The sequence below is a fragment of the Canis lupus genome, chromosome 23, assembly GCF_048164855.1.
Source record: "Canis lupus baileyi chromosome 23, mCanLup2.hap1, whole genome shotgun sequence".
In the NCBI taxonomy this organism is placed as follows: domain Eukaryota; kingdom Metazoa; phylum Chordata; class Mammalia; order Carnivora; family Canidae; genus Canis; species Canis lupus.
This window is the reverse complement of record NC_132860.1, coordinates 40124311-41277743: the sequence shown is the minus strand read 5'-3', so window position 1 is coordinate 41277743 and position 1153433 is coordinate 40124311. Positions and strand designations below refer to the sequence as shown.

At 36.8% G+C, this 1153433-nt stretch overlaps 3 protein-coding genes, 4 long non-coding RNA genes and 1 pseudogene across 17 annotated transcripts; 2 read left to right on the top strand and 6 right to left on the bottom strand.

Moving 5' to 3' along the window:
- Positions 1-121094: 121094 nt before the first annotated feature.
- LOC140615135 (uncharacterized) lies at positions 121095-130249 on the bottom strand. Its single transcript, XR_012015801.1, has 3 exons — positions 129200-130249; positions 123826-123910; positions 121095-121318 (listed from the first exon to the last, which is right to left on the bottom strand). It is a non-coding gene; the product is annotated as an uncharacterized lncRNA (long non-coding RNA).
- On the top strand, positions 121163-300834 carry NOX4 (NADPH oxidase 4). 6 transcript variants are annotated; one of them, XM_072794974.1, is made up of 18 exons: positions 133747-133900; positions 134581-134676; positions 159694-159804; positions 161431-161515; positions 165037-165134; positions 168658-168685; positions 175856-175928; positions 180324-180404; positions 198704-198920; positions 201129-201293; positions 201607-201669; positions 220035-220095; positions 245725-245806; positions 270189-270308; positions 272258-272366; positions 280731-280799; positions 282225-282325; positions 292846-300834. In XM_072794974.1, exons 1-18 carry the CDS (start codon positions 133844-133846, stop codon positions 292964-292966), a joined length of 1737 nt encoding a protein of 578 aa, XP_072651075.1. In that variant the 5' UTR covers positions 133747-133843; the 3' UTR covers positions 292967-300834. The 6 variants fall into 6 exon arrangements, with proteins under 6 accessions (XP_072651080.1, XP_072651075.1, XP_072651078.1 ...); XM_072794978.1 differs by having other exon boundaries at positions 133777-133900; positions 159698-159804; XM_072794979.1 differs by lacking the exons at positions 133747-133900; positions 134581-134676 and adding an exon at positions 121163-121350.
- Positions 300835-317547: 16713 nt separating this feature from the next.
- On the bottom strand, positions 317548-418213 carry TYR (tyrosinase). Its single transcript, XM_072795434.1, has 5 exons — positions 417395-418213; positions 407466-407682; positions 375270-375417; positions 332727-332908; positions 317548-317994 (listed from the first exon to the last, which is right to left on the bottom strand). Exons 1-5 carry the CDS (start codon positions 418211-418213, stop codon positions 317768-317770), a joined length of 1593 nt encoding a protein of 530 aa, XP_072651535.1. The 3' UTR covers positions 317548-317767.
- Positions 418214-503934: 85721 nt separating this feature from the next.
- Positions 503935-1015870, top strand: GRM5 (glutamate metabotropic receptor 5). 5 transcript variants are annotated; one of them, XM_072794970.1, is made up of 10 exons: positions 503935-504044; positions 519954-520815; positions 708132-708381; positions 874271-874506; positions 912749-912995; positions 927398-927566; positions 933342-933468; positions 958196-959135; positions 991775-991870; positions 1010976-1015870. In XM_072794970.1, the coding sequence occupies exons 2-10, from the start codon at positions 520155-520157 to the stop codon at positions 1011958-1011960; spliced, it is 3711 nt and encodes a 1236-aa protein (XP_072651071.1). In that variant the 5' UTR covers positions 503935-504044; positions 519954-520154; the 3' UTR covers positions 1011961-1015870. The 5 variants fall into 5 exon arrangements, with proteins under 5 accessions (XP_072651071.1, XP_072651072.1, XP_072651070.1 ...); XM_072794971.1 differs by lacking the exon at positions 503935-504044 and adding an exon at positions 504201-504344; XM_072794969.1 differs by lacking the exon at positions 503935-504044 and adding an exon at positions 506025-506219.
- Positions 572732-572808, bottom strand: LOC140615650 (small nucleolar RNA U3; annotated as a pseudogene).
- Positions 1004327-1011156, bottom strand: LOC140615132 (uncharacterized). Its single transcript, XR_012015798.1, has 3 exons — positions 1010953-1011156; positions 1005526-1005617; positions 1004327-1004953 (listed from the first exon to the last, which is right to left on the bottom strand). It is a non-coding gene; the product is annotated as an uncharacterized lncRNA (long non-coding RNA).
- Positions 1015871-1018243: 2373 nt separating the features above from the next.
- LOC140615133 (uncharacterized) lies at positions 1018244-1023964 on the bottom strand. 2 transcript variants are annotated; one of them, XR_012015800.1, is made up of 3 exons: positions 1023864-1023964; positions 1023424-1023590; positions 1018244-1020729 (listed from the first exon to the last, which is right to left on the bottom strand). It is a non-coding gene; the product is annotated as an uncharacterized lncRNA (long non-coding RNA). The 2 variants fall into 2 exon arrangements; XR_012015799.1 differs by having other exon boundaries at positions 1018244-1020707.
- A 58692-nt stretch (positions 1023965-1082656) lies between these two features.
- On the bottom strand, positions 1082657-1098893 carry LOC140615129 (uncharacterized). The gene is made up of 3 exons (XR_012015797.1): positions 1098536-1098893; positions 1084095-1084186; positions 1082657-1082915 (listed from the first exon to the last, which is right to left on the bottom strand). It is a non-coding gene; the product is annotated as an uncharacterized lncRNA (long non-coding RNA).
- Positions 1098894-1153433: the final 54540 nt, after the last annotated feature.

The window sequence follows — 1153433 nt, the reverse complement described above, 5'->3', positions numbered from 1 at the left end:
ACTATGGGTGAGCTGGCCATGATTCTATCTGGCAACATTTATGCACTTAGTCTCATTCTCTCTTACTTAAGCAATTAGACTCTCTTCCTTAAGTAATATTTTTTTTTCAGCTCAACCAGATCATTCCCATAAACACGCAAGCATGCTGTAATATCTTTTTAAAAATAACCTTCTTTAACATAACCTCCATCAGCTGACTTCTTTACTTCCTTATACATCAAAATTCCTTGAAAGAGATTTCTTGTATTCATTCTTGTGTCCCCTTTCTTCCCGTTCTCACTTGAATCTACTCTCAAAGCAGCTCGTCTCAAGATTACTCATGACTTCTGTAGCTGTTAAATGCAATAGTAAACTCTGTCTTTGCCCTAACTAAACTCTCAGCAACAGTGATGCCATGGATGAATCTCTCCTAGAAATATTTTCTTCTCTTGGCTCCTGGGAGCTACTCTCTCAGTTCTCCTAATCCCTTTTGCTGTTTCTTGCAGCTCCCTTTACTGATTCTTCTCATCTCTCCCCTGGGGTTCCCTGGGATTCAGTCCTTACTTCCCTCCTCTTCTAAATCAACACTAATTCTCAAGGCTATATCACTCAATATTATGGTTTTAATTATTACCTGTATTTTGATGGTGCTCAAATGTTCTTCCTCTGAACTTGGAATTCTATTACACTACTACTGAACGCCCTCACTTCTGCAGTTAATAGACATTTCCTGGATATCCAGCTCCTCCAAACCAGATCTTCCTGCACATTTAATGTCAACATCTCCTTCCATTTGCTTAAGCAACCTGGAGTCACCCCTCAGTGGATGTTTCTCTTTTTCTCATCATATTTGCTCCATCAATCAATTCTGCTAATTTTATCTTCAAAATGTATAAACAATCTAGTTATTCATCTCCTACTGCTAACTCTTCTCCAGGTGGCTATCATCTGTCTCCTAGATAAATACAGTACTCTACTTTTGATCTCTCTAATTCAGCAGGTACCTCCCTCCTATGGTCTCTTCTGAACATGGCAGCTGGATCGGACTGAGTAAGGTCACCCCTGTAACCTAGACTCTACAATGGTTTTTCGACATCCTCTTTACAATGTCCAACAGGCCCTGTGTAATTTGCCCCATTTTTTTTCAGATATAATTTCTTCTACTCTTTCTAGGCCTTCATTCATGAGTTTCACTGTCCTCCTTGGTATTCTTCACACTCTACACATGTACCCAACACAGAGTTTTTACTCTTACATTTCCCCCTCTCAGAGCTCTCTTCTGAAATGTTTACACTTCCCCTTCCACTGCTTCCTTCACATCTTTGCTAAAATGTCAGTTTCTCGATGACGCTTTCCCTGACCACAATCTTTAAAATTACCCCCCCGTACTATCTATTCCCCATCTTTAATCAAATTTTTCTACTAATACTTATAACTATTTGACTACTATGTTTTTTTAATTAAAATTTTTTAAAGATTTATTTATTCATGAGAGACAGAGAGAGAGAGAGGCAGAAGGAGAAGCAGGCTCCACACAGGGAGCCTGACATGGGACTCCATCTCGGGTCTCTTGGATCAGGCCCTGGGCTGAAGGTGGTACTAAACCACTGAGCCACCCAGGCTGCCCTAAAAAGAATTTTTTAAAAGACTTTATTTATTTGAGAGAGAGAGAGAGAGCATGAAGGATTGAGAGGGCAGTGGGAGAGGGAGAAGCAGACTCCCCACCAAGGAGTTAGCCCAACATGGGGCTCAATCCTAGGACCCTGGGATCATGACCTGGGCCAAAGGCAGATAGATGCTTAATCGACTGACCCACCCAGGTGCTTCTTGACTACTGTGTTTTACTTATTTATTTTTGACTGTCTTCCCCTCTAGAATATAAGTACAATGAGGGTCTGGATTTTATTCACTGTCTTGTCTCCAACACCATGAAGAATATCCGACTCATTGTAGTCACTCAATAAGTAGCACAGGAATGCTTCAAAGTCAGACAACTCTGGGTTCTGTCCTCCAACTTCTTTACTCATCAGATACAGAAATAAAAATAGTGAAGATATTAGAAACATCTCTGTATTCTTGACCAGAAGTAATAGCATAGTCTTCTTCTCTACAAGGACCGAGTTGGTCAATACTGAAGAAATATAGAGTGACAGTCATACTCATGGAATGAAATTTAATTAAAAGTACATTTAAATATCAGATTCTTTGTTTTATATTTGAGAGAATGAATTGGGACCTTTTGCTTTCTAAGTCAGATGGACTCCCAAACCCTTTTAAAATTAAGTTAAGAAGGTTTCATTTTCTCCGAAGATTTCATGATTTCCCAGTCACTCCTTCCTCAGCATATTTTATACATATCTTCATTTTAGCCTTCCTCACATTGTATTATAGTTCCCTATAATGACTTTATTTCCCCAGCTAGGCAGTGAGGCTCCTAAAGAAAGGGATGAAAAATATCTATCTTTGCATTCCCAATCACTAGAGCTGTTTCTGTCACATAGCAGGTTCTCATAAATCTTTGTTGAATAGATTAGGCAATTTAGACTTAGATGGCACAAGACTGGCAATAATTCACTTATTACAAATAAGAAAATTACTAGGAAACAAAGTCTTGTTTGTAGACATATTAATGAGGAAGGGAACCGTGAAAGATCATCTTCAAAAATTAGAACATATCTTCCAAATTTTAGATTTAATTACCCTAGGGAATGTTAACAAACAAAAGTACAAAGGTGCTTTATTTTTATTATTCCTATATTTTGTATTACCCTGATTCAGTCACCAGATGTCACTAGGAGACTGTGGTCCATGTCTCTCTTTCTGTAAGCAAGAAGGAAACAAAGACTTGACATTGAAATATGGAATAAATCTATTTCCTTATAAAAAGTCTTCTGAATGGTAAGCCTAGTAGCTATAGTATTTTATTTTTGGCCTGATTTTAATATAGCTCTAGTGTAGAAGGAAGAATACTGGACTGGGAATCAGAAATCTTGGGATTTACACCAAACTTTGACATTTTTTAGTTCTTTGACTAGCTGGTACGTTTCTTACATTTCTGGGCTCTGAAAGGTTTTCTCATCTGAAAATAAGGCTAGCAAAAGATGATTCCCATAAACCTCCCAGCTCCAGCTTCCAATGATTCTATTCTATCCTCTTCCCAACTCTTTAAGAGGGTAGCAAGGGACTCTTCACCTATAGTGGGGACCAGAAAAAGCAGCTCACATGAGAATTCTGGGTACCCCTATTACTCGCTCAGTTGTTTATTCTAAACACAGCCCCCCCCCCCCCCCCCCCCCGTGGATTGTGACCTTTTGTGAAGCTGGAAAACCTTTATGTTATCTCTCACTTTCATACAAACTCCAGATGTTGGTTGACTTGTGCGAAATCCCTTTTCCATTGGGAGAATGATCCATTTTATTTTAAAAACATTACACAAAATTTGTTTAAGATGTCATGTAAATATGATATAATTTTAGCAACAGTCATGTTTAGGGTTCACTTTTACTGGGCAATGAATTCTTTACTTTAGATATTTCTGAATAGTCTCCCTCTTTGTTACCAGTTCTCTGTACTGCCCACTCATCCACCTACCTAAAACACATAAGGCTTAATCTTTTATTCATGATGTTCCACGGCCTGCAATTATCAACCACTTCTAGAAGACTCAGACACTGTTGTATGAATGCCTCATTCATCTATTTCATGCACATTTATGCATCAGTAAGATAGTTATGTTGCGTATAGTTCATTTCATGGTGAGGGTTCTCACATTCTTAAACCATGTCTTTTTAATTCTTTTACTCAGAATTAAGCTATAAAGTATTTTTGAGAATAGTCTGAGTTAGATGGAGTCCTTAACACTTAGAGCCACCATTCTTGTACCCAAATTATATAGAACAAGTTCACAAATGATTTTAGAAAATGTATTAATTCCTGGAACATATATATTGGTTATTTTCTAAGCATTCCACGCTGCTGGCATTCTAGAATTGAGACAACAAAAAACACGCAGCATGGTGTGGAGACAATGTGAATAGGTATCCTCACAGCACAGTGATGACAGCTACTGTGGGGTCTCATGCAACATGCAGTGGGGCTCAAGGACAGCAAGCCTAGCCTGTTCGTGGGAACCAGGGAAAGCTTCACAAAGGATTTACAGACTTACCCTTGAGCTGACTTTCACAGAAAGTCTGGAGGTTTGGATAAGAGGTTGGAAGACTATTCCAGACACAGGGGGCAGCAGAGACAAAGAAACAGAGATACAAGACTGCGTATTAAACCGGAAAACTGCACACACATGGTGTGTTGTTTTGTTAGCAGGCGAGGGGGTGATTTACTGTAAGAAGAGATTGAATTAATAGTATCCACTGTTTTCTCGTTGAAATTTATAAAATGTTCTCTTGCCTCTCCCTTCCTCTTTAGGCATTTTGGTACTATTCAAGGGTCATTTCTAGCATTTTAATAGGGAACTGTTTTTCATGATCTTTGTTAACTTACAGAGAATCTACATTGTGTGTAGTCTGTGACACCTTATTACTCTTTATATATAGTGTAGTTGTTCAATACATATATGGGCTAGGGCGGGGGGTGGGGGTGAATGGGTGACGGGCACTGAGGGGGGCACTTGACGGGATGAGCACTGGATGTTATTCTGTATGTTGGCAAATTGAACACCAATAAAAAATAAATTTATTATTAAAAAAAATACATATATGGGCTAGACCATGAGTTCCTCCGGGGTCATACTTGTACTTAATAGTCACTTTGAATTACTATTATTTGGAGGATGGAAGGAAGGAAAGAAGAAAAGAATGGGGAGAGGAAAGAAAGTAGGAAGGAAGGAAAAAGCAAGGAGGGACAGGATGAATGTTGGCAGTGGGAAGTGGAATTACTATTTTTCAAGAGTATGTTAGATTCTGGAAATACATACATATAAGTCATTAGTAAAATAGCTGAGCAATTGGGATTGCATGGAGGCTTTAGAATATTTACCATTGTCCAGGACATGCTCTTCTGAGCATGTGAAACAAGAGGAAGTCCCAGGGTAGACAGACATATAACCATTTGCATGCATATTGACTATGTTTTAGGAGGTAGAAATTGGACGGAAGGAAACAGCCTTATGGAGAGCTCTACTTCAAAATGCTGGGCAGAGAATGAAACTCAGCATGCATGGATTACATAAAATAATATCACATTCTAGTATTAGATACTAAAAGAGACCCCTAAAATGCCAATAGTGTGGGTTCTTTCATCACCCTGCTTATTATTTTTAAGTCAAACTGCTTTTTGGTTCAAGGCAAACTCCTGTAATGGTAACAGCCAGAGGCACTAAAACTGCCTAGGGGAAGGGGAGGACAGGCTGAAGTCAGGCAGAAATGGGTGTGGGTGCTGGCTCCACCATTTGGTAGCTCTGTGACCTTGAACACGGTGTTCCTACTTCTCCCACAAGCTTTAGTTTCCTTGCCTATGAAATGCAGAAAATAATGCTTCCTTCTCTCTGGAGTTTTGGATTGATTAAACGAAATGGAATATTTAAAGAACTCAGCACAGTGCTTGACAGATAGTAAGTGCTTGGTAAATAATAGTTGTAATTATTATTGACAAGTGCAGAACTGTGAAAGCACGAAAGACTGGACTGTGGGTTAGAGAATATGAAGTATAGTTCTAGCTTCATTATTCACTTGTTTTGTGATCTGAGTCACATATATTTTTTGTTCCTCATCCATGGGTGTTCCTCATCTATACATCTCTACAGTTCTTCTACTTATGGTACCTCATCATCGTGCGAGACAGTGTATATAAATCACTGTACCACTTAAGGAATCATTCTTGTTACAGCCCTGGTTTTAAAAATACAGTGTTCCTGGCCTCCAAGATTGAGCACCTGTGCCTTGTTCTGCCTGACAGCCTAGGACTGATCTACTTGCAGAATTTTAGTGCTCTGGTTGCTAAAAACAGCATCACATGGCACTGTGCAAAGTACAGTGCCCATTTCATGGGTTGATGAAGGCACACATGCCAAAGTTGAGAGTCTAATTGGAAGCTTAATAGTCCTGTCTGGTGTCTTTACATTTCGAAAGAAAATCCTCTTAGGTTAGTGATACGGAGTTTGGTTATCATGATTATCATCAACTTTTAAGTCACACCTGCAATTATTTACTCAATTATTTTACCCACTAGTCTTTGTATCCAGTATGATTTAGAGATACTGTTCTCTTTGGCTCTTAAATCTGCAATTAAGCAAGATGTACTAGCAATATTTTCCTTTATTAATGCCAAATCTCACTTGCAAATGTCAGCTTTCTTCTGAATCTTTTCCTTAAATCATACTTTAAAACTCTGGAGCTGTTTCCTCAGCTGTCAAGAATGGATATTGATTTGGGGACCTCCATATTTTCCTGGAGCCCTAGCGATTTACGCAAGCTCCCATGGTGTTAGTAGGAGAAAGTTAAGTCTTCTAGTTTATATGTCTTCTCAGATAGATCATTTTATCCTGGAAATATAGTCATTAAAAAATGTGGTTTATTTCTCATTTGCATAAAATATGAAGCTAATGCAGTATATATCACTTGTTTACTTATATTGTCATACTTTGTTTTGTTTTATCTATAATAATTCATTAAGGTATTATAAATGTAAATGCTTTATAAGATAATTCCACATTAATCATTTTATTGTATCTTATCCATACTCATTTGAAGAACATAAGGTAGACATAACTCTACTATTCCTTTCATATCCCAAATGATCACACATAGACTGTGTGATCTTGTTCCACATCACATCAGTAGCAAAAAGAGGTGGCCGAAGACACAGGTCTTCTGACTCCAAGCTTACTCCAACCCACAAGAAGTGGATTGTTTACTCCACAAAAAGTGTTGTTTAAATCAAAATGTTAGTTGCTCAGAGAAAGTAAACTTAAAGAAATAAGCTAGTCAATTTTAAGTGATTGCTTAGAAGTAGGGGCGATTATTCCCATTCTCTTCAAAGCACTGGTTGCATGGTGAAACTGGACACCCTGGGTTTCCTGAATGGGAATTTCATTATTTAATTTGAAGGATTGTTAATTTTTTTTTAAGATTTTTATTTATTTATTCACAAGAGACACAGAGAGAGAGAGAGGCAGAGACACAGGCAGAGGGAGAAGCAGCTCCATGCAGGGAGCCCGATGTGGGACTCAATCCCAGGACTCCAGGATCACGTCCTGGGCTGAAGGCAGGATCTAAACCGCTGAGCCACCCAGGGATCCCCGGATTGTTAATTCTTAAGGCATTAGACACAGTCATGTTTATGCATAATTTTGTAAGCTTACTTTAGAGTTAGACATAACATAATTGTGTGTATATTCTCTACTAATGCCTACAGAGCTGATAAATGAGGTGTCTTTCTCTGTATATCATACATGCGGACTTCCTCACATTATCAACAGGCCATGGAACTTGGCTTCCTTGCTTTGACAATCTCTTAGTTTTTTCATAATACTGCAGTATTAGAACTCCAGAGGAAATGTAATTTTGATCATTTTGTGTTTTTATGAAGAAATAATGGTTAATTATTGAATATTGATTCCATTTATGTTGAGTTACTATTAAAATGCTACAGAATGATTTTTAAAATACATGTCACTTCCTTTTAAAAATACTTAGAGAATTACATATGCGGATTAATAAAATATAAGTACATATGAAAAATTAATAGTAGTTGAAGAATGATGTATGATGCTTGGAAAAAAGAAAGAAGTTTTCCCCAAAGTTAGGCAGTATTCATTCTTTTACAATCATGTAATCCTAGACCAAGAGGATTCTTAGAGTTTATATTATTGAATTGCTTTGGTTTTAATGGCTGAAGAAACTACAGACATAAGTGTTTTGCTAAAAATCGCTCAGTTAATTGGTAGCAGCAACAAAAACAGAACATAAGTTATTTTTCAGCTATGTACCCGAATCCCCTCTAACATCTGACTTCCTTAATAATGTATTACTTAATAATTAAGTAGCATCTAGTGGTTTGCTCATCCCATGTGCATTGTAGATAACTACCATAAATATTGTAAAGATTTGCAATAGAACTGATAAAAATTTCTTTTTCCTCATTCCAAACGAGGACATAAGTGGGGGAGCATCCTTGTTACTCCATGGCCGGATTGTTGGCTCTTACAGCTCTCCGCCCTTCTCTCCACTACCAATCACTCCCAGACTCCATATTCTATGCTTCTGTAATCCAGTGGGCAAAACCATCTTTCTAAAGTCTTGTGAATTCTCAGAACAAAATCTTCAATAACTCATTTTAAAAAAATGTTAAATCTAAACTTCTCTAACAAGGTTGTACAAAATCTAACCCTATCTACTAGTGTTATGATGGATAGGGAATGCACACATGGAACAATTTTTAAATTATAAACTGAAGAGAGGTAAGGGCCGCTTGTAGGTTGTGAATGAGGGTGTCCAAACCTAATATTGAAGGAAAGCATAATTCATAAGGACAAAGGAGAATGAGGAGCAATGGAAGCAAGATACAGTCTTTTCCTTAGAGAAGAAGCTTAAGCTGTCAAAACACTTTTCTTTTTTAAATTTAAATTTAATTTAATTTGATTTTTTTTTTGAGAGAGAGAGAGAAAGAGCACGTGCACAGGAAGGAAGGGGCAGAGGGAGAGGAAGAGAGAGAATCATGAGCAGAGTCCATGCCCAGCACAGAGCAGGATGCAGGGCTCGATCTCATGACCCTGAGGTCATGACCTGAACTGAAACCAAAAGTCAGACATGTAACCGATTGAGCCACTCACATGCTCCCAAAACATTCTTTTCAAGGAAAAAGGCACAGGTAAAGTTTCCTAAGGTCTCTTCTCCATGTGGGGAGGGCTGCGCCGTTCCTGGGGATTGGGACCCAGGCGCTTCAGTTAGATGACGTTGTCCCACGTAAAATTCACACTTTACCTTCCTTCTTAATCTCCAGCCTTTTCCTAAACAAGGGCCACTGAATTCTTGATCATAAGCAGCTTGGGCTGTTTGAAATTCTTTTGATCTGCATACTTTTTAGTGCATGATTCATCAGAAGGCAGCCAGATCAATCTTTACCTTGAGCCCAAACATACCCTCTTTAGGTACATGATGGAATAGTTTTTTGAACAAGTCAGAAAAGGAGGATGATAGCTGAGGCTATGAACACAGGGTACATGTTATCAAGCACCACGTATGCAAGCACCACGGCCTTCTGAGCTGAACAGAAGACCTCTGTTCCAAAGGCACTTTAGGAAATACGCAAGACAATCAATTGTGATGTAAGAGGAATATATGAACACTTCTGTTAATCATCATTTTAAATCTAAAGATTAAAAATTAAGATACAATTTAGGTTTATTAATATTTAATATAATGTACATATCTTAATATCATTTATATATGTTAATGTATGCTTCCAGTATATGAACAATGAATATATGTACATATATCAATATTCTTATATATACACACATATTCATTATTCTTACATATACATACATTCATTATTCATATATGTACATATATTCATTATTCATATATATTCATTGTTCACATATTAGAAGTACATTCTCCAAACTTTTCACTGATGGGTTGAGGCATCAAAAAAATTTGGAAACTACTGCTGTAGACCTTCTCCTCATTTGCTTATGAACCCTGTGGAGCTATTCACATCAGAATTTTGGAATGACACAAGTCAAATAGAGATGAATTTGTTAGCCTCTTCAATAGCTAGGAAATGTGGTTGTGAAGACAATGTGGGTTTGCCAAAACTAGTGAAACTGAGGGGGCAAAGAGAGGATACTAAAATGCTTTCCTTTTCTTCTAGAATGCAGACATTCAATAGATAACACACACACACATGAGAAACTCTAAGGGCCATAGTGGTTTATTATAGTGCTAAAGCAACGGACTTAATTATAAGCAAAGCAAAACTTTCAGGCCTACTTACCATCAAATTCTGCATCTTGCTACCAGAACTTGCTACACTTGTTCTCTTGCTTATATTACTCTCATGACATGATAACCTTTTTTCCTATCCTTCCCTATATTCTAATTATTTCTATCCTACAAGACTTGGCGTCTTCTCTACATGAAGCCTTTACTGATGACTTCAGGGCTTCTTTGTCTCTTTTTTCGAACTTCTGGTGTGAGCTTCACTTATTGAGGGTTTACTCTATATATATAACCTGAGGGTTTACTCAGGTATCCAGGCACTTAGCATAATCTCACACAACATTGTGAGTTTTGATAGACACAACCTATGGATATGTTACATGGCAAATGGAATTTTGCAAATTAAGGTGATGAACCATAAAATAGAGGGATTATTCTGGATTATTTGGATAGGCCCAGTCCAATCATGTGAGTCCTTAAAAGTACAGGAGGATGAGAGTTATGTCCCTCTGAGATATATCAGAAGATACAGGAAAGCTGCCAAGCATGAGAGAGACTTGATCCACTATTATTGGCATTGAAGTGTGAGCCACAAGCGAAGGAATATTCATGGCCTCGAGAAACTGGGGATGGTCCTGAACTGATGGCAAAGAAATGAAGACCCCAGTTCTGCAACAGCAAGAAACCGAATTCTGCCAATATCCTATATGAGCCATAAGATGGATTCTCCCTTAGAGCCTCCAAAAAGGGACACAATTCTGTTGACATTTTGATTTCCACCTTGTGGGATCCACAGAAGATGAAACTGGCTAAGCCCACTTGGGACTTTTGTCCTACAGAACAGTAAAATAATAAATCTCTGTTGTTTTATATTGCTAAGTTTGTAGTAATTTGTTACAGCAGCTATAAATAATCAATACAATTGCTGTCTATAATTTCCAAATAAAAATTTGAGTCATACACTAGTTAAGCTCATACTACTTGTAAGGGTCAGAACTGACTCTTTCAAATATGCTCTACCTCCTCTTGGTGCAGCCTCCATGGTCTCCTTTCCTTAAAGTAGAGCACCATACCTTAAATATTTTGTCTCTCTTCTCCATATAGTCTCTGGTGTAGTCTTGACCACACAGGCATCCCAGGGGGTGGACATTTGCCGTGCTCTCTGAATCCCCCATCAGTGAAGAGCTCAGTGTTCTGGCAGTTATAACTTCAACCATCAGCCCCTTTAGAGACCATCCCAGTTACATAGCTACCCTCCCCAAACACACATTTTTCCCAGAGTGGCCCGCATAAAATGACTAATCCATATCAAGATATAAAGGTATGTTGATCCAAGTTGGGAGAAAGCTGAAGTTTCCTTGTAGCTACAGAGCACTCCATGGGGTCAGCTGAGACTATGGAGTTTCCCTTGCAGATCCACTGCTCCCTACTCTATCTTGTTCTATCTCTTTCCATCCATAGGCATACAGGGGTGGATCTCAGGGGCACTTCTTATCTTCTTAATTAAGGAAGCTAATCTGTTTTTCAGAATCTGCTCCCCAGGAACCCAACCTGTAACATCTTGTCCATACTTTTGGTTGGTTACCATATTTAGACATTGGATGAAGTTTATTTTACTATTCATATAGGTAAAATGTTAGCTTCTTGTCCAAAGTGTTCAAGGAGACTATTTGAATAGGGCTTGTAATTTGTATCTCTTATTTTATGAATTCGGTGGCCACAGATGGCAAATTTTATAAATAATCTCCACTTTGGTTAGCATTTTAATGGTGCGTGTGCAATAAATAAAATAAAGTGTAATATAATGAAGTAGGCTGTATTCTTACATGATACATCTATCAGGTACCACAGGAATAGATGTATACCAGCAGGCTCAAACAAAATCCACACATTTTATGATTAACTGAAAGGGTTACATAGAAAGTTGACTAATGCCTTCTCCCTACTTTCTTCCCTGCCTCCTCATTCTTTCTGCCATGTTCCTGACCTGCGAGTGAGCTAACTTACCTAGGGGCGCTAGGTCTAAGGGAGGTTCTTCTGCAGGTGTCTTTTTTTTTCTAATTCATGTTAAAATCACTGAAGCCAGCTTCTTGGTACCCATGATGAGCTCTCTCTACCCTTCTTCCTTCATGGTTCGTGTTCTGTGATCTCTGTACCCCCTGCTTGCCTTCCAGGAATTCATTGGCCACTGGATAGCCTTCTGCTATTTTCAATTACCTTACACACTCTCAAAACTTGTAGTGTAAAAGCAAAACTGTCTCAAATGTCACAGCTTGGGGGAAACATCTTTTATTCCATTGCTATAGTCTCCTTTCCTTTCTCCTTCTATCATTTTTGTTGTTGTTAATGAAGAGTCTCCTTCAATTCCCCTTGGAACATCTTCTCACAAATTCTTCAACAGCCCCTCTTTCCTAGAATACAACTTTATTAGATATTTCTATAGATATTTCTAAGTTTCTCCCAGATAATTGCAGTTAAGCATCAGGTTTTAATAACGTTCAGTTTCCCCTTGGCATTTGTGTTATCTACTTTTACCACTGTTTTATGCCACACAAAAAAGAAATATTTAGCACAGTAATACTTTTAACTTTCTGAACTCCAAACTGGCATCAGAATAGGCTTAGGGTCAGTGAAGAATAACTTTAAGAATATACACACCTTCGATGCAATGGTGAGTACCTGTGCCTTTGAACAATCAAGAGGTAGAGCCCTCAGACATCAAGTCAAAGTCCACATTTAAATCCTCAACATTCAGTTTCCTACGATGCATGCAGACATCCTTGCCCTTTGAACACAGTACATCCCATAATAGTTGTTTTGCAGTGAATGCACATTTCCTGGGGAATTGAGGTTGCTTGTTCACCTACTGATATCCTGTGCTATACTTCTACAGCAAGTATGTCACCTTTGTGTTTCCAGTATCCGAGTACAGACAAGATCGTAAGTCATCAGGACAGTATCATAAAAGTACCTCTATTTCTTCCTATGACACTATATCTCACTAGACTAAATTTTGTCCATTATTTCATTTTATCTTTGGCAAGTCCATTCTGCAAAAGATATATCTCAACAGCAGCCAAACATAAGCAATCAAAGGCAGACTTATATTCTTATTCCCATTTCACCCTTCAATACTGTCATTTTAGCCAGATGTATGCTGTGTTTGAATGCTTAATTGTGTTCTATTTTTGTTTCTTTCTGTTATCTAGTTATCTACAATTTTAAGATTCTTTAGATTATCTTTTGCTCATCTCTCCTCCTCATCTGTATGAAGTCTATGTTTCATTCTCTCTTTCCTGCTCTTAGCTCATCTCTTAATGACATCCTTCTTCTACTTCAAAATGGCACAGATAAAATTGTGCCTCATTGCTTCTGTCAAATTTTCCCCCACCTCCACTCTTTATGCTCTAACTTCCTTTCCATGGATACATTGGATGCAATGGGCATTCTTTACTGAGTATAGGTGCTGCTGTAGGCTGGAGTCCTGGAGGCACCAATTTGGTGCTCACCATGATCTTCAAAGTCAATGACCATAAGTTGGGCTTCATTTCTTCATGGAGCAGTGAGGAGAGCAGATCTCCCCCAATTTTAGTATGGCTTTGTTCTACATGAATAAAAAATGTATTTGTGTCTCAATAATTTACAAAGTTTGTAGTGAAACAGCTCTTTTAGTTTTTTATTCGCACAGCCCATTTTCTCTACCACTTCTTAGCAAAAATATGAGTCTATAGGACATTGTAAAGGGAGCCAATCTAGGAGTAAAATGAACCCAAGTATAGATACTAACACATAAAATATTTCTTGATGGGGGCAAATTCTGGATGATATCAAGTAACACCTATTTGTTTAGGTCTCTCCTTTATGGTAAGTCTCAGTCTAGCCCACTCCTGGGGGAAACTAGATGAAATTCATGAACTGAGATGTATAGGTAGAGCAGGGAGGAGATTTGGGTGGAAAGTGGCCTTGGAGGAAGTTACAGGGCTCTGATAAGAAGAACCAGTAGAGGGGTACTATGCAGGGAGTGGAGTGGAATTATCCTCAAGAGGTTGCTAAGTATCAGTTACTGGTGCTAGGAAATTGTGTGGATGCCAGACCCAGGCTTGTCACTTGTCTACAGACAGCACTACCAGAGAAGAGGGCACACGTTCTTTCCAGAAGGAGGTCTGGATGGTTCATATCTGTGTCCATAATGCCTATGCTTACATTGTCTTATAGGAGAGGCAATCAGGGTAGAGATTATACATTGACTCTGGCATTAAATTAAAAAACCTAGCTCTACTACTTACTGGGCAAGTTACTTAATTTTTCCATCTTTCTCTCTTATCTGGAAAATGGAGATGATAAAATCTATCTTATAGGCTGTTATGATAATAAACGAATATTTATTACCATACCTACACTTAACCTATTCAATAAATGTTAACTATATCAACATTATGCAGTTTTGCAAACCAAAATATTTCTAATAGTCTGTCCTATTTTCAAGCCACCTAAGAATACCCATCCCCAGGGGTGCCTGGGTAGCTCAGTTGGTTAAGTGTCTGCCTTCAGCTCAGGTTGTGATTTCTGCATCCTGGGATGGAGCCCCAAAGTGGGCTCTTTGCTCAGTGGGGAGCTTGCTTCTTTCTCTTCTTCTGCCACTCCCCCCTGCTTCTGCTTTCTCTCTCTCTCTCTCTCTCTCTCTCAAATAAATGAATAAAATCTTTAAAAATATATATACTCATCCTGAGGATTGGGATGTACAGGCTTTCAGTTATGGAATGAGTAAGTCATGAGGATGAAAGGTACAGCCTAGGGAACATAGTCAATGGTATTGCAATAGCATCGTAGAATGACAGATGGTAGTTACACTTGTGGTCAGTATAACATAATGTATACAATTGTCAAATCACCTTGATGTATACCTGAAACTCATGTAACATTGTGTGTCAACTGTATTTCAATGAAAAAAAAAATAGTAATCCCAATTTTCATAGAAAATGAAAGGCTACCATAATTTATCTATATTTACCTTATTATGTTTTATAATAGCCCACTTACTTTCTTACAATCATTTGGAAGCTCAACACCTCTTCCTTGGACAAAAATCTAATAGCTAGGGTACCTCATATGTACCCTTCAGCATGACATGTAAAATGTGAAAGCCCCACACTAAGCCAATATTTTGCATATTTTCCTATTGTACTTCCAAGAGACTTCCTAATTTCTTATCTGCAATATTTCATGTATATGTCATTAACTCAGGGATGGAGGAGGCTATGCATATTCAGCATTTCTCTTGAAATCCAGTCTTTTAGTTACTCAGCCATTGATTTTCTTGAATGTGTGTTATTCAGATGTCCACAAAAAACACTAGACCATCTCTCTGTTTTTCAGGAGACTTCAGATGTAGGCATGCCTTAACAAATTAACAGTTGTAGATCAACTTTTTCAGGAGCTAGGATGAGACAATAAGATCATGGTTTGGACTTTGTTTCAAAAAAGAAACTCGTTTTATTCATTTATTATGTCCAGGGAAGTTTCCTCTAGATTCATATCTTCAGATACTCTGAAGAGATAAAATCAATTAAGCAATTTTAATAAAGTAGAATCTGAGAAACATTGGAAGGAGACTAAGGAGACATATTCACTAAATATTGCATGACATTCTAGATAAGATCTTAGGATGGAAAATGAACAGTGGGTGAAATCTAAGGAAATCTGAGTAAAGCATGGTTTAGTTAATAATAATATAATTTTGGTAATAACTAATAAGTTGTGACAATTGTACCATATGAATATGGGATATTAACCACAGGGAAAACTGGATGTGGGTGTACAGGAACTCTGTGTACCACCTTTATAACTTTTCTGTAAATCTAAAACTATCATATGATAGAAAGTTTAATAAAAAATAAGTTGAAGTTCCCCAAGTATTTGTTGACAAGAGCACTCTCACATCTGTGTTTTTGTTCTTACTACTTCTTACAATCCCCTTGCCCATGCTCCTTGCTTATGGTAGGCGGGTACATTTCCTTCTCGTTGACTCTGGCCTTAGCCACATGACTTACCTTGGCAAATTGAATTTGAGCAGAACATGCAAGCATGATGTGGCTCAGAGCCTCTAGCTCTACCCCTTTACCATGAAAACATTACATCCCAGATAATGGTTACTCTTTTTCCTGAGAAATGAGAAAACAGGTAGAGCTGAACTGAGCTGAGCTCTCACATAATTTGAGTAAGATAAATGTTTGCTGTTGCAAATCACTAAGGTAATGGGAACCTTTGCTGTTACAAGAATAGTTAAATTAACACTGTTGTTGATATCTTTCAAACTAGATTCAGTTCTTGTACTGTCTCCTTCATGAAGCCTTCTCTAGGTATCTCCATGACTCATTTATGCTTTCAGATTTAACAAATAAAAATAGAAGACAATGCATTTTAAAAATCTGTATGGCCTAATTTGATTATAAGCTCTTTAAGGCAGGTCCCATTGTTATTCAAACACTCAGCAGAATATGTTGTGTCCTATTGTTCCTGGCACTTAATTAAACTTTGTAAATACAATGGAATATGAAGACAAACAGGAGCCCTGCACTCCTCAAGGTTTTAAATTACTGGAGAGGACAGATAAAATAAATAATGATAATAATAAATGTAAAACAATAGTTCTAATGTTCCAATGCTATTTAGAGATACCAGTGCATGGTCCTCTGAGGATATTTATATGGGACATTTGACCAAGTCTTAACTTTTTTTTTTTAAAGATTTATTTATTTATTCATGAGAGACACAGACTGAGAGAGAGAGGCAGAGACACAGACAGAGGGAGAAGCAGGCTTCTCACAGGGAACCCAATGTGAGACTCAATCCTGGGACCAGGATCATGCCCCAAGCCAAAGGCAGACGCTCAACCACTGAGCCACCCAGGCGTCCCGACCCAGTCTTAACTTTAAGGCAAAGAAAGGATTCCCTGAATCCTTTGCCTTTTGCCAAGAGGCAAAAAGATTGGGAAAGCTAGTCCAGCCTCTGCACAACCCATGGATAGAAGTAGCCAATGTAGCTGGAGAAGACACAGAGAAGTTACTGTGAGATAAGATTGGAGAGGCAGATGGAAGACAAATATAGCATCTTTACCTCTAACACTGAACTTGGTGTCACACACTTAGTATGTGCTCAACAAATAGTGATGACAATATATGGCTTGACTCAGGTTAGCTAAACTTTCTAACAAACATGCTAGATGCCTGCAGCTGGGTGACGGAAGCACAGAAGCCCTTATCCTCAGGGAGCTTGTATACAAGAGGCTATAACAATCCATCAGCCATAGTTGAATACTATGCGACCAACACCCCCCCTTCCCAAAAATAATCACAAAAACACCCCTCTAACTTTGTAGGGGGAAAAATAAAAGGAAAATTGCTTTGTTGACTTATGGAATCTAAACACACGTTTAACCACCAAGTCACAGGGAGGAGATTATATAACTGGTCTTTGGAGAAATCTGGAGCTAGAGACTCCAATGCTGCCAGGATTCTTTCTGTGTTTTGTATATGTTCTTCCATTTTAGACTATCTTTCTTCACATAAGGATATATTGCTGTCTTCAGTTTGTGAGTTCTACATTTCTTGGCTTCAAGCATTAGGCAGATGATACTGAAACTCTTTTTATTGGACTGGCCCAATGACCCATCCTTGGAGCAGTTAATCAGGATTTGGGCCACAAAGTCAAGTCAAGGCCATTAGACCACATGAAAAGAAAGAATCCTAACACACACATAGCAACACAGAGGAGTCTCAGAAAAGATTATGGTAAGTGAAAGAAGTTAGGTGCACACACACAGAAACTATATATTATGTGATTTCCTTTAGATGAAATTTTGAAAAAGAAAAAACTATAGTGAGAAAAGGAGGACAAAGGGTTGCCAGAGATAGGAGGAAGAGACTGAATGTAAAAGATTATGGTAAGTGAAAGAAGTTAGGTGCACACACAGAAACTATATATTATGTGATTTCCTTTAGATGAAATTTTGAAAAAGAAAAAACTATAGTGAGAAAAGGAGGACAAAGGGTTGCCAGAGATAGGAGGAAGAGACTGAATGTAAAGGAGTCTGAGAGAACTCTTTGGGGGTAATGGAAATGTTCAATATTATTATTTTGGTGGTGGTTACACAATGTTATAGATTTGTCAAAATCCTTTAAATCATTCTCTTAAAATTAGTAAATTTTACTGTATGTAAATTATATCCTAATGAAGCCAACTTTTTAAAAAGCAATAAAACCATGTGAATGGATGACAAACAGTTCTAATAGAAGATCCTGGACAGACTATACCAAGTATCCACCACAGATACAGTTTGGTAAGTGGTACACTCAAGAGAGTGTCCTGAAGTGAGGGGAAATGGGGGCATTGAGAGACGGTTGTGATTTACACATAAGTGAGGAAGTGTCAAATGTTTATCTGTGATTGAGAACAAAGTTCAAAAGGAGTTGTTCCCATGAAGATTCCTAGATATTTGTAAAATTCAGCAAAACAGGCATTTCAAAGAATGTAACTAGTTAAAAAAAAATGTGTATATGGAACATGTTGGAGAATTGGAAATGGGCTGAGAGAGCCAGAGGGGAAGAATGAACTGAATGAGAGATATTTCTATCCTGTGACTCAGCATTCTTAGGCAAAAAGGAACAAAGAATCCTGTTTCTTTCTATTAAAGAAGACCAGAAAATGGGAAGGCAGAGTTATAGTTTTTCTAGTTTATAGTAATTTTTTAGAGAAAAGGAAAGTTATTTCCTTCTAACTCTAACCAACCATACCCCTTCAACTTTATAACAATCAGCATACAACAGTTACTGTTGGATTCGACCTCATTCCCTTTGTTGTTAGGGGATTTATATGAGACACTCATGATCATCAAGAGTGTAGTAGGGCCATTGCAATCCAGGAACTGAATTCTATAGCAGGCTGAAATTGCTGAATTTTCCTACTTCTGGACTGCCTGTGGTAGTGCATTTATATTGACAGTTGTGTTTTCTAATTCTTTTACATTTCTCTGCACTTTGGTAAAATTGAATGATGTGATTTAATGAGTTCTGGTGGAGGAATAAAAAACCTGGCTTCTCATGACTATAGCCATGCTGATTTCTTGATAAGTATAGATGGAGCCCTTCCTATGTGCTAGGCACTGCTCACATGGAGCTTATGGTCTAACAACCAGATAGCCAAGGAATTATAAGCATATAGTATAAGAGCTATGTTTGTGCAGATAAAGGGAACTGCAAGAGCTAATGTTACTAGCAGCTAACAGTGTTAGGAGAAAGGCCTAGAAGACATCTTCTTGAAGTCAAAATCAAGAGATGAAAAGGAGTGCACCAAGGGGAAGAAGGTAGGAAGCCTGGAGATGAGAGAAATCATAGAGTCTTAAAAACTTGGAAAATGTTCATGTTAAGAGGTTGTATCTAAGAGAGTAAAGTATGTAACTTGGAGAGTTACATACATCTGGAGTTAAAAATCTGAAGAAATTTATAATTCAATTAAGATTATATTTTATGCTAAGGGTAGTCAGTCATTTGTCATTAGTACATTGTGCATTGGAGGTCGTATTGAACATACATTATCTGTTTACTCAGTATTTATTCCCTTGGAAAACCAATCCCTCCCCACCCAGCAGTGATGTTAATACCACCACACCAGTGCCACCCCCCCACCCCCGCTCCAGGCATACGCCCATGACAATCAGAATGCCTCACCTCTTTGTCTCTAGTGATTTGTTCAGAGATGAGGACTTGACCCTAGCAAGCCACCCAGAGACTTAACCATGAAATTTGGTATGTACATGTCAGAGAAAAGGGATTCTCTATGGTTTAATGGGAAGCTATAACATGGAAAAGGGCTACTGATGTGACAATCCATCTTATTACTCAATAGAGAGTGAATGTGAAGACAAAATGCAAAAGAAAGCACTGTAGAAGGGAAGGAGAGTTGTAGCTCTCTAAGTCCCTGGATCCAGCCATGGCTAAAGCAGCTATCACCTTTCAACTTTCTAGTTATATGAACCAATTATCTCCCTCTTTTTCTTAAAGTAGTTTGAATTGTATTTCTTGAAATTAAAATATTCTTCATTAACACAGCAGTGATTCTGACTGCCCACAGGGCTATTAATGAGGATCAACTTTTAAAACATATCTATAAGAATGAATAGTAAACTCTAAAGAGTACCTGAGTCATTATGAGACTTTTTTAACCCAAGTTCATTTGGCCATGGAGAAAAAAGTTTTTTAAACAATTATTCATACCAAATAGTGGTAGCTTATTCTGCTCATTAAGTAAACTACTGGAGTACATCTTTGCATATGCTATGATTTGGAATTGTAACTGATTTCAATCACCTCTGTGTTGGGCTAAGCTCTAAATGCTGTTCTTTGTTTTTATTAGTGTATGAAACCAGCAAGTATTGTTTGTTCAAATGTTATGGCCAAGTGTACTTAATTACTTAGACAAAAATTTTGTTTCTACCCAAACAATATTACTTTAATAGATTTGGGCATGATTTTTCTTTAATATGATTGGGATAATAAAACTTATTTCCACAGCACTGTTTCCTTGGAGATATTTATTTGTTAGAGAATTAAGGGATTCCCTGGTATTGCAGTGCATTTGCTATATCTATTTGCTATCTTATCTCCTCTCTCCAATATTTCAAGCTCTCCTTGCCAGTGCATCAGGACAAAAAAAAAAATGTTTATTTTGCTATTCAAATGGTATATCATTGGTTCTGTCACATTCTGGGATGCTCACAATACCTTCCTCGGATTCAAAGACAAATGTGCCAGCATTTCCAGTCATTCTGACAACATTGTTAGGAAATGGGCTGATAAACTCTGTCTGGATCATTCACAATGCCAGATGTTCCTGGCAATGTTTTGTACTGAACATCTAACTGATATATTCTAGAAATGGAAATTACCCTCAGGTTTGCAGTGTCTGATGTATTTTTTTCAAGTATTTCTTTAGTAAGCCACCTGGGTAGAATGAGTGCAGTAATAACAGCATTGGCTTTTCACTCAAAAGTTTGAAATCTTTTCTTCAAACACTATATTTTTTCCCTCATTCTTCCTTGTTAGAAGTCCACCTCTGTAGTGAGGCTGAACATCTCTTTTAAGAGCTTTTCACATACATTCTGAGAAGTAAAAATAGAAATGACAATTTACAAAACAAACTACAGTATGACTGGCATAACAGACTATACTAAGTTATGGCATGAAACACACACTACTGAAGCCCAAATTGCTTTAACATCATCCCATTTAGACTCATGTGTTCCAAAATAAGACCACAGATGAATTGGTCTATCCTAAGTCTGAACTCATGTTTTTCGAAGAAAAGACCAAAACTGTCTCATTGATTTGTGTTGTTTATAAATTCTGACCAACTTCTGCCCAGACCATGCTCCCTAACTTCACTCTAAAATCACTGTGCCTATTATCCTCCAACCTCAATTCCATAAGTACTTTTCCCTAAATTTTCCCTCCTGAGAACTGTGGATACCCTTGTTAGTTTTGTGCTGTCACTTGCTCAGCAAGCTTAATAAACTAGGCTTTGTGTGATCAACAGGTATCCCTGGGGATATTTACATGGGGGCTTGGACCAATCATGCACAGTGGCATTGCTTTCCTCATCATCCATCGTGGTAGCCACACTGCGATCTTTGCTCCTAGAATTGAAATCTTTGTACCTAGGGATATAATACATAGTCTACTAGTTAATGAAAAGGCATCTGAGAAGAGATTAAGACTAGGGACTAATTCTTGTTCATACACTGTTTTGTTTTGTTGTTTTGTTTTGTTTTTGTTTTTTACTGAAGTGAACCAAAACCCAGTAGTTGTCAATTCTTTTACTTTTGAGCAATGGCCCTGGGTCTAAAGAAACTGTATATCGCAACCATGTAAGACAATGAAGTACTCACATGTTAACAATCAAGCACAAGGTCCTGGTTTGCTCTTTCTTACCCCATGGCTTGGAACCAAGTTTGGAACCAAGGACAAATGTGCAGAGGCTACGTAAAAGGAATCTGAATAGCTCTGCGAGCAACTGGCACCCCCCAACCAGAACATAGAATATTCCTGCTGTGAATAACTATTTTTTTCAATATAAATAACATGTCTCCTTCATCATGACCTGTATGGTTAGACTGCATGATTATTATCCTTTGCAAACTCAAATCTATTTGAGGTCATAAAAATTGTGAAGTAGGCAAACTTTGACTTTACTAGTTATTCAGCCCATCTTTCCTCCACTCTCCTCACACTGGTTTTGTTTTTGCTATTTACTTATGTTCATTGCTGTTTTTTAGTGCCTTCTTATTGTCTTCATTTGCCCAGAATCCTTATTTTCGGCCTGTCTCCAAGAGCTAAGCAACATTCTCATTCATGTGATTTTATTTCCTGTGCTGGACTAAAATAATCAGACAAGTTTTCAGTAGCTGAATGTTCCAAGTCCAGGGGATATTTGATTTTATTGGAATATTCCTGAAAGAAAATAAATGGACCAAAAAAATCGATGTTGGTATTTCATGTATCAACCATATATTAGTTACCCATTTTTCATATGCATCATATCAGCCTTAGACAACAGTATTCTCTAATTTACTTTATGAGCACATCAAGGACTCAGTCAAACATCATGGCTTTCCATCCAATGTCTAAGCATATTCAAAAACTGCACATAAAAATTAAATGGCTTATATTGAACATAATTATGTGCTAAACTATGCATTTTATGTGTTTATCTCATTAACCTGGAGAGAATGGATTTATAACCCCCATTTTCCAGGTTTTAAGAGATTGAGTAACTTGCTTGTTATCACCCCTTTGGGAAGTGTTAGACTTTGCTCTCAAGAAGCTTTCAATCTGGCTGAATAAATAAGGATATTCAGAGAACAGTTATGTAATAACACAAAAACAAAAGACATATTTCCAGACAGTACCTTATTCATTGTCCCACTCAATTTGTGGAATCTAAATTTTCTGAATTCAAGAAAGAAGAGATTATGATGAAACAGACTCTATTTCATAAGCTTCCTAAAGCAGATGGGTGATTACACTGGATTTCAAAATATATACAATGGTAGACTGTTTTGTGAGAAGAGTAAGCAGAGGGACAACACGTTCTCGAAAGAAGAAACTGTCCAGAGCAATAATTTAGATTATCAAATTACCAAGGGCATTTTCAATCACCAGTGAATTCCTGAATGGGGCATGGAGGATGGAGGAAAATAAGGAAGCTGTGTTGAGGAAGATGAAAAAGTGTCATTTGCAGCCTCACTATCCCTTCTTCCCCAGAGCCATGTCATATTAGAACTAAAGACTGGCAACTTAGTTTATTCTTGTGGGATGTATTTGCACTAGGAGTTGCCACAATTTGAAAAAGAACTTGGAAGGACAGCCCAGGCAACTTCCAAAAACCAAGCAGAATCATTTGCTTATTAGCTTGGCTGTCAGTGTGTTTTTGATGTTTGCCTTTTTTCGATACTTTGAGCAGTAACAAGACAGGAATATCCACAGCTGAGAGTTAGCAAAGGAAAAATCAGTAAATATATGGCTGTAATATGGATGTGGAAAATGAGAAGAAGACTGATATTTATAAGTGCTTATGGCTGGATCATGGATCATGGATAATAAACAGAGATAAGATTTTGGGGGGGGCACATCATTTTACTTAATTGTTACAAGTATTAAGAAGTAATTTTTATTTACCCTCTTTTTTTGCAGAAAGGAAAGCTGAGGTTTAGGGAAATTTAATACCTGGCCCCAAATCATGCAATTACAGTAAGGAGTAAAGTCTTTATTTAAATCAGATCTCATTGATTTCTAAGTCCATGCTTTCTCAAATTTTAGCAAGCAAACATCTATAAGAATCTAATAAACAAGCTATGCAGATAATAATTCAGTTAGTGTTTCAGTTATGTATTGCTATGTTGCCCACTACCCAACACTTAGTAGCCTAAAATGACTTTTACTTGCTTTTCTTTATTCTGTGTTAGCTGGCCTTAGCTGTATGGTCCCCTGCCACATTAGACCAGATGTTGGCTGGCTCTGCAGTCATCAGGAGGTTCTGCTGAACTAGAATTTCCAGGACAGTTCACTCAAATGGCTGCAGTTGGTGCTACTGTTATCTCAGATCTCATGTGGAGATGGAAGCTGCTGACCAATGTCATAATTTCCTTCCACATAACCTCTCCACATGGTCTGGGCTTTTCATAGCATGGTAACTGGGTTCTAATAGGGAGTATCCAAGTGGTCAAAAGTGTAAGGTGCAGATCTCATAAGATTCAGTCTAAATTTTCACACTGAATTTCCATTGCCATATTCAGTTGGTCAAAACAAGTCATTGGACCAGCCCAAACTAAACAGGTAGAGAAAGAAATTCCACCTCTCAAAGAAAGTGTGGCAAAGGATTTGGGGCCATTTTAAATCAACTACAACTTACTTGTCCATGGTGAAAATGAAGGTGGAGGACACGAGGGAGGGAGAGGTGAGTATCAAAAACAAAGCTCTCCACAGAGACAGAATGCAGAAAGTATGGACTTGGATTTCAAGACTGAGACTCCAAATGGACATAGAAGCAGGAAATTTCCTAACAATTGGAAACAAAGCAGATTTGACATTTACACGTGGTTTCTCGTGGTTCCCACACTCAGGCTGCAGGAATAAATCTAGTTTAACATATTATCTGTAAATTACACGTATTTCTTAGCAATGTATCAGATGATTAGATATTACTAGAAGGTTGAGAGATGATGATATTCCTTTTTTTTTGTTTGTTTTTGATGATATTCCTAATATTACTGGTTTGGGACCCCTCTGCAATGAAATGTTTTTAGTCAATTTCATGTGCATATATTCTGCCGTTGATATTATAATTCTTATTCCCCATGGGTAGGAATCCTGTCCCTGTTTCACAGCACTGTTTATTCTTTATGCTCAATAAATGTTGTGACTTGCCCACAGGTTCAATTTGTTCAGATTGTTGTAAAAATAAATGTGACTCCAGAGAGGTCTCCCTGTCACCCTCAGATAACCTCCTAAGCAAAAGGAGACAGAATAAAATCAGCCAACCATTTTATTTCACAAAGATCACTGTCTAGTCATTTCAAACAACAACCTTGTAGTTAGTATCCTCAGTGCAGAAACCTGCAGTCTCCACTGGGGTGAAAAGTTTTATTTTACATTGACCTTTTGAGGATGGGAAAACACTTGCTGAAGAAGCAAGTTCTCATTATTAATTAGTAATTCATTATTGCATGGTTGCAAAGAAACCTTATGACCTGTTGAGACTTAAAATGGGCACAATCATCAATGTTTATATCATTTCAGAATAAGAAACAATTTCAGTCCAAAGTGCATGATTTCTGGAACATATTTCTAGATGTTTCCGGGTTTTTTTACACCTTTTTTGAAAGCCAAGTTAAAAAAAATTAAAATTTTAGTTTGCTTTAGCCTAAAATGATTACTTTTCTCTAATATTAACAATTAAGTAGCATTTACTACTAGTTAACATTTCATTTTTTTTCTAAGAACATACATTTAATCAGAAAAGTCAAGGAACAAAGTTTAAACTCAGTTCTTTGGATTTTAACAAGACTTTTAAAGTGGGATATTTTTTGTTAAATGTGAAATATGTTTGGCAGAGTAAAGAAAGAGCAAATGAGTATTTAATCACTACTGAGAAAATAACTAATTATAAATCGTGTGAAATCATATGATAGGAATAGGAAACATGAGAACAGATACAATAATAAGGAAAGCATTTGTTATGTTTTTTTCATAAACCAGGGGACAAGTGTTGCAATGAGAAAAATAAAGCTATTGATGATTGTGTTTTATTTATTTTATTACTTTTTATTGTTAGTACCAAAAATCATTGTTAGGGCTTATTGAAAATGTAGTTATCTATTTTTCAGGGTCTTCAAGTCTAAAAATAGTGCACACCCCCAAAAAATCCAAAAGGAGAGTCACTTACTTGTATTGATATATATGTATATATATACACATAGAGAGAGAGAGTGCTTTTGATACCAGTCAATATAAAAGTAATATTTGATGAATAAGTTGGAGACATAAAAAATAGTTTTAACTATTCAACTAAATTATTAAGGGATTTCTGTTTCTGAAATTCCAGTAAGGTCCAATTGCTCTGTTGACAAAAAAGAAAAAACCTTTTTTTCTCACCCTTTTAAAATGTTCTTCTCCCTTGACTTTGAGGACACCTCTGTGATCTGGTTGTTCCCCTCATCTGATCTTTACCTTTATGGTCTCATTTGCTAGATCCTTTCTCTCCCCAACTCATGTTCCAGTTGCCTGTCTTCCAAATTGCGTAGAAGTCATTCAGGATTCTTGAGTGAGGATCTATTCCTACCTTGTCAATAGTTCCATCTCCTAGCACTCCCAACCCATTCACCTTTGTTCTCTTTGTGGAAGATCACACAAGCTGAGGTGCATCTCCATACCTTTGAATGTGGTCCTTCTCTTTTCTGGAATATTCTTTATATCTTTTTTACACCTAGTCAATTTTATATTGTGGTTCAAGATCCAGCTGAAGTGTTGCTTCATCTGCAAGGATTCCTTTTTAAAATTTAATCATCTTCTCCCATTTGCTACCATTTTACCTCACATGCTCCTTTCTTATCGCAATACATTGCAATGTATTTATTTGATTGGCTGCAGAGTTCCACCACTAAACTTCAGATACTTGAGGAAAAAAAATCCAGTTCTTATTAATCATTGTATTCCCCGGGGCAAAAACAAGGCCTGGTGCATAGTAAGTTCCAAATGAACTTACCAAGATATAGGCATAAATGAGTGTAGAGGAAATGAATTATAAGTAAAGATAATCAGAATTAAGAGAAACAAGGAATTAAATGTTGCAATACTAAAGTGTTATCTTTGGAAATTTGGACATTAAATGGCTGCCAGGGAAATTCTAGACACTAGAAAGGCCTTGAGTTAGGAGGAATAGTGAGAATTGCCAGATTCTTCAGAATAGGTTGGGGAGTGACCAAGAAATTGGTAGACAATAGTGATAAGACTGTGTTAAGGATGATTGACATGGAAGGGGAGAGCAACACAGTGGAAAACTAGAATATTCCTGACTCGATTGCTTGTTTTTGTGAAGCAAGGGGCGTGACAGTGGGACATCTAGGTGGCTCAGTGGTTGAGCGTCTGCCTTCGGCTCAGGTCATGATCCCAGAATCCAGGATCAATTCCCACATCGGGCTCCCTGTGAGAAGCTTGCTTCTCCCTCTGCCTATGTCTCTGCCTCTCTTTCTCTCTCTCTCTCCCTGTCTCTCTCATGAATCAATAAATGAATCTTAAAAAAGCGGGGCATGACAGAATGAGCACCCTCGGCACTAGAGCAGGGATTGGCATATGATACCCCCAAAATCTGGCCTGCTGCCTATTTTTGTAAATGAGGCTTCATCGAAACACAGTTACACTAATTCACATTTGAATTGTCTATGGCTGTCTTTGTTACAGTGGCAGAGTTAAGTACTTACAACAAAAACTGTATGGGTCACCAAATCTAAAATATTTAGTGTATGGCCCTTTACAAAAGAATTCTGTTGTTTTCTGCTCTAGAAAGATTCAGGCAAAGCAGTATCTTCTAATCTGTGTTAAGATTCAATTTATCTCAAGAATTAGAGAACTGTTGGGTGTGTAGTTGAGAATATGGACTGAAGAATGCTTACTGCAGATAGTGGGTTTCAGAAGACATGATGACTATTTTGACAGGGAAGTAGAGAAGCAGGAGAGATGGGGTGGGTCAGAGAATGAGCTCTGAACAATATGGGAATGAAGATCCACCAGAAGGTGGTCTAACTGAGAGGCTTATTTTTGGGAAAATTATCCAGGATTTCTGAGCATGGCTACGGAGACCTAATGGGATTTTATTGCCTCAAGTTTCCAAAAGGGATTCTTGGTTTCAGTTTCTATCAGAAGACAGTATAGGCTGAAGCCTCAGGTCAAGCATACTGGGAACATGACAGTAAAATTCCACTGGTCAATACAGTGAAGGTCTGGTTGAGATACAAGCCTGGGGATGTGAGAAGATAGATAGAGGCAATTCTACCAAAAAGAACTTAATCCTTAGGTCACAAAGCCTTGCCTGTCCCATGGATTTCTAGACCACAAACCAAAAAAACCTCATGGATATGAATAAGCTCCCAGTTTATCATGGTATAGTATTCTAGAGATAGACAAGAGAATCGTATATCTCTATACATACAACATCTGTGTATCTATGTATATATCCATGTATCTATCTTTAGTCATGTATTTTTAGGTAGAGAAATTTGTTTTGGACATTTCAGCTGATGAATCTGTTGAGCTACACGTTAGTTCAAATGACACGGCAAACAAATGAAATAAGAGTATACTATCTAAAATATAAAATACCCATGACTTCCCTGTAAGTTGCTATTTCAGTGAGCTTGGGACTGTCCGTTATTAATTGACATTCAAACCACTGGACCTTGTGTGAATTAAATTATCAAAACTCAGCAGTGTATTCATTACCTGTGCTATACACTTGTAAGTATATTTATTGACCACAGGTCTCAGACTTCTTTTACTACATTGTAGTACTATTTGTTCATATTGGTAGAGTGAAAAGTAACAGAAGTCATTTAGAAGATTACCTATGGTGTGAAACTGATGATAAAAAAAATGTATTATACATCAAATATATCTAGGAGCATGGACAAGGCATCAAAGGCAGAGGGGCACCTTTGGCTCAGGTCATGATCTCGGATTATGAGCTCGAGCCCCATATCAGTCTCCATGCTTAATGGGGAGTCTGCTGGAGACTCTCTCTCTCTCTCTCTCTCTCTCCCCCTCTGCTCCTCCCTCACTCCTCCATTCTCTCTTTCTCTCTCTCTCTAATAAATGAATAAATGCTTAAAAAATGTGTCAAAGGCAGAAAATTGAATGCAAAGTTATAAAAGCACAGTGAATAACCTTGGAATGATGCAAAAAGATTTATATTTAATTTTCATGTAGGTTTTAGATAATGCTAAAGGAGGAAGTGACAATACAATGTGATAAGTCATAACAGGAATAGGAATAAAATGTTGCCTGGGGGAGTGACAAAAAAAAGGTTTCAAAAAACTGTTACATTTTTGTCCTAAGAAGAATGAGTAGGAATTCACTACCCATGAAGAGAGGCAGTGCTTGGCTCATATTACTTCTACCACAGAAATACCAGAAGGAAAGAAAGAATATGAAAGTCAGGTTATTTTTCAAACAGTTTGAAACATTTCTCAATTTCAGATGCACATTGAGTGTGTGTTAATACAAATCATTGTTTATTCATCTTTTCTTCACTCTTTTATCCAATTTTTAAAAAACATTTTTATTGGGATGCTGATGTATGATAATCACAGTAGTAGATTCTGGGTAAACAAAGAAGCAACACTCAGAATGCTTACTCATTTGGGGAGACAGACAATAGGAGACCAAGCAATTTCTGGGGTAATGCCACAGCAGAGATGGGGACATAGATAGTGGTTTAGATGATGCTGTCAGCATGTCTCAGGAGAAAGTCTCCACTACAAAGAAAAGAACTTACTATAACAAATTCATTACAATATTATTTTTTATTGGGAAATACTTGATGTTCTTTTTAGGATAAAGCTTTAGTAGGAAAAAGGCTACCAGAAAATTATTCCAAGAAAAACTTTCTGCTTGCTGCAACAGGAATAGAAATAGTAAAAGTTTTCAAATACATTGCATGGTATCTCAATGAGAAGGAATTAGTTTAGCTAATCAGTTTTATTTTTTAAAGGTTATGGAGTTTCTGCACTAATCCCCATTCAAAAAGGAAATTACTGCTGACCTCTAAAGTCTCTTCTAACACTGACATTCTGCTAGTTAATAACCATTGGGAATGTTAAAAATAAACAATATTAAGTTTCACCTGAGTTTATGCAGTGCTGAGGATAGCTGAGGATAACTTTTCTCTGATATCAGAATGTGTCATCTTAGAAATATTTCGAATTTCTTTAAGATCTCTTATCATATTTTAAAAAGTCACTAGCATCAAGTACACATTTGCTGAACATTTGCAAACAAATTGACTAGCAATTTAAAAAGATAAAACATATTGCAATGCTAGTTTGATAAAAACAAATAAAAGAGAAATAGTGTTATTTTGCCAGAGTATTTTTAAACTTAAAAATATAGATTATTTTAATTTATATTTAGTCATGTTTTGGGAGCTGCTTATGTATGGCTCAGCTATTTATAACAATCTGGGACCAGACATGGGACAAAATCTTCCTATATAGGAGGTACAGTTCCTGAGGATAGAAACTGAGTGACAGGTGCTGAAGGGAAGGGCAGTTCAGAGCCCAGCAAGCAGTTTGAGTGCCCTCTGATAATGGGGGTGGGGAGAGCACAGGGATGAAATCTTTAACTAGCAATTTTTAGATGTCCGAGAGAACCACCTGAGGAAAGCCTACAGCAGGTTTGCTTGCCGGATTCCAGACACTGGCCTGAGTTTTAAGGTTGAATTCTAATTTTCAGCAGGGACTCTGGAGGAGTAAGACAGGCCATCTTCTCAGAGGAACTAGGGTCTAAGAATGTGACAAAGACTTTTCAGGTCCAAGGAATGATTCAAGTGTCAGGGTTACTGGGTACAGAACATTGGAAGGATTCTGAGTTCAATGAGAAGCAAGCAGTTAAGTTATTAGGGGATTGGTCTCTCATTGAACCATAACCTTTTCATCCCTTCTACTGTCCCTTCCATATCAACTCAGGCTATTGATATGGAAAGGACAAATCAATAGTTATAAAGATCAATTCAGATTTGAGTATTTTAAACCAATACTTCTAGGGTTCTTAAAATTATTTTTAAACTGTCTAAGAAAAAGTACTTCAATTGCTCATTAGAAAGCATTTATATCTGATATGTCATTTGCAAAACTAAAAGACAACCAACAGAATGGGAGAAGATATTTGCAAATGGCATATCAGATAAAGGGCTAGTATCCAAGATCTATAAAGAACTTATTAAACTCAACACCAAAGAAACAAACAATCCAATCATGAAAGACATGAACAGAAATCTCACAGAGGAAGACATAGACAAGGCCAACAAGCGCATGAGAAAATGCTCCGCATCACTTGCCATCAGGGAAATACAAATCAAAACCACAATGAGATACCACCTACACCAGTGAGAATGAAGAAAATTAACAAGACAGGAAACAGCAAGTGTTGGAGAGGATGTGGAGAAAGGGGAACCCTCTTGCATTGTTGGTGGGAATCCAAACTGGTGCAGCCTCTCTGGAAAAACAGTGTGGAGGTTCCTCAAAGAGTAAAAAATAGAGCTACCCTATGACCCAGCAATTGCACTGCTGGGGATTTACCCCAAAGATACAGATGCAGTGAAATGCCAGGACACCTGCACCCCAATGTTCATAGCAGCAATGTCCACAATAGCCAAACTGTGGAAGGAGCCTCAATGTCCTTCAACAGATGAGTGGATAAAGAAGATGTGGTCTATGTATACAATGGAATAGTACTCAGCCATTAGAAAGGATGAATACCACCATTTGCTTCAACGTGGATGGAACTGGAGGATATTATGTTGAGTGAAGTAAGTCAATCAGAGAAGGACAATCATTATATGGTTCACTCATACACATATAAGAAATAGTGAAAGGGATTAAGGGGGAAAGGAGAGAAAATGAGTGGGAAAAATCAGAGAGGGTAACAAAACATGAGAGATTCCTAACTCTGGGAAATGAACAAGGGGTAGTAGAAGGGGAGGTGGACAGGGGGATGGGGTGACTGGGTGACAGGCACTGAGGCGGGACACTTGATGGGATGAGCACGGGTGTTATATTATATGTTGGCAAATCAAACACCAATAAAAAAAATATACCAAAAAAAGAAAGCATTTATAGAGTTTACACTGTGTACCAGTTATGTATTAAGTGCTAAAAATAACAAGATGAATAAGATATTACATTTGCCCTTGAGGATCTCATGGTCTAGAAGGCAAATAGACATGAAGCGGTATGATGCAAGAAGATAGATTCCATTATCACAAAACAGATGAATTGCATTAATTTTGCTAGAATATAATATTTTGCTCAGAAATTCTCAATATCTTCAATATCTCCCCCATTAGTTTCTAACTGAATGGCTAATTTTATTCATCTTGCTTTGTCAGTGTACCACATGATTAACTCTTATCTGCCATCTCCGTAAAAATCCTCCTCTTCTGACACCTGGGTGGCTCAGTGGTCTACCTTTGGCTCAGGTCGTGATCCCCGGCTCCGGGGTCAATTCCTGTATCAGGCTCCCTAAAAGGGAACCTGCTTCTCCCTCTGCCCGTGTCTCTGTGTCTTTCTCTGTGTCTCTCATTAATAAATAAATAAAATCTTTTTAAAAAATCCTCCTCTTCACTCTGTATTCAGATTCTTGTGATCTAACCAAACTGAATCAACAGTCAACCCTGAGACATGATTTTTCTGTACCTTCATCTGTGTGGAAATTCTTTCCATCTGAATTTTCCCCTTTTTTCTTCTCCATCTATTGAATCCATTCAAGCGCATTAAAAATACTGTCTTCTCCATAAAGACTTTTCTGAATTCTCCAGACAGACGCAATTTGTCCTTCATTTAGACTAGCATAATAAATTCCATGTTTCACACTTGCTGCTTATAAACATTGAACACTGACTAGATATTACTTTAATTATCTCCATTCAACCCTTATCATTGGACCGTATTTAGAGATTCAAAGCAGAAACTATATCTTGGTGTCTTGACTATTTTGTATATAACTTACAGCGCCTAATCCACAGCCCAATGTAAGGTAAGCAAAAATAGCATACATTTCTGAATATAATGTAGTCTTCCAAACTGAATAAACCTTCAAATTCCCAAAGAAAATTTTACAACTTAAGTTATTTTGCCCAAGAAGAATCTACATGTACTTGTCAGTTAAATGTATCTGGGGTAGTTTAATAACTAGATGTTTTGCTTGATTTATTAAATTAGTTATACTTCAATATTTAAACCATGTATTTTAAACAAATAATGAAGAAATTATGCATTTCTCCCTCTCATATTGCATGCAAAAATTTACTCAAACTCTTACATGAAACCCCCAAAATGGAAATTTTTAACACTTAATAATTATCATTTTCACTGCAATCTAAGAACTTTATTTAATGTGTGATTCTTATAGTGTCTGGGAATTTTATTTCAAAGAGCAGAATCCATTTGTGTAACTTCCAAACAGTCTTTTTTAAAATTCCATTTGTTCTGTGGGTGTAAATTCATAATTTCCACAACATAAGCAGCTTCTGTATTTTAAAAAGTTAATAGACTATTTTTTAGTAATCTTAGCTTTATAGAAAAGTTGAGTGGAAAGTACAGAATTCCTCACTCCCTCTAGTTTGCCCTGTTATTGACATCTGGAATTAAGGTGGCACATTTGTTAAATATGAGTATATCATTATTAGCTGAAATCCGTAGTTTACATTTGGGTTCACTCTTGTGCATTCTATACATTTTTGACAAATGTGTAATGAGGTGTATCCATAATTACAGAATCATTCAGAAATATTTCACTGCTCTAAAAATTCTCTGTTAGTGTCACTAAATCTGTAGGTACAACATTGACTGAAATGGTTTGAAACTGCAGTCTTCACCTTATAATCAGCTTTGGACTTGTTAGTTAATTGTAACATTTACAAGCTGTATGATCTCATGTAAGATAACCTTTCTGTATGTTAATTTAGTATATATAACATGACAATAACTGTTCCTGTATTTCAGGGTTGATGAGAGTATTAGTGTAGTGAATGGTAAATATATTTATTAACAATAATTTAAGTAATAACTTAGCATATAAGGCACATATGAAAATTTCTAGTATATTTTTCAAAAAAGGCAGACTTAGGACTTTCAACTCTGATAATCAATGGGGGGCCACAAAAACTCCTCTCCCAGGGCTCCAAGAAACCCTATGGCATTGTGTAATTAGGACATCCAAACCTCACTAAGCAAATTCCCACAAAATTGACAGATGTGCATTAACATATAATTTCAAACTAGTTTCCATCAGAAATTTATAATTTACAGATTATAAAATCATAGTCTTCAGAATATTGTATAATCCTTGGGAAGGTATATTTTCCTGGATTCACTTTTTAAATATATTAATATATTAATTTAATTCATATATATGTTTATATATTAATTATTTTGTTTCTATGTTTCCAGGAAGATTATAAATTAATTGCAGAAGAGAGGGCATACATTGACATCCTGAGAGGTAGTTCTGTGCTGCAAAATAGAAAAAGTTGGGGCTCTGTAGTCATAATAAAACAAGCTGAATCCCAGCTCAGTGATTTACAAGCTGTATAAATTTGGCAATTGATTTAATCTTTCCGAATTTCAATTTCCTTCTGAGTAAAACTGAGGTGATAATTCTTATCTTTATCTTTATGAGTTATTTCATGAATTGCAAGTAATATTTGTAAAATTCATAATAATAAATGATCTTCAAATAGTAACTCTTGCTTAGATCCCTTTATTTAAATCCTTCATCTGAGCCCTTTCCAGAATTCTATTTTTCAGCAAGATATGTAAGTGGCTTAAGAAAATTGGCTCATACAGTAGATTTTTTAAAAATCAATTTATCTGCATACCCTGTGACTTAATCTCCTAAATCTAAGTATATCTTATATAGTATCACTGAGAATGAGGTAAATAAGAATAAATGGTTAAAAACTACAGAACTGTTTTTATACTATTTAAATGTAAATTAGTTAAATTTCTCTTTCTCTTCAGTCAAACTTTCTCCCTTTGGCTGCAAAGCTGATTACAAGTAGTTGCTAAGCTTTACTCCTTACAATTTGACTCCTGGGAAAAGTTACTAACTGCTCTAAGTCTGGTTCTAAGCCCACACATTTCAGAGTAGGGAATCATTTATTCAGCTTGGGTCATGTGCCCAGAACTAGACCAAAAATTGTGGTGAGAGAGATAGAGTAGTATAGGAACAGGGAGAGATCATAGAGAAGTCATAGACTTACTTGTCTATTGGAACTACAAGACATATTAATTATTATCTTTCTAATAACTTTATTTTATAAATTAGACAACTGTGACTCTGAATGTTCAGAGACTTGCCCAAGTGGCAAAACCAGAGTGGAATAAGGATCCAGTGGCTTTCTGATAGATGTTAAAGAAAAACAAAAATAGATGAAGAGGAAAGGAGGAGGACAGGAGAGGAGGAGGAGGAAGAGGTGAGAAGGAAGGAAGGAAAGGAGAAAGACTGAAAAGAGAAAAGGAAGGGAAAGAGCAGCTGTCATTGTAATCATATTAGTGGAATGATTAGAAGAGGTTACAAGTGGCTAGGTGTTGGGAAGAAACAACATATTTGCTCTTTATACCCACTCTCATCTGTAAACAATGAATAATGCCTTATGTGGGGTGTATAGTAAGAACCAATAAATATTTCCATTTGATTTAAATTGTCATTTTTAAGTCAACTTTTCTCAATATTGCAATAGATATGCTTATCCATTTTAACGTTCACTGATTTTTCACTCATTTTCCCTTATTTCTTAGTACAATTCTGCAGGCTGCTGCACACAAAACTGGTTCTCAGGTGGACTGACTCTTGGTACCACCACAAAAAGGAAAAAAATTATTTGGTTCTGCTTAATTCAGAATGTCAGTGTAAAATTTAAAACTTAGGACAGTGTACCTCAATTCCTTAACAGGAACTATGTCATCAGAAATGTAAATTTTGGAGGCACCTGGGTGGCTCAGTCAGTTAAGTGTATGCCCTTGGCTCATGTCATGGTCCTGAGATTAGGCCCCTTGTCGGGCTCTCTACTCAGTGGGAAGCCTGCTTCTCCCTCTTTTTCAACCTACTGCTCTGCCTGCTTGTGCCCTCTCTCTCTGTCAAATAAATAAATAAATAAATAAATAAATAAATAAATAAAATCTTAAAAAAAAAACAAAATGTAAATTTCAACTCTTACTGATAATATCTTCAGTGACTACATATTGGTATACCAAATAATCACTTGAAACTATTATACATTGTACTTGTGTCATAGATCTAAAGCAGTACCTATGGACAATTTTATAGCTTGAGTGAATATTTTAGAAAGCAGAAAAGATTGATAAATCAATAAGCTAATCATTCCTTCTCGGTAAGTTAAAAAAAAAAAAGGAACTAAAAAGAGGTGCTTAGATGGTGTAGTTTGTTAAGTATCTGACTCTTGGTTTCAGCTCAGAATGTGATTTCAGGCTCCTGAGATCAGGCCTGCAATGGGCTTGGTGCTCAGTGTGGAGTCTGCTTGAGATTCTCTTCCCATCTCTGTCTGGACCACACCCCCTGGCTTGTGCTCATGTTCTCTCTCTTTGTCAGATGAATAAATAAATCTTTAAAAAGGAACTAAAAAATAAAAAATAAAAGAGTAGATAATAATAAAGAGTAGAAATTAATGACATGAAAGAAAAATTTATAATTGAGAAAATAAAACTAAATGAGAGTTCTTTACAAAGACTAATTAAATTGATAAACCCTAAGAAAAACTAATGAAAGAAAAAAGTAAAAGCACAAATAACCCAAATCAGGAATGAGAAGTGGACATTAATATTATTCTACAGACCTAAAAAATAAGGGAAGGTTTTTGAACAACTTCATGCCAATACATTTCAAAATGTAGATGAAATGACACAATCTTTTAAAAGATAATGCATTCTAAATTGACACAAGAAAAAAAAGAGAAAATCCTCATGGTTTTATATTTATTAAATCAATCCAATCCAAAATTAAATAACCTACCCACATTTTAGTGCAAGGACAAACTGAAAATGGAACAGAAGAGACAGCCCATAAATATAACATCACCTGATTTTTTAAAAAAGCAACACTGCATTGTAGTGGAAAAAGACAATCTTTGAAATAAATGGTGCTGGATCAATTGCATAGCCATTTAGATAAAATATATTTATTTTGGGCCTATCTCACACCATAAACACAAATTATTACCAGGTAGATCAAAGCTCTAAATGTGAAGGTAAATCATATATAATTTAAGGAAAACAGAAGAACATATTTTTGACTTCAGAGTAGGCAGACATTTTTAGGTGTTAATCACAAGAGAAAAAATAAATTGAACTATATTAAAACTTAGAACTTCTTTTTATTAGAAATATATACGGGGTGTGAAAAGCAGCCCATAAAGTGGGAGAATATCTAGCTACTTGAATCAAGAATATATAAGGAACTCCTACAAGAAAAAGACAGTCACAGAAAAATAGACAAAAGACTGAAATAATCATTTTACAAAAAGGGAGATCACTGGGGTCTGCGTGTTTATATCCTCACCAAATTCGTGTTGGGGTGATTTGCTCTGTATCCCACCATTCCTTATGGATCTATGAATAAAGGAAGTCTCATCTAGAATGATTTCAGGAGGCCATAAAGGGGAATTCTCACACCCTACCCTCATTGCAGACCTTTTGAGACCCAACAGGAGGATAACTATACTTCACTACCTCAGCGGGAGAAAGGATGATTTTCTCCTTGTCCGGCAACAGCCCAGCCAATAAGAGACTGTCACAGTCAGCCAATGAAAAACCACTACACTCCAACATCAGTTTACTCCGATGGAGTTCATGTTTATAACAGCCCTTCTCAATTTCCCTCTTTCCCTTCTGTCCTCTGGATTTGTTGATGGCTTTTGCTATAGCTTATCCGTCCCTAACTGCAATTCCTCTGTTATTGCCAGCAAATCCATTGTGGTGGTAACAAATTGGCTGCTTTGTTTTAAGCTTGACAGATACAAGAAGAATTGTTGACTTTTCAGTCCTTTCAGCTTTCTTACCTGGCAGGATGGAGTGGTGATTTCTAAGCTCCTTACTGAGTATACATGTATTTTTTAATGTGTGTATCTTCACACAGAGAAAGCAACAAATTCAGATGCTTTCACTGATTAATTTTACCAAATATTCAAGTAAGAAATAAAACTTATGTAAAATTTTCTAGGGAATAGAAAAGTTGGAAATACCTTCCTATTTTTTTTTTTTTGAGGCCAGCATAAACTTAATGCAAAAACCAAACAAGAACATTAGGTGGAAGGAAAGTAATAGACAACTTTATTCATACACAGAAAACCATCTTAAGTTATTAATACATGAATCCAGCATATAACATATAAGAGGCACAGTATATATCACAACCATATTGGGTCTATCCTAGGAATGGAGGCTTAACAATAGAAAACAATTAATGTAATTTTCTTCCTCATCAGAATAAAGTAGGAAAATCATATACAGTGAAAGCCACTGATAAAATTCAGCAATCACTTATGATAAAGTACTCTTTGCTAAATAGGAAGAGTTGAAACATTTCTTACCCTAATAGACATTTTTAGCAAAAAGCTTATAGCAAATGTTGTTATGAAATGTTGAAATATTTTTCTTTTTTTTCCCTAAAGATTTTATTTATTTATTCATCAGAGACACACAGAGACAGAGAGAGACAGAGAGAGATAGAGAGAGAGAGAGAGGGAGCCAGAGACACAGGGAGAGGGAGAAGCAGGCTCCATGCAGGGAGCCTGCCTGATGTGGGACTCCATCCGGATCTCCAAGATCACATCCTGGGCTGAAGGCAGTGCTAAACCGCTGAGCCACCCAGGCTGCCCTGTTGAAATATTTTTCATTGAGATAAGAAACATATATCAAATGCCTATTATTATTTATTTCTCTTCCAAGTTGCACTATGCATCTAGCAAAACAGTAAGGCAAGGAGAAAAATGTTTTAAGAATTGAAAAAGAAGAAATAAAATCCTCAGTTGTGGACATTATGAGTACATGTGTAGAATATCCAATGAACCTATAGATTATCAGGATTATGAAAGATATTGGTACAAGGTAGCACAGCAAAATTGGCTTTATTTCTATAAATCAGCAATCACAATTAAGGATTTGAAAAAATACAATTCATAATAACACTGATATGTCATACACCAAAAAACGTCTCACAATACCCTTTAAGAATCTCAGTGTAAAAAACCTATAAAACATCGTTGAGATGTATTCTATATGAGATTATAAAAAACAAATTGCAGGTATTTTCATAAATAGGAAGATTCAATATCAATCTATATGTTCTCTGGATAAATCCCACTGAAACTCCCAGCATGCATGTGTCTCTCTGTGTGAGTGTGTGTGTGTGTGCATGCACAAATGCAAACTGATAAACTGATTCTTAAATTATACTGCTTTTGGTCTAAAAATGGTCAAGAAATATGGGTATGAAAATATTCTCATTATCTGCAAGTGAGACTGTTGCTGGTTGTCCTTATGACTAGACCTACCATAGTTCCCTTATTCCTTAAGATAGTAATACTGACCTGTACTAGGAAGGGGCTCTGGATGGATGTGATACTGTGATTTATAATAACATACATTTGGTTTGTATCCTCATTCCTGGCCCAGAGCTCCTGAAACCTTTGGAATGGCCTAAGTGAAGAGAGTGACAAAGATGTCTTTTATTACTTTAACAAGATGACTTTTGGACCCCAGTTCAAGATGGGGACTGGTTGCCAGGAGAACCGACCTTATAATTAGAGGGTTGGGACTTTCAGTTTCATCCCACAAGCCCTTCCTCTTCTCCAGAGGTTGAATCAACTGGCAGCGGCCAAAGATTTAATCAATCATGCCTTGGAGAAAAAACCAAAAGGAAGGAGTTTGAACAGCTTCCAGGCTGGCAAACCATGGAGAAGTGGTGGAGTGGAGAAAGTGGCCACCTGGAGAGGGGATGCAAGCTCTGGGCCTTTTCCCCTTTCCTTGTCCAAGGCATCTCTTCCACCTGGCTCTTCCTGAATTACATCTTTCATAATAAACTGGTGATCTGGTAAATAAAAATGTTTCTGAGTCCTGTGAACTGTTTGCAAATTAATTGAACGCAAGGAAGGGGTGGTGGGAACCTCTGATCTATAGCCAGTCAGTCAGAAGTACACGTAACAGTCTGTGGGTGAGACAGGCATCTGATTTGGGGGATGGGGATGGAAGTATTAGGGCCTGAACCCTTAATGTGTGGAATCTGATGCTGTCTCTGGGTATCAGAATTGAGTTGAATTCTCCAATACTCTGCTGGTGTCCAAGAATTGCTTGTTGGTGTGGAAACCCTCTCCCTGCTCCCACCAGTGGACTTGATGACCAGAATCTTTTAGTTGGTGTCATTGAAGTGGGATTACTAAAATAGCCCTGGCTCACAGAAAATGTGGTTTGGGGGGAACCTTGGATTCCTGGGTGGCCTCATGGTCATCCATGGCAGCAGCTGTGCTGAAAGCAGCCAAAGTTATCAATGAAATTTAGAGATGTATACAATTCCTGGGCAGCTAGTTCACGATGCATAAGGAAATGCAGACTAATAGGAAAAAGGCAAAACAGTCTATCCCTTGGTTATTGGTTATGGTTACTTGTAATAGCTGAACTAAAAGAGGATGCTGCTTCATACCTTGATGCTGGACCCAACTCAGATTTCAGTGATGCTGAGTTTAGGCCACTAGTCTCAAAGTTGCCCCCAAGGGAAAAATTATGCAGGGACAACAGAAAATACCTCTAAGATCTCCTGTCACCAAGAAGTTAGTGAACGTAGGGGAAGGGCAAAACCACAAAACTATGAAAGAAAAGGGTATGGTGTGATGGAGTTGTTTCATTTTGTGGATCAGTATCATCAGCTTCCTGAGGAACCTTTACTGAAATGGATTATGAGAGTAACAAATTTGGGGACTGTTTTCTTTGGTTTTGAATGTTACAGAGTGGAAGGTCATGTTTGGCTTAATGTAAGACCCAGAGTTCAATGAGGAAAAATCACAGATGACTGTATGTGATCTCGATGCACAGGACGTTATTCCTGAAGGAATAGCCAGTCTAGTGAACTACATAAAAGCCACTTATGGTCAGTTTACCCTGAGAAAGGGGACTATCTCCCCAGAAGAATGCCAGGTGGAGCACCCTAGATGAAGCAGCTTTGTATGCAACCACAAGGGGCTGGCATTATGATGACCATGATTGTCTGTTCCCCTATTGAACAGACCAGTAACTCAGGTCATGGTGACTAAAAGGGCCCTTTATTATTGCAAAACCAAAACAGAGTTCTGGAAGCCTTGTCAAATTTGCTGTCTCAGCTTCCCCTCTTGAGTCTTACAGATGCTAATAAAAACATTCAGTAAAACAAGAGAATGAGGAGAAGTGGAACAGAGAGTCAAGAAAATCTTCCCAACAATGTAGAAATTTTTAAACAGTTATTAAGATACAAGGCGAAAAGGTAAATTTTGACAGATATTAAATGAAGAGGAAACAGAAAGGGCTAAGTCATGAACTTTGTCCCCACAGGGTGCAAATCTCTAGGTGGTTATTAAGAAAACAGATGAATAAAATGGACATCGATGGGGTTAAAACAAATTGTCATAATATAGCACTACCAAAGCTTTGGGGAGGCCACAGGAACCCCCCTGTAGGTCCCTCAACTTTGAAAGGATCCAAACAAATCTGCTCTATTTATGCCAGTTTGGAGAAACTTGAAAAGCCAAGAGGCAGAGATCACGATGAGAAACCTGACAGACAATCACTTGGGGCAACAATTAGGCCAATTAATCGAGGTAAAGAGTCGCCAAAGGGCCAGGGTCCCCTGGCTCAACCCTTGCTGAAGATCCAGAGACTTCTGCAAAGAGTAGGTAAAATCATCAAGGGGTAGAAAAGAAAAGTTTCTAGAACTTTGATATAGAAGCCCCATAAACTGTGGTCCCAAAATCTACTGGTGAAGCTGTTGGATGAGATCATTGAGAGGATGTGATCATGGACTGACACATGAGCTGGCACCAGGCAATTGAGGCTCCTCGCCCCCATCATAGTCTTTGTAATATTCGTTCCACCCACCGTTCCCACGGCTGGAGCTGTTTTCTAGGACACAGCCTTGAGAGAGCAATGTGTCGTTGAGACCATCTGGAAAGTCCCTGTGACTCAACCCTGTTAATGCCTCAATATAAACTTGTAAGATTCTGGCCAGCAGGTATGGAGATCCACTCATCTCGCAACCACCCAAACTAGCCTTGTGAGCAACTGCCATCCACCAATCTGGAGTATCCTGTCTCTTTCTTTCGTCTCTCATTGCCCTCCTTGTATGGGGGCCAGTGTGCAAACCAACGAAAGTCCTGACTGGGGTTACAACTAAAGTTTCTTAAGATGTTAAGAAACCAAATTTAACTGAGTAAATTTGAAAATCCAATTGGCTTTATTAAATGACTCATGAGTCAGGTAGCACCCATCCAGTGAGTAGAGGGGGTCTCTGAAGAGCTGTACAAAATGGAGGATTTTTAGAGGAAGGAGGGTGAGGCAAAAGCTGTTACGAGTGGAAGACAAGGATTATTCTGGCAAGGTCACTTTCCCTTAGGGGAGAGCAAGGAGGCTTATGCAGATTATCTCATCTTCCTTTAGGGGATGGAGGAGGCCCTTGTGACAGATCACTTCATTGGCACATATCACAGAATTCCTGAAGGACCAGTGAAGACATTTTTCTTGGGGAAATTGAAATTGCAGTTATATTAGTTATGAAGGCCCGGTTTGGGACTTGGCTCAAGTGATGTCATTTCGAGCCTCTGGTGTTCTTTTTAACAGAAAACTTCAAAGTGTAAGGGTTGATGAACATAGGAATTTTTGCACAGGCTTTATGAAAAGAATTTGTGTCTCCTCTACCCACATATTTTATGAGAATGGATATTATGTCTGGCTAGGGACTATCTCCCCTACCTTGTTTTATAAAACTGTTAATGAAGTCCTAATAGCGGCTAGAGGTAGGAATGTAAGCGTTGGAATTAAAGTAAACATTCTTAACTCCCTCCAATTTTGATCTCAGTCTGTACTGTTGTGTCTTTGACTGTATGGGGGTCCCCAAATGTCCTGCAGTGGGTAGGAGAGCAAAGCAGAGACCATCTGCAAAGAGGCTATGGGTGGGGGCTTATATTTAAAGGGGGAAAGTGAGGAGGTAAGACCATGTATAGAATTTCCCCTTTTTCATTATGCTATGTTGAGCTCAAAGAAAGATGCTCACTGAATGGCTCTCTGAAATTTTTCTCCTCCTGTTCAGTTGCCCCCAAACAAGGGGTTTTGGTTTGGCTCTCTCAAGTTGCCTAGGAAGCCATTTGGTTCACTTGGGGAAGCCCCCAACTTTTGGGGAGGAAAAATTGTTAATAGGCATTCTGGATTTCATTTAGTTATAGTTTCATTTCTTCTGTGTTCTTTATGAACTTAGTCTAGAAATATGGAGAATACTTCTGGTCCCAAAGAAAGTCCATTAAGGACCTATTTTGAATGAATGGAGCAGAGGGCTGAAAATCAACCAGAAGAAAAGCCTGTTTTGCAGGCAAGAGAGACAGGGGGTGGAGATAAAGGAATGTTTGTCCAAACTCTAAATCTGCCTCCAGCCTTACCTGTGGCACCCCTTGCACCTCTGCTTACCTCCCCCTTCTTCTCTTCCCATACCACCACTACCGCAGCTCATATAGCGGCTTCTAGACTCTCCTTGGTGCCTCCAAAAGCATCAGCTCCTATTCCCCTCATAATTGAGGAGCCAAAAGCACCCCAAACTGTTGGGTCACCTCCTTATGAGGTTCAAACTGAAGCACCTCCAAAATCAACATGAAGAAGCCCAGGGGCTTCCTGGACTTAAACTACCATCTTCAGGTTTTCTTATAGGAGTCCCAGGTAAAATTGTCATTGGGGAGGAAATGGACGTTTTTACTGGAGAGAGGTGCAACATATTAGGTATTAAAGCTAATTGAGGGTTATTGGCTTAATTAAAATAGACATGTCTTTTTGAGTTATCCATATATTATATCCAATATAATACAGATAATCAACTTTTATTCTGCCTGAATTCATTCATTTAATTTGTGTTTTATCTATTGCAATTTGGCAGCAAAAAGATGACTTAAAATGATGGTTCATTTTGTCTGTCTCATAAAGTTTTCCTGGGTAATTACTAAGAGCAAGTAAGTATAGGGTACCTGGGATGCTTAACCAGTTGGTTAAGCATCCAACTCTTGTTTTCAGCTCATGTCATGATCTCAGGGTTGCCAGATGGAGCCCTGCATTGGGCTCCACATCAAGCTCTGATGTCCACACGGTGTGGAGTTTGCTTAAGATTCTCTCCCTCCTTTTTCTTCTGTCCCTGACCCCCATCTCTCTAAAAAAAGAGAGAGAGAGAAAGACAGAGAGAGAACAAGAAGGTTAAAAAAGTTAATAGCATCCCAAATCTTTGGTAACCTAAAACTTTGTAGTTTTGCTAAACTAAATGATAAATTGGGTTGAATTTATTGGATATCTAAATCTCTTTCAAATAAGACAAAATATCAAAACATTACTTGCTAAACATAGGTTTATCCACTTTTTTCTTATTTCAGAGAAACTGAAGATACTTGGATCTGTTAGCAAACATGTTTCATACTTTATTGAAAGTTGTACTATGGAAAAACACATTTTTAGAAATGATGAAGTATATTTATAAATTTGCCAATCTAAAGAATTCTGTTATAACATAACAGGCAATTAACAATTGGTTACTGCTTAGTTTTCACTAGAGACTAAGGTTTCTAAAAGTTAAAATTCTGATCAGTGTAATTAAGACTGCTGGAAAATGGGGCACCTGGGTGGCTCAGTCAGTTAAGCATCTGACTTCATTTCAGGTCATGATCTTAGTGTCCTGGGATCAAGTCCCATGTTAAGCCCCATGTTGAGCCCAACATCAGGCTCTGTACTCACAGGAAGTCTGCTTCTCCCTCTCCCTCAACCCCTTCCCTGCTCATGCTTTCTCTCTTTCAAATGAATAAATAGAATGTTTTCCAAAAAAGACTGCTGTAAAATGATAAGGAAAGCAAATCTATGTAGGCAAAGTAAGATGTGTGTTTGGTAAGATGGGTATAAGGAATGGGAATACATTTTTGTTAAGTTTTACCTGAATTAGGGAATAATTTTGTCCTAAAATGAGACTGATTATTTAGAGAAAGAATATTTAGAATAAAATCTGTGTGTGGAAAGAAAGTTGCAGCAAGTTTGTGAGAGGGGATTCTTTGTAAAAGAATATTATGCATCATCAGGGCTAAGATTGGAATGAATGAATTTTAAAAGTACACCTATATAAGATTGGAATTTAGGGTTTTTTTTCCTTTCTGTTGAAAAGACAAAGTTTTCTTAGATTATTGGTCTTCTTTTGATAAGAAATGGTAAACAAAACTTTGGTTTTTTTAAAAATATGCCCAGAAATCCAAAGTCTCTAAGTTTTGTCTTTATCAGGTCTTTGATTACTTAATAAAGTTAAAACTCCTCAATATTAAAGGAGCTAAATTTTGCTAACAAATATATAACTTTCTGTAGAATCACCTATTACCATCTTGGTTAAATGCATAATTAAATATTAAATTTTATAGTGGCCTATAGTCCTATTTTTTGGCATGTGCTTTAAAATCTTCAGAAAGTTTTAACAAAACTTCCCCCAAATTCAAATTCTAAATAAAGTTATTTTCACCAATTAGGCTTATTTATTTGGTATGTCAGATTACACATGAAGCATTGTCAAATAAGTGATGGCAAAACTTTTTAGGTTATATCATATGGATAAATGCTATAAATGTTCTAGAAATTATATGAAGTCCCTAAAAGTTTTAATACATCTTGTTATAAGGTCAATACTTGACATCCTAATTATTGAAATGTGTGTGTCACAAAAATAACTGGATTTCCTTGTCAACTGCATTATAGTGAATTCCCATCAGATCTTTAACCATGCCCATTTTTTAGTCTTTTGTCATTTATAGTTACTGTTCTGATGCTCTTGCAAAATGTGTTTCATTCATGAAAAGGGCTTCTGACAAATATAGGATTCTAATATCTTTAAGATCATGAAACTAAACTGAATAAGAATTTTCAGAACCAATGGAAAAGCTACATTCAAATAGAACAAGAATTAGTAACCTGAGACTGGATGAATTGAGGAAGATAATCTTTAGGTTTATGACTTTTGTTTGAACATTGCTGGATCACTAATATTTATTCTTCTAGATTAAGAGAATTTTCTTTCTTAAGGTATCTATGAATTGCAGAAATATGAGAAAATATTCCTTTGTAAACAAATTGAAACATTTATCTTTACTTCCTACTTGAATCTACCAGAACTCAGGAACTCCCCGTGAGTATTCTTTCTCTCATGGCTATTATAATTATTTGTGTTATTTCAATAAGAATCTGTTCTCATAAAAGGTCACTATTGAAAACATTGGTCATTTATCAAGGTTTTATTAAAGGGTCATATTTTGAGAAAGACACACACACTCAGATATGACCAGCCTTATGAAACTCAGGTTGACATTATGGAACCAATAGAGCCCCCTAGAAATGTTGGCCTGATACTTTCTGAACAGAGTTCCCTGCAGCTGTACCAGGTGAGTAAAGAAATGTCACTTCTAGGGCATCTGGGTGGCTCAGTCGGTTAAGCATCTGACCCTTGATTTTGGCTCAGGTCATGGTCTCATGGGTTGTGAGATCAAACCCCACGTTGTGCTTCACACTCATTGGGGAGGCTGCTTGAGATTCTCTTCCTCTCCCTTTGCCCCCCACCCTATTTGTACATGCTCACTCGCTTTCTCTATATAAATAAATAAATCTTAAAAAAAAAAAAAAGAAATGTCACTTCCTGGCAGGTGCAGGAACATCAAAATATTTTGGGGACATCACGACAAGGAATTCACTCAAGTCTACAAGTATTGCAGACAAATCTGACAGTGAGTATTTGGCCTGGCTTCTGGCCTTGAGAGGCTGTTAAAAGTTAAATCTGAAGTTTCTTTTTTCAAAGGTTTTATTTATTTATTTGAGAGAGAGAGAAAGAATGTGTGAGAGAGAGCAACAGACTCCCCGCTGAGCAGGGAGCCCAATGTGGGGGCTCCATCCCAGTACCCTGGGATCATGACCTGAGCTGAAGGCAGACACTTAACTGACTGAGCCATCCAAGTGTCCCAAATCTTAAATTTCCAATAAGAGATTCCAGCAAAGCAGATTTTAGAAGACCTATATGATCAATCAGTATTCTTGCCATGCTTATGTAAATAATTAAGCCAAATTTGTTAAAACTGAACTTATTTTACAAACAGATTAATCTTAATTTGGCTACCTTTGCTGGAAATGAGGGTAATTTTAGAGAGATAAATTACATTTTAATAACACATTTTTATGGATGATAGATTCCAGGTTAATTGTCTGATTAATTGTCTTTTGAATGCTTATTGCTGACCTATGCTAGACAACTGGAGGTTAACTTCAGAGAAATTGCCAAAAGAGCTCATATATAGACAGTCTTCATGTCTGTTACTCTGCAGGGATAAAAGAAGAATCCCATGAGCATATGATTATTTGAACAGCTGGACAAATGTGGGGCATTTGCTTGTTAGACTTTCTTATGACTTCCTCTCAGTCCACACTAAGTCTGAAGGGTCCATTGGACTAGATCTCTTATTCAACTGGGTCATGTGGGAACCCTCCTGAGGAAATACCAGATAGAGTGAATTATTTCTTTGAGTATACTCTGCTCTCCTGATGGGAAATTGCAGCTTATCAATATGGGTTTGCCTTAGTAAAAGAACAAAACCCACCTCAGACATTGGATGTGCAGTACACTGTGGGTGGCTAACTGCCAAAAGAGTCCAAGTGAATGAAGTGTCCCCCATTAAAAAAAGATTTTATTTATTTATTCACGAGAGACACACAGAGAGGTAGAGACATAGGCAGAGGGAGAAGCAAGCTCCATCCAGGAAGCCTAATGCAGGATTCAACCCCAGGACTCCACCCCAGGACTCCAGGATCATTCCCTGAGCCAAAGACAGACAGTTAACCACTGAGCATCCAGGCATCCCTATATGAAAAATTTAAACAGTATTCAGGAATCCTCCCAGGCAATGGAATGGACTTCCCAAAAATTGAGTGACTCAACTATTACCTTGACTGATTCTATGTGACTGAGATGACAAAATTGCTCCTTAAAAGCCAGAGCATACCCCACTCCACAGAGTTAGCTATGGACTTGTGGAAATAATGGATGACCTTGTAACTGGATTAGATGGTGCACTTGGGAATGTCCCTATCTCCTGGGAAGAGTCATCTCCAACTTGCCAATAATTTGTCCTAATTGAGATACCATAAAAGCCAGGTGCTGAATAAAGAGAGTTTCCTGTGATTCTATAGCTATATTTGTCACAGAAGCTACCTCTACTGGCATAGAACTACCAGTAGAGGCCCTGGCCAAACATACAGCAGCCACCTTTAACCAAACCTGGCATGCAGTCACTCTCCTAAATGACAAAGCCACATAAGTATGAAAAGCAGTCCTCCCAAACCAATGGCCCTTGATATCTAGACTGCAGTTCAAGGTTGTATATGTATCCTTAATTACTCAAAAAATGTGTCTGAAGCTGTGAAACATTTAAATAAACACATCACTGCTATAGATGCCTTAGCTTTGGACACTTTCAAGCAATTAGCTAAATCCAATACTTTTCAAATAGAAATATACCCTGCTAAGCATTGCTAGACTTCTTGTCCATTTTCTTTTCAGTTGTTGTTTGGCTTTTTATATTTATCAAATTGGAGCCTGTACTATTTGCACTAGCTTAGAGAGAGCCTTGCTGTTTTCTTCAGCAGGAATGCAAGACCCCAAATTTTTCCACCCTGTCAAAGTCTTCCATTCCAAAATTCCCATGTTGCCCCCAGCCGGCAGGAAGTAGTTGCAGAAGAAATGAACATCACCCCTTTTCCCTTCTACAGAAATGGAAAGGCGATTTGACAGTGGGGATTTGAAAGAAGACCCCCTTGCCTTAACTACCTCCAATTTTGACCTCAGTCTGTGTTTACCAACTGATTAAGTTCTACTATCCAGCTACTCTTTTAACTTAGGTGAAAGACCCAGCAGCAAAGCATCCCATGACGGGAAGTGAAACTACCCCTCGAGCAGTAACCACTTCCCTGATGCCAGCAAGACCCTGTCGAATAACCCTGGGACAATACTCTACTTGATCTTTATTGCCCAGCTGCACATACCCACTGACTTTTGTCCGGCATTTTCTTTATATAAACCTAGAAGTATTTTTAGCACTTGGGAGACCATGTTTGAGACATTAATTCACTCACTGTCTTCCTGGTTTTGACATCTCTAAAATAAATTCCTTTCTTGTTTCACCACCACTTGTCTCTCTGCCTTTGGATTTTATCACCTGATTTGTTTGGAACCCCTGGGCCAGGTGCTCTGGCACCATGAATGTTAGAGAAGGTTTATGTGACACGGTTGCATCTCTTTTACACATTTGTATTATGGGGATGAATATCTTATCTGACTGGGAAATGTTTCCCCCTCCTACTAATAGAAAACAGAAGGCATATAAATCTGTCTTTCAAGCAATATTAATTGGGCACACTAAGTGGGAACCAGGAAGACTGCCTGAACCCAGACCGTGTGGAACAGAGGCTGGACTGCCAGAGGGACAAATTCTCTATGTGATGGCCCTATGTGGGACATAGATTGGGTCTATGGCAAGAGCCTGTCAGCACCACCCAATGATGACTACTGGTCCTTTGGACTAGAGGATTGCCATTTGAGGGCATTTACTACCTTGCTATATGACATTATCCATTGAAGCTACAGGATCATGCTGCCTGGGGATTGCAAAAAGGAGATGCGAGCAAGAATCCTCTTTTCCCCTAGGACTGACTCTAGAACTGTGTGAGGAACTGCTCATTTGGAGGAAGTAAACACAAATCAGCTTGGCTGACTGAACTGCTTGCTGTTTTCCTAGCAGTGATGGAAGGATTGAAGAATGTGAAAAGCCCCTGTGTTTGGCTTTTTACTGTCTCACAGGCAATGGCCAGTGGTCTGCCCATACAGTCAGGCAGGAAGGCAATGGAAAGCAGGCCTATAAATGGGATGCCTATGCAGAGCATAGCATATGGAAACTTGAGGGATGCATTAAAACAGAACATGTAGATCCCCATCAAGAGAAATCCCTTCCAGGTTCAGAAAGTGACTGGAATCGACAAATGGATATCCCCCATGTGTCCCTTTGAGACGGCCACCTGGCTCTGTGATGTGGGGAGGGGGGGGATGCTACAACAGTGCAGCCTCCAAGGCATGAAATGCCAATAAGAACTGTTCTGTCTGGAGCGCCTAGGTGGCTCAGTTGGTTAAGCATCTGCCTTTGGCTCAGGTCATGATCTCAGGATCCAGGATCCTGATGCCCATGTTGGCTCTCTGCTCAACGGGGAGCCTGCTTCTCCCTCTCCCTCTGCTACTATTATGTCTGCTGTGCTCTCTCTCTCTCTTTCAAATAAATAAAAAAAAAATCTAAAAAACAAACAAACAAACAAGCAAACAAAAACAACTGTTCCATCTTCCAGCTAAGGACAGAGACTGCAGATGGCCATGTGGTGTGTTCCTTGGTAGGAAAGCTTCACAGCTGGCAAATGAGACTCATGCTGCTAGCCCTGGGGCAGGGAGAATGGAGGGCTAAAAATGGGACCTAGGCAGAATAGGCACTGACTCTGAACTGGGCTTTGCTTATCTGGTGGTACATAAAAAGGCTTAGAGTTCCATGAAAGAACCAGAACAGAAGATATTGCACCAATTTGGAAAGCCAACTCTCATTTCTTCAGACAAGGAACACAATTTACAGTCCATTGTGTCCAACATTGGGATGAGAAATATCTTTCTTAGAGGACTAGTCTGATGGAGAATTGAAATGGGCAACTAAAACATTGGTTGTTTAAAAAGGGGAGAAATAAAAACATGAAGAGTTGGCTTACATGCCTTCACCAGTATGCGCTCATACTCAACATGAACATGAGTGGGGCTTTGTCCCCACTGAATAGATTCTCTATTTTTCTGGTGAATCTGGGGAAGAAGGGTGTGGAAGGTGCTGGTATTCTTTCTTCCTCACATCATCTCAACTTCTTTTGTTTGTTTCCTGCTTGATGGAGAGATCACAGCACTAAGGTTGCAACTACAAGGGCCAGAAACAGGATGAATCCTAAACAGGAAACCATACCTATGTTTTAACCTTTATGTCAGAATTCCTCAGGGTCTAATGGGGCAGAGTGTGCCTTCACTCCATCTGGCAAATTTGGGGCTTACAGTGAATGCAGCTATATCACCTGGTGGTCAAGATAGTCTGCTTGTTCTCCACATGTGTAACCTGAATAGAAGTGGACAGAAGGGAGAACTTGATGAAATCTACCCACAATCTAGACCAGCAAAGTGGCTGAACTTAATGTACCTTCCAAAGGTGGGAAGAGTTTGGGTACAAATGGAGAGAAGAAAAACAGTATTTATGGCTAGAACCTGACAAGATTGAATGAAAATCTGCAAACTTGAGTGAAGTGCCCTAGGAAATATTTTCATGTGATGTGATGATGGACTAGATAGTTATTAATGACTGGATGGAATTCTAGTAATGTGCCAGCATCTTCTGACCTTCATAGTTGTTTTGCTGTAAGAGATTGTGTTTGAAGATCAAGGGGTGGACTGTGATATTGTGATTTATAATGTAAAAATGTATATTCGATCATCATCCCTGTTTCTGGCATTAGATTTTTAAAACTCATGGAATTTCTTAAGTGAGAAGAGGAGCAAAGTTTTCTTTTGTTATGTTAACGAGGTGACCATTAGACTGAAACCAAGGGTAGGGGCCACTTGCTGGGACAACCAATCATATGGGTAGAGGGTGGGAAATTTCCCTCCAGGAAGAGGGCCTTGAGGTTGAATCAATCAGCAATGGCCATTTAATCAATCATGCCTATTTAATGAAGCCTCCATAAAAATCCAAAGGAGAGGTTCTGGGTTGGTGGACATACATGGAGATATGGGGAGAGTGGCACATCTGAAGAGGGCATAGAAAATCTGTGCTCCTTCCCCACACCTGGCCTTGTGCATCTCTTCTGTCTTGCTGTCCCTGAGCTATAGCTGGAATCATTCAGTAAATAATCTTTTCAGATTTTCTGCTTTGATTTAGTAATATATATTTAAGTTTCCTTTGTGTCTTTTCATGCCTTGATAGCTCATTTGTTTTTTGGCACTAAATAACATTCTATTGTCTGGCTGTACCATATAAATTAATGATAATTCCTTTGCTTTATAACACTTGGGCTTACAAAAGGTTTTATAGGAATGTTTTCCTTTAGGATGGCAGGGAAATATGTAATATTCCCAAAGCCACATAGTGTTCAATCTAAGATTGGCCAGCATTCTTTCCATTAAAATAAACTTTCATTTTTCAATTGGGTTTACTCAGAAATGAGTTAAATACAGGTTTCCTATACTTTTTTTTTCGTGGAAGGCAATGGACTGGAAGGCATTATTCTGATGTGTAAATCTGTGTTGAGGGGATCCCTGGGTGGCTCAGCAGTTTGGCGCCTGCCTTTGGCCCAGGGCACGATCCTGGAGTCCTGGGATCAAGTCCCATGTCGGGCTTCCGGTATGGAGCCTGCTTCTCTCTCCTCCTGTGTCTCTGCCCCTCTCTCTCTCTCTCTCTCTCATAAATAAATAAAAATAAATAAATATTTAAAAAAAATCCGTGCTGATTATTAGAGGGTGTAGATGAGAAGCCCAGCATAGGAGCATTGTCAGCTTCTGTCCAGACAAACACACTGGCTTCTAGCTTAGAAGTTATCCCTGTGACAATGTTTACGGCCACATGAATGTGAACTAAAGTGTGTAAACCCGGGAACTACTATGCTGAGGTCTCTGTCAGACATGCACAACCTCCTGCATTCATAAGTATGTTACAGGTAAAGACAGATATAATGAGACAGTAGCCAAAAGGTCAGTTTGTTTACCAGTTCTTTTAAATCAGATCAAAGGAATGAATAACCAACTCACTACAACACTTTTGCCACCAGTAAGATCATTGTCTTTTCAGGAGTTAATTTCTCTTTAGGGTTATCTTTTTGGGTCAGGAGTTTCAGCTCCTGTGTTCAAGGATGTGCTAATATCTGCTGAATTTATCTCATGTCTCTAACTTACAGAATGGAAATGTAGCACATAGGCGCACCACACTAAATTTAAAATTATCTTTTTTTGTTTCTTCACAACGATCTCTATTACAAACCAGCTCCTACTTATCTTTCTATTATAATTATTCTTCAGTCTCTGGCTCTTTCACTTCATTTCAATTTAATATATTTCACTTCATTTCTTCTCTACTTCTAAGATTATCCTTCTGTTGGTTCTTCTCAAAGTTACTGCCAGTGATGTATTCATTACTCATTTCCTTGACTAGGATTCATTAGTGCCTTCCCACCTGTACTTGACTGATTCAAGACCACCACTTTTCCTTGAGGTCTTACTTATATTGCTCTGAACTAATTACTTTATTCACTGATTTGTTTAAAAAGTATGTATTAAGGTTCAATATTATCCCAGGAACCACGCTAGTTGACAATGGAGTATTGAAAAACAGAAATGAAAACATGGGAACTCTTCTGAGAAGACAATGATCTCATGGTAGGATTGCAAATAAATAAAATATAGGTGATAAATTTCATAATATTACCAATGTCATAAGATTATATTTTAAGGAGTGGTCCATTTTACAGGAGATACCAGGAAGGGCTTCATAAATGAATTCGTCTTTGCACTGGGCCTTGGCGGATGACAACCAAACAAGTGGTTAGCTCCTAGACCTCATAAGGGTAAAAAACAGGATAAAAAATTGATACCAAGTTTTGATGAATCTTATTAGCTATATTAAATATGTTAGATTGGAAGTAATGGGAATAAATGAACAGGTTTTTTAAACAGGGGAAAGAAATATAGGCAGATTATTCATTGGCATTGATGGATGGGATGAATTACAGGAGACCCAGACTATAGTTAAGGAGATTGGTTAGCTGTAAAGGAAAGCAGTTCAGAATCTCTGCAGTTCAGAACTAGACAGAAAATCAGCTTTGGCTCAGATTCCTTGAGAATCATCCACTTGGAGCTGTCTTACTTGAGTTACTGCTGCTACCACCACCACACTGGCTTTTCTGTTCTTAACTTTTTGGCCCAGATAAAAATCCTTTCCTTTAATTTCCTTCACAACAGCTGAGATAATCTGGAACTTTCAAAAAGTCTTTACCAAATAGTAAGAAATAGTCTACCAAAGCCAGCATACTGTTCTATTTTACTTGCTGTCTTGAGATATCTTTATTAGCCCCAAAGGATTAAAACAAAATGAAGATTTCTTACATGAAATTTTTTTTTTCTTACCTACTCTTTTCTAGGTAATGGAATTCACTGAGAAATGGCACATGCAAGCAGATACGGAGCATGTCTGTGGAAGAGAAAGAACCAATACTCATCTCATTGAGGGGTTTCTTTAACCAAAATGCCGCTACCATTGTCTCTTGACACCTATGATACAGAAGCTCCAGGAGCTCCATGCTTCCCTAGAAGAACACTGCCCTCCACCACAGCTCTTGTCAAGAGACTAAATATCCTGCATTCTACCACTTTACATTACTCATTTCTACAAATGATGAAGTCCGAGGACAGTGTAGATAGTGTGGAATCAGGAAGAGAGGTTGGAGAGAGGGAAACTATTTTCTTTCTTTTTTTTTTTTTCTAAAGAGTACAAGCTGGGTTTTCTAAAGATTTTATTTATTTATTTATTTATTTATTTATTTATTTATTTGAGAGAGAGCGAGAAGACAAGCAATGGGAAGGAGCAGAGAGAGAGAGAGGCAGAAGCAGACTCTCCACTGAGCAGGGAGCCAGATCATGAGATCATGACCTGAGCCACCCAGGTGCTTCAAGAGGGAAATGATTAATGAAGCTATTTTAATGATTTAGGTATGAGGTCAGTAAAGTCAAAAGCTCCTGAACTTGACTAGTGATAATGAAAAAAGAAGAGGGAAGGGGATGGGAAGGAAGGCAAAAAAGGACAGATGAGTGAATATAAGCATTTCATGAGGATGTATTGGTTGATATTGGTGAGTACTTGAGTGAGTAGAGAAAAACACTGGGGAAGAGGAGTAGACTACCCCCAACAGCTTTTCATTGTTCCAGGATCTTTTCTGTACTGTTCTTTGGGATAACTTCCCAAGTTCTCTGCCTCACCCAATGGAATTTTGCATCCTACTTCCTACATAAGAGCTTCTGTGAAATTTAGGCATGAGAAAGTTCTTCCTTGAGTTCCATTATACTCCCCTTTGACTATTTCTCACTTCCCTCAAGCCACATATCTGTTTTCTTATTTTCAGTTATTTGTCTCAAATGCACTCACATGTGCATTGCTCCTATTTTCAATACTTTATAAAGAAGAATATTTGTAATTAGTCAAACAGTGAGCATCAAGTTAATATGGGTGCTTATCATGCCTTGGATAAGGGTTTCCTAATGCCTGGAGATTTTTGGAAGTAACTCTTACCTGAAACCACACTCACCATGGTAATCTTTCTCTAACAAAACAGGTGTTGTCTCAGTTTAGAGCATCTGTATGTTTCCCCTCTGCCTGGAATGTTCTTCCCTTCAAACATCTATATTGCTCATTCCCTCAAGTCTCTCCTATTGGAATGTAAGCTCCACAAAGACAGGGATTTTTTATTGTTCACTATTATATGTCTCTAGCATCAAAGCATCAAAGATGGTGTCTGGTATAGTGGAAATAGATATTCACTGAGGGAATGAGTAAAGAATAGTCCTACAAAGTATAGAAGAAAAAAGTTCCATTTGAAGAAACTGAAGCCCAGGGAAGTTCATTAACTCAATGAATACAACATAACTAACGTTAGCAATTGTTATTTTATTGTCACTATCATTCTTTTAGTTCCATTTTTAAGAACCTATGTTTTGATATCTACATCAGCTCCAATCATCACACAAAGCTACAAGATGGATACCCTGGAAAGTTATTTAGTTTGCTTAAGGTCAACTATCTAATGGGTGGAAGAATAGCTTTCTGGCAAAATAGTGATTTGTTATATTTGGACAGAATCTATGCTTCTGAGCTACTTACCTGCTGGTTTGCATTCTGCCTACATGTATCCCTTTGCTTTCATCCACCTTATGCTTGCATACTGAGCAAGTGCAAAATATCATTATTAAATCTTTGCCTATCATTTTTAAAACTATTTATTTAGAGTGTGAGTGGGGGAAGGGCAAAGGGAGAAGGAGAAAGAATCTCAAGCAGCCTCCACACTGAGCACAGAGCCCATCACAGGGCTCCATCTCATGACCCTGAGATAATGACCTGAGCTGAAAGCAAGAGTTGGTCGCTTAACTGACTGAGCCACCTTCTTGCCCCATATACCTTTGCCCTCCATTTAAATGTACTTTAATCCTTTATGAAATGGTCATAGGTGTTAAAGTGTAGGCTTGGACAAACTTTGAGATATAAGCAGTTGATTAGTTTCTTAGGGTGACTATAACAAAGTGCCACAAACTGGGTAGCTTTAAAAAACAGAAATGTATTGCTTCTCAGTTCTGGAGGATACAAATCAAATGTGTCAAGATCAAAGATATTGGGACGGCCATACTCCTTCCAAAACTATAGAAGAGAATCCTCCATTTTTCTTTCTAGCTATGATATTGGCCATCTGTCCTTGGGGTTCCCTAGCTTATAGAGTTGCATCATCCCAATCTTTCAATTTATCTGCTCTGCCACATTGCATTATCCTGGTGCATTTTTGTCTTCATGTGGCCATCATCTCCAGGTGTGACTGTATCCAAGTTTCCCTTATCTTACAAAGCCAGCATTTATATCGAATCAGGGGCCCACTCTGACCTTTTCTTAATTTGATTATATGCAAAGACCTTCTTACCAAATAATGTTATATTTACAGATATGGGAGATTGGGACTTCAACATACCTCTGGAAGGGACACAATTCGATCTATAACAGGTGGGGAGCATCAGCATGGCAGGATTGCTTTTTCTGGGTTTAATACATTTAGCTCTTACTCAATTCAGAGACTTCCCATGGGTTTTTTCCTTTGCACTACTTTTGTGCCCACTGTGGGCTTATGTTCCAGTGATATACTGGATGGCTCTCACCCCAGCTAATGAGAGCCACTTGTTAAATTTTCAGAAGCCAGTTCCCTAAAACAGCAATTATTAAAAATTAAATCATAAGTGTACAATTAAACTTAAAACAGAGGTAATACATTCTCAAAGTGGTGATTGCCTCTTTTGCTACATTTGACAATTATCTATGTCCTTTAAGTCATTTACTTCTATTATATCTACCTAGATATGACATTGTTCATATCTCTTCCTATGTCTACATTCGGTGACATCAACCTGGTAGCTTGAAACCAGTTACAGAGGGTGTACTTATAACATAAAAAGGCGTTAACACTACAAATCAGGGCTTGTTACTCCATGGATAACTAGCTGGTAAACATTCACCAACTATCCCTGGTTAAATCCTATACTTCTTCTGGGCCTCATCTTCCTTTCCTCAAACTGGCCCTCCACAGCACTCACTTAAACTCTTTCTTTGAATTATTCTCTCTTAGTTTTTGTTCTATTCCTCACAGGACTGACACTTTGCAATTGTGTGTATGATACACACCTAGTGAGAAGTTCCTAGAATGTAGTAAATAAATTCTAATGATAGAATCTGGAAACCTAATAAAGGAATGAAAACTTGCCTATGACATCAAAACCTCCTTGCCACATGTCCCACAGGGTTCGTGGGTGACCTCAGGAACTGCATCAGATGAAGATGGGCTGACCATAGACATTAGAACAGTAAATGCTGCCTCTGAAAAGATAGATCAACAGAGCTGAACTGCTCTGGAGTACTTGAACCTAGCGATGACCTAGGCACAGTAGGGGAGGCAAGCGTTATCACTCACCACCAGACTGCAACTATGTACCAATAGGTTGACAGTAACATCTTTAGTTAGGGAGAAATTCATTCCAGCACCAGGATTACTTAACAAACGGCCAGACTTAGAAAGCTTGGCAAAATGGAAAGAGAAGGGGCTTCTGGGTGGCTCAGTTGTTTAAGTGTCTGACTCGGTTTCAATTCAGGTCATGATCTCAGAGTCATGGGATTGAGTCCCATGTCAGGCTCCACGTTCAGCACAGAGTCTGCTTGTCCCTCTCCTTCTGCTCCTCTCCTTCCTCTCTAAAAAATAAATAAATAAAATCTTTAAAACAAAAAGAATGGAAAGAGAAGCGCTAAGGTATTAAAATCAACTCTCCATTTACTAAGTGGTCTTCAGCAATCTACTTAACCTCTCTGCACTTCGATTTCCTTATTCCCTAAAGGGGGTAACAAGAAAAACTTCATGGGGTGCCAGAGCTACTGCTAACCTTTAAGGAGGTTTTGTGTGAATTAGTAAAGGGCACCTGCTCTGAGCTGATGCAGTTCCTCTAGCTAGTGGTTTGGCAAAGAAGTGGCACTTCTGTGTAAAAAAAAAAAAAAAAAAAAAAAAGGTTTCTCTTCCCTGTAGTGGTCCTAGTCAGTTACAAGACTACTTGTTCTCAAGTACAGGAAGCAAACTGCACATCCATTTATTTCAGTCCAGGTGTTGAGGTCAAGGTTGAATGAACTCATAGATTAAAATCCAAGCTCTGAAACAGAAAGCTGTCATGAATATCAGTTCCCACCTCTGAAAGTCTTTCCCCTCTTTCGTCCCTCTTTGACTTTTCCTAGGCCATTATTAAGTAGGATGTCCTCACCTTTAAAGACAGAAAGAAGGACCCATTTGGCCTCTCCAAGAGTCTCTGTTTCAGAACCAGAGCTGGGCAACTAAGAGTCATATATCCTACTCTCATGTAGGAATGCGCCCACCCACCCCACCCTGTGCAATTACTCCTGAAGTGTTCTTTCCTTTTAGGGGTATTCTGGGTAGATACTGAAGGAGACTAAGTTCGAGGAGCATGAAATACAGCTACCTTTGTGCATGTGCCGATGAACCTGGTCAGTCCTAGCTGTAAAAAACAAACGAGTAAAACCTGTTTTCTCTTGTTCCTTAAATTATGTCAGTACCTGGCAGTTGTTTATGTTTAAAGATCAACAGAAGGCAGGCAAGGGACCAAGGAACATGATAAGTGTTTAAGGGATGTGATTTACTACTCAGCGATGTGCCAGTGATGTGGCATGAATTAAAAACAAGTTTTCCAGGAGAAAAGATCTCTTTAGAGATGTAATTAATTGACCTGGCTTGAGTCTCTACTTTCCAAGAGAAGTAGTTGTCAGTGAAGTGCTTTCAAAGCTGCCCTGGCTGTAATTGTTATTCAAGTTCATGCTGCAAAGTCATCTTCGCTTAGAATTCTAGTGTTCACCAGGAAAAATTCATAGGTTAGGCTTTCGTATTGCCACATACCTTGGGATTTATCCTCAGAATTAGAAAGCAAATGTAGCCAGCAATTAGTTTAAACATTTGTTTTCAGAAATGAATTTTTCCCCTATCTGTCAGATTTGGCTCAGGGTTCCTTTTCAATTTAATCTTTGTTAGCAGCATGAAAAACTGTTAAATGTTCAGGCATAAGCGAGTCATTACTCTATATCTGAACTCTAGAGAGCTGCTGGTTGTCATGGTAATGTGACTGCACGTGTGAAGTTAGCATTGGCAACCTCACATTTTCATTAAAATATCATGCATATTTGCATGAACTCCTGCCCAGAGCATTGTTAGTGGGTTTCATTCTCCCCCATTCCCATTGTCCCATAATAGTGCCAAGGGATTTCATATTTCAGAGCCAAGCTTGCTAGAGTTCATTGCATTTATTATTGATCTGTCTCAGATGGAAGTTGAGCTGTATTCAAAGCTCAACATGTATGAATGGAGGTATCTCTTACTCTTCCTCATAATCCCATTTTCTCTACTGAATGATTTTAATTAGTTTCTTTGTTTTGCCTCCCCCCATACTAGAATGTTTTCCTTCAAATATCGCCCTCCGGACTTGTAACATTTCCATTACTCTTGAAGATATAGGTTTCTGTTCTGTTTATCATCCCGCCTTCCCCTCCCTTCTTTCTGGGACCTCCATTAGGTTGGCTTAGGGCCGTCTATAATCATATTAATTCATCTTGGCCATCTATAATCATATTAATTCATCCATTTGATTTACTCAAGCGATAAATGTTTATTTCATGTTTACTGTATGATAGGCTAGGTACTGGATCCCAGATACACAAGGGCAGTAATTCATTAATAAGAGAAATAGCTATCCTTTGTGCTTGATTAAATGGTTTGTATATTTTAGGAATGGCAACCACTTTCCATCAAAAGTTCCATCAAACCCACCTGCAAAGGTTTGCAGCACACAAACTATTTGTTGTGTCCCACAGATTATCAAACAGTATGAGTTTATTTTTTGTTCCCATGACATTATTTAAACATTTTTTTGGTTGAGCTAAAGGCTTGAATAAATACACTAGGAAGTGCCAGAGCAATGGCAGTGGATAATATGCAGATTATAATGGCTGTTGAATATGATAGAATACATATCAACTCCCCCTCTCTACCTACACACGCACACAGACACAGACAGCCTCACTCATAAACTCACACACATCAGAGCCAAGAAACAAGAGTTCTGATCAATAATTGAAGAGCTGCATTTTTGAGAATTTCGTAGAAGCTCCATATGATGCTTCACTGTACTTCCATACATGCTTCTGCTCATCTTGATCCTTATACTACTTGGGATGTCTTTCCCATTCCAAATTTCCACTGGACACCTTTCAAAATTCTATGCAAATATCACTTCTTATTTGAAGTGTTTCATAACAATAACTGGGAATAAAGGATAAGAAATAATAGTGGAAGCATTTTGTTTGTTTGTTTGTTTGTTTGTTTTTAGAATTCTGGTGGTAAATTCCAGCACACAAGTGTGTGTGCATGTGAGTGTATATAGAACAGATGTATTGAATGCAAAGTTCATTTATTTTTATGGATTGTGTTATAAACAAACTTGAAAATGTGGCATTTTATAATACCTGTAAAGCATTTCACATGATATTAACACAAAGGAAGATAAAAGGTTTTGCCACAAAAGTCAAGATAGGAGAGTTTCAAAGATGCGCTGATTAATGGTGTGCAATTACAGCAGGGAACAAAGAATGAAATCTGGGAGTAGATTTTTCCATGTTGGAAATAATTAACTTGTAGAAAATCAAAGGTGGCTTGATCGCTAAACATGATTTAGTCTGCAAATATTTATTTTTAACAGCATGTACAGTAACATTGCTTTATAATGCTAAATAATAGTAAAGTATATAAAGGAAAGGTATACACGGAAAGAAATAAACAAGATGATATTTACACAGAAAATATAATAATTAATGCATTGTAATATAGACACAGATATATAGTTTTCTTGTTATCGAAAAATCTCCAGTTAAAAAAACAAGTTTGGGATTTGGGACACCAGAAAACATTATGAGACTCTTTTTTCTTTTTTTCCTGTCTGATAGGGCATGATACTTGGTTGTATTCCCAGTCTGGAGTAGGTGAGTCTGGAGTTAAGCTTTATGGTTTGTCCAGCTAGGTCTGCGGACTACAAATACAGCTTCCAGTTCGTGGTGTAAAAGAAAGAAGCACTCTTCTCTGGTGCAGATAGCCTTTCATTCACTTTCTCATAAAAATACTAGATTTGGGCTAAGGAACCTTAGGCAAATAATTCTCCCCAAGCATCTGGAAGGTGTGGCATGGAGGGAAAAAGCAGGAGAATTGGAGTAGGTGGGCAGAGAGGAAGTCCAATACCTCACTCCTTTTTCTGTCCTTAGGGGGAAGGCATCACTGTCTATGCCTCACTGGGAAGGTCCCAGTGCACTGCTCTCACACTCCAAGTTCCCTGGTCTCTTCTCCCCACCCTCTAGACTTTAGCTCCTTTTTTCTACCAAATTCCACCTTTTTCCATTTTTTTCTAGAATCAGTCACCCTTTCCTACAAAAATTGTATATACTTAGTCTCCCTCTCTCTTCGAGTGTCTTGTAAAATTATCAAGTTCAGAGGTTACATTTACAAGGTTTTTTTTCTCTGTTCAGTTGCTTTGTAGAAGTATATCCACCTCTCTTTGTCCATCACCTCCTTGAAGAAAGGCTCATAGTTTCTTGGTCCCACACATAAAGGGGTGCAGAGAAATACTGGGGATCTTTTGCTGCCTCCTGCAGTTGTACTCTCCCAGATGTGATTCTCAACCATGTCTGTATCTGGAATTACTTGGCAACCTTTAAACAAGGCTCATACCTACACCCATCTTAAACCAGTTAAGCTAGAGCCCCTATGCATGGTTCTGGAATATCACTTGTTTGTCTGATAATTTTGTTTTCAAGCTGCTCAGGTAATTCCAACGCATGCCTAGGTTTAATGGCCTCTGCCTAGACAGTACTTCTCAATCTCCAAATGCATGTAAATCATCTATAGATTCTGTGAAAATGCAGATCCTGATTCAGTAGGTCTGGAGTGGAACTTGAGACTGTGTGTTTATAACAAGCACCAAAAAGATATGAATGCTGATGGTTCTACAGCACTACACTTTGAATAGCAAGGTTCTAGAATATTTAAAGTTAATCATATCTCACCATTTAATTGTCTTCTTTTTTTTTTTTAATTTTTTTATTTATTTATGATAGTCACAGAGAGAGAGAGAGGCAGAGACACAGGCAGAGGGAGAAGCAGGCTCCATGCACCGGGAGCCCGACGTGGGATTCGATCCCGAGTCTCCAGGATCGCGCCCTGGACCAAAGGCAGGCGCCAAACCGCTGCGCCACCCAGGGATCCCCATTTAATTGTCTTCTGAAGTGTCTCTTCCTACTCAAGCTCCAAGTAGGGGAAGTTATTATCCCATGAGCAAGCCCTGGTTTTAGATACTGAAAAATAACTGCCGGAAAATAAAGAGCATCTTGCCATGTAAGAAAATTTACCTCATCTCACCACCCCTGCTTATTACAGTTCACCCAAATCATTAAGGCCAGTTAACTAAATTAGCAGTATTTATTGTCCTCTGTGGCTCTGTGGAAACATATAGGGCAGTGGGAACTCTTTGTGTGTCCTACAGAGACAGGGACAGATCTAGTACAGTCACAGACTAAGACTTTGGAAACTGGATTCTAGCCTCAGCTCTACTGAGCTATCCTAATGAGGTATTTGGTCTTTCTAAGCTTTTAATATTTTCTTCATTTCTCATGACAACATCTCTGACAGCACAGAGTAGGATCAAATTCACCCATGTAGGTCAAAGAAGCCCCTTAAAGGAGATGATTCCTTAAAGGGAATGAATCCATAAAAATGAGTAAGAGTTAGTCACTCTTCTAGAGAAGCCAGAGGGCAGAATGTAAGAACATACACAAAAGTAAGAGGAGAAGACAGAGGAGACATTGCAAATTCTACAAGTAGTTTGGTATGGCCAGACTGGAGGGAGCATTTAGGGAAAGGATGAGACAGACATGAGACTGAAGAGAGGAGGACCATTTCATTAAATGATGATAATGTTGAACATCTGTTACACATCTACTGTGTCAAACAGTTTGCTATATGCTTTATATACATTACTTCATTTAATTCTCACACAAACTCCTCAAGAGGCGGGCACTGAAAAAATCTGTGAAATGGCTTAGAAACCATAAGAAACTGAAAAGATTATGTAACTTGACTTCGATCCTGTAGCTAATGCATGGTAGAGCCAAGCCTTCATCTCTCTTGAGTCTATGCTCAAATCCATGCTACCAACTTGAATGGGGAGTCAAAGCAAGTTTTAGACACAGGAAGAAGAAAAATAATTTTTTCATTTCAGAGATATGAATCCCATAGATTCCCATCCACATGAAGGACTGATTGGACAGGGCAAAATGGAGCCCTGGAGACAATTAGGATTCCTCCTCTGAGTTACTATAACCTCATGGGTTTATCAATATCATTTGAGAACTGAGAATGTCACTTATTTTTATTTTGTTTACCAGAACCTAACACAGTTTTGGGAATATAGTAGATACTTATTGAAATAATAAATATTGCTATTTTAATTATATAAAAGAGAAATTATGAATGCCTAAACTAAGACAGTGATAGTGGGGTTTAGAGATGGAATGGATTAGATAGAATGGAATGGATTAGAACACTAGATGAATAAATTTCTTCCAGGCAAATAAATCAGTTCTTTTTAATAGCCAAACTTTGAAATTCAGAGGACTTCCTAATATTGGTAATTCAAAGGATTCACTCTAATAGTGGATAAAATACATACCATTGGAAGACAGAAAAAGGAAGTAATGAGCCATGGGTGCTCTTAAAATTATTCCATAACAAGTAGCCTCATCCTGCAGGTGGGATTCCTGCAGATTAAAGAATGTGAAATAAAGCTCTGATTTCAAGTCAAAATATTGTTTTTAGGTGGCTCCTAGGTGGCTCGGTTAAGCTTCTAGCTCTTGATTTCAGCTCAAGTCATGATCTCAGGGTCCTGGGATAGAGCCCAGCATCAGGCTCCAGCACTCAGAAGCATAGAGTCATGGAGTCTGCTTGAGATTCTCTCTCTCCCTCTCTGTCTGCCCCTCCTCCCACATCTCCCTCTTTCTCTCAAATAAGTAAATCTTTTAAAAAATATTGTTTTCAGGACTCTCTTTTACAAGAATAGGTATAAAACATTGGTTAAATCAGAGCCTCTGATTTTTCATAATGACAACAGAGTAAATGGTGCAGGGAAGAAACAAAATGATCATGAGAATAGCCCTTTTAAAACAGTATTTTTGCTCTCCAAATTTGGGAATTGATTAGATTATTTTTAGTGCAAGGCTACAATGCCTCAACCATATTTATAATTGAGTTATAATATGTAAATCTGGTGACTTATCATAATCTGTAAATTTCCCTATTATGACAATATTAATACTGATATTGGATATTAACACTTAATGTTATATTATATTATGAAATATATAATATTAGAAAAGCCATTGGAAGATTATTTACACATTTGTATATTTTAAATTTTCTGTAATGAATATATATAGTTTTTATAATCTGCAAAGGGCTGAAATTGTTATTTTTCAAGACTCAGAAATTATATTTGCTGATGATTTTTATTTAGGAGTTATGACAGAGAAGAGGTTCATAAATTTAGAATGAGAAAAGTAATTTTTAGTGCTTTAATAGATTGCCAAATTTAGACTCTGAACACAATTTTTCAAAGGTTTCTACTGGACAGAAGCGGCCTCACTTCTGCAAAAGTAGTCCAAGCAAGAAGATATATACAGAACTAAATATCCAGCACCTGATATGGATGACCTTTTTCTGAACAATTATTTGGAACAGCATTTGTTCTGCAATAACTGTCCTGTATGGACAAAAACAAGACAAAATGAAAATTGCTTTAGATTTCTTCTATTCAACTTGAAGACTACAATAGCAAGAGCACAGATTATAGCTAATCTAAATGCATAATAAGTTCATGAGACTGCTAGATAAATATCTTGTTTGTTACTCAGAATACACCAAGCATTTGGACAGGGTGATGCTATTATCAAGTCCAGGTATTTCAGGAAATTCAGTAATTGGGTGGGATCACAGGATGTGCATATATATATATATATATATATATATATATATATATGCAGATTTCAGAGCATCATAATATGCTATGAGCTAAGAAAGAGTTTGAGGATAACGTGGCTTTGAAAAAAAGTAGGTATGAATTCAAAATCAAGTTCTACCTCTTTCTAGCCATTTGACTGAAGGAAAGTTACAGAACCACTCTCAGCCCTGTTGCCTTTACTGCAAAATTGGGGTAGTTTTACATAGCTAACAGCATTGTGGTAAGGATTATGACTGTGTAAGTAGAGAATCATCTCTCCCTAAACATCTCAGGTGTTCAATAATATACATTTCTTCAATGCAGGAATCCTAGACAGATGGCTGACTAGGCTCTGATTATGGTGAGTATAGTACTTTGCAAAACTACCTATTCCACTGTTGAACACTTCTTTACTTTTGACTTCTCTTTGGTCATTTTGCCGGAGTGCTCTGACACTCTGACCCACCTATCAGTTTTTAGTTCTGCATTTGCCTGATTTTGCATTTAAGAAACTGCTTTATTTTCACAGTGGATGAGGAAAATACTAAAAAGTGTTAGTCCTTACCCTCACAGTTTATAGTCTAGGTGACAGGCCAGGCAATAAATAAATATATAAAATGGGAACAGAGACCAGGAAGATGTAAACTAAGCTAGTGACAAATATTTGTTGCAATGCTTTGAGATAAATTCAATCAAATAATTGCCTATGACTGGGCCTGAAATTCTAGGAACATAGTCCTTAATATTATGTGAGGCTTCAGTGTTAAGAAAATGGCCCTTTTTAGATTTTAAGATTTTATTTATTTATTCTTTTTATTTATTTATTTTTATTTATTTATTTTTTATTGGAGTTCAATTTGCCAACATATAGCATAACACCCAGTGCTCATCCCACCAAGTGCCCATCACCCAGTCACCCCAACCCCCTGCCCACTTCCCCTTCCACTACCCCTTGTTCATTTCCCAGAGTTAGGTGTCTCTCGTGTTTTGTCACCCTCACTGATATTTTCACTCATTTTCTCTCCTTTCCCTTTATTCCCTTTCACTAATTTTTATATTCCCCAAATGAATGAGACCATATAATATTTGTCCTTTTCCAATTGACTTATTTCACTCAGCACAATACCCTCCAGGTCCCTCCACGTTGAAGCAAGTAGTGTGTATTTGTCGTTTCTAATGGCTGAGTAATATTCCATTGTATACATAAACCACATCTTCTTTATCCATTCATCTTTCTATGGACACCGAGGCTCCTTCCACAGTTTGGCTATTGTGGACATTGCTGTTATAACATTGGGGTGCAGGTGTCCCGGTGTTTCACTGCATCTGTATCTTTGGGGTAAATCCCCAGCAGTGCAATTGCTGGGTCGTAGGGCAGGTCTATTTTTAACTCTTTGAGGAAACTCCACACAGTTTTCCAGAGTGGCTGCACCAGTTCACATTCCCACCAACAGTGCAGGGGGAGGGGGGTGCCCCATTCTCCACATCCTCTCCAACATTTGCTTTTTCCTGTCTTGTTAATTTTCACCATTCTCACTGGTGCGAGGTGGTTTTGATTTGTATTTCCCTGATGGCCAGTGATGCGGAGCATTTTCTCATGTGCTTGTTGACCATGTCTATGTCTTCCTCTGTGAAATTTCTGTTCATGTCTTTTTCCCATTTCATGATTGGATTGTTTGTTTCTTTGCTGTTGAGTTTCATAAGTTCTTTATAGATCTTGAATTATTTATTTATTCTTGAGAGACACAGAGAGAGAGGCAGAGACACAGGCAGAGGGAGAAGCAGGCTCCATGCAGGGAGCCCGACGTGGGACTCCATCCCGGGTCTCCTGGATAACACACCTAGGCCGCAGGCGGCGCTAAACCGAGGGGCCCAGGCGCTGCCCCCTTTTTAGATTTCTATTTTATTTTCAAAACAATACATTTATATATTTAGAAAATGAGAGCACAGAATTACAAAGTGAAAAGGAATAGGTTCCCCTTCTTTCCTCTCCAGCCTCACTCTTTGAAGGCAATTACTTTGTTGTTTTGTTTTAGTTTTTAAAATTTGAATTCAATTAATTAACATATAATGTATTATTAATTTCAGAAGTAGAGGTCAATGATTCATGAGTCTTATATAATACCCAGTGCTCATTAAATCATGTGCCCTCCTTAAAGCACATCACCTAGTTACCCCATCCTCCCATCCCCCTCTTCCAGCAACCCTCAGTTTTTATTTTTTCCTCTCTTCCCCAATGATCTTCTGTTTCCTTTCTTAAATTCCACATATTAGTGGGATCATATGATAATTGTCTTTCTATGATTGACTTATTTTGCTTAGCATAATACCCTCTAATTCCATCCACGTCCTTGCAAATGGCAAGATTTCATTTTTTGATGGCTGAGTAGCATTCCATTACATATATATATATATATATATATATATATATATATATATATATATACATAATATACCACATCTTCTTTACCCATTCACCTGTCAATGGACATCTGGGCTCTTTCCATAGTTTGGCTATTGTGGGCATTACTGCTATAAACATTGGGGTGCACATGCCTCTTTGGATCACTACATTTGTACCTTTGGGGTAAATCCCTAGTAGTGCAATTACTGGGAAAAGGGTAGTTCTACTTTCAACTTTTTAAGGAACTTCCATCCTGTTTTCCAGAGTAGCTGCTGCACCAGCTTGCTTTCCCACCAACAATGTAACAGGGCTCCCCTTTCTTTGTTTCCTCACCGATGTCTGACTTGTTAATTTTAGCCATTTTAACTGGTGTGAGGTGGTATCTCATTGTGGTTTTGATTTGTATTTCCCTGATGCCAAATGATGCCGAGCATTTTTTTGTGTCTATTGGCCATTTGTTTGTCTTCATTGGAGAAATGTCTGTTCATATCTTCCAACCACTTCGTGATTGGATTATTTGTTCTTAGGGTGTTGAGTTTGATAAGTTCTTTATAGATATTGGATACTAGTCCTTTATCTGATTTGCAAATATCTTCTTCCATTCTGTCAGTTGTCTTTTGGTTTTATGGACTGTTCCTTTTGCTATGCAAAAGCTTTTTTATCTTGATGAAGTCCCTATAGTCCATATTTGCCTTTGTTTCCCTTGACTTTGGAGATGTGTCTAGCAAGAATTTGCTGTACCCGAGGTCATAGAGGTTGCTGTCTGTGTTCTTCTCTAGGATTCTATCTCACATTTAGATCTTTCATTCATTTTGAGTATTTTTGCATATGGTGTAATGAAATGGTCCAGTTTCATTCTTCTGCATGTGGCTCTCAGATTTTCCCAACACCATTTGTTGAAGAGACTGACTTTCTTCCATTGGATATTCTTTCCTGCTTTGTTGAAGATTAGTTGACCATAGAGTTGAGGGTTCTACATTTCTGGGTTCTATATTCTGTTCCATTGATTTATGTGTCTGTTTTTGTGCCAGTACCACACTGTCTTGATGACCACAGCTTTGTAATAGGCTTCATTTGCTCTTCTTTCTCCAGCTCCTTTAGGTATAAGGTTAGGCTGTGTATTTGATACCTTTCTTGTTTCTTGAGAAAGGCTTGTATTGTTATATACTTTCCTCTTAGTACTGCCCTTGCTGCATGCCAAAGGCTTTGAACAATTGTGTTTTCATTTTCATTTTTTTCCATGAATTTTTAAAATTCTTCTTTAATTCCCTGGTTGACCCATTCGTTCTTTAGTAGGATGATTTTTAGCTTCTATGTATTTGAGCTCTTTCCAAATTTCCTCGTGATTGAGTCCCAGTTTCAAAGCATTGTGGTCTGAAAATATGCAGGGAATGATCTCAATCTTTTGGTTCAGGTTGAGCCCTGATTTGTGACACAGTATGTGACCTATTCTGGAGAATGTTCCATGTGCACTTGAGAAGAATGTATATTCTGTTGCTTTAGGTTAGAATGCTCTGAATTTATCTGTAAAGTCCATCTGGTTCAGTGTGTCATTCAAAGTCCTTGTTTCCTTGTTGATCTTCTGCTTAGATTATCTGTCCATTCCAGTTAGTGGGGTGTTAAAGTTCCTACTATTACTGTATTTTTATCGATGTGTTTCTTTAATTTTGTTATTAATTGGTTTATATAATTGGCAGCTCCCATGTTAGGAGCATAGATATTTCCAATTGTTAGATCTTCTTGTTGGATAAGCCCTTCGATTATGAGATAGTGTTCTTCCTCTTCTCTTCTTACAGTCTTAGGTTTAAAATCTAATTTGTCTAATATAAGGATCACCACTACAGCTTTCTTTTGATGTCCATTAGCATGATCAATAGTCTTCCACTCCCTCACTTTAAACCTGGGGGTGTCTTTGGTTCTAGAATAAGTCTCTTGCAGACAGCATATGGATGGGTCTTGCTTTTTTATCCAATCTGATACCCTGTGTCTTTGTTTGGGGTATTTAACCCATTTACATTCAGAGTAATTATTGAAAGATATGAAGTTAGTGCCATTGTATTACTTGTAAAGTCACTATTTCTGTATATTGTCTCTGTCCCTTTCTGGTCTTTGTTACTTTTGGGCTCTCTCTTCATTATGAGTCCCTTTTAATATCTCTTTCAGGACTGGTTTAGTGATCACAAATTCTTTTAGTTTCTATTTGTCTTGGAAGCTTTTTATTTCTCCTTCTATTTTGAATAATACCCTAGCTAGATAAAGTATTCTTGGCTGCATATTTTTCTCACTTAGCACCCTGAATATATCATGCCTGCTCTTTCTGGCCTTCCAGGTCTCTGTAGATAGGTCTGCAGCCAGTCTAATATCTCTACACTTGTAGGTTATGGACCACTTGTCCCATGCTGCTTTCAGCATTTTCTTTTTGTCTCTGAGATTTTCAAGTTTCACTATTATATGTCAGGGTGTTGATTATTTTTATTGATTTTGAGGAGGGTTCTCTATGCCTCCTGGATTTCAATGCCTGCTTCTTTCCCCAGATTAGGGACATTTTCCACTATAATTTGTTCCAATATACCTTTTGCCCCTCTCTTTCTTTCCTCTTCTTCTGGAATCCCAATTTATTCTAATATTGTTTGACTTTATGGTATCATTTATCTCTTGAATTCTCCCTTCATGATCCAGTAGTTGTTTATCTTTCTTTTTCTTAGCTTCTTTATTCTCCATCATTTTGTCTTGTATATCACTAATTCTCTCTTCTGCCTCATTTATCCTAGCAATTAGAGCCTGCATTTGTGATCGCATCTTATTAATAGTTTTTTTTATTTTGACTTGATTAAATTTTAGTTCTTTTATTTCTTCAGAAAGAGATTCTCTAATGTCTTCTATGTTTTTTCAAGCCTAGCTAGTATCTTTATAATCGTTATTCTGAACTCTAGTTCTGACATCTTACTTATATACATACCGATTTGGTCCCTAACTGTCAATACTGCCTCTTTTTCTCTTTTTCCATGTTGTCATTCTATCCAGAAAGGAATAGATGAACAAGACAACAAAATACTAACATGGCAATAATGACCCCAGGGAAATATACACTAAACAAAGCAGAAGAGAGCCAAAAAAAAAAAAAAATTAAATAAAAAAAAGAGAATATAATCAGACAAGTGAACAGAAAAGAGCCATATACTGGATTCTGTGTGTATTTTGGTCTGTTAGAAAACTAGATCCCAAAATTGTAAAGAAAAAAAATTATATATGTATATAAATAAAATTAAATACAATGAAAGGATAGAATGTAACTATAAATGAAAATTAAAAGATAAAAAAAGGAATATAAATAGACAAGTGAACAGAACAGAGCAATACACCATATGCTGCGTGTATTTTGGTCAGTTTGTTAGAAGAAAATACATCTCAAAATTGTAAAGAAAGAAAATATTGTGTATGTACAAAAATGAAATTAAATACATCAAAAAGATAGAACATAACTGTAAAGATAAAAATTTAAAAAGACTTTAACAAAGAAAGAGAGAAAATATGATCAGACAGGAGAAGAGGACAGAGCCATACACTAGATCCCAAGTATATTTCGCCTGTTTGTTACAGAGGCAATGACTTTGAATCCTTTCTACTTTTATTTCTCCTGGAAGCCACCTCCATTATTATTAGCAAAATATTTATAATTTATTCTTTGATCAATTAAGTTCAGATAATACCTATTCATTTAGCAAAATGAAGAATTAGGTATTAACTGATTTACTATTTACTACCCTACATTTGCCAGTTTTCTATTACTACAGATGATTTTGAAATCCTTATATACATTTATAAAATGTACTAAATTCTACCTTTCTTTTCAGTTTTTTCCCCGACTTTATTGAGGTAAGATTGACAAACTAAAATTGTACATATTTAAGATGAATAGTTTAATGTTTTGATATATACATACAAAGTGAAGTAATCACTATAATCAAGTTAATTAACATATCCATCACCTCACATCTCTATCATTTTCTTATCTTTTCATCTGTTTTTTTTTTTTTTCTTTTTGTGGTAGGAACACTTAAGATTTGCCCTCTTAACAAATTTCAAATATGCAATACAGCTGAAGGAGTGCTAACAACGCTGACTCCATCTTTGGCTGTCCATCTTGTTCATGTATGCACGACGACCTCCCTCAGGGCTGCATGTTCTAGGTTCTATTGAAATTAATGTATGCTCTGACAGGAATGTGGAAAGGCTTGCTCTGGTCTTCCCTACAGTGGCACACAGAAGGCTCCACTTTAGGTAACTAGTAGAGATCCTCTGGTACACAGATGGTGCCACTTTAGATAACTTCCCTGTGGCCTCACCACCTTGTTCCTCAGTCTGGAAGAGCTGAGGATTAAGGTCAGAACTGAGTGGAGAATGGAGGCGAAGAAAGGTTGCAGGGAATGGCCGCTTACAGCCTGGATCACCACACTGCCCACCTGATCCTTCCTGTTGGTAAGTTACTCTGAATAAAATTCTATAAATGGAGTGGCTTGCTTTGTTTTTTGGTCTTAAAGTATCTTCTCAGTTTGGAGGATACATTACTGACCCTCCTGCAACCTCTAAGCAGTATTGTTAAGTGTAGTCACATTGCTGTGTATTAGGTCTTTAATCTCTAGATCACTTTGGGCAACATGAACATTTTAATGATATCAATTCTTCCAATTCATGAATAGAGAATGTCTTTTTAATTACCTATGTCTTCTTTAATTTGCTTTATCAGTGTTTTATAATTTTCAAATTATACAAATATACAAGTCTTTCACCTTTGGTTTATTCCTAAGTATTCTTTTTGTTGCCACTGTGAATGAGATTGTTTTGTTAACTTCTTTTTTTTAGGTAGTTTGTGCTTAGAAACACCACAGATTTTGCAGCTTAACTGAATTTGTTTCTATTTCTAAGGGTTTTTTGTTGAGGGATTTTTTTTTTTTTTTTTTTTTTTGCTTAAGTTTTATAATTTTTTACTTCATACTGATCTGGTTTCCTTTTCTTTCTTTCTTTCTTTCTTCTTTCTTTCTTTCTTTCTTTCTTTCTTTCTTTCTTTCTTTTTCTTTCTTTCTTTCTTTCTTTCTTTCTTTCTTTCTTTCTTTCTTTCTCTTTCTTTCTTTCTTTCCTTTCTGTCTTCTTTTTTTTTTTTTTTTCTAATTGCTCTGGTTAGGACTTCCAGAACTGAGTATCTTTGCCTTACACCAGATCTTAGAAGGAAAGCTTTCAATTTTTCACTGTTGAGTATGATGTTAGCTTTGAGCTTTTCATATATGGCCTGTATTGTGGTGAGGTAATTTCCTTCTATGGCTACCTCGTTAAGAGTTTTTATACTGAAAAGATGTTAAATTTTGTCAAATGTTTTTCATGCACTTATAATCATGTGGGGTATTTTTCTTCCATTGTGTTAATGTGGTGTATCAATGTGATTTACACATAAACATGTGATTTACACATGTAAAATGTATATGTGATTTATGTATGTTGAACCATTCTTGCTTCCCAGGGATAAAGTATACTTGGTCATTGTTGTGGTTAACATTATGTGTCAAATTAACTGGTCTCAAAGATGTCCAGATAGTTGGTAAAACATTATTTTTGGATTTATCTATGAGGGCATTCCTGGAATAGATTAGCATTTAAATTGGTATGCTGAATAAAGATCTCCCTCACCAATGTGTATGGGCATCATTTAATCTATTGAGGGCCTTAGTAGAACAAAAAAGGTGGAGAAAGGGTGAATTCACTTACTTGAGCTAGGACACCCATTTTTATCCTGCTATTGGACTTTGGCCCTCCTAGTTTGGGGGCCTTTGGACTTGATCTACGACTTGTACTATCAGCTTTCCTGGTTCTCAGGCCTTTGGACTTGGACTGAATTACATAACCACCTTTCCTGATTCTCCAGATTGCAAATGGCAGATTGTGGGTCCTCTTGGTCTCTATAATTACATGTGCCAATTCCTAAAATTTCCTCTCATACAAATATATTCCCTTTTGGCTTCTTTTTCTGAAGAATTCTGATTAAGGGGTGCCTGGGTGGCTCAGTTGATTAAGAATCTGCCTTTGTCTCAGGTCATGATCCTGGGATCCTGGGACTGAGCCCCACATTGGGCTCGCAGTTCAGGGGTGAGCCTGCTTCTCCCTCTCCTTCTCCCCCTCCCCCACTGCTTGTGTGTGCTTTCTCTCTTTCTCTCTCTCATGCTCTCTAATAAGTAAATAAAATCTTTTTTTTTAAAGAACTCTGATTAATAGTCACAGTATATGATCATTTTAATGTGCTGTTGAATTTGGTTAATGTATATTAAATCTTCTTCTCCTACCAATTTTAGACAGTATTTCTCAACTTCCTATTGCATAAGATGAAGACGTTAGCATGTTTATAATTCTGTCATTTTTTTGTTCTCCCTTCCTTCTCAAAGCTTCTGTTAGAAACACACATTGCTGGAGTATCTGGGTGGCTCAGCCAGTTAAGCATCTGCCTTTGGCTCAGGTCATGATCCCAGGTCTGGGCATCAGCCCCACATTGGGAGGCTTAGCAAGGAGCCTACTTCTACTTCTCTCTCTTCCTTTGCCACAGCCACTGCTTGTATTCACTTTCTCTCTCTCTCTCCCAAATAAATAAAGTTCTTTAAAAAAAAAAAGAAAAAGAAATACATATCGCTTTTCCATTTTTGGGGGGAGTGTTAAAATATCCATAAAGTAGTTGGTCCAAGGAAGCTCCATAGGATGAAGACTGAATAGAGATTTGGGTCAGAGCTAAGGATGAAAATCATACATGCAACTGGCCTCTTCTATGTCACATGTGCTTGGGTACAAACTCAGCTTCCAGGATAAAAATTGATCTTAGAATGTAAGAATCATTTTGTGTGGCAGATTTTTTAAATTTCAATTTTGATAGTAAATGTAGACATCTATAAGTAACATTACTGAGTCTAAAAATGGGAAGTTTGGTCTCCAGGGGACTCTGCTTATAATTCAAAGTTAAACTTGCTTATGATAAACTGGAAGAAAAAACAGGAAATATACATGTTTTTAATACAATTCCTTATATAGAATATAAGAGTGTTTATAAGCATTGTACAATAATAATTAAGGTAGTATTTTTCCCTGCAAATATGAGTATGCTTTTTAAATTAAACATCTTATTATACATTTTAATGCCCTATATGAAAAAATCAAATAATATATTCAGTAGGTCATAATGTTTGCATAACGTCTTTAGAACATTATGAAAATAAGGCAATTCCCAGTTTTGACTAAGGACATTGGCTGACATTTTACTTCCAACATGTTACATTCTGTTTTTATATTTTTAAACAATGGCAAAAATTCAGAATAGGAGAAGCCAAGCTGCTCTTGTTGGCTGTGGATATGCCTTGCTTTCTTGAGTTTCAGTCAAATATTTGACACCAGTTCAACTTAATTTTTGATTGTTAATTTCAGAAATGGGCATCATCCCACTTATGTTGTTCAGATGTATTTCTCTAAGTTCTCCAAGAACTATGTCATTGTTTTCAAAATGAAGATTCAATAATTGCATTCAATAATGCAATCTTCTCATTGGAAAGGATTATGGTATGAAAGAGGAAGCAAGGTCATAAGTCAGACAGTCTAGATTTGAGTTCTGGCTTCATAACTTTTAAATCTTAGGCAATTAACTTGAACTCTCCCAGTCTTCCTTCCTTGAGTGAAAAACTGGATGGCAGTATTCATCCTATGTTAACCATAGGGTATAGCAAACACAGTCATAACCATAATTGGCCATAATCATAATTAGGAGGAGGAGGAAAAGCAGTGGCAGTTGTGGAAGGAGTGGTAATAGTAGTAATAGTGCTGATAGAAGCTAGAAATAATGTGAATAGTGTTTATAGTAACATTTATTGAATTGCTTTTGATGTACCAGCTAGTATTTGAAGTATTAGAATGTCTAAATTGATTTAATCCTTGCAGTAACCTTATAGCCCTAGATCTTTAGATCTGAGTAGGAGTAGACAAAGAAGGCAAGAGAGAGAGATTATTATTATGAAATAGACCAGGTAGAAAACAGCCAGATCAAGAAAGACTGCTGAGAACTTTGGATGTTAGTGAATGAGGTGACAGGGTTCTATCAAAGGTGCTCAAATAGGAGAGTTAAGATGCCTAGAAAGAGCCCCAGGAGCAGCTTAAAGGCAGGATTTGGTAGTTTTTTAGAAGAGAAAGTTAAGGTCTGACCTGAGAGACTGTGGTCTTGTCTTTGGAAATTTTTGTCTTCCTCCATTGCTGGAATAAATATGATTCTTTTTTATATTGATTTTTTAATGATGTCTTTAGAAAAAAATTCATTTGTAATATATTATGATATAGTATCATGATGATTAAATTTCTATGGTTGTCATCTAGTTTCTCAAACATTTTCTTTAAAAATTTTTAGTTTAGATTCTCTTTAAATATAATGCTATTTAGTTAAAACTTTTAAGTTCTATCTTATTCACTTCTGTGTCCTCAGATATTGGCACAGTGCCTACTGCTGGAAGAGGAGAGAAAAAAAAGAGAAAGGAAAGGAGGAAAGGGTGACCATGACAATGAATTCCATTAAGCATCTGATGAAGGTTTGTGTGATAGCATCTGGTGGTTTGTTGTTTTTCAGGTCCTTTTTGAGAGAGAAAGAAATATTACCTCTCACATCTTTGGTGATAAACTGATGGTATTTATTGGACAATTACTTGTTCTTGGATGCTACTGAAATCAGCAAGAAAAGTTACTCAGAAAAGTCACTTATGTATTTCTTGACTCAAACATTTAAGCAGAAGGCAGTTGAAGAGCAAATAGTCAAATAATTAAAACCCCAATGGGATAGGATAATTAGTTACTAACTAATTTAAGAAAAATACTAACTATGATCATAATTCTGTTTGTAACATCTGTATTCATAAAAAAATGGCTGGAAAAAGAAAACAGTAGGAAAATGCTAATATTTCTTGCAGAGTGCTGAGATTGAATATTTTTTCATTTGCTTCTTCCCTGAAATGTTATTTATATTACTTTGATAAAGAAAACATGTAGCAAAATCAAAATAAGTTTCTAAGACTGCAAAGATAGATCAAACCCTTGTAAAGAGGCTCTGTTTTTTAAATCCTTTTCAGTTTTATAAAATTGGATTCCAAATTCAAAGCATTCAAGTTAGGGAAGGAATTAAAATCCAAGAACTTACATAGCTTCTCTTTCAGAATTGATAATTATCATCTATTCCTGCACACAATGTCATAATGTAAACAGCCCTATGCTCAGAATATACTGAGATTAGATGGTAAAACCAAAAAGGATGGAAGCATAGTGTAAAGAAAATCTGGTAAGGACAGCCAACCTTGCCAAAGCACCATGTCCCAAATGTTCATCTAGCTCAAGCAGGTTTTCAGAGAGGATTCCTGGGCATCCAATCAAATGGGTAAAAATACTCAGACAAACAGGATGCCTGGTTGACTCAGTTGGTAGAGCATGAGCCTCTTAATCTCAAGGTCTTGAGTTCAAGCCACACATTGGGTGTGGAGTCTACTTAAAACAAACAAACAAAAATACTCAGAGGAGCAGAATCTGAGAGAACTCTGAGACTATTGTTAAGATGATTCTCTTCTCTGACAGAACTCCATAGAGTTGGATCTAGCCCCAGAGAGAAGGCTCTGGAAAAAGCTTATAGAGAAACCTGAACCAAGTCCTATAGTTTAGGATATAGGACACAACAAGCTTCCATTATGAGGATGAACCATATGGACTGTGGTGTGTGTGTGTGTGTGTGTGTGTGTGTGTGTGTGTGTTGCAGAGGAGAGAAGGTGAAGAGAGAAGATGGGGAGAGTAGAGAAAGGATCAAAATTAGAGATGGCACCAATACAAATTGAGAGGAATTAGGAAACACTGAATCAGAACAATAAGGTTTGTGCTTGCTCAAAACAAAAGCCATTTTTCCCATTCAGTCCAATCACAAAGCAGTGTCATTGAAAGTAAGCATTCTTACAGAATTAGGAAAAGGTTAAACATAGAACTTGAGACCTGGAGTATGTGGGAATGTGGAATTAAAACTGCCCTTTATGCGATAAGGATTTTGTTGTATCTGTCCTCCCGGTATAAATTGGGCAGCTGGAGACAGGACAGGCACTGTGAGGTGGGTTAGATGATACCATCAGATGTCACCATGGGGGCTTGCATTTGTGGGGAAGGTGTGGTTAGTGGTGACTAAAAGCAACTTGGGTTGGACCAAAAGGAAGCTGTAAGACAAGCTGTGAGGAATCAACAAGCTTTGTAGCAAACAATAGAAATCTGTGCAGGAAAGTGGTTCCTGAGTTTATGTGCAAGTATCCCTAACCTGGGGGCTTATGTTCAGAGATGAGGCTCTGGTTCTCAGGAACTAAGATAGTCGATATAATTAACATTAGTTGTTATAACAAAGAATTCCTAAACTTTAACCACTTAATGGAGCAGAATTTTATTTCTCACCCACAGTGGGACTGGAAGCAGACCTAACAGCTCTCCTGAGAAGATTTTTTCTATACAGTGACTCAAGGAACTGAGGCATCAGATAATTTCTTCTGAACTTCCAGTCTAAGTTAGATGTTCCCATGTTGTGTCACCTTAACACGGGGGCCTCCCTGTATTGCTACAACCCAGCCCAAGCTGTTTGGCTGTGACCGTCAACCCTTTGAGGCAGCAATTCTATCTTTAGTTTGTGTGTCAGGTAGTCAAATATGTTTGCGGCAGGAAAAAGGAAGGAAGAAGGAGAGGGAAAAAAAAAAGGAAAAGAGGAGGGACAATTCTGTTCTAAAGAAAGATCATATAGAAAACGAATGTAGGGAATTCACACACCTGACAATGTTACCGATCACCAATAGGATAATGTCAGAATTGCAGCAGCCTAAAAATAGTGTTTAATTGAGTGCCTACTGTATGCCAGCCATTGTGTTAGGCAATTTACATAGTTTGTTTCTGATACATACAACCTTAAATTGAGATACAAAGTATTATTCCCATTTTGAAAAAATCTGAGATTTAGTGAGACTAAGAGATTTTACCAAGATCACTCAGGAAACTAGCATCTGGGATTTGTGTTCAGGTCTGTTTGAGCCAAAGTTTGTGTGGGTCCTAATGGTAACTCATTTGCATGACTGGTCTAGGTGTTTTAAAATCCCTATTGCCTTGAAAGAGATCTGGTGCTCAGCATGAGGATGAAAGCCAAATGCATGGCCTAAGAAGTCTCACAGAGAGAACTACAGAGTTAGAGTTCTACCCAGATCTTTATAAGAAAGACATAGCCCCTAGAGTCAACTTGATCTTTGAGGCCAGTGAAATCTTATCTGTTTATCCTTCTGATGAAAATCAACTCTGGCATATTGGTGTTAGAACTCTTGAACTGCAAGTAAAGAAAGCCATCTGGACCTAACTGAAGCAAAACAGGACAACAAATCATAATGGAACAAGGGAACATTGTGGAACTCAACAGGAAGAATGTGACTGGGCCACAGGAAGAACTGGAATTGAGTTCTGGGAATAGAAACTATTAAGAACCCAGGCAGAAATCTCTCTTTCTCACCTCTATTTTTCTCTGTACATGTTTCTTCTCTTTCTATACAGTTTTGTGTCCTCTGCTCCCCAGTTTACAAAGCCATACATGTTGCTCTTAATTCTACTTATTTGTCGTTAATTTTTTTTTTTTTTGTCGTTAATTTTTAAAAGCCAGAGAAGGACTATAATTAGCTCAGCTTATATCAGGTTCCTACCCCTGGACCAATAAACCCCGGCCAGAAGGAGAGCCTGTAGTGAGCATGAAGTAGTGAAATGAGTCACAGTCTAAAAAGACAGACTTCTAGAAGAATCATTATAAACCAACTAAGATGGAAGGAGAAGGCAGTTGGGGGTTGATGTGAGCTAGACCCTTTCAAAGGAGTCCAGTACGTTGACCAGCTGGTAGGTGAGAAGAACATGGGATTTGGAGACAAGCAGAGCTTGTGGCACCCAGGAAATTTAACAAAAATCCCTACCCCTGGACAAGCAGAGCAGGACTAACTCCATTTTGTGCTGCACCCGCCACCTCCTGTGTGACCCCCACATGACCTGCTTATTGCTTAAGGCGCTCCCCACCCTAGTCAAGCCGCTGTGCACACCCTTATGGGAAACCGGCTCATAAGAATGTAACCCCACCTTGTGCCCGCCAAAACTGCGTGCTGATTCTGACCAGAGTGATAGGCCAGCTCAAATGGTCACTATAGGGTAAGATGTAATTCAATTGGCCACCTGCGTGTGGACCGACTTGACTGTGCAACTTTCTGTGTGTGTTACAATCTCATTGGCCACGGGCCCCTATAAGACTGCTATGTCTCTTAGCCTCGGGGTCCAAGTCCCTGCTCCGCTGTGTGGGTACACTTGGACCCAAGCTCGAGCTTGTAAATAAACCCTCGTGTGTTTGCATCGGTGTCGGCTCCTTGCTGGTTTCTTGGATTCACAATCTTGGGCACAACAAGCTAGATTTGAATAGTGTTTCATCAAAGACTATAAACTGGGGCAGCTGGGTGGCTCAGTGGTTGAGCATCTGCCTTTGGTTCAGGTCCTGATCCTGGGGTCCTGGCATCGAGCCCGCATCAGGTTCCCTGCAGGAAACCTGCTTCTCCCTTGGCCTATGTCTTTGTGTGTCTCCTGAACAAATAAATAAAATCTTAAAAAAAAAAAAAGCCTATAAACTTGTATAGATCATGTTAGCTCTATTTAAACTCAGTTTCTTTTATATGTAACATTGGCATTATAATTCCTAGTCATCATGATTACCATGATGCTTGACAATAGCATATGTAAAATAAATAACCCCAGTGGGTGCTAAAAGTTGATATTTGCCATTATTAATTCTTCTTGCATTTTCATTCTTTTGTATCCATATGAAAGTGAGTGTCATTCTCAAAAAAAAAAAAAAAATCTGTTTTATAAGAACTTCAACATCCAGTAAAATGAGAACCAAAGTGCTATGACTCTCATCCACACAGGTTTCCTCATCACATCCAATCTTTGCACGTTGTGTCTAATTTGGTAAACAACTCTGATTTATTTTCCAGTCTTGGATAGATTTACCAGTGAAAGCCTTCCAGTGTGTCACTGAAAAAAATTAAAGCATGAAACTGCCTGGAGACAGAACTTTGGAGTTTGTAAATTCCCTCTGGTCACAGTTTCTTTTTCCAAGTAATTGGTGGCTAGTCTTTTTGTCTTCTGTTCTTTTGATAGCTTCTTCAAGAATCTTGAGTTTCTAAACATCTCAGGAGACACCCTGGAATTAAAAGGAAGTAAAGTATCCAAACATCATATTTGTGGTTTTGTAACAAATAACCCTTGGCTTCAGGACTGTCTAGGATCTGTTCCAAGAGTTTTTTACCTGCTTAAGTATTTTCTAATATTATTGCTTATTTGACTCATTGAAGGTCCGTGTATCCAGGCCACTTTTCCCGGATTTCTCCAATGCTTTCTTTGCTTCTGCCTTGTACTGACACTTCTGCTTTAGTGAAATTGATTATGGCTGCAAATTGACTACATTTGTGTTTTCCAGTTCCTGCCTTAAGGCCAGGCTCATCACAAAGTCACACTAAAAATAAACAGACTTTCAGGAGGAGTATAAATCTTTATTGAGGGTCTTTTGAAGACATCGAGAAAGAGATAAGATGGTACATAAAACATAAAAGTTTCTAAGAATCCTACTTGTTCATTATCATTATCCCTTAAAAGTCAGGCTCCTTACAGGTACACAGATTTCTTCCTCTTCCTTTTTACTCTTTCTCTGAGTTTACACTTTCTGGGATTTGGCTTCCTCAATCTATATCCTCTTCTACCAGTTCACAAAACATAAGTTATCTTTATCAGAAACCACACTTTATAGAAAAAAAGGAAGAAGGAGATTGTGTTAATTATACTTTAATACTTTGTCCTGCCACATAACAATAGCCAGCATAATTCAAAGCACAGTGATAAATGCCATATATATATTTTCCAATAGCATAGAGATAAAAATATCAATCTCTGAAATTTATATATAACTTATTTATATGTAAATTATATACTAAATATAACTTATATATAACATACATATAAACTTGAGAGATTGGTATTTTATCTTCATTTTATAAAGAAGATCAAAGTTCATGTTCATGGGAGCATGCTTAATGTTACATAATTAGGAAGTAGCAACATATAGTGTGTTAAATATTTCTATTGGGAAAGATTTTTAAATTAAAAAAAAATTATTATTCAATTTGTGAGGGAAAGTGTGCATGAGCAAGGGCAGGTAAGATTTCTTTTTTTTTTTACTTACAAATTTTCAGCTACATAAATTTCAAAACTTTTCCCTTTCTTATGCATATTTCTAGAAAAGTAAGAACAAGATCACATTATAATAGACACTTCAGCCAGGTCACAAAGTTTAATTTATTGGCACAGTGAACAGGGGAATAGCCCTGCATCAGGAGAGCTTACACAATAAAGCAATTATAAATGAACGTGAACTACAAAAGTATTTACCATTAAACTCCAACCAAATGAATCTTTAACAAATTGTTACCTTAGTCACATCTAAAAACATCTGATACCACATCTATATCACAGGGGAGAACGTAATAAGCTGTCTCAAGTGAGTATGTATATAATTTAATGTTGCATGTTTTTTAAAGCATATGAAACCTTAGCAATATTATCAAATTGAATAAAATAATATATAAAAATAAACAAGTGGAATAAGGTAAACAACAACAACAACAAAGGCATATAAAATGGACAAGAAACAAAACTGTTTAGTTTGCAGAGGGCATGATCATCTATGTAGAAGTTTCTAAGGCATATGCAAAAAAGCAGCTAAAACTAATAAGTTAATATAGTAAAGTCAGGTTATAAGGTCAGTATATAAAATCAATAGCATTTCTATAAAATAACAGAAAATTGGAATATTAAAGAAAAAATATAATTTGCTTTCAAGAGCATCAAAACCATGAAATCTTAGGATAAATTTGATGTGTGTAAGACCTATGCAATGAAAACTATAAAATATTGCTGAAAGGAATTTAATAAGACCAAGGGGTGCATGGGTGGCTCAGATGATTAAGCATCTGTCTTCAGCTCAGGTCATGATCTCCAGGTCCTGGGATAAAGTCCCACATCAGGCTCCTAGCTCAGGGCAGAGTCTGCTTCTCCCTCTCCCTGTGCCTCTTTCCCTGCTTGTGCTCTCTCTCTCTCTCTCTCTCATGAATAAATGAAAAAAAGTCTCAAAAAACACATTTAATAAGATCTGAGAAGATGGAAAGATAGGGCACATTTGCTAACTGGAAGGCTAAAGACTTGTTAAAATATGAATTTTCCCCAAATAGATCTAATGGTTCAATTAAATCACCATCAAAATTGAAGCAAGCTTATTTTGAAGTGAAATTGATGAGCAGATTCTAAAATCTATATGGAAATTCAAATGACCCCCATTAATCAAAGAAATTTTAAAAAGAAAGAATAAACTTACATAACTTGATTTAAAGACTTATTACAAAGCTTTATTAGCCAAGACAAATGATATTAGTATAATACAATATTGGTTTATCTATATCAGTAGAAAATAATAGAGACTATCCAAAATAGACTCACATGTATATGGTAAACTTTGGACAAAGATGCCAATATAATTGAATGGGGAAAATATTTTTTTAAATGGTGCTAGAATAACTGAACATGTGGGTCAAAAATGAACATGAATCTTCACCACATACCATGCAGAAAAGATGAAATTGAAATGGATGATAGGCATGAATGTAAAATCTAAAACACAAAATTTATAGAAGAAAATATAAGACAAATCTCTGAAAACTTGAGAGGGCAAATATTCCTTATTCAATGCACAAAAATTGTAATTCCTTAAAATTGATCAAACATTAGCAAAACTTAAAACTTTTGCTCTTCAAAAGATACAAGAAAATGAAGAGATAATGTGAGAAAATATTTATAAAACATATATCTGGCAAAAGACTTTTATCCACAATAGATAAGGAACTCTCACAACACAAGAAGAAGAAAAATAAGCCCGTACCAAAATGGGCAAAAAAGAAGATAAACAAATGGCCAATAAGCACATAAGGAGTACTCAATTTGAGGGAAATGCAAACAAGGACCAAAATGACACCTTCATTAGAATGGCTACATTTTGTTATTGTTTTTTTTTTTAAGATTTTATTTATTTATTTGAGAGAGAGATGAAGAGAAAGCACAAAGGGAGAGGGAGAGGAAGAAACAGGCTCCCCACTGAGCATAGAGTCCCACTTGGGACTCAATTCCAGGACACAGGACATGATTTCTGAGATTATGACCCAAACCTAAGGCAGATACTTAACTGGCTGAGCCACCCAGGCCACCTTGTTCTTGTTTTTTTTTTTTTTTTTAACGACAATACTAAAGATTTGCAGGATATAGAACAACTGGAGCTCCTATTTACTGTTGGTGCAAATGTAAAATAATATAACCTGTTTGGACAACCACTTGGCAATGTCTTATAAAGTTAAACATACATTTCTAATGTTACCCAGCTATTGAGCTGCTAGGCATTTAACCAAGAGAATAAAAAACTATATACACATAAGGATTTATACTCGAATATTCGTAAGAGCTTTATTTGTTAATAGTCCTAAACTGGAAATCAGAACCAATCTAAATATCAATCAAAAAGTGACTAGATTAAAAATGCATATCTATATAATGGATTACTATTTAATAATTTAAAAGGACAAATTGCTTATTCATATAGTATTATATAATAATAATGAAATTATTACACTGAATTATGAAAACCAGACACAAAAGAATGACTCTACTCATATTCTTTTTGAATAAAAAAGCTTATATTCAATGTGGAAATATAAAAGTTTGCATATAAGAAATTGCAAACTATTCTATCTTGAGAGAAAGCAGGTCAGTGACTAGGACCAGGGATTGCAACAATGGCATAAAAGAAATGGTTGGTGTGATGAAAATATTTTGTATGTTGCTTGTGATAGTGATTCTATGAGTAGATACACTGATGAACTCTTACTGGAATGTGCGCTTAAATTGGGTACATTTTACTGAATATTATGTCTACTGCAGTATGTTTAATAAGCAAATCTTACATAGAAATATGAGGCAATGGTCTGAAATGATCTGAAAGCCAGAGGAAATTCAAGGAACTTTCTGAGCCTTGCTTTTTTTCACTTACAAAATGGATTACATTCTATCTATTATGCTGAAATAAATGACACAGCATAAGTAAAATGTTTATACCTATGAGGTGATTAATACTTGTCAATTTTTTTCTTCTTTAGATTTTTAAAAATTCTTACGTTTTGGACCTTACAAAGTCTTAAATTAAAAGAATCCTCTCAAATACTGTTCAGAAAAAAAAAAAACTACTTAACATGTGTCATAGGCATCAAACAGTGCTCTGCGTTAAATGTTTTTAAAATTTTCACAAACTTTGTTTTTTTAGTGATTTTATTGAGGTAGAATTTATGTAGAATAATCAGCGTCTATTTGAAGTATACAATGAAATGAACTTCTGGTGGGTGTATACAGTTGTAAATCACCCTGACATCAAATACAGGATATTTATATCACCCGGAAAGCTTCATCGGACTCTCTGCAGTTCATGTTTCCTCCATCTCTGTTCCCAGACAACTACTAGACTATTTTTTATTACTCTAGATTAACTTACATTTTTAACTTGCATCAGAATGTTCATGTTAATATATCCCTTTGTGTCAAATTTCTTTTGCCCAGTAAAACAATCTTGAGATCCAAGTTTTTGGGTCTTTCGGTAGTTTGTTCCTTCTAATTGATGAGTAGGTTCCTTTTATTTCATGAGTAGGTATTGATAGATCGTATTTTGGTCATCACTCCTTGGTGATAGGGTTGGTGATTGGGGTTGCTTCTAATTTGAGGCTATAGTGAATAAAGCTACTATAGTATTCATGTGTCAGCCTTTGACAGAGGTTTTCATTTCTCTCAGTTGAATAAGTAGGAGTGGAATATCTGATGGGAAGCTCCTTGATGTTGACCTCTATGGAGGGAAGTTAACAGAGATGGTTAAATAATTTACAGTCAAATAACTGAGCCTGGGTCTGCCTCTTCCAACAGACCAATATTGTGATTTAGAGAGCATCTCTTACCCTTCTGTTTGGTGTGATCCTCTCACCCTCCAACTACTTTGCTCTTTTCATTTCTCCTGTGTCTCCTCACTCATTGTTGGGTTTTCTTTTGTCCTTCCTCGTGGTTATCATTATGTCTGCTGCCTGGGAGTTCTCTGCTTTCTTGTCTATTGGACCTGATCTATTACCTGATCTATTATTTGGAGGGATACAGCTAGCTGACTTAGTTGAGCTTGTTGTAAGTGGCGCTAATAGAAGGACCTGAAACTCTAAGCGAGGCCTTCCTGTTACCCAAGAGCATGAGCTCTGGGATTACCTAGTTTAATTTCTTGAGGGACTTTGTTTTCTTTCTCTTTTCCGGATAACTATGTGTGCTGACAAATATCCTATGACAAACTACTGCGGACTGAGTCTACTTGCCTTAGTAGATACCACTGCTGTTTTCAAGAAAATTAAGAGTTTAGTTTTACTTCATGAAAAGCCTTTTAAAAATCCTTGAATCAAAGAAATAAAAAATAAATAAATACAATAAAATAAATAAAAATCCTTGAATCAGGTTCCTAAGCATTTTCAATAGTCTTCATTCAAAAGCTCTAATAATTTTCTCATCATTTTTTTAACATCATCTCTCCTTTTATTTATAACCATTCCTTTACTTCTGGAATGCATGTTTGTATTGCTGATGGGGTGAGGGCTATATGTTTGGGGATATAATTCCTAAATATTTTGTTTTGGTAGGGTTTCATACAGAAATGTTATTAAACACTGGACACTTAAGACAACCATTAGTATGTTTCTTTTAAAAACAGTAAATATTTATGCAGCACTGACATGACAGTTGCTAAGTTTTAAAGATGTTAGCTTAGGAATGTCTATAGCAAAAAAAGAATCAGGTCACCATTCACAGAAGATCAGAGATACTGAGAGTAAAGGGATATGGAGTGAGAGAGACTTGTCTCTGAATATGAATGCATCTGTTATTTAAAGGATACACTTGAACCTCCCCTATATGTAAGCCTTGGTAGTTCTATTCCCTACTTCCTTAGGATTTGGTAAGTGGCATTGTTGACCACTCCTTAGCTCTGAAATTTTGGCTTAATAAATCTATCCTTTCTGGAATGCTTCCCTTTGTCTTTTTAATACCAACTGATAGGTAATAGTTTCCTTGAAGAAGTCATTAATTTCTTTAGTCGGAGGAGATTTCCACTTTAAAATGATGGAAATTTGTATAGGTAGTTTTTTATGTCACTTGTTACTTTTTATCCAATACCTCATTTACCTACATTTTATCTTCTGTTCAAAACCACAATCACTTTGAAACTAGGGGTTGTTTCATGGCCTCTGTAAATTTCTGTACAGTACATAGCACAATTTCATATGTAAGATATCATCTACCTTGAAACACTTTCCCTGACTTCCTAAAAAACAAGTGATTTTCTTTTGTGCTTTCAGAATACTTTGCACGTGTTCAAATCATAGCACTTCCCACACGGTTCAGAATTTTTCTGTTGGCCTGTCTCCCTTATTTCTTTATAATTTAATTGAGGACTTGAAATGTGTTGATCACCATTTTATATCCACAGCCTAACATAGTATCTAGGAACATAACGATATTTAGTATTTATTGAATTAATGAATAAATGCACTGGAAGGTAATTCTACATAAGGTCTGCAAGATACTATTTACCACCTGATAATTTGTAAAATTAACTTCAATACTTTCTTTTCAGTAAAGTTTTAGGTCATAATGACAGGTGAATCTTGAAGTAGAAAACTATTTGAATGACAAATTAGGAAATTATAAAAAGTAGAATATATGCCACCTTTTTTGGTCTCCTTGCTTAGCTAATGAGAGCACTGACACCTTGCAGTTTAGTGAAATACTCCATGTCATACAGTTCATTAAGGACAGATCTCATTTCCTTTCCCATTGCTCCCTCTATTATACCATACAGCTTTTCATTTAGTATTGGATTATCCAATTTGGCAAAAGTACAGAGCAGTGACTTCAGATTTCTTTTTCTCAGTGAAGTGGGAGGGGGTGGTGGGTGGCTGCTGTGGACTTATGTCTCTTACTAGAGTGTCAAAGGAACAGAGTTAACCCAGAAAAAAATGCCTTTGACATACTTTTTTGTAAAGAATACCAAGATTACTGCTGTAGACAAATAAGATAGAATCTTATTTTAAGATAAGATAGAATCTCAAAATAATCCTATCATTTTAGTTTGGGTAGTTTCTAGTTCTGATTATGTTTTCCTCTGGTTTTAGTGTTCATCATAAGCAAGTAGCATTTTTGCCCTCTGTGCCTATCCCACCTATTTTCCGTAGTCATTATAAGAACACTGATAATTGAATTCTTGTGATCATTTTCTATATCTGTCCAGAAACATTTCCAAATTTTACTGGTACAAATTATGGTCTGTTTCTGTTAAAGCACAAGAGGTTTGTTCTTATTAAATGTTTGTCTCTTCCAAAAAAGTTAAATTTAATTTTATCTTCTTATTTCGATTTTCTACTTATTCCTAACTGCAAATTCCTAAGTATGCTTCAAATCCTGTGTTGATCTTTTTTTCAAAGTTTAAAAAAGATCCTGACTTTATTTAGCCAGTTAATTTAATCCTTATTCTTTGGGGATTTTGGTGTGTTTATTTTCCAATAAAAATTTGGTGTGTTTATTTTCCAGAAGCTTTCATACCATCAATATTTGTTGGAATTGCTTCAATGAGACTAGAGATAATTTTAACTTTGAGTTTTATAAATAGTTCACCAGAGATTTAATTCTATTCACTCAGTCAACATGCATAATGCAACCATGATATTCCAAGCACTGTGCTGGGTGCTGGCCATACATATAATGCTGCACAAAACAAACATAATGCTTATTCCTTGGTGCTTATATCCTCATGGGAGCAATACATATTGAAGTAATATCAAAGGTGATAAGCATTAAGGAGGGGCACAGGTGCTTTTGAAGCACATAAAGAAGTCATGGAAAGATTACTTCGGCAAGTAAAGTTTAACCAGGCATCAGTGTATTGATAATGTTCAACCAGATAATGAAAACTTGATGAATACCTGGAGTTATACTTAGCAACTTATATAAACTTGTGTGAAGTTTATGAGCTGGACCAAATATTAAAGATGATTGTTTAAATTTCCAGAAGACATTACAAAAACAGAAGCCAGTAGAGTTGACTTTAAAAAAACAAACAAGCAAACAAACAACAACAAAAAACAACCCTGCAGCTGAAAGGACAAGAGTTGCAATTTTCTGGCAGAAGGCACTCCCCAACACTCCCTGTGGGATCAGACAAGGGCAGCAGAAAATTGCAGGTTTACTAGCTCAAGGTACCAGACAATAGTGCATATAACTAGGATAACAAGTGGAGATAACCTGATAGTGGGAGAATTTCAGGAGTAAAACCCTAAATTTTGACTATAAATACCAATTTTGCCCAAATACCACATTGATAGCTATACCTCACCTGCAAGGAAGATCTTAGGGGGACTGGCAAAAATACAGCCAGAAATCAGGGAATAATCTACATTTAAAAGATTTGGCTAAAGATTATGTAAGACCTGTGCTTGTTGCTTTTTAAGCAGACTGCATTCTCAACTCTATGTAGATCAGAAATCTGGAGTTTTATTTTTTGAGGTATTAGCAGGAAAGTCTAAGATTGGCAGAACAACTGAAAATCAGAGAGGAGTCTAGAAGCAAGGAAACTACAGTTTGACTATGGTATAGCCAGGCATGTTTTCTCTGCATTCACTCTGTTTAGTTTGTTGAGCATCTTGCATCTGCAATTCCTTATGATCTATATTCAATTTTACTGATTTTTTCCTCTCTTAATTTGTTTAAATGACTATGGTTATTTAAAGCTAAAACTGTAGCATCATATTCCAAAGTCCATAATGTATATAGATGTAATACATAAAACAACACAGTACTAAGAATGAGGGATGAGTGGAAATGTACTGTTAAAAGGTCCTAATATTTTTTTTTAGGCTGAAGAGAAATGACAACATATGGCAACTCAGATCTAAAGTAATTAATAAAGAGCATCAGAGATGCTAAATATGAAGTAAATATATAGCAAACAGAAAGAAGTTGTCTTTGGAAGAATGAAAACAAAACAAAAAAGCTAATGTAAATAATTGAGATAAAAGTGTAAGTTTACTATGTGAGCTTAACAGTGAAATAGAGATAACAGAGGGCATAGTCAGTGTAAGAAATGTTTTTCTTTGGGATATTTGGGATATTTTCAGCTAACTTTTCTGCAATAGAATAGTAAGTCTAGGAAATGTCACATGCATACGCAGTCAATTGACTTTCAACAAATAATGTCTTTTAAGCAAGTGATGCTAGAACAAATTCCATGTGTAACAAAATGAACATCTACCATTATCTCCTGCCATACACAAAATTAATTAGCATAGATAATAAACCTGAATGCAAATGCTAAAATTATAGTATTTCCAAAGCAAAACACAGAAGAAAAATTTTGAAGGTCTGGAATAGGGAAAGGTTTCTTAAACAGAATTATAAAAATAATAAACTTTAAGTATATTCATTGAGTTTTATAAAAATTTAAGCATTTGGTTTATTAAGACAGCATTAGAAAAATGAATCTGCAAAAGGGACAGAATGGGAAAAAAATATTTATTGTGCATATATGTGAAAAATGGCTTGAATCCAAATAAACAAAAGAGAAAACACAACTTGAACACATTAGAAAAGAAGTTATTAAAGGTAATAAACACATGGAAAGGTGCTTAGAATGTAAATGTCCATTAGGACTGCACAAAAGAAAAGACTGACAATAAAAGTGTTGGAAAAATTGTAGAACAACTTCAGTTGTTCTTCATACACTGCTGGTGAAGATTTAAAATGGGTGACTACACTGGAATAAAATTTATCAGTTTCTTGTCGAGATAAACTTCCATATACCATATGACTGAGAAATTGCACTCCTAGATACTTACTCAAGGTACATGAAGACAAGTATTTATAGAGACTTGTACACAAATATTTATAGCTGTTTTATTCATTCTAGCCAAAACTTAAAAGCAAACCAAATGTCCATTAATAGGTAATGGGTGAAAAATGTCATATTCTACTTGTACCACAGAATACTACTAGTGGTAAAAACAAATGAACTACTGATACATGAAAGAGCATTGATGAACCTTAAGAATATTATGCTGGGAGGAAGGGGCAAGACGGCGGAAGAGTAGGGTCCCCAAATCACCTGTCTCCACCAAATTACCTAGAAAACCTTCAAATTATCCTGAAAATCTATGAATTCGGCCTGAGAATTAGAGAGAACACCTGGAATGCTACAGTGAGAAGAGTTCGCGCTTCAATCAAGGTAGGAAGACGGGGAAAAAGAAGTAAAGAAACAAAAGTAAAGAAACAAAAAGGGGGAGGGGCCCCGCGAGGAGCCGGGCTGAGGCCGGGGCGAGTGTCCCCAGGACAGGAGAGCCCCGTCCCGGAGGAGCAGGAGCTGCACCGACCTTCCCGGGGGAAAGGGGCTCGCGGGGAGGTGGAGCAGGACCCAGGAGGGCGGGGATGCCCTCGGGCTCCCGGGGACAGTAACAGCAACTGCGCGCCCAGGAGAGTGCGCCGAGCTCCCTAAGGGCTGCAGCACGCACGGCGGGACCCGGAGCAGCTCGGGGGGCTCGGGGACGGCTCCGCGGAGGGGGCTGCGGGGCGGGAGCGCGAATCCACCAGCGCAGGCTCCGGAGCACAGGGCGCCGGGACACAGCCCAGGATCTGGCCTCCCCCGGGACAGGCAGAGGCCGGGAGGGCCCAGGACAGCAAGGACGCTCCTGCCCCAGCTGAGCAGATCAGCGGCCCCGCCCGGAGCCTCCAGACCCTGAAGACGGAGAGCTCCGGAGTTCCTGCCGGAGCTGACTCCAGGTTTCCAGAGCTGCCCCGCCACTGGGGCTGTTGCTCCTGGGGCCTCACGGGGTAAACAACCCCCACTGAGCCCTGCACCAGGCAGGGGCACAGCAGCTCCCCCAACTGCAAACACCTGAAAATCAGCACAACAGGCCCCTCCCCCAGACACCAGCTAGACGGACAAGTTCCAGGAGAAGCCAAGGGACTTAAAGTACACAGAATCAGAAGATACTCCCCGGTGGTTCTTTTTTTTTGTTTTTTGTTGTTGTTTTGTTTTGTTTTGCTTTTTGATTTGTTTCCTTCCCCCACCCCCCTTTTTTTTCCTTTCTTTCCTTTTCTTTCTCTTTTTCTTCTTTTTTTTTTCGTTTTTTTCTTCCTTTTTTTTTTCCTCTTTCTCTTTTCTTTCCTTCTTTCTCTCCTCTCTTTTTCTCCTTTTCCCAATACAACTTGCTTTTGGCCGCTCTGCACTGAGCAAAATGACTAGAAGGAAAACCTCACCTCAAAAGAAAGAATCAGAAACAGTCCTCTCTCCCACAGAGTTACAAAATCTGGATTACAATTCAATGTCAGAAAGCCAATTCAGAAGCACTATTATACAGCTACTGGTGGCTCTAGAAAAAAGTATAAAGGACTCAAGAGACTTCATGACTGCAGAATTTAGATCTAATCAGGCAGAAATTAAAAATCAATTGAATGAGATGCAATCCAAACTAGAAGTCCTAACGACGAGGGTTAACGAGGTAGAAGAACGAGTGAGTGACATAGAAGACAAGTTGATGGCAAAGAGGGAAACTGAGGAAAAAAGAGACAAACAATTAAAAGACCATGAAGATAGATTAAGGGAAATAAACGACAGCCTGAGGAAGAAAAACTTACGTTTAATTGGTGTTCCCGAGGGCGCCGAAAGGGCCAGAGGGCCAGAATATGTATTTGAACAAATTCTAGCTGAAAACTTTCCTAATCTGGGAAGGGAAACAGGCATTCCAATCCAGGAAATAGAGAGATCCCCCCCTAAAATCAATAAAAACTGTTCAACACCTCGACATTTAATAGTGAAGCTTGCAAATTCCAAAGATAAAGAGAAGATCCTTAAAGCAGCAAGAGACAAGAAATCCCTGACTTTTATGGGGAGGAGTATTAGGGTAACAGCAGACCTCTCCACAGAGACCTGGCAGGCCAGAAAGGGCTGGCAGGATATATTCAGGGTCCTAAATGAGAAGAACATGCAACCAAGAATACTTTATCCAGCAAGGCTCTCATTCAAAATGGAAGGAGAGATAAAGAGCTTCCAAGACAGGCAGCAACTGAAAGAATATGTGACCTCCAAACCAGCTCTGCAAGAAATTTTAAGGGGGTCTCTTAAAATTCCCCTTTAAGAAGAAGTTCAGTGGAACAATCCACAAAAACAAAGACTGAATAGATATCATGATGACACTAAACTCATATCTCTCAATAGTAACTCTGAATGTGAACGGGCTTAATGACCCATCAAAAGGCGCAGGGTTTCAGACTGGATAAAAAAGCGGGACCCATCTATTTGCTGTCTACAAGAGACTCATTTTAGACAGAAGGACACCTACAGCCTGAAAATAAAAGGTTAGAGAACCATTTACCATTCGAATGGTCCTCAAAAGAAAGCAGGGGTAGCCATCCTTATATCAGATAAACTAAAATTTACCCTGAAGACTGTAGTGAGAGATGAAGAGGGACACTATATCATACTTAAAGGATCTATTCAACAAGAGGACTTAACAATCCTCAATATATATGCCCCGAATGTGGGAGCTGCCAAATATATAAATCAATTATTAACCAAAGTGAAGAAATACTTAGATAATAATACACTTATACTTGGTGACTTCAATCTAGCTCTTTCTATACTCGATAGGTCTTCTAAGCACAACATCTCCAAAGAAACGAGAGCTTTAAATGATACACTGGACCAGATGGATTTCACAGATATCTACAGAACTTTACATCCAAACTCAACTGAATACACATTCTTCTCAAGTACACATGGAACTTTCTCCAGAATAGACCACATATTGGGTCACAAATCGGGTCTGAACCGATACCAAAAGATTGGGATCGTCCCCTGCATATTCTCAGACCATAATGCCTTGAAATTAGAACTAAATCACAATAAGAAGTTTGGAAGGACCTCAAACACGTGGAGGTTAAGGACCATCCTGCTAAAAGATGAAAGGGTCAACCAGGAAATTAAGGAAGAATTAAAAAGATTCATGGAAACTAATGAGAATGAAGATACAACTGTTCAAAATCTTTGGGATGCAGCAAAAGCAGTCCTAAGGGGGAAATACATCACAATACAAGCATCCATTCAAAAACTGGAAAGAACTCAAATACAAAAGCTAACCTTACACATAAAGGAGCTAGAGAAAAAACAGCAAATAGATCCTACACCCAGCAGAAGAAGGGAGTTAATAAAGATTCGAGCAGAACTCAACGAAATCGAGACCAGAAGAACTGTGGAACAGATCAACAGAACCAGGAGTTGGTTCTTTGAAAGAATTAATAAGATAGATAAACCATTAGCCAGCCTTATTAAAAAGAAGAGAGAGAAGACTCAAATTAATAAAATCATGAATGAGAAAGGAGAGGTCACTACCAACACCAAGGAAATACAAACGATTTTAAAAACATATTATGAACAGCTATACGCCAATAAATGAGGCAATCTAGAAGAAATGGACGCATTCCTGGAAAGCCACAAACTACCAAAACTGGAACAGGAAGAAATAGAAAACCTGAACAGGCCAATAACCAGGGAGCAAATTGAAGCAGTCATCAAAAACCTCCCAGGACACAAGAGTCCAGGGCCAGATGGCTTCCCAGGGGAATTTTATCAAACATTTAAAGAAGAAACCATACCTATTCTCCTAAAGCTGTTTGGAAAGATAGAAAGAGATGGAGTACTTCCAAATTTGTTCTATGAGGCCAGCATCACCTTAATTCCAAAACCAGACAAAGACCCCACCAAAAAGGATAATTACAGACCAATATCCCTAATGAACATGGATGCAAAAATTCTCAACAAGATACTAGCCAATAGGATACAACAGTACATTAAGAAAATTATTCACCATGACCAACTAAGATTTATCCCCGGGACACAAGGCTGGTTCAACACCCGTAAAACAATCAATGTGATTCATCATATCAGCAAGAGAAAAACCAAGAACCATATGATCCTCTCATTAGATGCAGAGAAAGCATTTGACAAAATACAGCATCCATTCCTGATCAAAACTCTTCAGAGTGTAGGGATAGAGGGAACATTCCTCAACATCTTAAAGGCCATCTATGAAAAGCCCACAGCAAATATCATTCTCAATGGGGAAGCACTGGGAGCCTTTCCCCTAAGATCAGGAACAAGACAGGGATGTCCACTCTCACCACTGCTATTCAACATAGTACTGGAAGTCCTAGCCTCAGCAATCAGACAACAAAAAGACATTAAAGGCATTCAAATTGGCAAAGAAGAAGTCAAACTCTCCTTCTTTGCAGATGACATGATACTCTACATAGAAAACCTAAGAGACTCCACCCCAAGATTGCTAGAACTCATACAGCAATTTGGCAGCATGGCAGGATACAAAATAAGTGCCCAGAAATCAGTGGCATTTCTATACACTAACAATGAGACTGAAGAAAGAGAAATTAAGGAGTCAATCCCATTTACAATTGCACCCAAAAGCATAAGATACCTAAGAATAAACCTAACCAAAGAGGTAAAGGATCTATACCCTAAAAACTACAGAACCCTTCTGAAAGAAATTGAGGAAGACACAAAGAGATGGAAAAATATTCCATGCTCATGGATTGGCAGAATTAATATTGTGAAAATGTCAATGTTACCCAGGGCAATTTACATGTTTAATGCAATCCCTATCAAAATACCACGGACTTTCTTCAGAGAGTGGAACAAATCATCTTAAGATTTGTGTGGAATCAGAAAAGACCCCGAATTGCCAGGGGAATATTAAAAAAGAAAACCATAGCTGGAGGCATCACAATGCCAGATTTCAGGTTGTACTACAAAGCTGTGGTCATCAAAACAGTGTGGTACTGGCACAAAAACAGACACATAGATCAGTGGAACGGAATAGAGAATCCAGAAATGGACCCTCAACTCTATGGTTGACTAATATTCGATAAAGTAGGAAAGACTATCCACTGGAAGAAAGACAGTCTCTTGAATAAATGGTGCTGGGAAAATTGGACATCCACATGCAGAAGAATGAAACTAGACCACTCTCTTGCACCATACACAAAGATAAACTCAAAATGGATGAAAGATCTAAATGTGAGACAAGATTCCATCAAAATCCTACAGGAGAACACAGGCAACACCCTTTTTGAACTCGGCACAGTAACTTCTTGCAAGATACATCCACGAAGGCAAAAGAAACAAAAGCAAAAATGAACTATTGGGACTTTATCAAGATAAAAGCTTTTGCACAGCTAAAGATACAGTCAACAAAACTAAAAGACAACCTACAGAATGGAAGAAGATATTTGCAAATGGCCTATCAGATAAAGAGCTAGTTTCCAAGATCTATAAAGAACTTATGAAGCTCAACACCAAAGAAACAAACAATCCAATCATGAAATGGGCAAAAGACATGAACGGAAATCTCACAGAGGAAGACATAGACATGGCCAACATGCACATGAGAAAATGCTCTGCATCACGTGCCATCAGGGAAATACAAATCAAAACCACAATGAGATCCCACCTCACACCAGTGAGAATGGGGCAAATTAACAAGGCAGGAAACCACAAATGTTGGAGAGGATGCGGAGAAAAGGGAACCCTCTTACACTGTTGGTGGGAATGTGAACTGGTGCAGCCACTCTGGAAAACTGTGTGGAGGTTCCTCAAAGAGTTAAAAATAGACCTGCCCTATGACCCAGCAATTGCACTGTTGGGGATTTACCCCAAAGATTCAGATGCAATGAAATGCCAGGACACCTGCACCCTGATGTTTCTAGCAGCAATGTCCACAATAGCCAAACTATTAGAAGGAGCCTCAGTGTCCATCGAAAGATGAATGGATAAAGAAGATGTGGTTTATGTATACAATGGAATATTACTCAGCCATTAGAAACGACAAATACCCACCATTTGCTTCAACATGGATGGAACTGGAGGGTATTATGCTGAGTGAAATAAGTCAGTCGGAGAAGGACAAACATTATATGTTCTCATTCATGTGGGGAATATAAATAATAGTGAAAGGGAATATAAGGGAAGGGAGAAGAAATGTGTGGGAAATATCAGAAAGGGAGACATAACGTAAGACTGCTGACTCTGGGAAACGAACTAGGGGTGGTAGAAGGGGAGGAGGGCGGGGGGTGGGAGTGATTGGGTGACGGGCGCTGGGGGTTATTCTGTATGTTGGTAAATTGAACACCAATAAAAAAAAAAAAAGCTATATCCAGCCATTACAAACCAACTTTACCAAATATGTATTACTCTAGAGACTGAAGAGATGACTTAGTATTGGGAAATAAATTAATAAATATATGTTAATTAGTTAAAACAGAAAACATGTGTAACAGATGAATAAAAATATTCAAAAAAAAGAATATTATGCTGGTCTGAAGAATAACAACAACAACAACAAAACATACTAAATGTTTAAATATATATGAAACCCTAAAATAGGCAAATATAGATTTATCCCAAGAAAGGAAAATTTGGTTTATCATACAAAAATCAGTCAATGTGTTACATCATATTAACAGGATAAATATCAAAAGCTACATGTCAGATCATAATAGACACAAAAAGCATTTGACAAAATCTAGTACTTCATCGTGATAAAACATAGCACAAAACAAAACAAAAGTATCCATCAACAGTTTTGGAATAAAGAGAACTATCTTAACCCAATTAAAGGCATATACAACAAATTCACAACTAACATCATATGACAGACAGAATGTCCTCTTCCTAAGATCAGAACCATGATAAAGTTGTCTTGACCTGCCACTTTTTTTTTTTTTTTTTAAGAGAGAGAGGATGAGGGAAGGGTGGAGAGAGAGGGAAAGAGAGAATTGTAAGCAGGCCCCATGCCCAGCACAGAGCCCAAAGTGGGGCTCACAACCTGAACCAAAGTCAAGAGTCAGATACTCAACCAACTGAGCCACCCAGGGACCCCTGTCCTCCTACTTTCAATTAACCATATGCTAGCGTTTCTAGTCAGGGAAAATAATCAAGACAATGAAATAAAAGTCATACAAATTATAAAGGAAGAAGGAAATTATCACTTTTTGCATATATGTGATTAGGTAAATAGAAAATCCTAAGGAATCCACCTAGCAACTATTAGAGCCAATAAATGAGTTCAGGAAATTTGTAGGATAAGATATCACTGAAAAATATCACTGAACAAAATATTGTTTTTGATCAATATCAAAAAATTCCATCACTAATAATGAATAATCTGAAAATTAAAGTAAGAAAAAATTTCATTTAAAATAGCATCACAAAAATAAAATACTTAGAAATAAATTTTACAAGGAAGTGTTATACTTTTATGCACTGGAAATTATAAATTGTTGAAAGAAATGAAAGGAAATCTAAATAAATGAAAGACAGCCCATGCTCATGCATCAAAAGACAATATTATCAAGAGGACAGTACTTCCTAAATTGATTTACAAATTTAATGTGATCTCTATCAAAATCCCAGCTTTTTATTTTTTAAACAAAAAGCTGATTATAGAATTCATATAGCAATTTAATGGATATAGAGTAGGCCAGAAATTTTATAAAATAACAAAACTGGGATAATCACATTTTCTGAATTCAAATCAAGATGGTGTGGGCTGTCATAAGGATAGACACATAGATAAATGGACTAGAACTGATAGTCCAAAAATAAATTTATGGGCAATTGATTTTCAACAAGAGTGTCAAGAAAAATTAATAGGAAGAGAATGTTTTTTTTCAATTAATGGTGTGGAGACAACTGAGTATTTGCATGCAAAAGAATGAAGTTGGTCCTCTTGCTTACACCATTTACAAAATTTAACTTGAATGGACCACAGACATAATTCTAATAGTCAAGGTTATAAAACTTTTAGAAAACAAGAGTAAGCCTCTGTGACTTTGAATTAGACAATAGCTTCATTGGCATGGCACCAAAAGTACAAGTGGCAAAAATATGTAAGTATATACATATACATATATACATAAATTGGACTACAGTAGATTTTTTAAAATATGCTAAAAATAATCTCATCAAGAACATAAAAAGACAGTCCACAGAAAATATTAGTAAGTCATATATCTGATATCATATATCTGATAGGGGATTGATAACCAGAAAATATGAAGACATTTTATAACTTAATAATAAGAAGACAACTAACCCAATTAAAAATTGGCAAAGAATTTGAATAGATATTTTTCCAAAGAAGATATATAAATGACCAAGAATCACATGGGAAGACACGGTACATTATCATGCATTAGAGAAAAGCGAACGAGATATCACTTCACATTCAGTATGATGACTATAATAAAAAAGACAATGTGTTGGCAAGCATGTAGAGAAATTGCAGCCTTCATACCTTGCTGGTGGAAATGCAGAGTGGTGCAGTCACTTTGGAAAACAGTTTAACAGTTGCTCAAATGTTAAATATACAGTTAATATAGGACTCTGCAAATCCACTATGGATATCTGCCATTAGTTTTGGGAAATCCACAACCATGAATGCTTCAAATATTTCTTCTTTTCTTTTTACTCCTTCTAGTATTCCCATTATGTGTATGTTAATACATTTGTAATTGTCCCACAGGTCGTGGATATGCTGTTATTTTATCTTTTTTTTTTTTTCCTCTTTGCATTTCAGTTTTGGAAGTCTGTATTAACATTTCTTCAAACTCATTGATTCTCTCTCTGACCACATCCAGTGTATGAATCAGTTCACCAAAGGCATTCTTGATTTTTATTACAGTGTTTTTTTTATTTCTAGCATTTCTTCTTGATTCTTAGATTTTTTTTTTCATTTCTCTCCTTACATTGCCCATCTTTTCTTGCATGCTGTCTACTCTATCCATTAGAGCACTCAGCATTTAACCACAGTTGTTTTAAGTTCCCAATCTGATCATTCCAATATCCCTTCCCGCCTTATCCTGCTTCTGTTGCTTGCTCTGTCTTTTCACACTGTGTTTTTCATCTGTTAGAATACTTTGTAAGTTTTTGTTGAAAGCTAGACATGATATTCCTAGGTAAAAGGAACTGAGCTAAATAACCTTTCCTGTGAGGGCTTGTGCATATCTAAGCCAAGCTGAGGATCGGACTGTTTACTGTTTGCTCTAGCTGTATATGTCAGAGGCTAAAATTTTCACATTACTGTCTCCATATTATCTTTGGGTTTCCCTAGCAACTTCTTAAATACAAGCTGAGACATGTATTTCTTTCAGCTGAATCCCTCCCTTGTTGTTACACTGCAGCCCTATTGATCCTGTGGAAAGGTATAGGGTGAGGCTAAGCATTCCACAGCGTGTCATTAGATCTGTCTTTCAGTGAGCTTGGGCCCCCGGCTATGACTTTCACAAGTGCTTCTCAGCTCCCCTCTACACTTAGTTGAGGCTAGAAGGCTACCAGAGCTGGATATTTGCCTTCCTCTTACTGAATGGTGGAGCAGGTTGTAGTTGATTATTTCCCTTCCCCATCCCTCCCTAGGTTTGTGGCTCTGGTAAAATCCCAATTGGTTAGGCTCCAGTGAAATAGTTTCTTTTCAGAACAAAATTCTCTGGAGTGTTTAGAAAAGGCTACTTTCCCCCTCCCGCTCCTGGAAGTGTGATAATAGTTTTTCCATGGTCTTCATTGTGAGAATCTGGCAGGATTCTAGAAGTAGAATTCACAAAAGTACAGGGGCCTTCCTTTTAGACTAGGCCCTCCTGCAGTTTTCAACTTGCAAACTTGCCTACACTGAGGCCCTAGCCACTCATCAATTACAGTTGGGGGTTACCCACCCTGGTACCAGTTCCCAGAGATTTCAGTTCGTGGGTTTCTGATTCACTAAACTGTGATTATCTGTATCTGCCTGTCTGTCTCTCCAATTGGAAGAACTGTGACCTCAGTTCTGCGATGCAGCCAAGTGGAGTTGTTGATTTTCTTTGTTGTGTGGATGGAAGTGATGACTTCCAAACTCCTTACATGCTGGGCAGGAAACAGGAAGTCCCACTCCAGGTATATATCCTAAGAGAAACAAAAACAAAATGTATACAAAACAAAGACAAAAATATATACACAAATGTGTGTAGCAGCATTATTATTCATAAGAATCAAAAAGTGCACTCCTTAATCCCCATGCTATATGTCAATAATATCTCAATAAAAAATCAGAGGCTTTAACTTATAATGAACTGCTTTAATGACAGAAAATATGGAATTTCCCTACCTACCATCATAAACCCTGCATTCTTCAGAAAATATGTAACTGGGTCATTGATGTTTTTTTTTTAAATATTTTATTTATTTGTTCATGAGAGACACAGACACACACAGAGGCAGAGACACAAGCAGAGGAGGAGCAGGCTCCATGCAGGGAGCCCAATGTGGGACCCGATCCCAGGACTCCAGGATCAGGCTCTGGGCGGAAGGCAGGCACCAAACCGCTGAGCCACCCACGGATCCCGGGTCATTGAAGTCTTTTTTTTTTTTTTTTTTAAGATTTATTTATTTATTTATTCATAGACAGAGAGAGAGAGAGAGAGAGAGAGAGAGAGAGACAGGCAGAGGGAGAAGCAGGCTCCATGCAGGGAGCCGGATGTGGGACTCGATCCCGGGTCTCCAGGATCAGGCCCTGGGCTGAAGGCGGCGCTAAACCGCTGAGCCACCCGGGCTGCCCGTCATTGAAGTCTTAAACATGATTCCACAGTGATATTCTTACCAAGAAGTTTTTCTATTTCCCTACATGCAGTGACTAATGAATTTCCTTTTTAAAAAGATTTGTTTATTTATTTTAGTACAGAGAGAGTGTATGTGTGCATGCATGGGGAGAGGGACAGAGGGAGAAAGAGAGAGAGAGAGAGAGAGAGAGATTGGCAGACTCCCTGCTGTGTGCAGAGTCTGATGGGAGGCTCATCACAGGACCTGAAATCAAGAGGCAGGCATTCAACCAACTGGCTATGCAGGCACCCTGACTAATGAATTTCTTAATGAAAACAATCATACTGGAACTTTACAGCCAAGTTTGAATAGCACTAATATGAATCATTATGTTGAGTGATTTTTAAAACCTTCAGCTTCTTGGATAATGAGAAATGCCCTATCTGCTATCTTTACTGGTGATAAATATGTGGTACCATCTATACCTTATATATCACCAAAATGCCAGCCTATATTTTGCAGTCAGTCATTTATATCCGCTTGCAGGGAATACTGTAAGGCCTCAGGACTCTTGAACTAACCCTTCTGAATGTTACAGTTTCTGAGATCCATATGACCTCTGAATAATCAGTATCACCTAAATACTACTACTTACTATTAGGATTCAGAGACTTTACTGAAGTAGTTCTCAACTTTTTTGAGTTCAATGCTAAGATAAGGAAGCTATAGGCTCTCTCCCTAGTAAAAGGTGCCCGACATACTTGAAATATTTGCTCACAATTTCAGGAAGTTTATGGATTTTATGAAGCTAATTCATGCCCCACCAGGTTAAAAAAGCCTCTTATAAAGCAATTTGAGTGTTATTTTCTCCAAAGATAGCCCTTATTTGGACAAAACTTTTACTCCACAGTCTTAAATCTATTGGCACATTAATATGTTATAATCCAGAACCTAAACAGATTTTTTTTGCCCATTCTCCTTTATATTCCAAGTACTTAGAACTATAATTTAGTAATATCCCCCAGAAGTTTTGTCTTGGATTTCTACTAAATGAATAGACTGATAATTCAAAGAATACACTCTTTATGTATATGGTAATCATAGTTTTCCCTTCTCTAATCTTTTACCATGTCTTTCATTCTCCAAGATTCCTTAAGGACAATTGACATTTACTTAACAAATTCATCCGCTGGTTGCTTCCGTTTCCTCCAATAAAATTTGTCCAGGTTGGGAGACCTGAATTTATTTAGAGCAGTATTTATTTATTATTATTTAGAATTTATTTAAATTCTTCTTATTTGTGCTTAAATCTACAAGGAAGTAAGTTTATAGACTATCAGGAGGATATTTTCCCTAAGCCGGGGCTTTTAGTGTCTAAAAGAATATATATCTGCAAATCTTTTGAAGGCTAACTTTTTAAAATTATTCTGACTGCATTGCAAAAGTTATTTTGCTAATGTTTGAAAAATTGTCTTATAAACAGATCCCTTAATGTCTGTGGCATGTCATTATACAGTGTCACTGGCTAGGGAATTTCTCATTGTTTCGAATTTTTGTTCCGTGTTTGCTTTTCAATGAGATTTAAAGTCAAGGTTTTCATGGGACCCAGTGAGTTAAGACTCAGCTCTGTTGGAATTCTTTCTATAAGTGTAGTAATGTCAGAACAAAGAGTTTTAGAAAGTTTCACAAATATTCCTCCAAAGATTTCCATTAAGCAATTCATTTATTCAACATGTTTTCAGTGTCAAGTATGTTCCAAGCCCTCTGCAAGATATTGGTCATGCAGTAGTGAAAACGAAAGAACCATACTCTGTTGATACTTTCATATACCATCAAGTGTGGTAGAGTATGGTGCTATATGCAGACCAATAACTGCAAGTGATGAATGACAAGGAATCAGGATAATTTAGAAGCACATGACAGGTTAGGGAAGGACTCACTGATCAAGAGGTGTTTAACCTGAGAGTAAGATGAACTATTGGGGGACGTGTAGGTGGCTCAGCAGTTGAACGTCTGCCTTCATCTCAGGGCATGAACCTGGGTCCTGGGATAGAGTCCTGCATAAGGGTCCCTGTGAGGAGCCTACTCCTTCCTCTCTCTGCCTATGTCACTGCCTCTCTCTGTGTCTCTCATGAATAAATAAATAAAATTTTTTTAAAAAGATGAATATATTGGTTTAAACAATAGGAAACAATGAAACATTTAAGGCAAGTCTTATATAAAGTAAAACATTTCTTGAAAAGTACTCTGTTGAACTCAGATCAAGCTTAGCAATACAAACACCTGTTGATTACATTTATAATCTCCAGACAGAGATTAGTGATCCTTATTGGAAGGTGTTCCTTTAATATGATATTTGTAAGTTCAGTAAATTGTGATGATCTTTAAGAGTAGGGTCTATTTGAAAAGAAGTCTGGGGTATTACGGGTCCCAAGGAAAATCTGAAGAGTGGTTCTTCTCTTTAGAAACCTTTACTTTGCCCAGATAAATACAAGCCTTGGCAAACATGAATCCTGGAAAATAGTTCAAGTGGTTCTAAATTCTTAAATATGTTCCAAAGAATCCATTTTTAGGAGGGTTCCACTCCAGCTTTAGAAGTTGGCCAAATTCAGTATTATTTGAAAGAAGACAGGCTGTTTTCTGGTACACAGGTGTTTGTATACAGGATCCTATCTTTGTCATCAGAATATCTGTTTGCAATTAGCCTGAAAAGGACTAGTCTTAACTTGTGAAATCTATACCAGAAAAATCTTCTCTAATACTCTACATTAAGAAACCATAGGGACTCTAAAAGAACAATGGTAATATCACTGCCTACTAACGTAACACAAATAAGCATTTCTAGAAAAAAAATGTTTAATAGTCTGAAAATGTTTATCTGGGACTATTGAAGTAGCAGTAGCAGGATTATGTTACAATTAGGAGAGACTTCATCTTAGATATTAAAGAAAGTGGGCTACAAACTCCAAGGGAGGCGATAACCTTTAGATATATTTTGGGCATGAACAAAGTTTAAATCCTGGAATAGAATTTTTACAAATTAAGCATTTCCTGGATTCAAGCCCGTGTTTCTCAAGTGATACACATACAGAGCATGTAAGCTAGATGCATTTTACTACTAAGATGGAAAAATGATCCCATTTCAGAAAAAAATATCAAACATATTAAGTTAACAGAAAGTTCTTTTTTCATTATCTCTGAATTTTTCTTAAGCCATTGATATCTGCTCTTATGCATCAACACTATATTCAAGTATAAAATGACATCTGACTACTACAAAAATACATGGCTTGCCAGTAATTACTAATAAAATCTTTTACGTTCTTGAATAAGAAGTATTGTCACTTTGGGACACTTCCCCATTGGCATAATTTTGAAAAAACATTGGTCTGTAGCTGTAGTAGTCTTACTCTATCTTACTCGCTGAAGCAAAATGTGATCTCCAGAATATGGAAAAGTATTTTGAGGACTTTCTATTTTTGCCTAGAGTGAGTTTGCCTATCTTCAGCTTAGGGAAAGAGAAGCTATGCCATGGGACAGTTTTTTTAAAAAAAAGATTTTATTTGATAGAGAAAGAGAGAGAGAGTACAAGCAGGGGAAAAGGTAGGCAGAGGGCGAGGGAGAAGCAGGCTCCCCTGCTGAGCAGGGAGCCCAATATGGGGCTCCATGTGGAGCTCAATTCCAGGACCCTGGGATCATGACCTGAGCCAAAGGCAGACACTTAACAACTGAGCCACCCAGGCGCCCCCCCGGGACAGTTTTTATTTATTTATTTTTTAAGATTTTATTTATTTATTCATGAGAGACACACAGAGAGAGGCAGAGACACAGGCAGAGGAAGAAGTAGGCTCCATGAAGGGAACCTGATGGGGAACTCGATCCTGGGATCCCAGGATCACACCCTGAGCCAAAGGGGGATAGTCAAATGCAGAGCTACCCAGGCATCCCCAGTTTTTATTTCTAAATAGCAAGCATAGACTTCCTTGTTCTGTATGATTCATGAGGAATTTACTTTCATCCAAGTAGCTCAAATTGTTACTCTGTGTAAAATCTGAATGAGGATACCTCCTCATTCGGGGGTAAGCCTGAGGGTGTGATCACTTTGGCAAGCCTGGCCATCTCTGTCTTGACTAGAGACCCAACAGGTGCATTGCATACTACTCTTTCCACGACTTCTGATTAAACCAAGATCTAGTTTCTTCAAAAGAATCCACTGGCTCCTAGGAGGAAAGCAGGGATCCGTCTCTATATGTACTACTACGTGGGCTCCAATTATCTTTATTACAGGAGGTTGTGCCTATTTCTACTACTAACCATCCTCAGGTAATCTCATTGACTTGTGAAGCCTAGCAGTGCCCGGCTTCAAGGAGGTAGAGAAGTGTGAGTTGATGTTGTACATCTTAATACAGAGGTGGTTAAAATCAGGAGACACAGACACACTAGTGCTTTAGTTCTCCCTCCCACCCCTCAATGACAGCATGCCCTTGCGCAGGTTACTGAACTTTGCGAAATCCAACATGATTTGCTTCCTGTCCCGGTGGTTCCTTTCCATACGCTTTCAAGGCTGACTCTGATTGATAGCTTGTTTCTTCAGATACCTTTTAAAATTGTTGAAATTCAGCAACAAAATTCTAGAGGTCATGATGACTCCTTCTGGAGGTTTTGCACACTTCAGTCCTGAATCATTATGCATTTGTTTTACAATTGCTATTCATTTGCCTAATGTGTACTTCTCCGTGGCTCCCCACTTTTATTTCCATCTAATGCAAGTTGGGTCTCCTAGATAGGCAGAGCCAGCACTAGACAGAAGCATTTGTCTGCTTTGTAATTCCAGACAATTGCTGCCCCTTACAAGTACCATGACAAATGGCAGTTGGGGCAGGGCAAAGCAGGCAGTGCAGAATGGTCCCTGACAGCATATGACATTGCCCTTTTGTTTCTATGAAGTCCATTTTTATTCCAGATTGAGACTATTTTCAATTAATTGTGCTAGTTAATGTCTAAGAGACACTATCTGTTATATTAGTAATCAAGATATATTGTGTCTTTTGTACTTCCATTATCTTTTGGCCATGTAATTCTGTTGGAAGAAAGAAAGTAATTAGGTTTGCTCTGAGTGATTTATTCCTTATAAATATATTCTACTTATTGTTTCTGATTGTATTTTTTTGAGGAACAGAATCATAGCACTCATAATTTAAAAAAATAAAAGCAGTATAAGACATTTTCATAAAATCCTCAGTGACATGATCTGAATTTGGATCTGAATTATACTTCCTGAATAAAATGAAACAGTATTTCCCCTTTGCTGGATCTTTCCGCCTGGGAGCCTGTGTAGTGCACCAGAAACCCTATGCAATCATTCAACCCTGGGTTTAAACAATAACTGTTTTTTTGTTGCTTTGTGAATTTGGTAAGTGGCTTAACATGTCACAGCCTTAGTTTTTCAGTCTGTGAAATGGGGTGAAATGGGGTTCCTAATAGCTACCTTACAGAATATTGTAAGGATTATATAATATAACATCTTTAAGAGTGCCTGGTAGACTGTTGATACCAGTTTCCAGAACTATCTCTGTGACTTCACCCTCATAAAGAAATGTCTCCACATGGGCAATCTCTGGTCAATTTCTAGAATATGGGAATCTATGTCATTTGTCAAATACTTGTGTCTTATTTCGTTGATTAGAACCTGGCACAGTCCTGGAAATATTACAAACATGATAATATAGGGTTTGGTTTTTCAAAATATACTACCTCTATTTTCTCAACATGAGTAATCTTAGACTACACTAAAAATGGTTCAGAGTTGATGATGATGATTACAGTTACTATTGGGTGTACTGGCAAACTCTAAACAAAGAGTGTGACCTGGGCTATCTGCCCACAGGCCAGCCAAAGAGCAACACTTTTTAGCTAACACTCATTTATAGAGCACATCACATCCATACAGACTTACTAACTGTGGGACTTTGGGTAAAGTCCTCAGAGCTTCAATTTGTCCCAAAGAATGATTTGAATCGGTGGCTTCTATAAATCTATGGTATTAAGATTTTTATGTCTTAGAAGAAGGTTAATTAGTATACCAATACAATAACTATTGGTATACTAATTATACCAACATTTTTAAAAGCATGTTTATTTGGTCTTCATGGTTGTATATATTCTAAATGAATGTGTGCTTGGTATAAAAATAAATTTCCTTCCATGTAAACTGTGAAGGCAGATACAAGGTTTGAATTGGTTTAAGCAAGAGAGAATGCTTAACTATTTTGATTTTGTTTCCAAATTGTTTAGATTCTTTGATTTTTGAATTAACCTGTGATTTCTATAAGAAATCCTTTTTTGTTTGTTTGTTTGTTTGTAAGATCCCATCATTGATATCCTTGGGGGGGAAAGAATTCCTTCTAGAGGCTTGCTTCTACTGAACTCAACTATGAATTAGCTATTATTTGTCATCTGGAAAGTACTGAGCTGGGCACTGCAGAAAACAAAACAGGAGTAAATGAAAGTAAGTACCATAAAACAGAATATTACACAAGTGACATTTTAAAGTAAGGTAATCCCATACATCTAGGATACCAAATTACAGCAAAGGATAGGTTTGAGGGTGACTGTCAACAGAATGTTACTTAAATGCCTAGACACACACTCACAATCTTCTTGATATATATATATATATACATATATATACACATATATATGTATATATATAACACACACATATACACATATACGTATATATGCACCTTTTAATCATATGTATTATTGTATATTATACACAATATTATTTTGCATTATTATATATTTCATATGTATTATATACAGGTTTCCCCTGCTATCTGAAAGTAGAAAATTTCTATGAAATTTTTGTAAACCAAAATGATGTATGGCAAACAAGCAGTTATCATTCATTTATATGGAAAATTTTTTGAGCATTCCTAGATCCATAAATAACATTAGGCTTTTCTGATACCTTAGGACACATGAATGCACAGACTAAATTGAGATAAGGCACAGATGCTCACAGACACATCTTGATGCTGAGATGCTGAGCATAGCTCTCTGGGAAGGAGCTTGATGGTGCCACTCTTGCTGCTGGGGTCAGGCACTGCGTCCATCATGTCTCACTGCAAAATAAATGCTGAACGCTATTTTAACTATTCTCCTTTTTTCATAAAAGTAAAAGTTCTCTTCAGATTACTTCCAGTTATCAGAAACAGGTACTAACGTAGGTCTTCTGTAAATGTGAAGTGGCATAACATGAACTTTAGAAAAGTGGGGGATACCTGTATATACCTACATGTGCACAGATGTATAGCACTTTATTGAGGTATAGCCGACATAAATTAAACTGCACAAAACAGTTATTTAAAGGATACAATCTGATAGATTTTGACATATGAACACATCCAAAGCACCATCACCACAATTAGGATAATGAATATATCCATCGCTGCTGGAGGATCCCTTCATGTCCTCCATTCTAGATGCAATCCTTGATGTAATTCCTCCTAGGCAACCCCCTCTCCCCATTCCATCCTATCCCATCCATGGGAAATCACTGACCTGCTGCTTTCTATCAATATAGAATACAGTTTGTATTTTCTAGATGTTTGTCAAAATCAAATCATGCATTGCATTCTCTTTCATATCTTGCTTTCACTCAGAGTTATTTTGAGATTCATACATGTCGTAGTATATATCAAGAGTTCATTCCCTTTTATTGGTGAATAGGACTGTGTTGTACGGCTATTTCGGTTTCCCCAAAAGTATTTATTGAATCCTTAGTATCATTGATAGTTTTTTTTATTCTTAGACATCCTGATGGATATATAGTAGTATTTCATTATAGTTTTAATTTGCTTTTTCTTAATGACTAATGATGTTTGGTATTTTTTCCTATGCGTATTTGCTGACCATATAACTTCTTTGGTTAGGCATCTGTATTTTTCATTGAAATATTTTTCCCCATTCATTAAGTTTTGAATGTTTTTTGTATATTCTACATACAAGTCCTTTTCAGATATACGTTCCAGATACAAGTCCTTGACAGATATATTTTCTCCAAGTCTGTGGCTTATGGTTTCATTCTCTTGACAGTGTCTTTTGAGGAGCATATTTGTTTTTCTTTTGATGGTGTCTAATTTATCACTTTTTCCTTTTACAGATTATGCTTTTAGTGTCATGCTTAAGAAATTTTTGCCTAACCCAAGGTTACACAATCTTTTCCTCTGTGTTTACTTCTAGCAGTTTTGAAAACTGCTAGTAACTGTAGGTTTTACATGTAGGTCTATAATATATTTTGAATTAATATTTGCATAATGGTGGAAAATATAGATGGAAATCTCCTTTCCTCATCTTTCCTTTTTCCCTTTCTTTCTTTCTCCCCTCCTTCCTTCCCTTTTTCCCTCCTTCTTTCCTTCCTTCCTGATTTATGGATTGTATGGTAAGAGTATCTTCTGTTTTATAAGAAATCACTTAATTGTCTTCCAAAGTGGCTATACCATTTTGTATTCTCACCAACAATGAATGAATTTTTGTGGCTCTGCATCCTCACCAACATTTGGTGTTGTCAGTGTTCTGCATTTGGCCATTCTAAGAGGTATGTATGATATCTCATTTTAATTTACCTTTTATTGGGGTGCCTGGGTGGCTCAGTCAGTTAAGCCACCAGTCAGTTGACCTACCTTTGGCTCAGGTCATGATCTCAGGGTCCTGGGATCGAGCCCTGTGTTGGGCTCCCTGCTCAGTGGGGAGCCTGCTTCTCCCCCTTTCTCTCTAACCCTCCCTCCACTCATGCTCTCTTTCTCTTTCCAATAAATACAATCTTTAAAGAAATTATTTTCCTTTTTCTTGATGACATAAAGTATGGAGCATTTGTTCGTATGCTTATTTATCATCTACATATCTTTTTTGATGAGGTGCCAGTTAAAGGTTTTTGACTCATGTTTTAAGTTGTTTGTTTTCTTATTGTTGAGGTTTGGGAGTTCTTTGTGTATTTTAGATAATAATCCTTTATTGGATGCATCTTTTACAAATGTTTTCTCCCTGTGAGAGATCTGTCTTCTCATTCTCTTGTTACTGTCTTTTGCAGGTCAGCAGTTTTTAATTTTAATGAATTCCAGCTGTCAGTTATTTCTTTCACTGATTATGTCTTTGGTGTTGTATTTATAATACCCTAGGTCGTCTAGGTTTTCTTCTAAGATTTTTATAATTTGTGTTTTATTTTTAAGCCTTGTGATCCATTTTGAATTAATTTTTGTGAAGGGTGTAAGGTCTGTGTCTAGGTTCATTCTTTTGCATATGGAATACAGTTGTTCCAACACTATTTGTTGAAAAGACTATCTTTGCTCGATTGTATTGCCTTTGCTCCTTCATCAAAAATCAATTGACTATATAGTACATGGGTCCATTTCTGGGTTCTCCATTTTGTTTCATTGATGTAGATGTCTATTCTTTCACCAATACGACACTTGACACTGTTCTGATTACTTTAGCTTTATTGTAAGTCTTGAAGTTAGATAGTATTAGTTCTCCAACTTTGTTCTTGCCCTTCAATACTGTGTCAGCTATTCTGGATCTTCTGCCTCTCCATATAGATTTTAGAAGCAGTTTGTACTATTCACAAAATAACTTGCTGGGTTTGTTTTTTTTTTTTTGTTTTTTGTTTTTTGTTTTTTGTTTGTTTGTTTTTAAGATTTTATTTATTTGTTCATGAGAGAGAGAGAGAGGCAGAGGCAGAGGGAGAAGCAGGCTCCATGCAGGGAGCCCGACGTGGGACTCGATCCCAGGTCTCCAGGATCAGGCCCTGGGCTGAAGGTGGCGCTAAACCGCTGAATCACCGGGCTGCCCCTTGCTGTTTTTTTTTTTTTTTTTTTTTTTTTTTTTTCCCTTGCTGGGGTTTTGATTGGGATTGCATTGAATCTATATATCAAGTTGAGAGAAAATGGATTTTTAACAATGTTGAGTCTTCCTATCTGTGAACTTGCAATATCTCTCCATTTATTTAGCGATTTGATTTCTTCAATCAGGTTTAAACTTTTCCTCCTTTATGTTTTATAGTTTCCAATGAGCACATTTGGACAGATTTATCATTAAGTATTTTATTTTTTATTGATGTTATTGTAGATTCTAATTTCAATATTTGATTGTCTGTTGCTAACACATAACAGTACAATTGATTTGTTTTTCCTTGATCTTTCCTCTTTCAACTTTGCCTGACTTCCTTATTAATTATAGAAGTTTTTTCTCATAGATGTTGTTGGCCTTTCAACTCAGATGAACATGTCCTCCATGAATTAAGATTATTTTATTTCTTCCTTTCCAATCTGGTCACATTTTTTCCCTCTGTTCTGGCTTTTTATGATGGTCAATCTATTTATATTTATTTTGAAAAGTTAACAAACTTTGTATTACATGGATAAAGGAAGTCATTCAATAATGATAAAGAGGTTACTTTACCAAGAGGACATACAAATTCTATATATTTTATTACATAATGGAGCTTTAAAATACATGAAAAGGGGCACCTGGGTGGCTCAGTCAGTTAAGAGTCTGACTCTTGATTTTTGGCGCAGGTCATGATCTCAGGGTTGTGAGACTGAGTCCCACATTGGGCTCCATGCTTAGCACGGAGTCTGCTTAAGATTCTCTCCTCCCTCTGTCCCCTTCCCACCCACCCAAGAAAATAAAAAAATATAAAATAAAATAAATAAAATACATGAAAAATAACTAACACAACTACAAGAACAGAAAGATAAATCCACACTTAGAGTTGGAGATTTCCATACCTTTCTCTTAATAACAGAACATGTAGACAAAATTGAAATCTGAAGATGTGGAATATTTAACCAACACTATCAGTAAACTTGAGCTGACTGACAGTCACTGAAGATTGCACCGAACAACAGAATATTCATTCTTTTCCATTTAATAAAATGTATCATATTTATAGCCAGAAAACGATTAACGATAAATTTAAAAGGATTGAATCATATACATTTTTTTCTCTAACCACAAATGAAATAAATGGGAAATTAAAGACAGAAAACTCCTGAGAAAAATCACCAAATATTAGAAACTAAATGATGTGCTTCAAAATAAATATGTGTGTACATATTTGTACAAATACAAATATTTGATGTACTTCAAAATAACCCTGGCAATATACTTTGCTATGAAATCTATTTTGTCTGATATGAAAGAGCCACATCAGCTTTCTATTTTTAGATGTTAGGATAATATATCTTTGTATATGTTTTTCAAAAAAGAATCTTACTTTCAGCTTACTTATGTCTTGTATATAAAGCATATGTGTTTTAGGGCACTTGGGTGGTTCAGTAGTTGAATGTTTGACTCTTGGTTTTGGCTCATGATATCAAGGTCATGATCTCAGGGTCATGAGGTTGAGCCCCGTGTCAAAGCCCACGATGGGCTTCATGCTTAGAGCAGAGTCAGCTTGAGATTCTTTCCCCTACTTTCCCCTTCCCTTCTGCTCTTCCTCCTCCTCACACTCATGGTCTCTTTCTCTAAAAATAAATAAATAAAATCTTAAGAACTAACTAAATAAATAAATAAATAAAGCATTTGTGTTTTTAAGTGGTTTGCATAGTTGGTTCTTGCTTTTTGGGGTAGGATTGTCTTATAGAGTCAATTTCAGATTATTAATTAGTATAGTTAGATCATCTTAATTTAATGTGATTAATTTTGTTTTGTATCTGTCCTATCTGTTCTTTGTCCAATTTTTACCCCTTTTGTACATTATTTTGGATACACTGGTCACTTTTAATAATTTAATTTTATCCTCTTTGTTAGTCTGTTAGCTAACAACTACTTGTTTTGTTATTTCAGCAGTTACTTAGGGTTTACAATACACATCTCCCACTTTTCACAGTCTATGTTCAAGAGATTTTATACCACCAACATATTGTATAAGAATCCTACAATGGATAGTTCTTTTTCTCCTCATCTCCAACTTTCAGCTACTGTTGTCATACATTTCACTTGTACATATGTTATAAATTCCACTTGCATTTTTGATATTTTTGTTGTAGTTATCTATTCATCTTTAAGATTTAAATAATATGAAAAAAATCTTATATACTTACCCATCTTAGTCCTTATTTGCAATGGTTGTTATTTTTTTGTATAGATTTATATTTCCATATGGTATCATTTTTCTTTTGCCTGAAGGACTCCTTTAACATTTATTGTAGTATGTGTGTCTGCTAGTGATAAATCCTTCCAGCGTTTGTGTATATGAGAAAATATTTATTTCATCTTCACTTCTGAAAGATGTATTTACAAGATATCAGCTAACAATCCCGAGTATTCTACTTTAGATAACAGACATTGTATTTTACCTTATTTGATGTTGGATAGGTCTGTATTCCTGTAAATATTCTTCATGATTTCTTCTGGGTTATAGTTAAGTTACACAAAATAGTGATTCCTTTACAAATTGATTTTAAGTTTTGTTTTGTGGACCAAGACAACATCTTGGTTAGCTTTTTTCCACAACTTGTGATTTAAGATCCCCTGGTACACTTCTTAATAGCCTATGAATTGCATATTTTCCAGGCTGAATGGTGGGAAGAGGCATTATTTCCAGCCCTGTTTGCCCACTTTGTGTAATTTCCTCTTAACTTTTGGTTAGTTCTTTCTTCATTTTTAGGTAGTTTCTTCACCTGCATAGATTGATGAATACTCAAGGAAAACCTCTGAAGATCTCTGTGATTCTCTTCTTGTGTATTTTTTTCTTCTGTGTGAAACCCCTTGGTCTCCCAGACTCTTGGCTCCATCCTACCAATTCAGGAAGGCCATGGGGCTCCAGTTGTGTCCCCCTTCCCCACACCTCAAGCTAGAAACTCTCAGAAGAGAGTACCTGCGACAATTGTAGGACTCACCTTATTTTGTTTCCCATTTCTAGAGTTCATTATGCCATCACCTCCTGTTCAATGTCTTGAAAGCTATTGTTTCATACCTTTTGTCTGTTTCTTTTAGTTGATTTTTTAAAAAGATTTTATTTATTTATTCATGAGAGACAGAGAGAGAGAGAGAGAGAGAGAGAGAGAGGCAGAGACACAAGTAGGCTCCATGCGGGGAGCCGGATGCAGGACTCGATCCCGGGACTCCAGGATCATGCCCTGGGCCCAAGGCAGGCGCTAAACCATTGTGCCACCCAGGGATCCCCCTCTTTCAGTTGATTTAAAAGGAAGACTAACTCTACTCCCTGTTTTACCATTTTGGCTGGAAGCAAAAATCCAATTATTGTATTTTAATATTTTTATGTGGATTATAAATAGTATCCCTATTTTGTAGACATGAAATCAATCATGTTTTGTTGCACCAGTAAAGTTTGAAGATGTCTGTTTCCCTAACATTACAGTTCCATCAAATAATACAGCATGCTTGTCTGTTCAGTAAGTCTGCTCCCCCAACCATCCCCAGTTATCTCCTCACTAGGTCTACTCTACTTGTATTAGCATGCGAAGACTCAGAGACTTCTCCCACTCTGATATTCTCTCTGTAATACCTTGAACCCCGGATTTGCACCTAACTAAATTCTACTCCTCTAAGTTTCACCTTAAATATCAGCTTCTCAGAACAGCTTTTCTAACCCTGGCTTTTCTGTTATTCCCAGATTATTCTCTATCCAGTGCTTTTTTCTTTTTTTTTTTTTTTAAAGATTTATGCTATTTCTAATTTTATATTGTTTACTCATTTAACAATTATCTGTCTCCTTCAAATTTAATCTCTCTATAGTGATTTTGTTTCTTTCCCCCTTGTGGGCCCAATTCTCTTAATGTACTTTGTGTTTAGCAGGTAAGACAAACAATAATGATGTCTAATTCAAAGAATACCAAGAAGAAAAAAAATTAAGGTGATACAGGAGTTTATAATGAGGAGACCTAATCTTCCTGTGTTAGGCTTTTCTTTTCTTTCTTTTTTTTTTTTTTTATGTTAGGCTTTTCTGAGATTAAGTAGTAGTTAAACTGAGACCTATCAAATGAGTAACAGCTAATAAAGGGAGATGGGTAAAGAAAGAAGAAATTCCTGAATTTAGCCTGGGGAAAAGAAGCTTGGTGTGGAAGCTAGGTGAGGGTAGAAGGAAAGGTGATAAGTGGTATGTTACCTTGACATATTTGAACTGTGCCTTGTCAAAGAGGAATTAATCATAATCTCTACTGCTTCAGTGTTCAGAAGTGAGACAGGAGAATTAAGGTGGTAATTAGAGTCAGGAAATTTTGACACGGTATCAGGAAGATCTTTCTAGCATCTGGAACTGTCCAAAAACCAATTATCTTTAAAATGCAACAAATTCTCTGAAATTAGAGGTGCTCAAAGACTGTATGACCATTGTTTAAAGGAATAAATATATGTATTTCCTCATTAGTTCAAAATGTAATATTTTATTCACAAATACTCTGAAATATAATTTTTACTGGGACTTAGGCTAGCCATTGAATTTATTCATTCATTTGTTCAATCATGTAATGAATATCTACTATTCATCAAATTATTATTATAGGTACTAAGTGAATAGAAGTATTCAAAATCTCTAGTTCTTATTCTTAAACTTGGAATCTTATAAGTATCAGCCCAGATAAAGCAGTGAGGCTTTACATTCAATATTCCTCATTTGAGAACTCTTCTGAAACATCTTTGTGTCTTCAAGGTGGATAGTGCAGAGCTTTCCTTGATGAAACAATTTATGAATAAATTGATTTAAATCTCTCTCACATTAGGTGCCTGGGTGGCTCTGTAGGTTAAGTGTCTGCCTTCAGCTGAGGTCATGATCCTAGGGTCCTGAACCGAGTCCCACGTGGGGCTCTCTCTCTCCCTCTGCCTCTGCCTCTCCCCTCTGCTTATGCTCTCTCTCACAAATACATAAATAAAATCTTTTTAAAAATAAAATAAAAAAAAGTACTCTCAAATGCTTGTTTTTTTTTTTTTTGTTTTGTTTTGTTTTGTTTTTGTTTTTTTGTTTTTTTGTTTTTTTTTTTAATCTGGAACCTTTCCTTACACCTCTCTTTTATCCTGCTAACTAGTATGTATCATGTAAGACTCAGCTCAGGTGTCACCTCCTCAGAAAGTATTCCCTGAACAACTGTCAGTCCTCCTAGCAGATGGTTTCCTGTTCCCTCCAGCTCAGGCAGTGCTGACCCTAGACAAATGGTCCTTCAGGGATGATTTGGCATCACTTCAAAATAAGCTCTTCAAATTCTGTTAAACTTTTATTTAAAGACAGGAGAGACTGAGGCAAGGGTAGAGACAGAAGACTCTTCTCACATCCAGAGACATTCTACTCTCCTTCGTTGCCACTGACCCTTACTTTGGCCACATACTGGGTATTTATACTACTCAGGATTGCTCCACTTAAAAAAGCTCGAATTTTATAATCTTCTGACCACAACCTCCTTTGTTTTAGAGATCCGCTTTCAAATGATTTACATTAAACCTCTTCTGCCATTCAGAATTCTATGGCATCCAGTTAATTGTCCCATCTCTTTACCCATCAGCCTCCTCTTCCTCACTTCTTGTACATCTAGCACACGTTTGGTAGTCTGCTGCTGCAGAATTTTGAAACTGTCCATGTTCTTGTCCTTTTGTCCAGCCAAGTATCCACAGTTGACTACATACAAGCTTCTCTCTGGGGTTCTGGCTCCATGTTCATGGAATTAACTTAAACACGATGGCACAACGAAGCAGAGTTGTTCTATGATTCATGACTGCTTGTTTTAACTGTCTCAGCAGGGCCTGGCAGTATTCCTGTGTTTCTCCTGGCTATCTTTCCTACTTTCTAAAACTGCTACTTTAAACCTTCTCCAGTCTCTTCAAACTTCTGATCTTTTGCCACACATCTAGCAGTTTCAAAAGATAAAACTTCTAATTTGCAGAAAAAAATGGAAGCCATCATAGGGGGACCACTTCAACTTCTTGCTCCAAATTTATAAATCTTCCTGTGGCTTTACTATTATTTTTTTCTCCTTCCTTTCTGTTAAAGGATATGTCCTCCCTCCAACTAAATCTGCCTGTGTTACAGATCTCATTCTCTTCTACCTTTTTAAGAACATTTCCTATCAACTAGTCCCATTATTATTATTTTTATTTTCTTCTTCTTCTCCTCCTCCTCCTGCTCCTCCTCCTCCTCCTCCTCTTCTTCTTCTTCTTCTTCTTCTTCTTCTTCTTCTTCTTATTATTATTATTATCTACTTCTTTATTGGATCTTTTACATCAACATTTTTTTTTTAAGATTTTATTTATTTATTCACGAGAGACACAGAAAAAGACAGAGACATAGGCAGAGAGAGAAGCAGGCTCCATGCAGGAAGCCTGATGTGGGACTTGATCCCGGGACTCCAGGATCATGCCCTGAGCTGAAGGCAGACGTTCAACCGCTAAGACACCCAGGCGTCCCTACATCAACAAACACATTCTCTCATCATTAAAAAAACAAACAAACAAAAAAAAAAAAAACAAAAAAAAACACTGCTGGATTTTTCTCACCTTTTTCAGCTAAGGTCTATTTTTTTCTTCCATTCATAGCCAAACAGCTGGAAAAGTACCAATCTCCATTTCTCATGTCCTATTAATTTCTCAGGCCACTCACCTTTGGTCAATCAAAACCACTTCTACTAAGGTCTCCATTGACTCCTGTGTCAATTATATTAGTAGCTACTTTAAGTCCTCACTTTATTTGACTTCTCAGCAGCTTTCTATGTAGTCAATCATAGTCTATTGCTAAAAGTACCATCTTATCTTCATTTATTTTTTTTTGTATATTTTTTTATTGGAGTTCAATTTGCCAACATATAGCATAACACCCAGTGCTCATCCTGTCAAGTGCCCCCATGCTAAGTGTTCTGTTGACCTGCATCCCCAACAACCTCAGCTGCTTCTCTGATCTCTTATCAGTTTTCTTGGCTTTTCTTCCTCTTTGATGTGAGTGTTAGATGTTGAATGTCCTCAGTGCTTTGTTCTGGACCTTTTCCCATTTCTTTTCTCTCTCTTCTCTCCTTTTCTGCTCTTCCTTCTCAACTCAATCCACCCTCATCATTTAAAATACCATATACATGTTAACAGTTCCTGTCCTAATAATATATATAAAATAATATACATTGTATATCCCAAATATCTCTATGAAAATTTAGACCTTTGGAAACACAGGTCTACTCAATATTTTCCTTGGGTGTTTTCATGGGCAACTCAACTCATTATTTCAAGTTGAAATCTTTGCCCCCTTCTCCAAAGACGGATGTAATCCAGCTTGGTATGTATGTGTTATCCATATCTACTAGCAGTTGAAACCTGAGCGTATAGAATGACCTTTGAAATTTCAGACTTCTTCAACACTAAGGTCCAAATTAACCACAATTTTGGTAGATCCTAGCTTCTAATATATCAAAACCACTTATTTCCATCTTAACTATAAGAACCCTATTAAAATCACTGTCATCTTTCATGTATCTGCTACAATAGCCTCTGATCTGGTTTCCTCATATCTATAATTGCTACCTATGGTATTTCTCTGGGGAGAGTAATGTTTTAAAGGCAAAATCATGTTGCATCCTCACTAAAAACCCTCCTATCTCTTCCCATATATCTTCATACAAAATCCAAAATGTTTGTGTTTAAGATTCCAAAAGAACTGGCCTTGCCTACCTTTCCTGTCTGATTTTGTACGACTGTCTCCCTCACTCTGTGTTCTCCAGCAACATTAGCTTGGTTTCAGCAACTTTATTGGGCCAGAAACTCTCTTCCACCACAGGAAGATATCTCATCCCTTTTCCCCTATCTGGACTTCTCCTCTGCTTCAAGTCTTAGCTTAAACATTTCTTAATCAAAGAAGATGCCCAAGCACCCTAGACTAGCAGAGCTTTGTTTGTTTTATATCTTGTATCGTCTACCTTTCTGGTGGCACTTCTCATAAATACAATTAATTGTTTAGTGTTATTATGCTGTCTTTCCACTTGACTGTAAACTCCAGAGGGACAAAGATTATGCCTATCTCGGTCATTTATCTTCAACTTGGATATAATATGGTGCCTAACACAAAGTGCAGTACTCAACAACCATATGTTAGATGAGTTTTAGTGTTATGGGATGGATTGGGAAATTTACAGAATCATAAAACTCTACAACCAGAAAATACCTTAGTAATCATCTAATCCATCCTACTAATCTCATAAATTGAGAATTTGAAGCTTAGAAAGGTTAGATTACTTGTCCAAAGTAAAAGAAAAATATTTAATGTTAGAGCCAAGATTCAGTGGCCCTCAGGACTTCTAACTCCAAATTCATTGCTCTGTCCAGTATATAAGAATTCCTCCCTAGCATAGTATTTTCAATTTCACAGTCTGACTTTTCACTTAAGAGGAAAACAATACCATACGCAGTACTAATGAGATTGAAGGAGGAAATGAAATTTGATACTCAACAGGAAAATGACTAGCAGTTTTTCCTTCCATTGTGTTGAAAAGTGTGTGGGCCAGTTATATTATTCCTGTGTTCACCACATACATTTTTTATTTATTCTTTTAGAGACCATATTAATGAGTACTGCTACTCAGATAATTATCACAAATAGAACTGGATGCTTTTCTTATTTAACTTGTTTGTGTAGAAGAGGTTATCTGAGGACTTATTTCTGTGTGACCTCATAATATTTTGGAATACCATAGTATGGAACTTGCCACTGAATATTTGGCTGTGGGACTATCAAAATACGAAAAGGAAGTCTTAAATCTTCTGCTAACAAGTACATCTCCACACTTAATAAATATTTCATCTTCTGTTGTTCTAAATTTGCTGTTAAAATAAATGATTAGAATTTTCTAGGACAAATAAATGGGGATCAAGGGCATTTTTCATTCAGATAGGACAGATATGATGAGTAGTAATTCAATTCAATCCTTGGTGAGAAGGCACAAGGCTAGACATTAGGGAAACAATTGCAATTAATAGATAAAAGAGACAGATTAATGTTCATTTAAAAGGCTATTTGAATCACACAGCCATTCTTACTTTGCTAGGGTCATGTGAATTATTTGATTAATTAGTGAAAGAAATACGCATTGATGACCATGTCAGACAATAGGATAAATGCTAGGAATATGAAGATTAAGATACAGTCCCTTACTTATCAATAATTTAAGATATAGTGAAAATATTTAGAATGTTATACTTCTGTTTCTAAATATCAGAAATATTCCTTCATGATCAATCTATATTTTTATAATCTAATTATAATACATAGGGTATAGACTAAGCTACTGTAAGATTAAAAACTCCAAAGAATCAGTAAATTCATCAAAATGATAAGTTTTTCTCTCTCTAATGCAGGAATTTGTTCAATCTTGGCTAGCAGGGATTTTGCTCCAAGGGATCATTCAGGGACACAATTTCTCCTATTGTGTTGCTCAACCATCTCCTAGAGTGTGGTCCTCATGGTGAAAAACAGTTCCTTTGGCGCATCTTTGTTCCATTTCTATAAAAGGGGAAAGGGAGAGGAAGTGAAATGTAAGTAATTTCCTATGCAATGGACATGACTAGAAGGTTTAACACATTACTTCTATTAACATCTAGTTGTCCAGAACTTAGTCATCTCTCTCTTACCTTAAAGGTAGGTTAGGAAATGCAATTTCTTGCTGGGAGGTTCTATGCTTGGATAAGGTCTAAGGGTTCTATTATCAGTAGGTTAGGGCAGAACGAATATAGGACACTTAGCAGTCTCTGGCACAGTTTTCCCTTCTAGCCACCTAGGTATCTACACATCCTCTTCTTTCCTCATAAATATACTCAAACTTTTCATAAGGGAGCTGTCTAAAATCCAATCCAGTAATCCTATTCAATGCAGCTGAAAATCCAGGACCAGCAAAGAATAGTTCTCTTTATTAGGTCTGAAAGTAGCTCTTCTGATCTGGTAACCCATCAACTAAACACGAGTTGTAAGTCTTTCCCTATTCCAATACACAATGGTAGAGTAGGAAAAGGGCATTACACCAGTTGTGGTATCCTGAGAAGGACGCATTGCCTCTGGGAATTTCCAGTTAAGAATATATACAATGGAATATTATTCAGCCATAAAAAAGATACAAAATTCTGGGGGCACCCGGGTGGCTCAGTCAGGTAAGTGTCTCAGGTCCTGATCCTGTTGTCCTGGGATTGGGCCCCACATTGACCTTACTGCTCAGCAGGGAGTCCGCTTCACCCTCTTCCTCTGATCCTCACCCCCTAGTCCTGCTCTCTCTCCCTCTCTCTCAATAAATAAATCTTTTAAAAAAAGAAACAAAATTCTGACATTATACAACATGGATGAACATTGAAGACATTATATTGAATGAAATAAGCCAGTCACACAAAAAGAACTAATATTGTATGATTCTACTTACATGAAATATCTAGAATAGTCAAATTCATAAAGAAAGTAAGAAAGCAGGATGGTAGAAGGGGGATGGGGAGTAATTGTTTAATTGGTTCAGAATTTAGGTTTGGGAAGGTGAAAAAGTTCTGGAGGTGGATGGATGGGGATGCTTGTACAATAATGTGAATGTAATTAATGCCACTCAACTGCATACTTAAAAGGGTTAATTTTATATTTCACCAGAAAATTATTTTTTAATTCAAAAAAGAAAGAAAGATAAAACACCCCTTCAGAAATGTAAAGAATGGAAAGCTCACAGTGGTTTTCAGACCATGGTGAATATTAAATTCTTCCGGGCATGAATTGTGAAAGCTTCCTACTGGTGGGGTAAATTTCTTGGTTCACCTTGACCTGAAGTATCTCCCTCGTTCATTATTCCCTGTGGCTTTTGTTACCCATGTTCAGGTTTTTCCCTGTCCTCAAGAATTGTGTGTTCTACTCCATGCAGCTTCCGGGGACTGAATATTGCGTTAGACATTTAACAATCAGAGGCTCTGGTACACCAGACTTGTGATTTATTTGGTAACAAATTCCCTCAAAATCTTAGGATTCTTGTCTATTTGCTTATAATAAGTCAGTTCCATGTGGAATAGCCACATTCGAAGATCTCTTTTGGATACATTTCCATAAAGCCTATATTCATTCATCTTTAATTTATTCTCTTTTCTACACTGTTCATCTCTCTTCTCCTTAACTTAATATCAGCTACCTTAATGTCATCTGAAACTGAAGTCTTAGGAAGTTGGCTGGGAAGCCTGTAATCTTAAATTGATCTTTGCCCCTGGGCTGACTCTGAGTGTTATGTCATGTTCTTTGGGGAATAGAAGCACCTGACTTTTCCAGTCCTCTAGGCCCTCAATTAATGGCATTTTAATCCATTCAATTGCATTTACAGACAGGCTCTACATTAGTAGAGCTACATTCCCTTCTATCTCTTTATGCAAATGAGTCATTTTTGTCTAACTTTATCTCATGTCTCTTGCAGCACTTTGCTAAAAATTCCAAGTAGCAGCCAACATACACCAAAAATATGAAATTGTTTTTTTTTTTTTTTACTTGATTCCCCAAAGCTATAAAGTTGGTAGCAATGTGGTCTGTTTCTAACTTAGCATGTATTTCCAAACAGCATAACTAGGGGCACCTCTCTTTAACCTGAGCATGGTTTTCTCTACCTGCTATACAATTTGCTAAACGAATGTCATATATTTTAATTTTTACAATGATGGTATTCCATTTCCAGGGGCCAGTTTCTAAAATAATAGAGTACAAGCTAAGCAGGTATAAGCTAAAATATAGAACCTGAAATCAAACATAATTTTTATTTCTTTCTCTCTTTAAAGATTTTATTTTATTTATTCATAAGAGACAGAGAGAGAGAGAAGCAGACATATGCATAGGGAGAAGCAGGCTCCTCACAGGGAGCCCGACGTGGGACTCAATCCTGGACCCCGGGATCACACTCTGAGTCAAAGGCAGATGCTTAACCACTGAGCCACCCAGGTGTCCCTTTATTTCTTTCTCTTACAACAATCAAGAAGTGAGTTCAATGAGGGAGAGTAGCTATAACTCACCCATGGGGTTATCCAGATTCTTAATACCTTATTTCTTGATTACCATTTATTGTCTTTACCTTCATGTTCGAAGCATATTTCCAGCCTGTGTGAAAGGATAGAAAAGAAAGTGGAGTGCAAGCAACTTCCTTTGTAATAGGGATGTACACATCCCTTCTGCTCACATGGCATTTGTAGAAACATAGTGCCTACTCCTGACTGCAAGAGAGGTGAGCGTATGTAATAGCTAGCTGGGCAGCTATGATTCAGCTTAGGGTGAATTCAGCTTAGGGTGAATTCAGCTTATGATTCAGAAACTTAGGGTGATTGATTACTAAAATGAAGAAGAGGGTGATAGTGGAAGATTCCCAAACTCTGCCACTTCAATGAAACCCCACTGATATGGACAATTGGGTAGCAAATAATTACATCACAGTATAATGTCTTACCATATGTAAATTTGAACTAAGAATTTGAAAGACTGGGGGAGGCATGGTGCTGCCACCAGTGGTAAGAATCAGATTCTAAAGTCTCCAAATAAAGACTTGATGGACTTGAAGAAAATGAAAAGAGGAAGAAAGATGGGATCCCTGGGTGGCGCAGCGGTTTGGCGCCTGCCTTTGGCCCAGGGCGCGATCCTGGAGACCCGGGATCGAATCCCACATCAGGCTCCCGGTGCATGGAGCCTGCTTCTCCCTCTGCCTATGTCTCTGCCTCTCTCTCTTTCTCTCTCTGTGACTATCATAAATAAATAAAAAAATTAAAAAAAAAAAAAAAAAAAAGAAAAGAGGAAGAAAGAATGCAAAACTTTCCTCTTCACCAAAAGTTTCGATTGTACAATATGAAGCGGGAATTCAAAGTTGTAAGATCGTTCTGTTTTTGTCAAAACATTTGATCCCATACAATATTTTTTCAAGATCACCTAGGCTACACATAATTGCATAAGTACATACAGACATTTAAGTTGCTATGTCAGTATAGGTCAGTCGGTATGTGAGAATGAAAATAAAAACAATACTTGGAAATTTTCAGTCTCAAATTTTGGGAGAGTAGGACAAAAAGTTTGCCTGAAGGTTAAATACCATGAAAAACTGTTGAGGAGGAGGTAGACAAGGAAAAGTCTATTTCCTTTCTTTTATGTTCCTGAACTTATTTTCCATGAATTCTAACTTTAGCCTTTGCTACACTTTGGAAAATTAGAATAGGATTGATGAGTTCTGATTTTTCATTTTGAAAATAAGCTCAACTGTCATTGCATGCTAGGTTCTCATTCAATTCATTCATTCAATATTTTTTGAGCAATTACTATGTTCCAGGCTTTAAATAATGAAGAAAACTTTTCTGTCTTCAATGTGCTCACGGTCTAGTTGAAGGAACAATCTAGGAAATGCACCAACAAAGGCAGTTTGCAAACTGCTCAGAGAAAATAGACATAGACGGTAGACACAGACTCACATAGAAGAGGTTTCTGATCCAGCTGGGAAGAATCCATTTGGGCCGTAAGATGAAAGAACACTTGTTATGAGTTTGGAGACTAAGTGAGTACCATAGTACCACTAGTACCACTATGTGCCCAGAAGTAAGAATAGCGAGCACACATGGATAAAGATGGGAGAAAACAAAATCTATTTGGGGAAGAGAACTAAAGAAGTATAGAAGACCATGTCAGTGGAAAAATCAGTGTGTAAATATTATTGTAGAAGTTGGGAAATCATCTGGCATTCACTTCTTTAACTCAAAATAATTACTGAGCACTTATTCACATTCTAAGCCCTGTACTTGGCTCTGGGAGATAAGAATGAACAAAAACAGACATGAACTTACCTTTGGGGAGTTCACATTTTAGAACAGACATGGAAATGAATCAAGTAAGCTCATGAATTAATATATAAATATAGGATTTCAGGTTGTACAAAGGCTCAGTGATACTGAAGCATGTTCGTGAACTCACATGGCTGAGGAAGGGTTTTAGCTTCTTCTTTATAAGTGGAAGTGATGATGCTCTCCAAAGCCTTTCCCTATTCTGATGTTGTTGTTGTTTTTTTTTTTTAAGGTTTTATTTATTTATTCATGAGAGACACAGAGAGAGAGGCAGAGACATAGGTAGAGGGAGAAGCAGGCTCCCTATGAGGAGCCTGATGCAGGACTCGATTCCGGGACCCCGGGATCATGCCCTGAGCCGAAGGCAGATGTTCAACCACTGAGCTACTCAGGCGTTCCCCTATTCTGATGTTTTTATGACTCTGACATGCATATCATTTAACATAGATTCTAATAGTTATGACTTAAGATTTTTATGATATGTTCAGAAAGTGACATGAGACAAGGAAAGAAATCCAATCTTATTTCCTCTTATTTCAAAGCTGTTTGAGGATGTAACCAGAAACATGGAAGCAGGTGTTAAGGATATCTTTTGGCCCCCTGGGACACTTCTATTTAAAACTTTAAGAACAATAAAATAACACAAACATCCAGGAATTATTTCGTTAATGGCTGTATTTAGGAAATCCCATAAATTTGTCCTGGATAAAAAGGACAAATAGTATCATAACCAATAGACTATACAGTCTTTTGAGAAAGTGTACCATCTTGGGAGTATAAAAGCCCACTGGTAAATCCCTCTATACCTCAGATGATGGGGGTGGGGTGGGGAGGTTGCCAGCCATAGCTCCATTTGGAGTCTGAAGAATTAACTCAAAACTCATGGAAGCCCTAGTTGAGAAATGCCAACATGGTGTTGAGGAAGGAGCAGGTGTATTGGCTTCTGGGAATCTACTGCTTTATGCCTTGGTGATTGTGCTATTGTGATTTATGACAAGAAATATATGTTTTGTCTTTGTTCTCATTTCTGGCACAGAGCTTCTAAAACCCTCTCCTAAGAGAGGGAGGGGTGAGATAAAAGTGTCCTTTGTTATATTGATGAGGAGACTTTTGGAAATACCTAAGGATGAGGGCTGCTTGTCTGAGGAACCAACCACGTGGTTGGAAGGTTGGCACTTTTCAGTCTGATCTCCTCTTAGCCCCCCAGCCCCCGCCCCCAGAGGAGGGGAGAGGTGCTACAGGTTGAAAGGATCACCAGTGGCCAGTCATGGTGATTGGGTTAATCCATCATGTGTATGTAATGAGGATGGCATAAAAACCCAAAAGGACAGAGTTCAGAGTTTCTGGATTGGTGAATATGTGGGGGGTGCTAGGAAAGTGGTGTGCCTACAGGGGGCATGGGAGCCCATCCTTTCCCCACACTGTTCCCTATGCATCGCTTCCATTTGACTGTCCCTGAGTTATTTCATTTTATTATAAACTGGTGATCTAGTAAGTTCTTTGAGTTCTGTCAGCTGCTTTAGCTAACTAATTGAACCTGAGGAAAGAAGGTGGTGGGAGCCTCTGATTTATAGCCAGTTAGTCAGAAGTACAGGTAACAACCTGGGGGTGAGACTGGCATCTGACATAGGGGACAGGGTGGAGCAATCTTGTAGGCCTGAGTCCTTAAGCTGTGGAATCTGATGCTCTCTGGATAGGAAGTGTCAGAATTGAGTTGAATTGCAGGACATGCAGCTGGAGAATTGCTTGTTGATGTGGTGGGTGGGTGGGGGAATTCCCCTCCTTCCCATTCTCCACACACATTGGAATTGAGTCCAGAAACCTAAGAGTGACTTTGGGCAAGTTAGTTACTGTTCCTGTGCCTCCATACCCTCATGGATAAAATGAGGGTGATGATAAGAATGTCTCCACCCATCTCATAGAAGAAATTTGGGACTCAAATAATGAAAAATAATCAGGAGAGAGAGGGGAAGAGAGAAAGAGAGAGAGAATATAACAAATTTCTGTGGAAGCTAAAGGTATTCAAAATTTCTTACAATTATTATTTCTTTTAGAAAGAAATGAAGTTTTTTAAATGAAAATGGAAGTGTATGGTATTTTTGCTCATTTTTCATTTTAGAAGTTATCCTTCTTTGCAGGAAAATTTAGATAGTCTGTGTTGGTTTCACTTTTTTTTTTTTTTTTTCTGTTTGAAATTTTGTTGGTCTGTGAAATCCAGAAGTTTGGAAAAGTGTTGTATGTAGGGCAATTCTAAACAAAAACTTACTATTATTCAGTTTTATTCAATGAAAACTATGTCCCTGAGACCCTTGGCAAGGAAGAGCCCCTCAGGAAACCAGTGAGAAATTCACAAGTCTGGGGACAAGTTCCAGACAGTGACTCATTGTCATTTCTATACAAAAACAAGTGTAGACCATCATCTGATTCAGTTATTTTGGAATGTCTACTCTGCACTCACACAGCTAGGTCAGTTCCTTGAGAAATAGTGAAGAAGCTGGAGGGGTTCTTATGCCCTCAAAGATGCTTTTTTTTTTTTTTTTTTTTTTGGAAAATAAGGCTACAATGTGGTTTGCTTTCTCTTTAATGTCAGTTACTCACATCTCTAGGATTCTCTGTCCACTCTGCCAGTAACACCCCATCCTTAGGACAGTTTTCTTATTTTCCTCTTTTGTTCATAAAAAAACACCATATGGTCTCTTTTAATCTTGAGTTTAACAATTATCAGTCCTGATAATCAGATACAGGATAACATAAATAGTAAATCCAATCAAGTCACAAAGGTGCATGGTTCCTGACTTCTTGATTTCTTGCTAAGCAGGAGTCTCAACTTTCATTTCTTAAGGTGAATTTCCTCAAAAATCCTACTCTAAGGCTGGCATAGCCAACCAGGGAAATAAAATTAATACCAATTAAGTTAATTTTGGTATGGTAGCAGGGCAAAAGATGACCACCCAAATATATCAGGTTCTAATTCCAGGAATCTGTAAATGTTCCTTTGGGGCGGGGGGGAGATATACAGATGTGATTAAGTTAAGGATCTTGACATGGGGAGAATATTTTGGATGGGGATGGGCACCCCCTAAATACCATCAGAGGTGTCCTTAGAAGACAGAGGCAAAGAGTGAGTTGACATATACACAGACAGAAGAGGAGAAGTGACCCTGGAGGCAGAAATTGGAATGACCAGAATGGGGAAGAGGCAAGGAACAACTTTTCTCTTATAATCTCAGGAGGGAGTGCGGCCCTGTCAACACCTTGATTCTGAACTAATGGTCTGATTTCAGACTTCTGGCTCCCAGAACCGCGGGAAAATAAGTTTCTATTGTTTTAAGCAACTAAATTTGCGATAACTTGTTACTGCAGCCCCAGGAAACTAATTTAGGTGCCCACTTGTCTCAACTGCATATCCTATGATCTGTGGTGTAGGTGGCACCTAGATCAAAGAGTTTTTGACCTATTTGTCCTTACTGGTAGTTAATTATCAAGCTGAGCAGAAACTTCTCTTATATTACCAAAGTTACACTTGAGAAACTGGAGTTTGAGACAGGTACAGAAACAAGGATAATATACTTACCTACTATTCACTCTGTAAATTCCTCGTATGTTTTAATCTTTGTCCTGAGTCGTGGAATAAAAATTAATAAGACAGGATTCTTGTCCTTGAGGAGGTTGATGAGGAGAGTTAGACACACACACAAATTAATATGGAAAATGCAGTAATGATCTTATGTACAGAGTATTATGAACATGATGAAGAGTACATAGACTACAGGGTGAGTCTGTATGAGCCCACAGGAGAGGGGAGCTAGAAAAAATTTCATGTCAAAGGCATGCCTCTGAGCTGACACACAAAGGAGAGAGTAATAAAGTAGGCCAAAGGGGTAAACTTCGATGAACTTTTTCCCAATGGATTTCATATTCTGAAGGACACTGTCTACCTTAGACAGTGTTTATTAAGTCACAAATAAAGATCAAAAACATCGCCAGATGCCAAACAAGTTATAATCAGCATAGCATGGTCACTACTATTTAACTATTATTTAAGCCAAGAGCAAAGGTATTTGTCATTTGATTTTTTTTTTCCTGTGAAGTCTTTTCTTGGCAAAACTGTGATTTGTTTTTTCATTATGATTTTTGGAATACTGATATATCTACAGAACTCTCTCCTCATTCCTTTCAAGTACAGTCTTTCCTATCTTGATAAAAAGAGTAACTATTGCATTAAACAATCTGGCTTAGAGAAAATAATGTTGAAAAGAACCTCATTAATGAGAGTTCCTGCATAACAGTGCAATAGCTCTGGCCCCTGAGGATAGATAGTTTGCGGTATTATTTCCCTATAAGGCAACATACACAGTTAGATAGGCCTCTTTTACAGAACTCCCACAAGATCAATGTAACAATCAACATTTGTATAGCATTCTATCATTCTACAAAAGGACTTTACAGAAGTACCTGATTATGGGTTGTTGGAACTGAAAGCAAATCCTGTTTTGCTATCTCAAGCAAGTTTCTCTTCTTTTTTGGATTTTTAAAATGTTTATTGTAACGTTCTTATTCTTCCAGCTAACATAATATTTTCCAGCTTTATTGAGATATAATTGACTAATAACACTGTGTAAGCTTAAAGTGTTGATTATATTGATTTGGTGAATATGTTAATTTGATACTTAGCTATTGTGAAATGACCACCATTGTGGCTTAGCTAATACCTCCATCACCTCATGTAGTTATCCTTTTTGCTTTTTGTTTTTTTTTTTGTGTGTGTGTGTGTGGTGAGAACGTTTAAGATCTATTCTCTTTGACAGTTACAAGTATATATTACAATATTGCTAACTATAATCATTGTGCTGTGTATTCCATCTCCAGAACTCATTCATCATATAAGTGAAAGTTTGTACCCTTTAACTAACATCTACCCATCTCCCCCTCCCTCTCAGGTGAGTTTAATCTCTTTCAGTTTCAGATTCTCTACCTTAAAGTAGGGGCGCTGACTTTCACCAGAAGAGCTATAAAATGCATTAAGTGAGACTTTGTATATGAAGTACCAAGGACAATGGCTGACAAGTAGTAGGTATATACTAAGAGCTTGGTCCATTATTTTTGTCTTTTTTTTCCCCTAGAGGTAGCTGAACTTAAAAACAACAACAACAACAACAACAAACTTTGACCATCAACAAAGTGAAAAGACAACTTATAGAGTAGGAACAAATATTTGCAAGCCATACATCAGATAAAGGGTTAATATAAAAAATATATAAAGAACTCATACAACTCAATAGCAAAAACTAAAAACAGGACCAAAACAAAAAACCCAAAAAATTAAAACATGGGCAAAGGACTTGAATAGATCTTTCTCCAAAGAAGATATATGAGAGACCAACAGGTATATGAAAAGATGCTCAACATCACTGGTCATTAGGGAAATGCAAATTAAAATCACAATGAAACATCGATCCCATGCCTATTAGAATGGCCATCAACAAAAGACAAGACAAGGCATGGATGTGGAGATAAGGGAAACTTTGTGCACTGTTGGTGGGATTGTAAATGGGTATAGCAATTATGGAAAATGTATAGAGGAGTCTCAAAAAAAATTAGAGATAGGACTTTAAGTGTATGATCCATCAATTTCACTTTTGGAAATATGTCCAAAGAAAATGAAAATGAAAATGAAAATTAAAACACTGGGGATCCTGGGTGGCTCAGCGATTTAGCGCCGCCTTTGGCCCAGGTCATGATCCCAGGGTCCTGGGATCGAGTCCCACGTCGGGCTCCCTGCATGGAGCCTGCTTCTCCCTCTGCCTGTGTCTCTGCCTCTCTCTCTCTCTCTCTCATAAATAAATAAATAAAATCTTAAAAAAAATTAAAACACTAGCTGGAAAAAATATCTGTACCCCCATGCTCAGAGCAACATTATTTACACTAGCCAAGACATGGATATAACCTAAGTGTGCATTGATGGATGAATGGACAAGAAGTTGTGGTGTATATCTATATACAATGGAATATTAGTCAGCCATAAAAAATGAGGGAATACTACCATTTGTGACAATGCGGATGGAACCTGAAGGTATTATGCTACATGAAATAAGTCAGACAAAGAAAGACAAATACTGTTATTACTTATAAGAGAAATAAAAATTCTCACAAAAACAAACAAACAAAAAACAACTCCCAGAAAAAGAGCACAGACTTATGGTTATCGGAGGTAGAGGATACTGGGGAGGGAGTATTGAAGGAAGGTGGTCAAAGGCACAAACTTCAGTGATAAGATAAATACTAGAGATATAGTACAATATGATGACCATAGCTAAAACTGCTCTATTATATATAGGAGTTAAGAGAATAAATCCTAAGAGTTCTCATCCCAATATTTTTTCCCCCTTTCTACTTTATCTATATAAGAAGATAGATGTTAGCTGATCCTGTTGTGGTAATCATTTCACAATACGTGTAAATCAAACCATCATATTGCGTGCCTTGAACTTATACGATGTGTGTCAACAAATTCTTAATAAAACTGGGGGTAAAAAGAGAACTAGATCAATTAGGTCAAGAAAAAAAAGTGTCTTTTATTTTACTCTTCATCCATTGCTTCGTTCCTGTCAAATCGTGGCAAAAACCAAACCATTTTGCTGGATCCTTTTTACCTCCCACCTATTGAGCTCAGAGCTCTCAGATGGTTACTTAAAGGTGTAATTTGAGAGAAGTATCAGTGTGTCCCAGAATTTGACCTTTCCTAGCAGTGACCCTCCTTGGGTTCTCTGTGTGGTCTTTTTTTGTGTCCTCTAGGTATCTTACGGGCAATATGAAAAACAGGGTGTTATTTATAAGTAGTATCCTTTTTAACCCCGGAAAGATTTAAAGCAGTTTTCAGGGTTTGATCATGCATGAAACAGGAAAGTCCTTTCTCAGAGAAATGACAGACTGCTAGAAAGTGGACTGCATGAAATGTACCCTACACCTGATGTGGATTAATTTAAGTTTTGAACTGAGGGTTACTGTCATTAATCATTTCATGAAATTAATTGCAGTAAGTACCTTGCTGTAGTAAGAGAAGATTTTATGACATTTTAGTTTCAATTACATGTTATGGCACGTGTTGTAAAATGGAATTGTTTTTTTAAAAAAAAAAAAGCTTGAAAGCCACGAGATTAGGCTACCCTTTTCTGCCACTTGTTAGTTGTTAGAGTTTGGAGAATTCCTGACTTCATAAACTTTTGCTGCACACTTACTTTTTGCATCAGACATTCTTCTTTATGAATGATCCCCCCCCCCCTTTCCTAATACTGATAATTTCTGGTGTAGGATAGGTAGCCTGTGTCAATCCCAGGCTCTTCTCACCGTCCACCAGGCCTCTGGTGCAAGTTTGAGAGGATTCCCATTACTAAACAGACTCTGATGCTAGGTAATAAGACGCACATTTCTAAACAGAGGGAATCTGAGCTTCCCTATAAAGCCCCCTGAGAATTACGTCAGCCTTAACCATCAAGCCGCTGGGCTCTTTTTAATGCAAGTTTTCTCCAATCGCTCTGCTGGAACACGTTGGGTGAGGGCAGGGGCCGCGGGGAGGCAGGTAGAGGGAAGCGGTAGGTAGGGGTGCGGGGAGGCGTCCGCTGGGGGAGGGATGAGGGGCCGAGGAGGCGCGGGAGAAGCGGACGCTCCTACACAAAAGGCTATTTCCGGCTCCGATTTCCTTACGGAGCCTCTGTTGAGTTGAACGTTTTGGGGGCAAACGACCGGTGCCCGAGAGCCAGGTGTGCGCGAGCGGACGCGGGCGCGGCGCGGGGGGCGGGGGGGGGGGGTCCTGCGGCAGCCACGTCCCGCTCGGCCCCTGCGAGCCGCGCCCCCGCTCCCGGCCGGGACCTCGAGCCGCTCAGCCTCCGCGACCCGCTCGCCCGCAGACAAAGGGGCGCGCGCCGAGGGCGGACTCGCGGGCGGGGCGGGGCGGGGCGGGGAGGGGCGGGGCGGGGCGGGGCGGGCGGGGAGCGCGCTCGGAGCGCCGGGCGGGGGCCGCCGGGGCCGCGGCGCAGACCCCCGCGCGCGCCGCACACCCCGCCCGGCTGGCTCGGCGCCCGCCCCCTCCCCCGCCCCTCCGCCCCTCCCCCGCCCCCCTCCCCCGCCCCCCGCAGGCCGCACCACTGCAACCGCCGCCCCGGCCGCCGCCGCTCCTTGTCGGGCCGGCGGGCGGAGAGCGCAGCGCGGGGGCCGCGGCATGGCTGTGTCCTGGAGGAGCTGGCTGGCCAACGAAGGGGTTAAACACCTCTGCCTGGTAGGATGGCGGGCGAGGCTCTGCCTGCGTTTGTCTCTGTGCAGCCACCCTGATTCATTCTCTGAGCGTGCGCGGGCGGGAAGCTGGAAGCAGCTTTGCCTCGAAATCGGACATTCTCAAACTAACAAAATCTTTCCGCTGCTCCTACCTGGAGACGATAACGATGCCTCCCCCCCCCCCCCCCCCCCCCGCCCCATCCCCGCTCCAAACGCCTGGGAACTCTCCTGCACTGCCCTGGGAGAGCGGATGTGGAGGAAGGGAGAGGTGATCGCTTTCAGTGAACACAACTTTTTCTTAACCCTTTAAACATCCCTCCCCACCCCCCACCCCACCCCTTTGCTCTTTTCCCGAATTGCTTCTGTTTTGGTTTTGCGTTGTAACGACACGCGATGCCCGGACTCCTTCCTTAGTCTCATTATGCACTGCAGGGGACACCTGCAGATCCCTTAGGAGACCTCTTTGCCCCCCAGACGCTAGATCTCAGGTGCAGGGACTGAGTAAGGTCAGATTTGTTTTCCTCTGAGTGGCTTTTCAGCTTGCTGGTTAATTGAAAATGCTTTCTGCGAGTCCTAATCCAGCTTCCGCTGCAAGTACTGTGTCTAACGAATGTACTTGAGGTTTCCATTCATCAGATAATGTTTATTTTTAATTTTTGTTTTCTCTCTCTCTGTATGATTTAGTTTATCTGGCTCTCCCTGAATGTTTTGCTTTTCTGGAAAGCCTTCCTGCTGTATAACCAAGGGCCAGAGTATCACTACCTCCACCAGATGTTAGGGGTAAGTGGGACTTGAGTAACCTCTTAGAATGGGTTTAAGGTGGGCAGACATTGCTACAAGGCTTGCTCAGTTCTTCCATTCGTTAAACTGTGTTCACTTCAGAAAGGTTTGCCATTCCCTAGTGGTCAGGTTTTCTTGTCTATCATTTACACTGGTCTGGGTTAACATGATTGACGCTTCTAAAGAACCAGAGATACTATCTGCCAAAGTCAAAGGAATGAACCTGCCAGACCAGGCCGGTGGTGCTGAGAGAAGTTGCTACATCTCGCCAGCTGCCAAGAGCCTTGAAGGATCTGCTTCAGGAGCAGGACCAGCCAATGACAGGCTGTTAGTTTTCACTGATCAAGACTTCAGCCTGCTCATAAGCTTATTCAGAGGATTTCTGCACTGTTTCCTTTAACTGACAGTCCTTGCAAAGTATGTGTCTAATGCAGTTATTCATTTCTAGGCATTTCTCAGCTTCTTACCCTAGGTTCCTGGTTGATCTAATAATTGGTTCCAGTGTTCTGATCTAATATGAGAATGATATTGTGCAGAACTTTGCTCCAGTTTATCTCGTGTTGATATTTTTTCTCTTCTCTATTCCATGACATTTTTTTTTTTTTTTTTTTTTTTTTATTCCATGACATTTCTGATCTCATTCTTTCCATTCCCTTCCTACTGGACTCTTTAACAAAAGACAGAGGCACTGAGGACATCTTACTTTGCATTAGGAGGTAGCATTTTCTAAGCAACAAGCAAAAAGTGTAAAACATTGAAAAATTTCAAGGCATCTGAAAAAGTAGATTTTGTCATTCGTTTTCATTGGGGAAGAGATCACATTCTGAGTAAGAAATGCATTATTCCGTGGATTTTCTTTTCCATGGTTTAATCATTATTTAAAATCATGATTCGTTCACATGAATTCAGCGGTACCAGCCCTCCATTTCCTACTTTACATTTACAGATCTTATTTATCTTTAAACCTCAGCTCTGAAAGTAGTGCTTGGCACATTGCTAAGACTGCAATAAGTTGAGGCTGAATTAATTAAACAATATTTTATTTTATACAATAAAGTACATTATTAGTCATACATTGATATTTTTAAAGTTTAACACCTATTTTTTAAAAACTTATTTTTTTAGAGCTGTTTAAGGTTCACAGTAAAATTGAGAGTAAGGTACAGAGATTTCCCCTACCCCCACATGTGCATAGCCTCCCCCATTACCAACATCTCCTAACAGTATAATGCATATGCTAAAATCGATGACTCTACGTTGACACATCATCACCTAACACAGGTATTTTTAACTAAAGGGTTGAAAAATGGTCTCAAAAATTAAACTCATTTTATTGGTAACTTTTTAAAAAAATATTTATTTATTATTTTAGAGAGAGAGAGAGAGCACTGCGGGGAGGGGGCAGAGGCAGAGAGAGAGAGAATCACAAGCATACTCTGTGCTGACTGCTAGTCTGGTGTTGGGCTCTATCCCATAACCCTGAGATCCTGGCCTGAGCTGGAATCAAGAGTCAGGTGCTCAACTGACCGAGCCACCCGGGTACTTCTCATTTTATTGGTAAATCTTAAATCCCAATATTTATTTCTCTTTTTTCATCCAACCAACCTTCCATTTAGTCGTCTAGCAAACTGTCGTGAAACCCATGCTTTTCAGATGGGCACGTAGAAAGTGAGCCCTTACCCCTACCTTCAGATTGCTTACAATCTAATGGAGAATTGTACAAGTAACTATTTATAATTTAATAAACAAGAGAAATTTTCTCTAATAAACATATGAAAGTCTTTGACCTGTCTTTTTAATTTTTTCTCCTAGAAAGTCCCCCTTAGGTGTGAATTAGTAAACACGAGATTTTTCAGTAGGAGATCTCTGACCTATTATGTAACTATCTGAATACTTTGGAGAAAACCCAAAAGAATTATGATAGTAAATTTTGCCATCAAAAATGGTAAATTTTGCCATCAATGGTAAATTTTGATCAGGAGATATTAGTATTAATATACAATCTAAGAATAGACTATTTGAAACCACAAATGAACTTTGAATTTCAGCTCTATGATATAAGCTAAAATAATAACTTACTTAAAATTATGTTAGAAGCCAACAAGTTAATTTTTATGAACTTGGATGCTGTGTGATAACTTCAAATTTATTTTGGTGACAAGTCAGACATAATGAAGAGTATACACACACACATGCACATATATTACCCAACTAATGAAAAAAAATATGTTTTGCCTCTCTCTATCTCCATCTCGCATTAGTGCTTTTGTTTGAGTAATATGACAGCCTAGTAAGTTTCAATGGTGAGGCCTGGAGACCAGCTGGCACATAGTAAGGGCTCAATAAATATTCATCAGATGAATGAAGAAAAACAATGATAAAAGGACTAAATGGAAAACCATGAGTAAAAAGTGCAAGAAACAGAAGAGAGAGGTATTGTAAATTAGTTTTTATAGAAACACAAGAATGATCATAAGAATGAGTTGACCCTTAAGCCTTCCTGTTAGGAGTCAGCATTGTAGGAAAAGTCACTGTGGGGAAGGCTTGAGTTTTCTCCTTGCCATCCTGCTGAAAGATGAAAGATGATTTCCAGACACTACACTTTTCAGTAATTACTTATATGATGATTTTCTAGGCATTGATTTATCTAAATCATTTTGAAATTTTTTCAGCCTATATTGCTCTCCTTTGGGGTGAAAAAGGCTCTATCTATGGTTTTACTGTTTGCTTTGTGAAGGAGGACTTAATTTTATTTGTCGTAGGCTTATCTTTCCTAATCTTTTGAGGACTATGGTATTACCTCATAAGAATTTGCAGGCATTTTCCAAATCACAAAGAATATAGAATATAACAATAGATATAATTAATTTTAAAATAAATATTGCTGGCTCCCATGTTTTACATGTTTAATAATGATGCTTCATTATTATTAACTTAATGTCTTACATAGAGCATCTTAGAGCCTACCAAATACTCAAGAGACCAAGGTCTTGCTCTGATGAGTTTTAGGAAGCCTGAAAAGGACTTAATAAGTATTCTGATATTACAAGTCTCTCTCTCTCTTCTTTTATTAAAGATTTTAAAATTTATTTTAGAGAGAAGGAGAGAAAGAGAGCATGAGCAAGAGGGATAGAAGGAGAGGGAGAGAATTTCAAGCAGACTCTGCGCTCAGCCCAGAGCCATCTCGTGACCCTGAGATCCTGACCTGTGCCAAAACCAAGGGGCAGATGCTTAATCGACTGCACTCCCTAGGTGCCCCTATAAGTCTCTTTAAGGTGAATTTTAGATTCAAAAAAATCATGATGGTATTCTCAGAAATGAATTTACTACCACATTAAAACACAAATGGAAGCAGTACCTCCAGTTGTTGAATATTTTGATGATAATGTTGAGTATAAAGGTTGCTGTTATTCATCTTTAAAAGGAAGGTAATAACAGAGTCGTGGGAGTATTAGGGGAAGAAAGGGTCCAGAGATTATAGCCCATTTACAAGAAGGCATAAACACTGAGAAGCAGTTAATTCTTAGTAGTTTGAAATCTCTGCTTTCTACTTTCAACTGTTTATTCCTGTGATGTGCCAGAAACTTTACAAATATTTTATTTGAGCTAGGAAACCATTCTTCCCATTTTACACATGGGGAAGTGTAGGCTGAGGAAGCTGATGACTTGTTCAGTGTCAGAACTAGGGTGTGATTGCAGTCCTGTCTGGCCTCTCTGCTTTTTCCTCATGCTACACAGATTTTTCTAAACCACTTCACCGGCCCATCTCTGATACTCAAGCCACTGGTTACTCATCATCAATGCTGCCCAACAGAAATGTAATAGGAGTCATGCAATTCAAATTTTTTCTGTAGCACATTAAAAAAAGTAAAAGCCAGTGACATTAAATTTAATAATATATTTTATTTAAAATAGTATATCTAAAATATTGTAATAGATTGAAGCACTCAATACATAGTCAATATTTTTAAAAATAGTAATGAGATAGTCTATGCTGTTGCCTATTCTTTGAAATACAGTATATATTTTACACTTGTGCACATCACAATTCAGTCATGAGATTTTCATCTGAAATACTTATGTTTGACTTTATAAAATTTTATAAATAAAAAAGTGAATTCACATACCTAAGCTGTTCTAAACATATTTAAAATTTTTCTAATAACACTAAGGACTATCAGTTTTAAGAGTAAATTAAAAAAAAAAAACCTAATAAACCTAAAAATTCAATTTCTTGGTGGGCCTAGGCACATTTCAAATGCATAATACCTGTGTGCAACTAGTGGCTACCCGTTTTGGACAGTATAAATGTAGACGGTGGGGGAAGATATTTCCACTTCCATGGTCATATGCACTTATCATTTTGTTTTAAGCAAACAACTGGCCAACCAGCCCAATTAAAAGACATCAGGATATGGGCAGTCCTTTTCCTCTCCCTCTCCAAAACAGGAGTTGATATTGGATGGGAAGTCTTGGGCTCTAGTTATTGGTGTGTAACCCTAAAAAATACCTTTGACTTCTCCCTAATCGTCTGAGCTTTTTGGTGGTGGGAACCTTTGAGAATGAAGGTGAAATTATTTGATTTTCAGAACTAGTGGATCCATTTTTTATTTATATTTATTTATATTTATAGGATGCTAGTTGATTGTTCTCAGACCAGAATTAATGATTTAAAAAATTGCATAAGAATTGACAGGGAAAAGGAGATCTCCACTGATGGAAGATAAAACAATGTTGAGGTTAGTATGTCTTAGTAGGAGTTTTCTCATCATGACTGTTCTTTGCCAGACTGGTCTGATCCAGACCTGGAGGCAGCATGGTCACGGCTGGTTTATGCCTGAGTTAATGTGCTAATCAGACTGTGCACTTCCTAGGAGATGTTTAATTATGACATGCTGTGAGTTTTGGAATCTTAAAATTAAGCTAAGAATAATAAAAAAGTCTTTTGAGGGAAGCCAACACACACACACACACACACACACACACACACACACACAAGCAAACCAAACAATTACCCCCTCCACCTCATAACAACCTTTTAAATAAGGGAGTATTTTGATTTTTTAAAGATGAAATCTATTTTTGATTTATTTATTTTCAAGGAACGGACAATGTAGTTGTTGCTCTTTACTAGAAAGTCCTAATGTGTTGTGACCGACCTTGAGAAATTTAGTTTCCTAGATTTTTTTGAAATGTTGGAGCAATTTAACACAAAATATTATCCATGGAAACCCCCATACTGAAGTTCATCTGTTTCTGAGTTTGTATTTCTGACATTTTAATAATTAACAGATATAATTTAATTGATAAGAACATCTTAATTTAAGAAGAGAGTGTGTTTTATGGTAACAGATTCAATGTGTCTTGGTTTTTTTATTTTTTTTTCCTCCCAAAACTAACATTTATATATGGACCATTCAGTTTCAACCTATTTATTTTCATGGTGCCATGTTAAGAAATTTATTTATTTATTTTTGTCTCACAATTATTTCATTTTTTAAAAGGTTTTATTTTTAAGTAATCTCTACACCCAACAGCTGGAATTTACAACCCTGAGATCCAGAGTCATATGTTCTACCAACTGAGCCCACCAAATGCCCCTCACAATTATTATTTTAGAGTGACCCCATGGTCATGAAAATCTTTTTTTTTTCTTTTTAAAACCCTTTTTTTGAGATATCTATGTTAATTGGAAGAAAGCTGTGAGAATTGACATATTTTTGAGTCTCACAGCGATGATCTTTCTTTGGTTAATCATCCTTTCAGTGATTAAGAAACATTAACTAATTCACCCTCTCAAAAGTCCTAGAAGTTATATCATAATTAACAATTTTCAGGGACAGAAATCTGATGTCATGTGAATTTGTTAAGGTCAGTGATTAGAGTGTCTGTACAAATGGACCTAGGATTTTAAGTCAGTATTGGTTTCATAGCTGGCCCAGGCAGTTTTATTTCTGCTGAGAAGGAATATATACCATCTATCAGCTTCAGGAAAGGCTTGATCATTAATTCTTTCCACTTATTGTATAAAGTGTTAAGAGTTACTACCTAGATTTGCCCAGATATGCATTGTGGTTTCAAAACAGGGCATATTTTTAACTGAATGGTGTTTTTGTTTTTTTGTTTATTTTTATTCTTAACATTCTGCTATTTGAAAATACTTTACTTACTGTTTACTGCCAGGTGAAATGACTTATATTACTGTGACACAATCATTATACTCTTAATCTGTTTATAGTAGAGAGAGACTCAGAATTTTAGAGTTGGAAGTAAGCTTTGGTATCTTTACTTAGACTTCTTCCTCATTTTCTCAAACAGAAAAATGAGATTGAAATGATTTGCTCACCATTACCTACTGAATGAGTGGCTTGGTAACTATTCTAGTCCATCGATCCTCAGTCCAGTAGTCTGTTATGATGAACAACTGTGTGTACATATGTATAAACAAATTAAACCCTACACTGTATAGATTGCTAGCTTTCCATCTTATGTGAAATTATATTTAAAGGTGTTTAGCAATTTTTAAGAAGTTAAGGAAAATTATTGATTTTGCCCTCAATATTTAACTGAATCCTTACTGTATACAGTAGAATGACAACTGTATAATTCTCTTTTATCAATACCAAACAAAACTGTATAGAATTGGAGGGTGGAATTAATTTCAGAGATTTTTCAGATCTACCTTCTTCATTTTGTTACTAGTATTAGTAACATCAATAGTAGGTTACATTCATTGAGGACTGTCTAGTGACCAGGCATTAGTCTAAGAGCTTTGTTTGGACTAATATATTTAATCTTTCCATCCATCCTTTGGAAAAAAAAAAAAAATATATATATATATATATATACACACATACGTATGTGTACATGTGGAATATATATGGAATATATATATACGTATATGTATATGTGGAATATATATGGAATATATACACACATATATATATGTTTTAAGATTTTTTGTTTATTTAATAAGAGAGAGAGAGAGAGAGCATGAGTGGTATAGGGGATGGGGTCAGAGGGAAAGGGAGAAGCAGACTCCCCACTGAGCAGGGAGCCCATTGCAGGACTCGATCCCAGGACCCCAGGATCATGACCTGAAGCAAAGACAGATGTTTAACCGACTGAGTTCCCCAGGTGCCCCTGGAGTATATACTTTTAATTTTTAGCTGAGGAAATGAATTAGGGAAGTTCTGTAACTTGTTATTGAGTGACAGAAGTGGGGCTCCAGCCCAAACATCCTGATTCCAGAACTTGTATTGCTAACCATTGTGCTCCTTTGCCTCTATGTGACATTAAACTAGGCCTAACTATATGGAATTGCCATTTTGATAGATAAAAATGATCAAATATCAGCCATTTCCTATAGTTCAACCTGATAACAACTGTTACCATTTACTAATCACATAGCATGTGCCAGATATATTCTTTGCTCTTTCTTTTTATAATCTCATTTATTTCTTATATTTAAATTATCCTTGTGGATAACAACCCTGGAAGATAGGAGGTATCACTTTTTAGGGAATTGAGAAACTGAGATTCTGGGTGGTTAGGTAGCTTTCCTTAAGTCATCCAGCTAACACCTGAAGAAGCCCTATTTGAACCCATATTTGTCTCATACTGAAGGCCATGTTCTCAGTCATTGTGTTGCACCAGGGAGGTTCTGAGAGAGATGGGGTTAGAACCTGAAATTTCCTACACTTGCCTGAGGTTCTTATGCATCCCACCACAGTGGCTTTGCATCGGGCTGTCTATATGTATGTGTGTTTTTTTGTTTGTTTGTTTGTTTTTTGTGTATGTGTTTTTGTATCACTAAGTATTCGATCAGAAATGAAGATAAGAATATTGTTTATCGATTGTTCTTAGACCCAAGGCAGACTCATACACCTCATCCTCACTGATGTCTCCTGTGTTCATTTGTTCAGGCTTCTGTCACTATGTACCCCAGACTGGGTGGTCTAAACAACAGAAATGTGTTTCCTCACAATTTTGGAGGCCACATGATTTGTGCTGTCTCCTGGGGAATGCCCCACCTGAGGAGAAGGCCTGTAGAAGGACTGACTGTTATATAGGGACTTTATGGATTGATTTAGTTCATTTAGCTCATTTGGTAGATGAACTTAGTAGAGCTAAATGTCTTCTTTATCCACTCAGTCTTCTAATCTTGTTAATTTTTCTAGTTTATCATGTTAAGCATTGTGGTGATCCTAGAATTGATTTTAAAAGTGCCTCTGGAGGGGAAAACCAAATAAACAATCAAACAACAATCAAACAAAGATCATGGACCTTGGAATTCTATGGATATGAGTTTAAATCCTAGGTCAGGCATTTATCTCCCTTTATGATTTTGATTTTGGTAAATTACTCCCCTGAGCATAAGTTTAACTCATCTGTGAAGTTGGGCTTAACTTTTCCCCTTATTTGTGAACATTGCATGAGAACATGTGGGTGAAATGTGTAGCACTTGGTGCATAGGTACTCAGCAAATAAGAGTTATTACTGTAATGAAATAATATTAGTTAGCATTAATAGTATTAATAGCACTGAATAGTAATATTAGAAATTATTTGTTGATAAATAAAATTAATAAAAGGAATTCAGAAGTATATAAAGATGAAAGGAACCTGCTGAGCATTTAGCAGATGGCATTAGGACAGGGAGGCCTATCCTTTCCTTTGGTTGACCTCTGGCTGCCTCTTTGATCCTGCTGAACAAAACAAATATCTGTTGCTATTTGTAATTGATCCAAATTTGTAGCAACGTGGTTACCATGGCTGTGTGGAATTTCAGCTTGAAGTAAAAAGCATTTCATTCAAAAAAGCACTTGTTAATTTTCATTGAAACTTGGAGTCTTCAACAGGTAGATGGGCGAAATAATACCTATCTCACAAGGATGTTGTGAACCTTAAAGTTAAAAGAAATGATAATACTGAGAGCCAACATTCAGTGAAATGTTCTCATTGACACACATTGTATTAAGTTCTTTATACATTCTATAAAGAGTAAGTCTTAACTAGCCCACAGGGTAGGTTCTACTACATAAGAGGAAGCTAACACCCAGAAATTATAAATAACCTGCTTATGGAGTAAAGTGTTCCCTCAAATGCTAATTTTCCTCTTTCCTTCCCTCCTGTCTCCTTCATAGCCACAGACAGTCCTCTACCCCCAATGAAACATGATGAAACTGTTCTTATTTCAGATTGTTTTATTGAGGATTAGGTGATATAAAAGATAAGGAAGTACTTTGAAGAATTGAGAACATCATGGATGTGAAAAATGGTTATCATTTACTGTTGCTATGTTCAGTCATTCTTCCCAGCCTTTAAGGCTCCAGCCACTGCACCATGACAGAGCTCCTCTAGGAGCTGTCATAAAGGACAGTCAGGGAGAAAGGAATGAAGGAAGGTTTTGTCTTCATGACCAGAAATGTGGCAGACACACTTTAACCTCCAATATGTATTACATTTACAGTATTGACTCTTGAAATGGAATCTTGAAAGTCTGTGACATGTCGTAATTATTAATTGTGCTAAGGCATGAACTAAGATTGAGACCTTAGTGTAAGAGCAGATTACTTGGGTGGGAGTGAGTCTCATTTCTTAGTATCTGTATTTTAATACAACTTTGTGATGTGAAAAGTAGCTATTTTAGAATTTTGGCAATGGGACTGAAGAAAAAATAGATTAAGGAGAAGATGGACTTTGCAAGATCAATAGAGTGTTTACGTATTTAGAACTTGAAAACTTGAATTTGACAATGACTCTTATCTATGGATAAATGAATTGAACACAAGTTCTATGAGGAACTGGCTTTAAATTGCATGACTTAATGGTTTCCATGAATTTGTTAATTGTTAAAGGTCTTCAGACAATAAGACTATCAAAAGTCTTAAATAGTTTAAGGCAAGATTGATTTTTTTTTAAAGTGAACACTTATATACTAAGATAAATCTAAGAAATGATTTATGATGAATGCCTTTCTGACTATATTCCTTTTTCCGATAGTAGGATTATCAAAAGGTTGATTTCAAAGTGCCAGTAATTGCGTTTCATATGATCTTAGAAAGCTTAGATGCATTGGAAGAATTTGAAGTGGTAGGATCCAAACAAATTTCTTTTTTCCCCATTCTATACTTTGGATTCTCTTTGCTAACTTCCTCAGCAAATTCTCTTCTTATGTGCCTTCTAATTATCTGCATAGCTCACTGTCACCCTACCTTGAATTGATTTCCAGAATGCTTTAACAACTCTTACTGATTTCCTTTGGCCAAGTTGCTTCTGAGAAGTTAGTTTGGGCCTCTGAGCTTTGTTAATTCTCTCGGTTTGAAAACCATGCATCTAAAAGCACATTTGTAAAGTGCTTTGAGACATGCAAACAAAGGTAAAAAATATGTTTTTTCTTTATTTTCCCTCCCATAGCTCAGAATATCTAAAGGGAAAACTAAGCAAATATCATCAGTGGCCTATATTAATGGGTTCCAGTTGGAAAAAAATGACTCATATTAAGCCACAAGAATGCAGAGCTTCAATATGAATGTTCTTCCACTTGAGAAATGGCATTTGATGTTGGGCATTGTCTGTATTACATTTGTTACCTCCCGTGGAATTTTCTGTAGAATTGGGGCTTGGCGTGGACTATGCAGAACCCATCGCCGAAGTATTTATTTTGATCTTGTACATTTTGTAAAATGTAAGAGAGGGGAAGAATGACTCAAGTGAACATCTTAGAAGAGTTTACAGTCATAATGGATCTAGAAAGTTTACTTAGTTTTGGTTTGTCCAAAGAAAACTTCTACGGACTTTAAAGCTTGGACATGTTATTCTTAAAGATGAAATCGTATTTTGTTCAACCTACAGATTTTAGACACATAAAATTTGTTCAAGTCTTATATGACATGCATAATTGTTAAAACTAAGTGTTTTCACTTTTTTCTAAGCATGGAGTGACTATTACTTTAAATTTCAAATATAGGGGCACCTAGGTGGCTCAGTGGTTACACGTCTGCCTTTGACTCAGGTCCTCATCCTGGGGTCCTGGGATTGAGTCCTGCACTGGGCTCCCTGTGGGGAGCCTGCTTCTGCTTCTGCCTATGTCTCTGCCTCTCTCTCTCTCTCCTTCTCTCATGAATAAATAAATCTTTTAAAAAAATACGTTTCAAATATAGTAATACCTGTGAACATTCCAAAGTTCAGTGGAAACAATTTAATGTAATGAACAATGTAATTTATGAACATGGATTTTGTGGACAAACTTACTAAAGTGAAAATTGGGGACTCTACCTTCTAAGAAATATATTTTTAAGTAATTTATTGAAATCTTCAAGCCTTAAGTTTCCTCAATTATAAATGGGGAATTATATTATGAAATCAAACTCCATAAAAATTCCAGTATTAAAATATTCTGATTTAAAAAAATGATAGCTTTGCATAGTCTAACCTAATATTTCTTATAGCATTTTGTTTTATTTTGAGGAGAGGATTGAGTAAGATGAGGAAGAAATGAGCGTGAGACCTTCAAAAAGTATGACTTCCTTTCTTGCTAATGGCAAGTTGTAGTAGACAATGCTAGCTAGAGTCCTTTCTTTCAGGTGACATTTCTGAAGTTAGGAATTTTTTGATGTTGAAATCTATTTGTAAACGGCTGCTAATGACAACATTTCCAACAACTACGAGAGATTAACTCCTAATGTCATACAGTGTATACATACTGAATTATTTAAATAGCTATTTTGTAAGTGGCAGTAATGTTTTCTTAATTATAATTTCAAAACTATTGAAGCTCATAATTAATTGCTTTTTAACTGGTAATGGTTTTCAAATTTTATCTCCAATTTTTTGGGCCTTTTTAAAGCTTTCTGTCAAACCAGCCACAGATTGAGGTACACACGAAGAGAACGACTTTTAAAGGACATTAGCAGTGAATGCTCTCTGTAAAAACAAAAGATTTAAAAAGCTATGTTTGAATGTCAGGTATAGAGTGTTTAAACATGTTACCTTCGTTCATAACACACTGTCTTCGTGGGTCTTTTGCTTTCTTCATCATTCATTAACTTATTCATTGTTTAATCACTCTTCATTCTCCCAATTCTCCAGTTCCTTTTTCCTCCTGACAGTAGCAACCTTTTTAACATGCTGACGTGTATCCTTCTATTGATAGTTTATGTGCATTTTTCTTTGAATTCACCAAAATAGATTATGCATAGACTCATTCTGTTTTTTGCTTTTTTCCATCTGGTATTATGTTTTCAAAGTCTATCCTGTGACTGTGTAGTTCTTCGGGGTTTTACAGTATTCCCTAGTTTGCATCTGCCGGATTTTACTTATCTATCCATTGTCCCGGAAATGGACCCTTAAACTTTTATCTAATTTGCTACTACTTTGGATAACATCATGATGAACATAAAGCATTCTTGTAGAGTGTTAATATTATACAGTAGTTTCCTGGTTTTATGATTTAGAGACTCTGCCCAATCACTGGGGGACAACTTATCAGTTCATATTGTAACCAAATTACATATTTTGGTAGGATGTTTCTATCTAGTTATAATGGTTTTTAGTGAAATTAAGATGAAGTTAGAGATGATATCAGGCATGGAACAATTCTAAAAATTCAGTTGTATTAACTGGTTTTCGGTGAGACTTCTCAAGGTTATTGGATAACTAAAGGGAAGAATGCAGCAAGTATTCTAAGTATTATTTGAATTCAGTATTTCCATGGCTTTTTTCTTATGTATTGTACATAGTATTAACCATTTAAACAAAGAACAGTCATATAAATGGTTACAGTAAAAACAACAGTAATAACACATCTAACATCAGGCTTAGAAATATAGGAATTGGGGGCACCTGGGTGGTGCAGCCGGGTAAGTGTCGATTCTTGGTTTCTGTTCAGGTCGTGATATCAGAGTCATGAGATCAAGCCCTGCGTTGGGTTCCCTGCTCTGTGCAATGTCTGCTAAAGTTTCTCTCTCCATCTCCCTTTGTCCTCCTCCACCACGCGTGCATGCTCCCTCTTTCCCTCTCTCTAAAATAAATAAATAAACCTTAAAAAAAAGAAATATAGGAAATGGAATAAATATAAAACATTAAAAGGGTCAGTGAGTAGAGTGGAGTGGATTATAGAAAAGATAAAGTAGCATCACAGCAAGGAATCACCCTAACTTTATGAGCCACAAAGTATAATAGTTGTATGGACCCAGAGACCAAGCAAGGTGAGGAAGGCTGTGGGATGGAGTGTGACCGGAGGGTTATTTTTGTTTTGTTTTATTTTTTATTTTTGTACATGGTAGCGTATGAGCACTTTCTTTATCAATATTTTAATATATATAGAAATACTTTATTTTCTCCCAGGAACTGTTTGGTAAATATCTTAAAAGCACATATGTTAACAAAACTGGAAGAAATGTGTTATGGTATCTGTCACAAGGGACCCATGGTTTGGACGATATTTAAGGTTTGGGCAGCACGTAAGGTGTAGTAGTGTCAAATAATCGGTAACTGTCTTTCATGCCCTCCCATTACCCTGGTAGTTGTTCTGTACATTACCTGGAACCCCTTCTTCCTTGCCAGCTATAATGTCACTCATTATAATTTGCCCTCTTTCCTGTTCCTGTCCTGTTCTGTCCTTCCCGTCCTGTTCTATTCTGCGCTGTCCTATCCGGGTCTCTGTGCTGTCCTTTCCTGTCCTATTCTGTATTGTCCTGTCCTTTCCTATCCTGTCCTAGTCTCTCCCATCCTGCCCTGTCATGTCCCACCCTGTCCTGTTCTGTCCTTCCCATCCTGGTCTATTCTGTGCCATCCTGTACTGGTCCCCATGCTGTCCCACCCTGTCTCGTCCTGTCCTGTCCTATATTCTGTGTTGTCCTGTCCTTTCCTATCCTGTCCTAGTCTCTCCCATTCTGCACTGTCCTGTCCCACCCTGTCCTGTTCTGTCCTATTCTGTCCTTTACTGTCTTGTCCTGTCCTATCTTATCCTGTCCTATTGATCCTGAACTTTAAGTAAATATCTTCTTATTTAATCAAAGGCTGTAAAAAAAAAAAAAAAAGAGGCCAGTAGCTTAATGTCCTTCTTCTGGCATCCATCACTGTAAGCCATGAAAAATTTGCAAGATAATTTTTTGTCATGCATTTTTCAGTGTGAAGTAAATATAGCATACAATTAAGGGAAAAAATGGAAAATGTACAAAAGTTGAAATAAAAGGAAAATTGCCCTTCACATTATCACCATTTAAAGGGAATATTACTCCTCAAATTGCATTTTTAAGATTTTTTTCCACTCCATTTTCTTTAGAAAACAATCTTTCTTGTGACTTTCAAATTTATTACATCTTTTTCATATTTATTATAGAAAATGAGAGGAGATGCAAAAAAAAAAAATCGTTTGTATCTTGGGACCCACTGGACATAACCACTGTTAACATTTTGGTGTATTTCTTAAATATAGGTTTTTTCTTTTTTTAAAAAAAAAGATCATTCAGAATAGATATTCTCTATTTAACACACAGCATTAAATATCATATTAGGTTTATTTCTATTATCACAAATTGTTAACCATGCATTATTAAACATACTTATTTAACACACCTATCTCAAACACTTCTAAAATTTTGGAAATCTGGTTGGCTTTTGTTAACCCAGAAAATGCAGTGAAAAAATGATTGTGTAGAATATTCCCTCTATTTTTATAATTATGTCTTTTGGATATGTTATTAGAATTTCAAAGTATATTAACTCAGTTTTGTTTATTGTGAATTTGTGTTGTGATCTATCAATTTAATTAAGTTCTTGGTTCTTAATTGTTAAGATACGTTACATTTTAAAAGAAATACATGCTTCCATACATTGAATACTGTGTTCACAATGAAAAAATTAGAAACTTCCCTTTAATCCTATGTAATCTATGTTATATACAGATACACACTTTGCACCTGCATATTATTAATTCGTTTCCATTATACAAATTTAACTTATTTTCAATGGCTAAGTAAATCCCATAATGTGTAGATAATTTGTTTTACATTTCTCTACTGTTACCATTTTAGTTCTATTCTTTGTTTTTATATCACATGCCATACTGCAGTGAGTATCCTTGTAGAAATTTATATGTACACTTAGACAAGTATTTCTGTATGCTACTTTATTTTTTTAAGAAATTCCAAAGTGAGATATTTTGGGGCAATCAAGTGTTATTTTTTTTTGGAGAAAAGATTATTTCTGATTTATATTTCCTCTCTTATACCATTTATCCTCTTACATTTGATGTAATGTATTATTCTACCAGGAGATGAACTAGTGTGGGCCACTGTGTGTTGACCAATTAAACTCTGAAGAATTTCCTAGAAGAGTCTAATGTTTAAATATGTATACATCAGGAAGTTTAGGTAAATAGTCTGTATGAAGTAATCCATTTATTCAGTCCATTTTACTAAATACCTACTCTCTCAGCCATTTTGGTCATTTTGATACACCCAGAGTTCGTTTTCTTAGAATTAATATCTTCTTGGAAACAGTTTTTTTTTTTTCTGCAAAGAAATACTAGAAGAAATTCAGCTGGATTCAGGGTTGAAAATCATGTTTAAAAGACATGCTGAATTAGCTAAGATTGCTAATATTTTGAGGACAAAGAATTTAAAGACAGTTTTATAGATTCAGTTAAGAAGAGTTATTAACAAATAGGACTGAATTCAGGAGGAGTAAAATAGGTATGTTTAAGAAGGGTATACTAGACAGTCATGAAAGAAAAATCTTAATATTGAATATTCTGTATTATATGAATTTTAATATAGGCTATTATGGATAGTCTGATTAAGATTCTAACCAAGTAAGGGGGTACCATTGCTATAACTATTGTTTTCTTTCAAAAATTATTCCATGTGTTCAGGCCACTAGTAGATCTGTTTTGGCTTTTAAGTTTTAGGGAGGAATGTTGAGAAATTAAAAATGGTTTAAAGATGAGGAAGAATGATGCAAGGTTTTGGAATGATTGTTCCTGATGAAGAGTAGCTGAGACATGACTAAATAAATATTCAGTAATTGTGATCAGATGTGCTGGACCTGTGACGGAAGAGAAACAGGACCTGTCTCAGCTTTCTAGCCAACCATGCTCTGCAGAATACATATCCTTGGTGCCTTTCCCTGTGCATGGCTAGTTTCTGTAGGAGGAGGAACTGTAACAATGACTTAAAAGCAAAAGCACTGCAATTCTTGAGACCCCCATTCTTGTGCTATAGCTAGGAGTAGATGAAAAGAGCACGAATATCTGCAGGAATGTTAGAGGGGAATTAAAAAAAAACCCATTTTGTCAGCTAAAGAGGTCAAGCCATTTTCATTTGATGTGTTTTTACCTTTTAGAACAGTTCCCTGAGAGAAAATGGAGCAAGATTTTACTATTGTTAAGTTCTCCAATTCTAGATTTTGGAGACAATGACCTTGGTAGAGGTCACAGATATTAACTGTGATAAAAATGCCATACCTTTTAATCTGGTGACCTGGTCAGTAGATAGCATTGCCTGTAGAAACTCACAAATGTGTTCAATGAAATTCTGGATCCCACTTATGTTGAACTTTGACTTTTGCAGACTGACTCATAGTCTAGAAGTGAATCCCTTCTCTCTGTGCTCTTCTGGTACAGGAAAGACAAGGTAGCAAAATCTGGACAGAAATAACCATGTTACAATCTTGCTTTCTTTTTCTCTAAGAGCTACATTTCTTTCTTTCCGACTTGTAGGAAAGACTACATTCCTATTGAAAATGGGGGGATCCCTGGGTGGCGCAGCGGTTTGGCGCCTGCCTTTGGCCCAGGGCGCGATCCTGGAGACCCGGGATCGAATCCCACATCGGGCTCCCGGTGCATGGAGCCTGCTTCTCCCTCTGCCTGTGTCTCTGACTCTCTCTCTCTCTCTCTCTCTCTGTGACTATCATGAATAAATAAAATCTTAAAAAAAAAAAAAAAAAAAAGAAAATGGAAGAAAGTTTACTTCTTAGAAAGGGTAAAATGATGGATGATGACGTATAAAAGGAAAGATTTGAGTTAAGCAAAAGGCAATCTGGATATGAAATCTGGATGGATTCTATTCTCTCAGTGGTCCCTTTAATTATATGGAAACAAAATTCCCTCTCCCCTCTTTCTTTCAAATTGATAGCTTATTTAGAGACAGTGTTAAAAAAAATAAAAAGAGGTTTATAGATTGGAAGAGAGGTCAATTTGAGTCAAAACTTACATCATAGTTAAAAGTCTCCAGGGCAGTTAGTTGACAGAAACCAGCTAGGATCATTTGGCAAGAGTTACATACCAGTTCATAATGGAATGAAGAGACATTCATGAGCTTTTGGACGTACCCCAAGACCACTGAATTGGTAGCTTATTTTGGAATTTTTTAAAGAAATAATTACTCCAGTTATTATTAAGTGCTTTCTGATAGCTCATGGCATGTTATTCATTATTGTTTTCATATGACACCTTATCAAAATAGTTAGGTAATCAACTTTTTGAAGCAACTTTTCATTGAAATGTCAATTTTTTAAAAATCATTAAGTGCAATCTTGCCTGTATGAAATGACTATCATATTCTAAGTTCATATCCCTATATAAAATATTAATGGTACACACTGAAATTTAAGTTAGGACCATGAGTTTGGTTTATAAGTATAGGAAAAATAAATTGTTCTGATTTTCTGCCATGGACCCTTTTGGTTATTATGAAGACAATTGAAAGTGCTTGCCATTGCTTTGGAAAATTGTATAGACTACTCTATGGGGTTGTCTCTTTTTGCATGTTTTTGTCTCACGTCTACTTTTCTTTCGCTTTCAGTGCTAAAAGTATGTTTTTCACAAGGAGCATTTTTTTTTTCAAAAATAATTTCCATTATTAATGAGATACATTTTGAGGTCCCCAACAATAAGAGGCAGTTTGGGCATTGCCACTTAATAGTGCTGCTACCTACTAGCTTTTGGGGGGAAACAAGGAGATGAAAAGGTAAAATATTACAATAAAATGTGTAAAGTACTATAAAGGTAATACAGAGGATGGAAGAGGTGGCATGACATCATGAATAGAAGGAATGGCACCACTGTGAGCTATGGATAGGGAATGGGGATATGTAGTAAAGACGTGGAAGAGCTAATCTGGGTAATGGATCAGAACCTGCATTAAATATAAAAGGATGGCTAAATTGGCCCTATGGCATCATCAATTTGGCTTATTTACAGACTTTCAATATAAGTTGGTACAAAAAGAGGGTTGGACTAGATGCCCTTATACTATCTCATCAAAGAGGTACGGCAGCCCTGAAGATTTTCTTCAGATTGAGTGTTGTGCAATTCCATAGAGTAAATCCTAGTTTCAAGAACTGTGGAAGTTGGGGAAGTGGAGGCAGAGTTGCTATTCTTGGGCAGTATGGTGTGATGTAAAGAGCAGGTCTGTGTTCTAACCCTAGAGATAAGCTAGATTTCTTGGGTGATCACTTTTGGTCTTGATTCTTTTTTTCTTAATTGCCAAAATAAGGACATTGAAGGATCATCTCATAGGCTTACTCATTCATCCACCATATATTTATTGAACACCCACTAATTGCTTAGAACTTTCCTTGAAATCTTTAGATACAGTCAAGTGAAATAAGGCTCAGCTCCCATAGCAGCAACTAGAATCATTTATTCTTCAGAGCTGGGTTGGATAGACAAGCTAGGAAAAAGTTAGTTGCAGGAAGGCATGCCTTATGAACATTTACATTCTTAAACCAGAGCAGGTTGTGGATGGCCAGAGACCAAGATTGTAATAGCTTCTGCTGACTTCTTACTAGATTCTGGGCACAGCACTAAGTACTGTATTTAATACTTGCAATAATCTGTTGAGATTGATATATTTTTTTATTTTATAGATTAGGAAAATGAGACACGGTAAGAAAATACGTAAGGCCACACAGCTCATAAAGGTGCTTTAAACTCAGGTTTGTTTGACTTTGAAGTGCATCCAAGTCTGGATGTACCTCTTGGGGCCCTTCTCCAGATCTAAGGAATCAAAGTTTCAGGAAGTATAACAGAGATGTGTTTATTTTTAAATAGTCTTTCAAGTGATTTAATTGTGCAGTCAGAATAGGCACATTTTCTGTAAAGAGTTACACAAAATGGCAGGGAAACCTACTGGTGGGATAAAGGATAAACAATTGAAAGAGTAAGGACGTATTATGATTTGGAAAGTGCACTAGGCAAGATGTCTGGATTCATATCTCTGTTCTGGGGAGTGATGGATGTGTTTTAGGAAATGTCAGATAGGGCAGCCCGAGTGGCTCAGTGGTTTAGCACCGCCTTCAGCCCAGGGCCTGATCCTGGAGATCCGGGATCAAGTCCCATATCAGGCTCCCTGCATGGAGCCTGCTTCTCCCTCTGCCTGTCTCTGCCTCTCTCTCTCTCTCTCTCTCTCTCCCCCTGTGTCTCTCATGAATGAATAAATCAGTAAAAATCTTAAAAAAAAAAAAAAAAGGAAATGTCAGCCTGGAGGCGGGCCGGGGTTCTAGTCCGTGGTGTTACCCTTACAAAGCAGCAGTGTGAGTAGTAGCAAAAAAAAAAAAAAAAAAAACCAAAAAACAAAACAACAACAACAAAAAAGTTGAACTGGATGATGTGTAAAACCCCCTGGAAGAGCTACAATTCAGTGATTATAAAGCATGTAAGAGGGCGCCTGGGTGGCTCGGAGGTTGAGAGTCTGCCTTTGGCTCAGGTTGTGATCCCAGGGTCCTGGGATCAAGTCCTGCATTGGGCACCCCACGGGGAGTCTGCTTCTCCCTCTGTCTGTGTCTCTGTCTCTCTTTCTGTCTCTCATGAATAAATAAATAAAATCTTAAAAAGACGTGTAAGAATTAGGTCTTGTGTAGACTTCTTTTGGTTTGATTAAAAAGAATAAAACTGACCTTAATGAGTATAAATTTACATAATTTTAGACCAACACAAAATACCAAGTCAGAATATAAAATAATTTTCTATAAACCTCTATGGTAATTTGAATTTTTTTCCTGGAAGTAGTTGACTAACTGTCGATTCACTAGGAAGTAGCTACAAAAAAAATGACCAGTTATTAAAACTTACTATTAGTACTTCTCTGGGTTTTTCAGATCCCTTTGAACAATAGCGTTGCATAAATATTTACATGTAGAATGTCATATTTCCTCAAAATCATTGAGAAAATTCCCATTTAAGAGCAAAATGTTCATTTGAAAGTTAATTTATGGGAAAAGGTAGTTTGCAAGTCAACTATTTCAATAGGATTTTGTTGCATTTTAATAACATTGTCAAAAACTGGTGAAGATGTGGACAACACGAATGTAAACTTTTAAGCTAAAGCAAAATTGAGAAGGAAAAATGTCAGAATATATGATTTATACCCAACATGATAGAATAGGCCCAAGCCAATTCATTCTTGCATTTATGTACCTGCTCTCTCTCACTTTCATTGTCTTTTTTCCACTGTAGGATAGGGGTCATTTCTTGGTAGCAGCTCATGTGAGAAAATCTCTGTTGTAAACTTAAGATAAGCCATGATGTAGCATAGTTGTCCTGTGAAATAGCACAGTCTTAGAATTAGTAGAGATCATGGACTTTGTGAGGGAGATGATGCTCTTTAGTACTGCCTGCTACTGTTCATCCATTTTGAAGATGCACTGAATTCTGGTGAATTGGGAAGAGTCACAGAGATGAGAGGGAGCCTTAAAATTACAAGAATTTCAGGGGTGGGGCACCTGGGTGGCTCTGGGTTGAGCATCTGCCTTCAGCTTAGGTCATGAGCCCTGGGATCCAACCCCACGCTGAGCTTCCTGCTCAGCAGGGAGTCTGCTTCTCTCTCTCTCTGCCCTTCCCCACTGCTCTCTCTCTCTGTCTCAAATCAAGAAATAAAATCTTAAAGAAAAAAGAATTTCAGAGGCAACTGATTGTGTGTAGCATGAAGAAAACATAATTGGACTAGGAAATCCTTCCTCTTTTATCTTCAGTTTAGGAATATTATTATCTAGAACTGCCTGGTGGGTGGAAGTTACAAAGACACAGACTTTATGCAAGTATAAGAAAGCAAAATAGAAGTTTTTGACAATAGAACAGGCTGTTAACTCTGGAAAAAATCAACAGAAGATGGATCACCTTTGGTTAGGGCAGTCATAGAAGGGGTTAGACTGTGGGTGGATGGTGGGATGTGGGATAGACCATTTTAGTTCTCCAATCTTAGAGGTACATATTTTAGTAAATTATTTAGCTAAACAAATTTACTGATTAGTACAGTATTTCATCAAAACTGGATCCTTTATGTACGACTCAGTCCTAATTGCCATAAAATGCAATCCTTGTCTCAAACAACATTTTTGTGATGATTAACTACACAAAGTAATGTAGTGGTCCAAGTTACTTTCTTCCAATTTGTTCTCCATACTTGATTCAGAGTAATCATTAGCAAATACTAACTCTTTATACCACCTTCTTGCTTAAAACACATTTGTTCTGTGCTGATTTTAGGATGAAGACATGCATTCTTAATGTGACCTACACAATCTACCATATCTTCCCCTTTTCTCAGTTTTATTTTGTAATCACTCTCCATTTCCAATCCCACCACACTGACCTACTATTAAATTATTGTATATACACCGTACTCCCATTTGCTGCCATCATTCCTCATGCTGTTTTTTTTCATGTGGTGGTGTGGTGTGGATGTCTTTTTCATTTTTTTGAATGACTTGTACTCTCACCCTGACAATCTCAGTTCACTTTTCACTTAAGCTGGGAAGCCTTCCTGACCTTCTCATTTAGCTCTCATTTCCTGTTACACATGCTCATTCTCTGTATTTCTCACATTGATCATTGTTAGAATTTACATTTGATTATATAGTTATTTGATTAGTATCTGTTTCCCCTACTAGAATATAAATATCCTAAGGAATAGGCATTCTCTGTTTCTAGTTCAAAATTGAACTCCCGCCATCTTGGGATATGTGCATATCACAATAAATAGGTATTGAATGAATAATGTACGTGGAGCACTTACTGTAGAAATGCAGAATAGAAAATTCAGAGAAGGGATGTGATACAGTGACCCCAAGCAATAAATTAATTTTATATTGTGTTTGCATATTTTAGACTGATTTTATTTTTCTCAAAAGTTCTAAAAACTAGGATTCTTGTATCATAACATATATTAATTTTATAGATAAGACCATTTCTACTTCTTAATTTTACAGACAAGGACAGTTAACTAGCTCAAGATGAATAGTTATTAAATAGCAGATTTAAGATAGGAAACCAGGTGCTTGAGATTTTAGGAAAATAACCATGCCCTTGGTATACCCAGGTGTTACATTCTTTTATAACTTGCTTCAAATGGCATGTGTCTTATGATTTTCTTTAGGATTGCATTTGTTCAGTCTGCTCTAATAAAATACTATAGACCAGGTGTCTTAGAGAACATTTATTTCAGTCTGGAGGCTGGGAGGTCTAAGATCAATGTGCCAGCAGATTTGGTGTCTGATGAGAGCCCTTGAGAGCCCTTTTCCTGGTTTGCAGAGGGCCCCTTTTTTGCTGTGTCCTGACATGGAGTCTATGGAGAGCTGTGGTCTCTTCCTCCTCTTACAAGAGCACTAATCCCACAATGGGAACCCTATCCTCCTGATCTTATCTGAACCTAATTACCTCCCCAAAGCTCCCAAATACTATGATATTAGACCCCTCCCTCCCCTCCCTCCCCTCCCTCCTTCCCTTCCTCCCTTCCTTCCTTTTCTTTCTTTCTTCTTCTTTTTTTTTATATTAGATTTCATTATATGAATTTGGGGGGAACAGATATCCAGTCCATAAAAAGGAGTAGGCTATGTTTTATTTGTACATACTCATCTAAAATATACAGTTTTAAAATTACATGTGGAATTCTCAGTTAATTGCGTTCTAGAGACCTTGACAGGTATTATTTGAAACGTGAACGTAACACTGCCATCTAGTGACAAAAAACTTGATTGAAGTTAGAAAAGTAGAGTAGCGGTTAAGTTCTCTAGGAAAGGAAACAGGAGTCATTCACACAGAGTGGGCCTGGCCACATAACTTGGGGTGGTCATTTCTTTTTAGTGAACATTTGAGGTAGCTGATTCTTACAGTGGTCATGTATTGATAGGGACTAAAGAAAACAAATGCTCTTGGCTGTAGGATATCACCCACATGGTAAGTAGATCATATCCAGTGATTGTGCCCCTTGACTGGGACCTGTCTCCATGTTCCTCACTCTCTCCATTGCTTAGGAACCAGGGAGTTTTGTACTCTGATAACCCAATAAAAAGAAGTTTTCATCTCAGTTTAAAGAACAAAGTATATTCAGGAACAAACATACAGAAGGAAATGAGTCCTTGGTAAAATTTCCAGATAGATTTTACAGCATTGTTAAGGAAGAAGTAGAATGCCAAGATAAATTCCATCTATCCTAAGGGGACACTTAAAGCCACTTTGAGTTAAATTACTATGTGATTTAATGTAAGCACAACAATAAAACACTTCCAGACACGCAATAAATGGCTAGAAAATGAAGAATCTAAGAATTTTCTTTAAATCACTACACTACAAAGGAAACTTGGATCATTTATTTGTATCTCTGAAGTCCTATGCGTAAATGATAGATTTTAGCTGATAAATTTTAAATGAATTATTGTCCTGGTACATTAAAATTGCAGATAAAATTATCATCTAAAAGCCCTCGAGCTAAAATTTTATCATGTGCAGATGCCAGATCAAAGAGATAACAATTATTCTATTTCTCTGGAGGCCTAAATAACAAAACCCCATCACTATGAAATGATAATAACTTTGTTGAGTGAGGTGAGATATTTAAGATTTTTTAAAGATAGTCTAGAGGGAATTATTTCTATTTGTCTACTTACTGCTATATTTATTGCAATATATCCCTAAGGTGTTCTAACTCATGGTGTAGAAATGGCCTAACTGGAAATATTAATTACTTTTTATATAAGTCAATGGAAATTATTGCTTTCCTGACATGACTTATTATCCTGTCTCCCCTTCAGGAACAATATTTTATGTGCTGACAGCAAACATTTTGTAACAGAGTTGCTATTTTGCCAACCATTAAGTTGAAAATCACAGGAGCATGAATAATTTTAAGATAAGAAAAGCATCTGACTTACACATATTTGTTAGTCAATATCTTTAAAATAAAGTACTTTTATGTTTATTTTAGGACAAGAGTATATATATATATATATATATATATATATATATATATATATATCCCCATCTCTTGTTTTCACATGATACACTATATGAGGAATGTAGATAGTACTAGACAATAGCAGATGACAACTTAGCAGGAGTTTGATTTAAAATTAGTTGCCAGAAAGTATGACCTCAACACCAAAGGTACTGATTCTTTGAAAATAATTTTTTTTGCATAACGTGGTGATGATTGTCTTTGTATGGGGCACAGCTGATCTGGACCCCTCCTAATTTTGGGTCACAGAAGGACTCTAGAGGTGTAGTGCTTGAGGTAAAACCTGAAAGATGGTAGAAGCAGTAAGGTGAAGAGCTGAAAGGTGGGCAGACAGTGGGTTGGAAGGGGGTTGTAGGATCAGAATGTTCTAGAGAGAACACAAATGAAAAAACTTTGTTTGAAATTTTTGGTACCTTATCGTGAAAAAAGGGTTCAACTGCACCCGGGTGGAGGTGCATAATATACCAAGGCTCTGGAGGGATCTTCATAGTACAGTGGGTGCAGAACAAGAAATTGACTTCACCCCAGAAAAATGTATTCAGGTGTTTATAACACTAGTAGAAATGAGGGGAGACTAAGTTTTATGGAGGTGCAGAGCAGAAAGAGACCAGTTTCTTTTCGGGGGTTTTTGGTGAGAGGAAAGTAGACGGTTGTTCAAGATTCTTGAAGGAGTTGGCATTTTGCCATGATCCTTAAAGGAGAAGCAGGGTGAGGTCTGTGGCAAGTTCATAGTCTGCTTTTGCCTTGACTGTGTTTTGACTCTTGCCTTATTTGTTCAGCTAGGATTGTGTCTAAGCAGAGCCTCCGCATCTGTTCTTAATCTCAACTGCAGCCTTATCCTTTTACCCATGTGCCGGACACTCCTGGCTTACCTTCGAGGATCCCAGAAGGTAAGAACAAAGAACCCAAGTCACAGATTCCAAGATAAAAATCAAGTCTAACAGTGGCAAGTTAGTACTACTTAGTTTTCATGGTCTGACCTTCTACCAGACTGAATTCTATCATCTGCTGCCATCTACCAGATGATAGTAAAGACCACGTCACCTGTCAAGATGATCAGTGAGCTATTCTGCAGTGCTAGATAAAGGATAATAGAAATGGTTATTAATAGTGACATCGGGCACTTTGCTAAACATTCTGCGGGTGTAACTGAATCCTCACAGTGATTCTGTAGATCTTACAGATGAAGGCCCTGAGGCACAGAAGTTAAGTAACTTGACCAGCATCATGAGACTAGTGAAATGGCAGAGCTAAGATCAGTCCTAGTCCTGAGATTTTTCCACTATACTACTACGCCTCATTGAGATTCTGTGTTTTCATTTAGTTAAGTCCAGGTGAGCAAACTGGAAGCTAGAGACCCGTGGACTTTGAACAATATATAGGGTGGCTGCTGGTAAGGGTTGTGATTTACTTCTTTTCCAAACACATACATGTTTTAAGCTACATAAGAGTCTTGGAGGAGATGTCTTGATTAAGATGTGATGTTGTGTGACACGTTGTAAAATGAAGGTTGTAAGAAAACACAAAAGCACTTTGGAAATTAAAACTCAACTGAAATTGTGTTTTGTCTTTGGTTATCCTGCTGTGCATGTGTGTATGTGTGTTTCTTTTCTTTGTTGAAATAGTAAGGTGCTGCTGGATCAATACTGATATTTTAAAAGAAGTTGTTAATATGAGGTCACTTTAATGTTCTGTGAGGTTCATATGAGCAGATTTGCTGCAGTGAAACTTCTCAACCTTTTCACATAATTATATTTAGAAGCTCTTTACTTTTAATGCAGTAATTTGTGGAAATAACTCTTTCTCTAGGTTGCCTACCATTGTAAAATGCTAGGTTTTGATGCCTATGGCTAGATATTGGCTTGGTGTGAAGAAAGAGAAGATAAACGGCAGGAAATGAAAAGTGCCCACCTAAGTCGCAGTATTTAAATAAGTCTTAAAAAAACGGTCCCCTGATGTGAAACATAGGTATTCTAAGATGCTTGACATTTTATTTTTTTATAAGATCAAGAAGGCATTTAAAACCTTAGATGGAATTGCTTCATTTAAGAAATCTTCTTATTTTTTTACTACAAAGGGAAATCATATATATTGTACAGCTCAGAACATATGTAAAATATGAAATATTTAAAGTAATCAGTGAAATTTTCTCCTAATATTACTGTGCTATAACAGCCATGGATTACAGTTTGGGGTAAGTGCCTTCAGATTTGCATAGAATGCCATTAATTTTAAACATTATAGGATTATATAGTATAGTTTATATGTTCTAACTCTTTTACCTAGGCATATATCTGATGCGTCTTTCTATGTCAATAATAAACCTTCTCAAATTCTCTGTAATGGTTTGGGTGTTCCACTGACTAGATATATATCATAATTCATCTCACCAACTATAATTTCTAGGCCTCTGCCATATTTTTAAAACTTTGATACCATAAACAGTGCTATAGTGAAAAACTTTGTACATATATCTTATTTGCTGCATCATTTTCACCATACTGGATTTTATTTAGGTTCCAAGCAGGAGAACCAGAAGATTGTTGGATAAAAGCAGAACATTCCACATAACCTGTGGTGTCACTATCTGTATTTTTTCAGGTGAGAAAACCAAAAGATAATAAAATATTATGTTAGAAGAACACATTTTATGAATAGTATTTTTGTTTTTCTGTAAGTTATTTACTATCACCAACTTGTGATTTTCTCATTACATACCTTAATTTTCTCCATGTGTTGAAAGAGAATTGCCTATTGGCGCTACAAAAAATAAGTGTGTCTTACACATTATATATGTACTTTTCACATTATAATATATGAGAGTTGGCCCTCAAGTTGTTAATAATTATTTCCTAAAAGTAAATAGTTTCATTTAGAAAGACTAAAAGAAATAGGATAAAAGTTTTGAAGGTTTAAAAGTACAGATATGATAGTTTAAATGCATATGTCAGAATGCAAAATGTCCATTCATAGAATGTGATTCCATTTAAAATTATATTTGATAAATGTTTCTTTGATATTAATACTTGGTATTAAATGTCAAATGTTGTGGAAATTTATCCTGTTCACTTCCAAGTTAAAATATCAAGTGATAATCTTTTGCTTTTTAAAAGTCTTTTTAAAGTAAATTTTTATCCTGAACATTTATGTGGTATTTTTCAAATTTTAGAACAGAAAGTGATAAACGTATTAATTAAGTACATGGACTTTGGAGATGGAGTTATGCTGGATCTATCTCCAACTGCCCTTCTACTTTATGTTACATAAGCTCTCTGGTTTTTGATTTGTTACATAAGCTCTCTGGTTTTTGATTTGTTGTTGTTTCTTTTATAAGATGGATTGACAGTAGCACCTGCCTCATGATTTTAAGACTAAAATGAGACCTGAGTGGTCACTCAGGTGAAGTTTTTAGGACAGAATTAGTTATTGTGATTTATGATCTCAGGGGTTAATTATCTCAGTGGCATAGCACCTAACATTGTCCCGCTGGACAGAGCTGTTTTGACACCAGGGACAATTGATCTGGATAGGTATGCATGGCTGTTTTGAATCAGACATGTTTTGATGCAGCTGCCTTCAAGAGGCCATTCAGCTTTTGACTTTTACAAAGTTGCCAAGTACTGTTGAAACAGGCATCTGCACTGTTTTATCCCTGGACATCTTATTCATGGTTCCCACCTCTGGAGGCAAGAGATGGGGAGAGGCTCAGGGGTGGGATTAGGACTCCATACAACTCAAGAGGCTGGGGATGGAGTAAAAGTCCAGGATGAGATGAGGATTAAGGGTGTAGCAAGGGTCAGGGCTGGGTTAGAACACAGGGAGTGAAAGATCAGAAAAGCAGGAGGGTCAGGGAATGTTGACACATTTATAACTCGATTTGTTCTAAACTGTAGCTGTGTTCAAATATTCTGGTTCAATTGGAGAACAACCAAAAGACTGAGATCCCGTAGTCTTGCCATGAATGAACACGTATTCCAGACGGTTTGCATTCTGTCTCTCACTAATTGCCTGACCTCAACTGGGTTGCCCTTTCTGGCTTTCGTTTTCTTACCTGTGAAATAGGGATGCTTCTACCCACCTCATTGTTCTGTTGTGAGAATTAAATGAGAACATCTATCCAAAATGCCTGGTCTGGCTTTCTCCCTGCTGCCTAAAATTAGAAGCCCCGATTTCTTTTGACCTAAAAGGTCTTTTAAAGGAGGTGAATAAAGGGAGCAGATATCCCTTAAGGGTATCTCATATAACTGTTATCTAGGGCTTTTTTTTTTTTTTTTCAGGAGAATTCAGAAAGAAAAGCCACAAAGCATGCTGTTAACGCATCAACCTTTAATTTAAAATGAAAGGATTTTTTTTAACTTACACATTTCAGACTTGATAAAGCTAAAGGACACAGCCAATTTTGCTTAAATAATGTCTTATGCCTGTGCCAGAGTGGAGTCTCACCTGGACAGCTTCTTGACAATTTCCCTGGAACTCTGTCCTTGCTTGTTAACTCATTTCTAACTTCCTGTCCACTTTTTAATGAGACCTTTGTCCTTCCTCTCATTTGATTCTGGCAAGAGCTTTAAAAATCCTTTAACTTTTAAGTTAGTTGGCATTCTATTTGTTTTCATGAGTCCTTCAGAACTCTTGGTATATCTCCATCTCTTGTGCTAGGTTGGAGAGAACCATAGTTTTCCAGTTTCTACACACATTTTCTGTTGAATAGCCACACACCATCTATTGTTATAGGCTGTAGTGGTCACTCACCAGTTTCAGGTTACTTGTCTTAGTAAGTCTCCTACTTCCATCATTTTACAGAGAACTAACCTGAGGGGTTGGTAGGCAAACAGTGTGACCAAGAAAACCTGATTTCCTTTTATTTTTTTTAAAGATTTTATTTATTTATTCATGAGAGACACACAGAGAGGCAGAGACATAGGAAGAGGGATGAGAAGCAAGCTACCTGTAGAGAGCCTGATGCGGGACTCAATTCCTGGACATCACACCCTGAGCCAAAGGCAGATGCTCAACCGCTGAGCCACCCAGGCGTCCCAAGAAAACCTGATTTCCAATTAGTTACTTGTCGTTCCTTCCAGTACATTATGATGGACTGTTAATTTGAACCTCGTTTTACCTACAAGAAGAGACTGGGAAGAGAAGGCATTTCATCAACGCACAAGTTTGTTTGCGTTTTCCTTGTCCAGCCTCCTCGATATAATTCTTCTTCTCCCTAGCCGTGCCAAGATGAATTTGTCTTTAACTGTCTAATAATTTCCTAACACTTCCATCTTTTGTGTGGGCTCTGAATCGGTTGAGCTCTCTGTTTCCCTGTGCCACTGTAGGTAGATTATTAAATGGTAATCATTGTTTTCCTGGGTTTTTATCCCAATGAAACAATTACCAGCACTTTTGCCATGGGGTTTAGGATGTTATGATTTGAAGTTTTGGATTGTGAGAAATCTTAACTGGCTAGAAGCCATAAAGTGGGCCTGTATTTTAGGTTGAGTGTCAGGGAAGTATACAAGATGTACAGCAGACTTGGAGCTAGAGGTTGGTGAAAAATGTAGAATAATTCAAATATCCAGGAGCTGCTTAAATAAATAAATACATGCCCATATTATCCATACATTGACACTTGATGTTTCCTAACTCTGACTTGCAGTTGTTGTTTTATTCTAGCTTTTGAAAATTCCATTTTGTTACGTGATTTCTTTTTTGTTTGTTTGTTTAAGATTTTATTTATTTATTCACGAGAGACTGAAAGAGAGGCAGAGACATAGGCAGAGGGAGAAGCGGGCTTTCCATGGGGAGTCCGATGTGGGGCTTGATCCCAGGACCCCAGGATCATGACCTGAGCGAAAGGCAGATGCTCAACCACTGAACTACCCAGCTGTCCGTCGTTTTGTGATTTCTTTTTTTTCTAATTTAATTTTTTTTTTCGTTTTGTGATTTCTAATGCTCAACTATACCTATAATGATTTTTGTGTGTGTGTCTTTATAATTTCCCTTCTCGCTTTAATATTTTATCACTCACCTAGCTGTCAAATTTTACCCTGTGTTTACTTAGGAAGAGGAAAGAAGTCCTCTTTGTGGAACATATATTAAAATCCCCCTGACTTGTGCCTCATGTGCTTCCGTAGGTGTGCACGTGGCAGCCCATCTGGTGAATGCCCTCAACTTCTCCGTGAACTACAATGAGGATTTCACTGAACTGAATGCAGCAAGATACCGAGATGAGGTGGGTGGTCTCTGTCTTCTCGGTTGCCTTTCACTTCTCTTGAGCTGACTAATGAAGGTCTGTGAATTTCACGGAAAATTTGCACCTTGCTGCTCCTTTTGAGTGCTTTTAAAATGCAGTTGTCAAGTTGAGTTTTGTTCCTTTTCAATAGAAAATATAGGTAATTACTATTTCACAGTGTCTCCTGCTGAAAATGGGAGTTCGACAGTGTCTACTTTTTATATTCTGCAGTGTTCAGAGGGCTGCCACTCAGGCCTGCCTTCTGCCTCCCAGCAGCGTCATCTGCTTCTCCTCCAGGGGACACTGCCGAGAGTGCCTTTACAGGGCACACATTTTTTAATAACTGAGATACTGCGCTTGGGGGAAAAAGGGCGGAAGGGCAGCTTGACTATTTGAAGATCCTGAATAACCTGTTTATTTGACTTAAAAAATATTATTGAGTTTTAGTGGTACTCTGTTTTGTTTTAATCTTTGAAACAGGTGACCTTGAGCTGAGTTCTGTTCCCGGGAATATCTGACTTAGGGCTGCTTTTCTCCATGGGAAGACACCCATGAAATGAAATTGTATGTGCGGGGTGCCGGGCCAGAGCCGAATGCCCTGGTTAGCTATGGTTCTGTACTTCATCCTGTCCTCAGTCTGCCTTTGCTTCCCGCCAACACTGCATCAAAATCAAACCGCTGGCTGTGGAATTGGGTCACCCCACCCTGCTCTGCTAAATCTGGTGTGACTTTGTAAGGTTATCCCCCATCTTCCCAGGCTCCGACCTCTCATCCACCTATCACCCAAGTTACCGAGATTAATACTGCTGTGATTATGTGCTGCTTCATCTCCTTCCCAGAAGAAAACGAAGGGAAGACTAACAACAAACCAAGAAACAAGTCACAAAACCAAAATGGCAAGCAGCCTTTGAGAAGTTCTTTGACTAGACACGAGTTTTCTTAAAAATGCCAATATGATTTAACTGATCTAGGTTGGGATTAGGCATTGATACCTTTTTTAAAAGTTCACTTGCTAATTGGGGTGAGTACCCAGCATTAAGAACCACTGACAAAGCCAGCTCCTTCACGAGCCACTGGAAGCTCTTCAAATGTAATGATTCCAGAACTGGAGATGTCTCCTTTTCTCTTTCCCATGACCTACCACCATTCCTCTATTCCTTTCTGCCCACAGCACATGGGCTTCTTTGTTTCCTACCTCTGCCATCGACTTTCCTTCTTTGCTTCTCTCTCTTGCTTATGTAAAAATCTAAGGTATTTACTAGCTATAATGGTTCTATCATTTTAATGGCATATACTTATGCTTCACAGTCTAGTAATTTTAGTCACTTTAGGTTTTTTAGTTATTAAGTTTCTTTCATTTTTATGAAGGGTATGTGCCCCCCCCCAAATATTTTAAAACAGATAAAGTTTAAAAGTGAAATCTCCTCCAAAAGTAGCCACAGTTAACAACTTTCTGTTCTCTTATATTTTGAGTGACATTTTATGAGACCTATTCCTCAGCAATTTTCTTGTTTCCATAATTACATGTACTATTGCTTGCTGTATCTGATAGTGTAGATCTATCATTCTCTTCATATTAATGTGTGATAGTTTATTTTTAGCCTTTTCCTTATTCATAGATGTTTAAGTTGTTTTTGAGTTTCTGTTACAATCCACACTCCAATAAATTGTTTCTTTTTTAAATATGCTTTGGCTAGGCAGATTCCTAGAAGTAGTATCTGGTTTCAAAGGAATGTACATTTTTAGTTTTGTTGGACATTGCCAAATTGGCTTCTAAAAAGGCTTCATTGGTTGACACATTTCTACCAAGTTTGTCAGAATGCTTATATCTGTACGTTAATTGTTTTTGTTTTTCTTTAATTTTTGCCGATCTGACAGATGAAAAATGGTAACTCATTGTTTTAATTTCTATTTCCCCTTGCTTTTTTCCTTCCTTCCTTCTTTTTTTTTCTCCCTCTTTTCTTTATTTTAGTTAATATTTTTGAATCCTTGGTAGTCACCAGAGAGTACGTTAGATGAGGATAAAAATGCATACACACACACACACACACACACACATACACACTGCATGCAAAAACAGATACAATCTTCTGTGAGTTGTCTTTGAGAAAGGTGGGTTTGTGCCATATGTTCTATTGTCCTTTGCTTTGTGCTCTCTCTAGGTCTTCTGCAGATTTCTAGTGACCCACCCTGCAGCTGCTGAGTGGCACATTCTTGATGGCCTAGCTGAATCTGCCTCATCCTGTCATGTGTGAAACTATCTCTTACTCTCACATTCCATCCTCATTCCCTGGCGGTGATAATTTGTTGCATCTTCCGAGTTCTCACAGCTAAATGTTCATATTTCTGGTATTACCACTTTGTTCAGTTGGCCTTGTATTTTCAGGAGTTGTTTATATAGAAGGTTGCTCTAGGTTACTGTTGAGCTGTGTTCCTAATGTCAGAGGTAGAAGTCATCTGGCCCCAATGGGAAGAGAAAATATTCATGGGCAAGTGGCCTTTATTCAAGGCTTCTCAATTTTTTTCATATGAATGGCTTCCCTCTTTGTATATAGAGTGGCCTGACTCCAGATTCAATGGAGGCCTAGGAAAGAATTTCAAAAATTGTGCAATATTAAGCACCATTAGGATGAAAAACAAATCCACAAATCTACTGGGGATTGATCTCAGTTTTCCAGAAGATAGAAAGGGAGTTGCCTAAAGTCCATTGCGCCATGAAAGATGTAGTTTAAAGGACAGATTACACTAACAATATTAATTTTTATAATTCTGAGTTATAAGAACCTGTCCTCTTTGAGTATCATCACTCATAGTATTTGAAACATTGTAAGTATTCAATTAGTAATCTTTGAACTGAATTTACAGTGACAACCCTCCCTACATATTTTATCACTTCTGATTCTCACTGTCTTGACATGTTGTAGGTGCAGTATGGCAATTATGGTGGACAAAGTAATTATTAATATTTCCACATTATAGTCAAAGATATTGAATCTCAAAATAGTCAAAAGGTGGGCTTTGGGCCACTATTAAAAGCTTTATAATTAGCCATTAAGATGAAAGTCTACATTTTATGACTCTTTATCCAGGGCTCTTCCTTTTTCAGAAGGACAGTCTCTCCATGTTGGATGTTTTTTAAAGATTTTATTTATTTATTTGAAAGAGTGTGCATACATGAATAGGGAGAAGGGCAGAAGGGAGAAGGAGAAGCAGACTCCCTGCTGAGTATGGAACCCAAATGCAGGACTCAACATGGGGCTCAGTCCTAGGACCCTGAGATCTGAGTCAAAGTCAACTGCTTAACTGACTGAGTCACCTATGTGCCCCTCTAATGGGCTGGATTTTGTGCTTGTTAGAATCTCCTCTAGTGTCATGAAAACGTGAAACTTGATTGAATTTCTCATTTCCACTGGGAGACTAGTATCTTAAATGTCTAATGGATCACATACCCAGCAGACTCCTTGTAAAATTTTGCATTATCAATGTTTTATTTTTCAGTCCACTTTTTTTCCCTTTTTCTCAGGATCCTAGAAAACTTCTCTTCACAACAGGTAAGTTGTTATTGATTGCTCTTTCTGAAGATTCAGGGAAATCTTTGAGAATAAGCATAATTGAATTACATAGCAATTAAATGTATGTTAAAATAAAACATGAAAACTTTGTGATCAGAACAAATGTTACCAAACATAAATTGCATTGAAAACAGAGGGGCAAGGCAAATGGTGAGGTTCGAATGAATGAAGAGTAAAAGTTAAGTAAATGCATTTGCCTTTCATATGTTCTTCCAATGACAATGATGTGATGCCATATGGTTGTTGAGGACATGCTTTGTGCCACTGGTGGTGGCAAGTAGTATTAGAAATAATACACAGAATAGACTCCTACCCTCAAGGTGTTAGAAAGAAACACCAAGCACTCTGATTATTGATGCAGTTTTTAAAACTCAGTAATTTAGTAGAATATTTGATGATCTTAAAGCCTACATAAAAAGAGGGGAATAGTCATTTAAATCGGTTATTTTTCTTGAAGTGTATTTCCTTTTTCATCTGTAATTTACTTTTTCTTCTCTAGCATATTGTCTATGAAATCTCAGTCTAGACTATTTATTCGTTAAACCACATTTAAACATCTCAAAATTTTACCCTGATGTTAGTATAATTCTTACTAAAATTCTTCTCTTTCTCAGCCTTACATTAATAAGGATGAAAGAACAGAACTGCATTTGGGGCATTTTTAGCACATTATTTCAGAGATAAGGACAATTTGGTAGTTGAGATGGTGTGTGTCTTGGCTATCATAAACACCCTATTAAGGATCAAGATTGCATGTAAGACTGAGGCATGGCTTTGTCAAATACATTGTTTTGTTTTTTGTTTTTTTTCAATCAGTTTTAGGAAAATAGCTATAATTCTGGTGTTTTCCCCTTCCCTGACAACAGTATATTTAGATTTATAAAACATGTTTTTTTTTTTTTTTTTTCTGTTTATATATGTATGATGTTTGCCACTTACAAAGTATTTCACAGTTTTCTCTTTAGGAGCACAATTTTAGTTTTGCTTATAACTTTGCTCATTGAAAGCATGTTTTTTATTTAAGCCTTAAGAATTGGATGAGAAATAGAAAGAAAAAAACAGAAAAACAAAACATTATATATGAATCATTGTATGTTTTGGTTCATAAGAATTATTTTTACAGAAATAATCAAGAACTTTGTTATAATATTATTTTTCACAGCAGCAAATATAGGTGAAACATTGGGATATTTAAAGTGTTTGAAAAAATTTAGTTTCCAAACATATAACATGATTTCTTGTATGATGAATAGAGTACATTAAGGAGCTTAGCATAATGAATACTTGTATAGAAGCAGGTGATCTCTTCATGTAGCATGAAACCCCATCATCCTGTGTTACTTCCCAAAAGTTCCCATGAGTGGTATTGGACTAACTAGAGATAATACTTCAAAACACAGATTTCCTGGCTCCATCCTAGAGAGTCTCTGTGGTGTGACCCAACAGTACATATTATTAACCTTACCATGTATCTAAGGAGCTTCCATTTCACTCTTGCTGGACATCTCATCATACTCTTGTAATTACCTTCTCACAACCTTCTCTAACTTTTGTCTACTCTCTTACTCTGTTCTTTCTTTTTTTTAACCCTGTCTACATCTGCTCATCTTTGAGTCTCAGCTGACATGCCCCCATCATCCACAAATTCCTTCCTGATTCCAATAGGCAGAGCTGGTCTCCTTTTTAGTGTAGGTTCCTAAAGATGCATAGTTAAAGTACTATATTGTAGAATAATTTTTTTCCTTACATATATAATCTTTTCCACTGGAAGGTGAGCTGCTTCACTGTGAGGCAGGGCTTTCCTTAGGGCAGTCAGGATCCTCAAGTAAATGTTTTTTTTTTGGGGGGGGGATTTCTGTCAATACAGACAACAGGAATCACCCCAAATCAGCATGTCAACATTATTTTAGTGTCCCAATCTACATTATTTTATGAAAGAAATTCTGTGCTGGCCAGAGGAGCCATCCACTTCCCACATTGTTAGCTTGGAATATATTCTGGGACCCCTAAGTATGAGTCTAGGGCTTATAGGGCATCTGATTGACCCTACTGACTAGTAGATGAGGGAACAAAGCAGAATCAGAGGATGGCAGTGGGATAAGAGAGAATTTTCTACAAAAGACTTAATCTAGCTTTGTATTACTAATATGTCTATGACAAACTATTTCATGCTATCTTTGAACTTTGTTAGATACAGTGCCTAGGAAAAATCATGTTTCTGATGGAGGATTGCATGTGTGTTTTTAGATGTTCTAGTGATAATGACTATTTTTTATTGGTTAATATATTTCTTGGATTTTAGTTTGTTTAATATTACACAGAGTCTTCTCTCTCCTTGTCCTTAAATATTTTTCAATGTAGTCCACAACTGAGAAATTAAGATTGTTTTGTAGAAACTAAAGCCTTGGCAATTCAAGTAACATAAAATATAGTAGTTAGATCTCTCAATAAGAAATGTTAAAAACAGTCCAATTAAGAATTTATGTTTGAAAAATGTAAAAAAAAAAAGAATTTATAAAATAAAACAAGTTTGAAAGATTTAATTATTCAAATATGCATTTCCAAATGTTTACTACATTATTTCCAAATTTGGTAGTACCTTGTATGATGACAATAAAATGCACAGTATCCAATTTCAATTAGGAAAAACACTCATAAACAAATAGAACTGTGTTTCCAGTTATGTTTGAGAAAACAGGATAATGAGTACAAGATGGTATATTTCTGACCACATCTGGGTATGGACAAAAATGACCTCTCAGTTTCATCTAGAAATGGAAGTACAGTGCAATCATTCACTTTAAAGGCAACTAATTAACAAATCTAATATGCATAGATAAAAAGTAATAAGACTAAACATACAAGCATGTCTTTTCCTAAGAAAACAATTATAGTTTTTGCTTCATAATTTGAAGGATTCAGAATTCACAGGGTACTTCACTTTGGCAAGTAACTTTGCCTAGGAAGCTTTGATTAACTCAGTTACTTTCAACCTGTGCTTCCAGACTCCTGGAATGCATGTAGTAATAGAAGCTAATATGTTGGATCTTAACTTAGCTGTCATTGGAAGCTAGGTTAGGGCGCCCTTTTATGTACCTGGAAAACACTTAGCTCTCTTTGAGTACTTAATGTTTCACTTGTCTGCTTATCCTATTTCCTACATTGAACTGAGATTTCTTTTAGAGCAGGATTCTTTTTTTTTTTTTTTCTCAATTAAGAGCATACTGCAGATGCCCAGAAAATACTCACTGAAGATAAAAGCCAATTGTTTAACTCTGCTGCTTGATACATAGCTATCCTTTACAGCATCCAGATGATCAGTTTAATTCCAGTGACAGAAAATCAGAGCTTCTTAAGGTACTCCTTTTTTTTTTTTCTGGACTGTTATAATTGTAATATTTTTTTTGTTGTTAGAGATTATTTATTCGAGAGAAAGAGAGAGAGTATGAGCAGAGGAAAGAGTAGAGAGAGAGGGAGAGAAGCAGACTCCCTGCTGAGCATAGACCCCCCCATTGCGGGGCTCGATCTCATGACCCTTAGACCATGGCTTGAGCCGAAATCAAGAGTTGGACACTTAACCGACTGAGTCACCCGCCGCCCCTAATTTATTCTTTTTATTGCTAATTATAAGTAACTTTTTCTTCATTGATCTTGTCTATTACTTTATAAACTACAAACTGATCTTTTTATACTTCCAGGAGCAAGAAAGGAAACATGAATCCTTTAGATGAAAAAGATAACTTCTTAAATCTGAAAGAATATTAAAAAGCATTGATTTGATTCTCCCAAATTTACAAATGAGATCCAGTGAGATTGGGGTTTGGCCCAAGGGACAGTACTTGGACCATTATCCCATAATGTGCATCCTATTGGCCAAGCTGTCTACCTCATCTTCAAGTGACTGATGTCAGCTCTTTTCCTATCCACCTCCTAAAATCATTCCAATACATTTTCTGTGTTCTGCTCTAAAAGGAATTCTCTAGTTAAATGTTTGAGGAAAGATCTGTTCAAATTTAAACTGGTTTCTTGATAATAGTACTTCCCAGACCTAATATACTAATGTGTCCTGTGACTCTTCAAGGAATAGTTATTATACTTTTGAGTAATAGAAATTAATATCTCAAGGAATTAATGTTCAAGTAATATACTTCGGGAATTATGCCTGTACACTAAACATACTCAGTTTTTTCAGGTGTCCTGATGAAGTGATTTATAGACATTTCATAACTAATCTTGGCATATTTAGAACCACATGGGAAACCTTGTGTGCAGGCACAGTAGACCTTAATGAAGCCCCAAGAAAATTATCGAAGAGGACTTTTCAGCCACACATTTCACATGATGGAGCCATCTGGGATTCTATCATTTATTTATTCATCTGGTCAAATAACCTTTTTTTTTTTTTTCAATTACTTGAAGTGAGAGAGAAAGACCTTTTTTTTTTTTCTTCAAATGTATTGTTACAATTGAAGTACGCTAAATTTTACGTATGTAAATTATGCTATTCTATTGGTTTTGACATATGTATATACTTGTAAAGCCAAGACCAAAATCAAGATGACAAATATATCTATCATTCCAAGAAGTTTTATGTCCTTTTATAATGCATCCTGCTCTTTACTCCTCTTAGCAGCTAATCTGCTTTCTGTCACTGGAGAATGGTTTGGATATTCTAGAATACTATATAAAAGGAATCACAGAGTTTATATCCTTGGGAATTTTTGAGGAGGAGAATGTCTGGCTTTTTTCATTCAGTCAAATAATTTGTGATTCATGTATGTCATTGCTTTTAGTTCATTTTTTTATTTTATTTTTATTTTATTTTATTTTATTTTAAATTTTTATTTATTTATGATAGTCACAGAGAGAGAGAGAGAGAGAGAGAGAGGCAGAGACACAGGCAGAGTGAGAAGCAGGCTCCATGCACCGGGAGCCCGACGTGGGACTCGATCCTGGGTCTCTAGGATTGCGCCCTGGGCCAAAGGCAGGCGCTAAACCGCTGCACCACCCAGGGATCCCTCATTTTTTTTTTAAACTGCTGATTAATTTTCCAGGTACAGATAATACCACAATTGTTTATCCATTCATTTGATTTTTTTAATTTGAGAAAGAGGAAGAGTGCATGCACAAGGAGAGAGAGAGGGAGAAACAGACTCCCCACTGAGCAGGGAGCCTGATGCAGGGCTCAATCCCAGGATCATGGGATCCCATGGGATCGTGGCCTGAGCCAAAGGTAGACGCTTAACCCACTGAGCCACCCAGGAGCCCCTTCATTCATTTGTTGTTGGAGATATGAGTTGTCTACAGGCCTTGACTGTTAAAAATAAAGTGGCTATGAATACTTTTTGAACAAACCTTTATGTAGATATATGTTTATGTTTCTTTGGGGGAAAATTTGCAGTGGAAAGGCCAGGTTGTTTTATAGGCATGTTATTCTTTGTAAATAGCATTTTTTCTGTATAGTAGTTATTAGCCCTTTAGTGTGAACCGGTATAGTCATCATGTTCTTCTCTTACCCCTAGCAAGTTAGTACTCACCTGGGGCAATGGGAAAGATGAGGGCAACGGAGTGCCCTGGGAAAGAAGCATAGAGAAGAGATGATTTGGATTAAGCACACCAGGAAAGGCAAGTCTTGTCAGGCTTCCAAATCTATACATTGGGGAAACTGAGGAGGAAAGATTATCCAGGTATTAAGTATCCAAAGACTAACTCCTTAATTTCTCATGTGGCCCTTTACAAGTAGAAACTTGTTTCCACTCATCCAGTGATTCTAAGCTGTTGGGATCCTAATGATGCACACTTGTGTTGCTCTTCTGTTGTACCCAGCTTGTCTGTTTCTGCTAGTGGCTTATAGTCCATGATGGCCCTTCTGTCTTCTAGGTAGTTATTTGTCAAGGAGAGAAGTTGGGGGATGTCTATACTTTTGAAGATACAATTGTTTCAGTAGCTCTCCAGAAAGACTTATGATGGAATCTCTCCACTGGGGCATTTGACACTTACTGTTGCTTGTATGATTATAAGAATAAATAATGGTAACTTATAGACAAGATATTTTATTTGGTAGGAATAAGATAATAAGAAATGATACTATTGTGATTTTAGTTCTTTTTGATAAATCAACTATTCATTTTGGATATGCTATCTGGGCTTACTTTGGATATTTAGCCATTTATAATGTCAGTATTAAGTTTGAAAACCAACACATTTGGACATTTTTTTCTCTGTTAAAAATGATGATTATGTCATATCAGAAGCACTGATTTTCCATACAGCATATTTTCCACACTAAGGAAATATGCCAGCAAATTTTCTTAAAACATCAGCACTATAATTTTTTTCCTGAAGTCTACTATTTTGTTCTATACTTGAAGTGGTGATTTTTAGAAAGCTTTAAGGTTTTGTTTATTTTTCCTTTAAAATTACTCTAGATAGTGAAGTGCAAAAGAAATTAATTGCATTGAAATTGAAGCAGTTACTAGTTCCATAAAAGAGGGTTTGAGAGAGAAAGGGAGTTTTAGTACTGTGGTAGAAAAAAACAAAACAGTAAAAGGTGTTCCATGTCAACCCTGTTGTATATTTTTTCCTCCTTTAACACAACTTTTGATGTATAATTAAGATTTAATAAATTTCATGTATTTAATACATACTATCAATAAATTTTGACCCTTGCATATATCCAATGGAACCATCATCTCTATCAATATAATGAACATATCTTAATGCTCACTCTTTAAAATTGCTCTGTACCTTTGGAAGTCTTCCCCTCCTACCTCTCTCTGCTTCTCCATTAAATATATGTTTAATTTCTGTCCATTGTTTTCATTACTGACATTTGATATAGTATGTACATTTGGTATAGCATGTCCCCATAGAAGTATGTACACATTCACCATTCTGAGTGGAATACTTGAAAATATTAAGGTAGACTCTTCTGTTAAGGGTAGAAACACTGGTTTGTCTTAAGTACCTTGAAACCATGCTAATTTTAAAAAGGCTTTTTTTGAGAGGGAGCATATAAGGAGATATGTGATTTGAATTGGGCTTCCCACAGAGCAGCATAGTACTTTGGATTTTAAGGTAATAATTTTTTGTACTTTTTTTCTCAGTATGGCTTAAGTTAAAATGTACTTATATACATTTTTTTAATAGTTCCTGGCCTGACGGGGGTCGGCATGGTGTTGGTGCTCTTTCTGATGATTACAGCTTCTACATATGCAATACGGTGAGTGTCAGAGTCATTATTTTAATGTTTTCTGGCCAGAGGATTTAGATTTTCCTTAGATTATCTTCACTTTCATATGTAGTAAAAGTCTTGGTTAACTGGAATGATTAGCCAGTGCAATCAAGATTCTGGTTAATGGACTATTTTGGATAATTAAGAGTGAAGTAGAGACATTTCTATATATCATTTCCTGTTTTTGAAAAAAATCTGCTTGTTTTTGTAATATATTCTGTGTTGATAAGAAGACATGGAGACTTTTTGATGACTAGGGAAATTTTAGTTCCTTAGAGTCATCCATCTGAAGGACAGTATATCTCTATGAGACATGAGAATGTAACATGTATGCAAAGGAATATATCACAGTTATTCTATAACTCATTTCCTGGTGTGAGTTTGTTTTGCTGCAATTTAATGTAGTATTCTAAATGAAGATTTGGAAACGTGGTTAGTTGACATCTGCTAAAATAATCAGAAATATCTGCATGCATATTTATTCTTCTAGTTGAGATTTTGAGCAACTGCAGGTATACATTTTCATGAGCACCTTCACACGTTCTTTCTGATGAATACATTCTGTATTTCATACCATTTTAACAGCCTCTTATGTTTCTGGCCAAACTTTTTGCTTAAGAAAGCAAAAAAGAGTAAATATATAATATTCAAAAATCTTCAGGCATTCTACTTGTTGAGATGTGAGGTTTAATGGAAACACACACACATACATGCTTTGAAAAGAATTGCCCAACAGATTATTTTTTTAAAGACTTTATTTATTTATTTTAGAGAAAGAGCTCACATGTGCAAGCAAGTGGAATGCGGAGGGGCAGAGGGAGAGGGAGAGACTCAAGCGGACTCTTCACTGAGCACAGAGCATAATATGGGGCTTGATCCCATGACCTGGAGATCATGACCTGAGCTGAAATCCACAGTTCATTCTTAACCAACTGAGCCACCCAGGTGCCCTTGCCCAACAGAATATTAAAATGAGTCTCCGGGGATCCCTGGGTGGCTCAGCAGTTTAGCGCCTGCCTTTGGCCCAGGGTGTGATCCTGGAGACCTGGGATCGAGTCCCACATCAGGCTTCCTGCATGGAGCCTGCTTCTCCGTCTGCCTCTCTCTCTCTGTCTCTCTGTCTCTCTCTCTCTCTCTCTGTATATCATGAATAAATAAAAAATCTTTAAAAAAAAAAAAAATGAGTCTCCCCTTGCACTTCTGAACACATCTGTACACACATCCACATACACCAGTGTCACAAGTAAACTCACCACTCAGAGATTAGCTCTATAAATTTTCTGGTTTTGATGATTATAGGCTTAACCCTCCTTGCCCTTGCTCACTCATTTTCCATCTTCTCTTGCCACCATTATCACTCTCCTTTTCTTCCTTTCACACTCCTGATCTCTCTTCATATATCTATGTATTTTACCAATATAGCATCATATTATATATACCATTTTAAGTCTGCTTTTTATTTAAATCTATTAGGAACATTTTTCTACATTAATAAATATTTATCTATCATCCTTTTTACTAATGGAACAGCTATTACCATATATACATTATTATCCCCATTCCCCTATTTTTGGATATTATAGGATATTATAGGTTGATTCCATTTTTTTATAGTATTTCAGTTCTGAAACACACTCCTATCCATATGTCTTTGCATAGTTTTTCAGGTATGTCTTAAGGAAAAAATATAGTTGTACAATGTCTGGGTCAAATAGTAAGTAACTTTTACGACTTTTCATAAGAATTAGAAATCACACACACAAAAAAAAGAATTAGAAATCACCTTATAGAAAGGCAAATTAAATCTCTAACATTAGTGTGCATGAGCACCAATTTTGTGGGCAGAAATTTTCTTTTAGTTTGGTAAAGCATTCATTAAAAAACTTTCATATTTCAGTTTTTGGTATTTTTGAAGGAAAATTAAGGCATCTGACATATTTATTTGCAAGATTGAAAATACATGAGTTCTACATCTAGAAAAAAATATCCTTAATTGAGAGATAGTCTTGTACAATGGAATATAAAGATCAGCTTCTATTTTCAACTAAGCCATTACATTTATGCTCATAATAATTCAGTAAATGTTTAGTAGTCTTTAGTTTTTCATTTCTTTATTTTTTAAAAAGATTTATTTATTCACCTTAGAGCATTTGTGTACATGTGTGAGTGGTGGAGAGGGATAGAGAAAGGAGAAGAGAAAGAATCTCAAGCAGACTCCACACTGAGTGCAGAGCCCAACTTGGGGCTCAGTTGCAGAACCCTGAGATCATGACCTGAGCTGAAATCAAGAGTCAGCCACTTAACTGACTGTGACACCCAGGCTCTCCCATTTTTCAATTCTTTAAAGGATATTATAAAACCAACTCTACTATTCTCCAAACTTTTTGGGAGGAATCATGGAGTTTTTTTTAAGATTTATTTATTTATTTGAGAGAAGTTGAGGAGAGGGAGAGGCTGAGGGTGAGGGAGAGAAAATCCTCAAGTAGATTCTCTGCTGATGCAGAGCCCACTGTGAGGCTTGATCTCATGACCCTGAGATCATGACCCGAGCTGAAGTCAAGAGTTAGATGCTTTAAATAACTGAGCCACGCATGCACCCCTGAAGGAATCATGGAATTCCCAGGGAGTCCATGGATCATGGAGATAAGCTTTTTTTAACCTTTTCTCTTTACCAGTGAGGAAATAAAGTGAATAGATGAAATGAAATGAATAAATGGCTCCACATTTTGAGTAGTTGAATACAGTCTAGTACTTCACCAATGAGAAATGAAATGAATAAATGGCTCCACATTTTGAAATGAAATGAATAAATGGCTCCACATTTTGAGTAGTTGAATACAGTCTAGTAATTCACCAATGGTTCAATAGTGGTCAATCTATTAAAATAAGTAGTATATTTTAACAGCAGGTGACAGGAAAACAAACATTTTCATCTCAATAGATTTTTAAATGGTGATGATTAAATCTGAGCTCTAGTTTTGAATTAAAATAAGTAGAATAGACTAAGAATTAATTTCCTTTATAGAATTAAAAAATATAAAAATCCAGAACTAAGATCATATTTACCAAAGAAACTTAAGATGAATTTCTAAGAAAATTATGGAAAAACCAAGTGATATTTTTTAATTCTACCATGATTTGTATATGTTAAGAAATCAAACACTTATAATATTAGAAATAGAATTATTAGAAAGCATACAACAAGAAGTCATCATTATTTCCTGAAAGGTGCATGTAATTTTCTAGCCAGAGAATCTAAAGAAATTATGGGGAAAAAAAAAAAAGTGTTATACCAAATTAAAGAGTTGAAATAGGTTAATGAACCCAAAACAAATATTAAAAATGGCTTTAATGTAACAGCTATTATCAGTTTGAAAATTGAATAAAATAAAAAGGTACCACTCACAATTGCAACAAAAACATAGACTATCTAGGAGTAAACTTAATAAGAAACTAATTGAAAGCTATACAGAAAAACATAGACCTTCACTGAGAGAAACAAGTAGAGATTTGAATAAAGACTGTGTACTATAAAGATGGAGTTCTTCCTCAATCAGTTTATAGGTTGTTGCAATTCCAGTCAAAACTCAAGATAGATTATTTTGTTTGTTTTTAATTTAGTGAAGACAATCCTGGAGTTCATCTGAGGAACATCCAGGGTACATGTTTCAGAGAGGAGTAAAAGGGGAAATGTGGCTGACTAAACATTAACGTGGTTAAGCTTCAATAACTTAAAACAGAATAGGACTCAGGTGCAAAAATGACCAAGGAATTGAATATAATGATAGAGTTGATAGAAAGCCCTAGAAGGGCTTTGCTGAATAATAAAGATGCCATTACAAACTTATGAGGAAGATAAGGCTTAAGTGAATGAAATTCTTTTCAACTTGTGGTTCTCCTCCAGGGCAGTAATACCAAGGTGTTATTTTTAACATATATGCCGTTCAGAAAAGAATATAAAACTTTAATGAGCATTTATTTAATTTCTCTCAATTTAACTTTCCTTGGACTACTCTCCCAATATGTATTGCGATAAGAGCATTATTTTTTTTAAATGTCTTTTGGAAAATTGAGAATATTGATCAAAAGGACAATAAAAGTACATGTTAGCAGCCTATTACCTACTTCTCAATCTTACATCATAGTAACTTTAAAATAAACATTTTAATTCTTTTCATGTATCTTTATTTGAAATACACAGAACCTTCAAAATTATAAAGTATTAGTTATAATTTTGTCAGTTCTCTCTGCATGATATGTTAATACTTTGATACCAATAGGTAATTCTGAGATGAACTCCTATTTTAACTTTCTCCAGTTATGACATGTGTTTGAAATAATGGAATGTAAAGTCACATTGAAATTAAGTTATTTTTTTTTCAGAGTTTCTAACTATGACATCTTCTGGTATACTCATAATCTCTTCTTTGTCTTCTACATGCTACTGATGTTGCATGTTTCAGGGTAAGTTTAAAAAATATTTTAAAATATTTTTTAAAACATGTATACTTAAAAATGGGATAATGAAAGATAAATCTATAGGAATTTTTATAGGAAGTGATAAAATTACTTGGTTACTAGAATCGAGGGTAAAAATAGTGTTCTATTTTTAGCATAGTATATTTTAATGAAAGTAGGATAAATGTGTATTAAAACTGAAAGATTTTAGTTTTAAGTCCCACAGTATTGTACTTTTTTAAAAAAAGATTTATTTATTTTGGAGAGAGAGAGTGTAAGCAGGGGAGAGGCAGAGAGAGATAGAATAACAGAGAGAGAGAGAGAGAGAGAAGTAGACTCCTTGCTGAGCATTGAGTCCAATGTGAGGCTTGATCCTATAACCCCGAGATTATGACCTGAGCTGAGATCAGTAGTCAGATGTTTAACTGACAGAGCCACCCAGACATCCCTCTATAGTGATATCCTGATCATCTCTAAAAGAAAGTTAGGAAGAAGTGAGGACTTCAAGAAGGTATTTTAGTGTTTGTATTTTTAGGAATTCCTTATGTCTTGCTGCTGCAGAATTTGTAACAATGGAGTTATCAATTTTTAGTTTAAAAAGGCCTACTAGCCCATAGCAACATTTTTCTAGATTTGTCTCCTGGGACAAGGGAAATAAACACAAAATAAAGTATTGGGGCTACATCAAAAGAGAAAGCTTCTGCATAGTGAAGGAAACAACAAAAATAAAAGACAGCCTACTCAATGGGAGAAGGTACTTGCAAATGATATATCTGATAAAGAATTAGTATCCATGATATATAAAGAACTGATCCAGAAAAGTGGGCAGAAGACATGAGTGTCTTCCTGAGTGGCTCAAGCAGGTAAGGGTCTGATTCTTGATTTTGGCTCAGGTCATGATATCAGGGTCATGAGATCAAGCCCCATGTTGGGCTCTTCATTCAGCAGGGAGTCTGCTTGAGATTCTCTCTCTGTCTCTCCTTCCTCCCTCCACCTCCGCTCATGTGCACTCTCTAAAAAATAAATAAATTTTTAAAAAATGGGCAGAAGACATCAACAGACATTTCTCTAAAGAAGATATCCAGATGGCCAACAGACACGTGAAAAGATGCACAACATCACTCATCAGGGAAATACAAATCAAAACTATAATGAGGGGGATCCCTGGGTGGCGCAGCGGTTTGGCGCCTGCCTTTGGCCCAGAGTGCGATTCTGGAGACCCGGGATCGAATCCCATATCAGGCTCCCGGTGCATGGAGCCTGCTTCTCCCTCTGCCTGTGTCTCTGCCTCTCTCTCTCTGTGACTATCATAAGTAAATAAATTAAAAACAAAAACAAAAACAAAAACAAAAAAACTATAATGAGGTATCACCTCACACCTGCCAGGATGTCTAAAACAAGCAAGCAAGAATAAGTTTTGGCAGGGATATGGAGATAATAGAAACCCCTCTTGTACCGTTGATGGGAATGCAACAGTGCACAGTGCACCCACTATGGAAAACAGAATGGAGGTTTCTTGAAAGTAAAATAGAACTACCATATGATCGAGTAGTCAAACTACTGAGTGTTTACTCAAAGAATAAAAAAATACTAATCCAAAGCTATACATGCACCCCTATGTTAATAGCAACATTATTTACAATAACCAAACTATGGAAGCAGTTCAACTGTCCATCAATAGATTAATGGATAAAGAAAATGTATATATATCTCAACAATGAAATATTATTTGGCCATAAAAAAGAATGAAATCTTGCCATTTGCAACAGTATGGATGGACTTAGAGAATATAATGCTAAGTGAAGTAAGTCAGTCAGAGAAAGACAAATACCATATGATCTGGCTCATATGTAGAATTTAAGAAACAAAACAAATGAGCAAAGGAAAAAAAAGAGAGAGGCAGAAACCAGGAAACAGACTTTTAAAAAAATATATTTATTTATTCATGAGAGAGAGAGAGAGAGAGAGAGACAGAGACACAGGCAGGGGAAGAACCAGGCTCCATGCAGGGAGCCTGATGTGGGACTCGATCCCCGGTCTCCAGGATTATGCCCTGGGCCAAAGGCAGACACTAAACCGCTGAGCCACCAAGGGATCCCCGGACTCTTAACTAGAGAACAAACTGATGGTCACCAGAGGGTAAGTGGTGGGAGATGGGTGAAATAGGTGATGGGGATTAAAGAGTACACGCATAATGATGAGCTCTTACTATTTTTTTATTTCAAGTTTTTATTTAAATTGTAGTTAACATATATGGTATAGAATACATACAGTGCTCATCACAGATGCCTTCCCTAATACCTCACCCATTCCCTGTGCATTCCCATCAGCAACCCTCAGTTTGTTTGCTGTAGTTATGAGTCTTATATGGTTTGTTTACCTCTCTCTCTCTTTTTTTACCTTCCCCTGTGTTCATGTTTTATTTCTTAAATTTGACTTAAGTGAAATCATATGATATTTGTCTTTTTCTGACTAAATTATTTCATTTAGCATAAGACGCTCTAGTTCTATCCACATTGTTGCAAAAGGAGATTTCATTTTTGATTGCTGAGTAAATATATACATTCCATATCTTCTTTATCCATTCATCAGTAATGGAAGTTCACCTCTTTCCATAGTTTGGCTGTTGTTGATAATGCTGCTATAAACATCAGGGTTTATGGAACATTGACTAATGTATGGAATTGTTGAATCACTATATTGTACACCTGAAACTAATATAACATTGTATGTTAACTCTACTGGAACTAAAATACAAAACTTAATAAATATATATAAATAAAAATAAAAACAAAGTAAAAAGGCCTAGCTATAATAATAGTTGTAGAGAAAGCCAGAGGTTTACAATGACCAAAGACAAGTTTCTGTCAAAAACAGCAGAAAATCAAAAGGAAAAAAAGAAAGTATCCTAAGCTTATTACAAGGAATATACCCCCAATATTCTGAAAAGTGTGTCAACCCAAGCAGTTTACTCAAAGATACAGTGCTTAAAATAACGCATTAGCTTACAGTAAGGAAATAATACATATGTATATGCATATAACTGCATGATCACTGGAGTGGACCATGCTTTTGTCTTGAGACTCACACTAATATGACACGATAGGCCATTATCTGGCATGAGGTTCACTTGATTGAATAGAATAACAGAGGACAGGAATCATAGAAGGTCAATAGGATAATGTCAGGTCCTTCTTCTGTGGGGATCCCTCTGGCTGGTTAGGGTTATTTCCCACCTCTTCTTCCTTCCCTCCAGTGTGGTAACTCAGTTTTAAGATGAATAAACCACATAGGTAGGCATGGACTACCTTGCCTTGCGTGAGGCTCATGCTCCACAGAACCAGTATCTCAGTAGCAGCCCTTATCTCCTCAAGGGATGCCCTCAGTTGTAAGAACACACTGCACACAGGAAACTGAGGTCTGTGAGTCCTGAATGATTTTATAGTTCACTCATAGCCCCCCTGGTTTAGATGCATTCCACCAAGAATAAACAATGTTGCCTGGAAACACAGCTGGCATTCCCTATTTATCATGGCCCAAAATGTTTCCAGGGAGACAGTGTTTGGAGAACTGTTCAGATCTGCTGTTAATCCTTTCCTCAGAGTATTTTTATAATGTACTTTGTTAGTACAGTAGGTTGTATACATAAATTACTTATTTCAGGGTACATGTTCAAAATGTTTTTTTTTCCCCCTCTGATTTTGAAGACCGCTGGCTTAGAGAGCAGTATTATATGGGTCTCCCTTGTATGTCTTGGCTCAATTTGTTCTGTACCAGGTTCCAGAACATACAGTTGTAGAGCATCTGAAACATGGCCACACATTATTATCTAGTTGTCATTCCTGCCACACAAAGATGGCCATGGTCTGAGGAAGCTCTGGGTTCTGTTCTTTTCCCTTTGTGGAGGGAAAATATGTAATCTGTTCTATGGAGTATTAGGACATCAAGAAAGCTCTCAGTACAGAAAATTTGTTTACCTTCTGTTATTTAAATGACTTGTTTGCCTGTCAGGGCTATTACCATAAAATGAACCATGAGTAAGCAGATGCTACTAATGTTAACAGTAATTTAATAATGCTTACTGTGTGCCAGGGTTGAATTCAAAATGATTTAAGAAATTTTTATGTCTTCATAGGGAAGCTTTATGTCCTCAGGGAATCATAGTTTTACAAGAATAATAATATTAAACCCCCTTTACAGGTCAGAAAAAATGAAGTTTAGAGACAATAAGTAACTTGCTAAATAAAGTTTAACGGATGGATCCTGGATTCAAATACTACCACTCTGACTCCAAAACTCATATTATTTTACTACTAGGTTCAATTTTTTTGAGAAAGATCTGTGCCAAGAATTTGGTGTTAAGATGTTTTTTAAAGGTTAACATCTTGATTTATCTGGGATTGTGGTCTCTCTCATCTGTCTGTAACAGATGAGAGAAAAATGCAATCATTTGTTCGTGTAATTAATTATGCATTCTTCTGCCTTTATGTTGTACTAAGTTAAAACTTAAAATATCTGTTTCTTTGTAATTCAAAATAGTCAATTTTTTTTAAAGGTTCAGGAGTTCAGACAGATTTCTTAAGTTTCAAGAGGCTTGTATTGAGAGTTCTTTCTTCATTTTTTGGACATAAAAGAAGGCATATTTAAATTTTGATTTTACTTTTGTAGAACAAGGGTCATAAACAAATTGAATTTAATTTATGCAAATAAATAACAAAAGGCATCTGCAGAGTGAATTTTATATAATTAATCTCATACCAATCTAATTGTTACAAACAAGTAAAAAACAATTATTCTAATACTGAAATCAGCATCATTAAACAAATATATAATCCCCTAAGCATTCCATAGTATACATTTTTTATGAAATTAAATTTTTATGAAGTAAAATTGACAAAATTATGTGTATATTATAAATTGCAAATCAATATATTTTAAGTATACAGTGTGATGATATGTATATGTTGTGAAATGATTACCCCAACCAACTGAATTAACACATCCAGCACTTCAGTTATCTTTTTTTTTTCCCCTCTGGTAAGAACGTTTAAGATCTACTCCCTTAGGAAATCTCAAGTGCATAGTATGGTATTGTTAACTATAGTCATTATGCTGTGCATTAGATCTTCATAACTTATCCATCTTATAACTAGGAGTTTGTAACCTTTTGAAGTTAAATTTTGAATAATGCCACATAGATTATGCGTCTGGTATGGGAAAACCTACTAGTGGTAAATCTTACAGCTTTTTCAAAAGGGAACATTTCTCAAAAAATTCTTTTATTGATAAAAGATCTAAGTAAATCTATTGTTATCATTTGTGCCAATGTTGAGAACTTAGACATCTTTGCTTATGAAATACCTTGATAATTTCATTCTCTAGCTTTTGGTTATATGAGTAAATAAAGTGCAGTTATTGAAAACAAATTACTTGGATTTGTATTGAAATTTCTATTAAAGAATGTGCTTTAGATAGGGAAAGGAAATCAGTATTTTCTGGGCATGTGCTATTTCCATCAGTGTGCTAAGTACTATAATAAGGTATAGAGGAACAATATAATGTATGATCTTTAGTATCCCAGATTGGTAATTAATTTGGCATTAAAACATCAGTTGGAAGAACTAGAGAGAATTTTAGACTGCCTATTTTCCAGGTATAAACACATTTTATTTTCAAGAATTCTAGTAGTTCAGAATTGAAGAATCTACGTAGGCCAGAAATATTAGACAATTTTAGGCTCTGGGGATGAAGCAATAGAGATTGTTAACTGATTTCTCTGCCTAAGCAGACTTTTGTAATAGGACGAGCAGTTGCTTCCAATGATTTTTGAAGGTCAATTTTGTTTTCATAGAATCTCAAATTTTGAAGGAAGCTTAAAAGAAATCTCGAATAAGATGCCTTGAGTCTCCCATACAATCTAAGTAAATATCTAATTTTGAAAAGCCTACTTTGTCTTTGAGAAGCTCTAATTTTCAAAGTTCGTTTTCTTTTGAACCAGAATTTTACTTTAATTTAATTCACTGATTTCAGTGTCTGTGACTCTGTAGGGCCATGGACATTGAGCCTTCTCCTTCAAATTCTGTTCCATCTATTCCTTGCTTGTTGATATTTCAAGTCTCATCATTATTCTAAACTTAAAAATATATATATTAGTAGTTAATATTCACTGAGAACTAGCTTATACCTTACTAATGTTTGATGTCATTAAATTATCCCAACCCTGGTAAAATCTGCTGCTGCTGCTGTTGCTGCTGCTGCTGTTGTTGTTGTTGTTATTATTATTATCATTATTCTCATTGTCCAGGTGACAGAGCAGGAGCAGTGGTAGGCGAAGTAACTTGTTAAAAGTCATGGGTAATTAGTACACGAGTTTGGGTTTGAACCCAGGGACCAGATTCCTGAATCCACCTTTTTCACCACTAACTTAAGGGGGGCTGCAGTTTGAAATACTTCCCTTGTATCCCTTTTAAACCAAACTAAGTGTGGTGCTCTTGAGGTATATGATGTGACATTGGCAACGTGGAAAGTTTATATTTTTTGCTCCAAATATTATAGCCATTATTTAGGAACCAGTTGTCTTGTTCCATGATTACCCATGCCCTTAGCTTAACACAATTTTCATACTTGTTACCAGTACTTTAGATTTTTAAATTATTTATAAGCAAATCTATTGCATGGCACCCTAAAAAAAATTTCATATACACTAAACTCAGTCAGTGGTCAAATGTATCTTTAAAATATGCTAATTTTCCTTTCTAAGAGGTCAGAAAACACAGCAATTACGAGGTGTATCATTAGTAGCTGTACAATCTTGCCAGATAATTTGTCCTTTCTTTTCCTTAACTATTAGATGGGATTAATAAAGTCACTTACATCATAGGGTTGTTTCAGGTTTAGATAAGTAAATATAGCAATGTAGGCATAATATTGACATATTCAAGTATTAGGAAAAATATACTTGTGCCAATACTAATAGATATGTTAGGAAGAAACTATATTTAACTGTTTGAAGAATCTTTTTTTTTTTTATAAAGACACAGCATTTTTGAAGAGCCCATATTTCCCTATCTATAAAGTAATTTGATGAAAGTATAATGAAAACTGCTTAGCAGATCAAAGAATGTTCCTTAAAAGGGCAACAATTTTTATAACACTATGAGGTCTCAAAACTTCAGTTGATTTTAACAATAAAGGTTTACTTTGAGACTTATAAGACAAGCCTTCTCCTGAGGAATTTTTTTCTTTTAATTTTTAATACACCTTTCTAGGAGGTTGCTATTTGTATGCTATATTAAAGATATTTCAATTCAGAAGGCATTTAAGGAAAAATAGCCAAAACTGTTTCCCCTTTTCAGACATGAATGTAACTGGACATTTCTTTATTTTCATTTGAAAAACTCATCAGGAGGAGATATATACTGCCATTCTCACTTACTGATGAAAGGGATATTGGAGGGAAAAGTAATTATGAACGTCACAGAGCCTCAGCTGAGGACTGACCCTACTCCTTTGACAGGCATGTGGAGAGAATGCGTTGTAAATGAGATTTGGCACCCTGGCCGCTCAATCTTACCATAGTCAACACCCACTGGCTTTAGCTTGAAGTGTTAGGTGGGTAGTGATTGTATTTTACTTTTTTATTTACATGAGAGAGGAATTATAATGTGACAATTCTGAAAAAGAGAGGGGGGAGGCCCTCCCTAAATGCATGTATGGCAATGAGAGCCAATTAATTGTGTAAATAATATTTTTGTGCTAGCTCTGCTGGACTTCTCAGACTTTATTTTATTATATAAATTGATATATATTATTTGTATATTACATAGTACATTATTCTTTCATACAGAGCTCTTTGCCATTTGGGACTACTTGCTGGCAAGACTTCATTGTAGAGCGTGATTTTATTGTTTGAATCATTTTTTTCTAGGAGGATTTAAAAGGAATGGATTTCTATGTGCATGTTTCTAAAATCATTTATTCTTTAAACTAGGCGAACACAGTGGGAAGCCTTTGTCAACAATGACATTAATGACCCAGAGGCACTGTCAGCTTCATAGAAGTTTAGGCTCAGGAAGTTAGCCAGTTAGTTCACAAATATTTATGAAGTAAGGCTTATTGTACTGGCTTATCCTCCCTCTACTATGCCCTTAGGAGGAGGAAAGTATGAACATTTTGTTGGGGGATAGAGGTGTTTATGCAATTTGGATAAGTGTTGAAAGTTGCTGATTCTCAAATATCTTCTCTTTTAGAAGCCATTTCCACTGAGGGCTCTCTTTACCCACTCTGGCTTGTGGGATCTTCCTTCTGGTCAGAGGCATTTGCGCCTGTCAGTGGGAACTTGATGAAGCCCAGGGGAAAAAAGGCCCAGAGGTGTTATGTTAAGCCAATTCTATTCTAGCACTGAGGAAGAACTATATATTTCCCATACCTTCTTTTCCATTTTCCTTTCCTTGCCTCTAGATTTTAATTGGCTATATAATGTACTGCCCAAACTAGACACTTCTGAGAATGAAATGGGATCCTATAATAGTTAAGCAGTGACTTGTGAATAAACCAGGACATAACGGTTATTCTTTTCTATTCCTAGGCATTAGGGGAAAGCTCTAGGGAGACTGAATCACAAAACAAAACTTTACCTCAAATAGGGGCTCTACATGAGTATTTGGGAGCCTAGAACCTTCAAATAATAGACACAGTAGATTTTCCTAGCTTTGTCCCACAGTACAGATCACAACTGAATGTCCTCCACCATGTTAAGTGGAAGGTTGAGGACAGTCATGGCTAAATCTTTTGTATACTACCCATCACACATACAGGTAACCTGTTCTGAATAGTTTCTAGATGCTTAAATTCCTGTAGGTGTGCATAATTATTATAAATGATGCCGTTTATTTCTACCTCAAAGTCCTACTTCTCTTTCAGTAGAGTAGGAGTTCTCTACTTGGATTCATAATCTCCAGGAATCATTGAATGGCTGCAAGGGGATCCATGAATTCCTGGAATGCACCCCCCCCCCCCGCTCCATGCACAATGTGTGTGTGTGAATGTAAATATATATATTTATATTTAATACATTACACACACACACACACACACACACACACACACACACTAGCTTTTATTAAATTCCCAAAGCCGTAATTGGCCCAAAGGAAGTTAAAAGTAACTGAACTAAATGAAGCCTCTTAAAGCTAGAGTTTTACTGGAGAGCTGTAATATTACATTTATACATTTTATGTCTCCACTTCCGTTTTATCCAGAGTTAAAAACAATAGATTGTGGGGAAAATGAGAAACACTGGGGCAATTTTCTTTTCACATGAGGGCTTCTGTAAGGAGAATTTACCTGATAAATATGGTTTTGGACCTGCCAATCAATCACATTATCATTTTAGAGGATAATAATGATAGTAGTTATAATTATTTCCAAGGTTTATATAATATTCAGTATGTGCTCTTAGCACTAACTTATGCACACATACATATATATATATATACATATCTATCCCCCAGATGCATACAGAGTTGTTTTTTTAAAATCTCATAACACTATGAGGTAAGTACTTTTATTATCCTCATTTTACAAATGGGAAAATGAGGCACAGAAGGTTAAATGAAATGATTATTTAAAGCTACTAGCTAGGGCCTGATAGGGCTGGGGATTCACCACCCACAGTCTGACCCCAGAATCTATGCATTTAATTTCTCATCTTTTTTTGAATTAATTATTTATACACGGTTTGGAAGGTACCTTGCTTATGAATGCAATATATTCATGTCATGTGAATATCTGGGATAACTGTCTAATTTATCTGTAAAAGTTGGTGATTATATATGTGTATTTTGTGTTTTGAGCAAGAAATTCAATTTTATTATAAGTTACATAAATTCAAGGTTTTGAAGATGAAATGTCCTCCCATAAGACAGTATGAAGAAAATGAAACTTTCATATTGTTTTATCAATGTTTCTTAAAATGCTCAACCTTGTTATGGCAAATAATAAATATAACTATAATAATTCTAATAATAAAATAATATCTATGTGATACTTTAACATCCAAAATTCTTGCAGGTAACTTGAAAATAGCAATGAAAAAATCTGAATTCTAGCCTAGGGTTAATAAAAATACAGTGGAAGAGACACTCTTACCAGTATTCTTGTTACACTGTGTCTTTGGTGCTTCATTCAGCCAACAGGTGGCCCACATCTTTTCAAACCTGTTATCAAGCCTTAGAGTAGTGCCTGTCATTCATTGCTAACAATAGAGAATAAGGAGAATGGGAATTGCACAGAAAGAAAAGAAAGAACCTACATATATACTCCTTGAAAATACCCGGGGGGAGGGGGAGAGAGAAATTCACATAAACACCGTATATCCAGAAGTACAGAATATGTATACATTATATAAGATCTTTTTTTTTTTTATTATATAAGATCTTATGTAAAAGATAGAACATCAGGCTTTAGCTGAAGTGGTTGAATGGTAGAAAAGTCCAGTGTTCTCTTTTCCCTACCCCATTATGTATCTGTGAGTTCCAATATGAAAGAGAAAAGACAATATGGCAGGGATATATCCTAAGTAAATTGCAGTGTTTTTGAGGATAGGAATGTTTCTTACCCATCTTTACCAATGGAATCCATTTCCCAAGTTATCATTGAGTATGTGCTGGATTAAGTGAAATCGTATTAATTGGCTCTTAGCTAGGAATTTGTTGTTCTTCTAGGTCTTTCCAGTGTTCCTCAATTATTAAAGCATTGCAGATAATAATAAAAAATAATCTGTGTATTTGTTTAAATGCCATTGGATTCCCATTTTTGGGACTGTTACTTATGTTTAGTGTTCTCTGGGTATAACTAGTATATCAATTCCTGTGCCAGAGGAATTAGTTTTTAAGTCTTGACTATTTTGGTTGTCTTACAGATTGGCACATTTTTGTTGGAGATTTTTTGTGTAATTCTGTGGCTAAAAATTCTTTGGATCACAGAAGAAAAAAATTCATCTCTTTGTTTTCTTTCACTTTTTGGCTTTTGAATTTTTCATCCATATATATAGAGAGAACACAATTCCTAAAGAAGGAAGACTAAAGATAAGTCTTTCTTATCTGGAACTCAAGTCTCTCTCACATAATATTTATATATTTCCATATGTTAATAATATAGTATTCTGTACAACTATGGTCTTTAAGATATGTTTTCCCCCCTACTTCTAATTTCCCATTCATATCATTGATTTTCATTTTTGTGTAAAAAATAATTTTTCTGTATAGCAATTCTGGACTAAGGTCTTATGATTAATTTACTTTTGCTGATATTTTATCCTGGAAGCAGGTAGTCATAGGTGTGAGGTCTTGTGACAGTTTCTCCCATGAGGATTCCATATGTATGAGTGGATTGATATAGTTTTACAGAGCATTTGCACATCTATAAATTCGTGTTGGAAGCTATCTTTGTTTACAAATTTTGAATCTAAATTGTGAGTTTACTTTTTCCCCACTGTGAGGATAGGAATAGTGAGTTTCAGACCAAATACTTTCTCACATAATTTTAATCTCACTTTTCCTTCTGGGATCTTACTCATAATAACAAGTGGTCTTGGCTGGCACTACAGAGTAAAAAAGTTGGGGAGGAAGGAGAAGGAACAAGGGCTACATTTAAGAAATATTTTTAGTACCTTAGTGTTTTTCTGAAATGTGAAATAATTCTTTTATTCCCACTGCCATTTTAGTGAAGCCTGAAAGCAGAGCATATACTAACAAATACTGGATGCTTATACATGTTTTTCTTCCCAAGAGATTAAAGTCCTTTGCTTTTATATACCTGTGGAGTCGAGAGGAACATGTACTATCTCACTTTTTCAGCTGAGGAAAGTTTGTAAAATGACCTGTTAACTTTACATACTTAAGGAATGTTCCGGTCTTGATCCTGCGTTCTTAGGCTCCAGGGATTAGTTTTGCCAGTTGCATAGTGTCTGTGGCAGGCTACTTAATTTTCAGGGCTCACTGCAAAATGAAAATGTGAGGCCCTTTGATAAAAAAATTTTAAGTATTTCAAGATAGCAACAGAACAGGGCCTTTCTAAGAGCATGGTTCCATGAGACTGCAAAGCTCACACACCCATAATGCTGGCTGTCTGTGCTGCCCAGTTTTGTACCTTGGACAACACCATCAGCACGAGCTAGTCTCAGTATGTGCTCCAGTCAAGCTGTAGGATGTGAATACTCTCAGGAATCCAGGAAAGAATGAAGAGACAAGGACATGTCTAGACCAGACAAAGTGGGGATGGAAGTAAAAGCTTTGATCCAATATGTACTCAAATGCTAAGAGGTTCCCAGATGTATGCTGGATCCTTAGCTTAGGAAAGCACTTCACTTCAATATGATGCTAACAAGTAGGTGATAACTTGACTCCCTTGATAACTTGTGTGCTTGGATTAGAATTGGTCAGGGTCAGGGCAGGGCTGAGATCTCAGGTTCAACTTAGCAATAATCAAGGAAGAAGAGGAATAACATAAGTTGCAGATTGATTTAATGGTATTTCTTACAAACGTGAATGTGCTTACATGGGTTACTCTACTAAATACTATCTAACATCTAGACATCTTTTTTGAAGTAGGACTATGAGTTCAAACGCCCCCCTGTGTCATGTGGTTTAACAACAACCAAAACAAAAAGTTGTATGTATACTTCCAGTCATTCATGAATTCATTCAATGAATATATTATATTTTGAACACTTGCTGTAGATTACAGGCACTGTTCTAGGCACCAGCAATGCAGCTGAGGCACAGGACAAATCCATGACCTTAAGTAGTATGCATTATAGTGGATTCCACAGAAGTCAGTGAATTCCAATGGGTTTTGAAATAATAAATTTGGATGTGTTTTCCTAAGCTCTTTTTTTTTTTTTTGTACTTTAAACAAAGTAAAAAGAACAGTCAGAAACAGGTTGTTCTATTTTTCTCTTTATAGAATATAGGAAAAAAGTAGGTTTCTCATAGGACAAGGATTTTTTTTTCTCTACTTTAAAAAAGGATTAAAATCACAAACATAAAGGTTACGTAAGTGACACTGCATTTGTTAGACATTTTTAACATGCAATTAAAGTAAATGATTTCGTGATTCTCCTTTTTGGCAGGCATGGCATTTTGTGATACTTAATTTTTGCCATAAAATATTTTTATGACTTCTATGTTGTAACCTAATGGGATTTATTCTGTGTACTGTATTATTTTCTCTGACTTTGCCACTTAAATGGTAGTATAACTGTAATGCCTCTTGAGGATAAAGGAAAAAAAGAAAGAAATCTATTTTCTGAAACGCTGTTGAGTTTTGAAAGCACATCTTGATATCCCTATGAGTACAAAAACAATAGCATTTACAACCATGTATTTTGATACACTGTAAAATCCTTGATTTCTCACGATAGAAGAACACTAGACATTCCAAAGATATTTCAGAATCTCTTCTTTGGAACATAATACAATTAAAAAATGAGTAATAAGCATGTCTATTCTTAAATTGTCTGTGTGCTTTCTTCCCCTATCCCTGCTATATCATCATCTTCAAGACCGTTGATCATTCATGGACATTTTTTCCCCTTCTCATTTTTCCTTTCAAATTATTTATCATTTAATTATGAAAGATAACAACAGCACATACAAGATTGTTCTCTTTATTTTAACTTCTATGCATTTGCTATATGCAAACAAATTATGTGACTATTTGCTTTTAAAATCAATGCACTAGAAATGCATTGAAGGTCTACTATGTGCCAGAAACTTGCTAGAGGGCTGACAGGGTTTGGCAGTGAGTATGGACATACAGGGTTATATAAATGCATGAGACAAGCATGCACTCAGCTGGGAGCCTGCTCAAGATTCTCTTCCTCTTCCTGCCCTTACCTCTGCACATGCACACACGTTCTCTCTCTCTCTAAAATATTTTTGAAAAATCCCTTTTTAATTGAGAGCTCTATGTTATCTTGAGCTACTCTCAAGCTAAGTCGCATAGGTTATCTTTGTCTTAAAACCCCATTAAAATGTTCTTTTCTTTTTCTCCTTCTGTAATTGTTGTCATCAAAGAAACATGGATAAGATAGAAAAGACCTATAGACAGACAATGATAACAAAAATATCACTCATCAAAAAAAAAACAAAACACAGAATCTCAGGTTACATTTGGCTAAATAAGATGGCAAAGATACTGATGGGTTCACATGGAAGGACACTGGCAGATTTTGAACTCCGTGTTGAAAGAATAAATATCGGGCATACCAGACCGATGCTTCATGCCTTTCTGCCTATTTCCATAAACTTTATAACAAATTTGTGTGGTAAAGACCAGTGGCCCCATCTTAGAATGAGTGAAAATGTTTGGAGCTGCTATCTGCCCAAGAGCACACTGTCAGCCCATGGCCATATCAGAGACCCCTGTACTAGGCTTCCCCCAACCCTCCATTCTTCATATATACCACACCCTGAAATTAAAGACCAATGTGTGCATTGAACAAACATGTACAGCTCTATCTGGTTATAGATTTGGAAAAGGAAGAAGTATACTTCTAACCAAACTAATAATTTTACTTATTTTTCAAGTCCAATTAAATGCAATAACTTACTCTTTCATTGTACTAGTAAAACATAGAATTCTAATTTTTTTTGTACTGGTGCAGAATTTCTTGAAATTTTTAGAATATGCATTCTTAGAATATGATGTGTCTTTAACATTATCTTTTGTGCCCATTAAAATAATTTCATTCTGAAAATTTTTTAATAGAAATGTAGACTAGATATATTTGGATATATTTGGATTGAAAGATAAATATTATATATCATCTCTTTAATCCATTTACTCCACTGTGACCACATTTGTTAAAATTGAGTTATGTATTATATGTGATTTTTATTGTTTTATGATTGTTTTGAATCTCTAGTATCTAATTTATTCCAGCAGACATAATATATATGTCTAGAGTTTAATGCAATCTTTCCAACTACAAAAGAGCTTTCAGGAACATGGAACTCTGTCTATATGCCAGACAATGCTGATCTTTCTTGTTGCCCACATCACTGAGACATACTAGGCACTCACTCCTAAAAGGGATTTTAGAATCTTACATATCCCTTGAAATACCAAGAATAGCAACACTTTGTTGGACTGAGCTGGCCTGAAGATTTGTACTGCATGGTAATGTTTGTCATTCTAAGGATCATTTTAGCACATGGGGTCCTACCCACCTGAACACTTAAGACCATGCTTTTGCATAACGTTAAGCAGCCTTCTTCCAATACACACACACACACACACGCATGCGCATTATCTGACTGTATTTCCAGACTTTTGTTCATTCTGAACCTCCTTCTTTGATGTCTACTTCTTTAGCCAAGTGGTTTGGTTTGTATGATATAAGTTTTTAGAATGAGGTTTCTGAATCCCATGCTTAGACTACCATTTAGTTAATCTCTAACCTAAATAAAGCCTTAAGTCTCTCATCTGTGTAATGGGCATCAAAACATCCTGTATGATTATTTTGTTTTCAAGTTTAAGTGAGAAATAGATGTTTAAAAAACCCTGACATCCTTTCTTAAATATTAATCTTCCTCTTCCTTACCTTTTTCATAGATATGTTTTAAGGATCCAGTGAACTAACATGCTGTATGGTGACAGATGAAGGGCGTAGAATTTGAGTTAGAACTGAGTTTATTTTTCTTTTTTTACGATTTTTTTACTTATTTATTTATAGAGACACACACAGAGAGAGAAGAGGCAGAGACACAGGCAGAGGGAGAAGCAGGCTCCTTGCAGGGAGCCCAATGTGGGACTTGATCCCCGGTCTCCAGGATCATACCACAGGCTGCCGGCGGCACTAAACTGATTTTATTTATTTATTTATTTATTTTTTAATTTTTATTTATTTATGATAGTCACAGAGAGAGAGAGAGAGAGAGAGAGAGAGGCAGAGACACAGGCAGAGGGAGAAGCAGGCTCCATGCACAGGGAACCGGATGTGGGATTCGATCCAGGGTCTCCAGGATGGCACCCTGGGCCAAAGGCAGGCGCCAAACTGCTGCGCCACCCAGGGATCCCCTAAACTGAGTTTAAATCTTGGCTCTGCCACTTACCAGCTGTGTGACCCTGCAGTGTTATTTAATTTATTACATTAGTTTCTTAATTTATAAAATGGGAATAATAATTCCTGTTTCATGCAATTGTGCGTATAATGTGAAATGTATGTAAATTGCTGTTTGGAGCCTGATGTTTACCATACATTACTAAGGTCTTATTAAAATACTCTAGTCCAATTATCTGTGATCTGACTTCCATTCAGCTTCTCCCAAGATGTGTTCTAACCTAGATTTTAAGTGTTTAGAAGTTCAGCAACCAGATTTGACTCCTTATTGAGCTTTGTAGGAATCACCTAGAGTAGTGTCAAGTGCATTATGCGAATGCTTGTTCAGTTTCAGGCCAGTAAAATAAATGCTTGATATTTTAGCCTACCCACCTGTCAACCTTGGGATGGTCAGTAGGAGCAACAGGTTTGGGTAAATATTTGTAATGGAAGCTGAATCAAATTCATAGGTTTTCCAAGTATAATACCACAATGATTGTATTATATGACTAGAATTCTGTGAATGTACTTTGCTCACATTTCTATAATAACAATTAATTTATTCTGTACCTATGCCATATTTACTGCATTGTTTTAAAATATGAGTGTATGAAAAAATAAAAATAAAATAAAATAAAATAAAATAAAATAAAATAAAATAAAATAAAATAAGAGTGTATGGACTGCCACTTATATAATGCTGTCTTGCTACTTAGATACATAGTATAACATATACTATATGCTCTCTAATGACTTCATTATGATTAGCTATACAGAAGAAAGTAATATAAAAAGAAGAGAGAAGGGCACCTCAGAGGCTCAGTTGGCTAAGCTTCTGCCTTCAGCTCAGGTCATGATTTCAGGGTCTTGGTATTGAGCCCTGCATTGGGCTCCCTGCTCAGTGGGGAGTCTGCTTCTCCCTTTCCCTCCTCCTTCCCCCGCTTGTGTGTGCTTGCTCTCTCTCTCTTTTTCTCTCTCTCATATAAATAAATAAAAAAAATATTTTTTAAAAAAAGAAGAGAGAAAAGGAACGAACATAAGCAAAAGTAGAATGATCATGTTGAATGGATAGTGAATTCCAGCAAAGACTGCCTTGGCCACTGCTTTTCTAATTTTCATATATTGGACCTCCTTAGTCTTATTATTCATGTTATATTTTTTGTTGCTTCAAAATATTATATTTGTAAAATAATAAAATCATTATAACTGTAATGTACTAAAAATATACTCTTTTTAATGCACTAAAGTTAATTATTTGGTAACCTGAAGAATAATTTAAAAATACATTCTTAGCTAACTAGGAAAAATAGTTTTGAATATCCAAATTTTAATTTCTTTAAAATAAAAACACACTGATGGATTTCCAATGCTTTTCAAAAATCTTTATTTTTTCTTCAAGATTTGCTTATACAGTAGGGATCTTTTCTGATGTTCTGCACAATCTATCACTTGGTGCAGTATCCTCTTGAGGTAGATCTTTTTATTTAAAACAACACAAACCACAGAAAATTGAATGGTTGGTCTTAGAAGGTCACAAAATATGAAACAATCAGAATGGTACTTTAGGGTTGTAGGCTCTCTTGCCTGATTATTTTAGTTTTTTTATGTGATTTTGTTTATGGAAGAATTGACAAATAAACATGTGTGGGGTCTAATTGCTATACATTAATTATTTTTGGACCAAAGGTGATGTAAGCTTCCAGTTCCTGTCCAGTTCCTGTTATTATGTTTGTTTTTTTTTTGTTTTACTATATCTCTATCAATCAACAAGGCCTGTTTTATCCAGTCTTAGCCAAATCAAATATGATCCCTATACTCTCCCATTTGTGTTTGAAGATACAGCAAAAGTACTCATCATATAGTATTTATTGAAGTGAAACTGGTGTTTTGGTTAGATGATCATATAATCATTCATATGATTATATGAATACCTAACAGAGTTGAAATAAAGGCTGTGCAATTCAAGAATTGTTGAGAAGCTTGATATATTCTTTCCTATTATATATTTGTGGTATTTGTTTAAGGACTAAAACTCTTGGTTTAGTCCCATAGTAAAGAATTTATTAAGTCTTAGGATTTCTCAATTACTTCTAATAATGTTGTGGAAAGTTAATAAGAAAAAAAGGCTATTTTCTTATACTGTATTCTCTGATTTCAATTTCGTTTTCATCTTCCTTTTTTTCCCTTAATATAACTTCAGAGGGCTGCTGAAGTATCAAGCTAATTTAGATACCCACCCTCCTGGCTGCATCAATATTAATGGAACCCGCTACCAGAATATCCACTTACCAAACTATCGCTCAGAACATTTTCATGAATCTTTCCCCGGAGGACTTTCGAAACCAGATGAACTTACCCAAAACAGATCTGTGAACATTTGTATGGAAGAGCCCAGGTTCCAAGCTAATTTTCCACAGGTCAGATTAATTTGATATCTTTGATGGTCTCCTTAAAGTCCATATTTCCATAATAATTCATCAGCATTTCATTTAAACATGCTTTTGAAGGTATATAAAGCAATTATTCTTATAGAACAATTCAGGATGTTTCAATTGCAAGATAGCATCTATTTTTCCATTAGAGGCATCTGGCAGTTCAAGGAGAAAGACCTATGATATTACAAGATATTGAAAATTCCTGCTTACCTGACTATATGATCTTTGCATACTGTGGCAATGGTACTTGCCAAAGGAGAGGTGACAAGGATAGTTTCCCTAGCCATTGAGAAAAATAGGTTGGATAATAAAAACAATAGCAAAAGGACTAATACAGTAATTATTATTATGGTATAGAATAATATTATGGTATGATATTATGTATAATATTTTAAATAAATTGTAAAATCAAGTTGTCAAATGTTTGATATTATCTGCTAAGTACTATGCTAAAAGGTACTGCAGGCATAATTTCTCTTAATATTCACAATAGCCCTTTGAAGCAATTACTATCATCCTTAATTTTCTGAAGATGAAATTATGGCTTACATACATATAATACCTCGAGCAAATTCTTCAATAATACATGGCAGAAGTAGAGTACAAAACCAGATGTTTGACTAAAATGCTTGCTCTTGGAAAACTTCTTGCACAAATTACCCGGCGAGTGGTTCCATAAGAGCCCTAATCTTCCTATGTGGGTATGGGAGCTGCCAATGTGGGAATTAACACCCTGTACTCTTTGCCTGTAGCAGGTGGTAGTATGGGACAGTGATGTTGAATGTCTTTTTTCAGAAGGGAAGAAAGAGGAGTCAAAAAGTAGAATGAATTTGTAGATGACTCTGGAGTGAGTGTGTTGCCTTGTGTTTACTTTTTAATAATAATCCTCAAGATTTCTAATAGATTTTGCAATTTTCAAAGTTTTCTGGGCTTCACACAATGCTGTTAGGTAGGGCAGGTACTGTGATACCTGTTTTACTTCTGTGAAACTTAATGCTCCAAAAGTAAGTGACTATCTCAAAGTTGAAAGCCTGCTGTATTGCAAGGCTTGTTGTGATGCCTGCTACTCACACAGCATCAAAGTAAATATCAGGAAGAGGCATAATCTGCATGGAAGGAAAAGGTCTGAAATAGCCATGTAAATAAGATCTTAAAAAGTAACCATTAAAATAAGTTTGGGTCAGAGGCCTCTCAGTGATGAGGTAAATATAATGTACATTTCTAAGAGGAGAATTGGCCACACAGGACAGGCATCTATAATTCTGAGAGTATGCAGTGAGTTACCCTGGGATCAGGGCTATCCATCCAGCACACATTCAAAATTGGTACACTTTCAAATTCTATAGAATACCTTCTGTTCATATTACTTTTATTATGTAAAAGTTGTAAGCAACATGATTAGTATATCTTCTATTTTAAAATATGTTCATATACATATTTTACACTGTATATACATTATGTATGTGTACATTATACATACATGTCATATGCATTAAAAATACCCAGGGTTGAGTAAAAGGCATAGCATAAGAAAAACAGTCAGTGATATTATGATAGTGATGTAGTGGGACAGATAGTAGCTACACTTATAGTGAACGTGGGATAATGTATAAACTTGTCAAATCACTAAGGTGTGCACCTGAAACTAATATAACATTGTATATGAACTACACTCACATAAAAATAAATAAATAAAAGTAAAAAAATTCTAATAAGAACCTTACCTGACATTTTGAAGAATTCTAATTACTCTTAAAAAATAAAGCATTTTAATATGTTAAAAATTCATACACATATCCAGGATTTTCTCTTTTTTTAAACAAACATTGGATTGGTACTTCTTTTTTCTAAAATCATCTTTAGATTTATTTGAAATTTAACTTCCCTTCTTTTTTAGATGAAGATATTGCATATACATGTATTATGTATTTACTGTGCATGCACAGAAGGAAATATGAAACAAAGTGTGCATACCTGTTAGTGTGTCACTTCTTTTGTTTTATGTTTAATCTTGTTTGAGTAAGTTGTAGTGAGCATCTTTGTTTTTACTGACTTTTCTTTGCATTTTGTTATTTAAAATACAGATTACAATGCCATTACTATAATGTATGAAATAAACAATTGAACAGGATATAAATATTCCTACAACACAAATATTTCTTAAAGTATATTTTAAAAATTCTCCATTAGACCTGGCTTTGGATATCTGGACCTTTGTGCCTGTATTGTGCTGAAAGACTTTACAGGTGTATCCGGAGCAATAAACCGGTCACCATCATCTCGGTCATAAGTCATCCCTCAGATGTCATGGAAATCCGAATGATCAAAGAAAATTTTAAAGCAAGACCTGGTCAGGTGAGTCAGTGTTCAGCAACTATTATTTTTTAATGTATTTATTAATTTTAATTTTAGGAGGGGAGGGTCCGAGGGGGAGGGAGAGAGGGGAAATCTTAAGCAGCTTCCACGCCCAGCGCAGAGCTTGATCTCACAACCCTGAGATCATGACCTGTGCTGAAATCAAGAGTCAGATGCTTAACGGTCTGAGCCATCTAGGTGCCCCAAATTCCCTTTATCCTTAAATCATTTTTGAAAATTAGTATTCGTGCCATTATTAGAATACTTTAACTTCTTTCTTGGTCATTTAAAAATTATGTTTGTTGCTTTTTAGTATATTATTCTACATTGTCCCAGTGTGTCTGCCTTAGAAAACCATCCATTTACCCTCACAATGGTAAGAAACTTGTTTTTGATTTTTATAATTTCATAGTGACATCTTTTTCTTTTATGTGTGTGTATTTTACTTCACTCTAAAAATCATTCAAGGACATCATAATAACCTAAATGTTCAAGTAAGCCATTTAGAAAATAAAAGAAATATTATCTGTTCAGAAACTTTGTAGCTATTTATTATTTTCAAACACTTTACAATTCAGGAAGCAATACTTAAAATGTATTAAAGCTTGATGATTTGAAATATGGAAAATTTCCTGGATATTTACATTTTCCTTTTATGAAATATGTACCAAAATATTCTATGTATGGTTTTATTTGGAGAGATTGAATTTAGTGATGAAGAGGGTACTCTGAGTTGAGGTGGAAGCATACAAAAATCCAATCAGTGTTTAGAAAAGAAAAAGTTTGTAGTATTTGGTGTCCAAAGTGTGGGGGAGGGAAGGGAAAATAAAGTCGGAAAAATAAAATGGAATAAATAATGGGCAGGTGAAGATCTGGCTAAATAATGGCTTTACCAAATATTTTTAGCCCTATTCGACATTTTTTAACATTCTTTTTTTACATTATAAATATAGCATAAGCCTATTATCAGAAAGTATACAATTCATTTTTCCTCATTTTTCCCCACTTTTCAATCCTTTCTTTTTTTTTTTTAAGATTTTATTTATTCATTCATGAGAAACACAGAGAGAGAGAGAGAGAGAGAGAGAGAGAGGCAGAGACACAGGCAGAGGGAGATGCAGGCTCCATGCAGGGAGCCAGACATAGGACTTGATCCCAGGTCTCCAGGATCACACCCCAGGCTGCAGGCGGCACCAAACTGCTGCGCCACCGGGGCTGCCCTCAATCTTCTTTCTCAGAATTTGACATATATTCCTCCAGACCTTTTCCTATATACTTAGGCATAGATAGATGTTTGACATTTGTTTGCTGGATCATTTATTTTATAATTTGCTCTTTTCACTCAATAATATATAATGGACAGCTTTCCATGTTACTGTATTTGCATATGCCTCATTTTTTAAAAAAAGATTTTATTAATTTGAGAGAGAGCATGAGAGAGAGAGGGAGAGAGAATGAGCAGGGGGTAGGGTAGAGGGAGATTCAGATTCCCCACTGAGCGGGGAGCCTGATGTGCGACTTCATCCCAGGACCTGGGGACCATGACCTGAGCCAAAGGCACATGCCCTGTCTCATTTTTTTAAGGACTGCATAATTCACTATAATTTATTTAGTATTTCCCATTGATGATGGAAACTGAGATTTTTTTTTCCAATTTCTAGCAAAAGTAACTAAGAACAGGATCCAGGACCCACATGTTTAAATATATGCTTAAGTGCTTAAGTTACGCAAATCAAATTGAACAGATGGGGGACTGAAAAAAATCACTGGTTCCTAATGCTGGGATCTAAGGGTGGGGCTGTACTGGAAATGGCAACCACTTTTCTTTCTTTCTTTTCTTTCTAAAAATTTATTTATTTGAGAGTGGGGAGGGCAGTGGGGTAGACCCTGCCTCACCTTTCATCTGGTGCTGTGTGGGCAGTTGTCTAGAGTGAGAGGGGAAACGTGTTGTTATGAGGAATAGTGAAAACTTAGTTGCCCTAATAAGATTCAAAACTGGGACCTCAGAGTCCAGGACGCAGCCATCACCAGGAGCCAAGTAGCCGCATCATGCCCTTCACTGCTCTTGGATACGCACGTCATACGATATGCTTTAATATGGCCGTAGTTCCCTGAGACCGTAGGATCCATGGCAAATAAATGTGATGAACAAACCTTCCTCTATGAAGTTTCAGCTGAATCATGAAGGCATTTTCACATGATTGCATCCACTACAGTCAGAAGCACCGTGTTTAGTTCTGCTACTTTTAAGATACATTTCCATTTCTCTAATTTCATGCATCCCATAAATCTGAAGTTGATAACATTAAAAAGAAGGGAAAAAATGGAATAGGGAGAAAGTGCACAGGTATGTTTATTTTAAGTAGTTAAAAAAAATTGGTCTATTCTGGGGGTCATAGGATATTTTACTTCCAAAGTTAATCCTTTTTTGTGTTCGACTCTGTGGTTTTTTTTTTTCCAGCTTTATCGAAGTGTAATTGAAAAATGAAAAATTGTAAGTGCCTGGGTGGCTCAGTGGTTGAGTGTTTGCCTTTGGCTCAAGTTGTGATCCCGGGGTCCTGGGATCGAGTTCCACATTGGGCTCCTGCAGGGAGCCTGCTTCTCCCTCTGCCTATGTGTTTCCTTTCATGAATAGATAAATAAAATCTTAAAAAAAAAAAAGAAAAAATGAAAAATTGTATATATTTAAGGTGTGCAACTTGAGACTTTATTTTGAAAATAATTTCTTCACCATAGCATTAAATAGAGTATATGGAATAAGAAAGAAAGGCAGCTGTGGAATGTTAAATACAGAGAAAAGGGGGTTGCTTTTCTTCTTTACAAAAGTATTTCGCAACGTATGCATAAGTAGAGAAAATGGTATAATGGACCGCCATGTTCTCATCTGCCATGTTCTCATCACCCAGCTTTAGTAAAAATAGAGAAGATAGTTTACTTTTTAGCGTACATTGTATCACTGAAAATGTTTATGCTCCTCAAGAATTTCTGTCTTATGGTACATGCCAAGAAGAGGCTTCTAGATTTAGTCTCTTTCGGTCATCCTAGGATTCTTTCTTTCCCAGGGCAAAAGGAGAAATTCGGAAAAGAATGCCATGTAGGGCATAAGGGCTCCCAATTGGCCTGATCTGCTTCCCAAGCAGGTGATTGGGGTAAGCGCTGTAATAGCCCTGTGGCTGGCTGTAGGCTCTGTTGGGAAGCTGAGAAAAGCAGGGAAAGGGAACACAGAAGAGGAACTGGGAGTAGGAATCAGAGTTGAGAAAAGGAGAACAATTATGTGTGATGTAAAATGGTAGTATTTACACAGAGAACATGAACGTGACAATTCAGCCCCAGCTCTGTCACTGATGAATTCTGTGCCTGGGAGGGTATCTCTGGTTGGTGGTCAGTACCTGGTAACAATGCTATTGTAATTTTTAATGATCTCAGAATATTTCCTTTTTTTTTTAGAATATTCCCTTTTAATTCAGATTTTTGCCTTCACTTCTGCAATTATTATTATTATTATTATTAATATTATTATTATAAGAAGCAGGGATAGGACATCAACATGTGGTTTTCCAACCTGAAAATAGGAAATTTTGGGGATATCACAGGGGTCTCAGCTTTTGAAGATCTGTCATGTAGATGAAGGGTTAGATATTTTTCCTTTGGGATCCCAAAGTATAGAATTAAGACTAATAGTAAAAAGTTTTAGAGAAATAAATTTTTATTCCATATGATGAAGACATTTCTATCAATGAGACCAATTCAGAAACTTAGAAAGCTGTCTCCCTGGAATGTTAGGAGGTTTGAGCTAGAAGGATTTCCACCTCGGCATTATTGACATTTTGGGTCAGATAGTTCTTTGATGTGGCATGTTGTCCAGTGCATTACAAGATGTTTACCAACACTGGTAGCTTCCACCTTCTAGCTGCCAATAGTACCCCTGACTTGTGATGATGAAAAATGTCTCCAGACATTGTTAAATAACCCCTGAAGGGTTATTGGAGGTCAGAATTGCTGGCAGTTGAGAGCCATTATGCTAGGTCAATACTTGCCCAACACAGCTTATAAGTGCTCTTAGGATGGTGCTAATGTGCGTCATTACGATGCTCTAGGATGAGAAGGGAAAAATTAGGAGGCAGAAGAAAAGGTGAGGGGTCACAGTGCCTAACTCATATTCTGGGGACTCTGAGCTTTTGGGACCTAGCTTCACGAATATCATCACCTAAAATATATATATATTTTTTTGCCTACTCAACTAAAATCCTTTTTGGGGTTCCGTAAGTTATTTTGGCTGCTATGAGTTCTTGAATACTGTTATGTGGTAGAAACCTTTGAAAGAGAATTTGATTCATTTTCAAATTCATAATTATTTTCCGTATTTGGAGTCATATACTCCCAAATAATAGGGTTTGGATATGAATCAAAAGAAAAGGTAGGATAGCAGTATAAGGATAAAACAAGTTAAACAAGAGTGAAAATGATATAAGAATATTCTCAGATACTTGACATTTTTTGTCATGTGAATGAAAGATTATTATATATTTTTTTTTCCTGTGGGATCCTGAGGTGTGAGAATAGGAAGAACATTATTCTTTGAGAACAAATGATGGTTTAGTGCCTACTTTGGGAAATAGGATGTGTTTGCCTGGGTGGTGGGGAGGCAGTAAAGCTCCTCATCTCTTGGGTATGCTCAGCACTCCTGAGTCTCCTTAAGAGCAACCTGCTGTAGCAAAGGACCATCACCTACTGCCCTGACTCTGGTGGTGGCTTGGTGAGCCCTCAGCACTAAGCCTCTAAGCCAGGGCAGGCTCATTTCAGAAGCTGCAAGTCCATGAGTGCATTGGATAGAGGCAAAGAGGTTGGATGCTTGGAATTCTGTATTCATCCCAGTTTTCTGTCTTTCTTACTTTTTTCAATTAAAAGATTCTTCTTTATTCCTTCTACTTCTTTCAGGCTACTTCTTTAGTTTTCTTAAAGGAATATGCTCCTTTGAAAATTCTCTGAGAAAAAAATGAGAAAGAAAATGCATTTTTCTTTGGACCTAAAATAGTTTGGAAAATACTGTTAGAGATACATCAGTCTTAGAAATTCATAGTGCTGGGATCCCTGGGTGGCTCAGCAGTTTAGTGCCTGTCTTTGACCCAGGGTGTGATCCTGGAGTCCCACATCGGGCTCCTGGCATGGAGCCTGCTTCTCCCTCTGCCTGTGTCTCTGCCCCTCTCTCTCTCTGTCTATGTCTATCAAGAATAAATAAATAAATAAAATCTTTAAAAAAAATAAATTCATAGTGCCTCTTAACATATTACTAGTTCTGAGAAGTTGACCCATTTGCTTATTCAATTTTAATAAATTTTATTCAGCCATTTACTAACACTTTCTCACTTTCCTTCTTTTGGGTGTTGATGTAAACTAGTCTTTTCGCTTTGGGGACCAACCTCTTTCTGCTGCTTCTACTTATTTTCACTCCAAATGCCTGACATTGTCTTTGCCTGGGCAACTCTTCTCATCTTTCCCAACTCATCTCAATGTCACTTCTTGAGAAGCCTTCAGGGATTCTTCATATTAGGTTGTTTCTTGATCTTTTCCTCTTAGAAGCACCTGTGTACTGTCTTCAATGCTATTGTAGTTAGATTATTTGCTTAATGCCTACCTTACTCCTAATCAGAAGGTCCAGGAGCCCTTTCAAAGATGCATTCACAGCATAGTGTCTGGGACACAGAGTAACCCAATTCAAATCTGTTGAAATAGTGAAAAACACCTAATATATAACTAGTTTTTGGGACCTAGCTCCAGAAGTACTTTGTAGATAGATGATCTTTTCCTCTTTTTTTTTTTTTTTTTTTTTGCATACTCTGGAAGATCAAGCTGGAAAAAAGGAAGTTACAGGTTAAAAAGAAAAAGGAGAAATGCTTATGGCTGAAATGGCTTTCAATTAAAGGTTAGGTGGCCAATTCTGAGTCTAATCTGTAGGGTCATGGTGGTGATTTTTCTTAAGCTCAGAAGAGGCCAGGGGAATGTACTTATGAATTTGGTTGCAGGAGAAACACCAAAGGCAAAGGAAAACAATCCATGGGTAACATCTGGGCAGATACAATAGGTCCTTTTTCATCTCCTAAGCCTCATTCCCTGGGCTAGCAGTGGTACATCCCTTGTTCCTAATTTCCATGCTTACCTGACAAATGCTATCAATGTTTCTTAGGAAATAGGTCTTCTTTTTGCAAGTTTCGGTTTTATAGTCACATTTTATATGTTCTCATCCTATTTTAAATATCACTTTTTTTTTTTGTATCTGTAGCTCATAGTTTAAATTGTAACAATAGTTGGCTTCCGCAAAAAAAAAAAAAAAAAAAAAAGTTAAGGCAAAGGAAGTTCTTTTCATCAGGCCATCTGTGTATCATGTACTTGTGTAGGCTTAGGAAATGGTCTGTAGCCTTCCCAGATTTTGGGGGGTTACTGGCTAGCTCGCTCCTACTATCCCTCAAGGGAGTTTCTATTTTCATAAGAGGGAAAAGAGGCAAATCTTGCTGCTGCCTAGGAATGAATTTGAGCAAAGCAAACATTTTTCAGCTAAATTTTACATCATGCTATTATGTAAATTATGTTAATTTATTGTCTTTTCCTGCCATTTCTTTCTTTTTGTCTCATTACTTCGATTTGGCACTTACATGTAAAATGCATGCTTCTCAAACATTTTCTCTGGGTATTTCCCTTAAGGGTTCCTGTGAAATAAAGCAGAACAAAGCAATTTCCCATTTGCTGATTCCCACTAAAAAGTGTGTAAACACTTTATCTTTGTTAAGGATAATAATCCCTACTAATTAAGTGCCTAAGAAGTTCTTTCACAAAATTTGAAAATATTATAGTTAAAATTTTTATTGTATTCCTATGAGACATGTATTGTTCATCCTATATGATGCAGGAAATAATGTGCCTCAGGTTAAATTACATGTCCAAAGTCACACAGCTGATGATGGCACAGGTGAGATATAAACATGGACCACCCTGGCAGAAAGGCATGCTGCTAGCTAGCTGTTTTATACTCTCTCCCGCCTCACCATCCATCGATGTTTAGGGAATTCACATTTTTCTTTCTTTTTTTTTTTTTCTTAAGATTTTATTGAGAGAGTGTACACACAAGCAAGGGAGGGACAGAGAAAGAATCTCAAGCAATCCCCACGCTGAGCACAGAGTCCGATGTGAGGATTGATCCCATGACCCTGAGATCATGCATGACCTGAGCTGAAATCAAGAGTTAGATGTTTATCTGACTGAGCCACTCAGGTGCCTCAAGGGCTTTTATGTTTCTGAAACTCCTATTGTTTCTGGAAAGCCATGTTGCTGGAGTCCAACAACAAAACAGGATTGCTATTTAGGAGAGAAATTTACTGAAACTATGAAAATGTTAAGAGAAGTACACAATTGAAAGTTTTGGATTGTCTGTACTATTAGCTTTTCTCTGTTGTGGAGAGTTAAAGGTTAACCTCTGCTGCTAGAAAAAAATCTAATGCTTATTTTCATATACTGTGCCAATGTACAGAAAAATCAAATTATAAATTCAGTAGTTTGACTTTTATTTCCAAAAATGGAGATAAAGCTTTTAAAGCTGAAAATACAAAAAATATTTACAAAATATAAGATACAGAAGTACTATCATATGTCTTACAATTTCAGTTAAAGTTAAACTAATTTTTGAATACTGATTTAATTAGGAATCCAGAAGTTGGAATTTTAATTACTTAAAGTGCTACAGTGTTTCTTATACTGACACTGACTTCTTACACAAGAAAGACATGCTACTCTGGTAGGTTTTCCTAGGAAGTTGTGATTGTTTTCTGCTAATGCACCTGGAATCTCTCCAGCAGAACCTCCAGGCAGATGTTTGCTGACAGGACTGATGGTGATCAGAGGCCACTGTGCAGTGTTTAGATGGTGGATTTTGGAATCCAACAGCCTGGATTGGAGGCCTAGATCCCCCACTTAGTACTATAACCATTGACCTACTTCTTTATTAAATGTGGTCCATAATAGTAACTTCTCTTTGCAAAATTATTCTGAATCTTTTTTTTTTTGTAGTAAGGAAACTATTTTTATTTTTTATTTTTTTTAATAATACATTTATTTTTTATTAGTGTTCAATCTGCCAACATACAGAATAACGCCCAGTGCTCATCCCGTCAAGTGCCCCCCTCAGTGCCCGTCACCCATTCACCCCCACCCTCCGCCCTCCTCCCCTTCCACCACCCCTAGTTCGTTTCCCAGAGTTAGGAGTCTTTATGTTCTGTCTCCCTTTCTGATATTTCCTACCCATTTCTTCTCCCTTCCCTTCTATTCCCTTTCACTATTATTTATATTCTTAATTAGAAAGACGTAATCAAGTGCTAAGCATGGTGCCTGGCATATAGTAAGTTCTCAGTAAGTTTGTAGCTGTTATGGTTCTTATTTCAGAGAATGACTGAAGAACCAAGACAGGATTGAACTGGGTTGTTTTGTTTTGTTTTGTTTGCCTCATTCTGCAGCATGGAGTAACTAAGTCCTGGCCACAGATTGGTTTAGAAACAGTCATTTGAGGGAACTGAAGATTTGCCTCCTGTGGTCGACTAGCCTGTAGGATGAGTGCCTTGGGTTGGGTTTCCTGGGAAACAGACTGAAAGGTAAAGATTTTCCTGAGGGAGGTTTTGGGAAGTGTGCTCGCTCGGGAAAACATCTATTAAGGAGTAAGGGACTGAGAACACAAGGTAAAAGTTGAACTGTGCTAAAGTCTCAGCAGAGGCCTCAGCAGATCTGATAGGAGTTCTGCATAAAATGACAGTTCAGTGTTTTCATATGTTGCAGTCATGAGGCCAAAACTTTGTGCTCTCCAGCTGATCAGTCTTTGGAGGTGAGATATCTCCAGAGAGAGATACTAAGACAGAGGCATAGAAGCTTCCTTCTATGGCTAGCAGTTCCTTGGGGGGTGGGGAGGTGCTCAATAAATGAGCTCTGCTGGAAACACTTGAAACAGGTGGGAGATTGAGGAATTAGTGTTTTGATCCTGAAAATTGGGAGGCTGGTGGGGGTGGGGTGGGGGAAAGGAAGATCTGAGCAAGGCACCAGTTTCCACCACAAGTAACATTTAAATGTATTTATTTATTAGACATATTTATATTCATTTATATATTTATAAATATATAAAAACTGTAGTAAATATATATTTTGTGAGAAAATTCTTTTTTAAAACTTGAAATTAAATATGAGACACATAAAAAATCCTAGCTTATCTAAACTCATTGAACTTTAAAAATTTATAGTCCAAGGGGATTAAGAGGCACAAACTTCCAGCTATAAAATAAATAAGTTACAGAGGTAAAAAGTGTAGCTTGGGGAATATTGCCAATAAGATTGTAATAACTTGGGCAGCCCAGGTGGCTCAGTGGTTTAGCACTGCCTGCAGCCCAGGGTGTGATCCTGGAGACCTGGGATCGAGTCTCCTGTCAGGCTCCTTGCATGGAGCTTGCTTCTCCCTCTGCCTGTGTCTCTGCCCCTCCCCCCCGCCCCCTCTCTCGTTCGCTCTCTCTGTGTCTCTCATGAATAAATAAATAAAATTTTTTTAAAAAAAGATTGTAATAACTTTGTATGGTGACACATGGTGATTATACTTATTGTGGTGAGCATTTTATAATGTATATAATTGTCAAGTCACCATGTTGTATCTCTGAAACTAATATAATATTGTATGTCAACTCTACATCAATTAAAAAAACAACTTCTAGCCCAAACACCAACTTTGGTTTTTTTGCTTATGGTTGGGGAGATGGGATATCTAAAGGGTAGATTCTTTAAGGGATCAAAGTAACCAAAGTAACACAATTGATGACAAAGTTAGATCCAGAATTCACATGTTCAGGTTCTTCTTCCTCTTTGGACCTTTATGGGCTTAAAGTCTGGGTTTTATATTTTGTTCTTCAACTCTAGTAATGGATCTTTAGCAGTGTTTTTCAGTCATGCTCTATAATTACCAACGTTTGGATTTTCTACCAAAACAAATCTTGTAGTAAGGTATGCTTTCACCTAATTTAGAGAAGCAAATCAGAGATGACTTTAAAAAATCCCAAACCTAAGAAAGCATGAAAATTACTGCTTCGTATGAAATGTTGCATCTCCTAGTAATTACCTGAGATGGACATTAATTATGGTTGTTGATATTTTTCATGGATTCTCAATTAAAGAAATAATGTAGAATCTGCTTTTTTTTGTGGAAGTAACTGATTGAAGCTTGCATGAATACTTCTATATCCTTTCATTGTTATTTGTATTCAGAAACACACATGTGCTTTCCTGACATCTGTATTCTAAGTTGTGTGATTCATTATTTTTAAGCTGGGATAACCTGATTTCACATATTTTTCCATGAGTCAGAGGCAAGTCTAGCTGTTAGTTTGTTATTGTCTGTACTTTTACATAGCAATCCTGCACTTGCCATCATTCTTCTGCTTTGTATTTTTAATCTCTTAACCAGTCACTTTGGGAATAGTCTTTCCAGTTTTCAATGAAAACCAGACGAGAATGGTCATGGATTCCGTAAAGATTAGTAAAGTTTTTGTTATTATTATTTATTTCATTTCATGGGTTTAAGTACAACCAGGAAGTCTGCATCAGTTGTTTTGATCTTGGGTTTTGCTTTCATTTGTGTAATTCTTTAAAAAAAATGTTTTTCTCTAGGGCTTCACAAATCTTTTGCTTGGGCAGCTTAGAAACTCAGCTGGGATAGATGATAGATTAGCAAGGCAACAATGTGTCTTAACCATAGACCAGACACAGTGGTGGAAATTACCCCAAAAAGGTCACAAATGTTCGTGAAACATAACAGGACATCTGAACTCTGTGAAAATTCAACATCATCTAACTGCTTTAGTTTGGCTTTTCTTCCAGGGGAAAAGAAAATAGTCCTTCAGTGCCTAATGAAAGCCTGCATGATAAATATGAACCTAAATAGGTCAATGTATTCAGAGAAAACCAACTGTTTAATATTAAACTTGATTTATCCTATTGGTATTTTTAGATGCCTCCTTCTACCTAAGTACAAAAGAGAACATGGTGAATAAAATCTCCTTTCCTGACTCACATCTCCTTCCGGCTACTGCCCCATTTCCCAATTCTTCGGTTCTGTGTCTCTCATTTTCTCTTAAATCCACCAACTTTTTACCCACAGCACCCTAGAAAAACATTTCCAAGGTCAGCAATGACCATGTTATTGCTGAGTCTGGTGGTCATTTTCCAGTCCTTAATGGACTTGACCTCTCAGCAGTGTTTAGCACAGCTGATCAATTACTTTATTGAAACATCCAACTCACCTGGTTTTTCTCCTCATTTTCTGGCTTCACTCAGGCTCTTTTTGCTGTTTCTTGTCACCCCCATGACCTCTAAATATCAGAACACTCCAGTGTCCATTCCTTGAATTCCCTTTCCTCTCTAGTTACACTCATTTCTCTGATGATCTCATGCAGTCTTATTGAGGCATCTGGTTGTTATCATCTCCCAAATGTATATTTCCAGCCTTGCCTCCAACTCTAAAATTCAAACTCATGTATCCAGTTGTCTGCCAGAAACTTCCACTCAATGTATCTAAAAGACATCTTAACAAATCTAAAACTGAACACCTAACCCTAAGCCTCCCAAATTCATTTCACCCACAGCCTTCCCCACCTCTGTTAAGACCAACCTCATTGTTCCAGGCTGCACAGGCTGGAAACCTGGATATTATTCTTGATTTTTATTATTTTTTAAATATAGTTAGTAATCTATCCACACATTTTCTTGGCTCTGCCTTCAGAACATGTCCACCATTTCCACAGAGGCCCCCTGGTCCAGTATACTACCATCTGGATAGCCTGCTAACTGGTCTCCCTCTGTCTGCCATTGTTCACCTACCATTTAATCTTAACAAGCATCCTAGAATGATTATTTTAAAATGAAAATCAGATCATGCCATTTTTCTGTTCTAAATTGCCCAGTTTTCACCCTGAGTTCTACTTAATGCCTATTGACTTGCATCTGTATAAATGTGTGTGAGTGTGTGTGTGTGTGTCTATGTGTGAGACATATACACACATAGTGGAAGGGGGGAAATCACTGGCTGGGATACACTAAGAAAAAGGAAGGATGGTTAGGAGACAATGTCAGGAAAGTCATGAGGAGTCAGACTATATGGAGTTTATAGGACATTATAAAGACTTTGGATTTTACTTTGAGTGAGGAGGGGCCATTGGAGGCTTCTGAGTAGAGGGATGGCATGGTCTGACTTACTTTTTAGTAAAGTTACTCTTGCTGCTGTGTTAAGATTAGATGAAGGGAAATTAGCAGAAGTAGTAAGATCAGTTAGGAGACTGTTGTTGGGCATCCAGTTGAGGTGTGGTAGTGGCTTACACCAGGGTGGTGACCGTGGGAGCTGGTGAGAAATGGTCAGATTCGGAGTATATTTTAAGTGAGTGCTAACAAGATTTCTTGATAGACTAGGTATGGAATGTGCAATAGAAAGTCAAGGTTATCCTCCAAGTGTTTGATCTGAGCAACTGGGACTTCATTGAGAAAGGGAAGGCCATGGGAGAGCAGGTCCTAATGAGCATTTGTAGAGCTCAGTTTTGAAATGTAAATTTGCAATGGCATTCAGTGTGCTTTCATTAAATATTTGCTGGGCTAGCCAACAAAGTCGCTAATCTCAGCAATCTCAACTCTACTTTCCACTGTGCTAGGGCTATTCCGGAATGTAAAGCCCTTCTGTCCCCACCTGTACTTGTCTTTGGGATTTTGAAGGAGTAGTTGCCTGGCTTGTAGTTAGAGTACTATGATCCTGAGGGTCAGATTATTCCATATACAGATGTGAACACACAATTCCTCTTTTTCTTTCTTTTTTCATCATAAGCTGAACCCTGGCTTCCTTCTGTTGCCTCTGAGGTCTATTGTGAGGGAAAGATGGGCTTGCTTCTCAAGGTGATCCATTTTATGAAGGCAGTGGGATTCAAGCTGCATGTTTCTTTCCATCAGTTTCCCATCAACCATCTCATCCACATTTCACGGTGCCAAATTCTGCTGACACCTCTCCATTGTTGTTATCATACCCTGTGTTATTTTTGCTGTTTTAGTTTGTGTTTTTAAAACCCTAAACTGTCATTTTAGTGTTTTGTTTTTTTGAGGGAGTTGAGATAAATACACACATTCCATCACAGTTCATAAACATCTCATTTACATATTCTGCTAGAATCTTTCTAAGATGGAGTCTATTTTTTTCATGCAAATATACAAGTAAACACTATTTTTTTTCTTCAAGTAAACAAGTAGACATTAAAATATTGTATTTGTCAAAATGTTTACAGTCATGATGTTACATTAATTGTGATGGGTTCTGTGCTCCTGGCTCGTTATCTCCTCTCTTACTTTTAGAACAGTCCTCATTTGTGAAATTGCATGAGCTCCTAGTATAGTCGCTGGAAAACTTTGGATTCATGTGTTGAATGTATGAATAAATTATAGAAGAAATACCCATTGTTGAAGTCCTTATTCACTCTCAGGTTAATTCTCCAATATTTAACTGAACTGATATTTGAATGCATACCCACTATGGGTAAAATGCTATGGAATTTACAGTATGGACTTAGAAATACTTCTTGATCTAAAGACTTTGTAAATGTATATTAATACAGAGAAAAATTCCATAAAGTTAAATAAGTGGGCTGTAATAAAGGGCATAAAAGTCAAATATTTTAGGGGTTCAGGGAAGTGAGGAATTTTCATGGTGGGGAAAATCGATTTCTTCATGAGAGTGGTGGCATTTGAGATGTGTCTTAAAGAATTGCTAGAGTTCAATATGAGAATAGGAATGGAATCATTCTAAATAAGTAGACTAGTAAGTGGGAATGTGAGAGGCTAGGGAAATATATTAGCTGATCCATGTTGGCTTAGGGGATTAGAGGGGCCAAGGAGGAATATGGAATATAAAGTTGGAAAGGATTTGGAACAGATGTGATTGGCTATAGACTGTAGGAAAGAATGTGGGTGTTTTTCCTTAGGAGGACAAAAAAGGTTAATCAATAAGAGATTGCTGTAATCAGACATTTTCTTTGATAAGATTGTTTTAGAGGACTTGAAAATTGATTGAATGCTGGCAGGAACAGATATATATGATATTCCTCTGAGACTTAAGCCTCTGTTCTGATAAGGGCATAGGTTCTATGTTCAAACATAAGAGAATCAGAAAGAGAGGACAATTTGGGAAGATAATGAGAATTTTAAATATGGTACATTTAGAGTGAATTTCAGATGGAGACGTATAGCGGGCATAAAAACTAGAGCTTTGGAAGAAGGGGTTAAAAATAAGACCTGACAATAATGATTAAAGACTCTTAATATTCTGTGACATTTTCTCTGGCTTAACAAGTTTGTTACATTGAAAATATAGTTTTTTTTTTAAAGAAAATATAGTATTTAATATAGCAACATCTCCTTTAGAATCATTTTTATTTGTTATTGCAAGGCTCTTGATTTAAAAACAAACACATTGTGGCTTTTAAATTTCTTTTCCATGTTGAATAAATCATTGTGCAATGACATCATTTTTACATTTAGTTCTCAAATGTAAGATGATTATGTAATATCTGTTTATATTTTTGTGGGACTGTTATAAAATCATTAGTCATCTGAGCACTTTAAAAAGTCAATGCCATATTGAACAAATAATTTGAAGGAAAGCACTTTTACTCAAGGATATCAAAATAGAAATTCCCCCAGGTCTATTCTTACAAATTTCATCACTTCATTTTCTTACTCTTAAACTGGGTGATGTGTATTTTGGTACATATATTATCATAACATGAACCATACTCTTTCTCTACATCTAGGAAACTTAAGTGAGACTAAATTGAGACTCAGCAATGTCTTATTGTTTACATTATAAATTACGTTTTAAAAATATATAAAAATTATAAACATTACAAAGGCTAATAATAAATTTTTAAAAGGAGATGTATATGAGTTCTCATTTTCTGCCTTCAATTTTGCTTCCCAGAAGTTAATATTCCTAATGCTGTATTATGTGTTCTCTTCAACTTATTTCTCTATTAAAAAACCCACTCATAACTGTTTTTTAAATAATGTGAGCTTAACTACACATATTATCCTGAAAATTTTTATTTTTTTTATTTTTTTATTTTTTTTTATCCTGAAGATTTTTAAACTGAAAACTTGTTATAAGCATATTTCCTTATTAATGTTCTAGGAGAGGTAGAGAGCCATAGATATCTGTATTTTACTATCTCTTCCTTTTGAGAATTTTTTTTTTTTTTTTTAGCACTATTAGAAATATAGTGAGGAGACATATCTAAGAAAGAAGGTGCTATGGTCTATGGCAAAAAGGTTACTGCCTAAGTTTTCCTCTAGGATTTTGATGGTTTCCTGTCTAACATTTAGATCTTGAATGCATTTTGAATTAATTTTTGTGCATGGTGTAAGAAAGTGGTCTTGGTCTGGTTTCATTCTTTTGCATACTGCTGTCCAGTTTGGGATGTGTGTGTATACACACACACACACAGGAATATTACTCAGCCATAAAAAGAATGAAATCTTGCCATTTGCTATGACATAGATGGAGCTAGAGTGTATCATGCTAAGCAAAATAAGCCGGAGAAAGACAAATACCATGTGATTTCACAAAACAAAGGAGCGAAGGGGAAAAGAGAGAGACAAACCAAGAAACAGACTCAGAACAATAGAGAACAAACTGATGGTTACCAGTGAGGAGGTGAGTGAGGGGGATGAATGAGATAGGTGTTGGAATTTAAGGAGTGCACTATGTCATGATTAGTGCCAGGTGATGTATGGACGGCTTGATTCACTACATTGTATACCTGAAATGAATATAACACTATGATAACTAACTGGAATCTGAATAAAAACTTTTTTAAAAAATAAAGAAATTGAAAGATAGTGAGGAAGCATTAAAGAATCACTACACTACTGTTTAAGCAACATTTTTGTGCAATGCTACTAGAATATGATTCTAAGATCTCCAGTCATTGTTTCAAACCACACATGCTGAAACCATTCTGTATGTACAGGCCTCCTTCAAATTTGAGGCAATATGACTGGGCAAAGACTATATTAAATTCTGTGTTCTTATTCCTAGCGAGTTTAAGAAAGTATCAGTAACTTATAAAGGTATTAATCCCAGAGTTTGAGAGAAACAATACTATGTTTTATCTGTTCAAAATCAGATCAACTTAAAAACTGTACTGATATATATGGCCAGCATCACAAGAGGGAGGTTTGTAAGCTTCTTCAGGACCTGTGGGGATGTTATCACATGCAAGTATCTTTTACAATGTTTGCGTTGAAAGAATGGACTAGAGAGATGAATATTTGGGAAGATACATGTTTTCCATTAGTTGAAAGAATGGACTAGAGAGATGAATATTTGGGAAGATATATGTTTTCCTTTAGAATATGAGATTATATCAAGCCAGATATGCACTCAGACGTATCAAGACTAACTTTTTTTCTCTCTATTCTGATGCCTTCTTGGCTTAGATCTTCTTTTTATGATCTAAGAGTTAGTTTACAATGAGGGAAACATCAAGTGTGACACATAGGCAAACAGATTGGTAGCCTGGAACTCTGTTGGGGTTCTTGCTTTCTGCTAGCTACAACTTTTACTGCATAGAGGCTCTGGCCAGCATTAAGTAGTATGAAGTAAAAAATGATGGGTGGCTTTTACAGATCACACCATCTTACTAATGGAATAATTATTAATATGTTCTCATTCGAAAACCTATTGATCTTGGAGTTATTAGAAACCAGAATGCAAATGAAATCAATATTAGAGTCACAATTATAATGAAATACCATTTTAATAGTACAAATAATATTTAAATAATATAATTTCATAATATTTTATCTTAATATTTTTATCATACTAGCAATAATTCCATATCACATCAGTTCCCAATCCTGAACGTATATTAGATCATGAACTATTAGTATGTTTGTGATTTCTTGTGAATACCTACATTTTTATTTTAGGGCTTTCACTGATTTCCAAGCTACCTTTCTTGTTTGACTGTGAATTCTTTACATTTCTCCACAGTGTCTTCACCTCCCTTTATTTCCTCTTATAGCATCCCAGTGTGACCTACATTAGTTGGTTGACACAGGGAGCTTGAGGATTTTAGATTTGCTTTATGCAACCCATTCTCTATCACAGGGCCCCCAGGACCATGTCTGTGCTTTGACTTCAGCTCATATTTCCCCTTCATTCTTATTGTTGTACATCTCTTCTAGTAATCTTCAACAAATAACTTCTTCCTCCTACTCCAGTTGATTTTTCATGTGACCCTTACCCATTTTCCATGTTTGCCTTAGAGGAGACCGTGACTTGCCATAGTTAAGAACTATGTAGTCAGACACACCTGGACTGAACTCTGTCTTCTCTTCTTACTAGTTGTGTGATCTTGGGAAAAGTTCATATTTTTAAGTCCCAGTTATTCAGTTTCTTTAACTATAAAAGACAGCTCTCCAGAGGTTATTGTAAGATTTTGGAAATAAAGCACTTAGCACTGCCTTTGGCACATGGTACTCAGTGAAAGCATGGCAACTCAAGTTTTGAGAAGTTAGCATTGGAAAAAGGGGACTCATTTCTCTAAAAATCAGGAAAGGATAAGATATTGTGTGATAAGAAATTAGGACAATTGAAAGAGCTTTTATCATACAGTTAAAAATAATAGTGTGTATAAAGTTCTTATCCATAACCCCTAAGTTAGATGTGTTTTTAGAATTTAGAATTTTGTAGATTTTAAAAGGTATGTATGTTTTATATATTATATAAGTTCTCTAGCAGGTTATGGGGTAAGATTCTTAAGCAAATAGATACTTCTGTAGGAAAACACTTCTGTATGAATTTTTGTACAGAGCTTTTAGTCTCCCACTATTACCCTCCCATAAATTCAAGTCAGATAGTGCCACCAAATGAGTTCTGAAGCTTACTTTTCACAACATTTGAACCTGAGGATTATGGATAAGAGATTGGGATTCTGAAAAATAAAAGGTGATTCTGCATTTTCTTATTGTGAACCAAAAATTATCCTCTCATTTCAGTGATGTGGGTGTTTTCTACATTTCCTAAACATGGGGCCATGTATACTTTTCTTCTATTACTACACCTCATTCCCCTTCCCAGGTGCCCTTGCCAGTTCACTCCAGTTTATTTCTTCTGAGAATTAAAGGAGGGAATGAAATAGAACTCTTTCAGTAGGAGTTCCTTGTTGGACATGGAAAATTCCGGTCACATTGGGAAATGTTTTGTTTCTTTATTCCTGGAATTTGTTAAAATGTGAAGTGTATAATAATATCTGGAGAGAAAAAGACATTAAAATCATTAGTCTCCATCTCTTCCTTTGTGGTTAAAAGCTCTGTCCTCTTAAATATCTTAATTCAAAAGGTATTTAGACAATATTTGTGATATGCTAACAATTTTAGATTATGTGTATTTTTATATATATATACTTATGGGTTTTTAGAGCAATGTATATTGTCTTATTGACTGATCAGTGTTGCTTTTTTCCTCCACTAATGAGGATCTATATTGATTTTTAGTTCATTACTTCCTATTTTCTATTGATTCTGGGGACTTGCTATGAGAATGAAAATTGTAATTGAATCATAGTTTGGTAATACATAATTATTACTCAGAATACTCAGAAATGATTCTAGTTTTTTTGTTTGTTTGCTTTTTAGTGTCCTACTGAAACCAAAGCAACATTTGGGGTCCACCTTAAAATAGTAGGAGATTGGACAGGTATGTAGAGCATAGAGTTTTAAGTTATACGCTTTGAAAATAATCAGTTATACAATAGTTCACATGTGTTTAAGTGGTAGGACTACTAGCACATATAGAAATGTATATATGTTCTCAAGCTGTTGTTTTGTTTTCTCTTTTCTTATACAGTTTTGATAGTCATATTTTCTTCTTGTCAGATACATTTTTGGAATTCAGATACTTTGGATACCCACAATTGTTTATAATGTTTTGATTGCTGTGCTTATAAATCATCGGTTTCTGCCTACTTGTCAGATGCATGGGCAATAGTGAGAAGAATGAAATGTGTTTTTTTTTTTTTTAAATATATGATTTTAAAATCAGTGATTGGTTTTACTCTAAAACTAATAAACACCTGGGATTAGGATTTATATTGAGATTTAAAACTTCCAGTCTTGCATGATTGTTTTGTGATATTACCTATGTGTGTATAGCAACTGCACAGCATGTTTGGAAGAGTGGTCACTTTTAATAGCAAATCTATTAGTGATTTGTTACTCACTTATTTAGTAAAAACTTGTGTATTCCCTGAAAGGTGCTTTGTATTAAGAGTTCTGAGTGAATAAAAGAAACATTATTCATTCTTCTGTTCCTCTGGTCCAAAGAGTGATTGACAAGTGAGTGCTCAGTAAATGTTAACTTATTGGCTAGTTGCTTAGCTTGGATGCTCAAAAGGAAGGATGCAAGTATAAACACTAATGCAAGTATAAATAAAAATATTTCCTAATTGAGTGCTAAATTGGAGCAGGGAATCAGAAAAAGATAGATTTAGTGTAGTCTGGGGTTCTAGGAGGAGCTTTATAGAGAAGACAGAATTTGAGCTGAACCTTGAAAATCAGGCAAATGAAGAAGGAAGGAGGTCATTTTGGTAAAATTCACAGCGTTGTCAAAAACCAGGGATGGTAATGCATAAACCATATATGAGAAAAGTGAGTGAGTCAGCCTAGCAGAAGCAAAGATTTTATTCTGGGGAGTCCTAGGGAAAAAGCCATTTAACATCAACTCAGTGAAGATCTTGAATGCCTTGACAAAATATTAGAATAACTTAGAGATGCTAGAGAACTTTTGAAAGATTTGGAGCACCATAACAACAATAGTATTAATAATTTGTTAGTTGGATGGATTACAGTGAAGGAAAGGACTTACTGGTACTGGAAGGCAGAGGAGAAGAGTCAGTGGAGGTGTGGGAATGGAAAGAGGACTAAAAGGAATGGATTTGCAAGCACAGGTCTGAGAAGCTAGCACTGGAAAGGGGACTAATTTCTGTACAAATTAGGACAAGATATTATGTAATAAAGAGATATTTTAGGAAGAAGGATAGTTGAAAGAATTTATATCATACAGTTAAAAATAATAGTGTGTATAAATTCTGTATCTATATAAAGGGCAGCCAGTTTGCCATTGGAGACTTGATAAAAATGGAGAAAATATGCTACATGGTATTTAATGGGCAAACAATGAAATTAATTGAAAGATCTTTGAGCAGTAATGACCTATTTGGAAATGTGAAAAATCAGGCCTCAATAGAAATAGTTTATTTGATTGCATTCAAGAGAGATAATGGTAGCCCCTTGTTTAAAAAACACTGGTATAGTATGAAAATAGTGATTCTCAGGATACACCCAGAGCTTGTTGATATAATCATAGCTGTTTTGCACTATTTGACAAATGAGTAAAGTTCTTCTTTGGTAAGAATCCCAATAAACTAAGAACTAACTTCAGTAATGAATGGTAATTGATAAAATTCTATATCTGAAGGGAAACAAGCACAATGAAGATATAATTTAATTCATCATGGTAAGGAGAAACTTCATGATGGATTATTACTAGCTATTGTTCACAAATTTCTTCATAAAGTTATTTTCTATTGTCAGTTGCTCATTAAAGAAATGGTTTCATCATTTATTTCAATCTTTTCTGTTAGGAACACTTTAGTTTTAATTTTATCCTCCTTTTTAATGTACTGTGCCATTGAGGGAGAAATAAGATCATTCTATTCAGAGTTCAGTTCCAGTCAGATGCTTTTCAAATTAATAGACCTTCTTGGTTGTTGACTTTAAATATTTGTTGACTTGGAAAAAAAATGTCAAACATTCATGCATAAAACTCCTAAATAGCTCTGCCACTATCTGGCACTTTACTTCAAAAAAAGGTTTAGCTGTCTTAAAACAATGGAATTATAATTATGGAAGGAAAACTGGGAACATTACTCCTAAGATCAAGGATCATTAGTTGTTGGTGTTTTTTTTTCTTTTTTTTTAAGATTTTTTATTTATTTATTCATGACAGACACACACACACAAAGAGGCAGAGACACAGTCAGAGGGAGAAGCAGGCTCCTGCAGGGAGCCTGACGTGGGACTGGATCCCGGGTCTGCAGGATCACACCCTGGGCTGAAGGCAGCGCTAAACCACTGTGCCACGGGGGCTGCCCTGTTTTGTTTTGTTTTTTTTTTTTCTTCTGTGAAAATTAATTAAAACGTAGTATTAAGAGCAGTAGAGGTAGGAAATAACAAAGGGGTACTTAAAAGTTGAATATCAGAGGTCTGCTTTTCTAAACTGACAGATATTTTATAGTTAGATTTTCTTCCCAGAAATATGTTCTGCCCTGGGCAGGTCTAAAGAACAGGTTAAGATTACCCCATGGATGATCTTTCCAAGATTAAGCAATGATCCCCAGCAGCAAAGTGACCAAGAAGCAGTTTAAGCAGCTACATAGCACAGAACAAGGAGGCCTTAAAGTTTTAGATTTATTGTCTAGCTTTTTATTTTAATCAAGACTCTTGTTGCATCCCTTAAGAATGTGAAAAAGACTCATTAAGTTTGGAAGACTCTTCAAACCTCAAACACAGTTTAGGTTTTCCCATAAAATGATCATGATAGAGTGAGTAGAGTGACTTACTCAAGTGGATTTATCATTGAATTAATATTTTGTTGCTTTTCTAGAATCAGTCTTACTTTTCAGTTTTAAATACATGGTCACAGATTGCCTATTGGCTTCATTATCATTCTAACTATCCAAAATGTTTTGTTACTTTCTGTATTAGGTGTCATTACTATTGAATAATGTCTGCTGGTTTTTTTAGTGCTCTAAATAGCAGCTTACTCTAGAGAGGTTAAGTTTTACTACAAAAACATTATATGCATAATATCCACATTGAAATTAATCTAAAGATTTTATAATTTTTCCATTTGATAATTAATGGATTGACAACTGGATAAGTATGCTACAGAGGACTTATTTTATGAATCACATAATAGCTTTTCTTTGAATCTGTGGTATCAATTTCCATTAATTTATTATCTATTGAAAATCTTGCTACAATCAGAAGATATGGTTCACTTTGAGGGTCAAAAGTGAGAAAACAGGGCCAATATAACATCATGAATTTGCCTTAATTACCTAACACATTGATACTTATAGTACAAATAGCCTTAGATAGAACTTTAGTTAAAGACTAGACCAAAAAAGAGGTGATAATTCTTTCTCTGTTTATTTCTCTGTCACTGAATTAGCCAGGTACATTTTATGCTTCATCTAGCTGATTGTTTAGGAAAAGATTAAAACAAAATATGTGTAATGCACTTAGTGTTTTTTTTTTAATTTGAGGAACTCTTTATAAAACAGATTATGATGACACGAATTATAATAATGTTATTATTTTATAATGAGAACATGTTTTGGAACAATTGTGACTTTACCATATGTATCTGTGAATGGCTTTTGGTGGCTGTAAAGAAAGCAAAAAATTAAAGTATTCCTATTGAATACCAACCTTATTTTGGAGGACATGCCCAAAATCCAGATCCAAAATAAGTTTGAGCAAACTGACTTTTTTTGAACAACACAAATCATACTTGGATATATAAAATATCTGGGTTTTATATAATGCATGTTCATGCAGTGTGAGCTTTAGTTTAAACGCATAATGAATATAAATTATCAATTGCTACATCTACAAAAGAGTGACTAGAAATACTTTTTGTTGTTGTTGATTTGATTAGCAAATTATAATGGTTAGTCATTTGTGGAAGATAACATTTAAACTATTTGTTATTTTGGCTAATAATTATTTACTAAACACCTACTTATACTGGGCAGTGCATGTGTCTGGGGATATACCATTGGCCAAAACAGCCAAGCTCTCTGCTCTCCTAGAGACTATATTCTAGTCAGTAGAGATCTCCAATAAACAAACAAACTAAAACAAACCAAGGTATAATATATTAGATAGTGCTAGATGGTCTGAAGAAAAATAAAGTTAAGGGAGTACTAATGATGAAAGGTGGTAGTACTGTTTTAGATAGGGTGTTTAGGGGACACCTGAGTGGCTCAGCAGTTAAAGCATCTGCCTTTGGCTGAGGGTGTGATCCCGGGGTCCTGGGATCGAGTCCCACATTGGGCTCCCTGCATGAAGCCTGCTTCTCCCTCTGCCTTTGTCTCTGCCTCTCTATATCTCTGTGTCTCTCATGAATAAATAAATGAAATCATTTAAAAAATAGATAGGGTGTTTAGTTTCATACAAGGAGATGAGGGGATGTCAGTAGATTACAGGAAGAAGTGTATTTAGACTGAGGAAAGAGTAAGTGCAAAGTCCTTGAGGTGAGAATAAGTTTGGATATTCAAGGAATGGCAAGGAAACCAGTGGGGCTGGAATAGATACAGTGAGGGAGAGAGTAGTAGGAAATAAAACAGGGAGGTGAGTAGGGGATCAGACATTATAGGCTATAGGAGGACTTGCATTTTTATATGATTGAGAAAAATAGTCATGGTTTAGAAATCTGCATCTGAATGATATCCATTTTGTTTTAACACATATTACCTAGTGGTTGTCAGGCCAAGGTTATTTATTTATCTTAAATGAGTTTAAGGAGAAAGGGAAAAGGTGGAAATTTAGAACAGGGCAGAAAACAGGTCAAACTTTTTGCTGAGGTGGGGAATATATCATCATTTTAAAGATGCTTCAGTAGTGGTTTTCTCTCTTGCCATGTGGGTCTGCTTTATGGGTTCTGGTAGCCTGGTTCCCCATCAGTCCCCATGGACAGTAGTATCTTCTTTCTATTCTCTACATTTGTTCACAATCTTTTAGCTTCAGTTCTTCCCTCACTTAACTCACTAGTTCCCTGTATTAAATTCCTTCCACTTAAATGACGTAGAGTCATTCCTGGTTTTAGTTGGATTCGGACTATTACAGGACGTCAGTGAAGCCTCTTTGAACAGAGCTCTGAATCTGGAGCAGTAATAGTAGGGGAGGTAAGACGAAGTGTAAAAACCCTGAAGCAGTCAAATGTTTGTGTTCAAAGACCAGCTAGAAGTGCAGTGTTGCTGGAATTAAATGGGAAGGTTGTAGGAAATGAAATCTGAGAACACCCATGGACCAGATATGGTAGGCACTTAGAGGCTTCAGTTTTATTTTAAGTGTTGTAGAAAATCATTGGAGGGTTTTGATTAGGGTCTGACTACATTTTAAAATGGTAACTCTGGCTGCTGTATAGAGAATATGATGGGGCTGGGCCAGAATGGGGAATTAGGAGATGAGTTTAGAGAGAAGCCTTTGCTGTTGTCTAGACAAGAGAAAGTACTAGTTACACATAGGGTTACAATGACTGGGTTGTGAAAAGTGGATCCTGAAGGTATATCTGACAGTTGTTGTTGGTGGATTGGATGTGGCTCAGTTGGTTAAGGGACCAACTCTTGATTTCAGCTCAAGTCATGATCTTTAGGGTCGTGAGATCAAGCCCCATGTTGGACTCCACGCTTAAGGTGGAATCTGTTTAAGATTCTGTCTTCCTCTCTATGTCCCCCATCCCAATAAATAAACTCTTTAAAAAATTAAAAAATAATAAAAAAGGAGAGTTAAGAATTAGAGATCATCTAGGCATTTAGTATAAATAAGTAAGTGGACGGGCAATGCTGCTGTGTATTGAGTTAAAGATCTTTGCAGCATATCAGGGCACACAAGAGTGGACATTTAAATTCAGTTTTATACAGTTTAAATTTGAGATGCCTCTGAGACTTTCAAAAAGTAAGGTTGAATAGTCCATTGCATATGTTAGTTTGGAGGTCAGGATAGAGATCCAAACTTGGGAATTATTACTATATTCATGGATCTAAAGATATGAAGTTAGATAAAAGCTAACATAGTAATTGCATCTATGTAAGATTTATATACATTTAAAAATATATTTATATATATTTTACATTGTATATATTATGTATTTATATTGTATATGTTTTCTCTCTATGTTATTACATTAATATACCTTCTATAGCAATTTATATTCATTTTATAACATTTTGTATGCCCACTTTACATTCTTAAAATGCAATTTGCAGATATTATGTACAGAAATGATTTTATAAAACAGTGTCCTAACTTTAGCATGAAGGAGCTACTAAAATAATTTATAGTAAATGATTTATATTTCATATTTAAATTTTCAAGCATAACTATACTAGAAGTCATCATGAAATAGGTGACTTAATTCACATACAGATTGTTCACGAATAAGAAGGTTCCAAATATCAGATCTCAAAACAATTGAAACATTAGAAGCACTATTTTCTTTATGATGTAATTTTCCAAAATAGTGAGCTTCTCTTGGTGAAGTTCTAGACATAATAGTTTACAATATTACTTCAGTTTACAGGGTGATTGCAATCTTGGGATTTTTTTAGCATGTATTTACATCATGCAAAAACTTTGCATTTTTTATAAATGCATTTTTATAAGTGAGTTTTTCGTTTACATGAATGTCCAGGAAGTCATTTGAAAAACAGGTAGGAAGTAAGATAATTCCTTGTTGCATAGCATCCTCCACAATGTTACAGGATAACTAATGTCTCTGACCCCTACCTACCTTCTAAAGTTTGGTAACTGCTGATCATCATTGTGGGAACCAAATTGCCCCCCAAGTTCTCAAAACTGCCCCTCCAAAGTGGCACTGTCCAATCAAGAGTAGCTACTTTAAGGATATATATAGTTAGAGAAGAAATATAATAGAGCCCTGAGACTTTCAACATGTAGAGTGCAGCAAAGGTGACATAGGTGGAGTGGCCACTAAGGTAAGAAGGGAACCAGAGAGTTTGATTTCTGGACAGAACAAGACATTGTTTAAAAAAAAAAAAAAAAAAAAAGAGGCACTGATCAACTGAAACAAATACTGTCAAAGAGTGGAGTAAATTGAAGACTGAATTAATAACTTTGGGAGCTATGTTTTTAATGTAGTATTGGGAATAGAAGCCTGCCAGAAGTAGGTCCAAGAGATAGTAGGAGAAGTAGAGATGGTCCATATGGACAAATCCAATGATATGTTGGGGCCAGCTCCTGTGAGTTCATTGGATCATTGGGTGCTTCTCTTCCAACTCTATGTTCAGTGAGGTCAAGTTCAATAGCTTTAAAAAATCACAGTGCATTTATTCCAAGAAATTGACAGGCATCATAAAAAAAGGATTTAAAAATATTTTTAAAGACCTAGCCGTTAAATATTTGCCAAAACACTACTGGGAAAATTCTAAGGAGTTTTGATATAAAATGAAATAAAGCAATAAATCAGTAGCTGAAGGAAGGAGGATATCGGGACAAGGCAGATACAAGCTAAGCGTACATATAATAAATACATGTATAGAAATATGAAACATATACACATATTTAATGCGAGCTATTATAATATGTTTTCATACTTCTGGGAACAATATGAGTAATGAGAATGAAGTAGAGAGGAAAAAGTTGACATTGCTGGAGCGATAGAGGTTATAATCACAGGAGCACAGTCCACAAGTGCCTCTTAATGAATTCCAGAAGAACTGGATTCGGTGTGCAAGTGGAAGAGTTGACCACAGATAAGGCAGCTGGGCAGTCATGCTTCATAACAGGTGGGGAGACAGAGAAGATGGTTACAGAGCATGGCTACAAATGGATTGGTGGGTTTGGAGTGGGAGGAATGGGATTTCTTTTCTGGTTCCTTCTGTTTCCACGGTGAAAAAATAGAAAGGTTATTACTGAGACTGAGGATGGAGGAAGGTATGCTGAATTTTGAGAAGGTGGAAGGTATAATGTATCACTTGAAATAGTAAATTGATGAGTGAAGGATGGTAGCCCTTCTGAGATGTGCCAAGAGGCCTACTAAAGTATGTAATCCAAAATTTAAGGGAGACAACTCAGAATAATTGTTTTTTCCAGGCATAACCAGTTCTTTAGATTAGTTATTGAACAGGTAGAGGTGCTGGTGGTGTTGTATTGTACCAGTGTTGGTCCATTCCTGATTGAATTCACTATAGCTGTCACTTCCTTTTTTTTATTTATTTATTTTTTTTTTTATAGCTGTCACTTCCAATCCATTCTCTGCACTGTAGCCAGAGAAGCTTCAAAGCCTGAATCAAATTAAATCACTTATCTTGCTTCAATCCCTTTAATAGCTTTCCATTGCTTCTAGGATAAAGATAGAAAATCCTCATGATGGCCTAGGAGGGCCTTCCTGCTCTGGTCTTGACCTACCTGTCATCTTGATTCAACTGTTTCTTCTCTACACTATAGCAACACTGGCCTTTTGGTTCAGTTATGTTTTCTTGCTTTCTTCGTGATCCATATGTTTATAGTACTCTCCACCACCCCATTCATCCTTACCCACACATGCACCTGGGATCTTTAAATCATAGCTCAGGAATCATTTCTTCTGAAAAGCCTTCTAGACACCTCAGTTTTAGGTGTTGTTCCAAATTAAAATATGTTTAATATCGCATATTAGGTATATGCGGCTGTATTTCTATTTTTGAGGTCACTTACCTCTTTTGGTAACTACATATTCTAAATGTTATCATTGGTGTAACAAGTTTCCTCCCATAGACTAAGCATAATTATGGTAGTAGTCTTTTTGCTCACCATTGTATTCAAAGGCCTAGTAAAATGGTTGTTCCAAGTAAATGTAATTATTTGTTAAGAGAAGGAAGGAAGGGAGGGAGAAGGGGATGGATGCCTATGCAAGAAGGCAGAGAGGCATATCCTCTGCTTCACAAACACTCACACGCTAGTGGGGGCAGGACTCAAATATAGAAACAAAATGTAATGCTGTGCTCTCCAAAATGGAGGATGTATATGCTTCTGGGACAGAGAATTACGAGGCTTTCTGGGGCAAACAGTGCAGGACTTGTCCAGTGTGGGAGATTATTCCAGAGAAAGAAATAGCATGAATAATTGCTCAGAGGTGTGAACTATCATGGAATGTGAGTAAAATGTCATGGTGTTGGGAGGCCAAGCTGGAGTGGTATCCAGAGGCCATGACATGGAGGAGCCTGGAATTGCTAAGAAGTTTGGCCTTTTTGTCTAAAGATGTTGGTGAAAAATTGAAGGACTTTAAAAAGTAACTGAAGTAAAATTTGCACTTTATATGAGTCACCTTGCTGATATTACATAGATTGGCAAGGAGAAAGACCAGATTGGAAGCAAAGACACCAATTTAATGTTGTAGTATCAAAGAAGTTGAAGAGGTGAAAAGTTGTGTGGAGAGAATGACCTATGATTCAACATAATAGGGCCAAACAATAACTATGGGGTTACTGCTAATGTTATAAACATTATCTCAGGGGAAAATGGAGGGGAGAAGCTTGGGGATGGTATGAATGTTAAGTATATTAGAGACCAGTAAATTGACAGTATACCAAACAAAGTCCAGAGCAAATGGATATATTTCTAAATTCTTCCTGTTTTTAAATTTTTCCAGAACTCTGAGAGTGACTGAATTTATAGTACAGTCTGGCCTGTGGTTAGCAGTGGGAGATGAGTAGCAAATCCATATGCAAGTACTTGTGTATCCATCGAGGTGGGTCTGGATCAGGATGAGGACTAACATATTATGTATTAATGTTATGTATTACTTGTATAATGGAACACTGTAATTCTGGTCTCATGTGAGTCTATGTGGAAATCATGGAGGACAATTAATTTGTTAATTTGATGGGATTTAATGTAACTCATTTGCTATCATAATATAATAAATCATTCAATAAATATGATCTGGGGTTAAATTTCATTTTCATAACCTCAGAAATTAAGGAAATTTTTCTTTTAGGGAAGTGAGTAATTTATATTATAATTTAAATGCCCATCTGCTCTCAGGAGAGAGGATGGATTGTTTTCCTCTTGGTTTCTCAGTTTATGAACATGAAATCTGTGCTGTCATTGTTTAGTAGATGACAGCTCACTTATAATGCCACAGAAGATGTAGAGACTGCTCAGTAGAAGATTGGAATTCACTACTCATTAAGTTTTATTCTAGTTTAGTCATTTTATAAAACCAAAGGTAGGGAAAATGAACAATTTTTTTCTAGCCAATAAAATGGTGACTTTTAATTCTTGAAAATAAACAAAATTCTATAATTTCTGGACCTGGACAAAGAGTTATTATAGCAAAGCGGTTTGTTTACATGGATTGTTGTTTTTATTATGAATTGTTTTGTCCCTAAGAGAAATTTGGACTCTTGATTATCTATTGTTTTCTGCTTGATTTTACCATATAAAGAAAATAAGAATAGTGAGGAATTTTCTTGCCATTAAAATTTCTTAAGAATGTCAAAAACGTGACCGTAATGTACTGGGTAGCCAAGAACGTGTATGTCATTTTGCCAAGTTAGTCTAGTGTTAAGGAACTAAGTTATTTCTAAGAAGCCAAAAAGTCAATGGTTGTGTGCCATTATCATGATCATGAGGAACATTTTTAAGTATTCATTTGTTTGATGCACTTGCTGAATACTTTATAAAGGAAGCTAAATGGATATAGTTCCTGTTCTTTAAATATAGTGTAATTTTAAAGCAAAATCATAACTTGATGGATTATAATGATGCGGATAGTGTTCGTAAATGTCACCCAAATGAACACACCTAAGACTTTAAGTACATTAATACCAAAGGAAGTTGCTTATCTTCTGTGGATTCTAAGGCAACCGAGTCAGGGAGTTTTGGGCATAGTTTCCAGTGAAAATGCTGCCACTCTTAGGATTTTCAACTTTAACAATGGAGGAGGGTGGGATGTAACAAACAGATGTAAATAGAAGGTAAAACTAAACTCTTGCATGAAATGAGATTTTTAGACAACTTGGAGGTGACAAATGATGGACATGAAATGCCAGAGAACCCAAAAAAATGTACCAAACTGAGTAATACAATAGATAGTTGAATAAGTAGAGTTAAAATTGTCTACTGTAATGTGATGAAGAGCAAAAAATAGGAGGTGATTTTATCTTTTGTTGGCACTGTATTGAAAATGTCTTAGGGTGCCACTATCAACATAATTAAAGAGGAAAGGAAAGAAGAGAAGATCTATATAAAAAATTTTTGCATATCCCCATGTTTTCATTGACAATACCTAGTAGAAAACTATGCTCCTTGATCCCGGAGTCCTGGGATCAAGGCCCACATTAGGCTCCCTGCATGGAGCCTGCTTCTCCCTCTGCCTGTGTCTCTGTCCCGCCCCACCCCCCTCTGTGTGTGTGTGTCTCTCATGAATAAATAAATAAAATCTTTAAAAAAAAAAAAAAAGAAAGAAAAAGAAAGAAAACTATGCTCCTAATTGGAACAAATAAAACGTGTTTGAAGTTAGACTGTCCTTCAAGGAATAGTCAAGTGACTTGTCATCCTTTCTTACTCCAACTCCTTCTCATTTATGACACAGTCCTCTGAGTTCCTACTTTCACAATAACTGAAAATCTTTTGTTGATGCTGGAATGGCGGACTGTTCAGTGGCAATTTGAATATTGTGTCCTCTCTAGTTAAGGAAGCGTACTCAACAGTACAGACTTTCAAGGCTGGCAGCAAACGTAACAGAAAAAACAACCAGGGCCAAGACCCAAACCAATATCAATGGGACTTCATTTTTTTCTTTTTCTTTCTTTTTCTCTTGCTTCCTTCCTTCCTTTCTTTCTTACTTTCTTTAGGTCAAGTTAGGAGTTTACATGAATAAATATTATTGTTACTTTTCTACAGAGTAGGAACAAAAGGCAGCATTTTCCAAATTATCTTTCAAAAGAGGTTTTCAATTGTATTGATTACATGTTATACTTGTTTGCTTATTTATTTCGCTAAAGGAGTTAGCCGTTACAGACAAATATCTAACAAAAAACTCCCTGAGCCTGTCAAAAACATTCATTTGGTATTTATTATTTTTACCATGTTAAAAAGAATTCACAGAAGGAGAAACAGCTGATTTAACTTCAATGAGAATTGAAAATCAAGCAATATCAAGAGATTGAAGGATTTTTTAAAGTATGGAACAGTGTAGAGGGACATGCTATGTTTCTAGACATAAAGTCTGAATATTTCAAACTGTTAATTCTCCCCAAGATAAATTATAGGCTTAATATAATTTTAATTAAAATCAAAATTCAAAATAATTATCAATGAAATTGATCTTTTTTTAAATCCTAAAGCAAATAACTTTATTTCTGTCATTCTTTTTCAAGAACCAAGGAAATATAGAAAATATAAAACAGGGGATCCCTGGGTAGCTCAGCGGTTTAGCGCCTTCCTTTGGCCCAGGGCACAATCCTGGAGTTCCGGGATCGAGTCCCACGTCGAGCTCCTGGCATGGAGCCTGCTTCTCCCTCCTCCGGTTCTCTGCCTCTCTCTCTCTCTCTCTCTCTCTCTCACTCTCTCTCTGTCTATCATAAATAAATAAATAAATAAATAAATAAATAAATAAATAAATAAATAAATAAAATAAAGAAATCTTTAAAAAAAAAAAGAAAATATAAAACAATACAACAGCTGCAGTTTGGGGGTTGGGGGAGGCAGGTAGAGAAGGAATGGCACAGCCCTTCAAAGCAATCTCCAGGACTGCCTGAATTGCGTCAGGTGTGGAGTGGGCCTGAGAAGACAGGCTCCTATGTCCCAGTTTGGGCCCCAATACATCAGAATCCTCAGGGTGTGGAACCCTGGAATCTGCCTTTTTAAAACAAGTTTTCCCACTCACATTCACTTAGCAAGGTCTCGCCCTAAAGCCCAAGGGAACTTTGGTAACATTTCCTCTCTTCCAAAATGGAGACTGAAAACCAACTAATCCTCAACTAAAACTCAAGAACAGCACAGCAGATGCACCTGTTGTTTTTCAGGGTCTCAAACTCTGGAGGAAATACATCCCTCCTGCCACTTCTTTTCCTGGCTAGGGCACCTGTCTGCATTTGGAACTGTGGCTCCATAGTGGCCACAGTGTTTCATCAGGCCCAGCCTTATTCCCCACTTGAAGTCCTGCTTTTCTCTGTATGACATTGGGCAGGGAGTAACTCCAAGAAGGTGGCAAGAGGATCCTATGCAACGAGGCATACTGGTTCCTGGCAGGTGTCTTCTGCAGGTCCCCAGAGGGCTGGCAATGCCGTGGTAGCACCAGGACAGAGGGATGCGTCAGTGGGTGCATTCAGGTGATGGCTGGCAAACAGCCCTTGACAGTGCTGCAACAGAGACAGCCAGTCCCTACACCCTTTGCTGAGCAAAGGAATTGATAATTTCTGTTGAAAAACAGAAGAAAATAATTAAAAGTAAATAACAAAAAATCTAGAAAATCTTGAGTGACAAGACTGGCCCTATTAAGACATGTTATAAAGTGAAATAAACTTTACAAACAAAGAATTTATAAGGCTGAAAGATGTACTTAGGATCATGAAGCTATTAAGTGAGTAATTTGATATTTGAACTCAGGCTCATTGTATGCTAAAACATGTGCTAATTTACTATGCGTCCTCCTATAATGTTGAAATAGTTTAAACAGTATGGTACTAGAATAAAAATGATAAGAAATCTATTAGCAAAAATAGATATCCTAGAAATAAACCCTTTACTGCATGAAAAAAACATTATATGATAAAGAAAGTTCCATAAATCAATATGAAGTATTAGTTTATATTTAGTTAAAACAATAACTGTGTAAAAAAATTAAATTTTTATTTTAGATGTCTAAAAACTAATTCCAAATAGGTTAAATATTTTAACATAAAGAAGTTAATCTGTAAAGGAATCAGAAGAAAAGAGAAATTAATAGTAATCTCTGGTTATAAAAAACCATCTCTTCTAGAAGAATACATAGAGAAAACTAAGTAGATACAACCATGTAAAAATATAAAAATCTCATCAAAAAATAATATAGAGTTGAACCAAAATATAGTTCTAGCAATTACTCACCTATACTGTCAATATATAAAGAGCCCTTTTAATTCAATAAGAAGCTGAAAAAGTAAATGGATAAATTACATGAACAGAGAAAATTGTAATAGTATTCAAATAAATGTTAATTAGAATAGCTATAATACTACATTTTGCCTATCATTTAACAAATATTTTTTTGGTTAATATTTATTGCTAGTGAGGATCCAAAATACTGACATTGGGAATGTATAATGCAAACAAAAACAAAAACAGAGGGATCTAGGAATACCCAAATCTGTCCACTGAAACAGCCTGACAAAGGATTCATACATTTGCTTGTTGCTCTTCCCTAATCCATTTTATAGGCTTGTTCTTTGACCAGGGGTTCCTTTATTTAAGAAAAGCGAAGACTCTCACTATGTGGTTGGTTTTTTATAAGCTTGAAAGGACTGTATATTGCATGCCATTAATTTCGCTACCCCAGGTTTTCAGTTAGAACTTCATAAAAACATAAAAGAAAATGCCCAGTTTCTTTGGATCTTGGATAAAATTGCCTGTTCCTTATAGAATATGCACCCAGCAGGTATTCAGAATTTGTGCAGAAAGCAGGAACTGAATTAGTATCAAGCTGAGCCTTGATCACTTTGAGGTGTTTCTTTTGTTGAATGCCAACATTGTTAAAAAAAAAAAAAAAAAAAAAGTGCATTTGCTGTGACAAATGAAAATATAACATTTTCCTTAAAAGGTGGATTGTGGAAAGCTTAGTAGCAATAATGTGTTTATCCAAAAATGCCTCTCTTATTTGCTTTCACTTTTCTTTAACCTCTTTTCTTTTATTTTCCCCCTGTCAGTTTTTGTTGTAGTTTAGCCTCTGTGTCAATGGAAGAGAATTTATGTTTTATAAGAAAGCCAGTGATAGACATTGATTCATTGATGTATTTAGAGGCCAAAAAGTCTGTTCGCAATTCTTTCAAAAGCTGTTTTTGATTTTTTTAATAATAGGTTTAACAAGTAGGACCCAGAGTAATGAGTATTAAAGAAACAGACTTTTATCACTGTGCTTCCTCTGGAAATATAAGGATCCATTAAGCAAATTTCCATTGTATAATACTGCCTTGCCTACCTTCCAACCTTATGATGGTAAGGGTACAGGGTGTCCAGCAGGTGACCCTGCTGCCTTTTTTATTTATTTATTTTTCCTCATTTTGTAATTCTTAGGCAAGAAGCAAGTAAGAGAGGGAAGAGGAGAGAAAAGGCAGGACAGCATTTTTTTCTCCCAAGAATGAGGGAGAGAAAGAACAGTGAGGCAGTGGAAAGAACACTGGGCTGTGAGTCTGTGGATGGTGGGAGTGGGGGTTGCTTGGTTTTTAAAAATCTCTTTGCCTCTTGCTCACCATGTGACCTTGAGCTGATTAGTCCACCTAGTTTTTGGCTTCCTCACCTACAACATTCCGCCTTGTGGGAGTATTCTCGATTCTCAGCTCATTGCTTATATAAAGCTGTATAATTGTTTCAGAGAAATAAGGTCTAGAATGTGGATAATTTGATTCCACATAAAGTAGGAATGATAATAGATTAATTTTGGTATAGTTGAAAAAAATCTCAAGAGAATATTGTGGAAGGATAAATGCCAAGTACAGGATTTTTATGGTTTTTTCCCCAATCATTTATTAAGGATCTTAACCATTTATTAGCTCTAGTTGTGTATATATTGTGTTCTACATCCTCATCTTCTGATTTGCAAGTGTGGGCTTGTTTGTTTTTTTGTTTGTTTGTTTGTTTGTTTTCATTTTTTCCCTTAGGCAAACAAGTGTGGAATAGTGTTTTTTATATTCCTTTGACATTGGCCTTAATATTTATGGAGAAGGTAGTTTAAATAACCAGAGCATGTAGCTGATTTATTTTTTCTTCTAGAATTGCAGAATTTCTATTTGAATTTTATCAAGATTTTTCTATACCTTTAGTAGCAAAATACTCTGGCTCTGCAACTAGATTTCCTGATTTGCCTAAAATAGTGTTAATTTGAATGTGTTTGATGTTGCTTTGAAAGCAATATTTTAAATAGCAACTATTGTTATTCAATACTGAGTTACCATGGTAATAAAGAACATTCACTTGATTTAAAACTTTTCAGAAAAGGAAAATTTATATTCAATATCTTTCTAGTTGATTTGAATGTACCACTCTAAGTCTGCCCTTTCACTCCCAGTTTTTAAAGTAATTTGTTTTCCGAAGATTAGTGTGCATATTTTTTTAAGGAAAGTAAAACATCAGATTTTTACAAACCATTAATTTCTTTAAATCCCTAGGAGAACAGCTCTTCTTTCCCTTTTTGAGTAATTTTGTAATTACATTCTAAATCCTTTTTCAAGTAGCTCTAATGGAATTGCAATTCTTTTGTTGTCTTGGCCTTTCCTTGTGGTAAACAGGGCTGCCCTTGAGAATAAGAATCTTTTTTTATTCATAATGTGTGACAAGTCATTGGTACTTAATAAAAGTTTATTGAGTTAGTGAGCAAATTAATAATGTATGATTTAATTGATATAAGTTCCTTCTGTCAAAATATTAGTCTTACTCCGAATCTTAAATTTTGTGTCATTAGAGATATTTGATATATAGCAGACAACAAAAATTGTAGCAAAATTATTTACTTCATCTAGCACCTTGGATCAGAAGGACTTCTTTGGTTTCTTTGTTTCATTTTTTAAATAAAACTTTCCTGATTCTTTTTCTTTTTATTACCAACAGATCCAGGCGATGTTAGTTGTTCTTTCTGGACTCTCAGAGCATACATTTAGCACTTATTTATTTGTAGTGTACATATCTTTTTATAACATCTGTGTTTATTACTAGACCTTCAGTTTATTGAGGACCTAAATTGATGCCTGGTCAGTAGATGTTTGCTGAAAAACGTAATTTTTAGATGTGCGTATTTTGTTTATATATTTACCTAGTACTTCTTAAATGTTTTGTGGAAAATTAATTTGTACCTTCTCTTTTAAGCGGTATGTGTATGTATGTGTGTGTATTTGTCCATGTGCGTGTTGTATTTCTTCATTGGTGTTGTGATTTCCTTAGGAGGTGGAGTGGACAGTGTTATAAAAACTATAACATAGGAAATGTGAATGACATATATCCTTGAAGACATGTTCATGTGTGTTATTGAGTGATAGTATACACATCTATCTTTTCAAAAATTACTTAGATAGGCACTATTGAAAATACAGGCTATAAAAAAGAAAATACAGGCTATAGATAAAATAAAAGTTAACTTCTTTTTTTCTTTCATCTCATATTCATAAGTGTATTCATTATTGATATACATGCTTAATGAGTTCTTAGATATATTGTAGATGAAGTTATCTACAGCATTCCAATCTGAATGCTGGAGAAGATTTATTATATATATATTTAAAGATTTTATTTATTCATGAGAGATACAGAAAGAGAAAGACAGAGAGAGAGAGAGAGGCAGAGATACAGGCAGAGGGAGAAGCAGACTCCATGCAGGGAGCCTGATGTGGGACTCGATCCCAGTCTCCAGGATCAGGCCCTGGACTGAAGGTGGCACTAAACTGCTGAGCCATCCAAACTGCCCAGATTTATTATATATTATAGATTATCAGCTTCTTAACTAAATTCCCATAAAGGATTTTTTCAATGTGGCTTTGAGAAATTCACTGGTGATAGGCATTCCAGAACCCTTTAAAAAGCTGTGGTGACCATTTGTAGGCCAAGAATGACAAGTGAGAGAGGCTCTTGTTAGAGTGGGCTTCTTGAATTCAGGGGATATGATGAGGTCCCTGAGAGGCAAGGGCTGAGAGACCATGCATAACTGATAAAGTCAGGATGGCTGGAACGGTTTCCCATTAGACTGACCTATAGAGATCTTCAGTGTTGACTAACTGACCATGACATCCTTGGGATTTCAAATAGATGGACAACCTAAAGTCTTATTTGATTTACACTAAGGAGAAGAAAACTCTAGGATGGGCAAAACAGAGGCATAATCTGAATCATCTCAATACAGAGTGCAGCCCTTCTTCCAATTCCCAGACTTGTGTCAGCTAATTCTGAACTGATTCAGATTCTGAACTGTCTTTAATAAATGGATAGTCAGGTCCCTTTGAGAAAAAGGCCCTTCTACATGTCAAAATTAAATTGTACAATGATCCTCTTATGATTTGGCAGGGTGAGTGCATGGGTGAAAGGGAAATATTCAACTTTTGGGGAACTAAACTGACTCAAATGTGACATTATATACTGAGGTACCAAAATATTACTGTAGTAGGCCAGTAACAGTCTGGGCTTATGGGAAGTTAATGGAATTTCAGCTTATGTGTGTATTACCATAGGTCCACTGGGTACCTGAATCCACCCCAATTCCAGAATGCATGATTGGAATAAATTCTGAGCCACTGTCAGAATCCTTTATCTATATAATCTCCTTTTTCTCCTGCCTTCATGAGCTTTTTCTAGTTTACTCTTGATGCTTTGTACTTTTAGGTAGAAGGGAATATTTCCCATGTTTTATTGTTAGTCAGAAATTTATTTCATCATCTGTGCCTTTGTTTCCTTATTGAAGTCCAACAGTTAGACCTTGTTTTTCTGTGTTTGTATAAAAATTATTAAAGGTGTGTCTTTGAAAAACCTCACTAACCAGAATATGGTCTTTACCAGCTTATTTTCTTCCCTGCCATTCCCTTTCTAAAAGAGAAGACTGTCTTTTAGAACTATTATTGTATTTTTGTGATAGAGTCAAGGACACGGTGGGTGGAAATGGCTAAAAGAGAGGTGAGAAAGAAGAATTTTCTTTGGAATGACTGATTTTCATTTAAAAATGAGAAAGAACAGGAAATTGAATACAGAGAGGAAAAACAGGAAAGAAAAAGAGAAATGAAATACTTGCCTATCTTTCCTAACTTCAGCTAGAGATCCTTGGGATATAAAAGCTGCCTTGCAGTAGAGAACATTGAGGTATACATCAATGGAAGGAGTGTAAGAGAGAGTGTAAGATGTTTGTGGACAGTTAGAACATGCTCTCTAATTTGTTTTTGAGCAGTAATATAAAATTAAAATTGCCTTATTATTATCTTTGGATGACTAGCCAATCTGTAACTTGGCATTGTGCATAGAAACAGGGCCACCCAGATGGATCCCAGTGACTGTCAAGCTCATTTTTTTTTTCATAACCTTGATCACCTACTGGACCTTCTACCTATTTATGTCTTAAATTATCATTGTTGTGCGTAGTTTTCCTAAAATCATGAGTAACTTGTGAACTAAATGCTGATTCATCATCAATAGATTTGAGCATTTTCATGTGTTCAGTGAAATCATTATAGCCTTCAGGCCATATGACAAATATTGACAAATATTTTGTTCAAGATACATGTTCAACTTTTTTTTGAAAAAGTAAAACAAATTTGCATTTACTTTTTATTAATCTTTATATTATCTAGTTTCTTACTGTTGAAATGATTTATTGTTCTTCATGAAAAGGACAAAATCAGAGTGGCTGCTCTGTACACTTGAGGTTGGAGTGTTTAGTTCCTATATAATTTTCATACCAACCGAAATTATAATTTTCTAATTTCTTGCTGACAATATCTCCCAAAGGCTTGATGGCTGTGTGCATCTCGTGGACGATAGCACAGGGCCCAGTGCCACTGGCTAGTATACCAGGTCGCCGGCAGGGTACTTCTTTCTTTCACCACCAGCCTAGATTGAATGGTGTTACTTGGCCCAAGATGTGTGTCTCTGGGAGTAATTCATTTTTACAATGGGCATTTGTCCTTAAAATGAAGGTGTTAGTTATGTTATTCCTGGAAGGGGCTGGAGAAGAAATTTCTTTATTCTGATTTAACTACACGTACATGCATCTCACCCTGTAGTAGCAGAACATGGCAGAAGCTCTGAGTGCAAAGTGGAGGTCTAGCAAGCCCATCTGTTGCAGGTTGAGTTCGCCAGAAACTGAGTCTGAGAAGCAATTTATGAATTTGTAATGCTTATTAGGTATTAACACCCCTGAAGGGAGAAGGGATGTGGGATTGGGTTGAGGAAGAAGTTGAACCACTGTGCAGACTCAACAAAGCCTTGGCAAAACTGATGGGAAGCTCTGGAGCAAATATTGCCTATCAGTATTGCCTCTGTAAAGCTAAAATATCCCTGCCTTGTCTAGCCACTGGCTTAGAGCTGTTCTGGGGAAGTCATTTATTTCCCTTGCATCTGAGGTAGAACCTGATGTAACAGCTGGAGGCTACCTGCTGATTGTACTCTCCACAACTGGATGACAAGTGACAAGTACCTTACTGGGGACTCCCTACATCAATTACAGCACCCTTGGCATGTTTTATTAGTAACATTTAATTTAAAAAGTAAGATTCTGAGATAAATACTGAATTGAGCAGAATGCTAACAAGCGTGAACTAGAATTGTCCCAGGCAAACCAAGATGTATGGCCACCTTCCATATCAGTGGCTTTGGTGAGATTCTTTTCTTGTCCTTAAGCATATGCACTTTAAACAATTCAAAGGTGAAAGGTGGCTTAAAGATCACTGAACTCATCTCACTCTCACTCATTTGTCAGTTGACAAAAGGAATTAAGAACAGAGGCAGGAGTAGATGGGGGACCTTAGACTTTCTGACAACCAATTCAGTATCTTTCTTATTAAAACTTGTTGCTTCTAAGTACTGCAAACTATATAGTAAAGCAAGATTCATCCTTTGGTATACCCCATATCATGCATGCTTACTTATAATGTTGCCTGTATTATGAGATAATCTTCAGTTTTTCTTGTAAAATAATAGAAATATTATAGTGAAATCATTTACAGATTTTGTATGAAAACTAAGAGCAAAGTTTAAGTCTTTAATGAGTCTCCTTAATGTCCCTTAAGGGCTTTGTTTTAATGCTTTTGAAGAAAAATTAAAACTGACATCAAGTGTAATATGAGCATTAAAAGAAAGAGGAGAAAATTTGTATCTATTATAAAAATCTCAGTAACTTCTTACCAGGTTTTTTAGAGCAACGTTATCACTCTTTAGAGATGTTTTATTTGGTTTTCTTTCCTTGCCCATGATAATATAATACTTAAAGTGGTTAAAATATTCATTTCCATAGTGGACTATGGAGAAGCAAAGGTAAGGACAGGGGATTACCTAGAAAGAAAGAGTAACTTGGAATTGGCAAAACCTTGACAGAGTTCTTCCAGCAAACAGCAGTTGTTTCTTGGGTTCTTACTGAAGACACCCATTAGGTGGCTATGATCACATCTTTAGATGCAAAGGACTTTTGGATTATAGAAGGATGGCATCATCTTTTTGTTTTCTTGACTGCCTTTAATTAATTTCTTTCTTCCTTTTTTTATACTGGTAGGGAGAAGATTTTATTTTCTTTTCATCTCAGAAATGTATTTGCATACTGGCCTTTAGTTATGCAAATTATTGCATTTGTTATATTCTGCATTTGTCTTTTTGTTTTTAAATCTATTTTTAAAAGATTTTATTTATTTAAGAGAGAGTAAGAGCGTACAAGTAGAGGGAGCAACAGAGGGAGAGGCAGAAGTAGACTCTTCATTGAGTGGGGAGCTCCATGCAGGGTTTGATCCCACCGTCCTGGGATCATGACCTGGGCCAAAGGCAGCCACTTAAGCAACTGAGCCACCCAGAGGCCCCTCCATTTTGCATTTGGGGGAGGATTACAAAATGGACATTTTTCACAAAGAGGAAGGTAAAGAATTGAGTCACAATAAATGTACCAAAAAGTTTGAATTCAAATTGGAAAGGTTATTTTACTTTTCCCATCTTTGATTTTAAATAATTAAATGTATTGTCTCAAAATTGATTGTCCAGAGAGCCCAAATTAGTGTAATCATGTGTAATATGCCATCCAGTCTGATAGCCTCACAGTCTTTTGGTTGATTGAATGAGAGAAGGGAAGAGTGGGTGAAAGTCTACAAAAGCTTATTTTAATTAAGATCTATCCCCGACTGGTAGACAATCATGTTCAGACATTATCTCATCATTAGTCAACTCATCAAAATATCACTTTTCAGAAAATCCTCCAGTTCTTTTCAGTGGCTTTAATGAAATTATTCTAAGAGCCCAGGGAAAGGATTGTGATCTAGCGTTCAGATAACTGTCATTTTCTTAAGAAATAGACTTTGGGTCTCCTGAGAAAGCAGATCATCTGGTGTGACATTTGCTGCAACAGAAATATTATTTTAAAAATCCTACTACTTAAGAAACACCAGTTTATTTTGGTCTTTTTCCCAACATCAGATAAACAATAGGATGTTTATTAATTCGTTGATAGGCAGAAATCTGGGAGACTTAAAAGGACCAATGTAAGAATTATAAACAACTTTTCATTTACTTGGGTTTTTCTAAGGATAATTTTTATCATTTATTTTTATTCTCATAAAGTAAACAATCATCCTACCTTTATGGGATAGAGTTAATTGTGCATATTTAGAAACTTATGAAATTAATGATAAAAATAAACATTTTAAAAGGACATTTTCTGTTTGTGCTTTTTTTTTCTTGACACTCATGATAGCTACTGAAGGATTTTAATGTTTGTTTAGTGTTGCTTGCATTTATGATATTCAGATTAAAAGATGCATCAAGTGTAAGAATATTCATTATAGATTTCATAGTTGGGTAGCTTTGCAAATAATATCTTATATGCTACGTTTGCTCTGTGTGTGTGTGTGTGTGTGTGTGTGTGTGTGTGTGTGTTAAAGCCTATCAATATAATATTATCTCCAGAGATTATCTTTCAGATTTACAATCACATTTTTTTATGATTATATAAACAGGGAAGAACCTCCATTTATGGTTGTTTGCATTAAGAATTCTGATTTTTCTTTGCATTTTAAATCAGTTTGAGAATTACTCCAATAAAACTTTAACTTGTATTTTTAGCACCCAGCAATATATTATATTCAATATAGTTGTTTGATTGAACAGTTCTTTCTTTACTTGATATATAAAGTTCATGTTTGCTGTTGGGTTTGGGCTCTATTTTTCAAGATTTGTTGGAAAGTCATAAGTGGAGGGGGGAAAAGGAAAAGGAGAAACACTACAAATCACTCCATTAATGAAATGCTACCTAAATTGAGAAATGGACTGAAAGACAAGGGTCATATTGGAAGAATTTACAAGTCATTTCATCGAAATAAGCATTCATTCTGCTCATTAAAAATAGCATAGTATATCAGTCAGTATAATTTAATTTTTAAAAATAGGAATTCAATGAGTAAGTGTACTTGAAGGAGAAAAATAAATTATGCTTTCTTAGATCTATGGGCTTAGAGTACAACCAGCTCTCTTAGGATTTTCTTAGCTACTTCCTGCGTGTACTATAAGAACGTCCGAGTGGTGGTAACAAGCAGCAGAGTCAGCTAAATATCTGATTCAGTACATTTTAATAAATATAAGGATAAATCCCCATCCTGCTTCTCAGCATACTTTGTAACAACTGTGTTCACAAATGTTTAACATCTGGCTGTTCAGTAACTGGGAAGTGGCAATTGTCATCAACTGCCGACAAGTATTTTGTGAAAATTATCCATCTTCAGTTCTTGATGAATCGATTTACTGCAGCTTGGAGTTTTGGCTTTGCTCCCTGTCTCTCAGCCTGACCATGTGACCCTCTCAAGGCTGGAGCTTCAGTACCCTTGCTTTTCATGGTTGATAGATGACCAGTTGGGCTTTTCTGGAAGGTGTTATGATTAACCTTTACAATTTTCTTTATGCAGTAAAAATGGAAATATCATTTCAACTAATATTTATCTAGCATTTTAATAGGTGTCAGATAATGTTCTATATCCTGGTGTTGCAATACCCATCTACTAGAAGGACAAGAATAGGTGGATACACAATCATATGTAACAATAAAAATGTAGTACCTAGTTCTGGAAATATGGGATCAGCATCAGAGTGATAGACCACTCTGTTATGCAATACAACTATTTCTAAAGTAGAACTGAGAATTCTTCCTTCCTCCACATTCTTATTCTCCCTTAGCCCCACATTTCCTTTCTCTCTCCCCTCTCTCCTTCCCTACCTTCTTCTCTCCCTTCTTCTCTTCCTCTTCCTTTCCGTCCTTCTTTCATTATGAATTTCATAAGCATGGAATTTTTATTAGTCAAAGCTTTGGTTTGTGGGCTAATGTCATCATTGAATGATCTCTGGTCCACATTCATTCATTTACTCCTTTATGATGCTATAGATATATTTTATATACATATCTATGTTTTATATAGATATGAAATAACAATTATGACCTACCTGTTGCTTTTCTCCTATTTCATCTTCTTACCTCTTTTAAAAGATAACCATTATCCTGGATTGTGTATAGTAATTCTTTTTTTCATTGGTTACCTTTGTTTTGTATGTAACATTTCTAAACAATACATTACTTAGTTGTTTTTAAACTAACAAATGCCATTTTTCTGTATGTAATCTACTAGTATTTTTTTCCACTCACCATTTTACTATATTTTTATTTGTAACTGAATTTAGTTTCTTTTTTTTCAAATTCAGTTTCACTTCAATTAATATTCCTTTGTGTGTATGTGTTGCAAATTGTCCATTCTCCTGTTGATGGGCAATTGTGATTTCTCTTTATGTTGTAACGGACAGTGCTGTTATGAATATTCTTTTACTGGCTGCCTAAGACATTATGTGAAAGTTTCTGCAGAGTGTATACCTGGGAATGGAAATATTGGCTCGTAGGTATACAGAGATTAAACTTAGAACATAATCGCAAATTGTTTTCTAAAACTATTGTACCAACTTGTATTGCCTATATGAGAGCTTACATTGATCCACATCCTCTTTAATACTTGATCCTATGGGATTCATTTCTGTCAATCAAATGCCACGTAATATGAATGCTAACGGTATGTGGCTTGGATTTGCACTTCTCAAGATACTAATGAGATTGTGCATCTTTTAGGTATATTTATTGGTCATAAGTATTTCCTCTAATCTTTCAATTATAAGATTTTACTAGTCTATACTAATGAATACTTTTTAAAAACATTTTATTTATTTATTCGTGAGAGACACAGAGGGAGAGAGAGAGAGAGAGAGAGAGAGAGGTAGAGACATAGGCAGAGGGAGAAGCAGGCTTTCTGCGGGGAGCCTAATGTGGGATCACGCATCAGGACCCAGGGATCATGCACGGAGCCAAAGGCAGACGCTCCATAGCTGAGCCACCCAGGCATCCCTAATAATACTTTTTATTTTTGCATTGGCAGTTGTTGCAATATCTTAATCTTAAAAAGATATAGTCATTAAAATGAAATAGACATATTTTAGTACTATACAAAATGATGGGCACATTTCTAATAACAGATGTACAATCAAAATAGTTGAAAAATTAAAACAATAGGTAATAATTTCATTTTGAAATTATTTTCATTACCTTTATTTTTTCATAACCTGATGTTTATTTTTCTTTTGACAGAAAGGTTTCGGGATTTACTACTTCCTCCATCTAATCAAGACTCTGAGATTCTGCCTGTTATTCAATCAAGAAAGTATCCCAAGTAAGAACTAGGAATTCTCTGGGTATTGAGAAGGGGATGGGTGTAGTAATGGGAGAGATTTGGGAAGGCAATACCAAAATATTTTCTTTGTAAAGTTTTGTGAAAAAGCTAGAATACCCTGACTTAATTAAGTAGGGCATCTCCTGCACCATAATGTCTCCAGCTCCTCACAGCTGGGTCAGAGCAAAAAGACTTGCCTGCAGGACAGTCCAGCCATGACTAGGAATATTTGCAGAGTGCAGACTGTAACTTAATTGCATTGGTGTCTGATTGTGCTTCTTTTTGCTTGATTCTGTATCAACAGATACAGGTATGTTGTGGTTGATCCCTCACCTGGTTTCCTGTTTTTTAGACTTTGAATGCAAGGATTCATTCATATTGTAATAAATGGTTTTCAAATAACCATATGTTAGATATGATTTTAGTAATTTCTATATATTCCTCTTTACTATCTTTATAATTATGGGAAGTGAAATCTCTTGACCATTTCTTATACGGGTAGACCTTTTCTTCTCTTAGATGCCACAAGTATATTTATGGATTGAAGAAATAAATATACCTTCATCTTCCCAGAAAATAAGGAAGTAGTAGATTTTTATTAGGCATTCTTTTCCCTAAAAGCTGATGGATACTGAGAAGCTTGGATCGCTCACTACTTGAAGCAGTTTACTTCATGAATGTCTGACTCTATTTACTATCTAGTATACAACAAGCTGAAGAAGGAATCGATTGGTATGTGATATAGAAAAGGAAGGTCACCAACTTAAAGAACTAGAGCTTGGTTTATACATATTTCATCAAAACCAATCATTGTGTTAAATGACTCATTCTTTGACTGGCTTGGCAGTTTGTTCAAGTATCCACTGAACTTCACTTTCTAGAATAATTTTTTCCCTAATACTTAGCCTTGATGATATTTACTTAACTCTGATAAAGAACATAAGTACAGAATCTGAATTATCTGCTCATTGTATTGATATTAATCCAGATTTAATCTCTAGAAACAATCTTCTAGTCCCTTCATGGGGACCCTCCTGAGGGACATACAAAGCCTGGACAGCATTCCATGCATATATTACTTTTTATGGCAGGGAGCATGGAGGAGCCTGAAGAGATTGACACACGTCTCTCAGTATTTTTTGTCCCCAGCTGCTGTTTGCAGAGGCCAGTGATGCCTGCTCTTCTGCCTCTTAGGCTTACTCTTCCCCCTGATAACTTTGCTTGAAGAGGGGAATCACAGCTTCTCAGATTACCCATTGGTAATATTTTTCCAACTATTTCTCTAGGTTTCCTTAGCTATGTGTTCTTACATGTATCCTTCTTGCTCATAGGCTACTTTTCTGATAGGGATGTGATTCATTCTGATACTTAACAGAGATACCGATACTGTGTGACAGTCCTTTGTCAGTGTTTAATCCTTAGGGTAATTTTTTTGTTTGTTTTGTTTTTTGGGGGCCATCTGTGGCCTAATAGAATAAAAGTCATCCATTGATGCCACATACACCATGTTGTGATAAAAGTACAGACTATGAAGCAGACTGCCTTACCAGCTGTACTTTGTGACTTGGGTCACCTAATCCTCTTTGCTTCAGTTTCTACCTATAAAGAAAAGGACAGATAATAAGAGCTACCACTCAGGGGTGTTATGAAGATTAAATAAATTAATAAACACAAAAATATTTAGAACTGCGCTTGACACATAACAATACTTCATTCTAGCTGCAAGTGTTATTATTCATTTAAAATTGCAAATAGCATTAACTAGACTTGCATGTTTTCAAACACCTTTAGGAAATGGCTTGTTCATTGTTCTTAGAAGATAACTCCTATCAGGATACTTTTGTCAACCTGCCCTTAATAATATTTGGGGAAGAACTATTTATTTAATATTTCTAAATTATTGCTAGATGCTGATGTGAAGCACTGCTTTGGTGACCACTTAACATCATTATGAATTGCAACTTTCCAAACTACCAAATGGAAGCATGCTAATGAAAGGTTTCTGGATCTGAATATATTTATATAAAAATTCTGTATGAAATATGATTGGTTTATTTAGGTTATAGAATATTAAGCATTTGCATCCTCCCATTGCCCATATAATGTCTAGTTTGGGAGTAGAATTTAGGAGGTGCTGGTAGAACAGAGAAAGAATAATACAATTCTATTTGCATTGCCTAAAGGGTGTTAAATTGGTCTAGGGAAGAGCATGAGGATAGGAGCAACAACTCTGGGCATGTAAGTAATGCCCATGTAGAGAATACTATGATAGAAGAGACAGTTGTATAAAGAATCAGTCAATAATTATAAGTGGGCAGGTATTTGTGTCTGTCTAGACCTGATTTAAGCTATTTTTGGATTATTCATGGTTTTAAATATTCTCATTTAGTCTCTCATGAGAGACTCTTAAATATACTATCTTGTATTCATTGCTGAGGATAACTTTAGGTCAAAGAATATGTCATTTCATGACATGCAAAAATTTCTGGAAAGCTGAAAATTTAATCAGATCATTAGTATTTGTTGCTCTCATTCACAGTGTAATAACCTATTTATATTGAGATTTTTCCTCATTTTTCTGCTTGTTTTACTGACTCGCTGAATACAGATTGTTAGTGAGAAATGTTTTAAGAATTAAAATATGGTTTAAGAAGAAACTTATTTACCCTGTATTATACAGTGATGTTTAAATAAGCATAGTATAGCTGACCTTCTTAAAGTGAGACTCACTCTACTCTGGTTAATATAAGCTGGTAAATGAATGGTGGTTATTGGATTGAGGGGGAGGATCTCTAGTCAACATATTGTCCCTATAATCTCAGGCATCTGGTTATCAAGAGACATTTACTGGATAATGAAACAGGGAAAAGAGTGTATGTTATTTAGGGGAAAAATATTCATGAAGAAGAGAACTGACCAGTTCTTGAAATGTGTGTGTTTTAATAGAGCGCCATTAAAAAAAAAAAAGTTCCCTGCTGGGAAACATTGTTCTAAAATATAATAATGTTCATTAATCATATTCTCACATTTGTGATCTTGCATTTGACCTATTGCCAAAGCCAGGCACATCCATTCTCATCAAGATGTATTTGAAGATTGCATCATGAAAATTTTTGGAGCATGAATAGGTGTGATCATTGTCAGAAAGAGGTGATTGAAAAGAAGAAAATGAATGTATACTTAATGCAAAATAAATGTTTTTGATTCATAGGTTAGAGGAAATAAGTAGAGATAATGAAACTTAAGTTTTTTGCTCATTTATTAGCTGATGTTGCTGTTAATAACTTTGAAGCATTTAGGTTTATAATGTATTTAAACTAGAGAGTAGCTATAAATATTCTTATCCTTGTGAATACAGCTTGGAGATGAAAAGTGGTTGAAGACATTTGGCAAAATTTTGTTCGCAAATGACTTGCCACCATTTTAGCAATTAGCCCAGCAAAACATGATCTGGTGGCTCTGGAAGTTTAATCATAATATGTCTAAAAATATTGTGAAAATGTAGGAATAAAATGTTGCATATCTTTATTTGGTTTTCATGAAGATCAAGTTCCCTGGAATGCTTAATCTTAGAATTCTTTAGGGAAAAGAATATTATTTATGATAAAATTCATAATTATTCCTCTTTGACATGGTTTACCACCAAAGGATAATCTTAGTTATTTCGACAATAGAAGCAATGCCTCAACCCATTCTCAGTTCCAATGGTCTGCTTAAAAATGGCTTCAAACATTGATATCAGGTGATATACCGAAACTGCAAAGCCTCAGAAGACTTTTCCAGATTTCATCTATTCTCCAACTAGTCTTCCTTTCTCTTTCTAAAGAAAAATTTGGATTCCTCTTCTTCCAGAGGCCTCTCTCTCTTTCTCTCTCTAATAATTTTTGTTCAGTCCGTATGTGTGTAATATATTTGTCACTGGAACTAAGTTATTCCTATTCATAATAAAAACACTTAGCACTTAACACTTTCTACATTCCACAATTGTGTTATATATATATGTATTATTTCATTTAGTATTTGTCATTTCCCTATGAGTTAGGTAGTACAATTTCCCCAGTTGTACAGATTTTGCATATTACAGGATTTAAAAGGGTTAAGTGACTTATCCAAAGTCATATGGAAGAGCTGGGTCCCAAATATAAGGCCTGCTTTGCCCCCAAATTATACCTAACTGTTATCCTGCCTCTCATTCATCCATCTGTCCATTTCTCCATTGATCTATTCTTCAAATACTTATTGAACACTTACTGTGCACTAGAATCAGTCACAATTACTGAGAATATGAAAATAATTAGCGCATAGCTATGACTTTGAGGAACCTAGAGTCCAGAGGGGAAAAAGCAGAAGCAGACTTTAATGAAGAAATTAATCATAGCATTGTGGTAAGACTTATAGATAAATGCCCTGAATTCAGAGGGAAAAGAGAAGAGAAAGTGTCTTCCTGTGTAGGTAATTCATGTAAAGTTTAATTTTCCCTTGGGGTTTAATTTTGACAAGTGCTACTGGAACAGGTGAAGAGGCTTTTTAGCTAGAACAAAGAGCATAGCAGCATATTGAGCCATGGAAGCGGGTTGTTCATTGAGACATCACCTGCAAGTATTCTGGCTGAAAAATCTTTGTATGCATGTTTGTGTGTATGCACACATGTACAGGTACATGCATTGTGTACATGCATATGCTTCTACACATACACACACTAAAGAGCTGGGGCATAAGGAGAAATGAGGGCAGGGGCCACTCCATGAAGGACCTGGATTTGCCATTCAAAGGAGCTTGGCTTTTGTTGTGAAGACAGTGGAGCATCCTGAAAGAACTTTAAGCATAGAAGCAAAATCATTAGATTCTCATTTTCATAGTTTTATCATGGAGCCAGAGAGCAACATGAGGCACTGCATGGGGCCAGGACACTAGCTAGTTGGCAATTTAATATTCAAGAAGGTGATGAGAAAAGATCGATTCCATGGTAATAATAATAAGGAAAAGCAGGTAGAGATTTGAGGGTTTTAGGAGGCATGTGACAAGAAAGTCATGACTACTGGGCAGAGGGCAGGAGGATGAAAAGGGAGGGTCGGGAGAAGAAGGAGTTCAAAGAAGGATTTCAAGTTTTTTCATTTGGGTCACATCCCACATTACAGGTCCCATGACTAGGGACAAGTAGCAGGTCTCTCTGAGCATCATCTTTTTTTTGGGGGGGGTGGTCTGCTTCAATATAGGTAATAATAGTGCTACAGGAAAACCTCCCTTTTGCTTTTACTCTCACATGCAATTCTTCTGACACCAGATGTGGGGTGTGGTTTTTCGCACACCAACAACTTCTTCAATACCAGCTGGATGTCTTACAATTCAGTTCAGTTCTAACACTAACCAGAGTTAGTGCAGACCCCACAGGTGAAGGGCTCGGTCCCAAAAGACTGTCCACCCCTGTTTCAAATGCCAATCGCAGGTCCTCAATTGACCCACAATTCCTGTCCAAATTGGCTACAAATAAAAAATTCCCGCAACTTCCTCCTTGGATTCAGTCATTTGCTCGAACAGCTTATGAAACTCAGAGATATTTTATGGATTTACTATGTAGTAAGGAATATGATAAAAGATATAGATCAACATGAACAGCCAGATGAAGAGATACATAGGACAAGATCTAGAAGGGTCTTGAGTGCAGGAGCTTCTGTCACCATGGAGTTGTGATGCATCACCCATCTGGCCTATAGATGTGTTCACTAACCTGGAAGTTCTCTGAACTTTGGGGTTTTTATGGAAGTTTCATCACAAAGGCATGATTGATTATTAATTTCCTTTCCAGCTCCTCTTCCCTCTCCAGAAAATAGAGGATAGAGTTAAACGTCCCAAGCTTTTAGTAATAGCCTAGTCTGTCTGGATGTCTGTTTCTTTCTTTCTTTCTTTCTTTCTTTCTTTCTTTCTTTCTTTCTTTCTTTCTTTCTTTCTTTCTTTCTTTCTTTCTTTTTCTTTCTTTCTTTCTTTCTTTCTTTCTTTCTTTCTTCTTTTTCTTTCTCTTTCTTTCTTTCTTTTTTTTCTTTTTCTTTCTTTTTCTTTCTCTTTCTTTCTTTCTTTTTTTTCTCTTTCTTTTTTCTTTCTTTCTTTCTTTCTTTCTTTCTTTCTTTCTTTCTTTCTTTCTTTCTTTCAGATTTATTTATTTTGGAGAGAAAGAGCAAGAAAGCGAACGAGTGCACGGTGGGGGGGGTGGCGCTAGAAAATCTCAAGCAGACTTCCCATAGAGCACAATGAAGGACTCCATCCCACTACCCTGAGATCATGACCTGAGCCAAAGTGAAGAGTCAGATGCTTAACCGATTGAGCCACTCAGGCACCCCTGGCTTGGTGTTTCTGGTGAGCAGCCCCTATCCATGATCCTTCCAGGAGTTACCTCATTAGAACAAAAAAGTTCCCATCACCCAGGAAATTTCAAAGACTTTGGATCTGAATTCTGTGTCAGATGCATCTACCACTCAGAAAATTACAAAAGTCTTAGGAGCTGTGTGTCAGGAACCAGGGGCAGAGAGCAATATAACTATTTCTTATTATTTTACAAGAAGCTTCCTTCTAATATTGCTTTGATGAATGCACGGTGCCTGGCATAATTTTACCTTGTAAGACTTTGTGATCATTCAGTAAAATGATGTAAAGTGTCTGTCTCTTGGAAATGTGAATTTTTACCACCATCCTCATTCTCAGCTCTCTTTTGCCTTTTCTCAAAGCTAGGCCTTACCCTCTGGGCAGGGGCAAGTTTCTAGCACATGGTCTGCCTTGGTGTCTTTAGTCCAGTCTAGAGCCTACCAGAAAGGACACGTTGTTCTGCCTGACAAAGGTGGCTCTGTACAGTCTCTGTACAGTCATGGCTACACATCATGTTCTTCCAATATACCTAATATTTTAGTATTGCTTTTTATTAAAGCATTATTATTTCTCATCTTCTTATCCCTAAGCTTAGATTTTGTTTTGTATAGTAGGTGATATTCCAGTACCTGTCTTGCAAGAGATCTAATAAGCTGATGTTCTGACTAGAGTATGGAATGCAGTAATGAGGATGCCCAGTTCTTTGGATATTTGCAAAGGTACACAAACAAGAATTAAGCTGGTCTCTCAGTAGGTTGTAAGTCCCAACCTCTGGGCTGCCATTCACATGTAGAAACCCTGCCATCAGGACTGCAAAAGCCGAGTGGACCACCCAAACCCACAAACAAACCTACAAAAACTGAGGTAGTCCTGAAGTCATAAAGACTGGCTCAGCCACATAATATGTCAAGAAAATGTTAGTGCAAAGCTAGTAGGAAAACAATAAGGATGCTTCGGTGCTGAGTGAGAGAATAGCTTATCCTGAACTCAAGTAAAACCTGGTTCATGGATAGAGCCAAGAGGAACCTGTAGCTGGAAGACCAGGCAGCTGAAATCTCAAAACAAGCTGAGAAAGTGAGCACTTTCTAGGGAGTAAGGTAGGCATGCATGATTCTCTAGCCTTTGAGAGCTAACTGCTCTTTTTGTTCTGCCTACTTTCTCTAATATCACACATCTTCTCAAACAGCAGTTGTTCTATTTTGGAATTGTTATTTGTTTATTGGTTTGGTTTGACTCAGAGATTGTCAGGTGAGAGAAAGTGACCAGAAGTTCTTCCTTTGTTATGAATCTTAAAAATCCCTCCTTAACTTCCTTGGACTAGAACTGCCTCCTTTATGCATAGGTGTATCAAGTCATAAATTTTAACAATATGGAATTCCATATCAAAGGGTTTTTTTCTTTGCAGACCCTAAATTAATTAGTGACTTCCATTTGTAAGGTCTCCACTGAATAACTCAGAATTTTAAGAAACAAATAGCAAAGTGATTTTTAAAGTAGTATTGCTTTTATTTATGCAGGAGATTGCATTAAGTAATAATCACACATTAATTACAGAGATTTCTTAATCCTTTGCTAGTAAAGTTTCTTTCCTTAAGTTGTTCCTAAAGTCCAAACAAGGAGCAACTGGGTGGCTCAGTGGGTTCAGCATCTGCCTTCGGCTCAGTTCATGGTCTTGGGGTCTTGGGTCCTGTGTCAGGCTCCCTACTCTTGGGAATCTTCTTTTCTCTCTCCCTCTGCTCTGCACTCATATGCTGTCTCTCTTTCTCTCTTACTCGTGCTCTCTCTCTCAAACACATAAATAAATCTTCTTAAAAAATTCTTTAAAAAAAGTCTAAACAAGGACATCTGGGTGGCCCAGCAGTTTACCATCTGCCTCTGGCTCAGGGCATGATCCCGGGATCTGAAATCGAGTCCCACATTGGGCTCCCTACGGGAAGCCTGCTTCTCCCTCTGACTGTGTCTCTGTCTCTCTCTCTATGTCTCTCATGAATAAATACATAAATCTAAAAAAAAAAAAAAAGTCCAAACAATGTGGACCACCACCTACAACTTCCACGAAGTCTTAACTTAAATGTTAAGGGGTTACCCTGATCAACATATTCAAAATCACCACCTGTACTGGCTCACTCCCCACCCTTCTTTTCTTCTTTACCAGCAACATAAATACAACATGGGATGTTGTTAGAAACACAAATTCTCAGACCTCAGCCCAGACTCACTGACTCAGAAAATCTGGGAGTGAGGCCCAGCACTCTGTGTTTAACAAACTTTCTAGAAAATTATCTTGCCCACTAACATTTGAGGACCATTAGAGCAAGATGGAAAGATTTTGAAGACTATCTCAGGCTTTTTAACTCCCTCCACACTTCTTGGTATTTTTACTGATATGATTGTCTCCTGGGAGTGAAATGGTCTAAAACTGAGACACCATCCTCTCCAGAGAAACAGTTCATGACATTCATCCTTGTCTCAGATGAAAGTAGAATTGTTATATGAAGGATGGCCCTGAACTCTTTTAGCCTGAAAAGGAAGGTTTTCCAGGAGTTCTTTGACACAGTGTGCCTTTTTCATACTTTATTTGCCTCTCTGAATTATACCTAACCAAAATAACTAACAATGACTGTAATGGTTATGTTTTATTCTTCTAGGGTTTTATTGTTTCCAAAGCACTTCCATGTGTGATATTTTGTCTTTTATATCCATTTCTTCTGTCAGTTTTACTTATTAATTATATAATTTTCCTCTTTTTTATTGGGAACCTCTAATCAACTGATTAGTAAGCATTGAATCTAGAAGACAGAAACTTATAGCAAGATAGTGATTATTTCATTCTATCTGAAAAATGTTGCAGTTGGGTAAATGTTGCCACAACTGAAATCAGCATTTTGGGGTTCACCTAGGGAAGGAGAAAAGGATGGCAGGGAAGGTAAGGCAGAGTATTGAAACCCATATACTTGCAAAATATACTAATATTTAATTCCCAAAGCCTATTCAACTTAATAGGTTGAGATTTTGTTGATGGTATTCCTGGTTTGGTTTTGTTTTTAGAGACTACAGTTGTATATAATTTGGACATTAGTTGCCTGTCTTCCATTTCAACCACTTTTTTTTCTATTGGTATTTAGTGATATTTTTTTTTTCTACAACAGATAGTGCCTGTCTCCTAGTAATACTGAAGGCATGGATCATGTGTGATTTTGTTTGTATTCCTTGTTGATCATACAATTTGGGGGAGTACTCATATTCAGGTAGTAGACATTATTCTCCAGATCTTGAAATCACTAACTAAAAACTCTCAAAGAATACAATGGTCACAGAATACCAGAGGAAAAGAAAAGGAAAATCCCACTTCACTATTGACATTATGGAGTTCTCTGGAAAGATGCACTAGAGCAGTGCTTTTCAGACTTTAATGGGCATATGAATCACCCAGAAGTCTCAGTAAAAAATAAAAAACAGATTCTGATTTACTAAGACTGAAGTTAGGCCTCAGATTCTGTTTGTAAAGTTCTCAGGTAAAATTGATGCTATTGGTCTGAGAACCACGCTTTAAATAGAAACAAACCACATCATCTTAGTCACAGCCTAGTGAAGGGCTTTTCATTCTCTTCAAAGTCACATTTTGCCACATGTGTTGCCAGGGAAGAGAGACGTGCTCAGCATGCTAAGCAGGAGAGAAGAAAGTAGAATAGAGTCTCTCTCCTCATAGTCATCTGTCTTTGATTACAAAGGAAAATCTGAAAGCACAGCCAGCTGGGTTATAAGTAATTAGTAACAGTATGTCTATAGTAATGTTTTTTCTTAAAGTCTGTTTCATCTGAAATCAATATAACTACAACTATTTTGTTTTTTGCAGAATATCCCTTCTGTATCTTTACTCCTCAACTTTTAAATTCCTTCTATCCTTATATAAGACACAGTATCTTTTGAATCTCTTGAAAAGACCTATTACATTATTTTCTTATTCTGGCCTGCCAGTCTTTTCCATTGAAACCAAAGATTTTGGTCTATTTACACTGAATTACATTCTACAATATTATTTTGCTTATTTGTCCCACTTTTTCTGTTTTTTCCTCTACCCCTTCTCTCTCTTTTTTTTTTTATTGGCTGTGAAGACAAGATGCATAATATGGAAGAAGCCATGGTCTATTTCTTAATTGAATTGAGCTCTCTAAACTAATGGAAAAGAAGTAGAAAAACCAAAATATAGTGAAAGTTTAGAGAAGCTAAAATTAGCCAGGATTTAAAATAAAAGCCTCCTCTACACCTGGCTTTCAGCAGGTAAATAAACAACAGTTTAAATTAAATACAATTCATAAAATAGCATTCTGTTGGAAAGGCTGATTGTAGTAAGAGTCTAAACTAAAGATCTAAATTCAATTTTAAAGAGTGTTTGACTATATTACTCTAAAAGCTTTCAGAGGTAATTTTATTTCAATAAGGGTTATAGCTCTGTTTAACTATATGTTGGAGTGGGGTGTAAAATATGGCTAGATATTATCCTTGAAAATTCAGTAATGGTTTGGTCAGCTTAAGTTCATGTTTCTAGTTAAGAACCATTGTTTGAACAGTTGAACTGTTTGGTAGGTTTTCTTTGATATTATTTGAACTGTTTTTTTGCAAATGAATAAAAGTTTCAAGTTGCATATTGCTGGATCAAGCTGACATTAGCCAACACATAAAATAAAAAGGCAAAAAACTTCTCCTTAATTTTCTATAGGAACTAAGTTTAATATAGTGAGGACTCATCTACGTGTGTGTATGTCTGTGTACTTAAGAGTGAAAAATATATATAACATACTAGATAATAATGTTACTATGATACAAAATGCAAAATGGTACAAAAAAAAATCTAAAAATGTTCCCTAACACACACACACACACACACACACACACACACATACACACAGAGTTGTTAATGCATGTTTGAGATGTTAGAACATGAATAAATGATGTTGCTTTGTATCATAAACCATAAGAAGTTTCTATCCAAGCTAGTAAGTGAAGGGAGTGTTCAAGTTCATAATTGCTCTTACCAACAAATGTCTATCCCCAAAGGTTTAGAGCTGGTTTCAATGGGCTGTATGCATGGTGGACAAGATATAAGGCCTGGACCCTGAGGGGGGATCAGAGCCCCCTGGAAATGGCCTAAACTCCTCATGTGCACCATCCTCAGCGGATCAAATAAAGATTAAATATCCTCCTATGCAGGAAAAGATAGTAGGGACAATTACCTTATTTTGTCCTTGGCTCTGAGAAGAATTACAGCAAGAATTCTCCCCTGACATCTAGTAACCACTTGGATTGGAACAGTGAAATCACTTTTTTTTTTTTTTTTTGGAACAGTGAAATCCTAATATGTATATGGCTCAATAAGCCCAGAGACAAAAATTTAGTTTAGAGTGATTCCAGATTCATGGCATCCTCCTGTTGTCTGGAAGAGGAAAGTGAAAATCCTCTCTTGGGGGATATATTTTAATCCCCAAAGGATTCCTCTCTATAAGACACCAAGGAATATGAACTCAGTTTTTAAAAATGAAGAAATAAAACACCATAAGTACATGTTAGTAGAAATAATATATTCAAAACGTATAAAACAATTTTTTTCTTGTATATAAAGGAATAAAACAGAGCATTAGAATAATGATTAAGAGACAAAGGACAATCAAACTTCTCAAGGCACTGTGGTAAATGGGCCCATAGAGGTTCTCCAAATAAACAGTGTCATAACCTCGCAGGTTAGCACAGCCATAGAGAGAATCAGTTAGTGGTCACATTGAACTGAAATAATTATCCAGAATGTGGTAAAGAAGACAAAGATATGGAAAAAAAGAAAGGTTGAAGAAATACAGTGGATATAGGGAAAGTTCCTGCTTTTCTTTATACTAGCCCTCCATAGGAAAGGAAAGAAAGAGTATAGTATAGCTGTATCATATTTGAAGAAAGATAGCTCAAATTCAGAGATACCAATAAATTCCAAGCAATATAATAAAAATAAATTCACAATGTGAAACATCATAATTTACTTACAGAAAACTAAAAGCAGAGACTAACATTTAATTAAAAAGTAGGGAAAGAAAGGGGAAGCAAAGAAACAAGGACAGATAAACAGGACAAGGTGAAGTTGTGGTAAGTAACCTCACCATAACTGAACTTGGTTCTTCAGTTCAAAGGAAAAGGCTATCAGCCTGGAATAAGAAAATAAAGCAGAGCAATAGGCAGTTTTCAAGAGACTCACTCAAAACAGAGAGATAAAGAAAGGCTGAAAGTAAAGAAAGTAAGGAACATGGCAGAGAAATTCTAACCAAAGCAAAATTATTTCAGATAAAATAGACTTTAAATATTTCTAGGCATAAAAGGAGTTACTAATCATTCATAAAATGTTCAATTATTTTTCTGATTGGAAAAATTAAATCACTGTTTTGAGAAGCTTTAGGTTGTTTGTTTTTTAAACAGTAATGGCATTCTTTCTGGTAGTAGACACAAACCACTTATTATATGTTTGGCCTTGAGCAAATATTTAAACTTTCAGAACCTCACTTTCCTAATCAATGAAGCCAAATAATACCCTCTAACTCTCATTTAATAATGATAAATAATTCATCTGGAACACTTAACTCTCTGCCAACTACATAGCTCTATGTCAGGATATGCAAGGAAAAGACTGGTAGTTTCTTTCCATAAACAAAAAGATGAGGCCTATGAACTTACTTTGGTCAAAAAAATAATCCTTGGACTGTCTAGTTTAATTCAAGGATAGTCATTCCCTATAGAAACCTCACTGCCCCCTCAAGGCTTGTTATCCTCTGAAACTTTATTAAAAGTATCATCTCCTTACACATCAACCTAGATAGAATATGTGGGAAATGTCCATTTGTGCCATATTTTGCTGACACAGGATTGGTCTGAGATCAAATCAGAAATTCATGCAAGTATGTTTTTTAATCTTTAAAACACCATAAAATTATTCAGAGTTGTTATCCACCTAATGACTATTAAGGACAAATATTTACTTCATTTTATCTTTGTATACTGGCCTTTCATAGCCTCCTCTCTGTGGATATAGCTAATAATCCCAAGATCTTTTATGTCTTAAGCTAGAACATCATGTCCCTTGTTTATTCTTTTATGATTTATTTATTGAGTAAGGTCTGTTCTTTTATGACATGAAATTTTTGATTCCTAAGAAACTGGTATTTATCAAAATGTAATTAAACAGTAGTTTTATGGTAACAAAGCAGTCAGGGATGGAGAATTTCAGCCACAAAGCTGTTCATTCTCCCCAGCCTTGCTGGAATCTCCATAATGAGTGTTTTTAAAAAAGTTATGAGTGCATGGCTATAAAACCTAAATACCACTGAACAGATCCAACATTTAAGTCCGTCTAGCTTTTGCTGAGGACAATGGCTTCCTCTTCCTTCACTGCAAAGACTGTCATTGGCAAAGTGTCTATATACATTATTTTCACTTTTATCACCTGTAGGATGAGCAGCACATGGCTGCTCAGACAAAGCAGCTGTGGAGCAGTGTTCCTGCTCTTCCTTTCCTGCACACAGGTTAGTTCTCACATTTGACCAATGGCAATCTCGAAAGCACGTCTTAGTTCTGAGTGGAGGGACACAGTGCCTGAGATGCACAACCTATGAGGTTCTCTTTACAGACTGAACCCTGGTCTGTCTCTCCTCACCTTTTATTCTCCCTCATCCTCTCTCTCATCGATTTGGACATGTGAAACTTCATACCTGTCCGGCACTTCTCGTAGTCTTCATTTATTAAATGGGGACAATTATACTGTAACCACCTCATAAAGTGTTAAGATTATGACATAATATGTGAGAAGTACAAAGCACTGTGTATACGTAGCATGGTTATACAGCACATGTAAGTAACTTCTCAAATTCTGCCTCATTTTATACTGTAGGCATTGTCCCTGCCACTTCCTACCTTGTAACCCCCTTGTGAGCAGACATTGCAATTAATCATCTGCTTTCTTTTTTATTATCATTCTTTTTTGGCTGCAGCAGATAGTAGTAGCCTTTACTACAGTAAGCCTTCCATTATTACATGTTAAATAAAAGTGCATTAATTCCCCACCCACGTAATCTTTAAAATAATTTCTACAGTGTCGTTAATAGCTAGTTATCATTTGTGAAACCTAGCAGAAGAAATGGTCTGGTAAAGAGGAATACTTTTTCTTTTTTTTGATTCTCTATTTCCTAAATTGTTCCCTATTCTCTAGAATCTTGGCAGATATTCTATGGAAAAAGAATTTGTGGTGAAATATGTTTACAAAGTATTGTGTATCCCCTGCTTGGAGATTCATAAGGCACTTTTGGTATGTGAAAGGCCTAGAGAAATTTTGAATGAAAGAAATTTTTTAAAATTATTTTGACTTTTTAAAGAAATTTTTATGGGCATCTGGGTGGCTCAATTAGTTAAGCATCTGACTTTTGATTTTGTCTCAGGTCGTGATCTCAGGGTTGGGAGATCCGGGTCCACATTGGGCTCTGCACTGTGTGTGGAGCCTGCTTAAGATTCTCGATCCTTCTAACCCCCCCCCCCAATTTTTTAAATAAACAAAAAAACTTTCTTAACACATTTCCCAAATTAATTTGACTACAAAATACTTTTTTCCTTCTTATATTATTGTTCTTTGAAATACTGATATAATTAGTACCTATTTTCTTAAGTTAATAAACATATCCTTCTTAAGATAATTTTACCAATTATCAGATTATCTAAATAAGTTCTACTTTAATGTATTATGATGTCAGTGCATTTTGGAGGAAGTGATAGGAAGCATTGGGGAATAAGATTTCAAGAACTATTGATTGTACTTTTACTTTTTAATATAGTTGAATTAATTTGCAGCCCATGGATTTTTCCATTGAGAGGAAGATTTGTGATATAACTGATCTATCACCTGATCGATGTTACACATTGAAAAATCAAATCAATTTTAAATATGTTAGTGTATTCTACTTTCGAGGGAAACACTTACTGAATTTTCTAAAAAAAGTTTATATATTTTTTAATGGTCCAGGAAAGAACATCCCTCCTTTTCTTAGAATTCTCTTATAACCACACTCCTTCATAATGAAACTTTTTAATAGTGATCAACTGAAGTTTAAAAGTTTATCAGGTTGATCTCACTGCCATTATGTTGTTGCAAGACTTTGGAGAGTTGCCTCCCTCAAAAACCCAGGTGTTGCCAAATTACCAGTTATTTCATTCCTCATCTTTCCTTCCAAAGAAGCAAAATTTTGTTTCTCTATGTGCAAAAAGTATTTCCAACAAAAAAACAGAGAAGATACAGGCTGGGAAATGGCAGAGTAGGAGGACCTTAAACTTAACTTGTCCCACAGATAGAACTAGATAACACTCATTCACATCAGCATAAATAACCAAGAAAACAATTTAAAAAATTGGCAGAATAAATCCCATGACTAAAGGTAGAGAAAAGGACACATCACAGAAGGTAGGAATAGTAAAGGTGTGGTTTGGGAATAAAACAGCCCTGATGCTACTCACCAATGCCAGTGGTGAAACAGACAGAATAGACTGCAAATGACCCCAGGACAACGAACCAGCCATGACCAACAGTCTCCTTTCCCTATTTCTTCCAAACTTAGCTTCTCATGGCAAAGGTGGCTTTCCCTCCTGCCCCACCCTGGCAGTTGGGGCTGCAACTTCCCATGGGCTTCCAAGGAGTCCAGATACAGGCTGCTTGACCGTCCACAGTGGGGAGGAAGCCGGTGATGTGGAAAGGGTGTAAAACAAACTTTCACACTGGGGAACTCAGGAACAGAGAGGATGAATCTCCATAACTTTTGGCTTTGAAAGTGACAGAGACTGAATTTCATGAGTTCTTATATCCAGTGGGATTTAAAGCCTAGAATCAGTGAGCTCAGCTCTGAGAGAGCCCAGAAAGCTTTAGGAAGCTGAGGTCCTACCCTTAAAGAGAAAGCACCACAAATAGTCATCAGAGATACAGCATAAAAGCAGCCGTTTGAAAGTGCTGAAGGGAGAAGAAGGAGAGTGATTTCCTCATTTCAGAGTATAGCCCAAAGATAAGGGATCATAGGAAGACTCCTCCATGAACATAGGAGCCGGCAGGTGCCACTTCCCTCTTCTGCCCTCCACAAAAACAGCAGCCACCTGTAGGAACCAGAGCTCTGCTACCTAATTTACTTGCACCAAGCTCCACACCCTCACGCTTCAGCAGATCCACCCTTCCCAATGACACAGGCACTGTGTCAGTCCTGGCACTGCAGGCCCCCACCCTCTAGAACACATACACAAACCTCTCCAGCACCATGTCTCCCAAACCAGCATGTTTTGTAGAACCTCATCACACAGCGGTGGCAGGTCTCACTTCACAAGCATACCACTGCTCACTTTGTTAAAATGTGCCCCACCCATCTAGGAACCAAGCACTGCCCAAAACAGGCAGAGTCACTGTAGACAACTAGATTGAAGAAGAGGCCAAGACTCGACAGTAGAGCACACACAATACATATAGGAGACAGTTCCTGAAGTGCCAGGTCCCGAGGAACAGTGGACACTCCACTGGTGGTCATTTTAGGACCCTTTCTTCATAATGACATTACCATCAAGAACAAGAAGCATAGCTGACTTTTCTAACATACAGAAAACAGACACAGAGAGTTAGACAAAATGAGAAGACAGAAAAATATGTCCTAAATGAAAGAATAGTACCAAACTATAGCAAGAGACCTAAGGGAAGAAATGGATTAATTCCTAGAAACGTTTAACCTACCAAAACTAAAGCAGGAAGAAATAGAAAATTTGGACAAACTGATAACCAACAAAGAAATTGAATCAGTAATCAAAATGCTCCTAACAACTAAAGTCCAGAACCAGACAGCTTCACAGGTGAATTCTACCAAACATTTAAAGAATAGTTAATACCTATTCTTCTCAAACTGTTCCAAAAAATAGAAAAGGAAGGAAAACTTCCAAATTCATTCTATGAGGCCAGCGTTACCCTGATCTCAGATAAAAAGAAAACTACAGACCAATATCTCTGGTGAACATAAACATAAAAATCCTCAACAAAATAACTAGCAAATGGAATCCAACAATACATTAAAAAAAATCAGGGGATCCCTGGGTGGCGCAGCGGTTTGGCGCCTGCCTTTGGCCCAGGGCGCGATCCTGGAGACCCGGGATTGAATCCCACATCAGGCTCCCGGTGCATGGAGCCTGCTTCTCCCTCTGCCTGTGTCTCTGCCTCTCTCTCTCTCTCTCTGTGACTATCATAAATAAATAAAAATTAAAAGAAAAAAAATCATTAAACATGATCAAGTGGGATTTATTCATGGATACAAGAGTGGTTCAGTATGTGTAAATCAATCAACATGATATATCATGTCAATAAGAGAAAGATAAAAACCACATAATTTGAATAGATGCAGAAAAAGCATTCGACAAAGTACATCATATATTCATGATAAAAACTGTCAACAAAGTAGATCTGGAGGGAGCATACCTCAATAAAATAAAGGCCTTATACAAAAAACTCAGAGCACACATCATACTCAATTGGAAAACTGAGAGCTTTTCCCCTAAGATCAGGAACAAGACAAGAATGTCCAGTTTCATCACTTTTGTTCAATTTAGTACTGGAAGACCTAACCATAGCAATCAGACAACAAAAAGAAATAAAAGGCATTGAAATTAGTAAAGAAGAAGTAAAACTTTCACTATTTGCAGATGACATGATACTATAAATAGAAAAATCCTAATGACTCTACCAAAAAACTACAAGAACTGGTAAACGAACTCAATAAAGTTGAGTTCAGAAGTCTTTTGCATTTCTGTACACTAATAATGAAGCAGCATAAGGTGACAGTAAGAAACTAATCCCATTTGTAGTTGCACAAAAACAATAAAATACCTGGGCATAAAATCTAAAAACTATAAAACATTGATGAAAAAAAATCAACACAAAGAATTGAGAAGAGATTCCATGCTCAAGAGTTGAAAGAGCGAGTATTTTTAAAATGTCCTTTTCACCCAAAGCGACCTACACATTTAATGTGATCTCTATCAAAAACCAACAGCATTTTTCGCAGAACTAGGACAAACAGTGCTAAAATTTGTATAGAACCACAAAAGACCCTGAATAGCCAAAGCAATGTGGAAAATTCACAAAATTGGAGGTATCACAATTCCAGACTTTAAGGTATATTACAAACTGTAGTAATCAAAACAGTATGGTACTGGCATAAAATAGACACATTGATCAATAGAACAGAATAGAAAACCCAGAAATAAACCCATGATCATGTGGTCAATTAGTCTTTGAGAAAGCAAGAAAGAAGATGCAACCAGAAAAAAAAAAAAAAAAACTCTTCAACAAAAGGTGTTGGGAAAACTGGACAGCTAGATGCAAAAGAGTGAAACTGGACTACTTTCTTACAAAATACACAAATAAATTTAAAATGGATGAAAGACCTAAATATTATACCATATAAATCCTAGAAGAGAGTACAGGCAGTAATTTCTTTGACATCAGCTATAACAACAGTTTTCTAGATATGTCTCCTGTGGCCAGGGAAACTAAGGCAAAATAAAGTATTGAGACTACATCAAAATAAAAGCTTTTGCACAGTATAGGAAACAACAACAGTAAAAGGCAACCTATGGAAGGGGAGAAGATATTTGTAAATGACATATCTGATAAAGGGTTAGTATCTAAAATATATAAAGAACTGATACAACTCAATACCCCAAATCAAATAATCCAATTAAAAAATGGTCAGAGCACATGAATAGACATTTTTCCAAAGGAGACATACAGAAAGCCAACAGACATAAAAAGATGCTGAACATCACTTATCATCATGGAAATGTAAATTAAAAGTACAGTGAGACATCAACTCATACCTGTCAGAATGGCTAAAATCAAAAACACAAGAAACAGGTGTTGGCTATGATGTTGAAAAAAAGGAACTCTCATGCACTGTTGGTGAGAATACAAACTGTTATAGCCACTCTGGAAAGCAGAATGGAGGTTCCTGAAAAAGCTGAAAATAGAACTACTGGTATTTATCCAAAGAATATGAGAAAACACTAGTTCAAAGGGATACATGCATCCCTATGCTTGTTACAACATTATTTACAATAGCCAACCTATAGCAGCAGCCCAAGTTTCCATCGATAGATGAATGGTTAAAGAAGTGGTATATATATACATACACACACTGTAATATTATTTAACCATAAAAAAGGAATGAAATCTTGCCACTTGCAAAGACATGGAAGGAGCTAGAGAATATAATGTTAAGTGAAATAGGTCAGAGAAAGACAAATACCATATGATTTCACTCATGTGGAATTTATGAAACAAAGCAAAGAAAAAAGAGACAAACCAAAACCAGATTCTTGTAGAGAACAAACTGATGGTTTCCAGAAGGGAGGTGGGTTGGGGGATGGGTGAAATGGGTGACAGAATTAGGAGTACACTTATCAGACTGAGCACTGAGTAATGTATAGAAATGTTGAATCATTCATTATATTGTACACTTGAAACTGATATAACTGTATATCAGCTATACTGGAATTAAAAACTTTAAAAGAAAAAACAACTGATTCTTTAGGTCCTTTGTACCACACTCCCATCTACTTCTCTTCTCACACCGGACCTCTCAGTTGACCTGACAGTGCACTGTAGGTGCTTTTTGATCCCATCAACAAAGAGTATTTCTGGTATTTATGGCTTTCTACAATTCTTAAGCAGGCTTTTTTTGTGTCACCATATCTGATTGGTCCATTTTGAAGTGAAGGAAATCGGATTTGGTGAGGGCAAATATCTGGCCTGTGTTCTCAACTCTAGTAAATGTATAGAACCCTGAATCTTGTCTTCTTACTGAAAGTTATTCTGGAAAACCAAACATGTAGGGAGGGTGTGCATTCGGGCCTGTTGGTCGTAAAGCAGACAGGTAAGAAAGAGCTGTTTTTCATAACTGCTCCTGTCCTTTGCTGGTCAAATAAAATGTCCTTGTGTCTGTTTTTTCTTACAGAAGGCAGACACAGGAAAGGAAATGGGCAGCATCATAATTGCTAAGGACAGGAGATATACTTTTCTATCTCTAAAACTTTGCACATATAAGATAACTCAATAAGTGTATGTGAATGAAAGATGTGTTAGATAATCACACTGGAAAGAAGCTCTCTCCAAAGACAGGGGTATTTGTCTCTTGTTCATTGCCATAATCTCTAGAGCCTACAAAAGTGCCTTTTGTAGGTTAGATGCTAAAAAATGTGTTAATGAACAAATGCCAGGGATTCGTCCAAACAGTATCAGTCCTGACAAAGAAACATTAATAAATACAATTAGCAATTTATTAATAAACATTAATAAATACAATCATTGAATGAAGAAACTGAGCTGAAAATTTCTGGGAAGGGTTTAGCTGGTGTGAATATACCCTTAAGGCAAAATGCTTTGTTTTTTTACACATCCTGTTCATCCTGATGGAAAGATTCTTCTTCCAGATGTTTTTATATCTTGCCTCTTCACTTCTTTTGGGTCTCTGTTCCATTGCCACATGCACAGAGAGGCCTTCTCTGACTATCCCTTGAAACCACCTATGCAAAATTTCAAGCATGTATAAAAGTGAACAGAATAGTATAATGAATTTTTATGTATCAGTTACCTGTTTTACCTGTTTTTAAAAGCACTTATCAAAAAAATAAAATAAAATAAAAGCACTTATCATTATATGACATTATATATCTTTTTATATCTTTCCTTATAGGCTAGATCCTCTTCCACTAGAGTCAAGGAACCAAGAGGCCAGGGGCTTTTTCTATCTTGTTCATTTTTCTTTCCGTGACACTTTGAACACTGTCCAACACATGGCAGGTGCATAAAAGCATCGGTTCACTGAATGAATGACTAGTTAAGAGAAGATTGCACTGGGTGTAGTGGATTCTAAAATAGTTGTAGAGATTTGCAGTGATCTGTTTTTGCAGTTGGCAGTATTTATTTTTAAGCCCAATTTTCTTACTTAATGTTTATATTCTAGATTTGCTTACACAGTGAGAGATGATAGAATCAATTCACATATATTGTTTTTGAGCCACTAATATTTTGAGATTTCTATCAAGAGTCTAATGAACTGAGCGCTAATTTTCAAATATCTTCTAGTAGCTTTTCTTTGAGGTTGTTCTTTTTCTGTTCAATTAAAAATATCTTTATAAAAGCATTGTACATAAGACATTTATAAAGAATTGTATCTTAAATTCTGCTCTTTAAATACATGTTAAAATTATCCACGCATTTTGTCACTGATGTTTTTAAGCAAGATGTTATCTTTAAAAAGATCAAGGTAGTGTTGTCATTCTTTAATCCTCCATTCCATGTAATATGATATTGATAGAAAGATGCAAAAGGTTGGAGTGCCTCGGTGGCTCAGTCAGTTAAACGTCTGCCTTTGGCTCAAGTCATGATCTTGAGGTCTTAGGATTGAGGCCCACATTGGGCTCTCTGCTCAGTGAGGAGTCTACTTCTCCCTCTCTCTCTCTGCCACCCCACCCCAACTTGTGTGTGCATTCTCTCTCTCCTTCTCTCTGTGTCAAATATATAAATTTTTTTAAAAATCTTAAAAAGAGATATGCAAAAACAATAAGGCCATTTTTGATGTCATGGTGTCAATTTTATCTTTGAGTCCAAAATAGTATCACCGAAATATTTGGCACACTGTGCATGTTTGTTGAGTGAATAATCTGTAAAATGTGAATGAGATGAATGTATTAAGATTGAAGCATATTGTGGATATATGATCTATCAGTATTTCTGAATTTCTTTTTTTAAAAAGATTTTATTTATTCATGAGAGACACAGAGAGAGAGACAGGACAGAGACACAGCAGAGCGAGAAGCAGTCTTCCCACAAGTAGCCCGATATGGGACTCTATCCTGGATTCTGGGATCACACCCTGGGCCAAAAGCAGACACTCAAATGCTGAGCCACCCAGGCATCCCTGTATTTCTGAATTTCTGCTGTGTTTAGAATACTACTGTAAACATTCAAACTTTGGTTATTGTTCCTTGAGGCCCAGTAAGAAGCTTTTTTATTAAATACAGTATTTTTAAAAGCAGTACTCCTGCAAATTCCTTTGAAGATTTAAATATAAACTGTACATATGGTAGTACATGCTGGTCTAAGTTCTGCTGCCATAACTAGTTAACCTTGAAATATCCAGAAAATGCGATAAGACACAAAACAAATTTATTTCTTACTTATAAAGTGACTTCTACAGGCCTTGTAGATCCAGAGCAGCTTTCTTTACATAAGTCAAGGATTCAGTTGGCTTTTGTCTTCTGTTCAACTCAGGGCTTTTAGTTCTCATGAAAGGGACAGAGCTTTTCCCTGCCTTATTCTGGAAGTATTAAGTCTTGCCTCTACTCACAACCCAGTGGTCAGAATTAGACATATGGATCAATATAACCACAAAAATTCTGGGAAGTATAGTCTATCAGTACCCAGGAGGAAAGGAAACCAAATATTGGCAATGACTGGTGGTATACAGATTAGACTACATGCCACAGAGCTCAGAGGCCAAAAGACAGTCCATTCGTTAATTCATTTAACATTTAACTAGTTAGTTAAGAGATGCCTAATATTAAGTGACCTACTGTTGCAGTCACTCCTCACAATGAAAGACACGTATATAGTAAGGCTGACAACATAAATGTACTTTGGGGGACAGTTGCCATGTTTTCGCAAAGTTATTTTTTTATAATAGAAAAAAGAACATTAAAATGGCAGTGCCTTTAAGATATCTTTCACATTAAGATAGCTGGATCAAGGTAGTCTATAGAGGCTTTCTTAATTCCACAGCCATCAAAGATAAGTATTAAGTCCATCAAGTCAACATTTTAGATACTAGGAAGAAGGAAACAAAAGGAGGGATTAAAAAGGTACAACTTTCAACTGACATAGTTTTCTGCAGAGAGCCTTCTTCCAGTTTTTTTTCAATTGTACTTCTGTTTATATTACATTAACCAGAACATAGTCACACAGTGAAAATAAATGCAATGGGGTTTGGGAAATGTAGTGTTTTGAGCACTTTGCTTCCCTGAATATAAATTAATGTTTTGTTATTAAGAAAGAATGGAAGGGAGCCGGGATGGCCCAGCGGTTTAGCGCCGCTTTCAGCCCAGGGACTGATCCTGGAGAACCAGGTTCAAGTCCCACGTCAGGCTCCCTGCATGGAGCCTGCTTCTCCCTCTGCCTGTGTCTCTGCTTCTCTCTCTCTCTCTCTCTCTTTTTTTCTCTCTCTGGGTATCTTTCGTGAAGAAACAAAATCTTTAAAAAACATATCTCAAGAAAGAATAGAAGGGAAATATTGAATGAACAATTAGCAGGTTCTGTTGTAGTTAAGAATTTTTCACACACACACGCACACACACATACACGCACACAGTTAAATATACAATCCCAAGGAAGTAGAGACTTCTTTGATATTGTTCTCCAGTTATTTCTATACTAACAAACCTTACTAGGGCAAGAGGGAAACAGTTTCTTTCTTTCTTTCTTTCTTTCTTTCTTTTTTTCTATTACTTTTCTGTTCACAGAGTAAATGTTTCAGTACATATTTCTGCTACTGACTTTGCCATTGAAGAAAACCTTATTTATTGAATTTAGACTTAATAAAGCAATTGGTTTTAATTTAGTCAAATGCAGTAATATGAGACAATCAGAGCTTTACCTTCTCCTTAGTTATCTGTCATGGTCCTATATACACTTCTCTATACTTTTAATTAATGTTTGCCTCAAAAAGGGAAGACTGAGAAATAGATGTACTTGTTTTAATTTTGAGAGTTCATACACAGCATTTTGTATTCATTTAGGTTTATCAGTATGAGAACAATGAAATAAGGCCTGAGCCATAGAAAGCCTAGAAATTAGAATCAACATGTTTGGTGTATATCACAGAGAATTAATTTAACTTCTTTTAACTTTCCCCACCTTTATCTGCCTTCTTCACAGGCTATACATTGATGGTCCATTTGGGAGTCCATTTGAGGAATCATTGAACTACGAGGTTAGCCTCTGTGTGGCTGGAGGCATTGGAGTAACTCCATTTGCATCAATACTCAACACCCTGCTGTATGTCATTTTGATCCATTTTATTAGTTGAAATAGAGAACTGTCACTATTTCAAACATCCCTCTTTTAGTATGAGGTCATTCCTCATAACATTAATCTACAGTAACCCTCCGTCTTATGCATAGGGAGTATGTTCCAAGATCCCCAGTGAATGCCTGAAACTGCAGATAGCACTGAACCCTACATACATTATATTTTTTCCTATACATACATGTCTGTGGTAAAGTTTTACTAATAAGTTAGGCACAGTAAAAAATTAACAACAATAACTAATAAAACAGAGCAATTATAACAATATACTATGAGGAAAGCTATGTGAGTGTGGTGTCTCTCTTCCTCAAAATATCATATTGTACTGTACTCACCCTTCTTCTTGTGATGAGGTAAGATTATAAAATACCTGTGTGATGATATGAAGTGAGGAGAATCATCTGCTTCCCAGCCATGGATGACCATGGGTAACTAAAACTACAGAAAGTGAAACCACAGATAAGGAGGGACTACTATACTTGTTGTTCATGGGATTCCATTTACTGATAGATGAGGGTAATAATTCAAGGATTCTCATTGTGTGGTCGATGGCTTTCAGCATAGTGTCTTGTAAAGTATCATAAGCAGGCATTCCTCTGCCCTCTTAAAGCCATTACACCAGCCTTCATTCCTATTCTTCCTCATAAATGGTAAGGGGCACTCCTCATCCATTCTGTCAGCAAATATTGTTAAGCACCTGTATGCCAATCCATCCTATAGGGACAGCTATGAATAAAACAGAGTCCCTGCCCTTAAAAAGCTTATATTCAGATAATAAACCAGTAAGAAATTCATAATTAACAGTATTTCAGAAAGTATTAGAACTCTGATAAAAAGAAGAGAGAGATTAATGGGATATTGGAATAAAGGGCCAGGGTCATTGTAGCCATATGGTCAGGAAAAGCTTTGCTGGGGAGATGACGAATGAGCACATGATTACTTGGTCTGTTACTCAGCAAATTTATAACAGACTGGAGAATAGAACTTTCAAATGTAAGCTTGCTTACATAGGAAATACTTTTGCAGTTATTTTAGTTCTAGGATTATAAGCAAAACTTAATGGATTAATATTGTCATGAAATCACAAGCAAAACAACAGTAGGAAATTATTCTCAAATCTATTCTGTTCATCTTTCGAGAAGGCACAATTTGCATTAAAAGTCTTTTATAGAGTGCTAAAAAAGGAAATAATAAAATTGAAATGATGTGTTTGAATGATATTTTATTTCAATTTTAAATACTTGTTACAAATTTGGGACTTTTTGGAGGTTCTTAGAAAAATAACCATATTTCAAGCCAAAAATCATTTGTTTCTGAAAACATACTGTGAGTTATTCAGACATATTTAAAGTTGAGAAAAAGAGAAAATATTTTCTTAACCTCAGGCTGACTTCATAATTATAAATAGGAATCCAGACTTGGAATTACGAGTCACTGGAATGCATTACATAGTAGGTGACTGTTACATCTCTTTAATGTTTATTAAGAAGGGGATAAACAACCAGCTTTCTGTAATGGTTTTGGCTCATTTTGCCTGGAGGCAGGGGCATGAACTAATAATGATCACTGGAGCCCGGCTGAGTGATAGAATTTACTGAAAATACAGAACTTTCTGAGACACAGGGCTCATAGTCTCATCCAGGAGTTTAGTTTCTTGCGTTCAACTGAAAATAGGTGATATGCATGTAATAGCCACAAATATAAACACTTTAACTCATGGAGTATATCGTGCTCTTGAATCAGTACATTACATTTTAAATTCATTTGGGACTTATGGTAAGTGCAATGACAAATGATAAAAATGATAAAAATAAATGACTGGTTTTTCATTAGTAAATAAAAAGCAAATTTTCAAAGATACAGGGATTCTTAACTTTTTTTGCCATCCTCATCACCATAGTGTTCTTTTAATTTTAAAGGGATGACTGGAAACCATACAAGCTTAGAAGACTGTATTTTATTTGGGTGTGCAGAGACATCCAGTCCTTCCGCTGGTTTGCAGACTTACTCTGTGTCTTACATAACAAGGTAAAATTGGGTTTGTTTTGACTTTTGCAATTTTTTAAATTAAATTTTTTACATTATTTAAACTTTAAATTATTTTTTTTCTAATTACAAAAGCAATCAATGCTTGCTGTAGAATAAACCAGAAAATAATGGAGATAAGTTGAAAGAAGGGGAAAAAAGTCTCTTAAACTTAAAAGTAGAGACAGAGCATATTAATAATTTAGTACACATATTTTCAGGTATCAACTGAATGTGTGTATATCTATGATATGTTTTACATAAAAATGCTAATATTTGTTAGCATAGAGTATTTTAACATAGAACTACAGGCATATGGCTGATGATGTCTGCATATGGGGTGGTGACGGAAGACAAGACGGGGCAATCAGCAGATATTGGCTACTGTACTTTCCATACTTTTTTCTGTCAGCACTAATCTCTTATTTCCACCTTTCGTATTACAAATGGACCATCACCAGACTTTTGGCACTCTGGCAGAATTTCAAAAATCATAAATTCTAAATTTTATTTCTTACAGAGATAAAAACAGGCATTCTTCATTTGTCTTACACGTAACCCTTTGTTTATTGATATATGTATCTTTATTTTTTCAAATTATACAAGCAATACATAGGCATATTTGCTGCATTTTTTTCCTTTTTCTTGTAAATCATAGTATACTTGACATACAGAAGTATATTAGTTTGAGGTGTACTACATAATGAATCAACCATTACACATTACAGACCACTCACCACATGTAGTTATAATCTGTCACCATATGAAGTTATCATAATATTATTGACTATATACCCTATGCTGTAATTTTCATCCTTGTGACTTATTCATTTCATAATTGGAAGTTTGTTCCTCTCAGTCCCTTTCACCTGGTTCATCCATCCCCCTGCCCGCCTTCCTTTGGAGAACCGGTTTGTTCTCTGTATTTATGACCCTATTTCTGTATGTGTGTTTGTTTTGTTTTTTAGACTCTACATATAAGTGAAATAATACAGTATTTGTCTTTCTCTGACGTATTTCACTTAGCATAATACCCTCTAGGTCAATCCATATTATTGCAAATGACAAGATTTATTTCTTTTGTGTGTGTGTATACATATATATTCTTTATCCATTCATGTATCAGTAAACACGTAGGTTGTTTCCTTATCTTGCTTGTTGTAGATAATGCTGCAATAAACATAGGTGTGCATATATCTTTTCAAATTAGTGTTTTCATTTTCTGTGGGTCAATATCCAGTAGTGGAATTACTGGACCATACGGTATTTCCATTCTTAATTTTTTAATGCACCTCTATACTGTTTTCCACAGTGATTGCATTTCCACCAATAGTACATGAGGATTCTCTTTTCTCCACATTCTTACCAACACTTTTAATTCTTTTTGTTACTAGCCATTTTGACAGATGTGAAGTGATACCTCATTGTGATTTTGATTTTCATTTCCACAACGATTAGTAATATTGAGCAGTTTTTCCTGTGTCTCTTGGCCATTTGTATGCCTTCTTTGGAAAACTGTCAAATAATTCAGATAAACCAAATTCTCCCATACTACTTTCCCCACCCAATCAAGAGGAAACTCACAAGTGTTCTATAAATTCTACCATACTATTTGTATTGCTCTATGAATTGCTTATTTATCGATTTATATTTTTTGATTTTTAAAGATTTTATTTACTCATGAGAGACACACAGAGAGAGGCAGAGACACAGGCAGAAGGAGAAGCAGGCTTCCTGCAGGGATCCTAATGCAGGACTCGATCCCAGGACCCTGGGATCACAATCTGAGCCAAAGGCAGATGCTCAACCACTGAGCCACCCAGGTGCCCCTGAATTGCTTATTTTAAACTTATCACTATGTCTTGAACATTTTTAATAATAGTATGTATAAAGTTACCTCATTCTTTTTATTGCTATATTTTGTATTATGGAAGCACTTAGTAATTTAACCATTCCTCAGTGATGGATATTTACTTTTTTATTATAAAGAACACTGCAATTATGGGGTCCCTCAGTGGCTCAGTCAGGAGTCCGACTCTTGTTTCCAGCTCAGGTCATGATCTGAAGGTTATGGGATCGAGCCCCAAGTTGGGCTCCATGCTGAGTATGGAGTCTAATTGTGATTCTCTCTCTCCCTCTCCCTCTGCCGCACCCCCTGCTCGTGCAGTATCTAAATAAATAAATAAATAAATAAATAAATAAATAAATAAATATATATATATATATATATTTAAAATCTAAAAAAAAAAGACTACAATGAATATCCTATGTGTCTGTTTGTTTGTTTGTTTGTTTGTCTTAAGATTTTATTTATTCATTCATGAGAGACACCAAGAAAGAGAAGACATAGGCAGAAGGAGAAGCAGGCTCCCTCCAGGGAGCCTTTTGCAGGACTTGATCCCAGGACCTTGGGATCATGCCCTGAGCCAAAGCCAGATGCTCAACCACTGAGCCACCTAGGTGCCCCTCATATGTGTCTTTCTATGCAGATACTCATTTATTCAGTCATTCTGTCACTCATCAAAAATTCACTCATTGCCTGCTATGAATCACAAACTCTTGTAGGACATGGAGCAACATTGGAGAACAACAAAATGAAAAACAATTTTTTGATCTCATGTGATTTACATCCTAAGTGGGGAAGATAGACAACAAACTAATAAATAAATAGGATGTCTGATTCTTTTTTTTTTAAGATTTTATTTATTTATGCATGAGAGACATAGAGAGAGGCAGAGACACGGGTAGAGGGAGAAGCAGGCTCCACTCCATGCAGGGAGCGTGACATGGGACTCAATCCTGGGTCTCCAGGATCCTACCCTGGGCTGAAGGCGGCGCTAAACCGCTGAGCTACCAGGGCTGCCCAGGATGTCTGATTCTGATTAGGGCAAGGAAGAAAAGTGGATAAAGCAACAGAAAGTAAACCATCAAGGACATGCTAATTTATATTGTATAATTGGGAATGCATTCCTCCCCAAATAATATTTGAGCAGAGACCTGAGTGAGGTGAATGAGCAGACTAGGTGGAAATCTTGTGGAGAAAGGGACCCAACTCACAGGCTGGGGCTCTGATACAGTAGTATGCTAGGAGGAAGATGAAAGAAATCTGTGTGGGCAAACCAGAGTAAGCAAGGGGACAAGTAGTAAGAGAAGCAATCAGGTGATATGTATGCTTTCCTGGGGGAGGAAGTGGATTACAAAAGGTCTTTGGATTTTATGCAAAAAAAAAAAAAAGGTTCTAGAGATATACCCAAAAGAACTGAAAGCAGAGATTTGAACAGATTTTTGTATACTGATATTCATAGCAGCATTATTCACAATAGCCAAACAACCCAAACGCCTGGTGATGGATAAAGAAAATGTGGCATATACGTATAATGGAATAATATTTCAACCTTAAAGAGAATGAAATTCTGAGACATAGAATATGTATGAACCTCGAAAACGTTATACTAAGTGAATTAAATCAGACATAAAAGGACAAATATTGTATGATTCTATTTATACAAGATATGGAGAGTTCTAGTTCATAGATACAGTCAGTCCCTGGTGGGTGCCAGGGACTCAGGGGACGTGAATAGTGCATTATTATTTGATGGGTATGGAGTTTCAGTTTAAAAAAATGACGAGATTCTGGAGATGGATGGTAGTGATGGCTACACAACAATTTGTATTTAATGCCACTGAACTGCATACTTAAAAAAACAGTTAAAGTTTGTTATGTATATTTGACCACAATTTTTTTTAAAAAAGTACAGATTCCTGGGACTGATCTGGGACCTGCTGAATCAGGAGGGGAAAATAAAGGGAGGGATGAGAAGCCATTGAAAGGATTTGAGCAAGATTGATCTAAGTGTAGATCTTAGAAGTGTGTGTGAAAACACCAAGCTCTGGCATGCTGCAATTTCTGAAGGCTCAAAGATGAGTAAGAGTCAACAAAGATCAGTCAGACTGGCCAGGAAGGTGGGAGGAAAACCATGAGGGAGTTCTGTCTTTGAGGCTAACAGAGAAAAAACTTTCAAGTAGAGCAAAATCACTACTCTCAAATTTGTATTTTTTCCTGGGTTGATCCTCAAGACTACTTTCTAAGTCAGAGGTCATGAGGAGGTTGTGAATGAATTTAAATTTTTAATGTGTACTGACAAAACACTCTCCAGAGAGAATAAAACAGCTTCCATACCAAAGAGTATGAGAGACATTTATTCTAAAATCTTTTATTACCGATATCTTAAATTTCTGCCAGTCTCAAACAGTGAGATCTCATTCTGTTTTCTCCCCAATGCTAGTGGGGTTAAACCTCTCTTCCTGTGATTATTGACCAGTTATATTATTTCTGGGATTTCCTAATTCTACCTTTGTTTTTCTAATTTTTAATCTTTCTTGAACTGATATACAGAACCTGTACTTTTTTTTTTTAATGAAAGGATCCAAGATGTGGACAGGCACATTTGAATAACAGATGCTTTCTAAGGGAAGTAGTAGGGAAGGAAAGGAATAAAGAGAAGAAAAGAATGCTAAGTGGCTGGACCTTCACAGGAGTTGAATCTTTAAGATTTATGTATTCTTTCCATTTCAAGTTTTTTTGATGGATGTGGTTTACCTTTAGAATTCCATGGAGTAAATAATATAAAACCCTAAAACTAGTATAAATAATACAGTGATGATTATCTTCTACTCACACCTCTGCATCTGTTTTGATTTTTGGCATCAGCAGGATGAACACTGGTCTTTCAGTTGTGCCTCTGAGGATGATGTGTTTGTAACTGTGTTACCAAGCTCAGTGTGTGTGTGTGTGTGTGTGTGTGTGTGTGTGAGAGAGAGAGAGAGAGAGAGAGAGAGAGAGAGAGAATGAGTGAGGGGAAAGAGAGAAAGAAAGAGATCAACAGCAATAAAGCATAGTGATGTTGCCTACAGTCTGTGTAAAGGCAGGTAAAACTGTTTTTGAAAATCAAATGAAAATATAGTCTTTCAATCTTGTTCTAGCTGTGAGGTCTTTCACATCATTCTAGAATGCCTAGGACAAACCTATCTTAGTTGCCCTAGTCGCTCTGTCTTGGTGTCAGACTATCTGCAATGATGAAAAAATTGAGTCTTAGGTAGATCTTGCTTGGCCAGATTGTCCAACCTGGTGATTGAAGAGTGCAGGGCCAGGTGTCAGGTGATCCTGTACCAGCTCTGCCAATATCTAACGATGTGACTTGCTTCAAGTCACTTCACCTCTGTAGGTCATGTTGGGAAAATCAAAATAAGGGATCAGGGCTGCATCAGGCATTTGGAATCTGTCATTTACAATGGAACAGTGATTCTACTTCCTATGAACTGCGAGTCCTTGGATAAATCACTTAGCCTCTATAAACCTGATTTATGCTTCCAATTTGTGAAGGAGGCTAATAGCACTTGAAACCCAATGTGAGACTTACCCTTAACATATATCTAAAGTATCTATCATTTTGAAAGCATTTAATAAATAATTGCTGTGATTCCTAGTAATCTGTAAAATTCCTCCCAGGACTCACATCCTGTTATTTTTTATTTGTGAGAAAAATAAGTAGAAGTATAGGCAGGAGAAATGAAAATGAAAAACATAATATTTGTGCATGATCCTACAAGCCTTGTCTATTTGCAAGATTGTGTTGATCCACATACCTATTTTTTCACTGTTCCTTTATTTGGAGAAAATCGTGCCTTTCATAGATATCATTGTCTTCAGTGAGTGGTAAGTTAAAGTGGAGACATTGAAATCATTAAAAAACACTATCCAAATTTTTTTGGTAAAGATTTTATTTATTTATTCATGAGAGACACAGAGAGAGAAAGACAGAGAGGGAGAGAGAGACAGACATAACATAGGCAGAGAGAGAAGGAGGCTCTATGCAGGGAGCCTGATGTGGGACTCGATCCTGGGACTTGAGGATCATACCCTGGGTTGAAGGCAGGCGCTCAACCGCTGAGCAAACCAGTGTCCCACATTATCCAAATTTGCATAGCTCTTGGGGCCGTGGACACCAAACAGTTGCAGGAGTCGTAGGACTGATTTCAGAACAGCATCCTGTTCATTTAAGACAAGAATCAATGCAAGCCATGTGTTTTGTGAGGTGCTATTATTCATTACTGGCATCTAGAAATTCCTATTTCTTCACAATTAAAATTCATAAACCCTGATTCAATTCAGAAAGGACCTAAGAATGAATTTAGCATTTGGATTTAACTTGAGGCAGCATTTGGATATAACTTAGTATTTTAAGAATATTATGGGAGCTGAGAATCATCACATCACCCTTAAAAGTAAACTATGTCTTTATTGGGATTTTATAGAGTTTACACCTGTCAGAAATTGTATCATTTTTGATCTGAAAAGAGATCTGGGGGATGATAGCATTCAACCCCATCATCATTGTCCTAATGAAAAAAATGGAGGCCTAGATGAGTCAGTAACTCATTAGAAGTCTCAGGACCAGATAGTGGTGGCAACAGAATAAGTCAGCTACCTGCAGGGGGCTCAGAGGTGCCAGAGGGCTGATGAAACCCTGCTTAGTCACCACCACCCCCCATTTACAATGTGACTTTTTTGCATTCCTGAAACTTCTACTTTGAGTCACAATATGTCATTTTTAAAATTTCATTTTACTTTATTTATTTATTTACTTTTGTTTTTTATTTAAATTCCAGTTAGCTACATACAGCTAACATACAACATACAGTTTCAGGAATACGCCTTAGTGACTCAACACTTCCATATATCACCCAGTGCTCATCACAACAAGTGCGCTCCTTAATCTCCATCACCTATTTCACCCTTCCCTGTGCCCACCTCCCCTCTGGTAACCATCAGTTTATTCTCTATAGATAAAAGTCTGTTTCATGTTTGGTCTCTCCCTTTTTTCCCCTTTACTCATTTGTTTTGTTTCTTAAGTGAGTGAAATCATATGGTATTTGTTTTTATCTAACTTCCCTCATTTAACATAAGACTCTAGCTCTAACCACATCATTAAAAATGGCAATATTTCATTCTTTTTGGTGGCTGAGTAATATTCAATTGTACATATATACACCGTGTCTTTATTCATCAATCGATGGACACTTGGGCTGTTTCCATAATTTGGCTTTGTAGATAATGCTGCTAAGAACATCATTACACTATACAGAAACAGTACTTTAAATCAGTTGATCTTGCTGCAATAAAGTCCAGCAAAACCTTACCATCTCAAGCAAGCCCAGTATGCCAATTTATGCTCAAGAAATGGTTAGGCTTTTGAAAAAGTCCTGTCACCTCAGACACTCAGATCCATACCTCGCACCTCCTCTCTGGTTCTCTAAGGAGCCCACCATGCTGCTGTGTTCCTCTCCTCTTCTTCCACTTTTGATGCTTGGTCCTTATCTTTCAGCTTCTCTTTATGTCAGGGTGGTGAAAGGAAGCCCTAAGAAAAATACTTATAAAAATTAAAAAATATATAAATTTTTAACTATTTCAAATAATATTTATGTAATATTTTTTTAATATTTTAAAATTTAAAAAAAATTTAAGTTTTTGTTTAAATTCCAGTTAATTAACATATAGTGTAACATTAGTTTTGGGTGCAAAAATATTTTTAAAAGAATAGATTTGAGAAGTCAGGAGCCAGTCAGAATCAGGTCAATTATTAGTAGGTTGATTTTTGAATGAAAAGAAAAAGGAAAAAAAGAAGCATATAGGGATGACAACAACTCTTTTACCACCTTTGTTGAGTTTATTTTCCTCCAGATAATATTTTTCTTATTTTACTTTTCAAGGTATTGAAATGTTTGAGAATTTTTCCAGACTATTTTTTCTTTGACAGGTGGTATTTCCTGCCCCATACATTTTTGTACAAGGAAAACCAGTGCTGAGAAGTAGCAAGGCAGAAACAGGAACTGAGCCTTTTGTCTTTGTTTTTATTTGTTTTGTTTTTTTTTGTGACTCCTAGCATACATATTATATACTATTGTGGTTTCCTTTTTTTTTTTTTAAATCATATTCTTTATGAGTGAGCTCTTGGCCATAATTTAGAGACTCTTGGAGAATAAATTAAGATGTATATGGAAGGATTTCAGGGAATATCAATGTTGTATTTAGTATGCTTGATTTTGTATCGATAAAGATAACAGAATTATTCTCTTATACTACTACCATCTACTCTTCCCTTATCGCTCCTCCTCCTACTGCTTACACTAATTCTGTCAGGAGGCACAGGTTATTAATATTAGCATCTGGTATGTATATTGCTTGTAAATGTTGACTGTGATTAGACAAGATACATCTTAAACTGTAGAATCACATATGTTAGAATAGGAGACAGTCTGAGCATACAGAGAAAATTCTCATGTCTATTTACTTTTATGTCCTCTCAGTTTTGGCAAGAGAACAGACCTGACTATGTCAACATCCAGCTGTACCTCAGTCAAACAGATGGGATACAGGTATGTAGTTAGATGTTTTTATAAATTAAACAGGCCTCTTGATAATAGAAGATTTACAGTAGGGGCTGTGCTGGAAGAAAATTTCTGCAGGTGGTTCAAAGAGAAGTTTCCCAGAGGAAGGCCTCTTTTGGAGTGTGTCCAAAAAACCCATGGCTTGTCCTTGAAGCCAACTGTGTTCTGCCTTTCATTTGTCCTCCTCACAGGGAGCTAGTACAGACCTTTGCATTCATCTCTCCTTTTCACTGTTGTTTAAAATTCTTTACCTCTAGAGATAGGACCATAAGTGAAGAGTCTCATGATTATGTTCATCGAGGGGAATTTTTATGTGCAGAGACAAGATAAGGTCATATGTAGTTAAGCTTATTTTTCTTTAAGGGAAACTAAAAATGTAGTAGTATCCATCACGTGTTATTTTCTTACTGTGCAACACACTGTGCTAAGCATTTCATATTCATTATCTTGTGTAATTCCAACAGATCCAAGAGGTAGATAGTGCCAAGATGATAGTGCTATACTCATGTTATAGATGAAGAAACTGATGTTTACAGATGACACTGAAGTGCTACGTAGGTGTATAAATCTGGGCATGAATGCTTTCGCAAGTTTTATTTTAGTATTTTCCATTATACATTTTCCATAATATTTTGGATACAAAACATGAATGCTTGTCAGTTACTTCAAAACTAATCTAACCCTATTTTTGGAGTCATATTTCTACCTTACTTGGTATGTAAAAAATTATTTCATTTTACTATTCTCGTGAAGCAAGTCAATATCATTATTCTTCATGGTATGGTTATAATTAAGGTATGGAGCATAAATCGCATTGGTTCTCAGTTTGTCAGCCTGGGACTCAGACACTTGTCCCCTCTTCTCACTGACCCTTCATTGTTGATCCAGATCTAATATTCTGTTCATTGCAAACGCCAGCCCATTAGAAGCTATTTGTTTATAGACCCAAGATTTAGAGCTCTTCTGTCTTAGACTGTCTTGTCTGGGATCATTTCCCCAAATTTATGATGACAATTTGTAGTATTTTACTCATATAATGAACCAAATAAGACAACTGTATTTGCAGTGTAAAAACACTTCAATAAAGTTACTGTGCTGCACCCATTTTGAGGGTAGGCAGTTAAAATGCATTCTTTAACATTGCAGTTGTTAAAAATGAAGCAACTAACTGAAGTCTAGGAAAATCAGCCATTTGTAATAATGGCATTCAAGAAGATAATGAATTTTAAAGGAAAAGAGGAAGGAAATGATGCTTCAAAATGACTGTACTTAATTGCTTGCCATTTAATACTTATAGTCTTGATATCACAGCAATTTGGTAGGAAACCACAGCACCAGTAGAAATGATGTTAGAGAAATGGGTTATTCATCCAATTCTGGGTCATATAAAATATAGTGCTTTCTTTTTGGCAGAAGATAATTGGAGAAAAATATCAAGCACTGAATTCAAGACTTTTTATTGGACGTCCTCGGTGGAAACTTCTGTTTGATGAAATAGCAAAATGTAACAGAGGGTAAGTACTAGTGCTCAGGAAATTTGCCATATGGCTAAGGATCAAATTAAAATATTCTCAAGTTATCACATGTAGTTTTTAAAGACAAATTTGGGAATGGGTTTACAAATTACAAAGTCACTTAAACACTCAATTATCACTAGCAAAGGAGTAGGCAACGCAGGGACCACCTCACATATCTTTAACATCAATAATTAAAAATTGGCTTTAAAAAAGTCTATTAAAGTATTTATGAGTAATACTCTCCAACCTACTTTCAAATTTGCATGGACCCATATTAAAATGGATATTCATTCTGATATCATGTATCAGATGATCATTGGAAAAACTTTTCAAAATCATGTTAGCAAACAAAGGAGCTCTACCAGCAGTTCTAACAATGAATGCACTTAAAATCAGATTTTTGAACTTTTTTACAAGAATTAATAAATTCTTAAAAGCCCTTAGTTTGTCATATATAGTCTCTAAAACAGGAGTATTTCCAAACATAATTTTTTTTCTTGGAAGCTATAATTATATGAAGAGGCTTAGCACTATGGGATATATGTCTATGATTTGAAGCAAATACTGTTGAAGGAGAGCATTCACTTTAGGGCATAGACTAGCCAACCCTCATGTCTTCTGTAAACTTGTAGTTCAGGGCAATGGCCTACAAGAATTGTAGAAGTGCTTTGAAAACCATATATACACTCATACATTTTAAATTTGGCATTGAAATAGTTTCATCAAAAGTTCAAATAGTTGGGAAGCTCTAATGTCTAACATATTGCACATGTTGACATCTTGAAATTAATATAACTCTCTAAGCATGTCTACTGGAATAAAAATATCAGTTTTTTTATACCAACCTCATATATTTGGAAAGATATACAAATGAGCTTTCATTAGCAGGTGGAAATTTTACATTATTTTTTCTACTTAAGCTTGTATTTCTTATTTATCCTGTAGAATTTATCAAAATTAAATATGTTTTTACATTGGAATGAACCATCTTTTTGTTGCTTAAGTAAATATACTTCTGCAGTAAGAATTTACATAAATTGAAGATTGAATTTTTTTAAATTTCCTTTGACCCTATGGCTCTTCTAGTTGGTCAGTTCATAATTTAAAAACCTACATTTTTATAAATATAAAAAGGATATTTATAAATAGATGAGGAAGCTTATTGGATGAAGAGTTCTAAATAAGCTTCAAGTCATGAACTCATGAATGAATATGATTTATTGAAAGATCCACTGATTCATCAAGGCCCTTGGCCATCTTCAGAGATTTTGTTTTAGGAATTATGGTGTGGAGCCCCAGGAGTGAAATTTTATTTTATTTTATGCTACTTTTTTAAAGATTTTATTTATTTATCCATGAGAGACACAGAGAGAGAGGCAGAGACATAGGCAGAGGGAGAGGTAGGCTCCCTACAGGGAGTCCGATGTGGAACTTGTTCCTGGGATCACGGATCACTCCCTGAGCTGAAGGCAGATGCTCAACCACTGAGCCACCCATGTGCCCCGCCCAGGAGTGAAATTTTAAAAAGAATATAGCTATTGCTGAAAGTAAGATTGCAGCTTTGTTTGAGACCACTTCTGGATTTCCCTTCTCATGATGAAGTAGTTTTGAGTTAAAGAGGGAAGGATTATTTTGAAACAGAGGTCCTTTGTCATAAGTAGGGCTCTCGTTAAAGGTGAATTTATAGAATTAAAAAACTGTCACTGTAACTTTGGTTATATTCTTTTCCCATCTTTCTCCAGTATCATCCACCTAGACGTGATAATAGGGTCGTACTAAGCTGGGTCTCGTTATGCACCACAGACTCCTTTAATGATATTCAGCTGACTTCTGACAAGCATTCTGTTAGTAGTTTTTATGGTATAGTGATGAAAATTTTGGAATTTTGTTGTTACCATTGTTTTTACTCAATTCTGCAACCAAACTCTGCAACGGTAGAAGATCACTTATAAGAAATTAGATTGGGATTATTGATTTATTTCATTATTTCTTAAGAATTCTCATTTGTTAAACTGTTCATGATTTAGATGGGTTTTGTATGTTTATTTGGTTGTTGTTCATTTTCTTCAAACAGCAAAGCTGGTTTAAGAAGAGCAAGTGTGTACCATCTACTGTTGACATTTTGTACAACACTTTCATTTTGTGTATTTGCTCTATACAGGCACCTAAAATGCATTATTTTTAAAGAATTTTTACGTGGCATATTTAGGAAAAGAATTAGGTCAACATCTTAAGAGTTCATTAACTAGAAAAAAAGGTGCTATTTATTATTTTTATTATTTTTTAAAAGGTGCTATTTAAAGAGAAGTCCTCATTATAGGTGTAAAATTTTTGTTGTACATTAACCATGTGTACATAAATTACTGAAAGAATATGTAGAGATACACATGTATACTTATAAAAGTATATATTCACATATATGTGCATGTAGATATTTACTTATATGTATTTAAAACCTATATACTGAAAATATGAACTTTGATTTTTTAACAAAAGTTGAATGAATCTCTAATATAGAATTTTTCAATGTAGTCTTTTTCAGATACACACATATTGCTCATGGTTAATTTCCATGCAATTCTGCATCACAGTATTCTAGAATATGGATAACATGATCATTGCTACCCTATTTATGGATATATATGTTACCTCCAGTCCTTCATTGTTGCAAACAATGCTATGGCCATTATCTTTGCACATACTTTCTCATGCTCTTGTGGGAGTATTGCAGTAGGTTAGGCCCCTTGAAATGGAATTGCTGGCTCAAAGAGTATGTACATTTAGATAGTGTCCTATCAAATCCAAAAGGCTGAGTCAATTTATACTCAATTTATTTTACATACCTGTATGAGGTGGTTCCTTCCTCATGTGGCTCTTTTAAATTCAGAAAATGAATTGTGTAATGGTATGATCAAGGAAAGTGAAGGAGCTTTTGAAGTCACCCTGCTTTCATCATTATTTTACAAGTGAAGAAGCTAGGAGCCAAAAGATAATGATTTATCTCAAGCTCTGGTTAATGAGTCCAATTCAGAATGAACCCTCTCTTCTGACTATAAAGTTCAATGTGCTTTATTTACAGCAGAGCATGGTCGCAAGTAGAAAGAATAGCAATTTTATTTTACCATGTCCCTCTTGAGGACAGTGAAATGTTCCAAGCAACCATCATGTTCACCATGTATATTACAGCAGAATGTTAACTCCCATATACTAAAAGTGTATACTAATTTTTCAAAAACATAAAAAGATTTTGTAAATATTATTTTGTAAGTCACTCAGTATTTACTAAGATAACAGGACATTTTTTATTATACTAAACCAAAGCCTATTTTCCTATTATTTATAATAAAAATGTATATCAGATCATAAATTAATCAAATTTATGCATTGTACAAAGGAGAAATAAAGGATTAAGTTTATGTGGTCTGTGGAGTAGAGAGCTATTATGCTGGGATTGGATGAAATATCTGAGACCATGTCTACATTCTCCTTCCTTATGGTGTTTTAAAATAATATGGATTAAGAATACATAGGTTTGCTGTCTAACATTTATTTGATCTGTGTCCCTCAGGCAAGTCAATCAAACTTTCTGGTCTGTATTTCAAGAAGTGAACAAGCTGTCATAATTATAAGATCCCAAACTTACAAATCTGCATGAAAAAAAATTGGCATAATAGGAAAACATGCACAAATATATTGAGCATTTATCGGACTAGTTCCCAACATCTGACCCCAAACAACATTCTCTGTATAGCATCTATTTCTTCCCATATCAGCAAAGTTTTTGTAAATAAATCTCTAGATGATTGTTGGATTGCAGCAACCTAATGCAAATTTAATGCAAATAGGTTGCAGGGATTAAGTGTAGATCTTGAAAAAGTTACAAGATCTCATTGTTAGTAAAAAGAACATTGTAGAACTCCTCAAATTACATAGAAATCTGCTGGAGTTAAATTAGTTAACAACTAAAATACAAAATGTAAAAAAAAAATTATATAGATATCTGGGTACTTTTAAAGTGATAATTTTGTTGTGAAATATTTAAGAGAAGCCTTTAGGAAGTCTGTAAAAATTGAAAAACAAACTTTATAATTGCCCTGTGAAGAACGTAATGGTATCTTATTGTAATGCAGTATTGACAGAAATGTATACAAACAGGCAAAATGACTCAGTGCTTTCTCATTTTCATGAAAAGCACATTATGTTTTTTGTTTGTCTTTGGGTTTTGGTGGGATAAGCTGAATGGTTCAATTTTTTTTCTTTTTGAAGATTTAAAATTTTATTTTATTTTTTTAATTTTATTTTTTTAATAATAAATTTATTTTTTATTGGTGTTCAATTTTCCAACATACAGAATAACACCCAGTGCTCATCCCATCAAGTGCCCCCTTCAGTGCCCGTCACCCATTCACCCCCACCCCCCGCCCTCCTTCCTTTCCACCACCCCTAGTTCGTTTCCCAGAGTTAGGAGTCTTTATGTTGTCTCCCTTTCTGATATTTCCTACCCATTTCTTCTCCCTTCCCTTCTATTCCCTTTCACTATTATTTATATTCCCCAAATGAATGAGACCATATAATGTTTGTCCTTCTCCAATTGACTTACTTCACTCAGCATAATACCCTCCAGGTCCATCCACGTTGAAGCAAATGGTATTTGTCGTCTAATGGCTGAGTAATATTCCATTGTATACATAGACCACATCTTCTTCATCCATTCATCTTTCGATGGACACCGAGGCTCCTTCCACAGTTTGGCTATTGTGGACATTGCTGCTAGAAACATCGGGGTGCAGGTATCCCGGCGTTTCATTGCATCTGTATCTTTGGGGTAAATCCCCAGCAGTGCAATTGCTGGGTCGTAGGGCAGGTCTATTTTTAACTCTTTGAGGAACCTCCACACAGTTTTCCAGAGTGGCTGCACCAGTTCACATTCCCACCAACAGTGCAAGAGGGTTCCCTTTTCTCCGCATCCTCTCTGCCTTGTTAATTTTCCCCATTCTCACTGGTGTGAGGTGGTATCTCATTGTGGTTTTGATTTGTATTTCCCTGATGGCAAGAGATGCAGAGCATTGATTTAAGTAACCTAGTGTGTCTAGATCTGGTTTTAATAGTAATCTAAATTTTATAAAGCAAAATCTATTTTTGCACTACTTTATTTTCTTCCTTCTCACTTTGGGTTTAATTGGGTTTTATTTTGGTAGTTTCTTAATATAGAACCTTGTATCATTGATTTCAGTCCCTTGTTCTTTTCTAATAAAAGTGTTCAATTCTATAAATTCCCCTCCCAACACTTTAGCTACATTATACAAATGTTGATCTGTTTTAATTTTTATACACTTCAAAGTATTTTTAATCTTCAGTGTGATTTCTTCTCTGACCCATTGGTTGTTTTAGAAGTGTGTTGTTTAATTTCCAAACATGTGGGGATTTTACAGATATCTTTTTGGTTTTGATTTCTAGTTCAATTGGGTTCTTTTGAGAAAATATACTCTGTGATTTCAATCCTTTATAATTTATTGAGACTGTTTTACTGCCCAGAATATGGTCTGTCTTCATGAATGTTCCACATGCACTTGAAAAGAATTTGTATTCCTTTGTTTGGGCATAGAGCACACTATAAATAACAATTAGTTCCAATTGCTTGATAGTGGCATTCGGGTCTTTAGTACGCTTATGATTTTTCTCTTTGTTCTGTCAATTACAGATAGAAGAGCATTGGAATAGTCAACTGTAATTCTTGATTTATCTGTCTTTACAGTCCTATTAGTTTTTGTTTCATGTATATTGGAGTATTTTAGTTGGAGGATTTAGTTGTGTTTAAACTATTTCATTACATATTATTATCATTGCACTTTATTATATTTATCCATTACAAAATATACTACATTTTATTATTTCATGGAGCAAAAAATATTGGATTTTTTTCTAGCTTCATTGAGATACAACTAACATAAAATTGCATAAGTTTAATATGTACAGTGTAATGATTTGATATATGAATATATATATTGTGAAAGGACTACCCAGTCATCACCTCACATAATTACAATTTCTGTGTGTGTCTATGTGTGTGAAGAGAACTTTTAAGATCTACTCTCTTAGCACCTTTACACCTTATACAACACAGTATTGTTAACTATAGTCAACATGCTGTGCATTACATTCCCAGAACTTACTCTTCTTATAATTAGAAGTTTATAATTCTTTTCAACCTTCACTCATTCCCCACCTCTCCCACCTGGCCCTGGCAACCACCAGTCTGCTCTCTGTTTTTATGAGTTTGGGTTTTTGGGGGGATTTTTCTGATTCTACATATAGATGAGAGTATACAATATTTATCTTTGTCTGATTTTATCACTTAGCACAAAATCCAGCCCCTTATCAGATACATAGTTTGCAAATATTTTTCCCATTCCATAGGCTGTCTTTTCATTTTGTTGATCATTTCTTGTGCTGTACAGAAGCTTTTTAGTTTGATAGAGTCCCACATGTTTATTTCTGCTATTATTGCTTATGCTTTTGGTGACATATCCATTACATTAATGCCAAGCCTAATGTCAAGGAGCTTTTTCCCTATGTTCTTTTCTAGGAGTTTGATGGTTTCAGATCTTACATTTAGGTCTTTAATTCTTCCCAAGTTAATTTTTGTGAGTGGTGTGAAATGGGGGTTCAGTTTCATTTTATGCATGAAAATATCCAGTTTTCCCAGCACCATTTATTGAAGAGATTATATTTTTCTCGTTGAGTATTCTTGGCTTCCTTTGGTTGGGTTTAAATCTGGCAGTTTACTATTGCTTTTTCTTCTTTCTTTTCTTTCTTTTCTTTCTTTTCTTTCTTTCTTTCTTTCTTTCTTTCTTTCTTTCTTTCTTTCTTTCTTTCTTTCTTTTCTTCCTTTCTTCCTTCCTTCCTTCCTTCCTTCCTTCCTTCCTTCCTTCCTTCCTTCCTTCTTTCTTTCTTTCTTTCTTTCTTTCTTTCTTTCTTTCTTTCAGATTAAGTACATTTATGATTCTGTTTTTTTCTCTTTTATTGGCATATTAGCCATACTTCTCTGTTTGTCTGTTTGCTTTTAGTGATTTCTTTAAGGAATTGGTTCCCAAACTGCATTCCTTGGACAAGCATCACCAGGAGCTTGTTAGAAAAGCAAATTCTTGAGCCCTATCCAAGATTTCTAGTATCAGAAGCTCTAGGGATGGTCTGTGGACCAGATGGTCTATGGTCTGTGAAGTCCCTCAAGTAATTCTGAGGAAGCTAAAATCAGAGAAACATTGTTCTCAGTTTAGAGTGTACATCATTAGCTTATCACAGTGTACTCCAAATAATGTTATACCACTTTCTGTACTTCCATTCCCCCTGCGTCTCCTTGGCCATTATTCTTATTGTTCTTTCTTTTCCATATGCTATATACTTCATGATGCACTGTGATTCCATTTGTTTTAGGCACCAGTAATAATTCAAAGACATTAAAAGTTAGACAAAATACAGATTATATTTATTCACAGATTTACCATTTTTGCACTCTTCATTTTTCTGGGTAAACTCAAATTTACATCTGATTTCATTCTCCTTCCTGAAGAATTTCCTTTAATATACTTTATAGTACTGGCTTGCTGGTGATGAATTCTCTCCTCTTTTGTTTGCTAAGCTTATATTCCATCCTCAGTTTTGAAAGTGATTTTTGTTTAGTGTAGAATTTGCTTGGTACAGCATAGTTGAATTTTCTCTTGTCTTTCAGCACTTTGAAGATGTTACTTCATTGCCTCCTGACATGCATAGTTTTTTACTAGAACTCCGTCTTTCATCTTCTGTTTATTATTTGTAAAGTGTCTTTTTCTGCCCTCCTCTGGTTGTTTTTATGTTTTTCTCTTTGTCACTGGTTTTCAGTTTTATTGTAAGTTGACTTACATGGTTTTCTTTGTGTGTATTCTCCTTGGGATTCATTAGACCCTTGGATCTATGTATTTGTTTTCATCAGATTTTCGCAAAAACTGGCAACTATTTATTAAGTGTTTTTTTCTCTTTTCCTTTATCTTCTCACATGTTGGGACTAGAATTGCATCTATCTTTGACTAGTTGATTTAGTGTTGATTAGATAGACTAATTGATTTAGCCTCTGTTCATTTTTTTTTCCCTGATTTTTGTTGTCTGTGTGATCCATTTGGATAGATTGTAGTGCCAGGTCTTTAAGTTTAATTATCTTTTCTTTTCTTCTGCAGTGCCTATTTTTCTGTTAACCTATCAGTATACTTATAATTTTAAAGGTTGCATTGATCACTAGAATTTCCACTTAGGCCTTGAAAAAATCTTCTATTTCTCTTCTCACCATGTTGATGCTTGCTTTTGAACATAATGAAGTATGTTTCTCATCACTGTTTCAAGAAAATGTTTGATAATGGGTTAAACAAATTTATTTTCTCAAAACTCAAGAGGCTGGAAGTCTAATATCAAGAGGCTAGCAGGGTTGATTTCTTCTGAGACCTTCCTCCTTGGCTTGCAAATGACTACTTTCTTGCTGTCTCTTCATATGATCTTTTTGAGCATGTGCATTCTCTCATGTTTCTTCATATATCCAGTTTCTTCTCATAAAGATATTATTCAGATTGGAATAGGATCCACTCTAAAGCTTTAACTTAATTACATCATTAAAGCTTTTCTCTCCAAATATTCTGAAGTACTGGGGGTTTGATTTTCAACATAACAAATTTAGAGGGGACATAGTTCAGCCCATAACATTCCCAGTTATGGTTTATAAAATTCTTGGCAATTTCTTATTGAATACTGTAAATTTTGAAGTTAGATGTTACATGCCAAATTTTGATCTTCTCTTTTCAATATTGTTGGACTTGTTTCTAGCATGCAGTTTGTGACTTAGGTTCAGTTTGATCTTTCTTAAGTATAGATCCAGAGCACCTTCACTCTAAGGCTAATTTTACCAACATCCACCCCCCTCTTGCAAGTAAGGTGATAACTTTCTAGAACACTACCCATTGCCCACATATGATATATAGATCTTTCCGTTCTGGCTTGTGGGAATATGAATTATTCACAACCTTGTGTCAACTCAGAATTGTTTGCCTTACTGCTCCCTGCTAGTTCCTTATCCAGATTCATGTAGTTTCCTCTCACACATGAGCAAATCAGTACTCAGCCAAAGACTTGAGGATACAGCCCTACAGATTTCCAAAGCTTCCTTCAGTGGGTCTCTCTTACCTTCCACAAATTCTGGAATTTGTCGCCTGATGTCCTCCATGAATTCCATTCTTTGTCTCTTCAACTCAGTGAGACCCTCAATCTTGGCTTGAGTTTCTCTGTGCTGCATCCTGTAGATTGCCTCCAGGCCATAAGCAGAGACAGTTGCTGAACTGACCTCGGTTTTTTCTCTTTTTCTTAGGAATCTAGTCCCCACTACTCCATCATGGCTGCAAGTGAAAATTCTATTTTTGTAGTTCTTTGTTTCATTTTCTTTTTTTTTTAAGATTGTATTTATTTATTCATAAGAGACATAGAAAGAGGCAGAGACATGGGCAGAGGGAGAAGCGGCTCTGCGCAGGGAGCCCGAGGTGGGACTTGATCCCAGGACCCTGGGATCACAAACTGAGCCAAAGACAGCCGCTCAACCACTGAGCCACCGAGGTGTCCCTCTTTGTTTCATTTTTCAAGGTGAAAAGTTTTAGTAAAATCATTTTTTAGGTATTTATTATAAAATCTTAGTACCCATTTAAATGGATTTACTGGATTTTTTTTCTGTACCACTTATTCTCAGATAAGATAATGAGGACAAACTATACTTTATCCAAGATACGATATGAATTGTTAATCATTTTGGTATTCTAGAAGAATTCAATGCAAATAACAAACTTAGGAGGAAGATTGATGTGAAATACTAGTCATTTTCTGGTATTTATTTAGTCTATTTGTTAGGGATATGTATAATTTATATACTAAAATTTTATGTTAGCAAACAATAAAACATGCTTGGCATTTGGTGCAGTTTTTACAGTGCATAAATAAAAAAGAAAATGCATGCAGATTAATATGCTTTTGTTTCAACATGGGTATAAATTAGTTACTTAACATTATCCTTTCAAATTGGTAGTAGCTTTTCTTTCTCTTATTCATCACTGCCCATGCCAATTCAAGGGATCTTTAGAAAAATGCATAAACAACATCTAGTAAGAGAAGACTAACATGATCCAGTATGGATGGACATCTATCCACTGCTGCAATTGATTTGATTTCTGTATGTAATGGAAAGGCTAAGGGCAGACTGCTCACTTTCTGTCTGATGATAAGCAAATCTGTGCTCCTAGTTACATTCCTTGAATTATCCTGAATTCTTGCAGGGAAAGCATGAAGTACTTCATGGTGATCACTTCTATTTGGAAATAATTGGGAAATTAATTCAGCATGCAAAGCAGCAAGAAATGAACTTTGTTAATACCTGAACCATGCTCCTGACACATCTTGTTATGTTCTGTCTAATTTGCCACCTGATTTTCCATTTTCTCCCTCTCTCTCACCAGGAAAACTGTTGGTGTTTTCTGCTGCGGACCCAATTCAATTTCTAAGACTCTTCACAAACTGAGTAACCGAAACAACTCATATGGGACAAGATTTGAATACAATAAAGAATCTTTCAGCTGAAAGCCTTTGAGAAGAATCAGGACTCTAAACCAAGAATGAGTGCAATTTCTAAGACTTTGAAGCTCAGCTGAATCAAGTAGCTGTGTCATGCCAAAGAGTAGCAAGGTTTTCTTATTTATGATTATTTAAAAATGGAAATGCAGAGGATATGGCAGGATGACAGGTCACATTACATGTTTAATCTGGAAACCAAAGAGGCCCTGAAGAGTAGTTGCTGTGATGATTCACTTTTCAGTGCTCAAATGAAAACTATTTGATGCACACTGTTGATTTTTATGGACGATTCAAGAACTCCCTAGTGAGGCACTGCACTTGCTCACTGTGAGGCTGATAGCCTTGGTCCTCTTTAAATTGTTTTTGGTTGAACAAATACAAGATTGAATGAAATTAAAAATGCATTGAAACTCAGATTACATTTTCTACATGAGTATAAACAGAATAGCTTTGATTTAGAAAAAGCTCCAGGCAAATATAGTAGATGTTTGAAGATATAGCACAGGACTCTCTATTAATACGGGTACTTTGTGTCTCCTCTTCCTCACTACTGATGCTAATACCTCTATTTGATGTCTGTGGACTTCATGCTGAATGAACTTTTGTAGATGTTGATAGAGTATTTTTATATTTATCTTTCTTCCTTTTTCCTCTCTCTATGGAAATCTGCCCTCCTTTGCATGCATCAGACACAATGATTTAATCGATCCTTTTCATCTGCAGTTTACTTAATCTATTACTGTTGGATAGTAATGAAGAAAATATCATTACTGTAAATCATAAAGGAATGTATAGACTAAATAACTTTTTTCCTTTGTCAGCATTTTGGCCTCTGTTATTTTTATTTACTTTTTTCCCCCAGCATAGATTCTTATTTTTAGACCCTTAAGGTACTTTGTTTAATTTGCACTTTGAGACAGAAGAACATTGTGTCTCTCAGTGGTCACTGAGTCATAAGATGTCTTTCTTTTGTCACACATTGGTTTCTACTGGAGCCCATTGAAAGTGCAATCACATTCCTGAACAGTAACAACCAAAAAACCCGCCCATACTTTGCTTTCTACACAAGAGGAAATATTTCATTAATTATTTGAATTTAAGTTCAGAATCAAGAATAGTATTTGTTGCAGCATTTGGTATTCTGGGTCTTGATGGGAAATTATTGAGTTTAAAGTCACTCTTCGGACTATACTGCATGATCCTATCAGTTTATGCTCATTAGCCATTATATTCTTGGCTCAGGGGATGACTCTACTTCCCTACTTACGAATTAAGTTATTTTTGCAGTATAGTGATTTTGTTTTGTAGACATCTCTCATTTGCTATCAATTATAGCACATTGCTGAAATAAGCAAAATGACATACCTTGCCTTTGTTAAAATGTTGTGTGGTTTAACAGAACGTGATAGATGCTACTGTCATTTTTTTCTCTGATTCACCAGTAACAACCAAACAGGGAAACCGTCTAGCATTGAATAGCTATTAATATATTACTTACAGATATTTCTTCCTTCCCTTGGAATTCTTTCTTATTCTTTCTGTGGAAGGAAGGCAAGTCAGAAAAAGATATGGGAAATGTGCAATATTCCTACAGATTTAGCTCTAAAGGCATATTTGATAACCAGTACATCTTGGCAACACTATCTAAATTAAAAAGAATTATCATAAAAACATATAACAGAAAGAACTAGTAAAAAGAAGGTAATACAGGCTTGATGTGCAATACTCTTTACTGATCATAGTTTATGTATGTGATTGTATGAATACACCTAATTTCAGTAAAAGAGGTGGAAGGTTTTTCAAAAAAAGAAACATCCTTATGGGTAGGTCTGCTATTCTTGATGAACATCCTGTTCCTTTAAAATTCTAGTTGATGTTCAAACATGAAGTGTTAAATATAGAAAAGTTTTGCTTCTGCAGGTAGTAATAAAATTAGATTTTCATCATGCATGTAGAAGAGAGTTTTGTTTTGTTTTGAGGGATTTTTTTTTCTCCTCTGGGGCTACGTCTTGTCATACAGGTCTTAAAACAGTTATGTCAGTGGTGATAAATATTAAAATTGAAATGATATCTTTGAGATCTCTATAAGCACACTTTACCTTTGCAACAAATAAAGCAGGCAGTGTTTTTTCACAAGATGATCCAAGTTGAAGAAACATAATTTGTTTGCATGTACACTAGCATGAGCAGCCTCAGGGGTTTGAATTATGCAGCTCTGGATGGCCAATGGTATGACTGTGGCAAGTTGTCCCCACTCTGGGATTAAGATTTCTCATTTGGACTAGATTAGTAGTTATTAATCTTTTCTGGGTAATGTATCTTTTTGAGAACCTGATTAAAAGTGAAGATAAATGACATTGATACAAAATATTACAGTTTTGGGAAGCCCACAAATAATCTCCAAAAGCAAGGACCCCAATTTAAGAACCTCTAAACAAAATAATCCATCACTACAGGTCTTTCTACCTATACTTTTTTGTGTGATTTTTTTTTTTTTTTTTGCAAGAAACTATCTATTTTTGTAAGATTATAGTAGGAAATTAGCTGTCTGGACAAAGGAAAGGAAATTCTCTTTATATGCCCTCAAACAGAATCCAACAGAATATTCCCTGGGTTTTTAATCTTTTCAGGTGTCCTGCTTTATGCAAGGGAAGGCTGTGATTTTACATATCCATAATAATAAAAGACTCAGATTCATATACATACATACACACACACACATACATACCACGTGTATATTCAGGGCTTTTTTTTTTTTTAAGTCAGGTTAAAAATGAAATGGTAGTTTTTTGTTTTTTGTTTTTTTCATTTAGTGATTTAAAATGCCAGCTGGGTGATTGTGATAATAGAAGCACTTAAAGCAAAAAATAAAAGCAATATAGACAAAGCATAGGCTGAAATGATTTAATTTCTATATCCAAGTTACTTATGACTCCCCAAATCAGCGTTTATTTGGAGCACTCACAGCAGGTAATAGACTTAAATCAAATAAGGCATTGTTAAAGAGGCTGGCTGGAAGCCAATGGGCCATTGTCATCAACAGATAATGTTAGTGCTAAAGAATGTCTATGATGTTAAAGAGAAAAAAAACTTAAAAAAATATTTTTCCTTAAGGTTAGCTCAGCTAATCTGTGGTGGTGTTTTTAAACAAACTGGTGAGACATTTTTAAGTGCTGCTTATGATAAACATTTCCTTTTTGTGTGCTGTCCAGGATATTTTCATTCCCAGTAATGTTATAGAAACATAAAAGTCTGAAGTTAGGAGTAGTATTTTGTGGTCTACAAAACCAAGGTGTAAAGGGAAATGGTATCTTGCTCCATCATCTGCTGGGTGAAATGTACGGCACAGGGAATGCATAGTAATATTGTAGTAACGTGTGGTGACAGGTAGTGACTGCACTCATTGTGGTGGGGGATAAAAAGTCTTCCTTTGAGTTTGTCACAGAGCTGAAACTGGGGTTCAGCCTTCCTCACCTCTGCTACTGAAAGATGCTTTCCCCCTCCTCATGACATACATATCTTTTTTTAAAATTTTTATTTATTTATGATAGTCACACACACAGAGAGAGAGAGAGAGAGAGGCAGAGACACAGGGAGAGGGAGAAGCAGGCTCCATGCACCGGGACCCGACGTGGGACTCGATCCCGGGTCTCCAGGATCGCGCCCTGGGCCAAAGGCAGGCGCCAAACCGCTGCGCCACCCAGGGATCCATGACATACATATCTAATAAGATGTATCTGGTCCTGTTAGTTTGAGTCTCCCTGTAAACTCTATTTAGTGCAAGGTGGAAAATAAGGTAGTATGTCTTAACTCCAGATTCAGGTGCAGAAAATCCACACTCTTCTTCCCTATGTATCTTCTGATTCTAAATGTAAGTCTTCTATATTTTGCCAATTAGTACCTATTTCCAGAAATCAGTTTTAAAATATGGCGATCATGCTAAAGGGATTATGTTCTCCAGAACTTTGAAGAAATATGTCATAGTATGGTTTCTAGGAAAAACTAATATTTAATTTTAAATTTAGATTTATAAACAGAAGTCATAACTTCCCAGCTTTCTAACCATCCAGGGAAATGTTGATATTAACACAGATGATTATTATTCTCTACTCATATGACCATTATGTTCAGGAGAAAAGAATCAGCTTTTTGTTAACTAGAGAGACAGGAAATAAATGAAACCAAGCATAATGAGCATTTACTTCAACCAGCGCAGAACAATGAGAACTCTCTGTCTCCTTCTGTCTAAATCTCCACTCCATTACCCCAGCTTCCTTTTTTTTTTTTTTTTTTTTTTAATTTTTATTTATTTATGATAGTCACAGAGAGAGAGAGAGGTGCAGAGACACAGGCAGAGGGAGAAGCAGGCTCCATGCACCGGGAGCCTGATGTGGGATTCGATCCTGGGTCTCCAGGATCGCGCCCTGGGCCAAAGGCAGGCGCCAAACCGCTGCGCCACCCAGGGATCCCTACCCCAGCTTCTTTATCCCATACTGTGGTATTCTCAAAGGACAAAGTTGCGAAAGCTAGCTGGATGAAGTTTTCCAAACCAAAGAAGCAGAAGACTTCAAATACTTAGCAAAGAAGGGTCCATTAAAAGAGAAAGAGAAAAATGGCCATGCCAGTCACTTAAAATTAGCAAAAAGTTAAGTAATGTTGTTTTAGAACAGAGACCAGAATTTTTTTTTTGAAGTGAATATGCAGAATGTTTAGTTTCTCTTATAAAAAAAATTTTATGTCCCTGTTGATAAAATCTAAAAGTGGATTTCTTATTTTACGTTGTAAAATAAGAAAAAAAACACACCAATAATCTTACGGCAGTGTTAAGCAGCATTTTAATTGGTAAGGGCAAGAAATGCTTCAGAAGAGCAAAACTACGAAGGAAAAAAAAAGGAGTCAAGGAAAGAAAAATTATTGAACACATCAGGACGTGATGATGCTTTTCTTTTCAGAACTTGATAGATGTTCAAGTGTGGCAGAGCTGGCTATTACTGCGGTTTGGGAAAATGTAAAAAGATGTAATGTTTGGTTTGTTTCTAGGGGTCCTTTCACATTTTCATTGCCATTAGAATTTTAGCAGAAGCGTTACCTTTGATCAGAATTATATCTGGCTTCTAGGAGAATTAGAGCTTTCATGAGCTGCTGGTTGACCTGGAGACAACCCCGCCATTTAGATGAGAACCAGCATTATGTAAATGTGCTAATATATGTTGCAATAAAAAAAAAAACGGAGTCTGCCATGCATTTTTTCAGCTGCATACACTGCACATTAAAATTCTGTCACTGCAAGGTCATATTTCTCCGCTCTTATCCTTCCACCCATTGAATGAACCCTTCTTCATAAATGCAGACACTGAGCAACAGAAGTTCTCTCTTGTATTGTAACAGTGTATCTGTTCACCTGCACATTCATTTAAAACTAGTTATCAATTAGGATGATTATATAATTCATTTTAGTGGTGAGAAATCTACACAGTGTACAAAATGGGGGCCTTGCTTATCTGCTAAAAAATACATGGCAACCAACACATTAGGGAGAAAACACTTCCATCTTCTAGGTATTCCCCTCCAACCGACTCTTAAAAGAATGTAAAATACCTTACCACATATATGTCAGAATGTGACCTGGGTTGTACTCCACATTCTGTGACTTGATGTACTTACTGCACAGTTTATTCTTGATTCCCAGGGACTGTCTAGTTTAGGAAAATTCTAGCTCTCAAGTCAGCTTAGCATCTTTAACCACATAGCTAGGTGCTCACCAGGTGCAATTATGTCCTTGTTTTAAAGATGGCCGCCATTTGCTTACCAAATGGCATTGACAGGGACCTTTCTTTCATTTTTTTCTCTTCACATTAAAATTTGATTCATATTCAGAGTTGGGAAAAGTAGAAATTGCTTTCAAAAGTAATGATTGATTGAAGTTCTGTTTACCCTGAGAGTGCCAGGGTCATCATTTTGTCCAGCTACCTTTAGTGTGTAGAGTAGACAGGCCCTAGGTTAGAAATCCAAAGATGTGTAGCCTTTGCCCCTGAAGAGTGTAAGGCTATGAACATAAAAATGTGTGTAATTTCTACCTCTGCTTGCATGCCTTTTATTGGGATGTAGTGGAGCAAGCATGTGGGGAAGAAGAGGGGAAAACTTGCTGAGGTAAGAGAAATTCCCTGGGTAAATCATCCTTAGTAAGTTTTTTGATAACATAGCAAAAACCAAACACTGCTCTGAGGAAGTATAAGCATAGGCTTTTATGAGTCACAGTCCATTGTACCTGAAAGGTTTAGAATTTAATTATGTTTTCTGGGCAAGTAGAGAAATACCCACAAGCAAATAAGCATCACTATCTATCTTTGTTTTTCTGAGATTCCCATAAACATCTGCCTGTTATATTCAATATAGCTGCCTTCTGGATTCCTCTTCACTAATTTTGATCAGGCCCAATGTGGCTAGAGATGGTTGTATTGATCTAGGACAGTCAAGCTAGGAATTGCCAGACGGTGATATAAGTTATCCTATTTTCTTAAGGTTTGATGGAGGAAAAAGCAGGTATTTATGAGACATCCTACTGAATTAAAACCAAGGCCTATATCTTAAAACTAGAAATAATTCTATAGAGAGAAGAACAGCACTTCACTGTAGCTATTTAATTCCTAGATGGAATAAAATTAATCTTTTAAAAACTGTTACCAAAGATACTTCACACTATGTATCATCATCAAAGCTGTGTTATTTTGTAGAAATTTGTATTTAAATTGTGTGTGTGTGTGTGTGTGAGAGAGAGAGAGAGAGAGAGGAGAGAGAGAAAGTAAATTGCCTGAATGAAAATGACATTCTGCAATAATGTGTAATGACACTTTCTAGCTTTCATAATAAGCATTCAGTGGTGGCAGGTATGCAATTGGAGGAAGAAGCATAGTTCTATCAAAATAGAGATGCTCAGCAATCCAAGTGTGGCATTTGATTCTTGTCTGGCTAAATGGAGGTGTGAGTTTATACCTTGCTAGAGAGGAAGCACTAACCCGGAGTCAGTACTTGGCAAAAATTTGGAAAAAATATATAGAGAGTTATTTTTTAATGTAATTTTATTATTGTAAAGACATGGTATGTTTGTAGAAAACCTTTATTGTTTTAGAACATGGCACAGTGTTCAAAAGCTAAACAAAGAAAGATTGGACAAATATACTTAAAATCCCTCTCATTATAAACTAATTGTGGGGATACCTGGGTGGCTCAGCGGTTGAGCATCTGCCTTTAGTTCAGGGTGTGGTCCTGGGATCCTGGGATCGAGTCCCACATCAGGCTCCCCACATGGAGCCTGCTTCTCTCTCTGCCTGTATCTGCCTCTCTCTGTGTCTCTCATGAATAAATAAATAAAATCTTAAAATTTTTTTAAAAAATAAACGAGTTGTGTATCTTTGGCAGTAATAAGAATTTTCTCCAGGATTTTTACAACAGGTTAGTGTTATTTTCTCCAGGATTTTTAGAACAGATTAGTGTTCTTTTCATCCTAATGAAAGAACCAATGATCACACTAGTCTTACTTGTGAAGATATTAAACAAGCAATATTTAAGAAATGTTCCTTTGAAGCATTAAAAGTGGTCTAATTCCAAACTTCTCAACTCTTGTAACTTTCATTTTGTCTGATGTATAATTGGGAAATATAGAATGCTAATATCTAAATTTAATATGCTGGGTTTGGGATTTTGGTTTTACTTGGGGGTTGGTGTTTTTTATTTTGCTATTATTCTTATGTACATCTCCTAATCGTGCCTGTTAAAACATTGAAATATTTATACAATTTAAAGATGTCAAAATCATATATTTTTTTCTGCATAGAAAATTAATAAAATACAGTATGTTCATCATGAAGTCTAAATGTTGAACTTTTATACTTTATCACTGAGGATTTCAGTTTTACCCAACCATTACGTTTGCTTTAAATATTTACAACCATATAGTCACTCCTCAAAGAACTTTGTTTGCAGTGTTCCCCTTTATCTGTGGTTTTGCTTTCTGTGGTTTTAGCTTCAGTTCCACGCAGTCAACTGTGCTCTGGAAGCAGATGATCCTCCTCCTGAAGTATCAGGAGGTCAATACATAGTAGCGGTGTGACGCTAAGTCAAGATGCCTGCATTATTCCCCTTACTTCTTTTCCTCATGTGAACATGAGTACAGTACAATAAGATATTTTGAGAGAGGGCCACCCAGGTGGCTCAGCGGTTTAGCGCCACCTTCAGCCCAGGGCCTGATCCTGGGGTCCCAGAATTGAGTCCCATGTCAGGCTTTCTGCATGGAGCCTGCTCCTCCCCCTGCCTGTGTCTCTGCCTCTCTCTCAATCTCTCTCTCTCTCTCTCTCTCTCTCTGTCTCTCATGAATAAATAAAATCTTTAAAAAAAAAGATATTTTGAGAGAGAGAGAAAGACCACATTGTTGTTATGGTATATCGTTATAATTGTTCTATTTTATTATCAATTATTGTTTTTAATCTCTTACTGTGCCTAATTTATAAAATATACATTACCATAGATATGTATATATACGGAAAAAATGCAGTATACCTAGGGTTCAGTACTGTCTGTAGTACTATAGTACTATCTCAGGCATCCACTGAGGAACTTGAAATATATCCCCTGTGGATAAGGGGGTATTTTCTCCAACATATCACCATCTCCCTCTTTAGAAATCTGTGAATTACACAAAATAAAGAACACTAAGAGAATAACTCACATCTGACATTTACATAGGTGGGATATGTGCCATTTGCCATAAGCTCTTAGAGACAAACCTGTGTTCCAGCACCATCTGAAAGCTAGTTTTCATTGTGTGATTTCCCCCATCAGAATAATGCAGAATAAGATTCATTCCATGTTGTGTTTCTGTGATGGCTATGAACCTGTAATTTGATAGTGGACAGGATGAGTGAAAATGCTTCAGTATAGACGATTGTGGTCACGTTTAGGTCCTTAGATATGCCTCACAAGGTATACAAAATTGGAAAGCCCTTTTGCATCAGCACAGTGAAAAGGTATTTGCTTCAGAGTAAAACATGTTACACTATCCATGTTTATAAATATATGTTCTTTGTATTATTATTGTTGTTTTCTCTAATCTAAAAGTTATTCCTGGGTCAATTCAGATGCTACCGTGCTCTAATCTTAGAGCTTTTATAGGTGGTGCCTTGTTTGTAGAGTTTAAGCAGGTTACTTCACTATGTGATACTGCATTATTCTCAATTCCTACCACATTGCAGTCCTTCAAGTGATTCATTTTCAAAGAATCTTCTTTCCTAGGATCGTGTCTTGCCTCCTGTATTTTGCCAGGTTGTCATGCATTCTGTCATGGGCATTTCAATAGGTCACGTTCAAATGCATTTAAAGGCAAGATTAGCAGTTACGTGCTTGCATTCCCTATGTGCATTATTTGCTTTGTGTCACAATGGGGTCATGAGTGCATGCTTTAATAGCATTAGTGTTGTAAAATTACTCAGCAGCAGCAACCAGTGAGAAAAAACCACAAAAGATAATTGGGAGAAAAAATGTTTTGGGGTATGCAAATGAAGGAGACTTTGATGTCAATCTCAATCCTGAAGATTAGAAGTTCCTCCCTTTATTCATATTGATTAGCCTGCTGTCAGGAATGTGTTTGCCAGAGCTCAAAAAATATGAAAATGTGTGACAGTAAAAGTTCCTCATCAGACTTTTTATTAGGCAATGAAATCTATAAGAAATCTTTTTAAGGGGCTTGTGTTACAGACGCCCTGTTTTCATCTTGCTGATAAATGTGTCATCAACTTGCTTACATTTAGATGTAAGCAAACATCTAAAACTTGGTTTTGCATTTCAGATAGAGACCCAAGGTAGTGTGCAAAAAAAATAAATAAATAATAAATAATAAAAAATACTCCTTTGACTTAGAGTGACTGTTAATTGTCAGATTTCAAAGTCACCTTGCATGCATTTTGACAAGGTGAGTTCTGAAATTAAATTTCCAGTTTGTTCTGACAAAAGACTTTGGTGGGAGGTTTTGATTACTAAACAAATTCAGACTTCAAGTTTTTGTAATAGCTGTCTGTTTGCCTGAGGTTTCTTTTATGGTGGTGGTGAGAAGTAGTTAATTATTTATTTTCAAATCCCGGATGGCATGCTTGGGTGGTGGGGACGGCTGGGGGGAACATTTGGTCTTTCAAAGCAGATGGAAACAATATGTCTAGTAACGTGTTACAACTGTATGGGCTCTGTGAAGCTTGCCTTTTGGAGCTGTTGGCCTCTACCCTTTAACATCTACCTGTCAGTAACAGGAAGGGTGCTCCAAAGTCCATCAGTGGGCAGACAGCCCTGGGAGCCACAGCCGTGATCTGAAACTGTTCCATGACCCAGCTTCTCTTTTCCATTGCCTAATATAGACTCCAGTCTTTACCTGTTTTCTTGAAACCAGCTTTTTTTTTTTTAAAGATTTTATGTATTTAATCATGAAAGACACAGAGAGAGAGAGAGAGAGGCAGAGGCACAGGCAGAGGGAGAAGCAGGCCCCATGCAGGGAGCCCGACGCGGGACTCGATCCCAGGACTCCAGGATCACGCCCTGGGCCGAAGGCAGGCGCTAAACTGCCGAGCCACCGGGGCTGCCCTTTTTTTTTTTTTTTTTTTTAGATTTTATTTATGCATGAGAGACACAGAGAGAAGCAGGGACTCAGGCAGAGAGAGAGAAGAGATTCCATGCAGGGAGCCCGATGTGGGACTCAGTCCCAGGACCCTGGGATCAGGACCTAAGCGGAAGGCAGACGCTCAACCACTGAGCCACCCTGGTGCCCCCCTTGAAACCAGCTTTGACCTGGAACCTTTACCAGGAACTCTCAAGCATGTCCTTTTAATTTTTTTTTTCCTGTTGTTTCCAAACCCAGCTAGAGATCTTAGAACTGCCCCACCCCACCCAGTCCTACAGCCTATTTGTTTATGTCTTTGTGTTAACCTAGGCTCTGCTTCTGTTTTCTATTCAACTCCTGAATTAACCTACTGTCCGTGGTTCTGAGTTTCTTTTGTCTCAGGGCTCAGAGTAGTCACTCCCTCTCTGCGCCCATGGTCACTGTCGCTGCCATTCACACACGGTATATTATAGAACTAGGTGACATTATGGTAACCTGATAGGTAGGGTTTATTTCTCTGTAAAGTGATGCTCTAGTTACAGTTGAGTCTTGTTTCTTTCGGTAGTTTTGTTTTGTGAAGATGCCACGGCACACACCAAATTAGTGAATACTAAACCATTGCTCCCATTTTAGGTTCTGTGAGCCTCTGATCACAATACTTTTATCAACGAATCAATACATAACCTTATGTGTGTTTCTTGTTTAATGCATATTGTTGATTCATCAACATTGGACACATGGCCAACAGCACTTGTAATTTATGCTTAAATAAGCTTGTCTAACCTAGTATGTTTTCCTAGTAAGGCACATCATAGCCATCTTGCACTTAGGAACACTGGACAGGACTTCATTACATTTGAGGGCCATTTTAAGAAGCAAAATCACCAACAAAAAGCAGAAGCATGCAAAAAAATGTGGCACTAAATGAACCAAGGAAAGGACAGCAGTATAGGAGCTGAAGCAAGGAGGCAGAGAGATGGCACATTTTATATCAACTGGGAACATGAGCCTCAAGTGACAAATTTTTCATTGTTCTGTGTAGGTGTGCAAATGACCAGGAAAATACAGCAAGTAGGGATTTGGGGGTTCCAGAAAAATTTAGCAAGTAGGTGACTGGCACATTAGGAATCCATGAATAACAAGGTTATTAAGGTTAATGATTTGTGTCTATTTCTCCTGGATATGGCAACTGGGAAGGAAGATTCTTTGCCTTTTCATAGCTTTCATCTTTATTCTTCCCACTTATTACTGATTTTGAGCTAACTTGGAGTATCTTTTCTATAGGTGAGAAAAATACTTCTCCATCTTGTTCTGTTTCTCTTTTAATCCTTTTCCTTCTTCCACCTCGAAAATCAGGAGATATTAATTTGATTGGACAGATTATGGAATTTCGATTGGCTCACATTTATTAGTAGGTGTGGTTATTGTGTGTAAAACATTGTGCATACTTGGGTTCAGAAAAAAATTAACATCCAGACCTGTGACTGCTATGCTTCTTAGAAGGGCCCACTCGCAAGGTTGGCCATTTGCTGGCATCTGGGAACTTCAATTTCGGGAGTGTTCCCATCACACTGACTGATAAGAGTAGCTCAATATGACTAAACTGTTGTGTAAGCAATAAGGTTTATAATGAACACCTGCTTTTCTTCTGGGAGTCAGGGATTTTGATGGATGGTAGGCACAGGGTGCCTGTGCGATCAATCCCCAGTGAAAATTTTGAGTCTCTAATGAGCTTCCCTTGTAGACAACACTTGACAAAGGTCAACGCAACTTGTTACTGGAGGGATTCTGTGCAGGCTGTATGACTCCATGAGGAGGAACTCTTGGAAGCTTGTGCGTCATTTCCTCTGGACTTTTTTTTTTCCGTTTACTGATTTTTCTTTGTGTCCTTTTTTGTAATAGACCTTAACTGTGAGTACAACTACACCCCAAGTCCGTCGAGTCCACCTAGAGAATCTCCGAACCTGTGTCATGCTGGGCACCCTGGCACAACCTGTGCGCCTCTCAGTACCTTGTCTTTCACTAGTCCTCTGTGGGCCGTGAGGCAGGTGGACTCGGGACCCTATCCCATCCTCTCAGCTCACTTCTCCACTTTCTTCTGTTCCATGCTGACCCTTAAAGCAGCCTGTCTGAGAGTCGCTGTGCTCTTTGTTGCGCGTCTTTTCTCTCACCGACAGACTAATGGCAGTGAATGCCCTGGATCTGGAGTCATCCTTTACTAACAGGTGAGGGCACCATTTGGAACTATTGCTTCTATCACGTCCTAGGCATCAGCCTAGCTTTGCCAGAGAGCTCCATATTGGGGTTAGACACTGGCCGTTGCCTACACCACTTCTTCTCTTCTTTGCATATTGTTTATCTCGTATACAATATCTGACACACACAACGTAAGAGTACCTGACACAAAACAGAAATGATTGGCAGAGCAGGATTCAAACATCCTTTGACCACTTTTGTTAAATATTATTAATATACTATCCACTATGCTGATACTCCTCGTCTGTTTCCATTTTCTACCCATCCTCTTCTCCAACCTGTCTGTTCCCATCTTTTCCTTAGTGAGCTCTGCTGTGAGGATTAACTGTTCTAAGATATGCCTTTTTCTCTTTTTTCTCTGACCTGCACTCTCCAACCTCTCTTTTTATCAAATCTCATAATTCCAACCATAACTTACAGAACAGCTTATATTTCCAGGAAAAACAAACTTGACTACATCAGCCATTTTTATTACACCTTTAAAAAGTACCAGAGACCAGTTTTCCCACCATTCTTTGGTTTATTTCATACAGAAAATCATTCCACCCGAGAGAGCATTTATATATATGGTCAACATATGACACGGTGATACTAATTTGATTGCTTATCAGATATCATATTTTTTAGTGTTACACTTTGTCAAGATGGAGGCTGATGACTTGTTTCAGTTAACCTTACAGTTTGGTGTCTTTCTGGACATACTGAATTCCAGAACTGACAATATAACACAATGGTTAAAATTCCTTTTGGGACAGACTCCCTGAATTTTAGAGCCATAGTGTTTAAGTTAAAATCCTGCCTAATGCTAGTTCTGTTAGTTTGGGCAATTTTTTTTCATTAACTCACCTCAGCGTTAGTTTTTTTACCTATAGAGTAAGAATTATGAATGAATAGAATAGATACAAAGTATTTACACAGAATAAGTGCTCAGTGCTGTTAATAACAATAATAATTTTATTAAATAGAGAAAGATAAGTATGGGAGTTTGGAAGCAGTAGGGTAGAGCAGACAAGTATGAATCCAAAGTCTAGTTTTGCAACTTTTGGGCAGGTCTCTGTTCCTTGGGTTTCTACTTTATTAAAATTAAGATAATATATCCACTTCAGGGTTTATATGAAAAGTAGCAATTATATAGTAATAGTGCTTAGGATTATGTCTAACATAACAGATAAAAGGTAACTGTTATGAGTATTATGGAAGAAATTAGGCCAGCCTGAAGAAATCTGGTAGTAGATTATGGATAATTAGTTACTTATTCTGTATAATGATCTTATTTATGAAAATGTGTTTTAAGATACTGCTCTGAGGTGATATTTCCATTACAATTTCATAATTATTTGCTTGCCTGACACCATTGATTGTTCATTTCTTTAATGAAGTGCACAGCCTTAGGACCTTAATCATCTTTATATTCTGGTTCCTCACAAAATATCTGATTCTCAGTAGGTTCTCAGTACCGTGCTAAATTAAATCTAGTTCTCATGCTGTTGTTATGACTAAGGAGCATACAAATAGGAAATATTGGGTATTGTTAGAGGTACTTCTAAGCATAGAAAGAATCTTAAAATAGTCCTCAGGAAACAGAAAAATGTTATTAAAAAAAAACGAAAGGAATTAGTTAATCATTTATATTATCAAAGTTTTTTTTAGCACCCACACATTCATTATTTGACTAGTTAGGGGAAAGATAGACTTCAAAATTTGAATATTAATTTTGGTTTCTCCTCTCAGTTGCTTATGAAATCAAGTCCTCTTAATTCTTTTCTTTTTGAAGTTCCTTGCATCTGTCCTTTTCTCTTCCCTTGGCCACCATTCTAGTAGATACAACTTCAATACCAGTTCATTAATTCATCGGCCAAAATATAGAGTAGCATTATAGACTACTCACATAATAGAAATGATATTTCCATGTATACTTGAGAACATTTTTCACAAAAAAATATTCAATATCCACAGCTCTTGGTCTTCTTTTCTATTTAATATCAATGGCTACAGTCAAAACTCTTGTTGGCATCAGCTAAGGATGCATCTCAGCGAAAAGTTTCAGAGAATAACCACCCCAGTGACCTCTAGTCATCTGAGATGCAGGAGAGCAAGGTTTTCTTTTGCTTTGCTAGAAAAGCTACATTATTATCAAAGGAAACAAACTGAAAATCCTTGCATACTTTTTTCTGTCTTGCATTCAAACCTTGATGCAAGATATACCAGTCATCTGAATAACCATCAGGATTAGCTTAAATGCCGTTACTTCCTTGAACTTTTCTTGATGTTACCAACAGATGTATACACAAACACACACAACATAAGATCACATACATGTGACATATATTCAAAAATCCATGAACTTTGGAATTAGATGTAAGTTTGAATCTCAGCTTCACATTAGCAGTGTGACTTTAGGCATGCTACTTAGTCCTTTAGTAGTATTTTAGCTTTTCTTTCAAATGAGGATAATACTAAACTCACAGAATTTTAGTGACAATGGAATGAGATTAAATGCATAATATGCATTTGACATGACATATGATAAAGTCTCCTGTAAATGTTAAGTCCATTAAGTTTTTCAACTTCTGTAATTCTTCTCTAATGACCCCAAGCCAGATATGATTTATAATTTGTGCATGTAAATATCTCTTACATTTCTTCCTGGGCTGCAAACATCATAAGGGCAGCAATTCTATTCACTTTGGTATGTCCACAAATCCAAGCCCGAGTATGCCTAATTCTAGCCCATGATTTTATCGATTGCTTTCTACAAAGAATTGGTCTGAACTAAATTATTTTTATAAATTATTCCAGTATTGTCTATCATTAATGGTCTTTTCATCATGATTTATCATGCTATGGAAGCTCTAATGGGAATGTTCACCATCTGCATCTAAGAACATTGTCTTCTAGAGCCATTAGCAGATTTATCATTTCATTGTGCTTTCAATTCCTGCTGCGGATCTTTCCATGAGCACTTTTCTCTTCTTAGGGTCACACTTTCACACTTTTCACCAGCTTCTCTATTTTCTTTCTTTCTTTCTTTCTTTCTTCCTTTCTTTCTTTCAGATTTTATTTATTCATGAGAAACACAGAAAGAGGCAGAGACATAGGCAGAGAGAGAAGCAGGCTCCCTATGAGGAGCCCAATGCGGTTCTGACTAGATCCCTGGACATCCGGGATCACGCCCTGAGCCAAAGGCAGATGCTCAACCACTGAACCACCCAGGTGCCCCTCCATTTTCTTTTATTAGGAGTATTACCTCATTTAATACAAGCTTGACCTTTTGCAGAACTATCAGCATCCCTAAGTGTTTGGAAGTCCTTTAAATTTTGAGGTGGGGGCTGCTGTGGTTTTCTATGTACACTCTGTGTTTATTCTGTTTTTGGTTTTCTGTTTGCTGAGATCTAACTTTTGTAGATTTCATTTTCATTCTTCTGTGTAATATCCATCACATGCTTACTAGAGGCCAGGCACTGAGACTATGTCTGGCAATCAGTGCCAGCCTTGTCTTCGTTGAGCTATTGCTTTAATGGAAGAAAATACACTAAGCTATATATGTACACAAATTGTAATGTAATGAAAAGCCATGGTAAATGCTATGAAAGAAAAATAAGTGACGAGAAGTTATGAAAAAATATCTATTTTGTGAAAGGGGCATTTGAGATCTAAAATATGAGTAGGAATTTGGGGAAGAGGGAAGTGATATCTGGGGTGCTATAATGGCAGAAAGAATCATACATTTAATGAGCTGAAAACCAAACAAAAGCAAACAAACCACTATATGGCAGGAACACTGCAGGTAAGAAGCAGAATGGGATGAGACAGGCCTGGAAGACAGGCAGGCCCCAAACAAGGACACCTTTGTTGAGAGGACCTGGAATTTAACCGGGAAGGAATATCAACCCTCTAAAGTGGTAGAAGCACGCTTAAACACAGCCACTTCAGTTGTTATGGGGATTAGAAAAAGGCAAGTGAAGATGGTAGACTCTAGCCAATGGGTTATTGCAGTAGTTTGAGCAACAGATGATGATGGCTTAGGCCAGACCTGAAATAGCTTACCTACAGAGGGCAGGTGAGAATGAAGTGGACACCTTCCACATGCACAGTATATTGCAGGTACAACCAAGAGTACCACTCACAGATGGAGGGTAAAGGGGATGACATATTAGAAGGCACTTCAATGGCTAGGGTCTAGGTGTCATTTATTCATGTGTGGCAGCTTGGGGGAGGAACTAATTTTTGAAAAGATATTAAGAGTTCATTTTTAAATATAAGTTTGAATTCTTGCAGGATATTGAAGTAAATTTAAAAATAAGCAGTTGGATGTATCCATCAGGAAATCTGAAAAGAAACTTGAGCTAGAGATAAAGCTTTAGAATCAGCAATAATTGTGAAAATTTGGGAAAAGAAATTAACAAAGAAAGTAGAATGGGAAGATAAGAGAATCTTAGGGATCCTGTTTTGTATGGAACAGATTGCTCCTTCAGGACTGAGACACTCATTTTCCTAGCTCCTGGCAGTGTTAGCTGCAGATTGTGCACAGCTGAGCCCTTGCCAGAAACTAGAAGGGAATCTCTTGCTCAAATTTACACCTCCTCCCCTGGGACAGCTCATACACAATGAGTAGACAAGGTGGAGAAACAAAAGTTAAAGATCTTTGTCTTGATGTGGGACCATTCCAAAGGGCTATTCCAGCTTCAAATAGCTCTAGGATCAGCTGAGACTTTGGAGAAGCCTCATGGAGACATCTGGTGTCAGATGCAGTCTTGGGAAGCCGGTTCTGAAATAGGATCTTGCTGTTGGAAAACCTACCAGTTAAATGGCAATGAAGACTGTCACCAGTTATCCTTGGAGAGTGGGTAATTCCTAGCTTGTTTAGTGAGCAGTTGTTACACACTTCACCTGGAATAGGCTAATAGTTGAATGGAATACACTCAAGCATAATTTAGGGATTTGAGAAGTTCAAGGTGAATGGCTCTTGTTTCGTGCTATGGATACATTGAAAAGGAAACAATGAAACAATGAAAGACTGGGAGTAATTATCTGAAGGTAGATTGTGAAAGCCAGTGAACCTACAATTTAAGCTGATACTTGAAAGCGAGAGAGCCTCCTTGGCAGGATCTAAATAAAGAGGATTTCGTCCCCTGCCACCAGAGGATGGAAACACCAGATGATCAGTCTAGGACTTAATAACATGGGAAACTGAGTTGCTACAAAGTTTGAATTTTTTAACCTTATCAATTCTGATACCTAAAAATCAGGTACACAACTGATGAATCACCGATCTCTATGTCTGAAACTAATGATGAATTTAAATTTAAGAAAGAAGGATGCTTTCTACACACACACACGCGCGCGCAGATTTCTGAGAAGGGCACCAGTATTTTTGAGAAGCTCACTAGTGTCTGTGCCCTGTAAATCAGAACTAAAAGTAGGAGAAGTAGCTTTAGAACTGATTCTAGTGGGGATCATAGTATATTAACATATAGCAAAGAAGATGTGGCAGTGAGCACATGCCCATGGGATCCAATGGGTCTGTCACATATCACACTACCCAAAAGCTGTTAGCTTGTGTGTTTGAAGCTGCGGCCCAAGAATGGCTCAGAATAAGGAGGATCTGATCTCCTAACCATGTGTGACAGCTTTTGCTGTGTCAACTTGGCTATACTAAACTCCTGTATCAGAATTTCTTTTCTACTATGTTTCTAAAATGAACCACAAGGAATATTCTCTCACAGAGCTGGAAGAAGCATTTTGTAGCATACACACATCTTTAGTTATTTGGTCAAACACTAATGGAGGTGCTGTTAGGAAGGGGATTTGTAGGTATCATTGAAGGGCCCCACTCAGCTGGTTTTAAGTTAGCCAAAAGGGAGATTATTCTGAGCCTGACTCAATCAGTTAGAAGCCCTTTCAACAGGGTTTGGCGTTTCCTGAGTAAAGAGATTTGTACCTGTGGTCACGTTTCAGCTCAGGCTCTTGGGATTTCAGTTTCCTTGGGTGTCTTCCCTTCTGAACTGCTTGCCCTAAGAAGCTCAGATATATTTCATAATTTATTTCATAATTACCCATTATTGCATAAGATAGTTCCTCATAATAAATTTATATATTATAAATCTATGAAAATAATATACATTATTTTCATATAATAATATAAATTTCTCTGTACATATTATTCATATCTGTTCTAGCTGTAGAACTCCTTGTAGGACTGGTGGGGCTTCCACTGTATTTCATTTTTTCTTACTGCCATACCCTGCTTCTGTTATTCTCTTAGCAGTGTGAGTCCTGCAAGTACTTCCTAACAAATCTGAATGTAAACTTCTGCCTTGGTCTGTTTCTCAGAGAAGCCCAACAAAGAAACTCTCAGTATGCTCAGATAGAAGAGTTGAGCATGGAAAGAATGTTTCAGTAAATATTTTCAGTAATGGGCCTGGCTTTGGGGGGCAATATGGTTTTCATTGGAACTTCTCAGCTCTATCATTGTAGTGTGAAAACAGCCATTGGCAGTATAAATGAATGGATGTGGCTGTGTTCCAACAAAATTTCATTTATAAAAACAGGTGGCAGGCAGGATTTTGGCCATAGGCCACAGTTTGCCATGATTTTGTTGCGACTACCTAACCACCTCATCTAATGGGTGAATTTGATGAGTTAAACTCAATTATCAGTTTCTTTTTGAAATGAGATATATGACTACAGAAGAAAGATCAGAGTTATACAATGTATCTGGCTTTAAAGATGGAGGGAGGAGTGTAGTGGAAATGGCCTTGAGAAGCTAAAAAACAGAGGGACATGAAATCTTGTCCAGAGCCTCCACGAAGAACAGAGCCTTACTGCCACCTTGGTTTTAGCTCAGTGAGACCCATATTGGACTTCTAATCTACTAAATTACAAAATAACAAATTTATATTGTTTATGCCATCTCTTGTGGTAATTTACTACAATAGCAATAAAAATGAATACAATCAACAACAGAGTTCTCTTCAATATTAAAGAGAGGTGAGAAAATTTGTCTTTCCGTATTTTCTCTCTTTTTCTCTCTGTATATGCATGTATACACACACGCACACACACACTGATATAAACACATCTGTGCTTTACATTTATTCTATAAGAGTGTTTAAAACTGACGGTCTACTAAAGAAGACTGACCAAATTCCAGACAGGGTACTTGCTTGAAAAGCACTAAAAATAAAGCATTCAAACTTGTCCCAGAGCTTGGTTTCCAGAGTCTTCCCAGCCTTCCCTCTCCCTGTTCTATGGGGATCTTATCTATCCCCATAGCGGACTCTAACTCTCTGTTGATTGAGACTCTTTTGAGGCTTTGTGCTTATTCTTCCAAGGATAGATTCTAGTGTTGCTTTTTTTTTGTTTTTGTTTTGCCCTGCAAGGTTCTGATAGTTTGAGGCACACACACCTCTCTACCTAGCCAAGATATACATCTTAGAGCCCAATTTACATGCATGCTATCTATTTATCTCTCTAAAATTGAGTGTGAATTTTCTTCTAATTTTTGTGAGAGAAAAATGCCCATTAAATTAGTGTTCTAATTCTAAAAAGATTTATGAAAAGAAGTAATACTCCAAGTGGCAATTAGGGTCTTCAGTCCATTCAAAGAGGATCACAACTCTTATTCCTTCTTTAGAGTTCTTCACCTCTTCATTTTCTTCTTCATTCCTTTTGATCTCCTATTTTTAGACTCCATCTCTTTGCATTTTTAAATCCATGAAACCCTTTTCAAAAGCACTGTGGCAAATTCATTAGGAAAGCCATAAAATTATTCATATGCTTTGGTCCAGAGATTGAACTCCTGGAAGATAATTTAAGAGAAATTAGATGCCAAATGTGCCCAGATATTCCATATGGCATTAAACATAATTTAAAAACTAGATAAAACATATAGAATTGTTGAATCACTATATTGTGCACCTGAAACCAATGTAATGCTGTGCATTCACACTGGAATTAAAATTTTTTAGTTTAAAAAGAAAATAACTAGATAAAACCTAAACATCCTATAGCAAGTAATTGGCAAGTTATAGCACATCTACATAATTGAATAACAAACAACAATGACATATATAGTTATGAATAGGAACTGGATTCAGATCCTAGCTAAATTACCTAAGCTACTGAACTGACATGTAGACTTAGGCAAAGTATGTCTCCTGTTTAAGCAGTCGTCTCCTCATCTGAAAAAAACAACTAATACTTCTTCCCATATTGACATGAGGAGTAAATGAGTTCGCATAGTATGAAGTACTCAGCACAGTTCTTGGGACATCAGAACTGCTCACTGGATTGTAACATCTTTGTTATTTATTTTTAAATAAGAAATTAGAAATCACTATGATCATGATTATAAAGCACACAGGAATTGGTGCATTAACGTGAAGTTATAAGAATAATTTCTTACCTTGCTATTAAGAACTTATGAAACAATTAGATAAACACAGGCTATCTAGAGTTTTAATAAGGCTTATATTTTAAAGAAATATTCAAATCCATTTGGTCTTAAATAGCTGGATGATTTGGAAGCCCTTAAAACCTCTAGTAGTTGCCATGGGCAATTTTATATTCATGATATTGTACAAACTAGCAAGCACTTTTGAAGATAATAAGCAGCACAAATTAAAAAAAAAAAAAAACACCTCTTTTTACTTACATTTCAGCAGCTTTCAGGAGAGTGGAACTTTGTTCTACCAACCAACATGCTCTCCAAAATAGCACTGGCTAACAATAGGAGGCCCCAATGAGGCCCTTTTTATGATGACAAAGAAAAGCTCTCCTGCAAATCGAAGTCCATATAAACAAGGAAAAGCCTATTTAAAAACATCCACAATCAATGCCATTGTCAGCCTGCTAGAAACACTGGTTAAAATGACTGGTACCCATCACATATTTATTTCTACAGATGGAGAATTATATATTTGACTTGTTGGAAAGGTTGGTTACTAAAAATACTTGATTTTAAAATAAAACACAGGAGGAACAAAAAGAGTGGCAGCTGCTTATTTCTTTCTCTGTAACAAAATGTGACTTGTAATGTAGCAGTGGAAAAAGAGCAGAGCCAAAAATGAGTCAATTTATAAAAGCCCCACTCTAAAACAATGCCATGGAATATAATGCTGGTTTTAATTAAAATGCCAGGTATCTTCATATATCATATAATTTGGATACCTTATTGAGAAAAATTGTTGAGAATCAATGTGGTGGTGGTCTTATTACAGATGTTGCTGCTATACAAGCAAATACTTTGAGCCTCTAGAGAAACAACACAATATTCTATGTTGAAATGCAGTGATAAAGGAGGGAATTGTCTTGTGATAAGGAAAAGAATGACTTTCTACAGATCACTGTCAGGAACGGTGAAAACTCCTGGGATGGATTTCTATTCAAGGTGCTTTGTAAAAGTGATTAAAAAATATCTCCTGAACTAAAATTTTGCCTCCACATCAAACCTAGCCAAGTAACTGTTGTGTGTGTTGAGTTTAGACTAAGGGCAAACCATATTCACGGCTACTGCTTCTTCAGAATCTTCTCTAGACCATTATCCAAATGTCTTTCCCTACTTTTTCTTCTCAGTTTTACTGGTTCCAATTTCCAGCTAAATTGAATCCAGTCCTCAGATGCCATTGTTAATTTATTTTAAATCTTTTTTTTTTCTGGTTATGCATCAAGTTGAGTATAGAATCCCTTGTCTTTGCCTTCCAGTCCCACAGACCCTCACTGTCTAAATAAGTATGCTGTTCCTCATCCCTTGCCTGACTTCCCTACTAAGCATCTGCAATTAGACAAGCTAGTAAATAAGTTTGACTACTAATGAGAGTTAGAAGATCATATTACTCTATATAACTGAGTTTATTAACTGTTAGTAATTTCTGAGAGTCAAAGACATTACTTCAGCAATAATTGTGAATTTCTATTTATTCTAGATGAGTTTTAGCTAAGATCATTTGACTAATATGTATAATAGGCTAATTCTTGCTCTTCTTTGAAATCTAAACGGGGACTAAGTGAAATGTAATCATTTAAAGTTATGTGGTCTTGACCCTAGTCAGTCTTTTCTAGATAAATGCATTTTTAAGAGCTCAAATTTTTCAGTACACTCATTTTTAAATGCATTCATAAACAATCTGAACACAGTGGCTCAACGTTTAACAGGAATTGTAGAATATTTTAGTTGAAAGTTACCATACAGGTCAGTAGGTCTCCTTTTAAATACTTTTCCCAGAGATGTAGAGGTTCAGTGCCAGACCCACACAGTTTTCTGGGAGCCCAGATGAGACAAGCCTACTTTTAAAGCTTGGCATCAAAAGACTGTGGAAAGACAGTGCTCAGAGATAAGGTGGGAAAGGCAAATCAAGTAGTAAATCTAAATTCATATTGAAAATGCTGGGCAGACAAATGCAAAGTAGGAATAAGAGAAATGAAGGGATGGAGGATACCAGGACAGTACAAATGAGTTTGGGTATCCAGTGAGAGTGGAAATTGGAATCTGGTGAAATATCCTGGAATACTGTGGAATAATCACAGGGACTTTCTGTAGGACCTGCTTGGCCTTGTTTCTAAATGGGGAGTTGTTAAAAGTCCTAAGGAGATTTAAATATCTCTATAGACTTAATAAATTATCTTTGCAGAATTCAACTTGAATTAGCCATCCAACCTATGTGTGAAGAATTATAGTGGCAACCACTTATGGTTTTCTAAGGATTCCCCTTTTGATTTTAGAAAGCTCTAAGTATTGACCAAGTTTTCCTTTTATTGGACCAAAATGGTCCACTGTAACTTCCAATAACTGGTCCTTGTCTTTCATGGTATACATAGCTATAGAAATGTAATATCAATTGTGCTACTTTTAGAATTTCAGTGGGAACCAGAAATTCAAGGAGAAGGATTATCTGCATATCCCAACGTAAGGTCTTAATAGCCAAGAGAAACAGAAATGTGATTTTGCTAGAACTGCAAGCAGGCAATTCACATAATTATTCCAAATGTCAAATATTTTGTAGCATTTTAAGCATTCTCTAATAAAATTCATTTTAGAAGACTGAAAAAAGAGCTTTTAATAGGATTATTACCATTATCAACATATTTAATGAGTGCATCTTGAGACAAGTACTTAGCTAGATTTAATGTAGGGCTGGGGCCTTTATTTTCAGTGACCTTCAAACACATAGTCAGGACTCTGGGGACACCTGGGTGGCTCGGTGGTTGAGTGTCTGCCTTTGGCTCGGGGTGTGATCCCAGGAAACGGGATGGAGTCTCGCATCGGGCTCCCTGCATGGAGCCTGCTTCTCCCTCTGCCTGTGTCTCTGCCTGTCTCTGTGTGTCTCTCATAAATAAATAATATCTGTAACTTAAAAAGTTAAAAAAAAAGAACTCTGGCAGGAAAGGACTGATGGTTGTTGTCTGTTTGAAGTCCCTAACACATTTTGTAGCAAGGATGTAAAATATATGGGAAAGTCATGTTTTCTGAGGAGAATAAAAATGTACATCTCAAGCTCAAAGGAGTCAGTGTAAATTTGTTATTATTTTATTGAAATAAAAGAACGGGGACAATAAAAAAGAAACATTTCATTAAACAATCAGGAGAAAAGACCAAAATTACTCCCACATTTTATAAGAGCACTTTCATTGAGATAAAAGTTGCAGTTACTCATTACTAAATGGCATCCTTTTCTTAGAAATAGGGGTTTGAGGAAAGCTATCAAAGGAATGATCAAATGGCAGTGAGGCAAGCACAGGTGTAGTCTACCTGCATTAGAAGAGGGGTACCTTTTGTACTAGCTGACGATCCTGATAATAGTCTTCATAAACAAAAATGCCAGGAATGGCTCTTGGGGACATCTGAGGACTTAAACATCATTTGAGTTAAAATGAGGTCAACATTGTTGGCTCTACTCTATCACCCAAGCCTTTTATAGATGGGTCTGATACAACAAGCTGTGGTAATCCTCCTTTTCCATGAGGAGTGGCTGCTTTTCTTCATGGAGCTGCTTTCTATTGCGCCGACACAATAGGCTGGTGAGCCCTCCTAGCACAGCAGTGACGACACAGCCTACCACAGCAGCCCCAATGAGCCATGGCCAGATCCGACTTGCTTGTTCTAAGTAGGGCTTAATGTAATCTTGAAAAATGTCCCGTTCTGAAACAGAGAGATGTCCCAATGTTTTTAGTATTGTCATCATTAGCATCATCATCATCATCAACATTATAATTATTAACATCATCATCATTATCCTTGCATAGTAGCATGGAGTCAGAGTCCTGGGTTTGAATGCCAGCTCTGCTACTTACTAGCTGTTAGAGCTCAGAAAAGTCACACCTAATACTCCTATGCCTTAGTTTCTTCATCAGGAAAAGAGGAACATACTACCACCTCATTGGAATGTTTTAAAATTGATTAATAACACCTGATCTGTAAAATATGCAGCGCCTAAAACCAGGTCAACTATTGTAACTTTTAGCTTTTTAATATTTGCTCCCACATTTCTAAATAATAGACAAATATTGCCATCTTTTAATTCATCAAGTTTATATCTGGAGTTCTTCATATAGAAATAATAATTTTTGTTCTCTGACAACTCCCATTTTATTTCCTCAGTCATTTTGGTATAATGACATCACGATTTGGGGTCAAATCCATATCTAGGATTTTCATTAGTTTTAGTATATAAATACAGTGGAAACAAATATTGTTATGATTATATTTCCTTATATTATTTTTCCTTGGGAATTAACTTATATCTTTTTGTTTGATTTAAAAATACCCATCACTACTTAAAAGATACTCCAAGATATTCCATATTTATTTTGTTATCAAAGAAAACAAAAGAGTGCATCTTGGACTTCTGCAGAAAATTATGTCTATGTAACTCAAGTCTTGAGCAAAAGTGATATATGTAACTTTGGGACAATTTCCTTAAAAATAAGAATTTATGTCTCTCCTTTTTCCATTTTTCTTTTTTGCTTAGCAGGAATGCAGATAGCGTGTTGAGGAGCCATCATGGACCATGTAGTCCAGATTAAACCCTAGATCTTGTGGAACCACAAGAAAGAAGCAGCTCTGAAATTATGGAGCTGAAATTCAACAATATACCAAGACTTCTACTTGAGCAACAAATCAAGTAATTTATTTAAGCCATAGGTACTTGAATCTGTATCTGTTCTCTATCCCTACCTTCCTGCCTTTGCTGATGCAGGAACTGTAACGTTCTTTTATAAACTCTTTCCTTGGCTATAGTTAATCAGTACATGCTAGACCACTGACTCAAGACGGGCCAATCAGAGTCATTACTCAGAATTCACTGTGCTAGAGCTGTCAGGTGGCTTGGGAGCTGACGACAGCCTTACTTCTCAACCTGTGGAAAACAGGATGATTGTACTCCAAGAAATAGAGATGAGAGCTAGAGAATGAGAGAGAGACAGAGAGAGGAACAGAGAGAGAGAGTGTGTGTGTGTCCTTAGGGCTTTAATTCCCTGGTTCCTGCTATTCCTCAGTCTCAGCTGCGTTTCTGCCTTTCCCAGAGTTTGAGTGTTCATCCCTTCCTTGGATTTTTTTAAACCAATAAATTCTCTTTTTTATATAATCTCATTCCCATAGAATTTCTGGCATTTGCATTTTCAAAAGTCCTAATTATATTAAAAAGTTAATTATGTGCTCACCACAATAAAGGAGAAATTACCTTAGGAAATTCTGGAATTGCAATATATATAAACTCTATATATAATAAAAATGAGATCCACAAATCAATGAGAGAAGGAATATTTATTTAATAACATATCTTGGAAAGCATGAGTAGCAACATGAAATAAAACTTAAAAGGAAAATCTCACTGTTGATCTCATAAATTCAATAACATTCAGAACAATTAAAGCAGAAATGTTCTTTTTTAAATTTTTTTAAAATTTATTTATGATAGGCACACAGTGAGAGAGAGAGAGGCAGAGACACAGGCAGAGGGAGATGCAGGCTCCATGCACCGGGAGCCTGACGTGGGATTCGATCCCGGATCTCCAGGATCGCGCCCTGGGCCAAAGGCAGGCGCTAAACCGCTGCGCCACCCAGGGATCCCCAGAAATGTTCTTTTTTAAATCAGAATTTGTTACAAACTGATTTCATAGTACTAAAGCCTGATATTCATTCAGAGGAGATAAAAGTGGAGCTTCCGTGGCTTACATGGGCCTATAGGGCTGAAACCTGGTCCATTTTTCCTGTTCCATTTTCTTCTTTTGTGCTTGATACGATCTTTTTGCCAGCTGCCACTAAGTTACCTCTAAAATTCCTAGAGCTCATTAAGCATAATTTGAACAGTATTACAATTTAGAGTTCCTCTTCATCAGGAAGGGATACAAGTTGCAAAGGATAAACATTACCAAATAAATTATAAAAATGATTTATAACTTTGATATTTAAATCTAAACAATGAAAGCCAAAATGCTAAAATTAAAAAGAAATACCAAAAAGTTATGGTTTTCAACATATTTAAAATTACTTTGAAAAAGGGACTACAAATGCCTGCCTTATTTTGCCAGTAGTCACCTCAATATATAAAGTACGTTTAAAATGTCTAGTAGAGGGGATCCCTGGGTGGCCAGCGGTTGAGCGCCTGCCTTTGGCCCAGGGCGTGATCCTGGAGACCCAGGATCGAATTCCACGTCGGGCTCCCGGTGCATGGAGCCTGCATCTCCCTCTGCCTATGTCTCTGCCTCTCTCTCTCTCTCTCTCTCTCTCTCTCTCTGTGACTATCATAAATAAATAAAAAAACTAAAAAAAAAATAAAATGTCTAGCAAAGCATAGAGAGATTACATAAAAAATATGATTCCCTCTATTTCTGGCTCAGCTTAAACCCAAGTCACAATTTCAAAATGCTATTTCTTTGTCCAGCTGTCCAGCTTCTCTTATAATTTCTCTACTTCAGTTCACTCCAAATGGTCTCAGTTTTTACTGTCATCAATAGTTTTCTTTGAAACACTTTGTATCTCTCATTGACTCCAAACTAAATAAGACTTCCATTCTCAGCTCTCTGCTTTTCCAAACAGCGCACCTTTAAATTATTTCTTAATGTCATAATTTTTCTATTTTTACCTATTTAAAGTTCCATATTTCATGTCCCCTTTTCTCTTCAGAATAGTAATATAGTCTTCTATTTATTTTGCACTCTATATATTCAAATCACATGCTCATTTGCTCACACAACAAATGTATGATTTAGTTGGGGACCATTATCCAAATTTAATGAATTAGGAATCTGTAACTTAGATTGTTTGCCTGTAGTATTTAAATGAGATAATCCATATATAGCCATTGGTACAATGTCTAGAACATAGAAAGCAATTTATAACTGTTATTGATTCTTGTTATTCCATAATAATTTCAACAATATTTCAATTGAACCAATTTCCAATAAGAGTTTTCTCTCTTGAACTTGCTTTGATTGTTGATTCAGGTCAGCTTTCTTGTGTATTCTCAGACTCTTTCTTTCTTTGCTCCCTTATGACACTTGACACAATTGTCTATGTGTTAATAATTATTCATATGTATGTATTTTCAGGCTTGATCATAAATTCTTGACAGCAAGTATTATATCTTAATTCTTTTATCTTTCATTCTTCTATTCATTCATTCATGCATTCATTCATACAGCAAATGTTCCCTGAGACACATTACATGCCAGGTGGTGGTCCTGGCACTGTAAGTAAAAAAATAAATAAGCAGAGGCCCTGGTGAAGGCAACAATAATTGGAAAATAAATAAGCAGAGGCCCTGGCCTGAAGGCAACAATAATTGGAAATAATTACATTCAAGAGTAATGCTATAGTGATGAAAGTATGCAAAAGATACAATGGAATCATGGTGGAATGACCTCTTATATCTGTTTGGGGAATCAAGGAAAGCCTCCCAGAAGACTATGGAGTATGAATTAGAATTGAGAATATGATGTTGATGACAAGCCATCCCAGGCAAAAGGCACAGCATGCACCTATGGATACAAGTAGGAAAGCATAACTATTGAACAAATCTGTGAAGGACAGAAGCCCATCATCAAATCCCATCTGCAGAATGAGACACTCTAGTTACCATGATCATGTCTCCTCCTCTCATTTTTAACATCAAAAGTCAAGGTCTTTTAAAATATATTGGGTTTAGGAGGCTCTCAACAGAGCAGTAAAATACAGAAAGAAGGGTCACATTTACCAAAAGCATTGAGGGCACAACCTTTCATTGCTAAAGATTTTTGGTCTCGCCTTTTCATCAGCTATGCATGCAACAAAATCACCTGCTGCTCAATTTTTAAAAGCATCACTAAATTCGATTATAAGGGAAATTGTTTGACAAATGCCAGGCATCAGCTGCCTTTTACAGAAAACACTTAAGTAATTATAAACATGAGTACCTGAATGATGAATAATAAACTGCTTGAGGACTAAATTATATCAAGAAGTTTTTAAGGATTTATTTTAGTAGGCCTAAAGTTTAGCAGTAAATAGGAATACATTTTAAATTCCTTGAATGTGCATCAGAAGCAGTAGAATAATTCATAAAAGGAAAATAGGTGATTACTATTGTTGATTTTAAAGTCAACTGTCTCTAAAATTAATGGTATAGATTCACAGCTCTTGTCTTTCTAGGCTATGAAAAATACTTTAAATAAAGCATTTCAAATCAATTTTATTTTTTTTAATATTTAACTAGAAATAAGTAATAAATACCTAAAGTCCCTAATGGGCTTCTTTGAGCCTCCAGTCCCACCTATCCTCTGATGGTTTTTGTTGCCTTTTCAGTAAAAAGTACCCATTTGATTGTGGTACTTTTGGAACATAGTGGACAAGACATATAGGGACTAAAGAGAGCCCTCTCTACTGTGGAGTAAACGGGGAGAAAATTAGTTTGGAATCACTATTGGCAACTTAGTAGCTCTGTGACTTAGAATGAGTCACTTTACCTTTATGATTTCAATTTACCTATAAAACAAAATAAAAACCACTACCACATAAAATTGTGAAGATTAGTGGAGGTAACAATGTATATGCTGAGGTCTATAATTTATATCTCGTTAGTATCTGCAGGCCAGAATGTCTTCCCAGTTTCAAGGCCATCCACCTGCCCCAGAGATGTATTTGCCCTGATATCTCCTAGCCCCCCATTTCACTGCATAGCCAGTACAAGCATGAGATTCTCTCCATGTCTGGCCTTGCTCCTACTTGTCACTATCTCGGTGAGAGTGTCACCATTCATCATTTTCACAGGCATCCCCAATATCTCCTTCACTCTTATCTTGTATATGAATAATTTTCCAAGTTCTGTACATTTTATATAAATTAAAGATACTATCAAATTATTTCATGCCTCTGCCCTCTCCAGACCACCACTACTGCAATCCACACTGCCTTCATCTCTCTCCTGGACATCTGTAATAGCATCTTTACCACCTTCCCCGAAGGTGCTTTACAACGGCTATAGAATTTGCAACATGCTGCAGCAGTAGGAAGGTTTCAAAAACTCAAAACAAACCACTTAAAATTTATCAATAGCTTCTATTATTTTAACAATATGGCCCAAATCCATAACTAAGGCCCCCTTCAACTAATCACTTCTTCCTGTCATACTGCTATCCTTTGAAATATCACTTCACTGACCCTAGAGGTAGGTAGGTCTCTAAATAAATAAGTCCTTAGGTAAGTAGTTGTTTAAGATCTTTATCTTCCATTACAATGTAAACTCTATGAAGATAAACTATGTTGTTTACTGCTGCATGCGTTATATCCAAGACAATGCTGTATTCAAAGTAGTTATTAAATACATATATATAGAAAGAATAAATAAATCAATAAAACCACCTAGAAAATAAAATACCTAGTGTGATACAAAACTTGAAATATGTTAAAAAACACATATCTGAAAATGACTTAGCTATTAAATGGGGTGACATTTTTCTAGCAAGCTTTACTTATATATCGTGATTCTTCACGATCAATATCACTTGTACTCAAATTGATTCATTGGTATCACCACAATGATACTGGATGTCATCTGATACTTAAACTAGAGAATCTTGCAAAATGTCAATTCTAATCTTGTCAGACTCATAGTCAAGATGGACAGGAGAAAGATTCATACGTAAAAAATTACCACATAACTCTAATAAAAGAGTGATTAAATATGACTACACACACACACACACATATATATATATATATATATGCATAAAGTGATTTACTATCTATGAGTTTGACAAATGGATAAACAGGATCAGAATTTAGCCAGAGGGAACAGCATGTTTAAAAGCATGAGCCCATGAAAGTGTCTAACATGTTTTGGAAGTGGAAACCATGAAGTCCTAAGTGGTGAATCTTTGAAAAGCCACTACCAATATGTTCCTTCACTCCCTTTCAGAAGGGAAAACATTTTACCTGAGACTGCCACTTTTTAGACTCCCCTTACCACATCTCTGCCCTTTGCAAAATTTCCTGTTCTCAGTGATCTCAGGGTTTAAAAAAAAATGATTTCCAGTCATTTTAATATTCCTTCCACTGGTTATGATTCTCAGATAAACAAAACAGGTTAATCAAGCCCATATTTTTTAGCTAATAGTCCCCCAAAGGAAGGTAAAAGTTGATGAAATATGGCTTCTCCTATTGGCCCTAAACTGTGGTTCTGCTGTGCCACATACTAGATAGATGGCCTGGGACAAATTATGTATTTCTTTAAGCCTCTGTTTTCTCACCTAAAAAAAGGATAAAGGAAACAATAGTACCTCATTCATATAATAGTTATGAAAATTAAAGGACATAATGCACACAGCGCACCTAGAAGAATTCTAGTTACATTTTAAAAATGCTCAATATGTGTTAATCATGAAGAGACTTCATTTCTCTGAGGGAAATTTTCCATTGTTTATACTACTCAAATAGGAAAATTTAGCATTGAATTTCCACCTCTATTTTTCTTGTTACTGTCTTCATTTAGAATATTCTCTGCCCTTCTCTCTCTGTGCTACCTGCCTGCTCATCCTTCAAGGTCTTGTCTTTCTAGGCTGAATTATTCAGAAGTCATCACTTTCTCCCCCGTTCTCCTGTTGGATTTTGTTTATGACTCTTTTGCTGCCTTTAAATGGCCTGATGTCTTGTACTTTCTTGTATAATTGTCTGACTTTCACACTGAACTTGGAACTACTTGTGGTTTGGAACTATGTCAGTCATTTATATCGTTAAAATCTAACACACAAAGGGTAGGAAGTTGGTAAGTGTCATTAATTTGTTGATGAATCATAATTTTTATGAATTATCAATGAATATAATTAAACATCAATGCTTATTGAATACCACTTACCTAAAGGCATACGGTGTTCTACTGTTTTTGGTTGTTGACCCTCTTTTTAAACCTTTTTTTTAAAAATTATTTATTTACCATAGTCACAGAGAGAGAGAGAAAGAGAGGCAGAGACAGAAGCAGGCTCCATGCACCGGGAGTCCGACGTGGGACTCGATCCCGGGTCTCCAGGATCGCGCCCTGGGCCAAAGGCAGGCGCCAAACTGCTGCGCCCCCCGGGGATCCCCAGTTGTTGACCCTCTTGAGTTACAGTAGTAGCTGTAGTGAAATGAAGAGAGGGCCTTATAGTATTGAAATCTGGCTCCTCTATGTATTGGTGTCTGATATTGGGGAAGTCACTTAAATTCTCATGGTATCAATGTCCTCACCTATTTCTAGAGATAATAATCCTTACCTAATATACACTTGATTAATAACACAGGTACAAGATCTGCATATAGCAGTCTCTTGGGTGGAGGATGATATTGCTAACTCTTTCTCACTTATTAAGAAGATATTGACACATTTCTATTCAGGAAGATTATTTACATTTTTTAAATTTATTTATGATAGTCACAGAGAGAGAGAGAGAGAGGCAGAGAGAGGCAGAGAGAGAAGCAGGCTCCATGCACCGGGAGCCCGATGTGGGATTCGATCCCGGGTCTCCAGGATCGCGCCCTGGGCCAAAGGCAGGCGCTAAGCCGCTGCGCCACCCAGGGATCCCTATTCAGGAAGATTATTTAAAGTCCAGATATAGAGGGGGGAGGAGCAAGATGGCGGAAGAGTAGGGTCCCCAAATCACCTGTCTCCACCAAACTACCTAGAAAACCTTCAAATTATCCTGAAAATCTATGAATTCGGCCTGAGATTTAAAGAGAGACCAGCTGGAATGCTACAGTGAGAAGAGTTTGCGCTTCTATCAAGGTAGGAAGACGGGGAGAAAGAAATAAAGAAACAAAGGCCTCCAAGGGGGAGGGGCCCCGCGAGGAGCCGGGCTGAGGCCGGGGCGAGTGTCCCCAGGACAGGAGAGCCCCGTCCCGGAGACGCAGGAGCTGCACCGACCTTCCCGGGGGAAAGGGGCTCGCGGGGAGGTGGAGCAGGACCCAGGAGGGCGGGGATGCCCTCGGGCTCCCGGGGACACTGACAGACACCTGCGCCCCGGGAGAGCGCCCCGAGCTCCCTAAGGGCTGCAGCGCGCACGGGGGACCCGGAGCAGCTGGGGGGGCTCGGGGGCGGCTCCGCGGAGGGGGCTGCGGGGCGGGAGCGCGAATCCAACAGCGCAGACCCGGAGCACAGGGCGCCGGGACACAGCCCAGGATCCGGCCTCCCCCGGGACAGGCAGAGGCCGGGAGGGCCCAGGACAGCGAGGACGCTCCTGCCCCGAGCTGAGCAGATCAGCGCCCCGCCCCGGAGCCTCCAGGCCCTGCAGACGGAGTTCCTGCCGGAGCTGAATCCAGGTTTCCAGAGCTGCCCCGCCACTGGGGCTGTTGCTCCTGGGGCCTCACGGGGTAAACAACCCCCACTGAGCCCTGCACCAGGCAGGGGCACAGCAGCTCCCCCAACTGCTAACACCTGAAAACCAGCACAGCAGGCCCCTCCCCCAGAACACCAGCTAGACGGACAACTTCCAGGAGAAGCCAAGGGACTTAAAGTACACAGAATCAGAAGATACTCCCCGTGGTTCCTTTTTTTTTTTTGTTCTGTTTTGTTTTGTTTTGCTTTTTGATTTGTTTCCTTCCCCCACCCCCTTTTTTTCTCCTTTCTTTTTCTTTCTCTTTTTCTTCCTTTTTTTTTTTTCGTTTTTTTTCTTTTTCTTCCCTTTTTTTTCTCTTTCTCTTTTCTTTCCTTCTTTCTCTCCTCTCTTTTTCTCTTTTTCCCAATACAACTTGCTTTTGGCCACTCTGCACTGAGCAAAATGACTAGAAGGAAAACCTCACCTCAAAAGAAAGAATCAGAAACAGTCCTCTCTCCCACAGAGTTACAAAATCTGGATTACAATTCAATGTCAGAAAGCCAATGCAGAAGCACTATTATACAGCTACTGGTGGCTCTAGAAAAAAGTATAAAGGACTCAAGAGACTTCATGACTGCAGAATTTAGAGCTAATCAGGCAGAAATTAAAAATCAATTGAATGAGATGCAATCCAAACTAGAAGTCCTAACGACGAGGGTTAACGAGGTGGAAGAACGAGTGAGTGACCTAGAAGACAAGTTGATAGCAAAGAGGGAAACTGAGGAAAAAAGAGACAAACAATTAAAAGACCATGAAGATAGATTAAGGGAAATAAACGACAGCCTGAGAAAGAAAAACCTACGTTTAATTGGGGTTCCCGAGGGCGCCGAAAGGGACAGAGGGCCAGAATATGTATTTGAACAAATTCTAGCTGAAAACTTTCCTAATCTGGGAAGGGAAACAGGCATTCAGATCCAGGAAATAGAGAGATACCCCCCTAAAATCAATAAAAACCGTTCAACACCTCGACATTTAATTGTGAAGCTTGCAAATTCCAAAGATAAAGAGAAGATCCTTAAAGCAGCAAGAGACAAGAAATCCCTGACTTTTATGGGGAGGAGTATTAGGGTAACAGCAGACCTCTCCACAGAGACCTGGCAGGCCAGAAAGGACTGGCAGGATATATTCAGGGTCCTAAATGAGAAGAACATGCAACCAAGAATACTTTATCCAGCAAGGCTCTCATTCAAAATGGAAGGAGAGATAAAGAGCTTCCAAGACAGGCAGCAACTAAAAGAATATGTGACCTCCAAACCAGCTCTGCAAGAAATTTTAAGGGGGACTCTTAAAATTCCCCTTTAAGAAGAAGTTCAGTGGAACAGTCCACAAAAACAAAGACTGAATAGATATCATGATGACACTAAACTCATATCTCTCAATAGTAACTCTGAATGTGAACAGGCTTAATGACCCCATCAAAAGGCGCAGGGTTTCAGACTGGATAAAAAAGCAGGACCCATCTATTTGCTGTCTACAAGAGACTCATTTTAGACAGAAGGACACCTACAGCCTGAAAATAAAAGGTTGGAGAACCATTTACCATTCGAATGGTCCTCAAAAGAAAGCAGGGGTAGCCATCCTTATATCAGATAAACTAAAATTTACCCCAAAGACTGTAGTGAGAGATGAAGAGGGACACTATATCATACTTAAAGGATCTATTCAACAAGAGGACTTAACAATCCTCAATATATATGCTCTGAATGTGGGAGCTGCCAAATATATAAATCAATTATTAACCAAAGTGAAGAAATACTTAGATAATAATACACTTATACTTGGTGACTTCAATCTAGCTCTTTCTATACTCGATAGGTCTTCTAAGCAAAACATCTCCAAAGAAACGAGAGCTTTAAATGATACACTGGACCAGATGGATTTCACAGATATCTACAGAACTTTACATCCAAACTCAACTGAATACACATTCTTCTCAAGCGCACATGGAACTTTCTCCAGAATAGACCACATATTGGGTCACAAATTGGGTCTGAACTGATACAAAAGATTGGGATTGTCCCCTGCATATTCTCGGACCATAATGCCTTGAAATTAGAACTAAATCACAACAAGAAGTTTGGAAGGACCTCAAACACATGGAGGTTAAGGACCATCCTGCTAAAAGATAAAAGGGTCAACCAGGAAATTAAGGAAGAATTAAAAAGATTCATGGAAACTAATGAGAATGAAGATACAACCGTTCAAAATCTTTGGGATGCAGCAAAAGCAGTCCTAAGGGGGAAATACATCGCAATACAAGCATCCATTCAAAAACTGGAAAGAACTCAAATACAAAAGCTAACCTTACACATAAAGGAGCTAGAGAAAAAACAGCAAATAGATCCTTCACCCAAGAGAAGAAGGGAGTTAATAAAGATTCAAGCAGAACTCAACGAAATCGAGACCAGAAGAACTGTGGAACAGATCAACAGAACCAGGAGTTGGTTCTTTGAAAGAATTAATAAGATAGATAAACCATTAGCCAGCCTTATTAACAAGAAGAGAGAGAAGACTCAAATTAATAAAATCATGAATGAGAAAGGAGAGATCACTACCAACACCAAGGAAATACAAACGATTTTAAAAACATATTATGAACAGCTATACGCCAATAAATTAGGCAATCTAGAAGAAATGGACGCATTCCTGGAAAGCCACAAACTACCAAAACTGGAACAGGAAGAAATAGAAAACCTGAACAGGCCAATAACCAGGGAGGAAATTGAAGCAGTCATCAAAAACCTCCCAAGACACAAGAGTCCAGGGCCAGATGGCTTCCCAGGAGAATTTTATCAAACGTTTAAAGAAGAAATCATACCTATTCTCCTAAAGCTGTTTGGAAAGATAGAAAGAGATGGAGTACTTCCAAATTCGTTCTATGAAGCCAGCATCACCTTAATTCCAAAGCCAGACAAAGACCCCGCCAAAAAGGAGAATTACAGACCAATATCCCTGATGAACATGGATGCAAAAATTCTCAACAAGATACTGGCCAATAGGATCCAACAGTACATTAAGAAAATTATTCACCATGACCAAGTAGGATTTATCCCTGGGACACAAGGCTGGTTCAACACCCGTAAAACAATCAATGTGATTCATCATATCAGCAAGAGAAAAACCAAGAACCATATGATCCTCTCATTGGATGCAGAGAAAGCATTTGACAAAATACAGCATCCATTCCTGATCAAAACTCTTCAGAGTGTAGGGATAGAGGGAACATTCCTCGACATCTTAAAAGCCATCTATGAAAAGCCCACAGCAAATATCATTCTCAATGGGGAAGCACTGGGAGCCTTTCCCCTAAGATCAGGAACAAGACAGGGATGTCCACTCTCACCACTGCTATTCAACATAGTACTGGAAGTCCTAGCCTCAGCAATCAGACAACAAAAAGACATTAAAGGCATTCAAATTGGCAAAGAAGAAGTCAAACTCTCCCTCTTCGCCGATGACATGATACTCTACATAGAAAACCCAAAAGTCTCCACCCCAAGATTGCTAGAACTCATACAGCAATTCGGTAGCGTGGCAGGATACAAAATCAATGCCCAGAAATCAGTGGCATTTCTCTACACTAACAATGAGACTGAAGAAAGAGAAATTAAGGAGTCAATCCCATTTACAATTGCACCCAAAAGCATAAGATACCTAGGAATAAACCTCACCAAAGATGTAAAGGATCTATACCCTCAAAACTATAGAACACTTCTGAAAGAAATTGAGGAAGACACAAAGAGAAGGAAAAATATTCCATGCTCATGGATTGGCAGAATTAATATTGTGAAAATGTCAATGTTACCCAGGGCAATATACACGTTTAATGCAATCCCTATCAAAATACCATGGACTTTCTTCAGAGAGTTAGAACAAATTATTTTAAGATTTGTGTGGAATCAGAAAAGACCCCGAATAGCCAGGGGAATTTTAAAAAAGAAAACCATATCTGGGGGCATCACCATGCCAGATTTCAGGTTGTACTACAAAGCTGTGGTCATCAAGACAGTGTGGTACTGGCACAAAAACAGACACATAGATCAGTGGAACAGAATAGAGAATCCAGAAGTGGACCCTGAACTTTATGGGCAACTAATATTCGATAAAGGAGGAAAGACTATCCATTGGAAGAAAGACAGTCTCTTCAATAAATGGTGCTGGGAAAATTGGACATCCACATGCAGAAGAATGAAACTAGACCACTCTCTTTCACCATACACAAAGATAAACTCAAAATGGATGAAAGATCTAAATGTGAGACAAGATTCCATCAAAATCCTAGAGAAGAACACAGGCAACACCCTTTTTGAACTCGGCCATAGTAACTTCTTGCAAGATACATCCACGAAGGCAAAAGAAACAAAAGCAAAAATGAACTATTGGGACTTCATCAAGATAAGAAGCTTTTGCACAGCAAAGGATACAGTCAACAAAACTCAAAGACAACCTACAGAATGGGAGAAGATATTTGCAAATGACATATCAGATAAAGGGCTAGTTTCCAAGATCTATAAAGAACTTATTAAACTCAACACCAAAGAAACAAACAATCCAATCATGAAATGGGCAAAAGACATGAAGAGAAATCTCACAGAGGAAGACATAGACATGGCCAACACGCACATGAGAAAATGCTCTGCATCACTTGCCATCAGGGAAATACAAATCAAAACTACAATGAGATACCACCTCACACCAGTGAGAATGGGGAAAATTAACAAGGCAGGAAACAACAAATGTTGGAGAGGATGCGGAGAAAAGGGAACCCTCTTACACTGTTGGTGGGAATGTGAACTGGTGCAGCCACTCTGGAAAACTGTGTGGAGGTTCCTCAAACAGTTAAAAATAGACCTGCCCTACGACCCAGCAATTGCACTGTTGGGGATTTACCCCAAAGATACAAATGCAATGAAACGCCGGGACACCTGCACCCCGATGTTTCTAGCAGCAATGGCCACGATAGCCAAACTGTGGAAGGAGCCTCGGTGTCCAACGAAAGATGAATGGATAAAGAAGATGTGGTTTATGTATACAATGGAATATTACTCAGCTATTAGAAATGACAAATACCCACCATTTGCTTCAACGTGGATGGAACTGGAGGGTATTATGCTGAGTGAAGTAAGTCAGTCGGAGAAGGACAAACATTATATGTTCTCATTCATTTGGGGAATATAAATAATAGTGAAAGGGAAAATAAGGGAAGGGGGAAGAAATGTGTGGGAAATATCAGAAAGGGAGACAGAACGTAAAGACTGCTAACTCTGGGAAACGAACTAGGGGTGGTAGAAGGGGAGGAGGGCGGGGGGTGGGAGTGAATGGGTGACGGGCACTGGGTGTTATTCTGTATGTTAGTAAATTGAACACCAATAAAAAATAAATAAATAAAAAAAAATAAAGTCCAGATATAATTATAATCTTAGAGTTTTATATTATTACCTTAAATATCATTAATTATAATTATAATAGTTCATTCTTTCTTCCTCTACCTCTTCTTCTTATTTATTATTATTATTAATTGGGCTTAAAATAAAAATATCCGCGAATTATCTTGGTAACCCTACGAGAAAGTTCCCAAAGATTACTCTAAACCTGCTGGATGTTTATCTTGTACCACACCACACTGAACTCTTCAATACATCATAGTAATTTGATTTTCACAATATTTTTTGTGGTATTTCAATAAGAATATTTCAGGTTAAAAAAATGAGATTCATGGGACTAAACAAAATTTCCATGATCTCTTCACAGTCACCTGAAAGAGTCATATCTTAAGCCCATTTTTCTTTCTGATTTTAATTCTAGTGTTCTTTCCACAGTTGCTGTATACAAAATACCCTATGTTAAGCAGAATGAATGTGAATTTAAAGATCTTTGCAACTTAATTCATGTAATAAAAAATAAGTGATAAATTATAGGTTGTAATGTGCTTTCCCAATTTAAAGGCTTTGGGGATAACATTATAAATAATGTAAGGTTAGGAACTCTCTCAAAAAAAAAAAATTGGTCACACTAGATTCACTAATTCATATGAAAGAAATTAAACTTTACCTGATTCTTGTAGGTTGCTATAGTCATAGCCCAGATCTCTGGATGAAATAAAGAAATCACCATTTCTGTACAGAGGTATAAAAGGAACCATGTAGGATTCCCGGTTGTGTCCAATAGGAGCATTGGCTTCTGGATAAACTTCTTGAAGAGGATGGTGCCTTCGGAGCCACTGCTCAAAAATACTGCGGAGGGAAGGATTATTCAGGCTTAGGAACATTTTGCTTATAAAAACTTAGAATTCTTAAAGTAAAATAAGAAGGCATATCTAAAATCCCAATGGATGGAAAGATGCCAAATATATTTTTCATGCTTTGAAAATATTTTGTAAAGCACAAGTTCATACTGTCAGGCCTTGATAAAGCTCACTCATTTGAAAGAAATATGAGAGGATTACTTTGGAAAGAGAATTTCTTAGGTAAGTGAACCTTACGTGACAAGTTCAGACCTTTCAGAAAGCTGCAGAGGAAGGGTAATTATTGGTTGAGTGACAACTGGGTCAGAGTTGTAAATTAAATATGTTTCTTGTCTCAAAGAAAGTTAGCCCAAAGAAAGAACACATAAAACTAGGTTGGAATCAGTACTGGCATTTGGTCATTTTTTTGGGTCATGGTAGGAGACTTTCAATTATTTCAACCATCTTGCTATGTTTAGTGAAGTGTATGCTTAATGAAACTTGGGGAGAGAAAGAGTTCACCTCCCATAACAGAGACTAAAAATACTTGGACTGGTTTCCCAACTTTCCCTGAAGCTAGAGTATTACCATATGATTAATACTCAGACAATCGGATAGACCTGTGAAGACTCTGAAACAGAAGATAGTGACACACACAAGCAAGGATGACAGAAAACTATTTTGGTTGTGGGCAAAGACAGTTGTGATAACAATATCCAATTTTTAGAGATTGCAATACCAGGAGTACCACCAGCAAGGGAATATCTGGTGTTCTATAGCATGGTTTTAGCAGATCTCATGGTTGCTACCCCCCCTCCTCCCTTGTTCCCACCTATTTCTAAACCTGCTTCTCTATTATTTCCTGAGCTATCCAATATCTTCTTGGTAAATTCTTTTTCTGTAAATTAGCCAGAATTAGTCTCTGTTGCATGCAATTAAAAATTCTGACTGGAACAAAAGCTAAACAGTTAAGGGATCAAAAAAATTGAATAAAAATACTAAGTTATAGAAGAATTTATAGTGTGTCACCAAAATGTGGAGAAGAATGTGACTGTATCATCAATCCATATAACAGAGGAAAGAACATAAGATCTGAGATCACAGGACTCCCCTGAGGCCTAGCTCTGTGCTTTAAAAGCTGTATGACTCTACACAAATCACTGAAATTCTTGGAGACCTAGCCTCCTATCCTTAAATGAAAGCAATAATATCTGCCCTATTTCCAAAAGGTTTATGATAATATTTGTGAAAGTGCTATCTAAGTAAGCTCTTGTTACTTAGCTATAACATTTATTCCAGGAAATAAAGGTAAGTGCATGATCTCAGGAATATTGCCTACAAAGGAAAGTGATAATGCTTCAAACAAACAAACAAACAAAAAAATTGAAAAAACATTTTGAAGTACAATCAAGAAGAGATCAGTGGTGCTGGTGGGAGAATGGTGATCACTCTTTCCATGATGAAAAACAGTTCTATTTGCTTAGAGAATCTGGACTTCAAATACTATTTGAACCAAATATTGTGGCTAAAGTTGACTTTTAACTGTGAATTAATTGAGGGATCAGTAGACCACTGATAAATACTGAAAATCTGGTCCATAAATACCAAATCCTCTCTAAATAGCTCAATTATTCAACCTGTTACTGAGTATTTATTATATGTCAAGTTTTGGAGAAACATGAGCCTGCATAAAAACCTGAGTTCCATGACTTGTGACAAGGGAAATTTGTAAAATTTCTTAACTGGTTTGATTTACCTTTTCTTACCTGTGAAATGGGAATAATATTTATGGATTAATTAGTATAACATAAGTAAGATGTATATTTAAGTGCTTGACAAATGGTAAATGGAAATAATCATTATTCCCATCCCCTTCTTCCTCTTTTCCCTCCTCCTCACTATTAATGTTATTCTGGAAGAATGTTATAATTGGTGAGAGAGATGAGACATAGTGTTTTAGAAATGCCAAAGTCATGTATACATAAGTTATTGAGCTAAATCTTTTTTTTAATTAGAAAAACATTTTATTTTTTTAGAGGGAGAGCACATGTGGTAGGTGGGGGGTGGGTGGAGGAACAGAGGTAGAGAGAGAGAGAGAGAGAGAGAGAGAGAGAATCTTAAGCAAACTCCACACCCAGTGGAGAAGCCAGAGTGGGGTTCAATCTCACAACTCTGAGATCATGACCTGAGCTGAAGTCAGGAGTCATATGCTTAACCAACTGAGCCACCCAGCTGCTCTTTGAGCTGGATCTTTTTAAGAAGGATTATGATTCTGACCAGTGGGAATGAGAAAGAAGATTCAAAAAGATTGTTTTTTCTGTGTGTGCCTTCTCAACTACAGAAATTAGGAACTGGCCTAACAAGCCCCAAGTTCTATTCAAGTCCTAACATTTTATTAATTAGCTTTTTTTCTGCAGTTTTCTTCTTTTCATAAAAGCAAAGCATTCCTTGTTCATTATGTGCAATTCAGAAAATATAAATGAGCAAAAATAAGAGAAGAAAAAATTCATATAATCGCTTCATATTTCCGTTATATCTAGTTTATAAAACATGCATAGTAACACTACATATATTTTAACAAAAAAGAGAATTGTATTATAGATAATGTTTTAAGCCTCCAGCTCCAGCATTTTATTTGTAGTATGCAATATTTAATGTTTAAACAATATTTAAACATGTTTAAACAATGTTTACCAGCTTTTAAACTGGCAACTCTATTTTTTTAATGAAAAGGAGGCTCTCTGACACAATTAATCTCTCCCTCACCCCTATTAAACTTTGATTTAGAAACAGCCCACTATACAATGAGCTACCAGATAAGGGCTTGAGGCAAAAATTGTGCTTTTTGTCAATTGAGAAAAATTACTACTGTAGTTCAGCTTATAAATAATCTCTCTGCCTGCCAAGAAACAAAAATTCTTTACCTAGGTAAGACAAGAACATCAATTCTTAGCACCAAAAGATTTAATGGATAAAACCATTAATGTGCTCACCTACCTTATCAACCTTTTAAAAGAAAGGTATTAATCTTGATTAAATTCTTCATTGGTGGTTCTCATATTTAATTTCATCAAACCATATCTAAAATGACTCACATTGAAATACTGATTCTTAACTTAGATAATCACACTGACATCTTGGGAAGAACTTATCTTCTTACCAAAGATTTATAGAAACTGTATCTAGGCAGTTTTCTGGAATTAGGAAAACATAACAATGATCACAGATGCAAATGGGAAGGAATGTGTTTTAAATATAAAAGTAACTCAAGATACCTGGTTTCAAGTCTGATATGTAAGAACCCTGGACACTCCATCATTACAGCAAGAAAAGGCTAGACAAATGGAAAATCAACAACTTTTCTTGGGTCACAAAAGAATGAGGTCACAGGGCAAACAGTCACCCCTCAAACTGCAGAGATAAGTGTGTCCAGGGGAAGACAGCTCAGACATACTTGCCAAGCACAGAAGCAGCTGTATTTGTAAACTGGTAGGGAGACGTTAATATTTTGATGAATGATTGGGATATGGACTAACAGTGGTAAGTGAGAAACTCCTGGGAGCCACAGCATTAGGAGGACTCTGCACATTTGGGGGGTTTAATTCCAGGAGCTTGACCAGGTTTTCATGATGAAGACTGGAGAAAGAGCCTTTCCTGGCTCTGTGAGGGGGAGAGAGAGCGGTATCATTTTCAAATAAGTCCCCAGCCTTTTCCATGACAAACTTCTTTAATTCAGAGGAAATGACTTCCAGAGCCTCATCCCAGCTAGGGGGAGGGGATTCCAGCTTTTCCATCTCACTTAAAGGGAAAATAAAACATAGGACACATTGGTAAGGGCTTCAAGGAAAGAAGTAGGGAATGCTATAACCAAAAAAGTAGGGGGCAGAGGAAAATAAAATCTATACCATTGGAGAAACGCTCGTGAGGTTCACAGCCCCAAGCGTTGGCCAAATAAAAGACTGAAATTTAGTTAGAATATTTTCTAATATCCCTCCACACCTTAATACTTTACCATGATATCCACAGAGTTCCAGTATGATGACAGGGATTATAGCTAAAAGAGCTATAAGACAGACAGTATCTGAGGACTAGTATACAGGATAGCCCAAAGCCAAGAGAGAAGACTAAAACAAAGACCGAGGGAGATTTGAAGCCTCCAGCACCTACAGCTACAAAAATCATTAAACGAGGTCCAGCTTCTTGCAAGATTAACATAAATCCTTATATTCAAGCCCTATCTGCCTTCATTTCTACCACTCAATAAAATATATCTGACTCAACAACAAATTACGAGGCATGCCAAAAAGCAAGAAAATGACAGCCTGAAGAGACAAAGCAATCAAAGTAAATCCCAACTCAGATATGAAATAGATATTGGGATTATCAGACAGAGTTTAAATAGTTATGAATAATGTGTTAAGGGCTCTCACAGAAAAAGTAAATGAAATGCAAGAACAGATGGGTAGTGAAGCAGATTGGTGGAAAGACTCTAAGAAAAACTCAAAGAAAATTCTGGAAATCAAAAACACCATAGCAGAAATGAAGAATGCCTTTGATGGGCTCATCAGTAGATGACATAGCTTAGAAAAGAATCAGTGACCTTGGAGATAGAAACATCCTAAACTAGAATGCAGAGCAAAAATAAAAATAAAAAATAAATAAAAGGGAAAATATCAAGAACTCTGAGATAATTTCAAAAGAGGTAACATATGTGTAATTGGAATAACAGACGGAGAAGAAAAAGCAAACAAAGCTGAAGAAATAGTCTCCAATAAAAGGAACCAGAGAAGCCCACTGAAACCACTCCCAATGGCCAAAGCTGAAACAATCTGAGCCACAAAGTAAAGTAGTATTAGATTATAATCCAAAGTACAAAATAAATATAGAGGAGTCCACACTGAAATAAATTAATGAATAAATAAATAAATGAGGGAAATACATAAGTCTACCATGCAGAAGAGTTTCAAATAATTACATAGATACTCAAATACATAATGTAGATGCTATATAACTGCACAAAGTGGCTTCCTTCCAAAGAGTACATTAGGGAAAGATGGTGGAGTCATTTAACAGTTTGAGAAACCTGACCAATAACACTTCTGCCAGGTGATCAAGATTGACATCGATAATGAAATGTCATGTTGATTACATGCAGCCTTGATATGATGTGAAGAGAATGGTGCTTACCCCTGTCATCTTCCTACCCAAAACATATAACTCCAGTCTAAACAGAGAAAAACACCGGGCAAATCCCAATAGAGAGGTATTCTACAAAAATCTGAACAGTTTTCCTCAAAACTGTCAAGGACGTCAGAAACAAGGGAAGTCTGAAAACTTGTCATAACCAAGAGTAGCCTAAAGGGTGTAATAGTTAAATGTAATGTGGTGTCCTGCATGGGATCTTGAAAAAGATATTAAATAACTACTAAGTAATCTTTAAAAGAGTATGGGTTTTGGCTAACAATGGATCAGTATTATTTTATTAATTGTGACAAATGTTCCATACTAATGGAAGATATTAATAATAGGGGGAAATAGATGTGAGGTATATGGGAACATTGTTCTGTCTTTGCAACATTTTTGTAACCAGAAAACTATTCTAAAATAAGACTTTATTTTTTAAAAAAGAACAACTAACAAAAAGCCTTAATGTCAATGGATATGTAGGAACTGATTTGCTTTAGTACATCCACCACCAGCACCAGCTACCTATGGTGAAGTTTCCTGTCCTTGTGGTACTTAGAGTCTAGGGATAGAGACAGATACTAAATAGTAATTTCAAAAATAAATCTGAATTTAGAGACTGGCAAATACTCTGCAAGAAAGAAACATGGTAAGAAGATGTAAGGGGGAGACTTCACTTAGTCGGCAGCCTCTGGGAAAGACTCTGATGGTGTGTTAAATCAAGAGTTGAAGAAAGCACATTTAGAGAGCTGGAGAAGGAATGTTTCTGAAGACTCAAAGAGAATTTGCAAAGGCCTTTTGATGAGAAGTATATAGCAAGTCCAAGGAACTAAGTGACTGATGTGTCTATAGGGAGCAGGGAAAAAATAGTTTGAGATCAAGCTAGAGAGGTAAAGAGGGCCCCAATCATGAAGTGCAGTGGAAAGCACATGAGAAATACTTATATTTTTTCCTAAGAGTAGCAGGAAGTCACTGTCTCTGGGGTTGTAGGTGATAACATGAGCAGATGATCATTTTTAAGTATTTTTTTTTAATTTTTATTTATTTATGATAGTCACAGAGAGAGAGAGAGAGGCAGAGACACAGGCAGAGGGAGAAGCAGGCTCCATGCACCGGGAGCCGACGTGGGATTCGATCCCGGGTCTCCAGGATCGCGCCCTGGGCCAAAGGCAGGCGCTAAACCGCTGCGCCACCCAGGGATCCCCAGATGATCATTTTTAAGTGATTGCACAGATTGCATTGTGGAGAGGGGCTGAAGGATGGTAAGGAATTCCTTACTATCCCTTAGAGGGAAGCAAGGAATGAAGGAATCACTGAGAAAACAAGGTCTGGGCAAAGAGATGGTGTGTGACTATCCAAGCAGCACAGCTGAAGGATGAGGGGCCATAGAAAACTCCAAGATTTCTGGCTTATACTGAAGGACAAAATATTCTTATTCCCAAAGATGTAGACAACTGGAGAAGGAGTGTGGCACGAGGAAGGGATGTTAATACTATGATTTTTTTATGTGCTGTGTGGCTTTTTTTTTTTTTTTGAGATTTTATTTATTATTTACAAGAAACACACACAGAGAAGCAGTGGCCTAGGCAGAGGGAGAAGGAACCTGATATGGGACTCAATCCCAGGAACCCAGGATCACGCCCTGGGCTGAAAGCAGGTGCTAAACTCCTAGGGATCCCATCATTTTTATTTTCTACTATATCTTTTGCTCCTTCAAGGCTTAGGTTAAATACCACTTCTATGAAAACATCAGAGTTAATGTTTTTCTCCTTTGATTATTGCATTTGTCATATTGTAATTATTTGATTATATGTCACTCTCCAACAGTGTGGGGAAACCCACCGAGAGCAATGATACTGTCTTATTGATCATTGTACACTAAATGTCCATCATACTGCCTACCCAACAAGTGGGCTGGGTTTAAAAAATATGAAATTTAGTGGGAACTGTATGGTTTTCTAGGGAGAGTACCTAAATTTTTACCAAATTCTCCAAGAGAATATGAATTAAATACATTAAGAATCATTTACTTAGTGGCTAGTTATTAGAACTGAGAAAAGGAGGAATCCAAGAGATGCTGATGGTTTTGAGTTGGATAACTCTATAGATGGTGCTATTCACTGATCCACAATAGTTAGCGCAGTATCAGACATGTAATAACCATTGTGTTAGGTGCTGGGAATATAAAGTCAAACGGAGAACTGTCTCATTTTAAGAGAGTTGCAATCCGATCAGTCACTCAGCATGCTATGATAGGAGTACCATGGGAAAAGCAGGACCATTAACATCTCGGGAGAACAAAGAAAGAGGAGATAGCATCTGATTCAGAAGGGGATTTGTGATGTATTAGAGCTCCCCAGAAAAACAGAACCAATGGGGTATGCATGTGCATGCACACACACACACACACACACACACACACACACACACACAGAAAGAAAGATACAAAGAAAAATAAAGAGAAAGAGTAACACAGAGAGAGAGCCAGAGAGACACAGGGTCTCACATCATTATAGAAACTTGGCAAATCCAAAATCTGCAAGGTAGACAGGCAGGCTGGAGATTGAGGCAAGAGAAATGGTTAAAGCCCAAAGACAGCCTACTAGTATAATTCATTCTTGCCCAGGGAGGTCAGTTTTTCCCTATGAAGGCACTTAACTGATTGAATGAGATCTGCCCACATTATGGAGAGTAATCTGTTTTCCTCAAAGTCTACCCATTTAAATATTGATAACATCTTTAAAAACACCTTCACAGAAACATCTATAACAATGTTTGATCAAAAGCCTGGGTACCATGCCCTAGCCAAATTGACACATAAAATTAACTGTCACCATGGTGTTGGGTAAGGCACCCCATTTTAGGTGACACTCATGCCTAACTTTTGAAAAATGAATAGCACAAGTCTGGGCAAAGTACCAAACAGGAAAGGGCTGTTTAGGAAAGAATAAAGCACAAGCATGAAGAAATGGAGGTAAGATTTGGGGGCCTTGCAAGTAGTTCAAAAGGGCTGGGAAGAAGGATATATGTGGGTACAAGTGGCTACACCAAAACTATAGAAGCCCTTTCTACACATTAAAAAGGTAAAAAGTTTGAAAATTATTTTGAAATCTATGAGAAGACTTTGGGGGATTTTAAGCAAGGAACTGACATAACCATGTTTAATTAATGCATAATTAAATGAATCAACAGCTGAATTTCAAGGCCCAAAGGAAGTAACCAGGTGACAGAGACAAATTATTTATGCTGGGACCCCTGCAAAACCTGGAGCCTCTCTCTGTGTTTAAAATAACAGTATCCCAGAAGCTCCTTTTCTTCGTGCACCTGCCTAATGACAGAACTCATTTAAGGAGTATTTGGAAATTTTTCCTGGAAAGTAACACATTTAAAAGAAATGGACACTTATTAAGAGTATAAATTGAAAAAAAAATAGCATAAATTGTTGGGGGTGAGTAGCTGCAAATGATAAGCCTGTTCCACAGCTAATAAATTCAACCAGGGCCAACCTCAATTGACTATAATTTTAAATATATGCTTGACAACTTCTTAGCTTGGTTGGGGAAAGGGCAGACAAGTCCTTGGGGAATAGGTAAGGGAGTGGAAACCAGATTAAAATCACTTAAGCTAATGATGAAACTTGAAGGAATTTTAGTGTAAGAACCAAAATATCAGTGATAATGAACCAGAAAGGCCCAAAAAACTAGAAGCCTACAAAAGGCAGTTTCAGAGTTTTATTTTTCTTTTTCCCATAGACACTTAGGAGGGTCATTAAGTAGCAAGGCACCCTGCTATGAGCTGTTTGGAGAGAGGATTAGAAGCAGGCTGCTGTGCTCCCCATGTGACTATAATGTGCATCCAGGACTGAGAGAACCACTGCCTTAGGCAGAAGTCGCCCTCAAGCTAAAGGAGCCCAGTGGCATTCACAGGCCCCAGCTACTCAGAGTCATCTGAAAGAGCCAGCCCTCCCAGACAACATTCGGTTTTTCATTTGGCTTTCAGATATTACCTATGACCTCCTGACTCTCAGTGCTCCTCCCAGGGAAGTGGTGACAATACAGCTTTCCTTGCCCCCTTCACCAAATTGCCTATTTATTTATTCATTAAATATTCTGTCTTGTACCCTCTACATGTCAAGCTCCAGGGACAGGTGGGAATGATCCTTATCCTCATAGATCTTACTCCATGTTGTGATGAAGAGATACATAAAATTGCAAAGCAATGTCAATGATGCTCTTAGAAGCAAATGTATAAAACCTATGGGATTGCAACAGGAGCAACTAATTGTTGGGAGTCAGGGAAAGCTTTTCACAGCAGGCATGGTGTTTAAACTGGTTGAGGAGATCACCCTGGAGGTTTTGCATTCAAAGCAGCAACCCACAGGGAGCCTGGGCATTGATGTAATTGAAAACTGAAAATGGTTTTTTGGTGTGTGGGAGTAGAATGTAGAGTGGTACGGGATTAATAGGCAGTGAGACCAGAAAGGTGAGAAGGGTCAGATTGTGAAAGGTCTATACATAGCATACCAGGAGGGGAACTTAATTTGGATTAATGTTGAGAGTTAATTTGCCACCTAAACAAGTACTTTAGATAAGGAGTGACCATGATTGAATTTGAAGTATAGAAATATGATTACAGTGGGTATGTGTGTTATTGTATTAAATAATAAGTCAATACATATAATTTCTATCTACCGGAGACCATGATATATCAGTGGATCAGTAATGAATAAGACAACTTCTACATATGCAGACAACTATGACTTCTCTTAAGGTAGCTGTGATGCCCCTATTCCTTGCAAAATTTCTCTTTGTTTAGCATAAGCCTTTCCATTACTTCCTACTATTCTTCATTATAGCGATGCTTCTGAGGCTCGTAAAATGATGAAAAATAATCAATTCAGCAACCATTCCCAATTATTAAGCAGTTATACATGTGGTACAATACTGGGGATTTTGACATACATTATATTATTTCTCCAACAATACTGCAAGAGAGGTATTAGTAATAGTAGGAGTCCTGAGAGCTTATGCAACACTCTATGCCAGGTACTGCCGGAAGTACTTTTCATATAGGAGCTCACTTATTTTTTAAAGATTTTATTTATTTGAGAGAGAGAGAGACAGGAGAAGAGAGGGAGAGAGAACACATGAACGGGGGAGGAGCAAAGGGAGAAGGAGAAGCAGACTCCTCGCTGAGTGGGGAGTCTGATGGCCCAGGACCCTGAGGTCATGACCTGGGCTGAAGGCAGATGCTTAACCGAATGAGCCACCCAGACAACCATATAGGAACTCATTTAATTCACAAAGCAATCCTGTGAGGAATTTTTGATCATTATCCCCATATTACAGGTGGAAAAACTGAAGCATGAAGAGGAAAAGCTCTAGGTTACACAGCTAGTAAGTGGCAGGTAGCAGAAAGGGATTCGAAACCAGGCAACCTCACTTGAGTACATGTTCTTAGCCTTGGCAAAGTATTGCCTTACCACAGTATTCCCATGAAAACACACACTAACTGAGCAAACAAACAAAAAGCAGGAGTTTAAATAACTTTCTTCAGTTCATTTAGTTAATAAATGGAGCAGCAGAAATCAAACTCAGGTTTACTGTGCTTGGCACTTTCCATGATAACAAGTGCTTCCAATTGCATGTTTTGCAAATAAACAGAGTGAACCTGCATGATTTGCCTGTTTTCTAATTTAGTCAGGAAAATAAAAATATTGGGAAAGAGCTTGTGAGTGGAAAAACCTGTGGCATTTTGTATTAGAAATGAAAGCTTAATCCACTCACTGCTATATCCATAAAATATAAAGTAGCACCTACAGGTGTACACAGTTGGCACCTAAGAAAAATATCTGATAAGTAACTGTTCCAGAAGGATTCTAGAATCTGTCCCATGGGAAAGAGAATATATTATATACATACATATTTTTAAAAACATATATTTAGCAAATAGTTATTGTATCTACCCACATAGACAAGTATAGGAACTGTATAGTAAAGTGCAAGATAAAACGTCTCATGTGGCATAGTCCTTCCCTTAAGTAACTTTTAGGGAGGAAAGCTACTTATACCATATATATAATAAATATATAAAATATACTTTATTTTAGCCAAGGCTCTAAGAACTACATCTGATGTGGAAAGGCTTCTTTAGGTATAATGGAGTAAAAGTCATCATTTATGGCAAGAACAGTAAAATAAGTTCAAAGATGGGCATAATTAGCATAAGCACCATTTCACAGACCTCGCATTGCTGTCATGAGCAACAGACAACACTGTGGTGTCTAACGTTCTCTCTAAATTGTACCTTTAATACCATGTCTCTAAGCCCTAGGCCCCAGGCATCAACTTTCGTTGAGATGTTAGCAGCCTTACTATATTCCCCCAATTATGATTGATTTTACCTGCTTCTGAGGCTTATAGCAGAGAGCTCACACATATCTATTACCTACACAGAAGGAGAACTCCTTTATTGGTACTGAAAGCTCTTTTCACCAGACAAAAGGATATTACCAACATTTTGGCATCTGGCCCTTCAGATGTACCTCTAATGTTTCAGCCTCACAAAGAATTGGTACCGTTCGATGGAAATTCAGAAAAGTTATGGAATTATTTCTTCACCTAAGAACCTACCTCACAGCCTAGAGATCCCTGCACTCTCAGCTGCACAAAGGCTCCATCCATTAATCAATTTTCACCAATCCTCAACTGGAATAGGATATATTTCATTTTCCTTGTAGGTTCTGCAAGTCCTTGTTAATAAAAATCACTAAAAATCTAATTTTTCACCTTGGATCACTAATAGGACAGGTGCCAAGTCATAAATATCCATACCTGGCCTGCATATCTCCTGGGTTTTTGTCTCTTTTCCAGAACATTTAATAAAAAAAAAAAAGAGAATATGTTTATTTGGTACATATGGGTAGAAGGAATAGAGAGAAAAAATGGGCAGACAGGAACAAAATAGCAATAATCTCTGGGTGTCAGCAAAAGATATTTGAATTTATTCCATACATAATCAGAGTCACTGCTGCTATTTGAGAAGGTGAATGACATGAAAAAAAGTTGTGCATGAGAAGATGTATATGGAAGTGTTGCCCAAGAAGGATTTTTTTGTAGGAGAGATTAGAGGCAAGGTACCAACAACACATATTGAATAGCTAAGTAACTAGAGCCTATACTAACAATGTAAGAAAAACTAAAGGTAATGTCTGTAAATGAAACAAGAAAGCAAAGAAGGTCACAAATGTTTGAACACCAGGAATGCCATCTGGCAGAAGAAAAATTCAATATGAGCTCAAATGCTTCTTTCCAGTGAACAGCAAATATTCTATGCATGCCTCAGAATATTTATGATGGACAATTATAGAAACATGTGGAACACAAGTGCACAAATAATTTACGGAGCAGTAATAGTAAAATCATTGGAAATTTCGATAGGAAAAATTATACTTTGTTCAAGTCTAGCCTAATGAACAAAGGAGATAATGTAAAACATCCTTCAGAAAGCAAACTCAACTGGAGCTGACAACCCACCTTCTTAATCACAACAAATGATTCTGACTGCTAGAAGGAAGGAGCTCATGAAAAGATAGATCAAGGGCTGAAAGAAAATATTATTTTCTGTGTATGTTTCTTTAAAGTAGGAATTATATACTCACCGAACCCCTTTTATTTTTTTCTGTAGCCAAAATCTTTACCACTATTTCTAAGTCTCTTTTCTATTTCTCTACTCTTCTATTCCAATTGGGAGAAACTGACAAATGTATTTCTTACAAAAATCACTGATTCTGAGTGTCACTCAATCTGGTCAGAAATATAAATTGCCACCTTAGGTAAAGGAGAAATCTGTTTGTATTGGGTCTTTGTTATGGGAGGAGAATGAACATGAAAGAATCCCTGTTTTCTGTGCTAAGGAATGATCTATAGAGAGGAGAGACATTAAAGACCCCTTCTGAAAATAATGAATAACAGAGGGTAGAAGACGAAAGGAGCAAATAAAGACCATCTCAGGAAGAGTCAAGGTTGTAAACCAAAGAGTTTATGATAGTGAGAACTTTGGAATCTCTACAAATGTCCCAATTTGTTACCACTTACTATCTGTTCTCGTCAAGTGATTTGGAGTAAAACCCATGAGATAAGAAGGATGCTACTAAGGAACTTCAAGGGAAACAGGAGCCAGGAAGATCATTCCAATCCATAACCATGTGGCAGAGAGGCATTCTGAAGGACAGGGTGGACATGGAAACCATATTCACAAACTCTTCCTTGGGCCCAGCTGACAATCCGTCTCTTCTTTTCAAATCAGAGGAATGAATTTCATGTTTGAAGCCTTTCCTTCAAATGCATATACAGTCCTAGATAGGGAGGATCAGTAATTCCATTTATCTCTTGTGTCCTGAGTTCTTAGGGTTTCCTTTTGAAAATTGAGCTTATTTGTCAGTGAGGCTTAATCAGTTTCTCTTTGTGTCCAAAACATGTGAGAATCTCCAGCTACTAAAAAAAGATTAGTAGATATAATCATTCAAAAAATATAAGAGTTCTCAGAGATTTGATTACTTTATTAGTGGGTTTGCACTCAGACTGACATAGGGATCAATGAAGCTTGAAAAAAATTAACATGCAATAAACACATAAATATCTTACTGGGGACTTAGATGAGGGAGACGGGAGGTAAAATGTATTTGGCTGTTTTCTTGAAGTAGCAGAAAGAAAATGACACTTTTGGAAAGTGATTTTCCTGATAAAGGAGAGAGAAGTCTTCTTAGATGCAGAAATCACATATTATACACGTATTAATGTGACACACAGTATGACTTGAAAGAATGCTGTCATCTAACCCCAGAATTGGTAAACAAGTGGCCTAGAATCATGGCAGTGTTCAAGGCCTTGCCATCCAGATGGGCTCAGTCACAGTTGGAGCAGTTCTGTTCATATCTGTTTTGCATATTGAAATGCCATTGTTTAATTAAAACAATAAAAGGGTGCTGGATTTCCACTTCTTGAGGGGCAGTGGGAGAAGCTCTGTGGACCTGGTTCACAAATCAAATGTAACTGGTGAAAATTATGAAAAACAATCTCAACAATTTAAAGTTTCTGGAAAGGGGCACCTGGGTGGCTCAGTCGGTTAAATGTCTACTTTCAGTTTAGATCGTGATTTCAGGGTCTTGGGATCGAGCCCTGAATTGGGCTCCCTGCTCAGTGAGGAGTCTGCTCCTCCCTCTCTCTTTACATTTCCCCTCTGCTTTTGCACTGTCTTTCTCTCAAATAAATAAAAAATAAAAATTGTTTAAAAAAAGTTTCTGGAAGTTTTTATAAGGTCATACCACAAATGAAGAAACATTTATTCAAGAAATTCTTCTATTTTATACCTGGAAGTTTTGACCTCCTAAGCCCCTTTACCTATTTAACCCCCTAGGCCCCTCTGCTCTGGCAACCTCCAGTTTTGTCTCTGTATTAGGAGTCTGTTTCTGGTTTTTGGTTTGTTTGTTGGGTCATTTGTTTTGTTTTATAGATTCCCCATATAAGTGAAATTATATGGCATTTTTCTTTCTCCATCTGACTTATTTAACTAAACATTTGTATTATGACCCTTTCACTTCTCACTTGACAGAGATTGCTTTGAATCTATAGATTAGTTTGGAGAGTGTTGAAATTTTAACAAGTCTTCCAGTTCATGAACAGGGGTGTCTTTCCATTTATATAGCTTTTCTTTAATTTCATTCAAGTTTTGTAGCTTTCTGTGGACAAGTCTTGTGCTTCTTTGTTTAAATTTATTCCTAAATGTTATATTTTTTCTGATGCTACTGCAAATGGAATTAGTTTCTTACTTTCATTTTCAGTTTGTTTATTGTGTACAGAAATACAATCTTTTAAAGATTTATTTATATTTTTAGAGAGAGAGAGAGAATGCAGGGGGAGGTGCAAAGACAGAGGAAGAAGGAGAGAAGTAGACTCCCTGCTGCGCACAGAGCCTGATGTGATGCATCCCACTTAGCCAAGGTCTAAACCTTATTATATAGCGTTAGACTCTATTTTCCAGTATTTTTTTGATGAGTTCTTCATTTATATAAAGGATATAATTCTACAGTTTTCTCTTTTGTAATTGCTTTGTCTGGCTTCACTGTCAGGGTATACTGGCCTCATGGAATAAGTTAGGAAACGTTTCTTCATATTTTATTTTTTGAAACACTTCAGTGTTAGTTCTTCTTTAAATACTTGGTAAAATTCATGAGTTAAGTCACTTGATCCTGGGATTTTCTTTGTTGGATTTTTTTAAAATTACTATCTCAATATCTTTGTTATAGGTCTTTTCACATTTTATATCTCTTCTTGGGTTAGTTTTGGTAATTAATGTGTCTCTAGGAATTTGTTCATTTCATGTAGGTTGCTGATTTGCTGTTCTGCAAATTGTTCACAATGTTTCCTCATAATCTATTTTTCCCACTGTAAAGTCAGTAGTAATATTCTCTCATTCCTGATTTTAGTGATTTGAGTTTTCTTTATTCTTTTCTTTTTTCTTTCCTTTTTTTTTTTTTCCAATTTGACTAAAGGATTATCATTTTTGTTGATCTTTCCAAAGAATCAGTTTTTGGTTTTATTTATTTTTCTCCATTATTTTCCTATTCTCTTTTTTAAAATAAAGATTTTATTTATTTATTCATGAGAAACACAGAGGAGAGAGAGAGGTAGAGACACAGGCAGAGGGAGAAGCAGGCTCCATGCAGGGAGCCCGATGTGGGACTCGATCCCGGGTCTCCAGAATCATGCCCTGGGCTGAAGGCAGGCACTAAACCACTGAGCCACCTAGGCTGCCCATTTACCTATTCTCCTATTCACTATAGTAAAAATGCTGATTCCCATTTCCAGTCTAATTTTTATTATTTCTTCCTCCTTATTTGAGTTTAATTTGCTCTTCCTTTTCTAATTTCTTTTTTTTTTTCTGTTTCTTTTTTTTTTCTTTTTTTTTTTTTATTGGTGTTCAATTTACTAACATACAGAATAACCCCCAGTGCCCGTCACCCATTCACTCCCACCCCCCGCCCTCCTCCCCTTCCAACACCCCTAGTTCGTTTCCCAGAGTTAGCAGTCTTTACGTTCTGTCTCCCTTTTCTAATTTCTAATGTTGGTGGCTTGGTTATTAATTTGAGATATTTCTTGTTTTTTTTTTTAGCAATTTACAACTATAAATGTTCCTCTGCATACCACTTTTGCTGCATCTAATATGTTTTTTTTTATGTTTTATTTTAACTTAACTTGAAGGACTTTCTAATTTCTCTTGTGATTTCTTATTTTTTTGTATATATATTTTTTATTGGAGTTCAATATGCCAACATATAGCATAACACCCAGTGCTCATCCCATCAAGTGTCCCCCTCAGTGCCCGTCACCCAGTCACTCCAACCCTCCACCCACCTCCCTTTCCACCCCCCTTGTTCGATTCCCAGAATTAGGAGTCTTCTTGTTCTGTCTCCCTTTCTGATATTTCCTACCCATTTCTTCTCCCTTCCCTTCTAGTCCCTCTCACTATTTTCTATATTCCCCAAAAGAATGAGACCATATAATGTTTGTCTTTCTCTGATTGATTTACTTCACTCAGCATAATACCCTCCAGTTCCATCAATGTTGAAGCAAATGGTGAGTCTTTGTCGTCTAATGGCTGAGGAATATTCCACTGTATACATAGACCACAGCTTCTTTATCCATTCATCTTTCGATGGACACCGAGGCTCCTTCCACAGTTTGGCTATTGTGGACATTGCTGCTATAAACATCGGGGTGCAGGTGTCCCGGCGTTTCATTGCATCTGTATCTTTGGGGTAAATCCCCAGCAGTGCAATTGCTGGGTCGTAGGGCAGGTCTATTTTTAACTCTTTGAGGAACCTTCACACAGTTTTCCAGAGTGACTGCACCAGTTCACATTCCCACCAACAGTGCAAGAGGGTTCCCCTTTCTCCACATCCTCTCCAACATTTGTGGTTTCCTGTTTTGTTAATTTTCCTCATTCTCACTGGTGTGAGGTGGTATCTCATTGTGGTTTTGATTTGTATTTCCCTGATAGCGAGTGATGCAGAGCATTTTCTCATGCGCTTGTTGACCATGTCTATGTCTTCCTCTGTGAGATTTCTGTTCATGTCTTTTGCCCATTGCATGATTGGATTGTTTGTTTCTTTGCTGTTGAGTTTCATAAGTTCTTTATAGATCTTGGATACTAGCCCTTTATCTGATACGTCATTTGCAAATATCTTCTCCCATTCTGTAGGTTGTCTTTAGTTTTGTTAACTGTTTCTTTTGCTGTGCAAAGCTTTTTATCTTGATGAAGTCCCAATAGTTCATTTTTGCTTTTGTTTCTCTTGCCTTCATAGATGTATCTTACAAGAAGTTGCTGTGGCCAAGTTCAAAAAGGGTGTTGCCAAAAAAAAAAAAAAGGGGGGGGGGGTGTTGCCTGTGTTCTCCTCTAGGATTTTGATGGATTCTTGTTCCACATTTAGATCTTTCATCCATTTTGAGTTTATCTTTGTGTATGGTGTAAGAGAATGGTCTAGTTTAATTCTTCTGCATGTGGTTGTTCAATTTTCCCAGCACCATTTATTGAAGAGACTGTCCTTTTTCCAGTGGATAGTCTTTCTTGCTTTGTTGAATATTAGTGACCATAGAGTTGAGGGGCCATTTCTGGATTCTCTATTCTGTTCCATTGATCTATGTGTCTGTTTTTGTGCCAGTACCACACTGTCTTAATGATCACAGCTTTGTAATACAGCTTGAAATTTGGCATTGCGATGCCCCCAGCATAGGTTTTCTTTTTCTTTATTCCTATGGCTATTCGGGGTCTTCTCTGATTCCACACAAATCTTAAGATTATTTGTTCTAACTCTCAGAAGAAAGTCCATGGTATTTTGATAGGGATTGCCCTGAACGTGTAAATTGCCCTGGGTAACATTGACATTTTCACAATATTAATTCTTCCAATCCATGAGCATGGACTATTTTTCCATCTCTTTGTGTCTTCCTCAGTTTCTTTCAGAAGTGTTCTGTAGTTTTTAGGGTATAGATCCTTTACCTCTTTGGTTAGGTTTATTCCTAGGTATCTTATGCTTTTGGGTGCAATTGTAAATGGCATTGACTCCTTAATTTCTCTTTCTTCAGTTTCATTGTTAGTGTATAGAAACACCACTGATTTCTGTGCATTGATTTTGTATCCTGCCACACTGCCGAATCACTGTATGAGTTCTAGCAATCTTGGGGTGGAGTCTTTTGGGTTTTCTATATATAGTGTCATGTCATCTGCGAAGAGGGAGAGTTGGACTTCTTTGTCAATCTTTGATTGACAATGATTTCTTTTTCTTGCCTGATTGCTGGGGCTAGGACTTCTATTCAACTATGTTGAATAACAGTGGTGAGAGTGGACATCGCTGTCGTGTTCCTGATCTTGGGGGAAAGGCTCCCAGTGTTTCCCCATAGAGAATGATATTTGCTGTGGGTCCCTACACTTTGAGGAATTTTGATCAGGAATGGATGGTGTATTTTGTCAAATGCGTTCTCTGCATCTATTGAGAGGATCATATGGTTCTTGTTTTTTCTTTTGTGATGTGATCTATCATATTGATTGTTTTATGAGTGTTGAACCACCCTTGCATAACAGGGATAAATCCCACTTGGTCATGGTGAATAATCTTCTTAATGTACTATTGGATCCTATTGGATAGGATTTTGGTGAGAATCTTTGCATCTGTGTTCATCAGGGATATTGGTCTATAATTATCCTTTTTGGTGAATATTTTTCTGCTTTTGGTATCAAGGTAATGCTGGCCTCATAAAATGAGTTTGAACGTGTCCCTCCCTTTCTATCCTTCAAAACAGCTTTAGTAGAATCGGTATTATTTCTTCTTTAAACATTTGATAGAATTCCCCTGGGAAGCCATCTGGCCCTGGACTTCTGTGTCTAGGCAGTTTTTGATGACTGCTTCAATTTCCTCACTCGCTATTGGCCTGTTCAGGTTTTCTATTTCTTCCTGTTCCAGTTTGGGTAATTTATGGTTTTCCAGAAGTGCATCCATTTCTTCTAGATTGCCTAATTTATTGGCATATAGCTGCTCATAATATGTTTTTAAAATCATTTGTATTTCCTTGGTATTGGTTGTGATCTCTCCTCTTTCATTCGTGATTTTATTAATTTGAGTCTTTTTTCTTTTTAATAAGGCTGGCTAGGGGCTTATCTATTTATTAATTCTTTAAAAGAAACAACTCCTGGTTTTGTTGATCTGTGCTACATTTCTTCTGGTCTCTATTTCATTGAGTTCTGCTTGAATATTTATTATTTCTCTTTTTCTGCTTGGTGTAGGTTTTATTTGCTGTTCTTTCTCCAATTCCTTTAGGCATGATTAGCTTGTGTATTTTAGTTTTTTCCAGTTTTTTTTGAGGGAGGCTTGTATTGCGATTATTTCCCTCTTAGGACCGCTTTTGCTGTATCTCAAAGATTTTGAACATTTGTATCTTCATTTTTATTAGTTTCCATGAATATTTTTAATTCTTCTCTAATTTCCCAGTTGACACATTCATCTTTTAGTAGGATGCTCTTTAACCTCCATATGTTTGAGTTTCTTCCAAATTTCTTCTTGTGATTGAGTTCTAGTTGCAAAGCACTGTGGTCTGAAAATATGCAGGGAACAATCCCAATCTTTTGGTATCAGTTGAGACCTGATTTGTGACCCAGTATGTGGTCTATTCTGGAGAAAGTTCCATGTGCACTTGAGAAGGATGTGTTTTCAGTTGTGTTTGGATGCAAAGTTCTGTATATATCTGTGAAATCTATTTTTTCCAGTGTATCATTTAAGGACCTTTTTTCTTTGGTGATGTTGTGCTTAGAAGATCTGTCATTTGCAGAAAGTGCCGTGTTGAAGTCTCCTACTATTAGTGTATTATTATCTAAGTATCTCTTTACTTTGGTCATTAATTGATTGATATACTTGGCAGCTCCCACATCAGGGGCATAAATATTCATGGTTGTTAGGTCTTCTTGTTGGATATACCTTTTAAGTATGATATAGTGTCCTTCCTCATCTCTAACTACAGTCTTCGGTATAAACTTCAATTTATCTGATATGAGGATTGCTACCCCAGCTTTCTTTTGAGGACCATTTGAAATCTAAATGGTTCTCCACCTCTTCATTTTCAGGCTGGAGGTGTCTGTCCTTAGGTCTAAAACGAGTCTCTTGTAGACAGCATAAAGTTGGGTCTTGCTTTGTTATCCAGTCCGATTGCTTTGTTATCCAGTCCGATATCCCATTTTGATGGGATCATTTAGCCCATTCACGTTCAGAGTAACTATTGAAAGATATCAATTTAGTATCGCCATATTACCTATTCAGTCCCTATTTTTGTGGATTGTTTCTTTGAGCTCCCTCTTTCTTTTACAGGGTTCCCCTTAATATTTCTTGCAGAGCTGGTTTGGTGGTCACATAATTCTTTCTGTTTCTGCCTATCTTGGAAGCTCTTTATCTCTCCTATTCTGAATGACAGCTTTGCTGGATAAAGTATTCTTGGCTGCATATTCTTCTCATTTAGGATCCTGAATATATCCTGCCAGCTCTTTCTGGCCTGCCAGGTCTCTATGGAGAGGTCTGCTGTTAATCTCATATTTCTCCCCATATAAGTTAAGCATCTCTTGTCTCATCCTGCTTTAAGAATTTTCTCTTTATCTTTGAAATTTGCAAGTTTCAGTTTTAAATGTCAAGGTGTTGAACGGTTTTTATTGATTTTGGGGGAGATCCTCTCTATTTCTTGGGTCTGAAAGCCTGTTTCCATCCCCAGATTTGGGAAGTTCTTAGCTATGATTTGTTCAAATATACTTTGTGGTTTTCTCTTTCTCTCAGCCTCTTCTGGAATCCCAATTAGATATATATTCTTCTTCTCACCCTATTATTTATTTCCCTAAGCTTTTCCTTGTGGGCTTTCAATTTTTTTTCCTCAGCTTCCTTCCTTACCATCAACTTGTCTTCTATGTCACGCACTCTCTCTTCCACCTCATTAACCCAGCAGTTAGAACATCTAGTTTGGAGTGCATCTCATTTAATCTGTTTTTACTTTCGGCCTTATTAGATCGCAATTCTGCAGTAACAAAGTCTCTAGAGTCCTTTATGTTTTTTTTCCAGAGCCACCTGTGGCTTTATAATTGTACTTCTGAATTGAATTTCCTGCATTGTATTGAAATCCAAATTGTGTAACTCTGTGGCTGAGAGTAGTTTCAAGTTTTCTTTTGTGGTGAATTCTTCCTTCTACTCATTTTGTCCAATGTAGAGTGGCTATATGAGCAGTCTGAGTTAAAATATCAACAACGACCTAAGTAAAATGCATCCTAGATGATTCCAAAGTGGTCAGAGACCAGAAAATTAAAGAAAAAGAAGAACAGAACAAAATAAAACAAAAGGAACAGTAAAGTGAAAAATAAATTTTAAAACAAAGTAGTAAAAATAAAAAGCCAAAAGCCAAAAACCAGAAACAAAGAAGAAAAAAGGAAATGAAAAGAGGAAAGAGAAAAAGAAAAAGAAAAAGAAAAAGAAAAAGAAAAAGAAAAAAAAAGAAAAAGAGAAGGGGATTGATGGTGGTGAGAAGTGGTAGTGGAGAGAGGATGTAGTCTACCTGAGGATCTTAGAGGGTGATCCTCTTGGTTCTGAGTGTATTTTGTTTTATGTGTTAGAAGATGCTCAATCCCAAATTTATATAAACCAGCAATACTTATATAAAGCCCCAACATTGACCACCAAAACATAAACAAGATAAAAGAGGGGGGCAGAATGGGAAGGAAGAGAGACTATAATCTCACAAAATGAACCAACAGGGTGTTCCACTTGGTTCTGGGTATATGTTGGTCATGCTTTAGAAGGCAGTAACTTCCACCATTGTAAAAGAAAACGAGGCAGAAAAAACAAAAAACAAAACCCCATATCTTTTATATCTACCAAAATTAAGTTGAATACATTGAAGGGAATCCAGAAGTGAAAAATATATCTAAGATATGTAATTATAGAAATATGAAATTCAAAAAGAAAATACCTTAAAAACGAAGAGCTGGTAAAATATTGTAGTTAAGGTGAGATAAGAAAAATATTGGAAATATTTAATCTGATATAAAAACGAGTCATAATGGGAAAAAGAAAAAAGGAAAGAAAAGGACCCACTAGTTTGTTATACTATTTTCCCTTAGTCCTGGAGCTTTCCAGTGCTGCTTGGTCAGTAAACTTGCTCTTCCCATGTCCTTCAGGCTGGTTTTCTGTGGGAGGGTCTGCTGTACTGATTCTCAGGTGTGTATACCTGGGGGAGCTGCCTCACCCCCTGCTGGGTGCCGGACTCACTGGGAGCTGTTAATCCTGTGAGGCCTCTGTTCCCTAGAACCCCCTCCCCCTGGCACGAGGTGAAACAAAGAAGAAAATCAACAATGGTGGCAGCCAGCTCTCCAGCTCTGAAGTCAGCTACCCGGGAGTAACTAACCGTAGTCTCCCAGTCCTCACTGGCCTAAATGCTCCCAGGGGCAGGCACAAGTGGACTGACCTGCACAGCTTGCAGAGCACCCAGTGGCAGGAGAGTCCTCACTGTCCTGTGCCCTCTCCCCCACTTGATTCTTAAAAAAAAAAAAATTTTTTTTTTTTGCCTTCCTACTTTGTTAGGAGCAAAAAGTTTTTTTCTCTATAGCGTTCCAGCTGTTCTCTCTTTAAATCTCAGGTTGAAATCATAGGTGTTCCGGATGTTTTGAAGGTTATCTAGGTTATCTAGGTAAGTTTGTGGGGCCAGGTGCATCGAGGACTGCTACTCTTCTGCCATCTTGTCCCTCTAAGCTACTATCTTATTAAACTATTTGTGAAGTCCTTCTAGAATTGAGTCTCTATCTACCAAAATAAAACTTTGATTGTTGGGTGTCTTATCCAGAAGTAAACCTGTTTGAGTGGGCAGTTCTAGTTTCCAAACAGACTATTCCTTTCAGCTGAAGCAAATAGAATGGTATCTGGCCATCCTCTGCATGGAATCTAAGCCTTATAGTTAGCACATTCTATCTGAAGTCAAGTGACATTATTCATTAATCCCCAAAACTCTAAGTGCCCATTCAAAATTCAGCAAATATTTTGGAGTGGCTACACTGATTCTTGCATATAAAGATCTCAGAAAGACTGGTTCCTGCCTTTAAAAGTGCCTACAGTCGGGATCCCTGGGTGGCGCAGCGGTTTGGCGCCTGCCTTTGGCTCAGGGCGCGATCCTGGAGACCCGGGATCGAGTCCTACATCGGGCTCCTGGTGCATGGAGCCTGCTTTTCTCTCTGCCTGTGTCTCTGCCTCTCTCTCTCTCTCTCTCTGTGTGTGTGTGACTATCGTAAATAAATAAATTTAAAAAAAAAAAGTGCCTACAGTCAGGAAGGGTAGACAAATACAGGAACGTGCAATTTTAATAGACACCGGGACAGAGATAAGTAAAAGAAAGTAAGAAGGAGGAAGGGATCAATTCTGAAGGGAAGGAAAATGAGAAGAAGTAATTTGAGCTGAAGTATAAAGAGTTGCTAGAAGCTTGGTTGGTGGATGGGGAGGGAAGGAAAAGTTGATGAAGCATTTTAAAAAGAAGACAACAGTGCCCCCTGAAGGGGGGGCACATTCCTAACGAGAATGGAGAACTAGGATGGAGAACTCAATTATTCTCAATGATTCTACTCAGTTGTGGAGAACATAGTTCAGAAATAGATGAATGTACTTTGTCTACAACTCTCAGGGCCTTGAGTTAAAATTTCTTTTTATTCTCTCCTCAAAGGATGCACGTACACTGCCCTTCTTTGCAATGAGAAGCCTTCTTTGTAATTAGTATGCAAATAGGAAGGAGCTTCCTGATTAGCCTGTCCATCTGAGAGGAAGTAAAATATATTTTTGCAAATAATTTACTTGCCTTTCTCCATAGAAAGAGAGGGAGTCTTTGAGGGAACTTATATTTGGGGAAAATACATGCTATTAAAATAATACAATTTTATATTTAGAACGTATAATTATTAAGCTACTGTCTCACAGACCCAAACGCAGATCCAAATGTCTCACAGACCCTTCCATTATTGGTAATAACCTGGTCAAGTTGATACATTCTGTTGATGGCATTCAACCTCCCCCCAAGTTGCAGCAGTGTTTGCTTAAAAAACCCATGTGCAAAGTAGCCATAGTGACAAAGGTGGAGGCTAGGCATGGATTCAATGATACAGCTTTCCTTCTCACAAAGGCTGACTTAGCTATCACCACTAGGGAATGCCAAATCTGTTAATACCCTGGAGTATTAGAACCAACTATGAGATTCGCCTCTGGAGCAGGGAACAGTTCACTCAGCTGGTACATTGATTGCATTGGACTTCTACCATCATAAAGCATACAGCAACTGCTTTCACCAAAGCATATGGATTTGCTTTCTCTGTGGCTAATGCTTCTGCCAGCACCACCACCCATGGAACCAGAGGATGTTTATCATCACATTATTCCACTCAACACTGCTTCTGACTATAGCAAAAGCAATGCAATATTGTACTGTTTCTGGTGGAATTCACTAACTTTACTATGCACCCCATTACCTAAAAGCTACTGGCTTAATGAAATAGAGGACTGACCACTGAAGATTCAGTTGCAGTACCAGTTGGGAGAAAACATCCTGAAGACTTGATGTCCTGTCCTACAAAGGCAATACATGTTTTTAATTACTGAGTGCTATTTCTCCCATGTGCATCCTTTCAGGTACTGAAAGTAAGAGTGGAAATGGAAATGTTTCCTTTCACGTCCGCATTTTATAACCCACTTACATAATTTTCCCCCTATAACCATAAGTTAGAGATCGTTTGGTTTTTAGGTATGACTTTTTAAAGTAGAAAAACTGCTTCCTCATATGTACATAAAAATATACATTGGATTGAAGTTTAATTGAAGGACATTTTAGGTGCTTTATTCCACTGAGCATGCGTATAAGAAAGAGGGATATGATGCAATTAATCCTGATTATCAAGGTATGTTTGGGTTGTTGCTACACAATAGTCCAAGAAAGACTATGAAAATCAGGGAATTCTCTGGGAAGTTTTTAGCCTTTCTATATTCAATGGTAAAATTTAATGGAAGACTATAGAAACAAAAGAAAGATAAAGTAATTTAGCATTCATGTGCACTAGGAAAAGAGCTTTGGCTAGCTGAGCTATGGGCTGAAGGCAAACAGAACATGTTATAAGTAGTGGAAAAAATTATAAATAACAACCAAGGCATTATAACCTGTTAGGGAAATGAGGTCAACAGTAGCTCTACATGTTTTCTTCCCGGTCTATTCTAGGTTTATTTTTACATATTCCCTAATTTTTTGTGTTATCTATGTCCATGTATTTTTGATGTATTAACTAACATTTTTAGCATCTTTTTCTTTTCATTCCATACAAGGACTATCAATAATATTTAAATTTACACTTTAGTTTTTAGTGTACAGAATATGCAATACAAACTATTACAGAATTTGGGAATCATATAACATCTCCCAGAAGGGGAGACTATAAATCAAAAATGAATATAATGGCTTTCAGGGTTTTAGTTATTTCTTTTGTGGGATAGGATGAGTGAATCTTCATTTGTAAACAACAACAACAAAAACATAAACATGGTACAGCTTAAATGTCAAATTTAACCATGAGTGGGAAGGTGTATCTGTGTTGGCTCTCAAAAGCCAAACAGTGGACTCTGCTGATTATTCGCTAGTGTCTTTCAACCCTAGAGATATCCTCCTATACCCCATTTGTGATACTGAGGCTGAGCCTCTGTAAGCTGCTTATTTCCTTTACAAGCTGGATCTCTCCTAGATGCTGACATAGACTGGAAGAAGAACAAGGGCTAACTCTCTCCTGTTTATTTCTTTTTCTTTGAGGTTTTACTTATTTATTTGAGAGAGAAAGACAGAGTTAGCAAAAGAGAGCACAACTAGGGAGGAGAGGGAGAAGCAGGCTCCCTGCTATGCAAGAGGACCCAAGATCATGACCTGAGCTGAAGGCAGATGCTTAACCAACTGACCCACCCAGGCACCCAGGCAACCCTATCCTGTTTATTTTAAATGATTGCCCTTGATCTGAGAAGGCAGTAGATCCAGCACTTCCAGGAAGAGTATCATCATTTCCCTTAAAAATTTTCAACATAAGTTGGGCCATTTACCCCCCACCCCCAGAAGCCTGATATCTAGTTCTGTAAAATGCTGCTAAACTGAGGTATCAGTACCGATCAACTAGAACCCCCTGCTCAGAGGTTTTAGTTCCTGCTTCATGAGACATGCCCCCCCTCCCCCACCTTTGAATATCAACTATTAGTATGAAGTGCCCATACTAACTAAACAGTATCCTCTTGTCAGAAGTCAGAGGCCAAGTCTGTGAAGGCTTTCCAAAAGCCACTAGTATCTAATATGTCTAACCACCTCCTTGTCTTTTCCCAGCCCTAGGGGTTTCCTCTAGTTCCTATCTTTTTATTCTTTTAGTTTCCTTTTTAATTCTCAAATCTATTTAATCTATAACTACTATTTGTATTAAGTACTCTGTTAAAATAACTGGCATCATTTCTTTGAATGCTGGCCCACATACAACATGCATACACTCACAAGCACACATGCATGTACACACACATCCCTGTCAATCTTTGATAATAAACTATAGAAAACAAACTTTTTCTTGGCTAAATAGTCATGGGTTAATTTTCTTTTTCTTAGACAAAGTTAAGAAAAACCTAGACTGTAACTACAGAGTATACTTTGAAGACATAAGATATAGGAGAGTATCAGAAATACTCCTTGTGTATTTATATTTTCTACATTTTACCAAAGAAAACATATTCAGATACTCAAATTTCTCCTATATATATATATATGTTTTCTGAGCACACATACATTTTTAAATGCAAATTGAAAATTGCATACCTGAGTTGTACTAGCAAAATTTCAAGTGCTCAGTAGCCACATTTGCAGACCTAGATCATTGGCTCCTTGCCCACATTGCATCCTGATGCAATAGATACAACAATCTATGGATGTTATTTTTGAATGACATACGGCAGTTGCATGATGCCAAAGTAAATCCAAGTAAAATACTACTATTACCACTAATACCACTATTAAGCAGGATTTCCATTTTTCTTCTGTGTTCTGCCTCTCCTAATACCCCCAAGACTGAGAAGGGAAGCTCAGCTTTTCCAAGTCAATCACACAGTAGTAATAGTGAAGCACAGGAGTTATTCTGGATAGAAAAATGGGACCATAGAGGCTCTAAAGCCTTTCTTTATTTCTTAATTCTGAGCTCTGACACTTACTCATGAACTCTGATTCTTAGGTTTACACACTCCTAGTTAGCAGTTCCTCTGACATCAATTCTGTATCAGCATCTGAACACAATTTTATGTCTTAGCTATTATTTTGTTCTCTCTCTGGATCCGTTCCTCACTCCCTCTGTTTACCTCAAGGTTTGTGCTTGATTACTTCCATCTTGACACTTACCACTAACACTAGGATTGCCTTCCCTTTGTGACTGAGAAGAGAGGAGAAAATTAATACTTGTCATCAATCAGCTCTGCTTCCGCCTAAGAGCTAAAAACATCACAAGAGTACATCATTCCCGATTTAACAATAAAAAGAAGTCATAATTTAAAAATCACATTTTTGCCTCATCAGAGAGCTAGCGTCACAGTGAAACCTGGCAAACTGATTACAAGGGGTGGAGAGACATGCTGAGGAGAGACAGGAAGTCTGAACTGGCTCAACTCACCAGAATATGAGAGGAAGGGGTAAAAGCCATACAACTAGGTAAGGAGAAAACCATGGACATTTTAACACATTGATTAAGCTGCATGTGAGCTCTGGAGCAGTTTCTAATTCCTGAGAATGCAAGACACAAGGGGAATACAGGACCACTTACCAGGTCTTTTCCACAGGCCTCTACTAGGTGCCTGAGGGCAAGATTGTGAGGCCTGCTTAGGTCTGAGGTGCTGGACAGGTCCCTGGAGGACCCATCAGGGCTCGAGGCTGCAGGAGCACAGGGTGTCAACTGGCTGCTGGGGAGGGGTAGGCAGGAAACCTGCTCAGGTCCCAGATCCTTCTTTGATTTGAGGAAGAGACATTGGCTTCAGGGACTGGGAGGAAGCACTTGCACCTCTACCCAGGCCTCCGCCCTGTTGCCAGGAAAGGATTAGCCCCTTTGGGAGAGGACTAAGAATTCTGCTACCAAACGCCATGCTGTACTGACACCAGATGAAACCCCTAAGATGAACCTTGAAGCTTGTATGGCTTGTCTTCATTCTTGCTGAGATTAAAGGGGCTTTGCTGCTTCTTTTCTTGAGGGAAAAGCACTTTTCCCAAAAACGTTTTTTCTCTTTTGATAAATATATGTAACTTTCTCCTGCCCGATGGCTTTGTAAAAGGATCCAGCTACAGAAAACCCCTTTTTTTATTACTGCTGGAAATAGTAATATTTCCCTTGAAAATATTATTTGGAGATTTTCCTTTGGGAAAAAAATGTGGGATACTTTTCCCTAGAGATTCATTTTGTGGAATCAAAGCCATCTATCTTTTTTCATAGTTTGCTTTTTAAAGCATTTCAATGTACTTCACATTTAATGCTTCCCTCCTTTCATTTCCTTAGCAAATTTCTCTGAAGTTATAATTCAGCCATTGATCTCTTATTGTTGAAGAAAAAAGAAGCCATTCCCAAATAATCTTTCTCTGAGTTCTTCTTTTCAAACAATTTGCTGTCCTATTTTATTTTGTCATCACATTATTAAGAGCTTGGTCTCATTTGACATTTTCAATTTCTATCCTGTTTTCATTCTACTACAGTTTGACTCTCATCCTCACCATATGTTATGAGCTGAATTTTGCAACCCCAGGCTCCTTTTATATATTGAAGTCCTACCCCGAGCATCTCAGGATGTTACTGCATTTGGAGATAAGGTCTTTAAAGAGGTTATTACATTAAAATCAGATCATCAGAGTCCTTATTTGATATGACTGGTGTCCTTTCCATAAGAAGAGGAAATGATGACACAAACATGTAGAGGGGGAAGGCCATATGAAGATATCGGGAGAAGACAGATATGTACAAGCCAGGGAAAGAGGAGCCAACCTTGCCAATATCTTGATCTCAGGCTTCTACTCTCCAGAATTGTGAGAAAATAAGTTTCTGTTGTGCTATGGTACATGGCAGCCATAGAAACTAATCTATCACCCTACAGATCATGTTTCTGATGTGATTATAGTGACCTCCTTGTTGGTATGATGACAACTGAAATACAGAGACTTTCAAGTCAGATGAATTAAAAAATTAACTTTTTAATTTGAAGTCATTTCCGTTAATTAGTAGCTCTGAAACTTTGGCTGAATATTCAGTCTTTCTGAGCCTCAATTTTCAAGCTTTTAAAAGGGTGATGATAAATATTTACTTTAAGTGTTAAGAAAGATAGTGTACATGGAAATGGCTTGCAGAGTATTGAGCAGAGATTAATGAAACTTATATTTTAATTCTTTCCTATTGTCCAACCAGCAGGTTTCTTTAATTCAGGAGACAACTGCTATAATGAATGACATAAATTAAAGATAATTTAATATTTTTTCTCAAACCTTCCACAAACTCTTCCTTTCCCATCCTTATCTGTCTAGTCAGCTCTATCCCAGTTAGAGCTGATGACCTCCCCTCATATTTCAGTAAGAAAATGGAAATGATTGAATCAGAAGACCCTACCTTTTCCAACACCAAGTTTACAAATACACATGCATCCACATCCTATTTTCTGTGTCTTTTCAGGCAAAAAGGAAGACCCATCCCCAGTAATTGCGAGGCCCACCTCCCCAATGGGCTTTGGGCCTCAAATCTCAAGAACCTTTCTCTGGCAGGTTTTCCGTCTCACTAAACATGTCTCTTTTTCCATAGTTTTTCATTCTCAGTACCATACAAACATTCTTTAATATTCTCTCTCTTTTAAAAGAAATGAGAAGTTTCAATTTCTCCTTTTATCCTATATCCCCTTTCCTGCTTCCTGTCTCTCTGCTCCTTTTCTTGTCAAAACCTTTCAAGAGCTGTTTAGAACCCACTTAATCTGGCTCCTGATGGTCCCATTCTACTTAACTGTTACTGTCAGAGACACAACTACTCCCATATTTTCAGACCTGATAGGTTTTCTTTCCCCACTGTATGAATCTCTTAAGAGGACTTAATACATTTTTTCACTTCTTCATTTTCTGCCTGCATGGCTTTTGTGACTTATTATGCTTGTTTTTTCTCCTCCCCCATTGGCCAGTGATTCTCATCTTTCCTTGCTGACTCAGCTGTATCCACTCATCTTTTCAATAGGATTTGCCAGACTGTGGCTTTTCTTCTTTGTTTATTCTAAGAGCCTGGGTGACCTCCTCCACTCCTATGATGTGAAATTATGTCTCTAGGCTAAAGATGACCGAACATGTGCCTCCGACCCTTTTCTTTCTTTTGAGTTCCATACTCCAAGATCCAACAGACTACTTGGCAGCCTCTCTTCAATATCTCATCATCATATCCAAAAAGGACCCTAACTTACAGAGAGAGAACTCTTGATTCGGTTTTCGGTTTTCTTTACTAAATTTATTACGTGCTTAGACTTTTCTACTTCAGTAATGGCCCATTTGTCTTCTCTAATGCTCCTAATCCTAAGAATCATCCTTGATTTCACTTTTTTTTCTTCTTTTTGGCATTAGCAATATTTATAATATCACCCAGTCTAGCGACACATCCTGTTGGTTTTACCTCTGAAATACATGTGGGCTCTATCTCATTCACAAAAGCTCTGCCATCACCCTTCTAGTTGAAATCACTATTGTCTCTCGTTTGCATTAGTGCAATAGGGTAATTCATGTCCCTTTGTCACAGTAGTCAGATAACTTTTGAAAATGTCAATCATCTTAAAATTATTTCAGTACCCTGATAAAATCATTTAAAATATTTTCACTGTTCTTAGGACTTTGCTGATCTCTTTAACCTCATTTTGCACCATGTTCCATATGGATGCAAGATGGTAAACACCATCTTTTGCTTTGCTGGTTTCCCTGAGACAAACAAAGCTCTTTCCTGCCATGGGCACTTTGCATTTGTTCTTCTCACTTCCTTAAACATTTTCCTGAAAGAATTTTCTGGCTGATTCCTCACAAGCCCAGTGTCAAGTTACAGCTCATTTCCTCAGAGAAGCCAGCCTACCTAAATTGAAAATTTCCGAGTAATTATTTATAAAATTCATATTTTATATCATATTACAGTGCTTAATTGAATTTTGTGTTACTTCTCTATTTCTTGGTTTACTTGTGGTTTCCCATTCTAGAATGCAAGCATTTTAATGGCCAGGACCTTGTCCGTCTTGCAATTGTGCTCTAAGAACTTTCATATGCATTTTTAAAATATCATATTTAATTATCAAAGCTACAACTTTAGTTAACTACTAATATTAGCAGAATTTTATGACTGAAGAAGGGAAAGCTTAGGAGAGAATAAGCAGCTTGCCAGGAATCATGGAGCTAGATGCAGCAGTGTTGGGATTTGGCATGTCCATGCTAAAATCTGTGATCTTCATCACATGATTTATTGCCTCCTTGTCTCTTGATTTCTGGCCTTTTGACTTATTTTATAGCCCCGCTCATCCCTTGGACCTAATATTTGGTGCTATTTCAGCCATTCTGACCTTTGGCTCTCTAAATAATTATGGTGAGGACCTTCCTATAGTCACGAGGCTTCTGCCTTCCCTGGTTAAATATCCCCCTGTCATGTTAAAAAATTCTGTTCTCAACTTTGCAGAAAACTGTGTCCTTGAGCAGGGTACCATCTCTGGTCTCCGGTTTCCTTATTTGTAAAACAAGGGGTTTGGAATGATCTTGGCATTCTCTTTCAGATTTAAAAATTCATCAAAAATGATGACAACTCATATTTCTTTATCCTCTTTCATTTGGGATTTTTCAGTTGCCAATACTTTAAGCAATTTAATTCCCCTAGTACTAAAACAAATTAATTCTACAAAGAGTTGTGAGATGTCCCAAATTGTAGGAGGAATATTCTTTAGGTTATTATAGTATGTGGCTTCTTCATCAGCTAATAGGTGCAATTCAGTTCCCTTAGATTAATATTTTACTCCACCACAAAATGTTACTGATAGCACAGCAGATGGCTGCCTGACTTAGAATTATCATACAACACCTTTGTCAAATAAGTATTTAATGAATGTGTCCTACGTGCCAGGGTCTATGTTGGCACAGACCAACACATGGTTGGACATGATGGACTCTGTGCTGGAAGCTGGAGATGATTAATACATAGACCCTGTCTTCAAGAAACTCAAGATTTATTGGGAGACATAGCCAAGCCTACAATTGGTCTAACCAGAACTGACTGATTGAACAATAACACAACAAAATCAGCCATGGGAATATGAGTAAGTATAACTATGGTGTTATAATCGCTCCTTGTTCTAGGGAATGAACTCTTCTGCTTTAGAAAACAAACAGGGAACATTTTTAAAGCTGGTTACAATCCAACAATATGAAAAAATACCAAGAAACAGCCAGGTCCTCCTCTGTCATCCCATCTGATTCCTAGAGCAGACTTTAAGACATTTCTCTGGCTTCTGAACTCACCTCCTTCTATAGCCCTGGGATTTCTGCCTTTCTGAGCAAGCTTCAGCCTTGCAATCACCAGCAGGCAAGCAATCTGCTGTTCATTCCTAAAGCTCCAGGGACCTGCCTTCTGCCTGGACTATTTCTAGGCTGCCAAGTTGGCAAGGCACTTGCTTATGGGCATGTGGATGAGGGCAGCCTTCGTTGCAGGATGGCCCAGGGGATGCTTGGGGAGTAGAGTAGAGGGGAAGCCTCAGCAGCAAATACAGCCAACAAGTCTCTCCAAAAGATGTAATTAATCTGTAGCTGCGTTGTGAGACAGCCTTGCCATCCCTGGAATGTTCTGCTTCACGTTTGTACCTGGCTGGTATTCCCATGCACTCAAGAGACAGGCTACAGGAGAACTGAAGAGGCGTTATCAATACTGAGGAATCCATGGAAAATAGTGAATAAAAAAAACAAAATAAATAACAAAATAGTGAATAAAATAAAAACCTTTTAAATAGCAAAAGCTTATATGCTTTTTAAAAGTCCCTTATACTCTATTCCCTCTACAACAACTAGTTGTTGTATAATGTGTTATAGTTTTGAAAGTATAAATTGATACTCCTGTGAGAAAGGTAGTATTATTACTGCCATTTTATAAGAGGAAAATAAGGCTGGGAGAGGTTTAGCAACCTTCCCAAGGTCACACAAATATCACAAAGCAGGGCCAGGACATGCTGGCCTCTGACTGCAGGTATCATGGTTCTGCCACTAGAGCACTTCTCTTTCACACTTAGAATCTAGGAACTAGACTATGAGCTCCTAGAGGGTGGGTGTGGGACCTGCCTTCTCCATCTCCACCTTCCCCCCTTCCATAGCTCCTGAATCGGGGCCTGCCAGGTCAGGGTGATTGAGAGGAGCCCCACCCACATCAGAGGACGGTTTAAGAATGAGTGAAAATTGCTGGCTTAAGCTGCCGAGTACTCTAAATGGCAAACCTCCCCACTCCATTTTTGGCCCTGTCTCGTTCTCCCTCACACCCCCTGCACCCCTCTGCTCCCCAATCTCCTTCAGTTTGAGCTTGCTTTTTTTTTTTTTCACTGACTTGTTTCTTGGAATCCTCTCCTGCTGCACTAACCATGTTGCTCTGCTAGTACTCAAAATAGCCACCTCTTCTGGCAGTTCCTGATCCTCTCTTGAGGGAAGAGTATATTCTTTCTCTATATATACATTTCTTCTGCTAACTCTAAATTCTTTATCAAGAAGCATATAGTACAGGTTAAGAACATGGGTTCATATCCTGACAGATGACTTTACCTCTCTGTGCTTCAGTCTAGTCATCCCCAAGCTAAGGATAATAGCATTAACTGGTAGGATTGCCCAAAACATTAAACAAGTCAAGCCATGGGATGCACTTAGTATTTGGTACACAGTGAGCACAGTGTGTTTTTAGCATCTTGCTGTGTCTTAACTTCTATTTCCTAGGATTTTTTTAACCTCATGCTTCTGTGCTTTTCTTGTTTTGATCCCTATGAACTGAATGTTTTTACTACAAAATTCACAAGTCGAAATCCTACTCATTCTTCATTAAGCCGCCAGTCATAAGAGTATTCTGAACAAGAGACTCTAACAACTGTTCATTGAATAGCCACTCTGTGTCGGGCATGGTTCAGGTGCTACAGATCTAGGCGTTGAAGGGAACAGCTCTTGCGGTCGTTACCTTCTGGTGCTCTTCTCTCTGCTCTTTCACATACCCTAGCCTTTTAAACCACTATTACTAAAGAAGTTAAATTTTTTTTGTGTGTTACTTACTTATTTACACATCCGGAACTGAGAGGCATTAGACGGAGAGGAACAGTATTTAGTGACTGCTCCATCTCCATTGCCTCATATAGCACACAAAACAAAGAAGGTATTTATTATTGAATTAACAGATGAATGAGTGCATGCTTGCAGAGCTGTGCTGGTTTTGTCCATGTGAGTCCTTGAGTGATTAGGTGTCAAGGAAAGGGAAGTATTTCTAAAGCTCCTTTTCTATTGCCCTGACATTTATCCTTAGCACACCATACAGCATCAATGCTTGTCTTCCTTCCTGAAGAAACTATAAACATAAAAATTATTAATTCCATTATTTAAACATAGGCTTTGCTTGATGGGTGTTGTGTTAGATTGGTTTAAAGTTTCAAATCCCTCTATTTTTAGCATGCCCAAAATCTGGTCTTCTTAGAGAAAAAGAATAAATAACACCTAACCAAGTCTTTCTTTTAGGGTAATCACTCCTCAGCCCTCTCTTTTAGCCAGAAAGTTTTGTTGTTGTTGTTGTTGTTTTTTTTTTTTTTTTTCTTTACAAACCTGAGACTAGCTAGGATCCCTTGTCAGACCTTATTCTAAATGTCAGAGGAAAAAAAAAAAAAAACCCTACAAATTGGACTTGTCAGTTACCTATTAATCATATCTAAAAAGCATGATTAAACTGTCATTAAGAAAACCATGTAAGTCCTGTAATAGTTCTAATGCATCCTATTGTCAGTTCTAAAAAAGAATTTCCAGAATATTGTAAAGTCCAAAACGGACCTTGGAGCTTTTTTACGGCAATCCATTCTTTTTACAGATAAGAATACTGAGGAACAAGAAGGTAAAAACATTGATGCCACAAACAAAAGATTGCATAAAAAAGGACATATAAAAACAATTAACTTCTGAAGTGAGAAACATACTATTAAAACTTAAAATATAATTTTAAAATGCAGAAAATATTTGTAATGTTTATGACAAAAGGGGCAACTTTTAACAATATTATGAAAAACCTATACAATTTAGTATTAAAAGGTAAAACAAAAAAACCCCAAAAACCCCAACATAAAATAGCAATAAATGTCAATAGATTTCAGGGGGAAAAATCTATAATATGTATAGGAAATAGAGACATTCAAATGGATATTTTTCTACTTTTCAGAGTAGCAAAGTTAATAAGGCTAATGACATCTTGTGCAGGTGAGGGTGCAGAGTGGAGGAAATACTTTCATTCTCTACTTCTGGGAATATGGTTGGCACAATCATTTTTGAAAGGCAATTTAGAAATGCCTACAAATTTTAAATGTATTTAACCTCTTCCCTTTCACTTCTAATGTTGAGAATTTGTTCTTTAGATATATTCACCAACGTTCAAAATTATATATATGATACACATATATATATGCATATATATATATATATATACATTGTTTAGCAAAGGAGAGAGAGAGGGAAACAATCAAAATGCCTGTTAATAAGTGATTGATTACTAAATTAAAGTGCATCCATACAATGGAATTTTTTGTACACATGGATTCATTTAAAGATAGCAACTATGAACACATTGCACATTAACGACATCTTTAATATCATAAAGAAGTTAGTGCTGACCTGTGGAGCCCTTAAACTCTGTCTTAAAGTGTCAGTTTGTTCCATAATATGAAGGAGCTAATGAAAGGCAAATTTGGAAAGTAAATTTTATTTGACCTGATTTAGAATACCTAAGTTTGAAAATTTGTTAAAAATCTTAGCAAATGTTTCAATTTTGATAGCTTTACTTCTTAAGTTTATTGCTTATTGCCTTTGCCTACAATATAAAGGATTACTCTTTACTTTCTGGATAGAAGAAATTTTGTGTCTAACTAGAATAATTTCCTCTACTTTATGTTGACTTTATTATGTTCCTTAGTATTTAAGAAAGAAAATAAGAACAAAATTTCTCTTTTCTCACTTGTAAAGGAACAAAGATACTTTATAATCATGTTACCTTCTTTTACTTATTTTAAAATGTCTTATTGACACTTTGATTAAATACATAACCAAATATTGTTTCTCGGGCACCTATAATTCTATCTTAAGCAAATGTTCAATTCTCCTCTGATAATTTCTTTAATTCCTGTCTTGCCCACATCAGGTCCTAAGTATAGAAAAAGTTAAATCAATCTTTTAGAATATCTTTTGCACTTAAAACTCTCTTTGTGGTATCTTAGAGGGCTCCTGGAAAAGCCACAAAGCTTTGTTCTTTCATCTTATGAAAAAAGAGACAGAAACAAATAGGTTTATTTATTAGTTACTGTTGATGAGTTACATAAGAAGAATTCTCAAAGAAGAAGAGATACTCAGCCTTCCTTAGGTTAAATTTGTATAAGTAAATGACATTAATATTAGTCTTTTAGAAATTGTATGCTCTACGGGAAGTTCCTAGAGATTCATCAATGCCCTCACTGTCCATGATACCTTTCAATTTATGAGTCCTAATGGTGCTTTACCTGATATTAGGCAGCAAGAGTTCAGTGTTATAATTTCAGTTATTTAAAATCTTAACTAACCCATAGTCTTATCATTTTCTTCAGAGAAGTTTTAGGTTCACACAAAATTGAAAGGAAGATACAGAGATTTCCCATCTACCATCTGCCCTGACACATGCCATCCTCTGCCGGAATGATACATTTGGTACAACTGATGACCCTACACTGGCACATCATTACCTCCCAGAGTCCAAAGCTTACCTACTGGTTTACTCTTGGTAGTATACATCCTCTGGGTTTAGAAAAATGTATCATGACCTATATTCATCATTATAATATCGTAGAGAGTTTTTTCACTGCCATAAAAATCCTCTGCGCTTTGCTTATCCATCTGACCCTGTTCTCATCTCTGGCAACCACTGATCGTTCCACAGTCTTCATAGTTTTGCCTTTTCCAGAACGTCATATAGTTGGAATTCTATAACACGTAACCTCTTCAGATTGGTTTATTTTACTTAATAGTATATGTTTAAGTGTCCTCCATGTCTTTTTACGGTTTGATAGCTCATTTCTTTTTTATCTCTGAATTCCATTGTCTGGATGCAGCACAGTTTATTTATTCATTCACCTACTGAAGGACATTTTGATTAGCTCCATGTTTTGGCAATGATGAATAAGGTTGATATAAGCTTCCACGTGCAGATATTTGCATGGACATATGTTTTCAGCGCCTCTGGGTAAATAACAAGGAACATAATTGCTGGATCATATGGTAAGAGTAGGTTTAGTTTCAGAAAAAGCTGCCAAATTATTTTCTAAAGTAGTCATATCATTTTGCATTTCCACAAGCAAAGATTGAGAGCTCCTGTCCTTCTCCATCCTTATCAGTGTTTACTGGTGTCAGTGTTCCAGATTTCGGTCATCCTAATAGGTATATATCTCGTTGTTTTAATTTGCATTTCCCTGATGATATATGATTTGGAGAATCTTTTCATATGCTTTCTTGCCATTGTATACCTTTTCTGGTGAGGTATCTATTAAGGACTTTGATCCACTTTTTAATTGGATTATTTTCTTATTGTTGAATATTAAGAGTTCTTTTTATATTTTAGATTGAGTCCTTTATCAGGTATGTGTTTTGCAATTATATTCTCCTAGTCTGTGACTTATATTCTCATTCTCTTGATACACAATGAAATTCTATAAAGCTTCCAAAAGGAAAGGAATAGTTCTACATGTTCAGATGTGGAAATATATCTGAGATTATTAAGTAGGAAAAAAAGTACAGAATTATGTGCAAATACAATTCTTTAGTGTATATTGGAATGGTGGAGTGAGGATTCTCTTGTTAATTTGTTCCTTTCTTTACTTTTCTGAATTTTCTAAATTGCAGGATGGATTTTAGGTAATTTCCCTTAATCTACTTATATTGCTTTTTAAAAAATATTTATAAGAAAACAAAAATAAAAGCTAAAACATTTTAATATAGTCTTTAAAGGAAGTCTTTCAAAGAAGCCAAGAACATGTCAGGGCCCTCAAATCTGATGTAAATCTTGCTACTACTTATGGGAACCTATTCTCTTGGCTGGCAAAATAAAATTTCTTCAACATGATTTCCTCTATCTTATGATTTACCAATTTTGTTCCCTAAGCATGACATATACTTCCTTACTTTCCTTATCATATCTCTAATTTTTCTCATCTTTATGAATAAATTGAAGGATAGGTTTTTCTAGAAAGCACTTAATTTTCAAGGCAGAGTTAACCTTTTCTTCTCTGGATTCATATACCCCTATACTTCTTTTATAGGCTGTACCACATTGTTACGATTTTTTTTTTCTTTTTTGAAAGACTGTAAGCACCTGAGGTCAGGGCTTTGTATTCATCTCAACAAATAAAATAGGTATGTTATCTGGCATGGTATATGGAATATAGTAAAAATTTAAAGAATATAGTAAAAATTTTAAATATATTTGAATGAATTAATTTTTTGAATGAATTAATTTTTAATGGAAATGTTTTTTCTTCAATATAAGAGCAATCAGAAAGACACTTATATTTCAAATCCCCAGGGAATTGCCCATAGAGGTTAAGAACCTAGTTCTGTAGTAAAATTACATTGTTTAACTCTCAACTCTGTCTTTTAAAAGCTATATAATCTCCAACTCTTTTTTTAAAACTAAAAGTAGAATAATCCTAGAACCTACATTATAGACCTGGCGTGAACTGAATGAAATAGAACTTGTGAACAGTTTTGAAAGTTGCCTCAAACCTAGTAAAAATTAAATGTATATTGTCTTTTAAAATTGTTATATTAAATCCATTCTATGATTTTTTTTTTAAGTGATAGAATTGGAATTAGCTTACGTCTTTCTTTTCCCAACATTGGCACATTTTGATGACAGACTGCGTGGCTGCTGGAATCTCTTGAGCTTATCTTCCTATCAGCCTTGGGACTTATTTTCTTGTTTTGAATGCCAAACTTGCATTTCCTTCTTCAGTTCATACTCCTCATTTGTGACTGGTCTCAAGGAGACAGGAGTTGTGCTCCTGATCCTTGAACATTCATTCTTGTCTTGTAGGCCTGCTGTGCCTCAGGACTCGGCTCTTACATCATCATTTTTTATGTAGCTTTCTAAGAATGTCTTCCATGATTGTGCATAAGCCCTAATGTATTATCATTGTTTACTTGTTTATATTTCCCACTAGACTATGCTTTTTCAGGCCCACCATGGCTAATTTCAAACTACAGTTTCAGGTCACTAAGGCAAAGTTGAGAAAAGATGTCCATATTAGATCTTGCTAGCCAATGTGGGTTGGCTAATTTCAGGCCCACCATGGCTAATTTCAAACTACAGTTTCAGGTCACTAAGGCAAAGTTGAGAAAAGATGTCCATATTAGATCTTGCTAGCCAATGTGGGTTGGCTCCAGCACACTTCTGGATGGAAGAGATGGTTACAGACAGGCATGGTCTGGATAGACTTCATGGAGGAGGTAAAAGTTGAAATGAGTCCTATAGACTGCATAAAAATTAGATAAGTAAAGGAAAATATGTTCCAGGTTTGGAGAATGGAATAAGCCATGCATGGAGGCGGGAGGGAATGTGGAATATTTAGGCAAATATACTCAGCACGCAGTGGGTACTCAATAAATATATTTGTGAATATTTGAGTGGCAGCGAATCTGATTGAGAAGATACTTGAGAGGAAAGAGATCCAAGGGTCTCTATCCTTCATAATGGTTCTTTTTCCTTCCTCTCCATCCGCAGAATCTTCATCAGCTTGGCTCTGTGGGCTGAGTGAGAAACTACCTTGCCATTTGCTTATTATTTTTAAGTTATTTTAATGATCATACACATATCTAATAGTAAGATAGGATTAGCAGAGAATTCTAAGAGGGCAGAAAATTTTAATTTTCAAGAGTGGCCTAAAAGACATACATCTACATAATGGTTTTTATCTCTGCTAAACAAACATGCCTCCAGACACTGAATTCAATTATAGTATTCTCTGTAAATACAGATATAGGCAAGCTAGCTTGAGATCAACTTTTTTTTTTCTTTTCTGGTATATAAATATGGAATTCTGCTTTGGCAGGGGTCAGCAAACTTCTATAAAGAGCCAGAAACTAAATATTTTCCACTTTGTGGGCCAAATGGCTTCAGTCATAACTCTGCCTTTGTAAAGCGTGCAAAAGCAAGTCATAGACAATATATAAATGAATGACTGTGGCTATGTTCTAACTAATCCTGTTTAAGAATAAGGCAGGAGACAGATTGGGCCTATAGCCATAGTTTGCTGATTTATTGCCTAGGGCATCAAGGTGTCTAGGAAATCTGGACTTCTTTAAGGTTCCTGGGGCACTAAAGATCAAAAAATGCCAAAAAATCACAAGGACAATATGATGTAAAAATGACTTCATAAAAAGAATTCAATCTATTTTTTCTGGTAAGATGTTCTTCTAAGCCTCCTGCTCCCTCCTTTATATACAGGTACAGGTAGTTAAGATGTCATATTAATATTATAATTTTGGTGCTTATACACTTTTTAAAAAACTGAATTCTGAATAAAACTAACTTGGGCTGTCACTTAATTCCTATAATATTAGAGTTGCCCTGCAGACAATAACAACCTGCCTAATAACCTTCCAGGCTCATGGTCGCTTTTTTTATCTGATGTTATATCCATGTTCCTGGGGAAAATGAGTGAGTTAGAAATGGTGATACTATGAGTAAACCAACTAATTTTCAGGGTCAGTTTCTTTATCTTTAAGACAGGAAAAATAGAACTTGTTATATTTACCACAGAGAAGGAAACTATTATCTTAATGGCAGGTATGAATCTATGTCCTTTTTTCATTGGAAAAAATTACCTGAGAGGGGATCAAAAAAAGTCCTACGTTCATCTGTTATGATTCAGTGCTTTACTTCTTCCTCTCTTCTTGAAGAATTCCAGAAACAGACAGCTGACCTTCTTCCAGGTACTTTCTTTTTTTGCTATCATCATCTATTATTAAGTCTAAATTCTTTATGGATAAGGCATTACACATGTAGCATTAATAAGGGTGAAAAAGGCTCCAGGAGAACTAAATCACATTAAACAAGATAGCTGGGCCATAGTGCATCATGTCTGGAGACCTAATCATATAATGCTTAGGCAAGTGGTTGAGATCAAAGACTATATCTGCTTCTATGTGAGAGTCTGAGATTGGAAAAGAAGAAATAATAATAACATTGCCAAAGAGAAAGAAAATACTTCGAAGAGAGATGTAGGAGATTTGTGTCCTGCCCAGATGGCCTTAGATTCCCTGTGCCTGTTCTGTGTGCCCACCACTCTGATTCTACAAGCTAAATTTACTCCCAGCCACATGGTCCTGCAGCCTTTAGAAAACTGCCCTTAGGCACGGGAGCCTCGAAGCCTGTCTGGAATGGGCTAGCATCGGGAGCTTTACAGCTCAGGGCAACCTATAGCCAATGACTATTTGATATGGTAATGAAAAAACTTAGCTCCCTTGTCTTAAGGCAAGACAAACCTAGGTGTAATTCACTCTACCAAAATCTGACTGAAACTGCACTCTTATTTGGCTTTTTTCCCCTTCTTATCCTGCCTTTCCCCATTTTCTTACTGGTTTCTCTATAATAAAACACTTAAATAAAACAATTGCTTTCAAATCCTTAATTTCGGGTCTGTTTCTGGGAGAACTTGATCAGAGACAATAGAAAAAGCTAATTTCTTAGTTTTTCTGTAATAAAGTCCCACTACATTTAACACAAGTAAGCACGTAATTTTTGGAAAAGTGTCAACCAACCTGTCAACGAATGCATGGTGAAGAAGAAAAATGGGATCATTGGCAGATCCCGGTACCTGAGACATTGTTCCATTCATATAGATATGCAAGGCATTGTGCATACTGCTTTGAGAGGCATCTGCTATCCCAGTAAGTGGACTAGCAAATCCTGTTGGTAGAAAGAAAATTGAAAAGAAAAAATCAGTTTGCACTAATAATTGAAAATCTCAGTGATTATCTCATTTGGTTTGCAACTACACTTGAGTGCTTAATTCAAAGTAATAAAAATCTATAATATAATAAAATTCATTCTGTATTGAGATTCCTTATATTTTGTATGCCCACTGAGCATTTGATAAATCTTGGTGGAATTGAAAGATGTTAATCTGGGTACAGTGGACTGATTAAGCAGATGGAATAGGTGGAGCCAATCATATTCCCTCCTGTTGCTTCTGCCTATTATTTCTCCTTTAGATGCTGAAAAGTAATAAGACCTTTTTATAATAATCAGCATGGTCACTCTTCAATCTTTAATAGCACTTAGAGCAGATCTTTCCAGCCTGTATGTGTCTCCTTGCTTTCCAGTTCTGGTCGTTACTTTTAATTTTGGTTTTTGGTTCCAAAGAAAACATATAATTTGTGACCTCCCATATCAAAGTCTGGCAGACATCAGATCAGAATGTGATTTTGCCAACTATTCATTTCAAAATTAATCAGAACTCCATTAAATGGTTCCTTTTATTGCATCAGGAATACTAATAGTGGGAGAATAATGATAATATGAGCCATTATTTTCTGAATATCAATTGTGCCTAATGCTTTTGGTGACATATGTCCTCCAACCTTTTCAGCAATTAGAAATTAGAAATTATTATCTCTCCTGGGAAGAAGAGAAAACTGAGGCCGAGAGAAGTTAAGTTTCCCTAAGTGACAGAGCATTGTAGAGTTGGGATTTTAACTTTGATCAATTAAGCTTCAAAACCTGAGCTCTTATTATTTTGCATTCTCTTTCACACAGTCCCTGGGAAGAGGAAGATGAAGAGGAAGATATCAGTTCAGTCCATTGAGGCAAAACATAAAACAGGTAGAATTCAGATTCAGAACCAGACAAAGAGGTCCATTTATCAAAATTAAATTATAAGTAGCAACCTAGTTGGGGGAATATGGCCAAGGGCATATTATGAAATTTTAGAATTTAGAAATATCAAACAGAAACTGGAAGATGATAATAATATTAAAGGTAGGATACACACAGTGAAGGCACTATGATTTGGGCAGGGGGGGTCTAGCTAATTTTATGCAACTAGGATTATTTTGTTGTCAATCTGTTTGTTTTTAAAGATGCAGTTCTTGACTGCTACATTTGATGATTTGTGTCCCTTCACCATTGTGACTCACTAGATTTCTACCCTTCAGCTAGTGATTTTTTTCCCCTCCTTTTGAGCTTTTTCCACTCGTTCTTGGAGACTAGGCTAAGTTTGCTCCCACTGGGTGCATAGCCTAAGAACATTCACTTCCCTCCCCTTTTGTCTATGAAACTTGTATGATTGTATATACTTGGCCTTTACTGTGTGCAGATATTTTTCTATGAGCTTGACATGATTAATTTTATATACCCTTTAGAGTGATCCAACAAATTAAGTACCTTTATCATCTCCATTTCACCAATTTGAAAAAAAAAGAGGTTCAGGAAAGTCAAGTAACTTGTGTTAGATTTAAAAATAAATAAGAGAAATTAAGGTTGGGGACACAGCTTGTTTTATTCTAGAGTTCAGGCTCTTGAATGCATTGGTTTACTGCCTTTTCTATATGGCAATAAATCCCATATCATGGAGACAGACTTCTGTACAGCAATGGTTTTTAAGCTTTTATCCTTGATGGCACCAAATGAAAGTTTTAAAATCACATTGTTTATATATTCTCATATGTTTTTAAGTAGATCCAGATTATTTTAATCATAATTGTAAATATTTTCAGAGGCTATAACTTCAAGGATATTTAAAATAGTATACATGTAAAACTAAACATTTAATACAATGTTTAAAAATGTATCCACCTTATTCACTGTCATCTCTAATATTGTATGAAATTTTGTGAGATTACCTTTTTTGACTTCATCTCATATTTTTATTCTACTTTCCCACAGAAACATAATTATTATACAAGTTTGCTTGATAAAAAAAGCTTTTATGCAATGAAAATATATACAAAAATTAAAATTACTTTTTAAAAATTCCATGTAAACATTAATCTGGGTTAATTTATCACTAAACATCTTAGCCATAAGCAACTTATAAAATCACACAAATGTATTAAAATGTTTTACAAAATAGTAAATATAAAAGAGTAAAATTTTATTGAAAGTTTGTTTCTTAATAATATTGGTGAAAGATCATTAATTAAAAATTAGTTATCCATAGATTAATATTATTTATTGCTGCAAAGGATAAAGTTTCAGATAAATTCTTTTCTAAATTTCAAAAACTAAATCTGAGTCCTGAGAAAACTTTGTTCTTAAAAATAACTACATGGGAATAAAAGATTTTTTATAGCAATTTCACTTAATTATTTGAACTCTCTTTTAGTTACGTGCAAAAAAATGACTCACTGATCCAAAATCAAAATAATGTGATTTGTCAGCTGACAACTCAGTCAAGAATTCTTTAATGAAAGCCATCTTATAAATTATGGATTTATTTACAAACCACATGACTCAAGATATTTGCCACCTAGTCATTAAAGTCATGCCCTATAGTGACACTGGCACAATATTTTGGATGCTCTACTTGTTTGGCACCTGTGAGGTTTTACCCCCCTCTGAGAATGTGCTGTTGACAATGGATTTAGGGTATACGAGAGAAAGGCTTTTCTCCTGAAAAGTAGAAAATATTGGGTAAGATGCAGAGGAAAAGGAGAACCTTCAGGAACCTTCCCATTCAAGATTCATTTTAGAAAAATATACTTGGGAGGAGGACCTGGAAATAAATTTCCTTAACATGTTCTGTACCATGTATCCTGTAGAAAGTCTTAGTGAATCTGCAGTAGTGTGGCTATCTCAGTTTGAAGACACTGCTATGGAGAAAAGATTTTTTAGAGCTCTGCAAACTGGGTTTTCAATTCTGTTACCAAATGTATGGCTTTTGTAGAGATAGCTCTCTTTTTTGAGTTTTGGCTTCTTCCTTGGTAAGAGAGGAGATAATCAATGCCCATCTGGATTCTGATGAGGAATAATTTTGATAGCACGTGTGAAGCAAATAGCACAGAATCTGACACAAAACGGATGCTTCCTGAGTAGTACCTATCATTTCTATCGGCTTTTTGCATTTGATCAATGGGTACTTATCATGAGAGATACTAGCCAAGAATATGAAGCACTCCCATGGTAGAAATGTCTCTTTTGCCACAATTACCCACCATCAGGACCCATTTCAACACCAGACGCCTCACCTCTTCCTAACTCCATTGCTCTACAGAACCTGCCTGCTGCTTGCCCTCATCCATTGTTAGGCTGATCTTAGAAAGTAGGATTGCATTTCTAACAGTGTTCTCAGCGAGGCTTAGTATTTCTTTACTCACTTCTTTGGCTAATTTGCCAGATGCTGCATCTGGGAAAGCCTCCAAAGTTATTAAGAAGGGATATCTGAATAAGAAGCACATAAGAGTTTGTCAGACTATTGTGATACATGCTTAGAAATAGTTCAAAGATACAGGTTGAACAAATATCCAACCTCTTTGTGATAGGTACTAGATTATTAATATAGATAATCTTATTATATTAACTCTTTAAAATAAACTGTGCATATCTTGTTTCTTCCGACTAGAAATGCCTTAGAAGTAGGGACCAAATCTTTTGCTTTGATTTCTCATAGAGACAGAGACTCTCACATCTTTGTATTTAAAAGAAAATCAAATGTAAAATATGCCTCAGCCTTTCACTTAGACCATTCTATAGAGACTGGGAATAGAAAAGATACATTTCTCTCCATAAAATCTGAAGGGATCTTCAAAGAGCTCTACTTGGCTGCTTGTTGAGAGACAAAAAGAGAAAATGCCATGGATGTGATTAGTATGAAAATTTGAATAAATTATTTTCTATTTTACTTCTTCACACAATTCTTTTTTTTTTTTTTTTTTTTTGGCCAGTAAATCACCTTGGAAAAATAAGAAACGTTTACACCGTTATCAGTAAATTCTCTTGCTGAGACTCTAATTCTCTTTTGAAAGAGCAAGTCAAAGAGGAAATTCTAGGCACCAAATAACAGTTTATACATCAGGCTTTTGAAATATCTCTTGTGTACCTGATCTCATGTGAATCCCAGGGCTACCTAGATATAAATATTATCATTGTCCCAATTCACAGACAAGAAAACTCAAGTTTACAGAAGTTACACATCTATGAGTTAACACATCTAAATTCAAGCTAGTAACGGAGGGAATCAAGGAATTGAAGATAGCTCTGATTGATTTCAAACCTGTGCCTTTTCCTGTAAACTACAGTTGGGTTGTATCTGTGCTGACTTGCTGATTCACCTTGGAAGTAATAGGGACCACCAAATGAATTTATGAGCTTACATCTATTAACAGATGTAACAGGTGCTTCAGTCTTGTCTGAAGATTCCCCATGATGGGAAGTCCAGCAAGCCAGCAGGGACCTTGTTAGCAGTCACAGATGCCAAAATAGCTCAAAGTTCTTTGTGAAGGGCAGGGATGGTTGCCCGAAGTACTCTGTTAGGCTGTAAAGTCTGTGTGCTGTGTTCCTATGGGAAATGAATAATCACAGTTTCTGGCTAATCATAACAATAGAAAACTTCAGCTTCTCAATCCATGTCTTTTCTCTTTTGTTTCCTCCCCAATAGTTCTCTGGAGAGATTTTCTGTTTGTTTGTTTGTTTGTTTTTAATATTGAAGCTTATCTCCAACCCCTGAAGATACACATTTAATTGGTATAGAGTGGGGCTCAGGCACTTGGAATTTTAAAAACACCCAAGCGATTCTAATGTGCAACCAGGGTTGAGATTCACTGATTTAGTCTAAATTGCTTTCCATCCTCTAAACTTGAGATCACAATTTAAAAACTTTACTTCTGAAGGTATTATTCCCTTCACTTGAAATTTTTTTTCTTATATTCTGAAAGTCCGAAAATGCTTTTGCCTTTAAAATCTCACACCACAGATTTCTGCCTTAAAATATTTTCACGTGGTGGGGGCACCTGGGTGGCTCAGTGGTTGAGCATCTGCATTTGGCTCAGGTGGTGATCCCAGGGTCCTGAGATCGAGTCCCACATCGGGCTCCCTGCACGGAGCCTGCTTCTCCCTCTGCCTGTGTCTCTGCCTCTCTCTGTGTGTCTCTCATGAATAAATAAATAAAATCTTTAAAAAATATATTTTCACATTGCAGTGCCTGGGTAGCTTAGTTGGTTAAGCCTTTGACTCTTGATTTCAGGTCATGATCTCAGGGTCATAAAATCCAGTTCCGTTCAGTGTGGAGCCTGTTTAAGATTCTCTCTCTACTTTTCCCTCTACTCCCTTCCTGCCTATGTACTCTCTCTCTTTCTCAATAAATAAATACACAAACAAGTAAATACATAAATAAAATTTAAAATAAAAACAAAATATTGTAATGCTGATAACTCCTTCAATGCGTACACTTGAAAATGATGCTTAAAAAAATGTAGCAACTACTATGCGGTAGGCACTGAATGGGCATTTTTACCCATATCATCTTATTTCATTCTTCATCCTTCTTTCTAAGAAACTGGGTTTAGATGTTACACTTTATCATGCCTAGTAGATTCTGAAATGTGAAAAGGTACATCGTTAAATCTTCAGAACAGAATACATTTATTTGATTTAATTTTACTTTCAGGGCATTTCAGGCCTCTTTCAATATTTCTTAGAGTTTCAGTGGTATAAATAGAGAAAAGAAATCAAAAAGAAAGACAACTGTATGTTAATGCATCTGAAGATTGAAGCAAAGTGACTATTCAGGCCCCTGGCTCTCTTCCCTGTAATTAGTCTCCTAATGTGCAACTTCATTCAGGAACTATGGAATGCATAGCCTCATAAGGTTATACACAATGATTTTAAGGGATTGTATTTGATGGCTGAGTACTTTAAAAAGCTTATAGTTGAAACTATTTGCAGCAGAAATACAATATTGCAGATCAAAAAAAGATCTTGGCTCTAAGCAGGTCCCTAGGTATAATGGAAGCATTAGCTTTCAATCCAATTTCAAGCTTTCTCAAATAAAGTACTAGCTCTACAGCCATAAATGTAATTAATTAGCATTTATGTTTATTAGGAAATACTTTTAATTTGACTCAGGAAATTCCTTCAATAACAGGGAATGGAGAAATGAAACAAATGTAGCAGTGGGTGATTGCTTCTTACCATATAATATTAGATGACAGTTAAGGCCACAAATGACCGATAAATTCCACGGTTCTCAAAAATGTGGTCCCAGAGCCAGCAGCATTCATCTATAAATTTGTCAGAAATGTAAATATTCTAGCCCTCCAGAGAACTATTGAATCAGAAAGTCAGTGGGATTCACCATTTGCATCAACAAGTCTTCCAGGCAATTCCAATGCACACCAAAGTTTGAAAATCACTGCTTTAATTATTTTCATTGTTTGCACAAAGACGATGGTGCATAATTAGTCATAGTCATCTCCATAAACTCAATAAAAGAGAGCAACAGAATTATTTCATGTGTCATCACTTTAAATTGTTTATTATTTTAACTATCAGACTAATTTCTCCTGTTAGTAATCTCAGTGTGTGTGTGCTGTGTAGGTGCATGCACATAAAGTAATCATTTCCTTTACACACATATTATAAATACGCAGCATATATATAATTTACATCATCCAGTGATTTTTTCAATATTTCTTAGATCTTATCTCCAGTTTATGGACACATCTATAATATGATCTTACACATCAAGGATAATTGTCCATTTCTTCATTTAAAATTTGTCTGAAACCTGTTTTAAGGTAAAATTTTCTAATGGCTTTCTTTATTCTAAGGTTTGTGTGTTTGGAATGACAGGAATATTGAACTGCACAGTAGAGTCATTTAGTTCACTGAATTGTACAGGCTGAAATAAGCAAAAATCCTTATAGACAAAGTGTTATTCAAGCTATATTCTCTTCCCTTTTTTCACTTTAAGACTGAATTGATAGTAATTGGTACATTTGGTATATTTCACTAGATATGCTAAAACTCTGATAACATATTAATCGCTAAGGCCATTTTTTGAAGCAAACGTACAATATCCTAGTCCCTGCTTGCCCCAGGCTGTTCTGGCTTTAGCACTGAAAATCCTGTATCATAGGTTGGATCAGATTCACAAGCATGCAACGGAGTGCTCTCCACATAAGAACTGCCCATACTTGGTTTCATGCTCTGCTGTTGCTATCTTGAAATTCTTAATATTTTTCGAACAAAGTGTTCTATATTTTCATTTTGCATTGAGCCTTGCAAATTATATAGCTAATCCTTGTCCTTGGAAACTACATAATCCTAGACCAACAGAGATTGTTAGTTACCTTGCAAAGGTTCTACATAACATTCTGTCATTGGCTTGATTTGATAGGGAAGTTCTATAAAATACAAGTCCAATGTCTTAAATGTGTCCCACTATCTCATTTATTCTTTGCTTTTTTTTAAAAGATTTTATTTATTTATTCATGAGAGAGAGCGAGAGAGGCAGAGACACAGGCAGAGGGAGAAGCAGGCTCCATGTAGGGAGACCAATGTGGGACTCGATCCGGGGACTCCAGGACACCCCCGGGGCCAAAGGCAGACGCCAAACTGCTGAGCCACCCAGGGATCCCTATTATTTGCTTTTTAATGAGGCAGGATCATTTAATTATATTTTCATATGCAAGTCACAGGTTCCCTATATATCCATAATTTTCTATAATGAGTATTTTAACATGTTTGCATTATACTTTATAGTGTGCAAAATATGTTCAGGCACATTTTCTCACTTGACATTCCCAGCAGTGTGTTAGCAAAGGATTAGTAACCAAATCTTAGAGGGGAAATGCAGGGCAGCAGCAGAATATGTTGTTTTGTAGCATTTCTCAATTTTCATGGTGTAAATATTTCCATGATTGTTAATTTCAAGGTACCAACTTGATGTCTTTGAGTAAAGAGTGGAGAAAAGATGCTGTCAGCTCTCATGGCAGATATGAGTCCGTTCTAACATGTCACTGGATGCTCTTCACATAAGGGAGATAGAATAGCCATCATCATGCTTATGGTGCAAATGAAGAGGTTATAGAATCTCAGTGATGTTAAAGGTCATATGTCTTTTGAGTGGTTAATGTCAAAACTATATCTTCAATTTTCTCATTTTAAATCCTGTGTTCTTCCTCTTCTACGATTCTTTCTTTCTTATCACTCATATCTATCAATTTGTGTATAGGAATTATTGCTATTAATGTATGAGAACACACATATGCCATGGATGAAAAAAATTAGCATCAAATAAAGTTAGTTGTAGGCAAGCAAAATTAATAAAGATTCTACTTATGTTAAATTAAGGGTAAATTTTTTTGTGGTTGAAGTATAGTTGACATACCATGTTACATCAGTTTCAGGTGTTCAACATAGTGATTCCACAACTCTATGTTATGCTATGCTCAGCATAAGTGTTATTACTGTCTATCACTGTACAACACTATTATAGTACTTTTCACTATATTCCCTATGCTGTACCAGGGTAATTATTTTTAAGATGCCTTTGATTAAAATCACTTGAAAATATGTTTGACTCTTCCACAAGTGTGTTTGCCTTTTAAACCTTCAATTTCAACTAGAGATTTGTGCTTGCATATTGCAAAGCTTCCTCTTCACAATTTAGTTATAAATGGAAATATGATTCATATATTTTACTTGCCTCTGTTACTACTTAGTTACCACTTGGCAACAAAGATTTTTGCTGCTATGATACTTCTAACTTCTGTGTGGTAGGCACTAAGCTAAGTGTTTCCTTATGTTCTTGTGGAACTTAATCCTGTAAAGAAGATATCATCAAGTCAGCTATCAGGTGGTAAAACTAAGGTACAAAAAAGTGCTGTGGTTTATTCAAAGTCAATCAACTGGTAAGTGGCAGAGGCATGATTCGGGCTAATTATGTACCAGATTCCAAAATTCTGCTCTTAGTCATTCTGTTGCACTCTTAGTTGAAATAGAGCTAGCAGTTGTACTAAAATATAAAATCACTGAGATCACAATACATATTTTCTAGTTCTAGTAGTACTTTCCTTTCATTCTTTTTGATGAAAATACTTAGGCATCTGATCCAGTTTTCCACAATATTGTCTTTCAGAATCGAGAAGGTCCTATTATGGTGGTTCCCACTCTCCTCTTATTTTGGATGAGTACCTTACAAGCTTCCTATCACAGGACTTCAAAGGGTTTATAGTCAGCTGAATCAATCAGATTCCTGTCATAACACACAGAAAAGGCTGGAATTCTTTGGTAGTGCCACCAATAGATAAGCCAGATGTTCACCTTGTTAAGCCCCATGTTTGTTTCTGTCAATCTGAATTACCTTACTGAATTTCAAAAGTTTGTAGAAGAGTTTAATTGCATTTCAAAGGTTGATTTTAAAGGTCATTTAAGGGGGTACCAGTGTGGCTCAGTGTTTGAGCATCTGCCTTCAGTGCAGGCTGTGTTCCCAGGACCCCAGGATCCAGTCCCTCATCAGGCTCCCCCGGGGGAGCCTGCTTCTCCCTCTGCCTATGTCTCTGCCTCTCTCTGTGTCTTTCATTAATAAATAGATAAAATCTTTAGGGATGCCTGGGTGGCTCAGCGGTTGAGCGTCTGCCTTCAGCTCATGGCATGATCCCGGGGTATGGGATCGAGTCTCATATTGGGCTCCTTGTGGGGAGCCTACTTCGACCCCTACCTGTGTCTCTGGCTCTCTCTCACTGTATCTCTCATGAATAAATAAATTAAATCTTTTAAAAATAAATAAATAAAATATTTAAAAAAGAAAAGATCTCTCTTATAAAAAAATAAAAGTCATTTTAAGTAGAAAGTACTATCATGCTGTTACACTTTGGATGTCAACTCAGTTTAGGTCTGATACTTTTCTGGAATAAGTTTTGTCAATTGGCAATCTAAAATACTAGTCTACTCCATTGTTTAAATTTTGGTTTGTACGTGGAGCTAGAAAATAAGACCATGCATCAGCATGCAAATCAATGACTTTTTAATTTAATAAAAATTTTCCGATTACAAAGAGTGTTCTAAGTTATTTATAATTATCATGTAACCTTTATAACAACACAGGAGATAAGTATTGTGATTATCCTCACTTTGCAAATGAAGGACTTCAAGTAAAGACAGGTTAAATTTAACAAGAATCATCCTGCTAGTAAGTGACAATATCAGGATTTTAATGCAGGCAGTCTGACTCTTAACCTCTACTCTCTGTTTCCTCTAAAACTTGGTCTATCTTTTTGAAAGACTTGGGGACATGACCTCCCCTGTTGATGATCCAGTTTTGCTACCTAATATCTATGTGATCTTGTCAAGTTATTCTGAATCTCAGTTCTCTCATTTCCAAAATAAGTGTAATGATAAAGATGGTATAAAGCTTTTGAGAGGAGAAATTAAGATAATGGATCTGAAAAGTTTTTAGGAACTGATAAAGTAGGACTATATTGATACCATCCGTTGTTATTAATTATAAGGACTCTATGGGAATTTATAAGACTATTTTGTTAGGATTTTAAAAATAATTTGTGATTTTTCCCTTCTCATTCTTTGTATTTTACCTGACTTACTCCAGCTCATCCTTAAGAATATCAGATCCTCAATCAGAGTTTCTCTAACAATAAACGCTTGGTTAGGTCCTTCTATTTAATAACACTTCCCTCTTCTTATTTTCTTTGGATTATATTTACTTATTCGTGGTCCAATTCTTTTTTTTTTTAAGATTTTTTTTTATTTGACACACACACACACACACACAGAGAACAAGCACAAGCAAGGGAAATGGCAGGCAGAGGGAGAATTAGGCTCCCTGTAGAGCAGTGAGCCCAATGTGGGGCTCCATCACAGGACCCTGGGATCATGACCTGAGGCAAAGATAGACTCTGAACTGACAGAGCCACCCAGGTACCTCCTCATGGTCCAATTCTTAATTAGACTGTAAATTCCAAGAGAGCAGGTTCTGTACCACATTCCCTATTTCCTCATGTACTGAAAAGTGCCTACATGCAGCAGATGCTTTGTTTGTTGAATAAATAAATATGGGATACTTATTTCTCATTTTAAAACATGTAGCCCCAATTACTAGCATAATTTTAAAATCAAGTAAGCTAAATTTTTTTGGAACATGCCCATAATGTTCCTAGGTTTATGACTGCATGAGATGGATCATGGCTCTGAATCAGGCTTTCATGATTTTATTCAACAGGCCCTTCTTTCAATATTCTTCTGATGGAATAATTAATTGTATATAAAGATCCAAGCAGTTTGTATGAAAAACAATTATGGTGTTGCTCTACATGGAGGAGATATTAGTAGATGTTAGGAAAGAAGAGATAGATGATTCTTCATTTGAAAAAAAATGTTAATAGGAATACTTATTCACCTATAAATCATAGGATACATTTTGGAAGATGCTATTGGGAAAGAAGAGTATATAATGGGGGAAAACAGAATTTCATGACCTTTTTCTGCTTGGTGGAAAATGGGACAAAATGGGAAAATATTGTAGAAAGGTGGGGTGGGAGGAAGAAAGCAATGGCAATGAGAACAGATAAATTAAGAATTGAGGCTTCATTGAAAGATTTGTATTTAGTGTCATTGTAATACCTATTCAACCGCTGTTTTTGTGGATTATTTCTTTGGGCTTCCTCTTTCTTTTACAGTCTCCCTTAATATTTCTTGCAGAACTGGCTTGGTGGTCACATATTCTTTCAGTTTCTGCCATCTTGGAAACTCTTTATCTCTCCTATTCTGAATGAAAGCCTTGCTGGATAAAGTATTCTTGCAGCAATATCCACAATAGCCAAACTGTGGGAGGAGCCTCGGTGTCCATCAAAAAAATGAATGGATAAAGAAGATGTGGTCTATATATACAATGGAATATTACTCAGCCATTAGACACGACATACATACCCATCATTTGCTCAATGCGGATAGAACTGGAGGGTATTATGCTGAGGGAAGTAAGTCAATCAGAGAAGGACAAACATTATATGGTCTCATTCATTTGGGGAATATAAAAAATAGTGAAAGGGATTATAGGGGAAAGGAGAGAAAATGGGAAATATCAGAGAGGGTGACAGAACATGAGAGACTCCTAACTCTGGGAAATGACCAAAGGGTAGTGGAAGGGGAGGTGGGTGGGGGGTTGAAGTGACTGGGTGACGGGCACTGAGGGGGGCACTCGACGGGATAAGCACTGGAAGTTATGCTATATGTTGGCAAATCAAATTCCTATAAAAATATATATACAAAAAAAAAAAAAAAGAATTGAGGCTTCAATGTGGACCCAAAACTAAAACTCCCAAGCAATTACTAAATCCTAGAGAGGAAAAAATTAAAAAGGCTCAAACAGAAAGATGCAAAACATATCTATTCAGTGTCTTCAGAAAACCTATTTCTTTGAACCCTAGATGCACACCAACCTCCTATTTAGGTGTGGCCCTATGAATGAATCGTAGCTAATGAAATATGGTCAGAAGGTAGGTAGACTTCTTCTAGGCTTGACCCATATATTCTTCAAGCCCAAACATCCTCTTCTCTTGTCTCCCAGGAACATGCAGAAAATCCATCAGAGATCTGAGGCATAGTCACTGAAACAGCCACATGAAAGGCCACTCATCAACTATTAACATCCAAACTGGACTTAATGTGAGCAAGTGATCAATTTTTATTAAGTTAGACCACTAAGATTTTGGGGTCTGTTATGCTCTTATGTCTTAGTGTGGGCTACTATAGCAAACTATCATAGACTGGGTAGCTCATAAACAACAGAAATTTATTTTGAATGGATCTGGAGGCTGTAATTTGAGATGAGGGTGCCACCAAGTTCTGGTGAAAGCCCTCTTCCAGTTTGCAAACTACTGGCTTCTGATTATATTCTCACATGGCAGAGAGGAGAGAGGGGAAGCAAGCTCTGTTGTGACACTTATAAGGACACTAATCCTATTCATGAGGGCTCCATTCTCATGACCTCATCTAATCTTCATTAAATTCCAAAGGCTCACCTTCTAATATATTACATTGAGGGGTAAGATTTCAACATATTAGTTTGGAGGGGACACAAATATTCAGCCCATACATACTAGCATGTCACTCTGATTTCCTAAATTTATAATAAATTCTCCAAGTTTAGGATGCCTGGGTGGCTCAGTAGTTGAGCACCTGCCTTTGGCTCAGGGCATGCTCCTGCGGTCCCAGGATTGAGTTCCTCATCAGGCTCCTTGCATGGAACCTGCTTCTCCTTCTGCCTATGTCTCTGCCTCTCTCTCTGTGTCTTTCATGAATAAATAAAATAAAATCTTTAGAAAATAAAAAATTCTCCAAGTTTAATAACTCAAATGGTCTGGAGAAAAAGAATATTTTGCTACTTAACTTACCACTACAGATTTACTGTTGTCTTATGTGAAACGTAGTAGACAGAACACTGTAGGAGACATACTTCATGTTAATTCTAAAACAAACACTAGGAAATTATTTCAACAAACTCTAGGGAAAGTGTTTGTAACAGAAACTGATCATTTTTCACCTGTACTAGTTCTCTTCCTTTTCCTAATAATAAATATCCTAAAAATAATGAGGAACATGGCCACCAGTGGGAGATTACATTTTTTGGTTTCTCTTTAGTGTGGATATGTCTATTTGACCATAGAGATAAAGCAGATTTGATGAGAAACACTTATAACTTATGCCTTTAAAGGGAAATGGACATGCTTTCCTCTTCCCACTTTGTGCTCTTCCCACCGGTTAAGGTAAAGACATTAGAATGAAGATTTAGAGACAGAAGGGAGTTGAGGATGGTAGAGTTGCACTACCAGTCCCAGATTATGAACCTCTGTTATCGTTTCACAATAGCAAAAACAAAAAACAAAAAAACAGAAACAAAAACAAAAACAAAAAAGCCCCTGTCTTTTTAAAGTCACATTATTTGTGTTTTCTTTCTTACAATATTTTAAAGTGAGTCCTAACAAACAGAAATAGACCAATTCAGCAATATTTTATAGAACTAATGATTTGTGGAATCTTGGAAGAAATACTTACAGCCATAGTTGCTTTTGGTGTACATATACATGATGCTTCTTATCCTTAGTAATTACCACATATCAAGTTTTTCTGCCTATGAAACTAATCCTTTTTGTCAGTATATTCTCTTCTACTTAATTAAGCACTAAAGTGATAATTCCAAGTTAATTAGCTTTCAAAGCTTCTATTGATAAATCACCTACTATAAGGTCACTGTCACAAGATTCTGAATGTACTATAGGATGAAAAAGAAAATGTAAATATAGTTTGGGTTAAACTCATTGACAAGATAACAGAATTCTAATATTATAAATAAACCTTTAAAAAGATTTTCTTCATACTAGTGTAGCAGAGGCTTTCCACATTTAACAAATGTTTCTTATTTGATACTCACATGAACACTTAGATATAGATAGTACAGAAATATTATCTCCATTTTGTAGATGAAACAATTGTGCTATGTGAATGTAAATAGCTTACAAGGTCTCATGTCTTGAGCTCCAGGGATTCCTCTTCAAGGATGGTGGTATACTTATCAAATGTCTAAACATTTCCCATTGAGATTAGGAGCTCAGAATGGAGTACTGAGTTTGGATTCCAGCTCTGTCACTTATGATCTATATTGTTATAAGCAGATGACTTTGCTTTTCTGACATACAATTTTTTAATCCATGAAATGAGGATAATAAATAAAACCTACCACTCAGAATAAGGTTGATAAAAGGTAGAGAAATTGTTCACTAAAGTACTTAATATTTAGTAATCTCTCAATAAATGTTAGCTATTAGTTTTTTAAGTTTTCATTTTTTAAGGAAGGATAAGTTTATAGCATAATAAAAAGGTACAACCCTAGGGAGTACCATTTGTTTATTTGTTTGTTTAGATTTTATGTATTTTAGAGAAAGAGAGAGCATGAGCGGCAAGAAAGGCAAAAGGGGAGGGAAAAGGAGAGAATCTGAAGCAGATGCTGAGCTGAGCACAGAGCCTGACATGGGGCTCAATCCCACAGCTGAGCTGAAATCAAGAGTCAGATGAAGGGGAGGTGGGTGAGGAGATGGGGTGACTGGGTGACAGGCACTGAGGAGGGCACTTGACAGGATGAGCACTGGGTGTTATACTGTATGTTGGCAAATCAAACTCCCCCCCCCAAAAAAAAAATAAAAAAAAAAAAAGAGATGCCTGACTGACTGAGCCAGCCAGGTGTCCCGGGAGTACAATGTAGATTATATTTTATAATTTCCTTCTGTGGAGCACAATACAATAAAAATTGGATGGTGTCCCAAAAGTTGTACAAACAGTAACCTTAATGAATTTTTTTACAGACCTTGATAGTTTTTATCTCACACATACTTGGCATTGTAAACAATCTTCTATTTCGCATGCTTTCCCCTGGACCCAGCTAAAGCTCTACTATAAACTAATCACTTTGGGATATTTTCTCTCTCTTCTAAAAAAAAGTTTTTATTTAAATTCCAGATAGTTAACATGCAGCACAATATTAGTTTCAAGTGTACAACTCAGTGATTCAACATTTCCATACATCACCTGCTGCTCATCACAAGTGCACTCCTTAATTCCCATCACCTATTTAACCCATCCTCCACCCACCTTACCTCTGGTAATCATCCTGTTGGTCTCTATAGTTAAGAAACTATTTCTTGGTTTTCCTCTCTTTTTTTTTTCACCCCATGCTCATTTGTTTTGTTTCTTAAATTCCACATATGAGTGAAATCATATAGTATTTATCTTTCTCTGACTGACTTATTTTTGTTTTGCATAGTACATGGTAGCTCTATCCACATTGTTGCCCATGATGAGATTTCATTCTTTTTTTATGGCTGAGTAACATTCCAGTTTGTGTGTGTGTGCGTGTGTGTGTCTTCTTTATGCATTCATCAATTCATGGATGCTTGGGCTATTTCCATAGTTTGGCTATTGTACATACGCTTCTATAAACATTGGGGTACATGTATCCCTTTGAATAGTATTTTTATATTCTTTGGGTAAATATCTATTAGTGCAATTGTTGGATCGTAGGGTAGTTCTATTTTTAACTTTCTGAGGAAACTCCATACTGTTTTCCAGAGTGGCTGCACCAGTTAGCATTCCCTACAATGTAAGAGGGTTTCGTTTTCTCCACATCCTCATCAACATCTGTTTTTTCTTTTGTTTTGATTTTAGCCATTTCTGACAAGTGTGAAGTGATAGCTCATTGTAGTTTTGATCTGCATTTCCTGGATGATCAGTGATGTTGAGTACCTTTTCATATGTCTATTGGCCATCCGTATGTCTTCTTTGAAAAATGTCTATTTGTGTCTTCTGCTCATTTCTTGATTGGATTTTTTATTTTGGGGACATGGAGTTTTATAAGTTCTTTATATATGTTGGATACTAGCCCTTAATCAGATATGTCATTTACAAATATCCCATTCAATAAGTTATCTTTTAGTTTTGTTAGTTTTTTTCCTTCTCTGTGTAGAAGCTTTTAATTTTTTAAATATTTTATTTATTTGCTCATGAGAGATGCAGAGAGAGAGGCTGAGACATAGGCAGAGGGAGAAGCAGGCTCCCTGCTGGGAGCCTGATGCGGGACTCAATCCCAAGACCCCGAGATCATGACTTGAGCTGAAGGCAGACACTCAACCACTGAGCCACCCCGATAGCCAAGAAAATTTTTATTTTTAATGAAATCCCAATAGTTTAGTTTTGCTTTAGTCTTCCTTGTCTTGGAGACATCTAGTAAGAAGTCCCTATAGCTGATATCAAAGAGGTTGTTGCCTGTGTTCTGCCCTAAGATTTTAATGTCTTCCTGTCTCACATTTAGGTCTTTAATCCATTTTGAATTTATTTTTATGAATGGTGTAAGAAAGTGGTCCAGTTTTACTCTTCTGCACTTTGCTGTCCAGTTTCCTCAGCACCATTTGTTGAAGAGTCTGTCTTTTTCCCTGGGTATTCTTTCCTGCTTCGTCAAAAATTAATTGACCACAGTTATGGGTTCTTTTCTGGGTTTTCCATTCTGTTCTGCTGATCTATGTGTCTATTTTTGTGCCATTACTCACTACAGGTTTGTAATGTAACTTGAAGTCCATAATTGTGATGCCTCCAGCTTTTCTTTTCTTTTTCAAGGTTGCTTTGGCTATTTGGGGCCTTTTGTGGTTCCATACAAATTTTAGGATTATTCATTCTAGCTCTATGAAAAATGCTGTTAGTATCTTGATAAGGATTGCATTAAATGTGTACATTGCTTAGAGTAGTATAGACATTTTAACAATAACAAAACAAATATTTTAACAATATTTGTTCTTCCAACCCATAAACATGGAATGTCTTACCATTTCTTTGCATTTTCTTGAATTTTTTTCATCAATGTCGTATAGTTTTTAGAGTACAGGTCTATCCCTTTGATTAGGTTTATTCCTAGGTATCTGTTGGTTTTTGATGCTGTTGTAAATGGGATTATTTTCTTAATTTCCCTTTCTGCTGTTTCATTATTGGTGTATAGAAATGCAATAGATTTCTGTATGTTGATTTCGTATTCTCTGACTTTACTGAATTTATGTATCAACTTTAGCAGTTTCTTTGGTGGAATTTTTCAGGTTTTCTAAATAGAATATCATATGAAAGTTTTGTTTCTTCCTTCCAGATGTAGATGCATTTTCTTTCTTTCTTTCTTTCTTTCTTTCTTTCTTTCTTTCTTTCTTTCTTTCTTTCTTTCTTTCTTTCTTTCTTTCTTTCTTTCTTTCTTTCTTTCTTTCTTTCTTCTTTCTTTCTTTTCTTTCTTTTTTTTTTTTTTTTTTTTTTTTGTCTGATTGCTATGATTAGAACTTCCAGTACAATGTTAAATAACAATGGTAAGGGTAGATATCCCTATATTTTTCCTCACCTTAGTGGAAAAGCTCAGTTTTTTCCCATTGAGGAAGATATTGGGCTCCTGCAGGCGAGGGTTGTATATGGCATTTATTATGCTAAGATATGTTTCCTCTAAACCTATCTTGAAGGTTTTTATCATGAACAGATGTTGTATTTTGTCAAATGCTTTTTCTGCATCTATTGAAATCATCATATAGTTCTTATCCTTTCTTTAATTAATGTGGTATATAACATTGATTGATTTGTGAATATTGAACCACTCTGTCACCCAGGAATAAATCCCACTTGATTGTGGCGAATGATTCTTTTAATGTATTGTTGGATTCGATTTACTAGTATTTCACTGAGAATTTTTACACTCATGTTCATCAGCGATATTGGCCTGTCGTTGTCTTTTTCAGTGGAGTCTTCATCAGGTTTTGATATCAGAGTAATTCTGGCCTCATAGAATGAATTTGGAAGTTTTCCTTCCTTTTCTATTTTCTTGAAATAGTTTGAGGATAAATAATCACCTCAATCCTCTTAAAATTAACAGTAGAGAAGGAAAGGATAATTATTCATAGTGCTTGGCATGAAATTGATTTGTTCTAAAAAGATGGAGACCAGAGTTAAATCCCATTATTTGTAGATGTAACACTTTAAATTTAGACCAGATTTTTCCCATATAGGTGTTTGAAATTTATGAACCAAAATAGTTTAAAAGAATATTTGGAGAAATAAAAGACATAAGGTGATGGTAATGAATGGGTTTTGTGGTCAAATTAGTCACAAATTTTTCTAGTTAATCAAAACAGCTTTCTATGTTGCAGAACTTCTCATTCTTTATTCTAAGGTATGTTAAAAAAGGGTATGTGCCATCTATATTTCTCAAATACTTTAGTATAGTGATCAACTTTTCTATTTATTCTACTGTATACAGATCTCTTTAAAGGAAAAACAGACTGCTTATTTCATAGATTATTTAGACTATAGTCAGATTCCCAAAGCTAATGACATATAACAAGTTACATTTTTCTTCAACCTGAGAATTTGACAACTGCAAGACTTAAAAATAGGAACAAGTTTCTTTCTTAACCAGTGAACTAGACTAGCAATCTACTTGGCCATTGCCTCTTAAAATGTTTTTGTTCTTATTTTACTATAACATAAACAGTAGCTATTATGAATTTATATGGAAGCTCATTCCTCCATAAAGTATGAGTAAAATAAAAAGCAAATGTTAATGCTGTTTGTATAAATGAAATAAAGCCAGGATATCTGAGAAGGATGGTTCTTAAGATTAATAAAGATGTTTTAGATGTATTCTCAAAATTAGAGATGCAGGTAGTTCTTGGTCTACTAGAACTATGATATATATTTAGGGAAATTCTCTGTAAACAATCTATAGATTCAAGTGAATTGTATAGGAGTTATTGACAATTACTTTATTCTCTGGGGTGATATAATTCTATTAATCTCAAACTAGCAGGAAAGAAAGTGATAACAGCTATTTGTGGAATACGGCATTTAGAATAAAATCTACATTATGTTTACCCTAAGCCTACTTTCCCACATATCAAGAACTGTAATATTATATTGGATATTGCTACAAATTGCATCTCTTGATTAATGAATAAATGTCTGTACACAAAAGTATTGTCACTTGCTTGACGAATAAAGACTCAACATTAGAATCTTTCACCTCATCCATTTATTTAAAAGTAAATTTCAAATATTGACCTAAAATATGTTTGTTTGTATCCTGGTTTTGTTCTTTTTAAGTTAAAGTTTTAATTTTGAGATAACTGTAGATTCACATACAATAATAAAAAATAATAATGGGAGGGGATTCCTGGGTGGCTCAGTGGTTTAGCGCCTGCCTTTGGCCCAGAGCGCGATCCTGGAGTCCCAGGGACGAGTCCTGCCTCAGGCCCTGGCATGGAGCCTGCTTCTCCCTCTTGTGTCTCTGCCTCTCTCTCTCTCTCTCTCTCTCTCTCTCTCTGTCTCTCATGAATAAATAAATAATAAAATCTTTTAAAAAATTTAAAAAATAAATAAATAAGTAAATAAGTAAGTAAATCTTTAAAAAAATAATAATGAGAGATTTCATGTGCCTTTTATTCAATTCCTCCTAATGGTATCACCTTGAAAAACTATAATATAATATTATAGTCAAGATATTGCCTATGTAAAAGTCAAGGTATAAGACACATATTGAAGTAGCCTTGCATGAGGGATGTTGGATGTTTTCTTTCTATTCTTTTTTCTCTTTAATGATATTTTCCTGTTAACTTTATGTTATTGATTTCTAGTTTGGTTCCATTTTGGTAAAAGAAAAGAATCTTTATTATTTCAATTCTCTTAAATTTGCTGAGGTTTGTTTTATGGTCTAGGATATGCTCTATCTGAGTATATGTTCTGTGGGCACTCAAAAAGAATGTTTATTCTTTTGTTGTTGGGCGAAGTGTTCTATAAATGTCCATCAGATCTTTGGTTGATGATGTTGTAAGATCTTCTATATCCTTGTAGATATTCTGACAAGTTTTATCAGTTCTTGAGAAAGGGATATTAAATTCTCTAACTATAATTGTGGACTTGTCTGTTTTTCCTTTCAGTTTTAGCAGCTTTTGCTTCATACATTTTGGAGTTCCATTGTTTGGTACACACATATTTTAGATATGTATTCTTAGTAGGATAACTCATTTATGATGACCCTCTGGGTCATCTCAGTGTTGCTGTCTACTGATGGCCGTCTTCACTCAAGCATGAGATTTTCTTGTTGTGATGATTTTTGTTTGAAAACTAAACATTTTGGGTCTTATGTTTTGAGACTCTGGATCTTATTAAAATTTGTTTTAACTGGCTTTCTCTAACTCAACCCCAGCAAGGGAAGGGGAAACAAAACATTTCCTCATAACTGTTAGGTGGGGATAGAAGTCCAGGTTCTGCACTTGACCTGTTCTCCAGGAGGCCTTAATACTTCCTGGCTATGAGAGGTAGGAATGCCTCATTACTGCTTCCCACTTGGGCTCCCCTAACACCACAGATTGGATGGCCTCAATATCACTGGGTGGGTGGTAGAGGTCCTGCCTCTCCATAAGTCTCCTTTGACACCAATCAAGCAGAGAAGGAGAGTCACCTTTTTACTTCCAGGTAGGTGTGGAAGTCCAGGTCCCCTGTGTGGTCTCCATGTGAGGTAACAGGAATGGTTCCTTATGCCTGGTTGGGATGGAAGTCTCTGCTTCTTACTTAGACTTCTCTGACACCGTGAAGGTGGGAGATTGGGACACATTGTTAGTCTGATAAGAATGGAGGTCTAGTCACCCAACTAACATTTACTGGCATGGCTGGGGATTCTACAACAAAATTTCCTTTTCCTTTCCTCTTTCCTTTCCTTTCCTTTCCTTTCCTTTCCTTTCCTTTCCTTTCCTTTCCTTTCCTTTCCTTTCTTTCCTTTCCTTTCCTCTTTCCTTTCCTTTCCTTCTTTTCCTTCTATTTCCTTTTCTTTCCTTTCTTTTTCCTTTTTCTTTCTCTTTTCTTTTGTATTTTCGGTGTTTGAATGGAATATAGTGGTTATTGCCTAAAAGTGTTCTTCTCTATTCTTTTTGGCTTAAAGAGAGCAAATTTTTGTTTCTTATTTTTTTTTTTAAATATACCTCTATTTCCAGGATTCTTCAGCTCTAGATGTTAGATATATGAGGCAAAAAGAAAGCACAAGTGACTCCCTGCCATGTCAAGAGGTCCCAGGATCTCTAGCTAGTCTGCCTTATTTTCACCATTCATATTATTATGTTCTATATGCAATATACAGAGATTTTAGTTGTACATAGAGAGGGGAATAGGGAAATGTATATCTATTCCACTTCCAAGAAGTGGAAGTCTATGTACTTTTATTAGTATATTGACTGTCATTCTTCCACATATTGATCTTCTAAAAAGTCCATTATTTTTACACAAAGATTTCTTCTAGGATCCTCACACAGAGTGGAGGGATTAGTGCTAGGCCATATAACAGAAGCAGGATTGAGAGTGTATCAGAGACCAAAGTTCTGCTCTGGCTTTGGTCAGAGAAGCCAGAATGGGACCTACATATGTGATAATTCTGCTGTCTTCTGAAATATGATGGCTATCTAGAAGAAAAGCACTGCTGTTTGCATTGAGAACTGAAATAACCAGGCTTTTTATGGAATCCATTTATACCTGAATGCACAACTGAGAAATAAATTATAGTTATTCAGACTTAGGCATTTGACAGATATTTTCTTGATATTAAAAAAGCATGTCACTTAAAACAACTCATGGGGTCACCTAGGTGGCTCAGTTGGTTAAGCCTCTGACTCTTGGTTTCAACTTAGGTCATAATCGATCTCAGGATCCTGGATTGAGCCTCATGTCGAGCCCACGTCAAGCTCAGTGCTCAGAGTGGAGTCTGTTTGAGATTTTCTCTCTCTCCGTCTGCCCCTCCCCCTGCACACTCTATCTCAAATAAATAAATAAATCTTTAAAAAAGCCTGATGATAATTTTTTGCCCATGATAAAATTTGTTTTCAAGGAAAAATTAGAATTTTGAAAAAATTTGATTCCATCACTATAAGCCCAAGAGATTCTCAGTACTTTAAGACATTTTTGATGAGATTATTGGTGATATTAATGAATATGACTCTTTGATATTAAATAATGAGATAACTTCAAAATTTGAAAGATCTACAAGTCACAGTGAACCAATATTTTGCAAATGACCTGTACTTGATATTACAAAATAAATATGGGGGAAAATCTACTCATAATGTAAGATAGATATAAAAGATTTTAATATAACAATACAAAAACTTCATTTATATGGCTTCAGATTTGACAGTGCAACTCAACTTTTAAATTACTACTTGTTGAGTTTTGGCATACAGAAAAGATAAGACCCACAATTATTAGAAAATATTTTTTAAAACACTTCTCCTTAATCTGATTTTATATCTGTGTGAGGCTGGGTTTTCTTCAAGTTTTTCAAACAAACACCATATCATAATACTATTGAGTATAGAGGTAGACATAGAATCCACATGTCTTGGGATGCCTAGGTGGCTTGGCGGTTGAGCATCTGCCTTTGGCTCAGAGCATGATCCCGGGGTCCCGAGATCGAGTCCTACATTGGGCTCCCTGCATGGAGCCTGCTTCTCCCTCTGCCTGTGTCTCTGCCTCTCTCTCTCTCTCTCTCTCTGTCTCTCATGAATAAATAAATAAAATCTTAAAAAAAAAAGAATTCAGATGTCTTCTTTTTTTTTTTTTGCAAAAATATAAAGCAGTGCCATGTTGCTTTCTATTTTTTTTGAAAATGTTTAATTATGTTATTTATATGCATGTAAGGAATAATTTTTGTTATTTTAATGAATCAAATAGTTTCAATTATTTTTAGTTTTACTTTTAAAAACAGCAAGTAGCTATAGATATAACCCACATAAACAAAATCTTATTGGATTTCGCCATATTTTGTAAGAGTTGTAAATAGATATTGAAACCAAAATACTTCAGATTAACCACTGTAAAAGATCACATAGCAGTCTTGCATGGGACATGGTTACTTTGTATTTAGTATCTGAAGTCCCTCAACTCATATTTGTTAAATAAACAAATGTATAGAAATAGAATTCTGCTTTTTCTTTGCAGTGTTTATTACCAATGCATACTGACATTTTCAAGATTTGTCCCAAGGAAGTGAAATTTCCATGTCTAATGCCTGACTCTATACTTAGAACAGATGCATTATTATTTTCCTCCTTATAGGTTTTCATTGACCTTAACTGGAAAATAAGAAAACAGCCATTTTGACGGTAGTGAATTCAAATCATGAAATAATAAACAAATTATGAAGAAATAATTTATTTCTTATGAAGAAATACATATCATGAGGACTAATAACCTGATTAAATTATAAGGGAAGTTGGGATGACTATTGAAAATTACAAGGAGGGAAATAGGGAAAAGGAAACACTTCCTGTGTATATAGTAGGGGAAAGGTATGTGTATATTCTTGCAATACCCAGAACAGGTCATTATTAAATAAATTTTTAAAATGAAGCATGCTCATAATGTTAAAACCAATATTCAAATATATTTCTATATGTCTTCAAAATCAGTGTTTCAATCCACTTTATAGAAATCTGGAAATTTCTTCTCTTTCTCCAGTTTAACTTTCCATGATAGTGCAGCTTACCAAGATGGTACATAATACCAGCACCTCTTAATTCATAGCAAAGATGACACATGCCTTAAATAAATTTCTTTACTTTCCCAATATTCACATTTGGCAAGGACAATTTACACAGCATTACAACTAATTGTAGAGGGTAGAAACAGAAGAATCATTTAAAATGTATAAATATATGAGGACCCAGATGCCAATTTTGTTTTTGATTTTTTTTTTTACAGAGAGATCTCAAGCTATATCATTATCACATTGTTGCCAAAAAGTTTATATATCAAGTAATGATATCCCCCAAATCTAAACTATTCTGTTTTTAAGGTGCTTTTTTCCTGAAAAAAAAATAAAATAAAACCACGAATTTCTACTATCCAAATGTCTGAACAATATCACTGAGTCTAAAGAAATCTGTTTCCACAAAAATCAAAATGCCCTGTAATGTTCAAACAGTCATAGTTCTATCAGGTAATCACTTCATCCTGGCTAGAGAGTTTCTAACGGCCAGATAAAAATGTATTCTGATCTTGCCACCTTTCTGCTTTGGGAAATAAGGCACTGATTAAGAATTAACATGCATTTCACATATAAAAATTATGCTTGACGTGTATTTTGTGAACCTAGTTCGTAAGTATTGACTCTACCTCGAGCGAATCTTCTGCCCTAGATCTCTTAAACATACGTATATATCCTTAAAGCCTTCTCCATATTAGAGCAGTCCTTATTTTATTTCAGACTTTTAAAAAGATAATGTTATATCTTGATTAAAGAAGCACATTCAAAGCAAGCTCACTTGGAAAGAAATACATAGGATACCTGTTTGAATTCCCTACATGTTATAAGAAGGGTTCTCATTTCACTGAGAACTTGGAGTGGAGAGAAAGTAGGTTATCCTTTGAGTCAAGTGAGTTGAACCATCTCATTCAACTGGAAGAAGAAACATTGTTTTCTAGACTGAAATAACTACTTAAGATGGTGCTTTAGTTTGATCAGTAAATATTAAATACCATAGGAGCGTTGTCAGGATTAAATAATACAACATGTGAGAAGTGAGAACGTCTGGCACACAGAGATTTTTATTGTTATTATTATGATCAGGAACATTGCCTGATCTGAATACCAACAAGGTTGGCGAGGTGGGAATTCTGAGGAGTTAAGTAATCCAGGTTTGGAAAAGTTTTCTTGTTCTGAGCTTCTCAAAACATTTCATCTCTGTTCTGACTCAGTAGGCACCAATCTATACCAAGCTGTTCAGCTTTCTCATTCCCTCAGAATGGGTAAAGATGTGCAGGAGAGGACTGGAGACTTCCCATCACTAGAATGTCCTACACCGCTGAAATAATCTTTTTAGTATTAAGAGTTACACAGTTAGCCTCCATGGAATTTAGTTATTGAGTTTGTATGATCATTTCGGGATATCCTAATGAAGTCCCTTTCTCAAGCACAAAGACTGAAAACTCGTTCATTCTTTGAGACTTCAACGTTGACTGGCTGCTGGCTTTTTTCTTCAAATATGCACACTGCTATCAAAATTTCAAAACTTCCATTTTCTTTCATTAAATCCCAGAACTTTTTTTTTTTCTTGAACTGCTCCTCAAGAAATCCTAGCAAATGGAGAAGTGAGCTACTTCCTAGTGACATGTTTAGCAGTCGCAATAAAATGGAAAGTGTTGAAGAGCTGCTGGAAAGAAAAGTTCTGGAGAATTATAATAGCAGTTGTTTTAGAAGAGCCATCATATGAAGATAAACTAGATTTAGATTTTTAATGGTGTATAGCTTAAGAGGACCAAGCAAAGACCAATCATGAGAAATCTGTGGGAGACGTTTTAGAACCATCCTCAGTGTATTGCTCACCTGTCTGTCTCACATTTGGTTACCAAAAGCCCCTGATCTTCTATACCCTCGAAAATACAAAAGTTGCTGTACTCCAATCAACTCATCTGCATCTCAGTCTCCCTACCTGGAAATAAGCCCTCACCATCTATTGCCCCTCAATTGCACCCTAATTAATCTTTCCACATTCTGCTAAGGCTGTAAGCTTCATACCTTGATAGCATATAGAGAGGATCATATCAACTCCCTTCTAGCCTCTCCTGACTCACACTGTTTATAGTAATGTTTCATAAAACAAAGTATGTAGACATATTCTTGATGATAAAAACATTGTATCATTGTTTTGAAATACTGGATTTTCAAATATCTCTCTTTTACAGGGAATCTATGAAAGACAATTACATAGAACAAACTTTAGTTTCTTAATTCCCTAGACAACAGTGGGCATATTTTTAGGGGCCCATAATTTTTTCTTCCCCTCTAGAGCAGTTTGAGATACAGGGGTATACATGATATATTTTAAACTCTTTATTCCTCTTCTTATCTCCCACTGCAAACTTAGTATCCTAGCCATTCACATCCTTTTATCTTTTTGGTAACTAATTTCACACCTCTGTTCCACTGTGTATGTTGTTCCCTCTGCTGGAAATGCCTTTCCTCTTTCCTTCTTAGTGAGAAATTACTGACATTTCAAGATCCAGTTCTATTTTCACCTTCTTGGGAAATATCTGGTTTATCTTTGGGTCCTATCTCATCTTATATTGCCTATCATATTATATTTTCCCCGTGTGCCTGTATGACATTTCCTCATTGGATGGTCAGAAACTGTAACTCTCATCTTAACACATCTTTGGACATCCATAATTTCCTGTAGTACCAGAATCATAGAGGACTCTTTAAATTGAATAGAACTAAGCTTTTTTTTTTTTTTTCTCAACTTGGAGCTTTTTGTTCTCCCTTGTGAGGTAGGTTAGTCCCTGTCCTTGAATGGCCACAGAGATATTGTCAAGTGGCATCTCAGCACAGTCCAAGAGGCTGCAGTGAACACATGGAGAAGTGTCTGTCAGCTGTAAGGTCCATGATCCTAATTTGCACCATGCTTGGGGTCATGAATACAACTTTAAATTAGAATTGTTCCTTGTTCTTGCACCTTTTTCCCTTTTGGGGTAACAGGAACTGCCTTTTCTCTTGTCTCCTTGTTTTTGGGAACTCCCTCTAAAAAGCTAGTTATGTCCAGAAATGCTATCTACCTCTGAGTCTATCTTAATATTTTTTTCCATCCTTCCCCCCTCTCTATTTTTCAACTATACCTAGCCCATCATGACCTATTTTGGCAGGAGTCAGTCTACACTTGTTTCTAAGCTAATTGTCAGAAAAATTTATGAGTGGTAACTTAGTGGTCAACAACTAATCCCAGTTTAACATAATTATAGCCACCATTTATTGAAGAATTGTTGTAAGTTCCTTACATGTATTATACCCTTTAATCTTTACACAATCACCATAAGTTACTATTCTTATCCATACTTTAAAGATTAGGAAACTAAGGCCTAGAAATGCACTAACTTATTCAATGTGATATATCTAGGAAGTGGTGGAATTTGGATCAACTTCTAGTCAGTTTGATTGTTTTCAATCACTTCACTAAACTGGCAGTCCTCCCTCAGCCCCCAACGCACATGCCACTGCTAATTTTGCATTAACACTATGATAAACAGTGAAGTACAAGACACTGTGGACAGTCAGAGATTTGGACCTGAGAAGATTCTTCTTTGAATCCAATAGCCCACACTGCATGAGGACCAACTATTTAGCCAAATCAGAACTACATTTTATATTGCATACATATTTTTCTTTTCTTTATCTAAGAACATAAGTCTGTTTTATACAATTCACAAGTGGCACATTTTCAATATTTATTTCAGCATTTGAATCTAAGAGGAAAGCTAAGGTTACATAAATAACTTCAGCAGACAAAAACACAGCAGCTCGTCCATCCCAAGATTGGCTGTGAGAATTTGTTCAATGGGACATATATTACATATCTCTCACAAGGCTAGGAAGAATCAAAGGGCAGAAATAACTGTGAGATTCAATTAAAACTGACCATTCCATTCCACCTGTGTTTATTGAGAGAGCAGAATGCAGTAGTTGCCTTTGCTCCTGCTTCTCCCATCCCGCACTCCCTACAGCTATACTCTTTTGAACACTCCTTGTAGGCCAACACATCCCACATCCCAACCTATTCTGGTTTGGAAATGTGTCCAGCGAGCAAGACTTGCTCCCAGATCTTTGCTTCTACTATCCTTTGCCACAGAAAGGAGTCATTGTTTCTGGAGAAATATGACTGATTCTAGGTCTGAACCACTGCAGGTACAAGGTGACTATGGAATATTTTGTTACACCAGAAAGAGAGTAAATGCCAAAATAATAATATTAATACTGGGGATGTGAAACAGAGATATGAGAGCCAGCTTGAAGGGGTGCCCATCGATGAAATCTGAGACTATCTAAGCACTAAGGTAATCACACACCTTAAAGAATTATATACATTGAAAGAACTGAAAGTCTTTAATTGATACTATAAATAGGAAAAGAAAGAAGAAGGAGGGAAGGAAGGAAGGAAGGAAGGAAGGAAGGAAGGAAGGAAGGAAAGAAGGAAGGAAGGAAGGAAGGAAGGAAGGAAGAAAGGTTCTTCTAATAGTAGAATCTTGTGTGTTGGCAAATAAATGTAAAGGGAGTGCTGACGTTGGAAATTCATGATTTTTGACCACCAATGAATGGCCACAGCAGGATAAAGTAGGATATTCACATAGTATTTTTAAAAGTTTCTATGTAGTCAATTTATTATTTTGAAAGAGAGAAAATAAGTAATTACGGAGTGAGGAAATTGGACCATACCTGGAGCAGATGATGAAATTAACATCATCAATGTGAGACAGATGGTTGTTCTGTGCCTCCCAAAGGCATACCCTCTGAGAAAGACCCAAAGTCACCTATGTAGAATTCTGGCTAAGAAGACATTACCTGGATCCAATACTGAGGAAATATCAGACAAACTCAAAAAAAAGAAAATTTTATTTAAAAATGGTGGGAGAGGCTGTATATCCCCCAAAATGTCAATCTCAATAAAGAAGAAAAAAGAGGGTCTGTAAAAATATTTCAGATGAAAGAAAGCTAAAAAGACATGGCAACTAAATGTTATCTGCCCCTAGACTTGACCCTGTCATGGAGGGAAAAAATGCTATAAAATATATTATTAGGTATATTGAAAAAATAAAATAGAAATATTACATTAAAATAAAAAGCTTTAGGGCAGCCCCGGTGGTGCAGCAGTTTAGCGCTGCCTGCAGCCCGGGGCGTGATCCTGGAGTCCTGGGATCGAGTCCCACATTGGGCTCCCTGCATGGGGCCTGCTTCTCCCTCTGCCTGTGTCTCTGCCTCTCTCTCTCTCTCGCTCTGTGTCTCTCATGAATAAATAAAAATAAAATCTTAAAAAAAATAAAAAATAAAAAAATAAAGCTTTATATCAATATAGAATTTACTGAAGTTAATAACTGGTCTCTGGTTACGTATGAGAATATGCATACTTTAAGAAAAAGTACACCAACATACCAGGGCTTAAAGGGTTCTAATCCATACAACTCAACCTCATATGGTTCAATTTGGAAGAGAGAGATAGCAAACCAGATATAATGTAAATGAATCTGAGTGTATGTTTGTCTTTTGCATTGTTTTATTGTTTTAATTTTTCTGTAGGCTTAAAATTATTTCTAAAAAAAAAGCTTAAAGAGTAAAAAAAAATGTGCCCCCGATCAGGGAAAGTCCTATTTGACAGCTCAGATCAATGTTTGCTAAGATTTTCCCACCAGTATGTTGGCAACGTACAACAGGGATAAATCAGCTAAGTGGTAGGTTAGGTATAATTTGAAGTATATTAGGTTTTATTTATGTATTCAATTATCAAGAACTTATTGAACCCTATCATGTACTGATAATGTGCTAGGATCTGCTTTTTTTCTTATCCTCAAGAAAGCATACTAGACTATGTGTGAATGAGAATAATAAGAAAATAATAATCCACAACCATAATTTATTGGTAGCAGCTAATTATTTGTGATAATTCTAATATACTCCATTCATCTCTGTGCATTAGAAACTCATTTGGAAACCACTGGCTGAGTTGACACAGCTCAAGCCACTTTCTTTTTTCAACTTGAGGCCCAGAAAAGTGTGGCTCCCTTACCTTATTTCTGTGACCAGCCCATGTTCCTTCATAACAAAATTCATGCTTTCTCATGGCTAGGAAATCTGCCTTAAAAACCTATAAAACACTTCCGTTTCCTTAAGGATGAGACCCAACTTTGCAGTTTCATTAAGTCAGAATTTGGAGTCCTGCTGTTAACTTCTGCAGAGTCCAATGGAACACTCAATCCTCCCAGATGTTGACTGCCAATTTGTGCGTGCGCCTTTGGCTCAGCATACAGGCTCTGAGACTCCTGGCACCATGCATTGTCTTCTTATATTATATTATTGAAGGTCCAGTTTGATATATTTATTGTTTACCCTCAGGAAATTCAACTCACTCCGGGTCATCAGAACACAATGGAAAGGACTCTTGGGTTTTGGCACTTGACAACTCTCAGAACAGGTTTAGTTCTGTCACTTGCTGAATGAATGATTATAGCCAAACTATATAATATCTCTAGTCCTGTTTTCTGTCTTGAAACTCAAAATAATGATGCTATCTTTCTCAGAGGATGGTTGTAAGAATTAAGTGAGATAGTGTCTGACATAGTGATTAGCTGGAAAATGTTAATCATTAATGTTACTTTCAGAAGACAAACATAAATTTAAATGGCTAGAAGCAGAATTACTCTTTAGGGTAATATAGGTAATATAATCCTTGTTTAAATTGCTTCTCAAGGAGAGCAGCCCAAAGGCTAGGGATGTGAAAGAGACAGTAAAACTACTCTGTATAGTTAAGCAACAGAAGTTAGATGATAAAACAACAACCACAATGACAAGAAAACAAAACAAAAAAGAAGAAAGAAATGAGAGAAAGCTTTGTCTACACGGTAGGGTATCAGAGAGATTTGCAGGAGGCAGTTTAGCATTAAATGTTGAGTTGTTGGCATTGCAGCAAGTTAGTCCTCTGTCTTCCCAAACTTCCTATCAAATCTGTGACTTTAGTGAATGTTCTTGGCTGGTTTGTTTGTAGTGTGTTTCCATAATGCACATTGAAGTGAGAAAAGCAGGTTTAATGACTAAGACAGCATTGAGCAGAGAAATCACAAGTACTGAAGGAAAGAGCAAGTAGGACTGAAGCTTTGGGGATTCTTGGGTGGCTTAGCGGTTGAGCCCCTGCCTTTGGCTCAGGGTGTGATCCTGGGGTCCCAGGATCAAGTCCCACATCAGGCTCTCTGCTCTCTCTGCTTATGTCTCTGCCTCTCCTTCTCTCTCTCTCATGAATAAATAAATAAAATCCCCCCCTTTTTTTTTTTTAAAAAAAGGACTGGAACTTTGTAGGAAAAGTAGGACCTAGAAGAGCTTCTGAGAAGGAATCTCTGACAACTTACAGAAATCTTGAGGGATAATGATATGGCGACCTAACCTGACACAGAGCCTCTCTTAGCCTAGGTAAGAGAATGGACTTACCTGAAAGAGGCTAGTGCTCAGAGTATTTTAAACTGGGTAAAATACTAAAAGTTGAAAAGTATGATAGATCCACAGTCTTTTATCTGTAATTCCAAAATACAAAACAGTTTGAAAATGTTTTGTTTGGGACCAATATTCTATTAGTGGAAAAAGCTGACCTTACCATTAGGCTGCCATTTATTTGTCTTTATTGCGACAGTGGGTCTCATACCTTCTGCTGAACTCTTCTGAAGAGTTGTATGTGTTGGATTATGGGGTGCTGCTCAGACTCTGTGAGGATTACTGGCCCTAGAGACATATAGGTCACTTGTCCTTACTCAGAAAATTTTGAATTCTTAAACATATCTGGGATTTTTAAATAAGAGATTATAAACAGGAGTTCAGAAAAACAGAAGAAATTTTAAATGAGTATAAAGGTCGGGGGGGTTACCTTCCAGTGTATTTCTAAAGCTGAAATTGGCAGCTTTATCCATGGAATCCGATTCATACTGGGTCAGACTCAGGCAGAATTCCACATCAGCAGAGGAGGGGAGTCTTGGGGTCCTGGCTTTGTCATGGTTCCCAGGATTGCGCAGTAACGGTCCCTCTGGAGTTCCATCGCATAAAGCCTGTCGGCTGTTGTACTCCTCCAGTCGGGTGCAGACGATCTACACAAAAACCTTTATGTTAAAGGAGTTGTGGCCACCTCCACGTCAAAGGGGGGAAGCGAAGCAATCACTAATAGGTTCATATTTTAAAGGAAATTGAAGGAAGCATCCATCTGAGGGTTGCAGAATAAGCAGTGAAAGATTAAAATCTAGAACAGAATTCTTGTCTTGCATCTACTGAAGGTTAAATTTCCTAGGCCTTACGGTACAAAGGATCAAATAACCACTCTATATAATTGTGTCAAATGTTTATTTGATGAGAAAATTAATCTGACAAACATCTGTTAAACATCCATAGTATGACTTCACTGGCTGTATGCCCATGAAGCTAGCCCTGATCCCAAGTTTATGTCTGTGTCATCTCTTTTTTTCCTCTGTATCTTCTCTTTTGGCTCTCACAAGTTTCATGGTTTGCATGCCAACTACGTGGTGAGAACTCCCTAATTCCTATCTCTAGTTCAAAACTACTTCTCCGAACTCTAAACCTGTATATCCATCTCTGACTTCCTATTTCAATCTTATCTCACATGCATCCCAAATGTCATGTTTAAAACCCCCAAATCTGTTCACCTCCATATATTTCCTATCATACCAACTGTCCTGCAGCTCAAACCCACGAATCACCATTTTTTTAAGCCAGAAACTGGTGAGTTTTCATTTGTATTTTACTCTTTTATGTCTTTTGCATTGAAATCAGTAGCCAATCTTGTCAATTGTATTTCCAGAATATAGCTTGAGTCTGGGAATCATTCAGTTTGTTCAGAAATTATGAGATCTGACTGCTAAGGTTAGATTGGCTACCATTCTCTGAGCATGACTTGTGCTTCTCCACTCCATGATTTTGTTCATGCCTAGGCATATTCACTCCTGGCCATGGATCTGACATCTGACCTCATCTTCAAGGCCAAGGCAATATTTTAGAAAAAACAGACACTGTCAACTCTGACTTTGAGAGTAATTCAAAAGGATCTGACTCTAAATATGAAGAATTTTTAGGAATTCTTCACTGGATTATTTTGCTTATAGTTTCATTTATATGTAGGCAGAAGAATAAACTATGATAAAAACTTTCACTAACTAAGTCAAAAGGAGTTCTTTCAATAAATATAAAATAAAAATATCACACCATAATTTAATAGGCACATTTTTAATTTGTCTCAGTGCTATATAAATTAATTCATCTTAAAATCATCAATGCCTTAGATTCAGTGAGAGCAATGAACAAGGAGTAAAATATCAATCCTGATTCAAAAACAAAAAGTGCCGAACCACCCTGCCATAACTAACTGTTCATAACAGGCACATACTTCCATAGGAGGCCTGAGCCCCTGAGTAGATAAGATTATTCTTGCCAAATGCAGACTTCATTTACTTTAGACTCCCTTCATAAACAATCAATATCAGAAAATATGATCTCCCTTAGAAAATGTGATCTCCATGAGGACAACTTTCATTATTATTGTTGTTGTTGTTGTTCACAGATCTAGAATAGAGGCTCAATAAATAATTAATGGCTGAATAAACAAATCAGTGGTTGAACCAATGAATCTTCAACTACAAACGTGTTAAATACCCTTTTTAACTCATCCTGTTATATTGGTACCAACCTCTGCCCTAGAAGATATATTTTTAAATATATCATTGTTAATAAACAGATATTGAAGCCCTAATCTATTTCAGACCATGAGGAAGGCATCTCTGTATACATTTTTAAGATTTCACATAACCACCTTGTAGGTTTCCATGACTTTATTCCTATTTTAATGAGGAAGACACACAGTTTGAGTAGGGGAGAATACAAAAGGTTAGTAGCATCTAAAACCTGGTATTATGATTAATATTTTTATGGACAACAGGCAAGGCACATGGAACAATATTTTAAAAGTGAAAAGCTTTCCTGGTCACTTGTTTGCACCACAGTTAAAAAAAATCAAGACAATCTTATCAGTCTCCTCTCTATTGAGTTTGCACTCTAGAGAAATGTAAAAGCAAATCAAATTATCATGAGATGGGACTGAATGAACCGTGCAACCCAGGAATGGCTGCTACTGTGTTCAATGAGAGACACTTAGAGAACCTTTTAATTTGGGGTCACCAAGATATCACTTATGAATTGAAGCAATGTGTGTTGGAAAAGAGTTGGACACCAAATTCAGGTAGGTGCAGGCATCAGTTCTGGCTCTGCTACTTACTAGCAATATGTCAATGAGCATGTCATTTAGACTTGCTAAGTCTCAATTTTCTCAACTGTAATATGAAATCATATTAAATATAATAGGATATAATAAAAATATAATATATAACATAGTAATGTATAATTCACATCTATTATATTAATAAAAAATAGTAATAGGAAGTAGCATAGTGTTTCATCCAGCAAATGTCAGTTTCCAGATTTCTTCATACTCCATGACATTCCTCAATCCTTTTATCCTCACATATATGAGAAGTAGATCTGTTGGGTAACTCGTCTAAGGTCATATGGTGCTGAGAGCCAGAGCTAGAACGTTAATATATAATCCAGATTCCAAATGTATATATCCACTACATTTATTACTGCCTATAAATGGCTTAGCAATGGTTGAATAAAGCTAACCTAGCTTTTGCATTGAATATAATATATTGGATTCCTTTATCATTATGATTAACTAGATGTCACAGCAGGTACATAAACAAAAATCACTTTCATTCCTGTTGGAATAATAAACCATCTCAGGATATTTTCAAAAGATTCTATTGCCTCAAAAACTCCTACCGCAGACTCGTTTAAATTAGAGAGGTTTGAATGGAACTATTTTTGCTGAAATGCCAACTGCCAAGTGACTAACTGTTCAGATGACTGGACATATTAGTAACAAGGAGGAAATCTACGTGGTTCCAGAAATCACTTGAAAAACTTAGTCCCAAGTCATCATGTTTATATTTGATACAGAAGGGGAGTCAGGGAGGAGAAATTGTTAGCACTATGCTTAGGATCATGGAGATTACAGTCAGATGTGATTTCTGGTGTTGACTATTATTAGCTACATGACCTTAGGCAAATTACTGAAGTATTAAGGTTTTCATCTGTACATAGAGATTATAACAACTTTTTATGAAGGATCAAATAATTTAACATATGCAAAGCACTTATATATAGTTTCAGGTATAGAGTGTTTAATAATGACAGCTATTTGAGGTACCTGGGTGAGTCAGTGGATTGAGTGTCTGACTCTTGATTTTGGCTCAGGTCAAGATCTCAGTGTAGTGGAATTGAGCTCCATGCCCAGTGGGGAGTCTGTTTGGGATTCTCTCTCTCCTTCCCTGCCTCCATCCTGCTGACACTCTCTCTCTTTAAATAAATCTTTAAAAAATAATAATGACAGCTCTTATACTATTATTTAATACAGGTCACCAAATTGTTTTTAACTCTGACTCTATAACACTGGTTGAATATCCATTGTTGTACTAATGAACATTTATATATTATATAAAGATATAATAATAATTTTCACACATGGAACTCAAATAATATATCAGATACTAAACCAATCATTTTATATTAACAGATTCCATTGACTCCTTCTGCAATAATGCTTTAGGATATATAATTCTAATTTTAAGGCAAAAAGTTCCCAAAATAATTAAGTAACTTGTCCAGTATCATGTAGCTAAGTAAGTACAAAAGTCCACTGAAACTTACGTTTCTGTAACTCAAACGACTGATACCCGTCCACCACATTATTCTGCTTTCCATTGCATTTAGTGCTTTCATTAACAAAGAAAACAAGCATATATAATAATTGCACCCCATTTTTTTTCTGTTGAGAGAAACCAAAGGCCAAAGACTCTAAATAACCTGTTTGATATCAGCTGGTAAGTGGCAGAGGTCCTCTGAAGAAGAGGAAGTTCTTCTTTTTCTATTTTAATACAGGTGATTTATAACATATGATGCAGGGGAAAAATCAAATGTCCCAAGTCAAATGAAAAAAAGAAAGAAGAAACAGATGTATTAATGGAGGTGAGCCTAGATACTGTTTTCTTAAACTTAAGTAAATAGCAACAAACTAACAGATATTAAAAGCTGTCAGGAGCAAAGTTTCTATTAGGGCATTAGAGATTTATCTGGGGGAAAAAAAAAAAACCTAACCATATGACATTCCGCAGAATCTTTTCCATAAAGAAAAAAAAAGAGAAACTCTTATTTCACGGAGTTGTTGCCATGGTTACCTAAAACCCATGACTCTCTGCTGAAATGTGACTTTTTTCTTTTTTCTTCCCACTGTTTGCTTCCATGTGATATGCTTTTCACCTGATGAGTGAATTAGCTGGCCACATTTCACTCATGTCTATCATCTAGGAGATATTTATTTCTCTTTATTTTGATACATCAGAACAGCTACCCTGATCTACCTTTCTTTTTTATGGTTGGTCAATCAGCTGCTTGCGTAACATTGGATCTAATTGTATCGAGCACGGGTATTGTACTTTAATGTTATTAAGGTCCCTCATCTCCAAAAGTATTGGACTGTTTTAATTGACAACAAACATGCTTCTACATTAAAAGCTCTTGGCATTAAAGAAATAAATGAAAAAAAATACACAAAAAAAGATATGAATTCTGCATATGAGAAAAATAGTTTTCTAAACATACTAACAATGATTTATATATTACTTTATTTCATTGAAAACCCTATCAGTAAATATTATTTATTTCACTTAAATTATACTCAGATGTGTTGTAACGTACTTGATCTTCTCTGTTGTATATTCTTTTTTTTTTTTTTTGCATGCATGCATACACACACAGATGCAGAAGCCCAGAGAGAACTACATAAAATGTTGTATTCTACACATTGAGTGAGTCACTGCTTTATTTTGCATTGTTGTGTCCTTGGCCTTGGGGATCCAGTGGTATAGAGAAGTACGATCTAAGGTTCTAGAAAGGCAGGCATGCGGTCTAATTTTTAGTGTATGTTATTATTGAAGCTAATATTTCCATGATTTTTAATTTTGCTCAATTCAGTATACATTTATAAAGCCCATTCTATGCATATATCATGGTTCGGGCTCTGCTGATACAAAAATAAATTAGAAATGGTCTTTTCCTTGGAGCAGCTGACAGACAAAGACAGGTTTGAAAACAATTACATGTACTAAACAGTTTTAGGTGCTATTATATAAAACTGTACAAAGTGTAATGATAGCTCAAAGGAGTGTGGACCAAATCTACCTGAGTAAGGGATGTGGACCAGTATAAGTCTAATGGAATATTTTTATTATGACATAAATGAAAAAGACTGCATCAGGATATCTGTCCCAGTTAGTCTGTGTGACTGAATTTTAAGGTAGTCCAAATGATTACAAGTCAAATATTATATCCATAAATGAGCGGCTTAATTGATCTCTTCTGAACCTAAATGACTCCTTATTAATAACAGAGAAGCCGCAGTGGAGTCAGAGGCACCCAATTTTAGTCCTCAGCTGTGTGTCCTTAGATAAATCAAACCTTTTGGGGGCATCTCTCTATCTTCTTTTATAAAATAAAGGCAGGGGCACGTGGGTGGCTCAGTGACTGAGCATCTGCCTTTGGCTCAGGTCGTGATCCTGGGGTCCGGGGTCCCACATCGGGCTCCCCATAGGGAGCCTGCTTCTCCCTCTGCCTATGTCCCTGACTCTCCCTCTGTGTCTCTCATAAGTAAATAAAAAATTTAAAGATTTTTAAAAAATCTTTAAAAAGTAAATTAAGAAAAATAAAACAAGGGCACTACATCACTCACCATTGAGTGTCTCTTAGCTCACAGTCAATAAATACCATGAATTTCTAAAATCCCTGTTTTTGTGTTGTAAACATCTGAAAGTGAGGAAGAAATGAAGGCTTGAAATGAAAGGGACTAGCAGTCTAGCTAATTTTGAAGGTCTCCATGAGTTCCCTGAGTCAGGAAGGTATTTGATTCTCACACAGAGCAGGTCACTTCTTGATTTGAGCATATGATTCAGGCAAAAACATTTAAACTAGTGGAGTGTTTATTACAAAACTTGAGTTTGTTTGTTTGTTTTTTTTTTAATTTTTTATTTATTTATGATACTCACAGAGAGAGAGAGAGAGAGAGAGGCAGAGACACAGGCAGAGGGAGAAGCAGGCCCCATGCACCAGGAGCCCGATGTGGGATTCGATTCCGGGTCTTCAGGATCGCGCCCTGGGCCAAAGGCAGGCGCCAAACTGCTGCGCCACCCAGGGATCCCCAAAACTTGAGTTTGTAAGGTGAACTAGATACCGAAACAATTTCTAGTAAATTAATAATTCTCAATGCTGACTGCACATTAGAGTCACAAGAAGTTTTATTTATTTACTGATTTATTCTTAAAAATGTATTTATTTTAAAGAGACAGAGAGAGGGAGAATGAGCAGGAGGGTGAGAGGAAGAGAGTATCTCAAGTAGTATCTCCATGCTCAGCATGGAGGCAGATGGGCTGGATCTCATGCCCTGAGTCAAACCAAGAGTCAGACACTTAACTGACCATACTACCCAAGTGCCCCACAAGAGAAGGTTTTAAGAATGTAGATACCTGAGGGTGCCTGGGAGGCTCAGTCGGTTGGGTGTTGGACTCTTGGTTTTGGATAGGGTCATGATCTCGGGGTTGTAGGATCAAGCTCCATGTGGGGCTTCTGCTCAGTGGGGAAATCTGCTTTAAGGATTCCCTTGCTCTATCTCTCTCTGCCCCTCCCCATACTCCTTCCCCTCTCATTCTCTCTGTCTAAAATAAAGACTTTTTTTTTAAAGATTTTATTTACTTATTCATGAGAGAAACACAGAAAGAGGCAGAGACATAGGTAGAGAGAGAAGCAGGTTCCCTGCAGGAAGCCCAATGCGGGACTCAATCCCAGGATCTCGGGATCACGACCTTAGCCAAAGACAAACGCTCAACCACTGAGTCACCCAGGTATCCCAAGAAATAAATCTTTAAAAAAAAAAGTCTAAAAACGCAGATTCCTTGACTTCCCAGTGGACCACCTGAAGAGTATTTTCCAGCAGGAATTAGGTGGGTGGATCCATGAAATTTTCTTTAAGCTCCCTAAGTGATTTAGATACCGAGAACTACTAAATTAAATGCATATAAACAACTGATCTTCATTTTTAAAGGACGGTTACCAGAAATGGAAACAGCGACTGTCACTTCACACAGTGACACCACTCATAGCAGATGGACATAAATGCTCTTTCATTTCCTTCTTTTTATTTAAGCTATCATTTGCTTGTTTTCCTTCAACGGTCTTTGTTCACTCTGTTTCTGAATATGATTTTTTAACACCAGTTACTACACAGCAGTTTAATCATTGAATAATATGGAACCTAATGTCATAAGTTCAGACCAGTGTCTACCCACGAGACTCAAAAAGATTTATTAAGAAATAAAATTGGCCATAATTGTAAAGAAAAAAAGGAGAGGGCAAGAAACTTTCCACTCAACAATAACTAGAAAGTGATACCTGGGTGGCTCAGTGTTTGAGCATCTGCCTTCAGCTCAGGGAGTGATCCTGGGGTCCTGGGATCAAGTCCCTACATCAGGCTCCCCGGAGGGACCCTGCTTCTCCCTCTGCCTGTGTCTCTGCTTCTCTCTGTTTGTCTCTCATGAATAAATGAATAAAATCTTAAAAAACGTTATAAGAAAAAATGCACATATAATTCTAGTAACACCAACTAACATATATCTCATGTAATTAAATATCAATTAGTATCTTTCTATTAAGCTTCTGTGTGGGTGTTGTAACATTTTTGGATATTTAGCTAAGCCGCCATACTTTCTGGGTCAAGGAAGCTGTACAGTTAAGGAAAGCATTATAATAGCCTGAAAATCCCTATCCTAGCTTAGCAATATTTTAAGCAATAACAGAGGATGAGAAAACTAGATGAGAGTTTTTCACTGTATAGATTAAGGTAGGAGGTCTGAGGCTTATTGAAATAGATTTCTTTTTCAAGCTCATCTTTTCCAGCCTTTCCTGCATAAATACACTCATTCCTCTAGGTAAATAGCTGGCATTAGTGATCCAAGATATTACACCATGACCATTTTTCAATGAGCTTCAGTAGGGTCCATTTGAAAGGTGTGTGAACTTAGTAGGGAGGATAGGAAGCCATTCACACTTCAAACATGCAGAGCTCAAGGTGCAAATGCCAGATTCTTCCCATCTCATTTAAACATTGAGCTTATTTCCATAAAGTACTGCTAGTAAAAAGTGCTGCCTTAGAAATGTTTGGAATCCAGACAGAAAAGCATTTCTTCCTCCTTATGGTTTAAAAATGATAAATAATTAAAAGCGTATTTTTTGGGTCACATTTTCCCCTAATCCAGGGTGGAAAATTCAGAATAGGAAAAATAGAAATTAAATTTCAAAATTGCAATTCCTTATCTTGTACCTCTAAAGTTTGCACATATTTAGGAAAAAAGCTAATTTCTTCTGCAGCCTAATGAAAAAAGATGAAATGGAGTAAGCCAGATCCTTTGGCTAAGGCCATCAGAGCAGTCATATCCTTAAGAATATTATAGGTGGTCAGGCACCCAAGCCTGACCTGTCTGCTAGTTTTTAGCTCTGTGATTTTGCACAAGTTACTTTTATACCTCAGTGTTTTAGTCCTTAGCATAGGGAAGGGATAGTAAAAGTATTAACAGAGTTACTATACAGAAACACTTTCAAAAGGGCTTCACAAACATGCTAAATGCTCAGCGTAAATTAGCTATTTTTTATTATTTACCTATTTGGGCCCCAAGGTCCTCATATACTTTTTAAAAATATTTAATTTAAATAATATTCCCCCAATTTTCCTATGATAATAATCACCATACATGATTAGTACATGTCTTCCCAAGGACCCCGTGCTGAAGTTTTGATCACTAGGTCCAAGGCTTAGGACCAGGGATTTGTAACTCATACACTGTATGAATTTTATTGTGAAGAAAATCTCAGGGCAGCCCGGGTGGCTCAGCGGTTTAGCACCACCTTCAGCCCAGGGCCTGATCCTAGAGACCCGGAATCGAGTCCCACATCAGGCTCCCTGCATGGAGCCTACTTCTCCCTCTGCCTGTGTCTCTGCCTCTCTCTCTCTCTCCCTGTGTTTCTCATGAATGAATAAATAAAAAGTTTTAAAAAAAAGGAAAAAGAAAATTTCAGAAACATTGACCTAGATTTTTTTAAAAATAATTTATTTATTTATTCATGAGAGACAGAGCGAAGCAGAGACATAGGGAGAGGGAGAAGCAGGGTCCCTGTGGGGAGCCTGAACTCGATCCCAGGACCCCAGGATCATGACCTGAGCCAAAGGCAGATGCTTAACAACTGAGCCACCCAAATGTCCCACCGACCTACACTATTAACTTAATCACCTAAATATTTATTTACCCATTCATTCAACAAATACTTAATGAGCCCTTACCACTTCCCAGACACCATCTTAGCTGCTGAGAGATACAGTAATGAACCAAATACTTTTTATTTATTAGAGTTTAGGAACCTGGCAGAGGATATTAGACAAACAAACACACAAATATCTATGGAATTATAATTGTGAAGTACGCTATAAAGAAAAAATACAGGTACGTTGAGAACTTTTAATAAGGTGTCTTTTCTACTCTTGACAGGAGAAATGGAGAAGGAGACATATGAAGACCTGTCTGAAGAAGCAACTGCTAAGGTTCTTTTATGCTCTGATAGTGGATGTCCAGAATGTCTTACCTGCCAAGAGGAGAAGAAGGATGCTGGGCTGAGTAAGTTTGGGTTTGCTGGGTTGCGCCCTCCCATGTACTCATCTGTGCAAATGTCACAGCTTTTAGCATCTCGCCAATCCCAATATGGAATAGTGAAGTTCTCATCCCCGGTCAGCTTCTGGATTTCTTGTTCCCACAGCAACAAGAAGAGTCTGTGCCAAGGCAGGAAACCTGGGGCTTCATGAGCAAAATCAATGTCTTTCCAGATTTCAGACCCTCCAAGCAGTGTGTCCCTTGACACATAATAATGCATCCAGACAAAGAGATCATAAATGTTGATGTCATTAAACATGGGTGTTGATCCATTATTCATTTGGCCATAGGTACCTGTGGGGATGACATAGTCTGGGCTGGTAGTATGCTTTGCTAAAGTAAGGTAGGCAAGAAATTTGTTCTTCTCTGGGACACTCAAATCAAAGATGTTTTTTCTCACCAAAAGTCGCTTCTCTGTGCAGTTTTGTCCCCAAAAGCCAAACTTGCAATTTCCACAGTTGAATCCCATGAAGTTACCAAAGCACTGGCAGGTCCGATTGTAAAAGACAGAAGGCCAAGATTCCCGGTCATCCACCCCCGTGAAGGGGAACTGAGGCCCGAATGGGGCATTGGATAGTACGATGTCCTGACAGGCACCCCTGCCTGAAAGCTGGCCACAGGGACTCCCGTCACCACTCCATGGTGGGCAGCATTCCTTCTCCATCAGGCTCTTGGAGGAGGCACAGGCTCGAGGGAAATGGCCAGTGGAGGTTCGGAAACTCCACAGCAGACAGCACAAAGCAGCCAGGAGCATTCTTCTTCCTCTAGTCCTCACAGATCTGCTTGAGCCAGTTAACTGAGCAATGCACTTCTCTTTCCAGGAACCCCTACAGTGACTATCACATGTTTTGGCTAAGACCTATATAATACCAGTCCCACCTCCAACATCACTCTCAGGCTTTATCTTAAGCTTTCATCTTCTGAAAACCACATGACTAACTTTTCTTCAGAGCTGGCACGTATCCCACCAGTGGGACAGGCCTATGTTAAAGTGAGAAAGACTATTCACCATTAATAGTTTAATTCACATGGTTATTATTATTATTATTAGTAGTAGTAGTATGCCTGATATAAGTAAACCCAGTTAGTTGACTAGGAGATTAATGATGATTTGAATTGGAAAATGAGAGGTGGTATCAGGAATAGGGCTTCTCTTATTAAGAAAGTTCAGGCAATTTTAGAGATTATGGGTGCAAGGTAGTTGTTTCTCCCATAAGTAGATCTCAGAATTTGCAGAACTCAGCTATGCAGAAAGAGTTGTTTTTCAGAGCCTAGAGATTAGATCTTATCTCTGGTTATATTGCAGCTTATTTATTTATTTCATACAAAGTATCTAAAGAAAAAAATCTTTCTGCTATGTCTCCCTGATTATCTTATCCAGTTGACTACTTGCTAGCAATCTAATCATTTATTTTCTGACAATTCCTAAGGATGGGAGAGGTGGTCTGCTTTACTGTGGAGACTTCTACCAGCTAATATTCCAAAATAAATTCTTTTTATTGAAATACTATTGCCACCCTGTTTCACCCATCAGCTCTAGAAATCAGAAATTGTTTTGAAATTTTGTCTACTATAGGGTCTTATAAAAGAATTCTCATTTTAGGGTGTGAATGAATAGTATTCATATATTTATTCAGCAAATAATCATTAGTCATATACATTCAGAAATCTTTCTCTGTGTATCGTGAGCTAGATTAATGGAAATGAATGTATAAAAAACGAATTCTACCATTTACACTAGTTCTCAAATAAGCAGTACAGATGTTAAGTACATCAGATTTTTAATGGAGAGGATATCTTTGTGAACTGAGGGTACTGGAAAGAACTGCATAGTTTTGGATAACAGTATTCAAATTTTACTAAAAGCATGCCCCTTGAATAAAACCTTAAAGGGGGCATAAATTAGAAAGACAAACAGACTGGAGATAATCCTTCAGGCAGGGGGAAATTACAGAGTTGGGAAACAAGATTCAGGTAGGCTCCCCACACCAGTGGAAATTAAACCCTGGACCAGTCCACAAAGGGACCTAAAAACAAAGTGGTTTAAATGGAGATGAACTGAAAAATTAGAGGGTGAGAGTAGTCAAACCACAGTTGTCCTTGTGAGATTTCCTTTTTCATCCTGTCCCAGGCTCGAAGTTGGGTGGTCCCCTACACACACAGAACAATCCAGCCTAAGTGAAAGCAGCAGTGTCTAGTCCCTGAGCTGCAGGGTTCTGGGGAAGACCCTCACTTCCCAGGTGATGTCGCAGGGTCAGCCTCTGCTTTCTTCTCCTTTCTGCTGGACTTCTCTTATTTAGAAAAACATTAAAATGCCTCCATACCACTCTCTTGGGACTCAAAAGCAGCCTTTTTAGGTGGAAGGAGCACTGTGTGGGTGAAGAGGAAGAGAAGATAAGTTTCCATGGAAATGCTGCCTCTGGCTGGGATCAGGAAGTCGTCACATGATCTCCACAAGGAGACTTAATCTTTTTTCTTCCTCCTTTCAGAGCCACGGAGAGATTAACGCAGGGCTTCTTGCCCCTGGGGAGTCTTGGTTCTGTATTACATATAACTGCATGTGGCCTTTTGTAATTCTGTTCCATCTACTTGCAGACAGAATTCAACTTCTAATGTTCAATTTAATTAAGAATTTTGCTTTACACTTGCCCCCCTATCAGGCTTCTCAGTGAATAACTTATAAAGCCTTCATCACTCTGCTGGGCTTCTGGGTCTCTTCTCCCAGGTTTGTTTTTTATAGCCTTCCAAGCATGCTTAGACAAATAGCAAAAATGTACTTTGTCCTCTTAATTTCCTTCACAAAAGTGATTTCTTTAACTTGACAGACCTCTTTATTACTCCCAAATATAGAATACCATCTTTTCTGGCCCAGATGTATAACACTCTTATTGTCAATACAAACTTCTTACATATCAAACCACACTTAAACTGATTCTTTCCTCAACTCTAAACATACATTTTCTAGGTGTCTCTAGTTTACAGAATTTTAAAGTGTCCTATCCTATTCTAGGAGGTTATTGTATGAGTTAACACCTGAGCTAGTGCAATACTCTATTAGAATTAGAGCTCAGGAAATACCCTGCAAATAATTGTTAGAGATTATTGCAGTAACTCAGGCAAGAAATTTGGCTTGGAACTAGAGTGATGATCCCTGAGAGGGACAGAAGTGAATGGATTTGAGAGCTGTATAGGTGATGAATTCAAGAGGAGAGGTGAAGAGGAAAGAGATTTGGGGTTGACATCCAGGTTTCTAGCTTGTGCCACTAATTAAAATAAGGAAGATTGTGAATAAAATGTTTGTAGAAATTGAGTATGGGCTGAATTTTAGACCTGTTGAATTTGAGAGTTTAAGGTATAGTCTAGCCATAAGCAATTGTCCTCTGGTTTCTGGTGTTTGTATTGATCACTCACCCACTCATTGGTTTTGACCAGTCAACCTTGCTTTTTTCCCTTACTCTAATCATTTACCTTTGCTCATTTATTTCATGATAGTTTGAACCTTCTTCCCCAGCTTTGTTTTTTAGCCCTCTTTTCTCGCAGTTTTAACAGTTGCTACCATTTATTGAGTGTATGTAACATAATTAGCTCTTTAGCATTTTAAAATAAATGTCATGTAGCATATCTTTTCTGTAATGTCTAAGTATACATAGTTAACAATGCCAGTATAACATCTCGGACAGAAAGAGTAATAATTCCTTAATATCATCTGTTTTTAAGTCTATGCTCAATCCACTTAAATTATCTTAAACATATTTTTTGAATATCCAAATAAGGTCTATATATTGCTTTTGGCTTACATATTTCTTGTTTTTAAAGATCTATGTTTCTCATCTTTTTTTAAAAAACGATTTTATTTACTTATTTGAGAGAGAGCATGAGAGAGCAGGGGAAAGTGTAGATGGAGAGGGACAAGCAGATTCTGTGCTGAGTACAGAGCCTGATGTGAGGCTCAATTTCATGATCCTGAGATCACAACCTGAGCTGAGATGAAGAGTCCCACGCTTAACCAACTGAGCCACCCAGGCGCCCTTTCATCTTTTTTTTTTTTTTTTTAATGCAACTTACTTATGGAAGAAATTGGATTTTGTTCAGTAAAACTCTCTTCAGTAAAACACCTTTTCAGAGATGACAAACTTTGTCTATGTAGTATCGTCTAACATGCTTCTTTATCCTGTATTTTTTGTCACTTCATGGATTTTCAATAATTAATTTCTTGCATTTTTTATAATTAGGGAATTTAATGTAGAGATTTGATTAGGTTCAGGGTCAATTTTGTTATTTGTTTTTGTTAAGAATTTCTTCACAGGTGTTGTCATGTACTACTTTTTTAAAGACATCAGAGGAACATGTTGTCTGCTTTTTGTTCTATTAGTTTTTTAAAATGAACAGTAGTTTGAGGTGATGTCAGACTATTATGTCTATTATATAGTTCTCTGACAAACTTTTACCTCATACTTTTATCATTCATTAATAATAGTTTCCTATATCCATTATTTTGGTAAAGATTATAAGAATAGTGAATTTTGTAATTCTATTTGCACTTATTAACTGTAATTCTTTTGTAAAGAATAACTCTTCCTCAGCAGTTATTTGGTTACTCTGAAATACATCCTATACAAGATAGTAGGGTAAATGCTTGATTCTTGTCCTTTATCAATTTTTACAATAATGATTTAGTGCCTTAACAATCTATAAACTATATATTTGTTTCACTATTATAATGACTTCTAGAATTTTATGCATTTGATTCTTCTTGGTTTATGTATTGTGCTTCCTTTGGAGGTAAAAACTGATTCATCTTTATAACTACACTTCAATTAAAAAATTGATGCATCTTTGTCCCAATATTTAGTTAATTAGTAGACATTATGATATGTTGTCTAATGATTATTATCATTATGTTTACATGTATTTATGTGTAGGGTTGAAGGAAAAAATATGTAGCTGTATACAAAATACATACATATTTTGTACTGAGTCTCTACAGTTTTAGACTCATTAATTTATTCAATAAATATTCAGTATACACCATGTCCAAGAACCTATAGTAGATACTTGGGGGGAGCAAAGTTGCATAAATAACAGGCTTCAACTGTGTTTGATGCTCTAGAGTCACTGAATTTTTATCCAAGTTCTACCAGTTATTAGTCTTAGGCCCCAAGGTCATAGTCTTAGACCCCATGGCTTCAGTGGGTTCAGCCCCATCACATAGGTTGCTTTTGAGTTTTAAATAACATGATACATATTAAACACTCAATCCAAGTTCTGACATGTATTAATACTCAGTAAATGATAAATGTTACTATTAAAAACCACAAATTGGGTGCTTATGGTGTTCATCACTATAGGGTTCTCATTACTTCTGGGACTTTTCAGTGTTAAGAGCTAGGGAATAATTATTTTATTAGATATAATTAGATATAATTATCATATTATATATTGGCCCCTTCTTCTCTAACCAGCATCCTCATTTGCCTTTTTCCTCTAATTAAAACCTTATTCTCTAAGACACTCCGCTTCTGCCATTGCAACAAGATGCCTTGCTTTCCTTAGGATTCTGAATTTAGTACATGCCCTTTCCCCTACTAAGAATGCTTCTCTCGATTCACTTGCATAATCTAGTCACACTGTAAAGATTCAGCTCACATGACAAGCCTTTGCTTCCTATAGGACTCTTCCAAGGATGGGTGGGGAGACTTTCTTCTATTCTCTCATTGTAACCTTGATTCACCTTTGTCATTGCACTCACAGAATACCTTGTAATGGTCTATCAATTTATATCATGTTCCTTTCAGACCATGAATCCTTTGAAGGCAAAAATGTGGTTTCATGTCAAGTACCTGGTACTTTACATATATCATTATTAAAGAGAGAAGGGGTGGATTGATAAATGGAGAGATCTATTTCTTCTTTTACTGTTCTTATTTTGTGAAACGTATTTTAAAATTCTAAAATATTTCAAACATACAGAATAAGATAAATAATAAAGTGAGCACCAGTATCCAGTATACTGTGTTAATAAATCATTAACACTTTAAGCTAATGGATGAACTTTTAAGATCACATCATACCATCCTGGGCATAGGAAAGGCAGATTTTGAGAAGTATGGGAAGAAATATGAATGAGATTAACCCTCATTTTGAATGCAGTGTCAGGCACTAAGTCAGGAGAGCAGAACCCAGCAATATACTCATTATACACTGAAGAGGGTGAGAAGGCCCACTGTAAAGAGAGACTGACAGGGAGAGTTACGGACACATTTATCAGCATCCTGATAGAGGCCTACATGATAGACAAGAAAGGACTAGCATTTACCTAGGATTTTTCAATGGTCATTTTCATGCAACATTATTTACTGAATATCTACTTTGGACTAGGCTTGCTTGCTTTCTTTCTTTCTTTCTTTCTTTCTTTCTTTTCTTTCTTCTTTCTTTCTTTCTTCTTTCTTTCTTTCTTTCTTTCTTTCTTTCTTTCTTTCTTTCTTTCTTTTTCATGAGAGACATAAAGAGAGAGGCAGAGGCATAGGAAGAGGGAGAAGCAGGCTCCCTGCAGGAGCCCAGTGCAGGACTCGATCACAGAACTCCAGGATCACAACCTGAGTGAAAAGCAGATGCTCATCCGCTGAGCTACCCAGGTGTCTCTGGGCTAGGCTTTCTATATATAATTTTTTTTTTAATATTTAATCTTCACTTTTCACAACGATGGTGCCAAAAGCAAAGAAGGAAGCCCCTGGCCCTCCCAAAGCCATCACCACAGCCAAAGCAAAGGCTTTGAAGGTCAAGAAAGTGGTGCCAAAGCTGTCCAGAGCCACCAAGAAAAAAAGAAAAAAGAAAAAAAAGATCTGCATGTCACCTACCTTCCCATGACCGAAGACACTGCATCTCCAAAGGCAGCCTAGATATCCTGGAAAGGGCACCCCCAAGAGACACAAGTTTGACCATTATTCCATCATCAAGATCCCACCTGACCACAGAATAAGCCATGAAGAAAATAGAAGACAACAACACACTTGTGTTCATTGTGGCTGTCAAGGCCAACAAACACCAGATCAAACTGGCTGTGAAGAAGCTCTATGACATTGATATGGCCAAGATCAACATTCTGATCAGCCCCTAAGGAACAAAAAAAAGCATATGTTTGATTTGTGTCTGATTGTGATGTTTTAGATGTTGTCAGCAAAAGTGGTGGGATCATCTAAACTGTCCAGTTGGCTAAATTAAATATAATTTTTTTTCACCCACCCAATTTAATCCTTATCACAAGCCTGCAAAAATACATATTATAACCCTTTCTACTTAAGAAAATTATGGTTAGCCCTTAAGGTGAAACTACTAGTGAATCTCAGAGGCTATATTTATCTGTATAATTCCAAATCTCACAGATATTGTGTTTTATTATCTTCTATGTCAAAAAAAAATTTAAAAAAAAAAATTAAAAAAAAATAAAAAAAAATTAAAAAAAAAATTTACTTGCTGATTGCCCTTCATTATATTAATCCTGCTTTTATTTTCATCTTAACTTCATACTTTGCTTGTATCATATTCTCATAGCTATTGTGAGGATCATCCTTGGGTACTTGACGATATCCTTGATAAGCTTCTAGAGTAGAGATGAGTTGTAGTCATCCTCTGCTCCATTTGAAGGTGCTCTTTTGTGATAGATTGCCTTAATCATAGATTAAATCTCCCATCAAAACTGTTTCTCATAAAACCACTGGGTGTTAGGTAAATCATGGTCACCACAATGCCAAATGACTCCTATTTTCTTTTCAGTTGAACTGTCTATAAATTGTGCTAAAGGCATAGGGTTTTAATCTTTGTGTGTCCATTTCCTGATTGTGCAAAATTGTACATGCAAAGCTAGTTCAGCTATTGCTTAATGCATATTTCACTTTCAAGTAAATCTTTATTGAAAATTATCTAAATATCATTTACAAAGAGCAAAATCTGCATTATAAGAACAGAAGGTATAATTTAAGACACATTAGGAAAATGGGTTAGTACAAAAACACAATTGCAGGGTGGCCACAGAAAGACAGCACAATCTCTGGTGCCATTAAAGAAGACCTAGTAGATGAACCAAAATGTAGAACTAAAATGCACAGCATTTTTGCAAGTGAAAAGAAACTGGTTTTCTTTTCAATAAATGGTAAATAAATGGTGCAGATCCTCAGAAAAAGTATATTGTCTTTCAGTATTTATTAAGCATAAATAATGACACAAACCTACTGGTTTAGTAATTCTCTCATATAAACTCATATTTTCTTTTTGTAGGTGAGTACATGCATTTGTAAAACATTAAGCATATATGTTTAAGTCACAGAAATTACTGTCTTCACAGAACATGGGGTGTTTTTGAACATGCAGCACCCCAAACATTACTAGCTTCCCTAAAGGTTCTGCAGTTAAGGGGCTGGAAATCACCAAAAAGCCAATGTCATCCAATGGTTAGGGTGTGCTTTTAAGACCAAGGATGGCTCTAGGAGGACATTGAAGCTTAAAGCAAAATGAGGGTTCACACGAGCAATTCCTGAGTGTTTTATCAGTAAAGATAAATCTTATTATCAAAAAGCATCTCATAAAAGTCCAAAAACAACATAAATAAATTACATTCATTATAATAAGAAATACATAGAACTCTTAGAAGAAAAGCTTTGGGAAAAAAGCCTACAATAAATGGGCCTACAGTAAAGTCTGGTAAACAATTGGTCAACTCTGGATAGGAAGAGTAATTCTGGTAAGGTGGAAAGCATTGGATCACAGATTAGTTCACATTAGCTCTGGAAGTGCCTATAAAATGGAAGTTATAAAATGGACGAGATAATGCCTGCATGGTGTACTGCCAAAGGTTGTTGGAATGATGCTGCTTTTTCATAGCTTTAGATAACAAAATACATCCACAAACTCAGTCTCCTTATCTCTTAAAGTTTAAACTATTTCATCCAGGTTCAGAGCCCCCCTCCCAACCCAGAATTTCTAATTGGCCATTTGAATTCCATTGCCTTTTCCTGAGTTCCTCCTATTGTTCTTGAGTACCCAATGATCCCTGTGATGAACAGAGTTAAAAGTGTAATTCCCATAATTATTCTTATCCTCACTACATTAACATAATTAGCATGTCTCTTATGGTGAAGAGAAAAAAAGAATTAACCTAGTGATTATGCTTCAAGTGGTATATTCCCAAATGGATACACCACAGTAATGTTCCATGCAAGACAATGGTTGAAAAAAATGTTTACTTAAATAATCTATAGAATGCTTCCCTTCCCAACTCACTTTTCTCCAAATGGCTACATAGATTTTTAAATTAAGTATGGATTTATGACAATACTTACCCAAACTCAACTTTTGTGCTCTCTCCAGAGCTCAGTCAGTTCTGCATATCCTTTGAAGCAAATTTCATATGGCATGTAGCCTGAGTCTGTTGACTGTTCCCAAGAATAATTTGCCTTGAAACATTCCTTTTAATCATCTTAAGCTCTGATTTCTGGACAAATTCACATTTATTATAGCAGACATGTATTTATATCACTCATTTTGGAGCACTGTGCTCAGAAGAATAAAGGTCAGTGTCCTCTTAAGGAGTCAGAATAATATGCATCCCTTCTCTCATCTAATTAATCAACATTTATTGAGTGGTTATATTTTGCTGAGCACTGTATGTGACAACAGAAAATAACAGTGACAAATAAACCATGATGCTCTGAAGTAGTTCATGATCTGGCAAGGGATTCAGAGAAATCAAGAGACAATTACAGAACAGTTTGTTAAGTGCACATTGTTAATAAGATTGAATGCAATATTTGTCAGGGTCCTGGCAGAAAACAGCTGACACACTCAAGCTGGCTTTTTGAGGAGGGTTTAATAAAGGACCTATTTACAATTTGGGGAGAAGAGTTAAAGAAAATGAACAAGGGATAATGCAATATGCTGGACATGAAAGGCAAGGGGAGGGACAATTGCTGGAACACAGAGATCACTGTATTGACTGAGCCAGCTGACAGGAGCTGTGGCCTTATAGAAGGATGCAGGCAACCTCTGGCTACAAAGCAAAAAAGGACTTGGGGACTAAATACCTTGACCCCTGACTTCACTTTCCTTCTGCCCTCTGATCTTTGTATCTGTGCATCTCTGTGAGTGAAATCAAGCTCAAAACAGAGGGGCGAGAAGTCCATCAATGCAGTTCTCATTGTCAGCCTCTTGTGTCCCAAAATGAGGTAGAGAGGTAAAGAATGGACCTGGGAGGCCAAAGGAATGCTATCCAGCCTAAATCCTATTCTGTGCCTTTCATATAATGTCATTCATCTTTACAGCAAACTTGAATAAAATGATTGTTCTTATCTTGCCAATAAAGAAAATGAAGTTCAGAGAGTTTGAACAACTTACCCAAAGGCATGTACCTAAGAAGTGATGGATCCAGAGTCTGAACACAGCAGTGTAGTTATGATACTTCTGTTCTTCTCACCACATCTCTCTATGTTGGGATTTACGTGTGTACAGGGAATTAGGCGAACATGATGGAGACTTGTATTCCATCTCATATCTCACTATCTCATCTGTGAAGGGGCCTGGGGAGACAAGATTGTCAGGCAGCCTCCTAGGGGGATATGATGCTTGGATTGACCTTTGAAGGAAGAATGGTATAAACAAACAAATGAAGAGGAAGAAAATATAACCCAGATAAGGGAGCAGCAAAATACAGAGATGACAAGATGCATTTAGGACTTCAAGTAATTGATTATGGTTGAAAAACAGAATTAATGAGAAGATGTGATTTCTATACTAGGCAGTGTGAAAAACTGACATGATATAAGGATGAGTTAAAGACTAAGTACCATACGCTTCATGGTGTAGAGATATCAGGGCTCGTGAACAAACGGATAGGATTATTTTAGGTGAAAATAAGAGAAAAAGAGATACAGCAAAGTCATGACAAAGAAAACATGCTTCCTCATTATTGCACCCCAGTTACTTCACCACTGGTCCTCAATTCATCACCATCAAGGACTAGGCCAACATTCTGTAGCTTTGTCATTATAAAATATGTAATCCTTATTATGAACACAGTATAACGATTTTATGCTATTCCAGTGGCTGTCAGTCTAGGCCAATGATAAATATTGCATATGTGAAAAAGAGTCAATCAATAATGCCCAGTCTATAAGGGAATTAGTAAGACTTTTTGCCTGAAAGTTCTGTGATAGCACATTTGCCATAGCTTGGTCCCCTCACCACTTAGACAGAAACTCTATTATTTTTGCAAACATCTTCCTTTTATCCAGTGGCCAGTAATATAGCCTTTTATCTAGAGTCAGTCATGATACATAGCAAAATCAAGCAAGCAAACAAAAATAGGCTTTAAAACAAGGGAGTCCAGGGTGCCTGGGTACTTCAGTGATTGAGCACCTGTCTTTGGCTTAGGTCATGATCCCAGGGCCCTGGGATTGAGTTCTGCATCGGGCTCCCCTCAGGGATCCTGCTTCTCCCTCTGCTATGTCTCTGACTTTCTCTCTTTCTCTGTGTCTCTCATGAATAAATAAATAAAATCTTAAAAAAAAGAGAGTCCATCATTCAAGACCAAAGTTGCTTTAAAAAAAAAAAAATACCAGCCATTGACCTCATTTAGAGCTTCAATTTATTTTGTTTTATTTTTGTTTATGTATGTATGTAAAATAGGGATAATAAAATTAGTTAACGGGATTATTGTAACAATTAAATTAGATATCTGTAAAACAAGAGGTTTCTATCCAGCCCTTCAAAAATTCCACACACTCTTCCCTTTATGTTTTACACAATCTTTCCTGGAGGACATGCCAGGTGAAAGGTAAAGTTCAAAAAGTGGAACTCATATAGTTTGAAGTTGTTCCTTGTATTATGCAGTCCTAAAAAAAGTTCGATGATGAATATGAAAGAATTACACAGAATTTTAGATGATCAATTTCTCTTCCACACTTTATCTCAATTTATTAACAATTAAGCTTAGTAACAAATATATCTCTGTGCTACTAAGATTCTAATATTTCTATTTTATATGTTTGAGGATCAGACAGTCTAAGGGATTAAGAAACTTTTTCCTGATCTTCTGAGTACTTTATAGTTGTAACTAAATTCCCAGGCATAGAATACCTCATTCTTTCTGATCACTTACTTCTCAAAGAACTGATATTTGTAAAGCTCTTTGAAAATGGCTGTTGTACACAAAGGCATATTTATATCATATCATCAGAAGCTCTGAAACACAGAGAAAACATATGCTTTATGCCATAGAAAAACAACTCTGATGCAGCCTGGCCTTATGTTACAATGAAAGAAGCTGGAGATGAGGCGAATGTCTCACATCCAGTTCATTTCGCAAAGTAGTTCTGGGGAAGGAGGAACTCTGAAAAAATCTACTAATGTTCCCCAGGAGAAGGAACTTCTACCTGCACCATGTTATACACAATTTCAAATCAATTGTGTCTTCCCAATAGCCTGACTACAAAACCAACCTGTTTCCCTTCTTTTATAAACTAAGAATATACAGAGCATTGACAGCTTTCAGATAGAGTTTCATGCCAATTATATGACTCAGTTCAATTCATTGAGGAATAATGATTAAATGTAAAGCCCAAAGGAGGTCATACTCTACAAAGGGTGAGCTAAAGACATCAGGTCTTTGTTGGAAAGACAGAAGAAAGGGAAGATTTTCTTTAATCTGACAGCCTAGACCCTACCTCAGTCAGCCTACCTGTCTACAATGCTAATTCATGGTTTAGAATCTTTTCAGCCAAGAGTTGTTAGCGGACTTTCCCCAGTGAGAATGGGGAAAATTAACAAGACAGGATACAACAAATGTTGGAGAAGATGTGGAGAAAGGGGAACCCTCTTGCACTGTTGGTGGGAATGTGAACTGGTGCAGCCACTCTGGAAAACTGTGTGGAGGTTCCTCAAAGAGTTAAAAATAGATCTGCCCTAAGACCTAAAAATTGCACTGCCGGAGATTTACCCCAAAGATTCAGATGCAGTGAAGCGCCGGGACACCAGCACCCCGATGTTTCTAGCAGCAATGTCCACAATAGCCAAACTGTGGAAGGAGCCTCGGTGTCCATCGAAAGATGAGTGGATAAAGAAGATGTGGTCTTTGTATATAATGGAATATTTCTCAGCCATTAGAAACGATGAATACTCACTATTTGCTTCGACATGGAGGCACCTGGAGGGTATTAATGCTGAGTGAAATAAGTCAATCGGAAAAAGACAAACATTATATGGTCTCATTCATTTTGGGGAATATAAAAATTAGTGAAAGGGAATAAAGGGGAAAGGAGAGAAAATGAGTGAAAATATCAGAGAGGAAAAAAGAAATATCAGAGAGGGTGACAAAATAGGAGAGACACCTAACTCTGGGAAATGAACAAGGGGTAGTAGAAGGGGAGGTGGGCGGGGGGCTGGGGTGACTGGGTGATGGGCACTGAGGAGGGCACTTGGCGGGATGAGCACTGGGCATTATGCTATATGTTGGCAAATTGAACTCCAATTTAAAAAATTCAATAAATAAATAAATAAATAGCATACCAAAAATAATTTAAAAATAAAAAAATAATAAAATATATAAATAAATCCTTTTAGGGACGCCTGGATGGCTTAGTGGTTTAGCATCTGCCTTCAGTTCCGGTCTTGATCCCGGGGTCCTACCATTGAGTCCCGCATTGGGCTTCCCTGCAACCAGCCTGCTTCTCCGTCTGCCTGTGTCTCTGCCTCTCTCTCTCTCCATGTCTCTCATGAATAAATAAATAAATAAATCTTTTAAAAAATACATATTTTTAAAAAGTTTAAATTCTTAAATGAAATGTATGCTTTTAGGGGAAAATACAATTAACAAAACTGACTTTATAAGAAATAGTAAATCTATATAAACCCTGAAACTATTAAAGAAACTTGATCAGTAATAAAACATCTATGTATTTGCAAAAGGCAACATTCCCAGGTGGTTTACAGTTCTGTCTTTTCAAAACATCTGGGAATACATATTCCCATATTCATCCCTTGCAGATAATAAAAATGGGATACAGTGCTCTAACTTGATGAGTCCCATTCACCCTATTCAAAACCAAACACAGATAATCTGAGAAAGTAAAACAATAGGGGAATATCACTTGTGGATACAATGGCAAAAATCTCAATCTGCAAACAAAATTTGCAAAGTGGAGTACCTGGGTGGCTCAGTGGTTGAGCATCTGCCTTTAGCTCAGGTCATGATCCTGGGGTCTTAGGATCAGTCCCCCATCGGGCTCCTCTCAGGGAGCCTGCTTCTCCCTCTGCCTATGTCTTTGCCTCTCTCATGAATAAATAAATAAGATCTTTTAAAAAATTAGCAAAGTAATTATGACCAACTAGGATTCATCTTAGCCATAATTCAAAATTATAAATTCGGGACGCCTGGGTGGCTCAGTGGTTGAGGATTGGCCTTTGGCTCAGGGCATGATCCTGGGTCCAGGGATTGAGTCCCACATCAGGCTCCCTGAGAGAAGCCTACTTCTCCCTCTGTCTGTCTCTGCCTCTCTCTCTGTGTGCCTCTCATGAATAAATAAATACAATCTTTTAAAAAGAATAATAAATAAATAAATAAAATTATAAATTCATTAATAGATTTGGTTAGAGCATACTTAGTTTACATCCTGCTAAGATTAAATAAGTAAGTGATAAAGAGGAATCTTAAATGAATAAACTCACAACGACATGGCTGAAAGGAGACAGAAACATGCCTTGGAAGATGAGACGTGAAGAGTGGATGGTCAAGGCAACTGCCTGACCAAGTCGGACCAAGCTGAATCCTAAACCAGAGAGCAGAAATCCACAAAACCATGCAGTGTGTACTGCAGAAATTCTGGAATTCTCAGTAACTGGCAACACAGTTTATCTCTGGAAGCGCACAAGGAGGGAAAAAGGAAAACAGTATGATTAATCGAAAGTCTTTTGAAGAAGTGGTCTAATTCGAAGTGCTCTAAGACGTTTCTGAGAGAATGTCTTCTCTGGGCTCTGCTGCCCTGCCTGCAGAGAAGAGCAGACCACTCTCTGAGAAGAGTCCCTGCAGTCTCTGCATTAAGGGATGAAGCCCATGGTTGAAGGTGGGAGTACCGCATTGGAAATGGAGGGACTGGGAAAGAGCCCATCTACATATGGAAAAATGAGACCCCAAATATCAAGTCTCATCTCCAACTTGGTTCCTAGATTTCTAGCAGCTGTTTTGGTGGTTTTCTTTTGGGAAGGAGATTGGAAGTTTTCTTTGAGAAATCTGACCAGTCCTAGAAAATAACCTGTGTTTCCAAATGAAGTATCTTCTTCAGACCTCCCTACGTTTAAACCTATAGTCTACAAGCTGCCACCACCTCCCCCCACCGATGTTTTCTAATAAGCTTTTTAATTATTCAAGTTGAAGTATGCGCCCAAATCACATAATACCTGAATAAATCTCTAGTGTGAAACAGACAAAAGCAAGGAGGGAACAGTAACCATGATCTTGATAGAAACAATATTTTGTTTTCCAGTAACTCTTAATTTCTAAAGCTTTCTCCATCAAAATGTAGATAGGTATCCCTTAAACTTCAGACAGGGGGTTTTTACAGAGAAGAGCGAGGCCAGCTTCCTTTTTATTTCTTTACAGATAACTCATTTTATCTGTTAGGATTCATTCAAGGTTCTTTTGGTCTTTATAGGAAGAAACAGAATTTTGCAAAGAGTTTGTAGGAGAGAGAAAATGAGAAACATCATTAAACATTTACTAAGAAGGTTTTTTGAGAAATTTTTGGTTAAAAAAAGTGGTTATGAAGTCTTGCAAAGTAATTCCCTTTTGTTGCCTCTTTAAAGTACTTAAAGATATATATATATTGTTTTTCTGAAATTTTGACATCAGTCTTCAGGTTGCTTGAAGGATTGCCAAGTCTCTAAAACCATCCACAAAGTGACCCAGTTATATTTGCGTAACAAGCAAGTAAATACCAGCAGTTCCTTGCATGTCCTTGAACTGCTATATCTTTATGGATGTTTTCCTATTTGGAGATGTGGAGCATGGAATAGTAATCTTGCCCATTACACATGGCATCCCTGAAAAGACAGCAGAGGTGGTGGCTCATTTTCCTGTTGACAAAAACCTGGATCTCTCAGTAGAATTCTAAATCAATACTTAACTTCTTTCATATGGATAGGACTCTTCTACTTGAAGAGATGATTCAAGAACAAGACATTTACTGATGTCTGTTTGTGTGAGTATTGACTTATTTTAATCTGTTCTATCAGTTATAATTAGTGGAAATTCTTAGCTCTTAAACTGTCAGTGTCCATTTAAATGATGGTGTGAATTTTTGTCTTTATCCGTGTCCTTATAAGTATTTTGGTGGTAGGTTTAAGAGGCTGTGTCTGAAGTTTGCTAGCCAAGTACCACTTTCAATGAGAAATCTAAATTGTCACTTAACAGAATTGGCAGGTCCAAATAAAACCTTCCTGTATGCTTCCTTACAAGAACTCTCTAACTCTCCAGTGGGGAAAAATGATTTGAGGTATTTGTCCATATAACATATTTATTTTTTCTCTGTTATGTTCTAGCCTCTGTGTCTGGCCCTGGGGAAATAATTATTAGTATGATATTACTTCACTTCCTAAAGGGATAACAATCTAATGTAAATATAGTCATGAAATATATAAATCTGGAGCCCTAACAATGGCAAGCACAGAGTAGCCTCACTTACACCAACCTACGATTGCTTAAAAGGAATAACCAGGGTCAAACATGGATAGATGGTTTTGGGTAAGACAAAATGCTCTCACATACATTGTTTTTTTGAGTTTTATATGAATGTGTTTTCTAATTCATCTTTAATAGCTTTATTGAGATACAACTCACATACTATATAATTCACCTAAAGTGTACTCTATTGGTTTTTAATATATTTACAAATATGTGCAAGCATCATCACAGTTAATTTTAGAACATTTTTGTCATGTCCAAAAGAAACCCCTTGCCCTTTAGCTATTATTCTCCCTTGTCTCTCCTCTACTCTCAGCCTTACACAATCATTAATATACATTCTGTCTCTGTAGATTTTCCTATTCTGTACTTCGAAATAGGTGGAGTTATATAGTCGCTTTTTTATGACTGGGTTTTTTCACTTAGCATAATGTTTTCACGAAACATAGAGTTACCCACAATGTCACTCCCAGGTATATAGAAGGAGAAATGAAAACATATGATGTTCACACAAAATCATGTATGGGAGCATTTACAACAGCATTAATAATAGCCAAAAAGTAGGGAAAAAATGTCCAGCAACAAATGAATGCATAAATAAAATGTGGTATATCCCTATATTGCAATACTATTCAGCCATAAGAAGGAATGGTGTATTGATACATGGATACATGTCTTAAGCTTATTTACCTGTGTTCTGAGACAGTGAGAATGAGAGTTGTAAAACACGTTAGGATTACAATGACCACCAACTCCTGTTGATCTGAATTGCATTGTCAAAAGGGCATACTAAATTAAGTGCCTGGATCCAATTCCTATGTGTGTGTTTAGAGGGGCTTCACCACCTCACTGGTGTCCAAGAATTTAGCTCAATTCTGAGACTATCTGCCTGGAAATACCATCAGATTCTACAAATTGACTGCAAGACTGCCACTGTGCCCCAGTTACCCCCATGTCACTTCAGATGTCAGTAGCAAACCCAAGCTGTTACCTGGCTTCTGACTGGCTGGTTACAAATTAGAGGCTTCAAAGATCCCTTCCGACCTGGGATGCCAATTTCTGATTTTCTATAAATCAGAAATTCCTAAAAACTCCTTCTCAGTTCAATTAATTTGCTAGAGCTGTTCCTAGAACTCAGAGAAACATTATACTTACTAGATCACCAGTTTATTATGGAAGGATAAAACTTAAGGATAGCCAGATGGAAGAGAGGCACTGGGCAAGGTGTGGGGAAAAGGCACAGAGCTTCCATGCCCTCTCCAGGCATGCCATTCTCCCTAAAAATCCATATGTTCACCAACCCAGTAGCTCTCTGAAACTTATCCTTTTGGGTTTTTATGGAGGCTTCATTACGTAAGCATAATTGATTTAGTCATTGGCCACTGAAGAAGGATCGCACCTTCAACCTCTCTCCTTCTCCTTGGAGGTCAGGAATTAGGACTGAAATTTCTGACCCTGTAATCACATGGTTAGTTCCTCTGGTGACCAGCCCTCGTCTCTAGGTCCATAAAGTCACCTTATTACCATAATATAAAAGACAACCTTAAATTCTCATCACTTCAGAAATACCGGGGGTTTTAGGATCTGTGAGCCGGGAACCATAGAAGACCAAATATATATTTCTTATAAATCACAATATCACACAGATTCTCCCTCATTCTTTCAAAATCTTCCTGCGAGTCCCTCAGATCAGAGGCCCATCTGAAAAAATATAAGGCTGTGGAACTGGCTTTGATTCAGATTATTTTATCATTCAAAATTTTTCCAGGTTGAAGATAAATTAAAAAAAGAAAAGAAACAAACAACTCTAGAGTATAGCAACTTTCCCTAAAAAGAGGAAACAAAGTCTCTTCATTTAAACTTGTTGAGCACCAATCCTTCCCACCCTCATACCATGAGAGGTACTACAGGGATTGTTGGGGGAGGTCGTCTAGAAGACATGCCTGCCAGTTGATCTGCAGCAGGACTTCACCTCACCTCCGTCTGCAGCACTTGGAAGGGGTGCTCTGCTCACAGTTCCAACAGCCAGAGCCATTTGAGAAATGCAGCCTTGAGAGGGTAATGTGTTTTTGAGACTCCAGACAGTACACATGACTCAACTTCATCAAGGTGTCTATATAAACTTTTAAGGCTCTGGTACTCAGATGCAATGATCTACTCATCTGTGACTGCTGAAAGGTGCCTCATAAATTTCCTTGCTTACAACACCTGCTTCCTACTAATCTGGAGTGGTCTGTCTCTTCTGTCTCTCCTTGTTCTCTGTGTGTAGGGGTCAGTTGTGAACCAACAGGGATGTAATACAGAGAATAAACAGTGTCCTGCAGGCAACAAATTCTTCCTCCTTGACTAGTTGCCTGTTACAAGTGTTTTAAGCTTTTCAAAATTTAGATTCCACTGTATCTCTCTCCATGAACCAGGACAGATTGTCACTACTAGGGCAGGCCAGGTGGCTCAGTGGTTTAGTGTAGCCTTCAGCCCAGGGCCTGATCCTGGAGTTCCGGAATCGAGTCCCATGTCGGGCTCCCTGCATGGAGCCTGCTTCTCCCTCTGCCTGTGTCTCTGCCTCTCTCTCTCTCTCTCTCTCTTTCTCTCTCTGTCTGTCTCTCATGAATAAATAAATAAAATCTTTAAAAAAAAAAAAAGATTGTCACTACTATGACACTGTGTTGCTATGCCCCTCTGTTTTTTTTTTTACTTTTTTTTTAATTAAATTTATTTTTTATTGGTGTTCAATTTGCCAACATATGGAATAACACCCAGTGCTCATCCCATCAAATGCCCCCCTCAGTGCCCGTCACCCAGTCACCCCCACCCCCTGCCCACCTCCCCTTCTACCCCCTCCCCCCAGTTCGTTTCCCAGAGTTAGGAGTCTTTCATGTTCTGTCTCCCTTTCTGATATTTCCCACTTATTTTTTCTCCTTTCCCCTTTATTCCTTTTCACTATTATTTATATTCCCCAAATGAATGAGAACACATAATGTTTGTCCTTCTCCGATTGACTTACTTCACTCAGCATAATACCCTCCAGTTCCATCCACGTCGAAGCAAATGGTGGGTATTTGTATTTCTAATGGCTGAGCAATATTCCACTGTATACATAGACCACAGCTTCTTTATCCATTCATCTTTCGATGGACACCGAGGCTCCTTCCACAGTTTGGCGATTGTGGACATTGCTGCTAGAAACATCGGGGTGCAGGTGTCCCAGCGTTTCACTGCATCTGTATCTTTGGGGTAAATCCCCAGCAGTGCAATTGCTGGGTCGTAGTGCCCCTCTGTTTTTGTCTTTCTGTGTCTCTCTCAGAAAAATGTTTATGCCTATTCAGGCTAAAAGAATTTTCTTAAGTCATGGTGTCCATTTTCAAGAGCCAAGTGACTCTTGGCTCATTTCCTATTCACCCAAATCTCAGTTTTGTGTACCTTTCATTCGGTATAAACACCCTATATTTTGAAGTATAGATTTTTTTGGGGGGACCAGTATAAATATTATATAGGGGTGCTTGAGTGGTTCATTCGGTTGGCGACCAATTCTTGGTTTTGGCTCAGGTCACGATCTCCGGGTTGTGGGATTGAGCCCCCGTTGAGCCCTGTGTTGGGCTCTTTGCTCAGTGTGGAGTCTGCTTGGGATTCTCTTTCTCCTTCTCCCTTTCCCCCTTCTCTCTCTCTCTCTCCCTCCCCCCTGCCCTCTTTCAGTAAATAAATAAAAATTTGAAAATAATAAAATAAAAGCTTGGGGAGGCAAGAAACATACTGAAGAGGTACTTGATGAGAAAGGGAATAAAAGCCTCTTTTCAAACTAATAGAAAAAAAACATACTTTAGTTCAGTGATATAATAACATTTATATCTGAATGCAGACTTATCTGCAGGAGAATCACATGCTACTATAAACTTTTAGGCTTCATTTTCAAAATTTCTCATTCAGAAGATTCAGGGAGAAATCAGGAAACTTATTTTTGAAAAGTTTCCCAGATGACTTTCATAGCAGTATGAAATTGGATTTGATTTGTCTCATCAGTATTTTATAGTTTGGGGCACACAAATTTCACATATTTCTTGCACATATTCTGTTACGTTTATCTGTAAAGATTTTATTTATTTTGATAGAATTATAAATGGTACCATTTAATTAATTTCATTTTTCAAATTGTATAAATATTCAATTAATATTTTTGTGCATCCTTGGGATTTTCTTTATACTCAATAATGTAATTTGTGTGGGGAAAAGCAGGGTTTTTTAGAGGGGGAAGGGGCAGAGGGAGAGGGAAAGAGAGAATCTTAGGTTGGCTCCACACCCAGCTGCTGTGCTGGAGGCAGAGCTCCACCTCACAACTCTTAAGATCATGACCTGGGCTGAAATCAAGAGTTGGAAGCTTAACTGACTGAGCCACACAGGCGCCCCAAGAAAAAAAGTAGTTTTATGCTTTCCTTTCTAATCTATATTTTTATCTCTTTCACCTGTTGTACTGAACTGACTAGCAAATGCAGTACAATCTTGATGATTGTGAAAATAGATGTCATTCCCCTGTTTCTGATCTTAGGGGAAAATAAAATATGATTTTACCTGTAGGATTTTTGTAAATATGCTTTATTCGTTTGTGGAAGTTTCCTTTTATCCCTAGGTGTTCGACAATTTTTTGCGGGGTGGGAAGTGGTGGTCAGGAACGGATGTTGAATATTGTCAAAATTTATTTTCATCTCTTGAGATGATCATATAATTTTTCCTCTTAAATCAGTGTGTATGGTGAATTATGTTTGATTTTTGAAATTTGAATAATTTCTAGGTTAAACTATTTCTAGGATAAACTCCACTTGATCATGGCACATTTTACATTTTATATATATATGTATTTGATATAGTTCTATTTTCCCAGGAATTTTTGCACCCCTGTAATCTAAATATAATAGTAGAGCTTGCAGGTTAAATGTTTTAGAATGAGGTGAAGATTGAGTTCTGAACCAAATTCTGGCCCAGAATGTGGGATATGATTCATTCTAAGTCATTGCTGTTCACTTTAATAATATTAATATTATTATAATTAATATTAATACATTAATAATATTAATAAAAATTCCTCGCATTATCAATTTACACTTTGAAATCCTTCATAAGCACTATTTCATAAGATAAATTTATGGAGGAATATTACTGTTTCATTTTTCAGACATAGCAACTGAAATTTGAGAAGATGAAGTGACTTAAGTTTTCGCAGTTTATGAAATTTCATCGATAAGTAGGGCACTACACCTTAACATAGCAATTATTTTGGGATATAACATTTTAAACTCAAATCAGTATTCTTAACATTCCCCTACCTTCTTACAAACACTTTGGCTATAACCTTAGCTAGATATTTTGGCATAAATGATTTATTTTTATGCTCCTGGCTACCCTACTCTGTGTTCCTCTTTTTCCCGATGCATATTTAATCCTGAGACCCTAGATATTTAGGATCTGCATGATCTATTTACTAAATCCTCCTCACATACACCAACACATCTTAACTATCACAACTACTAGAACTTTCATTTATGGCATCTTTTTTTTTTTTTTTTTACTTCATGACATCTCAAAGAAATATATTTCCCTAAACCCAAACCACTACTGAGTATCATATACATCATCAGTAGCACCATTGGTGTATATACAACTAGGAGAGAAATTTATTTTTACAAGTTATGGAATAATGCCTTCTATTACCACATTCATTATAATTCTAATAGTAGAAATGTTAAAATATGAAAAAGGCTGCTTCGGTTTTCTGTTGCTATGTAATGATCCACTCCCAAATATAGTGGCTTAATATAAAAATTCACTGGTAGTTCTCATGGTTCTGTGGGTGGGCTGGGCTCAACCGAGCCATCCTTTCTTGGGTTTTCCTCAAATAACTACATTCAAATGAGAGTTTTGACTACAATAATTTAAGGTATCACTGGGATGGATGTCCCAGATGGCTCATTCACATGGGTGGCAGTTAATGTTGACTGTTGGATAAAAGCTTAGCTGGACCTGTTGAATAGACTGCCCACACATAACCTCTCCACATGGTCGGTGCTTTTCACAACATAGAAACCAGGTTCAAAGAGGGAGTGTTCTGAAGTGCGTCCCAGAGAAACAAAGTAGGTTCCGCCAATCTAATTAAGGGCCAGGCCTGTAACTAGAATACCATTATTTTGCTTATAATCAGTTGGTTAAAAAAGTCACAGGGCAACTCTGATTCCAGAGAATAAAGAAATGGGCTTTCTATCTTGTAGGAGGATTAGCAAGTGCAAATATATTACAAATATAAATATACCTCTGTGAGTTCAAGAAAAAAATTGAGAATATGCATCCAGCTTGTTAACTGTATTTGCTCCTGGGTATAGAGGATTGAAAGGGGTGACTTTAACTTCTTTATTGAGATAAAATTTAAATGTTGGAATCATAGCATCACTTTATAATATGATTTCCAAATACATTTTAGAGTATTAAAGAAGTATGTTCTGAATTAATGTTGGCAGTTGCCTTCCCCCAAGTTTTCCATGATTCCCCAAGAGATAGAAGTGAATACTACTTTGAAACCATAGTTTATCTGAATATTCCACAATTCTCTGCTTTTCTAAAAAATTGCTTTAGAAAAACTTTGCCATATTTTTAGCCCTCTCTGTTCCATAAGATCAACCCCTCAAAGAAGTAAAATTTAGTAACTTAATTCTTCAAAGCCCAGTGCCCACATTTTTGGTAAAGGGGTAAGTCTTGGGAAGGTAAGAGAAGACAATTGGAGAAGTTAGGACCAGAAAACTGTGCTCTTCATCCTTTGTATTATATAAGTTGCCATAATGATGGGAAGATGAAGGAATGAGAGGGTTCTGATGGTATTATTTAGCTATTTTTACATATCAACTCTTTGTGAAATCTTTTCTTTCTCAGGCTTCATTTAAGCAAGGCCATGTATCACAAGAAGATACTAAAGGCCAATGGCTTCCATTTATTTCTATATGTTTTTTTTCCACCCCAGGATGTACCTCCTCCCCTCAAAAAGACTATAACTACTAAAAAGAGAAGGGATGGAGTACTTATAATGAAAATATAACTGATTCCCAGTTAGAAGAGTAAACAAGTGATTGTTTCTATAATCATATATGGACACTATAGCATCAATAATTACTATGAAATCAACTTTAATTCTTCATCTTATTTTTAGTAAAATCTCATCAGGTGAAAGAATCAAAAATTGGAATGGAGGCTTTAGAAAACTTCAGAATGAAGTCTGAGAGTTTAAAGACTGATAAACTCCAAATCTATCATAGAGGATTTTACAATTATCCTGTGTATGTTGTTTTCTTTATTTACTATAATGCTTTCTTCTTGGGCTACCATATTTCCTAAACTTCTATTCAAGCCTTCTATAAGAGTAGACACTGGAGCAATGAGAAATTAAATTTTCCATATTTATAGTTAATTTCCCCTTTCCTGATTTTCTCCCTCCCTGTCCATGAAACTTTTTTTACAGATTAGATTGACACTGAATAAGGTATATTCAGAGTTTGAGCCTGAATCTGTTATGACAGGTAATAAATCACCTAAAAATTCTTTTTGAAGTATTTGAGGAGGCATCAAAATCACTCTTACAGCAAGTTGATGACGGGGATTATTATTCCCCTCAGATGACAAAAGCTTCCATGACTCACACTAACTGTAGAGTGGTTACTGAACTAATGACCCAATTCTAATCGAATGCCTATAATAGTTCTCGTCATCTGTTTTGTGGTCATGAAGAGGATGAAATGCTGAAGAGGTTGATTTGGAATTTTTTAAAAAAGATTTTATTTATTTATTTGAGAGAGAGAGCATGAGCAGGAGAGGAGCAGAGGGAGAGGGACAAGCAGACTCCCGCTGAGTAGGGCGTACGATGTAGGGCTTGATCCCAGCACCCTAAAATCATGACCTAAGCTGATGTAAGATGCTTAACTGACTGAGCCAGCCCAGTGCCCCGTATTTGGAATTTAAAAAATATATATATATCTTTTAATACACAGAGAAATTGTATTCTTATTAATGTCATAAGTATTTCCTCCCTATCCTTTTGTACTCAAAATAAGCAGGGAATCCAGTTAGATTAATCAATATTATTTCTGTCCTAGACAGAGTGACACCATTAGGGAAAAAAATCAGAGGCCTGTGACTCTCTGGTCAAATACAAGTTAAATTTGTTAAAATTCACCTACATCTTCAGTATTCAGCATTCCTATTCATTTTCCCTACAAAAGATACTCCAGATCTTTTATTTTATTTTTGTTTATTTATTTTTACACACTTGTTTCCTTTTGGAATATGACCTGATCTTTAGCTAGAAAATCTCTCCTGGAAAACAGGGCAATGGGACTTTCTACTTTTCCTCCCATTGATCTCTCTTGCAACTTGTTCTATTGTATCTCCTCCCTAGCCCTGTCCCCAATGCCATCTCATGCCCTAAAACCAACCTTTCATTCTTTTTTTTTTTTAAGATTTTATTTATTTATTTATTAGAGGCACACACAGAGAGAGGCAGAGACACAGGCAAAGGGAGAAGCAGGCTCCCTGCAGGGACCCCGATATGGGACTCCATTGCAGAAGCCCAGGATCATGCCCTGAGCCAAAGACAGACGCTCAACCACTGAACCATCCAGGCGTCCCAACGAGCCTTTCATTCTGCCCTCAAATTTCCTCCCTGGGAAAACCTTCTCATGACTCAGGACTGCTTTTTCGTGCCTTCATTTTATAGCCTGATTCCCACTTTCTCTCACCCCTTAATCTGACTATAGTTTCCTTCATGATAGGAAACACATGTATCACAGGCCAGGTGTAGAGTCATAGTAGTTACAACAATGAATTTTATTCTCATACTTTGACATCTTTCTGCACACTGATTCTGTTACCTTCCTCCTCCTTGGAAAATCCTTCCATATTGGTTTTTCATGGTTTCCTCCTACTCTAATTATTCTACTTACTCATCTTCGCTCACCTTTCACCACTTACATGAAGGTTTCTCGTGGTCCTATTGCCTAATGATCAGTAAGCCAAACACTGACACCAGTTTTTGCAGTAGAGGAAAAGGGTTTTATTGCAAGGCAGCAAGCAAGAAAAGGGAAGAAGATTTCTCCAACCTATCTCTTTAAAGGGTTAGGGTTGATTGTATTTAAGGGCAAAGGGTCAGGATGTTGAATATGGTGATTAGCTATAGTGAAAAAGAGAGGTGACCCCCTTTTGGAGCATGCACATTCAGAAACCATGACTCTTCTTAGGAAGGATGCCAAAAAATGGCAGTTTTAAGTATAACCAAGGCAGGAAAATCATCAGGTTTGTCATCACAGAAGTTGTATTTGTTCACTCTTGATTCCCTTCTGCACAAGTGAGAAGTTCTTCTTACACTGTTACTTCTTACACTTCTTACACTTACAAGAAGTTCTTCTCAGTTCCAGTCTTAGCTCGTCATAATGGTGTTCAGTCAAATTTCTGCAGGACAGGTTCATGGACAGGTCATCAGGTTGAGGGAGTTTTTCTTTTTCTTTCTTCTTCTTCTTTTTTTTTTTTTGGCTTAAACAACAGAAGTTTATTTCTTTACCCTTCCAAGGGTTTGGACCTCAAGCTGTGAATTGGGTTGGAGGGTGGGGGGACACAGTTCGGCCCATCACACTGTACTATAGCATTTATAACAGCAGTTTAATTCTGTTTTGAGTTTATTTTCTCTTTTGGGATCCTAACCTTCTTGAGGACAGAAATAACCTTTTATTCAAATTGGCATCCTCAGAATGCCTATCATTGTTTCCTGCTTATAATAGAGTCTTAATATGTAAATAATTAGATGATCATTTTGACAATCCATTTTATCTAATTTCTTTTTTTTAATAATAAATTTATTTTTTATTGGTGTCCAATTTGCCAACATACAGAATAACACCCAGTGCTCATCCCATCAAGTGCCCCCCTCAGTGCCCGTCACCCATTCACCCCCACCCCCCGCCCTCCTCCCCTAGTTCGTTTCCCAGAGTTAGGAGTCTTTATATTCTGTCTCCCTTTCTGATATTTCCAACCCATTTCTTCTCCCTTCCCTTCTATTCCCTTTCACTATTATTTATATTCCCCAAATGAATGAGACCATATAATGTTTGTCCTTCTCTGATTGACTTATTTCACTCAGCATAATACCCTCCAGGTCCATCCACGTTGAAGCAAATGGTGGGTATTTGTCATTTCTAATGGCTGAGGAATATTCCATTGTATACATAAACCACATCTTCTTTATCCATTCATCTTTCGATGGACACCGAGGCTCCTTCCACAGTTTGGCTATTGTGGCCATTGCTGCTATAAACATCGGGGTGCAGGTGTCCCGGCGTTTCATTGCATCTATATCTTTGGGGTAAATCCCCAACAGTGCAATTGCTGGGTCGTAGGGCAGGTCTATTTTTTTTTGGGGGGGGGCAGGTCTATTTTTAAGTCTTTGAGGAACCTCCACACAGTTTTCCAGAGTGGCTGCACCAGTTCACATTCCCACCAACAGTGTAAGAGGGTTCCCTTTTCTCCACATCCTCTCCAACATTTGTGGTTTCCTGCCTTGTTAATTTTCCCCATTCTCACTGGTGTGAGGTGGTACCTCATTGTGGTTTTGATTTGTATTTCCCTGATGGCAAGTGAGGGAGTTTTCTAAGGGTGGAACTATCAAACATTTGTGAACATGTCAGTTTAATTCTTAATCTTTTCCTTTAATTTATTTTTTTCTCCCTAGGAGGACATCTAACTTTAATACTTTTACTTTTCTTTCTTTCTTTCTTTCTTTCTTTCTTTCTTTCTTTCTTTCTTTCTTTCTTTCTTTCTTTCTTTCTTCTTTCTTTCTTTCTTGTCTCTTTCTTTCAAGATTTTATTTATTTATTCATGAGAGACACAGAGAGAGAAAGAGACTCAGAGGCACAGGCAGAGTGAGAAGCAGGCTTCACACAGGGAGCCCAATTCGAGACTTGATCCCAGGACTCCAGGATCATGCCCTGGGCTGAAGGCAGGCGCCAAACTGCTGAGCCACCCAGCAATCCCCTTTATCTTTTTTTTTTTTAAAGTCAACAGCAACTGGAATTCCTAGGTAGTCTCCCATCCAAATACTAACCAGGCTGGACCCTACTTAGCTTCTGAGATCAGAGGAGATCAGGCATGTTCAGGGTGTAATGGCAGTACACTTAAGTACCTATTTTTTTTAAGTACCTATTCTTAAAATGTATATATATATATATATATATATATATATATTATATTATATATTATACATTATTATATAATATATTATATATTATACATTATATTATTATATATTATATTATTATGTTATATATTATATTATTATATTATACATTATATTATATTATATATGTATACATATGTATATTTATATACATATATATTTCCAAATCTATATCTTCTAAATTATTTTTCCTTCTATATTTTAGCTTTATAAGAAAAAAAAAGTCTGGGAACTATTTGTAAAACTGTCCATTATTTCATTCTCTCCATTTAGACCAATAAACATTGAAGGGGAGTAGAATTGCCACCCTAAAATATGCCCGTTGAGCTCATTACTTTTCGGGAAACAAGAAATACAGAAAAATCTCTGAAAATCAAGTAGAAATGATCTTTTTGTAAGGCACATTGATATTTATAAGGCAAATGTCCATTTGCAATGGTATCTCCTTTTCTTGTAACAGGAAGAGGAGAATGACTAAATGTCTAGAAACTCTTATCAATGAAGAAGGCAAGGTCTAAAAGCTATGTAATAACCATACCCTTGTTTTGTTGTTGAAAACCAATCTCCTTGCTTGGGAGCCAAAATATAATGTGAAGACAGAATTTAGGATAAAGAGGAACAGTAGCATTATTGCTTTGATGAGCAAAGGAGGCTAAAGCAGACTATGGCCTTCAAAAACTTCAAGACATCCAGAGAATGGGGCTGGAGGGTTTTATAGGAAAATATGGGATCTCGCCAGTTTCAACAGGAATTGTGTACCACTGCCAGCCTCATTGGTCATATCTTCAGGTTTTTGAAACCCGGTACCAGGTTTTTGAAACAAAAGGTTAAGAAGGGAAAAGAGGAAGTTTGCAGAAGAGAGGAAGAGGGTTACTTAGTTTAAAATAGAACTTCACTAAAGCATGAGTGCAGCCATTTTGATTTCTGTTCAACTTTATGCTTTCAAAGGGTTTCAGTTTATTGAGCTTTTCCCAGTAGCCTCTCCTAACTGGCTCCCCAATCCAATAGCATTTTTATCTTTATCTGAAGATAATATCTAAGGTGGTAGCTTGATGCATTTCAGAGAGTTACTAAATTTTCCTGTTTCTCTCCCATGTAAAGAGGAGTTATACACATTCACACTTGTATACATATATACTTTTAATTTTTTTCTCTTATTAATCTGTCTTTTTACTACAGAGTGGATCTCAGGCAAGAACCAAGAAGGGTAAAGGGAAAATTGTTTCCTTTCCTGTAACATCTAAGCAAGACTAACCCCAACGTATTTCTAATTGATTCGTTTCCTTCCACTGGCATAAACTGCTTCATTTCTCTTTAAAACTTCATGATCTCTTGTCTGGACACATGAAACGCTCTCCTAACTGTTCTCCACACCTTCAATTTCTCTTTGCTACATTCAATTCTCTAACAGATATTTTGGTAGAGTAGTCCTTCAAAACACAGGCCTAACCATGTCATTTTTTTGCCTATAGACTTTGCAATAGCTCTTTGAAGTGTGCCCCACTAAATATAAGACCTGTTTCTCTTTCTAATCATTATTACTATGTGATAAATCAATGCCAGCTTACTTTGTCATTTCTCAAATGAGAAAGGTGAAACTCGAGAGACCAAAGCCTGAGTTTGCTCTGAGATCTGAAAATATGATTGTAATACAGATTCCATTATTTTTTTGCTTATCATGCTGATTATACTTATTCAAACTCAGACCTCTTCTAAATAAGTAAATTAACAAAAATAAAAGCCATTGGTATCTGTTATGATAAATGGATACCTATTAAGTAAAAAGCAGTAATAATTCAAAGCAGTTCAATTGTCAACCAGGTTGGATATTAAAACCACCTAGGGAGTTGTTTGGGTTTTTTTCTAAATGTGGATGCATAAGCTTCACTAGACTCTCCAACAGTGGGGCTTTAACACACACACACACACACACACACGTGTGTGTGTGTGTGTGTGTGTATTCTAATCACAGAGAGGGCTGAGAACCAACAGTCTCCCTTGCTACCAGAGTGTGCTCCTCTCACCAGTAGTAACTGTCACTCTTGGAGCTAGTTAGAAATGCAAAATCTGGGATGTAGCCTGAGATCCTGTATTTCTAAAGCTATTTCTGAAAGTAGTCTGTGGGGAGTTACAGACAAAGGTATTTAACAAACATTGGATTACACAAAGTTAAACAGAACTATTCAGTGTTTTTAACATGCAAATGTATGACATGCTTCTCTAAGGAGAGATATGATATTCAGAATTGAACGAATTCACTTATCACAATACACTGGTACTTGGTCTTTTGAGTAGTTGGCTTGTTTTTCATAGAATTTCCTCAGATTAAAACGTTCCACAGAACATACTTTATAAATATTGGTATAACAATGCTTCCCACAGAACTATTGGTATTTTGGGTGTGGTACGGTGTTAATGACAGCTATTACTAAGAGCCTGTCCTACACATCTTGGGAAGTTTTGAGTTCTGGAGCCCTGTTCACTAAAAGTAGCACTTCCTGGTGATTTTGGTAATTGAAAATACTCTCCTAAACTACCAAGCACTTTCAGGGGGATAATACTTCCCCAGGTTATGAGCTATCTTGTAGCTGGTCATTAGGCACTAAGATTAGGGTAGATTACGTTTACCTGTCAGGATTTCACTGCAAATCTCTGGGCCATGTTAACATTAGTCTACATCTTTCTCTTTGGCCCATTATGTAAAACAAAACAAACAAACAAACAAAACAAAAACAAACAAACAAAAAACAACAAAAACCAAAAACAAACAAACAAAAAAACATTGATACCTCCTAATGCCATATCTTAGATTTGTCAAACCTAATTTGTCAAACCTAAATGTCATTTGGAGCATTTCTAAGAGCCATAGAGGCCCAGAGTTGTCAGAGAGGTCCTGCCCTATGCAAAGATCACAAAACTTCATGCCTGTTGGGGAGCATTGCACCAATGATGTAGATGGCATTGCCTGGGCCAGAAGGACCTTGAGACTACATCAAGTTTAGTCTTCTATCCTCACCTTCCACATGTCCATCAGAGATATTTTTTCCTAAATCACGGATCAGGTTATGTCATTCTCATGCTGAAAAATCCTTTATTTATTTCCTATTGCTAAAGATTAAAATTTAGATCCTTCATGTGATGTTTAAAAAGAGGCATAACATGTGAGCAAATTGCCTTTTTCCACACATACCTGTACCCTCACATATGCTATTTCTTCATTTCTCTCTGTCAATTCCAATAACATGAGCCTTTTCTGGCTGAGTTCTGTCTGTCTGCCAAATGAGCTATATACTTTATATCTCTAAGTTTTTGCTCTTATTACTTGAAATGCCCTTTTCAACTTGACTGCCTGATAAAAATCCTACTTAACTTTCAAATCATATTACAAATGTCACCTCCTCTGCAAAAAATTCTCCAACATTTCTACCTACCAGTCAATTTTTTATGCTAATGCCTCAGATTCACACCATCCGTGACAGCAATCCACCCGGAATTATAATGAGTGAGCAGTGCATATGGTAGGAGAAATCTTTTTATCTTTCCCACGTTCCCATTTGGGTTCTTTGAGGAAAGCACTTCTGCAGACTTTGTGTCCTCTGGCATCATGCTGAGAAGGCAGCTTTCATTGTCCATGAACAGCTTTACTTGTCCCTGCTCATAGGAGAAAAAAATAGTCAATCTAATTTGTAAGACTGGCATGTAATGAACAACATTGTTCTTTTAGCTGTTGGGTTCGTTCATGTAAATATTAAGAAATACACTCTACTATTCCTTCTATTTCCTGTCTTATAGATAAGTAAGAAGACCAATGGAAAGATTATTCTGTTTCCTGCTTCCATGTGGTGGGATTCTGTAAGTCAGGGTACTAAAATCACCTTCTAGAGACAGTAACCTCAATCTCTCTCTGTCTCTGTCTCTTTATCCCTCTATCTGGTCCCCCTGCTCCCTTCCTCTGTGTTTGTGTGTACACGCGCACGTGCACGTGCACATGTGTTTCTTTTTGTCTTCTCTTTCTCCTTGCCCAACTGTGTGTGTTCTCTGTTGCTCTCTGACTCTCCTCCCTTTTTTCTCTGTCAGTAACTGATTAGTGTCGAAGACTTGAATTATTTTAGCTGATAAAGTCAACTCCTCCCTTAAGTGAGTGTTCCAGACTGTAAATATGGGTGGGTTGTAAAAGGATTCTATCAGACTTAAATTTAAGCCACATTCTTCAATCTACTTTTACCTTGAGAGACTTGTACTTTGTAATTATTGGGCTCTTGCTTGACTGACTAGAAGTTTTTCACTTTCATTTCATTTTCTTCATTCTAGTCTTTCCATTAGAAAGCACCTGTAGAGAACCCTCCAACTTGATCTCTAGCATGTTGGTGTTTTAGAGGATGATGATCACAGGGAGTGCTGGGAAAGAGGATGACAGCAGCTGTCCTGTGGTTATATTGATCCTAATTCTTTAGAAATGCAGAATAAATAAGAAAGCTTGGGTTTTCAGAAGGCACCTATCACGAAGAAAGGCAAGTTTCACTTACATAAGACCCTCTTAGCATGAGATCAAGAAAACTAAGATATTGGTGTTGGAAGACATCTGGGCTTGATGTAGGAAGACAGTGGGGAGAAAGTCAGCCTCAGAAAGACCTGGTGTCTAGAGGTGACATTTTTGCAGATTTTTAGGTTTTGAAAGACTACAAGAGCATTTAAGATTCTTCACATGCTCTTCCTCTCTAATTTCCATCTCCCCAAATACCATCTGGATGTCTTTATTGTGTTCTTTGTAATGACAATCTGAACTATACTGAGTCCTAGTTGCTGGAAACACAATTTTGCTTAGCATGATTTGCAAAAGTACTATATTGTTTTTGCATTTTTAGAGAGAAAGAGCATATGTAGTTGTAGAGCTGATTATGTGATATTCTTCTGGGTCCTATTGAATTTTGGATTCTTTATAAAAGTGGAGCTTCTGAGAGTCTTAGAATAGGATTAATATAACTCTGAAGATGCTGAAGGAGCCACAGCTATGCAAGGGAATCTATTACTTGAGAGAAATTCTTTGAGTTGGAACTGAGCATATTAAGATATTAAGTCACTGAAAACTTTTGATTTAGATTTCTATAAACTATAAAGAGTGGATGATTTCATTTGGGGGACTTAACTTTTCTTACAGAGAACAGAAGTAATATTATTTAAACATGGATTTTTATATTACGAAAGTGTATTGTTTCGAATAATCTTTTGTTGCCCCATAGCACTCACTGCCCTCCATGCCCTGGTGAGACACACTGGACTGCATGAGAGGGAAAACAGAAGATGGGAAATTAAATTGGAACACAATATATTTAATATCCTTTCTTTACTTATTTTAGATTCGTCTGAACATATACACTGAACTACCCATATCTTGTCCTAGGAGGACAGAAAGGATCAGTGGTAAGAGAAATCAGGAGACAGAGTAATGAAGGTAAGTATAGATCAAGCATAATTTGTTTGCTGGTCTTTCTCCTTGATGGGCTTATAAATATGCCTGGTTTGCTTTGGGATGAAAGAACAAAATCTGAAGAACATCAAAAGAAACCTCTCTTTTCTTATATTCTCACTTTAGCTCCTTTGGAATTTCTATAAAGGAATTTCTGTCTTACTATCCCATCTTTCCACTCACTCATTATTTCCTGTCACAATAAGAGCAAATAGTTGGACTGATGAGAATTTGTCATTCAGTAGGCCATGTTTCCTCTACAAGTTGGTGTTCTTTATTTGAACTCACTGCTCATGTAATACATGGTCTCTTACTTGAGCTATATTTGCTCTCAGGCACATTGGATGCTCATGTGCTCTTGTCTTCTTAAATATGCATTGCTTCCATGCAACAAACATATCATTAGACAAGGACATATCCATCTCCTGACTATTTTACCTCCTCTTTAAAATTTGCCCTGCCATTCTTGAGTTTTCCATTTCACTGGCCATTTAGTACATGAGCAGCTTCCAAGCAAAGTTATGCTACAGATCCCTGGTCCCCATTGCCATGCCCCTAGAGTTTATAGATTTAAGAAGGAAGTGAGATGGCTCATTATGACATCAATTTAAATCCACACTTTCTAACCAGTATTCCAGAAATCCTGCCTTTTGGGATGACTGAGAATTAACTTGTCTGTTAATAAATTTATTCTCTGATCTCTATTTATACTGCCTTTGTGTTTATCCGCTCTGACTTTGTCTTTGATATCTTATTTAGATTCCCCTCTCTGCTTTACTAATCTTGCCTAAGCCATCACCCAATGGACTTTCATCTCTGTTCACTCTCTTGATTTTGATGTCTTCTAAAGTTACAAACAACCATACACTCATTTCATCTTTTGATTTATCCTTTTCCCATCATTTCCCTGGCCTGCTTTCCCAAGGAGGGAATTGGGTACACATCGTCATGTTCTAATTGCCTTATGAGTGTTAAATTTGAAACCCTATCTCCCAAGTACTAAAGGGAGGCATGATTAATAAAGAAAACAACTTATTCAATCTCCCTGAGATTAATTTCTAGGAATTAAACATGGGCCATCTTTGGAACTGGGAGCAAACAAACTGGGAGACCAGAATGAATTTCATGTTGCTTACTCTTAGAGAATCTAGAATTACCTTAGATCTTTCTGGACAGCGAGTGTAGCTAGCCCACCAGGGATCCATTGAAGAACCTTATGGAAAAGAACTTTCTCCAAATGCAGAGAGGTGATTTGACAAGCTAAGTTCATGGACAATAAGGAGGATAATTATAAGTATGAGAATTTCAGCTGCTCAGATTCTCTCTGAGACAACACAAATAACTTAAAATCAGATATGGATAGGCCAAATAAAATATTAATGCCTATGTGCAAAAGTCATTGGCCATGACAATGTGGTCATTGCCTTTCCCTCCTTTCTCTTTTCCTCTTTTCTTACCCTCTAGTCTTACATTTCTGTTTAGTTCTAGTCTTACATTTCTGTCTTTTGTCACATTGTCATTTACTGTCTACTCACAACCTTTGGTGACTTTATAACATGTTTTCTAATGTATAACTTACTCCTTCAGAGAAAATATGTTGCAAGTTGTTAAGCTCATAATTCTTTTTCACCCTGATGAATAACTCTCTCAAATTTTTTATCCTGTACATTCTCTGCAATACTAGACATGCTCAGCAGTCACTGCAGGGGCCTTATCAGTGTCACTCTAGGCTGACATGGTCTGGTGGAATGAATTGCCCAAGTATTCCACGGCAATTATTGATTGCTTTCTGTTTGCTCCAAGTGAAAGGATGTCTATAGTAAATGCTATTGAAGATTGTTGCTGGGGGTGTAGTTTGCTTATGACAATTGTTTGTAGAAATGTTAGTCACAATTCAATAATTCATTTTAGTGTCTGAATGTTTCTAGCCTTGGTTAACTTATGAATGTTGTATTCATCCTGTGGCATTTCTCTTAATTTTTGTTGCATACGTAACTTTATAAAAATTATATATGCATATAATCACATTGATTGTTTTATGAGTGTTGAACCAGCCTTGCATCCCAGGGATAATCCCATTTGGTCATGGTGAATAATCTTATTAATGTATTGTTGGATCCTATTGGCTAGTATCTTGTTGAGAATTTTTGCATCCATGTTCATCAGGGATATTGGTCTATAATTATCCTTTTTGGTGGGGTCTTTGTCTGGTTTTGGAATTAAGGTGATGCTGGCCTCATAGAACGAGTTTGGAAGTACTCCATCTATTTCCATCTTTCTGAACAGCTTTAGTAGAATAGGTACGATTTCTTCTTTAAACATTTGATAGAATTCCCCAGGGAAGCCATCTGGCCCTGGACTTTTGTGTCTTGGGAGGTTTTTGATGACTGCTTCAGTTTCCTCCCTGGTTATTGGCCTGCAGGTTTTCTATTTCTTCCTGTTCCAGTCTTGGTAGTTTGTGGTTTTCCAGAAATGCGTCCATTTCTTCTAAATTGCCTAATTTATTGGTGTATAGCTGCTCATAATATGTTTTTAAAATCGTTTGTATTTCCTTGGTGTTGGTGGTGATCTCTCCTCTTTCATTCGTGATTTTATTAATTAGAGTATTTTCTCTTTTGTTTTTAATAAGGCTGGCTAATGGTTTACCTATCTTATTAATTATTTTAAAGAACCAGCTCCTGGTTTTGTTGATCTCTTCTACAGTTCTTCTGGTCTCTATTTCATTGAGTTCTGCTCGAATCTTTTTATTAACTCTCTTCTTCTGCTGGGTGTAGGATCTATTTGCTGTTTTTTCTCCAGCTCCTTTAGGTGCAAGTTTAGCTTTTGTATTTGAGTTCTTTCCAGTTTGTGGATGGATGCTTGTATTGCGATGTATTTCACCCTCAGGACTGCTTTTGCTGTATCCCAAAGATTTTGAAAGGTTGTATCTTCATTTTCATTAGTTTCCATGAAACTTTCTAATTCTTCTCTAATTTCTTGGTTGACCCTTTCGTCTTTTAGTAGGATGATCCTTAACCTCCACGTGTTTGAAATCCTTCCAAACTTCTTCTTGTGATTGAGTTTTAATTTCAAAGCATTATGGTCTGAAAATACCCAGGTGACAATCTCAATCTTTTGGTATTGGTTAAGACCTGATTTGTGACCCAGTATGTGGTCTATTCTGGAGAAAGTTCCATGTGCACTTGAAAAGAATGTGTATTCAGTTGCGTTTGGATGTAAAGTTCTGTAAATATCTGTGATATCCATCTGGTCCAGTGTGATTGATCATATCAGCAGGAGAAAAAACAAGAACCATATGATCCTCTCAATAGATGAAGAGAAAGCATTTGACAAAATACAGCATCCATTCCTGATCAAAACTCTTCAGAGTGTAGGGATAGAGGGAACATTCCTCAGCATCTTAAAAGCCATCTACAAAAAGCCCACAGCAAATAGCATTCTCAATGGGGAAACACTGGGAGCCTTTCCCATAAGATCAGGAACAAGACAGGGATGTCCACTCTCACCACTGCTATTCAACATAGTACTAGAAGTCCTAGCCTCAGCAATCAGACAACAAAAAGAAATAAAAGGCATTCAAATTGGCAAAGAAGAAGTCCAAATCTCCCTCTTTGCAGATGACATGATACTATACATAGAAAATCCAAAAGCCTCCACCTCAAGATTGCTAGAACTCATACAGCAATTTGGCAGTGTGGCAGGATACAAAATCAATGCCCAGAAGTCAGTGGCATTTCTATACACTAACAATGAGACTGAGGAAAGAGAAATTAAGGAGTCAATCTCATTTATAATTGCACCCAAAAGCATAAGATACCTAGGAATAAACCTAACCAAAGAGGTAAAGGATCTATACCCTAAAAACTACAGAACACCTCTGAAAGAAATTGAGGAAGACACAAAGAGATGGAAAAATATTCCATGCTCATGGATTGGCAGAATTAATATTGTGACAATGTCAATGTTACCCAGGGCAATTTATACATTTAATGCAATCCCTATCAAAATACCATGGACTTTCTTCAGAGAGTTGGAACAGATTATCTTAAGATTTGTGTGGAATCAGAAAAGACCCCGAATACGCAGGGGAATTTTAAAAAAGAAAACCATAGCTGAGGGCATCACAATGCCAGATTTCAGGTTGTACTACAAAGCTGTGGTCATCAAGACAGTGTGGTCCTGGCACAAAAACAGACACATAGATCAATGGAACAGAATAGAGAATCCAGAAGTGGACCCTCAACTTTATGGTCAACTAATATTCGACACAGGAGGAAAGACTATCCCCTGGAAAAAAGACAGTCTCTTCAATAAATGGTGCTGGGAAAATTGGACATCCACATGCAGAAGAATGAAACTAGACCATTCTCTTACACCATACACAAAGATAAACTCAAAATGGATGAAAGATCTTAATGTGAGACAAGATTCCATCAAAATCCTATGGGAGAACACAGGCAACACCTTATTTGAGCTTGGCCACAATAACTTCTTGCAAGATACATCCATGAAGGCAAGAGAAACAAAAGCAAACATGAACTATTGGGACTTCATCAAGATAAGAAGCTTCTGCACAGCGAAAGGAACAGTCAATAAAACTAAAAGACAACCTACAAAATGGTAGAAGATATTTACAAATGATGTATCAGATAAAGGACTAGTATCCAAGATCTATAAAGAACTTATTAAACTCAACAGCAAAGAAACAAACAATCCAATCATGAAATGGCCAAAAGACATGAACAGAAATCTCACAGAGGGAGACATAGACATGGTCAACAAGCACATGAGAAAATGCTCTGCATCACTGGCCATCAGGGAAATACAAATCAAAACCACAATGAGATACCACCTCACACCAGTGAGAATGGGGAAAATTAACAAGGCAGGAAACCACAAATGTTGGAGAGGATGCGGAGAAAAGGGAACCCTCTTACACTGTTGGTGGGAATGTGAACTGGTGCAGCCACTCTGGAAAACTGTGTGGAGGTTCCTCAAAGACTTAAAAATAGATCTGCCCTACGACCCAGCAATTGCACTGTTGGGGATCTACCCCAAAGATACAGATGCAGTGAAACCCCTGGACACCTGCACCCCGATGTTTCTAACAGCAATGTCCACAATAGCCAAACTGTGGAAGGAGCCTCGGTGTCCATCGAAAGAGGAATGGATAAAGAAGCTGTGGTCTATGTATACAATGGAATATTACTCAGCCATTAGAAATGACAAATACCCACCATTTGCTTCGACATGGATGGAACTGGAGGGTATTATGCTGAGTGAAATAAGTCAGTCGGAGAAGGACAAACATATGGTCTCATTTATTTGGGGAATATAAATAATAGTGAAAGGGAATAAAGGGGAAAGGAGAAAAAATAAATGGGAAATATCACAAAGGGAGACAGAACATGAGAGACTCCTAACTCTGGGAAATGACCAAGGGGTGGTACAAAGGGAGGTGGGTGGGGGGTGAGGGTGACTGGGTGACAGGCACTGAGGGGGACACTTGATGGGATGAGCACTGGGTGTTATGCTATATGTTGGCAAATTGAACACCAATAATAAATTTTTAAAAATATATATGCATACAATCAAAGCTACACATTTAATCAGTTAGATTTGAGTTGAGAGTTATGTACAATGACCTTAAGTAGATCATGCTTAGGGTATAAATTTTAAATAATTTCTCATAGTAGTATCTCTAACTTGCAGAGATCTGCGAGTAGATCATCAGATTATATTTTTGGAAATGATTCATGATACAATTTATACTTTTTTTAAGGTCTTTGTATATAGCTTTCAACTCAAACCTAAGTGATTAAATATATATGTGTGCATGTATGTGTGTGTTTATATGTGTATATAAGTGTATATTCCGTTTTACTTTTCAGATATTGTATATGCATATAAAATAATTATAAATTATCACATGTAGCATTATTTTCTTTGTTTTATATATAACTTGTTTGAATTCTGCATTGTTAAGAATTATCTAATCTAATAGTGTGGGATTCATAGCTTTTTCTCTCACAGTACTAGGTATATGCAATAAAAGACTTTCCAGTTGACATAATGACAGATTGCTAATTTTCGTTCGTGATCATTGAAAAGCATTCCATCTGGGGTGAGACTTCAGCCTTAAATATTAACTTTTCCTCTAGTGCATAGGAAGAGATATGCTAGATTTGGACTAAATGAACAATTATTTTACAGTGATTATCTTATGCCACTTACATTGCTCTATTTAATGTAAGAGGCAGAGTTCTTAATAATTTTTTATAATTTCTCAATATATCTTTGTGTATCTCAAAACAAAGGCCTGGGATACTATATGTCAATTTTTAAATTATTGTAGGAAATCACTATTATTACATAAGTATTATTGTTACCATTATCATTATGTATGTTAATTATATCTACATGAGTTATTTGGTAGTTAGCTATCCGGTTGAGAAAATAGAGCAACTTTGAAGATTCTGAACTTCATAAAATCTATTTACAAGTCCCATAGGAAAGCAAATCCATTACTTTCTAGACATCTACATGTTTGGTATCAAATAGAATTACTATATCCCTTATTTAGTATACTTCAAATTAAATACCATTTATTGCCCATCACTATGAAAAACAATGTGTTATAATAAACATGACACTTTCAAATCTGATATTTATTAGAAATATTATCAAGAGCATTCAAGTATTAGACTGAGAATTAGATTAGGTAAGTTTCATTGCTGTTTCCAGCTCCCAAAACTCACTAATTTGTTGTTATATATTACAAGGCCTACATTTTTGTTCTAATTCCACTTACAACCATGAGATGATCATAGTTGGGTCATCCAAATGTCCAATTCTACAAAATCAAGTGACTCCCCTCTAAAAATCCAAGATATATAATCTACACTTAATCATTGGGAATATTAGTCTTAAGGAAATTTCCAAAAATGTATTGAGTAAAATGTTGTAATTTCAGTTGTGACAGAAACATAATTTAAAGTTAATTAATAATAGGTGGGGGAGAGATTTCTTAGAAGGTGATGGAAGCATTTACTTTTTTTTAGATGTATTCATTTGTGTGTGTGTGTGTGTGTGTGTGTGTGTGTGTGAGAGAGAGAGAGAGAGAGAGAGAGAGAGAGCAGAGGGGGCAGAGAGAGAGGCAGAATTTCAAGCAGTATCCACATTAACTGTGGAGCCCACCGTGGGGCTTGAGCCAGGACCCTGAGACCAAGACCTGAGCTAAAATCAAGAGTCAGACCCTTAACTGACTGAGCCACCCAGGGACCCTTGGAGGCATTTACTTTTAAATAAATTTCATGATCAGATGGATTATTGTGGCTAGGTTCAGGGGATGATATCATTGGCCAGTCTTGGGCCTATGTCCTCATTTGTGCTTGTGATTGAATCTTTTTCTATGACCAAAGAAGCAGCAAAGAAGAATATTCAATGCCAACAATAACACTAAGTTCTCTGATGGTTTTGATTAAAGGGCCACATATTGGTGTAAATGAGCTCCTTCCACATAAAAGGAAAATTTGAGTGGATAACATTTGTACATATACAGTTTGATACATTTATGATATAATAACAATACATTACTATTTTATGAAGTAGGCATCTATGTCTTCTTACAGATCCAGATAACTCACCTGTTCAAATAAAAACTCATGTATTGGTTTGTTAGGGCTGCTGTAACAAAATACCACAAACTGAGTGGCTCAAATAACAAATTTGTCTTATAGTTTTGAGGCTGAAAGTCTGAAATCAATGTATTGTCAGGATTAGTTTAAGGGTTTTAAGGGCTGTGAGGAAAAGATTTGTTCCAAGCCCCTCTCTTTGGGTTGAGATAGCCATCTTCATATTCACATGTAAATCTCCCTGTATGTGTGTCCATGTACAAAATTCCCCTTTCTATAGCTCCAGCTATATTGGATAAAGTTTCACCCAAATGACTCATTCTAACTTGATTGCTTCTGTAAAGATTCTATTTCTAAATAAGTTACATTCTGGGATGTTAGAGGCTAAGACTTTAACATATGAATTTTTCAGGGACACAACTCAACCCATAACAACTAGAATAGGTCTCATTAAAACTTTAGGTGCAGATACATAAAGTTCTTATCTCTTTTGAATAATCCACTCTTCTTTCACTCTTTCTGTGTTAGTAGAAAATGTACTATCTTTTTTTTAATGTGGCTTCATCCCTTGAGTTGCATATTTTCAGAATCCCACAATTTATTCAGTCCAGAGGGGCTGCCTGAGAATATTCAGAGCAAGAAACCTAATGAATTTAATCAGTCTAGTAATGACCTTTCTCTCCTGCTGCCATTTATTCTGTCACTGGCTTCACAGTGATACTCTTGTAAGGTGTCCCCAGATAGTTAGGATATTCTCACTGTCCACTACTCCAGTGGCTCTTCTGCTGGTTGGGCAGGAGTTTCTAAGTTATAGGAAACGGAAGAAAGAAAGAATTTTGTCTAAGTATTATGCTTGCCCATGGTAGCCATATGGACAGTTTGGGCTGTCAAGCTGATTGTCCCCACAAGCCATGAATGTAGATCCCCTCAGTCTGTAGTGACTCTGAGTTGGAGAATAGCCAGAAGTGTTCTGCCTTTTGGTCTCCAGGATTACTGTTTTTTTATTTAGCTTTATATACTAAGTGACTATTCCTAGAGTATTGCTTCTGTAGTGGAGTAATTGGGGGAGCGACAACAGGAGGGCAGAAGGTTTTTGGTCTTATCTTCACAGTTTTTCCCTTGTGACACTACCTTTTTTCCACAGTCATTCAGCCCTGGAAGTGAGCCTGATTCACTCGTCCTGACTATTCCAAGTGAGTATCCCTGGGATGACCTTGATATTCTTTCTGCCAGGATTCCTCACCTGGTTGACTTCAAGCCATGGCATCAGAGAGATTTTAATAAAATTGAGCTGCAAAAGGAGAGGGATTGAATACATGTTCTAGCCTATGTTTTTCTCTCTGAGGGTGTTTGCTTCTATGTAGATATATTGACCCCCTTAGTAGTGATATAAAATGGATAGATATTATTAATTAATCACAACAACTCACCAGTAATGGTTCAGTCCACTTTTTTGCTAGAGTGACAAGGCCCCCTTTCCTTTTATGACCTTACCTGGAGAGAGTTTTCAAGGGATTCTTCCTAGAAAAACCTTGACATCAAAAAGGTCCACTCCATCATAATTAAATTTTTTAAATGTCAAAAAAAAATGGTGATTCTTGTATAAATATATGTCAAACACCTTCCAAAAATTTGATTATTTAAGGGAACAGCAGGATGGTAAAGCTGGTTCCAAGAACATTTATTCATTGTATCTCACAGATATAGAGAACAGATTGACGTTTGTTAGAGATGATAAGAGGGGGGTGGACAAAATGGGTGAAGGCAAACAAAAGGTACAAGCTTCCAATTATAAGACTCGAAAGTTTTGGGAATGTAATATTCAACATGGTAACTATAGTTAATAATATTGCACTGCATATTTGAAAGTTGCTAAAAGAGTGAATCTTAGAAGTCCTCATCATAAAGAAATGGTAACTACATATGGTGATGGATGATAAGAAGATTTATTGTGATGATCATTTTGCAATTATACAAATGTTGAATTATACTGTACATCTGAAACTAATATTATGTTATGTATCATTATAGTTTTAAAAAAGATTCATACAATGGAATTCTATACGGAAATAAGAATAAACAAACTATGATTATACACATCAACTTGGATGAGACACAAATTTAATGTTGGATTTTTAAGGAAGTCAGAATGGAAAAAGCACATATTATATAATTATTAAAATCAAATATAGTATGTATATGATGATATATATATATAACAAATAAGTTTTGCATTGCATATCTACATAAACTTCAATGCAATACATATATATATGTATTACATATATATGTATATATATATAAATGCAAAACTAATCTATATGATTAGAAGTCAGATAGTGGTTACCCTTACATGTTTCAGCTATGTTTGGAGGGGCTTCTAGGACAACAGCCATGGTCTGCATCCTGACTTGAGTGCAGTTACATTGGGTAGGTACAATTTGTGAAAATTCATTGAGCTGACACACATAATTCCCCACCCCCCAAAAGACAAAGAACATGTGTAGAACATATTTATTTATTCAGCTCGAAGAGAAATGTGTAAGTACATTTGCTGTGTTAGGTACAAAAATGGCTAATACCCGCATGTCAATAAAACTATAACTTTTGGAGTTACCTTTTCTACCGGACAAGAATTATTTTAATTTTTTTCTGAACCAAAAAATATTTGTAATTCAGAAATTTTCTAAAAGTTTAAAAAGTTCACAACTATGCAGAATCTATGAACAGGGCCCTAATCAATAGTAAATAGTAACTCAAATATACATTCACCTAGGAAATAATACAGTTTTTTGTGTTTTGTGTTTAATTTGGCAAACTTATTCCTGTATTCTTTTTCTTACAGATTATGTGTCTTTATTTCTCAAATACTCTTTGAACTTTCAGATACATGCCTAAACATGACATTGAAAAATCTATATATTATTGTGTTATTTCCACACACAATTTTGAATTTTATCTTACTCTAAAGTTATCTGCTGCATAAATAATAGCTGTAGGAAGAGAATCTGTTTTTAAAATGACAAATTCTCTCACTTAAATATAAATTTAAACATTTTTACTTTACCAGATTCTCAGGTATGTGTTGATTACTATAAGCAACCAAGGCATTGCATTTTCTCATTATCTGCTTATATTATCACTTTACTTTCAACAAGTTAATGGATTACAAAAAAATGAAAAATTGAGTTTTTTTCTAAAACATTTGAACATCAAAAATATACCTACTTATCATGATAGATTTTAATCTTCACAACAATTTGGCAAGATTGTTATTAATGCTGCCACTAATTCACCAAAATATTTAAGTAATTAGTGCAAGATCAGTTGACCTACAAATAATGGAACTTGATCATGAGCCCTGTTATCTTGGCTCCTAAATCCACAATCTTTTCCCTACATCATTTCAGAGGCGACTTCTCCACAATTTGCCAAGGAGCATGTTAGAGGAGTAAAATTTAATGAGGCAATTATCAAGAGTTTAACCTAAAAGCTCTAATAAAATGAAATCAATTCTGTTTGAAATGACTGAGTGAGCATCAATGAATGTCAACTATTCTAATTTCACATGGTGGAAAACCAATGTCTTATTTTCTGTCTTACATCACATGTCAGATATGGTAAATGTGTAAAAAGAAGGGAAGAAGGAGATGTTATTAAAGTTAGGGTTACAGTCTAGGACGCCTGGATGTCTCAGTGGTTGAGCGTCTACCTTCGGCTCAGGGCATGATCCTGGAGTCTCGGGATTGAGTCCCACATTAGGCTTCCTGAATGGAGCCTGCTTCTCCCTCTGCCTATGTCTCTGCTTCTCTCCCTCTCTCTCTCTCACTCTCTCTCTCTCTCATCAATCAATCAATCAATCAATCAATCTTAAAAAAAAAGTTAGGGTTACAGTCATTGTTACTGGTTTGAATTGATGATCTTTAAAGTCCAAGCAGAGACTGTTAATGGAAGGAACACACTGAAGTAGAGTCAGTCTGAAATCCTAAATTCTAATCATACTCTACCAGTGAATCTGTAGGGCCTGACCGAGTTAATGTGCCTCTCTGGACTTGTTTCTTGTTGTGTAAATTAAAATGGTTGAGCTAGATTGTCTCTAAGATCCATTTTAGCTTTAACATTTCCTGAACCCATTAAGGAGTCAATAATAGAGGACAAACAACATGTGCACAGCAACATGATTTTCTTATTTAAAAACTTCTAATGACTCCCCATTGCATTGTTGTTCAGAAATTGCTTAATTCCTCTATGTCTCAATTTTCTTGCTTGAGTTGTGAGGATTTAAATAAGATTATATATGTAAAAAGTACCACAATACTTAGAAAATGATAAGCACTTAATAAGTACCAGCTAGTACCATTGACTATAGGATTAAATTGATTTTTTATTTTTTTAGAGAGAGAGGGCATGAGATGAGTGGGCTGGGGCAAAGGGAGAGAGGAAGAATCTTGATCTCATGTCCCCAAGATGATGCCCTGAGCCTAAACCAAGCCTCAAACACTTAACTGATTGAGCCACCCAAACACCCTGAGATTGAGTTGATTTTTTACATGGCTTGCCTAACCCGCTTTAATCTGGATTTTGTCCACCTCACTAGCATGGTCTCCCATGATTCTCTACCTTACACAACATGCTGGAAAACACAAAAAAGTCTTTATTTTCTCAGTTTTTGCCTTTGAAGGATCATTTTGCAGGACAAAGAATTCTACATTAGTAGGTTTTTTTTCTGTCATCAAATCTCTCACTTTATCTCTCATTTCCTTTCACTCTCCTTGTTTGTATGGTTTCTGAGGAAAAGTTGGATGTAATTATTTTCCTCTAGCTTCTTTTAGGATTTTTTTCTTTATCTTTGTTTTTTGTTGTTGTTGTTGTTGCTTACTTATTTAGTTAAGTAATCTCTATACCCATTGTGGGGCTTGAACTCTTAACCCCGAGATCAAGTGTCTCATGCTCTTCCATCTAAACCAGTTAGGGACCTTGTAATAGTGTGTGTGTGTGTGTGTGTGTGTGTGTGTGTGTGTGTAAGACATGAAATACAGATTTCTGGCTTTGGTAAATTCCTTAAAATGCTCTACATAAGCAAGTATATCATATGTAAACAGGAACAATTTTGTTCTTTCTTTCTGTTCTTTTAAAAAATACTTTATTTAAATTCAATTTGCCAACATATAGTATAATACCCAGTGCTCATCCCATCAAATGCCCTCCTTAGTGCCCTTCACCCAATTACCCCAACCCTCCAACCACCTCCCCTTCTGCAACCCTTTGTTTCCCAGAGTTAGGAGTCTCTCATGGTTTGTCTTCCTCTCTAATTTTTCCCCACTCAGTTTCCCTCCTTTCCCTTATAGTCCCTTTCACTATTTCTTATATTTCATGTATGAGTGAAACCATATGATAACTGTCTTTCTCCGACTGACTTATTTCATTTAGCATAATATCATCCAGTTCCATCCACATTGAAGCAGAAAAGGTATTCATCCTTTCTTATGGCTGAGTAATATTCATAAATTTATATATACATATATCACATCTTCTTTATCCATTCATCTGTCGAAGGACATCGAGTCTCCTTCCACAGTTTGGCTATTGTGGACATTGCTGCTATGAACAATGGGGTGTCAGTGTCCCATCATTTCACTACATCTGTATCTTTGGGGTAAATCCTCAGTAGTGCAATTGCTGGGTCATAGGGTGGCTCTATTTTTAACTCCTTGAGGAACCTGCACAGTTTTCCAAAGTGGCTGTACCAGTTCACATTCCCACCAACAGTGCAGGAGGGTTCCCCTTTCTCCACATCCTTACCAACATTTGTTGTTTCCTGTCTTGTTAATTTTCACCATTCTCACTGGTGTAAGGTGGTATCTCATTGTGGTTTTTATTTGTGTTTCCCTGATGGCAAGTCATGTGGAGCATTTTCCATGTGCTTGTCAGCTATGTGTAGGTCTTCTTTGGACAAATATTTGTTCATGTCTTCTGCTCATTTCATAACTGGATTGGGCACCTTGTAGTTTAAATATAATATACTTAGGTGAAAATTTTTGGCATTCATCCTGCTTGGTGTTCTCCTACTTCCTGGATCTGTGATTTGATGCCTGACATTAAATTGGGGGAAATTCTCAGTCATTACAGCTTCAAATTCTTTTATGTTCCTTTCTATCTTTCTTTGCCTTCTGGTATTCCCATAACATGCATGTTACACCTTTATAGTTGTCCCATAGTTATTGAATATTCTGATTTTTTCAATCTTTTTCTCTTTGCTTTTCAGTTTAGACAGTTTCTATTTAGCTATCCTCAAGCTCAGAGATTCTTTCCTCAGCTGTCCACTCTACTAAGAAACCAACTAAGACATTATTTATTTTTAAAGATTTATTTATTTATTATTTTGAGAGAAAGAGAGTGCCCACGTGTGGGGGGAAGGGAGAGAGAGAGAGAATCTCAAGCAGACTCCCTGCTGAGAGCAGAGCCTGATGTGGGGCTCAATCTCAGGACTCTGAGATTATGACCTGAGCTGAAATCAAGAGTTACACGTTTAAGTGACTAAGCCACCCAGGTTCCCCTAAAGACATTATTTATTTATTTTTTAATTGATCTCTACTGTGTCTTTTTTATTCTTTCTTAGAAATTCCATCTCTCTGCTTATCTTGCTTCATCTATTCTTAAACCCTGTCTACTTTATCCATTAGCATTATGAACATATTAATCATTGTTGTTTTAATTTCTTAGTCTGATAATTCTGACGTGAGTGCTATATCTGAGTCTGGTTGTATTGCTTGCTCTCTTAAGACTGTGGGGTTGTTTGTTTGTGTTTTGTTTTGTTTTGTTTTGTTTTGTTTTTTTGGCCTTTTTGTATACCTTGTACTTTTTTCTTGGTAGTTGCACATGATATACTGGGTTAAGGAACTCCTGTAAATAGGCTTTTAGTAATGTGGTGCAGTGGAGAGGGACATTCTATTATCTTCTGAGTAGGTCTTGGTCTTTTAGCGGGTCTGTGCCATGGCACTGTGAACTTTATAAGTGCTTCTCAGTTCTTCCTGCCCTTAGATCAGAAAAGGTGGCTAGAGTGGGTTGGAGTTGTGTATTTCTGTTATTTGAAATAGAAGACCAGAAAGATCTAGAGGTGCACATTTTTCTCCCTCAATGTGGAATGCTAGAGCTAGCTGGAGTTGGGTATTTCACTTTTCCCAGGTCAGTTAGGCTCTAAACCCCCTCACCCCCAAACAAAAAATACCCCAATACATTAGACGCTGGTTAAATAGTTCCTCCTGAGGACAGAGGGTGTTAAGAAAAACAGAATGTTCTGTTGTATTTCAAAACAGTGACTTTCCCCCCTTTTGCTACAAGGAAGAATGGGGGGATTTTTTTCACTGCTATTCACTATGAGAACCTGGTCAAGCTCTTGAGGTAAAACTCATAAAATTGTGGAAACCTCCATCTTCCCTCCTCTGTGACTGAGCCTCTAGAGCTTTTGACTCTCAAACTCGTCCACACTGACCTCCAACAATTCATCAATTACAATTTAGGATTTACTATCCCAGTACTGGTTCCTCTAAAGGTTTCTGCTCCAGCAAGTTGTGATTCTCTGTTCTGTCTGCCTGTCTGTCTAATTCTATGGACAATGGTTTTCCCTGTGACCTCACTTTTATATGGATATAAAAGAAGTTCTTGAGTTTTCAGTTTGTTCGGCTTCTCATAGGTTGTAGGGATGGAGGGGTGATTTCCAAGATTTGTACATGTTAGACTAGAAATTGGAATTTGTTATAGTGAAACTTGCAGGAGTTGCTTTGCACACTATTGCAGATATCCTTCAGACAACTAAAATTAGTGTTGACAGTTCACACATAAAAAATCTATCAATTTTGAAGATTGAATGGAAGTAATATTAATTGGATGAGCTTTCCCAAGAAAAGGGCATAAGATAGAAATATAAATGTAGAATCTTGGCTCCCTCATCCCCTGTTTTTGACAGTATAGTATCACATTTCTTACAGTATTTATCCTCTCTGTTCTAAAGATTTGATCCTGAAGTAGTTTAGAACATTGATAGTGTAAATATTAACATATATTAAATAAAATCTATGTGGCAAATGCACATGTCATTTTAAGACACATTTTACCTGGAAAATCAACAGCTCTCAGGGTAGAATTTTATTACAAAAGACTTATAAATCTTCTTGATTTCACTGACACCTTAATTATCAAGTGACACGTCTAGTCTTAAAGTAGCTAGTCTGCATAATTAGTCATTTTGCTTCTTGTGTTTTTACTAATCTTGATACTGTACTCAATAATTTGAAAATCTGCCTTTTACCATTGCAAAAAGCATAAACAAGGAGTTTAATATACTTGTCATTTAACATTTTGACTAATTCTTTTCCAGTGAATTCAAACCTAGAGCAATTCTGTTTTATGAGAAAGTTTTGTTTTTGTTTTTAGTAGTATTGGCCTTTAGGTGTGTTTGACTTTGTAGTGTCAGAATACTCAGTTTGCTTGATTTTATCTTTCATGGTCCATTTAATTTTCTCTTGGAAGATTTCTCTCCTTGTCCTGCTACCATGGTACTCCTTTATGATTATGTTAAACAAGGGAATATTAACCTATTTCCAACTACCATAAGAACAGTTTATTTATTTGGTTAGTTTTTTTGTATTCCATATCCCCTGTTGCAAAAGAGAAAATAAAGGTTTGAGAAAGCTTAGAAAATAATCTATTTAGATACAATATATTTGATCTCTTGGGAAAAGCAAATGTTTTTCCTGACACTGAATTTCAAAAAATATTTATTTATTTATTTAAACAAGATTTTATTTATTTATTTATTTATTTATTTATTTATTTATTTTTATTTTTTTAAAAAGATTTTATTTATTTATTCATGAGAGACACACACACAGAGAGAGAGAAGCAGAGACATAGGCAGAGAGAGGAGCAGGCTCCATGCAGGGAGCCCGATGCAGGACTTGATCCAGGGACTCCAGGATCACGCCCTGGGCTGAAGGCAGGCACTCAACCGCTGAGCCACCCAGGCATCCCAAAAACACGTTTTTGTTTTTGTTTGTTTGTTTGGTTGCTTGTTTTTAAAGATTTTGTTTATTTATTCATGAGAGACAGAGAGAGGCAGAGACATAGGCAGAGGGAGAAGCAAGCTCCATGCAGGGAACCCGATGTGGGATTTGATCCCAGGACTCTGGGATCACACCCTGAGCAAAGGCAGCCGCTCATCTTCTAAGCCACCCAGGTGTCCCATCAAAAAGAATTTAATACGTGGGTTCTTAGACACCAAACAACAAAATAGAAAATACTTAGTATCTTAATTTAAGCAATCTATACTTCTTTGGAGATACTTGTGAGACCAACCAATACTGCAGAAAAGAATGCCACATCTGAGATTTTCTCTGCTGCTTAACATCTGGCTGAATTGGCCACTCCCCTGTTATTTGCTAACAACTGAAGAAGCAATTGCAACACCTATCAATGAGTAAGTGGACAAAAGTCATTTTGAGTGATGTGTACAGATTTTCAGACCCTTTACATCTATACACCCCCCAAATTGGTGGGGTCACTAGTCCAAATTTCTTCGCATCAAGCACCAGCCATGAATTTCCTGTGCCAGAAATCTGCTGGATAGAAGCTGAACCATTGGGAGTGCTGCAATGTTGTTAAGAAGAGAAAGGTATCTAGGAGACACTAAATACTGATGAGGGCATCTCACCTGGGAGAAGTACTCCTTCTGTGGTAAGTGGTTTTACTGTAAAGTAGTGAAGTTACAGGATTGCTATTTTTCAGTATCTCTAAGAGAAAATCAGTGGACTCACATGAGAAATGAGGACAGAGAACGGGTATAAAGTTAAATTTTGGATGTAATTTTATAGCAGTAATCCAAGAGGCAACATAAATTTGGTGAAGACTTTCCTGCAGGTTGGTGGAAAGAATGTAAATCTTACGTATATGAGACATAAAATCATGTGTTAATGTAAATTGACAGCATATATGGTCCTGGAAACAAACATAGAGAGGATTGTGGAATAGAAAAGTAAAAAATAGAGGATCCCTGGGTGGCTCACCGGTTTAGTGCCTGCCTTCAGCCTAGGGCATGATCCTGGAGTGCTGGGATCAGGTCCTGCATTTGGGCTCTCTGCATGGGGCCAGCTTCTCTCTCTGCCTGTGTCTCTACCACTCTCTCTCTCTGTGTCTCTGATGAATAAATAAATAAATAAAATCTTAAAAAAAAAAGAAAAGTAAAAAATATAGAGCCCAAATAATGTGGAACTCTAATATGTAATAAGAGTGACAGCTCAAAGCACTGATTCAAAGATGTCCAGAATAACTGGTTAATCATTTGAAAAAAGTCATAAATTTTGATCCATCCTTCACCTTATACACAAAAATAAGCTCTATATGGTTCAGCAATATAATAGTAAACAGTAAGCCATACAAGTACTGGAAGGATATATCATTTAAAAGATTTTATTAATCTTTATTTAAAAATTTTTAAACTTAAAATGCATTCCTCTTTAACTTAGGTATAGATGGGACACCTGGGTGGCTCAGCGATTGAGTGTCTGCTTTAGGCTCAGGGAGTGATCCTGGAGGTTCAGGGATCGAGTCCTACACCGGGCTCCCTGGTGAGGAGCCTGTTCTCCCTCTGCCTATGTCTCTGCCTCAATCTCTCTCTGTCTCTCATGAGTAAATAAAATAAAATAAAATAAAATAAAATAAAATAAAATAAAATAAACCTAGGTGCAGATAAAGGCATTCCAGATATAAATGAAAATCCAGATTAAAAAAAAAAGGGGTTGAAAGTTTGGCTGTACACAATTAAAAAGCACATTTTTTGTTACCAATAAAGCCATTATAAACAAAGTTAAAACCTTTTTTATAAAACAAACTGAAAGAAAATATTTGCAATGGATGTAATAGAGATACTTTCATTTCATAGGCAAAAACTCAAAATGGATTACAGACCTAACATTTAAGAACTAAAAACTACCAAGCATCCAAAAGAAAACATAGATCTTAACTCAGCAAAGATATTTAAATAGGACATGAAAAAAGAAGAGATATAAAGGGATCAATTCAGCTTTATAAAAATTTAAAAATTTTACTCTTTAGAAGACTATTAATAAAAGGGAAAAAAGTAAGTCAAGAATGGAAGAAAATATTTGCAAAACTTGCATTTGACAAAGAACTTGTATCTAGAATATATAGAGAATACTGCATATCAATAATAAACAGCCAATTTTCAAATAGGCAAAAGATTTGAATAGGTACTCCATAGAAGATGTGCATATGGAAAATAAATACGTGAAAAAACTCAATTTCAGTCATTAGGAACATGCAAATTAAAAGCACAATGAATTAACACTACATAGCTGCTGGAATGCCTACAATTTTTTGAAACGATTTTATTTATTTACTTATTTGAGAGAGAGACAGAGAGAGAGAGAGAGAGGGAGAGGGATAAGCAGACTCCCCACTGAGCAGGGAGCTGGACACGGGGCTCAATACCAGGACCCTGAGATCATGACCTGAGCCAAAGGCAGACACTTAATAGCCACCCAGGCATGCTCAAATGCCTGCAGCGTTACAGACAAGCTATGCCAGCTGTTGGTGAGCAACCAGAGCGCTCATACATTGCTCGTAGGAATACAGAATGATACAACCATTTAGAAAAAGTTTATCAAGTTTCTTTATTGTTTTGTCTGCTTTTTTATTTCAATAGTTTTTGTTATTTAGTATTTCCTTTCCTCTGCTTATTATTGATTTAATTTGCTCAAATTTTTCAATTGTCCTAAGGTGGAAGTTGAAGCCATTGTCTGAGAATTTCTTTTTATCTAACATCAGCTTTTATGCTCTAATTTCTTTCTATGGCTTTAGCTGCCTCCACACATTTTGATATACCATGTTTTCACTCTCTTTCAGTTTAAAATGCTTTTTAATGTGTATTTTGGTTTCTTCTGTGAACTATATATGATTTATAACTATGGTATTAAGTTTCCAAATATCTGGTGATTTTTAGATAACCTTCCATGAAAGAGAGAGAGAGAATAAGTAGTAATGTTTCATGTGCACTTATAAAATGCGTGTATCTTGATGTTGTTGAATGGAATGTTATATAAATGTCTAATAGGTCTGGTTAGTTGATAATGAAGTGAAATTCTTCCATATATTTAGCGATTTAATGTGTATTTGTTCCATAAAATATTGAGAGATATCCTCCACTATATTTGTGGAGTTGTTTCTCTTTTTATTTGTATAAACCTATGATTCATGTGTATTCTGAGCTCTGTAATTAAGTGCAAAAGCATTGAAACTTGTTATATCTTCTTCATTTCATAACAGATTATTATGAATTAATTCTTTTATCATTATGACATCATTCTTTTATTCCTGATAATAATCTTTACTGTGAAATATACTTAATCAATTTGCCATTCTAACCTTTCTTTTGCTAGCATTAACATGATATATTTTTTTCTGTCCTTTCATCTGATTTGTGTTCTTATAAAGTAAATTTCTTTTAGGCAGCATAGAGCTAGGCCTCTTCATAAAATTCAGTATGATTTTTCTGCTCTTCGATTGGATGTTTACATCATTTATATTCAATGTTTGTTGATACGGTTTAGATTAAATCTCCCATCTTGCTATTTATTTCCATTGGTCCTCTTTGTACTTTATCACAATTTTCCTCAATTTCTGCCTTGTTTTGGATTAATTCAATTTATCATACCATTTTACCTTCTTTCCTAACTTCCTACTTTTAACTATTTATTTGTATATTTCGTTGTTCTTTTGGAGTTGATATTATACATCTTTAACTTCCTTAACTATTTTAGTAATATACTACATATGAGGTGATAACACCATAGCACTCCATTTTTCCTCTCACATCCTTTTTTATGTCATTAATATACAGTTCATTTCTAAATGTGTTATAAATTTTATAATGCATTATTGTTTCAGTTAGTCAATTATTTTTCGAAGACAATTTTTTAAAAGGCAAAATTGTAGGGGTGCCTGGATGGAGCACGCGGTTAAGCCTCCGACTCTCAGTTTCTGCTCAGGTCATGATCTCAGAGTCGCGAGATCGAGCTCATGACAGAGACAGCAGAGTTTCTCTCTCCCCTTTCCTCTCCCCTCCCCCCTTCTCCCTCAAATAAATAGATCTTTAGAGACAAATACATAAAAGGAAAAATTATATTCACCCATGTATTTACCATCTGTTATTTTTTCTTCTGTCTGAATAACTTCCTTTACTGTTCCTGTACGTTATAGTCAGGTCTGTTAAGGATGATTTCTTTCAACGTTTATATGTAAAAAATATAAATAATAGTGAAAGGGAATATAAGGGAAGGGAGAAGAAATGTGTGGGAAATATCAGAAAGGGAGACAGAACGTAAAGACTCCTAACTCTGGGAAACGAACTAGGGGTGGTGGAAGGGGAGGTGGGCAGGGGGTGGGGGTGACTGGGTGACGGGCACTGAGGGGGGCACTGGACGGGATGAGCACTGGGTGTTATTCTGTATGTTGGCAAATTGAACACCAATAAAAAATAAATTTATTTTTTAAAAAAGTTGTCATTTCACCTTCATTTTTGATAGACATTTGTACTGGGCACAGAATTCTCACTGATAGTAGTTTCAGGTTGTTGTTCCTTTATGTTCTGGCTCATGTTGTTTCTGGCAATAAATACATTCCTTGTAAATTTTCTCTCTGTTTCTTGGTATACAATATGTCTTTTTTAATACCTAGCTGCTCTGAAAATTTTCTGTTTACTATTGTTAGTGCAATTTGAGGCGCTTTAACCATTTTTTTTCAAATATTTTTATGCTTCCCTCTTCCTATGACTCTGCTTGTGCATAATATTAGGCTGAATTAGTTTGTTCCAGTTTTTGAAAACTAATTTTACCATTTTGTTTCATTTGGATACTTTCTTTTGCTGTGCATCAAGTTTACTATTATTTTTTCCCACAATGTTCACTTTGCTCTTAATTAAATCTAGTACAGTTTTCACCTCAAACAATGTATTTTTATATATAGAAATTCAACTTTGTATATTTCTCAACATAGTCATGATTTTGTCTACTCTCTTGAATATATGGGATTACTTGTAACTCCTGTTATGTCCTTATTTACTAATTCTATTATCTATGTCTTTTTTGTTTTTATCAATTTTTCTCCTTATTAGTGTATATTTTCCTACTTCTTTCATACCTGCTATTTTTTTTTATTAGATAGCAGGTATGGTGTATTTGATCTGGTTGAGCAATTGGATTTTAAAAATATTCCTAACTTTCATTGTGTGGTGCAGTTAATCTTCTTAGGATCACTCTCAACCTATGAGGTTTCCTTTTTAGCTTTTGTTAAGTTGGTCTAGAGCAAGGCCAAGTTTTTCAACACTATTTAGGTATTGTCCTTCTGGGTCATCTACCTGATGCCTCCTGAAGTATTGCATTTTCTACTCCAGCTAGTGAAGACAAACAACTTCTGGCCATTTGTGAGCTCCACAGATTCTTCCACCTGTTCCTTTATGGCTGTCCTTTCCCTGTGCCTGAGGAATTCCTCATATTCATGCACTCCACACTTAGCTGAAGATGCAAGGGGAAACACTCTGTAGATTTTTTCCAGCCTTTTATATAGTTTTCTCCACTCTGTGTGGCTTTCTTTGCTCTGGTACCTATCCCCCAAATTGTGGCTTCAAGTGTAAAATGAAGGATACCTTACTGGGTTGCTATGAGAATTAAATGAGATTGGCCATGTTGTGGTCATGGCATAATGTCTCTACTTATCAATGGTTTACCAAATGTTCATTTCTGTCCTCTATCTATTCTCTTTACTCAAGAATAAATTAGGATAATTTGAGTATACACTGTACCTGATAGGGTAACTTACTATTTTTAGAAGTAATGAATGGAGGATAATTCACTCTTTTAAAATCTTTGTCTTAGAAATGTAGCAGCAAGACATACTTTCCATTATGCTTTGTTGGATTAGACTCACAGCTTTCACCTTTCTCCCCAAACTGCACAGAAATTAAACAGAATGAAAGTGGTGAATTACTTATCCGTGCTTCATACATCACATGTAAGTGGGCTGCCTTCACATATAAAGATGTCAAAGGTAATTAGTGACTATGTTCATGTGTAGTAGCTAGCCTCCAAATGGAGCCCAAAGATCCTCCCTCCTGGAACTCACAATCCTGCTTACCTACCTTAACAACATATCAGAGTTGGTCTCTATGCTCAATAGAGTAAAGCAGAAATAAAGAAATGACAGCTTGTAACTATGCAGACAATAGTTAGTTAAAGAAGCTTCTGGCTTGCTCACTTTTTCTCTTTCTTGCTTGAGTCAGTTACTCTGGGGAAAGCCAGCTGCAACTGTTTGGGAAATCATACAGGGAGATTCATGTCACAGGAAACCAAGGCTTCCTGCCAACAGCCACATGAGTGACTTCGAAGTGGATCCTCCTGCCCCACTCGTGCTTTTAGATGATTGCATCTTCAGAATACATTTGAGAACAACCTCATGAGTGATCTTAAGCTAGAACCACCCAGGCAAAAATGCTTCTAGTTTCCTGATCTTCAGAAATTGTGTTGGATTATCAAATATTTTACTTTTTTTGATCACCAAATTTTGGAGTAATTTTTTTATATGGCTAGATAATTAATACTGACTTCAGTACTTGGATGTGGGAGTACTGTCATAACAAACATCTAAAAACCTGGGAATGGCTTTGGAACCAGGCAGGGGGTAGAAGGTAGAATGATATTAGGAAGAGTATTAATGAGGAAACTCTTTCAAACATGGTGGACTTTTCCTTTGAGACTTTGAGACTGTTTCCTGTGATGGCTTAAAGGGATGTGAGGATAATACTGGAAAATAGAGGAAGGAAGATCCTAGTTATGTGGTAGCTGAAATTTGAAATTTGAAGAATATTTTTGTCTACAGTAACAGAAAGCAGAAAATATGCTTATTGAACTGGATGATCCAGCTAGGGAGTTTTCTGGGCAAAACATTAAAATGCCTCCTTTTTTTTTTCTCTGCTGCTATAGTAAGTGAGAAAGAAGAGTGGTAAATAAAAGGAAGGGAATGAAAAATTGAGATTAGATTGTTTTGAAAATTTTGGGCCTCTAAAGATAGCAAGGGATGCTAAAAGTAAGAAATGCCTTCTGAGTAAAGAGCAAATCTAGGACACTTGTAGGAAAACCAGGTCCAGATGCAGCAAATACTATAACTGAAAAGCATTTTGATAAGATCTCAGATTCATTGATGGTGATGTTTCCATAAACCTTTCAGTCAGGCAGAAGGCCCTCCAGAAAGATTGGGTTTCTAGAAAAATTAAGTTATTATTCCTCAGCATTATCCAGAGAGACTCATAGTAGAGATGGGTTTATTGCAATGGGAATTGTGATTGTGGCTGTTGTCTGAGGGAGTGAACCCCAAGAAGATTCACAAGAGATCCGAAAAGTTTTTAAGAGGATTACATCAGTAGAAATAATGCCAGTTTGGAGCAAAAATGACAGAGAGTACCATGAAAGTTCTCTGGACCTCCAAACTTCCATTAGCATAAAATAGGTTGAGACTATTCACCTGCAGATTCATGAGCTTTCATGAAAGAGGAAGGATGGCCAGTGTAAATAAGAGCCCAGACCATAAAGCCAAGAGCTATGGAGAGTAACACCTGGGCAGGAGGGGGACTGAGCTGTAACAAAGAACTTTCAATGTTTTCTAAGCTGGATCTCAGAACTCCTAGGAAACATGATGTTTATGTGCCACTCATTTCCCCCTTTTTTGAGAAAGAATGTAAATGTATGTAGAAGTTGGTCTATGCTAATGTTGGGTGTATGAGGTGTAGATAGCTAGTTCCTCTAGTTCGTAAGACCTCACATTGAAAGGAACTGCACTTTGAGGATTTTAATCTATGAAACTAAACCCATGGATCTTTATTAGTAACTGGCCTTTTGTTAGATGACAAGATTCTGGACTTCAAGCAGATGCTGTTAGTGGATGAGGCTTTGGAGGAGGGCTTGAGTATATTTTGTATATTCACATATAGTAGGGAAATGAATCACTTGATCCAGAGGGCAGATTGTGGTAACTAGCTTATAGGATAGTCTTTTCTGATCCTCACCTCCTAGTACTCATGCCCTTATATATTCCTTTCCTATATTACACCATGGACACTCTATGTGTCCAACAGAATAAAACAGAAGAAGTTGTAAGACTTTGAAACTACAGGTCATAAAAAAAGATTCTCTCGTTATCTTACTCCTTTTCCTTCTCCTTCTTTCTCTTTCTCATCCTCTTCCTCTTCCTTTTTCTTTCCTAATATTTTATTTATTTATTCATGAGAGACACAGAGAGAGGCAGAGACATAAGCAGAGGGAGAAGCAGGCTCCATGTAGGGAGCCCGATTTGGGACTTGAATCCAGGACTCCGGGATCACGCCCTGAGCTGAAGGCAGATGCTCAACCGCTGAGCCACCCAGGCGTCCCCAATATTGAAGATCTTAAGTTATTGTTTGAATCCTACTTTTCCTTCTTACTAATTATGTGACCTTGAATATATGGTGTTACCTTTCTGAGTCTCAATTTTATCATCTATATAATGAAGATAATACTCATAGTGTCTAGGTTGTCATAAGGATTATATAAGACTATATATGGAAAAATAGTATACAATCTGGCACATATGCAGCAACAAATACATCGAAGTTATTATTATTTCTCTTATTATAGTTATTATTATTACTACTACTTGTACAGCTACCTGGAGACCCACAAAGGTGACCTTAGCCCTTTACTACTTTATACTGCTATGAATGCCAACATGATGCCTGAAGTTAGGGGAGCCTCCATGTGATCATGGGAAAAGGCCAAGAGAAAAATATGATGATAGGGATGCTAATCCTGTTCTCTTTGAGTCTTTAAACCATGCCAGCAGCATTATTGCAAGACTGCTGTTACATGAGAATCATAATCTATGTATCCATATATTTTAAGTCACTATTTAACAAGTTTTATTTACTTGCATCCAGACATACTCCTGGTTGATCTGTTAACCACCCCACAAAGCCTTTCCAGATGTAGCCGACATTACATGGCATGATGATTTTGATAGTTCGCAGTATTCCCATATTTGTTTCAGAAGATGATACCTCAAAGGCTCACTAGATTCCAGATTGGGAGTAGGGAAGAGGATAGCAGCCTCCTGGACTCAGACTGCAAACTATTACCTTCCATTCCCTTTATCTTCACTCCCATGAGAGTCTCCAATTCATTGGTAAAATGGAAGTAAGTAACAATAACTTTATAAAGCTATTGTGAAGAATGAGCACAACCATGTATAGAAATGTTCTCCCATAGTTCCTGACAATAAAAAAATCACTCATCATTAGTAGCTATCTATATTCTGGCATTGTATTATCATTTCCCAGTGAATTTTCTTGAACCCCCCCCAACAGGTTTTTTTTTTTTTTTTTTTTTAGATTTAATTTATTTATTCATAGAGACACACAGAGAGAGGAAGAGACACAGGAAGAGAAGCAGGCTCCATGCAGGGAGGCCAATGTGGAACTCCATCCCCAGACCCTAGAATCACACGCTGAGCCCAAGGCAGACACAATCGCTGATCCATCCAGGCGTCCCCCCAACAATTATTTAATATGTAATGAACTAGTATTCTTATTTGAAGCAAAAGTCCCTCCTGGATAGGGCCCAAATCTTCTATTTACTAAATTTATTTCTTTTACTCCCCATCCCACCTCCCAATCAGTAAGAGTCCAGAGCAGAGAATAAGTTTATTGAATCGAGGATTCCCAAACTACCTTTAAGTATAAAACTTATCCCCATCCCTTATCACTATCCCTTCATATATTTAAAGCTGCATCACACTTCCATGATATAAACGGAAAAGAAAAAACCTAAGAGTTTTTTTGTTAAATAATTTTATCATACTAATTTATTCTTAGAGGCTAAGATTTCCAAAAGTTATATAGGAACTGAAGCTTTTCCTTGACATATACATTTATTTCCTGGATATAATAAGGAGACGTTTGCAAACTGTGAGAGGGTTTCATTAGAGTAGTTCTTTTTGATTATATTTTTAAATGGTGATAATACAGAAGCATCCTAAGTAATGGCTCTATTAACATATTTCTTAGAAATCTTGTTAATTCAATGTGACAGAAGTGAATCTAAATTAATGAATAACTTAAAGAAGTTTGTGTTGTAACTATAGTTTTCAAGTTCTTGAAGTTATGTCATAGAATGGTTTTAAGGTCATAGGCACTGGGATCAAACACACCTATCTAATCTACCCTGATTCTATTTCCCATGGGATTTTGAGAAAAATTGCATAATGCCTCTAAACCCACTGTTCATCTGTAAGATGTTAATTATTACATTCACTTAATAGACTTAGGAGAATTAGATAAAACCATTTACAAAAATGTATTAAGGCTGGCATATAATAATTGCTCAGTATACATTGGCTAGTCATATTGTGAATTGCAAATATAATATAGATATCAGTTTGGCTCCCCTTGCTTAATACCTGAATTAGATTGGCTTAAATCCCTCTGTTACATACCAAATTTCTTCTCCAACATTCCTGAAATTCTGATGGAGGTCTATTCTCATAATCTTGTTTTGCTTTGGATTTCATGTCTGTTAAATATTATTCTTTGGCATTAATTTCAGGATTTTTGCTTTATTGCTGTTTTGTGGTAATTTTAGCAAAACAAAGCATCTCCCCAATTTTCTCATATAACAAGTTTACCTAGACTCTACTGCCAAACTCAACTCTAAATTTCAGGTTTTTTTTCATAACCATATCATAAAAAACTCCTTAATGTACTCTGCCAAACAATGGGGCTGACCCCACCTGGTTTCTGTCTCTCTCTTCCTTATCTAATAATAGTTATGTCACTGCTACCTTCCCCTGTCCTCCCAACCCATCTTACCCAGGTAAGAAAGCAGCAAGGACCATGATTATTTTGTGTTTAAAATGACAACATTAATTTCTGATGTGTTTTTTTTTCCCCCCAGCGTTTTGAGTAAGGGAAATGCTATTTTGCTTAGGTTTTTATCACTTTATGTGTGGATAGGTTGAGTTGCTATTAAGTACTTATCTAAGACAAAAAGGACAGATCTTATCTTGCAATTTTTTGCCCATTCTTGTTTATAATTTAAGCAGCCTGAACTGTTTTACAAGGTCAGGCCATTTGTTTAAGGAAGATGGGATTTAGAGTCAAAATTCATGTATCCCCATTCTGGGCTTAGTATCCTTATCTATCCAAAGAGACAACTAATATTTTACCTGTCCAATATGGTGCTCCTGCTGGACAAATTATAAAATCAATTTGTAAATTTTGTAATTTGCAAAACATGATACGTGGGTTACATTGAATTGAGTTGGCAAAGCATGGCAGAATGGGAAAAAAATATGGACTCTAAGGTCAATAAAACTGGTGAGCAACCTTACACATGTCCTTCTATCCTCCCCTTTACTTCACTGCCTCCTAAAAATGAGGCAAATAATAATAGCTTTTACAGATCTGTCATGAAAGCTAAGAAAAATGATGGTTTTTTTTTTAAAAATAATGTTTTTGAATATTTTTTCCACAGCATTGTTGAAAAGAACAAGCTCAGTGAACCCCATTCTTTTTCTTTTCTCATATATTTGGCTCTAGGAGTCAAGAATATTATCTGTTAGCTCCTGTCCTGAGAGAGATGTTGGTAAATCTGCTGTAGTGTCAGTGTCATGGCCATTAGAAGCACAGGGGATAGTAATGACCTTTGGCCTTGTTTGGACTAACGCTCATGGGGATGATCGTCTGAAGAACATTCTGCCTTCCAGTGATGCTTTTTAGCTTCATCTGTTTGATATCATTGTCAACTTACTACCCAAAGAGATCAGTAGGTGACAGGCTTTCTGCTTGGTACTGCTGACAAAGGAGGCATTATATCTGCTTTCTGCAGAGCATAGGTAGAAATGAAATTCATCATACTGCTGACCCCTTAAAAAAAGGGGGCTGTAAAAAATTGCCATCTCAATTAATTGCCTTCTGTAATAATATGATGAATGCTAACAATAAAAAAAAATATCAAGTGTCTATATTGTACAGGCACTGTGCTTGTTGCTGGAGTTGCAGACAAGAACACCATAGGTGGTCATAATCCCTTTTTATGTTATTATCAAATAAGGGAATGCTCTGAGACTTCAGTTTTAGTCCTTGATATGATCAGCTTAAGCAAAGAACTCCAGTGAATGTTTGCCACAGAGAAAAAGGAAAGGAAATTTGAGTCTTGAGATCTCAAGACATGTGTAGAGGCCATTGTGTTCTTAATGGGGTAGAACTTAACAGGAGTGGAGTATGTGAGAGTGGCAAGAGAGGAAGCTGAATAGATAGGGGCCACAGTGTATTTATGTCATGGGATCTACTTTATCTAGCAAGAAACCAAAGGTTTGTTAGCAGGTAAGAAACCTTATTAGAAAAGTGCTCTAGAATTGTTACTCTGACACATTTCGCTTTCCCTTTCTTCCAGGGCACGTGTGATTCCAGATAAGTTCCAGCTCTCACAAAAATGACGTCTTTCTCAGGCCAATGCTGTACCCAGTGAACTCACCTCTTGACTTTGACCACATTAATGCTTTGTTGAACATAGCCTCTATGGGGGAAAGACCTTTACCTGCAGCAGCTCTTACTCTGCAACCCTCTGCTACCCTCTTCTGGTGGGAGTCTATTACTGCAATTAGTCCTTCACATCCAGGTGAATCTACCATCTCTAGGTATGGTTGGTAAAGGAAGAATTAGGAAAAATGACCTGGGGCAGATGTTATAGCCAGACCCAGCTCCAGGCTCTAGGTAACCAACTCCTACCCCAGAATTTGACTGTGGTAAGAGACTTTAGATGGCGGGCCAGCCAAGCAGTTCTGAACAGGCCAGTGACCCATGATGGTAACAATTACCTCTATGCTACCTCTTTTTTAGGCATGCTTTCTAGAAGAGGGTAAGCATGACATTAGTAACGAAAAGATTATTTTTCATTAGGCCATATTAAGAAACACAGGGAGAGCTCACCTTTTGGGGAGGCCTCTTCTGATCATCCTGTTTAAAATTATAATCTTCACACTTCCATTTCCATTTTTGCTCCATTTTTCTCCATAATAATGTTTAATCATCTAACAGGCTATGCTTAATTGTTTAATGTTGTTAATTAAATGTATATGCATTAGAAAATAATCTTCAGGAAAATTTCTTTCTTTCTTTCTTTCTTTTTTTTTTTTTTTTTTGTTGCTGATGATAGATAGGGCCTGACCACCTACTCAATAAACACTTGCAGAATAAAAAAATATCAGTAGGAATCAGAATCTGGTCATTAGGGGGTAGGTTGGGCCAGAATCTGCCCAGTATAAATACAGTGAAGCCCTCCATTCCTACCACTTAGAAGTGGGAACCAGCCACAAGACAGTAGATATGAAGGGAGTTATACAAACTGAACCCAACATTAGTCACACTTTGGGTCAGTGTGATTGGTGGGTTTGGCTAGAGTTCTTAAATTTTAACAGTTTATAAGACTCACCCGGGAAGCTTGTTTAAATGTAGATTTCTGAATCCTTATCCCTAGCAATTATAATTCAACAAGTATGGATTGCAGTTCAAAAATCTGGATTTTTAACAAGCACCTCAAGATATTCTGATAGATGAAGTCCTCAGATGACACTTTGAGAGAACAAATAAATCTTTCATGGCTCCAGATTAAAATCATTCTTAGAGATTGAGGAAGATGCTGCAGGTGGGGATTTTGCCTGTGGAAAAGAAGGGTAGCAGAGGCTGGGAACAAGCTAAGCCTGAGGGTGTTAGAGCATCATTACCTGATTACCTGCTCAATTTAATATACAAATGATTCTGATGCCCGAAGCTCAAAAGTCAAACTTTGAGAAATACTAACATAAGAGGAAAGAAATGAAGGGAAATATATACATGTACAATTACATAAATTACGTGCATGTGCCAGGCACTGTGTCAAGAGAGCTTTACACAAAGGTAATTATTACCATCATCATTTTACAGATGAAAAAATGAGAAACACCCACTATTTAAGGCCATGAGGTTATAGTGGCAACAAAGAGGTGAGCTGTTTTTTAAATAAAATAAATCCTGAATCTGCAGTCCCTGGTTCTACTGCTCCTAGGTTTATCCACTATTCACAGTGATCATCATGTAGTACATACAAAATGTGACCAATTGCATGTAGATGTGTAAACCCTTCCACAATCAAGATAGAGAAACTTGCCATCATCTGAAACATTCCCTGATGCCATTTTGCAGTTATTTCCTTTCTCCCACCACTAGCTCTTGCCAAAGATAATCTGGTTCTATCCTTACAGTTTTGCTTTTTCCAGAATTTATATAAATGGAATTATGCTTTATGTCACCTTTTGTGTCTTGATTGCTGTAGCTTTAAAGTAAACATTGAAATCAGATAGTGAGTCTCAATCCTCCAATTTTGTGTGTATGTGTGTGTGTGTGTTTTGCCTATTCCAGTTCTTTTATTTTCCAAACAAATTTTAGATTAAGCTTATACATTTCTACCAGGGTTAAAAAGTTTGCTGAGAGATTGATGTAGCTTGATTTCAATCTGTAATTCAATCTGAGAAGAATTTGGGTCTTCTAATCAAACACTGTTTATCTGTTCATCTATTTAAATCTTTATTAATTTCTCTTGGCAATGTTTTGCAATTCTCAGCATAAAAATCTTACATATATTATTAGATTCATCACTAAGTATTTTAGACTTTTGGTGCGACTGTAAGTAATATTTTCTTATTTGAATTTAATATTGTTTATTCCTAGTCCCACAATCCTAAAAATGAATGCCATCTTAAATTTTACGTCCTAGGTTACTCTTTTGCCTCACCTCAATATCCCCTGAATTGTATATAAAATAAAACTAAATTTTATATATTGAGTTATGTCCTGTAATTTTGTTGACTCACTTATTATTTCTAGAAGCTTTTTGGTGATTTTCCCATGTAGACTATAATGTCATCTATAAATACTAATTTCTTCCTTTTCAATTTATATGCATTATTTGTTTTTCTCTTGTCATATTGCTTTAGTTAAGATCTATAATAATATCCAGTAAAATATTCAATAGATTAGTAACAGAAGACATTTTTTACTTGTTCTTGATTTTATTTTTTTATTTTATTTTATTTTATTTTATTTTTTTTTGTTCTTGATTTTAAAGGGGGAAAACACTTAATCCTTGGTTCTTTTAGGGAAAGTTTTTCATAGATGTAGTTTATGAGATTGACAAAATTCTTTTTTATTTATAGTGTGTTGAGAGTTTTTACTATAAATTAATGTTTAATTTTTGTCAAATAATTTAGTATGTCTATTGAGACCATTGTAAAATTTTCCTCTTTTCATATTTTGTTCATATACTGAAATTATTTTCTAATTTTGATATAATGCTTCATTTATGAGATAAAATCTATTTATCATGATATGTTATACTTTTCAATATTTTGATGGACTTAATTTGCTATCATATCCCAAGAAAATATTAGCCAAATTTGATACTAATTGACATCATAATAAGTGACAAAGATGGGCATGATATGATTACAAAGGATCAATTCAACAAGAATACATAATAATCTGAAATGGGTATGCATATACAGAGATTCAAAATGCAAAAAAGCAAAAACATAATAGAGCCAAAAGGAGAAATATACAAATCCACAATTACAGTTGCAGACTTCTGTGCTTCTCTCATAATAATGGATAAAAGAGGTTGACAAAAATTTGTAAGACCAGTACTGAGTTATCAACAAACTTGGCCCATTTTTTTTTATGGAATGCTATAACCAACAAAACATAAAACATATTTTTTTCAACTGTGTGCAGAACACATCAAGATAGATTAGATTCTGAACCTAAAAGATGTCTCAACAAATTTAAAAGGATTGATATCACAAGAGTATGTATGTAAACCACAACAAAATGAAACAAAAAAAATAGGGTACATTTCCAAGTTCAAAAATTAGAGAACACACTTATAAAAAACACATGAATAAAGAATAAAACTCAAGGGAAATTAGAAAACATTGTAAAACAAGTCAAAATGAAAGTACAATATATCAAAATTTGTTGGAGCGAGCTTAAAGTGAAATTTATAGCTCTAAAAACACCAGAAAAGAAAAGCCTCAAATTAATGTTCTAAGACTCCAACTCCAGAAGACCAAATTAACCTCAAAACAACTGAAGAAAAGGAAATAATAAGTGTAAGGGAAGAAATCAATGAAGTAAAAATCAATGAAATAGAAATCTGAAAAATAATAGGGAAAATTCAATGAAACCACAAGCTAGGTCTTTGAAAAGATAATTAAACTTGATAAATCACTAGAAAGATTGAAAAAAATAAAATTATCAATGTTGAGAATAAGAAACACACTACACTTATTAAAGAGGCAATAATTTAAATGAAAAGGCAAAGGATCTGAATTGTCAAAATTGTTTTATATGTTTTTATTTTGGTAAAAAACATAAAATTTACCATATTAGTCATCTTTAACTATACAGTGCAGTGATGTTAATTATATGCATATGTTAATGCAATGGATCTCTAGAACTTTTTCATCTTGCAAAACTGAAACTTTATATTCATTTATTATTCCCTTTTCCACCTCTCCCCAGATCTGGCAATTAAAATTCTACCAAGAGTTTGACTACGTTAGATACTTACTATAAATAGAAACATGTGATATTTGTCTTTTCCTGACAGGTTTCTTTCATTAAATACAGTGTTCTCAAGATTTATCTATATTGTGGTAAATGACAAGATTTCCATCTTTTTAAAGGCTAAATAATATTCCATTGTATGAATATATCACATTTTCTTTATCCATCCATTCAACAATGAATAGCTGGGATGCTTCCATTTCTTAACACTGTGAATAATACTGCAACGAGAATGACATGTGCAAATATATCTTTAAGATTTTTTCTATACTTTTAGGTAAATACCCAGATGTGGGATTGCTAAATATGGAAGTTTTAATTTTTTGAGAAATCTCCATCTGTTTTCCATAGTGGCTGTACCATTTTACACCCCTACCAACAGTGCACAAGAGTTTCGATTTCTTTAAACCTTCACTAACACATTATTATTATTATTATTATTATTATTATTATTAATTGATTTATTTTTAAAGATTCTATTTGTTTAATTATGAGAGACACAGAGAGAGAGGCAGAGACACAGGCAGAGGGAGAAGCAGGCTCCATGCATGGAGCCTGATGTGGGACTCCATCCCAGCACTCCAGGATCCCGCTCTAAGCCAAAAGCAGGCACTCAACTGCTGAGCCATCCAGGCGCCCATATTTATTATTTATTATTATTATTCATAGTCACCATCCTAATGGACTTAAGGGGATATCTCATTATGGTTTGCATTTCCATTTCTCTGATGATTAATGATGTTGAGCATCATTTCATATATTTATTGACCATTTATATGATATTGGAGAAATATCTATCTATTTATTTATTTTTTAAAAAGATTTTATTTATTTATTCATGAGAGACACACAGAGAGAGAGACAGATTCAGAGACACAGGCAGAGGGAGAAGCAGGCTCCATGCAGGAAGCCCGACGTGGGACTCGTTCCTGGGTCTCCAGGATCACACCCTGGGCTGAAGGCAGTGCTACACCGCTGGGCCACTGGGGCTGCCGAGGAGAAATATCCATTTAAGTATTTCTTACCTTCTCTTACCTTCTTACCTTCTCCTAGTAACTTGAAGGGATGTTATTATCCAGTTGATCTCACAAAGAATTGTTACACAAAATTTAAACCTCATTTCCTCTCTGGATTTCCTAATCTACCACAAGGTAGAAGTTCCTACTGTCTTGCTGTCTTTGTAAGTACCGGCTTTCATGCTGTGGTGGGGACTGATTCAGAGCATTTATACACCTACAGTTCTATGCCCAAAATAAGATGAAATTATTTGTTTCCTAGGCAACTATTTCATGTAACATGCACGGTTTTCCTTTGAAGGTGTGTTAAGTGGTAAAATTTACTATTTACTATTTTAATTTGTTCATTTTTAAAGCAACAATCCATGAACCATGTGCTTTAGTATGCATACATTATTAATTAGATAACTATATTCTAACCAAATTCTAACTTGTACACAAGGCCCTCCTTGTGTACAAGTTAGAAATCTTAGGCCTTCGACATCATTGCAAGTCAGGAATTGAAAGAGAAATCTTTCCTTTATTGCCTAAATTGACATTAGAATGTAGAGATGTACAATCTGGGTGAATTTCACCCAATTCCTTCAACTATCCAACGCCTCCTATTTAGAAGACTTTATATAAAGTATTTCTTAGGCATTAACTCTTTAAATTCTGACATGGCTAGAAAAAAGATATCATTGTTGATATTTTAAAGATATGAAACTTATTTATAGATTTTAAGTGATCAGATCAAACTTGCAAGAGCTATTTAAATCTAAGAATTAGAATTTTTTTTTTTAAATCTAAGAATTAGAATTTAAACTCAAGTCAGATCCTTGATGTTAACCACGCACTAATATAGCGGTCCTCTGGTTTGTTCTTTCCCCAGGGAACTTGGCATGGCATTCTCATAAATATAAAAGTAGCTAAATAATTTTTGACAAAAATGTGCTAGACAAACCAAGATATGGCTTATCTAGGAGAGTAAGGAATCCATAATATCTGATAGCTTCAGTGAAAAGGAGAACACAAATCAAGTTATAAATTATTTTGGTAGAACTTTATCACTGGGGACCTTTAGATAGAGGTTAATAACACAATTAACAGGGGTTCAGAGTGTTATTATGTCAATAAGTACATTTAACAGTGATTCATAGTGTTATTATGTCAAACCTGAAACCATATCGATGCCTCAGAAAAGCAACTGATACAGGATAAGTTCAAGAAGAACTCTAGGAAAGAATCACGTCCTGTTCTTTTTCCTTCCTCTGTCTTAAGTCACATCAAAGATAAACCTCAGGAGGGGCACCTGGATGACTCAGTCGGACATTAGACTCTTAATTTCAGCTCAGATCATGATCTCCTGGTCGTGGGGCTGAGCTCTGCGTGGGGCTCGCACTGAGTGTGCAGCCTGCTTAGGATTCTCTCTCTCCCTCCCCCACCCTTTGCTTGCATGCCCTCACTCTCTCTAATAAATAAATAAACAAACATAGAAAAACCTCAGGAAATGATGCACTGAAACAAGAAATGAAAAATAGCCATTAAAAGAACTGGCATCCGACCTTCGGCTAGTTTTATAAACTAGACAATTATTATTTCATTTAGTTTGTGTTAGATTTTCTTAGTTTGTTATGCTCGCATATTTTAGAGGGAATAGCTTACAACAAATTTTAGGTAAGCTTTCTAATACAGTTTTGAAACTACCAAAACATAAATGTTCTTGTCAATTACAAACATATTTCCTTTATCCTTTTCAGAATTGAATGCCATCCTCCCATAGGCTAATGACATCGCATGAATTTTCATTTAAGAACTGGCTTGGACAGAGGCATTCAACTGATTGAACTTTTTGGGCTTTCTGTCTTGGATAATGGAAGTAAATATCTCAGTTTCCTTCATTAGTTTGGACCCAGACTAATAGTGCCATATTGACAAATATGATGCTTTGAGACATTTCGCTTGATTCGGCTCTGAAACTAGATATGCTTTCCTTAAAATGGATTGAACATTTATATGCTGTTTTTTAATCATTTTATTTTATTTTAATTCCAGTAAAGTGAACATATAGTGTTAGAGTAGTATCAGGTGTACAATACAGCGATTCAACAATTCTATACCATACCCAGGGCTTATCTTGTCAAATGTACTCCTTAATCCCCATCACTTATTACACCCATTCCCCTACACACCTCTCCTTTGGTAACCATCAGTGTGTTCTCTACAGTTAAGAGGCTTTTCTTGATTTCTCTCTTTTTTCCTTTGCTCATTTGTTTTGTTTCTTAAATTCCACATATGAGTGAAATCATATGGCATTTATCTTTCTCTGACTTATTTGCTTAGCATTTTACTGTTTAGCTCCATCCATGCCATATGCCCTTTTAACAGTATTTTAAGCATATCATTTTGGGTGAGGTATGGTAAACCCAACCACAGATCAGGAGAGAGAAAACTGAAAGAGTTTTACAGTTTGTTACTCACAGTTCCCTAGGGAGAACACAGCATGCTGAGCAGGCCTTCTCAGGGGGAAACACCAGATTGGTCACAAAGCAGAAGGAAAGATGAGAACTGTGGAACTGTGGGAAAGTGCCTTTATTGTGGTTTCCATGGGGAAACAAACTTGGGATGAGCTACTTTGGATAATTTCAGCATGCTTTCAGCATGCCCCTGGTTATCTGGTACCTAGTCTTGGGACAATTAGGGCAGGTGTATAGTGGTCTGGAGCATGAGAACCTGATAGGGAGCTAGTTAGAGGAATAGACTTAGTTGGCTACTCAAGTGAAACCTGTCCCTTGGTAGTATATTTCTACCATCTGGGGCCTTAATATTTAAACAAGATAAAATTTTAAAAAACTATATTATGAACAGACATAGAAAAAGTTAAGGTGGCTTTTGTTGTTATTTGTTGGTTTTGTTACTGACTCTCACATCCCTCATTTTTCTTGTGGATTAGATGATAAAATTTTTTGCCACTACCAATGTGTTCAACAACTCATTTCATTTTACTTCTGGGTGTAAATGAAGATTATGTTTTCCAATCTCCCTCATAATTAAGTTGGGCCATTTGACTTAATTCTGGCCAACAGAATGTGGGTGGAATTGATACACACCATATATAGGGTCATAAAAATCTTTCTTCTTTCCCACTCCATAGGTATTTGGAAACTATGTATCGAAAATAGCAGGAGCACACTATAGAAATCACCTGGATCCTAAATTAATATGTATGTAGCAGAAAAGACAGCATTTCTTGCATCTCAACCCTAACCCCAGATGCTCCACTGTCCCTGATGACTAACATGAGCAACCAGTAAGTCTTTTTGAAGTTTAAGGATTTATCTGTAATGGGAGCTAGGGTTAGTTACACTTACATGAACAAATTCATCTGTGGACTCTTGGTCTTTTTCAGAGCAATGGCTTTATTGGATGAGAAAATTTAGAATTCAAATCTCATTAAGAAGAAATTATGCTGCTAAAAACATATGACACTAATGCTCTAACATTTCTGCATAGTACAATGAAAACAATACTTTTCTCTGGTCAAACACAAAAGAGTATTAATGCAGATTCTAAATAAAAGATCAATAAATAGAATTCAGCAAAATAGTAAAAGCATAACAAACCATTACCAAATGGAGCTTATTCTAGGAAAAAAAGAATGTTTTATTGGGTAACACTATCTAATTTTACCAAGAGTGACAAATAATTTCCAAAAATGTTACAAAAAATTGTTAGAATTCAACATCTATTTTTTGAGAGAATAGCAATAGGTAGGCATGGATCGTGTTTGCTGAAAAACAGTTTCTTGTTAAAATCAGAAATAAAACAAAGCTAACATTTATTACCACTATTATGTAGCATCATTTGTGAATTATTAGGCAGTGCAGTTGAAGAAAGGAAGAAAAAAGAGGTATACAAATTAGAAAGGATATAAAATTATCATTCTCTGAAGATCATATAATTGTTTATGTAAAAGCAAATCAAATTTGTATAACTGTTTAAAGTCAAATAAAAATATTTACAAAAATTAAGAGATTGTATTAAGCTAAAAATTAATTTATAAAAACCTATTAGTTTCAAACAAAGGAGGTCAAAAATATATAATATATTTATATTGTGAAAGTAAGACTGCCATTTCAAATAAAAAGTAAACTTACAGAGAAGTTTCCAATAAGGAAAAAAAAAACCTTAGAGACAATTGAGGGACATCAAGTGGGTTTTTAAGGAAAGCAGAAGATAAAGACAGCAATTCTGCCCATGTTCCTTAAAATTTAACACAATGCCAATAAAAATGCCTTGAGATTTATTGAGTGTCAGGGGGAGATTAGAGAAACGGAAAACAGTTTTCCATAAAATAAACAATCAGGAATAACCAGTACAATTCCAAGAAAAGATATATACTGAAAAGGAATTCACTTTATCAGATATTATATCAGAAAACTATGATAGTTAGTACTGTATGTAGAGGTTAATGGACATACTGGTTAGTGGACTAGAATATACATCAGGAATAGGGATTCTCAATTTCTGTGCTAGCGACCTCTTAGGATACACAATTGTTGTCAGGTACAGTGTAGGATGTTTAGCCATAAATGTGGCTTCTAAGCAACACATGCCAGCACCACTTCCAAGTTATGACAATCAAAACATCTTCAGACATTTCCAAATGTTCCCCAAGGGACAAAGTTGCTATTAGCTGAAAACTACTGATATAAAAATAAATCCAAATATAATTGACTATTTAGTATATGAAAAAGGTGGTCTTTCAAATCAGTGAAGAAAATATAAATATTTAGTGTTGTGGTTGGTAAAACTGGGTAGCTTTCTGGAATAAACAAAATTGGATGTATACCGCATGATTTAGCACAAAATAAAAATTTAGAACAAAATAGATTCTGATAATCCAAAGCATAAAATAAAAACAGAAACAAAATAGAAACTATGAAAGTACTAGAAAAAAATAAGGGAGAAGTTTGGTTTATAAAAATAATCTTTCTAAATAGGATACAAACCCAGAAGTGACATTAGAAAAGTTTGACAAATTTGATTCCTTAAATCTTTGAAAGCTCTCAATCAACACACTAAAAACCAAAATCAACAGATAAATGAAAAACTGGAAAAATAATTGCAACTCATATCACAAATATCTACTTTTCTTGTTATGAAAAGAGTTTTTATAAATCAATAAGGAAAACATAATAAGCTCAAAAAAGGAAGCAAAGGCTAGGGATGGCTGATAGAACTACAACTGACTCATGAGTTATAAAATGATATTTTGACTTACTTGTAATAAGAGAAATGCAAATTCAAACCATACTAATATCTCATTTTTCTCCTATCATATTTGTCAAGATCATACATGTGATGAACATAACTGTCCTAGTGAATGTGTTGGGAAACAAGTTTATCTCAAAGGATAAAGATGCACTCATTAGGAAAAGAAGGGGATAAAATTAAGAGCATTTCAAAAAAATATATACCCTACTGAAGTATTAACTAGAGCAACCTGTATGGAGTGAGTTTTAGGAATATCTGTCAAAATTATAACTGAAAATATTCTTTGGGTGTATCTTTGATACATATTCACAGTTATGTGAAATGTCACATTCAATAAGAGTATTTTTTATGATCCTATTGGCAATACTAAAATTCTGGAAACAACTTAATTGTTTATTTATAGGCACTGGTTAAAAATGATGGTACATTTATACAAAGAAATACTATGCAGCAATGAAAAATCCAAGAAGAAAACTTGTACGATAAAGGAAAAAAAGATGCTAAACAGTGCACTTAATATATTATACTCCATTCATGTAAAAATAAAAATAACACAAGCATTTCAGACTATATTTGAAAGGACATATATAATAAGAGGGATACCTAGTTTCATTCATCACTTTTACTCATCATACTTTTTAAATGGTATATAATAGGCATTTAAAAATATTCCAAGTGAATACATGCATTTTAAAATGCAATAAAGCATAGTAGCTGAAAGCTTCCAGAGTCAACAAACTGAGTATATCCGGTGTGGCTGCTCTGCTGACCCTTTGATTGGAATTCCCTGTCTCAGAATCACATCCAGCCAATGAAGGGGTCATCTGACTAGCCTCACTTCACCAGTAGGAAGGGACTTACTAGATAAAATTAATTTTGCATCTTAGACTCAATGTTATGCTACTCAAATGGAAAACTAATCATGAACATCGCGGGGCACGGCAACTATCCATCCTTCTTTAAAATTTATTTTATATTTTAAACTTGCTATTTGAAAATAAATATTGAGGCAGCTATCATCAGGATAAGTAAGAACTCTATAGGACTTTTCGTATTGTTTTTATGAAGAGTTATTGATTTTATTTTGAGTTTTTTATGGGTGTACACCTTACTCATTTTATTTTTTTAAGATTTTATTTGTTTATTTGACAGAGATAAAAAGCACAAGCTGGGAGAGCAGCAGTCAGAGGGAGAGGGAGAAGCAGGCTCCTCGCTGAGCAGGGAGGCTGACATGGGGCTCGATCCCAGGACTCAGAGATCATGATATGAGCTGAAGGCAGACACCCAACCTATGAGCCACCCAGTGCCCCCACAATCATTTTATTCTCTTTGGGGCCCTCTTTAGCTCTTAATTCATCCTGGAGTAACCTGTTATAGTATCCAGTGGATCTCATTCCCCAGATAACATTCTTTCCCTCTACCTTTAAGTCATATTAGCTATATAGTATCCATGCTGAAGTTTCTTGCTAGGGTTAGATCTTACCATGAACCCAGTATGCCTGTCTCATAATGAAAATTGCAAAACCCTGGATTGACCATTTTCAGTAGAGGCATGCAGGATGTTTGCTTTTCTTCAGAGCCCTAGTAGGTCACCTGACACTAGTCTGTCTCCATCTACTTTACATTAAGGATCATCAGACACTTCAGTGCTTTTGTATAAATATCAAACTGCTACCCTTGGAGTCCCGGGATCGAGTCCCACATCGGGCTCCCTGCATGGAGCCTGCTCCTCCCTCTGCCTGTGTCTCGCCTCTCTCTCTCTCTGTGTCTTTCATGAATAAATAAATAAATAAAATCTTAAAAGAAAAAAAACTCAGGAAACAGGGGTGCTTGGGTGGCTCAGTCAGTTAAGCATCCAACTCTTGATTACGGCTCAGGTCATGATCTCAGAGTCATGAGATCAAGTCCCTCATCAGGCTCTGTGCTCAGCAGAGTCTGCTTGAAATTCTATCCCTCTCTATCTGCCCTCCCCTTGCTCTCACTCTCTCACTTTCTCTCAATAAATAAGTAAATAAAATATTAAAAAAAAAAAGTGATGCCCACCCAAACCCTACATTACTTTGTTACCCTTCTTTGGTCATTGAAGAAGGAAATTCTAGTTGTATTTACTCCTTCAGGCAAGCTCTATAACACGATCATTTTTCTATAGTCTCTGAGTTAGCCTCTTGGCTGAAAGAATACCAACCAACATAAGGAAGGAAGTAGGCCAAGAGTTAGATAAAACAGAACAGGTAAGCAGAATTATTAGGGGCATGAAGAGGTATTAATTTATTTATCCTAAAAATATTTTTTGATTGACAGGTACTGTGCTGTGTTAGAAATACTGAGACAGGTAAGGCCCTGTTGCTGTTCTCAAGCAAGAGTAACTTTTATCAAAATTATTTTCAAATTTTCATAGAAACTGCCAGAGGCTTCATAACTGATACTTTCATACATTAAAAAAAAATCATCAATGGCTATGTTGTATTAGTCTGGGTGTTGCTGTTTGATGATGCCTCTTTGATATCTACTAAGTAATTACTACAGAATGGAAGCTCTTTGATATCATGATCTGTAGGCCCAGGAGGCATCTTTCAGAGGAAACAAGGGCTGTTTGCACTGTGATCCTGCTCTTGCTTCCCAGTTACATGTATTTGACTTTTAGAACATGTAACAGTGCATAACTGTGACTTTCTGACATTCCATCTTGAGATCTTAAATTTCTGTCCCATGGGTGCTTTCCAAGTGCTTACAAACTGCCCTCATGTAGCCGCTGGTACAATGCTCTATCCTAGCACTCACTTTTCTCCCCCACATTTCCTACTCCACTGTGAGATTCCCAGAACATAGGGCCATTTGAGTGTATGGCTTAAAAATCAGTTTGTCAGATTTAGCAAATAAAAATACAGGGCACCCAGTGAAATTTTAATTTCAGGAACACAAAAACAGTGTTTTTTAGTGTAAGTATGTCCCATGACATATTTGGCACATACTTATATTAAAAAATAATTCATCAATCTGAAATTCAAATTTAAGTCGGTTTCCTGTATTTTGTATGATAACAGCACTTTAAAGATGTCTTATAACCTGAAGATTCTATATTTCTGTCTTTAAATATCATTTAACTGAAGGATACAATTTAATCACTAGCAATGAAAATTTTAGAAGTTAACATTACATCAATCCTAATATCAAATACTGTTGTCTGGGGATTCTCCCTTTATATTTACATTTATGTATAAAAATAAAAACCATATGTATATGTATATAACTATAAAAACCATATATCTATTTACATATTTACTCAATCTATTATTTACCTGTTTCCAATTGGAAATTGATAATTCATAATAAGATACATAATATGATCAAATAAAAAATGATTGGATTAAAATTTTGAAGTAACAATTATGGATCTGACAAAATTGAGAGCTTAAATTTAGGTAGAATATATTTATAGTAAAATATGGCAAGGTTTCTAGGGAGCTTTCCTAATTGTATGTTGCATATTATTTGGTGCAAAATAGTCATATTTAGAAAGTTTTTAATTTGAAAATCAGTTACAGGTTATTAACTTAATTCCCCTGAAGCATAGCTTATGCCCTCCATATAGTTCTACTTCCTCACTAGCTCTTTATTGGTGTTACAGATCTTATGTTTCCATGGAAGAAGTAAATCTATGCTTATATGCATTTCATCAGAGAAATAAAGATAAGGCTGGTCGACTCATCTATTGTCGATCATCTGTATGTCTAAAATTTTAATTTGTAATGCCTGAATGCATGCTTATTTCTCTTTCTTGCACTTCTTTCTTGAGATGATAATTTATTATCTAAGTTAAAGGCATTTAAGTTAAAGATAGTCTTCCTTGGGATGCCAGGAAGAGAGGAAAGATTCTAATTCAAAGATTCTGAAAATAAATGATGAGAGAAAAGAAATTTTTCTTATTATTTAAAAGACTCGAGAAAATGGTCTCCATGGAAACCAGACATGAGTCCATGGAACATCAAGAGATCAAGAAGAGAGGTCTTGAGCTGAGCCTCTGAGTCTTAAATTTGGAATGCTGACATAGATTTTAACCTTCATTTGAGGATAACTTCTTTATAAATTATATGATTTATTTTAGATTATACACTCTTGGGATTTGACAACTTTTGTAAAATTCTACTTGTACTGTTTTCTTTTCTTTCTCCTTTTCCTCTCTCTTTCCATTCCTTCCTTTTCTCTCTCTCCCCACTCTTATTCTTTCTCTTTTTCTTCCTTTCTTCTTTTACTCTTTTTACTTTTTTTCTTCTCTTCCTCCTTTTTTTTTTCATCTTATTTTTTGAGTGAAGATCTATGATGGGAAATGTGGAAAAAAAGAAAGTAGGACAAAACTCCCTTGGCTTTCCTACACTTAAAATATTACTTAGAACTGGAAAAAATAATACAACATTGAAATCTCAAAAGAGCAGTAATTAGAAAATAGATCATTTAAATATTTTAAGTGAATATCCTACCTAGTTTATTTATTTATTTATTTTGTTATATATATTTTTTTTTATTGAAGTTTGATTTGCCAACACATAGTATAACACCCAGAAGGATAGTCTATCTAGTTAGGAGTGAAGTCACAGTTTTTCTAAAATTTTGACCCTTTCTTGCAGATTTCCTTATATAACTACATATGGATATGAATAGAATGTAGTGAAAAAATAATCGTCAGTCAGTATAATTACAAATACAGGAAATTGTTTAGAAAAATTGCAAGTAAGACAACCAGAATACAATTTATATTCAGGTATAATATAAATACAAGTAGACTTTCAGAACCTGAAGGTTGTTGTAGTTTGTAACCTTTGCACACAGTACAAATTCTGACAAGTAACAGCTGCTCAACTAATATTTGCTTGAAAGTCTATAGATATATTGAAACATACACACAAACACATGCACACACACACACACACATATATATAGAAATTTTAAAAGTTGAACAGAAAGTGAAAACAAATAAAGCTACTTTATTTTGAAGTTACTGGCCAATAAAAGTATTTTTCTTTGTTTCTTTGTCTTAACATAGATCATTGAATCAATGATCTTGCAATATTTTGAACAAAGCTATTCCTGAATGTATTTTTATAAAATGAATTGCTAATGTTTTTATTTTGCTTTCTTTTATTTTCCTAGAAGTGCAGTGATACCTATTTGAGATTCCTTTCTTTCTCTTTCTTTCTTTTTTGAAAGGGAGAGAGTGCACATGTGTATGGGGGAAGGGGTAACAGAGGGAGAGGGAAAGAGAGAATCCCAAGGGAGAGAATCTCTCTGAGAAGGGTTCTATCACATGACCCTGAGATCATGACCTGAGACGAAATCAAGAGTAGGATGTATAACCGACTAAGCCACCCAGGAGTCTCTTTATTGAGATTTTATAATAAAAACATTTTGTTCCAGAATATATGAATCAAGTATGTCAATATTCACAATCTAAACAATTTATATGTCAAAGTGTATGGTGTTTGCAGGGATAAGAGCATGAGATTCTGTAAGTAGTAGGAGTGAGTGTTAGGCTTCAGGATGTTATTTTACTTTTTCAAGTAGCTATTTTAAGTTTGTATGATGAGGGCAAGCTACTTCACTTCTCTGGGTTTTACCATCTACTTCCCACAATTGGTATGAAGAATATTTGGATATGATATGTGTGTTTATAATATCAAGTATGCCTTTAAAGTCTTTATAAATGTGAAATGCAGGAGTTAATTTGATAAGATTCTCATTCTCAACAGGGCCTAACAGGCTATGAATCTCACAGAACTTATTTTCCGGTAATCAAATTATGCTTTGCTTAAAGTATGGTACCTGCACTCTTATTACTCTTCTTTATGATATAATTTATGCCATATTAATTTAATGAACACAAAGGATTTAAATAGACTGGGCAGTTGTTCTGAATATTGGCTACACATCAGAATCATCTATGACATTCTTTTTTTTTTTTTTCCGTATCATTATTTTTAATGTCCAATGTTTATAATATGAGGGCCGGGGCTTTCTCCTCAACTCAAGTTTATAAATTTTCAATTGGCTTGTGAGGCCAATAGGGATACTTCTTCTTATCTAATTTGGTTTCTGGGAAGACTTCATTCAGGTCCTCAATGGTCATCTGATCAAATGGAATTATGTTCTTCATCTTCTCCAGCTCTTTTTCATATTCTTCAATCCTGGCCTTTGAGAGGGACAAAAACTCAGCACAGCTTTTCACATCTTCTTTTTCCTCAGCATCCACCTGGACAGTGTATTTATCCTCTGGCACAGGAAACTTCAGGGCATTAAACTTCTTCTCAAAGTCATCTACCAAGCCAGCCTTTGCCACATTGGCCTTGTAGTAGCCCAGTCGATAGCAGGTAGTTTCTCAGGAAAAGTAGCCAACCTGGAGGTAAGCATCTCATTCCAGGATTTCAGGGAGTTGGCAATGGCCTTCTGGTTTCAGGGTATGATCTCCCCAAAAGCTACCCAGTCAATGGTTTTTAAAGCAAGTTTTCGCCCAGCCATCTTGAGATCCTTCACCGACCCCGGCGGCCCACAGTCCACAGCAGCAAGGGACGGAAGTGGGTCACCCCATCTATGACATTCTTAAAAAAACTAATTCCCTGGGACCCCACATGATACTAATTAAATCAGTGGTTTTAAAAGCTCTCCTAAATGATTCTAATATGTAGCCCACGTTAAGAACCCCTAAACTAGAAAGATTATCAATCTGAACTCATTTTAGGCTGCTTTAGAATCTAGTTTATTAGATTCTTGATGGATTGATACAATGTATTCATTAATTTATTCATTAATTATGTTTGGTAACCACTGCATAGTAGGCACAATACTAAGGTTGGGAAACTCAAAAAATATGATGCCTACTATCAAATGTTTGCATTATATCAGAGGAGGTGGGAATCTAAATGAGTTACTATGGATTAAAATGCTTACTAAATTATGCCAATAATAGCGAACATTGCATGGTAACTATGTGCAAGGCACTGTTCTAAAAACTTAACAGTAGTTAATTCCTTTAATACTAACAGTGGTCTGAGGAAGTAGTTACCATTCCTCTCTGACTACATTATAGATAAAGAAACTAAAGCACAGAAAGTTTAAATATTTATAACAAGCAATAAGCAACACAAGCAAGAGTCTAATCCACGCAGACTGCCTTCAGAGATTGTGCTCTTACTCAGGGAGTACCTACCTGGCTTCTCATCTTCAGGACTTACAACTAATAATGTGTTGAATGCTTGCCATATGCCACTATCTGTATTTTACAAGCAGAGCTTATTGGGTTTTCACAACAAACTTAAGGAAATTCTATTTCACCCATTTTACAGATACGGAAGTTAAGGAGGAGAATTGAATGCTTTATAACCTCCACTGTAGCACATCAATGTTCTTGATAGAGCCACAAGCCTAGCACAGCTCAACCCCCCTGCTAAATCTTGAAGAGACGTAAAAACCAAGTATTCAGTAAAATAAAAGAAGGTATCACTTCATCAATTTTCAAGTTTCTGGCATTGCACTGATTACTACATAACTTTAAATTATTGACTTCAGCTTAATAAACTACTTATAAGAAAATGAAACATTGGAAAACAACAGAAAGCTCCTAAATCACTCTGCTGAATGTTAGATATAATGTTAGATTTTAAGTGTTTAGGACTCCATTTATTTATTTATTTATTTATTTATTTATTTATTTATTTATAAATTTTATTTATTCATGAGAGACACACACACAGAGAGAGAGAGAGAGAGGCAGAGACACAAACAGAGGGAGAAGCAGGCTCCATGCAGGGAGCCCGACATGGGACTCGATCTCGGATCTCCAGGATCAGGCCCTGGGCTGAAGGCAGCGCTAAACCGCTGAGCCACCCAGGCTGCCCTGACTTCTTATATTTAAATGTATTAGGAATAGTTGCAACAGTTGTATGCATACCATTAAGAGCATAATTGTCTTTTATGTATCTGGTGCAAAGTTTCCAGGCATTCTATAAAGCAGTGATTCCAAACCCTGTTTTGAAGGATAAAATCTTCCGTGTATCTTGGTCATTTTAGGGCAAAAAAAGAGTAAGCTTCAAGTTCCAAGCTATATGCCTACTGCTTTGCCCATTCTAATATACAGGATGTAAATAACTGGGGATTGAAATTAATGAATTCTTATTTGCATCATTATCATCACCAAATACTATGTACTCATTATGTTTCAGGGATCATACAACTGCTTCACCCCAATATTGCTTATCTTAGCCGCAACATGACTAGAAAGATACTATTCTCTGTATTTTAGAGAAGGGGAATAAGAAATTCTAGTCAATATAAAAAGATAACTCGGAAAGGAATTTTATTTTGTTATTTAAGACCCTAATAATCTAACACCATTATCAAAAATCTTGCCTATGCACACTTTTGTACTGGAACAATAAAGCCAGATTGTAAAGTAATATAAGAAAAAAAGAACCATTATTTGCTTGAGATCTCTATAATACTTTTTGGTTTGCAAAATAACTTTATATATAACCAAGAGAACAAGGTATTTTTAAAATTATATTTCCCATTTTCTCATTACCACATTAGGAAATGAGGTTTTAAGGTTTAGTAGCTTGCCCAATCCCCTCTGGCCCAAGAGGCCAGAGCCAGTTTTAAAAGTGTGAATCTGTTGGGCTTGAAATCCAGTAGGCACTATGATATACCCTTTGGGTTGGGGCTCAAAGTCTAATTAGATCTGTTTACTCGCTCTGGGCTTCCAGGAAAGTGTTTTGTCTATTATGATGACAGATTTAAGCAGGGCCAATGATCACAGAATGGAGATCAGTTCCTCTGTGTTTGCCACATGTATGTCAAGAACACTGGTTGAACAGGACTTTGTCCTAGAAAACACTGAGTGAAATGCTTGTAGTTTCTCAAGTACTGGGAAATAAAGCTCTTTTATTATTATTATTATTTTGTACCCAGTATCAGACAAATGAAAAAATTCCCAGGGGCATATTCTAAATCTGGCCTGCTTGGAGACTAGAGAGATAAGTAACACTAGACTCATAAGTTACAACTTCTTTGAGTTAAATTTCCATCTTTTGCCTGGAACCTAGATTAAAATTTTATATAAGGCCATGTAATATGAAAAAGGCTTGTATCTTTGTTGTAAAATTCTTGTTGAAACCTTGGGTCTTTACGGACAATTTATATAAGGGTCTATATAGTAATATTATTACTAACAAAATTTTTTGAAGAACAAACTCATTTTCTTAGATAATAATAATTAGGTAAGACATCTGCCCTTTTCTTTTTGTCTGCTAGTGAACTCATGACTAAATATTTTCTGTTAGACCACAGATCCTACACTGAGTAAAATTACTGGAGTTTTTGTCACCTCCTCTTTCTGCATCAGTTTCATTTTCTATTTCTAAGGACTTTTATATATAATTGCCTTGTTCGCATTTCGAAAATAGGCAGTTGAAATTCATTAAATAAAATCTAATAAAATAACAACCTCCATCTTGCAGTTCAGCAAACCAAGATATAGTGAAGGTTTTCTAAGCCTTCATTGACACCAATGTCTTTTCAGTTTCTAAAACGTGGCAAGTGTTCTCCTGCCTCAGAAGTTCCAGCTGTTGTTCTCTACCCCTATAAACCCCTTCCTTTCTTCTCTTCCTCTGATCAACCATTCCTTCCCTCCTCCAAACCACACAAACACAAACAAACGTGCAACATTCTTTGCATAGTTGACTTTTATGGATCTTTTATCTCTGAGAGAGTTATTTTTTATGCTTTTTAAAATGTTCTATGCAAAGATATCCAGGTCCTTCTTCATGCCATGCTGTTCTTTATAACTTGCCTTGCTCAATTCTAATGAAGAATTGCCCCTCCCACAGGTTGCAAGACATATTTGTTTGTGTGACCCAATCCTTACTTGACTTTAAGCTCCTAAAGACCAAGACCAATTCTAATTCATTCACCATTCATCCCCAATACTTAGCCATGCCTGGTGCATGGTAGCTTAATAAATACAAAATAAATAGTATGAACAAATCAATAAACACATATATGCTCATATACACATACTTAATAACATTAGGTTTTCTAAAGTCCAGCCAGTATTTTGTTCATTCTATTGCAGTTCTTTTTATAGTAACAGGCAAGGAAAAAAAATGTTTGATGAGTTACCATTAGAGGAATGAAAATAAATTCACTTTGAGAAATTATTTTAAAAGGCTACTTATAATCTGATATTTGATGGATTCAGATAACCAGATAATTATGAAACATTTAGGATTACAGTAATCCTTTTGGAGTACAGAACATGAACTGGCTAAGTCTAAGAAGCACAAATATAAATACGGAAGAGGGTAAGAGGTGGGGAAGTATGTCCAGGTTGGGCACAAGTGCTTTCACTCCGTAGTCTTGCAGACCTGCAAACATTCATATGACTTACCATCAGTGATACCAACTAGGAATATGAAAGACAGTGTGTACAATGTATACCTCTATTCACATATACATTTAAATATTAAAACATATATATTAGGTTGCTTCTATGTGCTAGAATTTTCTTCTGAGTGCTTGGAATATATCAATAAAACAAAGATTCCTTTCCTTGAGGAGTTTACATTTAATGGGAGGGAGGGGAATAGACAGACAATCATCATAACAAATGAGTAAATGATATAGTATACTGGACTGTATTAAGAGCTATGAGGGAAAATAAAACTGGATAAAGGGGATCAGGGACCCTGAGATCATGAAGGAGAATAGTTTGTAGTATTAAGTAGGGTAGTCTAGGGCATACTTATTTGGGATAAGATTTGAGGAAAGATTTGAAGGAGAGAATTTAGCCCAATGATTACCTGTGAACAGTGTATTCCAAGCAGAAGAAACAGCTAATGCAAAGACCATTAGATTGGAGCATGTCAGGCATGTTTAAGAAATAGCAAGGGAGTCCTGGCGGCTGGAGCAGAATGAGCAAAGAAAAGGGAAGAGTACTAGGAAATGAGATCAGAAAGGTAACGGAGTAGGGAAAAATTATGTAGAGTCATGGTAAAGACTTGGGTCTTGACTCTGAGTGAAATGGAAAGTTACCAGAGGGTTTTGATCTAAGCTAACTTCTTTAAAAAAACAAAAACAAAAAAACACTCTGGCTGCCGTGTTGAATACAGCCTACAGAGAAAGTGAAGAAGCAAAAAAGACCAGTTTGGAAGCTATTGCTGATAAAAGATGAGAGTAGTTTGATTCAACACTGTTTCCCAGAAGATGGTTAGAAGTGGCAGCATTTTGGATACATTTCAAAGGTAGAGTCATTTTCTGACCAATTGCCATGTGTGAGAGAAAAAAAGGAATCAATGAAAATTCCGAGTTTTAAACTTAATCAGTTATAAGTATAAATAAATTTTTCATTCCTTTATACTATTCTACATAAGATTTACAATATATTGATTATTAATAGCTCATCCTAGGCAAAAGTCGTACCTTCAAATGTTTTACAATCAAAAGTTATTTTGGAGACTCAAAACGTTGTTTCTTTGTTCCTTTAAATTTTAATTTAACCTAATTTAGCACTTGACCATTTTGAGGTAAAGCTATATTGTAAAATGTCACCGAGCAATTCAAGATTATATAATTGTGTTTTCCTTCTCAGCTGAAAATATCACTATTGTTCAACATGGGGAATGTCCTTTGCATTGTAACTTTTAGAGCATATGAAGTGGATATGTCTTTTTTTTTTTTTTTTGGATATGTCTTAATAAACTATGTATTCCATTTATAGGGTGCCTTATCATTTCTGACAATGCTCTGACATGTCTTATCCTATCCTCTCCACAAACCCTGGCAGATAGCAGGGCAGAAAATATGTGTAAGAAATTGAAGAGTTTAAGTAACTGAGTAGCCACTGTGAGAACCCCTCTTACTTAGGTTTAGCCCACTCACTGATGTGCTTTGAGCCAATTCCAACTGACCAAGAAGGATAGGAAACCTAATGGGTCCTATGCTCACTCAAAGCTAAGCGGTCCAGGCCATGATTACATTTATGATCTCGTCCTTATCATCAGTCCCCCAATTGGGCTAACAAATCATTCTGTACATCAAACTTGATCAAAGCTCCACAATCAGGGAGCCACTAGTTCCCCTTCATTTTCCTCAGAACTTTCACTATTTTTGTATTTTCTCATCTGTACCATCTTTCTCATCTTTTTTTTTTTTACTCAGGAAGATCAACCACGGCTTTGCTGGCCTGTCTGCAAAGTACCAAAGCTTGCTTCCTGGACTGCAATCAAAGAGCCGGAGAAATTAACAATGCCACCGTGAGAGCACACAGGAAAGAGGGGAGAAGAGAGATGCCATTGTCAAGATCAACAAGGTGTGGCGGATAACATGTCTTTTCTCTCCTTGAATACCGACGCTATCAAAGAACAACTTGCTTTGTTTTCAAGGGTCTGGTGGGAAATGCACATTAGTAGGGGATCATCAGGACCAGCCCCCTCAACTGGAGTATCCTCAGCTCTTAGTCTTTCATCCAACGGCTGCAAGCACCTGGCTTCTAAAATTCAGCTTAGGGAAATATAATGGGAATAGTCATAATCCTATTGCTACAATGTCTTTCTTTTCTTTAAATTAAGCCATGCAATTAATTCATAGCAATCTCGTCTTCAGAGGCAGACATGAGGTCTGGTTTTGGAATTTAAAGATAACTTCAGCATTTTTTTTTTTTTTTTTTTACAGTCTTGGTAGTTATGGGGGCGGTGGGGGACGGAGAGGAAAGTCATTCGAGTAAGTAAAACATATTCACTACGGAGAAAGAAATTTTAATGGATATAGAAAGAATCGTTTGCGAGACGTGCAAACGCGCGCTGCCGTCATCGAAGACGGTTCTTTCTTAGCACTCGCCCTCCGGGTCGTCCTGGGGTCCCCGGCTCTCCGCACCGTCGGGCAGCGGCGCCCCTTCTCCCAGGCGCCGTCAGGGCTTTACGCGCCCCGGCCCGAAAGCAGCTCATCGCGGAGCGGCTCCGCCAGCTGCGCGGCACCCACGGCGCCCACGGCACCCACGCCTCCGCGCCTCCACGCGCCGCTCTCCCCCTCCCGCGGCTCCCGGGGCGAAGCGGGGACCTGCACAGGGAGCCCAGGGCAACTCCCGCCCGCACCCCAGGCTCCGCGGCGCCACGAGCCTCCGCACCCACCGAGCCGGGGCCGGGGTCGCGCCCCCGCCCCCGCCCCGCCCCGCCCGCCCCCGCCGCGCCGCAGGAGTAGGAAGCGGCCCTGCGCGGCGCTGCCAGCGGCGTCTGCCCGAGCGCGGCACGTGCCCCCGGAGCTCGCCGAGAGACAGCGCCGCCGCCGCCGCCGCCGCCACCGCCGCGGGCCCCGGGGCCGCTCCGCCCCCCGCCCCCGCCCCCGCCCCCGCTCCCGCCGCCGCCGCTCGCGCTCCAGCTCCCGCCGCGGCCGAGGCCGGCACCCGAGCGCAGGAAGCCCGCGACGACTGCCGGGCTCGGGCGCGCACCGGTAAGCACAGCGCGGTCTGCTTTCTTCCAGCCCGGAGTCCCCGCCGATGCCGGAGCCGCCGGGGCCGCCGGAGCCCCTCCCCCAGCGCGGGCGCAGACAGCCCGGCCCGCAGGCGAGGGCGGGAGCGCGGGCGACGGGCACCGGGAGGGCGGCGGCGGCAGGTGGAGCCCCGGTGGGGCCAGGGACGCCACGAGGTCCTGCAAGTTTGGAGAAGTCAGCCCGCAAGGACGTGTGCTGTGTGAATCAGACACGAATTTCTAGTCGGGAGCCCAGACTGCCGCGGCGTCGCTCCAGTGAGAGGTTTATGAAGATCGTTTTGCTTTTATTTGCATAAGTGAGGGACTTAAGTGGGCTCGTTTCCATAGAAAACGAACTAAAAAAAATCAGAGGAGAAAATAGAGATCTGAGCCAAAGGAGGCGTTTGGATTTCTCTCTCTCTCTCTCTCTCTCTCTCTCTCTCTCTCGCATACCGATACATGTGCACAAAAGGGTGCATAACAAGGGAGTGTGTGTGTGTGTGTTGGGGGGGGGCTTATCTATCCTTGAGACCCTTGGGTGTTTGAGGGCTAATAAGAGCATTTGCTAATGCTTTACCTTGAAAGGAGGCAGCAAGAGAGGGACCTGGTTGGGTGTGAATGCCAATGTTCCATTTCTAAAATGACACTTCCATGACTGCACTACAGGAGGGAGAGGTTTTCTAGAACAGGGGGCCATTTTTAAGGGGTACCCATGTAACTCCGGACCTGTAAGCTCAGGTTCGTGTACTGCCAGTGGGGATAAGGAAACATCCTTACACTAGATTTCTTTATGGAACTTCGGCAAAGGATGGGGTCAGAGGGAGGGATGGGTGGGGTTGGGGGAGGAAAGGGAGTTGAGAATGAGTGAACGGGGCGATAGAAGGAGTGGAAGCCTGGAAGTCAGGTTTGACATAGCACTGTGTTAATTCAGTCCTATCCTGGGTAGTTCCTGGGTTGGTCTTGAGGAAAATGTGTGACCTTGAAAAAATCCCTTCGTGTACTCAGTTTCTCCATTTCTGCAAAATGTAGACATTCTTCTTTGTTTGAGGACACTAAAGTTCCATAGAGTAGTGTCTGTCGATGATCATATGGGTTTTTGGATCTGCATACAAGGAAGAAAGAGCACCTAGAAAATCCAGGTAAATGAAGCTTCAGGGCATTCTCCCTCAAAGTACCAAAGACATTTGCAAGCTCCTGGCTGTGCACTTGGTGTAATGCATGCTGAGAGGTCTGTGGAAATAGATGAGAAGGACAAACAGACACTTAGACTCTAACCAAGGGAACCTAGAGTTCTGAGTACTGTTTGGAGCGATTCAGATCCACAGAGCCTAAAGTCACTTGCTTTTTTAAGGTAGCAATTAAAGGATGTGGTTTGGTGGCAAGCTGTGAGATTCTTTGAATCTGAGGGTTTGGGAAATAATCTGGAATTGATTGTAATACAAGGAAAATGAATGGCATTTTACTTTAAAGGTTGGGCACTCCAGATGGCAGGATGGTTTTAGAATGAGATCTGAGAATACTGTGATCTGGACAGAGGGGTTAGGAGGGAGAGGAGAATGGATATTCTTCCTGAGACAAGGGTTCCTAGACTCCTAGGCATCTGCCCATTGTCCTTGACACCTCTGCCACTTGTCCGAGGAGGGCACTGGTACTTTTTTTCCCCTCCATGCAGGCACATTCCTAGACCTCAGGGATTGCATCCCAGGTACTGAGGTATGAAGGTGCATATGGGAAAACTCAAGTCGTAGGGGTGCCCCAGATCCCCTTATCATGTGAGCATCTGGCTTCAGAGCTGGTTCACCCATCCAGATTCGACCCGAAGTCTGTGTTCCTAAAGGAACTCACTGTGCCACTTGGTGGCACCAAAAAGTTGCGCTGAGAACTCTGTTCTCTATAAATACAAACTACCACCCCTCCCTCCTCCGCGAGCTCCCCTTCCCCCCCTTCCCCCCTTCCTCAGTAGCAGGGAGATTGCTGCACACGCCGCCCTCAGCTCTGCTGTTCTGTGCGCACTGAGCGCAGGAGATGAGCTTAAGATCTTCTTGGTGGGGAGCCTGGGAATGGAGAGGCCGGCTCTGCCCCGCTGATCAGCACAGCCCAACTTTATGGGGGGCTAGCTAGACTACGTCTCACTGCCAGCTGCGCGGCCAACAGGGGGGTAAGCTTGCTAAGGGTCTGTGTGCCCAAGTGTCCCTGTGCCCGGGAAGGATGTAGGAGCTATCAGCTTGCTGGATAGCTCACAGTTGGTTTGGGAGTGGGACGAGCGTGGAGCGAGGCTGGCCAGACCTCGGGGTTGAAGTCCCCTCCGTTTGCTGATGGCCTTAGTTAAACCTGTTGGGAGAAAAGGCGAGAGCAATGAGGTGAAGGAGGGAATGGCGGCAAGAATTGAGAAAGGGATTCTGCATGCCTTCGGATCCGAGTTCCCGCTCCCTAAGGCCAGGTGCGCGTGCTTAGAATGCAGATTGTGCTGCCCCAAACCACCCCAGGGCTCGGAATTGAGAGAAGCAAAGGTGGAGAGGGAAGGAAGGAGAATCGCTTCCCATTAGATCGGTAAGATGCAGCGACTGTGGTGCCTGCTGCAGGAAGAGGGGGGACAGCGGGTGGTGCTGAAAGCACAGCTCTTTCACTCAGGCTAGTGTGCTTATTCCTGAACCCCGGTCTGCGTCCTCCGGCTCTTTCCTCTTCTGTGGATGCATCTTTCCCTTCCAAAACACAGCCTGCTAGTTACCCAGGAGCGGCAGCATGAGCGGTGTGCCGAGGAGGGATCTCAGGGTACAGCCGCTTGTGGAAAGAACCCCAGTCAGGTCCATGAACTAGCCAGTGACCAGAACCTAACCCCGACTTGGGACCTGGCAAAGGGAAGAGTCTGCCTGGAAGACTCTTGGGATCGGTGCTGGAATTTCCTACTGCCCTCATTTCCCTGCGGAGCGGGTGCTGTGGGAAAGGGAAATTGAGGAGAGGTTAACAAGCACTTTTGCTTATTTAGGCATAATCCTGGTGCTGCCTCAGCTGAACTGTAAGCTTGAGTAACCAGGCAGATAGATTCTCCAACACTTTACTTCCCGCTTAGAAATGGACTCAGGCCGGTAGGAAGGCAGCATCTCCTTTCCACCTCTTTCTTCATTCCCTACGTATTGTTTTATTGTTCTGAGTCCCTTGAGGCTGGGCCAGAGCTAATCTGTATTCTTAACATTGGCTTCTGGCCATTTGAGACAGCCAAGTTAACATTGCCTTTTACTATGTTCAGCCTCTTCCCCCAGTGGGGCTAAGCCAAGGTTTTCTGTAGAATCCTCTTAGTTATACAACATTCTAAACATTCTTTTGAGTTTTGGCATGTTCGGGTATGCTACCTCTTGCTGGGTGTGCTTTGTGCCCCTCATTACCGTCATAGAGCACAAGGAATTTTCTTCTTTAATTTCTCTTTTGTGTCTATGAATTACACATTTAAGAATCAGTTGTAATGACTTCTGTCCTTTATAGATTTAAATTTCTGTTTAAAAGGATGTTTGGTTTGGGAATTGAAAATACTGCTTCCTGAACTAATCAGGTTGATACACATTCCAGTCTTCAGCCTTCTCCAGCGGGGACCTTTTCAGCACTCCGGACAGATCCTTCAGGGTTTCTTAGAAGATTGTGGATAGAATACTTTCCACATAACTGCTTCTTTTAAGAGAAAAGCTTTCCCTAGTCATTTATACTCTGCTTGACAAAAATGTATAATCTGGATATTTTCATCGCACCACCTAGATCTCTGTTATCACATGGCAGTATTTGGGCCATGGGTTGTACCCAGAGAAAAACCAAATCCTGCAATATTGATTTGTTGAAGGACATACTGAGATTATTTGGGAGAGAGGGTGATATTTGAAGAACCCAAAGTACTTGCCCAGTTCTTCAGTTTACTTCCATAGGGAGACACAGGCCTCTGCCTTCATTTCGTAGTCTGTGATGGACATGGTAACAGACACTAAAGTGAAAACTTTGTTCAACCAGCACAAAATATGTAGTACTTGTGTGACTGAAGGGTTTTAATAATTCTAACGTTCTCATTTTTGTTCAAAACATATTAGAGATTTTATATAGTCTTATATTTTCTTTTGTGGAATTTTCAGAGCATTTTAGATAAGAAACTAAAATAAATGCCAGTAAAGCATAGGTAAAAATACAGGTAGAAAATATGAGATAGCACTAAAATCTTGAAAAATTTTGTACTTATTTGTAACCATCTTCTTCCAGGCTCTCTGTCCTAATGGGGTGAAGAGAGAGATGCATTCGACGATTCTTCCATATACTCTTTGTTATGTTATTTAAATAGAGTATAAACTAACTTTATAAAATAGTGAAGACTATCTTTATATATATATATATATATATATATATATATATATATATATATATGATATGCTAAAGCTAGTTTGTTGGTTTGGAGTTTGGATATGCTGATGGTGTATTACTACAATGCAGGAACATCCCACAGTTTATAAATATGTGTTATTTTAAAAATTCAGAGAAATGTTAATGATAGTCCTGAAACATCATTTAGTTATTATTTTCATTAATAAGTGGAGCTTAGGAGGGCATAAGGGAAGAGCATCAAAAGAAATATTTTTTAGTTCGTGATTGCTTGTATAACCCAAGAAAATAAAATCAAAATTTTTTTGGAATTTTCAACTATTTGTAAAAGACAGTATCTTCTTGGTATTTATCTCAGTTAAAACATAGTTCTAAAAAACATTATGCCATAGTCTTGCTTTCATTTCCTTTAAATTCGCAGAGGAAGACAAAAAAAAATCTAGAATTTACCAGTTCTCAGCTTGTTTGAGTTATATGTACCTTGAATCAGAAGGGGAAGGAACCAAGCATAAGTCTTGGTTCAGGCTCATCCTTGCTCCAACGACTACCCTTTCTTGAGTACAGTGGGCATCATGCCAAGCATTGGTGTTATTTAATCCTTATAACAATTGTGCAAGGCAATATTTGTTCTTAGTTTCCTATTGTGAAAACGGAGTTGGTTTTTTTTCCTTCCACTGTCATATAACGAGGAAATGGGAAAAATAAATAAATAAATGCACACATCTCATTTGCTTGGAAATCAAACTTACCCTCTTTCATTACATTAGGTAACCTTAATCTATGGTATTGCTAAACACCATGGAATTGTTTCACTGTGGTTTCCAGTAAGTTGTGGTATGATTGGGAGGGCAGACCCCTACACAAGATTGCCTGAATTGTAAGCCACAATCCCATCTTTGTGGCTTACTAGCTATGTAACCTAGGGTGAGATATTTAACATTGCTCTGCCTCTGCTTTCCTCATTTTAAAATGATGAACGGGGGGGCACCTGGTTGTTAAGTCAGTTAAGTGTCCAACTCTTGGTGTTAGCTCAGGTCTTGATGTCAGGATTGTAAGTTCAAGCCCCACGTTGGGCTCCAGGAGAAACAGGTTGTAACACTGTAAGGCGCATTGTATAATCACAATGAATTAATTGTACAAATATAAGCAAAGTTCCAGACCCACAATGAACAGTGTAGAAATGGTAGTTATAACTATTAATCCCATCCAGGCCTTTGAATATCAAATTCAGCTTTCCCATGTTACTGAATTTAATTTTCGTAGCAATCCTGTGGTTGGTACATAATTGCTGTTTCAAATTTATCTTCTCTTATTTTCATCAAACTCGTTAAGAAATTTAAAGGAAATATTTAGATGTGAAAAAATGTATTCTATGTAAATATGATTCTGTTGGTTTTAAAAACCATTGGGGCAGCCTGGGTTTAGCGCCGCCTTCAGCCCAGGCTGTGATCCTAGAGACCCGGGATCTAGTCCCATGTTGGGCTCCCTGCATGGAGTCTACTTCTCCCTCTGCCTGTGTTTCTGCATCTCTCCTCTGTATGTATCTCATTAATAAATAAACAAAATCTTTAAAAAAGATATCAGACCTATGAATAATTTTCTAATGATCAGCTTTCACAGTAACTCTGGCTATTTGCCATTGCTCTTAAACTTGCTCTTCAACTTTATGCTCTTAAACATAAATGTTCTGAGGAAAATTAAAAGATCATAATCATAATGGTGCTAGTGGGCACTGTAATAATAATAGTAATAATAATAATAATAATATAGTCTGTTTACATTTATATTTTACAGAGGAATAATTGAAAAATATTTCTTAAAAATCAATTTGCCTTAATATTCAATGATGTCATCATACTTTTTAAAGACAGACAAGAAGGTAAATAACATAATTATTCTTTTAAAAATAAAAACGACATTTTGAAAAACCAACATGTAATTACTGTATAAGATGTTCTTTATCTTGTTAAAACTAAAATGAACTTTATATTTCATACTAAAAATAGTCTTTGAAATGATAACAGTGTATCACAGGATACTCTTCTCATTCATTTATTACAACTTATGGCTACTTAGAATCATGCTTATTTAAAGTAAGGCAATATCCTTCACTCTCAAGGTTTAATCTGTATTTCTCGAATTGAAATTACAAGCTTCAAAACAATATAATACAGCCAGAAACAAATTACAAAGTAAAGAAGGAACAGGAAAAACCTATTCTAAACTACTCTCCTTAAATTATTAGGATGTTTCAGGAAAAAGTTTTGTGGGACTGACGAATCCAGATGATTAGCTCTTAGTTGTATTCTTTTTTGATGCTTATATAAACCTTGCCAGGATATAAATCAGCAGTTTTCAATTGGGGATGACTTTGACCTACAGGGGACATTGACAGTGTCTGGAAACATTTTTATTTGTCACAACTTAGAGGAGGTATGTTTGCTATTGGCATCTGGAAACCTGGGATCTCCAGAGATGAGAGATGCTGTTAAACATCCTACAATGCACACGACAGTAAACCTCCACAACAAAATGTCAACAGTGCTGAGGTTGGGAAATTATGATCTAAATAACTATAGGAAATAGAGTTACATCTGTTAATTTAGTTGGTTTGTATGGCTTCTAAATGTAGTTGACTGGCATATATAAACTTTAAATGGAAAGTAGAGAGTCTCCAGAATGTTTTGCAAACGATGTATAAGGTTTAACCAGCCAACCCACTTGGTCTTTTGGGAGACATTATCATCTGATTATGTTTGAGTGTGGGCTTTGGAGCCAGAGAGAGTTGGGTTCATATCCTGACTCTGCCAGTTATTATAGTATGAGACTTCTGGCAAGATTCTTCACCTTGTAACCTCAATTTCTAGAGATATTTAACGTAGGTAGTAATCATACCTACCTCACAGGGTTATTTTGAGAACTTACATTAAATAATGCTTTAACATTATTTAGCACAAAGCAGGCACCCAATAAATATTAGCTATTAATAAGTAAGTAGAGATCGAGTTAGAAGTGCAAAAGCACATTTTCAAGCACCTGATGATAAGTAATATAATATGCACAATAATGCTTTACAGTCTTTCGAGGTATGCCATAAATAACAAGAAAGCAGCTGAAGGCTGCAAAATGGGAAGATGCCTGGAATCCCTGCTTGATAATTAAATTGAGACTAGTTAACAGTAGATTACATCATTTTTATTGCTTTGCTGTAGAAGGCTGTTTCAGGTCTTCATGGACTACTAAACCAGTTGTTTAATGATTTACAGTGATCTACAGTAAGCTTTATTCTAGTGCCAGCATCTTTTAATTAATGCATAAAATTACAGATTTCACTTTTATACAATGTTATTTTATAGCCCTTTTCTGGTTTTTAGGGGGTTTCATTGAAAATATGGCATATTTTTGGATCTGGGCTAAACAGAGAGGGTGCTGGACTTTCTTGTTTACAAGGTCACAGATGTGTGCTTGAGATAGCTACAGCAGTGGAGCTTTCCTAGACTATAAAGCTCTCAGTATCATACCTCATAGTGTCTCTTATCTCTGGGATGCACTTGTTTTCAGGAAAATACATCAAAGGCATTCATGGCATAGGCAATATTGACACCCCTGTCTATTTGGGAGGACGCTATTGCTCAGGCAGAAGGAATCATTTTAGTGTTGATGTCTCGAACTGTGTGATTTTCTTGTGTGGGGATTAAGTTATATAAGAGACATCTGTGCCAGAAAGATGGCCAGTGTTTGAGAAGATTGTTGAAAATAAAAGACAATGTGAGCTGTGAATCTGGTTACAGTGTAAATTGCCATTTATGCAAATTCTACCCACCAACATTTTTTCTTCATATTCATTTAGGATACAGTAGGAGGCTGACTACCTAGGCAAAATACTTCTATACATATTAAATATATGTCTACTGTTTTCTATAGTGGGGTAGTGATTAATTTTATTATGCTGTAAGCCAAGAAATATATTATTGAATAAAGCAGACTAGTGGTTCTGAAAATAAGACCCTCAACCAACTTATTATATGTTACACTATGTAAACTCCTATCATTTCCTGCTTTTGATTGAATTAAAGCTTTCCATATATTAGGTTGTAGATCTGTAGCATTTTGAAAGCTCTTTAAATCACTGTATTAGTTAATTCCGCCTCCTGATCTGTAACAAGAACCTGACTTTTTCTTTTCTTTTCTTTTCTTTTTTTTGTGCTACCGATCTATAACCTCTACCATCTCAGAGTTATAAGTTAAAGCAAATAATTTATTCTCCTGGAGACTCTATTTCCTGATATATGAAATGGGACAATCAGATGTTCTTGGCAGTAATTTTGTTATAGGTTGAAGTGGGATTGATAATGGAAAAAGGTTCTATAAATTGAAAAAGTAATACAGTATTACTTTTTCCCCTCCTTTTTTTCCCCCCTACCAGACCCTTATTAAGTAAATGAATATAGCTCATGGGGAGACAGCTAAGGAGAAATGGCCTCACCGACACTAAAGTTTTCTGCCTACTACTTTGTCAGTCCTTGCTTCTCTTTTTGAGGATCTCTGTTGCCTGAATACATTTTTCAATTTTCTAGGGTGGGGCAAGAGATACTATCTTGGAACCTCAATTAGGTGGTTGACCAGAAAGCCCAGTGGAGGCAATTCTTTATTTATTTGTTCATTCAGCAGGATTTATTGAACATTTATCTTGTGCAAGGATTATACCAGATACTATATATAGTACCAATTTTAAGGGATCCAAAGTCTATAGGAAGCTAGAACATGTATAAATAGCTATAATATTAGCTTAGTAATAGACACAACAAAGTATCGATAAAAATGCCATATGAGTTCAGGGAATAGAGCAAACACAAGGTGAAGGATCTGGGACGATTTTATAAAAGGACTATTTAAAAATATTATCTCATTCAATCATCATTAAAACCCTTTAGGGTAATACTATTGTCATTCCAATTAGGCTCAGAGAGGCTTGGTGACCAAGGGCACATAGCCAACAAATGGCAGTATTTGGATTCAAACCCAGGTCCATTTGATTCCAAGACCATGCTCTTAAAAACTCTACCATAAAGGCTACTGAAGCAAGAGCATGTCAGGGATCAGAAGCAGCATGAACAAAACCATTGGGTAAAGCAGTGTATATACCTGGAGGAGACACAAATTTGCTTGACTAGCAGACTCCCAACGAAGAGCAGATCCAAGGGAGATAAGGCCACAAGGAATACTGGAGCAGAAATTTAGAAGGCAGATCCCTCAGTCCCACACTTAAACTAATATAACAAATAATATATTTTCATAGTAAATGTAGAAATTTAGAAAACATAGACAAAGACAAAGAAGAAATGAAAAGTGACACATCTTCCCACCACTCAGAGAACATCCTATAAAGGTCAGTGTGTATGTTTCCAGATCTTATACATGCATGCATGCACACTCAGTATTTTATATTTGTATCATATTTATATTTTAAATTATATCAATTTTTTTTCAGTCTCCTTTGCTGGTTTCTCCTCATCTCTGGGAACTGAACCATTGGAATTCCCTGGGGCTCAGTCTCAGAACTAGTTTCTTTTCTCTCTGCACTTCCTAGGTGATTTCATTTAGTTTCATGGTTTACAAAAAACAGTTATCTGTATAGTGATGCCTCCCCCCATTTTTATCTCCTACACTGACCTCTCTCAGAAATTTAACCTCTTATATCCAACTGCTTAATAAATGTTTCATCTTGAGTTTCTGTAAGGCATCTAAAAATTAACATATCAAAACTACTTTTTGTTAGGTCCACCCAAATCTGCTCCTCCATGGCTTTTTTCACCTCAGTCAATGTGGTACCATCTTTTATTTGCTCATGCCAAAAACCTTAGTGTCTTCATTGATCCTTATTTTTCTTTCATATTCCAACTCAGATCTGACAGCAAACTCTTCCACTCTGTCTTCTGCCAGTTTTCTCTGCTGATAGGGCTATGTCTCCCTGATTCAAGCCAGTGTCATCTCTCCTACCAGGATTTTTGCAGACATTTCCTAACTGCCCTCTCAGTTCGGCCTTTGCCCTAATTCTTGTTGAAATGTTGGTCATTGTGTGTTCTGTCTTCTATTGAAAACTCTTCCAGAAAGTCACTCTCTTATGATGTTAAAGCCGAGCCTGTTAAAATCCAAAAAGAGTCCACATGATCGTCCTATCTCTTGACTTTACTTCCTCTCTCCCCAGTTTTACTAAGCTGTAGTCACACTAGCTTCCTTGCTGTTTCTCAGCATACAAAGCAGAAGCAGAAAGAAGTCTGCCACAGGGGCTTTACATTTGATTCTGCCTTTACATAGCATGTTCTTTCCCTAGATATTTGCACAACTCATTCTCTTACTTCTTTTAGATATTTACCCAGATTTTACTTTTAAAGTGTATACTTCTTCGCTACATTATTAAAATTTTCCCACATCTCTGACTCTATCTTCCTTCCCTGCTCTATTCTTATTTTTTTTCTATTCTTATTTTTAACCCTTATTACTGTGCACATAAAATATTTTGCCTCCTTATTTATTATCTGATAACTCCCCTTTATTTTTTTATTATTATTTTTTCCCTCTTTTTCCCTCCCGACAACTCCCCTTTAAAGTATAAGCTTTAGGAGGGCATGGACTATGTTTGCTTTGTCCATAACTGAAACCTCAGAGCCTCATACATAATATTTATTTGATAAACACGTATTGGACAAATGAGTGATGGCACACTAGAGCTAGTGTATACCCGACTGGTCTATTTGGAATTTATGTTCTATTCATTTCTTGTATTTTGGGAGCACATGGGATGACTTGTTTAACCTTATAATAAGCCAACTTGTAGCATAGTTCTGTCAAGTTTCCAAGTGATAATTTATTTTTTTTTATTTTTTTTTTTTTAACAATGAGACATATACAGCTTTATTTAATAATCTGTAAAAAGTTGTACTCTGGCAGAGTGACGCATTCCCTATCTCAGCAGAAAGCGAATACTATGTCAAGTGATAATTTATTTCAAAATGTACTTTCCATGTATGTGAGCCTCATAGCTAATATTGGTGAAATATAGCCATTGTGTGCATCCAAGGCAGATCGTGAAGCAGTCATTGCTTTATAATTCAGCAGACCATAATCTCATGGGGCGGGGGAATGCCAGGGCAATACAAACATGATTGTCTGAATCATACACATTTCTACCTTATTTTTTTAATTTATTTTTATTTTTTTTATTGGAGTTCAATTTGCCAACATATAGGATAACACTCAGTGCTCATCCTGCCAAGTGCCCCCCTCAGGGCCCATCACCCAGTCACCCCAACCCCCCGCCCACTTCCCCCCTTCCACTACCACTTGTTCATTTCCCAGAGTTAGGTGTCTCTCATGTTTTGTCACCCTCACTGATATTTTCACTCATTTCTACCTTCTAAGCACTGAGTTATCTCTTTTCCTTGAATACTCTTCATCTTGTAGTTTTGAAGGAAACTCCTGTAGGATTCTATGTCCCTGGGATGTTCTAAGTATGCTTGGGTGGCCCTTCTCATTTTTTTAAAAGATTTTATTTATTTATTTATTTATGAGAGAGGAGAGAGAGAGAGAGAGAGAGGGAAAGCGATAGAGCACAAGCAGGAAGGAGAGGGAGAAGCAGACTCCCCACTGAGCAGGGAGCCTGACGGGGAGCTCGATCCCAGGACCCTGGGATCATGATCTGAGCTGAAGGCAGATGCTTAACCAACTGAGCCACTCAGTCACCCCCTTCTCAGTTTTTAATGATGTTTTGAAATACGTTTCTTGAAGGAAGGGGGAGTAAGGCAGTACGGGATACTGAAAAGACTATGTGATGGAGTCACTAAGTATAGACATAAATTCTAGATCCATCACTTTCTAAGGGATTGGCTAGTTTTATGCATGTGTGTATGTATGTATGGTTGACACACAATGTAACATTACTTTCAGGTGTAATACAATGATTCAACAACTTTGTATGTTATACTGTGAGTGACTAATTTTTAACTTGTAAAAAACCCATTACATCATTTGTAAAATAAATATATTAATACTTACATCTCAGGGTTATTATAAGGATTATTGACATATACATGCTGCACACAGACACATCTACACGCAGATACTTAATACACATAGAAAATAATATCTTTGGGAAAACAGGATGTATTTTATTATTTGCAACATGAAAGCCCTGTGTGTGTCTGTAAATATAAATTGCCCAGGACATTCTCTTCGGTTCCTCTTACATCACGTGTTCTTATATTCTCTCCTTATTTTATGACTTGCCTTTGTTTCCTTAGCTGGCTTTTCCACAATCTGACCTCTTTGTGGGGCTTATTTCTCAGTTCCACCTTTTCCTTATTTATACTTGTTCTCCAGGTGACTATATTCATTGCAAAGATTTTATATATTGTTGATCCTCAGTTAATATCTCTAACCCAAAACACTCCTCTTGGTCCAATTTTATATATCTACTTTACTACTTGGCACCTGCACCTAGGTGCTTTAAAAGTATCTTGCGGTGCCTGGGTGGCTCAGTTTGTTGGGTGCCTGCCTTCAGCTCAGGTCATTAGCCCAGAGTCCTGGGCTTGAGCCCTGAATCAGGCATCCTGCTTAGCAGGGAGTCAGCTTCTCCTTCTCCTCACATTGCTTATTCTCTTTTTCTCTCAAATAAATAAATAGAATCCTTTAAAAAATATCTCAATTAACATATTCAAAATAAAATTATCAAGTTTTTCTCTGTCTCCATTTGTTTCTGTACTAGTTTATCCCATATCTTTTAATGGTAAAATAGACTAGTTCTTAGACTCAAAACCATTTTTAGAACAATGAACAGCTAGAGCAATCTTTCATAAGATTGAATTGTGCCAGTCATTTGTTTATGTCCCCTCCTTGGTTTTCTGTTGCACTTAACATCCAAATTCCTATAAGAGCCTACGTGATTCTACATGGTCTGGCCCTTTCTTAATTTTGCAACCTCATCTTGTACCACGGTTACTCCCATTCTTTATGCTCTGGCCACACTTTTTACATGACACTCTATTTTATTGTTCTTTGCACTTACCAGGCTCTAGTTTAAGTCATGTTTTAGAGTACTGTCTGTAAGCCTTATAGGAAGCATGTATCACCTGTTCTCTCTTGAATATTTAATTTCCAGGACAGAATCATAGTATAGGCATGCCATAAATATTTGTTAAATGAGTCAATGAACAAGTGATGGATGCTCAATGAAAGATAATGATGGCAATTATTAATGTACATCATTGCACTTCTTTGTTACATTAGTTTTTCCCACTCAATAGTTAGTAGATATTTCTTGAATGAATTAAAAATTAATTTAGCTTATAACTGGAAGATAATATTTCAGTGGTTTTTTTTGTGTGTATATATTTACTATGTCTCAACATACAGGGCTTGCTTAAAATCTAAGATAAAATTCATGGGAATATTTTAGTTTCACCATTTTGATAGGCCACTTCTAGTCTCACATACCACGTTGATGCTCTTATTGTAATAAAAATGAATCCTGTTTTGTTAGTTTGTTCACTAATATTCTGGATTTAATAAGACATTGTGCTTCCTTTTACCTTGGATTTTTTGCTTATTTTTGGTTTTGTTTGTTTTGTTTTGGTCTACGGTAGAATTCATATGTTCATGAGAATAAGCATTGGTCTCTGGGTCTTTGATCTAAGCAAGCAGTGGGAAAGCTTGAGAATGTTCAGACAATTTCCCAAATGAAAAAAAGTAATATTTTAAATCAATTACAATTAATTTTTTTTCCCTGCCCCCTGTCTACAATGCCAACTTCCATACTAAAACTGATTTTTTTGCCCTAAATATTGCTAAACACCTAGTTATTCTGGAACATCTAGTTATTTGATGAGGTTTTTTATTTTAATGTTTGACACTCTGCAGGGGAGGCTTTCTCTGTTGCCACAGGAAACAGTAGAAGGCAGTGGTAGAAACGGTGAGGCGGGGGTTGGGGAGTGACTATAACTGTGATTCAAATCATCTTCACTTAGATTCAAATCATCTTCACTTAGTGTCTGGACTAGATATTTTGCAGATCTGATGAGTTTTGAAAACCATTAGTACACTTGAAGAAGAATACGTGTGTAAATTCCTGAAGAAGCATTACCTGTCTTTGAAATGTGTTGCTTGGGGAGTTAGTCACTTGAAAACAATTTGAGATCCTTGGCTGGCAGAGAGGGTAACGTACAAAATAAATCTCTTAAACAATTCTTTCAATAACCCAAATCATTAATTTGTCAGTTCCCTTTTTACAAACTCTGCTAGAATTTTCTATAGGCAATTTGGGACAAATTTCCTTCTTCCCAGGAGTTTAAACTGAAATAGATGACTACATTCAAAGTTGTGCTAAGTTTCTACTTGGACGGGTAGTTCTAACATGCATCCTTCCAGCCCTTGGAGTCTTGGTGATATGGAATTTTTTTTTCCTGGACCAGAGATAGAGGACTGATTACTGTGAATTTTATTACAAGACTCTGTAATTACTCTGAAGACTCTGGAGGACTGAGTGGGTTGCCAGAGAATTTTCTGTCCTCACCACCTAGCTACAAAATGCCCTTGGAAATGTAATAGCAGAAAAGGTCGTGTCCTGAATATATGTAGTCTTATTCAATATACAAAACATTCACATAGTTTATATCTTATGTTGATTCCCATATGGTAGCCGAGTACATATGTTGGGACTTCTCAGATGAGGAAATTCTGGTACTGAGAGGTTGAACAACTTAGTAATAGTTCTCAAGAGCAGAACTGAAATTTGAACTAAACATTATTTTCCCCAGAACCAGTACCTGTTCCACTATATTTTTCAATGTAGTTAGGGAATATTTTACTCTGCCATACCCCCACCCTCTTCCTTCTTTTCTGTAGTTCATTTAGGTTGGAAATACCTACCTCCCCTCAATATGTCTTTGTTCTATGTTATATAGAAATGAGACACAGTACTTACTAATTGGGAAGATTGTTTAGCTTGCCTTACATTGTATTTGAACAGGGGTTATGTAGCCTTTATTAAAAAGTCACTTAATTTTTGTGATTACATAGTTAATACATGCTTAATGTTGAAAATTCAGAAAGAAGTATAAAGTATTTCGAAAACAAAAAGTATAATCACCGAGAGATAACTAATGCTTGTTATTTTGGGTTACATACTCCCTGAAGTTTTCTGTTCATGGCATAGTTTTGTTTTTAGGATACTTTCTCTCATCTCCACATAAGAGTATTATTTGGCCTACCACACATAAGATTTGCTTTTGTGAACTCCAGATGAACAAATAAAAAAAAATTGATATAAGTAAAGTAGGATCAAGAAGCTCTGTCGGATTGCTTCCTCAAATTACAAAATTATAAGAGATAGACAAAGGAGAGTCTTAAAGATTTTTAGATTATTTTTTCAAAAAGATTATATTCCTAATCTACATCATCATCAAAATGTACTAGTATAGACCATTAGAGCTTCCCAAACTATTTGTACTTATGTTGTTAAATATCCATGCTATTTTTTTTCCAGGTTTTGAAGATCATGACCACATGGATGCATCTAACTAAATGGTACGTGGGGACACGGTGGTCCTTTAGAGAGCACATCTAAATTACTGGCTAATTTCTTGGTTTGCCACCCAACATAGGACGTTGTTTGATTCTATCTGTCAGAACTCTCCTAAATTTTCCCCACCATGCTATCTTTATTAGCTTGAACTCTTCTCCTAAAATGGTCCTTCTGTTGATCCTGTCAGTTCTGCTTTTGAAAGAAGATGTCCGTGGGAGTGCACAGTCCAGTGAGAGGAGGGTGGTGGCTCACATGCCGGGAGACATCATTATCGGAGCTCTTTTTTCTGTCCACCACCAGCCCACGGTGGACAAGGTACATGAAAGGAAGTGTGGGGCAGTTCGTGAACAGTATGGCATTCAGAGAGTGGAGGCCATGCTGCATACTCTGGAAAGGATCAACTCAGACCCCACACTCTTGCCCAACATCACACTGGGCTGTGAAATAAGGGATTCCTGCTGGCATTCAGCTGTGGCCCTAGAGCAGAGCATTGAGTTTATAAGGGACTCCCTCATTTCTTCAGAAGAAGAAGAAGGTTTGGTGCGCTGTGTGGATGGTTCTTCCTCTTCCTTCCGCTCCAAGAAGCCCATAGTAGGGGTCATTGGGCCTGGCTCCAGTTCTGTGGCCATTCAGGTCCAGAACTTGCTCCAGCTTTTCAACATACCTCAGATTGCTTACTCGGCAACAAGCATGGATCTGAGTGACAAGACTCTGTTCAAGTACTTCATGAGGGTTGTGCCTTCAGATGCCCAGCAGGCACGGGCCATGGTGGACATAGTAAAAAGGTACAACTGGACCTATGTGTCAGCTGTGCACACAGAAGGTAAGCATCTGTTTACATCCTTTGATGCATGTCTTATTATGCACTCAACAGATTCCCAGTTACAATATCAGGTTTTGGAAGACTAAAATATTCTTGATTATTTGGGAACTTTTCAGTTGCCCAGTTATACTAGTAATATAAGAAGGGGCTGAGTGGCAGATGTCTAGAGAGGCTTAGATTTAAGCTAATATGAGTCTTTACCTGGTCATCATTTGGTGGAATGAAAAAATTTTTACATTACGCATTATATTATCTGTACTTCAGCTATAATAATGCTAGAGATTTTTATGTTTCCTAAGAATCATCGAACACCTCATAATTTTCATATTTAAAGTTGCTCCAATGGCCTATTGTTTTTGATAAAGAGAGGTACACATAAATGCAGGTAGGAACTGAAGGGAGCCAATTCTAGCCCAAGTATTCTGTGTTAGAAAATTATTAAACAGTGTAGTCTTACAAGTATTTTTTTTTTCAAAAGAGAATATAGTTAAATCTGGGGTAGAGATATGTATGAATTAATATTACCTTTGACTAAGATAGAGAGTGTAAGTTTTAACAATTCAAAATTAGTTTTAGGGATCCCCGCGTGGCGCAGCGGTTTGGCGCCTGCCTTTGGCCCAGGGCGCGATCCTGGAGACCCGGGATCGAATCCCACGTCGGGCTCCCGGTGCATGGAGCCTGTTTCTCTCTCTGCCTGTGTCTCTGCCTCTCTCTCTCTCTCTGTGTGACTATCATAAATAAATAAAAAAAAATTAAAAAAAAATTAGTTTTACTTTAAAATATGTTGCTTCTTTACACTGAAAGCAAAACAAGGAAGCAAAACATAATTGGGATTATATAACTATTAATAACAATATTATTCTTTTTAATTGGTTATGGTACTTTGAAAATATTTTTGTATACATGACTTGTTAATTCATGACCAAGGCTGTTTGGGATAGGTTTTGTTTTACTACAGAGGTTAAGGGATCCAAATGTGAGACTCACTAATTACAAAACACTCTTTCTAGCACAACATACTGCATATACTAAAGCCAGAAGGTGCAAAATACTTTATACTTTATTGAAGCATTGTGAGGATCAGTTAAGATTAAAGAATCTTACATTACATTATCAATGTGGTCCAAACAATCCAATGTTGTAAGTTGTGGGGCTGAGTTATTGAACAATTTATGAAATGACCAGAGTGAGCCTACTTTGGAGGTTGGTAACCGATCACCAATCAGATATAACAAACTATTCATTATGAAGTGGCATACTGTAGATTTCACTGTATGTCCACTCATTAACAATGTTCAGAGCTGCACAAATGTAAAATGAGCTTCTATGCTAAATTGAGATTTTTATGCTTCTGGAGATTTTTACATTTATGTTTGTAGTTTACTTTCCAGAGTATTGGTATATAGAGATTTTGAGCAATGGACAGATGATCAGTTGAGGAGACCTTGGATTTTTTTCTAATGCTAAGGTTTTCTTTCTTCTTTCTTTTTTAAAGATTTTATTTATTTGAAAAAGAAAGAGAGCACGAGCAGAAGGGAGGGGCAAAGAGAGAGAGAGAGAGAGGAGGCTCCTTTACTGAGCAGGGAACCTGAAGTGGGGCTTGATCCCAGCACCCTGGGATCATGACCTGAGCTGAAGGCAGATGCTTAACTGATTGAGCCACTCAGGCACCTCTAATGCTGAGATTTTCATTATAAAATTACTATTTCATTTTATTCTCACAACAATCCAGTGGTACAGGTAATCCAGACATTTTGTTCTCATTTTAAAATACAAATGCTTTAAGAGTTTAAAAAGGCCATCCAATATATACCTAATAATAGTTTTAAGAGTAGGACTCCCAGTTACTGACTTCTGCCTTAGGGTCCTATTATAATTGAACAGAATCCAATGGAATCACACCTGAGGATATATTTATATGACATATATTTATTAAGTACAAGTACCTGTAAGGACTTCTGATAATCCTGTGAAGGACAGCCCTTCTATTTTATATATCAATACTCTCAGTGGGTATGCAATCTGGCAAAGGACATGAGACATTCATTAATACTTATATAACCATGATTCAAGATGACAAGAAATTACAAATATTTCTCTAAAGTAAATTGACAGAGGAAAAAAAAATCAAGTCCTGTTCTGTGGTGATGAGATCCATGATGGAGATTTTCAAGAAGGAAATGGAATTTGACAGTTGGATTTTAACAGGAAGAATACTGACAATTGATGAAAATTAAGAAGGGATGGATTTCTAGAAAAGAGCATGAGGAAATATGAGGTGGGAAAGTAAAAAAAGTGTTTAAAAAATGCCAAGGATAAAGTTATGTTTTGGTTCACCTCAAATCATAAATTTCATTAGGGATTTCCCTCTAGCTTTAGAAGAATAGGTCTTGGTCTCTATGTAGGACATGCCAATACAAGATTGTAGTCTAAATGAAACTCATCATTATGAGCACTGGCTGTTAGTAATTTACATTTTTTTTGACCTAGGTATACCAATACTGATCTAATAAAATAAATTATGATTCATCCATATAAGTATTATTGTATAGCTATTAAAATGAATGAGGCATTCTTTAGGTAATGAAATAATAATAATGGACTCCAAGATCATTTTACATGAAAAAAGCAAGGTGCAGTTTTGTGTAATGGCATGCTATTTGTGTAAAATGGAGTTTATGTAAACTGTTTGATATTCAAAGAATTGCTCTCAGAGAACAAAACAGGTAACAGTTGCTGTTTGTGAGGAGGAAATAGAAGAGTTAGGGGATCATGTAGAATGGCAGAGACTTGCTTTTGATGTATGTCTCTAAATGTGCTTTTAATTATATGCAAACATTTGAAGTTGTGTATTATAAGCATAAACCACCTATTGGAATACAACCATTAAAAGGAAACAATCTATTTCTGGGTAAAAAATAAGCCAATGAAAATTCCATTGCCAAATTCAGGCAAATTTAATTATTTTGCCAAAAATGGGTCAAGAGAAATTTTATTGCCAAATACTGGCAAAATATTTGAATACTACCAGGATTCAGGGGAGAACACACAGAGTATGGACAAAGACTGGAAGAAATACTGTCTGGCTTATATCTTTATGTGGTTTAATCAAAAGTATTTATGTTGCTTTGATCCCAAGCAGGTATTGGATAATGAGGTTATGTGGTATCACATTTTAAAATTTATCAGTGTAAGAGTGGTGTGGTAGGAAGTTTCACAAGGTAAAAATCACATCTGGGATCGGAAAAAAAGTCCTTGATTGTAATGAGATACAGCTCTGCTGGGTACTGTAGAAACTCCCCAAGATGATGCCTGGTTTTCTGTGTTCTGGCCATACAGAAAGCCCCTGTGGGATTTTCCATGAAACGGTATACCATTTCTTCCTTCAGCCTCTTAAGCTGGCTGAATTGGGGTAACTCTGCTCTAGATCTCTCAGCCCCAGGATCTCAGACTGTTCCTATGTTCTTATAATTATTCTCCTATGCTCAGTTGATATTCCTTTTTTTTAAAGAATATCAAACTTTCCAAATGCTTTCCCAAGAGGTATTAAGGACTATGAAAAAGATGTTGTCCCATTAAAAAAATCCTTTATCTCCTCCACCCTCCAAATTGCTCATTTATTTTATACTTAGACGTGGTAATACTGTGGTCACTCAGTACTGTTGACAGTGATCACAAGATGTTCCTTCAAGCATTGTTGCTGTCACAGAATTCTAGAAGAGAGCACAAGGAGACTTGGGGTTTAGCATCAATGTTAATCTCATACACTTGCTATTTCCTTGATTTATAGGTTTTCTAGGCTATAAGACTTAATACTTACTGTGGCTTGTTGTGCCATGCAGAGATTGTGCCTAGGCCTCCTAGGCAAACAGATTCATAGTGTGACAGCAAGAAAAGAAAAAAAAATATTTTTTTAAGGCAGGCCACAGTAATTCTTCAACTATGTGTAGGAAAGGAATATGCAATGACTCAGAAGAAAAAATATTACTCCTTTTAAAGGCGTCAATCCAGTCAGCATTCTCTCTGCTCTAAGAAAATTTAAGGGGTCCTTTTCCTCAGCACAAACATTGTCGTGTGTGCCCATTTATGTCACAGGAGCAGTGGTGCTTGCCTTTTTGGAGGTGTGGAAGACTGGCTGTTTTGATGACTCTATTTGCTTTGTAACTTGATAGTTCCCTTCTACTACCATGCAGCACCAAATTTGTGACTGCTCTGGCTAATAAAATATGGTGGAAGTGAGGACTTCCTTCCTTGTCTGTCTGTCGTGGAACACTATCATCACCATGTTAAGGATGAGAGTACCCAGGTTTTTCAGATGAGGCCATCTTAGACCACTTGACCTCAGCTATTTGAGAGCACCAATGAAGGTCAGCACAGTTGCCTTCCTGACCCATTACTAATTGCAAGAGAGCTCAGCCAAAGCCATAAACGTTACTCAGCTAACCATAAATTTATGAGCAATAATGAATACCTTGAAGACAGAGTCCAGTATAAGCATACTCATTCCGATGACTTTAACTGCTCCACCCCCCAATTGGATATTACTACAATGTTATACTTCAAAATCAAAACAGAGGCACCTGGGTGGTTCAGTGGTTGAGTGTCTGCCTTTGGCTCAGGTCATGATCCTGGGGTCCTGGGATCAAGTCTCACATTGGGCACCCCATGCTTCTCCCTCTGCCTATGTCTCTGCCTCCCTCTTTGTGTCTCTCATGAATAAATAAATAAAATCTTAAAAAAATCAAAACAAAATAAATGTATTAAAGTGAATTAATATTCTTTCTATTTAAGTGTAAAATAAAATATAATGTATTATTTTATAAATGTGAAACAAATGCTTTTGGCAAGAAGGAAAATTTAGTCTTCCATCCACTCCTATAACTAAAGATTCAATAATTCACTTAAAGCATCAATGCTTTAAGTAATCAGACACTTGCATACACTCCATCATTACATACTTCCCCTTGATCTAGAGCACTTTCATTGAGAAAAGTAGTTACAGACTGGATTTTAAACTTTTTTTTTTCTTAATTTTTATTTATTCATGATAGGCACACAGTGAGAGAGAGAGAGGCAGAGACACAGGCAGAGGGAGAAGCAGGCTCCATGCACCGGGAGCCTGACGTGGGATTCGATCCCAGATCTCCAGGATCGCGCCCTGGGCCAAAGGCAGGCGCCAAACCGCTGCGCCACCCAGGGATCCCTACAGACTGGATTTTATATACAAAGTCACGTATTTTGTACTTTACGGATGACTTACAGGATTTTTGACTTTACAATTTTTGCGAACTTTGAAACTCCTCTTTGCATAGGACCTATCAGAGTGCCTACCACATAATAGGTGTTCAAAGACTATTTGTTTAATGGATGAATTTGTGTTGGAATAGTACCTAACTCACTATTTATGAATATATAGTATGTAGATAAATAGCAGGCACTTGTAATTTTTCACAGATTTGCTTCTTTATAAAAACGAGGTGCCAAGATGCCTCCCTTGATTAATTGTAACATGCTATTCATACCCTACTCCTTTATTGTTTACATTTGTTCTTGAATTTATTATTTCCATCTAATAATATAGGAATGCTAATTTGTTCTAGCCAAAAAACATGTCAGTGATGCTCTTGGGGAAAAATGTACCAATAAATTGTACTGGTAAAATAACATCATTAAGAACACTGTCTTCAGGCTAACCTGCATATTGCAGTGTTGTACCATTTTCAAGTTGTTACATGGTTTTCCATCAATTATTTTAACATGTGATAACAATAGAGCTTTGCTTGAAAGATCTTCAATATGATTCATAGTCTATATGCTTAGTTTAACTTCTAAAAAATGGGACCTCACTTTCCTGTCATCTTTTTTTTTCTATTGGGGTTGTATCAAAACAACAATTTAGTATAGAAATATGAGAAATGTCACTATGGTCCTTACTGGTACTTTTTAAGGGGATTTCATTTTGTTTCTCCAGGAGTTGAATAGTGTTCAGAGTTGAGATGGTTTTTGAGATGATCATGATAATAATTCAGACAAAAACTATTGTTAGCTTTGTAGAATGTTAACACCAAAAGTGTCTTAAGTGAGCACGTAATTTAACACCTCTGTTACAGTTGGAGAAACAGAGACAGTAAGGACGAGTAATTTGGCCTTACTTGTACATAATTAGTTACAGAGTTAGGTTTTGGAACTCAATATTCCTGTCCAAAATTCTATTTCCACATCATTGTCAGAGATAATTACTCATTTTTTTGTTTGTTTGTTTGCCATTCCCATTTACTTCTCCATTTCTTGGTCTATTCTTTTCTCTTCATCTCAATACTACCAATATTGCTGGAAGTTTTAATACCTATCTGAAGTAGTAACAGAGACTACAAATGTATTCATTATTGTAGAAGTTAGCTTTGAGAAATGGCATGACCCCTTTGCTCTTGACCTGTGAATTAAAGAATTGCTTCTTTGCCTGAGTCATATTGCAGATTTGCAGAAACTGTGATTTTCCTTTGCTTCACAAAAATTCTGAAAAATTAGACCCCACAGAAATCGTTGTGATTATGGAACGATTGGATAATTATATTGGTTATTACCCCGATGTAGCAACACATAAAAAGCAGATGATACAGAGACTTGTAGGTGGATTATTCATTAAATTAATTTGATCATATAACCATAATCTGGGAAATAGAATGGCAACTTTAATAGTGATTAAAGTAGGGATCCCTGGGTGGCGCAGCGGTTTGGCGCCTGCCTTTGGCCCAGGGTGTGATCCTGGAGACCTGGGATCGAATCCCACATCGGGCTCCCGGTGCATGGAGCCTGCTTCTCCCTCTGCCTGTGTCTCTCTCTCTCTCTCTCTCTCTCTCTCTGTCTTTCTCTCTCTCTCTGTGACTATCATAAATAAATAAAAATTAAAAAAATAGTGATTAAAGTAATTTTTAAAGATTAAAGTAATTTTTGCATATTCAGACATCACTGTCAGAAACTTCATTGTTAGTAATGAAAGAAATACAAGTAGCCATGGAAAATGTGTTCAGAGGTGCTGCCTCTCACCTTCCCTTCCAGACAGGATAGCATATGGACTATCAGGGGTAGCCTCTGATAGTCAAGCCAAGCATATGGCCTTGATCAGGGAAAAAATAGGATCCACTGAAATATATAGCTGTTGACAAGATCTTCCCTGTATACAGATTAGATCTGAAAGGTTGGACTATAGACCAGGTTTAACTCTAAAAGACTCATGATGGACCTAGCAGCCCTATTTCCACTTTCTCATGCACTATTACTGTCTGTTCACTGCTGAAAATACCAGAGATCCCCCCACCCAAATACTCCATGCCTAGGATGACTATGTTAGAAGGGACCTTGTTTTCAGAGATCACTGCACTGATCTCTCAACACACACAAATAAATACCTGGGGGATGTGCAGTTACAACTAATCAGATGTTTCCTTTAAGGAAGACAAGCTCTTAGTATATATGCCTGTTAGATATATTTAGCATTTATCCATTTTATGGATGAGAGCTGCCCACATTGTGTGTTCTTCCTTTGTCTGCTTTATTCCACATCCCAAAGAGATAACATTATTTTCTGAGCTTTAGTTTGAATATTCAGAGAGTTCATTCATCCTATTTATTAAAGAGATGGTCTTGTGACTCCATTCCTAAGCCATTAGAACCTTATTAGCCTCTAGGTTTATAAATTTTAGTCTGAGTAACAAAGGTTGATACTGAGTAAAGAATACTGTGGAATAGGAGGGCATGGTAGGAGGTATTCATGTTCCAATTAAAACAATTTCTACACAGCAAACTCTACCCAATACACATGAAGCAAGTAGTTAAGAAAAGACAAGGATAAATATCCACAGAAATCTAAACAAAGGTTCTTTCCCCTTTCTTCCTTCTTTCTTTTCTGTCTCATTTACCACGTTTTCTCATCTCTTCTTTAGTTACTGAAGGTTTTTATACTTTGTAGTTTGTTCAGTAAGTCTGGTCAAGGATAATAGCCTCTTTATTCCTTTAATTTGAAAATGAATATATGAAAGCTGAAGATTACATTAAGGACATTTTGGAGGTGGAGAAAATAAAATTAAAAGGACTAGTTTTATCAAAAGAAATATCGCTGGCATCAGAGCTAGGAGTGTTTACTATGTGACCCTGAGAAAGTCACTTCACCTCCTTCTTCATTTGTCATATGAAGAGGGGATAGGAAGTATGTTCTTGGAGGTACGTTCCAAGACCGACTTTTAGTGACTTGCTTTTATGCTTCCACAGACCATGCCTAGAATGGATTTCATAAACATTGGGCATTATTAAAATAAATGCAACCAAGTAAGCTCTGCTCAAAAGAGAGTGGTCAGAAATGGTTATGAGACTTGAAACTGTGTCTTCAGAGAATGAATTTGGCACACAAAAGATAAGACATAGCAGGGACATGACTGCTACCTTTAGGTATTTGGAGAATGCAGGTGGAAGGAAACCATACTTACTCTTTATGATCAGGAACAATATGAAGAGAGCTAATTACTGAAATACCAGAGTAACAAATTATGGTTCAATTAAGAAAAAGGTTATTTGTATTCACTAATACCACTGTTCACTAAAGGAATTGACTCTCTTGGAAGGTGGTGAGTCAGTTTTTTAAAGGACCTATGCACAGCCTGAAATAATCACTTGGAGGGGCTGTGAAAAAATGAACTTAAGCCTCATTTGGGATAAGGAGGCAGTTGTACTCTTTGTCCCCTTTGATAACTACTGATATTGACAATCAAATGTCATTTAAATGAGATTCTATTATTCTGTGAGTTAAAACATGATTACATATACTGTGATATTTCATTAATTTGTTGATTCATTTATTCCATATGATAAAGTAATCATTTCATAGGTTTGAGAATAGGGAGGGAAAGAGGAAATAATTTCCTCCATATTACTACAGGGTAGTTAGTGGCAGAACAAGGATTTGGACCCAAGGGCAGTTCTTTTTAAATAAACCCAAACTTCCTTTATGTTGGGATAGTGGTGGCTTCAAGGAAGAATGGGATGCACATTTATTGACTCCTTTTCCCTCCCTAGGAAATAAGAAAATGATTTGTTTTCTCACTGAGAAAATCTTTGAGCATGTTTCTTGTATCTTTTTATTCAGCTTTGAAAACAACACCTTTCTTTGTTCCCATGGAAGGAATTAATTACAGTAAAAAGAAAATGAATTAAGGAGGATGCTTGTGGCAACAAGTTAACCTCACAGAGGAACTTTTTATAATTCTGATAAGTACAGACTGTATCTGGTTGTTTTATTCACATCTCCATTGCAGACGCCACACTCCGTCCTTCAGATGCCAATTATAGGAGGAAGCAGGATGGTACACATTTTTTAGGAACAGTAGAACATATTGTTAAATGATGTAGCCTTATGTATGAAAGACTTCTTTGGAATTCATCAGGACTAAGAGTTATGAAATCTCATTTTGGCACATTTGCGTGTATTCCAGAAAGACTCCTCAACTTAACCAAATGTTGAGTTGAGGAGATTTTTTGGCAAGAGATGTGATAGTCAGCTATGTTCATTTTAGGGGACTTTGAAATGAATGATTATGCCCCAATGATGCATTTTATTTATCTGTTTTCACAAACGCACACGCATGCACGTGCACGCGCGCGCACACACACAAAAAGGCTATCAAGAGAAAGAGATGGCCTAGTCAGTGTTTCATTTTGTTTTGTTTTGTTTTTTTTTAAAGTGCCCAACCCATGAGTCATTTATAAAACCTCTTCATTGGGTTGATACCAGCAGTTAATATAGATTTGTATAAAATAGGATAGAGTAGAATATAAACATCAGAGTATTACATGATAGTAAGAGTAAGTATTGTTTTGTACATTTTTATTTTAGTTGCACATAACCATATGTGTCCTGTGGGTTACCACTTAAAATGTATTTCTTACTATGTATTACAGCTAAAAAAAACCTTGAAAGCAACTTATTCTACTTTTCTTTTTAACATTGTTAGTATATATATGTTTTTTTTTTTTTTTTTTGCTAGGGAAATGCAATATACATACTTGGGTTTATTCTTCTCTGACAATGTCATGTGGCTTGTCCCTCCTGGATGGGTGGGTTTTAAGTCTTAAAAATAAGCAAGAATTCTAAGACACTTGTGGTGGGAAATGAAGACTTTGAGAAAACATAACTAATTAATATGTCGTTGATAAATGGCATAAGCATCAACATAGGACAATGGTGAGGACTCTACACCAGGAAGTTAGAGGCAAGTTACTAGTCCAAGTTTTTATCAGCCATCAAGACAAGCCTGGGAACATTTTATTTTATTAATAGCCCAATATAGTACATTAAAAATAAATACAAATATTAATTATAATTTTGTCACTAAAAGTGTACATATATCAAATTAATACTACTCCCCCCAACACACACACACACAGAAAATACAATGATAATATTCCTAAGATGGTTCCTTATTGCATACAAAAATCATGGTATACCACATATAATGGAATGTGTATTAAGGCACAAGTTTAAACATATAAAGTGATAGTCTTATTTCGGTTTTACCTGCATTTTCTAATGATTTCATGTACTATTTTGTTTGATAGGTAGTTAATTCGAAATTTGAGGTCTTATAGGAATGTGAAGGTCAAGCCAAATATTGTTAGTAAGATAAAGCGAAATAAGATATGAGAGAGCACTTTTATTTTTTATTTTTATTTTTTTATTGGAGTTCAATTTGCCAACATATAGCATAACACCCAGTGCTCATCCCATCAAGTGCCCCCCTCAGCGCCCATCACCCAGTCACCCCCACCCCCCGCCCACCTCCCTTTCCACCACCCCTCGTTCGTTTCCCAGAGTTAGGAGTCTCTCATGTTCCGTCTTCCTTTCTGATATGGAAAAATAGTCCAGGATCATGGATTGGAAGAATTAATATTGTGAAAATGTCAATGTTACCCAGGGAAATTTACACGTTTAATGCAATCCCTATCAAAATACCATGGACTTTCTTCAGAGAGTTGGGACAGATTATCTTAAGATTTGTGTGGATCAGAAAGACCCCAAAGAGCCAGGGGAATACTAAAAAAGAAAACCATAGCGGGGAGCATCACAATGCCAGATTTCAGGTTGTACTACAAAGCTGTGGTCATCAAGACAGTGTGGTACTGGCACAAAAACAGACACATAGATCAATGGAACAAAACAGAGAATCCAGAAGTGGACCCTCAACTTTATGGTCAACTAATATTCGACAAAGGAGGAAAGACTATCCACTGGAAAAAAGACAGTCTCTTCAATAAATGGTGCTGGGAAAATTGGACATCCACATGCAGAAGAATGAAACTAGACCATTCTCTTACACCATACACAAAAATAACTCAAAATGGATGAAAGATCCTAATGTGAGACAAGATTCCATCAAAATCCTAGAGGAGAACACAGGCAACACCCTCTTTGAACTTGGCCACAGTAACTTCTTGCAAGATACATCCATGAAGGCAAGAGAAACAAAAGCAAAAATGAACTATTGGGACTTCATCAAGATAAAAAGCTTCTGAACAGCAAAAGGAACAGTCAACAAAACTAAAAGACAACCTACAGAATGGGAGAAGATATTTCCAAATGACGTATCAGATAAAGGGCTAGTATCCAAGATCTATAAAGAACTTATTAAACTCAACAGCAAAGAAACAAACAATCCAATCATGAAATGGGCAAAAGACATGAACAGAAATCTCACAGAGGAAGACATAGACATGGCCAACAAGTACATAAGAAAATGCTCCGCCTCACTTGCCATCAGGGAAATACAAATCAAAACCACAATGAGGGATCCCTGGGTGGCTCAGCGGGTTAGAGCCTACCTTTGGCCCAGGGCGTGATCCTGGAGTCCCGGGATCGAGTCCCACATCGGGCTCCCTGCATGGAGCCTGCTTCCGCCTCTCTCTCTCCTCTCTCTCTCTCTCTCTCTCTCTGTGAATAAATAAATAAAGTCTTTAAAAAAAACAAAAAACAAAAAAAAACCACAATGAGATCCCACCTCACACCAGTGAGAATGGAGAAAATTAACGAGGCAGGAAACCACAAATGTTGGAGAGGATGTGGAGAAAGGGGAACCCTCTTGCACTGTTGGTGGGAATCTGAACTGGTACAGCCATTCTGGAAAACTGTGTGGAGGTTCCTCAAAGAGTTAAAAACAGATCTGCCCTACGACCCAGCAATGGCACTGCTGGGGATTTACCCCAAAGATACAGATGCAGTGAAATGCTGGGTCACCAGCACCCCGATGTTTCTAGCAGCAATGTCCACAATAGCCAAACTGTGGAAGGAGCCTCGGTGTCCATCGAAAGATGAATGGATAAAGAAGCTGTGGTCTATGTATACAATGGAATATTCCTCAGCCGTTAGAAATGACAAATACCCACCATTTGCTTCGACGTGTATGGACCTGGAGGGTATTATGTGAGTGAAGTAAGTCAATCAGAGAAAGACAAACATTATATGGTCTCATTCATTTGGGGAATATAAAAAAAATAGTGAAAGGGAATAAAGGGGAAAGGAGAGAGAGCACTTTTAGAGGTAAAAGTAGTTCCATGAAATGGGTAAACTATGTTGGAGTCATGACCTTAAATTCACAAAGTTTGGTGCAAAGACATCTCAGGAATCAAAGTTTCCTGATACTTTGCAACCATTCTATTTAAGTAGTAGTGTGAACATGGGCAGGTTTGAGTATAGATCTTGATTAATATTCTTACTAGTGGAGGGAATTTGGACTAAGTCACTTAATTTAGTTTTCTCATTGTCAAATTGAGATAATAATATCAAAACAACTATGTAATAAATTATAAAGCATGTAGTGTCAACCTTGGCACATAGTAAGTGCTCAGTAAGTGTCTTCTAAATTAGTTCACTAGTCAGTGACTTAAGAGAGGACTCTAGATTTCCCCTCAGGTCCTGATCTCAGGATTGTGAAATCAGCCTCCGTGCTCAGCAGGGATTCTGCTGGAGATTCTTTCCCTCTGCTCTTTCCCCCACTTGTGCATGTTCCCGTGTTTTCTCTCTCACTCTCTAAAATAAATAACTCTTAAAAAAATAAATTAGTTTGCCAAAAACTTACCTTGCCTTATTTGGATATGAAGAGAAACCCTTAACTAAAATTTTCATTTTGGCTTTGCTTAGTTAAAATTATTAAAGAATGAGGTGGAGAATTAGTCAGGAAAGTGACCAGTAAATACAGTGAGTTTAAGATTTTACGATTTTTCCTTTTGGAAGTTATGTTTGTAATCACATAATACAACATAGACTGTTAAGTGCTTTGGCACAATTATAACTAGATCCCACAAACTCTCCTCCAATTGCTGAGAGGTATTATGGTGTAAAAAAATGAGCAGTCTGGAATATCCCAGAGATAGATTGTTATCATGGTTGTCTTCACTGTGTGTGTGTGTGTGTGTGTGTGTGTCTGTGTGTGTGTGTAGGGGATTAGGTATGGGAACAGAGAAGTTGAAGATGGAAAGTTAACACTATTTTAAGTACTGAATTATGATAACTTTTATAATAAGCAGGAACATCTTTTGTAGTAAAAAAAAAAAAACCCACAATGGATGCATAATTTCTTTGTAAATTTCAAACTGGGCAAGTTCTTGTCCCTTACCTAGTCAGTAACTGCAACTTTGGTAATGAAAGCTAAATTGTTAGCATGTTAAGGCATGCCAGAGGCCTGAGGATAAAACCAAAAAGAGATAATATGGACCTTAGGAAATAAAACAGATTAATAGCTATATTAGGTAGAAAACTAAACTGATACTCTCTTGCAGATCATTATAGCTCAAATAATAATAGTGACAGTAATAGTAACTATTGTTTATCAAGCATGTACTGTTATCAGAAATTACCAGGTTTTCGACAACCTATGAATATAAATTTTGGTGCTATTACTGGCATATTATTATTATTGTTATCTGAATATCAGTCTTAACCATAGCTACAATGAAAATGGAGAGTAAAAAGCATGTCTTTGTTCCTTTTATCAAGGAGTCTAAAAGCAAAAATACTGTATTTTTGCCAGTTTCTTCACAAACCTCCTTGATATTTCTTTGGCTCTGTAACTTTTTTTCAAAAGTCATGTATCTACTTTTCACCAGATTTGGGTTATGATTTCAAGCCTTTACTTTCCTTGATAAGAGTAGAACGTCATTATTTTTTCAGATATAAATATTATTGCATGCTGTATGATGGATATTTATCTTTTTGAGAAGCTGGAGAAATATACAAGTAAGACATATTGAAGTGTCACGTTAGTTTACTATCAATTTCATGGAATTTGAAAAAACTGAATTACAAATGAATCTAGTAATTAATATGTTTTTTATTGAAGTAATTTGAAAAAGGAGAGAAAAAATATATCAAGACACAGAAAAAAATTATGCAAGCTATCTGGCTCTATTATTCATTATCAAACTTAATTTGGTTGTTTTCAATTCCTAAATTAGTCCACTCATCCCTTATTAAATGAATATAATCAGTTCTCATTTTTTTTTGTGTAGAAGAAATAAAAATTTATAAACAGCCATTAATTTCCATTACATTTAATGTTTAAACTCCAGGTTTTATTAAAAAATGCATATGCTAAAGAGTCAAACTGGCAATACAGTTATGAATTTGTGTGTATGTATTATTGGTAACCCTCATATAATTAAAGGCAAAAAATATAAGTTATTTGGGAGTTTTGTGGTACTTTAATTTGCCAAGTTGTTTAAAGTTATAAAAACAATTAAAAACTGGTAGCAATATTTTTGATTATTTGAGAGAAAACTTTGCATGGAATATATCATACATTTTGGACAAAATACAATATATCTGAATGCAAGCATATACTACATAAAAGAACACCTAATTGAGCTCAAAGTCCATGTGCTGCTACAAGAAATGAACTAATTTATTCATTACTAAGTTAGTACATTGGGATTATATATATTATGTGTTAGACTCTGTAGTGCACACTATGAAAAATGTGAGATGAAGCACTTGCCAGCACATAACTTTTCGTACATGTATACCAAGTCATGACCTCATATTAATATAAAATTTACCTTTATAGAAAGAATATGGTTATGTATAAACAGATTTATAATGTGTCACTTATGTGGCAGGGATGAGTATATTTAGAAACCAGATGAAAGGAAACAAATTTTTATTAAGTATAATTTGGAAAATTATGGAGAGTTTGAAGATTTTTTTTAAGAATATCACTTTACAGTCACAATAAATAATACCAGTGAGAGAAATAGTCATAGAAGCAGAATATTATATGAGTAAGATGAATAGGGTTGTAAATCCTCTGCCAGAATTTTTTTTAAAAGGAAGAAAAGCAAAATAGCAATGTGTTGTTATTTTGTTTAATACAATATGATTCTTATACTTGCCTAGTGCCTAATATTCTGGGATCAAAGGGAGCCACATAAAGAACCCTAGGGCACAATGAGATGCCACCTCACACCAGTGAGAATGGGGAAAATTAACAAGATAGGAAACCACAAATGTTGGAGAAGATGCGGAGAAAAGGGAACCCTCTTGCACTGCTGGTGGGAATCTGAACTGGTGCAGCCACTCTGGAAAACTGTGTGGAGGTTCCTCAAAGAGTTAAAAATAGACCTGCCCTACGACCCAGCAATTGCACTGCTGGGGATTTACCCCAAAGATTCAGATGCAGTGAAGCGCCGGGACACCAACACCCCGATGTTTCTAGCAGCAATGTCCACAATAGCCAAACTGTGGAAGGAGCCTCGGTGTCCATCGGAAGATGAGTGGATAAAGAAGATGTGGTTTATGTATACAATGGAATATTCCTCAGCCATTAGAAACGACAAATACCCACCATTTGCTTCAATGTGGATGGAACTGGAGGGTATTATGCTGAGTGAAATAAGTCAATTGGAAAAGGACAAACATTATATGGTCTCATTCATTTGGGGAATATAAAAATTAGTGAAAGGGAATAAAGGGAAAGGAGAGAAAATGAGTGAAAATATCAGAGAGGATGACAAAACATGAGAGACTCCTAACTCTGGGAAATGAACGAGGGGTAGTAAAAGGGGAGGTGGTCAGGGGGTTGGGGTGACTGGGTGATGGGCACTGAGAGGGACACTTGGCGGGATGAGCACTGGGTGTTACGTTATATGTTGGCAAATTGAACAACTAAAAAAAATTTTAAAAAAGAACCATAGGGCACCTAGTTATATTCTCTTTTGTTTATACTATTCAGTGTCCCTAGATCTAGTATGAAATTGATAAGTATTGCTCCATTCACGATAGTCTGAGTTAGGTACCATTAATAATATTTTTATGTAAAATAATAAGATTTTAATCTCCCTCATTAACAGATATTGCAGACAACCTTGAACAATAAACCATAAAATGCATAATCACTAGTAATTACGACATTCTCTAGCTTGTTTAACAAAACTGAGGTCACTTCTTTTTATGAATTTAGACCTCTAACAATTATATCTAACAGTTATATTGAACTCTGAGAAAATGTAAACATTTTTTTATTCCTTTTAATCATACATTTTTCCCCGATACAAATTTACATTCTTTGAGTGAAATTACTCGTAAATTCAATCTTATCTCTGATTTGACCTTTCTTACTATTTGTTTATTCCTTGAAATTCTAACTTTCTCTCTTCCTGAGTCTTAGTTCTGAGTCTTGAACTGTAATATTTTTCAAATTCCTTTGAGTAATCATTAGAAATAATGGTTTTACTGAACCAGTTTCACTTATTTGAAAAGCATTGTCCTTGAAGGAGGCAGTACTGTTTCGTGACTATAGAGAATAGTTCTTTGGGTTTGTTTGGCAGGAAATTTCTCTGCTAGCCTTAAAGCTTGTTACATGTCTTTGCTTTTACCTTCACTCTGTCAGTAGATGGTAAATTACAGTACATATGATTTTAAGTTTTGAAGAGGTTGAGGAGAGTTATAAAACTTATGCTGTCCATAGGAAGAACGAATATCATTGAGAGATATAATAAAGAAAAGTAAATTCTCAAAATTTTTAAAGAGATTTTATTTGTGTATTTGAGAGAGAGCACAAGGAGGGGGGGCAGCAGAGGGACTTGATCCCAGGACTCTGGGATCATGACCTGAGCTAAAGGCAGACACTTTTTTTAAAAATTTTTTTTTAATTTATGATAGTCAGAGAGAGAGAGAGAGAGAGAGGCAGAGACATAGGCAGAGGGAGAAGCAGGCTCCATGCACGGGGAGCCTGACGTGGGATTCGATCCCGGGTCTCCAGGTCGCGCCCTGGGCCAAAGGCAGGCACTAAACCGCTGTGCCACCCAGGGATCCCAAGGCAGACGCTTAACCAAATGAGTCACTCAGGCACCCTGGTTCTCAAATTTTTATTATATAATATATGAAAGTGGCCACAAGTGGACTTTCAGAAATTGTACACCATTGCTTTTTTGTTGTGGTTGGGTTTTTTTTTTTTTTTAATTTTTTTTCTTTTTTAGTTTTTTTTCTTTTTTTTTTTTTTTTTTGTACACCATTTCTAATCAAAGGCAACTGAAATGAGTCATGAGTCTTAACCATTCCTGATAAAGAGCCAAAACTCATACTGAAGTGATTGAATTTGAGTTTGGAAAACTTTACCTCTGGTCCAGTTAGAGTGTCAAGGAATTTGGTCTTGAGGTCAGTGGACAGAGTTTTAATCTTGGAATTACTTCGGAGACTATGTTTGAGTTCCCACTTTGGGATGACCTTGGGCAGTTCATTTAACCTTTCTGAATATGCAGATCCTCATTTGTAAGATGGTAGATAGTTATATCTGCACTCTCTGTACTAATTTTTTGTTGTGATGGTCAATTGAATAATCAGTTAATGCACTTTATAAATCTAAAGCTTCCTGGTGTGTTAATTAAATATTAAATGAACACTTGCTGTGGACTAAGATCTATTTGCTTGGGTTAGGCTTTTATAAAATACTGAGTACAGTAGTATGAAGATCAGGTGCTAATTAAAGACTTTGCATTAATGATGTCTCTACCACAATAAAACCAAATTTTGCTTGCCAGATGCAGTTGGGTTGGTGGGGGGGGGACTTCTTTTCCACATTATGTGCATGTCCCATAAGTAACAGACGCTGATAAAGTGTCATATCTGAAATGACCTAGCAGTTCTAACAGTGGGAATGCTGCAGGGTTAAAGGAGCTCGGACTGAGTTCAGAGAAACCTGAATTAAAATCCCCATCACTATTTGCTGTGGATGTAATGCTAGCTTTATAACTATCAGTTACATCATTTAAAAGAAAAGGCATCTTTATCAATATTTATGCCTCATTGGATAGTCATGATTATTGATTTAGTAAAATATCTAACACAAAAATGTTCAAAAAATCTTGACTGCTATTACTTTGTGCTACTTCTCATTTTATAAACGAGAAATTGAGGCCTATGAAATTTAAGCAATTTATCTAAGGTCACAGAGCTCCCAGTGCCAGGATACTGATTGGAAAGTAAATTAATGTTCACAGAATTTTTAAGAACATTCAATCTCATTAGCAATTATATATTTATTATTATTGAAACATTTATTCCTGTTATCATTGAGTTTAAGGGCTTGGACTCTATGGTTTAATAGACCAGAATTTGAACAAGTTACTTGATCACTCTAAATCTCAGCCTCATCAATTATAAGGGATCGTCAATGCCGAGGGTAACACTGCTGCTGTCGCTGCTGTTGAGACACATTTACAGGACATTCACTGTGTCCCAGCACTTATCTGAGTACTTGCACACATATTAATTCCTTTAATATTCACATTAATCCTGTGAGAGAGTACTGTTAATATGGTTTTATAGATGAGGAAACTTAGTGAAAAAATGAGACTAATGATAGACCTATGTCAAATCTTTGTTGTGTAAATTAAATGAGCATTTAAACATAAATAAAACATTTATGATGTGCCATTCATAGGAGGCAGTCAGTAAATATCATATGTTAATAATAATTTGGTTCTTACATTACCTCTTTTTTTGGCTTAGTTATTAGTTCAGATATAACTTTTGGATTATATGCACTTTGAATTATTCTTCTGTCGGGGCACTTGAATGACTCAATTGATTAAACGTCAGACCCTTGTTTTGGCTCAGGTCAGATCACAATCTCAGGGGCATGAGATAAAGCTCCACATCTGGCTGTGTACTGGGCACGGAGCCTTCTCAAGATCTTCCCTCTCTCCTCCTCTCCCTCTCAAAAATAAATAAATAAATAAATAAATAAATAAATAAATAAATAAATAAATCTCCTGTCATTTTAGTGTCTAAAAACAACTTAAGTGACATTTATTAAGTGAAAATAAGGGAGGCAAAAATACTATATTTAAAACATTTATATTACTTCCAAATACAAAGGCCATACATAGATATTATTTAACATTTGGAAAAGATAAAAGCTCAAAAAGAATTTTGAAAATCATTAACATTTCAAGGAAACAAAAACATTTTGATATCTTACTTTATCCTCATCTATAATTTAAAAAACTAATTGTAACCAATTTAAAAATAAATTATCCACAAATTTGTATTTCTTTTGTAAGAGAATTTTCCTGTTTTTTCATACCCTTTACAAACATTGCTGTCTGTGAATATATAATATCTGTTTGCTACTACATGACAGATTTGGAGATCCTTATTCTGTTTCTATTTGTTTTCAATTCTGAAAAGCATAAAAATGAACATATTTTATCTGGTGTTTACCTCTATTTAAAAAAATGTTTTTTACTAAATAACAGAACAAACACAAAAAGCAAGAAGATTAAATTCCTGTACAACTTTGAAAGGTTGTGAACAATTTTCAAGGCCCTTAAAATTTATAACATCCAGATTATAAATTACTTAGATAAATAATTGCTGACATAGAAAGTTCAGGTAAATATAAATATATTTACCTAATGATTACTTTGCTTAAGAAGCAAAGCATTGTATTTCTCCCTGCCCGTGGATAACCCTATCCAAGTTGCTTTCAAAATAAAGTTTTGGTCCTATGGAATAGAATTTTGAAGGCTTAAATATACAGTGACCATGCACCAATCATGAAGTTATTATTAAACCTTTGTTAGATCTTGTCTATAGGGTAAATCATCCTTTAATTTTCCTTTGTAAGCCCCGCTCTTCACCATACACATAAATTACATTGCAGCTTTTGTGATATTCCTTTAAAAACAGTTTTATTGGGATACAATTGATATACAAAACTCTGCGTGTGTCTGATATTTACAGTTTGATGAGTTTGCACATATGCATACGCCAGTGAAACTCTTTTAAATACATCAATGTTGAATGATCTTCTCCTTTGTAACCACATTTTATTCATCTCTAAAGCCATGTTTGTCCTGCTTCGTCCATGGGCTATTTAATCAAACTCACTTGTGTCATTCTTCTCTATTTTCTCTCCTAAACAGTGTATGCACATGATTAGAATTCTTGCAATTTTATGTCTGTGTCCTATGGGCGTCGTGAAATGTAGCAGGGCATAAGAGTACAAAAATTGGAGTCAAACAATCTGGATCTAAGATTCTAGCATTTATCTAACTTGGGAAAATCACATAACCCATCTTAAGACGTCGGGCTCCCTGCATGGAGCCTGCTTCTCCCTCTGCCTGTGTCTCTGCGTCTCTCTCTCTTTCCTCTCTGTGTTTCTCATGAATAAATAAATAAAATCTTTAAAAAAAAGAAATCATATGATACTTGTCTTTCCCTGACTTATTTCACTTAGTATTATACCCTCTAGCTCCATCCATGTTGCAAATGACAAGATTTCCTTCTTTTTATGGCTAAGTAATATTCCATTGTGTATACCACTTCTTTATACACTCATCAGTCGTTGGACACTGTGGTGTTCCCATAATTTGGCCAGTGGAAACAATGCTGCAAGAAACATAGACCTGGATATATCTTTTCAAGTTAGTGTTTTCATATTCTCTGTAAATATCTAGTAGTGGAATTAGATTGTGTGATAATTCTATTTTTAACTTTTTGAGAACCTCCATACTTTTTTCTTTCTTTTTTTTTTTTTTTTTTTAAGAATTTGTTTATTTATTCATGAGAAACACAGAGAGAGGCAGAGACATAGGCAGAGGGAGAAGCAGGCTCCATACAGGGAGCCCGATGTGGGACTCAATCTTGGAACTCCAGGATCACACCCTGAGCTGAAGGCAGACACTCAACCACTGAGCCACCCAGGTGTCCCTCCATACTGTTTTCCACAGTGGTTGACCCAGTTTACATTCCCACCAGCAACGCATTACACAAGGATTCCTTGTTCTTCACATCTTCACCAGCACCTATTGTTTCTTATATTGTTGATATTAGCCATTCTGACAGGTGTGAGATAATATCTCATTGCTTTTTGATTTTCATTTCCCTCATGATCAGTGATGTTGGGCATCTTTTCAAGAGTCTATTGTCCATCTGTATGTCTTCTTCGGAAAAATGTCTTATTCGTGTCTTCTGCCCATTTTTTCATTGGATTATTTGGGTTTTTTGAGTGAAGAGTTTTATAGGTTCTTTATATATTTTGGATACTGACCTTTATTGGATATGTCATTTGCAAATATCTCCTCCCATTCCATAGGTGTCCTTTTAGTTTTTGTTGATTCTTTCCTTCGCTGTGCAGAAGCTTTTTTATTTTGATGAAGTCTCAGTAGTTCATTTTTGCTTTTGTTTCCCTTGCCTCCAGAGACATACCTGAAAGAAGTTGCTCTGGCCAAAGTTAAAGAGGCTACTGCCTATGTTTGTCTCTAGGATTTGATGGTTTCCTTTCTCAAATTAGGTGTTTCATTAATTTTGAGTTTATTTTTGTTGTTGGTGTAAGAAAGTGGTCCAGTTTCATTCTTTTGCATGTTGTTATTCAGTTTTCCCAACAGCATTTGTTAAAGAGAGGCTATCTTTTTCCCATTACCTATTCTTTCCTGCTTTATTGAAGATTAATTGACCACATAGTTATGTGTTCCTTTCTGGGTTTTCTGTTCTGTTCTGTTGATCTATGTGCTTATTTTAGTGCCAGTACCATACTGTTTTTTATCAATATGGCTTTGTAATATAACTTGAAGTCCAGAATTTTAATGCTTCCAGCTTTGCTTTTTCTTTTTCAAGATTGCTTTGGCTATTTGAGGTCTTTTGTTTGTCCATAAAATTTAGGATTGCTTGTTCTAGCTTTGTGAAAAATACTGTTGGTATTTTGATAGCAATTGCATTAAGTGTATAGATTGTTTTGGTAATATAGACATTTTAGCAGTATTTGTTCTTATTCCATGAGCATGGAATGTTTTTCCATTTCTTTCTGTCCTCTTCAATTTCTGTCATAAGTGTATTATAGATTTCAGAGTACAGGTCTTTCACCCCTTTGGTTAGATTCTTGGGTATCTTACTGTTTTTAGTGCAATTGTAAATTAACCCCATTCCTTAATTTATCTTTCTGCTGCTTCATTATTGGTGTATAGAAACACAACAGATTTCTGTACATTGATTTCATATCCTGTGGCCTTACTGAGTTCGTTTATCAGTTCTAATAGGTTTTTTTTTTTTTTTGTAGAGCCTTTAGAGTTTTCTACATATTGTATCATGTCATCTGCAAATAGTGAAAGTTTTACTTCTTCCTTGCTGACTTGGATGTCTTTTATTGCTTTTTGTTGTCTGATTGCTGTGGCTGTGACTTCCAGTGCTATGTTAAATAATAGAGGTGAGAGAGAACATCCCTGTCTCGCTCCTGACTATAGAGGAAAAGCTCTTTGTTTTTCCCATTGAGGATGAACTTTGCTGTAGGTTTTTCCTATATGGCCTGTATTATGTTGAGGTGTACTACTTCAAAACCTACTTTGTTGGTTTTTTTTTTTTTTAATCATGAGTGGATGTTGTACTTCGTCAAATGCATTTTCTGCATCTATTTAAATACATATTCCAAGAGGAAAAAAACCTTTTACCTTTGAAAATTAAAGTGACCTGCTATCAAATTATTTCAGAATCTTAGGAACAAAGCAGTAATTATTAAGGAAACTTTAAGTTTTTTAAAAAGATTTTATTTATTCATGAGAGACACACAGAGAGAAGCAGAGACACAGGCCGAGGCAGAAGCAGGATCCCTGCGTGGATTCTGATGCAGGACTCCATCCCAGAACCCCAGGATCATGATCTGAGCCACAGGCAGATGCTTAACCACTGAATCACCCAGGTTCCTGAAACTTAAGTTTCTATCAATGGTACCACTAAATATAGACGGACTAATGTATTTACCTTTCTTAGATGTTACTGTTTTCACATTTAGTTTGTTTTTTGTTATATGTAATTATTTCTCCAAAATACTATTCTGACAGAATAATAAAAAATTATTTTTAATTGTGCTTCCACCAAATAATTTGTGGCTTTCCTTCCTTTACTAATTTCTTAGGGTTATTTTTGGTATAAATTCTATGTTCTGATCAGAAAAAGATGTACCATTGCAGATATATCAAGGCACTATTTTTTCTTAACACCTAACATTATGCTGTGTATGTAATGCCACTAAACACTTTGGTCATATGAGATATAAGCTAAAGAGAATAGTGGTTCGATCCTGGTATTTGAATTACTAAAAATTAGGTAATAATTCTGCATTACATAAACGTTAGTTATAATTAAATACAGTGGAAGCTACTTATAATAAAGAATGACAAATTTGTTTATGTCTTTCATAGTACTTGTCAAAATTCTGTGTACCTGGATGTCAAGTAAACATGTTGAATTACATTTATTCAAAGTTAAATTCAAATATAACTATATAGTCTAAGAAGGACACAAAAATGTTAATGTAGAAGTGTTTCCTTTTAAGACCTAGAGGTCAGTCTTAGAGGTTAGACGGGTGACTGATTCAGGAGATCTTTGTCTATATTGCAACGTTGGATTTATGGTTTCTTACTTGATGTGGAAGTATGAAAATCTGAAAATTTGTCCTAAACTAATTTTATCTAGTAAAATGACTCTTCCTGTCTTTCTTTGTTTCAGTAGTCTATTGGTCACTATAGCTTAGTTACTAATTGTTACTAGTCTTTGAAATAGTTGAGTGAGTAGCCAGATGAGGTACGAAACAATTAAGGATTGCTGGGCATGGCTCATGAGCAATTATCCAATAAGAAACAGAAAGTGGAAGGTTAGGAGTGAGAATAAGGTAGTCTCTGCCTCCTGAAAGGGTGTGAGGATTGTTCCCTTTGTGTCCTATGTGTGTGGAAGGATGTGTGATTGTCCCATGTAAAGCACTTGGCCATTCTTTGCTTCTATACTTTGTCACAACAAAGTAACTTGTGTTACAACACATGGCTTCAATAATACATGAAATATTATAAGAAAAAAGTTTTAAATAACCCACAAAAATAATTTTCCCAGATGACCTTCCATGCCACCCTATGAATTTCTCTTTTTTTTTTCTAAATTTGTATTCAATTCATAGGAAAAGAAAGAGTGATTAATCTGTTGTGTTCTTCTTCCTTTCTTCCAGCAGGGGCTGAGAATATGAAAAACAATAAGAGGTTCCCACACACTGAATGACATTTATGTGTACAGATTTTCGTATTTGTGATCTCGTTTGATCTTCCTATTTACTTGTAGATATAATCATTGTCATTTTATAGGAACCAAGGAAACCAAAATATAGAGAAAATAAACTTATAAGGTTATCATATCCCTTAGACAAAATTTCATTTTAAGCATTTCTGATTCCAAAAACTCTATTATATCATGTTATATTTCTCTGTTCTAAATTCCAGTACCACAGAAAAGTAAAGTGTGCCTATGGAATCATGACCCTCCAATTCCATTCATGGAGATAACTAACTACTCTTGGCAGTTTTGTAATTTTCTACCTTTTCTGTATAAGTTTTCAAAATCAATTTCTTTTACTACTTCTTTCTCCATATTGTGTTAAGTAATATTTTTAATAAAAATTCAGTCCTATTTACTTTCTTTTGTAGCTGAATCTAAAAAGAAACAACAACAATATGGCATGGATACCTTTTCAAGTCAGTATGATGTATCCTTTGAGTATAAATTATTTCCAGGTCATTCCTAGGTGCTGTCACGGTTCTTTCTTGTAAATTTTTTTGACTCCACATTCCATATGTCTGTATTACCTCATATTTTCACCGTTGATGAAATCTTCAACATTTTGACTGCATTTTCCTTTCTGCTGTGTCTCTTGTTGCCCTCCTCAGTGACTTTTAAACCTAATTTTATGTCCATCTCAGATACTGAGCTCATTATTCATCATCAGCTACTAATACAGATATAAAGTGTTATCACTTCAACAGAACTACATTTTTCCTGGCATTCAGGGACATAAATGGAGGTTTTCCCTTCTGAGCAGCAAAGTGTGTTCATGTTCCTTTTTCTCATTTCCCACTACTACTCCACACAAGATATAGAGGGAAAATGGAGGCCAATATAACATGAATGATACTTTCTGAATTACATTCTCACTACACTTGGTTTTTAGGTTTCAGTTTCTCCTGCAAGCGTCTTACAGATTTCTGGCTAAGGAAAGACAGCAAGAAGAGAGAAATTAATCTTTCATGGTATAAGACTTGCCTAATCATGGTGTGGAACTGATTTGATTACTTGTCATTTGAGATCATCATTTGTAGAATAGCTGGTTCTGGTTATTTAAGGAATCTACTATAATTCATGGCTGGACCAAGATATAGAATATAGTTTATAAACAATTTTAGGGCCCAATATTAGGTTACAAGGCTTGATCCATAAATTTCAAGCTTAGGCCAGGACATTCGATTTATTCTTTCCAAACAACAATTGAAAATATTTTATTAAAAGTTGAACAAAGTAGAACACATTGTTTTTCTAATATTGTTGGCCATAATATACTGGCATAGAATACAAATATTTTTTTTTCCCTTTAGATCTTTTGGCTAAAAAAGTGATATGGTAACAAGTGAACGTGTATGCTGATATTTTGTGTTTAGTAAGCCCTTCAATTGAAAAGCAAAATTGTATTATTTCATGGATATATTTGTTAACATTAATATTTTTAAATTTATGAAGAAACCCACCCTAAAGAGCATCAAGGAAATGATGTAGCATGGTGGCTGGTCAAGGAAAGACCCTACTACGTCTGGGACTAGAGTTAAAAATTAGTCTGTATCACCTTGGAACTAGAATTTCTCATTGACTCAGTGGCTCTTATTTCTAATTTAATGGCAACATTTTATTTCTTTAACATTATGATAGGTAGCATTAGTCTAGGAAGTAGAAGGAAGAAGACAGTTGAAGAATGATTCAGTCCACGTTGTATAAAATGGAAAGGCAGAAACAAAGGGATAATGTTTTTCCTTGATAGTGGAGGATAGGCCATTTTCTAGCTTTATTCCAGTATTTGGCATCTACCCACACAATAAACACACACACACACACACACACACACGCCTGACATCTACTTTATTCATCCCTAATTGATCCAGGGAGTATGATAACACTCTGGGATATCATATATCACTGTTTGTTTGTTTTAATTTTTTTTAAATATCACTGTTTGGGAGAAATATCTGGAATCATCTGGGAACTTGTCAGAAATACACATTCTTGGACCCTACCCCAGACTGACTGAATCAGGGACTTGGGAATAGAGGTAGCAATCTGTATTTTAGGTATTGTGATGCAGGCAAATGTTTGAGAATCAAGCTTCTGGGGGTTTCATTTTAAACATAATTTCTGAAAAGTAGTTGCTCCTACATTTTCATGTTTAAATCTTCCCAGTTCAAAGCTAGCCGCCATTAGCCCTTCTGGGGCCCCATCATAAGTGAGCTCTTGACATACTGAAAGCATTTCACACCATACTTAGGAACCAGAGGAGGTACTGTCTTATATTGCAGTCCTGCTTGAACACATTTTACCCTCCTGGCCAGAGTAATAAGAACAATGTCTTTGTTGTCCTCACTGTTTTTTTTTTTTTTTTTTAAGTTTTGCTTGTAGCTTGTCATAGATCATGTTAAATAGTTGGCAAATGGTAACTATGGAGTCAAGGTTCTACAATATCAGAATGCTTGAAATTTTAGTCTATGTAGTTTACATTGAATTCTTTGGCCATGAAAACCAGTTTTCACTGATACAGAAAGAAAAACCATGAAATGAGTATGTATGGGCCAGGCACATATTCATTTAAAGTATATTCATATTCCATATGAATACCTGCTGCAAATCAGGCCTCATGTGGTATCCTGGGAAAAAATATGATATGGCGTCTGTCCTTAAAAAACATACAGTATTGGGGCACCTGTGTGGATCAGTTGGTTGAACAGCGGACTCTTGATTCCAGCTCAGGTCATGATCTCAGGGTCCTGGGATTGAGCCCCACGTCAGGTTCCCCATTCTACAGGAATCTGCTTTAGAATTCTCTCTCTCTCCCCCCTCCCCTTCTCTCTTTCTTTCTATTTTTTATTTATTTTTTCTTTCTTTTTATCTAAAATTAATAAATCTTAGAAAAAAAGAAACATGCAGTCTACCTTTGCTTACATCTCTCATGTCATCTAAGCAATGCAGTCCCACCTATGCCAGGCCTCACCCAATCTAAACTAAACCCTGAAGACACTCTCTACCACATAACTTATTTTCTTAAGAACACTTATTATCTCAGATTCTCATGTGTTTTTTTTTTTTTTCTTGGTCATTGCTATTCTCTTGTTTCTTGTCTGCTCTTCCTCTAACTTGTCAGAGACTTTGCTCCAAATCCCCAATGTCTAAAAGAGAATGTGGTACATAATGTTCACTTATGAAATAATTTTGAATGGATGGATGACTTAAAGGATAAACCAGGTTATGAGGAAGATATTGTAACTCTGACTGTAAGAGAAGAAACCAAGCCTCCAAGAACTTAAATGAATGGACTGAGAGCCTAGAATTCAGGCTAACTTGTTTCCAGTTCTAAAGCATGTGTTCCTTAGCTGCACTGGACATCTCTACATGATTCCCCCCCCCCCCCCGTAGTGTCTCTCTCTCTTTTTTTTCAAGGACACAGGAATTTGAGCTGTATACATTGCCTACACTTTAAAACTGTCTGCCCGAAATGGCAGGGAGCTTTGCAATGAAGTGTTCCTTTGAATTAAAATACCTGGGCATGCTCAAACTTGCATAGAACCAGCTCTCCTAATAGTTATGGTATCTGGATCCTTAGCTTGGGAAAGCATCCTTGAATAGAATCAAGGAAGCAGAAAGGTAAGATTGAGGAAGCAGCTAGCCATTGGATTGCTGTTGCAGTAAAGTGACAGCAGGAACCCTGGCTATGGGTGGATTTTAAAGAGGCCTGTGCCAGTAATGGGGTGACCTTGGTAGTGATAGTTTTTCCACCTGTCTGAATAATATTAATAATAATAATAATATAATAATAATAATAATAATACTATCTTTATAATATTGAGGGAAGCAGAAGGCTCATGAAGAACTTAAAGATTTTTCTTCTTGTCAGGATTCCAAATATATACTGGATCTCATTCATCTGATTTCTTTTATAGTATACATATTTAAATCTGACCTTTTGTCATTAGCCTTAAAATATTAAGTATCAGATTGTTCTACCAACAAATTAATTTATTATAGACCACTGAGGCTATGTGAAGACAACTATGATCCAGAACGTTGATGGTGAAATGAGGCAGTTCCTCATGGGGACTCTCACTGTGATTTGGAAAGAGATTCGGCCTCATAGGAAGAATGTCCTGGACTTGAATCTTATTTGTGCCCCTGTGGAAAGCTCATCCTCAGCCTCAGTTTCTTTTTCTGTCAAATGGGATTCATCATGATTACATAACAGGGATATTTGAGAATTCTGTGAGATAATTATTGTGAAGGCTGTCAGGACCTTGGTTGGCACATAGTAGATACTGCATAAATGATTGTTGAACTCACTATTTTAAATAGGATAATACATAATGATACATAAGCATAATACATCAGCTCCCAGGTGTAATGGATTAGTAACCTATCAAAAACTAGGCTGGGGCTGATAGCTGGAATTGATGTTACCTAAGTTCTGTGTCTAGGCCATATTATCTGGAAGTTTTTAAGGAGGACCATCATGGCCACACTGTGGTTTAGTTTTACTCCTCTAGTTAATAGCTCTATAATTAGATTTTTCTAACTGCTAATACACACTAATCTTTCATAATTCCAGTAGTTTGTCACTAAATTCTGCACTGGTTCACATTCTCAGTATGGATCTCTATTATTTCTCCATGTGCCAGAAAGATGAAAACCTAGCTTAAGAATACTTTCTACAAGTGAGCGTGCTCTGCAGTTTCTATGGTGGTAAAAAGAATGGAATATATTTTTAAAGTTAAATCTTTGCTTAAAATATATTTTGGTGCTATAAACGTGGAATTGGAACTCTGAACACCTGGGTTTAAATTCTAGTCCTACCACTTACCATCTGGCATAATCTGAGACTTTTACTACTCTGCGATAAAATAGGATCTGTAATGCTTACTTACCTCACAGGGTTATTATGTGGGTTAAATTAAATTAGATACTGTATATTCAGAACCTCAAAAGTGAGAAATTAACAATTGTTAATGCTTTTGCTTGCCTCCTTCCACAAACCATGCACATCTGCACACCACCCCCTCCCTGCCCAAATTTGCACAGAGGAGATTATGAGGCCTAAGGTTACTGCAGCTGCAGCACATAAAACAGAGCTTAATGTGTATGTAAAGAAAATTGTAATAAGTGGGGCTTCCAGAAGTTATGTCACTTCTTTGAGGCAGTGCACTGTCAGCCATTAAATCATATGAATGGTTAAATCAAGTATCACCAATTCATCACCCTATGTTGTATCACAAAAATTTCTGCAGTTTCCAGCATCAGAAATTTGAGATGTAGGTGAGATGAAAAGGGATGTTTTTAAGATGGCATTTTTCTTTGCATTAAGCCTCCATGGTATGAAAGGGTAGAAGAGAGTAACTTTACAGCAGAGAACCTAGTAAACACACCCTCAGTCAGTTGGTCAAGACTAAAATAAACAGTGATCAACAATATTGATGTGATGAGAATGGCACTTTCTTTGGTGGTCTTTCTCCCCAAAACATGTCACCCCACTCTAATTATGAGGAAACCATTAGATGAACGACAATTCTACAAAATACCTGATTAGTACTCCTCAAAACTGTCAAGGTATTTGAAGCCAAGAAAAATATGAGAATCAATCAGTCTGTAGGGGTCTAAAGAGACATTAGGAAGTAAGTATAATATGGTACACTGGATGAGATCCTAGCAAAGAAGAATGAAACTAGGTAAAAACTAAGAGAAGCAGAGTAAAGTATGGACTTTAGTTAATAATAATGTATCTGCATTGGTTCATTATTTGTGACAAATGAACCACACTAAAGCAAGACATTAACAAGAGGAGAAACTGGATATAGAACATGTAAAGATTCTCCATACTATCTTTGCAATAATTCTGTAAATGTAAAATTATTCTAAAAATCATCATTAGTTATTATTCTTCAAGACTCAAGTTGCTCCTTGAAGAAACCTTCCTCATCTGTAAGCCTGTAACATTATATTTCCCCACTCTCTTCCACTACCATGGTTTGTATTAATATCTCCTATTTTATCTCACATTGTATTTTGTTTCACAGGACAGGTGTTTGATCTTTTATCTCCATATTCTGGTGCTTTCCACAGTGTTGGGCTACATGATAGATAATGCTCAATAAGTAGTAGAATAAAAAAAAAGTAGTAGAATAAGTGGGAAAAAATTGGACAAATCTCTGTTAAAATAAATAGATGAATTTTTAAAATGAACGTATAACTGAAGGGAGGGATACTATGTCCAGAAGATTCCATGAACGGTGATTATGCTGAGAAGCTGTTGAAGAAGAGCAGTAACTGGAGGTCCTGGTTGCAACCCATTTCACATATTGTTGCAGCACTGATAACATAATCACAAACAAGCAGGTAGTTAATTTTCGAAGGGCAGGATCAATTCTAGGGATTGGAGATGGTCCAAGGGCACCTGCTCATGTTAGACACAGTCATTACATCTATGGTGACTCCTTGTATCCTGCCTATGGGTTTCATTCATTAGTTCATTTAACAAATGTATAATGACAAAGATGATAATAATAGCTAGCATCTATGGCATACTAGCTATATAAATTTATATAGTCATATAATGTGCTGGCTGCTATTGTGGACTGATTGCATTCAGCAATGACTTTCTGTTGTAGATTAATATCATTAGTCCTATTTCACAGATAAGGAAATTGAGGCAGAGAAGTTAAATAACTTTCCCTAAGATTGCATATAAAGAGTTTGCTATGCTCCAAACACTAAATATACAACTGGAAGAGTGGGAGAGATGAAGTGGGGAAAGTGGAAACAGAGTCCTACTGATGGGCATAGGGACATTTACTTTCCTTCTTTGACAGAAATTCTATAGTGAAGCCTCAACAAATACCTAGTAACAACTGCACATCTGACTTAGTGCTTGATAGAGAAAGCACATTGTTAAAGAGTTACGCCAGGATTAGATAGACTTGGGCTGGAATCCTGGGTTTGCAGTTATTAGCTTTGTAACCTTGGCAGATCAGTTTTAGCTTCCTCTTTGTAAGTGGAAATTCGCATTCTTCTCTTATAAGTAATTGGGAGGATTAGTGATTTGTGTCAAACACTGGACACATGGTAGGTATTTGATCACTGGTGAACAGCATTTTTCTTACGTGTAGGGGGATAAGAAAAGCATAGTAACTGATAGGAAGAGGAGGAGTGGTTGTGCTAATAAGGCCAGCTTTCACTCTCAGTATATTTTCGTGGGCCTTGTTTGAATATTAATCTTACTGAATGAGCCTGCACATGAACAGCATTCTCAACAGAGCTTATGTTGTAGGGGAGAAAGTGATATTAGCAGATATGTACTTACCTTCTATTCAGCGTTGTTTATAGACTAGAACCATGGTCATGCTGAAAAGTCTAGTAGTTCAACTTTGATGATCTGAGGGTCATAAATAGAACAAGTGTGCACTGATGAATTCCTTATTGGCAATAGAGTCAAGTACTGGCTTGCTTTTACATATAGTCTGTTTTACAGAGATAGACTCTTAGAGTTGGAAGGACATGAGGGCTCATCATGTTTATTCCCCTTATATCCACCTCTGGGTAGTCATTCATGAGAATATGAATGGCTTCTTGGTGTTATTTATATTGACATTCTTGCTTCTTGTATCTGGTAATAGAAATATGTAGCTATTCTTTTTACCAGTTACTTATTTATTTACTTGTATTTTTATTTGAATATCATTGACACATAAGATGACATTAGTTTCGGGTGTACAACACACAGTGTTTTGACAAGTTTGTATTTTATGCTATGCTCACTCACCACAAGTGTAGCTACCATTTGTCACGATAAACATAATTTAGTGATGGGCATTAAAGAGAGCATGTGATGTGATGAGCACTGGGTGTTATATGCAACTGATAAGTTACTGAACACTCACCTGAAACTAAATATGTACTGTATGTTGGCTAATTGAATTTAAATATTAAAAAAAAAAACAAAAAAAACCAACCCATTATTACAGTACTACTGACTATATTTTCTATTCTGTGCCTTTTATCCCCATTACCTAATCATTCCATACTAGAAGCCAATATCTTTTACTCCCCTTCACCCATTTTGCTCATCCTCCCTTCCCCTTTCTCTCTGGGAACCACCAGTTTGTTCTATTTATAGGTCTGATTCTGCTTTTTGTTTGTTCATTTATTTTATTTTAGATTCCACATGTAAGTTAAATAATATTCTTTTTTTAAAAAAAGATTGATTTGAGAGAGAGAGGAGAGCACACAAGTAGGGAAAGGGGTAAAGGGAGAGGGAGAGAATCTCAAGCAGACTTCCTGCTCAGTGCATAGACTGGGGCTCCATTTCAGGATCCTAAAATCACAACCTGAGCTAAAATTAAGAGTCCAGTGCTTAACCAACTGAGCCACCCAGGTACCCCATGAAATCATATTCTATCAGCAATTTAAAATACCCTTATTTTATAATCTTATTAGAAATGTTATGAGTAAATGGCTATTGTCCAGTTTCATTTCCCTATAGAAAAATGAATGAAAGCAATATTTACTTTAGAATATATTCGAGACTATTTTATCCTTCTATCTCTTAAGAAGTAGAAATTGGTATCCATGTACCGTATCTGAGGAGCCAATATGTTCCTCATTGGTTTGACCTCTCAAAAGAAGCATGTCTGCTGAAATATGTCCAGATGCATAGAAATAGCAAATAATAATGGCTTTGTATTATACCACCTCATTGGTCATTGGGAAATCACTTAACTTCTTTAGTCCTTGTTTTATTTTAAAGGATTACACATTGGCCAAAAAATACCACATTCTCAAAATATTGAAAAAAATTATTAATTTCTTTCTATAAAACCATTATTAAAGACAATATCAATCTTTTTCAAAATCCTTATATGAAGGAATATCAGCATGAAAAATTTCCAATTGGGATGGATTTCATGAAAATATATGTATATGTGGAAAACCAGTATTTACCATGCATATATTGTATAAACATGTGTATAGCATAAATACATATAATCAAGATAAAGTATTCTATATTATATATTATATATACATGTTTTATATATATATACATCTATATCACATATATACATATGATAGACGTTTTTTTTCTTTTTATCTAAACTTTTAGGGAGCTCAGTGCTAGAATAAATTTCTAAAGACAGTATTTTTTCCCCTTAAATGATTGATACCTTTAATTCCTTTTCCTTCTGACTGGATTTTGATTATTCAATTTAACCAATCTGCTCCTTTCATTGTAAACCTCATTAGATAACTTTTAGAAGCAATGAAGACCTCAGCTGCAAACATATCATGTCACCTATTTCAAGAGAAAAAATGAGAGCAGCACAGTTAAATGACACATTCTTTTTTTTTCTTTAATTTTTTAAAAAAATTTATTTGTAATAGTCACAGAGAGAGAGAGAGAGAGAGAGAGAGAGAGAGGCAGAGACACAGGCAGAGGGAGAAGCAGGCTCCATGCACCGGGAGCCCGACGTGGGATTCGACCCCAGGTCTCCAGGATCGCGCCCTGGGCCAAAGGCAGGCACCAAACCACTGCGCCACCCAGGGATCCCTAAATGACACAGTCTTTAATCACACTGTTAGATAATGGGAGACTCAAGGTGAGAATAACCAGGTGATGACTGGTCTTCTTCCAAACTGGTCTATGTAGTCATTCTCAAGGTTTTAATGAGAACTCATGAAGCTATTTTCAATCATAACTTTCACCCACTCAGGAATCTTTTCTAATGGAAAAGTTCAATGAACACCCTCCAAAGTACTTAACACATATACTGGGAAATGGCAGTTGGTGCTATCTGTGCTCTTCACAAATGCGCAGAAGAAAGTATGTGTTTGCTCTTTAATAGCTTTAGGGAAAAAAAATGAGCTGACGATTGCCTGATGAAGAATAAGGCTCAGATATCCACATGAGGGCAGACTCATATCTAGAAGAAACATTTCTGTTTGCCCATGAGTAACTACCTCTAAATATTACCTAAGGAATACATTTTCCAAATACTTCCAAGATACCTACTGATCTCTTTTCAGTCATGAATACTAGTGGCAGAAAGAAGAAGAATAAAATGAATAGCCAACACATTTTCTCAGAACTGGCACCAAAGTGATATCATGAAGTACCTCACATTGAGAAGAAACAAAAGTAATGAGATATAAATGTTAAATTGTATAGTCTAGAATCACTGACTTTTGTATAATAATGTTTACAAGATTACATAATGTAGCAATCTTATAAATTGTATTTTTGAAATTTTAGAATTGTGCTCAGTTTATCAATAATGAATTTGAGGTTTAGACATGCTAAGGGACCAATCCAAGTTCAAATAAATATAAATGCAATGTTAGTTAAACTCAGATCTTTTGACACCTAGTTCTGTGCTCTTTCAAGTGAACCATGTTATATTGTGTTTCGTGTGATTCCACTGATTGACGTAAGCAGCAAGCTGTTGTCTTTCACAAGGCACTGGCCACCCTGTGAATCATCCTGGTAAAAGATGAATGGGTGCAAGTTACCTGAGCTTTCACAGTGGGCACTCTGCTCACAAGAAGTCAGCAGATCCAGAACCAGGCCTCTAAGAGTAACTGATGCAAGGAAGAAGGAGGGCCCCATGTGCAGGAACAGTGAATTTAGGCAACAAGTTCTAAGCCAAGTTCAGACCAGCTCAGTGAACTTTCTTTGTGGTTTTATGGTGTGCCAACATTGTTGACCAGTAGCACACATTTTATTTTCTATACCATGTTTTGTGATACTACATTTTAAAAATGGCCCATGGCCTTTGCAGTTTTCTTGCAAGGAAATTTTTGATTAAAAAAATAGAGGTTGAGTTACTAGCCACATGTGGAAAGATAAGATGTGTGAGGTGCTGTGCATGTATGTATATAGATATGTATGCATGTGTGTGAGATACATGCACACACATTCATGTACATGCATGTAGTTAAGGATGTCATTTGTGATTATATTCATGAATCTCTTGGTAGAAGACTTGATTTATTGATGTTAGCCACTCTTTCTTTCCTGAACTAGAATGTGTGTATGTATATACATGTATTTTTTACAGATATATATGTAGATATATGTAGCTTTATAAATTCACATCTGTCCATTTACCTTTCACACATAATGTGCTCTCTAAGGACTAAGAGAGCACACAAATAAGTATCACTATCTCGTAACTTCTACTTATTAGTGATTCACATTCTAGTCATTGAACAAAGCACATAGTCATATAATTTCAATAATCATCTGACAGGCTGTGATAAGTGCTATAAAAGGGTTAAACTTGCTAAAGGGTCACAGAAGGGACATTAGGTTTAGACTTGGGATGTAAAAACCATTTCTCAGTAGAAATGACATTTGGCTAAACCCTTAATTATGAAAAGGATGGTGACATAGGATGATGAGCAGCTTTCACAGTTTATAGCTATTGCCACAACCAGAAGCTAAAGGATTTCTGCCTGAAAGTAGTTTGGGGGTAAATCTGACCTCATAGAGCAAAGATTTGAAAGCAGGTCAGAATATATGGAGTTGTTGGGGGCTTAGGGCAGGATTTTGGCACCTGATTTTTATTATTCACTGTCTTCTGCACCAGTGTCCTGAGTAAAACATGATGTCCATAAAGTGCAATGAAGAGATCTGTAAATCAGCTTTATTCAGGTGTCATGTGGAAGGCTCTACACTTCCTCTCTGGTGCTATTTTAAACAATAAAAGAGGAATTAGAGACAAATATAGAAGTTTCCTTCTAATATTTCCCAGAAGGCAGAAGTGCTCACAGACATTAGTTCTGTGTGGGCCAAAGAAGGAATATGAGTGCAGAGAGCCTATTTTCTCCTACAGTAGCTAATCTAGAAAAACAATACATATCTGTTTTACTTCTAACATTTGTCATTTATCACATTTATAAAACTCTCACATGAGGCAAGCTAACATATCATCCTAAAGACTGATCTAATCTAAACTGAAAAGGGAAATAAAACTGCATGTATCAACTTGGTCCACAGGGACTTGGATTCAGTGAAATATGGAGAATGGATCATATTAAATTTGTAATGATGCAGCTAATGAATAATGAATGTTCTGGTGTCTGGTGCTATCTTTGAATAATCATCTGCAAACATATGTTTTTTTTCAGGACTTCATGGGATGTTGATTTTATGCAAACTAGAAATCCTCTACCATCTGTAATGGCAAACAAGTTCTCAGTGCTTTGCCTAATAATAGAGCACTGAGTGAATTTTATGAAATTATTTGAACAGTATGAGACGATTTCTTAATGTCATTCTTGAGCATTGCCTTCTTGCTTTTTGGGCTGGCTGATGTGCTGAAGGTTTAAAAAAATTTTTTTTAAATTTTTTGGTCTCTGTATGGTGTATAAATTTTGTTCAATTTTGTGCATGCTTTGAATACATGTCTCTTTCAACGCACTTCCTTCTTTGTCATATTAGAGTGTGAATTGCCAAAAGCTGTGCAGCAGTAGTTCTTGCTTCTTTTAGTAGACTCGGCCCTAGAGACAGAATTATATATATATATAGGATAGGCTATATCCTATCCTATATATAGGATATATATATATATATACCAAAGGTAGAGTTATAAGATAATTGTTTTTTTTCTACTTACATGGATTGTACCAAAAAGGCCTCTGTTTGCAATAAGCAAGATAACCAAATTGACTCTCTCCTCATGCTAAATTAAATGGTCCTCACTCTGCTCATGGTAATTTGATGCCAGGGCTCACTGAATTGATTCTGGATGCTCTCATCTAAGGAATGTGAACCAGCATGTTAAATTCCTGATACTTTCTACAGATATTTACTTGCTAGTGTAATGTCAGGTATATTTTGCCTTCTTTTGTCCAGAGCTCCGTTGCAACAAAAGTCTACTGATTCTACTGTTTACTTTATCTTTAATTTATTTTCCTTTGAGCAAACATTTCCCACTTTATTATTTTAATTTATGATTCTGTCTTTCTTCTCCCTTTATCCCTTTCTCTCTTTCTTTCCTTTTGAATCAGTATGGAAAACATATCCTTTAATCTATGCATTATTGCTGTGAAATAAACAGCTTGGGTGACAAAATAGCTTGGTGGTTTATAGAACTAGGTTTGGAATCAAAATAATTTGGGGTCAAATCCAGACATGGTTCCTTAGTAGTTATGGAAGAAAGGGCCAGTCATTTAACCTCCTTCAAAGCAAGTTTCCTCATTGATGAAAATGTCTATAAGATGATATTGGTGTCTTGTATCTGTTAAAAGGAGTGATATAATCCACATAATAACAATGTCATGAATATTAGGTACAATAATGGAACCAATATATTTAGCAGACTTATTCCTAGTGATATCTCAGTAAGGGATCAAGATTCTGTGACTGCTACTTTGACAGTAGTGTTGGTGGTGGTAGTGGTGGCAGCAACAAAGATGCATCATTGTGCTTTATCAAGTGTACCATATCCACTTCCTTCTGTAAGTACATTGCAAAATTCTAGTTATTGGTGTTGGGGTGCCACTATGACTGAAAGGTCAATTTTCTGTGAAGTTTTGGTTTTCAGTGATCAGGATTAATTTTTACATGTAAGCAAACTGAAAAATTCTTTTGCAGCTCCAGACAGACTCTCCACAATATATTTTTATTATATATATATATATATAAAACAGCTAGACATATTGAACTGATAATATAGATCTCATCTCTCCTTTAAATTATTTTTATAAAATCCTCAACTGCATTAGCCTGAAAACCTTTATGAATATATTAAAAAATTTAATTCCTCTGCCCGCAAAAACTAACATCTAAATTAGCGTTGCTCTATTATGTTAAAATACGATAAGACATCTGACTGTAAATTACTGAAAGTAGAGCTTATGAAGGATTATAGGAGTTGTAAAAGGAGAGAAAAAAGAGACCAATGCATTAGGAAAATTCAGCAGATGTACTATAAACATTAATTACAGCTCACCAAGGTTTTGTTTACTAAGGTTAGCAGGTCCTAAGTCATTGAGTTCTCTTAGAAAATGGCCGCAGTTAGCTTTGCACCATAATTTATAAAACAAAGATATTGTTTCTTTCTCCAAATTGAACCACACAAAATTATTATTATTTTGTAAAGATTTTATTCATAAGAGACACAGAGAGAGAGGCAGAGACATAGGCAGAGGGAGAAGCAGGCTCCATGCAGGGAGCCCGATGTGGGACTCGATCCTGGGACTTCAGGATCACACCCTGAGATGAAGGCAGGCACTCAACTACTGAGCCACCCAGGCATCCTAAACCACACAAAATTAAACACAGATTTTCTTATCTGTCTCTTGTAAAGCAAAAGTGGGAGAAACTTATGGTCTACCAGGATCCTTAACAAAATCAAGGCTTCTCACTTTTTCATATTTATGAGCCACCCTACTAACTTTCCTTTTGCATTCTCATCGTATGGGGTATTATAAGTGGCCCAAGTGGCTCTCTGATACAGGAAAGGGTATTGGGATAGGAAGAAAGAGACCTTTGTTATACAAACTATTCTTCCACTATCTAGCTGTGTGGTCCCCCATAGTTCTCTGTGCTTTGCAATTTCTCATCTATAAAACGTGTTTTTTTTTAAATATTACTAGTTCTAAACATATTTAATCACAGCGCCTTTGAGAATACTATGAAACCTGTAAATTTTCTTACCAGAAATATGGAAATCTTTTTCAAATAAACCTATATGCAGTTTCAATTATTCTGTGCTATCTTGATGCTCTTACAATTGTATGGACCCTACCTAGGCTAAGGACCTTTACTCTGGGTGATTGCTACTATAATTCCATAATTCTGTGATCCTTAGACATTTAAAATTTTTCCCTCAAATAGCTTGTACTATTTAGGGAGTGGTGGGAAAGCGTATGTGAAAAGATTCTAGGGAAGAATTCTGAGACTGGGACATGTCCTTTTGTACTTCCTGTAGCTTTGGATTTACTGTGAGATTTGGGCATTGTTATATAGTTCCTCTGGGTCATCTTTGTAGGATAACATAGTGGAAAAATCTTGGACTTTGAAGTCAGATCTCAGTGCACATTCTGGTTACTTCATATATTCACTGTGCAACTTTAAGGGAAGTTCTTTTTGGGCATGCTTCCATTGTATATAAATCTGTCTAATCATATGTGGTCTTGAGGTTTTAAAAAATATGGATAAAACCTATTTGCCTGGCATTTACATCAATCCCATGCAACTGATTCCCTGTCAAATCTTAGAAGATCTTAACAGTCATTACCCTGCATCCATCCTTCCTCTTAGCACTTTGCATCTCCAACCTCAGTCCTCTTGCAACTCCTTCCAAGTCTTCAGACAGTGTGTTGATTGAGATGTAGCCTGTGATATGGTGTGCTTGCAGCCTCTCAGGCTCTCATATATGGCTCATCACACATGTCAAAGCCATCGTAACAAATTGAATCCTAGGTACCCTTACATGTGCACCTGCTGTTCCCAAAGTAATATTGACATTAAAATACACTCATATTCTACATTTAAAAGTTTTCTGATACGAAAACTGTAAAACTACTTGTATGTTTTATAATTATGAGGTTTAAGTTTTAAAAATTCATTTTCTGTTGCCTTAGTATGTGTATGCATAGGAGCACATACGTACTTATGTGTGTATTATGTATATACATATGTAAATGGAGAAATGGAGCTCATTACTTGATGTATGTTTCAATTTGCAGATATTTCATTACATTTTTTAATAATAAATTTATTTTTTATTGGTGTTTAATTTGCCAACATACAGAATAACACCCAGTGCTCATCCCGTCAAGTGCCCCCTCCAGTGCCCACCAACCAGTCACCCCCACCCCCCGCCCTCCTCCCCTTCCACCACCCCTAGTTCGTTTCCCAGAGTTAGGAGTCTTCCATGTTCTGTCTCCCTTTCTGATATTTCCTACCCATTTCTTCTTATTTCATTACATTTGTAAACATTTTGAATTCACATTTTTTGTGGCTTAGAGACAGGGATTGTTTTGTTTAGGTCTTTAGCAGTTTGGATAGTCTGTCAATTTTATATGTATTTTATTGTTTTCCCTAGTGGACATGATGGCTATGTGAGTTTTTTCCAGCTTTACTGAGGAATAGGTGACAGTTAAGATTGTAGAAGATTTAAAGTGTACCTCCTGATGATTTGATACACATATACATTGTGAAAGGATTCCTTCCAGCTAGTTCATTCACACAGCCATCACCTCACATACAATGACTATGGCAGACTCCTAGTTTTGTCATCTATTAGATGATCTTGAGTAAATTCCTCCATTTCTCTAAGTTTTGTCAATGGACTGCTGGTTGTCATTCAAGAAAACTTAGGATAATTAGTGATTGAAATGAAGAGTATAATCTAATTCTTCACTTTTCAGTGTTTTCCACAGTTAAAATTAGCTCATTCAAAATTGAAAGTTTAAGGAATACCAAAGAAGGAAAAGAGTTAAGAATAAAGATTAAAATTACATGATTTACAATTTAGTGTCATTCCATCCATGAATGCTAACATGTCAACTTACCTTTGCTTCAACAAATTGATTCATTTTATACATGAGATGAACTTATAAACCCTGAGACAATTCTCTACATTTTAGTTTTGTTTGTATTTTGTTTTTGTAAGGGGGGTAAAAGAGGAAGAGATGCATAAAAAGGACTAGACACTAACAGTGTCTTTTATATGGTGTTCAAAGTGATAAGGCTAAAGGCAGCTTAGACTGTTCATTAGCGATATGTACAGTGGTATCCATTGTCAGTTACTTAAAAAAAATTATGCCCAAATGCCCTTAATTAGGAAACAAACTCCAAAGAAATAACAGAAGCAAATGAAAATGCAGGAATTTTAAAAGAACCCATGCAGTTATTGTTCCTTCTATTCTCTAAACATGCTTTCTATTGATTGCTTTTACTGAAATCATTACTTATATATGACCACCCAGAAATCATAACTTACTGTATATTGTGAAGAAACAAAATTTTGCCTGGAGTGTGAATCAGAGTTAATGAGAGATTTCTTTAAACTTATACCAGAAAATGCAAGAAAGTAGAGTAGACCTAACTATATTCTTTAATATCAGAAGATAAATGAAATTTTGTGCGTGTGAAACTAGAGAACTTCAGTCTACAATGAAAACAATAACAGTGACAAAACTGTTGCATTGTGAGTTCAATTATAAGTGAAAATATTAGCAATTAGTGAATTATTATTTATCATTTAGTCTAGCCATAGTTTTGAGTATATGCTATTGACAGATCTTTTACAATCTTGATTTCTATACAAACATAGCCATGAAGAATAACATTTAGGTGAGTAAAAACAGACTATTTAGTAAAACAATTTTACAAGAAAATAGTCCTTGTTTATTGATGTATACTGGAAAAAATAGTGTGAGAGAAATGTTATTTGTGATAGTGATCTGAACATAGTCAAATTTAATTTTACTTGGAATATTCGCTTAATTACTCAGCTAACCATGACTCTTTCTTTTGTTAGCAAAGTCAGTAGTTTATGTAATAAATATTCTGTTCCTTCAGTTTATGTATCCACACTGGATAAAGCTTTTTTTTTTTTTTTTTTCACATAGGATCCCAATGAACAAATTTTGGTCTAGAGATTTTTTTTTCTCCTTTATGCAATACTATTATTCTACAGACTCCTTTTTAGTCAAGACTCAACGAAAAGAAAAAATATAATTTTAATTTTATTCTATATCTAAAAGTGAAGATAGGTATTTTTCTGAGTGCATTATAATCACACTAAAGTTTGAAATTCTGCTTTCTAAGTGGTTCTCAGGACTGCTTTCTTAAAATTTGAAGTTATAGGGCAGCTCCAGTGGCTCAGCAGTTTAGCACCGCCTTCGGCCCAGGGCATGATCCTGGAGACCAGGGATTGAGTCTCATGTCGAGCTCCCTGCATGGAGCCTGCTTCTTCCTCTGCCTGTGTCTCTGCCTCTCTCTTGCTCCTTCTCTCTCTGTATCTCTCATGAATAAATAAATAAAATCTTTGAAAAAATAAAATTTGAAGTTATAGATGCTTTAAAATTTTAAAGAGATGTAACAAATAATGCATAAATGGTTGCCACTGAAACCATCCAAATGTAGTTATTAATGACACAGCAGTGAACTGAGGAAGATTAGGGAATCAGAGACACTCAGGACCCACAGCACCTTCTTTTACTTCTAACCTTGATTACATAAGAACCCTCTAACTGGGGATCCCTGGGTGGCGCAGCGGTTTGGCGCCTGCCTTTGGCCCAGGGCGCGATCCTGGAGACCCAGGATCGAATCCCATGTGCATGGAGCCTGTTTCTCCCTCTGCCTATGTCTCTGCCTCTCTCTCTCTCTCTCTGTGTGACTATCATAAAAAAAAAAAAAAAAAAACCCTCTAACTGGTCTCTGTCCTTCCACTTTGTTCTTCCAATCAGTTCTGTACTCTGGAGATCAGAAGTTTCTTAAATATTGACCTGTTCACAATACTCTTCTGCATTAACTCCTTTACTGCTTTTGGATAAAACCCATAGTACTTAGAAAGGCATGCAAGGCCCTCCATTATCTCTTTCCTCTTACTTCTCCAGGCAATATTTCTTCTCCGTCTTTGACTCAGACCTGTATTCTATTTGTAAATACCCTAAAACATGAAATAACTGAGAACAACAACAACAACAGTAACGAAAACCATTCCCAATGATTGATTACCAGCAATGTGATCAGTCACTGAATTTGGAGTTTTTCCTTATACATCTATTTAAAAAATACATTATACTTAGTGGAGAGATCCATTGCCAAGCAAAAAACACTGATCATACAGATCAGACAACAATGAATATATTCCCTGCCTTCCTGGAGTAGCAGTGATAGAGTGGAGAGGAAAACAAATATATTCCCTGCTCTCCTGGGGTAGTGATCATGATCACGGATTGGAGAGGAATGCACATTCTCACTCAAGCAAATGCAAAGTTTCATTTTTGTTGAGCTACAAAGTAAAGGGAGCAAGTATGAGAGGAGCATGTGACCTAATCAGGAAGGATGGGAAAGGTGCACTTGAGATAAGAGGTGGAGAATGACTAGAAATTAAGAGGTGGAGATACAGGAGTATAAGATAGAGACAGTATGTAAAATACAAAGAGTAGGAGGGGGCATAGATATGTGTGAACTTCAAGAAAGACAGGGTGGCTGCAGCACAGAGCATGGGGGGAAGGTGAGTCCTGAAAGTGATTTTAATGAGGTGGTCATGGGCAAATCAATGAGGTGGTCAGGGGACAAATTATTCAAGAGCATTTAGCCCTTGATTAATTATTTGGTTTAGGAAGCAATGGAAATTATTTGGGGCTTTTAAACAGAAGTACAACTTTACCTGGTGTGTATTTTGAAAAGGTTCCTCAGCCTCCATGGTGGAGAATAAGTTAGAAGTAGGGGTCCAATTGAATGTAAGGAAGAGTGTGAGAGAGGATGTTTGCTTATATTTAAGCTAGTTTGGAAATGATGAGTGTCAAAAGAAGTACATATATATATTTTTTTTTATTAAAGATTTTTATTTATTTATTTGACAGAGAAAGAGTATAAGCAGAAGGAACAGCAGGCAGAGGGAGAGGGAGAAGTAGGCTCCCCTTTGAGCAGTGCCCAAGGTAGGGCTTGATCCCAGGACCCTGGGATCATGACTTGAGCTGAAGGCAGACGCTTGACTGGATAACCCACCTGGGCCCCCTTTAAATACATGTATTGTGGAAGTAGAATATATTATTTCATTTTAGCCTGACAACAATGCTATGCAGTAGGTCTTATAAAGTCCACTTTACAGATCAGTCCGTTGAGGCTTGAAGGAGTTACATAAATTGACTTAGTCCCATAGGAATGTGTGACATAGTGAGACCACAGAAACCAAGCGTCCCAATTCTAGATCGTACTCTTTCAGCTGTGCTGTTTCCCTTCCATGTTCTGCCATGTTATATGTCTCACTTTGCCATGATTTTCCATTACTTTTAACTCAGCTGGTAATCCCCTTAGTTTAATGAATGCCTACAAGTCTTCCCCAACCACTGCCACTTCAGGCTCCGGTCCCTCTCAATGTCTGTGCTCCATGATTTCACAGCACATTGTGCTTTCCTGCTGTTTCCTTATTTCTTTCACTAACAGCTCCTAAAGACAGGAGGTAGGACTTCTATTTTTATAGTCCTGATGCCTAGCAACATGCCAAATGTGAATAGGTAAGAAACAAAATTTATATTAAAGGAATGCTTAGGATAATCACCTAGATCAAGCAACTCGAACATGCCCAAAAGCCTCTATACAGCATTCATAGCAAAGGATCACTGAAGACATCCCTTGACAGTAAATTACTGACTACTTTCTAAGTGCCAGCCATTAAACTAGACACTTGCTGCATTATCCTATTTTATGCTCACAAAGTCTTTAAAAAATAGGTGTTATTGTGCCCATATTGCAGATGAGAATACTGAGTAACTTATCTAAGATCATCAGGTCCACAATTCAAACTTAAATCATTCTGAATTCAAATATCTTTGACCTACATTACATTTTGTCCACCCTGTTATGTTTGGCCTTTTTTTGAGCTCTCTAATGCGAGGTAGGAAATGACATCTTGACTTTCCTGACCCTAGCCTCCAAATTACATATCTTCCCCAAGTCAAAACCTGACAGAAACAGGTGGTTCTTTTTGGCCTCTGTTGCTTCTGCTCTTTCCAGCCCCTTCTACTGATGGAATGTATAGCCTGCAGTTAGCATACAGTGACGTGTGTGCATCTTTTGCTCAAATGATGAGAAATCTTTCAACAAGTTTTGGCAACAACTGTTTCAAATCTGTTCCTTTTACAAATGCATTAAAAGCTATAAGACATAGTAAAATATTTTAACAACTAGTTGTGGAAACTTACTTGTCAGCATAAACCTAAGGATAGACTTCACCTAAGTAAGAGCTTTGCTAAATGTTGGCCCTGCTTCCAGTAAAATCCTTTTGTCATAGAAGGCAGTCATGTCCTAAGCCCAGCAACATCTAGATCTGCCAGACTGTGTTCCACTTTTGGAGGTGAAATCATGGAGTTCTCAACTGCATGTAACCTATATATCATCTCTCTGGGTTTCATAGCTAAGTGGACTGAGGAACCAAGTAGAGACACGGTTGAAAGATAGTATCTTCTGTAAGAGAGAATGGATTTCTAGTCTCAAAATGATGAATATTTCACCCAGTTGGATGTAGGATCAAAAAATTGAAGATTTTGGGATCCCTGGGTGGCGCAGCGGTTTGGCGCCTGCCTTTGGCCCAGGGCGCGGTCCTGGGGACCCTGGATCGAATCCCGCGTCGGGCTCCCGGTGCATGGAGCCTGCTTCTCCCTCTGCCTGTGTCTCTGCCTCTCTCTCTCTCTGTGTGACTATCATAAATAAAAAAAAAAATTGAAGATTTTGAGTGGACTTTAAAGTCCATGTAATCAAATTCCTTTTCTCACCAACCTTACAAACTGGCACACTTGGCTGTGCTTTATAGAAGAGCAAAATGCTCCTAGAAGGATAAAAGTAACTTGCTCAAATCCCAGAGGTGGTTTTCAAACCCAGGTCTAAATGATCCCAGAGTATAAGCTCTTAAACATTAAGACCTTTTCCTGCAGATGCTTTCCTTGGTTAACTTAGGTGTGCTGTATTTTTCCTTTTGGTTTCAGGTTAGAGATCCCAAATCCTATAAGCTTCCCTTACATGTTATGTCTTTATTCTGTCCTCACCAATGGTCCCCAACCTGGTTACTAAAGGAAAAAGCAAAGACTGCCCCCTCCCCCTAACCACATGTAGAAGGTCTTTCACAGAGACAATCAAAAGTGTAAATGTAAAACAATGTGAGAAATCTAATTTTAAGTTAAGTTGCAGAATAAAACTATGAATATTAGAGACATTTTCAGGCTTCATTGCATTTAACATCTATCCTTGGTAAATAATATGGTGTCAAAATATTAGAAGCCATATTTTCTTGCTGAATAAATGAGAAACTTACCTTAGAAATCTAAATGTAAATCTCTTGGAATTTAACATAGAGGATGATAAGTGACAATCTGGTGTAGCCTCTGGCATTTAGGAAAACATTGTGGGATATTCATTCATAAGAAAATACAGCATTTAGCACCTATTAATTTGCCAGGACCTCTGCTACATTCTCTCTTTCTGATTGCATTCCTCCAGTACCCTCAACTCCAGTAACTCTTTGATTCCACGGAGACCTAAAACTCATTGACTTTACTTCCCTTTTTAGTCTCCATCTTCCTTCTCAAGTCCTCATGACCATTTCATTCAGTCTATATTTCAAATTCAACTTTATACTCACTCATTGGCATAGCATTATTTTCCCTTGTACATAGTTCCTGCCACCAGATTTGACTGGTACAACTGCAGCCTCAGCTGAGCACAGTTTCTCTTTTTATACCTGCACCTGAGCCACTGAATAGAGCTGGAGAAAACACACAATGATACTGACTACTTTTACTTTAATTTATTATCATAAACCTTATTGGCCCCAATTTACTGCCTGTCAATCCTACAGCCACATTTTGTTAGTTCTATTCACCCTCCCAGTGCCCTATATTACTATTTCACACCTGCTCCTCTCTTCTGAAATCTGTAAAATTTATCTGGCTCTTTACATTCAATAATGACCTCCCTTCTTACTTCACTGAGAAAACAGAGAAAAATCAGGAGAGATCTTAATTTTCTTACCAATAGATCCACCAAGGCCCCGGAAATTCTCCCTATGCATTTTGCTTTCCCTACTGTTATAATAGACGAACTAAAGTCCTAAAGATTATTATGGTCTTGGGGATGTGGCTCCTTTCTTCACTGAATGTAATAGCTAATGATGGTGGTAAAAATTAACCCGATACCTGTGTGTAACTTGATGTCAGAAAAATTGGGCAGAAGTTCCACATCTGTCATTAGCTGGTTATATAACTTTGGGAGTGGGTGAAAATACATCTCAAACCACATTTCCCTGTCTTTAAAAAAAAAAGGCAGCGATATCCACTATCTATAAGATTTTAATGAGATAACAAATGTTAATATTTTTTTAAATTATAAAACATTTTTGCTTGAAAAGTAGTATTCCTTCATCAGAATTAGGGCTACAGGGTCAGCTGCCTAGGCTGTGTATTGCACTAATCTAGTAGAAGGTGAGGAGGGAGGCTTTCACATCATTTTGGTGTGAATGCACCATTAGCCTTGTGCTTCAAAAAACACTTATTTAAAAGTTCAAGCTAGTGTCTCAGTATTTCCCATTGCAGTTCACTCTTGCTTTCCAATTTGCAGAAAGATTGGAAATTAAAAATTAGTCATTAATCCTTTAAGATCTAGTTCAAGTGTGGCCCTTAGAGCCTTCCATGCCATCTAGACAGTCCTTCCTCCATGCTCCAGAAATTCCCATTGTTTGAATTCAGCCTAATGCACCCAACACTGTACAACCCACCCCTGTCTTTCTGTCTCTATATCACCCCCTCACTGGACAGATTCCCCAAGGGAAAGGATTTTCAAGGCTCTGTTGTGATTTGTTTGAGTCTTGTTTTAGCAGGAAGAAGGCTGGCACTATAATGGGTAATGGGCTTAAAACACTGCCTTGTCTGTTTTCAGTACCTTCCTCTGAGCCCACTTCAACCTTTCCCTCCACAGCAAAACCTGTGAGAGCAGAGGTGTGTCTAACCTATAGTTGTTTCGGGCACTAGGACAGTGCCATCATTGTAATAAATACTAAGCAAATGTTTGTGGGGAAAGAAAACACATAAGTTCTTCCATTTAGTTAACGTAACTGTTCAAGCACGTAATCTGTGCTTTATCATGAGAAAAGTGCTGAGGACAGAGCCATGAACGATACTAGTTAAAAACTCCTTTTTGGTGCTTTTATTCTACTGGTGAAGAAAGACTGTGAAAATAAATAATCAATGAACCCTAAAGTATGTGAGTGTGGGATAGGCTAGATTGAATGTTAGGTAAATTTCCTAGGGCAAGGGGGAACTGGGGACTTTGGGAAACAGTATCAAGAAGTTTAGGTAGTGAGGTATGTGGCTATCTAGGGAAGAGCATTCTAAGAGATGGGAAAAAGTGCAGAATACTTGACAGAGGTGGGAAGGCTTTGCAGAGTTTTAAACAGAATAGCAATATTATCTGATTTATGCTAAAGTACATAAAAACACAAGAGTGTACGCTGATTGTACAGTGTATAACAGTTGATTTTATTAAATATTCATTTTTGTTGGTTCTGTGTATTTTATTGATGTTGGACATATGCAAAAAAAAAAAAACAAAACCAAACAAACAAACAAACAAAGATTGCCCTTGTTGCAAAGAATGTATTTGGAGAATATATTTATCAATGCACACATCATATATTTGGTGAATAAAGGAATGAATGAACTTGAATGACAGTTTGATAAATGGTAGTCTACCAGGATTCATTGCAAAAAAAAGCCTGTCTTTATTTGGGAACCAGAGTCAACAAATCCAGTTATTTGCATTAACAGCTTCTCCTTTTTTAGTATTTTTTAGGAAATGAGGGCTCCCAAATGGGATTTTTCTAATGTTCTTGAATGTTCATGCATATCCGGTTTGCTAAATATATCCACCAACTCCTTTCCTGATGCAAATAACTTACACATTTTAATAAAATTCTTCTGTTCCTTGTTACGACTTCATTTAAAGTATAATCTTTTGGAACTCTCAATTGTCTTCCAACTTTGGCACTTTACATCTTTCTTAACCTAAATACAGTTAGGAAAGCAAGCTGAAAATAGATAAATTTGAAATAGAAGCTGATGCATTTAAGCCAAGAGGTTTAGAAGACAACATGTGCTCCAAGCACTTCCTTTATGCCCACATGCCTTTTAAAATGTTGTTATCACCATATTTCCAGAACTCTCCTGGGGAAGAAAACAGCTCACAGTTCCAAGAAATATAGGTGCTTCTTATTTTAATAAAAGTAAAAATCACGCCAAAGTGAGAGCATTAAGAAAAAAATAGGATTTAGAATTTTTGTTTTAGTAATGAAAATATGCCTAAAATATATGTTTTGTTTTTGTTGGCTTTATTATGATTAATGTGATGTTATTTAAAGCTCTTGAATGATTTATTTTTAATAAAGCAGGATGCTGATGTTAGGGCTTTTAAAAATAAGCTTTTAATTTTGAGATAATTACAGATTCACATGCAATTGTGAGAAACATACAGAGAGACCTCCTGTATTCTACACAGTTTCCTCCAATGGGATTTTGCAAAACTGCTGTACAAATCATCCCCCAGGTAGTGACGTGAGTACAGTCAGGACACAAAGCAACTCCCCCACCACAAGGATCCCTCATGCTTCCTTTTTTATAGCAGCATCCACCCCCCCTTCCCACTTCCACACTCCTCACCCCTGGCAACTGCTAATCTTTTCTCAGTTTCTACCATTTTGTCATTTCAAAACTGTTACGTAAATGGAACCCTGTGGTGTGTGACCCTTTGGGATTGGCTTTATTTAGCATAAGCCTCTGGAGATTTATACAGATTGTTGGATGTATCAATGGCTTGTTCTTGTTTATTGATAGGCAGTGTCCATGGTATAGATATACTACAGTCTCTTTACCCATTCACCAATTCTTGAAGGCCATCTGATCTGATTCCTGGTTTTGGCTACGACTAATATACGACTATTATATACTAATAGAATATACTAATGTATGACTGCTATAAACATTCCAGTACAGTTTTGGTGTGTGAACATAACTTCTCATTTCTCTAAGATAAATACCCAGGAGTGCAATTTGTTGAGTTTGTAATGTAGTGAAAAGCTTTGTTTAATTTAGTGTTTTCCCCCCAAGAAACCTCTAAACTGTTTCCCAGAGTGGTTGTATCATTTTGTATTCTACTATTGATGTATAAATAATTGGTGGTGTCATTTCATTTCTTTAAAAAAATTTAGGCACCCTGTAAAGTGTATAGTGATGTTTCTTTGGTATTTCCTTTATGGCTACTGATGTTGAATACCTTTTCACATGCTTACTTGTCATCAGTATATCCTCTTCAGTGAAATGTCTGACCAAGACCTTTTGCCTGTGTTCTAATCAGAATATTTACGTATTTATTCATGTATTCATTTTTACTTTACATAGTCTACACAGTATTCCTTTTTTGGCTATTTGGTTTACAAATATTTTCTTCCAGTCCGTAGTTTGTTTTGTTGTGTTTTAACATGCTTAATATGGCCCTGTGTAGAATATAGTTTTTAATTTTGACAAAATCCAAAAATAAAAAATAAAAAAATTTTTGACAAAATCCCATTTATCATTGTTTCCTTTTATAAATCTTGCTTTCCATGTCAAGTTTTAGAATTCTTTGCCTATCCCTAAATTATGAACATGTCTTTCTATCTTTTCCTAAAACTTTTATAATTTTAGGTTTTTCTTTAACTCCATGATCCATTCTGAACTATTTTTTCATATAACTTAAGGGGTTTAGATGAAATTCTTTTTTTTGACCTATGGATGACAACTTACTGAGGCATCATTTGTTGAAAAGGCTCTATTTCCTCCATTGAATTGCTTTACCCCTTTCTCAAAAATCAATTGGCATATTTGCGTATTTGTGTGGGTATATTTCTGAGTTCTCTGACCTATTCTCTTGATCTATGCATCTATCCTTCTGCTAGCACCAGACATTGTCGGTTACTGTAACTATATACTGATTGTGAAACCAGTTAGACTGACCTTATTCTTCCCCTCCAAAATTGTTTTAGCTATTCTAGTTCCTTTACCTTTGGATAAACATTTTAGAATTATCTTGATCTGTATCTACAAAAAAATCCATATATGTTTTGTTAGATTTAGACCTAAGTACTTCATTTTTTTGAATAATGGTAAATGATATAGCATTTTTATTTTTTTGTATTCTCATGTTTATTGCTCATATATAGAAATACAATTAATTTTTTTGTTTTTTTATATATTTATTTTTATTGGTGTTCAATTTGCCAACATATAGAATAACACCCAGTGCTCATCCTGTCAAGTGCCCGCCTCAGTGCCCGTCACCCAGTCACAATTAATTTTTATGTTTATCTCAGATCTTGCAGCCTTGCTACACTCACTTGCTAGACTAAGAACTGTTTTGTAGATTTCTTGGGATTTTCTATTTAGACAATAATGGCATTCTCAAATTGGGATAGTTTTATTCCTTCTTTTTCAGTTTTCTACCTTTTATTGACTATTGCACTTATTAGAACCTCTAGCTCTATTTTGTTTTGTTTTTTTTTTTTTTTTTTTTGGTACCCTACACGTTCAGAGAAACTTCTCTAGTAACAAACTATAGAAATGATCCCTGAAAGTATAGTCTTCCTCTAGCTCTATTTTGAATGAGAATGGGAGGATCAGACATCCTTGATTTCTTATCAAACTTAGAGAAAAGCATTCATTCTTTCACCATTAAGTATGACATTAGCTGTTAGTTTTTGTAGCTGTTCTTCATCAAGATAAAGTTCCCCTATATTCCTATATTCCAGGGAGTTATTTTTCATTCTAATGAATTGATGTTGAGTTTTTCTACATTGATTGATGTGATCATATGAATACATATGGTATATTACACTGATGATTTTCAAATATCATACCAGTCTTGCACCCCTGGTATAAACATCACTTGGTCATGGTGTATAATTCCTTTTATATATTGCTGATTTCTGTATGCTGATATTTTGTTAAGGTATTTTGTGCATATATTCATGAAGGCTATTAGTCTTTAGTATGATTTTTCCTTTCTTCCTTCCTCCCTGCCTCCCTTCCTCCCTCCCTTCTCCCTTCCTCCCTCCTTCCTTCCTTCCTTTCTTTCTTTTTGCACTAGCATTGTTATCAGTGGACTACTTTCTCTGATTTGAGTATCATAGATATGTTATCTTCATAAAGCAAATTGAGAAATGTTTCCTCCTTTTCTCTTTTCTGGAAGACATTGTGCAGAATATGTCTTAATTCTTCTTTCAGTGTTTGGTAGAATTCTCCAGTGATGTCATCCAGAATAGGAGATTTTTTTTTTTTGGAATTGTAAATTATGAGTTTAATATCTGTAATAGTTATAGGTATTCAAATTATCCATTTTCTACTGGGTAAGATGTGGTTGTGCTTTTTAAGGAATTGATTCATTTTATCCAAGTTGTTAAACTTTTGTTTGTAAAGTTGTTCATAGTATTCACTTATTATCCTTTTGATGTTTTCAGGGTCTGTGTTGAAATCCCACATTTCATTGTGATATTGATAACTTGTGTCATCTCTCTTTTGTATCAGTCTTCTTAAAGTTTGGTCAATTTTACCATTTTTTTTTAAGAGAACTAGTTCTTTGTTGCATTGATTTTCTTGATTCATTGATTTCTATTATTACCTTTATTATTTTCTTCCTTCTGCTTGCTTTGGATTTACTTTGCACTTTATTCTTAAGGTGGATTTACTTTGCATTTATTTTTATTTTTTTATTTTTTTTAATAAATTTATTTTTTATTGGTGTCCAATTTACCAACATACAGAATAACACCCAGTGCTCATCCCGTCAAGTGCCCCCCTCAGTGCCCATCACCCATTCACCTCCACCCCCCGCCCTCCTCCCCTTCCACCACCCCTAGTTCGTTTCCCAGAGTTAGGAGTCTTTATGTTCTGTCTCCCTTGCTGATATTTCCCACACATTTCTTCTCCCTTCCCTTATATTCCCTTTCACTATTATTTATATTCCCCAAATGAATGAGACCATATAATGTTTGTCCTTCTCCGATTGACTTACTTCACTCAGCATAATACCCTCCAGTTCCATCCACATTGAAGCAAATGGTGGGTGTTCGTCCTTTCTGATGGCTAAGTAATATTCCATTGTATACATAAACCACATCTTCTTTATCCATTCATCTTTCAATGGACACCGAGGCTCCTTCCACAGTTTGGCTATTGTGGACATTGCTGCTATAAACATTGGGGTGCAGTTATTTTTATTCTTATTTTTATTGATTTGAGATTTCTGTTTTTCTCATGTGTTTAAGTGCCTTAAATTTCTCAGCTGTGTTTTTTGATATGTTGTGTTTTTAATTCATTTCAGTTTCATGTATTTTTAAATTTTTTCTTGAGACTTCATCTTTGACTCATGGATCATTTAGAAGTATATTGTTTAATGTTAAAGTGTTTGGAGAGTTTCTTGTTATCTATTTTTGATTCTAGTTTAATTCCATTGTAGTCAAATGATGTACCTTTTATGATTTAAAGTCCTTTATGTTTGCTGAGGTATATTTTATGGACAAGAATAAGGTCTATCTTGGTATCTGTTCCAAGGGCACTGAAAAAAGAAGTTTATTATGCTGTCGTTGGGTGGAATGTTCATTAATCCTGTTACTTGCTGATGTTGAACAATTATGTATCTTTCCTGTTTTTATGCTGATTATTCCTTGAAATGTTGAGAAGGGTGTTGAAGTCTTCCACTGAAATTGTGGATTTGTTAATTTCCCCTCTCAATTCTATCAGTTCTTACTTCACATAATTAGCAGCTTTATTGTTCGTTGCATCTGTATTTAGGATTGGGTTGCTCTTTTAATCATTATATAATGCCTTGCTCTGTCTCTGGTAGACTTATTTATTTATTTTAGAGAGAGTATGTTTGTGGGGGGGGGCAGAGGGAGAGGGAGAGTCTTAAGCAGACTCCATGCTGAGCGTGGAACCCAATGAGGCGCTTGATATCATGACCCTGATATCATGACCTGAGCTAAAACCAATAGACTCTTAACTGACTACACTACCCTGGTGTCCCATTATTTTTTATTTCTGATGATTTTCTGGGTTTGGTTTCTCTGAGCTTTTTGTCTACCTTCCTGTGGGTTACTTGAATACTCTGGAATTTCATTTTTATGTATTTATAGTATTTTTGAATGCATCGGTTTGAATAGCTTTTATAGTGGTTATTCTAGGCATCACATTAGCTACATATTGTTCATCACAGCCTATAATATTATTCTTCAAGTAAAATGTAGAAAATTTACCCATATTCATACCCTTTTCCAACTCCTTAATTATAATTATCCTAAATATTATGCTTACATTTATTTAGAACCATATCAGAAAGTGTTATAAATTTTCTTCAACTGTCATACATAATTTAGAACACTGAAAAGAAAGAAGGGAAGTATAATTTATTTACTCATGTTTTACTTTTTCTATTGTTCTTTCTTCCATTCTGATGTCCTAAGATTCCTTCTTTTACTGTCTCTATTCAGGAATATACTCCAGATGGTCTTCTGATGTAGGTTTCTGACAATACATTTTCCTAGTTTTACTTCATTTGAAAATGTCTTATTGTCTCTTCATTTCTGAAGAACATTTTTATTGAATATAAGTTTTAATTTCACTGGTCTTTTCTTGCAACCTTTGAAAAATATTTTGTTACTTCTCTCTGGCCTCCCTGATTTCTGATAAGAAATCTACTACCAATTCAAATTACTTTTTTCTTCAAAGGTAAGGTGTCTTTTCTGTCTAATTGCTTTTAAGAGTGTCTTTATTTTTCGGAAGTTTAACCATAATGTGTTTTGGTGTGGATTTTATTGGGTTTATCATGTTTGATATTTGCTCAGCTTCTTAAATCTCTAGGCTTATATCTCTTACCAAATTTGGGAAGTATTCAGCCATTATTTATTTTAATACTTTTTCTGCTTTATCTTCTTTCTCTTCTCTATCCAGGACCCCATTGATAGAATAGTTAGATCTTTTGCTGTGATGTCTCAGATCCCTGAGGCATTCTTCTTTCTTAATCCATTTTCTCTAGTTCATATTGAGTACTTCTGTTCTGTTTCTCTGTTCACTGATTCTTTTATACCCTCCATTCTCTTGATAAGCCCATCTATTAAGGGGTTTCCGTTTTCTTTTTTGGCTACTGTATTTTTCATTTTTCATTTAGTTCTCCTTTATATCTTTCATTTCTTTGCTCACACTTTTAATTTTCATTATTTTTCACTCATTTTCATAATTTCCTATTGAAATATTTTAATATGACTCTTTTTTATAATTATGTTTTATTTGAATATGATTGACACACAATGTTACATTAGTTTCAGATGTACAACCTAGTGATTGGCAAGTTTATATGTTATGCTGTGTCCCACCACAGGTGTAGCTACCATCTGTCCCCATTATCACTATTGCATTATTATTAACTGTATTCCTTATGCTGTGCCTCTTATTCCCATGATGTGTTCATTCCATAACTGGAAGCCTGGATCTCCCACTCCCCTTCATTTTACTCACCTTCCCTCCTTCTGCCTTCTTTAAGATTACTATTTTAAAATGTATGTTAACATCTCAGTCATGCTGTTCCTGGCATTTATTGATTGTCTTTTTTCATTCAATCTGAGATCTTCCTGTCTCATCGTATGAGTGCTTAAGTGATTTTCTATTGAAATCTGAATATTTGGGGCATTATGTTATGAGACTTTAGATCTTATTGAAATATTCTGTTATAACTAGTTTACTTTGACATTGCTCTAGTGGGAGAAGATGGGGTGTCACCTTGTTACTGTCAGGTGGGGTAGAATTCCAGGTTCCCTGTTTGGTCTCCATGGACACCCAAGGTAAGAGTACTTTTCATTACTGCTGAGCAGGATTAGGAGTGCAAGCTCCATATAAGGCCTCCCAATTACACCACTGAGGTGGGGAGGAGACGGTATCTTCATTACCATTGGGTAGTGGTGAAAGTTCTGATGGTCTAACAGGTCTCTCCAGGGCCAAAGCATCAAGGAGGGTAATGGTATCTCATTATTGCTAGGTGAGAGTAGAAATTCAACTCCTCACATAATTTTCACTAATGAGGGTGTTGCTTTCTTAATACTGCCTGACAGTAATGAGGACCCTGGCTCCTTACATCTTATTCCTTCATCCCTGACACTTACCATAATAAGGGGGATTAGGTATCTTATTATAGCTTGGCAACCATATTAGAATACGGTGAATATCTTCATCTGTCATTCTTTTTTTGATTCTACTATAGCCTCTGGAACATATTAGCTGCTCAAAAGGTGGTAATTAAATAATCTGAATTCTTTCTTCTCTGTTTAGATGGGACCTGCCTCTGACCTGTGATTGCAGATATCTGCCCTGGTTCAACTTGTGTGTTTGGCTTTTTTTAAAACATTTGTTCTCAAAGAGATCTTACTCATTTTGATGCTTCCCAAGTGTTCATTACCCATGCCAGCTTCTTTCCTGTCTTAGGCTTTTAGTTGTAAGATATATATTATGACAATGTGGATGAATCGGAGTACAGCATGTTAAATCACAAATGGACAAATTATATGAGGTATTAAAAATAGCTAAACTCATAGAATAAAAGAATGTAATAGTGGTTGATAAGGGCAAAGGGAGGTGGAGGAAATGGGGAGTTGTGTTCAATGGACCTAAAGTATGAGTTCTGCTAGATGAATACATTGTAGAGATCTGCTGTACAACATCTGTAAAGAAGGTAGGTAGCATTTTGTGTTCTTACTGCAATAAACAAACCAAAAAAGAAAGAATCATAAATTCTGGGAAGTGTTGACAGTTCTATTACTTTGATTGTGGTAGTGATATCACAGATTTTGCATATGATCAAATTCATCAAAATATTTACATTAAATATGTGCTGTTTATTTGTATGTCAATTATACCTTAAGAAAGCCATTAAAAGGACATATATATTAGATTTGTATCATCACCCCCAAATCTACACATCTAAAATTTAACCAAACATCTCTTTATTGAAAACAACATTTTTCTTTTCCTGATTCTGACTATAATTCTGAGATACCACTCTTATCCCTGTCTTCAAGACTGGAAATACCAGTCATACTTAATTCTACTCTCTTCTTCACCTTTCATACTTCATTGCCAACCAAGTCTTACCAAATCTGTCTTCAGGATGCTCTCTCATCTTTGTTTTCCTGTACCATTTGACTTCTATCAATCACTGTCCCCCAAGTCTTTACTCTGTTCTTGGAATGCTGTAATTGCCTAACTGGTCTTTCTGCTCGCTCTTTCTGTCAATCTACCCATATAAAATTGCCACATGTATCTCATAAACGTGAACTTTTTCACGTGATTTTCCTGATAATAGCTGGTTTATTTTATTTTATTTTATTTTATTTTATTTTATTTTATTTTATTTTATTTTATTTTTTTAATAGCTGGTTTAATAATGTGGTATGGCCCACAAGATTAAGTGTAATATGCTTTAACTTGGAATTCTGGGGCCTTGTAAATCTAGTTCCAATGCATCCTCCCTTGCTTCTCTGCAAAACTTCTTAGGCAAATATGTGTATATATCTACAATGGAAAGAGTCTCAGGAGATAGTCAATTTGAGTTTTAAATACAGCTCTGCCACTTACTGTGAGACATTGGACAAGTAACTTTATTGGTGACTTCTTTTTCCCTTCTGTCAAAACAAGGTCTCTAACTGGAAAATCCCTAAGTCCAATTTTAGATCTAGTATTCTAAAAGAATATATAAATACTGTATTTTTCCCCTACTGTATTTACTTCTTTCCTTCTGGAAAACCACATTTCTTTGCCATATTTGAATATCCAATTTGCTCTTATTTCTTTTAGCCAGTGCATATGCTAAATGAGACCCATTAGTGGTTGGAAAAACAATTCAGTGAACAAAAATTATATTTTAAATAAACTAAAAAGTATATAGCACAACAGTGTGGAAATGTTAGAGTACATTAAATATAGTAAAAATAAGTATATTCCATGATTTTTTTTGTTCTGAATACACACACACACACACATAATGGACATGATGAAAAATGTTTCTTACCATAAGCCAATAAAGTTGAAAGTATAGCTTTAAGCCATACACATATACATTCATAAATGCACTATTTGACTTATAACAACTCTTTGACAGTTATACTAGACAATATCACTAATTCTTCCTCCCATTGGCCTATGGGGAGGAAGCTCAATAGTAGTGGTTTCCTTCAACACAGCCCTGACTCTTAGCTTCAGACCCCAGCTTTAATATCTGTCTCTGGAAACCTTTGGTTTGATACCATCTAGAATTCTTTTCTGCTTCTAGCACTGTAAGTCTTTGCATGGCATGTTATCATTCTCTTAGTTTTGACATTCCATATATTTCATTATAGCTCCTGTCCTGATATAGCTCTCATGTCTCAGATACTCTTACTCCCCAGATAGCATAAAATGTACAAGGTAGATTAAGTGAGAAAAACAAGGAGGAGAATTCAGTTTCTTTAAAAAAAAGGTAGGTGTTTCTTTTGTTATTTTTGCCTCTAAGTGCAGAAGGAAATAGAGTTACCACCTGCTTATGGCATTTTGAATCTATTACCATTCAAATATGTTAAGTGATTAAGCCATGCATGGTGTTCATGCATATGTGTCTGTGTGTACCTGTGTGTGTTAAGTGTGTGTTTCCACCTAAATTATCTTGTACGGTTTATGAAGCCCAAATGCCACCTTTTCTTCTCTCCAGAGGCATCCAGAGAAGTACTTTGGAAATTCATTAGCGTATTTCTTCATGTTCTTGAAGACGAAGTATTTTAATATATATGCGGAGAGAATTTCTCGTGAACTTCAGAGACAAAGACATAGTTGGAATCAACTTTTGTCCATAGAAAATAGGACATTATGTAGTAAAACCATCCCACAGGGTTTTTTTTTTTTTTTTTGTGCTGGGTTGAACTGTAAAACTAATAAATTGAGTTATAATTAAAATTTCTCAAAAAAATTTCTCTAAAAAATGTAAAGTTAAAAGCTCTCACATGAGTGTATATTTATTTTGACTAACAACTATGTACCATTGTCCCTATGTTCTGTGAGGGTTTTTAAATTTTTGGGTTTTCTGTCTTTGATTTTAAAGACCATATCTGAGATAGATGTCAGTTGCTGTAAAGTTACTGGATGAAGCATACAGAAGAAAGCAATCATAGGTTTCCTCCCTATTCCATGCCCATAGCTCCAGTTTATGCTCACTAATTATACATTTGTATATATTTTATAATTTGCCATTTCAAGATCTGGGGGTGCTGGATGCCCTTCTCATATTTGATACAACTTACATACTATTTTTCAATCATGTTATTAGAAATGAGAACTTGCATTTAGAAAATGCCAAATGATTTGCACCCTTGGGATGTCAGTAGCTCAGCAGCCATCATAGTTGTTAATCAAGCCCATCTTCATGAAGCCTAATCATCCTTGCCTGGGGCCATGTCCCACATCATTAATGCATTAAATATCTTTCATAATATGTAGGCTACACTCCTCTTTTTTTTTTTTTTTTTTACACTCCTCTTCTGTACTTTGCATTATATACCTCCCTGGCCTTATTTTAAGTCACATGTTCACACATACAGACTTTGTTCTGTCCAACTATCTCTTAGTGGTTCTCCTGTTTCATGTCTTGTCCCATGTGGGTGCCAGTTGTTTCATATTCTCTCTTTTTTAAGGCCTGCTATTCTATTCTCACCCCCACATTTCTCCATGTTTTTAAAATCTTAATTATAGTATCATTATTTCTCTTGGAATTTTTTTACTATCCTCATACTTACAATTTTTGAAGGTTAGGTGCCCCACAGCCCTAAAGAACATATTTTTTTCATTTCTGTAACTCTAGAGTCTGACAAATTATATGTACATAATAAACATCCTTTAAATGATTTTATTTTAATAATGATTATGAAAATATAGATGAGTGTTCAGAATATAACATAAGAGGCAAGTTATTGGTAAAGTGTTTCCTAGGATAATTAAGACAACTTAAGTTGTAACTCATTGAAACCAGAGAGCTCTGGGGATGTAGTCAAACCCTACCTTACTGGTCCTTAGATCTTCATCCATGTCCCCACACTTGGGACATAAAACCTTATTACATGAAGTAAATTCAAATCCTCATTCTAATCAAATTCTGATCATATGAGAGATGACAACTGAGTGTTTTCTTATTTTATATAATGTTTTAATTTAGTACTTTTCAAACAATGGCAGTGAATATTGGGGGGGTCCCATAGACTTTCTCAGAGGATACATGATGTCAAAATTCTTTTCACAGCAATGTTAAGGCATTGTAAAAACATAATATGTAATAATGAAAACAACTTAAAAGTAATAATGAAAATTAATAATATAATTGAGTTTTTTTGTCAGGCACCTTACTAGATGATTTAAGTGTTTTTTGGCTTTAAAATTTTTTTGTTGAAGTACAATTAACATAAAATGTTATGTTAATTTCAAGTGTATAACAACAAGTTATATACAAGTGATTCAACAATTCTATACATTACTCAGTGCTCATCACAATAAGTATAGTCACCATCTGTCACCATACAATGTTATTGCATTATTACTTCCTCTCACTTAATTTCACAGCAAATCTATAAAGTAAAAAAAATAATAGTCCTGGTTTTCTAATAGAAGAAAAAATTGAGGATCAGAGTTAAGTGTCATGCCTTAGGTTACAGAGTTAAAATATAGTGAGGGAGAAATTCAAATCTAGGTATATTTTAATCCAAAGTCTGTGCTCTTTTCCCCACACTACTGCTTCATCAAAATTTTATGGAGAAAAAAAGTGAAATAATTTAAAGGATGTTTATTATGTATGTACAATTTGCCAGACTGAGGATATAAATAAACAGAATGAGTACTGTCTAGCTGTGGTGGCCTGACATAGGGCACACCAACGTTTTGAAGTTGTGGGCATGGCCATAGTCAGAGAAGGAGTCCCAGATAAAATGATAGCACTGCAACAAGGTATTAAAGAACATGGAGAGACAGGTTTGAGGGTGGCAGGTGGCAGGCCCTCTTCCTGGTGGATGGCATTTATAACTCTGTGTGCTTAATGGGTCTGGGGTAAAAGCTCTCAGTAAATGATTTAAGTTGCATGGACTCAAACTCAATACCAGATTTTAAGTTACAAATATTGCAACTAGAAAGATAATGGATGAATTGTTAAAATGACAATTTAACAAAATCTTACATATAGATATAGAATTTCCTTTTCTTACTATTATTAGGCAGGTGTTCTTAGAATTTGAAAACATGAAATGGAATATTTCTTTGGGATGCTATGCCTTGGAAAATAAAAGTACCTCAAGACTCTCTGTAGGTTCCCCACCAGTACTACAACTCAAATAGTAGCCTTCCTTTCTCTCAGTGTCTTTAATAAACTGAGTATTACGTAGAATTGAAACCATTTAGATTAAAAATATCTCTCTCTTACAAATATAAAGTGAACTTCATTTGTGAGGTTTTGCTTTTTTTTTACTTATTTGTTTAAAATTAGGGAAGGAACTCTCTTACAATTAAGAGAATATTGCAATTAGTTGTATCATATACATATAGTCACTATGCACATACTAGCTTTAGGTGCTAATTAAGATAAATTGAGAAAACAACCGAGGGGGAAATAGAGTTTTATTTGTGTGTGAATTTAAAGTAGCAAGAGAATTGCCATGAGGAAGAAAAATTTATAATAAATTAATCCAAAAGTTATGCCCTCATTGCAAGGACTCATCTGTTAGTACTATAGCATACACTTAAAAATGAAAATGTGAGTGCCTTGCAAAGGAAACATTGAAAAAGCAGGATCTACCATGGTTGTGAAGGTTAACTTAAGTTTTAAGTTCTTTGGAAAGAGAAAATCAGCAGAGATGCATATAGGAGAATTCTGTCCTTTAACTGAAGCTAAAACAATGTGGATTAACATAGACTTCTGTATTATAAATTAGTTATTCATTCAACATATATTTAATGAGCACCAACTATGTACTGGGCCTAGAAAAATAAGGTGCATTCAGTCTTTAGCCTCAGGGTCCTTCCCCTATTAGATCATGAATCTTTGCTCTTCCAAGTTGTCTCAGAATTATTTAAATTTAAATACTTAAATCCAACTACTTAAAAATCACCTAACTGCACTCATCTAGGTTTATCTCATGTTTTCAGAGTTTTTTGCTGATACTATAAAAGAATGTACATACCCCTTGACCATAAATACACAATAGGTACACACTTGAACATTTTTATATTGTTATCTAAAATGTTTAATTATGGGCAGCCCCAGTGGCTCAGCGGTTTAGCACTGCCTTCAGTCCAGGGCGTGATCCTGGAGACCCGGGATCAAGTCCCACATCAGGTCTGTGTCTCTGCCTCTCTCTCTGTGTCTCTCATGAATAAATTCATGAGAATTAAAATAATTTATTATTTTACATGATTTCTGTTACATTGAATTTGAATTTAGATTTAAAAATAACCCATAACATCATTGATTTAAATATAACCAGTGAAATCTAAAAACTGTAGCCATTTGATACTCAGGATTGAGCCATTTAAAAATATAAGCAGGGCAGCCGGGGTGGCTCAGCGGTTTAGCGCCACCTTCAGTCCAGGCTGTGATCCCGGAGACCAGGGATCAAGTCCCACATCGGGCTCCCTGCATGGAGCCTGTCTCTGCCTCTGTCTCTGTCTCTGTCTCTCTCTCTCTCTCTGTGTCTCTCATGAATAAATAAATAAAATCTTTTTTTAAAAAATATAAGCAATTTTCATTAACAGTCATAAAATTAATATCATTTCCAATTACTCTTGAATGTGTATTTCCATTCTACTTCCTTTACAAAACTTTATCCTAATGTGCTGTTATTTTTAATCTGTTGTATGTCTCCAAAACAAAGAGAAATGCAGGTAAATTGTGCATGTGTATACATATTTTCTCTCCTGTGATTACAAAATTATCCTGGATTAAGATATTCTTATAAATACTTTAGTATTGAATTTATCAAAAGATAAAATACTTATTATTTCTTATAAATACTTTAATATTGAATTTATCAAAAGATAAAATACTTAAATTAGGAAATATAATTATTACACATATAAAATAATTTATTGGAAATGCCAACTTTTTATTAGCTAGGAGAAGCACTTTTTCATTCATAAACCTGTGGCTAAATATTATTTAATGTTAAAATTGAGATGTTAGCAAAAGATTTATATATCAAAAAAAAGATTTATATATCACTTTTTTCCTATGTTTCAATTTTATAAATACAAGGGATATAAAATACGGTTTATGTAAATATAAGTAGGATAGAAAAAGTTGTTATCCCAGTGACACTAAATTCTTTGAACTATTGCAGATTATTTGTAAAAAATCTCATGATGAACATAAGAAAGTAATTTTAATGACCAACCAGTCACCTGATAAATCCTCCTTCAATTTGGAAAGCAGGATGGCAACACCAGTTTGACTCTCCGTGGTTTGAAAGGCGTCTGTCGCTTTAACGGGCTGGTTGCCTCCAGAGTCAGCTAAGCATTTGCCACAGAACTCCAGGGCTCCTTGCTCTCCTTTCATCTGCCTGTGGCTCTTGCCACATGTTCATTAGGTTTAGATTATTTAAGAGTTATTAGCAACATCAGCGATGAAACTACATTGCTGGAAAAGAAGATGAATCCTGGATCCTTGTGGAATGGACTTTTTAAGAAACCAGGACAGTTTTAGAGAAAGCAGGAGTTTACTGAAGAGCATTGAGACATCCTGTTGTGCTCATGTCTTGTCTGACACAGTAAAAGCTAAAGCTAGGAATCATGCATAAAATCGTGGCTTTCCTACTCAGTGGGTTGGTGTCTTCTGAGAAGTTGCTTACTCTCTCTGAGCCTCAGTTTTCTTATCAGTGAAATGAAGGTAATACGTACCTAGCAGAGAATGTGAGGATTACATGCCCTAACAGGAACACCTTGTATAGGAACTGACCATAGGAGGCACTCAGAGGATCAGGTGCTCTCTTCCATCTCTCCAGCATCTACCTCTCAGAGCAGGCTAATTTGAAGAGTATTGATTTGTTACAAGTGAAAGAAAAACTTAGCTAAAATCCTGCAGAATTTTCTATACAGTGTCAAGTAAGGCAGATGATATGCCTAAAGATTTATAAACAGAAATGATAAATACCAGGAGAAATAAAAAGTTCTGTACAAGATTTCTATGAGATCAGATGCTTTGGTGATCAGAGTCACATTGCTGTGCAAGAGAAAGTAATTCTTCTCTCCACTCATCTTTATTTACCAGGGCATTTTGAGATCAAAAGCACCCCCTTCAATTGCCAATACAGAGCCTCAGAGTTTTGAGGGAATCCTATGAAATCTGTATTCCTCTAGAGAATTTCCTTTTATAGCAAATGACCCTTCCTTAAACACTGAAGGTGACAAAATGTGATAGCTCAAATTAAAATCTGAATCTTGTTCATTCTAGAAAGCGTGCTTCTTACCTGAGACAGTCACTTATTTCAGACCAAGTCTCAACCTCTTGCACATGACATCGCTTTAGATAATCAAAACCTTCCTATCTAATAACAAGTAAATAGTACCCTTGAAATTTAATTTTTTATATTCTGAGCAGAACTTAATTTTTAAAAATTGAATCCAGTTTTTAAAGACTTCATCGATAATTATCAAACCTTTAAAAGTGTCTTATGTTGAAAGTATCTGTGATGAATTTCTCTATTTAAAATGTTCCTTCATTTTGAGTAAGGGTCTTCTTAATATTTTCAAGTGAATCTATTATTTGAAAATACAGTTTTTCTAGAATCTTATTCTGTGCACCCCAGAAATAGTATTTCAATCAATATGTAAGAAAATTAAAACAAACTGTTTTTGTCCCAATATTGACCTAGAGATGAAATTATTCATTTACTGTCTTCTCCAGCAGGATTATGTAGGGGAAATAATATTAAACCTAGAGGAAAAATCAGCATACCTAGATATTTTTATTGTATTTATAGGACAACTTTAGTGTGGATAATTCTTCACAAGCAGTCTAAAAAATTCCACTTTTATTCTGAAAAGTAAAATGTTTTATGTGTTTAGATTTACTCCTAAATTGCACTGGTACAATATAAAAACTTACTCTGTATGCTTAATTCAGCAAACAATTATTGAGTGTTGCTTCTGTGTATAATAGAGAGCTGCTAATAATAAAGAATACAGTGTTGGAAAACAGCGTCATCAACTTCCTCACAAATCTATTGTGGGTGAAATCTACATAATAATAGCTATTATTGATTAGTTTTATGCCAAGCCATGTGTTCAGCTCTTGGATTTTTAAATGTATTCCTTACAACAACGCCATTTATTAGATGTTATTATCTCCACTCATTAGATAAAGAAACAAAGTCTCTGGAAAATAAGAATCAGGCTCTGGAAGTCCTATAAATAAAAGAGTTTAAGAAAGGTGGGAAAGAGATTCACAAGTCTCCTAAGACTGAAGTACATTTCATCAAGAGTTTAGAGCTTATTATTTAAGGTATTTTTGAGAATTCTGAAAAGGAAACAGAAATAAAACCATAATAAAGTTTAAGTAAACTTTATATCCTCTTCAAATGGGGAATTTAGAAATACAAAGTTAAAGGACCCTGGAGGCACACTGTATTTGGATTTTTGCAAGGTGTTTAATAAGATATAATATTCACACATCTCAGATGGCAAACTGACATGGAAGGTTCAGGCAGACTCATAACCTGTTTGATACTGGTAAGAAACATGCATAGACATGGCCAACATGCATATGAGAAAATGCTCCGCATCACTTGCCATCAGGGAAATACAAATCAAAACCACAATGAGATACCACCTCACACCAGTGAGAATGGGGAAAATTAACAAGACAGGAAACCACGAATGTTGGAGAGGATGCGGAGAAAAGGGAACCCTCTTACACTGTTGGTGGGAATGTGAACTGGTGCAGCCACTCTGGAAAACTGTGGAGGTTCCTCAAAGAGTTAAAAATAGACCTGCCCTACGACCCAGCAATTGCACTGTTGGGGATTTACCCCAAAGGTACAGATGCAATGAAACGCCGGGACACCTGCACCCCGATGTTTCTAGCAGCAATGGCCACGATAGCCAAACTGTGGAAGGAGCCTCGGTGTCCAACGAAAGATGAATGGATAAAGAAGATGTGGTTTATGTATACAATGGAATATTACTCAGCTATTAGAAATGACAAATACCCACCATTTGCTTCAACGTGGATGGAACTGGAGGGTATTATGCTGAGTGAAGTAAGTCAGTCGGAGACGGACAAACAGTATATGTTCTCATTCATTTGGGGAATATAAATAATAGTGAAAGGGAAAATAAGGGAAGGGAGAAGAAATGTGTTTGAAATATCAGAAAGGGAGACAGAACGTAAAGACTGCTAACTCTGGGAAACGAACTAGGGGTGGTAGAAGGGGAGGAGGGCGGGGGGTGGGAGTGAATGGGTGACGGGCACTGGGGGTTATTCTGTATGTTAGTAAATTGAACACCAATAAAAAATAAATTAAAAAAAAAAGAAACATGCAGATTCTACAGGAGTTAGGAGTTAGGGCTCTGTGTTCAGAATCATAATTGCACTCCTTACTGTGTCTCAGTTTCTTTGTAAAATTGTCATAGCTTATTGAATAGCTGTATTATATCTGTCCTCGATTTTACTAAGAATCAGCACAATGTAACCTATTATTTTAGATTAAATAATCTACAACAACCTAGAAGTTGTTACCTAGTGATAGACGGTGACCTCTTAATTGCACTCATGTCCTGCTGGACATTTGCATTATTGATGTGGATACTGGCAGAGATGGAATACTGATGAAATTTGTAAAGATTCAATTCACTGAGATCTTGTCATTTAAAAATGTTAGACATCATGATAACAATAACAATGAAAGGATAATATACCAATTGTTGAGCCCCTATTATAAGGCAAGTACTTCTTATATATTATCTATAACCATTACGACAACCTGGACTGGGTAGCATTATTTTTGTCTATTTACATATGAAAGATCTGAGGCAAGGATCTGACCTTCAGTCACACAGTAGCATTCTAGACATACAAAGGCAGGTCTGTCTCGCACCAAAGCTCAAACCCTTATGTTACATTCTTTAATTAGGTGACATTTTATACAGATAAATAAATTTGATTTTAGTTTAAAACATACTATGTTTGAATATGAATAGAATAATGCATTTGTTCCTTTCTAAAGCTCTCATTAAAAACAATCATAAAAAGGGGCACCTAGGTAGCTCAGCAGGTTGAGTGTCCAACTCTTGATTTCAGTTCAGGGCATGATCTCAGGATTCTGAGACTGAGCCCTGTGTCAACTCCATGTTCAGTACAGAGTCTGCTTCAGATTCTGTCTCCTTCTCCCTCTGCCTCCATCCTCACACACGTTCTCTCTCTAAATAAATAAAAATCTTTAAAAAATCATAGACTAATTTACTGTAAATTAAAGCTGAATCAGTAATAGTATGGTGGTATTTTTGTGATAACCAAACTGTTAACTCTAGAAATGGTAATAGATGTATTCTGTAAAAATCTGTCTGCTATCAGCTGGGTGCATGGGAGACAGTAAATGGTGGTGGTGGTGATGATGATGGTGTTGATGATTCTTAAACTAAGCACCCTGGTAGGCTTAGTTGGGCTCAGGGGCTCTCATATAAGAAGGGGCCAAACAAACCAGTAAATATCTCAGAGATGAGTGCTTCAATAGGTTTCAAGTCTATGCTGATTAAGGCAGGGTTGAATGAATTAGAGATACTTGGCTTAAAGGAGAATGAATGGCCCTTCTTTATGTTACTTTTCCTCTTGGAAATTTATGTACATTTATATACACCAGATTACACACACAGAGACATATACAGATATACACATACATCAGAATTATGTATAGAATTAAACTATTTATAGTGTTTGCCAGTTTAAGATTATGGGGGAAAGCAATAAACCATCAAAATATAAATTTTGCACAGCAACCCCTTCTATAGCTTAAACTAAAAGATATTCTTTTTGAATTCCTGGTGAACCTCTTATATCATTTCAGAGCCTCAGCTGGCACAAAGACAACCTAATGCTGTGAAGTTTACAGAAGAAAAATACATTTATCATTGGAACAAAAGAGTGAATACATGCTATATAGGCAGTGACTATGACTTTGCATTTTGTAAAGAACACTAATAATTTTTTGAAAACTCCTAGATTCCATTTGACGTGTGGTATCTTCGGGTCCAACAGCATTGACTCAATGAATTGTTCTTCAGAGACAGATCATCGAAGTACTCTTGTAATCTGCTCCTACTGCAAGCAATGGCTGTACTCTGCTATCAGACCTTTCACCTTTTTCCTAATATTATCTATACCCACAGTTCCCCCAGGGAATATAGGAGTCTTTGGGGAGGAAGCAAGTGAAGCCAAATAGAGGCTAAGTTAAGACCAGCCTGTTTTAGTTTTCCCTTAGCACTGTTTCTAACTTCCTTACCTCATTTGACCTCTGGACCTTGTCAACCCATTAGAGCTAAAATGAGTCAGATCCTCCGGGTCTTTGGTGCCTTTTCTGATGTGACCTCTTGCAGGCTTATCCTTGGGATCTGTGCCAGAACAATATTCCTTAACTGGCCTCCCATCTGACTCCTTCTGAACAGTTCCCCAGATTATATAGGAAAATCTTGTAGTAGGCATCATAGTAGGCACTGATTGTCCTTTGACTACCTTTAACTCAACCTATGGTCATCTTTTGTGTTTTCTACCCAATCCTGGGAAATCTTCAGAGAAGCTGTAATTAGAATTATGGGCATCTTTGAGGAGGTAACGATGATGAAACATGGAATGAGATGCCTGTAATGTAATAACATTGAAGTATTTAAGCAGAATCTGAATGATCATCTCCTCCCAAAAACAGAAAAAATAGAAAATGAGGCAAGCTAAAAATTCCCTTTCAACTTTAGAAAACCAAAATAGCATGATGTTTCCAGCATTACCATCCCTTCTTAGCCCAATTCAGCTGTTCTCTGTGACTATTCCTTGTTAGACATCAGGAAGTCAAAGTGGGTGGCTCAGAGGCAGTTCTCTCATCAATACCCTGGTAATGTGTTGAATTATCCTGTCAGTGTATTCAGTGTCATAAATGTGTTAATGTATCAGAGATTTGTTTAACTTTTGTGGGCGTTTTGCACAATGAGTGCTTTGCTTCAATGTTAGTACTAGGAAAAAGTGTTTTAGCCTTATTTAGCTAATTCCTTGGAGATTCAAGTTTCAAAAGATACCTCTAGGGGACTAATAGGCCTAAGATTGAAATGTTACTGCAATCATTTCTCACCATGAATTTCAAAGGTCCATTTCACTGGAAATTAATAGTATGTTAGAACCAACCATGTGAGACTGTGGAGTCCACTACAGTTCAGTCACTGCTTTATTTTAGGCTTATGAATCTGAAACAGAGAAGTTCAAATTCATGCTGCAGAAGTAGTATTTGAAAGTAAAATTTTCATTTAAGTGTTAAATTTATAGCTCTTGTGTTCTAGAATTATTTGAACACTTGTATTACCTATTTCATGAAATCTGTCTTAAATGGAAAATTCCATGTCTCAAGGCTTGGAAGGACTTGCATATTCATTGTGGAGTGAATGTGCTATGTGAGGCTGGGATGCTGTATTTTTTTAAATAGTGATTGATTCATTTATACCGTAATTTGGTAAGTCACAGGCATTTCTCGAACCCCTATTTTTTTAAAGACTTTATTTATTTATTCATGAGAGAAACAGAGAGACAGACATAGGCAGGGAGAGAAGCAGGCTCCCTGCGGGGAGCCTGATGCAGGTCTGGATCCCAGGTATCCAGGATCCCGACCTGAGCCAAAGGCAGATGCTCAACCACTGAGCCACCCAGGTGCCCCTGGAACCCCTATTTTATGTCAAGTTTAGTAGTGCTATTTCCAGACATAAGTAACTCTTAAAACATGACCTCAAAAAAAAAAAAAAGATTTTTGAGGCAATTGATGTAAAAAAAAAAAAAAAGAAGAAGAATAAAAGCAGTAGGATAGGGAAAGTCCTATAGGTTGCTTCTTCAAAAAACATCCAAGATATAGAAAGTTTTCAGTTACCCTGTTACCCTGATCACTTCATGGGGAAACAATTGCTGAGAAACTGTATTTTTTTTAAAGATTTTATTTATTTATTCATGAGAGACAGAGAGAGAGAGAGAGAGTGAGAGAGAGGCAGAGACACAGGCAGAGGGAGAAGCAGGCTCCATGCAGGGAGCCTGACGTGGGACTCTATCCTGGGTCCCCAGGATCACACCCTGGGCTGAAGGTGGCACTAAACCGCTGAGCCACCCAGGCTGCCTGAGACTGTATTATTTTTCGTTGCTATATAGCAGATAAACCCTAGATTTCAATAACTGAAAATAACAAATCTTTATTTTCTAACAGTTTCACTAGATCAGGAATCTGGGAGCAGCTTAGCTGGGTAATTCTGGCCTAAGGATCTCTGATGAGTCTCATGGGAAAGCTTGGGTGGTGGAGCAGTCTCTCAAAAGCTAACTCATGTGTATGTTCGCAGGCATAATTTCCTCAATGACTAATGACTGGAGATTTTGGTTTCCCACCACGTGGATCTCTCCTTAGGCTATCTGAATGTCCTCCCAACATGTCACATGGTTTCTGGGAGACATAATGTCCCCAAGATAAAAGCCTCAGTCTTTTTATATTATAATCATGGAAGTTACACACAAGTGTCATCACCTCTGCTATATCTGTTTATTAGATATAAGGCAGTCAGCTCAACCAACATTCAAGCAGAGGGTAACTCAGCTCCATTTATTGAAGAGAGAATTATCTCTTCAATAAATTATGCAATTTTTGGCATAATTTTAAAATCGCCACATGGCTATGTTAAGGGAGGAGCATTTGTAGACCAGTATTGCTTAGTGTTACTAATTCCAACTCTGAGAGGACCAGTCTGGTATATAGGAAAAAACGCTGCTCAGCAAAGTGAGGAGACATACTTTCTTATTCTGATATTAATTCAATGTGCAATCTAAGTTAATGGTTCTTGAACTTTAGTGTGAACACAAAAACCTTGAAAGATTGCTAAAACGTGGATTTCCAGGTCCCGTGCCCAGACATTCTAATTTGGTGGGTCTCAAGCGAGGCCACAGATTGGATTTATAAGAAGTTGTCAGATTTCAGTTCTCAGGTACTGCTGGGTAGGACCAATATTTTAAACCTCAAGACTAATTAACTGTCTTCCTCGAAATGTAGCCCATGGGCTAGCAACATCAGTATCACCTGAGAGCTTGTTAGAAGGGTAAAATCATGGACCCCATGATCTTAGGCCAGATCTTAGGCCAAATCTACTGAATCTAAAACAACAGCTTAACATGATCTCCAGGTGATTCATATGGGCATGAGAAGTGTGATGAGCATCACAGTCCAGAAGGGATTGCTTATCATATCAGGACCTCAGTTTTCACATCTGTTAAATTGGCAGGGTTGATCTCATTTCAATTCCAACATACTGTGGGATGAAAAATTGAGGTTTGAAACCAGACATCCAGGAATGAATTGTTTCTGCTAGCCTTAATTCCTACATGGATAAAATGGGGATCATAATAGCATCCTCACTTGGTAAAGGTAAGAATGAAATAATGTTAATGAATACAATGTGCTTGGCTTCTGTTTGAACAGAGAGCTATGGTCTGACATTGGTTTTACATTTTTATATAAACATTCAGGTTGCAACCAGCACAGAGCTGTTTGTGAAATTGCTTGTTATGTTGGTTCCACCTATTTGATTAGTTAATTTGGTAAATTTACTGAGGCTGTAAGTGAAATGATTCCAGCTAATGATTATTGAGTTGAACCTCAAGAAGAGAGAAATAAAATTGAGTCCTAGGTAATTACAACTTAAAATACATACATTGAGAGTATGCAGATGCTGATTAAAGATAATGAATATATTTTTTAAAACTGATATAAAATTGGGACCAGGTTGGAGGGAGGCAGGTTATGGCTCAGAAAGTAACTAAAACAAAAACTAGAGATGACTGAATGAAAAACAAGTGAGTTTTCCCATTAAGTGGACTGTTCTTCTCCACTAGAAGTGTTCAAGCTGAGATTAGGTGCCCTGAGAACGTATATTACAGAGGGGTTTCTGTTTTGAAAAGAGCTTTAAAATTGACAATTTTCAAGGTCCCTGAAATTCTAAATTCTAATTTCATGACATCTACATTTTTGTCTCTTTTTTATGCTCTTTTCCCTCATGCCCAGGGAAGTCTGTACTTTGATATATGACTACTGCTCTCATCTGAGAATTATTGATGAGTTTCTACCAAAGGATATAGCAGGTTACATTGTTAAGTGGGTAAGAGTACATTATCAGAAGTCATTCAGACCACAATTTGAACCAAAGCTCTGCCACTTACAAGCTACATAACATGGGCAAGTTACTATACACCTGTCAGCATCAGTTTCCTCATTTGTATATGGGTTTAAGAAGAGTACTAGAATCAAAGTGCGCTGTGAAAGCCATATAAAATGAGGCATTTGAGGGATTTAGCAAAGTTGGACACATGGAAAGCTCTTAATAAATGTTAGCTATTCTTATCTGAAATATTTATCTAGGACATACATCACACCAACTTTCAGAACCCTCACTTCTCCTAGTGCTCATAGTGAAGGAAATGTACCTTAGAAACTAAGGCTTTTCCTGCATTACACTCTGACTCTGCAGCTTTCGCATGGCCTTGTTTGGCTATACTTCAGCATAATATAGCCAGATACCCAGAAATAAAAATTTACACCCACCAGAGCCTACATATTCATTTCCAGTGATGGGTTTCCTTTAATTTGAAGATTTTTTAGTCTGCTGATGGACTGACTTGAGAATACCTGCTAAACTACTGAAGTTTGGTGTATTGCTTTTTATCTTCCCACGCCTTCTCCTCATTACAGCTCTCACAAAATAGGCTCCCTCTCTGCTTTTCCTGCATATCAGGTACCCTTGTTTTGGAATGAATGTATTTCAAAACAAAATCTGTGATCTTTTGTTACATTCTCTCCTCCTGTTTCATTGTAAAATCATTTAAATTTCTTTTAAAGTTAATTTTGACCTGACATTTCACTGGCAGGTATCACATTACCCCAGGTTGCCAAATTACAGACCCAAGGTCTCTTTTTGATGCTTAACCTGTTGAACGTCCTTGTCCTGTGTAATTGGCTAACTCAGTCTAACCCTAAACTCTTTCTTCTTGTGGCATTCATGGCCTGCTTCTGTTTCAGTACCTCTTCCTTTGGTCAATTAACAATGGCTGGCTCTGTCTCTACCCAGGGACAAAGAGCCAAAACTGTTTTGTTCCTCGCTTGTAAAACTTGAGGTAGTGTTAGTAATCTTGCACAGTGCATAGAGAAGCTCTACCTAAACCTAGCATCCTGGTGCTTTGCACGCAATAGTAAACGACAGCTGTTATTATTTCCTTACAATTTCACTTTCAGTTCTCTGCCTGCCATTAGGGTTTGTGTATATTCAAGTTTTTTCTTAGTTTGTTTTCTTCACACTTTACATGGTTTCTTCATCTTGTCTCTCCACAAGCTTCAATATCACTTACGTATAGAAGAATGGCAGATTTATATCTCATGTTCTAATTTCTCTTAGTTCAAGACTCAAATACCTAACTCTTGACTATTCATCTGCACCATGATATCCCATAAGCACATCAAATTTCTATGTCTAAAACATCACTCATAGATTTTATACAATCTATTTCTTACCAATTAATCTCTTTCCCTATGTTTGGTATTCCTATTCACTTAGTTATCTAAGGGGGAGTCTTCACAATATTTAAGTACTCTTATTAATCATTCCTTATATTTAATTGTTTACCGAGTTTTGCCTTTCCCATTTTTCCTCTCCTGTATGTGCCTAGTTACTTGTCTCATTTGATGGGGTGAGAGGGAAGACATTGAAGAGATGAGAGATAAGAGACATTCCAACAATTCAGGCAAAAGTTTGATATGGTTTTAATCTGATGCCATAACAGTGGGCACAAAAAGAGAAATCCATAGACGAATCATCATGATATAAAACTTAGATACCAAAAGGCAGATAATGGCGTAGGTGTCAAAGTATTCTGGAATATCAGTGTTCTTTATGTATCAGTGTGATTCTACATTGAAAACTATGTTCCAATGGAGCAGATATTTATTCACATGGTTAATATGATCTTGGAGTATTAGGTTCATTAATCCATTAATTCACACATGCACAAATTATTTCTACAAGCATTGAGTACATATTTTAAGCATTTTGCTAAGACCTTTAAATACAAATATAAATATTGTCAAGGAGCTAACAGTTTAAAAGGAGCAGTAGGCAACTACATGTAAGATATATTATTAGTCTACTTAACAGACATTTCCAATCTTTTCCTCTATTGCTATATCTACTCAAGAATTTGGGATAGTATTGCTCACCTCCACAGACTCTCTTACTGCCAAAGTTCTAGCTACAGAGATTTTCTAGGGATAGCTAGAAAGCTTCTGCTTTCTTGATTAAAAAGGATAGAATCAACTAGCATGACCATTTATCCTCTTTTACCACACTTCTGATTTTGAAGGCAAATGTGATATGTATAGATATTATAGCCAACTTACAACCAAGAAGTAAAGATATTTAGGATAAAAGGTTGAGATTCTAAGGATGAAATAGAAAATTAGGGTTTATAGTTTCTCTGGAGTTTTTAAAGCTTCTTCCAGTTTCCTGATGCTTGAGTAATAGCTCTTCACCTTTACCAATTTAACCTTATTTTTAAGCTTCTTTTTTTTTTTACAATTTTGAAGTAATTTCAAATTTATAAACATGTTGATAAAATATACAGAGCTTTTGTATACCATTCACCCAGATATGCCTGTTAATATTTCTCATATCTGAAAAAGTTGAGAAATTTCAGAAATGATGCCAAACATTATCCCTTGTATTAGTTTCCTGTGGCTGCCATAACAAATGACTACAAACTTGATGCTTAAAACAACAGAAATTTATTTTCTCATAATTCTGGAGGCCAGAACTATTAGCACTACTTTGTTGACATCAAGGTGTCAACAAGGTGGAGCTCCCTCCAGAGTCTCTCAGAAAGATCTGTTTTTTTGCTTCTTCCAACTACTCAGGGCTGCCAGCATTCCTTGATTTGTGTCCACATAACTCTAATAAAAGCCTCTGTCTTCACATTGTCTTTCACTATTCTCAGTGTCAAATCTCCCTTTTCTACTCTCTGATGAGAACACACTTGTTAATAGTTTTGAGGGCCCACTGGATAATCCAAGATAATCTTCCCATCTCAAGATTATTACTTTAGTCACATCCACAAAGGCCCTTTTTATTATGAGATGATATTTATAGGTTATAGGTAATAGGTGTTAGTACCTGATACCTATAGGCAATAATTATTCTGCCTACCATACCCTTTGATTCTCCAATATCCATTTCCTATGTACAAGAACATTTTTCCCATCCAAGAGTATTATGCTAAATGAAATAAATCAGTCTGAGAAAGACAAATAATATATGATTTTATTCACATGTAGAATTTAATAAACAAAACAAACAAGTATAGAGGAAGAGAAGAGAGAGCAAAGCAAACCAAGAAACACTCTTAACTATAGAGAACAAAGCAATAGTTGTCAGAGAGGAAATGGGTGGGTGGATAGGAAGGTAGGTAATGAGGGTTAAGGAGTGCACTTGTGATAAGCGCTGGGTGTTATTGTATGTAAGTGTTGAATCACTAAATTGTAAACCTTAAACTAATATTACACTGTATGTTAACTAACTGGAATTTAAATAAAAACTTAAAAAAGAACATTTTCCCACACAGGCACAATATATCCATGAACATAAAAAAGTGAACATTGATCCAATATTATTATTTAGTCCACAGATCCCATTCAGATTTTCATAATTATCCCAAACATACACATTCATACACACACACACACACACACACACACATATATATATATAATCTTAAGTCCAAGAGCCATTCCAGGAACAACTATTCCATTCATTGTCACATATGGATAATGTCCTTCAATTTGAAATAGTTCATTGACCTTTCCTTATCTTTCATGACTCTAACATTTTTGAAGAGTTTAGTCCAGTTACTGTGTAGAATAGAATGTCCCACCATTTGAGTCTGTCTGATGTTTGTCATGAGTAAAGAGTTTGTGCATTCTGAGCAAGATTATCACAGAGGTGATGCTGGGCTCTTCTCAGTGCATCATATCATGAAGCAAACAATGTTGATTTGTGCCATTATTGATGAAATTAGCATTTATTATTATTTGATTAATTAATAATGTCTGTCAGATTTCTTCACTGGAAAGTTAATTAATAAGATGTGATATTTATTAACTAATAAATAATCAATATGTATTTTATGAGAAGTTACCTTGAGAGTATGTGAATATGATAGTCACAGAGTTAATAATCTGTAAATAAAATATTCACAGAAGTTACCTGGAGAGTATGTGAATATCAGTGCTTCTCATCAGTCTTTCACATACATTTCCCATCCATTGATGATATTTTCCGGAATCAATAATCACTATGATTATTGTCAGATTGTGATGTTCTTATTCAATAATTCATTTTAGATTTATTAGTCGGCATAGAAGCATTCTGTTCACCCCATTTAAATATATATCCAATTTTATTTTTATACTAATATAGTCTCATGGATATTCATTTTACTCAAAAAATTACAATTTGTCATCATTATTTATTTGATATTCAGATTGTCTCAGACTTGGCCAGTGGGAGCTTTTTCAGGCTGACTCCTGTGTTCTTTTGACATGACCCTCATTTCTGGTGCAACATTATGTTTCCAGGTCATACTGTATTTTTTTTTTTCTTCAGCCCTGGAGTCAGCTATATATCTCTAGGAAGAAGTATTTAGAAACAAATCGTTGGGCACTGTGTATGTTCTTTGTGACTAGGATATTTTGTTTCCCTGCCTTCTCCACAGAATGAGATGAGAAATATATGTATGCAAGTAATATATGTGTATACGCATATGTCTCTGTTTCTACATTTTACTTTAATTTTAATTAGAGCTTTATCATACTGGATCATTTTTCACATGGATACTTCCAGTTGTATTCCAACATTACCTCTTTTCCTAATTCATAATTTCCATTTTCAACAATGAGAAACTTGTCTTCCATAGCCCATAATGGTTTTACTCATGTGTTCAATACTGCCCCTTTGCCAAACTCTTCACCATGACGACAAAAAAACTGGATTTTGGACTCTATCTTTCCCACTGGATACTGGCTGAAAGTTCACCCAAAGGAAGGGGAGAGAAGAGGGGAATGAAGATGATGGAAGAAGGATGAAGAAGAAAAGGCCAGTTAGAAAGCCAGCCCCAGAACCCCCCCTGCATGGATATGCTGGCTCATAGCTAGACCCCTAGATGCCATCACCCACCTAGTGAAAGTTTGACACTGAAAAAGGGGGGGAAAGGAGGAAGGAGAATGGAACAGTTAGAAAGATTGATTCCAAGTACGTAGCACTTACCATACCAGTATGCTGGCCCAGAGCTGGATCTTGACATGTTGTCAAATGTCCTCAGAGGGCATACCAGCCAAAATCTTGACTAATCTGCTAACTTAATTACTTTCAGTTTAATGCTGCTACTAACTATTCAGCAAAAATCAGTATCTCTTCTTCCTATGTAAATAGTAAGTTTTCATTTTTCAGCTTTACTTCATTTTTAGTTAAGTGGGTCCAAATGATGGAATTTTAACCACTGGAATACATGTAGAAGTAATGTGTGGCATCTCTGAACCAAGATTTTAAAGAGAAATCTATACCTCCTTTGCCTCCTTTTTCTTCTGTCTGCTAGTTGCACATACTAGTCAAAAGTTAGGGAAAGCATCAGCCACAGGATATAAGAAGCGGAGATACCTGAATTGTACTATGTGAAGCAGAGCCACTGACATTGAACCAATGGATAACAAGAAAGAAGCTTCCATCTTGTTTGAGCCACTCCACTTACAAAGTTACAAATTAACTTACAGAAGTTAATTCAAATTACCAAAGCTAATATAGCTTTTTAAATTAATATTTTCCTTACAATAGTATATTTTGTGAATACAGTTATGCATAGGTAAATATGGGTTATTGAACCCCTATGGGGGTATGGAAGTGATTCAGAAACGATTTCCCAGAAGAGGTAATACCTACTTGGATCTTGAAAAATAAGTATTAAATTAAGCAAGAAAAAACTAAGAAAATGTATTCATCAGAGAAAACAGCATATGTAAAGTTTTAGAGGGGTGAGTGAAAATGGACGTTGTATTTATGGGAAGTCAAGTTTCTTGAAATGGCTATAACTCAAAAGGTATGAAGACAGAGGATGTAAACAGATGGGGTTATAAATTTTATGCTGACTTTCCTTCTACAAATGGTCCTAACTCATCATTCAAGGGGAACATTGAAAAGAGTAATCATGTTTTATTTTTTTAATATCAGTTTCTTTTCTTCCATTTTCATTACAGTTTAAAGACTGAGAAGTAAAATAAATTTTCATGCAGAATTAGTACTGCTATAAGCATGAGTTTTGATGAAGCTATTAACAACAGATCTACACATTACATCTCTGACAAATAAGAGTTAAAAGTAATTTCAGTTCATTGGCTGTCAACTATTTTATTAGCACCCAAGAGCCTTTTCTTAATGGGAGTTCCAGGACATGGGTGATAGATTTTAGTAAAGCAATCACTGTCATGAAAAGATTCTTTTGATGGAAAAGTTAGACTGGTTGTGTTTCACAAGAGACACTTGGATCTTAGTTAGAGGGTAATTGAAAAAATCATCTTGGCATAATGAACTATGTATAGCAAAGGCAATTATTTTGGTCCCTTGAAGTACCTGGATAGTATTAAATTTAGGCTGTGGATATAGGTATCTGTAAGTATTGGTAGTACTTCACGTGGTTGGTGATCTAAGCTAAGTTTTCATAACAAGTAAAATATATAATTAATGACAGAATAACAAAAAATGTCTGAAACTGAACATAGAGGAAGGAAGAGAAAAAAGAGGGAGGCTAACCATAAGAGACTGTTAATGATAGAGAACAACCTGAGAGTTTCTGGGGGGCTGTGCGTGCGACATGTGCTACATGGGTGATGGGCATAAGGAGGGCACTTGTTGAGATCAACATTGGGTGTTTTATATAGGTGATGAATCACTAACTTCTACTCTTGAAACTAATATTACATGATATGTAAACTAACTAGACTTTAAATAAAAATTTGAAAAAAGGTAGAGATGTTTTAGATTGTCTCACAGAATGCACAGTTGATGGGGACAAGAGTTAAATGGCTGAAACATCTGTGCTCCCATTTCATTTTCTCTTCTACTGTCCTTTGCCTTATTCCATATTCTTTTTTTAAGATATTATTTATTTATTCATGAGAGACACAGAGAGAGGTATAGAGACACAGGCAGAGGGAGAAGCAGGCTTCCTGCAGGGAGCCCAATGCAGGACTCAGTCCCAGGACCCTGGGATCACAACCTGAGCCGAAGGCAGATACTCAACTGCTGAGCCACCCAGGCATCCCAACCTTATTCCATAGTCATTGTCGTTGCTCCAGTTCATGTCTTCATTGTCTCCCACCTGAGTGAACCAACTGTCATCTCACCTCTATGATTATCCTCTTCTGTCCACAAAACATTTTCCACAATGATGCTGGAGTTTTCTTATTAAAAACCTAATCTCACTGTGACTAGCTCTAAAAAAACCCTACAATTGCTACGCATAGCCTAGAGAAGGAATCCAAGATTCTTGACATTAGCATATAAGCCCTTTGATTATGTGCCTCTTACCTACTTTGTAAAAGTTAATTTTTATTCTGTAAGTGTACAATTCAGTGGTCTTTAGTAAATTCACAAACTTGTGTAAACATTACCACTATTGTAATTCCATAACCTTTTTATCACCCTGAAAAGAAATCTTGAACCCATGAGCAATGATTCCTCCTTACCTGTAGAAACCACTGGTCTACTTTCTGTGTCTGGAGCCTTGTCCATCCTGGGCATTTCACATAATGGATTCCATATGTATGTCCTTGGCTGCTTTTTACACCCTTTTTCTTTTATAACTCCATCTCTCATAGCCTTAATTCCAGCATTGCAGTTCTAACTGTAACATACTGTATTAATAAAGACTAACTACTGGATCAGACATTGAAAATTAACAGTGGTTTTAACAAGACATTTGTATTTCTTTTTTCATAAAAGTCTGGGCTGAACTTTTTCATATAAAAGCCTCCATGAAACTGTCAGGGGCCCTATCTATCCTACTGCTATACCATCAGCACATGGCTTCCCATCACATCCAAATCCCAACTTCAAAGGAAGAGCAAGGCCCAGCTATCTCTTTCATTTGTATTTATTGGTCATTCATATGATCCTTTACAGTATCTTCCTCCCTTTTACCTATTCTGCTGTGTAATCTGGTAGATGACTTTGGCAGGTAGGGTATTTCCCTCCTTCCTGCCTACCTTGATTGACATCCATAGCAACTGCATTTCCTCCGTGCCCATGGCCTCAAACCAGTGGTCCACACCCCAGTAATTTGGGTCTCTGAGTTTTTAAACAACCATCAACAAAGAGCGTAGGTTTCTGGACTCTTGTTATCTTTATCTTATGAGTTATAGTGGTGTTCTTCTGTTGTTAATCTTTAATAGAGCATCATTCAGTTTATCTGTAGCTTCTTTGATGAGCTTTTCTTTTTTGAGGAATTAACAATGTTTGGCTTCTCAGATCCTCTGTCACTGTGTAACAAATTTGTTCTGTGAAATACCTTCTTTTTTTATTTTTTTAATTTTATTTTTTTTACATATTTTAATTGGAGTTCAATTTGCCAACGTGTAGCATAACACCCAGTGCTCATCCCATCAAGTGCCCCCCTCAGTGCCCGTCACCCAGTCACCCCCATCCCCGCCCACCTCCCTTTCCACCATGCCTTGTTTGTTTCCCAGAGTTAGGAGTCTCTCATGTTCTGTCTCCCTTTCTGATATTTCCCACTCATTTTTTCTCCTTTCCCCTTTATTCTTTCACTATTTTTTTTATTCCCCAAATAAATAAGACCATATAATGTTTGTCCTTCTCCGATTGACTTATTTCACTCAGCATCATACCCTCCAGTTCCAGCCACGCTGAAGCAAATGCTTCGCCGTGAAATACCTTCTGACTGAAGGGCACCTAGATGGCTCAGTTGGTTAGGCTTCTGACTCTTGGTTTTGGCTCAGATTATAGTCTCAGGATCATGAGATTGAGCCCTGTGTGGGGTTCATGCTAAGCATAGTCTTGAGACTCTCCCACTGCCCCCTGCCCCCCATTCACATATGCTGTCTCTCTTTCACTCTGTCTAAAATAAATAAATAAATAAATAAATAAATAAATAAATAAATAAACAAACAAACAAATAAATTCTAAAAAAAACCACAACACTTTCTGACTGAAAAGACTGGTTTCTGCTTTAAGCTGAACTATGCCTGATATAGTGCATGACCTTGAATTCCACATACCAGTTTGGCACTGCTTTTGGCCTAGATGCATGATCATAGCTACCTTTACAGGATGGTAAGAAATAGAATTTTTTGTCCTGGATGGCCATGAACACAGCAAAAAATCATGGTTCTTGTTCTACTAGAGAAGACAGCAGTGAAAATGAAAGAACAGCCAACATTATCTGCCAGTGTGCTCCTTGGTCACCCAAATACATTTGTTTGTTTGTTTTTAAATATTTTATTTATTTATTTATGAGAGACACAGAGAGAAATGCAGAGATATAGGCAGAGGGAGAAGCAGGCTCCCCACAGGGAGCCCAGTGTTGGACTCGATCCTGGGAGTGGGATCACCCCCTAAGCCAAAGGCAGATGCTCAACTGCTGAGCCATCTAGCTGTCCCACCCAAATACATTTGTATACACTTCTTCCTCCATGGAGAATATATATTTTGAGAGACAATCTCAAAGACCTATACAGTGACTGTATTTGGCATGAAGTCCATGATATCTAGGTTATAAGTACTCACTATATCTGGTCTAACTGTGGTTCTTGATAATCCAGTGACCCATTACATATCCAAAATGCAACACCGAAATAAGGAAAGTACAGCCATAGTAAAACTTCCATCCAACTTGTCAAATTTATGGTCATTAAATTGCTTAATTTTCCCTGTGAGAATATATGATGATGTTCCTTATCTCATTCCTGATATAGATATTTATCTTTTCTCTTATTTGGTTACCAACCTGACTAGAGTTTTATCTATTTATTTCAAATAGGTAGTTTTTGTTAAATTAGTTTTTTCTGTTGCTTTTCTGTTTTCAATTTCAGTACTTTCTGCTCATAGCTTTGTTATATCTTTCTACTTGGTTTGCATTTAACGGTCTCTTCTTTCTCTATTTTCTTATGTTGGAACTAAGGCTACCAATTTAAAATATATTATTTTATTAGATAAGCATTTAATGCTATAACTTTCTTTCTAAAAACTTATTCAGGTGCATCTTACAAGTTTTGTTGTCTTAATTTATATATTCATTCAGTTAACTTATTTTTCCTTGAGAGTTTCATGTTGACACTTGCATTATTTAAAAGTGTGTTGTTTATGCAGCATTATTTATGATAGCCAAATTATGGAAGCAACCTAAGTGTCCATGGCTAGATGAGTAGGTAAAGGAGTTGTGGTATGTATATATATACATACACACACACATACACACAATGGAATATTAATCATCCATAAAAAAGAATGAAATCTTGCCATTTACAACAACATGGATGGACCTAGGGAGTACAATGCTAAGCAAAATAAGGCAGTCAGAAAGACAAATGCCATATGATGTCATTCATATGTAGAACTTAAGAAACAAAATAAACAAAGAAGGGGGAAAAAACAGACTCCTAATTAGAACAAACTGATGGTTACCAGAGGGGAGGAGGGAGGAGGGATGGGTGAAATAGGGGGGATTAAAAATACACTTGGTGAGCAGTAAGTAATGTATGGGATTGTTGAATTGCTGTATTGTACACCCAAAACAAGTACAACACTGTATGTTAATTATACAAGATTTGAAATTTTAAAAATAAAGGTGTGTTTAGTTTTCAAATATTTGAGGATTTTTCCAGATATCTTTCTGTTATTTATTTCTAGTTAAATTTACTATGGCACAAGAATACACCTTATCATTTTTATTTTTATAAAATTAAAAGTTTATTGAATTTTTCAATATATACTCTGACTTGATGAATGTTCTATGTGAGCTCTAGAACAGTGTGTATTCTGCTGTTTGGGGCTACAGAGCTCTACAATATGTCAAGTTGTTTACTAGTATTTTTGAGGTATTCTATAACCATCCTGATTTTTGCCTACTTATTCCTTTTTTTTCCTACTTATTCTTTAAATTAGTGAGTAGAGTACTAAAGCTTTCAACTACAATTTTAGGTTTGTCTATTTCTCTTTTCTGTGCTAACAGTTTTTTATTTACATATTATGAGTCTATGTGGTTCATTGCATACACAATTAAGATTTTTTTGTCTTCTTCACAAAGTTATGTAACTTTTTACTTCTGGTAATATTTCCTGTTCTGATTTCTATTTTATCTGGTATCAATAATACTGCCCCAACTTTCCTTTGGTTAGGATTTATTACATCTCTTTCCATAGTTTTACCTTTATCATATATAAGGTTTTATATTTTAAGTGAGGTTCTTGTAGGTAACATGTAACTATATGTCTTAAATTTTTATCCAATTTGACAATCTTTTAATTGGTATGTTTAGGACATTCACACTAAATGCTATTATTGATATGGTAGGATTAAACGCTACAAACTGCTAGGTATTTTGTAATTTGTTCTGTTTTTCTTTTGTTTGTTTCATTTTTCTTCTTTTTCTGACTACTTTGGTTAACTATGCACTTTTTTTTTAAAGATTTTATTTATTTATTCATGATAGTCACACACACACACACACACACACACACACAGAGGCAGAGACACAGGCAGAGGGAGAAGCAGGCTCCATATAGGGAGCCCGACGTGGGACTCGATCCCGGGCCTCCAGGATCACGCCCTGGGCCAAAGGCAGGCGCCAAACCACTGCGCCACCCAGGGATCCCTAATTATGCATTTTTAAAGGAAATTTTCAGTTTGTTTTCTTAAAGCGCTTTTAAGATGTTACTCCATTATCTTCCAGCTTGCATGATTTCTGAAGAGAAATCTTCTATAATTCTTAGTATTATTGCACTGTATATAATTTGAATTCATTCCTTGGCTACCACAAAGAAATTATATTTGTCTTTGGTTTATAGCAGTTTGAATATAATGTGCCAAGACCCAATGATTTTGGTATTTATCCTGCTAATTGTTCTGAGCTTCTTGAATCCGTGATTTGTTGTCTGTCAATAATTTTAGAAAATGATTATGCTTCACTTATCTCTGCGTTTATCTCTGTATTTGTAGATTTGAGGCCAGTTGGTTGTCATGTGACAGCAGCACTTTGGAGGGGTCAACCAAATTTGTGAACTAGATGTTTCTCTGGCTTATTTTTGTTGTTAGATTGGGAGTGGTGAACAGTCTAGCTACATCCCTGAGAAAAATGTGGTTTTAGTATAATATTAAATCTGGAAATCTGGCCTTCTTTTTAATCCTTTATAAATCCCATCTATCCCACTGTTTCTAAAATTATAGCACCTATCTTTGAGTCATTGGAAACAACAGGTTTAGATGGGAAAATAATACCCTTAATTTAATTTTTGCTACTGCAGTAGCTCCAGTGTCTGGCTAACATTTTTAATTAAAAAGGTTTGGTGCCACGTTCTTTTCTCCATCTAAGAGGCTTCTTTTTAAGCTTACTAATGTTTCTATTTCTTTCTTTCTTTCTTTCTTTCTTTCTTTCTTTCTTTCTTTCTTTCTTTCTTTCTCTCTTTTTTTCATGAGAGACATACATATAGAAAGGCAGAGACATAGGCAGAGGGAGAAGCAGGCTTCCCGCAGGGAGCCCAATGTGGGACTCAATCCCAGAACTCCAGGATCACGCCCTTAGCCAAAGGCAGACGCTCAACCACTGAGCCACCCAGGCATCTCTAATATTTCTGTTTCAATCTGAGACTTAAAAGATCAATTCGTTTTTCCAAATTATAAGGCCACAAACTACTGATTCTCTATTAGTTTAGATTGCAAGCTGCATATAGAGAGAGCCTTACTTAGCTTATTTCCATAGTGTTCAATCTGTGCAAACTCTTTAGTTCCAGTCCAATGGTCTCCATCTCTTCTGAGTCCCAACCAAAATATTAAGGAAGAACCCAATATATACCTATATTCTGAGTCTTTTCAATCATTTCCTTTTAAGCATAGACTCTCTCAGCAAGTGGTCTTATTTTAAGTGTTGTGGCAGGTGTTACCAAATATGTACCACAGTTGTCAACTTTCCAGAATGTATTATCTGGATCTTCACAGCCTACTCTATTACCTCAAAGACAATGCCACATATTTGATATTCTGTTAGACAAACATCCCATTTTAAGGTACCAAAGTCTAAATTGTTCAAATACAGGTTCACATACTATTTAAAAATGCGGACAATAAACTAAAAGTGGCTTAAGCAAGATAGAAAGTAAAAGTCCAAGTCAGCAAAAGAAACAGTCAACAAAACTAAAAGACAACCTACAGAATGGGAGAAGATATTTGCAAATGACGTATCAGATAAAGGGCTAGTATCCAAGATCTATAAAGAACTTATTAAACTCAACAGCAAAGAAACAAACAATGAGAACATGCTCCGCATCACTGGCCATCAGGGAAATACAAATCAAAACCACAATGAGATACCACCTCACACCAGTGAGAATGGAGAAAATTAACAAGACAGGAAACCACAAATGTTGGAGAGGATGTGGAGAATGGGGAACTCTCTTGCACTGTTGGTGGGAATGTGAACTGGTACAGCCACTCTGGAAAACTGTGTGGAGGTTCCTCAAAGAGTTAAAAATAGACCTGCCCTACGACCCAGCAATTGCACTGTTGGGGATTTACCCCAAAGATACAGATGCAGTGAAGTGCCGGGACACCTGCACCCCGATGTTTCTAGCAGCAATGTCCACAATAGCCAAACTGTGGAAGGAGCCTCGGTGTCCATCGAAAGATGAATGGATAAAGAAGATGTGGTCTCTGTATACAATGGAATATTCCTCAGCCATTAGAAACGACAAATACCCACCATTTGCTTCGACATGGATGGAACTGGAGGGTATTATGCTGAGTGAAATAAGTCAATCGGAGAAGAACAAACATTATATGGTCTCATTCATTTGGGGAATGTAAAAAATAGTGAAAGGGAATAAAGGGGAAAGGTGAAAAAAATGAGTGGGAAATACCAGAAAGGGAGACAGAACATGAGAGACTCTTAACTCTGGGAAACGAACTAAGGGTGGTAGAAAGAGAGGTGGGTGGGGGGTGGGGGTGACTGGGTGACAGGCAATGAAGGGGCACTTGATGGGATGAGCACTGGGTGTTATGCTATATGTTGGCAAATTGAACACCAATAAAAAATAAATTTATATAAAAAAAAAGTCCAAGTTAGAATGTGTTCAAAAGCACAAAATCATCAGGGGCTCTCAATTTTTCTATCCTGTTATTTATTCTGCCATATGTAGCACATTGCTTTTATCTGCATGATTCAAAGTTGGTCAATAGTATAATGGTATTCCACCCAAGAGAAATATAAAAGAGAAGGATATTATTTTAAATTTAAAACATGATACGATGCACACATTTCTCCTGCTCATATTCAATGATCAAAGCTTATGTAAATGGCAATATCTAACTACAAAAGAGACTGAAAAATGTAAATTTGATTTTGGGTAACTGTTTGCCTTGCTACTAATTAATGGTTTTATTAGTATCACAGAGAATGGCATAATGAATATCAGAGAATGACTAACAATTTGTCATATATATCTCATTATTTAATGCAAATTTGCGTTTACTTTGCCATTTCCCATTGCCTGAAATAACTGTTCCTCTTGTTTTCCAACTTGTCAACTCATGTTTCTTTTGAAACTGCATTTGTATATCACCTACTCTGAGAATTTTTTTATTGAACCATCGCCTCTCTCCATGTGACAGTTATTTTCTCCTCTGCCACACAGTACTTTTTCTAGATTCTTGAATTTCTTTAAAATCAAGGCAGAGACTCTGTCTTATTCATTTTAGCATTCTATGTGTCTAACAAGGATATGCTACAAAGAAGGAGCTTAATAAGTAATGAATGAATATATTTTTAATTATGAGATGAATATATGAATGAATGGATAGATGGATTAAGAATGAGTAAGTTACTAAATGAATGAGTCACTAACTGAATAAATAGATATGCTAGGGGATCAACATACAAATAGCTGAGGGAATTAATGAATGAGTTAGGGAATCATTGGAAAGGTGAGAAAATCAACAAATGAATGGATTTCTTAGTGTTCACATAAATGGTTAGATCAATGAATGGGTAAGTGAATGAAGGGATGGATGACATGGTTAGTGAATGGATGGATCAAAGGGTGGATGCATGAATAGGTATGAGTGTATGAATAGAAGGGAAATGGATGAATTGATGAATCATTAAATTAATGGACAAATGGTTACATAAATGTTTTGGTGAGTAAATGGAGAGTGGATTCTGGACTCATACATATCTGAAATGACACTTCTGCCATACTGCATCAGTTTGGGAGATAGAGAAATCTGGATTTTTATCACATTTTTGCCCCTTCTCTCTGATTTTCCCAAATCATTTCATCTCTGTGCATCTCAATTTCCTCATCTCTAAAATTAAATTATAACAAATACCTTGCAATTTTTTAAGGGTAAAATAAGGAATTTTATAATGTGATTGGTACCAGTCATGTGCTCCATAGACAATAATTGTTATCACAGTCATCATTATCATCATCAAGTACGCAGCCAACTCTTATTTCCTGCACATTTGACTAATCCTTGGATGTATATGGAAATATAAACGTAATTGTGGCTCTCTGCCTTCTAGGATCTCCCAGATACTGTGGGTAGATATGACGTATGCACTAAAGGATTACCATCACTAATTAAAGGAATATTAAGTGCCAGATAACAGATTTATTAGGAACTGAAAAAAAGAGAAAGATTATGAAAAGTTAAGCAGATCTTGGAATGTTATGTTGGAAATTTGGGAAGTAAAGAGAAGGAAGATTAAAGTAATAGAGAAAAGATGACAACATCATGTCTATCCGTCTTATTAAATTGCAAATTATCTGAAAAATCTAAAAATAAAAATGTGTAAATAGCAAAAGTTCCATTTAACTGTGAAATAGAAAATGTAGTCTCAAAACAGCTGAATGAATGGCCCAAGGACAGACCGTGACTTTGACCCTGGCACAATTGCAAATGGCAGCCTCAGTTCTTGGCTACTGTGTCTCTTTGGATTTGCCAGTATTCTTAAAATAAGCAAAATGTCTTTTAAAAATGCTGTAACATTTCTCTGAGGACAACCTGGCTGAATTATTTTGACTTAAGCAAAAAAGCAAATCACTGGGAACAGCTGAACTACTTGAACATTGCACCCATTTGTTTATCTGCCTGTCTGGATGCTAAGAACAATAATCTGAAACAGTGATTTTCATCTATGCTGCCTGGTCTCAACATTCTCCTCATACCCAACCTGGCTCTGGTCAAGCCTCCTCAACTGACGCGACTTGATTTATGTATTTAGGTTATTCCTGAAGAAATTATCACCCAGAGATCCACATGCTCCTGAGCAATTATAAATCAAAAGGCTATGGATACAATTTAGCAGTATTTTAGGCTTTGATGTCTAACACAATTGGGTTCAAATCCAAACTCTAACAACTGTTAGCTGGGTGTCCTTTAGTATATATTGTGTAATAATCTCTGAGCCTTGTCAGTATCCTTATCAGTATCCTAGAAATTCCAGTTATCTGTTGACTCATTTACTCTGATAGGTCTAGGGTTGTGTTTTTGTATTTTGGTTCCATGCAGCAAATGGAATCAGAAATAACAGGTGACTTTACCAGAATCCACTTTAAGCTTATTATTTATACTAACCACAGTCCTGAAGGTCCATTTGGTTTCAGATCTGTCCTCTCATTCTACTGAACTCCTTTACTCCTGTTTTTGTCCCATACTATCAAATGCAACTAACCTTTATTAGGTCACCAGCAGTAATAAAGAATCCGTGATAAATCAACCAAAACATCTTCATCTCTCTCATTTAAAAACATCTTCATCTCTCTCATTTTCCTGAGTATACCAAAATTCCTGGGTATTGTAAGTTTGCCAAATCTCTCTGCTTCCACATGTGCTCTGCTATGTCTTTTCTCACCATATAGTGTGACCCTTTTACATTAAAAATTCTGTTCTGTTGCATGAAGCATTTAGTCAGAAATCAACTTGTTAGTGGTGAATGTTTCTTATTAGAAAACTTTGTCATCTCTCTCTCTCTCTCTGTATGACTATCATAAATCAATAAAAAAAAAAGAAAACTTTGTCATTATCTATAAAGAGTGGTTTACAAAATCAATCTTAAGAACTCCGTAAATCCCTTTTAATATTTAGCGGTATTCTCTTTTTAATCAAAATTGTATATATTTAAGGTGTACAATATGATTTTATATATATAAAAATGATTACTCTAGCTCAGCTAATTAACATATCTCCTTATATAGTAACCTCTTTGTGATGAGACTCCCTGAAATCTATCTCTTAGCAAAATAGTTGCAGTTATGTAGCAATATTCTCAACTGTTGTGAGAATCAGATAGGCTTATATAAAGTATTTACAATAGTGCCTGACACTTCATAATCACTCTAAGTGTTAATTATTGGCTAATGCTTTTGCCCTGCTTACAACCTTTCAGTAGTTCCCAAATTCAATCTTGGTAACTGCAAATTGATCAACACATTATTCTAATCCCGATGATTTCTCTGACCTCATGCCTTTACTCTACCCATTCCCTCAGTTTGCTCTGGGCAAATTATCTATTTGTTCTTCTTCAAAAACTTCAAGCACAAGTCAGCCTCCCGTCCTTTGCATGTGAGGTTCCCTCTGCCAACAATGTGCTTTCTTCCAGTAGTCTGCATGGCTTGCTCCCCTTCCTCATCCAGGGGTGCACTGAAACATCATCTTATCAGTGAAGCCTTTGTTGAACACTATATTTTTTATTAAGTTTTAACTTTAATTCTGGTATAGTTAACATACAGTGTAAAATTAGTTTCAGGTATACAATTTAGTGATTCAGTACTTCCATACATCACCTGGTGCTCATCACGACCAGTGCACTCCTTAATTCTCACCACCTGTTTCACCCATCCCCCCTCCCTCTGGTAACCACCAGTTTGTTCTCTGTAATTAACAGACTGTTTCTTTTTTTTTTTTTTTAAGATTTTTATTTATTCATGAAAGACACACACACACACACACACACACACACACACACACACACACAGAGGCAGAGACACAGGCAGAGGGAGAAGCAGGCTCCATGCAGGGAGCCTGATGTGGGACTCGATCCCACGTCAGGGACCCCTGGGCTGAAGGCAGGGCTAAACCCAGGCTGTCTAACAAATTGTTTCTTGATTTATCTCTCTCTCTTTGTGTTATTTTGCTTTGTTTCTTAAATTCCACATACAAGCAATATCATATGATATTTGTCTTTCTCTAATTTTGCTTAGCATTGTTGCAAATGGCAAGATTTCATTCTTTTTCATGGCTGAGTAATATACCATAAAAAAGAAAGAAATATTTATGTGTGTATATATATGTGTACATACGGCATCTTGGTCTACTTATCTATCGATGGGCATTTCCATATCTCAGCTGTGGTAAATAATGCTGTTATAAACATAGGTGTGCATGTGTCCCTTTAAATTAGTGTTTTTATATTTTGGGTAAATACCCACTATGAGCACTGTATTTTAAATGTAGTTGAAAATCTCTTCCTTATGGAAAATAAGAGAAGAAAATCTTTCCAAGGTCTAACTGTATCTTTTTTCCTGTTAGGAAGACTATTGACATTAATGATTTATTCCTCCCCATCTCATCTAAGCATAGAAGTCAGTAGTATGATTAATAGCAGAGCTCTGGCCTCTTATCACATTTCCTTCTTCTTGGCTGGGCAATGGTTCTAACTTAGATCTCTCTGGCTCTGGCTGACTCAACCAAGGTCAATAACTCAGCAGTCTCCCAAATCAGAGATGAAACTGTGTGTGTTTCTGTTTGTGTGTGTGCAGGTATGGGGTGAGTATAGTTTCTTGAGTTGTTCTCAAAATATAAGATCTCAAAAATTTAAAAGAACTATAGTTTTGAGATGAATAATTTATCAATTCATACCTGTAAAACTGTGTTTACTCTAGCATTTTATATTCTAAAAAATAAATTTTGAAATTTAAAGTGCATGCAAAAAATAAAACTAGTTCTATAAATTACATAGTCATGTACCTTGAATATAAAACTTATTTTATATTGAATATCTTAACATTAAAATTATATAATTTAAATAATAGTAAAATTTTACATAATTTTATCAGCTTCTTAGACATACCTGTCTCTAATAGTCACCAATACTTTTCTGAATATATTTATTTCAATATGATATCACTGTTTTCATTTTTTCTATAAAGTTATGGTAAACATTTTCAAATTTGCATTTTGAGTTACTAAGTTTAAATCGTTGATACCTTCAATGGTCTTTTCTTGAAGAACAACAATTACAAAAGTGTAGTCCAAAAACCTCTGGGGACTCAAAATCTTTCACAGCATCCATGAAATCAAAACCACTTTTATATAATACTAGCCTGTCATTTACCTTTTTTTTTTTTTTTTTTTATTGGTGTTCAATTTACTAACATACAGAATAACACCCAGTGCCCGTCACCCATTCACTCCCACCCCTCGCCCTCCTCCCCTTCTACCACCCCTAGTTCGTTTCCCAGAGTTAGCAGTCTTTACGTTCTGTCTCCCTTTCTGATATTTCCCACACATTTCTTCTCCCTTCCCTTATATTCCCTTTCACTATTATTTATATTCCCCGAATGAATGAGAACATATAATGTTTGTCCTTCTCCGACTGACTTACTTCACTCAGCATAATACCCTCCAGTTCCATCCACGTTGAAGCAAATGGTGGGTATTTGTCATTTCTAATAGCTGAGTAATATTCCATTGTATACATAAACCACATCTTCTTTATCCATTCATCTTTCGTTGGACACCGAGGCTCCTTCCACAGTTTGGCTATCGTGGCCATTGCTGCTAGAAACATCGGGGTGCAGGTGTCCCGGCGTTTCATTGCATTTGTATCTTTGGGGTAAATCCCCAACAGTGCAATTGCTGGATCGTAGGGCAGGTATATTTTTAACTGTTTGAGGAACCTCCACACAGTTTTCCAGAGTGGCTGCACCAGTTCACATTCCCACCAACAGTGTAAGAGGGTTCCCTTTTCTCCGCATCCTCTCCAACATTTGTTGTTTCCTGCCTTGTTAATTTTCCCCATTCTCACTGGTGTGAGGTGGTATCTCATTGTAGTTTTGATTTGTATTTCCCTGATGGCAAGTGATGCAGAGCATTTTCTCATATGCATGTTGGCCATGTCTATGTCTTCCTCTGTGAGATTTCTGTTCATGTCTTTTGCCCATTTCATGATTGGATTGTTTGTTTCTTTGGTGTTGAGTTTAATAAGTTCTTTATAGATCTTGGAAACTAGCCCTTTATCTGATAGGTCATTTGCAAATATCTTCTCCCATTCTGTAGGTTGTCTTTGAGTTTTGTTGACTGTATCCTTTGCTGTGCAAAAGCTTCTTATCTTGATGAAGTCCCAATAGTTCATTTTTGCTTTTGTTTCTTTTGCCTTCGTGGATGTATCTTGCAAGAAGTTACTGTGGCCGAGTTCAAAAAGGGTGTTGCCTGTGTTCTTCTCTAGGATTTTGATGGAATCTTGTCTCACATTTAGATCTTTCATCCATTTTGAGTTTATCTTTGTGTATGGTGCAAGAGAGTGGTCTAGTTTCATTCTTCTGCATGTGGATGTCCAATTTTCCCAGCACCATTTATTGAAGAGACTGTCTTTCTTCCAATGGATAGTCTTTCCTCCTTTATCGAATATTAGTTGCCCATAAAGTTCAGGGTCCACTTCTGGATTCTCTATTCTGTTCCACTGATCTATGTGTCTGTTTTTGTGCCAGTACCACACTGTCTTGATGACCACAGCTTTGTAGTACAACCTGAAATCTGGCATTGTGATGCCCCCAGATATGGTTTTCTTTTTTAAAATTCCCCTGGCTATTCGGGGTCTTTTCTGATTCCACACAAATCTTAAAATAATTTGTTCTAACTCTCTGAAGAAAGTCCATGGTATTTTGATAGGGATTGCATTAAACGTGTATATTGCCCTGGGTAACATTGACATTTTCACAATATTAATTCTTCCAATCCATGAGCATGGAATATTTTTCCATCTCTTTGTGTCTTCCTCAATTTCTTTCAGAAGTGTTCTATAGTTTTGAGGGTATAGATCCTTTACATCTTTGGTGAGGTTTATTCCTAGGTATCTTATGCTTTTGGGTGCAATTGTAAATGGGATTGACTCCTTAATTTCTCTTTCTTCAGTCTCATTGTTTGTGTATAGAAATGCCACTGACTTCTGGGCATTGATTTTGTATCCTGCCACGCTACCGAATTGCTGTATGAGTTCTAGCAATCTTGGGTGGAGACTTTTGGGTTTTCTATGTAGAGTATCATGTCATCGGCGAAGAGGGAGAGTTTGACTTCTTCTTTGCCAATTTGAATGCCTTTAATGTCTTTTTGTTGTCTGATTGCTGAGGCTAGGACTTCCAGTACTATGTTGAATAGCAGTGGTGAGAGTGGACATCCCTGTCTTGTTCCTGATCTTAGGGGAAAGGCTCCCAGTGCTTCCCCATTGAGAATGATATTTGCTGTGGGCTTTTCATAGATGGCTTTTAAGATGTCGAGGAATGTTCCCTCTATCCCTACACTCTGAAGAGTTTTGATCAGGAATGGATGCTGTATTTTGTCAAATGCTTTCTCTGCATCTAATGAGAGTATCATATGGTTCTTGGTTTTTCTCTTGCTGATATGATGAATCACATTGATTGTTTTACGGGTGTTGAACCAGCCTTGTGTCCCAGGGATAAATCCTACTTGGTCATGGTGAATAATTTTCTTAATGTACTGTTGGATCCTATTGGCCAGTATCTTGTTGAGAATTTTTGCATCCATGTTCATCAGGGATATTGGTCTGTAATTCTCCTTTTTGGCGGGGTCTTTGTCTGGCTTTGGAATTAAGGTGATGCTGGCTTCATAGAACGAATTTGGAAGTACTCCATCTCTTTCTATCTTTCCAAACAGCTTTAGGAGAATAGGTATGATTTCTTCTTTAAACGTTTGATAAAATTCTCCTGGGAAGCCATCTGGCCCTGGACTCTTGTGTCTTGGGAGGTTTTTGATGACTGCTTCAATTTCCTCCCTGGTTATTGGCCTGTTCAGGTTTTCTATTTCTTCCTGTTCCAGTTTTGGTAGTTTGTGGCTTTCCAGGAATGCGTCCATTTCTTCTAGAATTGCCTAATTTATTGGCGTATAGCTGTTCATAATATGTTTTTAAAATCGTTTGTATTTCCTTGGTGTTGGTAGTGACCTCTCCTTTCTCATTCATGATTTTATTAATTTGAGTCTTCTCTCTCTTCTTTTTAATAAGGCTGGCTAATGGTTTATCTATCTTATTAATTCTTTCAAAGAACCAACTCCTGGTTCTGTTGATCTGTTCCACAGTTCTTCTGGTCTCGATTTCGTTGAGTTCTGCTCGAATCTTTATTAACTCCCTTCTTCTCTTGGGTGTAGGATCTATTTGCTGTTTTTTCTCTAGCTCCTTTATGTGTAAGGTTAGCTTTTGTATTTGAGTTCTTTCCAGTTTTTGAATGGATGCTTGTATTGCGATGTATTTCCCCCTTAGGACTGCTTTTGCTGCATCCCAAAGATTTTGAACGGTTGTATCTTCATTCTCATTAGTTTCCATGAATCTTTTTAATTCTTCCTTAATTTCCTGGTTGACCCTTTTATCTTTTAGCAGGATGGTCCTTAACCTCCATGTGTTTGAGGTCCTTCCAAACTTCTTGTTGTGATTTAGTTCTAATTTCAAGGCATTATGGTCCGAGAATATGCAGGGGACAATCCCAATCTTTTGGTATCGGTTCAGACCTGATTTGTGACCCAATATGTGGTCTATTCTGGAGAAAGTTCCATGTGCGCTTGAGAAGAATGTGTATTCAGTTGAGTTTGGATGTAAAGTTCTGTAGATATCTGTGAAATCCATCTGGTCCAGTGTATCATTTAAAGCTCTCGTTTCTTTGGAGATGTTTTGCTTAGAAGACCTATCGAGTATAGAAAGAGCTAGATTGAAATCACCAAGTATAAGTGTATTATTATCTAAGTATTTCTTCACTTTGGTTAATAATTGATTTATATATTTGGCAGCTCCCACATTCGGAGCATATATATTGAGGATTGTTAAGTCCTCTTGTTGAATAGATCCTTTAAGTATGATATAGTGTCCCTCTTCATCTCTCACTACAGTCTTCGGGGTAAATTTTAGTTTATCTGATATAAGGATGGCTACCCCTGCTTTCTTTTGAGGACCATTCGAATGGTAAATGGTTCTCCAACCTTTTATTTTCAGGCTGTAGGTGTCCTTCTGTCTAAAATGAGTCTCTTGTAGACAGCAAATAGATGGGTCCTGCTTTTTTATCCAGTCTGAAACCCTGCGCCTTTTGATGGGGTCATTAAGCCCGTTCACATTCAGAGTTACTATTGAGAGATATGAGTTTAGTGTCATCATGATATCTATTCAGTCCTTGTTTTTGTGGAATGTTCCACTGGACTTCTTCTTAAAGGGGAATTTTAAGAGTCCCCCTTAAAATTTCTTGCAGAGCTGGTTTGGAGGTCACATATTCTTTCAGTTCCTGCCTGTCTTGGAAGCTCTTTATCTCTCCTTCCATTTTGAATGAGAGCCTTGCTGGATAAAGTATTCTTGGTTGCATGTTCTTCTCATTTAGGACCCTGAATATATCCTGCCAGCCCTTTCTGGCCTGCCAGGTCTCTGTGGAGAGGTCTGCTGTTACCCTAATACTCCTCCCCATAAAAGTCAGGGATTTCTTGTCTCTTGCTGCTTTAAGGATCTTCTCTTTATCTTTGGAATTTGCAAGCTTCACAATTCAATGTCGAGGTGTTGAACGGTTTTTATTGATTTTAGGGGGGGATCTCTCTATTTCCTGGATCTGAATGCCTGTTTCCCTTCCCAGATTAGGAAAGTTTTCAGCTAGAATTTGTTCAAATACATATTCTGGCCCTCTGTCCCTTTCGGCGCCCTCGGGAACCCCAATTAAACGTAGGTTTTTCTTCCTCAGGCTGTCGTTTATTTCCCTTAATCTATCTTCATGGTCTTTTAATTGTTTGTCTCTTTTTTCCTCAGTTTCCCTCTTTGCTATCAACTTGTCTTCTAGGTCACTCACTCGTTCTTCCACCTCGTTAACCCTCGTCGTTAGGACTTCTAGTTTGGATTGCATCTCATTCAATTGATTTTTAATTTCTGCCTGATTAGCTCTAAATTCTGCAGTCATGAAGTCTCTTGAGTCCTTTATACTTTTTTCTAGAGCCACCAGTAGCTGTATAATAGTGCTTCTGAATTGGCTTTCTGACATTGAATTGTAATCCAGATTTTGTAACTCTGTGGGAGAGAGGACTGTTTCTGATTCTTTCTTTTGAGGTGAGGTTTTCCTTCTAGTCATTTTGCTCAGTGCAGAGCGGCCAAAAGCAAGTTGTATTGGGAAAAGGAGAAAAAGAGAGGAGAGAAAGAAGGAAAGAAAAGAGAAAGAGAAAAAAAAGGGAAGAAAAAGAAAAAAAAAACGAAAAAAAAAAAAAGAAGAAAAAGAGAAAGAAAAAGAAAGGAGAAAAAAAGGGGGTGGGGGAAGGAAACAAATCAAAAAGCAAAACAAAACAAAACAAAAAAAAAAAAAAAAGAAGAACCACAGGGGAGTATCTTCTGATTCTGTGTACTTTAAGTCCCTTGGCTTCTCCTGGAAGTTGTCCGTCTAGCTGATCTTCTGGGGGAGGGGCCTGTTGTGCTGATTTTCAGGTGTTAGCAGTTGGGGGAGCTGCTGTGCCCCCTGCCTGGTGCAGGGCTCAGTGGGGGTTGTTTACCCCGTGAGGCCGCAGGAGGAACAACCCCAGTGGCGGGGCCAGCTCTGCAGCCCTGGAGTCAGCTCCCGCAGGAACTCCGTCTGCAGGGCCTGGAGGCTCCGGGCTGGGCCGCTGATCTGCTCAGCTGGGGCAGGAGCGTCCTTGCTGTCCGGGGCCCTCCCGGCCTCTGCCTGTTCCGGGGGAGGCCGGATCCTGGGCTGTGTCCCGGCGCCCTGTGCTCCGGGGCCTGCGCTGGTGGATTCGCGCTCCCGGGCCGCGCAGCCCCCTCCGCGGAGCCGCCCCCGAGCCCCCCCGAGCTGCTCCCGCCCCGCAGCCCCCTCCGCGGAGCCGCCGCCCGAGCCCCCCCGAGCTGCTCCGGGTCCCGCCGTGCGCGCTGCAGCCCTTAGGGAGCTCGGCGCACTCTCCTGGGTGCGCAGTTGCTGTTACTGTCCCGGGGAGCCCGAGGGCATCCCCGCCCTCCTGGGTCCTGCTCCACCTCCCCGCGAGCCCCTTTCCCCCGGGAAGGTCGGTGCAGCTCCTGCTCCTCCGGGACGGGGCTCTCCTGTCCTGGGGACACTCGCCCCGGCCCCAGCCCGGCTCCTCGCGGGACCCTCCCCCTCGGAGGCCTTTGTTCCTTTATTTCTTTTTCCCCGTCTTCCTACCTTGGTAGAAGCGCGAACTCTTCTCACTGTAGCATTCCAGCTGGTCTCTCTTTAAATCTCAGGCCGAATTCATAGATTTTCAGGATAATTTGAAGGTTTTCTAGGTAGTTTGGTGGAGACAGGTGATTTGGAGACCCTGCTCTTCCGCCATCTTGCTCCTCCCCAAATCTGTCATTTACCTTTTTGCTCTCATTCTCTCATCAGTGTGTGATTGTTTTCCATAGGCTTACTGACATGGATATCACAATAGATTGAATGCAGAAACAAATATGAAAATCCAACTGCCTTCTATAGATCAGATACTTTTAAAAAATTAAAGATTAAAAAAAACCAGAACCACTATTCTAGGAAGTTTCTTTATTGAAATATATACCAATTTTTATCAAAGTATTTCTAATAACATATAATGGGCTTATTATAAGTAAAGTAATATATTTTTTCAATTTCTAATGTAGTAAATATCAATATATATCACCCACAAAACATAAGTCATTCTGGATACTTGATAATATACCTAGTAGACATCAGAACAAATTCTGCTAAATGAAAGATGTATTCAGTTATATTTTTATATTAAAATGTATAAATATTTAAACATACATAGTTTTACAGATACAGTCTTTTCCCCCCCTTAAGAATATTTTTTTGACAAATATTTTTAGAAGACAAAATTTATCAAGCAAATTATTTCTATGATTCTTTTAATTACTTAAACAGTTTTAGATGCTGGAAAGTTCTGTATTTTCTCAATTTCAATTCTTTGTATTGTAAAATATAAATTTCTCAAATTAAAAAATTAAAGTCCTTAAAAATATTCTTTCCATTGAGGTGCTGAGATGGCTCAATAGGTTAGATGTCCAACTCTTGATTTTGGTTCAGGTCATGATCTCAGGCTCGTGAGATCCAGCCTTGCTTCAAGGCTCAGCGCTGAGAGTAGAGCCTGCTTAATATTCCCTCATTCTCCATTTACCCTTCCCTCCCTAATGTGCCCTAGCACTCTCTCAAAAAAAGAAAAAAAAATCTTTCCACAGTTTGAAATAGTGCATAATTACAGAATTTAAAAATTAGAACACTATGCATGGTTTGAGCTTGCCTTCTAATCTGTCCTTTTTACTTTAGTAGGAAAAATTTAAATATTTTTCTTTTTTTGGTAAGCTTTGTTGTCATTAATATGCACTTCTACCAAAAATTTAAAAAGATAACATTTTTGGTACTCTAGTAATTGAATAGTTTGATCACAAATTATGAACTGAATTTGAACAAAATCCAACCAAAATTTATACAACTGATTTACAAAATTCATTCACTATCGAGGAAGAAGATTGAGATTTATGTCTAATTAGTTCTTCAAAAGTGACATACTCCTAATTTTGATTGATGGTGGACAGTAAGGAGCCAAAGAACATACTTCAGCATGCTAAAGTATTTAATTATTCAATATCTGCTACATCACAAATATTTAAAAGTTTAGTTACCCTTTGAATATATCTTTGTGCTTTTGACAACTATAAATTCTACTTGGATTGTTACAATGTTGAAGCTTTTTTGATGCTCTTGTGAATTATGTTTATGCTGCAATAAATTGCAAGTAAATTTCTGCTTCTTACTCTTCTTTGTATAGTAAGATGATTGTTTTTGCATGGTACTGTACTCCATCAAAATTTGTACTTTTATTAGCATCATAAAAAGAAGTCATTTTATCTTTAGTGCTAATTTTTTAAGCACTGAATTTGTGACAGCATTCACAGTACTGCTAGTTATTTCACTTTCAGGGGAAAGAACTTCCAAAAGTTTGTTCTGTGGACTGGAAGAGAAAAATAAGAAGCATGTAATGATTCTTCTATGCCCTGAATCTTAAACTATTTTAGTTAATCTAGCTAGCACTACCATTTTATTTCCTTTATCCACATAGGATAACTTGGAGTGAAAATGGGCAAAATTAATATAGAGCACCGTTATTTGATCTAAATGAAAAATCATGCACCTTCTGTATTGATATGTGGGTTGCATTATTGTCTCAGGTGCAGTGTTCTTAAACTAATGACTAAATCTTGAAGCAGATGCTTGACTTCTTCAGGTTTTTGTCATCAAGTTCATGTCAGATATATGACTGTCATACTGGATAGTAAATATTCAAAACTAGTTTGTATAGATAAGTTTATATTATACATTAATTTCTATGAATGGAATTTTCTAGAAATGGAAACTCAGTAAACATCATGAAACATGCACCTCTGTTTTCTTAGGTCATTGCTGCTGAAATAGTTCATTTACAAAGTAAAGCATTACAATATAATTAAATACATGCATAGTTGTAGATTTATCCCATGCACAAATGACCAAACCACTGCAAAAAAAAGTTCCAATTACTCTTTTATACTCATTGACAGGACTGGTTGCTTGATGGGGTGCCTGGGTGGCTCAGATAGTTAAGTGTCTGATCTTCAGCTCAGGTCATGATCTTTAGGTCCTGGGATCGAGCCCCAAGTTGGGCTCCCAGCTCAGTTGGGAGTCTGCTTCTTCCTCTACCTCTCTTCCTGCTTGTGCTCTCTGTCTCTGTGTCTCTCTCTCAAATGAATAAATTAAAAAGAAAAGAAACCTAAAAGAAAAAAAAATACTGGTTCCTTGACCTCTATTTACTGAATGTATTTCAGGTATACCAAAACATTCATTTCCCACTTTTCCAACCCTGATGCTATTGACTGGTGATTACACCAAATACCAACAGTATTAATCTCTTCCTCTACAACCATCATGGACCAGGAGTTACCTATCCCTAGACATTCATGCCAAAATATGCTCTGTTTTGTCAGCCAGGGTCCTGTATGCTATCCTTAAAAAAATTGTTATATTGTGTATGAAAAGTCAGCAGGAAAGAAACTATTGTCTTTCATATTTAACCATCTGTTAAAGTGAAAACATTGTTAACTTCACATTATTTCACATTTTACCAGATGAAATCATGAACAAAGGTAGAAATAAAAAGGTGTATCTATCAAAACCATCTCTACCTTAATAGAGGTGTTCTTTTTTTTCTTTTTTTACAAACAAGAAAGATCTTTTGTTCATTCTTTTATGCAGGTAAGAAAGGTACCTGTTCAAAAGTATATAGGTGACCCAAAGCAAGGAGATGGCTCTGCCCTATGGGATTACTGGGGGTAAAAGTTGCAGCTCTTGCTGCCCTACAGTCCCTTAGGGCATTGCCTTCACTGCATGGGTGAAGCTGCTTGAGGATCACCATCCACATTTGAGCCTGCAGAAAAGGAAAAGGAAGAAAGTGTAAGAAAAGGAGGCAATACCAAAGCTCTGCACGTCTTTCTGTTTATATTCCATTTGAAAGAATATATAGTGTTGGCTACTCTTAAATGTGAATAAGACAGAGAAATACAAACCGGGAAAAGTTGTGAGGAAACAACGACAGACTTAAAAACCAAGACTGTACCAATTATATGAACTGCATTATCAAAAGGAAGGAGAAGCCCCACCAGCCAAGCCTCAGAAACACATTATGTTAAATATTTTACTTTATGCACAAATATGTCCAAGGGTCTCTACAATATTTTTCTTGTGGTTTAATGCAGTCAAAATTAATACATTAGCATTTCTTTTGGATTTTTTATTTTTTAACAAACTTGGGATATGAAGACAAGGATAAACAAGGACAGTTTGGGAAAAATCGGGATACGTGTTCCCTCTAGCTATTTAAGGATGATAGTGAAAAAGAATTTATTTAGCACCTAATACATAGCTGGACCAGACCAGTTACTTTAAGTTGGCATTTTAGTTTGTCTTCTCAACAATCCAAGCATGTCAGTATTATTATCTTCAATTTGTATGTGAAAAACTGAAAGGATAGGGAACCTTCTGAAGGGCTTAATATATAATTTTTATTATTGTTAATGGCAATTCAAGTATTTGTATGCACATTTTTATTATAACAATGGGCGAGAAATAACTCTCTGAGGAATATACCTTCTCTTGCTGTGATATAACAGTGAGGTTACAACCCCTATTTCCAATCATGACATCATTTAAATTTTTTAACTGAAGTATATAATTCATAGAGTGTTGTATTAGTTTCAGGTGTACAATATAGTGATTCAACAGTTCTATACATTACTCAGTGCTCATAAAGGTAAGTGTACTCTTAATCCCCTTCACCTATTTCACCCATCCCCCACCCACCTCCTCTCTCACCACTACCAATTTGTCTTCTGTAATTAAAGGTCTGTTTTTTGTTATCTCTTTTTTGTTTGTTTGTTCATTTGTTTTGTTTCTTAAATTCTACATATAAATGAAATCACATGGTATTTGTCTTTCTCTCACTGACTTATTTCACTTAGCCTTATACTGTCTAGGTCCACTCATGTTGTTGCAAATGGCAAGATCTCATTCATTTTATAGCTGAATAATATTCCATAGTATATGTGTGTACATACACACACACACACACACACACACACACACACACACACTGCACCTTCTTTATTCATATGATCCAGTAATTCCACTACTGGTTATTTACCTAAAGAAAATGAAAACACTAACTTGAAAAGATATGTGTACTCCTCTGTTTATTACAGCATTATTTATGGTAGCCAAGATATGGGATCAATGACTGCATTTCGATGCTTCCTCATCTCTCTCTCATCTCTAGCCATGACATTTATAACTAAATTCGAAGCCTTGTCATCCATGCCCTGGGATAGTTGAAGTAACTTCCCAACTTGTTTTCTTATTTAAAAACCTCAGCTCCCTAAGGTATATGTTTTTTAAGCTGTAGCCATACTGATCTTTGTAAAATGGAAAGCCACTTAGAGACCTCCTCTTCTGAAAGTTTCTTGGATCCTTTTGCCATGCTCTCTAGGTTCTTATCCCTATGCCTTCTGCTCCAGCTATCCTGTGCTGCTTACAGATCTCTGAATATATTTCTCTGAGGGATGTGTCCTGAATCTAAAACAATCATCCATTTCTCAGTAATGTCTTTGGGAAAATCTTTACTCATTGTTCAAGTCTTGCTTTCAGCACTCCTCCCTCTGGGAAGCTGTCCCCAGCTCACTCTGACAAAATAAGGTCCTTGTTCTTTGACATGTGCACAGTAGACTCTGTATTCCTTGGTTATAGGACTTTGCATGTTGAATTGCTATTATTATTACTACTAATTACAAAGCACTTATTAAATTCCAAACATTGGACTAAGTACTATATGTCTTTTTGCACATTGGGTTATTTAATTCTCACAATAACCCAGTGAATTATGTCCTTTTAGTGTCCCCAATTCTGCAGATGAACAGGCTCAAGAAAAACTAAGGGGATTGCCAAAAGTTAAATGATCAGTTGATCAAGTCAGGAAATGAATGGATGTCCGTGTGCTCCAAGTTGTGTTTTAAGCTATTATGCAATTCTACCTCTCCTACTGGACTGAGTACGTGAGACTAGGGACAATGTGATATTTATAATCAATCTCCAGCCTAGCAGAATGCCTAGCATATAATGTGCACTTAATGAATACTTGTTGAATAAATGAATAAATACTTATCAAGTTATGGTAAGGTATGTTTATAGAATAATAACTGAGCAAGAAAATAATTCACTTAATTAGAATAAGGTCAATTATGATAAATGCCACCTATCACTAAGATTTATTTTATTCTCTGACTACTTAGAATCTTGTTAAGGGAGTTACTTTCCAAGCGCTCTAGTTTTATGTGCAAAGATTGTGAAGGCAAAGTGTTAGGTGATTATTTATTCTGACAGAATTATCAGGCTGAGGGAATCCTGTGCCAACCTGCTACTCTAAGCTCTGTGCTTTCACATTCACACTTATGAGTAGTATCAGGAGTAGCTGGAGTAGAGTTTGCATTTCCTTCTGATGCTGTTTTGTGAAACTGGTGGTCTGGAGTCAGTGTGACAAGAACAAATGTTGTTTTCCTATCTTGATTTAAAAAAAAAAACATTAAAACTGGTGTTAAGAAACAAACTCATAAGCAGGTACTTTGGAGTGGTTCAAATGGTCCTCACCTCAAGGTGCCTTTTGACTACTAACTAGTAACAAATACTTTCAGACACGTATTCACTGTGCAAGACATGATATCAAGGTCAGAATTGCTAAGAAAACACTCAGAGGGGAGGGATGACTTCTGATGAGAGAGACTTTTTTTTTTTTTAAAGATTTTATTTATTTATTCATGAGAGACACACACAGAGAGAGAGAGAGAGAAAGAGAGGCAGAGACACAGGCAGAGGGAGAAGCAGGCTCCATGCAGGGAGCCCAACGTGGGACTTGATCCCGGATATCCAGGATCAGGCTCTGGGAAGAGGGCAGCGCTAAACCGCTGAGCCACCTGGGCTGCCCGAGAGATACTTTCTGTAGTGGAAAGGAGCTGATCTGCATCCTGAAAATGCAAGACTTAGTGGGTGCAGGGTAGGTGGGAACAGTAGTCCAAGAGAGTGCCACCAGATTGGCAGAAGGGCAAGAAAGTTCAGGGAAATTTGGGACAGGGAGAGGAACAAGGGATGATTAGAAAATAGGTGAAAAGTAAAGAAATATGATAGGAAGAATCAGGCATTAAAGCTAATGGAGAAGTGGAGGGTGGAGGGAGAAATGTGGCAGATTGTGTTTTACATGCCAGGGAAATGCAGATTTAAACAAAATTATAATAACAATTATTTATATGTATTATGGAGCAATAGTATACATGATATGCCAAATATACTGATTTTCAAGATAGAATATAAGCATACATAACCATCCATAACTTTTGGTTAAACCCAAGTATTCAGCATAAGATTTTTCTGAATCATCATTAATGCACCACGGTGATCAATGTACAAAATGTTAAGTTGTACAAAATGTTAAGTTGTAACATTCAAAGTATTTTGTATGGCACATTGTAAAAGATCTTCTCCATCCTGTCACCTCTTTAAGAATCCCAACATTGCACATCTTCATAGTTGTGTTACTGAACAAGTTACCTTATCTTAACCTTAATTTATATCTGTGTAAAAGAAACACATGATTGCTTATTTGTTGACTTTTTTGTTGTCATCATTGTTGTTAACATACACTAAACATGTGAGGGAGGCCATGAATTGTTATAAAATTTGATCACATTTTTTGGAGGAACTTAGCAAATACAAAAGTATCTCCATGGATTCTATTGTTATGGACAATGTAATAGATAAAAGAGTTCCTTCGCTTCATCCTGTTAAATTTCAATCCTTCAGCCTTTGCCTTGCAGTCTTGCTCCATTCATCCATTCCCAGTGTCTCCTGCATCATGCCCATCACTTGGTGGTGAGGCTGGAAGAACCCTTATGGCAAGTGGACTGAGCTCCCAGCGATGGTAACAGACTCTCCCAGGCAATTGCAGGAAAGCACGGAAGGATTGGCCGGCACTGCATTATCCAGTATAGCAGCTACTAGCCATATGTGGCTATTTAAATTTAAATTAACATTAAACAAATGAAAATTCTTTAGTTCTAGCCACATTTCAAGCACTCAGTAGCTACAGATATCAGAGAGCTCTGATTTGGAGAACATTTCCATCACTGCAGAAGATTCTCTCAGTGTTGGACTCTCATTTTAGAGCTGACTATAATACTAAGTTGTTAAATAACCTTCTATTAATTATCTATTCTCTCTGGGCCACATTTTATTTATATAAACATTTCTTTATATAACATGATGATAAAAGTGATAACACTGGCTTTACTTGCCTAAGAGAGGATACAAAGAAATGTCAGCTAAAAACCTGTTTTGACATTAAGTAAAAATTACCAGAAAGGGTCAGGGGTTAATATACCATTTTGAGGGTCTTATAATATTGATGGCAAAGTTTTGAGTCCTGCACTGATTTTCTTTTAGGTCTGCATCATTACATCTCAAATGGAACATTTTGGGGACTGTTAATATAGAGTGTGCCAACAGAATTTACTACTGTGCTTTCTTCACTCTTCATTGGGAGGGAAAGCATTCAGACTACGGATTCATACTTAGCATTGGATAAGACTGCTCAGAAATGGCCAGAATGTGAAGTTAAATCTCAAAGTTGAGCAGCATATTGATAACCATTCTTTGAATAGTAACTTTGTCTACAGCATTTATAATCCAAAAGACTGAATTAACATAAAACAGAATGTGTTTCTTTCAGTGATGTTTCTACGAGTCTTTGTTCCATGACATGCTCATTTAAGTGAAAGGCTTCTCTTGAAACCTTGTAAGGCAGGATGCCACGTTACAAAGGCCATACGCAAATGGCTGCTGAAGTAGTTTTAGCAGCATAAAACATTTAATTATATGAGTTTCTGCCTCACTGTGAATTATTAACTTTTTATTAACTCTTCTTTTTCCATAAAATTACATTTTTTTTTCCCCACAAGTTGTATTTATTAAGCAGCATAGATATTAGAATCAAATTATCCTGTGGATAGTGAGCTTGGCTCCTGCAGGCTGGGTGACTAGTATTTATTCCAGGTCCAGAACCCTCCACAGAGCCTGGCAGTACTGCCCATGGCAAGGGACAGGGAAGCAAATGAGGTGAAAGCTCATATGGTCTATGGCTTATAAGGGATCAGGATATGTGACTTTAAGGAACCATTGGAGCATATATAATCAGACTATAGTTCTGTTTAACACACCTTCTTATACTCCTTTAAAGATACTCTCTGAATGAAGAAAAATATGATAAAATAGATTTTTGCATTGTAAAAAATTTTAAGGTCTCATTCTGAGAACCTATTTTGTGTCCAGTTTTATGCTAGGAGCTTTGGATCTACTTGCAGAGACTTGTGTGTGTGTGTGTGTGTGTGTGTGTGTGTGTGTGTGTACATCACAGTGAATGCATTCATTTAAAAACCTGAGTGTTGGGCAGCCCGGGTGGCTCAGCAGTTTAGCACCGCCTTCAGCCTGGGGTGTGATCCTGGAGACCAGGGATGAGTCCCACATAAGACTCGCTGCAGGGAGCCTGCTTCTCCCTCTGCCTGTGTCTCTGCCTCTCTCTCTCTCTTTTTGTCTCTCATGAATGGATAAATAAAATCTTCAAAAAAAAAACAAAAAACAAAAAACAAAACAGTGTTGATGTTTGTGTCTTGATCCCTCCTCTTTTTTTCATCTCATGGCCCTCAGTCAGTAAACTGGGACCCTTACAAACTGTAAGGTACTATAATGGACTGCCACGAATTTTATCTGTAACATCAAGGTTTTTATTTTATTATCTTTGCAACATGACAAGTAGTAATTCAGGTACTTGGGTGCTTTCTTCAACCTCTATTCATGTTATCCATAACCATAAAGACAATTTTAAGGTTATAGGCAGTTTGGAAAAGGGAGGGGAAAATAATCATCCATAGTTCCAACCCTCAAATATAGTTATAGGGGCCAATACATTTTTTATTTTTCTTTCCATTTCTCTCTATTCGTTTGAGATTTTGTAGATAAAAACAATCATGGGATAGCAGATGGAAATAGGTACCTACTCCTCTGTTTTTATTCTCATGTAAGAAATGGAAACACTTGCCCAAGACTGAAGTTTAATAAATTGTTCTTATTTATTTTTTTAGAGAAGATCCCCATTATCTGATTTTTCTCTAGACACATAACAATGATAGGACAGTAGACATTCTGATAACATCTGAGGCCCTGTGACCTACCACGTTAGAACTGCTTGTGATAAAGAGCTTTCTTGCCAGTGAACCTTTATAATTTACTATGAAATGTAGAGGACGTGGTTGACTAAGTTGAAGGTAGAAGTTTTTCTGATCATTTTGGAATATGAATTTTGCATTAGAACATTAATGTATTTATGCAACTATTCTACCAATATTCATTGAGTGCATACCACATACCATTTACTGTACAAATCACTGACAATAAAATGGTGAGAAAGGGAGAAAAATCTCTGCTTTTGTGCAGCTTCCAGGCTTATGTATGAGACGTACAATTAAACAGGAAGTTACAATTTAGTTGCGACCAACACCATTACAGTGACAACAGGATGTACAGAGATCCATTTGTGTGTGTTAAAGAATCCAGGAGGTCAGAAAAGCCTTCAGTGAAGAAACTCAAAAGATGAAATTTTTCAGGGAAGGAACAGAGGTTGGTGTTCCTGAGAGAGAAGATAGTGCTGATGAGCTCAGACAAAAAGCAGAGAGCATGGTGTGTGTGTGTGTGTGTGTGTGTGTGTGTGTGTGATAGAGGAGAGAGAGAGATTTTGCTGAGTGCTAACACTGATGTTGGCAAGGGCATGACTCCAAAGCCCAACCACCTCATGCAACCTAAACCACCTCATGAAAAGTCATGCAAAGGAAGTTGGGGAAAGTTCAGTGAGTCATAAGGAGGGGTGTGGCAGGAACAGAATTGCATTTTAGAAAGATCGCTCCACCAAAAGTATCTTCCGTCATTCCCACACTAAAGAATGACAGGACCGGTCAGTACCGAGCAATCAAAACTAAATGCGCTGAATGAGCCCCCATGCTTGGGAGATGAGAGGATATACAGTTTGTTCAATGATGTATGAATACATAACATATAAATACACATGCAGGCATCCGTCTAGGCCAGAATTACTCATCAATAATTGTATGGCATTTGTTTATTGGGCATTTAACATGTGTCCACAGTTGCACATAGAATGTCTTATCCTCAGCAAATCTCTCTGGTATAGATATTGCTGTTTATAATTCAGACAAAATTGAAGCTCAGAAGAGATAAACAAGTTACCTGGCCCTCTCTATTAAACAACACAGGCCTCTCTCTCTCTTTTTTAAGAACCAGAAAATTCATAATTTAGTTCTCCGTCCTTATCAGGCTATTTTCTTTTTTTTTTTTAATTCAATTAGCCATCATATAGAACATCATTAATTTTAGAGATAGAGTTCAGTATTCATCAGTTGCATATAACCCAGTGCTCATCACATTATGCACTTAATGTCTATATTGTGTCTACCACACTATGCTCCTTTGCTGTTTAACCAAGAGGATGAATATGTACCATTTTTGAAGTGTAGTAGATTGAAAAAGCAAATACAAATTGAATCAGTTCTTACCTCCCAATATGTAAAGAAACATTGTCAACCAGTCTGAGCATATTCTGCTTCTAGGGAGGCCTGATGTTCACCAGAATGGAAAAGTTCTTTTCCTTTAACTTCCCCATGCCTCTTAAAATCTAATTTTTCAATATCCCAATTAGCCCACAGATAATTTCCTTATATTCCAAGTTTTCCTCTTACCTCACAGTTCTTCAATAAAACATTTGAAAACTGAGGTTGTTCTGGAAATGGATTCGATCCTGAAAGTGTTAACTACTCTCTTTCTGTTTTGAATTCAACAGTTTTGTATATAAAGCAGAAAAGATAACGACATGAATCTCTATTCATTGGTTAGAAACATTATGTAAACTCCCTCTTCCTCTTTCTCTCTCTCTCTCTGTCTCATACATGCGCACCCCTGCCATTTGAGGAAGAGGACCTGTGAAGCAGGAATTAGACTGACTTTCTATAATAAACACATTTTTTGGTTTCAGTCCCTGCTCCTTGCCAACACTAGTGGTATCAAGTAACTAGAGTATCATTCATGTGTGCATTTGTACACTTAGACATTTCTAACCTCTCTTCCAAGGAGCATCTCCTTTGATTCCAACAATGAACCTCGTAATCTAATGTGAGTTGGGCTTTCAAGGTGAAAACTGTTTAGTGATCACAGTAGAATTGGTTTTGCTACAAAATAGCATTTTAGCTTGGTCCTCTCAAAGAAAATAATGCCTAAAGAAGAGTTTTCTTGTAGTACAAGGGAATGGCATTTTGTACTCTCCGGCTGGAATCCCCAATAGCTTTTCTTAGTATTTTTCTAATTTTTTAGTCTTGCACTTCTATTTGCCTTGCCATTCTAACAGTAGACTGCCCCATGTCAAAGGATATCACTTCATAAATACTTTTATTGTTTTCAGTAGGTTGTAACTCCTTTTCTAGTTCTTTATTTCTTCCTTACATTTAACGTATTTATTGCAGAAAATGTAGAAGATATTTCTAAGTAAAAAAATTGAAAAAAAATTCCCCAAAGATAATTTTGCTCTGTCTCTCTCTTACTGAGTTTCTCTCTCTCTTTGTGCATGGATATTATATACACAGGTGTATTTCTCATATACATCTTCTCTCTTTCCACACACACACACACACACACACTCACACACGGATTCAACTGAGTTACCACTATGTGCCAGGAATTTTGCTAAACACAGTTCTAGAATTGTGAATGAGAATGAGTAGTTGTTCCTAATAGGGTCTAATAGATAGCAGATGAAGTATTGAATCATAGGTAATAATACATCAGTTTAGGTTTCTGAAATACTTTTTCTGATGATTACATACTCTATTAGATGTATTTTTTTGCTACTTAAAAATGTTGCAGTGAATATCCATATAGATAACTCTGTAATATACCTATATTGATGTGACTTGATTTGATTTTTCTTTTTATTTAGACTTTATTTTTTAGAGCAGTTTCAGGTTTAAAGAAAAATTGGATGGAAATATCAGAGAGTTCCCATGTAACCCTTTGTCTTCTTACACATCAGGATAACGCATTGCATTCATGTGGTTAGCGAATCAGTATTGAATTAGCGAATTAGTGAATCAGTATTGACACATTACTATCCACTAAGATTCATTAGTTATAGGCAGACTCATTCATTGTGTTATACAGTTCAGTGTGTTCTGACAAAAACATGATGTCTTTAGCCACCCTAAGTATCCATCCTACAGGTGAGTTTCACTTCCCTGAAAATGCCTTGCGTTCCACCTGTTTACCTCTCCTGCCCTTTTTATTTTAAAATAATATATTTTAAATGTCTCCTTAAGTTTAGCTTTCAGTTTCTTTAAAATAAAAATATTTGCCTTATTATATTTATATTTGGTATCTTGTAATAACTGATTTATACTCCATAAATTGTCTGTGTTACATTGTGTCAGGCTCCATCATTATCTGTTCAATTACTTGAAATATTTTTCAAATAGGGTAATATTTCATGACTGTAGCTTTTATGGAAAAATTTGTTCACACGTACAAATATTTATTTGGAACATCTACTATATTTCAAAACTGGGATACACACTGGGAATGTAATGGAAGTCCAGTAGAGCAAAGTATTTCCCTCATGGAGTTTACAGTAATGCAAGAGACCCAGTGAACTAGCAGTTACAACACCATGTAATGATTTTATTGATGGAAGAAACTTAGGACTAAAGGGGCACAAAGATGGAAAAGCATAACACTGAAGGGAAAACAATTCATGGGTGAAATAAGGTGGGTTCCCTCTACATGGCACTCAGTTTTAAAACAGGGCCTTAAGCCTTATTCATTGTATTTTTATTGTAAATCCTAACCATAGTGGCCAGAAGCTGCTCGTACATCTTAGGAGGGTAGCTGCAAGGGACAGCCAGGTAATCAGGTATCTGCTCATCAGTCATCAATCCAGACAGTAAAGATGGAGCAAAGCAGCTGATTCTGGGCTTGCAGTTTTGTTGGAAGCAAAGTAATGCCATTCCAGATATAAAGTGGGAAGGTGGCCATGTTGTATTTCCCATTGCATGCCCTCGTTGAAAGCAGTTGTTTCTCTTTTTAACTCCCTTTCTACTTTATTTGCACATGCCTTTATCTTCTTTCTTCCTTGTATTATTTACTTATCCAAATCTGATTTCCTTTTTTTTTTTAAAAAAATATGTGCTCTTTGAATGATTTCCATGATTAAGTTTGAGATCTGATATTTTGCACTTAATAGGAGACCAGTAACTATTTCTTGAATTCATGTTATCTTTTGGAAATGAGCCTGTTCTGAACAGTGATAATCAATAAAAGGGTGCATGTTGGCTGGATAGGGCATAGGGGAAAAACACGTTTCCTGCATGTAGTAGGGACTCAAAACTTCAAGGAACTTTATCACATACTGTAGACTTGGCCTCTGTGTCCAGCCAGATGCTACCTAAGTTAACAAAGAAACAATGCTTTCCCCATGTCAGGAAATCTCACAAATGTGTAAAAGAAGGAGAGAATTACTAAGATCTCATTTTTTATTGTCATCAGCAAAATTTTGTTTCTAGCCAGTGAAGAATTGTTTAAACTAGAAGCTCCATGTCATCTTTAACCAAAGCGCTGAAACTGTAGCCATATGTCCTTGGTGAACCACACTGGAAGCTTAATTAAAGAAAACCTGCGCTGGACTCAGACTGTTTTGAATATCAATTCCTGATTCATTAATTGGAGAATAAACTTCTTTGGACCACTAATATGGGAATTCAAATGTTTATACCAGTAATTTTCAAAAAAAAAAAAAAACTGTTGTCTTCTTTTCTTTATTCTTAGAAAAGGAATCTTCTACAGAAGGCCAATATATAAAACAGGTAGAAGTAAGATTGTTCTGGCCAAGGTAGAATTAGTTTGTCCAAAGCCCCCTCCTTTCTCCACTACCTTCCACTCTTCTGGTCACCTCCAATTTCCATGGAACCACGCTGATCACATTTAAAGGCCAATGGCTGCACAATCTAATTTTCTAGTGCTGGCTCCAGAGCTTAGCCCTTAAAATCACAGTTGCCTCCCAGGGACATCTTCACATTCATTCAACTGTTGATATCATTATTGCTGGTTTGGGAAAAGAAGATGGGAATGAGGTATTTTATATATAATAGAATATTTATTTACTCCCTTTTCCTTAACTCTGTGCATAGTTGTTCAGTAAGAGGAGGGGAGCCCTGGTGATTCCCCCCTCCACTCATTAAAGTAGGTCTTTTCCTGCATTACTGATAGATGATATTAGTCTATTAATCAACCAAAATTATACCAACAGCAGAGAGGGTAGTCAGCAAAAGACTTAAAAATCAGAGATAATGTTTGAAAGTTAGAGCAGAGCCTTGGATGATGAGTTCACCAGGCAATGTGTGGCAGGGAAATTAGGAAAAGGGAATAGCAATGCTAGGGCATAAAGGGGAGAAAACACATTATCTATGACTAAACCTCCGTGGCGTGCGTTGGTAAGGGCTAGGGTGGAATCAGGAGGCCACGTGTGTGAGGAACTGTTGTGCTAATGAGGAGTTAGCATTGATCTCTGTATAGGAAGCGTTGGTGGTAAGGAAATATGACTTTGGAGAAAGCTGTTTAAGGTTTTTAAATTCAGGATTAATTCAGCACACATTTTCAACAGAAAAAAAAACCAAAATGAAAATAGGGAGTTCTATCAACTTTAGTAGGAAAACATCAGAATATTAATGCAGAGAGTAGGATAAAATGGGAACAGGAAGTCATACATGGGGTTTTAGAAGTGATATAATTAAAGAGAGTTGTTTTTCCTATTTCTAGCTATAATCTCATTTTGCCATCCTATTAAAACCTTTCTTGATCGTGTGTTTCCTATTTCTCTAAAAAAAAAAAAAAAAAAAAAAAAAAACCTCCAATATGTTCAATTCAAAGCCAAAGAGCACTTTACGGATAAAGTTGTTAGATTCCTCAGTAAGTCTACCTGTGCAGACTTGCCCTGTAGGTAAACATTCTCAGTCTGATTAAAGAACAAGAGACAATAAAGCAGTTAGATTAAGAATGCTCCGGTGACAACTGGGTGATTTCATTGACTGGCAGGCATTCTATCAGTGATATGAACACCACTGTGTTCTCATTTTCTCCCCAAACCCGGTGGGCAAGCCAGGCTGAATAACTAAGTTAAAACAATAATACTAATAATTTTTGAAAAAGTTATAACCTTTTGCTCCCTAAAATAATGGACTATTTTGCTTGCATGGACAGGTAAGAATATATGACAAAATTTACAGAAGCTGTTGTACATAAATTTAGTGTTTGCATTTAAGTGATAATTTACAAATACTAAGCATCCTAATGAATTAAAGACTTAAAGATTTTTTTTTTTAACTCTCTGCAGTTCAGTATGTTTTCTAGCTGGAATTTGAGTCAAAATGGCTAACAAGAATTATCAAATCATTATGGTAGAAATTTACCTACAAGCCAGACATAGCTGCCTGTCTGCCTGCCTGCCTTCCTTCCTTCCTTCTTTCCTTCCTTCCTTTCTTAATTACTTCCTTCCTTTTCTCCTTCTTCCCTTCTTTCTTTCTTTCTTTCTTTCTTTCTTTCTTTCTTTCTTTTCTTTCTTTCTTTCTTTCTTTTTCTTTCTTTCTTTCTTCTTTCTTTCTTTCTTTCTTTCTTTCTTTCTTTCTTTCTTTCTTTCTTTCTCTTTCTTCTTTCTTTCTCTTCTTTCTTTCTTTCTCTTCTTTCTTTCTTCTTTCTTTCTTTCTTTCTTTCTTTCTTTCTTTCTTTCTTTCTTTCTTTCTCTTCCTTTCTTTCTTTCTTTCTTTCTTTCTTTCTTTCTTTCTTTCTTTCTTTCTTTCTTTCTTTCTTTCTTTCTTTCTTCTTTCTTTCTTTCTTTCTTTCTTTCTTTCTTTCTTTCTTTCTTCTCTCTACTTTCTTTCTTCTTTCTTTCATTTTACTTTTTTAAGTAGACTCCATACCCCGCATAGAACCCAACATGGGGCTTAAACTCAAAACCCTGAGTGAGATCAAGACCTGAGCTGAGATCAAGAGTTGGGCACTTAACCAACTGAGCCACCCAGACACCCCCACCTGTCTTCTTTAAAAAATAAAGGAATAATTAAACAGTTATTTCACTTTCCTGATCTGACACAAACACACACACACACACACACACACACACAGATGTACACAACTTGATTATATTTTTCCCATGTATAAACCTTCACTGGTTCTCTTTTATTCAAAATCTTTTTTGAGTTTGTCATAGAAGATCTTTTCTAATCTGGCCTCTGCCTATCTGTCTAGCTTCAGGTTTAGCTTCTGTGTCTCCACATCTTTTGTACCCTATCAAAGTAAACTTCTTGTTCACCTTATCACAAGACAAGGCTGTAAAGATGGACAACCTCCTCCTAAAAATCCTTTCCATTTGCTTATAGCAGTGATCAATTTAACATTTAAGTTAAATTAGAGCTCAAACATATTGTTCTTCAGGTCAAACAATTTAGGAATGTCTGTTCTCTGTTCCAACACTATTAAAATGCCACACATTTGACATTGATTGTTCATAGTTATGATTCACAATGATCTCTTGAGGTGAGGTTTGTTATCTCTATTTTAGAGAAATCAAAGGCCCAAAACAAGTAAGAGTGTATGCTCAAGGATACAGCCAGAATCTGAATTCATGTCTATTTACCCAAAGTCCAGATCTATCAGTACTTCTATTTCTACTACACCAAACTCTTTTTTTGTGATGAGTGAGACAGAGTGAGAGGGAGAAGTCCCATGGAGCACCAAAAGTTCTCATTTGGAAGCCATGTATAGTATCATTAGTTGATAAGGAAATCACAGGAGAAAGAAGATTTTCATGGGAAGGAAATAAACTTTTTATTTTGAAATGATGCCGAGTAGTAGCAAAATATTGAGATGAAGATGGTTCAATAGAAAATCGACCATGCACACTCAGACTGAGACTTTCAAATTTCAAAATTGACAGTATTTACATGGGAGAAGAAATGGTGGAAATGGTTGAGATTATCCAATTGCTGCCAACTCTGAGGCTAATGCATAGGAGGGAAACAGGTTTATTTTATGATGATTTCTCATTGTCTGGAGAAATTTTAACAGCATATAATCCTCACAAATGAAAGTTAGTTTTGATTAAATGAGCACTATAAATTTAAGAACTGTACAGACATAAAAATTTATTGCCTAATATGTGATAAAAGGCCAATATTGGTCATAGAGTTCAGGAGTTCTTTACTAACAACACCTATGAGAAGCTGTTAGAGTGTATCAGTGAATCTCTCTAAACCTCAGAGTAATAACAGTTATACAACAGCAATAATGTGCTCAGATGGGGCCACTTGCCCCTTGCTTCCTAGGGAGTTGTGGGATTCAAGAAATGGTTCCATATTAATAGAGCAATTGGAGTTGCTTGCGTGATGCATGTATTGTTCTAAATTTTTTGGCGTGGGCCTCTACTCTGCATCCTGCAGTTATTATAATAGAAAATGAGAGCACTAGGATATCACAGATGTTGGAACCTATTTGTTGAGGTACTAATAGAGCAAATGCAATATCATAAAAATCAATTAAACTCAAAACATCAAAGTAATTTCAAAGTTCAGCAATGTCGCACTCTTTTTGAATTTCAACACTGTCATTTTAAAGGAAGATGAGAAATCTAGGTCATCAGATCTTCAAATAGAAGATCCTGTATACTGTGTTAGGCTTCAAAGTCATCCTGTAGGGCAACAGAACCCCTGAAAATGTCTTAAATATGTGAGTGACATGCTCAAATTTAATTTATGAACATATAATTCTAGGAGAACTTTTGAGGGGCATCAGAAATTTGTGGCAGTGGGGAGGAGCAGCTGCCTCTAATGTAGTTCTTATTTTTTAGAAGGAAATAATGAATGCATTAATCCGGGATTTAGGATGGACTGCAATTGTTCAAACAGTGTCTCTGGCTTGTTTATTTTTTTTTCTTTTACAAAAAAATCAAACTTGGGGAGTATCTGGATGGCTCAGTTGGTTAAGAAACTGACTCTTGATTTCGGCTCAGGTCATGATCTCAGGGTTGTGAAATGGAGCCCCACATCGTCAAACTCGATGCTGGGCATGGAGCCTGCTTAATGTTCTCTCTCTCTCCCTCTGCCCCTGCCCTCTCTCTCCCTCTCAAAAAAAAAAAACTAATTTAAAAAACCAAACTACAAGTTGAAAGAATGGTACAGTGTGTGCTCATATCTCTCACTAAATTCACCATCTATAAACATCTTATGCTAAACTTCCCTTTTGCCAAACCATTTGAAAATAGAGTAAGATGTCATAACATTTCACCCACAGATACCTCAGTATGCATATTTCAGAATGAGCAACTTCTCTGGCATCGCCTCAGCATCCTTATAATACCTAAGAAAGTCCATATTAATTCAATGACACCATCCAATACACAGCTCATACAGATAACCCAATCATCTTTAAAAATGTCTTTTATGAAAAAAAAATGTCTTTTATGGCTATATTTTATTTTGTTTTTGTATTTTTGTATGTTTTATTTTTTATTTTTATATTTTATATATAATGTCCAGTCAATATTCATACATTCATATTATTTATCCTCTGTTCATCTTGATCAAGCAACAGTTTCTTCCACTTGCATTGTTTTTCATCTCATTGAATTATTTGAGATCCAGGTCAATTATTCTTCCAAATATCTCACAGTCTAGATTTGTCTAACCGTCTCCTCCTGGGTAAACTTAAGGCGAACATTTCAGGCAAGAACACCCTGTCATTGGTGGGGTAGGTCTCATGGCATAACATCACCTGCACATGATGCAGCTGCAGGTTGGTTAAGACTAAAGCATGAGATAATCTCCATTGCACAGGTAGTTTTCCACTTTGTAAAATTAGAGTTGATATTGTGTTTCCCAATAACATCTCAGTCTATGGTTTAATTATCTCTAAATCAATTATTACCACAGTGGTTCTACTATGGAGGCTATTTTTCTGTATAAAAGCTTTCTTCTCTTCTTCTCTTCTCTTCTCTTCTTTCTCTTCTCCTCTCTTCTCTTCTTTCTCTTCTCGTCTCTCCTCTCCTCTCCTCTCCTCTCCTCTCCTCTCCTCTCCTCTTCTCTTCTCTTCTCTTCTCTTCTCTTCTCTTCTCTTCTCTTCTCTTCTCTTCTCTTCTCTTCTTTCTCCTCTTCTCTTCTCTTCTCTTTCTCCTCTCCTCTCCTCTCCTCTCCTCTCCTCTCCTCTCCTCTCCTCTCCTCTCCTCTCCTCTCTTCTTTCTCTTCTCTTCTCTTCTCTTCTCTTCTCTTCTCTTCTCTTCTCTTCTCTTCTCTCTCTGCTTTTCTCTTTCTCTCCTCTTCTTTCTCTCTCTTCTCTCTGTTCTTTTCTATTCTCTATTCTTTTTCTCCCTTTGTCCATCTCCTTCTCTTATTGCTCTGTAGACATGGTTTCTTTCCTTCCTTCTTTTTTTTAAAAAAATCAAATGTGTTACATTCCACTATCGACATTATTCTTTTTTGCTGACAAGTTTGTTCCAATTTTGTTAGTGGGATCACCTTATACAGTGGCTTCTGTGTCCTTTTCTCATGTCCCCATTAGGCTTTTAGCATCTCCTTATTTTCTGGCACAGCAGAGATGTTCCAGGCTCACCTTGTACTCTTTCTGCCCCAGACCGGAATCAGCCATTTCTCCAAGAAGCTCTGGTTCTCGTTATTGGAAAATGCTGATTAGGAACAAAGATATAAAAATTCTGGAGGTTTTTTTTTTTTCTTTTATTACCTCTGGTATGTCATTGCTTCTTGGCCTTTCCAGGGGATTTAATTAGGGGAAAAATGTGTGTGTGTGCGTGTGTGTGTACACATGTATGCATGCACATGAGCACACATGTGATTGTATCCATCCTGGTGGCTGACACTGAAATACAACCCTACGAGGTTCTTTCTTACCTTCCTCTCTCTGGTATTTGTATACTCTTTTCCTGCAGTGAATTATCTTGCACCCCCAAAATATCCATATTTACTCATCTCTTCAATCCCCAAATGTGCCCAAAATGGTTTCTTTTTCGGTCCACCAACATCACTACAAAGAAATCATCTAAAGTTTGAGATTTTTCTCAGTTCTTTATATTGTGTTATATATCAATTTTACAGTCAAAATACTGTGTTTAGTATTGCTTGGATTAAATTTTTCCCTGCATGAATATTTTATCAATTTTGCATAGAATCAGAATTATTTATTTCTATTTTTATTCACTTATTCACTTTCAGAGTTCGTTTTTTTCTGTTTGTTATATTTTTGAATAATTAAGCCATTTCCATTTCTCAAGTCAAAACTATACAAAATAATAAACTCAGAGAACTCTTTTTTCCACCTTATTTTGATCAAAAAGTCCCCTTTGTCCCAAGCAAATGAAGAAAAAAAAAAGTTAACTGTCCATTGAGGTTGAAATGTTTTTAAAAGTTCTTCCAAAAAGATACAATTCTGAGATGAGATTAAGGTATGTGGGTTGATTTGAGATTAGAAGAAAAAGGGCCACTTAAATAATGTTGCAAATTGAAGCTAAAGCACAGAGAAGGAAGAAAATTACAATTGGTTTATTTGGGGGGAATTTTGGAATGTGTCAGCTAAGGCCTCAGCCACTATAGGTGCCATTCTTGTGTATCTGGAAAGGGTTAGCTAATTTTGTGTTAAGAAGCTCCAAATTTAAAACTAGGCCACTTAGCTCTGCTAAACCTGATTGATATTTGACCAAGCCTGGCCCCTTCTTTTCTGCATTTCAACTCTTTGTGTCATCTTCTTTGCTCTTTCTGCCACAGCCACCCCAACTTGTGCACAGTCCCATGCACACATGCTTGTACTTCTCATTTCTGTTTTTTTTTTTTTACCCTGGAATGGGCATGCTCCTCCTCTGGCTTATTTTTTCAATTGGAAATTGCTACTTCTAAATACCAGTCTTTATTTAAACATTGGGTATTTTATTTCATTGCTATCACTCGATATGTATTTATCCATTATCTACTGCTAAATGTCAGGTGAGCTTTTATTGTTTCACCAAACATAGGCATACTCATAATTATTCAGATCTGGCTTTGTGTTTGCTTTATGTCTTCTAAATGGCAAGCTCCTTGAGGGCAGGCCTTGAGGGCAGGCCTCAAGAGCCCAGCCTAATACCTGCCATGTGGGGGCATCCAATAAACACTTGTTAGAAGATCAAGTGAGAATTACCAAAGAGGAATGATCATGATCTCATCCTTTGTAGCCTGAATGTGCAGATAAAATACGCACACAAACTACATTTTAACAGCTATTAGCTTCTACTGTCCTTTGATCATTTTGACCTATTTTTTCTCTACTGTTAGGATAATTTTCCCTAGTCTCTGGGATAACACTGGTACATCTTGTTTGTTTGAGCCTCATGAAAATGCAATTAATGTGGGCAAACTTGGCTATTTGATTTGAAAATTAATTGCTTTGTGTTGCAAAGATATTACTTTAAAGTAGGTACACCTGGCACCAAAATTATGATTAAAAACAAAGCAAAACAAAATTGAGTAAACAATTCGGGGCTTAGCAGTGACATTTGGGGGATGAAATTGGAATATATGTTGTGGTGATCTCAAGAGAAGAGAAATTATTTCAGATGTGCCGGAATAAAAAGGGATTCTTGAGTCATCTGCAGATGAATTAGTCATCAACTAAAAATATAGAATATGCAAGGAAAATTATTGCAGAAGATAAAAAATGGAGCAATTGTGTATTTAAAATATAGTGCAATCAAGAACTTTTTAGGCAAATATCAGTAGGGCAACAAACAGTACAAATTCACAGCTATGGGGATAAAAGAGAATATGAACTAGAATCCATCCTGGAATGTGTTGATGGAAATGGTCTGTTTTCAAGATGCACCACTAATATAACTTAGGAAATCAAAAACAATTTTAAATTTTATATAATTGATACCAAAACATGCAGATGTAAAAATATAACAAAATTCTAATGTTGCTTTCAAATGGTTAAACTGCCTTTACTTAAACACCATTATGGTGCAGGTGGGATAAGGAGACAGTAAATCAGGACAGAAATTTTTTTTAAGATTATTTATTTATTTATTAATGAGAGACACACAGAGAGAGGTAGAGACACAGGCAGAGGAAGAAGGCTCCATGCAGGGAGCCCAATGCGGGACTCAATTCTGGGACCCCAGGATCATACCCTGAGCTGAAGGCGGATGCTTAACTGCTAAGCCACCCAGGCCTAAGACAGAATGTTTTGTACAGATGTACTTGAGAGTCAGGCTGAATTTGGTTCTACCACTTACTGAATGTGCATCTTTAGACAAGTAACGTGACTTCTCCGCGGCATTGTTTATTCTTTTAAAAAGAAGGAATAGTAATAATTACCTCAAGGGCACCTGGGAGGTTCAGTCAATTCAGCATCTGGCTCTTGATTTAGGTTCAGGTCCTGATCTCAGGGTTGTGAGATTGAGCCCTACATGGGCTCTCTGCTGAGCATGGAGCCTGCTTAAGATTCTCTCGCCTCTGCCCCTCTTCACCCCGACCCCACACGTGCACACACACATACGTGTTCTCTCTGTCAATAATAATAATAATAATAATAATAATAATAATAATAATAGTAATAGTAATAATATCTCAAAAAATTACTGCATGGATTACATTGGAAAATATGTGAAAAGCATTAGCACAAGACTTTAAATATAATACATGCTCAATACTGATACCCCCTTTTTTTTCTTGTTGAAGATCAGGCTTTTTCTCTTAATTTTTAAAATAATGGATGTTTAGGTCTTCAAAGAACAAAAACATTAAAAAAATTTCTTTGCCTGTTAAGTAACAATATATTTTTTAAAAAGCAAAATAATATATTCCATACTGTGTTGTCTTCCTAACATGAGTAAAAGGTACAAAACTAGTATCTTCTTAGCTATAAGGCTCATCACTGTGATCATTTGTAATTACATTTTTTTCAATACAACCATGTTTTCTGAAGTTTTTGGATCATGACGACTGTTGCCCTTTTGTAAATGACACTGATTATTTCAGTTTTATCCATTTATTCTCATTTTTGTCTGCATCTTTGTTGCCTTTGCTCATGGATATCAGTGTGACTTGGTCAAAACCATCTCTTCTAATTTTCTGCTTCTATTCTGGAGTATGGTTGGATTGAGTTTACTTTAAAATCTATCTATAAAGTAAGAGACACATACTGAATGTAACTGCATGAAAGGCTCTCTTGAAAGATATGTGCAAAGTCCAAGGATTCTGTGGCAAAAATTTTGTTTAAAAGCCCTTTTTTCAAAAAAAAAAAAAATAAAAAAAAAAATAAAAAAAAATAAAAAAATAAAAGCCCTTTTTTCCTTCTAGTGACTGAGACTAAATTTTGTTTAGAGTTTGAGACATATGAATGCTGGATAAAAGAAACATTACTATAATTGTTTTCATTTGGTTCACTTATTATACTTTTGCTGATAAATGGTGACATACAAATTCATATCAGAAAGAAAGAAAGCTCTGCTGTCATTGTATAGGAAATAAGAAATCCATCAGTTAGATTTCAGTCATTATAGATGATGAAAGGAGAGAATTGTTAAGAAGAGCAAGTTTAAATATTGTTTTGTCAGGTTTTCGAAATTACTTTCATGTTTTCCGTGTTCTACTCAGAGAACATTATTAATAATGCCATTTACTATTTTATTTTAAGCACTTTGAAGGCAAGCACATATAACAGATAGGATGTTTGGTATGAGAAATCATGAAGACACCCTCACATATTAAGATCGAGGCCACTTGGCTCCTTTGTGCTCCAATTAAGTTCAATACCTACATTCTTTCTTAGAAGGCCCAAAGAAACATTCTTTTCTTTAGATGACTGAGATTTTTTTTTTTTTTTTTTTTTTTTTTTTTTTTTTGCCACTCTCACCAATTTCACTTACTTATTCCTTTCTATAATAAATTGTAAGTTTTATGGCATGGCCAAGATTGAAACTGCTCTTTCTTTAGTTATCTTGCTTATAACTTTTCTATCTCCTACTCTCTATACCTCAAAGCCTAGAACAGTCAAGTATGATGTTAGCATTCAAAGTGGTTAATATTTAATAAATTGTGCCCAGGCTACATTCTTCTCTCAATGAGAGGTTTAATAGTCCAGTTGGTTAAATAAAACTAATTGAGTGAAGTGATTGACCCTTTCAGTGCCTTATAGCTTGCTAATTGTGAACAAATCCATTAATCATATTTCTATTAGCATTTATAATGGTTTAAAATTAGTACTTTAAAAATATTTTGAGGAGGTATCTTTAATTTTGACTTTAATATCCATAAGAGGTGATATTTTCATATCCATAGTTACATCCCTTGTATTTAAAGTATTTGTTCTTACCACATATTTTATCTAGTTATGTCAACTTTCCTTCGTTGTATGTTAAGTGCCATTTTATTTCATATTGTTTTTCATGTTTTCACAACTTTCCTTTCTTTCTTTGACATGGTAGTAAACAGAAGAAAAGTGTGAGAAATGATAATGAGGAAGAGCTGCATGACTCAAATGTGTCTTACTGCTATTGGCTTTAATAGTTGAGCTTCTGTTTCCTTCAACAAGTGCTTTTATTTATTAAGATTTGACTTATGTTTAAACCAATGATATTCTGACTAGTAACAATATTCACTATATATTGACTTATTGCCAATTCTAGGCACTTGGTTAACAAATTTACTTATGTCATTTTAATCTGTGCAATCACCCTACAAGGAAAGTATTATTCAGGGATCCCTGGGTGGCGCAGCGGTTTGGCGCCTGCCTTTGGCCCAGGGCACGATCCTGAAGACCCAGGATCGAATCCCACGTCAGGCTCCCGGTGCATGGAGCCTGCTTCTCCCTCTGCCTGTGTCTCTGCCTCTCTCTCTCTGTGTGACTATCATAAATAAATAAAAATTTATAAAAAAAAAAAAAGGAAGGTATTATTCAGATAAGGAACTCAAATCTTCCATAACTTAAATAACTTAATTAATTCATATAGCTGGTAGGTGGCTGAGGTGATATTTGAACACTAGTCTTTCTGAGACTATTTTCATAACTGACTATAGCCTTGATATCTGCATCCATTAGTCATCAGAAATTCCTATTGACTTCTGATAATCAGAAAAAGGAAATGTGGGACTTACTTGATAGAAGATGTAAAAAAAATAACCCATTAAAATAGATGTAGTCTGTATGTCATCTAAATATTGCCCAAAGACATCAGGATTAGTTGGGGTTTATTTACTTTTATTTTTAATTATCCCTACCCCAAGCATATTCTATACTAGTCAGCCAACTCTCTCCAGAAATCATAGAATGTATATTAAAAAACCCTTTTTATAAAAAGTATAATTAATATGACAACATACAATTTATAGTTTGTATATAGTGATTATTCATCTTGTAAAATTTCTATTTTCTTTGGCTTCTTTGACAACAGTATCTCTCCTTCCATTAATCCAGTGAGGCTCAAAATGAGACCTATGAGCTCTTATGAGGCATCTGGTAATGGGAGAACTGAATGTCCAAACCACATTGATAGTTTGCAGGAATCCTTCCTTATTTGTTTGGAAGCATGGTTGCTCATAATAACTACAGAGACACTTTGAAGCTGGACAAACATGATTGATAATTCCTGCTCTACATCTTTTGAACCATGTAACTTACCCAACTTCCTTGTTTACTTATTTGCAAACTGGGAAATCATTACCTCCAGGTAGCAATGATCGGATGAATAGTAATTTCAAAAAAAAATGCAAATTATTTCTTGTCATCATCCATGTCATCTTCTCTCTTCACTATTCCAGTTTACCCTTGTCATCTTATCCACTTACTTTATTTTTGGCACCCTCTAATTTGAAAGTCGAGAGCCAAAACACAATACAGTTCCTTTGGAAGAGAACATGGGGTTGTAGAAAAATGAAATCAGAGTCTGAATCTCAGCTCTGTCATTTCCTAGGTTGGGACCTTGATGAAGTCACTTGATGTTTCTATGCTCCTATTTTCTCATTTGTCATATGGGGATATTAATAGCTACAGATTTATAGTGTTGACATGAAAATTAAATGAAACTGTTAATTACAACAAAAGCAAGCACAGTACCTGGCACATAGTAGGCCCACAACAGGCAACTGACAGATGTTAATTTGCCCCTTCCCTTTCCTTCCCCAGAGCTTTCAATCATAGTATTTGGCAAGCCCTCTTGCACATTGATGACCTATTTCCGTAGCCTAGTGTATTTCAGAATTAGCTTTCAACTCTTTTTATTTCTTTTTTCTTTTTTTTTTTTATTGAATAATTTTTTTTTTTTTTTATGATAGTCACACAGAGAGAGAGAGGGAGGGAGGCAGAGACACAGGCAGAGGGAGAAGCAGGCTCCATGCACCGGGAGCCCGACGTGGGATTCGATCCCGGGTCTCCAGGATCGTGCCCTGGGCCAAAGGCAGGCACCAAACCGCTGCGCCACCCAGTCAACTCTTTTTAAAGGAAAAGCATTCACCTGAAATCCTACCACTGACATACACTATTTTTATTATATTTAAAATATAAAAGTACTGTTATGAATTAAATACTAATGCTTATAATGCCTCTGTTCAATTTTAAGTAGAGCAGATATTTGAATAAAATTTAAATGAAATTAACATCCAATAAAACTCAAATACATTTATTATTTTAATATTATTGATGATGTTATTTTCTGAAATTAAATCATGGTGCACAACATGAGTGCAATAGTGAATATAATTTTGCATTTAACTTTATTCTGCCTCATTTTGCTCTGTGACAACCTGAGTCTCCTGCCTCTTTTCTATATCTCAGTTATCCAAATTCTCCATTTTTACAATGGGTTCTGGTATTATTTAACCTTCACTTGGTGCAAATGATAACCTATATACTTTATGCCCCTGTTTTGTTCCTCAAAAACACATGGCAAATAAATCAGACGTAGCTTTGGGCACTGAAATTTGCAACAGTATTGGGCTGTTAGACTATCATTCAGAAGGGAAGAACTATTAACTTTGGTGGATTATCTTTGAAATCAATTGACAAAGTTTGACAAATTTTTAGACTTCATTATGAACCCTGTTGTCAAAGAAGAGCAGATCACTGTTTGAAAATCCCTTATTTAATGACCAAAACAAATAGAAAAAGATGCGAGAACAAAAAATAAACTTCTAGTAAAATAAATAAATTTCTAGTTTATTAAAAATAAACTTCTAGTGTTTTACTTATAGTAAAATAAATAAACTTCTAGTTTATTAAAATAAACTTCTAATGTTTTGATGATATTATTAAGAAAGAAAAAACTAGAGAAGAAGCAAGTTTAGAGAAGTGTGAAATGAAGGATTTTTGTTTGCTTGCTTTTGGTAGTTTTAGTCAGGCTGTAATAAGCATTATTGATGTTAAAACCTCTTTATAAAATAAGAAAAAAATGTCAGTAAGATAAAAATCAATCTTAGGTCCCTAGCCCTGGAAATCCTTGCCTTTTTTTGCTAATATCTCAGGGTACATTTTTATTTTAATAGGTCCAGATATGGTTCACTTTTATGTTCCATTGAATGCCTAGCATATGTAATGAATGTTCCAAGCCATTTATTTAAGGAAGGAGTGATTTTAATCTCTGAAGAGAATTTTAGAAGGGGCTTTATTCTTATCTCCCTGGAGCAGTTTCGGCAGCCAACATGTAAGAAAATGAATGAATTAATAATACTTTTAAATGTGATTTCTAAAAAAAAAAAAAAAATGTGATTTCTGAGTTTTCATGATTTGGGTCTGATGCATGAATACATAGTAGATAGAATTAGAAAAAATGTCAAATTTGACCTAGACAATTGTGTGGTGGTAGATTGATTTAAGACTCAAACTAAACAGATCCAACAAGTGAGACTGAATGGAATATATGACTTGGAATGATAAATGAGAATATTAAAGAAAGTATTTAAATTTTTAGAAGCAAGGGAAAATATCCAAAGAGTAGCACATCCATGGATTTTGAGAGATGAGAAAGCATGAACAGTTGAAAGGCTATTAACATGCATGCAATTTATCTCTAGTACATCCATTTGAAATTTAGCAATGAGCAGTGAGATGAGAGAGTTGCTACCAAGGTAGCAAAGACCTTCACAAATAGAACTCCAGCTCATGTACTTACACTTCGACATTCATTGCTAGTATTTTTTTTTTTTTTTTTGATCCTCATGTTTAGTTAGATGTTTGTCGAGGGGAAAAAAAATGGGACATTTCTTTTCCACTGGCAAATCAAAGTGTGTGCTTAGCAAAAAAAGAATTGCTGAAAACATTTGTACTTTACAGCTGAAGTATTTTCTGAAAACCTCCCAAGTTTTCTAGTTTATTAAAAGATACAAAGTAATGTAAAGTTTAAATGTTAATTACTTATGAATGACCTTTCTGAATTACTCATCTAGAAGGCTTGTCTCTGAGACGACTTAAAAGAATCTCAAAGAGTATGTTTATCCAAATAAAATTGATCTGTAAAAAGGTCATCTACATGATTTAGAGACATATGGGTCAAGGCAAGTAGATAAGTAATTGCAAATTAAATGTTAACAGTTTAGGTGGTCTTTAATGAAAGCCTACCTGGCATTTTGACATCTAGTTTTAAAGACTTTTTAACTAATTAATCAACAGGGCACTGAAACTTTCATGTAAAACTGTTTTGTCTAGAGTGGATTTCAATTTGAAGTGATGCAGTGAGATTTAAAAGTATTGGTAACCTCGGAAAATATCTAGAAAGTACTAAGTATATGTAAAACAAAGTGATTTTCTTTAAATTATGTATAGTTAATATACATAAATATAAATATTAATTAATATACTAATATACATTAGTTTTAGGTGTATGACATAGTGACTTGACAATTCTGTACATTGCACTGTGCTCACCATAATAAGTGTAGTCACCATGTGTCATCATATAATATTACAGTATTATTGACTATTCCCTATGCTGTAATTTTCATCCCTGTGACTTAAGTTATAAGTGGAATTTTGTGCCTTTTAATCCCTTTCACCTATTTTACCCCATCCCCAAAACCCCAGCCCTCTGGCAACCACCAGTTTGTTCTTTGTACTTAAGAGTCTATTTCTGGTTTTTGTTTGTTTGTTTTGTTAGATTCCACACATAAGTGAAATTACATGGTATTTTTCTTTGTCTTAATTCACTTGGTATTATACCCTCTAGATCCCTCTATGTTGCAAATGGCAAGCTCTTGTCCTTTTTTATGCCTGAGTAATATTCCACATATTTTTTATCAATTCATCTATCAGTGAGCACTTGTGTTGCTTCCATATGTTGGCTGTTGTAAACAGCACTGCAGTAAAATAGGGGTTCATGTATCTTTTCAAATTAGTATTTCATTTTCTTTGGGAAGTATCAGTAGTAGGACTACTGGACTATATGGTATTTCTATTTTTAATGTTTTGTAGAAACCCCAAACTGTTTTCTACAGTGGCTGCACCAATTTACATTCTTTTTTTTTTAGGTATAAAAAGGCAGGAAATTTTTATTTAATGTAAAAACAAGAAATGATCAAGTAGATTGAATATTTTCCCAGGTACTTAAGCTTAAGACAGATAACTTACATGAAAATAAGTTAATGAAAATATACCAACAAAATTAAAACACATTCAAAACAATTAGAGAAAATAAAAGCTATCACAAGAAAAGTGGCTTCTCAGTCAAAAAACAATAGTGGGAGACTTGGTAACACAAAGAGTATTTCTTATTTGTACAATGATTCTATATTTCTGTTATCCCGTCTCTCATTTCAAATACACTTTCCTCGAATTCCCAGGTTTTTTTTTTTTTGAGTTATAAATACTCTTTGTGTTACCAATTTGCATTCTTACCAGGAATGCACAATGTTCCTTTTTCTCCACATCCTCATCTTGCTATTTCTTGTCTTTTTGATGCTAGCCATTCTGACAAATTTAAAATCATATCTCCATATGGTTTTGATATGCATTTTCCTGAGGATTAGTGATATTGAGCATTTTTTTCATGTGGTGTTAGCCATCTGTATGTGTTCTTTGGAAAAATATCTATTCAGGTCCTCTGCCCATTTTTAAATTGGTTTATTTGGATTTTTTAAGTGTTGAGTTGTGGAAGTTCTTTATGTATTTTAGATACTAACCCCTCATGAGATAAATGATTTTCAAATATCTTCTCCCATTTGGTAGGTTACATTTTTGTTTTGTTGATGGTTTCTTTCATTGTGCTAAAACTTTTTATTTTGGTGTAGTCCCAATAGTTTATTTTTATGTATGGTGTAGGAAGGGGTCCAATGTCATTCTTTTACGTATAGCTGCCCAGTTGTCCCAGCCCTAGTAACTGAAGAGACTATCTTTTCCCAAAGGTATATTCTTGTCTCCTTTTTCATAGATTAATTGATCATGTAAGTGTGGGTTTATTTCTAGGTTCTCTATCCTGTTCCACTGACCTATGTGTCTGTTTTTGTTCTAGTACCATACTGCTTGAATTACTAGAACTTTGTAGTATATCTTACAATCTAGAATTATCACAATTCTGCAGCTTTTCTCTTTCTCAAGGTTGCTTTCGCTAACAAAGAATGATTTTTAAATCACTGTAATACCTGTCCTAAATATAACAACACTAACATTTTGTTACATATATAGTTATTTCTTTATGATTATCCTGTATACAGAGATTATAAAACCTTATTTGTATTATTTATATTCTATTACATTTTCATTACTAACAGACAAGAACAATAATAACTAAGCAGGATCACATGTTCACTATATGTGATGAACTATGCTGAGCATCCCTTACACACATCTTGAACATTTCCATGTCACTAAATGTACGTATATACATTTTAATTTCAAATATCTGCATAGCATGTCAGTATAGCATAATATGACTGTGTCATAACTATCACTAGGCATTTGTGTTATTTCCAAATATTCTGTGCTATATATGTAAACATAAAGGTATTTTTTCATAATAAAATCTTTCATACATCTTACATTATTACTTTGGAGTTGTTTCAAGCATAACTCCTGAATCAAAATATTTACATATCCCATTGAAATATAATTATTTTACTGTTGTATCAGAAAGGTAGTAAGAACAGTGAAGTTTTTTTTTTATTATTTCACTTAGTTTTTTTTTTTTTTAATTGGAGTTCAATTTGACAACATATAGCATAACACCCAGTGCTCATCCCGGCAAGTGCCCACCTCAGTGCCCATCACCCAGTCACCCCCACCCCCCGCCCACCTCCCTTTCCAACACTCCTTGTTCGTTTCCCAGAGTTAGAAGTCTCTCATGTTTTGTCACCCTCTCTGATATTTTCACTCATTTTCTCTCCTTTCCCTTTATTCCCTTTCACTAATTTTTATATTCCCCAAATGAATGAGACCATATAATGTTTGTCGTTCTCCGATTGACTTATTTCACTCAGCATTATACCCTCCAGTTCCATCCACGTTGGAGCAAATGGTGGGTATTTGTCATTTCTAACGGCTGAGGAATATTCCATTGTATACATAGACCACATCTTCTTTATCCACTCATCTTCCGATGGACACTGAGGCTCCTTCCACAGTTTGGCTATTGTGGACATTGCTGCTAGAAACATTGGGGTGCAGGAGTTCCAGCATTTCACTGCATCTGTATCTTTGGGGTAAATACCCAGCAGTGCAATTGCTGGGTCATAGGGCAGGTCTATTTTTAACTCCTTGAGGAACCTCCACACAGTTTTCCAGAGTGGCTGCACCAGTTCACATTCCCAGCAACAGGGCAAGAGGGTTTCCCTTTCTCCACATCCTCTCCAACATTTGTGGTTTCCTACCTTGTTAATTTTCCCCATTCTCACTGGTGTGAGGTGGGATCTCATTGTGGTTTTGATTTGTATTTCCCTGATGGCCATGATGCGGAGCATTTTCTCATGTGCTTGTTGGCCATGTCTATGTCTTCCTCTGTGAGATTTCTGTTCATGTCTTTTGCCCATTTCATGATTGGATTGTTTGTTTCTTTGCTGTTGAGTTTCATAAGTTCTTTATAGATCTGGGATACTAGCCCTTTATCTGATACGTCATTTGCAAATATCTTCTCCCATTCTGTAGGTTGTCTTGTAGTTTTGTTGACTGTTTCTTTTGCTGTGCAAAAGCTTTTTTACTTGATGAAGTCCCAATAGTTCATTTTTGCTTTTGTCTTTTTTGCCTTCATGGATGTATCTTGCAAGAAGTTGCTGTGGCCAAGTTCAAAAAGGGTGTTGCCTGTGTTCTCCTCTAGGATTCTGATGGATTCTTGTCTCACATTCAGATATTTCATCCATTTTGAGGCTATCTTTGTGTATGGTGTAAGAGAATGGTCTAGTTTCATTCTTCGCATGTGGCTGTCCAATTTACACAGCACCATTTATTGAAGAGACTCTCTTTTTTCCAGTGGATAGTCTTTCCTGCTTTTTTAAATATTAGTTGACGATAGAGTTGAGGGTCTACTTCTGGGTTCTCTATTCTGTTCCATTAATCTTTGTGTCTGTTTTTGTGCCAGTACCACACTGTCTTGATGACCACAGCTTTGTAGTACAACCTGAAATCTGGCATTGTGATGCCCCCAGCTATGGTTTTCTTTTTTAAAATTCCCCTGGCTATTCGGGGTCTTTTCTGATTCCACACAAATCTTGAAATAATTTGTTCTAACTCTCTGAAGAAAGTCCATGGTATTTTGATAGGGATTGCATTAAACGTGTATATTGCCCTGGGTAACATTGACATTTTCACAATATTAATTCTGCCAATCCATGAGCATGGAATATTTTTCCATCTCTTTGTGTCTTCCTCAATTTCTTTCAGAAGTGTTCTATAGTTTTTAGGGTATGGATCCTTTACCTCTTTGGTTAGGTTTATTCCTAGGTATCTTATGCTTTTGGGTGCAATTGTAAATGGGATTGACTCTTTAATTTCTCTTTCTTCAGTCTCATTGTTAGTGTATAGAAATGCCACTGATTTCTGTGCATTGATTTTGTATCCTGCCACACTGCCGAATTGCTGCATGAGTTCTAGCAATCTTGAGGTGGAGTCTTTTGGGTTTTCTATGTACAGTATCATGTCATCTGCAAAGAGGGAGAGTTGGACTTCTTTGCCAATCTGAATGCCTTCTATTTCTTTTTGTTGTCTGATTGCTGAGGCTAGGACTTCCAGTACTATGTTGAATAGCAGTGGTGAGAGTGGACATCCCTGTCTTGTTCCTGATCTTAGGGGAAAGGCTCCCAGTGTTTCCCCATTTAGAATGATATTTGCTGTGGTCTTTTCATAGATGGCTTTTAAGATGCTGAGGAATGTTCCCTCTATCCCTACACTTGGAAGAGTTTTGATCAGGAATGGATGCTGTATTTTGTCAAAAGCTTTCTCTGCATCTATTGAGAGGATCCTATGGTTCTTGTTTTTTCTCTTGTTGATATGATCTATCACATTGATTACTTTACGAGTGTTGAACCAGCCTTGCATCCCGGGGATAAATCCCACTTGGTCATGGTGAATATACTTCTTAATGTATTATTGTATCCTATTGGCTAGTATCTTGTTGAGAATTTTTGCATCTGTGTTCATCAGGGATATTGGTCTATAATTCTCCTTCTTGGTGGGGTCTTTGTCGGGTTGTGGAAATAAGGGGATGCTGGCCTCATGGGACGAGTTTGGACGTATTCCATCTCTTTCTATCTTTTGGAACAGCTTTAGTAGAATAGGTATTGTTTCTTCCATAAATGTTTGATAGAATTCCCCTGGGAAGCCATCTGGTCCTGGACTTTGTGTCTTGGGAGGTTTTTGATGACTGCTTCAATTTCCTCCCTGGTTTTGGCCTGTGTAGGTTTTCTATTTCTTCCTGTTCCAGTTTTGGTAGTCTCTGGTTTTCCAGGAATGTGTCCATTTCTTCTAGATTGCCTAATTTATTGGCATATAGCTGCTCATAATATGTTTTTAAAATCATGTTTTTAAAATCATTGTATTTCCTTGGTGTTGGTGGTGATCTCTCCTCTTTCATTCGTGATTTTATTAATTAGAGTATTTTCTCTTTTGTTTTTAATAAGGCTGGCTAATGCTTTACCTATCTTATTAATTCTTTCAAAGAACCTGGTTTTGTTGATCTGTTCCACAGTTCTTCTGGTCTCTATTTCATTGAGTTCTGCTTGAATCTTTATTAACTCTCTTCTTCTGCTGGGTGTAGGTCTTATTTGCTGTTCTTTCTCTAGTTCCTTTAGGTGCAAGGTTTGCTTGTGTATTTGAGTCTTTCCAGTTTTTTGAGGGATGCTTATATTGCGATGTATTTCCCTCTCAAGACTGCTTTTGCTGTATCCCAAAGATTTTGAAAGGTTGTATCTTCATTCTCATTAGTTCCATGAATCTTTTTAATTATTCTCTAATTCCCTGTTGACCCTTTCATCTTTTAGCAGGATGGTCTTTAACCTCCACGTTTTTGAATTTCTTCCAAATTTCTTCTTCTGATTGAGTTCTAGTTTCAAAGCATTATGGTCTGAAAATATGCAGGGGACAATCCCAATCTTTTGGTATCAGTTAAGACCTGATTTGTGACCCGATATGTGTTCTATTCTGGAGAAAGTTCCATGTGCACTTGAGAAGAATGTGTATTCAGTTGCGTTTGGATGTAAAGTTCTGTAATTATCTGTGAATCCATCTAGTCTAGTGAATCATTTAAAGCTGTTGTTTCTATGGAGATGTTGTGCTTAGAAGATCTGTCATTTGTAGAAAGCTCTGTGTTCAAGTCTCCTAGTATAACTGTATTATTATCTAAGTATGTCTTAACTTTGGTTATTAATTGATATACTTGGCAGCTTCCACTTTAGGAGCATAAATATTCATGATTGTTAGGCCCTCTTGTTGGATAGATCCTTTAAGTATGATATAGTGTCCCTCTTCATCTCTTACTACAGTCTTTGGGATAAACTTTAGTTTATCTGATATGAGGATTGCTACCCCTGCTTTCCTTTGAGGACCATTTGAATGGTATATGTGCTGCTGAAGCGAGCACAAGGGACCATTTGAATGGTAAATGGTTCTCCAATCTTTCATTTTCAGGCTGTATGTGTCCTTAGGTCTAAAATGAATCTCTTGTAGACAGCAAATAGATGGGTCTTGCTCTTTTGTCCAGTCTGAAACCCTGCGCCTTTTGATGGGATCATTAAGCCCATTCATGTCCAGAGTTACTATTGAAAGATATGACTTTAGTGTCATCATAATACCAATTCAGTCCCTGTTTGTGTGGATTATTTCTTTGGAGTTCCTCTTTCTTTTACAGAGTCCCCCTTAATATTTCTTGCAGAGCTGGTTTGGTGGTCACATATTCTTTCCGTTTCTGCCTATCTTGGAAGCTCTTTATCTCTCCTTCTATTCTGAATGAGAGCCTTGCTGCATAAAGTATTCTTGGCTGTATATTCTTCTCATTTAGGACCCTGAATATATCCTGCCAGCCCTTTCTGGCCTGCCAGGTCTCTGTGGAGAGGTCTGCTGTTAATCTCATATTCCTCTCCATATAAGTTAGGAATCCCTTGTCTCTTGCTGCTTTAAGGATTTTCTCTTTATCTTTGGAATTTGCAAGTAACACTATTAAATGTTGAGGTGTTGAATGGTTTTTATTGATTTTAGGGGAGGAATCTCTGTATCTCCTGGTTCTGAATGCCTGTTTCTCTCCCTAAATTAGGGAAGTTCTCATCTATGATTTGTTCAAATACATTTTCTGGTTCTCTGTCCCATTCAGCGCCCTCTGGAACCACAATTAAATGTTCATTTTCCCTTCTGAGGCTGTCATTTATTTCCCTTAAGCTTTCCTCCTGGTCTTTTCATTGTTCTTCTTTTTTTTCCTCAGCTTCCTTTGTTGCCATCAACTTGTCTTGTCACTCACTCTTTCTTCTACCCCATTAACCCTCATTGTTAGGACCTCCAGTTTGGATTGCATCTCATTTAATTGATTTTTAATTTTGGCCTGATTAGATGTACGTTCTGCAGTCATGAAGTCTCTTGAATCCTTTATACTTTTTTCCAGAGCCACCAGTAGCTTTATAATTGTGCTTCGGAATTAACTTTCTGACATCGAATTGTAATCCAAATTCTGTAACTCTGTGGAAGAGAGTACAGTTTCTGATTCTTTCTTTTGTAGTAGTTCTTCCTTCTAGTCATTTTGCTCAGTGCAGAGTGGCTAAAAACGAGTTGTATTGGAAAAACGAAGAAAAAGAAAAGAGAAAAAACAAAAAAGAAAAAACAAAACAAAACAAACAAACAAAAAAAAAAACAAGGAGTATCCTCTGGTTCTATATACTGTTAATCCCTCGACTTCCCCTGGAGCTTTCCAGTGCTGCTCTGTCAAGAACTTGCTTTTCCCCTGTCCTTCCAGCTTGTCTTCTCGGGGAGGGGCTGCTGTGCTAATTCTCAGGTGTGTGCACCTGGGGGACTGCCCTGCCCCCTACTGGATGCACAGCTCAGTGGGAGCTGTTGACCCCGTGAGGCCTCTGTTCCCTGGTGGCCCTGTTCAGTCTCAGGCACAGGGTGACACCGGGAGGAACAACCCCACTGGCGGCGGGCAGCTCCCCAGCCCTGGAGTCAGCTCCCGCAGTAACTCCTGCTCCCAGTCCACACTGGCCTGGATGCCCCGGGGGTGGGGGCACCGATCTGCACAGCTCGGGGCGCCCCGCGGCCGGAGCTTCCTCACTGTCTTGTGCCCTCCTGGCCTCTGTCTGTCCCAGGGGGAGCATAGGATCCTGGGCTGTGTCCCCCAGCGCCCTGGGCTCCGGGGCCTGCGCCGCTGGAATCGCGCTCCAGGGTCCCGCAGTCCCCTCCGCGGAGCCGCCGCCTGAGCTCCCCCCGGGCCCCGCCGGGCGCGTTGCAGCCCCTTAGGGAGCTCGGCCCGCGGGGTGCGGCGCTCTCCCCCGGGGTGCAGGTCCTCTGTTAGTGACCCCGGGAACCTCGGGCTCCTTTGCCCCTCCTGGGATCCTGCCGGAGCTCCCTGCCAGCGCCTTTCCCTCAGGGAAGAATCCGGTGCGGATTTTTAAAGTTCCTGCTTCTCCGGGCTGGGCTCTCCGGCCCCCGAGGCTCTGGCAGCGGCTTTAGCCTGGCTCCTCCCGGGCCCCTCCCCAACTGGATGCTTTTTCATTTATTTATTTATTTGTTTCCATCCTCCTACCTTGATAGAAACACCAACTCTATGTAGCATTCCAGCTGTTCTCTCTTTAAATCTCAGGCCGAATTCATAGGTTTTCAGGATGATTTCAAACTTATCTAGGTGAGTTGATGGGGACAGGTGACTTGGGGACCCTACTCTTCCACCGTCTTGCCCCACCCTCCCCTGTGAAAAGAAATTATATACGGTGCTTGTTTTCTTTAAATACTGCTCTACAAAGCGATATTACTGGTTTTTATTGTTGGGTTTATTAATATGAGTAGTTACAACTTTATTTTAAAGGTAATTTAAAAGATTATAAATGATTAATGAATGTATAAAGAAGATGTATATATGTGTGTGTGTATATATATATATATATATATATATATATATATATATAAAGTAATTCTACTTTAAAAATTAAAAAAAAAACAGTATAAGAGCTTTCTTGGATCTTAGTTGGGTGCACATATCCTTGGAAGTGCAGATTGAACCAATAATCAAGAACAACCTATCAGATGCAGGATGTAGAGTCTAATTTTTGAGTATGTCCTGTAGCATGGCTTGTTTATTATTATCCCTATTTCACATGATGAAACTGAAGTTGGAAATGTTTATTTACTTCGTCATTTATTTGGCTATGGAAAGAGGTCGGATATGAACTTAAGTTTGTCTGACACTAAATCTTATTTTCAGGAGCCAAAGTACCTAAGAACAAATACCTGGATGTATATAATGTAGGCAGATATCTCTAGATAACATTAAGGCAAAGCATGTTGCTAATATCTTTTTACTACAATCTATGCATCTACAAAGGCACATACTAGCAAATGATCTAAATGTTAAAATTATCTTGATGTATGTAAATGGAATCTTCAAAATTAAAACAAAATTATAGGCCTATATTTGGAATATTTAATTAAATGTTTGAACTTTATATATACTGAATTGCACATACCATAGGAATCATCTGGACTAGCCCTTCGAGTATGTTTTGACAGAGCTCACACTTAATTATCTTTTTTTTTTTCAATATTGGTTGATTGAGAAAACACATAGTAACCAAAAAGTAGAATTAATTGAGGGATGCTTTTAAATACTTTTCTGTCTTATTAATCACAGGAAAGTCACCATTATTTAGAAACATATTGTAGATTTGTTGTCATTCTATAGATGGAGCTTGATGCACTTTTGGGTTCATAGACTTCTCATATCTTCTCTTTTTGATGCTGCAATTGATTGCAGTGCACAATGTGGAACATTGGGATTACCTGTTAGTCTCATTTCAGAGATGAAGTAACAGTGGCCCAGAGAGATAGTGATTTATTCACTATTATTTAACTTGTGAGCACCCTACAATACTCAGAATCCAGAGTTGCTAAATTTTAGTCTTATATACTTTTCCCCACATTAAATTTTCTCATCAGTTTTGCTCATGGTCCCTTTGAAAATCTGATGTACGTGTGTGCATCCATATAAAATGCTGCATGTAATCCCAAGAGAGCTCCCAGTCCTGTTAGAGGCTACTTACAAACCCCAGGTAATAACATTTGGCAAGATTACCATCTTTATTTCTATGTTAAAAACCAAATAGTCAGGGAGGTGAAGTGAGAATGGGCTATCAGAACCTGTATCAGAAGCCCCAATAATTGAGGGAATTTCTGGATCATATTTTTATGTACATTTTTCCCTGGATTTTAGCAGGAAGCATTTGATATAATGTGCATTTATTAGAGGTTTCATTTGAGCTCTAAGTAATGTCTTTGAAAACCATTTTTAAGAAATCTAAATCTCATTATTTCATTAAACATAATTGAACACATATACAAATAAAACAAACAAAACAGAAAATAGAGTGAAAATCCTTCCTGCCTATATTGGTAGTTTAACTTTGTGGGGTTTTCAATAGTAATGCCAGCCTTTAACTAGAGAAAAGGTGGAGGAGTTAATAATGTGGCTCATAAATATTGAGGAGCATGATCTTCCCCCAGAGACAGTGCCTACCAATTCCTGTGGATTCTCGTTGCCAAGAGACAAAGTTTGGCCCATTTAAATATTAAGTTCAGTGGTCTGACAAATGCCAAATTTATGAAAAAATGCGAAGTCTTTTGTGGTAGAAAAATTTTCATTGAAAACATTTAAGCCTTTTGAAATATAATCTTCTTTCTAAATAATGATAAATATGTGCAGCTTTCAAATCAAGGGTTTTTTCCCCTTCTTTTATTGGGGGGGTGGGGGTTAGCATTCACATTACAAACTCTAAATAATGATGCCTTCTCCCAGATAGTCAAAACAATCTAACACTGATGTCTTACTTCTAGAATACATTCTTTCTGCCAAAAATTCTGAAGGCTTTAATTTTCAATCCTGGGGTATTTGGCTATGTGTAAATAGTACTAGCAGAACTAGGGGAGGTCCAGTAGGCAGATAGAGCTTCCAGGACATCTGTGGGTTGTGCTGACTTCCTTCCTTTCCCTACATCCTCAGTCCTGGAGCACTCAGCTCAGCAATTCCAAACCACTGAGGAAAAAAGAGGGCTCTCTTTATGTAAAGCATCATGAGGCTGACCATGAATAAATATGGTATGCCTTTGAGTTTTAGCCTTCTGAAAAAAGAAAAAAAAAAAGGCCAAAAGAAAGGCTACAAGAACTGGAAAAACAATATCATAGCATTTTAGTATAAATGGTTTAAATATGTGAATAGTTGAATTATGAGTATTTAACTATTAAAAAATTAAATATTAATAATTAATTAAATATTAAATAGTGGAAGTATAATTGCTAAATATCCCCTAACTGATTTTTCTATTTAAAATAGAGGAGCTAGGGCAGTTCTGGTGGCTCAGTGGTTTAGCGCCGCCTTCAGCCCAGGTCGTGATCCTGGAGACCCGTGATCAAGTCCCACATCAGGCTCCCTGCATGGAGCCTGCTTCTCCCTCTGTCTGTGTCTCTGCCTCTTTCTCTCTCTCTATGTCTCTATGAATAAATAAAATAAATATATTTTAAAAATAAATACATAAATAAATACATAAATAAATAAAATAGAGGGGCTGGATTCAATTATTCATTGAATAGTATTTGCCGAGTAGCTACCATGTACAAAGGGTCATTCTGAGAATATAGGATCAATAGTGAACAGAGCTTGGACACCTGGGTGGCTCGGTCGTTGAGCATCTGCCTTTAGCTCAGGTCATGATCCCGGGGTCCTGGGATGGAGTCCCACATCGAGGTCCCCGCAGGGAGCCTGCTTGTCCCTCTGCCTGTGTCTCTGCCTCTCTCTGTGTCTCTCATGAATAAATAAATAAAGTCTTTTTTTTTTAAGGTTTTATTTATTTAGTCATGAAAGACACACAGAGAAAGAGACAGAGACAGGCAAAGAGAGAAGCAGGCTCCATGCAGGGAGCCTGATGTGGGACTCGATTCTGGGATGCCAGGACCATGCCTTGGCCCAAGACAGGTGCTAAACTGCTGAGCCACCCTGGGACCCCTAAATAAAGTCTTAAATAAAAAAAAAAAAAAGAAACAGTGAAAAGGGCATGGAGCAGCCTTGTGGGACTTATATTTTGATGAGTTCTAGATGAAGGCCCTTTAAAAGAGTGAATTGTGCTGTGATTTATGTGTAAAACTAGAACTATATGTTACTTTAGAAAAGCTTCATAGAGCAGCTTGGAGAACTGCTTTAGAGTATAGCTGTTTTATTACCCTCTCCCCCTCTTCCACTTTATCTTCCTTTGCTTCCTCTTTCTCAATTTCTTTTGTTCTCAATATAATTAGAAATTAAGATTTTTTTTGTTCTATCAAGTGTAGGTTGTGGTAGCCATTCCTAGTGCTCTAAGTATAGTAATTATTGATTACATTATCTTCTGGAAAGCATAGACATTCACTTTTTTTCATAAAAGTTGATTTTTAAAAAGCCATTACAAATCGTATTGAGAGGGACGCCTGAGTGGCTCAGTCGGTTAAGTGGTTAAGCTCTTGGTTTCTGCTTGGGTCATGATCTCAGGGCTGTGAAATTGAGCTCTGCTTCATTCAGCATGGAGTCTGTTTGAGATTCCTTGCCTTTTCCTTTCTCTCCGTCTTTGTCCCTCTCCTTCCCCCTTTGCCCCTGCTCCCCGTCCCCCCTGACTCTAGCTCTTGCTCCAGCTCTTAAAATAAAAATAAATAAAATCTTTTTGAGAAAACCTTGATTATTTGAATATCTTCTTATCTAAACTGAATACCAAGACCAATTAAAGATGATAATCACCTTCTTATTTCATTTTAGATAAATTTTAATGATCACTAAAAGATTTTTCACTGTTCTTTTAATTTTCCCTAGGTAGCTTGCTATAACTTTATTTCTCTTTTTATATTTGAGAAAACAGAAGGTAATAAATATTGCTAAGAAATAGGAAAATTCTTTTCTTTGTCCTGCGGTATTATTGGCATTTAATTCATTATAAAGTTATGCACATCTTTTTGAAGTAAGCCAGTGAAGTGCCAATGGGATATTGCTTCTAACCTAGGATTCAGTGGAACAGGCAGTAGGGGCAGGAGAGTATATGCTGAGACTCAGCACTAGCTTTCGCATCTCTCCTGACACTACCTTGGTCAGACTGCCATGACTTTTCACCTGGATTATTCTAATTGTTCTCCAGACTTCTGCCCTATAGGCTCCTGACCATCTATTCTCAACATAGATAGCATGATCCTTTTAAATTATATCACTCATGTCCTTTAGTTGCTCAGAGTCCTCTGTTTTATTATCTGTCACCCCTCACAAAAATATAAGCTTTATTAGGATATTGAATTTAATGTGCTTAGTCACTACACTTGGTTCCTAACACTTGGAAGGTTACTTGACATATAGTAACTGTTTATTTTTATTTGTTTGAATGAATGGATTCTGGAAGCAATTTGTTATAAAGACAGAAAAATGAGTATTGGGATGCCTGGGTGGCTCAGCGGTTGAGTGTCTGCCTTAAGCTCAGGGCCTGGTCCCAGGATTTCCCACATCAGGCTCCCTGCATGGAGCCTACTTCTCCCTCTGCCTATGACTCTGCCCCTCTCTCTCTCTCTCTCTCTCTCTCTCTCTCTGTCTCAAATAAATAAGTAAATAAATAAATACATACATACATACATATATACACACATACTTTTTAAAAAAAGAAAATTGAGTATTATCAGCCTGCAGATGGTGATTGAAAACATGGAAGGAGACAGATCTGCTACTGAGTGAAGCAAAGAATATCAACTTGAGTCATCTAGAGAAATCTCCAATAACATGTAAACTGGTTGCATTAATGGACATGTGACATCTACATGCTGTATGGCCATTCATTTTGGGTCTTTCCAGAATTTGCCCCATAGGGTTCAAAAGAAAATACTTTAATGAAGAGACCACACACAGATTTGTGGGACCAGCAACAACAGGAAACCACTATTACCCACTAGAGCTGATGGAATAAGGGGAGAAATAGTATTATGAGCCCAGTGAGATATGGGGCTGTGGAAGAGGGGCCAACCAGAGGGAAGTATAGTCAGGAGGGATGTAGCTTCTATCAGAGGTATAGGTCTGAAATAGGAAAAGAGAAGAAAATATCCTGAACTTTCTCTTCTATACCCCACACTCCTATTGCCTCCCATTAACCAACCCCACTGGAGGCCAAGCAAGAAGGGATTTCAACCTTTTGGGCATAGAACAAGGCAAAGAAGTTTAGAGATTTGTTCTTGATTAAGTGGGGTATGGAGACATAAGGGATGTCCTGTCCTTCAGCACAGGACACAACTATTTCTCTGATCTCCTCACTGATCAGCCTATACCTAGGTCACCGTGATTAATTCTGGGCACCAGCTTCTAAAATGGTGATTGACACATGAACCCAAAACACTTAATGCAAGCCATTGTGAATAAGAGAACAGAGATTATTAGTCTTGGGAACATATGATTTAAGAAAGCATACAGAATTAGCTACAAAATTTACAAGGCCCACTATAAAACCAAGATATGGTATCATTGTTCTAAAATTGTTAAGATTATCAGAACAGTGACAACAGAGGATTAAACCGAGCATGTTGCCTTTTTTAAGTCACATTCCCAGGTGTGCCAATGTAGACACCCCTGGCAATGTGTCAGCCTCCATCACACATTCAAAGGTCTGGCATGTGGATGATGAGGTCAATGAGTAAATCTTAGTCTGTATCTTAAGATAGTAAAATCCACATTCAAGGATTTTATCAAGTGTTCTTTGTTTGCTTGTTGTTGTTTTAAACAAGTTGATCTGTTTGATATCCTTCATATAGCTGGAATTATCTGTACTGAGTTTAGTTACAATCTGTCAGAGATTGTATAGAAAAAATTTCATGTTAAGCAAGGTGTTGGACAGAATGAGCAACATGAATGTTTCTAAGGATTATACATATAACATATTCTTTGACAAAAGTGCCATCAAGAGCTGATATATTATCTTCAATTGTAGATAGATTAACCTGAGATAGATATTTATATCTATATATAGAGAGGTCGATAAATATTATATAGAGATAGATAGATATAAAACAGCAATGAAGTGTGCTTCAATGGTCTTTTTCTTATGGAGAGGTCTTATAGGTCTTTTTCTTATACAGTTGTCATTCCCCAATTTTAGACATTTGCCTTCACATTATTATTATTATTATTAATTTTTAATTATGTTTATGTAATTATACTATGGCAAAAATGTGACGTTGTGCAGAAATACAAGACAGATGCTTAGAGTGCACAGGCCAGCCTTTGACTGTAGAGTTAATTTAGGGAACCAAGACCAGAATCAGAGCCTCTTGATTTCCATCTTGAAGTTATTTTCATGAGATAAGAGTGAGTAAAGAAGTTCCTTAGTATGAGCCACACCCTTTATGAAAATGATAAACGTCAATTTTTTTGATAATAAATTGTCAATGACAATTATCATGATTTTAGTTATACCAAAGTAAGTTTATAATTCAATGTGTTATTTTGATGCAAAAAAAAACCTATTGAAGAATATAATTGTGACTTATACTCCACTGTCTTCTTGACTTTTGAGCACTCTACTACTCTTCATTTTGGTTCCTTTATGAAATCATGTGGATACATGCTCCTCTGAACCTCACCAACACTTGTAGTATTATACAGCAGTTGCTTATAGATTACTCACCAGCACCCCCAACTGGTAGATGATGTCATTTTCATTGACTTATATTAAGGAATTAAGTAAAATTCATACTTGGATAAAGAATTTATTGTTAGTCAGGGTTTCGTATTTCTAAGTTCCCCACCACTACCTCTAACAAGAAAACTTTTTCTTCTCCCCAACAAAATTGTGCACATCCTCCAAAATCACGAGACAAATAAAGGCAAAACCACTGTGTTTGAAGTGAGAATAAGGAGCCCAGAGCCCTACCAATTTACCCCTCACATCTAATTTTAACTTCTGAGATAACAATGTGTAAACCAACAATCTAATTCAACCTCCTCAATTTACAAGTAAAAAAAACCACTGCTAAGAGAGATTTCATGCCTCACTCAATAGAATTAGATTATTAACAGCTTAATAGAATTAGAGCGAGGATGAAGAACAAGGTTGTGAACCTCAGTGCTTTTTTGAGTATAGTACATGACCTGCGCTAAAGTCCTGTTAGTACAGGAATCAGCTACTCATATTGCCAAACCTACAGTTAGTAATGTTTAGAGTATTCCAGCAGGGAGGGAAAGCTTTACCTTTGAATCCAAAATAACCTAAATACTTTCTAATTTGTTTGTTTTAATTTCACCTGGCTTAATTTATTATTACTTTTTTTCAGTAGGAAATGAGTAGGGAACACAGGATAGATAAATAGAGAAAGATACAGACACCCACACAAGCTGTGCAATTATAGTGTTGTGTAGGCGAAAGGCTTGTTAAAAATGAATCTCTTTTCTTATGACTCCCCAGAGTCCAGCCAGTTATCCCTGTACCTGGAGCTGAGCTGTGTACACAATGGGGACCAGTCCTTTTTTATTGTTATTAGACTCTATATGGTGGATTTTAATCTTTTTAATTTCTTTGGGAGCAGGTGAGTTACATGGAAAAATCAACTACCTAGGGAAAAGAATACATTCCTAGTTATAAAGAAACCGTTTTGTTCTAAATATGACATGAGGTGTTTACTTATTAGTTTAGGGTATATGATCATTCCAGTAAAAGATTTAATCCTTAAGAATTAGGAAGATATTGAATTTCTCTTTCCCTCCCAATTCTTTAGCTACCAAAAGGACAAAGATCAGGAATTCCAAATGCTTTTTAGATTTCAGTTTGCATGGAATTTTAGAACCTTAATGTCAAATCAAAATAAAAATGTACTCTGCATTTTATTTTTTAAAGCATTGAGCCCACTTACGTGGCTATGTGTTTATGTGCATATATTTCAGCTACTGGGTTCTTGCTTGAAATAGGTCTTAAATACCTCTGCCGATTTGTCATGTTTTGGCTTATAACTACTTCAGATTCAAATGGCATAGGTGAAGATATTCTCCTTGTCTAACTGTTTGGCAATTTTGGATATAGCTATGAGAAATTGCTTCAAGATTTTGTTTAATTCATACCTTGCTTATAAGCTCAGTTAGAGTAAAAGCCAATATAAATTACACTTACCGGAATGTAAAATGATGTAGCTGCTGTGGAAAACAGTTTGGTGGTATCTCAAAAACTAACTGTAGCGTTACCACATTGCCTTAAAATTCTACTTGTAGGTGCACACCCAGAAATATCAAAAACAGTGACTCAAAAATATACTTATATACTGATGTCTGTAAAAGCGCTATTTTACAATATCCAAACAGATGTAAACAACTCAAGTGTACACAGAAAACAAAAGGCAGTATATCCTTACAATGGAATATTATTCACCCATTAAACAAAGTTCTGATCCATGCTACAATGAGTGAACCTTGAAAAAATTATGCTAAGAAAAATAACATACACACAAAAAGTCAAATGTTGTAATATTCTACTTAAATGAAATATCTAGAATAGATATTTTTTCAGAGATAGACAGTAGGTTAGAGTTTACGAGGGACTGGGGAGGGAGGAGTGAGAGGTTATTGGGTAAAGAGTTTCTGTTTGGGAGAAAAAGGTTTTGGAAATAGTTATGGTGCTTGTACAACATTGTGAATGTAATTAATGCCACTGAATATTATACTTAAAGTGGTTAAAATGGTAACTTTTGTTATTTCATATTTTAGCATGATTTAGAAAAAAAGAATAAAGTATACCATCTCCTAGAGGAAAAAAATAAAGACAAACGGTAGGAAAAATCTTATTTGTTCCCAAAATTACTATTACATAAATAGCTGAGGCTGCCCACCATGGGGCTTTGGGCACCTGATATCAGGTGAGAATGCATTTATTGTTACTGTGTTCCTTATCCCTGAGAGGCACTGCCGTGCAGACAGTGGATATGCAAATAAGCCCATGTGGTGTTTACATACCCATTGGGAAAGCCTGAGAAACACCAAGTAAATAGATACACAAAAAAAGAAAAATGCAGATTGTAATAAATGCCATAAAGGAAAGAAGTCAAGGATATGAGATAGTATATGTGTGTGCATGTGTACATGTATGCACTGATGGGGTTGGGTGGAGGAGGACCCTTTTTCTAAAGAAACATGATTTAGAGTGAAGAGAAAAAATCAAAATAAACACAGAATTAGAGGAAATAGGGAAGGCAGATCAGTCTAGCTATTCAGCCACATGTTAGTGGTAGGTGCAAAAAAAAAAAAAAAAAAAAAGACGAAATATGACCCAGTTTACCTCACATACCAGCCACATTGAGGGAGAAAGTAAATGTGCAAGAACAAGGTGCCAACGTTGCTAATATGTTAAATGTAAGTGTAAGATGAGTTTTAGATTACTGTTAAATAGTATTTGGCCAGAGCAACCCAAGATGGCTAGAACCATGTCTTACAAATCATTTACTCCCTTTGAGGCTTCAGAGGCAATTATATACTCAATGAACAAGGACAATGAGAAATCTAAGTTCCACATTACCTTTAGTTGGGCTCATGCCTGTAACTGCCAATGAAACTTTCTGGAAAAGCTGGATTGAAATATGTGAATTAGACTCAATATTCCTAAATAAAACTTTCTACCTCAAAGTCCAAATCTTACTGTTAGCTGGCTGCGAAGTTCAAAGTGATGAAAATTCCTGAGCACAAAAGTACCAATAAAAGGCAGTCAGGAAGGCAAGTTGATGGGTTTCCTTGGGGAGTGGAGAGAAGAGAGAGCCACTTGCATTTGGGTGACATCTCTGTTAATGTGACCCATTAATCAGTGGGCATCCTGAAATCTGGCCAGTCAGTTTAAAATCTACTCTTTGGTGGTATTTTAAGTTAATCTGAGATATTGAAAAGGATTTTCAAAGGCAAATAATAGGAGAATAATAATGCATACCAGTCAGAGGGGAAAAATGAACAAAGCTTTGGATATTGTACTTTGATAAGCCTAGAAAGTAAAATACAGTAGTAAATGAAGATATAATAGGATAATAAGCTGAAAAGCAAACTTAAGGCCATATTACTTTGGATAAAAGGAAAAAATTACCCTCTTTATGCTTTGAGTAATCATTTTTAAGTTCACAGGGAAAGAGTTACCTCATCTAGACTGGGGCTCTATGTGAAAAATGGATTGTAGAGAAAAGAGACTACTGCAGGAATGGTTGCAAGAATGCTATCACTACTGACTAAGACCTGAGGCAATGGTTTTTATTCATATTGCTAGAATAGTCTAATAATTTGTTTTCTCTTTTATTGTGTAAGAAGAGGATGAATCATGACTATTATTTTCATTTTCAAAAAACCTATCATGCAATCCTAGGCTTTTCAGGAGTGATACCTTCTCTTGCAACTACCAGATGGAAGGCAGGAACAACAGGTTTCCTCTACTTCAAGTAGTGCACAGGACAGGCAATGTCCACATGGCACTGTAGTCACAATTATTTTTATTGGACATGTCATTTAATCAAATATTGAAAACAATGTTTATAGAAAAATGATAAAATATGGGAAAGGATAAATAAGAAACGTTGCCCCAAGTTTTATCTCATTTTGACAACCATGGTTAATATTTTAGTACATATTCTGTTTTTTGATAGCATTGCTTTATAATACATTTTTACCAGTATTATCTTATTTTGCCTTTAGTCCCTTCAGATAATATTGTTTCCAGCTGTGGTAGGATCCTGTGCAAATGGCACGAATCACATACAACAGAGAGAGCACATGAGATGTTTTTAAAACTACTATCTATAAATACCACCACTGCCAAGCTTTCTGCTATGAGATTCTGGAACCATGTATATGTGTTTATACATTTTTATTTAAATTGTTAATAATTCTATGAGGATCATTTCTTAATTGCTACTCTTCTAATTAAGACACTGGGGAATAGAGAAGTTAAGTGAATTGCCAAGGTTATGTAAGTACGAATGGCAGAACTGGGATTTGATCCATATCTGCTTGATTCCAAAGTCCTACATTTTCACAATTATGTTATTTTGCCCTTCTCCCTTGTAAATGGTAAAACCTTATACAATTGTTCCATGCAACTATGATCATTTCAAATATACAGATGAATGGGAACAGCTGCAAAGAAGTTGTGGCATTTTAAGGTCATACAAATATTTAGGGATAAGATACAGCATAAGAAGCCAGGCCTTGGGATCCCTGGGTGGCGCAGCGGTTTAGCGCCTGCCTTTGGCCCAGGGCGCGATCCTGGAGACCCGGGATCGAATCCCACATCAGACTCCTGGTGCATGGAGCCTGCTTCTCCCTCTGCCTGTGTCTCTGCCTCTCTCTCTCTCTCTCTCTCTCTCTCTCTGTGACTATCATAAATAAATAAAAAAAAAAAAAAAAAAAAGAAGCCAGGCCTTGATTTGTGGCCCAGCACTCTGCCTTCTAAAGTCCATTCTGTTGTGATGGAATAGCATTTTATTATATTTACACCATTTTTCTTTCTTAGTCTTCTCACTCAGTTGCACCCAGTCTCTTTGTGTGTCCATACATGGCACTAGTAGCAGGTCAGGGCAGAGCAGGCGCCCAGAAGAGCAGAGAGGGTTCCATGGGGCTTTTGTGGGAAGCTGGAAGGTGACCAGCTGAGGCTTTCTGACCATTAGCAGGCTTCAAAACAGAAGTATGCTTTAAATATAATTATACTAGTGTTCCAATAAAAATACATAGGGTGAGTAAATAGTTAAAAAAAAAAAAAAGCAAGACCTATGCACATCCTTCCTACAAGAGACTCACTTCAGACCTAGAGACATGTGTATATTGAAAGTGAAGGGATGAAAGAATGTTTACCATGCAAATGGAAGCACAAAGAAAATTGGGGTAGCGATACCTACATTGGACAGAATAGACTTTATTTTTTTTTAAATTTTTTTAAAAATTTATTTATGATACTCACACAGAGAAAGAGAGAGAGAGAGAGAGGCAGAGACACAGGCAGAGGGAGAAGCAGGCTCCATGCACTGGGAGCCCGACGTGGGATTCGATCCCAGGTCTCCAGGATCACGCCCTGGGCCAAAGGCAGGCGCCAAACCACTGCGCCACCCAGGGATCCCCAGAATAGACTTTAAAACAAAGATTAACAACAAGAGATAAAGAAAGATACTACATAGGGCACCTGAATGGCTCAGTTAGTTGAGCATCTGACTCTTGGTTTCAGCTTAGGTCATGATCTCATGGATTGTGAGATCAAGCCCCACATTGGGCTCCATGCTTAGCAGGGAGTCTGACTGAAAATTCTCGCCCTTTGCCCCCCAACCTATGTGCATGCTCCCTTTCTCCCAAATAAATAAATAAATATCATAATGATAAAAAGAAACCACTCAACAAGAGAATATAACAATTATAACTATCAATGCACCCAACATGGGGCCATCTAAATACATAAATTAATTATTAATAGACATAAAGGAAAAAAAATTAACATAATACAATAATAGTAGGAGACTTCAATACCCCACATACATCAAAGAATAAATCATCCAGAAAGAATATCAACAAGGAAACTGTGGCTTTGAATGACATGTTAAACCAGATGGACCTAACAGGTATGTACAGAACATTACACCCAAAAATAGAATACCCATTTTTTTTCAAGAACAAATGGAACATTTTCCAAAGTAGATCATGTTATGCCATAAAACAAGCTTCAATAAATTAAAAAAGATTAAAGTCATATCATGCATCTTCTCTAACCACAACAGTATAAAACTAGAAATCAGTCACAAAAAATATGCAAAGAACACAAATACATGAAGGCAAAATAGCATGCTACTAAACAACGAATGGGTCAGTAAAGAAATCAAAGAGGAAGTGAAAAATATATGTGGAGACAAATGGAAATGAAAACACAATGGTCTAAAATCTTTAGTATGTAGCAAAAGCTGTTCCAAGAGGGAAGTTTGGGACACTTGGGTGGCTCAGCAGTTGAACTTCTGCCTTCGGCTCAGGGCATGGTCCCAGGATCCAGGATCAAGTCCTGCATCAGGCTCCTTGGGGGAGCCTGCTTCTCACTCAGCCTGTTTCTCTGCCTCTGTTTCTGTCTTCCATGAATAAATAAAATCTTCTAAAAAATAAAATAAAAATAAATTAAAAAATAAGAGGGAAGTTTATAGCAATACAGACTTACCTCAAAAAACAAGAAAAATCTCAAATAAACAATCTAACCTTACATGGAAGGTAGCTAGAAAAGAGGAACAAAGGTCAAAGCCAACAGAAGGGAGGAAATAAGTTTTAGAGCAGAAATAAATGAAATAAGCTAAAACAAGAAAACAAAACCCACAATAGAACAAATCAATGAAACCAAGGGCTGGTTCTTTGGAAGGATCAACAAAATCAAGATATGTTTCACCAGACTCATCAAGAAAAAAAGAAAGAAAACTCAAATAAATGAAATCAGAAATGAAAGAGGAGAAACAACTACTTACATCACAGAAATACAAAGGATTGTAAGAGAATATTATTAAAAAGTGCCAACAAATTGAACAACCTAAGAGAAATGGATAATTTCATAGAAACATGTAAGTTTCCAAAATGGAATCAGATATACATATAAATACCCACACCCCTCCCCGCACATGTACACTGGAATATTACTTGGCCATAAAAATGAAACAAGATCTTGCTGTTTGTGACAACATGGATGGATTTAGAAAATATTATTCTAAGTGAACTTAAAGAAAAAGACCATATGACTTTACTCATATGTGGGTTTTATTTTTTAAAGATTTTATTTATTTATTCATGAGAGACACAGAGAGAGAGAGGGGCAGAGACACAGGCAGAGGGAGAAGCAGGCTCCATGCAGGGAGCCCAATGTGGGACTTGATCCCAGGTCTCCAGGATCATGCCCTGGGCTGAAGGCAGCGCAAAACCACTGAGCCACCCGGGCTGCCCTCATATATGGAATTTAATAAACAAAAAAAACTAAGAAAAAAGACAAAGGAAAACATCAGACTCTTAAAGACAGAGAACAAATTGATGGTTGCTAGAGGGGAAGTGATGGGGGATGGGTAAAGTAGATGAAGGGGATTAGCAGTACACTTATAGTGATGAGCATTGAATAATGTATAGAATTGTTGAATTGTTATATTGAACACCTGAAATTAATATATCATTGTATGTTAATTATACTTCAATTAAAATATATATTTAAAAAATAACAGTGACTGATTATGTCCTACTTTAATCTTTTCCAATATGGATTCTTTACCACTTAAAAAAAAGATTTATTTATTCATTTTAGAGAGAGAAAATGTGCACGTGAGGGGAGTGGGAGAGGGAGAGAATCCTTAGGTAGACTCCCTGTGAGCGTGGAGCCCAATGCAGGTCTTGATCTCACAATTCATGAGAGACCAAGAGTTAGACACTCAACTGACTGAGCCACTCAGGCATCCCTGGATCCCTTACTGCTTTCAAACGTGGTAGTGTGTTTTGATCTATCTAACTGCTACATGATAGCTCACACAATTTTAACAGAGGAAGATAATGTGTAGGATTAAGTGATTAGCACAAGATCATGTAGCCAATATGTGACACAGCTCAAAGGTATAACATATTTCCCAATTCCAAGAAAGGTATTATATTCATTATACCATGATTATGGTTATTTTTAACACAGATAATTTCTAAAATTTTGGCATGTATTTGTTTTTCAAAAACTTACCAACATCTGTTTCTCCTCAGAATATAGGTTTGCCTCTGCCTAAAATGAAAATAGACCAAAATAATGTACAGAATTAATTTTTTTTTATCCCAAATGAAAAGTGTTACCCCAGTGATGCTACTTGTACTTTAAGGAGACATCTTGAGATAACCTCTTGAAAATAACTCATGGATCTATGTATAAATATTTTCAAACTTTTTGGATGGCTAATAAAGTGATAAGTTATGTTTCACATCCTAAAAAATTCACTTTAGAGAAACTCTTTTTTCAGTTCCCTGTGTGTGTTGTGAGACTTTCATCAAAATGGCCCAATATAAATGCTGCAAACACTCCAGTGTTAGCTGAAATTAACAAAGCAGTAACTGTAAATGCTTTTGATTTACTTGTTGGTAAACACCAGTTCTTTTATCCGCCTTAGAAAGATGCTTTAAATTTAATTCAGGCTTACCAAACATGGAGAACCAATATAATTGATTTTCTACTCTGTAGTAAGTAGATTTAAGGGTACTTCAAGAATTTCAGGTACAGTATTTTTAAATTTCTTAGCAGTCTTTGGATCTTGCACTTTGTCTTCTACATTTTAAATATTTTTAAAAATTAAAATGTAAGATTTCAATGTAATGAATGCATCTATTTCTCCCCCAAGGCCCCGGCACCCCTTCCAGCTCTGCTTCCCTCCAGGCTTTATGTTTCCTATAGGTGGAGATTCTGTTTTGTTCATTAGCTCATGTCTATATCTGGCATTAATAGGTGACTAATGCCTTTTAGAATGAGCGTTTGAGAGATCCTGAAGGAGTCCTGCGCTCAAAGTCAGATATCAGGAAGACAATCCTTCAGGAGAATCAATCTACCAAGAGATACCTATCTTTTTAAGAGAGTGGCCTCTTCTTTGTCATGGGCATGTCCTCCACTCTCTGGATGCTCCTGCTTTCAGGGTCTTCATAAATAAATACTGAGCTATTTTTGAGAATAGACATTCAGACATGTTTTATTTCTCTGCTCTTCCCTACCTCATAATCTTTTCCTCAATAAGAATGATTTACCTGCAAGAGTAACATTTCCCTGCAGTTTTTGAAAGATCAACAGATGAAACATATGAACACAGTAGGCCATCCCATCATTCTGCTTGGATGCAGGTATATGATACATTCATGCTCCCATTGGAACCCATGATTCATTTTTATAATCATATACCAATAAAAAATGAGTATACTCTGGCTGGATATCAAGGATTTCCATTAATGAGGTCTTTTATATTAACATAATATTCCTAGATGCTTAACAGATAATGCAGCATTAGAGCTCTCCTTTCCAATCCAACTTTCCCATATATATATATATATATATATATATATATATATATATATGTAGTGAATTAAATGGTGGTCCCCCAGAAGATAGAGCCATGTCCTAACCCCTAGAACCTGTGAATATCCTTATTTACAAGCATTTTATGCACAATGTGTACATTTATTCTAGAGATACAATGTCCTATACACATATGTCTGATTTAATATATACATAATGCATTACGTAAGACACACTTTATATTTGTGGGTTTACATGAGTATCTTATCTCAAACTTATAGTCCATAGATACCTAACATTCCACCAAAGATGTAATGGGAATATACAAATTATTCTCAGTATTTAAACAAGTCCAAGAGATAGCATATGGTACTTGCCGTAGGATGGCACAAGCTGATGAAAATGGGAGGTTCATTAGCTTTTAGCTAGAATGGTGACTTTAAGAAAGGATGACACTGGTTTGCTCTCACCAATCAGAAGTTCAGATTGATGGTTATTTACAGCTTCGGTGAATAAAATATGGCAGCAGGAGTGAATTATAATTACTTTTGGTAAATAAAGTGTTTCAGAGTATGGGTTCCAAGAGGAAAATACAATAAATGCTCAAAGATTCTCTACGTTGTGAAGGCTTGACAACTAGACCCAGACTTGCATATATACACTCACAATCTTATACTAGTCACAGTGCCTTTGTCTTCACTTTGTTTTGCACAAGGTCAGTTTAGTTTTACTCTTAATATCTAATTTTGAATTCCTCACCTTTCCCTGATTTTTATCTTTTTAGTGTCTCCTTTTCATCAGTTGGTTACTAGACCCTTCACTGTTTAGTAAAGGTGCCCCTTCCTCCCATTTATTTTATTTTCAACTAAAGTCTTAGGAGTTCCTGCTGTAATCTTCTTCCAAACTCTGAAATGGCTTTCCATCTCACTCATAGTGAGATCCATAGTCCTTACCTAGCTTAACAAGCTCTAAAGTTCTGTCACACTACCATGCTCACCCTCTCCTCCTAACATCTCCCCCCCCTTAACTCCCCTTTGATCACTTCCTTTCTACAAACCAGCCAGTTGACTTGCCTTTCTTTGAAAAATGTCAGAAATCCTCTAGCCTCAGGGTCTTTGCATTTGCTCTTCCCCCAGAGAGGAATACAGATATACCCCTCTCTTCATTCAAATATGTGAATAAATCTGATCATAATTAGGAGGCCACCCCTGGCTACTTTATTGAAAAATAGCATTTCCTTTTTTATTTTCTATTCTCTTACTCTTCTTTATTTCCTTACATATATTTATTTTTACATTTGATGGCTGTGTCTCTGTAAGAAAATGAGAGTTCTGTAGAACCAAGAAGTGGCTGTCATGTGCTCACTGCTGCTTCCCCAGGTCTTACAAATGTGCCTAGCATAAAGTCAATCTCAGTAAATATTTTCTGAATGAATAAATACATTCATTTCTTTATTTATCATTCAACACTTAAACACCTAATAATAATATTTGTTGAATTCTCAGTATGTACCAGCAAGTGTGCCAAGCAAGTTACATGTACCATTTCCATTTAATCCTGACAAAAATCTTTTGAGGCGTGTTATCTTATTATCTGCTCAACACAAATGATTAATTTGAGGCTAAGAGATATCGAGAAACTATCTCAAGGTTGCACAGCTATTAAATAGCAGAGGCCAATATTTAACCCAAGATATCCTAACTACAGACCCCAAGCTCTTCCACATTAAGTTATAACAGAATTGGGGAGCTTCTCACAGGATCATCTAAATCATAACTAATGAGAAATCCATCATGTAAAGAAATTGGTGAAAGGATGGAACCACTCCCAGAAGTGAGAACAGCCTGTATAATTCCAGAGTTGTAAAAAAAAAAGAAAAAACATGGCTCATTTGTGAAATTCTTTTTGGCTGTTTGTGTAGAAGGTGGGGGAACAAAATAGAAGCATTTGGCTTTTTTAGCCCTAGGTTTGAGATGCATTCAGAGGAGGAGGCTCCAAAAATGTTAAGTAATTAAAAATAAACAACCCAGAAGAGATGGAAAGCAAATATCAGAGGCTATGGGAAGATCTCTGTTGAGAGCAATCAAGCAAATGATCACTTATCAAAGGCCAAGAAGACAGACCTCCCTCCTAATTGGTAAACTGGGGAATATTGCTGAAAAATTAATGTGAAAACTTGATAGCAAAATTCCCTGTCGTTTCCGGAGCTCATTCACAAGGATGTGTAAATGTGAAAGGAGCATAGCCCAGATCCTTGGTTTCCCCAGGCTTTGTTGTGTGGCCAGTATAGCAATTAAGGCAACATTGCAAAATAATTCAGAAATCAAAGAACATGAGGCTGGGAACTACCTCAGGAGAGGTCTAAGAGATTAGAGTCAGGAAGGACTAGGTTAGAAGCCTACCCCTGCCCCTTCTTAACTTTGGGATTTTATGCAGTTTACAATTATCTCAAAATTTGAATATAAAAAAGGAAAGAAAGATAGCTTTATATCACTTTATAGGTTCATTGTGACAATTAGATGCATAATGTATGTGAAAGGACCTCACAGCTTCGAAGTCAGACAATAAACAATAGCTGTTATTTTGTTAGTACTCAGGCCAAACTATTGATTTCACTTATTAAAAAAACAAATAAGGGAAAATGACTAAGCACAGCTTGTTAATTACCTAATCAACTAGCTATCATCAGAGCTTTCTACTTCACTATCACTATGAAATGCATCCCGATTCCATTGAAAATCTTATAACTGACCTAAAAATACCATCTGATTTTTAGCCTCTATTTACCATCCTCATAAAATCAGGGACCTACTTCGCCTTTAAGTGGAGCCTTCAGAGTTCACCTCAAATATGGTGCCAGATGTGATTGGCAATACTAAAATAACTCTAAAGTAACAGAGCCTGTGTTTTGTAAAGTGGCCCTAGCAGCATCATTTTCCAGAAAGCCATTGTGAAGGAGACTGGGCTAAATACCCCTTCTCTGTACTGCAGGTTCAGGTTCTTAGCTCTATGTTACCATTTGTTCCATTATATACTGGAATTAGCTAGTTAATGGCCCCCTCTAGAATATAAAGGCAGATGCAGTGCCCTGCTGATCTCTGAATCAGCCCTGCTCATAGCAAGGGTCTAATATAATATGTAGTAGGTATTCTGTGAAATGTAATATAATTGAATATGTACTTTGTTGCAGTGATTATGCATTCCATAGAGAAAGCTATTAATACAATTAATTGTTTTAATTGTATTATATGGATGCTTGCAGATTTAGCCATTCAAAATGGTAATTTTGACTGGCATTTTGGGGGCATATAGGATTCTGTATGCTAAAAATTCCCATAAACTCTTTAACATTCTGTCTGGCAGAATAATCCCTCACTCTACATACTCAAATCTAACCTACGGTGCATTGAAGCTTGTTCTCACCAATTCACAGGAACCAATTGTGTGCATCTTTTCTCAACTCCATGTTCAGCAACTTTGTATTAGAAACTTGAAACTGGCAGCAGTGGGAGTGTTTATGTCATGAAAGTCGACAGATACTGAATGCCAGGGCTTTTTATCTTACAGAGAGCAGGTGGTTGTACATTCACCAGGATATCACTCTTATTTGTGTAGTTCTGCATTCATGGTTTTATCTAAGGTGGAAGCTAGTCTAGTTTTCTGGCTCCATTTCAGTTTTTTTTTTTTTTTAGACTTATTTGTTTATTTATTTCGAGAGAGAAAGAGAGAGTGTGTGCAGCACACACAAGCCAGAGGGACAGAAGGAGAGAAAGAATCCCAAGCAGACTGCACTGAGTGCTGAGTCTGATGTGGGGCTTGAGCTCACGACCCTGAGATTATAACATGAAATCAAGAGTCAGACACAATCGACTGAACCACCCAACTGCCTTTCCATTTCATTCTTTACACCACATACATGCCCATAAATAATTCTGGGCAGAATTGTTTGCAAGTTCAGTAGATACCCATAAAACAAGCAATTAATTAATATGGGGAAAGTCTCCATATATAACTTGTTTTTCTCCTAATATATCTTTTAAAGTTTTCTTAGGTTTATTAAACAGAAATTGAGAGAACCAGCTTTGTGAGTAGATCAGATTCAAAGTTCAGTGAACTGGACAAAGAATCTTTATGGAGCTAGAAAACAATGATATTGTTAAAAGTGCTGATAATTTTTTTTAAGATTTTATTTATTTATTCATAGAGAGATTGAGAGAGAGAGGCAGAGACACAGGCAGAGAGAGAAGTAGGCTCCATGCACCGGGAGCCCGACGTGGGACTTGATCCCGGGTCTCCAGGATCACACCCCGGGCTGCAGGTGGTGCTAAACCACTGCACCACCGGGGCTGCCCAAAAGTGCTGATAAATTTAATCAGCTGACCAAACAATCCCTTTGTCTTGCTTATTTGGACAAAGGAATGTGGAGCTAAGTTGGTTCTTCTGATTTGCTCTGGAATATAAGGTTGGGATTGTTTTACACTCCTTTGCATAGAAAATATGTAGCCACCCCCCACCCCCTTAACTTCAGATTTATATTCAGGATCATAAAAGATTATCTCAGACTATCCTAGTATTATGAATAATTGTTTCATGTTGCTAAATGAAGCCTGGATTTCAAACTAGAGGTCATTATTATAAAGCAATCTTTGGTTATAAATCAGTCCATTTCTTCTGTCATTACTTGAGGGTGGAAGCATTCAAGAATACGGGTGTGTTTTTAATATTCTATTAGAATATTGTTCTCTCTTTTTTTTCCCTCATAAATAACCAGTGAAGCTACTAGGTTTTTCTTCCAAATATAGTAGATGGGGAAGAAAGAATTTTTATTGCAAAATATAAATGGGTTCCGCATCTCCGCCATCTCAGAGAGTGTGAGATAACATTTAACTGTGATTGATAGATGTCTGGTTATAGCCAGCATCTTTTCTGATGAGATTTCTCCTCCAGAACCCCCTCCCAGGCAGAATGTTGATACCTCTAAAGATGAAATAACTGGAGAGAATAATGAATTATTTTGGCAGATATTCTAAAAGGAAACTTCTGCAAAACTACATTGAACCCCATTGGATTTAAAAATCCAAGCTTGGGGGGATCCCTGGGTGGCGCAGCGGTTTGGGGCCTGCCTTTGGCCCAGGGCGCAATCCTGGAGACCCGGGATCGAATCCCACATCAGGCTCCCGGTGCATGGAGCCTGCTTCTCCCTCTGCCTGTGTCTCTGCTTCTCTCTCTCTCTCTGTGACTATCATAAATAAATAAAAATTTTTAAAAAAATTTAAAAAAAAATCCAAGCTTGGGGGCGGCCCCAGTGGCTCAGCAGTTTAGCAATGCCTTTGGCCCAGGACGTGATCCTGGAGACCCGGGATCGAGTCCCACGTGGGGCTCCCTGCATGGAGCCTGTTTCTCCCTCTGCCTGTGTCTCTGCCTCTGTGTGTGTGTGTGTCTCTCATGAATAAATAAATACAATCTTAAAAAAAAAAATCCAAGCTTGTAGTGAAAAAATCCCAAGATCACAATCAAATAACTAGGAAGCTATTAAATGACAAGAACAAGAACATAAAGGAACAATAAAACAGAACATGTATATTCCTTAGATTACTTCTAGTACTCCCGAAACTCTGACCCACTAAGAGAAATCGAAGTTTAAAAGGAATATTTTTTGTAAAGTGTAGGCATTCTTCATCTATCCATCATTTGTTCATTCCTCCTATTTTATCAGTAAATCTTAGTAAGTACTAAGGTATGCACTGGACATTTACAAATTACTGTAACAATCTCCTATCTTAAAAATAGTAGCAAGCCAGACAGATAAATAGATAAACAGTTTTAGTATAATAATAATAAATGGAGGAAAATTGCATCATATTTTGGGTGAATATGAAGGAGATATAAATATCTGGGAGAAATGTAAATGAAAAGGGAAATTTATATATATTTGAGCACCTGTGGTACAGCAGCTGCTCTGCGAGTTGGCTTTCCATAGCCTCTTTCTCAATAATACTGCAGACAGGATTATTTGAATTTTACAGATGAAGAAACAGAAGCTTAGGGAAATTAAGTAAATGGTATTTCAGTTGAATTATGTCCATCTCAAAAGTTATGTTGATGTCCTAACCCCAAGTACCTCAGAATGTGACCTTATTTGGAAATAGGGCTTTTGCCGAGGTAACCGAGTTAAAAAGTGGACTGTAAGCCTGGCCTTAATTCAATATCTCCAATAATTCTTATGAAAGGAGGAAATTGGGCACAGAGACAGATATGCACATAATGAAGACAATGTGAAGACACATACGGAGAATGCCAAGTGAAGGTGGAGGATTGGAGTGATGTATTTATAAGACAGGGAATGCCAAAAATTGCTGTCAAATCCCTGGCAGCTAGAAATAGGCAAATATAGATTTCAGTGGATCGTGACCCTGTATTTTGGACTTCCAGCCTCCAGAACTGTGAGACAATAGCTTTCTGTTGTATAAAGCTACCTAGTTTGTGGTGCTTTATTATGGCAGCCTAGGAAACTAATAAAGTTTGTAAAACATGAGGCTAGTAAGTAGTGACTCACAACAATCCTTTTCTGGTTCCAAAGCCCACATGTTTCTTCCTACACAAAGGAAGTGATTTTTACCCAAATCTTTAAGCATTAGTTGAAGGTAGAAAAGTAAGGAAGTCTGTCTTCCTTTACTAGAAGACTCTTTGAGTTCAGGCCCTGAAGAATGACCCAACTGTTAAATCAGTTCTGGCTTAAGGAGTCCTGCAGATCTCAGTCTAATTTGAACAAGTTCTTAAAATGGCTGATAGTTCCTAGAGTTCTTTTGTTTTTGTTTTTAAATTCAGAATGAAAATGGGAATCCCATTGACTTGTATGTAAAATGGTAAAGCTTAAAAACATATTTTCTGGGGGCATCTGGGTGACTCAGTCAGTTAAGCATCTAACCCTTGATTCTGGCTCAAGTCATGATCTCAGGGTCCTGATATCGAGCCCCGAGTCAGTCTCTTTGATCTGTGGGGAGTCTGCTTCTCTCCCCCTCTCTCTGTTTCTCCCTCCTCTCTCTCTCTCCTTGTCTCTCTCAAAAAAATAAAAACATCTTTAAAAAATTAAATTAAAAAACATATTTTCTGATAGCTGCCTGAGAGTCAGTACTCAAGTACTTAATTGTCTGAACGCTACAATTTTGACAGCTGCATCCTTCCTTGTAAGTGTTCTAAAAATGGATATATCTGGTTTCCTATCCACATTGTACCTAGCACTCCTCAAATATTTTCAGACTAACATTTTTCTTTTTCCTATTCAGAGTCCAACATAGTGAAATCTAAAACCCATGTTGATTGTGTGGTGCGTAGTCTAGCAAGTTTTTATCAACAGAGCATTTGTGTTCAATGTCCTGAAATAGATATAAGATCTGTTCTTCTGAAGAAAGGAAGAAGAATCTATTCCCTCTTATCTCTGGTGATAATTGGATAAAGCCAAATGCTTCTACAGTTTTATATTCAAAACTGAAAGAAACTTTATCACACATGAACGAAGACTTTAAAAATCTGTTTAAAAATCACATAAAGGTTATATTTCAATAATAGATATTGAAAAAACACTTAAGCACAATTATGCGAGGATTGCAAACATAGTAATACTATATCTTATATAAAAAGCAAAATATAACAAATATGCTCTTGGTATTTTGATTTATTTTTAATCAAATCTTGCTTTAAACGCAAATAGTTAGCAATATTCATGTTTAATTAACATAGAAATGAATTAACAAATAAGGAGCTTATTATAAACTCTACTCTTACTTCCCTAGCAAGTATTGCTCTTTTAAAATAATAATTAATATATTTTAATTTATTAAACTATAAAAAAAGATGTCTTAATTCTATTGAGTTTTCATTAATATTTGGAGAATACACTAAAGTTTTATCTTTATATATTCTTTCAATTCTATGGAAAAATGACATCTCTTTCTTTTAGAATAATCTTTATTACATTTCTGACCTTGTGACAGATGTATTGTAGCTTGTTTTGGTCATTGTAATAGCAGTATAACCAATGAGAACGTACTTTTTTTTTTTTCTTTCTGCCATCTCTTTGATTCTCTGCAATCAGAAAAGTTTCTTCACTTTTAAGGACTCAAGTAATTAGAGGGGAACCACCTGAATAACCATCACAAGGTCCTTAACCTTAATCACATCTGCAAAGTCCCTTTTTCCAAGTAAGATAGCATATATTGACTGAACCTGAGGATTAGAGTATGGACATATTTGAGGGCCATTATTTTGCCTTTCACAGGCAGAAAATAAATTCAAATGCCCACTGAAATACAGAGGTGAGAGGCATTTTATTTCTCAAGATCTGAGTTGTGAAACCTCAACAAACAAAAACTTAGGTAAGATATTTATTTGAATGGTATATAAATGTATACAATGTTAACTCTGGAGTAAACTTTCTGTATCTTACTGGAATTAGGTTAGTAAAAATCTGAAGTAGATTTTGATGAGTTACGATGTATATTGTAAGCCGTATAGGAAACACTAAGGAAATAACTCAAAAAAGTAGTTAAAAGAAAGACTGATTTGAGTACTTTGTATACGCCAGTGGTTTTAGATTGCAGAAATTTGTATTACAGGATTACATAACAGACTCCATGACACATTTTCATCATCTGTAGAATGGAGGTAATTCTGAAAACTACTTCTCAGCTAGATTGTTGGGGTGATGAGCTTCGACAACAGACAGACTGGAATTTTGAATCCTAATCTGTACTTCTGTAATTTTGAGCATCATATCATTTAATGTCAATAAGGCTGTGTCTTTCATTGTAAAGAGGGAATAACCATATGTATCTCTCAGTTATACCATGAGTATTAAATAATACATTAAAGAATCTTTCACAACTGATAATAAATGTTGACTATTATAATTGGGTTGTAAAAATATTTTTGAGCTATACAGAATATAAAATATTGCTATTTATCATTATTATTTTTCCACCAGCTGCTCTGCCTATTATTCAAAGCAGAAATGGACAGAGATAAATCTGAGGAACCAATGAATAGTTATTAATTGGTTTCTTGACATCTGTGGTAATATTTAATTAATAATAATGTCAACATTCTAAACCATTACAAATTGTCTTTGCTGTAAAAATATTTGCTGTTCACTGATGTAGACTACACTATAATATATCTCTCACATATAAATATCTCTCTTCTCCTTTGTGATCCTGATAATGCAAATATTAGTATACTTGACGTTGCCCTAGAGGTCTCTTAACCTATCCTCATTGTTTTATTTTATTTTGTTTTGTTTTATTTTATTTTAATCCTCATTTTTTTAAAATTCTTTTTTCCTTTTGCTATTCAGCTTGGATGATTTCCACTATCCTGTTTTCCAGATTGCTGGTCCGTTCTGAATTCTCTTATCTGATGTTGATAACTTCTAGAGTATTTTCATTTCAGTTATTGTTTTTTTCAGCTGATTAGTTTTTTTAATATTTTATATCTCTTTATTGAAGTTCTCACTGAATTGATCTACTCCTTTCAAGTCTTATGAGCAACTTTTCAACCATTACTTTGAACTTTTTATCAGGTAGATGGCTTATCTCCATTTCTTTGGCTCTTTTTCTCAGGTGTGTTCTTTCATTTGGAACGTATTCCTCTGTCCTTATTTTGTTTGACTTTCTGCATTGGTTTCTATGTTTTAGATGGGACAGCTACATCTCTTTGCTTTGAAAGTGGTGGCCTTATGTAGAATGTGTCCCGTGGTGCCCAGCAGCGCAATCCTCCTGGTCACCAGACCCAGGCACTCTAGGGATGACCCTGTGTGGGCTGCATGAGCCCTCCTATTGTAACTGGGACATGACTGCAGTGGGCGCACTGGTGGGCAGGGCTGGCCTCCAGTGTGGCTGGCTGAGACTCCTGGCTGCAGCTGCTGCTGACTTGCCAGTGGGTGGAGTTAGCTGGCACAGCTGGCTGAGAGGCCCAGCTGCAGCTGCTGTGGGCATACTAGTGGGCAAGGCTTCCCCTCCCCCAATACCTCTCCAAAGCAAGAGTCACCTTGGAGGGGTACATGCCAGGGCTGGTTTGTTGGGTGAAGCAGGTTCACAGGGCAATGCTGAGGTGGGGCAAGCAGTGCTAACAAAGTAGATGGAGAGTGTCAGAACTGGCTCATGTCAGCTTGGCTGAAGCAGGGCAAGAAAAATGGCACCTGCCAAGACTTCTAATCCCAAAGAAAGTTCCTACAGATCTCTGTTCTCTAGCACTTACCCTAAAATTAGTCAATAAATCTCCTTTACATATAGCCCAGGTGCTTTTCAAACTGCTGCCTTTGTGCTGGGTGCGGAGTGAGTGATACAGTATGCTGGTCAAGCGTTACAGTTTCCTGTAACTCTCCAGCTCTTCCAGAGTTAAACCCCACTGATTTTCAAGGCTCTCAAAGTATAGCCCTACTGATTTTCAAAGCCAGATATTATGAGGGCTTGTCTTCTCTGTGCAAATCCCTAGGTTGAGGGGTGCCTGATGTAGAACTTGAACCTCTTGGCCCTCAGCAAAGGCCTCCATGCCTGTGATATCCCTTTTCCTTGTGAGTTGTCATATGGGGGTTTGGTTCCCTACTGCATCCCTGCACTGCTGACCTTTGATGTGGTTCTTTATACCTTTAGCTGTAGAAAAGCTGCTCCACTAGCCTTCATGTTATTTTCAGAGTAAATTACCCTGTATGTATCTCAAACATGTTGCTGGCCTGAAGTGTCTGTAGGAGGAGGTGAGCTCAGGATTGTTCTACTCTACCATCTTCCTAAGCTCCCCCACTTATTTTTAAAATCGAATTCTTTGTTTTCTTCTTGTTGAGTCTTGAGGGTACTCTCCATATTTCAGTACAAGTCCTTTGTCCGATTTGTAACTGGCAAATACTTTTTCCAGTCTGCTGCCTTGTATTTAAATTCTGAGACTATCTTTCACAGAGCAAAGGTGTTTTGTTTTCATAAAGTCTAATATACCAAGGTTGTTTTAATTTTATAAATCATGTCGATGTAATATCTAAGAACTATTTTTCTACTCAAGTTCACAAAGATTTTTCTCCTGTGTTCTGAAGATGTAGGTATTGTATTAATATCTATGATTTAGGTTTTTTGTATTTATACCTATGATATACATTTTACATTTATATCTGAGTTACTTTTTATTTCTTCTTCTTTTTTTTAACCTGCAGGGATTTTTTTAAAGATTTTATTTATTTATTTGAGAAAGAGCTAAAGAGAGAGTGTAAGAGCATGAGCAGGAGCAGGAGCAGAGGGAGAGGAAGAAGCAGACTTCCTGCTAAGCACGGAGCCTGACATGGAACTCTATCTAGGGCCCTGGGGTCATGACCTGAGCCAAAGGCAGATGCTTAACTGACTGAGCCACCCAGGTTTTTCTCACTTGGAATTTTGATGGGAATTTTGTCAAATCTATGATTAAAGTTGGGGGAAAATATCATCTTAACAATATTGAATTTTCTAACTCATGAACATACATATCTCTCCAATTATTTAGCTCTTACTAATTTCTTTTATCCATGTAGTTTTTCGAATGCATATCCTATGTTATCTTGTTTTTTTTTTTAAAGTTTTGCATCTTTTTTAAAAATTTTTATTTATTTATGATAGTCACAGAGAGAGAGAGAGAGAGAGAGAGAGAGAGAGAGGCAGAGACACAGGCAGAGGGAGAAGCAGGCTCCATGCACCGGGAGCCCGATGTGGGATTCGATCCCGGGTCTCCAGGATCGTGCCCTGGGCCAAAGGCAGGCGCCAAACCACTGTGCCACCCAGGGATCCCCTGTTATCTTGTTTTGATATACTTTAAGTATTTAATGTATGTAGGGTGCTATTGTAAATGCCACTATTGTTTAAACTTTGAATTCCAGTTATTTATTGCTAATGCTTAAAAATATGATTGATTTTGTATAATGATTCTGTATTCTGTGATGCTGCCAAACTGATTTATTAATCTAGGAGCTGCTTTGTAATTCTTGGGATATTTTGCCTGGATAATTATGGGAAATGATATTTGTGAAAGGTGATAGTCTTGTTTTCTAATTACCAATCTGTATTTATCTTATTTATTTTTCCTGCCTTGTTACATTGGTTAGGACTTTCCACTATATTGTTAATCATAATAATAGGAAGGGGTATACTTTCATTGTTCCTGATCTAAAAGCAGTGCATTTAGTCCTTCACATGAAGCAAAGTTATCCATGTATTTTTGGTAAATGTCCTTTATCATGTCTTTTTAAAAAAGATTTTTATTTATTATTCATTAAAGACACACAGAGAGAGAGAGAGAGGCACAGGCAGAGGCAGAGTGAGAAGCAGGCTCCATGCAGGAAGCCTAACGTGGGATTTGATCCTGCGTCCCCAGGATCACACCCTGAGCTGAAGGTGGCGCTAAACCACTAAGCCACTGGGGCTCTACCTTAAATGTCCTTTATCATGTTAATGAAGTTTCATTCTGTTTCTACTTAGCCAAGAGCTTTTATTATGTATGAATATTGAATCTTATCTAAAACTATTCCTGCAAATAGTGAGATCATATTTTTTCTTTATTATGTTACAATGATGAATTATATTGCTTGATTTTTTAATGTTGAGCTAGCATTGCATTCTTAGAATAAGGCCCACTCTATTGTAATATATTGTCTCTTATTATTGCTGAGATTGATTTTTAACATTTTATTGAGGATTTTTCTTGTCTGTAGTTTTCTTGTAATATCTTTTTCAGACTATTGTATTAGAGCAATTGTAGCTTTATAAAATTAATTGGGAATTGCTTTCTCTGGTATTATATCTTCCTTAAATGTTTGGAAGAATTGGGTAGTGGAATGATCTGAACCTGGAGCTTTCTTTGTTGGAAGAGTTTTAAGTATTAATTTTTTTTTACTGGATACAGAACTATCCCTATAATCCATTTTTTCTTGAGAGACTATTTGTAGATGTGCCTTTGAAAGGATTGTTTCATTTCATCTAAGGCATCAATCTGTGGTCAAAGAGCTGTTAGTAGTATTTCTTTAATATATTTTTAATTTCTGTATGCTGTATAGTGATGTCCTTATTTCAGTCCTGATATTTGTAATTTGTGCCAACTCCCATTTAATCTTGGTCGTTATGGCTAGTGGTTCAGCTTTTGGTTTCATTAATTTTCTCAATTGTTTTTCTGTTTTAGATTTTATCAATATTTGTCTCTCTCTTTCCTCCCTTCTGCCTGCATTGGGTTTAATTTGCTCTTTTTCTTTACCTAGTTTATTAAAGCTGAAGCTTAGATTATTGATTTAAGATTTCTTTTAATTTCAAGTTTAAGCATCTAAAGTGATCAATTTCCTTCTAAACACTAGCATACTCTTATTACACAAATTATGGTATATTTCTTTTAATTTTTGCCTAATCAATGTCATAAATGCTATGAATTCTATCCACAGACCCTTTGAAGCTATGGAGTCCAGATAAGAAACCCTATAAATGTAGAGTAGACCAAGAAAAGCAATTAAAACATCTCTTCCTCTGAATGATTTCCATAAAAATAAATGACAGATGGCTGGCTATCAGAGCAAAAGATGCTCAGATCAATTGTTTGGAGCTAACTTATTCAACTCATACTTACCATCCTCTATAACTTGCCTTTATGTTGTGTTTTCAGCCCAACAACCTTCTCTTATACTATGGGATTCCAATTCAAAGTGGATTATATACCATTGATTAATGATCTTACACTGTCTTATCTCCGTGTGTCTCTCTCTTCACTTGAAATGCTATCCTTCTTCTATCCTTCTTGAAATTCATGTCTTACAAAATTGCATCTAAATTCTAGTCTTCTTTCTTTTATTATGTTATATACTATACATTATATCAAATTGTTATTGCCATTTTAAGGTAAGCTTTTTTTCTTTTTCTTTTTTTTCTTTCTTTATTTTATTTATTTATTTATTTATTTATTTATTTATTTATTTATTTATTTTTGCTGTAGTATAGACCTCTCAAGGCATAGACTTTCTCAATCTTTTGTATTCGCTTTTTGGTGCCTAGGTATGCCAAATATAAATGCTTAGTAAATATTATATTTACTATTTATTTTTCTTCTGTCCATCCTTTAGTTTATTATCACTTAATGAAAGTCATTAGGATTAAAACATACCTTTCCTTAGAAAGATGGATCTGATTAGCTTAAAGTGTTTTACATAGTCTATTTTGCCTTCATTAATATTCAGAATATGGTTAATATCTGACATTGTTTTTTTTTTTAATTTACTTTTTATTGGTGTTCAATTTACTAACATACAGAATAACCCCCAGTGCCCGTCACCCATTCACTCCCACCCCCCGCCCTTCTCCCCTTCCACCACCCCTAGTTCGTTTCCCAGAGTTAGCAGTCTTTACGTTCTGTCTCCCTTTCTGATATTTCCCACACATTTCTTCTCCCTTCCCTTATATTCCCTTTCACTATTATTTATATTCCCCAAATGAATGAGAACATACACTGTTTGTCCTTCACCGACTGACTTACTTCACTCAGCATAATACCCTCCAGTTCCATCCACGTTGAAGCAAATGGTGGGTATTTGTCATTTCTAATAGCTGCGTAATATTCTGACATTGTTTTGATTATAAAAAATCCCTCATTTAAAGATTTTTTAAATTTTTTATTTATTTATGATAGTCACACACACAGAGAGAGAGAGAGAGAGAGAGGCAGAGACATAGGCAGAGGGAGAAGCAGGCTCCATGTACCGGGAGCCCCACGTGGGATTCGATCCTGGGTCTCCAGGATCGCGCCCTGGGCAAAGGCAGGCACCAAACCGCTGCGCCACACAGGGACCCCAAAAAATCCCTCATTTAAAATATAAAGGTCTTGAAGGAGAAAGAAATTGCAGCTTCACTTTAATTTATTATGAATTTACCTTTTAGAAGACTCACTTCAGTGAAATTTAAATTATCCCTGATTCCCATCATTTCTATGTATAAGAATTCTTAGATGATTGAATTTATCTTATCACATTGCATTGTGCATTGTTTCCTATATCTTGATATCTTGATTTGCTTTTCTTCTTCAGCTATTAATTTTATTTCTCATGATTCTTTGGATATATGATAATATAATATCTTGTGGAACATAGGGCTCTTATTAGTCTCACAGAGATTTCCAGGAATACCCTGACAATGCTAAATAGTGTTAATTTCTTTTTTTCTGTCCTCATTTTTCTTCTAAATGAAAATGTAGGTTTTCCTAATAGCAAAATGATAATTGAATTTGTAAGTTTCTGCGTGATATAATGGGAAGAGAACTTGATAAATTCCAGAAGCCTAGTTTCTATTCCTAATATTTACTAGTTTTGTGATCTTCAGCAACTTACTGAAGTTTTCTGAACTTCAGTTTCTTTAACTGTATATTGGGTGTAATAATTTCTAATTCATTTTCCCATGGTTTTTATGGAATTATAATATATTTAACTGCCAGTAAAATGCAGTTGAAGTTACTTAGGCATTAGATATTAGTTTAAAAGCTATAAATTATTTTTCATTACTTAGCATTTTATATTACTCTGAAGAATGAAAATATCATGTGAACGAAAACTTCCCTAATATGTTGATTTACCTGAATTAGGTTGGTTTCATCCTTCTTTTCACTTCCATGTACTAGAATTTGCAGACAATAAACTCTATCTGTACCTCCTCTTCTCATTTTACCTTTGCATTCTGGACTGTGATCTATGCTTCACTGCTCTGTAAAACCAAATATGGTTTTCTTCTTAAAAATGCCTTCACAGGGCAGCCTGGGTGGCTCAGCGGTTTAGTGCCACCTTCAGCCCAGGGCATGATCCTGGAGACCTGGGATTGAGTCCCACATCAGGTTCCCTGCATGGATCTTGCTTCTCCCTCTACCTGTGTCTCTGCCTCTCTCTCTCTCTGTGTGTGTCTCATGAATAAGTAAATAGAATCTAAAAAAAAAAAAATGCCTTTACAATTGACCATTTCTTCTCCATTCCTGGTGTCCATGTCCAATTTCAGTCTCGTGTCATCCCATAATTGGATTGCTTCAGGAACTTCTCATGAGATCTCTCACTGTATTCTTGTCTCTAGTCTTTGCTACAAATTACTTCTAGGAAAAGATTTTTTTTTTTTTCAGGAAAAGATTTTTTAAATGCTATTTTCATTCAGTAACTTTCTGGCTTGGAACATAAAAGTGGTTTTATTGTCTACTGTATTAGGTTGAAACTCTGCCTGGCTTTAAAACCTCTGTGTTTTAGTGCTTTCTCCCATTGCTAACACACGTGGACCCTGGATTTAGAAAAATCTGATAACAACCGCGAATATATTTCATATCCATTATCTCTTCTCTTAACCGCATATAAAGCTCTATCCCATATCTGGAATTCTGTCTCATTTACTAAAGTATCTCTTTTTTCTACCCTTCCTTATGGCCTAACTAAAGTTCTAATACCTCTAAGAAATTATTTCTTCTGCTTTCTTGTATTTGTTTCTTGATTTGATTAAAATAATAGTACACAGTCTTTGCAAATGACAGAAACTGAAACCAACCTAGTTAAGCCAAAAAAGGGGGGGGGATTTATTTATAATGTAATTGTGAAAAGGGAGTGCAGTAGGAGAAAACTAGGAAGTACAAGAAGGAGCCCAATTCTGAAAGATCCACTCTGCTTTTTAATTCCTCTCCTCTCTTTTTTATAGGGGTATTGTTCTCTTTTTTCATTTCTTCATGTGTCTAGACCCATGCTATACTCTTGGCTTGCATTTTTGCAAAGAATGAGGAGATTTTGCAGACAATAAAGACATTCCCTATATTAGCTTTGAAATTGAGTTTGAAAAATCAAAGCAAAAGACCTGATGATCAGTTTAGGTAGCATCTTACCCACCTTCGGCCAATCACTGAGACCGAGGGGCTGAAGAACTACAGGTGTAAAGTGGATTATATATATTCATCTCTAGTAAACAGACAGAGAAGTCTGTTGCCAGGAAAAGAGACCATGCACAGAGATGGCATTGAGGCACTTCTTGGAAGCAATTTACTTTTTTTGTAGCTGGCCTACAGTTCCACAAGTTCATGACTCACAGTCCCAAATCCTAGGATCATTTCTAAATCTGACTCGATTTTAAAATGCAAAGTTAGGAATAGTCAGGACTTCCAATGTAGGGATTTCTCTTAGCCAGAAGTGCCCCATGGAGCCCTGGGAAGATATCTTGAGAGACAGAGAGGAAATAAGCCACACTGGCAGTCTCCGTATGCTTCAGAGAATAACTTGCTATTCCTGTGTGTGAGATAATCCCAAATGGTTTACTACACTCTAGTATCCCAAAGGTATGATTAAAGGATTAGAGTATAGGGAAAAGAGCATACATTAGTGCAACAGAGTGAAAAAAGCCAACACTTTGGTACTATCCTGGGATTTCATCAGCAACAAAATGAGGACAAGAGAATTGGACCGTGAGTGATTTTATTAAAACACTGGGTGAATCCAATCAAGATGCTTTAGCTATTAAGTTCCCTGATGACAGAGGTTATGTCTGTTTTAATTTGCTTTGTGAGGTGCCTACATAGGCAACAGGGATAGAGATCATGTTTTTAAGAAACACTAAAATGTTATTACTTGTAGCAACACTACTGAACACTCAGCGCACCACTCAGCACACCACCATATCTAATGAACAGCTTTAGTTTTAAATTTCTGAGAAGAATGCTTGGCAACAGCTGAATTAACATTTGCCAGGTAGCTAACTGGAAATATAAATTGGGAGCCGTAGGTGTTAGCTGAAGCACTGAGAATAGAGGAAAACCACAGAGGAAGAATTTCTATTGAGAGGAGTTGGTCATAGACAGTAATGGCAAATACCAGTGTCTAAGAAAAAGAACTTACAGAAAAAGAACTTATAAAATTGCATGTGATTAGTAGTAGCACACTTGTTGTGTCCTTTCTGTGTACTCAGCAATATTTATGTTCTAAGACTTTCACAAGCAAGATCACATTTAATCCTAATACTTCTTTTATGATAATTTTATAGATGAGGCAGCAAATGTCTCAGGAAATGTTTAAGTAACTTGCCCAAATACCAGCAAATGACAGAGCCAGGATTTGAACACCAATTTGATTAATTCAAGTGAGATTTAAACGTAGTCTAACTTTAGCTCCATTCTTTGAAGGCCTGTGGGTTTGTTTGATTAAGACTTTATTTATTTATTTGAAACAGAGAGAGAGAGTGTACATGAGCAGGGGTGTGGGGTACAGGGAGAAGCAGACTCCCCACTGAGCAGGGAGCCTGACACAGGGCTCCATTCCAGGACCCTGGGCCAAAGACAGATGCTTAACTGACTAAGCTACCCAGGTGCCCCATAAGGCCTATTTTGTGACTGCCTGTTAGGAAGAAAAAACTAGGAGAGAACTAGGAACTAACTGTTCAGATCTGTTGTGTGCCAGAATTCGGTCTGGTAGCTGTCATATCCTAGCTGATGTAGTATAAGAAACCAAAGCTCAGAGACATTTATATAATTTGCCTAGGCTCGTGTGCTTAAGAAATTGCTAATGCAAGAATTAAACTCAGTCTGCTTATTATAAACACCAGCGTCCTTTTCAAATACTTATGATTCCTCTGACCACAAAATTATATTACATTTTATCCTGCCTAAAGATGGCTGCAGAGGGCTGTATTCATTTGCTTGGGTATTGGCTGTATTCATTTGTAACAAAGAACTATAAACTGGATGGCTTAAATAACATAAATTTGTTCCCTCACATTGCTGGAGGCTGGAAGCCTAAGTTCAGTATGTCAGCTGAGTTGTTTCCTTCTTACAGCCTAAGACCTGGGCTTGTAGATGACTCTCTTCTTCCTGTGTCCTCAAGTCATTTTCCCTTTGTGCATGTTTGTGCCCAGTCGCTTCTTTTTATAAGGATATGTCATATTGGATTTGGGACCACCCACACGACCTAATTTTACCTTGATTACCTACTCAAAGACTTCATCTCCAAATACAGTAATATTCTGACATACTGGGGGTTAAGATTTTGACATAAGAATTTTGGGGACACACGGTTCGGCCCATGGATATAATGTCCATTGCCACTACTTTGAAGTCACCCTCATTTCTCACCTGGACTACTTCATTAACCTCCTAACTAAGCTTCCAGCTTTCTCTCTAATCTCATATGAAGTAATCATCTATCAATTTTTTTTTAAATTCTAGTTGGGAGCACCTGGGTGGCTCAGTGGGTTAAGCATCTACCTTTGGCTCAGGTCATGATCTCGGGGTCCTGAGGCTGAGCCCTCATTTAAGGCTTCCTGCTCAACAGTGCATCTGCTTCTACCTCTCCCTTCCCCCCCACCCCTGGCTCTCTCTCTCTGCCTCTCTAGACCTCTCTCAAGTAAATTAAAAAAAAAAAATCTTTAAAAAAAGAGACCGCATAGCATAATCCCAAAGACCATCATTCACTGTGTATTCTGTGTGAATGCCAACCCCCTCTGAGTTATATTACAGAGAGGCCCTGTATACCATCGTGCCTTTGTTTCCATTATCACCACCTAATTCAATCCCTTATTACTTCTAAACTTGGTAATCACAGTACTTTATACTTTCTCTCTGGACCACCACTCTACTCTCTTGGCTCTCCTTATTAATAGGGTATTCTTTTTTAAGTGCAATTCAGATAATGTCACCTACTCTCTCAAACCCCTTCTGTTCTATCAATTTAGGGCCTCCCCAATGTGATCCTGGTCTGGACAAGGCCTTCCTTTCTCATTGCCTCTGAGGTGGGAAGATTGAACCATCACCACACACTTATCCACCTTAACCTATACTTGTTCTTTTAGCTCAATCTAAAATGCCACCTCCTAATTGCCCAAATCCATTCCTTCTGCAAGACCCAACCTAAATTCTTTTTTTTTTAAGATTTTATTTATTTATTCATGAGGGGGAGGGAGAGAGAGGCAGAGACACAGGCAGAGAGAGAGAAGCAGGCTTCATGCAAGCAGCTTAATGCAGGACTCGATCTCGGGACTCCAGAATCATGCCCTGGGCCAAAGGGAGGTGCTCAACTGCTGAGCTACCCAGGTGTCCCCCAACCTAAATTCTACTTCATGAACAGGCCTTTTCTCGAACCCAATCAGAAGTGATATGATATTTCTTTTTCCACCATTAAACTTTTACTTTTACTGCATTGGATCTTTACAAAGGGGGGTCTATAACTTTCAAAGTACTGGGGTAACTAAAGATAATACAGAGACTATTGGCCAGTAGAGTCTTTTTTTTTTAAAGATTGATTTATTTATTGGAGAGAGAATGAGAGCAAGTGGGGGAGGGGTAGAGGGAGAGAGAGAATCTCAAGCAGACACCCCACTGAGTGTGGAGCATGACATGGTGCTTAGTCTCACAACCTTGAGATCATGACCTAAGCTGAAACCAAGAGTCAAGCGCTTAACCAACTGAGCCAGCCACCTAGGTGTCTCAGCCAGGAGAACCTTAAAAGATTTTATTGGCATATCCAATGTGTACTGGCAACAGCTCAGAGAGGTATGCACAAGAGAATTGTTTAATTTTCAGTAGCCTATTTAAGCAGAGCCATTATTAAAAACTAAATTACATACATTTATAATTAAATAACTTATTTTAAAAGTAAAATATAAATAAATTCTAATGAAAAACAGATAATTACTAATTATTTGACCACATTTTTACAGTTTTCTATATTCTTCAAGATATTTACAGTGATAGTATGTATATGGTCAATATATTGTATTGGGGTGCTACTGTGCATCCCCTTCCAACTCCATGGTTGATGACTTCACATTAATAGCTTGAAAACTCGTCATGATGGGAATATTTAAAGCATAGAAATCAGCACACTAAAAATCAGGACCTGATGTGTTGGAGAAAATCTTAGAAATTCAGATTAAACTTAAAAGTATGTCAAGTCTATAACCATCATATTGTGATGGCACATATATGAAAAAAAAATTCTAGGGATGCCTCGGTGGCTCAGAGGTTGAGTATCTGCCGGAGTTCTGGGATCAAGTCCGATATCGGGCTCCCTGCATAGAGCCTGCTTCCCCCTCTGCTTGTGTCTCTGCCTCTTTCTGTCTTTCATGAAGAGATAAATAAAATCTTAAAAAAAAATTCTAGCATTTGAAACTATTTTGTGATTCAGTGAAGAAGTTACATGTATCATTGATTGATAAGCAGAGTTCTGACTACAACTTATTTGGCTTCACTTTCATCAAAGACCTTCACATATATAAAATTTCAATCAGCACACTGATTGGTCAGTTATAAACATACCTGACTACTGATACAAGATTTTGGGAAAAATAAGTGAAAGCATTTTGTGAGAATTAATTGGCAATGTGGGACTTATAATAACGAACATTGTGTATTTTATTATTTCTAAAGTGTGTGCTATATTAATTTTGTAATCAGTAACATTTGTAACACACACACACACACACACACATTTCCCTTCAGCGAGGTAGTTGTTAAACATTTACCACCAAATATCCCTTGTATTATGGGAATTAAGCAGACACATTGTCAAAAGGGAAAAAAACAGAGGCACTTGCAAATAGGTGAAATAACCACAATGTTTACCTCTCTGGTATCAAATATCACTTAAGATACCATTTCAAATCTGCTTGGTTTCCTATGTTTCCAAGACTTTGTTTTTAGTTTCACTTCCAGCCAACAGTACAACAATCATCTTTACATGGACTTGAAGTCATTTCACATGAGGGAAGCTCAGTAGTGTCTTGCCTTGCATATTCTCCACATACCTCTCACTCTCTATGTAAGAGCTCCCTTGCTCTGCTGAGGCAGACTGCTTTAAGCCAACTCATGATAAGAAATAAGAGTAAAGGAAGTAATGCCCTGTGGAGGGTAACCTTTAACTGTCAGCAAATGGGAGACTGTGGACACTCTTCTCCCTCCTCAAATGAACTTGAGAAACAGTCTTTACATGACTTCTTAAAAAATGGTCCAACAAAATGAGTCATCCAGTAGCCTCAGTAATCCACTCTTATATTGGCTACCTTTCCTTCCCTGTCTCACTAATGGTTTCCTTCAGCCCTACAGTATGGAGGACCCAGGCCAAGGTACTTCCTATAATCATGAGGGGCAGATGGAGAAAAATTTGATGATATCTACTTCATGTGACTAAACTAGTCCTTTGAAATAGAGCATAACTAAAATATTTACCATGTCAAATATGGTGAGTATAGCATAAAGTATGGAGAAGTTGAATGTCTCTCTTGCATACCTGAAACAAATGTAGCATTGTATATGAACTATACTCAAATAAAAAATAATTAAAATTTAAATAATAAAAAAGAAATTATTCAGACATAATTGAAGGAGAAAACAGAGCAAAAGGATATAGTATATCAGTCACCTGATGTGTCCAATTAGAAGAAATCTCTTCGTCCTTCCAACTCTACTATCTATATCCAGTTCAATACTTTGTGCCGCTGTTATAGTATATACATGCATATGTATGCATATGCACATATATGTGTATTTATCATATATCTATATGAATATCTATCATATATACATACATATATAAGAATGTTGATCAATATATATATGGCATTCTTATATCAGCCTTCTATATGTTAATTAATATTAACAGACTATTTACTCACCTCACACCCCTAGCCTTTTATAGTTTTTATTTTTTAACTCATTTCAACAAATGCTTGCATATTGAGTGGAATGGAACCTATTTCTGTTAAACATACTGAATCTGGGATTCATGGAAACTACCTAAGATTGAAAAGCTGAGTAAGCCTTCCTCCACATACCCTTTTCTTTCCCTCATATTAATAATGAGTTTTAGTGGCATTTCTAAGTATAAAAAACCTGGAGTCAACTTACTAATACTTGAAATTGGGTTTCCTTCTAAATGAGCTCCAATATCACAGCTTTTTCTGGTCCCAGGCTAGGAGGTTTTGCTCTTGCCTTGGAACAGACACTCAGACACTCCTAGGGAATTTTTGATACACACACCAACAACCACACACACACTGGCAAATTTTATTTATAAGGAAATATGCATCTTCACCCATAGGTTTGCAATTATGATCAGCAAACAATTTTAGTTCTTTTATAAATATATTTGGTGAGTTTTATTCTCCTTTGGTTCGATACATAGATAAAATGAATGTTTTGTGTCTGGTGGAAAGTTTATTGCATTCTTGAAGTCTTTTAACAAATTGACATGAGTACATTAAGGAGAAAAGAAAGAAGAAAGGAAAGAAAGAAGAAAGAAAGAAAGAAAGAGAAAGAAAGAAAGAAAGAAAGAAAGAAAGAAAGAAAGAAAAGAAAGAAAGAAAGAGAGATGGAGAGAGGAAGGAAAGAAAAGAAAGTTTTAGTAGACTAGATCTTATAAAGAATGGGTATCTAAAAAGACCAACCAATACTTGATATGATGTCTAGAAAGTATAAGTAGAACATATGATTGAATTAAATATAGTTAAATAAATTGCAAAATTTCCCACTTTAATGAAGATTACTTTTCATATATTACTAGAGACGTTTTATCAGGTACCTTTCTAATAACTCTGCATTGAGTAGAAGTTCTGGCTCTTGAAACATTTAAACTTACAAAGGAAATTTAACTTAGGAATTATCCACAAAACTCAAAAGACATATATTGAGAAGTAGAAAATTGAATTTGGAGCATATTTAAAAGGGATGGAGAGGGAATCCCTGGGTGGCTCAGCAGTTTAGCACCTGCCTTCAGCCCAGGGTGTGATCCTGGAGACCCTGCATGGAGCCTGTTTCTCCCTCTGCCTGTGTCTCTCTGTCTTTCTCTCTTTCTCTCTCTCTCTCTCTCTCTCTCTCTCTCTGTGTGTGTGTGTGTGTGTCTTTCATGAATAAATAAATAAAATCTTTAAAAAAATAAAGATAAAAAAATAAAAGGCATGGAGAAAAATGGTTAAAATTCTCTTTATAATTATCACAATATAACAATACATAAGAGGCAGATCAAAAACAAAGAATCCTTAAAGTGCATATCATTTTATAGATATACAGACAGATTCACAAAAAAAAGTTATGTGGTTTCTCAAAGACCATGCAGGTGATAAGTTGAAGAACAAGTTTCAAACACTATCCCTTTCTTCTATCCAAGGCATAGGTTTCTGAACTGAGCAGCCCTTTATCATAGACTTTCTCAACCTCTCTGGATCACTGTGAACGCAAAGCAGCTTCAACACCAAAGCTGCTTTGCACAGCTATTTATAGCAGATGCTCAATAATAATTTTTTGATGAGAAATCAATGAACCTTGAAGGCATTACGCTAAAGGAAATAAGTCAAGCAGAGAAACACAAATACTGCACGATCTCACTTATATTTTCTTATTTTAAAAAGCTGAACTCATAAAAACAAAGAGTAAATTGGTGGTTGCTGGGGCCAGGGGTCGAGAGAAATGGGAAGGTGTTAATCAAAGGGTACAAACTTGCTGTATAAAATGAGTAAATTCTGAGGATCTAATATATACAATAGATTAACTGAAGTTAACAATACTATATTGTATACTTGAAGGTTGCTAAGAGAATAGATTTTAAATATTCTCACCAAAAAACCCCACAAAAACAAAAGCAACTACGTGAGGTGATGGTTATGTAACTAACTTTATTGTAGTATTTATTTAATACTATATATGTATATTAAGTCATCACATTTGCACCTTAAATTTCCACAATGTTGTATATCAACTATATATCAGTAAACCCGGCGGGGGTGGGTCGAGTCAGTAGTTATTTCCTAAAATACATTTATTCAACAAATACTTAGGCCACCTAGGCTCTGGACAAAAAAGGGTAAATAAGATGTAACCTCTTTTGCCGATTAGTTCATAGTCTTTTAGAGAGTCAGACATAAATAATTACAATAAAACATGAAAAATCCTGTGATGTTGGGATGGAGATGAGTAGTGAGAACACAGAAGAGATAGGTAGCTATTAGAACTAGAGAGTTAGAGAGTTCTGTTGCTTTCCACTGAGTCTTGAAATATTACCCACAATTAGCTACACAGAAAAGTATTTCAGGAAAAAAGAATTTGTGTGAAATTTAGAGATGTGAAAAAGCATGGTTTGTTTGGTGATCTGTATATTCTTTGGTATGGCTGAAACATGTGCGATATACATAAAGAAAATATAGGTAGTGTGGCTAGAGAAAAAGATCAGATACCAGATAATTTAAAAATCCTGGATATCATAAAGCGTTCTAATGAGGTTTAGATTCTACCCTGAAATATATAGGATGTCAGTCTTTTCTGAATGTATAATTCAGTACTATCTAATAAAGCTATAATGAATGTATAATTTTATGGGAGTAATTTTTTTTAATTTTTATTTATTTATGATAGGCATACAGAGAGAGAGAGAGAGAGAGAGGCAGAGACACAGGCAGAGGGAGAAGCAGGCTCCATGCACCGGGAGCCCGATGTGGGATTCGATCCCGGGTCTCCAGGATCGCGCCCTGGGCCAAAGGCAGGCGCTAAACCACTGCGCCACCCAGGGATCCCTATGGGAGTAATTTTAAGAAAGGGTAAAAAGAAACAAGCAACATTAATTTTAAAAATATATTTTATTTAACCCAATACATACAAAACTTTTATCATTTCGATATGTAATCAACACTATAAAATATTAATGGGTTTTTTTACATTCTGTTTTTCACAGTGAGTCTTTGAAATCTACTTTTGTTTTATTGGGGCAGAATGTCTTAATTTGAATTAGCCATATGTCAGATGCTCAGGAGCCACATGTGGCCAGTGGCCACCATATTGGACAGTACAGGTAGTCACCAAGACCAAAGGCAGTCACCAAGACCATCTTCTTAAACCCAGCATGGTTGACCCACTCCTGAATGAAGCTCAATTTGCAGCACCACCACAGCCATGGCACTACATTCCAATTCTTTCAGTCCTGCAGTAAATGATGGTCCAAGCAGATATTTCCAAACTGAGTCCTTGCTGTCTGTATTGTGGGAGTTACAGTCCTTCCAGAGAGAATCCAGCAACCAGAGAAGCTAGGCAGTACAGATGTAAACTGGAGAAGGTAGTGGCAGGCCAGGGAGCTGCTGTCAGAGAAGTTACTTCTTTTCAGCGAAGTCTGTCAAGCTTGAACAGCTTTGGCTGTGCTGCAGAGATTTTCCGCCTTTAACTGAGATGGGGGAATTTCCGGGTTGTCATTAGATCCAGTTAGAATCCAGGATCAGAGGTGACTTGCCAGCTAAAACAGGCAAAATGAATAACTCACCAACCCACCCGACCCATTGACACACAGTTCTATATAGAGGTTTGTCCTTTCTGTGGAAATAGAATCACTCTTAATGAGACATGCACTGCAGGCTTTAGCTGTGAAGTTGACAGCTTACAAAGAAAGAAGGAAGTTGAATTCTGGAGGTTAGAGCAGGAATCTGGGTCACAGCTTATGTTTCAACTTTTTATTTTCCTCTAGGAGGAATAGCCAGAAAAAGAAAGAAGTCAACAGCTCCATTATTTTTGAGAAAATTAATAGTGATTTTTTTCATTTTGCAAATCTCAATATAAGCTATGTTAACAAGGTAATAATTAAAGCACTGCAGACTTTTTGATAGCATAATTAGTTTTTTCTCTTCCTTCTGTCCCTCTGAAGTTCCGTCAAGGATTCCCTTTCCAGTAAAGATTTAGTTAAGTAACAAATGACAGATGATATGGCACATCTATTTCCAAAAGTTCCCTCTTATTACAGGCATTTTTCTATAGAAGAGCTATAATTAAACATTGTATATTTTGTGGGAAGGCTTTGATATTTAAATACCAATTCTCAGCAATGATGTAGATTGGATCCTTTAATGCTAAAACTATATATGCCTATTAAATTGTAGTAATTAGGCAAAAAACGTACTTGTTAGATAATGTATGTTTGCTGAGATGAATTCTATTCAGTAATATCAGGCATTGGTTTCAAATGAAACATTTAGTGGTAGGTAAATGCTTTTGGAAGAACCACAGAATTAAATGACTAATTCTCACTCAATGCTTTTAGGGCATAATATACAGTAGGAAGAGAGCATAGGCTTTGAAATTTGACAGATGAAGCTATCAGTTATTTGGGCAAATTCTGTCAGCATAAACACTTATTTATAATGTGGGAAATACTAGCTACCTGATAGGATTGGTTGGTTTAAATAATGATTAATAAATTATTAATAGTATTTGAAGTGATCAGTAATAATATTATTAAACTTTTACCAGTTAATTCCACAAGATCTAGATGGATGATGACGATGACGATGACGATGATGATGATGATGATGATGATGATAAAAACTATCATATATTGAGTGCTTGCTATACCCATGTCTTGGGGTAACGCCTTCACTTAAGGTACCCCTATTGAAAAATAAAACTTCTTTGATTTCCACATTCTCTTCCAATTATCACCATACCTCTTTGTTTTCTTCACTGCCAACTGTCTCCAAATGTTGTATATAAATATACTGTGTTCATTCTCTTACTTTCATTCACACACAACCTGCTTCTATATGTCTTCTATGTAGCCAAAATCAGTGAATTTTTTCACCATGCATCTTACTTTACTATTCACACAGTTAATGTACAAAAGGAAATAAAAGCATTTTGTTATCTTGGTTCCCATGACAATACATTGTCTTGCTTTCTTCTTCTTCATGTTTATGTCAACTATTCCTCCTCAAATGATGCATAAATATTTGAATTCTTTAGGATATAATCAGAGGCCTCTTCTCTTCATATCCTACAATTTTATCTCTTACTGTTGCTGTCCATATTCTGATGATCCCAAATAGTTCCAATTTAGACTTCTATTCTCTGAGCCAGAATGTCCTTATTCAGTTTTCTATTTGGCATTCCTACTTAGCTATTTCAAAGATATTTAAAAATAAATTTGAAAACTTGTTTTTTTTTCTAAATTTGGTTCCCTTTCAGTTTTGTCTATTTCAGTTATCTCAACCCAATTATATGGACTACAGTTCCTGGAGGGAGTATATCTCATAACTTTTGATTCTAAGGCCCAGCAACCTATAGTACAGAACCAAAGATGGTACTCAGAATTATTGTACTTGACATGCGTGACAGCTATAACTCTTGTGTATTTTTCTTTCATTAATTTGATTTCATGTCCTCTGCCATGTATGGATTTGTATGGTCAACTTGTATCTTTGCTGTTAAGATCAAACTTCTTTTTCTAGCCATTTTTTCCTGGTAGAGAGTAGAAAAGTTCACCAATATAGTGTACTACTCAGCAACTGCTTGGTGCACACTCTTCTGACAAAATTCAATAGCCCTCATTTGTATTACCATAAATAATATTTTAAATGTATAGTTTAAAATCCAAGTTACTAAGTTATGTTACACTAGCTGTTTTTTTTTTTTTTTTCTGCTGAGTTCACTATTGGAGTATTGCTTAAAAGTTACTTACATAATCCATGCCTAGAGTAATGCCTAAAGTGATTTTTCTAAATAAGATCCTTCTAGTACTTTCAATAATAAAACACTCTGGATGAGATCTAATAATGTCCTATCTCAAATTGAACGCTGTGCTATATGGGTCATGGCATAGAAAGACTCTACGGTAGAATTTGAAATAATTGGCCCAAACTTAGAAATCTGTTTGTTGGCTAAGGTTTTCATAACAAAGTCATTCATTTATAATAATTCATGGAACCATGATGAGGGTTCATGGTAGATGATAAAAATGTTTTATGTATTCCAATCCTTTAAGCTTTAAAATCTTTCCGTTAATAATGTCTTCAACATCTCAAATATCTAAATCTCAGTTCTATGGGCCTATTTAGGAATATTCTTTGGGACAGTTACCATCCTTCTTTTCATTGAACAAAAATATATGCATACATTGTTTTTGTTGAGAAGATTTAAATACCTACTTTGAATAAGTTGGCTGTGTAGTAATAGGAAACAAACATAAATGAGTACAGTATAGAGCTTGAAATTGGTATACTCATTGCATAGATGGATATAATGAGAAGACTTTTTTTAAAGACTTTATTTATTTATGAGAGAGAGAGACAGAGAGGCAGAAACACAGGCAGAGAGGGAGAAGCAGGCTCCATGCAGGGAGCCTGACTTGGGACTTGATCCCGGGTCCCCAGGATCAGGCCCTGGGCTGACGGCAGTGCTAAACTGCTGAGCCACCCAGGCTGCCCGGAATGTATTTTTAAATTACTGTTTATATTGAGAATATTCATTTCCTTTTTGGCAAATGATCATCTGGGCCAAAAGGGGAAAAATAATTCTAATATTTGCTTAATACTTTAAAATGAATTAAAATTTCCTCCAAGATCGCGCCCTGGGCCAAAGGCAGGTGCTAAACCGCTGAGCCACCCAGGGATCCCCTGATGGTCATATTTAAACAAATAAATGTACTTTTCTAAAATTTTACTCTTTATCTATCTTCTGTATCGCCTTTTCTGTTCAAGAACCTTAGTTCTTATTATATGGTGGAATTGTAAATGAATTTACTACCCTCAAGGGGCTTACAGTGTTTGAAAGTAGGATATATAAAATATCAAAAATGTATACAGCATGTAACATATAAATATATGTACATAATGTAGAATACAGGATATATATTTTAAGTTGAGCCTGATATGCTATAATACCTAATTAGCACCATAACTCATTATCTGACTGGAGGAAACCTCCTTAGAAATCTCATAATAGGGCAGCCCAGGTGGCTCAGCAGTTTAGCGCCACCTTCAGCCCAGGGTGTGGTCCTGGGGACTCTGAATCAAGTCTCGCATCAGGCTCCCTGCATGGAGCCAGCTTCTCCCTCTGCCTGTGTCTCTGCCTCTCTCTCTGTGTCTCTCTGTGTGTGTCTCTCATGAAAAAATAAATAAAATCTTAAAAAAAAAAGAAATCTCATAATAAAACATATACATGAAGTGGGCTATATTTTCCTAAGGAAAAAAATATGTTAATATCTTAGGTTAGATTTTTAACAAAATTCTCAATATCAAAAAATCATTAGTGTGATCAGCCTTGTCATAACACAATTATAAACTTCTCTAACAATTACAAGTAAAAAAAATTACTCTCTTCAGCATTATAAAATAGGTCAATAGCTAAAATATGTAAATATCTAGAGTCTACAATAAGCCTAGTATTATATCTGTACTTTATTCATAAATATCTATTAAATGAATAGATTACACTATTTCTTATAGGAAGATCCTTGAAAAGCATGGTGGAGTAGGTCCGTTTAGTTCCACAACCATTTGTTTGGTGGTGCTATGGAGATGTGGCCTACATCCTAAATAAGTTTACAGTCTGGGCAGTTGAGTTGGACCAGAAGAATGGGTAAGATTCCAACAAAAGACATGGGGAGAGGGTATTCCAGGTAGAAAGAGCATCATGAATAAAAGCAAATAACTGGGAATGCATGAAGCATCCAAGGGACTTAGGGAAGAACATAGTAAGAAATAAGACCCCCAAACATAATGTTTGGTAAGGTTTTGAATAATGAAAGATAGGAGATGGTAAGAGGTTATAGGTGATCACATAAGCTTCAGTGGAAGGAATAATGATGGCCTCATGGAGAAAAAGAAAAAAAAAACAAATGTCAAGAAAAGAAAAATATCTGAGCCTGTTTAGTATAATTCTATTAATTTAATTTTGCTTCTTATGATTGTTTTCCCCAACACACACAAAATTCATAAATTTGAACCATATCTTGAATGTATATTTTACTAGAAAAACCTCTCATTTACTAGATATATATATGTATCCTATCTATGTTCCTATACTTTATTACCTTTACCTGAAAGTACGTTGATGCCACAGTAACATGGTTGTTACTGATACTGAATTGGTGCCATCTGAAAGAGCAATTACCTTTGATTATATATTACATACTAGAAGATTGTTCAATGCCTTTAATCATCTCCTCTCGTAGGTTAGGAGAAATATTTAAAGTATTTAAAGTTATTCTTTGGCCGGTCTTGTTTTCAATGTGTATGTTGTAGGCCCAGATGGATGCAGATACTTCCAGATCTCCACTGACATGATATAGGTCAAATAGCACTAGTTAAAGCAACTATTTAAAATTGCCCAAATCTACTTTCCAATTTCAATTACTTTTAAGTATGTTATTAAATTTTTTAATTCAAACTTGTACTTCCATATGTTTAAAAATCTAATATTACAGAGGGCTCAAGGGTAAAATGTACACTTTAGAAACTGTTTTTATTTCTTAGGAATATATGCCTTTTTTAAGGCCTACTTTTTAATTTATAGACAATAAACATCTCCTAATTCATGTATCTTCCCTTAAGTATAATTCTATTTTAGATTTGTCACCTATTTTCTTTAGATTCAAATAACTCATCTCTCTTTTGTTTTTTATGTATCTTGACTTCCAAATTGTGCATGAAGGATTTCAACACCCCAGCTCTCCCTGCTTCTCTCAACTTATCATCTTTTCCTTTAATTTTTTTTGTAAAGGTTGATTTATTTCTGTTGCATAATGAGTTATTTCCTTTGTCCCTAAGTGGATTCATAAAGTTGAAAATCAGTAATTGGCATTTGCATTATTGCAGAGTAGTGTGAGCTGAGTCCAGTGAAGCCTTGATTACATTTTCTTCTCATAATCCCAAATCACCAGCCCTCTGCTATTTAAAAGAGATTGTCTGGTGGAATTCCTTTCTGGTTTTACCAGTTGCTTAAAATAAAGCCACAAGTTAGTTTCATATATTACACCATATCTTCCATTCTCTATCATTTTTGTCTCCCTATCAGAAAAAAATAAATCTTTCTTTCCTCAGCTTTTTCTAATCCTATACATTGCTTGAAATCTATTTCATCTCCTGTGAGAAGCTTAGGAACTTTTTAATAGCTTCTCCTTTATTTTTAAATAATTCCAGAATACAGTCTTTATATCAACTACTGAAAATCTCAACACTTCAGGCTTCCCAATTTTATTGAAATATATGGAATACATGCTCCCATTTTTAATTCCCAACATATAATGGCTTTTATTAAATCAAAATTATTCTGCAGAACTTTTATGTCACACATATATTAAAACTATTTCGTATTTTAATTTTAAAGAGTACTGCTTGGGTTTTGCTCTGAGAAAATAATTTTCCCCAACTAGTTTAAGTTCATTCTTTAATCCAATGTTCAGTATTAATGTCATTTGCTCCATTATTTATTTTAGATGCTCCAGGAGAGAGCAGCTCAACTATACCTAAAACATTCAATAATACCAATAAGTGCAATTAATTGGGTCCAGCCTATCTATCAGATATTTTATATAGTTAATATATGTATTATTTTATAATGTATATTATAATTATATGTTTATTACATGTTATATAGAATGTTAGTTACATATAACTAATTATAAAATATATTATAATAATTATAATCATTTATTATAATGTTAAACTAGATATAATGTTTAACATATATGATATGCAGAATACATATTAGGTAGTGTTATGTCTGATTTTCAGGTGAAAAAGCTAGATTTAGAGAGACTTTCCAAGCTGAATTAGAACTCAGATCTCTCTAACAACAAAATTCTCTCCCTATTACAAGCTACTTCCATATAATTTATTGTATAAACAAAAATAAGTTTAAGTTGTTGGGAGAGATGCTAAAGATTATGAATTTGTCAGGTATTTTTTTCTTATTTAACTGTGAATATATTGAGAACTATTATTATTGCCATAACAATCACTATGTACCTAATCTCAAATTATTTATGCAAATACCCCAGCACTAATGAAAGCATTAAGTACAAGACAGTCTGTTGAAAAATAGAGTTGGCTAAAAATAAATCAGAGAATAATAGATTACTCAGATTAGTATAAAACTAGTAATTTAGGCCCCTAGGCATATTTTTCAGAGAGGATCTTTTAAACTTTGTTAATTGCAAAATAACTACATTGCCCATTTGCCATCACCATAGAGGCTTCTTCTTATTTTATTTCTGGAGAAAAAGGAAAGATGCAGCTGGCCAACCAGTTTCTTTGGCTAGAACTTAAGCTATCCTGCTCTGCTTTGCCCATTACCATTTTCTTAAAGATAAAATTACACAAAAATCAACTTTCAAAGTCTGAAGATCTCGTTATGCAGCAAGATACCTGTGCTATAGTGGAACATACACAGGATTAGCAGTGATAAGTTATATGCCACTTACTAAAAGTGAACTTCAGTTTTATCAGTTGTGAGTGGAAGATAATATTACATGTCTCAGAGTTGGCGTAAGGAGCTGTGAGCTAATTTATATGAATTGACTTTTCAAAAATCAAAATGTTATACAGGTATACTTATTTTTAAGTGATCTCTATTATAGTCATATAGTGAAACTAATGCAATTGAATGCCTTGTACTTCCTTATTCATTTGGGATCTCCTCTTGATGAAATTTCTATTCCTAGGTCTAGTTGATTGTGAAGCCGGTGACCACTTGCTTGTCTTGTAATAGGCTCCTGTATTCTGTGAATCATTCCCCCTTACCCAGCTAATCTTTTGTAAACTCAAGACACTGAGCCTAGTATAATTTAGAGCCTTTTAAGGCTCTAAAAATACCTAAAATTGAAGTATCATGACCTTTAAATTGGAAAAAGAAATGTAGATATAATTGGGCTTCTAAGTTTTCTAAAAGTCAGCCATGGACAAGTGAAGGGAGCAGAATCCACTCTCTTTGATCTGAGAATGTAATACAAAATTCCACCTACTGGGTATGTAACGTTGGGCAAGTGTAAACGTAACTGCCTCATCTGTTTTCTTATCTGCAGAAAGAAAGTCATAATGTCTCACTATATTCTTGTGAGAATTAAGTGAGGTCACATCTATAAAGTTTTTGGTACACTGCCTGGCATATAGTTGATTGTCAGTATTGATCACCACATTCCATCAATTTAAAGGACCACCATCAGTCCTTAGCCCTTCACATTTGCACAGGGCTTTGGAATTATTCCCCCAAATCACTAACCTCCCTATGCTTATACAGAATGAAACTTCAAATGTTTTTCATAAGCTTATACATTTACCTCTGACAAGACTCAAATCTCAAGCAAGGATATGGAATTTTTGGTTGGGATAAAGCCACAAAATCTTATGATTGCTAATAGAATATAATATGCATAATATTCTATAAAAATATAATGTTCTATATGCTATCTGCACAGCAACATCTATTCCATGTAAATGTATGTATTGTGTCTTTAAATACAAGAATCTGAGCCAGTGGAATAAGAGAGTCATACAATAAGAAGCAAAAGGAAGTGAGACAGAATGAAAGTACAGCAGACAAATGTCTTTCATCATCTCACACTAGAGTGTGAACTTTTTAAGTCAAAGGGGAGCTTAATTGCTTCTGCTTTTTATGCTGTTCTCTCTCTCTCTCTCTCTCTCTCTCTCTCTCAAACAAAATTTAGAGTTCAATGCATACGTATAATGTAGTTTCGTTGTAAATTGCCCAAAATGAACAAGTCATTGAAAGAGCCAAACCTCATTCAGGTGTTCAGGCTCCAAGTTCAACAGTACCAAGTCACCTTCGTGTTCCCAGTGCTTCTGCATTCTAACTGGACCCAGCGTGTCCAGCACTGCCATCTCACTACCTCTCTGCTTATCTGTTTTTACACAGGGAACTATGGAGAGAGTGGGATGGAAGCTTTCAAAGATATGTCAGCCAAGGAAGGAATTTGCATCGCTCACTCTTACAAAATCTACAGCAATGCAGGGGAACAGAGCTTCGATAAGCTGCTGAAGAAGCTTAGGAGTCACTTGCCCAAGGCCCGGGTGGTGGCCTGCTTCTGTGAGGGCATGACAGTGAGAGGTCTGCTGATGGCCATGAGGCGCCTGGGTCTAGCAGGCGAATTTCTGCTTCTGGGCAGGTGAGTGACAATGAGAAAATTCACATGAAGGTAATGCCAGGAATTTGGCAACACCAAGGGTATCTTCTGGTGCATGAGGACAGATGTTTTGGAAACTTAATGCGTGTGGTAGAAGTAGAACTTAAATATCATAAAGCACCAGAGCCTAGAGATAATCATAGAAAAGAAGTGGATATGCTATGTGCTGATTACTGATAACAGGAATCAACACATGAAGATGAGTACTTAAGTCTTAAAAAAAAAAAAGTGACTGTAAGGAAATGAGATGGGTTCTTAGATACTTGGATCATTTTGTAATTTCCTTGGGAGGTAAATGTTTTTCAGATTTTTTTTCTGTTGCTTGTGAAATTGATTTTGAGAATGGCTAAACTAATTTGTGTTGTAATAGAGAATCATAGAATTTTGAGTTTTACACTGTTACCAGACAAGTTCCTAAAACATTAAATTCTACTGGGATTGACTTTAATTATCTGGATAATCCACTAGATTGGCACAACTCAGCTCATTCACTGCTGATGCTGTTGAATCAGTATATTAGAGTTTTCTAGAGAAACCAATATAATGATATGTGTGTATGTGTGTATAGGTGTGTGTGTATGGAAAGAGAGGGAGAGAGAGAGAGAAAGAAAGTGAGATGAAAGAGATACACCTAGAGGAGCCAATGGTATAGTTGATCTGAACACTGGCAGGCTTGGGGCCTAGAAAGAGCCAATGTTTAAGTTCAAGTCTGAAGGCCAGAAAAGACCAATGTCCCAGCTCAAGCACTCATGTAGGAAGAATTTTCTCTTACTCAGTCTTTTCTGTCCTACTCAGGTCTTCAACAGATTAGATGAGACCCACCCACATTAGGAAAAGCAATCTTCGTTACTTAGTGTATTGATGCAAATGTTAATGTCATCCAGAAGCACCCTCATAGACATACTCAGAATAATGTCTAGCCAAATATCTGGGCACCCCAGGGTCCAGTAAGTCATCATATGATATTAAGCGTCACAATTCATAAAATGACCCCATAGTTTGACCATGAGAATGTAGTTCACTATTCTATAACTTTGAAAAGTTTTGTTATTGCATATCTTGTCTTAGTAGGCAGCCAATTGAAAAAATAGAGAAAACCTTCAGAACCCCTGCATCTTTCACAATATTTCTGTCCAAAATAGAAAGCTAACTCACTTGTTATTAACTTTTGATGGCTCGTTAAAGAAAACATGCTTCCTTTATTTTCTAAATGCCTAACTGACCTTCTGTGATCAGACTTGGCTCCTGTCTGGCTACATTTTATGATAGCCACTTTATGTACCTAATGCTTTTCTGTCTGACCTGATGGCAGTAGATTGATGGGACTATTTTAGTATGAGGCCAACTATCCTTCATAAAAATGATATTGAGTGAGATTCCTTTTTCACTGATGTCATACATTTTGTCTAAAATCATCCCTGTTGGAAAGAGTGAAAAAAAAAAAAAAAAGAAAGAAAAAGTGAGGCACCAGTTAGTTTCATACAACCCAGGAGCACTCCCACTCTGGTATTAAATTCCAAAGTGCAGTGTTAGCACTGGGATAAAAAGAATAGGAAAGAAAGAAGCCGGCTTTTAACAGTCCTCTTTTTCTAGTAGAGTATAAGAGATTCTGTAGCTCCTGTCTGCTGCATTGCCAACATTAATAAGACAAATCAGCTGCATTTGTTTTTCAACCATATGATTTGTTAACAAGTAAATGTGGGGTTTTTGTATATTTTTTATTGGAGTTTGATAACAAGTAAATGTTTTTTGATTACATGTATATAAGGGAAATATGTAGGTATTCACTATATTTACTACTTTCCATCTATATTTTTATTGCCAGCAGCACCACAAGGCCAAAATTCAATATTTTATATATATATATATATATAAACATATATATATATGTTTATATATATATAAATTAAGATTTTAAGTGAACTCTATACCCATCATGGGCTTCAAACTTACAACCTCAATATCAAAAGTCATTCGCTTTACTGACTAAACCAGCCAGGATCCCCTATTTCATATATTTTAAAGTTTATTTTGTATATGCTATTTATAAGAAGTTCTCTCCACATCTTTGATTCGTGTAATAGTAGACATAACCTTTAATTAAATTTCTTAATTCCTTCATTTGATTGGCTAATAATAATCCAACATTTACTTGAGCACCAGTTCGTTTCATCTTAGAAGAGTTTTGTTAGAAAATCTTTCTCACTCCAGATTAGAAAAAAAATATCTCCCTGTAGTTTCCACCTCTTGGCTCATATTCTTGTCTTTGAAAGTAACTTGTGGTAGTCTTGCAGATATTTGGTAACAGCATGGTCATTAGTCCCCTTCATCTTCTCTTTGAAACATTTCTACCTCTTCCATTTCTACATGTTCATGGTGAAATGAATATTAACCATTAATCAAGACCATTAATGGGATCATTTATCAAATGCTTTGTGCTAGTTACTACACTAAGCTCTGTATAAACATTATTTCATGTATTCATTTGATAGATATTGACTAGCTACTATATGTTAAGATACTTGGGATACGTCAATGAATAAAACAGACAATACTTGCTACCTTTATGGATCTTACAGATGGTAAATTAGAAGGTAGCAAGTGATATGAAAAAAATCAAAGAACAACTTCATGTTGAGTACTAATATCATCTCCATTTTATAGACAAGGACTCTAAGACTCAATTTATTTATTTATTTTAAAGATTTTATTTATTTATTCATGATAGACAGAGAGAGAGAGAGAGAGGCAGAGACACAGGCAGAGGGAGAAGCAGGCTCCATGCCGGGAGCCTGACGCAGGACTCGATCCCGGGACTCCAGGATAACGCCCTGGGCCAAAGGCAGGCACTGAACCACCGAGCCACCCAGGGATCCCCTAAGACTCAATTTATATTGAAAACTAGAAGGCCGGGATCCCTGGGTGGCGCAGTGGTTTGGCGCCCGCCTTTGGCCCAGGGCGTGATCCTGGAGACCCGGGATCGAATCCCACGTCGGGCTCCCGGCGCATGGAGCCTGCTTCTCCCTCTGCCTGTGTTTCTGCCTCTCTCACTCTCTCTCTCTCTCTGTGACTATCATAAATAAATAAAAACTTTAAAAAAAAATTAAAAAAAAAAAAAGAAAACTAGAAGGCCATATAGATATATGTGTTGAAAACAAATATAAGTGTGTAATTCTAGAGACTGAGCATTCAGCACTATGTTCTGTTACTTTTCAGTAAATTTTAGGCATTCCTATTCATAAGAGTGGAAGTCTAGTATAGTGAGCAGAAAGGCAAAAAATAATAGTTTTAAGAGAGAATTTAGCACATCTACTCACTCTCACTTTACAAGCGAGGAAACTGATACCTCAGAAGTTTAGAAAATGTGGTTAAGGTCAGACAAGAGCCCAACTACTGTGGACCTAATCCAGTGCTTTTCTCTACTAGACTGTCTCTTGTAAAATAGAAACAGCAAAGAAGTTGTCTGATAGCAAACTCCCAGTTCTTCACAAATATTGAGTATATAAAGAAAATACCCTAGATCATTAAAATTTAAGATAGCATTTTTATTTTAATGCTCCTTTCTACAAAATTCAATCACCCTATAACTCCTATAGTTGACATACAATGTTACATTAGTTTCAGGTGTACAACTTAGTGATTTAGTATTTCTATGGGTTACATTATGCTCACTCGAGGTATACCTACCATCTGTCACCATATAGTGCTATTGCAATATCATTGACTATATTCTCTATGCTGTGCTCTTAATACTTTGAGATTATTTTGTTTGCATATATTCTCCCAGTCTTCCTTTATGCTCCTTCCTTCCCCTACCCAACTCAGGCCCAACTTAATATGGTTCTTAGAAACTAGAAGTCAAGGGGCACCTTGGTGGCTCAGTCGGTTTAGTGTCTGACTCTTGATTTCAGCTCAGGTCATGATCTCATGAGACTGAGCCCCACATCTGGCTGTGTGCTGGGTGTGGAGCCTGCTTAAGATTCTCTCTCTCACTCTCTTTCCACTACTCACACACACATGCCTGCTTGCTCTCATTCTCTCTCTCTCTCTCTCTCTCTCTCTCTCTCTCTTTCTCTCTCTCAGAAAAAAAGAAAAAGTAAAAGAAAAAAGGAAAGGGAAAAAAAGAAATTAGAAGTCAAGGCTATGAGAGGGGAATCTATATTCAGAACTTCCTAGAGGGTCCCATTTAACAGCCATAGTTATAAATATGTCCAGTTGCTTTGGGACAGCCATGTTTAGTAGGTCATTCAACTGAAATATATGGTGAGACTAGTAAGATAACTCTGCTGCTGAGATGACCTCATCCATCAACATACCTCACCATCTGTGCTGCACATCAGAACAATGTTAGAGTGATATAGACCTGACCACTGGGTCTTCTCATTTGAACTCAGGATAATCTGTTGTCTTATTGCCAATAAAAATGTCCTGTCTAGGTCCCTGAAATAGTCTTGCTAAACACTTTGGCCTTGACAGCAGAATGGGATCAATAATGTGAACAGTAATAACATTTCTAAAGGGGCTAATTTTTCTAGAATGGATACCGTGTTCTAGTTCTTGGCCTGAGAAAATATCATTTGAGTTATATTATTTACAAGTTTAAACATAAATATGAACTTGGAAACAAGGACCAACTTTTAGCAAATTAGCTAAAGATTGTTTTTATCTTGTCTATAATTAACTAAAACCGTGTATCTATTTGAATTAAGAATCTCTGTCCTTCAATGTGATGATTATTACCATGCTGCAAGAGGACATGTACTTAAATTACAAAACTGTTTGGGAATTATAACCAGTATTTCTTGTCAGAAGGTTACTCTTCATCAGTATTTTTCGAAATGGAAGGGACAAGAGCTTATTCTAAGAAATAACTTTGTGGATAGAATTACAAACAATTGTTCTGCTAAAATTATTATAGAAGTATTATTCAGAGGTAGACATTAGTCTTCATCCTTGCATATTATCAGAGCATTCATTCTAAATTAAAGCCCCTTTTAAAATAAGTATACTTGTCTTCCAATGGGCCAGTGTCTTTTAATCAACAAAACCAAACTTATTTTCATTGAGTTGCTGTTATGTGTCAGAAGACAAGGGGAGAAGGAAAGAGAAGGAGAAGGAAAGGAGAGGAAATTATGAGAGGAGATGGGAGGACGAGAGAGAGAGAGAGATTAATGTTGTAAACAATGCTGAATATGTTAACTTTTAGATACCTTTGAGTTTGGTAATAATGATGCCATTTTTGTACGGGAGAGGATTGAGACTCAGAAGTTAAATGACTGGACAAGATTACTCCAGTTTCTTATTCTAGTGGCCATTCTAAGTATCACAAAGAAGTCTTAGCAACATAAATTTTTCTACACTTAGGATAAGCTCCATTTAATTTCGCTTTATTGCTGTTTTTGTTTTAGGTTACCCTTTGAAGGTTAAATACACTTAGTAAAATGCCTTGAAAGTTATTGAAATTATAGTGATTAATTTGTAGTGCAAATAAAGCCAGCCAAACTATGCTCCACTTTGCCTGCAGTTTTCTGTTTATCTACATGAGTTGGAAAGGCCAGACTAGTTGCATATGATGCAACAACATAAGATGTTCAGTCCATAAACAAGCAATTGTCTAGATGTATCTGCCTCAGGTTATATGTAAAACTCTCTGAACCATGAGAGTTGAGCAAAAGGATAAGAGGAACTTGTGTGAAGAAGTTTGGAGAGATGCCTAGGAGACAATGTTTTCAGCCTTGTGGTATTTTGATTTTTATCCCATTATTAGAGAATCCTCTTTTTTTGTGAGGATAAGAATATGATAGGTGTTATATTTCAAAAGATAACTTGGGTATGGGTTGTGGATTAGAAAAAATAGGGTAGTTACAGACGAACCAGTTTCCCTAACAAAAATGATATGATGATGAGGATCCCTGGGTGGCTCAGTGGTTTAGCACCTGCCTTTGGCCCAGGGCGTGGTCCTGGAGTCCCAGGATCAAGTCCCACATCAGGTTCCCTATGTGGAGGCTGCTTCTCCCTCTGCCTGTGTCTCTGCCTCTCTCTCTCTTTGTGTCTCTCATGAATAAATAAATAAAATCTTTAAAAAATATGATATGATGATGGACTAAGTCTCAGATTGAGCCACTTACTAATTAAAATGTGCTTATTATGTTTTTGTTATGATAGTAGCAGGATATATGCATATGTCCAAACTCATCAACATGTATACATTGAATATATGGATTTTTTTGTGTATTATGTACAACTCCATAAGTTGAAAAAAATCAACAGGAGCTATTGGGCACATTGGATATTGCAGATGAGCATGGGAAAGATGTCAAGAGTAACTCGTAAGATTCTTGTGTTTTATAACAAGATGAATGATGATAACTTTACTGAAGTGAAGAGAGTTGGAAAAGAATCAGGTGTGAAGTAGAGAATAGATCATGAGTTCAGTTTTTATTAAAATGACCTGTTGTATGTTTCAAACATAAATATAGCCAAGAAATCAGAATATATGAGTCTGTGGCTCAAAAGAGATATACAGGCTGTAAATAAAAATGAGTGAATCATCTGAGTAGTTTAGATTTATGAACAGAAGTATGAGTATGTAGAATTCAAGTGGAGGAAGTCTAAGAATGTGGCTTTGAAAGGGATCTCAGAATGTAATGATTGGAAAAAGGATGAACTATGAAAAGGTGATAGGGAGAAGACAAATCCAGAGATGGAGGAGGAAAATGCAGAATATGTTCTGTCATCCCAGCCAGTGGAGGAGAATGTCTAAAGGAGGGGCCACCAGTGTCAAGTAATTCTAGAGCAAGTGAAAATAATACTGAAAGGACCTTTAGATTTATTGAGGTATATTTATTAATTGGTGATTTAGCAAGACATGCACAAATGGAGAGATTAAATTAGATTCTGAATGAAGTAGCTAAGATGTAAGGAGGTGAGAAAATGAACCCATGACATATAAGCTGCTGTTTTGTGAAGTTAAACTAATTTTAAAAAAGGAGAGTGGAGAATGATAAGACTATCTCTTGAGGAAAAATGAGACAGGTTTTTAATATAGTCAAGTTTTTTTTTCCCCCAAAATGTAATTATGATCATGAAAAAATGTTAACAATGAACAAAGCTATACAGTGAAAAGCATTTACATATTTATATCTGTATTTATACACAGTATTAATAAATTATTCGGTACTTGCTAATTGTATAAGGGAAAACTGGCATTATAATATTTTAATTTGTACTTCTTAATTATGAGTGAGTTTCTATATCTTTCATGTATGAATAAGTGATATATTTATATTTTCTCCAAGCTTCATGCCTTAGTCAATTTTTTCTGTTTATTTCTCCTTATTAATTTATACAGAAGTACTTTATAGATTAAGGAAAGTGGTTCATTGACATATGTAGCAAATATTTTCCCTCTTGCTATTTGCTTTTGACTTTGTTTATGACATTTTGGACAATGCCAAACTTTTTCTTTTATGACTCACAAGGATTTGTATTTTGCATACAGAGGCCAGTCACAGAGGTTTAATTTTAGGATCCAAGTAGGATAAGGGAGTTTAATAAATGATGGAGAACAATTAATTGTGCAAAACCCCTAATATGTGGGAATGCGTGGCATTTGAAGCATAGATGGAGGAAGGAAGCAAGCTGAGAAGGTCAACTCCAGAAGTGGGACATAATTTTTTTTTTAAAACGAGGTTGATATGGTTAAAGGTTTGAAAATATAAAAGTCACTTGATAACCCCTCTATTCTTCATAATTTTGGAGGCAAGAAGAAATTGTATGTGTGTTGTGGAGTTGGGAGTAGCAGTGATTCGAGAGATTATGAGTAAAGGTTGGAGAACAAGGAAAACTACACTGTTAATAAGTGGTTTTATAGGTTATCTTTATTTTATATTATTCCATCAGTGACAAGCAGTAGGGAAAAAATGATCTGGCTATACTATCCTGGAGAAATACTCTTAAAATAACAGCAGATTTAACATTTGCATATGTACTTTCTCATCAAAGATTGTAATGAATTCTCACTGTTGGAGTTTTAAACGTTGATTAAACAACAGCTCTGTTCTCAAATTAAAAGCCAATGGGAATGAGTCATGGAGATTAACATACATATCAGTTAATTAGAGACCAAGTCTTTGATCTGTGACCAAATGAACCTCCTAACACTGCCACTCAACCCTAGAGTCACAGGCAGAGCTGGACAATAGCAAGAGTTTCCTGCTTTAGAAGATGGCTTTCAGAATGACCAAAGGAAGACTCTTGGATTCAGAGGACAGACTGCTCCATAAAAAGAAGAGGCTGAGTCACACCTGGTGTTTCCACCTCACCAGACAAGCCAATCACTCATTCCAAGGGGGAAGGGAGGGAGATGGTAAAGACAAACTGTGTGCTTTCTTTCCATGCTTTTCTCTCCTGGAATGTGGAAATCTCTCTGGAATGCTACTTTGTGAAATTCAAAGAGTGAGAAATATTCTTCTTTCTCCATCCTTTCTGAAGTAGATAAAGAATATTAACTTGACTTTACAGATGAAGACACTGAGCTCAGAGACATTACCTGTCTCATTAATATCACTGTGCTTATTAGATGTGCAGCTGAAATTTAAATGAAACCAGTTGCTTTGTAAGGTGCTATGGATCTGGCAACTGAAAATGCCCAGAAGGAGAACAAAAGACCTTGATGTTATTGGACAGAGAAAGGTTCCTGTGTGAGCAATGAAAACAACAAATGACTACAAAGTCCTCTTCCAGTACTAGGGCTTGTGCTTTACAAGCATCTGCATCTCAGAGGATTCCGGTAGTTTTAAGATGGATTGCACTTGCAAAATATGTTTAAGTAAAATTTAAAATAATTGGATGATAATAATAGCTCTTTGTGGGGTGCTTTTTGTGTAACAAGCACTGCCCTGAGTGGTTGGTTTTCCTGTATTAATTTATTGACTTTTCATAACAATCCTATTTGAATAGTGTTATTATTAACCTTATTTTATTGCTGAGGCACAGAGAAGCAAGCAATTTGCTCAAGATCATACACGCAGTAAGTGGCAGAGAGGGCATTAGAAGGTAGTCTATATCCTTGACCACCATGATAAACTATTTAGATTGTTGATAATTCTTAATTTCAGTAATAAACTTGATTCTTATGGCATAAAGATAAAGATTACTTTATTTTTTCTATTATTAAAATAGACAATCTTTAATAAAGAAAAATAGGAATTAAAGAGGATTGTGAAAGAAAGATCTCCCCTCCACTTCCTCCTTCTTAAGATAAATAAAACCTAGAGCAATCCAACATTCTATAAACCAGAAGAATTCAATGATTAGGCAGACTTTTCAGTCTGCATTACCATTTTTCTATGGAAACAACCCAATGAAATTTAGTTTTCAGCAAATAGAAGAGTTTAAGTTTACTTTATAAGAAAATCAAGTACCCAGATTGGCAAGGAAGAGGTCAGACTTTCACTCTTTGTAGATGACATGATACTCTATGTAGAAAACTCAAAAGTTTCCATTAAAATGTTGCTAGAACTGATAGAAGAATTCGGCACAGTTGTAGGATATAAAATCAATGCACAGGAATCTGTTGCATTTCTATTCACCAGTAATAAAGCAGCAGAAAGAGAAATCCAAGGAATTGATCCCATTTACAATTATACCAAAAACCATAAGATACCTAGGAATAAACCTAACCAAAGAGGTAAAAGATCTGTACTCTGATAACTATAGAACACGTATGAAAGAAATTGAGGAAGACACAAAGAAATGGAAAAACATTCCATGCTCATAGACTGGGAGAACAAATGTTGTTAAAATGTCTATATTACCCAAAGCAATGTACACATTCAATGCAATCCCTATCAAATAGCACCAGCATTTTTCACAGAGCTGGAACAAATAATCGTATAATTTATGTGGAACCAGAAAAGACCTCAAATAGCCAAAGTAGTGATGAAGAAGAAAACCAAAGCTGGAGGCATCACAATTCCAGACTTCAAGCTGTATTACAAAGCTATAATCATCAAGAGAGCATGTTACTGGCAATAAAACAGTCACATAGCCCAATGGAATAGAATCAAGAACTCAGAAATGGACAAATAATTCTATGGTCAACTAATTTTTGACAAAGCAGGAAAGAATAGCCAATGGACAAAATAGAATAGCCAAAAAGACAGTCTCTTCAATAAATGGTGTTGGGAAAACTGGACAGCAACGTGTAGGAGAATAAAACTGAACCACTTTCTTACAACATACACAAAAATAAACTCAAAATGGATGAAAGACCTATATGTGAGACAGGAATCTATCAAAATCCAGAAGAGAACACAGGTAACAATCTCTTTGACCTTGGCCAGAGCAACTCCTTACTAGACAAATCACTGGAGGCAAGGGAAACAAAAGCAACAATGAACTATTGGGACTTCATCAGGATAAAAAGCTTCTGAACAGCAAAGGAAACAACAAAACTAAAAGGCAACCTACTGGATGGGAGGATATTTGCAAACGACTAGAAAAAGATTTGGTATCTACAATCTATGAAGAACTTAAACTCAACACCCCAAAAAATACAGCCAATAAATGGGCAAAAGACATGAACAGACATTTTTCCAAAGGAGACATACAAATGGCCAATAGATACATTAAAAAAAAATTCAATATCACTTACTATCAGGGAAATACAAATCAAAATAACAATACTGGTCAAAATATGGAAAGATCCCAAATGTCCACTGACTGATGAATAGATAAAGAAGATGTGGTGTATTGGAATATTACTCAGCCATCGAAAAGAATGAAATCTTACTATTTGCAATGACATGGACAGAACTGGAGTATATAATGCTAAGTTAAATAAGTCAGAGAAAGACAAATACCGTATGATTTCACTCATATGTGTAATTTAAGAAACAAAAGTGATGAACATAGGGAAAGGGAAGGAAAAATAAAATAAGATAAAAAAGAGAGGGAGGCAAACCATAAGAGACACTTAACTATAGGGAACAAACTTAGGAGAGGTGAGTGGGGAGATTGGGTAATTGAGTGGTGAGCATTATAGGTGGTGAGCATTACTGAATGTAATGACACTGGGTGTTAAATGCAACTGATCAATCTTTTGAATTTTATCCCCTGAAAATAATAATATACTAAATGTTAACTAACTTGAATTTAAAGAAAATCTTAAAGAAGGAGGAGGAGAAGGACTGATCAAACACCTGTGAAGAAACAAAAGCAAATGTAGAATATTATTCTGTGGTGAAACCAGATGAAGTTCATTTATTCTTCCATTGTTTTCTGGAAGACTAATATAATTTGGTGCAGTGACTATCTTATGTACATGTTTCTATTAGTTGGAGGACACTGTGATAAATCATTCTAAAGTAGTAGGTGGCTAACTTTGGTCCATAGGTCAAATCCCCCTCCTGTTTTTGTAAATAGTTTTATTGGAAACACCACACTCATTTACACAAGGTCTATGGCTGTTTTGGTGCTACCTTGGTAGAGCTGAGTGGTATAACAAAGACCACATGTCCTATAAATTCCAAAATATTTATTATATGGACCTTCACCAAAAAAAAAAAAAAAAAGAAAAAAGAAAAGGAAAACAAACAAACAAACAAAAACAAACAAAAAAAAACCTTGCTGACCCCTGATCTAGAGGGGTTTTATTCCCGTCTGTTGAGGTAGTTCTGCTTACTTACATACATATTAGAACCTTGAGTATTTATTCAGCATAGTCGTGGTTTGCACATAAACTTCACATTCTTTTCAATTCTCCTTGAGATTTGAAGGCCCCTGCTGGATCATGGGATCAGACAGTTCTAGGAATTTTGGTTAGAGTTAGAGGCACAGAACTGGGTGCTATGTTTATCATGGAGAGGAGACCAAGAACAAAGGAGTCTTTAAATTTTTATTTTAGCATTCTGGAACATAATGTTCAAAGGAATTGAAACATATGATACATTTGAAATACCTCTTTATTCAATCCTGAGTGATTTAATTTTATCTAAAGTTAAAAAAATGCTAAATTTAATAAATAATTCAGTGTTTAGTTATAAATATTAATCTTTCTAATAAAATTATTTATATTCCTCTCATTTGCTATATCAAACTGATGACATAGATTAAAAGTTTATCCCTTCTCTTTCAATCTTCCCCATTTTCCTGAGAGTTATTTTAAAAATTTAGTTATGTAATCCTTCTGCATAATAATCTTACTTGACTCTCTTTTTCTTTCATATTCAAATTTCTAATTTGGCATACATGGCCCTTTAAAATATGGCCAAATCTGCCAATAATTTCCTATTATACTCAGGGGTGAGAGTTAAAATATTTAACAACTAGTGAGACATAGGTCCAACTAGAACAGATGAGAATCCTAACCAATGGGTAAATCTGTGCCAATGCATGCCACCTGAATAGTGAAATTATTATACTTCTACATTCCTCTTGCTGCTACCAACTCCTTATCTTTCCTATATCAAAACTCTTATAATTCCCCAAACATACGCTTGAAGTATTGCCTACATGGTCTTCTCCTTGGAATGATCTCTCTGTCTTTTACTATGAAACTCAAGTTTGTCATGCGAGCGTGACCCAACAGTTTCAAAGACTTCCTAAATTCTAGTAGGACTTCCAGAGATCCCTTAAAGCCCCTAAGACTTTCATTTCTATTTTTCTGTTTTCCTCTTCCTCTTCTCCACTGGAATATGAGTTCCCTGAGGTGTGTACGCAAAGGTTTATTGGTCTCTGTAACATCCAGTCCCTAACATGTTATTAACATTTAAGAATAGCTGTGTCCATAGAGGAAAATCAAGTGTGGCAGTTTCCTCAACTCCATCAGCCTAAGTAAAAGGCAGGCTTCTCAAGCATTTAGGGAATAGAAAACATCATGTGAATGTAGGCCACTCTGCAAGGAAGCAAACTACAAGCCCCGTGGCAGAGGGCAGAGGTAATTCCTAGGACATACTCTCTATGATTTCACAGGAGACATATACTTCTTAGATTTCAGTATAGAATCCTGAGCTTCTGGCCCTCACAAAACACATCACTGAGAAATGAGGCACTTTCTGTGAGGCTGTATCATGCAATCAACTAATCAATCACTTACAGTGGGAAAAGTCAAATGATTAGTAAAATGGTGAGGTAAAGAATGAACATGTTTGGACACATGTCTCTGCCATTTCAAAGGAAAGTTTCAAAGTTTTAGCTTCTTGTGAAGGGAAAGAAAACAAGTTTAGTTTTCTTAGTACTCTGACCATGATGCATTAGCCTTGCCAGCTATGGTGAATGTAGAATAGAAATGGTTCCGTTATTTGTTCAGAACACTTGAAAGTTCTATTGTCTTCTATTGTGTTATGACATGAATGCAAATCTTTATTTTCCAAGGTGGTTTGTAGAGACTCTCAATTTAAGATTCTTGGACCCTTAAATCTGCTGTGTCTGTTTGTTTAATAGGCAAGTTTTTAGAGCAGCTTTAGGTTCACAGCAAAGTTGAGAGGAAGGTACCGACATTTCCCATAATCTCCCTCCCACACACATGCATAGCCTTCCCATTATCAGTATTCCCCACCCACAAAATATATTTATTACAACTGTTGAACCTACATTGATACACCATTGTTATCCAGAGTTCATAGTCTACATTATGTCTTGCTCTTGGTGTACATGCTGAGTGTGGAGAAATGTATAATAACATGTATCCACCATTATAGTTATACAGAGCATTTGCACTATCCTAAATAACCCTCTCTGCTCTGCATATTAATTGCTCTCTCTTTCTCTCCACTAACCTTTGGAAAAGAATGATGTCCTTACTATCTCCATATTTTTGACTTTTCCAGAATGTCATATAGTTGGAATCATATGGTAGGTAGTCTTTTCAAATTGTCTTCTTTCACTTAGTAATATGCACTAAATTTCACCCATGTCTTTTAATAGCTTGATAGCTCATTTCTTTTTAGTAAATAATATTTAGGAATAATATTTCATTGTCTGGGTACCAGTTTATTTATCCATTTACCTACTGAAGGACATCTTGGTTGCTTCCAAAGGTCAGCAATTATAAATAAAACTGTTATAAACATCCATGTGCAGGTTTTTATGTGGGCATAAGTTTTCAGTTCATTTGGGTAAATAGCAAGGAGCATGATTATTGGATTATAAGGTAAGAGTATATTTACCTTTGGAAGAAATTGCTAAACTACCTTCCAAAGTGACTGTATCATTTTATATTTATATCAAGAATGAGTAAAAGTTCCTATTGCTTCGCGCAGACTTGCTCTTATAATACACACATTCCCACCACACCAAGTTTTTCTTTATTTTTTGTTTTTGGCATTTTGGCTTTTTTTTTACTCTGAAAATGTTTTGCCATTTTTTTTCATGTACATAATCAAATACGATTCTTTTATAGATTCTGGAGTTTCTTCTTTGATCAAAAAGCTTTCTTGAAAAAAAGTTTTCTCTGAAAGCAACAGTGTTTGTTTTACCTTTATTCATTTAATCCAACCTGATTTTTTTCTTTTTTTCTGAAGTTTTTATTTATTTATTTGAGAGAGAGAGAGTGAAAGAGATAGAGCATGAGTGGGTGAGGGGCAGAGGGAGAAGCAGACTCCCTGCTGAGCAGAGAGCTCAATTTGGGGCTCAATCCAGACTTTCCAGGATCGTGACCTGGGCTGAAGGCACGCACTTAACCAACCTAATCACCCAGGTGCCACCAACCAGAATTTTTTCCAATTAAATCTATGCAGTAAGAGATCCATCATATTTTCTTTAAGATAGATTCTCAGGTGTACCTTCAGGGGTTATTTTTTTTTAAGATTTTATTTATTTATTCATGAGAGACTCAGAGAGAGGCAGAGACATAGGCAGAGGGAGAAGCAAGCCCCATGCAGGGAGCCCAATGGGGAACTCAATCCCAGGATCCCAGGATCAAGACCTGAGCCAAAGGCAGACACTCAACCACTGAGCCACCGAGGCATCCCCTTTGCAGGGGTTATTAAATAAATAATCCTTTCCTAGTGAAATAACAATGTTTCATATATTAAATTTTACACTTTTAAAATTAAATATTTCTGTAAACTATTATATAATTTAAAATTTTTCTCTTTATTACCACTGTTTTGTTTTTTGCTAGTGGCAGAGTGTTTTTACTAAATTATCTTTTTAGTGAACTTTAATAACTAGTAAAGCAATGCCATACTAATTATTATTTCCATAGTTTTTTGTTAAATATTGTTCATCCCTAAAAACTTTAGGATTATTTTTCTAAATATGAAATTCGGTTTCTAAATATTAATTTTTGAAGGCTTGAAATTTTAATGATATTAGATGTTCAAATCCAAAAGTAGGGGATGGATTTTAGTCAGATTTTTATATCTTTTCACAAAGATAGATTGCTTTATGAAAATTTTGTATTTTTATTGAATTTTTACTCTGGCAGTTTTTGTTAGCATATTTTTATGTCCAGTATAGTATAGAGAAAAGCAATGTGATGTTTGTATAATTCAAATTCCTTTTTTTAATTTTTGTAGCTTTTTCCATAAGCTACAAAGCTTTGGATTTTCTAGATATGCAATAGTTTTGACACAAAATAATTGATCACTTTCTCTCCATTACTTATACTAATTAGGTTATTTTCTCAACTTAATGTATTCACTCTAAAACTCTAAAATCTAAAATCTCTAAAACACTGGTGTAAAATAGTAATGATAACAAATATCCTTTCCTGTACTTGATATTGATGAGATTAGTTTGTTATTTTACTACTTAGAATGGAATTTTTATATTACTGTCTTTAACATATTTACTTATTTTCTTCTTTTTACATTGTCATTTTAGCAAGCATTGGTGCTCATATCTTCAGATCCAAATACACAGACTAAAGAATAAACACACAGAAACACACATTCATACAAACTCTCAAACTTAAATTAGAACAGATAAAATAAGATGTGAAATTAGGAGCCTAAGTGGTAAATTTGCAGTGTGCTCTATCATAAAGAATACTTTTTAAAGTGACATTTGGATTTGTTTCAAGAGGGCAATCTAAACACACCAGTTTAGCCTTCCTCCTGCCTCCAAATCCATGAAACTGACCTGCCATTTCATTTAGAGTAAAAGCCACAGCCTTTATGATATTTTACCAGATTCCCACATATATATCTCCCAGCCCATGTCCTGTTGCTTCTCTCCTCTCTACTCCAGCCCAGCCACAATGTTCTTCCTACTGTTTCTCAAAAAAAATCCAACTTACATGTCCACCTCAAGGACTATATATTTAGTGTTCCCCTTGCCTTGAAACAGTCTTTTCCCAGATATTCTCATCACCAGCTAATTTACCTGAAGTCCAGTACATTCTATGCTACATAATTTTCTTATTCACTTGGCTTATTGGTTTCTAGTCTGTGCTAGAAGTTAAACTCCAGGAGGGCAGGGATCTTTATCCTTTTGTTCATTGCTTTATACTCTGTCTTTGGAAAACCACCTGGTACCTAATAAGCGCCTAATAAAATCATCTTTAAGAAGCTGGAGAGGGGCACCTGAGTTGAGCTCATTCTGTTAAGTGTCTGTCGTCAGCTGAGGTCATGATCTTGGGGTCCTGGGGTCAAGCTCTTCATTGGACTCTCTACTTTGTGGAGAGTCTGCTTCTCCTTCTGCCTCTGTGTTGGCTCATGGTCTCTCTCTCTCTCTCTCTCTTTATCTCTCCCTCTCTCTCTCGTTCACTCTCTCTCAAGTAAATAAATACAAATCTTTTTGAAAAATAAAAAAGAAAATCTGGAGAATGCTTAACTCATATTTTGGCAGAGAGAATTTTTTTTTTTTCATTTCCCTGTTAGGACTCTGGAATCATCAGAGATCAGAGAGAGCAGGTCTGGGAGAAAAAAGAAGTTTCACATCACCAACCAAGTAAGAAGTTTTATGATATCAGAACAGCTGAGCTAGTTCCCTTGCTCTCAACAGCCTCATCATACCTGCACACTCTTTGAACAGTTGTTTCCTCCTTTGTCCCAAAACAAAGCTGCGGGTAGAAAAAGGGGCCTAATATATTTGGACAAAATTAAAATCTAAGAGTTCTAGAGATCTCCGTGAAATATGAGGACGTGTATGGGGGTGAGTTATGTAAGACCCAGAAAGATAAGATGTGCTTGAAGATTAGGGTATTAAAATACAAAAATGCTGATAGGGAACAGTGCCAAATGAAGTCATGGCCCAGGAGGTGGCCCTGGGAGAGGGTGACTGAGTTAATGTAGAAGTAAATGGTACCACCATTCACTCACTGATCATTACTTACATGAATGTCAAATTTACTAGGGTTTCAGTGTTTTTAGTGTTCAGATGTCCACATATCTCAAAAAAAAAAGGAAATATGTCATTTGTACAAATCACAGCCCAAGAAGAAAACGTTATTAAAAAAATCCATTACAAATAAACCTTTTGTCTCCCACAATAGAATTTTAGTTCTGATAATATGCCAAAAAACTTATAAGATATAACTACATTTAATATGGTAGTCTCAAGAGATTACTATAGCTTGACAATTCCATTTTTACATTTTTGCAGTTTTTATAGCAGGCTGGATTATGTGGCAAAACAATTGAAAAAGTCAGTGGTGGAAATTCCTGTGGGAAAATTTCATTTTTTAAAATGTTGCAAATCTTATGACTTTTAAGTAGACTAGGAGGATTTTTTTTTGGCTTAGAATTTGCTACTGTACATTTTGAGGCAATATCATAGCTATAACAGTGCAAATACCTTATATTTCTGTAGTTTCTTTAAAGATTACAAATGCTTTTATGTGCATTATGCAATTTAATCCTCCTTGCTCAGTAGATGCATGATAGTCATCAGTGAAAATATGTCCAGATGGCTGAAAATGGACATCAGCCATCCAAATAAGCACTAAACTGGTAGCCACCAAATGCAGGCTAATGGGTCCTTAGAAAGATTTAATGAAAATTTCAAAGGTCCAAAATGAAATTAGGCAAACAAAAAATTATGTGTTCATGTCTATTCATTTGTATCTGTGTATTAGTTGGTGTCTGTCCTTATTTTAAAAATAAATTTTCCAATCATTTATTTCTTTAAGTATTTATTTGGTATTTATTATATTGCAACACTATACATTTAATATAAGATAGCAAAAGTGACCAATGTAACCTTGTCTTCTGGAGGATTTAAATGAATAACAAATCAAATATTTAATTCTTTGTTTTTATCTTTATTGAGTTATAGCTGATACACAATATATTGCACACGTTTAAAGAATACATCTTTGATGAGTTTGGGTGAATGCCTAACCTCTGATGCCGTTACCACAGCCAAGGTGCTAAACATATCTATCATTTCCAGAAATTTTCTTGTGTTTATATGTATTGTGTGTGTTTTAGTAAGAATACTTAATGAGAGATCTATCTTCTCAAAATATTTTAAAAATATTTTAAAGCTTTTAAACTTTATTGTTAACTAAAGATACTGTATTGTTAACTATAGGTACTGCAGATCTCTAGAACTTATTCACCTTGTATAACTAAAACTTTATATCCATTGTAAAACAATTCCCCACCAGCTGCCAGCAACCACCATTTTATTCTTTCCTTCTATGAGTTTGACTTTTTAGAGAACTCATACAAGTGGAATCATGCAGTATTTGTCCACCTGTGACTGGCTTATTTCACTTAGCATAAGATTCTCCGGGGTCATCCATGTTGTAATAAATGTCAGGATTTCCTTCTTTTTTGTGGCTGAATAAAACTTTATTTGTATGAATATACCATATTTTCTTTTTAGAAAAAATATTTTATTTATTTATTTGAGAGAAAGAGAGCAGGAGGCAGGAGCAGAAGGAAAAGCAGACTCCTTACTGAGTGGGGGAGTCCAATGCAGGGCTTGATCCCAGGACCCTGAGATCATGACCTAAGCTGATGTCAGACACTTAACTGACCCTCATATTTTCTTTACTTACTTGTCAACGGAAAGGTGGGTTGTTCCCATATTTTTATTATTGTGAATAAAGTTGTAATAAAATGTGGAGATACAGATATCTCTTCAAGTTTTTATTTCAATTTTTTTGAATATACATCCAGAAATGAGATTACTGAATCATATGGGACTTCCATTTTTAACTTTTTGAGGAGCCTCCATACTAGTTTCTATTGTGGCTGCATCATTCTACATTCCTACCAACAGTGTATAATGATTACAATGTCTGCACATCCTCACTGATACTTATTTCTTGTCTTTTTCATAAGAGCCATCTTAACAGGGATAAGATGATATTTCATTGTGGTTTGACCTGGGTTTCCCTGATGATTAGTGATATAAGGCACATTTTCATATATCTGTTGTCCATTTGTATTCCTTGGAGAAATGCCTATTCAAGTCTTTTGCCCATTTTTTTGTTGAGTTATATGAGTTTTTATATATTTTGGTTATTATCCTCTTATCAGATAAAGGATTTGCAAATATTTCCTGCCATTCCATAGAATGCCTTTTCAATCTGATTGTTTTCCTTGCTGTGTTGAAGCAAAGTTTAATAAGCGCAGTGAAGAAACCATTTTTTTTTGTTTTTGGAAGTAAAATATTATTTAATAATTAGTGATAATTTGTTTTGCTAAAAGTTGGAAAATAGAAAATTTAATTGCCAATGTTCTGCTGACTTTAAATTATTTTGTTATCATAATGGTATTTGTGGATCACCATTCAGGACTTCCCCATGATGTGCCTATATTTCTAAAGACACTATTCCAGGAGTAGTGATGAGTTTAAAAGCCAGTTTGACACCTACAGTGAGACTTGTCTTTTTCTTTTATATAAAAATAATTCCTTCTTGTTATATAACCCAGTAACTACCAAAAAAATACATTGTATTTGAGTTTCAAATTAGAGTGCAGAATATAGTTAACATTTATAATATATATTACATATATGTATGTATATATGTATATATAGTGTGCTCATTTTTATATGCATGAATACTGCACACATAATCATTTGTGTAAACCTAAACAACATATTTTTAATCTTAGATATGTAAGCTCATATAAGTCAATACTCATGAGTTCTTATGAAAACTACTACTACTGACCGTGAGTGTAGTCTAAAATAATTGTGTGCCCTACACAATTCTTAGTACCTCATCTGATGTGTTTAGGTTTTTTCCTTATATTTTCATCTGCAAATTTTAATTCTTTTTACCTCTCTGTTGGCTGTTCAATTTACCTTCATGATCATCCATTATTTCGATTAATGGTCTAAAGATCAACTGAGCTGGATCTTGAATCCTTTGTTTAAGTTAAGGTTGTTCTTTACTCAATTACTGCTGAATTTTTTCTTCCTTGATTTACACCATTTCTGCTAGTCAATAAGGCAAATGCCACCCAAACAATGTAGAAAGATTTTCACTATTTCGCCTAGTTGCCTTCAATTTTTCCTACCAGAGGCACTATGTTAGCACTAGCCCAATCATTCAGGAATACTAGAGGCAGTCCTATTTGCTTTATTTACCACTCTGTCATGTTAATTATATTAATTCAGAAATAAGTTATGTCTTAAATCAGCAAATCAATCTTTCTACGACTTTTATCAAGACAAGGGAGTAGATATCACTTAACATACAGTTGTGGGTCTCTCCCATAATATCTCAACAATCCCTGTAAAATAAGATTGACAACACAAATCACAAGTGGGGTGCAATGAATGTTATACACTTGAAAAGGCTGCTTTGTGTTTTAAATATGAATAAATCATTCAAAATATGAAAGAGAGGGGGCTCCTGGGTGCCTCAGTTGGTTTAGCAGCTGCCTTCAGCTCAGGTCATGATCTCGGGGTCCTGACAATGAGCCCCGCATTGGGCTGTCTGCTCAATGGGGAATCTACTTCTCCCTCTCCCTTTGCCCTCCTCCTGCTCATGGTCTCTCACTCAAATAAATAAGTAAGATCTACAGAAAATATGAAAGAGGAAAGACAAGCTGGACTCAAATGATTATGTTTTAGAATTAAATTTATTAGGGTAAATACTGGCTTAAGCCATAAGAAAGATTATCCCTGTTTTTTTATTTCTGAAGGAACACTGAAAGAAGATAAGGTGGCTTGGGTTTTAGTGAGTGATACTACATGCTTTCTTTGATATTTTCAGTCATCCTACTTTATTTCACCTTTAACACACTGCATGTTCAAAGTATATATATTTCCTAAAGGATGATGGTTAAGAATATCCAGTCTAACAAATACACGTATAGCACCCCCTCACACACACACACAAGTGCATAGACACATGCAAAAGCTGCTTAATGATTTAGAACTTTCTAAATAAGCCATAGAACTTGTGTATGGGTTGGTAGGGGGAAGGACAAAACACATAAAGGTTCAAAAAGATGGAAGGATTCCTTCATATAATCTAGCCCTGGAGGCGGTTATTATCCACAATTCTTCTCTTAAACCACTGCAGCACGTTGTGAAGCTTTAAAAGCCAATCCAAACAACTTCCAATAATGAATGTTGAACACTGGAATTTAATTCCACTTTCTCCTGAATGCCTCCAAACTGAATAAAGTGAGGTTTTTCCTTAAATTATATGAAGACAAAAAAAATGAAAGAAAACATGATAAAAACACAAATCGTTAAACGGATAAGTGGTAGAAAGAAAGAATGAACTAGAAAGAAAGCCAAATTCTCAGCCAAGAAACAAGCCAATATATAATACAGAACACTCCCAAAGCTCAGGAATTTGTTATGGTAGCTACCTCTGGAAGCTAGGCTTTTAAAAAAGCAGAAGTAATTGAAATTTTGCATAAGCTTAAACATCTCCAGAATCCCACTTGGATTCTGGCAGAAAAGTTCAAATTTATTCAGAGTATAGGGCAAAAAAGAGGATCTTTGGATTGAAGGGCCCAAGCCAGTTGAGAGACAAGCACTGTATTTATGGGGAAATAAGTAAATGTTCACACACCAAACATTGACAGCCATAGTCCTCTTCCTTATTTGGGATGCTAACATATAGGCAGCCAGATCTTTCTCTCTAAGCAGAGGAGTGGAAGTACCTTCTACCCTGAGACATGTGACCAGCCTTACTTCAGGGATGGCCCAATGAATAGCCCAGTAAGGACTGCCTGGTAAGAAATCCACAATAGACAGAATTTAAAGCAACAATCATACAGACAGACACTTGCTAGGCTTGAGAAAAGCATGGAAGACATCAAGAAGAACCTTCCCTCAGGGATGAAAGAGCTAAAAAACAATCAGGGATAAATGAAAAATGCAATAACTGAGATTCAAAACCAACTGGATATAATGACCACAAGGATGGAACAATCAGAGGAATGAATGAGTGATATAGAAGATAGAATTATGGGAAATAATGAAGCTGAACAAAAGAGAGAAGAATGATGGATCTCAAGAGTAGATTAGGGAGCTCTGATTGCATTAAAACTATAACGTTCATATCATAGGAGTCCAGAAGAAGAGAGAGAAAAGAGAGAAGAAAGTTTATTTGAGAAAATTATAGCTGAAAATTTCCCTAATCTGGGGAAGGAAACAAACATCCAAATCCAAGAGGCACAGGGAACTCTCACCAAAGTCAACAAAAGCAGGCCAAAACCAACACATGTTGTAGTTAAATTTGCAAATTATAGAGATAAAGAAAAAATCCTAAATGCAGCAAGACAAAAGACGAAGTCCCTAATTTACAAGAGAATACCCATAAGGCTAGCTACAGATTTCAAAGAAATTTGGCAAGGCAAAAGGAGTGGTATGATATAGTCAATATACTAATTGGGAAAAATCTCCAGCCAGGAATACTCAATCCAGTAAGGCCATTCAGTATAAAAGGAGAGAGAGTTTCCCAGCAAACAAAAAATAAAATAGTTTGTGACTACAAAACCAGCCGTGCAAGAAATATTAAAGGGGACTTTTTGAGTGGGAAGGAAAGACCAAAAGTGACAAAGACTAAAAAAAGAAGGAAGAAAATTTCCAGACAAAACAAGTAAAAAATGGCAGTAAGTACATATCTATCAATAATTATTCCACATGTAAAATGGCCTAAGTACTCCAAATAAAGGACATAGTATATCAGAATGGATTTTAAAAAAAGCAGGAATCATCCATTTGCTGCCTATAAAAGACTCATTTTAGACCTAAAGACACCTGCAGATTGAAATTGAGGGGATGTAGAAAAATTTATCATGCAAATGGACATGAAAAGAAAGCCAGAGTAGCAATACTTATGTCAGAGAAACTAGATTTTAAATCAAAGACTGCAAAAAAGAGATGAAGGGGGACACTGTATCATAATAAAGGGGATTATCCAACCAGAAGATCTAACAATTATAAATATTTATGCCTCCAATTGTGAACACCCAAATATATAAAACAATTAATAACAAACATAAAGTGACTCATTGGTAATAATACTATAATAGTAGATGACTTTATAACCCTGCTCACAATAGCTAGAGTAACAGGCACATAGATCAGTGGAATATAATAGAACTCAGAAATGGACCTACAACTCTATGGTCAACCAGTCTTTGACAGAGCAAGAAAGAATATCCAATAGAAAAAAAAATAAGACAGTCTATTCAACAAATGGTGCTGGGAAAACTGGACCACGACATACCACTTTCTTACAACATGCACAAAAATAAATTCAAATTCAATGAAAGACCTAAATGTGAGCCAGGGAACAATCAAATTCCTAGAGGAGAACATAGGCAGTAACCTGTTTGAGCTAGACCATAGCAACTTCTTACTAGATATGTCTCCAGAGGCAAGGGAAAAAAAAGCAAAAATGAACTATTGTGTCTTCATCAAGATAAAAAGCTTTGGCACAGTGAAAAAAAACAATCAACAACACTAAAAGGCAACCTTCAGAATGAGAGAAGATATTTACAAATGACATATTTGATAAAGGGTTGGTATCTAAAATATACAAAGAACTTATAAAACTCAACACCAAATACAATCCAGTTAAGAAATGGACAGAAGATATAAATGGACATTTTTCCAAAGAAGGCATCCAGATGGCTAACAGATACATGGGAAAATGTCTATCACTCATCATCAGGGAATGTAAATCAAAACTACAATGAGATATCATCTCACACTAGTCAGAATGGCTAAAATTAACAGCATAAGAAATAGCAGATGTTGGTGAGGATGTGGAGAAAGAGGAACCCTCTTACACTGTTGGTGGAAGTGCAAACTGGTGCAGCCTCTGTGGAAAACAGTATGGAGGTTCCTCAAAAAGTTAAAAATAGAACTACCCAAAGATCCAGCAATTGCACTACTAGGTATTTATCCACAGAATACAAAAATACTGATTTGAAGGGATACATGCACCATGATGTTTATAGAAGCATTATTAACAATAGCCAGATTATGAAAAGAGCTCAAATGTCCATTGACTGATGAATGGATAAGAAGAGGTGGTATATGTATACATACATAATGGAATATTACTTGGCCAGTAAAAAGAATGAAATTTTGCCATTTGCAGTGATGTAGATGGAGCTAGATGCTATAATGCTAAGTGAAATAGAGAAAGACAGATTCCATATGATTTCACTCATATGGAATTTAAAAAAGAAAAGAGATGAACATGGAGCGGGGGAAGAAAGAGGCAAATCAGGAAACAGACTCTTAACTATAGAGAACAAACTGAAGGTTATCAAAGGGGAAATGGGAGGATGAGTTAAATAGATAATGAGTATTAAGGAGGGCACTTATTGTGATTAACATGGGTGTTGTATCTAATTGATGAATCACTAAATTCTGCACCTGAAACTAATATTACACTGTATGTTGATGAACTGGAATTTGAATAAAAACTTGAAAGAAAAAAAAAGAAAAAGAATAGAAATAAGTATTTCTAAATACTGAAATCAATAAAATGATATGCTACACTCAGGGATTGGAAGAGTCCATTTTGTTAAGATGGTGTTTGTACTCCAGCCCCGTCTCCTGCTGTACTTTGTCACCATATACCAGCTGAGCTATACTTTTTTGAGTTCTTAAAATATACCAAGCCTTTCTGTGCCTCAGAATGTTTGCACATGCTATTCTTTCAATCTGAATGTTCTTCTCAGAGTTTTTAGCTCAGCTAATTCCTACTCATCCATCAAATATCAGCATACATATCACTTCCTCAGTGAATCTTCTCTTAGTACCTAAAATAACTTCACTTCTGTTATGTGATTTCATATTATCTTGCATTTTAAATGATTGCATTTGTGTAGTTTGTAATCATATAGAATTGGCATTTTTACCTACATAATATCCATTTCTTACAAGATTATAAGCTCTACTATGCCTGGCACAGTAGCCAGAATATAGTTGGTCACCTATCACATTTAGAGTCATCCTGTGGCAAAATTACCCGTTTTTATAATTCTCTTTCCAACTAAGACATAAATTTCTTGAGGCATAGATTATGTGTGTTTTATTTGCCATTGTATTCTCAGTGCCCAGCACTTAGTAGTTGCTCACAAAATATATATTATATAAAGTCACTTGAATATTTGATCCCAACAACAGTCTGAGCAAGGAAATAACAAAGCGTACTTGAGTAACAACTTCCACTGAAAGGATTGCTGATGAAACAGACAAGCATCAACAGATAAGCTTCTCTATAAAGCACTGGGCACACGCTGCTTCATAGTAAAGTTTGTGTAGCAGATGAGGGGAATCTTTTATAGACTGATCTATTTATCACCAAGTATTTGTTGTAGACTTGCCATGTGTCAGGTCCAAGGAAAACAGCAGAGTTCATAGAGGGGAAGGAATGCTATGGACATTGTGCACATGTTATTTCATTTAATTTTCATAACAGTGCTATACAGAATTATAGCTTCTTTCACAGAATTACAGAGAACTTCACTCATGCCCTGTAATTTTCTCACCGATTATCTTTGTTAAACCAGTCCCTTCTATCCTTCAAAGCCAGCATGAACATCTAGATCTTCTTGGGCCAAGCTCACGGTCTCTCAAAGACAGGGCTTTATTGTTCATTCTTGCTTCCATTACTGTTTTCACTGGGAACACTCAATCTTCTCCATAATACTTTTCTGTTTTTCAAGGGCCTTTTCAAGTCTGAATTCCCTGTGGCTGGAGAAGAATCTGGGAACATATACTAGGTTCAAAATTGGAAGCAATTTCTTTTTTCCCAGCTTAGACTTTCTCCTAAAGACAATGGACTTATGGGTCACTTTAAGCCAGGGAGACAGCAGGAGCAAATTTGGTATCCTAAGGAGCATTCCAGGAATAAAGTGGAAGTGGGTCAAAAGGAAAACCAGGCTAGCGCCTGGGAAGATCAGCTGCGATATCATTATAATAATTCAGGAGCTGCTAAGGGTCTAAAGTAAAGTAGTACTAGAGAAAGAGCAGAGAAACTAAGGGTCGTGACTTACACAACATGAAGGGAGGTAGAAAAAAGGCAGAAAAAATGAACTTCTCTTCTCCTTGTCAAGCTGGTCCTGCAACTAAGGGCTCTCTGCTCTGGTGGTGGACATTTTAGAAACATACCCTTCTATCCCAGCTTTATTCTCCTCAGGAAAATAGCCAAAGTGCAAACAACTCAAAAGATTTGCGAGCATTTTTTTAAAAATGAGAAACAGGAAACCAGTGAATTGAAGAAGCCCAAACTCTTTCACTTCTCTTTTTGATGACTTACTCTCAGAAACTTAGAACAGCTCTTTTCAAAAGGATTTTCAGGACAGATGCTTAATTATCTTGTTATTTATGGCCATTTTAACACTGTTGTAGAGACCTTTCAGGAACTCAGCTGAGGCCATCGGATCATTACCTTTGCTGACAAATTTCCTGATTTCAGTGATGCATATCTGCAGGAAGCAGTGCCCTCTGTTTGTATATATTTCTAAAATGAGATCCTACATGTCTGCATATAGAGAAATTTTTCCTGTACGAGGCTGAATTGTCTAGTGCTCCAAAGAAAGGGCTTTTGACGGAGCCAATTTGGTGCTCTTTTTTGGTTTATGCAAATTTTAGAAAAGCGATTCTCTTACGTGTTCACATTATTTCCTAGTTAGAATATATGTTTAGGAATGTATGCCTCTAAAAGATAAACCTGAAAATATTTCATTCTGTTTCAGAAAGGAAAAGGGATGAGAGAAGAAAATATCATGGGGATAACATTTGATGTGGATCAGACATTGACTAAACATTGTGCACATGTTATTTCATTTAATTTTCATAACAAACTGGCAAAATAAAAATTATTTTCTGCACTTCTATCAATGAACAAGCCAATGCTCAGAGAAGCCAGGCTACTTGAATGACTAATAAATGTCAGAATTAAGTTCAAATCAGAGTTTTTCAAACTCCAAAGTTCTTTTTCCTAATACCTAACTGCAGATGAATTAGTTGGCCCATGAGTACTTGATTTTCTTTTTTTTTTTTTTTAAGATTTTATTTGTGTATTCATGAGAAACAGAGAAAGAGAGAGAGAGGCAGAGACACAGGCAGAAGGAGAAGCAGGATCCATGCAGGGAGCCTGATGTGGGACTCGATCCCAGGACCCCAGGATCACACTCTGAGCCTGAGCCAAAGACAGGTGCTAAACCACTGAGCCACCCAGGGACCCCCAAGCACTTCATTTTCAAAAGCTATGTGGTTGGGGAAGGGAAGGATAGAAATAATAGGAACACTAATTTTGCTGATTATATTGGATTATTTTTAAATTTTTTGGTTTGGAGCCCTTAAAAAAGGAATTATATGGTCCATGGAAATCATATCAGTTCACTAAGAATGATCCCCCCACTTTAATCAGAATGAAGGGAAAATTATGTATTCTTTTCATTCATTCTTTCTTTCAAAAAAGGACAGTTGGGATACTGAATTTACCAAGATATCTGGTAAAAATCTGTGCAGATATTTTTGAGAATGATATAAAAATGGGAGGGTAGGTGAGCTGATAGCTAAATATGAATTTAGATGAACTCATTACTTAAATAATACTTATACATTAATATCAACTTAAAAGATGTCTTCAAAAAATGTCTTTAGCAACATATCTACTATACATTATGGATATCATTTATAAACAACATTTGTAGTTGACAAGGCATTTTCATATCTGCACATTTTCACTGCTTTAGAAGAGTAAGCTATAACTCTCAGTGTTACATGATTTACCCAAGGTCACCAGCTCAAACCTAGTTATTTTGATTCCAAGATCTATATTCTTTACACTCTACTTAGACTGCCTTTTTTCTTTCTTGGAAACGTTTGTATTGGTGATTTGTGTGAAGTCATGGAAGCATTGCTTATCAAATTTGTCCTTCACAAATAGCTGGAAGTTTCAACTAATGTGACTAAAAACAGAATCTAATCAGAAGGAAAAAAAAACCTTCCCAACTGAAAAGTTGAACTTAAACTAGAAGTTGAAGTTTAGTAGTGATAAATATAAACTCTGGCAATTAGGTTCAATTAATGCATTCAATGACCTTGGAGAGTCTATCAAACTATAAGAATCTTTTTGAGTGTACAAAATAATTAATGTTTTCCTTTTATGGCCTTTCTGGTTTTATAGAATTGATACATGTATTTGCCTTTGATATCTACTGATTTTATGGAAAATTTATATAGGAAACAATGATTTAGAGGCTTATGATATGAATATTAGCTTTGTTCTGCAAATCAACTGACTGATTATAGCTACTTTGAGGAGAATAATTTGAGAAGTTGATGTAAAATGTGTTAGGGTTGAACAATGCCTACATACTAATTAAAAGTGTTATTCTCTTACAATTTGCAAAACAATAATTTCAATGTAATGAATATTTAACAGCAATGAGAAAATTATATGAATATAAAAGCAGCCATACACTTCTAAGTCTAATTTTCCTACCTGAAAGAGCATAACTTAATCACCTTTGAAATACATATTCATCATTCATGAACACACTTTCAAAATATAGGTTAGTCATATACTTCTGCACAAAACAAAGGCATTTATTAGAATTCAAAGGCTGACCTTTTTCTGTCATGATCATGATTACAGCCTCTTGCTGAATAAAACCACTGGCAATGGTGGCGGGTAAACCAAATGTGCTGCTTTAACTTAAGACATGTAGAATTCCATCTGTCTTCCAAGGCAACATAAAGATGGGACTGTTACAGATCCTTAAACTATTAATTTTCATTTTTTTCCTTTTTATAATGGAGGTGTATTTACTGTTTTGTATGTTTACATTCCAAAAACTTTCTGATTTTTCAAAGCAAACTAAAGTTTTGATCAACTTAAATAGTATAAATGTCATTGAGCAATGTGCTCATTATTTAATAAGTAGTCTATGAGTCCTTACAACTTCTAAGTTTCCATTGTAGGTGAAACTGTAGAAATGAAAGAAGCAGACAGGGAAATATTGTAGGATGGTGTCTAAAAATACAAAGTTCAAAGTAGAAAAAAAAAGATTTCAAAGTAGAGCAAAGCTGATTTCAGTTCTTACCTCTGTGGATTACCAGTTGAGATGTCAGGCAAGTTATTTATCTAAGTCTCATTTCTCTCATGTGTAAAGCTGATTATCAATTAATCTCATACTTAACACAAGGCCTAGCACAAAGTAGGCATTCAGTAACTTAATGAATAACTCAATAGTATTATCTCTTTCACAAAGAACTTACGATTTGTTTCCTCTCACATTCAAAGCAATTTTTTTGTTTGTTGATTTGTGAATGATAAAAATATCCTTAATTAGTTGATGTTAATTTTAATAACATTAGTCAAATAAATTAGAACTCAATGTAAAATTTTAAATTTGGTAAACAATTATCACTTTTCTGAGTTGATGTCCTATGATGACACCAAACTGGAAACTAATTCTTCAGGGTTTGAGAATTGTCTTAAATACAGCTGAAAATTGGGTAAGCTGTAAATTTAAGGCCATGAAGCAATAAGTCTACAGAAAAAAACATGGATAAAAATGAAGAAAAATATTTCTTAATAATGCCCAATATTAAACTTTCTTACATCAAAAAGACATTTTAAACACTACTTACACTGCACTGGTAGAACTAAGCAAACATAACCAAAATTATCTGTGAAAAATTCCTAACTGTGTTCCTACTGCAAATTTTCAATCTAATTTGAAGACATTTTAGGACCAGTCAACCATAGGAACCACAACTGCAGAGCATTACAGAGACAAATTTATCTTCTTAATCAAGTGATGATTTAGTTACTGAGTTTATTGTTATATTTCATAGGCATTAATTTATTTTTGTGCCTGTGTATGTTTCCTGGTAATATTTTGTTAACAGCTTTATTAAGATATAATCGACACACAATTACCTGCATATTTTTAAATACACAGATGAGCATATCTGTTAACCCAAAGACTTTCCAATCCATATGCCCTTTTTTTTCCTTATTTTATTTCATTGTCTAGAAGCTCTACTATAATGTTAAATAGGTATGTTGACAGGAGACAATCTTTTTTTCTTTCTAATCTTAGGGAGAAAACATTCAGTATTTCACCACTAAGTAGGATATTAGCTTTAAATTTTTTATAGATACCCTTTATCAGGTTGAGTAAGATCCCTTCTATTGCTAGTTTGCCAAGACCATTTATCAGGGAAGGATGCTGAATTTTGTCAAATGCCTTCATTGTGTCTATTTAAATAATATTTTAATTTTTTTCAGTGTGTTAATATATAGTATTAAATTACTTGATTTTTGCATGGTAAACCATTCTCAAGTTACTATAATAAACTTCAGCAGTTAAGCAGTTAGTGGGTTTTGTTTGGAAAGTTTTAAATTGGGACTCCTAAGCCTGCTAATTATGAGTTTTTCCAATGCCTATTCATTATGAGTTTTTTTCATGTTGGCTTTTGGGGACAGGCACTATCCCATGCCCTGTATACTCACTGGGCGCTATGCAATGTAATCATTTCACATGACATATTACACAACTTCTAATAGTTAGCTCACATACATGTACTGATCAGTAACCTGATAAATATTTCAGGGAGACTTCTGTAGATCTCTAGGGTCTTCTTCAATAGTCCTATCTCTTGTAAAGTCTAGCAGCCTTCATCTCTCCAAACTCCTTGTACAATGGCCTGGAAACTCCCTTAAGGCAGTAAGCTGGAGGCAATTATAGAGTCTGTCTTGCTTATTTCCCATCTCTCATGGATCACTGTTCTCCATTGCCTGATATACAGTTTCTTGAAAACTATATTCTTTAAATATTTTTTCCAGTTTTTTACTGTTTCAAATGGGAAAGTAAATCTGATATTTGTTACAATGCCTTGGTCAGAAGTGAGAGTCCAGTGGCTCTAATTTCTGAATCATTTACTAGTTGAAATTATTGTTACATCCTAGAAGCAATTTGAATTTAGAAAACCAAATCCTGCTTTTCTTTATCTTTTGGATTAATAGCTAAATGAGAAAGTAAATATTATTAAGATTCTATATAAGATATAGAGGTAGAATCGATTGAAATGGAATAAAGAAAGCATATTTCTTTCCTAAACATTTTTGAGCTACTTTATTCAGTATTGTAGATTCTTGCTCAAACATGGAATTATCTAGATAATCCAACATTTTACATGAATGATGTATGTGAGAATATGTATGTACATATTTGCATATCTGTTTTCTTTAATTTCTTTTTTTTCTTTCCAAGTTTTTATTTAAATTCCAGTTAGTTAATATATAGTGTAATACTAGTTTCAGGTGTAGAAATGTTACCAGCATTTCGGTGAGAAATTATATAAAAGATGAGGGGAAAATGCATAGACTGAGATTCAGAGGTCTTGGATTCAAGTCATTTTCTAGCTGTGAAACCATGCTTAAAACATTTAAAATATTAGTGTTTCCATTTCCCCACATGTAAAACCAGGTGTGCATTATGCCATACTAGCTTCAAAAGGAGTATTATAATTCCTAGAAATCAAGACTTCTGTTTTAAAATCTAGGTTTTGGGGAACAAATGTCATTTTGTCTTTCATTATTGAAAAGGTTTCATAGGTTTTGGGGTGGTTTTTTTTTTTTTTTTTGTATGTCCTATAAAGACCTTCAAGGTAGAGTCAAAGTATTATCTGTATTTATATCATTGATAATAGTTTATTAACGGAAAACATTTAAGACAAAAGAGCTGGTTCAGAATCATCTCTTCCACTTACTGGGCAAGTTTAAGCAAATAACCTCTAGTCGTCATTTCTTTATCTCTAAATGAATGCATTAGAAAAGATTCTCTTCAACTAGAGCATTCTATAATTCTAACATTCTTATTCATACATAATTGGGCAGCTCTCACCAATATGCTTTTGGTAGTTGATGGATCACATATAATTATCTCAAGTTTGTGGTGGCTCTTCACAGCCTCATCACTAAAATGGCTTTTCCTGCTGAGCTAACTGCAATATATATGGATATTGGGACAATTTATCTTGGATATTTATGGAATTACTATTGAAATGTAATGTTTCTTTTGGCAGAAAATGGTTAATATTGTATGTAGGTTATCATTATAATATTGTACCCTTCAGACTTATAAAGCATACTGCTTCTGAAGCAAGGGAAATTAACTTCACCTTCCTCTTGTTACCACTGAAGGCAGTAACATTAGCAATATCACCAAAGTGGCCCAGAATGTACTCATTTAATGTATTATATAATGACCTAATTCTCCCTCTACACTCTGGAAAAAAAGACTTTCTTCAGGGAAAGTATCATGTCGTTCCTGGCCATTATCTCTGATACATGTTGTAAATTTATACAGCTGGGCACTGGGGTTTTGGGCATCTTGTGCCCTTGAAAAAGGACAAGCCTTGAGCTTTGTGGGGTAGATCTGATTGGAGAAGGAAAGAAATCATCATTTATTGTGTGATTGTGGTATGCTTTATATAAGGTAGCTCATTTCATACACACGACAGTACATATGTCTTTGTATCATTACTTCCCCAATCTTGTCAAACCTGTATTCTAACCTATAGATACTAAGTTACAGAGCCAAATCTCTCTAATTCTCAAAAAAATCCATTCTACTTTCACTGATTGACAGAATAGGTTCACTCAATTTACAAAAGTGCACCAAAACTGATATCAGACAAAACCATTTTTTTCCTTCCTTCTCGGAGAGGCCTCCAGGAATCCTTTCTTCCCTTGGTGTCCAGAAAGACAAAGGGTCAGAATTTCTCTCTATGTACAGAAAACTAGAGAATGCTGTGGGTCCCTATAAAAGGTTTTTGTTGTTACAAAATATGCAAAACTGGGTATATGATTACTTATTCAGCTTAACAAAGTCCTCATTGCTTTGTATTTTAGAATTCGTTTTAAGCATTTTATTCTCTCTCTCCTTTTGCTAGTCTGTCATAAATTGTATTCGGAACATTTTTCAGAAAATATCTTTTGTGATTTGTCTTCAATGACACCAGCTTCGTGCATATCCTGCTGGAAACATGTCCGAATCATTGAATTGTTGTTCTAAGTTGTCCTTCTCATCTCTCATAGAATCACCATATCTTGTAAATAGAAAGGATGTTGGAAGTATTTCTAGATCAATGGCTTTTTCAAAACAGGAGCCTTGCATATTACAGCTAAGATATTTTTTTCCTAAACCTTATCTATTTCAGTATTCATGATCTTTTCCTAAGGTAGGTCAACTTATTCCCATTTTAGAGGTGAATGAACTCTGTTAACTTTTTTGTAGCATAGTCAGGCTTCTTGACTTCTCTCTGTTTCTCTCAAATGCTGAGATGAATTTGAAAACCCTTTTAGGGCAAGACCATCTGCCATTATTAGCTTCCTCCTGGCCATGATTGGTAATAAATAGATTAGGAAAAAACTATACAATGATCCTCGGTGGACACTGAACATCTCTAAACTTTATTTTATGATGAATTTAATTGTGAGTATTCTATCTGGCAACATATAAAATTAATTATAAGTGTGGTTTATTTTCTTCCTATTCAGTCTCATTTTTGGAGTAATGGAGGGGATTCATTCTGCCAGTTGATGTCTTCTGCAGCTTGCTTAACTCAATAGCCCCTAATTGATCTTCAGTATCTTCTCCTTTCCTAACTCAATCCCTGGTTTCCAAGGGTCCCACTCTAACTTGCTCAACTTATTGTCATTTACTCTCATCTTAGCTGTTTATTTTTACCATGTTTATAGAGCTCCAGGGAATACTAGGGCAGAATTGATGTTTAATAAAACAGTCTCATGTGTTTCTTTTTGCTAATGCCACCAGAAAGAGAGACTATACTTCCCTTATTCTTCTTCATATTCTCAAATCCTAGTCTTCTTTCAAGAGTCTGCCCAAATCCTTCTCACCAAACCAGTCTCAATTACCCAAACTCATAATTACTGGCTTTCCTGGATCCCAGTGAGACTACTACATACAGTATATTCCATTAACACAAACTTGCTGATCCAGGTGTCAATTTTACCCCCCTATTTGGCTGTTAAATCAGGTTCATTCATAGAGTCTCATCCCTAATAATGGTCGTAATATCAGAGGTCTAACCAAAACACAAAATCCTATTGTATAAGCTCCTCCAGTGGTTTCTCTCCTTAGTATTAATAGCCTTTCTAGCCTTTACTTTTTATGGGTAAATGTCCCTGAGTAGGGCTGCTAAATAGAATATAAGACTCCCAGTCAAATCTGAATGTCAAACAAAAACAAACACACACATACACATTTGTCTGGTATCAACTATGCCAAATATCACATAGAAAATACTCATGCTAGAAGTATGTATTATTTTTATGAAATTCAAATTTAACTGGTAATTCTGTATTCTTATTTGCCAAATCTGGCAACTCTGTGAGGAATCCCCCCAACTTTTTTGACATATTAACTTCATGATACCTGGTCTCAATCAGTATTGATTTATTATCCTTTTATGGTGCAGTACCTACATGTCTGTAATGCTGCACTGTTTTCAAAGCACATTTATTACTTGAAGTCAGATGGTTACTGTCTTTACCACTTATTAACTTGGTTGCTTAATATCTCTGGGTTTCAATTTTCTAGGATATAACATAATCATCTTTGACAAATGGCTACAAAGATTAAATGGAGTAAACTACATAAAGCAAATTCACTGACAGATAAAAGAAAATAAATGATCGAATGAACCTGTATAAACCCCATGCTCCTCTGTCATCACCCTAATTAACTTGCTTAAGATCACAGAGCCAATGCATGGGGAAGCTGGAGGCTTAAACTTGAATCACCTAGTTACAGTTTAAGACTTTCTGTAATATGCTCTGTAGAGAGTAAAGGGAGCTCAATATGAAGCTTAGAAAATACACTTACTCATCACATTCTTTCCTTCACTTGGATATTCCCAAAGCTTCGTGATGAGACTATTTTCCAATGAGTTCCTCGATTACAAGAAATATATGAGATAATGTTCTTCATTTGAATCAGATCAGTTGCTCTGTGATTTTTTCCTCAGTGACTTGAGAATTAAAAAAAAAAAAAAAAAAGGAAAATGTTTTTAAGGAGTCTTGGTTAAACTAATTAACAGTCCCCACACAGGAACAGACACGCTATTCAAAGATAAAGAAGTGAATTGTAAATCTGTCCATTCGCCTCTGTTGATATACAAGAATGTTAATTAGTGAAACACTGATCCCAACAAATGCCAAAGAACTGTCTCTCATAAATCTTTGTGAAATGTGAAAAATAAAAATATGTCCTGGGAGCAGAATGAATTCATGTTCAGGGATCATATTTCAAGGTACATGATTAGTATTCATGAATATGGAATGAGAAGAATTCAGACATTTCTGCCAAGCCAGCAGTTCATCTAGGAAGACTGAGAGATTGAAAAGAGGAGCTGTTAAAATAGCCAATTCTGATGCTATTACTATTACTTCTCCTCCAGTGATATTTTAGATTCCAGCATAATATGCTGACGCCTAGGAGTGTCATTTTCCATGGTCACTGTGTTGAAATGTGTTTTGAGAAATTGGTCACCTCTTAATAAAGTCTGGTGAAACTTTATTTTTTGCTTCACAAAAACTGTTTTCCACAATTCTGTGCTATTTGACTGTAAGGATCCATGCCGTTTTCTTCTTTTCTTTCCCTTTTATATAAAGGAGAGAAATTAGAAATAATAATGCAAATGCAGCATAATATTTTTAGTATGTTTTCTGTTTATTGTGTGCCTGCATGTTCTTTCAAGAAAAATAGTTTTCATAGTAAATAAATACACTCTGTGTATTACATATAAAATCCTATGACTATGGGGCACTGGGGTCACTCAGTTTGTTAAGCGTCTGACTCTTGGTTTTGACTCAGATTATGATCTCATGGATTGTGAGATGGAGCCCAGTGTCCACTCCACACTCAGCAGGGAGTCTGCATAAGATTTTCTCTCTCACTTCCTCTACTCTTCCCTTCCTCTCTAAGATAAATAGATAAATCTTTAAAAAAATAAAATCTTATAACTATAAATTATATGCAGTGTCTAAGGACAGTTTCTTTCATCTTGTAAATTTTTAGTGCTATAATTAGTTAGGAATTAGGAAATAATGTCATCTCCAAATTTATTTTCCAGTAGAAAATGAATATGAGGTTACAAGTCTTTATTACAGATATCCAAATGCATTCCACATATATATGCGTAAAATGTGTTTATACTATAAATAATTGCCAGTATGTAGTATATATATAGAAACATACAATATGATTGAATAATAGATATTATACAATGTTACTTGTGCACATGCATGTTATAAAATAAATAACTCAAATCTAAAAATTCATAATTGAATATTTTAACAAAATATATGCTATAAAATGTCCACTGTGCCTATTTTTGGATTAAAATTAGCATTCTATAAAGAATAACAAATCCTGAGAAATAAATATTCTAAAGTGTTATAAAAACTCAACAGCAAGTGAGAAACAGCTTGCTAACTGAATAGTAGGTACAACTTAATTTCTTAACACAGTACTTTCAAATAATGCAAAAAGGTCTTATTTGAAAGATGCATTTCCCAACTTTTGGATCCTTCAAAGATAATAGTTTATATGAAGAGAATCTTCCTGCTTACTGTCTAATTGTTTTTGAGAAACATTAAATATGGTTTGCATATCAGATCTCTCTTTTGGTGACAGACTTGCTTAACAGCCTGATGGGCAATAATTACTTGCAGTTTTTAGGTTTCTCAAGAAGATGACAGACCATCAATCACTCCTGACTCACAGGGCCCAGTAGTGAGTGCTTAACAAAGTGGTCGTATTCTCTGGTTGCAGGTCTGATCTATGGTAAATGTCACATTGGCCCTTAGCAGAGCAGGGGGATGTTTCAGGCAACCATAAGAGAAGCAGTATTAAGATTGTCTTCCCACATAATAAGTACTTATGACATCTAGGTCCTATTGCTTTCTTAGACACTGGCCCAGCCTTGGTTGTCTCCCATTTGAACAAAAGTCTCCTAAATAGTTTCTTTTCCCCATCTTTTTAGATTTCAAAATAGCATCCTCATTGGAGACAAGATATTCTTGCTAAAATAAAATACGGTGAATATTCTGAGCTATGAACAGTGCTCAGTACTTTCAGGTGATCATTTATTTGATCATTATGATAACTAACAAAGCAGATTGTGAACTGGGTGTCAACGTATTTAAGTAACTTGCTTCAGGTCACCCCAGCTAATAAATGGTAGAGCTGATATCTGAATTTAACTTTGTCTTATGTGAGAAGCCTTTCTGTTTCTGGTAGTGTCAGGTTCCCTGCTGAGAAATCCAGTGGTTCCCTACTGATATAAGAATACATGTTTCAAACTCTGTTGTGCACACTAAGAGCTATATATGATCTGCCTCAGTCCTACCCACCTTTTCAAACTTTTCCCCCCATCAGTGGAAAATATGAACCCCATACATCTTTTCCTCACCTCCTTATCTTCATATACATGTTCTGTCTGCTTAGAATAGCCTTTCTAATTCTGTTTATTCAAATATTGTTTTTTCTCCAGATCCAATTTGAAGTTGACTCTTCCTATGATTGCTTCCTTGATCACTTTCTCTAAATTCTTGTAGAACTTTCTTTGTACCTGACCTATACCATTGAATTACTATTATTTATTGATGTTTTTTATCCATTCCATAGATTATAAATCACTTGAAGAGAGTCATTTTTAGACTCATCTCTGCATGTAACAGTACCTGTCTTGAATAAGACTATAGATATAGTCTGCCTGAATAAAGGCATGAAGAATGATACTGTGTGATACTGTGTCTTAATCTAAACAGTAGAGTCATTTGATGGCCAATTATTATTTTTTCTTTCAAGAAAGGTAAATACAAACTCACCAATAATTCAATTATGAGGAGATTTTAGAAGTTCCCCCTCAAAAAGTACCTAAGGTTTTAAGACAGTTTTCATCTGAAATTCTTATATTATCCATTCATTCATGTGTTCAACCAGTAATTTTGGATGCTGACTATGTTTAGGAATTACGGCTGGCATTGAAGATGCACAGATAAAAAGGCAATGTCTTTTCCATCAAGAGACCTACGGTCTGGTGAGAAATCCATGCCAGCAGATAATTAGTGCAGCATATAAAATGCAGAAGCAGCTCAGAGGAAGTAGGATTTGGATTTGCCTGGACAGGGCAGGGAATAATTCACTGAAGTAACATTTGAATCAAGTCTTTAAGGAAGAGGATTGATATCTTAAAGTTCTCTTTTAAAATTTATGTTGTAAAGGATAGGGAAATGAGGTAATAGTATTAGCCATTAGTGACCCCAAGGACCAGTTAATTTATTAGGATCTTCATTCATGAAACCAAGTATAAGAAGTTAGGGTAGATTCTACAACACACCAAAAAGGCGGCTCAAGATTGTATTTCTGTGTGAAATCTTAGTTCAAAGGTGTTGAAGGTAATAAAGGGCATCAGAATTGATGAGTGTGGCTTACTTCATAAGTATAAATCCAGCTCCATGTAAAGTGACCTGAGTAATATTAGCCACAGAGCTGTGTCCTTTCCACCATCAGTTGATTCCTGGGAGCTAGTTTGTGTCCACAGTGTAGATCAACTGAAAAGTAGAGTGTAGTTTGCATATTACTACCTTGGCTCCAGAACTTGATTAGCTAGAAACAGAGACCAAAGGATTTAGAATTCATCTGTTAATAATTAAAATGACCATTAAAATTAATGAGTAACAGAATAATTAAAATTAATGGATAGATTAATGTTGAAATATCCAGTGCATTTCCTCCAGAGGATTTAGAATAATACAAAGTACTCCATTCCTGTTCAGTAAATTCTTGAATAAATAATTGAGAATTTCATAAGTTCTAAAATTTCAAACTTTGGTTTGAAAGAAACACATGGACCATCAGAGAAATACAGATGTTTAGGCTGTCTCCCTCTCCTCAGACCTACTGAATCAGAATCTCTGGGGATGGACCTGGGTTTGTATATGGTAATAGTTCCACAAATGATGTCAGTGTGCATTCCTGATTAAGAACCGCAGTTCGGGGACCCCTGGGTGGCTCAGCGGTTTAGCGCCTGCCTTTGGCCGGGGGGACGATCCTGGAGTCCAGAGATCGAGTCCCTCCTCGGCCTCCCGGCATGGGGCCTGCATCTCCCTCTGCCTGTGTCTCTGCCTCTCTGTCTCTCTGTCTCTCTGTCTCTGTCTCTGTCTCTCTCTATCATGAATAAATAAATAAAATCTTCAAAAAAAAGAAAGAACCGCAGTTAAAGTTTTTTTGGTTTTTTTTTTTTTTTTTTTTTTTTGCACAGAAATGGAAACTGATATCCAGAGGGATCAAGTACATTGTTCAAGGCCATAAAGCTAGTGAATGGCAAGATGGGATTTGAGTTGTTATTTTCCTTTCCAGTGCTCTTGACAGTACCTGAAGCTGCTTCTGAAGGGCTTGACCTCTAGAAGCCTCAGGAAGAGCTAGCAAGTCAAAGCCATTTGCAGAATAGGAGCTTGGCCAGAAATTTAAAATGGCAGTGGCAATGATAGAAGAAAGCATAGGAAAGAGATTATTCTAAAAAGATCAAACATCCCTCAACTACAACAAAGTAAGTTGGAGAGGTATATTTTTAATGAGATTAATGGATTCCTTCATTGAACAAAATTTTTGAGCATTAGTATTATGTGCTAATTACTGAGATCAGGAAAAAGGGAGAATACAACTAATGAAGCCTAGGCTTTTCTCTTTGGTGCTTAAATTTGTTTAAGTATTTTTTATTAAAAGAGTAAAGATTCAGAGATCAATAATGTTCAATTTGCCTTGAAACTTCTCTTTTACATTAGTAAAGTTCTACAAATGGTTAACCTGCCCTATTTTTTCTGGAAACCAGCACTGAGTGTTTTAAGCAATATTTTCTGTTTTCTATATTTGTATGGAGAAATGCCAGCACACATGAGCTGATACATGTGAAAGCTTATATGATATAGTAGAATCTCAAGGCCCAGCTCCTTAACAAGCTACCCACTAATGTTTGCAACAGTCCCCATTATAGGTGTTCAGTGCATGTGTTTAAAGGGGGAGACACTAAACAAAAATCACCAGATTTATTACAATTGAGATTTTTGACATCAACTTTTATTTGGAATTACAGGGGCTTTTTTTGTGAACTGAGCTAGGTTTCATAGTCTTAGAGCCTGAACCAAATGCAGAAGAAATCCCATTTTTGTTTTTTATCCCCCCTCTGTGTCCTTACTCTTGAGTTCTTAACTCAAGTTCAGAGTTGAGTGAGTTCTTAATCACGTTCATTGCAAGAGTCAAAATAAATAAATAAATAAAAGGCGTAAAATCAAGGAAACCCAGGAAAAAGGAGAGAATTTGTCTCCCTGAAACTTAGAACTATCTTAGAATATTCATCTATGTCTCCTTTCCCCACACTACTCCCTGTTGAGTCAACCAAGGGAAGAGATTTCCCACAGCTTGGGAAGATTCCTGGCTTTATTGCATTGTGCAATGGGAGCAACCAGGGAAAGATCTAATCTGTGTCTAGCATACCAAATTCTCTGACTCCTGTCAGTGTGGCATATGTAAGGTTTTTTTCTTCATACAGCTTATAAAATGGAACGGAGACTGTATATCTAGTAAATGACAGGACCATAATTTTTTTAAAAAAGATTTTATTTATTTATTCATGAGAGACACACACACAGAGAGGTAGAGACACAGGCAAAGGAAGAAGCAGGCTCCATGCATGGTACCTGACATTGGACTTGATCCCGGGTCTCCAGGGTCACGCCCTGGGCTGAAGGCAGCGCTAAACTGCTGAGCCACCCGGGCTGCCCCAGGACCATTTAAATCTAGACTTAGGAATGTCTGCTTCCAAAACGAATGTGCCTTCTATTTCTCTACATTCACTATCTACCTGTATGAAAGAAATCTGATTTTCCTATCATAAGGGTTTCTCACCTATGCCTTGCTTTCCCTCCTTTATCCACTTGCTACACTCCCTAGGTGCTTAAAACAGAAGTAATGAATCTTTGAGATCAACTCACAGAATTTAGGTTAGATTGTATGCTTAAAGAATGAGATGTTCCTAAATTTTCTTCCAGTAGGACTTGGATGGATGATTATTGCAATAGAGTTATTTGCCCCAAAGAAGTACATCGGTCTGAGAAGCTATAGCAGGATGTTGGTACTCTTGAATTTAATATCTACAATGTCTATTATGCAAAAGAAAACCCAGCATCCTGTGCCATGTAGTAGTTTATTTTTTTGTACCGAGACATAAATGGGAATCTCTAATCCAGAGACATAGGAACAACTCCTTTGGCCAGTTTTCAAGGACGTGCATGGCAACATTCTTTCTTATCCTTCACTTGCAATTATTTATGCATTTGAGGAGAAATTTTAGATTTTAAGACCTTCCAGGTTTATGGGAATCCACACATTTGTGCTTGTATCACTCTCACATGTCAAAAATCTACTGATAATGCCTTTGCACTGTCATTCTTTCAGGACTATATAGCCATTTACTTGGATTTCTCAGCAGAGCATACCTGAGATGTGTCATTTACCAGTAGAAATAACCCTACATATCCTCTTTTAATTTAATGGTCATTCTGTTTGAATAGCATGCCCTGAAAAAGCCTGACCATGATTAAAAGCCAGACCCTCTGCCTGCACACACTTCCTTTTCACTCTTGTAACAATTTGCTCTTAATAAAATTTCTCTTACTTTCACATACATCACATTTGATTTTCATGGCTACATGTGGAGGTAGAAGAGCAGGTATTATTTTCTCTGGTTTATGGATAAGGAATATGTTGCTCAGGACACTTAAGGGTCTTGCCTCAAGTCTTGCATTTAGGATTGCTACAGATGGGACTGAAATCTAGGGCTCTTCACTATCAGAGCCCACTCTTTCCATTGTCTCGTGATAGCCGCTGGCTGATCCATGAACAGTACCTCTTATCACCAGTTATAACAGAAAGAAAATAATTCATTTATTTATGAAATATTTACTGAGTGCCTGCTATATTCTGGACTATGTAATTGGTACTGAGGATTTTTTTAAAATTTTTATTTATTTATGATAGTCACAGATTGAGAGAGAGAGAGAGAGAGAGGCAGAGACACAGGCAGAGGGAGAAGCAGGCTCCATGCACCGGGAGCCCGACGTGGGATTCGATCCCGGGTCTCCAGGATCACGCCCTGGGCCAAAGGCAGGCGCCAAACTGCTGCGCCACCCAGGGATCCCGGTACTGAGGATTTCAGGGAATAAAAGAGGATTCTTGTCCTTGAGGAACACATAATTTCCTATGGGAGATAAATAACTAAACAACTTGATTCTGTTTTGCAGGTAAATCTAAGAGATGTTTAAAAAGAGTTTTGTATTATAACCACAAAATATTACATAACTCTGCCTGAGAAGACCAGAAAAGAATTTGATATAAGATAATCTCCTTCTGTCCAGAGAATTACATAGCCTGCAGAAACACTAGTGTTTTGGCTTGGGCGTCCTAAATAAGAAGTGCACTAAAGTGGGAATCAGGAGATTTGATTTTAAAGAACTAATTCACAGAGTGGTTTTGGCAATTTTCCCCCCTTCTGGGCCTCAATTTCTTCCTCTGTGAAATGAAAGGGTTGAGCTAAATGATAGGTAAATTCCTTCCCAGCATTGAGGTTTGTTTGTTTATTTATTTATTTATTTATTTATTTATTTATTTTTATTTTTTTTTTTACTTTTCTTACAGATGTGCATAAATTCCCCAAAGTGCTGTTTTCAGAAATTGCTGCTAAGATTTTTGTTTTCTAGTTAGGAATTCATTCATAATGTCACTTTCTATTTTCTCTGAGAACTTGGTTCTAACTTCCATTGTTTATAGGCCTACAGAGTCTCTTGTTTGCCAGGAAGTTTGGGACCAAAGCCCAGACTGTTTCAATTGGGATTACTAATATGTGCTTCAGTGCATTACCCAGTATTTGGTTTGAGCTGTGCACTTTCAAAACCATTGATACCATTCTCATTTATGTAGGCAAAGGATAAGAAAATAGTAATTGAGAGATCTTTGGCCTCTATTACCATAGAACTGTTATTACTGTAGATACACAGGAAAATCAGTTGTGCTTCAAACACCCCAGTGGGTAGACATATAGATTCATATGCAAACTTAGGCTGCAATCATACCTGCTTCCCACTAAAGGTATTAAGTATGGTAGTTTAAGCTTGTAATATCTTTATGGAATATACTTTTATTTCTTTGTATTATTTATGTCATTGCCTGTTTATCCATATTATCCATAACCTCACTGCCCTCAAATAAATAGGAATAATAATTTGATGCATAATGCTTCAAAACTTTTCCATATACATACATATGGATGTCATAGTATATCACAATATGTATGTAATTCTCCTTAAATATACATTTATTTGCAAATGATAGCCATACTTGTAGTGAACATAACATAACATAAGAAATGTAGAATCACTATGTTGTATACCTGAAACTAATGTAATTGGGTCAACTATTCTTCAATAAATAAATATATATACATTTCTATAGACTTTTACAAAAAGGAAGTAACCTCTCATATACAAATTTTATTCCCTAGTTTAATCACTGATACATTTCCATGATTACTCTTAAATATTTATTTTTAATCTTTATAAGCTATTTAGGAAATCAATAATAAAAACTTAGGTTGAACAAGATTATCATTATTATAAACAGAAACGCAATGCAAATTCTCATATGAAAAGATGTGGGTAATTTTCTTTAAGATCAATGTCTGAAAATAAATTTCTTTTTCTTTTTTTTTAAAGATTTTATTTATTTATTCATGAGAGACAGAGAGGCAGAGACACAAGCAGAGGGAGAAGCAGGGCCCTGTGGGGAGTCTGATGCAGAACTTTATCTCAGGACCCTGGGATCACAACCTGAGCCAAAGGCAGACGCTCATCCACTGAGCTACTCAGGTGCCCTGAAAACAAATATCTTGAATGAAAGGACCGTGTACTTTTTCGAATTATTGATGCATATTACCAATTTGCCCTCAAAAAAGGACCTGAGAGCTCCTGGTTTTCAACGTTGGATACTAAACAGTGATTAATTTTAGAAGTACTTATTTTTTTCTAACTTTATACCTTTCTCATTTAGTATACCTGAAAAGCTACATTAGAACAAGTGCCAAAGTTGCATGTTTGACTCTTGAATCGTCTCTGATTTTCATAGAGAATTTGTTCCACTATTACACCTTTTCCATGCTTTTCTAAGTTTAATAAAGGGTGCAGAGACATAACTTTGACTCAAAAGCCAGGATTTTATACCTCAGCTCTCTCCCAAATATCCCTATCTGTGAAGTAGTAATTCCAACCATAATAACTTTTGGCAATAACATGCTTTTCAAAATCTTCCATATTTATATTCTCACTTATTTTCTCTACCAATATTGTTAAAACTTTAGAAAAGATCTGACATTTAAAGACTAAAGACTTAAAAGTTCACTTTTTAAAAATAGAGAATTCTAAGTGTAGTTATCTAAGATGAAGATTGTGGTACTCTGCCCTGCCAGAACAACCACCCCACAATAAACAACTTTCCATTTAAGACTTTTAAAAAAATATTTTATTTATTTATTCATGAGAGACAGACAAAAAGGGGGGCAGAGACATAGGCAGAGGGAGAAGCAGTCTCCCTGTGGGGAGCCTGATTTGGGACTCGATCGCAGGACCTCAGGATCAAGCCCTGAGCTAAAGGCAAAAATTCAACTGACTGAGCCACCCAGGTGCCCCTAGACTTTTTTTTTTAATGAGCTGCATTTTGAATTTTCCTTGATTAAGTTACCATTCATTCATTCGTTCATTCATTCATTCCACAGGGCTGTTTTCTATACAATGTACTGAACTTAGGGTCAGGAATTCCTAGTGCCAAACCCAGTGCCTTGTACATAACAAATATTCAACAAAAGCTTTTGGAATGAGTGGATGAGGAATTAATAAGACAAGTACCTGACCTCAAGGGATTTTTCAGACAAATGGAGAGGACAAGAGAAAGAAAGTTAATTAAATGATGTTGTCATATTCAATGATAAGATTGAAAGCAGAGTTGAATGTCACCTAACACTAATTTAAGTGGAAGGAAAGCATTTAGTATCAGAAAACATTTCCATCAGAAATTGATACTTGGCCTGAGGACTTAAATCCTGAATAGGAGTTAGTTGTTTACTAAGTGAAAGAGGAAAGAGAAGATGAGAAAGGAAATGGGATTCCAACTGGTGAGGAAAAAAAGCACAGGATCTTTAAAATGCAGAGAAGGAAAAATGACAACAGTATTTTATCATACACCAAAATATTTTAAGGTTTATTATTTCTATGTTTATGTCCTGTCTCTCCAATGAAATTTAGAGACAGAGAGAGAGACAGAGAGAGGGTGGGAGAGAACAAGCGAGCAAATAGAAGCAAGGGAGCTCCTTAGTGCTCATGTTTAACAACAGCAATTCTTGAAACTAAGTTCATAGAGTAAATTATGTTTTCAAAATCAAGATATGAATAGAGGTGTCCTGACACCCATCTCAACCGTCTTATACCACAACAGGCTCCTATGTTGTGACAGGTAAGAGAATCTAGAAAATTTAGAATCTATTTAAAAGAGGCTGTTATCAGTGTTGGGAAATGAATGTTGCCTGATTTATTCAGTTTTAGTTTTGGTGGCTTGCAGTATTTTGGGTATGGTCTCAAGCAAACCTCAGAAGAATTTAATGGTAAAACCTTCTGGGCTATTGCTTAGATCATTTAAGACTTGCTTATTATATTCAGCATTTCTCAGGAGCTGGTTCTTTGATTTGCATTTGTTGGAAAATAAAACTGACTTGATAATGAAAACCCTCATCTTCTTGTCTTGAATACCTAAATTCTGCAGAGGTGATGCCCAAGCCTACACAGTCACGGAAGTTAATTTGGAGCTCATTAATTTAATAACAAACATTTCTTGGCTGTCTACCATGCACAAAGAAATAATCCAGATTCTAAGCATGTTATAAAATTGCTCCCCTTTCCTAAGATATATGTGTACACTTTCTTCCCACCTGTGTCATCAGGAAAAGAAATACAAGGCACCTGTTCTGCATCTTCCCTGGAGAGCGATATTACTTCATAGCCCTCATAGAAGGTAACTTGTGGCAAAGAAGAAACACATAGGATACTGAGATCTCAAGAATATGGTTTTCCATCTACCAAGGTCTAATTAGTTTTTAGGCTATGAATCAGACATATATAATACAGGACCTGTGGCAGACGTTGTTGGTCTCTCTTTCATGACCTCTCGGGCATAAATGGAAATCAGTCATAAAAATATCCTGGCACTTAAAAATAATTACACTCTTTCCTATTTGTTACCTGACATTTTTATCATCATGAATTTCTACAGAAGTAACAAAATTGAAGTTATTATATGTGATTTTCTGATCCAATTATCTATCATTAGCATGAAACAATTTAAATTCACTAAATAATGCAGTGAGTGCTATGTATGTCTTTTAAATTGTGTCTTCCATAAAATTTGGGAAAAAATGGTACTTTTTACAAAAATTGAATTCAGTTATTCACCATGTATTTATTTAACGTCTTTTATTCCAAGTGACCCAGAAGTATGGTTTTAGCAAAAATGGTAACTGCCCTAAAAAACAAAAACAAAAACAAAACAAAACAAAACAAAAAAAAACAAGAAACGGAAAGCAAAACAACTTCTAGTTTGATGGTTATTTCAAGTGAATGATTCTTAAGGACTACAATAGTAGCAAACCCCAATGCTGGAAGCATTTCAAATACTTACCTTGCTTTGCTTTCATTAGCTAGCCACATGACTGATTTCTTGAACCACATTTTGTTCATGGATCTTGTCCTTCCCACCACTTATTTTTAATTATGCTGGAAAAGCAAGCAATCCTGAAGATCTGTAATAGTGTTTATGCTAGCAGTAATAGTACACTAGGCAATTTAATTATATCCTTGAGATGATTTTCTGGACCAATTAGTTGAACCCATTTTCTCTGAGTAATTCATTGTAGCCCATTTCAAATTACTAATACATTTCATTAAATAAGTAACAATCCAGAATATTGGTTAATTGTTTTTGTTTTTTACCAAGAAAGCTTCCGAAATGTCTCCCTAAGGCCCTTCTATTCAGCAAGTACATGTGTAACTATGAAATATTTTGTTTTCTCAAGCTAAGAGACCCACTGTGATAAACACATTGGCAATAAAAAATAGTTCAGGACATAGACTGATTTCTAAGTCTTTGTTCACATTTATGAGGGAAATTATTTTGGGCTAGTAACATAACCTATTTAAGTTTTCATTTACTCATTTGTAAAACGAATAATAAAAATAATAATAATAGTATCCAATTGATAAGTTGCTGTAGAAGAGTATCTAGGCTAAGAACCTGTCACAGAGCCTTGCATAAATAAGTGGACAATACTGTTGTTACTACTACAACAATGACGACTACCACCACCATTGGTTATTTCTAATGATTTCACAAATGTCTTCAAGCAGTAATGTTGTAAAATAATAACTCTTTATTTGCCTTTCCCTATTATATGATCCATCCTAATAGACTATTCTATGTTCATGGTCAATTCACTTTTCCTTCCTTTTTCAGCTGTGTTGTCCATAGTATCCTTGAGGGAATCACAATGCTGCTGCTTGAACTTGAGTAGCCACTGTTATGAAATATGGAGGGCATGGGCTGTGAATCAGATGGAATCAGAATATGTCACCAACTGTTCAAAACTAGCCAAGTCACTTCCTCCTCACTGGCGTACTGCTTTCTCTTGTGAACTAAAGCTCATTCAGTTCCAACTTGCTGTAATCTCTCTTATGAAGTTCTACTGGTGGGGGTTCCAGTGCCTTTCAATACATTTCCATAATTCTAGTAATGTGGATCCTACCATCTTTCCATAGGTCTAGCTCTGATTATTAAATACTCTTGCTTATTTTAATCTGAAATTTTTGTAGATTCTACCCATTTCATTTTGATCTTTGGTCATTTGAGCCACATAGCCAAAATTCTTTCTCATGTAATGCACCTTGGAAGGTGGTAATTATATCCTATCAGAGTTCTCTGGGCTTAACATCCATGTTGTCTTAGACATTTCTCATACACACTGGGCATCAGACTCATGGAGAGTATGGATCTTCATGTAACATATCCAGGAGGTATATCCATTAGGATGTAAATGTACTTTTGGGCCTAATTCTGTATCCAAGTTCACAAGGCAGTCACAGTGGCCATAGTGGTAGAATGAAACCCTTAATCCTAATACTCTTACTAGCATAATCATCCTCTTCCTTGTTCAGGTTTGAATTTCTTCAGTATCAAATGTATATATTTGTTTTCAAGTTCTGTAAAGTTTACCTCCATGATGTTTCTCACATCCATTCCTGTTGATGCACCTGTACATCATTGATGCAAGTTCTTAATATCTAAGTTGCAATACATTCTTCACTGGTCACAATGCTTGTAGTGTGGTCCCTTTTATCATCATTTAAAGTTTTATCAGATTATTCCTATTAAAATGTCATTCATTCAGAAGTCTGTGATCTACTCCAACCCAATTTTCCAGACTCACTACACTATCCCAGATCTGCTAGAGAATTTTAAGCCATGGTAAAGAATTTTGACTAAGTAAGGGCAAAAATTACCCCCTAAAGAGATTCACAGAAGGGGAAAAAATAGCATGTTATTAAAAATATTGTTTTAATTTCAGTACAAAGGATGGCTTGAATATTGGTGAGATGAACCATTTGGGAGGTTGTTGCATCAGTTGTGGTAAGAGAGGTTGGTTGCCTAAAGGAGGCTAGTACAGATGAGAATACATCAAACTGAGCATGTTCCAGATATGTTGAGGTTTCCAAATACCGCATTATTTATTCCTTCTCTGTCCTTCTCAATCTGTCAATTGCACTTGTTGTTTGTTGGCTGCTTTGTAATTTTTAAGGATTTTTAAAAAGATTTTATTTATTTATTCATGATAGACACAGAAAGAGGGGGGATGGGCAGAGACACAGGCAGAGGGAGAAGCAGACTCCATGCAGGGAGCCTGACACGGAACTCGATCCCAGGACTCCAGGATCACACCCTGGTCCAAAGGCAGGTGCTAAGCCACTAAGCCACACAGGAATTCCCATTTTTAAGGAATCTTTAAGAACACATGCACATATTTTAAGTCTATGATTAAATTTAATTCTACGGGAATAGTATTTTTTCAAGAAAATACTATTAGATGATATTATTTTATGATCAAAATTCTATATTATATTTTTCTTGCCTCTTCCAAAGAAGTATGTTGGGTAGGCCAGGCAATATGTACTGACTAAATACTGATTGGCTATTGATAGAAATTCCTGTCTTTAAAATTTCCTTCTTACAACAGAGATATAATTTGGAGTTTTATTAGTCTATCTAGAAATCCTCCTTATTTTCAATGTCACTGTCATCTTCTCAGTACCAGAAATCATAGAAACCCTTTCTTAAATATGTTTTACTTTTTAAATGAAGTATGTTAATGGCCCCTTATAGAAGAGTAGTTTCCCTGGTCACCACATTTGTTTAGTTCTTTTCTATTTGAAGAACTGGCCTTTATTGTGTTAATTCTATCCTGTAAATAAACCAAATTAGAATAATGGAAAAAATATTTTAAGTTACCCATGAGTGGTCTCGCCCAGAATAGATTCATAAAGTTAATTCATCTAAGCATGAAATGAGCTACTTCTAGAGCAAAAGTATCTGTGAGATTTGTCAGACCCCCCACCTTAAGTAAACAGTGCTTGTGGTTTGATCACAGGACTCAACCTTTAATGCTACCACAAGATAAAAAAATAGATTATTGGCAATAAAATTGGGTGCTAAGATGAATCAGCCTGGATGTTGACAGTCTTATTTCCAGAACTCCACATTCTATCTGACTTGCTCTCCCAGCTTTCTTTTACTTCTACAGATGTCCTTCTGCCTAGCTTGCACATCAGCCTAGGTAGTATACTGATCAATGCCTTCAAATCCATTTTTCTCTTCTTCAGTTAAGCTAAAACAAGATGTTACAAATCACTGAATAAGAAATAAATGATATAGAAGCCCAGAGAAAAACAAAAGAGCTTATAGAACACAGGGTAAACACTGATTAAACAAACAAATAAAAGCCAACCAAGTAACCAACAAAAACTTCTGGCCAGGGGTTAAATATGAATTAGCGTCAATTCCATTTCTGACTATGCCATAAAATTGTAAGCTTTTAAAATATTAATATAATGCCTTAACATAATTTAAACCCCTTTTATTTAATAGTATTCCATATGCTTCTGTATATATTGTAATGTATTGATTTAATATGTATTGATATTTTATAATTCTTAGACGTGCAATTTGGGGATCCCTGGGTGGCGCAGCGGTTTGGCGCCTGCCTTTGGCCCAGGGCGCGATCCTGGAGACCCAGGATCGAATCCCACGTCGGGCTCCTGGTGCATGGAGCCTGCTTCTCCCTCTGCCTGTATCTCTGCCTCTCTCTCTCTCTCTGTGACTATCATAAATTAAAAAAAAAATTTAAGACGTGCAATTTAGTAAACAAACAATAACCAAAAAAAAAAAAAATCCCAGAAGTCCATGTTGTCTGTGGAATGTCTATTTATTGAGCTTCTACTTTGTAACAGGAGATTTGCATCTGCTACCTGTCTAATCAAGAGAACTTGGAGGTTGTTATTGGAATCAACTCAATGTTAATGGCAACAGCTGAGCATTCATTGAAGGTTCCAGACTTCACATTTGAAATTGAAAATACAGAGAAAATAAGATGAATTTGTTCTTCCTAAGCATCTTGTTTCTTCAAATCTAAATTTTTAGCCCACGATTTTTTCCTAAGATCTTCACCCACATATGACATTTTCAGTGAATTTTGCATAGTACCTCAAACTCAGCTAGAATGAAACCAGGTTATCATTTTACCACCTAGAGTTCTTCCTGCCTTCTTCGGAAGTTTCAATCCAGAAAAATGAGAGTCATTGTACAATCTTTTTTTGAAACCTTAACCCTCAAGTCTAATCGATGACTGACATCTTCAGTCCATTTCTCTGAATTCATGCTGCCAGTGTTTTCAGACCTTCATCATCTCTTGCCATTGGAATAGCCTCCTATGTGATCTTCCTGCGTTCCCTCTACCATCCTTCCCATTCATCTTCCTCATTCCTGCCAGAGTTATCTTTCTAAAATTTAATTCTGCTGCTCTAATTTCCAGAGGCTCCCCACTGCCTACAAGATAAAGTTCAAACTATCTATCATTACATTTCAAGCTCTTCATACATAGTCTAACTCTTTTTTTTTCTTTCTTTTTTTTAATTTTTATTTATTTATGATAGTCACACACACACATAGAGAGAGAGAGAGAGAGGCAGAGGGAGAAGCAGGCTCCATGCACCGGGAGCCCGATGTGGGATTCGATCCAGGGTCTCAAGGATCATGCCCTGAGCCAAAGGCAGGCGCTAAACCGCTGCGCCACCCAGGGATCCCCATAGTCTAACTCTTGCCATCCTTTCCAAATCTATTTTCTGCTGTGTTCATTCTTGCTGTTAAATGCTCCAGCCCCACCTTTGCAGAGAACATTAGGTTCTTTCCTACCTCCAAATCATTACCTCTGTTGTCTGAAATGCTCTATCCTTTGACTTTATTCCTCATTTTGATTTCATGATTTTTCTTTTCTCCATCCTAGGCATACTGTACTCTAATTACTATCCCAAGAGTCTGCCTGTATGTCATATATCTAATCTAATCTATTTGTTTTTAAAATGGTGTATTATACTATATTTCCCAGTTATAATTTTATGTTTTAGAAGAGAAAAATGTTACGCTTAATCTGGTGTTATAAATCTCACATGGTAGGATTTTTTATGATGCAAATATTTTAGTCAAAGTGGCTGTTATATAATAAAATATAAATGTTTTCATGTATAGCTTTTAAAATTTATTTTATTATTCAGTAAAGATGGATAAGATAGAGTCTAGGCACTCAAAGAATTCAGAATTTGGTAGCAAAAACTGTTACATAAATTGGCGAGTGCAATCCACTGTGTTGTTGCATATGTGCAAATAATATGAATCATATATCATGAGTGAATTAATGAATATACATAGGAAGATAAATATAATGTAAAAACAGCATAGGAAGTCTGGAAGAACACTTAGAAGTTGCCTGGCATATCATAGACGGTCAACATATAATTGTTGGATGAATTGTAGACATTAGTGATTTTAATAGAGTCAAGGAAGACTTTATTTGATATGTAGTACTAACTAACCTTGAAGATTATGCAAGATTTGGGTAGAAATACAAGGAGAAGAAGTATGTAGTAGGCCAGAGGAATTGCATGTGCAAAGACAGGGAACAAAAGATCATTGTCTTTTGGGGAAGCAACAAGCACTTGCTACAACACAGAATTTACTATAGGGAGAAGTGGAAGAAAAAAAAAATCTCTGGAACTAGTGAACTTTTTAGCTTAATAGCTATCCTGTACACTATGAAATGCCATTGGCATATGGTTTAAAGAGTTTGAAATTTTCCCATGAGTTTTTAACATGGTACCAGAAGGAGGTAGTTAAGAGGTTTCTATCATTCCAAAAAATGACTCATGACAAGATTTTCGAAATGTTTACAAATTCTCTTGTTTATTAAAAAATCTTTAAAACTGATTAAATATAGTGAACTTGAACAATAAAGTTTGTTTCTATTTATGACACAAAATGAAGTTATTACATATAGCAAATATCTCAACTGATAGATAGGCTTTACCTAAATAATTTTTAACCTTTCACTTACAGAAGATGATTTCTTTTTTGCATCTATGCTATTTAAATTTAATTTAAATTTAATTTTGCCTACAAATCCTGAGAATTTATCTCACTACCCACAATTTCTTTATTAAGTATATTATCCTCCACTTCTTGATTTGCCATTCTTCTTTCAATCATAGGTTTGATTATTATAACTAGAAGGAACTTTAGCAATTATTTGACCCATATTCTTCATCATCCAGATGTTGTAACTAAGAACCAGAGAGGGGAACAAACTTTTCCTAAGTTCACAGCTGAGCCTAGTGTAGAACTTGGTTCTACTTCTTGGTTCAGTTTTCTTTCCTTTAATTATGTTATTAAGCCAAGAAGACTCTGGCTTTTCCTCTAAAAATACTCCCTCTCCTAAACAATAGCTCCCCAAGAGGCCAATAAAAAGATGAATGCCAGTGGTTTATGTAAAAATACCAATGGTTTATGGTAAAGGTGGCATAGAATCTCCATCAAAATACCAAATTTGGAGGTTTTCACCATTCCCTTAGGCTATTACACATTATATTGGATCTTAAAAGTTGTATCTAACTGTATAAATTTCTACTTGATGTATTTTGCAACATAGGTTTCCATATACAATTTAACAGCCGCTTTTTCATCTTCCCTAGCAACTGACAGAATTTGAAGCAAGATACAGTTGACCCTTGAAAAACTCGGGGGTTAGGGTTGCTGATTACCCATACAATTGAAAATCCATGTGTAATTTTGACTCCTCCAAAACTTAATTACTAATAGCCTACTGTTAACTGAAAGACTTACGAATAATCATTTGGCCTCTACCAACAGCCTGACTCATTCCACTATCCTCCACAACCTCTCCATTTCAGTTGTCCTGGCATTTAAAAGAATGTCCAGATCTTTCTTGCACTAGATATTTATGCTTGCCAAATTCCTGCTTCCAACGCTACTGACCTCACTCACCAATAGTGTACCATCTTAGACATCAGGTCTCAGATAAAAAATCATCTTCTTCAAGAGAAACAAAAGCAAAAATGAACTATTGGGACTTCATCAAGATAAGAAGCTTTTGCACAGCAAAGGAAGCAGTCAGCAAAACTAAAAGACAACCTACAAAATGGGAGAAGATGTTTGCAAATGACGTATCAGATAAAGGGCTAGTTTCCAAGATCTATAAAGAACTTATTGAACTCTACAGCAAAGAAACAAACAATCCAATCATGAAATGGGCAAAAGACATGAACAGAAATCTCACAGAGGAAGACATAGACATGGCCAACAAGCACATGAGAAAATGCTCCGCATCACCGGCCATCAGGGAAATACAAATCAAAACCACACTGAGATACCACCTCACACCAGTGAGAATGGGGAAAATTAACAAGGCAGGAAACCACAAATGTTGGAGAGGATGTGGAGAAAGGGGAACCCTCCTGCACTGTTGGTGGGAATGTGAACTGGTGCAGCCACTCTGGAAAACTGGTTCCTCAAAGAGTTAAAAATAGACCTGCCCTACGACCCAGCAATTGCACTATTGGGGATTTACCCCAAAGATACAGATGCAGTGAAACGCCGGGACACCTGCACCCCGATGTTTATAGCGGCAATGGCCACGATAGCCAAACTGTGGAAGGAGCCTCGGTGTCCAACGAAAGATGAATGGATAAAGAAGATGTGGTTTATGTATACAATGGAATATTACTCAGCCATTAGAAATACAAATACCCACCATTTGCTTCGACGTGGATGGAACTGGAGGGTATTATGCTGAGTGAAATAAGTCAATCGGAGAAGGACAAACATTATATGGTCTCATTCGTTTGGGGAATATAAAAAATAGTGAAAGGGAATAAAGGGGAAAGGAGAAAAATGAGTGGGAAATATCAGAAAGGGAGACAGAACATGAGAGACTCCTAACTCTGGGAAACGAACTGGCGGGGGGGCGGGGGATGACTGGGTGACGGGCACTGAGGGGGGCACTTGGGGATGGGATGAGCACTGGGTGTTATTCTGTATGTTGGAAAATTGAACACCAATAAAAAATAAATTTATATTAAAAAATAAAATAAAAAATAAAACATCATCTTCTCCAAGAATCTTTTCCTGACTGCCCTAATTAAAACATATACATAGGGGTACCTGGATGGTTCAGTCAGTTAAACATCTGCCTTTGGCTCAGGTCATGATACCAAGGTCCTAGGATGGAGCCCTGTGTCCAACTCCTGTTCAGCAAGGGAGTCAGTCAGTCTGCTTTTCCCTATCCCTCGCCCCCCTTCCTCTGCCCCTGCTCATGCTCACTCTCTTGTTCTCGCTCTCTCTCAAATGAATAAATAAAATCTTAATCAATCAATCACTATATTTTTAAGTAAAAAGCTCTGTTTCCTTTATGGTATACTATAAACAAACTATAATTAATATGTTTTTATTTACTCTCATATTTACTTGTCTCTTCCATTTGAAGGTTCTATCAAATGGACATCTGAAACATTGTAAGGGCTTAGAATTTTCAACAAATAGACACATGATTTTAGTTTTAATTCATCCTACATATATTTTTGGGTTTTTTAAAAGATTTTATTTATTTATTCATGAGACACACATAGAGAGGCAGAGACACAGGCAGAGGGAGAAGCAGGCTCCCTGCAAGGAGCCCGATGCGGGACCCGATCTCAGGACCCCAGCCTGGATCATGCCCTGCGCCAAAGGCAGATGCTCAACCACTGAGCCACTGAGGTGTCCCATCCTACATATATTTTTAGAGGACCCCTTCTGTGTCCGGAGCTCTTCTTGGTCTAGCGCATACAGCAAGGAGCAAAACAAACAAAAGTCCCTGACTTCAGGGAGCTTACATTCAAATTTACAGTAAATGGAATTATTGTATAAAAATATGGTTCACTTCTTTGTAATAACCCTTTCTACTACTCCAACTAATGTGAAGGAGGGGAGACAGACAATAAACATAAAAAAATAAAGCATTGAATGTAAGAAATTAGTCAGGGAAAGGAGATTTGGAGAGCGCATGCAAAGGTGGTAAAAATATTTGAGAAGACTTAAAGGAAAGAAGGGATGGGGAGCCATGCTGGTATTTATGGAAAGAGCTGTCTTGGCTGAGGACAGTACAAAGACAAAGAATCGGAAGTGGAAGGTGTTCCATACATTTCAGAAGCAGCAAGAAACCCAGGGTGACTGACATGGCATGAATGATCAGAAGAGTTGAAAGAGATGAGTGCAAAAAGCCAAAGAGAGTTGACTGAATAATGCAAGAATTGTGACCACTTTGGATATAATGGAAAGCCCTTAGAGGATTGTGTGGTGTTGTCTATACCAAACCATGGCAATGCAATGCATTAAGCATTCTGTGGGCTATCACTTCAAATTCATTCTGGTTGGTGCAAGAAAGGGAGAGGCAGTAAATATTTCTTGAAGGAAATGATAACTGAGATGACTCTTGTTTACCTATCAAACTCCTACCCATCATTCAGAATCCTCCCAAGTGCCCCTTCCATCACACTGCCACTACACTTTGTGCATACCCCTATTTCATTATGCTCTATGTTTATAATCTGTTTCTCTCCTAAGCCATGAGCTTCTTGGAAAAGACTATGTCATATCCATGTCTGTATATTCAGTACCTGGCACAGCATATGACAAATATTTGATGTCTCTTGGGCAAATGGCATAAAGGTAGAAATAGAAAATATTTGCTTCTTTGGCCCCTGGGTGGCTCAGTCAGTTAAATGTTTGCCTTCAGCTCAGCTCATGCTCTCAGGGTCCTGGGATTGAGTCCCACATCAGGCGTTCTGCTCAGTGAGGAGTCTGCTTGTCCCTCTCTTTCTGCATTTTCCCCCACTCATGCTTTCTCTCCCTCTCTCTCTCTCTCTTTCTCAAATAAATAAAATCTTTTTCTTTTAAAGGAAGAAATGTGTTTTTCCTATTGGTGCTTCTGAAATAAGAGATGACTAATAACTAAGAGATTGGGTATCTCATCTAATGTGTCAGTATGTGATTAGATGACATCACATGAGCTTTTCCCAAACACACACAATATCTTAGACGTGTCTGTTCAGCCACCTTTATTGGCTAGAAAGAGCCTAGTTCTTTTGTTTTCACTCTAGATGTGTTGTGTTGGAGTTATAAGAAATATAACAGTACACATCTTCATTACATCTTTATCAATTCTTTGAGAATCTTTGGTCTGTCTCCTCTTAATGTGTTCATTTCCACATTGAGCTTCAGCATAAGCCAACCTTTCCCTTTTTTTGAGTATTGTTGACACACATATGTACAACATAATGATTCAACAAGTTTATACATTATGCTACGTTTACCACGCATATAGCTACTATTTGTTCTTATATATCTCTATTACAGTATCATTGACTATATTCCTTAGGCTGTGCCTTTTACTCCTCTGACTTATTCATTCCATAACTGGAAACCTGTATCTCCCAACCTCCCTTCACCTGTTTTGCCCAACTCACCTCCCATTTCCCCTCTGCCAACCATCAGTTTGCTCTCTGTATTTGTAGGTTCAATTCTGCTAATTTATCTATTTGTTTGGATTTCTTTATTTTTTCAGATTCAATTTATAAGTGAAATAGTGGTATTTGTCATTCTTAGTCTGATGTATTTCACTTAGCATAATACCTTTTGGGTCTATCCATGTTGCCTCAAATGACATGATCCCATCCTTTTTATGGCTGTGTAATATTTTGTTATGTATTTTACACACACACACACACACACATGCACATATGTGTGCACATACCACATTTTCCTTATCCATTGGTCAGCTGTTGGATGCTTAATTGCTTCCATATCTTGGTTACTATAAATAATGCTGCAGTAAACATAGGAGTAGCATGTACCATTTCAAATTAGTGTTTTCGTTTTCTTTAGGTGATAATCCTATAATCAAATTTTTAGATCATATGGTATTTCTAATTTTTGAGGAAACTCCATACTATTTTTCAAATGGGTCTACCAAATTATATTCCTACCAACTGTGTACAAGGGTTCCTTTTTCTCCACACGCTCACCAACAGTTGTTGTTTCCTGTCTTTTTTATGTTACCCATTCTAACAGGTGTAAGGTGATAGCTCATTGTGGTTTTGATTTGCATTTCCCTAGTAATTATGGATGTTGAGCATCTTTTCCTATGTCTATTGGCTATCTATATATCTTCTTTGGAAAAATGTCTATTCAGGTTTCCTGCCTAGTATTTGTTCTTTTGGTGTTGATTTGTATAAGTTCTTTACATAGTTTAGATATTAATCCCTTATTGATATTAACCCTTTATTGGATATATCATTTGCATATATCTTCCCCCATCCAACAGGTTGCCCTTTGTTTTGTTGATGATTTCTTTACTGTACAGAAGTTTTTCATTTTGATGTAGTTCCAATAGTTTATCTTTGCTTTTATTTTCCTTGCCTTAGGAGACATATCAAGAAAAATTTGCTATGGCCAATGTCAGAGAAATTATTGCCTGTGTTCTCTTCTAGAATATTTATAGTTTCAGGTCTCACATGTAGGTCTTTAATCCATTTTGATTTATTTTTGTGTGTGATGTTAAAAGTCCGATTTCATTCTTTTTACGTATAGCTGTCTAGTTTCCCCAGCCCCATTTATTGAAGAGATTGTCGTTTCCCCTTTTATAATCTTCCCTGCTTATCATAGAATAATTGATCATATAAGCTTGGGTTTATTTCCAAACTCTGTTCTCACATTATTGATCTGTGTGTCTATTTTTGTGTCAATACCGTACTGTTTTAATTACTACTGCTTTGTGGTATATCTTGACACCTGGTATTGTGATATGTTCAACTTCATTCTTTCTCAAGGTTGCCCTAGCTCTTTGGGGTCTTTTGTGGTCCCATACAATTTTTTGTATTATTAGTTCTAGTTTTATGAACAATGCTGGTGGTATTTGATTGGGATTGCATTGAATCTGTACATTGCTTTGGATAATAAGGACATTTTAAGAATACCAGTTCTTCCAATCAGTGAGCATGGAATACCTTTCCATTTGTGTTTGTCATCTTAAATTTCTTTCACCAGTGTTTTAAAGTTTTCAGAATACAACTCTTTTACCTCCTTGGTTAAGTTTGTTCCTAGGCATTTTATCTTTATCATGCAGTTGTAAATTGTGTTGTTTTCTTAATATTTCTTTCTACTACTTTGTTACTGGTGCATAGAAATACTACCAATTTCTGGGAATCAATTTTGTATCCTGCAAATTTACTGAATTCATTTATCACTTTTAGTAGTTTTTTTTATTTCAACCTTTCTTTAGAATGTACGAAAGTATTTATAAAGGAAGATCATGCTCTCTACATTTAGGAATTGAGTGAAATAATTACCAAGATAGAAAGAATAAAATTCTGGTGAAGTATGTAATTTGTTCACAAAAGTATTTATTTGAAAGTCGTTAATTATAAGGGAACATAAATGCAATTTTAATGTTACTAAGTAACCAAATGCTTATCGTGGAATCATTTAAGTTAAGATAGAAAGATAATCCCATGCACTCCACCTCCACTGACAATCCTCTGTAGAGTGCATTTGGAATCTTTTAAGAGCTCTGTTTAATGCTAGTAATCAAAATGTTCTGCTTTTTTAGTGTGTTAGTTGCCGTAGTGTGATAAATTGAATATAGAATTTTACATTTCAAGACCTCTTGAGAACAGTTTCAAAATATTAGTGTAGGTTGGTCCTCTCTTGTGAATTGTGTGGCATAAAGCTGTAAAAATATTTCAAGATAAATTTACCAGAAGGGATTATGTGATGGAGATAGCAGTTAAATATTTGCAATGTGTGATCAGAGATTAACATTCCCAAAGATGGACAGCCTTTTATCTGCTAATCGGGTTTATGGACTTGCCTTGTATTTTGTATAATTCTGCAAGGAGAAATGAAATTCTGCATTTATGGAATCATTTTTAAAAGATATTCATTTCCTAATGCTTCAGTTATCTTCACATCTAGTGGCAACATAGTTTTTATTGAACAGAATGGGAGAGGAGATGATGCAGTGATAGAGTACAGGCTTTGGAGTCTGACCACCTGTATTCTGGCTAGCCGAGCTCAAACATTTAGAGTTTTGTTGACATTGAGTTGTTCACTTAATCTTTCTGAACTTCATTTTCCTCCTCTGTATTTCATTGCAGGTAATATATACCACATTAAATTGCTGTCATAAGGTAATATGATTTGCATTTAAAGCACTCAGCACAATATCTAGCACTTAATCAAGAGTGGGCTCAGTGGGAAGACAGTAATGATCAATTAGGTCTCCAGTGGGTATGAAGATGGAGAGTGGAAGTGTGGCTCCTATGGTGGTTCTAAACTAGCAGACTTTTGCACTGTGATTGGGTATCCTATCTGATGGATCCGTATATGATTAGGAGACACTGCCTTATCTTTGACACCTGAGCAGAGCATGAGATTGCTGTGAACACAAACAAGATTCCTGCTTACTTTATTTCCATTAGTTGCTTTCCTCCCTGCCTACTACTCTAAGATTTCCTCGAGGGAATAATATAGAAGGTACATTATGTCTTGTACTGGTGGATATATAACTGGATATTAGGACAAAAAACAGGAAGTGGGGAAGTGACATGGGGAGAGGTTGATTTGTAGCATTATGAGAAGTTAGAAAGAAAAGTGCATCCTTGGTTTCCTTAAGCTGATATGAGGCTGACACTAGCACTCCACTGATTGCGGGGAATTATTTTTTTCTTTTGTATAGAGAAGGACTCACTGCTATCAGATTTGTGGGATCAAAGATGGAATGTAAAAGTAATCACTAGTGTTTCCTAGGAGCCGGTATGTAAGATGCTTTGCAAGCACTAGCTCATATAATCCTTCAAAAACCCTGTAAAGTAGGTATGTAAGATATTTTCTAAGTGCAAACAAGAAAAGAAGTAAGAAATAGAAGTGTTCCTTCACTTCTGTCATAGTATGTCATCTGCTGCCTCAAATCATAGGAATGCTCTGCTATCCAAGATGAGTATGGGTAAAATTGTCCTTGTTATCCAGAAAGAGGAAAAGGAAAAAAATAGAATTAAAAATCAGACTCCTGGAAAGTTATGGTTATTATGTAGTAGACCTAACAATGGAACACATGCGCTGCTACAACTACCTGTGCTTCATTGTTTCCCTTTAGCCTCATTTCTGCTTAGATGCACCTACATTCTGTCTCTCTGTTTCTCTTTTTTTTTTTCTTATTGAAGTAGTATTGTAGAGCCTTCAGATATTCAAATAGTTAGACAACATCTGGGGTGATAGCTATTATAATATAAGGGAAGTTCACTTATAAAGTAATAATTATGGATGGACAATGATGAAGAGACCCACTCATTAAAGATTTATTTATTTGAGAGAGAGAAAGTGCATCGCTTGTGAGCAGGGGGAGGGGCCCAAGGAGAGGGACAGAAGCAAGCTCCCTACTGAGCATGGAGCCTCACTTGGGCCTCTATCTCATGGCCCCAAAATTATGACCTGAGCTGAAATCAAGAGTCAGATGCTTAAGATTGAGCCACCCAGGCACCCGGAGACCCACTATTTAATGTTGGATCGTTTATAGGATTCTTAAGATTCTGGGATGACTCTAATGAATACACTATTTGAATAAAAGTCTATCAGATTAAGTTAGATTTGAAGGTGTCTACAAATTACTATAGGGGGATGGTTAGACCTTACTAATTCTAACAGCATCTATGTCTCTAACTATATGTAACGATGCCTTCACTCCATTTTGGAAGTGTGGAAACAAATTCAATATTTAGAAAATAATTAATTTGGGTCCTTGCTAGCATAGTAATTTAGAGCCCAGCCTTTGGATTCAGGCAGACTTTAGTTTCAGCCCTGGCTTTGCCACAGTCTAGCAGGATGATCTCAGGCAAATGACATAATCTCTCAAACAACAATAATATCTGTATAGGGCTTACCACCTTGTCTGGCATACATAGGAAGTGGTCCATAAGTGATTTCACCCATTATCACTGTTTATATTTCTTCTGGAACTTGTTGGAGCCACAAATGGTCAGCCATTTGAATTGACATTTTAGTTATTTGGGCATTATGTTAATAAAGACAAGTTTTCCCTTGTAACATGGTGAAACCTAACATTTTCCAATATACAGAGCATAAGTAGGTACTGCTTAATTTTTAATAGAGATGATCTTAAATGGGCCAATGCATGTAAAGTCACAGGTAAGTATCTGGCAAGATAATATATACTTAGTAAAAGTTAACCATCAGTGTTGCTACTACCACTGCTACTACTACTAAGAATACAAGAATAAATGAATTTTTCTTATTAGAAATTTATCTTTTCTTAAGTAGTTTTAGAAAAAATGGATACTATAATAAACATTTTCAAAAACATGTGATAGAAGGACTAAACCTATAAAAATATAAATAGATAAAAATAATTTTGTGAATCACAATGGTTTTTTAATGTATAAATGCAACATTTTTATTCCAAGAGAGATAGCACATAAGAAAGGCTCAGAAACAAATATATAAATCCAGTACCGTGTTAATGTGATTCTCGGTCTCCTGCTGTCATGCAGCCACATTGTTGGCAGCTAGGAATGTCCCTAATTCCTCGGCTCAGCATGGGATCTCAGGTTTGTTGGCTTGTCAGTTTCAACAGGTGTCATGGAGCTAAGAGGCGATTAGACACAGAACCCTTGTTCTCCTAGCAGAACTCTGTGTCTGAGTTGTTTTTGGTCAGCACTTTGAAGGTTTCCCTCTTTGTTCACACTTAGCAGGAAGCTAGGGACCCTTCTGAAAGTCACTGAGCAGCAGAACAAGCTCACTGTTTGCCTGACAAATGGGCCTAGTTGGAAGCAACCAGGGGACCATCTGTGAGAATAAAATGTAGTTGTGATGGCCAGAATCACAGCCAGGAAAATCCAACTTGCTTAGAAATGCCAAGCAAAGGGCTGCACCACACCTTTGCCTAACTTAACTGTACATCTGATATAATACACATGCACAGAAGTATAGAAACAGAGTGGTAAAAATAGACTGGTTTGAGTTCTGCATATATCTATAAACAAACGAAAGATACATGCCTACATATAAAGGGTGTGTATGTGTGTGTGTGTGTGTAGCTTGTGAGGTCCATCTCTGTTTATGTAGTGTTTTCAGTTTGCTGCTGCTGCTGCTGCTGCTGCTGCTCAGAGTGCATTCTGATGCTCTTTAGCGTCACATGTGAGCAATGATGGTAATCCGAGAAATGTTATCTTAAAGATGTTGAATTTTCTCTCCTGCCCCATGCTTCCTTACTTAACCACCCTGACGCTGTGTGCTTTGCAAAATAAGCCTTGCACAAAAGGTTACATCAAAAGAAAATATAGAAGGTAGTAGCTTGGTTCTTTCTCTACTGTCCCATTTATTTGTTTCTCCAGCTCTGAATGCGATATATAGAGCTACTTGGAAAGATTGGAATAAGCCTGAGGTGATTTCAAGAAGTTTTAAGACTTCCTAGTGAAAAAAAAAGAAACTCCATGTTTTGATCGCTGCAGAAGTGAAATATGTGAGTTGATCAAAGGATGCCAAAAATGTGCCTCACTCTTGAGATGTGCTCCCAGTGGTAATGGGAGTTTAATTCTAAGAGGTTGTTTTGATCACTTTTTTTATGTCTTTAATAAATCATTGAGATATATCTATATATTTCCTAATATATGGATATTCTAAAATGCAAACTAATACTCGACAGCATTCATGGCTATTATGTACGTGCCCTCAAACACATTGGCTGAATTATCTCTCTTTGCTCTAAAAACTCTATGAGATTAGTAATATGATTATCCTCATTTTCCAGATGAATAAAGTGACTCACAGAGAACATATTTTCCCAATATCATACAACTAGAAAATAGCTTGGTCAACCTTAACAGGATAGGCCAAAAAAAGGAGTCAAACCATAACTAGTCTAAACCATGCTCACAACCATATGTAGTTTAAAATTTTTTTAATTAAGTTAAAAACTTTTAAATTAAATATAAAAAACACTTAATACATTTGCTAGTATTTTAAAAATTTCTGAAGATTCCTCAATAGAATTAACGGAGGAAATCATTTATTTAAAAAAACAGCATAGTGTAATGGAGAAGTAGCCTGGCATAACATTTAAGAGCATCCAGCAGAGAAGACTAGTATTAAAATATAATTACACAATTAATTATTATCATTATAAGTGCTACCAAAAAACAAACAAGGCCATAAGAGCCTTTTTAAAGATGATTTTCATCATCTCCGTTATTTCTGCAGGAAGAGATTCTGCAGAAAATTGAGAATTGAAGCATGAGTTATACTTTGTCTGGGAAAGGAGATGTGGGAAAACATTCCAGGCATAAGGAGTGGCCCCTCATTTTCTAGAAAATGAAAGGAGCCAGAGTGGTTAAGACATGGATAACAAGAGGGAAGGTAGCACTACTCCACAAAAAAGGTGATGAGGATCATGACTAGTTGGTTATCATGCTAAAGAGGAAGATAGTGCAAGAGACATCATGGAGTTGGCATTAATGGACATTGGTGATAGTGTTGATGTGTGAAGTAAAAAAAAAAAAAAAAAAAAGATTAATTTGAAGCAGATGAGCTGTGGCTTTTGCTTTTTGGTGACTAAGAACCCAAATAAGAAAGATATTTAGCTGCAGTATAGAAGTTAGGAGGAGGAGCAGTTTCAAGGGTGATGAACCTCTTTCAGAGCTGTATGTGTGGGTGGGCATAAATGTGGGTGTGCAAGGATATTAATTTCTTTAATTCTGAAATTAGAAATCTCTGATGTCATTTCCTCTTTCTCCTGAAAAAGCACAGAACAAAATCCTGTTGTTGAGATCTTCAGATAATTGGGGGTTTTCTAAATAGCAGAAAAATTGAACCCCAATCCAAACTCAAAACATTGTTCTCCTTTTTCTTAGGCTCTATTACAATGTGATTCTTTATAGCCAGCAGAACCTGATAAATTCAAGATACCAGAGAACAAAATATGGTATGCTCGTTTTCTTTAGAGTGAATGCCACCATGGCTGGATTCAGCCAGATGAAGAATTGAAGGGATGTCAACTGCCTGCTACTCCCAAACAACTGTGAAAGGCTAAATTATCCTTACAGGTTTCCTATTTACAGCACCAGCCACTTAGTGAGACACAACTTCATGTATGCAGGAGACAGTTGAGAACAGTGGATAACACAGGCTTTAGATTGAACATCTCAGTTTAAATCCCATGCCTACTACTTTCTGACTGATCTGGTTTCCTAAGCAAATTGCTCGGTGAGCATCAGATGCTCCATGTATAAAGGATTTTAGTGAGAATTAAACTAATGAATGAGACCAGTTATTTATGATACAAAGTGCAGCCCTGGTGTAGACAGAGTAAGCACTCAATAAATGGTAGCTCATTTTATTTAACCCACAAGAGCAGCATGCCAAGATCTTGCTTCAGTAGAGAACAGTGAATTATTATGTAAAGTAAATTTAAACTTCATGAAACCTAAGTGAAGATATCCTGATACATAATTTGAAACAGCTTTTCTCCTTAATTTAACAAAGAAACACTTTTGTTTAAGAATACCCCGCTTAACTGAGAACAGGACCTTGAATTGATTAGAATGAGTTCTCTTGACCATTCCCTTATACAAAAATCAAATTAGATGAGATCAGCATTGCCCAATAGAATATAATGTAAAAGAATGTGAGTCACATGTATAATTTTAAATTTGCTAACGGCAATACTATAAAAGTGAAAAGGAGCAGGTGAAATTTAGTATTTTATCTAATGTATTTAAAGTGTTACCTTTTCAGTATGTAACCAATATAAGAATTGTTGAGTTATTTTGATTTCTCTTTTTCGGTGTGAAGTATTCAAAGTCATGAGTGTGTTTTACACTTTAGCACCTCTTAATTCAGACCAGCCACATGTCCAGGGGCTAGAGGCTACCATCCTGGACTGCCTGGAGCTTGATGATCTATGAAGATCTTTCCATATCTAAAATTCTGTGGTATTGATTACATATTTAGCCATTTGTTTTTCTTTTATTTTCTTCTCCCAAGTTTTTATTTAAATTTTTTTAATTTATTTTTTATTGGTGTTCAATTTACTAACATACAGAATAACCCCCAGTGCCCGTCACCCATTCACTCCCACCCCCCGCCCTCATCCCCTTCTACCCCCCCAGTTCATTTCCCAGAGTTAGCAGTCTTTACGTTCTGTCTCCCTTTCTGATATTTCCCACACATTTCTTCTCCCTTCCCTTATATTCCCTTTCCTACGACCCAGCAATTGCACTGTTTTTATTTAAATTACAGTTAGTTAACATAAAGTGTAATATTAGTTTTATGTGTAGGATTTGGCGAGTCATACAACAACCTGTGCTAATCACAAGGTGCCCTCCTTAATATTCATCACCCATTTAACCCATCCCCACTGCCAAAATCCCCTCCAGCAACCTTCAGTTTGTTCTCTATAGTTGAGTCAACTTTATGGTTTACCCTCTCTCTCCCTCATTGTCTCTCTTTCTCCTATGTTCGTGTTTTGTTTCTTAAATTCCACATTTGTTTTTCTGTTTTTACTGAATGCTATTTTTCATGAGTGCATGGGTTCATCATGTAGTAAGGGATGAATTTCTTATTTAACGGAGTTAAAAGTGAGAAAAGGACATTTAAGTTGCTTAGCAACTGCTGAGTGGCAATATGGTCATATTTGTCCAGGAATCCATTCTGAGGCTAAGTGACAAATGTCCCTCTGTTATTCTTTTTGGAACTGAATACATTATCAAATGATTATGTTTAAATTAAACTCTGCCAAATTCTAATACATGTGCTGTAAATGATTTAAATCATTAAATACCCCAGAGTTGTAACCCTTATCAATTTCTGTCAAGAATACATTCTCTGCTGGAAGCATATTCCTGTTACGCCTTTCATGTGATAAAATTCTGTTTGGTTTTAGTGACACTTACTATCAATCACAAAGTAATAAAACAAATGTATAACCAAGCCAACACAATTTCTGAGACCCACATCATTAAAACAGAAACTATATGCGTACTTCATCAAGTAATTAAGAGCAAGGAATTTTTTCAATACATTTTTTTATGAATAGGCTTTTTTTAGAAGTTTTAGATTTATAAAAATCTTGAGCAGATAGTACAGAGTACCCTATTACCTCCCAAACACATACATAAACATTTTCCCTATTATTAACATTTTAAATAATACATTACACATATTAATATGGTACATTTGTTTAAATTAATGAAAAATGTTGATACATCATTAAGTAAAGTCCATAATTTATTAAGATTTCCTTAGTTTTTATCTGATGTCCTTTTCCTATTCTTGGATTCCATCCAGAAAACATTACATATTGTCATCATGTCTTCTTGGGCTCCTCAGGGCTATGACATTTTTCCATATTTTCTCTCTTTTTCATGACCTTGGGAGTGCAATGAGCACTGGTCAGGTATTTTGTATAGTATCTCCAATTTGAGATTTGTCTGATGTTTTTCTCTCATGGTTCACTGGAGTTAAAGGGTTTTGGAAGGTAGATCACAGAGGTAAGGTGATATTAGTCACATCATTTTAAGGGTGCATATTATCAATGTGATTTATGACTGTTGTGTTGACCTTGTGGCTGAAAGAATGTTTATGTTCAGTTTCCCCACCATAAAGCTACTCTCCCCTCCTGCTTCCATTCTTTACTCTCTGGAAGGAAGTCACTACACAGACTCTCACTTTAAGAGTATAGAGTTTTGCTCCCCCTCCTTTAAGGTAGAATACTTACATAACTTATTTGAAATTCTACAGAGGAGATTTATGTATTTATCTATTTTATTAACTTATTCAATTATTTAATTTTATCAGTATGGTCTTGTGGGTATTTATTTTTTTAAGACCATAATTCAATAAAATATTTTGTTGCTTGATTTGCCCAACTTTATCCTTTGGGAATTCTATTCGTTTGTTCTTATGGACATCTGACATATCCCCATCAATGTCTTTTTTTGTTGCTATTTTGTGAGCACTTCCTTACTTTACCACGGTACCATAAGATGCTCCAAGATCATCTTGTTTATTTTCTGCACCTAGAATCAGCCATGTCTCCAAGCAGTCCTGGTTACTTTTGTTGGAGAATGGTAATAGAAATCAAGATCTGGATAATACACATGCTCACTACTCCTGAGCCTTTTCAGCTGACAAGCAAAGAAAGATCTCTGTGTACACTAACCCATGTATACACATGTATATAAATACTTCTATATGTAACAATATTCATTGTTGTTAAATTGAGCATTCTTGATATCTCCAATTCTATTCTATTACCACGTGGATTATTCCAGCCTCCTCACTTTACTAATCTGTGAAATTCCACTCCAACAATGAGAAACATGGCTCCTACCATCTGTTGTTATCTGTTTATTTAATTATTCAATTGAGGAATACCTATATGTTAGTATTATCATAGTTAAGCCATATCCCTGTGTGAAACAACATTGACTATAGTACAGTACTTATATGCAATTTATTTTGCCTTATAGACTCCATTTATTTCCAGAGATACTTAAGCTAGCACCCCCTTCAGTGAAGTTGTTTCATACATTTTTAATAAGGTAAGATACTCTTGTTACAATCTGCATTCTTTCCTGGCATCCTCAAAATCCTAAATGTTTTTTTTTTAATTTGTATACATTAACATCCATTCTTTATGTTATGAATTTGTTTAGGTTTTGACAAATGCATAATGGTATATGTCTACCAATAGAGTATCACACAGAATGGTTTCACTGCCCCAAAAATTCCCCTGTGCTTCATATATTCATTTCTCCTTGTTTCCCAAACCCTGGCACTCTACTTTGGGATGTCTCTATATTATTGCCTTTTTGATAATGTAATATAACTGCAGTCACACAGTATTTCAGACTGGCTTTATTCTTAGCAATATTCATTTAATATTCTTCTATGCCTTTCCATGGTTTAATAGCTCATTTCTTTTTTATCACTGAATACTATTCCATTATATAGATGTACCATGGTTTGTTTATCCATTCTCCTAATGAAGAATATCATTCTCATTTTTGGATATTATTAATAAATTTGCTATAAACATTTGGGTGCAGGTTCTTATGAGGATGCTGGTCTTCAACTCAATTAGAAGTGTACCTAGGAGCACAACTGGTGGATCACACAGTAGCTTTGTAAGAAACTGGTCAAACTTTTTCCAAAGTGTACTGTTTTACATTCCCATCAGAAATGAGTAAGAGTTCCCGTTACTCTAAATCCTTATCAGCAGTTAGTATTGTCAGTTTTTTAAATTTTAGCCATTCTAATAGAATATATGCTGGTATCTCATTATTGTAATTTACAGTTCTGTGATGACAAATGAAGTTGAGTCTCTTTTCTTATGCTTATTTGCCACCTGTATATCTTCTTTGGTGAGATGTCTGCCCAGATCTTTTGCCCAATTTTTAATTGGATTGTTTATTATCTTATTGTTGACTTTTACAGTTCTTTATGTATTTTGGATAGAAATCTTTTATCACAAATTGTGTTTTTCAAATATTCCTTTCCTGGTACCTAGTTTGTCTCTTCATTCTCTTAGTATTATTCTCAGAGTAGAGTTTTTCATTTTAATAAAAGTGAATTTATCTTTTTTGGTTGGAGTGTGGGGTGAGCAGTTTCCATGGATTGTGTTTTTAGTGTTATAACTAAAACCTCAGTGCCAAACCTAAGGTTACTTAAATTTCCCCTATGTTATCTTATAAAAGTTCTATAGTTTTGCATTTTACATTTACATAGTTTTGCATTTTGCCTTTGCATTTTATATGACCCATTTTGAGTTAATTTCTGTGAAGGGTGTTAAGGTCTGTGTCTATATTTATTTTTTAAAAATAGATGTCCAATTCTTCCAGCATCATTTGTTGGAAAGATTATCTTCTCTCCCCTGAATTGCCTTTGTTCTTTAACAAAGATAAATTAGATATATTTCTGTGGGTCTAGTTCTAGCTCTCTGTTCTAGCTCTCTGTTCTAATCTGTTCTAATGATTTTTCATCCATAGTATGCTATAGCTTTATAGGAAGTCTTGAAGATGGGTAATGTCTATCCTCCAACTTTGTTCTTTTCTTCATTATTGTGTTGGATATTATAGATCTCGTGCCTTTCCATATAAACATTAGAATCAATTTGTTAATATACACTAATTTCTTGTACACAGAAGCTGAAAGTGAAGGGATAGAAAAAATATATTCCATACAAATGGTAACCAAAAGTGACCAAGGGTAGCTATACTTAGTCGGATAAAATAGACTTTCAGCCAAAAATTGTCACAGTAGACAATGAAAGTCATTGTATAATGATAAAAGACTCAATTCATCAGGAAGACGTAACAATCAATTATAATTATACATGCACCCAACATCAGCATATCTAAACATCTAAAGCAAACACTGACAGACTTAAAGGGAGCAATAAATAATACAATAATAGCAGGAGACTTCAACACCCCTCTTTCAACATTGGAAGGAACATCCAGACAGAAAATTAATGAGGAAACCACAAATTTGAACAATGCTTAGAGCAAATGGTTCTGACACATACAGAACATTCCACCCAACAGCAGTATGACACACGTCTTTCTCAAGAGTATATGAGCATTCTTTAAGACAAATCACATATTAGGTCATAAAAGAAGTCTCAACAAATTTAAGAAGACTGAAATCATACCAAGTATTTTGATTGGAGTTGAGTTGAATCTGTGGATCAACTTGGGAAGAACTGACATCCCAACATTGACTCTTTTTTAAAAATTTTTTTAAAGATTTTATTTATTTATTCATGAGAGACACAGAGAGTGAGGCAGAGACATAGGTAGAAAGAGAAGCAGGCTCCTTGCAGGGAGCCCGATGTAGGACTCAATCCCAGGACCACGGGATCACCCTCTGAGACAAAGGCAGGTGCTCAACCACTGAGCCACCCAGGTGTCCCTCAACATCGACTCTTTTAATCCAGGAATGCAGAACATCTCTCCACTTATCTAGATCTCTGATCACTTTCATCATAATTTTATAGATTTCCACATCCAGATCCAAAACATATTTTGCTACAGTTATTTCCCAAGCACTTTATTCTTCTTATAAATGATATTATAGTTTTAGCTTAAAATTCCAAGTGTTCATTGCTGCTAATAAGGAGATCAATTGGCTTTGGCATAACAACCTTGTATATTGTGACCTTGCTCTAATTGCTTGTTGATTATAGGATCTTTTTTCTAATTCTTTGGAATTCTTTAGATAAGCAATCATGTAATCTATGAGCAAAGATAGTTTTATTTCTTCCTTCCATATACGTCTACTTTTCTCTTCCTATTACACTAGCTAGGACTTCCAGTGTGGGGTTAAATAGAAGTGATGAGACAGGGGCATCCCTACCTTGTTCCTAATCTTAGGTGGAAAGTACTCAGTTTCCCATAATTAAATATAATATTAGCTATAGGTATTTTATAGATATTCTTTATCAAGTTGAAGAGGTTTCTTTTCAGTCTTTTTATATTTTTGAAACATAAATGGATATGATTTCTATCAAATACTTTTTCTGCATCCATTGATATGATGAATGATTTATCTAACTCAGTCTGTTGATGTGATGGATTATAGCACTTGATTTTCAAATGTTGAACCAGCCTTGCATACATGGAAATGATCTGTCTGGGTAATTATTTTTTTTCGAAGGTTATTAATTCTTGATCCAGTTTCTTTAGTAATGTAGTCATAAACTATTCAGATTATTTACTTCCCCTTGTATGAATTTTAATAGTTTGCACCTTTCAAGGAATTGTCAACAGTTCACCTAAGTTATCAAATTTTTGGACATAGAGCTATTCATATTTCCTTATTATGTTTTCATAGCTATGGAGTCAGGAGTTATCCCTCTTTCATTATTGATATTAGTAAGTTGTATCTTCTCTATGTTTGGTTAGATTAGTTAGGGGGTTATAATTGTAAATTATCTTTTCTAAGAACCAGCTTTTAGTTTAATTTATTTTTTCTATTGATTTCCTCTTTTCAATTTCATTGGTGTGTGCTTGTAGTAAAGTAATAAAAGAAATTTTATTACTTCTTTTCTTCCTCAAATTGTTTTTTTAGATTTAAAATTTTCTTATTTTTTTGGTTTTCTGAGATGAAAGCTTAGATTATTAATTTTAGATATTTTTCGACTCCAGTATATAATTCAATCCTATAAATTTCCCTCTAAGTTCTGCTTTTCCTGAATCTTACAAATATTTGGTAAATTTTGTTTTTATTTTCATTTAGTTCAAAATACTTTTTTTTAACCTCCCTAAAACTACTTCTTGGATATACGTGTGGAAAATATCTGACACTGTACTCTAGCATGCATTTACTCTCTTGGAAAGAATTTGGAAGTCTTAGCTTCTCACTATCAGGAGCCAAGTTGGCAGCCTATGTGTTCAATGTGGAATAGAAAATGAATACAAATGGTATTTTCCTATTAAAAATATTAAAGGAGGTTTCTTACTTTTGGATTCACAGTGTTATACTGATGTTACATTTACTACCTGAAACATTTTACTCTCTAAGTAAAAAAAAAAAAAAAGTGTAACTTTTAAGAATTCTACTTTAATTGGATAATCTCCGTTCTTAAAAATTCCAGGAAAAATATAATTTCTAAAGTGCATGATTGAGAGCTTTTGCATTTTTATGGCTACATTTCTTAATATTATTATAGTTTTTAAATTTTTATATCAGCAACTGCAACCATAATTCTTCTTCATTCTCAAATGATTACAGGCTGTATATTTTTTCTGCTTGCAGTTTAGCTTTGATGTGTGTGTGTGTATATATATAGAAAATGGCTATTCTAGCTATATTAGTAGACACTCTGGCCGTAACAAGAGATCAGGAATTCTGAAAATATATCACCTTCAAACCAATTAGCATGGAAAAGGCAAGATAAAGTCAATCAACTTATATATTGAAAAAATATGTAGGTTTATCTTTTTGTTTTGTTTCTAAATGCAATGAGTGCAAACTGAATCCAGTTTCATCCCAAGAAAGTAAGTTCTGTATTGACACTATCATCATCATAGTTAGCATTTATTTAGCATTTGCAACATGCCATTTTCTCATTTAACCCTCAAAGCAACCCACTAAGATGAGTATTAATGGCCTTGTCCTTTCACCGGTGAGCAAACTGAGGCTTAATGAGGTAAATACTTAATCCAAGTCCATGCAGATAACAAGCAAAAGAGTCAAAATTTGAATCTAAGCCATATAATCCATCATATAATGGAGTATTTGATTAAGAGTCATAGAGGCCAATAAAATACCATGAAATCAAAATAAGATATCTTTTTTCAACAAAAAAAATCATACCATTTTCTCATTTGGGGACCTTAAATGAGAAAAGTTCTGTTTTGAAAAGTGCTTAAGAATGGAAATAAACATTGTATCATCATGAGTAGGATGGAAAGAATCCTGCCTACCAGCTGAGGATTTATAATTGTCAAGTAGTGTAAAATAAAATTGGATCAATATAATAAGACAGGATTATACAGAATTTTGAAGTCCAAATACAGCTTAATCATGATGTGGTAAAAAATAGAAAACCTTTGAAGTTTCCCTTTTTTTTTTAATAGCATTCCTTTTTTAAAGATTTTATTTATTTATTCTAGAGAGACAGAGAGCATAGAGGGAGAGTAAAAGGGAGAAGCAGACTAGACTCTCAGCTGAACGGAGAACCCAATGTAAGATTCAATCTCAGGATGCTGAAATCATGACTTGAGCCAAAGGCAGACACTTAACCAAATGAGTCACCCAAGCATACCAGAAAACCTTTGAAGTTTACTGAAGAAGATAGGATAGCATTCTGGAAGCACTGGGTCCCTGAGACAAGATAAGAATTAGTGTTAGAAACAGCAAGAAAGAAAAAAGAAAAAAAGAAAAAAAAGAAACAGCAAGAAAGGAAAAGTGTGCTTATATATATCTAGGGATTCATTCAGTAAATATTTATGACAAATGCTATGCTAGGAGCACACTAAACAAAGGTGCCTTAAATACTAGTCCTGTTGTTAAGCAGTTTATTGCCCAATAATAAGAAAACATAAATTAAAAATGGGGATTTTTATGATTTTTAAGACATTATGGAAATCTATGAAATCAGAGAAAGCACAAAAGAAAATATGATCAATCCAAACAGGGTGGTGGGAATGACAGTAATGAGGATGGCTATCCCCAAGGTGGTGACACCTGAGTTAAGGTATTTGTTTTGATATGCTAAAAAGGTCATAGGAGTAGAGGAAACCCCAGGATTATCAAACTCACAGCAAAGGCTAGAAGCAAGGGGTACCATAATGGTCAGCATTTATTGAATGCTTACTATATATACCAAGCACTCAGCAAAGAGTTATTTTTTCTAATTCTTAAACAACTCTTTGAGATAAGTACTCTTATTATGTTCACTTCGCAGATGAAGGCACTGAGGCACAGAAAAGGTAAATAATTTGCCCAAAATCACACAGGTAGTAAATGGAAAAACTGCTATGTTAAAAACTTGTTTAACATAAACTATTTAATGACAGGGACTTACCACTGGATCATGCTGTCTCCATAGAGGATGGGGATTAAAGATTAACGTGCTAGAATCAAATCTAGAATAAGTGTTCATATAGGAGTGCATGTCACAAAGTAGAGAGTCAAATAACAATAATTAGAATTTAGGAGAATTAATTCAGAAAATTAATTCAGTATAAGGCAAGGTAGCTGATCCTAAGTCAGCTAGGAAATATAGGCAGGAAGCTCTTTTCTATAAAAGAATCAAAATCAAAAAAGCTTCTCAGCCAAGAGTCCTAATCTTGCTCACCCTGGCCACACTGATAATTCCTCATATTCCCATAGCAGAGACATTCTGACTCCATTTTATAGTAAAAACTAATTTCATCAACTTTTAAATTTCAATGTTGAAATAAGTATTAAATAATATTAATAAATGATTTTAAAGAATATATTAGGTGTGGTTATGATATTGTGAAATACATATATATTTTAAATATCTATTAGAAATACTAATGTGTTTATAGGTGAAATGCCTTAATGTCAAGATTTAGCTCTAAAATTTTACAAGAAGAGAGAGATAGGGAGAGAGAGAAAGAGGAACTTAGGTGGGACAAGATGATTTGGCAACATTTTGAAGAGAAATGAAGCCAGATGATAGATAAATGGGGGTCCATTATATTATTCCTGTCTCTTTTTGTATGTGTTCGAAATTTTCTACAGTAAAAAGTTAAAAAGAGAAGATTCATTTCAAGATTTTATGTTTATTGATTATTGAATTGGGTAACTCAGTCTCCAATTCAGCAAGATAACTTGAAATGAAGTCTTATTTAACACGTATTAAAGCTCATTAAGCACATCAAATATTGTAACTAAGAATATCCATTCTTATCAAGACTAGAAAACAAAATACAAATACTTTTATGATATTTTAATACATTTGAGATCAAATTATATAGCATTTTTATATGTAAGACTAGAGAGGAAAAGGAAAAATTTTGAAAAATATTATTTCCTTCAAAGAGTCTGCTTCTTGTCTTAGGGGGAAACCAAAATAAAGAGAAGATAATCTTTGCAGTCACTTAATTCAAGGAAGTTTCTTTTGAAATGAATTCAGTTTTATTCTGAATTTAACTCTTTTTCCAGAGTTTTATCAGTCCTTACCCTTGGACCACTGATTGTTGCCATTAAGTACTCGTCTCCTTATGGTTTTCCATTTTGGCCTCCTTAGCAGAAGATCCGTCTGCTGTTTCTACATTCTGAAGTGTTTTCTTCATTTCTGTTGGCTTCCCTGAGGACCAGGGCTCACTGTTACTGGATTTTCTTCTAGCCAGGTTTCTGGGATGTGGAGTACCTGCGAAGGAGAGAAGCAATTGAAAGAAATGTTAACATGATCAAGAGAGAAAGAGGAAATGAGATAAAGGGTACCAATCTTTTAAAACAGAATAATTTGGAAGATCTAGTCAGATGAAGTCAGCTCCCACCTATCCTACAAAGAAAGATATATTAGGGTGTTCATAGAAAGAAGGGTCTCAGGTTAACTATATACTATCAAACCCTTACAGTTTAGTGATGGACACCTCCTCTGAACCTTCCTCTTGAATGCCTCAGGCAGTTCTCACCAAGGACAGGAAATAACAATAACAGCAATAAGCCAGGGTTGGAGGGACGGATGCTGGAGAACCTCTCCCCAGAGCTTGCCTATAGTAGCCCTTTGTCACAGCTATTATTATTGGCATATGCTGTGCCAGCAGTATGTGAGGTATGTGAGGTACCATCATTCATGGGGTATGAATATGCTGGGGAGGATAGAGAGGTATACCTAAGTGTGCTATCTTCTTAGGGAGACAGGACTAACACAGAAAGAACCTTGGAAACTAGAAATACAGGACATGTACCAAGATCAAGGTCTAAATGAACTGTTCAGACTGAGAATGTTATGGGGTCCAGTGAAGAGTTAGGGAATATCAAGAGATCCAAGTGGCAGAGAAGCAAAAACAGGAGTGTTGGGGCCCATAGACCTGGGTATAAAATCTGGCTTTGCCACTTCTTGACCACATAACACTGTGGGAGTCACTAACCACTCTGCGATACATTGTTTTTCTTGTATTTTTCTTTCTTTCTTTTTTTTTTTTTTAACCTGCAAGGTCTAGTAATATCAGGTATGAATAAAAGTAAATTGTCTACTGTAAAGCCAAGCATATAGCTGGCCTTTAATCAATGGAAGCCAACATTATTAATCAGTGTACTTTATGGAACATTTTTATTCCTAAATTGGTATAAAGATATATGACTATTCTGGGATAAGTAGGCCTTCTTCTGTCCTAAAATCCAATGTTTGTTAAATGCACTTTTTTAAATGGTTTCCAAGTATTATTTTTGAGATACTAAAAAGTGCCTATGATAGAATTGTTATTATCCCCTGGGTCAGGAATAAACTCTTGAGACTGGAGTCTAGTCCCCAAGCTTCCACTGGCTCACCAAATGGGCTGGTCATGATTCCTTCCCATAAAGGCAGCAGGAGAGGCAAGACAAGCTCTACCGCTTCTCTGAAGCTTTAGTTTCCTGTTTGACCTGGAACCAAGGACATCTGCCTTTCAAAGTTTACAACAGGATAGAATGAGTAGGGGTGTCTGTGAAAAGCATAGAAATAGACACTTTTCCATGATCTCTTCCATCCCCTACTCCTGGGTCTTAGTTGTAGACACCGTAAAATGAAAGGAATGGATTTTTGTAACGTTTAAGGTCTCCATCAGCCTATAACTGAGGGGTTGCTGAATATCTACTTATAGCAAAGGTGACCTTGTCATAAATAATGGTTTGCTGCACAGAATGTCTGGCTGTAAATGTCTCCCTGTCTGTTTGTAATGCATTGCTATTAAACCTCACTATCATTTTTTCTTGTCTTGCCTTTTTTTTCCTCTGGCCTTTCATTAATATTCTTCACTTGGAGATATTTAATGTAAATCAAATTGCTCTCATTTGGCTTTCTACCAGGTTGAGGTGCAAATTTATTTATCTATCATCCTAGATTTATAAATTCAGAACTTAGTAAATAGGCAGTATGTGTTTATCCCTTCCTGTAATTTTACTAGCATGTTTCTCATATTAAAGTTCGTTTGACAAACCTGTAAACAGCTGCCCTGTTCACTGACCTTCAGTACCATTTTGATCTTTTCTTGAAACAGCTTTTGAATTTTGTTTTTGCTATTTGCCTAACTAGTCAATATGAGCTTCATTACCACTGGCAATTAACTGTAATTCCTTCCGGCACGTGTGGCCAAATCAGTGTGTGCGGTCAATCATCTAGCACTAATTAGAAGTATCTGTTGCTTCTGGGGCTACAATCTGCCATTTTGGGTTAGTGATTAATTGTAGAAAATTGTTGTTAGGTTTCTGATATGATGCAAGGTGATTTTATTTGCCTCACATCTCTTCTAGACAGGCTGTTGGGTTCTCTGATAATTTGGATCCTGCCAAAATGGCCCAAGGCCTATCCTGAGGCTTTGTAATCATATCCCCTTTACTGTCACTGAATCCTGTGAGTCCACTCCAATTTGAGCCCACAAAATAAGAGACAATGTCCTCGAAGAGGTCACCACTGAGGGCCATTTTGGGAAAGGCCCAGGCTCTGTCATTTCTAATCATCCTGAACATATCCACTGTGGAGAGGTAATGGCATGGGAGGTAAAGTGTGTATGTCCCAGATGTTTAGAAACTGAGGTAAGAATAAAGATCCAACATGCTCAGGTTATCAAAATATCATCTGCCCACCACTTTCTCTTCCCTCACTCCCAGAATCATGTGCCACTGAAAAGCAAAGCATAATCATGAGGCCTATTGTATACCCAGATTCTGTGCTAAATAGGGCAGTTTGGGTGATTATTTCCATTGGGATTTTCCTCAGAGTTTTGCATATTTTCTTACCTATTGAAGTTCTGTAGGGAAGGTGAGATGGTTCCTCAACTTTTCCCCTGAAAACCTTGCTTATGATATATCCATAGCCCATGCAGGGATAGATATGGAGTTTATATCAAATAGGGCTTAATGGGTAGCAATTTCATTGGAAGGAAAGCCTAGGAGACTTAAAGCAGTGTTTGAATAACAAGCTTCCTGTTTTTATATTTGACCTAAAGGTAAAATATGTTGGGTCTGCAAACTCCTGAGGACGTGTTAAGATGGGTATTCCAGAGAGGTCACACTTTGAAAGACTTTATATAACATTATTACTCCCCCTCCTCATAGCCTTTCCACAGGAAGGAGACATGCATTCATAGGGAATCACTAAAACAGAGTATCATACTCCCCATTTCAAAGTACAGATCTTCAACTTGCAATGAGGTTACGTCCCAATAAATGCATCACAAGCTGAAAATATCATAAGCTGAAATGCATCCAACCTACTGGATAGCAGCAGTATTTAGCCCACTCTACCTTAAACATGCTCAGAACACTTACATGAGCCTACAGTTGGGCAAAATCATCTAACAGAAGGACTATTTTATAATACAGTGTTGAATATCTCATGTAATACTAGTATAGTATTGAATACCATACTGAAAGTGAGAAGCAGAATGGTTATACAGGTTGCAGAATGGTTTTAAGAGTTTACGCTCTGGTTTACCCTCACAATCACGTGGCTGACTGGGAGCTGCAGCTCCCTGCCCCTTCCCAGCATTAAGACAAGATTGTCCTGCATATCACTCGTCTAGGATGAGATCAAAATTCAAAATTAGAAGTACAGTTTCTATTGAATGCATATCACCATCAAACCATTGTAGAGTCAAAATATCATAAGTCAAACCATCATAAGTAGGGGACCATCTGTATGAACTGCCCCTTGATATTAACTGGCAAATTGGAGGAGTGAGTACTAGATAAGAAATTTGAAACCTTGATTCCCAATTTGGCTCTGCTTCCTGGATTTATCTTCTGCAGCCATTACAATTTCTAACTCTTTTAGTTTCTTTTCCTGGGAAATAAGGATTGTAATCATATTTTTCCTGCTTATCTCATTATATTATTGTGAGGACCAAATGAAATAATGGTTATGAAAGTATTTTATAAGTATTATGCAAATGTAAATGATTATTATACTTTGTCTAGAATTAGAAATAATCAGAGATTGAACTCCATGACCGTCTAGATTTTGCACAGCTCTAATTCCTATTATTTGGCAAGGGGTCACACAAATGTCATTCAGGGCCGCTCTACAGCTATTTAAGAGTCTATAAATATCTCCATCACAGCCTAACCTTCCTTACACTCGACCATAACTGAACATGCTAATCAGAGATGGTAGTGGGGGTAGTTTTGATGATGTTCTCTTACTAAGATGAGCCACTTCATATTCTTTTAATGTGTTGGCATTTATAACAGGTGTGTGCTTCTGTGGGCACTTGCTTCAATTTCTCTGCCTTGATTAATCCTCACAGCTGGATCTATTTCCTCCATGAAACCTCTTAACCCTCCTTTCCAGACACACCACCGCAAGTTTGAGTGACCACTCCCATGTGAACCTAGTATTCATGATGGAAGCACAGCTTCCAGACACACCACTGCAAGTTTGAGTGACGACGCCCATGTGAACCTGTATTCATGATGGAAGCACAGTCTTGATCATGATCTATTCCCTGTATTTGTGCATTGCTCATTGGAGACACTCAGTAAAGAGTGAATGCTGAGGCATGGATATAATAATAAATGAATGAAAGAAAGAATCCCATCGGTTCAACTGTATCCAGCTCTTGAGATATTTCCTGGCAGATACGGTAGAAACGGCACCACTCTCAGCCCCACCAAAAGTTTAGTCTGAAGTCTAATCACTAGACCTAACCCGGTTGTGTAGTTATTATGCTACTCTGCCTACCAAAAGCAGAGGTCTTGAGGTGTCCAAGCTGCAACATCCCCTTTTCTTCTCCTGTGCTGGCTCAGTTGCCGAACTGAATTTTTTTGCTTCAATTCTCTGCTCTGTAGTCCGTACCTGTCTGGGGTGCCAGACCACTGATCTGGTGGTCACCTGCCTAGCCCTATTTCTAGACTTAGATAGTAATTCTTTTCATCATAAATATACTTCAGTCACCGACCATTAAATTCCTCATCAACAGAGGTTGCTGCCTAATTTTCTAATGTTTGGTCTTCCTTCTAGATTTGACTAACTACCTCAGGTATATTCATTCTCCCATGCTACACACATGGTGTGCACTCCTAATCAGTTAGAGCAAGGAGCATGGTTAAGATAGTGCAGAGGAAGATACCACCGATAAACCAGATCTGGCACATGATGAAAGCATCCTCTGTCATATTGCTGGTTGCTCTACCATCCTTGCTAGAACCTGCCTGTGCAGCCAGATTATCAACTTCACTCTTATAAACAAGCTCTGCCTTCTGGTCCCATGATGCTGAGATCCTAACATGTCTTAGGCACTTACTCATCTTGGCTAGAGACAAGGACAGGAGAGGAAAAACTCTTCCTGATTCTCACCAAACCTTATTGGATAAAATGTTTTATTTTGCTTAAAAACCTGGACTCTGGAGACAAACTGCTAGGATTCTCATCCTAACTCTGTCACCTACTAGTGGAATGACTTGGGCAAGTCATCTAAGCTCCATGTTTCAATTTCCTCATCTCTAAAAGAGTAAGGCAATGCCACCTGCTTCAAAGAACCACTGTGAAGCTTGAGTTGAAACAGGTATAACATTCAGAACAGTTCCCAGCTGCATCCTGCTCAGATATTCTCAAAAAACCATATATGCTGCTCCAGATCTATGTAATTATATTAAAAGTATTAACTGAAAACATACCAATGAGTCAATAATAGATTACAGAAGTAAATAATGGAAGTAAATGATTAAATAGAGTAAGTGAGGGATGGAGTAGGAAGCTGTTCCTCATGGTGGAATTCAATTAGTGATCATAGAGTGATGAAAAAAGGGAAAAAACATCATTGCAACAATCATTTCAGGCAATATCATCCATGGATGTTAAAATTAGTGTGTTAAAGTGATGAGAAATAGGATGTTTTCATATTCTGAAAGAATCTCTCTATAATGCACTTAGCTATTACAAAGGGAAAAGTAGTAACTGGATATTGAAGAGATCTAACCAATATCATCTTAACCAAGTGATCAAAATGGACTCCAGTAATAATGAGACATATCAATATCATGTGCCTATTGATATGATTTCTGGAAAGGGCTCAATATAAGTTCTGTCATATTCTTACCCAAACATGATTGAAGTTTAATTGGGAAGGAACATAGACAAAACCAAATTGAGCAATACTCTACAAAATAACTGGCCAGTATTCTTCAAAAGTGAGGAAGTCATCAAAAATAAAGGCAGACTCAAGATCTGTCCTAAATTGGAAAAAAATGTAAGGTGACATAAGAACAAAATGATCCCAGATTGGGTCCTCATCTAGAGAAAAGATGTTAGTGAGGAAATGGACACACTATGAAAAAACTCGGAAGACTGGTTATCAGTTTAGAGTTGAGGTCAATTCCCTGGTCTTGAAAGCTATACTTGTTTTTTTTGGTTTTTTTTAAGCATTTGATTTTTTTTATTTATTTATTTTTAAATTTATGATAGTCACAGAGAGAGAGAGAGAGAGAGAGGCAGAGACATAGGCAGAGGGAAAAACAGGCTCCATGCACTGGGAGCTCGACGTGGGATTCGATCCCGGGTCTCTAGGATTGCGCCCTGGGCCAAAGGCAGGCGCTAAACCACAGCGCCACCCAGGGATCCCTGTACTTGGTTTTGTACTGTGTTAGTGTTTAGGGAATCTTAGTGAAAGCTACACAAGAATTATTTGTACTATTAGTAGAATTTTTGTAAATCTTAACCTATTGATCATATGCTAAGAATACTAGTTTTACTTCTCTGATGGTTATATAGAGCAAACATAGGGGTTTATGCTCTAGGAGTTTATAATCTAGTAAAAGGTATAAAATGACAATGTAGAAAGTGCTAAACACGATGACATATTTAATAGTATGCAAAAGTTAGAAATACAGAAATCCCTTCTAAAGGGAAGTATAAAAAAAAATATCTCATGAGCAAGCAGCATTTTAGCCACACCTTGAAGGACATCTGGAATCAGAATATGTAAAGGTAGGGGAGAGAAGGAAAGTCTATGTATAGGAATGGCATTACCAAAGAGCCAAGAGCAGATAATTCCAGTGAGAGTTTCATTATGGAGCATGGAGTATTTTTGCAGGAGTGTTGTTGGAAATGGGTGTTGAGATTTCATTGAAGAGGGTCTTGAATGCAATGACAATAGTACTGATTCCATCCAGTAGTCATAGGAAGCATGGAAGGATTTTGGACAAGGTAATGAATGCCAAGATCAGTCAGCAGAGAAGTATAATTAAGGGTGACCATGTTAGAGGAGATGAAAGTGAGGATCAGGGCATAAACCATTGGCTACTTTATATTATAAAAACACTCAGTATTCAGAAAAGAAAAAGTAGTCTGCATCTATGAGTATTGTTTTCTTATTTTTTTAAAAGATTTTATTTATTTATTTGGGAGAGCACAAGCAGGGGAGAGGGCCCAACGCGGGGCTCCCATCCTGAAATCATGATGTGAGGCACAGGCAGATACTTAACCAACTGAGCCACCCAGGCATCCCTCTGAGCATTGTTTTCTTAACTATGAAATAGTTGTTCATGATTAAATAAACCAATAAATAATTGTGAACTCAGAGATCTTCACTTTCACAAAGGCAGATGGTAGCAAACGAGCCCTCATATGAACAGCTATATCACTAAGACATTTGCTACCAGCTGTTCCAAACAATAGATGGGACAGTTTTAAATAAAGGCTTGGAAATGGATGAATCTTTTATTTTAAAGCAAATTTAAGGAAGGCAGCATGTCAAGTGCAATTCAGGAATTTGGAGACATCATTTTACTGAGGTTCTGACCATTAATTTCTCCATAGCATTTCTTAAATATTCATTTATTGCACGAATGTTGAGGCATAATATTTGGGTTACCAGCATTATAAATATTTTTATACTCTGTCATGTTTTATATTCAGAAGAAATTTTATAACTATGGTAAAGTACAAATAATAAAATAACACTATAAATGCAGAAACATGAGTTTAAACATTTCAAAAATGCCCTGTGATTTCAAATGTTAGTTCACAATGTTTTGCTTAAAAGCTATTCTCTGAATCACTGATTTTTAAAAATCTACTTTCACTAGATAAAACTTTATTTTTTTAAGATTTATTTATGATAGACATAGAGAGAGGGGCAGAGACACAGGAGGAATGAGAAGCAGGCTCCATGCCAGGAGCCCAACGTGGGACTCGATCCCGGGTCTCCAGGATCGCACCCTGGGCCAAAGGCAGGCGCTAAACCACTGAGCCACCCAGGGATCCCCTAGATAAAACTTTCTTTCTTCTTTCTTCATTCTGGTGTATCCATTTTCATATACATGCTTGAAAAATATTGTGATTATCAATTTTATATCCCACCTTTTAAAATCACTTTAACATTTTTCTGCATATCATGTAATTTTCTTATATTTGAGACAAAAATATTGCATCATGTGACTAAAAATACCTACCTCAATCATTCTACCATCACTGAAAATTTAGGTTATTTTACTAATTTTTATAAACAATGCTAGAACAAATACTCGTGCATATAAATAGTTTGTTTTTAATAAAAAAAATTTAGAAGCATTCACTTCTAAAGTGATATTCTATTTCCTAAAACAAAGTTAGCTTTACTGATCAAAAATATGTGGCATTTTGTCTTTGGATATTCATCATTGACAATTGAAATTGTTGATATCGTTGAAATTATTGAAAGTGAATATGTTTACTCTAAAGTCCAGAGATTTAAAGGAAATTTTCCAAAAATACATAGTAAATTCATACAAAAGATAGGAAAGTCAGCTAAGGTTCACACTTTTTATATAACCTTCCTTTCAAAATATTCAAGTGCCTGACATGAACCACATCACTTCAGTCTCTTGGGTTCTAAGCTGAGTAAGACCTAGTCTTGGCCCTCAAGAAGGTTATAGTCTACAAAAGAAAATGGACAAGAACATTTATCTTTATAATAGTAGGTTCTATGAGAAGGACATACCCAAGTACCATTTAATAATAATTATAAATATCTATTTGAGTATTTTATATTAGATCCCACTGTGATTTTAATCCTCATAATCTTATGAGATGTAAGTAAACATATTCCCATTAACAGATAAAGAAGATAAGAATTAAAAGAAGCAAATTAATTCCCAAAGGGCACATCATAGGCAAGATTAAAATCTAAGTTCATGACTCCAAATTCCCTTCTATTTTTATTGAAAAACCAGTATTATTTTTTTCTTTTAATTTGGTATTCGTTTCAGATGTACAACATAATGATTCAATATTTGTATACACTGGGACACCTGGGTGGCTCAGCGGTTGAGCATCTGCCTTTGGCTCAGGATGTGATCCTGGAGTCCAGGGATCTAGTCCTACATCAGGGTCCCCTTAGGGAGCCTGCTTCTCCCTCTGCCTATGTTTCTGCCTCTCTCTGTGTCTCTCATGAATAAATAAATAAAATATTAAAAGAAAAAATTCTGTATACATTGTGAAATGATCACCACAATAAGCCTAGTTAATATCTGTCACTGTACATGGTTAGAAAAATATTTGTTTTCCTTGTGATGTGAATGTTTAAGATCTAGCTTCTTAGCAACTTTGAAATATGAAGTACAGTATCATTAAATATAGTAATCATACCCTACGTTATATGCCCATGACTTATTTCTTTTATAGCTGAAAGTTTATACCTTTCGACCCCCTTCATCCGTTTCCAAACTGCCCACCTCTGGCAACCACCAATCTGTTCTCGGTATCTATGAACTTGCTTTGAAAAACAAGCAGTATTGGCCAGATTATTACAACTTCCCAAATAAAGTTGGAAATACAGATTTCTAATTCCCTAAAGTCTCTCAGGGAAAGTAATAAATCCATTACATTTCTCCTGTGCACTCTTCAAATTGGAGAATGTTTTTCTTTGCCTAGCTTTGCATTGCCCAGTTGATGTCTTAGCCATATTAATGCCATGGCACATAGAGAAAAACAGTAATGTTTGCATGACAAAATGCATAAATGGATGCTGGAAGTCTCTAGCTCATGTTTAGCACAAGACTGAGACAATGAGTATTCTCAAGACAAGCCAATGAGCATACCTTACCACTTTCATTTCTAAAAGTGTTATTATTAATTACACCAAGAAAACAGCTAAAATCCAGCCATCCTGGGCAAACCAAGACTGTGGAGACACTAATTATGCAACACCAGTTTTAGAATATAGACTATAATCGTGGTCTATATTGTTATTGATGTAAGAAAAACAGAAAGGTTACCATGAAAATAGCTCGTTCATAAACATAGTTCCATTTATTTAAAAGGTTCACGGACCTAGTAACTATGCAGTTTAAGGATTATGTAATTACTGCTCCCATTTATAAAGTTCTCAAATGTAATCTGATAGCATCTTATTTTTTTATTATTTAAATTTAGGTAGTTAACATACAGTGCAATATTGGTTTCTGGAGTAGAATTCAATGATTTATCACTTATGTAAACCATCCAGTGCTCCTCATAGCAAGGGCCCTCCTTAATACCCCTCACCCATCTAGCCTATCCCCCATCCACCTCCCTCCATCAACCCCCAGTTTGTTCTCTATTGTTAAGAGTCTCTTGTGGCTTGTTTCCAATATTTCAAAATATTTGAATTTCATCTAGTCTTTTAAAATCTGTTAAAAAGGAACATATATCTTGTCACATAGCTAGATGTGAATGAAGGTTAGAGTCTAAAATCGTGACAAGATCCCGCTACCCACCTTTTATTTTACATAGATCTGAGGGAGAAAAACACCACAAGTTGTTCTGTACAGATGTGTCTTTTAGCTACCCAGTTGTTGATCCCCTCAGTGCCAGCTGATCAGTACAGAAAATCAGTAACTCTTGTTCTACCACTTACAGGCATTATAAGCCATCTGAGTCTTAGTGTTTTATATGTGAAAAAAGAAAAAATGTGAAAGAATGTAACACATAAAAAGACATTTAATGCATTTTACATGCCCTTAATTTCATTAACTGTCATCAACATTTAAGTGTTTATTGAATACCTCCTGGATGTGTAAGACCCTGAGAGAGAAAGACACTTTCCCTGAGAAAGACACTTTCCCAGAGAAAGACACTTTCCCAGAGAAAGACACTGTCCCTGACTTCAGCTTAGTTCTGGGGACTGGAGGCGTAGGGTCTCTTCAACTCTCAACCCTGCCTCTGACAATGTTGACACCTAGGTCTGTACTGTAATGGCATTATAACTTTTGAAACAACCACCAACCACGAAAACTGTCTGGACATAAGAAACAACTCTTTTTCTTTTTCTTTTTTAATTTTTATTTATTTATGATAGTCACAGAGAGAGAGAGAGAGAGAGAAAGGCAGAGACATAGGCAGAGGGAGAAGCAGGCTCCATGCACCGGGAGCCCGATGTGGGATTCGATTCCGGGTCTCCAGGATCACGCCCTGGGCCAAAGGCAGGTGCCAAACCACTGCACCACTCAGGGATCCCAAGAAACAACTCTTTATGAGAATTTCCTACTCTTTACCAGCATGAAATCTTTTCACCACATGAATATGAATTTCAAGTTGCAAGTTCATACCCAGGCTTAATATCTGGGATTCAAATTCTCTCTTTTTCCTCTAGGGGCCTTTTTTTTTTTTTTTTTCAATCCTGGATTCGAAAATTAATTTGCTTAGGTAACTTCATGGTCCAGAATTTAGTTTGATATACTCAATGCATTTATTTCCTGGATAAATAGATTTGGAGACTAGATGACATGGATGCACAGCTGCAGCATGGGAGCAATGCTGGGACAGGGGTCAGAGATTTTCCATGACTTTACTAAACCTATTGCCTCATTCTCCACATATTGGTGATAAATAAAATTTTGCCTCCCTGGTGAAATGGCTTACTGATACAATGAAAGGAGAACTCTAATTTTGTCATGGTGGATTATACTGTTGTCATGCAAGGGGATTTAACAACAGAGAATCAGCATGTTATACTGTTTCCCCATCCATTCTTGTCCTGCAGAGAAATGGGCCTGAGTAGGTCCATTAAAGGCAACATGGAAAATGCTAGTAAGGCATGACCCTGTCCCCCTCACATTCATATAATTATAAGAAAGTTGGAAAGAGAAGCAGGGAACGCCATCTCCTCTAGGTAATAACAGAGGTTTCTTGGTTGATGAAGACCTTGTTAGAAATGGGGCCTCCAGAACTCAGGTGCTGGAATCAGCCTATTCTGTCTTTAGCTGACTCCACTCTGTGCATCTCGCTTCTTACAAAGAGGTTCTGAGAAAGAAACAGAGAAAATAAACCTCATGGTCATCAGAACTTATCTTTCTTTACCTGTGTAGGGTTGGATAGGCATAAAATCAATTTGCACATAAAAACACAAAGACCCTGGAAAAGTTAGTCTGTGATTCCAAAAATAAAATGCATTTCACATTATTACTCAGAATGAGTAGATTTCAGGGAAGTAGTTGTGTGTGTGTGTGTGTGTGTGTGTGTGTTTAATTCATTGTTTGTTTTTCCTATGTACTTCATGTGGACCTTATTTCTCACAAAATGTTAGAACTGGAGGATCTTTAGAAATCCTAGTGTTCAGTCCCTTTGAGGCTAAGAGAGAACAGGCTCCTCAAAGGATAGAAATTGAGTGACCACCATTGACTGTCTAAATCAGTACAACTTTGAGAGTGCTGAAGAGCATTATAATGCATAGAGGGAGATATCGCAGGGAAATGAGACCGTATGGTTACTCTAGACATAAAAATAGTTAAAAATTATTTTTTTTAATTTGGCCATCAGACTATTGTGTGAGTACACCCCTTCATGACTGTGGAGGAGAGCCTGTGGCTAGATGTTATTATGTCCATCTTTAGGTATGGAGAATGGCATTACCTGAATCAGTGTCACCAAATACTCTGACATTTGACATTATGACACTGCAGATTTGAGAAGAGTGTGAAAAACTGATGAGTTGTTATCCAGTTATAAACTAGTGGAAAGGCAGAAGCACATATATACTGGTGTTCATGTGGGGTGAAACTACAGTACAATGTGCACTCAGGCACTGCCTCCATAGCCAGGATGTCTGGTGTGGGAGCAGCGCACACATTTCAGACCCTGTTTCCTTCTCAGAGGTAAAGAGGCCCCAACCTACTTCCACATTTTCCTTGGCTCAGGGTCTGGAGGACTAAGCTCACTCCTTGCCAGGCTGTTATTACAGACTGCTGTCTGGAAACAAAGCTGGCAGAGATGAATAGAGACAGGTAGGAAGTGACACAGAATGAAATAAACAGTTTACCAGTGTGAAACCAAGCAACAAGTTAATGGGCACAGAAAATGTTTATCCTGAGAACTACTTTTATTTCATTTTTCTGGCAAAATGAAATCTTGACGAAGCTACATTTTTAGACTAAGTTTACTGACCACAGAGTGCCAGGGAAGCTGGGAGATTTCATTTCACTGTCAAAGCAACAGTTATCTTTAGGGAAATGAAGGAAGAGCCCATGAGACAAGAGTGAGAATGTGGTAAATATCAACATTAAAAAATTAATATATTTCATGGGGCACCTGGCTGGCTCAGTAGGAACAGCATGTGACTCTTAATCTTGGGTTTATGAATTCAAGCCCCACACTGGGGATAGAGATTACTAAAAAATAAAATTAAATTAAGAAATTTATGTATTTCTTGGTGTTATAAAATAAGAGGATTTCATTTAGAGTGAGTGATTCGAGTGTTATAAAAGCAGTGAGAGCTTAAACTGTTTATTTTTGAAAGTGCATATCAAATGTAAAGTCTCAGTGAGACCAATTTATGAGTAGATTATAGAATTCATTTATTTTAATATATTATTACCTGATTAAATGCTACTTTAGTGAACCTAGAACCCATCTAGGGGTCTCTCCCTGGTCACCTATGACAGCCATCTGGTTACTAAATAGTGTTAATTCCAGTTCTGGAATCTATTTCAAATTTGCCATATATATTGTCAGTAACAGATGCCTTAAAAATGCATGATTGGCGCCTTTACTTAGTACCTTTTGTACTAGTTATTGTCTTTTGTAAAAAAAAATAACGTGAAACTTTTGCATCTGTGACAGAAAAAAAACATGATCTAGATATTCTGAAATTAAAAACAAATAAACATGTTGAGAAGTAAACTCCTAGACCCTTTTATTTTACAAAATAAATTAGAAAATAGGACTATTTGGATCAACTTATGCTGTACATAGTGTTTCTTGAATGTCAGTCACAATAGTTCATATTTCAGAAATAATTTTTCAATCTATGTACTATCTTATACTACTAGTTTCTTTGTCATTTCTGAATAAAATCAATTCTATAATGAAATTAGTTTATTAGAAGGATAATTTGCTTTACTTCTAAAAATGGAAGAACAGAGTAATTTTAATAAATATAAAGTAGCCATATAAATACATGAGTATTGAAATAAAACTATTCACCAATAAGTACCTAAAATCATCTTGTAGATTCCCAGCGGCCCTCACACCATGCTTTGGTAAATACCGCTTACCCACTCTCTTAAAAATGAGAGCAAGTGGGCATCAGGAGACTCAGGGATTTAGAATGTGCAGGGAACTGTTACAGTAAAGGTGGGATGGACCACACACACTCCCTTTTCTCCACTTTTCATCCACTACAGCATTTTGTTCCTATGCAAGCCGATTGCCTCAACTAAAGCTTATTAATTCCCTTGAGCTCCTCTGGAACTATAAACATTTGCAGAATAAAATCCGCTCAGGTTCCTGAGAAATTTCTCTGCTATTACGTAACATAGACAAGCGGAGAAAACATCTGCAGTCCTGTGGGGTCAACTCTCAGAAATCTTAATATTGAACCACAAAAGCTTTTCTATTTCTAGCTTTTCAATTTTCACTTGTTAATGTGTCTCCAACTACCATAGCATAAATGGCAGCATTGCTTATTTTCTCTAAATTAAAGAAGTAAGAAATTTGCTGGGCTCTCAAGATATGCCATATCAAGACATCCCACAGGCCCCAAGGTGGTTATATTGCAAACAGAGAGGATTCTGAGTAGGAAAATCTGGATTCTGGCCCTCAAAATGCATGGTCTGAAGAAGGGATTTTATTTCACTGAATCTCATCTTCAGGCTTTCCAAACCTTCATGAACAGATGATATATATTATATCCTTTAAATATTCAATGATAGGCTTTAATTTATAGTTATTACATTTAAGATACTGCTCTTAATGCTGGGGAGACACAGCTAAGGAAAATGTGGTTCCTACTGTCAAAAAAAATTATAGTGAAACAAATGTATAAACACCCAGAGAAACAACACACTATAATGCAAAGTATTGTTTGAACCTATAAAAACTAAAATTTTTTCATCTGTCATTATATCTGTTACTATTAAATGGTTTTATTGGACTATCCCTATGAAATCTACTTGCCAAGACTAATAAATTGTAGTGAAATTAAAATGTTGAGGAAATTCAGAAAAAAAGTGGAAAATGCATGTAGGTAACCACAGCTTTGAAAGTGTCCTTTGACAAGGGTCTCAGTTTAAGACATCTGTTGACGCCACCCAGTCCTGGAAAAGTGACAGGCCTCCCAGTGTCTCTAGGGCACAGTGAGTTCTCTTTGCTCAGACACAGAGAGATGTGCAGGGACACAGTCCAAAGGATGCAATAAGACTCTCTGTTCTGAGGCTGACAAAATTTTGCATGGGGAGGATTACTTTGGGCCCTTAATCAGAGATCACTTCATCTTTCCCTTATGTATTCACTCCCATTCTGAATACTTTTCTCTTTAAATAATAGTATCTTGATAGCAGGAAAAGAAACTTTCATGTCAGACATTTATTATAATCCTATTTTCTAAATTCAAGTTTCCTCATCTAAAAAATAAGCTGATTGTGTTTACTTTGACAGGTTATTATAAAGATGAAACAAGCACATTGACAAAGTGCTTAGAACTGAGCACAGTGTTCAGCACACAGTAAACATTCAGTAAATATTGGTTCTTTCCCAAGAGCCAATGTTAAAGATTATACTGTGTTTTTCAAAACTTATGGCATTCTTGGTTTTCAGGTATTTATAACACTTATTTATGACACTATCCTTATTCCTATTGTATATATCATCATTAGTTCATTCATTCAAAAACCATGGATTGATATGTGCCCAGGCTAGCCACTGGATTAGATTCTTAGAATCTGGAGATTAATTGGAACAGTCTCACCTCAGGGAGCTTGCAATCAAACATGAGATACATGCATTTTAATAAATGGATTTAACACAACTTGGAAAGTACTAATGAAGACATGTACAAAGTGTGGTAGGGCTCAGAGGAGGGAGTGCTCAAATTTGGTGATAGGCAGGGATGTTTCAAAGAGGAAATGAATGAAGAGTTACTGTCTCTGTCATTGAAGAAGAAACTAGAATGTGACCCAAGAAAACCTGAACAAATCTTACTTTTGGTTTCATTTTTGCAGGGTGTCTATAATAACAGGGGCCTTGAGTCAGTGGTCCTGTGGAAATTTATAGCTGAGACACAATCACCTTTTTTATAGTCGGAAAGAGATAAATTCTGACAGCTGTTAGGGAAGTCAGCAAATTCATGTATTTTTTATAAGTGTTTAGGTTATCAAAGATGAACAAAAAGGGTGCTGTGATTATTTATAAGCCCTTAGGTATCAAGGATGAACAAAAAAAGGATGCTTGCACAAATCTGACCCTACTTAATAGTGTTTGGTTTTGATCATTCTGTTAGTTTCAGTAAACTTAGATCAGGTGGTCACTCCATGCCAGGTACTGTGGGTAGAACGGTAGACAATGCAAAGAGTCTCATTACTCAAGGGAAAATGGGAAAATAAACACATATTCCAATCATGTAATATAATTTGGTAAGTGATACTCATTAAACATTTGTTGAACATTTGAGCCATGATTTAGGACTACATAGAGTGAGGTGGCAACACACAGATACACTTAGGGCTGAGAATTCAAGGAAGGCTTCCTCGAGGAGGCGGCGAGTAATTTGTACCAAGAAGACTCACAGGTGATTTGCCAGACAATGAGGATATTTCCAGCAGTAGAAAAAGAGAAAGCAATGTCACGGGGCTGTAAAACAATATGATACCTGTGGAGAATAGCAACAGTTCATTCCAGCATTACTAGAACATCACATATAAGGGAGAAGTGGCAGATGATAAGGCTGGAGAAGTAGGCAGAAATGAAGTTCTGAAGCATCTTATACTTCTGGCCAAGCCTGTATGATAAAGGACTCTATCAATTTTCTGGAGTCATTAAAAAAAAACCTGGAGCTTTTTCTGGATACTAGAAATTTCTTTTGTCAGTAGTACATTGATGAAGATTTTCTTTTTAACTCATAGTAATTACCATCTGGAAGAATAACATATATGTTTGTTATCCATCCATTTACTCACTTAAGTATTCATTGATTTCCTGCAATGCCCAATCACTATTATAGATTCTGAGAATAAAGTGGATAAAATACATGCAATTCTACCCTCATAAAACATACTCTCTAGAGAAGGAAATAAATATCAAATCATTAATTAAGTTAATTATAAACCATTATTGGAGACATATGAAGAAAAAGTACAGGGTATTGGGAAGCCAGTAACTTTAGAGCCCAATGTGAGCAGAATGCCAGAGGTCTCTTGAGGAAAGGTCATTTCAGTGGAGACCAGTATGACTTTAACAGGTGAAGAGCAGTGGGAGAGAATGGATGTCCCACACAAAGAGATGGCATGTGCTTAGACTTTGTGGTGAGTTAGCAACTCAGTACTCTTATGAAAGAGGGAGACAGCCAGTAGAGATGCACAGAACTGAACAGTCAAGAAAATGGTCCAGTTTCATTTTTCTGCATGTGGCTGTCCAATTTTCCCAGCACCATTTATTGAAGAGACTGTCCTTTTTCCAGTGGATAGTCTTTCCTGCTTTGTCAAATATTAGTTGACCATATAGTTGAGGGTCCATTTCTGGGTTCTCTATTCTGTTCCATTGATCTATGTGTCTGTTTTTGTGCCGGTCTTGATGATCACAGCTTCTGGTACAGCTTGAAATCTGGCATTATGATGCCCCTAGCTCTGATTTTCTTTTTCAATATCCCCCTGGCTATTCAGAGTCTTTTCTGATTCCATACTAATCTTAAGATTATTTGTTCCAACACTATGAAGAAAGTCCATGGTATTTTGATAGGGACTACATTGAATGTGTAAATTACCCTGGGTAGCATAGACATTTTCATAGTATTTATTCTTCCAAACCATGAGTTAGGAATATTTTTCTATCTCATTATGTCTTCCTCAATTTCTTTCAGAAGTGTTCTGTAGTTTTTAGTGTATAGATCCTTTCCTTCATTGGTTAGGCTTATACAATACACAAAGATAAACTCAAAATGAATGAAAGATCTAAATGTGAGACAAGAATCAATCAAAATCCTAGAGTTCAAAATCAGGTTCAAAATCCTTTTTGAACTTGGCCACAGTAACTTCTTGCAAGATACATCTATGAAGGCAAAGGAAACAAAAGCAAAAATGAACTATCGGGACTTAATCAGGATAAAAAGCTTCTGCACAGCAAAAGAAACAGTCAACAAAACTAAATGACAACCCACAGAACGGGAGAAGATATTTGCAAATGATCTATCAGATAAAGGGCTAGTATCCAAGATCTATAAAGAACTTATGAAACTCAACAGCAAAGAAACAAACAATCCAATCATGGAATGAGCAGAAGACATGAACAGAAATTTCACCAAAGAAGACATACACACGGCCAACAAGCACATGAGAATATGCTCCATATCCCCTGCCATCAGGGAAATAATCAAAACCACAATAAGATACCACCTCACACCAGTGAGAATGGTGAAAATTAACAAGACAGGAAACAACAAATGTTGGAGAGGATGTGGAGAAAGTGGGAACCCTCTTGCACTGTTGGTGGGAATGTGAACTGGTGCAGCCACTCTGGAAAACTGTGTGGAGGTTCCTCAAAGAGTTAAAAATAGAGCTACTCTATGACCCAGCAATTGCACTGCTGGGGATTTACCCCAAAGATACAGATACAGTGAAAGGGCAGGATACCTGCACCTCAATGTTTATAGCAGCAGCAATGTCCACAATAGCCAAACTGTGGAAGAAGCCTTGATGTCCTTTGACAAATGAATGGATAAGGTAGATGTTGTAAATGTATGCAATGGAATAGTACTCAGCCATTAGAAGGGACGAATATCTGCCATTTGCTTTGACGTGGATAGAACTGGAGGGTATTATGCTAAGTAAAGTAAGTTAATTGGAGGACAATCATATGATTTCACTCATATGGGGAATATAAGAAATAGTGAAAGGAATTATGAGGGAAAGGAAGGAAAATGAGTGGGAGAATTAGAGAGGGAGACAAACCATGAGAAACACCTAACCCTGGGAAGCGAACAAAGGGTTGCAGAAGGGAAGGTGGGAGGGGGATGGGGTAACTGGGTGACAGGCACTGAGTAGGGCACTTGATGGGATGAGCACTGAATGTTATACTATATGTTGGCAAATGGAACTTCAGTTAAAAAAAAAAAGAAAGAAAGAAAATGGTCATAGATGGATGGGGAGAGATAGGTGGCTAGCAGCACACCCAAGGCTTCCTACGTTATATGAAGAAGTTGAACTGTTAGGGCACCTGAATGGCTTAGTGGGTTGGGCACCTGACTCTTGATTTCAGCTCAGGTCGTGATCTCGAGTTCATGAGATCAAGCCCCGTGTCTGGCTTTGCTCTGGGAGTGGTGTTTGCTTAAGATTTTCTCTCTATGCCCCTCCTGACCCCTAAAAAAAAAAAAAAAAAAAAGTTTCTGAACTGTGTCCTGAAAGTATTTAGGTTAGGATTTGCATTTTAAAAAGCTCATTCTGGCCACCAAGTGAACAAAGAGTCAGAATAAGTGCTAGAAGATCAGACACATGGTTAGAGTAGAATGCTTTGATGTTGGCCAAGCTTAGGGTTGCTATTGCAGGCTGGAGAATACTGGAGATGCTAAACACATGGTGCCTGCAATTCAGAATGTCAAAGATAACAGGCAAAGAATGTTCTACACTGATCAGTTGTTTGTTACCTCAGTGTTGGAATTTTCAGGTATTTCCCACATCTTTTTTAGAATTCATTGTAGCTTAATGACCCCTTCAACAGTAACAACCATTTGATTGGAGAGACAAGCAAGAAAAAAGCAAGGACAACTCCATGCTGGTGTTGGATGGTATAGCCACTTTGGAAGACACTTTAATAGTTCCTTAAAAAGCTAAAAATGAGGGGGATCCCTGGGTGGCGCAGCGGTTTGGCGCTTGCCTTTGGCCCAGGGCGCGATCCTGGAGACCTGGGATCGAATCCCACATCGGGCTCCCGGTGCATGGAGCCTGCTTCTCTCTCTGCCTGTGTCTCTGCCTCTCTATCTCTCTCTCTGTGACTATCATAAATAAATAAAAATTTAAAAAAAAAAAGCTAAAAATGTCTTACCATATAATCCACCAATCATACTCCTTGGTATTCACCCAAATGAATTGAAAACTTAAGTTCACACAAAGACCTGCACCCAGATGTTTACAGAAGCTTTAACCATAATTGCCAAAACTTTGAGGCAACCAAGAAGCCCTTTAGTTGGTGAATGGATAAACAAACTGAGGTACATCTGCACATGGACATTATTTAGCAATGAAAACAAATGAACTATGAAAAGACAGGGAGAAGCCTTGAAAGCATATTTCTAGCAAAATGAACGAATCTGAAAGGCTACACCCTATAGGAGTCCAACTACATGACATTATGGAAAAGATAGAACTATGGAAACCATGGAAATATCAGTGCCTGCCAGCACTTCCAGGGGCATGGGATGAAGATGAGTGGGTAGAACACAGGATTTTTAGGGCAGAGAAACTATTCTGTACCACATGATCACAGTGTACATGTTCCACATTTGTCAAAATACACGAAGTGAATGTATGATACAAAGAGTGAAGTCTAGTGTAGCATATGGACTTTAGTCAATAATTTATTAATATTAGTTCATCAGTTGTAACAAATGCAGATCTGTACTGCACTAATGCAATATGTTAATAATAGGGGACACTGGGTGTAAGCTGAGGGGGTAGATAAAAACTCTGTACTAATGTTCAAAGATGTTTCTGGTTTGTTTCCAGACCACAGCAATAAAAGGAATACTGCAGGGCAGCCTGGGTGGCTCAGCAGTTAAGCATCTGCCTTTAGCCCAGGGCGTGATCCTGGAGACCTGGGATCGAGTCCCATGTCGGGCTCCCTGCATGGAGCCTGCTTCTCCCTCTGCCTATGTCTCTGCCTCTCTCTCTCTCTCTCTCTCTCTCTCTCTCAGGGTGGTGGTTGCTGAGAGTTGATGGGCTGTGGAAATTTGTTAAAATAAGACAACAATGAAGTTTGATGCACTGATTGACTCTTCCTTTCATAAATGATTTCTTGATAGTATGTGAAGCTGTTTGATAGCATTTCACCCACAGTAGAACTTTCAAAATTAGTGTCAATCCCTCAAATCCTGCCACTGATTTATGAGATAAATATATGTAATATTCTAAATTTTTCATTGTCAGGTCAACAGCCTTCACAGCATCTTCACCAGGAGTAGATTCCATCTCAAGAAACCACTTTCTTTGCTCATCCATATGAAGCAACTTCTCATCCATTCAAGTTTTATGAGGAGATAGAAGCAATTCAGTCACATCTTCAGAGTCCACTTATTCTCTTGCTAGTAATCTAGTTCTAGTTCTCTTGCTGCTTCCACCGCAACTGCAGTGACTTCTTCCACTGAAGTCTTGAACCCCTCAGTCATCCATGATAGTTGGAATCCACTTCTTCCAAACTCCTCTTCGTGTTGATATTTTGGCCTCTTCCTATGAATCATGAATGTTCTTCATGGCATCTATAATGGTGAATCCTTTCCAGAAGGTTTTAATTGGCTTTACCCAGATCCATCAGCAGAATCACTATCTATGGCAGGTAGTGGCTTACAAAATACATTTGTTAAATATTAAGACTTAAAAGTTGAAATTACTTACTGATCCATAAGCTTCAGGATGGATATTGTGTTAGCAGGCATGAAAACAATGTCAATTGTGTATATCTCCATCAAGAGTTCTTGGATGACCTAGTGCATTGTCAGTGAGCAGTATTGTTCTGAAAGGAAGATCATTTTCTGTGCAATAGGTCTTGAAAATATTCAGTAAACCATGTTGTAAACAGATGTTGTCCAGGCTTTGTTGTCCCACTTATAGAGCACAGACAGCATAGATTTAGCATAATTCTTAAGGGCTCTAAAATTTTAGGATGGTAAATGTGCATTGGGTTTAGCTTAAAGTCACCAGCTGCATTAGCCTCTGACAAGAGCGTCACCCTGTCCTTTGAAACTTTGAAGCCAGGCACTGACTTCTCCTGTCTAGCTATGAAAGTCTTAGATGGCATCTTCTTCCGATAGAAATCTGTTTCATCAACATTGAAAATCTGTTGTTCAGCGTAGCCACCTTTATTAATGATCTTAACTAGATCTCCAGATCATTTGTTGCATCTTCTACATCAGCACTTACTGCTTCATCTTGTACTTTTATGGTATGAAGATGGCTTCTTTCCTGAAAACTCATGAACCAACCTCTGCTAGCTTCAGACTTTTCTTCTGCAGCTTCTTCACCTCTCTCAGACATTATAGAATTGAAGAAGGGCCCTGCTCTGGTTTAGGCTTAAGAGAATGTTGTGGCTGATTTGATCTTCTTTCCAGAGCACTAAAACTTTCTCCATACCAGCAGTAAGGCTGTTTCCCTTTCTTATTATGTGTGTGTTTACTGGAGTAGTGTTTTTAATTTCCTTCAAGAACTTTTCATTTGCATTCACAACTTGGTGAACCATATGGCACAAGAGGCCTAGCGTTCAGTGTGTCTTGGCTTTCGATGCACCTTCCTCACTAAGCTTAATCTTTTCTAGCTTTCGATTTAAAGTGAGGAATGCATGGCTCTTCCTTTCACTTAAGCACTTAGAGGCCATTGTAGGATTATTAATTGGCTTAATTTCAAGATTATTGTGTTTCAGGGAATAGGGAGGCCTTAGGAGAGTGAGGGAGATGGAGGAATGGCCACCTGGTGAAAAAAATCAGAACAAACACATTTATTGGTTGAATCTGCTGTCTTTTATGGGTACAGTTTATAGCACCCCAAAATGACAGTAGTGACATCAAAGGTCACCGATCACAGAATACCATGATAAATATAATAATAATGAAAAGTCTGAAATATTATGAGAATTACCAAAATGTGACACAGAGACATGAAGTGAGCAAATCCTGTTGCAAAAATGGTGGCAATGGACCTGCTCAATGCATGGTTGCCACAAATTTTCAATTTATAAGAAATGCAATGTCTGCAAAGTACAGTAAAGCCAAGTACAAGAAAATGGGGAAAACCTGTTCTTTCTGATAAATTTTACCATAAACCTACAACTGCTCTAAAATAATAAAGTCTAGGGGCACCTGGGTGGCTCAATGGTTAAGCATCTGCCTTTGTTTGGCTCAGGTCATGATCCCAGGGTCCTGGAATCAAGTCCCACATTAGTTCTCCATCTGCATATGTCTTGCCTCTCTCTCTCTCTCTCTCCCTCTCTCTCTCTCTCTCTCTGTCTCTCATGGATAAATAAATAACATCTTTTAAAAAAATTAAGCCTCTTAATTTAAAAAATATATAAATCATGCCATAACCAGGAATTACTAGAAAGCCCCAAATAAACAGACAATTTTGTCACACAGCACACAATGGGAATATCTCTGGCTTTCTGCCAAGGGATCTCCCTTGTCTTAGTGCAGGGAGAATTTTTTGTGTCACTGCCTCTCAACAAATGTGAGAGATTTAGGAAGTAGAAGCAGCTGCTCTGAGAGTTCTGCATGTTATGGTCTCTGAGAAATACAAAAGCTACCATGAAGTGATTCCTCTTGTTGCTGGGTTTTCCCTTTGCTTCAGGGTTAGAGATGTGTCCAAACAACAGTCACAGCAAGGGCGCTGGAGTAGGATGGAGTTGCATCAGAAAGCTCAGCAGATTTCCCAATAAGCTACAAATGGCTGGAGTTACATTGCATCAGGTCATCAGGGCATTTCTCTAGTGATACCAACTCAAATTCATACAGTTTTACAAGACAGGTTCATTAATACCATTCTGCTCTTCCATCTTCCCCATTGCCCCCAAAGGCCAAAACCTTTGGTGCAATGGGTGCAAACATAATGACAAGTATGGTTACAGACTAAATGTGCAAGTATTGTTGGCAATTCACAGCAATGCCATGCAATCTTGCCTAACGTGGACCAAAAGAACGTTCAGTTATTTGATGTTTTCTTCTCATTGCTTTGCTAATTAATTTGGAAATGTGAATTGACCCAATACTCAGTGACAGGGCATGTGTTCAGCTTGTGATAATTAGATATCACTAGTCGTTCAGTCACACCTTACATCACTAGTCTGTTTTTCTGGGAAGAAATTAGGAAGCAATGAGGTGTGTCTTCATAAAAGTGAACAGTCTTTCAAATTTGCATCCCGTATTGTGGAGAACAAAAGCTGCCTTTTTCTTTGTCAATTTCTTTTCACATCTTTGAGGATCTTGGTACAATAGGACATTCTTTCTATATTAACCTCAGAAGCATAAAAATTTCATTACAGAGAGAGACTTCACAGATAGATGCTCTGCACTCATTTCCAACAAACTGTCAGTTACTTAAATGGCACAAAATCAAGGCGTGGCTGTGCATTTGCAACAGTATGATTTTGGAGAGGTTTATTGGTGTTTGGAATAATTACTGATATATAACAGTAATAAAGTATGCATGGTTAATGTCACTTACAATGAAAGAGAATGCTACAAACAGAAACTTTAAAGTCTGTTTGTGTTACTAACATGCATTAAACATGCTTATCTGAATTCAGAAGAAAGGTCCTATTTTTGAGTAGTTACTGGGTAATAAAATCAAAATATGAAGCAATGCATTCTTATGTTCAGATTCCCAAATGTTGCTGAGGTGACTGTAATGGTCAGATGTGACCTCTTCCATGGACATTCTTAGCCCCATATTCCCATCAAAAATATTCAGTTTCTAGAAGGAGGGAAAGCTAGTTGCTCTTTGAATAATAAAATTATTTTGTCCCTCTTTGAATAATGAAAATACTCGCTATTATAAATAGCCATTATTGAATAGGTTTCTGTTTCAAAGGTGTGAGGCTAAGTGTTTTACATGTATTCTCCTATTTAACCTTTTCAACCAACCTTCCTCTATTGAGGTTCTGTTATTACAAAATTCATAGCTGAGGGAAATAAGTTTCCGAAAGGTCAAGAAATGTGCTTAAGGTCACACAGGTAGTAAAGTGGCAGTTCCTGGATTTGAACCCACACATCAAAATGCTACATCATAGCTACCCTGCATTAACCCTGTATATTTGTTTCTACTTGTGGGAAAACATCTGAGGTTTGTAGACATTACTGAATACTTGTCATTGTCAATAGGAACCGATTTGGAGCTAAATAGTATAAACTGAACATGGATAGTTCCTACCCCCTCTACCACACACACAAACACTCCTGGTAACGACTGTCCTACAAGCTTTGCATGAGTCTTGGTTCATAGAAATGGTCTTTGGAGAGGGCACATAATACTTCCCAGAGAGTTTAACTGGAAAGGTCCTCTCTGACATTCTTTGTAACTCTTTTACAACGTGTTGGCTTAATTTCTGGAGTATTATCTTAAGTTCATTGCTGCTCATTGGTTGTCAAATCAGTATTCACGGAAAAAGGCTTAGATTTTGTGTAGAAGAGACATTTCTTCTGTGCATGCTTCTGTAATTCTGTACATAGCAGTCAATTATTCAGCAAATGTTAGTTGGGTACCTCCTGTATATCAGGGCCTATTTTAGGCTCTGGGGATAGAGCAGTGAACAAAACAGACACATATCTCTGTCTTTGTGGAGCCCACATTCTAGTGAGGAGAGAAAAGCAGTAAAGGGATAAATAAAGTGTACACCATGTTAGGTAGTAATAAGTACTAAGGAGAAAAATCTGAGGAAGTGGAATAGAGCATGTTGGACAGGGATGGGATGAGGCCACTGTAGGCAGGCTGGCTAGGTATGCTTCACTCGGTAGGGACACTGGAGTAACAACTGGGAGCAGAGGAAGAATTCAGTCAAATGTTTCCTTCTCAGTGAGGTCTTTTACATAGTCTGTGGGTTATTTGAGAAAAGGAGTCCTGTGCATGTTCAGTCCTAAATGAATGTATACTATGAGTTAAGTTGTTAAAAGTGAATTAGACTGCTCCTCCTCACATCGTAATAGGAAAACAGTCATAAATTATTCCAGTGCAGTGAAATATGTAGGTATAGAGACATAAAAAGCAGAATGAAAAATAAGAAGATAGAGAAGGGAACTGAGCCTAAGAGGAATATATATATATATATATATTGCCTAAGCCTAAGGCTTTAGGAAAGGCGATATATGAAGAAAGGATTAAAAGATGATAATGGCTAATAATCACAGCTAACCTTATCCTTTCTGTCAAGAAAATTTCCATGAAGCATGTTTTCTCATCTCTGTATTTCAAATTACATAACTAGTAAGTGATTACATTTTTACTGTAAAACTTTCAGCCAAATACATAGAGTAGATGTAAAAGCTACACACCACTCCTCCCCCTGCACTATCTCTATAGTCTGGACCTACCCACTCCATTTATTCAACAAATATGTATGGAAGGATTACTGGGTAGTAAGCACTGTTAGGTACACTGTATACAGAAATTAAGACAATTTGAACCTTGTCCTCAAAAAGGCTACAGTCCAGCAATTCCAGGCAAGTGGAACCACATGGACAGGCAGTGACATATGAAGAAATATGTCATGTGATCTTCAAGTGGCTGATAAAGCCAGAAAGGAGACTATATCTTACAGAGAATTCTAGGGATTAAGTCTTGAAAGAGTATAAGTCTTTGTGGAAAGATAAATCTTATCTGGAAAGATAGCCAAGGGCTAGATTATAAAAATCTGGTATAGTAACTAAAGCATTTGGATTTTTAAAATGTTTTCTATGAGGAGCCTTTAGAAATCATTTTTGAAAAGTGGTATTTTTGTTTGTTCATACCTCTTTGCTTAAATACGAGCCTTTTCAATATTTTAATGAATTTCCTTATAATCTTTCTAATGCATTAATAGGTTTTTATTTTAATTAATAACATAATTATCCTTCTAACTATAAATAGTTATTACATATAATATGGAACACAGAGAAGTATTGGGTAGAACCAAAAGACATCTGTAATTTAACCACCTAGAGAAAAATATTAACATTTTGATGTATTTCCAAACATTTTCCTAAATATGTATATATATTTCCTTAGTGTGTGCCATATATATCTACTACTATGCCATAAACATTTTCCCATGCCTTTAAATATCCTTCAAAACAATTTAATGGCTAGAGAATAATATTTTGTGATACAGAAAATTTCATTTTATTTAGTTAGCTAATTTAGTGTAGTATTTAAAAAGATAGCTGAGGATTCAAACAGAAATAGGCTGGAGTCTTTGCCCTGAACTTGTCAACTGGATGTTTCAAGGAACTCAATCTCTATAAACCTCAATTTCTTCACAGTAAAATGGAGTTTGAAAAGATATCTAATTTATAAAGTTGTTACAAATATTGAATCAGTTGTGGAAAATGTTTCAAAACATAGTGCCTGGGAATATTAAACACTCAATAATAAATTTTAACTGATATACTCATTAACAATATTAATAGATGTTATTACTGTATGTAGTAAAATACTGGCAACTATGTTTCTGGTGTTTTGGTGTTTATAAGGCAATCTTAACATACACAAAGACTAACAGATTTTTTTTAATATATAATCCTCAATAGTCACTAATACTGGTTTTCTGTGATAAAGAACTTCCTATTGAAATGGCTCAGTCTACAGAAGGCCATTTTTGTGGAGTTCTTTTTCCTTTGTTTTGTTTTGGGTTTTTTTTTTTTTTTTCTTTTTCTTTTTCCTTTGAAGAAAGGAAGCAGTTGCATTGTGTAGCTTTGCTAGTAAGGCACAGAGATACATGATGGTTTGCTGTTTTTCTAAATAGGAAAGATTAAAAATATAAGCAAGTAGGTTGGCTTGCTTTCCATAATTAGTCACACCGAGTTAGGCAAACCTGAAGAGCCTAGTTAGGCAAACCAAAGCCTAGAGAATCTACCTTTGACTTGAGCCCCTCAGAGTTAAGGCCAGCACTGCCCATGACTTTCCAGACCAAACTTCCTCCTTACTAACAGCTCTGATCATCCTTTTTGCCCTAGCATTCCTTCTCAGAACAATGATCTGCTGGCAGAAACATGTACCTCTTTTTTTTTTCTTTCTATTTTTGTAGGACACTTGTAAAATAATAGAAAAATCATAGAATTCTGAAGCTGGAAGCGATTTTAGTGTGCATCTAATTCAGTGTTTCCTAAATGTGGTTGTGAATCAGAATGATCTGGGGCTGTTGATAAAACAGAAATTCTCAGACCCAACCCCAGAGAGTTTAATCCTGTATTTTTAACAAGCTCCATGGGTTATTCTTATATACAACCACATTTAGAAAACACCGATTTGATTCATCTTCTCACCTAAAATAAAGCTGAGCACTAATTCAGGCAGGAATTATATCCTTTCTCCACTATGTCTTTGATCCCTAATGCTACATACCTAAAGCAAAATTCCAGAGTTGGCACTTAGTAAATACCCGTTGAAGTGAAAACGAAACCACAGTGTATCCTCAGCATTATTTGTGTGTGTGTATTTATGTTTACTCATCTATGCATGTAAAATCTTTCTCCATTCTGAATCAGGAGATGATTCAATTGTAGGATAATCCAGGAAGGATCTGCACCAATGTTTGCTTCCTTGATAATTCCAACTCTAAATTAGTAACATCCACCTTACTGAGAATTGCATAGTTTTTTTTTTCTTTCATAATTAATGTCATCACGGAGAGGCATTGCAATATACTTGACAAATCCTGTGCCTTGCAGTCAGATCAAACTGTATTCAGATCCTCCTATGTGCACCATGCTTAGCCTATAATAGCTCTGCGGTTCTGGGAAATAGACTTAACTGCTCTTTACTGCTATTCCTTCAATGACAAGATTCAACTCAATTCATTTTTATTTCACAAATATTTATTGAGCACCAAGGATATGACAGGTACTATATTAAGCACTTGGAGGAACAAAACAGACAACTACTGCCCTCCTCATGCTTTTACTCTATAAGGCACAATTATGCCTTTTCAGAGGATTGTAATGAAGGTGAAATGTGCATAAAGGTTGTGTATATTTACAGGCATTCCATAAGTGTTAATTCTTTCCCCACCTTTGATTCTTTTCAAGTTATATACACACCCCAAAATATAGTTGGGAAAATAATTCTCCCAGATGTCCCTTTATAAAAACACTTCTAATTCTGAAGAAAAACCAGGCAGAAGCTGGGATCCAAAGAAGTCCCTTAACCTCTATTTAGGCTCTTTCTTTCCTGCAGAACTAGTGGAATTTATGATCTCATTTGGAACTTTCCACCATGACTGGTCCCAGGGAGAAGCAAGGAGTCACATTTTTTTTAAAGATTTTATTTATTTATTTATGATATACAGAGAAAGAGAGAGAGAGGCAGAGACATAGGCAGAGGGAGAAGCAGGCTCCATGCCGGGAGCCCGACGCGGGACTCCATCCCGGGACCCCAGGATCGCGCCCTGGGCCAAAGGCAGGCGCCAAACCACTAAGCCACCCAGGGATCCCCAGGAGTCACATTCTTTACAGAGTTCTAGACACAACTGTATTATAGATGTTCTAATATAAAAATATATATAATAAAACATCAGCAGGAAACATGCATCTGACTCATTTTTGTGCACATGAAACTCCATTTCACAGATTACTTGAGAACTTTATGAAGTGACTGTAAGATGCACCTGCAAGCAGCAGAGATTAAGTGATTACCATTTAGACCTGATCATGCTGCAACTGTCTTGAAGAAGGGAACATAGTGATATGTAAAACTGCCAGGCTCTTCAGTTCTATATGGCCAGACCTGTGAGCTGCAAGACATGATCTAGATTTCTATCACTGTTTCCCAAAATGTCTCCATGGAAATAACTTTCCTCCATTTTTACCCCAAGTGAATACAGTGCTCCCAAAGACATGTGTTGTCCTTTTTGGAAGCTGACCTTGTAGCTGACACTCCCAGCCCAGCACTTCCATGCATTTCTAACATTAGGCACACCTAACCTACTCTCTGAGAAACCTCCCTACCCCTCTGCTCCTACCTACCAGTATTCTAATACCTCCTTAAAACCCAGTTCATGGCCTGCATCCTTTATAAAACTCTCCAAAACCCCCCTGTAGCCCATGGTAGCTCCTCCACCTTATAGATTTCTCCAAGAGTTATTGTCTGTGCCACTCCTTCAGTGGTTACCTGAAACTACAAAATAAAGTCCATAACAAATTAACCACCATGATTGAAAGAGGTAAAAACTGAAATCTATATTCTTTGCACAAAAAAATCCACCTATTGGAAATCTAAAAAAGTATCTGATAATTAAAGACCATAAGATTAATAAATCTTAAAATTTCACAGTGCCAATCCTTTTTCTGTTATTGTCTTTGAAAATGTACTGTTTTCAACAGAAAAAAATACAAGTTTTTTAATTTTCATGGAGAACTGTCAACAATTTGGGGGAATTTTTAGGAAAAATTGGAAATGTTTTTCTCCTATAGCATTTTAACATTCAGGCCTCACAATACATTTTAGTCTCCAAAGAAGGCCGAGAGTCCCTGAGCCAAGTTGCCCATACCTGCAGAGATGAAGTTCCATACTTTCTACTAGAGAAAAAGACTACTCTTCTTCCTTCCATGGAACATTTACAATATCCTATTCATGTCTCTGACATTTTAGTATTTGGTTATACAGCAAAAAGTGTCTGTACTCCTGGACATTAAAAGGATATGTATAGACACTTCTGTTCTATCACTGGCTCAGCAAGATCTGCACATGGCTCAGCAAGATCTGTTTCTGTACGTGTTTTTCCTCATAAAAACAGCCATCAATAGCTGAACACTTATGTGACAGACACTGTGCTCAAAGCTTTATAATTATCAAGACTCTTTCATCTTCACAGCAACCTTAAGTGGTAGATGCAATTATCTCTATTTTACACATGTCAAAATGGAGGCTTGGGGAAAGAGGATCGGGTTACTTACCCAAAGCTCTTACTGTTAATCCCTTCACTTTCCTGTAATAAACCATGAACTCTCTTGGGAAAGAGGACATTTTTATTAATATTTATTTAGAAACCACTTGACTAACACAGAACCTAGCTCTTAGAACATGCTTAGTAAATATTCATTTTGACTCAAAGCAAATTAGAGGTACAGTGTGACACTATGCTTTCTGGAATACAGTTGAAAACTGTGAGTGTTTCAAAATGTTATTATAATCTGCTAAGATACCCCCAAATCTAGAAAGTAATGGAAGGCAGGCATTCCTTTTTACTATAGCAGGGTCTTTCTATATCCAGGCATAGAGGCAAACATTGAACAAATGGAAGAATGAAGCCTCAGTGAATACCAAAGGCAACAAAAGGAAGAATAACGTAAAATTGTCAATTTCTCACCAACAGAAAGATAATAACTTTTGGGTTTTGTATTGGTCTTTATATTATTCACAACATGTATGGGATAAAATTGCGTTTGATTCTAATGATGTTCCTGAGATGGTGACAAGGCAAGTTTTTATTTTCATTTTACAATTTAGTGAAATTGCCCTGACCAACTGTCAAAAATATGACCTAAGTCTTCTGACTCCTAGTCTGTTTTTCCTTTTGGATTTATTGACATCAAACTATGAACAAGAGTCATTCCAAGACCATTCTAACCTAACATGACTAAGTTAATGTCAGTTATTTAAGACTCCTACCTTGTCCTTCATGCAAGTAAGACCTTAAGATCACAACTCTGGTTACACACTTATAGTCACAATTTTCCCAGAGAAGCCCCAGGCTGTCCCTGTAGTCAATTCCAAATGAAATGAATAAAATGCCAATGAGGCCACTAACAGCATCTCATTGAGTAATGTATTGAATAGGACATCAATTCCTCTACCAAATAACAAAAATCCTAGCTCTAATGAGTTCCTAGAAGCTATAGACCATCTGTCTTTCCAATATATATATATGGTATAGAGGAGGGGAGGACTTTAGAAATGGTCACTCAGATATTTCAACCAAAGTGATGGACCTCAGAGCAGTCATAAAATATTTCAGTCACTTACAATTCATTACTAAATCTCAGTACCTTCTTGAAGAAGGTAACTTACATTTTTTAATAGAACCATTTATATAGGATAAGAGAGAAGAATTTTAGGCTTGCAAGGGAAACTCTCTTCCCTCCTCCAGTAATTACTTCAGTATCTGTCACTAGTGCCTTATATATTCATTCATCGAACATTTATTGAACAAAAATTGTGTACTATGATGGCTTCTTGAATGCAAAATGATTAAGATATAATCCTTGCCCTCAAGTATAATCTTGGGAGTGACAGGGGTAAAGGGGTGAGGGGAGGACAATGAGGAAAAGTGTAGATTACCATTATTAGAGTTGATGGGTTATAATGGAATCTCTCTCCCTCAGTTCTGACATTGACTAGTTGTGTGGCTTTTTGGAAAAGTCTCTAAACTTTGATTCTTTATTCTTTGAAATGTCAATAATATGAATTACGAGAGTAAGTGTTTTTCTGATACCACCTAATTGCCAGACACTGTTCTAAATGTTTTAAATGAATTATGGCATTTAATCCCTTCAGTAGTCCTAATCAAAAGTTATTCTGATAATTCCCATTTTATAGATGAGGAAACTGAGATTAAACAATTTTCTCATTGTCATATAGCTAACAAGTCGTAGGTGCAGGTTATGAGCCCTAGGACTCAGAATCCAAAGCATGTATCGGAGAAGTGCACATCAGCATGAGAAACAGGGGAGCTATAAGGCAAAGGATTCTCAGGCTGGAAGCTTCCACTTCCTTTAGAATAAAGACATACTACCTTAGGACACGCCTTGCAGTTGCCACTCTGGAACCACAGACCACAGTCATCTCTTCTCAGCCCAATTGAGGGCCCTGGGAGCTAACACATGTGGGTTTCATCAGTGGGCTCTTTTGCCTTTAGATTCAGCCACTAGGAGGCTGGTGCAAGGAGTTCAAGGGAGGCAATGTTCACAGCAGCAATGTCCACAATAGCCAAACTGTGGAAGGAGCCATGATGCCCTTCGACAGATGAATGGATAAAGAAGCTGTGGTCTATGTATACAATGGAATATTACTCAGACATCAGAAAGGACGAATACCCACCATTTGCTTCAACGTGGATGGAACTGGAGGGTATTATATTAAATAAAATAAGTCAATTGGAGAAGGACAATCATCATATGATTTCACTCATATGGGGAATATAAGAAATAGTGAAAGGGTTTATAAAGGAAAGGAGGGGAACTGAGTGGGAAAAATTAGAGAGGGAGACAAACCATGAGAGACTCCTAACGGGAAAACAAACAAAAGGTTGCAAAAAGGGAGGTGGACAGGGGTATGGGGTGACGGGCACTGAGGAGGGTACTTGATGGGTTGAGCACTGGGTGTTATACTGTATGTTGGCAAATTGAATTTAAATTAAAAAAGGTAATAAAAAAAAGGAGTTCAAGGGAGGAAGGCATGAGGTTGGGTTATTTATTCCTCTGGTGGGCTCCCTTTCTTGGGGGGTGGGGTATGTTGAACTGGCTATCTTCTTTCCCAAGGTAACCTTTCAGCAGATATCTTTACTCAATCCTTTCTATCTCTGGGTTTCTGTGAAGTCATGGCTCCCTCCTTTTGCTTCTTTAAAGGCTGGTACTGGTCCCCATTGTTACTAGGATTACCCAGATAGTGCAGATCACTGCACTATCCCAAATAATTTCACCACACCCTGCCTATACCTTCATATTTACTTTCTCAAAAATATCTTATTTATTTTCTCAAAATTTCCTAATTATCCTAATCAGAGTGTCCCATCTGTTACTTCCTGAAGTGGAAACAAATACACTGGGCTTTTAAGGTACTACATAATCAGTACCCCTGGCCCCAACTTATCTTTAATAGTGTAATTTTTCTACCTCAATTTTCAATGCTTCTGTGACAGGGACCTTTCAAATTGTCAGACTTACAGGTGACTTCTTGTCATGGGGACTTTGGATATCCTGTTCCTTCAACTGAAATCCCCCTTCTCAATATCCCCCCCACACACACACACAGACCCAAAACACACACACACACACACACACACACACATGCTTCTACAAACCTACCTGACACGTATAATGTTCAATTATTTTATTTTTTAAAGATTTTATTTATATGACAGAGCAAGAGCACAAGTGGGGAGAATGGCAAAGGGAGAAGGAGAAGTAGACACCCTGCTAAGCAGGGAACCTGACACAGGTCTCGATCTAAGAACTCCAGGATTGTGACCTTCATACAAGAGAGCTTGGCTCTTGTCTCACAGAATCAAAGAATGAATCTCATGGACAATAGAGAGTAAGCAAAGCGATAGAGGTTTATTAAACAGAGCAGATAAAGCTCTCACAAGTGAGAAGAGTCAGACAGGGTAGTCACTGAGGGCTGTAGGGTCTATCTTTTATAAGAAACTGACCAGGGAACTTGGTAAATTTCTTGTCACTATTGGGGTGGGTATTTAGAACAAACATGATGGACTTGTAACTATCATAATAACAAACAAGATTTTTTTGTAAATATCATGAGCCCAAACAAGGTGTTCCCCTCTCTGGTTAATATCTCCTCCATAATATTTCTCTACATCTGGGATTTCTATGAGCTTAGTCAGGGAGCCTATGGCCTTGAGATTCTTATGCCTTCTTGGTTTGAGCAGGGACTATTGATAACACCTTAATGACATGTTTCTGTGATTATTAAAGGGGGGATACTCCCTAACATTTTGGAGCTAGGTAGTCAGATTTATTTTTTCTGTTTTTACTGTCTTATCTCTGTTTTCTTGGGATGGTTAGGAGCCTGACTCTAGGACCTTTCCCTTATCTTTCCCTGCCTACCCCCATCTGCTCCTAACTCATTCTTACATCAACCCGAGCAGAAGGCAGATGCTTAACCGACTGAGCCACCCAGGCGCCCCAAGTTTCAGTTATTTTTTAATAAATCAATAGAACCAGGAGCCAAAGAAAAATATGTTCTTCAAATTTTTATTAAATAATTTTGAGCCTTTCAAGTGAAGGAGCTCATTATATTTTGCAAAGCGATTTATAATAGCATGTTATATTTTCAACCACACTTATTCTGTGAAGGTGAAGAAAATACTCTGAGGAACTTAAGTGACTTATCTAATTTGCCACAAGTAGTATGCGACAGAGCCCTGATTTACTCTCAGGTTGGTGGGAATCCATGTCCTATTATATTACTGCCTCTCTCGGGCTCTTGCTAGCAAGCCAGGCCAACATGGTCACCTGCTTAACAAAGGTTTCTCTCAGGTCCTAAGAATAAAAGGAACTTCAATATAACTATTTTAGGATGTGTTGGAACCTACTCTTTTCTAGACTTTTTTTTTTCTATTTTGTAGCCAATATGTTCTTCCACCCACAAGTTTTATGGAACCAAAGAAACTGCGGGGAACACAATTGCAACATTGCAAGTGCTTTATTTTTGAGCAGATGAAGGAACAATGCCGGTCTTTAGGGAACCTTGTTTGAAACCTCTGGATTGCAGAGTGCCACAATACTAAGAAACCTGAGTTGAGGTAATTCAACTCCTGTGGCAGTTTAATTTGAAACAATTGGAGTTGCTAATGTGAATGCACAGCCTTTTCCCTCCGGTTTGTGTAGGAGAGAGAACCAAAGGGGCCTGTAGCAAGAAGCTGGAAGAGGCAGTTTGGTAGGCAGCAGAGCTGTTCCTTGCTTGCTTTCCAATTTCGCAGTGCCAAGTCCAGTGGCACAGTTATTTCCTATTGAGAACAGATTCCGTTTGTTCAGTGCATGTTTGTGAAGAGAGATTTTCAGACACTCAGATATAATGGAGCATTCACACATTCAAAACCCAGCTAAATTTGCCCCCAGGGCACATGGGGATGATGCCAGCAGCACATGCTTGCCTGGGAATTGTCACAGAAACACAGTCTCTGTTGCCTCAGAGTGAGTTCGGGCAGACAGCCCAGTATCCAGAGCCGTGGGTTCATGCTGGTTTCTACTGTGATCAGTTAGGATGACACTCAGGTAGCCTCCTCTCTAGAGCATTGCTTGGGTTACCTTAAGACAACTGGGTTTGGATTCCATTTCCTCACTGTCATTGCCCACTTTCTTCCATGCCAGTGGTCCTTGGAAATCCATCAGTATTGTAAATCCAGGCTTGTTAAACCTGCTTAACAGATTCCTTTTTGCTTATCAGAAAGAGGCCAGATCCCTTAGCCTGACTCTACATAACCTGACCTCTAACCAGCCCTTTAGCTTCACGGTCAATCTCTACATTATCCTTCCCCCATGCTATTGCCTCACAATGCTTCATGCAGTCCTGACCATATTCACTTACCTGATCGTGTCTTTGCACATGTCACTCCCTTCCTTGTCACTGTCCTTCCTTGGTCCACTCACTGATCCTTCCAGATAAGCAAGCATCTTCTTTAGGAAGCTGTCTCTGATATCTACTCTCTCACTTTGCTGAACATGTTGACAGGCAATCAGATCCAGTTAGGCTACTTCCTCTATGTTGATATACAACTATTACAGGATTGCAGTGTGAAGGACATTATGTGGAGATTGAGTAAAGGCACAAACAATGTCGAAATCCCATACTGGAAAAATGTTCTTCTCTGAAGAATCCTGAAGAATATACACACAGAATAAAAGTACCCTACTTTTTTTTTTTTTTTTTTTTAAGAATTTATTTGTGGGCAGCCCAGGTGGCTCGACGATTTAGCACCGTCTTCAGCCCAGAGCATGATCCTAGAGACCTGGGATCGAGTTCCACGTCAGGCCCCCTGCATGGAGCCTGCTTCTCCCTCTGCCTGTGTCTCTGCCCCTCTCTCTCTCTCTCTGTGTATCTCTCATGAATAAATAAATTAAATATTTTTAAAAAGAATTTATTTGTTATTTATTTTAAGAGAGAGAAAGCATGCACATGTGAATGGGGGGAGGGACAGAGGGTAAAGGAAAGAGAAATTCTCAAGCAGACTCCATGCTGAGTATGGAACCCAGTGTGGGCCTCAATCCCATAACCATAAGATCATGACCTGAAGTAAAATCAAAAGTTGGACACTTAACCAATTAAGCCACCGTGGCACCACAGTACCCTACGTTATTAGCTGGGCTATGGTCTATAGCACTCCAGATATATAGTTGAAGCTTAGAACTAAAGATCCTCCTTTTTCCTCAGCTTGAACCAAAACATCAGGATTGTAGCACCTACCAGAGGCCTCGTGATATAGAAATTCGAAGTAATAGCAACACTCTCTTCCAAATGTGGAGGGAAATAATAAGTAGGAAATAATAAGTAATATATGAGAGTTGGGGATGGTCAGGCTGGTTGGCTCAGCCAACTAGTACCCGCTCATGTGACAGACAAGAGAAGAGGGCTTTCCACGTCTGCATGGCCTTTACATCTAAATAACATTGTTCATTTCTTTATCTACCATACGCTTATATGTAACCAAATGCCAGACATTGATCTGAGTACTCCTACATATTAACTTAATCAACATAACAACTATGTGAGGTAGATTTATAATGTTTTATAAGTGAGAAAATTGAGGCACATTAAATAATTTACCCAGGATCAGACAGATAACAGGTGGCAGAACTGGGAGTTAACCCTAGACATCCAAGCACCAGTGACCATCTTGGTAATGATAGATCTGACTAGGATTGTTCAGATTATCCACTAGTTTCCCCTTGAGGGATTCAGAAACAAGGTACACAAAGAGATACAGAACTATTCCTTGGGCCTCATCAAGCAGGAATAAGAGAAAGAGAGAAACATCATTAGTCTTCACACACTGCAATCTGTCTACATTGTCAGTTAGTAATTAACTTGACTATAAGATCACCAATTTCATGAGTCTTCTCTTAACAATGCCAATGATTTGTCACCACTAACTAAATCTCATCTCCTTTGATAAAACACCAGTTCTATATACAGTTGTTAATTCTTAATTTAAACGTAGCTGTAAGCAGAAGTATAGATGTTGTGATATTGTAAGCACTCGTATCTTGGAGAAGTTGTATAATCTTTCTTACACAATAAAGAAATTTGTATAAAGATAAGTCAATATCTGTATTGTCAGAATTTGATCATTAAGACATGGGGAACGTCACCTTAGGAAGCAGTTTTTAAAATAAGGTAACCATGCATCCAAGTTTATACCTATTATCCCTGGACAATTGTTAATAGTGCCTCTTTCACCCATGGGTTGATGATAAATTATGTGGCCACTTTCTATAGGGGAACGTCCCATGTGAGAGACTTCATTATCTACGGTGGTGGATGATAACAAACCACAGAAGATACAATCCCTACCCTTAAGGATTCCACAAGTTGCATTTCACCCTACTTTGACATAAAAGTAAAATTACAATAAGGTGTAGTAAATGCCAAGATAGAGCTATTGAAACAAGGTGCCTGGACAGTCAAAGAGAGGCACTCAATGTGAAGTGCAGTGTAAGGGCTTAGGGACTGCTTTTCAGAGAGAAAACATTTCAGCTGAATCTTAAAAGATCATAGATATTAATCAATATTTAAGGATCTAGTGAAAGAGAAGCAGTCATCATAGAAGAATAACAAATGAACCTTGATGGGATATGTGAGGGAGATAATAACATAGTGATCAAGAAACCAGGATTAGGGATCAAAGTGTCAGATTTTGAATATCAAATCTCTAGAAGGCTAGCTGTGTGTCCTTAGGAAGTTACTGAGCCTCCCTAAGTCTTGGTTTCTAGGTGAATAAAATGGAGAGCAACCATGTCTATCGCAGGGCTGTTGTGAAACTTTGAAAAGCTAATGTTTGTCAGAAACTTTAAAAGGTGGGTGACAGAGTAAGTGTTAAAAAGATTGGTTATTATTGGTTTAATAAAATTGAAACATATAGAGCATATAATATGGATATCCTAAGTGGAGAGAGGAGGGCAATTTCTTGTGTGAATGATCCAAGGAGTCTGCACCTGATGTGGAGGGAAATAGCAATTATTGAAGGGGAGTGGCACACAGAGGAATGAAATAATCAGATTAGATTTTTAAAAGAGTAATCATTCTGGCAAGTATGTGGAGGTTGGATTGGAGATGAGTAGGAGGCAGAGAGAAAAGCTATTTCAGTAGATGGTAAGTGGCAGCATCACCTAATCCCATGTCAAAATCTTCACCATCCTGGTGGGAAATCCTCACCACAAAAGCTAATTAACCACATCAGGGTTGTGGAGATGAAATTTGAACCTTCAACACAGTAATACTTTTAGCATGTATTTGTATAATGGCTACAGTTAGGGGTGACTGAAATGTTAAAGTTAGAAGGGACCTAAAGAAATGATCCAGCCCAGTTATTCTTTCCCCTAGCTACAATTAAGACTCTCTGGGATGATTCTACAAAATACTAATCCCCAGGTCCCACACTTGATCACTTAAGTAAGGGTATCTGGGAGTGAAGCTCTAGCACTGATGTGTCTTCAAAGCCCCCCAGGTGATATTCTTGTGGAGGAATATCATCAGATACTGGCCAAGAGCCAGAACAGAGAACCACCACTGACCTCACCCAACACTCACACTGGACACAGGTGGAAGGTGAGCCCCAGAGACGCTTTTCTTAGGATGTGGGTGATAATTCTGTTACCTGTCTTATCTATAATATATAAACATAGTTTCTTATGTGCTTATAACAACATTGGAATCCCTTGGGCATTTGATATATAATCTGATTTTGTAATAAGTTTATGCAGATGCTATAAATAGGGGTGGAGAACAAGATACAAAAAGAAAATTGCTAAAAAAGAAAACAAAGAGAGGAAGAACTTTATGCAAACAAAAGAAAATAAGACCACATATGCATTCCACCCGCCCAGAGTAGATAAGGCTTACCAAGTTATATATAATCGGTTTCCTCCTATGGTAATTGGGAAAGGGTAATTATGAGAGACAGAAAAAAGCATAGTGATAAGAAAAACGAATCCCATGAAAACAAAGGGATTATGTCAGTCTTCTTCACTGCTGCATTCCCAGTATGAAGGGCAGCACTTTGCAAATGGTTCCATGCCTAAAGACTAAATAAATGGAAGAAAGGAAGGGATGGAAGAAGAACAAAAGGGTCAGGGAGAGTCACACATTTGATCTTTCTCTTAGGTCCATTAAATATTTCTGAACAGTCTCAGGGATGAGAAAATAATTTTCAAAATGTCCAGTTCCATTTAAATACTGGACTTCTTTTTCTGCCAGAAGCAGCTTTGAATGTCTTTGAGAGAAAAATACATAATGATCCCATCTTAGGTCTGATGCTCTATGTAGAAAAAATATTACTGGCATTCTTTAGGCACTCGGGGTTGACACTGAACATATAAGCTTCTAGAGAACATAATTCAGTCAATGACACCTTATCAGTGAGCTTTAATTCAATGAATCACATGGTTTTGACCCTACAAAATTGTCTAAAACACCTTTTAAGTTACCCTGAAGTACATATCACCTCCCCATAAAATCAAGTAAATACCAAATACTTAAGAAATATCTGGGTCTCCAGGAAACAGACACCACAAATCTGAAAAATGCATGTAGGGGCTTTACTGGAGTGGATCTTGGTAACAACTGTGAAGGGCAAAACAAACCAGGATTGAACAGAAGGAGAAGCTGAACTGTGAGAACAGTTGCAACAGAGAACTTTCTATGATCCTTTAGAATTCTTGAGCTAGATAGCCTTTCAGGGCTTTTCCCCTTTTGAAGCAAATTGTCCCTCTTTGTAACCCTGAATCACACAACTACTCCTGTAGATGGGATGTACCTTGGACAAAACAGCTTTCCTATATCTTCCGCAGTCTACTTCTTATACTGTTTGGATCTAGTGGCTTCATATACTGAGTTTACTCTACCAGAAATATCTGCTCCAAGGTATTGATTGGTCTTTTTTCCTAGGGAAATATAGCTAGCCTTGAATCTTCCCTGATACTACTGTCATTCTCTCCTTCTGCTACTACCCATTCTAGATTTGTATATTTACATTCTAGGTTTCCTCACTTTTGCATACATCCTTACTTATGCTTGTTTTGATGGCTTACCTACTAGTTGTGACCCAGAGAGCTTCATCCCTGAGGGGTCTGAGCTCCTGGTCACTATGTCCTTTATAGTCCATGGCTATTATACTCATTAATTTTCTGTCAAGATAGGACAGGGGCGTACCAGTGATTCACCTAAGTGAAAATCATCTTATTCCCTATCATTGTTGCCATTGTGTATTGGCAGCATTTCCTTCTTGATGACTTTGTCACTTATCCAGGCCAGGACGGTGGTTCCTTTCCTTGCTTTCTGCTTCCTTCATTCAAGAAATCTAAAATAACTGAGTGGTAACTAAAGCTAATAGTTTATTGAGATTCCTGCTATGTTCCCTGCTGAAAGCATCTCTCTTTGGGAACCAGGACCTCTAGAACCACAGAACCTAGGTGTGTGGGGAGGGAAAACACAAATACCCCAAGTGAGACACATAGAGTGCTGATAAGTGGGGCAACTCATAATTCCACTCTTGGTTGCCTAGCCAATTCACTTTACCTACATAAGACACAGCATGACTTCTTTGATTAAAAATGTTCACTGAATCTTAAAAAAAATGTCATCCCATCCTTAGAGGCCATTGTATCCAAGCTAATAACTTAGTTGTGCCTTCAAGATGCTGTCCCATTACTCTGTAAGGCAAGCAGCTTCTGGGAGGTGCAATATGTGATAGGACCAGTGAATCCCATGGATATGTGACCACTACCACACCTCTGACTGATCAGTGTATTCTCTAGTCTAGTGCAACATTATGCAAGATCCCACTTTGGTGGATCAAACATGCTATGAGCCATCATTTAGAGGTGCCAACTGAGGCTCTGTGGACAATAAAGGTAAATCCATACTTGGACAATGTGTTGATGTCACTGAAAATAAATTATTTCCCCTTTCAAGGTAGAAGAAGTGCAACACAGACATCATGTCCCAAGTAGTTGGTTAGTCTCCTTAAGCAATAATTCTGTATTGGGGACTTGACCTTGGTCTCTGTTGCTTAGAAGTTAAAACTTTGACAGTGCCAGTAGCTAAATCAGTCTTGGAGAATGAAAACCCGTGCTATAAAACCCATGCACAGACAATACTATCTTCTTGAGTCAATTGTGCCAACAATGGGGTGGCCAGTGACAGAATGGCTGGTCCCTCTTTTGTGGTGATACTTTCTGATGAACTGTAACATACAACACAATGCTCTTAACATTTTGGCCACTCCTATAGGTTCATACATATGCCTTTTCCCCCAGATATTCTTCTTACTATGGATTTCCATTTTTTTTAATTCCTTATAGCCAATAATCCATATATATATACTAAGTCAGGCAACTTTTATTCTCACATAAAGTGAATATCCACCAAAGTTCTGCCCGTTGGGAAGATCTTCTCTTATCATTATTTTTCAGGGCCACCCTGAGAAGGTATAGCAGCAGTCTATTTTTTTTAAAGATTTTATTTATTTGAGAGAGAGAAAAAAAAAAAAAAAAACATGAGCAAGGAACAGAGAGAGAGAAAGAAGCGGACTCACTGCTAAGCTGGGAGCCTGACGCGGGGCTCAATCCCAGGATCTTTGGATCACAACCTCAGCCGACAGCAGATGCTTAACCAACCGAGCCACCCAAGTGCCCCAGCAGCCCATTTTTTGCCTTATACCTACATACAAGTTCACCCATTAATGAGGCTTAGCTTTTTTTCTCTTCTATCATTGGGCCGTAAGAGATTCCCCATGAAGCCATAGGTGTTAGTTCTGGGAGAATTACTGATTTAATAGTGATGACATGGGATCTGAACTATCTATTTATGGGGTATACTAGCTCTTGCTGGCCTTGCTCATTCTTGATCCAAATGTACCACTTTTTTATCTTACAATGGAATGCTGCCTCACCCTCCAGAAGCAAAGGGATCAGCCTTTGTATACCTCCACATCTACCAGTCATTAGAAACAGACTACTCCCGTGGATGTTGAGTGCCGAGGATAAGACAGTTTCCTAGCTCTTTTGGCTGAGGTAGCTTCTTGGCGAGGGGCTCAGTTGTGCATTGTCAGCAGTCAACACTTCTGGCAGCTGAGAGAATGAACGCCTTGGTCCTGAAGAGCAGTCTTCATGGCATCCCCACAGCAACCACTGAGCATATTTTAAAGGATAACACCAAATGAGATAAGGAATAGGAATTGAGGGAAGTTAGGTGATTCTGAATCTTGGTTGGGGGTCTGATTGCACAATGAGTTTTCTATTATATATGTAAAAAAAACAAATGTTTGAATGAAAAGTTAGGTCCAGAGCTTCTGTTTCTATCTAGATGTCTAAGTCTCTCTCACAAATACCCTGTTGAATATAGATAATAGACCATCTCAAACTGTATAAACTGCCATCCCAGAGTTTCTTTCAGACCTCATAATTAACAATGACCCTTAGAGAATAACTAATGCAACTCTTCCATTTGTCAGAATGGAACACTACCACGTAGGAGGAGTGGTTCACCTATTTGTTCTTAGTAAGCCTCAGTTTTCTGCATCTATACATTTGAAATAACTGTAGTTGCTACTCATAGTTTGTAACCACTTCTAGAACATGGAGATTCAGAAGGACCCAAGACCATAGAACCAGTAAGTGAATGGAGAGGGCATTTGATCTTAAGGAATATGGTTAGAAGTCCTTCAATTTGTTCAATTCATTATACATCTATCATTTCTACTTCTAAATACCTTATAGTTCCTAGAAGAGATTTTATTCAGTCATTCAGCAAATCCTCTGTACCAGGCAGTGCCAAGCTGTGGAAATTCAATAACTAAGAGTATTTGCTTTCATACAGCCTTTAGTCTAATTGGATGAATTCATATTTATCAATAATCACAAAGTAATTAAAAACTTACAGTTGTGATAAGTACCCTGAAATAGAAAAATATGGTTCTGTGAATGTGCATAAAAGTGGAATTGACCTAATTGTGGATGTCATGGAAGATTTTGCAGTCTACTGCATAGAGATACCAGACATTAGTAGTATTGACTGGATGAAGAAAATAAGAAGGAGTACGCAAGACAGAGGGAACCATATATGCTGAGGCCCTTTGGCCGAAGACATAGCACATATAAAGTATTAAAAGGTTATTCTGGCTGGAGTAGAGAAAACAGACAGGTGTGTGCAGTATAGTGGGACTGGTAAGCAAGGGCCAAACCATACAGTTTTGTCTTTATCCTGAAGAGCTCACTAGATCATTTTAGTCAGGATAATAGATAATTAGATTTGCATCTTAAGAGGTCCCATAACTGCCCTGTGGAGAATGGATAGGCAGGGGACAAGACCGGATGGTGATGGAGAGCTAGTGGGTCATTGCAGGTGTTTGTATGAAAGATGATGATAGCATAAATTACACTAAGCTAGTGGAGTTGGAGAAAGTGGATGGAGTTGAAAAGTATTCAGTCAATAGTATGGACAATACCATATTCTAGATTACATATGAGAGATAAGATATCTAGGATGCCTTGAATGGAAGGAATGCCAAGAAAGACACATGTAAACATTTCCAGGCAGAATATGGTTAAATATTTATGAGTTTACTTACATACAAAGAGAATTCTATGAATTTAGAGCCTTAGTCTTCACTATGGTCCTTGATTTTTGCATTGTGGATCCTATAAGAAATTCATTAAAGTTATAAAACTTCTGTCCAGACCAAAAAAAAAAAAGTTGCTTTTCCATCAACTTATGATTTTGCATGTATATTGTGGGTAAATTTCATCCATGTTCATTTCAGCTCACATGGAATGTATGTGGTCTATAGATCTAAGGCAAAACAAGCTCTACCAAATCTTTATTCTCTAATGTATCCCCTGTCACTTTGCTTGCACACTGAACCACACAAAGTTGGAAGACAAGGAACATAACTTCACACAGCCGCTAAAATTATTCATTTATTTTGTATTTTACTGTTGGCTAACAGGTGAGTATCTAGTGGGCCCTTGCAAAGTGCTATCCTAATTCTCACAGGGAATTACAAAACATAAAATGCTCTTCTAGGAAGCCATGCAAAAGTACACCAACCCTTACTGACAGAACCAAACACAAGGGTTGCCCTGGCATTGCCATCAGGAAAAAGCAGCTCTCCCTCAGAGAAAAACTGCCTTCTCTCAGCTCCTCTAGCTTCATGTGGCCTTGGGGGGTGGTGGGGGGAATAATATAGTTCCTTCCCAAGGGATAGAATCATTTGGATGCAGCTGCATTTGAAAGAAAATTGCTGATTTAGGATTTGATTCCATGATGAGCATTTTATAAACATACTATATATAGCAATTATATACACTACATGCTGTATACACGTGAGACATAAATTATATGCTATATCAGCTCCTGTGCCAATCCAGAAATAATGAAAAAGAGAATAAGTGCTTAAATTTTAGCTGGCAGGCTTGGAAGGAAAAAAAATTAAAACAAATACAAGGAGACACAGTATCACTTTCCCCAGAGGGTCTTTTAAAAGTATACAATCCTCTGACATGAAATTCAACCATAATCTAGAGTTTAGAGAGGAGTTTGATGAAGTTCAAAGATTTTTTTCTATTTCTCTCATTCTGAGGTAATAACTCTAAATACATAGTAAGAGCTTACTGCATGCAAAATATGCAAAATACTGTGACAGTAATTTACATACATCATTCCCATGTAATCTTCACAAGCATACTGTAAAGTAGGCACCATTATAAAACCACTTTTACTGAGGACTAAACTGATGATGAGAAATGTCACATAGGTCTCACAGTGGAACTCCATTGTTAAATACCAAATGCCATAATCATATCCAGGCATCTCTGACTTGGACTGCCAAAGTGCTATCTTATAAACGACCATTTCACGTAAACCATGCATCCCACCTAAATGTAACTTATGATGAGTAGTTTAATAACCAAATCCTCTGTCAGGGTTTTTTTCCTCAAGTCATCTGTCATTCTTATCCTCATAGTAAGACAATTATCAAAAATATGTGTTGAGTCCTTGAAAATTAAACTGCAAATACTCTTTCACGACCATTGTAATTGGAGGACACAGAAAACCGCACCAGGAAATATTCAAATATGAAAAGCAAGTGTAATCTAAGAATCTTATCAATGCTTCTTTGGTAATGCTTTGGAAAACGTAGACTTACTTGGGACCTGGAGAAAATCCTCAAAAACAAAACAAAACAAAATACCCCTCCCATAGTTATTTCCTAATAATAATGACCTGGGGCCTTTCGAAGCAATAATATGATCACACAAAGTAGAAATATGCTCTTGTGTGAAAAATTTCTTCTTAGTGAACCTCAGCATTTGGTATTAAAAGCAAGTAGGACGGCTGTGCTCTAGAAATAATGGAAGTCCATATTTGGAAGATGGAGTTAAGTGGTCAAGCAGTGATATTTTCAACATCTAAGAACTGCACATTTTGAAAAGATAAACTCTTTGCTACATGGTTACATAATTGCTTCTAGAGGTTGTTAAATTGCAGTCAGACAAGTCCTTTTGGCTTCTTTTCTGAAAATATACTTGATGAAAATTAAGAGGCACGCAAGCTCTTTGCTGTCGTCTTTCTCCTTGTCAGATGTCACACCTAGATGGCTGCAAATAAGCCCTCCCAATTATTCTATAACCTTTGATCCAGATACATAACTCTGAAGTTAGTCATTAAACTATCACAAAGCCAAGGTTTATATGGTTAAATTCAGAGCTCATTTATGAGCAGCTACTTCATAGGGAAACTTAAAAACATTTCCAGTTGAAGATCCCAGTTTGTCATGTAGTCTTCTAAAAAACATATGTGATGGATGTCTTTTAGCATTCTAGCACATTCATATACAGGAGAAATAGTTCATCTTCCTCTAAGTCACATGTACTCAACAGCTTAAGATGACTCCATAGCCATAAACACTCATATTTATTTAATAAAAATATCCATAATGTTGCTTTCTAAAAAGCAACATTAAGAAAATGCATTCCTGAATAATCTTCAGCTGTATGGTTATGATGTTCTTCAGATTGTTCAATTATGCATTTAAGGATATTTAGGGGAAAAATAAAAATAAATAAAATAAAATAAATAAAGGTATTTAGGGCCCTGAAACAGTCAGGATTCTGTTTAAAGCTTGTTCAGGCTCTTTAGTTTGGTCCATCAAAAAAGTTAGATGCTCTAAAAAGTGTGGAACTGGAAATGAAATGATGCCCGGTACTTTTTTTTTTTTCCCGGTACTCTTTTCACCCTTGTGAAAAGACCTTGGGAAGTCTTGATTTATATTTATACCACTTCACTTAACTGTGTCCCATCCTTGCACTTACTGTGTTGTACCATTCTTTGTACCTGCCTGTCATGTGCTTCTCTCCTGCTTCACAAATCCATATGAGAGTCTTCTATGCTAATACACCACAGAAATATAGTGGACTAAATGTATTTAACAGGCCCAATTCACTTCAAGAAAACTCAGTACCCAAGAAATTAGTTCACCAAGCTGATAGAAGGAAATGAATGATTAATAAAACTCAAAATTAATTTGAAAAATAGTTGATTAATAAAAATTACTTTGTGAAGGAAGCTGTCTGATTATTCAACAAATCCCCTTGACCAGTCACTCTGGTAGTAGAAGTTATCATAGCTACTATTTATTGAGTTCTGTGAAGTGGGTACTCCTGTCCCCATGAAGATAAAGAAACCAAGGGTCCGAGAACCTTGGTGATTTATCTACTTCAAGAAACATTAGGATTAAACCCATGTCTATTTTACTCACAGAGTGTTCTTAATCATAATCACTTTGTTCCATCTCCTCAGAGCTTGCTTACCAAGTTCACATTCAGCTGTTCTCCTGCCTGAAATGCCCTTCCTTCTCTCTCACCACTCAGATCCTATCAGATGTTGGGAACATTTCTTCCCTGATCCTAATTTTTCCTTCCTCAGAGGGAGCTTAATTAGTGTAGCTCTGGGCTTTTCTCTGAGGAGGTAAGGTGACTTCTCTGATAGGTAAGTGTGGGAAGAATAATTAGTATCAGCTCATCTTGACCTTTCTTCTGTGGGGAGTGATTCTTATTTTAGAGCAAGAACTGTCCTAAGTTCCTAAATCTTATGTGTCCAGCCTGTCTATATGGAAAGATATGTCCAGGCGAGTGCTACCATGGTGGGTGGGTAAATCACCCTACTCCTGGGGATCCATTTTAAGAAGCCCACTTGTTTCTCCATTAGAGTTGCCTCCCAGCTTAGTGTCAACGGTAATTAATGGTGATATTTTACCCTATTCTGTTACTCTTTATTTCTCAACTTTCTCAGAATGGAGTAGAGATGAGGGGATAGTTTGGGAGCCTACCCAGATCCCTAGATTTTACTTCCTCTAAAAAGTTTTTTCCAAACCCAAATCACAAATTACTTTTCCTTTTCTTATCCCCACAATCTTTTATACTTCCATACTAGCTTTTATAACAGGTTCACTTTTATTAGTGACACGTTTATTGCTACCCATGTGAAACTGTAGAGGCTTGCAACTGTTACTTATCCACTTATCAATGTATCTTCCACAGAACCTAATACAGTATTTTGTAAATAGTAGGATCTCAAAAAGATGTTTGTTGAATTAAATTAAATATAATTGCTTTCATGTAATGTCATCTTTGTGTGTAGCTTTGAACTTTCTTTTTCCACTTTCCTTAATTCCCCAGTTGGCTAAAAGCTGTAGGAGATGCAAATTCCATTTCCTCTCCTCTGCAGTAGACCACTCAGTGAGGTGATTCAGGCCTGGTGGAAAAACTGGAAAATTGCTGGCCTTCTGATTGACAGTGAGCCAATCAACTGCTTCCATTAAGAGAATTGCCTGTCTGCCTCTCTTTCCATTCTCTCTGATCACTCATCCTGCACAGGCCTGCAGGTGCCACCATCATGAGAGGTTACCCTGGACTGAAGGGACTTTGCATCTCAGAAATGACACTTTCATATTTAAAGCTGAGGCATCTTCAGCTGGCTCCCAGATGCCTTTAAGTCTATTTCAGGCAAGAGGGAACCTAGCATTTTTAATTGAAAATGGAGTATTGTTGCATATCTTACAGTTTTATTCCAAATGAGTATGAGCTTGACACTGTTTCTAAACCAGCGAATTTAACACCTAATATTTTAAGAGCTTGCACTTATTGCTGAAACACTAATTAAGCTTTACAGATGAGAAACGAAGTGACTCATTAGAGGTCATGGAGAACATCAGGGATACGGTTTTTGAATGTCATGAGGGCCTTGTGTGGAAGTTGGGCTCTGCTCATTGAACATTATTTTTTATTTGAAGTTTATTTTGTAGGTAATCATAATCCAGTTCACTCATTTACTCATTCCTTCATCTACATCCATGCTTTAATACATTCTGAGAGCTGTTACAAAACATTTAAATTATGCAGAACCCAATAGGAGATGTTAGAGGCAGAGATAAACAGATTATCACTCCTGCCTTGAAGGGGCCCACAGAGAAGGACAGATCAGAAAAGGAAATATTAGATTACATACACAATGAGATAAGGAAGCTATGGGAGGATAAAAGAGAGCTCTAATCAGCCTGAGATCGAGGCGAATTTCCTAAAAGGAGATCAGTTTTAAGCTGAACATTGAGGGATTTCACAGGAGTTAATCCAGAGAAAAGAAAATGGTGCAGAGCTTCCAGCATTTCCAGAGCAGAGTATTCTTCTGTAAGGGCTAAGTAAGAGCCAGAGCCATGCTAAGCAAGTAATTTGGGTTCTATCCTTCCGATCATAGGGAGCTGCCTCAATCAAGAGGATGCCATAATCGATTACATCATAAAAGGTTCATTGTGAAATTACAGGAACAGAATATTCCTGTCTAAGAAGAGTCAATGGGTTGGAGATGAGTCTTGTTTGAGGGATAATTATGATAGAATGACAGAACTTGATCCTGATTAAATGCCTGTTTATTGGGTGTTCTTAGGAAAGACAGTGTAAGAGAAGGTGGGAACTGTGGCTAATTCCTTAAAGTCTGGCTTAAGTACCTGGGTAGAGGGTAATACCTATTAACATTGCCAGGAAACACAAGGTGATGAGTAAGTGTGGAGAGAGAAATGATAAATCCGGATGCTGAGATTGGAGTGTTTGTGGATTATCCAGGTTGCAGTGGGCAGACAGAGTAGAGAGCCACTGAGGAGTGTAGTCAGTAGACATTAAAAAATCCTCAATACAGAGATAGTGGTTAAAATTATGGGTGTAGATAGAATTTTTTCTACATGTAACCATATTTCTAATAGCTTTGACTGCATAGATAACGTTTCTTACTTCCAACATGAAGGTCACTCTTGGATCTTCCTACATGGCTGAGCAAAGTAACTGTTATTCTTTTGAAATACTAAACACCAGAATTATGACACATCCACACATTACTCTTAAGAATACAGAAAAATGACTACATGGGTCATTGAAATCATTAAAATAAGTTAAATGTGATCCTTCCTACAATATAATAGAGGAAAAAATAAAACTGTTGTCATAGTAGAAGAGGCATTCGACTCAAGCCTCTATTTAACTTCATTAGAAATGTATTCTCTTCTCCTACACCACCTTTTGGGGTTTTCCTTCCCTCTCCTTTTCCACCCCATCACCCTATGCAATTTGCAGAACTGCACTCTAGCTGGAGCCCTCTCTTCCTGCCAGTGGCAATTTATTTAAAGAACCCAAAGGGCGGGGTCCTCTTAGTGTTAAAACCTTTGCATCGGGTTAAGTAAACTTGTCTATATGCTGGCTTTAAATTGGTTCTCTTCCAGATTCCACATATGCAAGCTCAGCTGCAAAGCTAACTCAAGTTACTGAGCAGAGAGATGAATAAAGATGTAAGGTCAAAATAGAACGTGGATTCAGTGATTATATAATTTGTTTTCAAGGCTCAATTCAGGTTATATCTCTAGACTTGGAAACTTTCCATGGCCCCTCTCCTCTCCAGCCCCAGCCTGATTGAGAAGAGCACTTTACCACATACCACATCAGAACCACTTGTATCTCTGACCAGAGTGACTGTTCCTCAAGGAGAGGAAACATGCCACTCATTTTAGTTGCCTCAGCACCTAGCATGGCATCAAATCCAAAACAAGAATTTAGTTATGTATTTATCAATGCCGAACAGTGACAAATCATATGAATTATTAGCTATTTCTTTCAAATAAATTGTAATTCATTCTGGGATTCATCTTTTTTAAAAATATTTTATTTATTCATGAGAGACACAGAGAGGGAGAGAGAGGCAGAGACACAGGCAGAGGGAGAAGCAGGCTCCATGCAGGGAGCCCGATGTGGGACTCGATCCTGGGACTCCAGGATCCTGCCCTGAGCCAAAGGCAGGCAGCTAAACCACTGAGCCTCCCAGGGATACTCTGGAATTCCTATTTCTAAAAAGATAAAGCATTGTGCATAAAAATGTCATTGGGGATTGCATATAATACCCTATTTTAATGAATAAATGTATTTCATTATATCACTTTGTTTTTAATTACTTTTCCTTTTTAAAAAATTTTTTACTGAAGTGTAATTGACATACAATATCCTATGAGTTTCAGGTGTGCATCCTAATGATTTGATGTTGTTATATATTATGAAATGATCCCCACAGTAAGCCTTGTTACCATCTGTTACCGTAACAGTTATTATAGTATCATTGATTATAATCCCTATGCTGCACATTATGTCCCCCGATTTATTTATTTTGTAACTGGGATTTTGTAGCTCTTAATCTCCTTCACTTATTTGGCTCACTCCTTCCTGCTCTGGTACCCAAGAGTTTGTTTCTGTTCTGCTTGCTCATCTGTATTGTTTTTCAGATTCCACCTATAAGTGAAATCATATGGTATTTGTATTTCTGGCTGACTTATTTCATTTAGTATGATATCCTTTAGGTCCATCCATGTTTTCCCAAATGGCAAGATTTCATTCTTTTTTACAGTGACTAATATTCCAGTGTGTGTTTGTGTGTGTGTGTGTGCACGCGCACACGCATGTGCATACCTCACCTTCTTCATCCATTTATCAACTAATAGACACTTAGGTTGCTTCCATATCTTGGCAATAATAAATAATGTTGCAGTGAACATAGAGGTGCATATGTGTCTTTAAATCAGTGTTTTTGTTTTCTTTGAGTAAAATCCCCGGAAGTAGAGTTACTGGATCATGTGGTAGTTCTAATTTTACTTTTTGAGGAACCATTGTACTGTTTTCCACTGTGGCTACACCAGTTTAATTCTGACTGAGTATACAAAGGTTCCTTTTTCTCCACATCCTTGCCAACACTTGTTAATTTTTTTTTGTTTTTTTTTATAATAGTAAATGTGACAGTTATGAGGTGATAGCTTACTGTGATTTTGATTTGTATTTCCCTGATGATTAGTGACATTAAGCATCTTTTCCTATGTCTGTTGGCCATCTCTGTCTTCTTTGGAAAAAAATATTCAGGACCTCTACCCAGTTTTTAATCAGGTAGTTTTTATATTAAGTTGTGTAAGTTCTTCATATATTTTGGATATTAGCCCCTTGTCATATGTATAATTTGCAAATATCATTTCCTATTCAGTACACTGACTTTTCATTTTGTTGATTGTTTCCTTTGTTGTGAAAAAGCTTCATAGTTTGGTGTAATTCCATTTCTTTATTTTAGCTTTTGGTATCCTTGCCTGAGGAGGCTAGTTAAAAAAATACAGATATTGCTAAGACAGATATCAAAGAGCTTACTGTTCTTGTTTTCTTCTAAGACTTTTATGGTCTCAGGTCTTACATTTAATTCTTTTTTTTTTGCATTTAATTCTTCAATTCATTTTGAATTTATTTTGACTTGTGGTATAAGAAAGTGGTCTAGTTTCATTCTTTCGCATGTAAATTCCATCCATGTTCCCAACACCATTTGTTGAAGAGACTGTCTTTTTCCCTATTGTATATTCTTGCCTTCTTTTGTTGTGGATTAAACAACCATATATGTGTGGGTTTATTTCTGGGCTCTTTTCTATTCATTAATCTACATGTCTGTTTTTGTGCCAGTAACAGTTGACTGCTTTGATTACTATAGCTTTGTAGTATATTTGAAACCTGGGACTGGCTCTGTTCTTAAGATTGCTTTCGCTATTCAGGATCTTTTGTGATTCCATGCAAATTTTAGGATTATTTTCTCTAGTTCTGTGAAAAATGCCCTTGGTGTTTTCTTGGGGTATGCACTGGATCCATAGCTTGCTTTGGGTAGTGTGGACACTTTAACAATATTAATTCTTCTAACCCATGAGCATGGAATATCTATTTATTTGTGCCATCTTCAGTTTATTTCATTAATATCTTATAGTTTTCAGAGTACAGGTTTTTCACCTCATTGGTTAAAGTTATTCCTAGGTATTTTATTTTTTTGACACAATTATAAATAAGATCATTTTCTTAATCCTTCTTCTGATAGCTCATTATTAGTGTACAGAACACAACCAATTTGTCTGTGTTAATCCTGAATCTTGTGACTTTACTGAATTCATTTATTCTAGTACTTTTTGGGTGGAGTTTTTAGAGTTTTCTAAATATAGTATCATGTCATCTGTTAAATAGTGACAGTTTTACTTTCTTTGTTCAAGGTTTCTAATATGCCTTCCCACAATGATGGAATTTATCTTCTCCCAAAAAAAAAAAAAAAAAAAACCCATTGAGCTCTGTTCCAAAAATAAAATGTGAGCTATTAAGTTATAATAATATATTCTGAATCATATATCTGAAAGTCAGGGTCAAGAAAGCTTTTCATATTCTAAAACTATTTCTGTAATATAGAAGAGTTCGTTTTACCATAAATAAAAAGAAAATAACACTGTGATGCTTGATATATGTGTCTGCATTATATATGCTCAACTATACTCTTATTTATCTACGTTAACAAATTGACTGCTAGGTAAGAATCATGTCTGTGTCAAGCCTTTGAACAAATTTGTATCAACATCTCTCTTGCTGTGCTGTGCATTTGTTTTCATGTTACTCAACCCAGCTGGATAGTGAGCTCTTGAAGGACAGGTTGTTTTGATTACTCAATTTCTATGATGGTGTCTGGCAAAAAAAAAAAAAAAAATCAAACATTTCTCCTCCATTAAGGAAAAAAACAAAAAAGTAGTGTTTTTTTTTAAATTAAGGACCTCCCTTGCTTACTCTTGGATGGTATCGGTGGTCATCTGTACCACCATGCCACACAGCCAAGCCTCTGTCTTCATGCCAGGAGCAGTGTAGAGGAAAAAAGCCAAGGAAGGGTCATGAGTTGATGTCAGACACCAAGAAGAATAAGCATGACCTCAAAGCTGAGAGGGTAGAAGAGAAACAGAGCTGGGGATCAGAAAGTGACCTGGTAAAGGGGAGTCCAGATACAAGTGAGAACAGTAATGCCTGAGGGACTGCCTAGTATCAGGATCTAGAGAGGTCAGTGAATTAGAAACTGAAGAAAGTCAACAAGCATGTTTTAGGGGTACAAGTTTCCCACTGTAGTCATGCAGGCCCACAAGGGCCCAGGTTTTCTCTAGTGTTTATGCTACCCACCCCTTCCCTCTACCTGCCCACCATCTAAAATATGCTTTCATCCTCTCTGTTCTTCCACTATTTTTGTGCAGACTCCTACCTGTCAGTCATTGGGAAGTCTTAACAGATTCCTTAAAACTAAGTTGGGTACCCTTCCTGCAAGTTCATGTTGCTCTTTTTTGCAACCAAACTCATCTCAGTATATGGAAGTTGCCCTGGTTTACTCACTTGTCTCAAAGTTACACTTATTCACCATACCCCAAGCCTAACACAGTGCCTAACACAGAGTAGGCATTTGGTAAATATTTGTTGAATGAAATGTAAGGAGGAATATTTTGTTTTACCTATGGACAAGAACTATTGAAATACTGTTTTTTCAGTATCTCAATATGTCAGTAATTTCTAGTATTCATTCATTCATTCAACAAATATTTATTATGCGCTTGGTAGGTACCAGGTACTGCACGCAATACTGTGAGCACTACATTATGAATTTTTATCTTTGCAGTGATCCTTTAATTTAGTGTCTGTTTTGTGTGAGTGCATTTTATATTTTAACAGTAATTAAAACAATAACTGTGTAGAGGTGGTACTTTGGCTCACATTTTGCAGATGATGAAACTGAGTTTCATGGAAGCTCACTAACTGCTCAAGGTCTAATCTAATAAGCTGAGAGGGTGGCTGAATCAAAACTGAGTTCTGTCTGACTCAAAGACAATTCTTTTTATACTATTATCTATAAATATTTACTTATAATTAATATAATTATCTCATTTGGTGAGCAAATAAAGGATAGAGATTGGGTTCTGCTTTTTTATTTTAATTCCTCTATAATTAACATGCAAAGTTATATTAGTTTCAGGTATACAATATAGTGACTCAGCAATTCTGTACATTTCTCACTGCTGGTCATGTACATGACTCCTTAATCCCAATCACCTCTTTCACCTATCCCTCTATCCAGCTCCCCTCTGGTAACCATCGGTTTGTTCTCTATAGTTAAGGGTATGTTTTTTTTTTTGCCTCTTTTTCTTTGTTCACTTGTTTTGTTTCTTAAATTCCATATATGAGTAAAATCATAGGGTAGTTGTCTTTCTCTGACTGACCTATTTCATTTAGCATTATGCCCTCTAGATCCATTCATGTTATTGCAAATGGCAAAATTTCATTCTTTTCATGGTTGAGTAATATTCCAGTGTGTGTGCGTGTGCGTGTGTGTGTGTGTGTGTGTGTGTGTGTGACATCACCTCTTCCTTATCCATTCACCTATAGATAGACATAGGTTGCTTCCATATCTTGGCCATTGTAAATAATGCTGCAATAAACATAAGGATACATATATATTTTCAAATTAGTGTTTTCATATTCTTTAGGCAAATGGAATTTACTGGAATTGCTGGATCATATGATAATTCTATTTTTATTTTTCTTGAGGAGGGAATCCCTGGGTGGCTCAGCAGTTTAGCGCCTGCCTTTGGCCCAGGGTGCGGTCCTGGAGTCCCGGGATTGAGTCCCGCGTCGGGCTCCCAGCATGGAGCCTGCTTCTTCCTCTGCCTGTGTCTCTGCCCCCCCCCCCATGTCTATCATTAATAAATAAATAAAATATTTTAAAAAATAATTTTCTTGAGTTAACTCCATACAATTTTCTACAGTGGTCATACTAGTTTCTATTTGATTGGGTTCCTCCTTGATGTGGTTTGGATTACTGAATAAAATATTTGGGCAATTTTGTTTCCTTAGAAAATTATTGAAAAAATAGTCATGGGATAAGTAAAAAGTTTTCTGTTTGGATCTTTCTATATGTCTTAAAAATTTATTTTTATTAGGCTATATCTGTTTATAAAATCAAATAGATTTTATCCAAATATAAGAAATCCCACTTTTGGTCAATATTTTATTAATGCTTTTGAATTTTGTACTGAAATTTGGAAAATATTATTCTTTTTAGAAATATTTTCGTTACTAAGAGAGAAAGTAAGTGACAGGAGAAGAGAGAGGGAATCCCAGGCCGACTTTCTGCTGAGTGCAGAGTCTACACTGGGCTCAATCTCACCACCCTAAGACCACGATCCAAACTGAAATTAAGACTCAGATGTTGAACTAACTGAACCACTCCGGTGCCCCTGAAGAATATTATTCTTAGTTCTTGTCTGGGATTCCTACATCTTGGACATCAAAGAATAACTTGTCTACTTGCACCTTAATTATAGCTATTAGGAATAAAGTGATTTAAAATTAAACAATGAAAGAAAATTGAAAGATTATGTAACAAGTAGATGTTAAAATATAAACTTATTTTATCCACTATTTCTTCCATTTTAGGAAATTTGTTTAAATACCATGATCTGATTCTAACAGTTTAAGTCTCTAGTATTTAAGTCCAGTATTGAAGGCAAATCTTTATAGAGCTTCACTTTATGAGTCTATAATCATACCTGTCACATTGCCCTTTTCATTTCTCATTCAAGACCTTTATAAATGGTACAGTCTAATTGACCATTAAATATGAGTGAGTATGTATGTACAAATGCCTGTGAATGGGGGTATGTAAATACATATAGTGAATGGGAGGAAGAGGCTAAATTTAAATGAAGGCTTAAATTAAATATTTGAGAGTTCTGTGTTAGACTGGAAGGAATACTGCAGTGATAGGCAATGTTCTGGATTTGACTCTCAGTATTATCACTATCTTGTAACTTATATAAAGTTTTTAAAGTTTCCTAACTTTTCCCATATACAATAATACTAACAATATAGTAATACTAATAGTTAACAAGCATAAGAACTCTAATGAATTATTTGAATAATGTTAGTGAAGGGGTTTTTCTAAACATAAAACACCATGAAGATATATATATTGAATCAAAAATTCCCATTTTCCTCACTGAAGCTATATAGAAATTTAGAGGCAAAAAATGTAAAATTCATTTTCCACCATCATGTGTAGGTAGAAATGGAATGCATATTTTTTAAACTTATTTTTGAGAGAGAGAGGGTGGGAGAGTGTGAGCAGAGTCAGGAGAGGGGAAAAGGGATAGAATCTTTAAGCAGACTCCCTTCTGAGCACCAAGCCTGACACGGGGCTCAATCTCATGACCCATGACCTGAACTGAAACCAAGAATTGGACACTTAACCAACTAAGACACCCAGACACTCCTGGAATGCATATTTTTTAATGATGAACTTCTGATGTGGCTACTTCTTACCATAAAAGATCTTAATCTAGAGTTGTGCCAGAACCTCATTTAGACTAGGGGCAAGGAAAGCCTTGAGAGGAAAGGTCCTGCCCAGTAAATAAGTATAGACCAGATAAAATATTAGGAAAGAGCAAGGAAATAACATTCCCAGGCAAACCAAATAGAAAACTTCCAGGTGGGACAGTTATCTGAGGATTTAGTAGAAGAGATAAAGCTAAAATGGAACTGTAATAGAAAGCCAAGTCTAGTCAGTGCCATGAGGACTGTGAGATAGGAAAGGCATGATTTGAGGGGAAGTTGGAGAAGGATCACTTTCAGCTGAGCAATCAGGGAGGAGGATATGGGATATGAGGATGTGTGGATGGTAGGGAAGAGAGGAAGGAGGAAAGAGTCTTTGCAAAAAGCACGATACTGTCTTATACTCTTTGTTTCACATTCTTATTTTTCCTATGGTTTTGAAGATCACCTCCATTGCTACTCATCCTAAAATTTATTGTCAATAGGCTGGACCTCTCTCCTTGAGCTTCAGATGCATCCATTCAGCTGCCTTATGAACATCTCAATTAGAATATCTAATAGGCATTTTAAAATAGCATATTAATATATATAGGTAACTTGATCTGTGCCTTGCTCACCTCCAGATATCTCCACTTTAATTATATTTCTATCATTCGTTCTTCAAGCCAAAACCTCTGGGCTCCCCTCTTACTCTGTAACTCTTCATGTCCAACCAACAGCAAATTGCACTGTGTTTAAGCTTCACAATATATACCAAGTGCAGTAATTGGTATTAACGACATTTGTACCTCTCAATTCCAAGCCATCATTATCCCTTACCTGGACTAATATATTAGGTTTCACCTCACATTGAAAATAAAATGGCCTACAAATACAGCATGATCAGATCCCTCCCTACAGAGTAATCTCTTACTACCCTCCCTTTTGTTCATTATGCGTTAGCTACACTGTTCTTCATTCTAAGAACATACCAGTGCTTATTTATGATCAGAACCCTTGTATTTCCTGCTTTCTCTGCCCAAAATACTCTCTTCCCAAACCTCCCTATAAGCTCTTCCTTCTCATTATTTAGGTCTCAGTTCAAATGTCACCAGCTCAGCATACTCTTTCCTGACTGCACTAGCTAAGTACCACAATCCTCTCCATAATTATTATTGATTCTTAGACTTCACTCTCTTTTATTATAGTACATTCACTATCTAAAGTTAATGCATATGTGTGTGTATCTGTGTGCCTATTAATTTTTCTGGAAATCCCTCTGAAAGAAGCTCCAGAAAAGCAGGCACTCTTTTTATCTCTTGTTACCACTAATTTCTCAGTGCCTAAACCAGTACACGACACAAAATAGAGTTCATTAAGTGTTTTCTAACTGGTAAAGAATTTTGCCCTGTATAATCAATTTTAATTTATCCAAAGTAAATGTTACATCTTGAATGAGATCATAAAGAATTCTTTTTACACTACCAACTATATATGAATTTTTTCAGAAAACTAATTTCTAAATGATAAAACTTCAGATTCTTTTTGAGTGGTTAGTGAGTTTGAGGACAATGCCAACTGACAGCCTCCATTCTGATACTTCCGTGCATTGCTTATCACATGGTACCCAGGAAATCATTAACATGTTTTAGTCTTGCAGGAGATAGGTAAGTACATACATGCATATGTATTTATACATACATACGATTAACAAGTACAGTATAAAATGCTATGGTAATAGATGATTTTGTGCATTGTTTGTGCACTGTTGCCTTTTAGCACTGTTTTCCCTGGTGACAACTTAGTAGGAAGGTCTTTTTGGTAAAGGAATAAAATTCAAGCCAAGTAATCAGGAAACATCGGGGATTCACAAATGCCCATACCTCATGGGGGAATTGACAATACCATTAATGAACCACAGTGTGAAATTAATGCACTTCCTTGTGGGGACAATAATCCCCTGAGACCTGCCTGTGGTGGCATTGTAGCTTATGACTCATTGTCATAAATTGTTATGAGGAAAAGTACTTTAAAAATAGGATAGAAACTTTATTATATATGAGTTGGGAGAAAAGTATCTTGCTTTTAAGAGCTGAGAAATTAACTATTTAAGGTAGTAATGAAATTGACAACATTGAAAATGCTCAATATAAAACAGTTGCCTAAAATGTTAGTTGATTAAAAAGACTATTCAGTTTAAACACCAATGAGCTATGAAGCAGCTATAATGAACCAGACATTGAATCAAACCAGAGGATTGATCACAGTGTCAGGAAGTAATTAATGCTAGAATATGTCCTTGGAGGATGAGTAAGATTTAAAGAGAAAAGAAGAAGTGGTGCACGAACATTTTTCAGTTGTCAATAATTAATATTCTGGTGGTAGTTATACATACAGCTAAATATATAGATAGTCCATTGTCCTGTATATTATTGCTACACATGATTACATCCAGCACAATACCTGATTATAATCAATGTTGACTTTGTTTCTGATTTGAATAAACACAGTAATTTATTAAAATCATTATTCTCCAAGGATAAATCGTTGCTGAATTTTTATATTCACCATAAAGTTGCATCTTCCAGGCTCTGCCTCTTTACTTCAGCCATCGTCCCAGTAGCCCCAGAGATGTGTATTGATACATAAGGAAATAAGTTTCCTATTTGGAGCCATAAGTCCACGTTTACTTAAAAGTCAGTTCATTCAATTTAAGTCAACCAGGAATCATACATTTTAAATTGTGTTAACAATATTGGTAATCTTGTTGTTCTATGTAAACACTAGACTTGCCATATATAAATATGTGGCAGTACACGTGGTGGCTCCAATCTGAATAAGACAAGCAATCACCATGAAAATAGCTAGATTCCCCCTTCCAAAAAAAAAAATAGCATGTAATATGAAAAATAACTTAGCCTCTGGAGTTTGTGGACAACAGGGGGAATGAAATCCAGACATGAAAGGATGGAAAGAAAGAAAAGGAGCCAGAAAAGGAATTCCAAACTGAATAGCCCTGATCATGAAACCAAAGAAGAAAGAAAGAGTTTCAGGAAAGGGCTCCAGATAGGTCAAAGGAGAAAAGGACAAAAATTGGGGTGTGTGTGTGTGTGTGTGTGTGTGTGTGTTTCCATGCACTTATTTACTTTGACAAAGTAATTTCTGTAGGAATGGTAGAAGGGAAAACAACTTTAAAAAGGGAAGGGATTGATGAAGAAATGAAAGTGTAAAATGTGTGCTCCATTAATACAAGTCTGACAGTGAACAAAAAGGAATAAGTGTGACATAACTTATCAGGAGATAGAAGCAAGTTAAGACTATTTTTAAGAATTTTGAGGCCTGTACAAATTTGAAGATGCAGGAAATGAGAGAATGCAAAGAGAAAAATTGAAATGCTGACAAGGATTCTGAGAGCAAGTCCACTCAAGTGTTTTGAAGAGGAGGGTCTGAGATCTAGACACAATGAACGGCATTGAATCTGAGACTTAGAATTAGTCATGAAAATCTTACAAAAGACAGAATTTTGCAAAAGTCTTATAATTTTCTCTTATCTATAATTTTCAACTACTTTTCTCATAGTCTTTCATACCACAATGAATTTTTGATTCCCAAATTTGTTACAACATATTCTCTTGGTTAAGTGATGTAGGCTCTTTATTCAAGAGGTCTCTCAATCAAGCTCTAGATTTTTAAAATAAATCTTATATATTAATAAGTAGCCTCATCACAGACCTTCTAAGATTCAAGTGGGAAATTTATATCTTGGACAGTCCAGAGTGGAACCGATACCATCATTTATCCTTCACTATATTCCTTATAAACTTCTTTTCAAGTGCTTTCAGACCATCTGAAAGGCCCAAGGAGGAAAATGGTGAGGGTGATATGATAATAGTAAAATATAGACATGAAAAAAAGGTCAAGAAGGTGTGAAATTTTTGGTTTAATGATGATTGTCAATGAAGCCACTGTCCATAACAGTCCAGCCTCTGGAGAAGCCAGGAGAAGGGTGCTAGACACGGTTTATGTAAGTAAGTTAGTGGTTTAGTCATTGAAATTTTAGCAACTTTTGGGGCTTCAGTTTTTTGTTTCTTATTAAATGGATGAAAAAGATGAAGAGTAAGGAAGGTTTCATGAAACAGGGTTATGGGACTGCATGCTAAATTCAATTCTCAAAAGCAGAAAAATGTTTCACTCGAAAAGGATTTGTCCAATATGTGGCCAACCTTGTGTTTTATTAAGAATGCAAACTGGTGCAGCCACTCTGGAGAACTGTATGGAGGTTCCTCAAAATTAAAAGAAAAAAAAAAGAGCTATACTATGATTCAGAAATTGCACTGCTAGATATTTACCTAAAGAATACAAAAATACTGATTTGAAGGGTCACATATACCCCAATGTTTATAGCAGCATTATCAACAATAATCAAACTACAGAGAGCCCAATGTCCATTGACTGATGAATGGATAAAGAAGAGGTGATAGATATAGATGGTATAGATATAGATATAAAATATTACTCAGCCATCAAAAAGAATGAGATCTTACCATCTACAACAACATGGATGGAGCTAGAGTATGTTATGCTAGATGAAATAAGTCAGTCAGAGAAAGACAAATTCCATATGATTTCATTCATATGTGGAATTTAAGAAAGAAAACAGATGAACATATGGAAAGAGGGAAAAGAAAAAAAAGGAGAGAGGATGACAAGTGATAAAGGATTCTTAATGGGTAAAGAACAAACTGAGGGTTGATGGAGGGAAGTCAGTGGGGGATAGGCTAAAAGAGTGATGGGTATCAAGAAGGGTACTTCTTATGATGGGCATTGGATGTTGTGTCTAAGTGATGAATCGCTGAGTTCTACTCCAGAAACCAATATTGCATTGTATGTTGACTACCTAAAATTTAAACTTAAAAATAAATTAATTGATTAAAGAAAATAAATCAAGGTAAGAGGCATCAACAGAGATATCCAACTTATTCACCTTCCACATGGTTTTTAAACTAATTTAACCTAACTTCCCCTCCAGCTTCTAAATGGAAGAGGCTAACAAAATTATTTGAACTCCAGGATGTAGTGATATGTGAAGCCAACTGTATGAGTGAACTTTCTGGTAATACAAAGCAATAGAATCCAGATGGATGGATGATGGATGGATGGATAAATAATTATGTGGCTACATACATCATACATATATTTACACATACGCTAGTTTGTATTTTACTTCTTTTATAAGCCTAGAGTCCTGACTTCTTATTATCAGATTCATATGTACAATGCCAAATTTTTAGAATCCCAAACTGGTATATCCAATATCTCTAATTGTATGTTAGAAAGTCACCATATTTGAAATAGAGTTCATAATTTCTTCCCCAAGACTAATTACTCTCTCTGTACCCTCTCTCAATGAATGGTGCAACTAGCCTTCCTATTGTTGAAGCACGAGATTTGAAAATCACATAATCCTCTATTTTTCTTCATATAGCCATTAAGTCTGAAAATCCCACTATCCATTCCTCATTGTCTCTCAAATTTCGTGGCTATTTATCATCTCCACCACCATGATCCAGGCTACAGGGTCCTTTCTCTTGAATCTATGCAGTCTGAGCAATTGCATCTTAATTTGCAACTGTGTCTTCTACTTTTGGCTCTCACCAGTAATGTTTCATATTCTAACTAGTTTATAGAGTGATGGTTATAAAATGCAAATCTGATCCTGCCATTGCTTCCTTAAAATTCTTCAGTGACGTCATTCTTAGGGCAAGACTAAAATCTTTAAATCAGACTGTGAGGTTCCAGAGAGGTGGTTTTTGGCCCATAATACCACTCTTCCCTCTCGTTCTCTGCTCTGGTCTTCTTTCACTTCCTTAAATGAGTCAAGCTCCTATCTGTCTTAGGGACTTCAAATGGGAGCTTCAGATAGGTTGCTTCTTCTCAGGATCCTGCTTTACCTGGTTCAATTATTACTGGCATATTTCTCTCATTGTTAATTATCATCAGCTTTTGAGCTCGGATTAAATATTCACTTCTTCATGGAAGTCAACATCCGATATTTTTTCATCATTGTACCTCTTTTCCTTGTTGTAATCAATTTGTAATTTAAAATTACTATGTGATCTTGGTATAAACATTTTTATTCACTGTAAGGACATCATATATATCTTTTTGTTGTTGTATTAGGTGTTTTGTAACTAAGTTCATTGTCTGGCATGTAAAAGTTGCTAAATAAATGTGTTGAATGAATGAGTTAATAGATAAATGAGAAGATGATAGAGGAGAAAGAGCAAGTCAATTGCTGAAATATGTTAAAAGGTAGAAAATGGGTGCTGATGGTCAGCAGACTTAAGAAGCAACAATTTCTGTGGTGTGGATCAGTCAATGGACAAGTGAGGAGAGGTTCAGGATGGGCTAGACCAATGAAAAATTCATCGTGTTCTCAATCTTAAGTCCACATTGTTCTGTATAGTGTGATTTTTTAATTTGCTAAGGATCACAAGTTCATTATTAATACTATATATTAATTCCAATATCTTAATTGTCAGTAACAGATTATCTGGCATTAATAATAACATTCCATGTATTTTGATGGTCTGCAACATTAATCTAGAAACTTGCCAATTTTTAATATTCAGTGAAATAAGTCTCTTTCTTCTAAATGTTAAATGTAGTAAATCAAGCACAAAGATACAGCTTTATGATCAATGATTAATTCATAGACATCTCACTTTAGCACCTACTTATAATTTTTAATGTTTTCATTTTTGAGACAAATAACAGACAATGCAATGCAGACTGGCTTCACACTAAAGAGAATACATTATTTCATGTAACTAAAAAGTCCAGAGTGGTCAAATTTTAGGTATGTTGTGACCAGACCTCTGATTCCATTTGTGACTCTCCATGAAACATGAAGCCAAAGCGGATTCACTCTCAGGTTGAATTCTCCCTCATGGTGGAAGAATAGCAATTAGCAGCTTTACCACTTCATATGACATTGTCTTTAGGGAGAAAGAGAATATCTATGTCATACAATTCCCCGCAAAGGTTCTGATTAGGCTAGAAAAAATATTAATTCTAACTATATTGGCTAGAATAACCTAAACCAGTAACTGTGGCAATAACATAGATTACCCCAATTGACTGACACTAATTATTAGGTCATACCTCTGGAGTTAAAACATTTGCTTACTATAGAGGAGGACAAAAGTGATATTGACTGGAAATCCCTACCCTCTATAGATAGGTTGGGGCTTCTGAATAATGCTGCAAATATACAACTGAATAAAAACTGTTATATATATATATATATACATATATATATATGTATATATATACATAATATAGAGAAGGGGAGAGATAGAGATATACCTTCTAGTATATAGAGTAAGATCAACATAATTGGATATTAACATAAAAAAGTGAAATAGCAGGTTGTCCACCAATAAAAGAATTCAAAGTTATTAATTTATAGAACTTGTTATTATCTTATTACTCTAACGGTATTTCAACAACTTTGAAGTGTTTTTTCAAGTAGTTGGTTAAGCATAAAGATTATTTTAATTTTTTAAATGGAAATTGCTTTTTTATAATTTCAGATGAATAATCACTGAGTTCTTTCAACAAAATGACCATGTCTTGGTCACCATTTGACCAGAAGCATAAAGTGAAGTGCCTGGCACATAGTAGGTATTAAATAAATACACATTGATTAGATGAATGGATTAACTTTAGTTTTAAAGACTCACTAACCTATCAAGTCTGTAATTTTCTTTTTAAAAAAATGACTCATTATCTAGTAATTTGATAATGTTAAAGTACTTGAGTTGAAGGATTCACTATGTCTGATTCACTTATTCGTCCCAAAATTTATGAACAAAATTGAAAATCTCTCTGAAATAAACTCTTCTAGGCAATAAGTAATCATTATTCTTTTTATACTTCCTATAGCATCCTGTGCATATATAAATCATAGCACTTACAATGTGTAGTTTGTCATCCACTAATTCAACAAATATTTATTCAGTATTCACTATTTTCCAGGTACTGGGAAATAAATATAACAAAGATATAATACCTGCCCCCAGGGAACTTAAGAATATGTGGGTTGGGGATGAGAGTGAATAGAGAACATATTATTTGTTGTTGTAACTCAAATGATAGCATAGATATATAGTAGGTGGCTAATGAACATTTTTAAGTTTACAAATAATTCATTGAAGACTGAGTTAATAATGTCCCTTAGAGAATTTTATAGCTCACTCAATTCCTCTGGAAGGGTTGGGAGTAGGATTCAAGTCAATCATGGTTATAAACCCAACCAATTAGGGAAATAAAACACTGAATTAGGTAGACTAAATTTTATGAGAGTATTATAACAAAGTTCAAGACTGTAAGTTGAATTTTATGGAATGCTGGTAACTTCCCTAAAAGATAAAATACGTTGACTTTCCTAATGATCCCTGTTGCTAAGTTCTTTGTTATAATCAACTCCAAAGCTTTTATCCAAGGGTTCATGAAATCAAAGTTGCAGTTACCAGCATCTAATGTTTCTAACTCTCCAAACACTATGTTTGGTTCTTTTACAGGTAAGGATGCCCAGAATCTCAATTATGGTTACTTTTTCTTTCTGCCTTTCCATACCTCGTCCATCCATTCTTGTGTTTAACCTTCACATGGTCACATTGGACTCCAAAGTCTTTCCTTTTGTTAATTTGGTAAACATTTATAGAATGCCTAGTATATGCCAAGACCATTACCTGACTCTTCGTATATAGGATGTAAACTAATGAGTCCAAACTTTGAAGTCTGGATGACTTGAGAAAGCTCAAAGAGGTCAACTGACTAGGCAGGAAAAAAAAGATGAGTTTGCCTTTAAGTATAGAGTTTCAGATGAGGTTGTGACACCTAGATAGAAACATCTGCCAAACAGTTATGATTGTGGGGCAGAATCCTTGGAGGGCATTTGGATCTTCGAGGAGGCAATAGTTAAGATGGAATACTTACCACCATTCACACATGGCATGAAAATCTCCAGTCCTGTGCCTGATAACCCCTTTATCTTAAAAAAAAAAAAAAATCCTGTTTTTCTCAACCTACACAAAACCTATGGATATCAAAACTCAGCTCAAAACCTTTCTTTTCTGACAAACATTATATGGTCTCATTCATTTGGGGAATATAAAAAACAGTTAAAGGGAATAAAGGGGAAAGGAGAAAAAATGAGTAGGAAATATCAGAAAGGGAGAGAGAACATGGTAGACTCCTAACTCAGGGAAACGAACTAGGGGTAGTAGAAGCGGAGGTGGGTGGGAGGTGGGGGTGACTGGGTGACGGGCACTGAGGTGCGCACTTGACGGGATGAGCACTGGGTGTTATTCTATATGTTGGCAAATTGAACACCAATAAAAAAATAAATTTATTAAAAAAATTTAAAAAATAAAAAATAAAATAAAAAGTTTGGTTGCTGGAAAAAAAACAAAAACAAAAAACCTTTCTTTTCTTTAAACCCTGCCCTTATTCCTGTAAATATCCCCCACTGCTGTGCTTCTCTTCTGGTGCACAGCACCTTTGCTTATAGTTAGCCTTAGGTTATTCTAAATTATTTTGTGTACCAAAAGTTTGTCAACCAAAAAGACTTTAATCTTCTTGGAGACAGAAAATATTACTTCCCTTCTCAAATGCCCCACAGGCCTAAAACCTCAGCATAGCTCCAAAATCCTTATCCATTTAAACTGCTAGCATATGTCTTTTTGTTCTGATAAAAATGTTCCTCTTTAACCACTGCCATACTCCCTCCATGCATCCAATATTATGGAGTCTCTGTTTTATTGACAAGCAATGAGTTAAGTGCTGGGGCTATGGAACCTAAGCACCTGTCCTAAGAAATTCACCTTTCATGAGGAAGAGAAGCATATAAACAAATAAAAATCAATGTGAGGGACACCTGGGTGGCTCAGCGGTTGAGCACCTGCCCCCGACGTGCTCAGGGCGTGATCCGTGGTCTCAAGATTGAGTCCCACATCAGGCCCCCTGCCTGGAGCCTACTTCTCCCTCTGCCTACAACTGTGCCTCTGTGTGTGTGTGTTATCTTTCATGAATAAATAAATAAAATCTTAAAAAAAAAAAAGAAAATCAATGTGATGCATACTAAATTGGAATTAAGGTATAAAAGCATATCTCTTTCAGACTGGTAAGACCTCAAGAGGCTTAGAAGAAAAGGCATCTGAAAAGAGGTCACAAAACAAGTAGAGTTAGTAAAATGAAGGGAAGAAAAGTATGACTAAGCAAAAATGAGTGACTATTAAAACCGGTAGTAGAGAGAATTAGTAAGAAACCATGATATCTTCTGGGAACTTAATGAAGGCATACAGAAAGAACAGGAGAATGAGCAGAGATAATATTGAGCAACGACAATATCATGAAAGATCTGTGTGCTTTGTTAAGGAGTTTTAAAGTCAAAGAAAGACAAAGAAAATCAGTGCTTCTCTCCGTAAGTCTATGCCTTGCCCTCACATCTGCTTATTTCAAACACTACCAACACAGTACCACATCCTATAGCACATGAATGCCTATTAATAATACTTTTTCCCCTAAATCATGCGGTATCTCCTGGCCTGACAGAGATATTCAACTATGAACCATTTGACCCTATCTGCCCCTTCTCTATTCCTCTCACATTGTCCAGGTTCATATTTTCTACTAAAAATAAAATACACCTCCCTAAACACCTTTTTCTCACTTTCTACTTTTCAAACATAACTTTTGTTCTAACTGGACATTCAAGCATGAGGAGCCAGTATTAAACCATTTAGGGGCAATAGCAAACTAAAAAAGTGAATTTTATTCCCTGAAAAAAAATCTATAATAAATGAATTTGGTAAGATGAGGAACAAATGAATCTACTTCTCAGAAATAAATTATTCTTGAGTTGCCAGGCTTCTCTAAGGTGACCCTAATAACTAGACATGGGTCCAGAGCAGAATAATTGAACTGCTTAAATTAACATTCTGAGAATTCTTTTTTGGTTGACTCTTCTGTATTGAATTGTGACTAAAATCTTGCACTACTCATTGCCAGTAATTTTACAACAGCAGATCATCATACTGTCTCGGTTCTTTGGAACAAAATGAATTTTTGTTTGTCCTTTCCCAAAACATCCTGTAAGGAATAATGTCTCAGATAAGGTGATGCTTACACTAAACACTGGTTCTGTTTTTCCGTGCAAATGTATCTGCATCTGTGTATCTGTGCATGCATGTATGTGTGCTTGCATTTGTTAGTGTGTGTACTGATATGTGTGCACATGAGTTTGACTCTGTCTGTAAAACCCTAACTGCTGTAGAGAACAGATACTAACAGTGGTCTTTTGGTAGGAAGGTCATGTACCCAGTTAGATAAAAAACATTCAGTCCAACAGATTAACATCACATTACATTAAAACAACTCAACAAAAAGCCCACAAATAACAATAATAAACAAAATAACCTCCTCGTTATTAAAATATTTTTTCCAACACCTGCTCAAGAGCATCCCTATTGTAGTATTTCTTTACTATAATTGAACGTGATAATATACAGATGCTTAAACACAATTGGTTGAAGTGAAATTTAATTTTAAAGAAAAGTGTTAAAAAAAGAAAAAAGAGAAGTGTTGCATGGGGAATAAGGGAAATAAATGTCCAGTTTATCCTAGCACATGCCTAATAGGACATCTTCAGCTCTTCTATCACCTAGAAATCCTAAATCCAATATCCCAATATCCTACTCTCTGAACAAACATGCTATTATCATCTCTTTTTTTGTTAGTTGTTTTCATTTAAAATCCATTTATTAGGGTCTTCTAATGCTTCCTAATAAAAATATAACTGATTCATTTTCTCTTGTTTTTATATAGCCTGGGTTAGGTTCAACATTTGAGCATTTTTATACAGTTCACCTTTGTTTGAAACATAGCCTACTACTATAATTTCTGAAGCCAACATAATGTCTAGTTATTCCTTGTGATACAATTTTTTCCCTCAGTAAAGTATATCTTTTTTTGTACTTAAATTCAAGTTAGTTAACATACAGTGTAGTATCAATTTCAGGAGTAGAATTTCATGATTCCTCATTTACATGTAACACCCCATGCTCATCCCAACAAGTGTCCTCCTTAATTCCTATCACCCATTTAGCCCATTCCCCACCTACCTCCCCTTCATCAACTCTCAATTTGTTCTCTATGTTTAAGAGTCTCTTATGGTTTGCCTCTCTTTCTGTTTTTATTTTATTTTAGTATCTCTTAATTTCACTTTTACCACCTACTTTTTGCCTTTGCCATCTCCTGTTTCCCATGCCTCTTCATATGCCCTTGCTCTCATAGAAGGTCCTTATCTTATGATTTTTCCATTTCCCCCCCAACATATCAGCTCCTCCCAGGTCAGCCTGAGTTTCTTAATAATCCCATACCATAGTTGATTATTCAAACCAGTTTCTCAACCAAACCCCCAAATGTCATGCAAATCTGATCTTTATGTTTCACTCATGTGGCAAAATCCGTTCTATAATCCACCTCTGAAGCCCTGTTTCTAAACTGTTGAGAAGTACTAGAGAAAAGCATGAAACTGTGCTGTCATGATCCACACCAGCCCTATTTTTCTCTCTTCTCCTTCAGTCTCATTTCACTAAAATCTGGCTTCTGTCCTTACCACTCCACTAGAACGTCCCGATCATGTTGCCAGGTTCTAAGGACAGTTTTAAGTCCTGTGCCTTGTGATGAGCCCATTGGTGTGGCTATATTGGTTTTTTTTTTTTTTTTTTTTTTTTTTTTTTGAAGCTCTTGCCTTTCCTGGCTTTGTGTTTGTACTCCCATCACTATACTCATTGTTATTCTCTTCTCTCTTTATTTTTTCTTTATCAAATTCCTGAAAGTATATCTTCTCTATGTAGTCCTTAAATGCTGGTGTCACATGGACTTAGACATTTCTCTCTTGCTTGTGCCACACAAAACACTTTCATTGGGTGATCACATTACCTGCTAACAATTCTATAATTATAACAATTATAAATATTGATTTATCAGTATAAATACTGATAGTATTTGGTAGAATTCTGTGTAACTTTATTCTTTACATAATCCACTTGAGTATCTTACAAACATTTCAAAGTCAACATATCTAAAACTAAATCCCCAGTACACATTTCTTTTTTCTAAATGGTACGTAACCACACAAATAAGAAAATTTAGAATCATTCTAGGTTCCTTTACCTTACTCCCACTCTACAGAATATTAATCAACAGACCCTAAATCTGTGAACCACTAAATGTAGCATTTCCTATTTGAGTCCTTTACTTCTACCCTATGGCCTCTTCTCTTTCTCAAACACTCATCAGTCCATAAATGATGCATAAGTCCTTGCCTTCTACTAAGTCTTGCATTCCTTTAAATTCAAATACATTCATGTAGAAGAGTCATCCATCAAAACTGTAAATTGAACCATGTCACATTTGTATTTAAAACTTCCATGAAAACCAAGCTGCTGGCCAGAGTGATGTCAAGATAGCGACACAGGTCATTCCTGACTTCAGTTGCCCTCATAACTAGCTATTCTACATAGACAAGACACAGTTGTGAAAATCCCAGAACCAAAGATGGTGCCGAAGCACCTCTGGAGCACAGGGACTGAGAAGCACTGCACCCAATGGAAAGGCAAGAAGAATAGCTACATGAGGTCCCCATCACCCCTGCCTCAGGCCAGCACAGCAGCAGAGTGAGAGAGACCCCCAAGCCTAGGTTTTCTCCAGTGAGAGAAAAAAAACCCAAGGTGGATATCCAGCTCCCCTAATGTTGCAGGATGCTTCCTAGGAAGTACATTTGCTTCTCACTTCCCATGAATCACTAGGGAATCTATGGGGCTTGACCATTGAGCATCAGACAGAAACAGAGAATGGAGTTAGGTTTTTAGCAACTAGCGCTCAGATCTTGGCAGACCATGTTCCTCCTTGAAGCTGCACCTGAGTGGAGATCCAAACCAGTGCCTCTGCCCATCTGTAGAGTGGAGCCAGTTGCCCTGTTTGGCCAGGGAGCACAGTGGGCAGTTCTGCCTCTGCCTGCTTAGCATCATCAGCTAGTGAGCTGTGCTGCCTATGGAGCTTGTTCTATAGCTCCACCTAGTCAGGGAACCAATTTGGAAACCCTGCTTATTGCTGAATATAGCTTCCATACCCATCTGACCAAGAAGTCTAACTGGAGATCCTGGGCAACTCCATAGCACCTCCTACAGCTGTGTTTGCAGTGGCACCTGAGCAAAGAGCTGAGCCTCAGGCTCTGCCATTATACAGAATTGAGCCTATGGCCCTGCCTGCCACTTGGTGAGAGAGTTTTGACTGTTTCAGGTCACTAGCCTTGGAGCCTGTTGAATGGCCCTGTCTGGGCAGGGAAGGAAATCTGAACTCCTCCTTGCTGGCTAAATATAGCCTCAAGTCCTGCCCAACCAGGAAGCCTAACCAGAGAACCTAGGCAGCTATGAAGTCTATCAGTGATCCTGGAGAGTCTTGGAACTCAGTCTTCAGTGCCATTTAATTATGGAGCCCAGCCTACAGACCCACCCCACAATAGAGCCCAGCCTGTGGCTTTGCCTGATTGCTGAACACAGCCATCAGGGAGCCTCATGAGTGGCCCATCCCAATCATGGAACATAGCCAGAGTCTCCTGTCCCCAGCAAAGGATCCTGGAGAGTAATCCTAACCCCCCAAAATGTGAAGCACAGTCTCCAGCTCTGCCCAACTATAGAATATAGCTGAAGACTCCTCCCAACCAAATAGCCTGGTCAATGACCTTACTCAACAGCAGAACAGAGCCATTGGCCAACCTGATTGGGAAGCCCAGCCTGTAGTCCCACCCAACTTCAGGACATAATCTGTGTCCCTACCTGATTGTAGAGCACGGCTTGAAACCCTGACTGACCACAAAGCTCTGCCTGCAGCCCTACCTGAACAGAGTCCAGCCAGCAGCAGCATCCAGTGACAGATCATGGCCTGAAACTTTACACAACCAGGAGCAACTGAAGAGCCAAGCCCATAGCCCAACCAAGAAATCCAACCAGTGGCACTGCCCTGACAGAACATAGTCAACAGCCTCACCTGATCAGAGGTGGAACTGGCAACTGAGAATACTATACTAGGCAAATTGTCCTTCAGAAATGAAGGAAAGATAAATTTTCCAAAACAAACAAAAAGCTAAGGGAGTTCATCACCTCTAGACTTGCCTTACAAGAAATGCTAAAGGGTGTTCTTCAAGGAGAAGTAAAAAAGATGCTAATTAACATCACAAAAATACCTGAATGTGTAAAACTCAGTGGTAATGGTAAATAGATAATCAAAGTTAGATTTGAATATTATAATGCTGGTGCATAATTCACTTACAATTCTAGATTAAAGATTTAAAGATAAATATATTTTTTAAAAAAACATAGTTACAATGATTTGGTTGATTTGGTATTAGATACATAATATTTAAAAAGATGGAAATTATAACATCAATAACCAAAAATGTGAGGAGGGGAAAAGTAAAAGTAAAATTTCTGTATGCTATTGAAGTTAATTTGTTATTAGCTTAGAGTAGGATGCTATAAGAGAGTTTTTGTAAACCTCCAAATAACCACAAAGGAAAAACTTGTAGTAGATGCACAAAGATTATGGTAAAGGAGTCAAAGCATAATACTCTAAAAGATCATCAAACCACAAATGAATACTGCAAGAGAACACAGGAACAAGGAGTCAAACCAGAAAAATAAAATAGAAAACAGCAAAATTGCAATAGTAAATCTGTACAAATCTATAATCACTTTAAACATAAACTGATTAAATTATCCAATCAAAATGCATAAAATGCCTGAATGAATAAAAAAACAAGATCCAACAAAATGCATCCAACAGTAGGCATACAAAAGACTCACTTGAGCTTTAAGCCCACGTAGACTGAGTGAAGGGATAGAACAGATATCTTAAGCAAATGGAAACCAAAAGAAAACAGGGGTAGCTGTACTTGTATCAGACAAAAAAGACTTTAAGTTAAAAATGGCCCAAAAAGACAAAGTAGGTTATTATGTACTGATAAAGGGGCATCAAAAAGATAAAACAGTTGTAAATACTTATACACCCAACATCAGAGTTTCTAAATATATAATCAAATACTAACAGAACTAAAAGGAGAAATAAACATCAAAACATTAATAATTGAGGACTTTAATACCCCACTCTCAACAATGGATATATCAACCACATGGGAAATCAATAAGGAAACAGAAGATTTGAACAGCGCTGTAGATCAAATGCACCTAACAGACATGTACAGAACATTTCTTCCTACAGAAGCAGAATACATATTTTTCTTAAGTGCACACAGAACATTTTCTAAGATAGATCATATATTAGGCCACAAAAGAAGTCTCAACAAATTCAAGAAGATAGAAATTATGTCAAATATCTTCTCCTAAAAAAAATATCTTCTCCTACCACAACAGAATAGAACAAGAAATCAATAACAGAAGAAAATCTGGAGCACACTCATCAAAAGGAACTATTACCTTAACTTCTAACACTGTAGGTTAGCATTGTCTTTGTCTTAATTTAATAAGAATGGAATATGTTTTTCTCTTTCATGTATATTTTTTCACTCAATATGTTTACATTATACAGTTTTGCTTCATGGAGTAGTAGCTTATTCATTTTCATTGCTATCTGTACTAAGTTTGTGAATAAACCACAATTTATTATCCTTTTTACTGCCAATCAAGATTTTTGTTGTTTTCAATAATAGTACTATTGCAAATAGTGCTCGTGTAAACATTTTTCTACATTCCTTTTGGTGTGTATATGATAGTATTTCTATTGGGGACATACGAAAGAGTGGAATTGCTTGGTCATAGTGTATGCTTATATTCAATTGTTATAGACACTGCCTAGGGGTACCTAGATGGCTCAATCAGTTAAGCATCTGCGTTTGGCTCAGGTTATGATCTCAGGGTCCTGGGACAGAGCTCTGCATCAGGCTCCCTGCTTAGTGGGGAGTCTGTTTCTGCCTCCCCTCTCCTCTCCTCATGCCCCTCTCCTCTGCTCATGCTTTCTCTCTCTCTCTAAAATAAATAAATAAAATATTTTAGAAAGAAGGAAAGAGAGAGAAAGAGAGAAGAAAGAAAAGAAAGAAAGAAAGAAAGAAAGAAAGAAAGAAAGAAAGAAAGAAAGAAAGAAAGAAAAAATAAAGAAAGAAAGAAGAAAGAAAGAAAGAAAAAGAAAGAAAGAAAGAAAGAAAGAAAGAAAGAAAGAAAGAAAGAAAGAAAGAAAGAATTGCCTAATAGTTTTCCAAAGTGTTTATACCAAGCTATACTTTTACTGCCAATGTTTGAGAATAGAAATTACTCCAGATATAATCCTGCACTATGTCAATCTTTTTTTAACTTTAGCTGTTTATGTTGGTGTGTAATGCTGTGCATAGTGGTTTTACTTTGTATTGCCCTTAGAATAAAGTGGAGCACTTCTTTTACCTATTGGCCATTTCAAAGCTGTTCTGTGTAGTGTTCAAACTTCTTGACCTTTTTTTCTATAGGACTTCTTTTTATATTAAAGTATATTAATTTTTCATGTATTCTAGAGATGAAAACTTTTGAAATTATCATCTGTCTACCTACCTATTAATCCATCTATTGCCTGTATATCTACCTGCACACACACACACACACACACACAAACACACTCCAGAGATCTTCTCTTAATATGTGGCCTCCTTTTCACTCAATCAGTGATATCTTTTGATGAAAATATATATCAATTTTATTATAAATACTTGTAATAATCCTGACTTTATGGTTAGTCCTTTTTGTGCTGTTGAGATATCTTTCTTAACCTAAGATGATGAATATATCATCCTTGTGTTATATCAGGAAGTTTTTTATTATAATCTAGAAGCTTTATTGTTTTATCAGTTACATCTAGATCTATAATCTGCCTGGAATTAATTTTCATGGATTAAATATGAAGATTCTTTCCTTATAGATATAAATTTATCATTTATTTAATAGAAAATTTATTTGTACTTCTTTGTGGTGGTGGTTGCCTTTGTCAGAAGTCAAATCTCTATATATGTATGGGACTCCATTCCATTGATCTGTTATCCATATCTACAAATTATATATAGTTGTAACTTTTTCATAAGCCTTGATATCTAATGGTGTATTTCCCTACCTTTGTTCCCTTTATCAATATAACACTGACTATTCTTAGTCCTTTATATTTCAAAACAAATTTTAGAATCTGTTCATACCAAAAAAAACTGCTTAAATGTATTTTAATTGAATGATAATGTATATGAAAAGTTGTAGAGATCTTCTGAAGTGATGTCTAACAGTACGCTGCCCCAAAGATTAGCTTTTGCTGCTTTCCAGCAGTAAAAACAGAGAGCAACCATTTAAATCTCATTTAATATTGAGGTGATTTGAAGTTGGGTCCCATTTTTGTTAGGGCTTGTCTTTTTCTGGTTTGGCCTGACAACGAGGATGGAGCCTTTAAGGATTGCCATTGAAAGCCTGGTATATATACTGGGAGTTTTTCGTTTGGAGATCCAAAATTCAAGTTATTTTTTTTCTTCAATCTACTGTAACTGTGCAAAGCTCTGCCCATCTTTTCAGCCTTTTAGCCATTGCTTTATGCTTAACTTCTAAACTTCTCAGCAACTGCCTACAAATAAGCAGATGGCTCAAGGGAAAGTACCAAATGTCTTTTTCACATCTGTGCTCTCTTCTTTCCCAGATATTTACTGATCATGTTTTGGAGTAATGTTAACCCAGAACTTAAAAAACTTTGAGCCTCACCTTCTGCTCTTGTTCCAACCCCTTTCCCACTCATCCCTGACTTTCAATGAATTATCACTATTCAAAGGGAAAACTAGCAGCAATGGCCACGATAGCCAAACTGTGGAAGGAGCCTCGGTGTCCAACGAAAGATGAATGGATAAAGAAGATGTGGTTTATGTATACAATGGAATATTACTCAGCTATTAGAAATGACAAATACCCACCATTTGCTTCAACGTGGATGGAACTGGAGGGTATTATGCTGAGTGAAGTAAGTCAGTCGGAGAAGGACAAACATTATATGTTCTCATTCATTTGGGGAATATAAATAATAGTGAAAGGGAAAATAAGGGAAGGGAGAAGAAATGTGTGGGAAATATCAGAAAGGGAGACAGAACGTAAAGACTGCTAACTCTGGGAAACGAACTAGGGGTGGTAGAAGGGGAGGAGGGCGGGGGGTGGGAGTGAATGGGTGACGGGCACTGGGTGTTATTCTGTATGTTAGTAAATTGAACACCAATAAAAAAAAAAAAAAAAAAAAAAAAAAAAAAACAAAGGGAAAATCATACCTCACTACACTTTTTTTTTCTCTCCAGGATCTTGGTCCCTGAGACCGGGCTGACTTGACAGCCTTCTTATAGCATAAGTAGACATTTTTCAAAGTTTATCTAGCTTTTCTAATTGTCTTCAGTGGCAGGTTTGTCTCATCTGTCGTAGCTGAAAGGCCTGAAGGTTTCTAATGTGGCTTACATTTTCAGTCTATTTGGATTAATTTTTAGGCCTGTAGCATCTAAAGTCATCTAAATTTTCAGACTTTTAGGTTCTGACTTTTGTCTGGTTTCCTCAGTAATGACTCTTTCTGAACCTTCATCTCACACCCAGAACAATTTTTGATTATTTACTGGCTTTCTACAGCTTATAAGAGTTCACCGGTAAACCATATCTGATAGATGTGAGAAGTTAACAACAGACTTGGTTTCAGTAGGTGTCATGGGGATATTTTGTCAAGGAAAAACATGTTGCCTCAAAGTGAAATGTGAACTGAAGAGAGTCCATTCTGCATTTATGTACAGATATCAAGGTCTCTTGAGCATCTCCTAATAGCTCTTTTCCTTTTGAGTAAAAAGATTCTTAATAACTGTGCCGGTGTATTCTAACACTACACAGATAGGCATCTTTTTCAGAAGATGAATGCAGTGGTTTAAGGCAATTCTTTGTTTATAGTCGCAGGGAGGAAAAAAGAAACCAATTCTAAGGTGTGTGTGTGTGTGTGTGTGTGTGTGTGTGTGTGTGTGTCTGTGTGTGTGTAACAGAAATTAAAATAACTGTTGTCTCTACATTTTCATGTACAAAACCAGATAACTTCAGACACAAGATTTATATCAAAGGCCACATTAATAGGTTGTATAGATTCAGTTTTGGTTTCCAGATTTAGGTAGACTGAGTTTGAATTCTGTATAACCCTGGGTAGTTGACAGCCTGGGTGGCTCAGCAGTTTAGCACCACCTTTGGTCCAGGGCGTGATCCTGGAGACCTGGGATTGAGTCCCGCATCAGGCTCCCTGAGGAGCCTGCTTCTCCCTCTGCCTGTGTCTCTGCCTCTCTCTCCCTGTCTCTCTCTCTCTCTGTCTCTCATGAATAAATAAGTAATAAACAAAATCTTAAAAAAAAAACAACCCTGAGTAGTTTATTATTTTTCCAGCTGAATTTTCTTCATGTTAAATGTGAAGATATAAAATGTCATACAAGGGGCACCTGGGTGGCTCAGTCCAGTTAAGGGTCCCACACTTGATTTCGGCTCAGATCATGATTTCACCGTCATGGGATTGAGCCCCATGTTGGGCTCTGTGCTGAGCATGGAGCCTGCATAAGATTCTCTCCCTCATCCCCTGCCCCTCCATTACCCTCCCTCTTTAATATATATATAATACAATGAATGTGAATATATAAATAATACCTACCTGGCAGAGAGGAAGCACCTATAGAAAGTACTTAGAACAGTAAACTGGCAGAAAACAAATCCTAAATATGTGATGACCATCTATTCTGTATGTTCTTATTTCCCTGTCTCTAATGCTGCAGAGTGACTAAAGAATGACTTTTTCTTCTCTTTATTCCTCATATGCAGCACTCTACAGAGAATTTGGCATATGTCATATTGCTCATTATATGCTGCTAACTGGAACAGTAGGTCAAATACTGCAGGAAGCTTGAGGAAAGTATGAGGAAAATATAAGAGATCTGAAATTATAAAGTTCCTGATGATCTGTTTTAAGATACAATGGGAAGAAAATAAATTGGGGTATTTGTGTATGGGGGGTGGTATATTCACCAGTATCATCATGAAATATGCCTTATTACTTGAAACTTAATAGATGTTCAATAAATTACATTAGTTTATCGGCATAACAGTAGAAAATTAGTCCAAGTCAGTGGAAAGGGAGTTTGAAAACTGGAAGATTATCCTAAGTAAGGAAAGTTCACGAGAAAACATGGAAAAGGTTATAGAAAGCTGTAGGTATAATAGCCTACTCATAATGCACTTTCTCCATTTAACTGAATCAATTATCTTACCATATTGCATATTTCACACAATTGGCTCAATTTTTGCATTTCTCCAAATGGCTATGACAAGAGAAACAATAGATTGTGGAACTCACAAAATAATCTATTCACATAGATTTTTCTCAAATTCTCTCTGTGAAGGATGTGTGTGGTAAGGAAGCATTCCCTGAGGAACAAGTCTTCAAATCAGAGGGGAGAATGCTTATCATCCTAGAGTCTAAATTAAAGCAAGTACAATATTTCAACTATTCCAGTGTGTTTAATACTCTCCATAATTTTTGGTAATCCCAAGCCTTTGGAAGTCTATCTATTGTGACCAAACCAAGAATTTGGCCAAACCTCCTGTAATTACATTCCTTCCAATATTAACAGGTTTTGGCCTTCCTAGTGAGGAAACGTAGAAGAGAGGTGGAAAATGAGTAATAACTTTCTATTACTGTGTAGCAAACTGCTACAAATTTAGCAGCTTTAAACAATATTCATTATTATCTCATACTTTCTGAAAGTCAGTGGTCCTTGCATGGCATAAGGAGGTTCTCTATTCAGAGTTAAACAGTATGAAATCAGAGTGTTGGTTGAATTGCATTCCTTTCTAGAGGTTTTTATGGAAGAATCTGCTTCCAAGCATATTCAAGTTTTTGGCTGAATTCAGTTCCTTCGGGGTATAAGCCTGAGCCCCTGTTTCTTTGCTGATTGTTAGCTGGGTGGCACTATCAACTCCCAGAGGCTAGTGTTCTTTACACAGAGCTTCCTTCATCTTTAAAACCAGCACTGGAGCTTCTTCTCCAGCTTTCTTATCTCAAATCCCAATCATGTTTGAATCTCTTCCTCCAGGAAGAGCCACTTTTCAGGGATTACCTGATTAGGTCAGATTCACTGAGGTTGATCTCTCTGGTTTTTTTTAAAGGTCAATTTACATCTTGAAAATCCCTTTGCAATAGCACCTGCATAGATTAGTGTTTGACTGTAAAGGAAGAAGGTTTGTGTCCCCAGAGAACAGGAATCTTGGATACCATGTTACAATTCTACCTATGCAGCCCCAGCCCTACAACACTCTGCTCTCCATCCTCCATTACATGCCTCTTAAACATGATCCCCTTAAGAAACACTTCTCCATGCTCTCACCACTGTACGTCATTACTGTGGAGGCTCTATGAAGTATGGAAAGCACTGGAGTTTTGCAGCTAGAAATATCTGGGTTTAAATCCCCTCTATATTTTGCTGTGAGATTTTGAGCAGGTTCCTTAATTCCTCAAAGCCTCAGTTTCCTAAGCAGTAAATCTATGGCTAAAAATAGACACCTCCAAGGCCTACAGAGAATTAGGGAAGGTAATACAATGGAAATAACCTGATCTACACTACAGACATAGCAAACTTTAGGTTCCTGACTTTTTACCCATTTTTTGAATGGCCAAATATAGCTCCTCCAATCCACCTCTACTTATTCTTTATAAAGCCTTGGAAATGGGAAAAACTCAGATTTATAAACCCCAGAGATAAGCTGATTCTCTGTAAGTAACCTAACCATTTTCTCGAAAATTTTACATTGTGCTTCTCTTTAGAGTTAAATAATTCATTAATATTGAATGTTGTATATTCATAAGAACTTTTATCTAAAAGCTCAGTAGCCTTCCTTGCTTTTCACTATTACTTAGAGATTCTAAGGCCTCCTACTCCTCTAGAAAAGAAGAAAAAAGAATATATGAAGACAGCCAAGCAGTCAGTAGACTCCCACTATTAGAAAAAGAATCCTGAAATATCTGTGAAAATGCTATTGGTAAAAGATTTGGCAGGATGATGATTACATGTGGGTAGAACAGCAGTTTCCATAATAATTATGTGGGTTGTGAACAGATTCTGAAAAAAAATGCTGGGATGCGGCCTAATGAATGTACTCATTAACCTTAATAGCATCAGGTAGAGAAGGGAAAGGACCATTGTGGAGGGGGAATCAATTCAGCCTGTCAAAGTCATTTTACAAGGGATATCTGACAGTAGTGCATCCTCAATTAAAAATGAATATATGCAGTTATCTTAAAATAATTCTCGATAATTTGAAGTTTGCCTTTTAAACTCTAATTTTCTAATCTTATATTAAAGAATTCTTGAGTGCTGACGATATGTCAGGCTTTATAATAGACATAAAGATGAGGAATTGTCCAAAACATAACATTCTAGTCTACTTAGAGAAAACAGGAATAAATACAATGACACATGCAAAACTAAAAGCATCATAATATTGCCCTGTGAGAAAAAGAAATCTTGTCTTCTTGTTCACCACTGTACTCCCACATTTAGCATATTAGAGTTACCCAATACTTGTTCAATGCATAAAGGAATAAATGCCCTGGCATTTTGAAAGCAGAGAGGAGGAAATTGTTCAGCCCATGGGAGCTCAAGAAGGTTTTGCTAGGTCGCATTCTACCCCATTCTGCTGGCTTGACAGATGAATTGGATTTTATCAAATCATAAAACATGTGAGGTGTTGAAAGGGTGGCACTCTTTCCCGAGGAAATAGTGTTTTGAAGGGCTGTAGGTGTGAACATGTGACATATTTGAGACAAAGGAATCCATGTGTTATATCCTCGATATACAACATGTGTGCTTTAGTCTCTGCAGCATCAACATGACACTCAGGACTGAAGAATAACCCTGTGTGCTTGGCATGGCCCCCCACTCCCATCTCCTGACACTCATTTTATGACTGCTAACTTCTAGAAATCATCATTCCAATGTCTACATTTTTAGCCTGGTATTGCTCCTTTGGAAACAGACGTGGAGGTGATTTTTTTAATGTTGTTTTGCTCATGGCAGATGCCTCCTCGAGAACTCTGTGAAGTCACACTAAATAATTGCCTTGCCATTTCAGAGTTCAACTAATGTAATCCATACCCATTGTATGTGATTAGCCTTCCATGTAAATAAATCAAGAGATTGTAAATGTTAAGAACCAAGAGTTTGGAAACACCCAGAATACTAATTGAGGTGATTGGGGAATAATCTCAGAGAGGCAATACAGGAATGTGATTTTCAGTAAGTGATGCAGTGACTGGAAACCTAATGAATGGTACTGTTCACAGATAGACTGAGTAAAAAGGAAGGGCCATGTTCAGCCTGAAGGATAAACGAGGAAACTTCCAATGGGTTGTAAGTCAGCATTGCCCATTCAGCTAGGTCATGCCTAATGGACTGTTGCCTCCTTAAGGGCATGTACTAGAACCTACCACAGTGTCTGTGCAGTTTGAATGCACAGAAGAGGCATTCCAAATGCTTATTGAATTAATGAACTGGAATGAATAGAACATGGAGACTATAACTAAAGGATCATCCAGTGCAATTTTCTGTGCTACCTATAGTTTTTTATCCCAAGCAATCACTTAAAATACATTAACAGGAAATGAGGAAAGGAAGATCATATCATCTGCATTATACAGATTTAGATTCTGATAAGAGAAATAATTTCTTAAATTACTGAACACCTCTAATGTTTGATAATTCATAAACCGTTTCTCTTCATAATTTTCCAAGATTTTTTTTCCTGTTAGCATGTAGCATTCAGTGGCTTCCACAGTCCAGAAATATATTTTGATATTAAATCTATTGTTTGTAAACCCTGAAGTAATTGTTTTTTAACCATAAGTATTGATCTGCTTTATACATCAGTGCTTTATTAAAATAAATGATAAAAATCTTAATTCTAAGGTTAAAAAATTTATAAGGACTTAACAGTATAGAGTATCAAGTCTTTAGAGCTCTATAATTTTCATTATTTCTCATTTTCTGATTGTGGACAGCTGTTGTTCAGCATACAAAAACTAAACATAATAGAACAGAGTGGGTTAATATGTTACTGGACCAAAGATAAGAAAATTGTTAACTTCTATTTTTTTTTTTACATTTGAATCAGTTGTACATGTAGAGAATAGATAGAAATCCAGGAGAAAAGAACTACTAGAGAGCATATAAATGGAAATCTGATCATCACAGACTCCCAACTTGCATTCATTTTCTTTCTTTTTCACCCCAGACCTGTTCTCTTCCTCTACTTTACATCTAGGATGGGCGCTGCAATATTGTCACGATATCATTAATGTCTCCCATAAGCTGTAAAAATCCCCCTTTACTCCTCTTCTCTACACATCTCTTCCTAGGGATTCTTAGAATTCCTTATAAATTAGGCTTAGCATGACCACTGCTATTGCTTTAAATTCAGTCCTCCAACGGTTCTGTGACCACTGCAGCACATTTTCTTTTTTTTTTTTTTCAGCACATTTTCTAACTTGATTCCCTAAACACACATCTATCACCACTCTGATCTGTAACACTGCTACCAAAGTTCATCAGTTCTCAGTCTTCTCATTTCCTTTCCAACCTTAAAAGCCACCACTGGCTCCCTGTGGCCTGAATGAAAAAGTCCAAACCCTTGGGATAACACAAAAGACCATTCAAAACTGGTCCTTCTCTGCTTACTTCTCATTGGTTCACCATCCTAGGTGATCTATGTAGCTGCAATGCTTCATAATCACTATTTCCTGATTGCCAAATACCTTTTCCCTATCTAGAAAATAACATTGCAAAATACTGTTATCAACTCATTATCCATATTTATCAAACTCAGTTTAAAACTGATCTTTGGGGATCCCTGAGTGGTTCAGTGGTTTAGTACCTGCCTTTGGCCCAGGGTGTGATCCTGGAGTCCTGGGATGGAGTCCCATGTCAGGCTCCCTACATGGAGGCTGCTCCCTCTCTGTGTCTCTGCCTCTCTCTCTCCCCCTGTGTCTCTTATGAATGAATAAATGAAATCTTTGGGAAAAAAAATAAAACTGATCTTCCAGGGTGCCTGGGTGGCGCAGTTGGTTAAGCTCCAATCTCTTAGTTTCTGCTCAGGTCATGATTTCGGGTCCTGAGATGGAGCCAAATGGGGCTCCTAGCTTAGCAGGGAGTCTGGTTGGGATTCTTTCCCTCACCCTCTGCCCCTCTCCCCTCTAATAAATAAATATTTTAAAAAATAAAATTGGAGGCACCTGGGTGGCTCAGTTGGTTAAGTGTCTGACTCTTGATTATGTCTCAGCATGATCTCAGGAGCATGAGATTGAGCCCCATGTTGGGCTCTGCAGTGGAATTGGAGTCTGCTTAAGCTCTCTTTCCCTCTCCCTCTGCCCCTCCCCTGTGGACACTTTCTCTCTCTCAAATAAATAAATGTTTCCTTTTATAAATAAACAAACAAACATGATCTTCTTATATAGAGCTAGTGAATTATTTATTGATGTTCTCTCACATTGCATGTTTCACTCCTCCAACAGTATTTATTTGTATGTGATTATTTTTATGTCTATCCTCCTCTTTCATTCTTGTGCTAAACTGTTGTTCTTATAGTATCTAAAACCTATGTAACTTATGTTTTCCTCAGTCTCAATACAATTTCAATACATAATAAATGTCATAAAGTGAATTTCTCTTCACAAAATTCATTAATCCCCTAGATGGGAAAAATCACACACACCCATCCCACTTAGATTAGGCTTGGCCATATGACTTGCTTTCATCAATGAAATGTGAGCAGAAGTGACCTGTGCCACTTCTAAATAGACTACTTGAGAACCATTGTATGTTTTTTCCTTCTACAAGATTGGCCAGGTCCCAGAAGGAAAGTGTTCTCCCAGAAGGAAAGTGTTCTTTCAGACTCTGTCTCAGAATGAAGGCAACATGGAGCAAAGTTAAAGACCACCTGCAATGAATAAACTTTTGTTCTAAACTTCTGAGATATTGGAACTGCTTATGCCACAAAATAATTTAGTCTAAGAGGTGTAGATATTCAATAAATGTTGATGAAAATAAGGAAAGCTATAGAGATATAGAAGATGAATTACAGCTGGAAAATTCCAGAGTCAATTTTGCTCAACAACAACCTTCTTCTTCTTTTTTTTTTCAAGAACAACCTTCTTATGAAAACAGATAAAAATTGAATTTTCATGAATTGCTAATTAGGAGAAATAGTGGGAATTGAGGGCTGAGAGGAGAAAGGAGGAAGTGTAGATCATAGAATAGGAATATATATTTTGGTAATACAATTTGAAAAGAAAATGAAGATAAATTCTTTCAAGATACACATGTCCTTAAGATGTCTTCAGGGAGAATTTTAAGAATCTAAGTTATCTACTGGAGAGGTGTTTTGAGAATGAGTACATATTAAAGATTCCACTGTTAGTTAAGCCAACCTAAGTAAGCTAAAAATGTTTTTCCTGTTTCAAATGTCCAAGTCACTTAGTTTCTGTAGTCAAAGAAAAACCAGAGGTCTGACTAAACAGCGCTCAAATTAAGAATAGTAAATGTACACTTGATTCTTGTTATTCAGAGTAGTTATGTTCCACAAACATGCACCAAACACAGAATTAGTGAATAATGACCATTGTCCCCAGGGGAAGTATAGGTTTAAATTGCTGTGGGTCTCTCATCACAATTTTTCCATAAACTAGGCAATGCAAAACTTGCTTTATGTGTGTTCCTGTCTAAAGATAACTTATTTAGGGCAGCCTCGGTGGCGCAGCGGTTTAGCGCTGCCTGCAGCCCACGGTGTGATCCTGGAGACCCGGGATCGAGTCCCACGTCAGGGTCCCTGTGTGGAGCCTCCTTCTCCCTCTGCCTGTGTCTCTGCCTCTGTCTCTCTCTCTGTGTGTTTCAATAAATAAATAAAATCTTTAAAAAATAAATAAAGATAACTTATTTAATATGTATTGTTGATTCATTAGTATAACTCACAATAGTGCTCTTTACTCATACATGAATGCAATGGATTTTTTAAAAATGCATTTTCTATGTAGGATATATCACAGCCTTCTTGCACTTGGGAACTCTAAATAACACATCAGCACTGTGCTTCGGGGTTATTTTAAACAATGAAATCAATAACAACAAAAACATGAAAATGCAAAAACCCTGATATTAAATAGATCATGAAAAGGATACTTGTTTATAATATGAAAGGTAAAACAAGAATGCAGAGGATCATGTTGTTCAACCTCAGCTGGGAATGAGCACATGAAGAGACTCAAAATTTTTGCCACTCTGCACATGTGCAAATGATCATAAAAGTGCCATGAGTATTAATTTGGGGGATACAAATAAATTTTCCCAAGTATATAAATTTGCACATACAGAATTGGCAAATAAGGGGCACCTGGGTGGCTCAGTGGTTGAGTGTCTGCCTTCAGCTCAGGTCCTGACCCCAGGATCCTGGGATCGAGTCCTGCATCGGGCTCCCCACAGGGTGCCTGCTTCTCCCTCTGCCTATGACTCTGCCTCGCTGTGTCTCTCATGAGTAAATAAATAAAATCTTTTAAAAAAAAGAATCTGCAAATAATGAGGATTGATGGTATATCAAGGAATTGGAAGGAAAATAATGAAATGGATTATGGGGACATGGGTAAAATTCCCACCAGTGGTTAGAGAAATTTGATATATGGATGGATGGATGGATGGATGGATGGATGGATGGATGGACGGACATAGATCCTAATTCTATGAGAGGTACTTTAAATATGGTGTAGTTTTAGTTTCTTTTCTTATCTTCCTCCCCACTCTTTTTTTTCCTTATTTGGTAAAATAGATGTCACCCAAAAGTGTTTAAGTAGTATTTGACAGTCTGACCTATCAATGTAATGTGAAGCATTAGATCATAGAAAAGTAAGCTCAAGATTTTCTTGGCATTTCATTTTGCTTTTGGATTTATTATTTCTTACTTAGAGATACCCTATCATCTTAACACAAATCTTAAAAGCACATTTTTATGAAAATGTTAATATTTAATAACCTAAAGTCAATACAACACCATCTAATTTAGCCAGCATGGAATAAAGTTTCTTGAAACTTACATAGCAGGTATTCCTCAGTAAGTTTAAATAGAATAACTCTCTTTTGTCAAATAGATATTGGAATTTTCTGTTTACATACAAACTCCATTATAATTTTTACTTTGCTGTTGAATGGAAACATCTGGAACTAAATTGTTTTAAATTCCCAACTCTAACTTATAGACTACTAATAAAACACATTTTGCTAGATTCTTAAATATGGAGTAGAGATTTATACCTGAAAAAAAGCTAAAGAACATGATGAGAAATGAGTCAATTATCACACTCTGGCATGGATACTTTTTCACAGAAATATTACCTCCAAAAAAGTTTATCAAGACAAGCTTTTTACAATCCCCATTAAATTCAATGAATGAATTGTGAAGGGTAAATTGGACCCATTAAAATCTTACATTTCTTATGTAATATTCATAATCATAGTGTTGCATAAGAGCGAGCTAGCATTAACAAAAGGAGCAATTTAAATTCCCACTTCTTTGAGAATGGGGCTCTGCTTGACAAACAGTGCTTCCTGCCCCATTTGCAGCACGCCCATGCATCTCCTCCAGCGCCAATGAGACCCACACTCTCATACCAGTGATATAATAAACCCTCCACAACAGAGGGAGAAAATGAAGCAAACAAGCCCACATCATTTCAACTTGTCAGCTTTAAATAAAATCTTCTGCAGCTGAAAATGAGGAATTTGAGGGAAGAGAATGTGTGAAGTAACCAAATTCAACACTGGGACAAAACATATTGCATGACTTATTTTTTTTTTCCTGATCTGCCACAAAAGTTTTTGAAATTTCACCACAATTTTTAATGAAATATCTTTTGTCAGAGACGACTAAGATGAAGAAATGGTTCAGTTTATTTGTTTATTTTTTTTCTCCTCTTCCACCCACTGATGCCTTAGGAGACATCTGAAGTTATGGTAAACCCCTATGATATCTTAATGAGTAATCTGTGACCTTTGGGAAAACTTTCATTATCAGTTTTTAAGTCTTAGTTGTCATAGCAGAGCATGCTGAAAAAAGTACATATTTTTTATACTTGTTTTAATTACTTATATAATACCTGCCTTAGCACTGATATTATATGCAAAATATTGGAGCATGCTCTCCACCTACAAAAAAATAATAATAAAGACAAAAAAGCATTTAAAGGAAGATAAAAAGAAATTTGCATTCTGATAAACATATTTAATATGAATGAAAGAGATAATTATTGTAAATGTAAATCCTTTCCCTCCTCGTTCCCCCAGTGCCTGCCCACCCCCCTGCTTACCTCCAAAAGATTTTACTTTGCATTCAGGAGACTCCTTTCTGTTCTTCCCCTCAGCTCTCTCCAAACTCCTTCTCTTCCCTCTTTACTACTTTTTCTCAATGTTAAAATGTCCCTTCAATTTCTTTATCTTTCCTAAAAAAACACTTGCATGTCTTCAAAGGAAGGACAACACCCCTGTGTCCCATCAGATACTTAATACAAGTTGCGCATCTTCCAGTGAGAGAGAGGATGGACATCTTTTGTCCTGAATGCCCCGAAGTATGCCCAATTTGATATAAACATCTTCTTATGTCCTTTATTTCCCATGTTATGTGTCACATATTTTCCAAATAAGCTTAGAATACTTTCCCCTTACTCTGTTGTAACATGAACTCTCTGCTTTCAAACTATTTTATTTTAAAATCCCTAGGTTAGGGGATCCCTGGGTGGCTCAGCGGTTTGGAGCCTGCCTTTGGCCCAGGGCACGATCCTGGAGTCCCGGGATCGAGTCCCGCGTCAGGCTCCTAGCGTGGAGCCTGCTTCTCCCCTCTCTGTGTCTCTGCCTCTCTCTTTCTCTCTATGTCTATCATAAATAATAAATAAATAAATATTTTTTTAAAATCCCTAGGTTATTTTGAGTGATCAGTGCATAGAATGATAGTAATATTGAGGTGTATGATCCCTGTCACCTATCCTTGATGGCTTATTTTAAAAAGTTCTTAATCTGTCCAATGCAAAACATGATCTCATATGTGCATTTTAAATACAGAAGTACCATGTGACAGGAAAGAGCATATAGGACTAATAGGACTACAGTTTGAAGTGCTGAAGAATCTATATTTAACAGAATGACCATAAGCAGCAGTTTTTTTAACCTCTCTATAATTTAATCGTAAAAGGTGAAAAAAGTTAATATCACATCATAGGATGGTTACATTAATATTAGATGTGTTTTAGAAATATTTTCATTTTTACCTTATGATCATTATAGTAGTTATTATAAGGTAAAGGAACAGAATGAATTTAGAGTTAACTTGCCCTAGCTATTAAACATTCAGTAAATAGTGTGAATGGTGATTTCATTGCAATTTCCATGCATGTACTGTATTTTACAACCAGTAAAATCCTGCCAAAAGCATTAGGTTATTCTCCACAGTCTGGGATTATTGAAACTGGTGCCTTCTTAGCACTCTTAGTATTGTATACTCTATGCTAAGCTTGTATCTCAGGAATCATGTCGGTATAATGTAGTCTTGTGTGGCCTGGGTAGCCATGTAAGGACTGATCTGTTCAAAAAGAAAGCAAATATGGAATCATTTGCTTAGAAGGTATCTGTTCTAAGCTGAGCTGGTTTTTGTCTCCCCACAGTGATGGCTGGGCTGACAGGTATGATGTGACAGATGGATATCAGCGAGAAGCTGTTGGTGGGATCACAATCAAGCTGCAATCTCCCGATGTCAAGTGGTTTGATGATTACTATCTGAAGCTCCGGCCAGAAACAAACCTTCGAAACCCTTGGTTTCAAGAATTTTGGCAGCATCGTTTTCAGTGCAGGCTGGAAGGGTTTGCACAGGAGAACAGCAAATACAACAAGACTTGCAATAGTAAGAAGATTTCTTGTTTCATTTATAGAGGATAAGGCGAAGGCTCCAATTTAAGTCAACTGTGTCATGGGGATGGTGGCTGTAACCTGTTAGAGGAGAGGACTCTTACACAAACAGAGTGGGTATTGGGCTATTTACAGTGATAAATGAACTTTATTGTCACTAAGAAAAGCATATCAGAGCAAATCTTTACTCCATGGAGATTTCAAATAATTTTACTATTTATATCATTCAAGAAATAGGTCCTGTGCTAAAAGGGTATTGTGAGATCCAGAGAGGAACCACCGTTGCCATCCTTAAAAGCAAGAACTACAGTCTGCTCATTTTGATTACCTTTAGCAGTTAGCACAGCGTTAAACACTTAGTAAGGGTTTCATATATTCTGAAGAACGAATCAGGGAATACTAAAGGACAGAGCCAATTCCTAGTGCACCAATAAACTATAACATAGTAGCAGGGATTTGTTATGTATAGTTATTATTCTTCATAATCTGAGTAGAGCCATTCATTCTTTTTTTTTTTTTTTTTAAGATTGATTGATTGATTTGTGAGAGACATAGAAAGAGAGAGGGAGGCAGAGGCACAAGCAGAGGGAGAAGCAGGCTCCATGCAGGGAGCCCAATATGGGACTTGATCCTGGGTCTCCAGGATCAGGCCCTGGGCCGACGGTGGCGCTAAACCGCTGAGCCACCGGGGCTACCCAGAGCCTTTCATTCTTCTGTTCTTCGTTCTTCGAAGGGCTTGCTTACCTTGTCCCAACTACTGCTTTGGTTGTAAGGATAACAAGGTGAGGAAAGGTAGTTCCTGCCCTCAAGAGGTTTAGTGTCTAGAAGGAAGTCATGCCAGCCAGTGTTGCAATTCAATGTTGTAAGTGATATAAGGGGTAAACACAGAGTTTGGTTACTATTATTTGTTGCACTTTGAAAGGGAATCTTGACTCTGATAATCCAGGTAGGGCCAATATTGATCTATTTGTCCAAGCTTGCAAAAATTAAGGTTTGTTAAAATTGATAAGGGATTTGTTGAGACTGCCTTATCCCCCACATTGTGTAACAACAACAAAAACCCATACATATTTGCATAGGTATAAAATGTTTTGGTTGATGGTAATAGGTGCCTTTATTCTCAATGCTGAAACACAGCAGTGTACTGGGGCAATGGGTTTGAAATCCTGGCCCACAACCTAATTCCTGTCCACAGAGAAGTTGTCACATACCAGCACAAAAATGAGAATAATGGGAATGATACAGATAATTTTTCAAAATGCACTTTCCCTCCCAGTTCATATCCATCCTATGTTTTTTGGCATCAGTTCATTCTTTTGTAGAATGAATAAGAGAGTAAATGGTGATTTGTGATTGTTTTCAAATGTCAGTACTTGCTTAAATAAGAGCTTGGCAACCTTATGTCAGTTCCTATTCGGGTGGTGAGGAGGGGAGAGATGTCAGAGCGTGGGATATTGCACTGGTCACTGAAATCCAGAAATCACAGAAGGCTCATGGTGTGAGCCTGCATTCATTTCTCTCTCACTTCAGATGCTGTTTGTCCAAAATCTCCAAATGCTTGTTCATTTCCTTTGTTTTTATTTTTATTTTCAGAGGAAAAAAAATGTATAAGAATAAATAGCATTGTAACTTCTGTTACACAATTTCAATCTTTATAGCTAATTTCATGTTTTTCACCAATCCATCCAGTTTTTCTGATAGAAACAGACTTCTTTCCTCTCTTGAGATTTGGGTAATTATGCCTCTTTCTGTTCCAGTTCTAGGATTGTGTACAGAGTACTATATGTCACTATATTAAGGGAGTTATAAAGGGTGAGCAATATATCTGATCTCGTCTTCAATGAGATCTTTTCCCAAGTAATTAGTGACAGTCCCTAACCAATGTGCCTAAGGGGATTTTTCCAGGTGGTCTTTACCTCTTTTGTACCAATGTTCTTTTCCTATTCCTTTTTGTCTGAAATGCTTTCTACTTGAAATAGTTGTTTCTCTTATTTTTTTTCCACCATTGGAGGTCTTATTTAGATATAATCTTGAAAAACTTAATTGATTTCCACAGAACATTATTTCTATGGAAATTGTTCTATAAAAGCCTCTCTTCCAACCTATTGCTATACCTCTTTCACATGACTACCCAGATATGATTTCTCTGCTCAGAGTTGGTTCCTTACTCTAGTACTTGAATGCACTTTTTAGCCACCTCCCCTCCACTAGAATCTTATGTGACAACAGATGTCATTTTGTACAGAAAAGTAGACACTTATATGTAATACCTCTCTTATTCTGAAAAAAAGAAGCACTATGATTATACTTATTTAAAAATAACAAAACCAAGATTTAGAGAGAGAAAATAACTTGTTCAAGGTCACTTAACTATTAAGTATCAAAACTTATATTTGGACTCAGGTTTTTCTAAATTTTAACAAATACATGATATACTAAAGAGAGAGAATATTGCAGTTTTTAAAAATTGCCATCAAATTTGCATTATATAATAATTAATATATAGGTCAAAGATACAAAATAGAAAAATCTTAAAATTATTTGCATATGACTATGGAATGCAATGAGACACCCAGATGTTCACTACTCTCTACTTTTGACTGCATTTCCTTATTTACTTTTGTGTCTTTATCCCCATATTCAAAGAGGCCCCAGATAGTTTACTCATATTTATAACACTACTGAACATCACCAGTGTTTCCCTAAATATAATGTACTTAAACCCTTTCATCAGGCAATGTGCATAAGACAACCACTTTTGAGTTGGAGTGTTAAGAAGTGTTAAGAGTTTATAATTCATGCCAGTTGAGAAGCTGTACCTTACCCACTGTACAGTACCTTAAATCTAATGGATAGTTCAGTAAGAAAAATGGCTTAACCCAAAGAATAGAAATACTCATAGCTGAATTATGATACCGTATTTTTCTTAGGAGATTCTTGAAAGGCAAAGTATAAAAGTTAGGAGAAGTATCTAAATATCAGAGTCCAGAATTAGCAGTAGCTTTATAGAGAATATGCCCCATTCCTATGAATCCTTTCAATGCTGTTAGTTTTGCCTATTCTCTAGTACATCATATAAATAGAATCTTACATTATTTGCTTTTCTGTGTCTGCCCTTTTCTCCTCAAAGTAATGTAGCAGAGTTCATCCCATCATTGCATGTATTAGTAGTTTATTATTTTTTATTGCTATATAGTGCCCCTTTGTTTGGGTACACTACCAGAATTTACCTATCAGTTCTCCTATAAATGGACCTTTGGATTATTTAGAATTTTAGGTATTTTAAATGAAGATTTTATGAATGCACATATACATATCTTCTGGCAGACTTATACCCTAATTACTGCTGGATCTATACCTAGTAACAGAATTGCTACATGAGAGGCTACACATATGTTTAGCTTTAGTAGATAGTGCCAAGCAGTTTTCCAAAGTGATCAGACTAATTTCTACTTTTTATTGACATGTATGAGAGTTCAAGTTGCCCTGCACTCTTGTCAACACTTGATACTATTCTTTTTTAATTTTAAACATTCTGCCAGTGTGTGTTTGTACTACATTGTGATTTTTATTGGCTTTCAATGATATATTACCAAGTTAAATTTCTTCTTATATTGGAAATCTGGGCATCTTATTTTGTAAAGTGTGCAGGTTTTTTTACATATTTCTTTGAGTTTATTATCTTTTAACATCTGTTTTAAGACTTCCTTGTATACTGTGGTATGAGTCCTTTGTTAGATACATGTATCATGAAAATTGCCCAATTAGAGCGTGGTTTATTACTAGTTCCTATTTCTTTCATTTGTTATTTGTTTACTATTTGTTCATTTGTTCTTTGATTCTCTTTTTTTAAATATTTTATTTATTTATTCGTGAGAGAGACAGACAGAGAGAGAGAGGCAGAGACACAGGCAGAGGGAGAAGCAGGCTCCGTGCACCGGGAGCCCGATGTGGGACTCGATCCCGGGACTCCAGGATCATGCCCTGGGCCAAAGGTAGGCGCCAAACCGCTGAGCCACCCAGGGATCCCCCCCTTCTACAAGGCTCTGTTAGGATTGTTGCTCTAAATGGTCAACGGTCATATTTACCCACTTCAGTGCTCTTCATTCCTCTTGTACTTTTTTGCTTTTAACCATGATATTTTTCAGCCTAAAGAATTTCTTTTAGTATTTCTTGGGATATAGGTCTACTGTCAACAAATTTTATCAGCTTTTTTCCCTAATATCTATATTTCACCTTTATTTTTGAAAAAAACATATTCACAAGTATAGCATTCTATATTGCCAGGTTTTCTCCAATCATTTTTTTCTTTCAAAACAACATTCCATTTGTTTCTGAATTCCATGATTTCATTGAGAATTTAGCCAACATTCTTAACATTCTTCTCTGGATGGCAATGTGTCTTTTTCTGGACTTTTAAGTTTTTTCTTAAGTTTTTAGTTGATTATGATGAGATTAGGTGAGATTTCCCTTATACATTTCATTCTTTGGATTGAATGAAACTTCTCAAACCTGGGCACCTGGATGGCTCAGTGGTTGAGCATCTGCCTTTGGCTAAGGTCAGGATCCTGGGATCCTGGGATCCAGTCCCACATCAGGCTCCCCACAGGGAGTCTTCTTCTCCCTAGGCCTGTATCTCTGCCTCTCTCTCTCTCATGAATAAATTAATAAAATCTTTTTAAAAAGAACTCATCTAATCTGTGGATTAAAGAACTTGATACAGTTCTGAAAATTTCCCAGACATTATTTCCTGAAACATTCCTTCTGCCCCATTTTTCTCTCTCTGCTCCTTCTTGTGCCCAAATACACCTACTAGATTATTTGACTTTGTCATAAAGGTGACTTTTTCTCTCAGCTTTCTTTTCTATCTTTTTTCTCACTGTGCTTCAAATTGATTCTTTTCTATTATTTGGCCTTTGATTTCACCAGTCATTGTCTCCATCTATGTCCAGTGAGTTGTTAACCAAAATAAGAAATTTTTAATTTCAGATATGGTGCTTTATGGTCCCAGAATGTCTTTTTTTTCCTTTTTATAGTACTCAATTTTCTGTTGAAATATTCTTTCTCATCCATTTTTTTCAATAATTTATTCTGTTTCCTTCAACATATTGATTATAGCAATTCTAAGGTCCCTTTTTTTCTAATTCTAACATCTGGATCTTCTCTCAGTCTTCTTCTGTTGACTTATTTTTCATATTGGTCACATTTTGTGCTTCTTGACACATCTAGTGTATGTTTTCTTTTATGCTAGACATTGAGCATAAAATACCATACAGATTGAATTTTATATTATTTTTCCCCCAGTGATGCTTTGCCTTTTCCAGATTCAAAGAAATTGAAATGAGGTAAGTTGGAACAAAAGATAGAAGTCGTCAATCTCTGGTTTAAAAATGTCTTGCAGGAACAGTTGACATGGAATTTCAGTTGAAAGTCTAGCTAGTATATCCTGTGCCCTGGCTGACTGAATCACTCAGAGTTTTAACTGTTTTTGATCTTTGTTCTCCAGCCATAATTTTCTAAATTTGACATGCATTATGAGAAAAGGACTAAATGAAGTCTGAGCAGTTTCTATTCCTCAGGTGAGGCTTTTCTTTCCAATAGTATAAAACAATGGGAAATTTCAGTTTTCCTCTTCCTAATCTTGAGCCTCCGTGGAGCCCCCAGAATTAGCAAATGAATCACAAGGGAAACTGGCTATCATGCACTTAGGGCTCCTGCAGCTTATAAGTTGAGATACCTGGTCATTTCAGTATCCAAGTGTACTTCTGGCTTCTCTTTTTCCCAAAAGTGTCATATACTATGTGAAGTTACACCTCCTCCCCCAACCATACTTCATGTCCTTTCCCAGCACCTCAGAAGGTGACTTTATTAAGAAATAGCTTCATTGTGGATGTAATTAGGTAATATAAAGTTGCACTCTTAATCCCCCCAAAAGAGGAGAAGTGATACAGAGACACAAAGAGAGACACATAAGAAAAGTGGCAGAGGACAGAAACTTGAGTGATGCAACACAAGGACAAGAAATGCCAGAGATCAATGGCCACCACTAGTGGCTAGGAAGAGGCAAGGAAGGATTTTACCAGGAGTCTCAGAGGAAGCACAGCCCTGTTGACATACCTTGATTTCTGACTTCCAGCCTCCAAAGCCATGAGGGAATTAAATGAACCTTGCTTAAAAATAAAACAGAAATTTAAATAAATAAATTAATTAATTAATTAATTAATTAAACAAAAATTAACTGAAGTATAAGCATTTTGGACATTAGAAATTGCAGGGTTCATTTATATATCCAAATTGAGATTGCACAGGTAGTGATGATTGAGAACTATACCCTTTGGTGTTTTGAGTGTGTGGTTTTGACAGAATCTAGGTTTATGTACTATTAACAGTGAGCCCAGTTTCAGTAAGTTTTACTTAAACTGCACAATTATTTTTGACTTGACTTATCAATTAAATGACAAATAGTGATAGTAAATTAAAAATATGAAGAATATAGTTTAACTTTTTTCATTATTTAAATAACCCAGTAATAAAGGCTATAGAGAATTAAATTAAAACTATTTTCTAGTAACTGTATGCTATTCTGTTTTTGAGCCAATTTAAGGACCCATTTCCTTTACAGTTATACTGTCACCCACTGACATTCATTTGCTGTCTCCTTTCTATGATTTCTCCCTGTCACTTCCAGTAGCTTCCAGAGATGTCATTTATGACATTAATACACAAACATTCTCACCTGGATGTCCTGAGGGCACCTCAAACTTACATACCTAAAACTCACCTCATTATAACTTTTGTAACCATAGCCCCAAACTTTGAGTTCCTCCTTTTTGCATCTCCAGTTTTAGTAAATGATACACCCATCCACTCTGTCTCCTAAGATATAGGAATAGGTCCTCTCCTATTCCTTTCTATCATCCTCACAGCCAACTGGTGAACAAATACTGTTAATTCCACTGTTTGAACATCTTCCATGTCAGTTCTCTGTTTTTCATTGATGGCTGAATTCAAATCTTTATTATACCACTGCTGTGATTTGGTTCTTTATGATCTCTTACCTCACATATTAGAATAATCTTCCTATTTAATCTTCTCATTGATACTAGCTTCCTCCTTTTTCATTTTATGCTGACAACTAGCCCCAAAGAATCCATCTAAAGAATGAATCTCAGAGTGCCTGGGTGACTCAGTGGGTTAAGCATCTACATTTGGCTAGGTCATGATCCCAAGGTCCTGGGATCAAGCCCTACATGGGCTCCCTACTCAGTGGAGAGTCCACTTCTTCTTCTGCCCCTTCCCCTGCTCAAGATTGCTTTCTCTCTCTCTCTGAAATAAATAAATAAAATCTTTAAAAAAATGAATGAAAAAAATGTAAAAATTAAAAAAATGAATGAATCTCATCAGGTGACTACCATTCTTAGTGATCTTCTGTGATTCTCCAATGTCTACAAAAAGGAAACCCATCTCTTTGCCCCAAGCCAAAACTCTTTAAATTCCCTATATATGTTTTTCAAATCTCATCTTCTGTTCATTAAGCCCAATAAGTCTGTGCTCCAATCACTTCACAGATTGCACTAATCCATTTTAGAGTGCCATACCTACATAAAACTCCTTTGGTCAGAAGGGCATTTCTGGGGCTCTAGTGATGTGCTTATTTCTTGATCAGGTGATGATCACTAGGATGTGTTTCTTTTGAAAAAACTTAATGTATAGTTATGATTTTTACGCTTCTGTGTTCATGTTCTAATTTAATGAGTTTACCTTAACTACCCCACTTCCAAATAAAAGTCCTACAGCTACTATATCCAGTCTAATATTCCTTCCAGTTCAAATTGCTCACAATACTCTCCCCCACACCTCCCACTCCCACCAGATTTCTGCTGCATGTTGCTCGAGTCCTCTCCCTTTCTTTCTCTGTAACCCTTCCCTCCTTCCCTCCTAATATTTTTATATACCACAGTAAATATCTCTCTATTTTATAGATAGAGCTGTTGAGCTATTTCACTGTTTTCTTGTCTCCTTCAAAAATCTATCCTTCGTGAAGGAAGTGCTCACTTTTTGAGCACAAAGCTGCTGCTGAAGTTACATTGCCAAACAGAAACCCACTTGCTCCAGAGAAAATATGATGCCATCTTCATAGAATATAAAGCAGCTACAGCAATAGGATATTTTCTACTATATTACACTAACATATAAGTAGATTTTTCACATTGTTATACCAGTATGTAAACATTTTATGTCTATCTGTCTCTATTAAATTATACATTTCTCAAAGAGAACTGTATTACTCATCTGTGTTTTCCAAATTTTTAACATGATGCCTTATAGAGCAAGTATGTGATAAATATTGTTAAATTAATATGATTTCATTTCTCTTGAACCCAAGTAGACTTATAATGTCTACAGAGCCTAAAAAAGTGGCTTCCATTCTGTGGGATGCAGGTCTCAGGGTCACTGTGGGTTTGTTGCCTACATCTAGAATTTTTATGTAGTTCAGCATTATCAGTGAACTGAACTGTGCCTTGCATATCCTGTGTGAACATGTGTGTGTTTATATACGCAAGTGCCTTATTTTTATGCACAAGCTGTTGCAGTTAACAAATTACAAATTAATTTAAATTGCTCAAATCATGGTAGCTTATTACCATTATGTGTTTTCTATATAAAAGATACTAGCAGTACAAATAGCATTGATGGAGTGTGTGGAATTTTGTAACATTAAAAGCATTACCTATATTCAGAAAGGTTAATTACACTGGCTTGGAGGTAGCTTTTTTCCCTTTTTGTTAGAGCAAGTTTCTAGCCAGAGGTGTCCACATTTTCTCTGATGAATATGTGTCATAAGTACCTGAGGTGGATTAGTTAAAGGATACTTCCTATGCATCAGAAATTTTTTTCTGCCATATTGTTTGCTTTTAAAACTCTTATTAGTGATTTTGGAGTGCCTGGGTAGCTTGGTAAGTTAAGTGGCTGGCTCGTGATTTTGGCTCAGATCATGATGTCACAGTCTTGCATTAGGTTCTACACTCACCAAAGTATCTGCTTATGGATTCTCTCTCACCGTCTCCTTCTCCCTCTGCTCCTTCCCTGCTTCTCTCTTTCTCTAGCTTTTAAATAAATAAATAAATAAATAAATAAATAGTTTAAGAGAGGAAGAGAGAGAAAGAGAGAGAGGAGGGGGAAAGGAAGAGAAAGAATCTCAAGCAGGCTCCATACAGTGTGGAGCCAGAAACAAGACTCCATCTCACAACCCTGATATCATGACCTAAGCCAAAATCAAGAATCAGACACTTAAATGACTGAGCCACCCAGGTGCCCCAATAAATAAATCTTAAAAAAAATACACACCTATTAGTGGCTTAGCCCTTGCTCAAAACACTTCAGCACTTCTGTCTGAAAACATGACTGGAAAACCCAATACAGTACATTGAGGAAAAAATAATTGTCCAGATAAGAGGAGCTGAACTATATAGTAAAAGCATCACAAGGGCTAAATAAATGAAATGCCACGGCTAACCCCCAGGTTAGATATTTCTCATCCTTATGCTACATTAATATTTCCAAGATAGCATTTGGAAAGAAAACTAATTCAATATGAAAAGAGGATCCCATGGTTGCATAGATTGGGTTATTACATTCTGTAGCCATTTTCTAGAGATTTATAATGTATATCCACATGTTGGAAAAGGACAAATCCCATTGTAAAAAAAAATCAAATACTTTTCTTTAATTAGTCATCTCCTCTGTTGTTTTGTTTTACTATGAACTCATCTTATGTAACATTGAATATCACAATACTTTGGGAAAGACAACACTAAGACAATTTAAAAACCATATACTGAAAAAGAAATTTGATCACATTATCCTAGTATATGTAATAAAGTATGCTAAGCAGAAGCCCATTTCTGTCTTTATATCAGCCAAAGAATTAAGTAAATTAGAATTTGATGTGTCAGTTTTGGCTTAGTATGATTCTTGGATTTGTTGCATTTTGATACTTTTCTTTGCCAGAAGGGAAGAATTTCACTATCTTGGACTCTACTTTAGAAATGGAACATAGAGCCATATCAAGGCCCCAGATATTAACATTAAAGTTTTAAGAAATATAATCTGTCACATTTCTTATTTGAATTCCAGAGTTTAAGAAATAAGAGTAATTATCCATCCAAGTAAGTGTCAGTGTATATAATTCTTCATAATGAATGGCTACTATCAAAAAGTACTCAGAGATCCCCAGAAGAAAACCCTTGCATTAGAAACTGCAAAGAGAGTTTTCAAATTCTTAAGACACTAGAAATGGAATGCACAACGTATTAAAGATATTTACAATAAACTAGAGACCAGACAATCTTGCTGAATCAGTCACTTAATGCATACAGGTACACTGTAAAAAGCCTTAGATTTATATCCAGATGATCTATATTAAAAAACTCAATCGGGGACGCCTGGGTAGCTCAGCAGTTGGGTGTCTGCCTTCAGCTCAGGGTGTGCTCCTGGAGTCCCGGGATCAAGTTCCACTTTGGGTTCTCTGCATGGAACCTGCTTCTCCCTCTGCCTATGTCTCTGCCTCTCTTTGTGTTTCTCATGAATAAATAAATAAAATCTTAAATAAATAAATAAATAAATAACCTGTAGCCACTATTAGGCATCTCTGGGTCCCTCATTTTCTCACGTGTGAGATGAGATGAGTTTTAAAACTGATCCCTAATTTACAGAACACTGTAGTGAGGCTTAAGTATGATGATATATGGGAAGACACTTAAAGATGTGATGGGAAAGTGCCTTCTCTGAGCAAAGATGAAGTAAAAGAGCCTGGACTTACTCTCCTTCTTAAAATAGCAGCATAAACAAAACAAGACAAAATATATAAAACAACAGTTTTCAAGACATTGGATATCAAGTGATGAAGGACAGTCATTCTTAAGAAACAGGAAATAAGGGTGCCTGAGTGGCTCAGTCAGGTAGGCATCTGCCTCTGGCTCAGGTCATGATCCCAGGGTCCTGAGATCGAGTCCAGCATTGGGCTCCTTGCTCAGCAGGGACTCTGCTTCTCCCTCTCCCTCTGTCTACAGCTCCTCCCGCTTGTGCGCTCTCTGTCAAATAAAAATAAAATCTTAAAAAAAATAAAATAAATAAGAAATGATACAGGTGAGCCCTCTGAGTTAAGAAGATGGAATTGTGAGTTCAGAGAAACCTAGGAAGCTAGAGTTCTCAGAGCACAGGAACAAAGAGTAGAGAGGTCCAGGAAGTGAGAACTCTGGAGATCAGCAGAGGCTCCTTCTTGAATATCCAACTGAGTATTGATCACTGTGTGCATTTGAGGATAATACTTCAGACCTGGGAAAGAAGGCACCCACATGGGACAAGGAATAGTGTCTGTCCACAGCGGTCAGACTAGAAAAACTTGTAGTTCAGAGGGCTAACACAACACTTAGGGGAAATTTTGTAGCATTAACTTGCTATCGCAGAAAAAAAATTATCTCTAGTCAATGATCACAGAGTTACCTTAAGAAATTTGGAAAAGAAGAGCAAATTAAACACAAGGTAAGTAGAAGGAAGGAAGTAATAGATCAGAGTGAAAATCAGTGTAATATAAACCAGAAATACAATAGAGAAAATCAATGAAACTAAAGTCTGTTTTTTTTTAAAAGATCAATACAATTGGAAAAAAAAAAAACAGATTTATCAGGAAAATAAAGAAAAACAAATTGTAGATATTGGGAATGAGAGAAATAAAACATTATCCAGAGTCAACAAATATGAAAAGGAAAATAGACATTTTATTTTATTTTAAAGATTTTATTTATTTATTTATTTATTAGAGAAGAGAAAGAGAGAGAGAGAGAGAGAGAGAGAGAGAGGCAGAGACACAGGCAGAGGGAGAAGCAGGATCCATGCAGGGAGCCCGATGTGGGACCCGATCCCGGGTCTCCAGGATCATACCCTGAGCTGAAGGCGGCACTAAACCTCTAAGCCACTGGGGCTGCCCAAAAATAGACATTTTAAAAAACAATTTAATCCAATAAATTAGTCAGCTTAGATAAAATGGAGAAGTTCCTTGAAATGCATAAACTACCAAAGATCACCGAAGAATAGACAAACTGAATAGTCCTACATCTATTGTAGAAATTAAATTTGTAGTTAAAAATTCTCCCACAAAGAAAACTACAGGCCAGATGGTTTCACTGTTGAATTTCACTACTATGAACTTAAGGACAAACTGATAGAAATTCTAACATAAACTCCACCAAAAACTTAAGGCAAGAATACTTCCCCATTCAATCAATGTGGCCAACATTACCCTGTTATAAAACCATACCAGGATATCACAAGAAAAGAACTATATGCTTCAGGAACATTGGTATAAATATTCTAAACAAAACTTTAGCAAACTATATCCAACTATATGTAAAAAATATATAATGACAAAGTAAGATCCCAAAATGTAAGATTCGTTTAATATTCAAAAAGAGGTCAGTATAATTTATTGTATTAAAAAACCGGGATCCCTGGGTGGCGCAGCGGTTTGGCGCCTGCCTTTGGCCCAGGGCGCGATCCTGGAGACCCGGGATCGAATCCCACATCGGGCTCCCGGTGCATGGAGCCTGCTTCTCCCTCTGCCTGTGTCTCTGCCTCATTCTCTCTCTCTCTCTGTGACTATCACAAATAAATAAAAATTTAAAAAATAAATAAATAAATAAAAAATAATAAAAAACCTACAAAAGTGTTAAATATTAAAACCTAATAGGAATTTATGATAAAATTCTCAACAAACTAGGAATAGACAGAAACCTCCTCAACCTTGTAAAATTTCCTTGTATGCTCAGGCAATAAGGAGTTTGACTCTTACCACCAGGGGTTCTAGTCAATGAAACTAGACTATAGCAACTAAAGAAAAAAAGTCACCAGATTTGAAATTGATGAAGTAAAACTATCTTTGTTAACAAATGACATAATTGTCTACCTAGAAAATCCAGTGGAATCTTCAAAAGTTCCAGTGAATTCATTAAGTTTGTAGTATGCAAGATTAATGTACAAAAAAATCTATTGTATTTCTTGGACCCACAACTATATGGTCAACAAATCTTTGATAAAGCAGGGAAGAATATCCAATGGAGGAAAAAAACTGTCTAAAATAAATGATGTTGGGAAAACTCGACAGCAACATGCAGAAGAACGAAACTGGACCACTTCCTTACACTATACACAAAAATAAACTCAAAATGGGTTGAAGACCTAAAGATTAGATCTGAAACCATAAAAATCCTAAAACAGAACACAGGCAGTAACCTCTTTAACACTGGCTGTACAACATTTTTCTAGATATATCTCCTGGGGCAAAGAAACAAAAGCAAACAAACTATTGAGACTTCATCAAAATGAAATGCTTCTGCACAGCAAAGGAAAAAACAACACTGAAAGGCAACCTTCAGAATGGGAGAAGATATTTGCAAATAACACGTCTGGTAAAGGGTTAGTATCCAAAATCTATAAGAACTCATCAAACTCAACACCCAAAAAATAATCCAGTTAAGAAATGGACAGAAGACTTGAATAGATATTTTTCCAAAGAAGACATCCGGATGGCTAAAAGATGCACGAAAAGATGCTCAACATCACTCATCATCAGGGAAATACAAATCAAAACCACAATGAGATGCCACCTCACACCTGTCAGAATGACTAAAATTAACAGCACGGGAAACAACAGATGTTGGTGAGGATGCTGAGAAAGGAGAACCCTCTTACACTGTTGGCAGAAGTGGAAGTTGTTGGTACAGTGACTCTGGAAAACAGTATGGAAGTTCCTCAAAAAGTTGAAAATAGGACTATCTTATGACCCAGCAATTGTACTACTAGGTATTTATCCACAGAATACAAAAATTCTGATTCAAAGGGTCGCATATACCCCGATGTTTATAGCAGCATTATCAACAATAGCCAAATTATGGAAAGAGCCCAAATTCTACATGATTTTAAGACTCAGTCTAAAAATAGAGTAGTCAAAAGTGCAGTGTCAGCATAAAGACAGGCACATAGATCAGTAGGGAATTCAAACACAGACCCCACTGATATGGAAAACCAATTCTGAAAAAGACACACAAGGAGTTCAGTGAAGAAAGGATAAGCTTTTTTAAAAATGGCACTGGAAATCTTGGATAACTGTAGGACCAGGGGCATATTACTCATTACCAGAAAGCAATGAACTATTGGTATACCTAACAGTGTTGGGGACGGGTTGGGGGGGGGGAGTACATACTGCATGATTCAATTTCTATGAAGCTTTAGAAAATGCGAAATACTATCCAGTAACAGCAGAGCAGTGGTTGCCTGGTGATAGAAGAGATTTAAAAGGTCCATGAGGAAATTCTTGGAGATAATGGATACATTCGTTATCTTGGTTGTCGTAATGGTTTCATAGAAGTATACATATATGAAAACTTCTCAAATTGCCCACTTTTAACATATGCAGTTTAATCTAATCTATGTCAATTATACTTTAAGTTTTTAAATACAAATAGATAAATATGTACTGCCAGACTTACTCTCAGGTTTCAAAGAATTCTAGCAAATAACCAAATCCTTTATCTCTTCTATCTCTTATGATTTTGATGCCTATAACCAAATAGAAATTCATTTTATTTTATTTTTTTAAGATTTTATTTATTTATTCATGATAGACATAGAAAGAGAGAGAGGGGGGCAGAGACACAGGTGGAAGGAGAAGCAGGCTCCATGCCGGGAACCCAACGTGGGACTCGATCCCTGGGCTCCAGGATCACGCCCTGGGCCAAAGGCAGGCGCTAAACCGCTGAGCCACCTAGAGATCCCCAGAAATTCATTTTATGGAAGGATTTTTCCTCTTGCTTTTAATCCTTAAGCTCATCCACTTTGCAGCGTTCTATGCTAGTTCCTCAGATGCCTCAGTAGCCTGTGCTGCGCATGGGCGGAAGAGCTCCGTAGTGGGCAGAGGATTGTGTTCTGTTCAGCTCCACCGCTCACACACTCTGTACCTTGGGCCAGTTCCTTAGCCTTGCCTTTTCACTTATGCAATTTGGATAATACTTATATTTTAGACTCATTATGAAGATAAGATGTTATATATAAAAATTCTATCAAAGGATCTCTAGAAATGCTGTATTAAAGCTTTGTGCTTACCAAATTATTAAATTGGGTTTTGCTTTAAAAATATTTGTATTACATTATTCTGAAAATGAAAATGAAATGCACCACATGGTATTAGTAAATATATTTTCCAATAATCTCCAGGCTAGAAGTGATGACTAACAGCATATTATTAGCATATGACATTAAAACACACACACACACACACACACACACACACACACACATTTCCTCTGCCTTTGGATGGCCTTAGTCTTCATATTAATATAGGTGCTTTAGTCTAGTGTACCTGCTTTGTAACAGGTGCCATTCCTGGAGCCAATATATAGAGCTAAGTTTAATTTTAATTTTATGTCACAGTGTTAGGTGCTATATATGTTTACCCACATCACCATGGCAACTGTGTGGGATGGTTGTTGCCACAGCCCCCATGGCTGGCCTAGTGTTTTGACATTTCGGTAATTGCCAGTGTCACAACCTTTAAAAATTGTAGAGAACTAACACCCAGACCAGATGGCTACTAAATAAAGAAGCTACTATCCCCCACAGCTGTGATGTGGCACTGAGGTGACAAGAGAGCCTTCTGTCAAAGATATGATCCCTGAGAAAATGATTTTTGATGTACCCTTACAGCATTGGGTAACACTGGGGTAGAATCCAGGGGAAGCATATGATCTGGTACTTGACTTTAGGGTATCAACATAAAAGAATAAAAGATATTCTATTAAAACCAAATAAGGTATTTATCTCTTCAGAAAATACTTAACTTAATGCCCATTGTATGCCACTCATTTTATTTTTTTTAGGTGCTAGATCCAAAGCAGTAAATGAAGCAGACAAAATTCCCTGCCTTCATGGAGCTTACAAACTTATTAGAGGGAAACAGATTAAAACAAAATAGATAAATTATGTATTATATTAGATGGTGATAATTGCTAAGAGGAAAAGAAAGCTGGGAAGCATAATTTGGAATGTTAGGGAGGATACAGAGATGACCTTACTACGAAAGTGACTTTGTACAAATCCCAGGAGGAAATGAGGGAGTTGAGGGAGTAACACCACCACCACCACCAGCAGCACCAGCAGCAGCACCCCTACACCAGATGGATGGGAGGGAAGATGATCACTGCTGTGGGAAATCACAGGTAAAAAGTCCAGAGAGGGACAAGAGTTGGAAAACCAGTGTGGCTGGAGCACAGTTAACTAGAGGAACCTAGGAGGAGAGGATGGCAAAGAGGTAACAGAGGGGGAGATCTTGTAGGGTCTTGTTGGCATAGCATTGACCTTGGCTTTTACTCAACTGAAACATGAAGCTGTTAAAGGATTTAGGCAAAGGAAGGACTTGAACTGGCTTTTGTTTTGTTTTGTTATTTTTAAAGTTCACTTTGGCTGTTGTGTTAAGAATAGATGGTAAGTGTGGGCAGAAAAGAAAGCAGGGAGATAATTAGAAGGCTCTTGCAGTAATAAAACGAGAGATGATGGCTGGGATCCAGGCAGTAGCAGTGGAAGCAGTGGGTATTTTTAACTGGTGGAAGAAAAGCAGAGGGAACCTCTTTATTGAGTTCTTCTATATGCCAGGCACAGTGGAAGTGGGACTCAAGTACAGGGGTATCACTTATTCTTCATATAATTCTGTTGGGTATTAGTAGGATAACTATTGTGTTTTCTCAGGTTTAGAGCAGTTCTGGAATGTGTGACTCAACTAGCAAGAGTCATGGGAGTCTATGGATAGGAAAAATCAGTGCAAGTCAGGGTATGCGGGGATCATTGGAGGGACAGCTTGGGCTTGGTGTGGTTGAGTGGAGAGGAGAGGCCGAGCAGAGAGATGAGCTTGAGCGAATTGGAAGTAGAGGAGTCCATTACAAAAAGGGCTTCTATTTGTTTATGGATGATGACAGCATTCCAATTCACTCATGGAGTAGAAAGAGCTTGGTTCTGAGTCACTGGGAAGACTCAGGACAGCTTCACCATCCATATCAGACTGGTGAGCAAGAAGTAAACTTATTGAATTAAGTTACTAGATATTCAAGGGTTGTCACAGAAGGTACTGTTATACCCTGTTATACCCTGACTTGATATAACCTCCTACTGCTGCTGATGGGCAATGGCTCTTGACTTTTGTCATGATTCAACTCCAAAGTGATTGCAAGAATTAGAGTTACTGTATTGATTCCCACTGACCCTCTCAATTCAATTTTTGAAATATATCTAGAATATCTGAGCCATTGCTTCTAAAATATTTTGCCAATTACCCCTTACCTCAAAGCCTTGAGACTATCAGAGCCGATACTGAATATGACCTAAGTGGCACATGATTTCTTTTCAAAAAATAAAGTATTGATGCAACTTCAGGGCATTTATTAAATTTTTTATTATATTTTATTTATCAAGTTATCATTTTTTGAACTTTAATGAAGATCTTGGACTAGTTCAAAAGTTATGAGAGGATGCAAAAATTAGTGATTAACCTCTTCCCTCAGGTATCTTATAATTCACCTGGGATACTTTTAATATAAATTATACCTGTTAAGTAGAAAATTAGTAAAATAGGCCTTTAGAGCTTTAGAGAGATGTAGATGGCTTGTATCTGCAGAGACAAGAGCTTAATGATATAGCTGGCATTTGAGTTGAGTCCAGAAGTTCAGTTGGGCTATGAGAGGGAGAGTCTGAGGCAGATTATTCTAAGCACTGAAGTCTAGAGAAACTGAAGAATGAAATTGAGAAAATACCAGACCCATTCAGGTGATAGGGGGGTGAACTTGTTCAACTGAATTGAAAGTGTCATATATGGTAACAGATGAAGACTGAAAATGAAAGTGAGGAAATATTTCTTAAGGATTATGCACACTAGGCCATGATTTGAAGATTTTTCTTCTACATATTAAGTTATTTTTGGAAGTATTTTTAGCAAGAAAATGATATAATCAAAAATCATATTTAAAAAGGTTAAGCTGACAGCATCCTTGGGAGTTTATGGAATAAAGAAAGGATTAATATTGGAAGTGAGCTTGAAATAAGCTTTTATTCTTTTAATCCACTGAGAATTTGAGGATGTCACAGTAGTTACTATTGGATGACAGAAGAGTGATATAAACCTGGTGACCCACTATGGGGCTGAAGGAAAGGGAGGAGTCAAGGACAGTTTCAAGGTTTCAATTATAGGTGACTGAGAAAATTTTGTTAATAGAGAAATAGGAAAAATAGAAAAGGAGAATGGATTATGAAGAGAAAATGAGTTTCCCTTAAAACATTTCATGTTTGATGTTACACAGGTATAAAGATGATTAGAAGTAGGGCTGGTCTTAGTGACATGCAGTGGCAATGAGGAAGTCCTACTGTAAAATTACAGTAAATTCAAGACCAGAAGCCTGGAAGGAAGCATGGAGAACTCAAGGCTAGAGGCCATTGACAGCTGTCTTTGATGCCCATCATTCAGACAATAACTGCAAAAAGAGCACAGACTATTCCACCTAAAAATATTCTACAAAGTATGTTGTAAACTCACATATTAATAAATATGATAAATGTTATTAAATTGGTTGATGAGTGGAAAATTTACATAAAAAGTTGTACACATCATGGTAGAGTGGTTATGGGTCAGCTTTGGCATTTGACAGGCTGGATTTCTATCCTGGTTCTGCCACTTAATAGCTCTGGGATACTAGACAAGTTGCTTAAACTCTCCTTCCTCACTTTCTTCAGATATAAGTTTGAGATGATGTTAAATATCTACCTAATAGAGATCTTAGAAGAAGATGGAATCAAACCTATAAAGCACTTAACATGGTGTCTTAGTCAGCTGAGGCTACCATAACAAAATGCCATTGATTGGAATGTATAAGTAGCAGAAATTTATTTTCTCAAAGTTCTGGAAGCTGCAAGCCCAAGATCAGGTTGCCAGTATGATCAGGTTCTGGTAAGGACCTCTTCTTCCTTGCTTGCAGACAAATGACTCTTCACATGGCAAAGAGAAAGAGAACAAGCTCTCTGGAGTCTCTTCTTATGAGGACCTTAATCCCATCATGAGGGCTCCATGCTCATGATCTCATAGGCCCTATCCCAAATACCCTGCAAAGGGCCCATCTCCCAAAGGCCTTATCCCAAATATCACATTAGCAGTTAGGGCTTTTGAAAGGATGCAATTCAGTCCATAGCACAAAGCCTCTGGCATTTACTGAAATTCAGTAAATCCTATCATTATTAGTCTTTTTCTTCCACACCCTATTTTTCTCTAGCAGTTTCACAGACCTAAGAATCCCAACATGGAAGAACAAATAGAAAAAATATGATTCTAAGAAAGAGTCTAGCCAAAAATTACATTGTATGAAAAATGCAACTCAAAGTCTCACTTTAGGCCACAGTAGAGAGCAAGGCAAGACATTTGTGCATTTATAAACGATGTGCAAACTCTTGCTTCAAGGGATGTTCCGGGTCCAAATGTTTTCTATTTTCTGCTCAAATTGGCATATGCTGCATCTGGAAATTCTAGCAAAATATAAAAACAATATCCAAGGGTGTTTTATGGTTCTAGAACACCTTGTCTATCATAGAGTAAATTGCTTCAAAAAGTGGCAGTGGGGGGGTATTTTAAAAATCCTGGACAATGAGCTGTTGTCGGTCATCACGTGGGAGATTTGGATAACAAAACTGGTGTTTGACCTGACTATCTCAGAAGTACATGGCATGTTTTCTGTAGTAGGGGTTCCCTTGATGCCTGAAATTTTCAGTTTCTTTTTCCAGTTTCTCTGTTTTTCATTTCTCCTTTCTCTCACATTTTTCAGGCTTTAGAGGAGGTAAAGAAATAGACGAGGACCAGGGTTTCCCCTTATGCTTTCAGGTAATATTTAATTAAGGCTCACTCTGAAAGAGACAGGCAGACAGAAAAAAAATTGATCTGGTGATTCTTTCTCTGAACTGAATCAGCTGGATCATATAGTCACAGGTAATTGGAGAGTGTTCTTTCTTGTGAAAGCAGCTTTCAGAGTATAAGGCATCTGCTATCCCTGACAAGGGAAAGCAGGAGTAGTGAACCAAATGTGATGTCTGCATTCTCTTTGTTTAATAATTCAATTCAGGCAATCTTTTGGTCTGTTGCTCTACTTCAGTATTAAAATTAAATAATTTGCCTCTGTTGGACTGTAGGCACCCTCATAAACCCATGGAATACTGGATAGAGCCAAACCAGTAATTATTATAAAGATTAACAGAGAATTGGAATTCATATAATTAGTGAGTAGTTGTCCCAATGATAACAGGTTGCTTTTGCAAACAATTTGACTCATGTCAGAGGTTTTGGTTGTAATCACTGGAAACCAATGTTAGCTTGGCTCTCTAAGGTAAAATTAATAAATATAAATATAAATAAATATTATTATTTGGAGGGCTATGGAAGCCTCTCGGGATCTACTGTTTGAAAACTTGGACCAGCTTCCTGAGGCCATGAAACAAGAAGCTCTGCTTTTAGTAGTTTGGCCAGAGCATAACTACAGTTGGTCTTTCCAGCTCACTTAATTATGAATAAATACCCACCACCCATTTGCTTTACTTTGCTTTCTCAAGATTCCTGAGAAGAAGCTTACAATTTACTGAGCCTGGGTTACATTCCCAGTACTTGGCAACCACAGCCGGGAAAATGCAGTGGGATGAGGTTACTTCAACTTTCCTAATGAAAGGAGTATAAAGCCTACCATAATCTAGGTGCAGTGAGGAGTTCATCAAAATCAGGAAGGGGATTTGGATTCTGAGACCAAATAATAGAGATTATGACAAATTAATCCAATAATTAGGAATATATAAGTGGCCTCATTACCATCAGTGTTATCATAATTAACATGACAAGCAGTTACTTGCTGGCTAGGCTTTATTCTTTCCCACACTCTCCCAACACTATCTCATGTTATGCTCCCATCAATCTCGTGAGATAGCTAACATTAGAGTTCTTTTATAAACCAACAGAAGGGAAAATGCTTAATGAAGTTAAATGACTTGCCCAAAATCACACAGCTCATAAGTGACAAAGCATTCTCAAACCTCAAGCTGTACAATTTCAAATAAGCTAACCCATATGTGCATACACGGGATTGACTTCCCTGCTTCCAGTAAGCAATTTCATAGATGATCGAATATATAGTAGGTGCTTAATAAATATGTGCAGAAAGCCCTGGTTAGAACAGTCCTGAGATATCGTTGATGCTCAAGAAATACTTGTTAAATGAAGAAAGGAATGTATGTTATCTATTTATTAAATGACCACAGTTCCCTCCAGCATTGGGGAAGCTCTGAGCTTTGTGCTGAGTTGGTGATCCCATGAATTAAAGGGATCAAAGTCCAGGTTATAATGAAATCAATGCATATTCTCAATGGCTAGATAAACTGTGCATTTAAGCAGTAACTTATCTTTATTCTTTCTAAATGTGGTAAGAATTTAGAAAATATTATTTTTAGACTAGAAATTGAATGTAATTTAAAATGTCTTTGTGAATCATTTAATTTTTTTAAGATTTTATTTATTTATTCATGAGAAACACACACACACACACAGAGAGAGAGAGAGAGACAGGCAGAGGGAGAAGCAGGCTTCATGCAGGGACCCCAATGTGGGACTTGATCCCAGGCCCCAGGATCACGCCCTGGGCCAAAGGCAGGCACTAACCCGCTGAGCCACTCAGGGATCCACTAATATTTTAACTCTATCACTTTCTACTCTGATTTTTTTAGTGGGTCAGCCCTGGACACAGAGCAGGGAAAAAGAAGTATTTTGGACACAGGACAGAAACATCTACAGATGGGCCACAATTAATATACCCAAAGGCAGGTCCCACCTTGACCTCCAATAATAATTAGACCTAAGAAGCAGGAATTCTTTTTAAAGGACAATAATGTTTCAATTTTTATTTGCAGATAGGTACGATGCTAGAATGAACCAGATCACAGATTTCTTTAGAGAACTGGTGTAACCTGCTCTCACATCTGTAGATTATAAAATAATAATATTAATTTATAGTAATTATTAAAGTTTCCTCTTGCTCTTTCATTCACTTGCTCTGTCTTGATCTTCATAAGTTATTATTGCTGTTATTTTACAGATGAGCATATTAAGGCTCAAATAAGCTTACTGGCTTGCCCAGGAGAGACATATGACTGACAAATGAGAGCTGAATTTGAAGCCTTAAATTTACATTATTTTTATTCTATTGAACTGCCTTCTATAAATGCAAAACCAACCCATGGAGCATTAGATAGAACCAAACCAGTCAGTACTGTAAAAGTAATAGATGAATTAGAACTCAAATAACTAGTAAGTAGTTATCCAGCTGATAACATTAAGCCACTGTTAAACGAAATTTGGAATTTTGCAGAATGATGTAAAGCAGAAAGAAACAGTTCCTTCCTGAGTCATCTCAAAAAGATTTACCTTTATAGTTTCTATGTTACTGGGTTTTGTCCTTAACATGTGGCATTAAGTATGAGTCCACTGGAAAGGACCTACAGTGTGTTGTATCTATCTGGTGTTCTGAGGATATTTATCTGCCTGGTGACATGATGACACAGAGTTAAGGTAGGAGTAAGCCCAGGAGATTAAAAAAAGTAAATGTTCTGGGATCCCTGGGTGGCGCAGCGGTTTGGCGCCTGCCTTTGGCCCAGGGCGCGATCCTGGAGACCCCGGATCGAATCCCACGTCAGGCTCCCGGTGCATGGAGCCTGCTTCTCCCTCTGCCTATGTCTCTGCCTCTCTCTCTCTCTCTATGTGACTATCATAAATAAATAAAATTTAAAAAAAAATTAAAAAAAAAAAAAAAAAAAGTAAATGTTCTAAAGGCTGGTTTCTTATAGTACTCCCCTCCATGATTCTCTATGTTAACACAGTGCTGGAGTATTTGAAAAAATGTTCAGTCCAGATACTAGTAATGCTTTACCATTTGCTGTTTTCTTTTTTTATTTTTTGGTTACTTTCAGTTGCTTATTCCATTTAGTTATGTTCCTCTTTTTTAAAAACTTTAATTCCAGTGTAGTTAACAGACAGTGTTATATTAGTTTCAGGTGTACAATATAGTGACTCAACAGTCTTATACATTATTCAGTGCTCATCGCAGTTAAGTGTACTCTTAATCCTCTTCACCTGTTTCACCCATCCCCCTACCCACCTCCCCTCTGTAACCATCACTTTGTTCTCTATAGGTAAGAGTCTGTGTTTTGTTTTGTCTCTTTTTTTCTTTGTTCATTTGTTTTGTTTCTTAAATTCCACAGATGAGTGAAATCATATGGTATTTTTCTTTCTCTGGCTTATTTTGTTTAGCATCATACTGTCTAGCTCTATCCATATCGTTTCAAATGGCAAGATTTCATTCGTTTTATGGCTGAGTAATAGCTCTCTATATATACATATCACACCTTCTTTACCAATTCATCTATTGAGGGACACTTCAATAATAGCCCTATTGAGGGCTGCTTCCATAATTTGACTAGTATAAATAATGTTTCAATAAACATAGAGATGCATGTATCTTTTCAAATTAGAGTCTTTGTGTTCTTTGAGTAAATATCCAGTGGTAGAATTATTGGATCATATGGTAATTCTCATTTTTTTAAGGAACCTCTATACGGTTTCCCACAGTGACTGCACCAATCTGTATTCCCACCAACAATGGGTGATGGTACTTAGCAACTATTTTCAATTACAGTTGTTGCATCTTATATACTATAGGGATCTAATAAATATTGTGATTTATCATAGGTAGTCACCTTAGATGAGCCTGGAAAGGTAGGTGGAGTATGAGCAACATATTTATTTTTATTTTAAGACAATGAGGATGCATTCAAAGTTTTTATGAGTGAAGAGAATCAAGGAAGACTATATAGAGACATGATCAGATTTGTTTTTCAAAAACTTATTCTTTATGCATACGGAGAGTAAATTAAATGGTGGCCAGTGTAGATGAAGCTAAATTGGTTGGAAGGTAATTATGGTAATAAAAGCCGAGGGCTGATGGTCCTTTGGATTAAATTGGTGTTGGTAGGGGCATCAGGTGGCTCAGTTGGTTAGGTATCTGCCTTTGGCTCAGGTTGTGATCCTGGGGTCCTGGGATTGAGCCCCAAGTTGGGCTCCCTGTACAGTGGGAGTCTGCTTCTCCCTCTCTCTCTTCTCTACAACCTCACTCATGCTCTCTCTCTCTATTTCTCAAATAAACAAAAAAATTAAAAAAATTTAAATTGGTGATGTTAGAGATGTAGAGACATAAATGGAGGTTGGACATGAGTTGAGAGGACTTGGATATGGGTACTCTAAGAGAGAGGAAAGTGTCAACAATGTATATTAAAAAAAAACAAAAAACCTCAATTCTGATCCATGAAGGCATTTGATAACTTTGTATTTTTCTTCCATTTTTTTCTCCTCTACCCTCTCTTTTAGATAGTATATGTAGGCTCAACCCAAATTTTGAATACATGTATTTGCTTTATTTTTTTATTTTAATCTTTTATATTTCATTATTACTGTTATTGTTATTTAGACTAAGCATATAGTAATATAGTTTGGAATATATTTCTTGTTAAGATATTTCCTAATTAGGGACGCCTGGGTGGTTCAGTGGTTAAGCGTCTGCCTTCAGCTCAGGGTGTGATCCTGGAGTCCTGGGATCGAGTCCCACATCAGGCTCCCTGCATGGAGCCTGCTTCTCCCTCTGCCTCTCTCTTTGTCTCTCTGTCTTTCTGTCTCTCTGTGTTTCTCATGAATAAATAAATAAAATCTTAAAAAAAAGATATTTCCTAATTACACATTATTGAGGCAGGAATTTCCTAATTTCTGGCATACTGGAATTGTACCTTCTCAAACGATACACATTGATGTTTTCAATCTGTCATTAGAAAAGTTGTTTAACATAAATGAACCTCAGTTTCCTTGCATAAAAAGTGAGGCTAATAGTAATGTCTACTCAACAGGGCTTTCATAATGGCTAAATTAGAATACTGGAATTTCCCAATAAATATTACTCATTACTATTGATTGAAACATTTTACATATATTCTCTCATTTCTCATGTCATAACTCTCCAAAGATAATAGGGATGGTGATTCTCATTTTCAAGGGAAGAAAAATGGCATTTACAAAAGTGACTGTCTTATGTTCATAAAATTAGAGGAGACACTGGTGCAGAAAGGTCGATCTCTAGTTGAGACTGAACTGAGTCTGAAATTCCACTTTACTACATTTTAGCTCTCTGTTATTGGCATAGTCCAAACTGTCTCATCTAAACAAAGGCAGAAAATAATGTTTAGCCCATATGTCGTTGGGAGGGTTAAATGAGGTAAATGAAGACAAAGCACCTGGTATCCAGCATCTGTGGGATATTTTCTTCTCCCATCTCTTCTCCATTAATGCCTACCTTTGAAATTATCTTGAAATAAAATGGCTTATAGAAAATAATCATTGTCACAGTTGAAGGTTGCATTAATGTGATTTTAATGCAATATCTATAATGAAGAAGCTAGTAATAGTGATACAGTAAATGGCAATCTCAGAAGAGGGAGCTTCATAGTTTCTCATAAAAATGATGCAATGTCTACCAAATTTTCTATTCTAATCAAATCTCTAGTATTAGACATGATAATTAATCTTCCACATGTACAATTTGTGAACTCTGCATTTTGTTTATATGCAGAAGGTTTATATGCTGAACTGTATTCATTTTTTCCATTTTCTACTTAATTTCAATCATAGTGCTTATTATAGGATATGGGGTTTCCATTTAGCATGTTTGTTATTTTTAACTAGACATAAAATTTTTAATGAAACTTAAATTTTTAGCATCACTTACTTTCATAAGTATAAACTCTGGAACATTTTGCAAATTAAAAAGTATAATCATTGTCAAATTTTCAAAGATGGGGAGCACTAATTTTATAAATACCTTTGAATAATCTAGTGACCTCTTGTCTATAAACTATACTAGATATACAACACCACCAGCAAGAGCTTCCAGGTATTTGGTACCTATTATGAGGTTATGAGTTCTATATGTACTATCTCTAATTCTCACAACTCAGCAAGAAAGTATTATTTTTCTTGTTTTCCAAATGAGGAAGCCCTGGAAAAAGGAATTATTTACCTCTACTGAGAAATTCTTAGCAAGGCTTCACAGTAAAGAGATCACTAAAATGAGTTTTTAAATGTGATTGGAAGCTTCTATATTAGATTGAGATGAGAATGCCACATCTTTAGGAAATATAGTTAAAATGGGAGAGAATGGTGGCAACGAAGATGGACAAATAGGTAGGGCCAAGTGAAAAGCTCTGACCTAGGAGTTTGGTCTTAGTATAGTAAAGAGAATGTAATGCCATGGCTCTTTGCCATGTACTCTTTTAAATAATATAACCACCAGCCTTCATATCCCTGTGGAAGTCTTCCTTCATTTATACACCATATGGAAGTTCCTCAAAATACTGTAATGTGAATGAAAGAGATACACTGTCTGAAATAACACATCCATCAGAGGACTGCCAACCGGCTGTTCACGGTGAATCATTTAAATTTAAAATTTGGTGTTCTGCACATAGAAGTGTACAATCCCTGTTGAATTTCTGTAGCTCCCTGAAGACATGTCTTCTTTCTGCAGCTGCTGCGTTCATTTGCATTTCAATATGAACATTTAGGGGTCAACTGCATGAATTTCAGACGCAGTTATAAATCGGAGCCCCGGCAGATATTGGAAATTGGTGTCTCTGCAGGTGTATGGATACAGCTCTGGGGTACCAGTGTTACCAGGCTTCCTGGCACAGAGAAGGCAGAGAGTAGAGTGTTAGGAAAGAGTATGAATGAGTTATGTGATGTCAGTAGTAAATTCAGTCCCTTCATAGACTATTTCTTTCCTTCCTGATATCAGTAATCTCTGTCCAAGCCCCCAATCACTTAACTCGTCCCTTATTTTATTAATCTTATCCTATGCTCCCAAGAAGCTAGCTGCATCTTCATAATAACATACATTTCTCTGTCTGGCCCACTATATATGAAGGTCCATATAAGAGGTCTATTCATATTCCTCCATCATTCACATGACCCACCATTGCTGACAGCATTGAACATTGTTCTGGGGTCTGGAAAGCAAGATCAATGGGCCAGATCTGCATAAAACTCTTTGCCTAGTATGAACTCATCTCTGAATCTCATGGTATGCTTTGAGACTTTTGCATAAAATAGGTGCTTAGTAAATGTTAAATGAAGGAACAAATGGCTAAACTCTGTCACAGCATTACGAACTGTGGAGCATACAATGTACAAAAGATAGTTTTAGCATTCATGTTGTTCATACTCTGTGTTGGGCACAGAAGAGAACATAGGTAATTCTAATGCATGGCAGAAAGTATTACGTGTTGTAATGGAGGTACACACACATTTTTGTGGGAGAACATAGTGGCAAAAGATTACTTATGGCTAGGGGGATGCTCTGCCTTTCTGTCATAGTGAAAACAGTTATTATGTCAGCCATGGGTATAACTGGAATCTATTTGCCATATGCATAAGGAATGAGTAGATTCAGAAAATAAATGACATTAGGGAGAATTTCTTTCCCTGCTGTTTCTTTTTCTGTGCAATATTACAACATGTTATCAAGTTACATCTACCAGATTTATAATCTGTTTCATAGAAAATACTTGAATCCCTTACCTTATATCTTCCTTCCCTTTACTATTCTTCCCCTACTGGGGAAAGAAGAAATAATGAGGACAATCCAAAAGTATTTCAGTATCTAGTTTAAGGCACATAAAGAATTGACTTGAGATTTCTTAAATATTTTAAATAAATGTTTCCATTTTCATTACTCTAGGTCATAGGTTAGTTTGCTGAAAAGAAATATAAATTATGGTTTCCTTTGCCTCCCATATGAAAATAGCACTAGTTCAGAATTTTAAACACAAGAGGTCTGGGCCCAGCTGCCATTAACCAAAGCTATGACTTTAAGGAGCTCCTTTTCCCATCCTTGGCCTATTCCTTCATCAATAAAATGAGATTATTGGACATAATTAGGAGTTCCCAAGATCAGAGGAGTATAGGAACCAGAGAGACAATATAGAAGACAATATAGCAGGTTAGCAGTTACCATGTAAGAATGTAAAGCCAGCATGTGACATTTTCTGGGTTTTTTTTCAAGAGAGTGTGCTAAGCTGGATTCCCCTGTAAAATTTCCACAAAATAGCATTTAGCCAAACAAAACATATCTAAAGTCCAATTCAGCCCAAGGGGTTCCTCTGTCCCTTCTAGACTGGATGCTTTCTAAAGTCCTTTGTCAAATCTTCTCTGATTCTGCATTGTGAAGACAGTCTGATTTCCTTTTGTTTAGCAGCTACTAAGCTTCAATGTTCCAATTCCCCAGATGAATTAAAGAACGTGTTTTTAATGCTGTAGAATTAAATCGTAATCATAGATTGGAGGATTTCAATTTCTGCTAATCCTTTTGGAGTCTTCTCATTTGATTAAACAATAGTAAAATTAGGATTGAATGTTAAGTGTTCTAAATCTGAGATCCAGTTTTGAAAAAAGAAATAAAAAGGGAACTGCCTTTCTTCCCTTGCTTCCATTTCTTCTCTGCAGGCTGCTATGAGGTGGATCCAACCTGAGAGTAGCTGGCAAGTTTGGGTTGGCTCAAATCTTCATGGTTGCATTGAGCTGGCCCATAGTAGACCCTAAAAAATAATCCTCAAAGTAAGTACTGTTGAATAAAGTCCAGTTCTTTCATGCAGCAAAATGCCAACTAATTAACATGCCCCCTCTCTTCTCTACTGCTCAGTGGACACGAAAAGAAGTCTAAAAAAATAAGCTGCTATACTATGTATGCTCAAGACCTCAATATTTTCCAAATAAAGTCAAACTCTTTGGGTCTCCATAAACTTCTATCACTGAGCTCATAGGTTACATGTTTAGTGTTTCTGGGGAGAAAAATATCATTACTCATGTTTGTATCATTGGCATCCATCACAGGGTCTGACATATAGCATGGACTCAATAAGTGTCTGTTTAATCAATAACTTAATTAATCTCTGAATGAGCCAACAAATAAATTAACTAAGAACCAGAATTTCTCTCTAGGGCCTATGCAGCAAGAACAAAGGAATTGAATAGAACTCTCCATTCTATTAAGACTGCTAAAGAAAGGCTATGTCAACCAACAGAGAATAGGGAGTTTGAAAATGTAAATCAGCAAAAGGTGAAGAGGCCCTTATAGATCTCCCAAGTGATCACCAACGATTCCCATAGTCCAAGTATCATCTTCTGAATCTGGACACTTCATTTATAATGTTACCTTCTGAGAATATTGATTAAGAAAACAAAACAGGAAATCAGCCTGGTTAGCATCAAGCTACAAGTCAAAACCCACCTTCTGTGGGCTAGGGTTCTACAGTCAGCCCAGTTTTCAAAGCCTCCACATCCTTTCAGAGTTGATTGCTCGGGTGCCTCACTGAGTGGCCTGTCTTCTCAAAATTTTTGTTGGCTTACTAGGGTCAAATCTAAGCCTGCACAATTCAGAGGGAAGCCCAAGAGTTCATATTTAACTTTGTAGGATCACCGTCTTGAACTCCCCCCTTGAACTCCTTACAAAGCCAGTTCAGTCTGGCTTTGTAAACTGACCTTTCTACACCAATTATCTCCCCTCTCTCCAGTCTCCCTGATACTTTCCAGCCTCTCCCATCATGTCCTGGTTGTCTTGAGTAGAAATCTTAGGCTTTAGTTTCTATCTCTATCTTCACCTCTTGTTCCTTTGGCTGGATTGCCATGGGAGCCACATGGGGAGAGGCTAGAGACAGGAAAAGAGCACTTGTTCATCCTTTTGGGACACAGTTCCTTTGGTCATAGAGAAAGGCTCCCACCCTAAGAGGTATAGGAGCTTGCCTAGCCACTGCTGCCTTTGCCACCACCACCTCTGCAGGACTGCCTGGAGGCCAGCACAGGAAAACAAACAAATAAAAAACAAAAATAGAATTTCCTCCACTCTCTCTGACTTGTAAGGTGCCCCTTTCCACTCTTCAGACCAGAAACAGAGGGCTTCTCTTGGAGCTCTTTCTTCCTGTGTTCAAACTGGTGCACAGTTCCATATTTTGGGCCCCCTTTGTTGCTGAGCCTGGAGATACTTACTGGCAGGAAAAGATCCAAGAATCTCATGCATGTCTCAGTGGTTTTTTTTAAATTCTGGCTTCCTGCGTTGTCTGGGTGGCTTAGTCGTTAAGCATCTGCCTTCGGTTCAGGTCCTGATCCCAAGGGATTGAGCCTCATGTGGGGGCTTCCTACTCAGTGGGGAGTCTGCTTCTCCCTTTCCCTCTGGCCCTCTCTCCACTTGTGTTCTCTCTCTCTCTCTCAAATAAATAAATGAAATCTTTTAAATAAATAAATAAATTCTGACTTCCTTCCCCGATCCACCTGTTACCATTGACTTTTCAGAATCCTCTGAAAGCTGCTCCAGTCATTCTGCCGAGGGCTTTTAGCTGCATTCAGTGAGAGAAACACGAGGTCCATCTTTTCCAGACTAGAATTTTTCTCATGTAGTTTTATTAGGTGGTGAAAGCCCATGAGATTGCTTAAGGGGATTGTCTGGTCCGCCTGGCAGATCCTACTGTCAACTGGCAATATTAGTTTTGTTTAGTGCTTTTCTACAAAGGAATGATTGCTCTAGTAAATGGATCTGACATTCTGAAGACCGGACCTAGTATTTGGTGATAGCCCATGAGACATCCTGTCATTCATCAGGCCTCATTCATGTACTTAACATCTATTAATAATGTCAACTATGTGTCAGGCGCTGTGCTTGGCACAAGAGCTACCTGTTTGAATGACACAGAATCTTTGTTGTTGAGGAGTCCACAGTGTACTAGACACCGGCCAAAGGTCACACCAGTGCTATAAGAGAACAAAGCAGAGCCTTAAGTATAGACTAGAGACATATAAGTAAACAGGCAATTTGTGTGTTAGGGTGTTCTGTGTGGGATAAAAGCCAGCATTGGTGCATGGGAGAACAGAGCAAAACCTTAACTCTGAACTAGAGGAGGGTCGTGACCAATTTCTGCATGGAGGGGAGTCTTAGACACACACAAATTAATAAGTAGAAAATCTGCAGGAACATATGCTCTGGATATATAGAGTGAAACGCACAGAGGCCCAGATACAAGGGAGAGAGTTTGTTATGTGGCTATATGAAGTTCCAAATATCTGGTGTATACAGTATCACAGATCAGAATTGAGGAGCAAATCAAGGGCAGAACAGAAAGGCCTTGAAAGTCAGGGCAAGGTATTTAGGCTATAATTTGGTTATTAACTGAATGGTTTTAAAAGGAGACTAATAAAATCAGTTTTGCGCTTTTGAAAGACCACTCTTTATATTATCAACACTGGGAGATATAGATTCCAGCAGAGAAAGATGGGAAGCAGTAAGACCTGTTAGGAGGCTATTATAATAATCCAAGCCAGAAATTATATAATTATTAAATATATCATTAGTTCTGGAACTAATAAAAAATCATACTATATGCTCGCAAGGAAACACTATACAGGTAGTAAAATTGTGCAGCACCAGGAATTCAAAAAGGGGTCTGATAGATGAGATACATCCAATCAGCCAGCTGGTCATGTCAGTCCTATTTTTAAAATGTGTCCTGAATCTGAATACTGCTCAGCATCTCTTCCGCTGTCACCCTCGTCTAAGCCATCAGTGTCTGTTGCCTGGTCTGTCACATTGGCCACTAACTGATTTATCCCTGCTCAATTTGTAGAACAGCACTTGGGATTCCCCACCCCCACCGACCTATTTTTCACCTCAATGGTGCCCTAATCCACCTAGTTACTTAAAATGAAAACCTGAACTAATCCTTGATTCTTCTTTTTTCTTTAATAGCTCACATCCAATGGACTAACACACTTTTCCCTGTTTCCAAAATATACTTTGAATCTTATCCTAGACTAAGGCACCATTGTCTCTTAGCTATTTCCATACTCCCTAGGCTTTCCCACTCTTGTTCAGTTTTCCATCCTCAAAGTAAAATTTTTAAAAGAAAACAGAGATCATGATATTTCTCTGACAGAAACGCTCCACAGCCCTATATGGTACAGCTCCTGTCTAGCTCCCTTAGCTCATATCCTGCTTGTCTTCCCCTTATTCACTGTTCAGCCTTTCTTTCATTCTTCAAAGATAAAGCTAGGCACATTTGCACCAGCAAATGCCTCTCTGCTTGGCAACATACGTCTTCCAGATCTTTATATCTTGAGTGTGAAGAAACAAACCGGATCATTTGTAACACAACTTGGATCAGGGACTAGTAACATAAATCCTTTTATTTTATCAAGTGTTTTATAAATATAAACCCAGTTAATCCTTGTATAAATCTATTAGACATGATGACTAAACCCATTTTTTTCAGGTTCAGAGAGGTTAATGGCCTAGGCCAAAGTGACACAGCTAGCAAGTAACAGGCAAAGCTGTGATCCTAACCTGCTGCCTGGTTCCAGAATCTGTGCTCTTAATCCTCTATGCTCCACTACTCAGAGTAGCCATGTGCCCTCTCTAACACAAAGGAAGGTATCTTGCAGATTCACCCCCTTCTCATATGTGTAGAGTTAGGGAACAGGTAGATATAGACAGAGATCTAGGCCTAAAGAGATAAGAGGCAGAAAAATTCCCTAATTAACTAAATTTCACACATACACACACATACATACATACATACATACACACACATACAAATACTGAATCTCTTGCATTAATTGCTTTTAAATACAGCTACCATCATCCCATGCACAAAAAGCTAGGCTTGCCCACTATCAATAAGCATCTTGATTTCTTTAATTTCTTCATCTGTAGTAGAAAGAGTTCCTAAAGCTCATTGAGTTTCATGAAGTTAAAGCACTTTTCAAGTATTTATTTTGTTGTCACACATTTCACCTGCGCTCTCTCAGCTACCTAAAGGTGATAATTCAGCCTTGAGCTGCTGCTTCTAATAGAGGAAAAAGGCTGATACCTAGATGAACTGGTGTCGGCAGAATTTAAACTTGAATTTCTATTAATTGACCCTCTGTTGCATCCTGAATGCTAAAACAGATTAAGATGTTTCTCTTTAGGACACCTGGGTGGCTCAGTGGTTTAGCATCTGCCTTTGGCTCAGAGCATGATCTCAGGGTCCCGGGATCAAGTCCTGCACCGGCTCCCTGCATGGAGTCTGTCTCTCATGAATAAATAAAATTTAAAAATAGGTTATTTTTTTTAAAAAAAGATGTTTTCCTTTAAAAATTCATGCATCAGAAGGACTTAAGGAGAAATTACAAAGGTTAAATTTACATTAATTTTCTTCTGGCAGGCCTTGTTTCTTTGTTTTTGAATTTGCAATCCTTTGGTATTTCAAATGACAAGGGGAAACATTTACCAGGAACTGCAAGACCTAAGGCTGCCCAAACAGGCCAGTTGTTTCCAGATGCCCAATAACAATAAATGATACAACAGACTGCACAACCAGTGTGTCCTTGGGTTCTTGAGCTCTTGCTTTTGGTTAGCCCCTTAATATATTCCTGGGCCCAGGTTTTGGGCAGTCTAATGAGCATTATTTGAGGGAACAGAAACATAGCACTTTCCAGGAAAGATCCAATCTTGTGACCAGTCTGTTTTCCCCTCACTTTATCTCTTAATTAGAATATTTTTAAAAGGTGATACAGTAATATTGTGCAGGGAGTATTTCTAGTGAAAATGATACAGTATTGCAAAAAGGGCACCAATCTGGTGTTAGAAATTCTTGTCTACTTTTGATGTTATCTGCATAACCTTGGAAAATCTACCTAGACTGTCTACAGCTCAGTTTCTATGCAGTGTGATACACTACTGATGCACATCACTGATATATGTAAAAATTATTTTGAAAGTGCCAAAGAAAAATGCAAATTTTCATTCTTGCCCCCATTCAATTCAACAAACAGGGCAGTAACCATGCCCTAAGTCCTGTGATTTTATTTACACATGAATAGGCTCATATGTTGCCTTCTTGCCAGTTGCTATCTATTGCCAACAAGGCCTAAAGAAACCTCTGGAAGGGAAGAGGAAACTGAGTGCCTGAGAGCTCTACTGCACATCCTATCAGGAGACACCTTTGGCTTTGCTTTCATTCTCCAAAGTCTTGACCACAAAACATGGTGGCTAAAGGTCATTATGGTTTACATTTTGGTACAGTGACTATTTACAAAGCATCTACTTTGTGTCAGGTGCCGTGCAAGGTATGTATAACTTACCACCACTTAACAGATGATGAAACTGAATCTTGGAGAATTAAAGTAACTTGCCCAAGTCACAGAGCTAGGAAGACATAAGGCAAGAATTTACAGCTACATCACCCTCCTCTTCTCATAAAAGGAAAAAGAAGAGAACGAAAGTCAAAGCACCCTGTCTAGTAGCCCTAGAAGCAACTATTGCTGACCTCTGATTGTGGATTGGGAGGCTGAGGTGATGTGTGAGTGACACATATCCATTCAGGGAGTCATTAGAGGAAGGTAGGAGGTGGGGGGGGAGGGGGGAATAGGTGTTTCAAATTCTCCCTTCCCTAAGTATGCCTACATTTCTACAGCATGGTGTGCAGGGTGCCTAAGAGAGGTATAGAGAAAGTGATAGGGAGTTTGGAAGAGCAAGATTAATTTTAGTATCTGCAGTCATGGTGGTCTTCATGAAAGAAAGGTTCTTGATACCTTTAAAAATTGAGACAATTGGTGTTAGTAAGGTCGGGAAGAAAATAGAAGGGATTATCTAGTTAGCAGGGGTAATTCTTTAATTTATTCACCAGATGGTTATTGGGGACTCACATGTGCTAGGCACTGTCCTAGGCACTGAGTAGTAAACAAAACAGGAAAAAAAAAAACAAAAAAAAAACCCTGGCCTCACAGAGTTTACATTTTAGTGGGTAGGTGAAACAGACAATAAAAAGACAAACATACAGCATTTTAGAAGATGGTAAGGAGAAAAATATTTTTGGGAAAGGAGATAGAGTGTCTGGGGGTGGGGTGGAGATGAGATTTAGTCAGGATGCCCCAGAAGATCTCACAGAGAGGATGATATTTGAGCAAAGACTTGCACTAGGAGGGAGCAGTTTCTGCAGATCTCTGTGGCAGAGCAGTCTGGGTAGAAGGACCAGCAAGTCTGGAGGCAGGGGCACCCCCTGAATATTTTGAGGATTAGGAAGGAGATTGGTGTGACTAGAGAGGAATAATTTAAATGCAGAGTGTAAGGAGATGGAGTCAGAAAGATGAGGGATGGAACACCGTGAGTCAAGTCCTTGTATATCTTTTAAGGTCATTGCAAGGACTGTGGCTTTTACTTTCAGTAATAAAGAAGCCACTGAAAAGTTCAATCAGAGGAATGTCATCATCTGATTTACATTTTAAGGGAATTTTTTCTAGCTATTGTGTTGAAAATTGGCTGGAAGGTGGTGGTGGGCAAAGGTTAAAAAAAGACCAGTCAGGGCAGCCCAGGTAGCTCAGCGATTTAGTGCCGCCTTCAGCCCAGGGCGTGGTCCTGGAGTCCCAGGATTGAGTCCCACGTCAGGCTCCCTGCGTGAAGCCTGCTTCTCCCTCTGCTTATGTCTCTACCTCTCTCTCTCTGTGTGACCCTCATGAATAAATAAATAAAATCTTAAAAAAAAAAAAGACCACTCAAAAGACTATGTCTGTAATCCAGACAAGAGATGATGTATCTTAAACCTGGTGGAAGTAGATTAGTATGAAATAGTTTAATTCTAGATGTATTTTATTTTTTTTTAAGATTTATTTATTTATTTATGATAGAGAGAGAGGCAGAGACACAAGAGGAATGAGAAGCAAGCTCCATGCCAGGAGCCTGATGTGGGACTTGATCCCGGGACTCCAGGATTGCGCCCTGGACCAAAGGCAGGAGCCAAACCGCTGAGCCACCCAGGGATCCCCTCTAGATATATTTTAAAGATAGATCAAATAAGAGTTGAGAAGATAGGAAGGAAGAGGAGTAAAAAGTGACCCCAAGTAAAAGATGACTTAGTACCTGGAAGTACAGAGTTTCCAGTGGCATGTGGGAAAATGTGGAAGTACAAAGACAACCTGTGGAGAGAAGAAAGTTGTAAGAAAGTTTGGAAAGTAGCCTGGGTCCAATGTCTAGTCCTTAGATGGAAATAGGATTCCCCATCTTAAACTCATGTCAGGATGAGCCCTGCTGCTTTCCCTTTCTGCTCAGGGAAACAAAGAGTCAGCATTTGGGCCGGCAATTAAGAAGGTTATAATATGGGCAGCCTGTGTGGCTCAGCAGTTTAGCACCACCTTCAGCCCAGGGCCTGATCCTGGAGACCTGGGATTGAGTCCCTGCATGGAGCCTGCTTCTCCCTTTGCCTGTGTCTCTGTGCCTCTCTTTCTCTCTATATGTGTCTCTCATGAATAAAAATAAATAAAATCTTAAAAAAAAAAAAGAAGGGGATAATATGCCTCCATAGTTTAGAACTCATGAAGAACGATGCTACTTTGGAAAATCCATTTTTATCTCTCTTACAGAAAACTTTTCCCCCAATGACAAGCTGTCTTTACCTCAGCTTTTCCTTACAGCTTCTTACCACTGTTCTCCTTCTATGTCTCACTCCTCATTCTTCACTCCCCAGCCCTGGCAGTGGATTCTGCCCGTGACCATAGCCTCTACCCAGACCAAGCCCTTTTCAGCTGTCATGGGGATCATTGTATCTCCTCTTCATGGGTCTTTCTGGCTCCCCTCCCACAGCCCTTTCAATCTCTCTCTGCACTATAGCCAGACTGGTCTTTCTGAAACAGAATTCTGATCACGTCCCTTCCTAGTTAAACACTGCAAAGGCCCCCAGTGATCTTCATGATAAAGTGCAGCAATCTTCATGTAGCTTATGCAGCCCTTGTCTCCTCTGCTCCTTTTGCACTCCCCATTCCCCCATCTCGCATGTCATGGTCTGGGCATTCCAACCTTCTTAAGGTTTCCCAGACCAGAGAGCATGCTCCCAGAGAGCATGCTCTCTCTCTCAACCAAGAACCCTTAAACACTCTTCCCTCCACTCCTCATCCAGCTGACACTCAGCCATAGTTCTCAGCAGCAGTGAACTTCTGGGTCTGGTGCCCCTCCCGACTTGGTACTGCCTCCACACTTATCAAACCACACTGCAATGATCTGCTTAGATGCTCCTGTGCCTTCTAGACTCTAGGGAAAGAATCAGATTTATCTTATTCAGCATTAGATCCCTCACTCCCAGCACCTTCTGAGCAGTCAGAAGTAACAGGCACTCATTCCATATTTGTTGAATCAATAAACCATTCCGAATGTTAGTTCTTTAATGAAACTTTCCCAAGAGCCCTCCGTTGGAAGAGATCTCTCCCTCCTTGGGCCTCCATAGATTTTAACTCCATATGTGTTACAAGTTTATCACATTCTATCTTTCACTGTAGCTACATAATTTATTTCTATTACTGAACAAATTTCTTCTTAAGTGCAGAATCCATGCCCAGTTCATCTTTGTTTTGTCCCTAGACCATCAACCACACAGCTTTTTGTATACTCAGACTCCAATTAATTAATTAATTAATTAATAGACTGTAAATGTTAGATTATGTTTTAGAATTTCCAAGTAGGCTAGTTTATGGAGAGCATGTGCTTTGAGGTGGGAAGTGGTGCATCCTAACAGGTAAGTTGAGGCAAGATGGTAGAAAATCTAGTTTGCTTAGCTAAGACTTACTAGTTTGGCAACAGGAGATTTGTTGTGCATTTCTAAACCAAGGAAGTATATTATCATAGTTGAGTGCTAAGGAGATTAATCTGTCCTTAAGATAAATTCTTTGGTACAGAAATATAGTGCTCTCCTGCATCTATCTCTAGAGATTGGTAACAGAGGAAGTGAATCTTGGTAGTGTTGGGGATTCAGATTTTTCTTCAAGGTTTTAGGGGGAGAAAAGCCTGGAAATAGAAAGCAATCAGAGGCCATTCTATTCTGGCACTCGTAGCTTTGCATTTACTCTGATTCTAACTCTGATAAATTGCTGCTGTGAATTCTCCAATTATTCAGAATCCATGGATAGAGCTGTAGTATAATTCAATCTCATAGTTAATCCTTAATTTGTTTCTCAACAGGTTCACTGACTCTGAGAACACATCACGTTCAAGATTCCAAAATGGGATTTGTGATCAATGCGATCTATTCCATGGCCTATGGGCTCCACAACATGCAGATGTCCCTCTGTCCAGGCTATGCAGGCCTTTGTGATGCAATGAAACCAATTGATGGACGGAAACTTTTGGATTCCCTGATGAAAACCAATTTTACTGGGGTTTCTGGAGATATGATCCTATTTGATGAGAATGGAGACTCTCCAGGAAGGTACTGTTATAATTCTCTTCTAGACAATAGTAGGTGGACAGTCATCTATTGATCCCAATGTGCCCATTTCTCTCTTTTGTGGTTATCTAGGCTTACTGGTCATATTTGGCCAGCTCTGACATCACAAAGGGATTAAAGATAGACAGAGGGAGCCCCATTTTCTGTAGCCACATACACATCCATATGTGTACTGGCTTCCAAAATACACTCGGAATCATCACATTTCAGAGACCTACACTCAGAGACAGGAGCCTCATGTTATAATAGAAAAACCAAAAACCAGCTCTGTGGTTTCTCTGTATGTTTTCCATGTTATTCTCTGCACTCTGATCTCTTCTTGGGTCATAGAATTATTCAGAAATGGGAACTATTCCATTTATGGTAATTCAGAAATAGGGCTGGGGTGCTATTACATTGTTTGCTCTACCTATAGTAAGTTAGAAGTCCTTTTATTTTATTATCCTTTAGCTGGAGGTCTTTCTCCCTTCTTGAGGACTAAATTGCCTTTTATTATCAAACTCCACCTTTCGTTATTGATAGAGGAGCCTGAGAAATATGAACTTACTCATAATTATAGATCAGCCTCCAGGGAAGTCATTAGGTACCTAGAACTTATCAGAATTCACATCTATCTCATACTCTAAATTCTTAAGTGACTCTACACAGGAGACTTTTAATCCATGAGGGATAATGTCATTAAAATGATATTCTGAGCTGTAGTGGGGCTGGCTCTTCACTCTGCCTTACATGGACACAATCAGGGTCCTTTGGTCTCCCACTGTAAAACCCGAAGCATTCTTCCAGCAACAGTTTATCCTTGACATGAAGGCTTGGAGAGGGTGTCTTTACACTCTGTAGCCTATCTTGCCAAGAGAAGGTCTCATGACTCTCTCCATGACTCACACCTCATGTGCCCACACATGCACCAGCCACCTTGGTTCTAACTTGTTTTCGTATTACTGAGGTGAGCTGAAGCTTGTCCCTGATGCAGCTGTTACCATGTCACAAGCTGAACTGCTAAGTGACAGCTAGTTCCAAGTCATGCAGCCAAGAAGAAAGCTGTATATTTATTCTATTCTAGAGACTTGAATATTGCTCCCAGCAGGCTCATTGCCAAGATAAGCTGACTTTGCATATATAGTTATCTTCTTTTTTGGCTGTTCGGTATACCCATGGGGTATAGGGAATACAAACATTTTATCAGGGCCACAGAAAACTTCACATTTGTCATAAAGCTTCATAGGGCAGGTCAGCCAATGAGCTCAGTTTGTAGGCTCAAGTCAAGGCTTACTCCCTGATATCCGTACATGGATCTATTATTCCTGTGAGCATGCCTATAGCACTGACATCAGCTTGGGACTTGTTCGTAAACTTTGATGACTACAGCTCTGAATATTCAAAGGGTTTTCATGTCATGTACCCAAGCTAGTTCCACAAAGAACAGATAGTGAAGAAATTTCTCAGCTCTATTCGAATGGGAAACCTTAATAGATCAGAAAGAACATCACTGTCTCATTCATCATAATCCTCCAAATATGCTGTAATGGGTACATTTAGAACATTGGTTCTTAATCTTTTTTAGAATGTAAATCTCTTTAAGACTTCAGATGAAATTTATAGATATCCTCTAAAGGACAATATATATAAAATTTTGCAGACAATTTCCAAGAATTCACAATTGTTCAGAGACTTTCCACATATTAACAAAGGTTGGGTGTTACAGGAAGCCATTAATAAATACTGTGAATTGGCCTCTAAGGGCATGAACCAGATTCAGGAAGGTGGTTTGCAGCTTTTTATTTTTCCAATTAATCCAGTTCTATTTACAAAATAACTAAACTAATATTTATTGAACAGGTATTTTGAGCCAAACACTTAGCTAAGTCCTCTACATTTTAATCCTATGAGGTAAATGTTATCATTGTTTTCTCCAGCTGAAGGCTCACAAATTGAGGCTTACAAAGACTAAGTGACTTTTCCAAAGATACAGTCTAATACATGAGAACTCAAGATTCTAATTCAATCTTCACTCCTAACCTTATACAATGATCTGCCAATTAATCAACCAGGATAAAAGTTAAAAAGCCACTATTTTTTGAGAAATTTATCAGTAGGCATTATATTATTATTTCTGTGGAGTAAAAGTTATGGTTCTGCTGAGTCAAAGACATTCCAAATGGGGCAATGCACCAGAGGAGACTGGGGTGACTAGGGAGTCCCCTAAAAAGCCAGAGGAAGATCCTGAACCAAGGAAGCAAGGACAGGTAACAACTTATTCTAGCAAACACAATTGTAGACTGTTAGAGAGTTCATTTTAACCACTTCTTTTAAACTTCATATCTAATCAGACAACTATCAGTCCACAATTCTTTAATAAAATCCTTGGGACCAAGTGTATTACAGAATCCAGAATTTTTAAATTAGAAAAGGTAACACAGTCATCTGATGCCACCAACATGCTGTGGAGCAGCACTCTTTAATCAACATATTAATATTTCTGTAGTAAAACATACAAATATTCACATAAAGTGTGATAAATAGACTATAAATAGCCTCATTACAGTGTGGGCCAAGTTCTTTCACCAGATAAGTTCAGGTTGGGTCATGTTTTCTGCCAAGTGAGTTATAAAAATATAATTTTCAGAGCTCTAAGAATTTCAGAATTACAGATAAGAAATATGGACCTTGACTACTTACCACCAATAGTATAGACCACAGGTCAGCAAACTGTGGTCTGCAGGCCAAATGGAGTCTGCTGTCTGTTTTCATAAATCAGGTTTTATTGGAACACAATCACACCCACTCATTTAGGTCCTATCTTTGGCTGTTTTCACACTACACTGGCAGTGTTGACTAGTTTCACCAAGACCATCTCACAAAGCCTCAAAATATTGAATGTGCCTCTACAGTAAAAATTTTCTGATCCCTCACAGAGAGTCCGTTGAGAAATAGGGTTGAAGAGGCCTCACTACTGCCTGGGACTGACCATAACTGGGCAGAGGAAACATGGAGAGCCAACATCAAAACATGAGACTAAGTACAACTGGCTGTTTAAAGCAAGAATTGTAACATTATATTGTGGGATTGATAAGTATGGAAATGAAAAATATTTGGCAACGTGTCATAAAGAAAGGGGATATAGAATTCTACAACAGTAAGTTTCTTATTTACATTAAGTGACACAACATTAGGTAGAATAGGATAATTAGAGAATGCATATTTAATCCCTTAATACAAGGAATAGCTAAAAAACCAATAGAAGGATACTTTTAAAATCTTGATTAATCCAAAAGACAAGAAAAGAAGAGTGGGTGGGCAGAAACAGAGGTGACAAATAGAAGATCAGGTTAGAACACTAGAAATTTGAAGATACTGAGCAGGTTTGCACAAGGGTTCTTCGTATGTGGCTCTGCATATGTCACAGAAGGACCAGAGATGACTTATTTCAACTTCCCAACTTTCCTTGGGAGGCACAGTGGAGTCACAAAGAAAGGAAGAGGCGCGCCCACTCTCACAGTCAGTAACAGAGCAAGGCCGGTATGCAATTCCCAGGCATGGTGATTAAATTCAAATGAAGAGAATGTAACTTAGTTTTCTTTTCTCTTCTTTTTTTTTTTTCTTTTCTTTTCCCCATTTTCTTTATGTCACATATGAAATGGTTCTATGTGTATCCTGGAAAAGGATTTCATTATTAATTACCATTAAAGGACTTGGTCAAAGGGACCTTGTGGTCTTTAATCCAACCCCCAAGACACAGATCATTGTAATTGCTCTGTTGCATGGATTGCTGCTTAAAATGTCTGTTTTCTTGGATGGCAGACAATCTGTCACATATTTAAGAATCAAACTTTTAAAAACCACACACCTAAGCATTAGAATTATAGACTGAAAAAAAAAAGAATTATAGACTGAGAGGATTTTAGTTGGTACTTGAATCTAAAATTCTACACAGCCCCTTCCACCTGAAGATGTTGCAGTTCCCCTGACAACATTGCTTCAGCCCCCTGGGTAAAGAAAATTTCACTATCTTCTGAGAAAGGAAGCCTGCTCTAATTTTCAGAGTTACTACCACTTAAAAAGTTCTTTAGTTCTGATAAACAGAAGCCTGCCTACCTCTAGGTTCTACCTAGTGCTTTAATAGAACTTGTTTTGCTTTGTATTAGAACACATTTTATCTATTTTATTTTGTTTTTGAATGCAGTATGAAATTCATTTTTAGGTTCAGACTGGGTGGCTCAGCGATTTAGCCCCACCTTCAGTCCAGGGCCTGATCCTAGAGACCCAGGGTCGAGTCCCGCATCAGGCTCCCTGCATGGAGCTTGCTTCTCCCTCTGCCTGTGTCTCTGCCTCTCTTTCTCTCTCTGTGTCTCTCATGAATAAATAAATAAAATCTTAAAAAAAAGAAATTCAGTTTTTAAAAATTTCAGTATATTCCGACTATGAATTATGACCAGTTAAGGAAGAGAGACGAGGGGAGGTAGAGAGAAAGGAGAAAGAAAGGAGAGATATTACAGAAAACAGATCATACATACCACACACAGTAAATAAGAAAAAAGTTTCAGGAGCAGAAAGATTTAGAAACAAAGAAGCTTGATGAAGGAGAGCAGAAGAGCAAGACAGTGAGAAAGGGAGGGAATTAAATAATGGAAAACAATTGTAGGAAGCCATTATGTGTTTTAATTCTTACCCCAAATCTAAGAGTACTTTTCAAACACTCACTTTTGACAGATAATAAAGTCTATATCCTATCTCTGAAAATGGAAAGAATTCATACCAATTGCCAAACGAGGGGAAAAACCTTTAAAAAAAAAAAAAGACTTTATTTATTCATGAGAGAGAGAGAGAGAGAGAGAGAGAGAGGGAGAGAGGCAGAGACAAAGGCAGAGGCAGAAGCAGGCTCCATGCAGGAAGCCCAACATGGGACTCAATCCCCAGACTCCAGGATCACGCTGTGAGCTGAAGGCAGACACCCAACCACTGAGCCACGCAGGCATCCCAAACCTCTTTTTTTTTCTTTTTTAATGGAGAATTATTTTTAACTCTTTTTCTAATGTGTTGCTACCAAAGATTTTTACAGCAATGTTCTATTTTCACCGACTACGGTACTAGTGATGATATCTCTGCATTTGTCTTGTAGATAAATAATTACCAGAAATCTACAAGCTAATTCCATGAGGAGGATTCATTATCTCTAACGTAGTTAAAACAGGTTGACAGTTTTGAACCAAAAATGAAGGTTTAACTTTTTCTGAAATCACTTCGCTGCCAAATACATTTTCCATTCTATAGAATTTTCATATTTATTTTTCAAAAACTGAATCTCTTCACGTTTTACCATTTCCCCTACATAGAGCAGATTAATGCAATCGAGGAGCAAGGAAAGTTGATTCTCTGCTCTAATAGATATGGAGCGGTCTAATGGAGAACAGTGAACTGGAAGTCTAAAGGCTGAGTTTAGGTTTGCTCTGCCACTTGCATACTCTGCAATCTGCCATTACTCAATAACCTCACCAAACTGCAGTCCCATTATCTGTAAAACTCACAGTATGGAGACCTTATCAAAGTTAAATATGAGTAGAAATGGGTTGAGGACTCATTTGGAGTGAGCAATGAAACCCTCATAGCTCTTCAAATCAGCAGCAGCAAAGAAAGAAAACTTCCTGATACCTATAATTCTTTCTTTTTCCCAGCCTAGAATGTTCAAAGCTTATTTGCTCAGAGTCTTTATTTGCTCACACAGAATACTTTTTGAAGTCTCCGAAGCTTATATACTTGAAATACTCAATGACATAATAAATGAGTTTCTTTTTTTTAGCCTTAAGGGCTCTGTTTTCGAGTATCTCGACTCATTGTATGCATAGAAGCCATTGGATAGCTGTGACAGTATCCTGCAGATTAGTACTTTGGGTTTAGAAGTGGACTTTAAGCAATTACTCAAAATTGTTACTTACTGCAAATAAAATACTGTGGGATGATCCTTAAGCTACTGAACAGCTAACAAAATTTAAGAATGAACTAACATTCTGAAAAAGACAGTACCATAAAAATACTGTGATTGGGAGTAAAAACAGAATGGTATCATTTTACAGTGTCAATCGAAACAGACTGAGGTCAAATTGATTCCTAACATTTCCTTCCTGAGCATTGGTCTGCATATGGTAAGCTGGTCACTGGAACCCAAATGCTAGATAGTTGTCCATCCATGTCAATTTGCAGATAACTATGCTGAGCATGGAAGGATGGAGGGGGTATTTATAAGAACCCACGAGCCAACTGTCTAAGTCCTAGGAGGTAAAAGCATAGGGTGCTATGTGAAGACATTGTGCACCTAAGATATACCCACAGTTATGTCTACAGGAGCTGATAAAGTGACTGGTATTGTTCATCCACTGTCCTAACATTGGAAAATTATTTCAAAAATGCTTCTCTGGAAATGTTCTTGCACGTAAGAAAAATCTTGTAAATAAGTACATTAGTTTTCCCTCTTTACATCTATCCCCATACTCAAAATGAGAACAATAGCAATATAGGCTGAGAACTCACAAGGTATTAGCATCTTCCAGGATTTTTACATTGCACGAGGTGCTTTAGAAGCCATCTATTTTCAGACTTGCTTTGTTTATTTTAATTCCAGTTAGTTAACATACCATGTTATATTAGCTTCAGGTGTACAATATAGTGATTCAAAACTTCCGTACATCACCTGGTCGTCATCACAAGTGCCCTCCTTAATCCCCATCACTTATTTTACCCATTCCTCCACCCTCCTCCCCTCTAACCATCAGTTTGTTCTCTATAAATCAAAATTTCATTTTTTGTGGTAGTGTCTTTTTCAGAATGTTAATTGATTCTTAAATTTTGTTAGCTGTTCAGTAGCTTAAGGATTACCCTAAAGTGTTTTATTTGCAGTAACAATTTTGAGTAACTATCGGTTTTTTCTCTGTAACTAAGAATCTGCTTCTTGATTTATCTCTCCTCTCCCCTTTTTTCCCTTTGCTAGTTTGTTTTGTTTCTTAAATTCCACATTTGAGTGAAATCATGTAGTATTTGTCTTTCTCTGACTGATTTATTTTGATTAGCATAATACATTCCAGCTCCATTCACGTCATTGCAAATGGCAAGATTTCATTCATTTTTATCACTGAATGATATTCTACTATATATTGGAATATATATAATATATATATATATATAACCTCTCCTTTACCCATTCATCAATCAATAGACACTTGGGCTACTTCCATATCTTGGCTATTGTAAATAATGCTGCTATAAACATAGGGGCATGCATGTAGCCCTCTGATTTAGTGTTTTTATATTTTTTGGGTAAATACCCAGTAGTGTGATTGCTAGCTTGTAGGATAGTGATACTGATAATTTTTTGAGAAACACCCATACTATTTCCCAGAGTGACTACACCAGTTTCCCTTCCCACCAACAGTGCTCAAGGGCTCTCCTTTCTCCATATCCTTGCCATCACCTGTTGTTTCTTGTGTTGTTGATTCTAGGCACTCTGACAAGTATGAGGTTGTCGTTTTAATTTATACTTCTTTGATGGTAAGTGATGATGAACATCTTTTCAGATGTCTGTTAGCTATCTAAATGTCTTCTTTGGAGAAATGTCTCTTCATGTTTTCTGCCCATTTTTTCATTGGATTATTTGTTTATCCAAATAATTATTTGTGTTGAGTTTTATAAGTTCTTTATATCTTTTAGATGCCAGCCCTTTATCAGATATGTCATTTGCAAATATCTTCTCCCATTCCAAAGGTTGCCTTTCAGTTTTGTTGATTGTTTCCTTCATTGTGCGGAAGCTTTCCATTTTGATGAAGTCCCAGTAGTTTATTTTTGCTTTTTTTTCCCTTGACTTGGGAGACATATCCAGAAAAAAAGTTGCTATGGCTGATGTCAAAGAAATTATTGCCTGTGCCCCCTTGAAGAATTTTTATGGTTTCAGGTCTCATGTTTAGGTCTTTAACCCATTTTGAGTTTATTTTTGTGTATGGTGAAAGAAAGTGGTCCAGTTTCATTCTTTTTCATGTTGCTGTCCAGTTATCCCAGCACTAGTTATTGAAGAGACTTTTTCCCATTAGATATTCTTTCCTGCTTAGTTGAAGATCAATTGACCACATAGTTGTGGGTTTATTTCTGGGTTTTCTATTCTGTTCTGTTGATCTCTGTGTCTATTTTTATGCCAGTACCATACTGTTTTGATCACTACAGCTTTGTCATAGAACTTGAAGTTGAGAATTGTGATGCCTCCAACTTTGCTTTTCTCTTTTGAGGTTGCTTTGGATACTTGGGGTAAAAAATTTTAGCATTTTTGTTCTAGTTCTGTGAAAAATGCTGTTGGTATTTTGATAGGGATTGCATTAAATATGTACATTGCTTTCAGTAATATAGACATTTTAACAATATTTGTTCTTCCAACCCATGAGCATGGAATGTCTTTCCATTTCTTTGTGTCATCTTCAATTTCATTCGTCAATGCTTTTTACTCTTCAGAGTACAGGTCTTTCAATTATTTGTTTAGGTTTATTCCTAGGTATCTCATTATGTTGGTACCATTGTAAATGGGATTGTTTTCTTAATTTATCTTTCTGCTGCTTCATTATTGGTATATAGAAATGTAGATTTCTGTACATTTATTTTGTATCCTATGAGTCTACTGAATTTGCTTATCAGTTCTAGCTGTTTCTTGGTTGAGTCTTTTGGGTTTTCTTTTTTTTTTTTTTTTTCTTTTGGGTTTTCTATATATAGTATGATGTCATCTGCAAATAGTGAAAGTTTTACTTCTTCCTTACTGATTTGAATCTTGTTGTTGTTGTTGTTGTCTGATTGCAGTGGCTAGGACTTTTATGTTAAATAAAAATAATGAGGGGCTCCTGACTGGCTAGGTTAGTAGAGCATGTGACTCTTAACCTTGAGATCATGAATTTGAGTCCCATGTTGGGTGTAAGAGATTGCTTAGATAGATAAAGTTTTTAATTAAAGATTTTATGTATGTATGTATGTATGTATTTAGAAAGCATGCCATTGGTGGGGGGGGGTGCAAAGGGGAGGGAGAGGGAGAGAACGTCCAGAAGACTTGGTTGAGTGCAGAGCCAGAGTCAGGGCTCAATCCTATCACAAGATCATGACCTGGGCTGAAACCAAGAGTCGGGTGCTCAACTAACTGAGTCACCCAGGCATCCCCCCCTCCCAAAAAAAAAAAAAAATTTAAAAGTGATGAGAGTGGCCCTCCTTGTCTTGTTTCTGATCTTAGGGGAAAAGTTCTCAGTTTTCCTCACTAAGGATTATGTTAGTTGTGGGGTTTTTTTATATGGCCTTTATCATGCTGAGGTATGGCCCTCTAAGCCTATTTTGCTAAGGGTTTTTAGCATGAATGGATATTACACTTTTGACAAATGCTTTTTTGGCATCTATTGAAATGATTACATGGTTCTTATCCTTTCTCTTTTTTGATGTGGTGTATCACATTGATTGATTTGAGAATACTGAATCACCTTTACAATCCAGGAATATATCCTACTTGATCATGGTTAATGATTTTCTTAATGTATTGTTGAATTTGGTTTGCTAATGTTTTGTTGAGAATTTTTGCATCTATGTCCATCAGGGATATTGGCCTATAATTTTCTTTTTCAGTGGTGTCTTTATCTGGTTTTGGTATCAGAGTAATGCGACCTCATAGAATAAATTTGGAAGTGTTCCTTCCTTTTCTATTTTTTGGAGTAGTTTGAGAAGAATAAGTATTAAGTTTTCTGGAAATGTTTGGTAGAATTTGCCTGTGAAGCCATCTGGTACTGCTTTTCTTTGTTGGGAGTTTTTGATTTCTGATTCTTTTTCTATGCTGGTTATCGATCTCTTCAAATTTTCTGTTTCCTCCTGTTTCAGTTTTCATAGTTTATATGTTTCTAGGAATTTATCCATTTCTTCTAGGTTGTCCAGCTTATTGGCATAGAGTTTTCATAATATTCTTTTATAATTATTTCTATTTCTGTAGTGTTGGTTGTTATTTCTCTTCTCTCAGTTGTCATTTTACTTATTTGAGTCCTTTCTCTTTTTTCCTTGATAAGTTTGGCTAGCGGTTTGTCAATTTTATTGATTGTTTTCAAAGAACCAGGTCCTGGTTTCATTGATTTGTTCTTTTGGGTTTTCTTTTTAGTTTCTGCATCATTTACTTCTACTCTAATCTTTATTATTTTGTTCCTTCTGCTGGTTTTAGGTTTTGTTTGTTGTTCTTTTTCTGGCTCCTTTCAGTGTAAGAATGTTTATTTGAGATTTTTCTTGCTTCTTGAGAAAGGCCTGTATTGCTATAAATTTCCCTCTTAGAACTGCTTCCGCTGCATCCCAAAGGTTTTATACTGTTATGTTTTCATTTTCATTGGTTTCTGTGTATTTTTTATTTCTTTTTCTTTGTCTGGTTGGCCCATTCTTTTTTAGTAGAATGCTATTTAACCTCCATATATTTGTGGTCTTTCCAGATTATTTCTTGTGATTGACACCTAGTTTCATAGTGCTGTGGTCAGAAAAGAGGAATGATACAACTTTAATCTTGATTTTGTTGAGGCTTGTTTTGTGGGCTAATATATGGTCTATGCTGCAGAATGTTTCAGGTGGACTTAAAAAGAATGTATATTCTGCTGTTTTAGGATGGAATGTTCTGAATATATCTGTTAAATCCATCCAGTACAGTGTGTCATTTAAAACCATTTTTTCCTTATTGATTTTCTGTTTAGATGATCTGTCCATTGAGGGGTATTAGGGGTATTAAAGTCCCCTAATATTATTGTTTTATTATAGATTATTTCTTTATCTTTGTTATTAACTGTTTTATGTATTTGGGTATATAATTATTTATATTTGTTATATCTTCTTATATATCCCCTTTATTATTATATGTCCCCCTCCTGATCTCTTTTTACAGTCTTTGTTTTAAAGTCTATTTTGTCTGATATAAGTATAAGCTATCCCAGCTTTCTTTTGACATCTACTTGCATGATAAATGTTTCTCTGTGCCCTCACTTTCAATCTACAGGTGTCTTTAGATCTAGAAAGAGTCTCTTGTAGGCAGCATTTAGGTGAGTCTTGTTATTTTATCCATTCTGTCAGTCTGTATCTTTTGATGGGAGCATTTACAACATTTACATTTAAAGTAATTATTGATAGATATGTACTTATTGTCATTTTATTATTTGTTTCGTGGTTGTTTTGGAAATTTTTCTCTGATCCCTTTCTTCTTTCTTTCTTTCTTTCTTTCTTTCTTTCTTTCTCTTTCTTTCTTTCTTTCTTTCTTTCTTTCTTTCTTTCTTTCTTTCTCCTTCTCTCCTTCCTTCCTTCCTTCCTTCCTTCCTTCCTTCCTTCCTTCCTTCCTTCCTTCTTTCTTTCTTTCTTTCTCTTCTACATATAGTAGTCAATAACAGGTTGTTGGTCATTTAAGTTTGAACCCTTTCTTTACTCCTTCTCCTTCCCACATGTTAGGTTTATGTTGTTCTTTTTTACATCTTTTTATTTTGTGAGTTCTTTGCATGATTTTTTATAGGAATATTTGTCTTTACTGCTTTTGTGTTTTCTACCATTATACTTTGACTTTTGGTCTGTGCTTTCCACTTAAACAATCCCCTTTAACATTTCTTGCAGTCCCTCTTAATATCTCTGGTTTAGTGGTAATGAACTTCTTTAGTTTTTGTTTGTCTGGGAAACTATCTCTCCTTCTATTCTGAATGATAGCCTTGCTGGATAGAGTATCCTTGGCTGTAGATTTTTCTCATTCAGAATTTGTATATATCATGCCACTTTCTTCTGGTTTGCAAGGTTTCTGCTGAAAAATCCACTGATAGCCTTATGGGATTTCCCTTTTATCTGTCTTCTTTTGTCTTGCTGCTTTTAATTTTTTTTCTTTATCACTACATTTTCTCATGTTATTTACAATATATTTTGGTATAGATCTGCTTTTGTTGATTCTGTTGGGGGTTCTCTGTGCCTACTGGATCTGGATATCTGTTTCCTTTCTCAGATTTGGGAAATTTTCAGCTATTATTTCTTTTTTAAAAAAAAAGATTTTATTTATTTATTCATGAGAAACACACACAGAGAGAGAGAGAGAGAGAGAGAGGCAGAGAGAGAAGCAGGCTCCTCTCAGGGAGCCCGATGTGGGACTCAATCCCAGATTCTGGGATCACGCCCTGAGCTGAAGGCAGACGCTCAACCGCTGAGCCACCCAGGTGTCCCCTATTATTTCTTCAAATAAATTTTCTTCCTCCTTTTCTCTCTTCTTCTTCTGGGATCCCTCTACTCTGAATGCTATTATATTTGATGGAGTCACTGGTTTCCCTAAGTATATTCTCATTTTGCATAATTCTTTATTCTCTCTTTTATTCAGCTTGATCACTTTCCACTGCTCTGTCTTATAACTCATTAACTCATCCCTCTGTTGCTTCTAGCCTGCTGTAAATTCCATCAAGTGTGTTGCTCATTTTGTTTACTGAGCCATATATCTCTGCTATGTTATCCCTTATCTCTGCGTTAAGGGTCTCATTCATGTTGTCTGCTCTTTTCTCAACTAGTAAGTATCTTTATGTTTATTACTTTAAATTCTCTAACAAGTATGTTATTTATATCAGCTTTACTTAGATCTCTAGTAGTGACCTTGTCCTATTCTTTCATTTGGGACAAATTGTTCTTTCTTCTCATTTTGTCTAAGTCTCTGTGACTGTGTTAAGAAAGTCAGCTACATCTCCTGTTCTTAAGGATAATGGCCTTATGAAGAAGAGGTCCTGTAGTGCTCTGCAGTGTAGTGTCACCTGTTCCCCAGGGCCTGGCACTTCACAGAGAGGCTCCAATATGTTCTGCATGTGCTTTGCTGTTGTTCCCTAGCCACTTTATCCTTTAGGCCAGTCATCTTCAGAGGTTCTTTCTGTCTGTTGTGGGCAATGTTTGGTCCCTGGCCTGAATGTGTAACTTTCTGACTAGGGGTCCTCGAACCTGCTCATGAGACCTATTACCACTGCCTCCAGAACCAAAGCCTTACAAATTCCTGTGTCAGGAGATGTGGTGTGAGCTGGGGTTTGAGCCAGTCTTCTTGGGGAGGGGCCCCGTCATGCTGGAATTTAGGCAAACATGACTGACAAGGATGGTTACACTGGAGTGCAGGGCTTAGTGTAAACAAGTTAGGTAACAAGTTGTCAGTGCTGGGCTGGTTACTATAGATGCCTCTGTGTTTATGCTGAGGGGCAGTGCAGGGAAATAGTGCCTGCCATACCTGGAGGGGTCTCTCTGTGAATGTTGTTTCTCTGGAACACACTCCAAAATGAGCAGATAACCTCTCTACTGTGTACCCCAGGCACTCTTCAGCTCACTGTTTCCATGTTGCTTGTATGTAGGTTGTTTGCTTGACTTTTATCCAAGAGGAGCCCCAATATTCACCAGGTTCTCCTGGAGCCAAGACCACTGACCTTTAGAACTCAAGGCTTTAAATCCCACTGATTACAAGAACTCATGAAATTTGGGCCCTCTTGCTTTCTAAGACAATTGGAATGGGGATTTGTTTTCCTCATGCACTCTCCTGTGTGTGAGTCTGTCTCTCACCCTTCTCTACAACAGTGGCTCACTCCCCACCACAGCAGCCATGACCTGTTTCTCCCAAACTGAGTCTCTGTACTTCCTACCTTTTTCAGTGTGGCCTCTTTTCTGTCTTTAGTTGTAGGGTTTGTTCTCCCACTCTTCAGGTTGCTTTCTAGGGTGTTTAGGATGATTTGATAGTTATCTAGTTGTATTTGAGGGACGAGACAAGGCTAGGATCCTCCTACTCTGCTGTCATCTTCCAACCTCATAAATTCTTTTTGGACATTTTAAACATCATTCCTGAAGGCATCTTTTATACAATGAGTTTAGCCATTGGTACTGGGTAAAAAAAGAAAAGTAAGATCAGGCCCTATCCAGATTATCCCCACATTTGCTAAAGCTGAAGATAAGATTAAAGGTTTACAAAATTTCTTACTTGGTTAGTAAAGGATAATTTTGTCATTTTATTTGAATAGAGATAAAAAAAAACAACCCTTTCTATCTTTTTTAGAATCCTAACAGTAGTACTTGTTTAAACTTCTTGAAGTTACTTAAAAAATGTCTTTCATCCTTGCTGAGGTCAAGTCACCTTCTCACATGGGATTATCTTCTATTTCAAGTTTAAGTTTGATGAAAAAAAAAAAAAAAAAAGAAGAGGTTTCTTAAGAGAAATTGAAGCCAACAGGCTTTTTTGTTATTCTCAGCATAGTGTCATGGAAAATTCCAGTGTCAGTAATATGACAATAGATACATTTTTGGGAAATGAAATCTTTTGCTTTTTCATAGCTGAATATTCATATTCTTAGCTGAATAATCATTATATTCTTGTTCCTAAGGTATGAAATAATGAATTTCAAGGAAATGGGAAAGGATTATTTTGATTATATCAATGTTGGAAGTTGGGACAACGGAGAATTAAAAATGGATGATGATGAAGTATGGTCCAAGAAACACAACATCATCAGATCTGTGTGCAGCGAGCCATGTGAGAAAGGCCAGATAAAGGTAAAAGTGGAGTCCATTTTTTAAAATTTTTGTTGTAAATTCCAAAGTGTTCATTATCATTGGCTATTTCTTTTTTAAAAAGATTTATTTATTTATTTGAGAGACAGAGAATGTATGTGTGCTCATGCAGTGGGGGAGGGGGTTGAAGGAGCAGATGGGAGGGAGAGAAGGGAAAGAATCCCAGGCATACTCTGCACTGAGCGTGGAGCCTAACATGAGATTCAGTTTCATGACACTGAAATCATGATCTGAGCTGAACCAAGCGCTAGATGCTCAAACAACTGGGCCACCCAGGCAGCCCATCATTGGCTATTTCTAAAACTTTTGGATATTTGTCTTACCTTTTACATTATAAGCTTCTAATGTCAGAAATTGTGTTTTGTGTTTTTGGAGGGGGGTTGTTTTGCTTTTTTTTTTTTTTTTAACTTTTCTCTCAATTCCTTTTGATAGTATGACCCACAATAGACTTAGGAGTTGTACTAATTGAACCAGTTGATGAGTCATGTTTACCCACACCCTTTATACTCATGTAAGCCTCTCAAAGACATGCTTCCTAGGGATAAATAGCTCACAGCTGGAAACCACATTAATTTCTAATTAACTTAACAAATATTTATCAAACTCCTACTAATGTAATAGTTTATATCAATGGGGCGAAAAATAAGTAACACACATTTATTGCCAAAGATCTATAGTCTAACTGAGGAAAAATATCTTGGGCACAAATAAGCAACATTATATAAAATGTGATGACTTCATTAAGAAAGAAAAAAACCAGAGCTATATAAGTTCATATAAAAGAAAAGGAGAAAAGAAAAGAAAAAGAGACATTTCTTCTGAGTAAAATGTCAGACACTGGACCATGAAGAATGGGTATAATTTCAGAGAGAGATGTGTAAAAATGATCATGTAAGTAGAAGGAACAGTAATTAGAAAGATACAGAAGTAGTATCCCGAATAACAGTGAATAATCTAGGGTTCCTTGCTTTAAATAGTTATTTTAAAAGAGAGAATTGGAAATGATAGCTTGAAGCCATATTTGTGGAGAGTTTTGAATGTCATACTAAGCAGGTTGACTTAATTTTTATTAACCGGGAGTCAGAATAATCTTGGCAAAGATGTTGACATAAACTGGACTATAGTAGGTGAAGATGCATGAGTTGTTATAAAACATGAGTAGAGAAAGAAGAGAAAGTAAGAAGGACACTGTGATAATGGTGACAAGAACCCTGGATTATGGAGGAACAGTGAGAATGGAATGGGAGCAGGGGCAATATTTGAGAGAAGTATTATATAGAGAGTATACTCAATCAGCCCTGGCTATCAATTGGATGTAGAGTTGGAGAAGAAAAGCCCATGATAATCAATTGCAATTTTAAATCTTAGTAACTAGAAAGTGCCATTGTCGAGCATAGAAAAATGGGAATGGTTTTTAAAGAAAGTCAGTGGGTTAGTTTGGAAGCCTGTTAGTTTTGAGATATCTAGCCAGTAATAGAAAACATCAGTCTATGACAATGAGAAATAAGGCTGAAGATACAGATTTAGAGCTTAAGTTGGAGCTGTTGGAGTATATCAGTCACTGAACCTGAAAGTATACAAAGAAAATAAATGTGGATCAAGAATAGACATTGAAGATCTGCTTTGAAAGCATAAAGGAAAAAAGAAAAGATAGAGTGAAGGACAACAGGGCCTGGGAAAGATAGATAACTAGAGAGTATACTGTCATGTAAGGTGGTGGTCAATGGAAGAGAGAAGTTAAGGAAGACAAGGACCGAAGGAAAGAGGAAAATTGGGGTTAGCCAATTTTCATCGGGGGCCTTCTTGAGGCAGGATTTGTAGATTAAACAGGATAAAATGGTAACTGAGCAATAAGAAGTGTGGTGACATGCAGGTAAGAGGCAGTCCTGCTAGTTTGAGGACATTGAAAAGTTACTTTTAGAGTAAGTAAATTCTGGCCACACTTAGAGGAAATAAATCAGTGAAAGAAAGAATGAAAAAAATAATAAAAATAGAAAGAAGTTTAGCTATTGAGGTATAATGTCCTCGGGGAAGAAAAATGGTATCAAAATAATTTATTCATCAAATAGTTATTAAAATATGATAGTACCACATTTCAGGCGGTGTATACACCTGGAGCAGTTGGCCTTGATCTTTTCAGTCTACTTCATGTTTACTCTGTTTGGAACATTTGATGTGTTCATTGATTGGTGATTACAAATGAAAGTGAAATAATTCAGTATTAATTGTAAGATCTTCAAGGGGTAGTTCTGAAGATTTGGTAAGCATAAGACAAGAAGGAAGCCAAGGTAAATAAAGATAAATATAAATGTATTAATATCTTCTAAATGGCACAGTAGCTTATAGAGTAGCTAAAAATTTCTGTATGTTTTGTTATGATATACAAGGGTTAGGAAACAACAGTCCCCGTGACAAATCCGATCTGCTACCTGTTGCTGTAACTAAAATTTTATTGAGGGGCATCTAGGTGGCTCAATTGGTTAAGTGTCTGACTCTTGATTTCAGCTCAGGTCTGATCTCAGGGTCCTGGGATCGGGCCCACACTGGGCTCAGTGCATGGTAGGGAGTCTACTTGAGACTCTCTCTTTCCCTCTCCCTTTGTCCCGCCCCCTCACTATGTGTCCTCTATCTCTGTCTCTGAAATAAATAAATAAATCTTTTTAAAAATAAGGCTTTATAGAAGTATAATGCTTATTTGTTTATGTATTGTCTATGCCTGTTTTCATACTATAATAAATAGAGTTGAAGAGTTGAATTGCCATAAAGACTATATGGCCCACAAAACCAAAAATATTTATTGTCTGGTCCTTTGCAGATAAAATTTGCTAACCCTTAATATTCAGTGACAGTCTGCATCTTGTCCAGTCATCTTACAATTAGAATCTGTATGTGAAATTCTTTTTAGACTCACTCAGAATATTGATTGTTCAGAATTTCCATTTCCTCCTGTAGAAAGATTAGGTTGTATAAATTATCACATGGATGTTATTTGTTTTGACCTTTCACAGCAATACAGTTTAAACCTATAGCTTCAAAAAGCTGAATGGCTGATTTGGGAGATTTTTTTATATATCCTTTCTACCCCATTCTACTGGGAATAACTTACTTGATGGAAGAATATGACTCTCTATTATGATATTTTTAGTACTAGTTTATTTGTAACATTTAATTACCTTTTTTAATCACAAATTTTATTTTTCTAACCATATATCATTTTTCCCTCTATTAAATAAATAATTGACAACATTTTCTTAATATGGTTTAAGGGTGTCATTGAGCAATTTCATTAAAGATGTCAACACCTCGTGCCATTGTTTAGATTTGTTAATTCAGTGCTCATGGAAATACACTTGGTCTAGCAAAGGTTCAAATATGTTACATATTGTTATTCATAAAGAAATCACCACTACTTCCAGGGTCTTAAAAAAGAATGAGAATCACTATGTAATGGAATTGTCAAAAAAAAAAAAATGGAATTGTCACTTTCTCTTCTAACTCAAAATGAATGTGAAACAGAACATATACAACAAATGAAAAAAGTAATACAAATCAATTCTAAATGATCAGAAGCAGACATATCGAGCTGTCACCACTGATTCAAAAAAAGAAAAAGACTGTAATATTGGGATTATTTTTGGAAAAGGAAATGATCATATTTTGGTTTAAAAAAATAACGTGAAATTTACAAACCAATGCAAGCTAAAGCACAGGAAATAAGCATATTCCTAAAAGGAAAAATGTACCTGCTTTTGTTTGCCATGCCCCGGTAAGAAAGAGAATCTTGCAATATTTCAAATGTGATTGCTTGCATTACAAAATCTAGTAATTATCCAACAATAGTTTTATCAAATGTGGTTGAAATTACCTTACAATCAAATGTATTTCTCTATATAAATATTTATATGCATATTACTAATAAATCAGGTTACATTTAGAGTGTCCTACCATTTACAAATCACTGTGCTATTTTATTTAATCAACAGGAAATCCTATAAAGCTAGATATTGTTTAAAAAGCATTGATCTTGGTTTGAAGAAACAAAATCAGCTGAGGGACTGTTCAAAGCTGCACAGTTGTTTTAGTGGCTACAAGTAGGGGCACCTCTTGATTCTCAAGGCCAAGACTCTTTCTACTACATCTTTCAAAATATCATGAACTCTATCTTTATTGTTTTTAAGTTTTATTTTAATTCCGGTTAGTTATACATACAGTGTTATGTTAGTTTCAGCTGTGCAATATAGTATGAAATTCAGCATTTCCATGCATTACCCAGTACTCACCATGATAGGTGTACTCCTTAATCCACACCAGCTATTTCACCATCCCCCCAACTACCCCTGAATTCAACCTTTATACAGACCAATAAGGCTCAGCGTTTATGAGCATGAGCCCTGAAGTCCAAGGGCTGTTATATGATCCTTCATTTACCCATATGTGTTATGTAAGCTCAGTTCTAACCCTAACCTTAACCCCTTAAAAAAAAAAAAAAAGAACAAAATAAACCCACCACCTTATACTACTTTCTTGTTTTAATGAGATAACAGCATACGGCAGGCAGAAAACAGCCAATAAGTAGTATTATTATGAAGAATACTTTAGGTAAATTGAGAAGGTCTAATTAACAACTCTGCCTCACTTATCTGGTTATTTTAAGGAAAGGATGATCCAGAACTTTTTGTCATCATTCTCTCCTTGTGTGATTGCAGTATCAAGAGCCAGCAAAAGGGATAGAAAATATAATGAAAGAGGTGCCAGTTTACGATCGTACATGGCTATCGGTATCTAGACATTTTACTATCGAAGGTCAGTAATAGAGTCAGCACTGAGGACGAGAAATATATAGTGTAATCATTGCTGTTTCTGGTTAGTACTGGTTATTAATCACAGTTTTAATTATTTATAGGAATGTTTAATGAATGCTATCTCTATTCCACAGAGGCTATTCATGCAACAGTGGTGGAAAAAACTAAAAGACATCTATTTCTAAAGAATAACATCTGGAACTCCTTCAACTGTTAAATCATTTCAATTATTTTCCATTGCCGTAAAAAAAATCAAACAGATGAAGGGGTGTATAATAGCTTCAATGACCTTATTCACCATCATCCCAAGCAAATCAAAGCTACTTGAATAGGAAAGAATGAGCTGTGAGTTATTGAACCAGATTTTGAGTAGAAACAGAGACCAAAGAGATGAACTCCAGAAAAAAAAAATCATGTTCTACCTCTTAATTCAATAGAAATTCCTAATGATTTTTAAATCAATATGGATAGATTTTTGAACTTTAGCAGGTATATGATGCTTTTTGCTAACAATTATTTAACTGGTGGAGGGAAACCAAGGTAAATTCAAAAAGCAAAAGTTTTAATTTTAGGGAAAGACAGACACAGACTCTGAAGAAAATTCAGTTATAAATATACATATGTAAATGAATGTGTATTTATATATGAGCACAAACACAGGCACTTAATTAAATATAGATATCTAAGAATAAGTATACAAAGACTTGCATTTAATTTCATTCTAGACCCTGTCATCAACTAATTTTATGATGTTGGACTGATCATTCAAAATCAGCTTCAGTTTCTTTGATTATAAAATGAGAATATTAATATTTATACTGCCTATCTGATAGCATTTGAAATAATTTATGTGAAAGCAAGCCATTCCTGCTTTGCAAAACAGCATATTTGAATAATGGATTGCTGAGTTTTTATCTATACAAAAAATAATCGAAATTTTAAATATTTACCTTAGGTGATCCGGAAGGGAGAAGTCAGCTGTTGTTGGACCTGTACACCCTGTAAAGAGAATGAGTATGTCTTCGATGAGTACACCTGCAAGGCGTGCCAGCTGGGGTCGTGGCCCACTGATGACCTTACAGGTATATGTATCACAGTGTCATCTTGGGTACATGCCTCAAAAATCAACTGCAAAAGGACATAGACATGGGTGGAGGGGGTGTCACATCTCCAAGTATTTCTCATCTTGGTGGTCTTGTTCATGTGACAAAGAATTTCTTTAGGGACAGAAGCCTTCCCAGTGCCTGAGCTAATCATGAAAATATGTCTCAGAGAGAGATTGGTCAATATTCCCTCGGGGGGCGGGGGGGCGGGGGAGCGGTGCTGGGTGGCTCAGTTGGTTAAGCATCTGCCTTCAGCTCAGGTCATGATCTCAGGGTTCTGGGATGGAGCCCCACTTCAGGCTCTCTGCTCAGCAGGGAGCCTGCTTCTCCCTCTCCCTCTGCCACTCCCCCTGCTCGTTCTCTCTCTCTCTCTCTCTCTCTCTCTCTCTCTCTCTCTCTGCCAAATAAATAAATAAGATCTTAAAGAAACTATTCCTGCCCTCACCCCCAAAATAGATGAGAATTCCTAAGTTTTCTGCTGGACATTTTTCAGCCCATTCTCAGGATATTCCCAGAGTTGGGTAGAAATTTGTCTAAAACTTCACTACGCTTAGTACTTTTCCTTAGTCTCAGCCAGGAAGCTCTCAATAATGAGTTTTCAAATAATGCTGGCATAAGGTAAAACTCATTTTGGCTGGGTGTTTTGTTTCTGTTGGTGTTGTTTTGTTTCTTTGGCTTTTGTATTTTGGTTTGGGGTTTTTTTTCTCCCAGATATGTAAAGGAATATGTCATTGTTCTCAAGATTATATTTCAGAGCTATTTCTAATTTTTACGTATAAAAACAGAATATGGGCAGCTCCGGTGGCCCAGCGGTTTAGCGCCACCTTCAGCCCAGGGTGTGATCCTGGAGACCCGGGATCAAGTCCCCTGTGGGGTTCCCTGCTGGAGCCTGCTTCTCCCTCTGCCTGTGTCTCTGCCTCTCTCTCTCTCTCTCTCTCGCTCTCTCTCTCTCTCTCTCTCTGTGTGTGTGTGTCTGTCATAAATAAATAAATAAAATCTTTTTAAAAAACACAGAATAGGGCAGCCCTGGTGGCTCAGCGGTTTAGCGCCGCCTTCAGTCCGGGGCCTGATCCTGGAGACCCGGGATCGAGTCCCACGTCGGGCTCCCTGCATGGAGCCTGCTTCTCCCTCTGCCTGTGTCTCTGCCTCTCTCTCTCTCTCTGTCTATCATGAATAAATAAATAAAATCTTTAAAAAAAACACACACACACAGAATATAATACCTTTCATCTTTCCTTCCAGTTTATTCAGTAAACATTTATTACATGCCTTATTGCCTACCATTGAAATAAAGATATAAAAATAAAGATACAACATTTATCTTAAAGAATAAGGGGGCGCTTGAGTGGCTTAGTCAGCTGCTTAACTGGTTGAGTAGAATCAAAATCATTTGATTTTGGCTCAGGTTGTGATTTCAGGGACCTGGGATGGGACCCTGAGGTGGGCTCCACACTCAGCTAGAAGTCTACTTGAGTATTCTCTCATTCTTCCCCACCCCCCCCTAAAATAAATAAATCAATCTTTAAGGAAAAGAAGTTAATAAGGGAGGCAAAAAGGTAAAAATATTAGTACAATATATTAAAGAGGAGATTTGTGGACATGAGATATGAGGAAAGAACCTAGAAGACTACATTTTCAAGAAGAATAAGAGAAAAAACAGTCTAGGCAGAAGGCCCACCATGTGGGATATGGTTTTACAATGAACATAGATCTAGTATAAAACTCCTAGAGGCTAAAAGATCATAAAATCATCAGTGTTAGACTCTATCCCTCACAGGATGAGAGATTAGCCATGGTAGTTGTATTAACAATTCCGAAAGCCTGGTTCTAAAACTCCTGTGATCCTGGACCTTTTGAGACCAGCTCACATTAAGACTTTGCTTCTGTGATTGGTATTTATAGAGAAGACTTCCCTTTTCTTAAAAAAATTAAGAAAACATCCAAATGCTGGGGCATGTGGGTGGCTCAGATGGTTAAGCATCTGCTCTCAGCTCAGGTGATGATCCTGGGGTCCCGCGATGGAGCCCCACATAGTGCTCCCTACTCAGCAGGGAAACTGCTTCTCCCTCTCCCTCTGCCTCTCCCCCTGTTTGTGCTCTCTCTGTCGCTCTCTCTCAAGTGACTAAAGGAAAATTCTTTTAAAAAAAGAGAAAAAGCATCTAAGTGCCTTCTGATAGCATTTGAGACCTGTTTTCACCATCAAACAATGAGCTTTCTGATACCCATACATCCTGATATCTCCAGGGCTAACTCAGTGCTGAACATAATGTCTTCAATAAACTTAGTTGAATGGATGAGCTACACAGCACACACACACACACACACACAGACACACACACACACACACACATTATGTTTAATATGAAGTAAAAGAACAAGAATTTTAAAAATGAAAATATTAAGGAAAACATAATTTAAATTTGTAGTTATAAAAGTTCTCTTTGAAGAAGTGAAAAATAGTTGGGGCCTAAATGATAAATAGAAATAGCTAGCTAAGAATAGTGAGAAGGGCATTCTGGCTGAGGCATACATAAGGTCTGTGTATATATATATATCCTTATAGAACATGTTCAGGATGAGTGATGAGTGTTTGGTATGAAGTATAATGAGAAACCATTGCAGGGAGTATAGTAGGAAAAAAACCACAACATGATTATATGTATATTTTCAAAAATACAATTCTGGTAGCTATACAGGACAATAATTTGGAAAGGAATGAAAAGTGGAAGAGGGCCACAGGTTGGGTGGTTACTACAGGTTGCTACTGCAGGTAAGAATACTTAGTGTCTTGGACTAAACAGTGCATTGAAAGATTTGAGATATACTTTTGAAGTAGAATCACCAGGGCATACTGGTGAATTGGCTGCAGTGGATATTAAGGGTACCAAATTTTCTCCCTTGAAGACTGAAAAATAAATGCATTCTTTGACAAAGATCAATAGTTTGGTTTTAGACAGATCAGTTTGGGCAGCCCGGGTGGCTCAGCGGTTTACCACTGCAGCCTTCAGCTCAGGGCCTAATCCTGGAGATCCAGGATCGAGTCCCATGTCAGGCTCCCTACCTGGAGCCTGCTTCTCCCTCTGCCTGTGTCTCTGCCTCTCTCTCTCTGTCTCTCATGGAAAAATAAATAAAATCTTTAAAAAAAAAAAAAAAAAGACAAGATCAGTTTGACATGTCTTTAATTAATTTAACAAATGAAATATGAAATAATTAATTTAACAAGCCCCTTAATTTGAGCCAGAAAATGTAATGGGAACTGTAAATACAGTCAAAGTTTTCAAGAAACTTATAATCTAGTGAGATAAAAAGTAAACAACACAGTGTACTAAAGTGCTGCAGGTAGATAAGGAATGAACAAAGTATTATGGAAGAATGAAGAAGAGCATGCTTAACATGGAGAAATTGAGAAAGTTTCATCTTGAGGTGCAATCTTCAGCTCACTTTTTAAAAATTGAAGAAGTTCATATTAGAAAGAGTATGCAACATCAAGGCTTTGAATGATACCACCATTCTCCTAGATGCCCTAATCAAAATGAAGTCCGCCATCTTAGACTCTTCTCTATGCCTGGCCACCCATATCCAGTCACTTATCAAGCTGGGGTATTTGAATCACTAAATATCCTTATTCCCTCCTTTCCTGTCCATTTGTACAACTCTTCCCTTGACTAGGTTCTCATCATCTCACATTCGAGCATTGCAATTGTAATTCGAGCATTGTAATTTCCCAGTGTATTTCCTTACTATCAAATGTATGCCACTTTTCATCTTGCTGCTGGATAATGTACCCAAAATACGTATTTGTCTATTTTACTTCATTGCCCAGCATTTATCATTGTTTTTGTATCTCTACTGTATGTACTCCAAGTTTTTCAACATGGCATACAGAATTCCCTCTCATTCTCGCCCTCTTATCGTATAGTCTCAGTCACTACCATTTTTATAACTCTCATTTTACCTTCTAGCACCAAAGGCTGTTTATAATACTTATCTGACACAATGACATTTTGTTCCTCCATGTCCATATATGTGTTATCTTCTCTGCTAAGAAGGCACTTACTCCTCTTTACTTGAGTAACTCCTACTCATCCTTCCTTACTCTGTTCAGATGTCACCTTCTCTATGAAATCTTTTTTGGTGTACTTCCCTCTTTACATCAGTTTTCAAATTGGATTTTAATGGCCTTTATCTTTATCTGCCTCTTGTACTGAATCATCAGTTTCTCAAGGACATAACTATATCTCAATCATATTTTCATTCCCAGATTCTAACGTGATGCCCGGCACAGAGTAGGCACTCAGTGAATGTATGTCAACCTGCAGGAAAATTATAGGGAGGGTAACAAATGAAGACAAAAGTACATATTAGGGCCATCCTGTGAAGACAGGGTTTAACTAAGGAGTTTGGACTTTATCCAATGGACAGTATAGGGCCAGTGGAGGCTTTCAAGCAGAAAAATGAAATGCTTTTCCTCTGGTTACATGCATACATGTGAGTGTGTGTATACGTGGGAGTAGGGGAGAAGAAGAAGGGGGGAATAAATGCCAAACTTGGAAAGGTCTCTGCGTTGATATTATGTGAAGTTTAACCTTTAATTGAGATCAATGGCATTTTTCCAAGGAGCCTATAGCTGTTTACAAACCTATCTCACCGACTCTGATTCAAATAGATCACTTGGGGCTGCTCTCTAGACAGAAGACTGCTCTGATGGCTTCAGCTCTTCCAAAACCACCACAGAGATGCTTGGGGCTAGCTCCAGGGAATATTTTAAGTCTTCCTTCTACCCAACTGGCTTATAGTTACACTACTTCAGCCTATAACATGACAGCTCAGGTCACCACTGGGCCAGTGCCCTCATTGTGATAATAGATAGCAACTACCATATACATTATGCTTTCTGTGTGTCAGGAACTGTTTGAAGCATCTTACAAATGTTAATGTATCTAATCCCAACACAGTTCTATAAGACTGGTAGCATGATTAGGAGATCTGAGCCTACTAACAATTGAAAACTGTTTAGAAAAACAAGTGGAGGGGCAGCCTGGGTGGCTCAGTGGTTTAGTGCCACCTTCAGCCCAGGGCATGATCCTGGAGACCTGGGATCAAGTCCCACATCGGGCTTCCTGCATGGAGCCTGCTTCTCCCTCTGCCTGTGTCTCTCTGCCTCCCTCTCTCTGTATGTCTCTCATGAATAAATAAATAAAATCTTAAAAAAAAAAGAAAAGAAAAACAAGTGGAGGTGGCAGTCAACTGGCATTAATGTCTATCTACATATTTATCCATATATTTGTATATATTCAAATGATGGATGGCTGAAATGAAGATTACTCACTGTTAGGAAACGATGTTTGTGAGTGCTGGGATTGTGGATGACTTTTTCATACACACACATGCATACATATATAAGTGTGTAAACATATGCATATAATATTGAATTATGCTATGAGAATATATTTCTTTTTTAAAATATTTTATTTATTTATTCATGAGAGAGAGAGAGAGGAAGAGACATAGGCAGAGGGAGAAGCAGGCTCCATGCAGGGAGCTCGATGTGGGTGGGACTCAATCCTGGGACACCGGGATCACACCTTGAGCCAAAGGCAGACGCTCAACTGCTGAGCCACCCAGGCGTCCTGTGTTTATATTTCATCAGTAGGGCCATTAAAGTAAATTTTAAGCTAGCCATATTCTTATTAGCTATCATAAATTGGCAGGAACCTGGAACCAGGAATTAGGAAGAGAGAGAAAGAGAATCTGGATGAAAATCAGAAAGAAGAAGGAAAAAATGGAGGATGAGGGCAGAACACAATGTCCCTAACCCAACTTATTTTCATTGAGACAGCAAGTAGTTATTTTTTGTCAAACACCTTTCAGATATCTATGTTAACAATGAATAGGATAAATGGGATCCCTACTTCAAAGAGATGATCATCCTAAATATTAACAGAGAATAAGATATCGAGTGTTAATAACAGAGAGCACCCAAGAGCATAGGATCCTATATCAGTGGAAGCAAGTTAGAGGAGTTTTAAGTTTGTCTCTTTGATGACTAGCAGATATCCAAGAATGGAAGGAAAGGTGGTAGTTGGCCAAACTAAAATGGGAGAGGAGTGTTTGGGACTTAGACTACAGCCACTGAGAAGGAACAGAGAGTTTGGAGTGGAGGGAATGAGACAGGCAAGCGAGGCAGAGGCCATCTCTATAAGGGCTTTGTAAGCCATGGTAAATATTTTGAAGTTTCTTCTTTTTTTTTTTTAAGTTTCTTCTAAGGGAAATTAAAAATCGTTATTGAATTACTTAGTAATTTGTTCAACAAATATATACCTAGCAATTCCTCTGCCTCAGGCAATGTTCTAAGAGCTAAAAATATTTCCATAACTAAAACAGAAAATTCTCTGCCCTTACGATGTTTACATTTGAGTAGAAAGAATAGTTTTGAACAAGGCAATTATCATCTCCAGGAATGTCCAAGAAATGAATAAAAAAGTTAATGCAAACATGGTGGACTGCTTTATAAATATTATTCAAATAGTTGCAATGTAAAGAGTGAATATTATTTAAAAACATGAACAGGAAGGATACTAATTTCAGAATACTAGTTTCATCTAGAGAGAGAGAAGGAAGGGAGTCAGATGGGAGTTACAAAAGAGGTTTCAATTTTGTCTCTAAGCTGTGTATGTGTAGTTTGAAACAATTATGACAAAATATCACCATTTGTTAAATCTGGATTTTTTAGGGACACCTGAGTGGCTCAGTGGTTGAGGGTCTGCCTTCAGCTCAGGACATGATCCTGGGCTCCTGGGATGGAGTCCTGCATCAGGCTCCTTCTAAGGATCCTGCTTCTCCCTCTGCCTATGTCTCTGCCTCTCTCTGTGTCTCTCATGAATAAATAAATAAAATCTTTTTTAAAAACCTGGATTTTTTTATGTTCATTCTATAATTCCCTGCATGTTTACAATCTTTATAACTTAAAAATATTTCATATTCTTTGGACTATTTAAATGTTGAATACTAAACAATAACATTTTAAATTAAAGATTAAAACAGAGAAGTTAAAAGGAGGATAAAAGAAAACCACAATAATGAAATTTTGCAAATCACAATGTGAATCTATTTGTGGTTTGGACTATGATGATGTGGTGGGAATAAAGAGCAAAGGAGCAAACTGATTAGGAATTGAAATCGAAAGGAGAAGGTAACTGTTTCCCAAACAGAACAATGCAACCACAATCTAATCTGGTTTGAAAAAGGAAAGAGGAAAAAATAGTGGAAAGCAACAATTTAGAGCTCAACACTCAAAGAATTCCCTGAAAGCTTCTGCCAAGGCAACTTTTTCATCACACACCATTCCCCACCAGATAAATGCAAAAACTGTCCTAGAAGGAATCTTTAATTTGTTTCTCTCAAAGAATTTGGGATGGGTTAAAAGTAGCAGATCCGTGGTTCCTCTGTCTAAAGCCAAAGCCACGGAAACCCTTTCAGGTGGGCTTGCCAGCTCTGGCAACCTTCAAACAAACCCAACTGAAAAGGAAAAAGCAAAAACAAAATGACTTTCCAAAAAGTAACTCAATGAGAAGCTTTATGACAGGAAGTTAGAATGATTTCCTGCTTTTCACTTTATAAATGTATCTTATTTATTTTAAATGCAGAGCTGTAAAATAGAAGGAAGGCAGGGTGCTTGCTATCAACATTTTAATGTCAGTAGGAACATTCTCTAGGAAGTTCCTTCGGTTCCCCCAGTTACCTAATTGCTTTGGAAGTTGAAATCTTTGTATCTTCATTAAGAGAGAAAAAGAAAAGAGAGTCTAACAAAAGGGAGCTGGTGGGAACCTGGGAGGGATTGGAGGATGAGCTCCAAGGGTACTAACCACGCACAAGTTTTATAACTCTAGCATTTCAGATACTCTTTTCTTACAGGTAATTACTTTGTATTCCTCAGTTTGTCCCACTTTTCTTGGGACTTTTTTTTTTTTTGCCTTTTAATAAATAAGTAGATTTAAAAAACATAGGGAGGATTGATTTTCATTACCAATCATTGTAACTATCTTAAGCATTAGCTTTTTGGGTCCTATGAGGTAGATATTACTATTTTATAATTGAATTAATTAAGACCCAGGAAGATTCTGTAAACTGTTCAAACTAGGGATTAATTGACAAAACCAGTGGAAAACAAGCCCAAGTACTATGATTTCGCTGCTTTATGCTACCCGCCTTCCTTTTTCCACCATTCACATTCTGTTGTTTCATATTATCCAGAAGTCATGGAAAGGAAAAAAATTCAGCGTTCAAGCTGGTCACATGTTAATTATCTCCAAATTGCTCTGATATTTTCATTTCAATTGTCCTTAAAATGTGCTGCCTATTTACTACAATTCAACTTGGATGAGGAAAGGGGTAAAAAAATCCTTGCCACGTATTAAATATTTTTTTATTTTTGTTTTTTAATAATAAATTTATTTTTATTGGTGTTCAATTTGCCAACATACAGAATAACACCCAGTGCTCATCCCGTCAAGTGCCCATCTCAGTGCCCGCCACCCAGTCACCCCCACCCCCCGCCCTCCTCCCCTTCCACCTCCCCTAGTTCATTTCCCAGAGTTAGGAGTCTTCCATGTTCTGTCTCCCTTTCTGATATTTCCCACTTATTTAATATTATTTGTTTCTGATTCTTTAGGGGAGATCTGTTGTGATTTTAGTTGAGAAATGTTTATTTTTATCACTATGATTATATTAAATACTTCTTGTTAATATTAAAAACAGAACAGGTTTTCATTATGGTGACCTCTAATTTCTTGGCTTCTAGGTTAGGTAATAATTTGAATAGGAGCATATGTTATACCAGCTGGTTATTCTATTACTCATTCAGCAAAAGTTCTTTTATCCAGTTTCTACACTGTTGTCAACTCTGTGCTAAGTTCTATAGATAGAGATGTAAATGGAAGGTGTCTGACTTTCCATTTATATAGAATCAAAGGTCCATAACAGAAGAGGGCTGACTTAAAGCAGGAATTACATTAAGAGTATAACCTATGATAGGGCACCTGTGTGGCTCAGTAAGTTAAGCATCTGGTCATGATCCCAGAGTCCCAGGATGGAGCCCCACATGGGGCTCCCTGCTCAGTAGGGTTTCTGCTTCTCTCTCTGCCCCTCACCCCACTCACGTCCTCTCTCTCTCTCTCACACACACACAAAAATAAATGAATAAAAGGTCAAAAAATACTATAACCTATGATATATACTACAAATGAACCATATGCCAGGTTCACTGGAGGCACACTGGATGGTACTCATGAGCAAATATTCTAACTAGGTGCAAACATAGCGCTAGGTATTGGACACACAGTGATCATGGAGACATAGTCCCTACCCTCAAGGATTCCAGTGCCAGGGCAGACAGACATACTAAAAAAAAGGCAATTTCAATATAATATATTAAATACACCCAGCATATAGTAAAAATTGATTTAATGTTTGTCAACTGAAAGACTAAAAGAGGAAGAGGAAATACGAGAATGAACAAATAAACAAAGGAAAGGAACAAAAGAGGAAGGAGAGTGTTAGGATGAGAGAAAGTAGTGATTACTATAGAAACATTGAGAAGAGAAAATCAACCAGGTCTTGGCAGTTTGGTGGTACCTTCTGGAAGGAAATGGAATCAGTGAATGTGAAATGAAGTTAACCAGGTAAAAGGAAAAGGAATTTGCAAGCAGAAAGAAAGCACTGAGGAATGTTACAACATGTCATATGTAAGGAAGGTTATGTGCCTGAAAATATTTTTCCAATATCGCAAAGCTATTCAAGAGCAAGTGAAGCACTATTTTACATTTACTTTTCTGACAAAGCCGATATGATGGGGACGATCCTTTTCTAAAGATCAAACATCATAATAGTGATCAAGTGTAAAAGAGACTTCATTTAACAATGGAGTTCCGAGGGCCCTAAGCACTTTCTAGATTTTCCTTAAGTTTGCTACATAAACACCAATACAATCTAAGGAAGGTGAATTTATGACAAACGTAGTTTTAAAAAATGCAGGTGAGAGTTTTGGCTGTGTGCATAACATATCTGCAATACGTCATCTTTATTATCTTACAATAGCATAATGGTTTAAATCAAAAGGCTCTGGGGTCAGACATATCCATGTTCAAATCTATACCCTGCCAGTGATTCACTGTGTGACTTTATAAATAAATTTCCTTCTCTGAGCTTCAACTTCTCACATAAAATTAAGGTAATGGTAGTAATTAGTTCAAAGAGTTATTGGAGAGATTAAATAGTGTACAAGTAGTTTAGTACCTGTTAACAATTCAATTATATTTCAGTCTAGTGTTAATAAAATTTTAAAAATATATAGTGATGAGAAATGAATATAGAGATTGATTGATTAATTGAAGATGAATGAATGAGAAAATCTAGAAGTTCTAACTTTTCTCTGTTGATGTCTTCCACATTTGAAAGTATGATCCTTTAAATCAATGACTAGCCCAGTGAATGGTGCAGAATAGGCAGTGAATTTGTATGTGAGCATTTCTTTTAAGGTTACTCAGATTCTCTTTCGATTCTAAATGAATGGATTAGACAGCTTAACAGGTTAATGGTGATCTGGAAACCCCAGAAAAGTAGTCATGAACTATAACAAGACTAAAAGGCATTTGGGGCTTGAGTTCAGGAACCTGAAACCAAGACGTGAGCCAAGATCATGAGCGGATGCTCAACCAACCAAACTCTCCAAGTGCCCTCCCCTCCTTTTTTAAAATCACTCTCTGTAATCAAAAGTTTTCTGATTTCATTGAAGGCATTATTATCTACTTCTGCTATTTTTCTCAGTCACAAGAGGGAAGAAAATATTTTTTAATCTTCCCCAAAGGGATCTAGCATCTATTTCCCTCAGTATTTTTACATTTATATTCAGCTGTATGTTTTAAATAAAACTGAGGCTAAAGTTTTGGAGTATCCCAGGGCTTAGTCTTTTCTATCTACATTTGCTTCACTGGTGATCTTACCCAGTCTCATGGTATTATTCTCAGTTATGAATTGAAGACATTTCTAAATTTGAATCTATAGCCCAGACTTGTCATCTAATCTCCAAACTTGAATATTCAACTGCCTACCTGACATATTTACTTGGATATCTAAAAGATATCTCAAATTCTACATTTCCAAAGATGCAAACCAGGTCTTTATCTTCCTGATCCCCAAGCATTCTATATTTCACCTGGTGGCAAATCCATTCTTTCAGTAGCTCAAATCAATAACTTTGGAATCATCCTTTGATTCCTCTCATATCCTTTAATCAATTGACCAGGAAATCCCACTGACTCTTCAAACAGAATCCTACCACTCTTCCCTACCTCCACTGTAAAATCATCATTAATTGCCTTTACTACTGAAATAACCTTAGTAGTCTTCCTGATTGTACCCTTACCCCTACCTATAACCACTTAATACCCCAGGCAGAAACACCTTTCTGTAAGCCAGATCACATTGCTGCATTGTCTAAGAACCTCCCATGGTTTCTGATCTCATTCAAAGTCAAAGTCCTTACAAATTCATGTTCTATAAAATCTGGTCCTTTGTTTTGTCTCAGGATACTTTCCCCTTCACTTCATCTTCCCCTCCCTCTAACACATTGGTCCTTTTTTAGTTCCATTAAAACACTGAGAAGGCTTTTATCCTCCGGTCATTGCCTTAGCTGTTTGCCAGGAATGCTCCACCCCAGACACCCATACTGTTATCCTTCCTTCTTCCAAGTCCTTGCTCAATGTCTACCCTGAGCAACTTGTTTAATACTACCAATTGTCCTTCCTTTCTTCTCCATTTCATATCTAACCTTTCATTCTATTATGTTGTTTATGTATTAATTTATTTTTACTGATTATATGCATAATGTCAATATCCCTAGTTGGAATATAAGGTAGAGTAGGGGATTTTTTTTCTTGCATGTTTTGTTCGCTTTTGAATATTAAGGTCCTGGAACATAATAGATACTCAATAAATATTTGTTGAAGAAATAAATTACAGGATAGAAGGAAACAAATCCCCAAGTATTGAGTGCCTGTTGGGTAATAGGAACTTTGCATTCTGCTAAGTAACCCTCCTTATCCTCCAAAAATATTGGAATCATTATCTTCATTTTGCAGAAAACTGAGATTAAAAATGTAAAATATCTGTGTTTGTGGTCACACAGTAAGTAAAAGAAATAAGGTTCAAGCCTCACTATAAAAGCTCTTGTGTAAAACTCTTGCTTTTTCCTTGATACGATGCTGTAGACAATATGGAAATAAGCATGAATCACTGGATTCCTTCTGAAAGGATATCTAAAATGCAATGAAAAATTTTGTACAGTGGTCTTTTTCAAATAATGAGCTTGATGAAGCTGTTTTAGTTAATGCTGAAAAGAACAATGTTTTTTTTTTAATGAAATTCTGGTGCTCATACATCCAAAAATTATAAAATTGCCTTCTTACTCTTCCAAATTCTCAATTTTCATTAACTGATAAATTTGTTTATCCCACCAGATAAGTCAAGAAGATGATATATTTATAAATGTAACACCATTTGTGCCAAGAAAAATAAAATTGCAAAAAGGTCCTCTCTCAATGGAACTTCTCAAAACAAGTCTCAAAGAGAACATAAGCCAGTTTTCATCTTGCCAGAAACCATGCAATGAAAAATGTGCACTGTATTCTTCTTCACAATGATAAATTTGTGGTCTGGCTAAAAACAATGTCACCATGGTCAAAAACCACTTTGATATAACCAGACTGAAGAAAATAATGTGGTTTCATTGATTTTAGCTTTTGATAAATATAGCCTACTCAAAATAAATTATCACATTTTCCCCCAATAACATAAAACATTATAACACAGTGCCTACCACTACATTATCTAACGCACTTGGAAAATTTTTATAAAACAGTGGTATATTATATGAGCAATATGAAGCAGATAAATGTCTCCTACTTGCCACCTCCTAAAAATCACATTAAGTCAAGTGAAAAATTCAGAGAGCATATGTGCTGCCTTGTACTTACAAACAATTTAAGACAATATAATACCATTTACTTGAGGCTGTATTTATATAAACAGGCGAGAAAGATGAAATAGGCCTGGCTTTTCCCCAGTAGAGCAGAGGACAATCTAATAAAACACACAGGCAATTTAGCAGATATTGAGTCACTACTATTTTATGCATAGACTTCTCTTTTTCCTCCTTTTCTCATCATAATTATCATGCCACTCTTCAAGTCACACATTATATTATATGGTCCTCAGTCTAATCCTTGCAATGTAGGAAGGAAGGTATTATTATCTCTCTTCCTAAAGCTTTTACTGACTTCCTATTTGAACTCTCAGTAGTAATTGCCAAAAAAATTATAACTCTCTCATGAGGGCAGCCCGGGTGGCTTAGCGGTTTACCACTGCCTACAGCCCAAGGCGTGATCCTGGAGACCCGGGATCGAGTCCCACGTCAGGCTCTCTGCATGGAGCCTGCTTCTCCCTCTGCCTGTGTCCCTGTGTCTCTCTCTCTCTCTCCTCTCTGTGTATTCTCATGAATAAATAAATAAAATCTTTAAAAAAAAATACTCCCTTATGACACTGTATAGATAGGCCTCTGCACATCCGACTTCTGCATTTCACCCTTTTCTTTACATTTCTTCTGTTTTCCATATCTGTTCTTTTTCTCTTGTGGTTCCTTTCACTTCACATGTTCTCCACTTCCAATCTTACCTCAGTTCTCTTCATTAAAAATACATGAAGTAATGGTGCCTACCTAGACTGAGGTATTAAAGAAGATATAAGTGCCTAGAAAAGTAGAATCAAAGAGCCTGAGTACTTGCCCAAGACACCATTTTAAGTGAATAAATTATTGTCTTTATGTCATCATGGTGTGGGCCAAGTGCTTTGAATGGAGTGAGTGCTTTCTACTGTGTGTTCAATTGAGAAATGAGTGGCATACTCTAGTTGTATGATGGGAACATTTTTAATCTCTTTAATGGTAGGACGAGGCATTAATCTTGCCCCCTACCCACTTATGTATGGGTGAGGTTTGTTCCTATATTTCCTTGTAATAGTAAATATGAGCATTTTAGTTAATGAAATATATACCAGTGGCTGAATTAAGAAATACTAAATATTATGACAGTTAAAAATCAGGAATCAGTAGGCTTGGAAAGAGAAATGAGAGGTAAAATCCACAGCAGAATATACATGCGATTTTGTAATCCCCCTTAGGTAAGGAAATATAAACCCAGGCCAGGCCTCAGAATATTCTTCTTATGTCTCCAAGACAAAAAAAAAAAAAATCAAGACCATGTGACATAGTCTGTGGGAACACAGAAAGAATACTGTGGGGCCTGCAAGAACTCAGAGTCAGAAAATCAGAAAGCCTCTGAACATTCTGATGGAAGACCAGCCACACAGGAGGAAAACTCCTTTTAGTATACAGACTATTTGAAAAAAAAAAAAAGAAAGAAGAAAGAAAAAGAAGAAAGAAAGAAAGAAAGAAAGAAAGAAAGAAAGAAAGAAAGAAAAGAAAGAAAGAAAAAAGAAAGAAAGAAAAAGAAAGAAAGAAGAAAGAAAGAAAGAAAGAAAGAAAGAAAGAAAGAAAGAAGAAAGAAAGAAAGAAAGAAAGAAAGAAAGAAAGAAAGAAAGAAAGAAAGAAAAAGAAAATCTAAGAGTCTGACTAGAACCAGAAGAAGGTCCTGGAAAGCCATAATTTTAATGGAAAGATATATAAAGTAATTGTAAAATGCTCACCGGAGCTGAAAATATCTACGTAACACTTTTTTGGAGTCTATTGGCTTTAAAGTGATGACTGTAATGTTTTATTATAGTAAAACACAAAAATAGTTTTTTAAGCATTGTATAGACTCAGTCCTAAGAAATTGCTTCACCCAGGCTTTTCAGGCAATGTCTTTACCTTCTCATATGCAAATTCTTCTACAAGGGTTTCTCTATATCAAAGCTCTCATTATAAGGAAGAGAAGGGAATGGAATTCTGTATTATTTCTGTTTCATGTGTAGAAAAAATTGAGACACAAATAGAGGGAAAGTCTCATAATCCCAGGAAATAGTTGTGTGCCAGCTGAAATGGAAGTGTCTGTCTGATTCTTCAGTTGTCCCTCCTCTTCTTTAATGTAATCACACATTCATTCGCCTGTTTCAACTCCTTGCTACATGCCAAGCACAATACAAAAAGCAAAGACACAGCCTCCTGCTCTCATATTGCTCACAGTCCACGGGTAAGACTGATACGCAGACTCACTGTGAGCATGATGGTTGTGCTATTATGTGCAAAACAGTGTTGTGCCGGTGCTGTGATTGGCCCCAGCCTAGAGGCGAACCATCCAGGAGGAACCTGTCCTTCAGGCTCAGGAGATCAGAAAAGCCATGCTCAGAGGATCTGGTGAATGAAAGAGTAAGGAAGAGTTAGCCAGGGAAGGGGACTAGGGGAAAAGTAAAAATGAAGCAAAGTATTCCAGTCAACACATTTTACTATTGAAATTCATACACAGTGTTTTTCCTCTGCTCTTCATCTGCAGCATGACCAGAAGTCATATTTTTCAAAGCTGTTCCCTACAAATGTGCATCTGTGATAATCCTTCCCCTTAGCACCCTGCAGTACCATTAAACCATCCTTTATGCTTTAATTATGAAATAAATCTTTGCATACAATTTCAAACTCCCCTATAAAATGTAACCAATAAAAAAGAACAAAAATGAAAACTAAATAAAAGCTACAGCCCTGAGTTTTCAGCTCTCTGAGGGAATTTTATTAAGGAATCTAAAACAAAAATATTTAATAAACCATGAAGGGCATGATACAGGCTGGATCCAGTGATAAATGGATGGCTGTTGAGTCCCCTGTGTGGCAATGTTAGAAATGTCCTACAATCAATCCTTGTTCTTGTGTCCTGTGGGTATCTGGTGCCCATTCAAAAAAATTTCGACACTAGGAAACTTTAGGGACACAAAAGCAACAATCAGTGTCACTGGTCCAGCAACCCAGGACATATGTGCCAGGATGAGGGCATTGCTTGATGCATTTGAACTGATGAGATTCTCAGAGGGGGGTATGGACTTTTGTTAGGCTAACAAATGTCAAATATGTATGCTATCACTGGCCCCTCCTCACACATGGGCAAACACTGTTAATTATTCATGATTCTCTTTCCTACTAAGTAGCCTCAAGACCACTTTCAAAGGGGCACTTGATCAGTTTGCCTCTCCTTATATGGCATCAATCAATCAATCAAAAATCCCACAGGGTTTTAATCTCAGCCTCAATAAGTTAGCATATTAAACCTTATACTATTCCTCTGTAAAACAGATTTAATACTTATCTTGTTTATTATGAAGATTACTAAAATATCTAGAATAACACCTAGCATATAGTAGGCACTCAATAAATGTTAGTTTCCTCCCTTTTTTTCCTCCTGAATAAGCAGGAATGAGGTAGCTTCCTATTGAGGCAGGTTCAGATAAAACTTAATCAACATTTTGGATAGAAACTAAATTTTTATTTCAGGGAGTCATCATGGTATGTTTTGTTTCATGATAATGTAATGGTAAAAATTGTAAAAATCAATCAACTCAACATTAAGCCTTCCCCACTAAGGACTTTTTTTTCTGACCTGAAGTAAAACATGTTGCAGTTAACAGCCTTCTTGAGAAGAGTAAATCTGAATTTTATAGTTAGATGGTGTTATAGAATGACTTCTGTCATTCTGTCTACTGCCTTTCTCTTTTCTCTACCTATGCTTCCCGGATCCAGTGAATTACTCAGAGTTAGATTATTCAGTCAATCATAAAAATTCCTCATTGCCAAGTTAGTACCAGGAATATTTCTAATGTGAAACAAGTCACCTCTAGGCAAAAGTAAGCTTTGGAGGTACATACTCAGTTTTGCTCTCTCTGGTTACCAGAATCTTAAAAATTCAGGTATAATGCACTGAATTCAGACATCTATCTATAATGGTAACTAAGAATTCTGTAACTTGGAACTTCTTAAAGGCAACAAAAATGGTTTGCTGAGAATGATTTGATCCATACCATCAGGATGAAAATTATAAACTTTGATTATGTGGTAAATATATTAATTTGTGAATTGCTATGTAAATATGAGTTAGGCACAATACTCAGTACCAGGGATCCATTTGTGAGGAAAAGAAATAAATTCCCTAACATCCGAGTGTTATAGTCAAGGAAGGATAGACGGTAATATAATGTCTCTCAAATCTCTCTCTCTCTGTCTCTTTCTCTCTTTCTCACACACACATTACACACAAAATAGGTGATGTTATAGTAAATGCTACAAAGAAAAATAAGGTACCTAAATATCACACACACGTAAACACCACTTCCAATTCTTCTGAACCATGGGAATTTTTTTAGCTCAGGCTAAATGAAGAGAAAATATCAAAGGATCAAGGATATGGACCATGCAGAAACAATTGAGTCTGCATTCCTCAGGTATCTCAGCTCAACATCCTAGAAATCAAAATCTAGACAAGTAAACACAGTGGTAAAGGTAGACTAATGGTCTATGGATGGAACAGACTAGAAACAAGCATGTTAGTCACCAGTCAACACCTTGTATTCTGGGCAGATCTATTGCTCAGGTGTCAAAGGATAGTCCTACAACAGACCCATATCAGTTTTGCACACTTGAAATGGCCTGACCAACAGCTGAGGACACATGCATCTGATTCTCAGAGATTCTCAGCAACTTCTCTTCCTCTAAAAATATGAAGCTTGTTAAGGAGTTCCTGTCTAGCTGACTTATAGAATATCAGACATCCATCCCAGGATTTTTTTTAAAAAAGATTTTATTTATTTATTCATGAGAGGCGCACACTGAGAGAGAGGCAGAGACACAGGCAGAGGGAGAAGCAGGCTCCATGCAGGGAGCCTGACATGGGACTCGATCCCGGGTCTCCAGGATCACACCCTGAGCTGAAGGCAATGCTAAACCACTGAGCCACTCGGGCTGCCCCCATCCCAGGATCTTGACTCCTCATTCCTTCTGCCTACACAGACAAATGGAACAGGGTTTGAAAATGTAATAGTCTAGGAATAATTAACTATAAGACTATTAATCCTTTAAGACTAATACCCAAACAATAAGCATGAGTACCAATTATTACTAAGCATCATATTGTTTTTAGGTGTCCAGGAAATCAGTGGACCATCCATTCTCTAATTAGAGGTGTAGAAAGCACATTAGTGGAATCACAGAATGAACATGGATAATATAGTTTTTGCAGTTCACTTTCCCTTAAAAAAAAAACTCTTGTATTTTCAAAATATATCACTTCAAGTTATGAAAGGATAGACTTATACTAGAGAACAATACAATAAGGATCAAGCATGAAAAAGGAGGAAAATGAGAAATGGATAACTACTTAAATAGATGTTATCAAACAGGTCTTGGTTTTCTAGTCTGCTGATCATCTGCATTTCTAAAAAGAATTACAATGTTGTGCATCTTCTGTGAAACTCTAATATGCTTGCTAGTAGGGAACTTCATTGACATGATCAAGATTCTTTAAAATAGAACATATACTAAATTGAGTAAATTTATACTAAAACTACAAACTACTATAAATTCTTAGTTAATGTCTATATACCCTTCCAGTATGTAGTACTTGAGTAGTACACTGAGTACTTCCAGTAAATTATCATTACAATAAGAAGGAAACAAACAACAACAATAAAACAATAAGAAGGAAACAGGAATTAGGGGACACCTGGGTGGCTCAGCAGTTTAGCCCCTGCCTTAGGACCAGGGTGTGATCCTGTCCTGGGATTGAGTCCCACATCTGTCTCCCTGCATGGAGCCTACTTCTCTCCCTGCCTGTGTCTCTGCCTCTCTTTCTCTCTGTCTTTCATGAATAAATAAATAAAATCTTAAAAAAAAAAAAAAAAGAAACAGGAATTACAAAACAAACATTAATGGAGAAAATGCTCAGTAATTCACAGAAAGAAATAAAGAAAGATCTAGGAAGAATAACAGGATATTCAGATATTTGTAAACCAATGCACACAGCAGAGGTATTTAAATTTATGTCATGATAAGATTAGCATTATTCTGAGATTTGGAAGAATATGTTCCATGATAGGAATACAGCAATGGAAGGAAGCCACATTGTTCAAAAGAAATAGATCTAATAGTAGTAAGGGGGAAATAAATAAGAGAAAGAGATCTCATCAGAAGAGATAGGTATCTGCAAATTTGAAGCTCAAAACTTTGTGCCAGCCCTCTAGGTAGGGATTAAAAAAAAAAAAACTATAATGATATTGTTGGAGGAGGGTATGGTGAGCTATCCAACTGATCACTTCCCTTTTTAGCTTCTGATACACTTCTTTCCTTCTGGCTGGTTACCTTAACATCTGTGACATATACTTTCCTTCTGCCCTTCCCTAATATTGATGTTATGCCAGACCTCTGGGCTCTACTCTAATCTGTATCTGTGCATTTCCTCATTTATTGTATTTATTTACAAATCTCTTATTTCCACCTGTAAATAGATGATACCTAAACCTATAACTTCCACCCTGCTATCTTTCCTAAACCTCTGCTTCCACTTACTCAGTAACTCATCAGACAATCAAACACAACATGTCCAAATTGGAACTAATTATCATCCCCATAAAATGTGATCCTTTTCTTCCTACAGCCTTCATCTTAGTTAATAGCTCTGCTATCGACTTGGTTAGAAGCCTCTCTCCTGACAGTTCTCTCTACCTCGTAATTTCTTTCAATTCCAGCTCCAAAATGTCTTTCCCAGATCAATGTTTTCTTTAGTACAATGACTTAGTTTTTGCCCTATCATCCCAGAACTATCCTCTTGTGATAGCCTTCTGACTAGTTTATTCACCTATAGTCTCCACTTGCCATCCTGATCTCCTGTCTTCCTAATCTGTCTTCCCCCACCACTAATCTTGGCCTTGAGACAATATAGTTCATGAAAAATCTTAGGCACAGTGTGGGTGATCACACCTGGGAATTATCACATAAGACATTCACCCATTGGATAAGAAGTCAGTCTGACAGTCTAAGCTTGAGCTGCCAACCAAGGATCAATTGTACAGTCACTAAGCTTACTTATTCAAAATAAGATTCCTTTGTCCTGATTCAAAATGCACTGATTCAAAATTTCCTGCTTTGGACTCTCGAATTGTATTTTTGTAGACACCTCCTCAAGTGATTGTGATGCATATCCATTTTTGGAATCTCTAAGAACTTATCCAATTATAAGATTCAGTGATTATAACACTCTAATCAGAATCCAATTTGCTATTCCAAGAGAATAGTTACAAAAGTATTTTGTGCAATGGCAGCATCATTGAACTAAACATAAAGCCTTCTGGGTGGTTCACATTAAATGAAAAACATACATTTGAATTTATAAATTCTGGTAAATTTGTGAAGATAATCACATCACATTAGAACCACGACTTATGCACATTTCTTCCAACACATATATCTAATGGGATTTTCTTTAGTTTCATAAATGATGTTAATGGGTTACATGGGAAGAGTTCAAGAATATATTTGATATAAAAAGAGTAGTGAATGCTGTCATATGCAAAACATTTAGGATTAGGGTACTAAGTACATCTAGATAAAAACAATTAAGAAAAAAAAACAATTAAGAATTAGCAGAACAGCAAAGAAGGAGTAAAATGAAAGCCCTTAAAGTAAATATTTATACATTTTTTTCAGTTAATTCTTTTTAGCTAATGATTCCTGCTTCATGCACCACATACATGTTTCTTTTTTTTTTTTTTTAAGATTTTATTTATTTATTCATGAGAGACACAGAGACAGAGAGGCAGAGACACAGGCAGAGGGAGAAGCAGGCTCCATGCAGGGAGCCCGATGTGGGACTCTATCCTGGGTCTCCAGGATCACACCCTGGGCTGAAGGCAGTGCTAAACCTCTGAGCCACCAGGGCTGCCCCATACCTGTTTCCTATGTCAGTAAGTTACTGTGGATGTTAGCAGCTTATGACCTAGGAGGGGAAACAGGCCCTGTTAGAATTAACTACAGTAGATAATAAATTTCATTGTCACATCAATGTTCTAAATAAACAGTTATGGAAAAATAAAGATAGGAATGATAGATTAATCCCTATTTTCCTATTGTAAAATAGTCTCTCAAGGAACAAATCTATAAATATGAAGCTAAATGCTATGGTTATGTATGGTATGCTAAAGTTTTAAAGATTGAATTCCAACATATAAACTGCATATATGAATACAGATGCCTAAATATAAGGATACAGGTATACTCATTAGCAATGAGGTATGTGTTTATTTATAATGAATAACATTTTGTGAAATAAAGGTCTCATATTTAGTCTGGGCCATCCACATTTTTTTAACTTAAAAGCATCTTGTTTCAATATTAAATACATAGGACAGCCCGGGTGGCTTAGTGGTTTGGCGCCGCCTTCAGCCCAGGGTGTGATCCTGGAGACCCAGGATCGAGTCCCACATCAGGTTCCCTACATGGAGCCTGCTTCTCGCTCTGCCTGTGTCTCTGCCTCTCTCTTTCTGTGTCTCTCATGAATAAATAAATAAATCTTAAAAAAAATAAATACATAGGATTTTTTGTTTGTTTTGTTTTGTTAGAGAGAGCAAGTAAGGAAAAAGGAGCAGGGAGTGAGGGAGAGAGAAAATCTTAAGCAGATTCCAAACCCAGCTTGGAGCCCAACATAGGGGCTTCATCTCATGACCCTGAGATCATGACCTGAGTCCAAAATCTAAGGTCAGATGCTTAACCAACTGGGCCACCCAGACACCTAAATACACAGACTTTTTAAATAAGACTGCATTTTCCCATTGAAACAATTCTGTAAAGTGTGCTGAAAATCCTAGGCTAACTCACAAATCCCATTAAACCCATGATGAATTTAATAATAATAATAATAATAATGGTACTATTTGAAGTCAAGATCTTGAAGAAAGGAACTGGCAAGGCAGAAATAAGGGACAGAGAATGTTTTCTTTCCTTTTTACCATAGCTGCATTTAGCCATATTTTGAAAAGAACCACATGCTTCTTTGCTATCATTACTTGCTGTCTCCCTTAGCTTCAAGTAACCTTTGGCATTCAAAGCCACTTACTACACTACCCTTGACCATGGAATATAGTAATTTAATAGGAAAATCTTATACCCATATCAATTAGGATTTGATTTGATATTTCAGGGATGAAAAGTAGCTTAAACTTTATTTTAAGGGTATATTTCAGGGATGAAAAGTAGCTTAAACAAAGCAAATGTGATATCCATAGTCTAGAGCTAGTCAGTGGTTCCATGGTTAATAAGGATTCTCTTCTGAACTCAAAACACATTTTCTGTCCTGGAACTCTATCCACCGTGTTTATATTCCAGGCAAGAGAAGGAGAAAACCGGGAAGGGCAATAGCTTTTTAGCTATTCTCCAAAAATGAGTCATTTTCCTATAAGGAGTATCCCTGCTTACATCTTTCTGGCTAAAACCTAAAACCTAAATCTGATTGCAAATGTTGCTGGAATATGTAGTGTTGTAGCTGCACCCTTTACCAGCCCCAAATGAAATTAGAGATCTGTTGCTGAGTATAAAGGAGAGAATGGATATTTGTAGGCAATTAGTTGTCTCTGCCACATTCCTCAAAAGTCCAGTCCTCAATTGTTAAACTCCTTTCCTACTCACTCAATGCGGTTTCTTTATGTTCCTGTTCTGTAATAAATGCTACTTTATACATATACCCACACAGGGAAGTGACCCTTCTAGAGCAGTGGTTCTCAACTGTGGCTGCATGCTTAGATGCACTTGCAGTGTCTTTTAAAAATTCTGATGACAAGACCGATTAGATCAGAAACTCTGACAGTGAGACTCAGGCCACAATATTTTTAAAAAATGTCTCTGGGTGATTCCAATGTGTAGCCAAGTTTGAGAACCACTGTTCCTAAAGAAATATGAAAAAAAGGTACATAACCCAAATGATGCCAAGTTTTGCCATTTTTTCCTGACGTGTAATGAAGTGATATAAAAACCTGCAAGCCATGAGTTGAGAGTAATTTTTGGAGTGTTGGCATTTCTCACACAGGCCAATGGTTTGCCTTTAGGGTCAGTTTTCCTTTACTGCCCCCCTTTTTCTTTTATTTTCTTTTTTTTACTAATAAAAATTTTTTTATTGGTGTTCAATTTGCCAACAGACAGAATAACACCCAGTGCTCATCCCGTCAAGTGCCCACCTTAGTGCCCATCACCCAGTCACCCCCACCCCCGCCCACCTCCCCTTCCACCACCCCTAGTTCGTTTCCCAGAGTTAGGAGTCTTCCATGTTCTGTCTCCCTTTCTGATATTTCCCACTTATTTTTCCTCCTTTCCCCTTTATTCCCTTTCACTATTATTTATATTCCCCAAATGAATGAGACCATATAATGTTTGTCCTTCTCCGATTGACTTACTTCACTCAGCATAATACCCTCCAGTTCCATCCACGTCGAAGCAAACGGTGGGTATTTGTTGTTTCTAATGGCTGAGGAATATTCCATTGTATACATAAACCACATCTTTATCCATTCATCTTTTTTCTAAAGTATCTTCTCTTCTATAACATTGGAACCATACAATTCTCTGAAAATCCTAACTTCACAGTGGATTCAGGGACAACATAGATGGGTCCAAATGTTGGTCATCCTTGATGCCTTGACATCTCAAGTGGCCCCACATCCATTTCACCTCTATATTGCTTCAAATAATTTTTAAATCTGTCTACACCTTTATCTCATCGCAAATCCACACAGCAACCAAAGGTATGTTTAAAACTGGTCTGCAATGTCATTCTTCTCTGTATATAGAGCCCACAAATGATTTCCTATTGGTGTAGTTCTCTCTTTCCTGCAAGATCCCTTCCTGCCTACTTCCCAGTCTTACCTAGGACACACATCTCACTTGTATGGTGGCTCCTTTCATACCTTCAGTGCCTCCTAGCTCTTTCCTTACAATTAATCTCCATGTACCAAACCTACTAGATGCCCAAACTCAGGTAAACCAATATTTCCATTTGTTCATTCCTGTTGATGGAGGCTTTTTTTTTTCTTTCTTTCTTTTTTTTTTTTTTTTTTGAAGGAGGCTTTGATTGCTCCCACAGACCATATCAGGAACTGTGTTATACTTCTTAATGGCCCTTATGGTAGTTAGTAATTATTTTTTAAAGATTTTATTTATTTACTTGACAGAGAGAGAGAGAGAGAACAAGCAGAGAAAAGAAAAACAGCAGAGGGAGAGGGAGAGGCAGGCTCTCTTCTGAGCAGGGAGCCTGATGGCTCGATCCCAGGACTCCAGGATCATGACCTGAGCTGAAGGCAGATGCTTAACTGACTGAGCCACCCAGGCATCCCAGTTGTTAATAATTATTTAGAAGCACTCCCTCCCCAGTTATTTCTTAGAAGAGCAGGGAATATGTTCTTCACCATTTTGTTTTCAGAACCTAGAACAGCTCCTATGACAGAGTATGTGTTACTATAAAAATAAATATATTATGAATGAATATATGAAGAACTGAGTAGTGTAGGATACTGAGATTAGGAAGGTAAATTGGAGTCAGAGTGAAAAGGTCATAAGCAGCTGCTTGTAACTTAGGCAGTTTTCTTAGGTGACCCAAGTAAATGTTTCTATCTTTTTTTCGATATGTGTCTGTCTCTGCAGGTTGTGACTTGATCCCAGTACAGTATCTCCGCTGGGGTGACCCTGAGCCCATTGCAGCTGTGGTGTTTGCCTGCCTCGGCCTGCTGGCCACCCTCTTTGTCACTGCAGTCTTCATCATTTACCGTGATACACCTGTAGTCAAGTCCTCCAGCAGGGAACTCTGCTACATCATCCTTGCTGGCATCTGCCTGGGTTACTTATGTACCTTCTGCCTCATTGCAAAGCCCAAACAGATCTATTGCTACCTTCAGAGAATTGGTATTGGTCTTTCTCCAGCCATGAGCTACTCGGCCCTTGTAACCAAGACCAATCGTATTGCAAGGATCCTGGCCGGCAGCAAGAAGAAGATCTGTACCAAAAAGCCCAGATTCATGAGTGCCTGTGCCCAGCTAGTGATTGCTTTCATTCTCATATGCATTCAGTTGGGTATCATCGTTGCCCTCTTTATAATGGAGCCTCCTGATATAATGCACGACTACCCAAGCATTCGAGAAGTCTATCTGATCTGTAATACTACCAACCTCGGAGTTGTCACTCCTCTTGGATACAATGGCTTGCTGATTTTGAGCTGTACCTTCTATGCTTTCAAGACCAGAAATGTCCCAGCCAACTTCAATGAGGCCAAGTATATCGCCTTTACAATGTACACCACCTGCATTATATGGCTGGCCTTTGTGCCAATCTACTTTGGCAGCAACTACAAAATCATCACCATGTGTTTCTCAGTCAGTCTCAGTGCCACAGTGGCGCTGGGCTGCATGTTTGTGCCGAAGGTGTACATCATCCTGGCCAAACCAGAGAGGAATGTGCGTAGCGCCTTCACCACATCTACCGTGGTGCGCATGCATGTGGGGGATGGCAAGTCATCCTCAGCAGCCAGCAGATCCAGCAGCCTAGTCAACCTGTGGAAGAGAAGGGGCTCCTCTGGGGAAACCCTAAGGTAAAAGTTGTGGGGGAATATTGTGAGGCACTGGCCCCTAATAACCGAAGCAATGGCATTTGCTTCATGGGGCTTTTATTTTTTTTTTTATTTTTTATTTTTTTTCGGTTTTTTCGTGGGGCTTTTAAATGGGAAATACCTGACTGAATGAAACTACGGGAGGCAGAGTGCTGGGAAAGGGGCGTTGGGCATTCTCACTGAATGGTTTTTGCGGGGTTAATTGGATGTGGACCCAGTTACTTACACCAAAGCCAGAAACAGAGAAGTTGGAATAAAGAAAAAAAAAAAAAAAACAGTTTCAGCAAAAAGGAAATGAGGTCCTAAAGGGCAGGGAGAGCATAGTTAAGTCATTAAGCCAAGGCAAGGACCTCCAGGTCCTAAGGGGACAGAGATCCATCGGGAACCAAGTTCTACTTTACCAGGACAGAGTAGAGAAGGTTATTGTTAACACAGAAGACTTTGCTGAGCACAGAGTGCCATGAGCCTTACATATCTGACTGTGCTGTGTGCCTGAACTTTTTTCAAGCCCAGAAGAGCCCTTGACTGCCCATCCCACAGAGACACGTGAATGCAGAATCTGTTTTACTTCTTAATGGGCAACTTGAACACTTTGGGAAATGTTTAAATATTCAAAAAGGGCAAAACGACAAAATGACCTTGCATATAAACAACTAGCCAGTTTCCCATGTTCTCTGTTGCCCACGGTCCCATCCCACACTTCAAGTTCAACATCCCAGGTAGTAGTTATGGGGTAATTCCCATCTGAAAAGACTCTGAAACTAACAGCTAATGCTTCCCCGCTTCCCCCATGAGGGACTTCCTTGTGTGATAAATGCCTCATAAGGCACTTCAAAAGGTAATGAAATCTTTTTTTTTTCTTTTCAGCCAACTGAGATCTGTATTTTTAATAAACATCTAGAGAATACTGGTAGCATAGATTGCTATATTCCATGCTATCCCAGAGATAGATGGTTCCTTAAAACCTGTTTAAATATGACAAACTTTAAGAACCTTAAGTGTAACCTATCATCCCATAGAGCTGCTCAGATTTATGCTCATGGTAAGCCTGGCTAGTAACCACTTTTTTCTTCCCTGCTTCTCTGGATAAGGGAAGACTGTGGCCTCTGTGAGGGGACAATGTGAAATTAGTGCAGCTAATAACTTCACAACATGGAGGCAATGAGATCATCTTATCAGTGGCTTGGGAACAAATTTGGAGGTATTAAAAAGGCCACATAGATTGTTACTGGGAATAAGGACTCCCTCCACTTAAGAAGTATATATAAGAAGAACTAGTCTGGGTATTATCTGCTTACTTACAGAGATTGTACAGTTTTCCTAAAGTCTAGACAAGTAAATGGAAGATAAACATCTTTTTGAACGGAAGATAAATAGCTAAATATTATTGCTTGAATGATTCTCTTATAATTTAGTCTGCATGGAAAGTCCAACCTTTCTATCAGCCCTAATTCTTCAAAGCCTGAATAATGGTGATGGTAAAGATACCATGTCTTGTGAGGATTGAAAAGCACTTACAAGATACTTAATCACATAGCTTAATTCATTTGCATTATTATCTTGTATCCTAGCCTCTTTTAATTTTTTTTCTAATTCCTATATGCCTCTCATCTCTTTCCATGTACTCTGAGCAAGGTATTTAACTGAATCGTAAATCTTGAGGCAAACGATTGTGTCTTCTACTTCTTCAATAAATCATGGCAATGTCATGGTCTATCCACAAAACACCTTTCATATATCTGACATGCCAGAACATTTTCCATCTGCTTTCCTGACTCCTCTCTAGAATATTCTTTTTCTGAAATTCTGCAAGATCAGCCTTTTGTCTAAGGAAATTTATTTTTCAAACTTTTCTTTTACCAGTATTTCTTTAAACTCTGTCTTCAAATCAAACTTTCCAAGGCATCTTGATAAGTCAAACCGACAGGCTACTAGAGGGGTGGAGTTGTGAGCCTATGCCTAAGCACCCCAAAAAGTCACTTAGGGCAGGTTTCCCAGACAGTGTGGAGCGATGGGGAAGAGCACTGGCTTTATAGCCAGCTTCTCCTGGGTCTGAACACTGGCCCTACCTGCCATTCCTTCTCTCTGAGCCTGAGTTTCTTCATCTGCCAAATTGAAATCCTATCACCCACCTCAGAGGATTATAAACAGCGAAAGAAATAATATATGTGTAAAGGCCAGGTACACAGTAGATACTTTACTGAAGATATCAGAGTACAGAGCCAGGCAGCCCTGGGAATGAATAATGACGGGCAGCATCACTTACCAGCTGTGGAACCATAGGCAAATCAATTAACCTCTCTAGGCCTTGGTTTCCTCCTCCGATGAATGGAGATAATGAAACACAGCCTTCACACAGGATTGTGAGACTAAATGAGTAAATACGTGTAAACTATATGCCATGCAGTAAGCTCTTCCTAAGTGTTTGTTTACTATTATTTTTAACTACATTAACGATCATCAGTCTTCTTCCACACCTGAGAGTCTCTGTCAGGAATGCAACCTGGATAATCCTAATAACAAAAAGAGCATTGTAAAAGGCAATATAGGTCTATAGACATATTGATTACGCAGCCTGAGCTTTCCAGAGCATCTCCATTTTTACGTGGTCTAGTTCCTTGCCAGATTGTAAAGCATACCCTCTGTCCTAATTTAAGCAAGGCAAACTCCTTAGAAGTGGGAGCCTTGTCTACCCTGTCATCACTCTACCTCCAGTGCCTGGAAGTATCCAGAAGGGCACTTGACACACAGAAGATGCTTAATAATCCGTGTTATATTTATTGATCCAATAAATTTGGGAAAATAGGAATGTGGTGATTATTTCTTGCTTGTGTTCAGGTGTGCATATTACTATCCCCTAGTGGTTCTACTACCTTTCATAACATTAAGCCTACTGTGATCTGTATTACAAATATCCCCTGCACCCCCACAGTTTCCAGTTTCTGCTCAAGAATTAGGTTATTAATTCCATCCATTAATATCATGTTTTGCTATGATTCTAACATACCTCTAGTAACATTAGGTGACTATTTTCAACTATTTTGTCTCTACTTTAGTAAATAAGGGGCAACAGAAATAACACAATTTACTGATAGTGCCTATAGAAAACAGAAATTTTTGGCAATATTTTAACTTGTTTTCCCTAAAGGGCCATGTAGTCCTTGATGATCAGATTTTGCAGTCAGTAGCTTTGGATATTAGAATTTCGAACAGTGAGAAGGGACCTTTGACACTTCTTGAGTTTTCTGTACATAGTCTTTGGCAAGACAGGCTATAGTCTGATTATATAGTGACTTCTTTTTGCCATTAACTAGCACATTCAGGCTGGAACCAGCTTTTGATATGGAGAAGAAAGGCCAGAAGAAGCTGTAATATCCTTGCATCACACACATCCCCTACCAGACCTTACCCCTTTTAGCTATTAACCTATAAGATAATTTAGATTCAAACTAAAATTATTTTCTTCTATGTCTCCCAAGAGCTCTCACACTATTTCTGTGATCCAACATCAAGATGTTTAGAGTGTCGATATATTTATCACATTGTAAGATCTAACTGGTTACGTATGGATTTATCTTCCCTTTTAGTTTATAAATTCCAGTGTGTATCACATTATTTATCTCTAGGACTTAAACAATGGGGGAAAATTGAACTTAGATGCTTGTAATATTTTCACATTTTATTCTAAATTACCTTTATTAGTTGGGTTTCTCAGGCTTGAATTCTATAATATGCCAATGAGCCCATCAATTGGAATCTACAGGAGGCTTAAAGAGTTAACTTAAATCTCTGACTGTAGGTCTTTGGGGGAGAAGCAGCTTCTATGCTCTGACCAGCCTGATTCTGCTTTCTTCCATCTGTTACATAGAGAGGCAGGCTACTATAAATCCAGACTGGATCTGGGCCATGTTTGAAAAGGCCTTATGCATATCCCTTCCACATCTCATGGCAGACAGCTAGGGATCCATTTTAAAGATGACAGTAATTGCATACTTTAGAATAAAAATAATACCTCTTGAGGTTATAGTGACTGTGTTTCTAAAAGTTAGGGTACTTTCTTGCAGCAATGGATGTAGAGACATAGATGTAAATATAGCAAGCTAGTGTATAGTTCTGACTTCGGAGCCACGCCTGGATTCAAATCTAGTTGTGTGAATTTGAACAAGGTATGCCCGTGTCTTTCTTCAACTGTAAAATGATAGATAATGATCCCTGTTGTGAAAGTAAATGAAGTGATATATGTTAAATGTTTAGTATTCACACAGAGAAAGCACATAATAAATGGTAGATAAATCTTTTAGAAATGTACGCACCTGCAAGTAAGACAAAGCTTGATTTTTAGAAACTCATATGATTTGTATGGGTTCTACTTCCTTTGTGTTACAGGAAACTTGTAGACAGACAGCTCCTGGTGGTCCTCCAATGCTCAGTGGTTCCAGAGCCAACATCTCCTCTGTTCTCTGGGTCTTTACTCATGGATGCACAATGGCTTCATGTGTTGCATCCTTTTATTAGGGAAAACAGTGGTCTCTGAGGATCCTGTAGCTGCCTTTCTGTCTCATTGGCCAAAGCTGTCTCATTTAGCTACCCCTAACTGCAAGAGAGTAGAAAAAGGTGCTCATTTAGCTTTTGCGTCTTCTATAACGGAAACTGAAAGGGAGAAGGGAGTGTCAAGTGCTTGTTGGATAAGCCCATGAGTAGTGTCTACCAAGGAAAGCAGCAGTACCTAGTAGTAGTACTGGTAGTAGTAGTAATGGTGGTAAAATTACCTAGTGGTCACAAAATATTGAAAGTAGAAGCAATAATCACTCCCATTTTTCAAATGGGCACCTTGAGGTCCCGTGTGGTTAAAACACTCACCTACCATCTTGTGACCAGGAGTTACACACAGCTCTTAACTCAGACCTTTGCCCATTAATATTAGAGCTGAGCCTTCCCCAGAATGTGTTCTTTAGAAAGCTAGTCTCACAAACCGTTGCATGAAAAAAAAAAATTGTTTGGTCAAACAAGTCTTAAAGAACTCTGACTGTTCTTTTAGAATAATGTGACTGTGTTTAGAGATAAACACTGAAAAGTTTTGCAGTGTAGAATCCATTCATTCGTTCATTCTTTTCAACATTTTCCCCGATCTTGTTGAACACAGGACTATTATTTTCAAGTAACTCTCTTAACAATCTGGAGAACTGACACTACAAAGGGGACTCACTATGGAAAATATTGTCAGAGCCAAAGAGAAGACATGTTTCTGGGGAGACTGAAGAGTCGTTCATATATCTTCAATGAGAAGAGGGACAGAAAGAGCCAATTTCCACCTCTGGTCATGGAGAGAGAATCACTTTTGTTCTCTGAGCACCTACAGGAAAACTAGAGCTAATTCTAACAGATCTAGCAGTTTTCTGGGAAGTGAAACAGGCTCACTTTAGAGCACCAAAAAGAAGAGTGCCCAGAATCATTCAATTCACTGAAATAGCAAAGGGAGATTTTTATTTAAACGAGAGTGAGTCACTATAGATTTTTTTTATATAGAAACATGCTATTTATGCCATCAATGTATAGAGGTCCCTGTGATTAACATTTTGGTTCTAGACACTAATTTTCCAGCACGACATGGTGCAGCATCAAATCATTGTCAAGCAGATAATGCCATGCTTCCGTGTAAGGCCTTCACTTCAGCTGCAAATTGACAAATGAAGACAAAATCAGTTCTGAACTAAATAAAGCACTGAATTTGATGAGTCTAAAGTTCTGGTTCTACAAGATTCAGAATTTTCAGGGTGGTGGGCTGCATTTCTCGGATATAGTGGGCATTTCATGGCTAGATTAATGACAGAGGCCTGAAGCTCTAAATCACACGTTTTCTCAGAAGGTAAGAGCCTCGCTGGGGATTCTACTCAGGCGGCAGGAGCATTAGCATAGCCTTCACCTTAATTTTAGAAACTATCTTTTGCCGCTTTTGTTTTAATTAACTAATTAACTTTGCTTTCATTGACATTGTCAGGAGAGCCCAGTCAGACTATCTGCTAAAGCAACCGCTAGACCTTTCACATCCATTGTCCAAATTATAATTTGTCTGGAAAATTGGTTCTCTTCTGTGAATGCCAATACACCCCAACTATGCTCAGGGCTTTGAGGATTTCCATCTGCTTCGATTTCATTGAGGAGTTATTAGTCGGTATGAAGCAGTGTGTGTGTTATCTCTTCCTCTTTCGAATCGGCTTCCTCTTCCTTCTATCTTTCCAGATTGTTTTTATCTTCCAGGGTCCAGCTCCCCCACTGAAACCCTATCAGATTAAACTGCCTCCCAGATTTTCCCTCATCTGGACTCTTAGAACACTCAGCACACATTCCTCACACTTTTTTCATTTATTATTTATACAAACAGAACGGAACATTGTCAGGCACTGTGGTAGGCCCTAGAGGCTGGAAGATTGTTTTGTATAGACGTGATATTTTCACAACTATCTAAAGCTGTCTTAAAAGCATTTCTGTCTTCCTCAGTGGCTATCATTGTGCCTGACACACAGCAGCACTCAGCAACAGATTCTGATTTGGGTAGGCAGCAGCTCTTAGGGCTCACACTGCCATTACAGGGAGCAAAACTAACCATTTTGTTGACTTGATTGCCCAGATTTTTATCTGATGATACTTTGTTCAAAAAAAATAAGAAAAAATTCTTTTTGCTAAAAGCCAACTTCTTGTTTTTAATCAAGCTTCAATTGAATGCCTGCTGTGTGCCAACACTGTTACAGATTCTGGGGATACAAAGATAAGTAAGAAACAGGTTTTGAGGAGCTCTCAGTCTCCCAGAACAGACCTGGAAATTGGTTAAGTTCAATGAAGTGATAGAGTGCTGTGATAGGAGTCTACGAGGAAAGAGGGGCCCAGAGGCAGAAGCAGCAAATTCTACATGTGGAGAATTAGAAAAACCTCCGAGAGGATCCAATTCAAACAAGAGATACAATTTAAATACTTTATCCCTGCTTAGACATCCTCAAGATTCACCAGCTAGGATAGGATAGAGCCAGACTTCCTTACTTAGTGGCAGGAAAGGCCCCTGGTGGTATGTATGACTCCTCCCACGGCCGGCCTTGCATCCAGTCACTCCCTGCTGGGCTTTCCATTCTGACCCACTCAGTATTCTTGCTTTCAGGCCTATAGCAGTGCAGTTCCTTTGTTATAAAATATACTTGCCCCACCACCCTCAGCTCTTACCCAACTAACTCACACTCATTTTTGATTCTGCTTCTACTGGAATGCCTGTCCTGACCGTCTGAGACTGCATTAGGTTCCACTCTTTATGATCCACATGAGCCATGTGCTTATCCCTATAGCACATTTATCATCCTGTGTTGTAATTACACACGTACATGCATATGCATGCACGTGTGCAGACACATATCCAATCACACACTATCATGTGAACTTACTAAGCACAGGATCCATGTCTTCATTTTTTCTGTGCCATTGGTACCCAGCACAGTGCCAGGCACATAGCACTCACAAATGTTTGTTGAATAAATGGAAAGATGGATGGATATACGAGTAATGAAGTGTGAACTACACTGCCACTTGACAGTGAATACAATGAAGGGCGGAAGATAGTGAATACTGATATTCATTGAGCACTTGGTGATCGGCCACATGAAACCCCTTATGTGTATTATCTCTTTTAATTCTCAAAACAATCCCCATCTTACAGATAAGTCAACTGACGTAAACAGAGGGTAATTTACTTGCTCAAATCTATAAAGAGTGTAAGCAGAAGAGGCAGACTTCGAATAAAGAAAGATAGGCTGACTTCAGGCCCCATGCAGGTAACCAACCATTCAACAGTGGTCCAGCTCTTTGTATTTTGTAGTCTGAACTGAGAAAAACTGAGACTGAATGGGTGTGAAATGTGACTTTCCCCCAGGAGTTTCCCTGAAAACTGTTCCCTATATCTTTATGGCACTGTACTCTCTTGCCATGGGTCATTCCTTCACCTGAGCCTGATTTGACTTGTGTTTTTATCTCAGAATCCTCTGAGATAAAATTTGAACTTGAAGGGCTGCCTGAATCTTTTCTATTTAGTAGTGATTTTTCACTATCTGTATAGATTTTGTGTGAAAAAAACTGACTTGTTTTTACTATTTATAGTATTTTTATACTTGTTATTTTATTATAATTAGGAATTATGAGGATTGACACTAATTTCCTATATAATTTTTTTTGTTTTTGATATGGCTAATCTCTGATAAAAATTTCATGAAACAGGCAAGGAATCCTAATATTTCCCACCTTGACCCAGTCCAGTTTAATGCCAACCAGTGTTTTTAGAGTAATCACCGTACCCTAAATACACCATTGAATTCTAGGAACATAAAGAAAAATAAGACACAAACCCTGCCCTTAGGAGCAGCTCACAGAGTAGTGGGGAAGGTCAAATTACATACAAATCATTAATTTTTGTAGTGTATGAATGAAGTGGTAAAGGAGACAATGCTCAGGGAAGTCAGGCTAAAAAGGACACTTTGCCCAATCTGGAGGTTTCAGGAGGTTTCCTGGAAGGGTGATGATGCCTGCATTGAATCCCAAAGAATGAAAGATTATATGAACCAGGTGAAACTCATGGGGAGTTTCAGTTTGGGGGAACAATATGAACAACAGCCCAGAGGTATGACCCAACACAGTGTAGGCAGGGAATTGCAGTGTGTAAAATGTGTGTGGGCAGGTGAAGGGAATGGACTGGAGAGGCTAAGCCTGAGCAAGGGGTTGTCAACTACCCACCTTTCAGCACCCTTCCTTCCTTTTTTTTTTTTTTTTTTTTAAGATTTATTTATTTATGATAGACATAGAGAGATAGAGAGGCAGAGACACAGGAGGAGGGAGAAGCAGGCTCCATGCCGGGAGCCCGACGTGGGACTAGATCCCAGGACTCCAGGATCGCACCCTGGGCCAAAGGCAGGCGCTAAACCGCTGAGCCACCCAGGGATCCCCTGTGCAACCTTCCTTTCAATAGCCTTTTCGGTTTACCATCAGATTCCTCATACTCCTGACAACCTCCCAACCCAGCGGGATGCCTCCCCACCTACCCCCAGCCAAAACTTAGGTGTTCTCACCCTTCCTCTCTGCTAGAGAATAGACAGATTAGTTTGTGCTCTTATCATAATGATCCTTAGTGACTTGCTCCATCCTTTATAAAGTAAACACTTTTGAGCAACTACTTTATTACAGAGACTGTGCTAAGTACACACACACACACACACACACATATATATAAAATCTCACTGGATCTTATATTTTATAATAGAAAGTATTATGCCTTCCACAGATAAGAAAAGAAATAACTGAGACAAATAGAGATTAAGCAAGCTTTATTTAGTGCATATTTAATAAGTAGTAAATTTGAAATTCAAACCCAGGTCTTTATGTTCTTATAGCCCTTTTTATTTTAATATTGCCTTTCTGATGGATTCATTTTCTCAACCATATGTATCTCATTTTACTGTTGATAAACAAAGCCACTGTGAATGTATTTCTGCCAAATAAAATAATTAGTATTTTTACTAAATAATTTTTACTAAATAATTAGTATTTAGAATCAAAATACTAATTCTATTTTTTACTCCCAAAGAAATGACCCTAACAGTAACTTTTTTTTTTTTTTTTTTTGGTATACAGGCAAATCAGTTGGGGTGACGTAATGGAACAAGGTAGCCTGTCAGCCAATCTTGTTCTAACCTGGCAGAACTAGAGTGGTATAGGAAGTGAGCCTGGTTAGCAAAGATATGGATTCCAATCCTGGCCCTGCCACTTACAAGCTGAGACATACAAGCACTTCATTCTCAGAATTTCTAGACAATGAGAATGAAACTTTTCATCATACTTTGTGTGATGCTCACAGGATCGTTGTGAGCATAATACAGAGTATGTTCCACTGTCCTCGGTTCAGGAGATGTGAGTTTCCTGTACCCTAATCATGGGGTCATCTCAGTTCACGTCCCCCAATATATAGTTCTGGTGACATAATATGAGGTTTCATGACATCATTCTTCAGGAAAGGTACTGAAATGGAAATATTTAACTTTGGGAATCTGGCCTCAATTCAAAGTAAATCATTGCTGCATCCTGGGGGCCCATGGTCTTCTAAAGTCCCATTATATTCTTAGGTAGTTGGTTTTGAAGTTTCTGTGACAATGTTTTTTCAGAAGTCAGACTTTCTTCAGAGTTTAAAGGCAATTGGTGTTAGCCACTTTTCCCATTGCCCTTGTGGTTTTGGCAATGCATTTATATTTCTTCATGAGAAAAACTTTATTTTATTTTATTTTATTTTATTTTATTTTATTTTATTTTATTTTATTTTATTTTTACTATTTTGATTCTAAACTTGGCCCAGATGGATCCATTTTACTTAATATTTAGAAACTAAATGATAATCACTGTGGTAAATTTTATACCATAACATGATATGAAGCACTCTTTGGTAAGGTGTGTGCTCACATTGTTCACTTACATTCAGCCAAAAAAAAAAAAAAAAGAAAAGAAAAAAAAGGAAAGAATCACAGCATCCCTTCTGTGTACAAGTTTGCTGCCTGGCCTTGTTCTCAGGCTTCACAACTACACACTGCTGATGGTAGAAGCATGACTCTCCCTCTACTGAGTTAAAATGGCATGGCCAAAATGCAAACTTATAGCACTGTTTTCTCTAATTCATGTGGCTTTTTTAGTGGGAGACAGAGACCATGACATGGCAAACAAAGATTTGTCAATGACCTTGCTTACTCTTCTTAAACAAACAATAACTGAAAAACAAAGTGTGGTAATCCTAATGAAGCTCCCAGAAAAGGTAAAGATAATTACAATCAGCATTTGTTAAACAAGTGCCAGTCATGTGTGAAACAATATACTATGTGTATTGCACATTAGTGTTTTCTAGAATAAAGCTCCCCAACCCCAGAATTTCTGATGCAGTAGATCTGGTGTGAGGCCAGAGAGTTTGCTTTCTAACAAGCTTCCAGGTAATAATGATGCATATTGATGAATATGCTGGTGACATAGGGATCACATGTTGATAACCATAGACCTGCATATTCTCAACTAACAACAACTATGCGAATTCAATATTATTTATTTTATTTTTTACGATTTTATTTGAGAGAGATAAGAGAGAGCACATGCAAGGGGGAGGGGTAGAGGGAAAGGGAGAGAGACAAGCAGACTCTGCACTGAGCATAGAGCTTGATATGGGCCTCAGTCTCATGACCTGAGATCATAAGCCACCCAGACACCCCATGAATTAGATATTATTATTATTCTCTGTTTTAAAGATGAGAAAACTTAAGTGCGGAGAGGTTTAGTGATTTGTCTAAGATTGCACAGCTCATAAGAGATGCAGTTGGGATTCAAACCCAAGTCTAAACACATGTTTTTTTCCACAATAACATGACTGGCAAGCTTTCAAGAGGATATATTAAGTGGGTGATTATTCCTCCTTCTTGTTTGCCCCATACTAGGACTTCTGCTCTGTGGACTCAAACTCTAGGGCATCACCTGCCCACCTGAGCATAAGGTAATAACACTGCTATTGCCAGAGACTTGCTATTGGTTGGGTTATTAAGCATACTTTCCACTCTCTGTTCATAAATTCCACAGCAGTCTCTGAGAAGACTCTAAAATGTTCTCCCACTTTCTCCCTATGTGACTGAAAGATACACACTTTTACCTCACCGGAGCCAGTGTCCAATCAGGAGATCAGCTGCCATTTCTCAAACAACAGCATTGGTGTGAAATGGGAGGGGTCGTGGTTAACTAAGGAATGGGAAAGATGGGATATAAATTGGCTAGAATTTCAGTGTATGGTCACCATATAATATTACCATAAAAAGAAAAGCAAAATCAAACCAGCTAAAACACTTTCTTCAATTTTAAATGGCATGGGTGAAACAAGGGAGGTAACAGAGTAGTTTAATATCAACATGTATGTCCTCTGTGGTAGGCAGAGTAGTGACCTCCAAACATGGTAACATTCCATTTCCTGGAACCTGTGAGTATGTTACCTTACATGGCAAAAGCGACTTTGTGGGTGTGATTATGTTAAGGATCTTGAGAAGAGACTATCCTGAATTATTGGAGGGAAACCAAGGTAATCACAGGGTTTGTTATAAGAGGAAGGCAGGTGTATCAGAGTCAGAGAGAGACTGAAGATGTTACTCTGGAAGACCTGGAACTCAACTAAATGATTGTATTCTGACCATCACATTCCCTAAAAGATATCTTGGCTTAGGCAGGGAGAGAGGAGATAACGGTCTTCTCCACGCAAAATTCTGGTGAGGTTCCATGACATTCTATGGGGGTTTACTTTGGTCATATGTATCACACGCACACGCACACACATCCTACCAGAAATCGCTGAGAGCAAGAACATTTTCTTATTTATCCTTAGGTTGGGTAGGAGCTCAGTAAATGGCTATCGTGGTAATATAGGAGGTAAAAAGGAGATCTAGCCATACTGATCCCTCCTACTTACGCTACTCAAAGGATAAAAGGTTCCCATTATTCTACATCATCCATCTCAACCATTCTTCATGCCATGTCTGTTCATTTCACTCTGGCCTCCACCAGTGTCTTGGTCAGAAACTGAAGACAGCGAGGTCCACTTGACCCTCTGGTGGGAGTCAGGCACTCCAGAGAGTATGTTCTGACTCAGGCACACACATTATGATACTGAGGGAAAAGGCACAGGAGGAGCATCTGAAGGAAATAAGAGGGTATTTGAATTCAGGGTGAACAGTGCCTGGTGCTCTCAGGGACTACCCAGCCATGGGGTACAGCCAAGTGTGCAGCCCGTTGCTGAAAAATGGACCAGGGCAGAAGTTTCTCTGCCACACACAGATTTAGTGCCTTCTAGGACAGCAAAATGAGAACCAAATATCCTAGCCCAAGTGGACCAGCAAGCACTTTTCCTGTTTGTTGGGTTAACTAATAAAAATATAAGTAAGAAAAAATTGATCTCAGCATCCACTCATAACAGAAGTTCAACTTTAGGACTCCTTTTAATCTCAAAGATATTGGAAATGTCTGATGATACTTGAGAAAAACCGAGCAAATTGGCTTCAGAGAAGAACTTACAAAGACACATTAGCAGAATGCTAATATGTTGAACTGGAGCTAAGCAGATGCAGACTTCTGATGTCTTGCCTGTCTTTTTCACCTTCAAACTCCAAATCCCTGCATCAAAGCACATGTTATCTAATTTCCCCTTGGACATTTCCAGAGGCTTTCATTTAATTGTATTCACTGTGCAGACACTGCTTTGTGACTGCATCTCCAGGGAGGACAGTGCCAGACAGAGAGCAAGCCGCGAGCTGAAAGGAGCAGACAGCCTTTCACTCCAGGGCATTTCTAGCCATCCTCAGTGGTGCTAGTGAAGAACCGGGCTCTAAGTGTCAACTGTTTCCGGACCTTCCCCTTTCTTCCTTTCCTTGCCCCAGCAACCCTCCATGCCCACCCCGAGCAGCAGCGGCCTGATCCTTCTTCCGGCCACTAGGTGGCAGGCGGGGTTCTCTGGGCAGCTGGGGGAGGTGGGGCGGGGTGGGGTGGGGGGAGAAGTGGGGAGCATTTCCCTGAGCTTGCGCGGTAACAATGCGGGACCGTCACCGTGGGCTTGTACAGACAGCTGGATGCAAGCAGCTGGAGGCAAACTGTTGTAGAAAGTAGTGCGAGCAGTAGATGTGCAGTTTCCCAGATGTACTAACTGAAGAATATTCCTAACACAAACTTGTAGGTTTTCCCCTCATCATTGATAACACATTTCCATATCTATACAGACGGTGCATATAAAAGCTGGAGGAAAAAATCAGCATTACTTCCTACACAGTGATGGCTAAATTTTAAAAACAGACATACTATTGTCATACGCTGTAGAGGAGCCTTACCTAAATATTCTCCTGCCACACACTTTGTCACCAGAATTGCCTTTTTAATTCAGTTGATCATGCTTCCACTGTCTATTCTTCAGGAATTAAACCAACTTCTATCAAGATCTTTGATTTATTGGGGATGCAACAAGTGCCCATGCATACTATTATTTAATCCAATTCATTTCTTTTTTTAAAATTGTAATTCTAGTATAATTAATATACAGTGCTATGTAAGTTATAAGTGTACAAGATATTGATTCAGCAATTCTGTACATTACTCAGATAAGTATACTCTTAATCGTCTTCACCTATTTCACCCATTCCCCCACCCACCCCCTATCTGGTAATCACTGTTTTTTTTTTCTATAGTTAAGAGTTGGGGGTGGGGGGGGTGTTTGTTCGTTTGTCTCTTTTTGTTTACTTGTTTAATTAAATTCCACGTGAATGAAATCATATGGTCTTTGCCTTTCTCTGACATATTTCACTTAGCATTAAGACTTCTAGATCCATCCATGTTGTTGCAAATGGCAAGATTTCATTTTTTTGTGGTTGAATAATATTCCACCATGAATGAGATAGATAGATAGATGATAGATAGATAGATAGATAGATAGATAGATAGATAGATAGATAACATCTTCTTTATCCATTCATTTATCCATGGACACTTGGGTTGCTTCCATATCTTGGCTATTGTCTTAGTGCTGTAATAAACAGTGGGTGCATATATCTTTTTGAATTACTGTTTTTGAATTCTTTGAGTAAATACTCAGTAGTGAAATAAGTGGATCATATGGTAGTTCTATTTTTAAGTTTTTGAGGAACCTCCATACTTTTTTCCACAGTGGCTGTACCAGTTTGCATTCCCACCAACAGTGCATAAGGGTTCCTTTTTCTCCACATTCACCCAACATTTGTATGAAAATGTGTTGTTGATTTTAGCCATTCTGACAGTTATGAGGTGATATCTCATTGTGGTTTTGATTTGCATTTCCCTGATGATGAATGGTGCTGAGCATCTTTTCATGTGTCTGTTAGCCATCTATATGTCATTTTTGGAGAAATGTCTGTTCATAGCTTCTGCCCATTTTAATTGGATTATTTAGGGGCTTTCTGGTGCTGAGTTGTATAAATTCTTCATATATTTTGGATACTAGCCCCTTAGTGGATATGTCCTTTGCCCATTATCCCAATGAAGACACCAAACATTAGAGAGACAAAGGCACTTGCCCAAAGTGGTAAGGGGCTAAACCAGGGTTTGAACACCACTATTGCAGTTAAGAAACTTTAGCCCTAAAATGTAAGGCTCTCTCTAAAACTGGACCTTCTGACTGAGAAGCCAATCTGCCCTGTCACATGCTAGGTCACACCATTTCCAGAGGGCATCAAAGCATGATGAAGGGGTAGGTAGCCTTTTACTTCAATAAAAGTTAATGAGTCAGAGTCTGCACCATTTTGTACCAGAGTGCTCAGTGCAAGTAAGATGAGGCTCGGGGCTGCCAGAAGGAGGCAGATGAGAAAGGACACTGAGTATGGGGTCAGGCAGTCACTACTACTAGATTTAAAATCAAGCTTTTAGACCCTCCAGCCAAAAGTTTAAACAGGCTGAAACTACAGAAGAGAAGGTGGAGTGTAAGACGTGAAATGAGGATGATCAGAATGCTGATGTAGATGCTAACGGCTAACTGTTCCTGAGCATTTATACTGTGTCAGGCATTCTTATCAGTGCCTCAGAAACTTTCATCAGATCTTAAGACAACCCCATGAGGTGGGTAACATTTTATGAATGAGAGAATCAAGGCACAGTGAGGCAAAACAAATTGCCCAAGGACAGATACCTAGAAAGGGTTCTAATCCCAGGAGCTTGGCTTTAGAGTTCACAACCTTAGCTACTAGAAATTGTAAATGCTAATACTATATTTGAAAGGGTACAAAGAATTTGTAGGAATCAATTAAAGGTCAGGATCGAAAGAAGACATTCGTAAAAGTGTCATCTTTACTGTATTTTAATTTAGGTTGGATACCCTCCTGTTTAACCCCCTTGCCCAATGAAATTATTACCCATTGCCCCATTTTCTTTTATTAACCCTTAGTACTATCTCTTTCTGTGAGACTTAAAGCCACTGTCTAGAGTACTCTGCTGAGTTATGATCTAGTTAAGGTCCAAAGTCAGTGCAGTTTGGTCATCAAAGCAAGTATGCACTAGAAAGACATTCCAGGGGTTTGTTGTTGTTGTTGTTGTTGTTGTTGTTGTTGTTGTTGTTGTTGTTTTGGCTGAAATATCCACATACTGCAGATAGCACTTACTGAAATTAAATTAGCACAAGGAATAGGGTATGTTTCCTAACAGAATCAGACTAAGTGCATGGTTACATTTTTACCAGTTATGATTTTTTAATGATTTATTTTTATTTCCTTTCTTGAAATGAAGACTATTTGTAAAGTTATCAATTTAAAAATATGTGAAATGGTGGAAAAATACTTTTTAAAAGTGGTCAGGTTGGGCACCTGGGTGGCTCAGTTGGTTAACCTCTGACTCTTGAGTTCAGTTCAGGTCATCATCTCAGGGTCCTGAGATTGAGCCCTGTGTGGAGCTCCACACTCAGTACAGAGTCTGTTTGAGATTCTGCTTATCTTCTCCCTATCCTCCTGCTCATGCTCTCTCTCTAAAATAAATAGTCTTTTTTTTTTTTAAGTGGTCAGGTATGGTTGAAGTCCACCAAACATTTTTTAAGCACCAATTTCATGCAAATATTTAAGTCAATTTTTAGAATTCAGTGTTTTTGACATCCTGAATAATTATAACATACAAGACAGGACATCAGAGGAAAATATTATTTTGACCAAGAAATTTAAAAATTACCTCATCATCACTTCTCTAGACATTATCATTGAAAGCTTTTCCTATTTTTACATTTTCTCTCTGGATAAAAGTTACACCTTCAACCTCATTGCCCAAACCTGTGTCAATCTTGACTCTTCACTTTCCTTGATGCTTCACATCCAATCAATCATATTCTCAACTTACATTACCTTATCTTTTGCATTCTCACTGATACCGCCATGGATCAGAACTCCATAACCTATTGTCTGAACGACTGACACAAGGTCCTAAATCTCTATTATTGATACACCAACCTGTCCCAACCAGTGCCAGAGCCATCTTCCTAAACATTGAATTTGATCACATTACCCAACCTTCAAATAGTAGGAATATAAGCCTTAAAATATAAAAATCTAAAACTCTTTTACAAACTCACAAAGCCCTTAAAGACCTGACCCTTCAAGACTTGACCTTCTCAACCTGAGGTCCAGGCACCAATCTACTCCATCAATTCCCCAGTGGCCCTTCCACCAGTGCTTCTCCAAACACATACCACATATCCCAGCAGTACCAAACTGCATATAGTTCCCCAAACATACCATGCCTCAGCTATTTCTTTGTTTGGTATGCCCCAGCTTGTGTATGTTCTATTCTTTTTGCCTCTACTAATACCTGTATTTATCTTCCTTCTACCTAGAAAACACCTTCTTACCCTCCAATTCCTAATCCAAATAATATTCCTCTTCATAAATTGCGTTTCCATTGGACCTACTGAGTCCCTTCATGTAGAATCCCTCAAATTGTATTATATTTGTTTTTCTCTGCCAGACTATAACTTTCTTTTTAAAAAATATTTTATTTATTCATGAGAGACACATAGGGAAAGGCAGAGACATAAGCAGAGGGAGAAGCAGGCTCCCTGCAAGTACTCTGATTCAGGACTTGATCCCAGAACCCAGGGACCATGACCCAAGCCAAAGGCAGACACTCAACCACTGAGCCACCCACGTGCCCCTAGACTGTAAGTTTCTTGTAGGCATTGCTTTCTATGTCTCTATCATCGGCAACTAACACAGTGACTGTGTTAAAAGGTTCTCCAATAAATATGTGAGTGAATGACTAGTAAAGACTCACTTTTCTAGCTTCTGGCAAAGATCTAGTCCCTTCCATAATGGTGAATCAGTACTCAACGGTAGTTCATTTTCCAAGAGAATAAGTCAACTTGTCAAGTCTTGCTCTACCACTGCTTGTTAATATACTATTTAAATATATTTCTGTCTCTCACTGGGATGTAGAGGTAAATGCTAAGAAGATTTAGATGTGATTGGTTGTAGTGTAATGAATGATATGTTTCAGGTATTTAATTTGGGGGAAGAGAAATGCTTTGAAATGATTAATTAAATGGTTTGGCTCTGCAATAATTGAAAGTATATTTGTGGAACTATAAAAGACTATGTCTGGATGATTTTGATGAATTGCATCTAAAACATTCCCTTTGTATAATGAATTGATATTCTTGAATGCTGTGATTACAGTGAATTTTAATTTGCATGTGATGTTAGTGATTTCATTTGTTACTACTTGAATTTGATTAAAATATTCTCAATTAATTGATATAAATTGGGTTGGGGGTAAACTAAGCATTTTCAAAATTTTATTTTCAGAAAGGTTCCTTTTATTTGCATTAGCCCTACTTGGAACTGAACTAGCTACACCATATCTGGGACATGCAAGTCAGATCTCTTTCAACACATAACATTTCATACTAAAAGAAAGTAAGCCTTAGGCATAATTCTGTGAGTTAATGATTCTCTTTCCTCAAACTCCATTCCCTTGGTAAAGATAAAATTGTTAAGGAAGAAGTAAACAGTGGAAAGATAAGAATATCCTTTTATCTAGTCTTGGTTAAAATAATTTTTCCACCTTTCTTGAGCCATTTGGCCACTGATGATTCTAGCATTCCTCCCAAATTCCCCCAACACATACACACACACAAGAAAGAGAACAAATATTTCTCAAGCTCCTTCAGTGTGCTCTGTGCTATTACATATGTCATTTAAGTTGTACAACCTTGGAAAGTAAGCATACACTAATTTTTATATATGAAGAAACAGAGACTCAGAGAGATGAAATAATTTTTTCCAAGACTGTACACTTAGCCTATGATTGAGCTGACTTAAATCCATGACTGCCAGGCTACTCCTCATACTCTTCATACTGTGCCTTATTATATCCTCCATTACTCTTTAGCTGAAAAAAAATATTCCTGTTGGTTTGAAAAGGGGGGGGGTCAGTTATCAATGTCAACTCTCAGGGATTTACTAAAGAAATTTACATAGGAGGTAGCATTGAAAAGAAAGATAAGTAGAAGTGTTCAAGTTGCTTAGGTAGGGGAAGACATTCCAGCATGAGATAACAGCAGGCACAAAGGTACAGAGTTTAGGGCTACTTGGGGCCACTTCCTCTTCTAGCTGCAAATGTTCTCTAAGATCGACCCATGGTCCTTGGCTCCTTTCTCCTTGTGTTCTTTTCTTTGGAGAACCCAGCCATCATGGCACTTTCAATTATCAAGTGAAATTGATAATTGGATAATCAATTGATAATTGGATAATCTTCCTTAAGCTCTAGTTGTTAGTCTTCAAATGATAAGTGGATGGTACTATCTTCATACCTGGCATCATCTCAACTTCAACACGGCCAAAACTCACTCTTTTATATCAAATAAATTCTTCTGTAGTAGTTTCATTATCTCTTTCTGTTAGATGTAACAAATGCTAATTCCCAGCCTCAAAATGTTAGCCATGTTTAATTTTTCCTTATCCTCAACTTAAACATTTTTAATCAGATATTGGATGCTATTGAGATAATAGATGCTATTTTTAAAATATTTTCAAACTAATATATAATGCATTTTATATACATCACCCTATTGAAAATCAAGCAAAGTTAGATGAGTTATATGAGGACTAGGATTATATTTCAATGCCCTGACATTATTAACCGAGTACATCTAGCAAGTATTAATTGAGTGTGCTGTGCACCAGGAACTTCTCTAAGCTTTGAGGATAAAGTGGTGAACAAAAATTTCAGCCCTCACAGAATTTCAATTATATTTGAAGAGAATGACACCAAAAAATAAACAATATATAATTCCAGATATTAAACAAATACATCAGATAATTCCAGATAGGTATACTTGCTATAAAGAAAGGTGAAGCGAGGTAAGAAACTACAGTGAGCTTTGGCAAGTTATTTTAGATAGTTTTAGATATCTAAAACATGAATAGCCTCTCTGAATAAGCTGAACAGAGAGCAAAATGAAGTGAGAAAATAAGATGCATAAAGATCTGAGAGGTGGAGACTAAGTGTTTCAGGCAGAGGGAATAGCAGATAAAAAGATCTTGAGGCAGGAACCATATTGTCTTGTGGTTGGAGTAAAAAAAGAAGGGGAGAGAACAGAGAAAAATGCAGACAGGCACTTGAGGATCAGACTAGGTGAGGTGCAAATTTTGTTTTTTGTCCTGAATGTGATAGGAAATTTTGGAAGTTTCAAAGAATTACAAAATAAGATTAATATGTTAAAGAAATCTGTCTCATTTCTATAGATAGAATGTAGAGTGGAAAGAAGAGAAGGAAAGAAAGAAATCAGTTAGACATCCATTGTGACTGGATAAGTAAGAGAATACAGTGATTTCAAATAGAAAGTGTAATGACAGGACTTAAAGATGAGCTCTAGGCTTTTGACCTGTGTAAATGGAAGGATTGGGATTGTTGTAATTCAGACTTGGGGAAGAGAGTTTTGAAGAGTAAAATCAAGTGTTCAGTTTTGGACTCATTCATACTATGTCATATAAGCTTAGAGAAGTCCAGGCTAGAGATTAAATAAAAGGACTGGGGGAACCATCCACATTTGATAATAATAGGATGAAATGAGAAATTTGGGACCAGAGATGATAAAGTAAAAGAGAGAAAGTTTGAAGAAAAAAACACAAACTTAATTTTGGAATTGTTAAATTCAAGATTCCCAAGAAAACATCTAAGTGAACAAGTCCAGGAAGCTGCTGGAAAAACTGGTCTGAAAATCAAGAGAGTTTTGTGTTGAAGTATAATTTGGGAGAGCCAAGGGCAGAACCAGAGACTAGATAAAGAAAGCAAGTCCAAGGACTAGACAAAGAATTCCTAAAGAACAGACATAAGTCCTCCTGACACCTAGGTGCAAGTGCTAACACAAAAGGAAAAAGAATGATTCATAAATGAAGAAGTGGTCAGTAGCTCCAGAGAAGTCAAAGTAGACAGAGCTAAGGGTCATTAGTACTGGATATGGCTAAGGGCTGTACGTCCTGCAAACAGTTTGGCCGTTCACAAGAAGAAATTTAGGCCCCAGACACTTTGAGGATGTTCTTTGTCTCCAGAGGCCCACACAAAGACAAAAATCATTGTTCATTCATCAGGTATAACACTTCGATTAGTCAGCTACTGGATTCCATAGAATAAATTTTGATGTAAACTACCAAGATGCAAGTGGAATACCCATAACTGAGGATCCTGTTGGTACCAAGCACACCGAGACCCCATGGCAGCCTTCTCAAAACCTCCACTTGTGATGGGTTTCAGTTCTTGACATCCTCCTTGCTTACCGATGCCCAAGTACCATATCCTTAAACCCATTACATTATATAGCCACAAGTTTATAAGATGGGGATGTCAAGAGCCAGCAGATGAACCCTGGGAGCTGGCAGCCCAGCCCTGAACATGGTGGTCCCACCTCAGGACCAGGTTGTCAGATGCTGATCAAACTGGGTCCTGAGAAGTGTGAGATGAACAAGGCCCCCTAGAGGGCAGCAGAGCCTCACAGCAAGGGGAAGAAATACCAAGAAGGGTTCGTGGGGTGTTTCACTAAAGGAGACACAAGGGGGCAATGCACACTTTTATGGTTCATGGGATCCAAATTAAACTTAGTGAATTGAAGTCAGTAGAGGTAGGAGGATCTCAGTTGTATACCAGACAACAAAAACAAGTTGGCTAGATAGAGTTGGGCGGAAGTCAGTCACAAGAAAGCAAGGTTCTCTGCTCAGTGCATGTTTATTATCCCGACAGTAATAATAAACAGGTACTGTTTGGTGAGAACCTATTATTCATCTGCTATGAACTAGATGATATTTTGGGCACTGGAGATGATAAAGATGAATATAATACTGTCCTTCCCCTAGATAATGCCTTTCCTCAAAGCAGAGCCATAGATGTAAGCAGATAATGTCAGTAGAGAGTTGTAGGTGCTTCAAGTCTTTGTCAGGGGTACTGCAGGGGCACAGAAACGGACATAGTTATTATCTAAGAGCAGACAGGAAAGGCCTCAAAGGTGGGATAACATGATACTATGGGTCCTGGTTGTATGTGTGTTTTTTCTTTCCCTTGTGATTTCTCTAGATCTTCCCAGAAATAATCTTTTTTTTTCCTCCTTCATTTATTCTTTCAGTCAACACATTTCTTTTATTAAAGCCTCCCAGGTTCCAGTCACTGATGTGGGCACAGGGATACAGATGTGGCCCTGACATGGCAATAACAGGCAGGCAGTGAGCTTGCTCCCTTTGGTTTTCCTCTTCCTTGCCCTTTCTGAACCTTTACTCCAGGGATAGAGAAAGCTAAGCCATTCAGTCTGATAGGTCCTATGTGAGAAGAAGAGTCATAGAAAAATAACATCATTATTTTGACTCACTTGGTTAAGAATCTGACTCTTGATTTCAGCTCAGGTCATGATCTCAGGGTAGTTAGATCAAGCCCCATGTCCAGCTCTGCACTCAGAGGGGAGTCTGCTGGAGATTATCTCTGTCCCTCTGTCCCTTCTCTAGCTCTCTCTCTCTTTCTCTCTCTAAAATAAATAAACAAAATCTAAAAAAAGAAAATAACATCATGTCTTTTCACCTATGTGTTCAACAACCCATGACAGCACAATGTGCCTCTCAGACCAGGTTAAATTAGAATTCCATCATGACATTTGCCATTTCAGTTCTATGATCAGTCGGTCTGCAGCCACATGTGGTGTTATCATCACCATGGATTTAGTGTTCTCTGATTGTTTACAAAGTCCATGTTTGTGATCCCCATCAGGATTATAAACTCTTTGAGGTCAGAGGCTGTGAAATGTGTTTTCTTAATGTCAACTATAGAACCAATCACTATGATGAGTATAAGACACATCATATGTGTCTGAGTATATTATTTTTAAGAAGTACCCCCTACTATTGAATTCCAATATCAACATTCATCAGCTGTGTGAACTACAGTTCTCTTTTAGATAAAGTCATCATTATCCCTTCCCAGTGTTGTAAAGATGCTTGAGACAATATAGAAAAACTCCTAACACAGTGCCTGGCACTTATGTTTGCCTCTTATCCTTCTCTCCCTATCTTTGGCTTCTCCTTGATTTTTTTCTAAATTGAGTTTTCTTTTCCCTTTTAGTCATCCCTTTGCTAATTTTGGTTCTAGAATTCTAGAGTACAAGCTTTAGAGTTCAACAGCTCAGATATGTTCCTGGTTTTGCCTCCTTTTACTGTGTCACATTCAGCAAGTCACTTAACCATTCTGTGGCTCAATTTCTTTATCTTTTATCTTTTTATGAGGACGATGATGTAACCTACCTCGTAATGTCTTTGTGAAATTAAATGCTAAAATCCTCATGTAAAACATCAACACTATGAGTCAAGTAACCTTGCTCCTGTTATTCAAAGAGAAAATTTAAGAAAAGTTATATAAGTTACCCAAAATCATACAGCTAGTAAGTGGTAATGCTAGGAACCGAACTCATGTTGACTAACTCCAAAGCCAGTACACTTCATTACCTTGATTTATTGCCTATCTTGAGCAAACTAAAACCCAATCTGTTTAGAAAAATTTGGAGAACTACTGTATATCTACCTATGTGTGTGTGTTTGTATGATTAGAGATATGTGTGCATTTCTGTGTGCATATATGCATCCATATATGAGTTTATATGCACATATATAGTATATGTGATCCATATAGCTGCACACACTAGTTTATCACACTCTGCCATAATAAACCCCTGTAATTCTAGATCACCATGCAACTCCTAGTTGAATACTTAGTATATAATGAGTACTTAAAAAAACAAGTAAATTTACTAAAGAAAAGACCTTTGAAGCAACATCTTCATATAATGTTTCTTTAGGTATCTCTCATTATGAAATTAGAAAAATCTCACTTTCTATTTATTGTGACAGATATTGAACAATGTGGAATCTGCCCAGAAATGGCAAAACTAGTAAATCCATCTGCTGTAGTTATATGTGATTATAATAAACCATGAGACATTACCTTAAAATCAAGAGAAGTATAATTGCATATATTTAAATGATACTATTAAAACAATGAAACAAAGACTAAAAGGGAGGTAGAAAGGCAGTCCTTTGTCACAGACTTGTGATTTTAGTATATTCTGTCCAGTGCACTAGAGGAGAGATGATTTTTGTGAAGCTCACATTGAGTCAGGGCACAACTCAGCAACCCAGGACTTCACACAAAGGCTCTCCTCTCTCTGGGGGTCATCACCACTTTCAGGTAGCTGTCACTGTCACAGGAAGCATGAACTCCCTGCATTTCTCAGTCCTTCACATACATGCAGGGACCAGGAACATGGCCATTTCCCTCTGTCACCACTACCTCCTTTTGGTTCTGTCAAAAACCCTGAGTTTTAAACCTGAGAGGAAGGGGAACTAAGATTCTTGGCAATCCTTGGAGACACTTCTTATTTGTCCCTCAGCAGTCAAGAGAAGCAGAAGTAGAGAAAAGGAAAGGTTTTTTGTGTGGCCGTGCAGTTGGAGCAACAAAGGTGAAGGAAGAGGACAGAAGAAGAAGGGTGCCCAACAGAACTGTTGTGATCAGATTCAGCAAATGGCAGCATGTGAACAACAGAAGAGAAAGGCAGTTTAGATGGAGCTAGGTTTGGATCAATACTATCACCTTGCCTTTGATAAACGTTCTTACTTTTACCATTTCTGGTAAATGGTAAAAGCTGAAGCCATGCAAAAAAGCGTTTGCTGGCTGCTGCTATATGCCAGGCCCTGCCCGTGCTAGGTGCTTGCAAGAGGTACACACATGCCCTTGCTCCGGTGAAGTTTACAGTTTAGGGATAAAGTAGTGAGCTAGTAGGCAAACTGATATCTAATTAGAATTTGAAATAAGGGGATCCCTGGGTAGCTCAGCGGTTTAGTGCCTGCCTTTGGCCCAGGGTGCGATCCTGGAGTCCTGGGATCGAATCCCATGTCGGGCTCCCGGCATGGAGCCTGCTTCTCCCTCCTCCTGTGTCTCTGCCTCTCTCTCTCTCTCTCTCTCTCTCTCTCTCTGTCATGAATAAATAAATAAATCTTTAAAAAAAAAGAATTTGAAATAAGTGTTCTGAAAGAAGAGAGAAGGACTCTTCTAAAGACCAACAGGAGAGGAGGGCTGAGATAAAGAAAGGAACATCTTCTACCTGCATGTCACTTTCAAATGCAGCCTACATTCCAGCAGCCTGAATTAGGGCATGTGGGAGCACCCAGATCCTGCAAGCCAGTCTGGATGGTGGTAAAAATCAAAGATTCATTAACCACACATGTAATGGGGATCATACAGGTCCTGTCCCATTGGAGGACCCATGGCTTCATAAGTATTAGGGGACATGTGGAAAAAAAACAGGACAAAATATTGTATATCAGAATTGTCTGGAGAAAACCTGCTGAGTTAGAGAAGTGATTAGAACCGGAAAAAAAATGACATGTATACAAGTACCATTAATATGCACCTGTTAAGATTAAGAATTTTATCTCTCACCTGATCCCCAAAATTTCCATTGGGGAAACATTAATTCAGGAAACATTAGTAAGTCCACTAATATAACACAGATGGTTGATGGTTTCCTTGTGGGAAAGGAGGCAAACTCTGGGAAGCAGTAGATTCAAGTTTTGGGTGTGTGGGTTTTTTTTTTTTTAAGTTGTATTTATTTATTTCTAAGTTTTTATTATTTTTTTTTTATTTCTAAGTTTTTAGAAGATTGTATTTATTTATTTGAGAAAGAGAGAGAGAGAGCATGAGGTGGCGGGTGGTGGGGGGTGGGTACAGAAGGAGAGGGAGAAGAAGACTCCCTGCCTGGCAGGGAGCCCTATGCAGGGCTGGATCTCAGGACCCTGGGACCATGACCTGAGCCAAAGGCAGATGCTTAACAGATTGAACCACCCAGGTGTCCTGATTGATTGATTGATTTTAGAGAGAAAGAGCGAGCAAGCAGATGGGGAGGAAGGAGGGGCAGAGGGACAGAATCTCAAGCAGACTCCCTGCTGAGCACAGAAGTCCACATGGGGCTCAGTCTCACAGCAAATGAGATCATAACCTGAGTTGAAACCAAGAATCAGACACTTAACCAACTGAGCCACCCAGGTGCCCCAGTAGATTCGAGTTTTGTGAGACTTAAGGTCATACAATTTTGGGAAAGAACTCTATTAAGAGAAAGATAACAAAATGTGAATACAAAAATAGGAACAGGGCCTTGCTAGGGCTCTAAGTGAGGGTCCCTGATTCTCCAGTACTTTCAGAGGAAATCTGCTTCTGCAGAGAAGCACTGAGGTTTGGGCTTCCTACCCCAGACGGAGAAAATGAAGTTACTAAGTGCAGACTGTAACCTAGGTCAATACCAGAGAGAGGAAGAGGGATCAGGCTTCCTATCTACTAGTGTAAAAAGGGCCAAAGGAAGATCAGAGGCAGGGACTTAAGCCAGGAGATCAGAAAAAAAGATGAAAGGTTTGAAAAAATAGCACAGTTCGTGGGGTGTCTTCAGACATTCAGAGACAGAACCAGGCTCGAGAAATGGCCCTACTAGTGTTTGTAACCAGCATTTTAGTGAGAAACAGTATGCATCAGAGTTAACCAATCCCATAACCTTGGGTAAATCACTTCATCTCCCTGTATCCTGGCTCTTCCTCCTTTGTAAAATAGGAAGTAGTATCTAATTTGTAGAGCTATTGCAGTGATCAAATCAGTAAGTTTGGTTACTCGGAATGTGTTTTGTATATTCCCAGGATCCAGTAAATATTGGCTCTTCTTTTCATTACCAAGCTTGGTCTGACTTCAAAACTTTTCTAGCTGTTCATGCTAAAAAATGTTAGGAAACATTCCTGTTGGAAAAACTACCCATCAGTTTTTAGGAATAATAAACTATTTTGTCTGAAAAACCCCTCAGTCCTAAGAGAAGCCAGCAACTTTTAATTAACGCTTTACCATGACGTTTCTTCAGACTGATCCTTTTCTTCTGGAGATCCTCCTTCTGGTCAATCAACATTATGCTCCTCCCTGAAAAGTTTTTCCTGTTGTGTAAACTTGTAAAGCACCTTAGAGTTAGTTTTAAAAATCTGCATCTTCATGGACTTCTGTTGATTGTGAAACAAATAGCGTCAAAAGAAAGTACATGGTGAAAGGCAATGACTTCAGATGATTCATAGCTGAAAACAAGTTCTCATCATAAGAGGGATTAAAATACTTCCTTGGAGAATTTTCTGGAAGCTAAATGAAAGGCTTTACCTAGTCTATAACTGGACTAGTAAGGAATGAGCACATAGGGACACAGTTTTGTATTCTTTCTTTTGTTTTTAACACATTTCCATAATTTTGCTATGCTATAATTTATTAAATCATTCTCCAGTGGTTTGCTCTTGTTTTGTTTCTGCTATTTTTCTACAACACTGAAAGGAAAAATCTTTGTACAGAAGGCTTTCAGCTTATGTTGAACTATTTCCTTAGAATAAATTCCTATTTATAGAATTACTGGGCCAATATAGCTGATTCTTTACATTTTAATTGCTTATTTGCATTGCTTCCCCACCTGTCAACTTCTACCTTCCTTTTATTTTATAGAGGACAGAACAGTATCTTCTCTGGCAGCTTCTCAAATACTTTCCCAACTTATGTTCATCTCTGACATTATTTTCTCAGGCTATTAATCATGCCTATTATTATTCTTTTTTTAACCTGCAATCTCTGAGTGAATCAACCTGACACTGCAAGTCTGGACAAAAGTTGTTTTTTTCTGGATACAGAAACCACAAGATCTGCCGGAACAGGTAGTAAACCATCTGAATATACTTACTTGTGTTCAGACACACAGAGGGCAGAAGGATGAGACTGAAATAAGGAATTACTTTGTGATTATGAACTAGATTTGGCCCTTACTCTTTCCTTCTCAAGTGAGATCTGTAAGGACTTCCCTTCTGTCTTCAGCTAGAATTCTCCCCTAAGCAATTTGACTTGAAAGATTGCCTTGGAATTTCCTTCGGTTCTCTTTGTAACACTTCAGCGTTGTTGAAAAAGTCTACCATCTCACTGGGTGTGGTTCTGCTCTCGCGCAGTATCCCATCCATACATCATCACTGGTTGACAGTTGTTCTCAGCTATGCCTCTTTGACCTTCAGATTTTTGTGTACTCCCATGGAGGTTAACACTGGCTAGAGGAAGGGCAGTCTATTTCCATATTAGCAGGGGCCACAGAGGGTGTTCTGTTCTACTTGGCCATTGTGTAGAAATTTGACCTATGGAAAAGAAATAGGTTTATACTGTGCTCCAAGCCCAGATGCCTTAAGTATACATTATTCCCTTAATGTATGACATTTTCAGTCCCTCAAATGGATTATCAGATTATTCAGAAAAGTTCTTTATTTTTCATGTAAAAGGACATTATGAAGCGAGGTGCTAATAAAAAGCATGATGTCTGTAGGTAAAGCATGTGGTTTCTGTGATGGGCAATTATGGAGACTTAGCCAGACTGTGCAGCTTTCTGAGCCACAGGTTCTCCTGAAAGATGAGGATATTAATAACTTTGTTGAGAGAATCAAATGGCACAAGAAAAGTTTTCTACAATATTGGAAATGCTATTCAAATGTATATCATAGCTTCTCTTATTTTATCACTGTCAGGATCCAAAGTTAGGATAGCCCTAAAGGTGACACAGCAAATAAATCTGGAAAATAAAATGTAATGTCGCACTCTGCCTCATATATTTTAAAATTAGATATTGTGTTTCTGATCGCTAAAGATGTTACTCGACGGTAGGTGTTTGATCTGAAATATGTCTGAGGTTAGGCTGGTGTTTGAGAAGCCAACATGGGAACAAAGTTAAATGTTTCCAAAGCTTTAACGAAGGTCCATACTGGTACAGGTGGAAAGGGAAATGATAACTGAAAACTAAAGGCTGAAACATTCTGTCCAAAGCCGGGAAGGCAAAGGGAAAACTAAGAAATAATATCTAGCTGCAAAAGTTGCTATAGTCAGGCTCAGACATGATGGCATCTGGAAGAGAATTCCAAAATCATCAGAGCCAAGACCACTTCAGTCTATAACTGGACTAGGTAAGGGATGAGCACATAGGGACACAGCTTCATATTCCTTCTTTTGTTTTTCTTGATATTTTCTTAGTCTAGTGACAGGAAAGGTGACTGAGGAAAATCTTTGGCAAATCCTTGCAGACTGATGCCAATTCTGCAAACATGACCAAAAGCTTTATTGAAGTACTTATAAGGGCTCTGACCTGTAGTGGTTCTTATTAATCAGTTTGAAAATGCAACACTAAACCCGTAGTAACTGGTTATTTTGGTTTCTCACATACCCACTTCCAGGGTATGTGTATGTTGGCAGTGGGGATGGGCACTTCCTACACCAACAAGCAATTCTCTTGGGCAGCTGGGTGTCTTATAATTCAACTCAGTTCTGGCACTATCAACTTGAAAATTCTACAGGTTCAGGGTTGAGTCCTACAAAGACTGTCCTTCCTCCACCACCCCTATCACCTGTGCTTCTGACCTACTGGCTGTAGACTGGAGGTTCCAACGACCCCCTCCTTGGACTTCTGAGCCAGTTGCTCTACCTATATTTCTGACCAACTGGCTATAAACCAGAGAGTCTCATGACCCCTTTCTCAGGTTGGAGTACTTTTCTGGAGAGACTCACAGGACTCAGAGAAACATTGTACTTACCAGAGCACAGGTTTATTGTAGGATATAACTCAGAACATCCAGATGGAAGAGATGCATAGGGCAAGGCATGTGGAGCTTCTGTGCCCTCTCCGGGCAAGCCACCCTCCCAGCATTTCCATATGTGCACCACTCCAGAAACTTTCCAAACCTGTCCTTTTGGGGCTTTAAGGAGGCTTTATTACAATGGCATAATTGATTGCATCATTGACCACTGGTGACTGAACTCAGTCTCCAGCCACCTCCCCTCCCTGGAGGACAATGGAGTGGGACCGGAAGTTCCAACCCTCCTATCACAGGGCTGGCTCCTCAGGCAACCTGCCCCCTCCTTAAGTGCTTTGGGGGAATCACCTTATTAACATAACATGAGGCATCTTTATGACTCACAACACTTAGGAAATTCCAACGGTTTTGGGAACTGTGATCCTGGAACAGTGAAAAAAAATATGAAAAGAAATATATACATTTTCATATATATTTGGGTCATCTGAATAACCAAAAAAATATTTTTCTTATAAATCTTATGTGGGTTAGGACTATAGTTAGCATGGCTTCCAGGAAATTAACAGTGGTGTTTGTACCATGGTCATAAGGGCCAGTTGTTTAGGTGTTCTCTAAATGTGAGTTATTGAGAAATTAATCCTTTGTTTTACCCAGTCTGTCTCACACTTTTTCTTCCCATACAAAAATCTAATTCTGTGAAGACTTACACTTTTTTATATACAATAATATGTATAAAAAGAAGCAATATTTAAAAGAAGACAAATGGTTAGACTAAAACATTTGTTAGTAACTTGCTTCTTTAGGGTCTTCATAAATACACACACATACACACAGAACTTACAAATACCCAAACCTAATGCTATAAAGAGCCTTAGAAATTCTTAGACTCGGCTATGGTAGAGAAAGTAACAAAAGCAAAGTAAAAGCTAGAAGGATTTTGGCATTAGAGAATCTAAAACCTAATTCAAAGTGGCTGACATGATAAGACTCACATGAAAAGAAGTTCTGAGATGAAACAGGCTAATTCAGTCACTCAGAGATATTGTCTAGGACCTACATTCTTCTAATTTTCCATGCCACTGTTTTTTAAAATATTGGCTTACCTTCTCTCATGCTGGCAACATGGGTGTAGCATTACTAAGTACCACACCAGACAGCTGTCCTAGCAAAAAGAGACCATGGTTTCCAGTGTTTTCTTTGCCAAGAGCAAAAAGAGACCATGGTTTCCAGTGTTATCTTTGCCAAGAGAAAAGAAGAGAAGAGAAGAGAAGAGAAGAGAAGAGAAGAGAAGAGAAGAGAAGAAAAAGAAACTGTTCTTAGAAATCTCCAGAAGACCCTCTCTCATGATCATAAACAACATCCTGCCTTCTTCCCTTCCTTTTCCCACTACACTGTGAACTCTGTGAGGTGGGACCTGTGGATGATTTATCTCTATATCTCCAGGCCAAAGACCATTGTCTAGAATAAACTGATGCTCAACTGATGTCTATTGAATAAGGTAATCCATTCCATCTACTTGGCTTGATTTAATGAGCCATTTTTATTCAAATACTAAATAGTTTTAACATCTTAAAAGAAAATTAAGAGAAAGGCCTCCATCCAGAACTAATAATGATATGGCTTTTGGTGCATTTTATTTAGTATTAATTTTAAGGCAGCAAGAAAAGAAACTTGGGGGAAAATGACTATACCAAGGGTAAACAAGTCTTTTGATACTAAGTCACTTTTACCACTGCCTATTGAATATCAGGGACATGGATGAAGTGTCATATCAAGCTGCAGTTTTAGAAGGGAAAAGGGCAATGAACCTTAAGAATCTTGGGCCCCAAACTCTACTAATGGTCATTCTCTACTAATAAGGCTTGTGACCTCGGTCAAGTCAGTTAAGTAAGTCTCAGTGTCCTCTTCCAGCAAATGAGCGTTAACTGTACTCTCTTTAATTGCCCACAGTCTTAAACTGATGGATAAATAAGATTACTTCTGTGAAAGCATGCTGGCTCTGAAAACTGTCATTCAAATATAAAGGCTCATCTTGGTTCACCATGTAGCAGGCTAATGTTGGGAATCTTATAACTTACTTTAGACGAAACATCTAGTACCCTCCAGGTGTGGTAAATTGCCGGTTCTGATACAAATGCTGTTTGAGCTACTCTCCACCATTCAGGCAGTCCAATATTCAGTGTTCAACCTCAACTTAATGGTTGCATAAACCTCTTACATCCAAGAAACATCTCTTTTTTGGCATCACCAGTCTCCAATAAAATACTCAAACATAATACCATTCAATGAAGCTTTGTTAATGAAAACACACACACACACACACACACATAATGGAAGGAAATACATTACAATGACTAAAAGTGTGGGTTCTAAACTAGACTCCCTGTATTGAAAAATCCTTGATCAATCTACTTAATCCTTACAATCTTAGGTTTCTTTTCTTCAGCAAAATGGATATAAAAATAACAGAGCCTCTGTCACAGGGTTGTGGCCAGGATTAAATTTATGTAAAATCCTAGCACCATGTCTGGTATATGGTAAATGCTAAAGGAATTCTGATTTATTGATATTAATCTTTTTCTCAGAGGATAAGAATTGCACTTCTTTTACCATTGACCATTAAATGTGATGAAATCACAGATTAATAGGCAATATAGAAGGGTAGATCATGTGTGGTTTAACAATTAGTAACAAAATCAACCCCAAAGTGATCCATATGCCATCACAAGCATCTAATACATATTACAGGTCAGCCACTACAGTGAAAAGCAGAAGCTTGTTTTATCATGGAACAACCCTCTGCAGCCACAGTTCTTCCTCAGCCTGGCCAGTTAAGCACACAATCATATCTTTCTGTTTGCTCCTGTCCTTGTTCATGCTCACCAGGTACAAAGACAGGAGACTGGCCCAGCACAAGTCGGAAATAGAGTGTTTCACCCCCAAAGGGAGTGTGGGGAATGGTGGGAGAGCAACAATGAGCAGGTAAGCAAACTGTGAGTGGCCTGAGGTGGTGTGAACTCAATGTACGCAAGCTAGAGGAACAGGTGGCTCCCTGGTCTAGGTCCTCACTCCACTGTGCACCCCATGCAGTGTGTCCAACCTGGGCCACCACTGGTTTTCTGTGTGTGTTTGATCTGCAAAACCCATGCCATCCTCATGTGAAGTGATGGGAGCCTCCTGTCCCAGATGCTGCTGTTCCCAGGGTTGTGTGCTTTGCATGTCTAAAGCCTTAATTCACACTCAGTTCTCCCGTGGATTTTAACTTATTGGTCAAATGCTTCTGGAGTTTGCAAAGTGGAAGAGATTGGAGGAAATTCACATTTCAGGACTGTCTAATCAGTTGTCAAAACAAATGCAAAAGCCCAGGACTGGTTCTGAGGGAAGAACTGCAATGAGGAAAGATTCCAGCCCTGATCCCAGACAAACCTGGGAATTAATCTGACTTCTTTTCAATGTAACATCATGTAACAGCCAAGGGCAAATGCTGAGCCAGACTAAGTGAGCTGTAGAGGCAAGAGGCTTTTCCTGAACCTAAATAAGGAAAGCTAGTCCTCCTCTAGCTACCATAGCTTTGCAGCTCCTTTATTTCTCTGTGTTTGGTGGCAAACACCCTCTGTCGCTGCGCTGTGCATGTTCCTTCATATCAGGCACCTACAACTGAGCTGTGCCCAGTCACCTGGGTTATTAAGAACTATAAGCATCAACTTAGCTGTGTTGCATGAAATGAACGTGCTTTATTGCATGGGACGGTGTTTCAAGAAAAGGGCTCTGGAGATAAATACTGTCAAGATTGGCATTAAACAGTTCCAGAATGCTGGAGAAGCCTTCCATTGGGGAATCACTCACCATGAACTAACTCTCCACTTCTACTTGGTTGTAGCATTTCCCCATCTATCTGTGGTACAAGGTGTAGAAGGGAAACTCCTACAAATCAGCCTGGGTGAAAGGAAAGGGGAAGTGCAGAAAGTATAGTGTGTACCTATGTGTGTGCATGTGCTGAGAGCAGAGCTTGAGATCCAGCTGCATAGAAAGAAGAAAATTCTATTGAATCCTGTTGAACTTTCACCCCAAACATTGTATTTGCTTCCTCTGTAGTAGGCTCCTTCTGGTTTTCAAAGTAATATCTAACTTTTTCCAAGGACCACTGTATTACACAATTTCCAGAAGGGGGTGGTGGAATTCATGTTGCAGTCTGTGAAAATGGTGCCAAGAACTGTGTAGCTTACAGTCTGACCAATCATTTAAAGCAGCCCTGGCCGAGAGCTTGGCCAAGTTTGGCTCCCAGAGACAAGGTGATGAGAGCATGTGTACCTTTGTAGGCATATATGTGTGTGTGCACACTAGCATATCTGATGCCCTTATGTCCATGATCCCTTTATACAGCCATCTTTGGATCTCAGTGTGTCCAGAAGATAAGCCTCAATGGATCATTTTGTGGGAGTAACTCAACAGACTGGTATTGGACCTACTGGTGTCCTTCCATTCAGATATGACAAAATGCCATAAATCATGTCCTTGAAAATCAGTCAAACAGCACTGGAGTTGGCTGGACAAGGTGAAAATGACTGTATCAAATGAATTATAGGGTCTCTGTCCAGAGTGATTTCTGATTTGAAGCAACTGTCTAGAACTGGACTTCCCAAACTTGGTTGCCTATGAAACGCACTGTGACAAAAATCTAAACTATAACAAGATTCCTAGGTCATTCCAATTTATATCTATTAACTGATACTGTGGAATAATCCATTCATCTAGGAGATGACATGGAGCTATTCGTGGTAAACATTAGGTCTCCATTGTGTCATGCATTGTTCTTGGGAGCGTTTAATTAATGTTTGGAAATCTCAGATCCAATCAGCCCATAATTAGATTTGCTCAAGACTGTCTTGATTGAAAATGAGTGAGGAAATGTACAGGAAATAGTGGGACACAGAGGGTAACAGGACTCCAGGTCAGCCAGACCAAGCTCGCCTGGGTCAGGTCCAGATCTACAGAGATAGCAATTCAATGTACCTACACTGGGAATAGTCCAAGCTTCTCTACAACAGCAAAATAATAGTTACTTTTTGTTTTCTCATGTGTTTGGATATAGCCAAGTTAGTGACAAGGCTTATTAGATTGATAAATCCTGGTGAAGCACAGAGGACCATTGCATGCACTAGTAATAATAGCTTTGTTGGAATGACCACCTTCCCTTCCTAGTTTTTCTTCCTTCTCATTTCTTTAACATTAAATAAAAACTGATAGAAGGGAGTAAAATTACGCGAGAGGGAAAGGGAATCCTTCAGTGTTCTAAGGAGCTTTCCATTAAGGAGGAGAAAAGGCCTATAGACAGATAAAAGGAAAGGCCAAAATGTCTTAAGACCATCAAATCTTTTTTTTTCCCCCAACTTCTATTTGTTCATATAAGTACACACACAAACTCACATAGTGACATTTATCCAGGAGAAATAAGTTGAAAATGAATATTAAGAGAAAATATATCAGAGAGGAGACAACTACAATGTAACCCATTTCTAAATAAGAGATTAGAGTAGGGGCAGCCCCTGTGGCGCAGCAGTTTAGCTCCGCCTGCAGCCTGGGGTGTGATCCTGGAGACCTGGGATCGAGTCCCACGTCAGGCTCCCTGCATGGAGCCTGCTTCTCCCTCTGCCTGTGTCTCTGCCTCTCTCTCTCTCTCTCTCTCTCTCTCTCTGAATAAATAAATAAATAAATCTTAAAAAAAAAAAAAAAAGAGGTTAGAGTAGTTAACCCTAGTGCACTTCTTCTGGAATTGAAGAGAAGGGCTGGGGAAAGAATAACTATTCAACTTTTTTTTTTTATTTTTATTTATTTATGATAGTCACAGAGAGAGAAAGAGAGGCACAGAGACACAGGCAGAGGGAGAAGCAGGCTCCATGCACTGGGAGCCCGATGTGGGATTCGATCCCGGGTCTCCAGGATCGTGCCCTGGGCCAAAGGCAGGCGCCAAACCGCTGCGCCACCCAAGGATCCCCCTATTCAACTTTTATAGATACTTTTAGCATCAGCTGTTGAGGCCCTCTTTCTTATCAGCTCCCACTCCTCCCCCAAGTTTGCTTCCAGAGTCATAGTTAAGCATATTTACCCTGCAAACATCTGGCCTGGTTCTGTGGCCATTACCACACCACCAGGCCCAGGGAGGAGCTAAGGGAAGCTCAAACAATCAGAGAAACCAGGAGTATCACCCTGCATCTCATTTGCCTATGTTTTCTATGTTGAAACTATGCAAAGGACAGGACCCAGTGAATTCATGCCTGAGGTGATTTTTCCAGAGCCAAATTACCTGTCAGGGAGAGAATTTTATGCCAAGTAGCCCTAGAGCTGAACACTATTCTCTTACCTGAAACAATGACAGGGTCTTAGAGACCCTCCCTCACTTCTCCCTTCTCCCGCCACCCCCACATTTGGAAAAGAATTAAGAACATTATATGTATTGGTAACATCTAGCTTTCTGAAATATTATGTTGTTTTCCTTTTCTATGATTTTTCCCCCCTTCTGTCGGAATCTAGCATAACTTGTCATCTTTTCACATTTCCACAGTGGACAGTCTAAGTGTGTTTCAGAGCAGAGACCTCCTAATTGCAGGAGAATTGAAAGAGAGTCCTAAACAGGGAGGTGCTCTAAGAACTGTAAATTCTCTAAACCCTGTTATCATGTGAGTTCATACTGAGATGGTCCACCTCAGAGATGGCTAAAACCTCAACAATGAATGTTATTATCTCCTATCTCAGCAGGGCTAGTCCATTGGAGTGCTCATAGGAGTCTGCATTCTGAACTGCTCATGTCATACCCCATGAAGGAGAGCCACAGACATTCTGAGCCTCCCAGTCTGGTTACTCTTTAGAAAAGCACTCCCTAATCAAATGTAATAGAGGGATCTATAGTACCCCTCCAGTGCTTGCAGGAAGGAGGGTGGTATGAGGTATTTTTACTGTTGCAATATCATGATATCAATTAGGTGAGGTATTAATCCCAATCACTTGAGTAACCGATTTTCACCTAATAGATGCAGCATCTGATTTTAGTGGGTATAAATATTTAATAGAGCCTTTAGAGAATCGGGTAACAGTGATGTCATCATTGTGAGGAACTCAGATTTGAAAAGCAATCCCACAATGTGATGTCTGTGTTAAGATTGTTTTGCCTTTCTTTGATTCAATTATTTCTTCCCTCATGCAATGCTCATTTATTAAGCACCTACCACAAGCCAAGCACTTACAAGATTCTGGAGTTAAATGAATGACAAAGACTTGACTAATGCCCTTGAAAATCCATAGTCCATGGAGGAACAGAGTCAGAAAAGCAGATAATTGAAATGCAACAGAAACCCCTGTCCCAGAGGAAAATTTATGTGTTGAATTAACTTCTCATTTGATATCTGAAAGTATAGCACATGCCAGTGGAAATAGAATTAAGAGTTATATAAACTAAACATTAGCCTGAACTGAGTGTTCAGAAAAGGCTACACACAGAGGTATATAAAATCCAGAGCCACAGAGAGAATGTTCTGTTTCCAGTATGAAGCCAGCTAGTTTCATAGTGATAGGACTTCTGCAGTAGTCCTCTTCATTTCTCCCTAGAGTCAATTTCAGATCATTTAGAGATGTTCTAAAGCAGGTAACAGTAGCAGTTAATGCCATTGCTGTTATTACTATGCATCAAACACTGTAGCGGTCCTTTCCCATTGGTTATGCACTAAATTCTCCTAAGAATTATCTTTCCGTGATACAGATAAGGAAAATGAAGCTCAGGAATATTAAATAACCTACACAGTAGAGTGATTTAGTGAAAATTCTGAAATCAAAGACCTTAAAACCTGGTTTCAGCACTAGCCAGTGTGACCTTGAGGTGCCATTTTACCTCTTTAATCTCTATGGTCTATAAAATGAGCATAATAATAGAGCATTTCCCTTAGTATATGATGCTGTGAAAATTAAGTAAGATCGTGCAAGTACAGCATTTAGCAAGCATTCAATAGATATTTAGTATTACAGTTACCCAAGGCTACTCAGCTTAGAAGCTCAGAAAGTCCTTTTTTTTTTTTTCTTTTTTTTTTTTGATCTTCTCTTCCACTCTCCTCTTGCCATCAGTGGTGGTTTTCTCAACAATCAATCCTGGAAAAGTAAATAAAATAAAATCTAATAATATCAATGAAATCAATTCAGTGACAATTTCTCTGCTTTAAAATTCATGTTTCCCATAGTTCTCCTGGGGTGTTTAGATATATACCAGATACTGGCTTAAGTGCTTTCCCTGTGTGATCTCTTATTTCATCTTTAAAAAGGTAAATGATAAAGTCCATAATACAGCCAAACTCTGATTCTGGAATTCTTGCTCTAACCATTGTGATATCCACCATCTGGAATTAATTCCAATTCCATGCACTCAGAATATGAGGACCTTCACACATTAACTCTATTCTTTAACATTTATTCCCTCTCTGTTTGGCACATGTGTTCTCTTCTTCAGGCACCTTAACTTTTTTACCATTCTCCAAACACACTAGCTCCTTTCTACAATTTCACACCTTAACATGTACTATATCTCTACCTGGATTACCCCTACTTGCTCCTTGAATACATTTTCTCCAACCCCCAATCCTATTCTGCCTCTTACTCAGTTTTCAAAACCCAAATTGAAGGGCAATTCCTCTTTGAAAACTTTCTAAACTTCCTACTATCTATTTTACATCTGCCCAAACTCATAATTCTAAAGTATTTTGAGTTTACCTCTGATATTGCATATTCTCTGGTTACTGTCTCTTCCCACTAAACTTGTCCTGTTTAATTTTCCACCCTCAGTATCCAGAAGTGCTCTGAGACTGCTGATTCGATCAATCAATCACTAAGAGTGCAAGGAGAATCTTTTTGTATGTAGATTGCACTGTTTTAGGGACCATGTGGTGTTCCAGAAAATATGAATTTCCACCCTAAAGAACTGACAGTCTTTTAAAAAAAAAAAAGATTTATTTACTTATTTGAGAGAAAGATCATGGAGGGGATGGACAGAAGAGGGAGAGAGTCTCAAGCAGACCCTGAGCTGAGGGCAGAGCCCACTACCGCGGCTCAATCTCAGAACCCTGAAATCACCACTTGAGTCAGATGCCTCCACTAATTGCACCACCCAGACTTCCCTGACAATCTTTATAGAGGAATAAAATTCATTCTGATGGAAACTACAAGAGCAATCAGGTACATTAAGGTATTAAATCAGTGATCCAGATAATAAGCCCCAAATATGAATAGGGGAGGGAGAAAGCAACATGACCTGCAGTTTCAAGTTCAGGTTTTTAGAATCCCTGGAAGAAAACTTCACAAACTATATCCTATAGAACGTTAGACCAAGTTTAAGAGATATTCCATGAGCAGGAGAAAAGAAGAGGCAAAAGTGACAGTATGGATGAAATTAATGTAGCCAACACTACATGCTATATGCCCTTCTTGGAGGTTTTCTATGAATGCTTACAAAACAAAGACTTGAGGAGTGCCTGGGTAGCTCAGTTGGTTTTGGACTGACTCTGGATTTCAGCTCAGGTCATGATATCGAGCCCCGAGTCAGCTCCATGCTGGGCATAGAGCCTGTTTTAAGATTTTCTCTCTCCCTCTCCCTCTGCCCCCACCCTCAGGTGCACATGCATGCAAAGAAAGAAAGAAAGAAAGAAAGAAAGAAAGAAAGAAAGAAAGAAAGAAATTGAGATGTTCCACAGAAAGCAGTTTAAATTTACTTAACTTAGTTGACCTTAGAGCCATTTATTCATGAACCATTTACAGGGTGATCCTTACTTTCTATACAGTTTGCCAATCAGTTTTATAAAACACATTGATCAGAAAACAAAGGAACAAAGTTACAGATTTTGAGTAACTATAATAATTCTTGGAATATTATTATAAGGAATTTCTTAGGGAAATAGTTTATAAGTCTGACAAAAACACAGTTCAGCTAATGTCTTGTGATTGGACCAGAAATGATTAACTTTAGTAAGGGCCACAAATATGAAAATATAAACAAGATTCTCAATTTCCTTTACTTATTTTTCCAGAAGAATCACTAATTACTGTGAGTATACTTATTCTATTTCTTTCAGCCTGTGGCATAATACAAAATTTAGTAATGGGACTACTTGGATTCCCTGGCTCTTCTCCATTTCTGTCAGTAACATCCTTTTTTGTGGGGGAAGGAGAGGAGCTAGTCACAATCATTTGTAAGCCTGCTGTCCTTGCCCATATAAATAATAATTTATTCGTTATGTATAAATATAAAGATCTGTACATATTTTGAGACAAAAAAATTGATATCTCATAATTTCTCCTAAAAGGGAATAAGGGAATGAGAAGAGTCTGATAGAACAAATGCCACAAAGGGAGCGGCTTTGGAGTTATCAGTTCAAATTCTTGTACTCTAGAGGAAGAAGTCAAGGCGAGAGGCATACTCTCTACTTTTACTCCCACCACAAAATATGGATTAAATCTTGTAATGTCTGCCCTAATCTTATTGCCATAATCCCATTAGGTAGACAATACCAAAATAAGGGCAAACTATTCAGCAGAGCTAAATGCTCTGTAAACTTAAATCACTATTTCATCTAACCCTGTTTCATGCATCATTTTGAACTGATTCTTTAGCATAAGGATTATTTATTTTTAAAAATGTTAATTCATCACTTATTATGCATAAGGCCCTATGCTTCATACCAGAAATTCAAAAGATATATGAAATAGGGTTTCTACGTACCTAACAATTTTTTGCCATTATACTTCACATGGCCTTCAAAGTGGAGACCCTGCTTTATAACGCTGTCTTCCATACTCCTAGTCAGTAACCGATGGAAAGTCATACGCAGCAAGATTTTACACAGTAAGTATGTTTGCACACAATCCCATGAACCTCTCTAAGCATCAGCTTTATAGTCTATAAAATGAACACAATGTTGATAACTTTCTCACGTTTTTTTGAGGAATTAAAAATAGCATGTATATGAAAACATACACGGATTTTTTTTTATTATTTTTGTTTGTTTGTTTTTTTATACACGGATATTTTAAAGGAGTAAAAGAACTTAAATGAGGAGATTAGGTATACATAGAGAAGGCAGTATATTGCAAGCAAAAGACAAAGGCAAATATGAATCAAAAACATCTATTATTTTTTGTATGCGTCTACCTAATTAATTTTCAAGGAGCCAGAGAAAGATTCCTGTCATCTGTAGAAACCAAAAAGATTGACATCAACAGATAATAGTGTATAGGATAGAAATAAAAAGTTGTTTTAGGGGCACCTGCGTAGCTCAGTCAGTTAAGTGTCTGCCATCGGCTCAGGTCATGATCTCAGGGTCCCAGGATCAAGCCCCACATTAGGCTCTCGGCTCAGGGGGATTCTGCTTCTCCCTCTCCCTCTGCCCTCCTCTCTTCTGTGCTCTCTCTCTCAAATAAATAATCTTTTATAAAAGTTGTTTTAATATCAAAAGGATATATTTTCTTTTTTATTGAGATATAACTGACATGAAGTTGTATTAGTTTTAGGTGTGCAACATAATGATTTGAGATATATACATATATATGTATATATACAGAAAAATAATCACAATAAATTTAGCTAACATCCATCATCACACATTTACAGTTTTTTTTCTTATAATGAGAACTTTTAAGATCTATTCTCTTAGCAATTTTCAAATATACGATACAGTGTTATTAACTATAGTCACCATGCTGTACATGGTATCCCCAGAACATATTTATCTTAAAACTAGAAGTTTGGCTCTCTTCACCCATTTTACCCACTCCTACTCCTACCTCATCCAACCACCAATCTGTTCTCTGTATCTATTAGTTCAGGTTTTTGTTTTTGTTTTTTAGATTCCACGTATACATGGTATCATACAGTCTTTGTCTTTCTCTTATTTTACATTTTACAATGCCTTCAGATTTAATCCACATCATCCATATTGTGACAAATAGGTTTCCTTATTTGGGGAATGGCTGAATAATATTCCATTGTGTTTGTGTATGTAAATATATATCACATTTTCCTTATCCATTCATCTGTTGATAGACACTAAGGTTGTTTCCATGTCTTGCCTATTGTAAATTATGCTGCAGTAAACACAGGGTTGAGATATCTTTTCAAGACAGTGATTTCATTTCCTTTGGATAAACTACCCAGAAGTGAAATTGCTGGATCACATGGTAGTTCTGTTTTTAATTTTTTGAGGAACCTTCACATTGTTTTCCAAATTGGTTGTATCAATTTACAAGCCCACCACCAGTGCATGAGAATTCTCTTTTTTCCACATCTTTGCCAACACTTGTTATTTCCTGTCTTTTTGATACTAGCAATTCTAACAGGTGTGGGGCGATACCTCCTTGTGGCTTTGATTTGCACTGCCCTGATGATTAGTGATGATGAGTCCCTTTTCATGTATGTGTTGGACATTAGATGTTTTCTTTGAAAAAACATTCAAAAGGTACACATTTTCTTTATTCATCCATCAGTGGACATTTAGGTTGTTTCCACATCTTTGCTCCTGCAAATAATGCTGCAGTTAACATGGTAGTGCTAATCCCTCTTTGAGATCCTGTCCCAATTCCCTTGGATATATACACAGAAATGGAATTGCTGGATCATATGGTAATCTATTTTTAATTTCTTGATGGACTTCCAGACTGTTTTCCACAGTGGCTGCACCATTCTAAATTCCCACCAACAGTGCACAAGGGTTCCTTTTTCTCCACATCATAGCCATCCTAACAGGTGTGAACTGCTCATATTGCATCATACATTTAAAAAATCTGTTAAGAGGGCAGATTTCATGTTAAGAGTCCTTACCACAATGAGAGAGAGAGAGAGAGAGTGTGTGTGTGTTAAGCATCTGAAGCATCGCAAAGGGAATGAGACAGGAACTTACTTAATACCTCTGTGACATGGACCCATTTACATCCAGTGAGAAAAAATAATCAAAAATTACCTTAAGCAAAGCCCCTGGGTGTCTCAGTCAGTTTAAGAGTCTGCCTTTAGCTCAGGTCATGATCCCAGGGTCCTGGGATGGAGCCCTGCATGGTGTTCCCTGCTCAGTGAGGAGTCTGCTTCTCTTTCTCCTCCTGACCCTCCCCCCTGCTCATTCTCTCTCTCTCTCTCTCTCTCTCTCTCTCTCTCAAAAAATAAATAAATAAAATCTTTTAAAAAATTACCTTATATCAGGAGCTTTATGTAGATAACAAGTATGTTGGTGGCAGACAACAACCAAGATTGAAACCTCAAAACTAAAGTTCTCTTCACACATTAGAGTTAGGTTAAATATTTTTTATTTTATTTAAATTCAGTTTGCCAAATTGTGTATAAAACCCAGTGCTCATCTCATCAGGTGCTCTGCTTGATGCCCTTCACCCAGTTACCCCATCCCCCCACCCACCTCTTGAGTTAAGTTAAATATGTTAGCTGAGCTGCTTTAAGATCAAATGGAATATTTTTTCTAAGCAGAAATAATTTCTTCAGAACCATTATAACAATTCTGGAACATTCTCTTATTCTCTAGTCCCTCAGTGTTCATCACTGCAATGTTCGGGTCAATGTTACTTTGGAATTTATTATCAGGTCATTTTATGGGTACACACTTGGGTATTATCATTTCCCTGGATGCTCCATAAGGATGTGTCCTGTTAGCCCTTTAGTTTTTATGTGCACTTAGCACACAGACAGTATCACATGTTGGCAACGACTCTGGATCTAAGGTCCAATTTGGGGCACTGTTTTTGCCTTTTATTTGACTTGGACACATGTTTCATAAGCCTCAGGTTTGGCATCTATAGTACAGGTTAATAATATCTGTTTATATCAGGGATTTAAGGTGATAGAATTTGCTTCATTTCCCTAATACTTCCAGCCCACTACCCTGCACCAAGCACCATCCCAAGCATAGGAAATGCACATAGTCACTGCCCTTGGAGTGTTCCAGGTTTAGTGTAGAAACAGACTTGTATATAGATGATTAATAATACCATGCAATAAGTGCTATGTTAGACAGCTGTTGTGAAGGTCAAATATAATAAAACAGATGAAAACACTTTGTGAGGTGTAAAGTTCTATTCAAAGGGGAGCTATTATCATTCCAGGACTCTCCTCTTCTTAGTCATCAATGCCAATCCCATGTTTTATTCAGGCTTTAAATCAAGCTGGATCCCTCCACAGAGTCTTCTTAGCGGTATCAGCCAACAGGCACAAAATAGCTGTGTCTTCTTTTGTTCTTTCCTTATGAACTTATAATCTGGGCTTTGCAGTAATTGCTGAAAAAAATAATTTCCATTTTAGGAAAAAAATTCCTCTCATCTTAGTTGAAGTACCTCGACTAAAAGCCTAGAACTTAGGTCTCAGTGTGAGGAGTAGTTTAGTTTGAGGCTTGAGTCTGGGTTACTGAATTTTGGATCAAAAAATAGCTTAATTTGGGAAAGAAAACTCTGTGATGATCCAACAGAATGCCTCTGCTTGGCACATGCTCCTGCTTTATAGCCTTTGTTAGATGCTTTCTCCTTATGAGGACGTAGGGGATATAGCAGCTGTACTAGAACCACAGGGCATTTTAATAACCCACCCTGGATGGATTGTGACCTGTTGAAAAGGCATTCTGTAAACCAAAGACTAGTTAAAATAGGGCCAAGTGGTTCTCATCCTACAAGGATTTTATTAGGGACTAAATGCCTAACAAGAGATGTTCTAGGGGGCAGAGGGAATTATCGTAGAAGCAGGCAGCCACTCCCGGCTCGCTCCCGGCTACTCAAAAGGGAGGCAAAAGTCCACCTCACAAGGTTGTTGGAAGGGTTTCATGGGATTGAGCATGTGGCATTAGCTGCTTTGCCATATATGCAATACACATATTAATTGGATTTTGTTTATCCGTGTTATTTTAATATTCCCTAGGCTTTAAGGCCTCGTTAATCTCCACTTTATTTGCAAATCCTTCCTTGAAACTTCTTTCCCCAGTGAACGTTTTCTCTGCATTCCTCTAATACCAATGGGCAAGGACGACTGTCTTTTCTTCCACAACAGTTTTCAGATCAGTATATTCCTTTCCATTTCCATTTTTTCCACACCTGTTAGCATCTTAACAATATGTCCCTGCACTATGAAAACAGCTTCCTAAATCTCCCTGGACACCATTCTTTTCTATCAATCTTCTGGTTCCTTATTGCCTGAAGGACTAATTAACTTAACAGATATTAATTAGGCCTTCACATATTCCTGAAGGAGGACCAGGACTGGGGCAGACAAGGAACAAGGTCAATGGATTAATCTGCAGTAAGGGTTTAAAGAAGGTTTCGGCATGATTCCTACATTTAATTGTTTTTGTTGAGCTCCAGAATTATTGAATACCTAAATATTAAATAACAGAAAAGAATTCTTACAGTTGAAGAATAATACAGAAAAGAACCCATGAGTATTTCTTTATATATTCATTTATTGCTCAAGCATGTAGATTATCTATGTAATTAGACCATCTCTCTGGCCAAATATATTGGACCACCTGTTTATTCCAGACATTGATAAAAAGTCCAAAGTTAATTACTAATGAGTTATTAAAATAGCAAAAGAAAGGAAAAGAAAGAAGATCCTTTCAGATCTTAGGTGGCCACACAGCATTTTTATAGCGGACAAAAAGGCCCAAACTCTATCTTTTGATGCTTTAACTTCTTATTCATTCCCACACAGTCAAATTGGACTACTGGTTATCTTAGAATATCCTTTCTGGTTTCCTGAACTTATGTCACTGCTATCTTTACTGGAGGGCAATGCTTACTGCTATTTTTGGATTTTGCCATAATCTACTAATTTTTCAAGGAGTAGATACAATCTGTCTCCTGCAGGCAAGTGTCATTCTCTGGTCACTCCCCTCCTGCTAGAAATGGTTTTTTCCTCTTGTGAAGCTTTAAATCCCTTGTGATCTGTACCCTATAGTTGCCCAATGGACTCCTTGTTCCCATGCTCCACAATCTCTCATTTTCCTTGTCCTCAGCACCCTTCCACCTGCCCATCTGCCTCCTCCTCTCAAGGACCTAGAAAAGAAAAAGAAAAAACCCTTTCCATCAAAATAATATGAGTAACTCATATTACTAGCCTTCTATGTGCATCTTCTCTCCTGCCCTCTTTGAGGGAAGTTTCATATCAGCAACTCTCCACCACAGTACTGATCAATCACAATCATTTTCAGAGATACCATATTTCATTTGTTACCAATATTATTTGAAATGCCAAAATTTGCAAAATAGTTATCCTTTATATTACACCATTCTCATTTAATGGTATTCCAAAATAAGTCAGAGAGACTTATTTTCTAATAAGTGTGCTACACATGGGACAACTGTCTTTTACTAGATCACAGCATGGGGGAAAAAAAGAGGGGCTGAAAATTGTTGTATGATATTTTTTTATACAGTTGTTGTCTAAGTGCCTTCATCATCAAGGCATCCAATCATTATCCTTGACAAGTATAGGTACTTGATCAATCTGTGCTGTTTGAATTAACAACCAAAGAGTGATATAGGGTGCCTCTTGAGACTTCAAAGTATATGATTAAGAAGAACAAAGACATGGTAATAAGAGAATATAAATCAAATGACTAACTTACCGACTTAAAGATGCATATCATCACCAGGTAACATCTGAGAGCTTCTCTTCAATTAGATAAGGACAGCTCACTTCAAAAACAAATATGGTGTACTGTCATGAGAAATGAATTGGAAATCATGAGATGGTATTTGTTCCACACTGTTATTTTCTAACTGCTTTAACTTTGGGCAAGTCACCTATCTCACTGAGCCTCAGTTTTCTTATTTTTGAAAGGACTAAGACATCAATCTCATCTAACTTTGACAGTGTTCCTAAAGTACTTTATAAAGCACTATGCAAATATAAGGTGATATTGCTTCGATTATTGTGTCCATGGAGGTAATTCATTTCCATTTACTCAAGTTTGTCTATACGTGCATTTCTAATGCATACCTCACCATGGCCATTTAACTTGTTTTTGTCAGCAAGATAGTTATTTACATCCAATTATGCTGTAATTGGGTAAATTTATATAGATGATTCTGTCATTTTCTTATATATCATGGTGTATTTCTCAGTGTAATCGTCAAAATCAAGATGTCAGATTTTAGGCAAGGCTCAGAAGGAAATTATTCCACCTAATTTAGAGTGTCTGAATATAAACAATATCAAATTCCTCTTATCTTTTAAAAACTATATTTCCACACTTCGTAATTCAAAGCAAATTGTTGCAAGCAAAATATATTGATAAAAAGTTTAAGAAAATGGAACTGCAATTGGAAATTTTCTACTTATAATATTCTTAATTCATGAGATTCTTTTATTAGCCTCGTATTTTCTGAAGTCATTCTAAAGGCATAGTTGCTAGTGACATTACAAGCTTTTTAAAATTAAAAAAAAATTTTGTTTTAAGTATTTTTTGTATTAGAAAGCTCATAATCTTACTCTTCCTCCCTCCTGGCTGCCTCTCAACCCAAAATCATAAACAGGAGAGGTTTAGTAATGAAGATAATTTTTTCATGAAAAGAATGTGCTAATTTTCAGAGAATATATTTGATTATTTTGATGCCCTAGATCTGTACAACTCATGAAGGTACTAATAAACCATGTCACAAAGGAGAGGATAAGGGTATATAGTTTTTTAATTCAGTGAAATATTCTGAGGATTTTAATTGTTTATATAGCCTTAATAAAACCCCAATTTTTCAGGATAAAAACACACAGGTCATTCAACAGTTATTTATTTTTTAAAATTTGTTATTTTTATTCAACAGCCATTTAAAATAAACACAAAAATTATAAATTCCATAGACGTTTTTGACAGTCAAAATACTTCTTAACATTTGTCTCCTAATGATGGTGAGCCATGGCATAATGCTAATTCCTACAGGTTTTGGCAGATGAAGAGAGAACCTGGAAGAGGTCATTGAGCTGACATCCAGAGCTTGCTTGAAGTGAATAAATTATTTATGTGTCACGCATGGAATACAAAAGGGAAGAATAAACTTCTGAGCATAAAGGTAGAAGGTGTCATTTTGGCAGACACAAACTGTAAACAAACAAACAAACAAAAAAACAAACAAAAAATGCAATCCTCAAATAACATTATCTAAATGCTTTTTCTCCCTCACAGGAAAGAACAAATTGTCATAGTAGAAAGAACATTATATTACGTAGAATTATATTTGGCAAAGGGTTAATTGGTGCCTGGAAAGAGCATGAAGTTTTGCAAGGTTGTTTTGGGCCAAACTGTCCTTTCCAGATGTAGCACCATTTGTTCTCTCTCCATTTCTCTCTCTTCCTTCCTTTCTAATGCCTAAAATATCCAGTGGGGAGAGTCAAGTGCTATAGACAGGTGAGGAAGAGTTCACTTTCCCTCTTCTTACCACAGGTCCCTTAGAACAAATGTATAATCCTGATGTTAAAAAAAAAAATCTCAACAACAATCATGATTTTACCCCAATTGGCTGGAAGACTTGATGGTGAGATTTGCAGAGGTGCTATGCTTTATAAAGTACTCTTATGTGTACTACACCACTTGGGTTCCTCCCAGCAGTCATGTGAGGTGAGCATGGGAGGTTTATTTCTTCCATTTTTTTTTTTTAACAAAGAACAAAGAGGTACAAAGGAGTTAAGTGATTTGCCCACCATCACTCAGGGTCGAATCTTACACCCACATTTTGGGACTACTATCCATACGGCCTCCATAAACTTTCATCACCAAGAAGTTTCACTAGAACAGACACACACACACACACGTACATATATTAGATATATACATATATATAAATTACAAAAAAAGAACAAATACTCCCTTTGTGATTTTCATAGTAGATATGAAGATCTGTATTTTTGTACTTAATAAAATCTTTATTTGCATACACTGAGCACAACTCAGTAAGTTATTTATTTATATTATTATTTTATTTATTTATTTATTTAAGATTACAGTAAGTTATTTTTTATTTTATTTTTTACAGTAAGTTATATAAAAAGTAGATCCATAAGATAAAAATCAATTTAATTAATATAGACTTTTTTGAATATTGTATTATTTTTAAAATGTAATTCTAACAAAAACAATTCCGTATGAATTTCTTGAAATGAAATGCATTGATCACTCAGTTATTGGTTCAAAGATATCGAGCACATACTGTGTTCTAGACAATGCACTGGGTACTATGCTATAACAGGAAACAAAGAACACTTCTGTCTGCACCCTCAGAACACTCCATCCAGCAGATGAGGCAGACATACACCAAAGAGTTATTAAGTGCCTAATGCCAGGACTCTGAGGATCCAACCTAGTCAAGAGGGGGTCAGAAAAGCTGCCCTCAAGAAAAAGCAATTCAGGTAAAAAAAAAAAAAAAAAAAAAAAAAAACTGGTAGGAAGAGTTTAGTCAAAAAGGAAGGAAGAGAGAGAAGGGAGGGAGCACCATGGAAGAGCATTTCAGAAGAAGCAAGCTGTGGAAGAGGAATAATGTAGAATTTAGGGAAGTGGATGTGATCACCAAGGAGACAATCTAGCATTAAAATAGACCACAGACCAAACCTGATGGAACAACCAAAAATATATTATGGCTTTACCACATATTTCACTTTACACTAAATTCTGTTTCTCAGCCAGAGTTCAAGACCACATGAGTATATCGTTTTATTTTCTGAAACGCAATATCCATACAGAATGCAAAAACTAACATGCTTAGATAGCTTCTCCTTACAAGAACACTTCACCTGTACTGTCTCACTGAATCCTCACAACCTTTGCCAAATGATATACTTACTCTCTACTTTTTATTAAGGCTTACAGACTATTATTTTCCAAGCATCCAGGCTGGCAGATCCAGGATTAGAACCCAGATTTTAGGCTCCTTTCTCCATTGCAGTTTCCAGGACACCACCCAATGGTCCTGTTAGCTTAAGAATCCTATTTGTCCATCAAATGTTTATTAAAAGTTCCCATTTTGGAGGAAAAAACTTTTCATGAACCAAGAAATGAAAAGTAATCAAATTTGGACTCCATTTCTCCAGTGTCTCCTGTGTCCATTTCCATTGGTATGCAGAATATTTGAGGCTCTCTCCCCCACATGACCATAGACACTATGAGCAAAGGCATGGCCAGAAACCATGTCAGGGCTTTGTGCAGATTGACTGGGTTGAACAGTTTCCTTCTTGCACATTTATCCAAAGGTTTTTCAATCTGCTATCACGTTTTTAGGTACTTCTACATATGATTCCAAAGACTGTCACCATTAATATCCAGAGTTAATGCTCCATCAAAACCTATGTTGGGAGCAAGAATCTTTCCACAGTAAAGCTTAGTAGGGTAAATCCAGTTATGCTTCTAGTTTCTAGCCCATGCTTTGCATGAAAAGTGGCCTCGGCAACCTGAAAGACTGAGCATCCTTCCCAACATGCCTGTTTCTTATTCTGCTGGTAGGAGAGAAAAGGGGCTGGGTTGTTGGCAACCATCCTCCCAACCAAATCCCATAAATAGTCTGGCCCATTTCTTTTGTGTCATGTCCCAGAAGTTAGTCGATACCTGGGAAGAAGAAAGTAATGCACCAAAAACATAAAAGGTGGCAAGTCAGGTTAATGCAAAATGTAGAAACAAATCCAGATACTCTCCTGGAAAGGAAAATTAGGTTGGCAGGGTCCATTCTGCTATTGGGAACGCACGGCAACCTCCAAACCTGGAAAGAATTGATCTAACCTTTGCAGGAAGAGGGGTAGGGGTGGGGGACATATCACATTCCAGAATTCTGAAGGACACAGGTTCCAAAATATTGGATAGATTAAACAGAGGAAGAAGCAGAAAAAAGATGCCCACAAAAAGGAAAGGCGTAGGTGTCCCAGGCGTGAGTAGGCCTGGCAGTTGCAGTCAGGCAGCCCAAGGCTGGTGGGCGCCAAATACAATCCAGGCCCCTGGGCTATCTGGACAAGAGACCTCCTGGTTACAGAGACCTTGGATTCCTTTGTGATAAGAAATCCGCCCCCCCCCCCTCCCCCGGGTCTCTCCACAGAACATCCCGAAGATCAGGCCATGTCTTCTGACCACTAGTGAGGTTCCTGACAGAGGGTCTGTAGTTTCAGAAGTTGTGTCATATTTAATGGTGAGGAGGACCCCGTCAGGATCTGAGGCTGAGGTACCAATTGCATCTTCTTCATCAGAGCAGCTTCCTGACCCCAGGGTGGAGACCAAAATGGACTGCTTGGGGAAAGGGAAGAGGGAGAAAGATCCTAAAAAGTCATGTGGGCCGGATACCACTCAAGACTCTACCTGGAGAGCAATATGCGAGGTTGCCAAAGGAATACGCCTCCTCATGGAACTGTGTCATTCGAGTTTTAGGCCCCAAAACACATTTGTGAGGAAAATGTGGGAGAAGTAGAAAAACGCTAATTAACTAGATATCTGTACACGTGTTCACTGAATTTCTATTTTCCAGCAGACAAGCTTGACTAACTAAAACCATGTTCAAAGTCAGGAGCTCAGACAGAAACCCCTAGTCAAACACTCCAAGCGTTGTCTTGCAGAATAAAAACTGACCTGGAACCACTGCCTACTGCCTGGTAACCCTTGACTCGTACCCCTTCCCTCCCTCTGATGACGGGGTCGGTGAGTTGAGGTCCCGGCTGTAAGGGTTCCTAACAGAGGCCGCGGGCTGCAGGCGGCCCCTGCCCCCTACCAGGCCCTTCTGCACGTCAGCACCGTCAGCACCGCGCGAGGCCCGGCTCCCAGCTGGGGGCATAACCAGCCACCGCCACTGCCACCGCGGGGGGGCGGGGGGCTCAGAACTACCGCGGGGTCTCCGTAAGGGCTCCTCCACCCCCACTACTGTCCCCTCAGACACACCTCCCTGGTACCGATCAACCAAAGGCCAATCCAACAAGGCGGCCACTTCCAAGGTCTCGGCCGCGGCGGCCTGTGACGCCTCCCCTCCTGAAGGGGCGGGCGCAGTCGTCCCCACGCGGGTCCCCTAACCCCGCCCGGGGCGCTCCAAGTCACCTGTGGTCTCCTTCTCTCCGCAGCTCCAACGGAAAGTCCGTCACGTGGGCCCAGAACGAGAAGAGCAGCCGCGGCCAGCACCTGTGGCAGCGGCTGTCCATACACATCAACAAGAAGGAGAGCCCCAACCAGACGGCGGTCATCAAGCCCTTCCCCAAGAGCCCGGAGAGCCGCGGCCTGGGCGCGGGCGGGGGCGCGGGCGGCGGGGGCGCGGGCGCGGGCGCGGGCGGCGGGGGCGCGGGCGCGGGCGCGGGCGCGGGCGGGGGCGGCGGCGGGGCCGCGGGCGGGGGCGGCGGCGGCCCGGAGCCGCCCGACGCCGGCCCCAAGGCGCTGTACGACGTGGCGGAGGCCGAGGAGCGCTTCCCCGCGCCCGCGCGGCCGCGCTCGCCGTCGCCCATCAGCACGCTGAGCCAGCGCGCGGGCTCGGCCGGCCGCACGGACGACGACGTGCCGTCGCTGCACTCGGAGCCCGCGGCGCGCAGCAGCTCGTCGCAGGGCTCGCTCATGGAGCAGATCAGCAGCGTGGTGACCCGCTTCACCGCCAACATCAGCGAGCTCAACTCCATGATGCTGTCCACCGCGGCGCCCGGCCCCGGCGTGGGCGCCCCGCTCTGCTCGTCCTACCTGATCCCCAAGGAGATCCAGCTGCCCACGACCATGACGACGTTCGCCGAAATCCAGCCGCTGCCGGCCATCGAGGTCTCGGGCGGCGCGCAGCCCGCGGGGGTGGCGGCGGCGGCGGCGGCGGCGGCGGCGGCCCCGCCGGCAGGGGGCGCTGCCCGGGAGTCCCCCGCCGCGGCCGGGCCCGGGCCCGACGCGGCGGCCGGCAAGGCGGACCTGGAGGAGCTGGTGGCGCTCACCCCGCCGTCCCCCTTTAGAGACTCGGTGGACTCGGGGAGTACAGCCCCCAACTCGCCGGTGTCGGAGTCCGCGCTCTGCATCCCGTCGTCTCCCAAATATGACGCCCTGATCCTAAGAGATTACACTCAGAGCTCCTCGTCGTTGTGAACGTGGTCGGAACCCGCGCCGCGCTCGCCGCGAGCCGACACCTCCCGCGTTCCCGCAGCACGTGACCGTGGGCGCCTGCCTCGGACCCGAGGTGGGAGAGGCCAAGCGCCCCCGGGAAGGAAAGCGAGCTCTGGAGCGCGTTCAGCATCCACCCACCAAGACGCCAACCACGAATCTTTGGGCAGATTTTCTTCTAGTGGCCTTAGAAAACGTGGGCTTTGCAGAAACACTGCGAATCTTTTCGAGGGCTGACAAGGAGCCTGTGGCACCAGTTCCGTACCAAGTGCTTTGCTCTAGGGAAGCAATGAGTGTGAAACAGCATAACGGAGGGGAAGAGCGTGCTTAGCGGGCACCTGTAAAAAGTTTTGTTTACTTTCTTTTCCCAGAAGATTCTTTGATTCACCCAACATGAATGTACATTTTCTAACAAACTAAAAATCTGGGACCAAACGTGACCATTTCTCTCTCTCTCTCTCTCTCTCTCTCTTTTTTTTTTTCCTTTCTTTTTTGCTGTCTTTTAAAGACCTTGCAAAGCAGGACCTTGAGGCGTTGCTGTGACTGTGCCCCTTGCATAACACACAGCTGCGTAAGGAGCGCTGCCCTGACGCGTGTAGGGCTTTTACCAGAGACACTCCTCTCCGATTTGGTTTGAAATCCTCTTCCAGAAGCCTGCATCCGGGAGTCCACCTAGTGATTTCAATTCACCTCCATTAACCAAGAAAACCAGTGGAAGATTTCTTGACTATTTTCACCATGTTGCCAATCAATACTGGAGTAGCAAAAAAAAAAAAAAAGAAAAAAAAGAAAAAAATATTTTCTGGAATACTGTTTTGTAATTCCCTCACTGGGGTACGTTGTGTAGCTGGAAGTTCTCTTTATAATAATAATAATAATAATAATAATAATTAGTAGTAGTAATAATTCCTGAGCTCCAGCTTGGCTATCTCGTTCATGAAATGTGGCCACTCCTCCTAATGAATGCTGTTCCATTAGCATTGCCAGCTAAAATATTAAAATACGCATTTGGGCTTCTTCATCCCCTTCCTTTGAGAACCTGATGCACAAAGAGCCCCTCTGTTCTTTTCAAGTCCCACCACTGGAAGAATGGTCTATAGACCCTCTGAAGACAGCGTCATGATTGGAGGGACTGTTGTTCAAAAAGTTAACACAATCTTAATACACTGGAAATTTTAAACTGTGTCAAGTTGGCTTAGCAGAGATTTAGCTATGCCAGTAAGCAGTGATTTTAACTTTTCTTGGCTGCTTAAACAGGGCAGCTATGAACTATGACAAATGTAGATTTTTCAAAGCAATACAGAATACTAAAACAGAGGAACCTTAATGGATATAAACCACACAGTCTTTCTTAGCCATTCCAAAAAGAGGCAAAGCGATTATTTCCTTTTTAAAATAATTATTAATATGATTTTGTGCACTTACTACTGTCACTTTTTAAATACTGCAGAAAAGAGATTTAAAGATACAATAGAAATACATGTGCTTTATTAGGCTCATATAAGTAGAAATCATAGCTCAAGACCTGCATCCACTGTCCTCTCTTTCTTCCTCCCTCCCATTACAGCTATCCTGAGGTGCCAAATGTTTTTTGTTGTTGTTGTTGTTGTTGTTGTTTTGGTTTGGTTTGGTTTGGTTTGGTTTTTAATTTTAAATAAGGATAGTAATAAAAGGAGGAGGTGTCCTGTAAGTTTAGAGTTTAGTTGATCTAGCCTTATACTAATGATAGCCTTATGAAAAAGATTTGCTGTGAGGCAGAAGTATATTTTTAGCAGAAAGAAAAATGAATGAAACCATTTTCTCTAGCTCAATATCCTTACTTTGGCATGTATTTTTTTTTTTTTATTTTACACCTACTTTAAAAAAGAATTTGTGAAATGGAAATATATCCACTGGCATAATTTTTCATTCCCCACTTTTAAAAGTTGTAATGAATATACTGTTTGACTTTCCTGATAACTGTTCTTATATTAAATTTTTAAATCAAATCTCCCAATATAAAATGTTAAATGCTAACATTAATTTACTGAAATATAAATTTTCAAAAAATCAGCCTCCCATACCAGATTTGAAAATAACGTCTTCAGAGCACCCTGAACCTAGATGTTATAATGAGACTCTTGAAACAGTGAATTCAGCTAAGTTTTATGGTTTCATTGAAATTGAATGTCTGCCTCTACGTGAAAAACAATTGTAAATATTTTGAAGCATTAACACCCCTCAATTCTCTTGAAAAAGATGGCTTTCACCTGGAGATTACCATCTGGATATCTTAAACATTGAAACCTTTCCAAATATACTCTACTAAGTTTTAAATTTGTTTCTTAAACCCTTTGGCTGATTTCCATTTTATTCTCAAGTATAAGTTTCATTATACTGACCAATTAAAAAAACATTTTAAAAAACTTTCTGCTTTTGAATGATCAAATTCCCCTTCTAAATTTTTAGTAGCGTATTTCTTTTAAAAAGTACACTACGTTATGAGAAAATTCATCAGAAATTAAAATTTAATGCAAACAAATTGCCATCTGATAATTCTATATGAAAGTACAGTCAACTGTAATAAGAAAAATAATTTATCCAATTAGAGGAGAACAAGATGTGTTTTTCTCTGTGTTTCTGTGCCCTTTGCCACTTCATTCAGTACATTGTATAATACGTAATATTATTAGTAATGCATTCTTGGGATCTTTTATTTTGGAATGATGCTAACTCTGTCTCTTTGCCAATTCTAATACCAGGTTCCAAGTAATAAATCTACAAGGAGAACTGAATATTCATTCTAGGGCTAGGATATGAACTTTGCAATTCATTGGGGTACCTATTTTCATTGAATTTCCTTGAAAACAGTCTGTTCCTGGTGCCCAGTGATAATTCAGTCGGACCAGCATGACCAGAAGGAAGGGGAAAGTACAGTGAAATGCGAAGATTCAGAAAAGTGACCCTGAAGGACAGTTTGGTTCCAAGATGAAAAAAGAAGACCGGGTTTGATCAAGTTATGCGGACCCCCTAGGCAGTCTACTCACTCTCCTGTTGCAGGAGAGGAGGAGGGGCAGCCCAAGAAGACCCTGTGGATTGGGGAGAAGCATCTCTTTGGGTGAGGGGTGGGGAACAGAGAGGGAGCACGCAAAGGAGCGTCCTAGAGATTGGACTGAAGCAAAGAGAAATAGTAAATCCCCCCGAATGTGCTAATCGTTGTCAGTGACGGTCTTTCCCGGGCTTCGGCTGTTAACCAGCAAGTTATCAGGAAGACTAGGAGCTATTTCTGACCGTGAATGAGTTGTGTCATGGCTCTGCTGCGATCCTGTGACTTCCAAACCAGGAATCAAACACTTTTTAAGAAACAAACATTTCCTATGCTAGTCTCCCAGCAAGATGTACATGTTTTGGAGACTTGGAAAGTATCATCTGAGTTCACGTTTAGCCGCAGCTTATTACTAGCCCTTGAGCTGCCAGAATCTCGTAGTCAACCATTTACGGTTTTATACTGTGAAAAATACAGATCAGTGAAAAGCATAAAGACGAGGGGAAATTCACTTTCAAGAGGGTCTGAGGCGGGAGAGATCCTCTGCTGTGTGTTGAAGAGTGAGGCATGTATAAAATAGATGGCTGAATTTCACTGATCTTCCCAATGTGAAAAAATATACTATGTATATTGTGTGCATTTCTAGAATTCAATGGCAGCTGCTGGTGGTGTTGTAATTAGAGATCTATATAGAATATAGATGTTTTAGAGAGACGGTGCCAATCCTAAAAGATTTGTGTGGGCTACAAGTGCTTGTACTTACTTTTTTCTGCACTTTAACTGATTTGGTTTTAAGATTGTGTGCGCGTACCTGTTCTTTTTCTGTTGTTGCAGCTTGTACTATTAAAACAATAGAGAATGTTGAATTATTTTGATGTGAATTGCAGATGATTTTTTTCATAAAGTTTAACATTTTTATCAGCATTGTTTTGCTTTGTACTTGTATAAATGTGTTTTATTTTAGCATTTGAAAGTACATTTGCCTGTTTCTCAGTTGTCTGAATCATGTTATAGTTGGTGTTTGTGAAGTCAGTTACTTTTTGAAAAATATTAAAACAGAAACTATGGTATGACTTTAAGATTCTTCCCCTTAAATGTTTAGAATGTTGTCTTAATAGTGTTTTCCAAGACCCAAAGAGCCATACTATTAATTAATCTTTAAATTCTGAATGATCTACACATTTGAATTATGGGATTTACAAAGTAGCCTGCGGACAATAGATAAAAATGTAAACCAACCACAAACCAACCAGAGATGTTGTCCTCAAAGACAACTACAAACACCTTTTAAGACATAAGTATTTTTTTTTAGACAATGAAGCATGTAGGGATTATACCTTGTTTTTTGTGTCTGGGAATACAAATACAAATTATAGTTCCACAATTATCTGTGTTGATAGAGGTTACATCATAAAAATAATATAGATTATGTGTGTTTATATATCTGTGTATGTCTGGATGTGTATACATACACACATCTATATAGATATTTTACTTTTGAGTCCATCTGTATACGTGTCCCTGTGTGTGTTTGTTTGTGTGCGCATGTGTGGGCATATCTGTATAATTTTACCAGAAAAAAACAATTACTTGTCAAATCACTTTCTACCTTGATGGATTCTTAAGCAAATTTACACTCCTAAACACAAATTATCTAAAAACCTAAAAGCATGATGTATGGAAGAGAAAAACAATGTAGATTTTAAAACATAGCTTCTCTCTGCTTCCCTACATTGTATTATTTATACACATATAATATGTATATACATATATTCTTATACATATGGAAATTGATACAAAATATGTTTGATCTTAAAAAAGAAAACCATTTTGTGTGCTTTGTCAGACTCTCCTGCTTCAGTGTCTTCTATTCTGAAGTAATACAAATGGGCATATTAAACTTAGGGTGTGAGATGAGATATCTGGACCACACAGAACAAATCATTTTCTAAAGATCAAATAAGTTTTCTAAAGACTCTGTAGACTCACAGTAGGCCAGTCAGAAAGAGCAGTGAATTAAAAAATCCATTGCCATGACCCCAGTGACCTTGGAAAAATGACCTTGAGTTCTCTATAACTCAGTTCCTCTTTTTTAAAATGCAGAGATAAATTACAAGAACCTGTGAGAATTCTTTTCATTTCCTGTACTCCTGGTACATGACAAATGCTCAGGAGATAATAGCTATTATTTGTGGCAACATAGAATTAAAAATCGGCTTAGATATGTGAATATTATTTGTAGAACTATAACAAATTCTTGTCCAACTTAAAGCACATATCACTGGGTATGAGTTGGGGGAAAGCCTATCCAGTTTTGAGCTCATGCAACCTTGGAACTGTGCATCTAGGATGATTTAGCAAAATGATCTTAAACACCACAGAAAGAATGCTTTTCTTCTGTTATAATCTATGCTGAACACTGGCCAATTCCTTGGTTATACTCTCCATGAATTGGATCAGTTTTTAAAAATAAACAAGTCTCAAACATTTATTTTCTTATGGTAGTCAGCAAGATATATAGGTAGGTAAATAGAATTATATTAACGAAGTTGTCTCCTTAAACACAGTATAGTATTTACTTTTTTTTCCTCAGAGTATTTTGAAATTCAGAATCAGTTACTATGTTTCACCCTATTATTTTTTAAAAAGGATTTTAGTAAATTCTATGAAGAAAACCTGTAGACCCAGCCTCTGTGGCCATTCTTAGAGTCCTGAATAAAAAGTATTATAAGAAAACTTATCCACATGAATGAATTTTTTATTTATTTTTTTTAATGAATTTTTTAAATTAGCTTTTCGTCCAGAACAAAGGTATTTATTTTTGCTGTGACATAGAGTCTTCTTGAGGTATATGACCCCTATAAACATTTATATAAACAGGCTAGTTATGTGGTATATGTATCAGACACATTGGCTTATTTATATATAGCTTGTATTTTAATCAGTTGACATAAAAGAAAGCTTTACATAACTATAGTGTTTCTAGAAAAGGACTAATGTTAAGTAGTAAATTATATGAATGATATGTCCATGAAAATTATGTAATGTAGTAAATGGCTTTCTGAACTGCCAAATAGTAACAGATGTTTCATAAAAGATATTAGAATTTTAAAAGTTTGGAAAATATAACAACTCTAAGTTAGATGACGATTTTTGCTTCAGAACTTGGCACTCTTTAAAAATGCTAATGCACATTAACTCTAGAAATCTGTTTTTTTTTATTTTTATTTTTTATGAGTGGTCTCCTCTGAGTAGAGCTTCATAGAATGAATTTTGAAAATGCTATGATACAAAATTTATAATTTGTACACATTTTTTCCTTCAGTCTTGAAAATTAATTGCTATTTCCATAATGATCTCCTTAGGCTTTTAAAGGAGCAAAGATGGATAGTGTCACCTTCAGAGCCATTTTAATGAGCCACGGGAAGTCTTACTCAATTTTATTATCCAGTTTCCTCCTATTTTCTGATTTCCCAGGGCTCCACCAGAACATCAACTTTAGTCTCAGGAGTCAAGCTGAGGATTTTCTTTTTCTTTCTTTCTTTTTTTTTGTTTTTGTTTTTGTTTTTGTTTTCATCAGACAGGTTGGATGGCTCCCCTAACTCCAACAGCTTTGGATGAAGTAATATATGACTCCGTAGCATTAGGAGATGTTAAGTAGCCAGTGAACTGTATGCCAGGAGCAGTAGAAGACTATAAGAGTGCTATCCAGAAGTTATTTTAGGAACTTTTTTTCAGATTTTTCTAATTTACCTCAATAAGCGAAGTTACATGGACATATCTATAACATTTATCATAATAATGTGTTTCTACTCCTACATATTCAAGATTATTTCCACCTTTTACTTCCCTATATGTTGTGGTTCTCTGTCACATTCTTTCTGAAGAGCTCAAATCACATCATTAACTCTAGTATAACCACCCCACACTCCCAAGGATGTATTAAAAACTGTAAATGGATAGAGAGAAAAGTTCTTATTCTGGGAAGACAAGTACCCACCTCAATAATCTAGGACAAATCAAGCAGCAAAATTAGGGGAAGACCCTGGTTAGTTCTATCTGGTCACAAGAGAAAAGCCAGTAGAAATGCTTTCTTGCTCTTTGCATAATAACAAAGAGCCCCAAATTCAATTCTTAAGAAATAAGGAGCTGAGACACAGTTCTTAAGAAATAAGGAGCTGTCCAAGTGGACAAAGTGGGAGTGGGGGGCACAAGGAAAATACAAGTAATGATGACTAGGCCAAAAGATAAAAAGTCCACATAAATTAAAGGAAAAATAATGCAATTATGTTACTAAATGATGGTAACCAGCACCATCAGTTAATCCAATCTTCACATATGCAAAACACTGATAGAGGCAGATGCTAAATAAACAAAGGTAGGTATAGGAATATTAATGTCTAACAAGAAGTAATATAAAATGAAATTAACTTAAAGGCAAAAAGGTTTATTTTGAATTGATAAAAATTTACTCGGAAAATGGAACAGTCCTGAACTTATGTGTGCTTAACAATATGACTTCAAACACATAAAGCAAAAACTGATATAAATATACATACACAAAAATTCCACAAGGAACCTTTTTAATATACTTAACTCACAAATACATCAAGAAGCCAAAAGAAAAAAAAGAAATCGAATTTAGAGGAATCAAGTAACATGAATACAATAAAATATATCAAATGTATTTAGAGCTTTATTCTTGTTAACAAAAAATAGACATTCTTTTAGTCATCCATGAAATATTTATAAACATTAACCTTGGATTTGACCACAAAGGAAATCTTAACAAATCTCCAAAAGCAAAAATCATATAGTCTACATTCACTGGCTAAAAAAATGAATTTTGAAACTAAAAAATATATATGCAAAAGAGATGTTCATTTGGGATCTCTTCTCTAAGACCTTTTTTAGGATGAAGAAAACTAAAATTACAATCTACTTTGAAATGTACTTTAGTGAAAACTCTGCAAATTAAAATCTGTGTTACCATTAAACAGTACTCCAAAGAAAATGTTTTATACTAAATGTGCACATTAAAAAGTAGACTGAGAATAAATTAATTACACATTCTACTGAACATATTGAAAACTAAACAATAAAGACAATACAAATGCTGATTAAATCAATATTAATACAAGAATGCAAATATCTGGGGTGTCTGGGTGGCTCAGTTGGTTGAGTGTCCAACCCATGACTTTGGTTCAGGTCCTGATCTTGATAGGTCATAAGATGGAGCCCTGCAGCTGGCTCTGCACTCAGTGGGGAGTCAGCATGAAAGAATCTCTCCCTCAACCACTCCTCCCACCATCTCTCTCTTTCAATTAAATAAACACATCTTTTTTAAAGAAGAATACAAATATCTAACAGAAAGTTAAAAGTTATCATTAAAACCAAGGTCTTCTAATTTGAAAAGACCAATATAATGATGAACACATGTCAAATTTAATCAAGAGAGAAATCAAATTAATATTAGTAATAAGAAAGGAGTCACAGCTACATGTACAGAGAATATATGTAAGAAAACACTAGGTAAAACCTTTTACTAATCTAAAAATATGAAAATATAAAATTATCCGATTGAAACAAAAACAAGGGATGCCTGGGTGGCTCAGTGGTTGACAGTATGCCTTCAGCTCAGGATGTGATCCCACATCGGGCTCCCTGAAGGAAGCCTGCTTCTGTCTCTGCCTCTCTCTCTGTGTCCCTTATGAACAAATAAATAAAATCTTTAAAAAAAAAAAAAGTAGAAAATGCAGATAAACCAAAAATGATAAAATATCATGAAAGAAATTTTTTAAATATCAAACCCTAAAAAGCATATACCTGAATATTTTACAGGTGAATTTTATTATGGAATATAAATATGGAACATGGAAATACCTATAACTCATTTTATGAAGCTTTTATAACTTTGGAACACAAATCAGACAAAGAAGGAAATAGTTATAGGCTATTCTTACAAACATAGATTTTAAAATCCCAAATAAACTATACATCAAGTTGTGAAATTTGATAAATTAGTAATACTTCATACCTAAATATAGTTTATCCTAAGATTTTAAGTGTTGTTCAATATTAGTAAATCTATTAACATAAGTTACTACATTAACATATTAAGAGAAAAATATAATCTATAAAATAAATAAGATAAAAACACTTGATAAGTTGACACCAATTCCTGACTAAAATAAAACAAAGTAGCAATTAAAACTGGAAGGAAATTTCCTCAGATGAGAAAAAAATCTATTAGAAACCTATAGCAAACATGCTATTGATAGAAAAATATTAGAAATCCCATTAAATCAGGAAAGAGAAATGTATACACAATTTCTAAAGTGACTATTATTAAAGTGTAAGCATTAGTTTTATTGAAACGAGTGGTTTTACTTGAGGCAACTACTTATACCTGGACTGTTCTGGGCAAACCAAAACAGGTTCACTCTAGCCTACTACTATTTAATATGACACTTGAGGGATCCCTGGGTGGCTCAGCGGTTTAGTGCCTGCCTTTGGCCCAGGGCGTGATCCTGGAGTCCCAGGAAAGTCCCAGGATCGAGTCCCGCATCAGGCTCCCTGCATGGAGCCTGCTTCTCCCTCTGGCTGTGTCTCTGCCTCTCTCTCTCTCTCTCTGTGTCTTTCACGAATAAAATCTTAAAAAAAAAAAAAAATAATATGACACTTGAAGTGCTAGATAAAATTTAAATCAAGAAAGAGAAAGTAGACTTTAAAGAAAGAAGTACATCTACTATTAGAAGATTCATCAACCTATAGAATCTAAAATGAGGAATAAAATATTAAATGTAATATTATGAAAAGACAAAAAAAGGAAAAAATAGTGATGAGTTTATGACGGGGCAAGCAATTTCATATCACATATTGCTCATGAGCACTGTAAAATCTGCTAAACTAGTAGAGAAAATTAAAGACATAAACACAGCAACTTTTTAATTGTGGGGGAAAAAAAAAACAATAAAGTGTTCCTGACAAAGAGGAAGGGGAAAGATGTAGGTGAGATCCGTATCTCGGAACACTTCCCAAAGAGATAGCCAAAGAACAATAATTTAAAGGAGCAGTAGGAGCTGACCGGATGCACACAGAAGAAGAAAACATTTAGGCATAGGAAAGAGCACATCCATTGACACAAGAAAGTGCATGATGTGTTCAGGAGTGTTCACCATTAGTTTGATTTGACTAGAACTCCTTAGGAGAATTAAATGAGAAGTGAAGTAAACAGGGTTTGGCACACAGAGTATGCTCCTTTAATGCTAGCTGCTGCAACAGCTATAGTTGTATAGTGATAGTAGTGTTAGATGTTAAGGTTTAATAAAGTACTACATAAAATATGGAACATAAAAATACACCAATGCAAATTTAGATATTGTTACTTTTATTCCTGAGCATTTATGCATCTAACAGGTGGTAAGGTGGTACATAAATTCAAACAATCAGAATTCAGAAGGATCCTACTCACTCGTGGTTCTCTTTCATGCACAAGCTTACAACTATTTACTATAGCAAATATCAGAACTAAATGTGAGAAAGAAGTTGATATAAATATTTACAACCAAATTAAATGAAAAGTAGATCACCTTTGGTTTGTAACTAATAAAAATAAAAAATATTCAACAAGAACAAAAAAAAAAAGAGAGAGAAAATGTAACAAAGGCATGGCATTCAAATCAGGATATTCAAAACTGGTGGTGCCTGCCTGGCTCATCTGGGTAAGCGCCTGCCTTTGTCTCAGGTCAGGATCTCAGGGTCCTAGGATTGAGCCCCATATGGAGAGCTTCCTGCTCAGCAAGGAGTAGGCTTCTCCCTCTCCTTTTGCCCCTCTCTCCAACTCCTGCACATGGACGCTCTCTCTCGCTCTCAAATAAATAAATCTTAAAAAAAAAAAAGAAAATTTAACACTGGGGAGGGCAAAAAAGACAGCCTTTAGAAGAATACAAACTACATTGTATATGACTTGGGTCAAGAGCCTCCTGTTCTGCAGCTTCCTTCATTACGACAATTCCTCTTCCCTAGACCTTCTTTTTCTCCTGGAAGCTGAAACAGTTGTCTTAAATCAATGTTTGTAAGGTTTTTAAGGTTATGCAAGGGCCTTCGTGTCTTTAACACAGTAGATACATCCGTTTTAACTTCTCTGTCCTTTTTTATCGCAGCAATAACACAAGATCCACCCTCTCAAAAAAAAAAAATTAAGTGTATCATATGGTTTTGTTAATTATAGGCACAATGTTGTACAGCAGATCTCTAGAAATTTTCATCTTGCGTTACTAAAACTTTATACCCAATGGATAGCAACGCCTCACTTCTCCCAATCCCTGCCCCTGGCAACCACCAATCTACTGAGTTTGACTATTTAAGATACCTCAGATAAGTGGAATCTTACGGTGTCTGTCCATTTGTGACTAGATTACCTCAATTGGCAGGAGGTCCTCAGAGTTTACCCCGTTTGTTATACAAGGAAGCATTTCTTTCTTTCTTCCGCTGGACAACATTCCACTGTATTTATAAACATTTTCTTTGTCCATTCATCTGTTGACTGACATTTAGGTTGTTTCCACATCCTGGCTATTGTAAATAACTAAAAAGAAATTAAATACTTAAGCCCGTGTTATCCAACACCCTTCTAGAGGCTTGCTTTCTCCTTCCCACCTCCCCTCTTTTCTTCCTTCCTTTTAAGAGAAGTCTGCGCCTTTATTGGCAAACAGGCTACAAAGCCCCCGCAGTCAGCGGCCGGGATGTCGGGCCAGCCGAGCTCCACAGCCTTGAAGGTGATGAACTCTCCCGGGTAGAGGCCAATCAACCCAGGCTTGTTTTCCACCTGGTTGAAGGCCAGGCCCCCGCAGAAGCCCACCTGGGGCGGTACGACGACGACCGCAGACCAGGTAGCCCCACAGGCGCGTCTTCAGCGCCCGGCCTCGTGCCGGGCGGCGCCTCCTGGTGCGCTCTGCGCAGGCGCCGCAGCAGGCCCTCCGCTTCCGCTTCCGCTTCCGGTTCGGGCGGGTCCGCGGCCGCCGCCTCAGGCTTCCTAGGCCCTGCCCCGCGGCCGGCGGCGTCCGCGACGCTGGGTGCACGTGCGGTAGGTCAGCGGTAGGTCAGCGACGTGTAATGTCTAGAAAGGAATTCGTGGTGAGCTGTCGCGTGGTTCTGGCCCTCTGCCCTGCTCACGCCGCTCCTGCCACATTTCCTCAGAGCCAGTTCCAAACAGCACGTGTTTCCTGCCAGTTTCACAGCAAAGGAGCAGCGCCGGGGAGGAGGGAGGAGGGGAAGGGGGGAGGACGGCGTTGCCCCGTCCAGGTTCCCACCAGCCCGGCGCCCGAGGGCACGGAACGCGGGCCTGGGCGGGCGGCCTCACGGCCTCCGGCCCTCAGCGGAGGCCCTCAGCGCGCAGGCGAGGACACAGGCCGCCCGCCGAGGCTTTCCTGGACGCTTGTGTCACGCGCAGAGTGACTGGCCTTGGGCGGAGGATGGCAGCCTAGTGGACTGTTGTGCGGCCCTGCCTGGGTGGAGACCTCTAGAGCGCACCACGAGCCTCGGGCACGGTGGCAGAGCACCTTACCCTGGTGTGGGGAAGTCACGGAGACGCCAGGCGCCCTGAGAAAAGCGAGGAGCGGAGGAGCAGCTGATAGGACCTTAAGTCAGGCATCCAGTCGCTTTTGGTTTCAGTATGAACATGACTGGTTTGGTTAACTGAGAAACAAATCATGCACATGAGAAATGTAAGCAATTTGATTATTTTTAAAAAGATTGAATTTGAGAGTGCGCGAGCCCACAAGTTGGGGGGAGAGGGAGAAGCAGGGAGCCCGACATTGGGCTGGATCCCAGAACCCCGGGATCGTCACCTGAGCTGAAGGCACACCCTTACTGACTGAGCCACCCAGGCGCCCCGGCAATTTGATTATTTAAATTCCACAGATACTTCTTAACACAGGTCATAAAAGCAGGTTGTTTTTGTCATAATATGTAGTGTATTTCAACCTACCTTTATTTTTTGAGAGATACAGAGAGAGGGGCAGAGACACAGGCAGAGGGAGAAGCAGGTTCCACGCAGGGAGCCCGATGTGGGACTCGATCCCTGGGTCACGACCTGAGCCGAAGGCGGCTGCCCAACCGCTGAGCCACCCAGGCGTCCCTCAACCTACCTTTATGTTACATTTGATACCTAAGCTAAACGTGAAGTCTCATCCTATTTTGTCATCAAAACATGGATTTATCTTCCAAATATAATTTAGAGTAAATTTTAAGTGTTTTTGATAAATGGTAAAGAGTTGAAATTTGTCTTTATATATGTAATTCATTCAAACAACAGATACTTAATGGGTGCCTGCTACGTGTTAGGGCACTTTTCTATATTCTGAGAGGTCCAGCGATGAACAAAACAAGTTGTGTTTACACGGGCCTTACTTTTTCTTATTTATATAAATGTGTGTGTTGGTGGAAGAGACAAAAAATTTAAAGCAAAGTCTAGCATATATTAGTAATAAGTGCTGTGGAGAAAAAAAATTGAAGGAGAAAAATGCAGGACAGGGGAGTAATTTTAAATAAGTTCATCAGGAAAGATTATACTTCTAGGTAATATCTGAGCAAAGACTTGAAGGTTCAGAAGCAAATCAGAACATATCTGGGGAAGAATACAACAGGCAGAAGAAATGATAAATGCAAAGATCCTGCAGAAGGAACAAGTCTGAAAATTTTAGGAACTGCAACTCAAATGTAGTGGAGGGACTGATCTGGAGTAGCTGCTGATGTCAGTAAGCCTGGAGTCAACTCCTATAGAGCCTTGCATGCCATAATAAGGAGGTTGGCTTTTGCTCTTAGGGTTTTTAGCAGAAGAATAACTTATATAGTTTATTTTAAGAGGATTGGTCTGGAAGCCCTGAAATAAATTTTTAGGAGGCAGAGTTAGAAAGCAGAGAGGCTGTAAAGCTATTGCAATTGACAGACAAGAAACTGATAGTGACTTGTAGACTGTGGGGGTAGCAGTGGAGATCTCGAGCAGGGGTCATAATTTCTATATACGTCTAGGATGGACTCATCAAGATTTGTTGATGGACTCAAAGTGGGCTACTAAAGAAAGAATGGTTGAGGGGCAACCCAGATGGCTCAACGGTTTAGCGCCACCTTCAGCCCAGGGCCTGATCCTGGAGACCTGGGATCGAGTCCCACGTTGGGCTCCCTGCATGGGGCTTGCTTCTCCCACTGCCTGTGTCTCTGTCTCTGCCTCTGTGTGTTTGTGTGTCTCATGAATAAATAAATAAAATCTTTAAAAAAAAAATAAGAATGGTAATGGATCCAGGGGTTTTTTATCAGAATTGAGTAGCCTCTGAGTTGGGAAAAACTGCCGATGGAATAGATTTTGGAAGGAGAATCAGGACATGTTGAATTTGAGATGTCTCTTAGGGAAGGTAGATTGGTATTAGGGTTTAGAGCTCAGGGAATAAGTCTGGGCTAGAGCTGTAAAACATACCAATTATAGAAGATAATATAAGGGCAAATCCTATTACAGTTGACCTTTGAACAGCACATGTTTGAACTATAGGTCCACTTATGCACAGATTTTTTACAGTACTATAAATATATTTTTTCTTCCTAATGTTTTCCTTAATAACATTGTAGCTTACCTTATTGTAAGAAATAGTGTATAATATATAGCATACAAAGGATGTGTTAATTGACTGTTATTGGTAAGGCTTCTAGTCAGTAGTAGGCTATTTGTAGTTAAGTTTTTTGAGATCAAAAGTTATAAACAGGGACACCTGGGTGGCTCAGTGGTTGAACGTCTGCCTTTGGCTCAGGGCCTGATCCTGGAGTCCCGGGATTAAGTCCCATATCTGGCTCCCTGCATGGAGCCTGCTTCTCCCTCTGCCTGTGTCTCTGCCTCTGTGTGTGTGTGTCTCTCATGAATAAAAAAAATAACATCTTAAAAAAAAAAAGTTATAAACAGATTTTTGACTATGTGGGGTCAATGCCCACCACACTGTTCAGGGCAACTGTATGTAATATGTAATTATTACATAATATATAAGGGAAAAAATAAATTATTTAATTAAAAACTCCTTATTTGCTACCTAAAACTTTTGATTCATTAATTACTAGGGGGCATTGTAAGTTTATATATCACTTTACAAATCAAAGATTGAAAAATATTGTATTTCCCTAGTATATTTCTAAATTATTCCTATGATTAGTTTTATTTCACTTAAAAATCAATGAACTTTACGATATAGATGGAAACTTTAAATTACATTTCTCTAGCCTTTAATATTTTACAAGTAACAAAGGTAACTCCTTAGTGTGTTATAAAGTGAGATGGATCTAATTAATACTTCAATACTAGCTCTGACTCAAAGGCAAAATCATGAGCCAGTTTCACTTACATTATTGCTTCAAACTGCCCTCTGTAACTTGAGACCTTTGCATAACTATTAAGCATGTTATTCATTGGTGTAACACTCTCTGGAATTTTCCTCCTTAAAAGATGTGCAGCTGGTCAACAGGAGACTTGGCATTTAAAACCACCTCTAGCTCCAAAGGTCTATCAGTGATTCTCACACATCTTATCTCATGAGACTTCACCCAGGTGCTTCCCTTCAGAACAGCCCACACTTGAGTTCCAGGCCCAGTCAAGAGACAGTATCTTAAGGAGAAAAGCAAGCATAAGGCTTCTGGTGTTCACTTGGCAGAGAGCAGGATACAGTGCTGGTATTTCATCTAGCATGACAGAGCACCTTGCCTAGGGCATGCCATCACCTGAAGGATAGGCACCATTAGAACCCTTAAGATATACCCAAACCAGTTGTGAGGGTTGTGGTTATCTGGGAAAGTTTTCTAGAGCATGTGATGTTGGAGGTCAGTCTATGACACGCAGGATATTCTTGGCAAAGAAAATAGCATGTACAAACACACAAGTGTGAAGTTCAGCCATCTGTGATAAACATGAGAGGATTTGACAGTACTCAAGTGTAGAGTTCTTATGAAGTATCAAGAAAGTAACTAAGAAGGTTAAAAAAAAAGAAAGAAAGAAAGGCTTCTAGGCTTTGCCAAGGAGTTTAAACTTTACCTTTAAGGTGATAAGGAACCATTGAAAGGGCTTATCATAGAGTAGATTGTCCTGAACAGATTTTTGTTTGTAAAATAGGATTGTGATAGAAGAGGAAATGGAAAAGGAATGGGGAAGGCAAGCTAGAGGCAGATGGATCCATAAGGAGGCAATCTACTTGACAAATAATGATAGCAGAAACTGTGCAGATGGTGAGGAAGTGGTAAATTCAGGAAACATGAAGGAAAATTGATATAAATTAGCAATTGGCTGGCTGTAGTAAGATGGAGAGGATTGGGATGTCTGAAACATAGGCAGGTGAAACATTTAGGAGGCGCAGGTTTGTGATGAGTTCTGTTTGGGAGTTGAGAAGACTGCAAAACTATAGTTAACAAGTCCAGTAAGTAGTGGATAATGGGGGCAGAACTCAGAAAAAAGAAGTAGAATCTCAGCAGGAAACAGGTGGCCTTCCCAAAAAGGTAATTGAAGAGGTGTTAATGAAGGAACTATTTGCAAAGGTATGAGCAAGGTTAGGCCATGAACTAGGTATTGGCAGGACCTAGCCATAGTAGGAAGTGGCCATGACCCTTAGGATGGAAAGGGCTAAGGAGAAAGGGAGTCCTGAATGGGTAAGAGCTGCAGTTGTGTGAGGCAGCCCCCTGAGGGCACCATAGTCTTTGGGAGCTGAGAAATGGCATATTCCCTTTCTTTAAAGCTGCCCACACATCTCACATGGGCTGTCTACACCTATGGCAGTTGACTGTGTAAGATATACCTAACTTAGGAGAGAGTAGTCAACTCTAATAGCTTGTCCCTTGCATCAGCCTAGTATACTTATACTATTGCCTTATACTAGGGCAGTTAGCTAAACCTGTAAATCATTAAAATTAGAAGAAACCGTAGAGATTACCTACCAAAGTTGGTCATTACCACATCTCTGGATGTGCATGTCTCTAAGAACTAACACTGTGAAGGGAACACATGGAACCAGAGAATAAACACAATTATAAGGCATTCATTTTGTATTAATACAATCACACATGCATTATGGGATAGAATGCAAATAAACTCATGTGAATTTTAAAGATAAAACAGAAGATGTGAAGTAAGTTCATGTGTTTACATTCCCTGCCATAAGGAAAATTTTGAGAAGCATTACTTCTAAGTCTCTCATTGGGCTTGATATTGGAGTCCACAAACCCAAAATGTCATTTAAAGTTTGCATGGCCCTTATATGAAAAACAGCTAACATCATCCTTAATGGGGAAAAACTGAGAGCTTATCCCCAAAGGTCAGGAACAAGACAAGGATATCTATTCTCATCACTTTTATTTAATATAGCCCTGGAAGTCCTCGCCACAGCAATCAGAGAACAAAAAGAAATAAAAGGTATTCAAATCAGTACGGAATAAGTCAAGCTTTCACTATTTGCAGATTACATGATAGTATATGTAGAAAACCTGAAATATTCCACCAAAAAAATTCTGGAACTAATAAAAATTCAGTAAAGTCTCAGGATATAGAATCAATTGACAGAAATCTGCATTTCTATACAAGAATGAAGCAGCAGAAAGAGAAATTAAGAAAACAATCCCATTTACATTGGCACCCAAAATAATAAGATGCCTAGGAATAAACCTAATCAAAGAGGTGGGAGACCTATACACTGAAAAATATAACACACTGATGAAAGGAATTGAAGACGACACAAAGATATGCAAAGACATTCCATACTTACAGGTCAAAAGAACAAATATTGTTAAAATGTCTATACTACCCAAAACAATCTACATATTTAATGCAATCCTTATCAAAGTACCAACAGTATTTTTCATAGAACTAGAACAAACAATTCTAAAATTTGTATGGAACCACGAAAGACCCTAAATAGCCAAAACACCCTTGAAAAGGAAAAGCAAAGCTGGAAGTGTCACAGTTTTGGGCAAAGCTGTAGTGATCAAAACAGTGGTACTGGCACAAAAATAGATCAGTGGAACAGAATAGAAAACCCATAAATAAACCCACAACTATATGGTCAGTTAGCCTTTGACAAAGCAGGAAAAAATATCCAACAGGAAAAAGTCTCTTCAACAAATGGTGGTGGGAAAATGGGGCCACTTTTTTATACCATACACAAAAATAAATTCAAAATGTATTGAAGACCTACATGTAAGAATCCATAAAAATTCTAGAAAAGAACGTGGGCAGTAACTTCTCTGACATTGGCCATAGCAACATTTTTCTAGATAGGTCCCTTTAGTAAAGGGAAAGAAGAACAAACTATTGGAACTGCATCAAAATAAAAAGCTTCTGCACTGCAAAGGAAATCATCAACAAAACTAAATGATAACCTACTGAATGGGGGGGGGGATTTGCAAATGAAATGTCCAATAAGAGGTTAGTATTCAAAATATATAAAGAACTGCTAAAACAACACTAAAAAACAAATAATCCAAAGGAAAAAATGGGCAGAAAACATAAACAGACATTTTTTCTAAGAGGACATACAGATGGCCAATAAACATATGAAAAGATCATCATCACTTACCATGAGGGAAATGCAAATCAAAACTAGAATGAGGAAGAGAAAGAAATACTGAACCACTGAAAATGTAGTACTAGAGCCTCCCCCCACTGCAAAAAAGATTGAGACAGGAGATGTAGATTTGTGCCTTAAACTCTCATAGTGAATATGTATCACACCAAGAACTACACGCTGGACCTGATCATCATGTTTTAACTACAATATTCTAGTCTTTGATACAACTATTAGAGACTGATATTTTCACTTTATATAACTGTAAGAGTGGTTAAAACCAACAACACAAGAAACAACAGAAGTTGGCAAGGATGCGTGGAGATAGAGGAACACTTGTGCACTGTGATGGAAATGCAAACCAATGTAGCCACTCTGGAAAACAGTATGGAAATCCCTCAAAAAGTTAAAAATGGGGGATCCCTGGGTGGCGCAGCGGTTTGGCGCCTGCCTTTGGCCCAGGGCGCGATCCTGGAGACCTGGGATCGAATCCCACATCGGGCTCCCGGTGCATGGAGCCTGCTTCTCCCTCTGCCTGTGTCTCTGCGCCTCTCTCTCTCTGTGTGACTATCATAAATAAATAAAAAATTTAAAAAAAAAATTAAAAAAAAAAAAGTTAAAAATGGAACTATCCTGTCACCCAGCAATCACACTTGGGTATTTACCCAAAGAATACAAAAACACTAATTCAAAAGGATGTATACATTATTTACAATAGCCCGGATATGCAGTCAAATGCTCTACCACTGAGTTATACCCCCTCTTACAATGGCCAAGAAAATATGGAAGCAGCCCAAGTGTCCATCGATTGACAATGGATAAAGAAGAGGTGGTACACACACACTGGAATATTATTCAGCCATAAAAAAATAAAATCTTGCCATTTGCAATGACAAGGATAGACCTAGAGAGTAAGATGCCAAGTGAAATAAGTCAGAGGAAAACAAATACTATATGATTTCACTCATGGAATTGAACATACAAAACTAGCAAAGGGGAAAGCAGACAAATCAATAAATAGACTCTTAATGATAGCACACTGATGATTATGGGGGAACAGTTTAAATAGGTGATGGGATTAAGGGGTACACTCATCAAAATGAGCTTTGGGTAATGTATAGATTGGTTGAATCACTGTATTATACACCACAAACTAATATAATATTGTATGTTAACTGGAATTAAAATAATAACTTAAAATAAAATTTGCATGACCTTGGGCAAATTATTAAAACAATGACTATTGAAGGTATCATTTGACTCATGATGATAATACCTACAAATAGGGTTGTTATGAGGATTAAAGAGAATAATTTATGTTAAACACCTAGCACAGTTCTTGGCAATATAGTCTCTAAATATACATTCTTCATTCTCAGCTCTTCTTCCACTAGAGATGAGATTGCAGAGAGTATGGCTGATTTGTCCAGTGCCACAATTAGTTCATGAAAGAGTCAAGGCCAGGAAAGAGAGGGATTAAGCATCTGCTATGTGTCTAACCTGGCCGTAGAACATATGTAATGTCATTTAATCCATGCAGAAGCCCTTGTGAATTAGACTAGAACTCATTTCCTAGCTCCTATTCCAGTGGCTTTCTGCTACAGCATGCAGCTTCTCTTTGGTTTGGATCCTCTGCTTGTTCAACATGCAATTGCATTAGCTTCCAATGACAGAGAAGCCCACAGAGACATTCACATCTAATTTGCCCTCTTGCTGTGGTCTTTCTCCTGCTTACCATACTGACAGGTGGCTCAGAAATCATAAATGGATGGGATTCAGAGAGACAAAACAGAGCAGCTGGTAGGCCAAGGTCAGGAAGACACCCGGGTTCAAATGATTTGGAAGATTGGAATCAGATTTGAAAATCTTTCTTTCTCCCAGCTTCTTTCCTAGAGAGAATAATTTAGGAAGGTCCCAAATGACTTCTCACTTTTTTTTTTTAAATAACAAATATCATATGCTTATGCAGTTGCCAACTTGGAAAACACTAGCAGCAAAGGAGTGAGACATGTTATATAGCAGCATTTCCCTCAGCATTCTCTAGAGATGAGTCTGACACACTTCTGGCTCAGAAGCCCTGGGCAAAGGATTGTAGCCACTTCTAACATCATCCATCTGTGGACAATATGCTAAAAATCCATTCTGCCAACAGATGGGCAAGGCTGCATATGATAGCATCTCTACACTCAGGGAAGTGATCCTCTTTCAAGATTATTCCACTATAGCCCTTCTTGCCCTACCAGGAACCATTTTGATTACTTTGTTTTTAACTAATTTTTAACCAACACATCCCTCTGTTGTTCAGGAAGCACATTGAGAGCATCCAGAGGGACATTAAGAGTGCTAAGAAACATATAACTATCTGAGGCAAAAGGCTGAATATAAAAATTCACTTTGCCATGCATCTGGCCTTGACTGAAGTGAAAAATTGTGTTTGGATAGCAAATGGGCAGAGAGGAAGAGGAGCTAAGGAGAAAGCTTAGCAAGTTTTTAACATTTTTAATTTAGGGTTTTAGATCAAGGGTTCATGAATTCAAGACAAAATTCCTGGCAAATGAAAGAAATAGAGGATTAGCCTACGTGTTTCAGAGGACTCAGTAATGGCAAGGTTTTTATAAAGAGCAATGGAAGGGATCCCTGGGTGGTTCAGCAGTTTAGCACCTGCCTTTGACCCAGGGCATGATCCTGGAGTCCTGGGATCGAGTCCCAGGATCGAGTCCCGCATCAGACTCCCTGCATAGAGCCCGCTTCTCTCTCTCTCTCTCTCTCTCTCTCTGCTTGTGTCTCTGCACCCCTCTCTCTCTGTGTCTCTCATGAATAAATAAATCCTTTGGAAAAAAAAAAAAAAAGCAATGGCATTAACATGTCCTCAGTTACGTTTACTAACACTCCCAGCTCTGTTTACTAACAATGTCAGAATTCTCATCGGTAAGGCATTCTCCTTTGCAGGATTAATGGTGGCTAAAGCAAAATAATGTTTGTGACCAATGCCATTCATGAGTTGCTAATTATTATTATTAGCTTTAATAATAATGTTTCATCCTAAATAGGATTTGTATTAGCTTTTTGACAGGGACATAATCAGACAGCTAATATTCTGGAATGCTAAAACTTGAACTAGGTCTTCTGTCAGGCTCTGATGTAAGGGTTCCCTTCGTGACACCCTGTTGCCTCCCTTTATTTGAACTCTTCTATATCTCAGCAATTTGCAAAAGAAGTTGCCATTTCAGGTTGCAAGTGTGCATAGCGAAGTGTGTCTGTTTGTTAGAGAAGCACAGTTAGTTACACAGTTAAGCATTTCTCCCACCTTTCCCCTTGTGGCTGCATCTCCTGAGAATGGCATAAGCTGTAGCTGCTTTGGTTATATAGATTGGAGTATAAGAAATCAATGTTAAAACAGAAGCTCTCAGTCTGAGTAAATACTGGATAAACAGTAAATTAAAATACTGGATAAACAGTGACTTAGATGGATCTCCCAGACCTGGGTTAAAATTTTAGTCCCATCACCAACTAGCTGTGAGATTTTAGGCCAAGTCATTTTATTTCTTTGAGCCATAGTGGGTTTTCTGCTGCAAAAAGCTTTATTGCCTCTATTTGGTCCACGTTTTGGGAAAGAGCTCCAGGATGGTTAAAAAGCTGCCTACTGGCTGCAGGGGAAAAGGTTCAGACACAAGACCTGGCACCAGGGGGGTGCCAGAGGAGTCTTTGAGCCATAGTTTTATTTTTTGTAAAATAGAGTTGAAAATAGGGATAAGCCTGTCTCGAGGTGGTTCTGCTGATAAAGTAATGTCATAACATTACAAATTCCCTTGTAATTACAGAGAACTATAAGATGATTAGCTATGTGCTGTTATACTAGGCATTAAAATACTAAAATGTTTCTGCAAAATCTGTTGTCAACTCCATTCTTCTCATTGCTCAAAAACTACACACTTGTTTCTTCTTTCTTTCTTTCTTTCTTTCTTTCTTTCTTTCTTTCTTTCTTTCTTTCTTTCTTTCTTCTTTCTTTTCTCTTTCTTTCTTTCTTTCTTTCTTTCTTTCTTTCTTTCTTTCTTTCTTTCTTTCTTTCTTTCTTTCTTCTTTCCTCTTTCATACCTTCAAGATTATCATTTGATATACATTCAAAATATATAGAGAATTGGGACACTTAATAGCAATCTACCTGGTTTAAGATACCATTGTCTCTTGCCTAGATTTCAGCAGTAGCCTTCTAACTGGTCTCTCCTAACACCTTATGTCCTTTCCAGTCACCCCAGCATATTTCAACACAATAGCCAGAGTGATTCCTTTAAAATATAAGTTGGATTCAGGGCAGCCCAGGTGGCTCAGCGGTTTAGCGCAGCCTTCGTCCCAGAGCATGGTGCTGGGGACCCAGGATAGAGTCCTGTGTTGGGCTCCCTGCATGGAGCCTGCTTCTCCCTCTGCCTGTGCCTCTGAGGCCTCTGTCTCTCTCTCTCTTTCTCTCTCTCTCTCTGTTTCCGTCTCTGTCTCTCATGAATAAATAAATAAAATCTTTATATATAACATATATATATATATTGGATTCTGACTCCTTTACTTAAAACCTTCCAAGACCCTCTGGTATTACTGAGAAAAAAAGCTAAGTCTTCACAATAGCCTTCAATCAAGGTCTTTTCATTCCTTTAAGGATATATTACTAATGGATCAGAATATCTATGTCAGCACAATTCTTTTTTTTTTTTTTTTTTGTCAGCACAATTCTTGATCTCTGAAGACTACCTAAGCAACAATGAAACCATTTACTTCCAGTTTTAACCTTCCACAGGGCTTAGCTTGATTTACTCTGTTATTATTTCCCTGCTAGTTTATAAGACAGCTCTGGATCAGGCTCTTAAAGCTTTAGAAACTGATCGTTTCACATGGGCAACATCACGGACCCACAGGAATTTTCCAAAGTTCAGGAGAATTATCTTACAGGTAAGTGAAGGGAGGTATCAGAGATGATACTATGGTGTCAGATCTCTATGCCTCTGCACACAATATTCCCTTTGCCTGGACTGATTGATATCTCATTTGTCACTTGTTGAAATCTCAACCACCGGTCAAGGCTGAACTTAGATATCACTGCCTTCCTAGGTCCTTACCTAATCCATCCAGTCAAGAGTGATTGTTCCTTCTTCTGCCCCATGGAAATTTCTCCTAGTTTAGCCTGTGAATCATTTTCTGCATTTTAATCCACAAAATATGTCTGCTAAGTATCGATAGATTGTCCCTTCCTTGATAACAGAATGAGTCACAGTGGCTCATTATAATGGAATTCTCAAGGCAGGTAGGAAGAAAGTCCTTGAGAATTTCAGAGTGAGAATTAAATGGGGATGGGAGAAGATTGCACTTACCTGCAGGGTAAAATGTCTGTTTTTTCCCTTCCCCAGCTCCCTCCTTCTGCCTCTCTGTTCAGTTAGGAGCTATTTTAGGAAAGTTGTAGATTAGACCAGTGATTCCTAGATGCAGGCCAGGGAGTGTCATTCAGCAGAATGATTTGGAAGCAGTTTTAAATACACGGATTCCTGGGCTGCTTCTCTTGAAGTCCCTAGAAATTCAGGTTAAGTAGATCTATGCCAGGACCTAGGTATAAGATTTAGCATCAAATAATCAGCAAAGTTTGGTGATAACTGATTTAGATGGCTAATTTTAATAAGTTCTTAAGAGAATATGGGAACTATATAGATGATAGGGGGAAAAAAAAGCAAATGTGGAAAGTCATCAATATGACCCCACCATAGTACCAGAAAGAAGGTGACCTTAGCTAGAGGATACAATTTTCCAATTTAAGCTCATTTTGTTTTTGTCTTGTCATTATTTTCAGTAATAATTCTCAAATAAAATTTTGCTTTAGGCTGAGGTCACTTTCAGGGAATGAATATGTAGGCCAAAGATTATGGTTTCCTTTCCTTTGGAAATTATATTTCTCAGTGTAAATTAATAAGTTGATATCCTTGTAACTATACATTAGTTTATGTAGGCTTGTTTACTGTGAATCCATTCTAAGACACATCTATTATCATTATGTCAACAATCAGGTTTCTGAATCAGCAGACTTCTAGGCCATGGAAGAAAGGACCAAGTAGAAGTTTACCCCATTGAAAACACATGCATTAGTAGCTGGTGAAAACCTCTAAATATCCCATTACATTTTACTCATCAATATATACTTAATACAGGAAATACATATATATTTAATAGGAATATATATTTATATATATATTTAATAGTATACAATATATACTTAATAGGAAAGAGCTAGGGGCCTAGACACAGGTCTTGACTCTGATTTCCTTTGTAATATTGATCAATAGCAAAAACCACTTATATACTCTACTCCTATACCACAGGCATTGTCCTTGACATTTTACAGGTATACCTCACCCTATTTAATATGTCACTGACCCTGCAAGAGTTATTATTATGTGGCAGATACTACTAAATTCTTACATGTTAGTAATTCTTTCCTTTGTCCTTATAAAGAGAGCCCCAATTTGATTTCAGGTTCTTGATGCATAATATATACAAAATGACTAGAGTTCTGACAACTATCTTGAACTCTAGAGTGACTCTAAGGATAGAAGCCACTTGTTAAGGATGCCAAATAGAAATGGCCTGGGTTTCTGAAGATATTACAAGGCACTATATGTTCCATGGATGGTTTCCTTCTGTGATTCTTTAACATAATAAGTATTCTATAACTATATGCTGCTAACCATAATCCAAAGTATTACAGAACCAGATTTTCATTTTAGATTGAGGAAACCAAGTACAAAGAGATTGAATAAGTTACCTGAGATTTTACAGCCAAGTAGTGAGCAGATATTCTTTACCTGACAATATGATTCTAAGGCCAATGTTCTTGAATCTGTGCTATAAGATCTCAAAAAAAAGAAGAAAAAAGTACTTTGCTTTTATATTTGGTATAGACCAGGCAAACTTGAATCTATGAACACTTTTTATATGTCAGGCATTGTGCTAGATATTGTCACATATACTGTATTAGCTCATTAATCCTTTATGCTTGGGTTTTTCTATTTCTAAAACCTAGGTGACTTAAGCAAATTCTGTCTTCCTTCCATCTCTATGAACCAAAACCAAAGACCTTTTCCTATAGTGTAGCAGGAAACACTTGCTAATCTATAGACAGGGGTTGACTGAGGTCTTTTCTGCAAGTCAGGCACCTCCACAGGAGAAAATGATCTCTTCATCTCTGATAAATACTCATACATGAGATTTAAACAAGCAACACTTACCCTTGTCCTTTGCTTCCCTTTCAAAGTCACTGATGTATTGGGGAAACCTTAAGACCCATTAGAAACAGGGTAAAACAAAATAGAAGTAGCTCTCCTGCCAGAGGAAAGAGATGAAAAAAGAGAAAAGCTTGTTATACAAAGTGGCAACTCTGTGTTTTAATAATTAAATAAAGCTTAAATAAAGAAGAAATACACAACACTCCCCACATAAAATAGAGTATGTAAAAACCAAAATTAGAGAATTTGGAAAACACCATATACCACTCTATATTTTAAAGTACAATTAAACTGTTGAGTGTGGGGATGCCTGGGTGGCTCAGCGGTTGTGTCTGCCTTCAGCCCAGGGCGCGATCCTGGAGACCCGGAATCAAGTCCCGCGTTGGGCTTCCTGCATGGAGCCTGCTCCTCCCTCTGCCTATGTCTCTGCCTCTCTCTCTCTGTGTCTCTCATGAATAAATAAATAAAATCTTAAAAAAAAATGTTGAGTGTGAAAAAGAAAAAGTGAAGTCTTAAAAACAGAGGAAAAATGATTACTTAAATTTAGGATTAAAAAAAAAGATTTTCTAAGCATAGAAACAATGGAGATTGAAGGGTAAAAAATCAATAGATTTGATTATTAAGAAAAATTAAATTCGGGCAGCCCCAGTGGCCCAGCAGTTTAACGCTGCCTTGGGCCCAGGGTGTGATCCTGGAGACTGGGGATCGAGTCCTGCGGATGGAATCCTGCGTAGGGCTCCCTGCGTGGAGCCTGCTTCTCTCTCTGCCTGTGTCTCTGCCTCTCTCTCTCTCTCTGTGTCTGTCATGAATAAATAAATAAAATTTAAAAAAAAAAGAAAAATTCAAATGACAATAGGAGTTGAATTTTATGAGAAGTGAAAGAATTACATATTTCAATGATAATTATTTCTAACACATTAGCAATATATTGAAATGATAACAATACTAGGAGATAAACAATTAAGCATCTTTGTACACTGATGGTGGGAAGATAAAATATACAGCTTCTCTGAAAAGTTTGGCAATGACTATTTACCCAAGAATTCAGAACAAAATTTATATGCAAGTATTGTCATTTTTTCAAATATTTTACCAAGTGTGACCTTTGACTCTTTTTTTAAATAAAAGCTACTCTTAAATTATGAATATTTATTTCCACTGGAGATATTTATTTAACAAAGTGCACGATTGGCTCTCTAGACTTCCAGGAAAGATTTGGTAATGCTAGATTTACCAGAAAAGCATGAAGTTCCCCAAGGACACTACCTTGAAGTACTGTAAAAATCCTTTAGAAGAGGAATGTTCTAGTATGGCAAGGCGAAGAGTCTCATGCATTCATTCACTTACCTATTCAAGAAATTTTTTTTTAAAGAAATGGCTTTTGATTATCAATTGCATATGAAGCACAGTGCTGGGCACTAGGTATGCAATAGTGAACAGAAAACATGGATCGGTAGCCACTCTCATGGGTCATCTAGTCCAGTTGATAAATTAATCAACAATTACACAAACTAATAGGAAAGTTGCAACTGTAGAAATACATGCTTTGAATGAGGTTATATGGTACTCAGAAAATAGACAAGGGAAAAATGAGGTGATGACAAACTCTTGAAATTTTATATATAATAGAAACTTTTCATTTACAAATTTTATAGTCTTGATTTCAGCTATTCCATGATGTACTTGAAGGCCTCTGATATTTAACTAATGAATGAGCCCTCCTCACTGTGGCTTTGTTGTTCTCTTTCCAAATTTTTGGGAATTTGTGAAAATCTCTGAATTCATGCCTTATGAATCATAAGGTTCTTTCCTACAGTTAGTATTTCTCCCAGGATAGAACTCTGAAAATTTAGGCTTTAAAGAATATACTGTCTTTAATTGCTATGAAATCAGGATCTATATTATTCATAACTATTTTATCAGTACCTAGTGCCTACCATATAATAGATGCCTAATACATAGTTCTTTATTAATTGCATTACTATGATGACTGGTTTAGAAAAGCCATGAGAAAGCTTAGAAAAGTGACTTATGGGACACCCGGGTGGCTCAGCGGTTGAGCGTCTACCTTCGGCACAGGCTTTTCTCTTTTTTCATCTCTTTCCTCTGGCAGGAGAGCTACTTCTATTTTGTTTTACCCTGTTTCTAATGGGTCTTAAGGTTTCCCCAATACATCAGTGACTTTGAAAGGGAAGCAAAGGACAAGGGTAAGTGTTGCTTGTTTAAATCTCATGTATGAGTATTTATCAGAGATGAAGAGATCATTTTCTCCTGTGGAGGTGCCTGACTTGCAGAAAAGACCTCAGTCAACCCCTGTCTATAGATTAGCAAGTGTTTCCTGCTACACTATAGGAAAAGGTCTTTGGTTTTGGTTCATAGAGACGGAAGGAAGACAGAATTTGCTTAAGTCACCTAGGTTTTAGAAATAGAAAAACCCAAGCATAAAGGATTAATGAGCTAATACAGTATATGTGACAATATCTAGCACAATGCCTGACATATAAAAAGTGTTCATAGATTCAAGTTTGCCTGGTCTATACCAAATATAAAAGCAAAGTACTTTTTTCTTCTTTTTTTGAGATCTTATAGCACAGATTCAGGAACATTGGCCTTAGAATCATATTGTCAGTCCCACATCGGGCCTTCTGCATGGAGCCTGCTTCTCCCTCACCTGTGTCTCTGCCTCTGTCTCTGTGTGTCTCTCATGAATAATAAAATCTTTAAAAAAATAAAGAAAAATAAAAATTGGCTTACAACCATGACTGCTTGTTAGAATCAGCTAGGGGGCTTAAAGAAAGAAAGAAATCTTGTGTATTACACCTATGGAAGCAAAATCTTCAGGGGTGGAGCTTAAAGAATCTATATTTATTATAGAACCTAGGTGATTTTGATGCCATCTATTCAAAATATGTATAAAAGAACATTTTGGGCCATTTTAGAATTACTGCATTTTTCTCAGTTTCTTTTTTTTAAACTGACCTTAGTAATGAGGAAATTACAGGGATACTAATGATATAACAAATCAGAAAAGTAAAAAAAACAAAAAAACAAAAAAAACAAATCAGAAAAGTGCCCCCATATGAATGCTCAAAAATATATAGAAAAAGAGAAGAATCTATTTGTTTACAAGAAAGTCTAGATATAACTCATTTTTCAAAAAAGGAAAGATAATTATTATCAAAATCTACACGCAATTTATTTTCCTGGTAGTCAAATCATCAAGTATATATTGAGTGCCGGTGAGCTTCCTACTTATTCTGAAAGTGGGCAATGTGATTTTATTTATTTATTTTTTATCTTTTTATTTTTTATTGCTTTTTGGCAATGTGATTTTATAAGGTTTGCACCTTGAACTCTGTGGGCATGTAAATGGAGATGTGAATATTTATGCAAATGCAAGATTGAGAAAATAATATGTGAATGGAAAGGGGACAGTAAAAAGGTCCTACATTCTTTGTGCGATAGTTAAAATGAACTTTGATGATGCCAGGTAGTCTAAAAATATATCATTTAAGGATTTGATTATAGTCATCCTAGATATGAGAAAACTGAGGCTTTAAAATTGAATTTGATCCAAGGACTATTTCATTCCTAAGTCTGTGCTCTTTCCTCAAATAGATGTAGAACCAGGATGACACACCCTGGTTTTCCTTGGGGGCAGTTCCAATTTATGCCTATTGTCCCAAATAAGTGCTGGTTTTATGTACTTTGAGTCTCAAAAAATATCCCAGTTTAGATGATAATTATGTGGTCTCTCCCCATATGACTAACTATTAAGTATAAGTAGACTATAGAAGTCAAGGATGGATGAGATGCGGTGGACCTTTATGAGAGATAGCCTTTGGAGTCAGACAGACCTACATTTAAATCCTTGATCCTCCACTTAATATAGTACTGTGTCTTAGACAAATTACTTAAACTGTGATTTTGAGCCAGTTACTTCACCTCTTTAATATTCAGTTTCATCAACTACAAAATGGAATAATAATAATAAGCCTTCCTTACTAGGCTATAGTGAGAATTAATAGTGCAGAAAGAATGTTTGCATGGCACAAAATAAAGAGTAGATAGAGAAAATGGTTTATCCCCAAGGCATACACAAATAATAGAATGAGACCCAGATCCTTGGAAGGGATGTGGGTAATGGTTCACACATGATACACTTCATATCTTAGGGAGAAGAGCACTTTCCCCTCAAATCTATTTTGTTCAACATGTAGGAGTTATAATTTCTTTTCAGACAACTAGCATTTGACTTGAAGATAACATGAACAGGCCTTCTCCTTTTATTAAGTAGAAAATAACATAGTTTAAACTGTCCAGTGTTTACCTCTTTGCAGCTTTCTTTTGTGATTTGTTTTGGGATTAAAAAAAAAAACAAACACAAATCCCTTAGTTGTAGCCTTTTAGCAACATGTCAGTTCACACTACCTGAGTGATGTCTACCTACCTAATGTCTACAAGTTGACAGCCTACCAAAAAGCAAATAAGACCAGCAAAAGAATGGAACATGCTAGGGACTGATTCTTCTCTTCATATATTCCACCTATATCATTGTCTTTTTGGATAATACTGAAACTGGCATATGAAGAATCACCTTCCACACTCTTTACTTCCCCCACACACAGTCTTTTTGCTCATCTAATTTTTACTGATTTCGAGGGAACTTTGAGAACCACTGCTCTAAGAAACTTAAAAATGTTCATTGCAGCTCGGTAAAGAGCAGCCTAGTTTACCAAGAGAAGGTCTCACCTCTAAGTTCGGTTAAATCAGTAAAGAGAGAGGGGCAATATTCTGGGACCTTCTGAAAGGTTTCTTGGAAAACAAAGTCCTTGATTTAGGCTGTGGAATGAAAATTTCAATAGGCATGAAAGATTCCAGAGGAAACAGGTTATCAAGATATGGAAGGACTACATAAATTTAAGTAAAATGAATAATCAGTTCAGTGAAGATAGAGTGTAAGTGATGTCAAGCATGAATTGAACATTGAGAACTGAATGCCATATAGGGGTCAGATAATAAAGGATTTTGAATTCTAGATTATTGATATTGGACACTATTCTCCAAGTGGAGATTGAAGGGAATAGGAGAGCACATTTCATATCTAAAATGAGCAGTTGCTACTCAGATATGGCAAATCAAACCCATTCTACAATGCTGTTCTGTACCAGCAATCATCTACACTGGAATCAATGTAAAAGACAGATAAACACATCAGCAATCCAGGAAGCTAAATAAGATAAACTGAGGATGTAAGGAATAGGGCTGCAGCAGAAAGAATCAGAATGCTAGACTTAATAGAACTTAGTGACTGATTAAATTTGCAAAATTAAGGAAAAAGAAGTCGTATGACTACAATTTTCAAGTTGGATTGCTTGGAAGATAATGATGTGCTAAAACAATATAATGCCAACTATTTTGACCTGGCTTAACCCCAAAGGGAATTTATTATAAGCAGAGTAGGAGCTAATAGTTATTGAGCATTTACAGGCCCAGGCACTATTCTAAAAAGCATTATAGTTATCTCATTTTTTTTCATCATAGTAATACTGATGATGTAGATACTATTGTTATCTCCATTTTTTTTTTGTTATCTCCATTTTACAGATGACATCAAAGCTGTTAACCAAGGCCACATAGCAAGTAAGTGGTAGTAGTAGGAGTTGAGTTCAACAGTGTAGTCCAGAATCTGTGCTGTTAACTCACTGGTCAACATTTCCTTGCCATGACTAAGTTTTGTCTCACAGAATACTCCCCCTCTCCAAAGGAATATAGCCAGCTCTCAGGAAGGGCTAAAAATAGAAATGGGAAGACTGTTGGCAAATAAAGTAGTATTCACCTCTTATCTCTGATCTCTGCTTCATTAGCCACCTGGGGGAATATGGTGATGCTGGAGGAACATGGCTACTTATAGTTCCCAAATTTACATGATTGAGCTCAAGCCACAGTAGATCTTTCACTCTTTCTCTCTCAATGTTATTTTTATTTTTACTTTTTCTCTTCTAGATTCCAAATTCCTAGCAAAGGAATTCTGGCAAAACTATTACATACCCAACTCTGGCCTAGTCATGGGGGTCAAGTGCCTACTAACACAGCTGCTTGAGGGACATCTCTGTATGTAAGAAACATTCCTTGACAGTCACTATGAATTATATAGACAGTTCCAATATTTTCTATTATCAAACATCCTTGGACTTGAAGTTTAAAAGGCCTGAATTTAGATTTCTGTTATACAACTACCATTAACAAGTCATTAGTTCTTTCAGGGTGTTGATTTCCTCAAAAATAAAGTATCTATAATTATCCTTGTTCAGCCTACCTTGCAGGGGGATTGTGGAGACCAAATAGAATAACTCTTCCTTTTCTTCCTAGTATAGCTAAGACTAATAAGGTGCTTATCATGCATAATCACTATTTTAAAGGCTTTGCATATTATTGACATTAACTCTCTCATTGACCCTATGAGAAGGATGCTGATTTATTCCTATTTCACAAATGGAGAAACTGAAAAACAGGAAAGATAAGAAAAACTTGCCCAAGCTCACACAGCTATCACCAGTGGATCAGGGACACAGCTTTTGAGTCCATGTTCTCAACAACTTCTACATGGATTTGAAAACAGTAATCTACAAAGCACTGTTCAAACATAAGATATTGTTATTACTGTTAAGCACTCCATTTTAATACCAGAAAACAGTATTGGGTCAGAGGATTAAACAAATGAAATGTGATTGAGCATTTGGATCTTTGTTTATATCAGATTTTGGAACTCTAGTTGTGTCTTACTTCAGTAGTTGTAGGAAAGTTATGTATTCAATTCTGGCTCAAATTTTTCCATGAGTCTTTTGGAAACATTTTGTTTTGGCTTTTGTGGCAAATATTTTGATGCCTTCATCAGAAATTCATATTTTGTTTGGGTCCATTCATTGTCATGACTCATAAAATGTGTTCTATAATTTATTGCCACTTTGGGACCTCAGTTTCAATCAGTTCTAATTCCAGAGTAAGGTTCCAAGTCAAAAGAAAAGGAAAGCGTGAGAAAAATGGTGAGAGGGACTGTGTCAAGGAACAAAGAGCCCAAGGACCCTGGCAGAGAGCCAGGGAGGAGAGGAAAATCTTGGTCACTTCCCAAAGGAGCATGTTTTCTCAGAAAAGACTAATCAAGACTCTTTTATTCTTAGGAACATTACTAATCTAACTTAGAGGAAAAAGGAGGGAGGTGGTGTCAGGATATGGTGGAGTGTCCATAATGAAGTATAGGATCTGTGGTATAGCTGGGCAGCCTGGAAGCTGGGGCTAGAGGTCTTAGAGGGCAAGAGAGAGTCTTTACCGAAAGCCCCTCCATTAACGTGACTTAGTGATTATGTTGTGCAACAAATTTTCTTTTCTTTTATGCTTTCAGCTAATTTAGTTTAACAATGTATGTGAACCAAAGTTAAACTATAGCTTATCTTTCTGCAGTGGTTTGGATGGCCAAAATTTGATTCAGGTGTTCACCTGGGCTAATAAGTTGTTTCCCAAGGATATATTCAAGTTGTATACATTGTTCATTCTGTCAAAACTGTGGACAAAAAAATATTCTGTTAGAAGAGATTGTATCTGAGTAGACACACCACATTAACCTATAGAGTACCATTCACTAGTCCTGATTCATTGTGTGTTTATGAAAGGGAAGCAAAATAACACAAGGCAAATATATATATATATATATATATTTTTTTTTTACAAAACTTCACCTTTCTTTTGAAAGATCAGACTACCAAAAAAAAAAAAACCAACAAAAACAAACAAACCACAAATAAAATAGAGTTAAAAGAAATTGGGGACTAAGGGAGTACTTTGTGATACAATAAAGCAGCAGATGCCATGAGAACTCAGAAAAATAAAGCTACATGACCATAGTTGTAGGAAAAATTTCCCAGGGAAGCTATGGACCAACCTGGGCAGGGAAGGATCACTGGGTTTGGATAGGGATGGGTAAAAAGGATTCTGTGATTCATAGACTCATTTATGTAGCCAAAAGAAATTGAATTTCTCTCATATAGAAGACCCTATGCTGGTCATGCAGGTGTGAATGGGCACTGCATAGGTTCATGATGGATGGATGGATGGATGGATGGATGGATGGAGAGATGTGTTAGAGAACAATAGAAGAGGCAAAATTGAGATGAGACCATAATATGGATAGGCCCGAAAGCCAGGCAATGGACTTTTAGGAAACAGAAAACTACTAAAGATGCATAAACAAATGTCATGACGAAATTGGCAGTGAAAGAAGTTGAATTGAGCCTCAGAGAAGTGTAGCCAGGAGACAGAGATACCAGCCAGAAGAAAATTCACACTAGGTGGGAATTATTGAGGACCAGGTCCAGATTGTTGGTAGGGCATAGAGAGAAAAAGACTACCATGAATGATATTCTAAAGGATGAAGACAAGAGACGATAAATCAGTGATACTTATGAGGTCTTTGTACTATAAGTAGAAGTGATAGGTTAGGAACTGTTGGTTGGGAGGGAAAAAGGTGTTTGAGTAACTTTCTGAATGTGATATCATGATAGAACATACTGAAAATTTACAGCCCTGATTATAACCCTGTTAATGACATGGTCAGGGCATTTCTTTTCTTGTTCTTTTGTATTTTTTTCTAACTCCCCTGGCACCTGGTTTCCAATGGATATAGATAAACAGGTCTAACAGCAGGCTTTATCACATCCTTAGTGAGTGAAATCTTGACTTTCTCAAAATTGAAAGTGCTCCTGTGTGGCATGGAACAGTTGTCTGTTTCCCTTAGAATACATGATTCTTTTATTGTACATTGATTTACTAACTGGGGCTCCTCCCAACAGAGGCTGGCATACTGAATTAATGGCCCTGGCTGAGCAGGTGAGAGTGATGGAGAACAATGCCCAGTTACCTAGGATAAATGCCAGCCTCATTTCACCCCACCCAAGAGAAACATTTGTTATTCACCCACAGAGAAAGTGTACTCTGAAAGTATAGCACCAATGACATATATCTAGAATATAGCAGAGAAGGTCATTTTAGCTGACTTACTCTAAGAAATAAAGTATATTACTTACTGCCAAGACACTACCTTTCTCTACCAAGAAATATTTCCAACTCTTAAGCCTCTTTCTTTGGCCAAAGCAAAAGATTGTAATACATGTTCCTTTTGATTCTTGTTGCAAAACTCTTGTTTTCCACTGGAAGTAAGTGGACTATCTTCACAGAGAGCTTAACCCAGAAAAATCTGCCCCAGAGGCAGTGTCTATGGAAAATAAGGGCTTTGTGTCAAGGTCCCTCTGTAGTTCTCTGTTAGTAGGATTTTACCTTTTGAACCAAATAATTTTAAACCAAAGAGAACTGAGAAACAATAACAGCCAGGCTGTGGCTGTCACTCAAATATGGTTGAAAGATGCAAAATTCAATTTTGCTGTTGTCAAGTTTCTGGGTGATTTTTCTCAAGCAGTGATTTTGGGTCCAAAAATTCAAGGTAGCTTTAGATATGATTATATTTTTCATTTTACAGTAAATCCTTACAGTAAATCAACCTCGTTTTTAAAGTGAAATCAGTATCTCTGTCTATGGTGGATCTCCACCTTCAGGTCTTTCCCCATCCAAAACTAGCTCCAGTGCACCATTAACTGCATCTATGCCTGACAGCTCAGGCAGGCCTGACTTTGCCACTTGAGACCTTCCACAACCTGATCCCAACTTAATAAATCTTTTCTCCTCATATACCTGACTTCCTCAGTGTCCCACCACCTTTCTGTACATCCTCACGTTCTCTCTGTTATCTAGAAACCCTTGCCTCTTGATTCCAGATGTTTACATTCAATCTTTATTTTGAAATTTAAAGTATGCAGATGGGGAGAATGGGAAGAGTCAGCATTTGCTACCCTTGAGGCACTGCTGCTATGCACTTTATATAATTATCTCATTTAATCCTCCCAACATCACAATGCTGGTTTTATTATTCTCAATTGAGAAAAGAGGTAAATGAAGTAAAGTAACTTTTTCCTGAGATCGCAGCTAAGATTCATTACCAATTTGTGCAGAGTTTGAGCTCTCATTGATGCTACTTCTTTGACTTTTATTAGTCTATGCCTAGCAACAGTGGGCCTTCTTCTCTGGCCCTCTTGGAGGCTGATTGTACCCTCCCTTTCCTCCTCACCACCGTGCTGACTCCCCACCAACAACTCCTTTTTTCCTTATGTTCCAGGACCCTCTCTTTCCTATCACTATCCACAGGCACCCAAATGATTTCATTCTTACTGTTCCCTGGGGTAGATCAACTTAAGGTGCACCCCAAACTAAAACGCATCTAATCATATTTGAAAAAGTTAATGAGTGTCAGCTTTGTCAGGAACGTAGATTTCTAGAATTTTTTTTTTTTTAAGATGTAGTTTATCTGAGAGGAGAAAGAATGAGCAAGAGGGAAGGGCAGAGGGAGAGGGAGAAGCAGGTTCCCTGATGAGCGGGGAGCCTTCCTGAGGCTCCATCCCTGAGATCATGACCTGAGCCTAAGGAAGATACTTAACCCACTGAGCCACCCAGGTGCCCCTGCTCGAGCACTTGTAGATGGATCATTCTTATTGCTATTAGCTTAGCACAATTTTGATTTGCTTAGCTTTCTGTTCTTGGAAATTATGAAAATATTTTACTTCCAAAAATTAGAAATGCTTACTTATCAAATGTGCAGTATTTGATATATGATTATATAGATATTTTAAATTTTTAATATTATACCTTTTTCCAGCTTCATTGAGATTTCCTTGACAAGTAAAAATTATATATATTTAAGCTATAACATGATGTTTTGATATACATATATGTTATAAAATGATTGTCAAAATCAAGGTAATTAACATTCATCATCTCACATAACACACAAACTATCAACTTTCTTAGCAAACATCAATTATTTTAACAAATTTCAAATGTAGAGTGCTGTATTAACTGCAGTCATCATGCTGTACATTAGATCTCCAGAACTTATTCATTCCACATAATTCAACTTTTGTACTCTTTGACCAATATCTCCCATTACCCTTCCCCTCAGCTGCTGGCAACCACTATATACTGTTTGCTTTTATAAGTTTAAGTCTTTTAGATTCCACATATTAAGTGAGATCATACAGTATTTGGCTTATTTCACTTAGAATAATATCCTCCAACTTCATCCATATTGTTGCAAATGTCAGAATTTCCCTTTTTTATTTTTTTATTTTTTTTTTTAATTTTTATTTATTTATGATAGTCACAGAGAGAGAGAGAGAGAGAGAGGCAGAGACACAGGCAGAGGGAGAAGCAGGCTCCATGCACCGGGAGCCCGACGTGGGATTCGATCCTGGGTCTCCAGGATCGTGCCCTGGGCCAAAGGCAGGCGCCAAACCGCTGCGCCACCCAGGGATCCCTCCCTTTTTTAAAGGCTGAATATTATTTCCTTATATTTTACATTTTCATTATGAGTTATAGTTAAAAAGTGATGAACAAAATTACAGTTTGTTCACTTGCTTGTTCAGAGATCATTAATCAAAAGCTTACTCTGTGCTAGAGAAACAGTAGATATATATTTAATCCTATAGTTGTTTTACCATTACTATTTTGACTTTGGAAGCACTCTGATTCTGTGTTAATGAATATAAACATTTAAATCAGAATTATACTAGTACCAATAAACTATTGATGAGAAATTACTCTTAACAATTAATTCCATTAACCCAAATTAATTCCTTGATTAGTCTTTTATATAGTACATTTAAAATATTTCCAACCTTGCCATGTGAATAAAAATACTGAAATTAAAAATAAGAGGGAATCTCTTAAGGGAGAAGTTTTAAAGTTTAGAGCTAGTTAGGACTTACAGACCATCTAATCCAATATTTTTCAAACATTTGTTCATCCAACTGACACTTAGTGATTGTGTGACCATAGGCAAGTCCACTGACCTCCACTGAGTAAAGTGGAGATTACTCCTACCCTAGATAGTCCTGGTGTAGTTTTGAATGTAGGTGAGGTCTAGAGCCAATGCTTAAGAAAGAATTCTTGAGATGTCTTTGGTGCAAAAAAGTGATTTTATTAAAAGCACAGGGACAGGACGCATGGGCAGAAAGAGCTGCTGCACCTAGGTTGTGAGGGGTGACTGATTATATATTTGGAAGTTGGGGGAGGGGCGGTAAGGAAAAGGGAGGTTTTCAAAAAAACTTTCATACGCTAAGGATACAAAGTAGGGAAGACCTTGCCATTGTCAATTTAAGGTTGACAAGGCAAGGCATTTTTCCCTCTAACAAGGCATTAATATTAAGACAGTTGGGAGCTTCCTGGAAGAGTGTTACACACATCCCACCTAAGAGTGAGGGCGGGGGAGAGGGAGGTTGGGAGATGTCAGCTTGTGCTTTGTCCTCAGCTAGGCTTCTGCTCTCTCATCAGATCTACTACCCAGATTATGTGGTATGATGTTTCTGAAAATTCCAAGTAGTATACTTGACAAATAGTAGCAGCTCAAGTTTGTATATATTTTAAATATGAGTAGATTGTTGTGCTTGTGGCTCAAGCAAGTGGCTATTACTGTAAATTGTCAATTAAAATCAGGGAAGCAGCATGGATGTGCTATAAAGAAAACTTGCCTTCATTTCTGAACACCTGGGTTCTATTACTACCCTCCCCTTGTCCTATCTAAGAAAGACTTAACATTTTGAGCCTCAATGTTCTTAACTATTAAATGGGGATATTTTGTGTTGTTTGTATATATCTATATCTTATAGGATTGTTGTACTAGCATCCTGCATGCAGAGGTACTTTGTAAAATAAAATACTTTTAAAATCCAAATGATTAGTTTTACTATAGAAAAGACTATGGAAAAGCATTATGGCATCACTAAGGAGAGAAAACAGAGTGGTTTTAATTTGATTCTTAATAGCTACACATTGTGGAGGATCTACAATATGCTAGTCACTGCTAAGCACTTTACAAACACATTCACTGACTCACTAAACTCTCACAAAAATCAGGAGTTAGAATTACATTTTCACATGAGGAAATTGAGATTCACAGAAATTAAGTATCTTAGTGAAGGCCAGTTGGCAATGAATAGGACCAAGGCACAAGCCCAGGTCTGCCTGGCTGCAAGGCTCATGCTCTTTGCACCACGTGGCACTGCCTCAGCTATGTGAAATAACAGATGCTGCCCAAATTAACATTACATGGAGTTGTGGTAGGCAGACTGGCATAGGCCGTGTGAAGTGGGTGGGACAGATGCTGAAACTAGGCAGAAGTATGCATACTGTCTGAAGGGAACTAGGACAAACAATCAAAGACACTGTGCTCATGAAAAAAAGAAGTCTGTTGCTCTCAAAATGTTAAGACATTTTGTTTAAGTAGGATCCTCATTTTCCTGTAATAACGAGAATCAGAGATTTAGTGAAATATGATTAGTGAGGCAATCAGAAATGCCGTTAAAAGTTACAGTGTGCCTGGTCTTAGGAAGATCCGTAAGTATAGGGTGAACTTTAAGTGGGCCTCGTTTAAAATATGACGCTTTAGTCCATTAATGCCCCTTTTGGCAGTATTCTTAAATTGCTTATAAAAATGTTACATGCTTGTTAAAGGAAACGTGTAGGATTTTTTCAGCCCTTTCTGCTAATATGGTCATAGAACACCTCAGGGAGGGAAAACATATTTTAATGGGAAATGATGTCCTTTCTTTTTTATTGAGTAGAACTACAGCAACTTTGTTAATTTAACTAAAGTTGAATTTCAAAGGAGCAGAAAAACTAGGTGGTTTTGTCTATACTACCTAGTTATAAAGTTCTGGAAAAATTTCAAAATGGAAACTGTAAAAGGAAACAAAATGATAGGGATCCTTTAGTAAAATCTGTGTTTTATTTCCCAAGCAAATATTTGGAGGAGCTCATTCCCTTTTCTGTTCTGAGGACTCATTCAGCCCTTTTGTGTTTTTATTGATCATAAAAGTAATGCATTCTTGTAAATACTTCAGGTGATATCGAAATTATATAGAACAAATGTCATCTTTTAAAAAAATATTTATTTGACAGAAAGAGTGAGCTCATGAGCACAGAGGGAGGGGCAATTATAGGCAGAGGGAGAAGCAGACTCTCCACTGAGCAGGGAGCTCAACTCAGGGCTCTGTCCGAGCACCCTGAGATCATGACTGGAGCTGAAGGCAGACGCCTGACTGAGACACCCAGGCATCCCTGTCATCATCTAAATATAAACATTGTTTGTGCTTTGATGGACATTCTTCTGCACACAGCTCCTCTGTGTCTCTTTCTCATGCACGCACACATGCGCAGGCACATATTCACACATCATCCTATACAAATGGAATCAAACATATGTAACACTTTATTAATCTTTTTTGCAAGTTTCCATGGATATCTTTCCAAGTTTTCTATTCTCATTTGTATTGGCTGCTTAGTATTTTCATCATATGAATTAATGAGGTATATTAATAGTACTGATTACATACTGAAATAAGTCAGCAGTTTCTGTCAAAGGAAAATCCCTTGCTTCCATAGTTATTAAGGTTCTTGCTTATAAAATGAGGTGTTTGAAGTAGGTGACTTACCTAACACTGGTGTTCCATACTTCTTCAATGTCCTACCTTAAATCGTTCTTTCGAGTTTTGTGTGTCCCTGTCTTTCCTCACCTCCCAGAATGAGGTACCTCGAGAACACACAAAGGAAAGGGAGATGGAGGGGAAGAGGGAGAAGTGGCAGGGTGGGGAGTAGATTACTTCATCTGGGAATTGAGTGAGGTTTTTTGGAGGAGAACTTTTTTTTTTTTCAAAGATTTTATTTATTCGTGAGAGAGAGAGAGAAAGGCAGAGACACAGGCAGAGGGAGAAGCAGGCTTCATGCAGGGAGCCCGATGTGGGACTCGATCCCAAGATTCCAGGATTCCAGGATTCCAGGATCATACCCTGGGCCGAAGGCAGACGCTCAAATGCTGAGCCACCCAGGGATCCCCTGGAGGAGAGCTTTAAAAGATGACCTTGACTTTGAAGAACTGGTAGTACTGAACATGTGACACGATGTGGGAAAGGGTACTCAAAAAGCAGGAACGGCATAAATATGAGCACTGAAGTAGGCTGGAGCCAACAGTGAGGTGGGACTGACAGAAGGCTATTTAGAGGGAAGTGATAATAAGGAGTTAGGATCATGTTATGGAAGAAATTTGTGGCAATTGTGAGGTTGGGAAGGAGAGGCTCAGGTGATAAGAGTTTTTAAATGCTTTCAGTGGGAGGAAGATAATAAGGGCAAAAGGATTTCTCTCACCTCTGTCTTCTTGCTGTGTTTGAGAGGTTCATAAGAGGAGAGTTTGCTAGATCAGAAAGACCAGTTGGGAGGTTGCAGGACCTGAATCTTATTAGTAGTAGTGGGATGGGCAGGCAGCAGGACCACAGCACCATGCAGACAGTCTCTAAGAGCCTGGCTTCTAGGACCTGACTGGTTCCAATCTTTTCTCCAGGGTTTACTAAGTATGTGAGTTCAGGGAGTTAAACTTTGTTTCAGTGTCTTGATCTGAAAAATGAAAATAATGCTATTGACTACTTGCATGGGGGATATTATGAGAATTAAATGTATACATCTATGTATATAAATGTATATATTTATATTGCATATAGCAGGCACCACCTTTTGGGCAGAAGTTGTATAAAGATGTGAATGAAAAAGATATTTCAGAAATAGAGTTAGTTGGACATTTAGGGGAAAAGATTTGATGCCGTAGGATAAAGGAAAGATGACTCCAACATTTCTAATTCAGGTTACAGAGAAGATATTGGGAAGTGAGTTCAGGAATAAGTGGCAAGCAGGTTTGCAGAGGGAAATCATATCTGATTTATGCTAGGTGGATTTTAATGTATATATATAAAATATATAGTGTGAGATTTAAAACAATCTTGTACTTAGGAACCCAAGGAGAGGTATCAATTTTAGAGTCATGAACTTCCTATATTATCAGGAGTGATTTTTGGATTTTATTTGATTGGGTGAAATTTGGATATGATTGGGTGAAAATTCTAGGCTTAAAGAGATAGAGGGCATGCATCCATCTGATAAATATATGTTGGAGGTATCTAATATGTGCATGGCAGAATATGATTTTAACATTGGTCTAGATTAACAAGGATTCCTTTGACACACAACTTAAAATGGTCTGTTATTACCTCCAGGACCTTGATGATATTGTTTCTGATACTCAACTAGCCTATAGTATAATTTCTATTATACTTAATGAGCCTCAAAGCAGTTAAAACATACACATCAGAGACTTCTTTTGCACTTAATCATCGGAGAAATAATAAACAAAAATACACTGTGATGAGTAAATGAACTTGATAAATCAATTATAAGTTAATTTCCAGAACAGATTTTGAAGGCTACAGAACGTTGGTATGACATGGTTGTAGGTTAGTTGTTACATTCTGACAAAATGAGAGGGAAATAATGGGAAAAAGTAATTAGCTGGGATTTAGAAAAATTAGGTGTTTGAGCTCTTCAACTAATTTCATGACTGGTCAAATCATTATACTTCCTTGAACCTCAATTTTCTTGTCAAATTACACTAACAATAACTTTTGTGATCCTGTGATGAAAGTGAGACATCACAGGTAGAGATGATTTCATTGTCTGATTATTAGTTGTGCTAGCACATGCAGGGACCAGGTAGAGTGGGTCATTGGTGTCTGTGGCAAAGAAAGTGGGCCCAGTGCCAAAAAACTGTATCACAGTTTACCACCACTTTGGTGTGTTTAATTTACTGTGTGTCAAAGTCTGGACCTTAGCCTTGTAGGCTCAGCACAGAGGGGACAAATCCATTTCTCAGTGGTAGACTTATATATACAAGTGAATAAAACAGGAAAGAAAACAACTCCAATATTCTAATTTATTATAGTAATCAGTGAGAATTGAATATGAAGTAGAAATTCCATTATATTCTCTTTCCTTCATGAGACATATATTAATAATGCCATTTACAAGTATGAAATTAAAAACAAGAATTACATAGAATTAGACATGTAACTATACAGCATGATACATTGACCTGCCACAAACATCTAGAGAAGGTCTTGTCTTTTCTTGATGAAAATTCCTACTCCTTGGATGGTACTTACGTGGTCATGGCCCAAAACTGACCTCTATGATTATTTTTTTCTAATATTTAGTGACTGATTAAATACCTTCCTAAAAGTCCATCTTTACTATGTTACTATAATCAAACAAGTTATAGTTAAATCCATTGGCTGGTGAACCATCACCACTAGAACTTTCATTTCTCTGATATGAGCAAGATGGCATTGATTCTACAGGTTTCTTTCTCAAAGGAACACTTGTTTCCAATTTTTTTCTGTTAAATATTTTATTTATTTATTTATTTATGAGAGACACACAGAGAGAGAGGCAGAGACATAGGCAGAGGGAGAAGCAGGCTCCATGCAGGAAGCCTGACTGTGGGACTCGATCCCAGGACTCCGGGAACATGACATAAGCCAAAGGCAGATGCTCAACCGCTGAGCCACCCAGGCATCCCCTTATTTCCAATTTTTTGAGGAGCAACTCATTGTGTTCTATCACTACCGCATCCTACTCTCTCCCTTGCATCAGGATATCTTAGCAAAAAATCTTTGTTTATACCCAGTGAGACTGATTATGAAATCATAGGAAGCCGAATGAGGTAGACTACAGTGTTTTCCAATAGAGCTTTCTGCAATGATGGTAATAATCTGTGTGCTACAGTAGCCATTAGCCATATGTAACTATTGAGCACTTCAAATGTAGCTAAATGTAGCGAATGTGACTGAGAGGCTGAATTTAAATTCCATTTTATTTTAATTTAATTTAAATATAAATAGCCACATGTGGCTAGTGGCTACCATGTTGAACATTAAAGGTAGAATAGTAGTTTCCAAACTCACTGAATCACAAAAGTGAGTAGGTCCCAAGCATTTGTGCTTTAGAGAAAAGATTTCAGACATACAACCAGCTTTGGAAACTTTTTAAGAAAAGCTAGTGAATTTAGAACAGAGAAGCCTAATCCTGCCCTTGATCTTTTCCCTATTTAGCTTTGGACAAATAACTTAGCTGTTCTGATTTTCAGCTTCTATTTGTGTAGAAGGGAAATTGTGTGTGTGTGTGTGTGTGTGTGTGTGTGTGTGTGTGTATGACATCTTACCCATTTGTCTACTGATGGATACCAAGGTTGCTTCCATATCTTGGCTATTGTAAATAAGGATGCAATAAACATAGTGGTGCTTATATCTTGTTGAGTTAATGTTTTCACTTTCTTTGGGTAAATACCCAATAGTGATATCATATGGTATTTTTAGTTTTAGTTTTTTAAGGAACCTCCATACTGTTTTCCACAGTGGCTTGCACTAGTTTGCATTCCCACCAAAACAGTGCAAGAGGGTTCTTTTTCCTCCACATTTTCACCAACACTTGTTATTTCTTGTTTTTTATTTTAGCTATTCGGACAAATATACAGTGAGATCTCATTGTGGTTTTGATTTGCATTTTTCTGATGATAAATGATGTTGATCATGTTTCATGTGTCTCTTGGACATCTGTATGTCTTTGGAAAAATGGCTATCTAGGTCCTTTGCCCATTTTTTAAATTGGATTGTTTGTGTTTTGGTGTTGAATTGTGTAAGTTCTTTATATATTTTGGATATTAACCCCTTATCAGATATATCATTTGGAAATATCTTCTCCCATTTAGTAGGTTGCCTTTTCATATTGTTGATGGTTTCCTTCACTGTGCAAAAGTTTTTATTTTGATGTAGTCCCAGTAATTTATTTTTGCTTTTTGTTTTCCTTGCCTTGGGAGACATATCTAGAAAAATACTGCAACACCCAGCATCAGAGAAATTACTACCTGTGTTCTCTTCTAGGATTTTTATGGTTCCAGGTTTTACACTTAGATCTTTAATCCATTTAAGTTTATTCTTATGTATGGTGTTAAAAGATAGTCCAGTTTCATTCTTTTACATGTAATTGTCCAGTTTTCCCAGCACCATTTATTGAAGAAACTGTATTTTTCCCATTTTATATTCTTGTCTTCTTTGTCATAGATTAACTGGCCATATATCCATGGACTTATTTCTGGGCTCTATATTCTGTCTCACTGATCTATGTGTCTATTTTGTGCCAGTACCATACTGTTTTGAATACTAAAGCTTTGTAGTACATCTTGAAATCTAGAACTGTGATGCTTCCACCTTTATTTATCTCTCTCAAGATTGCTTTGGCTATTCTGGGTCTTTTGTGGTTCTGTACAAATTTTAGGGTTATTTGTTCTAGTTTTATGAAAAATGCTATATTTATATTTTTATAGGGGTTACATTGAATCTATAGATTCCTTTAGGTAACATGGATATTCTAACAATATTAATTCTTCTACTCCATGAGCATGGACCTTCTTTCCATTTGTGTTATCTTCAATCTCTTTCATCAGCGTTTTAGTATTTATTTATTTATTTATTTATTTATTTATTTATTTATTGGAGTTCAATTTGCCAACATATAGCATAACACCCAGTGCTCATCCCATCAAGTGCCCCCCTCAGTGCCCGTCACCCAGTCACCCCAACCCCCCGCCCACCTCCCTTTCCACAATCCAGAGTTATGAGTCTCTCATATTCTGTTTCCCTCTCTGATATTTCCCACTCATTTTCTCTCCTTTCCCCTTTATTCCCTTTCACTATTTTTTATATTCCCCAAATGAATGAGACCATATAATGTTTGTCCTTCTCTGATTGACTTATTTCACTCAGCATAATACCCTCCAGTTCCATCCATGTCAAAGCAAATGGTGGGTATTTGTCATTTCTAATGGCTGAGGAATATTCCATTGTATACATAGACCACATCTTCTTTATCCATTCATCTTTCGACAGACACCGAGGCTCCTTCCACAGTGTGGCTATTGTGAACATTGCTGCTATAAACATCAGGGTGCAGGTGTCCCGGCGTTTCACTGCATCTGTATCTTTGGGGTTAATCCCCAGACATGCAATTGCTGGGTCGTAGGGCAGATCTATTTTTAACTCTTTGAGGAACCTCCACACAGTGTTCCAGAGTGGCTGCACCAGTTCACATTCCCATCAACAGTGCAAGAGGGTTCCCCTTTCTCCACATCCAGCGTTTTAGTTTTTAGAGTATAGGTCTTTCACCTCTTTGGTTATGTTTATTCCTAGGTATTTTATTATCTTTTGTGCAATTGTAAATAGTGTTGTTTTCTTTTTCTTTTTCTTTTTTTAAGTGGGCTACACATCTGTCATTGAGCCAAATGCAGGGCTTGAACTCATGGCCCTGAGGTCAAGATCTCAGCTGAGATTGAAAATCAGATGCTTAACCGAGACATGCAGGCACCCCAATACTGTTGTTTTCTCAGTTTCTCTTTCTGCTACTTCATTATCAATACGTAGAAATACTACCAATTTCACTACTATTGATTTTGGATCTGAGAACTTTACTGAATTCATTTATTACTTCTCGTAGTGTTTTAGTGGAGTCTTTAGGATTTTCTATGTATAGTATCCTGTTGTCTATAAAAAATAACAGCTTAACTTCTTCTTTACCAATATGGATTCCTCTTATTTCTTTTTCTTGTCATGTTGCTTGGCTAGAACTTTCAGTATTATGATAAATAAAAGAGGTAAAAGTAGACATCTTTCTCTTGTTCCTGATGGAGTAAATGCTCTCAATTTTTCACCATTGAATATGTTGTTTAGCTGTGGGTTTTTCATATATGGAACTATGGAAGAGGTATGTTGAGGTATGTTCCCTCTAACCCCAATTTGTTGAGAGTTTTTATCATGAATTGTTGAATTTTGTCAAGCGCTTTCTCTGCATCCATTGAGATGTTCATATTGTTCTGTTGATCTGATGTATCACATTGGTTGTTCACAAATATTGAACCATCCTGCATTCCCACAATAAATCTCACTTGATCTTTCCAATGTATTATTGTTTTGCTAATATTTTGTTAATGGTTTTTGTATCTGTGTTCATCAGGGATACTGATTGGCCTATAGTTTTCTTTTTTTGTGGTGCCTTTGGTTTTTGTATCAGGATAATGCTGACCTTGTAGAATGTATTTGGAAGCTTTCCTTCCTCTTCTATTTTTTTGGAATGGTTTTAGGAGAATAGGTATTAACTCTTCAAATGTTTGGTAGAATTCACCTCTGAATCCATCTGTCCTAGACTTTTATTTTTCTCATAGCTTTTTTTTTTAAAAAAGATTTATTTATTTTAGAAAGCATGAGTGGAAGGAGGGGCAGTGGGAAACAATCTCAAGCAGACTTCTCACTAAACAGGAACATGACACAGGGCTTGATCTCATGACCCCAAAATTGTGACCTGAGCCTAAATCAAGAGTTGGATACCTAACTGACTGAGCTAACTAGGTGCCCTGTTGTTTTTTCTTAGCTTTTTGATTACCAATTCAATTTTACAATTTATAATCAGTCTGCTAAAATTTTCTATTTCTTCCTGGTTCAGTTTTGAAACCTTGTGTGTGTGTGTGTGTGTGTGTGTGTGTGTGTGTAGAAAGCTATCTATTTTCTTTTAGTTTGCCCAATTTGGTAGCAAATAGTTTTTTAATAGTATTCTCTTATAATCTTTTGTATTTCTGTGGTGTCAGTTGTTACTTCTAACTTGTTTCTGATTTTATTTAGTTAGTTTTTCTTTTTTTTTATTAATCTGGTTAAGAGTTTATCAATTTTGTTTATCTTTTTAAAGAACCAGCTCTTAGTTTCATTACTTTTTTTCCTATTGTTATTTTATATGTATGTCATTTAATTTTGCTCTGATCTTTACTATTTTCTTTCTTCTACTCACCTTGGGCCTATTGTCTTTTTAAACATTACCTTTCAGGACACCTGGGTGGCTCAGCAGTTGGGCACCTGCCTTCGGCTCAGGTCATGATCCCAGGATCTGAGATCAAGTGCCGCATTGGGCTCCCTGCGGGAAGCCTGCTTCTCCCTCTGCCTGTGTCTCTGCCTCTCTCTCTCTCTCTCTCTCTCTCTCTGTGTGTGTGTGTGTGTGTGTCATGAATAAATAAATAAATCTTAAAAAAAAAATAAACGTTACCTTTCTTTTCTCTTTTTGGTGATTGATATATATTTAACTTGACTCAATATATATGTGAAGACATTTAAGATATGTATTGTTTTCTGAATTATTTTCATTTCTTATAGGTTGGGTTTGAAGTGGTCACATTTTGTCTTTTTTAGGAATTAGGTAATTTTAGGTTTTATTTTGATTATGATCTAAAGGTTATCTAAATGTATGTTAAATAATTATAAGTTTTTATGTGATTTTATTTTTATTTATTTTTATTTTTTTATTTTTTTTTAATTTTTATTTATTTATGATAGTCACAGAGAGAGAGAGAGAGACAGAGGCAGAGACACAGGCAGAGGGAGAAGCAGGCTCCATGCACCGGGAGCCCGACGTGGGATTCGATCCCGGGTCTCCAGGATCGCACCCTGGGCCAAAGGCAGGCGCCAAACCGCTGCGCCACCCAGGGAATCCCGATTTTATTTATTTTTAATATGTTGGCTTATTATCAGAGAATACTTATAAAATCTTTACTTTTGGAAAAGCTGTGAAGATGTACTTTGTAACCAAGTACATGACTATTTGTGTTAGATATGTGAATATGTAAAAATATATATGTGTATATCTATACCTTAAATGTCTTTATTATTAGAGAACAAAAGACAAAAATAAATTTAATATTTATGTCACTAATTTAGAAGATAAAATAATTAAAATTATGCAAAATGTAAATAGAGCAAGAGAACTAATAACTTTTAAAACTAATGAAATAGAAAATACATTAGAAAAATGAATTCCTGGGTTATTATTTGATAATAATATTTAACTAAGCAAAACAGTGAAAGAGCAAAAACAGTTGAAATTACAAATAAGAAAAAATATCTAGAGGTATGAAAATGAGGAAAATGTATATAAGAGTATTATGTGGAACTCCTTGGCAAAAAAATTTTTTTTGAATCTCAAAAATCGATAATTTCCTAAGAAATATGTTACAAAAATAAGCAAAAAAACCTGTAACTTGAATCAACCAATTATCAAAAAGAGAATGGAAAGATAATATTTAAAATAACACTAGACCCAAGATGAGTAGAACAAGTTGCTTTCAAAATTATTTTTTGGGGCAGCCTCTGTGGCTCAGTGGTTTAGTGCTGCCTTCAGTCCAGGGCGTGATCCTGGAGACCCACGATTGAGTCCCACGTCAGGCTCCCTGTATGGAGCCTGCTTCTCCCTCTGCCTGCGTCTCTGCCTCTCTCTCTCTCTCTCTGTGTCTCTCATGAATAAATAAATAAAATCTTTTAAAAAAATGATTTTTTGACTACCTTCAGGTATATTAAAATCTCAGGTAATATTAATCTCTCTACTTTGGACAAAGTGAAGAAAATAATTTATTATATTAAGGGATGGTTATTATACTATATTTAATTACTCCAATTTCACTAAATTACTTTTTATTTCTTAGTCATAGAACTTTGCAGACATCATTAGACCAACTTTCAGGACTCAATAAATTAAAAGAAATACAAAATTTTATTATGCCTTCATGTTTGTCATCTTACAAACATTTTCATATAATTTATTAGGCAATTTAAGCCTCTAGCAATTGTTGCTTTGTTTTATTTCCAATGGTATGTCATATTTCTTCATCTCTAGAGTTTCACTCCTCTTTCATGCATTCTTTGCTTTGATTTATACAATCACCCTGTTTATTGAATTAATCTATCAACTTTACAACTAATATATTTCCTTCATGTAAGAGAAAGAAAATACTAGCATGTCTGTTAAAATGTCATTTAGAAAAGTCAAGTTTAATTTAAAATTTATTTAAAAAAAATTTTAGTGACTTTCATTTCAAAATTTCCATCAAAGTGAATATCCAAGGTCTTACAAAATTTCCAAACCACTTTGGCAGCTAGAAAACAAGTTGCTGCCAATTTGGCTTATACATATATTTTTCTAAACGCTGATTTCTAGATCTTCAGATGTATTATTTAATCCTCTTTGATATTTTATGTGTTGACTAGAAACAAATTTAAAGTTTATTGAAAAAAGGTGACTAGAATAATTTACCAATGATTGCATCATTTAGAGATACTTTTATTTGGACGTAGTACCAATTAAAACATCTGGAAATATTCAAAATCTTGGCTGAAACTCGTCTGTCTCTTTAGTATTACACTGTACCATCTGCACAAAGATTTAATGCAGTTTTCAAAGTTCTCAAGAACCCCACTTTTCTCAGCCATAAATAATAATATTATTTTAGATAATGTCCCTTTCAGTTCAGAGGATCAACTTAAGCCATAAAAGAACTTCAAAGTTATGAATTTTACATTTTAAGTATATTTTAAAAATAAGTGAAGCAGTTTAAACATTGCTGATGATGACTGAATTTTTAAAAACATTTTTGAAGTATAATAAATGCAGAAAGGTGCATAGATTATAGCTCTATAAATTATCACAGAAGAATGCCTGTTAATTATATATATTATATATATATATTAAATTTTATTTATTTGAGAGAGATTGAGAGCATGAGCAGGGGGAGAGGCAAGCCCAGGGAGAGGGAGAAGCAGGCTCCACACTGAGCAGAACCCACTGGGCTCCATCCCAGAACCCTGGACCATGACCTGAGCCAAAGGCAGATGCTTAACTGACTGAGCCACCCAAGAACCCCAATACTTTTGAAAGCCTTTCCTTCCTATTCCATATTAAATAGAAATTTCAGTCTCAGGAAGCACTCCTACTTCCTTATTTCTCTATAAAACTTTTCACCATCTAACATAGAATGTATTTCCTTTCTTTTTTGCCTGGACTCAACATAGCCACCTAAGTCTACCTACTTTTACCCTTGTACTATCTTGGTTCTTAAGTTCTCAAAAATTCATTTTAGTATTTTAGTACTAAAATGGCTACACTGCTTTTTTTTTCTTGAGATTCTTTCATGTGGTAGTAATTGTAATAGTCATAGTAATTATGGTAAGCAGCAATATTAATTAATAAGAAAGTTACAATTTTATTGGTTTATGCTGATTGCATAAAGGATGCCACAGAGACCACTGGGAAATTGGATTCTCATCATGGTAGCATCTGCAAAACACTCAGTACTGTTTTCCAGATGGTCTAAGTCATGATTAGTTGCAAGGCTGCTCTAAGGATTATTTATGAAACATATTGTTCTTTAGATGAAGCATTAGTTCATCATTATCCTTGAATTATGTTGTGACTAATAACTCTTAGTTTAGATTGATTCTTCTGAATCTATAGGGGAGAAAAAATGACATTAACAATGAACTAGATAGTTTAGACATTTTTCTGATACTGCGTAAAAGTCTGAAAAGCCTAGCCTGTCTGATGATATAAAAGAGAGTACAAAATAAATAGCTAATATTTGAGGAAAGTAAAACTGATTATTTCAACAAAAAATACAAATGACTTATTTTTTTTACAAGTGACTTATTATTACTAGTAACATAAAGGTTGTATACAAATGACACTCCAACGTTTTATCATTAATAACTGAAAGTGCTAAGCATTTACTATTTCTGTGAGAATGGTGATTATGTTTTGTCTAAAATATGTGGTTCAAATAAAGAATATGTGCAATTATTAATGAGGAAAATTTCTTTAAAAGAATATGAATTAATTTCATGAATAAAGCAATCAAAAAATGAAAACTGGAAAAGATTCTTAATCACAGAATGTCTATAAAACTTATTGGAGAAGATCTTCAAGGCATCCCCTTCCAGATGATTTTTGTCAGTCTGAGAGGTTCTTATACACATTGCTTTACATATTTTTGATGTCTTAACAAAGGATCTGACAACTGTACCTTAATTTTGATTTTTGACTGAAGCTCATTTCTTAAATTCAGAATAATTTGACACCTGGAGAAGGTGGGAATGGATAGTTATATTTTTGAACCTAACGAGTCCTGGTTTTTTTAGATTTAATATTTTTAAAGCTCATCTCTCTCCTCTCACATACATTATGCAGTGAGTGGAAGCCAGGTGGCACTTTCCATAGTCTTCCTGGAAATCTAAGTTATGTCATCAAGTTTCTTAGGTATGTATCTTGTTTTCTACACTGCAGGTGACAGTGTTGCCAAACTTTTTACTAAAAATAACAAGGGTCCCTTTTGCTCCAACTACTAATAACATGTTACTTATTTTCTTCAAGCCTTTACTTATGGCCTCTTCAAAATTCTGCTGGTTTCACTAATACTTTTTTGAGGGCCTCTGGCTTTCACACACTGCATAGTCTCAAAGTCAGTGATAGCTGCTTTAGGTTTTTGTGATGGTAACACACAACATATGGTATCAGAATCTCTTCTGGTTACTCCTTTGATTCCTAACAACCCCATCCTAGTGGCATAAAGCAACCACTGTTTTATTATACTCATGGATTCTGTAGGTTAGCAAGTCATAAATATTATAAGGGTTAAGATTGTTTCTCTTCTGGGTGTCTGGGGCCTCAGGTGGGTAGATTCAACGGCTAGAAATGATGTAGTAACTAAGATCTGGAGTTATTTGAATGTTTGCTCACTCACATGCATAGTGGATTTTGCTGGCTGTCAGCTGGGACCTCATACCCACGTATGAACCCCTAAAAATTACCACTAGATATGGCTGATTATGTTTTTTCATGCATAGTGACTGAGTTCTAGGAGTAAGAGTCCCAAGAAAATAAGGAGGAAGCTGTATCACCTTTTTAGACCTACCTTCAGAGGTCAAACAATACCACTTAGCTAACACATACCCAACCAGTTTTAGGAGAGAACATAAATCTCACCTGTCTATGGAAAGAATGTCAAATAGGAAGAGCATGCATGGTGGGAAATGATTTTATGGCTGACTTTGGAAAATACAATCAATAATAATAGTGTTTCAAAACCAAATTTCCGTAATTTTGACAGTCGAGTCAGATAGGAATCCATCAGAAAGAGATGGCATACATAAATTATACATTTTAAAGAGTTTACAAGACTTTAAATGGTAGGAAAATTTTGAGGCAGGGCACTGCTACCACTTAAGTTTGAAATGTCATACCTGGATTTGAATTATACTATATTCATTATTTCATGTCTTGCTCCTATTTTCAGCAGTATATTTGTGAGATTCATCCATGTTGTTGCTCAAGTTCATTTTCATCACTGTATAGGATTCTGTTTTATGAATGCACCACAATTTATTGATTCTCCCCTTGAGGGACTTTTTTTCTAGTTTTGGCTATTGTGAACAATGCTTGCCTAAATATTCTTGAACATATATACTAGTGCCCACATGCATGGATTTTCTAGGATATATATCATGAGTAGATCAACTGCATCATAGATCATGTGCATCTTCACCTTTACTTGATAATGCCAAACCATTTTCCAGTGTAACTGAATTAATCTCAATACTACCAAAAGTAAATATGAATATCTTTAGGTGGACATCCTTGATAACACTTAGTATTGTCAGACTTAACTTTTTTGTCTATCTGCCACTCGGATATAGTGGTGTGGTTTAATTTTTTTTCCTGATTACTAATGATATTGTACATTTTTTTAAATATATTTTTTTATTCATTCAGGGAGAGAGAGAAAGAGAGAGAGAAAGAGAGAGGCAGAGACACAGGCAGAGGGAGAAGCAGGCTCCATGCACGGATCACAACAGGATCTGTGTCTCCAGGATCACACCCCGGGCTGCAGACGGCGCTAAACCACTGCGCCACCAGGGCAGCCCTGATGTTGTACATTTAAGTAATAGTTCAGATCTGCCCAATATTCTTTTTGTTTCCTCTTTTATTGCTTTTTTGGTTGTCTTTATATATTTTGGTGCCATCCCTTTGCTAGGTATATGTGTTACAGATATATTTTTCTTTTTATCACTTTCCTTAAAATGTTGATCTATTAGCAAATAGCTAATTTTTTTTCCTAAGCAGTTTTTCCATAATATTAAATGATATTTTCTTATGGGAATCTTCTGAAAGCCTTGTATTTTTTTTTTTTTTTGGTCTACAAACTACCTGAAGTTAATGCTTTTGTTTTTGTTCTATGTGTGGGAAGCATCCACTTTTATTTATTTCCCTATGAACACCCAACTGGCCAAAGCATTTTTTGAAGAATATATCTTTTCTCCATTGGTTTTTATTTTAATGTTATCTCACATTTGCTGTAACAACTGATATACTTGGTTTTATTCTTTCCATTTTTCATGTTCATCATATTAGTTTTTCTTCTTATTCATTTTCTTCATTTTATTTTTATTTTAATTGGGTTTCATTCAACATTTCATCCTTTTTATTAGGGAATATTTGTATTCTTCCAAACCAATATGTTTACTCTTAATTTCCTGAAACTCAGACCTATACCTATCTATATTTATAAATCTATGTATTCAGTATTATATGAAAACAAGATACCATATATTTTCCATCTCTGTATTTCCTATATCTGTTTATTTTACACTGTATTATGATAAACATTTTAGTGTATTTTACTTCCTTAACCCATAGCTTACTCCGGATAAGAAGTTTGAAAGTTTTAAGATTTCTCTCTATTCTCCTACTTCCTGAATACCTATATTTGTTAAGATAACTTAGAAACTTTAATCACAGGTGATTATCAAGTTTTCCCTTGCAATATGACTCTATTAGTTTAAGAGTTCTTGTTAATTTATATTTAAGATTTATTTATCATGAGAGACACAGAGAAAGAGAGGCAGAGACCTAGGCAGAGGGAGAAGGAGGCTCCATACAGAAAGCCTGATGTGGGACTCAATCTTGGATCCTGGGATCACGCCCTGAGCCAAAGGCAGACGCTCAACCGCTGAGCCACCCAGGTGTCCCAAGAGTTCTTGTTTAGAATTGTACACATTCACACACTATAATTATCCATCTATACTCACATGCACATAGAGATTAAGAAGGAGTTTGAGTCATTGTTAACCACTTTCTCCCACCTTGATTCTCTGATGGGTTTCATTTCTTGATTTGTTAGAATCCTTTCAGGAATATTTTTCTCAAATAGATATATTCTCTAGATATTTGAATATCTGCAAATTATTTCCTTTTATCTTGACAGATAAGTGATATCTGATTGGGTATAAGAGTCTGGTGCAGTAGCTCTGGGGAACCTGGCTTGGCTCAGTCAGTAGAACATGTGACTCTTGATCTCGGGATTGTGAGTTTGAGCCACATGTTGGGTGGAGGGATTACTTAAAAATAAAATCTTAAAAAAATAAAAATAAAAAGAGTCTAATATAGTAGTCCTTTTCCCCATCACCAGTAGCAGTTATTCTTCATCTTCTAGATTCTATTATTTTTAATTAAATGTCTGATTTCACTTTAACATTTTATTTTAAAAACTTATTTTTTCTGTCAGGAAACTTTCAAATTTTAATCTTTATGTTTTAATCTTTGAAAGTCTTTAGCTGAAAGACAAAAATAGTCTTTATCTTTACTGTTCAGGTATTTTATCAGGAGATGTGTATGTCTATATCTTTGTTTTCTCCATCTTGCCTGAACATGGTGAGGACTTTAAATTAAAAGGTATAAATGTTTTTAAATTCACGAAGATTTTCTTCTGTCATTTGTTAACCATTGCCTCTTTTACGCTAGCTCCTCTCTCTTCCAAAAGTCCCATTGTTAGCAAATAAAATCTCCTGGGTTTTTCTTCCAAGTTCTTTATCTTCCATTATCTTCATTTTCATATATTTTGTTATATGTTTGGTCATATATTTTCATTTCATTCTGAGTTTTCACTAGCAGAGTTGTTAATGTCCACATTTATATTAATACTCTATTAAATACCATCTAGACTTTTTCTGTCATGCTCTTCAGAATTCTTTCATCTTCTGCTCATTGCTCAATTCCTAAACTGCTTCCATATTTTAGATATTCACATAGCACCATCCCACTTCTAGGTACCAAAATTTGTATTAGTTTCCTACTGCTGCTATAACAAAGTGACACAAACTTACTGACTTAATACAAATTGGGGCACTGGGGGGCTCAGTCAGTTGAGTGTTTGCTTTCAGTTCAGGTTGTGATCCCGGGTTCTTGGGATCGAGCCTGCTTCTCCCTCTGCCTCTCTTTCCCTCTGTCTTTCATGAATAAATAAATAAAATCTTAAAAAAAAAAAAAAAAGCAATACAAATCTGGTATAGTTCTGGAGGCCAGGGATTTTTTTTTTTAAGATTTTATTTATTTATTTATTTATTTATTTATTTATTTATTTATTTAAAACACAGAGAGAGAGAGAGGAGGAGACAGAGGCAGAGGGAGAAGCAGGTTCCATGCAGAGAGCCCCATGAGGGGACTCGATCCCAGGACCACAGGATCACTCCCTGAGCCAAAGGTAGATGCTTAACTGTTGAGCCACCGAGATGTCCTATGGAGGCAAGGAATCTAAAATAGCTTCCAACTGACTAAAATCATGGTGTTGGCAGAGCCATATTTCTGGATACTCTAGGAGAGAATCTGTCCTCCTTGCCTTTTATCATTTAATGTCCATGTATACCTGGAATGATAATATATATACTATCAGTATGACAATATTAAAGTTAAAGTAATTGAAGCTTAGAAAGCTAAAACATCTTACTTATCCCAAGTCATATAGTGGTGAAGAATTCAAACTTAAACCTCTCAGACTGTAATAACTGTTCTCTTAAGGAAAAATCTCTCTTTACTGACAAGGTACTTAGTGTAAGTAATGGGCCAAATAGCAGCTATGGTATAATGTGCAAGGAACACAGTCAAGAGCCTCAGGGGTGCATCTTCAAACAGCCAATGGCTAGCTGTGTGACCTTCAGCAAATCTTTATTCCCTCTATGTTCCATTTTCCTCATCTGCAAATTAGATTTGTATTTCCTATTCACTGATTTACTGATCAGCATGGCAAATTGTTTACCCTTTTGTGACTATTCCTTTCACCATTCCCCTCTGAGAGTGAGGCTCAGATTCATCCTTCTTCCTTTCTCACATTCTGTATTTCACCTGGTAGACGGTTACCACTGAGTCTGTAGTATGATTTAGTTTACAAAATATCAGAAGGCAAGACCTCTAAAGTCCATTCCAGATTATAAAGTTTACTAAAGTGCTGCATTTGACAATGTTTACTTTTTTCCCAAGCTGTAAATGTATTTAACTGTGAAAGAGAAATGCTATTTGCTGAGACCTTTCAAAAGTGTCTTAGTCCATACAAAGGAGAGATCCCACTGAAAGAAAGAAAGAAAAAAAAAAAAAAAAGACTGGGTGCAATTTCTTCTCTGTGGGAGAGATTAAAGAAATGCTAAAGTGCATTAAGGACAATGGAAGAATGTAGACAATATAGATTCATTACAGATTTTTGAGACATCTTCATAGTCTGGAATTAGTTATAGATAGTGGATAAAAAGAAATGAATGGTTCCTGAAGTGAACCCCCAAAATAATTTGACATTCACAAAACTCTTCAGTCCTGAATCTTCCCCCAAATAATTGTTTTACTTTGAAATTTAACAGTAGCTGTCAATGACATGAAGTAGCGGGTGGGCTTTTAAAGGTAAACACTGAGGTACAGAAAGCTTTTATATAAGGGAATCACACTCTGTGACAAACTGAAAAACAGTATCTTCCTTCATTAGAAGTATGTGACAGAGCTTGGGGCTATTAAAACAATTGAAGTTCCTTAAAATTGGGAAATTGCCTCTTTCACACAGTCCATCAGACACTCTCATGGCTGTCCTTAATGGAAGATGCTGATGGCAAGCCACAAAGGTGTCACTGGGGTGACATTCTATTTAAAGTCACCCCTGAATAGATAATGTGAACTTTCTAAGGGGAGGCATAACCACTGGACTGGAATCAGGCAGGATTATAGTGCAGAACCTAACAATACAGAGTTCTCTAGCCCAGTGACTTGGGGATGGGGTTCAGTGGGTAAGTAGTGTCATTGCTGCATGCACATGGATTTTGTGGCTCTCTCCCAACACCCCTCTAAGTCCCTGCATACTCCCTGGAGACAGAATGCAGAATATTGAAGCAATATATACTCCTATTTGATTGAAAATGTAACTGAATGAAAATAAGGAGTGGAACGGAAAACAAAAGTCCTTGTGTAACAGCATGAAAATTTGGTTAAAAAGCAGGAGAACAGGACAGCCTGGGTGGCCCAGTGGTTTAGCGCCGCCTTCAGCCCAGGGCATGATCCTGGAGACCTGGGATCGAGTCCCACATCAGGCTCCCTGCATGGAGCCTGTTCTCCCTCTGCCTGTGTCTCTGCCTCTCTCTCTCTCTGCCTCTGTGTCTCTCATGAATAAATAAATAAAATCTTTTTTAAAAGGGGGAAAAAAAAAAGCAGGAGAACAGCCTTACATGTGGCCTCTTATAGTGGGTACCTCCATTCTGTCATCAGTTGCCTTAGGTGATGTCAAAGTCAGCTCTAAGTTTATTTCTATGGATTAATAATTGTTATTTTAGTTGGAGAGATGGATTTAAGGGATAAAACAAAAGTAAATACATAGACATTGACAGGTATTTTTAAGAAATAAAAGAAAATTGACCTAAGTTTATTATAATGACATTGTACCTACTGACTGACTGTTGAATCCACCTTCTTGTCTTCTTCCATAAGCTGCCTGTCACTATTCATATCTCAATCATTATGATCCTCTCCATGGATTTCCCTGCCTCTATTTTTATCATTTTCCAATTCATTTTTACATTTCAACTAGAGAGATGTTTCCCCAAATGGAAATCTGCTTGTGTCACTCCTCTGTTTATACATCATCATTTGCTCACTGTTAAATAAAATCCAAACACTTTATCATGTTGCACAAAGCCTTTTTCCATATGGCTTGAGGGAGTGTTACCAGTGGCAGTTCTAAAGAGAAAGGCTACAAAGACTGGGAATTGTATTTATCTGATATACTCTCAGAAATGTTCTTGGGAGTGAGAACAGGAGCCACATAAACAGGATGTGCATAGAAACTAGCAGAAATGCCTAGCATCAAATAGTAAAGATTGAGGAAAAAAGTAGGAGGCCCAGAAACAAATGAGAAAGATCTGAAGCAGAACATAGAACTGATAGGAAGCTTTAGGAGGACGGTTGTGTAAAGTGAGAGCAGAGCTCTGTGGTGAGACAGAGTGAGAATGTAAGGTTGGTGAGAAGGGCTCCACATTGCCTCCCTTCCCAGCCTCAGCCCCTGTGACTTGCCCTCCACTATGCTATCCTCTTTCAGGAAAAGGAATACTGAAAAATACTCTATGTCATTTCACATGACTTTGCTCACACTGTACCCACTCTGGAATAGACTTTCTCTTCTCTTGCCTGACACTCTTTTTCAACCTTTGAGACATAACATCAGTCAAAAACTGAATGGGCCCTTCTATGGGCCCTAGAGCAGTTAATTGTTCCTTTTCTGTGTCTCTATAGGACCTTATACGTATCTAAGAAATATCACATACCATTATTATTTGTTAATGTGGCTGTCTCCACACTAGAATGTGAGTTCCTGGAGGCTAGAGTTGTGCCTTACTAGATATCCTGGGAGGTTAGGGATGTACACTTACTCAATACTATAAGAAAGAGATTGAGGGAGAGATCAAGACTCATTAAAGATACTCTCCTTTCTCATAGGTTGAGTCCAAAGGACTAAAATAGAGCTCTATATTAAGTTTTGTTTTGTTTTACTTTAAATAACCTCTGGAAATGTTTTCTTCTGATTAAAACAGCTATACCAAAAATGTTCTTTTTACCTACCCATTAAGAGGGACACCTGCATTGAAGAAAAGGATTAGCAAGCTTTAGTTCAAAATGCTAGAGATGTGGGATAGGTAGCAACTTGCTTCTGGTACCACACGGAGTTAAAGAAATGGTTTAAGTTGCCTCCCAGAGAAAGATGACTTAGCCTGCTTTGTGGGAACTGTAAAGGAGCTGGATTTGATCTAGCACTGCTTATATCACAACAGTACTTCACTTTGGATGAGAGACTACACATCTAGAAAGCTAGATTTGGGGGAAGAATGCACCCCAAAAGACATGAAAATTAAAAGTCTTAAGTTGATGGTTGTTTTTTATTTCTCCCTTATTTTTATTTTATTTTTCTGGGTTGAGGAGAACATTTCACTATGAAGGATTCAATTTAAGAAAATTCAGTTTTGCAGGCTTCCTGCAGGGAGCCTGATGCAGAACTTAATCCCAGGACCCCAGGATCACAACCTGAGCCAAGGGCGGAGGCTCAACCACTGAGCCACCCAGGTGCCCTTGTAAACGTTTATTAAGTGTTTACTGGTATAAAAGCTACTGTGCTAAGTTGGAATTATAAAGGAAAGATAAAGTCATATATGAATAAACAAAAGGCAATATAGGATAACTAAATGCTTTAGCTTTGGAGCCAGATAGAACTGGATTCACAACTTGAATTTTCCGTTATTCTGCATAACATATTTTAGTGTTACTATAAAAATTAAAAGACTAGGGGATCCCTGGGTGGCTCAGCGGTTTAATGCCTGCCTTCGGCCCAGGGCATGATCCTGGAGACCCGGGATCGAGTCCCATGTTGGGTTCCCTGCATGGAGCCTGCTTCTCCCTCTGCCTGTGTCTCTGCCTCTCTCTCTCTCTCTCTCTCTCTCTCTCTCTCTGTGTGTGTCTCGTGAATAAATAAATAAAATCTTAAAAAAAAATTAAAAGACTAAAGTGTGTGGCTCAGTTAAGATGAATCCAACTTAAAGTAACAGAATACCCATCTAAAAGTGGCTTTAGCCGTATGATAACAAAATGTCTCTATAACAGAGAAATCAAGAGACAATGTAGTATTACGTTAGAGTTGTATGTCCCGTTGATATCAGTAAGGACCATGCCTTTTTCTCTGTATTGTGGGTCGAATTGTGTCATCCCGAAAGATAGGTTGAAGCCCTATTCTTCAGTGCCTGATAATGTGGCCTTATTTGGAAATAGGATCTTTTTTTTAAGATTTTTTATTTATTTATTCATAAATAAATAGGTGGGGTGGGGCAGAGACACAGGCAGAGGAAGAAGCAGGCTCCATGCAGGGAGCCCGACGTGGGACTCGATCCCGGGACTCCAGGATCACGCCCTGGGCCGAAGGCAGGCACTGAACCGCTGAGCCACCCGGACTGCCCTGGAAATAGGATCTTAATAGAGGTAATCCAGTTAAAGTAAGGTGGCCTTAATACAATATGACTTATGTCCTTATAAAGGGGAACTTTGGATGAGAGATGGACGTATCGAAAGGGTAAACATAAATACAAGGATACCATTATGTCAAGAGAGAGGATTGGAGAGATATATCTATAAGCCAAGGGACTCACTTTAAAGGTTGCCAACAAATCATCAGAAGCTAGAGACAGGCAAGGAAGGATTCCCCTACAAGTTTTGGAGAGAGCATTGGTCTACTGATGCCTTGATGTCAGACTTGTGGTATCTAGAATTGTGAGGCAGTAGGTTTGTGTTGTAAGCATCACAGTTTATGGTACTTTGCCATGGCAGCCCATGTCTAGGAAACTACTACAAGTTGTTTTAGCTCTGCCATCCTCAACTTTCTTCTTTATGGAATTCCTTTGCATAATCACAAAATGATTATTAAAGTCATAAGCACCCTATCCTGCCACATCAAAAAGAGAAAAGAGGACAATTTCTCCTGGTATACCTCTTTTTTAAGAAAAAAAAAAAAAAGAACTTCTTTTTCCAGCACAAAAACTTAGGGTTAAGTCCCCAAAAAGATCATCAGGTCCTGTTGGTTAGTTGTGGGTTATATATCCTTAAGCTGTGTGTAAACATGGGTGGCCACATGGATGTCTGGGATGTGAAATCTCTGTCATAGAAGGCACACAGTGCTTTCGAAGAAAAAGGGACAGAAACATAGCTGTTAGGCAGCCAGTGCCATCTTGCCGTAGAAAATAAAAGACTTCGCTGAAAACGGCTTTTAAACTTAAAGACTCAACTTCCTTTTATGTTGACATTTTATGTACCTCTAAGCAGAATGAAAGTTTATACCAAAATAACAGCTAGCTAATATGTATTTTGTAATCTGTGTTTTAGCCACTGTGATAGATTTTTGCATGTTTCCTAATTTTATTTTAATAAACACCATGTATAGGCAATACAGTTAATGTTCCCATTCAACAGATGAGAAACTTGAGATAGCAAATGAAAATTACTCAGTGTCACACAACTAGTAAATGGTAGTGCCAAGAGTGCATGTTAGGCAGTTTGAATTGAAAAATCAATTCTTACAACATCTTCCCAGGGAGAGAGAAGAATGTCCTTTAATAATCAGTTTCTCTTAGGAAGCACTAAGACAAAGTTGAAATTTTCATGAAACCAAACAAACGCCTTTGGAGATTTTTACAAACTGCCTTTAACACAGACTTCTATAAATCTACTCCTTATATATAAAAAGCTCATAAAAAGCCCATATTCCTAAGAGGAAAATACTTTTAGCCAAATTCAAGAAAGAATATTTAGAAACCAAATATCAATTGCTTTTTTATAAGAGAGATAAGTTTGGTTTAGTAACTTTAGAGTCTTTGAATCCCATATTAGCATTTAGAAAATACATTAACTTGGGCCAGTTAGTGAACTTCTCCAAACCTCATTTTCCTCATCTGTAAAAAAGGTAAAATAGTGACTAATAGGACAAAATGAGTTAATATGTGTAAGATACATATCACACTGTGTTCCAGAATAGCCATTCAATAATTAGTAGCTCTTATTATTATTCTACATTAGAATTTGTTGTCTCAGTAGTCATGCATGAGCACTGTCATTGATATTAGCATCATCTTAAAGGATAGGCATTGGCTAATTTATTAAGGCTTCAGTGAATCAAACTTTAAAAAACTCCAAAAATTAAATTTCCTTATGCATTGGAACAGCCTCAAGGGAATGTTATCATTGCTAAGTGGCCATGTTTTCAAGGTAACTGACTTTTTTTAAGTTAGCATTACAGCAACTCTCTTTTCAAAGGTTTGTGTGATTATGTTGGACCCATGTGGGTAATCCAAGATAAACTCCCCATTTTAAGGTCAGTTGATTAGTAACTTCAATTAAATCTGTAAAGTCCCTGTTGCCATGTAAACTAATAGATTCACAGAAGGATATCTCATCCCATTCACAGTTTCCAGGAGTTAGGGCAGGACATCTTTGGAGGCCAGTAGTCTGTCTACCATGCCGGATAGTAGTTTAAATAGTTTTAAAAGTCATGTAGTGCCAAAAGACTTAGAATGGAAAAAAAAAAAAAGAAGTCCTACATTCTCTCTCAAAGACTGTCTCCTCTGCCATGTGTTCTTCCAGTTCAACTATTTTCCATTATTTTGCTATTTGTTCTAAGATTTGCTTCCATATTTTTAAAAAAATACATTTACGGATAGTTTCACTTCTAGCTGGGGGCAAAATGGAATAGACTCATTTCTCCTTGTTCCTCCCCAGTAAGCAGAACTAAGAAACCTGGAAATAATAGAGGAAGCAGTCATTTTAGAAGGATTCTGAAATGTGGAAAGAGAGCAGAGCAGTTAGAGACCACAGGACTTGAGGAAAAGACAATGGCCTGGCATCCCCTATCACCCCCATGAACAGAGTCCCAGAAGGAGGCCAGGGCAGCACATTCTGACTACAGAGGCAACACCAGGAGGGACTGAAAGAGGCTTTGCTGGCGCCTGAAGGTCTAGGCCCAATCTCTCCCACTCCCCACATGGAGTTAGCAGGTCCAGGAAGCACACCTCCCTCTTGCCAAATGGTAGAAGTAGAAATGAAACAAAAGACCCACGGCACCAAGTAAAGGAAACAGACCAGAATCACACTGAATGGGCTCCAAAAACTCAATTGTCATTGGAAGCACAGCCCACAAAAGTAGACTAGGACCTGTAGGCTAGGCCTAAAAAGGTTATTACCTAAAATAAAAAAAACAGAATTTAGAATCTCCTGTATTTCAAATTTTGATAATCTAACCAAAAATTACCTGCCATGCCAAAAAACAGAAAAATATCTCGACTTGAAAGAGAAGACAATCAAAAGGCACTGAGATGAATCAAATACTGCAATTACTTGGCACAGATTTAAAACAGCCAGAATTAAAAAAATAAGAATTTTATAAAGGCTCTTGGAAAATTTTAAGAAAAAGAAATTCTACCAAATGAATAAAAGATATAAAAAAGAAACAAAAGTTACAGTTAGTTACTGAAAAATACAGTACCTAAACCTTCACCAATCTTATTTAGTATTAGAAATTCAGCCAGCACAATAAGGCTAGCGAAAGAAAGAAAAAGCATACAGATTGGAAAGGAATAAATAAAACTGTCCCTATTTGCAGATGACGTGATTGTCTACATAGAAAATACCAAGGAATATACAAAAAAAAAAAAAAAGCAAAACCAGAATCAACCCTCCTAGAACTAAGAAGCAAGTTCAGTAAGGTTGTAGTATACAAAATCAACATGAAAAATCTATTGTATTTCTTTATGCTATCAGTAAACATGTTATGAACCCCCAATTTAAAAAACAACACAATACTTTTTATAATCTTTCTAAAGAAAATAAAATATTTAAGTATAAATCTAACAAAAGCTTAACATGTTAATGAAATAGATCAAAGATGGCCTAGGTAAATGAAGAGACACATGTGTTCATTGACTGGAAGACTCCAGAGAGTGAAGATATCCATTCTCCCCAAATTGATCTATAAGTTTAACAAAATTCCCATCAAAATCCCACCAAAAAGTTTTTTTTATAGATATAGACAATATTATTCCAAAATTTCTATGAAAGTTAAAGGACCTATCAATAGCTAAAACAATTTTGAAAAAGAGTAAGGTTGGAGGAATAACTCAACTTGAGGTTAAAGCATTATATAGCTATAGTAACAAAGACAGTGATATTGGCAAAGGGATAGACAATTTAATGGATTAAGACAGAGAATTCAGAAATAACCCCTACACAAGTATGGCCAACCGACTTTGACAAAGATCTGAAAGTCAATTTAATGGAGGAATGGTAGTCTTTTCAATAAATAGTGCCAGAGCAATCAGACATATATAGGCAAACAAACATGTAAACCTCTCAATTTAAGGAAGAAAGCAAACATAGGAAAAGAAATCTTCAGGAACTACGGCTATGTTAAGACTTTTTGTTCTTGACATGAAGAACATGTTCCAGTGGAAAATGGATCAATTATATTTCAATTATATTTCTTTAAAAGTAAAAACTTCTCTGCAAGACCTTTTTAAAAGGATGAAAAGATAATTAGGTGCAGGCTGAGAGAAAATACCTATAAACCACATATCCAATAAAAGACCAATATCTAGAATGCATAAAGAACTCTCAAAACTCTAAAAAAAATCAGAGTCCAATTAGAATATAGGCAATGGACATGAACAGACATTTTACTGAACAGGATATACACATGGTGAATAGGCACATGCAAAGATGGTCAACATCTTTAGCCATTAAAAGAAGACAAAAACCAATGAGGGTTCCCTGGATGGCTCAGTCAGTAGAGCATGAACTCTTGATTTTGGGGTTGTGGGTTCCAGGCTCAAGTTGGGTGTGAGATTACTTAAAAAAAAAATCTTTAAAAAACCCCACCTCAATGAATTGCTACCACACACCTGTCAGAATGACTAAAATTAAAAGAATGGTCACAACAAATGCTGACCAGGGTGCAGAAAACCTGGATCACATACAGTGCTGGTGGGAATATAAAGCAGTACAGCTGATCTGGAAAATGAGTAAGGTAATTACTTACAAAACTGGGTGAAGAGTACATGAGACTTCTCTGGACATATTTGGGCAGTTTTCTGTGGATTTATTATTCCAAAACAAAAACATTAAAAATATGTATTTACTATTACCTTTATGTTATCATGGTTATACATTCTCAACTGACTTCCTATTACAGAAAATGAAGATATTAGCTTTCTTTCATTCTCCCTCTCCTTTATCCTACATTATCCCCATTATAGTTATCATCATTATTATTGGGTGTTTAGGGTATAAAAACACCTTAATACAGGTGTTTAATAATGATGATAGACTATTTGGTTCAGGAGTAATATTAATGCCATCATAATAATAAATGTCTCATATACAGGTTTCTTATTTTACTGAGTTAAAATCTGCCTCTTTTTTCTTTTCATTTGCTTACATGAATATATGTCTAAGCCTTCTTCCTACCCTTTTAACAGATGTATTACAATATTGCACACATAAAGCCTGTCGTTCAACCAAATCCATTTCTTTCTCCATTTTTTCCTTGAAGTCTTTCCTGAGACTCTCTGTCCTGTATTTCACTCTGGAGGCTGGTCTATGTAAGTCCTGCCACACAGCTGAAGTCCTGGAGATTCTATCACCGTTTTAGGAATTTACCTCCTCTTTCTTCTGCTCTGGGTTACCTACTCCCACAAACCTGTGTTCTATGTCTTGATATACTCCCCCTTTTTTTGTGGTACGCATCTTCCAGTAGCTTCTTGAGAAGAAGTCCGTGCAGATTGAGTATATGACTGAAACTGCCTTTCCTTTACCTTCACACCTGATTGAATATTGAGTTGGACTTAATGATTCTATGTTGAAAAACATTTCCTCTCAGTATTTAGGAGACATTAGTCCATTATCTACAAACTACCATTCTTAACATAATATCTTGATATACACGGCTTTTACTGTCTGGATCAATTTTAAATTAACATTTTATTTATCGTTGGTGTTTGGTGAATTCTTAGGGGGCCTTTTCAACTAGAAATCCATATCCTAATAAATTTTCTTATATTATTTATTTGATAATTTCCTTTTCTTCATTTCCTGTTTCTTTTTCCCCCAAATTTCTATTGTTTAAATAATACCTTCTAGATTAATTTCCTAAATTTTATTTCTTCCATTTTTATCTCTACCTTTTTGTTGTACTTTGTGGATGATTTCATTAACTGTATCTTCCAAATATTTTTCTTTTACTTTAGATTTCATATTTTAATTTCTGGTAACTCTTTCTTACTTTCTGAGTGTTCATTTGTTAAAGCTGCCTGTTCACTACTCATGGCTGAAATAGCTTTCCTTATCTCTGTTAAGGAAATGATTAATAATTAATAATAATAATGATTAAGGTATTAATATTTGATCTCTTGCGAATTTTCTTCTTTTGTTATTTTTCTAAGTATATTTTTTGTTTTGATTTTCTCTCATTTTACTTTATTTTTAAAAAAGATTTAATTTATTCATTCATGAGAGACAGAGAGAGAGAGAGAGAGAGAGAGAGGCAGAGACACAGGCAAAGGGAAGGGCAGGCTCCACACAGGGAGCCTGATGTGGGACTCGATCCCTGGTCTCCAGGATCATGCCTCAGGCTGAAGGCAGGCACCAAACTGCTGAGCCACCCAGGGATCCCCGATTTTCTCTCGTTTTAGATATTTCTGAAAATATTTACACTTTCTTTCCCTTTCCTATTTAAAAGTGGGATCCCAAAGAGCTGATTGGAAGTACATATTGTACATATTCAGGGCTTCTTGACTGATATGCATACTCTAGAGAATAATCCTCCAAGCTTCTATCAGGAATCTATAAGCCTAGCTACTGACACTTTGAAGCTTGATGGACAAAGGAGTCTAGGATGAGAAATCTTACCTTCAATATATAAGACTTTCAATAATGACTCTGTTTTTTTTTTTTAATTTTTATTTATTTATGATAGTCACACAGAGAGAGAGAGAGGCAGAGAAGCAGGCTCCATGCACCGGGAGCCCGACGTGGGATTCAATCCCGGGTCTCCAGGATCGTGCCCTGGGCCAAAGGCAGGCGCTAAACCGCTGCGCCACCCAGGGATCCCATGACTCTAAGTACAGAGTTTCACCTCTTTGCTGGGTGTCCGCAAATCCATAGCCTCTCTGCTTTAATTTTTTAAGAATGTATACCTCCAATGCCCTTCATTGGTGCAAGAAAGGACCTAGGTGGACTGAGTCCTCCTTTGCAGACTTCCAAATAGTTCTGCTACTGACAACCCAGTCAGAAATCTCAAAAAATTTTTATATTTCTTAACTTGGAAAAGAAAAAAGAACAATGAAATTATTGACCCAGTCCCTAGTACATCTCTGACACTGTGTTGCCACTGTATTTACATTGTCTTATTGACTCTTTACACTTGGTGCTATATTATCATTACTTCACAGAAGAAGAAGCTGAAGCACAAAGAGGCTGAGTAAGTTTCCCAGTATCACACAGCGAGTACATGTTGGGAAAGTTAATGTTACTCTTCCATCAAATTTTGTGCAAAGATTCCACATGGGGCACCAGAGAGTTAGGAATGCCTCTCTGGTCTTTGTTCATCAGTTCATGTTAATGACTTCTTAGACACTGGTTTTCCTGAAACACAGGACTCCACCTTGATGATTCTCTAGGGCATAGGCATCTTTTCTAATGTGTGCAATGACAGTGGTTGCTATCCATGGTCTTTAGCTGTACTACACAGGCATTCTTTCTGTGGTCTAGGGAACTTACTGAAGGGTGGTCTTTTGTTGAATGTGAGACTTAGCTGTTTTCAGAACCCACTGACCTCTATCCCTTTCTCAGGCTAAGGAAATCTCTTAGAAGTGTTTTTACAACACTCGTGTCTACCATTCAGGGACATTCATTAGTATAATCTCTGTAATAAACTTAAGGGACTCTTACAGAAAAATAAAGAAGAGCCATAGACCAAAAAAGCTTCTGTTTCACACTCTAGAAAAATTTATGAGGAAGTGAATTAGGCTGATCTTTTTTTTTTTAATATGAGAACTGAGAAAGAGTAACCGTTTTGATAGTTTGATATATTATCCTCCCACACACATAGTAATTTTTTGAAAATCCGGTCACTTCAGGCTCTCTATACAATGTCACTGATTCTTTAAATTATGTCCTTTTGTTCTTTGTTAAGGCCACTTGCAACTGTACAATGCCAATTGCTTTATTTATTTATTTATTTTTAGTGTTTTGCAATCTCTCTAGTAAAACTTCCCTTGCAGATGTTCCATAATGCTGTGTCATGGCTGTTTTGTACTTTTTTTTTCTCTCAGAATTTGAAATCTGCTTTGCAAAGCTAACTTCAGACTATGCTTGGTCTTTTCCTTTCCTGGCTATATAAACTAACAAACATGGCAGCTTTCTACCCGAAGGCAAATCTCTTTCATTTCACTGTCTTTAGGCCCCATATATCAGTTACCCTAGCTACTTTATCTTCTTCTCAGGAATGAAATTATCCAAGAGATAGTAAAGAATTTGTCAGAAATTCTTCTTTGAGCCGGAGAAGTGTTTTGGCAGATATTGCAGGATTGACTTTGTGTCCTTTCTTAGGATATATTATTCATTTCTGTAACTGATCTCTGCTGCTTCTATATCCACTGTGTATATCCACTGTGATACTACCTCTATTTCCCTCCCTCTGTCCTCATGAAAATAGACTCTAAAATCTAATTTGCAGATTTCTATATTTCTTGATATAGAGTAGATCTCCAAATTCTAGCCTAAAAGAGATGTATTGTTTCTTAAATAGGGCTCACACTTAAATCCAGCAAGTCTCAGTTATCCTTATAAGATTAATGTTTATTATCTGAGGTAATAATTTCAATTTTACAAGTTAATATGTAGGTATATATTTTCTTGTCCTCTTTATTACTGTTTTTAGTTCTGTTTTGTTTTTGTCTTTAGAATTACCAGATACTTTATATATGGTCCTTTCTTCACATTAGAACTTTCTTAACATATTTTTCACTCACTCTTTACCTGGTTTGATGCTGTGTAATTGACAGATAAACTACCTAGTAGACCATACATTCTCAAAGCTCACAGTGCATAAGGAACACCGATAGCACTAATTTTGAGTTGCAAATTCCATAACTTCCAATCTCCTTTTCCCAGTGAGCTCAGTGGGTCTTTGTTAGGGCCCAGAAAGTGGTATTCTAGGTAATAACTCTGATGCAGACCACCCTCTGTCACTATTCCTAATGAACAAATGTTCCTGCCTTAGTGAAATAGACTATGTCATCCAAGAGCCCATCATTCCAGTGTCTTAGGCTATTGTTCAGAAGTCCAAATGATTGCCAGTACCATCTGGGTAGCCAAATGTTCAATTCTGAGACCATTTTTCTCTTCTAAAGTCTCATGGTTAGGAAGATATGTCAAAAATACCACCTGGGATCTGTTGTCCCTTCACTTTAACTTCCTACTCAACATTTAGAATCCTATTTTTAAATGTCTTTAATCCTGATATAAGTCAGCAGGAGTGAGAGATGGTTGCTGAAGCTTTCCTTCCCTTACATGATAGATGCTTTGGAAGAATAAGGCATCTCTGATTGATAAGGATGTTTACATTCACCCATATCTAATTGAATCAGTAGAAAGTACAACAGCCATGCCAATTTATCCCTGCCTCCTATGATCAATGGCAAGCTTTCCTTTTCCCAACAGTGCTTGAAAATCATCCTTCCTGGGTCATGTCTTTTCCAGAAGCTCTGAAACCTCTAAATCAGTGGTTCTAAACCAGGTGCGGTTTTGACCCAGAGGACGTTTGGCAATGTCTGGAGATAATCGGTGATTGTCGTGAGGTGGGGAGAAGCTACCAGTACTAGGTAAGTAGAGCCAGGGACGTTGCTAAGCATCTTACAATGCACAGGTTCACATATCCCCAACCCCAACAAAGAATAATTATAAATTGTGCAGATATTGAGAGGCTCTGCTGTATATAAAACAAGGCTCATACTTGTCATGAATGCACAATAAGAAGCATATGTTCTTTAATGATTTTTGTTGCTTATTAAATATATGTATCCCATTAAGTCAATGTCATAACTTTTCAAACTTCATTCTCATAACTGTCATAACTTCATTCTCATTACTCATGTTCGGCTTTTTTCACAATCTTTTATTTCTTCTTCATTTTTCTGAATTAGAAGCATCATCACAGGTATCTGTGTTTTTGTATGTCCAGCAGCTTTTCCTTTGAGGGTACAGCAACTTCACCAGCTCCATCCATGTGAGTCTATGAGTCTGCCAATCATGAACAGGACACATGTGTGATCATGGGGCCCAAAGGTAGGCCAGTCTGCCTTTTTATAGTGGTAATGACACATGTACACACTTGAGTGGAGATATGCAAGAGTATAAGATTATTGTAACTGACTCATCCAGTGAAGCCCTCAAAGGAGAACAATCCCGTGTTTCTGCTGCTACAAGCTTCACTGATTCCTGTGAATTAGGCAGAGTCCTTCCACTAAACATCTTTTCCTTATGTAAAATCATAGAGGGGTGCCTGGGTGGCTTAATTGGTTAAGTGCCTACCTTTGGCTCATGTCTTATGCCTGAATCCTGGGATAGAGCCCCACATTGGGCTCCCTGCCCAGCGGGGAGTCTGCCTCTCTCTCTCCCTTCTCTCCCACTGCTCGTGCTTTCTCTCTCTCTCCAATGAATAAAATAAAATCTTTAATAAATGATAAAATCATTAGAGACCTATGATGTAGTTTTGATATATAGGTGAGGTTTGGTGGGGTGAGGTCTGGAGCTGACAATCAAGAAAATTCTTGAGATGTCTTTGGTGCAAAATGGTGGGTTTTTTTTTTTTTAAAGATTTTTTATTTATTTACTCATGAGAGATATACACAGAGAGAGAGAGAGAGAGAGAGAGAGGCAGAGACACAGGCAGGGGGAGAAGCAGGCTCCATGCTGGGAGCCTGACGTAGGACTCCATCCCCGGGCTCCAGGATCATGCCCTGGACCGAAGGCAGGCAAGGCAGGCGCTAAACCACTGAGCCACCCAGGGATCCCCCATATTAGTGGTTTTATCAAAGCACTGGAACAGGACCTATGGGCAGAAAGAGTTGCTGCCCCTGGGTTGTGAAGGGTAGCTGATTATATACTTGGGAGCTGGAGGAAATAAGGAAAAGGGAGATTTTTTTCCAAAAGAACTTTCATATGCTAAATAGGACCGATGAGATACTGGAGCCCTTGCCATTGTCAAGTTAAGCCTTTGCCCTCTAGCAAGGCATTAACATTAAGACAGTTGGGAACTTCCTGGAGGAATATTATGCTCTGCCCACTTCAAGTATCTGTCAAAGGGGTGCAGGTTATAAGGACATTTAATTGTATCTACATTTCCTTCTGGAAACTTGGTTATTGATAAAGATGCTTAGGAAAGCCAGGAGTTTCGGAGGAATGTCACACATATCTCACCTGGGGATGGTTGCGGGGTGTCAGCTTGTGCTTTGTCCTCAGCTAGCCTTCTGCTCTCCCTTCACCTATACTGTTTCTAGCAGCCAAAGAACCTGTAGGATACACTTTTCTTTATATAAAGAAGAAATATTGAAATAAAGAAGAAATATTCTTCCAGCTGCTTCACCTCTCCTTTTGGGAAGAAACCAGCTAGAATTGATTCATAATTAGTTGGGGCATACCTCTGGTAAGAACCAAATCTTTGTATCCCTTGAAACTATGAAGTGTTTACCTCAACATACACTTAGGAAAGAATATTTTGCAACTGTGCCACTCAAAGGCTGGTCTTCCTTTCAGTGGTGTAATCAGTGCCTGTGACTTAGGAGGGATCTCTCAGGACTGCCGTGGGTTTCAAATTTCAGTAAGCATAAAAGTCACCTGGAAAGCTTGTTCAAAGGGATCCCTGGCTCTGCCCTAGAGATTCAGAAGGTCTGGGGTGGGGCCCAAGTATTTGCTTTTCTGAGTTCCGGTGTTGTGCCCAAGATTGCGAATCCGAGAAACCACCAAGGAGCTGACACCAATGCAAGTACACGAGGGTTTATTAGCAAGCTCGAGCTTGGGTCCAAGTGTACTCCATACAGCGGAGCAGGGACTTGGACCCCGAAGTGGGTTACAGCTGGGTTTTTTATGGGGCTGGTCTAGGGGATCTTCCGAAGGGGTGGAGGAATTTTTTCCATTCCAATATGGGGGAAAGGGTGGGGGAGTTTCTTAAGATCTGACACGGGATTCTCTGCCGAGGACGTTCTGAGCTTTATTGTCTTTCCGATATGGGATTCGCAGTCTAGGACAATCTGCAGATTTTCCTGTAAAGTTCAGCTCTTATTCCCAGGGACCTAAGATGGCTGTACTTGTGCTAATGCTAAACTTGAGGTGGAATGGCCTTAATTTTTCTCGGCCTCCACACAGGGTGATGCTACTACTGCAATTGTTCTACAGAACACATTTAGAGCAGCCTGGTGAGAGCACCATCACTTTTTCTGCTATTACCCTTTATCTTATCTGACATAAAGCTCAGCTACTTTCAATTGCAAATAACAGAAACTGGCTTAAATAACAAAGAGAATTTATCTCCTCATACAAATTGTGGTTCAGAGGTTTGATGGTTTCAGCTGTAGCCCAATTATGTTGCCAACTACCTGGTTCTTTCCAAGTAAATGACCTCTTTTAAATATTGCTGAAAATTGTGAGGCTCTCTGGTATGGATGTACTTACTAAATGATCACCACTCTTCAAGTGTATCTTTCACCATAGCCACGTAGCAATTTTAGCACATTTTAGGCCCTAATAAATTATTAATGTTAATCTCTTTATTCCCTCCTCTTTTGAAAATGTCTGTTATCTCTATGTAAAACAACTTCTTTTTTCTTCTCCCACATCGCTTCCCAGTACCAGAACAACTCTCAAATGCCAGGAACTCATATGTAGTGGGCAAAGAATGGAGAACAAAACAGATATGGTCTTTCTTTTAAAAAAAGCTTTAAATTCAGTTTAGAAGACTTTCTGTTTTCCTCATCTCTCCCTCACTCATCTCTCCAAACCAGCTTGGGAAATCCTTGTGACCCCAGTCTTTCCTCTTACAGAACATATCATACTAGACTTGTATATTTAATAAATAGAAAAATATGAATAAATATAAAGTAGATTCAGTCACGGAGAAAGACATAACTGGGGGAATGCGACAATGTGGCTGTAAAAGCCACGGTTTTTTGTAACTTGGATCAGGACACATTCAACTGATCTTATTAGGATTTTGAAATATGAAATGCACTGTGTAATAAAGATTGGGAAAACATAAAAATCCCATAAAAGAAATTATATTATATGTTATTAAATCCAAACCTTAAAATATTTGATGATGTCTTGAGAAATGAATAACATTTTACAGTACTCTTTTTTAATAATACTCCTCTACCTTGAGTTAGTTAACTGTATTAACTGTTATTTCTCTACATAAGCAAAATAATAATAGTAATAATAAAGCTATGAGGGGCTGGATTGGACATGTCTTCACTGAATAAATCCTCTGAAGAGTACAGAGCTTGATTTATAACTCCATTTGAGCAATTTGCTTTACTGATGGTCTTTTCTCCTTCCATCCAGCATGGTAAAGTACTGTCAAAGAAAACAAATGACTCAGACTCTGCGTGTTGTGTCAGTGTCTAGTTTATCTGGAATTCTTCATGTTCCTCGCTTGTGCATATCTAACGGTGCCCTTTCAAGGTCAGAGAAAAAGTGAGCACACACTGCTGAGCAAATTGGAAATAAAACTAGGAAAGTTTGTGGAGAAAGGCAGCAGAGGAGATGCTCTCTCATCTCTACCTTAGTTTGCCTTTACGTTTCTCATTTTTTGTCCTTTCCTCAACTCATTAACTTGGCATTGGCATAACCAAGATGACTTGTAAAGACTGAATTTTAATATGAACAATAATGATGGAGTTATGATCTGGTGACTTTGGCAAGGACCAAGAAAGTACCAAGACTGTATTGTGGGAAACACAGCCAATGCTTCTATTGTTTGTTTGGGTCATTCCTGGGAGACAGATGGGCAAAGAAGTAACAGAAAGTAGTGAAGCACCTGCTGGGCTATTTAGGAGAGGATCGATATTCTGTGGGGTCAAAAGTTCTTACAATTTTGGGTACTTAAAGAAAAGAACACAAAGTAACACAAAATTATGTAAAAACCTGTTTTAAAATTGACAAAAGACTTGGGGAAAAGTTACAAATATAATAGTGCTGACAGAGTACAAACATCACAAAGTCTAGAAAAATAACACAATATTCTCCTTAATAAACAGTCTCTTCCAGCACTATAATACTTTTTTTTTTCTCACACATACTTCCAACTCCAGGTGCCAAAACACATTTTTATATAGCAAATAACTCTGCCCTTGCAGATTCACATTATGACAGTAGGTGAGTTGCCACATGATGACAGTAGGTGAGTGAGCAGTAGCAATATAATGGAAAATCAACACTATGCTTTACAATATCTTAGCCGTTCACAGAAGAGACTGTAAAGCTCGTAAATATCTCTCCCTAAACACAAACAAAATGTATTCCCACTTCAATTTCTCTTTGGCCAGATCGTAAAATTGCCCACAGGTACTCTCCCAATACTTTTCAGGAAGGAGAGTTTGGCAAGGGGAGTTTGAGTGAAGAGAGTCCATAGACTCAACTAATGTGGTTAAAACATTATGATTGCCAATTTTGCAAAGCAATTTGATAGTGCCCCTGGAAGGGGACTTGGAAGGGGCCTGCTATAGACACTGTGTGTCCCCCAAATTATTAGATTAAATCCTAACTCTCATTCTGTTGGTATTAGGAGGTAGGACCTTTGGGAGGTGCTTAGGTCATGAGGGTGAAGCCTTCATGAGTGGGATCAGTGCTCTTACAAAAGAGACCACAGAGAGCTCCTCTAGACTATGTGAGGACACAGCAAAAAGATAACTATGAACTAGGCAGCAGGTCCTCAGCAGACACCAAATCTGCTGGCACCTTGATCTTGGACTGCCTAGCATCCAGAACTGTGAAAAATAAATTTCTGTTATGTATAAGCCACCCAGTCTACAGTAGTTTGAAATAGCAACCCAAACAAACTAGGATAGGGACTAGGCAAGTGAGGTGCCTCAAAGTTTAAGACTCATTAGCTTCATAGTAAATCATCTCATGTACTGTGTGTACTTGGCTGTTAAAATTCAGTGAGTATTTTGAGGTCCTATACTAAAAAAAATTGGAAAGATTTATGAGGCACATGATGGTGTAGAAGGCAATCTATTTATCTATTCATCATAGAATTTTGATCTATGTGAATGCATTGCCTATTCAAAAAATCATTTTAAAATAAAATTTTAAAAAGAAACCAATGAAATATGGTTCTTACTCTTAGCTTCGTAAGTTTTTTCAAATTATACTGGGGGTGGAAGAAGAGAAACAAAACAAAACTGAGAGGTTTGAGTACTCTCAGGAGTCTAACAGGGGTATAGACTCTAGTCCTTCTGAGAGAATCTGGACATCTCAACTCAAGCTTAGTTCTGAACTAAAGAGAAAAAGGATGAGGCCAAACAGGATAAAAGGGTAGTCACGAGAGGCCGTTGTGGCCTCAGCAGATCATCCATTCATGTAAGTACATTTGTAAAATCTTGTGTAGAATGAGAATAAAGATTCCACGCAAGTCACCTGGTGCTAAGCAGGAGTCCAGGCATGGAAAGCCACTCAAGGCTTGGTTGAATGCTGGACCGAGGAAACCAGAGGAAGAAGTCTGCCTCCAAGAAGCCTCTCAGATGCTCTGGCTTGCCCTCCAATACTACACAGTTCCAGTGGTCCATCACAAGATGTGTTCTTATACTTTATTATAAGAGGTAGCCTTAGGCCATACATGTGTAACATGTTTCTTCATTGGTCCTCTATAAGCTTCTGACCTACCCAATCTAAACATAATAAAATTCTTGTTGTTTGAAGCCACTACATTTGGGACAGTTTACTACACAGTAAAGTAACCAGAAAACGCTATCCTCCATCTACTTATTTCTGAAGCAAGATACTAGGCACTGTGAGCATAAGTTGTTTTTAACAGTTGAAACTTCTTTGTCCAAAAGCCTAGATAATTCTTTTAATGTGTAATGACATTATTAGATGAGTGAATTGTGAAACAATATAACTTTCAGAGACCAGCAGTTGCTCTAATCTCCCAAGAAGCAAAAGACTTTCCAGTCCTACTGTACAAGTACATTCCAGGAGTGCTAAACTCCAGCCGGGCTTTTTTTTTTTTTTTTTTAAGATTTTATTTATTTATTCATGAGAGAGACAGAGAGAGAGAGGCAGAGACACAGGCAGAGGGAGAAGCAGGCTCCATGCAGGGAGCCCAATGTGGGACTCAGTCCTGGGTCTCCAGGATCAGGCTCCGGGGCCGAAGGCGGTGCTATACTGCTGAGCCACCAGGGCTGCCCTTTGCTGGGTCCTCTTTTATCTCTCACTTGTGTGCATGCTATTCCATTTGCCAGGAATACACTCCCCTGTATCTTATTTCTTCAATCACTCTCCTCCCCTCCATTGCCACCTTCTGCTTTACCCATCTCTGTGCAGTATAAGTGATCCTCTTTGCTGATTGCAAAGCACCCTGCTTTTGTCATTGTGAGCAACTAGCCTGCAGCATAACAGTCTTGCATCTCTCTCTCACAAGGTTATGAAATCCTTGAGGGTGTGGACAAATTCTTGTTCACTGTTTTGCCCGTTTAAGCTCTAATATACACATAGAATCTGGCACATAGTGCTCAAGAAAGTGACTAAGGATAAATTAACTATAACATGTCCTTGAACTATTTTAGGGATTCATTTAAGTAACTATACTCCACGTTAGTTTTTCCTAATGTGTGTTGGCCAAATGGAACTGGACCTTTATCCTCAGAGAAGAAAAGGAACGATTCTATGAACCAATATCCAGACTTGGGCTGGTGAAAGCTACTTGATATATTGACCAGGTCATATAAAACCACTGGTCATATTGACTTGGCTCCTTACATTCTATGACCTCCTATAATGGCCCAATGTAAAGTGATATCCCTCAATCCTTTGGAAGTAATACAACTTTAGAAAGATCTGAATACTGTCTCCCTAAGGTAGCTCTTAGGAGTAAAGGGATTATACAGGCTTCTCTGAGCCTTGACACAGTATGGGAATGCCTCTTCCTTGTCTGCACAACTTAGACTGCTAGATGGCTATGATGAAGAGAAAGGCCTGGCCATACAAAGGCACTAAAAACACCATGCTGACCTTGAATGAAGCTAGGTGAGAGAGTTCAGTGGTCTCAGGAAGAGTGGAATTTATAATCAAAGCACATGACTCAGTTTAGGTGCTACCACATACTTCCCATGAAATGTGGGGAGCCCTACTCATTGACAAAAATGGGGGAGATAATAATAGCCACATCACAAGTGTTCTTGCTGTTAATAAGCTCATGAATGGATAAAATGTAAAGCCCTTTAGAAATGTTAATTGTTAATGTTAATTGTTAAATGTTAATTGTTGCAAGGAAAAATGAAGATAAGACATACGTAGTATAAACATCAGTAAAGTTAAAGAGTATGTGTATCAATACCTCAAATAAATGGCTCCACCATTTACCAGTGGCCTTGGGCAAGTCACCTAATCATCTTTTCATCTCATTATTCATTGCAAAAGGGAGACAAAAGTTATATTTATCTACAATGTTAGTACTTGTAAGGTGCTTAATCCATAACTTGGAATCCCTAAATTCTAATTATAGATTAACAAAACACTGCTTTGTGCTCTTTGAAAGTGTACGAGAGGGAAATCTTTTATTATAATTCTCAAAATTTATTTAGTTATTGGTTTGGAAGAATTAAAGGAGACTTCATGATGAAGGAAGTTTGTTGTCTTGTTTTGTTTTGTTTTTTTTTTTCTTTTTTTTTTTTTTTCCCTGAAAGAAAGGAATTCTTTTTCCTAAAGGATATTATTTCTTCATTGCTGAGAGACCCGGTCACCGCTCAAGCACCCAGGCGTCCCAAGTAAGGAAACTCCTCGCCACATACAGATACAACCGAAAGTGAGCGCTGACCTGAGTGGTCACAAGGACAACAAGGGTACGAATAGCGCGCGAAAAGCCTGTTGTCTTGTTTTGAAGGATACATGAACATAGACAAAAAGAAAGATCTTAGAATTTCCTTCTACCCAAGAAAAGGCACACTCTGCCAGCTGGCTGTCCTAGAAAAGTTAGGACGTTATCATCTTTTACTATAGAATTCAGTGGGAAAGAGACAATTGGGGGAGGAAGGCAAAGGAAGGTAATCTGAAGAGTTCTAGTCCATCTAGCACTCAACATTTCACAGACTGGGACCCTTAGAGTCAATGTAGGAATTGGACTGACCACAAACTTATCTTCCAGGGAAATTTCAAACAGAGGATCAAAATTCAGTTTTAAAATTGTTCACTGAATCATTTGCTCTGCTTTTTACTCTTAGAAATATGATAATTAACCTTTTCCAAACCAAGATCATACATACACAGGTACGGTTTTTCTTGTAATTCGATGCAGGAATTCCACTCTGCCTTTCTTTTTTCTTTTTCTTTCTTTCTTTTCTTTCTTTCTTTCTTTCTTTTCTTTCTTTCTTTCTTTCTTTCTTTCTTTCTTTCTTTCTTTCTTTCTTTTTCTTTTCTTTCTTTCTTTCTTTCTTTCTTTCTTTCTTTCTTTCTTTCTTTCTTTCTTTTCTTTCTGATTGTATTTATTTATTCATGAGAGACACAGAAAGAGAGGCAGATACATAGGCAGAGGGAAAAGCAGTCTCCTCGAGGGGAGCCCAATGTGGGACTCGATTCCCAGACCCGAGATCATGCTTTAAGCCAGAGGAAGGCGCTCAACCACGGAGCCATCCAGGCATCCCTTCTCTGCCTTTCTGACTTTATTTCACCCACATCCCTCTGTGGACAATTTCAGCCTGTCCCAGAAAAAAAGACCTAGCTGATGGAAGCGTAGCCCAAATAAGTCCTTTTTTTAAAAAATGAAAGAAATAAAAGGCCTCAGAAATGTTACTGTGCATCTCCATGGGCCTAACCAGTGATAAAATTGTGAAGTAAGCTTTATTCTATCTCATTGGCAACAATTGCATTTTACAGACTCTTTTTTTTTTAATTAAGTAGGCTCCATTCTCGAGGTGAGACTTGAACTCAGAATCCTGAGATCAAGAGTCATCTGCTCTACCAACTGAGCCAAACAGTGCCCTAACAATAGTTTTCATATAAAAAAGAAAATCTGTTGAAGGTAAATGATTAGGAACATGGTAATAAACAGAAAAAAAAGTTCCCAGGGGAGTATTTACCACAGGAGAGAGCAGCCCTCTGAGGAGTAAAGGAAATGTGCAGGCTTCTCCGAGCCACACTGGAGGGTGGGAAGAGGAGCATCAGGGGAACTGCTCTTGCCTTGCTAACAGTGAACTCCTTTCGGACTAGCTAGCAAGAGGAAGCTGTGGGCGGGTGTTTGCCAGACTAGTCTTCTCAGAAAAGCAGTGCCTCAAGCCTTCAGGTTCCTGGAGGTCATGTGACAGATCATTTCCTGGTATCCAATCTGAAGACTTTGGGGCGCACAGCAGCTCTCTGCCACCCCACCCCATCACCCACTGCCTCCTCATTGTATTTCCTGTACCTTGGGGCTTTTTGCTGAAGGAAGAATTTTCACTTGAGTACAAGGAAATAAACACACACAGACACCGCTCCTGCCATATCCCAAATATATTTTAATGTGGGCCTAGTGTGAGGCACATCCCTTTGAAACTCAAAATAGGCCTCACTAAAAAGTGCATCCCTCTGATTTTTACCTGTGGCCTTTTATGTTGGTTCAGTTTAAATCCTCTGTTATTCTATTGTGGAAATCTCACTTTTGTAGATTCCTCTAATTTTCTACAAAAGCTCCAAATGTTATTTTCAATTCTCCTTGTCCATGGAATCTAAGTGTGAAAATGAAATGAATATTAGGGTGGGGGGCGCCTGGGTGGCTCAGCAGTTGAGCATCTGCCTTTGGCTTGGGTCATGATCCCAGGGTTCTGGGATCAAGTCCCACATCAGACTCCCTGCAGTGAGCCTGCTTCTCCCTCTTTGGGTGTCTCTGCCACTCCCTGTGTGTCTCTCATGAATAAATAAAATCTTTAAAAAAAGAAAGAAAGAAAAGAATCTTAGGGATTATCTGGGATGGTCTAACCCCCTCAGACCTCACTAAAGGTTTGACTTCCCCAAAGAGCAGAATTCAGAGGGCTCTTCAGAGAAATGGTATTGTGGCCCTCTCTGGGCATCATTTCATTTTTTTTTTTAAAGATTTTATTTATTTATTCCTGAGAGACACAGAGAGAGAGAGAGGCAGAGGCAGAGGCAGAGGGAGAAGCAGGCTCCATGCAGGGAGCCTGATGTGGGACTCGATTCCGGGTTTTCAGGATCAGGCCCTGGGCTGAAGGCGGCGCTAAACTGCTGAGCCACCCGGGCTGCCCTGGGCATCATTTCAGAAGGCATGTGTCATAGGTGCTACTGATTTCTGATCTCAGGCTCTTTGCATTCCACTGCAAAGCCTCATTATGACCTTGTTTGGGGGCTTCTCTTGTCCCCTCTAGCATCCTGGTCTTCACACTCATCAAGGGCTGCCAGCAGGAAGGCAGAGATCAGTCACAACTTGGTTTGGATTTCAGTACCAACAGTCACTCATCGTATATGGAAAAGGAAGATTTGTCTCTTAATTGGAGGTTTTTTTTTTAATTTTTTATTTATTTATGATAGTCAGAGAGAGAGAGAGAGAGAGAGAGAGGCAGAGACACAGGCAGAGGGAGAAGCAGGCTCCATGCACCAGGAGCCGGACGTGGGATTCGATCCCGGGTCTCCAGGATCACGCCCTGGGCCAAAGGCAGGCGCTAAACCACTGAGCCACCCAGGGATCCCAATTGGAGGGTTTTTAGAGACTTCCCAAATGTATAGTCAGGGAGAGATGATAAGAGAAAGCCTCAAAATCATACTAGGAAACCCTTGCTCTCATGGCATAAACATAAAGCAGAACTTGAATGAGGGAAAGCATGGGACAAAGAGAGTTTGAGAATTTATTCCTCCTTGTGCCTTATGCCCCCCCTTAGCATGGACAGCCAAGTTATTTCTCACTGCCAGCAAACATGTCCTGACATCCTGTTCTCATGACATACTCAAGTTCTTTGCTTTCTCTGTTAATTCCTGACTCACTTTATGCCAATTGGAAATCTATGCTGCCACAAAAATTGAATATGATTCAAAAACAAAACTCCCTCTCTTCCTATCCAAGTCCCATCTCTGCACAGCCTGTCCTTCAATAGCCCACAGGATTGGGGCTCCTCCGGTGTTTGTCTGTTGTTGAGGCCTATTGTGTCTTCCTCAGGAGTCTCTCAGGCTCAGTGCTGTTTCCCATCTTTCCACGGCCTTGTCCTGGATCAGAGCATGGCAATTTCTATCCCTATCTCCTTTGTGCATTCAGAAGTTAGGTCTAAGCCAAATAACGAGCTCTTCTAAAGCCTTTGAGTCTTGGCCTTCCCATCCCCTTTGACATTCTTCTTCCAGTTGGAGAATCATGTAGGCATTTTATGTAGGGACTAAGTGCAGTCTTTAATGAGTTGTGGTGTTAATTTAGCTCTGTAGTATGACGTTGGCAGAGTAGGATATAAGCCCTAAATATGTCTTAATTATCTATAAAATGTTTCTCTTCATTCATTCTCACTATATGCCCTGGTCCAGACCGGTCATTTTTTTTTTTTAAACCTGGACATTAACTTCCTGACAAGTCTCCATGTTTCCTGTCTGCCTCTGCCTCTAACCTTTCTATTCTACATGTTTCATACTGCTATCACTATAATCTACCAAAAGTGAAAGTCTGACCATAAGTGAATTCTCTGCTTAAGTGCCTTAGCCCTTAAAGGATAAAACCTAAGTTCCATAGCATGGCTTTCAATTCCCATTTCCTGCTCTACCCCAAGGCACACTTTAGAACTACACACGTAATATTGTCTTTGAGCACTCCATACTCAGCCTCTCTTCCCCCTGGGTCTTCTTTCTGAAATGTCATTCTCTAGGTTCTCTCCTAAAAATCTTTTTATCTCTCAAAGCTGAGCATAGAGATTCCACTCAGGCATCATTTAATTTAGAAATATCTACTCCCCTCCCCCACCCCTGCAAAAAAAGAAAAGAAAAAAGAAATATCCATTCCCATAACATCTTGTGTATAAGTGATTCATAGCACTTTGCACTTTATAGTCTAACTAAAATATGTGGAGATATTTTTGAATTTTATAAATTCAAAATCAATTCATTCTGAATGAAAAATTTTATAAATGTATTTATAAATTTTGAATGAAATTCATCTTATAAATATATTTATTACAGGAAATTTGGGAAATATGAAAAGAAAGTTAAATAAAATCATCTAGAGATAAAATCTAATGTTTGAAGTATATTTTTCCAATGTTTGGTTCTATGTATAAATTCGTATTTTTTCTCACCTGTTTCCTTTCACACACCACACACATATACACACAAACATGCTTACCCAATCCAACATATTTTGTAATCACTTTTCTTTTCCACTTAAAAATACATTATGAGCTTTGTTATATATACTTAAATGTTCAGAAAGGAAACTCCATGAAGGACAGGAATTGTATTTATGAGTGTGTGTGTGTGTGTGTGTGTGTGTGCATGCAAAACACATATTGAATATGAGAGAAATTCAGATGAGTGGATAGTATATAATAGGCTCTCAAGAATTATTTGTTAACATAATTTATTCTTCCTCTGCTCTTCCTCCAAAACTATTATGTTGATACTTTCTTCACTGATTGTATCACTTTTCTATCAGTATATAACAAATTACCACTTATGGAGCAGATTTACACAGCACAAACTTGTTACCTCACCATTTCTTTAGGTCAGCTGTCTGGCATGGTATGACACAATTATCTTCTTAGGTTCTCATCACTGGGTTAAAATCAAGATATCGGCCAGAGCTCTGGTTCTCATCTGGAGTTGAGGTTTCTTTTCTAAACTTAATGGTTATTGGCAGAATTCATTTTTCAAGATTTTAGGACCATTATCCCTTTTTTCCTTGTTCCATGATTCCCTTCCTCTTCAAGCAAACAGTGGGGCATCAGAGCCTTCTAATACTTAAAACTTTCTGATTTCTGCCTCTGCCCCCTTCTTAGATTTTAAGGATTCATATGATTACATTAGGCATGCTAAGATAATCCAAGGTAACCTCTCTATCCTAAGGCCAACTACTTTATAAACTCAATTAAATCTGCAAAGTCTCTTTATGTAACATAACGTGTTCCTGGGCATAACACCAGAGATCAAAGATAATGGGGGTCAGGGTTCTTCGTATCCACTGATCTTTCCAAGTTTGGTTTAGGTGTCCTTCCAGGACCCATGCCCACTTATTTCTCTGCCTCCATCTCCATTTCTAGACTTCAAGCTTCATGAAGGCAATGAAGAGACAGTTTCACAAGTGTTCACAAGTGGTGTGTTGGAGCCAGCTTGTACCAACTAGCAAGTGCCTATGATTAATTATTCAGAAAATTTGCAATCTGTTAAACATAGATATTACAAATTTTAAATTTATAATCAAACTGTATTTTCTTTTTAAAAGTGAAGATATTTATTTGTTTACTTGGGAGGTGCAGGAGCAGAGAGATAGAAACTCAAATAGACACTGTACTGAGCATGAAGCCTGAGAGGGGGCTCAATCTCACAACCCTGAGATCTTGCCCTGAGCTGAAACTAAGAGTCAGATGCTTAACTGGCTCTGCCACCAAAAATGCCCCCTGAACTATATTTTCAAAAGTTAGTAAATAATCAGAACTGATCACTTCCTATTTATCATACCCTGTATCGTCTTATCTATTCTCTTGAGGTTATTTTCATTGATTGCATCTGTACAGTACAAACACTGTTTATTGATATGCTACTGCATATCTCTTCCCAAATACCTGTTCAATGATGTCACATTAGGAACTTGAAATCAGTCGTAGTAGAAGTATCTATACTACAGAAATTAACAAACACTAGTTTATGACTTGATTTATCATTTATTTTCTTGTCTATACTTTAAAAAATGGTGAAAATGTCAATAACACAGATTAAGCTTAAAAATGGACTGTGCTTATAGCTGTTACACAAAAACTAGGAAATGTGATTCTTCTGGTATTCAAAAACTGAGATTAGCAAGGAAGCATGTTGTTAGTAAACAGATAAAATTACATTTTCCTTTTATCTTATTAGTATACATTAAAAAAATCAAGTGACATTCCTATGTGAACTATGTTTGTTCATCAGTTACAGCCATAAGTTGGCTGAAGAATGTTTGCCAAAAAATAAAATTCTTTGGGAATAAATTGGCTCTGTGAAATTTACAATAAAGAGTATGAGCATTGTGTGCTACCATTCTTTGTATCAGTGTTTAATATAAAAAATCTATGCATATGTACACATACATGCTTATGTACATTAAAATTTACCAATTAGCCACCGAATATACTCCTAGAGCTTACCACAATGCTGATACGTAACAGGTGCTCAGAAAATACTAATGAGTGAATGGATGGAAGACGTGGTCTTCATGATTGACCAGAGAACACATGTGGGTGAAAAGGGAAGAGAGGCCAGGGAAGAAGCAGTGGATTAGGGAAGTTGGGAGAAATCAGGGGACTAGAGATCAAGTAGGTGAACTGAAATTTTCTCTAAGATTCAGTAGAAGTAAGTAGAGGAGAGAAAAACAATTAAAGGAGCCCTGATGAGAGAAAATATTACAGGAGTTAAAGATAACAGTATTTAATATATATTAGACAATAACTTTGTGCTAGGCCATGCATGTAAGTCTACTTTAACAATCTTTGATAATCCTCACAAAACCCTCATTTATCCTCATTTCATAGATGAGGAAACCAGGTTAGTAGGTTAATAAATGTGTCCAGACTTGACCAGCGAGTAGAAGGTAGAAGTCAATGTGGTCACAAACCAAAGCCTAGACTCTTAAAAGCTTCTCAAAATTAAAGCTGTGAGTATGTGTAATTTAAGGTCTTGCTACTCGGTGTGTTCAAAGGGCTGGCAAAGAACTTGTTAGAATGTTAAGACTCTCACTTCACCCCAGATTTACTAAATCAAAATCTGTCTTTTAAAAATTAATTTACAAGATACCCTGGAAATGCCTCTGCATCTTAAATTTGAAAACCACAGGTTTAGAGGGGCAGATACATCAGCAAGTGACTGCACTACAGATGGTCATTAAAGCAAAAGAAGTCAAGAAATTCTGTCAGGGGTATTGCAAGATAGAAGCAACCCAGGGCCAAGTGAGGGTGCTTCTTCTACCATGTGGTATACTAAAATCTCTGAGAGAGCTTCCTACAATATCAGGGCATTGGTCATTTAAAAATGATCCCAATATATAATCAAAACCAAAATTGAAACAAATGTCTGTGGATCAGACCTTGGATTTTAGAGACTCTAACCATCCCTTGTCTAGGGGTATACTTGCCCCTCTCCCCCACAGTGGTTTACTGGCTTTGCTTTCTACCCAAATGGTACTTGCCCACCCTAAACACTAGATCCTCTAACTTCTAGGATTTCACATATTATGTACTCTCCACATAACATACCCTCTTTCCTTCTAGCCACTAAGCCACATCCTTTCCTTCTCCTAGCCCATGTTTATTCCCAATCTTAAAATAATTTTTAATATAAGCCTTTCTTTTCTTTCTTTCTTTCTTTTTTTCTTTTTTTCTTTTTTTTTTTTTTTTTTTGCTCAAATGACATCACATCCCTCACCAGGATCAAATTATACCATAGATCCTTGGAAGCACATTGTACAAAATCAGCAGAAGGACGTAAGGGAGGATACTTACTTCTGTATGTTCAAATCAGTTCTTCTTAACAAAAAACAAAAAACAAAACCCACTGAAGCAAGCTAGTTTCCTTTTGTCTGGGTCTCTGCTGTGCAGTCACAAGCTACCGCCCACAGAAAAGTACAAGCTCCTGCCGTTGTGAACTGCTTTTTCTCCAGCAATAGGCTATGTTCTGGTTGACTGCAGAGCAACAGTAGCTCATGTTGGCTGGCTTTCAAAACAGGTCTTTGAAGAAGACCAGGAACAGGGCAAATTGATGCTTCTAGTTTTCTGTCAATAATCTCTCCCCAAGGTTCATATTTATAAATGCACTCTTATTATGAGCTCTATGTCATCTCTTTAAAGTCCCTTGTTTCCGTTTGGGTGATACAGAGTGTTTTTGAGAACAACAATAAGAAAGCTTATGAGCTTCCCTTCACGTGATCAACAGGCTGATGAGATCTTCGGGTTTAGCCACTTCCTCTTTGTTTTCACCAGCTGCTGAGCATGTTGCCAGTAATCCTGATTGGGATGTAATTGTTTTTTTTGGATTTTGCTCCATTCTTAACAGTATTTCAAGCTTATGATTAGAGAGTGGGTTGTGTAGACTGAAGAATATTCAGTTGGGAGTAAGAGAAAGTGTTTCCAGGCTATTCTTTCATTGTAAGAATTCAGTAAGACATGCAAACCAATTTCACTTATTTCCTCTTTTGTTTCTCAGAGAAGGATTTGCTTTGTGAGAGTGGTAGCTTACAAAAATTCTAGGAGAAAGGACATGGAGATGAAATATTTTTTTAAAGATTTTATTTATTCATGAGATAAACAAAAAGAGGCATAGACATAGGCAGAGGGAGGAGAAGCAGGCTTCATGCAAGGAGCCTGATATGGGACTCGATCCCAGGACCCCAGGGTCACACCCTGAGCCAAAGGCAGACACTCAACCGCTGAGCCACCCAGGTGTCCCGGAGATGAAATATGTTTAAAATAAGCAAACAGACCATCTCTAAGAAGAAGGTCAAGCAAAATTCCTTTTGACTTTTGAAAAGCTTTGACTTGATTTGGGTTCTAATTCCTACTTTGTTATTCATGTTTTTCTATATTTAGATTATAAATTCTAGGAATATAAATACTAACTCTCATTTATTTATGCATGCATACATTTAACCACTTGGTTCACTCATTTATTCAATAAACATTTACTAGATGATTGATAAAAATAACAGGTTCAGGGTAAACATAAATAAGACATGTTCCCTGCCCTCAAGTAGCTCACATTCTGAAGGGCAAGAAAAGCATATACATAAAGATATAAGTGCTCTAAAATTGTACAGGTGCTAAAATAGAAATTCCCAGAGAATACAATAGGATGCCAGTAGACATGTTTAACTCTGTAACAGTGGCAGTAGCTGGATGGAAACTTTTCTTAAAGCAAAGGAAGAAAAAGGAGGAAATTTCTGGGGGGACAGGGGAAGAACTTTGGGATCATTTTTCTATAACCAAATTGAGGTGCTCAGATTTTATGTCTAGTTCATCCCATTTTTTTTCTGCACGTGACATCACTTCCCTCATCAGGATCAGATTATACCACAGATCCTTGAAAACAAAATGTACAAAATAAACAGAAGGACTTAAGGAAGAGTATACCATTCTATTTGTTCAAATCAAGTATTCTCCTTTTAAAAAAAGGTCTGTCTAGCACTATCTTTTACATGAAACCCACATGCCAGCTGGAGTAACCCTACTCCTTCATTAAGCTAAGAATTCTCAGACCTCTCATGCCACAATTCTCAGACGTCTCATGCCACAAGACGTCTTTTCTGAGAGTTCTGTGATTCCCTGGAGGATTTAGGTTTCCATTGCCACTTCCAGCTCTGAACTCATATTCCCACAAATCAGTTTTGTGTATTCTTTTATCTTCTCTGCATGGTGTCTTTGATTTGGAGCACTTTGACTCAAGTATAGAATTTCAGATCTTTTCTTTGATTTTAAAAAACACCAACAATAAAATCATGCAGGTATGGTGCTTATGCTGGCAACAATATTATAAGCATCAAAGAAACATATCTCCGTGTGAACCAATCTATGTTTGTACCCTAGCCACCTAGGCACAGTGGTGTCACTTGTTCTTTCTTCATCTTGGTGGTGTCTCTCTCCTTTTCCCACTCTCTTCTTCTTGGTGGGCTTCGCCTGGCTTGCTTCCAGGAACTTCAAATTCTTTTTACACCATGCTGTATTAACAGCACTCTCCAGCTCCAATCCAAAAATCCAACTCTAGGATACTTGTTTATTCAAAATCATCCAGGGTTTACGTAACCCTGGAATGGTGCTTTTGTTCTCAGAAAAAGTTACACCTCTAATACAATCTGCTTTTCTTAGAAAGCATTTATGTTTTTATATAGCAGTCTCCTCCATCACACCTAGCACTCTTCATATTTGAGGATGACATTGCTATTCATCGAACTCTGTTTTCTTGTCTTCCTACTTTTGTTCTGGTTTTCTTCAGAGCTGGTTTGAAAGGAATCCAGTTCCATTACAGTAGAGTCACGCTTGACTGTGAACTCTGATCATGATTTTGTTTACTCTGGATGTCTTAACTCTCTAGAAACCCAAAACGTGCAGGAATAGGTATTATCCACCAAACATAATATTAAAAATGTTCCACTGTATCTGGATTTATTTACTTGTTTTATATACTTTAATCATGCACCATAAATTAATTTTTGTTGTGTTCTTAAGAGTTCTCAGTCCGACCAAATATAAATTCCAAATATGTTAAGGAAAGGCTGCATCTTTGCAAATATGCAGTAACCTCTCAAGGGAGTGGCTTTAAACAGGCCAGCTTCTTTTGTAGCATATTTCCCAGTTCATTAGTTGGAAATTTAGTGCCATGCTTTGCAAATGTGTCTCATACTACATGCTGTATCTCTTAGGAATATCTTCTGAAAAGTAAGAGTTGTAGAAATGAATGACTCTTTCCCTACCTCCTCAATTGTGACTTAGAAAATCATCATCCATGCTTTCATATAGCCTAGAGCATTGCATATGTTACATTATTTGTAATTGTATGATCATTTTTTTTGTCTTATGTCCTAGATATGAGCCCCTGGAGGGTGGGGTTATGGTTTATCCAAACCTGATTCCTAGCATAGTTCTTGAAACTGGCATTGTACATATGGGGAAACAAGCAAGAGGGAAAGAAAAGGGAGGGACCACGAGAGAGAGGAGAGAAGTATTATGACTTTCATTAGTGGGAGTGAGATTGCTTCCATGTGGTGTCTGGAGAATTTCCCTTCAGAGGTGTGGTCAATCTTACACAGCTTGAAGATGACTCAGCCATCAGTTGCACCGAAGTGGGGAATAGTCTCAGCACTGGGATAGTATGCCTTTTGTAACATGGGCAAAAATGTTAAAGTCTTACAGATATTTTATGTCAAACTCCTCTACCTGAAACTCTGTAAATATCACTGCTAGTGAAAATTCCAACCATAACTTTGTTTTAATTTTAACATAAAATGCTATCAGTTTGTCATTGTAATGTTAGGGCCTGAATCTAGTTCCCCCTCCTCCAAATTAGTATGTTGAATCTCTTACTCCCAGTACCTCAAAATGTAAGCGTATTTGGAAATAGGACCTTAAATAGCTGATTAAGGTAAAATAAGCCTGTAAGGTTGGGCCTTAATCCAGTCTGACTCATAGTCTTTTAAGAAAAGAAAACTTGGAAAAAAAAATAAGAAAAGAAAACTTGGACACAGAGACACCTGGGGTACATATGCACAGAGGGAAGATCATAGTAAGGACACAAAATAAGGAGCATCTTCACATTGATGAGAGAGACCACAGAAGAAACCTGAGAAACCCTGCCAACACCTTGTGGACTTCCAGTTTCCAGAACCGTGAGAGAGTACATTTCTGTTAAGCCACTGAGTCTTGTGGTACTTTGTTATGACCGCTAGAAGAACATTACAATTAAAAGAAAATTAAAATTAAAAAGAAATTTACCTATATCGTCCTAGATAAATCCCTTATCTCTGGACAATCTGAGCTTTCTCATTTCTGGAATAAGACAGTTAGCAAGATAACTCCTCTTATTTCTTAACTTTCAGAGTCTGTAATTTGCTATTAAGTACATCAGTGATAATGCTGCTTATAATGATGATGACGACAAGTGAAGGGATTTAAGCCAGGATTTCACCAGCCATGAATATTAGGAGATCTTCTTATTAATATATGACATGTGTTTGTATTGACTTGAAGACTATAATTAGAAATTAACTTTTCAGGGGCTCCTGGGTGGTTCAGTTGCTTAAGTGTCTGGCTGTTGATTTTGGTTAAGGTCATGATCTCAGGGTGATGAGATCAAGCCCTGCATAGGGCTCGGCACTCAGCCTAGAGTCTGTTTGAAATTCTTTCTTCCTCTGCCCCTCCCCCCTGCTCATACACACACTCTCTCTCAAAATAAACAAAATCTTAAAAAAAAAAAAAACACGTAACTTTTCAGTCTGAGAAAATAAAGGCTAAGAATCTATTATGCAACTGTATTTTATTACAACAGGTTAGATTATGCTACAGTAACAACCATCCTCCAAATCTCAGCAGCTTAACAGCTGATTTATTTATCTCTTCACTGTACATTTCCACTGCAGGTCAGCACTGCTTATACTAGTCACTCAGAGACCTGTGCTGGTAAGGGCTTAATTGTCAACAATTATTTTGTCAGGGAAAGAGATGGGACAAGTTGAGCATGGCTCTTAACACTTCTGCTCACAAGTGGCCAAATGCCACTTTCATTCAGATTTCATTGGGAAAAATAAATCAATTGAGTATGCCTCGTATTAAAGTAGATGAGCAGAACAATTTTTCTATGTGACAAGAAATACAATATTTGTCAGTAGTCTGAAGATGTTGACAACCAAATGGTTAAAAATATTCCCTAAATCTGATTTTTTTTCAAGGGTAAACATATTTTGGATATTCTAGTCTATCATAGCTAGAAAACTCTCCTTTAAGCTTGAGAGTTAATTTGACCTCAAGAAGAAGAAAAAGGACAAAGAGGCAGCAGAGGAAGAAGAAGAAAAGGAGGAGGAAGAGGGGGAAGACTTTGGAGGAGAAGACTTATCACATATATTATTGAAGCAAGCTTCTGAAACTCATTACTTTAAGAGGTGGTAGAGACTTAAAATTGCTTCAGAAGAAGTCTAAATTAGTGATGGCATTGATTACATACCAACTAGTAATGAAAGGAATTTATTTTTTTAAAGATTTTATTTATTCATGAGACACACACACACACACGCACGCACACACACACAGAAGCAGAGACATAGGCAGAGGGAGAAGCAGGCTCCCTGCAGGGAGCCCAATGTGGGGCTTGATCTTGGGATTCCAGGATCACACCCTGGGCTGAAGGTAGGTGCCAAACCGCTGAGCCACCCAGGTGTCCCTGGAAAGAATTTAGGACTTAGGACCTAAATTCTGGTGTCCTAAGGCCCCAGTCAATGAGGCCAAACAAAACAATGTTTTGTTTTAAACAGGTAACTTGGGGGCATCTGGCTGGCTCAGTCAGTTAAGCGTCTGACTTCCATTCAGGTCATGATCCCAGACCTGGGATCAAGCAGGGCGTTGGACTCCCTGCTCAGTGGGGAGCCTGCTTCTCCTTCTTTCTCTTCCTGCCACTTCTCCTGTTTGTGCTCAAGCTCTCTGTCAAATACATAAAAATAAATAAAATCTTTAAACAGGTAACCTGGGCATTAATACAGTAATAGCCAATGCACTAATAATTCAGTAGTAACAATACTTCTGGGTGCCCATAGAAATAAGTAACATGTGTCTTAAAATTTGATTTTCTGTCAACTTGTGTGTTTTTGCCTATTTAATCAGTGAAAAAGGATAAACATTTCTGTAGCATATCATAGAGTGGCTGTAAAAAATCCGGGAAAGCTACTTTCAAAATCGTCAGTAGTAAATTGCTAACAATGCATACTGCGTGTAGGCTCTCTGCTAGGTACTTTACATTTAGTATCATGTTTACCCTTCTCAACCTAGAGATAATTTGCAGTGATCTTGAGCTGTCTCTAGAAACTTGTAGGGCCCAAACGGATGGATATTTGACATGAAATCATCTTTCCAAATTCCTGAGAAAGCTTGGATTTGGCCAACTGTCAGTAGTGAGAGTAATCTAGAGTATAGTATAAAAAAAAAGCCTTCCAAAACATTGCTTAGATAAATAACAAGGAAAAACACAAATCATCTTGCCTTTTCAAATCATTGATCGAATAATGTTCATGAACTATGAACTTGGGCAGACTTCTTTCAGTCCCTAGTCTCTAATCTAAAGTAGGAAGATTATCCTTCCAGTATGCCTTTGGAAAATAATAAAGAATTCTCACCAGAGAAAGGCTGAGAAACAGATATAGGAGACAAGAAAAGACTCTTTTGATTATATACATCTCTTTAAATTCCATATCTTGCAGTATTTGTTGTGTAGAAAGAACAAAATAATTAGTTAATTAGTCTGGCAAAGGAAGGAGAATCTCTTCTGGTCACTGACCAAAAATAGCTGGGAAAAAATATTATTGGTTCCATTCACAGATGAGACAATAGAGACTCAAAACTGAAATCATCAGTTCAAAACCCATAAATGGTCTTCTCTCCTCATTTTCTGAGCCCTTGTCTTCCCTTTTGCTTCTTCCTCAAATGCCTTCTTTTATCTACTTGCTGCTAGAATTTCAAAATCCAGGATCAGAGAGGTGCCTGATGGCCTACATTCTTAAGAAACAGTGACACACACACACACTGCTCTAGCTTTTCCCCAAGCCCTTAGTTTGCTTTGTAAGAGATTCAGATAGAATTTTACTTGTTAATTCTTGTATCAGGATTTACATTTTAAAACTAAGTTTGGGATACTGTTTTGCTGAAAGAAGGAATCCTTTTTGGTTGGATTATGAACTTCAGGGAGAGAGAAACATGAGTGAAGGCTTTTCACAGCAGCAGCTTCTGAACAGGGATGGCTTTGCTCTAATTCCTCTAAACCAGGCATCAGAAATCTGCTATGCAAAGGCGGTCATCCTTGAGTAAGAGCCATGAATCAAGAAACTTAATTCAACAGTTTCAAATATAGGGCATGAGGGGGGATGATTTCAGACACATAATCCAACTACAGTGCTTAAAAAAAAAAAAGAGAAAATCCGTGAGCATTTGTGTTCTCATCTGCTCAGAGATGAGTCATCTACTCTTACTTTTTCTGTCATTCACTCAGCCTGTGTTTCTCCTCTAAATAAAACATCTGGTTACTCCCACAGATGTTTCCAGACTGATCCCTGTCTTGTAATAAAGTATGGTCTCTTTCAGTTGGTGCTTTCAGTTGTAATAAAGTATGGTCTCTTTCAGTTGGAGCTTTCATTTCAACACAAGACTAGCATGAGGATGATTTGAATTGATTAGAGGTAAACCTAAACTAAGACAATGGTCTGCAAAGGAAATAGCCATGTAACAAAATTTGTGCTTTAATCTAGTTGAAGACAGGAAAATAAATAGAGGTGCTGCCTGTCAGAAATCTCCAATCCTGCCCTGATTTTCCCATGGCTATTTAGTGTACCAGAAAGCTCTTGAGTTTGATTTCTTTGTTGGTACTTGTCTCCCTTTCTTCCCCTCAGTGTTGCAACTTGTTCACCTAAGCTTTATCAACCCACTTAAGCAAGCGTAAGTGGGGATTTCCATCAAACACATTTCTAGAGAACATCTAATGTTGGTCATCGAACTGGAAGTGGCTGTGTTAGCTAATGTACACAAAATGCTAATTAACTCCTTTTGCTATCATCACCTCCTACTCCAGTTTTTAATGTTCAACCAGAGAGGTTATATTTAGACTATGCCTCTTTTTTGAGAGCTCTAAGTACATCTGAAGAGCTAAATCTGATATATAAAATCAGAAACCGAGATGTGACCTGGAAATGGGATTTTTCTGTGGCTTCTCATTAGATAGATGTCGGGGTCCTGCGTACTTTAAGATGACCCTACAAGCCATGGAAATGATAATGTGGGTACAAAGGAAAGAAAGGCTCAGTCCCTGACTAAAGTTTTTTCACAGCCTGGTGGAGGAGATAAAGTAAAATAATTTGATTCTATACTGATCATTCTAGAAGACAGACACTGTTAACTGGTGTTAAGCATCATCCTTAGAAATGAGCAGGAGGTGGCTTGGTGCTTCCGTGAAGCTGATGATGATGTGTTTCTTGATGTAGGCATGCTCAGTTCATGTATCTTTGTGCATTTTCTATATAATCTTTTATGTATTTTTGTATTCTATATGTACCATTTTAACTTAACGAATGTTTATAAACCTCTCAACTAATTATATATGTTTGGTTCTTAATCTCCAGCATTGCTTATAATAATCATCCTAGTAATATTTAACATTTGACCAGTTTAAGTACCTTTTCAAATGAGATGCAATAAAAACAAGGAAGCAATAACAAAAATAGATTCCCTAGTTAAGTACTATGGTGTGCCAGGCACTGGACCAAGCATCTGAGATCGAAAGCCATCATGTGGGGGAGAAGTTTATTGGTCACCAGAGATCTCAAACTGAGACTTGGGACTGCCTGTGCAGTTTTCAGGCATTGCGTTCAAAGGAGAGAGGTAGAGGATGAAAAACTTGAAGATTTTTAGGTGAAGTAGCTTTCTGGTTAATTGCTAATCCCATCACTTTCTATTCTTTTGCGCTTACCTGCTTCACACATTTATTTCTACCTACAGGGCCTCAGAGGGTGGCTAAGTTCTCAACCAGGTCTAGGCTCTTCTGTTCTCAGGATTTCTATCTGGAATTTAGTTTTTCATGTCAGTATCAAGCTCTGTGAGAGCCAATGAACAACCTCCTAGATCTCCAAGCAGCTATTGTGCATTGAACACAAAGCCAAAGGCCAGACTAGGTAGTAACCAGATCAACAAAACTAAGAATCAACTGTCCTCTGTTTTGGAAGGTGTGGAAAATCCAGTGAATCCCTTGTTAACCTGCTATGTGGCTAAAGTCATATAGCACTAACCATACTCATAAAACCAAAATGAAAATGAAAATCCTAACTAGTTTTTACTTGAAAGCAGTGGCCTTACTTATGCCTTTGGAAATTACAAAATATTTTTTCTTGCTCTTATCCTCACTCTATCTCCAGCCAGGCTTCCCTACCCCAGCTATCTTCTCTGCTCCAATTGCTCTGTTGCGGTTTATAAAGCTGTGAGGCAGTAGATGGCAGTTATTTTATCTTACCCATCTTGTATGCTCACTGCCTAACACAATGTTCAAACACCAGGCAACCACTCAATAATTATGACTGAAATAATGAAGAAAATATAATGGCCAAATTATATGAGACTAAATATGAATATATGACTTAAAACATAAGAATCTATTTAATCTGCTAAAAAATTTAGTCCTCTATAAAATATTAGAATTGGAAAGGATCTTGTGTATCATTTAATACAAGCTCCTCCTTTGAAAAGTGAGGGTGCAGTGGGATGCCTGGGTGGTGCAGTCGGTTAAGCATCTGACTTTTGGTTTCAGCTCAGGTCATGAACTCAGAGTTGTGAGATGGAGCCCTCATGGAGCTCCACGTTCAGCATAGAGTCTGCTTGAGGCTCTTTCTTCCTCTCCCACTGCCTTCCCCCAAATGAATAAATAAATCTAAGAAAAATGAGGAGGTAGAAAAGTCTCATAGCCAGCCAGGGCAAAGCTACATACAGACCTCCCTTCAGGAGCCATGCAAATTTCTTTACCTCATGAGTGTAAACGCACCTTGTTTTATTGCACTTCACTTCATTGCACTACACAGATACTGCGGGGTTTTTTTCTTTTGTTTTGTTACAAATTGAAGGTTCAAGACTTGAGCGGAAGAAGTAACTGCAGATATGGTGGAAACAGCAAGAAAACTGGAATTAGAAGTAGAGCCTGAAGATGTAGCTGAATTCCTGCAACTTCATGATAAAACTTGAACAGATGAGTTACTTTTAATGGATAAACAAGAAAGTGGTTCCTTGAGTTGGAATCTACTCCTGGTAAAGTTGCTGTAAAAATTGTTGAAGTGACAACAAAGGATTTAGAATATACATAAATTTAGTTGATAAAGCAGTGGCAGAGTTTGAGCAGATTGACTCAATTTTGAAAGAAGTTCTACTAGGGTAAAATGCTATAAAGCAGCATGGCATATTACAGAGCAATCATTCATGTAAGGAGTTGAATGATGCAGCAAACTTCATTGCTCTCTTATTTTAAGAAATTGCCAAAACCACCCCAACCTTTAGCAACTACTACCTTGGTCAGTCAGTAGCCATCAACAAAAGCCATCCAGGCAAAATCCTCCACCAGCAAAAAGGGTCAGTGGCTCACTGAAAGCTCAGATGATGGTTAGCATTTTTTATCAATAAAATATGTTTTTTAAAATTATTTTTAAATTTATTTATTCATGAGAGACACAGAAAGAGAGAGGCAGAGACATAGGCAGAGGGAGAAGCAGACTCCATGCAGTGAGCCTGATGTGGGACTCGATCCCTGGTCTCCAGAATCACACCCTGGGCTGAAGGCAGATACTAAACAGCTGAGCCACCCAGGCTTTGCAATAAAATATGTTTTAATTAAGGTATGTACATTATTTTTTTAGATATAATGCTATTATACACTTACTAGACTACCGTATAGTATAAACATAACTTTTATATATACTAGGAAGCCAGAAAATTCATGACTTACTTCACTGCAATACTGTTTATTGTGGTGATCTGGAACTGAACCAGCAGTATCTCAGAGGTGTGTCTGTAGTCTTTTCTGACTAATTTCCCATTCTCATTACTTGCAGTTTTGGAATTGGTTTGGCCAGACACCCAAAATATTCTCATTATTTTTCTTCTGATTTGTTTTTCATCAGTTAATTTTTTTTCAGTGAGTCAGACTCTTCTTACTAACTATAGTGACCTTTCCTTAACCTTCCACCTATTTCTCTTTTATTTTTTTCTCTTTTGTTTTAAATATTTTCTAAATTGCCTAAATAAATGTCCATCATCCTTTTCAAATTTAAGAAGAAGAACAAAAAACATTAAAACCTTGTGCATAGAAGAGGGTTAGGAAACAATCCTTGAATGTGATGTGAATTAATTGGGTGGAGGGAGAGGGAATTGTCCCAGATTAGTGAGGAAATACCAGGGCCTAGAAAATTCCAAGCCAGATAAGATAGGACACACCTGAGAAATTATAATAATTATTATTATATATATTTATATATTAAAATTTATTTATCTTTATGTAAGGGAAAAGAATCCATGGACTGGGGGAGTATAGTGCTTCACAAATAGTGAAGCCCTCTTCCTGAGAGATTTTGGGCAAGAGCAAGTTTTATAGAATGTTAGGCAGTATGACAAGAAGGCAAGATTGCCTAGGAGGTTCTGTTTTCAATAGTAAGGTGAGCTCACTAAAGCTGAGTTGGAGGATTGTGATTGGTATATGTCATGTTTCCTAGACAGTGAAATGTTTCCCCTAAGTGTGTGCTAACTTTGGTTTAGATTTGGGGTGTGGTCTGGGCCACTGGAGCAGCTTCCATTTTGTGGGTCTCTGTACGTGAATTTCCCTTATCAGAGATATCTTTCCAAAAAATAAACATTGTAAAAATTAAGCCAAGTCGGTAGTTGGTAAATTCATTCAAATATTCATTTGTTCAACTAACATTTAGAAAACATGTTTACTTGTACCAAACCTCTTACCAGATAATTGAGCTACAGTGAAAATAAACAAAACTTTCTCAAGGAGTTCAATTCAAGAGACAAAAGAATGTTGCAGGAAGTTTCTCAGATGTATTGGTTTTTAGCAGAGGTCTAGGTTTATTTCAAACTTGCCAGAAGGGTACTTAACTTCAAAGAAAGCTAGTTCAAATCTTGCTCCTGCAAGAAGCCTTTATAGGAAAAAATGCCACAAACACAAAAAGCACTGTCTTCATAAGATTGTTAGTCTAGAGGCTAGGAAGGATATCTGTTAAAGTTTATTGATCTAGTCACAAGACTGCTTAAAGTTTTTAGGTTTGTAAAACTATCACACATATATTCATTTTTTAGGCTAAATTATAGTTTCACTGATCAGGACGTTAAACAGATATACTACCATTAGTAAAGAAAGATTTCTCTAGGATTTATCAAAAAGTAATTAAGTTTTTGCTCAAGTTGGAGATAATTTGTTTCTTTGTCATCCCTAAAATCTCTCCTGAGGAAAAAGAGAGATATATAAACTGAAAATTATACTGTATACCCCCTACAATGAATAAAGATGGTGACAGGAACTCTTTGTGACTAATAAGATATAATAAAAGCAAAAACTGATAATATAAACTGTTCAGTCTGCTACATCAAGTTATACAGACATGATCAATCCCTACTAGGGCAATTTCAATGGTTTTCTATCCTTACCCCAGTCTAGATGGAATATTGTCTCAACTAACACCTTTTCTCTATTCTGACTCACATTCATCAAGGTAATTGTGAAATTTGAAAAAGATAATATATGTGAATGTGGATGGCATAGTACTTAGACCAAGGTAAGTAATCAATAGTTGTTGCTTATGAACCCAATTATCAGTAGTCTTTTCATAAAAGCTTACATAGAGTAAGCTGGCATAAACCTTGGTGAGGATTTCATAAGGAAAATAAAGAAAAGTATTTACATCTCACTCCCTGCTACAAAAGTGCAGAAAATCCTCTATAGAAAGCATCTTCTCAGCCATACTATTACAGGGGCTCCTCTGTGACCCTTGGGTAACTACTTAGGAGTAGGTTGTCTAGATTATATAATAGATAAATGCTTAACTTTTTAAAAAACTACCAAAAGTCTTACAAAGTGATTGTACCATTTACATTTCCATCAAGAGTGTACAAGAGTTCCAATGTTTCCACATCAGTGCCAACTAAAAAGTCAGTCTTTAATTTTAGCCATTTTTTATCTTATACCCATAATGGTTTTATATCCATAATACATAAAGGACTACTTAAATCAATAAGAAAAGGACAACAAAAACATGGACACAATTCCTGAATAAGCACTTAACTAAAGAGAAGGCTTCATTTATCTGCTGAAAGAGAGAGCAGAAGAATCTTTTTTTTTTATTTTTATTTATTTATGATAGTCACAGAGAGAGAGAGAGAGAAAGGCAGAGACACAGGCAGAGGGAGAAGCAGGCTCCATGCACCGGGAGCCCAACGTGGGATTCGATCCCGGGTCTCCAGGATCGCGCCCTGCGCCAAAGGCAGGCGCCAAACCGCTGCGCCACCCAGGGATCCCGAGAGCAGAAGAATCTTAAGGAAAGAAGTAATCTTCAAAATAGGCCATGAAAGGAATGAGACCAGTTGATGACCAGCAGCACACAGAAGGATTGCACAGCAAAACTGGGAGCCCACTTGAGGCCCTATCCAGTAGAGTCACGTAACTACTGCAGCACTATTCAGTCTCAGGCATAGCCAGCAGGAGAGAATTAGGGACCAAGTCGGAGATAGTAGTTATCACAACAAATTACTCAGCAAAGAATATCAGGGTGAGATAACTGCAGATACAAATAACCCCATAGTTCCACTGGTTTACTACCACAAAAAAGGTAGAGTGGTGGTAAAGTGTTTCCCACTTGAAAAGAAATATATGTTAGTGGATGATATCTACTCCACACCATCATTCATCCACAGGATGCAGGAGGGCTTTTGTAGACAAAGCCTGGAAGTTCTGCTCATCACTCCACTCATATGTCACTGACCAGAACTTAGTCATTGTCTTTATCTAATTGCTAGGGAAATGGATAAAGAAATCATCTGTCCTGGAAGATGAAGATAAGGAAGATGAAGATACTGGTGATCACTTTCCATCTCTGACATACAAGGCAAAATCATACACCACATATTTTCAGTATGGGGTCAAAAACCGGGACATAGGAATTTCTCCAGTTTACTTTATATAGTAGCATGATGTATTACACATTCCCATCTTTCATTTCTCCCTTTGAAAACTAGTTCATGCCCCCCAGCTCCTTAGTATCTTTAGTACTTAGTGCCCAGTCTTCATTTTTACCTAATTCTTAGCATTATTCTCAGTTGTACGTTGGAGTTCATATTTCTCTGTTAACTCTCAGATCTGTGCTGAGAACTCAGCATTGTGCTTGAGCTTATTCCTCCAGATACCCATTCCAACTCCCAGGGGTCTGATTCATGCTTGCACTCAGGTGGTTGGTTTTCTCTGTCCCTTTCTCTGTCTATTCAAATTCTATTGATTTCTTCAAAGCTTGGCTTAAGTCAAATGACACTTCCATGTGAAGCTTTTTCATAATAGCCAAATACTTAGGCTTGTGACATGCTTTTTGATTCTAGATCTTCCTTTTATTTATTTTGATTTGGGATTGGGAACTCAAAAACTTTGACAAGCTTTTTCTTTCCTCTGTAAAATGGAAATAATAGTTGTCTCACAGAATAATGGTAAACTTTCAACCTAGTGTATAAAGTACAAAGTATCTAGTGTATAATAAGCATTCAAGAATCCTAATGATAATTTCTATTCTACTCAGAACCTCTCTGGCACTTTCATTTTATGAATCCTTTCACACATTACCATATTTTTCCTGGTATTATTGTTGTCTGTGCACTTGTCCTCTTCTTGTCATTGGATTTTGAATTCTGAACAGATGTTCTTTCTTAAGCGTGTGTGTGTATATGTGAATTCTTAATAGTACTGAACACATTTATTTATGGCACAGATCCAATAAATGTGTGCTGAAATTCTCATCAAAACAAGTAGATAAGGAAAAGATTTAAGCTAATTTGTTAGTATAAGAAACACACAGACTATTAACAAGAAAAAATCTTGTATAAGGAAGCACAAAATGTATCCTAGTAAACATGAAAGTATTATATGTAGCATATTACACAAATGTAAAAAATGATTATTACAAAATAGAATGAAATTGAAGTTAAAATTTTATGTGTTCTCCAATTTATAACTCCTTATTTCATTGCTTTTCTTCCCCAGGAAATAAGGCAGAATGATTCCCTGTTGAGAGAAATTAAACTCATTGGTCATTTTCCATCAAGAAATTGCTGGATAGAGCCGAATACAGTTCTGTAGCAGCTCTTCTTTCTAAATACTTCAGGAAGGCCCCATGGATATCTGGTTTAAGCAAATAGAGAAAAGCTTCAGCATATGATCAATTATGCATAATACTGGAGAGAAATTAGATGAAAGGTTGAAAAATTGAGTGTCTGCAGCAAAAGGAGAGGTCTTTAACACATACTGTGTATTTCAAATACAAATTTTTTTTCTATTACACGAAAACTGACAAAGATAGAGCAAACTCATTGATTGTATGTAATTTTCATCTTTGTATTAGTATTAAGATCTAGTTTCCAAGATTACTTTTCAGGAAGCTGTTTTATAACTTTGAGTTGCCTTTTCTTAGTGTTTCTAGGAAACAAAGTTACTGAGACAGTATGTGGAATTAAGAACTGGGGCTAAAATAAAAAATAAAGACAACTAAAAATATTTCATGCCCTCGTTTGTTTGAAGCCCTAAACTGATTTTTTTTAAAAGAATAAACGTTATGGCCCTAGTTGAAAATACTTCTATCATTGACATTTTATTCTGTAGAGCATTAAACTAACATGGAATCTAGGTTGCTTCTGATTATATAAAGATCGTAAGAGACAGAAGCCCTTTCAGTTTTAAAGACTTCTAGGGAGGTCTTCTAGAGAATTCTTGTAGGGACTTCTGTACTTAAGCACAGTGCAAGAGTATCAAAACTGTTCATTTCTTTTATTAAATTAAAATAGCTTCTGATAATAACATATACAGGACAAAATATGTTTGCAAAGTGGTCACTCTTTTTGCACGTACCAACTGGCATTCCTTCAGTAACAACCATGATATAAAGTATAAGTTACTTTACAGATTCCACCTGTTCCATCACCCCTTCACCATTTACCAGACACACATACCCATAGAAGAAATTCTGGAACCATTTATCTTGGGGGAAAGATATGGCAAACTAAATCTACGACCCAGTTTTTCTTCATCATGTTCCCAGATTTAAAGCTCTCTATTCAGCTACCCGTTTAGGTACTCAGTCCCTCTCATCCATCAATTCATCCATGTATCTATCCATCCATTTATTCAGAGCTATTCAGGAGTCTACATTGGCTTACTCTGAGTTAGGCACTTCCTTATGGAATGCAAAGCAGATATGGTTCCAATTCCTACAGAACTTTAGTAGAAGAGATAGACACTAATCAAGTAGTTACCTAAATAGTTAAATATACTAAACTAAGAGCTACAGTAGAAAGGACTATATGATGTGATAAAGAATAGCAGTAAGGTATTTTTTTAAATATTTATTTTATTTTAGAGAGTGGGGAGGGGCAGAGGGAGAGAGAAAAATCCTCAAGCAGATTCTTCACTGAGCATGGTGCCTCACATGGGGCTCCATCCCTGGACCCTGAGATCACGACCTGAGCCAAAACCAAGAATCAGATGCTCAACTGACCAAACCACCCAGGTGCCAAGATAGCAGTAAGGTCTAAATTAGTTTGAGAGCTTAGAAAAATAAGTTAGGAAATAGTATTTAAATGGGTATCTAAGAATGATTAGGAGTTGGTCCAATGAGAAATGGGGTGAGAGGGAAGAGTATTCCAAGAAGAAGCATTAGAGTTGAATAATAAACCTTGGAGTATAGAAAGGACTAATGAGGCAATAGTACAGTAAATAGAAGTACAAGGAAGCAGAGGCAAATCATGGGGGACCCAGTATGTCTTTCAGTGGCTTTAGATATTTTCTTAAAATTATTAGAAGTATTTATAACACTGATTATATTATGTAATCTTTATATTTTATAATCTTTGTAATATTAAACATTATAAGTGTTTTTACTACTGGTGATTTAAATCAGAAGACTAACATGATCAGATTTATCGTTTGAAAGAATCTCTCTGGCTCCTGGTGAGATTTGTGAGGGGGTTTAGAAAAGATATGGGATATTGGACAAGAGACAAATGATTGTCCATTAGACCACAGCAGTGGCACAGCTGAGAGATATTTCTCATATAAAATGGACAAAACCCAGTGATTGTTGTAGCCAGCCTCCAAAATGGTACCCAATGATCCTCACCTCCTGTTATTCATGCTCTTGTATAAGCAACTTCCACATGGAATTGGACTGACCTATGTGACCAATAAAATATTTACAGATGTTACAATTACTCCTAAGGTTAGATCATACGAGGCATTGCAACTTCTGCCTTGGTGTCTTAGATACTCACTCTGGGGAAAGCAAGCAGCCATGCCATGAGGATACTCAAGCAGCCCTTTGGAGAGGTCTATGTAGAGGAGAATTGAGGCTTTATACCAACAATCAGAACCAACTTGCCAACCGTGTATATGAGCCAGCTACAAAATAGATCTTCCTGCCTCTGTCAAGCTTTCAGAGCACTGCAGTGTCAGCTGACACCTGACTACATTCCTGCTTAAGAGATGCCACACGTCAGATTGCCCAGCCAAGTCACATCTGAAATTTTGAACCATAAAAAAATGTGAGAGATAACAAACAGTTTTTACTGCTTTAAGCTACTGATGTATTATACAGTAGTGGTATTAATAGGGAAAGAGATTGAATGTGGTAAGTGAAAGAGAAGATATCAGAGATAATTCCTAGATTTCTGGCTTTCATAGCTACTTTGACATGCTTTTACAGAGAATACAGGTAGTTACCTAGTTTTTGAGGGTAGAACAGATTCTGTTATTTTGTTATTTTATTCTGTTGCCTTCTTATATCCTCTTTTTCAAAAAGGGGTTGCCCTGCTTTTAAATTTATGGAGACTTATTTATGAATAAAATGTATTCTATTTTTAAAAAGGAGTCATATTCAGAATATATAAAAATATTTGTAATACATGTATTAACAAAGCAGTATATCCAGAATATGCAAAGAAGACCTATAAATTAAGGGAAAAAAACCAGAGATCTCAAAAGATAAATGGCCACAGGATTGAATAGACAGAGAAGCTATCCAAATCAAAAATCAAAAATACACACGTGGAAAAGTGCTCAATTTCATTGTTGCAATGGACTATATATGTTCCCCCCAAATTTATATGTTGAAACCCTAACCCTAAATGTGATGATATTTGAATATTGGGCCTTTGGGAGTTAATTAGGTATTTAGGTTAGAGCACTCAAGATCATAGTACCTATATAAGAAGAGACAAAAAAGAGTATGCTTCCTCTCTCTCAGCTATGTCAGAACACAGACAGAAGGTGGCTATTCATAAGCCAAGTAGCAGACCCTCCCCAAACACTTGATCTTGGACTTCTCAGCCTCCAGAACTGTGAGAAATAAATGACACCCAGTCTATGGTATTTTTGTTATAGCAGCCTGAACAATTACTTATCAAAGAAAGGCAAATTATAACTAGTTTTGCACTACATATTTACCTAAGTGACTAAAATGAAAATTCCAGAGAACACCAAGCATTAATGAGAATATGGAAGAACTGAGGTTTTTATACCCTGTAATAGAAGAATGAATTCTTACAAGAGGAGTAATTGCTACACTTTAGAAAACTGTGTGAGGGTATCCAGTAAAATTGAACATTCACAAACCCTAAGCCCCAGCAATTCCACTCTTAGATATGCATCTAATTAAATTGCATATGTACATTCACCAAAAGACAAATAAAAGAGTGCTCATAAAAATATATTGCAAATAATGGAAGTATTTTCCCCCCATTTGAGCAAATGCTTGTATGTAAGAGAATGGATTAATAAATTGTATGTATTCACCTGGTGGTAAATACAAACCAGTAAGAATGAATAAGTCTACTGCTATATGCAAAATGTAGATGAGCCCTGAGAGCATAATGTTAAGCAAAAGAAGCCTTCTAGACACAATGGAGTGTATATTGTATAAAACCATTTATATAAAGTTCAAAATTAGTTTTAGAAGTCAGCATTATGGTTATCTTTGTAAGAGAGCTGTGGTAGGAAGTGAGCATAAAGGAGGTATCAGAGGGTGCTGATTACATGCTGGTCTCAGTTTGCCATCATTCACTAAGTCTGATTACTTAGGATTTATTCACTTTTCTGTATAAGGGTTGTATTTCAGTAAAGGGTTTAAAAGAAAAAAAATCTAGTAGCTCACAGAATTATCTGTACAGAGCCAGGTACATGAATATAGATTCAAGGACAATGCTGAAAATTATGCCATAGAACTAGTCCGATGAGACTCCAGCTGTAAACACTGTAGCTGGTCCCCTGACCCTGTGAGCACTGAACGCTGAATCCCTTCACTGGCTGCACAGCAGGTACTGGTCAGGGATTTGATCACTTTTCCCTAAACACCATGACCTGTGGAGAAGTCTCAAAAATTTCACTTCATCATGCCACTAGTTCTCCATTAACAGTGACAGGTACATATGATTGATGGATTCTAGATCATGTCCCCAGGCTCTAAATATCAGGAATTGTGGGAAATCAAGGAGTTGGAATTTGAAATTCCATTGTGTAACAAGGATTATGCCTCTTAATCTTCTCAAATAAGATAAAGGGAATCAGATGCTGGGGAGTTAAAAGCAATGTCAGATTTTGACTACAAATCGTCAGGCAGTTGTAATGAATGGTGTCAGGATTTGAGTTTGTAACTCAAAGGAGAAATCTGGGCTAGAGATATAAAGTTGGAATTAGTACCATATAACCATTAATTGACCTCATGGGCATGGATAACATCATCAAGAATATAAAAAGAAAAAAGAAAGAGACCTCAGGTCCAGCTCTGAGGAATTTTCACATGGAATGGAAGAAAAAAGATGAGCTGGTAAGTAGAAAAACTAAAGGGTAAGGGTTTTGTTTGTTTCAAGAAAAGAGGAGAATTTAGTTGTGTCAAACCACATTGAAAAAACAATTAAGACAAGGTACTAAAAGACATACATTGTTTTTAGTGACATGGAGGTCCCTGGTGACTTTAATAGCTATTTCCAGGCAGTGATGAAGTAGAGATGGAAGAAGACAGACGAGAGTAGATTGTGAAGGGAGTGGGAAGGCACAGAATGGAGACAAGTGTGAATAACTATTTTGGAAAATTTGACAATGAAGGAAAAAAGCACAGTTTTCTTAACTGTCTCATTTTGTCTCCCTTAATAACACTTGTCTTCCTATTTGTCAGTTATACCTTATACTTCATAATACTTATGAAGTTATATCCTTCTTATGGTCATAATCTCCATTTCTAGATATTACATTCTCATAAGAAGGAACAAGAAAGGAAAAGACAAAGATGTACATAAGATGTGTGCTAGATGAGTGTGTTACATTTTATCAGGGAAGCATTACTTTTCTGAAAGTCCCATCCATTAGCCTCCTGGTGATATCTTCCTGGCCAAAACTATGTCACATGGCCACTACAAATATAATGGAACCTGTGACCTCACATTTCTTAACTAAGTACATTGTTGCCTGAATAAAGTTGAAGTTAGTAAGGAAGAAGGAAAGAACCAATATTGAGTAGACAACTAGCAGCATCTATCTTAGCACTTAATTGGGAAATCATATATACTGAAAATTACAATTGGGAAGGCTCCATATTGAAAATATAAATACAACACAACTAAATTTTCTCCAACAATGGAACATGTTAACTTTTTTTTTCCAGTTGAATATCAGTTGAAGTTAGGTTGATGTACTGTAATATCTAAAATTGCATGTGCTACTTTGACATGGGTCCCTGGGTCCCCACAGGGTCCCAAGAGTTGTTTAACTGTGAGTTCCTCTCCTTTCATCAGATATGCTTCCAGGTCAGCAGACTCACTCAGACTCCTACCAGCTGGATCCACTGCACTGTACCTCAGCCTGGCTGCTTCAGTTTCCTGCCAGCCTGTGGATTATTCAAACAAGCCAGTTATATTCTCCTGTAGGAACCAAGGACACCTCATCACCATGTTACTCTAAAGCCTACCTTCTATGGCCCCTGCTTGTTCACTCTGCTCCCAAGTACAACTCCTTGTGGCATTACATGTCAAGCAATCTTTCTTGCCAGCGCTGAGTGTCGTATGATTGATCATCTTGTATTACTTAGGGTGAGGGTTCCTCTCTCTCCAACAGAGTGAATAAGAGATGCTATAAACAGTTGAACAATAGGAAATCTCTACAATTTGAGTTTTTGTCCTATAAATATGATTTTATATGATTCAGCGCAATAATTGGTTTACATTCGAGACCATGCTGTATCAAAAACATACAAGTTTTTAAATCCTGAAATGATACCAATTTACTAAGATGATCATCCTATGCTAGCTGTATGGAAAGAGACTATATACGGGGTGCAGAAATCCTCTTGCTCACTCAGTAAGTAGAGCAGATTGCTTTCAAATTTCTCTTTCTCTCACTGTTGATCTTACTCCATTTTCTGTGTGTGTTTGTGTATCTTGCTATTTCTCTATATATCTGTCTTCCAAGACCACTTAATTAATGTATAGTAATGAAATTCCCTGAGAAGCCATGAAGATTATACCTACCATTATAAAAATTGACTCATACCTTATGGGAAACTGAATAGTCTTATGAAGACATATAAAATTTTGTAAAGTTGTTATTCTAGTATCATAAGTTTGAACACCTATTTAGAAGAATTTAGGAAGATTTAGGAATTGAAAATTTTCCTGATCTGAAAAATAGTTGGGAGGTTTGTATTTCTCTCAGGAAAGAGCAAAGGAAGCAGCTAGAGATCTAGTGAAATGGACATGATGAACACTTTGTGACATACTCCACTTTATGGTCCTGAAAATCATCTCCATTCTCAGCACCCCTTATAAAATTTTTATGTGTTTCCAAAATTCTAAGGGGAAACCTTGTCTTGCCAAGAATTGTCTTAAGTTGCTTTTGAATTATTTCTTTAAAGAATATAGAATGACATGCTGCTTATCATCCTGAATAATCTAAAAGAGTTTGGATTAAATATCAACATACCTGCTTTAGGGGAGGTGATTAAAAAGGATTTGAATACTTCACTTTAAAGCATCCTGCAGTCTTGCCTGTGGACTTTGACTTGTAGGCAAACTTTTAATTTTTCCTTTTCCAAAGGAAATGTGCCAGCTCAAATGTCTAGATGGCTCGAGTGTGCAAAATAAAACTTCTCTTAGCAGAGAACTTAAAGGAATGTACATGACATTTGAACACTGATAAGCATTTTCTTGAACTTGTTTTTCTTTTGTGTCTTGGAATTTTTATCCCATCTTTTAAAAAAGAATTGTAAATAACTTAGCCTCATTTTTAAATTTAAATTAAATTAAGTAACATATAGTGTATTATTAGTTTCATAGGTAGAGTTCAATGATTCATCAGTCTTATATAATACCCAATGCTCATTACACCACATGCCTTTCTTAAGGTCCATCACCCAGTTACCCCATCCCCTCAACCCCTCCCCTCCAGTGACCCTCAGTTTATTTCCTATAGCTAAAAGTCTCTATGGTCTCACTCTCTGATTTTGTCTTGTTTTATTTTCCCTTCCCTTCCCCCATTATCCTTTTTTGTTTCTTAAATTCCACATTTGGGTGAGACTGTATGGTAATTGTCTTTCTCTGATGGATTTATTCCACTTAGCATAATACCCTCTATTTCCATCCACATCGTTGCAAATGGCAGTACTTCATTTTGTTGGTGGCTGAGTTGTATTCCATTATATATATATATATATATATATCACATGTTCTTTATCCATCATCTGTCGATCCAAGCCCCATTTCTTAAGAAATAGATTTCAGTAAGAGCTCTGTCTTTTACTATAGCTTAATGTGTTTGTGGGTTTTTTAAAAAATTAATTAAACACTTACTTAATGTCCTGCCATTTACCAGACTAGGAATGGAAAATACAAAAAGGAATAAGATCTCCAATTGTAAGGATTTTCTGTATGTTTTTTTACAACTTACACATACTTTATTTACTTGATTGAAAGCCTTATGGCATATATGATGTTTAATGTAGTTGACCTCAGCTTTATTCACATGGACTCCAGTGGGTAGTATTTGGACTTTCTATGCTTGATTCTCTGCTCAATTGCTGCTATTGTTGCTGGTTTGTTTTCTTTCAGGATCAAGGTAAGTACTTTCATATAGAATCTTATTTTTAATTCCTCCTCTGGCACTTATTTCCTAGATTCTTTACTTTGCAAAATTAGGATGCTGGTTCCTTTGTAGGTATAAAGTCATCAAGATAAATTCTCCTACTCCAACATAACATGATCTTTTTTTTTAAAGATTTTTATTTATTTATTTGGCAGAGAGTGTACAAGCAGGGGGAGCAGGAGTGGGAATGGGAGAGGGTATGGGAGAGGGAGAAACAGACTCCCCACTGAGCAGGGAGCCAGCTGTGGGGCTCCATCCCAGGACCCTGAGATCATAACCCTAGTTGAAGGCAGATGCTAAAAAAAAAAAAAAAAAAAAAAAAAAAATGAAGGCAGATGCTTGACCCTGAGCCACCCAGGCACCTCCATCACATGATCTTCTAATTCTACTAGTTATCCAAAAATGTTGAAGGCTAGCCACAACAGATCCTAATGAACCATATAATACTGAATCTTATGGAATGTTTTCAATATCTTAAATTACTAGAGGCTTAAAAGGCTTCCCCTTAGTAGTCTGGCCAGGCTCTGTTGCAGCAGCCATGGACTTCAGTCAATTATAAGTGTTTTAAGGAAAGGAGATCTTGTCTTTTTCATCTTTACAATCTACCAGAGTACCTTATGTACAATAGAATAAAAGTGTGCTTGGTTTGATTGTGATTAAGTTAAATTGCTGCCAGGATTTTGGGGGTAGTCTTCCTAGGAGTTGAGTTCTGGATGAGTCTTCCCAGAAAATCAGGATCTACTCAGAAAGCAGGGAAAGCAGGAAAGTGGGAGCGACAGCTCACTTTCAGTGGGATTTGCCATTTGAGAATAATATGTAACATATGTGACCCGGTCTACTGTATTTGTTAGGAGTCTTCAATCCTCTTTGTGATTCCAGCATGTGTCACCTAGGTTTGAGAAGGAAATAGAAACCAAGGTCTCACTGAGAAGTAAGAATGATAATTGAGTACCAGGAACACTAGTGGAATAGAGACACACAAACTTTGTTTATAGAATTAAACCATATCAAGATCTTGAATGGTAATGCAGCCTGAAGGTCTTTAGAAGGGGGGATAACCCAAGAGCTATGTTGATGCATTGGCCAACACCAAAACACACCTCTGCTCTGACCTTGTTTGATTTAATGGACTCCAGCTCAGTAACACCTGTTTCTCAAGACAAATGGTTTACATATAAAGTACATTGATGATTCAGGTTTTAGATAGAAAAAGGTAAGTATAGAACAGAAAATCAGCACTAAACTGATCAGAATTTAGGGAAAGAATTTTTGAATTTTGTAGATTTTGTAAATTAGAATTTTGTAGTTAGATATTTTACGAACTACAGTGAAAAAAGTTTTTTAAAGATTTTATTTATTCATGAGAGACTCAAAGAAAGAAGCAGAGACATAGACAGAGAGAGATGCCGATGTGCATCTGCAGTGAGTGATGCGAGACTCGCCCCAGGGCCCCATGATCACAACCTGAGCCAAAGGCAGATGCTCAACCACTGAGCCACCCATGGACACCTACAGTGAAAATTTTTAAGAAGAAATAAAATCCATGATGAGAACGTGGTAAAGCTTTAATAATCTTATAGTTTACAAAATGGGAAGAAAACAATGTGTATTAAAAGAAAAGCTGTTATGGTCTATGAGCATTTATTGCATCTTTATTATGTTTCAGACATTCCAAAGTAACAATTATCTAACTGAATATTCATTCAACCACTATGAGGTAGATATTATTATTTCCTTTTTACAAATGAGGAATCTGAAGCTAAGAGACACTAAATATCCTTCTCAAGGTTATGGAACTAGAAAATAATGGAGGTAACATTTGAACCATGCTCTTCAACATGTTTGACAGATGTTTGGATCAGTTCTGAGAATTTTTGTAGACATATGGAGTATATTCAGGTGCATCTAATAGAAAAATTCCAAAACCTAAATACAATGGAAACCCAATGCTTTTAGGTAAAGAACTCCAGCAGGAGGTAGTCTAGAGTTGGTATAGCTTTTCTAAGCCTTTTTTGAAGTTCTTGGCAACAGCCACTAACAGCTCATCGCCACAAACTTGGTAACTATTCTTAACTATAAAGGAGGATGGAAAATGCAGTGTTTCTTCTAGGTGGCGGTGTGCTCAGCTCAAAAAGCAGAGCTCTGTTAGTAAGGAAGAAAGTGAAAATGGATGTAGAGATAGGAATATAATTATCTCTGTCAAAAATATCTGCAAATTGTGTTTTTCTCCAATTTTATTAAGATATAATTTATAGTGATATTAGTTTTAGGGATACAACATGATGATTTGATGTGTGTATATATTGTGAAATGATTGCTATGGGAATTTAGTTCACATCTATCACTTCTTGTGTTTATATTTTTTTCCTGTGATGAGAAGTTTTAAGACCTACTCAACACCCTTTTTGAACTCGGCCATAGTAACTTCTTGCAAGATACATCCACGAAGGCAAAAGAAACAAAAGCAAAAATGAACTATTGGGACTTCATCAAGATAAGAAGCTTTTGCACAGCAAAGGATACAGTCAACAAAACTAAAAGACAACCTACAGAATGGGAGAAGATATTTGCAAATGACATATCAGATAAAGGGCTAGTTTCCAAGATCTATAAAGAACTTATTAAACTCAACACCAAAGAAACAAACAATCCAATCATGAAATGGGCAAAAGACATGAACAGAAATCTCACAGAGGAAGACATAGACATGGCCAACATGCACATGAGAAAATGCTCCGCATCACTTGCCATCAGGGAAATACAAATCAAAACCACAATGAGATACCACCTCACTCCAGTGAGAATGGGGAAAATTAACAAGGCAGGAAACAACAAATGTTGGAGAGGATGCGGAGAAAAGGGAACCCTCTTACACTGTTGGTGGGAATGTGAACTGGTGCAGCCACTCTGGAACACTGTGTGGAGGTTCCTCAAACAGTTAAAAATAGACCTGCCCTACCACCCAGCAATTGCACTGTTGGAGATTTACCCCAAAGATACAGATGCAATGAAACGCCGGGACACCTGCACCCCGATGTTTATAGCAGCAATGGCCACGATAGCCACACTGTGGAAGGAGCCTCGGTGTCCAACGAAAGATGAGTGGATAAAGAAGATGTGGTCTATGTATACAATGGAATATTACTCAGCTATTAGAAATGACAAATACCCACCATTTGCTTCAACGTGGATGGACCTGGAGGGTATTATGCTGAGTGAAGTAAGTCAGTCGGTGAAGGACAAACATTATATGTTCTCATTCATTTGGGGAATATAAATAATAGTGAAAGGGAATATAAGGGAAGGGAGAAGAAATGTGTGGGAAATATCAGAAAGGGAGACAGAACGTAAAGACTGCTAACTCTGGGAAACGAACTAGGGGTGGTGGAAGGGGAGAAGGGCGGGGGGTGGGAGTGAATGGGTGACGGGCACTGGGGGTTATTCTGTATGTTAGTAAATTGAACACCAATAAAAAATAAATTAAAAAAAAAAAGACCTACTCTCTTAGCAACTGTCAAATATGTGATACTGTATTGTTCACTTTAGTCACCATACTATATATTACATCCCCAAAATGCAAGTTGTGTTTAAATATTCATATCTTATCCACAATCCATAACATTAAAGCTATTCTTTGAATTATTTGTATGCAGTAAAATCTTAAATAAATGAAATAACGAACTGGGAGGTTGTTTAATTTAATTCTTTGTTTTAGGATTTATCAACAACTATTTTTGTTTCAGCCCTTTAAAAATATATTATTGGTTATTGTTTTAGTATATAGACACTAGTGAACACAATCAGTATCAATCATTGAGTTCTCTGAAGTGCGAATAGCAATCACTTTAATTATCATTACTTTCTATCCAGTCCTCTAGATTTATTTGTTTGGTAAACACCTTTAAAAAGTACTTCTTGGAGCTGTGCTAGATGCTTGGATGGGATTAAAAGAAAATAAAGCATTTTCTGTCATTTTAAGAACTTAAAATCTAGAAATATATACATTTTAATTATGCATTTTTATTTTGAAATAAGCTCAAATTACAGGAAAGTTGTAAGTATGGTAGGAATAGTTTTTTCCGGATTTTTTTTTATTAAGATTTTATTGGTGACAATAGAGCTTTTGTTTTTGTTTTTGTTTTTGTTTATTAAGATTTTATTGGTGACAATAGAGCTTTTTTTGTTTATTAAGATTTTATTGGTGACAATAGAGCTTTTTTTGTTGTTGTTGTTTATTAAGATTTTATTGGTGACAATAGAGCTTTTTTTTTATTAAGATTTTATTGGTTTCCCGGATTTTTGAAAGTAAGTTGTTGACATGATGCTCCGTTACCTCTGAATACTTTATTTTATTTTTTTGTTAAAAAATTTTTTTAACCTCTGAATACTCTTCATGTATTTCCTACAAACAAAGACATTGTTCTGTATAATTATAATAAAATGATTAAAATCAGAAAACTAAGTATTGGAATATCACCATTAATGAATCTTCAGATCCCATTAAAGTTTTACTAATTTTACCAATACTATCTCTAATAGCAAAAATATTCAGCTCATAATTATATTCCCTGTTTAGTATTCATTTCAGTCTTCTTCAATCCCCAATAGTTCTCTAGTTTTTCCTTGACTTTCATGAACTTGATAATTTTGACAATTTCAGACTAGTTATTCTATAGGACTTCCAGTGATTTGGGTTCATCTGACATTCCCTCATAATTGGCTTCAAATTCATTTTGAAGGAATAATTCAAATTTATTTTTTGCAGGAATAACATAGCAGTAATAGTGCATCCTATCAATTGGCAAATAATTTTGATTTGTCCCATTATTGTTAATGTGCACTTTAATCACTTGATTAGGGTGGTGTCTGTCAAGCTTCTCCACTGTAAATTTATACATTTTAATATTTTCTGGGGAGATACTTTGGATCTTTTAGCATCTCATTCCTTATGAAACTTTTAATTTATGCATGAATATATGTATGTGTGTCAGTGCAGGCTTATAGATTTCTATTTAATTCAATGAGTTCCCATCCACTGATATTTTTTTCTAACACTCATGCTGTCCCACATTAAGCCTGTGGGAACCCATTTTAGCTGGCTTCTGTATCATTTTAACATGTCTTCATCATTTCTTGGGCACCTCTTTCTTTTTGGCAGAACAGGATATTCCAGACTCATTTTGTATTTTCCCTTCCCCAGACCTGGAAGCAGTTATTTCTCTATAAAGTTCTTTGTTTTTTTAAATTGTAAGTATAATGATAGTGACAAAATAAAATCTGGGTGCTAGATGTATTCACTTCTATTGAGTTGTTGCTGACTCCGGAACCCCTCATTGGAAAGGGGTAGATATAAAGATTTAGCTATAGATATAGAGGGGTGCCTGGATGCCTCATTCGGCTGAGCATCCAACTCTTGATTTTGGCTCAAGTCATGATTTCAAGATCATGAGATTGAGCCCCATGTCTGGCTCTGTGCTCAGTGGGGTATGTGCTTGAGAGTCTTTCCCTCTCCCTCTCTCTCTGCCTCTCCCCACCCCCCAAATCTCTCTCTCAAAATAATAAATCTGATATATACATATATACTCACAATTGCATCTATATTTATATCTGCCTATTCATTGAATATCATAAGGTCACACTGATATCCCAAGTCCAGTCCAACACCACAGGCTCATTCTAGTTTTCTATTTTCATATTAATAACTTCCTTTTCTAAAAGCAACAAACCTGGTTTACATTATCCTTTATCTACTTATTTATCCATGCCCCAGGAAGGTCAACAATCTTCTAGTGCTAATGCCTACTTTGCCCTTTTACAGATGCCCTCTTCTCCCTGCTTGGGCTCTGACACACTCCCTAAGCCACCTCCACTACCCATTTGGACACCCTGATTACTGCCCTCCTAATTCGACTCAGACTGTGCTATATTGTACAGAGATTGGGATTAGACAACCTGTCTGGCAAGGAAGGGGGTGCAGGGGAGCTAGGGTTCTCAGATTGTTCTGAAAACTCTTAATTCCAACCCCCATCATACACATGCCTTCTTCACCCTTATCTGGCTCCTATACAATGTTCAGGGCCATTTCTCCCAACTCTTGGGTTCTGATGCTATCATTGTAACCCCATTATAAGAAAGACACCCTTCCTAACCCTCTTGAGTTCACACTCCCCAGTCTGCCACACTGGCCCTCCTCCCATCACAGACACCTACTACCTCATGTTTTTTGGACTGAATTATTCAGAAAGGAAATAGAAAAGAAAATAAAAGAGGAAGGAAGTAAAGTGAAGAGTAAAAAAACTAATAAGGAAAAAAAAAGACAAAAGCTAAGTTTTAGAGAAAAAATAATGAAGTCATAAATTTCAAAAAGACCATAAGAGTACATATCTAGTGATCCTGATGTCTGGCTAAATATTGGAATCACTTAAAGAACTTTTAAAAACTAAGATACTGAATGTCTTGGTGAAAAGGCTGTTATTTAACCAGGTCTCCTAATGCCGTATTAATGGCTCATTCTAGTATACTGGTGTTTTCAAGTCTGTGCTTTTTTTCTCAAGCTTAGAGGGATTATGTATATATGTGCATAGGTGGAAAAGAGGAATCGAATACCTAGTGATCACTCCCACTTCCACTGCAACCAGAGGAGAATAAAACTCTAAATGTGTCTTCTGTATTTGGCCGCCATGTAGTATTCCATTAAAAGGCTTTTCTCTGTTTAAAAATTATGAGGGGCGGGGGGCAGCCTGGGTGGCTCAGCAGTTTAGCTCCACCTTTCTGCCTAGGGCCTGATCTTGGAGACCCGGGATCGAGTCCCACGTCGGGCTCCCTGCATGGAGCCTGCTTCTCCCTCTGCTTGTGTCTGTCTCTGCCTCTCTCTCTGTGTGTGTCTCATAAATAAATAAATAAATAAATAAACAAACAAATAAATAAATAAAATCTTTAAAAAAAATTATGAGGGGGATCCCTGGGTGGCTCAGCAGTTTAGCTCCTGCCTTCAGACCAGGGCTGATCCTGGAGTCCTGGGATTGAGTCCCACATCAGGCTCCCTGCATGGAGTCTGCTTCTCCCTTTGCCTATGTCTCTGCCTCTCTCTCTCTCATGAATAAATAAATCTTAAAAAATAATAATAATAAATAAAAATTATGAGAAAGCATTGTTTTTTTGTTTTCTTTTATTGGAGTTCAATTTCCCAACATATAGCATATCACCCAGTGCTCATCCTATCAAGTGCCCTCCTCCGTGCCCGTCACCCAGTCACCCCATTCCGTCACCCAGTCACCTCCCTTTCTAGTACCCCTTCTTCATTTCCCAGAGTTAGGTGTTTCTCATGTTATGTCACCTTCACTGATATTTCCCACTCATTTTCTCTCCTTTCCCCTTTATTCCCTTTCACTATTTTTTATATTCCTCAAATGAATGAGACCATATAATGCTTGTCCTTCTCCGATTGACTTATTTCACTCAGCATAATACCCTCCAGTTCCATCCACATTGGAGCAAATGGTGGGTATTTGTCATTTCTAATGGCTGAGTAATATTTCATGTATACATAGACCACAGCATCTTTATCCATTCATCTGTCGATGGACACCGAGGCTTTCCACAGTTTGGCTATTGTGGACATTTCTGCTATAAACATTGGGGTGCAGGTGTTCCGACGTTTCACTGCATCTTGTATTATAGTATTTTGCTTCTCTAAATTATAGCATTTGGCCTTTACTATAATCAAGGCAAATTCTGGAAATACTCAAGTATTCTCTTAGAAACATCAGCATTCTTCAGTGCAACAAAAATTACTCCAACTTGCCAGTCTCTTTAATATTATATCTAGTAACACATGCTGTTTCATTATGTTTTGTACATAGTTTAATAAGCTTCATTCTTTCATACAAAGGGTAAGTTTTAAAAACTCATTCTTTCTAAAACGAACCTGATATTTTAGGAATATTGATGTTTAGAAAATGATGTATTATCTAAATCATGACAAATATTATAGCTATTGCTATTTTTTTACCATTAAGAAGATGAAGTATAGTAGTAACACATATCTTTTCACATCACAAGGATATTAAAGTAATTTGATAAATATTTGTCATGTTCTTTATGTTCAGTACTATGAAAAAAATAAAAAGTAGTTCACTTCTAAGAGAGAAATTCATACTTTATCTGGAGAGATAGTAAAAAACAACAACAACAAAAATAATGAAGCACTACCAGTATAAGTATAAAGATAAAAGGGAGAGAGAACTGTGAAGGCTGGAAAAGGGTGTAGAGGGCAGTCTAGGAGTTTTAGAAAAGGCTTTCTATAGAAGGTTAAGGTTAAGCTAAGCTTAAGCAAAGCTTATTCCTGCTGATTATTTCAAAAATATCCTTAAATGTGGCCAGGGTGAGCTTCAGCATATGAAGCCCATATGTTGCATTGATACTAATGCAAGATCATCTAATAATCTCTATGCTTTATTTAGATAATTTGAGTAGGCAGGTTCTGAAACATGACATCATTCACTCCTTCCACACCTCATGTAATGAGCATTAATGGTTTTGTTTTTTTATTTTTTCAAATGTCCACTTTCTGTAAATATTTGGGAAGAAGCCTTCTGTGACAATAGGTACATAAAGTTCAAAGCAAGTCTGAATAGTGAGAACTGGATTCACCATTTGTTAGTTATATGGTGATAATTTTTGTCAGTTTTTTACAGCTGCTTCATTTAGAAAATTGGTATAAATACATCTTTCTTGATATTTAAATGTCATGAATTAAACAATATAAGATTGTATCTTTGTTATGTTTAATGCATTTCATAGATGTTAAACCATATGCTTTCATTATTTTGAAATAATGAATTCCCCCCCCCAAAAAAAGATGACAACATAATTACAATAAAAGTGGGTATAAGAATATAACAGATACTTTAATAAGTTCTTAAAGACTGGGTGTGGACAACCATGACAGTTTATTATTCCTGGGAGTCTCAGGCAAGAAAATCCATTCTCTCATCAGCTCTTTTCTCTGTACATCTACCAGGTAGTCATGAGGAAGACTGGGGACAGAGCAGGACCTGAAAGAGACCTGTTAGTGGCATAGACATGCTGGATCTTCCTAGGTGTATGGGTGGAGGAGAACTTTGAGAATTCCCCTGTGTATATTATAGGTTCTGTACGTACACAAGGTGATGATTGGCAACCACTTGGGAAGAGCAAGGAGCACTGAAAAATCGTACCACTGGGGCCCTTGTGTGTGGGTCTACCTAAGGTTGAGGTTAAAGCAGGAGAACCAAAAAAGCACTGCTCTTACCATAAGTAGCAACATTAGCAATCTTTTATCAAGGGGGTGGGGGGGCAAAAGCACAGAGAGAAACCACCAACGTGTCATAGGCGTGCAAGCTCACAGAAAGCCAGGGGTGGAACAGGAAGAACTCTAGCACTCTGGAATTTACGTTAACTTTAAGGTAATACTGCCACACCACTAGAGGAAACTCAAACCCAGCTCAGCTACAGATTAGATTTACTCAACTTTTCCCCTCAAATTGTCTGACAGAAGAAAAGCCTGCCCATCGACAGGCATAAATTTTATTTACTTAGCTTTAATTGACAGTCCACTCGGAGTGTCTGGCATTTATTTAAACATTATAAGACACACAAACAAGAGAAAAGGACCTATTTCAAGAAATAAAAACATGAATAGAACCAAAATTGGAGATGGCCCAGATACTGACTTTCAGGCAGGGAGCTTAAAATAACTGCAATTAATCTGTTAAAGAAATTTAGTAGTGAAAAGTATGGCAGCATGCATGAAAAGATGGGGGGATTTTAGGATAAATAAGTAAAATACAAAAAGATTCAAATGGAAATGTTAGAAAAAATATAGGAAGAAATTACTTCAACATTAGAAATTACTTCAACATTCAACACTTCAAACTTCGCTTCAGCAGAAGCGACACAGCAGTGGAAAGAATCAGTAAATTTGAAGATAGTTCGATAAAAATTATACAAACTAAAGCACAAAGAGGTAAAAAGAGTCAAAAAGCAAACACGCATCTAAGTTGTAAAACAGGGATCCCTGGGTGGCGCAGCGGTTTGGCGCCTGCCTTTGGCCCAGGGCGCGATCCTGGAGACCCGGGATCGAATCCCACGTGGGGCTCCCGGTGCATGGAGCCTGCTTCTCCCTCTGCCTGTGTCTCTGCGCCTCTCTCTCTCTCTGTGACTATCATAAATAAATTAAAAAAAAAAATTTAAGTTGTAAAACAAAACCACATGGCTTAATATACCATAATTAGAATTTTAGGAAGAAGAAAAACAATGTAGCAGAAGAAATATTTGAAGAGCTAAGGGCCAAGACTTTTTCAAATATAAGGAAATACAATAAGTCACATTTCCAGAAGCCTCAGAGATACTCATGAAGCAGGATAAATATAGTCAAATTTATTTTATTTTAAAGGGATTAAAAAATTAAAGTCTGTTATATTCACCCACATTGTTACCATGTCCAGCTGCTGCTGCTGCCTCTTCCTCCTTCCTCCTCTTCCTCCTTCTTTTGTGGTGTGTGTGTATGTGTGTGTGTGTGTGTGTGTGTGTGTGTTGATTCAAAAGTCTACTTGGCATCATACTTCCTCTATCAAAAGAACTGTCTTTAATATGTATTTTCATGCAAATCGGCTGGAAGTAATTTAGCTTTTGTTGTCTGAAAAAGTACCTTGCTTTCCTATTTGTAAAATGTTTTCACCGGGCATAATTCTGGGTGGGGTTTGTTTTCTTTCTGTATGTTAGATAAGCATATCATTCTCTAATGGTTGGCAGAGTTTTGGAAGAGAAGTCTATTCACATTTGTATAATGCTTCTTTTTACTCTGGCTTCAAGATTTTCCCTTTCTCTTTGTTTTTTGGCAATTTAGCTATAAATTGTGACAGTGGGTTTTCTTCATATTTATCTTGAAATTCCAAAGTTAATACAGAAGATAACACTTCCCAAGTGATTTTATGAAGCTAGGATTATCCATTGGTAGCAAATCGAAATACACTTAAAACTCCCCCAAACTGTATGCTAATATCCATCATAAACATAAGAAGAAAAAGAATGTAAAAAATCTGACAAATCAAATCAGAATTGTAGTTTTTAAGAGAACACTATTTCATGACCAAGTGGGATTTACTTTAGTAATTCAAGATTGGTTCATCATTTCAAAAACAATATGCATTTTTATAGTCTCAACAGACTAAAACAATAAAAGCTATATGGTCATTTCATTAAATGCAGAAAAGATATTTGACAAAATTCAATAGGCTTAAGATAAAGACTGAACTAGATATATGACTATCTAGGTTATTTATTTCTTTGTGAGTTAACTTTGTTACTTTTTTCTCTCAAGGGATTTGTTCATTTAATCTATGTTTTTGAATTTATGGCATGAAACTGTTCAAAATAGTCCCTTATTATCTTTTAATGTCAATAATCTGTAGTTATGGCTCTTCTTTCCTTTCTGATATTGGTAAATTGTGCTGTTTCTTGTTTTTGCACAGTCTGGCTAGAGTTTTATCAAATTGATTGAAACTTTGACAAGAAGCGGCTGTTAGTTTCACTGGTTTTCTCTACTGTTTTCTCTATTTCAATATAATGATTTCTACTTGTTCCCGTAATTTGTTTCCATGCTTCACTTTGGATTTAATCTGCTCTTCTTGTCTAAAAAATTTTAAGGCTGAAATTTAGACCATTAATATGAGACAACTGTTCTTAATATAAGCACTTATGATATAGATTTTCATTGAAGCACTATTTGAGCACCTTCACATTAACAATGACATGTTATATTGTTATTTTTAAAATCTATTTTAAAATATCTCATAATCTCCTTCTGGAAATATCTCTTTAACCCATAGATTATTTAGAAGTATATTATTTAATTTTCAAATATTTCTGAATTTTCTAGATAACATTTTGTTAATTCTGGTTTAATTCTTTGTGTTCCCAGAACACATTAGGAATAATTGGAATCTTTTAAAATTTGCTAAGATTTGTTTTGGTTTAGCACATGCTATAGCTTGATGATTCTTTCATGTGTACTTGGGAAAAATGTATATTTTGCTTTATGGGAGTGTATTGTTTATAAATGTCAGTTATGTTGTGTTGATCAATAACGTCATTCTAATCTTCTATACTCTTACTGATTCTCAGTTTACTTGTCCTGTCAATCACTAAGAGTTCAAGTCTACATTATAATTATGGATATGCGTGTTTTTCCTTTCAGTTCTATCAGTTTTTGCTTTGTAATGTGTTTACACATTAGGATTATAATGCATCTTCATGAATTGATCCATTTTTCATTATGAAATGTTTCTATTTATCCCTAGTAATATTGCTCATTCTAATATCTGCTTTGTCTGATATTAACATAGCCATTCTGGTTTTCTCTTGATTAGTGTTTCCATGGTATATATTTTTTCATCCTTGTTCATTTAATCTAATTCTATCTTTATATTTAAATTTGAGTTCCTATAGATGACATGTAATTGATTCTTGTTTTCTTTATCAAGTCTAAAAATCTCTGACTGGGATCTCTTTTAGTTGAGATGTTTGAACCATTTATAATTAATGTAATTATCAATATATTTAGGTTTAAATGTACTATATTTCTGTTTGTTTCATTCCTAGGCCTTCCAGCTTGGAGTATGTATAAAAGTGGCTCTGGGGATTGCATGTGTAATTTTGTTCTAACCCGCTGTGTATGACAATATACAGAGAGAAAGTCTGACATGAGAACTTCATTTTGTTGATATTTTTGAAGGACAGGATATTATGTTATTTATGTTCTCCTGCAGTACCTAGCATAGTAAAATATGTATATTTTAATAGCTTAGTAATATTTGTTGATCCAATTTCTTTGTTTCCTTTTGATTACACATTGCTGCCTCCCTCTAACCCTTTAAAAAAAGTGAATTATTTTATTTATAAAATAACCACAGACTAATGCTAGAAAACTTTGGTTGGATTCCATTTTGGAGAGCATGAACTAATTGTTTCACCTCTTTGGAGCTCAGTTTTGTCCTCAGGAAAACAAGGAGATTAGTCAAAATAATCCTATAATCTTATTCATTCATTAAAATGACACTTTTTTTTTGGATTGCTATTCTATTACAGGCATTGAGGTAGGTAGTTCCTGCCATCATGAATCTTCATAAAAATAGTTCTATTTATATATTTTTAATTATTTCATCATTGCATAATTGGAAATCTCATTACCTTTCAATGTAATTAATATATGCTAGGAGAAAACAGAAATGGTGAATAGGATACTGTGGATTGATTCTCTCAACATCTCTTCTAATCATCTTCAAATATTGTACAGTCTGGAAAGTTGAAAATCACATTTTTCAGATATCCTTGAATCTAAGACTCTGGATATGTTTATATTTCACCAATCAGATGCACAAGTGTAAAACTGAATTTAAATTAAATTATGTTAAGTGGGGGGGGGGCGGGGGCGGGAAGAGGCCAGGTGTGAGGCATTTATTTTGCTGCTATTGATCACAGCAGAGTAGAGTGGTCATGGGATTTCTGGAGCAGCAGCTTTGTGACTTAGGAGCTGTATTCCTTATCATGATAAAAACAGAGGTACCCTTAGAGACACAGTTTTGTGGTGTAGCTTCAGCGTCTTTGTTGGAAATTCAGCCTAATGTCTTGTTACTTAATTTTTCCTCCAAATTCTATAGGTCATTTAACACACTTCAATAAATTTCTTTCTACTTTAGTACTCTGCAAGCAAATGCTGACTGACAGAAATGATTAACAAAAGGGAAAACATACCTGGGAAGAGTTGTGAAAATTTGAATTTCCCAGACAGATCTGAAATTATTAGTGATCTGAGGTATGTTTAAATGGGTATTTAAGTATAATGGATTTTTTTTCAGTAGGGCTTCTGAAAAACTTTAGTTAATTTGTGTTATAAATCACACTGTGCAGCATTTTGCCAACACATTTCAGGAAATTGATAATTCATTTCAAGGGAAATCTATTATCAGCTTGCAAAACAGAGACAGTTTGTGAAGCATTCGTCTAAATAAAATACCCAGCAGTCTGAGCAAACAACTTTTGCTTTTTGTTCAAGTGTATTTGTTCCAAGTAATCTATTTAGACTCTTCTTTCCAGCCATATATCTTGTTTTCATGCTATAGTAGGCAGTTTTCTGGATAGAATATCAATAGCCAACCAATATAAAAAGTACATACTCCTGTAAGGTGGTGGCATTATTTATATGGACAAAGTAATTTCATTTCTGTTTGGATGCAGTAATGAAAACCAGATGTGAAATTGAAGTGAAAACACTAAGAAGATAAATATATTTTTACTTTATTTCCCAGTTTTTTTGTGGATCTAAATGACTTCAGTGGGGGTAAGAATTTACGAGTAAGAAAGAACTCTGAGGATTTTGATGATGAGATAGTTTTTAAATTCTGTAGAATCCTAGGCTTGAGATCAGCCTTAGCTTTACAAAATTAATGACATCATACTGCAATGTGATAGGCACTGTCATTTTCTAAAGTAAAGGGAGAAACTAATTCAGCCCAGAGTGGTAAGAAAAGACATCACAAAAGATGTGATGTTGGATATCTAGAAGGCTTGTTAGAGCTGGAGTTGGTTGGGATAGAATGCAATGTAAATAAGATGATTGAGGGTGGGTCAGTGGGATTATAGACCTTGGGTATGACTTCTGTAAGTCTAATTTTGAAAGTCAGAATGAAGGCTCAAAACTTGGCAATGTGTCACAATGTGAATTAAGTGATATGAAAAAAGATCACAGCATTAGAGTGTCACTACATGATTAACTATTATGAATAAGTTTCATGTTTCAGTCTTAAGCAGGCACTATATGCCTGGCCTTGAAATAACTTTTCAGTGTTCCTGCTCGCTGCTTCCCCATGGGTCCTTTGCTATCCATGTCAGGTCTTGGCCAGGAAACTCATTCTGGCCCATCTCTCAGTAGTAGCTGACCTCTACTTTGTATCAGTCCTGGACCATCAGTCTAGGAGCTTTCTTTCACCTTTTAATTCTACCTTTCTTCCAGAAGGAGTAGATTTTTCTCTGGCTGTGGGGATGGGAGGGTTTCTCCTTCCTCAGAAACAGTTACATTTACATCACTTTCACATAAGTGGAGGGCCCTTTCCTGGCCTCAAGGTGTTGGAGGGGTTGCTGCCCCTCTCTTAGTGGCTTAAGAATTTATTGTATATGAGACATAGATCTGAGGAAGCGAGGGGTGATTTGCAGTTCCCTTTCAGTGGTAACTAATTATTACCTAAACACCTGGACATGGGTGTCACCAGCAGTTTCCATGCTGCTTGAAGCCCTGTACCCAGTCTTCAGTAGGAACACCTTTGGAGGCCTGTGAAAAAGAAACTGTAGTTTAGGGTGAATTCTACTTGTGTCAAGGTTCTCACATCACTCTAAAATAATAAGCTATCCTACTCATTGACTTTAAGAATGTGTAACATTTGTAGCTGATTGCCTCTTACCTGATTTGCTGACAGCAGTATTTTCCTCATGTTCTGTCAAAAATGAAATAGTTCTTTAGTACTATCTCTTCTCAGAGGGGCATGCCATTAATTGGAATAGAATTTTGCCTTGCAACTTCAGCTCTCTTATGATTTCAAGAAAATTTATGATTTTGTAGATTATCTAACCTTCCTCATTGCTATGAGAGTGACATTTGCTTGCCACTTTCTACATCCTAAGCAGAAATGGAAATCCTTATTGACTAGTTGTAGAATCTATTGATGATTCTTGCCTGAAATAGTTATTACTATCATGCTCACAAATTTTTCTAATATCATCATCCTTTCCACATTTATTAATTGACATTCGAAAGCTTATGGTAAAAAATAAACAGGTGGAAAAGACTGAGAGTGTCAACAAATAACAAGAAGTAGGGGACCCACATTGTATTTCCTGAGCCATATGAACTATGAAGCAAAACAAAAACAAAAACAAAAACAAAAACAAAACCACTTACATTTGAGAGAATACTAGGGAAATAGCTTCCAGAAAATTCTATTTATGCTCTCAGTATCTGCAATCATTTTTTTTGAGGGTTTGCTAAGTGGTAGGCATGGATTTAGGCACCATGCTAAGTTCTGTTGATAGAAAAGAAAAGAACTGGGATGCCTGGGTGGCTCAGAAGTTGAGCATCTGCCTTCTGCTCAGGGCATGATCCCGGGATCTGGGATCCAGTCCTGCATCAGGCTCCCTCCATGGGGCCTGCTTCTCCCTCTGCCTATGTTTCTGCCTCTCTCTGTGTCTGTCTGTCACTAATGCATGCATGAATGAATGAATGAATCAATCAATCTTTAAAAAAAAAAGAAAACTTTTTATCCATCCTCCAAAACAGTTAACCTTCACTCAACTTTTACCATGTCCCAGGAACTCTCCTAAATGATTAATAAGTATTATTTTATTCAGTCCTCACAGCAATCCTATGAAGAATGTACCATTATTATATTTTCATTCACAATTCAGTTAACTGTGGTGGAGATGAATAAAAGTTACGCAGCTTGTGGAAGGGTTGGGATCTACCCCAGTCAGTCTTACTGTAGAACCAATTCCTCTGGGTGTGGCAGTGGAAAAGGGCTTGGACTCTACCATCAGGAAGATCTGAGATTCTTGGAAATAGCACTTTCGATATAAGTGGCACTGGTCAGGTTCTATTAACCTCTCTTTAGTTTTTCATCTGCAAATTGGGAGACATAATACCTATGTCATTAAGCTATTATAATAATTAAATGAAAGTATAGACTATAAAAAGAATAAAATCTAGTATTATGCCTGACATAGTAACAACTCCAATTAACCCTTAGTTTCCTTTTCATCCCCCCTTCCAACAAGGGTCTGGAATTATTGTAAGCGAAGTGTATGTAAGTGTGGTAGTGCTATGGCAAGAGATATAAAAGTACTGTCATAACACAGAGATTACTTATTCTCAATTGGGAAGGAGGTTAAAGAAAGCTACACAGGGCAAATGAATCTGCAGTGCTATAAGATGCATGGCCTGATCTATTTGAAATGAGTGATAATAATCACATTCTAATGCTGACTGCCTTTCCATTTTCTCAAAATACTCTATTTGCATTAGCTGATGTATGGATCTTGATGACAGTTTTTTAAAAAATATTTTATTTATTTACTTATGAGAGACACACACACAGAGGCAGAGACACAGGCAGAGAGGGAGAAGCAGGCTCCATGAAGTAAGCCTGACGTGGGACTCGATTCCGGGTCTCCAGGATCACACCCTGGACTGAAGGCTGCACTAAACCGTTGAGCCACCCGGGCTGCCCTGATGACAGTTTTAAAAAGCATTAGACCCTTGGAACAGAAATATTTTTCCATGAACAAACTCTTGGTCCTGATTCTGGACTCTGTTATTTATAGTAACACAAACAAAACATTGTTCTTCCAGTTATCCACTCTTAAGAAACTAATTGAGATTTATGTCCCCTTTAGGTCTTTTCTTGTCCTGCAAAACATCTCTAGGTCTTTTAACTATTCTTCCTATTCTACAAATCTTATGTATTCTAGAAACATTCACTGTTTTTTTTTTTTAAGATTTTATTTTATCCATTTGACAGAGATCACAAGCAAGGGGAGCGGCAGGCAGAGGGAGAGGGGGAAGCAGGCTCCTCCTGGAGCAGAGAGCCTGATGTGGAGCTCAATCCCAGGACCCCAGGATTATGACCTGAGACAAAGGCAGACACTTAACCGACTGAGCGACACAGGCACCCTGAAATGTTCACTGCTGTAGCAGGCACTAAGGAAGGCATTGGGAATTCAGTAGCAAATGTGATTACATATCATGCTCTGGAGAAGCATACAGGCTAAAATGAAGACAGACAAGTGAATAGAGGTTCTCTCAAAATGCTATGTATTCTAGGGTCTTGTCCTTCCAGGTTTCCATCTCTAAACAAATACCAGTAAAACATGAGCAAGACTCACATTTCAGTCATATCTAATACATGTAAAATTCTTGGACATTTTTTTAAAAATAGGGCAGAGTGACAGTGAAATTATATCTCCCTTATCTGGCAATAGGATATCCCTGGTTCTGGTTCAAGAAAAAGCTGCAGAATTGGAAAAGTGAACTATGCCTAATCCTGCAAGGAAGAGACAGAATTTGGAGGCAGGTGAGCAAAGCTGAGTAGTTCTGAATCAGTTTAGATCTCAGTAGACACCATTTGATGTAATCTGTACCTTGAGCCAATGCATTTACTGTTCTCATGGTCATATGAAGTACGATTCTTAGAAAAGACAATATCCTTTTTTGGATACTCCAGTGATTCAGCAAACTGAATCACAAAGGAATCAACACTAATCAGTTGGGCTGTTTACCCAGTGGCTGTTAGAATAATTTGAATGAGTTCAGTGGAATTACTTTAGTCATCCCTGCCCTGGCCACACTCTTTTCATTTCACTTTGTTGATTACACTGTATTCAAAGAAAGATGGAAATATCTTGACACATAATTTCTTATCGGGAGTGGGAAGTGAGGTTGGAGAGGGCTCTTCCTTGTTTTAAATATTTTACCTCTTCCCCATATAAAGATGAGACTTTTGATCCACTATCAATGATTTTTCTGTTGTGCAATCTTATGACCATAGGTCCACATTTATAAGGTGGCCAATGAAGGTTAGCAGTTCATTCTGTGACCACAGAATGATTTCTCTATATGCATAGCAAAAGAACTTCTGCAGACACCAAATCTTGGAACTATCATGTCTTTACTCACCAGGATCATCACTAACCTCCCAGACCTATTAATCACATATTTTGTCTTCACAAGCTCTGAATTAGGAGAGATGTGAGTGCCTCAATTTGCCCAAAGAAAAATAAAGCATTGGGTTGGAGGGAAGGTACTGACTGATGCTTTAAGAGGGAAGATCACGATTGAATAAGCTCTTTTAAAACTTCTTTTCTTTTAGACTGAGAAGAAATAGGTAGGTCCCATGACCCAGGGTGGGATCATACATGCCTCCCTGGGCCTGGAAAAGGAGAAGACTCTATTTATTGTTCAATTAAATGAGTTTTATACCAGAAAACAGTGGTTATACCTTCAACAAAACACTTCTGTGGGGAAGAACTTAGCACTCAATTTTAGGATTGATTGATTGATTGATTGATTGATTGATTTTTCAATTTTAGGATTTAAATTTAAAAGCTGATAGATACATCTTTATCATGATGTGTATGCATAGTGGTAGGGAAACACTGAAATACTAGGCTATAAGATCTATTCTCTTCATCTCTCAGAGTGCTCATGGGAAATGGATGGATTTCCTCATGATTCTTTGCTTGGGGAGATCACAACTAAGCATGATAAATGTGATAAAAACATATACTATAAAAACTCCTGACTAAACAAAAATTTTATGAAATAATTTTGCTTTTAAACTCTGTGACCTTCAATGATCCATCTTGACTGTTTCATTAATATCATGCATGATTATATATACATAAAAGCCCCAGCAATGTAAGTCATATTTATTATTGAACAACTTGGTTCTATAAAGCCTACTGTCTTCTTCTCACTCAGAATCTATTTTTCTGAGTTTAGTTCTCCTTGTCTGAAATTCTCCCCCATTTTCTTTCTTTTTTCTCCCCCATTTTCTGAATCTCCTTTTTTTATGTAATTCTCCTCTTATCTTTGGATATCAACTTAAATATCACTTCCTCAACAAAGTATTTCTTAACTCATCTGATGAAATTAGTCTTTTTTAAATAAGCATTCCTGATATCCTCTTGTTTTCCTACATTGCAGGTGTCAAGTTCTAATTATATAACCTTTCGTTTAATGTTTTTTTTTTCTGCTAGATTCTTAAGTTTCATGAGAGCAGGGATAATTTTCATTGCAAGTACTTCTATGTTCCCAGTGCCTAGTAAACTCTATAGTTCAAATAGTGTTCAATAAATGTTTCTATAAGGAATGAACAAATTAAATGAAGATATAAAAACAAGGAGCAATATGGTAATCTAACACCAGGGAAGATGAGAAACTTTTAGGATTCACAGAAGTGTAGGTAAGCAATGTGACACTACTATTTCAGCCAGGGTTTGGATGATATACAAGTCATTCAGGTATGTGCTATGAGGAATTCAGTAGTTCAAGCAAAACCAATTAAAAATGAAATCTGTAGTATACATTTGTGGAGGCACTAAGAATATACACAACAAAATAATAGCTCCATATATCAAGGGCTTACACTTTGCCAAGTTATGTATGCGTTAACTCCTACAGAGATGAATAAGACGTGATAGCAGCCTGAGGAACTCATCATGGAAAATAGTAATGAGTAATGCAAATAATTATCTCTAATTTAATATGTAAACATCTCTAATTTAGGATAGAGGTAATTACAGAGAGTTTCAGAAAACAGAGAGCATGAGAGAGATTAGTTCTGCTTAGGGGCATCAAGGAGAGACTCAAAGAGGTGACATTAAAGTGGGTCTTGAGTTTAGTAGGTAGATAAGAACAGAAGGGTGTAATTAAGAGTATTCCTGAGAGAAACTGCCTGAAAGGGGGCATGTAGATTTGGTTGGCACGTTTCAAGAATGAATGAGCAGTCTGTTGCAAAAGGGAAGAGAATGGGCAAGCGGTGCAAGATAGAGGAGGAAAAATAAGATTGGGAAGAGACTGTAGAAGTCTTGGCATATGATGCTAAGGAGTTTGGACTTAAATATTCTGTAACGTGTGGAAACTTCTAAAGATTTTTATGTGACAGACTGAGATCAAATTTATATTTAAAAAGAAGGCTTCCCTTTGATCCAAGACTTTGTGATACTCAGAAGCTAAAAAGAAGAGATATCAATCAGCAAAAGTCTAGGCTTGGTTAGCAACCTTATATGTAGGACAAATACCACATGATTTTGGCATTCAAACATGGCTGATTCCACAGTGATCTTTCAGCCACATTTCTGCACAAAGATTGCAACTACCCTCAGTAATAACAACTGCACACATCAAGAATAAATATATCATCATATATGCTCTCCCTTTTGTATGTTAGTGTAGTCAACATCCCAGTGTTCACAACTGTTAATAATTGCACTTCTTTCATGTCTGGAATTATAAAATCTTAAAAGATAGAATACAAATTTCACATAATTTGAATTCTACTGAGTACATCAGAAGACTTTTTTTTCCTATGGATTTCTTTTTATTTCAAAAAGAAAGAATGCTTTTAAAATATTTAAGTAGCACATAATTATATGAACCCATCTTCCATTGAAAACCACAAATGGCACTTGGTTTAATGTATTATCGTGCATTTTATATGCATAGACAAACATATACATGCATTTTTTTCTTTGGGAAATGAACTTGCCATACTATGTATATTTTTATCCATGTAATTATTTTTTAATCTAACAAACTATCATGGATAGCTTTTCAAGTCAACATTTCAAATCTAACAGATACTTTTATAAACAATTATAAAATTGCATACTGCATACCTATCAGAACTTATTTAAGCAATTTTTTTCTAATGGATATATATTTTTTTAAAGATTTCATCTATTTGTTCATAAGAGACACAGAGAAAGAGAGAGAGGCAGAGACACAGACAGAGGGAGAAGCAGGCTCATGCCGGGAGCCCGATGTGGGACTCGATCCTGCGTCTCCAGGATCACACACGACCCGTGCTGAAGGCGGCGCTAAACCGCTGAGCCACCCAGGCTGCCCTCTAATGTATATTTAACTGAATTTCTAATTATTAACTCTTAGAAATTATACTGCAATAAATATCATTTGATTTTTTTGTATATTTTCAAGTATAAAGTGCTCATAATCACTACTGTCAGTACTGCTAATTCAAAATGTACCTGCCTTTTAAATTTTGATTTTTCCAAATCATTCACCAAAAAAGGTATATGAATTTATACTACCACAAAAGATTTAATGAACTGCCCATGTTCTCAAATTTGTGCTTTCCAATACAGGAACCCACTACCTACATATATTTGCTTAAATTTAAATTAAATATAATTAAAAATTCAATTATCAGTTACATTGGCTATATTTTAAGTGATCAATAACTACTTGTGGTTAGTGCCTACCATATGGGATACCACAGATATAGAACATTTCTATCATTACACAAAACTCTACTGGACAGTGCCACTTCAAAATACAGTCAACATTGGATATTATGAATCTTTTATGTTTTGATTAACATAATAATTTATCAAGGTCTCATTTTAATTTTTATATTTTATTCAAATTATAAGTATTTTCTAAGCATTATTATTTATATTTCTTTTAATGTTAAGTGGATATTTATTATACTTTTAATTTTCTATAGGATTATTTGACTTTTTTTATTAATATGTGAGGTAGTTATTAAATTACTATATCTATGAGCTGGCAGAGCAAAATATAATTTAAATAATATAATGGTGACATTATTTGATGGATAAAAAACGTTTTGAACTGGTAATAGTAATTTATTGCAGAAAATACTTATAATACCATCCAACATAGTACTGAAAGTCCTAGCTACAGCAATCAGACAGCATAAAGAAATAAAAGGCATCCAAATTGATAAGGATGAAGTAAAACTCTCACTATCTACAGATGACATGATACTATATAAAGTAAACCCTAAAGATTCCACCAAGAAACTACTAGAACTGATGAATTCAATAGAATTTTACTGCATTTGACTTCAATAAAGTTGCAGGACACAAAATCAATGTACAGAAATCAGCTGCATTCTTATACACTAATAATGAAATGGCAGGAAGTGAAATTAAGAAAATAATCCTACTTACAATTGCACCAGAAACAATAAATTATGTAGGAATAAACTTAACCAAAGAGGTGAAAGACTGTACTCTGAAAACTATAAAACACTGATGAAAGAAATTCAAGATGGCACAAAGAACTGGAAGGATATTCCATGCTCATGGGTTGGAAGAACAAATATTGTTAAAATATCTATACTACCCAAAGCAATGTACATATTTAATGCAATCCCTATCAAAATACCAACAGCATTTTTCACAGAACTAGAACAAACAATCCTAAAATGTGTGTGGAACCACAAAGACTTTGAATAGCCAGGGCAATCTTGAAAAAGGAAAACAAAACTGGAGGTATTACAATTCCAGACTTCAAGTTATATTCCAAAGCAGTAGTAATCAACATGGTACTGGAATAAAAATAGACACACAGATCAATGGAATAGAATAGAAAACCCAGAAGTAAACCCACAATTATTTGGTCAATTATCTTTGACAGAGGAGAAATAAATATACAATAGGAAAAGGAGTCTCTTCAACAAATGGTGTTGGGGAAACTGGATAGCAGCATGCAAAAGAATGAAACTGGACCACTTTCTTACTGCATACACAAAAATAAACTCTAAGTGTATTAAAGACTTAAGTATGATACCTGAAGCAATAAAATTCCTTGAAAAGAACAGGCAGTAATTTCTCTTACATCTACCATAGCAACATTTTTCTAGATATTTCTCCTAAGCAAGAGAAATAAAAGCATAAATAAGCTATTGCTACTGCATCAAAGTAAGTTTCCATTCAGGGAAGGAAGCAATCAGCAAAACTAAATGGGAGGAGATACTTGCAAATGACATATCCAATAAAGGGTTAATATCCAAACTATATAAAGAACTTACGCAATTCAACACCCAAAAATAATCCAATTAAAAATATATGAACAGATATATCTCAGAGAAGACATCCAGATGGCCAACAGACATATGAAAAGATGCACAACATCACTAATCTGGGAAATGCAAATCAAAACCATAATGAGCTATCACCTCACACTCGTCAGAATGGCTAAAATCAACAAGAAATAAGTGTTGGCAAAGATGTTGAGAAAAATGAACCCACTTGCCCTGCTGGTGGGAATGCAAACTGATGCAGCCACTGTGGAAAACAGTATGGAGTTTCCTCCTAAAGTTAAAAATAGAGCTACCCTATGTTCTAATAATCACACTACTTGGTATTTACCCCTCAAATACAAAAACACTAAAACAGTAAAATTCAAAGCGATTCATGCATACCTATTATTATTGAAACGTTATTTATAATAGCTAAATTATGGAAACAGCCTGTGTCCTCTGATAGATGAATGGATAAAGAGGTTGTGTACACACACACACACACACACACACACACACACGCACACAGAGGAATATTATTTAGCCATAAAAAGAATGAATCTTTGCCAGTTGCAACAACATGGCTGGAGCTAGAGAGTAGAATGCTAAGAGAAATAAGTCAGTCAGAGAAAGAAAAATACCATATGATCTCACTCATATGTTGAGTTTAAGAAACAAAACAAATGAGTAAAGAGAATAAAAGAGCAAGAGAGATATCAACCAAGAAACAAACTCTTAACTACAGAAAACATACTGATAGTTGGGGTGGAGGGAGGCCAGTGGGGGATGGATGAAATAGGTGTTGGGGATTAAAGAGTATACTTGTCATGAAAGTAAAATAAAATAAAATAAAATAAAATAAAATAAAATAGTACTCTATAATAAATTATAAATTATTTATTCATCAAAATAATTTTCTAAAGATCCTAGATTGCCAACACTTGACTAATAAGCTTGGAATTAAGAATAGAAACTAATTAAACTGATTTTCTTGATAAAGAATTAAGTGTATCTGGTTTATTTTACATAAGACCAACTTTATTCCTAGGTCTGCACAGCTGAGGAGGCTTTACTGAATTGAAAGATTGCATAACTCCTCAAATGTCTGGAAAAGGAACCTACACTAAAGATGATGTAAAATCTTCTTCCTCAAAATGTAAGCAAAAAATGTATCTCTGCGTTAGATGTAAAAATATAGGAGAAATCAAAATATGAATGAGATTTTTATTGCTTTAGTTTTAATGATTAGAATTTTGTGCTAGAATTACCAACAGCTGGCCAGAAGACAATAACATCTTCAAAATTTCTATAGCTCTTTATTATTTCCAAAGAATTTTCACATAAATCACTTCTAAGCCAGAATTTACTAAAGACAACAGTTAAAAGTTTGGAGGAAGCTTGAAAGTATAGAGTTAGAAGGTTGAAAGTTTAGCACATAGGAAATAGAAAAAGGTTAGTTGAAAACTTATCCTGGCCAATGTGCAAGAAACAGAGGCTTGTTCTCATTGGTCCAGATGGGACTCAGCAGAGGCACTGCCATCCAGGTGTCAAAGGGCAGTGAGAAAACAATGTGGTCTGAAGGCTAGAAAAAGGCCAGAGACCCGGCATACACCCAAGGAAGTCAGAGAGGTGAGAAGTGAGTCAAGGTTTGGGAGAAGTCTGAGCCTAGGGATCAGAAAGAATGGACAGTATTACCCAACATGGAATACATAAAGGTTTTTAGAACTATAAAATCATGATAGTAACGATGATGACAGTGATGATGATGCTGGTCCTCTATGCTAGGTAGCCACACTTACTTTCCACAATAATTTTATGAAAAACATAATATTGGCTTTGTCATTTTACAAAAACCAGCAGCCAAAATCTATACAGGAAGAGATTGGTGATTCTAGTTAAAATCTTTTAACTTGAAGTTTTATACTCATAACCACTACTTTCTTGCTCTTGAGGAGTAAAATAGCCAAGGGACCTGTCTATATCCTTAGGCACAACTGAAATGATTAATAGGACCATCCCTTAATAAGGGAGTAGGTGCAGGGAATCCCTGGGTGACTCGGTGGTTTGGCGCCTGCCTTTGGCCCAGAGCGTGATCCTAGAGTCCCAGGGTTGAGTCCCGTGTCAGGCTCCCTGTGTGGAGCCTGCTTCTTCCTCTGCCTATGTCTCTGTCTCTCTCTCTACCTATCTCTCATGAATAAATAAATAAAATCTTAAAAAAAAAAATAAGGGAGTAGGTGCAGTTTGATCGCCCAGATTCCAGACACTGCGGAGAAGCAGTCTGAACTCTCTTTGGTGACTGGAAAACACAGGGGTTCTGCAGAAGAAGAGAAAGACTACACATTCTAGGCTATGGATTCCGGCAGGGAGAAACCCTATTCTTTATTTAGGGAGTTTTTCAGAGGCGGAATATGTGCTGTTTTGTGTAAGTAATAGCAGAGGCTTTTATTTAGAGGTGATCTTATCACTGTGCAATGTCAAAGATAAGTTTATTTTCAGCCTTTCCATTATATTCACCTTGCCATTGCCTTTGCTCCCTGTGCAACAAGTACTCAGCAGTGCCTGGTCCTGCTTTCTTTTCATCCTGCTGGTTTCAACCAAAATGGAAAGGGAACCCTGGGGACATTTTGAGGAGGAATAATAATTTGAGTCTACCTAAGGAGAACTGAGATAGCCATGTTGAGGTAACAACAATTGAGAAAAACTTACGATAGAGTCTCCCTCCCCCACTCCATGCTTGGGGTGTGAATAGGGGAAACAACTCTCACTGTGAGATGCCATCCCTTGCTGGTGTTGCTTGACACCCTTGCTAGCAGTGTGCTAATTTAGTCCCTGCCAAACCTAGGCTTTATTTTTTCTGGATTTCCTCAAATGTAAATTTGAGATAAAGATACATATTTTGCTGGAGCGTTTGGAGGATTAAACATGATTATGTAAGCATTTATCAAGTTCCTCATTCGAAAGAAGCAATGTAAAAAGTGTTTTTTTTTTTTTTTTTTTTTTTAAGTGGTGGTAGGTTGAATGCCTCCCTTCTGCCCAGGACATGATCCTGGAGTCCCAGGATCGAGTCCCACATTGGCCTCCCTGTGTGGAGCCTGCTTCTCTCTCTGCCTGTGTCTCTGCCTCTCTCTCTCTCTCTCTCTGTCTCTCATGAATAAATAAATAAAATCTTAAAAAAAAAAAATAAAGTGGTGGTAGGGGCACCTGGGTGGTTCAGTCAGTTAAGCATCCAGCTGTTGATTTTTGACTCAGGCCATGTTCTCAGGGTCATGGGATCGAGCCCCCCATCAGGCTCTCTCTCCCTCTCCTTCTGCGCCTCCTCCCCACTCTCTCTCTCTCTTTCAAATAAATTAATAAATCTTTAAAAATAAACAAATAAATAAAGTAGTGGTAAATCATACCTTCTTCATGAAATGTCTCTGAACTCAATTTTCTCATTGGTAAAATAAAGATACTAATACGATAGTCTTATTGTGAGAATTATGAGATATATAGGAAAGTGCTTGGGTTATAGGAGGCACATAAGAAGTAAAAGGCATCAATGTAATGGTTTCTGTTGTAGGATCACCCTGCGCAATAAAAGCAATACTGGGCAACATTTCTTGGACGTCATCTGTAATTTCCTTCTTAGCACCCTCAAAAGTTTATATGTAGGTTCTAACAACATATTAGATGGTAGATCCCTTAACTGAGAAAGTGTGTGTGTGTGTGTATATATATATATATATATATATATATATATATATATATCTCCTAAATGTCTAACTATAGGGGAGTAATTATATAAATTTCAGGGCTTGTCTTTGATAGAACATTCAGAATAATAACTATAAAATATAATGTTAAGCAAAATAACAGTGGATAAAAGCTCTGTACTACAGTGAAGAAAAACATGTATGCACACAGATAAAGTCTGTTAGCTCTGTAAGAGCAGGAACCTGAGTGTGTGTGTGTGTGTGTGTGTGTGTGTGTGTGTGTGTGTGTGTATGCATGCATATGTGTAAGTATAGGGAAGTGTGCTAGCATATTCACTAGAGTTGTCCATCAAAGCATATGGCACAAGTACTCAAGTACGGAGGGAGGTAAAAAGGAACAAAGAAACATAAAAACAATTGTCTTCAATGAATTAAGGTTGAAATTTTCTTTGAGATTTTTCTCTATTAGTTTACAATGAAAAATTTAGGTGATAAAAATCATAGCCTCCTAGAATACTAGAAATAGTCCTCATTTGGATCACTGCAGTACATATCTCAGTCCTCCCCCACCCCTCGCCATACACACACCTCTCTACCTCAAAGTAACTATTGCCAAGAATTTTATGATTATCTCACACAATTTATTTCTTTATAAATACAAACATGAAGATACACATAGTCTTTTACCACATAACTTGTTTTAATAACATGTAGTATGGCCATCTTTCCATGCCTGTATTTAAAGCTCTATCTTATTCTTTTTTTAACAGTTCCAAAAATAGTCCATACTATGGATTGTCCATAATTTACTTAACCACCCTCCTATTATGGTGATTTCATATTTATAATCAATGCTATAATGAACCCATAACCCATGGAATTGCAGTTAAAGCACTACATTTTATTGATATTGCCAAATTGCTTTTGAGAAGGGCTATTTCCATTGTTTCGCCCATCAATAATAGAGCAAAGTACCTATTTCCTCACATCTTTACCCAAAATGAATATGCTCAATCTCTGCTCAATTTTATCACTCTTCTAGGCAAAAATATCTCATTTTAATTTGCATCTTGAATTAATTGATAAGAATCTAAATATTTTTATTTCACTTAAACTGCTAATTCATATCCCTGGTTCATCTTTCTATTGGATTTTCTTTCATTATTAATGAAGAATGTATATTTGTTCAAAAGGAGGATTGAAATGCAATCACCAAAGAGCCTTGTTAAATTTATGTCTTTTCCCTGGGAGAAATGAATCATTTACATCTGTGCAGAGAAGAAAAATCCTGAGGGGAGCAGAAAGAATGAGAATTCAGACTTGACAGTTATAGTGAGAGCTAGCTTTGCCCTTATTCCTTCCCCATAAGCAAAGGAAACTTTCTATTCATGAAGCCCAAAAGCAAGAAGTGAAGGATTAGACCGGGCTCTCAGTTTTCCACTGGGGAAGGAAACTTCTTCCAGTGCTTCACAGACTTCAGCTTGAAGGACTATCAGTTCATCCATTCAACAGGTAATTGCTAGCTAATGGGGATACAGCAGGATAAAATAGACATGGTCACTGCCTTCACTGAGCTGATGGTAAACCTGGAGAGAAAAACAACTCATTCTTCTTCCTTTTCTTCAGTGGAGGCTGAGGAATAAGGACAGGGGGATGAATGGGGGGCAAAGGTGGATAGAGATAACTATACAGATTAATAAATTTTGGGAAACTTGTCAGAATGGGGAGGGACAAAAGATTCAGGGCTGGTAAACATGGCTTTGGGTTATTATTTTTCAAATATAACAATGAAAAACTCCAACATATTATTCATTTACCAAATTAAGTATTTATTATTAATGATTTAGCAAAGTTAACTGAAAATAGTTCCTGTGGCTTAAGCCTCCCTAGCTCTCCTCACCCCATTCCAGAGAGGTTGATGTTTGCATTCAAGGAATAGACAGTTCTTATAGCAGTATTCATCTATTTAGCTGTATTAACTTGTCAGAAAAATGAATAGATCCTTGGTGCTTTCCATGTTTAAAGAATTAAGCCTATTTCTATCCCTAAAAATGTGAAATGTTTTAAAATGTTTTATAAATTCCCACCTAAAATAAATTTCTTATTTTAAAACTGTGATTTCAGCATGTCAAAACTAAAAGAATAAACTTAGTCTAATCCTCTACTTTTAGACAGAAGAAAGCAAGACTCAAAAAATTTAAGATTTTTCCATTGAAAACATTCTACTGCCTTTCTTTCAAACCTTTTCTTTGAATAAGATAAAAAATGAAGCAAGGAACAAATATAAGTAAAGGGGAAATTGGTACAGAGTTTTGATATCATATATATGCGTGTGTTTTTTTTTTGTTTTTTTTTTGTTTTTTTTGTTTTGTTTTGTTTTGTTTTAAGAAAGAGAGAGAGAGCCGGGAAAGGGTAGAGGCAGAGGGAGAGAGAATCTTAAGCAGGCAGGCTCCAGGCCAAGCACAAGCACAGCCTGATGTAGAACTCATGACCCTGAGATCATAACCTGAGTCGAAATCAAGAGTCAGATGCTTAATCCACTGAGCCTGGGTACCTTGATGTCATATGTATTCTGGCTGAGCATGTGAGGATTTTATCAGAAGCTACAGAAACCATTTTCTCTTTTTTAGGGCCATCCCAGTGTCTGTTTACTCTTCCTTTGAATCACTACTCCACTACTTCCAGAGTGACTCAGCTCCTCTCACATCCCACAGTAGACCCTGATGAGCTACAGGATCTATTTGGGTGGTAGTTGCTCTGATTTTAAAATAAAGGAAGTTAAAAACAACACTACACACCAAAAGTGAGAGATCTTGACTTGTGGTTTTGTGACTTCTGCCAAACTGTTTAGCTTTTTGACTCTGAAGCTTTCTCTAATGAAAGAGGTATTTGTTTAATATCAATGCTTCTTGAACTGTTATAGTTTCTCAAAGGATAAATTGCAGAGAGAAGTGGAGGCTTGTGGTAATGTTAGATTTTTCAGGCCATGGAGATTAGCAAACTTTCCTTTTGTTTTTATATGATAAAAAATTGGGTACATAAGGCATGTGTTATAATGAAAGAACATAGAGATTGGACGTTGACTTAGGTCAGATGCTGACATTGCTACTTAGAAGCTGTGGTTTGTCTACAAGGTGATAATGTGCACAGTGTTATACCTATCTCAGATTTTTATGAGGATTGTATCTTTTAAAAATTAATGAAAAATATATGAAATAATAGGTGCTCCTCTCTTAGTAAAATTCAAATAACCAAGTTTCAAATGGATGGAATTTTGATGTCTTTATAAAATGGATGTCTTTATAAAAATTCATCTTCCTAAATCTAATTCAGAGACTTTCATGATCATAAAATAATCTATCTTGATTATTCTAGGCCACTTGATTAACACAGAGCAGTCAGTCAAACCAAAGCACACCCAGTGAAGCAGAATGACTTGCCCAATATCACCAGCTAGATAATAGTTAAGTTTGGCCTGAAAACTTTCCTGCCTTTTGTGCAGAGAATACCAATAGCTGCTTCTCAAAGGTGGTGTGTAATAGTCCTTTCCACTGTTTCTAATGAAAATAACCCTTTCAAATGATTTTTCTTAATGTCCTTGACAATCTCTATTTCACCTCCATCTCACTAGCACTACCTTTAGAGTTAGTTGCTACTATACAGTTTGACTAAATATATCTATATAATGACCTTACATAAATTTGTAGCTTAATAACAACAGGACCTATTAATACGTGCATGTGAAAAAGAGCCATGCACATGGGTATGAGACCTAGTGCCCATTTACATGTGTTTTGTTGCATTTTGCTCCCTACAACCCATAAAACAACTTCATATGATCTATATTTGGACTCCTATATGTATTCAGTTCTTCATTTCGTCATTTTTCAGGTCACTGTTTTCTTCTCAAAAAAATCATGAGTTTCTTGAAGGCAGGTAGGGCAGATTCTTGGGAAAAAATATGAATACCAGTGTTGTTCATGTTGCTTTCCCCTCTCCTTCTCTTTAGCTCTCAGGAAACCTCCTGTACATGAGGGTCCCCTCTGCTGTGATGTTCTCTCTGGGCTTTATCCAAATGTGAATCCTCTTTTTACCTCTTTTTCTACTATTATTGCTAAAGAGGTTGTGTAGAACATATAATCCTAACCACTGTGAAGTGAGAAGTGATGTTCTAAAATTTTATTAGTGGAGATACCATGATTTAGGCATATTTTGTTATAATTCTCAGAGATGTTTACATCTTAACTAGGGCAATTCAATTCAATAACCCTTTATTGAAACCTATTCCTAGTCTGTATAGTACTGTTATAGCCTTCCCCATACCATGCCCAACCCCTAGGAAATGCTTAGGAACACAGACAAGGGATCCCTGGGTGGCGCAGCGGTTTGGCGCCTGCCTTTGGCCCAGG

Bases quoted from the DNA above. Each gene is read 5' to 3' on its own strand.
- NOX4 (XM_072794974.1), top strand. From the start codon at position 133,844: ATGGCTGTGTCCTGGAGGAGCTGGCTGGCCAACGAAGGGGTTAAACAC. The intron at 201,670-220,034 runs GTAAGAAACTTG...TTTGCTTTTTAG, and splicing joins ATCCATTTACCCTCACAATG to TGTCCTACTGAAACCAAAGC. The intron at 220,096-245,724 runs GTATGTAGAGCA...TTCTTTTGACAG, and splicing joins AATAGTAGGAGATTGGACAG to AAAGGTTTCGGGATTTACTA.
- TYR (XM_072795434.1), bottom strand. From the start codon at position 418,213: ATGCTCCTGGCTGCTTTGTGCTGTCTGCTGTGGAGTTTCCGAACCTCC. The intron at 375,418-407,465 runs GTAACCCCCCCG...TTCTACCAACAG, and splicing joins CTTTAGAAATACACTGGAAG to GATTTGCTAGTCCACTTACT. The intron at 317,995-332,726 runs GTAAAGTTTAAT...TCTCTGTTTCAG, and splicing joins TAGCAACCTACAAGAATCAG to AACGGGACATTTTTCAAGAT.
- GRM5 (XM_072794970.1), top strand. From the start codon at position 520,155: ATGGTCCTTCTGTTGATCCTGTCAGTTCTGCTTTTGAAAGAAGATGTC. The intron at 520,816-708,131 runs GTAAGCATCTGT...GTTTTTACACAG, and splicing joins GTCAGCTGTGCACACAGAAG to GGAACTATGGAGAGAGTGGG. The intron at 912,996-927,397 runs GTACTGTTATAA...CTTGTTCCTAAG, and splicing joins AATGGAGACTCTCCAGGAAG to GTATGAAATAATGAATTTCA.